General features: G+C 40.9%; 24 protein-coding genes across 71 annotated transcripts; 11 read left to right on the top strand and 13 right to left on the bottom strand.

The window, feature by feature from the left end:
- Nucleotides 1–73,719: 73,719 nt before the first annotated feature.
- On the top strand, nt 73,720–131,885 carry Brat (tripartite motif-containing protein brain tumor). Its single transcript, XM_076773933.1, has 2 exons — nt 73,720–74,875; nt 128,413–131,885. Exon 2 carries the CDS (start codon nt 128,432–128,434, stop codon nt 130,823–130,825), a length of 2,394 nt encoding a protein of 797 aa, XP_076630048.1. The 5' UTR covers nt 73,720–74,875; nt 128,413–128,431; the 3' UTR covers nt 130,826–131,885.
- Nucleotides 131,886–167,524: 35,639 nt separating this feature from the next.
- Nucleotides 167,525–173,032, bottom strand: Cycy (cyclin Y). The gene is made up of 4 exons (XM_076781427.1): nt 172,102–173,032; nt 171,688–171,908; nt 171,082–171,368; nt 167,525–171,020 (listed from the first exon to the last, which is right to left on the bottom strand). Exons 1-4 carry the CDS (start codon nt 172,331–172,333, stop codon nt 170,732–170,734), a joined length of 1,029 nt encoding a protein of 342 aa, XP_076637542.1. The 5' UTR covers nt 172,334–173,032; the 3' UTR covers nt 167,525–170,731.
- Nucleotides 173,033–179,916: 6,884 nt separating this feature from the next.
- On the top strand, nt 179,917–182,479 carry LOC143347632 (uncharacterized). 3 transcript variants are annotated; one of them, XM_076777017.1, is made up of 5 exons: nt 179,917–180,307; nt 180,524–180,791; nt 180,860–181,009; nt 181,088–181,255; nt 181,528–182,479. In XM_076777017.1, the coding sequence occupies exons 2-5, from the start codon at nt 180,657–180,659 to the stop codon at nt 182,236–182,238; spliced, it is 1,164 nt and encodes a 387-aa protein (XP_076633132.1). In that variant the 5' UTR covers nt 179,917–180,307; nt 180,524–180,656; the 3' UTR covers nt 182,239–182,479. The 3 variants fall into 3 exon arrangements, with proteins under 3 accessions (XP_076633132.1, XP_076633115.1, XP_076633123.1); XM_076777000.1 differs by having other exon boundaries at nt 179,917–180,376; XM_076777008.1 differs by having other exon boundaries at nt 179,917–180,791.
- A 3,774-nt stretch (nt 182,480–186,253) lies between these two features.
- Nucleotides 186,254–193,514, bottom strand: LOC143347604 (uncharacterized). 6 transcript variants are annotated; one of them, XM_076776939.1, is made up of 15 exons: nt 193,434–193,514; nt 192,339–192,408; nt 191,757–191,959; nt 191,617–191,675; nt 191,348–191,531; nt 191,056–191,228; nt 190,807–190,923; nt 190,217–190,740; nt 189,843–190,110; nt 189,119–189,694; nt 188,186–189,022; nt 187,432–188,078; nt 187,141–187,206; nt 186,937–187,059; nt 186,254–186,879 (listed from the first exon to the last, which is right to left on the bottom strand). In XM_076776939.1, the coding sequence occupies exons 3-15, from the start codon at nt 191,922–191,924 to the stop codon at nt 186,329–186,331; spliced, it is 4,293 nt and encodes a 1,430-aa protein (XP_076633054.1). In that variant the 5' UTR covers nt 191,925–191,959; nt 192,339–192,408; nt 193,434–193,514; the 3' UTR covers nt 186,254–186,328. The 6 variants fall into 6 exon arrangements, with proteins under 6 accessions (XP_076633054.1, XP_076633071.1, XP_076633061.1 ...); XM_076776956.1 differs by having other exon boundaries at nt 192,765–193,510; XM_076776946.1 differs by having other exon boundaries at nt 192,810–193,510.
- A 3,479-nt stretch (nt 193,515–196,993) lies between these two features.
- Nucleotides 196,994–269,716, top strand: If (integrin subunit alpha inflated). 2 transcript variants are annotated; one of them, XM_076783738.1, is made up of 13 exons: nt 196,994–197,571; nt 216,369–216,490; nt 220,424–220,542; nt 235,288–235,459; nt 245,508–245,569; nt 258,930–258,978; nt 259,987–260,067; nt 262,164–262,339; nt 262,812–263,050; nt 263,825–264,440; nt 264,546–265,448; nt 265,671–267,578; nt 268,463–269,716. In XM_076783738.1, exons 1-13 carry the CDS (start codon nt 197,396–197,398, stop codon nt 268,553–268,555), a joined length of 4,716 nt encoding a protein of 1,571 aa, XP_076639853.1. In that variant the 5' UTR covers nt 196,994–197,395; the 3' UTR covers nt 268,556–269,716. The 2 variants fall into 2 exon arrangements, with proteins under 2 accessions (XP_076639853.1, XP_076639854.1); XM_076783739.1 differs by lacking the exon at nt 259,987–260,067.
- A 323-nt stretch (nt 269,717–270,039) lies between these two features.
- Pan2 (PAN2-PAN3 deadenylation complex catalytic subunit PAN2) lies at nt 270,040–283,663 on the bottom strand. 3 transcript variants are annotated; one of them, XR_013081807.1, is made up of 22 exons: nt 283,200–283,663; nt 281,976–282,163; nt 281,630–281,799; nt 281,180–281,300; nt 280,905–281,101; nt 280,593–280,806; nt 280,376–280,512; nt 279,991–280,137; nt 279,663–279,759; nt 277,583–277,816; nt 277,263–277,508; nt 276,294–276,540; nt 275,185–275,364; nt 274,931–275,097; nt 274,214–274,382; nt 273,627–274,140; nt 272,676–272,893; nt 272,464–272,593; nt 271,799–272,020; nt 271,460–271,721; nt 271,273–271,374; nt 270,040–271,145 (listed from the first exon to the last, which is right to left on the bottom strand). XR_013081807.1 is itself a non-coding variant. In XM_076783740.1 (21 exons), the coding sequence occupies exons 1-21, from the start codon at nt 283,279–283,281 to the stop codon at nt 271,360–271,362; spliced, it is 3,957 nt and encodes a 1,318-aa protein (XP_076639855.1). In that variant the 5' UTR covers nt 283,282–283,663; the 3' UTR covers nt 270,040–271,359. The 3 variants fall into 3 exon arrangements, 2 of the variants coding, with proteins under 2 accessions (XP_076639855.1, XP_076639856.1); XM_076783740.1 differs by having other exon boundaries at nt 270,040–271,374; XM_076783741.1 differs by having other exon boundaries at nt 270,040–271,374; nt 276,321–276,540.
- Nucleotides 283,664–285,144: 1,481 nt separating this feature from the next.
- On the bottom strand, nt 285,145–289,418 carry LOC143351490 (uncharacterized). 2 transcript variants are annotated; one of them, XM_076783029.1, is made up of 6 exons: nt 288,532–289,418; nt 287,831–287,978; nt 287,571–287,759; nt 286,433–286,506; nt 286,120–286,356; nt 285,145–285,393 (listed from the first exon to the last, which is right to left on the bottom strand). In XM_076783029.1, the coding sequence occupies exons 1-3, from the start codon at nt 289,201–289,203 to the stop codon at nt 287,572–287,574; spliced, it is 1,008 nt and encodes a 335-aa protein (XP_076639144.1). In that variant the 5' UTR covers nt 289,204–289,418; the 3' UTR covers nt 285,145–285,393; nt 286,120–286,356; nt 286,433–286,506; nt 287,571. The 2 variants fall into 2 exon arrangements, with proteins under 2 accessions (XP_076639144.1, XP_076639142.1); XM_076783027.1 differs by having other exon boundaries at nt 286,454–286,506.
- Nucleotides 289,419–302,140: 12,722 nt separating this feature from the next.
- LOC143351785 (uncharacterized) lies at nt 302,141–606,853 on the top strand. 2 transcript variants are annotated; one of them, XM_076783701.1, is made up of 9 exons: nt 302,141–302,146; nt 346,441–346,573; nt 422,220–422,273; nt 445,968–446,198; nt 521,943–522,178; nt 523,887–524,113; nt 525,504–525,805; nt 526,915–527,192; nt 603,019–606,853. In XM_076783701.1, the coding sequence occupies exons 4-9, from the start codon at nt 446,144–446,146 to the stop codon at nt 603,307–603,309; spliced, it is 1,389 nt and encodes a 462-aa protein (XP_076639816.1). In that variant the 5' UTR covers nt 302,141–302,146; nt 346,441–346,573; nt 422,220–422,273; nt 445,968–446,143; the 3' UTR covers nt 603,310–606,853. The 2 variants fall into 2 exon arrangements, with proteins under 2 accessions (XP_076639816.1, XP_076639815.1); XM_076783700.1 differs by lacking the exons at nt 302,141–302,146; nt 346,441–346,573; nt 445,968–446,198 and adding an exon at nt 420,010–420,084.
- A 191-nt stretch (nt 606,854–607,044) lies between these two features.
- LOC143351784 (alpha-amylase 2) lies at nt 607,045–613,205 on the bottom strand. Its single transcript, XM_076783699.1, has 5 exons — nt 610,424–613,205; nt 609,296–609,726; nt 608,796–609,168; nt 607,322–607,810; nt 607,045–607,196 (listed from the first exon to the last, which is right to left on the bottom strand). The coding sequence occupies exons 1-5, from the start codon at nt 610,601–610,603 to the stop codon at nt 607,182–607,184; spliced, it is 1,488 nt and encodes a 495-aa protein (XP_076639814.1). The 5' UTR covers nt 610,604–613,205; the 3' UTR covers nt 607,045–607,181.
- Nucleotides 613,206–614,773: 1,568 nt separating this feature from the next.
- Nucleotides 614,774–629,912, bottom strand: LOC143348050 (uncharacterized). Of its 4 annotated transcripts, none has more exons than XM_076777841.1 (10): nt 629,442–629,912; nt 626,653–626,855; nt 626,390–626,525; nt 625,578–625,616; nt 624,411–624,528; nt 624,032–624,189; nt 623,422–623,553; nt 622,626–622,808; nt 620,552–620,711; nt 614,774–620,442 (listed from the first exon to the last, which is right to left on the bottom strand). In XM_076777841.1, the coding sequence occupies exons 2-10, from the start codon at nt 626,838–626,840 to the stop codon at nt 619,376–619,378; spliced, it is 2,181 nt and encodes a 726-aa protein (XP_076633956.1). In that variant the 5' UTR covers nt 626,841–626,855; nt 629,442–629,912; the 3' UTR covers nt 614,774–619,375. The 4 variants fall into 4 exon arrangements, with proteins under 4 accessions (XP_076633956.1, XP_076633966.1, XP_076633975.1 ...); XM_076777851.1 differs by having other exon boundaries at nt 624,411–624,522; XM_076777860.1 differs by lacking the exon at nt 625,578–625,616.
- A 2,552-nt stretch (nt 629,913–632,464) lies between these two features.
- Nucleotides 632,465–954,700, bottom strand: Pgant9 (polypeptide N-acetylgalactosaminyltransferase 9). Of its 10 annotated transcripts, none has more exons than XR_013081806.1 (15): nt 954,280–954,700; nt 877,390–877,430; nt 810,983–811,184; nt 755,357–755,406; nt 722,537–723,200; nt 720,156–720,354; nt 662,375–662,544; nt 658,656–658,969; nt 657,239–657,437; nt 656,499–656,668; nt 654,774–654,902; nt 645,275–645,385; nt 637,831–637,959; nt 636,300–637,054; nt 632,465–636,241 (listed from the first exon to the last, which is right to left on the bottom strand). XR_013081806.1 is itself a non-coding variant. In XM_076783691.1 (15 exons), the coding sequence occupies exons 6-15, from the start codon at nt 722,787–722,789 to the stop codon at nt 636,914–636,916; spliced, it is 1,815 nt and encodes a 604-aa protein (XP_076639806.1). In that variant the 5' UTR covers nt 722,790–723,200; nt 755,357–755,406; nt 810,983–811,184; nt 877,390–877,430; nt 908,249–908,373; nt 954,280–954,700; the 3' UTR covers nt 632,465–636,913. The 10 variants fall into 10 exon arrangements, 9 of the variants coding, with proteins under 9 accessions (XP_076639806.1, XP_076639808.1, XP_076639811.1 ...); XM_076783691.1 differs by adding an exon at nt 908,249–908,373 and having other exon boundaries at nt 632,465–637,054; XM_076783693.1 differs by having other exon boundaries at nt 632,465–637,054; nt 722,537–722,854; nt 722,913–723,200.
- LOC143348125 (uncharacterized) lies at nt 944,717–965,226 on the top strand. Its single transcript, XM_076778005.1, has 3 exons — nt 944,717–944,935; nt 962,389–962,518; nt 964,379–965,226. The coding sequence occupies exons 1-3, from the start codon at nt 944,717–944,719 to the stop codon at nt 965,224–965,226; spliced, it is 1,197 nt and encodes a 398-aa protein (XP_076634120.1).
- Nucleotides 965,227–975,670: 10,444 nt separating this feature from the next.
- On the top strand, nt 975,671–982,228 carry LOC143350713 (arrestin domain-containing protein 17). 8 transcript variants are annotated; one of them, XM_076782750.1, is made up of 8 exons: nt 975,671–976,246; nt 976,305–976,420; nt 979,487–979,606; nt 979,679–979,893; nt 980,038–980,211; nt 980,504–980,677; nt 981,160–981,385; nt 981,576–982,228. In XM_076782750.1, exons 1-8 carry the CDS (start codon nt 976,188–976,190, stop codon nt 981,725–981,727), a joined length of 1,236 nt encoding a protein of 411 aa, XP_076638865.1. In that variant the 5' UTR covers nt 975,671–976,187; the 3' UTR covers nt 981,728–982,228. The 8 variants fall into 8 exon arrangements, with proteins under 8 accessions (XP_076638865.1, XP_076638860.1, XP_076638878.1 ...); XM_076782745.1 differs by having other exon boundaries at nt 981,573–982,228; XM_076782760.1 differs by adding an exon at nt 976,486–976,541 and having other exon boundaries at nt 976,230–976,246; nt 979,679–980,211; nt 981,573–982,228.
- Nucleotides 982,229–994,797: 12,569 nt separating this feature from the next.
- Nucleotides 994,798–1,011,137, top strand: Tum (Rac GTPase activating protein tumbleweed). Of its 2 annotated transcripts, XM_076783990.1 has the most exons (11): nt 994,798–995,135; nt 995,368–995,570; nt 995,640–995,794; nt 995,865–996,276; nt 996,357–996,526; nt 996,602–996,728; nt 996,800–997,032; nt 997,108–997,405; nt 997,475–997,647; nt 997,729–997,801; nt 1,011,123–1,011,137. In XM_076783990.1, the coding sequence occupies exons 1-10, from the start codon at nt 995,051–995,053 to the stop codon at nt 997,790–997,792; spliced, it is 1,920 nt and encodes a 639-aa protein (XP_076640105.1). In that variant the 5' UTR covers nt 994,798–995,050; the 3' UTR covers nt 997,793–997,801; nt 1,011,123–1,011,137. The 2 variants fall into 2 exon arrangements, with proteins under 2 accessions (XP_076640105.1, XP_076640104.1); XM_076783989.1 differs by lacking the exon at nt 1,011,123–1,011,137 and having other exon boundaries at nt 997,729–997,943.
- Iml1 (GATOR complex protein Iml1) lies at nt 998,891–1,011,614 on the bottom strand. 7 transcript variants are annotated; one of them, XM_076783978.1, is made up of 25 exons: nt 1,010,876–1,011,614; nt 1,010,298–1,010,682; nt 1,010,089–1,010,214; nt 1,009,545–1,010,016; nt 1,009,281–1,009,477; nt 1,008,918–1,009,201; nt 1,008,614–1,008,846; nt 1,008,315–1,008,530; nt 1,008,112–1,008,258; nt 1,007,896–1,008,042; nt 1,007,197–1,007,205; nt 1,006,069–1,006,286; nt 1,005,732–1,005,934; nt 1,005,486–1,005,660; nt 1,005,191–1,005,391; nt 1,004,354–1,004,449; nt 1,003,772–1,003,845; nt 1,000,837–1,000,944; nt 1,000,558–1,000,765; nt 1,000,383–1,000,491; nt 1,000,085–1,000,312; nt 999,841–1,000,001; nt 999,585–999,753; nt 999,182–999,498; nt 998,891–999,121 (listed from the first exon to the last, which is right to left on the bottom strand). In XM_076783978.1, the coding sequence occupies exons 2-25, from the start codon at nt 1,010,646–1,010,648 to the stop codon at nt 998,924–998,926; spliced, it is 4,647 nt and encodes a 1,548-aa protein (XP_076640093.1). In that variant the 5' UTR covers nt 1,010,649–1,010,682; nt 1,010,876–1,011,614; the 3' UTR covers nt 998,891–998,923. The 7 variants fall into 7 exon arrangements, with proteins under 7 accessions (XP_076640093.1, XP_076640099.1, XP_076640096.1 ...); XM_076783984.1 differs by having other exon boundaries at nt 1,008,614–1,008,843; XM_076783981.1 differs by lacking the exon at nt 1,004,354–1,004,449.
- Nucleotides 1,011,615–1,012,013: 399 nt separating this feature from the next.
- On the top strand, nt 1,012,014–1,014,396 carry LOC143351910 (uncharacterized). Its single transcript, XM_076783991.1, has 5 exons — nt 1,012,014–1,012,359; nt 1,012,616–1,013,079; nt 1,013,172–1,013,534; nt 1,013,612–1,013,915; nt 1,014,008–1,014,396. Exons 2-5 carry the CDS (start codon nt 1,012,945–1,012,947, stop codon nt 1,014,265–1,014,267), a joined length of 1,062 nt encoding a protein of 353 aa, XP_076640106.1. The 5' UTR covers nt 1,012,014–1,012,359; nt 1,012,616–1,012,944; the 3' UTR covers nt 1,014,268–1,014,396.
- Nucleotides 1,014,397–1,014,550: 154 nt separating this feature from the next.
- On the top strand, nt 1,014,551–1,016,900 carry LOC143351912 (uncharacterized). The gene is made up of 4 exons (XM_076783992.1): nt 1,014,551–1,015,566; nt 1,015,661–1,016,079; nt 1,016,142–1,016,282; nt 1,016,452–1,016,900. The coding sequence occupies exons 1-4, from the start codon at nt 1,014,938–1,014,940 to the stop codon at nt 1,016,604–1,016,606; spliced, it is 1,344 nt and encodes a 447-aa protein (XP_076640107.1). The 5' UTR covers nt 1,014,551–1,014,937; the 3' UTR covers nt 1,016,607–1,016,900.
- Nucleotides 1,016,901–1,036,511, bottom strand: LOC143351908 (uncharacterized). 3 transcript variants are annotated; one of them, XM_076783986.1, is made up of 21 exons: nt 1,036,366–1,036,511; nt 1,032,344–1,032,502; nt 1,031,893–1,032,102; nt 1,030,700–1,030,901; nt 1,027,202–1,027,362; nt 1,027,000–1,027,128; nt 1,026,746–1,026,925; nt 1,026,266–1,026,508; nt 1,025,340–1,025,879; nt 1,024,061–1,024,273; nt 1,023,813–1,023,976; nt 1,023,494–1,023,641; nt 1,023,239–1,023,353; nt 1,019,124–1,019,183; nt 1,018,927–1,019,054; nt 1,018,684–1,018,818; nt 1,018,385–1,018,589; nt 1,018,127–1,018,275; nt 1,017,760–1,017,978; nt 1,017,577–1,017,678; nt 1,016,901–1,017,518 (listed from the first exon to the last, which is right to left on the bottom strand). In XM_076783986.1, exons 1-21 carry the CDS (start codon nt 1,036,366–1,036,368, stop codon nt 1,017,435–1,017,437), a joined length of 3,549 nt encoding a protein of 1,182 aa, XP_076640101.1. In that variant the 5' UTR covers nt 1,036,369–1,036,511; the 3' UTR covers nt 1,016,901–1,017,434. The 3 variants fall into 3 exon arrangements, with proteins under 3 accessions (XP_076640101.1, XP_076640103.1, XP_076640102.1); XM_076783988.1 differs by lacking the exon at nt 1,036,366–1,036,511 and adding an exon at nt 1,034,154–1,034,299; XM_076783987.1 differs by having other exon boundaries at nt 1,016,902–1,017,518; nt 1,024,061–1,024,270.
- On the bottom strand, nt 1,019,173–1,022,925 carry LOC143347151 (arginine kinase-like). The gene is made up of 4 exons (XM_076776085.1): nt 1,022,907–1,022,925; nt 1,022,251–1,022,738; nt 1,021,026–1,022,220; nt 1,019,173–1,019,183 (listed from the first exon to the last, which is right to left on the bottom strand). The coding sequence occupies exons 1-3, from the start codon at nt 1,022,923–1,022,925 to the stop codon at nt 1,021,360–1,021,362; spliced, it is 1,368 nt and encodes a 455-aa protein (XP_076632200.1). The 3' UTR covers nt 1,019,173–1,019,183; nt 1,021,026–1,021,359.
- A 477-nt stretch (nt 1,036,512–1,036,988) lies between the features above and the next one.
- Nucleotides 1,036,989–1,037,950, top strand: LOC143350014 (uncharacterized). Its single transcript, XM_076781764.1, has 4 exons — nt 1,036,989–1,037,145; nt 1,037,221–1,037,363; nt 1,037,487–1,037,612; nt 1,037,700–1,037,950. The coding sequence occupies exons 1-4, from the start codon at nt 1,037,082–1,037,084 to the stop codon at nt 1,037,829–1,037,831; spliced, it is 465 nt and encodes a 154-aa protein (XP_076637879.1). The 5' UTR covers nt 1,036,989–1,037,081; the 3' UTR covers nt 1,037,832–1,037,950.
- Nucleotides 1,037,851–1,041,737, bottom strand: LOC143348116 (peptidoglycan recognition protein 3-like). Its single transcript, XM_076777993.1, has 7 exons — nt 1,041,579–1,041,737; nt 1,040,762–1,041,088; nt 1,040,040–1,040,300; nt 1,039,120–1,039,251; nt 1,038,464–1,038,627; nt 1,038,218–1,038,380; nt 1,037,851–1,038,127 (listed from the first exon to the last, which is right to left on the bottom strand). Exons 1-7 carry the CDS (start codon nt 1,041,691–1,041,693, stop codon nt 1,037,943–1,037,945), a joined length of 1,347 nt encoding a protein of 448 aa, XP_076634108.1. The 5' UTR covers nt 1,041,694–1,041,737; the 3' UTR covers nt 1,037,851–1,037,942.
- Nucleotides 1,041,738–1,042,817: 1,080 nt separating this feature from the next.
- LOC143349872 (histidine protein methyltransferase 1 homolog) lies at nt 1,042,818–1,050,622 on the top strand. Of its 7 annotated transcripts, XR_013081017.1 has the most exons (5): nt 1,042,829–1,042,957; nt 1,043,171–1,043,416; nt 1,043,726–1,043,886; nt 1,043,957–1,044,404; nt 1,044,605–1,044,783. XR_013081017.1 is itself a non-coding variant. In XM_076781487.1 (3 exons), the coding sequence occupies exons 1-3, from the start codon at nt 1,042,918–1,042,920 to the stop codon at nt 1,043,899–1,043,901; spliced, it is 462 nt and encodes a 153-aa protein (XP_076637602.1). In that variant the 5' UTR covers nt 1,042,829–1,042,917; the 3' UTR covers nt 1,043,902–1,044,099. The 7 variants fall into 7 exon arrangements, 1 of the variants encoding a protein (XP_076637602.1); XR_013081023.1 differs by lacking the exons at nt 1,043,171–1,043,416; nt 1,043,726–1,043,886; nt 1,043,957–1,044,404; nt 1,044,605–1,044,783 and adding exons at nt 1,049,387–1,049,533; nt 1,049,668–1,050,622 and having other exon boundaries at nt 1,042,818–1,042,957; XM_076781487.1 differs by lacking the exon at nt 1,044,605–1,044,783 and having other exon boundaries at nt 1,043,726–1,044,099.
- LOC143349867 (pyridoxine/pyridoxamine 5'-phosphate oxidase) lies at nt 1,044,570–1,047,605 on the bottom strand. The gene is made up of 6 exons (XM_076781472.1): nt 1,047,398–1,047,605; nt 1,046,295–1,046,451; nt 1,046,128–1,046,227; nt 1,045,254–1,045,307; nt 1,044,974–1,045,173; nt 1,044,570–1,044,902 (listed from the first exon to the last, which is right to left on the bottom strand). Exons 1-6 carry the CDS (start codon nt 1,047,450–1,047,452, stop codon nt 1,044,737–1,044,739), a joined length of 732 nt encoding a protein of 243 aa, XP_076637587.1. The 5' UTR covers nt 1,047,453–1,047,605; the 3' UTR covers nt 1,044,570–1,044,736.
- Srprbeta (signal recognition particle receptor beta) lies at nt 1,048,964–1,051,160 on the bottom strand. Of its 2 annotated transcripts, XM_076781458.1 has the most exons (5): nt 1,050,748–1,051,160; nt 1,049,630–1,049,796; nt 1,049,419–1,049,558; nt 1,049,155–1,049,351; nt 1,048,964–1,049,097 (listed from the first exon to the last, which is right to left on the bottom strand). In XM_076781458.1, exons 1-5 carry the CDS (start codon nt 1,050,839–1,050,841, stop codon nt 1,049,018–1,049,020), a joined length of 678 nt encoding a protein of 225 aa, XP_076637573.1. In that variant the 5' UTR covers nt 1,050,842–1,051,160; the 3' UTR covers nt 1,048,964–1,049,017. The 2 variants fall into 2 exon arrangements, with proteins under 2 accessions (XP_076637573.1, XP_076637564.1); XM_076781449.1 differs by having other exon boundaries at nt 1,048,964–1,049,351; nt 1,050,748–1,051,159.
- Nucleotides 1,051,161–1,064,866: the final 13,706 nt, after the last annotated feature.

The following is a 1,064,866-nucleotide window of genomic DNA, read 5'->3' as shown; positions in this document are numbered from 1 at the left end:
TAAATGTATTCAAAAAAAATTCAACTCTAAACTGTTTACCAAGATCTCGCGACCTGGCACCATTACAATTTTCCTTATTGGGCCACCTTGAGTCTCTTGTTTATGTCACCGAATCAGAAGTCAGTCGACCGTCTTACAGTGAATATCGTTCACGTTATTGGCGAGATATAACCTGATTTAAGAGTCAGAGCCATCGAAAATTCAATCCTGGTGGTAATTTAAATACATCGAGCACAAGACTATCTTTCAACTCTAAACTGGTTACCAAGATCTTGCAACCGTTGACCGTCTTGGAGCAAGCATCGTTCGTGTTATTGGTAAGATATCAACCTAATTTAAATGTCATAGTTATCGAAAATTTAATCCTAGTGGCGATTTAAATACTTGGAGCACCAAATTATCTTTCCATCGCTCTGATCGGAAAAATCCTTTGTCTCGAAGGATCGTGATTCGTGGTTCGCGAGTCGGCGAGTAACGACTCGAGACACGCGCGGTGGAAAGACAAACGTGACATCTTTGTGGCGTGTCGGGCGAGTATGGAAGGTCAGAGAAGGTGCTCGACGCGACGAAACAAAGAAAAAAAAAAAATAGCTGAAGATTCATCTGTGCGTTTCCTTTGTTCGGTTTCTCCCGTTAGTCGGCGTCCCGAACTTTCTGGCACGTTGGAGGGGCTCGAATCCGGCATGGCGAATGGATCGATACAGCACCAAGGGATAGTGTTATGGGGGTGGCTTGCTCGTAATACACGGGGGTTGCTGCCATTGCCCGATGGTGGAGAGAATGTTCGTCTACTCTACTCCACCCCAATGGTAGAGCCAACGGTAGCACCCCATTCGTCAATCCTTTTTCCTCATTCTGGAGGCTCTTTCTCTTTGTTCAAGTTCGTTAAACTTCCAGTCGGTCGACGCAACCCTCCAGACTTTTCCGCCGCCTTCTCTTTCCTGATGACTTTTTCCTTGCCCTCGTCCTGCTATTGCATTTTCGATTCTCGCGGATTTTAGACAAACAGTGCCAAAACACAAACACGAACACGAACACGGACCACCAACACTTAGCAATTCGGAAGTAACTCGTTTCAATTTTACCTTTATTCGTTCTTCGATGCATTTACAACAATTAGAAACTAATACATTAATCGTTGGTATTAGTATTTTTAACATAGATGCAAAATGTGGAACAGTCTCGTAGAAATGTTATTTGAAGAAATTTAAAACGGAGGTCTAGTTTGGAACTGATAATATTACATTATTCTACGAAACTCGCAAATATCGTCAAACGCATTTGCATAACGCTACAGAATAATGTCCTAAATAAACGTAAATCTGCATTAATTTGAAAAATTGTTATCGAAAGGACAATTAACGTAATCGATATTATCCTCGATCCGAAACGTTCGATGAATGGGCGGTAATAATTTAAAAATAGACCGGAATTCCTGGGTAAACACTGCCCGAAATTATAATATTTAAATTAGCAGCATTTTACATGCAAATGCACGCGTTTCTAACCGAATTACGAAAAGAATAAAAGGTAACAGGTCAACATACATCCCACGCTGAATAAAATTTGAATACCGTTTATCTGAATTATAACTACAAGCCTAAAGGATGTGTGAGTGCGGAACGAAATTTATGGGATTATAAAATAAATGCCCGACGTGAAATATTGCATCCGTTACATCGTTTATTTCATTCGTGACGATAAAACACGTTAGGTAATTCCACTTCAACAACAATTAATCCCATCATCGAAGCAGATTAAGTTTATAACTTACTTTTAAATTCCTGTATTTTCCGCCGCGATCGCAATGAAAAATGAAAGGGAACCAATCTGCTTGTCCGATTAAATTTACTGGAGCTTCCATGCTTTCTGGAAGACACAGGGTGTCCCTCAAAAGCTTTCGAATCGTTATGGAAACTAAGCCTCGTACAGATTTTCTCATAATAATAAATAGAGCTTATCTTTATCTGGTAAACGTTTATTTATCGATATCCACTTCTAGCACGTATAATAATTATTTACGCTGAGACCTTTGATACGCGTTTGAGAATTTCGCAAAGTTTCGTACCGATGACACCAAACCAGTAATGCAAGATGAAACTTAGCGAGAGGCACAGAAAAACTAGCAACGTAAAAAGGAAACATTGTGTTCGTCGACGTTTCGACACGGTTTCGTAAACGAGAAACTTTCAGTCTATAATCATATCAGCGATTACCATCGGTTGTGCAAACCTTCTGAACCAGTTTAAGATCGACAATGCTGAAATACCGTACCTTCTGCATTTTCCCGCCTCTCTTTCATGCCCGATACGATCGTCAAAAGATCATTTCCTAATCTCGGGTTTCTCCTCAGCCTCCTAAAGTTCATCAGAATTCAATTAACATTTACATGCGTTCGAAAACAATGCTAGTTACAAGTCTACACCCAGCTAGACCATCAATGTGCAGACCTCACAATTACTCGAACATAACGAGTATATTTACACTTTTCAGATGGAGTTTCTCGAAATTTTTAATTATTGCATTTTGTTATTTTCAAAATACTCGTTAACTGTTGTTCCAAATATTTTTTTGTCAGATTAGTGCGAATAAAAAACAAGCATCAGAGTAAATGACAAAATAAACATAGAAGATAGCATAAATAATAATAGTTAGTATAGTCATCGGATAGAGGATAAAATGCCCTTTAAAATGAGCGTTCATTCATGTCAATAACGTAATTAGTTCCGGAGATATGACGATTTTAGTTTCAAGTTGATGCGGTGGCTAGTTCCGGAGATAGAAGGGTTCTATGTTTGTTTACGTTTCATTGTTGACATCGGCGCGAGGCCATTGACCTCGCGCGTAAATAGTAAACAGTACGTAGTAAATTCTTGGAAATACTACGACTTCCGCGTCACGACTCTCACGACTCACGTGCGAGAAGGAGGCCCAACGCGTTAGACGGAGACAGAGATAGAAATTAAAAAATTATTCTTTTACATAAATTACGATATCTTGAAAACGGAAAGTCGGATCGACAAAAACCAAAAATCATTTCAAAGGGGAAGGTTTGCCGCTTCTGATGATGGCTCAGTTACATAGAAAACACGAGTAGTTTCGGAACTGCACGCGTTTAAAGTTTCAGTGTTTCAATACGCGTTGCTGGACTGTTTATTAAAATAGTACAACCTATCTATGAGTTAGAGTAGCCCCGGTGTTCGCGTCAAAAGGAATCGATGCCTTGAGTTCTAGTTCATTCTGATCTCGTTCTTGACTGTAACATGATTTATGAACGAAAAGGAGGAAGTGGAACTCTCTGGCAAACGCGTGTCATCCTGAAAGGAATCCTTTGGTCGCGTCAACTAATTTGCATGTCGCTGCGACAGATGTCTACGTACCCTAGCTTCTTCACCCTCGCCTTTTTTCCCTTTTCACTGCACTCCTGCTCCCCTCTGTTCGCCTCCTTTTCTGCATGCGCCAGCCTTCTGCCGTTTTCTTTTTCATTCAAATGCCATCCTGCAGAATAATAATGCTCGTCTCTTTTTAAAAAAAAAAACATTAAGAAAATCGGAGCGTCCGTTCGTCGTTTCTGCCGCGCCGAAACAATTCCGGAGTAATTTATTTATGCAAAATACCCTCGCGGAATTATGATAATTTTTGGAACGCGGAACTGTTCGAAACATACAATGAAACTTAACGTCGTTCATTATTTTGTTCAATGGTCCGTTTTACTTTTTTGTGAAGTTTTTAACTTTGTCGCTGTTCTAGATTTTTTTTTTTAATTCAGACTTAAATTTATACTTGCCAATGTAAAATAAAAATTGATGTAATCGGTTTTGTTCGTCTGTGAGAAGTAAATATATTGATATCTAGAGATAGAATACTAAACTATTTGATACATCAAAAATCACAACGAACAGGAGTATTTATTAGAATAGCTATATGGATTGAAATATGGATTTAATATTTACTGTTATGGAGGCGGTATTGTAATAACCTTCATTAACAATTGTTTAACGATGGTGATATATCACTGTTTATTAGTCGTATCCTGGAGTTCCTATATCGGGAAGAATACTACTGTAACAATGACGTTACAGGCGTCTTGTTATAGAATGGGCAGATTCATAGGATTAGGGGACATCCCGTGAGATATGATCCAATCGCGGTCACTCCATTATGCATCATTGGACGATCTAATTAGACTCCGCGCAAATCACCTGAGATACGCATAAATCAGTATCACATGTGTCGAGAATCCGTTCGAATGTTAACGTTTATTATGCGAATATTGTAATGCGCTATCCTACAACTTAGCACGATCCTCAAAAACTTTTTCAAAAAGTATACAATTAGCCGAAAGAGAAGAAGGCTTTGACACTCATTTTTCGTAATAAACAATTCTAACGACAAAACTTGGCCCCAATTTCTCTTCGATCTAAAGACGAATATTTATCTATGCACAAGAATTGTTTCAGTTTTATGAAAGACAATACAATAGACTTCGTTACTAAAAAAGCATTCACTGTGGAAAGAAACAATGAGTTCAGAATTACTATTATAATCTCAAATTAACTTAGAAATCATTGAAAGGTTTCAGACTCCATGATCGCGGTCATAGAACCGATAATTATTACTTGTTACCAATTTATGTTTAATTTGACCGACGTAACGATACGAATATACATCACGATTAAAAGAAAGATTGTATTTTATCGTGAACGCGACGAGTTTTAATACAAATACGCGTAAACGGTGCCCGTAAATCTCTAGTGTTAATTCCAGTGTGTTTAATTTTCTCTGTCGCGGTAATCGCTTTTGCCTGGCCGGCGAATTAAATGGAAATTTGAAATTGTTCGAACGCTTATGCCGAATTAAACGGTTTATTTACTGGGATGGATCCATAAAGTGAACGTTATGTGGAGTAACTGGATGCACCTACGAGTACCTACGGTCTTCTCGGAACGTCGAAGGAATCTGGTCTCAAACCTGAGCGCAACCAGAGGTCGTCGAGGGTCAAGGCAGTGAGGGCGTTCACCAGAATTATTCTCCTCGGTTCTTCTTTCTCTATTTAACTGTTTCGCCGACGCCCTCGGTTCTGGCCTACCATTACGCGCGCAGCCTGTTACAGTCAATAAAATCTTCTCTTTCGGCTAATGGAAAGATTCTACGGAAAACACATCGCTCTTATATGTAGTTTCCTCTCACGAAAACTCGTGGTCGCGCCTTCCCTGGCCTTTGTCGAACGCGTACGAGTCACGTTTCGTCCTTATAACAGCAATTTCCGAAATAACGTTCCCCTAACTCTGAACATTTCGTTGGTTAGCAACTACGGTGGACAAAATTTCTATAAGCGTTGAGCTACTCCTCTTGTTATTTGAAGTTCCTAAACAATCCTTGATTAACCACTGTTCGTGCTTTAAGGACTGATCTCTGTTTAATTTGACCGTTTAAGGGATGAAAATAATTGTTTTTAATTTTCCAGTTTATTACGTTAAGAAACGAAAAATATATTGTTAGAAGGAAATTCGAGAAAAGAAATTGATCGCTTTAGATCGAGAAATGCGAGCGTCAAAGGGTTGGAGATTAATTTTGGGAGAAGAATGTTGAAAGGTGAAATAAATTATCGAGAATGGCCGTGTAATTGGCTCGTGGCTAATTTCTGTTATCTGTTCGTCTACTTTCTCTGCACAGATTACCATGGAAGCGTCAATGTTACTTCGATCGTACGAAGTTTCCGTGCGATTCCTTTCTCCGATTCTATCGTTTGCGTCACGATGCGTCGGCGCGCGACTCGAAAAAAGTGAAACTTTGTAAAAACGTAAGAAAACGAAGGCTCGCAGCCCGTATCGCGACCGCGGATACGCGCAAGCGTGCTCGATGAAAGCTTCCACGAACGTGTATACCCCAGAAAAGAAATGACGATGCAATGTAAACGCGATGTGTCTGGCCGAAGTTACGTGAAACTGGTAGAAAGTGAAAGTCCCGTCTGAACCGGTTAAATGCGATATCGACGGTGTCGGGGAGGTCGAGTGCCCCAAGCCTCGTTTATTCTCGCGGAATATTGCTCGACCAGGGAAATGAAATTTCACAATAAAAGATTCCATCCAAGGGTAGACCTATAACCAATCGTACCTTTAAAATGCCTCAAAATGACGATAACTGTTGCGTTACAACAAATTCGAGTGTCTTGGAGTCACTCCAAGATCTTGCCTTATATCGAGGGATTACAATCTTTTCTGGTTAAGATAGTGATACTTAAATTAATCTATCTATAATCGAATGTACCTTCAAAATGCTTGAAAATGACGATAACGATTGAGTTAGAACAAATTCGAGTGTCTTGGAATCACTCCAAGATCTTGCCTTATTTCGAGGGATTACAATCTTTTCTGGTTAAGATAGTGATACTTAAATTAATCTATCTATAATCGAATGTACCTTCAAAATGCTTGAAAATGACGATAACGATTGAGTTAGAACAAATTCGAGTGTTTTGGAGTCACTCCAAGATCTTGCCTTATATCGAGGGATTATAATCTTTTCTGGTTAAGATAGTGATACTTAAATTAATCTATCTATAATCGAATGTACCTTCAAAATGCCTGAAAATGACGATAAGTATCGAGTAACAACAAATTCAATCGAACGTCGTGGAGTCATCATCGTGCATCATATCGAGGGATTACAATCTTTTCTAGCTAAGATAATGATACTTAAATTAATTTATTCGCATCAGTTGAGGGAAAAGACTTCCGAGCATGGGCGTTTCTCGATATGTTTTTAATATTTACGTTTTTCTGTTCCTTGTTAAGTGAAATTTCGGTACGGCAGTAATTTCAGGAGCATTAAGGCACAGTTAACTAGGAAACGAAGCAGCAACGAAGCCCACTAATTAATAGCTCGGTGAGCCTCTAGCGTTTCTGAGCGTCATTAAACGAATACAACTCAACAAATTATCATGCTTTCTCTTCCAAACGACGTTTAGTATTTCTGCTGTAATGGTGAAAGTTTCCAAGTGTCATTTGAAAGAAAAGGCATGAAAATTTGATGATTTATGCGTGTTTTAACAACACTTGGAAACACTAGGGATTATTAAACTCTATGTTTACAAAGGTACTGTAAGGCACAGACTCTATTGAAAAATAATACTGTTCCTTGCTTCTTAATTTTACAAAACTAAAAACATTAACTTTGGATTCCTGCACCTTTTTAAAAACACTGTACTTCGAGAAAATCACAATTTTGTACTACGATACATAGTAAAAACTGTGACGGAGGAGCCACTTGCATATTATTTCTAAGATTACAAATTTATGAGAGATATTTGGATGTTTATTGTTCTCTCCACTCTTCAATAAATTGAAGTCACAGTTATACGCGATCGTGGAAAATGCATTCACGGATTTGCAGTATACATTTCACAATCAGAACCCGCAGCGAGACGAGGGAAACAAGATCAGAGATTTCGTTGGAACGTTAACAATAAGTGTACGTCGCTGTAAATCTATCGTAAATGTAATTTCGTACGGTTAGGCGCTTTGTCAAGCACCGCGAGTGTGCTACGTAACTTCGTTTGCGAGTGCGGTCCTTAACTTCATGAACATACTATGCGTATAGTATAACGCAGAGGATGGAAACAGGCTGACGTTCCAGGCTAACGAATACGAAAAGCGAGAAGTTAAACTCTGTTGCATAAATTAAAACGGGGTTTTTCGTGCGATCGAGTCATACTCTAACTATGCTTTGGAAAACAATTGAGCACAGAATATTATTATTTGGCACTACTCAAACTGTAAATATGAATTGCCTAGAGGAAGGAAAACAATATTAAGAGTGTCCAAAATTTGTTGAAAATGGCATGGAAGTCAGCCTGATTACAAAATAGAATAAAAAGCGTGTATTTTTGGAAAAACATCAAAATTAACCTGATACACATACTGACAAGAAAAATTACCCAAAATTCTTATTTAATATCAGTTCGACTACTACCAACCTACGAGCAATGCTACGAGTGATAAAATAATTATCCTCCCTCTTGTACGTTTGAAGTAAATGCGTCTTGCTCGAGCACAAATTATTCGATAAAAAAAATGCGTAAAATTAAACAGCGTGAATTGTGTGCTGCGCAGCAAAACAGAACGTTTCCAGCAACGACGGAACGAACGTGCATGATAATGTAATTAAAAAGTGCATTTATGCACCTTTCTGGCCGTCCGGTTGCCGGCTCTTTCTCGAGTGGACGCGACTTTTATTCATCGTTTCCGGTTCTTTCTCCCCCATCCCGGTGTTTGCCATCTCGTTGCTTTCTGTGCTCGTTGTTCTTGTCCCCACGGTTCGTCGTTTCTCAGAATGCCCGCCCACCCCTCGCCGATTTTCGTCAACAACGTTGTTGACAATTACCATCATTCGTCGCGATATTAGTCGGCCGCTAGTAAACAAGCATCGTCGCTTCCTCAACGAGACGTCGCGACGCGACGCGCCGTCTACCTGACATAAAGCAATTACCGTTGCCTCGTTGCTATTACGATCCTTGCAAAATCGTTCTCCCGGCGCTGATTCGCCAGGATCCATCATTAATTATATCAACGTCGAAACAAATAAAACGCCACTCTTCTCGTAACTGAACACTTCTCGCTATTATTTTAATTGCAACGCGTATTTCGTGACCGCAACAGCTTTGCACCGGTTGCGAAAACCGTTGACAAAAGCAAACGTAATCAAGCCTCTCGTTAAACGAATGTTAATTACCGTGCAAGATGGAACGCGCCGCGGGAAACGCCAACAGATTTCCAATGACAATTTGTATCTTTTATAATTAAGCCATTTATCCAGCTTATTTGTGTCTCTTGGGACAGGAACCGACGGAAGGAATAATCGCGTGGCTTCAGTTTGAAAAATATGGTCGGTTTTTTGGTACCAGATTTACGGAACTTAAAATTTATATTGTGTTTGGACGATGGTTTTATAAGAGTGTACGTTCTAATTAAAAAAAACACGCGTTTTAATATTATTATCAATATGACGGGTTTAGATAGAATTTTTTTATCTTATATAGTCAGTATATACGTATATAAAATGATGAAAAATATAATCTGGGAAACCTTTTTTGACAAAAGAAAATTAAAATTAAAAATTTAGAATATTAAATATTGTTAAATTTATACCTCAAAAATGCAATAAAAATTAAATATATTGAATTAAGTGTAACTCGAGAAGTATGAGCAATATAAAAATGTGCTCTGGCATAATTTGAGTACATACTCTGTATATTTAATTTAAAGAGAAAGAAACAATTATAAACGAGGATATACATTTCTGATGATTTATAAATAGGTCACTTTGAAGTTGTGTAGTCACAATCACGTTGAACAAATAGAAAATCATAGAAAATCATGACCTATACATTTACTTATTTATGTACAAAATTTTTCGTTCAAATAGCCCACGATGTCCGTAAATCTAATGTCAAAAGAGATTTCATATTGCTGTACGATCCCTTGTTATTAATAGAGCATCGAATCGGATATGGAAGCTCATTTTCTAGAAAAGTATTATTATTGGTTCAATTTTGCTGTTCGCTGACGTATCAGTAGATCGATAGAGGTCGTGCTAGCTAACAAGTTTCCAGAATTCCTGTCCGGTGTGTCCGGATATACGCGAACGTTTGCTGGTGAGTACTTCGTCATATACCGACGAGCATATCGCTATCAATTGACCATGCGAATGCAAACGGAGAGGCCACGTTGCGATGCGAAGTGTATCGTAATGGGATTACATTGTACTAGGCAGGAATGCGCATTATACGAATCTGTGCAATATTGATCCGCGCGTTATAATTCCCTTTGGATTTTTACCTTATCGTTTCTAATGGTCAAGAACCAAATTATTCGCGTAAATAAAATAATAGAAAACAGTACTTGTTTAACTCTCACCCCATTTTATAAATTACCCATTGACTTTAATAGAAGAATTCTTTCACTCTATTGAAAGGAGAATCGCTTATGATCTTTAAAGGGAAGAAATTTCAAAGAGAAAAGTTGCTCGATTCGAACAAGGAAATATTACAGTGCGCCTTAATTTTTTTCAACAGGATCTAATGTTATAGAAAGTGAAACTTTAATCGTTCAAAAATAAAATGTTGATCTTATAGAAAATGTCGCGAATTTGATTTAGAAATCCTTGGATCAACGCTATGACTTTTGCGTGATTTTGACCATCCTTACACGTTATTTCGATGCCCAGACTCCAGCCTCAGCGAGAAGAAAAAAAAGAGCGTCTGCCCTTCCCAGCGGACAAGATCGATCCGACGTAGTCGAACGCAATTTGAATTACGATAGGGTCATTCCGCGGCAAATCAATCACTTTTTGCAACTTGATATCGGGGATTTCGGTAAAATTGAAACGCGATCTAGTCTACGCGAAATAAGGGGTTACGGGGCGTTAAGTCATCGTTCTGGCTGGCTGAAAGTTCGCAATTTTTGCACATCTTTATCAAACATCAAAATGGATTGTGCCATAAATCCAGCCCTTCGAACGTCTTACCTCATATTTCTCACAAGTATGAAAGCATTTTCTCCGCGAAGATAAATATTTCATAATCTTTTTATCCGGGCGATTTACCAAAGCCGAGCTAGTTTTCTTTCAACATTATAACTTAAAGAACAACGCGTTCGTGTTACCTTTAACGGGGAAATGGAAGAACGCTTAAAACCGGCTGCAAAAAAAGGCACGAAACATAATTTCCGGGTTCTTCCATTAAATAAGCTTTTCCTGGGGAAAAGAAAATTCACTTTTTAAACAACTAATCAGCTTTCGCAATAATTTTTGAATTCTACGAACGACTACGTTTCATTAATTATTATTATCCCTCGCGCGTTAAACTCTACAAAACATCTCTTATAACCGTAAAAATTCAGGAAAATGTACAGGATGTTCGGCCACCCCTGGGAAAAATGTTAATGGTAGATTCTAGAGGCCAAAATAAGACGAAAATCAAGAATACCAATTTGCTGACGGAGGCTTCGTTAAAAAGTAAGTAACGTTTAAAGTTCTGCCCGTACTGAATTTTTTTCTAGAAAATGGGTAGGATTTCGGGGGTAGGTCTATTCACCAAAAATGATTGTAATTAAGCCCCGCAATCAAAAATAATTTTTCCAGAATGATTTGAAATTTTTTAATAACTTTTTAATGAAGCCTCAATCGAGAAATTGATATTCTTGATTTTCGTTTTATTTTGGCCTCTAGAAACCCCCATTAAAATTTTTCCCAGGGGTGGCCGAACACCTTGTATACGCGACGATAGCCAACGATAACAAGCAAAAATTAAACTAAAAATTCGTTAAAATTTACATTACCAATGGCTTCGTTCTCCAGATCCAAACAAATCGCATTATAAAAAGTCTACGTCGTGTATAATTCAAATGCTTTGACCTTAAGGGAGATTACGTTTGAATTAAGCTAAATAAATACTAATTTATTTTGTCCGGTACCGGCGGGCTCTACGAATGACTTTGAACGCATCGGAAACGTGATATGCAAAAATGTTGGAAAATATGATAATCGTAAAAAACGGTTAGATATTTTTGTTCGCGTTGGTAAAATTCGCTCACCGTGGGGATGGTTTTAATCTCGACTAAAATATATACCCGTAAAGCGATGTATTACTTTCTGTGGCCGGCATACAATTTCTGAAGCGCAAGTAAAAAAGAGAGGAGACGGTCACTTTTATCCTCTCGTAGTGATTACTGGCGGAGGGCTTTGGCTGCTCGCTTCCTCTCCTCGTCTTTTTCCCTCTTTGCCCGCCGGTATTGTGCCACTATGCGAAGACTCGTGACACTTTAGAGATAATATGCTCTTAAAGATAATGGCGCCACGGTGTCCCTCCGGACATTATTAAGTCTTCCTTCCTTCTTTGCTTCCCTCTCCGTACGACATACACTTCGACTACGACTGCTTGACCATCTTATAAATAAATTCATCGAACGCAAAGAAACATCAAATTGCTAGTTACCTTTTTGCGACACCTCTTATGCGTCTAGATAAATTTGAAACGTTAGACTTTTTTTCTTAATTTACGCGAGGACTAATCGTTTCGAGTGCAAGAGACTCGAGGCTGGCAATTTTCACAGACGTTAAAGGACTATTAATTTTTTATTAATTAACCCTTTGCACTTGTAATACGTACTATGGCACGATTCAAGTCTCATAATAACAAAAAAGAAAAAGAGAAAAAGAATATTCTTTCATTCTTAGTCACGTTATAAAATTGCATTTGTAACTTATTATTTAATATCTCAATCTACATATGTATTCACCAGTGTACTATTCACATCGTTGTCTTAGTTAACATGCTTACTAAAAATTCCCCAATTTAATTCATATGTAATGTAAAGTAGTGTAATAATACAAAAAAAACTTTGTTTGTATTAATAAAGCCTCTCAAAGTACAAAGGATTAAATAGCTGTTGTATACGATAACGAATCAATTACTTTCGAGAGTGTACGTACAAACTTTGTCCAAGCTTTTTCGTTCCTATTTTTAAGGAAACTGGCATTCTAATGCGTCGCGATTACGTGCAGAAAAAAGTTGATACAACTGTGAGGGGATCAGCGATAACCCATAAAGCTCCAGAACAGAATTATAGCGTGTTACATCGCGCACATGTACAGTAGGGGTCATTCTTTTCATTATTATCCTCGCTGGAGCATCTGGCCGATAAGTATAGAAAGTTACCCCAGCAGTACATCGAAAAATCTCTCGTCCAAATTCTATTTCCGTTTACCACATCGATAAATAATCGGTTTCTCCCTCATTTCGTCCCCTCGTTCGGGCCTGGTGAACCCTCCGAACCGTGAATAACCTTCGTCCTTTTCTCTCGCAGGATAAGGGCGTAATCCGGACGAAAGAATATTTCGCGAAGCACTTTTGTCGGTCGAATCGTCGGTCAGAAGAGAAAGAAATTCAATCGCGCGTAATATAATTTATAATACGGATATTAATACCCATATCGTAACTTTTAAAAATGAATTTATTCCGTTGCCTGTTGGTGGACTCTTCTGTTTCCTTGTTCGAGAAACGCGTGACAAGAGAAGTCCACTTCCGGTTACGTAGCCAATAGAAGGCATTGACTTAGACTTTATTTGTCTCGTGGGTGAAATTCCCCGGCGTGTTAGGGTAAGAAAATGGTAAGGCGATCATCTTGTAAAAGTTCAAGGTGCTTTTCGGCGAGGGATCTTCGATACTAGAAACTTATAAGCTATTCTTCGAAAATAAGCTTTCAAATAATCCGGTTTCTACGTTTTTCTTTCCTCCACTTCGAGTTGTCTTTCGCGTAAAATGATTATTTTCAAAAGTTGCTTGTACACTTTCGATCTTGAGATTTCAGAAGCTCCAAATTTATCTAATAATTTATATGGAGAATCGTATACAATGGCACTTTCATAGAAAAATTTATCGTGTCAATTATTTACGTCCAATGGAATTCAATTTTTCAGAAAATTATGCTACAAAATGAAACTAGTTAACATATGAAAAGCAATCGCGACTGAAAATTGAAAAGAATTTAAGTAACTTTGGCTAACAAAGAATACATAGAATTATTGTAAAATAAATTTTAGATGGAAGCGTAGGAGAAAGGTAGATAAAGTAAGAATTAGGCAAGTCGAGGGTTGCTGGAAGAGAATGGAGAAAAGGTGAGGGAAGCAAAGAGCGGAAACTATTTGTGGGAAGGAGAGGGAGAAAGTAAGAGTGGAGGACAGTCGAATAAAATTGTGTAGTTAAAGAGGGAAAAAAGCGCAAGTGTTGGAAAGGGGAAAGGATCGAAAGAGTATGTCAATAGGAGGAGGGAAGAAGAGGTGGCATGTCAGAGCAGAGGGACGAAGCAGTTTTACTTTCAACTGAACTTTAGTTAGTCTAAAACAGGTACAGGCAACCTTTATCAAACGTTGGACTATAAAAGATTGCATTCCAACTCCAGCTCGTGTCATTTAATGTTGAAAATTACTATTTAATGGTTCGAGGCATAGAATAAATATTGTTTATGTACCGAATACGTTTTAGCGGGGAATGGCATAGTTCTGTGGATAAATCGTAAATGTCTAAATCCGACTGTTAAGTACACTGGCTTGATAGCTACGATGTTTCCTGGCAACGAAGCACCCTTAAGCGCAAAACACGTTACTATATCAGAAATTACAGTATACTACGTTACCGATACGTGTAACAGTTTCATATTGTGCACTTAGACCGTGCATTATTTATATGTGGGAACGTGAGAATATGTCCTTCGAGGAACTGATCGGTAATCTTTTATAGAGTAGTAATCAGAGGGGCGAAAATAAATGGCGAGCGATGCTAAAATTAATGTACTTCAAAGAACCGTTGCTGTCTTAGTGACTGTAAAGGAAGCACTTAAAGGTGTAGTAGAGGGAGTAAAATGTTTCACGGTCCTTTCGATTACGCTGAAGTTGACGCAAACGTTGAAATTATCCAAACTACTGGTCTAAAATATTTAATACGCGCTTCTACTCTACTATTTCTTTTCCTCTATAAGTGCAAATGATTTTGCACACAATTAGAACTTGAGAGAATGTTACTTTTTAAAAATTCAATTATTCTGTGCCCGGGAACTTTTTATTCGAATAACAATCGATCGATAGTCTACGAATTAATTCATTATTTAAAATAAGCTGTTAGTTTTCGTATCAAATAATAATACAGGGGAGACCGAGGCGGATTGTTGCCACCTAGCGCGATCTAGCGGCTGTAATTTCAACTATCAGACTATGACGCCATTTTGAAGCAGCAAGATCGTTGAGACATTTGCATAATTTGTTTACTCTAAACGTGGAAGCTCTCGGTCTCCTGTGTAGCTTCGTTGCATAAAAATGTCGTTTATCATAAATTCGACTTCCGAGTTACGATCATCGATAGAATTTTTAACGTTCGAACGTCGCACCCTCTGTGCAATCCCAATCGGGCATCGTCGTCGGACTGTTCCGATCGTCCGAAAAATTGGAGACGTTGAACAAAATAACGATTAAAATATTTGGATAGCCAACTTCGATCTCCCCTAATAGTAAAAACAATCTCGAAGACAGGGATGAAAGAATAATTTGAACGGGAACGTTCCTTTCGGACGGGACGATTATTCTCGGCGGGCGTCTCGCTTTTTCTAAACTTCCAATTACCTTTCCAGCCGTTAACCGCTGCGCCATTAATCATTCGAAATTCGCAGATAAACCATTTCCCTCGTAATTGTCGATTGAGAACCCCTCGTCACGTAGCGTATCAGCAATTACGGGGTTCCGCGTTAACACGATGTGTGTTCTCTCATGGCGGTCGAGGCATCGCGTACACAATGCGCTGCAACTAGAGGATACCACACACGTGTAGAGCAACATCGACTACGGAGACAATGAAGCATGGCTACACCATTAATCGGGCCGATTCCCGCGCATTGTGCCGGGATCGGCTACGCTACGTGGAAACGATTGCACGGAGGCCAACAGGCTACCTTAGACCGAGAGAAGATCACTCGTTATAACGCGACGGCCCCTTTGCAAGACCTTTGCAGGAAGGGAACCGATTAAATATATCCGTTGAAAACAACCAACAGTTTGTCGTTTACGTTAAAAAACCGTGGGACGTGCCGTACACCCCGGTCCCGTGTCCAGCAATTAATTAAAAACCTTAAAGTGTAATTTTACACGAAAGAGAATACCGTAACGAAACGAATTCTGTAAAGTTTGGTTTTCAACGATTTATTACATTTAACGACGATGCACGTCCGTTTCCGTTCAACGAAAACATTATTTTATCGAGGAAACGCAATCTCCGCGACCACAAGACTATAAAACAAACGCGTTGATATTTGCCAATATTTTTAAAATGGAATGAAACGCAAAGCCCTTAAATATTTTGAAACAATGAATTTACGTCATTTAGAAAAAATAGGTCATACCGTGTCAGTGGTTGTATTCTGTCGACGTGTGTATTGATTTTCTTTTTATCGATACATGTTACGTCGTTTGCCGAACGTCAATTTTTATTAGTTTCTGTAATTTATTCGAGATAAATAGTCCGCGAAGGCAGATCGAAAATAGATTTTTCTTTAACTTTGAAATCATTTTTTTAAGCAGTAGAATACTACTTTCATTTATTTTAACTAGAGTTACGACGTGAAATTTTTTTCCCCATTAAAATGATAAGCAGGTGAATTTATGTTATTTGTAATAGGAGGTTGGCTTACTTACATCGTTTTAATTGGATCACATTGATAGATGCTTGAAATTAGTACAATAACGTCTATTATTGCGTGTGCTTCGCCGTTGCTATGATATTATGGTATGTAATTGACGTACATGTTCAGGAGTGCAACAGTTGTTTCGTTACCCGGTAAAATCTAATTTTGAGGAGTTTAACGTATTATTAAGTACACGCGGCTAATATGTTTACAGTCCAGAAGTTAATGCATTTATGTATTTTACGTAATTACGATATAATATGATGACTTTGTGTTGTACCGATGAAAGAATTTTTGCTTAAGTATAATTCCACCGCGTCTGATTTAAGAGTGACAGTTTTCACTGGAAAACATTATTTGCTTCACGGTCAAAATTACGTTGATATCTGTTTGAACAATAGAACATTTAGACAATTGGTGCCCCATTCTGTCGTTGAATAAAATTTCAAGGGGAACACCTTCTTTGAATGCAGGCGATATATCGCCCAATAAATCTCAGATTACGTTGTTCAAACATTATCATTCTTGTTTGAAAATTTGTTCGTAAAACATCACGTGATTCCCCGATGCCCACGTGTACGAATTATAGACACTAAATATCCCATCTCTTGTAAACGTGGCTTTATAGGGCCATAAAAATTTGACGATAAATGGCGGATCGCTTAAGCTGTGCCGAAGCAACAATGGCAAAATTCCATTCACGTAGCTCGATCGCACGAGTAAAATTTTAAATCATTTTTCTCAAAATCAAAGTCGAATAAAATCTTAAATATGTTCGATTCGCTTTTCTGTGTAGAATTGCCATGTTTAATAAATAAAATGCTAATCTATCGCTCTATTTTGCTATATTCGAGTGCTGCATCCCAACAATGGGTCAGAACAAACAAAGCTAGAAGCATTTTCTTCAAGGGTTGATTTCTCTAAAAGTGAATTGTGGTCCAAACGAAAAACAGAATCATGGATGACCTACTTCGCCCATGCAAAAATGTCATAATTTTGTTAAATTTCTCTCTGCCTGAACTACCCTACTGTTGTTTCCGTTTTTGCATAATTTTCAAGCGGTACGTTTTCGTGGCATCTTCTCGTGGGGCCGTTCGGAATCATGCTACGAAGTTGAAGGGCACAACATTCCGCAAACTACTGTCCATTTGTTGCGAATAAGTTCAAGGTTTCGAGGGGGCTTGGTGGGGAGGCGGTGACAAAAGCTTTCTCACATCTGTATCCCCAGCCGTAGTTTACTCACGGCGCTTAACCCGGGAATAAGGGCGCGAGGGAGGATCGCGGTTGAAAGTTGTGGGCGAAAGTTTAACGCTCGCCGTTTCGTGGCAATGTCCTCAGTTCCTTCTGCGAGGTCATCGGTGCATACCGCATTGCGACATCCCCCGGCATAACCTGATGCGGCTGCTGCCACAAAAACTTCGACCTTCCGGCGGCAATAAAACTAGCGATCGCCTCGAACCTATTCTACAAATTTTTATCCTGCGCGAGTTGACCTTCCTTGCACTATTCCTGAAACAAACGCCCCCTCAGAAGCTTAGTTAAAGACGACAGGTCCGTCCAGGTGAAAACAGGTATATCATTGGTCTCTGAAGCGGTTACGAAGAACCTTTTATTCTGGAATCACTGTTACGTCGAATCGAAAATTTAAACTAGTAAAATATGTATGTTAAAGCATTCGATGTAATATAATAGACATAACAAGAGATGGGTCCTAAGACTGCACTAGTGAAATTAGAAATTAATTTAACAGGTACCAGAAGTGGGTCGCGAAAGTATTTGAACGAAATAAAAATTTAACAGTTGAAGTCCACTGTTTGCTTTTAGAACGACCCTAAGTCTGTTTTCCATCCAGTGGTACTTATAAGTGATTTTTTTAGACAGCCTCGACGAATTATTAATACTAAATCTACCGGCACTGCATGTATACCCATTTCTACCATGACCAGTCAAATGACCAATCTTTCTTTTTCTCTTTTACGAGGCAACATACTTCTAATTTTTACATTATATGTATAGAAACTTGTGTTTTGATGTTTATTTGTAAGATGTTCTTTTCTTTTATGTGAAAAAATTTTTAATATTCATCGGAAAGAAGATAAAACACTCTTGAAAACGAATTTTGTTCCAAGTCGATACCGTAGTTAGTTCTAGAGAAAAGAACTATTTAAGAAAAATTGCTGCCTAGTAATTACGCAAACATCCTGTATTTAAATTCATTTTCAATTAAATAAACAATTTATGGTCCAGTTTTATCGTACACTAGTTGTACGATCAGTAGAAATTCCCGAAACTTCTTTGGGTATGTAGCGTCAAAGTAAATATCAAAATAGACATAGAAGATAGCAAAAATTGTAGTAGGCGATATGATCATTAGGTAAAGGATGAAAAGCCCTTTAAAATGAGCGTTTGTACGAGTCGATAGCTTCATTAGTTCCGGAGATATAGCGATTTTAATTTCAAGTCGATGCGGTAGCTAGTTTCGGAGATAGGGTTTGTTTACGTTTTGTTGTGCGCGCGCGAGTTCATTGATCTCGCGCGCGCGTAGATAGTACACAGTGCGTAGTAAATTCTTGGAAATACTACGCCGGAACTAGGTCACGACAGTCACGTACGCGGGGTAGGTCAGCACCAAGCGCGTGCGACAAAGAGGTCCGACTCCGTTAGACGAAGGCAGAGATAGTCGAATTAAAAAAATTACCATTTACATAAATTACGATATCTCGAAAACGGAAAGTCGGATCGACAAAAACCAAAAGCCATTTTAAAAGGGAAGCTTTGCCGCTTCTAACAATGTCACAATAATTAATAAAACACTAATAGTTTCGGAACTGCACGCGTCTAAAGTTTTAGTATTTTTAATACGTGTGAATAGGCTACTGTACGCGAGCCGGACAGTGAGACAGTCGAATTAAAAAAAATTACGATTGTCTTTACACGATGATACCTCCGAAACGGAAAGTCGGATCGAGAAAAACCAAAAGCCATTTTAAAGGGGAGGCTTTGCCGCTTCTAACAGTGGTTCAATTATTAATAAAACACTAGTAGTTTCGGAACTGCACGCGTCTAAAGTTTTTAGTATTTTTAATGTGCGTTAATAGCCTTTTCTAAGGCCGAGAGCGGAATTTAAAAAATTACCTTTTATATAAATTACGATATCTCGAAAACGGAAAGTCGGATCGACAAAAACCAAAAACCATTTTAAAGGGGAGGTTTTGCCGCTTCTAATAATGCCTCAATAATTAATAAAACACTAATAGTTTCGAAACTAAACGCGTCTAAAGTTTAACTATTTTTAATACGCGTTGTTAGACTGTTCTAAGACAGTGGGAACTGTAAATTCTCTCCTTTCGTCTTTACTATACATATATTTCCTATTTACATCGGAAGCTAACCAGAATTTGGTACCAAATGTCCAGTTTTTTACAAAAAAACATAAATCGTTCAACCGGTCAGATGACCGGTCGTGGTAGGCAAGACAAACTACATATTTTTCTCAGAAAATAAACAATAAGATTAGAGGTGAATATTGTAAAATTCATTGTACGTATATTATAAGAAAAGTCGTGAAGTTAAATGTTGCTAAAATAATGTTGTGTGTTAGAAATTCTAAACGAAATTTTAAAAACGGTCATTTGATCGGTCGCGGTAGTTTAGTGTTAAATAGCTTCTGGAATCTTTATTATTTTATACTGAGAAAGTTTGAGTTCAAACAAGCATTGCTCGGTTTACTGATAGTTGGCCCAAGGGAGACAGTGTTTATAATTTCTGTCGCAATATTCGTTATTAGTAACTGAACAAAATGAATCGCACAAATTGTAAACAGAAGCTTACCGTTCATTATATCACGAAGAAGTTTAATATCCAAAGTTGCTAATAAGCTTCGTTCAAAAAAGCTAACCCAAAGACAAGGAAAGGTAAAATATTTGGTAGTTCTAGTGATAAAAATCGAATTAGAAGATTCGTCGGGCTACGCGTACATTAGAACAGAACTTGGACATCGATTTAAGTAGTAACATTGGTTAATGGACAGACACGCCAGCCAGATACTCAATCGTACGCGTACCCGATATATTTTCAAATTTGATTATCTCGAAAAGGAAGTCTCATACGAGCAAAATTTATTCTGCATTATTAATTCTTTCAAGTCAAATCACTCTTCTCAAATATATCGTATGTGTTACTTGTATTTATACAGGGTGTTCGGCCACCCCTGGGAAAATTTTAATGGGAGATTCTAGAGGCCAAAATAGGACGAAAATCAAGAATACCAATTTGTTGATGGAGACTTCGTTAAAAAGTTATTAACGTTTAAAGTTCCTGCCGTACTGGATTTTTTTCTAGAAAGTGAGTAGGATTTCGGGGTAGGTCTATACATAAAAAATTATTGTAATTGATCCTCGCAACCGAAAATAATTTTTCCAGAACAATTTGAAATTTTTTAATTTTGTCGAAAAATTTCAAACCTATTCGAATTTTTTTCTCGAAAGTGGGTAGGATTTCGAGGGTATGTCTAATGACCAAAAACAATTGTAATTGCCCCCTGTAACTAAATATAATTTTTTTAGAACGATTTGAAGAATTTTTTTTCTCCGAAAAATTTCAGTACCTACTCGAATTTTTTTCTCGAAAGTGGGTAGGATTTCAGGGGTATGTGTATTCACCAAAAATGATTGGTATTCAGCCCCGCAACTAAAAATAATTTTTCCAGAGCGATTTGAAATTTTCGAATTTAATCGTTAATAACTTTTTAACGAAGCCTCCATCAACAAATTAGTATTCTTGATTTTCGTCTTATTTTGGCCTCTAGAATTTCTTATTAAAATTTTTCTCAGAAGTGGCCGAACAACCTGTATATGTATAATTTTTCAATACTAATGGTATAAACGTTCCATTATATTACCAGGTTTTAATTGCGTTAAATGTACCGAATCCAAAGCACTTCCCTGCAGAGGAACTAACCTTTCCAAATGAAATAAATTTATTTTTCTTAAAATAGGCACTCGGATAAAGTTCAGTGAGTTTCAATGCGAGGTTGCTTTCACGCGATGGCGTAGAAATGAAGTTGCGTGCTTCTTGTTAAAGCAACAGTTTTTGTTGCTACTGAAGAAGGAACGTCTGTATCGATATTCTTTTCTGGTACACACGTAATTAATTATGGAAGCAATTCCATTCAGACTGGGACAAATTTCGTTTGAAATCAAAACTAGGAAAAGCCATTTCAGTCTTCCGTTTCTCGCAACGTTATATGAAAGAACCAAAATAATTTTTATTATTTCGCATAATAAAGTTGTTTCCTTTTATCATTTCAAATAACAGCTGTTTGAATTAATTTTTGAAACATCAAAAGTGTCCAACACTTGAAGTATATTTTTATTTTTTTAATTTAAACGCCAATGGAAAAATATAGATGGTTCTGAATCAGAGTTACCTTCGATTCTGAAAATAGAAAAGAAGTATCGGTTTTGCCAGAAAGAGCAGTACCCGTGGAGCATTTAATATCAGGAATTCATTTGACAAGCATTCTGAATGATTGCATTCATTTGTATACATGAATTTACATAGTTATCGTTGCACTGCAGGAAGAACTGCAATTCGTTCGATGTAACCTACATTTCTGATTTTTGCCTTGAATGCATTGTTTAGAATAACGAGGGCTCGTTTTACAAACGAGAAAACGTAGTACGATGCTTTATAATAAATAAATAGAAGCGATTGTTGTATTTGTTATCTCTTTTTTAACACGAGTGGCTAATAAATGTATACCTACTGAATATGGAACCTCGTAGCGTTTTATCACGAGCCTTACCGAATGATTATTAACTTTTATCTTCTAATAAAAACGTTAAAATATTCAGTCACAGCGAACAAGCACGATATAACCTCGAGATGTTTATGGTTACTATATTCTCGTACTCTTATTTTATTACGTTATTAATTTATACGCAGGTAATAATATCGTTAAATTACTAAGCTTTAATGCATAACCAACCTCCGTCATTAGAGTACGTATAGTAACTTTTCAATAACAATCATAAACACGTGTACAACATCAAACGAATACTTTTAATTGTATTAGGCGATGGAAGTAGGTCAAAATTTGCAGCGGGCTTCAAATTCTGATCCAAATCTAAATTCCGTTAATTCATATTCCCGTATATGGGTTCTCACTGCATTTCTGCATCATTGTATATTTCATAATATTTGTTACTATCGTTTACTTTGTCAAGTTACACACAGTTTCCATGGATCAAAATGGAGTCCGTTGTGCGAAAGTTAAGAACAGAACGTGTTTAAGATAGGCGAAATGTTCCCAAAGAGTTCCACCCTTGAATAATTTTTTTTTTAACAACAAATTCTACGGAAATGCTGATTCGGTGAGTTGAAATAATCTATTTAATCGATGGAAAGTTCTTCGACATCTAAGTGTGACAAATGGTGGCGTGCAAATGGCCAACATTACCTTCTTTGCGAAGCCTTGGCTTTCTCCATCACGTAACCCATGACTTTTACCAACGTGTTTCCATCGATAGTTGTAAATTCGGCAGCAGGAAACAGAAAATATTATTATTATTAAATATTATTTTTCCTTTCAATTTTATATCCGTAAACGAAAAATTCCAAAAGCCACAATATTTATTAAGCACGAATTCGAACTCTTGAAACTTTAAGGAAAACCAAGATATTGGAGAAGTCGAAATTTTGTTTACATTTGTTATTCTTGAAAGTTTACCTTGAAATTTGGAGAAATAACCAAGTTATCGAGTATTTTCGAGAGAAATATTTTCCGAGAATTATTCGATTGTATTCTTTACGTTACTCGTTTAAATAAATTCTGATAATTGCCTAAATAATCGAAATTCCAATGGAAATTTCTGTCCAATTAAAATGGTGATGTGATCTTTGGAATTGCTGAAATATGGAAACACGCGAAATATCGAAAATTCATTCAAAAAAACGAAGTTTCATCAAGACGAATGACAGATGGAAACAGTCGAGGTGGTAATTTGAAGTTAATTGAAATCGTGTCAGAGTAACGTACCGTTTAGTTGGTAGACAGCTCCAGTGTTCTAGACAAAGTTCCAGAGATAATTGGACCATGTACGTCAACGCAAGAGGTACATCGTGTTTGAAAGAGAAAAGTCAACGAAACAACAGCAACGTATTATTGTTTACCTAACACTAATGAACAGCATCGCTAATTAAAGATAATGTTTGGCTTTCTGGTAGTCTTTGTATGTGACACTATGTAAAATATTTTTAACAAAAAACCACGAACAATTTTATTCGACCAAAGTATGCAAATATTGAACTTTCACAATTTATTAGATGCTCGAGTGAAAATTCAATTCGTCAAAGCGATGGTTATTCAAACGTACATTTTTTTAAATATTTTCCACCGTATAATTAGTTACACGGAAACGTAATTTCTGCCATTATCAAAAACTCAATATTTTGTAACGTTAATCAAAATGGTAGAAATCGCGATATTTGATCCAATCGGTAAATCTCGTTTTACATTTGCATATTGGATATCAAAAAATATTTTTACCGTGGAAAATTCAATTTCCTTCCATCGAACGGTCTATTTAGCATTAATATTAATGGTCTGTGCAATTTTATAATACAAGGCAGTAACAATAATTCTTTTATTTAACGTTTCGTACTTCGAGGTTTATTTGTATATTTTTTGGGCTTGAAGTAAGACTCTTGCTTTCTGCGGATCTGCTTTCTCAGCGAATACTAATGATTAAAGTGAGTTGTAATTTAGTCATCAAAATTATATACTCGATAATAATAAAAAGTCAAAATAGTCGATTTAATTTTGTCTCGGTTCTGCGTTGTCACGGGTAATTATTCTAATTCCGTACGAATTTTGCAACGGATTAAAATGTAAAGGGCGCGTGTAATCCCGGTAACGAGGCTACAATTATCCAATTTTCGGAAACAACCGGCACGTTGGGAACCGTCTGCGTCGATAAAATACGATCGCGAACCGGAAGCGATCTTTATTCGTTGGTGGCGGGCGAATCGATCGATGGAGCCACGAATCGAAGAGACTACGGTGTTTTGGAGGGTTCGTCGGCCATTTCCCACTCCCCTTTTCTGGTTCTCTTGTCGTGCTCTTATTCCTGAAGGAATTTAATCAGACCACCCTTCGAATTTAGTCGACTCATTGTCAGACCGAATTGAATCGAATGACTTGTACCCGGCTAGGGTGAGAATTCCTTCCAACGGATGAAAAAGCACACGAGGTACGTTTTCGTTAAATATTTGACAAATAGTCGGGATCACCTTCAACGATCACGACGTTTATTAAACGATGCACGATCGATTTGTCTTAAGAAAGAAATTCTGATTCTCGCCTCGTCCGTAAATGTGTACAAAGCGGCGTAGAAATGGGAGAAAATGAAACGTCACAGTCAATTTCGATTGTTCCGGATCTTTGAAAGTCAAAAAGTGCTGCCCCCCTACCCTGAACGCCCAAAGCGCGTATTTATTTGGTTATTGATTGATACAGTTCTGTTTGTACGTAATTATAATTTCGCCGGTACCTCGGTGAACATTAATTTTCGATATCTTTTACAATCAACGTCTAAACAATCATTGTCGTTCAAAGGGAATTAAACATGTTAATTATATTTCCGATGAGCCGGCGAATACCTAAATGTCCAGGATGAAGCAGAGCGAATCTAATTAGCGTCCATCGGTACCCGAGGGATTTTCAAATTGCAGTATTTGCAGCATTTTTCGCGAGCTCTCGTGACGCCGATGGGAATCAAATGAAATTTCGTTGGGTAATTGCGAATCTTCGATGCTCTCGTTTTGCACGGGCTGCGTTATAATTCAATTTCACGAGTGATTCAGCGCAGGAGCCCGTCCGACAAGAAATCTGTCAGGATACGGATCCCAACGTTGGTAAAAAGTAAAATTTACAATTTCTGGTCTACGCGTTTTAGTTCTCGTCTTCGTTAATAGCTATATCCGTCCTATCTTGCGTTTTACATTCGCCCGTGCCACTCAAACGCACGGTATCTCAGCAAATACCAATTTCTATCGCTCATTAAACTTAGCCAATTACCATTTTACAGCAGCTGATATGAACCGCGTAGAGTCGTAAACATTTCTTGTTTATTTTGTCGAGTAATCACGGAAGCGCAAGGTTAATAATTTATTAACTACAACGTTTTCACCGTCGATATATTAACCGTAACCATAAATCAAATTGAAACGTAATGGCTGCCACGGGCGAAAACGGAAATTAAATGCTTCGAATATCGAGACCAAAAGTACATACTTCGAACGCAATAACTGTTTTAAGATATTTAATTTGGGGAAGCGTAAGCCGTGTCCGACGCATTTTTCTTTCTCGATCGATTGTCTTAGAGCAAAACCTTGAGGGAGTGGCCTAAGTGCTGTAAACGAAGGGGATGATGCAGGGATCAGAAGCAATAGGACCACAGAAGAAGTACACGAGTAGAGACATCACACATTATGAATTTTCGTGGACTAATCTGACTGTCATACGGACCTGAAATTTATTTATAGAGCTCATGGATACTTATAAAAAAGTATTAAACAACATTTCCATAGAGCTCCAAACAAAATTCAAAATCATAAACGAATTTATAAGAAAATTTCAAATCGTTCTGCAAAAATTATTCTCGATTGCGGGGGTCAATTACAATCATTTTTAGTGATTAAACATATCCCCGAAATCCTACCCACTTTCGAGAAAAAAATTCGAGTAGGTTTGAAATTTGTCGACAAAATTAAAAAATTTCACATCGTTCTGAAAAAATTATTCCTGGTTGCGGGGGTCAATTGCAATCATTTTTGGTGAATAGACATATTCCCGAAATCCTATCCACTTTCGAGAAAAAAATTCCTTATCGAAAATTTAATGTCTGACCAAAAATTTCATGCGTATGTTTAAAAAATCATAACTTTTAGACGAGTTCAAGGATTTTAATGTTTCAAAATGTAAACAACGCATATTTTAGCGTGAAGTATGTAAACATTCTAGGGATGTTCGAAAAGTTGTTCCTTAACGCCGCAAAGTGAGAAAAACTCCAAAAAAATGGGCAGAAAAAATACATTGGATGTAAGATCTACTTGTATACCTCGTCTGTGATAGGACTGCGCGAAGGATAATTGTAATACAACGTGTCGCGAGTCGTACTCGTGTTGGATGACAGTACTGCCATAAAACCTGACATCCCACGGCTTTGATGAACGACATGCTGAATCGTGCATGGGTGTTCAACGGCCAGTTGCACCTCTTCCCACGGTCAAGTGTATTATTTCTTAGTAAGATTTATCGAACGACAGGTCCTTTATGTTTTCAAGAAAAGCGACGTTTGACAAGTCGATACAATGATCGTTTTATCCCGTAGAATGCAACAACTGTGATTACTTTCAAAGTGGTTTTTTTTTTAATATTAACACGTGCAAGTAATGCTCAATTGCAAAACCGATAGAAAGATATAAATAATGTAAACAGAATATAAATCAACAGAATCATTGACAAGTTTTCTTTTTAATTAATTCAAACATAAAACCTTAAATATCTCGATGTATGAAAAAATACAATAATTATACCAGTTTCGAAAACAATCTTTTATAATGAATCATTATACGAATACTAGTGGGAGTAATTGTATATGGTTGTGGCCTCTGACGTTTACACAGTGGATGAAACTTTTGCGAACAGTCTTATTTGGAAAATTTTAAATGGCAATGTTAATTTAAAAATTCAACAGAGTATGGATGAATTTCTCTTTTCGAAGCATCCTCGACGAAATAAGGTTAGTTCTAGGCTGGGTGTTTCATAATTGACATCATAATGGGCTGTTAACTGCCGCGGTGCAGCTCGTTTCAGGGAACCGACGCGACACTCGCGCGCGGCTGACCATACAGCTGTCATGTTATATTATTTGAATGAACGAAATCGGCAGGTTTCATAGCAGTTTCAATGGTGCCGGTTATATCTCTATAACAGTGAAGAATACTGGTCACTTCTGCATTAATTTGAGCAACGGGAATACCCAGAATTTCTCGTTCCGTACGATAAGATGTTTCGACGCGAATATATTCTTTCGATCGCAAACATTCGCAAACAATGCGAAATTATTTTATATTTAATTTTCTTTGCGCTTTGCATCCATTTAAATATGAATTTTAATAGATTTGCAACAATATCTGGAAAACTAAGCTCGAGAAGAACCCTTAATACAAGACATTAGCTAATTTTCACGTTTGAGTGATTGATCTTTCCTCGAGGTGTTTATGAACGGACCAATATTACATTTGTAAATATTATCGAGTATGAACAAACTGCAAAACGTTAACAGTATCTGGTCAGTAATTTTTAGGAACAATCTAATATAAACATTAGAATATTAATATTCCTAGATCGAGGTCCTGATCTTCTGGTCTAGAGGGTTATTTTCTTTGCCTTCTTTGAAAATTTTTTGCTTTAAATCAGTAGATTGTATGGTTCTAAGTCTTTGTATATACATTTGATAATGTGTCATGAATACAAAGTAATTTTTTCATACGAAAGTAATGATTATAATAGACGGTACGTATGCTTATGTAACGTCTTTGTATGGCTCGCCTTTAATAGACAGACGCATAATCAAAAATTCACGCACGGGGGTAATAAGTCAGCGCAATTTCGTCTGTTCAAACCGAAGCACCAATTAATGCATTGTGTTCTTATCCAGGCATTTAGGTCAATTGGCGAAACGAAAGATTTCGAAAAAGTTTTCGACGTAGAAATGTATTATATTTTGAATAAATCTCGATGTTTAATAAAAACGTCGATACCCGGATTATAACTTAACCCAGTTACGTTTCATAAATTTCATAAATTTCACGCTTCGATTTCCCGAGTGGATATCGGTATAGACAGGCAAATTTACATGAATGAAATATTAAAAATCAAATTGAAAATTACATTACGTTTGAAAATTAAATTAATTTTTATGTTTATTCTACCGTAAAAGTATATAATTTCGTCGACTCGCCTTGATTCGGAATTCCATTAATACGGAACCAGGTTACCCATTAATTTACATTTTTCACTCGCAGTGAAGTCTATCGCCCGTCCTCCCAGAATAATAAAATTTTAAATGAACGTATTTATTAGCTATTTTATATTACGTTCTATAAATGTTTTCGAGTATGCACTTATATAAAAAAAGAAATAGTCATAAATATAATAGTGCAAAGAAGGGTTCGAAAGTACATACTTCTATTTTATCTACGTAAAAAATGAGTCAAATATATAAAATAAAATTTGTTCGTGCAATGCTTCGTTTTCGAGATACACTGGAGTTGGAAATTGATTGCAATTTGCGAGGCGCGTCTGTCTATTACTTGCTATTTCTACTTGCGTTGATGTTCGGGTCTTTCGTTTTAATGAAACCTAATTTGTATAAAACATTCAAATAACAATTCACAGGATCGTATATCCTACACCTTTCGCCTGTGCTAGTGGGATACAAATAATGTATGAAATACACAAATTAGGAAGATCTTTATAGATGTGTACATTATTTCTGACGAAGCAATTATAGAATTGCAAGAAAGCTTACGAACTAAACGGTACCGAATTCAATTAACTGTGACAATCTCATCGTGAGAAATTCCATTTCTGCTAGCTCGATTTAATATCTTATAGGAGTCTGTTTCACCCAGCAGTGACAACGGAAGAGATAGAAAATTTTATGTTCTGTTTACAGCTTCTTCCCCTATTTCTCGTAAGATTTTACGTCACAAAAATGCGTCAAATACGAGAAGAATGCTACTCGAGAATATATTAAAAATTGGTCAATAACTAAATATAGGTAAAAATGATCTAGCGAATCGAAGAATCTAGCTTTCAGACATTCTAGGAAAAAATCTAGAATGTGTTTAAAATACAGGGAGTCGAGAAATTATTGGCATAGGTAGACGTCGACATCGATACTGTTATCGCGTGGATATTATATTTCCCAAATAAACAAATGCAAGAATAAACATGGACGGAACGCGGTGACAGAATTCGATTTCTAGAGCAAAGCGAAATAATTAAAATGAAATAAAGGTTTTGTCAAAGGATTATCGTGATCATTATTACCCAAATATTAATTCAATAATCAACACGTCAATTGTCCCGAATATCAGTTTACAAATCCATCGATGGATTATAATTAACTTACGAAATAACAATCGAATCAAATTTGGTCATCTAAACGAACAAAATTCGTACTAAAAACATTTTTTAATAGTTTTCGATCATAGCAAAAATTGATATTAACGTAAAAATATATTTTCTGACCTTTAGATTCGCATCTGATTCGTTTGTACCGCGTTTCTCGACCCACCCAGTACGTGCAGGAGGGTGAATTCGATCCTGACATGTTCCTAGGGGTATGGTCGCTAAAATTCGATAAGCCACCCCAACGAACTCGAATCTTCGATCTCTTGGGAGTCGACGTTGTTTGATACAACCCCGCGGTACGTCTAATTGCTTTATCGAATATCGATCGTCGTTGGTTACAGCAACACTTGTTTTTTTTACGTTGCCCACGCAATCTTTTTCAACGTAATCCCTTCGTCAAAGTTTAACATTCACTTTATAACGAAATACTTTTTTATTAGACCATCGAGAACATTACGGAACTTTCTCTAAATTTCACTGATGTTCCGTGCAGTTCCATCAATCACTTTTACCGCGTCTATCATCGACGGTATACAGAACAACCAGCATTTTATTCCAATGTTATTTTACAACATTCACTTTGCACCGATTAATCATCTATTTGCGTATATTTCCGGACGAACCCAACAATATTATTCCGATTGCTCGAGTTCAAGGAAATGGAAGGTACTTAAACTGTTCGGTTTCTGTACGATTGATAATTTACAGCTAGGGTATTTATCGAAGAACGAATTATGAAATTAATGCACATAGTACATTTAATGAACCACTCTGTGTATTTAAACGATGTAAGACAAACATTTTAAAACTTGAAGGTCCAAGTTGCAAATTCCATCAAGCGTCGATGCTCTTCCGAGCGATAGCACCACTTCCAAGTCGATCGTGTCAACTCGTTCAAAATTCCCCGATTTAATCGAATAACCGACGATGAATAAAAACACCGAATATCGATTTATTCCCAACGTTTGTTCCATTGAAAAGTTAGTCAAATAAGCGCTCATTCGTTTAATATGAAATACGATATCGCTTTGTCGTTTAAATCGTACGTTATATCAAAAAACTAACGGATTAAAAGTTATCTAAACGAAAATTTCATCGCCTTTAACCCTCTAACCATCGATAGGTGGACTCTAGGCCATTTTTTCATTGTAAATTCTTTACTTATTCAACCAGAACTTTACGACTCTGAAATAATTAGTTTTCGTGGGTCTGAATAGACCCAGACCCCGCTGGTCGAGAGTTAAGAATGCTGAAAAAGAAATAATAGCGCGGATCCTAGGACTCTAGTGAAATTCTGTTATTGGAAAAGCCTATATTTCGAACCGGGCAACGCGAAACTCGGGCGACAACCGGAAGAGGAATTGTTGTCGTTGATGCCTTAGGCTGTTCTATCAGCGTATCAGTCGGATAGCTTCGGGTCGCGAAGTATTTCCCACGATTTTACTTATTCACTTTTCAATCGTGTAGCACGGTCGACGATCCCGGCGTCGAACAGAATCCTCTTTCCTTTCAAAACCAACCCCGCTACTCTCCGTAGGGAGTTAAATCCATTAGACGTTCGTCTTCTCTTTTTCCGGGAAGAAAAAGGAACCGTAGGTAGAAAGAAATCGAAAGAACGAGAAGGTCGTCGACGAAAAGAAAAAAGGGAACAGTCACGGGGTGGGCGAGCGGGGGAGCGGGGGAGCGGAGAAGTGTAATCTATCCGTTTCTCAAACGAGAAGAAACCTCTCTGTGAGATGTACCCGGAATCTCGGCCTGGAAATTCTGGGAAATCTAATTTGAACAAAATTTTACACGGGTCAATTTCTGCTTCGAATATTGTAACTTCGTCCTGGGGAGTTTTTTTTAACAAATATCGTGGTATTGAGACAGAAATTCTGATGCCTAACGAGCTTGTGCGAGGTCTGTATGGAATCTCTACTGGGAAATTATGGGAAATCTAATTTGGAGCAAATTTTACACGGTTCAATTTCTGCTTCGAACACTGTAACTTTGGAGTTTTTTTTCTATCTCGATATTGCAGTATCGAGATAGAAATTCTGGTGCCTAACGAGCTTGTGTGAGACGTGTAGAATCTCTACTGGGAAATTTAATTTGGACAAAATTTTACATAGTTCATAAGGGAGGTTTTTTAATCGATTAACAAATATTAAAGAACGAAAGTATGAAAGTATGCCTAGAATAAATAATAAGATTTATAGGCGTAGCTTCGAGAAGAGAAAAAGGAGCGAGTTTCGGTTAGAGAAAGCGTTCGAATTCAGAAACAATGTTGGCGCGACAGTTTAATTAGCTCAATTCACGATAATTGTACGGTGCATGGGCGAGCGTCGCGCACGCGTACCTGCATGACGTAGGTCAAGAAGGGGAGAGCATCGAACCTTCGTCGAGCAGGCACCAAGCGCTGCAAGGTCGTCAGATCTCTCCGTGACGATCTTTTCGAGGCAATGACCTTGACCGAGGCGACGCAAGGGTGAAATTATCAGCCTGCCCCCATTGCAACTTGCAATCAACCTACGCACGCCAGATTCCAACACAGTGCACGAAATTTCTCTAGCACTACCTTTTCGTTGTCGACAGACAAAGCCTTTTGTTAATTGAATGAAAGTTGGGAAACGATGGAAAAATTTCAAGCAAAAAACCAATATTCGGAACGAAATATAACGTTTAAATAGAAATTTGCACAGGGATATTAAATTATTGCAGAAAGCAGAAAAATTATAGTACTGGTAACCAGTGCTTTTAAGGACTTCAAATTTTTGCAACGTTGTAGTACGATACTATAATCTAATTTTGAAGAAATTACAGAAAATAATTAACGTCAGAGCCATTAATCAAATTCGAGTTGTACCATCGATAACTTTGCTCGTAATTCATGGCGTGAAAACGTAGTCCACGACTACTGCGGGACTAATGATTCGCAGAACAGAAACTTGTTAAGAATTGTTTGCACGTCAGAGAACTGGTACGGAATGATAAGGAACTCTAAATGGAAGGGAAGTAAGGAAACGACAAAATAATTGATCAATAATCGACACAGAACTTTTAATTGTTTCCTTTTCTTTCCTTCTACCAAAGTCGATTGCAAATGTTCGTTGTCGAGTAAGTTAACTCTGTCTTTTGGATTCACTCTCGACAATAATACTCTGCAGGAAAGGAAAACTTCCCCGTATCTTCTCTAACAAAGTTTTGCAAAATGTTGAAAGTAAACTTCACGGATTCATCGACTTGCAAATTGTTACGCCTTGTCTGTCTCGAATGTTCAAAGAAATTGTTGTAATTTCCGTGAGCGATTTAACAGAGAGCTTAGAAGTTTATACAATTTTCAGAGATTAAACATTTCCGAAATTCAACGTTAGTTCAAGCTTGGATGTAGATATTAGGAACGTGCAAGATCGTTTCAGGAGTTATATGGAGAGCGTTTAAGACCGTTGTATGATAAGCGTTCCATTCAAATTTGCACTCGCGTCTAAGTAATCAACCGACAGGTTGGTACCGAATTCACCGTATAATAACGTATACCACGATGGAGGGTATCATCGATCCTCAGGGACGTGGCCTGGATTTGACTTTGAGAACTTGTTTTGCTCTCTGACGCAAAACAAAGTGCAAGTTGACAGCGACGCCCGTTACGACGATCACTTTTCGGTATAACAAATTCTTTTTCTTGTTCCGCAGATTCGTATATATTAAGTTCACTTCCAAACTTACTTAAAGACTCTACAAGTTATATATTGCACTTGTGAGATTATTTAAAATAGTTTGGTACACCGTAACAGGTGTCGGTAGTCTCTTCAAACAGGAAATAAGGGTAACTCTAACACCACGCATCGCCAATTGTACTTTTAATTGAAACGAAAAGAGACTGCGGTAGAACCTCGATTATTGCATTAGAGCCTCGTTCGTCGCATGGTGTCGACAGGCGGGGTGGGGGTGGTCGCTAAGCAACAAGTAAGGTTGAGCCAATGGCGGGGATAAGCTCTGTGGAGTTACTGCTCATCGGATTGGTTACTTCGATTATTGCAGGAACTTTCAATCCCGGTTTCCTGCAATAATCGAGGTTCCGCTCTTGTTCGGACTCGAGTAACTGTATAACGTAATAATACTACTTCGAAACTGTTCGAAAAATAGAATTTTCTGAGGATTCGTGACTCGAATAATTCCAGCGAAACATTATCCCCGAGGATGTTAAAACAGAATCTTACGTGGCTGAAAATACACAGTTGTCTCTGGTCGTTGGAGCGACGTTGGCGTAACTGGAGAGACGACTAACTCTCCATAATTAAAAGAGGAACGATACTCCGTGGAACGAGCAGATTGCCTAACGATCTCGAGCCGACTCTATTCGGCAAGATGAAAGGAAATTTAACCTCGTCGAGAAGAAGGAGCACAGCTTCCTTGCGCCGCGTTTTCATCCCTCGGCCTCGGTCGGCCCAGGAGCCCTTGGCCTCGGAAAAGCTCCTTCCACCTGCTAACCCCTGGCTCGCCTGCGGCGCGTCAATATTCGCCGACCACCCTCCGAAAACGACCTCTCCGGTGCAGCCCCGTGCCAAACCAGGCGCAGGCGCCCCGACGCGACGCGACGACTACACAACGTTCCACCGACGCCACCGCTACCTTCGCCCGACGTATTTTGCACGCCTACAAAACACCCCGGATATGCTCGTCAATCTTCCGTTTTCTTCCTACTCGATCTTCCCACTCGAACTAATCTCCAACCTGGCCGTCAAAAATTTTCCAAACTCCTCATTTCCAAATTAGAGCGAAAAATATAAATTATTCGTCGCTCGTTGTCCTTCTTAAAACCGTGGATATGCAATTTCGATTTAAAGATAGTAAAAGTTTTATCGCTAAAAATTGTCTACATCTCTACTATCCTTCTCGTTTATAAATAATAATAAAATATCTCTACCAAAAGCTATTTTTACTAGATTATAGATTGCACAGTAAATAATAGATAGAGAAAAGAAAGGAATTATAACTCGCTAGATAGAAAAAGTAAAAAATTATCCCAAGGCTGCTAGGCAAGGATCAGATAAAATGAATAATAGCAAATAATATTAAATGATTCGTTATTCAAGACTGAAGAAAGAGAAGAAAGTTGAATTAAAATCCAAAGTGCGATTCATCGTCTTAAACTTTTGCCCGCCGCTGTATGCGCGCCCACGGAAATGATTAAATAGACGGTTATTTTCGAGCGTGTTGCGTTCGGAGGATGCCTCATTTGCTTTCAATGGTAAATTACGGGTAAAATGAATCCGTTCCCGAAACGGAGAAAAATACACGTTCCTCGAAGACCTTTTAAATTGAAACTTTTACGAGTGGAATTTAATTTTCACGGTGCGAATCAATGCCTTTTTCGTTCGTTACTCACATTAAACGCCTTTTGAAATATTCTCTCAGATTATGATATTGTCATGGATTAGTACGTTTAACCACCTGTGCAGGAAATTAATTGGAAGCCGCGCACAGCCAACCGCCCGATATAATTCACCAGTGGACCACGACGCTCCAAAGTATATACATATTTCTATTAAAATTTAATAGAATTTGCGCACGCCTCGGGTTTCGATTTTTCTGCATACGATTATAATATAAATAAAGATTTTTTTTCGTTAAATTTTAGTCGCTGATCATCGAATTAGAATCGCGTACGAGAGTTATCTCGATACGACCTGAAAAAATAGTTCCCACTATGGTATTCGACATTTACCCGAATCACTATTTTGTATTTTTGCTTAGAAGAGGGCTACAACTTGGCCTAGTTTCTAGAATCACTCTGTACAGATGGATATTTCGCTGCAAAATCTTCTATTCAAGACCTTTGAGGAAATTGTGACTTCTTATCGGCGAGTCGAGTCTTTATACAATGCAGCATTCAGTTTATCAAATAAAAATACAATACTATTGTTTCTTTTTCGTATCGATCTGCCATCCACCTGGGTCGGAGAACAATACTTTACCGAAATAAAAATTTCGGATAAGAAATAAGTTGCACATTGTAAGAATGAAAAGAACAAAGAAGACAATTTTAACCGTGACGTACATTTTATTAGGTATTATATTAAATCACAGGGGAACTGAAAATGTAGAAAAGTATTTACAGGAAGAATTTCGCCTGAAAATTATACGAATGGTAGGAAAAAACCGTTATCATGGTCGAATGGCACGAAGGTAGAATAAAATGTGCTCGAAAACATACGAATATGGACTTTTTCTTTCGAAGAAGTGTGATTTTTACAGAAGAGGGTTTAATATATATGGTAATTTATGCTAATATTATAATTAAATGTGAAAAATATCGCTCCAATCAAGCTCAGTGGTGGTTCTATGGTTTGGAAATATGTGAGAGCATCTGGTCATGGTAATTCAGATTTTAACGAAAGAAATATGGTGAAAATATATATAATAAAGCTTCCATAATTAAAAGAAAAATACGAAAATCTAGAAAATTAGTGAAAAGATCTACATCTAGTTTGATGGGATTAAATTGCAAGAAATGGCCGACTTCTAAGATCACGCGATGGTAAATATAAATTAAATTGTGTAGTGGGGTAGTTGATTCCAGATTTTATAACATTATTTACAAATACAAGCCGACGATAACTAACTCAGAACCAGAAAAACAATATACTCGATGCCTCTATGGTTTGGACGTACTGCAAATAACAAGAGGGTGGAAAAAGGGAGGGTGGATGGAATGTAAACAGCACCAACAACGATGCTCGACCGAATTTGCTATTATTTCGATGACCTCACAGGGATATTGTTAACCAACATCAGTACACCTCGATCTTTAAACAAATATCTATTTAATCTATCAAAATCTTCAATATGTAATTTTAACTACTTTCATTAAAATCGAACTAACCAATTTCTTTGCTTCGGTGACATTTTTCCCCCCCAATTGAAATGCTACTTCTTTTTAAAAAAATTGATATTCCTTGGTTACTTTCTAACACCAACACGGTGGGGAAAATATATGCTAGATAGTTTGTTAAAATTGAAAAATATTCCCTCTGCAAGTCAGAACGATACGAAGTATTTTAACTACACTTTGGAACTGAGAAGATTTCAAAATGGTTTCAATATGGAGCAGGGCGGGAAAAAAGAAGTTCAATTTGAATAAATGTGATTCACAACGCAGGGACCTAGAATTAATTTGTAGAGCCAATAGTTTCTTCCATTCTGAAATGGACAAAATAAAGAATACGAGTTAAATCACAGTGTTGGAATCGACGGAATATTGGCAAAGGGTTAATAACGGAAGTTGTTTCTGTCGTTGGGAATATTCGCGTTACGCATCGAAGTAGATTCGATAGGCAAGTATACTTGTACTTGCGAGCGCGCAAACCTGCGCTCAGGTTCACTTCACTCCCCCACCCCCTTTCCAGCGTCAGCACCGTGCCCTCCTTCACCCTCCTCAGAGTCCTCTAACCCTGCTGTGCATCCGCGCTTCGTCGACTGGCGTCCTCAGCATCGTCGTCGACCCGATCGTGACGATTCGTAAAAAAATCGTTCGTTGAAGAAAACCGGACGAAAAGAGTGCGGAATCAAAATGGCGACCGGTTGACGAATTCCTCCTCGAGCGGATCGAACGAATTGGACTAAGAATCTTATAATCCTACCGCGAGTTCGAGGGAAGTTATTTTTTAAATTTCGACGTTACCGTTAAACGGTTCAGTGCCTCCTGTTTCGTTAAATATTTTCCTAGTGCTTCCGGTTGTTCTCTCGCGCGATCGTCTCTGCGTTTGGAACGTTCGTGGTTCTCGATTCGCGTTTTTCCGATTCCTTGGACTATCGTCACGTGGCGAAGAACGAACGTCTCGCATGGCCCGGCCAAGGTAAGCAAGTTCAAGGTCGGCCTGATATCCGATCGATCTTCTAACTTTTCTATCGTCCTCGATGATCTAAGAAACCGCGAGAAAGATACGTGAAGGTGCACGCGTCATTTCCATCGGTTCGAATTGATTCGGTTCACGATTAAATTTTACCGCGGAACGTTCTTCGCGAATATTTACGACGAGCCTGATTGATCTTATTCGCAGATTTGAAATGTCACGAAAACCCATTAAACGCGTTGAGCAGGATTAAAGCTCGCGGACCGAGATGATTGAAGGCGAGAAACGTCGCTTTAACAGCTTTCGTTGTGAATACTTTATCGAAATTTTATAAACTTTTTTAATTAGAAACGAAATTCCACGATATGATCGAATCGTGCCCAATTTGTTTCGTGATTTTATTTCAAATATATTCCCTTCAAACTTGCATTGTTTACAATTTTCTAAAATACGAAACTCTTTGCGATCACGTTAAGATTTATTCGATAATGTTTCGGTGTGATTTGTGCACGTAGAATAACGTAAACGTGCAGAGAACTTTGGTACAATAATGGTGTTTAAAATCACGACACGCAACGTAAATATATCGCGAATGGCGCCATTTGGCGGTATCGGTTGCTTAACTACGTGTGGACGTCGCCAATTTCACGTTTCGTTTGTTAATATCCATCCTGCACGTTAGCGAGATAGTTACACGTGTTGTTACAGATGCAGGTGTTGCGTTTAGTTGTTCTCTGTTTGCTATAATCGTTAAAAAAATAAGCGACATTGATAACAATCGACCCAACTGTTCTGAAAGGAAGAAACAGAAATGGAATATCAATAATCGAAACAATGACCCTGCAGAAGATATCTGTGTGAGTTCCAATAAAAATTATCACCTAAAAAAACCAAGTTTATCATGATAGTACACTGTAAGACATGTGTATTATAGTACGAAAATTTGTCGTGCGGTTTAGCTTTTTAAGTTTCGTTTAACCTAACAACGTGTATTTTTGCATTTTATTAAACATTCCATCGTGCCCGATATTAAACACGCTTGAATACCGTATCGTTTTACCGAATCCCTTGCACAGCATCTTCAAAGTTTCAGACCGATTCGTTTCGTACAAAATGGCTGAATATGTAAGGTTTTATAACGAAATTAAACTTGGTTTAAAGTCGAGACAATGCGCAGAGCCAAGAGTTTCAGACGTCTCTCCGAAGCCACTCGTCCTTTGAAGCACTTGTTGTACTTCCTGCAGGCTATCAAACTACTCAAGGCCAATTGGTACTTGTAACATAAGCTCCAAAGAGTACGTCGAGGCAGGAAACGTGCTCGTTACGTACGGTTTCCAATTCGACGCAAGTTGCCCCTTCTTGCAGTTCGGCTACTTTCGTCCAGATGCATCTTGAGACGAGCTATTAATATGTAAACTCTATTTCAGGACACGGTGTGTTTACAAGTTCGAGCTGTACGTACGCATGGTTAACGGAAATACGGTGAATCACCAACCGAACCTTATTTTCATCGCTATATCTAAAATTCCCTTCATCAAATAGTCCGATTCTTTTTTTATTCAACTAAATTGAAATAATAACTTTTATCACTGGTTTCTACATTTATTTCCAAATCATAATTCCGGCTGTGCATTACCTTGGCGACAAAATAAACTAGTAACGCATAGTAATCGATTCCCTTCTCCTATAAGACCGAAAATGTCATAGACTGGTAATAGACCTGGTAAAAATCAATAAAGTAGCAATTACATAGTGAAAATCTAACTTGACGTCACGCCAGTTCCATTTATCTACATCCCACTCGTAACAGAATACATGTAGAGAGAATCGAATATTGAGCCGTAACATTACACACATCGCCCCGGCTGCGTAACCACGAATCCGAACCTAGATTTTACCACTACGCCGAGAGTAAAACGTTTGCGGAACCCCCAAATTGATTTTGAAACTTGTACGAAAAATCAACGTTTAGAATACGTGAACCATGTTTTTTAAAAAAATAGAAAAACCAGTGGTGGAGACAAGCGTATCTGGATTCGTACAAACAAAGAACTACGTGCCAAAATAAAACGAAATTTCAGGCTGTTTCATTTTCGAGACAAATGATCGTGTTACAACATTAACGATTGTAACACGATATTAAACGCAAAATATTGATATTAAAATACGAGGCCAGACAAATGAAATAAACACATATTTCATTTTACTTTTCGTAATCTACCACGGAAGATAATGCGTTTTATTTAGTACAAAATTCGATATTCGTTTATTTCCAAAATAATTCTCAACGCTGAAACGTTTCTCTCGCATATATTTTTCGAGGTATTAAATTAAACGAGGAGACTCTTTCCATCTAATTAAAATGCCCACTTACGATTTGAGTCCCTGCGAGGAATGTTCTCCTTCGAACGTAATTCTGCTCGTTCAAAGCCTCGTACGCGTTTCAGATGGTACGGATAAAGTTGCTACCTATTTAGTATTCGCCACAGTGTGGATTGAGAAACATTACGAGCCGAGGATATCCTCCTGGTTGCCTGTCGTCAGAGTTGCAACCATTTCGCCGAGGATTTTCTCTTCGGGACCGTGGATACTCTTTTTTGGCCACCCGTGACTGTATGCTCGCATCTTGAATGTACCAAGTTTCTCGAACTCATCTATCAATGGCTGGAAACATCCTACGATCCCGGAATTCTTCGTCGCGGAAAGTGTTCCTGGTAGAATCTACGTACTTCGCTTTCATTTCCGTTGGCATGGTCGTACATCAAACGCGTGTCGGCCGTTTCAGCATCAGTTTGCCACTTTTAGAACGTTAATAAACTCGCGGGAATAAGATACCGCGTGAAATTCTGATTCGTATCGATATTGTTGAAAGGTTAAAACACTCTTGGGATAGACCCATTAGAGAACGAAGTTGCAACACTGAGAGAGACGAGGATTATTAGCCTGCAATTAGGCTAATAATTCTGGGTGTTTATCCCTTGCTGTGTAGTGGTCAGGAGGTGCGTTAAATGCTTCTGATCTTCGGATCAGGTGGTTATAGGTCATAAATTCAAGATACGCCAGACGTCGATAGAAGCAACGCTAACTGCCAATAAACAAAGGGATCATCGGCAGACGGCGTGCATAATTGCGATTCCAGCGGTTGTAGTTGCGAACTTAGTTTCCGGATTCGACGAAAGGGTTGTATTATTCGAAACTCCGGAAGCGATAGTCGGGTATTGGAATCGAGTCGGACTCTCGAGTACATATTGAACTTAATCCCTGGTGATCGCGTTAGCAACGACGTTGGTATGCCCATGGGGTCTAGTGTGAGGTCGGGAAGACGAAGTTCGCAATGGAAATGCGATACGTTCGAACGAAACGTTTCGTGCGTACATTTCTCGGACGATGGAAACGGATCTGACCAACGGCTCTCCGCGTTCGCAACACAGTAAAAGGCACAGAGAGCAATGGTTGCGTAATGCCGCCTTATTGCTCGCCGGAGGAGAAAGTTGGCCTTACGACGTCTGCAACTCTTTCTTGCGAGCGTCTACACACGTACACCCACACACGCGACGCGAACATTCGCACATGCATTAGTCAGATCGTACAGATCACGACTGTTCACCGAACATCGTTCCCCGAGCATTACGCGATACGCCAATTTCCATTTCCATGTAAATCTCTCGTCCCAAGAATGCTGGAAGTTAACAGAAGCTTCGTTACTTCTCGACGCGTTGCTTAAATACTTTTTTCTGCAAGTGTAGTTATTTAAACTGCGTGATATTTTTTTAAATGCCTCCCGTTCGATTCTCAGGCGAAGTCTGACACGTTGCTTCGTGGATGTATTTGGTAATTTCTGCTTTTAATGAATTTCGTTTGAAAATGAGGGGTAAAACGAGCTTGCTCCAATGGATGTTTGAAAGATCGTACGTCACCGTTCAACTCGAAAGACCAAACTATATCGCGTGGATTGTAATAAAATATTATTTATGGTGACATGCCTGAAATTGGAGGAAAATCCCTTTGTATTATTATTTAGTTAAATGTGAACGGAATTTTACGATGATACAATCGACAATCGAGAACGATTATAGAAATTAGTCTCTTTTAATTAGAAAAGACTTCGTACAGTCTGTGTAGGACAATCACGAGCTTCTTAGAGTTGTACAGTCCAAGATCGACCTTCGTGGACGCGTTTAATAAACTAATTTGACTGTCACCCGCCAAATTAATATTGGGTAACCGTTTCAATTATCGATGACCAATATTTGCGATTACGCATGAGTATGATGACGCATTCTACTCGTGGTGGTCCTACACAGACTGTACGAAGTCTTTTCTAATTAAAAGAGGCTAATTTCTATAACCGTCCCCAATTGTCGATATTTATACGAGCAGGTGTGGTTTTATTGATTGTATCGTCGTAAAATTCCGTTCGCATTTAACTAAATAATAATACAAAGGGGTTTTACTCCATTTTCAGGCATGTCACCTTAATTACTATTTTAATCAACGACCTTATTATAACGAAAACAAAGAAGAGCAATAGTGCTATCGTAAAACGAAACGTTGGAGACTATTGACGATTCTTGAAAGTTGAACGTTCTTATGATACAACGAAGAATGTATAATAATATTAGTTTGATCATTACACGGATTTAAGGGAAACGGAAATATTAAAATTTCAAGAAGAATTCGATTACCAGGGTTGTAATTGCTCCTGAGTAGCTTGGAATCAGCATAGAACGAGCAATTAAAAGAATCTTCACAGAAGTGGCTACTGGGAAAGAGTATTGGTACTTCAATTTTAGATTCTTTACTGTAAGAAAAGGCAATCGAGTTAATTCGAATAGTAATTGTAACATACAGAATCGATATCGAGGATGTTTCTATAAGATAAGGTTTAATTAAAAAATATTAATCTTTTTATTTTACGTATTTCTGTCGAATCGTTTTCTGTGCCAATAATTTTGCGTCTAACCGTTCATAAATTTGGGATTCTTCGGCAAAATTGCTGTCGCGTAGGAAAATTTGAGTATTTATGTGCCACCATTTTCCGAGCCACGGAGCCATTTCAGAAACTCATCTGCATTCTGAGCCTTATGAGTGTCGATTAGAAAGGATCTTCCATCCTACAAGCATTAACATTTCACGCACGAAACGTGTGACGTTCAATATCTAATCAATCAAAATGTTCTGGAATCATCAGAATGCATCGTATTGCACGAGACGTTCGCCAAAACTGGAAAATACTTCCTTTAAAGATGATGAAAAACAAAGTAAATCGAACAAATATGTTTAAACCATAAATTTTCATTGACGAGACGTTCAAATGTACCAAGTATAGATCAGTATTACTCTACAGAAGGTTGAATTGAACTTTAAAAATTACATATTTATCTAAATTTCAGTAAAATCCAAAATTGTACTTCGACAGTGACCCGCTTCCGTTAATTCGTGCCAAATCTATTTATCCGATTTCCTTAGTTTTCCAATTAACCCTAGATGATAGGAAACTTGAATTATACACGTTTCTCCGAGATGTCTTGTCGGATTCAATTAAAGTCTTGAACTCGGCGTCACCTATAGCTATTTTAGACGAACCACACCGTTCGTTATACACGGTTCGCCTAATCAAAATTTTTCAAAATAATATTATATTATTTGTTTGATTGTAATTATGCCCAAATTAATTTTTAATCAGATTCCAATCTATTTTATTCATGAAAATTTCGTTTTCTAATCTATCATTTGTAAACCCGGCTGTACATTTGTTTTCCCGGTTTCGAAAGCTTCACACGTAGCGCGACATGAACCAGGATATTTATCTTCAGGAACGAGAGACCAATTGTTGCTTTCAGATAGTATAGTCTCCGCGACGCCTCTCGATGTAAATTTGCTTTCAAGAGCTATCAGCTCCGTTTCCGAGGATGGACCATCCTCGCGAAAGTGTTTTTCAATGGAGCCACATACATTTCCAACAGCAGAGTCCATGAAAGGAAATGGAATAATTTGAATACCAAACTGAATATTTCTTTCTGTCGCCTAAAGTTAACGCGAGCAATTAAATTCGTTGCTGCACGCGACAGGCTGGCGAACCAGTATCTCGTCGTTTTCTCTGTTTTCCCAACGCGATGGAACATAATTATACCATGCAAGAAAAACATCAAGACACGACAAATGACAAATGTTAAATTAAGAATAACCCGTAAAACATATTTTCGTAAGTTACTGCTTCGTTTATAACAATCCTCTGGGAGCAATGGTTCTCTCGAACGCGATGAGCAACCTGGGTCTTTTATTTTACGGTTCTGGACTTTGAAAAGAAATCTGGAATTATATATTTCTCGAAAGTTAAACAACTGGATAATTGTTTCGATATTTTCACGTTTCTTAAAATGTAATTTTGTCAATGTGAATGCATAAAAGCGATAGTTCTGGCCACTGACAAAGGGTTAAGTCTATCTAAGCTTTCACAATATGGCGGCCATCGTCGATAGGGTCTTGTCTAGATGGCGGATCGAAAAGCCTGCGAAACGTCCTCGGTTCTTGGCGCAAAACAGAATTCCCAGGTTGGAATTTCAGGTAACAGACTCGGGGGAATGCAATGCTCGTTCGAGTATATATTCCGTTGATTTCGCAAGTGGTCGGTGCATCCGAGAAAGAGCAACCAGTTGGCTTTGTCTCAGCGATGTCTAGCGGGCCAGTCGTAATAGCAGCTGTTATAGCGCGTGACATAAGGCCGTGCCAGGCATTGCTGTAAAAATTGCATTTTCTCATGAAAGCCGGATGAATCATGGCATAAGTGCGAGAGAGCGCGCCTCACCTCGGAGCTTGTGCTGCACGCCGCCACGTTCTCTTATAGAACGTAATAAGATTTCGCTGTTACGCTTGCGAGCGGTCCTTCCGAAGTAAAAGCAGGCGTATTGTGAGGAAGGAACTGCCTCAGCTCTGTGACAACAATAATTTGCACGCGTTTACTCTGCTAACCTATTTGACACACGGCCAACCCCCGCACCCCACTATAAAATGCGCGACATTGGAAATAAAATCCCCGTGCAATCAGTTTATAATATTCTCGCGCTTTTATCGCGCGATTAGGTGGAAGAAATGCACCGTATTTGTGTACCAATTTGTTCGAAAGCGATAAAAAGTTACGGCTGGAACATGGAAACGAATAAAACTGTACGATATCCTAGGGAAATCTACGTATTTCAAACCCTTATTTGCAATAGAAAAGGAAAACTTTTTTTTAACATTTGATACTCGGAACTATTTAATAACGATTATTCGAATGAAAGCTACGAACGTTAAATTGAAGTACAGGAATTTGAACTCCCGCCAAAATGGGGTCGTATAAACATGGCCGTCGTTTGCTGCGACGAATATTTAAGTTCAAAGAAATACCAACTTCCTTTTCAAGTAATTAATAAATATTAAGTACATTGAAGAACTGAAAATAGTAGACTCGTGTAATAATACGCAACAGGAAGCAACAAGATTAATAGAAATTTTATTCCACGTCACATATATTTAAGATTTTTGTTATTTGTAACTCTGTAATGACTGTAAAAATGACCAAAAGAAATTTATCTCTGAAAAGTTTATGCGTAGAATAATAATTAAAACAGTTTTTTACGCGTTTGTAGTCGCTCTACTCATCGTTTTGCGGGATGCGTAATAAGGCTTCGTTGTTGTAAACGGTCCTTGAAGAGTAAATGCGAGTGCATCGTGAGAAAAGAGCGGCAAGTATTCTGAAATTACCTTCTCAAGGAAACAGTAAACTGACCTTATTTCATAAATTCTTTTCTCGAGAGCAAAATCGAGGACCACGAAGTGAGAATACATATTTCGAAGCTCGGGGGCAGCTTCTTTGTTAACTTTCAAAGTTAATTCATACTAAATATTCTTCGTAAAGTTTGATCCCGCGACTGTTTTGCCTGCACACCAATTTGTGCATAGCATGAAAAACGCAGCAGCTACTTGAAAAGTTCTATCAAATGTAGAGATGATAAAAACGTACGTGTTTACCGCATAAAAGGAATCGTTTTCTATTATACGACAGTTAATCAAGATATACCATACCATTTACTAAAACGTTTAAGAGCGATAAAACATTAATTTACGTTTACTAACGAAGAATTTTGCATGGTAATAAGCATCAAGGAGAAGAAATTAAAATTCTTTACAACGCTAGCTAATGAAACATAAACTTTGCGACCGAACAGACCATAAATTATTACGATTCATTATTATCGAATTTTTTGATACTACGCGCTTGGAAAATCTTTGCTTTTCTCATAGTTGCGTTTTTATTGAAAGCGTAAATTCCGGGACGTTGCTTTTACTTGCAAAAATGTATCTCATATAATAAACATGGAAACGCGAGAAACAAGAAGCTGCTTTACAGTTAACGAGAAAAGGAATAAGTAGTATTACTTTCCATCGCTTGCAAAATGTTCGTACATACTTTCAATTTCAAATTTATGATCTCGCGTAATAAGAAATATTACCTTTACGATACTGTACAGAGTTTCTTCTTGAAAACTTTGCATCTAAATATCTCGAAAACAACGCATCTGTGGGAAAAATGTTAAGAGGAGAAACCGTATTTCGATCGAGTCGATTATTATTAACGTCCATCAGTTTCTAATGAATTTATTATCCTGCAATATCTTTGGAGGTATTTCCTTTTCTCTGCTGTGAAATTAAACATTGTAATTTGTCCGCTGATTGATATACTGTTCTACATTCTCGTCTTCTAATGGAGCTATGCAATTAGAACAGAAAAGTTGAAATAGGCCTAAACGAAAAAAGCAGCCGCTATTATACGACTTTCAACTTGTCGATTGGTGTTCTAAACATCGACTTGGACGTATTTCCTGTGTCGTAAGACAATTTCTCCATAAAAATTGCTTTCTCTCGTAAAAGTCTTGTTATCCGCATTGTCGTAATCCTCACTAGTTTCTATTATGACAGAGACGAACAAACTATTAATTTAATTTAACGGATAAACAATCGTTCACCTTTTGTTCGAAATTTTTATCGAGTTATGAACACGAAGATAAATTAAAAGCAGCGTGTACGCGAACGTACGTTTACGTCGATACTTCGTACATTGATAGCACGAATACATTATTCATTATTTTTCTGCTACGTTAGCGAATATTGGAATATTAGGAACACGATGCATTTAAACGTTAATAATACATATTCAAAACTATTGCACGATGTATTATTGACAACTCTCCTGTTTTATTTTCTTTTTATTTGGGAGAACGCGTTCATTTTGAAGAGACAACAAATTTATGGACCATTTGAAAAGGATACCTATACTTTTCACAGCGGTGATAAGACGTAATACGATTTCAATGCTTTTCGCGTTAGCAACCCTCGTAAACCTAGCCATCAAATCAGAATACATCCCATGATGCGCTTCAAGGACGAAAGTTTCGCGCACCCTACGGTAATGTTATATTTAATTAACTGGCAGCAATGTTTGCGTTTAATTAACATCTTATGTCTTTGACAAGAATTTATAACCGCGCGTAGGGAAACTCCGGATAATATAGGCACAGTTAAATTAGTTTCAGTACAAAAAATTTTAATTTACATATTATAAAGAACAGTTATACGCGGATTTATTTACCCCTTTTATGTAATTCTGTCCACGTACACGACTACATTATAACGAACGAATCGTGAGGTATTTCTACACCCCAAAATATGCTATTAAAAAATAAATAATTTTAATTTTCCTCTGGATGATACGAAATGTATTTATTTAAATCTCGCTTTAAAAACCTGAAGATATTCAGGCATTGAATTGTGTGTTTTATATATTTGTTGTTTGGAAATATTTATTATACGATTGGCTGATAGAGTCACACTTTTCTCTGCAATTCGGAGGGTAGCAAAATGATATAAAATGTTTGGTGTGGAAGTTACTGACACTGATATGAACAAATGCGATTTTTAAACTTTCTTTCGGCCGCCGTTGTGAGTCTCGAGTTATTCCGTTTGCAGTTCCATTCGAATACTTGTGGCGCTAACGCTTTATAGGATGCCACTTTCATACTTTGATATCTCGAACATTCGCTTAACTTTCTGCGACTTTCTGTTCAATATCGGAGATTTATTGCGTAACATGTGAGACTGTCGCGGAGGAAATGCTAGCGGAGTTAGAGGCGTAATAAAACGCTCGTCCGCATTGAAAATTTATAAATAGATTTGCAATGCACACCGTTCCACAAGAAAGTGTATCGAAATCTACACGCGGCCATAATCTGCTCGATAATTGAATCGCGCGGAAAAGATAAATACTTCACCCTCGCGTCGATATCGTATGAAACGAGTTACAATTGCGGCACAGTTTTAATCTACGTTTGTTGTTACGAATTAATTGCTTTATTCTGCCACTTCTACGACCCATTTCAGAAATTTTCTGACGAATTGTGTCTAAACGAACATTAGATGCACATTAACCGACAATCGTCGTGAATGATTTGCGATTAATTCAATCGTCAATCGTCGGGAGCCATTAACGAATTAATTTCGTCATCAGTCATCGAGAGCAATTTACGATTAATTAAATCGTCAATCATCACAATTGGCAATTAATTCAGCAGTCGATCGTCGCGAGCGATTAAAGTCAGTCATCGACGAACAGTAGTCGCGATTGAATTTTTAATTAAACAATCGATTAATGACTCGATCGATGCCCGACTCTGATTCTTGGTAACAGTCATTTACCAATGAAAGTTAAAACTGTTACATTTTTCGTTATAGCTTCGTGAAATTTGATTATCAGCGAGGTCTTTCGAATAAAAAATAATGTACATATTTTAAACCGTTTTTCACGATTTTACTTTCCCGCAAAAAAGTTAATTTCCATGATTTCCCGCCTATCCTATTTCTCCTTTAGAATCACGTCGTGTCGCAGCCAATTTTCCATGAAAATGGCTGCTGCCATTCGAAAACTATGTAGCATAATCAGTCAAAGTCAGCTTCTCTAAGAATCCGGCCAGATTTGGGTGAACCGTCGAGCCACTAAGTCAGTGCTTCCCAACCTTTTTTGCATTTCGACGCAACTTGGGAGAGCTTAACGTGACACACTTTTTAAAATACCAGAGATTATGTTAATACCGTAGAAACATTTTGCAGCAATTTGTATATTAAAATTACGAGCAAATCTTTACACAATTCTTCTCATAAACATGTAGTAATACGCGTTGGGACGCACATAAATGTGTTATTAACCCATGTCTATTTAACTATAATAATCATTAATTGAAATTTCTCACGAAACAGTGTTCTGTGAATTATTGTTGGCGAAACGTTGCTATAGGTATTATAATATTCAAAACTACAAACACAGGCTGCTGATAAATATTATTGTTTTGTTTCCTGCTTGGCGCGTGTAATTTATGTTCGGAATTGTGCATACATATACGTGGGAATGTGATTTTGGTATGTGCGAACTGTTGCATGTGCCTGGGCATAGCCTGGAGCCGACGTTGAACATAAACTGACCCAGCCTAGCTTAGGTCAGAGGAGCAGATGTTCTACAGTTTTCAAGCTAAGTGGTATCGCATATCGGACACAGTCGATGCACAATCCTATGACTGTGTCGGGCGCACACGTAAAAACATTAACATTTCTAGATTCTAAAACGGATGACCTAACGATTGCGACACGTTGATTGCCAACCGTGAGCGAAAGCCACGAGTGAATCTTTATAAATAAAACTAACTTTGTCTGTACAGTAATACATATTGACGGAATCGAATTGACTAAACATCTCTCCGTGTATCGGGTATTAAAATTAATCACAATAGAGCAATTTTAATCGAGAACGTGATCGTTATCCTCCAAGTTTTCTTTATTCTAATCGTAATAGTCAGGGTCTCTGCTTATGTTTTCAGGCTCGCGTTTTGGTTTTTAATTACTTAGTACAATCGTTTATTTTATTTCTTCGTTCATTTGTACTCTTAACGTTTTTCCATGGTTCTTCCTGTTTACAATGCCCTCGTGGCGTGTTCGTGCAGCTGTCGCTGTTCACCAGGACGCATGATGTCATGCATTGTCACTAACGAACAGGAACTCTGGTAATTAGTAGAGTTTCCATACCAGGGAAATTTTACATTTACTAGAACGCATTGAAACACTTGACATCCTTCGCGAGCTTGTTAAGCAAAACCTTCTAAACGTTTCTTTCGATTCGACAGAGTCGCTCGTAAAATTCGTCGAATATTACGGAACCTTATTAAATTTCAGAAATCATATAATTATCATTTACAGCTACTTCTTAAGTACGATATAATAAATCGTAAATGTTTGTAACAGTCATATTTTTTAAGTCCAATTTCTAGAAGCGACTCTTTGTTAATGATTTTCTTTCTCAAATTTCTAGGGCAACAGTTATTTCTGACCCTTGATTGAAACCGACACTATTTCCTTCCTAAAGACAGCGTTTTGGCGGCAAAGCTTTAGGCCGCCCGAAGGGCTTCGTCTTTCCTAACTGAATCTATGAAACTGACTAGGCGTTGCGCAACAGTTGACATCTCATAGAAGTTTCCGCGAAGCAGAGCAGCTAGGGTAAATGATGATACTCCGAGATGCTTGAAATTCCCTCGCGGAACGGCAGAGTCGGCCTGTGGGGGCCATCAAAGATTTCTCATCTCTCGGGCTTAGTTGCTACTTTCTCCCGGAATCTCTTTCCAAGATCCATTTGGCGGAACATTTGCCCCTTTCTGGCATCGCTTTGACGTTAAAGCGGCACAAGGAACTCGACACTCCAGGTGCAATATTATTTCACGATACGTTTCGTTGGAATTTGGCGATAGAAATTCCTTGTTTCGGTATTTCACAAAGGACTTTTACAATACACCCCCTCTCGCCAATGCTCAATGCGATTATTGTTCACCCAACTAACGTACAATGTGGGAAATGTCTTGCACAATTTAAGACAAAATTGAGGCTGTCTACCTTTAGCCTACCCCTTTTCTTTATGCTCTCTAATTCCTAATATATTATTAACTAAACCTAAATCTCTTATCTCGAATTTCTATGTTAAATCTTTCTTTAAACTTAATTTCTCTTTGTTTTTGCTTTAGTATTATCTTGTCTCATATAAAAATTTTGTTTCTTACAATTAATTAACATGTGTTCTATCCGTAACAAATTATTTCCTTTTATTGAAATTTTTTAGAAAAATGCTGTCACTTACTTTTGGATGCGTAGGCTGCTTTGAGTTCCCTCACCTTTCTTATCTCATCCTGGAGAAGTTTATTTCACGATTTCTGCTGCAAACCATCTAATGTTGGGCTACTCGTCTAATTTAGGCTCGACGGATGGAATATATATTGCCTAATAAAAAATCAAATTAAACAATCAGTAAGTATAAGTAGATATACATATATATCCACTTATCAACAATAATAATGATTATTTTATGTAAACATAACGTTAGATTTAATATTTCACCACTGATAACAAAAATATAAACATCTCTCTTTGTTGCAAATAATTCATCGCGATTTACGCTTTTATAAAATTTCGAATATTAAACTGTTAATAATATAGCAGTATTTTTTTCTATTTTACGAAATACATTCATATTAAAGTTGGAGGTTATGTAGCGTCCAACTGTTTTCCAATTGTCTAAAAACAATATTTTAACCTCGTAGAAAATTTTATTAGCTTGGTCTTGGCAGTGAACGTGTTAAGAAAATTTTAATAGTAGCCAAATTTCGATAATCTTAAGAGGAAGTATCGAAATTGAAATTTTCATACCCGAGACAACACGAAGAACGGAAGGAGCTGGCCTGGTAAGTCGAACGAGGACACAGGAAATGCAATTAGAGAAATGTGGCCATGAAATTCCAAGTGGATGGAAGCTGCAGGAATGAAAGACGATGCTAGTGAGAAACCCGGCGAGACCGGAGGTGCCGACAGGATTTTTCAAAGTCTTTCCTGCGAAAAGGAAGCGAGAACGCGTTTGGAGCAATAGGTTCGGCTTAACCGCAACCGCAGGAAATGGCTACATGTGATGGAGAGGTTTGCTCCGCACGGTCAGAATCGAACGTAATTCAATACTTTAGTTTCGAAGTCCCTGCCAAGCCGCTTCCTTTTTATTCGCCGGATCTGTGAGGAAAGTCACGATCGAACTCACAGGAAATTGCTTTTCTCTTTGTCACACAATTCTCGGCGTCGTGCTAGTTATCCTGTTTTCTTTGAGGCTCGTTTCGGCTCGTTGGGACAATATTTGCAATTAACACGAACACGTTTGTTATGTACACACACCGTGGGGATGCTTGCGAGGGGAACTAAACTTCACGAATACTTATTAATAATACTTTATTAAACTGATAATCTTACAATCGACGTGCATGGTTATGGCGCGATTGTCGTCTTCTCTATGGTGCCCCATACGCAACTACTTCGCGCATTCTTTCTCGCGTCTGCGCGTGTGCTAACGCGCATCTGCATAACGTTGGTGCGAAAAGTGTTTTAGGTTATGTAATAAATGTGCTCGTGTTTCTCTAGAAGAATACTAAATACTGTTTTACATAGAAGTAGAAGAAATACAGTGCAATAACATTTGTTAAGATGTGACAAGAAGCAAAATGGACTTTCAAGAATATTACAACTTGCAATAAAATATTTCCGTTATGCAAGTACAAGAATTAACTAATGAGAAAGTGCGAATTTGCAGTCAGTGTGATTTTCGTAAAAGGTAATAAAATACTAAACATTTTGAACATTGTAATTTATTTACTTTAAGAATGTTTTATTTCTTTGTCTGATAGTTTGATTTTGTAACAGGCACAGTCTTAGTTCTTGCAGTAATATCTTTATCTTGAACTACGATTTCATTTGGGAAAATAATTTTTCATAAATCCGTTTTCTAAAGAAGGAAAAATATGGCCTTTAAGAATTGCGCGTGAATTTAGTATCAGCTTTCTGATTTAATCGTACATTTATGGAAAACAAACAATAACGAATAGGAGGCAACATATACACAATGGATTATTAAAACAGGAACACATAATGCCTTCCTTGCTTATGAACACATGAATGAAATATTCAAAGCAAAATGAAACTATTCGAAAGTGGCAAACATAGGGGAAATGTTATTTCGGCGATCACGTTTTAGAGACACGAAAAGTTTGTTTTTTAATTTTACTTGGATTCGATAAAAAATAATTGGATTAAGTTTAAAATACGCACGCGTTAGTCCCGTGCAATATAAGATTATTCAATTTTCCAAACAACTTTGTTCGTTCGCCGGGAAATTCGTAAGAAATCGACGGTAAATTTTCGACGGTATAAATATCCGACAGTGGCGTTAAACATCGATACCTTGTCATTTTGCCTGACAAAGAAATAGTCGTGTTCGCGCAAAAAAATATATAAGCGTAAAAGGTAAATTCGAGTAGTGGCTATGCATATAAACATGAGATGCATTTTATGGGCAAGGACATCACCATACACAGTGGCCATGTTCGCTTCTATGATGCGTATTTGTAAACCTACGCGGGTGCATCGGCTGCATTTACCGTTTCGCTTGTCAAAGGAATATCGATATCTCGATTCTTATTGTGGCCGTCGATTATATAAAACCCGATGAATGACAAAACATCAAGAGATTACTAGACAAAAAAAAACAGTCTCTATAGATGATTGTATATCTATTTTCCGATCAAATATTTAAGAGCCTATATCTACGTAACATTTTATTTTTAATTTTATTGGTAAAATATTAATGAAATTTTATTCAAACACAATTATATGTATTATATTTTGCAGCTTCTTGATTCCTTCTAGAAATTAAAAATGACTACGTTCCGGCTCATTATAATTTTCGTGATCTACCTAAAGGTAGTCTAGTTTCTTAGAGTCTGATTTTTTAACCTAGATCTTCAACGTAGTCGTATAATGACAAAGGTAGAATACGAATCGGAATTGACCCACCTTCGTCGGCGGACTGTTAATTATTACAGCACGACGAATGGTATCGTTTGTTATGCGCCTGGCTATCTCGCATGCCGCGCGAGGTTCGTATTACACGGAAATCCGAAACCCAGAACTTTCGACGCGACGCTGGGCGTCTGTCCCATTGACGAAACCGGGGCTCGAAGGTACTCGAAAAATCGTGCACGCCTGATTGGCTGCGGCGCACAGCTGACGCTCTCGTAGCCACGAAATTCGAAAGTTCTTCGTTCGTTTTCATTCACGGTGTTCGGACAAACGAGAGTGTTAAAAAATGGCTCCAACTGAAAATAAAAAATTCATGCTGGACCATTATTAGGTTGTACATGAAATGGTTGTATCCTCAAACGGGTGTATTCTTTATTTTCCTAAAAGAATCTTGAGGTTTCTAAATACCACACTACTCTTTTATTTTCCACTTTTTCTGTTAGTTTATATGCATATTATAGATGTAAGGTCTATAGGACTGTAGTTTGTTAGAAGATTATGGTCTTTGTTAGGTTTAGATATAGAAATTATGATGGCCTCATTCCAGTCCAGATTGAAGTATATTGTTGCATAAATTTTAGTGCATATGAAATTGCATGACGAGGATTTTTTGTTTTATTCAGTTTGAAAAGATTCAATGATGCATTACACAATCTGGTATCTCGTAAAAAGTCTTGACATATCTTAATTCACCTTAGAAATTACAATTAAGTCACAATGTACGTAGTCGCTAATAGGATGAATAATTGATGGAACTTTAAAGAGAGAATAAAAAGCACAGAAATTTTATGAAGTTTTAAACGATCGGTTGAAACACGATAAGTGGTGTCATTTGATAATCCCGGCTCATTTTCCAATAATCGTACCGATTACTTTGGCTGAATTTTTGTTGCCTCGAGTACTCGTTTGGTGTTTTCTTTGGTGATTCCCGTTCTCGGACGATGCGGGCAATTATCGTCGTTAACGTCACCCGATCCCACCTTAAGCCATTTATGCTAGTCGTAAACCTGCGTACGAGACGAACAATTATCACAGTACGCTTTTTGTATCAATTGATGCGTTCCGGTGAACGTTTTGTCAATATTAACACATACTTACCTCGATGTTGATCTTTCGTTAAAAGTTAATTCTTTTAGGCGATGATTCGACCACAAACGTATCTGTGACGATGTTGGTAAATAGCGTGGTGTATTATTCGTATTAATATCGTATTATTATTGTATCGATTCGTTTCGGGAAGAACCTGTTTCGATGCACTTTCTAAACTGTACCGACGACCAGAACGTTGGAAATATTTCCGTAGGCGGGCAGGTCTAAAATCAAAGTACAGTCCTTACTAGCAAAAAATTACGTGTTAAGCAATGCGCAGCGGATCCTTGGAGGTAAGGCGAGAACAGAAATGAAGACGAAAGGAGGAGGCAGGTAAACCAGTTTCTTCTTGCTCACGGGACGATTGGTCTGAGTCGTGGTCCTTCGCGTCTACCCCCGGTTCAGGGATTCCCATGGCTCGTTCGAGCCTCTATCCCTGTATCGTGGTACGTCTAACGGTCTCTTCTATTGTCCGTGACGGGACCCCAATAGCGATCAGGAGGGGCCCCAAGGCCCACCGTCAGCGGTGCTCTCGTATTATGCCAATCGGGGGACTGGGTCGGCCACGGTGCCTCAAAAAACCTCGAGGAGCCTTCCTCGAGTCGCTACCTTCTTTTCTGTGACAAACTGCGGGTCCAGGATGCAGCGACGAAGAGGGAAACGCGATCTCACGATCTCGCGATTGATCGCCACGGGGAGTCGATGGGATTCGACGGGGGAATTAAACTAATGGTTACCATTGTGCGGATTGTTGCTCGGTGGATTGCTGTTTTCGAGTATCGTGAGGGGATTAACGTGGAACGCAGTCATTGGGCAGGCATTTGCTAGAATGGGGAACGTTACTAATTGAGCTTTTCGTGGATCTTGAAAAATGTTCGCCCATATAATTTCGTGTTGCGACGCGTCAACTACGACCATCAATTGACACGGTTCATAATACGAATTACCGAAAAGGGACGGTTTCCACGTGGGGTAGAAAAGAATGCCGACCGCGCGTTTAGGCGATGCACTATTAATCTACTACTCAAACTTTGAATAATAAATATCTGCTAGATTTAAGTTTTGAAAGTAATCTACACTCTATAGAATTTAAAACGATATTAACACTGATTTGGATACAAAATATAGTATTACAACCATACTGTTTTTTAAGACTTTATAATTTTTATTTACGGTTTCTCAAAACCTTGAAAATCACAACTTGATCATACTCGATCGGCATCACGAACACTTGAACAATAATTATCACAATTACTCCTAAATGAAATTAATGTGAATGCATTTTTGTACTTATAGTTGGTTGTATATTATATTGTTTGTCTAATTGGTGTACTATTTTCTGAACATTTTGTGAAACCAATATAACTTTTGGTTTCTGGTACCGCCAAGTGTTGAAATACTTATGAACGGTAGTGTATATGCCCCCTCGAAGCCCGTCGAATCGGTCCGACTGATGAGCCGTCGGTCTTCGACGTCCCGACAATATTTCCGTCTAAGGGTTCCAGGTCTCTTCTATATAGCCTCGTTCCTCGAAAGGCGAGTGCTTGTCGACGACGCGTTCGTCGCCGAGCGACGAGTGGTATGCGGCCAACCGGTGGATGCAGCGTTGCGTGCTCGGTCGAACTGCAACCGGCGAAGATGCATTGTGGAGAAACAGCAAAGTCGGGTCGCGCAAGAAATACGAAAGAGAAGGGCGAAGGATGAAGAAGGAGCAAAGTCCACGGAAGAAGGGAAAGAAACGTAAGGGAGCGAAGGGATGCGCCGCTGACCGGTGATCGCCGACGCAAGGAAGATCCAAAGAGGGATAGGGAACGGGGCGTTAGAGAGAAGGAAAAGGAACGAGACGAGAAAAGGGATCGGCGAGAACCGAGGACGAAGGAAAAGAAAGGAGGAACGTGGATCTGGACGGTTAGCGCGATGAGGACAGCCAATAAAGAGAATATTCGCGAGTGGAAACAGAAGGGAACAAAATGGTGAAAAGGAAGAAGGAAAATGAGACGGCGAAGGCGGCGGTAGCTGGCTGAGCGAGCAGGAGGGACTCTGAAGAGGAGAAGGAAAATAAACGAACAGCTCGGTTGCTCTTCTAGTGCAACCGTACGATACTTCCACGAATCGGGACCTCCGCGGTCTTCTTCGCCGCTCTCTTGGCCGGTCGGGAGAGCCTAGAATGCAGGCCTGAACTCACAGACGGTATTATGGCTTAACTTCATATTATTGTGCTCCTTATATGGCAGCCCATCGTATATCACAGTGCAGCCCGTTTAATCTTGCTAAAGGAGTCGGCCTCGACTCCTCCGGGACGTGTCAGTGCCCCTTACGTATTTCCAGGACTTTCCTTTCCTTGGCATCCAATAACGAACTCCGTAGGAGGAGGTGGGCTCGTGTTTCTTCGCCCCTCTATAAAATCGATCGCATAATTACTTCTAGGCCTCGACCCTCGATCGAACGACGGGCTCCGGGTCCGTTTTGACCCGACCCGTTTCGACTCAATTTCATTATCACCTATTAAATAATGCATCGTTTGGTAGCAGCTGCGATCGAGACGCTACGTTTAAAAACGTTTTCAGAACGATACTGAATTACATTTATCGTCCGAAACGTGTCATACTACTTTGGCGCGAAGAATGCAATAAACGTTAGATCGCGAATCTGCACCAAGAATAGATTCCTAGCAAGGTTGAAACCAGTTTGGTCATCTTCCGAAAGAAAAGCAGTGACGTCGAAGTAGGGCTTTTCCATAACTAGTTTTACTTGGCCCAGATACGGTGCTGATATATTGGTCCTTGATTCTAAGTGTACAAGATTCTTAAAGTCGACGCATCCCTGCCAAGACTTTGACCAATTTTTCAAAGAGAAAGGTATCACGTGTCCCACATTTGTCATATTTTGCATTAACATTTTTCACGCGCGAAAATGTCAAAAGACACCTTTTTGTCGAAATTGTTGTGCATGAAACCGAGGCAGTGATAGTGCTAATACGTGGATTCATAATGTGTGATGGTTCATTATTCAAATAGATGTTCGAGCGATCAGCTATCGCGTAACAAGCATTATTGACATGAATTATACAAATTAAACGATATACAAACGGTACTAATATGTAATATGCATGCAATGTAATTCTCGCACATTTATTAATTATTACTTTGAACGAATTTAATACTTGGGATTTGAAAGAATATTATCCAGAATAATTAGATTTAGTTTTCCTTTCCGTTTATTTGTCTTTAATAAAACAGGAGACCATTAAAATTGTATAACGTACTCTGTAGATTCGATAAGATAGAAGCGTATGATATGATTAAATAATTATTTAAAACAGTCGTAATATAATAGCATCAAACGAGAAACGAGAAACGAGAAGTTGCATACTGTAGAATCTCCATTACTGCATGAAAGCCTCGTTCGTTGCATTGTGTTGACAAGTGGAGGGGGTGGTCACTTAACAACACATGAAGTTGGAGAGGGAAGTAACTGGTTATAGTAATCGTAATAGGTAGTGGAGATCTATTATATAAGTGGGGCTCTTTCCCATTGAATCGTTTACCTTGGCTACCATATACACTCCGATCATTGCAACAATTATCAAGGTTCTATCCAATTGCAATCATCGTGACTTGAAACAGAAGCATATACATTTTCATCGCAAAGAATAAGAAAAAGGTAATAATTCTACGTCAAAAAGAAAAATGGAGAATAGATTTTGGGGACCCATCGAGGAAATATGAAAATATTCGTTCGTCGAGTTCTCACGAGAAAATACATGAAATCCTAGTGCATGTGCTTTCCCCGTCTTCTTGGACTACCGGAAACAAACGTTCGCTGAATTCCTAGGGTCCTTACGTAGTACTTGGGGGTTAAGAACACTTGCTTGTAAACTCCAGAGTTTAGGCACTTTCCCCCTACTCTGACCCTCTAGTATGGCACCACGACGCCAGCTGATACGACGCGAACGTCTCTCGCGAAAATTAGTGTCTCGTCTTCTATTTTACGAGCGAAATGACTAACAGGAGCGGGAATGTGCGACTTGGTTGATTTCTTTGTTTCTCGGCAACGACCCGTGAAAGGGGAACGAGACACGTGTGGGGCTATAACCGTGGATATGCCTGCCTTATGTGTTCGAAACAAGCTCCTCGAACAAGGAGCCACGTTTCAGTTCCGGTAGATTTTGAGTTTATTCGATACAAACAGACAAACAGACAAACAGACGGACGAAAATTCTGTTCAAATAAACTGTACGTGTACATTGATATTATTTACAAATTGCACAATCAGAGACGAAGTTGCAGTTTTATTTACGTAAGTAGATCTGTACAAACGTATAATGGCGAGAATTTATATTGAATCGGTAGCTTATAAAATTTACAATATTTATTTCTCTCCCAATGTAACGTTCTCTGGACGGATAATCATGGTCGTAAAGAATATTTTGCATATTTGCGATCAATCGATACCTTTGTTTGAAACACTGTATTATCTTTCCTCGCATCGATATGGATTCATTTTCGTATCCTGCGGTGTTAACCTCTTTTCTCGATCGAAACCTTTCACCGCGAGCACACAGATTCGGATTACGATACAGAGTTATATTTATGACATCACGAGGCTGAACGAGTGCAAATGAAAGTTGTAGGATTACTCTTACTCTCGCCGAGCGCGAAAGGAAAACCCGTTTATTATGTGCGGTACCAACACTAAGCAACCATACTTGTGTTCTGAAATCTCGTTTCACTCTGTAACACTCTTGTTGCTCGTATTGCGTTTCCTGGTAGGAATGTCGCAAATGACACACAAATTGCAAACATATAACATTTACTAATAGTTATTAACACGATAATTTAACATGCAACTTTTAATACGCATGACGTGGGTACGTCAGCTCAAGGTTATCAACATACTAATTACTAACAGTAAACAAGGTACACAAGGGATATTTGAAAAGTGCAATGAAACATGAGAAATCACAATGTTTTATAAAGTTAGGAAACAAACCATTTGGAACATAAGGAACGTCGATTCTGCAACATTACATTCATTATTTCGCTATCTCTAACGGTAATTCAATAATCAAATCATTTTTGCTTGAAACTGACCAAGCATAAAAAGGTAATTAAACAAACGCCTCATATTAATGAGCAATTAAAAGTCGATCTTCAATCTGATGAATATATGTATACATACGTCTTAGTTAGACGGGGCTACCAATTTATTTAATTGAATTTTAAATTTAATCATTTGTATTACTTTTATTAAATAATGTCTTCAGATTTTAAGGTAATCGAATGTTGATGAATCATATACGATAATAGCATTGTATGCAAATATAAATTGACAGCCATATGTATATGTATGTATTTACATGCATGCGTAATGTCGCGTGCCGTGCATAAAACTAAAAGTCCGTGCTATGCTAATATCCTATGAACTTATAACATTGGTTATACATGGAAATGTATGTTCGTGAACGTATAAAAAGTAGGTGTAGAAAGTGCAAGAATCGTGGCCTACTCAATCAACCGTTAAATCGTCGCAATCTTGACAAAGAGTCCTTGAATGGAAACAATCGTCTTTGTGGTATTCAATGGACTAATATATTACCTAACATTATGCGTAAATTTATATAACGTCATGTTAATTTTATCTACCGTTAATTGGCACTAACGAATTTTACTACATTTTTTTAGCCGCTATGATTACATGATCAATTACCTGATACCGTATACATGAACGTATATACTGTAATTTAAAATTTAAAATATTAATATAGAAAGTCAATTATAATACAGGAAATAGTAGAAATTGTAATGAACACGTTCTAACCTCTACTATAGTATGCATTTGAAGATTAATTCGTAATTAAATTGTACGTATAGGGTTTCATACTATAAACAGCAAATTTGAGCTTAAAGTTTTACAACCTGCCCGTGTTCTTTTCTTTTGGGAGTCCTTAATGTCGCAGCCGGTGCAAAAAAATTCGAGCCCTCCCAGTTTGACTGTTTAATTCATTTATTTGTTTTCTTTAGCGCGGGACTTTTTACATTCCACAGGAGGGGATCATTCTGCATTGAACAATGAAATTCCACTTGCGTTCTTGTTGCACCCGCTTGAAGATTATCGATACTCTTTTCACAATTCGATGTAGTTCTAAATGTTCTTTGCAACAATTATTCAGAATAAAAGTTCTTCGTAACTGTTTCGAGAACCTAAACTTATAATATAACAGTTTTCAAACCTCAAATAGATTTAAATTATAGTACAAGAAAAAATTTTGAGGAATTGAAAATTCTATGTTTGAACTGTGGGTGCTATTCACCGAGATACGTACCTGGCCAAGAATTAGCGAAGTTACACGAATCCGCCACGAGAGTGTGCGAATAATGTCGAGCCGCACGGAGCACGAAATAGTCCAGTCAAATAAACACTTTTACGATTCATCTGAATATTATACGCGCGTAAAATCGTTTGTAAGTTAGTTATGATTCGAGAGAGTAACGTGTAACTAACAGTGAAACAGAAAAACACGAATTGATAGTAAAATACGGGTGTGTATTCGAACCGGCGAAAACCTAACCTTCAAGTTCCACATTCAAGGTTCACGGCCTATTTGACAATTGCTGCAACGCACACGAGGTGAGAAGCAGATCGTTTGCGATAACTTATTAACGTGCCATTAAACATATTTTCTACGTACGATTATTGAGATTAAGAATTAGAGAATACGATCGTACGATGGTTCGTAATGTTTGAAAAATCAACAGGCAGCCGTGTTACGGTTTGTCGAATATACGAGGTTTGCGTATTACAAAACTACACGCGTTTCGTTCCGCGTAAATTTCACCAATCTCGAAACAATCGCGTATTCGCGTAACTCGTTGAAGCCTGGTGATCGAATAATTGAAGAACGGAAGTGCACCGACGGTTAAGGCGTGATTTGGCGACTGTTTTCGGCCGGAAATACGTCAATTGCAATTTCACGGGAAAACCGTGCTTCATTGTTTCGTTCTTTGGTTGGCGGAGTGCACAATGTGTGTGCGTGTGTGTGTGCACCGCACGGATTTAAACCCGTTTAAAAGTGAAACGTAAATGAATCTTTTCGATATAAAAATCCCTCGTGCAACAATAGACTATTTTATTTTGTCAAATGCGTTTCTGTCGATATAATCAACACGTGGTGAGATGACATTGACAAAACAAGTAAACTTTGTTTAATTTTGTCGTGTACATTCGATTAAACCTGCGACACTTGATTAAACAGCATTTTTTCTATAACGTTATTTACCTAACTGCGAATTAATATGTCGTAAATGTTATTTTTCGAAAAATCATACAATTTCTTCGCCTGGTAGTTAAATTACAAAAAAACTAGATTATAATAAGAATTATGATCTGTTAATGTTACGTGCATCCTCCATCTTTATTTATAATCGAAAATATCCTATTCGATTCGAAAAGCTGCTGCGAAATAATGAAAATTCGACGATAAATTTGTGATTTCTTTTGATTTCAGGTACGTACAGTATTTTCTCTATCAATGAAAATCCTAGTAACAGGAAGAAATCAAAATGTAAGTAGAACATGTACTGCTATCGAAATTTCTGAAAGTATCGTCTGGTGATGGTGTCAGACGCTACTTTGTTTCCTCGTTTTTCTTCTTTTTTTTTCTCTCCGGGATCCCACGACGGTCTGCTGCAGATGGTGACTGGTCGTTCGTTCAAGGAAATGGGCAAAAAATTTTAATTTCTTCAGTATGTGCGCCGGAGGTGACGGATCGGAGCGATAAACGTTCCTCTCGTTATTCTCAGCAGCTTTTGGCCTCGCGTACATGACCAAAGGCAAAAACATTCGATTCTCTGAAACTCGACCTCCCAGTTTGTCCTTGCACGGTTGACATGGTTTACGTATAGTCTACTAGAGCCATTAAGTTTGTTTCAATGAAAGGTGTTCGCGATGGTCGAATCTGGCAATTGCAGAGACCAAACCATTTTTTTGATTCTTCCGTCATTACAAGTTTCTAGTAATACAAACTATTTCAGAGTTACCGGTACAACGGAAATAGAGATTTCTTTTGATAAAAAATACAGTGGCTCACTGTGAAAATCGTCCACCGTGGTTAAGTGAACAGGGTGTTCGACCACCCCTGGGAAAAATTTTAATAGGGGATTCTAGAAGCCAAAATAAGACGAAAATCGAGAATACCAATTTGTTGATGGAGGCTCCGTTAAAAAGTTATTAACAATTAAATTCAAAAATTTCAAATCGTTCTGGAAAAATTATTTTTTGTTGCAGGGCTCAATTATAAGCATTTTTGGTGAATAGACGTATCCTTAAAATCCTACCCACTTTCGAGAAAAAAAATCGGGTAGGTGAAATTTTTTGGCAGAAAAAAAAATTTTCCAAATCGTTTTAGAAAAATTATTTTCGATTGCAAGAGTCGATTGCAATCATTTTTGGTCATTACACATACCCCCGAAATCCTACGCATTTTCGAGAAAAAAATTCTTTACCGAAAATCTAATGTGAGGCCAGAAATGCTTTCCTGAAATTTCATGCGAATCTTTAAAATGTCATAACTCCTGAACGGATTGGACGATTTTAATTTTCAAAAACGCAAACGACACGTATTTAGATGAAGAATATGTAGAAATTGCAAAAATATTCGAAAAGTTGATCCTTGACCCCGTAAAATGAGAAAAACCCCATAAAAATGGTCCAATTTTCAAACAGCTATAACTCCTACAATTGTGAATATATTTCAATGAAACTTTTTTCTGAAGTAGAGCTCATGAGTACCTACAAAAAAGTATTAGACAACTTTTCTGTAGGGCGTCAAACAAAATTACTAAAAATGAAAAAGGAATTTTTAAGAAAAATCGACAGGGCGTAGGTGCCTAAATTTTTCGACGAAAAAAAAGAATTTCAAATCGTTCTAAAAAAAATATTTTTGGCTGCTGGGGTCAATTACAATTATTTTTCGTGAATAGACATACCCCCGAAATCCTGCGCACTTTCAAGAAAAAAATTCGAATATGTAGTGAAATTTTTCGACGAAATTAAAAAATTTCAAATCGTTCTGGAAAAATTATTTTCGGTTGCGGGGGTTAATTACAATAATTTTTTATGAATAGACCTGCCCCCGAAATCCTACCCACTTTCTAGAAAAAAATTCAGTACGTCCGGAACTTTAAACGTTAATAACTTTTTAACGAAATCTCCTTCGACAAATTAGTATTCTTGATTTTCATCTTATTTTGGCCTCTAGAATCTCCCATTAAAATTTTTCCCAGGGGTGGCCGAACACCCTGTATAGCAATCTTTATAAAAGTCTAAATACGAGTCAAAAATATGTACATGTTATGAATGGCGAATTATTTTGTTTTTATTATTACGTGATATGACCCAAAAATACAAATTTTTGTGAAATAATAATTACATTAAAGTATTTTAAATGTACATGTATGAAATTAATTACAAAAATCTCATGTTCATATAATGCATAATTTGGCCAAAATTATTGTAGTACAGTCTACTTGTGTGCAAGAAACTTGGAACAAACGTAAGTTTTATAATTTACTGTCTTGGTGTTTTAAGGCGATTATTGGTTCGTTTGCCTTAGATGGAACGTACAAGCTATTGCGATGAGTTGAAATTATTTTAATATGTTGCAATGTGTGCTATCGTATTATGTTGCATTAGAGATAATTGCGTCAAACGTCCGTCCCCGCATATTTTTCGCGGCACCCACGCGCGTTAACACCGTTTATTTCGCTGCACACGGCCGTTTAATGTATCATTATCGTCCCGTTCTTCGTTCATCCAGGTGACGATTTCTTGCCAAGGCAAGACAGTAATTTCTTTCCCTCAGCCGTGGATATACCGCCTACGTTTGTCCCCCTTTTTCCCCCCCTTTTCTCGGTCCTCGGTAAATGCCAAGTCCCTTCTGTCGTAAACGAAATAGAAAGAAAAGAAAAAAAAAAAGAAATTCCCTTTCAGTTCTCTTAGACGAGCACACCGGATGTGTGAAATTTGCGTACTTTTTAGTCTTCTCGTTTACAGCTGTCCCTTTCAAAAAGCAGGTTTCTTTCAATTTTCCAAGTTTGGTCCTCCGTTCATCTGCGCCACCTGAATGCTACATTAACATCATTTTCTCCGTGGCGCACTGTGTCGCTTGCAATTTATGTTTGCGTTACATACACGATGGCCTCGCGCGTTAGAAAATAAACAGCAAAGAGTACCGTTAACAAGATTCCGCGAATTAAATAGAAAATACGTCCAGAGTGCCAGAATAAATTAATTGTACCTAGCTTTTAGTATCATTCGCGTATAACATTAAAGGTCGTTTAATATTTTCTTGAGAAGGGGGGGAGGGCTATTGCAATCTTTCTTCGGACAAACATGGCCGTAAATGTCGTTATAAATATGTACCCCTTTTCAATGGAAGATATCGATTTTTCCCCTCTTCGAATCTTCTTAGCTGTGTATTTTATCACGTTACATTCGTATCTTAGTCTCTTTATTTTGTGCATTTTTCTGACGACGAGCAATATAGTAGCACTAACAAACTATCGTGGTTCTTTTTATTCCGTAAAATTTAAATATAGTCTTTGAATAATTTGGTATTAATTGGCGACGGTGGCTTAACTCATTATTTACGAACGCTGATGTAGGCACTCTCCGATTATGGCTTAATTGTTTGTGTAACCTGTAGACCGTGTAATTTCACGATCGTAAACACCTCCGTGAACGTTGTTAAAAGTAAATAAAGACTTTTTAATGCATTTTACAGCGATCATGGAAAAACAATTTATTTTAAAACATTCATTACAGCATATTAACGATTCATCTATTAAATGATCATTTTTATTCAAGGATAGATTATAGATTAATAGGGGTGGAGAAAGAGAGGTTCCGTCCACGTACATAAACATTTACATAATCAAATTCAGCTGTATAGTGTTTACATATGCTTTCGTATCGAGGAATCTTATTCCGGATTCACTTTGTGAATTCCTAACATTTTTACCATGATTCATTCTGTTACAAACGTACTTGTAAACCTTTAACGTAGTACCGAAAATAAATACGATATCTTTAAACATTTTCTATCTGTTAGCCAGGATAGTGTCCTTGTTAAGTTCAAATTGATCGATCGATTCATCGAGGTAACGATGAATAAGTACCAAAATAAGCACTATTGTACCGTGTCGAGCGAGCATAAGTACGTATATCTTGTTTAGTAATCGTTTTCTTATCGCAAATCTCTGGTATCCTTTTCATTGTTCGCACTTGGTATTATCGATCTACACGATGTCATCAGTGTATATCAATCGCGAGCATCAACGCATTAGTAGGCTTGTCACTATCAAATCAAAGCATACAATGTTTATTAAACTCTTAGATTGAAAACAATCTGAGTTTTATCGGATCGATCGAGTAGTTTCAAATCGACCGTAGATCGAAAGGTAGGAAATTCCTTTCGTAATTCAAATGCATTTCGATCGTGTAGTTGTAAATATTTTGCGAACGTGGATCAATCACATACAAAAAATTTGAACTCTCGTGGGAACGATCAATGTTTATCGAGAAACAGTTGAAAAATCGAGTGTGTAACTTTTTTAACACTAGAACTACCGACAATTATGGTGTATTTATTTTTACCAAAGAAATTAAAACGATAGATACTTGAAGAAATTTATAATTCAATGGAAATAAATGTTTATCCATTCTCTTATAGAAAACCACGATAAATTTGCAAATATTTAGTCGAGTAAATTTTTTACAATTTTTATTAGAAATTACGAATGGGTCGTTTTGACTGATTTGGTAGTTCTAGTGTTAAGTAGCTTCTCGTATTGCAGATTAGTTCGTTCGAATATTGATTCTACTTTCCTTTTTACTTGGCATGTGCAACGAAACATTATTGAAAGTTGCAGGAATTAAATCATCCTTCTTTAGAAGCAGTTCCTATTCACACGATCGCTTTCAAGTTAGATGAACAAACTTATCCAACTTTCAAGCAGAAAACTTAGGGAAATGCATTTCCAATTGTAGACGAACGATTAAAATTCCTGCATCGTTACGAAGAGATATCGAAGAACGTGTTCAGTCTTTTAATTTTATATGTTTGCTAAGCAGTTGCTAATTTTGGATGAATGTTAGATTCTCAAAAATATCTCTCGCAGCAGTTTTATATTCGTCGGTAATTAACTTGTTGGCCTTTTAGGTAGTTCGTTTATCAAGGAACCATTTAATTGCATCTATTCAATTCTCTGCTGCAGACTTGCTCCTATTTATTAAATTTGCGTTTTCTGAATATTTCCCTTCTTTATGCCATTCACAGATCGAGCTTCTTTCTGTTGCGGAAAGTTCAGTTATTTTTCGCTCCATCTTCGACTGTTTCTGACAACGTCGTATTGAAAACTGAGATAAAACGTATTATGTCGAAAAATACTGGAAGTTAAGGTCGATTAAATTTATAAACCTTTTAATTTCACGCGTGGATAATTCATACTTTTCTGACTGCTAATTTATTCGTTTAAATTCCTGTTTCTTTGGAAGCTTGAAGCATCGTGTATATTTTTGCAAGTAGTATTTGTTGCAAATTTAAGGATTATAGAAACAAACAAATTAAATCTAAAAATTAAATTTTTCCTCACTCTAAAAAGTACTTGAACTTTGCGCGATAATGTGTTCTGGTATAGCCAATATTTTGGAAAATATTCACTCGACTCGTTTTACGTTGCCCAGCCTGTATATGTAGGTATTACTACGCGTTAACAATGCTCGGTTAAGTAGCCAGAAAATGGGGCGAAACCGTATCACGGTTGAAGTGAACGTGGGTTCAATGAGAGCGTATTGCGTACGCGACTCGATGTTCAAAACTACCGACGAAAACCAGGTCAGAGCGTCATTGATTATTATTATTAAAGCTCATCAAATTTAAACAAAAGATAACGTAACCGTACAGAAGATAATAAATAGATCATTCACCGTGTAAGGGAGTATTGTCTAAACATAGAAAAGCGAGAACATTTTTGGAATTTTATAAAAGAAAAACCGTGTAAAATATTGATTCGATACTTGACTACGTTATTTACATATATCTTGAGAAAATACTCCAAAATTGATAAACTGAGAGCGTTCTGAAGTCGATGTATCGATCATTTTATAAAAATTTGCCATCTTGACGCTTTGAAAAATAACTTCGTTTTAAGATACCGCATTCTTCATTGCTCTCACGATAAAGAGATATTTATTTTACACGTAGATTAAGTTTAAAATCGATCTGTTCATTGGTGGTTGCTAAATCGTGTCGACCTTATCGAGAGGATCGTATCTATGATTTTTAACGGTCGAACGGCGTATCGCTTTTTCATAGTTCATCAAACTTTGAGATCAAGTAATCCAAGTTCGAAATAAACTAGAAGAATCCAAATGAAACTAGCAATATAAGTTTGTTATATTGCCTTTGATTTCGAGTTTTATAAAATTAGTAGAAACACGCTTATTATGTATGTTTGTAAACGCATCTCAAAACCTCTCCAATCGAGTGGTGTATTTTTTATTTTAAAGTCCAGTAATTTCAGAAAATATAAAGACATGTTTATCCTTAATATTTTTGTCAAGAATGGACTTATTGCACGACCTAATATTTGTATAGAATTATTAATCTTCGAAAATCGGTCGCAACGCGTATAAAAATGGCTGAAATTGTGAAACATCGATGAATTGCTTTTGAGTACCTTGTGAAAGGTGTGAGTGATTAATCGTGGCGGACCGTAAACGGAGGAAACACCCGGTATAAGGAACGCAGACGGCTCTTGGCCTACGGACTGGGAGGCCAGCTGCTGTTCTAACGAAAAAGTACAAGTCAGCTGTTTTCCGGCATGGCACACGCCAACACGATTGCTCGCCTCCAAATATCCCGATTGACGAGAAAGTCGGCAGCCATAAGCAGCCGGAGCACCGTTGACGAAGAAACCGACCAATAAAGAGGAAGAATCGCCGACACAGTGGGCCATTTACCCCAAAAATGCGGTAAAAAAAAAGGTTTTTCAAACAGTATTATCACATATATTATTAATTATACTAATTACGTATAATTTTTATCTTCTTCATTCTCAGACATTTCAATTGAAAAAATAATTCAGTGGTTTTTTTTTTTTTTTTTTTTTTTTTTTTTAAATTTTGTGCGTGTGTTTTTTTTATGTTTGATAAGGGTGAGGTTGGTGCAAGCAAATTAATAATTTTTAAGTTCTTCGATTAGTGGAACCTCCCTATTTTCCCCTGTAACTATCGAATAATTTTTCCATTATGGGGATGTTTCTGTAAACTGAGATTTCCCCGTTTTTGGGGGATAAATGGCCCCCACTGTGCGTCGGTAGATCGAGTGACGAACCTTAGTGATTGATCTCATGATTTATTTCGTCAAGATGGTAGCCGCTATGAATCATAATGGAGGACCATGGCGTCGGTCCTGCTACGAAAACACAGTCGACTTTGTTCAGTAAATAGCTAAGCGACTTCCAGCTGCCGCTTTCTTGAAAAATCAGCTGTTTCCTGACACACATGCCAGAAGCGGGTGCGTACCGTAATATTTACGAAGAACGAGACTATAATAATTTATCGTCAATAACAGGGGCGGATCCACCGCGAAGCTAATAAGGCTTCGGGCCCTCGCGTGAAACTATTGATAACGGATATCGATAAACATCGATAATATCGATAAGATATCGTTAAGAAAAAAGTAGAAACATACAATGGCAGCCATATATTCACGGTATAAAAATTCAACTTTCGCCTACGAAATTTCAACAACCAATATATATAGTTAATATAAAATTTCTTGAATATCAGTGTAAAATATAGTATATCGATGTTAGAATTTTTAACTTTGGGTATACAATTTTAAGCAAACACATAGTTAAGGATGCGTGTATGTCATTTCTCATTTACAATACATAAATATCTAATAAACCATTTTATTTTTAAATTTCATTTTCGTTTGCATAGATTGTTCAGCAAACAGTGTTCTGTTTGAGAAGTCTGTGCCTTACAAAAAAACATTTGTACACGACAGACGGAATTTCACAGTCGTACGAATTTCCATAAAATCTTTGAAGACGAAGAACATTAAATAGAAGACATATGGTCGATAATATAACTTTAATAAAATTCATCGAAGTCTCGATCAACGTTCGTTAAACATCGAGACACTGAAACATTTCGACGACAGAATAAATTTAATGCTTTTTGGAAACGCGATGCTGGCTGGATTGTAATTTTCCGATAGCAAGTACTTGCGTCATTCGCATTTCTTATCGGACAATGTCAATAAATGCTTGGGGACACATGTTCGTGCTAAAAACGTCTGCGTTGTAATTTTAAATAATTTCATCGAACATTGTCAAATCGGTGATTTAAGCGCGTGTACGTGCGTGCACACGACATCTTTCTACCGTGAAAATCGATGGACTAGTTAACACTATTTCTGGCTTAAAGTGTATAATAGATAGTAACACAAATTCTTGATACATCGTCCAAGCGTGTATCTTGAAAATGCTCCAAGTTACAATCAAGATCAATAAGAGAAATTTACACGGTTTTAAGTCACGTTTCTTTTTATTCCTTGACTTACGTTCATTATCAGCGGCACGTATATTTCTCATAGTCGGAGGAAGAAAAGAAGGGAGACAAGCGAGTATTGAAAAATGAGAAACGGTCGTTTGACCGGTCGTGGAAGGTTTAGTGTTAAATCACGAATTTACGATGTTTTATGTGAAGTCTTATAATATTGCCGTGGAGAGTACAAGGTCGGAGGCTATATTACTAACGTATTTCTCCCTAAATTATCCTACAATCGAGTGACGAGGTGCCCACCGAGTTTTTACGGTTGACGAAGGAAATGCTTCGGCCCTGAACCACAACCGACCAATAAGGAGCACCTGCTCCGAGACCAAGAGACGTTACCAGCAACGAGCATGCCCTATGCATTTTCTCTGGCCAGTTATGTTCCGACTCGTTCCGGGCAAGCGAATACAAGGGCCAGGGGTTCTCATTTGCGTGTCGACCAAGCAAGGAACAACTGAAATTTAACATTATTCCCGCCAAAAGTATCAAAAGGTACCTTTGCTCGAAACAGATAGGGGAGACCAGGGACGATAGCAACCCTTTGGCTTTAAAATACGATTACACAGAGACTCGCGATAACAATTTTTATAGGAACATTCCTATTTAAAGTCACAATCATTTCGCATTAATCAAAATTGGGAAGCAGAGAGTACAAGCTTAATTTTAGGAAATCATGATATTAGTTAAATTAAATGTACAACCAAGTCTCTTGATAGTAGAGTAAATTTTACTTCCGAATAATGAATAAAAATTTTAACTTGTGTGCCCTGTCAAAAGAAAATCCATTAATGATTTCTGACTTGCTAAACGAATCGAAGTTTTGAATGAACCTAAAATTTATATTCGTTATTCGAAAATAAAATTAGTCCAACGTCCGGTTAAGTTACAGCAAATCTGTATGCGCGTACACGTGTGTAAACACGTGACAAATAATATCACATGTTTGATTGCGCGCAACGTAAAGTTCACGTGTACACTTGAAATAGGAATTTCTAGTCATTAAACTGTGTAGTTTCTGTTTGCTCTCTTTAGAGACGAATCATTTCATTCGAAATAAACAGAAAATTAAACTGGTATTGGTTTATATGATATCTGTAAATATTGTAACGTGTTACCGTGTTACATCGGTGGAAAATATAATTACGAATATCCGTTTCATAATGTTCGTCAGTATTTCTGAAGAAGTTAGCGAAACGTGGGATGTACGCATAGTATACCGGAGCAAAAATATACGTTGTCGTTAATTAGGGTGTTGTAGGGTTCAGAAATATTGGAAACACGCATAGACGTAAAGTGCTGTAAAATGGAGTAAAGGTAATGGCGATTTGCGGAGGAAAATAACAACTGTGGTTGGGGGTAACTACTCTTCATCGAGTTCTGTTATAGTTGAGTAAGTGGAGTAGAGAATAGGGAGGCTTGTCTAGATATTGGAAAATGCGTAAAGGTGAAGCGTATAAAACATAGGTTAGTAGGCGTACGTATGTAAGGAGTGGAATTAAATATTTACAGACGACATAAAAGAGATCTGTATAAACAGTGCGGTTGAATAACCTTTTTCATATATAATTTACTCGTAAAAAATGCGTTACCAGCTTTATATTGTCACGTCAGTATTATTATTTAACGAATTGAATATCGTGGCGCAATTGTGTGCGATATAAGTAAACTATTATGAAAAAGTTTATCCGAATACTAAAAATAACTCCGAAGAAGTGTGCGGACAGTTAAATGGCTTAAAAGATCGACTTATCTATCTTCGCTTAGAAAGGAACTATAGCTTGACCCAGTTTCTAGATCCATCTTGTAATGCAATATTCGATGTATTAAAAAAAAAACTTCCTTCTTTTCTATTTTAAGAGATACCTTTGAAAATCGTAGCTTAAAATTATTTTCTAACAATTATTTCCATCTAAATGCAAAGGTGGTAAAAGATACGAAATAGGTATGCATAAAATCAGGGTAGAAATAATGTTAAGATATAAGAGCTTCGCTTATTTTACAGAAATACGAAGTTCAGTTTAAAAGTATTACCATAATGGCATAAGCATATGCTTTGAAACGTAAGAGTTGCGAGATATTACAAGAAATGAAGGGTCACTTTGCAAGGCTATAACAGTCGTGGTTAGGGGAAAGAAGAAAATGGGAAGGGAACAATTTCACATCAAATTGGAAACGACGTACAAGTTCTCACGAATGTCAAACTACAATTATTTATTAGAAATTCGAGCTGTCATGTTCACGTTCTTCTTCTCAAGACCGCCCTCTTAATTTAATTTCTATTATCCCTAATCTTTTTACGTAGATGTTTTCACGATTCCCCAGTTTTCCGATACTAGTAATTTACCTTGAATTTTTCTCGGTTTGGTCAATACGACGGATATTATACTAAATGAATTTCGCATTCAAGTTCAGAGCCACGAAAACCGATCTTCCTCCGTGTGCTTTTCTCAGCATTGAAAATGCTGCCCATTATATTGCTGATAAAGAAGGAAAATGGGAAATAGGAGGTGAAATGAAATATCAGCGATGCTGTGGTTATATAAAGTAGCGTGGGTGTTGGACTTTTCACGAAGAAAATTGTGTCTCTGAAAGCTGTTATGGAGTAGCTGGCCGATATTTGGAAAGTGCGCAGTATTTATTGCGATTTATTAGATAGGAAAACGTCAGAGAATCGAGCACAAACACTATTCAGAAAAATATATTTTATTCCGTTTACAAAAGAAGGACAGAATTATATAAAACCATAAACAAAATTTGAAAAATAAATATTTTTCTGTCAGTCGGGTAGTATTTTATTTTGTATGTATATTTGTTTATAAAATTATACAGTATTTATTTGTCGATCCTTCGCTAAATACGCGTATTTGTATATATTAAGAACAAATAACCGTGTCGATGCTGTAATAATATAGAGACATTATCGATTCCGTTATATGTGCCTCCAGACTTTATTTATTTAGTCCAACTTAATTTGCCCTTTACATTCGACGATAGAAGAAATTAATCGAAAGAATCATGATAGCTTCGAACGAAGCCGGAAAATTAAAAAACTGTTGCATTTCCGTACTGTTTTCGTACGAATTTTGTTCCAACCACGATCGGGACTTTAATATTTCTATTTCTAAAGCGAGAACTTGCGAGTTTGTTTACATGCGCTATTTCGCGGTAATGATACCGGTGTATGCATAATGTTTTCGCACGTTACCAACATATATTTATAGAATAAATGAACTCTTGGCTTGTAAATCATGGCGTACTTGTAAAAATTTCGTCCAGCGTATGTCGCTAGACGCATAATCATAGACACCTATAAACTCGATGAATGACATTTAGTGGGTTGCATAAAAGCGACCAATCGTCGTACGATGATTAACTTTAAAGCGATTTCTTTGCATTCGTACATCCGTTATGACGGGCGCCAATTGGTGGCTGGGCGATGTGCGTGTGCAGAATATTGCGGGGTGTGGGGGTGTGGGGGATGTGGGGGATGTCGTACGGCATCCTGAAGCGAGGGAGATACGAGGGGAACAGTAACCCGGTGGTGGTTGCGTCGTATGCCCCCCACCAAGTTCGTCGTGACGAGGAGGGACAGCCGCCGCCACACTACCACCACCACACCACCGCCGCCGCCGCCGCCACCGACGCCGGGACGCCGTGTGTGAATTCACCTTCCATCGTCGCCGCCGTCTCAGTTACCAACAGACCGCGCGATCGTTCACATCGGGAACTTTGTGAAGTGAGTGAAGCTAGAGCGAGAGAGAGAGAGAGAGAGAGGGAGAGCGAAAGAGAGAGAGAGAGTAAGCTGCCGTGTATGTACGAGAAGGAGAAGCAGAGAAGGATAAGAGCGTGTTAAGCGAGAGAGAAAAAGAGAGAGAGAGAGAGAAGGACCGTACGAGCTATACCACACAGTCTCGCTTGAACAAAGAAAGGCTCCCTCAGCCGAGGGTCGATTCCGATCGACGAACCGTTGGTCCCCCTTCGTTAGTCTTCGCCGCGCCTCGTGCGGCACGAGTGTGTACAACACGGTTAGTCACGTAGCAGCGGCCGAGCCGTACGGACAAAGAACGGAAGGATCGGAAAGAGAGCGGCGAAGAGAACGAAAGGAAGCGTGAGTCTGTGGAACCGGCGAACCGGTCAAGACAGAACAAAGGAAAAAAAGTGCACCGAAGAAGTATATTATCGTGCTTTTTATGGAATTTTATTCGGATAAGTTATACTAAAAGTCGTTGAATCAATACGGGTCGCGTTACAAAGCGACGAAAATTTCCCATTCCTAACGAAATTTTCCACCGGTTCCGGTTCAATCGGGTCCGAGTTGTGTACAGTACGTTCGATATTGTCTTCGCGTATCGTGTCGTTGAAAGTTGTGTTGTGTACGCACGTTACCAGCGAAGTTGTTGGATGCCGAGGAAGCGCTTCTTACGTGTGTGTGCTTTCTAAGGTGCTTTCGTCCCCGTGTTCAAGTCACTCCGTGGATCGAGGCAAGTTTTAGAGACCAACGGACCCAAGACGGATTTTTTTATTAGCAATTTTATGCGTGCGTGCGTTCGTGTGCGCGCGACGTGCCGGTAACCTAACCTAACGACCGTTCTCTCGAGGAGTAACGCGCAATAACCAATGATTATCATTGCGCGTACGCATTAAACCCATTAAACCCATCTTTACGTGTTGCTTTAAAGTGCTAGTGAACATCCAAAGTACAATAACATAGAATCCAAATAAAGACTAAAGTGACTAGAATATACCATTTTACGAATTTGCTGGCCGGTGTACGAGACCGACGCCTTTGTTTTCGCTCCACGGTACGATTTTGTGTGACATGTGCCACAGAAACACGGTGCACGTTTGAAAACTAGAAGATTCTTTGACCAAAAAGCAGTGTTCTTCCGTTCTACCACCTACGGATTATCCTCGTATTTACGGTAAGTTTACGTTTTTCCGATGGCTATAAAAGGATTGCCAACGCTGGGCACCAAAATCGACTCTGTATTAAAGGCGGCAAATATACATTGTGCAGATCGTTGAACACAAAACAAGTAAACTTCTATTAGCGTGCACTTAAAATTTCCACAGTAGATTTTTCACGTGTTGATTTATCTCGAATGAACTTTATGAAAACGAAGGTTTCGAACATTCCAGAACATTCTACTATAGCACGCGATTATTTCAGAAAATCGTAACTTATCTCGGAAAGTACACGGTGCAAATGGCTCTGTTTATTGTTCTTCTTACGTTTCGTGCGTCAATGACAAAAATTTGATTTTCTTTTTTTTTCTTTTTACATACAATATCTATAACATGATGATAATGATTGATAATCAAAGCTTGAGCAAATAATACTGTTCTGAATTATTCGCGATACGTATTTACATGCTACTGATTTTACTAAATAACGTTTGCAACATTGATCTTTGTTCTATTTATACGTTAGAAATACTTGTGGTTTCGATTAAACTCGGAGTACTCTGAAATGGCATTTCTTCGTGAATTTTTTATTCAAACGACACAGCTTTTTGAAACGTTGCAAATTTATTTATACACATTTTTAAAAAAACGTATACTTTGCTTATCAAATATTAATTTAAATGCTTTTCATTTGTCAATGAATATAGAATAACTGTTTGCAAGACCTAACTTCGTTCGTTTGTACAAATGTTGAGAATTTTAAAACACCTGCGATGCACCAGGTGAATGGAAAGACAAAGACAGATTCAGTTAGAACTTGTCTTATTGTGTGAGGTACGTTTGTAAAATACACATGATTTGTAAAAATCACGTTCTCGTTAGCGCGATAGTAGTTTGAAACCATGCACGCCGATGGTTGCGTTTATTCTGTTGCAAGGAGAAGTTAATTAGACGTCGTTCAAGTGATTCGAGAATACGTGACGTTTACCGGCTGTCGGTGACAGCAGATAATTACTTAAAAGCGCGGCTGTTAATTATACTCTTTGATGTGGTAATGTGAATTTCGTGTCATTTCGCGATTCGTTCAACCTGATAACGAAAAACTTAGAAGTTAAATTGATAGTTATCTTTATTATACAACTGCAACAATATTACTGATTTATTTTTACATAGTATACAGGGTGTTCGGCCAATCCTGGCAAAAATTTTAATGGGAGATTCTAGAGGCCAAAATAACACGAAAATCAAGAATATCAATTTCTTGACTGAGGCTTCGTTGAAAAGTTATTAACAATTAAATTAAAAAATTACAAATCGTTTTAAAAAAATTATTTTTGGTTGCGGGGGTCAATTACAATAATTTTTGGTCAATAGACATATCCCCGAAATCCTACGCATTTTCGAGAAAAAAATTCAGTACGGGTGGAACTTTAAACGTTAATAACTTTTTAACGAAGCCTCCATCAACAAATTGATATTCTTGATTTTCGTCCTATCTTGGCCTGTAGAATCTCCTATTAAAATTTTTCCCAGGTATGGCCGAACACCCTGTATATACCATTGCTATCTTCTTATTAAAATCTTTAATTGATAATAAATTAATTATAATTTGGGCTTAATTAAATTTTCGATACTTTTAATCTATTGTTCTTTATATCTGTAGTGGAAATATCGTTGTCGATTATCTATTAATTATATTTTCTATTGTAGTACCTGAAGGGTAGATAACGATTCGTGTGTGTTGATGATATCATTTTATTTATACGTTTTATATTAATTTCTTCCATATAAAATGAAAGATATATTTTATAAAAGGTACATATACTGTGATACATTTCTTTTCCACAACCCATTAATCTTAACACTTTTAATCTTAACATTAATATAATACCTGAATAAATGTTTTCTATATTATTAATATTTATGTGGGTATTTCGTGGTTGTTCCTTTGATTTCACATATCACGGCGACAATAACTCGTCATTTACATCGATAAACTTTCATTGTAATTTCAAACGTTCCGCGTGATATCTAAGTCTCGAGCATTCTCGGATTGACGGATCATAAATTAAACATTTTTGCTGATGATATTCCGACATTATAAATAGCTTTGTGTATCACACTTGTACCAATTTGAATTTGAATGATGATAAGGCAGGTTAATGGTAATTGTTGAGTAAATTAAGTGCTGTGTTTATGTTATCATATCGGTTACGCTTGTATCCGCACGTGTGAGAATCTTAGAGTTGTAAAGCTTCCATTGAATTTAATAAACTTCTCCGGTTAGTTATCGAAACGCGATCTTTCCGATTTAGATTTGTAAATCGATACGTACGAGCGATCGATGTCGTTTCAAAGAAATCTTTCCTTCGTCGACGAATAAAAAACCAGTCGTTCGTATTGTCACGTTGCGCGAGTCAAAATAAGAAAAAGAAATATCCACGCGTTTTTAGTCTTGTTTTTTTACCAATTTTCACGACTTGGAACTTTAACACCGTGTCGTACGATTTCATATCAAGTTTCAAACGTATATTATTTCATTTTGTTTAAATTTGTGCATACGTGCAACTCTCGTAAAAAAGAACAGATTCGTTTAACGGGCGCGTTCACTTGAAAGCGACTCTTTTTCGAGAGAAGCGTGTTCGATACAAAAATTTCGTTCGAGGAAATACACCATGCCATTTGACTTTTACTTGTTTAATGTATTCGATGTTATTTTTATGGAAACGTGTATTTTTATTTACAGGTTTTTGTTTTGCCAGATATAAGAAAAGACTTTTGTGTTCTTTTCATTAAAATGTCATCAGGCGTGTTAAATTTGAATTTTAAAAATATTGCCGGAAAATTCGAAGCTACCGAATCCCCGAACAATCGGGATTCTCGAATTTTTACTGCACTTCTGGTCGCTTCGAACGGTATAATAAAATAGTCCTTCTGTACGACCATAATTTTTTTTCTTTTTGTCCACTGGTACGTAATCGATCTTTTAAAACACCTTCGGGCAATGGATGCAATCGACTTTAATAGCTTCTGCAGCGAAGGTGCGCGGGAACATGATATCTTGGGTACCGAGCCTTAGGCCAGGTCGTGTTAAAATCCCCAAAGAATTATACTTCGTGGTGTAGGAATATCGGGATTTCAGAAATTCCAGGTACGCGAAATGAACTTCGGGGTACATACTTTGCTGATTACGACCAAGGATTTGGAACTGTTTATAAACAGTACGCTACAGATTGCGCCTATCTTAACGTTTATCTTATCTTAGAAGTCTCGAGTACTTAATACGTTTCATTGCCGATTTGGCGGAGAATTTATTAATCGTTAATAAATCACCGAAATGTTTCAAAGCAACGAAGACGAAAAGAACAAAATAAACGTAATAAAAGCAACCATCGAACGAAATCGTTAACTTTTAAACCGTTTCTTTCCTGTTTATATTTTACATTCGAATTTTAATTCGCTTGTAAAAGTCGAGAGTTTTCACAGTTATTTTCCGATCTCGAGCCGATACCGAGAAAAATTCCTGACCCGACCCGACATTCTCAGGGTCTCGCGCGCCTCCATTTTACCTGAGATTGCCTGGCTGGGCCCGGCCGTGCTTATTTAGGACGTTCGACATTTTTATTGCTTATTCTTTTATCTCGTCCCTCGCCAGAACGGTACTAATAAATTTTTTAAATATACCTGTAACATTTGAGCTTCGCGTTATCGATCAATGGACAAACGTAACTCGTGGTGTCCTGTGTTCGTCGATATATTGGCGCGTAAATAATAATTCCAAGATGATACGAATCGCAAAGAAACTAAAATCCATCGAACGTTAAATCGATGGAAGATCATAATGAAATGGAAGGAACTGCGAACAGAAGCGGAGTCTGTTATAAATTGCAATGGTATCTCGGTTCTCTGAGCGTAAAAGGGAAAGAATTTTTCGATCGACGCCAAGATTGTACGAGTATACTCGAGAGAATCGACGATCGAAATTGATCGAGATGGAGAGGATTTTGCGAAACGAGCTGGTTTTCTACGTATACCGTCGAGTATCTTCCACTAGCCTCGATGATTCATTTTCGAGTGGAATAATGTGCGTTCGTCGACGGAGGTCGCGCATTGATTTCTCTCGCAACGAGGTTCGTGTCGGTGAACGGCAACTCGTTGAGAAAGATTAGGCGGATAGAACGAAACGAAAGGAAAGGGTAGAGGGGAACGAGAACCTTGGACAACGTTAATTCCCGCGCAAACGAGGATACGGTTAAAATTTCGTTGGACAAAAATCCGTTTTAGAAAGCGAATTACCTCGATTTTTATCATTTTCTTCGCCCACGCGAACATTCTTTTCGGTTCCTTGCCGTCGTTTCGCAACGAGAAATCCGATCATTACGCGGATTACGCAAAGATTACTTAATTATATTACTTAATGTTACGTTAAGAATCTTATTTAGCACGCGTACGGCTAACGAACACTCTTGCAAAGAGTGTTGTTGCAATAACGATCGAACCCCACGCGAAATTCATTCCGAGATAATCGAGCGTAAGTTGTTCGATTCTTCTTACGCTAATGTCCAAATCATTTATAGCACAGATTTCACAAATAGTATTGCAGGGTTTACCAGCCATTTTTCAATGATATTTCTTTCTTCTTCCATAGTGATCCTCTTTATATTCTTTTCTTTTTATTATACATGCAATACATTCTGTTAATTGAATTTATTATTAGCTCCACCGTATTTGAACTACACACTGTTCACATAGCAAAAATAAAATACAATACTCCAATATATTTACTTTAATAGTTTTTTATTTTTATTACGAATTACAAATTTTTTTTTTAGAAATTCTATTAATTTCTATGCGCAGTACTTTTCACCGTGGAACGAAAACATTTCATTCCCAAGTTGAAACGTTAAAGGAAAGAAATTTGAATAGGGCTCATGAATTTTACAAGAATAAGTGTTTAAACAGATGGTAATAGTTTACATTTGTTTAAAGTAAAAGTCTTCGTCCGACAGTCGTGTCCGCAGCGAACAGAGCGATCGAGAAATTTCCATTTCGCAATTCCAAGTACTGTTTAGCGTTTCGAAACGTTAGATCGACGCGTGTCGGCGCTCGTGTGACCAATTACTGCAATTACGAATTGTTTACTATTTAGTATCTGTATTATTCTGCGATAATGTATGAAAACCGTGGTCGCCTTAAACTTTTGCCCGTTACTGTAGGTTCATGTAAAATGGATCAGAATTCCAGATAAGTAGCAGTCGAGCCTATAGAATCGTTTCATTCATAACACGAGGATATACGCTACGCGACAGAATAATGAGTCACTTGTACGTGATTCCGTGTAAATACAATTTAGTCGGTAATGTCCGAGCGTTTCGTGTTTAACGTTACATGGAAAGTTGTACGATTTTTCTTGCCAGGCAATTGGAAACGATCGCGTGATGCTCGAGTCGTACAAACGATGCGCTTCCTGAATATCAGTTGACACCGCTAACATTCGCGAGACTTCTCTTAAAATTCATTATTTTACACGATTTGTTTTCAACGTCCAGTAATTTAGTCGAGATCGTATCGAAAAATACATTCAATCGAATCAATTTCTTTTTATTAGTTAAAACGCGAGCATATTTACGTTTGTTCATCTTCATTCTTGATTTTCGTTTTATTTTTGCCTGTATAATTACTCCCCTAAGCCATTTACCATCCGCGGATAAACACACTCTGTATACTGCAATTGGAAATTGCGTGTTACGAATCGTTGGTTCGCATTATTGTCATCGCGGTTGAATTACAAATAAATTTTCCACGCGAAGAGGGGAAACGAATTTTTCTTTTAATACGGGATAAACATAGTCTTTTGTGTAACGATCGTTGGAATTACACGCGTTTCACCGGTACATGCTCGAAATTACATGCAGTTAAATGCAATGCGCGCGGCGTTGTTTCTTTGCGTGTCGTTGCGATTAATGTGTCGTTGTTAACACGTTACGTAATCGCGTTTAATCAGTTTCCGTTGCATTAGAGAATCTTTGAACCGCTAATCGAGGGAATGTCTAATCGATCAACGAATCTGTCGGAGCTGGAGTACCGGTATTTCCTTTTTACCGAATCGTAATAAAAATTAGCATTGCCTTCCCGTTCAAATTATCGTTCGCTTTAAAGAATCCGGGTACACGCAATAACGTAATTTGTTGTATTTATTAGGAAACCAGATCGTGCTTTATGCAACGTGAAAATTAATTTCTGCAATATGCAGTTTTAATAATGCACGAACGCAAAGGATTTCAAATATCGAATGTTTTCAGCAGCAAAATTTATTGCCAAAAACAAAAATATTTCTTCAATACTGTGTGATGGAATCTGGTTATTTACAATATTTGGTTAGTTAAATATCGTGTTACTTGTTTCACGAAAATAGTACAGATGGCAAAACATTGTCGCATCTTCTTTTTAGATCATTTATTTGGAGTCGATGAAAGTTGCACAGAAATTGATCGACGTTCGTTTCTTACAGCTTTTGAATTTTTAATTTTTCATGCAGTTTGCTCGACCCTTTAGTTACGTGATCCGTAGACCCACGTATCTGTTCGATGGAAGTTTATGAAGTAATTAGGATAATTAATTCATCTAGTGTATGCGCGAGCCACTAATTACGCATCGATCGACTGTATCTTGTTTTGCCAGCTGATTAAATCGTTCACGTGTATCGGGCATTCATGTTCATTTTAACATTGACCTGTAATATTTCTCTGTCAACAGCGCGAATCGATCTTAGTCGCAGCGACCATTGTCGTTCGCGGAAATAATTTTGCGATCCTATATACAGGATGTTCGGGCATCTCTGGGAAAAATTTTAATGGGAGATTCTAGAGGCCAAAATAAGATGAAAATCAAGAATACTAATTTGTCGAAGGAGATTTCGTTAAAAAGTTATTAACGTTTAAAGTTCCGACTGTACTGAATTTTTTTCTAGAAAGTGAGTCGGATTTCGGGGGTATGTCTATTCACAAAAAATGATTGTAATTGACCCCCGCAACCGAAAATAATTTTTTCAGAATTAATTAAAAATTTTTTTTTTCGTCGAAAAATTTAGGCACCTACCCCCTGTCGATTTTTCTTAAAAATTACTATTTCACTTTTAATAATTTTGTTTGACGCCTTACAGAAAAGTTGTCTAATACTTTTTTGTAGGTACCCATGAGCTCTACTTCAGAAAAAAGTTTCATTGAAATATATTTACAATTGTAGGAGTTATGGCTGTTTGAAAATTGGACCATTTTTATGGGGTTTTTCTCATTTTGCGGGGTCAAGGACCAACTTTTCGAATATTTTTGCAATTTCTACATATTCTCCATCAAAATACGCGTAGTTTGCTTTTTTAAACATTAAAATCGTCCAATCCGTTCAAAAGTTATGACGTTTTAAAGATTCGCACGAAAATTCGGGCAGCCATTTCTGGCCAGAAATTATATTTTTGGTAAGGAATTTTTTTCTCGAAACTGAGTAGGATTTCGGGGGTATGTGTAATGACCAAAAATGATTGCGATCGACTCTTGCAAACAAAAAATTTTTTTTAAAACGATTTGAAAAATTTTTTTTCCTACCAAAAAATTTCAACACCTATCCGATTTTTTTTCTCGAAAGTGGGTAGGATTTCAGGGATATGTCTATTCACCAAAAATGCTTATAATTGACCCCTGCAACCAAAAATAATTTTTCCAGAACGATTTGAAATTTTTTAATTTAATTGTTAATAACTTTTTAACGGAACCTCCATCAACAAATTGGTATTCTTGATTTTCGTCTTATTTTGTCCTCTAGAATCCCCCATTAAAATTTTTCCCAGAGGTGGCCGAACACCCTGTATAGCAAGTATCGCAGGTGCAGGAAATGAAACAATCTAGTTAATTATCGGATAATCGGACACAGTTTATTTTTATTAACGTTTTTTCGATCGTCGATTCACGTTTCTGTTCGATATAAAAAGTTAATAGCAAATGTATATATTTAACTATTTTCTATATTTGTTTATCAATGTTGTTATACTCGTTTGATCGAATTAGACATACTTTCGATGGTTTCGTGTTTTTATCTTCTGACGGGATCGCTCGCATGCATATTCAATTTTTTATGTAAAGTCTTGTTCATCTTCTTGTTCAGTTAAACACTGATGTAGATATTCAACGTAGATACGTGTATTTCTTCCGGGAAGAAATAGACTTTCATAGTCGAAAACATTGTGATAAACGAAGCAGCAAATACTCGTTGCTGGTACGAATTTTCATTTTCAATGAATAATAATATTCGTGTAGTTAAATTCCGGAAAAGGACCTCCACAGTCGGAACGTGTTCGTTGAGTAAAATTTAGGACTGCGACAGTAGCCTGTGTTGAACCTGAGAATGGTTCGTAACGGCTTTCCGTTTATTTTCTTTGGAACTGTTTGGTAGGAACCTTTTGTGGGAGTTCCTCCCGGCTTTTTCTAGACCTTTTCCTTCGGGGAAGCACTCGCATTCCTGGATGACACGCAGAATATTCGGGCCTAAGCGTCTCCAGGCTTTTCCTGTTCCGAGGAAAACCGGTTTTCCCGGAATCGAATGGTCAATTTTCCAGAGTGCACTGCGCGCTTCGAAGCTGGCGTGATTTGAAAGCTGAATTCTTTTTCTCGCCCCGTGTCGTTCTTATTTCTAAAACGTTTGCCGTCTTATAGATTTTGTTACTTCTTTTATTAATAATTCAGAAAATCGTGAGAATGACTGGGCACAAAAGTTCTCCCTATCACCGATTTATTCCATAAACATATAATTAAAATCTTTTATTTTCATTCTTAATTTTAATATACAGGGTGTTCGGCCATTCCTGGGAAAAATTTTAATGGGAGATTCTAGAGGCCAAAATAAGATGAAAATCAAGAATATGAATTTGTTGATTGAGGCTTCGTTAAAAAGTTACTAAAAATTAAATTAAAAATTTCAAATCGTTCTGGAAAAATTATTTTTAGTTGCGAGGGTCAATTACAATCATTTTTGGTGAATACACATACTCTCGAAATCCTACGTAGTTTCGAGATAAAAATTCTTTATCGAAAATATACTGTGTGGCCGGAAATGTTTCTGTCTTATTTTGGCCTCTAAAATTTCCCATTAAAACTTTTTCCACAGCTGGCCGAACATCCTGTATAGTATAGCTATGGAACTGTTTAGATACGATGTTAAAAACGCGATAAAAAGATATCAGTAATTGATAGAGACAATCGATGTCGAATTACGTAATGGTGCGTAAACGTGGCAGAAATTCATCGATTTCGCGTGCCTTGTCCGGGTATATGAGAAAAATGTGGAACGAAAAAGAGTGGGAACGCACGAATAACACAGTTCCAGCGTCTAGATTCGAGCCATTACGTTTCTAATTAACGAGATTACCTTGCACGAAACCCGTTTCTCTACCTATCGTACCTTATTTAGGATCGTGCGTCGTGTGTACGAGCCTTAAACAGCGAAAGTAAACGGCTGTCACCGTCGGAGTTGTTGCTTCGGCTTATCGGCCCGTGGAGACGAAAGTGTCTTGCGATCGAGCTTCAAAACGCCACAACTACATGCCACTTACCGGCTCCGCTCGTGTCTTACATAACCGCGTAGCGGTAAGAAAGGCAATTACGTTTCGTTCTACACGCGCTGGATCATTGAGTTACCTCGCGTTAGCTCCGGTTAAATTAATCGCGATTCGATCCGACTGTGGGAAAGTTATTGCGGTTACGCGCTGGGTGTCTTTGACGCTTCTCGAAAACGCGTTACCGCCAGATTGCATCCGATTTACCAGCCTACACGAACTTCCGCCCCGTACTTTCTATATTCTTGCCTTAAACTTTGTCCAACGAGACTACTTCGTTAACGTTAACCGTCGACGAATGAAAACAGAACTTGTCGATGCGTCACAAGCTGAAAACACCCGGTTCCCGTGTGATCAGCGAAGTTAAGCGGCGTTGGGCGCGGTCAAGTACAGTATTTTTGGATGGGTGACCGCTTTGTTAGCATTATTGCATACTGTTTATATTATTTGTTAACTTATACCTCTTCAAACTACTTCCTACATAGAAGTAACACAGTTCTAAGAATAACAATATTTGGTAAAAACAATTATAAACATTTATAGTGAATCACTATTGTATAGTATACAGACGAGTGTGGGAACAACTGTACTAGTAAATTTACAATTTCGCTAGTTGACAAAGTGTTAAATATTTAAGGTATCATCGGTAAACATTAACCGATCCTTAGGCTTAACATGTTCACTGTCCGGTTTCTTAGCGGTGTATCCAAAAGCATGGTGTTATGGCCCGTATACGGGTCATGGACAGTGAATGTGTTAAGTTATTTAATTTGAGTAAATTTCAAATAATATGCAATTACGACTACGATTAAAAAGATTGAGCTTACGATCAGAGGACTATCTAAAATATAATTCTAATTCCCGTTAAACATAAAACAAAAAGACAATTTTAAATAATCGTTTCCATGATGGAACAGAATCCCAATAAGGTGGACGAAAATAGAAAGAGTAAAAATTGAAAAAACTACTTTCGTGTATTAAATGTTGAATCGAAAAACGCGCAGCAGAGTTAAGAACGTTATCCCGAGGAAAATTGCATAGAAAGTAAAGGAAGGGTCAAGCACCACCGGTAGAAGATATTTTTCTTTTGAAGTTTTCAATTTTTCCGAGCTTTTCGTCGTCCCAGATCGTCCGTTTGAATAGGCTGAAAGCGTTAAGGTGGTTGGCGACAGTTTGCGTTCCGCAACCGCTTTTTATACATTCGCCTGTGCCTTCCGAGTAGTCTCTGTCTCGCGAGAGTGAAATGCTAAAGTGAAAGGGTATGTCTTCCCATGCGTGCTGTTACCTCATAAGTTGTGCCGTTGCTCGTAACGCGGTTTCGAATCGAACCTCCTGGCGATCGTGCTACCAACAAATTTCGAAAAACAGCCCCAAAGTTTCATCGATAATTAAACAAATACAACGACAGAGCATACGATTAATAAAAATGTGTAAAACTAGTTTAGCCAGAATGCAGTACAGTTTCGATTTAAATTTCTTCGAACGTTTATTCGATGTACGTGTACATAACTGATCGATTTCTCTGTAAACTGTGGTTGCTCAAGTTTTGCGATAAGAATTGCTATACTATTCGTATTTATAAACATTGCCAGTACCGTGACTTGTTTTATATCAATCGTACTGTCCCACGGTATTTATATACGGACCAATCGATACATTAATCGTACGAACGGCGATAAGAACAAGATTATGCGTACACCAGAATGGACACTTTTAACAATTTTTTAGCCGATTGCTATGATAAACGTTTGTTGATATAATTAATCGATCATCGAATAGAATAAATATATTTGCAATATAATTGCGAAAGACTAAAGATTAAAGCCAAAGATTGTCCAGTAAACGTATTCGAAAGCAAGTTTTTCCAATAAGATACTTCTTACGAATCATCGAATCGTTTTCTTATCGTTGCGCTGGATTGTGCAACCAATCGTCGCGTTGAAAATCGTAGGATCTCGATAGAGTTATTTCCGTAATTCGTGTACACTATACATACAGTTCGTCCATCGGCCTATATAACGCGTGGTAAAGCGTAGCAAACTCGGGCGACTCTTCACTCCAGTAACGCACAACGTCGCTTGCCATTTTCTCTTCCCCCCAACGCGAAAAGTATTACGTGTGAAAACGTCACGGGTATGTCATATGCGACAATTTCTTTCGCTCTTCCGCGTGACTGTTGCATCATAAATCAACTCGTTCCCAAAGAGATTTCCGCGTGTATTATTACCGAGGAAAAAAAAAAAAGAAAACTGTGCAACTATACCGCGGCTCATCGATTTAAAACTGGTGCGTGGACTTAGATTCGCGGACGAATAACACATTGATAACGCGTAAATCAATATCACGCGCGAGAGTCCTTGTTTGCAGAGTGCTATTTGATCTCTTACGTGGGAAATGCAGCGCGATCGCGACTCCGGAAGATCGAATTGGAACGCGATTCGAAAACACTCTGCGACGAATAGCTTTTCAATTTGCACGTTTCAACGCTCTCGACGTTAATAGATAAAAGATTTCTAAATGAAATTTTAAAAACCGTTGCGCTAGATTTTAGCAAATTGAAGTTCGAAGTTTAGTTTGGACTAGGATGCTCGAGAAACGAGCGGAACGACTTTTTCCCGACAAATTTCTACGAACGTTTGCACGATCCCCGACGCGTTTGCTTAAACTTTCATTTCTTCCTGTTCACGTAATCTTGGAATTCGGCGTTAAGAGGCGCACACCACCGTTAAAATGTGAAAGTATTCCGGATTAAAAAGTTCCCGTATCCTCGTGGTCGCGTCCTCTAACGTTTTATACGATTTTGCCCCAGGAGGGAGAGGGGGGGATGTAATTTTATGGGTAATGGTGACGGGAACGGGTTAAGGACACCGTACCGGAGTCGTAGTCGATCGATTAATACGAACCGGTCCTTTTTAATCGGACGGCCTGTGGCGACGACACGTCGGGCACAGAAGAAAGTAAAGAACATTAGACGCGTGTGCGTTGGTGCGTGCGTACGTTTGCCATAGCTATTACCACGCCATTACCACGAGTCACGTACCCAGTATGCGACTACGTGTTCCCAATAGACAGATATGTAACAAAAGCGCCACGGTGTGATATCAAAAACGACCCTGACCACTTTTCAAATACCATTTCTAATAACGTGTCATTTCGATCCGCGGTCGCTTTTCAATGTTGTCTTTTTCACTCGTATCTATTACGAACGGTATGTGTTTTTCCATGCAAACAACCCTTAGCTTCGTCGTTAACTCGATCTTTCCTTTTTGTTTCAGGTAAGCGGCAGAAACTTAACAAAATTCAATCCCACAGCCGATCGAAGAAATTTCTCACGACAGGTACTTTTAATCTTCGATCATGTTTACCGTTTGAAATATCGAAATTCTACAATTTCAACGATCGTTAGATTACTTTATATTTGTCCTAGTCCGAAAAGAACTACCGTTCTAGAGTACGAGTACAGGTCGACAAAGTTTATCTAATCTTCGTTCGAGTTGTTTACCGTTTGAAGTGGCCTGGAGTTTTCAATTTCCACCGACAGTCGCGTTCGAACATACGTAATTCAAGAAACAGCTTTTCAACTGCAGTTTAGTTGTATCGTATAAGCGAGAGTTTGCGATAAAGTAGGAGAGAATTCCTCGCACGAAGACATTCCGAACATGAGTTTAACTATTGAAGCGATCTTGTAACGAGAGTTCGAGACACGGAAGCGTTCCAGATACAAGTGTGCTCGAACGAGGAAGGATGTACAGTCAATCCTGGCGTAGATTCGGGTCCGGATAACGGCCCTTAGACAGGGATGGAAGGGAAATTGAATTGGCCTTATCTTCCTACGGAGCGGAGGCTCGTTCGAGCTGATTTTCCCCTTTCCTTCAAAATTTTCCAAGTCGAAGCTTCTCTGCCTCGCAATTACCACCTGTTTCTTCGAGAAAAAGAGCTGAAAAATCATCTAGACTTATTTTTCATTAGCAAGGAACCTTCTTCTTGGAGCAAAGATGGATTCGACGGCGCATGGCGTAACAAAATGGTTGATCGAAGGTTTACTATAGTTTCCCGATGATCGTTTCCATCGATCGATCCGATCGTTCGACCATTTATCCTCGTAACGCTTTGTCAACCTGTGTGTCCAAATTCACGACCTTGACACGCTTTCCCTTCATTATCTTCGCTCTTTTCGTGTTGCACGACCTTATTATACAACGCGCGCCGTACTTTTATCGTTATCTATTAAATATCCGCTCGGTGTTTGTAAATAACAAATAAATCGAACGAATATTCTATCCATCGATATTATATATAAATAGGAGATATTAAATTGTTTCGAGTGGCGACAAAATAATTACACTCGTTCGTTAAATCACTGATAATTAAGTAGAGCGCCTTTGATGACGAAATCTTCATTACGTATCGAAGGATCTTTACAGTTCTTAAATTTCTCAACGATTTAAAAAGCTTTTACGATACGTTCGAAGAATACTGTTAACAGCTTTCACCGTGATTCGAATATAGTTGTTGCCCTGATAAAGCTTTAAGGCTTCAAAGGCTTTGAAACGTTCTCTTTGGTCGTGTTACGAGTATTTTGAATACGTTCGTTTGCGTAACGATCATTGTTCGCGATCGTACGCTTTCATATCGTGAATTTGGGCTTGTATAATTCACGTTGAACGTACCGTTATCGTAAATGGACTTGCAGAAAGTTTTATGCACGCGATGTCACTAAATGTACCGTTAGAAAACTGGTTACGAAAACACGAGACTACGGCGAGACGGTAGAATTGTAAAACGAGAAGAAAATAAATAAAAAATCTCTTATTATTTTCTTTCCATCTGCAATGGAATTCGTTGCGCGGTGTTTTAACTATTGCCAATATTCTCAGACGGTCAAGTATGCGTAAAAAATAGTAATTTAAAGCATGTCGCTTCGTTTACCCGCGAAGTTTGTGCAGAGTCGGAGCGCAATACAATGGGGGAAGCCATTATTCATGCATGTCGTTAGTATTTGGCTTGCTATCACGACACTGTTTTCGTAACGTTTTGCATTCGAGCGTTTCGTTTCACGTCGTTTCCTTACTGCAAATAGGCACGTGTGTGATGTAAATCGAAGCAGCGATTACTGTTCGGCGTACACCGGAAATTCCAGTTCAATATACTGAATTGTTAATAGACCACGGTCGACTGTGATACACGATCTATCGTGTATCGATAATCATGATGAATTTCCCCGAACGATTTCACTATCGTTTTTTTTTTTTTTTAAATTTTAACGTTTCCTTACGATCTAATATATTTGGATATTATCGGAGAACTTGTACTTCCTGACTTGAAATTATTCGCAAATTTAAAACAGCCTTACAGCGACGTAATATAAACTATACTTGTAGTTTTCTGCTTCGATAATTCATTCATAACCTGAGACAATCGTGGTTCGTCGGTGATAACGTCAAGGTTCGCTACGAGCTAACAGTTCCAGGAAGTAGCGGAGATAAACTTCGTGACACAACGACTACAGTTTTTTTTACATCTCTATTTTAACTTTGACGTTGTCCTATTAACTTTCTAATATTCTCTTTTTTCCTCTTATGGAAATGCAGATCAAAACTTACTCGTTGTTACACAACGTCTTTAACTTGAAAAAGCAATACAGCAAGTCTCGAACTCTCTATTCATATTTATCTATGCCATAATTTAAGAATAATTTTGGAAGCTATTTCTGCCACCTCTGAATCACGTTTGACTCCCGTTACTCGAACATGAAATTTCTAAGGCGCTAATTTTATATCCCTATAAACAAACGAAGTGCAAAAAGTGTCTCGAAATAAAACGCAGGTCCCATAAAAAAAAAAAAAAAAATATCAGCAGCCTTTGGGCTATTCTCATCGTTTCCACTTGAGAAATAATTTTACAATGGATCATTCTGCCGTGCAACGTCCATCTTTCGTGTTAACGACGCGTCTTAAAACTGTTGCTTCGTACAAATTGTTTACACGATTGTGTACAATAACGTTTGTCACAGTTTCGAAAAGACGTGGAGGCGTAAGTTGCGAAAGAAGTCGCCTATGATCGGGAACGTGCACGTATTCGGGCGACATTATCACAGGATGTGGCCTCCACCGTTCCCAAGTCCTTGCTATGTTATTATCAATTAGGCCACGCACGTAACTAGAATGCTTGTTGTTTTGCTACATCTGAGTTGCTTCTAACTTCGTACAGTATTCTACATTATTTATTCGTATATATAATTTCATCATTCTTCGAAAGACAAAGAAGAATTGTTTCTATCAACAGAATTGTTAGTGTCGATTAAATTGTTCTACCACATAATTAATCAGATGGTCGATGCGATGTGAAATTTTCACGATTCAATAAATTTTGATGACTTGAAATAATAGTATGACTTTCTACGCATACTTAACCACCGGTTCGGTTCATTACCAACAAATGTTACTACCATGTTCACGCAATATTGCAGGCGGTGATAATTAGATGCATTTACCCCATAGCTTTTTCCAAATTGAAAACAAATTTTATACAAACTTCTTGATTATATTTGGATAAGGTAGTTTATTTATTACAAACGTTTGGTTACACGAGACCGGTAGAAGGTGTTATTAGCTTGTTGAAAAAAGTAATAACGAGCCTCTTATTCTTTCATTAAACGTAAACGCTTTTTCAAGATTGAAAAGGAAAAATTTTACACGAACTCCCTGTATTATTTTGCAGTGTTTTCTCGATTATATTTGGATAAAGTAATCTATGTATTACAAATATTTGCTTACACGCGAGACCGGTAAAAGGTGTTATTAGCTTGTTAAAAAGTAATAACGAGCCTCTTATTCTTTTATTAAACGTAGATCCAACGAGCGATTAAATACTTTTGCAAATGGTTTCCCGTCTTTTGTATCGTCGAACAGAGCCGACTGACAGATTTGCGATAAAGTAACGCATTGTTAAGAGTGCAAAATAAGACGAGATATCGTTGGCAGTGTCGTTTACGGTCATTTATGAATCAGCAACTAAGATGGAATTCGACGATTCCGTCGACGTGATGTCACTTACTTCTTTGAAATAGTCGTGTCTTCGTTCCAGATGGCGCGTCCACGTACACCACAAAATCGTTTCTGAAATGGAGTTGACGTTTATATAATAATATATCAAACCTTGTGCGTTTATTGTACTTACCACTGATCGAATAAATTTGTGAAACGCAACGTTTATCGTTCGAACTTATTACTCGTATCGTGCACGAACGTTAACATCAAAATATAGCCGAGTTTGTCCAATATTCGTCATGAAGAATTTTCCATTCCAAGGAAAACGATATCTTTACTGTTTTCCTTTTTATTAACTCAAGATGTGGAGTCTTTATCGTTGTCAAGCGTTAATTTCTGTCGTAAAATACAGCAATTTGACAGAATTTCCTGAGGAATTTCTAACGTAGACGACAACGAAAGCTTTATTCCCATTTCTCCGTGAACAAGTACTGCTCTTGTTTGCCACGCAACTAAGGCATGTAATTAATCTTTTCCTTATCCCCCTTTAAAACTGCCTATCTGTCGTATCTCTCGTGCGCCAAAACAAGTGTTTCTTTATTTTGGATTAAAGAACAATGAAATATATCAAGGTTGGGTATATTAAATATTTGGGAAATTACGAGAGGTTGGGCACGAGTGTACGCTGGGATCCTTGTTACTTCCATTTAAACCCATTTTCAAAACGAACGAATACGGAATGATAAAATTTTCGATTCGTAGCCAGATTTTTGCCCGATCGGTGGACGTTGCCAGATAATTTGCCAAAGCATTGTTAAGAAATAATATATGCGTACGGATGGACAAGTGGTCCATTAATTGAGACTTAGCTCGGTCATCGACTTACGTTTAAATCTAGTTAACGACCTAGAGAATTGCTCTTAAATTCGTTTAAGCTTTGGATATAAGGTGGCGGGCAGTGTTGAGAATCGGTTGACTGGAATGGTGCCAAATTGAAACTATAACGTGGAAGCGTGTACTTACGTATCCAGGGGGAAGCGTGCGGTTGAAAATTTCACGTATTTCCTCTCGCGAACGTTTTAAAGTGTCGGGCCCGGATTTACAATTACCAATCGCGATCTAATTTCTGCTTTTCGTAGCCCTACGACCGCGTTGCGTTCCGTTGTTTGATTGGATTCTGATAATAGAACAGGACCCACAGCCTCGAGGAGGATTAGTACATACAAGAACGTTAATGGCTCCTTCGGTATTGATTCTCCAACCATGGTTGCGAGGGCTCTGTTACTCATTATGCGTACGCGTATACAGGGTGTTCGGCCACCTCTGGGACAAATTTTAATGGGAGATTCTAGAGGCCAAAATAAGACGAAAATCAAGAATACCAATTTGTTGATGGAGGCTTCGTTAAAAAGTTATTAACAATTAAATTAAAAAATTTCAAATCGTTCTGGAAAAATTATTTTTGGTTGTAGAGGTCAATTATAAGCATTTTTGGTGAATAGACATATCCCTGAAATCCTACCCACTTTCGAGAAAAAAAATCGGGTAGGTGCCTAAATTTTTCGGCGAAAAAAAAAAATTTGAAATCGTTCTGAAAAAATTATTTTCGGTTGCGAGGGTTAATTACAATCATTTTTGGTGAATAGACATACTCCCGAAATCTTACCCACTTTCGAGAAAAAAATTCAGTATTGGCAGAACTTTAAACGTTAATAACTTCTTAACGAAGCCACCATCAACAAATTGGTATTCTTGATTTTCGTCTTATTTTGGCCTCTAGAATCTCCCATTAAAATTTTTCCCAGGGGTGGCCGGACACCCTGTATAATGTATTCGCTGGTATGTGCTTTACCATTCTTGACAATAAAAGTCTACAGTAGCTTCTTACGATGGTTATTTTCCATTATACATCGTATTACTATTCCTCCAATTTTATCTGATTTTCTACTCAATAGTTTTCAAAGTCTTTGACTGCCAATGCTCAAATCCAAACACCTCAAATTGTCCACGAAATCGAAACTTTGTTCTTAGACAATAGGACATTAGCACACTCACAATTTATCATTTATATTTTTACAGTCTCCATCTAGATTTATTTTTTTTAACATTCAATCTTGAAAATTAATTTTTTGAGCACCTCAGTGAAAAGTCATATCACTTAGCCTTAAATATTACGAGTATTGATAAAGATGCGCAGCAGCGTCGCTTTGAAGTTACAGTATCTGACTTTTGCTTCAGTTATTCGGGTAGAATCGTTTCAGTTATGCGAGAATTACCGTAGAACGCGTTCTCCTGTTTTTAATAATCCTCTTGTTGACACGAAAATCCAATTTGAACCTTTCTGCCCGATAACTAGCTTGTCCAAACGTTAGGTAGAATTAGGCACCGACGCGTCGCGTCGTTCTAATTTCATGTAGTTGCCGAGTTGGCGTATAACCTTGCCTTTAGAGGTTTTGCTTTGACGAAGTTCACAATGCGCGCAGCCCAACCTAGAACCAACTTCAAATTACAACAATGCTTTTGCTGACTAATATCTCTTTGTGCAAAAGGACAAGTACGTTGGTATTACATCTGAATCTTTTTGTTCGACGAATGACATCAATCCTCTCGCATTCCCTATCACAGCTACGGCTCTATCTGTACAAATTCAGACTCGAGAGTTCCTTGAAAGGTGCACTTTTTACAAACACTCGTCTATGATTTTCAGAAGTATCAGGAAGTATATAAATGATATCTGTTTGAAGTTAAAACACGAGTTTCGTTAAAATACTCTTGGTATAACTTTGGGAATATTATTTCAAATAACACATTACCTTGTTCCACGATTGTTTCATTTCTTTAATATACTCACGTTATCTCGTTTCATAAAATAACTGAATAATAATTCTAGGTTGGAAATGATGAAATACATTTATAATTTTAAATACACGATGTTGTGGTAATGGCTTGTATAAATTAAAAGTATTCTATAATTTTAGGGATAATAAAGTTAGAATCAATTTTTTCGAAGTTTATAATAATATTCCAAACGATGAAATAGCTTTGTTCAATAGCTATCGATTCAAACGCAATCGATACCTTGATTAGAATGTAATGAAATATTATTCGAAATAGTTATTTTCATTTCTGGTTGTAATAAAATTAGCATAGATCCGTTAAATATTTGATTCGAGCGACAGTGTGTTTTGTAAATTCCTGCGAACGGTTTGCCTCCGTGTGTCATTAGTAGAACTATAATTGGAGCTAGGAAACAGGGGCTAGTGTACGATAAGGCACCGCGTATATAAGTCGAGCACGCACTTCGACTCGATTATTTAAACGAGAAAATCTGATACAGTCTTTCGATTACACAGCTCTTTTAACTATCCAATAAGATTATATCTTCGGAAGATTAGGCTAGGTTGGGCTCGATCCGAGCACTCTTTAAAAAATTAAAATTAAATCCTTAAATACCGACCCGGCGAATAATCCTCAGCCTTGTTAATTACTACCAACTCACACGAATGCGGATTATACCCTCAGGGAATAACATGTTAAGAGTGAGAGCCGGTTAGGTTAACTTCGAAATGAGTTACGTGGATCGTTGGAAAACTGGCTTGAGAATAATCGAGACGAACAAAAAATAGAGTAAATTTTATTTTATTTTAGTTTGTGTTGTAAGACCAAAGAAATTCATCTTGGTATATACGACTTTCTCGTAAGCTGCAATATTCCAAATGCTGAAAACTCGTAGTACTAATGGCCACCAGTGTACGCAATGTTATAAACTTACGAGGCTTATTCCATCGTAGGTGGTTCTCGGTGTTTGCTACACATGGGTTCCTCCACGACAATCTATTCTAGTGGTTCTCGGTGTTGGCCATATATCGGTTCGTCCAGGAAAACCATTTCCATCCGAGTGGCTCATGGTGTGTATATCGGTTCGTCCACGACCCTCGAGCCACCGGTTCGTTCACAAAATTCTAATAATAAAAATCCTCTGCTTCGCATCTGCTCGGCCCCAACAACGTACATATTATTTGTATTAATAAAGGTATTTGGGTAGCAAACAGTCGCGATAATTAAATACCGAAAAAGAGGATAATTTGTAATTTAATTTCCAACTCTGGTGCGTTAACGTTAAAACGTAGCGTGACGCTTCCATCTTGGGAACATTCGTTCGCATTCTCTAGAAATCGTTGCATCGAAACACGCGATCTTGACAGGTAATTGCAACACAGCAGGAAACAATGACAGAAGGCGTAATGCAAATGAAAAGGAAGCAGATGGACGGATGCAAGACAATAAACAGCGATAGCTCGGACCTTGGGAACCCTTCCGCGACGCCATCAACTTTCTATCCTCCAATTTCTATTCTCTCTGTTATATTATTTTCTGTCAGCGTGATATTATTTTCGTCGCGTTTCCGTTTAGTCCTTATCGTCGTGTCCTTTCAGCGACAGCTGTTGCTCCTCAGGCTTTGTTTCCTTTTTTCCTCTCACCTTGTATATCGACGTCGATAAGCGATCAATTTCTCTGTTATGGCTTACGAAAGTAATACTTAAAATATTGGCTTTCTGAAACACGAACTAAAAATGGACATTTTGTAATATCTAAAAACAATTTTAGTAGTATTTTTAGTTCCATTGTTTCGATAAGGCTTAATCAAAAACATACAAATCCATACAATTTTATTGGTTTTACTGTGACGAACGTAAAAAAGAAAAAAAACGAAAAATGGCCCAGCGTTTTCTCGTTTATTATTTTTTTGAACTTTTACAGTCTTTCAGTGTGCTCGTCGGTTCGACGATTTGATGGCTCGTTAGTTCGTACGCGCGCTTTTCTTTCCAAAGTTTTTCCTCGCGCACCTGCACGTTTTTACGAGCTCGCGTCCTTGACTCACTTTAAAATCTTACTCTTTTTTTTATTTTTTTTTTTTAATCTCTCATGATGGAACGAACATAAATGCGTCGAGAAACAACCGTACATAAAGTTATTGTACTTCATTTTTGCGAAGAAACGACCAACTAGTGCTTCGTTCTAATTCCTTCGACTATTTTCTTTTATCGAAGCTTGACGTCTAATGGTGGGATACAAAAGAATGGGGAGGATCTGTAGGGGGTTGCAGCCCCTCGCGTCGATTTAAAAAATTTATCGTTCGAAGGAACGTAATATTTCTATTTCTAATTTCTGAAAGTTTCTCGAATATTTTTTGCGATTTTTCGTTATCCCCGGCCCACCCCCATCTACCCTTTGAGCTTTTCTAGATGCGCCTCTGGCGACAGCGTAATGTACGGACGCTCTATTTTCAGTCACTCGTGGAAAATGTCATCTTCTTTGTCAAGGGCCGTCGTCTTTACCGAGAAATTATATTCGTGGAAATACAAGCCCGGCTATATGTTGTGACTTGTTTGAATATAAATCTTCCAAGACCCCGGTGTTAAGTAATTTCATTTTAATTGGTCGTTGATCCTCGTTTAAGTACGTTGTTAGTCATAGTTGATGAGTGAAATATATTACGCTACTTCCTCTGTCATACGACGACAGATTAAATTCGCTGGTGTCTGGTTTGCATTCTTTTCATAATTATTCTTTTTTCCTCCCATCCATATTAAAATTCAGCTAACGTTCGATGAATAACACGATCGTTGTTTGATTACGTTTCACCCTCTAGAAAATATTTAAAAACGTACGAAACGTACTTGTGAAATAGTGGAAAAGTTTTTTCTACGTTTGATTTCTACTATCGTAGAAGTTTGAACAGCTAAAGACAGATGTTTCTTTTTATTTCAGGTGAGTTCATTGCTATTCTCGAGAGGCGCTGCTTCGAAACGATAAATCTCCGACAGTCGATTGCAAGGGTTGCAAGGATTACGCATCGAGGGTAAAGTATAGCTTTTGTTTCAATATATTCATATATTGAAAATGCACCAGAATATTGATTCGTTGACCTTTATGGATATGAGTGTATAATATTCTATTTATAGTGTTCCAATTTAAAGTTTTTTTAAATTTTGTGTGGTCATTGATTCAAGTACGATAATTTTAATTTAGCGTTCATTGGATTTTTCGTCAGAATAAGTTAAAATTATTTTTCTTTATCATAATCGCAAAATATTGAGCAGGAAACGCTTCGATTAGCGATAAAAGAAAATTCATACGCAGTAACCTTTAGTTGATATGCATTAATCATTCTCGCTTCAAGCTGATACATCAAGCAGGAAAATTTTAAAATGCTTTGTAACAATTTACCCCACTCTCCCCTATTTTGTTAATCGCCACAGAAGAGTAATTTATTCATTCATTTATTATATGAACAAAAACCCATTAGTATACAAAGTGAAAATATAATGATATTTTCACAGTTGTTTACAGATAAACACAGTAGAATTGAGATTTAATGACAACAAATACAACACAGAACAAAATAGAATTGAGACTTGACGACTAAAAACTTTGAGACAAATAATGAGTAGACTACGGATCTGTGTGCAAATTCATATTTTCATTAATAGAATTATTAAAATGGGAACTTTATAGAGTTCACAACCCCTAAATATAATAATTCGTACATCACTTTAACACGTTCACTGCCAGATCAAAACCGCATACAATATTCTGCAAAAGTAAAATTTTTTTCAGCACTCATTTTTGCAACCTTGTTATAATTCACAAATTCTATCCAAATTTATTTCCCTCAACGTCTTAACGTGAGAATTACTTATTCTAGTATCATAGTGGTTGATCCTATCACCCATACATGGATGACGTAGCAGTCAAAGTGCTTAACTTTTGTATTTTCCTATATCAAGTGCATTATGTAATTTCATGAGAATTAAAATTTCCCATAAATGTATAAACATCCGCAGTCTACTAATGAGATAATAAGGTTGATAGAAGTTTGAGGAAAGGCGTGTATCCTCACGGACGACCAACGTCAGGTCCTTATTTGCATCCCCGGACAATAACGCATTGTTTTTCGCTCGATCGGGCACGCAACGTAGAGTTCTCGCGTAGTCGCATATTTAGCTATGTAAAAAAGCGATGGACGACGGAGGTTTTATTAGGTGAGGAATACGTGCGTGGCATAGACCGCGTATCGCGTGGACGCGTCTCAGTTTTGCAACCGAGCTTACCATCAATTATTCGACGCGCGGTGCACTCTACGCCCGCATTTCTCGCCGCGAGCGCTTCTTATTCACCTTAATCACCGTAAGGCAGGTCAGTGCACCTGGTGAAGATTTTACGGCCTTGCTCGACACGCCGCGCCGTTTAATCGCCGTTGGTTCGCGCACACCACACGGCCCCGCCGCCATAAACGGACACGGGGATCGATCAATCTCGCAATTAATGCCGCATCACAACGCGAGCTCGCTTTCGACGCTGCTGTTCAAATTAATCGACCCGTGCACGTCTTTCCTTTTCCACTCCACGGTTGCTCGCGATCTTGACCACCGCGAACAAACAACGCCCAACACGAATATTCTAATCAACGAGGCTCCTTCCAACATCCTTTACGACGTTATCAGCCAGAATATCTTGCCAAGAATTCTTAAAAGAATTGTTCGTACCATGTAACGATCTTAATTATTCTTTATTCTTCCAGGAAATTGTAACATTATTTACCTGTAACGGAAGCCACCATTTCTTAGCTAACGAAGTTTCAAATTTTTTAATTTATTGGTAGCATTCCATGAATCTGGACGATTTTCTATTTTTTTTTATGAAATAGTCCAACACCGAACGATGAGTGTTTGTGCTCGTTTGTAATGTTCGCCTCGAGTATGTTCAGACCAAAGATGAACGAACACGTTTGAATATGTTTTGACTATGTTTGACTATGTATTTTCAACGAAAAGAGACGATTGTAACAAGCGTGTGTTTTATTATATTAATGATGGGCAACGAATGCTCGTAAAACTAGAGTCATATAATCCAATTAGAAAAGACACAAATTATAAAAGAAAAAACTAACATTTAAAATTTTAGCTAGCCGAGGATTCCTGTACGAGTTTGTTATTTCTTATTTTAAATCTGGAGTATTTTGTCGATTATTCCTCAGGTATGTGAAGCCCTTGTAGAAGTACTTCACGAGGAAACGAAGGTAGGCAAAGTTTCTTTTGATTTTATAGACATACAAAACGTCGTACCGCCAAGCACCTCATATTTCAATTACAAGCCTACGTTTAGTATAGCACCGATGGCTGTCGTAAATTATAAATTTATATATGCAGATGTAGGCTCCCAGGGGCGTATATCGGATGGTGGAATATTTTAAAATACTAAATTTCATCAACTTTGTACTGTCATTTGCTCGGAATTGTCCCATAAAACTTAGCTCGAAATTGTTTTCGCTGAAAATTGAATTCTTTCGAACGGAATCGCGCAGCAACGCGTTTCATCTGAAAAGTACCACTTAGAAGCGAATGACAAGAACCGACGGTTACTTTAACCCGCTCGGCGATCTCTTTGACAGTCAATCGAACGATCAACGAGCAAAAAAGTTCTTTGCTTCTTCGATGCGATACTCATCCCGTTGATGTTGATGGCCTTCCAGAACAAGGTTCAATTTCCACGGCTCCTCTGCATTCACCAAACATTTTATGCCACTCGTAAACTCTTGCACGGGATAAACATTGATCGTTAAAGCCTTTTTATAGCGTTTTATGCGTCTTGGTGAAAGCAATTCCATTCGGAGTAAAGAATTTCATGCAAATATTTTTACGTCAAAACGTTCGACGCGTCAAAAATCCGTCGGGACTCGTTAAGATACGCGCGCGAAATTCGTTTTTAAAACTATTCGATCCTCCTCCCTAATATTATAAAATCTTAAATCTATATATTTGTTGTTCGTTTAAACATTTATATACGAATAAACGTTCGGAAACGGCATCCCGGGAATTTTAACTTTCGTCGACTCGTAAATATTTCTGATAAAATTGGAAATCCGACGACGATGCCCGACATGTGGAATTTTATTTTGCATATATGAATGTAAAGCTCCGATACTGTTTCTATCGACGAGTTCCGAGCCATGGAAAATTATTATGCGACCCCCTTGGGAAAAGAAAACGGAGCGATTGTTATTGCAATACATGGGGAGACCTGGATAATTAAGTAAAGACAAAGAAAAGAGGCGGCAAAGAATAAAATGGTTGTAAGAGAAACAGTGGTTGCTTCTTTGAACGGTTTTTGTTAGTGTAATCTGAGAAGAAAGCATAGAATACGACGAGTGTTTCAATTCCTGGTTAATTGCTGAATATTTTTAGCAGAGGAAAGACGTCGACTCTTACGTAAACATAAACGTAGCGTATAAATAATTACAGTCGTAAATAACATATTAACTTGAAACGTTGAGACTGTAATTTTAATTATTATTCCTTGTACTCTGATGTTTTTCAGAATTAAAGAAAATGTTGAATTAAAAGAAAAGCAAGATTCAACAGAATTGGGTAGGATTTGGAATTATTGCTTGAAAATTTGAAAGAATGAAATTGTAAAGATGTCTGTGTGTTTCCAATTGAAGTTAAAAGCAAGCATCGATTTAACAAGATTGGGTAGGATTTGGAATTATTGCCGAGAAATTTGAGAGGATAAAATTGTTAGAAAATTATTTGCAAATACGTCCGTGCGTTTCCAGTTGGAATACGTTTGATCGTGTATGTTTTGATGAAGCATCTTTCGGAGCAACAGGATTTCGATTTAGTGGAAGCATTCGGTCTCGCGAGACGCTGTTAGCTCTCGTGCATCACTGTACCCTGGCCATAGTCTTCCTTCTTTTCGCTTTCTTCAGCTTCTCCTTCTTGTTCGTCGCTTTCTTCGTCTTCTCTGCTTCATGGTAGCATGGTTGTTGCCCTGCGAACCCTCCATCACCTTCTTTTTCAACTTTTTGCATTCCCCGAGCCTTGAATACGCGGAGTCGGCGCACGATCCTTTTTCGAGGTTAGAGACTTTTGAACCCGATCTGTTGTACGTCTTGTCTCGCAGAGATTAGACCTACCTTCCCAAAAGCGGATCGATTTTTATCCAATCGTTTTGCTCCTTCGTCCGAGCGACGAACCAGGGTTGAAAAATCAGAAACTCGACGATTTTTTCACAAAAATTTTACCAGAACCCTTCCCTTTACGTTTTGTTTCGATAAACGAGTATTTGTTCGCGAAGAAAAATATGTATAAACAAACGTACAAAGTCTGAAAGAGCGTCAAAAGCGTTCCAGTGAAAATTTCACGAAAATGCCTCTATTTTTTAGCGTTCTAAACCGCGTCTCTTTAAACTGGTTCGTTAATTCTTTTTACCACGGTCGCCGAAATTGTTTTATAATCCTGTATTAACGGATTCTGGTGCCCCCGGAAACGTAAAAATACGTTTACGCGTGGATTGTCCTCCAACAGCAGGAAACGTATAAATATGTCCGCTTGTGTTTCATAAGCGGTCGTTTATTCCGCTGAAGTATAAGTCTCGTTTATCTTAATTTTCTTCTAGATTAGCTTGTCTTGTTCCGTCTTTCTGCTCGACTTGTTTATTGCCGACTTTGTAACGTTTTGTCATCGTTTTCTATCCGTTGCATCAATTTAAACTAAATAACCGTTATTATTTCTCGTTAGAGCGTTACTCAAAATGTCACGTACGAGTTTATTTAAATCGAACGATTCATAGTTGTCCATAATGTTTGTTTTGTGGTCGATGTATCGCCAGCTTAAATTATTATCGTAATAAAATTCAGATATTCGATTTTATTAATATTATAAATTTCTAACTCTACTTCTAGTATTTTATACAAATTATATTTTAACCATATCGATTAAATGAATCGATCGTTCGCAAACATTTCGTGCAATTGATTATTTTTATAGACTGTAACGACGTTGTTTATTGTCCGATTCCTTCCGAGTATCAAAACAGGATCATAACTTCTCGTAGTACGCTACATGCGTGCAATTTATTTCGCGATTAAATTAATTGGCAACAAGGTTACAAGTTATCTACATCGATTTGTTAGTTTATATGTAAAATTGATACATAAATCGCAGTGGTGCGTTGCATCGGTGTAGTAAAAGTAACTTTGTTATAAATTGAAGCTTTCAAAGGCGATGTCGTTGATTCCACTTTATTTATGTATGCAACATCTTTCCATATAACTCGTTCTATAACGTACTCGAGTATTTGCTCCAAGATACTGTTATTAGGATATTCGATTATCCGATATTTCTATTTTTCACGCTGTAAGTTGAACAAATGTCGAGGATATCCCTGTCTAGGGATATTTGTTTACGATACGGTTATAAAGCTCGATTAAATGTTAAAGTTGAATTCACTGTGACATCGAACAATCGTCCGTGTGCACATTCGTCAAAGGGACTGCCAAACGAACCGGTGATGGACGATGTGAAGTCAGTTTAATATCTTTTATCGCGTCACTTGCTATGCTTTTGTCTTTCATTTTGCACGTCACACGGGCGCGACGATAACGCAAAACGACTACGAACTACTGCAAAATAGCCAAATGGTAATTTTTATTTTTACAAAGAATCCATGTATCATTAATTACTGCCTGTATTATATCGGTTCGTTGCTTGCAGAATTACAAGATTGTTTACTCGAAAGCGTCTCTTCAGAAATTGAAATAAAATGTTATCGATATTTATTTATATTTGAATAATCTCTTTGATTATATCAGAACATTATACTATAGCAGAATAATCTGCATAAAAGTATCGAAAAGTCTCAGATCCCTCGCTATTGTTAATATTTATTGTCAACGAACTAAAAGTGCACGCACGGATAAATAGATACGCCATTGAACCGGAGACAAAAAAAATTAAACGCGTAAATTTCAATATTTCTTTCCGTTCTCGCGGGAATCGTCTGATTATTCGTATTTACAGTCGCGAAACGTAGTAATGTTTACTATATAGAATCGTTGGAATATTTAAATCACCGTTACTTGACACGAGTGTGAAACGGTCGTGCCTATAGACAACTTGTCTACGTATAAATTCTATATTTAGTGAGTCATGGTTACAGATACGTGGGTTCTATCGTTCCGCTTCGAAACCTGTTTTCTATCTTACAACTAAACCGCACCGAGAACTTCTCTTTCTCTTATCGTTGACCAACGCGGAGCAATTAAACCGCATTTTACGTTGTAAGTTACTTGCGCTGATCTTCTTGTTTCGGATGCTTCTAACTGTATCTCATTCCATATTGTTCGTCGTACGACCGAACGATCGAAGTTTAACAAACTGTGTCGCAGACTCCCTGTGCGTCCGGTGATATTCTCGACCGTCGTTCGACCGTAGAAACTAAATCATACTGTTTTAGAATAATGAGAAGGGGGAGAAAAAAAAATGATAGGTATCAGCGAAACATTCTAGTCGTTAAAGTTTTATCTACCTGGAATTATAGATATACTATTCGGTTCCCTGTGCTCTTCTTTCCGCCTAGTTGGCCACTTTTCTACGTATTACGCTTACCTTTGCATATCATGCATATCGTTCCGTTGCCACAAACGAATCGCATGACAACGTGCAGTTACAGATACTCGATATCGCGTCACGTGACATAAATACAATTTAGTTCGAAACTATCTGCGGACAAATTGCGCTATCGATGTGGTTTGATCAAACAGCGTCCGACATTGTGCACGAAACGCAAGTGTTGTTCACCTCGAACCGCCAGGAAATTGTGCACGGACACCCAACAGTCGACACGTATTTTGTTAGAACAGTTGCATAAATTGATAGAACGACCAAGCTCTCGTTTGAAATCGAAGTGAAACGATACGAAGGGTCTCTCTGCGACTATCGCTTGGCGAAACACGAAAAGGTGCTCGTAGGTGGACAGACTAAGGAAGCTCGAAGGTCGCTGGCGAGGTGAATATACCTCGAGACGCGTCGCATGCAACGAGATAAAGCACCACCTTTGAGATGCATATGGGTATTCTAAAAATACGTGTTTATTTTAAACTGCGAGCGGTGCGCCATCGTCTATCACGAAATACAGATATGACGACCGAAACTGTAATGGATTCTGCGCGAACGGGCGATCGGAAGTTTCAAGAATTCATCTTTTAGCGATGCTACAGCAGAGGTCATAAACATCGTTGATCTTCGAGTAGGGGCGAGTGGGGTGGATCGTTATGATCGGTGGTTTCTCACTTCTCGTTCGTTTTGTAGTCTGTTTTCGATACGGTACTCGTTCAAAGGATACGCGTTTTACTATTAATGACCACGATTACGTTTATCTGAGCAAGAAGCACGACTTTGAAAAAATAATTCTGCATCGATGTGGCCCAAATGTGTAGTAATTGCTGTGAGTCACACACGAGTTACATCAGAATGTATCAAGTTGTTTATTTTGCTCGTCGATGCAATTTATGCACACATAAAAAGGACTCTTAAGTTGTATCGAAAATTTATTTTTTATGGCTTCATTGGTTGTTGCAAGAAATACTTCCATAAATGTAGATGTAGACTTTTCTACAAGACGTTGCATTAATAAATTAATGAATAAATTAAATCTTACGTAACAATTAACCCCAATTGGCACCATAACTTATAAATTGTAAGTTCGTGGCAGTTTAGGGTGTTCTCAATTAACTGTTAGGTATTTATAGCTAAAGAAGTTAGTTCGTTCAAGTATTATAATTTTAGTTCGCGTGCCTTGGTTGGATTTTTCGTCAGAATAAATTACAATTACTTTTTCTTACTGAAAGTGCTAAATGTCGGGCATACGCAGTAACTTCAAGCTAATACATTAAAGAAAAAAGTTTTTAAATGCTTTGTAACAACTCCCCTGCTTGTTCTAATAGTTTCTACAAAATGATATACATTCAAATTTGTTTTGCTGATTTTGAGGCTTCTAAACCACTATTTCTCCCAATATTTCGTATTATGCTAGATTCTGAAAGGCTCCAACTGTTAAAAAATGAGATTTTATATAAAATAAATAAATCATGGGTTGTCGGAGACTTTGGGCGACGTGGTGTTTGAGGTTAGAAATAAAATTATCCCCTCGCCTGACGAGCATGCATTTACGCTAGTGTTTTACATGGGAATGGTTCGAACGTGTCCGAGTCGGTCCGGAAACGCGTGACGCGTTGTACTGCCTGCTAGTTTACAATGGAATGGAATTGTGGGTGCGGGTGGTAAACGCTCGAGGGTGGACAGAGACTAGTGCACAAGAGTTTACTGCTCAATCGTGAGGCTAGCTTCCATTCAACAGCGAAAGGTGGCCATTGTTTTTGTAAAGGTAAACGTACGGTTGCAGCAACTTTCTGCTGCAAACACGTTTCAACATTTCTACTCCAATTTATCCAGACAATGCTTGGCAACGTTTGCTACTCGAAATAATTGGCTCGATTCCAGAAATTTGGAATATTTTCAGAAGCCTTTCGAAGCTTTTTGCAATCATTAAAATCGGTAGATAATTACTAGAAAAAGATGTTCTTTGTGAAAATTTCCCCAATTTATTTCAACAGTGTTAGTCCAGTAACGATCGTTATTCTAAATATCTGACTTGATCCTAGAAATTTTGAATATTTTCAGAAGCCTTTCGAAGCTTTTCGAAACCACTAAAATCGGAAGATAATTATTCGAAAAGGATGTTTTGCAAAACTTTGAACTTCATCTGCCGAATAGTTGTTCGAAAGAGTTATTTTTGGAGTCGTTTCGACTACCGCCACCAACTGTACTGTTTTACCCTTGCTATAGTTGTTCCTTGTCGATTGTATCACGGGTTAGGGTATCCATAGAGAGTGGCAGTTATCGTGGTCGCAATTATCGAGCGTGACGCAGACTGTACGTACAAGTAGATGATAGCGTAATACGTCAGGTTGTTATTGGGGCTGCGAGGACGATGGACTTTGAGCGCGTCGAGAAAGGGGTTGGTAGGGACGCAAAAACTAAATAGAAGTAGAGTTATCCGATGATTGCACACACCGATGGCAGCGAGTTGAATCAAAGGGACGGAGGGGAAACCCGTTCTCGCGGTCACAGTTGACGCTGAACTCTGACGCACGTATGCAAGTATGCTAAGCACGCTCGAGTCATTCCCGTGCCAAGAAATGTCTTTAATACGCTCTGCCCGTGGAGATAAGATCCTGGCAGAAAATATCTGTACGTTGATTAAATAAAATACGAGTCTGTTTTGCTCCGATAACCGTACGAATCGTTTTATCTGATAAACGTGACCGCCGAACGAGCACCGGTAAACGTCATTAAGCTGCAACAAATCTATCCGGGTGGCGTCGCGTTATTAAAAACGACCGTATTTTACGACGCCTTACGCTTTTAGAATTTCTGTCAATATTGCAATCGACGATTTGTCGCTTCGAAGATAAGGTTCTGATTTTTAATTTGTTGAACATTTCTTTATGGTAGGAGACACCCTCGATCGATAATTTTTTTTCTTTGGTCGGAAAATGGTAGCTTTTCTGAAAGCTAAGAAAGTATATTGTTAGCACCCTGTTAAAGATTCATCGACATTTTGCGAATCGATCGAAGCCACGGAATTACGGTGTTGTTTCGAACTGTAATTATATCAATTATTTCGAAAAAGTTTGTCTCCGCTATGCAGGAGTTGGTTGCATGTTTGTCAGTTGCGCGAAATACCACGTGGGCGGGAATCGTCGGCGATTTTGTCTTTTTTTTTTCTCCCCCTCTTTTGCACGGCATCGTTCGCATGCTTCGTGTGGAACGTCGGCGTGCGGCGCCAGTCGTCGAGACGTCCGTCGAAAGGGGGGAAAAAAAAGAAAAATGAAAAAACCAATATCATTTAATTACTTGTAAGTCGCAGAACTCTCGCGGTGCTACGTCTTTATTCGTAATTATCGAACGCGGAGCAGATTTTTTCCTTCGACTTTATTCCTCCTTTTAATCTCGAGAATATTATAAGATTAATCACTTTTATAAAAATACAATTCTCGCACGATTTAATAAGAATTTATTTCGTTCAAATTGCGAACAAGGTTCGATAATTTTGCTAGGTCTCTGCTAAATATTAATCAAATCCTACACGTTTGATAAAACGTTTTATTTATTTTTCTTGTATCTTTTTAGTTGAGAAAGATTTGCTGCCAAGTGAAACGATCCATTATTGGTTGTGTAGTACGCTACTCTTATTGTTTATTTACTCGACGTGGAATATAATTTAAATCAAATTGCAATTTCGCTGGAATGAAATTTGCCCCACCTTTGGACAGTGTTTGGGCTAAGATCGTGGCAAGAAACTTGAATTCTAGAGTAAAATTATCTACCATACTCGTTAAAAGTCTCCAAAGGAGCTGGGATTAGTGTCTTATATCGAGGAGGTTATATCTACACCTTTCCTAGGCGATGTAAACGTTTACGACCTGTTTCCTCACCTGTATCGACCTTTATTCCAAGCACTTTTGTGATACTTACGTATATACCTCGACAGCACTTTTCGAATCATCATCTTTCATGATGCCAGAGGACCCTTCTCTGTCTGAAGTGGTCTGTTCTTAACATTTTCACGATATAACTCCATAATAAAATTATCTAAACAACCTGGAGTCTTCGCTATTTTCTAGCCATCTTTGGAGGATGCGAACTAAGATTATAGAATAATTGCACAACACACCATAATATACAATCCTATGAGGAACACATGACAATTACAAAGGAACCACCTTAATAATTCCTGTGATTTTCTTTTCACAAATACCGTACGAACGTTAAAAAATAAATAACGAAAACCTACAAACAGTGACTTCATTTTAAAAAATTGTTATATTTGTCTACAGTTCTACAAATCTTTTGAGAATCTCGACTGCTTTGATTCTTGGTTCGTGTTTTGCGGTGAAAACACGCGCGAATAATGACGTTGACAGCAGACATTTTAAACCGCCTCTGACCGAAAAAAACCATAATGGGGTCTTACTTTTTATGTCCTGGGATTGTTAACCGTGTTCGAAAAAATTACAAGAACTCCCAGGAACGTCTAGTAGCGCATTTTCCAGCGTTCTAACTTTTTCCATTTTCTTTTTCCAACTGTTTGCCGTCGCGAATCTCGAACTCTTTGCAAGAAACCATTGTTTGCGAAACACGCGTAGTTTTCACATTTTACGAAATAATTATATTTCGTTTTCATGTAGGTTAACATTTTTTTGTTCCCGGATCCAATTCAGTTGTTTCTTGCTCTAAAGTATTACGGTTTACTTGTTTGATCAATCTTGAAAGTATTAGATTTAATTCTAGACGACGATATTGACGATACAATTATTAAACGACAATTGGCCATAAAAGGACGTCTCTTTGATAAAATATTATTTTATCATATTTGTATTCCTATACAATGTCGTGGAAAGAAGCAGTTCGTTATTTGCATAAACTTAGTTTTCGCTATAGGTTTAATATACTTTCGTAAGAGCCTGGTTTTCGGATGTTCGTTATTAAGCAACCTACTCGTTTGTTTCTCGTTCACGGAACAAATTACTTGTAGCTGGGAACGACCGTTTAAGGGCATAAATTTTACCCGAGCGTTTCTCTCCCATGAAACACGGGAGCCGTTGTTCTCAATGCATGGAAGCACGGGTTAAAAATACATTGACGTTGCTCGAAAAAAATTGCACGACACGGAAAAGGGTGATACGAGGGTCATCCGTAGAAGAGGTCTCCTGGTAAGAGGAGAACGTTCAGGCCTCCTTCACGCTGGAAAGAGGGTGGTCTTTAACATCGAGGACACAGCACATACGGTCGAAAAGATCCATGAAAATTTATGAGCAGTCTCGAATATTTCTGCCTCGACGAACGCTCTCTGTTTTGTTAAACATATTCTCACGAAGTTACTCTTTTGCGGTCTTCTTCCTCGAAATTACGAAAAACCGCCAAAATGGCCCTAGAAACCACCCTTTCAAATATTTCATTCGAATATTTTAAATTCAAAATAAAAATGTTTCAAAATTAAAAGTTTCCTTCGCTAATATTAAATTTGCCTCGCTGCAACGATTAGCTATATTCGCGGATAAATTAATATTTCAGATCGTTGTAGATTTTGTTATTTTAAATAAGTGTATCCTGGAAAATCTCGAGACACCCTCGCCAGTCGCAAGTATAACAGTTCGTTAAGTTATCAGTCAAGAAAACGAAGCAAAATTTACTAGGTTTAATTTAGTCAATGTCAATTTAAACGTCGAAGAGATTTTAAGCGAAATAAGAAAGTTTTACGGAAGTTATCCGAGGGCAGTTAGTTCGAATCCCGTTAAACTTTCTACCTAGCAAAGTAAAAAGGAACAAGACACTCGTTTACAGAGTTATTTGAAGAGATCTTGGAAATTCATTTCGCCTAAAAGTAAGAACAAATTGAGCTTCCTTCGAGGGAGTCTGCGAAATAAAATGGTGACGTTCTTGGCGTTAAAAATTACCTCATGTTCTTTGGCTTTCTTCCTTTGAATATTACGTAATTTATCAGTCACAGCGATTGGATTTAAACGCAACGATTTTCTCGTTTATTTTTTACTCGAATCGAAAATGGATCGACGAATTTAAATATCTCGTTTCCCGTTCGAATTTAAATTGACTAAAATAACGTGACTTCTTGAGAAAGCAACTAATTGATTTTTACACGCGATCCATCTTGTATTTCCTCGATCTCCACCAAATAAAAATCGATTATCAAGTGAATGATCATTTGGCTTTCGATAATTTTCATAACTTTTACAGTAATTTAATAGACTGTAGTTCCTATAATAAAAATAAAAGGATTTTGTCGTAGGTTAGTATTTAATTTTTTTTTGTTCCTTGATTATTTCTTAATTTTCGTACCATAACGCGGTTCACCGAGTCCGTACAACAATGCAAATACTTGGTACCGAAACAAAAGGATGACACGATATAGGATTCGCCGAAAAAAGAACGGAAACCGACGAAAATATAGGCGTCCCGTTTAGGAAAAACATTCGAAAAAGAAACTAATATCTGGCTGCCAACGGGACCATAAAAGCAAAGCAAATAATGAAACGACGAAACTGAACGTTGGACAGCGCAACGAACCGTCGCGAGTCGTTTTATAACAGCGAGTTAAAATCGGCAAAAAGACTGGGGACGGTGGTTTCGAATAATCTTGAAACGGAGACAGGTGCACCGAGGGGACGTCGTGTTGTTAGGGCGGTGAAAATTTCGTAAGGAACGCTTTTCTATTGTACACGTTTCTAAATATACCGAGCGAATAGCCGATCGTAAAATTACCCGGTAAACGACGCTCGCCATTTGCCAGTCAACCCCTCTATTGTCGCGATAGGTCGACAGTCGTTTTTTTTTACTACCTTTACGAGGCTTCGTTTCATAGAATGTACCTACCCGCGCTAATGAAGTCGACGAAGCTCCGTACTTTTGTCTCGAAGGGCAAGTTTCAAACCTTAGAAACTCGGGGAGTTAACACCGAAGATCAGAGTCGGGACGAACGTAGTCCGATTAAAGTAAAATCCCGCTATTAACAACGATTACTGATCGCCGATCGAACGCAATCACGGTCGTTGTAATCGAACGATTAATTTAGTAATCGTTATTTGCGAATCATTGGTTCTATTATCATCGAATCAGTAATTTATTCGTTTTATCCGAGTAGTCGAAGGTAAACGGTGCCACGTGATTTTTAGAAGTCTCGACGTTTATGATATTCTAAAATTAGTGTTAATAATGGTACTTCCGCTTCGTTACGAACTCGTTCAGCTCCGCGACCTCAGCTTCAAAAAATACGGCGCAGAATCGGAAATTTTCTGACCCGTTGTCCCTCGACAGATTGCTACACCGGCGTTAAAAATAAATTGCACAGCTTGGGTAGAATTATTTTTGCGGCCGATGGAAATCAGCGTTCCTGGTATTTTCCAAAATCGCTTGTGCATTTTTCTCTGCTCCCTCGGATGATTTTTTTTTTTTTGGTACAACGAAGTCTATTACTTTGGGGAATAAAGCATGTAAATAACGAATCTCTATGGAAACACAAAATTGTATGAAAAAGATAGAATAATGTGAAAACAGAAGATTTATTTATAACCATGATGGGTGAAAGTAACCTCGTGAAAAATGAATTTCTCAAAATTTAAAATGTACTAATAAAAATACAAAGCAGTATAAAGGGGAAGTTACTGAAAATTAAATATCGAGGATAAAATCTGTTCTTTGCGATTGAACGATGTTATAACGCGACATAATTCGACGAGTACAAAGTAATACTCGAATAACTTGTCGAGCTACCAGGTATTAATGTTTGCATTTTATATAGGTAAAATAGTAATAATCACGGTGGATTTCGAGCAACGCGGTGGAACACTATCGGGTACGTTCGAGCGGATTAAGAATTCATCCCCTGTTTATGTGGCTGGGGCAGTAATTTCGATTTTTAGAGGCACTCTTGACGACCAGTGTACATACTCTGTACCGTTGGTTGGAAAATAAATTTTCGAGTAACCATCGGGCTGAAAGATTTATCACGATCTTATCCTATAGGTTTAACCTAGAATTTTCACCTACGGCCCGCCGGGTGTTATATTTCCTTCTCTACGTTTGAAATGTATGGCACTTCGGCGAGGAAAAAGTAACGTTGCTTCCTGCGAGGCACCTTGCATTTTTACATGCTTACCAACGCATCTCTTCTTTATTTCTCACATTGTGATTTACTTCCGCGAGCCGTACTTCGTCCTTGGAAAATTTATTTCAAACGATCGTTCGTCGTTTCTTTGAATCTTGTTCGTTATAGACCCGTCGTATTAATAATTTTATAATAGTGAAACGTCTTTTTTAATATCGAGTCATTGCAGTAGGACTAAAATAAGTTGTTAGTGACATTAGTCAACCTACTCCATACTATAAGTCTATGAGACTAGTTGACCCTATTATAAATATTTTAATTCTAATCACAGTCAGTAGACTTTTAAACAAGCGTATGCCTCAAAAAAATTGGTCAACCGCCATAGTTGATAGCTGAATTTTAATTCCATTTAGTCGAGTTTTCTCGTAAGGAGAGACCTGCTGCGTTTACGGAGCAATGCGCTTGGGATCCTCTTTATTATGTTTTTTACAACACCGCGACAAAAAACGATTCTTATGACGAATTTAATTACAATTAGCAATTAGCATTGGTAATAGATGTGTACGTTAATTAGGGATGGTAATGAGCAAAGGAGTCGTAAAGTCGGGGCAAACGCGAGTCCGTCGTCCTGAAAAAGTGCGGCTCTTCAAAGCAGATCATTAACCACGACGGAAAGAACATGAGACAGCTGCTAGGTGTTCGCGAATACATTAATATTAATGCTGCGGGAAGAGCAGTATTGTTTAAAGACAATTATTAGATCCGATCACGCCGTGTACTTGCAACGAAACAGTATAATTACCTTTCTAACACCGATTGAAAAAACTCTTGGAATTTCGTATAATTATCCTATTCTCAAAGCCAAAAAAAAAGGTAGGAGAACAGGTGTAATTTCATCGTTATAGTAAAAGAACAAATTAGCTTCGAATTAGAATTAAAATTCTTTATTCTGTGATTTCTTTCTTTTTTTTTTTTAACGCGATATAGTGGTTATTTAGACAATTTTAATGAACATCTAGCAAGGTTATGTATGACGTGGATGTCCGGAATTACTACGCCATCGGTCACTCGACACTTTGCAGTCGAAACATTCCAAAACACCTAACCCGCGCGCGACGAATTTCACGAATTGCTACGAAATAACATTGTTCCGCCGACGACTTTGCGACATTTGAGCTTTATAATGCATTACGAATCCAGAACACAAATTGTTATTCGTTTAATTACAAAAGCAGAATCAAACCGGCGCGCAATATAATATATATTGCACATTCTGACGTATTAAATATTTATAACGTATTTTTGCATATCGGTTGAATCGAGTATACAAAATATTGGCTGCATCCATTTGAGCTTGTTTTCAAAATGCAACGATACATATTTGGAAAAGAATAATTGACTAATTGAATTTTTAACTCCTGCTTCCACGACGGTCACTGGTGACCGGTACTACAAACTTAATATCACGAAATGGAAGAACAATAATATTTGTAGAACTGCAAATAATACTGTTTTAATTAGAAATGCTGTAAAAGAACAAATACACCATATATTTCCATATTTCACAGTATAATTTTCACAAAATATTAATAATATTGCTTATATTAAATGAATTAAAAGCCAATTCGCGTAGTGTTTGGACTCGTTTTAATCAGAAGTATCCGAAGAATACTTTGACAGTATTTTCTAAAAAAATAACACGAAAAACTCGGCAAGTAAAATTTTGTATGATTTTTTGCTCCCATTACGCATATATTGCACGAATCAAAAGTAGTTTAAATTGCGTTGTGTTTGGACTCATTTTAATCAGAAGAACGTAACGAATACATCGGTTCTAACTTTGATTACAAATCTTAGGGAAGTTAACCGTGCATTAGTTGTGAATAGCAAAATCGAGCTCGTCGAAATAGGAGGTTAAAGAACGCTGTCGCGCTTGCAGTGGTTTTTGTCGCGAGATGAAACCGGTAGAAGAAGAACAATAGCTTGAAAGTCCCTAGGAAGGATAGAGTGTCAATGTGTTGCGGAGGATGACATCACTGATTCGCCGACGGCACCAGAGTTCACTCCGAGAGTTCATTTCCCGCTACGCTCCTGTAACTGGGTGAAATATCTTCTACTCGTCGCGTTACCTTTCTCATATATCTTCCTTTATTTTCGCCACTATTACTTGTTCAATCTTCTCGCGCCATTCCCTATCGTTCGGTTGCCAACGCGTAAATGATTAGACTCGCGCTGCAAGAAAACCGTAAACGAGATTCGTTCCCCAATAATATTCCCACCCAAACGTTCCTCGACGACTTTTGATTTCACAAATTTCGATTTTACTTAGCTTCGTAACAAATTTATTTCCTTCCGCGTCTGCAACCTGAGAATTATTTATTTTACGAGGGAGGGGGGGGGAGGGAAATTGCACAACTTTTATGGGGGTCGTAAACGAAAGGGAGGTTCAATCTTGAAGCGTATGGCAGTTTCGTTTCCGTGAAAAATGTTTCAAACTTTTACGAGCCGTTTGAATTTGAAACGTTTTTCAAAGTAAAATCACATCTTCCCTTTGGACGAAAATATTCTTTTCCAAAATATTGACGAAATTTTCCAAAAGGAAGAATTTATTCTTTGCTCGCTGTCGCGTAACTTTGTGGGATCGTCGAGGGGTTAAGTGACATCGTTACCCCCCGTTGTATCGAAAAGTATAGAATATACGAGTAAAGTATCGTTTTATACTCGAAGGAAGGAACTTATTTAAAGTTGTCGGAGTCCTGTTTTCGGAATTGTTCGATTTCCTAGTGCCGCGGACTATCGTTTCGCGCGTCGTTAATGCTAAATATAAAAGGACGAATGGCAACTAGATGAAAAAGGAGCTCCTCTTTTCTTTCCACCCCTCGAAGTCTTCTCGTATCTCTTCCCCTTGAGCAGCTCCTTTTATCGCGTCCCTTTGTCGCGTTACCTTCACGCTTCGCATGTAAATATCGACGTTAAAGACCGCGTACGCGTGAACAAGCACGCACACAGAGGCTTGTGCGTAAGGAGGACACGCATGCGGGTGAGCCAACAATGTTCCCTCATATTTCCGTATTACGTTTCTCTCGTCGTTAAGGAGGTCGGTGCTCGCCGTGTTCTCTTCCCCTTTTTTCATTTTTTTTTTTTCGTTCCGTAGAGCACGAACATAGGGGTGGCAGAGACTCCCAAGACCCTTTGTGGGACGGTTCCAAGGGACGGCCAGGACGATCCCGACTCATCGAGCCCTTCCAGGCAACTCGAACACCGGTTAATCGATGAAACGTTCCTCCGAGGCGATGATTTATGCCGCGTTCTCTGATATCTTCCGGCCAGTCGTGTCGCGACTGGATAATCCCGATCGTTTCGAAAAGGTGCGTGGGTGCAACTTATGCGCGAACGCGTCCTTTGCGCCAAGTAGGAAAGTATCGATCGACCAGCCACGGACAAGAACAGTTTATGAAAGTAATCTGCACCGACTTCGACTTCGGGAACCCGGTCCTTCCTCGAAAAACATTGAATTTCGGGGGAAGCGTCGAGTTACCATAATTAAATTAGCTCCCTGGAACGAGGGCGTGCATTGGAAATTTCGGATGTTAGAAAAATAAGTGCTACGTTAAGAAAGTTGAGAATGTTTCTTATCAAACTATTCCACGGTTGGCCAAGGGTTGTACCAATTTAGTGTTTGAGAACTTTGAGTACTTGTTTCATGATTCGAACAACGAAGAGAGTTATTCTGACTCCAGGTTATTAGCGATCCGCCAGGGAAACATGTTCGTGGTTTTCGAAAGAGGCTTTATGGTTGGCGTACACGTTCTCTTTCTTGCTTTGATCCGTGTGCAAAATACATAGTAAATAGGGACGCAGTTTAAAGGCCCTTTAAAAATTCAAAATCCAAAATTCAAATGTGTAAATTATTGGGAAATTCTTCTGTGACGCGTTGAGCGGTGATTTGTTGTTTCAAGGTTGGTAACGATGATATTATTCGATATCTTTCGTTTCTTAAAATCGTTTTTTTCTTTGGCGATTATTATTTGCAGCTTCCAAGCTGTTTAAAAACACAATGCGCACATTAGGGTCGCGAATAATTGTTCGAGATTTTCCCTTGCGCTGGTTGGAGCGCGTTTTAAGAAAATGAAGGTCCCGGACAAAGGCGAACAGGTGCAACGCGTCAAAGATGAAAAGAATGAGACGGAGAAAAAGAAATAAAGGAGGAAAGTCCGTTGGAAACGTATTTGCAATTCTTCGTCGGCATTCTATTTAGCTGACTTGCGTAAGTTCAAGCCTAAGAAAAGTCTGAACGCAAAGCGAAGGAATCTTTTATAATGTTTTTACGAGCAATAAACTCTCGAAGCTCTGGTTAATCGCGTTGCGTCATGTTGGGTGTCGTTTTAATACAAATTCGAATGTTTTTCGAATGGAAACTCGTTGGAATTAATTTGAATATTATTCGTACATAAATTTCTAAAATCATAAAACTCGTGCGGTCGTTAATTTTATTACTAAAATCAAAATGAAATCTCTATATGATCCATGACGAACTAAAAAAAATACTTCGTAACAGTATTTTTCAACCCTTCTCGAGTCGTGACTACCTTTTATAATAATCAAGTATCCTACGACTTTTCCAAAAAATATTCGTATATTTTTAGTGGTATGAAAGAATTAATAAAATTTCTTAACGAGTCGCGATAATATGTAATTTAAATATATTTAAAACACGTTTCTTCCTTCGAGCGTGTAATATAATTATATACGACTGCGTTCATTTAACAATCATGATATTCAGACAGCTTGTTAAACGCATCAAATGTTCTGTAAAAATTAACTAACTAGAGTATCCGATTATGCAAAATATTTCATACGCAGTATATCGCAAATTAATGAAATACGGGAACATACGTGACGTTAATTACATGCATTAGGCCGTTAGAATTCATTCTTGTCGTGTTTCATTTACATCATCTAATGTGATTTGTATTATAATTCATACTGCTGACAAACGAAATCGAATTTATTTCATGAACGAAATGTAAAATTTGTATGCTTGTCAATCGCTTTTCGGAATGAAAATAACTTGACGTACAACCTTTGTCAAAAATAGTATTTATCGTTGTCGATTGAAATACTTGTAATATTTGTTTAACACGTTTGTTTCTGTCACCAAATATAGGCAAGTTATTCGAGTGTTTTTTTTTTTTTTTAAATAAATTTCAGTTTGTGCTCGATAGATTTTCAAATTGAATTTCCCTTTAAAAGTTTGCTTTAAACGTTATTTTGTAGCAAAGGAATGACAGTCGCGTAGCCGTGGAAGCACATACAGAGTTTTCTTACAACAAAACCTTCTTTGTCGGTATATAATCGTTAGGCGCGCCACAGGTGTGCGCTTTTCGTCGAAGCCTCTTGTAAAGCTTTCCATCCCTTCGTTTGCTCCGCTCCAACCTATCCTACAACCCCTTTGTGGCCGCGACTAGAGAACGACGAACGGCGGCATGTCTTCTGACGATCCTTTTCAGACTGCTCGAACCAGAAAATTCGATACCGCAACATTCGTTTTAGGCTTTCGTTCGTGGCCGCTGAATACAGCAGTTATACGCTGGAAAAAACCACTGATCTTACGCGAGAAACGACGATCTAACAATTTATTTTCATTAACCGCTGCCACGAAGTCTACCATGTCAAACACGATACGTTTTAACGTTCGCGATACAACTTTCGTTGGTGTTTCGTAAATTAAAACGGATTTTTTAAATCAACGAAAGCTGATCGACGCATCTAGAATTTGTATTTGTTAGGAATAAACTTTACTCGACTCTAAATACGAGTTGAAAAGACGACGGATGAAGCAGCTTGTCTTTTAAAAATTCGTTTGGAAGGGAGGAGACAAATAAAAAATGATTAATCAGTTTCAACGGAACTCATTAATTAGTTGACGAGTCTTAATTGAAATTCTACTCGAGCAAGCAATTCCAGGCTCGTTTCTAAGATTAGTCATTTCCGTTCTTCTCCCTGTTGTATCTATAGGCGTCCCATTGACACTCATCTTTATAGACCGTGCAATCGATACGACAGGAGGCATTACACAATACAAGACTTCTTGCGCGTGCAAGTACCCTAACAAGTTCTGTCTACACGTGTACTGGAAAGTATCCGAACGACGACGTACAAATTTAAACCAACGAACGTGTTTTTCTAGACAATAATTGATTATTACTTATTACTAACTTGTTACTTACATTAATTTGCATTCACTTTACCGTAACAGACTCATAACAACTTTATTACGTGCTCTTTAATTATCGTGACTCTATTATGCACCAAAAAATAATAGAAAGTATGAGTTTCATAAGCCTTTTGCACTTAAACCTGCAACTCTTCAATAAATGATTACACACTTCCAAAATGAAGAATTTTATGATGGGCCTGTATTATACAAACTATTAAAAAATATGTGCGTATTTATTCTTCTTTTTTTTTCTAAATACAAAATTGCAATGTTGAATTCGTTGCTGCACCTTTTCATGTAATTCTCTCTACCAGTGGAAAAACTAAAATTTTTCCGATTCCACATGAAATTTGCCAGCCGGGTACGTGAAATTTTTTTTAATATTCATTTTTGTAGAAATAGTACGGTTGAAAATGAAACGTCGACTTTTGACAAAAAAAATTGCGTATAAAAATATTTTCAACAGAAAAAGTTTTTAACGTATCGTGAAACCTCTGCGTGTATGGCTAGATAACCTATTCAGACAAATTTTATGAAAGTTTGAAGCTATCGGCTCCAGCGGTTTGAAAAATGTCATTTCGAGAAAAACGAATTTAAAATTGTAGTTCGTGATTTTTAAAATTCACGAAAGAATGGGAAATACGAAGAAATTCGATTGTTTTTTCATTTCCATCGTGGTGTGACCCCTGGAGTAATACAATTTAGGGTGGCGGTAACCGAGTCCTTTACTCTATGTCTACATTCGCGCGTATCGCTAAAATTACGCTCGTGATTAAATTTCCCAATGATATAACGCAAACACCGTTGCAAAATTGATCGATGTCGCGGGTCAATATCAATTAGAACTTTTGTTTGCTCGAACCGATATAATTTGTCGCTAAAAAGGTCAATGTCTGCCCTAAGTACGATCAATGGCGGATCTAGAACAGCTCGAGGAGGGAGAGGGGCTAAGATATTATAAACAGAAATAATAGATTTTTTTAGACAATCTTAGGAGGAGTTTAAGGCCTTGTAGCTTCGAAGAATTAATTCTCGCGTCATGGGAATTCGCCGTAGACACAATTTCTACGAACAACCATTATAATAATTTGACCCACGGACATTACGGTATGATTTAACGAATCGTCGCGTAACAGTTGCTTCGCGATGATTCAGATATCGGTTAAATGGTGCTTGAACCTTTCTTCTCTTTATCTTGTCCTCTCAATAGTTGCATCTCTCTTCGATCCCCTCTCTTTCTCTTTCTTTTGCCGCTCTATCTTTTTAAAGTTTCGATCCGACGAACAAGAGAGAGAAGTCTAACGCGGCAAGAGGAGATATACCTAGTACATACTATGTACTTCTGTTTCACGTAGCGGCTAATAAAAAAAATTAACTGCCCGCTTCCCTCTTTTATTGCCCACTTCGAGGGTAGCGGAAACTACAACGAACGTGTTCGTTCGGAGCTAGCACGATGACGAGGTCGCAGTCGATGGAGTTACGTCAGTATTTGAATTTCCATCGGTGTCTTTTAACACTCGTATATCTTACTAAATACACCGTACGACCTTTATAGTCTTTCCAGCGTGGGAAATAATTACGTTCGAGCTTTCGTTCAAACGTTGACGATTTTCGGTGTAATACGAACCCAAATCGACCTAATATTAATTATATTAAACATACAGGCGAAATAATTACCAGATGTTTGATAAGTCACGAGCAAAGGGTTAACGCTCTCATTTTGGTGGCCTAATTTGCTGCGAAAAATGATCAATTTTCCCTATTGGATTCGTTTTCATTTGTATCTCTTAACGTTTCAATTTGAGGATCTATTTTTCTAGTTACATAGTGGTAGATATTATTACCCTTATATGAGTATACAAGGTGTTCGGCCACCCCCGGGGAAAAATTGTAATGGGAAATTCTAGAGACCAAAATAGGACGAAAATAAAAAATACCAATTTGTTGATGGACGCTTCGTCAAAAAGTTCCGCCAGTACTGAATTTTTTTCTCGAAAGTGGGTAGGATTTCGGGGGTATGTCTATTCACCAAAAATAATTGCAATTGACCCCCACAACCAAAACTAATTTTTTGGTTTTGATTTTCGTTTTATATTGACCTCTAGAATCTTCCATTAAAAATTTTCCCAGGGGTAGCCGAACACCCTGTATATGAAAAACTGCATAACCTAAAATTTGTTTCAGTACATATTTTTAGGACCCGGCTAAGATTCACATATCCTATTTAAGTTTGTCTCTCTCGACTCGATGATTAATTTGTCCAGTCCTATAGTGGTATCCGTGTATAGTGTAATCCCTGTCGCCCATATATGAGTGATGCAGCTAAAAAAAAAAAAAAATAATGTTTACCACGATGATGATGGGAGTCCGGGACGCGAAACTGTATCGAAGCGCGGCGACCAGTCGTGCACGGAGAAGGTAGGTTGCGAGTTATCGAGAGAGGATCGGGATTCTAGCTAGAATCGATTTTCCGTATCGCGTGGCGTTACAGCGACCTTCCGGCATCGCAAAGTTCGCCGGGTACAGTGACCCCGGGGTACATTGAGCGCACAGGCGGTGCTTGGCGTCGTAACATCGCCGCTCGTAAACCATTCCACGGCGGAACGAGCGCCACTTCCGGAAAGCTGTGCTCTCGCTCTCGTGCGCGGCACGGCGTCATGCTCGCGCGAGTTCGACGACGCGGAAAGCGTGCACCGAACCCTGCGATCTTATCTTGGACGGTTCTCACGGTCAAGAAATGTTTTCAGGTTACCGACGATTAATTTCGAAATATCTAAAACACGCCGGGAGTACTGGCTACGGTCAGATCCTATCGGTTACGGTTAAAAGAGTTCACGTGGATCTGGTTTCACGACGGATCGATATCTACCATTACCATCTTACCCATTTCGCGTATCGTTCAGCGAAAATAGTTACGTCTCCCCGGGATGCGTTATCGTCGCGGTTTCCGTTTCACTCGTTCACCTAATCGCACAGATATTCCCACCGATAACCAATACCGCTCCACCACGACGAAAATCTCTGCTTAAAGGGATTCTTTTTTTTTTGCTTTTCATTTTTCGAAAGTACATATTATTTAAAAATTAAATCTCTTTGAAGCAAATGGTTTCTTCGATGGAAAGAAATCGAACCAACAGTCCATACAAACGTTCGATTTAAAGTATATTGTAAGTTCCATTATAGCGCGCCATTTTGCCCACGTGAAATGGAATGTACGAGACCGAGGATGCCGCTGACAGTTTATCGAATTATTTGTCACGCTCCTCTGTAGAAGTCGAAGTCGATGTCTGGCCAAGAAGATGGTCGAAACTTGCTCCGATACTCCGACTTTCGATATTCCCGTTGTACAGTTGATGGAGTGACCTGTAGAGATTGGCCTAACGAAGAGAAAGGAATAGAATCGTGACACCGATGCGCCGGTGATCGTGTAATGTAAATTTATTTCCAAGAATGTGGAACTAAAGACGCCGATGGTTACGATCCCGGGGCGGTTTGGTGGGGGTTAAGTGATTTCCGCGATTATTTCCGCTTCCATCCAGACACGACCTGCAGACGCGATCGATATGGCTACCGAACGCATGCACACGTAGCTTCGTATAATTTTTGCCCTAACTACAGTACCGTGTAAAGCCGTGCAATTTATTTCTGCATCCGCGTCCGCGTGCAGACGGCGGTATATCCTGTCTCCCTTCGTTCCATTTTTATTTCGTTCCATTATTCGTGCCCCTCCTCCCCGCTTTGAAACATCGCACAGACGCGAAAGCTTGTTTGCCACCGATCTCTGCGAACGCAATTGCGGCGAACAGCAGGAAACGGTCTGATATTCTTAGTGTGGATTGGATGGAGTGGATTGTCCATCGATCGTCGATTCTTGCGAATCTTGTTTGGTAAATCGCGTTAACGAAGCGCACGAAAAACAAATGAATTCGGAATATCACGACGCCGGTGTTTTATTATTAGAGCCATCGTGGACGCGATCCGGTTGCATCGAAATTGCTGACACGCGTCAAAAGTAAATTTTCGTTGTTTCTCGCGAGCGAATAACGAGTTATCGGAACGAACGATCCGTTTTTAACTATTATTATCGGGGTGTCCGAGACGTTCGATTTATTATTAGCTCGTCTGGATATTAATTACCGGGTTTTCGGCTGTCAATGACGTTGAATAAATCTTCTTTTAACTGAATCGAGGGATGTAAAAGATGGCGATCGAATATTAATATTGCCTTTTTCCCCCGGGGAAATTTAAAAATGTTTGCAACTTAAAATTTCTTGATTTGTTTTGTTAATTCGTGTTACTATACGTGAACCTTAAATCGAGTCGTGATGTATTCTATGTATGTCGCCGTAGCAGCGCCCGTTGGAGTGCAAAGGGTTAGTAACGCAAGATCTTTTTTAAAAGTAATAAAAGATGATTTTTAAAATATCGATCGAGTGTTTGATGGGTTTCGTAGCTATAAAACCGCAAGGGATCGAATGGAAGGCTTATTATACTCCGTGATACTTTTTGATCACCCTATAAACTAGAAATACGCATTGCCGCGTTGCGTCGAAGGGCGATGCACCGGCAGTTACCGTTCTCTAGGGGCGGTTACCCCTTCCCCGTCGGTTCCACCACCAACGGTGACGGACTCGACCCTCGTTGGAACCCCGGTCGAAGGGTTGGGATGGTCGATGCAGTGTTTCCATAGAAACCAGACGCGCCGTCCGCCACCCCTTTCTACAGTGCATTCAACCGAGGGTTGCAGTCTTCGCTTGAAAACCTACCGCTATTCCCCGGCAACAGTAGTCATCTTCTCGATGATCTGCCACCCCCTGTCTCGTCTCCCGACTCTCTCTCTCTCGAAGGCTTAAGATTATTTTTCTCGATCAAGGTATCCGCAAAAATATCGCCTCGATAATTAATTTCCTACCAACTTTACTTTCTTTTTTAAGAGTTGGAAAAACCATCCCAAGACGTATACTGCGTCGTTAACCCTTCTTCATTTATTAGGTTGTAAAATGACGCTTAACGAGAAAAGGTAGTGACGTTTGGAAAAATGCAACGTTGCAGAGATTCCCGCCAAAGCGTGGGAGGATCGTCGCGCGTCTGGAACGCAATATCCTAAATATACAACGGGATTAATGAAGTATACAATATGGGTTCCATTTCCATTTGTTTACGTTCGCGCAATCGTGTTTATTTACAACGTGTGTGTCCATGGGAAAATAAAATTGTGTCGAACAGAGTTAAACAAATACAGTTCGTTTCACGCGTGTCGTACACCTCTGGGGTAGAAAAGAATCGCGCAGAACAAGGTCAAAGGCTCGACAAATGTTTGCAGATTAATGTTTAGTCCTTTGTTTGGATAGCAATCCGAAAACGTAATGCATACTACCTTCGCTAAAAATAATCATCTTTTTCAAGGTTTAAAGCTCCAGCTGTTTTACAGAGGATTTTATTAGTTTCATAAAATAATAGGGTCTCCTAAATCCTTGTCAGATCGAATTTGAAAAATTAAGCTCAAAGATAATCGTCCATGCTATATTCCAGTTCCTTTGACGTCCATCTGCAAAGGGTTAATATGTTATTTCTTGCGAAGAATTTCGAGAAAAAAGGTTGTACAACTTTTTGTCTATCAAGAAGCAAGAATTGTCAAAGAAAAAGGTCGGTTGTTTGCGTTCTTTTGGATAGAATGGACGTCGTCCGTCGTACTCGTCACCGAAAGTAATTATACGTTAACGTCAGTTTATGATGTTGCACCGAGGGTCGCGCAATTATGCGCAAAAGGATACACGGCCGTGCAAAGCATCTTGTCGCTTCTCGTGATTTTCTCGATGCACTTAGGCGCGATTGCTAGGTACCAGCTTACAAAGGTGACCCGGCGAGGGACGACAAGATTTATGGTCCGCCCTTGAGTGTTCCTCCCGAGGAGATCCGATCGCCTAGACAGCCAGTAGAATTAATGCCGTTGCCGTGTACATAGACGCTGGGTCTGCGTTGTTATAAAAAACGCGCGGGCCCAGGATACACGGGGCTATCTTCTTCCTCAGAAGCAAAGAAGAAAAGGAAGAAACCCGACTAGCGATGTCTACCGCTCTCGGGATCTTGCACCGTCTGCATTACCAACAACTGGTTATTCTATTAACGAGAAACGATAAATGATTTCAGTCGTTTCACCTTCGGGTACCTATTCACTGAATCGAGGATCTCGCGGTAGTAACTTTAAATTCTCGTGTTTCCTTTCTCTTTTCTTCCAGTCGATGCAAAATTTCCCTCCATTTTACACGAGGTAGATACCGTCAGCTTTCCGTGTCCAGAGATGCCCTTGACGTTTATAAAAATTATATTCGTAATATTTCTTACGTTTCTCTCAGATCCCGAAAAATCTAAATTTCAATGATTCCATTTTGTAGGAAATTCGAATAATTTAGCTTTAGCTAGGTTATATTAGGAATTGTCACCCTACGCACAATAAACAGTCAAACGCTTCGGGAACATCGGCGGCCATATTGGATGTTCCCTCGACGAGGAGTCGACGTTCCTTTCACATTCTTGCGAGGATTACTAATATACGGAAAGAATATTCTCGCAAGAGTGTTCGCGAGATTGTAATTTAACGAAAGACGGTATAGTTAATTTCGCAAAGAATCATTATTCTTTTGTCGCGCGACGATTCATCGTCGCTGGCGTATACCGTATTAGGCGCGGTGCGCGGCCGTTACTACCGTCTATGAGTAAGGAAATTTTTCCGTTACTTACGAGGCTGATTCGAGACTTTTCTTATCCAAGGTCGCAGATCGTGGCAGACAAGCTATACGTACGCTTTTTGCGCGCGCGCGCGCTCGGCTTCTATTTCAGCCTGTGGATGAGAAACGTGATGGGGAGTAGAGAGTTGATACACTTCAGGGTTCCAGCAGTTGGCAAGGGGCGAGAGGGGAGCAACGTGACCCCTGAACGACGTTCATCGATCGGGGTGTACGCACCCTGCCTGCCCGCCTCTCCTCTCTCTCTCTTTCTCTCTCTGCGTTCTCCCACCACTCCCCTATCATTTCCTCTCTTCCACCTTGTCGACGTTTTCCCAACGTTGCCCATTTCAATTTTTTCGCGGTTCAAGATATTCTTCGTGTCTCGATTTTGTTTGTTCAGACACCCTTTCTTTCAGTTTCTTTGCCTGTCAATGTTCATATTTGGCAGTGAACGTACAAGTAATTTTCCCTATCAGGATTACGGATAAAATTACTCGAACATAGTTGTTAAGTTTCAATTTATTCTTTATGTGTTTAGTTAAGTTACATTGCAAATTAAATCTACTATACACGGTGTTTAGCCACCCATGGGTAAAATTTTAGTGGGAGATTCTAGAGGCCAAAATAAGACGAAAATCAATAATATCAATTTGTTGATCGAGGCTTCATTAAAAAGTTATTAACGTTTAAAGTTTCGCCTGTAGAACAGCTGCGTGCGCGTGATAGTGGTTCTCACTCAGCATGATAAACTCTGCTTACTGACGTATCGACAGCCTTACAGTTTTCTCAGTGAGAACCACTAGCAAGCTGTTCGCAGACTGCCGTTCCACAGGCGGAACTTTAAACGTTAATAACTTCTTAACAAAGCCTCGATCAACAAATTGGTATTCTTGATTTTCGTCTTATTTTCCTCTCTAGAATCTCCCATTAAAATTTTTCCCAAAGGTGGCCGAACATAATATAAATGAACGTAAAACAAAACAACGTAAAAACTCGCGTTCATCGCGTTACATGGCGGACACACGTACCGGAAGTCAAACTCGAGTTACATATATCGAGCAACCACGCAAACAACTCCAGCTTATACACCTGCGTCTTATTCTTAAAATAAATTTTCAATTTAGAATTAAACTTTTCGATACTCCCCCCTGTTGTTTCGCGAATCTGATAACGCTGGTAACATCGGTATTCGAAATATGCTCGGTTGTACGCGAAAGAACGCGATCGTTGTAAATACGGCGTGTTCCGTTGCCGCTGGAAGAGTATACGTTCCTCCACATTCGGTATGCTAAATGTAGCTTTCCGGCGACCTCGGGTCCGCCGGGGTACTTCCCGCAGGAGCATTCGCCTTTTATCTCAGGACTCGATCGAAATTCTTGCACGAATGCATCTCCTCGTCGCGGCCCGACATCGCGAGTATTTCCTGGAGCGTCGAGACGGTCTTTGTTCCGCTCGTTCGATCGTTCTGCACCGTCTGGTTTTTCTCTTTTTTTTTTTTAATCTTTTTCTCTGGATCGCGCGGCGTTATTCGTCGTCAGCTCGGAAAAGCGAACGTGTCATTGCGCGAAACGCAGCGCCGCGTGGATTCTGCCTCCCGGCGAGGCGGCGCAAGTGCGATAACCTTCGCATCGGTGACCTTGGGACTCTCTCTGGCTACCGATCTCCGTCCTTTTTTCACCGCCGTGGCGATTTCCTTCCAACCAGGCACCTATCGCTCTATCTGTCCATCTACCCACGAGCACTCAGGTGAAACATGACTGTTCGTTCGGTCAGATTTAATTAGAGAGGGACAGAGAGCATCCTTTCATCGTTAAATCGTTCGCGGGAACGGATCCACGGGAGTGGGAGCGCGTGGGAGTCGAGAGCCTCCGGCGAAGACGCAGACGGGGTCCGACATCGAGACCGAAACAGCTTCCGGCTTGTAACGCCGTGGGTGAAGTGTCAACGAATGCCAACCGAGCTGGGGACCAATGATCGGCGCGCTTTTGCGTCCGTGCTTCTTCCATTGGCCTCGTCGAACAATTACGGGGGATTGCCGCGGCAAGGGTTTCCCAAGGAAATTAACTTTCTTCCTTTGACGCTCTCCGTGGAACGTCCAATTACGAATTTAGTACGTTAACCCCTAGACGCTCAGGGTTAAACGTTTGAAAGATACCTTTTTTTATTATTAATATACAGGGTGTTCGGCCACCCCTGGGAAAAATTTTAATGGGAGCTTCTAGAGGCCAAAATAAGACGAAAATCAAGAATATAAATTTCTTGACTGAGGCTTTGTTAGAAAGTTATTAACAATTAAATTCAAAAATTTCAAATCGTTCTGGAAAAATTATATTTGTATGCGGGGGTCAATTACAATCATGTTTGGTCATTACACATACCCTCGAAATCCTAACCATTTTCGAGAAAAAAATTCCTTACCGAAAATCTAATGTGAGGTCAGAAATGCTTCCCTGAAATTTCATGCGAATCTTTAAAATGTCATAACTTCTGAACGGATTGGACGATTTTAATGTTTAAAAAAGCAAACTACGCGTATTTTGATGGAGAATACGTAAAAATTGCAAAAATATTCGAAAAGTTGGTCCTCGAACTCGCAAAATGAGAAAAATCGCATAAAAATGATCCAATCTTCAAACGTCCATAACTCCTACTATAGCGAATATATTTTAATGAAACTTTTTTCTGTAGTAGTGCTCATGGATACCTACAAAAAAGTATTAGACAATTTTTCTGTCGGGCGCCAAACAAAATTATTAAAAATGAAAAACGAATTTTTAAGAGAAATCAACAGGGGGGTTGCCTAAATTTTTTGACGGAAAAAAAAAATTTCAAATCGTTCTGAAAAAATTATTTTCGGTTGCGAGGGTCAATTGCAATCATTTTTGGTCATTAGACATACCCTCGAAATCCTACCCACTTTCGAGAAAAAAATTCGAGAAGGTGTGAAATCTTTCGACAAAATGAAAAAATTTCAAATCGTTCTGGAAAAATTATATTTGTATGCGGGGGTCAATTACAATCATGTTTGGTCATTACACATACCCTCGAAATCCTAACCATTTTCGAGAAAAAAATTCGAGAAGGTGTGGAATCTTTCGACAAAATTAAAAAATTTCAAATCGTTCTGGAAAAATTATTTTCGGTTGCGGGGGTCAATTACAATAATTTTTGGTGAATAGATCTACCTCCGAAATCCTACTCACTTTCTATTCTAGTGTAGTCTAAAGTTAACGTATGCGGCTACTCTCACTTGTATTCATACACTATGATAGTGATTCACTATAAATGAAAACTTGCTTCCTTATGAATTCTCTCCATTTATTTTTATCAAATGTTTTGTTTTTGTTTTAAATATTAAGAAGCAAGTAATGCGCGGATGACGAAGTATAGATTTCGTAGGTCGCGCGTAGCACTCGAAGGGTTAATTAAGATGGAAAATAGAAAGAAGATCAAGGGTTTAAACGAAGCATTTTTCTGTCAACAGGGATGCCGGTTGACTGAAGATGGCCTCGCCGACACTCTCGCTGGAATCGCGCGCGAATTCCATCGGGTCCCTGGCCTCGCTGTCCCCGCTTACAGTGAGCGGCAGTTCTCCGCCTGCGAGTGACTCAGCGATCTGCGACGTCGACAGCTGCGACCTTTGTCTCGACGCACAGAAACCTGGAGAGGCGCCCTGCCCGCGGTGTCGATTAGGAGGCGCCGGCGGCGTACGCTGTACCGGCTGCAAATCCACCGAGTCCGACGCTGTGGCTCGTTGCTTCGACTGCGCGAATTTCCTTTGCCCGAACTGCGTGATGGCGCATCAATTTATGCACTGCTTCGAGGGACACCGTGTCCTGAATCTCGACGACTCGAAGCTGGAGACCGTTACTAACTCGGCTGGCACCGAAATCCCAAAGAACAGCCAGGTGGCGAACGGCGGCAACGGAAACGGTGAGAAGGTGTGGTTCTGTCGCCGTCACAAGCAAGAACTGTTGAAGTATTTCTGTCGCACCTGCACCGTGCTGGTCTGCAAGGAGTGCACTATCACCGATCATCCCGGTTCGTTGCACGATTGTGCGCACATCTCCGAGGTCGGCACCCAGCAGCTCGAGGCGATGACGAGAGTGGTGCAGGAGTGCAGAGCCAAGGTGGCGGACGTGAAGGCCGCGGTGAAGGCGGCCGATCACGGCGCGGCGCGTCTACAAGTACAGTACCACAAAGCGCAGAACGAGATCAACGACACTTTCCAATTCTACAGATCGATGCTCGAGGAACGGAAGCAGGAGCTGCTGAAGGAGCTGGAGTCGGTGTTCTCCACCAAACAGATATCCCTCGGGGTTCTCACGCAAAAGGAGAACGAGATGGCCGACAAGATGCTTCAGACCTGCGAATTGGTCGAACGATTGACCAAATACACCACCGTCACCGAAGTATTGATGGTCAAGAAGCTGTTCGACACGAAGCTTCAGTTGTTACTGAACTATACGCCGGACGTGGGCAATCAGACGGTCGATCTCGAGTTTGTCAGCAATTATCAGGCGATTCAAGTGGGCGTGCGAAACACGTTCGGCTACGTTCGAAGCAACAACGAGAGCAACGCCGGACCGATCGGTAAGCAACCGCCTATCGCGCGACCAACGGCCCTCTCGGGCAACGGTAACAATGGCAGCAACGTCAACAACGGCCCAGGAAGCGCCGGATCCCTCGGCGGTCTACTATTGGATCGTCCTTACAGCAACGGCCTGATATCCTCTACCTCGAACTGTACCTCGTCTACGTCGCCATCGTCGTTCGACGCCAACAACAGCGTGATCACGAAACGTTTCAGCTCGGCCAACAGCCTGGGTCCGTTCTCGACGACGATCAGCGATCTGAACTTGAACGGGATAAACGCGAACCCGTACGAGAAGTGGAGCAACGGCGGGAACGACGCGTACCCGGTGGTAACCACGAACGATCACTTCTCGATGCCGGCGTCCGTGGTCGTGGCGGCGAACGCCGCGTCCGGCGACTCTGTCCTCGACCTGACCTCGAAGCTGATGTCCGCGGCGGCGATATTCCCGCCCAAGTCGCAGATCAAGCGACAGAAGATGATCTATCACTGCAAGTTCGGCGAGTTCGGAGTGATGGAGGGCCAGTTCACCGAACCGTCGGGCGTGGCGGTGAACGCTCAGAACGACATAATTGTCGCCGACACGAACAATCATCGCATACAGATATTCGACAAGGAGGGCAGGTTCAAGTTTCAATTCGGCGAGTGCGGAAAACGGGACGGCCAGTTGCTCTATCCGAACCGGGTGGCCGTGGTGAAGACGTCGGGCGACATAATCGTGACCGAGCGTTCGCCGACCCATCAGATACAGATCTACAACCAGTACGGTCAGTTCGTGCGTAAATTTGGGGCGAACATACTGCAGCATCCGCGCGGCGTGACCGTCGACTCGAAGGGACGCATCGTGGTGGTCGAGTGTAAAGTGATGCGCGTGATCATATTCGATCAGGCTGGCAACGTTCTGCAGAAGTTCGGTTGCTCGAAGCATCTGGAGTTCCCGAACGGGGTGGTGGTGAACGACAAGCAGGAGATATTCATTAGCGACAATCGCGCCCATTGCGTGAAGGTGTTCAATTACGAGGGGGCGTATCTGCGTCAGATCGGCGGCGAGGGGATCACGAACTACCCGATCGGTGTGGGGATCAACGCCGTGGGCGAGATACTGATTGCGGACAATCACAATAACTTCAATCTGACGATTTTCACGCAGGACGGTCAGCTGGTGTCGGCTCTCGAGAGCAAAGTGAAGCACGCGCAGTGCTTCGACGTGGCGCTGATGGACGACGGATCGGTCGTGTTGGCCAGCAAGGATTACCGACTCTACATTTATCGTTACGTACAAGTACCGCCGATCGGAATGTAGAGCAACGACGCGCCGCGACGCCGACAATGATCCACGATCATCGTCGTGATCATCGTTGTCGTTGTTTCTTTTCCCGCCATTGTTTCGACGGCCGGCCAACGGCCTGGATCTCATCGATCTTTTTTTACTTACACTCGCCTATCTTCTTCTTCGCCCACCTACTACCACTGCTCGTGCTCACTTCGCCTATCCACCTTCGCCCGCTCGACCCACCTCACTCCCGTTTACGAGACGCCGATCGCGAGATACCAAACGCGAGCGCGCGCGAGCGATCGCGCAACGCCGATCGAGAGTCGTCGAGAATCCAATGGTCGAACGCTCGTTTCGTTTCGCGTCCGGATTCGGGAACGGACGAACACATTTTCTAAACGAACGAAACACGAGAACTATACGAAAAATGAAAAACGCGAGGGACGACACACACACACACACACGCTCGCGTGACTCGCCGCGCGTACGATTCTCTTCGAGGCGCGATACGCGCGCGCGTGCGATACTGCTCGTATTATGAACGAAAATGATAAAAGAGAAAAAAAAAAGAAAATGAAAAAAATCACAGGCGACCTCGGAAAACGCCCGATTTTGTCGCGTGCGCAACGTACACGCGCACGCGCTAAAACATGGAAAGACACACGAGACGTGTAAGCGCATATATGCGGAAAACTTACTTGTTAATGTTGTTATAACTGAAAATACTGTTGTTGTTGTTTAGTTGTAGAGCTCGCCGCCGCTAGTCACTCCACTTCCCCCCTTCCCCCAAAAACCCTCGACCCCTCGTCTATTACTTTCTCCTTCTTCCGTGCGAATCTATTCTTAATTTTCCCCCTTTGTCCTCGTTCCTGTCCACCACCTTTTCGCCATCTTCTCGATCGAAAGCCCGCGAGGGACGTTTGTTTCGTGTAAACACCTCGAATGTATCACGTTTCTACACGCATCTTTTCCTTGGGTTGTGCAAACGAATGTGTGCCCCGTCCGCATCTAACACGATTCTTCTGATTGTCGATCCTTCCAATTCGCTTTGGGACTTAAAACTCGGCTTAATTGATGCTCGGCGGACATTAAAGACGGTCGGGCCTCGTTTAGACGCGAGCTCGAGGCGAACGAGAACAGAGTTCGCGAGGTAATTGAGCTTGAATCTTTGCTCTCTCTTCCTCACGTGCGCGAATAGTACCGAAAAAGTTAACGATCAATCGTTCGAAGGGCCATATGACGATCGGCGCGGTTGCTAGGAACGTCCGTTATATATACCCTTCGCTTAAAAAAACGACTTTTGCGATTAAGGGACAGATCAACGCTGCATCGATGTCCTTCTTCCTGAACCCTTCCTCGTCCTTGCGTGTCGTTTTTTTTTTCCTTTTTTTTCTAGGTGGTTAAGCAGATGACTTTTATATTTATATATGTACACGCACACGAACACGAGTTTTCTTCTTGTTTCTTTTTTTTATTTTTTTTTTTTAAGAATCAACGACAACTTCGACGGAGATTCACCCACAAGGTGCATTTGAAATACCGACAGTGGACCCAACCAGTCCTAGCGCTGTCTTTTCACAATCTATTCTTCTTATTTTCTCTGATTTTGTTTTCCTTTTTATCCACGGATAATGCTTGCTTTTTGTTTTCACCTTTGCGAACGTAGATCGTTGCGTAAATTTGTGTTTCTTCTCCCCCTCCCTGTGCTGTCCGTAATTTTGTTTTTGTTTCCTTTTTGACGATCGATCGTCGCGAGGGAAGATGAGCGTTCAGGGAGAATGCGCGAAAGAAGGACGAGGAGCGCGGTACGTCTTTGTCGGAATTCTTTCTCGTCTTCCTCGATCGATCGGTTCCGCGGGGGTCCGTGGATCCCATTAAATGTTCGAAAATACGCGAACGTTCTTCTTTTCTCATTCTCCTCTCTCGATCTGACATTACTTTAATCGTAGTGGTGTTAACGTAGTGAGTAGTCTTAGCGAGTTTTAGCAACGACGTAAGTGAAAAAATTAATTTCTTTGCTGTATCCCCGTTTGCTCTTTCCATTCCTATACCGCACCGGTTTCGTTGCTACTTCCTTCCATCGCGTTTTGTACAATGGATTTCTTTTTATCCTCGATAACCCCCCGTTCAAACGCACAAACCACCCCCCCCGAATGACTACCCGCGTCGTCACCGTACCAACCACCGTCACGATCATTCACCGCCCACCATCGACCACTTCCTTGTTCCAAACACGATCATTCTTTCTTTAGTATGACCAGTAAAAAAAACGATTTTGCGATAGTGTTCTGAATTCGAATGTATAGTATTAATATATTTTGTTGGATGAGTCGACAATGACAGGAGCCTCACGGGGTTCTACGACGCGACCTCATGCATGTTTACTATTACAATATTATTTTTTTTTATTATTATTATTATTATTATTATCATCATCAACAACATTATTATTAATATTATTGTATGTATGTATTATTATTGTATTATTACGATTTTTTATTTTTATCTATTCATTATTTAAGTGCCTCGTTGCCAGGGGCCGAAGAAAGTGTTACGATTTTTTAAGCATATCTCTGATGCAAAATACCTAAATCATTCTCTCGCGAGGCGCCGTGTTTTCTTTTTTTTTTTATTATTTTTTTTTTTTGGTATGTAACGAGGCTAGCTGGCGCCGTTGAGTTCCTCGATCTCGAAAGGTTTAAACAAAAATACAAAGAAACACCACGAATTACGAGGATCTTGCGAAACGATGTATCCAAACTTTGTACCAGGCCGTGTTCCTTTATTTTTTTTTTTTTTTTTTTTTTTTGCAACGTTCGAAAATTCTGGAAAGCCTCGAACGAGCCGGTCCAGAATTTTCGAGCCACGCACAGACAGCGACAATCGCTGCTCTGCGCTTCACGAAAACAGTTGTACAATTTTTGACGTTATTATCTTCCATTCCCTCGAACGCTACCATTTCTACGATTATTAAAAATCGAATATTTCCGTAAACTGGATAGAGCGAAACTTCAACGATTTTTTACGTTCAAAGTCGCGAGACCCTAGAAAGAAAATAGAAAAATTATTCTAATAAGTGAAAATTGTTAGTCGTATATTTTTCTGCGCTGTGAAATAATTTCTAGTTTTGTGGGACGCTTTGAACCGTTAAAAAAATTTCGAAAGCACGGTCGCTGAAGGAAGAGAAACGAACCGAGAAGATGATCCTCGGTAATTTGTCGTCGTGGCGTCAACGATCGCTGGTTATGCGGAATCGAGGTTCTTGCTTACTCGCGTTTACCAATATTTTTAACGTCGGATGCGCTTTAGTCATAAATTTTGCTCGGCTGAGTCGTGGATCGTGGTGATCTCTTGCTTATTCGTTCGAAACTGCGAGACGACGCGACCGAACAGTTTCGTTGCTTTGTTTTGTTTTTTTCTTTTTCTCGACACGTTGATTTTACGTTTTGGATGGACGACAGCACCGTTCAGTCTGTCTGTTCGTTCGTCGCGTTGAAGGAAAAAATAACAAAATGGTCGGGTTCGTCGATTTCTGCCGGAACGTTGAGGAACGTCGGTCGAAATCTCGCGGTGATCGGTAGCAGTTACACGTTTGCAGTATTCTAGCCAGTTTTCAAGCGACGCATGCTCGACGGACGAATAAGAACCACAGACAAAAAGATCGTGTTTTGAGGGAATGTAAAAAGAACGGACGAGGAAAGGGATCGCCGGTTAAAACCAGGGATTGAAAACATACTCGAGTATCGTTAGCGGTCCTTGGAAACCGTCAGGCCGAGAATCGAACAAAGAGAACTTCGATTCTGATATCTTCTATCGATTATTATAGCCGTACCACCGATTTCTTACGATACGAAACTGTTTCAGTCTATCCTGCGTGGAATGGTAGATTAACTTAAGGGGGTGTTCTACGGTAACACGCGATTTTTTTTACTATTTATTTTTGGGATATTTTGGCAATAAAATTGTAAAACTTCTTGCAATAAGCGTTTTCTCATATATATCCACGAAAAATTAGAAATAGTTGTCATTGATGAACCAGAACGAACGGGAAGTATTGATAATTTAAAAAATGGCAGCTCTTTGAAGTTTCGTTATCGATTTTTGTCACATTTTCCTTGTTTTCTCTTTTTTGTCTATGGGGTTAAACAAAATGGAAACGATTCTATGTTCGTGTGAAATTTGGTTGCAATTGGTCATCTTGGACGCCATCCTAGAAACGTAGTTTCGAGAAAAACGCGTATAAAGTTTAATATAGCTTCGAACAGCTATAATTTCATTATTTTTAGGAACCCATAAATACGTTTAAGAAAATTAAAAAGAAGAAAAATCGATTCTTTCAAATGTTCAAAGTAGAGTACCCCTTTAAACTTTATTAGATTTATAAATTTATAAAGCTTTTCGTCAGCTTTTGTTTCCATTGATGCACGTCCGATAGCCCGGTAAAATTTTCAACACAAACATCCGCGTATGCAACGTTTCAACAGATTTATAAATAATTTTATAGTTTTTGTAAATTGTGTAGAAACTTTTTATACATTTTTTTTGTAAACAAGTAGACTCGTAAACTTTTTATACATTTTTTATACGCACATCAATTTATAAATTCTATATAAATTCTTTATAAATTTTTTGCAAAATCTTTTACGATACTTTGACTTTGTTTTACCATTTTGTTTTTATATCCATCGATGATTTTTTTTCTCGATCGACGTTTAAAGGGCTATCGAGCGTCTTTGGAAAGAAAAACTGACGAAAAGATTTATAAATTTATACATCCATTCGTTCGTTTATGAGAAATCTACGAGGAGTGTTTAAAAATTTTGTACATTTAGCAAAAATTTATTTATTTGTTCATAAATGAAATTAATTGTTTATAAAGAAATTATGGAGAAACATCGTACTAATGGTACGCGCAGGGTTCGATTTTTGTACAGTCTGTTTAAGGAATCGATGCTAGGAACGATTATAATATCGATACAGAAATTTCTATGCACGTTTCGATTTAAAGAGTCGATAATAGAGTCACGATCGAAATCGATACGTTCCCATTTTTCAATTCTCCGCAACGATTGTTCCAAATAATTAAGATTCGTAACTGTTTGGTCAAGGGCCGGTCGTATTAACTGTTCGAAACAGTTGTTTCTGAGAAGGTTTCAAACTCTGGTTAAAATGTATTGAAATTTTAACGTTATTCTGTTAAATCATGCCACCAAAAGACGATATTTAATATTTGTTTAGTTCCTATTTAAAAGTTACTTTCTTCTAACTGATGCGATTCTGACGAAGTTGTTTTTCCACGTCTGTCGAAGAAGTCTTTTTTGTTGAAAGAACGTCCAAGTAATAATGAAGCCCTCTCGTCTGGAAACGATACATTATAGTGTTTATTCCATTGAGATCGCATTACGACGTATCTGTCCATTAGTATTTAAATCGCGTATGCCTGTGTTAATTCGTAGTTAATCTTAATATTATTACTCGTATTATTATTATTTTTTATTATTATTATTAATTATTAGTTACTGTATTAATATTATTACGTTTATGACGATTCTATACCCGGAAAACATGTGAAAGTCGAAAAGAAACAATGCCACCTTGCCAGCTAGCCGTCACTACCACCAATTTTCTTTTTCTTTTTCTTTTTTTTTGGTTTTTTTTCTTTCTTTCCTCGTCACTCCCGTCTTTCTCGAGAGACGCGCGAACAAAAAGGGAAAGAAAAGTGAAAAGAGAGGAAAAAAAAAGAAAAAGAAAAGAAACAACATAACTACTTTGATACGCATTATTCCCAAAGTAAGAAACGAAGTTTAGACGTGTGTGACTGTGTGCGAGTCTGCGTGTCTCTGTGCGTGTGTGCGTGCGTGCGTTTTCTGTTTGCGCGCGCGCCCTTTGCATCCAGAAATATGAATAACGCAACACAAGAAGAAACGAACATGCGACTCTCTCTCTTTTTTTTGTACTGGTTTGTTATGTTATTATTTTTAGACGATACAACCCAATTGTTCTTAATTTAAATGTAAATCGTATTTTTGTTTGTTTTTTTAGTTATATTTTGTTGTAAAATGCTTTTTAATAATATTTTCAGTTCACATTACACGACACCGGTTGGTTTTGGTCTCACTTTATTTTTTTCTCTCACTCTAGTACGATAAATAATACTCCGACGCCATATTTGTTCCCCCCACGAACAATCCTTTTCCTCGTTTCTAAGCTCGAGCAAATCGCGTAAATATCAATTTAAATAAAATTGTTGCACCTTTGTTTACGACATCACGATAGCTAATTTCTTGTTCGAACAATCTTCATACGGGTCACAGATGTTTAAACTTTTATACTCGTTTCGTGCTTCGTTGCTCCAGCCTGGATCAAACGTTCGAAAACATTCCTCGTCGATCCCGAAACAAACATTCCATTTTAGCGAAGTATTAGGTAATTACTGTGTTCTTTTCTCTCTTTTTTTTTTTTGTACAGCTTGGTAATTAATAATAGCGTATGAACATGCTTTTTGAAACGCGTTTTCGTTTCAAAGACCGAGAGTTTCCGATCGAATCGTTGGCGTTGCTCTGTTTTTGTACTCATCCTATTTTTCTTTTCTTGCGTAACGTATATATATAACGTAAACGTTGCGCGCAACTTTGCCAAAAAACAATGCATCGAATTTTTTGGCGGGAAAGCATCCAGTTTCGTGAGGTTCTCGAAACGAGGTCGAAAGCCAGAATACAGTCGTGACCGTGAGAAAGGCGAAGGGTCTTTTTCGACGTTCAGCGCGATACTGAAAGGCCCTGCAGAATTTAAAACGGACGGATCGTGGAGCTCTCTCGCAGCCAGTCTTATTTCATGCTTGGTTAACGTTGGTCAGTCCTTTTCGAGGGTAGGAAACGCTCGTCGCGAACGAGAACAATGGCGTAGCCACTGAACTGGCAACGCTAAAAACGAAAACGATTCCGTAAACCGAGACCCTTTTGCAAGACGTTTCCTTGCTACAACTTCGCCGGATAATTGTCCCTTTATTTCCCTTCCACGTGACGAATACTCGACGCGACGTTAACCTTTCATTCGTCCAGGCACGCCATTTTGGTTTCGGGGAAGAAAAGCTGCTCGTGCCCTACAATTATTATCATATTATTATCCGCCATCGCGTTCAATTTGTACAAATTTCAAATACTAGTCCATTTATGTGCAAAACACGTAAATACAGAAATTTTATAAGGACGGAAAAAATGCAAATGAAGTGTAAATTTACTTTATATTGTTTTAAAATTGTTCGTTGGTTTAAGTACTTAAAATTATCGAGCTAATGTTTGCACAATTAAAAGACCAAAGCATAAGCAGTTAGTACAAACTTATTATTATTTATAATTAACAAAACGTTTTCGAAACCACATATTGTGCCGCTGTACTGGCGTTTGTAATTACTTGAAGAAGAATTAAACAGAAGGTCGAAAAGTTCATTATAAATAATAATACGCTAGTGTATTAAGTATTTTCAGTTTTACGAGTTGCGAAACAATGAGGCTCTCCGGTGCTTTTACGCCATTCGTAGAAACAAAACTATAATTCAGCCTAGTCTAGACTTTGGATTACTTTTTTCGCGCGATGGCGTGCTCTTTGAGCTAATTCGACAATGACCACGACATCGACCGTGAACGTGCATAGTTTTTGCATCGAAAAACCCCCAGCACGGTATTGTAGGGGAATGCAATTGGTTTCGAAACGATGGCGGGCGATCGTAGATCGTCGCGTTTGAAATTCTCTTTCGTCGCGGCTATCGCTTAATAAATCGAGCTTTCGAAACGTGCAGTATTCTTCGATGGTATCGATTAACATTTATATTAAAACCGGTTAATAAGTCTTTAACATCGTCTTACTTCATAGATATTCAATAACGACAATTTTGCAAAATAACTTGGTATACAGTACGTAAATCTTACTTTTCAAAATAATCGATATATTTGCAAAAGAGATTAGCAATTATATTTTTATTTTAATTTGTTATCGGTTTGGACCCTCAAGCCTTGTATCTATCACAGTAATATTGACGATAAATCCTAGTAAGCTTATTTTAAATCTCATCACCATTTTTGTTTATTTCGAAACGTAATACATCGACTGTCAGACGTTTTTCTTTGCCTCTGTAATCCACGTGGAAAGGAAATAACGAACAAAAATTGACTCTGTCCCACCGATTTTTAAACCGCGAAAGAAGAAACGGAATCTCGCGTTCGCGAGCGAGAATTGTAAGTCGAGGCGCAAAGTTTCGCGATGCTCGGCGGCGTCGATCGCCGATGAATGAATAACGGCGAGGAAAAAAGAAAAAAAAAATGTGTTTTTAGAAATCTACAGCGGGATCATAGATGTCGCGTAATATATATTTTTGTACGTTCGCAGTGTGCGTATTTGCGGCGAGTGCCGTCGAGCATCGTCGAGAATCGCGACAGAGGCTGCAACGAGAGAAAGAGATCGTGTGGGAGGGAGAGCGAGAGAGAGAGAGAGAGGGAGAGAAAGGGTCACGACAGAGGGGAAAGAAACGAAATTCTCTTCCGGGTATTCGAAAATGCCGAGCAAACGTGATACGGATTACCGAAAATTAAAAAAAAAAAAAAAATAAAAATAAAAAGGAAACATTCGTTCGAGGTGGTTCCTCACGGATCGCTTCGGCTCCAAAACGAGAAGAAACGTGTTACGGAGCGTAACGAAAACGGAAAGAAAAATTAAAAGGATCGAAAAAAGAAAAAAGATAAAACAACAATCATCGACATTAGCGAAGAAAACATTTCACTCGGACAAGAATTTGATAGCGGCGTGCGACGACTCTGTGCGTAATTAAGAGAGAAAAACATTGAAAACTAAACGTTAAACTCTCCCCCGGGCCCAACTAATGTTACTTTATGAAAATGAAACGAAAAACAGAGAGACGACTAAAGTGAGATGACGCGAAAGAGACGCGAGCGAGCGAAAGAGAGAGAGAGAGTGAGAGTGTGTGTGTCTGTGTGTGTCTGTGTGAGAGAGAGAGAAGAAACGAATGCATACCGGGCGTGGGTGAGAGAGAATGCCAAAGAAAGACAGGTAGTACGATTGAGAGCACTATTTTTAACTCGAACAAAAAAAAAAAAAATAATAATTACTCCCGATATTGTTGCATGCCTAGTTATCGTATTATAGTCGAGAAAACGACATTTTAACACTGGTGAAATATTACACGATTGGAACGAAACTTAACGATTAAAAAAGAAAAACCGATCGGGCAGAGAGAACGAAACCGTACGCGTTTCACGTTCGATCGTGTCCTTAGACCGTAAGCGGTATATACGTATTAATTATTACTGTACACGTATATCATTACGATCATTATTATTATTATTATTATTACGATTACTACGATGGTGTATAAGTACACGCGACACGTATCAGTCGGCGGTCGATAATAAAACAATGCACTGAGAAGAGATCGAAGAGGGGCTCGGAGTTTCCAAAATTATCGGTCTGGGTTTTTTCTTGCTTGTTCTTTTTTTTTTTTTTTTTAATTGAACTGTTAAAACAGTCAGTGGTTACGGGCGGTGTCTTTCGATTTCATCCTTCTCGATTACCGATAATAATCGACGACCACGTAAGAAACCTCGAGAACGACAATTTTTGGAATTTTCTTTCGATACGAGAGACGGTGTTAATAATAGAAAAAAAAAGAAGCTGGACCAAATAGAACCTTCCTGGTGCATCGATCGTTTCGATCAAGGTGTATCAGCAAGAAAACAATACTACAATTAAATCATCGTTATTCGGAAGTATTTCAAGTTCCGTTGAAAATAAGCGCCATTTTCTTACGAGACCACGGTAACGCCTCGATGGTACCGGAAGTACGATATTCGAACGCTGTTTGTTTCGAAATTAATATCCACCGTGGAAAATTTCTGACTTTTCCACTAAATTTCTACTGTCGAGGCGCTACTCTGCAATGGCGGACAGAATTCCGCGCACAAACGCCTCGTAACTACCGAAACAATTGCTTCCATCGATTTCTGGTGCATTCACATTTATTTACAAACGCCTTATTTAATTTTTATCAGCATCGAGGAGTAACAATCAATTTTCCTATACACCTGTTTGCAAATTTTTTATACTCGTTTCTGTATCATTTCCCCACGCTGATATTCGTTCATTCAATTCTATCGCAAATTGTAATTGTTATAAATTTCTTCCCCATAGTGGCTCACTACCCATTTCGATATTAGAAAAGACTGTTTCGAATTTTTCTTTACAACATTTTTGTTTCGCCGTCATTCTATATTTTGACGACACGAATTTTTGTATACAAACATGCATTCAAGATCGTTACAAGCAATTTGTTCGGTAATTAACAGCGTTTGTCCACCATTGTGCGTCGCGAGGTATTCAACGTGTTCGTTTTCCGGAGCGTTTTCTTTCCACCGTCGGGATCGTTGGGTCGAAGGAACACAACCGAGAGAAAAAAATCGTTCGTCGAAGACGAAAGGCGAAAACGTCTCCGACGTTGTTCGAGACTACAAGGCTTTCTCGAGCACAGAGCGTATACCCGGTCCTTCTTCTTATCGGCGACTGCTGTCATTTTAAGATTTTACATCGGGAATTTGTCACCGGTCCCCCCCTCCAAGAGGATCGAGCACGATTTTGAAACTTTGAAGGAAATATTTTTTAATATCTAGATTATCAAGGATAACGAGGTAGAAAATTATTCTTGTATTTCGTGGCAGCGTAGAGTGTATCGAATTCCTCTGCATTCTTCGTGTTGTTCGTGTACATTATATCCCTGACCCTTTACACGATCGTAAGAATCGTTGGTGAACGTTGGGAAGCCCCGATAGTGGCGCGAGTGATAAGTAGAGTAAGACTATCGTGGGCGTGGAATTTTCGAAAATCACGGTAACGTGTATTTTTTATTCGAGGACCGGTGGGCGGACGTTGGGTAAAAAAAAAGTAGATGGAGTTTCGAAAACCAAGCTGTTTCTTGGAGGATTTATCCGTGAGATCGGGACTCGTTCGTTTCCCCGGGTTCGATGGATATAACGAGACGCGTCGATTTGTTTCTTTCGATAGTAATGGCGGTCGGAAGAACGCGGAAACCGATACGTATCCGAGGGAGAAGAGCGAGAAGATGGGTGGAAGCCGAGAGTAGGTTGTCGTAGAATCCGTTGATTGTACCAGCCACGTAGTACGGTGTGTGTCGTTAAAGTTAAGGTACACATTTCATAGGATTAGGTGTCGTTCGTTTTTAAGACCGTAGCTTTTACTAATGGGCGAAAATGGCGAGGTAATGTAAACGTGCTCGCGAGTACATTTGGGGAGCCGTATGTAAACCGAGATACGACGAATGAACAAGAGAAACGCGTTAATACGATATGTACGGTAGCGGTTAAAACAGTTTCCAGTATTTCCATGATGTTTGTAATCGTGATCGCGGATCACTTATCCCCCCCACCCCACCCCTACCCCTCGACCCTCGATTTATTAATTTTTCGTCGAGAGAAACGAGAGAGTCGGTTTCATTTTTCGCGGGGATCCCAATCGAAAGTAAAAAAAAAAAAACAAAAAACGTGGGTGTCGAAACCGAACAATGACCGACCGGATATCGCGCGTTGAGCGTCCCTTTGTCGGTCAATTTTTCTGGTCGCCTCGCTCGCCATCTTGTTATTTATTGTAACCCGTGAGTCGTGATAGAGGAATGTACCGTCTTATAAGATTGAATGTCTAGTCATGGCCTCTCTTTGTAATTCATTACTTTGCGGACCCGTGCAACGATTGAACGTACCACGGTCGAGCATGGAGTCGCGAGGCGCGATTTTATCGAATCATCTAAGTCATCGAGCGAGGACGTTCACACGAACACACACGCGACGCGTACGCGAAACGACCGTGTATTATGTGCACGAACAGAACGACGGCAGAAACGTTTTATTTTTATTTTTTTTTTTTTTAGGGCTTCTCGTTTCGTGTTTCCTCGTGTACGTCCTCGAACCTCATCGATCATTGTATCGCTATTATTATTTATTTATTATTTAATTATTCTGATTGAACAATCTCGTATTTATCGAATTGACGATTGTCACGATCGGTCAGCAATGATACTTTGCCAAATATCATTTTATTATTGAACATTATTATTAATCATTCTCTCTATTAAGAATTTTGTCGCCATTCGCGAGCATTGAGTATTATTACTATTATTGCCGATATTTATAAAAAATTTTTCTATTTATTAGATTAATCGTCGGTATCCCTCGATACCTCGCTGCTGTAAGTACTTAACGCAGATAGTAATTTATATTTATTATTGAACGATCGCAATTACATTATGATTATTATTCCCAATTGCTATTGTCATTATTACTATTATCATTATCATTATTATTATTATTACTATTATTATTATTATTATTACTCATTATTGTGATCGGCAAGGGTTGCCAATTCAGTCATCGCAATTCGTAATTCTTATTAATGTCGCTATTATATTACGCATAAAGTTTCTACTCATATCTAATTGCTAATCGATGTAACGCAACATGTAATCCGCGCGCGCGTATTTATATTTATATATGTACATGTATGTACGCGCGTATGTACATGAACATATGTATTAAATTAATATATATATTTATATATATTTATGTGTACATATATATAAATATTATATTATCCATTATTACGATCATTACCTGATGATTGACATTGCTATTATTGTATTATTATTATCATCGTCATTATCATTGTCATTACCTTTATTATTATTATTATCTATTATTATTATTATTATCTATTATTATCTATTATTATTATTATTATGACAAGTTACACGAAAACAGAGAAAAAAAAACGAAATACCAAAAAATGGCGAAAGGGGAGAGCGATGATGCAAAATAAAAATAGTTAGGTCGCTACCCGCGGTCCGGTTGAGAATATATATGTATTTTTTTAAATTTTAACGGTATAACACGGAATAAAAAAAAAAAAACGACGAGACAAGCAACCAAGACCTCTGCGCGTATCGTGTGCGAGCTTGATAGCACAGGGAGAAGGGGGGGTGGGGGCGCGACGATTTAAAAAAAAAAAAGAAAATAAATAAAACCTGGGAACAGAAATCTATTTTGTAGGTTATACTTACTATTTATTAACATTATTGATTCTCGTATATCGTCGCTGTTGCCATTATTACCGAACAATTCGCCGGGGGTACCGACGATGTTCATTTTAACCGCGGAACGATCGATCGATCGCACGATCCTCGACGTTCTTCCGCCGTCTCCGTAACGTCCACCGATGATGATGCACCTCGAAACTTGTCCACGCTCGTGGACGTTGTACTTAACGCGCGTTCGTCGACGAATCAAGCCAACTTACGCTTTTCCATACCAATGTCTATTAACGCCAGTCGATTCGAGAACAACTTTGTGCTTTATCCTTTTTATTTTTTTCTTTCTTTTCATGTGCCAAAACGTTCTCACGCGCACATTGTGCATAAATTGCCCACGGTTAACGACTTTTCCCCCAGCAATATTTTCAACCGTTTGCGGACATTTTAACCCGGGGCTCGAACCGAAACTATTCGAAATTTTTCGTTAACTTTTCTGTTCGAAGAAAGTTACAACGCGGCCAGGAATTAATTGGACAGGAATTTGTAGATTATCTAACTGAAATCGAATTAATTTAACAAACGGTCGAGAATACCCTGACACACGTCCACAAATGGTTAATTAATTCGGTTAATTACTTTTTTACCCGGTGTTATATCACGATTGCTTTTCAATTTCCGCTCGTAGAGAACGATTGGACCAAAAATCGACGGGATGGACCAAACAAAAAATAATACCTTGACAGCACACACGATTAGTTATCTCCGGTTCGTTATTTGTACTATTATCGTTGTTATTTATCGAGCCATAAATTCAAAGAATTCGTCGTCGATCTTCCGTAAAATACGTCGCATTGGTGAAAATGTAAATGAAAAGAATAGATGATACGAACACCCTTTTATCGCGTGCATCTAATTTGTTGTTATCCCAATTGACAAACACGATATATCGTTGGCCATGTTGAAACTACAAAAAAACGCTTCGTTTTTAAGGTACTACGGTAAATTTATAAATTATTACATAGTGCACGCACACGAATCTATCCTCGAATTTATTCGTTGCATTGTTTAAATATTCGGACGAGTATACCGATTAATATAAGACCAGAGACGGGGAAAAGTTCAACCCAGTTAATCGACTAATTTTTTTAAATTCAGACGGTAGTTTTCAATTTACCAAACAACGAATCGAGAATCGTCTTTATTTTTGCCCGTCTCCGGAACGAAGCTAGTCGATCGTGTTCCCTGTCGTTTAACGACCAACGTTCCGTTTGTCCAAGTGAAGCAATAACGATTCGAGGATAGGGCTTGCCGCGAGCGTATTACGAATATTTCAAAAAGAATACTAATAACGTTATTGTAATTGGTTGTACCATGCTGCTCACGGCAAGTGGTAGGAAGGCTAAAACTTGCTGTTGCGTGTTTCGCGCTCGATCGTTGTTCCGACTCGACCAGCTCGATGTATCGCGCGGAGCTGGAAAGACGACAAGTGAAAGGAGCGCGGATACGATTGGCCTTGGCGGACCAGTCACGTCTCTACACGCACAGATACTATCGGTCGTCGTTTGTTATTGGCCGTAACGGACCGTCGAGCACCCAATGGCGACGGATGGGGGGCGGTCCGAAAACTGGCCGTCTTTCCAACTGTGCACAATACGCGTATCGTCGTCGTGTGTAATGTAATGATTTCCCCGTTTTCGCGGGGACGCTGTTAACGAGACTCGACAAATTTATTCGTAGCGGGAAATCGATGAACACGCAACCGACATTGTGTTATAGCAAGTTTCGTTCGTTTTACGACTGTTAAAGAAGTAAGCAGGTTTTATAGAAAGTAAGCTACATTATATTTCAGGGTGTAAAAGTACGCCGGTAAACCGCGTACGCGACGCACGATAATCGTTGTTTGATAATCGTCGATACACAGCGCAACCTTATCACCACCGGTGTACTTTTTACGACTAGTATTATTTTTTTTATAGAATATTGGTATTTTTATAACCGCTATTATTAATACAGCCGAATTGTGCGCAAATTGAATAAACATTGAAAATCAGGATTTCGTTCGTTCATTTTTTTGTATTCTTTTTTACTTTGCGTTTTGTGCAGCGTGCGATTCCTTCGATTCGAGCTACCTTTCGTCGAATCGTTCCACTTTTAATTAGGTTTTGCATAACTTTTTTTCTCAAAATTTATCGTTCTTGCACCTAGTTCCTACGTGAAACGACGTTCGAGCAAACCGATGGGCAAAGCGTGAGGACGCGTTAACGTCTAACTGCCATAATTTGTGCGCCATCGTGGACAGAGTCGAGCAAATTTTATTAGCGAACGATAAATTGATTCGTGAAACTTCTGTTCTGAATTTGATAAATCTGTTAACGGATTAGAACTTACTTAAATTTTTCTTGGTTGTTCGCGACTAAAGTTTCCACGACTCCGATTTTGTTCCAAAGTGAAGGACACCCGTTTCGTTTATCGGTGGACGTTCCGAAACGCGACGACGACGACGTATATTTCGGACGATAAGCTACAATGGCGATCATTACGATAGAATCGACGCGTTTTTCCTTCTTTTTCTGCGAGACTGGAAGAACGATTGCTGTTAAGGATCTCTTCTCGGCTTACTTGTTTGTTTTACAATGAAACTTTGATAAAATGGGAGGTTTTCGAGGCTTGCTAGGAGGGAGGTAATATGTAAAGCATAAGTATCTTCATGTCAATTACTCTAGGGAACATCAAAGACAAGGGTAACACCTTAAAATACCTTTGCACCACTAAGGAAACCTTTTATTCCGGGCGTGTTTTTTCTACCACTTAAAAAAACGTACTTTCTAACGTGCATCCACTTAAGAAATCATTCGTCCACCGCTTCTGCTTCCTCTTGGCAGACGAAAGAAAGTGTTTAGAGTTTGCGTGTATGTGTACGCGTGTGAGAGACGAGAATTAGACGAGGCGATGAGTTTCTTTTTCGTTCGAAATCTTTTCGATCAAGCTCGTAGGGTCAACGTGGAAACTCGAAAACGTCGGCCATCTTCGATAAATACTTTGTCGATCCAACGATGAGCTGTCGTCGGTCGTTGCTTCGTGAATCTGGTCGTGAGAGGTTTGACAATGTTTGTCGAAAGTCTTCTGTCTTTTGTGTGCAGTTTACAATACAAATATCGATGCTTAAATGTTTTCTTTATTGAGGACATTATTTCGACGTTGTTCGATCATTTTTTTTCTTTGGGAAAACGAGAATCTTGAATTAACATTATCGTTTGTGCGTTTTCAGGAAGAAATTTCCCAAATTATCGTAGTTGTTCGCGATCCGCGTCTCAAGAATTCAGATATTTGCAACAGAGTAATTTTTAACTAATATGATCTCTTCTACACGATACTAATTATTTCTCTTGCTCGCAGTGCTTTGCTTTAGTATCCTCATAGCGCGGGAAAACATGCTCAAACATTAATATAACCATTACCCAACCGAGTCTACAAAAGACTGTAAAAAAATTTTATTAAATTATCTTTTTGGTGAATATTAATATCGATGACCGGATGAATCGACAGCATCAATTACAAAAATTACCATTGCAAACGCTTGGGAATTAAAATACTCGTAACAGTGAAAAACATAAATCATAATGTGATTTGGTAAACAAGTAACTCGAAGCATAGATGTTTATTTGATTTATTAATTCATTAAAGCGGGCTTGAATTAATTAGTTTCAGACAAGATAACTTCGAAACGCGTGTTAAAGTGACAAGTATCGATCGAATCAATCCGTTTACATCGTACGAGAAAATGAAAACTGTTTTGTTAGGAATAGGAAAACCTTCTTTCGTGCTTCTGTGAACACGAAATATTTCCTACATTATAAGCAAAGAAGACACGTTTCAAACAAATGTTATATCTCTTCTTTAAGTAAACTATGGAAGAATGGAAAAATCGATGTACCATTTTCAAAAGAAACGTTCTCTGTTTAGGGGTTCTGCTCCAAACGTTTACGGAAGGCCTCGAGAAAACCTAAAACAACAAAAGCAAAGTTCTATCGTTGTCCCTGACAATCTTCGAGAAACTTGTAACGTTACGCGTGTAACTGAGATGTTACAAATATTATTAATGAAAACGTAGAATGACAATTTGTGTTTTACACGAATTCACGAAATTGAAAGCAAATTTTTTCCTGTAGGATTACGTCTTTGAAAGGGAAACGCGAGGATTCTAATTACTTAATAATTACTTTCTATCTCTTTCGTTCTATCGAAATGGCCGGAGTAATTTTTCATCGATGAACGAAAGTCGATTTCTTTCCTAATTGCAGGCATTTTGCGACCAGGAACGACGTTAAAAATCTTGTGCTCCGCTTAATTTCTATTTAATTACCCTGTGCAGTTCTTCGTTCTACGCGAATTGAAAATACACGTGCCGAAGTTGCTTCGAATAAAATCGATCGATTTGTCCAGAGCAATAAAACAAATTTCGTTCGTTCGATTCGATGATAAATACACGAACAAGAGGATAAGAAATACTACTAGATACGTGGATTTTAACAGAAATATATTTAACTAAACGTTGAAAATCTTTACCCCAACTGTATTAATTTATTTGTGGCTAGAATACGAGATTTGCAAATCGGAGTTTAACATTCTACGAGAATGAGCAAGGAGAGCAATTAATTTTCAGTTTACCATGATTCTTTCGCCAATATTACGTGCAATCACGAAACTAGAATCGACGAATGGACAACCAACCGACACAATAAAGCACAATTAAGGACTAATATGTGACGAGACAAATAAATAAATAAAAAATGGCTATAAGAGACTTAACGAAAGAAATTTTTCATTTAAACGCGCAGGAAAACAGGAAACAAGGAAACACGGAACCTTTCGCTTGCATTTGTAATCGCCACTACTGTAAACTCTAATTAATAGGTACTCCGAGTAGAATACTTAAAACTTCTAACATAGACTTATATTTATGTGTAATGTTAGATTTAAATGATAGTAATAATAGCGGTAACAACAGCAAGTACAATAATTTACATTTAATGTTACATATAAATATAAAACCCGACGATTATGCATGCGCGTTTTAACAGTTCAATCGATCGATGATCGTACCGATAACTTGGTTTAGAAAGAAAAAGTTTGTTCGTCGTGCTCGCGTTCGACGAGCCAGCGTCGCGGAAATTTTTTAAATCGTTAACAATCCAAGTCGAAGAAACGACAGGAACCAATCGTATCGTTACGTGCACGCCTAACTTCGAACGCAATTCATTTGTAAAGTTCGATAGGAGCAGAATCGACAATTTGCTTCGCTCGCAGGCTCTATAGTTGGTCGATCGGGTTTTAAACTCTCTATCTGTCGCCTGTTCTCTTAGAAGACTTCGCGAGCACGGTTAATTAATTAAAAGCTACCGTCGAACCGAACGGGAAGAATGCTTCTTGCGTTCGAAATGAAAAAAAGGGAATTTCTCTTTTAATTAAAAATTCGTCATGCCTAATTCCGCGTACACTTTCACGATTATTTCGTACACCGGTTATCAATAAGCGTAATTTAAACCATCGTTTATAGATATTAAATATCGTATCTTCGCTTTGTACTCGAATATTACGTGTCTCTATATACACACATATAGGATATTATCGTGCATGATATTTATATAAACAAGCACACGACTATTCTAACGATAATGAAACAAAAAAAAAAAAACGTACACAGACGCACGCATGATCAAAGAAATTTAACAGTTAATAGATAAGTAGCGTTTAGTCGAGTGTGGAATCATTCGGGGGATTAAAGATACAGTTGTAAATATCGGAGTGAAAGTAAAACCACCTGTATTCGTGGTTCGATACGCGTTAAATATTAATGTATAATATTATAACGATTATTTTTCCAGCGTTTTTTTTTTTTTTTTTACTTTTAACGACGAACAAGGTCAGATTCTTCGACCGTTTGCTTTCGGATTGTTTCGATTCTCTTTTAGAAAGCGGACACTGGGAGAACGCTAAATAAATTTTGAACGATTCAACGTTTCAATTTTTATACGGTTCGTTCGAGTGTTTTTTTTTTATCGTTCGTCGAAGAAACACCGCGAAAAGAAAATCTAAATAGCCTGTCAACCTCTCGAGCTCCATTTATATAGACTTTTCGACGTTTCTTTCGACCAATCCTTGTGTCGTTAAAGATCTCGATTTAAAATCGCGATTAATCGATATCGATACGATAGTAACCGGTAGAGATGTGTTTTAGCGTTAATCGTAAGAGGCCAATTAGTCTGCCATTTTAATTGAACTATATAAAGAAAGTAAGACAGCCGAAAACGAACGGAAATAACGTGAACTGTAATTGAACACCAATATTGTAATGATAGTAAAGTCTTGTTGAGTGTACTCGTAAGACCAATAGCTTTTATCTCTCGGGATTCGTTGGACGGGGAAGACTCGATCGTTATTATTGTTCGATGAAATGAATTGTACCGTTAATGTCGGCACGAACGTCTAATAATTGCGTCTTTCGCGAGAATCGCGCGCTGTTCTTCTTTGCAAATCTTTGTCGACGCGGTTTTTCTTATTAGTATACAACCGCTGTTACGATCAGCCAAACAAAACTGAGTTTACACAGCGATGAGAAAACTTTGGGAAAATTACTTTTCTGAAATACTTGGACTGGAAGAACAAAGACGGTCTTCTGACGATTCTATTTTAATATTACACACCTTGCATTTTTTCGACTTAAGGACAACTGTACTTAGCAGTTTGTACGTTTCTGATTTTTCCACGACGATGAATCAAAGAGGAGGTTATTTAACGAAACTCGTTTCAGCTTTTACATTTCGAATATTTGGACAATTCGCGCGCATGGCTTTCGAAGGTTTCCCTTTTGAAAATGCACTTTTTCGCACAGACCGCACCTTGAAATCGCTACCATTGTTGACGTCTTCGCTTGATAGACGATAAAAATAAGGGAAACGATGCTGTATTGATAATAAATTTCACGATGGTCGTCGCATATGTTACACGACTGCACAAAATTGCACCCACGAATCTGTTAAAAGAGGTTCGCGTTAGCCGTGAAGGGCTTCGAAGATTTCGAAATAAAATTGAACAGAAATTTGTCAAAATCGTTAAAAAATTAAATCCGCGATAATCGTCTGAAACGAACATGTGAATTCTTTTGTGTCGTCAATAAAAACAGTTACTCCCACTCGTATTCGTACACTATAAATAAAAGAAAAGCTTCCTTCTTGTTTTTGAAACTGATATAAATCCATTTTTCCATAGATTGAGATATTTAAGGGTTCAAATTAAATACATAATTTATCAACGATTGTATTCACGCTGGAAGCACCAATCCTCATTCGATCATCGAGGTGCAGCATCATTATTGCTTAATTTATTATTGTTGTACTGTTTAGAATTATATTTCTCTATCAGTTTTGTAATTAAAAAAACAAACTACTTCCCAAACATCACCAATTATAATATATGAATACGAGTGTGAGTAAATTGTTATATTAAAAAAAAAAAAAATAGAGCGTCTCGATCGATTTACGGACGCGATTATTCGACGAACCTCTTTTAAACTAGAGCCACGTTAATTAGGCAAACGAATCGAATAAAATTATAACCGATTAGAGACGTAAGGGATTAATCGTTCGATTCTTTCTTAACGGTAGATGTTAGTTAGGCGTGTTTCGTTCTTTAGGACGATCACGGTCACGTGTATAGATTAGCAATAGTGAGTCATAGTGTAGGATCGTATTCTTGAGAACCCTCCCCGGCGAGTCTGTTACTTGTCCAAAGTAATGGATTCGACGATTCCACTCGTATATATTTGAGACTAATTCGGAAACGCTCGCAGCATGAATCTTAATCGTGAAACGAGAAGGGTTAAAGAGATTTAAATATTATGATACTGGATGATATTATTATCGATTGTCGTAGAAAGTATTTAACTACACATTAATGCACCATTTGCGTTTTTGGTCGTTATCTCGTTGGTCGTTGCCACGATTGCCATTTTTACTGGGATAACAAGGATCTGGGTACACTTACAAGGGATCGGATCCACGGAAATTCAAAAAATTATCGAACTTTCAGAAAGTAAGATCTTACTGGATTCTCAAATTCATTTGATCTCTCGATATATCCATACCCATGCAAAATGATTTACAAGAGATTGTGATTTGCGTAATAATTTTTATTGCTTTAAAAAATTTACGTTTACTCCGTAACAGATCTAGTTTAAAGAGATAAGCTTTCACGTGCTTTGTGCAGTTAGAGAATTGTAAGAATAGAATAAAAAGTAAGAGATGAAAAATTGGGCAATACGTATGCCTTATATACTCGTAAATTTTGAGAATTTGTTGAATTTCCAGGTTGACAAGAGACCCGGAATATCGTTCGTCGAAAAGACTCTCAGCAGGTAGAATGATAATATTATCGAGGTTCACGAATAGGGTATTAGTCGATTGTTTGTTGTCATTTACACGATAGATCGTTCTCTTTCAGAGGGGAGACGAGTTGTTCGTTCATTGAATAATGTGAGGATTTTCGGATAATTCTTGTGAGTTTACGTGTTGGAATGAATATGATCGGTTGAATATCGAATTATTCGAGAGGCTTGTCCAAAATCAAATATTTATTCGACTTGGAAGATTATTCCACTCGCAGTATCGAAATATTTTGTCCCAGTCTCCTTCGAATCTTGTATTTCCACGCGTTCAGAAACACACGGAATAAAGGTACTTGCCAACGCGTTTGATGAGGTTTGTTTGAATCGTTCGAACCAAATCAAGCACTTGAACGTTCGAGTTAAGTTGATCTTGCTTAGTTTTATAATATTACACTTCGAAAAATGAAGTTTGACAAGGTTTGAGCAAGTTTGTGTAGAGTCTAGAACGATCAGGATTATTCTAAAACATCGATTGTAAATTCTTTTCAAGCGTCAAATACTTGAGTTGGTTCGAATTTCGATGGTAGATCGTAATGCAATACCTTTTTTCAAATTGTTTCGAAAACATTCTTTTCCTAACCGATGCAGAATATGCGTGACTGTACATTATTATTACAGAGCGTTGTTCAGGATGAAAAAAGCACGGAAAGTTTGTCACGTTGAAACAGTGAAACGCAATCAATCGTGTACATATTATTATATAGCTGTTAATTGAAAGTGAAATTTTGTTTTGTACAAAAATAGTATACCCGCGCACAAGGAAAGCAAAGGATTGAAAATAAAACTCCCCTCGTTCCTCGTGCAGTTTTTCAGAGATTTAGAAGAGGTGATCGAACAGTATACGAAAAATGTTGTTAGCGTATTGAAAAAGCAATTTCGTTGAGATGTAATGGACACGTGTTACGCTCGCAAGAGTATATTTCGCGACTCTGATTCTCGATCGTAGACGAGAGATCTGATATCGTTTAACATTATTTTTTTTTTCCTTTCGTCAAGAACCACACTGTCAAAAGATCGGAAATTCTCCAAAAAAAAATCGCCGAAACAGTAATATTTAATTTCCCAATCCGACGCACAATGATACTTTTATTAAATCGAACCGTAAAGTTACGATTTAGGGATGCAAGTGTTCCCCCTCGACGTTTTACTTCCAATTATATCGAACGCTTGTCGACGAAATGAAATAGAAATACGATCGAAACCATAGAACCCAGGACGCAATTAAAATTATACGGAAGAAGTGTTTAATTTTAGTTCGCGAAAGATGATTCGAAATATCGTAGCTCTAAGTAATAACTTTTTTATTGATATTTCCTGATGTTTAATATATGAGAACGTAAACGTTTTAAGCGTTGTTAAAAATTTGCACAAAGTAATAAAGTATAACGAGAGATGGAAAAATGTAATGGAGGATGATGTTTACAATGATTATTACGTAATTGATGGTTGAAGGAAATCGAATGAAAATTTACACAGAATGAGTTTAAAACAGTGGAACACCTTGAACCGTACGAATTCTAGTCTAACAATAAAAATGCAGTGATACAAATAATGTGTAAACGAACATTGGATGAGTTCTAGTTAAAATAAATTTTTTATCTGTGTATATAGTACAAATATGTTTAATGAAACAGTATAATCGACAAAACCGTTAACACAGTACAAAAAAAAAAAAGTAAACCAGTCGCTCATCGTTAAATCAAAATCAATGCAATGTATTGACACCTTTTTCGAATATACCTACGTTACTACAGTTACTGCGCCATTGTTTATTATATTTTAATTATATAAATGCCACGAGGAAACGTTCGATAAATTTTCGTTGTTACGTTGCAGTATTCTCCCCCGTTTGTTACTAAAAAAAATGAAAAAAAACGGGCAATACTGAAACACGCATGAACAATCACGTTAAAGTAATACTTGTCGCCACAAAGAAATAACTGTTAATTTCCATATCTGTTATTCTAGTATTTAAAAGAATCGTGCATTCACAATATAACAAGAGTATTATAATCTGTTAGGAAGTGAAATTTCACGGAAGTTTGAAACATTAATAAACCCCCTCGATTTAACGAGATTGTAGAAAGAATGAGACTAACGATAAGCGTTCGTTCGAGACTGAATGGAAATAAGGGAAAGATTCGGTGAAATTGATACTTATTCGTGACCCGATCGTTTCTTACGCGTTAGAGACCAGCCTAACGCCCCGAAAACGTAACGCCAACGACGCGATACGGATCAAGGAACAATAAGAATCGACCATTTATCAACGATCCTCGTTCGTTCGGAGAAACGAACGTACACCCACCTTAAAATCGTCAACCATGAACGTAGGATAGAGGAACGAAGGAAAATCGACTCGTTGAAAGTTCTTCCGTTTATATACCGATTCTTAACTCGAATAATAACGAACATCCGCAACAAATTATGCTGTTCGAATTTCACTTTTATCCAGCGAATCGTTAATGAAATTTATTGTCACATATTCAGGAAAAATCGCTATATAATTTGTCGATGCTTAAAAAACTCAAGAAAAACGAGATTCCCATACGACGCGTAATTATTTTCCTTTCGTACGTCGGGTCGTCGAATAAGTTCGCGTTTGAATTATATTTTAAACAATAAATATAGTCTAGTAATTTTTTAAATTTATATTCGAAAAATTGGAAATTTGGAGCTACCTTAGTCTACGATTTTACTGTTGGTCAAAAAAAAAAAATGTCATCGTCCGTGAAATAGTAACGACAGGCGAGCGTCGATGGATGGAATTTGCTACGAAATGGAAAACGCGCGAACTTATTGGACGATCCCGTACGCTCCGATTAATCTCTGCATCGTTCGAACGAAAGATTGAAATGTTTTACGATCGAAGAAAGAAAAGAGGATCCAACGCGTAACCTCTTTGACTCTTCCACGTATTAATTTTAATAAATAAACGAACGATAACCACGTCGACATATTTTTAAAACGTCTCGATGGAAAAGCGAGGCTGAAACGAAATGGACGAACGGGAGCGAGCGTTGCACGCTAGCTTTTATCGAAATGCTAGACGAGGAGAATTTTGGTCGTTCGATAAAGCGGTTAACCGTCGAATTAGGCGCGGACCCTGAACGTATCCCACGCGAGGACGACAAAACACGAGAAAAGAATATCCAACGTGCGACGAACGAAGGAAAAAATTGAAGAATCGCGAACGGTGCGTCGGAGTGAGAGAGATTTTAATGCGTGAATGCGTTAGGTGTTAATGTCTACACTTAATTACCACGTAGTTACGAGATTTTTTAAGCCGACACTTAGACGTTCCAGCGAAAATGTGGGTATGGGGAAGGGAGGGGGAAGAAAAAAAAAATATTGACATTAAATCGATAACAAAAAAGAACCATTAATTCTAACTCTATTCTATCTCTATATTCTTCTACCGACTATATTTTTCTAATTATATTTGTACGTTGAATTGTAAGCTCTAATTGACCAAGCGCTGTTTCATGCTTGCGGGAGACAAGAAGGGGGAAGAAAAAAAAAAAAATGAGACAAAAGAAAAGGGAGGGAGGGGATACTCAAAAAGCGTTCGTCGGGCGAGGAAACGAACGGCGACGCGTTCCAGCGAAGCGAAGAGGAATCGACGCGATTCGATAAAAAACAAAAAAATGAAAAAAAAAATCCAAAAAAAAAAACAGAAGAAATGAGAAAATGGCTCATGTTATTTTTTTGAGGTTGAGATTACGTTGCTCGTTTTTCTATAAGATATCTAGTCTATTTTTTTTATCGATCTTAATTTATGGACCGTTCTACGCATACACGTGTATGGCCGTGCGTGTTATTAAAAAAAAAATGACAAAAAACAAGGAGTGGAAAAGAGCTATATATAAAGAAAACAAAAAAAATGTACACACAAACACACACGCACACACATGCACACGCGAACACGAACACGCAGGGAAAGAGAAAGGGAAAACCGCAGTTTTAGGCAAACTTAAATTGCGACTTTGGATTTTGGATTTGCTTTTAAACGTCGAATCGATATTTATCAAGCCGTTTTGCAAAATTTTTGAGCGCCGTACTTTGCTCTCGACGTTTTACACGATTGACGTTTAACATTTCGCGACGAGTCTTCTTACAGTAGTGGTTCACAGTGAAAGCGTCAACGTCTCTTGCTGTATCTTCAAACAACGTACAATGGCTTGGAAAATAGCTATCCGTTGCTACCACTATAATTCGCCTTAGTATGGACAATGTGTTTTTTTTTTTCAAAACCACATTCGCGCGACTCAACTTTCCCTCTGACATTCCAACGGAGCGTACGTGTTTCATTTTTCGATTCCATTCGAATTCTGACAATTTGCGATCGACATTTTCCAAAAGCTTCGAGCGAAAAATACTAATGAAAGAATACGATAAAGTTAGGAGTTGTTTGTTCTACACTCTACGACACACGATCAAACTGGTATTTTTCTTGCAACGTTATTTACCAAACTGCGAATCGGTATGTCCTCGAACTCATAAATCGATATAATTAGTTTAAGTCGCTGTTTAATAGGATATTTTCGATTACAGATATAAAGAAGTACAGGAAAATTGATCTTGTTCTTTTGTAATTTAACTAAATGAAATATTTTTTAGGATATATATGTGATTTGTTGGAACAAATGCCTTAGCCTTTATTAAATGTAGGACGCATTGATTCGCAGTTTGGTGAAGAAAATTATTAAAAAAGATATCAAAACTCGTCGTCCTGTTGTGACTGTTTTAGCAAGGTTTGTTAACAATGACAGCGCATGGATACTTGTATTATTAGGAACATTGACGTTGCTTCTTAAATGGTTAAAAATTGTAATCGACTCGCGACCTAAACATTCCACGATACAACGATTATTCCGTACGAGGACTGAAATTTCTCATTGATCGAACATTGAAAGTTCTGAAACTCGCGTACGAAACGATAAGTGCATTTTTCATTGAAGTTTTTCACCGTTTTGTATCGAAAAGATTCCATTATTTTCACTGTACTGGACTATTGTTTATACTACTAGTTTCTTATATGTATCTCTATTTAGAATAGTTTACTCGTCTGTATATAAAGATAGAAAAAAATTAATAACACGTAACTCATACAAACATGCTTTAAAACATGCATGGACAAACGTATTGACACATGCTTGAATATCTTACAGATACTAGTTTAGAAATATGTATATCGTTTCTTGTTTGTTTCAATTGATTTACTGTATAATAATTTTAAAATTATCAAGAAAACTGAAGGAGAAATACATTGTACTACAAAAAATATTCCAAATATAAACCAAGTAATTTTGGAATAATATCAGCAACAAATTCGTGAAAAAATTGGTCCAATTCAATTGCAAAACATTGAATTATAATTTAATTTGTCCATGCATAAGGTGATTTTAAAAAACGTTCTTATCAGTTGATTCTTATATTATCAATTGTGTTCTGTTTTTGCATATAGACAGGTATTCTTCCAAAAAACAAGTAGTATAAACAACCGTTCCAGTGGTATAGCTCGTACGAAAGCAAATTGATGAACGCTTTTTCCAACGAGGAAATTTTATCTTTGTTTTCTCGTTCGTTCCAATAAAAAAGGAATTGCATTTTCTCGAAAGATCGTTGGAAATAGAAATTAAAGGAACTCTCGCACCCTTAATCAGCCCGGATCACGCGACTAATTAAAAATGCACGATGTTGTTGTATATAATATTATTGCGATGAAATTGTCACGTTTGATTCGCGATTGGACGAAAATCGTCTTGTTTCCCTAAAGAGACGTTCAGGACAGTTTTTGTTTCTTATTAAGATTCCGGATGCTCGCACGTTTAGAATTTCATCGAACGATATATAGCAATAATAATGCAAAAATGAACAATAAGATTAGAATTGAATGAAACGAAAAGATCTCGTAATGTATTTATCTTGGTCCGATTTGTTTGTAAAAAGATTTTCTATTTTTCTACGCGGATTCGATATTCGCATCAAATGTTACGCGTCGTAGCTAGAAAGTTTTCGCTGTTACTCGTTAACGATTCAAACTACTTTTCTAAATTCCCTAACCTTATTCCTCGAACGAAGGGATTATTTTTTGGTTTCGAACGAGGTGGGAAAAAAAAGGTTTAGCCCTGAGGACCGTCGTCCAGGAGACACGTTCCGTCGAACGACGAATTAATCAAAAAAAAAAAAAAAAATAAATAAATGAAAGCTTTTTCATTGCCAGTTTAAGAAATTCACCGGGACGTTCGCCGTTCTGCGAGCTTCACTGGCGGCGTGGAAATTCTGCGATACACTCGTTACGATTACCATTGCACGAAGAAATGAATAAATGATTGCACGCGAATTGCTTCGTCAATTACGAGATGTAGAAAGCAAAGGTGTGGTGCTCGGACGGACGCGCCGAGAAACCAATTGGTTACCAATTAAAGAAAAAAAACAAATAAATAAACCCTACAAAGCGAAAGACACAAAATAAAAAAAAAAACAGATAATCGATCGGGGACAATAGTCCCGCGAAAAAGTTTAGTCGAAGGCACAGCAATTCTTTTATACCGTGTTTATCTGATGTTGTTAAGCCTTAACGTTTAAATATCGGCCAAAGGAAATGCACACACGGTCAGCTTCGGGCGAGTGAACCTATTTTGTATACACAATGCAAATTCACATCAACACACACACACACAACACTCATAAACACACACACTAGAGCGAGCAAGGAACCGATTAATCGATCGTCGATGATTAATCGAAAGTGAAAAGAGGAAACGATCGAGGAACACACAGACACACGCACACACGTACACACGATACCATACATCGATATCTACACGAAACTATGTAAATTATTTACATAATATTTACGGTACCTATATACATATTATAATTATAAGAACACGTATACACGGATTCGTACAAGCACACCACGCATACACGACACACAACATACAACATGCGTATAAATATATATACGTACATATTACATATACATATAATATATATTTATTATTATAAAAACAAAAAAAAAAAATGAAATGCAGAAGTAGAGCGTAAGTTGATTGTAAACTACTTCAAGGAATCAAATTTTTGCATGTTACGACGATAAACGGGAATGAGATCAAGGATGGGCTTGGGGTTGGTTGTTCTTTTTTTTTTTAAATTTTTTTTTTTCCGTGGAATCGCGAACGGCAAGAACGGGGTACGTTAAACCGGGATTAATGGAAGGGAACGGAGAGAGATAAGCGAGAGGAACAAGGAGGTTAGGAGTAATAATAGCGAATTACAATACTGTAAAGGATTAAGCGGGCGTCAAGGGGGTGCGGGGTCGGTACGCGTCTAGTGGGTACAATTAATCGCGTGTACGCGAACATAGAGGTCCGTGGGATTCGAGAAACGCTGCGACGAAGAACCGTGAATCGTCTAGATGTTCGACTAGAATCGAGACACCGTTGATCGAACGTGAGCCATCCGAAAAAAAAAATCTTTTTTTTTTTTTCATCCAACGCGACGTTTGCACAATCAGTACTCGTGCGCCAGCGACAACACAGAGACCCCCTTGATCGCGGATTCACGTTTGTTTGGTTTTTATTGTCAGAAGTTTCTATTTTTCCATAATACAATAAGGGACGATAATATTTACTATTAAATATGTGTGTGCGTATGCGTGTCTAAGAAGGAGAAAATGTATGAAAGGTCGGAGAGAAAGCGAGAAAAAGGAAAGGGAAAAACAAAAGGAGCGCTGAGACTCAATTAATGGGAAAACGTTGGAGAGTATTACCGAACCGTGACCGATCCGTTTAATACGTTAAGTGTGTTACGCGACGCCAAGCGATATCATCGATACTTATTAATTAATTGGTAACGTTTGATATAGTACGACGGGAAAACCAAAGGGAACGAAAATGCATATTGTCGCTGATATTACGAGACCGTGAAACGAATCGCAACGGTGCCCGGATACGAGGCAACGTGTTTGCCCGCTTATATGACCGCGAACAAGTACCATTGCAGAACTCTTTCTTCATCGAACTTTAGTAACGCGCTGGATGAATCTTTTCTGATTAAAATGCAGTCCCCTGTTTCAACTCCAATTACCAAAGTAATAATTAAATCGACCTATTGGCTCTAGTCTTTTCGATACATGGGCTAACAGAAGATTTTTAATACCGAAACGGAGGCATTTTATATCCGAAACGTTGCAAAAAATGTCCCAAAAGTTCCTAAAAACTTAAACACAATCTACGCTAAATAATGGGGTACGAAAGACTGAGCTTAAATTATAAATAATTTCTGATAGTATTCTACACTTTGAACTTTAGTCAGAACGTTGAACCGACTATATTTTATATTTCAAACGTGTTATACATGTTCCCGCTAATTATACTGTACTTGTATGCATAACAAATCCAGAAATATAATGTTATACGTCGTGTAAAATGCTCCGTTCCAAGTTCTTCGTACGTTGTTGTTTAGCGTAGAGCATATAGACGGTACCGATCGTCGGTCATATATCCGGGCACTACCGGTGCACACGAACGAAGATTCGTAGTACGAAGAAGAGGGTTAAAAGGATGTGTCCACGTGCATGCACTACGCAGAAAGAAAACGGAATGAGAGACCGGGGAAAAAGTGAAAGAGAGAAAGGGAAACAATTTTCTTCTTGTTATGAACTAAGTGTGCCTAGTCAATAGAATATATCTTGTCAATTTTAATATTATATATATATATATATTATATATTATATATTATTATACGATTATATTATTTAAACTTGACACCGTAATATAATGTGAAACCTATCGGACATGAAAACAAAAAAAAAAAAAATAATGATACGACAATGATTGTGCTGTGTTGTACTACGAAATGTTGGCCTGTGACTATATTTGTAGCTATTATACATGCGTACACGCATACAAGAAATAAAAAGAAAAACAAAAAAAAAAACAAATCACACATACGTACATATATATACGTGTCTATATATGTAGGTTGTGCAACTATTTTGAACAAGCCGAGGAATCGAATCGTGAATCGACCGTTGACCGTGTACGAGACGCATATTTATTATATTTCGATAATAAAATGCAGTTCCATGATTATTCGTCCGTGTAAAAATATCGTAGTTTTTCGGCTCGAACAGTTTGCGAAATTATTTCGAGGAAACGATTCCGGGCAACCGTAATCTCCAGAAATGTGTATAATTATGCGTCGACGACGAGACGAACGTGTCGACGACTCGATCGTGTAGGTTCGCTCATGAAACGACCAATCTTCTTTGTATCGCGTTAAACAACGATCGAGTAGAGGAGCACGTTCACGAAATACGGTGACTTCACGATTCGCGTCTGTCCGTTTTTGGCTGCGTTTCGCGCTTTACCGCGAGTTTGTTTGCCAACGGAGGTGGATTTTCCGGGAGAAAACCAAAAGAAAAGCCGAAAGGTAGAAATCGGTAACGGAACGAGGCGAGAACGAGATTCGAAAGCGGTCGCTTTTTTTATTGGTATATCTATCTCTTCGGTAAGCTTGGACTCGTTTTGAAATGATTGGGAAAACGGTGGCAGGCGCGTGGGACGTACGCGGGAGAAGCATGTCGAATTTTCCGGAACGACGACAAGACGATTTAATGTCTCGCGGTGTCGCGAATGAAAAAAAAAAAAAGGGAGGAAAACTCGGGGGAAACGTTCTCGCGACGGTGGATCGTTTTGTTCGTCGTTACCTTTTTCGAAAATCCGTTTCGACGACGCTCCTTTCCTAGTTTCGAAAGCGTACCCGGGAACGTAAGTTGAACGAAGAAAAAATTCCAGAACGACGGTGTGCTTTAAGAGTGGAAAGGGAAAGAAACAGGAAAGACAGAGAGAGAGAGAAAGAGAACAAGAGCGAAAGAGAGAGAGAGAGAGAGAGAGAAAGAAAGATTCAGAAAAAAAAAAGAGAAAAAGACGCGCCGAGCGAAAATTATTTTTTCTAACGAAAACTCGTCCCATCAAAGCAAAACCACCCTCTTCCCCCTGCCTTGTTACACACAAAATTGATCGCTGTTAACAGCTGGTTTTTCGAACAATTTTGAAGGAATAGGGGGACAGAGGGGGAGAGAGAAAGGGTATTAAAGAGAGTGTGAAAGTGCGTGAGAGAGAAAGAGAAACGACGAAAGAGTGAGAGAGAAAGAGAGAGAGAGAGTGAGTAGGAATGGAAGGGTGCAAAAGGAAACGAGAGACAGAAAGATTAATTGGTCATATCATGGTTGGTTATGGAGTAAGAGGGCTATTTATTTAGGACGTAACTAAATGGTCTGTTTTAATGTGTCACGGGCTACACGTACTGTACTATAATATCTAATAATAAAGTATTTTGTTTGCTTCAAAAATTAAACGATTACTTACTTTTCCCTTTCATAACCTACGTCGAAGAAAACTAGTACACCTGACCTTCCTTTAAAACGGCATCTTTTCACACGATTTCCATCGTATAACGTTTTTGTCTTTACTGCCTGTTAAAGGTACGAATTAAATTATACAATTATTTGTTCCTCGATTTAATACGGAAAGTAGTTGGCTTGTCCGTTAAATAATGCGCTCGAATTTATTGCAAAAGCCATATATCTGGAAATTTTTATGAGAAACTTTGAATGTAACTCACCCCTGTCTCTGCGCTCCGCCGGAACGCTGAGATCATTTATATAAGTCCTGGAAAGTGTGTTGGAAATGTTGCAACGAAACTCCTTTCAGTTGCTCAATAATGCCGCATTGGATGTCGTTAATGCCGTTGAAATGCTCTCTTTTCAAATCCAGTTTCACCTTTAAGAAGAGAAAATAGTCTGCCGATGACAGGTCTAACGAGTGGGTGAGGCAAAGAAATTATTTCGTCGGTATTGTGTAACTTAATTAATAAAATAAAGAGAAATTTAATTGTGTGCGTTCCTTGAATTTAATATTATTAATTATTATTTGTTCTCCTTGCCTAGTCTCGTATAAAACGTAACTGGCTGTGAAGGGGTGTAAAGTAAGTGGGAGAAAAAATAGTGGAAATACAACTACTCACTGTGATTTGCTATAAATGGAAAAAAGCTTGTTTCACGTGTGTAAGTTCATTTTTTCGCGAGACATTTAAGGGTTTGTATTTGAATAAATTAAAAACAAAATATGCCAACCGTCGTTTCACGTTGAAAACAACTTCTCGTTCGATCATCGAAGTTAAGCAACATTGGGCGTGACCAGACACGAGTTTGGCATTTATTATTGTTATACTGTTTATATCATACCTTTCTATCGGTTTTATAACTAAGCATTGCCCGTTGATATTAAAAAAAAATACTTCGTAAATAAATATACAGAGTGTTCGGTCACCCCGGGGAATAATTTTAATGGGAGATTCTAGTGGCCAAAGTAAAAAAATTATTAACGTTTAAAGTTCCGTCCGTACTGAATTTTTTTCTCGAAAATGCGCCCGATTTCAGGGGTATGTCTATTTACCAAAAATAATTATAATTGACCCCTGCAATCAAAAATAATTTTTTTAGGACAATTTGAAATTTTTTATTTTTGCCGAAAAATTTATCCACTTATTGAATTTTTTTCTCGAAACTGGTTAGGATTTCGAGGGTATGTCTATTCACCAAAAATAATTGCAATTGACCCCCGCAACCGAAAATAATTTTTCCAGAACAATTTGAAATATTTTTTTTTCGCCGAAACATTTAGGCACCTACCTCTGTCAATTTCTCTTAAAAATACGTTTTTCATTTTTAATAATTTTGTTTGGCGCCCTACAGAAAAGTTGTCTAATACATTTTTGTAGGTACCCATGAGCTCTACTTCAGAAAAAAGTTTTATTGAAATATATTCACAATTGTAGGAATTATAGCTGTTTGAAAATTGGACCATTTTTATGCGGTTTTTCTCATTTTGCGGGTTCAAGGACCAACTTTTCGAATATTTTTGCAATTTCTACATATTCTCCATCAAAATACGCGTAGTTTGCTTTTTTAAACATTAAAATCGTCCCATCCATTCAGAAGTTATGACGTTTTAAAGATTCGCATGAAATTTCAGGGAAACATTTCTGACCTCACATTAGATTTTCGGTAAGGAATTTTTTTCTCGAAAATGGTTAGGATTTCGAGAGTATGTCTATTGACCAAAAACGATTGTAATGGACCCCCGTAACTAAAAATAATTTTTTTAGAACGATTTGAAATTTTTTAATTTTGTCGAAAAATTTCACACCTTCTCGAATTTTTTTCTCGAAAGTGGGTAGGATTTCGGGGGTATGTCTATTGACCAAAAATGATTGTAATTGTCCCCTGCAACTGAAAATAATTTTTTTAGAACAATTTCAAATTTTTTAATTTAATTTTTATAACTTTTTAACGAAGCCTCAGTCAAGAAATTGATATTCTTGATTTTCGTCTTATTTTGGCCTCTAGAATCTCCCATTATAGTTTTTCCCGGGGGTGACCGTACACCCTGTATAACAGTGTAATAAACGTTTGATAAAAATAAATGGAAAGAATTCAGAAGAAACAAGTTTCTTTTCATTTACAGCGAATCACAATTGTAACGTACGAATACGAGTGTAAGTAACTGGTAATATTAAAATGATTAGGAAGAAATTTCTCGCTGCAAGTTCGAGATTTAATTGTTTGGAAATTTGTAGGCGATGAAAAGGACGAAAATTTTCGGGTTATCTAACGTCTCTCGCAAAGTACCTTTGACATCGCTATTGTTACAAGTGTGGCGATATAGCCTCGTAATCGTATGTAGGTATATCTGTAGCTCCTCTCTTGGAGTGTCTGTGCCTATAATTCCAGCCCTCGCTAGCGAGTGGATCGATGGAGCGTCGGCCGCGGTGACTAACCCGTCGACGGGTGCCCTTGCTCGTCAGGTAATTCACAGGCGCATTCACGTACAGCCAAGCCAAGACGAAAGCATCCTATACGAGACCCTACACGACCTGGAATGAACGAAAGAGGAACAAGAATGAAGTTCCACTAGAGGAAATGTGCGAAACGTCCGTACGATTTATTCACTTTCTAATAAGTGCTTCGAAACGTTGATTCCCGGAGAAGGAACAAAGCGTGTTCGAGCAGTCGAAGGTTTCACAGAGACGTCTCGAGTATTAGTTATTTGCTTTGCATTTATAATTCTAGCACTTCGATCAAACAAATTTTAACTCGTATAATATTTACAAGCCCAAACATTTTCCACCATTTCCAATCACCTTTTTCCACTGTTTATCCCAATTTGCTTGAATGTAATTTATCCCAGTTTGCTTGAATACACGATAAGCAAATTGTACTAAATTGTTTGTAAAGTTGAGCAAACTTTAAAGTCGATTTTCTCGAGAGCCCTTACGTTTTCGTGGCACGATAAGCAATATCGAGACAGTGGTCAGATCACTATTGTGATCGCCTATGTTTATTGAATACCGATCATTGTATAGCATTATTTTATCGTATCGTGTCGAAATTCTAAACAATAAATTTTATATCCCTTTCAAGTCAGACCTCTTTGCTTCTCGACAAAACAGTGAGTCGAATTTCAAATAAAATATAACTTGAAATATATCATTCTTAAAAATTTTATACGGAGTCATTGACAAGATATTTCGAATATTTGTCTTCGTTGTTTTCAATTGAAAAAACAAGAAAATACATGCCATCGTATGTAAAAAGACACATGCTCTCTTTCTCGATTCTCCGAAGCTACCCGAAGTAATTTCGGACCACCTCGTGTAAGTCGAAAGAGCCGCCCAAGTTTGTCGTGGAATAGTTCGTTATTTTCAACGCTAGATGGCGCTTATTTTCGACCTCAAACCCCCTGGTGCTAAAACGCCCAAGTTTGTCGTGGAATAGTTCGCTACCTTCAACGCTAGATGGCGCTTATTTACCGACCTCAAACCCCTTGGTGCTAAAAGGCCCAAGTTTGTCGTGGAATAGTTCTTATTCTCCACGTTAGATGGCGCTTATTTATCGACCTCGGGCCCTCTGGTGCTAAAACGCCCAAGTTTGTCGTGGAATAGTTCGTATCGTCCACGCTAGATGGATTTCTCGACAAACTTGGGCGTTTTAGCACCAGAGGGCCCGAGGTCGATAGACAAGCTCCATCTAGCGTTGAAAATAACGAACTATTCCACGACAAACTTGGGCGTTTTAGCACCAGGGGGTTTGAGGTCGAAAAATAAGCGCCATCTATCGTTGAAAATAACGAACTATTCCACGAGAAAGAGAGCATATATCAGTTTGCTTTGTCAACTTTTCGAAACTCTACGAGCTCACGTACGCGTGATCTGGCATAGTGTGAGTAGTACATCCGGTGCTCAATCTGGCATCTCTACGAGGTATGCAAGTAGACTGATTTGAGATCAGAAAGGAAAGATTCACATTCGCTAGCAATGCTAGATTAGCATTATTAATTACAACGTTATTCACAAATAACTAATAAAATTTTTAAATTCGTTCGTAAAGTAGTTATTGCTCGCAGCATCCCTCTCCTGGAAATCGATTTACAAAATCTGTTGACGGATTATAATTTACGAATTAATTTTGCAAATTAATCTAAAAATTTTATTTGTTAGTCGTGAATAAAATTTGCCCAACTCTGTATGAGGTCTACATGTGGAATACTGTACCTTTGGCTATTCGATCACAGAAGCATTTGTATTATCCGTTCAGGCGCGAAACGATTCAGTTCGAACAAAAACATTTAGTATTTAAACTATCAGTTCATGTTCGTTAGTTGAAAAATTAAAATTTATATTACTATATTATTTGCTTAGAAGTATATGTTGCATATAGACATACTAAATAATATCTGGTCCATCATTATTATACGAGAAGTACATTTCCATAAAAACCAACATACTACAAGGAACGATCGAAACGATATTTTTTTGCATAGAAAATTTATATTACTAAATTAATTTTTTTTTTAAATCTTAAATTATATACAATTTAATAATAACATTATTGGAACTTATTACAGAGCTGTAATCAATCAGTTATTAATAAAAAACTTTATTTATAATACAACCTTGTGAGACACATAAACAGGGTGTAGTAATTTAAGTATAAGATGCAACCAGATTTCAAGATTATCGTTACAATGCAATTCTACTTATAAAAGTGGTATGCATAAAAAACTATAATACCTAATTCTTTGGAAAATCAGAATAGTAAAATGAAAATAACTTATATTGCATACTTTTTGGCAACTTTTAATAATCTTTTGGCATTTCTTCGTGCATTCATTATTTACATTTTATAGTTTTTATCTTCTTTTCTGTCACCTTACATAATTGTCTTCGAGTACATAAAACTGATCCACTCTATAGTACAAACTGTATCCTCATGATTTAGATCAAGGAACTAAAAAGTCTTATTTGGGTAAAAATCATTGATATGTTAATACTATATCTATATTTTGCTATACTATGGATTCTATTTAAAATTATTTATACGCGATATTACATTCTGACATTATTTAATTTTACATTAAGATCTAATTATTACATTTAAAGTTTCCCTATTACATTATTCATAGTTGTTTTTTTTTGTAGTAAAGTATAAAAATAAGAATGAATTGTAATTACTCTGTAATAGTATTCAAAAGGTTCGATAGAAATTTAGATTATATTAATTTTTAAGGAAACAGTCAGTTATAATGTAAGTGTTAGCTTATTTCTATATTTCAATGTTTATGTGTAAGGTCATAACCTGTGAGTACAAAATGTTAAATAATTATTGTAAATAAGTTCATTAACTCTTATTATACATCTTAATCGCATACATTAAGTTACTAATAAACGTGTGTGCAAAATGGTTGTAATTTTACAAATCTCCTTCATACGAGCATGTTGCATAATGATAAGCAGAATAGTTTTTTAAAAAATTTGTATCCTTATGCGATATATATATATATATATTTAAAACTATCCGATTTGATCAATCTTATTGCAACGTTAATGGTACACAACATACGTACGTTTAATGTACAATAAGTCTTTTATATCTTGAATAACCGATTCAAGAAGCTTTCGTTAAAGTACACTACGTTCGTTTTATAAAATAGTAGCTGTCGTTAAAATAGTATTTCTGTTTATTTTAAATGCTTCAATATCATTTTTACAGATCTATTGAATCATAAAAAATCGTGTATAATGAAAAGTCTTAAAACGTTGATAAACTGAATTTAATTTAGTTATTATTTAAAACAATTAAAATATATTAAAAATGCAAATAGTGTTACTCTACTACATTGCACTTAAATACGAATAACTTTCCATTTAAAGAGTCGCATTATATCGCCGCAGACGGGGTTGTAGGAGAGGAAAATTCTCCGAAATGGCAATATAATACTAAACGTCGCTGCCTCATCGAGCTCACACTAATGTGGTAGGGAAGCGGCATTTGTGTAAAAAATGCACGTGACGAAGAAGTCGACCAGGCAGCGATATACCAAGAAACGATATAACGCGACTCTACTATATAATAAACAGCATCGTTTACTAACATTTTATTAGAATACAGTAACTATTATAAATTGACGTTTTTTCTAAGCGCAAATTAATACAAGAATATTAATATTTATGAATATTTAATTAGCAAAGTTTGTATGCTGAATGATCAAAATCCCACATATAGTATATATGTATATACCTATGTATCACTATGCTTGACATTAATTTACATGCACTAAACGGAAAAAAATGATAAAAATAATAATAATTATTATTTTTTTTTGATTCATAAAGAATATCTTGATGTATTTTAGAAATTGTTATTTTATAAAAAAAATAACTACATAGGAATAAAATGAATGTTTTAATTTTGTATTTCTACTTGTTTTCTTCGAATAAACCAATACAGAATTATGACGAGAAAGAAGAATTTTAATATTTTGCAAGACAGGTGTAAGCTTATTTGTTAATTCTAATTATATTTTATAAGCGACATTCTAATGAACTCGAAAATATGATACATTAAATACATAAAATATTACAAATAGTACAAAATTTAGTATACAATTTCTTTATAATTAAGATTGATGACAGTTCTGTTTAATTATTTTTAATAATTTTGGAAGTATTTAAGACTTTGATCATACAGAATAATTAGTTATACTTACAAGTAATACTTTTAAAGTTATTTCAGGCGCATATACAGTTCGTCACGAAAGCGGACACTAGTACGATTTTAACGTTATGTTCTGTTTTTTAAATAAATGTGCAATAAACCAAAAAAAATATATTCAGTTATATCATAATATATTTTCTAGTTAATAAAAATTTAAAAACTTTTAATCCATTATATATCGGCATTTAAATAATAGGAATGAAATGCAAAAATAGAAAAAAAAAGATAAGAAAGAAAAATTAAATCTAAAATTACATATTTTTTCATTTACTGTATATTCATTTAAGATACAAAGCATAATGTTGAAATTAAACTAGTGTCCAAATATTTTCGTGACAAACGGCACGTATAAAAATGATAACTGGATACATGCTAAGGGGAATTATGTCAGTGGCATATGACAAAATTATAATTGTAATTGCTACTTTAAAAATGTCAAAAGATATACAATAACAATAATTTTTTAAAGGATACACTGTTTCATGTATTCATTATACTTAGTTTAAATTAAATATGAACACAATTTTGAAAAAATATTTAGATACAAAAAGGTATTCGAAATACCTTAACATGATTAATTAGACTTTGACTAAGTTCTTTAGATGTATTTATTTAAATTATTTATAATAAATTCTATGCAAATGCACCAAATTTGTAAAAGCTGTTGATTTGTAACTAAACTCGTTAATATAACATATTTTTATATTTTCAAAATCAATTAATAAATAAACTATTTTGAAGAGAAGACAACTGACTGTATCACAACTGAAGCACTGATAATGTTAAGAGTAAAAATCGTTATCATTTGCTTCATATATATATGTTTTAATATTTTCTTTTAACGTATTAAAAGATTCTTAGTTAACAGAATCAATCTCCGAGGAATAGTAGAATGCTCATTAATAAATTATTGAAATAAGTGAAAATTTATGAGGAAATTGAAATAATTTTGTTTAAAAAAACATAGTAACAATTTATATTTTACTGTATTGTGTAAATTGGAATTCTAAAGAAACAAAATTATATGAGTCAATCATATAGAATTAGTTAATTTGAAATAAAATTCTCTTTATCAAGTATATGCACTACAATAAAATATTTTTAAATAGGATATACAAAATAATTGAATAATAAAAATGATATGCTGCAAAACATTTGAAATTGATTGATACTATACTATTATAGGTCTGCAAAACTTCTTGTTCACATACCTTAATTGCGAAGGTATGCAGTACAAGTAACGTATCCGCTTATATCCGATGTTTAAGATAGAATAGCAATACTACGTCTAGGTCCACCTATGCATATATTATCTAAACTCGACCATTTTTTATTACCAGTACGCAAAGCTTCAGCAGTGACTTTGTCTTCGTAAACTCTGGACATTGCTTCCAATTTCTGAGCTTTTTCTTTGCTGAGTGGTTCACTAGGGAATGTTAATTCATTTGCTTCTGCAAGTGTGCGAAGGTCAAAATAATATTTAGCGTACACGCTCGAAGGAACATTTATATTGAACTGTAGCATTTCCAAAAATTGTTTTTCTAATTCATTCCTAAAAAAATATTATTTTATAATTAACACTTATTTTATATACACTTATTTTATAAACTTACATATCTTCTACTGTAATATCCTTGAGGATTTGACAATAATCTATATTCCATACTGCTTGATCGTCCCAAACTTTTGACGCTAATAAAATAGCTCCAAGTACTATACGTTTCCAATTGGCTGGTGTTATATCTATTTCTGCATATGTAAGTAAACGTTCCAAATAAACTAATGTTATAATGGCACATTCAGCTGTAAGTTGAGCAGCATTAAATAACGTCCTCACAAATTTATAAATTTGTTTGTGTTCTGGATTATATTTATCATAATCTTCTGTAACACCTTCCCTCTATAAATAAGTAATCATTACACTTCCAAATTTGATAAGAAATCTATATTTAATATAAATTTAAAGTGACTGGTATTTTGTGATTTTTATTTTCAAAAATACAGATAAATTTTATTTTTTATTTAAAAGAGGCATAGGATATACGGTTAGTAAAATAAAAAAAACTATTATGCTATTATTTAACATATCTATCTTTCTATCATCAGAAGTTTTTATATTTTCGAACAGAGTACACACATTATAAATACCAGCTCTAAGCGATTTGCCCTGTATATTCTTTCATTTTAAAATCCAGTAAATGTACATATAATTTAATTACCGTTAATGGATGAAGCTTTTCATCAAATATATCAATTTGTCGTTGTGAAGTTCTGTTTTTAATGTGATAATAAACAGCTAAGGCAACACATTTCACAGTATTTTTAAGATTAGGTTGCGAAACAGTACTGTCATCTAAATATATTGTACTGCAACTACTACTTTTTTTTAAAGGCCTTATATCTGCAATTTGATGCTGACTCTTTTTTCTTACCATACCGTCTATAAAAGAAATTCAGTTCATAAATATGTTAATGCGATACACTTTTTGTATCACTAAAAACACTAACTACTAATAATTACCAATGATATAATTATTACAACCTTAAGGATTTCATTTTTATACTATAATGTGATCAAAATATAATCCTCTAATGATAATCACATTTAAAAAATTGAAAGTAAAGATACATACTTTCAATAGCTTGTTTAGATCGTTCCATAAAAATAGTACCAGCGCATGGATGTAATGACGGATCTGAATCCCAGTCTTCTGGTTCACGTTCACTAATATGTTGTAAATTATTAACACTAATTCCACCTTCCGGCAGATGTTCCTCAAGACCACGGGTAACACCTTCAGATCCCAGATCCTTACGTCCGACTTGCGGACTAGAATAGACACAGCAACTACTTTTATTTCCCATTCTTTTACAAGATTCTCTGATATCTCTGTTTTTCTTCCCCAACAAAATTTTATAAAATATAAATCAAACTGCAATACTCAGTACCACAGTGATTATATAAATGATTTAATTTGGAGTTTATCACAGTGTACCCTTTACATGTTGATGGATGACGATCAGCTGACAGAACTAAAGGTGATATTGTTATACATTCCTTTTTCAATTTTATCCACATTGATGGTCAAATGTACCACATATAGTCAGGAATCATTTGTATAGATCTGAACGCAGAAATTATAGTTAAAAATTGTAAGAACCACTTTATAAATGTATCGTAATTAATAATGTAATAAATGTCTATTATATTGACGTCTTTAAGCACAATCTGTGCCGGCTGATTGTTTAAATGATCATTAAATCAAATTTCATTTCTGCTCGTGTGCACGAGCTCTAATACGCTGTCTTCATTGCACGCCATTCTCATCGTTACTGCACATTTTAACGCAATTATTCTAATATTTTTATATGTTTCTGCGAACGCCGCCCTTAGAGTGCTGTTTTGATATTGCATATTCATGCATAAACTATAATGTATATCTATAACAGAAAAAGATCTTCGAGTTTTACGTTCTGTGCAAAGAACATATATTGCTGTTTTCTTTGGCTTAATAATAAAATAGTTTTTTTCTTTATTAAGACTGAGCTTTCTTGCTCTAGACTATCATTGGTTAGCAACTAGGGAGTTTGACACTTTTTCTCCTTGTGTTGCGTATCGTACACACTGCAATGCAAGTTCGTAGGAATCAGAGATGCCAGATTCAGCACCCGGTGCCCTACGCACACATACCAAATCACGCGTACGTGAGCTCGTACAGTTTCGGAAAGTCGACAAAGGCAAACTGACACATGCCCTCTTTCTCGATTATTCCGAAGCTGCCCGAAGTAATTTCGGACCGCCTCGTGGAAGTCGAGAGAGAAAGGCTCACATTTGCCTTCTCGCTCTTAACAACTGAAATCCGACCTCCCGTCTACGACATACGATTCGGAATCTCGACTGCCCAGGCATTTCTACTTGCCTTTCCTAGAGTTCATTACTGAACTCTGCAAGTTACTCCTGGTTTCTATTTGCCTCTGATGACCTCTGATGACCAGTGCTGACAAAACTACAGAACTCCCGACAACTTTTTACACCATACAGCGACTCTTACTGACTGCTCCTGATTACTGCTTGCCTCTGCTGGACTCTGCTGACCATCGCTTATATTTCTGACAATCTATAACGATTACTACTGACTTCTGCTAACCTCTGTTGGTCTTTGCTGATCTCTGTCAGCGTGTGCTTCTCTCTGCTGAACTTTCCTGGCCTCTGCCGAACGCTACTGACCACTGCAGGTATTTCTGATAATGTATAACGATTAATACTTACTACTGCATGCCCCTACAAGTCTCTGCTTGCCTTTGCAGGTTTCTGTTTGCATGTGCATGCCTTTGCTGGCCTCTGCTGAACACTGCTGACCACCCCTGATGCTTCTGACATCCTATAACAATTACTACATGCTACTGTTCGCCCCTGCTCGTCTCTGCTTGCCACTGCTGGCCTCTGCTGACCACCGCTTATATTTCTGGCAACGTACAACGATTACTACGACTCCTGCCTCCCTCTGTTAACCTCTGCCAGCATCCCCTGACCTAAGCTGGCCTCTGCTGACCGCTGCTGACCACTGCTGACCACCGTTTATATTTCTGGCAACGTACAACGATTACTACTGGCTACTGCCACCCTCTGCTGACCTCTGCCAACATCTCCCGACGTCAGCTGACCATCGCTGACCATCGCTGACCATCGCTGACCACTGCTGACCGTTGCTGATAAATTGTGACACGATGTAATATAATATAATATGTTTATATGTATTAAAGTGTTGTATAATGTAAATCTATGGCAATAAATGATATAATTTCAAAAAATTCTGTGTTCTCATCACTTTTATCCTTCTTTTCCTATCGAAATCATTCCCTTAGTTATAAGACACACCAAATCTTTTAAAATTTTCTAAGTTCTCCGGAAAGATTTCAAATTTCCCGCCGCCAGAAATTTCTGCAAATTCCTGGAAATGACGTCATTTCTAAGAATTCCTGAAAATTCTCGGAATCCCTGGAACTTACCGGCGTCCCTGAAACTTCTCGGAATCCCTGAAATTTCCAAGAAGCTTCAGGCAACGGCAAATATTCCGGCCTGAATTTTTCGACAAAAATTTTAAAGAGCTATTACGTAATATTACATAATGTTATGTAATATTACGTAATTTTTGCCGAAAAATTCCGGCCGGGAAAAATTTTTAAATAGCTATTACGTAATATTACGTAATATTACATAATGTTACGTAATATTACGTAACTTTTGCCGAAAAATTCAGGCCGGAATTTTAGCCGCTGCCTGAAACTTCTTGGAAATTTCAGGGATTCCGAGAAGTTTCAGGGATGCCGGTAAGTTTCAGGGATCCGAGAATTTTCAGGAATTCTTAGAAATGACGTCATTTCCAGAAAAGGGGGGTAAAAAATGATGAGAATACATAGAATTCTTTGAAATTATATCATTTATTGCCATAGATTTACATTATACAAAACTTTAATACATATAAACATATTATATTATATTACATCATGTCAGAAGTTGTCAGCAACGGTCAGCAGTGGTCAGCGATGGTCAGCTGACGTCGGGAGATGTTGGCAGAGGCCAGCTTAGGTCGGGAGATGCTGACAGAAGTCAGCAGAGACTGGCAGTAGCCAGTAGTAATCGTTGTACGTTGCCAGAAATATAAGCGGTGGTCAGCAGTGGTCAGCAGCGGTCAGCAGAGGCCAACAGAGGCCAACAGAGGCCAGCAGAGGCATGCAGAGGCACGCAGAGACAAGTAGAGTCCAGCAGGGGCAAGCAGTAACAAGTAGTAATCGTTATACGTTGTCGGAAGCATCAGGGGTGGTCAGCTATGGTCAGCAGAGGCTAGCAGTGGCAAGCAGTGACAAGCAGAGTCCAGCAGAGGCAGGCAGTAGCAAGTTGTAATCGTTATACGTTGTTAGAAGTAACAGGAGTGGTCAGTAGCGGTCAGCAGAGTCCAGCGGAGGCAGGCAGAAGTCAGTAGTAATCGTTATACGTTGTCAGAAATATAAGCGGTGGTCAGCAGCGGTCAGCAGAGGCTGGAAGAGACTAACAGTAGCCAGTCATAATCGTTATACGTTGTCAGAAGTAACAGGAGTGGTCAGCAGCGGTCATCAGAGGCCAACGGAGACTGGCAGACGTCAGTAGTAATCGTTATACGTTGTCAGAAATTCCAGGAGTGGTCAGCAGCGGTCAGCAGAGGCCAGTGGAGACCTGTTGACGGGAGGTCGGATATTAGTTGTTTAAGAGCGAGAAGGGAAGTATGAGCCTTTCTCTCTCGACTCCCTCGAGACGGTCCGAACTTACTTTGGGCAGCTTCGGTGAATCGAGAAAGAGGGCATATGTCATTTTGTCTTTGTCGACCCTCCGAGGTCTTTCATTAGGAATACCTTTCGACGATACGTTATGTGTGCATTTCTCTTTTTACCACTCTTTCTTACTCCTGTATTCCAGAGGAGAAAAACAATCTCACGGAATCGTGTTTCCTCTACGTTACAATTTACTCTACAGCCCAGACCCATGCGTTCCTAACGAACTCTTATTATATACTAGATGTGGAATTAACCAAGATCCACAGAATAGAAAGGTTGTCTTGTAACTTTCGACCAATCAGAAGCCAGCATGAAAACGCGGATGTAACGTTACTCAGCGAGCCTGCTCATATCGATAGGAATTGTATGAAATTTGAAACATGAAGCGAAGAAAATTTGGTAAGACAGTACTTAAATATTTAATGTATACAATATTTATTATATACACATGTATATATACACACGCACACACGCACACACGCACACACATAACAAAAATAATTAAAGCACAATTTTTTTTATTTTTGTAGCTATGTTACTGTTTCTATTAAAAAATTTTAGTTTTCCTAATTTTAACAAAAGATAGTTATAATCGTTTCTGTCTGCCTTCTATCACATTTATTTTAAAAGTACTTACAACGGGATCAGCTCAGGAACGTATTCTATAAAACATAAAAAGTTTCATCGAAATTGGTGTATCCGTAAAAAACTTATGCGCGAATATACATATGTAAAATAAATTAAAAATGCTACCACTTACGCCACGCTATTTTGGTGACGATAGTTCAATTTATATGATCAACACTGAGGAAATAAATTTTCACATTTTTAAAAAGTTATTTCTCGTCAACGGAACGGAGACGATCTTTACTACTAAAACAAAAAACAATAAAAAAAGAAATTGACTATAATTCGCGGCTTTCTCTTATTAGTACCAGAATTAAAAAATTCTTATTCAATAATCTAAGAAACATATCGATTCTGGTGGAATTACCAACATATTCATTTGTTTTACTAACCCTAGAAGTTTCAGAAATGGAAATTTACCACACTTCGTAAGTCTTCCATTAAAAAGTCCATCAATTTTATTATCTTCTTGAAAATGTATTTTGCATATTTGATGCTTGCATCTTTCTTTCAAATACACCATTTTATTTTAAGCTGAAACAAGATTTTTTGTTAATTCTTTATAACTAAAATTATTAGCCATTATTATCGGATACGATCTTACTTCCCTATGTTTTGGTAAAACAAGAAATTTATGTTTTAGACGAATTTTTTGCATTTCAATATATAACAGCGTGGTATTTTTTCGTAGATCTCTGTAGAATACCTAAATAAAATTAAAAGAACATTAAACATTCCGCGTGAGATACTGAAGACGCTCGTCACATATCCGCCAAAGCAATTACTAAACAATTAAATTACAGATTATACATTTTGTTGTATTATTACCAATAATACAGCAACAACGTTGGCGTAGAGCGCAAATTTATATTATGATGACAGAGTAACATTGAAAGTTAAAAAATATACTTATTGTTAAAATATCACAAATTTTCAAACGACACGCGCATAATCTCGGTAGTGTTGAAGCACATATATGTATAGAAAAATCTCTGTATAATTAGAACTGACATGAAAACGTGTTTATACAGTATTACAATAAAAAATAATTACATTGAATCACAGTCTTGTACAATGGGCCAACCAAATTTTTGCCCTTTAAGGAGAATATTACAGACTCTTGCCTGTTTAAAAGCAGACAGAGTTTTAATAAGTAACAGAGCTTGCTACCTCCTAAAAATGACACAAATCTATTTGACCTATTGTACTAATATAAATGTATATTTATATTCTTAATCATATACATAAATATATTATTTTTGGTTGTAATAATCTATTAAAACATTTGCATGTAATTTTATGAACTCGGGTTGAGTTTTTGTCCAGGCTGCTAAACCATTAAAAATATAATCAATTTCCTGTTCTATTTCATTATCTTGCGAATCTGTATTTTCTTCTTTTACGATTATAGACTCTTCTTTTTCACATTCGGTAATCCATTCAATTATATCATCAACATGAATTATTTCTTCAAATTGCTGCCATTCTTTTAGCATATAGGCATTTGAATCGTGTCTTCTGAAAGTGTTGTCTGGAGATGATTGATACAGAATTTTTCTCCATGAATTTTGAATGGTAGCTGGTGTTATTGCATCCCATGCTTCGGCGATCAAGTCAATACAATCTTTTATGTCATAATCGACATAAAATTGTTTCACTTTACTATCATGTTGTAGAACTAAACTAAGTAGTTTATGCCGAAATAACTTCTTACATTTGGATATTACTCCTTGGTTCATTGGTTGAATTATTGTGGTTGTATTGGGTGGAAGAAACATTAGTTTGAATTGAAGATCTTCCTGTGCTTCTTTGGAAAGTACTTGTCCTATGTAATTGTCCATCAACAATAACACCTTTCCCACATGGTGATGCTGTAGCTGGTATTGCCTTACGCTAGGCTTAAAGTAATTGATGTACCAATCATTAAAAAGGTCTTTGTTGATCCAAGCATTCTGTTCATTTTTATATATCACCGGTAAAATATGTTTACAATGTTTTAAAGCTCTTGGATTTGCATATTTGTGAATAAAAAGGGGCGGCAGCTTGTGTGTGCCAGTGGCATTTGCACAAAATGCCACAGTGACACGATCTTTTCTTATTTTTGTACCTTTTACCCATTGTTCTCCAGTGTGAACCAACGTTCTTTGCGGAAGGGCTTTCCACATTAAGCTTGTCTCATACATATTGTACACGTTTCTTTCATCAATATTTTCTTGGATCAATATATGTCTCAATTCATCTGGAAATTTTTCCAAAGGGATTGTATTCACGTCAGACTTCTCTCTGTAGACGCTTGTAAAACGTATGTTGTGTCTTTTTTTGAAACATTCTAGCCAACCGTTGCTTGCCACAAATTTCGTCGAACTACCAAATTCTGCATGCAATTTCATCGCTTTTTCCTGCAAAAGATTGTCCGTTAGGTTGTCTCCTAACGCTCGTCTTTCCAAAACCCATGTGTGTAGCCGAGTATCGACAACCCCGTGCAATGGTGGTCGTATTCTTTTTGAATGTAAACAGCTAGAACTCTCCGAAAATTGTCGAATCGATGTTGCATTTTTTCGATATTTTTGTATAGTCCTTTTATGGAGGTTATATTCAGCAGCAAGCTGATCCGCGGTAGCACCTTCTTCTAATTTCTGGAGAATTTCTAGACGTTTTTCGTAAGTAATCTGATGTATTCTTCCTGCAGGGGTGGATGCCATCTTGACGATTACCAATGATTATTTTTACACATATCACATACACGCAAATAAAACAAACAGGTGTTACCATAGCCACCTTTATTGTTAAAGGTGCTAAAGGTAAATTTAACAACAACGCGAAAGTTCGGTCTTAACATAAACATAACCAATATAGCTCATTGTCAGTTACTTGTACCAAAGTCAGAAATACCAGATTCAGCACCGAGTGCACTGCTCACACGATGCCAGATCACGCGTACATGAGCTCATAGAGTTTCGGAAAGTTGACAAAGGCAAACTGACACATGCTCTCTTTCTCGTGGAATAGTTCGTTATTTTCAACGATAGATGGCGCTTATTTTCGACCTCAAACCCTCTGGTGCTAAAACGCCCAAGTTTGTCGAGAAATCCATCTAGCGTGGACAATACGAACTATTCCACGACAAACTTGGGCGTTTTGCCGTAGATGGCTGTGCAAATCATGTACCACCGATGGGTCACACTCTCTAACTTATGCACAGGAAGCATCACGGACAAACTAAACGGACATTTAAGTGGGCAAAAATGCAGTCATTTATGTAGACACTACTGTAGTTATTATAATATTAATAAACTTTAGATACTGTGCGCCTACATAGGTCGGAAAGTAAAAATGCCGGGACAGTCGAGAATCTCGACTTGAGATTCCAAATCGTATGCCGTTGGCGGGAGTTCTTTTTGTAGCAGGGATAGACTAAACGAATCGTTTCTCTTCTTACATCGTGGCTTAGGTCAAGTATTCACTTGCCCCTCCGTCACAAGCCATTTACTGTGAATGCACGTTGCGGATAAAGTCAGAGGGAGGGAGAAACAGTGAGTACGAATGAGATACAGTTAACATATCTAAACGATGCAATATAAACAGAAAACTTACTTGTAAAATTGTACGTGTACTAGAAATCTCATTGTTATTGTGCAAGAGAAATTATTAGTACTCGCAGTTTGTTACTTGTAAAATTTCCCTAACAATATTATATGTAGAGTAAAAGTGGGGTCAGGGCTGTAGCACAAGTGTAATGTAGAGGAGACACGACTCTATGCAATCGTTTCTTCCTTGTTTCTCCTTTCTGGAATGCAGAAATGAGAAAGAGTAGTGGGGATGGAAACGCATATCTAACGTGTAGTCGAAAATGCGGTTCTAACGAATTTACATTGTATTGTGCAAAAGGGTCATCATAGGGTGAGAATATCTCAGTTCTTGAGAACCACTGTGAAAACAATCTAGTAACATAACTAACAAACAAATAGAGTATGTTAAATTTGTAAAAAATCTATTTTTTATAGATATTTGCAGTTGATTAACTCGTAGACATTTGTTCAAAGAACATTAATTTAAACGATATCTAAGAAAGAAATGTATGAAAATAAAAACGTTTTATTGCTTTCGTTGTTTCAGTAATTAAAAGAACGTGCATAATGTATATGTGTGACACGTGTTCTTATTTGTACAGTTAAATATAATACTTCGATCGAAGAATTGTATCGAGATTATCATTTTTTTTCATTGATTTTGTAAAGAACTTGGAATAATGATGTTGCATAAAATGAATTTGAAGTTATGTCGTCTGTGCGGTAAGGAGAAACAGCACGGTACAGATTTATTTACAGATAAAGTTAAAGGAAGCGTACTAATATCAATTATAAACAAATATTTCTCTAAGGAGGTATATTTTATGGTATTTTGAGAATTTTTTTTATTCTGTGGATAAGTTTAATAGTTCTCTTGTTATAGGTGATAAGTATATCAAATTCTGATTCATATTCTAAATATGTTTGTATTGATTGTGAACAAAAAATTTGTATATTCGATGAGTTTTATTTAATGGTTGCAAATGTACAAAAACAACTTGCAAGTCCTTGTTTGGAAATTGATTTTGCAGAAGTATGGAATAATTTTTAAAAACAACTGTTTTTTGTTATTCTATGCATTGGTCAATTGTAAGAAATGTGTTATTTTCAGAGTATGTTATGCGAATTGAAAGAAAATGATACAATTCCAAAAAATTCCTTAGGAAAACAAGGAATAAAAAAAAGCATATGTCCAATATGTTCTAAGAGCTTTAGGTGTCAGGCACATTTAAATAGACATAAGCGTATTCATACTGGACAACGGCCATTTGTTTGTAATGTTCGTAAGATAATAGAATTATTTGATATGCTTTAGCAGAAGTTATAATTCTATTGTTAATAGTTTGGGAGAGAAGGAATTGTCAAATATGTATATATCATAATTGGTCAAAATAGTTGCCTGGCAATCAAAAAATTTAGGTTCAAATGCTAGAAAAATTCTTTCTCTCCTATAATTTCATCAAAATTGTTTAAAAAATTGTTTTAAAACAATCGAATTAACACTACATTTGACATTCTTTATTTCTAATGTTCATTTCACAATACTTTCAGATTTGTCAAATGTCATTCAATCAACAAGAAATATTAGTAAAACATTTAGAAAGACATGAAGGGAAAAAGAAATTTCAGTGTGCTAATTGCCACCAATCATTTCGTTATAAAGTATCACTAAAATCACATTTGATAAATTTCCATTTGGATATGGAGAAATCTGTTTGTAACCAAAATTTGCAAACAGAAAATAGTTCATTTACTTGTACAGACTGTGGAAAACAATTTGTAACAAAGTACAAATTACAAAGACATTCAAGATGTCATACTGGAGAAAAACCTTATCATTGTACCTACTGTTTGAAAACATTTTCACAGACTAGTAATTTAAAAGTGCACCAGGTAAAGTATCATCAAATACCTACTTCTTTGACCGAATTGAGAGGGCAGATTCAATACAATAATGAAATAGTTGACTGTGTTGTACCTGTACCATTAAATAATTTTAGTACAGTTAACATGTTAGAAACTGAGTTACAAAATACAATAAATGAAACTATAAATTCCACAGAGCAAAGTTGTTCATATGTCACAAAGATTTATGAAAATCCTCTATACATTGATGATGAAATTGAAACAATTTTGGATCGTGATCTTGATCAATTAGAACAAAATAAATATTCTACAAATTTACAAAATAAAGAGTCTCTTTGTTTGAAACAACCAGAAATTCCAGAATTATTACATAGTTTGTTATATGATGATGGATAGCTTTAACTGTTTTCTTAAATTTCATTAATTACCCTAGCAATGTTCATGTCATTTATTCAAAATTTATAAATCAGATATCAATAGTAACATATTAATAGTTACAGTAATGATTACTCTTTAATGAATAGTTTTACATAAATTACATTAGAAAATAATTGTAAAAGATTTAATTAATACTTATAAATAATTAAACATGATAAATAAATCATATAAATTAATTGCTCCTCATTCAATAAATGTATTACATGCGGGAAAGGTAATCACTTTTTCGTTGTTAATATTTAAAGCTTCAAGAATTATAATGTTAAATAATAATTAGTATAAAGTTTCATCTGTTTGTAGAGCTCTTTTTGGGTACAATAGAGGATTCTTTTATAAAGAAATAAAAATTTGTTTCAAAGAGGATTTTCATCAATTTTATCAGTCTATGAACATATTACTTTGTTAGGTATCATTTTCGTTAATAAAACATTTATATTACAATGTTTTATATATTTAAAAGTATTATATGATACAAACTCTAAAGTTTTGTATATCGTTTTCAAATTTTTGTAAATAATTATATATTTTATATTTTTGTTTATTGTAAATAAATAATTATATGTATAAATTACATCGACTTTTAGCAACACATATATCGTCGCTTTGCTTTCCTTCACTTTAATATATTAAAGTTTATTTATTAATATATTAGTTGAAAACTATCATATATTTTTCATTACCTATCTATAAATATTCTAAATACGACTCTCTTCAATTTTTGTTTGTTTAATGATTCTGGATTTGAAAAGTCGAGTCATTTTATACAGTAATAAAATTGTTTTTTAGTTACAACTATATTTTTTTACAAATCGATAAGAATTTTCCTAAGAACAAATGCAACTTATTTTAAGTCGGGAAGAACAGTATACAAAATGCAATGTACTGTTACAATTAGTATAAAATGTTTATAATTTATTTTAAAATTAAATTCTAATTTTTCTAGATGACTATTTTTATATTGCTTGAATATATTATTTACATCATTTCTGTTCGTAATAATCTTTCAGATATTTTACGTGTAATTTAATAAAATCTGGTTCTCCTTCGGACCATGTGATTAGATTCTCAAATATCCTTTTCATTTCATCATCCTCTATCAGTGTATCCGACGATAGGGATGACACCCCATTACCAGCATTAGAGGCATTTTCGTCTTCGTCTTCGTCTTCTTCCAGTCCCTCGTCTTCGGAGAAATTATTCTCCGCTTCTGTACATTTTATTAAAAAATCATTCACGCTTTCTTCCGACGCTTGTTCCCCCGTGATTGCGCCAATAATGTCCTGTAAATTAGGTTCCAGCGGATCTCCCGGTTCTTCTTTTATCAGAACCTCTTCAGGGATTTGTTTGATGATACTTTTCCATGTGTTTTGAATGTTCGTGGCGCTAATTTCTGTCCACGCCTCGTGCAACAAATCAATACAATCCTTGAGATCGTAATCGGAATAAAATTGTTGCACGCCGCCGGGAAAGTTCATTATTCGATGCAACATTTTACGGCGGTAGGATCGTTTCGTTTCTTCGATCACCCCTTGGTTCATAGGCTGTAGGAGGGGGGCAATATTTGCAGGCAAGAATATAATTTCAAAATCGTCGTCTTGCAGGAATTCTTTAGGCAAATTGTATTCTCGATAGTTGTCTAGGAGAAGGATGACTTTACCGTAGGAACCGGCCATCGTCTGGTGTTCCCTTACTAACGGTTTAAAATGGTTTTGATACCAGTCACCGAATATTTCTTGATCCATCCATACGCGTGGTTGTGATTTGAAGATCACAGGCAGACGATCTTTGCAATGTTTAAACGCCCTTGGATTCTTGAATTTATGAATAAACAAAGGTGCAAGCTTGTGGCTTCCGGTCGCGTTAACGCAGAAGCCTACGGTTACTCGATCTTTCGTTAATTTTGTTCCTTCCACTTCTTTCTCGCCTTGTATCGCAGTCCTCGTAGGAAGAGCCTTCCATACAAGTCCGGTCTCCTCCATGTTGTAAATATTTTTATACTCTATTCTTTCTTGTACCAGTCGTCGGGTGAATTCCTCTACAAACAATTGTTGTGCGGCTGTTGTACTCGCTTCTCCTCTTTCACTGGAGAAGTTCGATAAGCGTATGCCATGTCTGTTCTTGAAATTCCACAACCAGCCTCTACTTGCTTTGAAAGTCGATGGTCCTCCGAATTCCTTGTTAAGTTCTATTGCCTTTTCCAATAATATTAGATCCGTGATCGGGTCGCCGAGCGCTCTTTGCTCTAAAAACCACGCATACAAACGGATATCCAATTCTTCGTTCGCCGGCTTTCGTAGGTTCTTCCGTTTTCTCATTTCAGCCCCTTGTTCCACAAGCTGACATACTGTCGCTGCGTTTCGTCGTATTCGGCGAACGGTGGCGGGGTGAACGTCGTATTTAGCAGCTACTCTGGTGATAGGTGCTCCGCCATCCAGTTGTTGTACAATTTCGAATCTTTGTTCTACCGAGAGAGCAGACTTTCTATAATTTTCATTGCTATTTGCCATTTTCGTAGGGAAACTCTTCGTTCGAACCGCATAGATTACACTTGATATGCCTAAACCTTGTTGACGACTGCTTTATTTCCTTTTTTGTAAGTTTTCTAATACGGCGGTGCATCGGAAGATGTCGCCTTCGAAACCTTAAAACTGGTACAGCACTATCCCCACCACTTGACAGTATTGCTGAAAATGACCTGCGCTCGGTAGCCGATTCCTGAAAGTGATAAAGCTCGCGCTACGATGAGTTATTTGATAATGAAAAATAACGCTTTCGTATCATTTCCTTGTATTTTTATAAAAACATTTATAATGTATTGGAGATATTGGAAAAGAATCCAAATATGTACAACGTTGTTGGGATGATTTCGTATCGATTGTATATCGAATGTACATATAACGATTCTGGTATCGAAGTGAATCGTATCTTATACTAATGTAGTGTTCAATTAAAACTTTCTTTGTAAATTTGTTACAAATTTACATATTAATTTTTGTCACAAGTTTACAAACATTATAAACTTGTCATAACTTTATAAAAATACGATCTTGTACGAGAAATTGTAACGCGTGTGGGCCCTATTAAACGCCATCAATAGGATCTCTGAGATAATGCTGAGACTCATTTCGAGCTAGCAGTTTCAGGAAATGGTAAGGTTAACTTTCGCTTCTTTTTGTATTTCTAATTGATAATTGAAAGGATCGCGACGTTTTCTAAGGATGACCTTCCGCCGGGGATTTTTTTTATTCACGCGTGTTTCCACTTTCTTCATCCCTAACAATTAGAGTTCTTTGTAATAGCGTGTTATCCGACTAGCTGAGTATCATTTGGATACTGTGCGGAGAAAAGTTAGGTATATTGTTATTAGGTGGTTCGGAAAAAAGAAATTTTAAGTTCACCCGTTATGTACGTTGGGTTGCCGATCGTCTCTGGAGTATTTACATAGTAGATAAGTAGCGGTCAGGGGCTTGTGTTTATATAATAGCATAAGTTTTTTGCAAATATATAGACATATTTAAAAATCATCGTAATCGGCAAAAAAGTAGCACTTTGCGCAACATTTTAAGATTAATGGCAACATTAGAGTAACAGATTTATTTCATCTGAAAGAGCATTGTCCCCCCTTCCCCAAACTTAGGGGGAAATTGACGATTATCACGTAGATATACGAATGTTCAAAATTTAAAATAAATCTATGGGTTGAAAAGGAGATTGGATATTAAATTTAATACTGAAAATGATTTCTATTTTCAATACTGCCATAAGAAAAGAAATTGATAATGTAAATGATTAGAATTAATATCACTTTGGTAGTATAAGTACAGTGTGCTGTAACTCCAACACAAAGTTTTATTATACGAATAAACAATTGTTCTCTAATAGAAGTTTCATGTATTTTATCTTTTCTTATGATGTTTGTATTATTAAGAATTGTTCTAGAAATTATACTCTAACAAAGATTTGTTTTCACGTGTAATTTATATTAATTAGACAAGTACACTGAGACTGTATTGAATTTATATTTTTATGTTACAATTCTACGAGTACATTAATGGAGAATATTTAGCTGTCCAGTGTTGGTGGCATAAACCAATCCCTGTCCGGGTTGTGGCGCCCATCTAATGCAATTTAAACTCACGTATCCAGTAGATTCTCGATTATTTTGTAGTAATTCTCGTATAAGTATCATATTGTTTTTCTTATTTTTAACATTTAAGCCATTTTCCATATTATAAATATCCCAGTCTTGTACATAGGATCTATCATTGCCAGCATCATATTGTTTCAGATTACACGAATTACTGTTATTTTTATTACTAACAAATTTTGCAGTCTTGCGATGAAGATCTTTCGTTTTGTATAAATTATATTTTGTACAATATTCGTCCTGTGACATCTTTTTGTCGTTTTGAAGCTCCTTATCTATTAGTTGATAAATTGAAGCCATAAAGAAAGGTTTTGCTGGCACATGAACTTTCCTTCCAAGACCTACTAAAAGATGTTGTTGCGTTGGTGATATCGATACAGAAACTACGGACTGATCTATTTTAGTTGAATAAATTTTCTCTCCTAACGTTTCCCATTGTAAACTATAAACTCCTAAAAAAATCACGTTATATTGAACTTCGTGTATGAAGTGATCTAATGATTACTTACCTAACGTAGTTGTTACATTAAATGGGCCTGGGAGAAGCGCTGCTAGTAGCTTTCCATCCGAAGAAATGTCTATACTGGCATCGTTATGTATCTTGCACTCGTGAACGACGATATTTTTCTCAGCTACGATGCATAAGTACTTAGAATAAAGAATAAGAGTAATATGAATATAACAGAAATTAAAAAAAAATTTAAGATACTTACAATTGGCAATATCAGGTATTTCTCCATTGGAGAAGTCCCATGCTTGTACACGATAACTTTGAATTTCTAAAGAGTGATATTAAAAGATATATTTATTGATATACGATTTAAAAAATATTTTACTACAGATAAAATATATTGATAGTATTGATACTTATGTAACATGACCTATAATGGTGTATTAATATACTCTAATAAAAACATGCGATAAAAAATATTACTTATTATTTAAATGTCACAGATATCAATAAAAATATTTTTTTGAATAGAACTTTTTTTTGTTATATTTACCACTAAAATTTAAGTCACTACTCTCGTTTCTAGGGTCTTGTCCACTATTTCCTCCTCTTGTTCGTGGCCCCGAGTTTCCGGTATATACGGAGTAACGGGAGTTATTCGATATATAATATCGATCATGTATACGTCTTCTTTGAGAGTTTTCTGGCAAGTTCATTTGTACGACAGGTACATTTAACTGTTGCCTGCGAGATAATATATCGCTATAAAAAATTCGTCTGTTATTATTTGTTTCATAATTGGATTCGACGTTTAAACGATTCCTTGGGAGGAAATAATGTCTTCTTAACGTGTCAAGCGAAATAGAATGAGGCGAAATAAATCTCTGATAATTCGTCGAGGAGTTCAAATTTTCTTCATTCCGGAGGAAATGTTCCGTGGTTGAATTAAATGTTTGATTTCTAAATTCAGTACTCTCATTATTTGGTCTATTAACGTTTCTATTCAGAGACGATGCACTTCTCCAACTTCTCTGAAAGTTTCTTCTTCCCCTATTAATATTATGCTGAAAGTACGTTTCTTGAGAAACGTATTCGACACTTTCGGATCGGCTATTGTTACGTTCATCGTTACTTGTTGAGTTTCTGTTTTGAGTCCTGGAATCTCGTTTCAGAAGATGCAAATGGAATGACTTTAAACGTCTAAAATAGAAAATAAAAATTAAAACTTTACTTATAAACAAGTATTAAATAAGAAATGGAAATTGAAATTTTGCATTCCAGAAATAAATGTAAAAATTTCAATGTACCCGAAAAAAATTTTTCGACCATATTTTTTACATAGTCTTTGGTGTAAGTGCTCTCTATTTTGAACGGGAAAAGTATTTGTTATCGATGCAGATGTGATTTCGGAACTTGGATTTGTGGAAAGATAGGTTGAACTTGTTGAACTGGTGACATTTCTGCAACCATCGTTATTAATATTACTATTTACTTCTTCGTTAAACGAACATGTCATATTTGCAACTGATATTTGAAATGTATTTGATACAGAATGACTAGATATGCTGTTGGTGAAATTTGGGATATCAGTTAATTGTGATTCAATAGCGATTTCTTCGGAAGCAGAAGTTGAACTTATACCAGAAACCAAATTAGTAGATACACTTGGTAGCAGGAAATTATTATTTTCGGCTGGTAAAATAGAATTAGTACAACTGTTTGTGGAATTTATAGTGTACTGTAGCCTATTCATCGAATTCTGAGATTGTATGCATAAATCATCGGATATTGGTGACATATTGTATGCTTGCATTTGTTGTAATTGAGATTCATTATCATTAATCGATTCCATAAGATTCGTATCATAATTATTTTCAAAACTTGTAATTCCTTTCGACGTTGATGGCTGACTCTGGTTATAAGGTCTTGTATTATCAGTTCCATTGCTTATTTTTCTATAATTTTCATGTTGCGAATTTAAAGGAATATTTTGAACGAATGTCAGACGTCTATCATCAAAATTAATATTCAATTTTGTATTTTTTTCATTTTCTTTTTCTACACAATCAAATACTCTAATTTGGAGTTGTAAATTTTCCCACATTTTACGTATTTGTTGCAATTCCGCTATTTTCAATCTAGTTCTGAAACACAAATTGTGGTTAATCACATAAAAAAAAAATTTTAAAATATACTTGTTACTGTTTTATTGTATTATCAGAATTTTAGTTATAACTTACCGACATAATTTTTTTATGTTATTGATATATCGATTAAGTAATTTAATACTCTGATGAACTTTTAAAACATCTACAAATTCTGAACTCGGAACAAACAATACTCGCGAGTCTGCACGTTCATTTCCACTTCTTCCTTCTAAATGATTTACAACACTACTAGGTGGAACAGGTATTTCAGGATTAGACATTTTTTCCCGAACTTGTTTATCATCCAGTATTCTACTACTTATTCTTACATTGTTAATGGTATTTTGTTGCTTTTCTGGGTTTAAGTTACCACTTGATATTTGAGAGTATGAATTATCATTAAAATCAATTTCTATCAAAGATGATTCGCGATAATTCCGTGATAAATTCCTGTAATCGTTTCTATCTAAAGACAAAGTTTGTGTTTGTTCGGATGCATGTGAGTTAAAATTACGATTTCCTTCAAGTAACCAATATTCATATTTTAGCTGTTTGTCAATATTTTTATTATTTAATAACATCTTCTGCATTGTTGACATATTTGCCGTAAGAATTGTATACAAGTTCTTTTGAAACCGATCTAATACTCTCCATAATAAGGGCGAGTTTCTAAAGGACAAATTCCAGTACATTACAAAGTTTTAATTGAAATATGCGTTAAATGTTAACATGCAATAAATAATTGAAAAATGTAATGAAAAGTTATGCTGTATAAAAATTGTTGGATTATTACTATTTTTAAGTAAGAAATACGCACCTATTTTTATTTTTTGAAGCTTCTTTCAACCCGTATGAATTATTGATTCTCAATAATCTGTTACTTCTAATAATACTGTTTGGTTCATTGCACAAATTATTAGAGAAATTATTATTTTCAACTTCTATTGCTTTTGAAGTCCTCGTAGGTCTTTCTCGATTTTGTACATTTATCTGAGATGCTGTATCAAATGACGCAGTTGCAGCACTATGCAATGCTGACTCTATTTCGTGCAAACATACTTTGTCGGTCGAAGATGTGTTGTTTTCTAAAAAATTATGGAAATAAACTTTTCAAGTGTGTTATCTTATGTCTCATTGTCCAGTCATAAAAATTAAAATGTGTTTAATAAACTTAAATATTCGAATATTTACCAGTACAAGATGCGCAATAGGAACGCTTGAACAGTTTTTGTCTTATAAATTCATCTCCATTTTTCACTTTAAATCGTTTTCCTACGGTTCCTGTAGTACTTCGAGTCACACTGTTCTCTGAATTAAAACACTGACGGTTATACGAACACTCTGTTGTATTAGATCTCGACGACTGAATCGTTTCGTGTTCACTCGGTGAACATAACATCATACGTTCAGAAGTATTTTTACACTGTTGAACTTCCTTTAATCGTAATTTAAATCTACAATCTTGATTACTTCTGCCGTGCGAACAGGACGCCTCATGATCTCGGTGCGTAAAATAACAAGCACTATAAATCGTGTGATTCGATTTGAACCAATTTTCTAATGCTATAATACGTCTGTGTTGCACCCAATTATCCGAATTTTGAGTAGTTCTCTCTGCATAATTATTTGGTATTTGGCTCCCGTACGTCGCTCCATGATTCCATAAATGATACCTAGGCAACGTATTAAACACCTGTGTCCCATCGCGTGAATATCTAAAATGTAATCATCAATACCATGATATAATAATTTCTTTATGGTAAACATATTAATTTACATACCTCAATATATTTCTATACTGTTGCTCTATAGGAGGACAATCCCATTGCGTTTGCATTTGCAGTGCATTCGCAATACCTGTAATTAGTTTTCTTCCCAAATTGTCAAAAGTCACATACCTAAAATGCATAATCTAACATAAAGTAACTATATTTAACTCTAACAAGCATAAGATACAAATAAATTTATTTCAACGTTTACTAATCCAGATTAATTACAGAACATTAATATAAACATTTTTCAAGACTCACCTTACTTTTTCTTTGTTTGTTCTAGTAGTTGCTACTGCAAAGGGTTCAGATTGACTCCAATCCCAAAAATGTATTTCATTGTATGTTGCTATAACAAGTAATCTTTCAGATGGATGAAAAGCAAGAGAAGCTATGACTGTCTGACTTTCTGCATTCCAAACCTCACTTCCATCCTATATCAATACCATATTTTTTAAATTATTTAAACAAATTTTGCTTAACGAAAAAGTGACAAATATGTATATTGTTTCATTTCAATGCCTAAAACAATTGTTATAAAACGAATACTAACGCTTAAATCCCAGACGCGGACTTGACCACCCAAGCAACCAGAAGCCAAAATCTGACTAGAGGAGGGATGAAATGCAATGCACCATGGAGTACGTGGATGACCAGAAAGGGTTCTAATATTTTTCCCGGTTGTAACTTCGGTAATATAAACATTGTGATTCCCATGTGTTGATGCCATTTTAGTTCTAAAAATAAATTTTATAAGCCGGCCTAAAATATAACTATAATTTTTTTTAAATTGTTGAATTTCAAATTTATTAGGCAACTCACCCATCAGGACTAAAAACCATTAAAAATGTTGCTCTAGGAATTCCAGGTAGATCACATTTCTGAAAGAAATTAGATTAAAAATAAGGAGATAATTTCTTTTTCTTTCATATACTTAATAATACTATACTGTGTTTTTTTACCAATTCCACGTGATTTTTCAAAACAAGGTTTTTCTCAGCTATGGATTCTAATTGTGTACTAGGTTTATGTATTGTATGGAAACCAAAGTCTCTGAGCATTAAATTCTGCAATATGTTTTGAGATTGACTGCCATGAAGACGTTCTGGTATTTTTTTAATCTTCCCCATTTATTAAAATCAATTTTATCCTAAAATATTGTGTCCTAGAATATTTTAAAAACTGTTACAATTAAGATAAATTACTATGTACTAGAAATTCAATATTTAACATTGTGATATGCATATGGAATGTACCACTTTAAGTCAGAAAGATTTTATTTAGAGTATAAAATTAAGTATAAATTATTTGTTTCAAGGTTGTTTTGATCTATTTTAATGCTCAACAAGATGAATTTCACTATATATTATATGTTGAACAATTTATTTGAAATTTCAGATATTAAACATCTTTAATGCTGTACTATGTACTAATTAAAATGTTTTGGAATAATTTATTGCATTTGAAAGTAATAAGTTCTAAGAATATATTGTAATAGAATTACACAGATTTTTAATTTTTAGTAGTAACTGAGTCTATCTTACCTAAATTTATGAAAGCTTAGTTTCAATGCTTGGCTGATGATAATTAAATTGACAATATTGACATTTGTGTCTGAAAGAAATATAAATATTAAAAACATAATCAATAACATTAGAAATGTGACTAAAAAATATAAAATTAACATAACAACAGTAAAAAATTATCATTAATGAATTTAAAGTAGTATTTGTGGTATATTGAGAAAAAATAATAATTGTTTGCTTATGTTTCATAAATCTATTTTCTTCTCTGTTTTTATTAGTATATTACATTCGTATCAGAACTGATTTTTTATTAGTGTTTCATATATTGTGTACTAGTGTAATTATACAAGAAAGTAATACAACAATTAAAAAATTGAAAAAGCACAATATCGATCGCTACAACCTTATTTTTAAATGCATACGAAAGAAAATATAGATCAGTACGGGCTCGGGTGTTGTCGCCTTCAATGGTTAATAAATGATCACTACCTAAGGATATTTTCAAATTGATCCTTAGTAGATAAAAGCCTAAATTCTTAATACATAAGGATTCGAGTTCTGTACAATTTTGTCGATGCAATTTTATTTCGAAATTTCCTTTCTATCGAACAATATAAAACATTTTACTGCTTTAACACTAAACACACACTCATAATCGACGCTATAATAAGTTTTCCGTCACGACAAGAGGACGCTTGTTGTTGTAAATATTCTATACGTATATTGTATAAATGTTCAGTATATATGCATATATATATAATATATATGTATCATATGTACATGTATATATATGTCTTCGATCCTTGTAGCACGCCCGCAATAAATAAAAAACAATTCGTATATAAATGTTTTTGTGATCACATATTTTCGCTAAAATATCAATAATGACAAGATTTCTTATGGCTTTAGGTGTAAAGTTACGAGAAGTCGTAAACAATTGGTTATGTACTGTGATTTTGGTTTATCAGTGTTTTGATTTTTAAGTAGTACGGAAATTGCACTTATGGAAATTTTCTATTTTCAGCGTTGTGATATACAGAAACGTGTACGTATGCATAACTAGTAACATGAATTCACGACGTTTAAGGGAAATACGGTATGTCAAACGCATACCCTTCTTCTTCGCGGTAAACTTTTGCTCGTCGAATAGCTGAAACCACCGATTTGCACTGATCTCTATATACTGAATGCGGCATTCTCTTGAAGGATCTGTGCCAATTCGGGGGCTTCCATGTTTGAGAAAATACCACATTCGACGCCTATATAGAGTCCGTAGTACTACGTTTCTCGATTCACATGTGTACTTATTTCTCGTATATTCATCTTAATTGATCTTCATGAGATCGAATCTCTGTTCGAAACTGTATTATGTTTTTCCTGATAGTATTACTGCGGATTAGAAATAATATAAGCCTGTTATTGAATGTATTTTTGTGTTATATAAGGCGGTGGGCTACGTAGCCACCATATTATTTTCGTGTCAGTAACAACGTTATCGATTCAGATTAGAATACGACTTCTGCGCCCTTAATGTTTGGAATTAAGATTAAATATCGAGGGAAATAATAATTATTTCCGAAAAAATCAAAATGAAATTACAATTTTATCTTTCGATCTTAATATGTAGTATACAATATACAGTTTTCCAAAATTTCCTAGCAATGTAATTCCGATTGAAATGTTTATGAAAAGTGTTCTTGAATATTGCCAAGGGTCTAGATTTTATTATTAAACTCTAAAAGTTCATAATTTAATCACAGGAAAAAAGTAATTAGCGAATAATCAAACTGTAGTTCGATTAATTAAAATGGCGGGAATATACACTCCATCTTTGTTGCACAATACTCCCCTCTTTTCCTAATCTCGTTCGTCTATGCTTTTTTTATTTTGTATTTCTGTTAACATTTTTGTAATTAGAATCAAGTTTGTGAATGACGCCAGATATTTTCGAATTATTTAATATAACAATTAAGAGACATGTTGCTTCCAGTAATTGCTTCTATCTAATTAATTTCATAAAGAATCTGTAGAAAATTGGTTATGGAATATTATTAAGAATTTGACAAAGAAGCTAGTGATAAATTAAATTGGTCCAAAGGATGATGAACAAGCTTGAAACTGTATAAGCTTCTTTGTTCACATTTCTTTTACCAATAATAAGATTTATTGCATATTATTATAAATCACAAATGTATTTATAATAGTTAAGAATACAGTCATTATAAAAGTATTTTCTCTTTATATAAGGATGTTAGGTCTAATTACAATTAATTATAAGATTTTACAAAGGCATTTATGGATACATTAGATTTTGTTTACAAATAGCTGAAATATAAAATATGTGATCAATTCAAGTTAGATTTATTATAAAAAACATTAATTATCATATAAAATTACATTCTATTGTTAAATATTATGTTATAAAATATCAGGGTGTGCATCAAATTCTTCTTTCAGTCTTTTCTCAATTGCAGGTAGAGACATATTATCAATTGGAACATTAAAACTGACATACACAGGTTTGGAAAATTTCTTTGAGAGCCTCTTAGCAAGATTACTTGAAACTTCATTAGCAATTGGTCCAATAATTTTTGTTGTAAATGGTTCTTTTGCTAACTGTGATTCAATAGCAAACGATAAATCATTCATTGCTTTTTCACGTGAATCACCCACCCACAAGTAAAGACTATTATCCATTTTAATTGTATGACAGGCAAGTGTCATGTTACCAACTTCTGTCACAAAGTCATAGAACTTGAAAGAACATTCGCTTTCTGTTTGTTCTGTTAGATTTTTCGTATTTTCTTTAGTTTTCGACATTTTTCAACCGTTTTCTAACAACTTTATTTTTAATTTGGAAAAATGTTGCTAATGGTAGTTAACATTCTACGAGATTATAACCTCAAAATTGTTAATTTTACTATTCATTGGCAGCAGTTTGTAGAGCAACGACCATAAAGTACAAACGTACATGAGATTATACTCGTTCGCTTATTCTTGACCATACTTTAACCCTATATAGTATAAAATAAGTCCCTAGTTAGTGAAAAAATGGCGTCATTTTGGGAGCGCCAATACAATTGCGCTACAGATTCCATAGGTATTTTTAATACTACTCGTACTAAAATTACATTTGGTAACAGTGTATAAGTCCAGGTTTGACGTAAACATAACCTAAGCTAGTATAGGTTAGAACATTTAGAATGGATTCCTACGAGAATTAAGTATTTGTTTGTGCAATTATGGTACAGTGTGCGATATAGCGCAGGTTTGTTCCTTATAGTGTTAATTACGTTAATTATTTTTATGCGTAGCATAGTTCCTTGGTAGAATTTAAATTCTAACCTATCGACACTGCCGATAAGTTATTTCTCACTTCTTATTTTATTTATTTACAGCAAGATTTTATAACTTAACAATGCTTTAGTGTAACTTTGAAAAACATTACAGCACTTTAAAATTCAATAATTGTAGATGTTATTTACAAACATTGGACACAAACAAAATATATTACTTTGTTATTATTGTATATTGAGGTTCTTCATGAAGATAATGACATGTTTTTCAGTGATCCAAAATAGGTAATGCACGATATTGTCTAGGTGGTTCCAACATCAAAATATATTGATACAATATAAATTTGGATTCTATGTACCTGTTAGTGCAAATGTAAGTTTTGTTTGAAAACATCTTGACCAGTCTGTGGAAGAACTCAATAAGGTATATACTATTGCAGACTCTATTGAATTTTCTATTAAAAATCTTGAAATAATAATAAATGAAACAAACCAAAATTTAAAGAAAGTATATACTGATCAGGAATACTGATCATGGTAGCACCCATGGGATGGTGAGGAAATTTACTGTATATTTTTGAATAAATCTTTGTCTGTTTTAATAAGTCTTTGGGAATATTATCTTTGTAAATATATGTCGTAAATAATAGCTTACATTATATAGATTCGAAATCGTTTCAGAATCTAGATAAAATCTAACGAATAACGGTTACAGAACTTAGTTATAGTTCGATCTTTAGGTTCTTCTATTCAGAACAGAAGTTCCTCATAATAGTTTCGATCAGAATTTTTATATAACGGTTCGAAACAATTATTTTCGGATTCTTTTTAAGCTCTACTCGCTACCCTTTTCTATATTCAACCGCTATTGAAACTCTCAATCGTCCCAAATCTATCAAAATCTCAAAGACTCGAGAGTTCCTCGAGAGTTCTAAGCTGCGTATGATATTCGAATCGATTGGAATTTTTCGTCATTATACAGGGCGTTCGGCCGCCCCTGGGAAAAATTTTAATGGGAGATTCTAGATACCAAAATAAGATGAAAATCAAGAATACCAATTTGTTGATCGAGGCTTCGTTAAAAAGTTATTAACGTTTAAAGTTTCGCCTGTAGAACATATCGGCAGCCTTACAGTTTTCTGAGTGAGAACCACTACCGCACGTACGCAGCTGTTCGCAGATTGCCGTTCTACAGGCGGAACTTTAAACGTTAATAACTTTTTAACGAAGCCTCGATCAACAAATTCTTATTCTTGATGATCGTCTTATTTTAGCCTCTAGAATCTCCCATTAAAATTTTTCCCAGGGGTGGCCGAACACCTTGCATATAAATTCAAAATGTTTGAAATCCCATTACCAACTAGACTCGCGGTACGCATGCACGGCCGAGTGGAGCGCAACTACGGAACCGCGTGCAGTGGGTGGGAGTCCACTCGCAGCCCCCGCGAGTCCAAGAGAACGAAGAGTAAACCGAAAGAACGGTCTTCTACTCAGTCTGTCCGCGACCGTCCGTCAAGCAGACGTCTGCCGACTCGTTTACCCCCACTTCCTTTCGGCGGTCTGTCGTTCACTGATTGTGAGTGTCTTTCGCAGTGTCTCTCGAGGGCCTCGTAGAAGCCACATGTCGTCTGTTGCGCGGCCGCTACCGGCACCCTGACCCATTATTGTCAGTTGTGACGATCGATCGCGAGCAGTGCGTCACGCATCGATTTCTCGATCGCCGGTCGCTTATGACAGTTAGATCGTATCACAGTGGTAAAAGGTGACTGACGAGAAATTATGTGGTTCGCGAACGTCCTCGCAGGCCTCATTGGCCTGGTCATCGTCGGTTCGCCACCCTGGTGTTCCGACGCGTTCAACGTGGAGACGAAACATTACGCGGTTTATCAAAACGAGAACAAATCCATGTTCGGATTCGCGGTGTCGATGTACCGAGACAGAAACGGTCGAGGCTGGTGAGTCTTTCTTTGTACACTTTATTATTAACACATCCATCGTACAAAATTTTTATTTCAATGTACTTGATTCACTCGTAACTACTTCGAGATCACTAGACGATCGCGCCCCTTTGGCCTGTTAATAATCATTTGTTCCAGAAGCTAATTTAATTAACTATTTCATCTTATGTATTTTATATGTCGTTAGATGAAATCTAAACTTGTAATAATACGTTCTACAATGTTTACTTGATATATTGTAAAGGAAATTTTTAAAAGCTAGTAACACTGCCTTGAATTTGTAACAATCGTTTTTTAAATATCGTGGTACCAGAGTTGTGCAAATTTTGCTCACGAATAACGTATAACATTTTTAGACTTTTTCCACGAAAAGTGAAACGTACACTAAAGTCTATTAAGTCATTAACTGTAGGAGTTAGATGCAACGTGGAACATTTTCAAAATCGAAACGCTGTTGCCATAATTGATTTTAATGACGATTTAAAATATTTTTTAAAGAATCTTTTGAATTCGGGAATATTGATTCACATAATTCCAGAAATGTACGTATCATTGAATAATTCGCGGGTCTGAGTCATCGTTATTCAAAGTCGTTTGCTTATTTGACTCATACATATCTTCCGTTCTTAAAGAAATGCATGCATTTCTATTGACGGAATGAACGTCGAATAAATACGTTAGCGCTATTTCCGTTGGTGTAATTCACCGGTAGTCTCTGTGAAAGAAATCGATGATTAGGCTGCATTATAATGAGGCGATCGTTTCTATACAAGTAGGAATTTTTTTACACGAAGCATTTTTTGCTTGAATGAACTGAACAAATATATACCTACACTCGAGCAAACAAATTTTCAATTATTTTTTAGACGTTTAATCGTAGAACAACTGTTAAACAATATTTCAATTTCTTCTTTCAGTTTCGTTCGTTTAGAAACAATTATGTAATTATTGAATCGAACTAGTTCTTATCAGCTGTGCCTAGCACATAAACGTCAAACCTCCCACGAGATTCGTACGACGGAAGTGCCTATCTTCCTCGCTTAACTACCAGTTCTCGCCAAGTTCTTAATTGCAGGTGTTTGTATAAATCGGAAAGTACAAAGTTTTCTTATAATTTGAATAAATTTTGAAAAGCAAAGTGTCGATTCTGGGGTGTCTCTGTTTTATTGGAATCATTTTTAAGAAATCTTCAACCACGTACAATTAAAAACGCGATTACAAAGGTCACGAAAAAACTACGAACTTCGAGGAGCAACTGTACTCCGAAGGAAGATATAATGATAAATGTAAACATTTTAATTTTCTTTAAAGATTGAAATTCGATCCCGTCTCCGTGTCTTATCATTTTCGTATAAGCTGAATAAGCATACAGTTCTGCGGGTGAGGGAGGGGGGTTGTTCTTACGTTCGAATTTGGCGTAAAACAATGTCGAGCAGGTCATCGATGCTTTCAGTGTATGTATTTCACTAATTAGTGGTTTTGAGCATTATACTTTAAATTTATAGATTTTGAAACAAACTTGATAAACTCGTATTTGTCTCTGTTAATTATATGATCGATCATGGGAAAATTCGTTTATAGGAAAATGTTTTATCTCCGTACGATTTTCTATTTGCATCCAGTTCTCATCAATTTTCCCGAGACAATAGTTTACTTGGATCGACATAGCAGGTGCTTCGATGATCCTAGAACCGCTCTCCTTTTATGTCCTCGTTCGGGACCAAGGCGAGTGGGGCATGTCTCCCGTTTCATCGCGATCCTCGTAACCGCTCGATGACGATCAACTTTCATCTGTCCGCGATAAGTATGATGGAGCACCGTTTCTCTTCTCCGCTACTCGCCACCCTTCTGGCGGGTGCCAGATAGTCCATAGTCTTAAACATTTGTCTATATTTTAGTACACATTACACTTCGTATAATAGATTTACGAAGATAACACTCGGTAATCATTTAAAGATGTCTCGTCGTACTATTGCGTCCTTCGTTAACCATCGATGCTCAATCGTATAATTTTATGTTTACGAATCAAATTTTATCGCCTAAAGACCACGCAGGAGGCCGTGATAGTCGTATCTATCAATTTTTGAAACGTCTCTACCGCGACGTAACTCCTCGAAAAATTGAAATTTAAATGACAAGCCTTATCGTATCGCTCGAGATTGAAAGTTGCGTCGTGCCCGAGGGATCAAACGACCAAATCTTGGGTCTTCCTCGTGAGATCACAAGAAACGCATACATAGAAGGTACGCGTTCACAAGAACAGAAACCACAAGCTCCGGGACCCGAATGCCCCGACCCGACGCAACAATGATCTTATTACACGTACGCGAACGACCAGCACACGGGAGGCTCGTAAGAATACACGAGACTGGTCCAGATATAAGGAAGATTACGGCCGCTGAATGTCGCGTACCGATACGAGTGACCGATTAGATCGCATCTTGGTGAAGCTCTCTTGGTCGTATGCATAAGATCGCGACGGGAGGTCCGGTCTCAATTTCGTATTCCACGAAGGGTCGTCCAATTGGCGGGGAACGAAAAGGCAAGGTGGTTCATTGAGGAGGACCCGAACGACGCGGCAGTGAAATAATAGATCGAACGCGGAGATTACACCGGCGGTATTAATCAGAGCAAAGCGAGAGCGACGAGCCGCCCACGTAACGGAGCAACGATGACCTAACATCCTGTATCACAGCCAACCTCGTGCTCTGAATCCAACGTGTTTGCACCAACGGTTTGTACGTTACAGTTGAAGTGTGAACTGCCAGCGAACGTATACGTTACAATCAGAGTGTGAACTCTTTCGATGCAGTACAGCGCGTCGCAAAATCGTTGACACAGGTGTACGCGGCGAGGATCACGTGGAATTTAAACGTAAATAATGGTTTATTCAATGTTTGGGTATGGCCTCGACGTCGCCATATTTGTTTATTTTTTAAATTTGATCTAAAATTTTTTGCATCGCCAAACCGTAGGCGTTCAAAAACACTAAAATTAAATCGACCGTTGATTTTCTTACGCTGCTAAAAGAAAGAAAAACGGCTCGATGCCAATGTAAACACACGCAAACGGTTCGAAACCAGCATGCGAATATTCAGTCGCCGCGGGCAAACGAGTCGGTTTTGAACGCTAAACGGTGCAAGATCAAGAAAGTCTGTCACGAGGGAAAGGCCTGACACCCGTTCCGCGGTCTGACATAAATCGCGGAAATTCAAACGTAGTCACGATTTTCGATTATATATATCACTGTTGGACGCTATTTCGGGAATTAACGCGCGAGCAGAACGGTAACAGCGGGTACGGCGATCGGGTACGTTCGCCTCTGCGTTAGATTAACGAGGACGAACGCTCGTAAAGCTTCTACAGGCTGGCCTAAATATACGCGCCTACGAAGTTTCTCATAACGAACGATGTAATCCGGATTTCCTGCGGCTTTGGATATTCCGAACGCGAGTATGTCTCGAGTTTTATTTGCCTCCGGACCGCGGACGTCTATTGTCTTTGAAAAAACAATGTACAAAGACGCGAGTAGCTGCCGCGAGGATAAAACCAAGACTGCCTTTCCATTCAAGAAATATCGCAATCTAGATTATTACGCAAATACAAAGTGTCGGAGTATTCAGGATCCTTCGTTGCATTATTTGGCCTAAGCACAGAAAGTATTTGATAAAGATGGATATTTTTCATTACTCTTTCATTTTACGAAATTTGGTTTAGTTATGCAGTAGAGTTTCTATTATCCGGCATTGGACTATTCGTTGGTAAATGTTACGGTTTATATTTCACACAACTATTACATTATCCATGGTTGTGTTTACTGAGAATCGAAAAGAAATTTTTCGGCGAAAAAAAAATTTTCAAATCGTTCTGGAAAAATTATTTTCGGTTGCGGGGGTCAATTACAGTCATTTTTGGTGAATAGACCTACCCCCGAAATCCTACTCCCTTTCTAGAAAAAAATTCAGTACGGGCGGAACTTTAAACGTTAATAACTTTTTAACGAAGCCAACATCAACAAATTGGTATTCTTGATTTTCGTCTTATTTTGGTCTCTAGAATCTCCCATTAAAATTTTTCCCAGGGGTGGCCGAACACCCTGTATTTCTCGTTTTTATCACTTGATATGTAAGTATAATCCAATTATCCGGAATATTTGCCCAGTCGTGTTTTCGTTGGCTCTCTACGGAAGAACGTCGTCATATTGCAAAGCGAAAGAGAGATTATAAAACTATTAAAGTCTGGCTCTTCTATGAACGTGGAATTTTGTTGCAATATGCGATTGCAATTCTTTTTTTCCGGGGCAGAAACGTCTCAATAACAACGACGATCAGTTTTCTATCAGATGTTTGAAATTATTCCCTGTTCGAGGACGGAACAGAACGCGATCGAGCGTAACCGAGATAGATCATCGCGCAGCGTGTACAAAATCTAGCATAGATCGATCTTCGTGTCGGAAGAGCTAAGGAACAGAAAATCGCGTCTCCGTCGCGGCGGCTTCAAACCCCGTTAGGGTTGGAATAAATTACGTGGCTGGACCCCTTTGACCTTTGGCGCCAATTTTTCCGTGGACTGGTCTACGTAACCGATGCCATTACTCGCGTTTCCTCGTTCTGTCGGCATTATTTATATCCGTCGTCGCCGGAGGAGCTGGAGCAGAGCAGTTTATTCGTGGTCCGCGTGACTCACGAAGAAAACGAAACACCTTCGGCTCGCGATGATCCAGATCGCTTGGGCTCCTCAGGTGCCACTTTCGATCTCGAGCGATAAGACGAAGCTAATTGTTAAAATTTTTTATGATTTTTGGATCACGCGACTGGAGAGACGAGTCAAAGTGACTAAGAGAACGAACAGAGAAAACGTGTGTCAAGCGGTTATACATACGATCGCGAAGAAGCAAAGAATAACGTCTGACAAATACTAATCGCAGAGGTGACGCGTTCATTGCGGCTTACCGATGATGACTCGTTCTTTTCCCGGATTCGATTACTCGCGCCGAAATCGGTGACTCCGAGCACCGCGCGCTAAATATAAAAATTATTCCACGCCTCGAAGACGTTCCGCGGCCGATACGCGACGATAATGTTACATCGCGAAGAGAAGATAAGCGCGTTTTTCGTTTCCCCCCGTTCGCCGCTCGAATTAATTATCGAAGATAGAGAACGCATCGACGCATGCCCGTTTCCACGAAGCGAAACTAGTTTCCCTTTGTTTGCTTAAATTTCTATTATACGAGCGGTGACTTTTCGTCGAGAATTCCGGGAAATGTGGGCCCCTTATCGCAGCCCGCCTCCACGTGATAAGACCTTGTCAGGACTTGCGAATTGATTGCCTCCTCGTGGTCTTGGAGCAAATTTGCGACGGTTGATGAATCGTACTTATCGTACCTCGGATATTTTACGGTTTTACGTGTTAATTTTGTTGTGATTTCATCGTGACCATAGATGGATTTTCAATCTTGTATGGACAAATCGATCAATATAATTAAATATAAATGTATACAGTTGTTGTGAGACGATCTAGCAGATTCGTTAAAATAATTTCTTATGATTGTTTTGCAATAGCGTTAAATTGTTATTGATTTTCCCATGGATGCGTTCTTCGTGAAATCTTGTGACCGGTAAGCGCGTAGATTTGGTTGTTCCACGTGCGCTCGAAACTGGTGCTTACAAGAGCGTGTCGCTAAAAGAGGAAGCGAGGTTTCAATTTCCTCGTTTCCGGTCGACGAAACAAAGCAAAGGTTAGGGTGGGTCGCTGCCTATCGGTATACTTTCCGCTTTTAAGTAATTTGTGCGCGAAACACACTAAGCGTTTTATCTTTCTTCTCGTTCGTGAAACGAGGCAACAATCGAGAGAACGAACCGCTAAATTTTTAAGTGAACGCGTTCACTATGTTTCGAGAACTCTTTAGACAAGTTTTAAGTATCGTACTGCTTCCGGTTCAGAAGCTACCTCGGTAATCTCTAAACGTTAAAAGATCTCGCCGATTCGCGAGTTAAATCTAAATTTTCCAGCTCAGGGTAATCCCCGTTAAAATTTATACAGCGATTCCATCGTTAAAAATCAGTGGTAGTTAAATATGAAGGCGCACCGGACTTGTCTTAATTTTTCGAAGCCATCCCGGCGCCATGAAAGTCCGCGATCGTAGCGCAGTAAAACCGTGATATACGACGGATCGTGCGAAGAACGATCCATGGGAGCAGTGTAAACGAAGATTTAAACGGTAGCCGCGAACGATCGTGAGCACCGTGATCTTTCAGTCGAGTTAAGTACGAGAATCCTTCTAAGACAGCGCGTTATTCATTGGTTTTTATTCGCTCGTCGGTCTTTTCTCTTACCTGCCGCCCACAGCGGCGTATACCTGGCACACCTTTCAATCGATTATCGACTCGCGACCGAGGTGGCGTTGATACTGATGGATCCTGACGATGCAGATTGCTAATATCTTTTCCCTCGGCGGACGTCGCTGTCAACGATCCTGCAGCCGGCCACGGCTGTCCCGTTGACGCCACCTTAATTAGGTTAAAAGTCTGTGAATGAGATTGCTGTTTTCCTTCCCCGATTTAAACGACCAACCAAAAGGATAAATATTATGATACGGAATCGGTGTAAGAATAGTTTACTAAAAAACAATATATTTTCAGTTTCATTTTTCGAAAAATTACAAAAATAAGTATCACACAAATTAACCAAAGAACGATAGATAGAGAACTAAATTTTCAAAAATCTAGGCGAGTATTAATTTTATAATTTTTATTAAAAATCACGGAATGGGTCGTTTTGACCATTTCGGTAGTTGTTAAGGATGTTTCTGATTGCTGTAAACGGATGATCTCGTGGAACGATTTGATTTTCGTAAGTGGTCGTGTCGAAAATCGACGAAACGAAAGGTGTGCGCAAACTTCCTCGGCAAAGGGGAAGAAGAGGAGGAAAGAAGACCGGAGGATCGAGATAATGGGGATCGCGTGAGGCACGTGCCCGAAGCTCTGCCTGTGTCATTATCCAGAGGAGAGCCGACAGCCTCGGGGGCCTATTACCTTTACCTGGCCGCATGCAAACACGTGTGCAAATGCTCTTACACACGTGCGCAACACACTTGCACGGGGCCAGGTGGTAAAGGTCCGGCGGTGAAATAAAGAGAAACAGAACTTTCGTAAATGAGTTACTGCTTTGCTACTGCGCCCAATTTCTCCGGTTGTTTCGCAGCTTTCGATGTCGCCAGGTATTCGTAAATTAATAGAGTTTTTCTAACCAGGGACTCTATGTCGATATTACTCCAGCGAAGTATAATGCTTGCAAGCTCACAAATGCTGTTTTCCCAATTGCTTCGTCAAATGTGTACGTTAATTCGAGTCAGTTTTTGTAATTGATCGATGCCCCGCGATAATTATTCTTCGAGACACACTGGACGTTAAACGTGACTTAACAGACGGTGTGTGTTCACGAGATTTTTGTGTCACGTGCGTGGCACGGCTCGTTTCCTAGCGACGTGAGTGACGTAATGACACGTACGTGAAAGTCATTAAGCATCGACCACGCAAGAGTGCAATTGAACCGACTAGTTAAGTGATTTAGAAGCGCATTTCCTCCGACCACTCTGCCATTATACATATTTGCGACATTGGTTCTCGTAACTTTTGCTAAACGACGCGTGTAATAGTCGGGCAAAGCAATCCTAGCAACCGGGCCAAGCTACAGAGTCTACTCGAAGATATTGTATTTTTTAATTCCGTAAATTGGGGGCAAATTCCATTTCTCGTGATGTCATTTCGAACGTGTACACGTGCGAGTGATGCTTCGTCGCCATTTTTATATCGTTTCGTGGATCATCCACACGTGGGCCAACGCGATCCTTGGATCCCTTGGTAGTAACGTGAATTGACAGCGAGTATCGCGTGTCGGTATCACGTTGCGCTACCGAATGATTCACGATACACTTGAAATCACAATTACGGGTACGTGTGTCGAGACGGGAATATCCCGGGCATACGTGCCATGTGCAATAAACATCCTTAATACGCTCGTCGTGTAGGTATACCGACGACTCTTTCTATTACGATGCCTGTCGCACGAGCTTTATTTTAGTCTGGAACAACGAATAAGATTGCTAAGATTTCGATTTTTTAAAAATTTCAGTTTTACATAGATCGTACGATTATTTAAGGAGCAGTCCTTTAATAGCCAAAAGAGGAAAAAGTGATTTATTCCATTTTTCCGATAGAGAGTAGCAGAGGTTGAGTAAAAGGTTTTAAAATTTTCTGCGTTCGTGAATTTCTAAAAATCTGTTCGCCTTTGGGCGTGTCGTTAGGAGTCTCCAGCATGTCGACCTCTTGTCCTCCGTCCATCCAACCGTTCCTCGAATTTTCCCAAAGTCAGTCGTGTTCTGTTCGCCATATGGCCAAGGTCCACCTATGGTGCCGTTTCGACAAAATTGCATTGTTGCCCCGACGACTTCGTTCGACACATGTTTCCTCCTAGCGCGGCTCGAGTGCCGCAAATGAGAATAACGTGACTCGAAAGGTCGGGGAAAAGCGTTTTATGGCCGTACAACGGAAGATTTATAGTTTCTCTCGAACACTCTTTCCGCCTATATTGATTAGACAGGGTGGCAGAATAAGTTATTTTCGTACGTGCACAGCTAAATTAGTATACGATGTGTTTTTTCTTTACAATTTCGATACAATGGTTTCGAGAAAGAGACATTAGAAACGTAATATTTGAAATATTTTCATTTGTTTTTCCTTTCGAGAAAGTTATTCGACGATCTATGTTGAGGATAGTTTTGCAACTACTCGTTTCGTTTACCCCCAGATTAAACGCGCTTGGCCTACGACAAGATACGCTCGTAATCGTTTCTTCGAAATCAATAATAAAACCATATTTGTTTAATTGGTCGGATGGCTGATAAGCTGAATAAATGGGATCATAAAAGATGTCGTGCGCATGCAACTGCAATTGCATTGTCCGTACCGCGGATGGAAATGGGTCGTTGCATTCGTGACCTCAGATGAAACGATGCTGATTAATTTGTTCTTTCATTAATGCGATTAAGATCGGCCAATTAAGTTGCTTGTCGAGACCCAGTTCCTTCCGTGATTGATCTAAGCTTGCATGCGCTACTCGAGTCTGATTTTAGACCCTCTGGCGCGTATCGCGGTCATTTATTTATCGAACGATAATGTACGTCGCAATTCCAACGAATAGATCAAGTCGAGACCACTCGAATCGAAATAGGACATGCAAAACTCGCGTACGAACGCCTACTCGTGGATACCGTAGCACTCCTACAGTCTTAAACTTAATCAAACGTTAACAATGGAACGCGTGATCTTCACCTGCAGAAACACGGAAGCGCTTCGCCTACGATCCATTCGATATCCGACAGTTTGAAAGGAGCATTCCGGTAGAAAAGACGAGACTAACATAAATTCCTTTAATGTTTTACCCATTTTAATTCCAGATAATTTCTTTAAATTTAATTGAGTATTTTTCATAATAGAATATTCAAAGATACTCTGTTTGGAAAAGTTTCGACAATCGCTCAAATAATAGCTAATTACTGGCTATGTAAAAGATATTTTACAAGAGATAAGATACGTGCTTTTCACAATTTCCAGACCAGACTTAAACGAGCAAAGCTAATAACGACAATAGGAGAAGAACGAACGAATTTGTGCTGGGTTTTAAACGCGACCAACGCAAAGATCGGTTCGTTTCGCAAGTTTTACCAAGTCTGGCGCCCACATGGACATCTTCTGACCATTCTTGACTGTTCAGGTCGGTTCCTATCTAGAAAAGTCGTAGTCGCACGTGCAGGTTGGGAGCGAAAGTCGATTTCACGCCCACCCGTTTTTCCTTGAATTTTAACGCGAGACCCAGTAACGCAGAATAAAATTCACGAGCTTTCGACGATACCGCGAAGCAAACGAAATGTGAAAGACCAATATAAATTACTCTCCAACGTGGATATAAAAATGTAGAAATTTGTTTGCCGATGGCGCAAGTTGACGAAGAGAAACGTTAGACGGCGGAGTCGTTGTTATCTCGTGCAAGGAGCACGTTGTTGAATTGTAAATTTGTACAAGAACAAACGACACAGTTAATCTCTATCTTTAATCGAATCCACCGAATGGCCTTGAATTCATTCAAAGACAACTCATACGCCTCGCCTCGCATGCTCGCGCTGCCGCCAGATGCAAATTACGCTCGAGGAATATTCAATTGGGTCTGTAATTGCTCGTGACCGAGATAGAGTCGAAGACTTTACGATCCTGGAAAGCAGAACCGTGTCCTTTTCACGGATATTAAATTCGATACAGTGTAAATTTCGAACAGACTTCACCCCTGGAACAGGATGAGGGTCGTTCGCGTTTGGCATAATTTTTCGTGTACTTCGAGTAGGTGAAAAATTCTGTAAAAATTCACTGAAATGCGCTCGAGTATATAGTTTGAGGGTATACGATCGAAACGTTGAAAAAAGTTCAGTGGAAAGTGAATTGTAAATATGTTTAAGAGAATGAAATTAAAAAGTAGTTTCGATTCACGGGCAACGTGCTCGGTAAAAGTATTCTCTGATCTTACGTCGAAGGGAAGATTGAAATTCCTCGACTGGTTCGAGGATACTTCCTGTCGATACGATCGAAAAATTACCACACACCCGGAAATTGTTTCTTTGTCGGCTGTTCGTTAAAGTACAATCGCGTATCGATGCTTCGCGATAATTTCAGTATTACTTACACGCGACCAGCATCGTGAGTTCATGATTCTTCTTTTTTTTAATTGTTATACACAGCGAATCGTTCCACTCTTTCGTTCGAAATTGTATAAGACAATATTTCGAAGGAAAATTGTGTGGTACGAAGGGGTGCAAATTCGTATTTTTATTAATAGAATTGATGAAATGGGATTTTTGTAGAGGGTTGTCTGAACCCCTGAATATAATAATTCGTATCTTATTTGAAGTATTTCTTATATTTTTGCATATTAAGTGCACTCTATATTTTGTTGAGAATTAAAATCTTCCATAAATGCCTAAACATCCGCGGTCTAGTAACGTGTTATCCTAATGGTTGAAGGGGTTTAACGAGTCAAGTTTACACGGTGTCGTGGCTACCGGGTAGATAACGGAAAGTCAACCCTTGGTCGATGCGACACTTTCGCAGGAGGATCGTAAATCGAGTTACCTGCGTGTCACGCACTCGTGTACCCACGATTTTGCTCCGAGTGATCGAAGCTTTGCTCACAGCGAAAGTCGATTGGTGTTGGTGAGGAGGTGCTCCTTATAAAGTAGCGGAGCCTCGACGTCGATACGCCTCCGTTCGCTTTGCGTCATCGACTGATCGTGCGTTGAGACGCCTGCAATGCGTGTCCTTTAAATTTCTATCCTACGACGAAACTTTGGAGGAAAGATGGCCAAAATCATTGGTGGCATGCATACGATTACACCACAGATTTATATAGATAATATTTTTATTAAAATCTACGATATTCAAACTTCTTTTCGTCGTAACGATCGAGGGATGAAAATTTACTAGTATTTGGAATCAGTAAATTTACGTTAGCGACCAATGGTCGCTTCGTTAACTTCCGCTGGAACTGTTATAATATAATCGAGCAGAAACACGTGTTCGTGCATGAAGAATCACGATTGTAATGCAGCCTCGGTGTTTCAAGCCGGAAATCACGCAACACTTTAAGACCTTACAAAGGGAAGTACCTTCCATACGTTCGTGGAAAGTATTACGTATAAACCCGACGAGTCACGTAAAATCTCATGCAGAGTTCGCGTTGAATTTCAAAACCACGATCGTACGATCCGTCTCGGGTTAAAAGCCAAACGGACTATCACGATTATTATACGAATAAAAAATATACGAGATCTGTGAAACGGTGAAATTGATTCGCGAGGAGTTGAATCGGGGGTGCAAAAGCTATACGTACATGCCCAACCGTTGTTCCGAACAGTTTGTAGTCCCCGGGTGCTTCGATATTTATCGATAGAGAGATCGAACGTTGCTGGAAACGCACGGCCAAGAGATTTTCGGAGTGAAATCCCCGATTAAGGCAGGGTTCAGCGAACCCGAGATCTTCTCCGGGAACGCGCATATGGTAATGAGCCTGTGCGTGCTAGGAAATTTAAAACCAGGTAGAATACGCCTTCCACACGATATGCGCATGAAACTCGGATACATTATCGCCGAGCATAACGAAATTCCGCTAAACCACCGACGCCGAATTAGTGCGAATTAATTCGATATCGCGGATTACGGGCCTCTTTTATTTCGTTCGATCGAAGCTCGCTTCCGCCCTTGCGGTTATTAGTGACCATTTAGGATGATTCACACGAAGTGACTAATTCGGTCATTCCGGAATCTGTGAGAGATACGAGACTTCGTGGCGCATACAATCAACAAGGATGTCCGTGGATTAATTTTCATACGTTAATTAATTGCACGTAGGCAAACATTAATACCGTTTTGCTTCGGATACTTGGCGATCGATCGTTTTTCTTATTGCTGATTTATCACCGACTCGAAATATCACAGGAATGCATTAAGATACCGTTTTATCTTCTGTTTATACCGTACAGCATGGTAATAAACGTGCTTCGTGATAAATCTTGCTTAATGCTATGCTCCAAGGAGGAAAGAAATTGTCATCGTAGACGCGTACTTTCTAAATCGACAAGGAGGGGCTAACCTAAGTGAAGGCGAAATGAAAAACGGAGGACGAAGAAAAATCGTTTACTTTGTCACGTACGATTATTGTCGAACGTACAGAATTCCTATAAAACGCTGTTACGAAACACGGTGCGTATCGATAGTTCCTAGTGCAGCTTAATTTTTTTTCTACTGGAGACTAGACGAAAAACTTCATGAATTGCACAGTTGGGTCGAATGTTAAACCACGTAACGTTTTTGTTTAACTTTTATGTAAGACTCTAGAAAGACTGAGACAGGCAAAATTTTATACGAATGATACGTAACGTTGCAACTTGTTCGATCGAACGGTAAAATGTCTAATATTTAAAACTTAAAATTTTCGAAAATACTGGAGGCGCTGTGGTTCCGGTTGGTAGCGTGGGGTTTGCACGCAACGTTAAACTTTTTTTCACGGTCGATGTGCCAGCAGCGTGGATCGTACGCGACGGACGAACGAATAAAATCCCCCCATTGGGCTAAGAATCGAAACCGGGAATCGTCTGAAAAGCGCCGTCGTCGCGAGATACACGGGAACTCTCTGCCCTTTTGCGTGGATCCTGTAGCCCGTTGTGTACCAAGATGGCGCGTAAAAATGTTCGGCGCGTATCGCGCGGAAAAATCGCGCCGTTAAATCCGTCCCGCATGAATTAGAGAGCGCGCCTCGTCGCGCGTAATTCAAGCTACGTCGCCGTCGGCGAAGAGAATATCGGCGTCCCTTTATTCGCGGCACGCGAGGCCATCGTATTGACTTATATCGCGACGCGACGCCGGACAGACGCGCATTTGTAATCCCGTATTTGGCAAAATCGGACGGCTCCATTCGCGGCGCCGTTGCTCAATACAACGGGGCCCCGTCCGTCCCGTTTTCACCAGGAATCTCGAGGCTTTGATCGCTGAAAACGCGACGCATCCGCGCATGTTGCCTACCTTCGCGACAAATTTATATATACAGGGTGTTTCTCCATGCGTGGGAAGCGGCCATTAAAAGGATCAAGGGGGGATTCTCGTGTAACCGCGTTAAAATTTTAAGTTTCCTATTTTATTTTTTTTCCGTAATGAATTACAAGTTCTATTGTACTAGACTTTTAGCGACACGAAGGAAGACCCTTAAACTGTACGAAAATATTTTTTTAATCCATTTCTCCATGCGTGGTGGGCGGCCATTAAAAGGCTCGAGCGGGGATTCTCGTGTAACCGCGTCAAAATTTAAAGTTCTTTTGTTTCTTTCTTTTTCGTAAGGAATTAAAAGTTTTATTGTACTAAACTTTTAGGGGCACGAAGAGAGACCTTTAAACTGTACGAAAATATTTTTTTAGTCCATTTTTTATTATCTTTTATTAAATAGTAGTTAAGTCTTTTAACCTTATCCGACGATGTAATTATAGTTGATGAACATCCATTGTAGAGATCAGAACGCAACGAACGAAAAATTTTCTTAAAGCTGGTTGATTTCCGTCTGGCATTGAAAATTTAAGAAATTATAATAATACAATTTTCTTTATTCTCTTAAATGTACAGCGAAGAGCAAAATTTAAATATATCTTTCCAGAAGTCTATGAAGGAGGATAATCTAGTACATGGCGATTTTTAAATATATTGAATATGAAAGTTAGCTTTTATATTGCTATTTTCTCCGGGGCGACTGAACAGGAAGAACGAATGCTATATTTATTAGCGTCGAAGATACGAATGTTTAAATGCAGACAGCGTAGAAGGAAAATTGTATAATGTGCAGGATATAATTTTCTGATCAATCCTTGTCCGGACGGAAAGCTTGACTGACTTATTTATTGATCCATTGATGTATCCTTACACGTTGATTGCCGCGGGGAAGCGAATGCCTGCGTTTTCGCGCGATACGTGTCCGCCGTTGATTTATTCACCTACTTGTTCCACGAAGAAAGTATCCTTGTGCACTCATTGGTTTAAGAATATTCTTTCTCCGATGGATCATAATCAAAATTCCGAGTGAAGTGCTCCTCGACGGGATGATGTTGTATGGAGTCGTTTGCAACTTGACGCCTGTTAAGAACGTCAGGTAGTGTGTTATTTCAACGTAGTACGAGTGTTTATCGTGGCCCCTTTAACGTTTACGAAGCTGTTCTTTTCGTAGAATTTATTTAGCCAAGCTGTGACGACTGTTATTCAACAATTTTCGTAACAATGCGATCGAGGAACCTTCTTAATCTTGCTTTAATATTTTTAATTGCTTGGGCGAAACAAACAACGTTGAGATAAAAATTTCGTGATTCATCGTGATATTGTAAAAGTTTTTCCAATTCCTGGTTCTAGGGTCAACCAGTCAGGAAGGAAGTGAATTTTATATAAGGGGCGCGAGTTACGGTAGAACTCGAAGGAATCGAGACGGTTTCCATTAAAATTCGCGAACAAGGTGCGTACGCGAACTAATTTAGAAGACGCTAAATCACCGCACCTGCACGTCGGTCGATGCAGCTGCAGGCGTTCATTAGCACGTAGCAAGGTCGTGGCATCCAATAAATCTAAACTAGTCGAACATGACTGACGCGCTACCGTGTACGGTTCGCAAATACCGAGAAAAATTGTATTTTCATTTTCCTCGTAATTTCGCTGTAAAACGCTGCTGTTGCGCCCTGGCGTGCAGGTAATGCTGCATTCGTAGCCACATAGTGTTCTTTCCGAACGACACGCAGCTATGTTGTAACTGATATCGCGTTCCGCGAATTTCAAGCATATTTGCATTGTTCGGAGAATGCAACTATGTAGTTTATTCCTGGGATACGTTCGTACGGTTCGTACACCGTGATCAAAATTTAATCCGAGCTGCAACTCTTTTTATTCTGACGTTTTCTTTTTGGTCAATTTTTAGTCGAAGTGAAGGAAAGAATTCGAAAAATGTCGATCGTTCGAAGCAAGGTTTTATTTCGAGTTGTACGAGAGAGATAGGGTTTCGTAATGCTCCGCACGAAATACCCAAAGAGAGAGAAAAAGCTTCTGTTGAGTTTCGGAGTGTATTGTCTCGAGTTACTAATAAGGCAACGACGATTACCTTAACAGGGAATTGTTTCCAAACCTGACACTCCCATCGAGTTACTTAAATGGCAGCTGGCTTCAAACCCGTCATTTTTATCGTCAGCCGGTCGGTGCCAATCAAATAAAAAAGGCATCTAAATTGTTCTTTAAACTGGACCTGGCATTGTAAATCAACGCAACTCGACACAACTTTCCCTCGATGTCAGGTTGCTTGTCCTCGGTTAACCTGACTCTGGTGGCGGTCCATCTTTGCCGCCTACTGTAACAACCGAGAGATTGGCTCACCCGAATACCGTTTACGAGAGGTGATAACGTGGCTGTAGACGAGGCTAAAGATTGGGTAGAAAGGAAAAGAAACGGAGAAAATTTGTATTGCATTGTATTAAAATTGTAATTTGTAAAATACACGTAATACAAGGACGTCACCGGAGACGGATGGAAAGGAAATATCGAGTCTCGCGAGCACGGGGGGGAAAAAAGTATAATGATAGCGAGAGAAAAGAAAGAGACCTCTAGGCGTTTGTATTCGCGGTATCCTGTGGGACCGGTTCGCCCCTGCATTCCCGTTCTGGTGTATGCGTCACATATCGGCGACTGTAGTTCCTCACGGATTGCAAATAAAAAAAAAAAAATCACACACACACAGAAAAAAAAATGCAAATAAAAGAAAAACGGTGTGGGCGAGCTTAAGTCCTCGTCAGGTCCGACCCACGGTTTGCTATTAACGCGGCACGTCCGCGAATCAGTCGGACATCGAGGTCGTAAATGTATCGAATTTCGTCGGCCAATGGCTTCGTATAATGTTAGGACGGCGAAAATGAATCCCGGTTTCTCGATTCGATGCTTCATTGTTAGGCCTTGAAGCTCTCCGAAATAACTATACGCAGCTATTCGCGATTTTAACAGTCGAGCCCTGTTCGAGGTACGTAAACTACGACTAATTTAAGACCGAGATCTGCTTTTGTTTCGAAAACCAACGAACCAACGTTGGAACGCGACGAACCGTGATTAAAGTAATCGGTCGTGTCGCGCTATCGCGAGTCTCGATCACTTCTTTTCGGTTTAAAAATGTGCGTGCAAAAAAAATAGTTGAATTATTTATAAGCGTCGAGAAAGGTTGACTGCTCTGTAATTAATTATAGCGCGATCGACCGCGCGTTGCCAATTATACGTCTTCCATCCGCTCGGAACGAAACCTGTGGAAATCTCGATTAAAGTCTCGGTCACGTTAATTGATTCATCCGTGTAATTTGCCGCTCCTTGTCGTTTATTGTCATCGCGGCGACTGTTCGCGATTCCGGCGGCGCGTTGCGCAGACTTACGAATCGCTTACATAACTCGCATAATCGTTGCTCCTCTCCTTCCAGGCGTTTAACGCGCGGCGCGTTGCACGCGTGTGGGACTTTTACCTACACGCAGCCTGTCGCGTTGCAGCCTAGAAGCTAGAGTATGCCAAGGTTGCTCCGTAAACGATGATGTTTTTTTTCTTTTACGTCTCAAACGACGACGGAGGAGTTTCCTACAAAAGATCCTCAGTCGCATTCAAGTTCATCTTATGTCGAGCGTAACGAGACGAACGATCACGCATCGATGTCTCGCGACCAGAAACGGGCACAATTTTATTCGTATGAAAGTAAACGTATAGTAATTCGATGTATTACAATCGCATTCAGTTTTTCTTTTCAGTGAAATTGTATAAACTAAAATCAAAGAGTCGACACGTATAAATTAATGTTATTTTTATTCGTACGGGGAGACTCGCTTAATCACGTGAATTTTATTTTGAAACAAATAATCGATAGCTTTTATTCGAAGCAAAGAACGGTCTTTTGTCCCCGACGAGATTCGACGGACGTATTCTTCATGGAGCATGCCCGACGATAACACGTTTCGCATCATTTATCAACCTCCGCGAAGGCAGCGATATCTTATATTATCTTATCTTTCCTGTTAGATGGACCATCGTTTAATTATGAGCTTAAAAGTAGCATCGTCTTAACGAATGCCGCAACGCGTTCAATTATTTTAACGATCGCCTCGTCTGCTAATTGTCTATTGTGTTTATTGACTTACGATTTAACGTTTGGCCCACTTTTCTAACGAAGCGTTACGTGCCTCCAATACTAAACTATCATTAGAATTACTAGAAGGAAATTGAAGATTAAATCCAGTATAAATTCGCTGGATTTAATTTGTTTGATAAACATTTCTGAAGCAAGCATTATTTGTTGAATTTCTTAATGAGTCGAAACGACTGGGCAATAGGTACGTAAACGAGCAACTCGAAGAACCATGAGATTTCCAAACCGTCGACCTTGCTATGTATTACATCCTTGATTACCTTGAACTTTCCCGACGAAAGTTTTCTTCTGAGCGAATATTTGCACGGACGACTGTATCTCGTTGCAACAAACTGATCCTTGTCGTTTAAGAGCTTTTTTATTTGTTAGAAATAGCAGTACGTTTTCTTATTTCGAGAAAAGATTACATCCTTGTATCACATCCAAGTATTACATCCTTGATTACCTTGAACTTTCCCGACGAAAGTTCCCTTCTGAGCGAATATTTGCACGGACGACTGTATCTCGTTGCAACAAACTGATTCTTGTCGTTTAAGAGCTTTTTTATTTGTTAGAAATAGCAGTACGATTTCTTATTTCGAAAAAAAGATTACACTTTTAAGTAATCGAAATAGAAATTACACGCATTTCCTCGATTTAGAGTTTCGCTAGAACGGAACGATCGCGGCGTGGTTGCGTTCCGTATTTCATCGAACGAATAAAAATTTGCGGTAACAAGTGTGTTACCTGGTTTAATAACTCGTGTGGTTGGTCGGATCAGTTACTGAATCTTGCGCCACTGTTCAAAATAGCTCGTGACCACTGACCTCGATCTCGGAAATACGTTCGCATCATCGTCTTTCTTTAACGATGCGATAATGAACGCGAAACGATGACCCGTTAATATTACGAGCGGATCGGAATTATGCAACTCCCTCGTACAATTTTTATTTGCCCTTTTAAAGGCCTCGCGCGGCTTTATTACCTCGTGGCATTCACGTGACATCGACGTTTCCTTTCGCAGGGCGATCGTGGGTGCACCGGAGGCCAAAACTCAGCAACCTGGCGTCTACAGAGGCGGTGCAGTTTACAAATGCGACATCGCGGCCGACGATCGATGCTCGGTGATTCAGTTCGATACCAAAGGTGAGGATTTACCATCGTTTTCGAAAAAGAACGTCTCTGTTTCAGGTACGAGCTATGGCAAAGTTGCTTCCACGGGAATTTGATGCATACAGCGTTCTTACAGAAATTCCATCCACCGTTAAAATTTTTCAAACAAAAAGGAAAATTCATCGAGGTGAAATTGCAATTTACTTTGGGATTTTCGAACGTCTCCTCTGGATTGGATTTCGAGATTCTCGTACGTTCTGGAATCTCGAGTAGCATATAGTCTCATATTGTACGATGGGAACACGAACGGATTAACTCTTCACAGTCTCCACGGTCTCAATCCGATATCAGTTTTCCGGTTCTTTCTTTCGGTTGTGCACTTGCCGTGGGCTTTGAAAGGTGCCTGAACACAGTGTTGCTAACGAGGGCTCGTATCTCGTGTTCCACGGGCTGTTCGCAGTCGCTGACCCACATTCTCGCTTTCCACCCGCTGTCAGAGCCCCCGAGGAGCTTCGTAATCTCAGGAACTGCGAAGTAACCGGCCGACTGGTTATAGAACGTTCTATTCCTGTCGACTTTCCACCCACCCTGTCGTTGACCCTTCCATCTTTCAAGGCTTTGTATTCCGCGGTTGTGGATATCGATTGCTCGTTCTATTTACGATTTTTAAGCTATCCAAAGGTATCTTTTCCACCCTTGAGTAGATTATTGCGACCGTTGAAGCCCTCTGCGAACTGATGAAATTATTTGAAAATGTATGCACTTCTCCATTAGTTCATTATTTCTTAAATGCTTCAAAGGAAAGTTAAAAAATAATTCAGTCGAGACTGTGAGAGTCCACTGAAGTGTTAAGGTCGATTATATCGAAAGAAACAAGATGTTCGGTAACGAGAGATCTAGAAAAGCTGCGCACGTCTCGATCCGCGCTTTATCTCGATCCGACACCTCGCGGGATCGGTTCAACACGCTTCGCTCGCGATAACGCGAAATCGGCGCTGGTGATTGTCGACCGATCGCTTTCGAGCAGTCAATTACTTTCGCGCCGACAAATTGCGGGCCCAGAATCGTGCACGATCGTCGCGATACGAGCGGTGCGGAGGTGCGCGAGCACGTCTAATTCGCGCCGTGCATGATTCCACTAATTTGCATCGGCGCATTAGCGTCGGTTCGCGCGAACCACGGCCGGCAGATCGTATCGCGCGCGTGATTATTAATTTGAACGGTTGTCTGCGCGGAAATTCATGCTCGATCGTGACTTCGCGGGGCTGCCTTTCCGCTTTGTCCGCTTGTTTGCTTTGAAAATTGATTCATTACCGCCTCGTAGTCTCGAGATGCGTTCCTTTCGCCTCGGGTACTCCACGACGAAAGACTGTGATCGCTTCGTTAGTTTGCAAAGCAATAATTTTACGTCCGAACGCGTCGAGTATAACTATCAATGTTAGAATTGGGGAGATTTCAATCGTAAAAAGAATAGTCAAGTTACTTTTTCTTTTTGGTGAGATCTTTATTATTTGTTTTTATTTGGCCGAGACAATGGTGTTCTGAAAGTCGAGACCACGCTCTTCCCTCGTTCTTATTAACGCAGAAGAGCCCTCGCGACGATAGAGAAACGTTTTCACCGACAACATACACAAGATCATGCTTCACGGTACGTCCAATTAGTCGGCTCTTTTCCTTAGTCAACGCTGCTCGCCCGGACACTTCGCTTTGATCGATAATTAGCTCGGTCGAATGCTCGATCTTGTCTCGATCTTATCCAATTACAGTCGTACTCGATAGTCTCGGCCATTCATTACGGTTTCGCTGCCCTCGTACGCGCTGATGGCCGACCATTTCGCATCGAATTCGGTGTACCTTTTAAGCGCGGAATTATCTCGAACATATCGCCTCGCTTGTTTCTAATGGGACGGTAATTTGCATTAAGCGTCGCGTGGTAATCGTTTCGTTTTATTTGCATCTAATCGATTTACTTGAAACTGTTTTCATACATCGTGCAACGATACGCGTGATACATCTGTTCGACGTTCGTGAAAGATACGTCGAATGGAAACGATTTAATAAATATAGAAAGCAACGTTTTTATGGTAATATCTCCTATTTCGACTGATTGATATATTTCAGGATTTTTTTTAACCTTTTAATGTATTATTGAAATAATACAATTTAACGGGCAATGTCTTGTTTACAAACTTATACAGCTAAAACAAAAAGAAAATATTAAAATGGTACAAAATTTAGAAATATAGTACAGACATGTAAATATAAATACATACATAGCTGAAAATTATAAGAAAATGGACTGCTCTGTCGTTCTGAGGAATACATGACTATAGTCATCTCACGGACATGAAAGGTTTTGTCAGCATTTTTCTTTCCCCAACTTGCTCGTATAATATAGAGAATGTAAAGTGTAGATATTCGTTACACGAAATATGGAAGTATGAGAGGTATTATTTTGTTAGCGTAGATCATGGTAACGACCGATGGCATGTCCGTTCCGTGGCCGGGATCGATAGATCTCGCAACGCGTTCAGCTGCCAACCGCGCTCCTCTGTCCGTTCCGTATCTTTGATTCCGTTTGCGTACGAGGAAGCGACTCTGAGATCTCGTGCGCGGGTCTCGGAGGTCACTCACTTCTTCGGGTACTCGACCGAAGACATCTCGAGGAACTCCTTCAGGTACACCCCACAGAGTGTCGGAGTGGCGCGGTGGGCCGTCTCGAGAATACCGGGAACCCGGCGCGCGGCGCGGCGTTCGCGCAAGAAGCAGGCTCTACCTAATACAGAAAACCGTAAGGTCGTTCTACCTACGGCCCTGCCCCGTCGAAGGTTCGGCATTTCTTGCGGGATGCCACCTGAGGAACGTTCGGGGAAGGTCGGACGCGTCGATGAGCTCTCTGGAACCTGCGCCGTTAATTGACATCCCCTTAATGAGAGCGGTAATCGATGAAAATAATTGGGCCGCGATGAACGCGGACGAGTTTCGCTCGTGCGGCGACGATTATTCATAATTGGATACCCATTAGGGATCGCCCGGAGTTCTCGGTTTATCATCGATTTTAATTAGCAAGGCCGTTTCACTCCTGCCCGTGGATCGCGTGTATATCGATGAAGTCGATTTGAACGCGTCGATACGGTCGATTAGGGAGATTCGTCCGGACGATCCCGGAGATATCGATATTTTTCTTTTCACGGGCCTGGTATCGCGGACAAGTATTTTGCCCATTCTGTATCGTGACAGAATTAACGTTAGAACTATAGATTTACGCGAATTTGATTAAAACTCGTAGAATTGTTAATTAGACGAATCGAAATCTGTCCCCGTAAGTTATCGGTTTTATGATGTTCGCTGCAATATCGTCGTGAATGGAAGGCTTGTTGGAGCGTTGCCTTTAACAGTGTTCGCGCATTAAGGGATGGGAAGCGAAGGACAACTTCCCTTTAAGGGCCAGGCTTGACCGATACGGCTAACGGGTTCATTCCGTTCGCAAAATCGAGGAAGAAAAGTTCAGGGTGTACTTGCCGAGAATTCTCCACGGTGACACCTGCTCGAAGCTGGTTTTTTAGAGGAATACTTGGATGACGCATTGCAACTGTAGTTCATTGGAAGTCGTTTCGTTTCGCTGCACGCTTGTACGACGATTGAAAGAATACGTTTCGAATATACATCTTGGACTAAATTGGAAAAACGCGTATCCTCGGTGTGGTTTTAATTAAAATCTCTATAACAGAGCGATTGTTCGAAATAATTGATTCGTTCAATCCGTGATTTATTGTTCTTTCTAAATTTCCAACACAACTTCAGTTTCATAATGTGCTAAGAGATTGTACGGATCTAAAACTAGAAGAAAGATATCTCTGAAAAATAATTGGAACGTTTCACAATCAATGTAGAATGCTTTGTAAATGAAAAGTAAACGATCTGGTTATCGTAATGACTGACAACAAATTCTCTCTTTGGTTGCAGGGAACAATCGTGCTCGAAATCCAAATGTGGCGGGCGGTGTAAGTCAGATCGACAATAAAACGCTTCAGTGGTTCGGTGCCACGGTTTCAGCCTCCCTGAAGGATGGAGGGCCTATCATGGTGAGTAAATCAAAGTAAAATGTTTTTCTAAATATTTTTTGAACGTAGAAGCATAGTTATATTTACGTAGCGTGGAAAAAGAAGATACGCAGTAACGCGTAACGATTCCACGAATGCTTGCTTTTTACGCCACAGTGATATTTACGAAGGTAACACCAGTTACGAATAGATGAAGGGGTTTTGTGAGAAATTACAAGCGCGTGTTCCCAGAGGACTTCTATTTCAGGAATGGAAAACAAACGAATTCCCGTTTCGTTCTGTTTCCGTTACAACGTCCACGCGTCCTGCCGTTATATTGCGCCATTTTGGCTACTTTGTTGATTGCGGTGAATTTTAACATTCCCTTAATTAAACATTACCAGAAAGCAAGCAATTATTTTATAGTAATTCGTCGCAACAGTTTTTATTAAGAAATGTTAGTACTAAACTTACCGTCTCTTCATGTATGCTCATTTGTATACCATTTATATACCTGTATACAAATTCAAATTTATTATCAATTAAATAAACAATTTATGATCTAATTTTGTCGCACACTAGTTGTATAATCAATAGGAATTGCTGAAATGTCTTTGAGTACGTAGCGTCAAAGTAAATGACAAAATAAACATAGAAGACAGCATAAATAATAATTGTTGTTATGTTCAACGGATAGAGGATGAAATGCCCTTTAAAATGAGCGTTCGTACGAGTCGATAGCGTAATTAGTTTCGGAGATATGAGGATTTTAGTTTCAAGTCGATGCGGTGGCTAGTTTCGGAGATATAAGGGTTCGAAGCGTTTGTTTACGTCGCGAGGTCAATGAACGTTCACGACGGCCTTGCCAAGGTCGTTGTCCGCACGTGCTCGTAGTAAATAGTAAACGTTACGTCACGACTCACGAGCGTGCGAGACAGAGAGGTCCGGCGCGTTAGACGGAGACAGAGATAGTCGAATTAAAAAAATTACCATTTACATAAATTACGATATCTCCGAAACGGGAAGTCGGATCGACAAAAACCAAAAACCATTTTAAAGAGGAAGCTTCACCGCTTCTAACAATTACTCAATTATTGATAAAGCACGAGTGGTTTTGGAATTGTACGCATGTAAAGTTTTAATATTTTTAATACGCGTGAATAGGCTATTGTACATGCGGCGGACAGTGCGATGGACGGATTAAAAAAAATTACCTTTTACATAAATTGCGATATCTCCAAAACGGAAAGTCGGATCGACAAAAACCAAAAACCATTTTAAAGAGGAAGCTTTACCGCTTCTAACAATTGCTCAATTATTGATAAGGCACGAGTGGTTTTGGAATTGTACGCGTTTAAAGTTTAACTATTTTTAATACGCGTTGTTAAACTGAAGATTTTCTCCTTTCTGCTTCGTATTAACGAATTAACCAGTCTATGGTTTAAAATTTATAGTCCATGGACACAAGAGTCTATAATAAAAATTTCATGGATTTTCCAAGGGGATTAGTTTGCGTTTTTGGGGGGTCCCAGTCGCATTGTGCGTCGCCACAGCTGCGTAGATGCGTTTTGCAGTGGTGCAACGCGAGTGTGGTCCGGATATCAATCTAGTGCGAAGATCTCTGCCCTTTCTGGTGGGCCCGGGCCCTTTTTTCCCTCCGAGATGCGGGCCGGTCTCTATGATGTACTGCCGCCCTCTTATCTTCACGTGCGTTGCACTCGGCCGCGTGCGGTCAGTTCTATTTCGCACGCATGTGTGCATGCGGATCACGCACGATTGCGGTGCGTCGAACGGGATGATTGAACGTACGAAAAGAAAGGAAAGGGAAGAACCGCGATGCACCGACTGCCATTTTTCAGCCACCGTTCTTCCCCGACGGGTTTTGCGGAGTTTGTTTAGAGGTTCATAATTGGATCCAGAATGGCGGTCATTTCATTTGCGGCTACTCCGTCAGGCTTTCACGATTACAGTTTTATTATCGTAATTATAATTCGGTGTATTTGTACAACGATGTTTGATCGTCGCTAAAAATAAGAGACTAGAAGATTTCGATGCGATTCAATTGCTTGGTTTCAATTTAAAGAAATTATGTTTAGACGCAAAAAATCGTGCAGCCATGTCTTTTCTTTTTTCACTAAATAAACTCGCATTTCCATCCAGCATTGGGACTGTTGTTGGTTCGTTTTTTCGCGACCATCCAATCCAGCGATGTTTCTTCGACTTCTTCTTCTTCTTCGTACTTCTGTTCTCTTTCGCGATCCGCCGACGTTTCGAAGATACAGCTCCTTGATTGCTGCCAGATGTTTCGCGCTTCCGACCTTTCTCTCTTTTCTCCTTTCTCCAAATAAGAGAAACGAGCCTTTTTTTGCGACGTTTCGGACGAATCTTTGCCCCGATCGGGACGAACAATGACAAAGTATCAACATTCGAGTTGTTCGCCAGATTTATGACGGTAGTCGAGTGCAAAGGGTTAATATTAATATTAATACGCGTTCTCGATTTCAGGTTGCTGTTTCCATACTATCCTTCTGGTCTTTTCTCACAGTTTTCATAATCGTTATTTTTTGTTTTCATTATATATTTCTTAGCGACGTTAGAACCTTAAATTCAATACACCCGCGCGCAGAAGTCTATTCTTCGCATTCCTCAGGAAGCGGTTTATGCAAATTGGAAACTGGTCGGTGGATATTCAAAGGCGTATTGCATAATTCTCTCCTTGCACGATCGACGATAATATCGCCAGTTATTCCTGTCAAACAGAAGCGTGTATTCACGCGTGCATTAATAAAGGCCCGACGCTGAGGTTCTTGCATGCTACCTGATGCATCCGCGTGAATTACTTCTATCCAGAAAACGGACGTCCTGCAGCGATCCTCAGTGGTAGAGTCCTACGATTGACGTTCCGGACGGTGTCCTTCTCTGACGCTATTCCATCGATTATCCTTGCTTTCAACGACGCATATTAAAAAGACAATTCGTCAACAATATTCCTTAAGAAGCAGACACTGCAATTTGTCTTTCTCGATAAGTCTGAACATTTTACGCTTGAAAAGGTTCCGAAAATATTTGTTTCAAACAGTTCTGATCGAAGCTGGTACTTCTATTCAGAATAAAAGCTCGTTTATTCTGATTTTATAATTGGTTCAACGAGCAACGCGTTAACCCTTAAGTGGATTATTGTCAATGTAATTGTTTGAAAATTTATACATTTCTCCATTAGTTCATTATTTTTTTCAAAAGAATGTTGATTTCCATTTACCAATTTGGTAAAAATCAACGTTAAGTGAAGTAATTCAGTGGAGATTGAGAGTCCACTCAAGGGTTAAGGAAAGTTTCCTGACATATTGAAAAATGCGAAGATAAGAGGAATCGAGAATTTTCTGAGACTCGGCGTAAAGTCGCCAGTATTGGAATTTAAGGAACGGTATTTATATAGTGATTCAAGTTTTTGTTAATTAATAGTGTGACTGAGTAGAAGCTCCGTCCTGTCTCCTTTTACGACCGGAGATGGATACGTGAGGTTCATATGTAATCTTGCCAAATGCTTCGACGCGTCGTCTACGGTGCTAAAACGACACAGCGGAAAGAAGTTATTCCCGTCACGTATAAGTGACGTCTACCTGCAAGTTTGATGCACGCCGAAAAGCGGAGATCGGCCCCCGGATCCACGGAGACAGCCACGTTAATTAACTTGAATTATATGATTTTCTCTTCATCGTTCCAACTTCTTCAACGATCCATTTTATTTACGCTAAATTCCATTTCGATATCACAGTCCCTATTTCGTATTCCATAAATGTCCCAGCAAATATCTCGTATTGTATTATTTTTTATTCGCGAGTTTTCCGAGTTACGAAGATTTAGTTTTCGGTCGAATAATTGGATCGTTCGCTCCCAGCGATTTCGACGCACGGCGTCATGTATCCTCGAGGGGAATCGCGATTGACCCAGCCACGGTGAACGAATCGCAGAGCGTGAAATCGTTCGCGGCGAAGTTCGAGAACGTCCAACGCTCGTTGGCCGCGGAAGAAATAACTTCCCTTACTTGCGCCACCGGTAATTACTTATCTTTAATTCCCGTGTCGCGGCTGCTCGTTGGCGACTAGAGAAAGCGAGAAAGAGCCAGCGCGGAAAAAGCCGCGCGGCATTTACCGTGGAACGTGCACTCGCATTCTGGAGTAAGTAGATAATTCCCGCATAATGCCCGCGACCCGGAGGATGAGAATGTTGCGGCGACGTTTCGTTATGTGAAACTTACGCGATGATGGGAACGATAATCGTCGTTAATACCTCACATAAGAGACGCACCTCTTATTTATAACCCTTCGAAAATACTCAGACGTCGAAGGAAAAAATAGTCGTCAGATTTTTTAAAAAATTATCGAGCGTCCATAGTCCACGGTTTAGCGTTCCCTGTACACGATGCCCTGAGAAAGCATGTTAAAATCGAAGGGTGGGGGACAGAGTTGGGTCCTTCCCATGTAAGAGGCGGGCAGAAGAAACCCAGCGAAGAAAGAAGTATCCCCCGACGAGACAAAAACTACCGGCATCGGGCGCGGGACGCTCGGACGGAGGGAACAATCGGCGACGATAAAATACGATGGAGTCACCGCGATAAAGCCGCGAGCGTCGTGAATCCTCGTCGGGGAATCCTACCCCGGCGGGGACGCATCGATTAAAAGTTAAAAGCGCGCGTTATCGGGGCCCCAGACGAGCGTCATCCCCGACCCCGACGACCCAACCTGAGAGCAGAGTCTTGTACGAAATTCGCGTTCGAAGTTCGCTTTCCGTTCGATCGCGACCTTTCCCGTCGACTCGTTTCACGGCCCTTCCTCCCCCCTCCCGGCGGAGGGCTAGCCCTTTTTGGGGATACGGTTCCCTCCGCGAGGCCCCCGGGATCGATGGGGCCGAGGTAGATCGAACGTTTGTCGGCCGCCGGAATGGAAATACCATTGTCAGAGGGAATCGACGGGACAATGTTTGAGAAATTCCCGTGGCCGTGCGAGAGATATTGCGAGAAGCGGTTGATCATTCTGTCTCCCGACCAGGGGGTGCGGATTTCTTTTTTTTTCTATATTTCGTTGCGTGTCCCCTTTTAACGCTGGAATTTCTTTAGGCAAGGTTTGGGTCGGAATCGTACGCGGGTGAATCGAGGGGGTATTCTAGTCTAGAATTTCTCGCGTTCTTTGGAATTCAAAAATTGATTCTCAAACAAAGTTACGGTCATTTATTTTTGCTGGAATCGGTCGAGTCGATTCGCGCGAAAATAAATGCTCGGAGGGTCTCATCCAGCGACTCTTCCGTCTTGCTCCTGGCGAGATCCTGCCCGGTAGGAGGAGACCAAGCAGGGAGGATAATCCAACGGGCAGACAATACGCATTCCAGTCGCGTGTTTTGTCGACGGGACAAATTGCAACGTCCGTTAAACGATCGCTTTTTGCCCGCGGCGGCCTTTCGTGCCCTTAAGACCGTTCGCATGGAGCAGCTACTTTGACCGATTCTAATTACGATCGGTCGTACCGTGACGGAATCAGAACCGCCGGACAGAGAGACGCTATCGTGTCGCTCGCAATTTGCCGATGGCACCAATAAAGGGATCGCGATTTAATTCTGTGTCGAAAATACGAACGCGTTCTTCTTCTTCCTCGACCATTTGTACGGTCGTTACTTTTTCAGCTTCGAATCGAATTTAACTCTTAAGTGAATTATTGGGGCCGCTGCGACCCTACACAAGTTTAAACTAATATTGTATAATTGTAATTTTAAAAACTTTCATTGATACCTTTATTAATATTACCTATAGAATTATTCTTCCTTCACACGAGTGCAAATACTATTTCTTACGTAACATATATCAGTGTAATTATTTGAAAATTTATGTAATCCTCCGTTAGTTCATTGTTTTTTAAATGCTTTAAAGGAAAGTTGCTTTCCATTTACCAGTTTGGTAAAAATCAATATTAAGTAAAATAATACACTCGAGATTGAGAGTTCACTTAGGGGTTGAAGGAATTCGTTCAACGGATTCTCGATGATAATTTTTCTGATTAGAAAAAATTTGGTTTTAAAAATAACGATTCACCATACGAAGGATAAAGTTTGAGTTCGAGAGAAGGTGTTTCAAACGTACCGCGCGACAAAGTTCGAGTTACCAGTGCAAAAGCAAAACGGCCACCCTTGGCGGGAGTCAGTTTGTCGCCAACGGCGTTTACATCGGTCCCCGTAATGTAACTCGGTCTTTAGCCATCAAACCTTACACGAGAACAGAAGGGGGCGCGATAACTCACACCTTTCTCCTCGGAAATCTGAAATATTGCCGCCGTATCCGCGACCAGGCGGCCAACATCACGGAGAACGCATTCAACGAAACGGCCCCGGAGTCTTTGTTCCTCTGACAAATCCTCGGTTTCGTTCGTCCCGAGATTTCCCACCAATGCGATTTCGCGTACGTGTAACGCGCGTACGTAGCCACTAGACCGTCGCGCGATGTATAAATAAGGCAGTGACTCAGAAGGTGCGCAGGAGGTGAGTCAACCACGAAACTGAAGCGAAACGTGTCTTCCGTGCGACCACCTCCTATTCTCGTGACGTAAATATCCGTCCGTGGCGTCGATCCGTTATCCTGTCGCGGCCGAGAAAGACGAAGGGGGTGAAACCAGGTGAAAAATATGACCAGGGGAGGGAGGGGGGCGCGCGAGGGACAAATTTAGCCGGAATATTTCATTCGCGTAAAACGGCTGCCCCTTTTTATCTTCCGTCGGACCCCCGTTTAACGAAACGCGAGTATCTTTTTTACGCTCGAAACGGAGAATCGCCGGTGGACGGTGAGTCGGTTAGTGGGTGGTAGCTCATTCGAAGCTTGTAACGTCGACGATTATTTATTCCTCGGCCCTCTCGTCTGCTTTTTCTCTGGCCCAGTGTGCCTTCGGTCGTGGGGACCTTTTTACGTGGTAGAAACGACGGCGTTGTTCGTTTCGAACGATACGTCGAGAGATTTTTTTCGAATTTTAGAGACAGTGATTTAGTAAACGGTAGCAAGGGATCTTTCATTTTGATAAATATCTTTGTGTTTAATTTTTTGAATTTTTACTGATTTTCATCCCTTAACTCTTTGCACTTTTCCTCGAACACCTACCACTAACTCAAGCATACATATCTTTTTTTTTAATTTTCCGCTTACGTATTTTGCCCTACATAATCACTTTGAAACAATATCGTTGTGTTCCCTCACAGGGTTAAACAGGAATATCTGTACCAAGTTTCGTACAAATTGACACACAAATGTGGGTTATTCGAGTTTCACGGAAAACCATCGGCGATTTCACGGGAGCATATCGGCTCCCTTAACTTGAAATACTGTGACGATCTATCCTCGTTGGTTAGGTCTGGTTGCAGCCGACCCAAGATGACCTCATTCACGCGCAAGAATAACTTATGCCCGGCTGGTCCGTTCGTTCGTGAACGAAGGCGTACTCTACGCTTTTTCTTCAAAAATTTATCGAGCATCGTCGAACGGGACGACATTGCCCACACTTTATTCTTCACCGATCTTTAACTACTTTTTTTTATTCGCATCGATCTCTCAACGACCGTGAAAAACACGGTGGCAGAGCAACCTGCTGATTAGGGTTGGAGTTTAGGGTTAGAGTCTTATTCATCAGGCAGCAGGTATCTTAGTCTTAGAATTTTTTAAATTTGTTTTAATATTTTTCCCCCTCAAGTTTTTTTAATTCTCTTTCATCCCACTTTCTCTTAACGCTAGAAGTACGAACAATTATGGAGAAATAAATGCTTATTTATTCTCTTATAGAAAACCACAGTAAATTTGCAAAAATCCAGTCGATTAAATGTGTAACAATTTATTTAGAAATTATCATCGTAGTCTTAACATTCCTTAAATTTGTTTTAGTATTTCTACATATTTTTCCCCCTTAAAGTTTCTTGATCCTCTTTCGTATCAGTCTTTCTTACCACTGGAACTACCAACAATTATGGAGTATTTATTTGTATCAAAGAAATTAAAACGATAAATACCTTAAGCAATAAATGGAATTAAATAAATGTTTATTTATTCTCTTATAGGAAACCACAGTAAATTTGCAAAAATCCAGTCGATTGAATGTGTAACGATTTTTGTTAGAAATTCTGAACGGGTCATTTTGTCCAGCTCGGAAGTTCTATTGATGCGGATTGTCGGGACAGTAAATAACAGGAAAAACAATGGAAAGGAAAGACACCGAAATGCAATCTCCCCCGTAAAGGAAACCGTATTTCCCGGTGTGCAGGGACTTTTACCGCGAGCCAGAGTTCCCAGCCGCTTACAATGGAAACGCATTAAGTATTGCGGGGGAATATTCCAAGCGATAAAATAGTGGTATATTGTTTTAATTTACGGTGCCGTTTCGCCGCGAAAGATACGGTCCTACCATTATAGCGCCGCTTGTCAGCGCACTCTTTGAACCCCGGGGAATTTCCCGCGCGCACACGTGCGTTACACGTTTCGAACAATAAAGGTCAAACGCGGAAAGAGTTTACGGGTAGGCAGTGGGACAGTTTCGTTTGCCTGCTACCGATCGTTCGCTCGTAAATTTCGGCAACATCATAAAGGCACTTGGGCCACGCATGGACCTCCCATTTTCCCTCGGAAAGTTTGTGATTTATTTTCCAACCCATTTCCATGGTCGCGTAGATCCATACAAGCGCTGGTATTCGTAAATAAATCCTTTTTCTGCGAACAGATTTTTAAAAAATTAAATAGTATACAGGGTGTTCGGCCACCCCTGGGAAAAATTTTAATGGGAGATTCTAGAGGCCAAAATAAGACGAAAATCAAGAATACCAATTTGTTGATGGTGGCTTCGTTAAGAAGCTATTAACGTTTAAAGTTCCGCCAATACTGAATTTTTTTCTCGAAAGTGGGTAGGATTTCGGGGGTAGATTTATTCACCAAAAATTATTGCAATTGACCCTCGCAACCGAAAATAATTTTTCCAGAACGATTTGAAATATTTTAATTTTCTCGAAAAATTTTACACCTTCTCGAATTTTTTTCTCGAAAGTGGGTAGGATTTCGAGGGTATGTCTAATGCCCAAAAATGATTGTAATTGACCCCTGCAACCAAAAATAATTTTTCCAAAACGATTTGAAATTTTTTAATTTAATTGTTAATAACTTTTTAACGAAGCCTCCATCAACAAATTGGTATTCTTGATTTTCGTCTTATTTTGGCCTCTAGAATCTTCCATTAAAATGTTTCCCAGGGGTGGCCGAACACCCTGTATAAGAATTTGCTTGTAATTAAATCGTACATCAAGATCGAGAAGCTATTCTGGTTTAAAAGATCTATTGTTGAGCTCTTTTTGGAAATTTTTTGCAAAAGAAATTTGGGTAATTGAAGATTGAGGAAAAGTATAATATATAATATGCAGGTATTCGGAGAGTGGTCTCTCGCTTATGATAGGTCGTGCATATGTGGTTGACGATGAAGAATGAAATAAGTTTCATCGTGGCAGGTTGCTATTTAGATAAGCTCCTTCCGCTTTATGGTTGGAGAGATAATCTTTATCCCGTCGAAAGATAAATACGATTGCAATATTTTGTAAAAGGATACGGTGGAAAGTTTGTGAGTGAAAGGGTAACTCTGAAAAGAATCATTGATTAGGTTGCCCCGAAATCGTAGATCTTCAATGAGGGGAGAACGATCACTTTCGATCATCTTTTCGGTAACAGAAATTTAGATAGTTTACTTTCATATTATTTTCCCCTAAGTACCTTGTACTTTCCACGTGGTTGCCCTTTTTTCAAGGGTGTTTTATCGCAGTATTTCCCAGGTTTAAATCTTTTCTGGTCTGGGGTTTCCCTAGCCTGAATCGCACGATTTATGGTATAATTCTTTCCCCGACGCTTGAAACTTCGTTGAAAACTTCAAACACGGTTCATTTTATTTGTCACTTATTTCTTCGGGGACTGAGAAAATTTAATCAAAAAGAAATCGGTCGACGCGTGTTCGATAGCAATCGAAAAAGCTCGAATCGTTCTCGCGCGCGTCGAAAGGCCGGTCGGAGGCGGTTCGGCTGAAGACATTAAAAGAACCGTGCCATTAGCCCGGACTTAAGTTCTTTCGAGTGGTCGTTTTAATGAAGAGTGAACGCAGATATGGTTAGCGCAATCACGCCCAAAGAATACTGCCCGTCGTTCGAATTGTTATTATTGCCCTTTCTTTCGAAACCTTTCGCTCCTCTTTTCTCCGCGCAATTAAAGGCACCTTACTTTTCGTTCCCCGAACGATTTGCCTCCTTACGATCGAAGTAAATGCGTTTGAAACGTGTCATTACCCATCCTTAACGTCTTCCGGGCTCTTTGGCGACGAGCAAATTGCGTTTCGAGTGGCCCGACACGCACGTATGTATGTATTTCTCTCATTAACCCTCGAGCATCGTCGAACTTCTGGTTGTTACCAAAGTCCGAGTATCGAAAGGTTATTTTCTATTTATAGAAATATAATTCAGAATTTGTTTAGCGTTATTTTCATTCGAACCGGTATCGAAATCGTTCGCAACAGCGTCCTGGATCGTTCCGTATCGCGATCGTTACACTTCGTTTCTCGGTAACGGAAAAAGAACATCGAACCTTCGTCTACCCTTTTTGCTTTTTGAACGTTCTGGTGCTGCACGATCATCATCCACGCGTCGATCAGCTGTCGATTCTTTAATACGTATCACGATCAAGATGCATCTGGGCCTGGTGTCGAGGTACAAGATCGATTTACTTAAAGCGGCTCGGTCACGATCGATCCGCGAGCAGCTGTAACCCGTGATAATCCTGACTTCCCTCTTCATTTACTCTTCCTTGGTGGTTCGCCTTCCTCCTCGAGCGATCCGGCTCAACGAGACGCATTCAAAAGGGGTTCGCTAAAGGAGTGCTTTATTTGGAACGTCCGATGACCAAACTCATTCTTATATTTCTTTGCGGGCTGTCCTGTACTATTATGCGTTTCGATTCGAGAATACTTTTATCCCCCTCTCGTTCGTTCTACCAGCTGTTTCGACCCTCGAAGTCGGTCTCTCGTTTGTCTTTGATACGTAAAAAATGACTGCAGTTTCTCTGTTAACGCTTTAACGCATTGCCGACCCATCGGGGAGATCTATATCTTTGCGCCCATACGTTTTACGCTGGCAAATGTCTATATAGAAACAGTGTACGCAGTCCAAAGTTAAGAGAATCTAGATAAAAGTGAATTTTCCAGAAATAAACTTTTTTTTTAAGTATAAGGAAATTCCGTAATAGATAATAATTTTTATTTATCGGGTACGGTATCTGTTAGTCACGCATCAGCAAATATTAGCAGAAATGCATAAATATGCGCCTCGACTTTATCTCGACTTTCCATGAAACGCACAAATACGTGCACACGGACTGCAATGTGTTAACTTGGTGTTCTCGAGAAGTATTAACCCTTCGATGCCCGATGTTCGTATGTTCGGTCACCACTTGTTTGCTTCGAAGTGTCAGGAAGACGGACAATTTTAACTTGAAGAAATTGAAACGATTTTATGTGAATTTCTCCAATATTGAAGATAATCAGTGGCCATTTCTAACGTTTCGTTACAATATACAATATTTTTTACTTTATTCTAAATGTACGAGTCTCGTTCGTCGTTTTTATTCGAAGAAAAAGTATTCGAACGACTCGTTTCTGAACAGCAAAAGGAACTCGTTACTCGAGTCGATACTTATTTCGGCGCCCTTCAAGGCGACGATCATCCTTGTTGCGATTGAGTTAAACTGGCGCAATGGATAAATTGCGGTTACACACCGACGCACAGGCTCTTCTCTTTTCGTGGTCCTCGTTCCTGACTTTCCTCTACTCGACGATCAACGACAAATTGGAAGCCAGAACAGACAGATGGTCGTTACGTCTAATTAACACCAGAACTACCAATGCAGTCAAAAAGACCCATTCGTAATTTCTAATAAAAGTTGTACGAAATTAATTCGACTGAATTTTTGAAAATTTTATTAATGGATAAACACTTATTTCCATTGCATTATACGTTTCTTCGCGTACCTTTCGTTTTAATTCCTTTGATACAAATGAGTACACTATAATTATTGATAGTTCTAGCGTTAAAGAGAGATCCTCTAACTGACAGTAAAAAATTCCGATTCGCATAACAATTTTGCTATATTTCGAAGTATTAAAGTCGAACTAACAGTAAAGGAAAGCAAATAATGAAACACCACACCCGGAAAATCGTGAACATCTTGAAAAATCGTTCTCCAAAATGGTCGTAGCGTTCGACGAAACGAAAGTGATCCTTCGAAGCTCATCGCGCGCAACAGGTTCGCACGTAATGGTCGTTTTAACGCTGAAAGACAGAGAACACTTACGGTCTCGATACGGAATCAAGTTTTCACTCGGGACGCGTTAATCAACGACAACAGGGGCGCTGCTTCTCTCGTTCGGTTTTCGATTAACGCTCGCGCAGCATCCGATTCGCGTGGTAAAACGATGTAACGTTTGTAACGCGCCTTAATTGGCTCGCAATTAATAATGCAATGTTGCGTGCACCGTCGGGGCGCACGATTCCTGTGCATGCGGAATCAGCGTCCTGCTCGTTAGGGCTCGTTTACACAGGGCTAGCCTTGGAAACCGATTAAAATGTTGCCGGGACCGCGTACGCGACGATACCACGCGTTTGTTCTGCCTTGAATCTGCATATAGACGCAATCTGCATTAACGTTGCGTTGTCCCTTTCGCGTTTGATTTATCGCAACGTTCGAATTAAATGCTCCCGTACCGCTGACTGCGTGCACGGGCCCCCATAAACCAGCGTCCTCCAAACTGTACACCGCGACGCGAACAGTTCCTAATTAATTATGCGCGCGAAAATATTCGTATAATCAATTGAAACAAATATGTGTACAATGTTTGAAATCGTTGTGTAGTATAGTTTCTCGAAAAGAAAAATCTAAAATATCGCTCGAGTGGTAATGGGTACCAAGTTTAGTATCACTGTGTTTCTCACGTTTCGTTTCGAAGCCGCAACTCGATGGGTACGTCATCTCTTTTTCGCGAGGCGATCGTGTAACCGTCGAAACGACGAGTATTTTTGGCGATAGGATCGTTTCAACCGTTTGTTTTCGCGCTCCGATCCTGGGACAAGGTTCGCTCACACGCGCAATAATCTCCGTATTACGTCAATCATCCGTACTTGACTAGGGAGCCACGCTAGCAGCTGATGACCTTAATAATACGACTGGTAAATATACGTATGCAACGACGCACTTTGCGTCTCATCGACCAGAACGGCGTCTAAGAAATTTCTTTGAAACTCGTTAACGCGCAATCTCGTCGCGTGGCGTGGAACGGGAGCGCTAAAACCCGGTCTCGCGATAAATTCAATTAATTATAGAATTCGTGGAAATTCGAGACCGTCGGTTCGTTGTCAGGTTCGCCGTGATTCCGTGACTCATAACGTGTCAATCTCGTTAAGATTGATCGCGGTGTTTAATACCGGTTGCACTGTGGCGAACCGTAATCACTGCGATTCATTAAATTCTGGTCTCTCGCGTGCGAAATTAATTAACTCTCTCCGTGACTCGTTGTTTATTTTGTTAGAACTTTTACGTTCGTTTTAGCTTCTTAAACATTATCTGTTTGGCCTGTACTTACGAATGATATTGTTTTATCAACACGTTGTACGCTTGTTATTGTGGAGTATTAAAAATAAAAAGTATGAATTAAATGAATTAACGCGGTGCCTCCGCGACTCGTTTATTTGTTAGAACTTTTACGTTCGTTTTAGCTTCTTAAACATTATCTGTTTGGCCTGTATTTACGAATGATATTGTTTTATCAACACGTTGTACGCTTGTTATTGTGGAGTATTAAAAATAAAAAGTATGAATTAAATGAATTAACGCGGTGCCTCCGCGACTCGTTTATTTGTTAGAACTTTTACGTTCGTTTTAGCTTCTTAAACATTATCTGTTTGGCCTGTATTTACGAATGATATTGTTTTATCAACACGTTGTACGCTTGTTATTTCGGTGTATTGTTAAAAATAAAAAGCGTTATGATTCATTTGATCCTATTTGAACGATTCGTCTTGGAATAGTCGTATGACCTAGTAGTATTGAAATTTTATTCGACTAATATTCGAGCCGTCTAAGCGTTGGTAATCATCTAAATGCGGCAGTGATACGAGAGTTCGGTTGCATAACGCGATCGAACGCATCTCACGCTGCGATTGTCTCGAACTTGATGTCACGTCGTCACGTAAAGGCGTGACCGGCTGCACAGCACGTGCAATTTCAATCGACGTGGAAGTCTTTACTTCCCAGAGATCGGAACAAAGCGCGCTTAACGAGCCCACTGGCCATTACGTCTAATTGCGATGGAACGATCGCGAACTACACAAACACATCGTTTCACCCTCTAACAGTCTAAGAAATTTACGAAATATAGAAAATAGTACCTATACTTGTTTGATTGTCTAAATTAATTTTATATGTCACGTAAGGAATACAATTTTTCCAATACAGTCGAAAGAACGTAAAACTCCATATTACTGCTGGTATCAAATTCGAGAAATATCGTCGTGGGTGGAAGAAGGTTCGAAAATCGCGTTTCCTCGGTAAATGGTGTCCACTTTATTATGGTTGGGTTGATCGTTGACAAGTCGACCGGTTGGTCGTTACGTCTAATTGCTTTGGAACAGTCATGAACGATAGAAACACGTATCGACGGCGACGTTTAAACGTTTTCTGTTGTGTGTTCGCAGGCGTGTGCCCCCAGGTATATCTGGTTCTCCTTGTCCCAGCAGAAGTACGATTCCGAGGACAATCGGTGGAGCAAGGAATCGACGGCCGGAAATCGAAGGGAGCCCGTCGGCACCTGTTGGGTCGTTAACAGCCACTTCAACGAATCGCAAGAATTTTCACCCTGCCGGACGAGTGAGTATCTTTCTCGTTTTGTTTCGCGATTATGCTGTTGCGTTATAATTGGGATGGAATGGTAGGTGAAGGACCCAGCTACCGTCGTCCTAAACTGGTTTACTTACGATGTCGAGTGAGCCTTACAAAGTTACAAGATTTAACACGCTATTATAAGCGTACGTAAGCAACTGTTTCGAAATCTCGAATGCTTTTACAATGAAAATTTTTTAAGTTAATATAATGATAAAATGTGAGAAATATTTTTAATCGTTCCACAAAGGCTACAGCGTACGTCTTTAATTTTCACCACTGTTCCCGGCCCGTTGGCACTCAAAGCGAAACCGGGTTCTCAGAATTTATAGAGTACACCTCGTTCCCGTTCCCAAATTAGCTCGGTTTACGAAAAAAAAGGAGCATGAAATCGGGAAAACACTTTTATCCGTTGAAAACACTCGCCTCGAATGCTATAAACAGTAAACAACGCTTCGAAACCGGGGAGCTTGGTCGTTTCCTTCCAGCATGTTTCTTGAGAGTTAAACCCTTGGTCCTTTGAGGGATCTGTTTAGTTAGAAGCTCTAAAAGTTGTGGAATATTTAAAACTTTTTCAGGGTACATATAAATAAAAATTTACTTTTACGTCAAGCTAATTTGTTTCTATTTTAATGCTTTTATGGCTAGAATTAACAAAATATATAAATAAGCAGATGGGTTTCTTTAGCTCTAAACCAAATAGACTCGTTATGGAATCCCACAGGATGGAGATTTTCTCCGTGGTTGACAAGGATCAGCCGCGACATGTGACCGTGTCCTCGGAACTATAGCAACCATAACTACGTTCGGTAACAGGATATTTCCTGCCGTGGCGTTTTTAACGACAAAAAGCGTATCGATTTTCGTCGCTCCGGTTGATTTACGATGATTTTAGAAAGCAGAAGCAACGTCGAGTGGAAAAATGAATCATTCTTTTTCTTCTGTAATTATGAATTTGCCAACTAAAATCGAATAAATGTAATGTTTTCTAAACTGATAGTTCTGCAATAATATCGTCAGCTTCTTCTGAATTTTGTTCGAGTTTCCTTCGAGCAATCTTATCGAATGTCTGAGCATTAAAGGAACACTGTACACTCGTCGCCAACAAATGCACTTTCTTTTTCCCTCGCGATAATGTTTATCGCTGGTCTCAGATACGGTGCTTGGGAATGTGCAGCATTTTCCTATTAGTTGTCGTTTATCACTGGCAGGACAGACTTTCAGCGCAGATTTCGGAAGTTATTTTTGTGTTACACAGTATCGCCTGTCACCCACGTTCCTCGGATGTTTCGGAAGTCTTTCCGGTCAATCGTCTTTTCCTAGCCCAAAGACTGTCTCCTTTTGATCATAGAACTATATTGATATAGAAATATTTAATCATTTGAGTCATTCTCATTTTAAACGGAACAGTTTATCAAAGAAATCGCATGACCGATTTTCAAAGAACCTTATCGATATAAAGATACCATAAGATTATCACAACTAAGTGCATTGCCTAGAATATTATTAACACTAGAGCTTGGTGGATTTATTTGTACCAAAGAAATGAAAACGATATATACTCGAAGAAACGAATAATGCAATAAACATAAATGTTTATTCTCGTATAGAAAACTACGGTGAATTTTCAAAAATCTAGCCGAGTAAATTGTTCAGAATTCTTATTAGAAATTACCAATCATTGTAACCACTTCCGGTAGTTCTAGTTAAATTAAACAATTCCAGAATTTTGTCGTGCCCCAACAATTCGCAATATCTTATAATAATCCCACTCGTCCAAAGACGAAAATTAATTAATCTCTTCCACTAAGTCGTGAATAATTCATGGCATCGGCAGATGGTATAATCACCATTCGACTGTATTTCCTTCGATGTGATTGAAAAGGATCGAAATAAGAGACAACGTGCGACGCTTAATATGTAGTCCTTTGTCGCAGAATGCACCGATCGATGCAGTCGTTGTATCCGGTGCACACTTATGCACCGCAGAAAAACATCCTTTTCCTGCGAACGACTAAATATTTGCTATAAGACGAAACTTGCTTTCCGTCATTCGTAGATTTCAGATTTTTCGAACTTACAGTTCCAATTCTTAAAAATCTACTAATTCCATTTAAAAACTTATTACTTCTCCTTTGTAACCAAGATTCCTTCGAAGCTTTTTGTCCATCGTCAAAGGTAAACAAGTTGTATTCAGGTGGTCTATCTTAAATGCCTTTTTCTGTATACTTTTGCACATCTGTAGTTGTTCTTGGAGATCAAAGGAGGAAAGAAAAAGCCCTAAAGATACAGTCATTGTACTGTAATCGTTCCCTCGTTGTACACGTTCTTTTGCCAAAGGCCAACAGGTTCGCGTTTCTTCTTGGGCGTTTGTTGGATGGATATCGTCGCGATCCATCAAAAAAGCGTGACATCCTCGCGGAAACGATCACGAGACAGCGGCGTGTGAGCTCATCGTCCAGAAATTCCGCGGGCGAGAGCGAGCAATTAAACAATTTGTGGAAGCGAACGTTTGCTGCCGCTTTTCCCGAGAATCGCAGCTCGTTTTTAGCATCGGATCGTTTACGAGAAGATTCAGAGCAAATTTTATTCGCGAATAACGAATAAAAGTCTCAATTTCGTCTGGACATTGGTTTTTAAAAAATTCGTTGACGTATCTTCATTTATAAATTAATTTACCGAATGAAACATATGTAGAAGCTAAAATTTCTGTTGAAATAAAAATATTTGACTCGTATTTTTCTTCTGCCATCGTTCATTTTGAAGGGGTGAAATCAACCCTCAAAGTAGAGGCACAAATCGTATTTACTCGAATATCTCACAGATCATTAGAAATATGTGTAAATGGATTTCATAAAAATTTCGTAAAAATCGCGAGTTTGAATATTACTTAAATTTTGTTAGTTTTCGAACAGTTTCAGTCCAGATGATTTTTAGCCGACTATGCAGTCTCGCTTCATTGCTCTTTAGTATCGTGTTGCTCATTGTTGCCTTTTATGGAGCGAATTGCCGTGTACGTTTCGCAGTCTGCTTATCTGTCATCGTGTAACTGGCAACCATTTGTCGACGTTTACGATGTCATAGGTATAATTTCCTTCGGAAAGCAAATACTTCGTTTCGCGGCTACGTTCTCGCAGGCTCGCCATACACCGCGGCCTTCGACATCGTAAATTGTACAGCAGATTGTTGTTATTTTTAATCGACTCAAACGTTTAATTGATCGATTCCTCGTACACTTTGAATTATTTACGAGACGACGATTTACACAATCTACTGATTATAAAACCGTGGAAACGATAAATGGAATTGAACAACTATTTTCGTCCAATGGGATTCGTACGATTCTTTTTTTTTTTAAATTAATTTATTCGATCTGTAATTAAAAAAGCGATATGTTTAACGTATTCGACAGCCTTCTTCGTGATATTTTTTACTTCGTTCTTCGATTGATCTTTCATCTTCGCAGAAGATAAATGCTCGGACACATCTGCTACTACGTAATTTTTATTTCTGTTCATTTGCTCACGTGTACGCTTCCGCTATTCGCAGAGAATAGCAAGCAACACTTATGTCAACATAAATGAGTAATTACGTGCCTTTTTTTTATCAACAGTGACACGTTTAAACGTTTACTTTTCTTGAGTATTTTATGTAATTGTTATGCATGTTTATAGTAGCATGTTAAAGATTATGAACTCTACGAATAAACTAGATTTTATTATTATTTTGTTTTCGAGTACTTTTTATTTATCGTTAACAAGAAGACAATGACGTTTTAAAATAAAAGTTTATGTCGAATTAGAAAAACTATATGTCTTTTTAATTTATTATTTATATTCTTACACTTGAATTTGTTCGACTTTTCAGTTAAATAAATTGAGTCTACGTTATGTATGGAGTTTTTGTTTTACACGTAGCATACAGAGACGATTATTCGTTTTCTAGTTACTGCTGTTAGCAAAAAGTCGGTCTGTAAAGTGTTAAGTGCGTTGCAAGGAGAGAAAAAAAAGAAACGATACGGTGTTGGACACTACTAAATAGAGCTTTTAGAACGACGACGGAGGTCTCGAACTAGTATGGACGACATTTATGATTCACGCTCTGTCCATTACCTTCGCTGCGCTAAGACAGTGATTACGCGAACGAAAGCAGAACAAGTCTCATCCAGCCTTCTTGAAACTGCGATTCCGCAGAAATCAGGCTGTTATTACGGTGTGCAGTTTCCAGTACTTCCTTATAAACTCTCGACGTATTTGTCTAAATTTGGTATCAAACATGGAACGTTTCTTCTTACGCCGACCAGGAAATAAAACATTTTCCATTGCAGTTCTCCTCGACGAAAATTGATTTTGAAAACCTTGGGATCGTATCCTTAATAACATAATACTTTAATACCATTTTATTCATCGTTTCGTCGCGTTATAAATACTGATGGTCCCCCGTTGTCTCACATATTGGAACGAATTTCACATATTTTAATTGCAAAAATTAGGTATTCGTATAGAATTTCATTACACTCGACTTTTTCTATTCAAAACTGTTTCGTCCATTGTTCGAACAGTCTGCTACCAGTTTGACGCAGCACATTACGAAATTGACTCAGTAAGCAAAAACGCAATCGTTCAACCCAGATATTCGATACACGAAACGTGACTATTTAATTCGCAAAAATGGCCAAAAGTATTTAGCGGTATCTTTTCGTCGCGCAGTCGTATCGAAACAATAAACGTGGCATCCGACGAGGAATGCGAGCGCACGATGGAACAACGACGTCGGGTGAAAGTGGCAATGAATTGCAGTAACTGCATTCCTTGATGAAAGCCCGCCCACCCGTCAAAGCGACCGGTGGGTCTTCGAAATGAAAAAAAAAGAAACAGAAAAAATCATAATTAGAAGGCGCCATCGCCTCGTGCCACCAACTGGGCACCGTTCTAACGAGGCCAATTAGCACTTGATCCTACTTGAATTACGATCGCGCTACCGATCTGCCGCCTTCGCGCTGCTGCGCTATCTCTTCTTGCCGCGGATTCATTAAAACCGACGGCTCCGTTGCCTCGTAGACGGCGATTATTCGTGGTAGGCCGCGAAAAATCGCGAACACTTTGTCCCCTGAACGAAGTATTAGGAACGGGAATGCAGGGGGACAAGATCTCGAATTCCACGCGAGCAATAAGAACCATCCGTTTTTATTGCGATTTTATTGCGACAAGCGGCGTTCGCCGAGCGCTCGGAATTGCTCGTGAAAAATGTACTTTGCGGCGTTTAATTTGTCTCGTGCGGACGTCATTCTTACGCCGATTCCACCAAATCGGGGTTTCGTCTTCCCCTTTCTTCGATAAATAAAATTTACAGAGTCGATCTTACGAATTAAAAAGTTTCACGTAGATTTCCGTGAATATCGTTGGGAAATCGGATCGAGGATCTTCGAAGTTCCGGCTGGAAAAAAGAAAATAGGTTCGATAGGGGATACTTAATCGCTCGTCGACACTCCCACACGTTTACGGGGAATCAGAATAACAGTAGCTCCATTCATACCGCGTAACTCGATTAAGGGTCGTATGTACAACGCGAACGCTTTCACCGTGCCGGTCTAATTTTTATCAAATTATCTATTCGAAACGATCGATTTACACAATAATAGTGTCTCTCGAACACTGGTCGATTTACTTCGCGAGAACAGAGTTGGAACAACAGATACGAATTTGAAATTTATTGGTAAACTAGCTTCTGTTCTTTGAAAAATTTTGAGAGAACTGAATTCGAGAAACGTTTTTATAGATTAAATATAACCCTTCGAGAGGTCTCGAGCGTAACGATATAGGTCGAAAGAAGGATGCAGTTGGTTTTAAACATCGGTGCATGGGAATCTTTCCTTGGCAAGTTGTCGCGGGACCAAGTTCGAGTGCAGAGCACTCTCTTACTGACGAGAATAGCACCCTTGCAAAGCATCGAGACACGAAGGATTATAAATAGATCGACCGGAGACGATATCGCCCAATCGAACCTGTCCTTTGTCGCTTCGCACATCAGACCTTACACGTCAGCTTTCACGCAAACACCAACGAACCTTGGAACTGCAGTTTAACCCCGTTCGACGTTTTGTTCGCGGTCGGTTCGCAGAATATTCAAACGGGACATCGTCGAAGTTAAAAATTAATTTTTTACGGATCGTAGGAGATAGAAAGTCAAGGGGAAACTACTTTCTAGAGCAGTACGCCTTAACCTTTTCGTAATCGCGACCCACATTGCGTGGCGGGCGTTCTTCGCGACCCTCGTTGAATTATTTTAAATGTCACATTTGCGCTCATATATCAAGAATAGAAATTTCATTTAAATTGCTTGAACGGCCTATCCGAAAGAGCTCAGAATATAATTCATTAACGAATCGAGGAAATAGTAAATATAAGTTTCAGTGGTTGGTTACAGAAGCACGGAATTAGTTACGATGGTACAAAGATAGATATTTCGCAGTTATTATTTAATCTATAGAAATAAAAGAGACCGTATAATTTAGATCGTGCTATCGCGACACTACGAGATAAAACAGTACATCTCTGACCACGAGTCCAACTCGACAATACGCACTTTAGCACAAGTTTTGCGCCTGGCGCCTAAATTTTAACATCGAATATCGATATTATCGTTGCCACTGTGGAATAAAATTATGAATTTCGGTGAAAAATATGTGCGTAATTTTTGTATAATTTCAAACGATTCTGTAGGCGATAGATAATAAGTACCAAAGAATCTTTTAAAACAAGGTTTACAAATTTTATTTAAAGTAGCACGTTGCTATCATCCCCTAAAATAGGAGTTCTTGTACGAATCTTCCCTTTTCAGACGACGCCAAAATCGATTATTTTTTAAGATCCACCTTTGAATCGTTCCGAAAGTATAACCAGGGGAGTTCTATAAGAAGGTTGCTAAGTTTTTGCGTGTAAAGTAGAGAACTGACGTGAAATTCGATGGACAAAGTGAAGCGTCGTTCCAGGCCGGGTAACTCGTAGACGCGACGCGTAACTGCGTACACGCCAGTAAGAAAACGATGCGTGTATAGGAGAATATCCGGTGGGACCCCCGTACCAGGACCGTTGGCCATGCCTTCTCCTACATGGCCACGTACGTACATACGTTATGAGCGCCGACGAAGGGGCCCTGACGGCCGATCGGTCACTTTAGACGAGCTGCCAGTCACGCAATTACATCAATCGGTCGTCGACGACGATCCAACCGTGTCGAGCAAGGAAAAAAGGAGGCATAAAGCGCGCCATCGATCGGCGCCGCCGTTTCTTCGCGTGCATGCGAATGCGATCGTTGGATCGCTAAAGGTGGCCTTTAATTTCGCGACGCGACGGGACTTCGATCGAAACCTCGAGCTTTCAGCCACGGAGATCCGCGAGAAATAAACATACACAAGTTGTTTCGCAACACTAAACCAATATAAATAAAATTAATTTGTATAAACGTACGTGTACTTTTGAAAAATTGTAATTAAATCAAGGGGTTGAATTCTATAGTAATTTCTGATGAATATCATCGAGAATATCGTGCACGATTCTCTCGAATGTAGCAACAATTTTAGAGTACGCAACATCATCAGCATTCAACTATTCCGCGGATGGTTGCCTACCATTATACAGAAGCCACTTCGAGAACTCCAAGTATCGTTGTTTCTGGGCACTCGTCCAATTTTGTTTACCTATTCTATTGCAACCAGGTATCGCGAAATGTTGAGACAGATGTTCGTAAATCTTTCGCGAGAACCTTTTGTTCCTGAATTAGCTTTTGCTATTTAAATCCGATTCGAGGCTCCGAAGAGCAGCAGAGCACCCCGACATAGTCGCTGCCTCTCTCCGATAATTCATAATTAGCGGTTAACGACGGGCAAATAATTATGTCTCGACCTGAACGCAACCTTGGAGATTCAAATCTGCCAACGGCGCGAAGGGTTTTGTTGCTTCTGTGAATTGATAATGCCCAGTTGTCGGTTAATGGCAGCAACTCGCGACGATTACGCAGCTTATTGACGCTAACGCCGAGTGTCAGACCCGAGATTAATCTTTCCGGCGGCGCACAGTGTGTCGCGCGTGTGGGAATTCTGGAGCAAAAATCGAAATCAATCACTTTTCGACATTTTCTCCTTTATCAGTGTTTTGAGATAGGAAGATCCGTGAAACGTACGCTCCAGTTTATTTTACTTTACGAATATTCCACGGGAGATTTCGTGAAAGATCCACAGAAAATGGTCCCGTACGTGTGTCGCGCGAGCGCAGATTTGTGCATTCCCATCGTGCGCGTCGATGTACAGCGATGGGCGTAAAAGAACTTCCGTACGGTTCGAGACTACACGATAACGTCGCTGGCACGTGAAACGAAACTAAAACCTCTTTCTCCCGACGACGTCTTTTACTTCCTGCGTCGCGATGCGCCGTCTCGGCCAGGAACACCCCTTTCAGACGTTTCCCGCGATAATTGCGTTCGACGTTTCTGGAAATAGACCGTCCCGCGTAATTGGCCCGACGTTTCTCGTCTTAATTGGATAATAAACATTAGACGCCTCCGATCGTGATTTTCTTGTTCGTCCATAAATACATACGGACACTCGCGTACATCGATTTCGTTAACGACGTTGTCGCGTCTGAAAAAAATATCTTCGATCCGATTGATCGAAGTTGTAGCCGTTGAAACGGAATAATCGAAAACGGGGATCGAACTGGATCGACGCGGAAAAATGGATTTCCCGCGGTGCGTGTCGGACGCGTCTTCGGCGTCGTTTGTCTCTTTTTACGCGCGGGCAGAGGCAGCTGCTATTCCGCGGTGAAATAATCATCGCGAGGCCCGAGGCGGCGAAGAAACGCGGATATTTCTACGATTGCAAAAGGGCATTCTTGCTGGCGTAGCCTCGAGACGGAAAGAGCGAATTACCAGAAGAACGGGGCTATAATAACCCCTGCCTTTTTCTGGATGACACGTAATTGCCGCCGTAGCACGTGAAATAGAATCAGTCGCGGATAAAATGGTCTGTCAAACTCGTAGACGATCGCGCGCGCGACGCGGACGCGTCGTTTAAACTGGTTTAACGGGTGGAAAAACTGAAAATTATAGGAAATCGCCTAGCCGCGAGGCAACGATAAAAATCGCGGTCGTAGAACGCGGAATGGAAACGATAATCGTGAAATTGTTCATCGAAAAAGCGACGAATATTACTGTTACCGTTTTGTAAATTATGGTAGATCGGTTGAGACGTTACAACGATAATCGAATGATTACTGACTTCGGTCTGACAGTTTAATCGCTCCAAATCGAGTCCCGTAATCGCGTGATCGAGTTTAATTCCGTTTCGAGTTGCGAACTTTGGAACGAGGTTTCTCAGAAACGGCACGAGAGGCTCGAACGAGGAACTGATGGATCGATCCCTGGATCCCGCGGGTCGAGAGAAAATGAATCGCGAAGGCGTCACGGCGGAAGATCGATCTGGGATTAATGATGCGTGTATTCCTCGGACTTGCGCGAGAGCGTGTGGTGTAATAGACCTTTGAGGCGATGCCTATTCGACTTCTTTGTCGACGGTTTGACACACGACCTCCGATGTCACGGTGCAAAAGGTTCACGCGAACGTACACGCAAAATGTTTCAGCTTATCGTGCGGGAACGCGTCATGCTTAATGGAAATTTAAATTCTTCTGACGCTCGATGGGAAAGTAAACGGTTTCTTAGCTTAAGATTTTCTTTTCCAATGAATTCTTAAATAGAAGAGTTCGTTAATGATTCTACGTAGTGTCGACCGGAATTGAGATGATTATATTAGAGATTCGAGGGTCAAAGTTTGACCGCTGTTGCGGCCAATCAGTTTTTATTCGCGCAATGAAATTACTGGTCGAAATGTTACGATTAGGGCCCGTTTGGAAAACGTTCTCAATTATCGGGGGTACCCGGTAAGTGGGCAAGGGTCCGTTCAAACGAAACGACCGACATATGACGTCTCTGTTTGGAACAGCGAAGGACAACGCGGTATAATTGCGTGTTTCCGTTTCAGGGTACTGGGGATACCACAGGCAGGGTTCGTGTCAAGCTGGATTGGGCGCCGCCATGTCCAAGGTAAGTCCACTTGAAAAGTGCAATAGGAACATATACACTATGGGTTTCGTAATTGGGCTTGTCCGTTGATATTAAAAAAAAAACCAAGAAACAGTACTAGAAATAACATAGTGTGTAATAAATAACATTTGGTAAAAATATGAATCACCATATTATAGTGTACGAATACAAATGGTACGAATCCCTTTAAAAAAAGACATCGCCGACAAGTTTAATTTATAATTAATTCAAACGTATTATATGACAAAATAGACAATATACCAGTGTCGTAAACAACGGTTCAATACAATGAATCACCGTATTATATATAATATTCACGAATATTAGTGGGAGTAACTGTATACAGTACCCCTTAGAAAAAGGCACGGTTCGAAAGATGGGTAGTTTCTCTAACCACGAAATAAACTCATCCCCGGCGAAACGGGAATCACGTCGACCAAGGGGTCCCCCAGGTCCAGAGGCATTCTTCATACGTTTCACGTACGTCGTGTCCCTTCTCTCCCTCTCCGGGGGTAGGCGGCTGGGAAATAAAACACTAACATACCAATTTCGAATTTGTACCTATTGGCCCTGATACTTATCGCGACGCCGCGGGAACCCGGTCGAAGAAGGTATCACGGGGAATCGTGCAGGTGCAACAAACGTCCAGCGGCCTTCGGTTGGCCGCGGGTCGAGATGCATCTCGAAGAGAACCGAGTAAAAAGTGTGGCCGACGCCTACGGGGTCCGTGGGCCCATCGGGCCCCGGGATCTGCCGACGCGACGGCCAGAAAATCGAGCTTTCGACAAGACAATCGTATACGAGAGGCCGCCGATTGCCTTCCTATACCTCTGCCATGCACCACGAATACGAATGCCCCCGGTCCGGGGAAGGTGCGTAAGGTAGAAATTCACATTCCTGGCCATATTCGGTTCTCGCCGACCCCTCGTGTCGCCCCTTAACTCTTTCGGAACGCGGCAAACCGCCGGGGACACGTGGGGTTACCGTATTTATATCTCTCCGTGCATAAACACAGTTAGACTGCGCGAACGGAAAGCTCGTATTTGGCTTCCACTCGTTGACTTCAATAGTTTCGAGACTGAATTTTAATCTTGTACCCCCCCTCGTTCCCCGTCCCGACGACGCGTCCACGGGCGCCCTTTGTTGCAGCGGTGATCTGTGTAGTCGGCGTGTGCCATTCCCCCGACACCCGTGGACTTACAACATCTGGCTTCGTGCTGGGGAAACTTGGGGATAGTTCCGTGATGGGTAAAAAATTTGTTAGGGTTTGCAAGACGAAGTAAACTTAACGCACCCGTGCATACACAAGTGTATACAAAAGTATTCGAACGCTTGCGTTCATAACCTTCGACTAATGAAATAGAAGTGGCACATTTGTACTGAAAACTGAACTGTATTACAATATTTTTTTTATAAGACGAAAATCAAGAATACTAATTTGTTGATGGAGGCTTCGTTAAAAAGTTATTAACGTTTAAAGTTCCGCCCGTACTGAATTTTTTTCTAGAAAGGGAGTAGGATTTCGAGGGTAGGTCTATTCACCAAAAATGACTGTAATTGACCCCCGCAACTGAAAATAATTTTTTTAGAACGATTTGAAAAATTTTTTTTTCGTCGAAAAATTTAGGCACCTACCCCCTGTCGATTTCTCTTAAAAATTTGTTTTTCATTTTTAATAATTTTGTTTGAAGTCCTACAGAAAAGTTGTCTAATACATTTTTGTAGGTACCCATGAGCACTACTTCAGAAAAAAGTTTCATTGAAATATATTCGCTATTGTAGGAGTTATGGCTGTTTGAAAATTGGACCATTTTTACAGGGTTTTTTTCATTTTGCGGAGTCAAGGACCAACTTTTTCAATATTTTTACGATTTGTACATATTCTCCATCAAAATACGCGTAGTTTGCTTTTTTAAACATTAAAATCGTCCAATCCGTTCAGAAGTTATGACATTTTAAAGATTCGCACGAAATTTCGGAGTAACATTTCTGGCCAGAAATGATATTTTTGATAAGAAATTTTTTTCTCGAAAGTGGTTAGGATTTCGAGGGTATGTTTATTGACCAAAAACGATTGTAATGAACCCACGTAACTAAAAATAATTTTTTTAGAACGAATTAAAATTTTTTAATTTTGTCGAAAAATTTCACACCTACTCAAATTTTTTTCTCGAAAAGGGGTAGGATTTCGGGGGTATGTCTAATGACCAAAAATGATTGCAATTGACCCCCGTAACCAAAAATAATTTTTTCAGAATGATTTGAAATTTTCGAATTTAATTGTTAATATCTTTTTAACGAAGACTCAGTCAAAAAATTGATATTTTTGATTTTCGTCTTATTTTGGCCTCTAGAATCTCCTGTTAAAATTTTTCCCAGGGGTGGCCGAACACCCTGTATAACAAAGAATGGGGGATGTAGTCTTAAGGCTACATAATTTTTTTACAACATAAGCATCGCGTTTAATTCTTCTTTAAGTCTTTATTAATATGAACAACCAGCACTACCAATTGCAATTTTATAAATACCTACCAATTTAAATTTTATTCGTACATTTCCAAAATTCAATTTATGTGCTCGTAAATGAAACCTGAATCGAGCTATGGTACGTACGTTACTTTTGTCGCCATAGCGGTGTCTATGGGGCGCAAAGTGTTAAACCAAAATCGAAGGCTCCGCTCGATGGTTCACGCGCGTTATCCTGATGCGTCTGTGAACCGCGTGACCTACAGACTTGGATTTAATCTTGTCGCGAGCAAGAAACCTAGAGAGCCTGCACACGAAGCTCAATCCGCGCGGTGAGTAGCGTTATCGCGCAGCGGGACAGCTTCGATTGCCAGCAAAGAAATAGTGGGACAATTCCGCGGCCACTCAGCCGGCTATCTTGCCACGGATGTATAATTCAGAATTGTCCGGCTATATGGCAGATGTTTAATGCATGCTACGTGGTCCGTGGCCGGTTCTAACTTCGCCATTCAATGTTAATACCCCACCCCCGCAGCCGAAACGCTCAATCGTGGCTTTTACCCACGGTCCTCGACGCTGCCGCGGATGATTTTAGGCAAATTCGATTCTTGCTCGCGCTCCCCCTTCTCGCTTGTCTTTATCCGACGTTTTCGGAGCCGGTTGTTGCCGCTGGCGAATTTTAATCGACCGTTTAACTCCGAACGAAGACGTTTCTTTTCTGGCAGGATCGCTAAACGACGAGAAAATGATCTTTTTCTGATTATTTTGTCGACGCAGCGCCGAATTCGAAATTGCTGATTTTAATTCCATAGAACCGTACCCTGTCGATATTTATTATTAGGGAAATATTGTTTCTACTTGGTTCAAAACGCAGTTTGTTTTCAATGAATTTTCTTCCCCTCCGACCATCGGGCTGTCTGCGGAACGATTGAATTACTAGAGGAATCCCCGCGTGCACTAAATCTCGAGGTCAGTGATTTAGGAGCCTCCTCGACGCCATTGAGTATGCAATCGACCATCGATCTTCGCGTTAAACCGCCGCTCGAGGTATCTACCTCTGTTGTACCTGGTTCCGCGCGTTATCCTTCGATCTACAGAGGATCTAGTCAAGATCGATTGATATCCGGCCGATATCGATCTATACGACTCGGCCGCGCATCGATCCTCGCTCACTGGACGCCGTATACCCGCGTTTATCGAACCGAAAATAACTCCGTGGAGGTCTTTTCGTGAAATCTTAATGCTCGAACGGAATTCCAGATTCGCGGCGTCGCTCGCGATCGAGATCGATAGAGATTTATCTGTCAGGCTACATCATGCTGGAAAATGGCACTCGATAATTCTGTTACCAAGAGTTTATCTTGTTCGAAGCGATCGTCGAGTTCGAGTAATTTGTGAACGGTTGCTTCCTGTTTGAAATAAAAAAAATAATTATCCGAAGTGGTCTACCAGAAGAAGCATCTGGCGGAGACGAACTCGTAAATTGTAAGCTCTCGACTCGCTTCCCATAATATTATCGAAAACAGAGCCAAGACCACCCTCTTGCGTGTATCTCTAGTCGTCCCCGGGCCACTTGTCCAACAATACAAGCTAAAATACAGCAGCGTCCACTCCACTTTCACGTTATCGCGCTCGAAAGGGACTCTTAACTTTCGCGATTCAGAAAAACGATTTCCGCCCGAACCGTGCGCTTTCGTTTTCCACTTGCAACAGCCAGCCGCTTTGTCCGTCATCGGGGCCCCGTTTCTTGTCGGGAATTCGTGCAATCTCTTTCTCCATGCTTTCGCTCGCACGATATGGATGCATTTGAGCGCGCAAGGTGGTCGAGAATTTTATTCACATCGAACAACTTATGCATACGTCTTTCGTTGCACGAATGTTTATAACCACGTTTTGGCTATTTTTCACGAGCTCGACTCGTTTTACCCAATTTTTTATTACACTATTACATAATTGGGGTTCTACTTCATGAATGGCGGCTATAATATTGTCTTTTAGCTCGTCAATCGTTTGTGGTTTATCGACGTAAACTTTACTTTTTAAAAAACCCCATAGGACAAATTTTCATATTTTCATTTGTTCACTTCTTCATAAAGGGTGTTTAACCGTCAAATAAATACATAAATGAATAAATAAAAACTATTGCTTTGAGTTGTAGTAATATAATCCGAGTATTCTTTACTTAGAGAAACTAAATTAAAAAGAAATAATTAAATATACTGAAAGATGGTGGGCGTACGCGGAGTTGTTCGGAAGCCGGGGGCGCAAGTCGCCGGAGAACTTATTGGCCATCCGAAATGCGTGCATACACATGGAGCCTATGGCATAAATTTCGCCGTGCTCCCATACATATTTGAGCAACCGGTTATATTTTAATCTCGCATGGCCGTTTCCTTCCCCTCGCGATCGGCGCCGGAATACAACTCGTGCCGGTCGTGTATCGTGTAGACGGACCGGAGCCCCGGCCCGCCATTGTCTCGGTTGCAAATTTTTCGCGTGTAGAAGCATCGCGGGCAGCGCTACTCCGTAGGGGGTACATCGTGTCGGTTTCTCCTGTTGCGCGTGTTCCAGACCCGCTTCTGTGTCCTGACCGTGTCGTACGAGTACACCGGACAAATGCACGTATTTGCTTGGCTACCGGTTCGCTAATATCTTCGGTGTAGAACCTGTCGGTGCGGGGGTTGCAAAATTTACCGGGGACGGGGACTCCTTTTCCTCCTCACCGACCGTTTAACAAACCGTCGATACTTTGCTCATCGGTACGACGCATTTTGTAAAAACAAATATTTGTTATTTTTTTATTAAAGGATTAAGCATTTTAAAAACGTGTCTGTAGTCTGTCTGGCGTGGTACGTTTAATGGCGTCACTTCTCGTATTCGCCAACAGAGGGCTACGCTCTTGTCTCTCTCGCAAGCGCTTGACTGACCACTCCGTTTCTATACAGAGTGTTCGACCATACCTGGGGAAAATTTTAACGGGGGGTTCTAGAAGCCAAAGTAAGACAACAATCAAGAATACCAATTTGTTGATCGAAGTTTCGTTATAAAGTTATTAACGTCTAAATTTTCGCCTGTAGGAACCTGTTAGGAACATTAGTATAGGTTTTTTCGTCTTTATATAGTAGATTAAATTTGTTTTACTTTATCGTATTTTTTTGTCCGCAATAAGTGCAATTTTGTGTTCAAACCAAAGTGTAAACTATTTGTACTCAAACAGAGTCATCAGTCTGTAAGATGGAGTTCTAAGTCATCGGTTCCTATTTTGTACGTTTAAGGATCATCGTTACTTTTAGTTGATTTTGTTGTATATACCATCAGAGACTTTAATATACGTATATTCCAAAAAGAAAAGAGCCTACTAGATGGGAAGCCTTCTTGCTATCTCGTTTACAATTCCTACACCTAGCAAAGCGCGTCACTTTGGGTCTTTGTTGGATCGGAAGCGCAATCAGTCGCGGTTGTACGAAGCAAAGCGGAGTCGTCGACGATCGTTCCAGCGATTTAGAAGGGGGGGAGGAGGCGTGGATGGCGCCGGAACACGGTAGTCACGGTTATTGCACCCGCAGTGAGTGCATCGGGACCCATTGGGCGTGCACGTGACTCGGTCGCACGTTTGACATTGTTTGGCCGACCGAGGAGGATCCATTGTTCCCGGCACCGTGCGAATCGCCGCGCGGACCGGCATACCGGCCCACAAATAATAACATTTCATCGCGACGATAAATAAAACCGCCCTGCCCCCTCTCCAGCCCCTAAAATGCACCGAGCTGGCGCCACTCCGGTACGCGGCGACCGCGGTGCATACGAAGCTGCATTCTCCCGTTCGATGCGCTGACGTAATCGAGGTGTTCCGCCGATAGGGTTCCTGGGAGTACTTTATGTCATAGCACCGGAGCCTCTGCTCGAGCAGGAAATTAATGGAGTACTCTCGAACGTACGTGTTTACAAGGGGATCGTCGCGTTCGATGAATCAGTCCTCCGTCTACCGAATAATTGTAAAATTAGAAAGAAGAAGATTTAAAAATGATCGCATCGGGTGACTTAACGATTTGGAATATTAATGGTCGTTTCTAGTTCGCGTCACGCGCGTGTTCGCGAACGGATCCAATTATAGGAATCTACATCCGTAATAGTCATAGAACGCGGGAAGGAAGCACCTAATGCAAATGCAGTGACTCAACGGCATAAAGTCTGAGGTCCAAGCAGAATTACACCGGGGACCGTGCTGTTTGCAACGCGACAACGCTCGCGAGTATCGTACGCGCTGGATCCTAATGGAGCAAAGATTACTTATCGGAGGGCAGTGAAAACGCATTCCTATTATTCTTCCTAGACTCTACGTTACGTTCTCCATTGCGCCTAGAGATTCTTGCTCCCTGTGCACCGGGCGGGAGACTTTATCTTCTGGACTGCAAAATTCACTAAAAATAACACGTTTCTCTGTCGAGGGATATTCTCGATATTTTTTTAAATTATAGTATAACTAATATTCAATAGTTCAATGGGGTACTTGTTATTTTATAGTGGTCTTATCACCATGAGAGTCAGCGTATTAAGAAACGCTTTTAATAATATTAGGTCGTCCCATATGTTCGTTTTGTATTGCAACTTAAAGCAATATTTTAAACATATAATGGAATTTTATGAAAAACAGTAAACCTCTTGTTCGACAACTCCCTTTCCTTTGGCAAAGCAGTTATATCGTTATATCGAGATTTTTCCTTCAAAGTTTCACTATTTTATAACAAATTATTTTTAAAAATTCGTACGTGCAATTGAAACATTAAACATTTATCAGAAAAAGTTTCATAGTTACGGCCAAAAAATCCTCGAATATTGCCTTTATTTTCAGCCGTCATAGTGGTTTTCCCCTTTAATATCGGTTTATTAACGGGTTAGCGGCCGGTGTTGCGCATAAAAATTGGAAGAATCGTCGTATCGGTTTCAGCAGCGGTTGAATAAGCAAAGGATGGCTCGCGAGGCGAAAAGTCGAGGTCCCGGAGCGCCTCGAGGAGGACGCTTTGTCGCGTCGACGTAGCACGCGTGTTCGAAGCGCGTATGTACGCGCGTAATCCTGCCGCGGAAAGAGATAGCCCATAGGGAGGGAAAAAGGGTACTCGCGACACGGCAGCGGCGAGCAAGCCAACAGCAACGGCAGGAGAGTCTCAGGTGGCCATTTAAGGCACGGACATTTCGTTCTGTCACCGTGTTCCGTGTTCAGCGTCGGGCAGCGTTGCGAGGAGGCCACCTACGCGCCGGTGGTCCTCCTTCCTTAGCGGCTGCATTGTTTTATAAACGGCCGCCATTTCTCATGATAAGGAGAGTAAAACGAAACTAGACACGGCCCTTTCGCCGGAACGGAACCGGGGAATCCGGTCGGTGCCGTCACATTTTCGCGTTTTAGTTCTTCCCGCGCTCCGCTGTATCCTCGTCCCATCTCGACGAAACGATTTCTCGTACCCGGTCCCTTTTTCTCCTATCGGCGAACCAACTTCTTCAAATGCTCTCTCCGCGAGCCTTCGGTTTCTCCCGACTTCGTCTTGGGGGGAAAAATAAAACTCTTACACGCCAGGTTGCAGCAACATTTAGTAATCGTTCCCTTTATAGAGATTCTTTTGATCCGATGAACCTCCTCTTCGGTCGTTGAAATCACCACGCGTGACTCGAAAAGAATATTTCGAGAAAGTAGATAAAATATGGAAACTCGCGAACGAGCCTGTAGAAGTGATTATCGTTAAATAATTGAATACGTTTGGTCGTTCTGACGGTAACTCCCGAGGCTCGCCGCGTTTCCGTACATCTCGTTCCTCGTTCGATCCGTGGAATCCGTGTCTTTTATTGTGCACGCGCGTGGGCGTTAGACTGCACCGGCGCGTAGGTGCATCGCGAGAGAGCACGCCGACATTGTCCCGCGATTAACACTTTGATCCCGGTGATATTTAAGCGAGACCTTGGCTGGCTCTGACCTCTCGCTGGGGTCAATGCAGCGGGTGGTATCGCGAAAGGTCGCGGACGCCTGATTCCAGAACAAGTACCTGCGACGAACATTCATCCAGAGCAACTTTTCTAATAAAATCCTTCTCACTCCTTGAAACTTGTTCCTAATATTTCTATATACCCATACTCACGGAGTATTTTCAAATTTAGTCAAATGTTTCACAAAAATACAGCAAACGAATTTTGGAAAAATTCAAATTAACGTGGAAATATTGATTCAACCTTATCTGCACCGAAACTTCGTGTTTTCGTGTTTAGAGAACAATGTGTACGCAGAAGATATCGATATTTATAGAGAATTTGTCCACGATAACGAGGCTCGCGTTAATCTGGGTACACAGGGTACAGCGAAAAAGCTCGAACCAAAGACGCGGATCGTTTCGCACGAGGTGGCATCCAATTAATTGTGCAAATGCTGTGCGTAAAGTTACCCTCGTGTTTGCTTTATTCGCGCTGGGCCTCGGTTAAGTTTATTTCACGCGTGTGCGACGTCCGCGATTTAAATTGCGGGGGGAGGAATCGGCGATCGCAGGGAACCCGTGCGATTAAATTCTCGTTTCAGGTGAGAGCGCGACGCGCGACAACCCGTAATTAAACTAACGATTAACGACCATGATCATCGAGTAATCAATAATCATTATGGTAAAATATGCCTGACAAGCGAATGCAATCGTTGGACGAGAACTCGTTAATCTCATTAATGAACTCATTATCCTGTCTTGCGAACGTTTGTGTAATTCAGAAAAATACCAAATATCTATCAGATAAAATACAGGGTGTTCGGTCACCCCTGGGGTAAATGTTAATGGGAGATTCTAGAGATCAAAATAAGACGAAAATCAAGAATACTAATTTGTTGATGGAGGCTTCGTTAAAAAGTTATTAACGTTTAAAGTTCCACCTGTACTGAATTTTTTTCTCGAAAGTGGGTAGGATTTCTAGGGTATGTCTAATGACCAAAAATGATTGTAATTGACCCCTGCAACCAAAAATAATTTTTCCAGAACGTTTTAAAATTTTTTTTTTTCGCCGAAAAATTTAGGCACTTACCCCCTGTCGATTTTTCTTGAAAATGCGTTATTCATTTTTAATAATTTTGTTTGACGCCGTACAGAAAAGTTGTCTAATACTTCTTTGTAGGTACCCATGAGCTCTACTTCAGAAAAAAGTTTCATTGAAATATATTCACAATTGTAGGAGTTATGGCTGTTTGAAAATTGAACCATTTTTATGGGGTTTTTCTCATTTTGCGGAGTCAAGGACCAACTTTTTCAATATTTTTACGATTTGTACACATTCTCCATCAAAATACGCGGCGTTTGGCTTTTTGAACATTAAAATCGTCCAATCCGTTCAGAAGTTATGGTGTTTTAAAGATTCGCATGAAATTTCGGGAAACCATTTCTGGCCAGAAATGATATTTTTGATAAGGAATTTTTTTCTCGAAAGTGGTTAAGATTTCGAGGGTATGTCTATTGACAAAAAACGATTGTAATGAACCCCCGTAACTAAAAATAATTTTTTTAGAACGAATTGAAATTTTTTAATTTTGTCGAAAAATTTCACACCTATTCAAATTTTTTTCTCGAAAAGGGGTAGGATTTCGGGGGTATGTCTAATGACCAAAAATGATTGCAATTGATCCCCACAACCAAAAATAATTTTTTCAGAATGATTTGAAATTTTCGAATTTAATTGTCAATATCTTTTTAACGAAGCCTCAGTCAAAAAATTGATATTCTTGATTTTTGTTTTATTTTGGCCTCTAGAATCTCCTGTTAAAATTTTTCCCCGGGGGTGGCCGAACACCCTGTGTATAAGTTGACAGTTTATAGTGAAAAATAAATCTGATGGTTGTAAATATATGTCACGTATGAAACACGTCCGGGTGTATTTTTCTGCTTTCGAAAAAGTCGTTTTTCTGCCTTTATGGCCGACTCAGTCTCATTCATATTGCATGAATTTATCGTGAATCGCGTCCGCGCATTCAGCTTCTTGCGATCATTCATGTAGACCGTTGATTAATATGTATGCGAGACATAATCTTTACTACTGTTGCATCGCCGTTAGATAAGGCTGTAGGAGGCTTACCGTTACGCCGTGTAAAACGTAAACGCATCGCGTGCAAGGAACTCGACTCTGTGTCGACCATGGCAAATACACTGTTAACGAGGCCCACGCTCGTACCGAGACGTTCGATGGAATATTAAGTTTCAATAACAAGAGTGGTACTTTGAGTAAACACGCGAGATAACTTTGAACAATCGTTACCTTGGTTTCTATTTTTAAACCAGCGATTAATAAGACTAGATATGCAAGCAGAGTTTACGAACTACAGGACAAATAGACTCGTACATATCACTGTAACTAAATATATTTATGCATTTATGAGACATTTTAATTCTTAAAAAATTACATAATGCACTTGATATGCAAAAATATAAGAAATGCGTAAGATACGAGTTACTGTATTTAGGGGTTGAGACAACCCTCTACGAAGCTCCCATTTCATTAATTCTGCTGAGACTACTCGCTTGTCATTAAGTCTTATATGTACAGAGTGTTCGGCCAAGAATGTAGAGGCCAAAATCAAGAATACCAATTTGTTGATCGAGGTTTCGTTACAAAGTTATTAACGTTTAAATTGTCACTTGTAGGAACCTGTTAGGAATATCAGTATAGTTTTCTTCGTCCCTTTTCTATACTGATTCTATATAGTAGATTAAGTTTGTTTTACTTTCCCGTATTTTTTTAATTCCGCAACAGGTGTAATTTTGTGTTCAAACCAAAGTGTAGACTACTTGTATTCACGAGGTATTCGTGAAAAATAGTATACGATTGAAAGATTATTTGGAATTAAGTCGTTCGTCAAGGGATTAATAAAAATATGAATTTGCATAAAGATCCACAGTCTAATTATAATACATAAATGATATAGCTGTTAATATTAATTTTCAAGAAAGTCGTCGACTCGAAGCAGCTACTGTCGATTGTAAACAACAGGTGACGTTCGTTGCCAAACACGTAATGAATTTTAATAGATTGCCTATTGTTTGAAACGAAACGGTATCGATGCAAACGTTTATCGAGAGACAAACGAAACTTGTGCACACACCTGATACGAAGTATCGTAATTCGAGCTTATTAAGCGCACGGTTATAATTTTTCTCACGCGCCGCGCGGCCGTAAGTAGTATAGGTCTGCACGCGTCAGACGCGTAAAACCTGCGTGAAAGTATCAACGCGCCATGCATGGGAACAACCGATACGTAGGTTCAACCGCGATAGGTATGTCGATGATTTCGAGTGGCACTCGAGTGGTTCATGCACCGATTAAGTGCAGTCGAGCATCGGAGACCCGTTGGTGTGCGAACGTGGGGCTCAAGAGTGTTGTTTTATCGCGGGGCGCCGAACGTTACGACACCGTAACGCATTCAAGCCGATCCAGCGTCACGCTGGATCTATTGCTCTTCGATCCCAACCACTTGTCTTTGCATTAACTTTTCGCGAAGTTTAAAATAACATCTGCCGATCACCGTGAACTTCTGCACGGAAGACAGCCACGGTTCTATTTTCCATCGACAACAACTTAACGAAACTTTGTTTTTAGACAAATTACTCACAATTTTGCATAGAACTTATTTATTTACAGTCTCGTTAAAATTGAAGACTTCTATCTAGATTTATTTTCTTTAACACTAGAACTACAATTATAGTGTATTTATTTGTACCACAGAAATTAAAACCATAGATACGTGAAGAAATGTATAATGCAATGGACATAAGTGTTCGTTCATTTTCTTATCTTCATCTCTCTCGAGTAAATTTGTAACAATTTTGATTGAAAATTACGAATGGGTCATTTTGACTGCTTTGGTAGTTCTAGAGTTAACTAATATACAGAATTAATTTTTGTTAGCTCCTTAACGATATAGTAGTTAATTTTGCAACATTTTCACGTCGCTAGTATACATTTGTCTTTGCAATAGATTAACAAAATAACTTCGATCGATTTGTTTACCCATTTTGAATCGAAAATAAAATCATGGTTTGGAGAATTAACGAAAATAGTAAGTGCTTTCGTCAGAACCTCGAAATGTAACATTTCGTACGTTGAATTCTGAGTTCCCGGTTGCGAAGTCGCAACCGTGTTCCAGCGATTCTTTCCAGAACGGTCAAAGTGGTTCTCTGTACACGTTCGAAGGGATCCCAGCAGCCGATCGGGCAATTTTTCCGCGAGCACGCGGAGATCGTCGCGTACCAAGAAGCCTCTATCGCGAAGGCCACAAGCAAGACACATTTAACATGCGTGACGCGATTCTGTGTACGCGCGAACCGCCGTATATGTATACGAGCGACTGATTTATCGCGTATCGGGCTCTCGTATCGCCATTATCTCGCGAATTAAATACAAAATTTGATCGTTCGTGGGTGCGTCCGTTTCCTAGTTGCGTTGCCAGCGGCTACGAAAAATGGCGGTTCGATAATCGTGCTTGTTGTTGTTCTGTTACTTTGCACTGTGCTTCTACTCGAGAATTCCTATAAACGATCTAGGAAGTGTCGATCGTTTGTTTCCTTCGAGCGTCTACGAACAATGGACGTTAGTTTAAGAAACAAAATGCAGAGTAAATTAATTTCGAACGATTGTCAAGCTGATCTGGTACTGATTCCTATGTAACTTATCGTAGTATGTGTAATCAATCGACGAAGCGTTTGTAGCTTCCACGGTTGAAGTTTCAGATATGCTAACGATCGAGGGAATTTGAAGAACCGTTGCGTTCGATTCAGAGAACTTGAATGAATTTCGTTGATAAAAAGGATCAGCTAAAGCGCTTCCCACCGTTAGTTATTTGACATCGATAAATTCCTTTAATGGCACACCTCTCTATTTGTTACAGAACGGTGAGAGACTCTTCATCGGGGCACCAGGAAGTTGGTACTGGCAAGGTAAAATTCTTTATCAATTCACTTGGCTACAAAGTTCGATCTAGGTCACAGTTTTACAATCAGATCTACCTTAAAACGCGATACCTTGTGTGTATATCAGTCGCGTGTCGACGTTAGGTCAATCGAGTACCAAATTTTCCAATCGAAACTTTTACAAATATTCGAATATCGAACATTAATATTACAGAGACACGTTGTTGCATCAGAGAGGAAGCTTTCCATCAATTTTATTTTTCTAAATTTTATTCGTGTTCAACGTGTATACGAGGGAATATAATTTCTGGAAACAGTATATAACCACAGTGTTACGACAAATGTTACTTAAATTCGTTATACGATGAAAAGTGTACTCATTGGCTACGAGTGAACAGAGTGATTCTAGAAACTATAAACTGATTCAACAAACATACCCATTTCTGTCATCGTTTATTTAAAAGCTGCAGTTCGTTCAAATCCCTAGAATCACATTGTATAATGCACGCCCAGCGAGAAAAGTGGTAAAATTCGAAAACAAAACTATAAATTGTTATGTGCAAAGACAAAAGAAAATTGCCAAATTATTTCAGCGAAAGATATCAATATCAAGTCCGACGATCGTTCCATTTTCACAATTGCAACACTTTTCTCTCGGGAGCGCTCATTTTTATTAAAACGAACGAATATCTAGAATCACTACTATTGCTATAGTAATAAGGGGTTAATACTAATTACAGTGGTAGATCCACATAATAGTCAAAATTAAGATTCCAACGATCTCTAACTTCTTTCTGAAATAATTGGGCTTACCTAAATTTTCAATCGAATTAGAATTGCATTTAAATCTACCCCCTCTTCCCCCTTTCGCTGTATTGGTCGGCGAAAAGCCAATTTTCCACTAATAAAAAAGGCGAAAGTTCGAGCTTTTGATAACGCCTGGGCGATGGAGCGACGACCGGGTTTCACCGCGACTACCTCGAGTTCTGTGAATGTTAGAATGATTCAGAGGAGACTCTCGTTAAACAATTACAGGTCAGATATACTCGATCAGCACCGATATCAGGTTGCAGTTCGTAGCGACGACGTTGTTCACCCCCGAAGCAGATGGATCAGGTACCGCGTATTTGCAGGCGACCTTAATCAAACGAACCAATCAACGTCGTCGACCGAAACCAGCCCCTTTAAAACCTCTAATCAGCTGCTATTCTCTTAACGACGATTCCCATTAACAAGTGTTGCTTGAACGTTCGCTGGAGAAAAAAAACGATCTCGGCGTCCATCAGAGTCGACATAGATTCGCAACCTTCGTCGTTGCAAAATTGGTCGAATTTTATTTTTGATCGTGAATACGGAACAATTGTTCGGATAAAAATTTATCTAAACAACGTCTATAATCGTGCTTCGTTTGGGTTAGTACGATGTACCCAAATTTATTATTTATTATCCCGGACGAAGTGGCGAGTGTAAAGTTTGTTTTGACGATGGTTGCGTGGACGTGAGTGGGCGTCGAACGGTGTTCGAAATTTGTCGAAAAGCAACGAGACACCAGTAATCACGATCTCCGCGCGTTCACACTTGCTTGGCAGTGGCCCCAATTAATTTCCATTAATTACTCGTAACGCCAATCGGTCATCCGGCTTTTCCACTCATAAGATTTCACCGCAACATTAACAAGACGCCTGTGATTAATAATTTCGATCGAAACTGCGCAGAACTGTCACGCTCAAGAGCGGTCGCGAAAACGAGCGGATACGTAAAGGCGAACACTTTTGTTCGGTGCATCGGGTCAGATTCGCAATTACCGCGAAGTAATCTTGTATGCTTGACAGTTTGAGGTCTGGTAACGCCGCCGTGCCACTCCCATCGAATGATTAATATCCGATTTACGATTAATGTACCGTGTGCTATTATTATTTATTAATTACCGTCAGGTGAGCCGAGGGTGGCAATATCTAACGGTTGAGGGCCTGCTTTTTACAGCTTCGTCTCTCTAATCGACTTCACAGGCCATTTCAACGCTGCTATTTAGTCTACTGCTATTTAGCGAACGGAGTAATATCGCCGCCCTTGCGAATAGAATTGCTTAGAAGCTAGATTAATAATAATGTTAAACAGCTTACGATTTACATTTGTGTTCTTTTCCCGAGCGTTTCTCCTGACTGCGATTTCGATTTTTCTTTTCTACCCATCGATGGTACCGTAGCAGGTTGTAGCCGTACGAAATGTCCGATTTTTAAGTAAATTTTAATTAAATCGCCCGTCTTGCGTTAACCGATCGCAAGCTTTTTTCACCGTCTTCGTAAAAGGTCTTGGCTAGCTGCAACTCGCCAGGAGGATGACACGATTCAATCGTGAATCGCATCGGGATTGGACCACCAGACACCGTGACAAACTTGGTTTCACCATAGATCTCGAAGATTCATCAATGTCCACGTATTGATGCATTGGCCATCGGTTTGTCATGCAGGATACATTTATCGTTACTGTGTCGCTAGCCAATTAAAGAATCCCGCTAGGATGTGGACGATAAAAACCATACGCCACCGATTCAACGTTTACTGGCTCACATCTATCAATCTTTTTTTTTTATCAAGACAAAATTATTACTTGCATTGTACGTAAATGATTCCGTTCGATAGGATATTTTGTACGCTACAACCTACTTCTTAGACATTTTATACACTAGCATGAATTTATTGCACATGGTATCCCAAAAATATCTAGGCAAACTTTGGGAGCTTATTTTACAAGCATCGAGGGTACATCCTAATTAATATAAACACTTTTCGAGCAGTATAGTTTTACAAGAACGTCTGACAAGGTTTTCTTATTTTCAGATTTATTAAAACTATTTTTACAAACTACAGTTTGTAATAATCATTATAAGATAAATATTGTTTTTATTCGATCTCCTATCGTTTAAATACCTAATTTAAATTTCCATGTCACTTTTTAAAAACTCGAATTTATAAGACATTACTCGATGCTCGAAACGAGTTTAATAAGCTCGCAAATCTTTTGTATACTTGTTCTTGGGACGATCCTGTGCACCTACAATGTTTGTTTGTGTTTGGCATTGCAATTCCATGAGTTGTGTTTAGGAGTTTTTTCGATCGTAGTCAAGAACGAGAACGTTTTTGGGAAAGTATGTGTTCTTTTGAAAAAGTTGCTTACGAGTTGGTCGATTTCATCGATGGCTGCTTTTACAGGCCAAGCGTTTTCACAGTCGTTGAAGAATCGTGCGAAAATATTGTTCACGAAGGAAGGGCCGGCCACGGAGGACGATAGCTACATGGGTTATTCCGTCACGACCGGGGATTTTATTGGAAATGGCGACAGCGGCACTGCTGTTGGTGTACCACGCGGCGGCGACCTTCTTGGCAAAGTATGCTCATGAAATATTAACACGTAATTGCGACGGAAAGAAGGAACGCGCGATTGAAATTAATTCCTGCCGGTGAAAGTAACCCGTCCGGTGAAAATTTATCGCTTTATCGGGAAAAAGATTCTGGCTCGACGACCGGGTCGGTCCATTTGTAGTAACTTGAAAAAGTAAGACGAATGATAGACACGTCGGGCACAACACGTTATCGAGGAATAACTTGACAAACGATTTCTTTAGAATTTAATCGTCTAAATCGCCCGTCGGAGGGGCCTTTAAAAGCCATCGACCCTTTCGATCGCCATAAATTTTTTATGGACCTATTAAAAAATATTTTTGCATCGATTAAAAGTCATTGACCCTTTCGATCGGTATAAATTTTCTATGGACTAATAAATATATCGAATGTACGTATTATACAAAGATCTATTAAAAAATGTTTATGCACCGATTTATAGAAGAAATCTAATTGCAGGTTATCCTATTTACATCGAACATGACAAATCCACGTAACATTACTGGGGAACAAATGGGAGCTTACTTCGGTTATGCTGTTGCTTCCGGTGATATTGATGGCGACGGCTTAGATGATCTCATAGTCGGCGCGCCAATGTATACAGTGCCAGATAACCCGGAAATGACCATCGAGACCGGAAGGGTGTACGTGATCTATCAGGGCGTAGGACCTGAAAAATACCGCAAAATCGACTCTAGGTATATTTCATGACTATTTAAAGAAATTCCAAACGCCAAGTTTATCATTAAGAGTCTATCAGCGAGGTTTAATTAATTAGCGATTATTTTTATCACGGTTCCTTCGTTAAGGGCTAGATTTTACAACAGCCACGAACGAACCTCACCCAGTCACCATTACTTAGATTGCTTCCTTCGTGACAGTTTTTATTTGTTCTTTATTTTATTTATCGTCTTTATCACGTGACAAAAAATTACACTTTAAACAGCTGGTAAATTCACTTGTCGACGATCGCCAAAAGTAAACAAGCTTTATCAATATTTTTCGATTAAAGTTCAAAACTTGTTATATTCTGAATAAAGATAATCTTACGCCACTTTCGTAATGTACGTCTCGTATTATTGCGTAACACGCAAGGTGCAGCTGCTGGACTGTTATTAAAACCCAGCTTGTTACTATGGAAAGCGTATAATTAGCACGGTATAATAAAGTCGATATTATTATTAACAGCACGATATCTCGTAGCAGGCCAAAAAAATAACAAATGTTTATTTTAACGTACGTACACTTTAATCTACTTCTAGCTTAATAAAGTAGCTAAATCGTGAAGGGTATAAAATGTCGTTTACAATTTGTTGACCAGTGTTATTGTCCAACGCTGTTTATGCCAACGAAGGTGTCTTCGTCTATTAACTGTCGAGCCTAAAAGCCCATTGAAAGCGGCTGCAAGGGTCGCACAGCATCCGAACGCACGGATCGTTGAACTCTCGCGATAATTGCTTATCGTTATCCAGAGACGGGGAGAGCAACCGCGGACGATTCGGTTTGTCGCTGGCAGCATTAGGGGACATCGACCGTGACGGTTATGGCGACTTCGCCGTGGGTGCTCCTTACGGTGGTCTACGTGGACACGGTGCCGTCTACATCTACCACGGATCCTCCAACGGGGTTCTCGAAAAGTACTCTCAGGTGATCTACGCCGAGAACCTCGACGTCCCGTTGGAGACTTTCGGGTTCTCCGTGGCCGGTGGCCTCGACCTCGACGGGAACCACTATCCAGATTTGGTGGTGGGCGCCTACGAGTCCGGCACAGCGATCCTATTCAGGTCCCGGCCGGTCATCAAGATGGACTCTTACGTGAGTTTCGATCAGGAATCGAAATTGATCTCGTTGGACGATAGAAATTGCACGCTATCGGACGGAAGCCGGGTGACCTGCTTCCCGTTGAGGGCGTGTTTCAAGTACACTGGCGAGGGTGTATTCGCCAAGCATAACTTTAACATTCAGTACGTCCTGGACGTGAAGAAGACCAAGAATCCAAGGTTGTTCTTCTTGGAACTCGAGGGTAGGAACACACTGAATCGCACGATCATGGTGGATCGGGATCGACAGTTCTGTCGCACGGTTCAGGTCAGTGAATGAATCTAGGAGAATTGTTGACTATCATGTTCTATACTATACATGTTCGAGACTTCCCGTTTATTGAATAAATAAATAAAAATTCATCGTCCACAGGTGTACGTGACGTCCAACATCCGCGACAAGCTAACATCCCTGGACGCCGAGATGCGAATGAGTCTCGACGAAGAACGCTACGAGGACAACAGACCCAGGGACCCCAGGCTACCTTTGCGACCAGTTTTAGGCTCGACAACGTCCAAGAAGGATTCTCTGTCCATCAGGAAGAATTGTGGCCCCGACAACGTGTGCATACCAGACCTGCAGATGAACGTGTCGTCGAACGTGCTCAGATACCTGCTGGGTTCTGGAAAGCGACTAGAGCTGGACGTGATGGTGCAGAACATGGGGGAGGACGCGTTCGAAGCGACGTACAACCTGAAGCTACCGACTGGCATCGATTACATAAAAGTTGAGAAGATCGAGACCATGGGTGTACCCGTTCAATGCTCCGCGCCCAAGCAAACGAACAACAACACGCTTCGCTGCGACATCGGCAACCCTCTGCAGCAGCACGGGCTGGTTAAGTTTAAGGTGCTGTTGCAACCGGTCACCTCTCACGGGATGAAGCCTGTCTATTCTTTCGAAATGGACGTGAACACCACCAATCCCGAGAATCCGTACACGACCGACGATAATAAGTACACTCTGAGACTACCGATCTGGATCGAGACCGAGCTACGCGTGGACGGCGAGAGCAAACCCAAGGATCTCTATTACTATCCGGACAATTACACCAGCGACGCGAATGCGTCGACGGAGATCGATTTTGGACCTGCGGTAACGCACAATTACACCATTCGTAACCTGGGTCCCTCTGACGTGATTGAGGCGGAGGTCTTCCTCATTTGGCCGGCGCAGACGCTGGCGGGAAACGAACTGCTCTACCTCCTGGAGCAACCGGAAACGTCTGGACCTATCGCCTGTGAAACTGCCAACGCGAACTATCTTAGCCTTAAGGTATGTCGTCATAGAGATCTAAAACGCGTCTGACTTTTGGGTCTCTAAAGTTTCTGTTACCTTGTAAATATAATTTTGTGACAAGTAATTCTCCTCTACTGTTTGCTGTGTTAGTAGTCTACAGTATGCGACTAAAAGATAGCCTTGTAATTTAAGCAAAAATTGTATATGTATTAGTTAGTATCACCTACGCAATAACAGAACCGTTCAACCGTTTTGCAGCTGGAACAACGAAGAAGACTCTATTCTCATCACTCGGACCCCTCAGGAGTAACATTGGACGAATCACAGTCGGGCAAAACGATCAACGTGCAGAGCGGATTCGACGTGGAGAAGAACAAGCACGTCCAACACGAAGAAAGCGAAATCAATAGCGGGGATAGCTCGAGCATCCAGAAATCGCGTCACTGGCCATCTTCATCGTCATCCATCGTTACAAGCAACACCAAGAAGATACAATTGTCAACAACGGGAGAGAAACCGAACGTGTTGGTCACGACGTACACGCAGAACAATTCTGGGACAGGTTCGATCGGCACTGGCGACTCTACGGTTGGCAACAGGGGTGTGCTCATCCACACGGAATCTGGCGGTTACGGGGATACTTTGGGAGCTGGTTTCCGATCCAGCGACGACGCCACCTTCGGTTCAAGAATCTCGAGCATCGACGAGCAGCACACGGTTCGTGCAAATCACTCGGAGACGTACGCGAATCGCTGGGGCGAAGAGAGTGTCAACAGAGACCGAACCGTGTCCTCGACGTTCGACTCCGAGGAAACTGAGAGAAGGTACCAGGAGCAACTGCGACAGCAAGAAGAGGAACAGATCAGGTTGCAAGAGGAGGAACGATTGCAGCGGATGAAGGAGCAGGAAGAACGTCGTGTTCTGCAACGACAACGGGAGGAACAGGAGCGACTGTTCTATCAAAGAAGACGCGAGCAGGAAATAAAAAGACAGCAAGAGGAGAGGATACGACTGGAAGAAGAGGAACGAAGAAGGCTGGCAGAGCAAGAGACGCGTTATGGCGTTGATCGTGGATTCGTCACGGGCGATCGGGAGGAAACGGTCAGAGGAGGTGAATTTGGATTTAATCTACATAATGTAAGCTCTACGCAGGAGTTGGAACAATTGTTTGGGTCTCTGTCGAAGTCGACGACCGGCTATGAGCTTTACAACAGACAGGGCAAGAACTATGTTCAGTTTATGGGCAGATTCAGAACCTCTGCCGACAGAAAGGAGTACATAGAGTTCCAGGATAGCTCCATGTTCCCTCTTCAGGATCGATACGGGGGCCAGAGTTACGTCTCCGAGTCCACCGAGCCTCGGGACAGTCGGTTCTTGAGGATAGAGGGTGAACTACAGATAGATTCGAACGGTAGAGGGTTCATCGTCTTGAAAGATGGTCGCAGATTCCCGCTGCAAGGATCGTTTAGTTACACCGAGTCTCGTCAGACCAACTTTGGTGACTCGTGGAACGAAGAGTCCGGTCAGACCGGCGGGTTGGAACGAGAATACGAATCGTCGTACACCAGCACTCACGAGGAGAGACGAACGGAGGACAAAAGGGTTACCAGCAGGGTCCACGGAAGAGAGAATCGTGAAACATTCGGTGACGTTACGACGACCGATAAATCGAGTTTGGATACAGGCGACAAGAAACTGTTTAAAAAGTTCGAAAGACTGCAGAGACGCGCCAGAGATCTGGATGAAGATTTTACGACGGACGAGGGCGTGTTCGATGATAAAGATAACGAAAACGATCCAAGGACGCAGGGACCAGTCGGTCCTTGCGATTCAGCGAAATGCGTGATGCTCAGGTGCGTCGTTGGCCCTTTGAAAAAGGATCAAGAAGTCTGGTTGGGTGCTAGGTACAGGGTGGACGCGAGAACCCTGAAGAAGGTGGCCGTTCAGGAGAAGGTCAGAGTTTCTACCAAGTTGGTAGCACGAGTTACCAAGCAACCTTTCATCGGTACACCTGCCGAACAGGTGATCAAGAGTCGCGAAATTAAAACGAACGTTGAACCGAACGTGACACCATCTGCGCCGGATGTTATTCCATTTTGGGTGGTGGTTCTCTCGGCCTGCGCTGGAACGATCATTTTGTTGCTGCTTATCTTCCTGCTTTACAAGGTTTGTTTATGCAAATTACATACAAGCTATACAGGAAAAAATTTAATGGGAGATTCTAGAGGGCAAAATAAGACGAAAATCAAGAATACTGATTTGATCATTGAGGCTTCGTTAAAAAGTTATTAACGCTTAAAAAAGTTCCGCCTGTAAGATGGCAACCTGCGAACAGCTGCATAGCCATTTTAAATCATTCTGAAAAAATTATTTTCGGTTCCCGGGGTCAATTACAATCATTTTTAGTGAATACATATACCCTCGAAATCCTACGCATTTTCGAGGAAAAAATTCAGGAAGGTGGACAAATTTTTCGACGAAATTAAAGAATTTCAAATCATTCTGGAAAAATTATTTTCAGTTGCGGGGGTCAATTACAATCATTTTTGGTGGTTAGACATATCCCCGAAATCCTACGCACTTTCGAGAAAAAAATTCCTAACCGAAAATATAATGTAAGGTTAGAAATGTTTCCCTGACCTGCCTCAACCTATTGCGTGCACACAGCTGATCGCAGCTATTTGCAGCTGTTCGCAGCCGTTCTGCAGGCGGATCTTAAAACGTTAATAACTTTTTAACGAAGCCTCAATTAACAAATTAGTATTTCTGATTTTCGTCTAATCTTGGCCCCTAGAATCTCCCATTCAATTTTTTCCGTATAGATGCCGAACATCCTATGTAAGGTTTTCGGTAATCGGTAATACAAGCGTCAACGTGGCGATTCTATATGAAGAAATGAATGAAAAATATAAAAAAAAAAATTATACGTTCGAAGCTTTGTTTTCAAGAAAATTTTTTTAGGACGTCGCGTTTAACATTCCCACGTAAGAAATTAATGTCGTCCATTTTGGAACTTAAATATTAACGATACGTATTGTTTCTGTCGTCAGTGTGGATTCTTTAAGAGGAACAGACCGTCGGATGCTCCAGAGAGGGAACCTCTAAATAGGAACGGTCACTTTCAGCACGGGGATGATCATTGAAACGTAAATCAAGGATCGATCAGTGGAATTTAATCGAAACGAAAATCGTCGAACGAGTCACTAAGTGCCTTAACTTCAAGAATATTTTGAAGGAGCGGGAATATGCATTCGCTGGAACGCGTGGAACAGTTCAATTTACGATTCTGCCGTGTGCAAAATAATTTTAATTAACATTCGCGAGTGCCTTTATTTCCGAACCGAACGTGAAACTGCTAGAGTGAATTTTATAAAGGTTCTGGAGCGATACTGCGATATCTACTGCCACTGAATACTCCTTCCAGCTCCTGCAGCTCGACCATGCAAGTTTCTAGTCAGGAGACGTCTTCTTTTTATTTTATTTCTTTTTTAACTTGTAATTTACTTAAGCCTCCCGTTCGTCGACAGATACGAGCACAATCGACGATCGATTAAACAGTCGAACAAATTTGACTCATTCGACAATTAACCTCAAATGATGATTAAGTTTTGAACGTTTCAAAAACGAAACGAAAAACAGTTGCAATCGTCGTCGAATAGTATCGGAACGATTTGAATTGTTCCGACGTAAGCGTACAGGAGCAATATCTAATTATATATTGTAAATACGCAATAGAATATACCACGAATATGACTATGACCACAAAATCCCAAATATTTCCCTTAGATTTACAAAATATGATGAAACCTTTGTTTCGAATAGCTTTTTTTTTGCGAACATAAAAAAGTATTTTGAAATTTCGTGACGACTGATACTTATACGTTTTCTATCGTAAAGAAATTTAATTGGCCCAACTTTTTCGACAACTTAAAGATTTAATATCGATAGATCTCATTCGTTGCCGATGCCGGCAGTCGGTTTGTATTTTCCTTTTAATTTTTAACGCGAAAGTGGTCTCGAGAACGGGAATCTTTGATTATTTATTAAATTTTTACATTATATATGTACAATGTAACGTATGATAGAGCGTCGTAACATGGACGGGGACTTGCCCCGTATGGATGTGTGTACAATCTTGTAAATTATTAATTTTATTACTAAAACAATTGAGAAAAAAATAGCTAGCTAACGCAATAATAATTATGTAGAAAGTAAAAAATTTCTGAGAAATGCGGAAAGGTAGAACTGACTTGTATATACAGACTTAAGATGTAATATTAAAAGAAAAATATTATTGATACTAAGTTGGACATTTTTTTCGGACAAAATAAAAATCATTATTTACAAACTCCGTGCATTTTAAACATTGGAGAATATTTAAATGAAGAAAACAACGCGCAACATAACCACGCAGACATTGTTAGGAAGCTGTAGTTAAAAATATTATGTATGAAGCAATAAGCATAAAAGCATACTACAGTATTGAGGTATTTATTTCTCTATTCGCCACAATTTAAACCCTATTGTTGAAAGAGGTCAAAAAGATAATTGCATACCTTTGGAAACAATACAAATATTTCTGGAATGTTTTAGAATCAGGGGGCCTTTTATAAACGGGGAATTAATTTTCCATATGATCATTTATTGAAAAATCACAATGACGTAATGTACACAAAAACAAATGTATGATTACTATTTACCATCGAGTACCACTGATTTCTTTACAACTACATGGATCGCGTTTCCATCAAAATCAATGCGTAAGTTTCGTTGTGCACAAATTATAAGGAAATCTTTCCAGATATAAAAAAATAGATGCTCAATAATCTTGTTTCGTTTCATACATTTTGACAGCATTATTTTGCTTTTCTTTTTTTTTTTTTTTTGACATTGGTAAAATGTATATAAAAATAATCTATGAGTACAATCGTTTGTAAAATATACTACTATCTTGTTAATATTTTTTTTTTTTTGCGTTTCGAGAGCTTCGTAGAAAAGGACCGTTTAGAAAACATTTCCGGTTTACTTTAACGCTTAGAATCAATTGAAAACGGCCTGTGGTAATTGGACGAAAACTGAAAATCTGTTAGGACGAAGTTAAATCTTATAAAAATTTGTTTTTTTCCCCCGCATTGTGAGCTACCGTTAGATAAAATGGTACAAAAGTTAATACATTAGAAAAGATACGTATAAAAGGAAAGTGTGAAACATTACCTTCGTACAGATTTCCCATTCAAAATTATTGCTAAATACCAACTATCAATTATATACACGTATCGTAGTACTGTTACCGAGCAGGATGGATTTGTGTTATCTTCCGGTTTGGAATATATAGAGAAATTAAAATAAATATCAATAAATGGTCGGGCAGTGAGGGATCGATACTGCTCTTCAAAACGCTAATGTGCTATCGGACAATATGTACAAATCGCCAATGCGTGGCTTACACGATTACTCTTCCTAAACTCACGATCAACAAGAATTTCTTACCTTCGGTTTCATTAATAATTTACATGATTGATTAGATGGAAACTAATTAAAATTTATGATTCACATATGACGATTCGATTACGTTTATACTCCACGCGACGGATGTAACGAACGGTTTAACGAATAAATATCGTAGAAGAAAAAAAATACTAAATGATTGACAATGTAATTGTACCCGTAATCTTAAACCTTTACGACATCATCGCCACACGCGATGCTCAGACACGGCCTCCTCTCTCCCACCTACGAATAATTAGACGTATTTAAAAAAAAAGTGCATAATTCGATCGTAAATTGAAAACTCTAGGCATCGACGAATTATCGATACGTCAGGTGATGTCTTTCGAAACACTATCTTTAAAGTATTTACACTATACTTCAAAACCATCGCTTAAGCTTCACCCTCGTTGCCCGATGTAACTAAATCGTGTACTTCTTCGTGAGAATCATCCTCGTATCAGCTGTCCGGAACCTAAAGGTAGATATAAAGTTATCGGAAGTAGAAACCGACGAAGGTACCTCGTATCTCTTAGAATAGGATTACTTGTCGCCCTTACTTTCCACTGTAATTGACTGCCAACATGGTAAAGCTCTTTCAAAGACTCGGCCAACTTCCCAGAACCTTCTAATTCCTTGTATTTGCGATACAATTCGAGCGCAGCGCGAGCATCCTCCGTCGAATCGTGTGTCTCGGATTGAATCTTTTTACCCAAAAAGTGCCACGTTAAAAAACGTAACGATACCATGCGATGATGAGGTAAATGAAAGAGCAATACTGTATCTACAATCTGTTCCGGTGGCACAACTAAATTTATTACCCTGCAACAATCGACGATACGATTAACTATCGCACGTTCCCTACGAAATTTGGTCGAATTTGTAAAATAGTTCGTCACCTAAAATCATTCTTTAAGCCATGACCCACGAATATTATTCCATTGTCAACCAAGAACCGTAGCTTTTGATACGTTGACTTAAGCGTAGTCAAATGTTTACTGCTAAAATTAGCATCCAGATCACCAGGTTGAATTCCACTGAACTTTGTTAGGTAATCAACCACTTGCTCTTGAGTGCTTATGTAATCGTCTATGAAAGGAGTACCTTCCAAAGGACCTTGCCTATTTAACACAATGAAACTATTAACGATATGAAACACAAAGTATTACATTTTTAGAAATATCCCTTTGGCGATTATATGAAATTGAAGGAAAGGATAGAAACCATGGACGGATGGGAAGATGCTTACACGTAGTGTTGCTTATGACCGATAAACAGCTACAACCACAAAAATACATATTTATTCTCAATTATCTTCGACAGTTAAAAATTTAGTCGAGTATCGAACAAGACCAGATCAAATAAACCCAGTTTTTCAGCCTACTCCAAGCAAAGACTAATAGTTCTCCTACGATGTAAGAAATTAGGCGATAGTGGAAGGTGTTGGTGTAGAATATAAGATTCAAATGAAGGAAACGAAGGCTAGGTGAAGCTTTATATTAACAGGGATTGATAAATACGAGATATCGCTACGCTTCAATTACTGATCAATAATTGTACACACCCGCGTATGCAAGTGATGCGTGCAACAGACATATGACTCGGTTTTATAGTGGACATTTTCCCATCGCTTCGAAGCTCAGACTCTTCTTGATTCAAAGTAACGAATTCTGCATCGATTCCTACCAATTCCCCTGTAATTTTGTTCACAATTATCATTATTTCATCGTACCGGAAGAAATCTTTCTTCTTCAGAATTCATTCTTTTCGTTCGACCTTTTTTCGGCATTTCGTCGGATGTTAGGGGGGTAAACGTGATCCCTCTAGTTCCTCCACTCCGAGCAATGCATTTGTCTTCTCCGAAAACGTCGTACGTAAGGGGACTAACAAAAGGTGCTGGTTCGGGTGCTGGCACAGCCGTATAGTGAAGAACACACGGAACTTTCCAATCGAGATTGAACCAAACTGCCTCGTGTGGTGTTACCGCTGATATGCTGTACCAAAACATACCAACTTTAGACCTATTTCGAAGTCTAAATGTTTACATGTAATTTATATAATCCCAAAAAGTCATCGCATTAAAGACAAAACGGAAGATTCTTCGAACGCACGTCATCCATTATTATCTTCCAAAACTAGGATTTTACGAGTAATGTTAGTTTCGTATATTGGGAAAGAAATAGTATTCGTGCGGTACTAGTCAGGCGGCTATATCTGCCATTGTTATATAACGAATATGACTGTAAGGTCTTAGATAAGAATCAACAGTAATCCTCTGTAATAAAAATTCCTTATAATACGTTCAATAGATATTGAGAACTCGCTTCTTGTCAATGATAATTATTGGGGATATTTTCATGTCACTTTTATTTATTGATTCGTCAAACGATTTAGCTTTATCAAGTGCTGTTTGTGGAGTTTTGTAGCTTATTAGTTTCTGTTTATCAGTGTTGTAATTATAACCGACACGTATGCACGTATTTGTTTCTACTGAAGCGTAAAATGACGCGAACGAGGCAATCGTTTTGTGATACCTAACAGCAAGTGTAACAAAGTCGTTAGAGTATTACGGGAACATTGCAAAAGAAGTGTCCAAAATCTCGACGGGAGTAAGTACTCAAAGTGATATTACTTTGATCTACAGATGTTATTTAAATTATACATACATTATCTTCATAATATTTATGAATCTTTCGAAGCATAAATAAAGCAAATCTTATCACTTACCAAAAGTCGTTCAAAATATACCACTGCGAAACCGCGCTGCCAGTCGATCTTTCATGATAATGTGGTCCGACCCGTAGCAACGCAACAATGTTCCTTCTATCTTCGTTGCTTTTGTCATCGATGTAACAAACAACAGCACTAAGGCTATATTGCATTTTGCTTATTTTATTTGGACCTTCGCCGGTTGCATTCGCGTTTTCTCCATCCCCATTATCTGGTCCGGTGACGTGATTCTCTGGCTGTTTTCCTTCAGTATCTCTTCCAGGACTTTCCGAATCTTGTACCTTGCTATCGCCCTGGCCATTTTCTACTATGATCTCTTCGCTAGGCTTACTACTTTCGGTAGAAATACTCTTTGAACTATTAATTTTTTCCACGAACAATTCACCATTACTGTTCAGGGAAATTTCAATATTGTGTGGAATCCACGAATGCGAATAGTACAAATGACTAGGCGGTGTTGCAACAGACGTAGTCGTCATAGGAGGTGTAACAGGCGACGTTGACACATTTTCTGTAAAAAAAAAAACAAAAAAATAAAATATGCATAATTATGGTATAACAATTTGTAAGGTCGATCAAATTACCTGAATCTCTACCGATGTGTCTGAATCTACAACCAACTCGAGTGCAATTGTTACCGTATCGACAAGGTTTTACGGTGATTGGAACGGGGCTCGAAGATGGACTACTTTCTTTCCCACTTAGTACTTTTTGAACGACTATGTCCATCTGGGCTTGCCAGAATGCTTTGTCCTAAAATTGATGCTCGATTAAAAAACCTCGAAGTTGTTAAATTTTATATTGGTGCAGTCTACAGGGTGCAGTCATAAATTAATTCCTGTGAGTAAAATGTACGGGAATAAATTATGCGAGTCATTAGTTTCACATAATTTGAGACTTAAATCTTTCATATCGGTTATGATAAGAGATAAAATAGCGTGTCTGCAACTGTTGTCACCCATTTAATTTAACAGTGTGATCTCTCGACTTAATGTATTGAAAGAATCGTATATAGTATCATTTATTATTGATGTTTTCAAACGAGAACAGAACGATAATATGTAAACTTGCACCAAGTACAATAAAATGTTATTATATACATTCGTTACTACGATAAAACTGCCATTTCGTGAGAATGCACAACATATGCTGCTCTTGAGTAATCTAAATTCTGAATTAGAAATGTATGGATTAATTAATAAATTCTTTAGAAAGAATTTTATACATTTTTATGACTGCTCCTGGTAAAACCACTAGACTTTGTACTATAGGATGTATGTATAAGTTCGTGCTTAATGTACCTGCTGTGTATCTAAACCACAGTTCAGAGCCAATATTTGAGGTAATTTAGTCAATTGTCGAGATTGGAGAGTGGGTGTAAATTTTTGACAATTGTCACACCATGCAGGTGTAATTTTCTCGGGTCTTAAACTGCGGGCAAGAACACTTGTAAACGGAACCTCCTCAGCTATAAAAGGTAAAATTCGTTCGTTTAAGATGCGAGGAAGATGTACGATGCACATGGAACACGGTGTTAGCTTGAAGAGTAGCTTACAAGGGTGCAATAACTCTGGATAAACTAAGTTACACAGCAACATGATGGAATGTTTTGTAGCTTCTTGCCCACATTTGAGACAGCGATGTATATGCATTTGTTCGGACCCAAACAGACGACTGATCTCTGTCTCTTCGTCTCGCACCTCATTTTCTTCAATAGACTTTTTGTTGTTCTTATCTACCCATAATAAATATTTATTTAAAATCTGAATAAATTAATTTTAATAATACTCAACTACATGCCAATGATAAAAATGTGTAAAAAATAATATTCTTTATCGAGGATCTATTCAGCATTATCTTGGTAAGTTATATTTACGGGGAATGTTATTTGTATCGGCAATTTACTAGCAAATGTTTTAAAAAAATAATGTAATTTTCATCATCTACGATAAATATTAGTTGTGTTCAAAAAAGTCAATTGTATAGGGTAGTTCACACAACACAATCACCTCAAATATTCTCTGTTTTTGATGATAGAAAAAGCTATCAGAGATGTCGTTTAATTTAAGAAAATAAATTTTTTTAAAGATGTAATAAGGCACGTGAATGACTTTAGAATTGGAAATTTTAAAAACAATAATAACATCGAAAATATAGATCCTCTTTAAAACAAATCGATTGTTTCTTCGAGAACTTTTTCCTAACATTAAAAACGATGAGCATATTTGTACTGATTATACTATACATACTACCCTGTTCAAAGAGACATAAAATTATTTTGTATAAATAAGACATGCACTCGCGGAAAGTAATGTCTTCTTTCTTGTAAAAAAAAAAGATGGAATTATACGTAATGCATAAAAATACGATCCAGCAAGCAACGGGGAAGCTTTATTTACAAATATAGCAAAATCAAAAACAAAAAAAGAGTGATAGCTGCAGTATCCTAAGAATACGGGAACGAAAGCATGTTTCTTTTCAAATAAAATAATATTCATGTTTGAAAAAAAAATACTAGACTAAAAGAAATGAAGAAATTGCATTTAATATTCTTTGGATATATCGCCGCAATCACCGAGTAAGTGCAAATATACGATCGGATACAAAATGAAAAATAAACACAAAGAGTGCCCAATGTGAAGGTTACACATAAATTGTGTTTACCTTTCGATGTGATCCACATATATTTACCATCCTCATCTTGCTTCCTCCTCTTTTTCCTCTCTTCGTCGTGACTTCTATATCTAGAACCAATGTCCTGCAAAATACTAGGAAAGTCTTGTTCATTATAAACGAATGGCGGACATTTAGGACCTGACTTAAGGCGTGCTGCTTCTTCTTCCTCTTGCTGTCGTTTTCTCGTTTCCAATATTTCGTAATGAATCTGATGCAGAATAAATCTGTTCCAACTCTGAAAGGAAATTTAAAGAGATCTATACATATTAACACATCCTTATTAATATACTTCTATATGAAGCGTCGCTTTAGCAAAATTAAATTAAACATATATTCTTTTTAAATAAAAAAGTAGGCCTCTGTATTTTCGATTAACTTAAAAGAATGAGCGAAATATTAGGGGTATGTAGCACATATTGGAACATTTAACACGTTGATTGCTATGATAAATTCGTGCGCAAATTCCACCAGACTTTCTGATCGTATGTATTTTTAAACAAAACAATTGATTGCATTTAGTCATGGTACCTCATGTGTATTCAATGCTTGGTAATCTAATTTTAATCTCTTCTAATCCAAACTACGACTTCGCATTCAAATCTATTGCAAAGTAAACATAACGCATAATGATTACACGCCCGTTCTATATTACAACGAAAAATAATGTATGCTAATAATTTTGTTTCTCAATAAGTCTGGTCTATTATGTTTGTAATGTTTTATTGCATTTATTCTATATTTTTATAAATATTTATTCAATTTATTTCTAATTATAAAAGTAGCATGGCAGTCAATGTGTTGAGATGTTTACAATGAAACATATTTATTATTTTCATAATTATAAGGTGTTAAGGTATCAAATAACTCAATTAGAAGACACGATTAGGTGATGCTTCATTATTTTAAGCGATGTATTTTAATTTTTTAATCAATACTTATGATAGCAATCGATCGTACTTGTATCAGTCTAATCAAATTGGTTTTTCTTTTAGCTTCCGGATGTAGATCGCTCAGTATGAGTCCCAAGGCTGCCGCTTCCGGTACCGTTCTAAAAGCTCGAAGGAAATTAGCAGCCTGGCAAGGCAATCCCCGCGATGTGTCCAACATGTGAAACAAGAATCCTAGTTCACAAGAAAGGCAGAATTCTCTTTGGCACGAGTGAGAGAGCAATGCTATCCTTACAGGTTCGCAATAGTAAAGTAACTGGAAAACATGGAATTTGACAAAGAAATAGAGGAGATCTATCTACGATTCGTTATTCTAATTACTGCACTTACCTGCAACATAGCATTACAATAACTGTTGGGAAGTGTGGCTTCCAAGCCGCAGAAGCTAGTACGATTATATTGATCAAAATCGAACTCATCGTAACCGAGACGTGAATATTTCACCTCGATTTTACGATAACGTTTTGGTATGGCCACAAAGGTACCGTCATCTGTTTTAGACCGTGAGTCCCCCGCGAAAAGCTTTGCGACTACACCACGTCGTTTTTCCAAATTGTAAGGTATCTGCAAAAGAGGTATTATTTATTTTTTTTTTCAATCAGTCGGATATTTTTCGTTTTTCTTTCTGGGATGGTCTATACGTGAATTATACTATGCATGGGTAGTCTTTTTTGTAGTAAATATTATACAATGCGGTGCACCATCGCATCATTACATCTTGGATGTAATTTGGACCGTGAAAAAATAAATAATACCTATTAAACACGCGTGGGACCGAGCCAATAAGTTAGGCTTACACGTATGTCTTATAATCTTTATTTCACTCAAATACAATTTCTATTATACATTCTTTGAGAAACATATTCTTTAAACATTAAGCATATGAAGATTATTGAGTATAAATCATTAAATTGGAACTAACAAAATGCATCAATTACAAACACATTGTGCTTGAGGCAAGTGTAAAGGCAGTAGTACTTTTTACGCTGATTCGTAAAATACAGAACCATACTTTTAAAACATTGATATTTTCTTTTGGATCGTTAGTAAATACCATTGTTTCTCATTGTTCACAGTTCTTATTAGTTTAAAATCGTAATAATCGATTTTTACTTCAACCTTTTACCAGCCATACGAAAATTATTTAACTGTGTATTTTCAAGGGAATAATTATATATTTTTATTTCTTTTTAGTTTTCAACATTTGAGATATTCAACATACAGGAATTAAAAATTTTAAGTTTAATGCAATCTCGAAAATATGATCTACAATTTTAACGAAAAATATGGTACGTATTTTCTTTCCTTTTTCAAGTAGTATAACTATAGTATAAACTATGCAATGTAGTTATATGAACAACATTTTTGAAGCACACATATTTTTTCTTTCTAAATTGGCACATTGTTGATATTTATATAGATATAGTGTTAATTAACGAATTATCTCTTCCGGAAGAAATTAAAACAATACCAATCACTGCTCCTCAATAACATATTCAAAACCATGCATGCAAAAATTCAGGAAAAATTGTATGACCCACAAAAACGAGGGATAACTAAAAATACATTTTATAATAAGAACTTACAAGTTTATGTTTTTATCATTTTAGTGATTGAAATGAGATCAGGTAAACATGCTTATATAGACTTCTAATAATATTTTTCTTTTTTAACAACGATAATATTATGGCCAAGTATTTTAACGAAAGAATATATTAACTAAAATTGGGAAAGAACATTTCAACATTGTATGAGTATGTTTTCAGTGTCCCACTTAGGTCTTTTTCTCTTGTACATTATTGTACAGAAAATTATTAGAATACTGTGGTCTAGCTTATGAAAATATATCACGTTTCTTAAACTTTGTTCACGGACTACAATATTTATCACGAGACGTTATCAGTCTTAATCACGTATTATTTTGGTTTTCCTACGAAATTAAAAGCTTTAATCATACTGAGCTTGACTGTTTGTCACATTGCTCTTGAGTATATTTCTTAGGTATTCAATATAATTAATATTGTCTTGCATAACTGATTCAATTAATAATATACATACCTTGTGCGGCGATATATACGGAATGTATAAAAACAACCAAATATAACTACACATTCCATATTTAATAAAAAAAAAAAAAAAATTTCTTCAGAAACAACTTAGACTATTAAAATTTAAAGATAAAAGGGAAAATTCCCAACTTTTAACAGTGATAATTCATTGTGTTTTGTCACTTCCTTTGTGATGTAATTAAAACAACAGGGGGGTTTAAACATTAAAAATAACATAATTAATTTTTCATAGTTGTAATTGGAAGTCATGGGAAATATTTGTAGGATGGAAGGATAGGAAGTTTGGATTTTAGAATTGGAGAAGAATACTGTAGAGGAGTGGGAGAATATTGTTTCCTCACTTGATTTCTGCGAAACGCCTGAGGATTTGGTGCATAGCCTATTGTTCCTTGCATTTTCATTGTGCGCAGAATCTCGGGATCAATCAATGGTGTTTTCCTGTGAACAAAATTTATTTGTTTCCAATCTCTTGGACGTACACGGTGTAATTTAATTTATAAAAAAATTTCAACAATTCATTGAACATTTAAAAACAATGATACATTAAATTACACTCTGTGTATATTTGTGTATAATTGTACATTAAATGTGTAAATTTATGTTTATATGACCTTTTATTCTATCTTTGCATTAATAAATATTTATTATTTATCGATGAAAATTACCTACCTATAGACTTTTTTTAAATATTCTTCTGGCCAATCACTTAATAATGGATGTCCTGTATAAACAATAGGTATTGTACTTAGAGGTGTAATATCATCATCAAATGATACAGATTGAACTGATTCAACAGGGTCAGCGAATTCTGTTGGCCTAAATAAATGAGAGCAATACATTCTTTTTATTATCCTTCTAGCTACAGGTATTCCTCGAGTTACGCGGTTTTGGAGCAATTTTATTTAAAAAGAAAACAGGTATTTCACAATAGTTTGTATATATTTCAGAGACTAATTTTGAGTCTCAACTTACGCGGAACCAATTAATCGCGTAACTCGAGGGACACCTGTATAAGTAATGGATAATTTCTAATTTTATCAATATGTCTACGAACCGAGAGAATGTATTAAACTGAGGTTCCGGTGTATTCGTAGACATAAGATGTATAGAACCTGCTGAATCTCCAAAGCAAAGGCATTGAGATGTAGAGGATACTTCAAATGATAATATCATAGCACCACCAGTAGCAACCTACCGATATAAGAAAATTGGTGTGCACACAATGTAATACAAGATTTTTCCTAAGAATGCAGCATACATGCAACATTTACCTGATACAAGCATGTCATAGGTGGTTGTACATTAGCATAGATAGTATCAAGAAGTTGCATTTGGCCCAGTGGTGACACGACCGCTAAACGGCTTGAATAACTAGGTAGGAACTTCAATAAAAGGGGGTATACTAGAGTTGTGACAGGACTTAGTGCTCTCATTTGCCTTAAGTCGTATGCCATTAAGAATCGATCGACCGAAAGACCTTGACGACTAAATCCACAGGTAGATTTAGGAAGAAATATAACTTTAAAGACAACTTTAATGAATTTTAATAAATTATTGATACATCTGATTATTCTGAACCTCACCTGTTACTAAAACCACAGGTAACAAGGTAATTTCCTTGAACATCAAAATCACTGAGAGAACCACTATGGGTATCAAAAGTATGTTCTATCGATAATGTATTTGGATCTCTGAGATCAATTCTCCCTGCAGGATTACCAGCACATATAAGTCTATTATGCTGTCTTAAAATTGCACAACCACTTTCTCCTACATTTACCTATAAGCGCAAGAGAGTACTAATACATGCTCACAACGTAATTATTATATTGTCCTACCAACATGTATAGAAACTCACTAATCCAGTCTCTTTTCCTCTGGTCAGATTAAAATCAATTATTTTTTCCTGATGCCCTCCCATAAGTAACCTTGTTGGTGAAATTTGGAGCATGCATTGCATATCCATCATATTTGGTGACCTATAATATTTATTTTCACATGGAACCCATAATAATATACAGTAGTGCCCACATAAGTGACCACGCTCTGGACCGGCCGCGGTCAAATATGTGGGCATGGTTACTTCTCAGAATTCAATGGAGATAAGGAAAGAGGATAAGTGTGGGTAAAATACAATAGCTGGCACCCGAAACTATATATACAAGGTATCGATAATGACCGGCGTCAAGAATTGGTGGGAATAACCGCGGACACTTAAGTGGGCAAAAATGCGGTCACTTATATAGGCACTACTGTGTATGTATATACACACACACATATATATATGTATATTATAAGATAAACGTACATATGTGTAAATATTGGTATGCCCCTCCGTAATTGACATCTTAATAAACTTTGTGTTAGGATTAAAATACCCTCATCCAATGGATGAATATGTCGTACTTCTTGCGTAGCATGCACTTGAAAGGAAGTATATTTTTGTAACCCAGGTCCATAATAAGATGTTACGTGACCCTATAAGACATTGTTTCCGGTCAATGCATTACCTATTTCTCTAATTATTTAAATAGTAAACTTATTAAACTCCATTTCTAGCCTTATGGCAACAATTTAAATCACAGAAAGTAAACAACAAAGATAACAAAACAGGCAACTAGTTGTACCTATAATAACAAAAACTACTATTATACCCCTTGATTCCCCATCCACATAAGTTCTTCGACGGTATCGAAAGTGGCAGTGGAAACTCCAAATCTATCCCCCCCATCAACAAGTAAAGTGCGAGTTTCATGAAACTCAGCCCCGGCAAAATCTTCTCCAAATTGCTCAGCTGCAGGTACATATTCCTCATTGGATAAGACATAACTTGATTCTTCCCCTGTAATAAAATATGTTAACATTGACGATGGAAATGCTAGATCTACTTAGCATTGATCATATAATTCAACATAACTTGTGATAACATTGGTTAATATTAAATATAGGTTAGTATAATTGTTAATAATTTTTCTTATCATTGCCTACAAGAGTTGCTATATCTTTAATGGAAGTATGGTACTAAATTTCATATTTAAAGTAGTAAAGTACCATCAGATTTATCGTCCATATCAAAATGGGGATATTTTGTAGGTTTATTTAAAGTTGAACAGTCGATTGAAACTATACATTAATGTTTGAAAACAATGGAATAAGACTATAACTTATTAAAATGTCAGATAGAGGAATAATAGAATTGTTAAAGTAAATATTTGAGAAATAGAAATGTATTTGAATGTTATTTGAATGAAAAGTATTTTATTAAGGATCTTGATATATTTTAAATATTTTAGATTTATTATAGTGGAAAATAAAGAGAAAGTATAAGCAGGAATAATATATTAGAGATTACAGCGGGACTAAATTTGTGTTCATATTTTATTGTACAATTCTTGCTTACGTTCATGCAGTTTGCAAAGTTTACCTTTACACTTTGTCAAAAATATTCTGTAAGTCCTTTATTTCAAAGTATAAGGTGAATTTGGTGTAGGCCTTTTACCATGAAAAAAAATAATATTTTGTATGGTATTTGGGAAATATCATACAGCTTTCTAAACTGTATTTTTTAACCTATTATAATCATATTACTTTTCAAGTTTTCTTGTTGTATTTGAACTACTATTTTATACGCGTTTGCTTTAACGTTTTTTAATTAAAATAATATTTGAGAACCTTGTTTCAAATTTTATTCACCTCTGGCAGTAGGACGCCAGATCGCGCACCATGATTCGAGCAACGAGTGTCACGGAGCAGAGAGGTTTCGCGCCTTTCTTAGTCTTCGAATCTTCGTTCGAATAGATTGCTCTTTGACACAATGGGGAGCTTTTCGCGCGTTTAGGAGAAAGAAAGAATATTAGGGAATATAAGAAAGGACTCACAGAGGAGTTCTTGTTCGTCACCACCGCTCTCAACCGTGGCCTCTACGGTCAGGTCGTAGTGGCCCAAAACCGGATAGTCCATAATAGTCCCGTCTTCAGGCTGTTCGTTTTTGAAGCATTGAGTTGCCGTCAGTACATAGGTAGCCGTAGAATTGCCGTTCTGACGATCGTTCTCTTTTCATAGCACACTTTCCGACACGCACACGCACGCACGCACGTACTTTAGTCGCCTTGGCAACTGTGCAACAAGCGAAACACTTCGTCACAGATATACACCTTTTTCACGTCACTACACGATCCGAACGTTTAAAAATACGAACGATACAACACCTCTAACAATATTTTATCACGATACGCGAGCTGGCCCGTTCATTAAGATACCTTTAATTCATGAATCCACTTTTCTGCGCGTTTCACCCGTGTAAGGTTGTATGACGGCCTTGAAGGTGGCGACATCTGCTGCTTCGCGCGTCGAGCAGTAATGCCAATGGCAAGGACGCGAATATCACTAGTGTACACCGTTTAACTTAGGGGTGGTATCCCTTCTTGTGATCAGATATAAAAGATTAATAAAAAGAAAGTGCTGTGGACGTGAAAAATTTGTGAGTATTTAAATTATTACGAGGACAAATAAAAATATCTTTCTAACTTTGATTAGCAAAATTAATATTACAAAGAAATTCTATATTTTTCCAAATACTCTGATCATCGTATTTATATAATTATGTTTCTTTGAATTTTCTTAGAAAGTAATGAATATCTTCCTTTCATAATATTTTCTTAAGTTGATTTGCTAAAACGCAGTGTGAAAACAATTGCATGATACAGAAGGTATGTAATTGGCGGTTTTCAATGTTACTAGATTTTGTAATTAGAAGAAACATATCGCTCATCGACGTATGTGCATTATTATTTAATGCTTGATTACGCATATTATTCGTTTGGGAGACTTATGCATTTATTGATAAATAGTTTTAATTTATATTGATTTAAAATTGATACGCTATTTTAAATTTGTCACGACAAATGAATTTCACTTTGAATTTTGTCGCGTGCCAATCAAATCGTTTCGCGGCCATCCTGGTCACGTGACCCATAATTCATTACCCCTGGCTTAAACGGTCATTCCATTACGCGAACGGAGGCTAGAGGATATGCTGCGAATTTAAAAGAAAGAAATTTCGTTTAAAAGAATTGCGAAACGACGAATAATTATGGCAGAGAGGTATGAACTTTAAGTACTTTACAATTCCATTCAGTCCTTAGATACGCGAAATGATTTAATGAGATGGAATATTATATTTGAACCATAAGACGAATGAAATTTGAAACATGTTCGTTCCTGCTCCTAACGTACTTTCTACTCAAATTGAACGATCAAACGATAATGCTATATCATGATATTCTTTGAAGTATTGTATGGTATTATAACATTTTTCGAAATACAGTATCATATAACGTTTCTTAAAGTTATTCTTTGTACGTATCACTATGGTGTGCAACCAGATCGAAAAGAGAACGCATTCCTGGGCGTCATTAAAAGTAACAAAATGAAACGAACTATTTTAACACCTTACCTATTATTCATAAAATAATATTATGATTTTCAATAGTTGATTGTATAAAACTATTTCTTATTATATCTGGGGTTGAATATCAGTTTTTATATTACGTTTAATTTTATATCGTGGAAGTATATAAGCTCTCGAGCAGTGCATTGCGTGCGGCAAACGCCTATGGGCGTTTGACGAACATACTTATTAAATACGACTGTATGATTTCCGCACACGATGTGTACAAATCTTAGTATCAAAAAGTTTGAATAATTATATAATAATAATGATAATATATTTTCATATATTATTGTTACATATATAAACATTTAATTTAAATATGTAAAAATAGGTAATAGAGAATAATTGAATGTATTTACTGAACACCAATATATGTACATATGTATATATTTCACAAGTTATAATTAACATTTTACATATCACGTGAGAAACGATGAAAATTACAGAAGTGCCGACGAGAGATAGGAGTATTTTTAAGAAAATACGCTTTAAATAATTTATAACACTTTCAAAAATACATTCATCTTTTAGTACTTTCGATCATTTGTATGTTGTATGTTGTATCATTTTGAATACAGTTTGTCATCTATTAACATAAACATGTTCTACAGTCGCATCACCTGAAAAAAAGGAACAGGACAATGATATTAATTAGTCACGTGAGCAGAAAGGTATACTGGGTGGTCTAAAAACAGGATCGAAAAATGTAAGCACATAATATCGTTTTTATCAGTCATTTTCCATAAGATTATACGACGTTATTATAAATAAAATATTCTATTTGATCATTGCTTTTCTTATTTCAAAAAAATGTAAAATTTCATTAATATAACATTAATCAATATAAAAATAAAAAACTTCAATATTAAAAATTTCTCAGTACTAATAATATTTGTTGTATTGATACAGAATTTTGAAGAATAAAGGCCAAGTCGCTAGTAATATTGGAACAGGAAATCTACCACTACTTCAATAGAGCTGATTGGCTGATTCTTTCATCAATGTTTGTGAGTATTATTATAATATACCATTATATTCCCTAACTCTCTATTTTTAATTCCACTGTAACGCAAAACGAGTCACGCAACGCGTGGTTCTATCCCTTGTCTGATCAAAAGTAGAAACAGACGCTGGACGCTGAAATTGTCTGAATATGGCAAGGCGTATTTTCCTCTGACCTAATTTTTTTCGTAAAACGAATGATACAAATGCAAAGATTAACTGCAAAGCGCATTTAAACACTGTTATCTATTTTCGATCAAACAAAAGATACGGCTCGTCCTCAATTACGCGACACACCCTGCATAGAATAAAAATAACGGTAAAAACGGTACGTAAGAAATTACCTCGTGAGAAATAAAAATGAGTAAAACTGTGATGAGTAGTGAGCAAATTTGTTGCGTAGCTTAGCAGCGGGAAGGTTCATTATTAATGCAAAGTTGCTAGTAAGTTGAGGAGTTGCAAAATACGAACTGGAAGAAACAGCGTTTGTTCATGGAAGTCCTTTTGGATGGCGGGTTCACAAAGTAATAAGAGTTGTTTAAAAATTGTCGTGAACATGACCGTTGTGCAATGCGTAAGACCTAGTAAATATTATCAAGCATGTATTATTATTCGAGTACGTTTGTCGTGAGAGTATAATATATTTTATTAACCTACCATGGAGTCTGAGACACGTACCCTGTTAGTGTTAACGCGAATGAAGTTTCAAAAAATTCAGTTGATTGGCCTTACTGGAACGAATGTAAACAGTTTAGTTAGTACTATTATTCTTCAATTTATAAGGGCAACGTAGGTAAATATTATAATTAGCAAACGTAAAGGGATATATTTTTCTTTCCAGATTGAACACGATTATTCGAATAGTTTGAGTTATTCGACACGATTTTTCAGAATTTCTGGAGTTTTATGAAATGTTCACGATAACGTATGTTACAAGCGGTAGTATAGGAAACTTTTGAATATAAGCAATGTCCTTTTAGAAAATTACTGAAACGTTTACCTGCGCTCGACCTTCAGCAAGGGTTTCATGACGCACAAATATCGACGTGAGTTTTATAGTTATCATCTATTTTAGGCACCCTTGCTCATGCAACGGTTCATTGGTTATCAACCACAGATTATTAGTTACTCGGTTGATTGATTAGAAAAGTGAAAGCAGGAGTTTAGATGGTATTTAATTTGTAGCTATGTATAGTATTATGTATTGTGAGATTCGTTTTAATTTTAGTATAACTTCATAGCAAGTATATTATATAAACTACAGCATATCAGTCTGTACAAAATAGACAATAGACAATTAAAGTTGTAAGTTGTTTACTTCCACTATTCTATGTATCTTTTCTCATAAATTCTCAAGTACATGTTTTCTTTCTCAGTGTCTTGCAGTAGGGAAAATAGCCTTGGACGTCAAGTCGATTTTGTACCTATTATAGTGATTCTGTTGATATTATTAGAGAGCTATCTTGAATAGAAAATAGAATAGAGAGCTACAACATGACTGTGACTTTTATACGGTTATGACACGTGCTAATACGTATGTATGCATGAAAACTGCTGTCTAATCATCAGACTCCTAAAAGGACACGACTTAGATTCAGAAGCTATAAACAGGATAAATAAAAGATTAAGAATCGTGGAGTAGAATTGTTCAGGTTCTAACGTAGAATCTTAAGTTATTATTGGTGATTTGGACTGCGTGCCCATTGTTAAAAGGTAACGATAAAATAATTGACACGACCTGATGGTGATCCTAGTATAGGTTGAGTCAGATTCGTTTGAATTCTAAACGCGTTACCTTAGTGTCGTCGAATCAGGCGTGTGCGGTGATGGAGGGCATTAATGAGAACTCCGATTTCTTCATCGGACTCGGCTGATTGGCGTCGTGACATCCGATTATTCGGAGTGCCGGCCACCGAAACAATGTTTTGCTTAGACGGTTGCGTTGGGAATGACGAGCGGCGTATAAGCGGCGGTGGTCTCGCACCTACGGTTCGATTTAGCCTTTTACGCACGATACACTTACAACCTGTTCAAGCTGATCTAATTGTTTGCTACCTAATAGGCGTAAAGCGGGTCGGTGTATGCCTTGCATTTCAAAGGACCTCTGACTGTTCATCGGTTGCCTCGGAAAAAAGCGGCTCCGAACGGGAAGTTCGACCGTGGAAGCTTTTCTTGAACTGGCATTACCTGCCTTAGACGAGTCCTTAGGCGGTTTTTAAAAATATGCACATGTTCGTATACTCGTGTTGTTGGTTTTGCGACACAGAATGAAATATTGTTTCGTTATTTGGCGGACGTGAAATCAATCAGTGTAAAGCTTTGTTACATCGTTTCTTACAAAAATATAATACTTTCAATCGAAAATATAACACGATAGTTGTACATACTATCATTAGTTCCTATACGCTATACAAATAACAGTACGTATTTTATTTTATTTTATTTTATTTTTATTCGTCTCTAATACTGGTCTATGATAGCATTTCTACGCCTAGCGGTATCACTTTCGTTCACGGTATTACCAAAATTAATATTCTAACAGACTTTAAAGCGCTATCCTTTTTTCGCGCACGTTATTATACGAGCGTCTCCGTTTTTTTTTTTTTTTTTTATTTTTTGTTTCTCGAACGCGTCTTGTGCGCGGATCTACACTGATTGGATTTGCAACCACAAAAATAGGATTCGTAAAGATCATATTACACCTCAATCTGGATCAAAATTAAGTTAAGAAACTAGTGCGGTCGCCGCTGTAATACCTTATCTCTAGCGAAACGTATTCGCAACACTTCAATAAGAGCAGCTATCGCTGAAATGAGAAGCATCGTCACGAGAATATGCCCTGCCACTGGAACGGACTTCGTTCGACGATCTTTGCCACTTTCTTCCGTGCTTTCTGTCAAGTTTTCTCCGATATCGTCCTTCGTAATCATCGACGTTTCGCCTGTGTCGCCAATCGTTCCGTTCGTATCCTCTTTCTGATCTTTAATCGAATCGTCGGTGACGTTGAGTCGCGCGTAAGTACAGTTCCTATCGTAATAGTTGCGGAAAATGGATTGGATATAGTCCCTGTACTGGAATCTCGGGCAGAGCTTCAGTTTCCGATAGTCTATCGGGATCGCTATCATCTCGGTGGTCGTCGCGTTCTCCGTTGCTTTCGTCGTGTCGTTTCCACTAACCGTTTGATTTCGACAATAGTAATTCGTGTTGAGCAACATTCGCAGGGGCAAGGATAGCAGCACACCGAATATCGTTAGTATAATTAGGATGCTGATGTTGATGCCTAGCGAGATGCGTTTCTCGGACAACTTGAAGAAACGTTGAAACTGAATTTCGTTCGTGGTACCTTCTTCCTCGGCGGGCTTTGCATTTTCATCGGTCGTATCGGGTAGCTCGAGCATCCCCGACGTTTTACATTCGTGTTCAACCATTCTCGCGGTCGTTCCGTTGGAGTTTGATTCGGTGCACGTGGTTATACTACTGCGGGTCGAACACCGACAATTCGAGAACTTTTCAATCGCTGTCGAACCAATAAAATCAACGACGATACATCTTTCTCTATCTTTCGTTTAAACGCAACTGTTGCGCATTCTGTTGTGACTGCAGTTCGAAGTGGACCTGGACGTCGACTGATATTGATTTCCAGGTAGAGCCAGCCACGTACGCGCAAGTCTCACGGTTCCTCTTCTGTCGAGGAAGCTACACTTGGCGGTAATTAGACGTCGTTTAAATTAAGCTTACCATAAAAGCAATCAATGCCTACGACGGAATTACCCTTGTTCGAGTGCGCGTTAATGCGTAATCGATACGACGCTCGAGTGTCTATTGTAGCTTTGAAGTTTAATAATGAATAGCAACCGCTGACAAAGCCCACAAAGCGACAACGCGTTGGGTTAAATTAAACGGTTTCTCAAAGAAACACGAAAATATTTTCATTTTGCAATTTGCCATCTTCTTCGAGGTCTTTATTATTAGCCTAACTTATTAAAGCTACTTGATTCCTCTTCAACATCACGAAACAAAATTTTTTTGTTTATATTGTGATTTTATTGTGTCTTTAGGTACCGCTTATTTGAAATATCATCGCAATATTTACAGCTACTAAATTACACTTTTATGTTTTCAGGGATTTCTGTACCAGAAGGATATTAAGACCAGCAAAAGTTCAGGAAGCTGTGTCTCTGTAGATCCTGAACGACGCAGGGACGCCTGAGTTAAAATGGAATTATTTCTTCGACGGGAAAATTTATCCGTAAGTCAGAAATGTATACATAGTTGGCTGCGTTACGCTTCAATAACGTTTGCATCGATACGAATCGATAGTAATAAAATTGAAAAGTATACTTCGATCGGAATTATGCATAAACCTGAATATTACAGGATCTTGACGCGTGCGTTGCTATCATTCAGTTAGAAAACCGTCCGCTGTGAGCCACGTTATATTTCGCGGTAATTTTATTTAATGTAGATACATAGGTTTAAGTGCGCGCAAATAAAATATATTAAATGGGCCAACAAAACATTCCGTCGAATGTGTTACGCATAATCTAACACTGGTCTATCTCGACAATTGGCGATAACCTAATCTGATCTATAACGCGTAAGCGCAAGTACCAACTAATATTGCGTAATATTCGTCCACTTTTGAGATATAAGAAGCTTGAGTTGCCTTTGAGCAATTGCGATTTAATACAGGATGTCGCGCTGTAATAATTCACGAAGACGCGCCTCCTTGTGGCGTCATCTTGGGCCGGAATACCTTTTTAAATCACGAATGTCAGATATTTTACGCTTTCTCAGATGTAGCGAATTTATGAAAAAGCGTGGACTTGCAAAAGAGGCGCGCGCAGATGTTCGTAGGGCAGGTTTGGGTGAAAAGCGTTTGGCGGCGTAACGGCCGATTCATCGTGGCGCGGAGAGCTTTGGTTTCGCGTCGAAAGGAAGGAAGCAGTAGCGCGGCAAGGGTGCAAGGGAACGCCTTGAAATGGGCAGGTTCTCTAGCGTGTGCATACATAAATAATATTAGACAATATCGAATTAAAATTCGCATCTTTCTGCGAGCAACAATGGGCCGTGGTGCCCCCACAAAGGAAATGCCCGCCACGGCGACGGCGGCGGCGGCGGTGGCAGTGGCGGTGGCGGTGGTGGCAGCATCGGCGGCGGCGGCATTTATAAAAGTAATAAAACAGTCGAACAACAACTCTCTGAAGTGAGTAGCGGCAAGAGAGAAAGAGAGGAAGAGGAAGGTGGAAAGGGCGAGTGAGCGGGATACTCCGGGAAGGTGAAAAGAGGAGGGCAAAAGGAGGTACGGGAAAAGAGACTAAAAGGGAGAGATGAAGCACAGGAGAACAGCGACCCGACCCGACCGACCGGTAGCCCAGCCAGCGCACGTATATCTTGCTCTGCTACACCGCACGCCGATTCTTCGAGGTTCTCATTGATGAATTCGTTCTGTTACAGAACCGAATCGCACGATTTCTCATCCCCTCTACGGGCGCCGGAGCCGCGAGCTTCGAGTTCGATCCTAAAAAAGACACTAACGAATCGCGACGTCCTGTAATAATCGTTATTTATACGCCCTAACGTCTGCCCGAAGACTGTTCGCGAGACCGTCAGGCAGCACGGGTTGCGTATCGAGAGGCTAACGCGGTCCGATTCTTAATTGGCCCGGTTATTAATCCATCAACGTGTGCGTTTATTCCCCGGACGAACCCGTTCCTTTCGCTTGCATCGGCATCGGAATCGTCCTGGATATCCGTTTTACGAATAATCGCTAGCGTTAATGTAATCTCGGTACCAGTTCTCTTCGATGGAATCCGCGCACGATTGAGAAACCAGTTCTCTAAACGTGGGCATAATGAGATTAGCCGGCGGGCAAACATCGAAAAACGATGTCGAACGCAGGCAACTAAGTCGACGGGGCGCGGCGGCGAGTTGCGCAGGTGCAGGCTAACGATTATCGGCGAGTTTTGCGCGAAAGATGAGCGGAGGTTGAGAGCCAGGGTATGTAGAGCAGATGCTGGCCATGGCAGTGGTGGCGGGGTGCGTGATTTTTCACCGCCGACAGCTCCTCCTTCGAGAACCGCGCATTCCACCTCCTTCGACCCCTCCTGCTTCTTTGCCGTCGGTCCCCTTCATCCTTCACTCTTCGTTCGCATCCAACTACCGCTCATCTCTCTCACTTTGCCCTTTTTTCTCTCTCTCCCCCTCTCCTTGTCTCTCTTTCCTTCCCTCGGTGGCGAACATTGGCAACGTATGCCGCGGACATGCCACTGGACACCAGTTGCACGATCTTAGATTTGCTGATCTCGCATCCCGAGTGCACCGACACAGGGATGCACTCGGTGCAGCACACGATGCGAGGGGCACGCCTGCAGTACCTCCTTCTGCTCGCGTGTGTGACTCGGCTCGGCGTGCACGTTCACGCACGCGATATACAAAGGGCCGGCCTGATGCTCGTGACCGTTCCGAGAAATGATTTTCAATAATCGGCCAGCAGGGAAATACGAAAGGCGTTCCGGGGAAGCTTCGTGTCACGATGTATCGGTAATTTTGATTGATTCTCTGCGTGCACCCGCGACCCACGCCGCGTGCAACACGCCGCGTTTATCCGTTCCCCGAGAAATCGTTAGATAATCTTACGACTACGATTACGTCATTAGGATACGCCCCGTGCCGATCCTTCCGTTCATGCTACTTGGAATTTTCATTGTGAAATCGATCCCTTATACCAGTTGTAGATTCTCTACCGAATTTCTTCCCCCGTCTGCGAACTTTGTTTCGAAAGAAATCTTTGCATCGATTTTATAATAGTTTACGTACACGTTCTTCTATCTGCATCCAAGTCAGGTGTAGTCTTTCGCAACTTCCTCCGAGATGAGTTTAATTCCAACTTTGCGTGCCACACAGCAGTTGCATCATTTGTAGAGTGGCATCTAATAGTCGTTACTATTTCTTATTCGTTTTAAGTAAACCGACAAAGCATTCGATGATCACAGCGGAGGCAATTGGCTGGATTATAACGTCTTCGGTCGAAGCAAACATTTTGCATCGGTTATACGAAATTTGACGACAGTTTGACAATTTCTAGTTCGTTTTTGTTTCGCTCGAAAGGAAGAGACTCGATAGAACCGCGGCGTTCGGTCGATCCTCTGATTCGGTGTCTCGTTTTTCGATCATTTCGCGAGTAAACTCGCGTGTTACGATTTACAACGAGCGCTCCGCGGCAGCCAGCCGCTCGTTAAGCTTGTAATTTACATTTGCCGGTCGAGTGTACAACATAGTTGAATCGCCGTTGAATAGAATCAACACTCGGGAAAGAGCGTTCCCGCGAAAGGAGTGATTTACGTAAGCTAGACTGTGTCGGCGCGGGCACGGTTCGGCCGCGCATAGAAAGCGAAATCGACTTGTAAATCGGAGTGCCATTATGCAGATAGCAAGATGCACGGGGAAGCGACGAGAAAAACTAGCTAAGATGCTGCTCGGCCCTCGAGATTTACAATCGATGGCGATCGGAAATCACCTGGCCAGGTTGGGGCATTAGCCATCAAAGGCATCGAAGGCGTGAATACGGTTAATTGGCGTAGCACGAGTAGCGTAAGAGCAACTCGGACTCAACCTTGTATCGCGAGGGTGTAAGCATTGCTACGATTTATTGTTCCGTTTGAGATAAGATCGTGCATATTTATAATATTAAGGATTCCGTTGAATGTTTAAATGTACGTTTAAAGCGAACCATTGTACCGTATAGGATATTCAGAACCATATGCGAGGGAGCCGGCGTAGCTGCGAAATTTCCATCGAAAGCGTTTGCGAGGCAAGAACGGAGACGATCGGAGGACAGCCGCGAGGGCTGTAAGAGAGTCGCGTCTTGACCGAGCGAAATGGGAAGGGGTGAATGGGGTAGGCATCGCAATTACGCAAATTGCGGCTCTGTTCTCGCCTCCTCCGGGCTCGCTGGCCGCGGAAGGGCATCAAGACGAGCAGCAGAGGCTGAAGGATGGTGTTACAAGGAATGCTCGACATTTGCACGTACGCGCACGTACACAGGAGCTCACGGTGGTTCTGCCGGTCGATCGGTCCCCGTTCGAGCGAGCAATTTGAATGAACGACACGAAGAGCGAGTTTGTTGTCGGAGATCCGAAAGGGCTACCGTTGGACGGTGCGCGCGCCTCGTCGAGGTGGCTTCGTCCGGCGTGAGACCTCACTCCGGAACGAGAGGAATCGCTTTAAGAGCGATGAAAAATGCTGTTTATATCGGGGAAACTGGTTGAACGGCGCTCGACTCGCGACGCCGGCCGGCAGCGCGTGCCTGCTGCGGTCTTATTAGCGCTGATCAGCCTCGCGATAAATTTATGTGCCGGCCAAGATATACTATGCCGTGGAAGCATCGTCACGCGTAGAAAAAAAACCAAGCCGTTACGCGGGATCCCCGTAGTTTCTGCCTTGATTCTGCTTCCACGGGCATGTCGCGGACGTTTTTGCGTTACGCCGCCTGTACGCGCTGACAGTGCACCTAACAGAGACCGACAGAAAATCTATCAGGCTTTCAGTGAAACCAGCGGATACACCGCGGCTGGAATTTCTAATGCCGGCGCGCGCGCTAGCTATGTCGAGCACGACGATTGGCGAGAAATCGTTTTATACTTTGTAACTTTGTTTTTGCTAGAACGAATCTGTCCCCTTGCCGTTCCGTCCATCCCCTTACCCGTCTCGCTTGTCCCCGTTCGCGGACGCGTCTCGCTGCTTACGTTACGAGGCGAGAATTGTCTTTTTCCGCGAGTGACTCGTCGTTTCTTGCGCCAAGGGCCGTGAACTCAATCGCGCGAACGTAGCAGTTGACCGGTAATCCCCCAAGCTTCTGCGTACGGGTTTGTTCCGCCCGATAAAACCTCGTAAATCCTTAACTTCGTTACGCGATGAGCTCCCGGCTGTCCAAGGGGCCATAACGTTCTTATACTCGCTGGGATTCTTCCGACTACTCCTCCCTTATACTCCTCCCGCGAGTCGAATTCGAAACGGGTCACGGGAAACAATTATACTCTGCTCAAAAACAAAACTGCACATCCCTGGATTCAAGTTCAAGTACTATGAGCGTAGCCTTGACTTTGACGTCTCTTTTCTGGTTAAATACTCTGTTATTTACATATGCAGAACTAAGCTATCTTCCACGCGTGTTTGGGACAGTACCAATTAACAAAGTCTAATCAATTATCCTAACGCTTCTCTGCCTTCTTATTACGTAGCTGTTCCATTTTCCGGGACACGTCGCGAACGTTTCGATGTTTGAAAGTGACGAAAAAATTCATAATCCCGATTGATATTAATGTCCAGCCGACAAGAAGGGTCTGTTTTAAGCGTCCAAAGTCGGAGTCGCGCAGGGAGGGACGCGAGCGAGAAGCCGCTCACCAGGGGCGTATTAACGGTGGTGCCATAACGCGGGCATTTATTTCTCTATCGGCGGCATTCGTTGGAAGCAGCGAGCTGCACGGCCGGTTGAAAACGATGGAAATTTATACGATGCCGATAATTAGCGAGCCGAATCGACTCTCGGGAGGAGTACCGCAGCGGCCGCGGTAATCGCCGTAATTTATGCCCGCTCCTCAGGATATAAGCTCGTTGAGATAGGCCAGGAGCGTAAAAAGGTGCACGGCGAAAATGTCGCCCAATTAACGGCGAATTGGAGCGGCCGAGGTCGCGTGTACGTGTACACATGGCCGCTCGTTTCTATGTGTTCGTTCGCGTACACGTGTTTCTTGAACGTATGAATCTATACAGGGTGATCCGGTGCGATTGAATTTCCGCGTAAGATGCGAGATACGAACGCCGTATATCGTTCTTTCTAGCTCTGATCTCCCGAGAGTCGAACCAGACTCGCAAACTAGCTTTCGAGAAGCCAGAATAAGCTCCGTTAAAAAATTAGTAAAACTCACAGGATATTTCTTTTTACAGGGCTTCCCTTTACGAGGAGTCGACTTTGGTGATGCGTTCGGTGTGTTGATAACGACGTCGGCGCTTTAGTATCTCCATCGTCGGTGCATCCATGTTCGCGCTACTTGCGTAAGTAAACTTATACCAAAGGTGCATTAAACTGCTTCTCTAAACATAGCACGGTATTCATAGTAATTCGTACGAAAAATCATCAAAGTTAGAAGAAGAGTACGCGTGTAAATATTAGAATAATGATGTCTGTTATTAAATTGAACGGAGTAGGAATGCGTACGCGTAGCTGCGTTTTTATCAACGTTTCCCGGAAGGTGTATAAAATCGAGCACCGCGTATATAAATACATACAGATATTCTTAAACATTCTTACGCGCGTGCAGGTACACAGAGGACGCGGCGGAAAGCGGACGCCTTAACGAGTCGGTCGCGTAAAAGCTGCCGCTGCGCCATTAGCGTGCGAGCAAGTGAACCGGGCTTAAATAGCGCGAGCGTTCAACCGGACCGAGGCCCGGCCTCGCCGTGCCGTGGCGCGCCTCCCTTTTGAACTTCGAGCCACTTTTACGATTTTATTATTGGCTCTTACGCTCGCGATATTTATGCGACGTCGCGCGATATTTTCCACGGCGCAACGCGTCGACTTTAATGGTACCCGCCTTCCCCCTCGCGCACCACGGACGACCCTCTCAGGGGCGACGCATTGCTCGGTGCACTAATAACGCTTCGACCGAGCAGAACTTAATTAGGACGCTACGAACAACGACGGGTAACGACTGTCCACGGTGTCGTTTACCGTCCCGAGAATACTAAAGACGTTCGACTCCACCAGATTCCGTCCATTCGTGTGTTTTTTTTTTATCGTCGATTAGCCCTTTGTGCACGACGCGACCCTTCGTCTCGAATAATAGGGCATAGTTTCGTGTCTAGGTTTTATCCTTAGTTATACCATAAACTAGATGCGTAAGAGGATGCATACTAGGACTATGTTGATCGATAATCAACGTTTGGTATTTCGGTTATATTTAGGTACGAATTAGATAGTCTTAACAGTTGAAGTTTGTAGGAAGTCTCTCGGAGGCTTGAAATTCCAAACGGGTCTTGAAAGAACGAGTTTGCATGTTCGGAAGTCTCGAATGCTTTGTCGATGATTAGCGACAGCGTGTAGCAGGAGGATTAAAGTTTCTTTGATTGTGACTACCGCGGTTGCTAGGATGCTGTTATCGTTCTCTCTGCACGCATATATCGGTCGTAATGTAATGAATTTATAACTGTTCCAACCAGTCTTCGCGTTGCTAGCATGTTGGAAAGGACACTGATTGCGTCTGATGCATGCAGGATATTCCTTTATTACCGCGATCCGCTTTAGCGACGAATTCAACGCTTACTAATTCTGAATAGCTGTGCAAATTACGCAGCTGCCACTACTTCGTTCGCGGTCAAGCAGCTTTGTACTTGGGCTCTATACTATACTTCATAACGCAGAATATACTGGTTGATGAAGATACGAACTCCTGTCAGAAAGGTATCCATTAATCGGATGACAGGCCATTCGAGGAGTCCGATAATCTTTCACGTCTATCGAATGTTAATGACCCTAATAAATGTAACCCGAGCGAGCAGAAGAGCATTGACATTGAGATGAATCGATATATCTATGCATCTCCGTTGGTCACTGCTGTTAATATTTATTTATGCATCTCAACCAACCAGCTTCAAACTCGTTTGGCGACGTAGGTCCTTCTCCTCCTCTTCGTTCACCAAAGGTTCCATCAGGCCCCAGTACGCGCCAGTGGATCTTACGGATCAAGTATATCTCTCAATTCCCGTAAAAACTCGAAGTTTCATTTATTTCTCTCGGTTGGGTTTACATTCTATACTAATTTCGTCTGCAAGCAAAAGCTTTTTCTTACGATAAAGTTTAAATCGATAGAGATTAAATTATCCACGTTTGATCAGAATTTGAGGAACGGAGGATCGGAGGGTTAGGGTAAGAGTTTCTTTTCTAAAGTCTTCGGCGCTATGTGCCTTCCGCCTGAACTTAACGTACACCTTGACGTAACCGTTCGGATACTTTCGTCGTGGAGATCTTATCGCGAACGTGTTGCCTATGGTTTTCACAAGCAGCGTCCGTATATGCAAAGAACGAATCGCACGTTCTATTTGTTCTCCCGTACACGTGTGCGTCCGATTCTCTCTCGCCGACGAGGCTCGAAAGCAGCTGCAGAAGGGACCGTTAGAAGTCGATAACGATATTCAAGTAGTTTAAAGGAGGCCTGGCTCCGTTGCGTGCTGATCGTGTCCATTTTACGAGGCGCGAACGACAACCTTTCTTGCGATCGGCCATCACATGGACAACGCCTCGCATGTTCCCGGCAGCGAGGCCAACAAGCACTAAAGTACGTGATTTTCAAATTCACCGCTCGGCTGTGTACACAGCAGGACACAGACTTGTCCCCGCGCGCGTCGACGACACCGTACAACATTATTTTACCTCGCGACTTCTAGTATCTGGTTAATTAAAACCATAAATTGACGTTAAACGAACGAGTCTACGTTTAGAAGCGGTTCGAGCAGATCAGAGGCAGGGATTCGAAACTTATAATATCGATTCCGGTTCTTCGCGACTGTTTCAATCTTTTGTATATTAGACCCCAGGAAATTAGTTACCCCACAATCTATATATCACGCGAGGGTACAGTTTACACCCCGATTACGCGCTCGCGCTTAAAATTATCCGTATCCTTTCAACGTAACCGCCAGTAAGATTGCAAAAGTACGTGGTAGGGGGCGGGACATTGCAAACGCATACAATGGTAGCGCCTTACGATTCGATCTATTGCTACCATCGTTCGGAACGTGAAAACGTGGAAGTCGTTTCTGCCACCATTCCGCATGGCTGCTCATAGCTATGCCACCACTACTATTATCCGATCGACTATTTCGTTCTGGTGAACGATAGGCGCAGGACGACGCGAACCGATCTGAATTCGCCGCGAAAACTCTCTAGGGGTATTCGTTATTCTCTAACAAAGCAATACATACGAATAGATTGGTACTTTGCACTTATTCGTTAAGAAACGTTTGAAGTAAGGATTCTTCTCCAATGCAACGACACCCGAAGGTTCCGTGGGTCAGAATCGAGTTTCTTACTGAATAAAATTAATTATTAAATATCGATAGCACCGAGCAATTGTAGGAGCTTATCTGCAAGCGAGATGCAGCGTTCGAAGTTTATCCGTACGATGACAGTAAACGACAGGAACTGTCGCTATTAACTCTGGCGTCGAAGGTTTTTTACAGAGTTTTTAAAATTTCCTTAACTACCGGTCTAGTAACAGTCGGAATGACGCGGCGTTTCGCGATGATTGACTCGATCGAGTATTTGAGCGTCGGCTCATTGGATGACTATCGCCAATCGTGGCTCGGTGCACCTAACTACCGTAATACACCGACGAGGTTCGTTTTTATACGCTGTGCATCGCGTTTCTGACACGACAATCGGTGTTAACCGGTAATTCAGATCTCGGTTAACGGCTAGCAATTTAAAATGTGAGCGCGCGTGCGCTCACGCTATGCAGCATCGAATCCTAAATATTTGGTGATTTATCCCTGTTTCTTTATTTCGCTAGCAGAATGTTTTACGGGCAGGAAACGTTATAAATTCTTGACGAATGCGTCTGGCGTGTGCGTTCCTGGTCTACTTGCAATGAAGATTTCTAACAGTCTTGTCAATGATTAATTGATTCCGTTCCACATACTTGTAACGAGTAAACGCACCGAAGAAAGTAAGAATGGATAGTACCTGAATGGCGAATGATTTATTATTGCTGTTGTGTATTCTTGCAGGCATTCAAATTAACTTTTCCGGAGGCGATCGGTTTTGTAAAATTCTTTGCTATTTAACATTTTTAAAACTCTTATAAAGAGCACTCCTTTGTAGGCAAAATCATGTTCGACACAACTCCCTTTCGTGAATTTTTCAATGTATAGTTTCATACAGGAGTAATTTAAAAAGGTAGCGTTAAAATTGTCTTCTCGAGTCCTTTTGTAATAGAAATCGATGTGCTAGTAATTATTTCGAACTTTCTATCGGCCGGTCAAATTCGTATGTTTTTAATTTTCGTCCGGTGTTCGAAAGCATCGAAGAATTTCTTTGCGTATTGGAATCACGATACGCATTGCGTATCAGGAAGTATCGAGTATCTTTATTTGTATTGATTCGATAAATCAATTGCATGTACCGTACTGTCGATAATTTATAACTTCTCTCTCTTTGTTGCTCGAAGCTCGTACGGTAAATTGTATATCGTCTACCATTTCACTGTTTGCACGCTATCAGCAGTGGCGTCGAAGATGTTTTACGACTTTAATCAGTGTTACGATACAGTCAACACGTATATAATCTATGCCATATTTTCTTGCTCTGAAACTCAGGTTGCTCGCTTTCAAATTCCATTCTTCGAAGTGGTTTCTCCTTTCTCGCATTGTTCGAACCGTTAAACAATTTTTTTAACGAAATATCCCCGACGAATCACTAAACGCGAGCATTTTCTATCGTTCGTGTATTTTTAAGTTAATGCATTGTCGAATAGCTTTTGGATACTGTTTCTGTTTTAAATAACTTTTCGCGAGTTTCTAAAATGCAAACGCATCGGTTCAACGTATACGTTTCATCAGTTAAAGGTTACGAACGTTCGAATGCTTTCGACTAGCGTAAATCGAACCGCGACAAAGGTCGCCAGATCCATGAATCATCGCTATTTTGACGGTTCAAATAATCCGACTGGCGCGAAAATAATTCCCATCGAGCGGCGTCGTTCGGTCGCGTTCGTGCAGTTCCGCTTCCGCGAGCGGGTAGCCTAATCTCCGGGCGTCGTTTCTTGGATCGTACCGTGCACGCGTCATATCACTCGGTTCTATAATTAAAGCCGCCTCGATCAAACAAACCTTCCGTGGACACGGCGCTCGCCGAATCCACGGCAACTGGGTAGCACCGCTTTCGAATAATTGCATTTAAATATCGTCCAACGAAAGCGTAATTGCTGGCACGGCGTAACGTGGACGCTCGGTGTGGCTCGCGCAAAATCAAATCGAGCATCGTTGCTCGCGTGTGGGTACTCGGAAGAGTTCGTAAAGTTTCGGTATGATCGTGTACAATCGTGGCTGTTTGACCTGTACATCGAATACAGTCGACGCGGCAGAGCCAGCGCGGCAGAATCGCTTTGTTTACACCGTCGCGACAACTGTTCAGAAATCGATACGCGTTCCCTGTCTAAGCTTCGCTCCGACTCGAATCGATTTTTCGCTGCGCCTCCATAAGCGATCGCGAGGTAAGCATTCAACCCTCACGGATGCATTTTTTTTAAACGAAACTCGTTCTTTCAACCCCTCGATTAGACTTTCCTGGATTCGGTTTCTTTCATCCCTTGGTATCCAATATTTTAAAGTCAAGACATTTCAATTTTTCGCAAGCACAGTACGTTTGAAAACTGGTAGTTAAAGGGCAGTTTGGTGTTTGCTGGTGTTGATCAGGCCGACGATAGGGATCATTTGCGTATCGACACGCCCGGTGGGTAAAGGTGAACGACATCGGGCCCGGTGGCAACGATTGTCGCGTATCGGGACGGCGTTCGGGAACGCGCGGTGACGTCCACCGACGTCCTATCGCGTTTGTAACTCCCGCGAGCCGCGACGCGACGCGTGCTCGACGCTTTGGACGGGGCCGCGCGACGCACAGTTAGACCGGGTCGCTGTTCCGTGTCACAGTTTTCCGAATGATCGCGCGGACGCTCCCGTTTCACCGATCGGTTACGTGGGTGTCCGCAGGGACCCGGGTCCCGTCGCTAGTCCGCTGAATTTCGGAAACGCGTGGCGGCATGCGTGGACGATCGAAAGAAACGCTGAACGTATTCGCGTCACGGCGGTTCCGGCGGTTCCGGCGTTCGGATGTGTTCGTACGGCTTCGTTCGCGTAGAAGAGCGTGCGTAACCTGCGCCCGAGGCCGCGGTTAGGTAGTGCACGGCCGAGAAGCGAAGCCGTTCGTCGTGTCTAGTCGCTTTGTTTACGCGTGTGTCAACCGGGACCGGTCGACGATCGGCCATGCGTCTTCACGCGATCGTTCGCGCACCTTTCGAATCGCGATTCGCCGGCGAATCGTCGCGCGATCAGTGACCCGGGTCGTTCGATACACGTTTCCATCCCTCGATCGTGATTTTCTAGCTGGAATTTAAAAAAAGAGAAACGGAATCTCGATCGTGTCACGTGCGCGCGTTTGCCCGCCAGCCGATCGCCGTTCGCCGCTCGCGTGGTTACTGGCGGTCGCGTGTGTGTGTGCTCTCAGTGTGTGACCTCCCATGCCGGGAAAACGAGACGATCCACCGCAACTGACACGCTCCGAGGTTCGAGCGGTCGACGATCAGCAGCCTTAATCCGGTGAGTGGATCTTTTGTCTTCCACCTACACGCGCGATCTTTCGCGTTTCCTGGAATTCTTGTTGCCGATTGTTTTGGAGCGTGAAAGGTACGCGCGACGGCCTTCGGCCGTTGGATATCTGTGTCAGGCCGCGTGCTCGGCCGGAAATTCGTATTTCTGCGTAGCTCGTGGAATGCTGTACTTTCCCGTGCTTCCAATCTTTTGTCAATCGATGCTTCTGCCAGCTCGCCACCACGTTTGTTGACGTTTGAGCAAACCTCGTACAGCGCGCGATGCTTTACGAGGATGCAGTTTACGGTGATGGATGTACATTTGCTCGCAAAAGTAGCGAAACCATCCTAAGAGACGACGATGCTTGTATGGATAGGTGTACGATTGTTGTTTGTGAATAAAATTTGGCCTACTCTGGTGTAAACTCTATGGGAGCGTTCAGATAGCGATTCTCGTGTATGTTTGATAGTCTACGCTATCAAAGTTATCGACATGTGGCTCGTACGCGTATCGCGATACACGGTATCGTCGTGTGAAACAGCTCTAATTCTAACATTACAAGCATGAAGGTAATCCTTCGTTTAAGACTTACGTTAAATTAACATTTGTTAGCTTATTCTCGATTGAAATATAAAATCCTAAATATGTATGAAACCACCACTTCAAATTTCTTTTGTCTAGTCACATCTTTCGTTTGCATAAAGAGAATAATCTTTGAATTTTTCCAAAGATTAAGATTTTTAATATTACTTTTACCGTCAAACAAAAATCAGTTGATCGACGTCAGCCAATTCGTAGACCTATTTCTAAAGAAGGCAATATTTCGTAATGAACTGTTCATTGTCAGGGGTTTTATGTTTTTGATTTCAAGCTCTCAGAGATCTGTCCAGTTTCTAATAATTTTCTCAATTTTTGTTCAGCTTTATTACTTTTACTTTCCAAACACAGTTGTGAATTTCGTATTATCACGGTCCGAAACGCTTGCTTGTTTACATCGACAACCCCTGTCTCACTTTCTCGGAAATCACTGTTAACGAGGACCATATTCAAGCTGGCAAAGTTCTAGGAAAAGTCCCTAACAAAAACTTGTTGATAGTGCCCGTACTTGACGGTCAGGATTAGTCGACATAGGCCGAAATGTTCTCGAGAGATAATACTATTGAAGTTGAACGAATAATGATAAATGTACTCGTTTCGTGCAACCGGGCTGAGCTATATCTTTAAAACTATTAGAGATAGAAAAAAATGTCATAGGATAAAATTAAATGGCACTGTGTCCTACATTTCTGTACCACTTTTATGCATTCCTGTGTATCGATGTACTCGCAAAGTACAACTGTTGTATTTTTTTATGAAACGGAGCTATGTAATTATTCTATATGTGTTATGGTAATACGATCGTACATTAAACAGTTTACGAGATATTCCAACCTTCTTGGTAATACGTACCTTTACGCATTTTCTTATCCCTACGACCTTACTCGCGCTTACTATCGTAGCATACGTGTTACTATGAAAGTTGAAATATCTCGTAGTCTGTTTAATTTATGATCTTACCACTGTCGCACTTTTATACGCGGAATGTCGCAAGGAATTGGTTTATGCAAGAAAAATTACACAGCCACGTTTTAAAAAAGGATGCAGTTGCACTCTGCAGGCGTATCGATGCACACGCATGCATAATATTGACTTTTAGCTCGTCAGTCTTTCGTAGTTTATTAATATAAACTTCGAAAAATGTATAACCAGTCGATATCTCTTCGTGAAATTAGGCATTGTCACGTTTGCTGTGTGGCACGTGGCTTCGTTTTGTTGGGGTCACTTATCGTCCATGTTCGTATCGTTCAATTTCGGCCAACAAAAGTAGGTAATCATACTGTGATAAGCTCCATTCACAGTCCTGTAAAACAAAGAATAGTGAAACTGTTTAGCAGTGTTGTCCATTGAAAGATGTGACATTTAATCTGGATAACCCTTTATGTGTCTGCTGTCGTATTTTACGCGGGAACGCGGTCTGACAAGCGCGTTGTCCGTGATTTGATTCGATTTGATCGTTGACACGAGAGACGTTTGACTGTCTCGAACGAAAAGACGCGATGCACGGTCGCGTACGCGTTCGCAGAAAATCTGTACATCGTTGCTTTATGTAACGTGTGCCGTAAGGTTGTATAGATAGAAGCAACTGCCAGCGGAAGTACAGGCTGCTGATAGCGGAACTCGAGGTGAATATGTAGCCGCACAGTTCGCGTACATTCTGTTGGAAAAGTTATTTCGGTGTGCTGTCTTGGGAACCTTTCCTGCTCCGAAGTCGCGCTCAAGATTAGGACTCGTTGCATCTACTCGTTTTACTTCCTAACTAATTCAGCGACAGCGATGTTTCCATTTTATTATTTACCAGACAAAGGGAATCAAGTTTCTGATTACTCAGTGGTTTGTTGGAGATACGGATCGTGGTTTTAGCGACACGATGTTCCTTTTAAAAGCAGAAAAGACGAGACGAGGTGCTTCGAATTCATATTCTTCGTGTGGCACCTTGGTTGTTTTGTTGGAAGTCGGTAGAAAAAAGAATGTGAAAAATATAACACGAAGAAAAGAACTGAATGTTTAAATATTTCATCGTATTCGTTGTCTTTCTTTTATCGCTACAGATAAATTCAGTCTTGGAGTTTGGAATAGCGTTTTTAAAAGTTAAACTTATCTACTTGTTGTTAAATTCTTAGGTGATAGACGTCGAGTTAAAAGCTACTAATATTAGTGTTATAATACCACAGATAGCGACATTGTATGTTTTACTTTGAAACACAAAGGAAGAATGATGCGATTATTTCGCAATAGACAGGTTTTTTGTATGTTAAATGCTGTTTTTAAAACTGATCAAATTTATCTATGTTTTGCTAGATTGTTAGGTCACAGACTTTATATTCGTGTATTGCAGTTAAAGCAAGATGGTAGTCTATAAAAAATAGGAACACGTTTAAAAAAATGCAGTAGTACACTGTGACTGATGCAGCGCGATATCAGGTTGATGAGTTTCCGACAATGTGCATATTTGGTGCAGTAATGACGCTTAATCTCTTCGAAAAATGATAAACCGTGCAATAGTCGTGTGAAATTCAATTGGCCGCGCAAACTCGTCGAAGAGTTATCACCATCATTCTGTTTGACAATCCTGCCACTCTATCTCTCGCTTCTTCGCGCAAACCTGCAGACACATGCACTTTGTATCTCAAATAGAGAGGCAAGCTGTTATGGCGTCAAAGTAGAAGTCGTGTTAAACGCGATTCGTGATGGCGGAAACGGTTTTAAGCACCCGATTAAATTATATCCAATTAAAGTTACTTGGTAAAGCAGCGATCATGGAACCGACGATTGCATAAACAAACATTTAAATGTCTTGCATAAAAGATGTGCTGCAATTGGTGTAAACCATTGGGACGTGCAATACTCATCAAACTCGGGATGATATAGTTGTGACAAAATTTATTTTACTTTGTTAAATATATGTTTGCTAACATCACTTTGCTTGCTTGGACGAGTATCGGAAGTTTGGACCATAAATTTTAGTTCAACCTGTATAGAAGTGGAATTTTCAGCAATTTCGCAGAATCACCGGATTACCTGTTCCGCTAATAAACAGTGGACAGCCGTGGTTCGATCGCGTTGAATGTTGCTTTCTTGTTAAAACAGTGATCGAAAACAGAGCTCCTTCATCGTTCGGGTATCATTCCCAGCGTGTATACGCGATCGAACGATCGGTCGTCGATCGTAAATGCCCGAAGGATGATACGAGCAGATTGGCTGGTCGATCCATAAACGAGCTCGTATGTGGCAGACGCGTCCATTTCGACGGAACGACGATGGTTGGATCTCTAACGATCGACGTTATAATTCGATACGATCGCGTGGAAGCGTAGAATCTACTCCGAGGCTCCGTCGAGTCATCGCGACGTATCAAAAAAGATTGACTAAAACTCCAACTAAGAGAACAGAATTTTTCTATTTATCAGATGCTTACTGTTGTTTCTCATTTTCATTTTTTGAATACACGTTGCTTGGCCTTTTATCGAGATGTATAGTGGAGGATCGAGAAAGTAGAGGTTTAACGGTACAAGGTAGCGTCGAAAATAGATCGCGATCAAGGCGATCGAGAGCATTTACGTCGTGCAAGAAAGTAGCGAGGAACCCGTTCGTCGTAGCTCCAAATTTGTATCGTATCGAAAGGGTGAAAATATTTTCATCGACACACCGTTCGCGAAGCATCGAGTTTCAGCCAGGTTTCGATGATCGTCTCTTTCGGATTTTCTACGATCGACGTTATAGTCGAACACGATCGTGGAAGCGTTAGAATCTAGCCCGATGGTCTATCGGGTCGACCGCGGTGTATCGAAGCGGAGTGAAGAGATAAGATAGCGGTCGGTTATCGACTCGCTTACACTTGGTTCACCTGCGTCCTAAGTACTCTTATCTTGGCCTTTTATCTGTGACCTCTGCTCCGTACGGCGCGGTTGATATCGCGCGAGACACGAAACGTCTGGCCGTATGCACGACGATACCTTCGCTATAATGTCTACATCGCAACAGTGCACCGACCCACCTACCTTCACGCACGCTCGTTCCAATTTTCAGGATTGGCTCTGTCCTCGCCTCCTCCGTACCCCCTTTTCCACCGTTGGTCTCGGTCTTATTCGCATTCCCCGCCATGCAGATCTTACCTTTCCCCCGGTTCCTCTCCGTCTCGCTCCTTTCCTCTCTTTTTCTCTCTCTCCACGTTCCACGAAGATGCGATCTTGTCCACCGACCACGCCTTCGCGGCGTACAGAGAGCAGCGTGCGTCGATCTCGTTTCGAAACTCGCGTGTGTCGTTTCTTCTTATTTCAACGGAGACGTGGAACGCGACCAAAGAGGAGAAAAAAGGGTCAAAGTATCGGGCAGAGGGGTATAACCGTCGGGTACGCGCGAACCGGTGGTGGTGGTGGCGGTGGCGATGGCGGTGGTTGGTTCGTTGCGGAGGTCTCGACACTTTTGCAAAGTAAATCTCGTTTCGTCGAGAGCGCATCGTCCTCTTCTATTTAGTGGAAGGACTTCCGTCACCGTTGACGTTCCTCGTCGTGCTTCGATGCGCCGCAAAAAATCGACCGCGCTCGGCTGGAACGTCATAACCGCGCTCTCTACGTGTTTCTTGTCCGGCCACGATGATTTCTCGTCCCATCGTCCACCGACACGTCGTGCATGTTTCTTATAGCCGAGTAAATCCTTCGCTGTACCACCAATCCGCGCCAGTTTCTTTCTCTTTCCTTTTTTTTTTTTCTTCAAACCGGAGACGAGGATCGTACGTTATTCACCCGATAACGTGATATTTTGATTTTAGCACGGCGACAGGTGCGCGCCGATTTCTTGTTGGCCGCGATCGCCCAGGATTTTATGCTAACATTGATAATTTACGATCACGCTGGAAAAGCCGCGAGAGCGTGAAGTAATCTCCGTCGCCGTGAGCCAGGAAAGCTTTATCGGCCGTCGCGTCGCTTATCCTGGTGCGTCATTACACCCGATAGCCGTGCGTGTATCGAAAAAAGAAGGCTTATCGACTCTTCCAGGAAATGCAACGAACACGTGATAGCCGGGAAATCAAATCGTATCTGATCGTACCTCGAATGGCGCTAAGACTAGTTTTCTTTCATTTTATCCACCAACTCGCCGTGTATCGGGGCGTTTGCGTGCCCATCGACATGTGAAACCTCGATTGACAGGAAAGACGCTCGTGTTTGCCTTCCACTCGTAAAACAACTCGATCGATCGTGGTAATTCCTACGGATCGATACGCGCCACGGTAATACACGATTTTTCCTCTCCGGGGACCCGTGCGCGATAGTGTAATCAGTCATCGGGTCGTCGTCGATGAAATCCACAGATACGCGACAAACGTTCACTGCTTCGAAACCCCTGAAAATGCATCGAACATCGATCTTGATCGATCGAACAATTTTATTAAACTCTTAAGTCTCAGTTCTGTTTTATTTGTTATCGATTGCATTCTCTGAAAGCTTCGGATATTCAAATATCATTTCACGACGATAAAATTATTTCGTTTTGTCACTGGTTTGAAAACAATTGTGTTCCATCGCAAAAAATTTCGCTCAACCATTCTTGACGTCGTCATTGTTGAATCGTTTCTTGCTAAGAAAGCACACACCATTGCTCGAAAGAAGCGATAAATGGATTAGATAGCGTACAAGCTTGAAAAATGTAAACAAGAACATATGGAGCCGTGTAACTCGAGTAATATAATTTTTTTATGTAGGGCGAACGGACGAGTCAATCGAGGACATGGTGTCCGTTTGTTCCGTCATTAACCCTAATCGTACCGGGATGGGATTTGGGTCGCTTAACAAGTTTGAGTAACTGTAGGGCCTGTGAGCATATCGGTATTTCTTTTACAGAGATTTATGTAAGACGCTTTGTCAGGGTTGTGGAAGAAGCGTGTCGTTTGAGGGTGTTAAATTTCACGTGCATTTTATGAGTAAAGCCTAAGCTCTTTTTAATAGAAACGGTGAAGGTTGTTTTTGGGGTTGTGGGGCATTGAGATGTCCGCGTTATCGAGGCTCTCATTATCCGTCATAGGATGGCGCCTAATATCACGGTGCACGGTTGTCTTTTTCTCGGACTTGTCGAACACTTTTGGTACATCGTGCTACCCATAGTCGTCGCGCTGGTAGTCACGGGCCTCTTTCGGTGCTGATACAAAAGGGTCGGTGGTGGATCTTGTGTATGTATGGCGGCCGGCAAACAAGAGGGGCAGGTGGAAGGTTGTGCAACCTGTTGCTTCGTTGCTGGGACGAGAAACGTACGGTAGGATGAGAGGAGTTCGGGTTTGGTTGCGGGTCGGCATGAGACGGCACACCGGAGAAACATTCTGCCCTTGGGTATAGCAATCACAATGGGGCGAGTCTCCTTCTCCGTGCTCCTTCTCCCGGTGATGTACGCTCTCGTTGCTCCTTCGTTCTTGGTCCGTTTCTTCGTGGTCTTCTTCTTCGTCTTCTTGTTCTTCCTCTTTACCCGATGCGGTTCTTCCCCCGGTCGCCTCTCCAACCTTCTTCTTCTTCTTCTTCTCGGACGTCGCGCCCTCGGGACACGATCCCGATCTGACGCGATTTGCATAATTCCAGTATCCCCGCCCAGCCGTTCAGCTGCTCAATTATTAGCAGGAATTTAAGACGTGTTTAAGAAAATAGCTCGACTCCGGTGCTTTTTGCTTCTGCCGATTCGAGTGCCGTGAGCCCCGTGCTTTGCCATTCCGGACCAAAGTTTGTTGACGTTGAAAAGTGAAATACTCTCCTTTCCTGCCACTCCGCGATCAACGCCGCTCCCCTTATTCGGTTATCCGCGAGTTTCGGTATCGCTGGTAAACAGGTGTTACGCGAATATCTCTGCTCCTAGAATTTTTTCAAGAGATTATCCATTGCTTCGACCGATATTTTACAAATTCATTCTCGCCGCGAGTCATTGAAAATACTTATCGAGCGGTTGAATTGCCATTAGGTTTAAATAACGTTTGTTGTCGGTGGCCAAACGAACGATACTCGTACACCGTTATCACGGAACATGTTTTTATCAGCGGTGCGATATGGTAACGAGGTCTGTACTTACGGATGTCTGTTGCGGTTTTTCGCTCCACATACGAGATTTACTTTGTGCAATGGTCTACAGATATAATTGGTCGACGTGATTAAAATGTTTACGCTTCGTTGTTCCATAGTAATCGTGTTCGTTAACGATCTGTCACCCGCGATAGGACAGCCGTCAAATTGCTGGTTCAAATACACGCGGTGGGCAGGTGGTATTTATATTTCGAATTGAATTCGATACTAAATTTAATTCCTGATTCTCGACTCGACCGATAACTCTGAATTACTTTAAACGCTCGACTATCGAGTAACCTTAAACTACGACCGAGGTCTATTCGTAAATCACGCGATACATGCATTACACAGTCGTAAAATGAATCTTCTTGCTCTGGAAACGCCACGTGCGCAGCTCGAATCACATATTGTTACCGATCTTTGCGGACGAACAGTCGCTCGATCTCTACCCTAAGCATCTATCATTCACACTCGACGGACAAAAAATTTGTTTCTTTTTTTCTCCTCCCTCCGGTGCAATATCGTTCACTTTTGTACGCGGAATATTATAGATCACAGAAAAACGAAATATGTTAGCTGTCAGAGTTTCCACGGGGTTTCTTTCTATCGAGAATACGAACTCACGTGGTCGCGGATCGTGATGGGGGGATTCATCGTCCCCTCGATCCTTCCCTCTCAGCACGAATATGCAACGTCAGGTTTATGTACTCGCCAATTTCGTTGATTAAAGCGCGCCTTCATCGGTGATATCCTCCATTAATCTCGCATCGGGTCGAGTGCATCGCGAATCGCGCTCCTTGATGCCCGATGTGTGTCTCTGGCGACCGAGAAGAATTGGATGCAACGTGTTAGGGCGCATTCCCACTGGTCACTCATCCACGAAGCGTGGACGCACGTAGGGTAATATCCTGATCCATCGCGTATCATTATAATTCATTTTATTACCGCCCACCTGTACGAACGCATCCTTTATACATTCATGCATCTGCGCGTGCATCCTGCTTAAGCGTTCCGTTTCTTCTTATTGTCGAACATCAGATTATTCTACCGATAATTTCGCGTGATACATGGCAACGCGACTCGCGTTCATCGATATCGTTTCGTTTCTTCCTCGTTCCTTCTTCCTCTTGCTCTTTTCTTTCCAACGAGTACGTAACTCCGCGCTTTCTAGCGTTTATCGAATCACGGAGCAGGCTTTGCGCTCCAAATTCACCCTTTTGCAAATCAACTTTAGAAATTTGTTTTGGTAATTGTAATATAAATAAAATTTGATGAAAAGTCATTGTAACTACGATCGAAGTAGAAATACTCTGCATTTTCGTGGCCAGTATAAAAGAATCTTTCTAAGAATGTGTTTACTTCGATAGATGATTTAAAAATAATAGGAAGAAAATTGACTAGAATAGTGCAGTATTTTCTGGGTCTTTCTAATAACATTCAAATTTGATTCGCTGAACTTTGAAGAATCCTAATGATGGATAAAATTTTATTTGAGGAACAGATGACTTATGTCTCGTCTTCGTTCTTTTTTCATGTTGTGAAATTTGCCAGTCTCTGATTACCAAGCGTAAGTAGATTCCTGCAACAGTGAAACGCATAACACCGGTGGAAACGTACCCTTATGCCGGAGGCAATGAAAGAAGCAGGGCCGGCAGGGCGAGGCGCTTCGTATCGCATCTGCGTGCTCTCTTTAAAGGCGTTGGGCGTTCACCCCGACCTCGCCAGCCCGGTGCAACTGGTTCAAATGCATATCGCCTAGTGCAGAGGTGCACTACTGGTAGCGTTCGCTCCCCTCTCGCGCCTAATGGAGCTTGCAGCGACGCGAACGCTGCCGAGGCTCGTCCTGTGGCGAGCTGCTCGAGTATTTTGACGTTTACTACCTCGTCGTTGCGCCTGCCATTTTCACGCAAACGATGATCCCGTCTCTGAATTAAACGACATCCATAAACCGGGACGCCAAGGAGCTGCAAATGTTTCGACGTGTCGCGTGATCGTTGCTCGCTAACTAGCATAACTGTCCCGGTAATCGTGTTCGCGGTTTCATAAAATTCAATTTCTTTTACATTTTCTTTGAGTTTCGTGCGCGCGAAATATTGCCTCGTAGCAAAATTTAAACATCTAGATTCCTGGTGATCTTGGCAACTAATAAGAACGATGCTTCGAAGATCTACGTCCATAAAAATCCTCGTGGTTTTAGATAGATTTTTCAGGGGGATATTTAATAGAATCGACGAAGGCAACCTTATTAACGATGTATTTCAATATTGGAACAAGTAGTTACAATTTGTGTGAAATACCGGTCGAGTAAGCTATATTTCATATAATAAATAATGTTCTCGAGGAAACTATGGTCGTTTAAGCTCCATTAGGAATGCAGCTATTTCGTCTGCAACAACCTAATACATAGTTTGCATACGTTACACGCGACGTTTATGCAACCACTATCAATAGGCTGAACGGTACGTGGAATTTTAATTGGCGGTTGAATTCATTATCGACAGTTTCCCAGTAGATAAAACGAACGACGGAGCGTCACTTTTAGTTAGTTTTGATACGGTAATTGGGGTAGCACGAATAGGGTAATGGAAGAGGCGAACGACGAGTGGGACGTTACTTTTATGTATAAAACTTTCACTGTTAGAATTGTTCTAAACATTGCTCTCGTACAATGGATATATCAGAGCTTCCATAAGAAAAATTCCACGGAAAGAATTACTTCAAACGCTTATTACAAACCGAGCCGCGATGATGATCATAACTTCATCTCGACGTCTGTCCACAGTCGTCTATTTCTACTTAATTTTACCGTACTTCTACTTCCATATTCTTCTACTTACTGATACGATCGTAGTTTCAGATTTTCGATTTTTTAGGCGTTATGGAGAATCATATAAAATTTATTTGTTTACTATTTTAACTTTTACAATTTTATAATTTTCTGCATAATAATTTAATTTTTTCCTCGACTCAAAACAAAAGCAAACGTTACTTTTCAGTCAACGTTGTCTCCTAATCGACTGATTTCACCATTTTTAGCAATTTTTAGTTGCAAATAATGTCGATTTGTACAGCGATAATAACGTCCAGCGATAGTTATGTCCCGATGACGCGTTTGACGCAACTCCTCCAAGTTCGAACGCGATTTTCGAACAAAGGGCTTTGTCTCGGCTTAGCATAAATTTCCTTCTTCGTGGCGGCACCTAAGACATCGCCGAGGGAACATATGGTGGTTTTTTGATCGCGCCGCCGTTACGATTTCTTAGTTCGCCTCCTCTCGCTAATGGATACAAAAGGATAATCCTAGGGCAGCCGTTGCTTCTGTGGATTATCGCATAACAGAAGCAAGAAAGGGACGGGGGCGACCATTAATGGTACTGTACCTTCGATAGGATGCTTTTGTTTTATCGATACAATTGCATACCTTGGAACGCAGAACGACTGCGGCCTGTAATGGATACTCTCGAGCGTACGCGCTGATCATTGATGAAGATGATAAAACGGGTACTGATTCCAGAACGGACGTAGATGTTTCGAGCAACGTTTAGACGATAATTGCAATATTATTTATCGACGATTACCATCAACAACCATAATTGACCAGAAAATTTATCATTACTTTTCACAAATCCTATCAATTAGCGTGTATCATTTCACAATTATCGTTGGGTTGATTCTATATTAATCCATCCTTAAATGTTCTTCTTTTCTTTTTAAATACGAAGGGGAATCGATCCGTGTAAATTGAGATAAAACAAAGTTTCCAACTCCGTGTAATTCCTTTTCACGCGGTCAGACGGTAAACAATTTTCGCCAGGATAAACGCAGAAGGCGGAGAGTACGAGTTAATCAATAAAAAAATCCAGCTATTGCGCTCGGGCCGGGCCATGTTCGCAACACACCCCGCCGATCGCCATTAACGTCGATATCTGAATACAGGTACTTGTTGCGCGAGTACGAGTGTGTAGCAGTATATGGTTTTGGTACACGGGGGCATAAGTGGCGGCGCATGCCTCGGAGCAACGTCGGCGGTTTTTCTGGTTCGAAAGGGCCGAAAGAAGTTTGCCGCAATTAACGGCTCCGTAAATTTACATACGTCGGCGATCGGCAGGGATAAATGGCCAGAAGTCGCGTCCACCGTGAACGCGGCGAAGCCGCAGATAAGTAATCGCGTAAATCTCCGGCGGGCAAAAAAAAAGGCAGATGTTCGTTTGCAGAAGTGATTTCGTAATTTCATTCAGAAATTGATCTTGGCCCGCTGCGATTATCGCCGAAAAGAAACGATTTCTTCTCTTTTTCTCCGTCCTCCGAGCGCCCTGTTGCGTTTCTGAAAAACGGAGTGAAAGCTCGCGATTTATCGTACACGATCCTGCGCTCCCGGAAAGAAGTCCTTAATCACACGTTATCGAGTTATCGCTATCTCCGTCTTGTCTCGAACATAGTTACAGCTACAAAGAAATCGTTCATAATATAATAGACGATCTTCAGAATTCTCGACGCAAAGAGTAGATTTTTATTTATAAGTGGCTGCTTTGGGTTGTATATGTATTTTTTTAAATCGTTTCCGTGTCGTCGATAGCATCTGGGATGCGTGTCGTGTATTACGGGTTTCGCGTGGTTGATCTGGGGGTTTTGCAATTGCGTTTGGATGTCCGTCGAGATCGGCGAACGGCAAAACGAAATCGGCAACGAATCGGAGAGAAACGCGCGGTATACCGATCGGCGAGTCACGTCGATGCCTCCGACGAAGAGTACGGGACCACCTTGCCGCAGGGGTTGAGAAAGAGAGTCAAGAAGTTACCTTACGGAATGGTATAAGTCTACCTACCGCGGTTGAGCTGATTGCGAAAATAAACATTCATTATTGTAATTACTTTCTGCGACGTGGCCGTGGCTCCTCGAGCCACGATCTCGAACCCGCGAACAGCGACGAGGGACACGGGGCTGAAGAAGGAAACGGTCGAATGAGAATGAGAACAGGACAGAACGAGAGACAGAGAGACAAACAGAGAGAGAGAGAGGGAGAGAGAGAGAGAGAGAAAGAAGGAGGACAGAGCGAACGAGGAAGACGGAGGCAGTCCTCGTCTGTATATCTGTAACGAGAGTTTCATTGACGTGGTCGTCGTGCCCATGGTGGGTTAATTACAAAGTCGAACCGACGATTCCTTCATTAGCGAAAAGGAATCGCTGAATCCAATTGCTGCTGGCGAGGCGAGACGAATCCTCGTTTGCATTCGCTAAGCCGCTCCCGGGGTCCCGATGCGTCTTCACCGTGGAAAAAAGTCGATTCGTGCGGCCTGTGATTGATCTGCTTTCGGTCACGTCGCGACCGACCGCTTCTGCAAGAAAGAACCCTGTCTGGACTTTAATTACCGGCCGGTGGAATTTATTTAAAGAATTTGTTAATGGAACTGCGATCAATGAAACGGCTTTGGGTTCGGGCTCGTTCGATTTATAGCGTTGCGAGTACTCTCTGGCCAGCGAATGGAGAGCAAACGTTGCTTCGAACGATTTTATACGTGCATTCGATTGGGGCATAAGATACCGCGATAATTGCGATACGAACTAAAACAAACGTCGATCCTCCCAATTTGTAATAAATTTTATCAATTTCTGCAACTCGATAATCGTTCGGTTGTCGTTCGTTTGAGAGGACTTTTCGATTTCTGTGGTGGTGTTGGAATAGCTATCTGTTTAAGGTGCAATATCGTGGGTTTTGCGAGCAGGACGGGATATAAGATACCGTGATACAAACGAAAACAAACGTCGATCGTCCCAATTTATAATAAATTTTAACCCTTTGCACTCGGAGACTTTTCTTCGACCTACTACTAACTCAAACTCACTTTCTTACGATATAGATAATAAATATCCAAGTGAACGTGCCTTTTACTTACATTCTCCGCTTATGTATTTTGCCCTGTATAATCACTTTAAAACAATAATATCGTTGTGTTTTCTTAGAATGTACATCTAAATTCTTTGCTGGATGTCCCTTCAGAGGGGGCAGCCGAGTGCAAAGTGTGTCTCGAATCGCGTTGTTTGCAGAGGTAGTCGTCCGTTTGAGAGGACTTTTCAATTTCTGTGGCGGTGTCGGAGTAGCTGTCCGTTTAAGGTGCAATATCGTGGGTTTCGCGATCAGGACGTAACGTCTCGGGGCGCAAAGCTGATCCGACCGGTATGTCGACCCCCGAGCGACATTCTTTTCCGCGAGTATAATCAAGATCGACGGGCCGTGCAATTAAAAACAGAGCCATCGACGGCTCGGTGAACCGTACTCTTAAATCCTCTGTTAGTAGGGAGACACGACGAAAAGGAGCAGCAACAGCTCGTGGCGTGGAGAGAACGAAAAAGAGCGGCCCGTCCGGATCGCACGGATAAACCGTCTGGCGTGCACAGTGCCGTGAATTAATTATCACCCGTGGGCCTCGTGTTCGTACTTTTAATCGGCCTGCCGGAGCCCCGACCTCGGCCCACCTCGTGCCTCGTTTCCACCTATAAAATGTTCGTCGTGCGGCAGTATTTCACGCCTGCCCACGCGCGCCCTTACGCCAGAGGGAGAAGGTGGACAGGCTCGAGAGGATCGAGAGTCTCGTTGCTGTCTCCTCCGTCCGCTCGTGTTTGCTTACTGCAGGTGCATCCGTGGACTCACCTTTGCGCTGAATGTTTGCAATATTGTACGGTTATGCGTGGCCGTAATGCGACGCGATCCACGGACCGTGTTCGCGGCTCGTGTCGCGTTTATGCGCTCCACGGATCGTCGTCTTGTCGATTCCAGCGATCGAGATCGCTTCGGGGGGAGAAATAGACGAACGCGTGGTGCCTGACACCGAAATAGCTGGTCCCGCTTTCCTACCCCAGTCCGGCTCTTCCTAAAGGCTTTAAATATTCCTCGTTCGAGCGTGAGCGTTTTGCCTCGATAGAAGTAGAAATTATATTATCCCGCGAAACTCTGATACGGCGGTTTGATTTATGCCCTAGTAACGCACCCGATAGATTTATTTTCGTGCTTTGTATTTTCTTTACGATTACGAGGAATATATTATAATACACGTTTTCAATGATATCGCTCGGTCGGCGAGTTCGCGCACGGATATTTATTCGAGTAACGCAGAATCATTAATTTCTGAGTCTTGTTTTCCGTTTGGTATGTCCGCGTACGGTTTTCAGGGTGATCATATTACAGAAAATCGCTTCGATATTTCATGTCACCACTTCGGGCACGCTGGAAACATTACTGATAAATGAAAGTCATTTGTCATTTAAGATCGATCCTTTAATTGATGAGCTGCTCTTGGATACGAGTCTACCCGTAAATATACGACGACGGTTAATTAGATACGGTGAATACATGCTGATTGCCGTCCTCCAATTAGTCGTCTTATTTCGCAAGGCTGGCCACGGGAAAAAATTCGGCGCCCGGTAAATCGCCGAAGCGTTTCTCTCAGCCACAGCAACATATAAATTTAGAAAACAAGGATCTATTTATAGCGACACGTCCCCGTCGATTGAACTTGCTCTTTTACCTTTGAATCAAGTTGTTCCGGTAAAACAGATTTCGTTTTAATAGCCAATTACTGCCACCGTTGGATAAATGGTAGAAACATTAAGCCTGATCATTTCGACATGACTTAGAAAATCAAGCATGGTTGTCCGCGTTGATATACTGGAAATTGAACGCGGTGATAAATTGGCACGGAATTCCTTTTACGGGCAATATTGGTGCAAGGTAAAAACTACTTCATTCTTTCTTCTCGCGAGCAATCTCCCGGTGCCATGTTTCGGCGTATCGACACGCTCCAGAATAGCGCGGATACAGATTTCTCTTTAGCCAGCGATCGAACCAAAACTCCTTCTGTAGATAATAGTACAAGGTACATACTTCCTTGTCTCCATTGCTCGAACAACCTAATCAAACGGGTACCAACGATCGCCGTTTTGTAACAATTCTCCTCTCAGAAAACGAGATACTCTGGTCAACTGTCGGACCAAAATGATCAAATTTTCTACCAGATTAAAGCTTTATTTTTTTGGTAATTGAAAACCTCCTCGAAATTCATTAGTATTATCCAGATATGTCTGTATCATCTAACCCTCAGAATTAATTGTGCTAATTCCTTAGCGAATAGTCCTGTTATCCATATATGGCTGACGTGTGCAATCGACGCGTTAAACCTGTATTCGTACATACACCTACTACTGAATACACGATCCTTACTCGTTAACTGAATGTTGTTCGATCCATGACTGCTAACATTATGATCATTTTCCACCTCTGATAACAAACTGTCCCCGTTGGATCATTTCGTTGCTTCGCGAGACTAATTCGAGCCGCTTTTCCGATCTCCTGGTTCTTCGAAAACAGCCAGGCGAAATCTAGTTCGCCAGCAGTCTGTCGCCGCCCACGATTCGTTGCCGTTCGGCGTTCCCTTTCGATATTCGATCGAAAGTGTGTCGAACCGAAAGTGACACCTCGAGGTTCGCGCGAGAAAAATCCGCTCGCGGAGGCTCTCATCTAGCGCGTGTGTTCTTTCGGCGCAAAGACCGCCGAGAATGCAGTTGCACCGGTCTCCGCAGGCCTGGTGATTTCTGCGTTTCGGTTCGCCGGTGTACGTGTGTCGATACCATTGCTCATACGGCCGTGTAATTGCGAGATCGAACGCCGAGATCGTTTTAGAAAAAGACGGAGCTTTATTAATAATATTCTAAGCGTATCCAGAAGCGCGATCGTACCGTGCCTCGCCTTTTCCACGTCCGGCTCGTTTGCACGATTTACGTTCCGGCTATCGTACTTTGTATTGCGTCGTTAATTTTTTTACATTTCGATAAGATTATCGCCGAACCGAGGTTTCAACGTCGAATATCCAGTTTTCGCGATACGAACGATATTAAATATTTGCGATCGAGTCCGTTCGGTATTTCGCTACCAGATATCGTTGTTTACGCGCTCTTCTTCGTTTCCACGGAAATTCCATCCAAAGGAAATATTTTTCGTGGTGGAAATTGCTATATAGAAAACAATCCCGTGTACTCCTTTCTCTTCATTTTCATATCGCTTCCATACTCGTATGTTTCGAGCCTCGGAACGACTTGGGACGAAACGTCGGTTTAAGTGATTCACTATCCGAGAAAATAAACTTGCTGCAAGACGTCGCGCGACACACGAGTCAGGCTCCGTTTAAGCAACGTTGTCCTTAGTACGCAATCGGTCGATTGTACCGGGTCGAGGCTCGAAATATCGTAGAACACGTTATATGTCCGACGATTAGTCGGGTTCTCGTAAATCAACGCGTTGTCGTAGATAAACGAATGTCTGCATTGTCTCCCCAGTATGCCACGTACAGCTACACGTTCTCGTTTCCACTGTCGCTACCTAACCCAAGGAACCGTACCGCCGCGCCGCGACACGTACACCTGCGCGTATTTAAATATGTACACGGGGCCGTCGGATTCACGCGATAGCCGATTTCATGTACGCCGGCAATCTTCTAGATCGCGGCAATTAATCTAGCCCGCTGAACGGGCCGCTCGAGTTTCACGGGAAGAAATTTACATCAGCACTCGCGTTAACCGCTCCTTAGCCGCTCGCGGCACTTTGCGCCCTGAGATCGAAAAAAATCGATAAGGAAATCGCCATTGTAATTAGCCGTGTCGGTGCTATGCCGGACGATTTATACAGATTTTGCCGGATCGGCAATTAGTCGCGCTCGCTGAATGTCCTGCGCAGGACATTCGTTTCTCCCACGGTTCGCGCGTTTATGCCAAAGCACGTCGCGTTTCGAGAACCCTTATCGGTCGTTTCATGCTCGATTCCGTTAAAACAAGCACCTGGAGCTCGTGGTCGGTATACTTCTAGAAAATAGATATTTTATTTTTTTTTCTACGCACAGCAATTTGTTGAATTTTAATAAAATCGGTAATGGTCCCGAGATTTCTCAAACTGGTTATTCGTAGATGCTCCAGGTACGAGGTTGAACGAAGAGGATTTAAAAAATTCGCGAACCTCTTGATAATGATAAGGTACGAGAGGTAATCCGCCCATACATAAAGATTTGTCAATGTATGATTTATGGGAGAGATGTCTTGGACGACACATGCAAAACAGCAATGAAAGCTTCGACGCAAGCTTATGGAAATTTGCTGTGCAACAGGTTTATCGTCGTTCGCGTATTATTCAAACTGTCACCTATTTAGCAGCACCGATTTATAATAATGGATTAGAATCAATTTTTTAAGGATATATTCGGGAAGAGACTGAAATATTCAACCTAGCTACGCTACACTTCTTCGAAATGTAAAGTATTAAAATTCTCTACAATATATTTGAACAAGCAACTTTATTGTCTGGTTCTCGAATACGTGCAAATCTCTAAGGTTTTTCTCGAATCAAGAAGGTACCAGGTCCTATTTTATTAATATCTTCGCGCACTAAACTTCTCGGAAGAACATGTAAATGAGAGTATATTCTTTATTGGTACTATTATTATTTATCAGTTCCTTCCCTGTTGCTATTTTTGAGCAGTAAATTTCTCAGGGGAACATGTAAATGAGAGTTCTAAAGAATATATACTCTCATTTACATGTTCTTCCGAGAAGTTTACTGCTCGAAGATAGCGACAAGGAAGGCGCCCACAGCTTCTCGATCCTTCGAAAATGTTAACAAACGCGAAAAATTAATAAATCAATTTAGGTAGGTACGATAAAATAAACTCGTCTGCGTTGCTTTAGTTCCGACTACTTACGCTTCGTTCAACGGTCTTATTGTTACGATTAATTTCGTTTCAACATTGCTCGATGAAATTAATCGATACGTTCGGGCTCAATTTGTTTTTCCGATTGTTCGTGAAATATCGCCGCGGTGGCTGTCGTTCGGTGGCTTTCGCAGCGATTAGGTCGAGTCGAATGAGTTCCGCGAAGCTCCGGCTGTTGGGCACGTTTGGCGTTTAATTAATTGAAACGGTTAGCATTAAACGGACTGGCGATATCATTAAATTGACGAAATACTGGTTATCGCCGGTATTAGTTGAGCAACCGATTCCGGAGCGGCAGCATAATTTGTCTGCGCGATTTACAGCGCGTATTAATTCTCTTATGCGCTTCGAGTGACCTTTGATTTTAAAGTTGTCGGGGGGTTGCACGTGTGTGCTTTAAAGCTGATTCAGATCGTAGCTAGATACGCCGGTGGGTGGTCACGTTTGGTATCTAATTAATTGAAATGTTCAACGGCAAGCCGTTACGCTTTGATAGAACGTACTCGTAACCGGGACAAAATGTTCCTTCTGGTATATTAATTAGGCAGCTACCTGCGCCAACCACGGTAGCAATTTGTCTCGAAATCGTTCTTAAAATACTAATTTCGAGGCTGATTCGTTCAGAGAAATCCCCGTGGGTCGCTTGCCACAGAAGTTGCGAGGGAGATATCGTGGACGTTGATCAGCTGACGGTACGTTGCTGCGTTGCTAGCAATATATGTACAGATCCTAGAGAAGTCGAGCGGATCTTGTTTAATTAATCGAATCAATAGTGAATAGCATGTTAGTTGGATCTCTTTAATGTTACATACGTTCGCTTGCGTGTTACTCGCTCGTACCGCTGGCCTGATGTTACTTAATTCACCGCGATATATTGTTTCAGAGATGCTAATTAGAAGCTTTATTCGATGCATCGCGGTGCGTTTCGTCTCATTATTTGTCAGCTCGGTCTGTCTTTTCCAACGATAGCATTCTTCGATTACAAGCACTAATATTTCTTCGCGCTCGAACGTTCGTCTTCTGTCTTGCTTTGTTTCTTGAAACCAAGGTAGAATTAAATTCTAATCCTCGTATGGTTCTTTGCTTTGTCGAATTCTCTCACGTATAAAACTTCGTATTATCAAAACTGTAAATACATTTTGGCACGATCAATTGTTTCCGTGGCAGAGAAATCGAACGAGTTTTTAAGTATTCCCCAGCATCGTGGGTAGCGAGCGCCGTTTCCTCCGAAAAATCAACGCGCCAGTAGATTCAGCCGCTCGACGTCAGACTTCCGCGTCTTGCATCAAACGCCATATAAGAGGCGGAGAATTTTTTTTCACGGAATTTTTGCAGGCCTCGAATCGACTTTATCCTCTCGTACGTGGTCCAGATCACGCTCAGATATGCCGCTGGCCGGTAATGAAGGTACGTTTTAGTGACGTTGGCGATATACGTCGTAAACCGCCTCGTTAATTAACTGGCCAGACCTCGAGCGCCATCACCGCGCGCTAGTAGAGCAATTATTTATTGGCATGTATAGCGACCCTTTCTATAAGCACTTAACTAACCATACGTTTCCAACCGGGAACGGACGCTGGAACTTGTACGACCGTCGTTACCGTCGTGGTTTTTCCGGAAACGAATACCCCGCGAATCGCCTGCTAATCCTCCCTTACCGTACTCGCGTAATTGTCGTGGATTTTCTATGTCCTTCCAGCGAACGGTTCGCCGGTTTTTGCGATTCACCCGGTCGTGGAAGGCAATTTATTTTCTCCCGAGGCATTAACGCTCTCGACGAGCCAGTTTTACGCGTTACCCGAACGACGGCGGTCGACCTTTCGAGGATCGGAAACCGATCATCCGCTTATTCGATTCTTTACCGTCCTCTTTATTCGTTCTGTTTCTCTCCCCCTTGTTCTCCTTTCTCTTGGCCTCTGTGTCTCTTGATACGCCGAGAGAGCACCGTCACGTATCTCATGCCATCTTTCCCTCGGCAAATCGCCGTCGATCGCGATCGCGGTCGTGTTGGAACATTACGCTGAAATTGCGCTATCCGTTTGACCCCGCTGCGGGATCGATCGTCGCCTCGATCTCGTTCCTCTCTCCGACACCGTGGATTACACGCGCCTGTGTCGCGTCCACGACCCGGGGAAAATAGATTTTCAAGTATTTGCGCTATAACAGGATTTAATTTTAATATTACACACGATACGAGAGAAAATTCGGAACAACGGAGTGTCTCGTTTCGTTCCTGACGCATCGTTTTTCGCTAAAAACGAAGATACGCGACAATGGTGTCATTGTGCGCGCGTGTACGCGATTCTGCTTGTATTTTATTGCGGCGTCGCGACGTTCGCGATGCACACGGTGCACGCTACGTCGAATCAACCGAATTATGTGTACCGCTAGCGGCACATTTATCGGCGTCGACGTCGTAGGAAACGACCTCGCTCGGAGTCGTCTTAAATACCATCGAAGATCCAGATTTCGGACAATCCGAAGGATGCACCGAGTTAATTGTGCTTTCATCGCGCCGTAAAATCGTCGAAACCGCAGCAAAGGGGCGGAGGGTGGTTGATTCGGATCGACGGTGACGTCAAACGAGGCAGCGAGGTTATTTTCAGAGAAGGTAGTCGGTGAGAGGAGAGGAGCGAGGTCGAGTCTCATGCGATGAGTTCGGGTCAGCTCGCTTTGCTCACACGAGTCACCCACGCCACCCTCTTTTTCTTGGCGTGGCTCCAACGAATGGTGTCGCCTGTGCGCTCGAAACCCAGTAGAATCGCGTTCGATAATACCTCGAACGAAAATCTTGGGTATCGTCTATAGCAAACACGCTAGAACGTTCCCATGGGGCTGAAAATTTTCCTGAAATCCATGTAAATTCGAGCGTTGCTCTCCAAATTAACCCTTTCACGAATCAAATTTCTCTGCAATGAAAAGAGAATAAATAAAATGAATTGATTGTCTGTTTGAGAAAACGTCGTTCTATATTGAGAAACATGGAACGCCATGGGCCGGATTACTGGACGTGTCGGATTAGGGAACAGCCGGATTATAGAGGATCGTTTGTTTCATCAGAAATCCGTTCTCGAAACGATTGTCGTTCCGTTGCTAACATAAATAGTTTCATCGCTGTGTGTGCTATCATTCTAAAGTTGGTGGATATCCGGTGACCCAGTCTTGCTCATGCCAGAGTTAACACAGTTCTCTGTTTTATTCAAATCAGGCCACGGGCCATGTTAAATCATTCGACGGACCATGTGTTGTGCGTTCCTGCCCTAGAGCCTAGACGATATCGAATTTGCAAACCAGTGTTACGGTACTGGAGATCTAAAGTGGCGAAAGATCTGTTAAAAATGATCCATAGTAGGTGGAATATATTGTTCAGGAAAATAGATGAGGATCCTTTTATCTAGAAAACCTTTGTTAGAAACCTTGCCATTCGATTGGATTCGGGTTATATTTCGTCGCGGAGACCGTGCAAAGATCCAGGCAAATTTGGAACATGAGCGTCTTTATCAATTGGGCCAGCGACCCACCAAGAGCTTCATGGGCCCGAGGAGAGATAAGTCTCGGAGGGTTTCTCGATCGCTGTAGTCGGAACAAAATCTGTGCGGCCATTATCGTTGAATTACTCCGGCGTATCGAGGGTTTCGCATTCCGTAACGGCGAAATATCGTCATTATTCAAGCGTTGTTAACGTCTAAGGAGGCGATGGAAATTTCTATACACACAAACCAGTGGCGCGAGTGGTAATCGTTGCTAATATCTGTCATGTAACCGCTATTACCATATTTCACGGGGACGAAGTAGTAAATACTTTGGTACAGAGCCGGGGCGTACAGGGCGTTTCAATCGGTCTTTTCAGGACTTTGTCGTATCGCGAGGAGGTCGCGTTATCCAATAGCCAAAAAAGAGAACGCCTGCCTAGGGTCTCGATCAAAGGGAACCGCCGAGATTTCGATTAAACTCGTGGAAGTCTTTGAAGTTACTGTATAAAGTAAATTCTTATCGAACTCTTCAAACCTTTCTTTTAGACTGTGTTCGTTTGGGTCCATTAACCCTTCATTGGATTACAAATTGATTTCTGAATTAATGAAACTTTTGCGCTTCTCTCACGTGCCGCCAGTGAACACACGAACGTCGCCCGGCGCTGGAACCCCCGGTATTCGGTAGATCGTGATCTACAGAATGCCATGGATATCGATCGAGCATCCGTGTCGAACGGGTGGAAAGGGTCTTGGTTTTGGTCGACAAAGAGTGAAATTATTCTAGTTTTTTGATGATCCAAGGAAATCAAAGAGGATCGTTGGAAAATCGATGGCTTTTGGCAGAGGGTAACGAAAGGTAAAGGAAAGCAGATCGAGATCCTCCCGCGGCACGCATATCGAGTTTCGTTCGCGGCAACTACATTCACTTTGCCGCTAATTCGTAATCGTTAGCCCCGTGTTCCGGCGTGCGTGCACACTCACCAGGGCGAGATTATTTTCTAATGAGAGATGTGCGTGGAGGGATTATATATAGAATAGCGTGGACGTTTCGACAAATTGCATAGGCGAACACGGTAACCGGTGTACCAAGATGAATTCTCGTTGCGCGGATCTCGTAGATCACGATCCACGAAACGCACGCTGCTCGAGTTCCCGCAGGTTTCTGTTCGCTCGGTTGCGTGGGTGTCGAGCTTGGCAGGGTTCCAGGACTCGTGGGAGGCTGACCAGGCCTTATAGACTGACCTCAGCCTCTGACCTCACCCGAAATAGTCTCTCGTTCCCTGGCTCGTTTCTCCTGCATTTCTATTTCGGAATTTTCCCCTCTTGCACCACGGGGGACCGAGAGAGAGCCGCACCAGACGGCTCGGGAATTCTGGAATAAAATGTTTATACGCTGACCGTTTGTGAATTTAAAACTCTGTCGGGGAATATTTTTCTTCCCGAACAGTGGGTTTCCCGCCAAGCGTCTCGAGGGAACGATCTCTGGAGGGAAACGAAATTGTAGGCGTCTTGCTGACGGAAGTGCCTTCCATTTCATTTTATTTAGCGGAGATCGAGTCAGTATTTAAATTATTTCTTGTATTCTCAATTATTTTCGGTTGCGGGGGTCAATTACAATCATTTTTTATGAATACACATACCGCCGAAATCCTACGTACTTTCAAGAAAAACATTCTTTACCGAAAATATACTGTGTGGCTGGAAATATTTCTATAACTTTTTAACGAAGCCTCAATCAACAAATTAGTATCCTTGATTTTCGTCTTATTTTGGCCTCTAGAATCTCTCATTAAAATTTTTTCCAAGTGTGGCCGAACACTCTGTATAGAACTCGACGAGTCGAAGTTACGCAGCCATCTAATATAAATTGATGCACGATCGTATCCCAGAAAACAGGTACCCAATACGTTCCAACTGGGAGTATCAGCCAAACAAATATCTACTACATCGGCTTGTAACAGATACTGGTACTACATACTAGAGAACACCGGCGATATGGCTTTCCGCGCCACACGCACGCAGCTTGTGTTTACGGTCCCCTCCTACAATCGGGCACCTCTCCCCCCATAAAAGGAACGGGGTATCACGATACGCGGAGCAATTAAATCCCCGGGACAATAATTAACTCCCGGCGTCGTAGGCGCCTGTGATGCACGGGGAATTGGAAAACGGGCTCTCGATCCGGTCGCGGCATGAACGATTACGAGCCGGTACGCGAGCAGGGCGACAAGCGGCCGCGCCGCGGAATTATTGGCGAATTTGCATCTTAATGGAACTACCTACCTACCTACCCGTTACCGTGCGGCCCACGTCATAATTCCTCGGCTGCTGTTCGCTACCGTCGACGCCAACGAGAAAAACGACGCCTCTGAAAATAGCCCCCGTCGACGGTTTGTCGACGACGTCGCGACGTTTACGCGAAACCCGCCGTTTCCTCAGACTATCCGGCCGCCGTTGCCATTGTTCCACGATGCCGATTAATTCCTCTTGGCAGAAAATAGAATCGTCGAGATTCGTTGAGGATCGTCCAGATCGCCGGCTCCAAAAATTCGCTCGAAACCAAGGCTCGAAATGGTTCCGAAAACAATTGTTTTGGGTCAGGATTGACCAGTGTTATTAGCTATTCGATATTTGTCGTGGTATCGAACGAACAAAATTTGTTTTGCAACGCTTGGAGTTGGGTAAGGAATAGGGTGAGGGATAGACTCTGATGTGAATATTACGAGAGACTTAGGCATTTTTGAAAGCTTTGAAATTCTTGTTTTTATTATCCGTGTCTCTTGTCCACCAATAAACTTTTATACGACTCCTTGAATACTCTTTAATTATCTGATTCTTACATAAATCAATTAATTGCCACGTTAGGTTTCTGATCGGAAACCAGAGATCATTTGATTTTAACGATCCAAACGGCCCCTTTTTCGACTTTCATCGGATTCCGATACTTTTCCGTAGTAAATCATGTCGGAAGTTAGCTAATCGATTCCGGAGCATTTCGTAATTTTTCGACGCCAGTTAATCTATAAATATGTTAATAATTCTGGTTTGCCGGTTTGAAAATTTCATGCAACCTCCTTAAACAGTAACCGGCGGAAAATACGTAGTTCCAACTTTGCCGCGCGTGCGTGACCGGCGATCGTATTTCATGCTTTAATAGTCAATGTCATTGAGATATTAATGTTGAACATGTACTAATCTCGGTCTAACAGTCTTACCACCGTACTGACTAGACGGTCGTACACGCGCGTGCTTGAATAAGATGCTTTCGACTTCATTTGGAGGAACTAAATAATAGAGTTTCGCGTTATGAATTATGCGTACGATTGTTGCGGCGCGACAACGGGCTCTCGGTGTCTAGAAACGTTCTTTGCTAGGCAAGTACAAGGAGAGTTGGTGCTCCGTGGGCAAGGCTATCGCTTTCCCAATCTCGTAAGCCAATATCGCTTATTCCCTAACAGTACGAAACGATTCTCGCGATCTCGTACAAACTCACGGAGAGGGATCTCGGCTGGCCACTCAGAACCTAACGTATTTCCAGGGATATCTAATTACTCGAACGACCTAAGCCCGAATGCCTTCACGCACACGACGACACCCACTATGCCCGATGTTTTCTATTTTCACGGCGAACGCGGTTAAAGTTCAGAGAATTATTTACGGATAGTTTCGTTTTTAGCTCTCTTCGAACAAGACATTTTCCTCTTCTGATATTTCTGTCGCGATTTTGTGCATAGCTATTTCGATCAAAAAGCCTCTTAACGCTAGAACTAACGAAATGGTAAAAATGACTCGTTCGTAATTTCTAACAAAATTTGTAAAACATTTGTTCGATTGAATTTTTGAAAATTTATCGTAGTTTTCTATAAGGGAATGATTAGACATATCGTTTTAATTTTTTTTGGTACAAATAAATCCACCATAATTGTGGGTAGTTGTGTTTAAAAATGATTAAAGTTGGGAAGTAATTTCAAGTTAAAATTTTAAAAAGTGTCTTTTGAATAGATATGGCTTCTGGAAACAAAGTTAGACTATTTTAAATATGTAAAGGAGAACGAGCTACCGAGATGGGAGAAATCGAACGACACAGATCGGTCTTCTTTCGTTTCCTCTTCGACGAGCGATTCTCGGCCGGTTGATCACCGGTGAGGATGAGTTGCCCCCGGTATGAAAAGTCGAGGACCTGCACTCTGGCGATCCGTGGAACGAATGTTAAGTCGCAGATGTTATCGTTCTACATATTTACTGGCCTGCGAGCCATCAGACCGTTCCAGATTAATGGCGCGCTATGTAATGAACGTGGCAGGGAAGGCCACGGCAATCACGGCTTCTTGGTACCACAAATCCTGACTTCCTTGTACCCCGGGGCTGCATCGCGTTATCGTATGCACGTGTGCATATGCCCGTCCATACGCATTATTATCAATATGACTTCATGTATATGGAACTCGCATGAGTGCATATAAGAGCGCGACGTTCTTTGATGTCGTCCCGGTAAAAGGGTTGCCGTTTTGCTCGAATGGAAAGCTCCCTCCGGTGACCGTATTAACGCGAAAGCGTTCGCGTTCTTTCAGTTTTCGAGAAAAATAGTCGTTCGAACGTTCGATAAAAATTCTAGTCTGGTAGATAAAAACCTAGCAAAGTTAAAAAATTCAATATTCATTGTTCGTATATTTCACGAATTTCGAACGATGGAATTCACCTCGTGAATAGTGTTTTATCGATTCTCTGTTTTAAATACGTACGATAAATTGATCAGACTGTACTTTGAACGTGTGTAAATAATAATGTAACGCTCCGTAACCAATGATTTGGCCACCCACTGTAGGCGACGAGAAAATGGATTGTTTCGCGTTCTAATTTATGGAGGAACGTAATAGGAAAAGCATTATTTAGAGGTAGAAAGACGCGCATCTAGATCGAATAATACAAAATTCAGTGACTTATCTGTGTGCTTGTACGGATGGGTCTGCGGCAACGCAGCATTTGTTCCAATCTAAGCGGCCCAGGGTAATAAATATGCCTCTCTGGCTGATATAATGCGAGCGTGGGTTGGTACCACTGGAATCAGTCGTCGCAGCTGCTTGATTTACGCCATATGCCGCGATGCATCACGGGACTATCGTTCTGCTTGCATTTTGCCGACCGAAAATAGGTTCGGCTCTCGTAACTCGATGCGGTCTCTCTCCATTTCACTGTTTTCTTTCGTCCTTTCTTTCTCGTTTCATGAGCTCCGGAGAGAAGAGGTCCACGGCGATCCATTTCTTCCTAAATCCACTTCTTCATTCTTATCCCTCCCTCGAGACCGCGCTATCGTCGTCTGTTTTCGAAAGATTATTATTATTGACTTATGTACCTCGTGTATATTTCGCTTTAAATTTCGACCACCTGGAACCTGTCTTAAAAAAAATTGAGCTTGGACGTTGTTTCTTTGGGGTAATTACAAATTGGTATAGATGCATTGTTCAATTTCATTGGAAACCTTAAACTTTGCAAATTCTCTATAAATTTCCCTCGTTCAACGTCCGAGGTTCGAACGTGGCAAATATTTCCAGCGCTCGGGAACGCGAGCGTCCGTATCGGGCATCGCGAAACATTCCTCGAAACGCGATGTTCGAAAACACACGCTTTCCACGAACCAGTTCTCCCTCGTGCGAGCCGCGGAGTCGTGCACGGGTCCCTCGATCGAACGTCGTGGACTGATCGACGAGCTTCCTCTCAGGTGATACTCGTCCGTACGCGAAAGAATATATCCCGTGGCGCGGCGCGGACGGAATATCGCGTGTCGTTCTACCCCGAGCATTTCAGCATTTTATGGACGCGGTCAGGAAAGCCTCGCCCGGCTCACGAGGTCGTCGTTTGCCGTGCAACAAGGTGGAGGAGCGGTCTCTCCCCATTCCTCCCTCTTGTTCCCTCGTTTCTGTAGCCGCTGTCGTTGCTGGTCTTCGTGGTTCGACCTCCGTGGACCGGTTTCGACCCGCGGCTACCGGCGTCAATGAAAAACTCGACTTATGATACCGTGTGGCCCCGACAGGATGCTCGAATCGACCGAAGGTGGCCTGCAGCGAGAGAGGCGAACTCTGATTGGAGTTTGCCGGCGTCGATCGTGGCTACCGTAATTACTAATTGCCACCCCGTACCTTAATTAGCGATTCACGTCGTTGGTTCATCAGCGCTTTCCGACCCACGTCCGCCACTTTCTTCCGTACGATCCAGAACCGTTTTTCATTCGGAATCGTGAAAGTCAACCGGTTGCTCGAATGCTTCTTCCATCGACGTTCAGCCGCGTTTCAGGGGGGAATGGCAGAGGATTCCTCGTACGCGGACCTTCCTGCTCGGGGATTGCTTCATTAGACAGCTGCACCTGCGCCGCATCCGTCCAGGCTCCCTTTCAGCTGATTTCGGAGCCGTTATTGGTTCGTGTCTTCTCTGTATCGGAATAATGTCTTCCCTGGAAACCGCTCGACGAGGCGAGAGTTTTGTTCCATTTTCTGCCCGTGGTCTCCATCCTCGAAGAATTATTAACGCTAGAGCTAACGACCACTCGGGATGCGTCCTAACTGATGTCGTACCAGCGACAAATCCGATCGACTGCACAACAATGAAATAAAAAACGTTACACGGTCTCGTGTCTAGACTAGCAACGTGTGCTGAAAGACTTCGTTGCATTCGTTGATTAGATTATTCGAAATCAAAGTTTGCTATTCTATGGAATAAATAGATAGCAAAATATAATAACCGTGTATTAAATTTGTTTACGCTTCTCCGTATAATCGATTTCTCGATTTCATCTAAAAATTGCATTAAAGTGATCTCACTGATTTCAATCCGATTCCATTGGTAGGTGTTTGAGTGATTTCACGAGTAGTTCTCCTCGGTATAATCTTTCTAATGCCATAAGCGCTTCGAAGAAGGAGACGTTTTTAATATCGTAGCATTTTCCAAATTATTAAACTCTTAAATTAAACCTAAACTTTTGGAGATTACATTCACGATCTAAGTAATTATTTCGATCTCGTACTTTTCTCAGACATAGACTTCCATTGAACGGTGGCAGTTTCTCCCGCGATTTCATTCATCCACGTCGGGTGACACGGGGTCGACGAACACCCGGTACGAAACGAAACCCGTAGAGAATGATTTACGACTCTCGTAGCGCGTACAACAAATCCATTTTCAGCCAGTGTGTCTTTCCGCCCTTTATTCGGCGCCCGCCCTCGTCACCGCGTGGCCTTGTTGTTCCTCCGGCGTGCACGTCAGACAGCAGGCAAGAAAATCTCTTGATGTCCTGACTCCCCCTGGGTCGCAAAAAAAGGTCGGTTTGGTTCTTGATAACTACCGTGCACGCCGGTGGTTACGTCGACGGGAAGGGAAGAGGAGCGGGGCAGAGAGTCGCGAAACAGTGGAGGATGCTTACTGGAAACGCAGGGGGAGAGAGGAGCAGGGACAGAAGGGAAGGAGAAAAGCGAGAGAGAAAAAGAGGATACCCTTCCTCCTAGTTGGTCCACATTAATTAACCTGCTCTCTTAATTGCGCGGCTTGTTTATTACATGGCCACGGCCATTTGTCGATGGCTGGCCTGCCCCCGGCTCCCGCGCAGCATAGAGCTATTATCCGATCTCTACTGTGCCCTCTGCGTTCGGTGCGCATACGTATATCGATTCCGGTGGGCCCGGTTGCAATCTACATACGACGGGCCCGAGCATTCCTATCCTTCGAACCCACCGAACGGAGGATATTTGTTCGCCACGAATCGCGAGCATGCGTTCTGATATGATTCACGAGCGCCGCTAATGAACCGAAAGTAACTTTCGGTCGTCTCGTTTCGGCCATTTCGACTCTCTGCTACGCCGAGCGAAATATCGTTGGACATTCGTTACAATGTAGCATTCATGCGAACCTCATTTTTACTCGGGGGCCAATTCTGTACTTTGCTACCATGTGGGGGGCCAGGGATTAACAATCCTTTTGCTACGGTCAAAAATATTTTCAAGCCCATTCGTATCAACGCCGGTCGTTAGCGAACATCGAAACGAAAAGAAAATAACAGAGAAGGAGGTAGAATATCCCCATTATTGGACCCTTGAATTTCAATCGTACGAAAACAAACTGTTGATATCGTAGAATATTCCACGAACCTGTCAAGAGTCATTGAACGTAATCGAATTGATTCCGAGTCGGTCGTTCTCCAACAGTGTTGCAAGTCGTGCCATCAACAAAACGTTCTCTAAAGTAGCACAAGCCGCTGGCAGCTACCCAGGGTATATTTTGCAACTATTCCATTCGTAAGAGCAAAGGAAATTGTGCGTGAAGCTTGCCGATCGAAACGTATGCGTGGCTGCGTTAGGCATCAATTGCGATAGAACATACCGCGGATAGACGTATGCCGGTGATCACGATAATTATCAGACATTTTCCACGAGCATTCAGCTGTGCGCATTGACATTTTGACGTTAACTCGAGAACTGGAAAACAGAAATCAGACACGTTCCATTCTACCTACTCGTACCTAACGACGCAGGCGTTAATGAAATCTTCGTAATCGAAAAAAGATAATAATTTGACCTTTAAGTGGAAATAGAAAGGCACGTTTCTTTCTATATCGTTGTTTTTCCCCAGCAAAGAGTTTCATTTTATGTGCAATTTTTCATTTCGTAGATGCATTATTGCAAGCATACGGACTGTCAATTCTAGTTTAGTCTCGGTCTCGTTCTCAGTCTATTAATCGTAGATCAACTGGTAGTTCGCTCTTTCTTCGCGTCGATCGTAAATCAACAATTATGAGCAGTCGATCAAATACATTCATCAAGCAGGTATGCATCGCGAGGATTCCTGTCAGCAGATATACAGGATCACGCGTGTATTTAAATCGTCCCTGCATTCACTCTCGGTTAGGTGTGCACCGCGTCCAGTAAAAGTCATATATCGTTACCTTTCGAATAAATCATACAACGTTTGTTTGCTATGAGATTTAATCCTCGAGACTTTTCATTATCGAAACGTTTGGGTCATTTTCATCCTCGAGCGCCGCGAGTCTCCGTACATGGGAAAGTTTGCGCGCGGTGAACCAACCGATTTGGCGTTCGCGGAAGAGACTCGCTAAGTTCAACGAGGAAATGGCGTCGATCGTGTTGCGGAACGTACGATGCTCTTCAAGGCCGTGTTGGACCTTCACCTCTTGACACAAGAACGCATTCGAAGGCTCGGCTAAGAATGTAGTCTGGAATACCATGGAACTTATGAACCGTACACTCCCGGCCACTTAAGACATACTCGACCCCTAACAACACAATTGAATCAACCATACGCGCCGGTGCTCCATTTTACACAAGCTTTCTCTGAACGTTCCGAACGCTCGAATAAGGTTACCTTCGAAATTCATAATAATTATTATACATTTAAAACTCTGGAATCTAACGAAAAGAAAAATGAAAACGAATCGGTGCAATTACCGAGGCAAGTTAGAAAAATTATCATTTTGTCGATCGACTGTTCGATGATGTCAAAATATTACAAACGCGCGTAAAAAACTAATTATTAGAATATAATGAGATGCCTAAGGTACAACGTTGATTGGATTCGATGATAAGTTTCATAACTTATGTAAGGACCTTTGCAGAACTCATTTGAATCAGTAATTTCCGATGACTTCATACTTCACAGAAATGTTTTACGATAATCGTAGTCGAACTGCCTCCAACAGAATCTAGGTGTGTGTGCATAATTTTCATTGTCTTCATCGTGGGCGAAGACGTCTCCTCGCGTAACAATTCGTCGAAAAAGTTAAACGACACATCGATACGATTACTATGGAATTCATAATTATGCAAAATAAATGTGTGTCTCGCTTTTGCAATGCAGATCTAATTTACCGGATCACCAACTTGGCTAATAATTACTGTCGGATAATTGATCCATTTGGCGTATCTTTAGATGTTTGCGGTGAACTAATGGGGTTTCCCATTTATGAAGATATTAAAATTCAAATTAAATTAGTAATATTAATTAATTATCGATTCGAGATCACTTTATATGTACTAGCTAACGTTACGACGGGGATAGTTTCTCAGTGGTCTTGAGTGATCGGTTTATTTTGTTCCGATTGTAGGCATTCTGTGTCTGTATGCCATCTACTACTTCTATCCGAAGTGACGAAATGATAGAGTGGCTGATCATTTTTATGCTGTAATGATGGATACGCGCTTAGTGCATCAATCATTTTTTTTTAATTCGGTGTAACTTGAAAAACGGATCTAAGCAACGTACAGTCAATGACGAAAGTCTGCAAACCCTATAAATTGCAATAACGAGATACCGTAACGTAAGAAATATTCCAACAACAATAATATCATTTCTGAAACTGTTCGTAAGAAAATGACAAATATAGCGTCACTGGAATATACAAGATGGAACATGGAACTCGATTTGCTTAGATTAATTTACTATTAACGAGTCGATTCAATTTAGTTTCATGGTCCATCCTGTACACAAAATATCATAGGTTCATTAAAGCACACAAAAATTTTCTCTATCGCTATACACGCAGTAGAAACTCGGTAATTGCAGAAAAACTTGGAATTCATGTACGTATCAAGTGTCGTGCGATGATCGGGGTAATCAATCCATTAAGTACGTACATATTACCACTTATGTAATTTTACCTGCTAATACATGACATTTCTACTTTTTACATTATTCCTTGTTAAACGATTCTTTCCGCTTATCAACACAGCAAACGATGTCCACAAGCTTATTTAAAAAATTTATTAACGTGTTGGTCCTCTCCATTTTGATATTTCATACTACGTTAGATTAAAGTAAACTATAGACTAAAGATGGAGGAAATTTAATTCCAATAATAGATAACATGAAAACTCACAGTGATTTATTCACGACACTAAAATTTTAAATAATTCAAAGAGTTACATAGTAGAGAAGGAAGTATTGCACGACCCAATTTCTCTAATCATCCTACGCGTTGAACGTGCTAAATTTAATGCGTTACGAGCGACGGGGTTAAGCGAAGTCTTGTATGAGCAGGGATCACCTGCATTTGCAAACCCCACTCAATTAGTTAATGGACATGGAGATGCATTCTGAGTAGCGCGTACGCACGTGCACGCAGGGGACACGTGCATCGGGGTACAAAAGGAAATTCGCGGATGGTTAAACGTTGCCAAGAGCGCTAATCGTCTGGGACCACCTACCAGTTCGTGATTTCATAATCAACGCTCGCGGCACGAGGATGCACCGCCGCGGTCTGCATGTGCCATTATCTTCGGCGTGTTCGAGTTTCAATTAGCCTTCGAGTACCTACGAACACCGACCCCGCAAGAATTCAAATAGAATATGTCTGATTAATGCTCGAATCGAGTTGCTCGTTTCCCCGGTACAAGATTGGGGCAAGACTCCATATTTTTCAGCCGACGATCTGTTGAAAATTATAATCCACCTGTACAATGTAAATAACGAACGGACATACTGGACTTAGGTAATCCCAGAACAGCTAGAATTAATTATAATAATTAACTTTATTCGATATTAATCGACGTTCTCTGCTGCTGGCGATTTCGATAGCGATCGTTAAATAAACATGCAAATATCAATTTTATTAATTCAAATATCAAAGTATGTTCGTTATACGTGTCAAGTATTTTTGAATTATGAATTCAAGCAAATCGAGATTTGCATTCAACTAAATATCGAACGCTTTCAAATATGATCTGCCGATCTATTTGTTGCAAACGTTGAAAATGCGGTACACGGTTGCACGTTCGCGTTGCACATTTTCTCACGATGATTTTTTTCCCATTTACGTAATTTATATTCATATCGATGTTAAAAGGTGGTCAACTCTGACCCCGTTAAATGGTAGGTTGCGCCACTTTTTACGATTAGTCACAAGTTATTTTCCTCATCAATGCGAAAGGTTACGCGAACCGGTGAGAATGGAGATGCATAATGATGGAGATCGATTGCTCTGGCACATAATCGGTTGGCATTGCGGCGCAAGAAATGCGTCGCTCGTGAATGTCAAGAACCGATTCCTGGAATTCCAGTTTAGTCACGCGTGTGCACGCGTACACGCGGTTACGCCGCGAAAGGTGATCGTTAATGTTTTCCCCCGTCCAACATTGTTTATTACCGGCTTGTACGCAATCTTTATTTTTCCTTGATCGTATAAACGCGTAAAGCGGATTAGGTATTATTGACAGCGATACGCTGTATACGAATTTCCGTCGCATAAATACCAACGACAACGGTATAATTCATGTTAATTTCTGCAGCAATTCGAGCGATTTTACAAGAGATTAGACGTCATCCGCTCGCGTTTGAGGTTTTAATCTTTCAGATAATTACTCTTTCTTTTTCTCGTCTTTGGGGTATACGAGTAGATGGAACGATAACTTGGCGGTCGATTAAATTATCGGATAAGAAACGCCGTCGTGTCGCCTGGTAATAACGGAACCGTGTACGATTCGTTAACTGTGATTTAAAAGTACTAATCCTATTCGAAACGGTATGGCAAAAATCGTGATATTAACAAGGTTCGTAAGCGACAAAATGATGTATCCGAGCACAGGAACGACGTACATTAAAAGGAGCCGTTAAATCGAGTTGCTTCTATGCTCCTGTTCTTAATCGTTAACAACCAAACGAGGTAAGATCGATACAATGCGTATTTCTTTTGTATCGTTCGACGTTGCTCTTCGTAGGCATATTTCCCTTCATCCGATTCTCGTCATCGCGAACGACCATTTCACGGACTAATTACCCGATCAATCACTCCGGTTGATTGTCTGTTACCAGCTACCGTGAGTTTCGTGCGAAACATCCCGGAGTCAAATTGCAAAATGGCGGGTGCAAAGGATAAAAGAGAGGTCATCCGTCGAGAATAGAGGCAATTAGAGTCTATTCAAAGCCGAACTACTGGCACTTTGACGCAATCGCATCGCGAATTCATTCCGTCGTACGAGCGCAACAAGGATGCTTTCTTATTAACGCTGCGTCTTTCTTTATGGTGTTTACGTAACGGCCGTGCTTTTTGCGTTTGGCACCACCGGGCACTCGGTACGAGCCTGGCGAACCATGAAAACCGCGGCTCTCTTTGCATGCCACCACAAGGAAACGACGGAGGCCGCAAAGAAACCTGGAATTTCTGGCGATAATCGCTATTCTGCACCACCGCATCACTGACTCATTCTCGAAGAACGTCGCGTCGCTTCCTGAAAGGATCGTATTTCATATTGTGTAGAAAATTACTTTCCGGCATTATCTTGCGCGAAAATGAGAATCTCTGTTACGCCGCTGGAAGTATTATCCTGTTTGCCGCGGAGCTAGGCTCTGGTACATTAATTCCGGCTCTGTGATTTCTCAGCTTGCCAACGAAAATGGAACGGGACAAATCGATACATACTTCTACGAACAAGGCCCAAACTTGAAGCAACGCAATGATTTTGCAAAGGCTCTTTTTTCACGATCGCGATGCAAATGTTAATTGTTCGAAAGAGGTCCCAGGTGCGTACGCGAGCGGAGAGAAACGGGGCACAGCGTGGCGCGGGTCTGTTTGGAGAGAAAGGGCCGGAATTGAATTAACTCGAAGCGTCGGCCGCGACCTTCATTCGGCAGGTGCGCTTCCTGAAGATTGCGCCGCGCGATAATCGTCGATTGTCGATCATTTAACGGGGCCCGCGTTTCTCGTTACGGCCGGAACGAGTCGCAGTAACATTGTAGAAAGCAACGGTGAAAGCGTGTCAAAATTTGATACATCGTTCGAGAACCCCGCCTCGTAGCCGATGATTTACAGGGACGTATTAAAATTATTGAAATACTGACATGCGCGCGGACACGAAATCTTTTCCGCGTTACAACGGGCATTAATTCATTAGCGACCGGCTGGAAACGCGCCGCGGCACCTTTCGCGTATCGCGTAACCGTGGCACGCGATATTGTTGTTAGAAAGATGCTATTTCATCGACGATACAATCGTTCCTTCTCCTCCACGTCGTGTCAGAACTTTCATGAAACTGATACGAAACGAATTACCATCGATTTTTTGCCAATTACTCATGCCGCGACGGGACTCCCGTGACTAGTATTAGACCGAACCCGGACTTGATCGATGTTATTCTTCCTTGTCGGTAGCAGCACATTCTCGCCCTTTCCCTGCGGGACGTCTATCGAGTCCTTCCCTAATGCGTCCTTGATGAGAGCTAACCTTGCCAGAGGTCCTCCCCGCGTCCTCCCCGCCCTTCTGGATTACTCGGTTTATCGATGCGGACGATTATTTTGCTCATCGCGTTCGTCATCGTCTCTGCGGGTCATCCGGTTGTTAACTTCTTCTGACAGCATTATAGAGACCCGCGACGCGGTCAACTAGGCGGGATAATCTCTCGGACGACGACGTGAGCTCTTTTAGCAGCTATGTCGTAAGATCGTCTTCCAGAGTCGCGGGTCTAATCCTCCGATGAAAAATGATGCGTTCCGTTGGGTGTTCGAGACAGGCGATGGTCTTAACGAGCTTAGAACAGAGCTACGGGGCAACGAAATAACGATCGGATTCTTTTTCACCCGTCGACTAGGATCTCAAGAAACTTTCCCTATCGTTCGTAACAGTTAATATCAATTTTTAGAACTACCGATAGAGTCAGTAAAATTCCACCGATCAGCGAATGAAAATTACCCGTAAAAATCGTCGAGCAAGGCTAATATCTTGGATTCTTTACGAAACGCGCGCTTTCTTCTCGAGGGTAAAGAATTCCAAGGCAACGGTAAAACGTAGAGGTGAAACGCCGGCGAATGTGGCAAACGTTACCTGCAAAAATCTACGAACGATGCTCGTAACTTCAGCCTTGGATCTACGACGAGGCGAAACGAGTAATAAAGCACGCGAACGATCTAAAGAGATCACGCGGTCAGGGAGATTGCGTGAACACTATTGTCCATATATGTGCATCTGGAAACACAAGAAGTTTTTAATATTTACCTTTTCGCATAGCTCCTGAATTTTAACAAAATGTGCAAATACTTCAATAAGTATTTTGGGGTACCGGTTTCGGGAATATCGCGACAACCCTTGCTAGTTAAATTCCTGTAGCTTCAGTTTCCACTGTACACGCGTTCCATTTGGAAACACAAGAAGAATTTTTTAATATTTACCTTCGGTGCATAGCTTCTGAATTTTAACAAAATATCTAAAGACTACGTTTTGAGGAAGATTGAATTTAATAGGTATTTTGGGGTACCGGTTTCGGGAATATCGCGACAACCCTTGGTAGTTAAAACCCTGTAGCTTCGATTTCCAGTGTATACGCGTTCCAGTTGTAAAAGCCGAGGCATAGACAGCCAGTCGCCTGGCGTAAAAAGGGTAATGGAAGGGGTCTGGTGGAGGACCGACGACATTAGAGGCACATTAGCGTGCGCAACTCGTCGGGCAGCTGGTAGACTATCGGGGGCCAAGCTAATTACATGCCGATTCCTGGGGATCAGCTTCACAATGCCGTGTCGACATACCTCTGGCTCGTCGACTTGCGCGGGGGGTCCTCGATACTGATATATCCGTGTAACGGCGGTACGCTTTCGCGGAAAGGTTTCATCGGTTACACGCTGCCTCCGCGGAGCAGCGCGAGCGAGCTAATCGCTCGGAACTCGCTAACACGGCAGCGATTCGTGGCGTCGATTTACTGGCAGCGCTCCCCAACAAACGGCCGGGTAATTGTTCTTCCATGCGTGCTTCGTATGGAAGCATGGTTCCTCGCTCGACCGTCCGCGTACGTGGCTAGATGAAAGCGAGCGTGCACGAGATGCTATCGTTTGTGGATCGCCTACTAAATACAGAAGCGAATTACTTTCTCGCGAGTCGATTTCAGACTAGGATCCCGTTTAGGAGCTGGCCGCGTTCGATCGTCCACGGACTTTAAAACCTCAAACTTTAGTCGACGCGGAAGTTTCCATTTTTCCTCGATTTTATCAGGTGCAATAAAGACTTAAAATAAAGCTGTACTCCTTTCCTGAATCTTGATTTAAAGTTTGTTGTTAGAAAGAGTGCAACGTAGACTTTCGAGGATCGATATTGAAAGAGATAATGAGAGAGAAGTAATTTTAATAACCCTCGAGTAGCTGATCTATCGTTTTTACTTAGGATTATAGTTTAATCATGTGCCCACCTCTTTCAAAATTAATTAGATTTTACGCGTCACCTATGCCATTCGAAGAGATAATTGTGTTCCATAATACCTATAATAACTTATAGTCCTTGCGATTCAATTATACGCATTACTACTGCAGCGAGCTTTTACGACAATTCTATGAAATTCCATCCGGTTCATTAACATCATTCATATCTAATTTACGTACAGCACTAAAATCCGAAGTAAACGACTAACTAGGCGAATTGCAGGTGCCCCGATATTGCGCTACAGATATTATTAATCTTTTCCCAACCTGTGTATTCGGTTTCGTATGCGCTTTATGTCCCGATGATGTCGATAAATATTAAAAGCAATTATAAAACTTTGAGTACACACGGTTCTGATAACAAGAACAGTTATTTAACTAAATATACAGGGTGTTTAGCCAACCCTGGGGAAAAATTTAATGGGAGATTCTAGAGGCCAAAATAAGGCGAAAATCAAGAATATCAATTTCTTGACTGAGGCTTCATCAAAAAGTTATTAACAAATTAAATTAAAAATTTCAAATTGGTCTGGAAAAATTAATTTTGATTGCAGGGGTCAATTATAAGCATTTTTGGTAAATAGACATATCCCTGAAATCCTACCCATTTTTGAGAAAAAAATTCGGATAGGTGCTGATATTTTTTGGTAAAAAGAAAATTTTTCAAATCGTTCTGAAAAAAATTATTTTCGGTTGCACGAGTCGATTACAATCATTTTTGGTCATTACACATACCCCCCAAATCCTACGCATTTTCGAGAAAAAAATTCTTTACCGAAAATCTAATTTCTGGCCAGAAATGTCTGCCCGAATTTTCATGCGAATCTTTAAAACGTCATAACTTCTGAACGGATTGGACGATTTTAATGTTTAAAAAAGCAAACTACGCGTATTTTGGCGGAGAATATGTACAAATCGCAAAAATATTCAAAAAGTTGATCCGTGACCCCGCAAAATGAGAAAAACCCCATAAAAATGGTCCAATTTTCAAACAGCCATAACTTCTACAATTATGAATATATTTCAATGAAACTTTTTTCTGAAGTAGAGCTCATGGATACCTACAAAAAGGTATCAGACAACTTTTCTGTAGGGTGTCAAACGAAATTACTAAAAATGAAAAAGTAATTTTTAAGAAAAATCGACAGGGGGTAGGTGCCTAAATTTTTCGACGAAAAAAAAATTTTTCAAATCGTTCTAAAAAAATTATTTTCAGTTGCGGGGGTCAATTACAGTCATTTTTGGTGAACAGACCTACCCCCGAAATCCTACCCACTTTCTAGAAAAAAATTCAGATCAGGCGGAACTTTAAACGTTAATAACTTTATAACGAAATCTCTATCAACAAATTAGTATTTTTGATTTTCGTCTTCTTTTGACCTCTAGAATCTATACTAAACTCTTTCGAGAGTTATCTATAAATCGGCTTTGTCGCGAAAATTTACGCGTACGAACGCGAGATTCACCGCAAGAAGCGAACATCCTTCGTCGGGAATGGACAAGATGTTCATTAATGGGACAAAAGGTACGCAATTAATTAAAGCATCAAGTGAGCTAGGAAGCAGTCTTTGATCTTTTCAGTGAGAAACACATCTTAACATTTGAATTTTCGTCGCAGTGGGAGCCAGCCTGGCCTCAAATGAGCGCTCGTTCTTCAAATACGTACCTGAAGAACTCCCGCTGGTAACATCTGCGAACCACACGTAGATCCAGCGTGTTCTGCTGGAACGAAAAAGTTCTTGCGCGCATCTCTCCGCGGTACAAAGAATTATGAACACGCAGCTACAGATAGATAGTTAAAGCGTACCCACGAGATTTTCCTCGCAATGGTGCAGCGAATGGACAAAAGCCTCGTCTCACAACTGCGTGTACTTCCTATCGCTGTGTAGAAATGTTCAAAGGGAAATCTCGTTTTTGGTTTCGGAGCAAGTGAACAACCATACGCGACAGAGAAAATGAGTTGTATACTAATCCTGTGGAGTCACTCATAAACCCGAGGGATATGTCTGATATAGAAAAGCCTTTTGCTCAAATAAAAATAAACATTGTGAAATTTCTGTCACGTCGAGGAACGAGTACGGAGAAACATTTATCGGATAGTGCGATAGGTATTTGCACCGTTGCACTTTAAACGATGCAGTATCAGTTGAGCAATTTCTTTTTATCGAACGATGTAAAGTGTCAATCACGCGTCAATCGAGTGTAAACAATTCTCTTATCGGTGGTGTGTTTGTTCTCGCCATTTTAGCTTTCATACGACGCGCAATATATATAACTGTTCCTATACTTTAGACGTTTGCAAAGTTGAAAAATGAATAATTTGGCCAACGCGTTGGGTATGAATACAAGGTCGTTGATTTCTCAGATCGTCGTTCGTGCTCCACTATTTTCCCCCTGGTCGGAGCGTTTTGCAGATGAGGCATCCTAAAACGCGAAGCCTCTTCAAACTTTATTGTTCCTGGAAAGTAGTTCCGAGTACGTCGTGTGTGTCTTTATCATTTTCACGAGTGGCTACGCTCGACATACCTCGAGCGGAGGGACAGGCACCGGTGGTTCCTCTTCGCTATTAACGGCAGGATGTCTCGAGAAGACGAGGAACAACCTCGACAAACCTTTTCCTCTCTCGAGTGTGCCGGTTTGTAATGGCAAACATGGCACGTCCGTCGGGACTGTCGACGGCCTTTAGGTTCTCGCGAAAACTGTCGACCGTTGTCGTCGCCGTTGCAAACCGCTGATGACACTCTACGCCACTCGAACGGGCTGCTGCAGCGGCGCTTAGTTTCCTCGAAGAGGCTCGACCCTCGTCGCCGACGACCACGAATACGACGGTCTCTCTTCGGCAATTACAGCTCGAGTGGCACCGTAAGAGACAGGTGGTAGGCTGCGTCAGGTCGTACGCGCCGACTTCAGGGTTCCTTTTTATCCTAGCGCCTCCTGCGAATTTATGACAGGGTATATATTTCACTATTTATCCCGCGAGAAGTCTTGTTCTTGCGTTTTACGATACCCCCCGAGATTTAGAACGCGTAACCTGTCCGTGTGGTATTTCCCTTTTTTACGCTGCAACCTGGAAGGATCGCAATCGCGACAAATTTTCAAAACGTTCCTCTCGCAAGAAACATACCTTTAAACCTATCAAACAAATTCTTCTATTTATTTTTCTAAAGTTTTGGATAGGTTTGAGTTACGCTGGGCGAGAGAATAAATTTATTTCGATATTTATGACGAACGTTAATTATTATTTCGCGCTGCATCATCGCCGGTAAGAGAATTATAACCCCGCGATTGAAATTGTAATTCACTTGGCGCGTAGTTCAGACTTTGCTACCTTTGACTATCGTCTTTCCCGGGGAACGACGCGCTGTTTGAGCAGGAAGTGATTCAATAGTGACGACATGAAACGTGGGTGTACCGAGTTCTTCGAATTCAAAGAACCAGCATGGTATTGCAGGGGAATGCAATTACTTTTAGAACGATGCCAGAACACCATAGACCATTAGGCTCCAAAGTAGATTTTGTTGTAGTTATCACCTAATAAATCAAGCTTTTCAAGCGCGTAATATTTTTTGAGATACCTTAATATCGCCACGCTTTGGCCATGGTTAAATATGGAGAAGCATAATAAGTGAATGTACATCTTTCAAACGTATTCTATTTCCTGTTACTTCGTTACGTTGTCGCTACTTTTTTCAGGCCAGTGGGTCGAAAAATTATTATCGGAACGAATTTGTCTTCCTATTAGGCCGGATAATCGACGTTCTACCGTTTTTCGTTCGCAATTCCGAGAGACCACGGCCAGTGTCTAGCCACGCAAAGAAATAAAGACCTTCGACAGCCTCCGAGTCCCTTTATGTTCCGACGCCGATTAAAAAGGACGACTCTTGCATTCGACGACTAATGACGCATTAAACGAGCCCCGCGCGACGAACACCGGCCATGAATCATCGTGCGGGGCCTCACAGCCGATATCGTGTACTTTTTCCCGTACGTCGTACGTTACCGATCGACAAATTCCTCGGGCCCCCATAAATTCATACGTACGCGCACGGATTAACGCCGCAAAACGCGATGGTGGAAACTGGTCGCTTTACCAGCAATTATTTACAACTATGCGTGTCCATATCGCGAAATTAAAAAACAATAACGAAGCACCTCGGATCAACCCCTACTATATGTTCCGTTCGAATGCTTCAGCGTGTCGCTCTTGGTACATACGTGTTTACGATGAATATATCGCTGAATTATTTTCGAATTTCATGGGCCTCAGGACCCTTCCCTTGTTATATGTGTCATATTATATCAGACGTGTCTTAACATATGTATTTCATTAGCGTTATAAATGTAAACAGTAAGTGAAAAATGTTTTCGAACTTTTTGGGGTATTACTACGACAATGTAGTGCATTTATTATTTTATTAACAATCATGGGGTTAAAACTCCCTTCTATTTCCCATCGGTCTTAATTATACATAATAACATTTTATAATCATAAAACACGGCAGTTTATCGTAAAATTTGCATTAATGTGTATGATCGGAAACTTTCTGCCAGGGGATGTATTACAACGAAAGATTTGAATTTCGTTAAAAAAATTTTGTGATTGAATTGATTGGTTTTCGTTTCTTAATTTTTCGAAAATTAGTTGTGTCATAGGGGCGGTCAGGGTAAATGAGTCCTTAGCGAGCGTAAAGAAATTCCTGATGGTCTGGTCGTTGGCGCGCGCGGGGATTAACGCCGCGGATGGAGACGGTGAAAAGTGGTCGGTTCGCGGCGACGAAAACGCGCCTTATCGTAATACGATCGATAAAACTGGATCTATCGGGGACCGTTGGCGGGATCCTGGATAACGCTCACGGGCATGACACGTTGCCAGCCGATAAACGCAGCCCGGGCCCACGGAGCGAGGAAACTCGATGCGGGATCCTCGTCGTCAAGGGCTGCGGATAATCGACTTAACGACGGGGCTTAACGACTTCTCGGTAACGGTTCCGCCGGGCTTCGTCGTCGCCGGGTATTACGATCCGCGGGAATTCTAAACTTGGGCCCTGTCCAGCGGTCCCGCAGTCCGCTCCAAGCGATCGAGACGCGGCTCTATAATGCACGGGCGACACCGCCATACGTGTCATGGGGAATCGATCCGATCCGGTTGTAAGCCGACCTAACCATAAGTCCGGAGTGGATCGAGCGTGCTCCAACGAGCGTGTTCGACAACAAGAGTACTTGCCTCTTCGTTGTGCGTAGGAAAGCTGAATAAAATTCCTCCTCCTCCCCCCCACCCTCCGTGTACCACGAACGTGGAACATTGACGTTTGTTTCCGTCGGAGCCGCGCCACGGGGAGGTAGGGACAAAGGGCGAAGAGACATGTGATTTACCGGGATTAACGATTCGAGCTTTGATTAAATTTGTTTCTACCCGCGGGTTAACAACGCACTGACCTCCGGGGTGCTCCGTGGCTTTTATAACTGCATTTTTATGGTGATCCGACGGCGTAAACGGTTTGGGGAGATTTAAGATTAACCTGACCTTAGGAGGCGTAACCTGTTGGCTGTTTTATGGGATTCCTTTTTTACCCGTCATAAATATGATTCCGCCATTGTAGTTCCTGGATCTCTGTGCTTGTAAAAATTGCTGGTCTACGGTAATAGGCATTGTTTGCGTTCGCTTTGGTCGAAAGGGGCTTAGCGGTTTAGACGAGGCGGCAAAATGAACAAACTGTTGTCAGAGTTGGCCAATTATATACAATTAGGCTGTGGTAGTACTGTGCTTTAAAATTTGTTCATTTCTTTCGTCGATTAACTTTGTGTTGTCAATATATAAACTTTAAATCAAGGAATTAAAGGGTTAATTTGTGAAAAGGCTTCTATACTTTCTTACAGTCTGATTTGCTTTAAAATTTACTTATATCTCAAGTTTAAATACTCAACTACTTTCGAAAGAATTCTATTACGTTTACATCGTCGACGTACAATTTGGCGAAGGTTGAGCTTAGCTGTTTCGAAGTACCAGGTAAACATCGTAGCGTTTGGACTCGATTTGTTTTGAAAACACTTATCCTTCCCCTCTACGACGTTGCCCCATTTTACCCTCATTACTATAGCCAATGAGAATCCCATTGCGTTTACCTGAATCGCCGTGCTCGACGAGTACGAGGACACCGCAATTCACAGTATCGCGGCGAAGCGTGGGAAATGGTAGGAACCGTAGTCTCTCCGTCATCCTTGCTTACCTCGTGTCTCCATCTAATTTCTGTTTTTTTCGTTTTACTTTCTAGGACTGTGACAACCTGGCGGACGGCTCGGAGCGTGACTCCCCTTGGAGCTGTGGGGGTGGCAGCGGTAGTGGCCGCAGACCCCTCACCTCCATTATCGAGCACCTACGCACCTCCAAAAGCAGACTTCACAATGGTGAGTCACAGAACCAGCATTATCGTCCTACTATTTTTCGCATCAACAATCTCCTGTCTCGATAATTAATTTTATCCGAAACCAAGTGTCTTTCTTTTCGAAACGTTCGCGTGATTTTGTAAAAACTTATCGAGAGGTAAATTCGTGGAGCTTAAAACTTCGATTTCTTAAAATCGAAGATGGTCAAAGTTCTTATTTAAATATATGCTTCGAGTAATGAATAATAGATAAAGGTTTGCCTGTTTTTAATTTACAAAAGTCAAGCAGCGACCACTATGGTTTGTATTTTTAATTTAACGTTGATTTCTTTCGAAGCTTGGTACCATTGATCGAACGCCTAAAATATTGCAACGTTCGAACCCAATTAGCGTGAGAGAATCATAGTAGCATTTAGATCCCATAGGATTTCACAGAGACTCTCCATAATATCCTAATCTACGTTGGAAGGAGGTGCACACACGGGCCATTAGAAGTAACGAGCCCGCCTATGCTATAAGCAGAAGAGTGATGACTGCCGCTCGTAACGATAATAAATAATCGGCGAAATATAAAACCACGAAACGATTCGTTCCCCGGGTAGTCGGACTGGGATTCTCGAGAGAATCAGCGAGACTCTGGTGATGTCTTCATCCAAGGTAATTAGAGGCAAGGATGCACATAAACAGGACGTTATAGTGCGCCGGTTCTCTCGAGTGAAACGGATGTCCCCATCCTGACTGCCTTTTTCACGTCAACGAGCTCTCGTCTTCTGTTAGCGTCCTTGCACAAACGAATCGAGACAGGGTGGAGGGAGGATGAACAGATCTTCGGTCGCAAACCGGGACGCGAAAGGAACAGTTGGATGGATTGATTCGCGAACAGAGTAAATGGATATTGACCGACGCTGAGACTCGGGGATTCGGAAACAACTTGCTCCGCCACTGGGACAAACTAGTGGACGTTAACATATTTATAATATTTTCTTTTCGCAAGACTTCTCGTCGAGGTCACAAAAATTAGTTAACATTTAGACGTTAGATACAATAATAATAGTCACTATCGTTAAGAACAAATTGAATCGCCAACTTCCGCGAAAGAGTTTCGTTCATTCTCGAGCGCCCATACATTTATTCGCTCGTCGTTTATTATTGGTTATATTTTTTTTTCATTATAAAATCGTTTTACGATTTCCATAACCAGAAGACGAAAAAAGCCGCGTATCGAGAGACGGAGAAACTTATCGTGCAAAACATTGCCAGCAGGCGATAAACAAACCTGAATCGATTTTTTTAAAGCGTTGCAACCGGTTCTGTGTGGACGTACAATCTTCCCCATTACCGCGGCGGTGCGGTGGCAATATCGGCTCGAAACACAACCAAATTAACGTCTTAATTAGAGAATCCTCCGTGCATTGAGAAACGACCAATCAAACCGGAAACAGTGGAGGTTCCGAAGGTTCGTGGATCGTGTTCGAGCCCCGTATAAGCATCGAGCCGGTAGGCATGCAGGGTAAAAGAAGCTAGCAGGAGAAGATCTCGACGTCAATCACGATTACGGGATGAGTTTTCAGCGCGCGTCTCATTAGCCCACGCCCTCATTATTACGTTATCAACGTCCCCGGGTTCGCATAATGGGCTCTGAATATATTTATGAGGGTAATCCCCGCGGCCGTTCGCGGCCATACGAAAGCCGGCACCGAAGCGGCTCGGACCGTAACAATAATCCTTATATCCCCCACATAATTGTGCCCGCGGAGGATTTATAGAGCTGGTCCCGGGCACCGATCCTATCTAACGATCTGCCCATTGAGTAGGCAGCCTAGGACTGCACGGGGATGCTCTGCGAGGCCCCGGGAATCGGATTCATTCAAAACCGCGAGCAACCGAGTGCACGAAACCTCTCCTCTTTTGCGTTCGGGTCATCTAGATTCGTACGGTCTTTCGGCCGTGTTTCTGCCTGATTGGTTTATCGACCTTTCGCGAAACATTCGAGTAATTCCCCGGACCCGAAGCAATTTGGTTGTTCGCCGGTTTATCTGATCCGCCGTGATAAATCAGGGCTTGAACTTTTAGGATCATTTCCTTCTCGGCGTTATTGTGCCTCACCCGAGTGTCTTCGAGCAGGAAGCTTTTCAAAAGGTAACCAGAATGTAAAAAATTGTGTTAGATATTGGCCATCTAAAACTTTTAATTTTCAAATAACTGCATCGTGTGTACAGTGAACTAGCAATAGCGCGAGCACGCAACGTTAATCTCGTAATGGAACGATAATACATTTTTTCAAGTCCACGATAGAAGTTCTTTTATTAACTAAAAAAAAATTCCACTACTATCATTACGAGATTAGCGTCGCGTGTTTACTTTTCCTCGTTATTGTATATTTTCTATTTGATAACACTAGCTTCGACAAGAGGTTTACAATTTATAATTAAATTATAAGTCACGGTATCGATTCTATATCGTTCTACGACTATTTCTATATATATTTCTCTACTTCGATCGTAAAAATTCATTGCATGATAATTATCTAGCGACCTCGCAGGTCGATCGTGCGTCGAATAGAGTAATAGAAATGTCAGATGCAAGGATTTGCGTAGCCAAGGATAGGAAATGACGCGTTTCGAATCGAAGATAGGAAAATGTCAAAAAGACACGATTATGCTCTCCAAGGACGTTCTTTTATCCCTGTCAACGAAGTGCCGGGGAGTTCGTAGATTGTCTCGGGATTAGTTATTCCAGGATGATCGTCGGTTATTATCGCGTGTTCGTTCCATGCCGGATGACATCATGGACTCTGCTCGCGTCTAGGTAATTCCATTCCTCGGTTCTCTTTTCTTCTGCGTCCGCGAACAGCGCTTCGTTGCACCCTCCTAATAAGGAGCTGGCGATGATCCACTGAGATAGATTCGCGTGTCATTAGCGGCGATTTCAATCCGAATTGCTCTGTCAATTGTGGGAGCGGTCCTAGGTTCTTGCTTCTCGCGTAGCAACGCTCGTTTCGAGCAAAAGTGTTTTATAGGTTCGGTACCGTTAGAGTGCTTCGCTGGTGAAAGAACAAGCTCGTTGTTAGAAACGCTGTTTTTGGCATGGATGGACGATTACGCGATGCAGGACTTTGCGAATAAATCCTTCAGGAGTGATGAATTGATTTGGCGTTGGGTGAGAATATGGACGACTCCGACTCTGAGCTCGCGTTTATCCTGCCAACTCTTTTTAACGATACTACGCGCCCAGTGAATTTCATTTCTGCGAATTAAATTTATTCGCAACCATATATAATTGTGATATAACATATTATATACGTTATAGAGTATTTATAGCTTCGCGAGCGTGTTTACACAGTAACTGTACTTGTATTCTACAGGTATTCTTTCAAGTTTCAAAGCCTGTGCTTTGCATAGTTTAGCCACATTAAAGAATGATTTTTATTGCTAAACATTTACAGTTTTTAACCACAAAATGAACTTTGTCTCCCATAGAATGATAGATGCATCGTTTAATTATTCGTCCATCGCGTCAAGCCCAATTTTCACTGAATTTCCGATTTAAATCCGTTCTTCCGGTTTCACTGGACATCACCAGTAATTAAAAAACACATTAATTCGGGTAGAAAAGGCTCTGCGTTTTTCAGATCTCAGTCGTCGAGTATTGGCCTCGTTATCATTAGCGATAAATCCATTCCACTTTAAGTCGTTTCGTGAAAGAGTTGTCGTTCGTTCGCAACGAGCGGACGACTTCCGATGCAGCGTCGCCGATAAGGCCAATTACAATCGCGGTTTGAAAATCCATCGTCGAGCGTGCCGCCGGAAACCGCGTTTCGTGGCTGAATCAGCGGGCGCGCACGACGCAGAAATAATGAAAAGCCAAGCGATAAATAATGTATCGGAACCGCGGGAGGCGTATAACTCATTCCGCGAGAATATAGCCCTCGCGTCGGCCTCAGCAGCTCTCCTTCTTCTCCGCGCTTCCTTCGCCGGTTCCCCTCTCCGGACGGTAGATTCTCCAGCTGCCATAAATCCGAGCGCTACCATCCGAGGCTCTAATTGCATTATAAATTGTGCATGCGCCTGCACATCCTGGCGAGCGCGGAGCGCAACGCGCTACCCCTACTGCCGTGTCGAATCGTCGCTTCCAGGATGCTGTCTGGAATCGACCAGGAACGAGAAGACCCCTGCTTCGACCTCGGGAATACGTTTACCCGCCAAGCCGTACCGCGCGAGATTCAATTTCCCTCGCCAACGACAACTTTCCTACGCGATAATAATAATATTAACCCTTTGTAAGATACCCTGTCCAAACAAATTTTAATCTAAGTCTCAGGTCTCTCTGTAGCTGCTAGAAATCGGTAAGGTTCGTGTCTTTTTTTGTTTACGGGTCTTTTTACATGGGGTTTATTCACTCTTTGATATAAAACAGTTACAATCAATTACTATATTGTAAGGTACGGTATTTTATTTTTACAATTTTGTTATCACTTCGTATTGACAAGTAACTTCCCTAGCAAACGAGATGAACCAATCTATTCGACTCTGCATAAAGTTATGCTGGACCAACCCATTATGGCTGTTACGTTTAGATCAATTAGATGGTTTTCCAAGACTTCCAAATTTGGCGAGTTCCCGGTACGTCTTGACCCATGGAAATAATATGCAGGCTCTGAGATAAGTCATACCTGTTAAACTCGTCGCGATAGCCGCATTCTGAAAACAGGAAACGCGATGGCCAATAAGAGGCCCTGAAGACGGAGGCGGATGTACCGAAACGCATCTGTGGCCGGTCGCAGCTACGTTTATCGCAATAGTAAAAATACGTGGCTGTAAATAACGGCGGTGGCTTGTGCAACGAGTCCTCATTAGCATCGTATCGCCGACATAAGTTATTGCGCCTAATGATAGAGGCGACCCTGAACGCGGTAAGGGGCAAAAAGAAATTGAACTTTGCTGGAGGGAGTAACAGAACCGGAAAATGTATTCGTAAAAAGACCAGCGCGAGGAAAATGGTTCGATTCATCGACCACGCAACGACGGGTTGCGATACAAATCGATACAATTAGTTTCGTCTATATAATACAGGAATGATTTTTGTCGCGGAAGTAATTAATTGTATCTACGCTGTAGGTCAATTTTTATTTTATTTTCAAGGCTCTCTGTTACTGTTAATTCCACGTTCGTTGTACACTATAAATAATTGCAGGCGTTAAAAAAGCTAGGGGCAGACGTATTAATATTTTATGGTTACCCGATACATTCCGCGAGAAGCACAGGTAGTCGATAATGTTCAGATCGTTGAGATATTAGAAAGTCTCCCTCCTACGGCTTAAAGGAAGACGAGCGCACGGTTGCGGGCGTGAAAGAGGCAAAGCCGTGCTCGAACCGTTAATCGCGAGCGTAATTACGATAATCGCTCATTGATTGCGCCGTGAACGTGCCTTCTGCATTTTCCTACCGCGTCTCGAGCCTGCACAAAGCGTTGCACCTATTGCATCACGGGCATAGTAGCCTATAGAGATTCAAGCTTCATTGAAAATCGAATACGTGAAAGCTTGTAACCCGAAGGTGGGCGAAATTTTATTCGGATAATAGATAACCATTGAAATCGACGCCAACCAATTTACCCGCGACATTTATTCGATCCAACGGTTGATATTTTTATTTATCCGTCACGAAGTATTTCATCTTATTTCTATTCAACCCCTTGTCGTGCAATGAAGAGTCCGACACAAATTCTTAATGTCAAGTCTCACAGTCATGAGGCTACTCACTCATCATCGAGTCTTATATATTAAAATTAACAAATTTTTACATTGTTAAAGAATTCGTAAAACAAATCTATTCTTTTTCATGGCCATTCCTTTTACGAACAAATAAAATTGAAATCTTCTATTCGTTGCTCGAAGTCGCCAGCCATTCTATCTCGTATCAAATTAGATATCGACAACGCTTTGGCCAAGAATCCTAATATTTCTGGATCGAAGATCCGGAAGATTTTAATTTCGTGATTTTAACGCGAATATATCTTACAAATTTTTCGATTGTAAATCGTTAGATCGAGACTCTCGGTTCATGAATTGATCGTCTTCGAGGAACGACGCGAAAGATAAGTCGAATCCTCCCGTGCGCGTTCTCTAGCGCGAGTCAACGATCCTGGGGAGGCGCGAACGAAAAAAAAGCAAAGGAAAGCATCGCATCTGCGTAACAATAAACCGAGAGCAACCGCAGGGTTACGTTTCGTATTAAGACAACATCCCCCTGTCATCTCCATTCTCTGTGGCTTCCGCGTCGAGAGGCCCCGGCCAGGGCCCGTTTTTGTTCGATCCTCACGATTCTCTGGCCGATAACGCGTATATCCGAGTAGCCATCAGAATCCCAAGATAGCACCACCATCTAGAGCACCATCCGTTACAGCATCCAGTGCCAAGCAGCATCCATTACTCGGGCCCGGGTCCCGGTGCGTATTGTATTCCACCGGGTTCCTGGCTGCGTTCTGCGTTCCATCGTCGGCACGGAGAGCTTTATTAATGTCTTTATTCACGGCGTCTACCAACGAATAGATGCATTATCTGCAACGGTGCCCCCGTCGCTGGTCCCGGATAAATCGCGGCGACTGCTTTTCACCGTTCACGTGCGCTCCTCGTCGTCCACGTGTCAATCACGCGTGCACGAATTCGCTTTCACTCGGTTAATTGAGTTTATCGTGACTCTCCCTCTCCGTCTCGTCGCCCCGTCTTGGTCCCGCCGCGATCGCAGAAACGTGAATCCTGAAAATTAGATCGCGCGTTGCACGTGGGTGGCGACATTAATCAACCCGACGCCGCGGCTCGTGATGAAGCTCCGCGTTTGTTGCTGGTCATCCAATTTACCACGGGCTGCTTTTACGACGATTTGTAACGCGGAAATGACGTACACGCGGCGATTAGGCGCGTTCCGAGGGAAGACGTACGACGGAGTTTAGGAGAGAGTCGATTGGACCGCTTAAATTAAAGCGAAATAATTTACCAGACGCAGGATAGAGTTGAAACTTTAATGGGGATACCGCTTTGTTGGAAGTTGAAAAATTGAATATTTTAGCGTGAATTCGAGACCACTGTGCGGTGTGGGGTCGCGTTCGGATCCCCGTTCCTCGCGTCGATGTCCTCGTGCAGGACCAGGTTCCGCTTAACGACTCCACTCGAGTTTGTGTACCGATCAATTCGCGGCACAAAACGCCCTCGTGGCCACGTGTAAACGAGAAAACGGAACGAGCTGGCTTACCCTTGTCCGGCCAGGTTTATCTCGTACCCTTCGTGAGCCTCAGCCCGACCATTAGTCGTTGTCAGTTACGTCCGGCCTCTCCTCTTCTGGATCAACAACCAGGAACCAAGCGTCGTACTCGTTCGTGCTCTCGTATGGCTCGTAACGTGACCCCTTCAGCACCTTCGGGGAATTAAGATATCGAGTCCCGCACCACCGGGAACGGAATTATTCCTCTCTCGATCTTTCTTTACGGCCATTTCGCGATGATCAATTGGCGTTTTAGCGTTTGTCTAGCGGCTTCTAATAGTTTCTGGGAATTAACGTGTCGGGACTAGCCGCGAAAATCACCGCCATTACTCGTCCCGGCTTCTCGACCATCTTCCATTGCGAATAATCTCAATTTGAAACGAATTGTTACGTATACGATCATACAATTTCAATATCAGAATAGATCTTTTCGTTTTATAAAATATTATTATAAATTTTGGTCGGTCAGACGATTCTTGGATAACCAATTTCTAGTTTGATAAAATAAATGGAATTTTTAACGACAATTCGCCCGGTTAATTTTAAACTCGCCTAACCAGTCGGCAGCGCTGTGGCTCGTTTCTTCCTTTACTTCGTTCGCTTCGTTCGCGTTCGCTCCGCGCCGATTTATTAGAGCGATCGATCCGGGTGCATAAATCTCGCGAGCCCGGCGTACGAAGACGCGGTAAAAATCCCCGGGACGAGATTACGACTGGCACGCGCTTCCTATTGTCCTAGAAACGTGTCGCGAAGCGGTGGAATCCCCACGGTGCGCCATCATTGTATTTTATTCTTTACCGCGGCTTATTAACTCGGACGTTTACGACCCCTTGAACCTGGTCGAATCCCGCTCGGCGAGCGCGTTTTATCGTCGCTTTTATTGCGCTTTACTACCCCGGTTGAATTAAGACGTTGCAAATAATGTCGTCGGTTCGGCTCGCGATGGACACACCTATCCGCGTTCTATGCACGATTAACTATTCAACGATAATATAATATCACGCGAGAAATAAGAAATTAAAATAACTTGCATACCTCGCGTATTCCTCGTACAGTTTCGAACCGATTATTAAAATACGTCTCGTTAAATTTACGTTTTCAGAATTAGTTGCGAATAGACAGAAAATAAATTATAATCGTACGATTCACCCACAGTGGTTCGACTATCGCCTTTGCCGAGCAATGGCGCGCCTTTTGAGCGGGAAGTGATTCATCAATCACGACGACATCAAACGTGGATGTGCGCAGTTTTTTGCATCGAAAGGATCAGCATGGTGTTGCAGCGGAATGCGGTTGCTTTTAGAACGACGCTACGAGACCATAGATCATCGTGCTTGAGATTCTAGAGTTCGTTACGTTATTTAGAAATTCCGAGCGGCGAAACCGCGTGGCTAATTTGTTTGGTTTAAAGTTATTGCTCGATCGGAAAAAGCCTCCGTGACCTCCGTATCAGACAATAGAGGTGTAAAGCGTGTCTTATTGGGAATCGTGAAAATTGTATTATATCGTCGCGATCGGGCTCGCCGGATCGTGAACGACCGCGCACGCGAGAGGTTGAATAAACGATCGCGGATATCGGGTGAATGGGAATGATTAATATTCCGCATCCTGTTATCCGCTTAAAGTGCCCCGGAGGAAAACTCCAAGACCCCTTCGCGCGCGAGGATTCTGCAACGAATTATCCGACGATAACAATCGCGATTCCACGCCTGTGCGTGCTCGAAAGGAGCACCGAGGAAATCCGCGTATTGTGTGTTTTCTCGAGGATCGTTCGCGAGCCGCGGGGGACCCGGCGTGTCCGGCTTCGACTGTTAATATTCATTTATTGTAATCCGCGCCTCGTGAGATTTTTTCTTCTTTGTCGCCGGACGCTTTCGACGGGTATTCTTGACCTACTTGAGCATCGAGATCGATGGAAATCGACGCCTATGTGGGTGTGCAGACTGCGAATCGGACACGATCGAGGACCTGATAGAGAAATTGTACCGTTACTTATCAAAATTTTGTAGTCAGCCTAGCGGAAGCGATAGAAAATTAATGTCAGTTCTTTGCAAAGCGTTTAGAAATTACTTGTAATGGGATCTATTGTTTGGAGTTCTTAAGGTAGCCGTATCGAGGGTCAAGCATTGTCTTTCAGAGGCCTACAAACTCGGGCTCGTGTCGCACGTCACCACGATTGGTTGCAGACATTTGTCTATTTCCGTTGAGAGATTGATTGTCTCGACGATCGAAATTTCGATCGACTCGTGCAAGAAGCGTTTTAAGGTTCATTTGTAGACGAAGTTTAAAATAACAAATTGTCTAATCGAAATTGTGAAACTCACTCGTAGATAAGTAAAATGTAATCCAATATCTGTAGACTGAATCTTTAATGCCACTTTTGAAGCCTGTATCTGATAAGGATCTCGATCGATTAAAGTGTCCAGGTTATCGAGAAGTTGTTGTCTTCCGAAGTCTCGTAACCGTAATGGCTACCACCTACGGCTCCGGCCATCGTGACACGCGCAAAACTCGAAATTCCAAATAAAAGCAAACGGTGGAAGAGTGATCCCGTTTCAGAAGTTGTAGCCCGAACTCGATGTATATCGTATAGCTGAACATTACGAGTGTGATTATCTCAGAATATATTAACCCTTTGCAGTCTCCGTATGTGCCTCCCAGGCATAAGCAATGCTCGTCGTTGTGCTCGGAGTATGCCTTCGAGACACACCGAAGTTTAAATTAACGCTGCGCGCAGATTTTATTATACCTTGCTACGAGATGGAAGCTCTCGTAATTTCGCAGATAATTCAGTAAAATAAAACTGGTTTCGGAATTACTCCGGTATCGTTCCTTCTGTACTATTTTCTATTTTAAAGTTGCGTGTTTATTGCCTGTCGCATCCGATCGAACGAAGCGTTTCTACTCTGGTTCGTGTCATTCTCAGCCTGACGAGATAACAGGTATATAGAAATTAAAGATTTTGAAAATAATTAGTGGCGCAAGGCAAGAATCTTTCGCGTGTAAAAAAATGTAAAATATTCGTATGCCTTTAGAGTAGATTGCGTAGGTGAATTTTAGCGTTGGACAATATTAGGGAATACGGTTTCTAATCGACTGTACGAGAGTCCGGTAAGCAGATAGTAGAAGGATGGAAAATGTTGTAAGAAAGGATGAAAGTAGCATAAAAGGGCTGATAATCCGATGGATGTAAGAGGGTCGAATTTTACCAACAAAAAGTGTCCGCCGATATAGTCTTCCCCGGAGCTATCAAATTCCGCGCGGATAAAGACGTGGGATACGTCGGACGGCTCGTGAATGGGATTATTAATATTTCCCTTTCCTGTGCTTCTCCCGTGGCCTTTCTCTACATCGCCTCCGAGCGATTCGCGCGAGATACCCTTGCCGATAATTTATGCGAAATCGTGAAATCAAGTTTTACTACTTCTCGCCCATCGAGACTCTTTGGATTGCTCGGACGCGGCGACCTTCTTCACGGGTACGCGCATAGATAATTAAGATATCTCCTACCAGCGGATTTATTAATATTTCCTGTTCTTCTCAATAGGGCTTCTTACCTTGCGGTATACAAAGCGGCGATTTCATGGAAATCGCACGTTGAAATTTAAATTAATTCCTCGTCCCGCCGATCCCATACGTTAAGTTCGCACGGTGATAAATGCCTGGTCGCTATTGCGTTCGCGAGTTTCGCGGCGGGAGTCGACGAGGAAAATTCTCTATTAGGGTTCCGAGCCCTGGTTGTCGTCCGACCAGGGATTACGGGTGTAAAGCGTATTTTTAGTAAGCTTCGCAATTCGACACGGAATTTCCAGCGAATCTCCCTCGTTCCTCCAACGTCAAACACGACATCCGGTCACAATAGCCCCTAATCTTTTACTTAAAGGGTTTTTTTTTAATCCGTAGGATTCCCCAGAATGGGAAATATTAATTTTGTGACAAGACTGGTATCCCTGATAGAGGGATAATTAAATTCCAAGAAGTTTATAGTTTTACACAAAAATCATTATATTGAGCCGTTCGTGAACGTGATTGTTTTTTAAAACCCTCTTTATAATATAAATTCAAATAAACTTTATAGAATGGATAAATACAGATGTAATTTTCGTCTAACAGTATATAAAATAGAATAGCCTTAGAGTAAGTTACAATTTTTATGTGACTAGGGGAGTTAATCAAAATGGCTTCTGAAATAAATTATTTATTATTCAACGACCAAACAAATTAAGTTTTAATACTTGAATTTAAAATATCTGGAAAAGTGGAGTTAATCGATTTGTCCTGTGAACGGCTCATGTAATGGTCGATTTGGATTCCATAAACCGACTCGGAACGCAAGATCGTCTTATCGCGTCGAGAGGTATAATTGATTTCCCAGTCCAATCACGTCCATTAAATTCGCGCCGCGATAACCATAAAATCATATCTGCGGTTCGTCGTCGAGATACGATGTTCAGCGTATTACAAAAGTATCGATAAGCGGAATTAAATCGGCGATACAGGCCGAATCGGCGACCAGTCGAGATTCCCTGGCGCGATCTATTCGACACTGACGTCTATTGCGTTCACCTTCCTACGTTCCCTGATAATTTCAACATTCCACAAATCATTTAGCCGGGCACACGCGCGACCAGTACGCCTACAGGTCGGCGTCGATACGCGTTCGAAACACGTCCGATAATACGGTCGGACCTCGATCGTTTCTTTCCATCCAGTTTCCCTTGAAACGCGAGTCAACCCCGTGTCGAAGTCCGCCCACGTCTGTCGCGCGTCGTAGAAAGTAAACAGGAGAAAAATGTCCGTCACCGTGGGTCTTTTTCCACCGGACACACGACGGCCCCCGGAATTACGCGTTTACGTGCGCGACTCGAAAAGAACGAGGAACGTCGCTCGTTTGGCATTTCAATCCGGTAGCCTGTCCACGATCCCGCTGTATTTTGCCTCGTCCATTCTTACCCGGCGGTAATGGCGTTCGTGAAGAGAGATAATCGAATGGCTGTCTTGTTTCGGAAACGAGCGTTGCGCTGGGAATCAACGTCGGACGTCTGCTTCCACCGGTTCCATTGTATCTTTTCTGTATTCGATTAACTCCATGTTGCGCACCGTTCTTTGGTTCACAAATTACGTCACTCTGCAATTCTCTCTGGGTTTAAAAATAGAGGTCAGAGTCGAGGGACTGCTAATTTTGGGGGGTCGAAATATTGCCGATCTCCAAAGTACCTTAGTCATAGAAGACAAAGCTTCTACACTTTTTTAATTTAAATTCTCTGATTTTAGATTTCTCTATGGAGGGTAGCACATTGTTTTCGCGAATAGTTTTGGAGTAAGTTCAAATCCCTTAAAAGTTGATGTGCGATTTTTTGTTGTGGAGTTATCGTGCTACGTACCCTGTGCAAGCAAACGAGCAGGTGTCCAAGGGGTTTTCCCCTGGAAAAACGCGAAATACGTATTTTTACGCGTCGTGTTTTTTTTGTTCTTCTATGCGCGGCGTATCATTACTTTAATGCATCGTTGCTGCTCGCGAGCAGGAACAAGAGAATCGAAATCGCCTTGATCGTCGGCGGTAACGGAGTAGGTTACTAATGGTGGGCTTGGTGGGTCGGTGGGTTGGTAGACTGGGTTGGGCTTCTTAGAGGTCCACCGAGGTCAGCTGTACGAGAAGGATATAGTTGCCCAAGGCACCGATGACATCGACGAGCGAATAACCAGGCTCGAGATTCTTCGGCGAGCACGCCGACCAAGAACAGAAACTCTCCGCTCTCGATGGAATATTCTCCCAATAACCGTGCAAATTCTAAACCCAAACCTCTTTCTTTAAATGTGGTCTCGGAGATGTTCATAAATCTTCCCTTCCGATTTGCTACTCCATACTCTCACAAGTTGGTTAATTGCTCCCGTTTTTAATTTCCCATATTTCGAAAAGGGACCGCGGTGTTCAAGTTTTCTGATTCGCGGTCGACAAATACGACGGGATGGAACCTCTGTTGGACCCTTTGTCCCGAAATAATTATCCTGCGTGCGCTCGTTTTCGAAGAAACCGTGCGTGTTGCGATATATAAAACACCGGTGTTTCGTGCGGTGTGTCTTTGCCGGGTGGAAAGAAGAAGGAGGCTAAAAAGAGGCGAAAGGCCGGGGGTTAGGGGAGAAGGGTAGGACCCAGGAGATGCTGAAGAAGGCATGGGTCATGCAACAACAGGAAGGTTAGTTGCTCGGGGCGGCGACAAGCGAGCGAACACCATCTTGCCACGGCTCTTACATACGTAACCGGCTCTCATAATAATTTCACTCAACCACCGGGGACCCATGAACGCCGTGCAATGCACGTTTCCTGGAAGTTCGTCCTATTCGTCGATAGAAAAAGCCTCCGTCGAATCCTTCATTAACCGATCGAGGGTGTGGCTCCGCGCGTCAGGCTTTAGAAAAACTCGATCGTAATTGCCGGTAAACGCGATCCTCTTATCTGGAGAACGATTTTAGAGCACATTAGGGTAATGTTGGTGCACCGTAGACCCCGCTTAACGCTCTGGACACGTTCTAAAAATTGAAAACCTCGACTGACCCGAGATAATAACCCTCGAGGACACGAGACAAATTACATACGATAGTTAATATCGGCTGGACGGCAAAGTAACAATTATAATGTTACGTCGAATTCGAGGTGAATTTAATAACAGTCTCGCCCTTTACGCTGTAACATCGTGATTTGCATTTGCTCGTTACTTTGCTATACTTTGTTTCCTTGCGTAGAACTCGTTGCCAATTCTGGTCAAAATTTCCCACGCGTTCGAGAAAAATCGTAATCGAAGGTACGGAGCGACTAATGTAGGCGTCATCACCGTTAGGTCGTTAATTAGCGTTGGTTCGGTATGTACACCTGCGCGATTTCACGCCAAGTCCGAGCGCAATAGAGCCCGACTCGGTTAACCTTTTAGCTGCCGCGCAGCCCGGGATCTTTCGACGAACCATTTTTATCCTCCATCTTTTACGACACGTTCTCGCGATTACGATCGATCCATCGTGAAATCCCTCACGGGTAGGCAACCACTTATCGATCAGATCATCGGGAACAATTCGAGATTTCGCGCGCGAAACGTTGCTCGTAAATTCGACGGCCGATAAAAATGGCAGGAACCGGTGTCGTTTCGCGTGACGCTTGGATTCGAGAGACCGAGCGCGAGTGTGTTAGGAATAATTGAAATCAGAGTTTACTACGGCGAAGGTAAAACTGCAAACGGGCCCCGTGGACGTTACGATTTCCCGTTCGAGGCGGTCGTAAGAGAATTCGCAACGACGGTACTGCCCGACTTTCTGTACGACCTACATTAAATGCATATAGATACGCTTCCTGGCAACGTTAGGATTCCACGTTCCTTCCTCGAGCCTGCATTATCGTTCCACGATAGTTTGTATTCTCCACGATTAAGCTTTCTATTTATTTACGTGCACCGAGATTGATTGGTCTGACTCAAACGGTACTGTTTCTACTAGCTTCGACGACAGATGCAATTCGACGTTTTATTCTTGCATCTAATTACGCACTTTCTAATTTTTCACATACACACTCAAAGTTAAAAGATCAATTCATATACTTAGTATAATTTATTTATTCAGCGATTAAAGTACCATGCACGCAAAGATCCAATTTTCTCTATTCGTATTATTTCTAATATATTTTTGATCCGTTACGAATTTCGATGTTTTCTTTAACGTGTTTCTGATTTTTATCGACAAAAAACGCAATGGCGATTTGAAAATCGTCCGAAGGGATTTCTCCTTCGCCGAGTCGTTGCTCGCACACAACAGTCGCTACTACCGAGCGGATAATTGCCGATGTCTGGATAACAAAAGCGTGTCAATAATTAATCAACGCTGAAGCGGAGATTAATCAATTTGGTTAACGCCACGGCGAGCGTGCGGTATCGTCCGTCGCAGCGTTGCTGTGTTAAAACCAGCCGGGCCCTCTTCTCTGTCTCTCGCCTCCGCAAACGTCGGTACCAGCTCGTGTTAATTAACCCCATTGAGATCCCAGTTAAGATATCATTGTTCCGTGGCGGGTTTGCGTTTCGACGAGAAACAAAATCGCCGCGCCGTACCTGCTCCACCTTTTCGCGGGGACCGAATAAATCTTGCCGCTCCGAGGGTCCGACTAATTTTTAAGATCTCGGCTTTTCAATTGTAATTGCCGCGGAGGGCAAGCAATAAATTGTGGATGGGCCCGTGTTTCCGAAGTCGAAACAAGTGAAACGTACGGCGACCTTACTTTTTAGTTTTCTACCCTTACACGATCGGAGTAGCCTTTTTGATAGTAAGATCGATATATCCTCTTTTAATAAATTGCAATTTGTCGCGTAAACAGTAGAATTTTGCGTAAGTTGGTACCAAAGTTTGAATATTTCTGTCCATTTTCGTCCATCCATAAAATAGATCGTCGTTGTCACGTTGGTCCGTACGTGTTAATCGGTTCCAGTTTAGGGGAACCCTGGGAAATTGAGTAGAATCGGTTCTGCGATTTACGCGTGTAAGCCCGTGTATAATAGGGCCAGACAAAGGCATTGGCCAGAAATAAAACGACGTCGAGTTCCTTGTTTGGCGACGGTCGCGATCGAGAGATCGCAATTAGGCTCACCGCGTCAAAGGTTCTGGTCGGTGGGCTGTTATCTCGTTGCGCCCGTCTTGTTCGCTTTCTCTTTTCGATCGGACCTTACCGATTTCGGGGGAAGGCGAGATGCTCGAACGACTCGAGATATTCTTATTTTTCTTTCGAAAACTCATTCGATCGAACGATACCGCTGGAAAGAGTGATCCTTAAATATTTAACTAGTTTCCACGAGTGTCGTTCATCACGCGTTCGACTCCTTTTCTACTAGAACTAAATACGTATTAATGACTTGTAACGTTTCGGTTCGTGCAGTTCGTACTAGCCTTAAACGTGGTAGTAACGAGTCGCACGTACGGCCAGTATAGTGTTATTATGTTGTCGTGAGATTTATAATACAGTTAGTGTCGAGACACAGCATGTGGCGAACGTATTACTTTCTTTCAGACGTTTCTTTGAGCATGTTCGCGTTTCGGGTCGCACAGTATTTTGCAAGAGACAATGGCGCTGGTTCTTTACATGGTAGCGACAGGGAGTGTGTACATATATTTTATCCATAAATATTAGCGACACATTAGAAAGTGAACGTTCCTTAAAGTGTAAAAGGAGACGAGGGTCAAAGGTGAACGGGATGGAATCGAAACAAATATGTAAATGTATGACATTTTACTATGTTATTTTCAAATAGTTTGCGTAGAACGAGTGGCGTTCTCGTTTAATCAATATTAAATCATCGATCCATAATTTCGCCGCGCGGATCTAGCTATAAAAGTCAGGTGCGGAAGATAATGTTTCCTCGCAGGTGAATGTTCACTAATATAATTCAGAATTTTCTCTCGAGTCGTAAAAGCGTAGCTGTTCCACGCCCGCTACGTTTCATTTCCATACGGCAGGAAAATATTTTTTATAGCATTTAAATGTCACAATATTTTCATGACGCAATATTCGCTCGGGTGGAGGTTAATTTGCAGGCGCATGCGCACGCTAAAGCGGGTCGTATTACTGTCAATCACGTTTCGTTTAGTACGCCGCGTATCTTATGATGGTAATTGAAAGGTGCTCGTATCGAGCCATAGATTTCCATAAAACAGTACATCGAGAAAACAATTTCCTGCCTTTCTAACCCGCCTTCGCTCTTCCTGGACATCCGGGGCCATTGCAGTTGCCGTTTTCCGAACCCTATCGCGCGATTTGCGCGACATACACGCCGCTTTGAAACTATTGCGCGTAACAGCTCGGTGTGTAATCGTAAAATGAAAACGGTACATCCGTTTTTGTTCCTGGAAAGTTGCAATCTTCGTGGGCGATTATGGTACAGCTGCGCGGCCATTACGTTTCTTTCGGATGCCGGGTATTTAGACGAAATGAATTCGCTCGATCTTGTTGCGTCATACGCAGCTGTTGATTAGTACAATTTTGCTGTTACGCGGGTCTACGGTAACGAAAGTGTTCTTGAATTCCCCGACCATGATTCACGGTACTTTTCGTTGCCCATAATCGCTTTAACGCGATTAGAAGTAAGGCTTCCGACAAATATATATACAGCGAGGAGCACGATCCATTAAAATAGTTTCTATGGGAAATAAATATTTATTTTCGAAGGATTTATTATTTATATATTCGTCTATATTTATTGTATTTTACATACAATTATTATCCTGAAAGGGTAAAATTTGTGGGAAGTGTCTGAATTCTCGAGAAAGCGTACAAGTTCCACCCTTCCTGGAAGGGTGTGGAAGGTTCCGTGTCAACGCGAGTGCCAGACAAACCGTACGGAGCATCCACTCCTTTGGTGTAATGGTCGCTTCTCAGCTTCCGGTATAATAGCTTCTGAGAGAGCCACGTCGTCGACTGCAACGACGACTTCTTGCCTCTTCTTTTTCCCCCAGTTATCCCGCGACTGGTGTGCCGCTGTAGTTAACTTTTTGCCACGTGATCGAGCGACACGGTCCACGTGCCACGTGTTCGAGCTAATACCTAAAATGCTTTCCACTGATTGTGGGCCAGCCTGTCGTGTAATCTTTCGTACCGTAAGAAAACGTTGGTCGTTACTGAATCTCGTTGCCCGAGGTAACGGTGCCCGTAGCTAGAGATCCGAGGATTAATGATGCCAGTTCGAATGTCTGGCTCCGAAGAGCTTCGAATGATTCGGTAGCACGATGACTCGAATATTATTTAAAAAATCTCCGTCACAGGGTTTTTTTTACGAACACGATTGGTATTTTGGTCTCGTGCATCGTAATAACGATATCAGCGAATATTTTCCTCGAGTCGAGAACAGACGTTGGACCGAAATTTAAGTAGCAACTGAGAATGGAGTTTTGCGAGTACTGAGAAAGCTATTAAATAATTATAGTAAGCAACCAAGCCGAAGAAATTGCAGCTCGTGGCCCCCGGACAGCAATCCTCATCATAAACGCGGGGAACCGAAGTGTATCGTACCGGTCTCTCCTCGTCGTCGCCTCGATGATCGATCAGCCTCGACAAACTGGTGTCCGCCTTATAACGGCCCTAATCTCTTTCTATCAGGAAGGATGAAGAGGAGGGATTAAAGTGGGGACCTTATATCCCCCTCCACCCTCCCTCTCCGTACGTCGTTTCTCGAGTGGCCATAAGTAATCGCGTCGACCCGTGGTAGTCGCCGGGAACTCGATGAAGAAGAGGGTGACGAGGCGAGAGGAGGACCGAGAGTCGGAGCAAAAAGAGGAAGCCCCGAAGAAATGCGGCCGAGAGAGGAGGAGGAACGAGAAAAAAAAGGGTTAGCGAGCTGAAAGAGTGACTGCAGCCGGGGAACTCGGGCGCGGCCCTTCACCGACAGGACGAAGAAGACAAATAAGAGAACCGCGGAGCCGAGCAAGGTGCCTCCTGGACGAATACCGCGGTCACCGTACAAACTCGGAACACTGGATCAAAACAGGATGCTCGAGGCACCGAGTGCAAAACAGAAGAAATTGCGGAAAATCGTTATACAGGTGTATCGACATTTTTTAATCGTCCTCGTGATCAATCTTAGGTTTGTAATCAGGACGTGTCCATTTTGTACACACCGTTCGATATTACTTCAAGACAAGAACATATTAAAAGATCGAGATCTTCGCAATTAGAGGAACAAATATAGAAAATCGCCTTGTTCCCTTTGCAGTACTCCATCGATGTCAGGATTCGAAAATTTAAATCTTCGATTCTCCAATTTCTCAAAGAACTCGTTTCTCGAATTCACTGTTAACTCTTCTCGTTAATATCTGCTCGCCGGGGAAAAGATAATCCTATTTCCATTTCGTTTTCATTTAGATATAATACTTCCTCCTTAACATCTGACCCCGAAGCCACTCAATTTCTTCGAGCACGGTATACCGAAGGCGCGGAATGATCGATAATTACGATCAGTAACCGTACAAATAATATCTTGTTATTGAATACCATTGAAAATTTATTTCCACCGGTGGTCGGCGTTTTTTGTGAACCCGTTATGGCGCGTTCGAGTCCGTTTGACAAGTTCGTCTCGTGGCCGAAATCGAGGCCGATCGAAGGTATCGAGGGCCTCGCGCGCGACGCAGCGGAGATAACGGAGCGGCCAGTCGTTAATCAGCAATAATTACCGATGGTAGATACGTCATAACGCTTATGCAGCGTTCACTGTGTTCGCTTGTATCTCGCAGCGAGAAAGAAAAATCGAACGTGGGCCTTCTCTCTCGAGACCTTGTTGCGGCCAGATCGAAAATGAGATGATCCCTTGTCTCGATATTTCTCATCCTTCTGCCTCTCCGACGGAATCGAGATTGCTTCCGCTTGAACGCGCGACGCAATGGATTCCGTTGGTAATTAAAGACGATTGATATTGCGTTTTCCAGCGTCAGTCTCGCCGGTATATAGAAAGCGACAAGAGTAAAGTACTGATAAGTATTTAAATCTGCCAACGAATAACTCGATGCAATTTGCGTTCGATGTACTATTTTATTTCAAATTCGTTTTGCATATACACAGCGCCGGTCAATTACTCACGATCGCTTCATACTTCGCTATAGAAATGCAATTTACGTTTCATAAATTTCATTTTTTACGCGAGAAACCCATTAGCAACGCGCGTTGGACGTTTTGTCACGCAATGCTGACATCACTGTATTTTCAACTTGTAAATTATGAACATTTTCGACGCTTTCTTGTATCGTGTCACGTTGTTTATCAAAATCGAGTTCGATGAAAATATCACAGCTACGTAGATCGATCATAATTCCGTTTCTCGGACAATGCGTGTAACACGTTTTCTAAATTATGGATAAGAAAGTCCCATCGATATTTGTGTCATACAATAATTTCGATTAGTTCATGCACATCTAATGTCGGGATGTAAATAAATGCTGGTGTGTATCGTATATCGCTATTAAATTGCTAATAGCTCGTAAAACGTTAAACGATGTTAATTCTATCGACGTAAACCTTTCCAATGTTACAGGATCAGTATGCTAATGCAGTTGATTTACGGTCAACAATATCAGGAGCGTGTCATTATTAGACACGCAATGCAGAATATTTAATTAGATTAACAAACTCGGTTCAAGCTTTTCCATTGACCAACGATATCGTTTGTGTATTTAAGAATTATCTCTAGTGTCCACACTTGTATTTTTCTTCTGAATACTGATACTGAAGTTTCCTACAAAAACTATTTACTTCTTTCTTATATTATTACCTGGATTTTAACAATCGTAACACATTCATGAATTATTTAGAACTGTCCAACTGAGAATAAAATTTGTCAAAGCTAAAATACTAAGCACTGCGAAAAGTCTTTGAAAGTAAATCGAGACGGTAGAAAACTTGAACAATGGCAAAACGATGTCGAAGAACCGCGAACAAAGTCATTGAACGAAATAAAAGATAGAATAATCGGCTGTACGATAACGAACCAGTGCTCGGAACTATATGGCGTGTTTCAATTACACGAACTTCGTGATAAATAAGATAGGGATCGTATACGGAAAGACGAAGTGATTTACAAGGCAGAGAATTAATTACTCGGATTAAATGGAAAATTTTCGTTAACCGCCGCGCGCGGGGAACGCGCAGAATGACAAAAAGTTTACGATCGGAAGAATCGAAAAGAGGGAAAAATTGGAAATTACGAGCCGATGCTTGAATGATATCCAATCGAACGGATATTAGAAATTCGCGTAACGTTTCGCAATGTCTGTTCGCCGGCCACGAGCCGATACTTTCGTCGGCATCGTCGGTGGACTTTTAGTGGCTACGCACGGATACCACGAAAGTTTGAAATATCGAATCGGATTGCGATATCAGATACGGCTAATTGAATACCTGGGAAGTTTTCACGTAACGCGGGTTTCCAAGTGGCTCGAGTAATTTATTATGTACTTAACGCTTTTTCGTATGATTAATAATATGCGTACGAGTGCTCCGGTGTGCATTACACTTTGCCCGCGATGATTTATCGAGTAATATTTATTATTGCGCAAGAACCGCGTCAGTAGGATTGTAATCCGTGTTTGAACAATCCTTCATGGGGTGAATTTTTCGCAATTAACGCTCGGGTCGCTTATATCATACAATTTCGCGATATCGAACTGTGGAAAGACCGTTTTAGATTTATGCGACCGTATTTCTCGGCCTTTATTTGGGTTACAGTAATGGCCAAGTAATATCAATTTAAGGAAGCGTCTCACTCTCGCTAAACGACCGAAACACCGTCGTTTCTCATTCATATTTATTTCGCTGTAACGGTGATTCGCTTTCAAATATCGAAATCCTAACGTCGAACCCACGGATTTCCCGGTAGCGTAATCGACGGAACGCTAACGGCGTTGCGATAAAATTCCAAGTCCCCGTCGATTTTTCACTCCCTACGGTTATCAGCGTCACGATCGGTCCGCGAAACAATACATCATGCACGCAACAATTTATAATAATTCCTGCGGTCGTAATTCATTATTACCGACACCGCGTAGCGTCGATTCCCGAGCAACGGTGGCTCATAAATATCGGGACGGGTATCATCGACAAAATCGCGACCAATTGCAACCGTGCTTTCAACCGGTGGGCCCCGGTGGTGGCGTCCACTTATTTTTCCCTCTGCACTCTGTGTAATCGGTGCGTGCACTCTGCATACGAATGCGAGCACGCTAGAGGCTCACGAAAGGGACACTCGTATTTCTGGCCGTATCGGTGGATTACGAGGATACGTGTGTGCGCTGCGTGCCACGGGGCTCCCTGAGTGGCGTGGCGTGCAAATACCAGCCCCCCTATAAATCTTCATTTAGTGGCCACGGTTCGGGTAGTCGCTGATTCTCGTAGAACTCGCGCCCCGGAATTTCAAGAAGCTTACGAAACGTCCGGCCACGCTACCTCCGTTTGTCCCTCATCGTCGATGAAAAGCAATTAAGGGCCAGCGACGCGTCCAAACCCGAAAAAAACCTAACCACGCCAGACGTCTCTCGACGATCCATCCAACTCAGGTTGCTGCTCAAAAATATTTCGACACTCTGTAAATTTCATCGGTCGGTCAGGTGTGTTTAAAAGGGGATATCAGGATGACTGACAGAGAAGAAGAATATCTTTGGGAATTTTTAGCGAACCAACGAATATTGTTTTCAACCCCTAGTAAAGCCTTATTTCCACAGGATTATAGAATGTTTCGATATTTCTAGTACTGTACAAATCGGATAATAGATATCAGGATAATTGAGAGAGAAGAAGAGTATCTTCGGGAATTCTTAGTAAACAAATGAATATTTTTTTCAACCCCCAATAAAGCCTCATTTGTACAGGGTTATAGAATGTTTCAACGTCTCTAACACCATAGAGATCTTTGTACTTATTCTGGAAATATTAACTGTTTCGTAAGAGAAGTTCCGAAGACTGTGAATTTTGAAATACTTAATGACGAAAGTTCTTTATGGGATCCTCCGTTGTTTTCTCCAGGAAATGTTGCCCCAGTGTTCGCGAGTTTAAAATAAAACCACGCCAGGGGGAAAGGGGAATTCGTTACTTATCTTATTTATCTCTTCTTTCGGTAGCAATAATTTCATTCGCCAACAGAACCTCTGGCAATTTATAAAGAAAATAATCCCGGATTGAGCAGTGTATCCCATAAATAACATACCCGGTGCGTTCTCGTTTCGTACCCTTCAATTCAACAGTTTTGTTATTCGTTCGTCCCATTATAATTATACTCGCAAGACTTCATTCGAAGAATTCTTAAAATCAGCGGGGTGCCTCGTTTAGCGACTTCAAACGTACGGTTCGGAGTCTGTGCCTCTTCAGGAAGCCGGCGAAGTTATATCTTGGGTAATACCATGCTCCTTTCATTGCGTCTTAAAAAGTAACAACAACACGAAATTCGTCAGATCGATTATTACTTTTAACAAGACTTCGCTGGAAGCGATCATTTATCACGTGCGTTTTCTTCGATTCGGTAAACATTGCCTCGAAGCCATCCACCAAACGCAAATCGCAAATTCTTCCACATCCCTAATTTTACTAGACCAATTACAAATTTCTTAAATCAAAAGTATCTTCGATCCACAAAGATGTATAGAAAATATTTGATTCGTTTCAAACCAATGTAAGGGACGTTCATCGACAAGCTTGTAAGCTTTTTTAATTACCGTTACTCGCGTGTCGTCTCAGCTTTCGCGTACGTCGAAATTGCCATCCGTTAATCGAGCAGCGGCCATTAGACCGTTCTATGTTCCACGGACAGGCGTAACAATCGTCATAATGGCGTGTGTCACGTTCTTTGATTTATACAGTTATCGAGCAGAGTGTGTGCGCACGTACTAATGATCGGCCCGATTCAGACGCGCCGGTGTAATTGTAAAGACATGCCACGTCGCGTCGTAGAAGGGTTACGAGTGCGCCTGACGTTTTCACTGCTCCATTAAAATCAGGCCGCACGAATTATTAGCCTTAACAATGCGTCATTAGTATTGCACGTGAGATTAAGACAGTCGAGATTATAACCGTGAAAGTGAAAGGCATTAAGTTCGAATCTTTTTCAACGCGCGAGACAGACTTTGCGATTTTTGGAACGATCGCGGCTTGACAGATAGACGTCCTTCTGACAGTTTTATTTAATTCGAGATTTATAAATCGACATATTTATACCTCTGTAAACGGTGCGTCGAGCGGAATTGTTTAATTTACGATCGAGTGAGAGTACTATAACAGTTCTATGGCTCTTATCGAAGAAGCAGAGTACCACCCAAACACATATCGAGTGACTAAAAATCGACTGCTGTCGATATAATCTGTATTATCCCGTGGAAAGGTAACCCAAATCCTATCATCGAAAGACCCACAACCGCCGCGAGGGGCACACATCCACGCACGAGGCGTCGAAAAAACCGGCGAACAGTGTCACGGCGCGGCGGCAGCGATTCCCAGAAATTTCGTGCCTCGATACGTTTTCGTCAACCGCAAACAGGATGCGTGTAAGAATGTTTCGCCATTCGCTCTCCTCTTCCACGGACTCGTACCCTTTCTTTGTCTGGCACGGTTCTTGTCCCTCTTACCTGTCTGGCCGTCTCTTTCCACGGGCTCTGCGGTCGAGCTCCGGTCAAGTTACCGGTGCACCAGCAGCTAACCTCTACGCGGATTAATTCGAGATCGGAGCTGGGTGTGTACCAACCGGTGCAGTCGCGCCTTCGGGTGTGCCTGTGCATCTCCCATTCCGCACGCAACCCCGGGGTCGCGCTATCGGGATTCTATCGTCCAAATATTTACGATCCCCTCGCTTACGGCTTTATGACGGTGGATTTCATCCGCGACACGCCGTAAAGAGCCGCTACGAACCCCGAAGCTCGTCCATTTGCTCCCTTTGGACGCCTTTATCGCCCGTACCCAGCCACATCAACCTCGCTTTCGATATCCTTGATGCGTGTCTATGGATTTCTTCATCGCGTTATGGGTTCCTCTCTGTGTGGCCTTCGGTCGTTTCAGCCTCACCGTGTACTTTATACACGCGCGCCAACAGGTGTACGTCTATAGAGATTTCGTGTGTGGGTCGCGATGGCACCGCTCCAACGATGTAACCATTAATACTGCCGCGTATCAATTCCCAAACATCGTGTTATGGTCATCGAGTACCAACTTACCCTCGTCGTTCGCTCGGTGAGATGGGTTTGTTGACTTTCTTGTTGTATCGGTTGGTATCGAGTTGGCTTGTACCACTTTTTAACTCTCGGAACATTTCGACAGTTTGGGATGGATGTAGGGTCATTCTAATTGAGAAACTCTCATTCGTCGTTCAATAAACACTACGGCTACCAATCGACAGTATTCTGTTTTAAAGACAGGAAGTGTATCTGGGTTTGAGACAGTTTCAGACGAATGCAGGTTTATTTTGATCGAGAAACTCTCATTCATCGTTCAACAAAACGTACAGCTATCGACCTACAACTTCCCATTTTAAAACCAGCAAGTATATCTAGGTTTGAGATAGTTTGAGACAAATACAGTGTCATTTCAATTAAGTAACTCTCACTGATTGTTCGATAAAAAATAGAGCTACCGATCGACAGTTTTCCGTTTTGAAGGCAGAAGGTGTATCTAGGTTTGTACAAAGAGCCAGGAGACAGCGAAAGCGCGGGTTTGACCGGGACCATTTGAAATTGTAAAGTGTCGGAAACCTCCGTGCGGTTGCGAGCGTCTAATTGATTCTGATTCGATTATAATAACTTCGACGTATATGTACCTTTGACCAATTAAAGTAGGATACCCTGTATAATGCTACGTGACTTTCAAGATTGATGTTCCACTTTAAGACATTCTGCTTCGGAGACTTGAATTTAGACTAAGATAATTGCAACGGTTACTCGCGTATTCTAGATTTAAAAGTACCAGATAGTCATTTTTATTTATGAATGTCTGCCGATCGGCTTCGAGCGACCATTTAAAGGTTTCCTAATGCTCTTTCACTTTTAACTACTGGTATAAAAATATAATTCCACCGTTTTTGCAAGATTTAATATATTGAAAGAGAAAAAAGAAAACATCGTCAGAGGAGAACGGACCATTTAATGTCACGGAACAATGCAAAGAAAATTCAAAGAATGCTTTTCCTTCGGTCGGTTTTATAAGGTCGTCGCGAAGAGAAACTCGCGTCTTTTCTTGTATCTCTCATTTTCCTTTCACGTTGCCTCCCGACAAAACGGTAAAGCATCAGATAAATCTTATCGGAGGCGAGTGCATCTGCACGCCGCATCTACGATGCACGCGATGAAGACTCGCGGGCTGGCGAAGCGCGTAAACGGGGCGGTCGGATCGCCTTCTATCCAAGGTCGCATCCGGAAAGGAAACTCAGACCAGTCGGGTGGCAAATGCTCCGAAAGTGACACCGTGATATCCCGGTTTCTTGCTGTCAAACAGCATCGCGCGAAACGCAAACCCTCTTCGATTAAACTGTCTCCTCGCGCGACTCCGAGACGTTCGGTTAAGGATTTAATCCTCTTAAGGTATTTCGTTGGCGCTTAATTGATAAGATGCTACGTCTCCATTCTGTCTCGTTCAATTTCGAAGCGGAATGGAAGCTGTTCGAATTACAATAGTCTCAAATACGCGTCCAAGGATTCTCGATCTATTTCTTCGTAATTAATTATGCTCCAGCCAGAGTCAATTTTCTCTTCACGAATAACGAGTAGAAAATTTAAGATACGTTCGTAAATTAGTTTTCGCCCGAGGCTTGACTTGCCTGGCCGTTTAAAAAATCCGTTAATGCCTGAATTCGAACCGATCCTTAAGTGAACCGAATTGTTCGAACATTTTAACCGGTAACGATCTCGAAAGGCAAGCATCTGGTGTACAAAGTGTCTAGATAATGTCTTAGAAAGTTGCATGCACGCTCGGTCTTTGCGCTTCAACAATTTCGATCTTCTGTATTAATGCCTCGACGGCGGTGCGGTAAAAACGCTAAGAGGGCAAAACGCGGCGGTTAAGGGAACAACGCCGCCACCGAGTCATTGTTCCGTAGAATTCAGATTGTTTTCCATCTGCGTTGTAATTATGAAAAAAAGGCTCCTTTCACGAATCGTGATCACAATCAGCGTCACATTTACCATCGGGACCGAATCGTGCAAACAACATATGTATATGCAGGTGTCCCGGGTGTACCAACCGGATATAATAAATCGAACACGGTGAAAACGTTCAGCCGAGCGCCTGCCGTGACTCGATGACAGCCAGGAATATGCTAGCTGATCGTGACTCCACTGATCCAGAAGTAAATACAGCATAATAGAGTTCATTTCGCTAGGAGCTCGCATCGCCTTTGCGAGCTCGATTTTTCTCCACCGTTGTAATCGCCGTTTCGTAATTCGTCGTCCAGAAAAATTGCAGCTTTCGAAATTTTCTCTAATTCAACGCGATAAATTACTTTAATTACAGAGATAATTCGAAGGCGTTGAGTTCCTTTAGAAATTATTCGCAATGTGAGATCATAGATGAGGAATACAGGTAGACCGTACACCTTATAGACTTTCAACTTGAAAATTCGGAGGTGATTTTAGCGTTCTCTTCTCATAGCTGCAGAAAGTTGGCGAAATTAAAAAATTTCAAATCGTTCTGGAAAAATTATTTTTAGTTGCGGGGGTCAATTACAATCATTTTTGGCCAATAAACATACCCTCGAAATTCTAACCATTTTGGAGAAAAAAATTCTTTACCGAAACTATAATGTGTGTGATTTTATATCTCTAATGAAATTAATCGATTGATGCCCAATTCTGGTCCGTACAGTGTTCATTCCGTTAAAAACCGATAAAATTTCTGTAATTTCATTTTCTGTCTCACTTCCTCTTGTGTTCATTTCTGTAACCTGTTGGTAATCGTATACCTCGTCCGTGGCGAGACTCGCCCTGTACCGGTACATCTTTAACTTACTCCTGCACGCGAAATCAGGCTCGTTAAAGTTATGCCACGATTTCGAGGTGTAGTCTTGATCGATAAAGCCTGGAACGTTTCCTTCGTATCAGCTGTTTCTCTTCCCAGCCCACGTATCGTCGAAATAATGCACTTTGTACTCCTTCGCTGGCATTGTTGCGTAACAGCCGAGGAGTCAATGCGCATTCCGCGTGGAAGACTTTTCAAGCCGTGCTCGCTATATTACGAAGGAATCTCGAGAGGAACGGTTGCAAGGTGGCTGCGTCCATGGGTGGGAGAAATAAAGAATCCGTGGAGTGCACGGGCTACCGATCACGAATTAATTAAATCCGTGTAGCAATATGCACCGAACACGGTTCCGCGTGTTCATACACGAGATAGGGATTTGAATTGTTCACGATCACGCGCCGTTTCTCCTATAACCGCGGACAATATATCGTGATTATCCGTTGCACGCTGTGCCCCTGCCTCTGCACCCTCGATTCGCTGCAAGGAATAGCATTCTTCGACAGTCGCCCTTTGACGACACGGTTCGCCGAGTACCAACGATTTACCCGCGCGAAGGACAATCGTTCCGCGGCGATTAAGCGAAATATCGCAATCGTGCTCGTTTCCGGCCAATTTTAATCGGTATCGATCGAGGCTTCAAGCTACATTCTTAGAATCTGCGTTATTTTAGATCATATTCCAATGCTTCTTTAAGGGGGGATTCTGGTGAAGCAGAATTCTTATTTTTTTTCGTAAAGAATTAAAAGCTCTATTGTACTGAGCTTTTAGGGACACGAAGGGAGACCCTTAAACTATACAGGAATATTTCTGTAGTCCACATTTTACCATCTTTCATTAAAGATAGTGTAGCTTTCATCATACACCAAGTATGGTTAACATCGTCGGATAGGATAAAAAGACTTAACTACTATTTAATAAAAGATAATAAAAAATGGGTTAAAAAAATATTTTCGTATAGTTTAAGGATCTCTCTCCATGCCCCTAAAAGTCTAGTACAATAGAACTTTTATTACTCTATGTTACACCAGAATCTCCCCTGATGGTCTGTGTCCGTACAGTGTAAATCTACTTAACCTGCTGTCCGCCAGAATAACTCCAACCACTAAACACGTATTCTTGGAGACATTTACTTGACTCGAAGAAACACCTGACCGGTGCATAAAACATTCGAAAATAAATTTCACGGGAGGTTCCTTCCTTAAATTTCGCGCCGAGTCCCTTAATCCCGGTGGTCGTCTACTCCGTGCGTTGCGTAATGATCAACGAGGCAATTAACGACGCGTTAAATTCTACATCGAGCGTACCGTTCCCGACGAAGACGCGATGCGTGGCGTATTGTCGCGCAACGACCGACGAGGCAATTAAGAACGTTTCGGGATACGCAACGAAAAACGAAATTACCCGGAGTCCCCGTGCGTCTTACCGCGTGGGTTCCCCCGTGCGTCGTTACTCTCCGCCGAAATTTACGGTATAATTAATTGACCCCTCCGTCGGGGGGCGTCCGTCCCGGAGCCCGAATAATCGCCGGACCGGCTCGAATAATTCTCTCGCGTGCAAATATTCTAAATGACCGTCTTAAATTATCCGCCGCTATCGCGGATAATCGAGCTTCGCCGGAGGAACGTTTCACGGACGCTGCCAGAAGCTCGTGGCTGCCGGCGTTCCACGGTGTTTCTTGCCCCCTCGCGCACCCCCCCTCGTCCTCTTTGGAAGACGATACCTCGCCACGACTGTTTTTCACCTGGCGCGATTCGACGGGGGCCCCCTTTCTTCCCGGCCGGCCGGTAAATCGCAGCCGGATACCTGGACTTTGCTCGTTCGAGGAAGGTGATAACGATACGGTACATTAGCGGCCGCGTGAATTTCTCATTAGTCATCGGCGGTGGCCGCCGTAATTTTCAGCACGCGCTGCACCTACCAACGGGCCCCGCCGTTTCCCTCTTTCGGTCAGGGGTCCCCGTCTCTCCACCCCTTCTCCACCCTCCTCTTCGGTTACCCGGTTCGACCTGATTTCAGGCACTCGCGGTAGTCGCTTAAATCGTTTCTCGTTCGACATCGTGCTACCGAACGTGTCCTATTAATATCGCGTCACCCGGTGTGTGCACGAGTACTCTCGAGAGACCGGGTTAATGCACGCTTTTAATGCCCGCCACCGTCGTTCCGAACTACGAAGACCAGATACCGGCTTTCACGCGTTCGCCAGCCAGGTGGGTGGATTTCTGACCAAGGGAGGCAGTGGACGCTTATAACAATAGCTTTCTAATTAATAATATAGTCGTCGCAGTCTATCGTCCCATCTATGGGGGTAGCTGCTCGGTGCCCCCGAGGAATGCATATTATTCGAAATTATTCTTCGTTCCGATGCGCAAGCATAATTTATTAGCGGGGAATGAAGTCATTTTTATGGGATCGTTACGCCGCCAGGAACAGTTGTACAGCCGTCTCGTCTAAACTGATAATCATATTTAAAAGTGCACCGTCCCGAAAGAGTTAATGTCCCCGAGTAGGGCCGATGTCGATTATGCTGTACCAGTGAATACGAAGCAGTTTGAGAAATGGACGCGATCCGTCAGCGAGACAATGGTTCCCCAGCTGTCTGCGGGGAATTGATGAGTGGAGGCATCGTACGATGATGGCATTACGCGGATGAAATCGTGATTATGCGGTCATTTTTAGGTAGTGCTCTAATGACGCACGGTGGAAAGGAAATTAGTAGGGCGGTCGATAAGCACCGTCGGATGAGTTTAAATTTTTCAAACGTTTCGAGAGATGGATGAACAGTTTGCGAAATTTTGCAATTACATCTAACCGTCTCTCCGTTCATTAGCTTTCGCGATGCTTACGACGGGTCGCAGTTTAAGCGTCTAGGATCGAGCCCATCCGTGCGTCGAACGAATTTGTTTGAGGAACTGTTTGGTCAGAGTTATTGCTTGTTGCGCTTCGACGGGGAGGCTGACGTAAAGAAATAATTATCCCGTTTCTGAAGCAAAGAGATTAGCGTGATGCAAAAACTCCGAACGAAACGAAGAATAGTGTAATTTATAGGATGTCTCAATCAATGGACATCAATTTTATTCTGCGTATTCAATTTGCTTTCGTACGAAGAATTACCCCCTATTCTTAGCAAGGTTTACCTACTTTCATAGTTAAGTAACGTATCTGACATCTTACAGTAAAAAGTGGCAGAAATCGTATAAGATAATGTGCATTCGATATTAATGCTTATTAATTTATCATTTCACAACCTTTGAACGTCAACCGTCTGTTAATATTTGAACATAGCCCGCGTAAAAATTATTAATTACGTTAAGTGAAATGAGACGTAATTGATAGTTTTAAAGTAATTAAGCTTTAAACTCGATCAGGAATTTATTAACCGCCTCGGTAGGAAGAATCATGCGTTGGTAATTGGATTGGACGAGTACGGAATACCGTCACGCGATAATAAATGAGATTCATTGAAAACTGGCACTTTCACTGTGTTCATAGATCAATGGATTACTGCATCAGACGCCAGGATGAATCACGGAGACTTAATATAGCCTCGCGAGAACATAAACATGGCAGCTTATTGAATATGTAGAGAGCATCTCGTAACGATTATTAGCGGTAGAAAGTGGGGTACTTCTTGTAAAAAATTACATGATTGATTCTTTCAGAGGATTATTGCTAGTGCTTTACCGACTATTTATTATCTTATCGACTCCACGCGACATTATAATATCGTTCGTTGCACTAGGATTTTATAGGCTGGTTACAAGCTAGGCAATTATTGGAAAATAGCAAACAACTACAGATAATAATTTCCAGTCTTCCACGAACAGATTTATACGTTCTATAACACGCGATGAAAACTTTTGAATTTCGACCCTAAATTTAAGTGGTACCGACACGACCATGTTCGTCCTGGACAAAATCCTGGTTAGAATAACTACGGTGTCACCTTCGTTGATCGCAGTTGCTGACCGCAGGCACGCAGAACCTGGCAGCGGCTTTTTATGTTGAATTTCCATATAAGGTAGACGCAGAAAGGGGTATATACCTAACGTGCAGTCATCGATTCCCAAACCTCCCTTTGAAACAGAGAGCAGCTCCGCCAAGGGAATCTGAAATAGCTCGAGTGGATTTTTTGTGGCTGCCCTCTTTTATGCAATCGATCTTTCCACGTCAAATGATCCCCAAACCTCGGGTTCTGGACGCGAAACCACCGAAAAAATACTCTCCGCCTCCTGGATGATAGTTGTAAATACAGTGGTTGAGCAATGTTTTCACGGTAATTTTAATTTGAAACATCCAGTCATTTTGAACAGAATTATTCCGCTCAGGTTTGCTAATATCGAGCTAATCTACATAAAATTTTTTTGAGAATAAGAAAAAGATCGATTCCCTATAAATTATTTAAAACTACCATATTTCACGACCACGTAGGAGTAACATAATAGCTTTGGTTTACAGCTATTTTCTCAATCTTAATGCGGATACTATCTAGTTCAAGCGATAAAACTTAAACCGATCGCCACCGCGAGCGTAATAATTCCTGAAAAATATTCAATACCGTATCGTAACGCGGCAATAAGTTTATCAGTGCATTTGTCAGTAAGGAATTATCGCCACAATAAAGAGGAAGAATTTATTACGCGTCGCGAGAAGCGTAGCAATAAACCGGGGCGTAAATTTACCAGCGATCAAATATAATCGGCGTTATTGTGTGTACCATTGCCGTATATAATTCATCTCGGCACTTCCTAATTCCACCTACTCGAGATCCTTGCTTCCTGTACACCGCTTCCTCGAAGCCAGAAATTACGAGCCCTAATCAGAGGCTGCATGGGGGAGAGAAAAGTCGCGGAAAGTGTGACTAAACGCGGGGAACTTAAAGTCGCTATCGTTGTAGGACATTATCTACGACGATCAGCGATTAGAAGTTGACTTTTATCCGAGCTACGGCGCCGAAGAATCCCAGAATTCCGCGGGAATTCTCGCAGTCCTGGAAGCCACGGCCTCGTCCTTGAGGGAGAACCGAGCGTTCCTCGCTCATGCGAGGTCGAGGTCGAGGGGCCGGAACAGGACCAGGGGAATTCGAGGTGCTTAAAGCGTTTCGACGACTCGTCATAGAGAATACCTGGTGCTCCCCGGGGGTCAGATAAAAGGGAATCCGTGTGCGTACGGCGGGAAACGGCATGTGTATCTGCTACGGTGCCACGTGATCGGAATCTCAGCCGGCCACTTCCGTTATTTATGAACACCGTCGTTTCCCTCGTTGCCGCGGCCACCACGCTGATTGCGCTAAATCGCCGACAATTTTCTTTTCTAACGCGGGTTAATCGCTGCTTGCTTTAACCCTTTCGCCGCGGAGGCTCGTATGCTCGGCATGCAACGCGCGCGGAAATCCGCCAGGTGTGTTGGTTAAGCATTCGCCGCGTGCAACGCAACCACTCACACCGTTTAAAGGGCTAACAAGATTTTCTAAATTTAGAACGTTAGAGAAAAGCTGTTTTTAAACTTTAATATCACCTATATGGGGGCAGACTTTTGTTTAAGATTAACCCCTTGACGCACGGTTTAATTCCAAATAGTTTTTCAAACTTATACTATTTAATTTCGTTTAAATTTTAATGATACTTGATGACAAGTGACCTCATGATTGTGAAACTTGGTATCAAGAACTTGCAACGATTTAATAATAAAAAAATTGCTTTTGAGTCTTTTTACTTTTTGGTCCTGGAGGAAGGTAATGAAAAAAGGGAATTGTACAGGAAAAGGTTTGAAGGTCCAAGTTTAGCCCCGCAATAAAGTTGGCCAGTGTTTAATTATAATCGGGGGGATCGCTAAGAATTTTGATCGTCAAACGTTTCGCGCGTCGGGTTTCAGATTTCGCCGGCGCGAAAGGGATGGTTTTATAATGGAGTTAAACGATCGCCGTGAGAGCCGTTGATGAACACTCGAGATAGTCGTCTGTATTTCCCGCGCGTTCCGTTTTTTACGCCTTTAGAATTCACTGTTATAAAAGTACCTGGCGACACGCACGATTCGCGTTTATTAGCCCGTTGCAATTCGGCGGTCGGATTATAAAACCGCGGCGAAATTTCACGAGACCCCCGGCGCAACAGAAGAATTACTTTTATGGGTGCAAAGACCTCGACCTCGCGCGTCCTCGTCGGATCGACGAAACCCTGAGAAAATTCGCTCGAAAAAGAGGAACGGTTCGAGCTCAGAGAAATAAAACTGAAGGAACAATGTGGGAAAGTACTATAATGATAAAAGAAGGGACGAGAGAGGGGTCTTAAATCAAATTCTAAAAATATTTTATTGCTTACGATCTATGCAATTTTCGATATGTTTGAGAACTCAAAATTATCGAAGGGTTTCTAATTTGAATCGCCTTGATGTAAATTGAATTAGCGATTTCTGTGCTTTCGTGGGTGTTGCTGCCGCAACATCGTGGGCGTAGAAGAGTGAAAGTTGCTAATTCCTTGTTCTTAATTTCCAGAGGTTAAAGGTTAAACACGATCCCTGACCAGAATTCCCAGTTTACGAAAGTGTCAGCGACAGAGTAATTTGTTGTGCACCAATCTTGGGCTGCAATAGGAGATACATTAGACTTAGGAATAAGGACTCTATCGATAGATTGTGGATAGTTAGAGCAGTTGTCCAATTGTGGTCCGGTTAACCGATCGATCGATTTATTTTACCTTTAAAGGTTTCAATTTCCAGACGACGTCCACATTTTCTAGACTAGTGGACTCGCGGACAGTCGTTTCTAATAGAACGTTAGACTCGAGAATCTGGGGCATATCGGTTAGATGATTTAATCGGCTAACTTGATTACGCAACGAGTGGATAATCCTAGTACAAATATTCTTGCGTTTCCTCCGCGTAATTTTCGTGCCTCTAATGGGTTTCGTGTTACTATGAGATTCGAGTTTGCGACCCGGTGCAAACAAATCATCAAGCTTTATAACTGGATCGTTGTTAAAAATTCGCATTTCTAGTTCTCTCTTTGTTAAGAAAAATAATCTCGACAGCTCAATCAATTGCATAGAAGTATCTCTGTTGAAAAGCTTGTCCAGTAAATCGATCGACCGATATCTTTCCACCTTAAAAAGAAGACTCGCGATAATCGTGTCCGCGAACGAAAGCCGGACACAATGAACGCCTGATCGCTGACTCAGCTCTGGAACGCTCGATTTTTCCCCGAAGTTTCCGCTTACCCAAGTCCCACACGCTGGAACGATAAATCACGCTGCACTGGAGACTTTTCCGTCAGAACGGGACGTGTCAATTCAAAATATATCGACCGACCGGGGTCCCTGTAGCCGAGAAACGATCAACGCGGCAAGATAACGCTCGAAAATTGTTACCCCGACGTTGATCCACCGGTTTCGTGGGGATTAAACCCCCCTGGGAGTGCTCGACCAACGCAAACATCCGAGAAATTCAATCGAAAGCCATTATCTTAACCCCCTCGTGCAGCGATCATTATTTCTTTTCGATGCACGTCTTATTTCTGTACTGTGATAGTAGATTTTTCAAGGGCAGCTGATCAAAGTCAAAGATTGGAAATAATAAATCAACTTGTGAATTTTAAATAATTGATTCTGGAGTTTTTTAAAAAAGGATCTATTATATGTAGATGAGGTATGACGTCTGTTGGCAATAATAACGTAAATGCTGAGCAACACTATTTAAAAGTTACTAATAACTTAAGGCAATAATAGATTGAAATTGTGTCGTGACGATTGGTAACTAATGTCGAGCAACATTATTTAAATGTTAGTAGTAGCTCGAAGCAAAAGTTATAATATAGTTTCTTGAATTTTAGAATGAATTGCATTAAAAATTACGGATCAGAAGGGTTCGGTAGCCATTGTGGTAGAGTTAATAATCGCGAAACAGAAGGTATCATCAAACTATTAGACGGCTACTCGAGCGTAGAGGAGGGGGAGCGTAATTTTTCGCCGACAGATTCAGAGGCTGATAACTGTCGTCGCGTTCTGGAGAAAGAGAGAGCCGGTAGGCGTTTCCGTTAGACCGTAACGATATTGTCAGGTTGCATAAGGGTGGGAGGGCAGAGGGGGTTCCGGTTATGACAGATTACGAGCTCATAAATAATGGCCGCACGATTTTCGTCTCGTGTACACGTACACGCGCGATAGCCGGCCGTTCGCGTACGCACGTGTAAGCGGCACGGAGGCACGGAAACCGTTGCGGTGGATAGGTATATCGAGTCGAGTGATCTACGGCGGGATCCGTAGATCGATGACTGACCGTGCCGGCTGAACAGCTGCTGCCGGGTCACAGAGTGACCCCGGACCGAGGTTGATCGATGACTTCGGCGATGACCCCGGCAAGGGGGAACGATCGCCCGGCTCCGACCGGCATTCTTCTGCTTTGATCCTCGTGCACACGAAGCAGGAACTCGAAGAGCCGAGTGGACGGTGACGTTTGATCGCTAAGAAGTATGCAAACCGGTATATCGTTGCCAACTGCACTCTGACCCCTGAGATGATGCGTGTCGATCGGGGGCCTGTGTCCGGCCTCGAAAGACGCGAGCGTGAGTCGGCACTGGGCTATTGGGCTATGCTTGTTGCGCGGATGTGGGCGTTTATGCACGCCGCGGTTCGAGTATGGTCTCATGAGGGCTAGGAGGTGGTCTCCGCGATGCAATGTAGGGTTGTCCCCCGCTGAGAGTGCTCGGTGGCTTTGCATTAGATCAGCCATGGCAAATAGGCTGACGGATCACCGATCTACTTGGACCAAACGCCCATTTAACCATTTGCGTAATTAGAGTTCCTTAATTTCGACCGCGAGCCGTTAGAAAGGTAAATAAACTCGGATACGCCAAGAGGAACAGAACGATTTGCTCGCGGAAATTGCTTAAACGCTTCGACGCGCGAAGTTCTCTCCTCCCCACGGTATCGCTCGAGGCAGTAAATAGGAACACGTACACGCGTACGAAAATATACATCCGCGTTAGCCGGCAATCGCCCGAAAGCTATTATCCCGAAGGTGCATTCTATTAAATCAAGCTGACGTTTAAGAGGGGCGGGCGAGGCTGACGCGATACGAGATTCCCGAAATTAAGTTCAGAGTACAGTAACGGTAACGGTATTTCGAACGACGGCGACGTTCGCGCGCCAAGTTCGCGTAGAACGGAAATTTTACACGCGTGCCACTTCGTGTAACGATCCCCCTCACCCTCCCTCTCACCTTTGCCATCCCCGATATCCGTTCTTCACGTGCGACGCCGATTCTAGCCCGTTTATAACGAGCACCGTGCCGGATTGTATCGCAATTACCGGTAAACAAATTGCCCCGTCAATTTCGCAAATTGCAGGTTCAGAGAATGAAATCTCACAATCTGGACTGTAGAGTGTGCGCTACCTCGGTTCCGATCGCACGCACACGCACCCCAACCACCGGTGTGTTTATGCACGTGCTCGTGTTCACGCACTTTAGCCCCGTTAAAGTGTAAGGCTCGCGCTTAACGCGCCTAAACGGTGGCTCTCGAATTACCCATACAAATTAATCCTCGAAACACCGAACAGAGGGTCCATTTTGACCCCAATTCTAAATTTCGTTCCTAAGTTTCAGTGAGTTTTGTTGTGTTTGTAATTTGATATAAATTATTTTCGTCGCGTGATCGATGGACGTCCATTAGCTCGTGGAAATTTTACTCACTCAGGGTTTATCTAGGTTAGAAAGACTCTCCCGCTGCGATTTGGCTCTGAGTAAATAACGTAGAACGTTGTACTGTTATTACACATGTTCGATTACCGCAAAGTGGTTCCATTTTGTATTCCTGTCGAGTAAAAGCATTCTCAAATCTTGTTAGGATCGATTCACAATGGCGTCCCTGTTTCACCCAACTTGTGAATCTTAAACGTTTCGTTAGTTAGATGATAGGAAATCGAACACGATTCCCCAGGTTTCCGAGACAAAGAGTATGCGCTCGTAGGTCAAATAAACTATCGGTGACCTTCGACCGTCGGTCGATGCCGATCTTACGACGGTTGTACAATGTCTGGGATGTTTGATTTACTTCGACGCTCAGCGTAACGGTCAAAGAGAACAGCGAATGTTGCTAACTCAGCGACATATGGTACCGTAATTCTCAGGAACCAACTCTAACTTCTATCGAGGATTTCTTTCCCTGATGTTTAAGACATGCTCCAACCGGAGGATATATTTCTTAAGAAGTTTTCAAGTACGCTAGGCATTTTCCCCCTGCAATTGTTAAATAATTCAGGAACGAAAGGATCGTCGTGACGCGTTGACGAAATTCGTGAAACGGGCGAAGGTGATCCACGTATCCTCGATCCCATTCATACCCGCGTTTCCCCACTTATTCGCCGTGGTTTCTGCCTCGTCGCGACGTCGGCGATGCCTGCAAAAGCGGTCTACAATCCTCCGTGACCGTATCGACCAATAAAACTACCCCGTTCACTCGCCACTGTTTACCCTTGAACGGACCAGAGTCGTGTGTACGGGGACGAATAAACTCGTGGTACTTACAGGAGTGCATACGTGGGATGGTTTACCCGTAAACTGCTTTGCATACAGTAACGTGGCCGCGTTCACAACGGAGCCGCCTCTTTGCCGTCGGCTTACTTTCGATTTTCTTTGCGACTACGCGGACCTGAAACCGCTCTGTGCATACCGATGCACCGCGCCACTGTATTGCCGTTGCACCGTCGTGAGCTATAGCTACGTGTAAGCAATACCTGATGATGTTGTGGGAGACGGAATCTCCGTGTACGACGATATCGAAAAGGGAACCGTGTGTACGTCAACGACGACGACGATGCCCCAGTCTCAATGTCTAATATAAAATGAATTAGCCTCTGGTTACCAAAGCAAACCAAAATAATAAAATTATTTAATCTCTCCACATCCTCTCACAAGCGTGTAACACATATGGGAATTATCGTTAAAGCTATCGCGAGATCGGCGAATTCTCACAGGGTTTCCACGCCGCGTTAATTTATCAAAAAGTCATCTCCTAGTTTATTAATTTAAATGGGCCTTTTCCGATTCTTGTTCGTAAATTCCTTCCACTCCCCCGGTAACTGCTTTTTATCTCGCGTTGCAACTTGGCGATCGTACGCACTATTAACATTGACCGCAGATTAAAATATTCATGAATCCCTTCAACCCTAATCAACGATCCTTGAACTCATCTCAGCGTGAGCCTTAACAGGAACTATAACGTTATCTTGTCTATCGCGGCACTTATAATACACTTAATCTACGATAAGCCATCTCGCGTACGCTACATTATATTTATTAAAAACGTGTTCGCGTACTCTCAACGCTCCCCATTATAAATCACACGGACGAGCTTCGAACTTCATTCCGCTCAAAGTTTAAAAGAGGTCTTCCTTTTTCTCTTTATAAAAAGCTACCCAGGACTCGAGGACTTTGACGGAAACAATTATACAGTCTGCGTACAGCACCGCATCCGTTGGTGTATCTACACCATGGCGATGGAAAATGACGTGGAATAAAATTAAACTAATTCCGTACAGGATATATAATTTTTTATATATCCAGAGATCGTTTTGCAAGAAGCAATCGCTGGAACGACAGGGTTGACGACCCTGATGCCTGAATTTCGAAAGATTGTGTGGCGTTCCGTATTCGTGACACCCGTAATATCCCAGTCGGATAATTAATTAGAATGGGGGAGCGGCGCTCGACCGAACTCGGTATATCTTCCGACATCTGGGCCCGTTTTACATTGTAACCAGCAGTGCGTGGGCGTATCGCCAGTGGCTGCCTACAGGGTGGACCCGGGGAACCATTAATTCGTCTCTCGCGAATCCCACGTGTGTTTTACTAAGCGTCCCAGAGAGGGGTTGGTAGACTCTCGTTGCTATTTTCGCGATCTCCATTTCGCTAACTATTTTTAATTTGTTTTATATAAATACTGGAACTGTCCCTTAAAGTCATTCACTATGAGGGTCTATTTGGAAAAACGTTTTCTAATTGGCATAGACTTCTCTTGTATATATTTGAAACATTTTAAATAAATAAGATAAACATTCATATAAACACAGGTACGTGACATATTTTTATTAACCCTTAAGTGGATTATTGGGCCTTCTGCAAGTTTAAACTAACAATTATTTAATATATGTCAATGTAATTATTTGAAAATTTATGTAATCCTCCATTAGTTCATTATTTGTAAATGCTTTGAAGGAAAGTTGATATCCATTTGCCAATTTGGTAAGAATCAATATTAAATAAAATAATTCAGTTGAGATTGAGAGTCCACTTACGGGTTAATAGAACTAATGAAATAGATTTGTAGAGGGTGGTCTCAACCCTTAAATAAAATAATTCGTATCTTACATTAAGTATTTCTTATATTTTTGCACATTAAGTGTATTCTGTAGTTTGTTGAGTCTAGTCTAGTGATAAAGAAACGCGTTAAATTAGTGCATCGGTGTTTGTCAATGAAGAAAAATGATGCGAAACATAGTTTTGACAGTCTTTTCGAGGGAAATGGCGTTGTGTGCGCCGCGTGGTGGCTTTGAAAGCTCCGCAGGCGACCTTTGAGGGTTCAACGATCGGAGGTCGGGTCTCCTGTCCGGTCTTCCGGGTGTCCACTCGATCGTGCGCATACCGCGGCGAAGCTCCCGGGTGTCGGGGTGCAGCGTAATTTCAACCCAGGACAGATCAGGTGTTACGAGCACCCGAGAGCGTATTAATCATTCGGCGAGCCGAAGGAGGAGGCTCGAGAAGGAGGCGGAGGTTCGTACGCGAAACTGGTATCCATGATACGCCTATCTCGTGATCGGCCGCAGCTTCCGCGGCTTTAAGCAGCGTGCATACTGCAGCCCGATTGCATATTGGCCCGTAATTACTGGGGCTGCTTGCTCCCTTCTACTTTGGTTCGACTGCGGTTTAGAACGTGCCAACGCCACCTGCACCCACGGGACTCCACGGGGGTCTTGGTAGGAATGCCTGGATCCTTCAGGAATTCCGGGTTTCGATCTTCAGTTGAACGTTGAGTTGTTCGTAGTCGCTTCTTCCGCCATCGAAACAAGGTAGATAGGTGATCGACACTCATCGCAGCTGAATGATTCTTAAATTTAACATTTCTACCTATACATTTTTGGGACCCAAATATTAAGCTTGTGATTCGTAAATTGAATAATTCTACCTGTAGAACATTTTTGTTTCAAGGAAGTAATTGTCTTTGAAAGTTTCGAAATCGAAAATGTTAAGTTTACTGAGTACAATGATCGAGGTAAACGTCCCAATCAAGCTCTAATAATTTTTATCCTACAGTTAAACATGTACAGAGTCGTGCGTTACCGTCATGGAAAAATTTGCTCAAAGAATGGCCCGAAGATTCGTTTTAATTGGGCAAAGATAAACATCCTTCGATAGTGCATCGTTTAATAGCGGTGGTTTTGCTTATAAAACCAGTTCAGTGCTTGTACAACTTATGAAATGCTGAGTAACAATATTTAGACGTCTTTATGACTCGTATAATTGAGCTAGTATAATGTGCCAGTAATTACAATTTTTTTCATTTCGAGTATACATGCTACTAATTAATACTTTACGCAATATATTGTTCTAATAAAGAAATTTGAATAAATTAATCTAATTACGTGCTATGAACCGTCGATCTATCACCGTTATCTGACAAACATAAATGATTTAAATAATAATGGAGCAATAAATTGTTATTTCTTTTTTATGTCGTGAACAGAGTTTCTGTGATAATTAGACGATAATTACAGTAATTAAATGTAATCAAATTAGGCGTAACAAAGGAGCGAACATACATTCTCTGGAGAATTTGTTACGCAAACTTTGAAACAACGCTTTCCTTCGTTTCTCTATTATATACTTGATATCGTTTTGTTTTCACGGGGCATTCGTTATTTTTCATACATATTTTAATTAAATCATATTTTATGTAGTACAGCATTATTCCAGCCTTTAGTATTCCTTCCAATTTAGAAGTTAATTTTATTTATTTTTTAAATCTTTTGAGAAATAAAAATTTATATACATATATTGTATCGATTCTCTATTAAACCGACAAGTTACATTCCCATAGAAATGTTTTCATTTTGATCGCACATGAAAAAAAATTCCAAGTCGATCGGTAGCCTTCTCAAACACGAATACGAGTGCAAAGGGTTAAAGAAACAAGTAAAGATGCCTAAGAATCGTAGCCCCATAACGGACGCGGCGCGTTGTTCGATATCCCGAATCGGCCATCCTTTAAGCCTGGGTATCTACGAATGAACATTTTTCGCGTCTAAAATATGCCCACGCAATTCCATGAAATCCGACGCGAGTTTCAAGTTGCCCGCTCGGCGGTGCACGCACGTTAATCTCTGGCTCCCTTATCTGTCCCGATGCCGCGAACCTGGCGTCCAGCAGGAAGCCAGGGACGCGGGGAGGGCGCCAGATAGCGGTTATCCGTCCCTGAAGTAGGTGTATCGGCAAACACATGGCCGAGAGGTTGGCAGACACGAGCCATTACCGTGGTGGCCGAAGGTAGCGAAGTAGCGAGTCGGACGGTAATGGTCATTACGAGCACGCTCCGCTGATTGTGCGCCGCCACGGGACCGAGGCGGAGAGGGCATCATCGTCGACCCGGAGACCCGCTCCTCTATACACCAGCCTGGCGTCCGTACAAGCCGCCGCTCGTGCTCGAATATTCTTTTATTAAGCTAGGCGCTGCCCGCGCCGGACTAGTTCGTTAGCTAATTTAATGCCAGCCACTGAACGCCGCCGACGCTCTCGCCGTCGGGGGCCTTACATCACTTTAATCGCCATGGTACGATGAACCCCCCCGACCCTTACGCCCGTCTCCGATCCAGAGTTTTATTATCGAGAGTTGATATCGACTATATAAAAGCTCCTTCGCACTAGCAGCCTTCCTAACTCGAGACCTGCCTCGTCACTCCTTACATCGGCTACTGCATCCCCTTAGTTCAGAGTCAACCAAAATGTCATACCATTACGTTCTTCACGATACTATTGCATTCAATCGTACGGCAAATACAGGCCAATTACATGTGAGATGATCGATAACCAGTCACCATAGCTCCGGGGTTGGTACGTTCGTCTTTCGAAATTCGACACTGGTGGATATTAAATGATCTTTTATGTTTCACTAGCTTCAAGAGGGACCCCTTCCAGCTGAGGGAGGGAGTATAGAAACGTTCAATTTACCGAACAATGACGAGTCTGTCACAAGTTCTTAATGTCAAGTTTAACAATTATGAGGCTACTCACTCGTCATCGAGTCTTATGTATTAAAATCAACACATTTTACATTCACGAGGTATTCGTAAAACAAATCTATTGTTTTTCGTGGTCGTTCCTTGCACGAACTAATTTAAACAAAATTAAGTAGTATACATTTGACAAATCATTTGGAATTAAATCGTACATCAAGGGGTTAACTGCAAGGAACCTCGATTCCTCCTATTGATAGAGCACGAATGGCGAATAATTATTCGAAAAATATCGAACGTAGCTCGTTAGAAGGCATCCCCTGCAACCCTAATCCCCGAAACGTGTACCTAATCGTGTTCCCTTCCCCCTGAAGGGTCGACACACGACCTGCGGACCCGAGCCCTTCTCCGACTGCAAACAAAAACTCCCGTTGGCCGATAATTTCATTCCGATTCGATTACCGGGGGGTCACCCTCGATGTATTCGTGAGGCGTTTCAGCCTTGGCGAGGTTTCGCAACGGTGGTCGTTGGCTGGCCATTAGGACGCACGCTGGCGCACGTACGTATAATGGCAATCATGTTAATTATTGTAAGTAGAGCTGCGCGCCGCGGTTGCAGCCGCAGAGAGCCGGCCGGCTGCCTTTCCTCCTCTTTTCTCGTAGTGGTAACGGCGTGTGCCACCATTACGAAGAGCGCCTTACCGTGAACGCACGCTATTCATTCCATCCGTGTTAGAGGGAGACCCGGAGGAACCGAGGAAGAGGAACGAGTGCCACGCAAGTGGCAAAAGAGAGGGTCGCGAGGAAGGAAGGTCGAACGAGTGAACCAGAAGCCTACGTTCGAACAGTTTCGTCTACGACTCCTTGCTCTGGCGTTGTTTCAACCCCGAGCTTCGAACTTCTAACCTTTAACCCTTTGTACTCCTATATCGAATGTGACTCGACATGAGTTTGTATCTCAGGAGCTTCTTTTTCAAGTCCAAACCAATCGCATCCTGGAAATTGTTTCAAGAGATATCATACACTTGAAAATTACAAAACACAACAATAGTGTAAATGAAACAGATATTTAATTGAATTTGTTTAAATTGCCCTATTTTTAAAAGCGTTGGAAGCTACTGGTAACAACATTGAAATATAATTCGGTGTGCAAAGGATTAAAGGCTCAGTATTTGAGGCTAAAGTCTAAGCTCAATGCTAAAAGCTCTCGAAACAATCGAGATTTGATTTTCAAAATATTCACTATTTTGTTTGTCTCAATCGGTCTGCTTTATTATTACGATAGTGATAGCTTATTTATCTCAATCACATATTTTATCTTTTCCTTCTTCTTCGACGCAAAATTAGATTTCCAGTATGCCAAGTTATTGCAGATATAATTAGACTGTGGATCTTTATGCAAATTCACATTTTTATTAATAGAATTAATTAAAAGAGGAACTTTGTAGAGGGTTGTCTCAACCCCCAAATGTAATAACTCGTATCTTACTTTAAGTATTTTTTATATTTTTGCATATTAAGCGCATTCTGTAGTTTCTTGAGAATTCAAATTTCCTATAAATACATCCTCCGTCTAGTTATAATAGAACCCCTTAAAACAGACTTCTAAGAGACTAAAACCATGCTAGCTTCCGTTTTAATCCCCGATCGTTGACATCACGCGTTCCCTTAATTACATTTTTATAAAACAGTGGAACGTCGTGGCTTTCGACTCGACCCTCGGCTGTGACCCTTAATTAGACATAGTCCAATTAACACACGCTTTTGTAGAACTGCATCGCGATCGGTGTGCCCACGTACGTCTGGCTCGTGTGCGCCACGGCGTGTATCATTTTATCTAATTATCCGGGGCACCGTGCGAGGGCTTAAGTACGCGTAGCTCTGCTGTAACGATATGTTTTCACGATTCTCTCGTACCGCCCATGCGTGCTGCCGATTGCATGCAATTACACGTTTAAATAATTAAAAAGCGAACATAATATTTTGCGGCTCGATGTATGGTAAAGGCCTATTTCCCGCTTTAGAAAATTGCTTCATTAACCTTTTAAATTCGTTGCTAGGCCACTTCCAGATCCTTTTCCAAACTCAAAAACGGACGAAATTTTACGCAAGGGCTAATTAATTAGAAAAGTAATTCGATTCTATGCCTCTCCCCCCGTAAATAGGGATTTACGTGCACCGGAGTCCGATGGAGCCTCGAGAATGCGCGCTCGATGTATTCCAGAAAACGCTTCGCAGCGTTCTTGACGCAGCTAGCAAGAAACAGTTTGCAAAAATGGTCTGCAACCGTAGATAACTATCCGGTTTTTAACTATCCGTTCGGTCTATTCGATTGCAGAACGCGAGCCTAGAAACGCACATCGAGCCTCTGCACGCGCAAAAATGAATTCATGATAGACGATACAGCTTGCGAGAGCGTGCATTAAGGTCGATCTTAATTAGCAGCAATTTAATTAGGATCAACAGCGTGACGGTTAGCAATGGGCCAGGTCTAAGTCGGAGGTAAGAAAATGTCGGCGTGTGTTATTAAGATGGGCAGCCTTCCTCATCGTCACGGAAGTTGATCGTTCTGCATTCTATCCTGCAGGTGCAGTTTTATAAGGATATCGAAGTTGCTATCGAACTTCTAATCTCCTAATTCGATTACACAGTCGGGCCGCTTGTTCTCGATGAGAAATAAAATCGTAATGGAATTATACGTACGTTCAACGCAAATTTTTACGCGCCAGCAACCGATTACAACTATTCGATAACGCAATTTAAGTTAAGTCTAAGCGAAGACTAATCAAGCCGTACGAAATAAATCCCTTTTTGCGGCAAAAAAAGATTCGGTAACATTCTCGACGCGATCGGTCGCGGAATATAATCCCGTACGAACGAGTAATCGAGCCAGTCTTTATCGTTACAGAACGTTCGTGCCGTTCTAAGAGCCCGGTAAATAATCTTAATTTCAAATGCACGCGAGATACCTTTAACGAACCGTGGTCTCTTCGGTGAAACGAATTCATTTAACGAACGAAAATATAATATTTACCATACCTGGGGCCGCGGTCGGAATCGAATTCATTAGATCCCATCGAAAACCCGGCTCACGGTCGAGTGGAAATTCGGTCGAGTGCGGCTCTCGAAGGCTAGAACCAGCCAATTAATTACCGGGAAAGGAAGGAAGGAGCATGGATCGCGGGCGCGTTTGAATTTCCACGCGAGTTTCTTCGCGATGTGCTTGAGCCACCGAGCGTGGCATTCGCATATAATCAGCGGGCCTGAAGCTCGATTATGTTTCCCTCTCCTCTTTCTCGCTCGGTTGTTTTCCTCTTTCTCCGCGCGAAAGATCTCCGGACTCTTTTAGCCGACAGCTTCTACCGCGCAGACTTCTTTTATTTATTTAACAGGCCAGGAAGCCGTTAATACTCCTGGCAGCCCCACGGTAACTAATTAAAGGTCAGAACGTAGCCGGGTCTTATCCGGAGAACGGCCAGTCGTAAGCGTTCGCTTCCGGCCCCCCGGGTCAACTTTCATAGTCGAGCGATGTACGAGATGGCTCGGATTAAATCCTGCTACGCCGTTCCTATTCTTATTTTTTCCTAGGCTTTATCCAGTGCACGTACATTTTTAATTCCCGTTGGTCGATCGTTCGAAACGCGTTGGAGAATTTGGTCTGTCGAAGTTATTTGAGGGGGCCTTCTACTGTAAAATGCGTTCTTTTTAGTTTAGTATTTTTTTATAAAGAAACTACGGAACTTCTTGCATCGGCGTCTTTTATATATACTTGTTACTCTTTCAACGATATCTACAAATTTTTGCAACGAGAAATAGCCAAACTTAGTAGTACTACAGAGCCTCGTACGTCCTCATGGTTTCCACGGTTCCCAGTCGTTCTGTTTATTTAAAACAAAAAATACGAAGAAGATTCTTAATAAAATGAGTAAACTGAATAAACACTTATTTTCATTGCATTATACATTTCTCCGTGTATCTATCGTTTTAATTTCTTCGGTACAAATAAATATACTATAATTGTCGGTAGTTTTAGTGTTAAACAGAAGGATCAAATCGTTCAAAGAGGTATAGCTCGACCGAACAATACGTATAAATTCATTAATTTTAGGAGTTCGGTGATATGCTTTTGCACGTATATTTCTAAAACTATATATTTTAAGAAAATGCAACAAAGAAAAAGAAAAATGGGAGTTTTCAGCAGTTTACAATAGAAAACTCCCTTTTACTTTCTTTGTCATCCCCATTTTTCGTTAAACCTTTGCGAGCTTATTCTAATAAATTCTACGTTTTCGTTTGTTTCAGGTATGTTGAGAATTAAGATTTACATTTGGTGATGCGAAATAGTTCATCATCGTCGATCGTAAGTTAAAGCAAATAAATAATAACAAGAAACGAGGGCCTTTCGTATTGCACATTTCTTCGAAAGGGACTGAGGGGGCAGTCTCATGTGAGGCCCCAAAGAAAGTCAGTGTTTAAACGCATGTTTACTGCAGGCGTGATAACAATATGAAAAGTCAATAAAAGTGATTAAAAAATTTATTTTCCATTCCCAAAGGATAGTTAAGTAAATAGTTAAGTTAAATTTTGCAACATTTACACGAGACTGCGCCCTTCAGTCAATGAGAAATCATCGATTGCAGAACCTGTAGTCGTCGAGGTTTAGAATCAACGACCTGGATGGACGGTCGTAACAGTTTCCAAGTCTCGGTCCAATTTGTCCGTCGTTTCGTAACGCGAGCACTGTATTTACCGCGTCGAATGATATTTCTCCGATGACGAGCCGACGGTTGACGTTTACCGATGCCGCGCACGCAACCGCGTCGCGGTCCCCGGCGATTGAAATGGATGGAACGTCGTCGTTTCTATGACCGGCTGCGATTCCCCCGCGATAGAGGTCGAAATGAAATCATTAGCCGTCCGAGCGTAGGCCTGGCTCCGCGGGTCCGCTAATGGCGAGGCGTATATAGCGGCTAAATAATGGCATTGTACCGATCGGATTTCTATCGTTAACAAGCCGGGGTGTCCGCGTAAAAAGATATCGCGGCTGACCGTAACTCAGCCGCTCCCACAATGAGCAGCCGCTCGCGGCATTAACGCACTTCGTTACTCGCCGATCGACAGAAACCGGCCGCCTTGTACGGTATGCCAACGCATAACGCACCGCTAATGAAACCGAGACAACGATACGTGCGTGTCCCGGAGTATTTACCCTGGTACGACACCGGCTAGAACCACGTTACTCTACTCCTGCGGGACTCTCAGACCCCGGTAATGTTCCTCGAGACTTTGTCCCGCTGGATCGAGACTAAGTTATGCCCCCCCGTTTCCTGGAACGACCAGCTTCTCTCTCCGACGCGCGAAATTAACACCTCGATATCATAAATAAATTCTTGAGAAGCCTAGGATTTGCAGGAAAACAACTTTTTGACTTTTAATAATATATATACAGGGTGTTCGGCCACCCCTGGGAAAAATTTTAATAGGGGATTCTAGAGGCTAAAATAAGACGAAAATCAAGAATACCAATTTGTTGATGGAGGCTTCGTTAAAAAGTTATTAATAATTAAATTCAAAAATTTAAAATCATTCTGAAAAAATTATTTTCGGTTGCGGGGGTCAATTGCAATCATTTTTGGTCATTATACATACCCCCGAAATCCTACTCCTTTCCGAGAAAAAAATTCGAGTAGGTGTGAAATTTTTTGACAAAATTAAAAAATTTCAAATCGTTCTAAAAAAATTATTTTTAGTTACGGGGGTACATTACAATCGTTTTTGGTCAATAGACATACCCTCAAATTCCTAACCACTTTCGAGAAAAAAATTCCTTACCAAAAATATCATTTCTAGACAGAAAGTTACTCTGAAATTTCGTGCGAATCTTTAAAACGTCATAACTTCTGAACGGATTGGACGATTTTAATGTTTAAAAAAGCAAACTACGCGTATTTTGATAGAGAATATGTCCAAATCGCAAAAATATTCGAAAAGTTGGTCCTTGACCCCGCAAAATGAGAAAAACCCCATAATAATGGTCCAATTTTTAAACAGCCGTAACTCCTACAATTGTGAATATATTTCAATGAAACTTTTTTCTGAAGTAGAGCTCATGGGTACCTACAAAAAAGTATTAGACAACTTTTCTATAGGACGTCAAACAGAATGATTAAAAATCAAAAACGAATTTTTAAGAAAAATCGATAGGGGGGTGGTGCCTAAATTTTTCGGCGTAAAAAAAAATTTTTAATTAATTCTGAAAAAATTATTTTCGGTTGCGGGGATCAATTACAATCATTTTTGGTCATTATACATACCCCCGAAATCCTACCCACTTTCGAGAAACAAATTCGAGAAGGTGTGAAATTTTTCGACAAAATTAAAAAATTTCAAATCGTTCTAAAAAAATTATTTTTAATTACAGGGGTCCATTACAATCGTTTTTGGTGAATAGACTTACCCCCGAAATCCTACTCCCTTTCTAGAAAAAAATTCAGTATGGGCGGAACTTTAAACGTTAATAACTTTTTAACGAAATCTCCATCAACAAATTAGTATTCTTGATTTTTGTCTTATTTTGACCTCTAGAATCTCTCATAAAAATTTTTCCCAGGGGTGGCCGAACACCCTGTATATTTGAAAACTCTCTCAAAACATCGCATATAACATAGGGACTGAGTCATAATTCGTGGCTTTTTCTTATGTATGGAAGCTAAAACCGAATGTGGGTGAGCTACGTTTTGCCATACGATTATTTTCAATTGAAAGGACAAGGAGACACATACGATCATGTGTTGAAAAATTACGTTTCTTTGCATCGTGCTAGGAAAAGGTTCTTTTCTTTTTTTCACGAGAATTAATAAAAGCTGCTTGATAGTTGGGTTAGTAGAAAAGGAGATCCCAGAAATCATTTGTCTAGTACGCGGTCATAGTCTTCTGTTATTCAGATCTTTCTTATAGTTATTGTCTGTGAAGGGTCTAGTTTTCCATTTCCCTACCATAACCTGGTTCAAGTTCAGTACTAAAGTCCAAGCGTTCTCAGTAATAGTGGAGAGTTCAAAGTGGTCTGCTTTAAACACTCTTCTTTCACACGTCGTCCAATCTTACCAAAACACGCTGCGTTCTGCAATAGATTCACACGCGAAACATTCCTGAGCCATACCAATTAATAAACATTCAGCTGGCACATCCGTTCCTACGCTACCGAAGAAATCTATTTGGAAATCGAAGGTACCAGCGAAATCAGGTACGCAGCGATTCGCTGTAAACCAGTAGCCATAAAACGGTATGTAACGCGCAAACGGCCGAGCAGTTTGGTCGAGTCGATTGAATCGGCGATCGGCGATCGGCAGGCAGCATTCCCGTTTCATTGTTGAACAAATCCTGCGCTCGATGTGCCCTCGATCGGCGTTAGGCGTTCTTTAGAAAGGGAATCGGGGGGGAATATCGAGGCTGGAATATAAATTTCCCGGGATTATGTAAACGCTCCGTAGGATAAGCAACCGACAGACGCCGTGGTAAAAACGGATCGGCGCGCATGTTGCGGGGACGCATAACGCACTGGTGCAACGATGCAACGATGCAACGAGACTCGTTGGTCCGACATACGCATTCGAGCGTTGCTTCTCCGCGTACGACACGCCGGAGCGGCTTCGTTTGTGGCTCTCTCTCGGCACCGGTCGTTTCTTACTCCGGCCGCGAGCGTTCGTGGGACCCATGGGGAAGAGAACAAAGTTTCATCGATTCAATAAATTCCCATTAGGTCGATCTTGTCGGGATGTAAGGTCTCCCCCGGTATCCGCTAACTGGTTTCTACCGTTTGTACGTCGTTACTTCTATCGTGCGCCGGTCGCGACGTAATATTATTTGTTAAATAATCTGTCGCGTACCGCGACATTTGTCCCGACGGGATTTACGATTCTTAATTTAACGACGGCCGATCTTGATTATCGCGAGCGCGAAAACGGCCATTCAATCGTCGCTTAATTACCCTGTTCCGCTTTGTCGCGGCTTGTCTGTCGATATCAAGATCGAGGAAGCGAAACGTGCCCCGCCATTTCGAGCGCTAAACCGGAAGATTTATAGCGATATCGGGCATTCGTAAATTTCGCGCCAGGGAAATTAAGTCCTTAGACGAGATTGGCTCGCGAGCGCTCGCCATCGGGTGCTAAACTCGGTTGTTGCTTTCCATTTGAAGATGATTAATGTTCCAGGAAGGTGATTAAGGGTTAGATCCATAAGGAAGATGAACAAAATTCCGTTTTTCTAATGAAAAATTAGCGTACTCGCGAAACAAAGTGCGCAGGATGATTTATTTATCTTTAAACGAGATTTAGTTTCGACGTTTTTGTTTGTAGGCAAATTAACGCGTTTCCAGCAGCGTTCGGAAAACCGTCCGTTGCCAAGCAATTTTATTCAGTCCTTAGCTTTCGAGACTATAGCGTCGAAAGCTTCGATATAATCGGACCTCGGGGAGCGAGGGGTTCGAAAAAAAGGATCGTTAGCGCAAAGAGTCGAAAGTTTCGACCGATCAGTCATCCGTTACTTAATCCATCGCCTTCTAATTACTTCGCAACAACCGTCTAACGACCGAGGCCAGCAATTAGATCGCACGATATCGAGCATCAATCATCGCTAAAAAGGATATCGCGAGCAGCAAATAATTACTGTCACGGAGTCGCAGGGAGCCACTGTGTTGGTACTGAATTGGCGACAGGTCGCGGGAGGTGGGTTTTCAGGTGGCATGCGCCAAAAAAACCGCGTGTTATTAGACGGCCGCGCGTGTATCCAGGGTGCACGGTGCCGGTGGCAATTAACGAGCTACCGGTTGTGCGACCGTCGCGGCAATTAACGGCGTTCCTCACCTATTTGCCGAGGCAGTGGGTAGCCAGCGGTGACGGCCGCCGGCGAGCGATCCAACTATGACGTCACGTGCCGGGATCGATAGATAAATCGGTATCTGGCATTCAGGTCGAATCCCCGCGATCGTTCGACTCGATCGAATATCTCCTGGGACCGCTATACGCGCGTTCCCCGCGAGAACGGTTGATTGAAAGTAACGACTAGCCAGCACGACGTAGCGCACGCATTTACCGTCTTGTTCCCTCGATCCTTGGCGCGGCTACCTACGGCCCCTTCCGGTCTCTCGTCTCCGCGTTTCGACCTTCTTCCTGTCGTCGCCACCCACCATCTCTCAAAATCCATTCTAAATTTTTCTATCTTCGAGAATGCCATTCAAATCCAGTCAAAATTATTTAACGCGTTGACTGCCACGGTACCTTTCAGAATTTCGGTGTGCAAATATTCTTTTGATCGTTGATTACGTTACTCGTTCGTTTATTAATAAATTTTGACCACCCGAAGACCACCCTTCTTTTCGACATGTAGGTATATAAAGGAACCATAATATAAAATAGATCTAACGAAGCTTTCATAAATGAAAGGGCGTCGTGTTTATCATCGTCGATCGTGAGTGCCGAATTCCGAATTCCGCGAAAAGAGAGGCTCGCGAGGAGGCTCACGTGCCGCATTCTCGCCCGCGAAAGGATCCCCAACGATGTCGCGGTCGATTCGCAAAAAATGAAGAGCCCCGGCAAAGTCACGAGCGAGGACGCGAAACGCGAACGTGGATTCGTGAATGAAGGAAGCCCAGAAGTTGAATGGAGTCGAAGAACTAAGCGGAACGAGGAGGAGGCGAATGAGAAGAAGAAGATGAAGAGCGCCGACCATCGTTCGAGCGGTCGCATAACGTGACGTGTGAGCGATGCTTACTCTCCCACAACGACCACCGGTAGTAGATGATGCTATAATGGTTGGGAGCCGGACATGTGAGCGCGGACAGGAAGTCCAGGTTCCTATACCAAGACGCCGGAGTCACGCGGATCTTCGCATGGAGGCCTTGCGAACCTCCTACGTGTCACGCAACTCATTCACCGGCTTTTCCACGTTGCATTAAGTCTCATTATCCGCGAGGAGTGACCGCGAGGGCCTCTGCAACGAGCACACGCACGCGTCCGATTAAAAAAAAATTAATTAACCTCGTACGATATGCGATCTCCGACGGCTCTTCCTCTTATCACCTGGAGCCCGACGAGAGATGCTCTGTGAATTTCTTACTCCATCCTTTTTTTATGCGAGCGTGTAAAATGCACTACGAAGAACCAGAGGAGCGATTAGCCTTCAAGGTCTGCTGAACGAGCGTTGCTGAAGTTACGGATTGCTTCTCGCTTCGTTTTCTTGTAACGCGGATTTTTGTAGATACCTGGTTGTTCGTTTAAATATAAGGTAGAAGACCTAATATCATAAATTGCAATGCATAGATTTCTCACGAATCGATCTTAAAATTATCATCCGTTGTTTCGATTCAACTTGAATAGAAAGGGACATCTAGGTAACGCAGAACGTAAATCGTTGAATTAGGATAGAAATATTAACTGAAAGACGTCGAGTGTTCTCCATAGTGCTGCCACTCATTGTGGAAGGCCTCGTGGGATGTCGTTGACCCAGGGACAGGAAGATCATGACGCGTTGCGTAAGAAGACATTATCGTAGAGCCGCGCAGCAGGTTACAATTTCATTCATGAATCCCTCTCTTCCGTTCCTTCCCTCCTCGTACGCGTATTTACTTTCTCTGAACGCATCCTTAGGCTCCCCCTCCTCGTCGGTTCGCTTCGTTTTCCGACTCGTCGTTTTTTTCCCCCGGCCATCTTGGTTCCCATGCGCGGGCGGAGAACGTCGTTTGTTGATTGTTACCTTAGAAAAAAAGAAACGACGGGATAAGAAACGTGGATAATTTAAATTATAGTTCTTGTCGCGAGCCGGTTAAACCAACAGCGGTGTTTTGCCATAGCGGGCTCCGGTTTACGACGATGTAGCCTCTTAATACTATTTTCCTTTGTTTTCCGATACCGTTTCTTTCGCGATTTTTGCCTTTACTTTTATTCCATGGTAGAGTTCTTGATGTCAAGTTTCGCAATCATAAGACTACTAGCCATCAAGTCATATGTATATTAAAATCAACACATTTTTGCATTCACAAGGTATTCGTAAAACAAATCTATTATTTTTCGTAGCCATTCTTTGTACGAACAAATTTAACCCTTAAGTGGATTATTAGATTTAATTATCAATTTTTCCTTCCTTTTTAGTAACGGCTATAGAAAAATGTATCCTAATTAAGAATCTTTTTTATTTTTTTGACTTAGACAAACAGAACGGCTGGAATCATGGAGGCCATTAGAACACTTTTTCGAGGCTCTGCACTGCCATTAATTTTGACTACTACTTGCATAGTTTTTTCATAAAGAAATATCAAAGAGAACGTAAAAAAACGCATTTTATAGTAGAAGACCCCTTTAAATCATATGTCAAGGGCTTAACGATATCAACGCGAAAATGTTCAGGCCTCGATAAGTATTTTCCAGCGGTCGCGTTTTTTCGTGGTCGGAACCGTGGCCTCGCGCAGAGCCTCGCGGCGCGTAAATCCATCGTCCCCCATAAATCTATCGTCCGTAGCGCGTCAGCGGGCCTCGGGATCGGGGAGCAAAAATTATTGCGTCGTGTCTAACTCCGGAGGAGAGTCATACACGGGGTCCCGGATTAAAAAAGCCGGCTATATTCCAGCGGCAGTCCGAAGCGAAATTTATAACATCTCGCCGGAGTAAATCCGCCCTGTATATCCCCCCTGTCTCTTCTCTTCCTGGGTTCGCCGCGGCTTTTTCCCTCCCCTCCCTCGGCCCCTTGGACGACGACGACCCGTGGCCCGCTAGAATAAAGAACGCTGCGGCGTGTCTACAAGTGTGAGACAAGAGGGGCCCCGATATTACCGCCTTATAATAAGACAGTATCGCATGAACGGCCGGCATCGGGCCCCGCCACAGAGGGCGGTCCGAACAATGGGCTGAATATCCGCGGAGAGAGGGCCCCGACGGTGTTGTGTGTAACAAGGACCCACGCTCGGGACCAGCCGGAGCAAACGGAGCACCGAGCAGCGTGCAGGGCGTGGATGGAGGAGCAATGCACGCCATATATCAACATCGTACCGATAACGAGGTCCCCGGGAGGCTACCGGTCGTGGAAGACGCCGACGACCGGACCCGCTGCTAACTTTGGTCGCCGCACGAACCCGCTGCCGGCGAGTCCCTCTTCTTTCTGGGATCCTGCTGCGGGTCCCGGCGAATGAAAAAGCGGGGACGCGTCCAGCGAAACGTTCGACACGTCCGGTAATAATTTACAGCCGGTCGCTCGGACCTCAGCTCCTCCGTTGAATTCGTCGTGATTTTCGGTGCCTTCTGCGCGTCAACCGAACGGAAATTCGCTGTCGATTCGCTACATTGTTAAGTAACCGAAGCAATATTCTCGTGCTCTGAAAATATAAACTTCCACGGGAGCTTGAATTTTCGTGTGGATCGCCAAAAGAAGCGGCTCTATACCTGAGCCATTAGGCGAGGGCGAGCACTTTGCCCGTAATCGAGTTTTTGCTTTCGCCAATTAAATACAGTGACCGTCTCTCTCTCTACACGAAAACCTGCCTCGACCCCCACAGACGTCGCGTCTACTTTCAAGAGTCTTCGAGTTGCAATTCGTACTGTTACACTTAATATACGGGCTTAATTATAAACGTATTATAGATGAATAATGATATTACAATATGACTGACTTGGCCGGACAATCAACCGCTCGGTCTCTCGTTCGCCGGCGCAGTAGATCGAACGCGGGAATTTTAAATATAACAGTACGCTTCCGATTCGATTTCTTTTCTGAGATTCTGGCACGTTTCGCGAGGCACGGAGTGCGAAAAAGGCGCGAGCAGCTAGAAAAAAAGGGGCGGCGAGGAACGAGCGGGGTAACGGGCGTACGCGAGCACCGTGGCAAATGAATAATGCATCAGTCCGACAAATTTATTAATTGCACGATGCGAATCCGCTGATATTCCCGTGAACATGCAAATCGAGCGGTGAGCATTATTGTCCGGCATTGTTCACCGTCCCGTTCACGACCATATTGGACGGCAAGAGCGGCGTAAATCCGCCTCGGAAAGCAAAGAAAACTGCGGCTCTTAAATTAGCTAGATAAGAGTTTTAACGCTGATCAGTTGCGTACCGTGTGCAATTGTGCTGGCGGAACGCGCCTCGAGATAACGCCTGTTTAAACGCCGTATTTATTTCGTTGTTTCGAGCCAGTACTTTTGACCGAGCCACTTCCCGGCCAGGCCGCTTTAACGCGTTACGTTTATGACGCCAGGAATTCGCTGCGCGAAAATTTATTGGCGAACGCTATCGCAAATCGCGACTGGTTGCCTTCAATAAACAGCCACCGGAACGTAATCCAAATCCGGCGATGTTTCGATCTATGTTCGAGAAGGCCCGCCAAAAGAGACGCGCGAAAGCGAACTTGTAACGAGGTGCGCGTTTCCCCTTTCGGGAGAAGCGTCCAAGTTTTGAACCATGTTCAGTTGCATCGATTTATTTGCATGTTGCTCCCTGGAATTATTGGGAACGGTCCTTTCGACTTTCTCGCCGAGTTGAATTCTTTGAAAATTTATGTAATCCCCCGTTAGTTCATTATTTTTTAAATGCTTTAAAGGAAAGTTGATTCCCATTTACCAAAATCAATATTAAGTAAACTAATTCAGTTGAGATTGAGAGTTCACTCAATGGTTAATAGAATTAATGAAATGGGAGCTTTGTAGAGGGTTTTCTCAATCCCTAAATATAATAATTCGTATCTTACTTTAACTGTTTCTTATATTTTTTTATATCTACACTAGGTTTACGGACATTCGTTGCGCATATTTTTATTGCAACTCGCTGTGTGTTGACAGTTACATTAAAATGCATCAATTAAATTCAACATAAATCGCTAACAAATAATATTTATGAGTTCTGTAACGTTAGGTTTAGAATTTGAATGCGTTCTGTACCTTTTTGAAAATTAATTCTATCTTTTTAATCATTGTTTATTCTATCCCTACTATTATTTACGCGAAATAACGATCTAGCGTTTCACACTTTAAAGATATCGCTACTGTCCGGTTTTAGGGGAACTCCCCCTACAAGCTTGGACCATCGAAGAATTCCCATGGAACAAACGTACCCCGTTTCCTTGGGTTGCAAAAATGCTCCGTTTTAATTCCGTCTGGACGGGGCACGGGTTTCTTGCGTCCGAGAAAACGTCCCACACTTTGAACCGCGTACGGTCGTCGAGACCGACGCCGGTCCGCGAAATTTCGAAAAGGGACAAGTTTTTGCCGCGAAGTGAAGGACATTAAGGTCTCCTCTCGCGACTGGAACAAGCGAGTATATACGGTTCGCTCGCCCGCTGGACATTGTAGGGCTTATATGGCGATCCGGCATAAATCAAAGGGCTAATATACTGCGGGTCCCGGTAATGCAGCCGCCGCGGCGGAGGTCTTTTTATCGGCGGAGTAAGACAATACGCATTTACATACGCGCGAGCGCTCCTACGCGGCGTGTAGCCGCGTTTAGGCCCGTGGAAGGCTTTCTGCGCGGCCGGCCTGCCCTGCGAAGGGCATATGGCATGGCTTATTGGAGCGGAGGCCGCGCCAGCGCGGCAATTACCGCGCTCCTGCCCGCCGGCTTCTTCGGATGCGCATCAAAGTGGCTGTCTCTGTTCCCTCCACCCCGCCCGCCCCACCCTTTTCGTGCCACGATCTTTCTTCCCCTTTTTTTCGTACCCTTCTTGTCTCCGTTCTTGGCTCTCTCCCGCTTGTTCGGCTGCTACCGGCAGCGAGAGGGGAGATGGGGGAGATTGCGCTTATAGGGGTGCGTCTTCTTTTTGCGGAGATTCTTGTCTGGTGTTCGTTTCTTCTTCTCCCCGGTGCCTTTTTTCTCCCCTTCTTCCTCGTCCTCTTCGTCCACGTCTTCGCATCGTTTTGTTTCCCTCGAGTATTTTGGCTTCGATTCTTGTCGCCGGCGATTCGTTGTTAGAGTAATTGGGGGACGCGATAGTGATGTTGGGAGAGCAGAAGTTTGATGAGTAATTGGGTTTCTTCTTCCTCTTTATACGGAGCTCAGTAGGGAGAAGTCATTTAAATATCCAGGGCACAGCCATTGCACTCTCCGTCCGACACCAAATCCTTGGGTTCGTTTAATCATAATTACCCGTTGCTGTTCCGCGGCCAATTAAGGGGAACGATTAAAAGTCCATCCGGCTGGAAATCGGGAGGGATTCGCGGGGTTGAAAGGAACGCATCCTGTTCGTGAGAGTTAACGAACGTCCCTCCGGGCAGTATTCGTACATAATGCAGAGAGTAAGAAAGGGGGTGGATGGAGGAAGGTGGAAGGTGGAGGGGAAGAGAAGGATTCGCGGTTACGGGGACCGTGTGGCTTGACGTAGAAGAATTTAGGAGCGACGGCGAGAGCAAAGGCCCAGTTCGCGAGCGGCCAGGTCCCTTTGAAGTCTAAAAACAATGGCATTGTCTCTTCAGTCTAGCGAAAGGCTGCATCTCCCTCTTTTTCTCCGGGCTCCGCCTGCCCTTCTCCCGGCCGAACCCGCGTAAAACGTTTTAGATCTTTTTTCCGTTCACGGACAGAGGTCTCTCGGGCCGAAAGGCCGCGATCGGTAAGGGCAATCGGACCAATTTACATTTTTCATTTACATCGGGCCCAGGACCCCGTGGACCCCGCACGATCCAGAGCCCATCGGGACTCACGAGATCGTGGTCACCCTGACTGCCCGGGATTTCTATCTGTCCTTGATTGAAGATGCTGACAGTTCGGAAATAATGCTCCCTGGCGAACCGGGCATTTATTGGAAAGAGGAACGTTCCATCGTTTTTCTCCTTTACTTCGAGATGTTTCGTAAGCTCGACCTTGACTCTTAAAAATCGAGCAAGGAGCGAATAATTTAGGGTTTCTCTTCGAGAAGTTTAACGATAAATAATAGGAGATTGTCTTTGAAATAGATTCTATCGAATTTAGTCGATACCAAAGACGCTAGAGGCAACCTGCTGTTTCTTTTCGAAAAGGAAATACGCTCCCACGTGTGATTCCGAGGCTGAAAAGCATCGGGTACGAAGGTGTATCATCTCGTGGTCGGTACTCATCTTTGGCATGAGTCCGGCCAGGAGGCAGACAATAGGATCGATGGTGGCATTCGGTGAAATTTGTATACCGCTATTTGCATCGTCCACTAAATTATGGGAAACGGAATTCGGGGGTTCGTTTCAGGACGTGATCTGGTACCACCTGCGTGCGTTTCAGCTTCCGCCGGATTGAAGAGCGACTCCGCTCCGAGGCAGGAGACGTCGGGTCGTTATTTCGTCCAGGTTCCAGGAGAGAGGAATACAGATTCGGCGTGTGTGTCCCTCGCGGTAGCCAACAGAGGCTATTAGGTTCGTATAAGAGCGTTCTCCTTTTGTCACGAACGGAATTTATTCGTCTCGATTCGCCGGGTTCCCTCTCGTCAAAAAAGAAGCCGACCTGTCCCGGCCGACCGAGTTCCAGACGTTACCCTCCTATCTTTCTAGTGTCTAGATCCGCCGACGATTTGAAATTCCCGATGGGGGCGCGCGCATTGGCCCCCCTGACTTCTGAACGCGGGGTGTCGCGCATCCTAAACCACGGTAGCCCCTCGCTAATGTTCGCTACTTTCTCCCTCGACTTCGTTCGCGAACTCATCCCCACCGATTCATCGAACTGCATCGACGAAATGAACGTTGCGAGTCATTAAATGTTCATACATAAGACTACTTCTTAGAAAACATGAACTCGTTAAAAAGATACGAAGCAATTAAAAATGCGATACGAAAGAGTAGATCGACGATTGTTGACGTTATTAACAAATCAACCTTCGCTATTTTTAGGTTGAACTACCATACAAAAATCGTGCAATTTTGGAAAAAACTACATATATACTTTGATTTCTGAAGGATTTCAGAATCTGTAGAATAAACAAACATTGAACATCTCTCTCCATTTCACTCGTTCTCAGTGTTTTTCACTTTTGCCTTTAATGCAATCAAGTCCAATATAGATAACAGTTATCAATTTTCTAGTATCTATTTCGATAATGTTCGCGAGTTGAGGAACGTTAACAAGGGAACACTGTATTGCGTTCTCGCTGAACAATAGTAGACGAACTTTGAACATCTAAATGGTTCGAACGGTCCAACTGGAGCTCCAAATGATCTTACAATTATAACTGAACTGTAGATCAAACCCGAAATATAATAATTAGTATCTTACTTGAAGTATTTTTTATATTTTTCCATATCAACGCTAGGTTTACGGACACTCGTGCATATTTTTATTGTAACTGTGTTGACAGTAACATTAAAATGCAGTTTTTCTTTCAATTAGGGTATATATTCGTATCATTACATCAATTAAATTCAACATAAATCGCTAACAAATAATATTTATGAGTTCTCTAACGTTAGGTTTAGAATCTGAATGCGTGTTCTACTTCTTTGAAATTAAAATTTCCTACAAATGCATAAACATCCGCAGTTCAGCAATTGCATCGTACAAGTTTGGACCGTCGAAGGATCAATATGAAATGGGAGCTTTGTAGAGAGTTGTCCCCTAAATATAATAATACCTATCCTACTTTAAATATTCCTCATATTTTTGCATATTAAATACATTCTGTAGTTTTTTGAGAATTAAAATTTCCCATAAATAGCATAAACATTCGCAGTTTAATGATAACTCGTTTATTATGGATAGAAACAGTCCAAATTATTGCACAAGTAGTTTCTTTTATTAAAAATTACGAATGGCCGTCTAAGAAAATTGAAACGTTCCATCGCACGAAAGAAGAGCTTCATTAGTTTCGAGACTCATTAATTTCGCATCGCGACGGACCTTATTTCTCGTTATTTCAGAAGCGAGTGGTTTGCGCGGCGATATCTGGCGACACGGAATAATTGGTATTCCGAATAATTCCTGGCATGCCCCGGGGAACGTTGGTTAATCTTGTATATTTGCGGGGCCAGTCTATCGCGGTCCAATTAAGAAAACGCGAGGCAAAGGTATCGCGACGATGTCTTCGTCTCGCCTCTTAAGGAACCGCAATTATCGTGCGTTCGCGAACGGAAGTCAAATTGAGAAGTTCCAAGCGGCAATATACAAACACTTCTACGCGTTTGATTTACGCGACCGCGGTTTCGCGTATAATTCGAGTTTATTTAACGAACGCTCGTTCGTGTTTGCCGCGACCACGGTAGCTCTTTCAAGCGCGGTATCGAAGGCAGATTTTAATTACGAGCAATCAAGCGTCGCTTACCGTGAACTTATTCGCGGAGTCAAATGATTATTATTGTCGCTGTCGATAGTTTGTTGCAACGGACGGCAATTAAGGGACGATGACGCGGGCTCGCTTCTCGGAGTCGAGATAAATGGAATTACGAATCGTTGCTACGGTGATTGCTTAGCGAGTAAAGTGTTTTAAATCTTGACGGAGTTAACGAACGAAAATGATTATTTCGAAAACTAAACCCTGTTTGCCGATCGTGGTAACCTGCGGGAATCGATCGTTCGTTTTCGCGATTCTCGCGGAAAGAAATGGCTTATCGAGTACCGCGATCGCGGCCACGTCGATGGATTAAAAGCGTTGGGTCGTAATTAACGATCGGCCGGACGGAAGTCGATTTGAGAAATTCCGGTGGCCGTCGGAGAGTCCGTGGCCACGGTGTTTGAAATCGATCGACGGCGGTGTGGGCACAGATACGGTAGCACGAAAACATTTATCGGGCGACACTGGGGCCCGCGGGCCTCCCATCCCTTTTATTGATCGTCGCAATTAAAAGAGCGCGTCTCATTAATTGCGCCGCTGGCCCTTAATTAGGAACCATCAATTCGTAGAGACCGCGCGCTTACGTGCTAGCCAGGCCGCGTATGATTAACGAGAAACGCCGGCCCACGGCGGTTACACGGGACCAGGACCGCGATAAATATTGATGTCGTACCTGTTTATCGAAATCCTTCTTCGCAATTTGCGTTCGATCTCTTCTTCCTTCTTCGTTCTTTCGAGATTTTTCTTATTTTTTTTTTTATTGCCCGATCCGGCTGCCTGTTTCTCGCGCGGCGAAATCAACGGGCGCACGAACGTCAACTCTGCGTGAGCTCCGTGCGTGCTAAGAAGAAAGTACCACGAAACCGATCCTCCCTTTGGAATCGTCGCGTTTCGATATTTATGGGAACGCGCCGGGCCGGACCATTTATTTTGACCGGTTTCTACGCGTTAAGACACTTGCTGTTTTTCTGGAAACCGTAGGAGGAAAATGTTTAATCAAAACGTAACTCGATTATATTATTAGCGTCTTTCCTCTCCTTTTCCTCGCCGGTTCGGTTTGACGAGGTTGTTCGGTCGCATGCTGCGGGAAAGTGTATCGTGCGGTATCGTTTTAATTATCGGGACACGGGAATTAATTAACCGCGAGCCGCGCAGGGATGCAAATCCGCGTCGCGTTCGTCTCCTTGTCGCGTGTAATTAATAATGGTACTCGTAGGTGGTCGTTACGCGAATTTTTCGGGACGGCTATTTATACTGCTCGATGATTACGAGGGTTCATCGAGGAGTGGTACTCTTGACAACTTTGACGTAAATAAATTTTTATTCAAAACATTTGCTGCTCCCAGTATAGTATTAGATTAAAGTTCCAATAAAAATTAAATTGTCGAAACAAGTTTGCGTGTCTATAGAGACTTTTAATTATTTGTGAGATGAAACACTATTTATAGATGGATACAATCTGCTTCTAATATGCAATAATCGTCAGTAGAATGCACTTATTTTACTCTCGAATTTTTTCTATGATTTCGGTTTAGGAATTGTAATATGTCTGACCACCAACTGACTCGAACTACTTCGCTACCCTTACTGCGCAGCGGTCAGACATTTCAACTTCTAATTAAATTCAACACACATACACGCAAATACAAATACTTGAATTTCTCGTATATATTCCTCAATCGTTACTAAAATTCTATAATGAAACAAAGTACTATTTTACATTGTGAGTGACAAATGAAAGATCGGTTCGAACAAAGCACAGAAACTTTTGCAGCTGCGTCGACGTCGATACAAAAATGTGAAAAAACAACGTTCTTTGTTCAAAAGCTTGGGCGAAACGCGGTCAAACGGTCGTGCACGTGTGCATGTTTTCGTTTCTCGCGAACGCACGTGCACGCCCTCGATTTATTCGCGCGAACTGATTACGACTCTCGTTGCGCGTTCCCCTTTCGTGCATTTCAACCTTCCTAAACTGTGCGACGGCCTTATTGGCCGCGTTACGTAAGAACGCCTCGAAAACGACGTGCCCTTTGCCATCGAAATCCATTCTTTAAATATTCTCAAAACAATTAAACCGTGATCTGTAAACGTATTCTTCAATTTCGAGCAGCGAGAACTCACGAGGGATAAGGAGATCTGACAGCAATAGCTTCCTCGATCTAGCAACGTTGATCGCGTTGTAACTGCTGGAAGATGATAGATCGTTTCTGTTAGCGATCGCGACGGAGATAAGGGGCGATCGATTGACTCATCCGCGCGTAATTCCACGAGATCGAGCACGAGACGCGGGTATACGATAACGCAGCGCGTGCGTGGATGATAATTGGCCACGTTTGACCGCGTAACGTGAAATTTTTCAAAGCGCTCGAGCCAGCCGGTCGGCTGATGGTCCCGATGCCGGGGGTCATGGTTCAGAGGTCCGATGCGGGTCTTCCGCACACATCCATATTAAGTGGCTCATTTTCACGCACGCGGCCGGACATTGAAACGCTCTTAAACGAACGGACACAGACCCGTTGTCGCAGCGCGACGCGACCCTGATCCCGTTCTGATCGTCGCGAAAATATCGCGTTTCTCAACCGCGATCTTCTGCGCGAACCTCTTTTGTTCTTCTTCCTTTTTCCATGCGCCATGCACCTCTAATCTGCGATTTCTATCAAGTTTAGTACCCCTTAAACGATCCATCGATCCCAGAAAACGTATCAATTTTAAATTGCACGAACGCTCAAAGATGTTTCTTCGCTTTCTGAGAAAACTATTTACACGTGTGTATACGATCTCTTTGGAACTGTGTTCTACTGTACTCCTTTTCCCCATTAGTTGTTTCTTGCGACGTTTAACAGTCCGATGGTGGTTTATTACATTTCAAATTAGTCTCTGCATTTTTAACAGTACCCTGTCTTTCACGTAGGTACGTATTTTAATTATACTTTTGTGTATATTCGTGTAGGTGAGTAGATGTTCGAGCATGTAAACGATACTTGGCAGACCTAAACAACAGTGATACTTAACCCCTTATCGTATAACGTGCACGGCATGCATTGCACACTTGAATTGCCTTCGTTTCAGTTTTTAACCTTTGTCGTTCCAGGCAAATATAACGCGTGAGCATAGAAATTGTTATTTATATACTTCGTGTAGATTAATAGCATGTTGTAGTCTATCATCGAACCAAACTATAGATAAATTGAACTAAGGAATATTTGTTACTAAATTAAAGTAATCGATTTTTAAAAACAAGTTTCCCTCGATATTGCCAATAACAGAATCTTCGATAAGAACATGTTTTTGCTCTATCGCTGCACCGAGTAAACCGTAATTCGATAAACAATTATCTTTTGTTGTCGAAACGCTCCAGCGAGAATTACTCTTCAAAATATGTCTCTCTTCTATTACATTCCCTAAAATAGCTACTTCATTCGCGTTTATTATACTCGAGACGTATGTGTATACATTCTGGGTGATGTGTTATGAACTTTTAATGAATCTATTAACAAGCAGTTCATTTATTGCGGCGGATTCCGCGAACTTGGGGTCACTCGTATTTTCAGTTAATAAAGTATTACTTTATAGATAGTGTTAGTAGGAGAGAGACGAGTTTGTTCATATTTGGCACGAAGGTGACGCAACGAGCTCGTCAGATTATTTTAAATTACAGAAAGTTAACATTTACTACTTGCTATAAATCTAAAATTATAATAAAGCGGATTATCGGAGCCTTCCTTGAAATTTAAAATAATGTTACTCGGAACTACTCAGAATCCAGTAAATAAAACGATGATATTTATACTTTTGTTCCTCGTTGACTTGCGCTGAAAAGCAATCAGGAATCGCAGTGTTTTCACGTTTCGCCGTTTCTTTCAGAAGTCAGGAATGCTGTGGAGCACACGGTCATTCGGAAAAAGAATCAGTCACGAAGAACTGAGGAAGTTCCCTGATCTCTGTCTCGAGTCATGTTTCATATTTTGTACAGTTTGATAATTAGACTTTTCGTTAAAAAAATTGTACAAGGAAACGATAACGTTGCAGATTACAGTCTAAAATTGCAAGAGAGAAAAGAGAAAGTAAATCGAACCTCATCGCGGAAACTCAGGAATTAAATATAGGGTTCACCGTAAGCGTTACCGTTCGCTGACGTTCGTCGGGAGCCTCGGGAGTAGTAAAATATGGAAAATGCGCCAAGAGAAAAGCGCAAAAAGTGGCAACGACGCTGTCGGCGTTGTAAGAGAAGATGCCAGGGCGGGAGAGATGTGAACGCAGAAGAAGAAAGAACAGACAGAAGGAAGGGAGCGGAGGGTCGGCCGGGTCGGAGGGATCGAGAGGGTCAGGGGTCACGGGTCGTACGGCATAGCCCTGACCTTCGACTTTATCCCCTTCCAGCTCTTCTCGAGACCCCGTGCAGACCCCTACCAGTCGTACCTAGAACTCGGCTCCGGTTCGCGTTCGACTACGCTTCCGAGACTCGACGTCAACTCGGCGTTGTCACCGCGTTCCTATCCGCGAAAAAAGCTCGTTCACCGTGTGCACTCGGTGCTCGGTTTCGGGGTTGCGGGGGTGGTGTGAAAAACGTGTCCCTGGGTTCCGCGAAACCTTGACACGGTTCGGATTTGTCCGACGGGTCGGCTCGCGGCTTGCACGCGCGTGTGTGTGCCTCCGTGTCCGTGTGTCGTGCAAGCGCAGTGAGTGCATCTGGTGCAGACGCATGCACTACCGTGTGCAGTGCAGCCTCGTGACACGGTGTAACGACGCATCGATTTGATCTTTACAACGGCCGCTACGGTGCCGACCGTGCTGATGGAGCCTGTTGTTCGTGGCATGCGATCGCGTTTGCTGCGCTTCGTACGTACGCTCTATCGCCACGTTTGCTCCGACTATATCCCCTAACAAGTGCTTTCGAATTTTTCCCCGGGTCCCTCATCGTCCCAGATATCGAGAATTATTCGTTTGGGAATTTTCTAAATTTTTATATTCATTTATTAAGTGTATGCAAAGGTTTTAGTCCGTTTATCAAGCATCCAAGTATAATTATTGTAAAAAATTCCTCTCTTTTCTGTGTTTTTGTTTTGTAGTCTATCTTGAAACTTCATGATCGAGTTTTAACGATAAATTCATAGAATAGCAGTGAAAACTGTGAACAGAACGATGACAGTCGTATGTAATGGGGGCAAATATTTTGAAGATTGATTTGCATCACCTACACTAAGTAAAAGAAAAACTGGAAGAATTGCGTAGACCTAATACACAAGTTTCAATTTTATTTTAAAAAGTTGGATTTGTTATTAGGTAAAAATAATACAACACGAGAGATCATTCATTTCGGATATGGAACTTCGTATAAAAGAGAAGAAGGAGTGTTCACTGTTCTTAGCGAACAATGAATCATTGCGTTGCGCAAAATTGCTCTATCTCGTCCCAAGATCTCTGTTGATAAGATTGTCAATTCGCTGTTGAGTGTTTGACTGAAATAAGGTCAGTCAGTCTAATCTGTAATCCAAGATTTGATAGGTCAGTCTTACTAACGAGTCTACTAGTAAAACGTGGACGGAAACTCTTGGCATAGACGTTTGCTCGGAATTCCGTACACGAAACAAATTATGTAATTTGATTGGAGGCACGTGTAAAATCTCGGAAGTTCTACGCGAAGCTAGAAATATACATCTCTAGTAAAATTCTTTTTAAAAACATTTCTTTTTATTTTCGAGCCAATTTTAGTTCTCTCGCAATTTTAAAGATATCCAGAAATATTGCAAACTTATTTAATTTGATAAAATTCAAGAAGTCTAGGATAAGGGCTTTCCCTCCTCGAATCCGCCACTGTTCTAAGACGATAACACAATTAATGAATCGAAGCTTCGTTGTTTCTATCTTGTTTCGAGGTCAGTTTCCCGCCAAGCAAATTCTACGATCCGGTCGCGTGAAAAGTCATGAGAAAAGAATCGGAAGACGTACGAGCAATTTGTCTGAATAAAAGCTTCCAGCGGAACGATATTCCGACCGGCGAAACCGATTTCTTTCTTAATGGAAGCCACGGTTACGTACGGTCGCGCGATAAAGCGGCTTTACTGCCGATATCCGGAATAATTTATTGTCATTACATTCATCATGCTGACTGTAATGCGCGACACTCGCGTTCGGAGAGAAAGCATGGCATCTGGAGTAATGTTACTAGGTACTAACGCCGATTTACGAGCGACGTTCGTCCATGCGTTTAACGGACGCCGTTGACGGACGATAATAGAATATCTTTCCTATCGAAAGAGGCGTGCGATTTTCTTACTTCTCGATCGATCGCCAGGAATTCCTCGAGTAAAATCAGAACCCTCCCGACGCTAAGAAACGTGTTATCTAATTTTAACAACCTCAGAACATACAGGAATCGTGTCTGAATTCATCAATTTTAATCGCAAGAGGTAATCATAAATGCTGGACATCGTCCACGTTACAGACAAAGTCACTTTCGTCGTGTATGAAAAGAATTATTCATCTCGAGTCGCTGGAACCCGTTCGTTCGATAACTAGTACGATAGCAGTCTGGGTTAGGCTTCTCTATTTTAAAAAAACTCCTCTGCTTAACAGGAAACGTGTTCTTCCTCTGCGAGATAACGCTACGCCACGGCTTAAAAATCTCACGTTGACAATAATTGATTTAATTCTGTGGGAATGAATGATTTTCTCTCCTCATGGTCTAAAAGTGTATTTCTGAAATATTTGTACTTAAAATTAATTTAAAACAATTTGGTAATAGGGATGAATTTTTCATTTTTTGTCTATTAGCTGGTATTTATATTTTTCTATTGCGTCCTGCAGTCGTAAAATATTTGTCTCGCAAACTATACTACAGTATCAGTAACACATTTCTTCATACGATTGGATCAAGTGTTCTGTATATTTATTCATTTACAACTATTTACATATGTCCAACGCGTTGATAACCAATGCACCGACCACTGTTTAATTTCATGTTTACAACGGTGCTGTATCTCCGATTTCTTGTGGTCATCGTCTCGTATATCGGAAAACACTGTGCTTGATAAAACGATAAATCGGGATAAACTTCCGTGGCAACAAAAGTTCAGAGTGTAAATGTTTACATAAATACCTCAGTTACAAATTTCTAAAAATTATGAGATACCCAACTTCATTAATAACACCCATTTCAAGTATATATTTTCCATTATTACGATATCGAAGAGAATCATTTTGCCCCACATCGAGGTCATTTTAGAAGTAACACATTCTTTGAAAATACCCACGTAAGAGAAATTTAAAAAATTGAATGATCTAGGGATTCGATAGAAATATCCAAAGTCTTTGACGCGTTAAAAAATTTTTGCAAGTACCGAGAATGCAATAGATCGTTCCAGGCGAGAGGCAGCATCGTAAATTTGTCCGCGGCGTAGGAAACCAGCGTCACCGAGCGACCAGACGTGAAACATTGGCCACATTGATCGCAGAGTGAATCGTCACGTTGATTACCCGAGAAGAGAGCCCGAGAGTGTGTGGGTGCGTAGGTGCGTAGGTATCGTAGGCTTACGCGTGGCTCGTGAACGACCTTAGACTACGGTTCGTTAGCAAGGATCGTCCTCCTCGTCTACCTCGACGACGTTGACCCGACGTGGGCGCGGGCCACGCGTCGCTAATTACGAGCAATCAACCGCGGCTCTATGCAGATCCGGTCTCCAAAGGGCAGCCGGAGAAAGTGATTAGAGGATAGGTTTGTTACGTCGCCTCGTCGAGGAGGTTCTCTTTGAAAAAGAAGTGGAAATCACCGAGGCGATCCTATGGAGAAATCAAACGTCCGAGACTCTGAAGGCGATAATTACGCGAGAATCACCGCGATTCGATCTTTTAACGATCAGGCTAATTGGCGGCTTCAAGAAAATTCGCATTTAGTTGTTATCGACTTCGATATCGAGATTTTTTCTAATTGTTTCCTTTGAAACGATGTCTTTCAATGAGGACAATTTTGCAGAGATTCGCCACAAAGAATCGCGAAGCATTTGCTGGCGAACCAGTGTTTTAGTGTTTGCAGAGGCGCGATGGTTCTTGCGAATAATTCATTTCACCCTTCAGTGATTCGCTCCGAAAGAGTACGCGTCATCGACCTTAGAGGATCCTTTTTTTAGAGAAGAACGGGCTTTAATTTGTTATTTTAAAATTCCAAGTAAACGTCTCGAAGCGTTCAGATTGCTTGCAAACGCCGAATTGAAAGTTTCAAAGGTAATTTCGAGGTTCCAGAGAAGGTAAAGATTGCGAAATTTGGTTGGGTGTGTGAAACGAGAAAGAGGAAAATCTTTCTCGAGCGGTTCTGGAGGAAGTTCGAATCGCCTCACCTTCGTAGTTCTGGTTTTATCGAGGTGGCCCCTACCAACGCCGCCTCCTGAACTTCCACCACCTCCTCGAGGTCCGCCCACAACGCGTGCTCCTTCGTTCCCTTCGCTCCATCCCCGCGTACTCCCACGCCACGTGCTCGTCCTTCTCGCTTCTCTGTTTCTTTTGGTCCACCGAGAAGACCACGCATCCTCCATCCATCACGCGCATCTTCATTCACGACTCCTTCGGTTGCCTCTTTCGTACCAAACAGTTTGCCACGGGAAGCTCGGCTCTTACCAAAATTACCAAAATCACCATAACTCAAATCCTGTATCCATTTTCGTGGAAGAAATTATCCGCGAAGGTATGAAATTTAAAAAGCACCGTTCAAACTGATTACATAGAGGCGAACGCGAATTCAGAAACGACTTCGGAGCATCAACTTCCTTTTTCTCGGATCTTAATTACTGGAATTATACTATTCGAGTCACGCTTCGAAAGACGCGAATTGATTTAGCCTGGAATTTTACGATTCACTGTTGCCCCGTTCTAATATTTTTTTACTCTCTTTCCGAAAGGTGTTGCCGCCTGGTTTGCATGACTTCTTTCGAAATTCCTCGGTTTTTCTCGTCCAGAACTGTTACGTTACGCCTTCGTAACTGTACACGTTTCTGAGTCATAGTTTAAAGGATAAAGAATGATCGGCACAGCGATCGTGCGATTTACGTCTTCATGGTCAAGTGGTACAGAGAAATGTGAGAATCGTTCGTTACGCGCTTCGACTGGTTCAGAGCTAGGAATTTTGTATCGTGGTGTATAATATTATTTACAAAATATTTCAACAAAGTTTAACGAAAACATCGAAGAAATTATAATTGGTCGAAGTCCTACTCGAGTAAACAAACGACTGCATTTACGCGATATTTATTTTCTAATAAATTGGCACGGCCGCGATAAATTCAACTTATTTTACGCAATTTATCCACGTTACGCGTCTCCAATAATAGACCGAACGTGATGTACGATTGCCACGATCGATCACACGCGACGTTTTGAGCGATTAGGGCAATTCATTTTAGTCTCGGTTAAGGGTTAAATTCGCAATCTCGGTTGAACCGAGTTTTCTCGCGCCACGACAAGGATGAACTGCAACGCATAATAATTACGGGCATAAAAACTTGGATAAATATTGATTTTAACTATCCATCGTATCCACAAGAGCCTTTGATACGGAATAAAAAGATTCCTTGCATCCGCTCGTATTGTTTTCCGCGAGTTTAGCACGGTTCGTTGACTGTCAGAAAATAGTAACGAACACACGGAGGCATAACTTTCGTAATTTGAAGCGGTTTTTGTTCCCTTCTCGGTTGCAAAATTCATCGACGAAGGTCGTCCCCGCCGGAGGAGGCGGCGAAGCGGTTCACCGCGTCGAATTTAAACGGCGGAGCGTTTCCCTCGACCGCACGGTTCCTGAAAACATCTAATCCGATGGATCGAATAGGAGATAGAATACGCGGGCCCCCATTACAGCGTACCCGCGTGAACGCGAAAAACAGTAGCCGGACCAACCGAGAGGGGGGTAAAACGACGACACGCCTCGTCTGCGTGGCAAACGGTGGTATACAAAGCAGACTATCGGGAAGGATCGCGCGAAATAGTACGGTTACGACGTGTTTTATGAGCCGCGGGTAAGTGCGCGTTCCTTTCTAGCGGCAAAGTGGCAAAACCATCGTGATAAAGGAACGCAGCCGAAGGAAACCGCCAATGGTACCCGGGATCCCGAAGCAGAAGGGAGCACAGAGGGAAATCTGCGCCGGTTTTTCGTTCCTTTCCGTCTTTTTGTCGGCCAGCAGCGTGGCCGCGCCTAGCCTGGCCTAGCCTACCATAGAGATAGTTTCATCTCAGTGTTATAAAACAGTAATCTATGGTCTCCGCGGAGCCGGGAACGACCGGAATCCTGGCTGGCTTTCCTCCATGGCGGACGATTATTCCGATTTGTCCGTGAAACGTTTCCTGATTGCCGAAACGTCGCGAATTTTCCGATGCTTTAATATTCGGTGACGTATACGACGGAGCTTTTAGTGATATTTTTATTTCTATTTGACGATTTTGTGTAATGTATCGTAAAGGATCAAGAAGCAACCCTTAAATAGCTTGGTCGAGAGAAAATCTTTATTTGGAATACAATTGAGAGTCAGCTAGTCGAGGATTCAATTTTATTATGTATCAATATGATTTAGCTCCTCTTCTCAATAGAATATCAAAATTCAGAATATATGTGTTGAAGAATCCCACCCTCTAACTACGTGTTCAGTATAGACACTAGTAGAAGTATTTCCAAATGGTCCCAGAGTTAGCTAGGCGAAAGTTAAAATACATTACTGTTTACTTTATTCTATACAAAATGAAAGCCATTTAAATCTATTATATATCATTCTGATTTAGCTTCTCTTTTAAACAGAGTATGAAAATTCAGATTATACAGGCTGTTCGGCCATTCGTGGGAAAAATTTTAATAGGAGATTCTAGAGGCCAAAATAAGACGAAAATTAAGTGTATTAATTTGTTGATGCAGGCTTCGTTAAAAAGTTATTAACAATTAAATTCGAAAATTTCAAATCGTCCTGGAAAAATTATTTTCGATTGTAGGGGTGAATTGCAATCATTTTTGGTCATTAGATATACCCTCGAAATCCTACCTCTTTTCGAGAAAAAAATTCGAGTAGGAGTGAAATTTGTCGACAAAATTAAAAAATTTCAAATCGTTCTAAAAAAATTATTTTTAGTTACGGGGGTCCATTACAATCGTTTTTGGTCAATAGACATACCTTCGAATTCCTAACCACTTTCGAGAAAAAAATTCCTTACCAAAAATATCATTTTTAGCCAGAAATGTTACCCTGAAATTTCATGCGTATCTTTGAAACGTCATAACTTCTGAACGGATTGGACGATTTTGATGTTTAAAAAAGCAAACTACGCGTATTTTAGTGTAGAATATGTAGAAATTCTAAAAATATTGGGAAAGTTGGTCCTTGACTCCGTAAAATGAGAATAACCCCATAAAAATGGTCCAATTTTCAAACAGCCATAACTCTTATAATAGTGAATATATTTCAATGAAACTTTTTTCTGAAGTAGAGCCCATAGGTACCTACAAAAAAGTATTAAACAACTTTTCTGTAGGGCGTCAAACAAAATGATTAAAAATGGAAAATGAATTTTTAAGAAAAATCGACAAAGGGTGCCTAAATTTTTCGGCGAAAAAAAAAATTTGTAATTAATTCTGAAAAAATTATTTTCGGTTGCGGGGATCAATTACAATCATTTTTGGTCATTATACATACCCCCGAAATCCTACCCACTTTCAAGAAAAAAATTCGAGAAGGTGTGAAATTTTTCGCCAAAATTAAAAAATTTCAAATCGTTCTGGAAAAATTATTTTCGGTTGCGGGGGTCAATTACAATAATTTTTGATCATTAGACATACCCTAGAAATCCTACTCACTTTCGAGAAAAAAATTCAGTACGGGCGGAACTTTAAACGTTAATAACTTTTTAACGAAGCCTCCATCAACAAATTGGTATTCTTGATTTTCGTCTTATTTTGGCCTCTAGAATCCTCCATTAAAATTTTTCCCAGGGGTGGCCGAACACCCTGTATGTGTTGAAAAATCCTACCCCCTAACTACGTGTTCAGTATAGACACTAGTAGAAATATTTCTTTATAATCTTTATAATTATTGAAGGTTGCCAATTGACGTGCCAATATAGAGTTACTTTATTTAAGATTGTTCTATAATATTAGTGCGATGACTATAACGATATCGAACAACTAGAAGCATGTGACATGAGTTTGTGTTTGAATTTGTGGTGACACTGTGACGGTACCAAGATCAGTTACGAACAATTAATGTTAAGGAATCATCGATCGAAGGAAACAGTGAAATGTTCAGTCTCGATTGGGGCTTCCATTTCCTGCCTGAAGAGTATGGAGGTAAGCTCGACAAAATTTCAAACATCTGAATATCTTGAAAAGTACATCCTCGACAACACTTTAATATTTGCCCTTCCGAATTATTAGATTTATGATTTTAACAAAAATTTCAGAGTTGCAGCTTTAATTCTGTAACCCATAAATATTCAACTTTCCCCATTCGGAGCAACGTATCGAAGTTAAAGGTCGATTCTTTGTTAATCGCAGTTTCTGAAACGGGTATTTTCACCGTCCTCGAAATGTATATCCCCCAGAGTCCTAAATCACGCATTTACGACTTAATACGTCGTTCATCCAACGGCCGCTGACGTTGAAACACTGAGAAAACGAGTAATCGCGCAATTTCATTGCCGTCGTTCTCGCGCGAAGCCACCTCATGCTGGGCGTCCGCTGAACCGGCGGCTTCCAATTCGCTTGAACGTATGGACGCCGGGAAAAAAGTTCTCGAACTCAGGAAAGCTACGGTAGCAGTGGCCCTGCTGCGAACTTTTCTCCTTTTGAACGTTTTGACGTGGCTCGACGTACCCGGTCTGCCGCGGAGTCTGGAATAATGCATAGTCGTACTCGGAGACCAATTAAACCGTTCCGCAACATCTCTTCCATTGCCGACTGTATTGATTTAATTATCGTGTCGCGGTAGCTGTACATGGTAGACAGCGGAGGGATCGTTACAGGACTTCTTTCACTTTCTGTTCTGATGTCTGCCTTCCTTGTAAAGAGCATTTCGTTTTATTTTGAGTACGAGAACACAACCAGACGATATGATACTTTCGTACTTCAGAATATACAAAATTACTAGAACCCGGAATAAAAGTCAGCAACCCCTGCACGTTCGACAGCCATTACAAATAAATTTCATCGAGAGGATTTTTAAAATTTTATTTCGTAAATATTCTAAGACTATGACAATTTCTATCAATGTCTAGTTCTTTAAAAATCTCTGCGTATTCATTGAAAAGAACATTCCAGTTGCGCTAGAACTCCGATTGGTATAAAGTTGTTCTTTCATTTTCATTCCCCCGTCTGTTCCTCGAGCGACTTTTTTCTCTTCTGGTTACTTTCCTCCGCTTCCTGCTCGGCTGTCGACAGGCAGCCTCCCCTTTGTTGATTTATCAACGTACTTCTAATCAAGAGAGCACTCGCGCGCGAGTGGACGCGCGACCAGGGAAGCTGTATTAGTTAACCTTGTCAGATGGGTTGGTAGCTACCTTCTAGCTGGTCTTGCATGCTAAGTAGCCACTTCGTGGGTGGTGCTCCCGACCACCACCTACAGTTGCAGCCGCGGAGCACGTGGTATTCGCCGATCGATCGATCGATACGCGTTCTATCCCCGAGTGATTGGAATTGCTACCCCTCCCTTGCGCGTTCCGCATTGTCGAACATACGAACCGAATGCAAACAGTACCTTCTACTTTTCGTCCTCTGTTTTACAAGTGCGCTGCCCTAGTTTCCAACACCGCTCAGAGAAATATCCCTCTTTTTTAAACGATCTTACATCCTGTCATTTGATCGCTAATATCGTAACCGAACAATATTTCTATTATGAAATTTAGTCTATTTAGTAAGTTCATATTTTTACAAATTAATTTCAATAATAAATATGTCAATTGCAGAAACAAGCTGTAAATACATTTGTCGATATGGACTTTTAATAGACGTTAAAAAAAAATAATTCCAAAGGCATAGTAAGAAAAATGAGTTTGAAAAACGTTTATTAAACAAAAGACGCATTTATATACGTCGATCAGGCGTTTGCAATGAACTTGGCCACATTGAAAAATGAATTAATTACTTATTCGTACGGTTCTCGTGTGCTTCTCACCGATTCCAGCGCAACAATACTATTGCACGCGCGCACACGTATCGTCGGACACACACTCTTCATTATTAGACAATGAATCGTAGATCCCACGGGTCTGGTTCGAATCCTCGATCGATTTGATTAAAATCTTTCCATTGACTTGGTTCGGATCGTCGGTTCCGACATCTAGGGCGGTCCCTTTAATGACAGTATACGGAAAGGGTTACGTCGTGGGTGGTGCGTGCATCTGCATTTGTTCGATTCTGCCGTTTATCCATCTGCATTTAACCTGCTATCGACTTCTCGATCTAACGATGTATTCGTACTGTTTCAGGTTCGGAGAAGAACGGATTCCCCGATGGCGGTGGTCCCTACGCGTGCCAATTTGGTGAGTGCATCAAATCGAAACCGAAACTATTATTATTTTCAGCGTTCTTCCATCTGCTTTACTGCACTCTTTACGTTGCAATCAAAGCAATAATTATTGCATCGCGGGGAAAATTCTCCCAATTTCTTTCGCTCTTCGAACGAATCTTTTTATGAAGTCATAACGAATAATAACCCCTGATACCGATTAATGCACTTAAAAGTTCGCCAAATTAATTAATTAATTTTTTTTAAACTAGAATACTGATATGATCGAGATACAATCGTTCAATCAAGCCCGGATAGAATTCTGTCCCCGTGTCGTTACCGTTTCGAATCTCTCCGGATTAAAACCACGTGATAAAGCACGGAAGAGATGCGATACCACAAAACGAGGCACGTAGAGGTGCTAAGCAGAACGATCGACCGATCGAACGATCGTCTTGGGACAATGAAATTCCCCTTACAGCGGCTAATTACGCGTAACGGGGCCACGTATCCCAAATAAAGTGGCTCCGACACCCTGAAATCACGGTGTATCGATCTCGAGCCGGGGTCGTGGTCGACGCGTAGCCAAACGATTAGGGTTTAACGATTATTCGCGGTCCTACGGAGGAGTTAACCGGTCGTAGAAGTAATAACGGCCGACAATCTGGCCTGGCAATCAATGAGTACGTGTTTATGTAAATCGAACGAGCCACGACACGAACCACGCGAGCAACTTTTCCTATGCGGTCGAGCCCCATGCCGACCGAGGGTAGGAATGCTTTGTTATCTCACGAGGAAGACGACATATCCTGGCTGCACGCAAGCATCCTTTGCCACTGACCCTCTGGATGACGGGTCTGGTCATCTCGTGGGATGTCCCAAACCTTGTATACGTTGTTTCAACTTCTCTAAATTTCAATCGCGTTTTCAATCAGTCGTCTGTTAGAAATTCTTGCACAAAAACTGTCATCTTCAATTTGATAATTATATGAAAAGGGTGTTCCACTCCAGTTTAGTCGAATTTCAGATATATTATAGAGGGGTGGGTCATGAGTTGTATGCACTTTGGTAGAGGTTCGAGACTGTAGTGGTTTAAAAATTATAAGGAAAGGAATATGGTATTTATTATCTTCCATTTGTTACGTGCAGTGGTCAGTAGTGGCCAGTAGCGATCAGTAATGGTCATTAGTGGCCAGTAGGGCAATCAATGATCAGTAGTGTCTGTAGTGTTTTGCAGCGGTCATCAGTGGTCAACATTGGTTATCAATGGTCATTAGTGGTCATCGGTGTTCAGTAGCGATCAGCACTCCACGAATGGTCTACTCATAACCCTTTGTAAGATACACCATCGGAGTTGATACTTAATTTTACTGTTTCATCTACAGAATATTTCAATTAATTTTACCACTCGGTAATTTCTGGATCTCCAACTACACCTCTAACACCTTCATGTCAATCCCATTGTTGACCATTGATGACGAGGCTTAAAACCACTTTACAAGGATCTCCTTACAATTTGATACACGATTTTTTCAACAATTCGTTCCACGTTGTAGAAGCGTATCTCGTCTTAGGAGATACGCTCGATTTTAAAGTCGAACATCTATCTCAACCGTTTAAAACATTTGAAACGAACGGTATCTTCGCGTATTCTCCCGGAATAGTGTGGTAGATGCATCGAGCGACGGACATTTGTTTATGCGGTGTTCTGACAGTCGCTCAACCATTGAAAAAAAGCACGGCCCCGACGTGAGCGTGGTAGCTGACGATCCAGCTGTTGTAACTCTTCCTGATCGACGATTATCTGCAGTAAATTGCATCGTCTTCCTCGCGAGTCTACCGTGGCTGGCTTCGCGAGGCAGATGTAAAGCAGAATAATTGTAGTCATTACTTTGTTAAACAGGATTTCGCCACCGCGATCCTCCCCTCTCCTCGACGTGCGTCGAGCCCGGCGAACTGCGACGACTATAAAATTTTTAGTGCGCCGCGCTCGGTTATTGGTACGTTCACACACGCGCGTTTCAACCTCGACGCCCGGCCGTCGTTAACGACATAAAATTGCAGCACTTGTGGCATTTGTTTGTCGTGGCCAGCAAGCCACCATTTGCCCGCGCCCGAACGTCCGTTTAACCAGAACGAATTGCACGACGGTCCGCGGTAATGATAGGTATGCTAGAACGTTTCCCTCCCGTGGTAGCCGTGTCACATTTTTTCCCTCCTCTTCCTCTTTTTCGCATCACAGCTGCCCCTGAATTTATCGGTAAGCCGTGACGTTCAATTTATGGAAAGTATCGCCGTCGAACGTTTGAGGAACACAAACGCCGCGCGGGATAGTTGCCCGACGATAGTTGTAACTTTTTGGCCCCGCGTAACATCCACGGGGACACCTGCAATTTATGAAAGTGGTGCTTGCGCACCGAGTCGCGTTTATTTACAATCGTCGCGTCGAAACGTTGCACCGTTCGACGAGGATCAGGACAGTTGACTTCTCGTTCTCGTCGAGGCTGTAAACAGAATTAACGCTACGCGTCGTGCCACTTTTGATCTTAGAAATCGGCCGCCATAATTTCGTTGGTTCACTTCGAGTCCCTGAAACTTATGCGCGATACCAAGTTTGGTAAAAAAAAAAAAGATATGCAAATTTCAGTCGTAAACGTGTTTACGTTCTCGATTATTATCCGATGACACGCTTTTCGAGAAAAAGACCAGTAGCTTTATGGTCAGCGATGTCTGTCCAGTCTTGAGATTCAAACGTAACAATTACCCGTGGCGGTAATTGACTAGCAACGGCGAGTTAGCACTGGCTTCATCGGAAGCTAGGATAACTGCTTCCAGACCAGAGTTTCTGAATTTCACCGAATCTGGTTCGCTGGTGGACTCGACCAGGTCGCTGAGGCCTCGAAAGTCCTTCCAGTTCCGGTGTCGCGGAGGAATTCAGTTCATGAAGTCAACGGTTGCCGCGTTTCGCGTGTCAGACGCAATGGAGCAGCATTGTCGTTCGTCGAATGGGAGCCTCGGAGGCCGATCAATTATGCCGGTCGATTCCAGGCCACGAAATGTCAAGGCTCCACCTCGATGGAATTCTAAGCCTCCTCATCCTCGACGTCTGAATATCGGTCTCCAACCTGATGCATGCGCGCAAACGTCATCGATTCCTCTGCGATCAGAGACAAACGAAAAGTACTCGTTTTCGATTACGAGAGCACTTTTCGAGTTGACTATTATTTTCTATCATAGAGGCATTCCGAACATTCGTTGCTCGTATATCATTCGTCGTAGAAAAAAGAAATAACAAGACGGACACTGCAGGGAAAAATATTATTGAATACACGCCTTGAAAGCGTCGGGACAGTTTAACCCCACCCCTTTGGTTGTCGGCTAATCCGGACTCGGCCTATTCACTTATCAGTTTCTCAGCGGTCCCATTCACGTCGGACACATTATAAATTTTGCTTTACGGCGAGTTTTCCGCGTGGCCCCCGGCTTACAAATTAACAACCATTTGTATCGAAAGCGCCCAAGGGACGGTGGGGGTGGGTGGCCAGTGGCGTTCGCGAGAACAGCGGAGTCCTGGCGTCACGTTCGGGCGTCATAATGCGGCCAGATGCAAGTACTCGCACGTACGCACACGCGTGTGCCAAAGTATAATAAACATAATCGCGGTAGCACGATGAGAGGAGGCCTTGGCTGTCTCCCTTCGGTCGTGCCCGGCACGCCCACCGCTGCTACCATCGTGCCGTGCAAAGAGAAAATACTGCCGTGGCAATCAACGGTTTTACACCTGAGCATCTACACGTAGGTCGAAGGCGGCCGAGGAAGCGAGCCAGAGGTTAAGGAAAGGATGGAGAAACAGACCAGATAACTTCTCTTCCTCTCCCTCTTGCCTCCTCCTTCTCCTCCTTCTCTAACCTCTTTTGCCTCTTCTTACTCCGCTGCTGCTGCTGCTTGCTTGCTTGCTTGCTGCTGCTTGCTGCTGGTTGCTTCTGATCCTCGACGAGCAAGTTGCCTCGCCTCGGCTTGTGCATCGGCTCGATAGGCCCGAGCACGATGCACGCCGACCTACGCTGAAGGATTATCGACGGCGCATCTTTCGATACGCTCCCGTTGCCTCGACGGCTCCCGTTGCACGTCCTGGATCGATCCTGGTTGCTGCCCCGAGTGTCCTGCTCGCCGTTCCTTCGAGGTAACGGTCGCTGGCCCGGGTTATCTCCGCTTCGGGGATCCGATGATCGATTTCGAGGATGTTCTATGCACGCCTTGCACCGGGAATGGCTTTTCTTAGGAGTTCGAAACGACTCCATGGGGCAGATCGCGATATTTTAATCTCCATAAGGATAACACATCTTGTAATTTCGATACAAATTTTTATAGGTGGTTGAAAAATATTATTTCTTGTGTAGAAGAATAGAATTTAGACTTTAGATTGTTTAATAGAATTTAAACAAATGCATTGCTTACCATAAAATATAAAATCCGTTTACACTTTTCCAGTATTTTTAATAGTCTGCAACATGTTAAAGGTCAGATATGTTTAGTTGTTTTGCCAGTGTGTTAAATTTCATCGAAACCAGCGATTGACACTTTGATATATTTGGTATCTCTTCAGTCATGAATTTTATCCCTCGTGAATTCGAAAAAGTCGAGCTACACGAATTTATAATAATTTATATTAACGTATTTTTCTTAGAAACGTTCCTTATTCTTGAACTGAGTCTGAAGCGTATTAGAACTTGACAATCGTAGATCCTTGCGACACGAGGACGTCGAGTACGATAGATCTCGCGGACAAAGAAGGCGCTCCATATCCTCCGCGACGTATCGAGATGTATCGATGATTATCGTTCGAGCGGAAGCGATCTCTCTTTTCGCGGTCGCGTCGACCGGGTTGACAAGCTCGCGATCGAATTTCTACGGCATTCCGAAGGGCAGTTTCTACGACGTAGAACGACTTCCAGACTGATATTAGACACGGAATACTCAAAGCCGTGCAACCGCTTTTATTATTTTTAAATAAATCGAATCTCGATCCGATAGACTGCCTAATTTACATGGGAAACGCGCGTAATATATTTCGCAAATTAATATAATATTATCGAAACGGTCTCGCTAACGAATTTACTAGCAAAAATACCACCTTCTCGCCTCGATTTATCACGGTAAATAGAACTAATTATCGCCAAAGTTATTACTCATTACGGGGTTAGCGAAGTCTGGTTTCCAACCGGTCTGAACAAAGATTCCTCCGCGGGAGAGTTATGCGATTATTCCAGTCACGAAAATAAGTAAGACGGGTACTTTGTTCGCGAAGCATCGTGGAAAGTAGACTCGCGGTGAACGTACACGTCTCGTCCGACAGTTCGAATCGGCCCCAAAAATGATCTGGTGGAGCAAATTGCTCACGAAGAAGACCCGCCAGCGAGTTGCACTCGCGTTTCATAAATCATCCAACGTCGATAATTATAGCGAATCGTTCATTAACGAATCATGCGCGAACCACGTTCCGGCGAGTGGCCGGAGCCCACCGTGTAATTACACGTCTAATGTCAGCCATCGTTAGGCGTTCGATTCGAGCTTCCGCGATCCACGCGCTCCACGGGCACAGAAATCCACGCGAACGTGCCTTTTCGACAGCGATGTAGATCCTCTGAGAAAGTTGTTTGGGTCGCTGTTATTTGATCAGAGGCTCGTACCAACGAGTCGTTAGCTCGTACGTGCGAAGATCGAGATTCGACGGTGTGGACACCAACACCGTTGCACGTGTTCCCGTATCGTCGACATACGTGACTCCATTGACGAGGGTATATATTCCCTTCGATATATAGGGTGGGGCAATAACCATCGTCACTCGAAATAACTTCGAAGCTAAATAAAGCTGAACGATGCTCAGGAGCAGGATGATACGGATTTGCATGAATGGGGAATTTTTTTCTGTAATTTATAGCGCGACACGGTAATGGCGGAATGTACTTTTTCTCCCCCTGCGACGCCGTCCAGTCGTTTACCCATCTCCGGTGATTTGTACATTGATGTATGCAAATGAGGCCTGAAACAGAGACGAGATAGGCGAACGCGGAGGATGTCGTAAATCGTTAACTATTAACGAGATTAAGTCTGAGTTATCGAGGTGTTTATTCTTGTCGTTGCTCACTTACAGCCAGAGTTTCTCTCGAGAGTCCAGATTTAATCGATTCAATTATTAACGATGTTAATAATGTCAGAATTTCAACGATTCCTAGTTGGGTCTGTTCTCGATTCCTCGTTTCTAGTATTAGACTCTGGATGAAAAAGTGGAGTGGGTACAGCCAGAGTCCAGATTTAGTCAATTCAATTATTAACGACGTTAATAGTGTCAGAATTTCAACGATTCCTAGTTGGGTCTATTCCTCGTTTCTAGCATAGGACTCTGGATGAAAAAGTGTAGTGGGTATTCTACGTTCCTGTTGGTCGTCTCGAGGATGGCCTCGTAGCCGCGAGATATACGCAGGTTTGAGGCCCGCGGAGCATTTACGGGGCACCCGGGAGCATAAGTCTATACTTATGGGCTAGGTGGTAGATATGGAGCGGTCGATAATGATCCAATATACTGGTACATCCTCGCGAAGTAATTACAATGATGAGCGAACCGCTACCATCGGCTGGCCTGCCACTCGGCGGAGCTCCTTCGGAGGCTAGGCGTCGGGTCGAGGCCCATCCTCCTGCGCCTCTCCTGGCTCTCGTCTTCCTGTTTTTCTTGTTCCCCGTTCGGTCTCCTTTCTCTCCTTCCTCGTCTGCTTTATCTTCGTTCGCCTCCTCTCTTCCTACCGGCTGCCGGTCTCTCCGGTACGCGCACCGCAACAAGAGCAAACATCTCTTCGGGGTCGTCACGGGGCCACGGAGTCACGGCGGATGGATCTCGAAGCTCTTTCTCGATCCACCGGAATTATCACGGGGGCCACCGTGGGGGGTTCACTTGGCCGGAAGTGCGTCATCAGCGGGATACGTGCACGATGGTAACGATCCTGCGGGATTCTGCGATCCTTTGTTCGCTACCTCACCGGAGAACCTACGTTCTCGGGTTTGTATCGTTTTAATTGTTCGGGACGATGATGGCGTGGTCTGATCCTCCCGGAGAGATACGGGCTGCGAAGAGTAGCGTTTACGCGAGGCGAATTGTTTCCACGCTCCTGAGCGACGCTGAGAACTTGTTCGTTTTATACGGTGAGGAGCATAACTGATCCTATAACCACAAGTTTTGTATGAATCATTATTTATTGCTAAGAATGTAAGAGAATTTTAAAAAAGAAACATTATAGTTATTTTTATCACAATGAAAAATAACATAAGTTTCTTTTTATTTGTAATCATTTGATTAGATGCAAACATATTGCTAGACATTCTATGTAAGTATTGTTTTTACGAACTGGTGCAAAACCCAGTAAAATTTTTTTTTTTAATCATTCTGAGATCCAAATGTTGTGCGGTGTCTTTCAGAATAAAATAGAATGTGATTTCTTAAATATCTTTACATACAAAGGAAACGATCGAATAATCGTTAGATATGAAATACGACCTTTGGCTAGTTCATTTACAAACATAATATGGGTGATATTTCTCCTATCATGCAACGTTTGAAGACTAGTATTAATAAGTAAGTCATCATAATTGTCTCGAGAAGAATTTTCGCGACTGGAAGATGGCGACCAAGGGGTGTTCGGAGGGCGTAGAATTTTAACGACGCGCGCTAAAGTTTCAATTCAAAGGGAAATATTTGGACAGGAACGTTTGCACGTTACGCCAATCTCCGAGCAGGCTCGATTCTCGAACGCGATTCAGTGTAAACTCGCGGAATAATCGTTGGAAGATAGATCGAGAGATTAAACGGAGCACAGTGCCTTTAACAATCAGCGTGTTTCAACATCGCGCTCGGATGCCTGGTAGAAACGGGCCCCCCCATTCAACGGCGCCGCAATCTCTGGTTCGATTTTCTAGTATATAACCTTGATAAAACGGAAAGCACAATATCCATTAATTGTTCGACGAAGTATCGCGAGGGCGGTCAATCATGCGGAACGATTTACGAATCGAACGAGTGGCGGGTTCGAGGTTCACGCGTACCGCGCGCGGAGAAGAATTCGGTCGAGCAAAGCGAACAACCGAGAGAGACTCCGCCCCGGCGAAGGTTCATTCATCGATTTTTTGTCCCGAAGAACCTGCTGCGAGCTAGATCACTTCTCTCGCCGGGAGCTGAATAGAGGCGATACGAAGTGTCTGATTAACGTTGCTTTTTTGCAAGTACCCACCGTCCCGACCGCTCGTCACGAGCCGACGACCTCGCCCTCTTCGTTCCCTTTCCGGTCGACTCGATTATGGAGCGAATATGGCTATCAACGCGAACTCGCGTTACACGATCCTCCGCGTTTCGACGTACTCTTTTACGTAAGCGATCGGTAGCGTTCAGAGAAGTTCAGCGATTAGCTTTGACAATTATCTCCTTCTGGTGAAACTTCTGCAGAGGATTCAACTCTGGATTCGATCGAATTTAACCCTTAACACTAAAACTACCTGGTCATAATGACCCATTCGTAAGTTGTAACAAAAATTGTTATAGATTTACTCGACTAGATTTTTGCAAATTTATTTGCATTGCATTATACATTTCTTCGAGTATCTATCGTTTTAATTTCTTTGGTACAAATAAATACATCATAATTGTCGATAGTTCTAGTGTTGACGAAGTATTTCAAGTTTACTCCTTTGGATTCAAGCTAGTTTTCATATGTAGAGAAATTATAGACTAAATAATTGTACGTCAAGCATAGAATAAAAGATGTTTATTTTCTAGCAAAGATGCATTGATATATTTTCAGAGTAATAAGGTTATTTGGAACAATATGAGACATAAGTATAATATATATCTATATATGATACAGCAAATTGCAACTAAACATAAGCATAAACATAAAGCATATACTACTTAGATTTGTTGAAGGGGTTAAGGGTTTTTTTTGAGACAAATATCAGAGAAACATTTATTTATTGTAAGAATAGAACCCATTTCGTGTACAGAAACTATACATATCGGAGAAAGAAGACACATATATAAGTGATCGAAGGCGAGGGAAAAAGATTATTAATAAAAATATTCTGCATCCAGTTGGCCATTTCTCGATCGTTTTTAAATGAATTTTGATGGGAGAGTTGTCATGCTGGGGCAAAGTGACGGTTGCGACGCCACTGTGAGCACATCCGAGCCAGAAGAGCACGCATAACGTAGATGCAACGCTCCGCGGCTCCGGATCGCCGAGGGCGCGCTTCTCCGCAAGAAACGGAGGTGAAGGGGGCACGCCAGGGACCACGAAGAGGGGCCTGAAGAGAGCTAGGGGAAGAGGTCGACCGGGATAAACATCTGAGCCCCGCCCGGCACCCGAGGCTGCACCTTTTGTTGCTCCTCTTCATCGTCTCTCCTCTCCTGCTTCTTCCTCGGCTTCTTCTTCTCCTTCTGGCGAAACCTTCTGCCCGTACCTCTTCTTCTTCCCTTTCTTTCCCCTCTTCCCTTGCCGTTTCGCTGCCATTATTGATCACCGACGCGGTTCGCGAGTGTCGATACGTAGCATTTCACGCGTCCCGCGTTTTATGGCGTTCCGCCTCTATCTGGTTTCCTTAATTGTATTTCGTTTCTAGGCCCTTTTATTCGGGGTTGATTAACATTCCGAGTTCCGAGCGTTCGCCAGTCGCTTGACCCCTGACCGATCGATCTCCGAGGATTGCGAAACTCTGGACGTTGAGGTGCTTCGAAAGCTTTGACGATCCAGGGTGTCGATGGAAATTAGAACTTGTCGAATTAGTCTCTCTGGGGTTTCTTCAAAAGCGTGGTTGTCAAACAGAAACAGTTTGAGGGGAAAATTTCCTCCCAAATACGGTTTTTGAAAGTTATTTGATTTAGATTCGAGGTACGTTTGGGTTAGTCTAATACTACAACCCTACGATATATAGCCCATAAATACCAACACGGTAAATATTATTTCACGCCAGCCGGTCATCGTATATCACTTATTCGCGACGAAACAAAAATTCTGCTAGATAGCGTTACCATCCGGTTAAATTATTTTACATCAGCTGCGGGCAGGATATTAGCCTAACCCATAACTCATCGATTCTTCCTTGTCCGTGTTAAAAATGATCATTAACGAGTCGAGCACAAGGTCTCTGTAAGAACGAATCCGCCACTGCGATTTAATCGCTTCCTGCGGCTGGAAATCATCGTCAGGAAGCCCCGGAGTAAAATCTGTTTCGACACCTTTCCCAAAAACAAAAGTCTCGTATCGTTTCTCCAGAGTACGTTCGTCCTTTCCTCCACCGTTAAACGCGATCGAAAAACGCGCATCGATCAAACCGTCTCGTCTGAAAACTAAATTGCACGTCAAACACGAGCGCGCCTCCCTTGATAAAAACGGCACGGCGATGGTAAACGCCATACAAATCGACAAACACTTGGAATTCCATTTAGCCGCAAGCCACGACAAATAACGTTCGCGGAGCGTCCGGTTCGCCCCGATGAAATTGGAAATCCATCAGAAAACGGTTTTTGCCGTGCACCGGAGGCCTGCGCGCATCGAACGCGGCTACGTTTATCGACCTCGACCCGTAATTCCCTTCACAGTCCGTCGCCGCAGGATTTGTACCACTTACGGCCGATAACAAGCCTTTCTGATTAAAGTTTATTGCCTCTGCGGTGTATCAGATAAGGGCTTCCGTGTTTCTTGTCCGGAGATGATTGCGCAGCGCGCGCCATTCAGGAGCCTGGTTCCCGGTTCGAGCGTCCTAGACCTGGAAACACGGGCTACCTTGAGCCTGGACATCGTTGTCTCTTCGACACCGAAGAGTAACGTGGCGGTCGAGACGAATCGTGCTACGGAAGAAACGGTAGAAGCAGGACGAACCAAAAAACCGCGATGTTTCCTCCTCGATCGTCTCGTGGCTGCACAGCTGATTCTGTATTACACAGGAAGGGTTGGAGCGTCAAACGTCAAACTTGCAACGAGCAAACTTTGCTCCCCTTGTACGTTCGAACGGTTAATTAATCGGGAAGTATACACGCTACAGGCGGAAAGTTTTCGACCACCTCGATATTCGTGAAAGATTCGTAAATTAATCAAAATGAGGTGTCAAGTTGGAATATTTTTGTGAAATGAAGTTAAACAGACAATTAGCTACAATTTTCCTTCGAAATGCAAAGTGCTTATAGTACGTTGTATTACAATATTCAATTCTTTAGACTTGCCCATTTCGTACGCCTTGTTTGCAAGAACAGTTTTCAGCCAACTTTCTCTGCGGCACGAAGCTTTGTCACAGATTACTCGGTTTTTTTATCAGTCTTTCGAACAAAATGTCTATATTGCCTAGGGTAGTAATTATCCTTAATCATCTACCCTAGTAAAGTAATTTTAATTAATTATTATATGTTTCTCAGATGGTATAAACTTCATAACTTTCAGTTGTGTTCACTCTCTATTGGCGAACACACTATGCTTTCTTATGCATTTAATATATATTTTTGCTTATTCTAAAGCTTTCGTATTCATAGTGTCTATCTTCTTAAAGATCCCTTAGTTTCTTAGTAGCGTGAAAAAGGGCTTGATTGGTCCTCGAGAGCTACGTTGCGTCTTCTTCACCCTGTCAGCCATGTTGCGCGCCCCTGTTTCGCGTGCGCCGGATTCTCTTCGGTCCGCTCGCGTATTGAATAGTTTACGGCTTCTAAATAAGCGGCCCTCCCGTTCCCAAACAATTTGCCCACGCCACGGATTGCTCGTAAATAAAGATAATCTATTCTACCCGGAAGATAAAAATCGTTCTGCTGAACAGCCGGGGCCAACGCAGCGCGAACGACAGAGAGAGAGAAAGAGGATAGCGCATCGTGTGCTCCGCAGGGTGAACGATCCTCCAGTTATTCATTTTTACGCCGTTCATTGGCCGGATTTTACGAGGCAAAAATGGCGAAATTGCACTTTGTGCGCCGTGCGTGCCCCGATCTCTTGCTCCTTATTCCTTTCTGGCTTTCTTTCCCTTATTCTTACGGCTGCCCGCGAGCTCCGAGCACGTCGACGAACCCGCCCCCCAGACGATTCGCCCCGCTTTTCTCACGATTTTTCTCCGATTTCCTTCCCAACCACTTTCTAGTTACTTTCTAGAACGGTACTCGGTAAAAGAGACAGGCACCGATTTCTTTTATTTCTCTGACAAAACAAGTTATTCGTAAATATTCCAATTCACCGTGTGGTTGTAAATTGAACTTAACGTTCCATGATCGCGATTCTGTAGTAGCCTTTCAATTTTCCTCGCACGTTCGGGCGCTTCTTCAACGACAATGGCAGTTACGCGGTTCTCTCAATGGTATCGTTTAGAAACGAAACAGCAAGATCGTATCTAGCACTCGGTACACTCTGTTCCTAAGTTTTACGACTGTTTCTAATATTTTACTACGCTCTGTTCCGACAGCGTCGCCCGTAACGTCGCTATTAGAACGTTAGATAAACATCGGTTGAGTTGTTCTTTTTAGGCGCTTCCAGCGATTGAGAAAATTACGCTATCCGTACAGTGTTGTCCGTAATAATATTTGACGTTCCGAGGGCCGTTTCTCTCAATTATTCCCGGCTCCTAGCTATCCTCCTCTCGTGCTTAACGTCGCGATGACGAATTTACGATGTTTTCTTCTCGCGCGGTTCGCTTCGACGTTCCGCCTCGATCGACGAAATTCTATTAAATTAGAGGACCCCGTGGATTTATAGCGTATACTCTCAGTCGTTTAACCCGAAAAAACAAGGGAAATTACAACGGGTCTAGGCGGCTAAAATGTTAATAAACGAACGCGTCGCGAGGGACGGTTCACGTTTCGTCGGCATAAAAACCGTCTGCCATAAAGAACTTTGTGGCAGTCGTCGAAACGTCAAGCGTTTCACGGTTAATTAAAGGCTCGCTTCTTTTTTTATTTTTATCGACGAACGCGTCAACGTGTTGCGCCGAGGAATAATAAATTGGTCAGTGATCCCCTTCGTTTGTAAAAGCGCCTTCTGTGCGTCGCGAGGGGGAACGATCACGGAAATTATTGCTCGTAAAGTGTCGATTTTATACGTCGACGAGAGATCGGTGACAACCGGCGCGTAGTACGCTGACGTTTCTAGAAGAAACGGTTCGATCGCAATTTTCAACTGAAAAGCCCGGGCAGGTGCGCGTTCTGACACTCAAGGCTGAAGAAAAATTACTCTGCAAACGTTTATTTAAGCGAATCGAGTACACTTTGAATACTAAAACTCGTAGTTAGGTCGCTGGAAAACATCTGAGAAATAATATCACCTAAAGTGTCAAGTAGTCGAGAAGTCCAATATGTAAAAGTCGTGATCGAACACAGTAGGCATTGCAAATTCCATCATACGTTAATGAAAGTTGTAAAAATCCTTTCACTATTGCACCGATAAAAAGGCGTTTAATAGAAACTAGTCTTCTTCCAAGTTCTAAGTTTCTAGAAATAAACGTCAAATATGTATAACGTTCTCTCGAAGAAAAGAGAAATTTGTATTATTCGTTGGGTATATTTCATTCTCGAATAACGAATGAACTAGTAAACCAAGTAATATTAGGCTGCCACTAAACATTTTAAACGTTCGGTTATCGACTTCCAAATCTGTCAAACGCGAAGTTTAACATAAAATAATATACCTGACTTTGTTCGACCTCACGTGTCCTAGGTTAGGTTGATAACTGTAATTAGTTTAATAACCAGCTGTTACTCGCCTCTGCATCGTGGCTATATATTTAACTTTACCCCTACATATTATATTTCATCTATTCCTTCGACGTACACAATTTCGATAGAACAATGACGCATCGTTAATATTACTATTCTAATTATTATTATTCTCGATAGACACGCGCGAGACGCCGTTTTCGGGGAAACCTCGGCCCGAAACGAGTTTCCATAATGATTATTGTTCGGTGCAATCGTCCTCGCGCATTGCACCGGGGAAACATGACGCTAATTAGATTGCACGTCGAACGCGTGTCCCGTCCATTTCAATTACACGTCGATTACTTTGTAGGTATTCGACTAGTAGCGATATAATTAACGAGTTCCTCGAGCTGGTTGCGTAACTACCGTTCAACGAAGGCAAACAGTTTTGAGAGGCGTCGAATAAAAAAAAAGCCTCGACAATTAATTCGAGAAACGCGTTTACGCGTTCTTTTATATTTTTCTTTTCTTTTTTTTTGTCGTCGGGAATCCCATTCGACGGCCGTCCGTTTCCTTGACCTTTCGTGCGCACGTTTATCCTCCTGACCTTTACCACCGCTGATTCATCGACATCTGGGGGGTGTTACCTCGGTTGCTATAATCGTGCGTGTTCACATTTATCATCCCATTTATCGTTTCGCGCGGCGCATGATATTAATCGGCGAGAACACGGCCACGTCGGGATTTTAAACGGAAAGAAGCTTCGCGCCGCGAGCCCCTAACTGATTTCCTGTCGCAATCTCGCCGTGTACTGCTTCCGGTTCTCTCTATTTCTCCTTCGAACAACCCGTGTAGCGCGTCAGAATGGATTATTCGAGTAATTGAAAACGTGTATTCGAAAGTATTGCCATTATTTTATGTTTTATAAATAATTTCTGTCAGGTAGAGTACTCTCACGATAAGTATTGGAATATTTAACTTAGGTAAATCCAATGTTTGGAAAAAAACGAACTTTCGTTTAAATCGTGTTCTGGACACGTTTCCTCGATCCACGATTAATTGAATTTCTTCGTTATCGTTCGAGTGTTTTATTTTCGTTTCGAAATTGTACACACATGGAGGAGCAAGCGTTTTACACGCGTCTCGCTTCACCCTTCATTTAATCCTCAATTCCCTTAATCATCTTTAAAGGTGCTCGAAGCAGTACGCGTACCTTGCGAAACAACTATGTTTTTAAATTATATTAAGTGTTAAGTATTAAAAGCGCACGAGGATACTTAATAAGAAAAGGCATAACGTTTAACCTTTATACTTACGCTCGCCGAACGAGGTATTTAATTAAAGTAAATCTGTAGACATTATTTGGCCCGACCTCTTCCTGCGTGCGGAACATTCGTGTAAATTACATCGAAATTAACCGTACGTTACGAAAGCAGCCTCGTTTCTCCTTGCGCGGGGCAAAAAACTCGCGTGGTACCGCGTGGTTTCGTTTCAGAGCCATGAAACTTTTTCACCAGGGAACTTTACGCTCCCGAACGACGAAACGCGCGTAATACTTTTATTCGGCTCGCGTCTCGCGGAGCTTTACGTTAACGAATCCTTGTGACGTGATACGCGGTCATTTTTGCGCTGGACGCCATTAAACGCCTTCGCGGATACGGTTGTACCGATGTCCTCAGCCATGTTACCACGACACGTGGTTCTATAATAATAAAATTAAACGCGTTAATGCATTACGGACTTCGTCTGGCGCTTAATAATGGCTCGTATAACATTTCCCAGCTAACCAGGACGAAATCTTGCTGTATTTCATTCTCTGGGCTGTTTCTATGACGCGTGGCGAACCTAACGTTTCTTTTTCTACTTAATAATTTGCCTAATCTCTTCGTGAAGCAATACTTTCCTCTTCCCTAAGAAACAGTTTCGAAAATAATATTTCTATAGGGGAAGGTCCCCCTTGTACAGGACACTTAAAGTTTTTTTAAATCATTCAAAAAATATATTTTATGCCTTCTATACTGTTTTGTTTGCTTCGATCGTAAAAATGTTAATAACAATCAGCGGTACACGGGCAATGGAAGGAAAAGCTTCTTCGTAGCTTCAATTTCTCAATATCCACTTCATTCAATTGTCAAATCGAGTGTGACGCCGTTAAAAATGATCCTAGATCATGATTCTTCCTTTAAATTAAAGCTTCAAATTTCTACTTTATGATACTATTTTCGATGTTTGATTTAATTTATCTCTACTAATGTAGCATCTTAAATACATTGTTTATTCCATCCCTACTATTGTTTATACGAAATAACGATCACATAGCGTCTCACAGTTTAAAGATATCGCTACTGTCCGGTTTTAGGGGAACCCCCCTATTATTTACACGACCACCATTGCTTTTTTCTAATACCAGGCAACTTTTGACAGTCGAGGGTTAAAAAGTCAGTCGATTTCACGGTTCGAGAACGAATTTCCGTCGGTGTCGTCCATATCTCGAGCTAATTAAGGTCGTGGCGTGTCGTGTCGCGCGTTTACCGCATACATCATAATAAAAATTCCGTAAAGCAGGTGCCCGTTATCGTTTTTACGCCTCTCGGCGGCCGAGAGTCCCCTCAGCTTTTAACGCGGACGCTTTTAAAGCAAATTAAATACGGCGCAACAAATTACGCGGCGAGCGAAGCTCCTCGTAAATCAAACCGACCAATAAAACGTCCTTCGAAGCGGGTCGAAAAATCTGACGGGCCATCCCGATTGGGGCGTCCCTCTCGCCCCCGGAAGAGGAACGCGAACAGAGGAGAAACGAGGCGCCAGGGTCTTTTTAGTACCGTCTCGACGTCTCAATTAAATCTTCGAAATCATCATCGGGGACCCGGGGTCGTCGTTTTCCTTGTCACCGTGCGCCTCGGTCCGGCTGCTTTATCGGTGGGCGTAAATTTCATCGGTCAACGGGATCCGTAACGTCCACGCGCGATTTCAAAGAGGCGACGAGAAATACTGCCCCTCTCGCGTAGAACAGGACCGTCTCGGTGAATTACTGGCTCGTAATAGACCGAGTGCCTCTTTTAATGGCGTATGTGGGTTAGGTCATAACGAACACCGTGTATCTTAACGCGTGGTAATCGCCTCGGTGCGTAAATTAGGAACATAAACACGCCGGAAATATTCTGGCGTACGATGAACTTGGTCGGATCTTTCGGTCGTTCTCCGCTTCGAAGGCGTTCGAAAACGAATTTGTTCGCGAAATTCACCATTTTCTACGTGCTCGCGACGGGGAAATACTCGAGATCGGTAGAGCGGGCCCCGGTTGTACGTCGAAGGTACGTTCGAGGGTCAGACTGGCGGCGGATCTCGAATAACACCGCTCCGTGGAGAGGAAGAGAAAGAGAGAAAAGTTCCAGTTCGATCAGGGGGCCTCGATGTACAAAAGGCACCTCGTTATCAGTTGGTCCCATCTTATCAGGTTGAACGGGCACCGCCGATAAATCATCCGAGTCCTTGGCGGGGCACCTTTAATTACCGGGTGTGCATCAGGGGAAAAAAATATGAAGACGTAATACGTTATCCGGGCTGCCTCTCTTCGTACCTACCGGTAGATAGGGAGGCTGGTCCAGTTGATGCCGAGAGGCGTTGCTCATAAATAATGAACACGTATTCATGAACGCCACTGGTTACTTCAACTCCGAAGATGAGCTATGGCTAGCTACGGCTTCCAGTCCCGCGGGACGCCTTAACGCGTCCATTTCGAAGACGATCGTCTTCCGTCTGTCCGACTCTTTCTCAAATACAAATTGTACCGGGTGTTTCTCGTAATACCGTTCGACCATAAATATGCAGATCGAGATTGCGGATTGAGACGCGAGGATGTTCGATGCTCCATGCGACAGGGAAGATCCTAGCCCTCACCATAGAATTCAAATTGTTTTTAGAATTCTGGATTCTCTGGGTTCCTTCTAAAGTTGACAGAAACTTGTGCATTGATTGGAAATAAATTTATATACAGAAAATTGTACCTCTATTGTCTAATTATACAATTTTTAGACGTATAGTTTATATGGTATCTAAACCAAATTACATAGCTTTAATACTAGAAATGGTCAAAATGACCCATTCGTAATTTCTAATAAAAATTGATTGAATAGACAGTTACTCGGTAGGTGGTGGTAGACATTTAAAGAAATAGAGAAATGGGCATTTAATTGCTAGCGGGAAAAGGAAAACAGAATAGAGTTATGGTTTTTAGGAATTTTATTAGCTTGCGTCCAAAGCTTAGTAACGAATGCGTTTAATACTCCAGTTGTTTCTTACAATTAGTTACCTCCAAGTTGGATAATTTTATATTCTGAAATACAGGTTTTAATAGTTTAACGGACCTACTATGCACGAAGGCTTTAAAGTCTATTTATATTTTAAGTGCGACATTCTCGGTGGCTTCCACTATTATCTTCCATGCTATTTTAATTCTAGTTTCACATATTTTGGAAAGTCAACACTTTTTACGTCTCTGCCCCTGTGTTTGAATGCTCATTTGCTATCTACGTATGCAGCGGATAAAAAAAATAGTCATTTCCAGAAACACTGATCACTGTACATAGACGATTATCATGGCTAATCGAGTGACTGACACTTTCGTCGGTTTCCACCACTATCTTCCTCTCTATTTGAATTCTATTTTCACACATTTTGGAAAATCGACTCGTTCGACGTCTCTTCCCCCTGTGTTCGGACGCTAATTCGTTATCTACTCGCCTGGATAAAGAAAGTAGTCGTTTCGAGAAACATTATCGTAGCTAATCGATCGGTCTGCGTGGCGGTACGTCCGATTGAAGGTAATCTTTCGCATCGACGGGGCACGGCGATTACCACATCGTCCGCGTCGAGACAGCGGGGACGGGGTCGATGGACCGTTTAATCGTCCGACCAGGGCCGCGAAAGAAAATGGCCGAGGTGGTAATCGTTAGCTCCGGAAGCTGACCGATCAGGCCAGATAGGACGCCGATGTAACGCCCCGGCCATCGTTGGACGTACCAACGAGGCGACGTCGTTGCCTCGAATAATCTCCGAGCGAACGGATATCTAAACGAGGACCTTGAAGCCAGCCCCCGGGCGATGTACGCGTACATATGTACGCTCGAACGGACGTATGGAAGTCGAGTGCTCACCGAGTGATATATATCGGCCGCGATATATCGCTCTCGATGGTACGGCTCGATCTTCAGACCGGAGAGGAGAGAAGATAGTCCTGGCAACGGGAGAGTAAGAGGATCCCACTCGACGCACAAAACAACACGCCACCACGCCCTCGTGAAACAATGTGATGGTTAACCTAACAAGCTCTCATCCGTGCTTCACGTGCTTGGTACCCTACCGTGGTGCACGGTTGCAGCTCGTTTCGCTCCGCGTCCTGGTCGCGTTCGCCACGGAGAGACGCCTAGGGCAACACTTCCAGGACACTGCCATATACCGATATTCTACGCCGATAACGATGTTGCGACATACGCGAGTTAAGTCGTGGGATCGCAGGGGTTACGGTCCTATCAACGGACCCTCGGACAAACCCGGTGCCTCTGGTGACCAGGACCGCCCTGGACCACGCTCGTTTCGTTAACCAGTAATTGAAGGGTTGCTTTTTGCGGTCGAAACGAGTTTTACCGGAACGATTCCTGGAACGCAACTTTGAATATCGTCGTTCACCGGGCTCGATGGAATTACGATCATCGAAATCGCCAAATTGCGCGACTTGCCAACTATTTTTAGGGTAATAACAATTCTTTGCTCAACGGGTTGATTCTCCGAAAAGAAGAAAAGTGAATATTATTCGAGACTCGTTGACTTATTTGTATTTGAAAATTTACATCCACTAAACACATAATGATTGATCACTTCGATAAAAAATAGTGGAAAGAATATCATATTAATCGTATCGTAAATATAGTACGAAGAAAAGTTCCAACCCGGGTTGTAAATTGAATTTCCTGGTCAGTAAAATTAGAATAATAAAAACTCGAACGAGTCGGAGCGCGCGGAGCAAGATAATGTAGATTGATTTACAAGTCAGCGGTAGATTATAAATAATCACTCGAAAGAAAAAGTTTCACGATCGTTGGTATGGGTCGAACGATGATCGTCGCATACACACCCGGAGATGCAGAGAGTATGTTTACAGATGAAATACCAAAAATTGTGCGACGTTGTGATAAGATAATATTCAGAACAACGGAACGATGATTTTATTAGCAACAAGAACGCGTATAGCATCTGGAATATTTATTAACCCGTGACTACAGCCAAAAGGAACGTCGAATTTTAATTTTAAAAGGTACTCGATAGTTTCTTAGGGGATAGAGATAGTCGAATCTTGGAAGATGCGAGTCGTTCTGAAAGTACAAGCTTATCCCCTGTTTGGGGGAACAAGGCATTCTTGTCTCGTTTTATCGATATACTGTCCAGCTAGACGAAACGCAACTCCACTTAGCTAGAGACGTAAAGAAAGACGTAGTTAGACAGCGTACGACGTTCTTGGACGACGAGTCAGGGGACAATCTGCCATCAGGCTGTACCGTGGATAGGTGGAAACGCCTGGAATTCAATACTCTTCAGAGTACCTTCGGCGAATCCAAATATGGAACTCAGCGACGATCTTTGTAGGAAGCCATAGTCGCCGATGGAAACACGAAAGTACCGCGTATGTCTTTTGTCCCGAGCAGCAATAAAATCGAAACGAACGAATCACTTTCTCTCTTCGATAGAATTCTTTCTACTTCGTCCTCTATTTTCGTTGGACGCTCACCGACACTCTCTTTCGCGTTTAATAAACTTCCCGAGACGGTTTGAATTTATTTAACAACGCAATTTTATTCATCCGGCATTGTAAACGCGTTATATTTTATTTATAAGGCAGTAATTACGCGTATGGAACGTTCGTAACTTTGATCATGCATAGGGGCAATAAATCATATCAGTTTAATTCGAATGCGTAGTTCATATTTTATTCAATTATTATTGAAGCGGAGAGATTTCTAATTTTAACAGACTTTCTAATTTCTTATTGAAAACTATATACATGATCACCTATTATGTTTCCGTGGCAGGAAAGAATTTTTACAAAGTTATATATTTACTTACGTTGCCGACGTTTTAATACAAGTAATAGAGAATGTTCAAAGCAATCGTCGATGGACGCTTTCATTGGACAATTTCATTTTCAATTTTCATAGAATGCTCCAAACGATATCAAACGAGATTTATTATACCATCTGAATTTACTTGTAAACTATGTAGCGTACATCAACAGTAAATCTTACTCATCACATTTAAGAAACTCAAGGTGAAGTATTTTTGAATACAAGAAACTTTCAAGTAACTTCAGCTGGTAGAGTTAAGTGGCTCTGTACATATCGGGTTCAAAAAAATATAAAGCTAATTACGTCGAAACTTCTTTAAAAATAATGATCCAGCTCGTTACGTCGGCGAAAGAGTACTAATTGCACGAATCGTTCATACATTTATCGGGCCTCAATCCTTCAGATTTCTTCATTTGACAACACTTCGAGCAGATTGTTCGATAAAAACCAGTTACTAATCTACTAGATCTCCGTGACCACATTGTAGCCAGTTGTCACAAGATTCGAAATACGTAAGGAATGCCCGACCATCAATAAAACAGCATCGTGATACTTGCCACCGTTTGTCAAGGATTCCACTTCAACCAGTTCTTTCGAAGCGCGACTCTAACGAGCTACAAACTCGGAAGGGAAATATTTCTAGGTCTATTCTTAAGCGACGATTCTTCGATGTTGCAAATAAAATTTTATATTAGTGGTGTTGGAAATAATTCTTTTGATACGGGAAAAATTTCGACCTCTAAAGAGGAAATAGATGCATACTCCATTTGAGAAATGGATTTAGTGTTTGGGTACGTCATTTTTTAATATTCCGTGATAAATCTGGCAAAGATGTATGGGTGGGAATACGAAATTTACAAGACGCGATTATTTTTGTATTTTCAAAATAGTGTGGAAATTTGAGGAGAAAATCTTGATCCGCAAAGGGGTGAATTTGATTTCCATTTACCAATTTGGCAAAAATCAACATTAAGTAAAATAATTCATTTGAGATTGAGAGTCCATTTAAGGGTTAAGCAAATTCACATTTTTATTAATAGAATTAATTAAAAGGGGAGCTTTGTAGAGGGTTGTCTTACCCCCAAATATAATAATAAGTATTTCTTATATTCTTGCATATCAATTGCATTCTATAGTTTGTACAGAGTTGTCTCAGTCCCTAAATATAATAATTGAAATCTTACTTCAAGTATGTATTTCCTATATTTTTGCCTATTAAAAATTCCTCATGAATGCTTAACATCCACAGTCTATTCATCAATTTCTTCGACAATATTAACAAAATAGTTCCAAAAGAAATTTTGTCCACTGAATGCATGCACGTAGCCACGAAAGAGCTAAATTTTCGATCGCACGTCTTCTCGTTCGAACAACCCCAGGGCGTAGGAGAGGCGAGATACTCCAGTTCGCGGTGGATGGGTTGGAGAGCGCAGCTTCCACGTCGGTTACCGAAAGAAAATATTATCTTTGTGGCCCATTGAGAAGAATCACCCACAAAGAACTCCCGCGACAGGTTACTCCGACACCGCGTCCGTTCCGTTCGAGGTCCTCTTCGGTTCCTACTCCTTGGTCCTGCATCCTACCACGTCGTCCACCACCACCTCCGTGCCGACCGCCACCACCACCGGGGACCTTTGTCCACCAGCAGTTGGTTGAGCTACCACCTCCTTGTTCGCAGGCAACGCGGGGCACCTCGCCATGTGACTGATTCCCCTTCTCCCGCAGGTTGACGAGCGGTAGGCCTGCCTACCTGCCGCCCGTTGCCCCGCTCCCATTACGACGCGGACTCTCGCGGCAGGTGCACCAACCTAAGTGCCACTCCGCTTACCTGTGTGTCGTGCCTACCGAAGCCAGTGTGTCCGGTGGTCAGGTTCTTCCCTCTCTCTCTTTCTTTCTCTCTCTTTCTCTCTTTCTCTCTTTCTCTCTCTCTATCTCTATCTGTCTTTTTCTTTCTCTCTCACTTTTCCCTTCTTTTTTCCTCCTCCCTCTTCTGCCCCCCTTTCTCTGTCTCGTCTTCTCAACCCCCTACCCGGCTTCGTCCTTCTCCCTCTGTCTCCGTCTGTCCCCTTGGACGACGCCTCACGCAGCAGTGCCGTGTTGTAGTGTCGTGTCATCCTGCGCTACGTCAACGATCCACCCGAACGTGGAGGCAACGATCGATCGCGTATCCTCTCTGAAATCCGTTCGCTACCGGGTCGTCGCCTGGTGACCCGGTCTTCTGCGTGGACAAGGCGTATCCGGGCCTCGTTGCAGACGCGACCCGTCGCTCGCGGCGTGTAAACAATCGAAAACGACTCTCCGTGGGGTGTCGTTTCCAGGAACGAGATCTCCGCCAAGTGTTTAACCGGCTGCCCCCTCCCCTTCCCCCGGAACGCAGCCACGATCGTTGATTTTTCGCGAGTGTCAGTGTAATATCGCCGAATTGTTGAGTGCACGAAGTTCGTCGTCGCGAGAAGGAGGAAGGACTGGTTAACCACTGGCGGCCCCAGGGAACCGCGGAGGAAGGGGACAGTGAAGGTGTCAAACGTCCGCGACTCCTCATTGACATTTCCGTGACATTTAGTGCGCGATTCGAGGCGAGTGCGAAACACCTTTTCGTGTAACACGCGTGAGAGATCGTCCCCGCCGGCCGCCACGGAGGCCGGAGAAAGTCACAAGGGCAGGGAATCGTGTCGATGACGGTTCTCCCGTGCCTTATCACCGCCGTACACGGCTTATCTCGCGTTATCTGTCTCTCGGAATCGGCCCGTGCACGTGCACCTACGCGATAAAAGGGGGCTCGACGACCTCTGCACTCCGGGGCCAGCACGTTCCCGCCGTCGACGACGTCGGTACCGACGACCCGGAGGCATGATCCTCGACGGACTTCTACTGCGTTCGCGCGCGAAACTGATCTGACGTCCAACAGGTGGTCGGTTGCACGCTGACGGAAGCGACGAGCCTCCGCGAGCCAGACCTGCCGCTTCCAAACGTCCATCGGGCAGTCGTTTCTCACGACGGAAGTTCGTATCAGAGATCAAACTGGACATACTTACCGCCACGTCGGGACGTACGGAGTGGAGATGTCCGCGGGTCGCTGAGAGAATGAGGGAGCTGGACACCGAAAGCCCTGTTGTCTGGCCGGCCTGGTGCTATACTGGTGAGTACGTTCATCAACTTTACATCTGACATCTCTTCGTAACGCCAGACAATGACGTACTCCTACTCCTTTGTGATAACTCCTCGTGTCAATTTATCGGGGATTGAAAACTGCTGCAAACACAGTGTCATAATTGTCATTGGAGTAACCATGTTCAGTTCAGAGATTGACAATCAAACGATACACAATTTCCCCAATAAAGAAAACGTAGAAACGTAGTGATCGCCAGAACGTCGAATGTGTCGAATCTCTGAGTCGAATGTAAACACGAACGATAAACAGCATGTCTTTTTCTTATCGAGAGGAAACAAACGACAGATGTGGAATTTAACTTCCATAAGTTGAGTTCCATAACGATTTAACGATCCTCAGATTAAAGGGTTAAGAAATCTCGCGGTGTTTTGTAGCGTGACGTTTCTGAAACTTCTCAAGTGGCTTTTCTAATCCTTTCCGCTGCTTTTTCGACGCGGTTACTGGACACTGAAAGTATTCGCGTCGAATAAGGTCTCAGTTACGCGTTGCCATTCATTCCTACGTTTCATTGAGAACAATGGTTTCCATTGACTGTGATATTAGTTACACGCGATAGCGAACCAACGAAGTGACAGTTGCAATCGTCGTAAATTACGGGCCTCGCTTCACAATTTTCCAGGTGTAAGCAACATTTTCCTCCCACTAAGTGACATTTATTGCCAGCTCGAAACGTGCAATCCTCTTGCCGGCTGGAACCGCGTCCAAAGGTGTACGCCGATTTGAAAGAATTTTTATTCCGCGTAAAACGTACGTATTTCACAGAGTGATCGATTTTTCGAGAACTCGCGGGCTTTCTAAGCGTCTAAATGTGACGCGAAAATTGGTAAATTAATATTCTCGAGTGACACGCGTTGACAGTTGACAAAATCGTATCAAACTCGATCCAACGGAACGCGCGGTGGCAACTTGCGTAAAGTTATGAAACGCATGTGTACCAAAGTAGGCGTTATTCTCCGCTGTTGGAATCCGTACTCGATACTCCGTCGACTGTTCATAGCTGACGTACGGAAAACAAACACGATCGTCGATAAGAAATCTCGAATTCTGCTTTACGATCGTTTCGAATTATATAACGCGAATGGAAGCAACGTTCGGCTACCGTTTAATCGGCACGAGGTCATTTTTCGATAGACCAACCTCCCACTCGCGATCTCATTGACGTTGATAATTCGACGAAAATATCGGCGACCAATTGTTTTGATACGATTCAAACTTTACTTGCCACGGTAGGATTAATTTTCGTCAGTAAAGTAAATTTTTTACAAAATAAAATCGACGATAATTTGCTTCTGTCACTCGTTAACGAAAGTTAAGATTTACGAAAAATACGATCCACTGTTCGTTCGTTTCGAACATTTTTGTCTGCATCCCTTATCAACATGGCCTCTAAAATTGAGTGGGTTGGAACGTATTTTCAGAACCCTTTCGCCATAAAAACGATTCCCGGGGACTCGGAGGTGTCTCGAGTAGGAAGAGCGAATGTCGAAGTGTGTAATTACGGTTCTCAATCTTGACAATTAGGAGTCTTTCGGAGCTGACGGTAGCGAATAGGCACCCACTTAAACCCCGTAGTTTCCAGCAGGCTTATCTCGCCGAATCTGGCTCGGGCTCTTCTAATTATGAGGGTCCCCGCTGATCGTTTTCTTCCCCCAGCGAAATTGCTCTGTCCGGGCTACTGTCTTCGAATTATTTTACGATATTTATTCCGACGTCAGCGAATTCTTTAACGCGTCGAACAACAAACTACTAAAATCAGTAAAAGTTAAGTAATCAGCTCTATCCTACACTCGAGATTGAAATTTTTCCCGAAAACGATCTAAGCAGAATAACACTATTCTATTTAAACGAAGCCTGCAATTTTGCTCGTTTCTATAAGCTCGAAATGAAATTTCGCAATGTTTATCGCCACTAAAATTTAAGTAATCAGCTCTATCCTATACTCGAGATTGAAATTTTTCCCGAAAACGATCTAAGCAGAATAACACTATTCTATTTAAACGAAGCCTGCAATTTTGCTCGTTTCTATAAGCTCGAAATGAAATTTCGCAATGTTTATCGCCACTAAAATTTAAGTAATCAGCTCTATCCTATACTCGAGATTGAAATTTCTTCCGGAGAGTGTTAAAGTAGAGTGATACTTCATTCTATTTAAACGAAGCCTGCAATTTTGCTCGTTTCTGTAGGCTCGAAATGAAATTTCCCAATGTTTATCGCCACGGGATTTTCAATCAATTCGTTCATCGACAGTTCCCCCCATTGCTAGTTGTCGTACGTCAGTGGTTGAAAAATCACTCGGTAGCGGGGTTTCGATTCAACTGCTGACATATCGAGAATGATGGACCAGCCGTGTTGTGTCGTTTGCATATGTTCCGCGTCCCGTGTGCCAGAAAGTGCAACACTTGGCGCACAATGGGTACGGCAATCAGTGGCTTTTTCACGGGGAATACATTATCTTCCGGCTGTCTGATGCCTCTTCGTTAACTGGTACCCCCGTGCGGCCTGTGATTCGGTGACAGCGCCGATCCCGCGGAACGAATTCGTCATGATATAATGCCGAGGTAATGGCGAACGCCGCTCTTTGTCGCGACCACTAATGGGATTAATGTTCGTTTCCCGCTGCCGGTTTATAAACGTGGACACCGTTTCTCGATTCCCGATGATTAATCAAGGTGGACGTCTGAATCGTTCCTCGGACAACCACGGTTTCTGGAAGTCATTCAATTATTTTGGCGGTCCGATCGCCATTAAAGTCTCGACGAGCATTTTTAATAACGGGGAGTACTTATACCCGCTTCCCAGACACGATACTATCGAGCAATTTATATTCTTATTACTAGCTACACGTAGAATATATTAATACTGTATTTTCTGTAGCTACATATATTTTAACCACATGCACTCAGAGACTTTTCTTCGATCAACGAAATACTTTTCTTATCAGTACTTTTTCTTCTTCTCAATTTAAAACAATAATATCGTTGAATTTCCTTAGAGGGTTCACCCAAATTCTTTGCTGGACAGTCGAGTGTAAAAGGTTAAATATGCTCAATGTACGTGTTTCAAATTTTGCATTTTTCCGTCTACGGATTATTCTTTGGTACTGGTTAATAATTTTGAAATAAGAAATATCAGAGACTGCTCAAAATCGCGAACAAAGCCGAGTAAAGTAAACTGTTCGTTATCTCGTTGCGCTGAACTTGATCTTCGAGTTGAGTTCATGACTCGTGAAATACCCAGAATTCTCGGGGATATCTTGAAACCCGTCGCGAAAGGGTTAAGTTCAAAGTCGTAAGAATTCACGGAAGAACGATCTCGGAGTTATCAGCGGGAGCGCAATTTCCGGCAGCCGTGGATCGGTTATCTTATCAGCGGTGCGTGTTGCTCGACGAAATTGCCAGGAAACTTTGCGATTGTTACGAAGAAACAAATAAACTCGTTAGATCGTTCTTTCGAGCGATTATAAACGTCGGCATACCGGTCGTTTATTTTTCAAAACGCGTTCGACTTACAAAATTAACTTAATGGTAGCTATTTTCGCGTCAATTAACTCAAACGTGTCACGGTACTTTCAAACACGCTACTTTGTACTGCCTCTGAAAACAACGTTTCATGGAACAATAACAGAAAGGGTACATCGCTAATTTACTTTTCCCTCTCATAATTGTAGCTTTTAATATACCACGTTCCGTAAGATGGAACTTGCTCTTCTCTATATCTGGTTCAACGACAATTGACAAGAAATATAAACAAACGCCCGACTGATATGTCTATTTACCAAAAATGATTGTAATTGACCCTCGTCGATCTGAGTAAAAATTAACCTATTTAAACAATTTCTAGGGATAAATAATGAAGGATTTGCAAGCTTAATGACACTTAAGGTAAAATGATTAGAGATTGGACTAAAAATTGGACTTTTTCGCGTCTAAATCGCCGTTTTCGAACACTGTGGCGCGATTAGCAGCGGATCGCGAGAAGCTCGAAGCGTCGTCGTCGGATTCTAGGAATCGCGAAGCATCCCTTGGCGTCCCGTCGAAAGCGCCATGTAGGGTCTTCTCCTCTGGCGGAGGCTTGGCAAGCCGACGTCGGTTATCCCCGACCTTAGCCTTACGTCAAGGAACACGACTTGTCTTCGGCGGTCCCCTCGGGTCGTAGCTGGTTGTACCGATCGCCATTGCCGGAGTTAAATATTGGCTGTCGCTCAAAATACAAACGCGATTGCTCGTCGCGTCGTTGAATGGCCCCTTGGCTGGCCGCCGTTGCCAATTGACTTATTTATGGGCCACAAAGCATCTGGCTTTATCTTTTCTACGGCTGCCGTATGAATCGCGAACGCGGCTTCGTTTCCATTGTTTCCGACAGCCCATGAGCCGGGCTCTGTTATTGTTTCAACGCGTCCTACCAGAGGATGGATTCGCTCTGTGGGTCAGGGTAGCCTGTGGCCGTGGCTTTAACGGTTTCTCAGATTTTCCTTTCCTCTCGCAGCGAAGGATCCGCTCGACGCGACCGGACGCGACGCTTTCTTTGGGAAAAGTGAAACTTCCTTTCGTACGTGGATCGTGGACGATCTAAACTACCCAGAAGCTAGCCAGAAATTTTGCAATCTGAAATGGACACGGTTCTTAGATGAGAACCTTTACATTTTTCCCTAATTACGATTTCATATCGAGAAAACTTGACCCATGAACCCTAACCAGGCGAGGATAACCAGCTGTACGTAGACTCGAGATTATTAATGGCCATGCGCTCATCCACCCTAGAATCAATTAAATTTTACCGCGCTGTATAATTTAAAATCTATATCAACTTGCGGTTCTTCCGATCCAATTAACATCATTCAAACCTAATACACGGAGTGCTAAAGTTCAAAGCGAATGATTAACGACGCCGCGGCGCGTTTAACATCGCTAGTTTTCGACCACGGTGTTTATACATTATTTTCCCCCGTGTAAAAATATGGCCGAGTCCCGTTAGCGACAATAAATAGTAGTAATTGCTCCGTTTTTACGGAGAAAGTAAATAAATTCGAGCAGTTATCGTATCTTTGTTCCACTCTGGCGAAGACAACTTATCCGTAGACTTTCAGATGGTTCGAGACTTCCAATTACGGAATGTCTGGTCGATCTTAATACTTGGCGTTTTAGCGAAGAATAATGATCTCTGGGAGGAGTTTTTCGGCACATTAGTCGTTGAAAGTCAGCAGCCTGTTATTTAAGTTAGACAAATTTTATTTACGTTTCGTAGATTTTTTAAACCGACGAGCAAAAGTTTAATTAATGCTAGATTTACAAACCCATCAGTTTAACGGGTCTCAGACTTCATAATTAAAATTCCAGGAATCATAATTTTATATATTAACAACTTCTGTTGAATTTGATCGACATAACGATACGAATATATTTCCCAATTAAAACTCGACGAGTTTCAATGAAAATCTAACGTTTTTCGGAGGGAAACTCATGTAAAATGGTAAAACGAGAAGTGATATTTGACAATTTTTTTATAGTGTAAGGGTTTGATAAAACTTTTCGCGATTTTCCACATATATTCTTTAACATTTCAACGCACAAATATTTTTTTTTCGTTACGTTTTATCGACTTTGGATGAAATAATAAATGTTATTCCTTAAGCGCCAGACGACAAGGATCATTGTTTTGTGTTCAGAGCCGTGTATAGCATTTTTTAAAGAGAATTTTAGTTCATACGTTGCGTAGTACTATTATGAACAAAATGTTGTTTGAACAAAAATGCTCGACTGCACGCCGATCAACGCCGTCGACATAAGGAATAATATTTATTATTTCATCCAAAGTCGATAAAACGTAACAAAAAAAGAAATATTTGTAACTTGAAATCTTAAAGAATATATATGGAAAGTGGTGAAAAGTTTCATCAAATCCTTATGCTGTAAAAAAATTGTCAAATATCACTTCTCGTTTCACAGTTTTACACGAGTTTTCCTTAATTGAACCTTCCATCATATTGAAAATTCTTCGAATATCGCCGTCCATCGTTTCGTGATAACGTATGGAGAACGTACGCAGAAACGATCCATTTTTGGCGTTAAGTTAGTCCAGATCTAGCCCCCCGATCGCATGAAAATCGCGGTCGACGTTGACGTTTATCGCAACCGACGATCGCGTGGCCTGAGACAAACTATCGAATCATGCGTCCGCCGGCTGTCGGATCGTAGACAAATTAAACATGACAACGTGTCGGCGATACGTGGGCGATACTCGTAGTTGGAAACTCACTTTATGTACTGTCGGCTACAATGGAAGCGAAACGATTCCGCGACCACACGCCGATCCATTCAACGGGTTCCTCTCTGACGTTTGCGGCTCGAACGGCCGAGAAAACTCGCCTCGGCGACCGACTCGTTCGCGGCCAGTTTGGAAACTTAACTCGCCGACCGAAACGGCTCGTTTTTCTGCGTTGCTGCCGGCGAGCGTTTCGCTGGAACACGCTACCATGCGCGGGGACAATTTTCCGTCGGTTATGCAATCGAATTAAAGCTCGTGTTTCCATTATAGTCTCAGAAACGGAGACCTTCCCATCCGGTTATCGTTTTAAAAACGTCGTTCCACCCTATATCGATGCATCGAGGCACGTTTCTTTGCGAGCGTATTAATTATAAATACCACGATCCATATTTTTTGCAATTATCGTAAATCCAGGAAACGATCTTCCTCGACAGAATCAAACCAATTACCTCGAATGGGAATCCGCGATTTTCTCCCATTAGCGGATCTAAGGGATCTAAGAATACGAGCCCGAGACACGCAACCGAGTCCCTTCGTTTCTCCGACCGTGTCCATTATCGAGTTCTCGAAGCCGATCCTGGCGATCTTTTATTTCGCCTTCGTGTTTTCAACCCTTGCTCGATAAGCGACACAGCGATGATCCACGAGAAGATCGACTGTCGATCAAACGAGGAGGCGATTTCGTATCGCGGTAATGGCCAGACCAGGATCAAACGAAGGGACAAAGTAGCCGGAGGAGCGAAAGGAAGGAACGAAAGGGTCCTGGATATTACGTGGTCTGGGCTTCGTGGAACGGGAGACCCTTCGTGTTCGCAGCCGCGAAATAACGTCGGCGGTTTGTGGTTTTTCATACGTGCAAGAAGTCACAATGGTGGACGAGAGGAGTGATCCCTGTACGTGGTGAGCCAAAAGCCCCTCGGTAGACGCAGAAGAAGAAGAGGAGGACGAAAGAAGAACAAGTAAAGGGGGAGAAAAGGTGGCTTTTGTTCCCACCTCGAGCGAACTCGCCGCGGTTCTTGGCACTTTTTCTCGTCCGTTCCTCTGACCATTTCCCTGCTGCTCGTTTTCGTCTTTCTTACCGGGCGCCGCGCGCTTTGTCTCGAGGAAACGTGATTAGGAATCTTCGCGGTGCAATTTTGAGATGGCCGTCGCTTCCGTCATAATGGCGGGCCTATTAGTATCTCGAACAGCGGGAGACGAACTTAACGAAATTAGCTGCCGTTTCCCTTCGGCTTCCTCCGTTCCTTCGACCCACACCTCCGGGGCTCCATCGAGATCCTGTTTGCACGCTGCTTCTGTGCAACCGGTGCTCCCATTGCGACCATCCTCCTGAAACGTTCCTCCCTTTTGGCAGACGGGTGCCACGAAGACGAATCCATTGAACTCTATTTGACTTTCGATCGTCGGTTTCTATACCTCGAACCTCGTAGCAAAAACAACCAACAGTTGCTTTCTCAAATTGTATTATTTTTGTTTTATTCGTGGCTAGAAACGAAGTACTATCTATATCATCGATATGAGATGAAAACAAAAAATTCTTTTTTGTGGCCATTCCTTGTACAAACTTTAACACTAGAACTACTAACATTTATAGTGTATTTATTTGTGTATGAAATGATAGATACTTGAAGAAGTGTATAATACGATGCAAATAAATGTTTGTAGCGTTACTCCTCTGCTACTAGTATAATTATACAGGATGGTCCATGCGACTGTTTACGAGCTGTAACTTCGTAAATATTGCGGATTAAAAGAAATCTATACTTTAAGAAGGTGCAATAAAGAAGAAATCTAGACAAGAATACTTTCTAAAATCGTTCGTCGAGGGGTTAAAGTGCACAGTGAATTAGTCATCCCCCGTCGAAAAGGATGGTTCGAATTAACGTTGGAATTCCGCGTGGACGTTTTTCTTTCATTTTCGAAATTCCAAGCAGCTAAAAAATTGGCGTCTAGACCAGAGAGTGCCCCCTTAAGAGATTCTCGGTCGGAATGATGAATGACAGAACCGGATGGTCGTTCCGACGGAACGAGGGGCGCGTGCGAACGGTTCCCCGGGCGCCCTGTCGTTTCTGCATGTGGCTCTCGAGGGGAGGCGATTCCTTAATCGCGCCGTGACGTTTCCATGCCGGTGAATCGAGCGAGTCACGTCGTTTAATTGCCCTCCGCGAATTGTTGAATGCCTGCCGTGTGCGTTGCGACGTCACGGCACGCGTTTATCTTTCGGGGGAAACGGCGATGCCCTGCGAGAGGAGTAACAGAAAGCGCGTGTCGGCGCTGGCGCCATTATCCGGCGCGCGGTAGCCATGGGAGACCGTCGATAACGAGCTATCAGAATGGGAAGACGGTCGACTCGATAAAACGAGGATCGAATCGAGATTGTTCGACTCGAAGAATCGGTCCGAGACGCCAGGTGGCGAGGCTTTCTGGCGCGGTTGGAGCGTAATTGCCGCGGACGAGAAGTCCGCTGCGATTCGTCCCTATTCGTTGTATCTAGGCTGAATTTAATGGCGGTGGAAACGTCCGGAGACAGTGGCTCGATTAAACTCGCTGTCCCCGAGGAACTCGACTCTTTCAACGCTCCGTTTCTCGTTCGTTTCTTGTTTGCTTTAATTTTTCTTTGCTTCTAGTCTTTCTTGAGACGCGTTTATAATAAATATATCGCGAACCAACGCGATTTCCTCTTCTGGGGTTCTTGACAATGGCGAGTCGGTACCTAGCATAATTAGAGAAAACGTGACTAATTTTGGTACTTGGCCTCTCTGGCAGCTCCACTCTTATTAACTAACATAGTACGCCCGTCACGCCAGCTGCTGTTACGCATCAGCGCTGATGTGTACTATGATAAGTAGATTGCAGAAAGCAAGCAATTATCTTGGATATTATGATTCGAGATTCAGTGAATATTTTATTCTTAATAAAGCGACCTGTCTCTGCGAACGGACTGAGTAAATAAGAAAATCGTGGTCTTTTTTTAAAAATCATCAGTACAGTATTAACCCTTTGTACTTACGTTGGCGATGTACATAATGTACACCACAATTCCATTTAAGATTTACTTAATATAGCAACACAAATTAATAAAACAAATGAAGAAATTTTAAATTACAAACATTTCTAATATTCCTTAAAATGGCGGTACAACATTCTATTCTAGTAGCCAGTCCTATTAAAATGAACTCTTGGAGTGCAAAGTATAAAATAATAAGTGCCTTTGTTCGAAGCGACTTCCTCTATTACAGTGCTTCGTAGTCTTAAAAACACGTAAAAACGAAGATAACGCAGGATCTTGTTTTCCTCGAATATTGTCGAGTGTTATAAATAATCGAATGCTATAACGTTAAATGTCACAATACGATCTTAGAGATCATTTGTATAACAAGATTAACACGTCGACTGCTATAGTGTCGTTGAAAGAAACAGTTCCCAACGTCGCTCTTCGCGCTGGCGACCGGCTACAAGATAATTTGTTACCTATTTTTCTTGTTCATGAATAAACATTCAGGCCTCTAATGTATACTGATGTTTATTCTTCTTTCAAACGCCCACTGTTCATTATCTACTCGTAGATGGTGGCCGGTGACAGGTCGTCAATTACAAGGTAGCTCGTATATGGCTGTCCACGTGTTAAAATGGCCGTGTATTGGAAACACGGTTAAACAAGGAAATTGTCTATGCGAACTTCTTTATTTCTTTGCTATCGATACTATGTTCGTGTTTTACGAGACTCTCTAATTGAATAATATTTCTTTATATCAAAATCATTTGACATTTCTTTGTTAATTAGAATTAACACTCCCTTGGATCGTTTGCTACATATTTTCTCCCACAATAGAATATATTAATTTTCACCACCGAGAATCGCATTTAATCCAAGAACAAGTCCTCGAGAAGGAGATTCTTCGTTCTACCCGTGTAGCAAAAAAGTTATTTCGGAACCGGTAGCGTAATCTCGATTCTTCTACTCGTCCCGTCGAGGCTCGAAATTAAAAAGTTCGGTCGAAAACCCTCGCCGCTAATGAGACTCCGCGCTACGATAATTTCGTTCGCGAAACGATCGTCGGCGTTCGGCCGAATTGGCGGGGCGCGAAGAGATCCCGGAGACTTTAACGAGTGGAATAAGATGCGTGAAATGTGTCGAAGCGCGTGCAGATAGCTCCCGTTGCACGGTGCCGATCTAACGAGCCGTGAACTACACCTCGCGGCCCTATGAAAATGCAAATGACGCTGCGCCACGGTCAGATAACGATTTTTACGGCGACGCCTCGCAGCGACCGATGACGTCGATCCGCGTCGCGGTGAACAACGCCGCAATCCGGCGACAAATCTCGGTCGCGTGACCGACGACTGCACACCGGCGGAAGTCAATCTTAATCGTGAGATCATTGTCGATCGGACGAAGTTGCCCGAGTATTTTTATCGATCATGCCAGTACCGTGCGCGCTGCTCGAGGAAATCGAGCGGAGATCGTTATCCGTTGGATGATCGAATGCACGGTCGCGAGGAGACGGGCTCGTGAAATGGGAAGCTTGAAAACTTCCTGGTTTTCGATCCAACTCGATCCCGGGGATGGAAATCGCTTTGAATAAAAGTTTCGAGCAACGAAGGAAAGACGAGCAATCGTTGCTCGACGACTCTTGAAATTTTCAAGAATTTTTTGGGGGTAACTTTGAGACTTTTTCTAATGAATGTTTAATGGGGTCGAAAGAACATTTCAAGATCATTTAATAATATTAATTATTATAGTCGTAATAGGAACTGACGCGAGAGGTCTTCAAAAATTTGTTGTAAACAGAAGGACTCTAGTATATAGTATTAGGAGTCACTGTACAAAATATAGTTATAGAGTTATAGAGCCACACGTTTGAAGTTTCATCTGCTTCTTGGTCCACATAGTTATCTCGATCCAAACACTTCCCATTCGTATGAAAACTCGACCACAGTGGAAATAACAAGAGTTTCAAACGAATGTCATATTACATTTTTTACATCTACTAAAGCTTCTGCAACTTTGTCACTTTTGCGAATTTTACTCTAATATTTTACGGGGTTATTCTTCAAACCCCAACCGTTAACAAGAGATAAAAAGACAATTTCGTTCCCTTTGACCGCTTTCTCACGATTCTCGATGGTTTAAGAAAGATTTTGATTCGAGTCTGTCGCGAAAGAAACTGTCGTCTCGGACGTGGGAAATAGAAATTGGATAGAAAATCTTGTCAGGTTGGAAAGCAGACGTATTTATGCGCAGCTGGCTACTTTAGCGCGGAGGCCCGTTAAAAAATTGAAAGCTGAATGCGCGAGGAAACAAAAGCACAGGTGCGTGCATACTCGTCGAGCCTCGGCGATCGTTGGATCCGTGACTTTGAGCATATTTAGCCGTCGGGTTGGCACGTCTGCCTACCAACTACGTACGAAGACTCGGAGTGTCGTCGCTGGCGTGTCGGTATGACAACCCAGACAACACGCCGATGGAATACGAAAACGCTGTCCTTCTTGCGAACGGGCTAGCAGAGGAGAACCACCTTCGTCGTTCACCGTTTTCTTTCACCGTGTGAATCGTATCTTTTGAACGTCGCTGCCGGTCTCTGTCGTCCGCTGAGAAATTCAACCGTGCGTTCGCATTCGATTTCTGTTTCCACCGTGGCATATATTCTTTCGGTTCGTCGTACCCGGGGCGTTTACAAAGTTGCACGGCGCAAATACCGCTCGAATCGACGCTGATCGGACGCCATTTACGAAATATCATTTTATCCTTCGATAATGTATTAATACGAGAAAGCTTACAGAAATTTGCATTGCTCTAGACTGAGGATCTTCACGCAAATTCATATTTTTGTCTATAGAAAGGGTAAACCTAGTGTTGAGTGCATTCTGTAGTTTCTCGAGAATTATAATTTCCCATAAATGCATAAACCTCTAGTCATTTCTAATTACGTACAATCTCATCGATCGATTTCCAAATAATTTACTTGGACAACGTCCGCACTAAACGACGAGATTTCTCGCGGTGCACGCTTACAAACAAATATTCTGCGCGACGATCCCGGCCCATTAACCGATATCCAATCGGACAAGCGCATCGATCAGGTTCCGTCAGGCCAGGTTGCCCGAGACACGATCATCGGAGGAGCAGCCCAGTGAAAGGACAGTCGGTGGAAGTGCACCCAAGATAAGGACGGCCAGAAAGCAACGGAAATAAAAAAAAAAGACGTCCGAGAGGAACGAACGCAAAAAAGTAAAAGAGATAAAGACGAAGGGGAGGGAGGCACTTAAGGCCGGTCGTGTATCACCGTCGGAATCAAAGGTATTGGTAGCCGCGAAGCGAAACCGGAAAAGGGCAGAAAAGGCCGATACCGGACGGCGCCACCTTACGCTCCCGTCTCTTAATTTAGACACCGCCCCGTGAAAATATTCTCTCCCCCTAACCCCCGTTTCGGCCCTCGTCCCCATCCCCCGTTTGGATGCTGGCCAGCGGTGAGGGACGTTGGTTATTGCACCGTCGACTATAGAAACGCCGTAAACACGTCGCGGACGCCGGAGACGGGATAAAACGTCGGTTTTATGCGAAGGCGTTACCGGACGAGGGAGATTCCCCTTCGTGATAGAGACATGTTTTCAGGTATTACCCGGCCGTGGACAGGTACGGGCTCTTAGAGCGGCGTTACGACCGCCTCGGAACGCAAGCTCGCTCTTAATCGGGAGACACCGGGCTGCTCGCCCTCCTGCTCCCGCCCCCCAACCTAGCCCCTCGCGGAGGAATCGTTGCTCCGCATTTTTACGTCGATATTTCGGATCGTGAAGTCGCGAACGATATCGAGGGACCCGCCCAGGGAAGATTCCAGATATTGGTCGGTCTTAATCGGATTAGGCTCGATCGCTCGAAGCTTGCTTTGTATCTTCCTCCGCGTCCTCTGCGAATCCCTGGCCAGGACTAAGCGAACTTGCGCAGTTTTTTAGCGGATGAACTCACTGATGGAAAGAATGGCCAGTGAAGAAGGGTACACAACAATTATTATCCTCTTGACGGATATTTGTTTACAAACCCAACGTATAGGCTAGTAAATTACAAATTATAGAACACTGATGGAAAGAATGACCGGTGAAGGGTACACAAAATTTGACGATAAACAATTATTAACCCCTTGACGGATATAAGCATTGATCTCTTTATTTACAAACCCAACGAAAAGGCTTTTAAATCACAAATGAAAGAACATCCTTGTACTTAATAAAAAAAGAATTTACAACATCGAACATGGAATTTTCAGTTCGAATACTTTTATTTCTCATCTTTTTGGTGATTCGGGACCACTCAGGGGTCGCGACCCCCGTCTCGTATATCGTCCAGCGTGCCTTCCGGCGACATAATTATTTCGGAAGAGGAGAAGAGCGCACGAAACTCTTGGTCCTTCGCCTTTGTTCCACAGGGAGGTGGTTCTTTGTCAGTCCCGGAAGTCCGCAGAGTCACGTCGTTAATAAAGGGCCGTGAGCGCGCAAGGGGCGCCACTATGAGCTCTCTTTAGCCAAAGATACGTGACGTTTATGGCGGAGGACGGTATCGTAAAGGCATACCCGTTCAGGCCTCTCTAATGTCTCTTTCTACCTTTTTTCCTCCCCGTTCCCGTGACCGTGTACGATTCGGTGGGTGTAAACGTAACGCTGCTTCCTTCTGGATTCCTTCCTTTGCCAGCTGAGGCTCGTTTTCTTTTATCGCGTTGCTCTTTTTCTCGACCTTCTCTTTAATCTACCCGCGATTCGTTCCTTTCCGTTTACTCCGGTCGCTCGTTCCTTTTTCCCGGGCGCGATTCCCTCGAACTCGGACTCTTCGTTAATTCGAATCCCCTCCTTTTTTTCCTCTTTTTTTTTACTTCGTCCTTTTTAGCATCTTTCTTTAATGTCGCTTAATTCCGCCTCGCCGCGGCTCATCTTCCTTTTTCCCCGGCGCGGAGCACGCCCGTGTACCTTTTAATCGCCCTCTTTATTGGCGCTTACCTCACTCTGCTCTTATTGATTTCGTTTCCTTGTTCTTGCCCTTGGTTCTCCTTTTTCCCGTACGTTTTGGTGGAATAAATGAAATAAACGAAACCTCTCATTACAATAACGCAATTGGTATCTAGGAAAAATAAAAGTCGCGTTTGCTCCGTTTTATGCCTTGCCTCGTAATAAAATCAGGACCGTACTCTATTAAAAACGATTACACGTGATTCTAGACATCATAATGTTTTGCCAACACAGACAGAATTTTTAAAGCAAGCAAAAGTGAGTGTTAAATTCTATTAAACAGACGACACGAAAGTCGTTTCGGTGAATAATTTTTTACGTCCAGTGTTTACATATCTGCTAAGGCGTAGCTCAATTTGTAGGAAACTAGAAGCTACAAAAGCAATAAAATACGCTATTTAATCCTCCAAAGTCCCCCATCGAATGTTTCTAGTTTGCCCCGCCTGCGTCCGATATTTTCACTTTTGTCTCGCACGTACAGTTCTCCATACTTCTTGCGATTTTTGCCTCGTTCGTCCTTCCAGCGGAGCGGTACGCCCGTAAGGTTGCCTACTATATACGCAACGTCGGGAATTTCCTCGTCGGAGCGCGATCGCCCGTAATGATCCGTACGGTTTTCATTGGCGTGAAATACGCGACGTTTACACGCTCGTTTCGTATCTTCTCTCGCGAATAGCCGCGTACCCGCTGAGCGTTATTCCGCTCTCGAAGGAAACGGGCTTGACCTTGCTCGCGCCACGGAAATGGAGCGATTTTATGGTGAGCCCTGCATCCGTGCAAATAATCTCGGTTCTCGGTTTAGTGGCTGCGCGAGGACGTAGCGATCGTCGGGGAACGACGACAGCGGTTAGGTGACAACAACGATTCACCGAAATTAGGGAAAATAGGAGGGTAAGGACACCCTGATGTGGTCTGTGTTCTTAATACGACTGTAACATCTCGCGAAGGAAGCTCTAAAATTTATCGATCGTGGACCGAATTAGTCCTTAAACAAGCGTAGGAAGACCTATTGTGATTGTTAAACGATCAAGGATTCGCCATGGGGGAAACTGGTTCGACGAATTTGATTAATGAATAAAATTGAACTGTGTACAGTTATACTCGTACACTATAACATGGTAATTCACTTTCGTAAATGAAAAGAAATTGCTTCCATAGATCTATTCTTTCATACATTGAGGTATTTAAGGATTTAAATTAAAAAGAAAACTTGTAGAGCCACAAAGAGACGCAGGGACTTTCAAACATCACATATGCGAAAAGACTATATAAGGTTGACCTAGGTTAAGTCCATGTAATTGGGTATATTTCGCTAGTCCGTTAATATCGAAAAAAAAATCTACTACTGTAAATAGGAATAATATACAACAATTGATTATAAAAATAACTGGAAAGAATTCGTAAGAAACAAGTCAAAAAAAGATCGAACCAAAAGAAACTACTTCGAAAAATAGAAGTAAATAACACAGTGTAATAGACAACGACATTTGGTAAAAGAAAAAGAAGCTACTTCGAGAATAAGAAGTATTACAAAAACTCCACCATATTATAGTGTACGAATTCGAGTGGGAGGTACCTGTATATACGGATAATTTAAAAAAATTCTACGAGCATATAAGTACCTGCTAGAAGTGTACTCGAGCAATTTAATATTTTCGAATCTATGTGAGAGCCCTATGTAAGAACTTGTAAAGTTTTCGAGCAGAAAAGCGGTTTCGAGGGTCCGAAAAGGAGTTTCGAGGACCCCCCAATTCCCCGGGGGGAACTTTATCTGCCGGTTTCCCCGGATCCTCGCATTTTTACCTGGCCGTTCGGTTTATTTTCCATTCCAACGATCCGAGCGGATGGGCCGGAGGTCAGTCGTTTGTAAAGCCGATGCGTAACCCGACCTGCCTGCGTCCCGCAGGTCGTAGCCTGCTGTTTTTATCTGACCATATTTCAGGATGATTCCGCGCTTAATGCCCCCCCTCGGCAAGCCGTGGCCAACCTCTTTACGAAGCGGCCACGGTGACAACTTAACCCGGGGGATCGTCCGCGCGACGAGCGTGGCTTTACGAGCGTGTCGAAGCGTCAAGCTGGACCCGGCCGCTTCCAACGAGCGCGTTACGATCGATGGAACGGCGATTTTGACGCTCGTTACCCGTCCCCGTGTCGCGCGAATAGGCGTTTTAACTATTTCTGACGACCGAACGGTCCATTTCCGACACGTACAAATACGCGCATTAAACGTACGAAATAGAAATCAAACGGTCGTTACACTCGGACGCGTTGAAGGTTCGAGTACTTCGGTTCGCTGGATGTTTCTTTATCCGAATCTCCGTTAGCGTGCTTTAACGACGACTGACTCTGTTGCGCGAACGTACCATGACACCGGGTGCAAAATATCTCGCTAATAAAAGATTTTTCTTTCTAACGGTCTGGACTCGAATGGCTGTGATACTCGACTACTTGTTTAACTCACGATGCATCGGGCAGACCTGGGCAAATTTCATTTGGAATAATTTATTTTAGACCTTTATTTGAAAATAAGAATAACGTCGAGGTATTTGTGATATCAATGAGTTATTTCTTTATTTCAAGTTGGTCAAAAGAAATAATTCTGAAGATAATCGACAAAAAGATTTTATTTTATGAAAATTCAAATATTAAAATTAGTTTCATAATTATTTCAAGTAATTATAAAATAAAATAACGTGTTACTTGAAATAATATTTCATATAGTCTTGTTTCAAAAGTGCCCAGGTCCTGGTATCGAGATATACGATATTAATAGAGGTTTCCCACTTGAAATTTAATTTGTGGTCGACTCAAAAATTAAATTATAGTAGCACGTAAATTGTTATTAAGATTCTCGAAGCGGTAGGAACGAGATTGGGTGGTGAAACTATGGCCTAGGCCAGCAATAAGGAACCTGAGACCCTTTGAGACGTTCGGTGCGGCCTTTTCGTATATCTGGTCAATTATGTATGTTCTTCGTTTATAAATTATACCCAGTCTTTCTCAGACTGTGGACTCCAGGGGGTCCGCGGGCTCTCGAACGAAAAAAAGAAGACACGTTCTACAGAGTGTCTCGTAATGCTCGATGCAACCAAAATGGAAGTGACTCTACAAGTAAAAATACCGAAAATGTGGAATAAAATTGATACGTACTTCAAGAATCTCTTCACGATTCCTTGCAGTATTTACACAAAAAGTATACGAAAATATAAATTAAAAAAAATATCTCTTTACAGCCTTGACAGAATTATGTATTTACCGTGTTCCTTGTCACTAATTTGATTCTTTCTTTTTGTTTCAGGTAAGTCAAAACTTGACACAGATAAATTCACAGCCAATTTCCAAAGAAATTTCTCGCCGCAGGTATTTATCGTTTTATGATTCTTCAATTATCTACGAATTTCTTTCGACTAACTTCTCCGTTACCAAGTCACTTAATACATTCGCGTGCAAATATGTTTGCGTAATAAATCCGTACCGGTAGTAAATCATTATCAGCAAACTTTGCCTCGATCCGAAAAATGATAATTCCTCTTTCGACCGAAACGACGCGTCGAAGTTGAACCAGTTTGTTACGGTTAACGTCCAGCGCGAGTCGCTTTTATTCAACGGGCCATTACACGGACCTTTCTATTCCATATCGAGGAAAAATGAAGCGCAAAAGTTTCGTCCCGGGGCCTGTTTTAAAGGAATTAATTGCCCCGGCCAACGCGATACTCGCTATGAATAATGGTATTGTAAACATCGTGCGTGTATCAGATTGCACTCGTTACACGGCGCGCGCTAATTTATCCGGTAAACTTAAGGGGGCAACCGCTCGAGTTATGTTCGTCGCGGGAGTTCACCGACTTTCATAATTCAGGCTACGTTATTGCGCAACTAATAATCCCTCTCGAAGAAACGTTGGCCGTTTAACGCTCGGACATGGTCCGCTAATTCTATCGCTTAATCGGAGCCGCTGGCTTGAATGGCTGCGTGTATATCGGCTTGTCAATATTTCAGATTCACAAGTGCAAGCAATATGTTTCGGCTTTCGATACGCGCGTATCGCGGGGAATCTGTCCTTCACGGTCCGCGTGAGTTCTTACGCGAAACTATTACTGGTCGTCGACGGGCAATTTTCAAAAGGTATTGGTCATTTCTAGCCTGCAACGATGGCCAAATAGTTCGAGCAAAAATTTTCAACGAGTCAAAAACCTCCGCCGTATGAATGAAATTAAAAATTCTAGAGATAAATATATCCACAGGTTGCAATACCTAAGAAAAGTCCAAAAATATTTTACAAATAAAAATATCTTGGTGAGATAAATTCTACGAATATTGGTGTGTTTGGTTGTCTGTTCGAATAACAGCTTTGCCCAGAGCAGAGAGTAACGAACGTGGAAACAAAACGAGACTCACGGCGAAATATCTTTCATACTTGTACGTTTTACGAACTTCGATTGTGTAATGGAATTTAGCCTAACCCTGTATGACTCCGAAGTCACATACCGATACCTATACGCAGTGCCGGATCTAGTCGCTGGCAAACCTAAGCAGTGACCTAGGCGCGCCGTACGAAATAGGGCGCTCCAAGGTTCCATAAATAATAAAAATTATTTGCCTTTTTATTACGCGTCGGTAGATTGAAATTCGAGTCTCTGTTAGTCGAGTATCGTGACTGGAGAGTACTCTTGTGTGAAAGATTGACGTCATGCTCGAGAGCTACAATAAAAGAACACCGATCGCGTCTATAACTTTATTTCATTAGGTACGTTTCAAAATATATTTGTTCCGGTTGTGCAACACGCACTTAATTCGCGCGTAAAAGTTTCATCAGACTTTCGAGCCTTTTCTTATCTAAATCGACGATTCTATAAGTTCACGTTGTTTATTTGCAATCGTGATTATCGTTCGAGCAGTATTTTAGAAGCGTTTCGACGGCGTAAAGTTAATAAGCGTTGCAAACTAGCTGTTCGTCCATTTAATTTCTCTCATCGCGATTGGAATCCATGGTTATCTGCCTCTTCGGTCCGATAGACACCTCGATTCCAAAATGCTGGGTATTTAACCAGAAATATTAAGTACTTAAGCGTCTGTAACTCAGCGCGATTAATATTAATGAGTCGATATCGTCAGTCGCATTAAAAGCCACCGTTGGCATTAATTAATTGCCATGTTAACTTTATGATAAATAGAGAATTTATGGGGCAATGAGAAATGTACAAGCTGCATACTTTACGCGGCAATTATGAAATTAAATAATTTCGTTTCTATTCCTACAAAATATACGAAAGGTGCTCGGTATACACTTGTATCAAAACGTAGAATAAAATCAATGAAACCAAATGGACGTTCAATTTTTCAAATATTATCTCTGTGTAAAAATTACTGGAAATTATTATTCATAAAATTGCTCAAGTTTCGAACATTAATTTTGTTTAGATTAGTTATAAATGTTTAATAGTTTACACTGTTGATATATCCCTGCAAATAAAATCGAAACGTCAGACAATAAATTAAGCTTTTCCTGGTTTGCTTTAGCCACACCCCCGGGCAGAAAATATTATACGCTCCACCCCTGGTTGGTAAAAAAGAAAAACTATTAACGGTGAAAAGGTATTTAAAAGAAATACGAGTAAATATATTTATGCTGTTATAAATTATATTTTGATTTACGATAGAAAAGCTTATATAAAATTAATCCACAGCAAATGCTAATGCAAAAAGCTAATGTAAAATTGGTTTCGATAAATTATATTGCAAGTGCGTTCAGTCGGTGATCTTTTATTGCAGCTGTGAAATATATTTCTTTCGATAAAAATTTTGTGTGTGTGTGAAATAATGACTAGTAAATATACCAATATTTCTAAATTTCGATTTCTATTCTATTCTTGATTCATATAGTTATCTCGATCAAAACACTTTCCATTCATATGAAACCTTTACCACAGCAGAAATAATAAAAGAGTTTCAAATGAATGTTCCGAAATAAAGAGCGGTTAGTTTCAAGCGTTACGCATATTACATTTTTTAAGTCTACTAAATCTTCTGCAACTTTGTCATTTTTTGCGAATTTTACATTAATATTTTAGAGGGTTATTAAACCCTTAAGCACTGAAAAGGGATAAAACAAAATTTCGTCACAATAGTTTTCACCCTTAAATGGTCGTGTGAAAAAATTGTTAGTATATGTATACAGTGTGTTTGACCACCCCAAGGAAAAATTTTAATGGGAGATTCTGGAGGCCAAAATAAGACGAAAATCAAGAATACCAATTTGTTGATGGAGGCATCGTTAAAAAGTTATTAATGTTTAAAGTTCCGCTTGTACTGAATTTTTTTTAAGAAAGTGGGTAGGATTTCGGGGGTAGGTCTATTGACCAAAAATTATTGTAATTGACCTCCGCAACTGAAAATAATTTTTCCATAACGATTTGAAATTTTTTATTTTTGTCGAAAAATTTCACGCATTCTCGAATTTTTTTCTCGAAAGTGAGTAGGATTTCGGGGCTATGTATAATGACCAAAAATGATTGTAACTGACCACCGCAACCGAAAATAATTTTTTCAGAATTAATAAAAAATTTATTTTTTTGTCGAAAAATTTAGGCACCTACTCCCTTTGTCGATTTTTCTTAAAAATTCATTTTCCATTTTTAATAATTTTGTTTGACGCCCTACAGAAAAGTTGTCTAATACTTTTTTGTAGGTATCCATGAGCTCTACTCCAGAAAAAAAGTTTCATTGAAATATATTCACAATTGTAGGAGTTATGGCTGTTTGAAAATTGGACCATTATTATGGGGTTTTTCTCATTTTTCGGGGTCAAGAAACAACTTTTCGAACATTTTTATATTGCTACATATTCTACACTAAAATACGCGTCGTTTGCTTTTTTAAACATTAAAATCGTCCAATCCGTTCAGAAGTTATGAAATTTTAAAGATTCGCATGAAAATTCGGGTAGACATTTCTGGCTAGAAATTAGATTGTCGGTAAAGAATTTTTTTTTCGAAAATGGTTAGGATTTCGAGGGTATGTTTATTGACAAAAAATGATTATAATTGGTCCCTGCAATCAAAAATAATTTTTTTAGAACGATTTGAAATTTTTTTTTTCGCCGAAAAATTTAGGCACCTACCTAAATTTTTTCTCGAAGGGGGTAGGCTTTCGGGGATATGTGTATTCATAAAAAAGATTGTAATTGACCTCCGCAACTGAAAATAATTTTTCCAGAACGATTTGAAGCTTTTTAATTTAATTGTTAATAACTTTTTAACGAAGCCTCCATCAACAAATCTAGAATCCCGCATTAAAATTTTTCCCAGGGGTGGCCAAACACCCTGTATATACCGATATTTCTTTTCTATTATACAAGAGTACCGGCATAATACCGTAGCATTTCCACTTCCGCGCGAGAGCCAGCCTATTTCCGGTGGTTTCATCTTCTTGTCGCGCGACGTTGTTGCTCGAGCGAATAAAAGAGTCAGCCTCGAACCGGGAAACCGACACAGCCACGATCTAGGCTAAATCATCGGCGTCCCCCGGTAATGGATTTCCGGCTGGGCTGGCAGCCGATTATTACCGATCAGATTGATGCAGAGCCGCGGTATCGTATCGTTATCGCGGGCATCGTACGCGCGATTGCCGGTCTCTCGTTGGCAGTCTAGAATCGTAATGATGAATTAGATCTAGCGCGGCAAGGATCGAGACACGAGGCGCACCGTCGTTCCCGGATATTGCTTGGATATCGTTGCTCGCGGTTTCCGACGATCGTTGAATTCCACCGATCTCTGTCCATCGACCTTCTGATCCCGTGGCCGACGACGCATGAACGGCAAAAAAACGACGGTACACGGCTTCACCTCCGGGGTAGCAACCTCTGCACTTTTGCCATCTCGGATACCGGTCTTTCGATAAAAAGGTTTCATTATATCACCGACCAGATTAATACCGACTGGCGGCAACATCGACGCGGTCTACTAAGCGTCAAAAGGAAGTGATCGAGTGGCCGCGTCGAGATTCAGCGATACACAAACGGGTCACGTCCCGACGTTATTTCGATCGATCGCCCGCCATGGCGATACCGCGATCCACGGAAAGTAAGAACGTTTCCGCGCGATCGGGGAAAACGACGTCGATCCTCGCCACCTTTCACTGCGTAACGTAATCACCGGTGGAAATCAACGATCCACGGAAATGTATATCGATCTCTGTACATACATATGTACATACGTATCTTCGTACGGTAATTTTTCTGATGTCAAGATTCCGAGTCAGCAGATTTCGCGAGGCATCGGAAAATCGACGCCAGCAACGAGTCAATACAAATTCAAGAACGTTACGATAGGTCGTGGCGGCACGACATTTTATTGTTAACTTCTAATGAGATCACTGATATCGATCGTAAAGGTTAGACAGCAGATAGCAAAGGGTAAAATAACATTGTGACCTTTTACGATCGGCCATATGATACGGATATAATGCTCGGCGTGGGGCGCAGTTCGCCCGATTACGAGACTTTTTGCGGCCGGTTACGTGCAAACCGAATTATCTGTCCGCGTCGATCGTAATGCCTCGTCTTGTGCAACGATCTCATTCCGCCACCCTGGAATTCATTGTGTTCCAGACTAGGGAAATCACGATCGTTTTAATTATTCTAAAGCAATTATCAGTCAAACGTCTCGTCATCCAAACTTATTTCCTTCACAAATCGAAGTGTATAAATACGCAAAAGTGTACGTCGTCGTAACAGTTTTCGAGATGCTCGCGAATTAAATTGCGATCGATCGGTCCGATAGAACAACTCTACATACAATCAAATTTTAACACTTTATCCTGCAGAGAAGAGTCAGGGGAACACAATGCAATACGCAAAAGCGTATATTGTCGTAATAGTTCTCGAGATGCTCGCGAATAAAACTGCGACTGATCGGTCCGGTAGAACAATTCGACGTACGATCAAATTCTAATATTCTATCCTGTAGAGAAGACCAAAAGGAATAAAATTCTGTCGTCGAATTATCGAAACCAGGTCGATCCACGCGTAAAATCGATCGTCGTCCATCTGGACGGTGGGATGGGAATTTTTGGAGCCTCCGGTCGTTCCAAGCGCGTTTCGTCCAAGGAGGTCGCCGCGCCATAAACGGTGGTCGCGCTCCAGATTTCCACGAAACGTTTCCTCCCGGACTGGACATCGTCGAACGACGATGCATCATCTCGCGAACGCGCAAGGTTGCGCGGGAATCGATGTAAATTTCGCGTTCGTTTTTACGGCCGTTCCTGGAATCGATCAGCGGTACGCGATTAACCTTTCGCCTGCGAAGGATCATGTCGTAGGTTAAATGTTACGACGATCCTCGACAAAAAGTGGGACTCCGGCTTGTCCGCGATTAGATCATCGCGCCGGGAATTCGTGGAATCCTCCGAGGACTTTGAACACGCTTCTGCTCTTTCTGGCTCGCAGCGACCACGGCGTTTCGTTGTTTTAGCGAGACGCGTTAATACGTCTGCTGCGTTTCAATGATAATCGGCCAAGAATTCCACGGGAAAGAATTCACGTGAAGGAATATTAAGGATAATCGCGAGTATACAACGATTTTACGTTATTTCTAAGCGTCCTATATAGCGCAAGAATGAGAAAAACAGTGTTTGCTTCTAGTATAGAAAACAATTTTTTCTCACGTCGGAGCAAAAGTGCAGATTCGATGCAAGAATGTTGACTTTTGCCTTTGCAATTTGCATATTTATCTGTGCGATGGAAACGACGCAACCTGTGTTTTTCAACTGGTACTCGGCTTTCCGTGATTTTCTTTAGAAAGATAAGAATTTTCCAGAAAATATCGGAGTAAACTTTGAGTCGTCGACGCGTTTAGCCGTCGAATGGTGCTGCCAGTTTGAAGAGGCGCGAAACGGAATATTGAACTCGCCGCGAGGCGGAAGAATTGGCGTTCGAATAAGATCACGAGGGGAACATAAATCAGAGAATATTGAGGAGCAGATGCAAGCCGTCGGTGAAGCAGCGAAATAAACGCCGCGTCAGCCGCCCATACATAGTCGCGTGCAAGAAAACGTCTCGTACGAAAGTAGCACGTGTACAAGTACGACTCGGAGAACCCGTGCAGGTACACGGTGGCTGGCCACCGAGCCGGTGAACCCACCTCGAGAACGTAGCCTCGAGGTTGAGCCAAGGTGGTGGCCCCAGGGCGTCGGGTCACCCAGATTTCAATCTAGATACAGCATTCCACGGTTAATTAGTACTGGCTGACTGGCCGTGAGCTCCATCATTGGTCCGAACTCCTGCTACGCGTCTGGTACTCTGCACCCATCCGTACCCTCCGCTGTCCGACTATCGTCGTTGACGTGCACCTTTCTCCGTGAAATCACGTCTACGCACGTCCCTGTATATCTGATCCTCGTCGATCCTCTGCAAACGCAACGCATTCAACATCCTACGAATCATCGCGTCCATTCCATCCACGATATTCCCTTACAACTTGAAATTTCTATAAAAACAGTCCTCCAAATTTACAATGTCAGCACTGCCACAAATTACTTTAAATATTCTGTTTCTTTTTTTACTATTAACCCTTTGCATTCCACTCTAGTTTCATTTGTGTTTGCTTCGTGTTGTGTTCCATTAAATTATTTATTTTCGAGAAAAGAATATCTTTTTTAAAGATTTTTGCTGAGTTGACTTCAGTCGAAATTGAATTCTCCAACTCTCCAACGCTTGGAAATTAATTCTCAAAAATTTCACCGACCTTGCAAACATAAACACTATGACAAAGTTTAGTTTACGTAATGCACAATTGTCTGAAATCGAAGTTTTAACGTCGCATAATAATATTCCCCACAAATTTTCTACAAAAACTGGGTAGGAACCATTATACTCGGTCGAAAGAATCGTTACTCGAGAACCGACAAAAAAAATAAAAGAGTCCTTTTCTTGAGACAACGCGCAGTTAAAGCGAAAATTTATAGCCAAGTGACATAAGTCAACCGTAAAAACGATGTCTGCAACGTAACACTGATTTATGTATGAAATGTTTTATCATACGTCAGGAGTATCAGACACTCGACAATGTTTAAACTCGTTATCCGAGTATCATTCGATCCGTCGTGTTTTTAAGTTCACAGAAAATTGAAACGTAACGTTTACGAAACATATTAGACCCAAACACGTTATATGCGAACCAGAAAGTTAAAGTTCATGATGTTGTGAGTATTTGCTCGTTTCCAAATCTTGTAAAATCTCGATAACCCGGTTCGCTGTTAGAATTCCGTTCGAAATCCAACGAGGCTTAATCGAATTATTCAGAGCAAAACGTTTTTCGTAATTTCTGATAATAAATGCTCCCCGAGCTGCCAGAAAGCAATCTTACGACACGCCTACGCGGTTATTTTCCTCTGGTTTCTTTCTCGAACGACCTCCGACTTCCGTGCAACGGCTGTTGGAGCGTATGCAAATTCAAGAAAAGGTGGCTGATTTGCTTAGAGGAAATTCCGGTTTTACGGTCCGAAATCTTCGAAAGTACTCGTCGTATCACGCATCGTATACTTTCGTTGGATAGGTGCAGTCGTCCTACGCGTCAGGGGACCAAGACACGATCGAGAGTCGTGTTTTACACGCGATATTTCTTGTATTTGTATTCGCGCTGGTCGGTAGCCGATCGCGATTTAACGTTGTCGAGCACGTGAACGAACCGGTATACCTGTGGCGGTTCTCCCGTACTGGCCGCGGTGATAATTGGAGGCGAAGTTAGGTTGTTTCCAGAGGTTTATCGGGCGTCGAGCGCTCCGGTTGTTATCAGGACATCGCTCTCGATTTTTAGCTCGATGCCAAATCGCCGTTGTTAAACATTGTTTGGCTTTTCGATGGAAAACGATAAGTTCGTCTCCTTCTGGGATGAACTTATCGAGCTACGGAGATAAATTCCAGACAATTACGTTTCGGTTTATTTATTTATTTCTTTACTCACGGGCGTGGATCCCTTTGTACACAAAAATAAAGAAACATAAGTATAAAATATATGTAACTTATACACTGTATAGCAATGAGCGAGTAACGTTCATGTTTCTCTTTTTAACAATATGTTATATACGTTCGACGAATTGTGGTTCAGTTAGTTTAGAATTCTCTGTTATCGCTCGTGGTTCGTTACAAATTATTTATAATTTAAAACCGATGTTGAGAGATCGAATACTTCCCAAAGTCAAGGTTGTCTCTTCGGAGAGACACGTTTCCCCTTCATCGAGTACCAAATTATCGTTTTTTCAAATATTTGCCAATTATTTAAGCCCCATCGCGCGAACTAATCCACGAACGAAAACATTTCTCCATTCACATTTCCTCTTGCATCGCTGGAAATATTTTCATCGTCGTTCGCGTGATAAGACCTGTTCAAAGATACAATACGCGTGATTCTCTCAAGTATTTCGAACCGTATCGAATAAAATCCATACTTGGAAACCTTTCTTCGAAATTAAAATTCATCGCAAAGTCACAGCGTCTGCTTTCATTTTAATAATATAATATATTAATCACTGAAATGCACCAAAGTATAACCCTAATTAATTCTGAGTCCCGAACGGTGTTAAAATGGATACAGAAATGTGCAATAAAAAGTTTGATAAGAGATTTGGAGTCGAGTCAGACGGGACGTATGTACCAGACAAATACTCAAAGTCATTTATCTCGGTAAACAGATGTCTGGTCGACGACAGTTACTTGCTAGACACGTAAAGCAGAGTTTAGGCGAACGCAGACTTCGAAGCATAGAGCAACAAATAGGTCTGTATTAAGTCCATTCTTATTTGTTCTTTTTTATCTTTGATGATACAAAAAGTATCGATAGTAAGTCTATTCTAAATTCGCTTCGATCGAGAGATGCTTGAGCTTAACGATAGATTTGATCAGCGTCGTTTGGAGTAATCTTCTGGTCTTAGGTTTTGACCTTGCTCCAAATAAAAGCAATTTGTTTTCTTGGTATTATCATTGATAGTAACATGATTAGACTCGAAAAGCTAGAGAACGCATTTAATGTGCAGAAATGTAAGAAACACTTACAGTAAGATACGAATTATTATATTTAGGGGTTGAGACAATCCTCTACAAAGCTCCCTATTCTATTAATACAAATATGAATTTGCATAAAGAGTAGACTATTTATGACAAACGTTTTGAAGCTCTGAACATAAACAAATTCTATGAATGGTTCGTTAGATCTATTTTAGATTATGGTCCTTTTATGTATCTACGTGTTGAAAAGGTGAGTCATTGTACATTAATGATGGGTAAACTTTTTTAGGAATGGGCCAAAAAAAGAAACAAATTTAGGTGGATCACTATTATTTATTATAAAAAGCAATGAATACTTTCAAAATTTTATTTTTATTCTTTTTTTAAGTTTAAATATAGAAGCAAACAAGTATATTTTAATATTCCCATGATGTTTGTTAGGGTGTGCTCCATTTTGTGCACATGCAGAAGTTTTTAAATCAATTTCTACACAAATTCTCCCCACTATATCTTGCATGTGCAAAAGAACACTTACATGAATTTTGTTTAAACATTTAAATTGAAAAAATCAGCATTTTAGGAGTTAACACTAGAACTAGCAACAATTATAGTGCACATATTTGTACCAAAGAAATTAAAATATACTTGAAGATATTCGATATTCGATAAAAAATGTATAATGCAATAGAAGTAAATGTTTATTCATTTTCTCATAAAAAAACTACGATAAATTTTCTAACTTTTTTACAATTTCTATTAGAAACTACTAGGTCATTTTGACCATTGTGGTAGCTCTAGTCTTAATTCGATCGTTCTGTTTAACCCCTTAACGCTCATATTTTTCGGGTTAACCAAGAATGATCAGTTTTCTTTGTTGGATTTGTTTCTAAAAATGCGGTTTTTGTTACTTACAATGTTGTATTCAACGTATAATTTAGAAGAAAAATATTATCATCCCTTAAACCATTAGATAAACAAATATCGTTTTTCAAAGCAGTCAGACTCGGGCATGAACGTTAAGGGGTTAAAACGACAGTGTTCAACGCAGGGAAACTCGATTCCATCAGGAACGACGAGGTCAGCAGGGGATGCACGCGCGTAGATTGTTGCAAAATCGGCGCAAGAAACCCGGGGCCCGATTAATAAATCACGGGATGCTCGGTGCCAAAGAATCATAGGCAGCGATGTTTCCGGGTGAAGAAACGATCGCGGCAACAACTAATACTCCGTTGTGGCGGAGGAGCGGTTCAACTTCGGCGTCGTGTCATTCTGTAAAACAAGGAGAAACGTGCCGCGGCAAGAAATTTCTCTATATCCCGTGCAGTGTGTCGTGCAATCGATCGACGTCTCTCGATCTAGCCCCGAGAGCCCCGGCTTCCTGGCGCACGACACCATCGCCGTCCGTAGCCCGGTTTTTTTTTTTTCTTCTCTCGATCCCTCCCTCCTCTCGCGGCCTTTCCTCATTTCTCTCCTGGAAGCGGTGTCTCTCGCGGTGTCTCGCCTCTCCAGGCGAGAAACATCGTGAGTTACCGCGTTTCGAAGATTTATCGTCGCCGCTACTTCGGCTAGTACGTGCTACCATGTGTGGGATTACGTAACTTATGGCGGAGCCAGCCGAGCTCCGGCCCGCATAAATTTCTGCGGGAATATTAACGGAGCCTTTAAAGATTGCTCGCTTCTGTCTGACTTACGTGCGCCTAAGGATAGCGTAGAATAATTAGCCGACTCGTTGCGAGACCCCGGGATTCTTTCCACCCGATCCTGTTTGCCTTTATTCCGCGCGAATCGCGCCAACCCGGGGGGTGGTTTCGCGGTTTCCAACCTTCCCTTCGAGATTCGCTAGCTTGGACGCCCCTTCGCTGCTACGGCCCTTTTTGGAATCGTATGGGATTGAAACAATTAAATTTTCAAGTTACAATATTAAAGAAAGCAAATTTTTATGGGACGAGTTTTAAGTTGGGCAGTTTAAAATTGTCTGAAATCGAAATCTTAATTTCGTGGAAAGTTTTACAGTTCTTTTTGGGACCATATGGAACTGAAACAATTACTTCTCAAGTTGAAACGTTCAAAAAAATAAATTCGAATAGGAGAAGTTTCAAATTACATAATTTACAATTGTCTCAAATCGAAATTTTAGTCACGTAAAAAATTGTACGACTTCTGGTTCTTTCTGGAACCGTATGGAACTAAAACAATCAATTCTCAAGTCGAGATATTAAAGAAATCAAATTTAAATGGGACAAAATTTAAGTTACATAATTTACAACTGTTTAAATTCGAAATTTTAGTCGTACAGAATATTGTACATTTTCTGGCAGTCGCGAGAAGCAATTTTAATTTCCAATGAGACCCTCGTTACGTTAAACGACGCCGATTTCGCGGCAATGTCGAATCACCGTCATCGAATACGCAATCTCGGTATTTATCCTAGAGGAAGCGAAATCCCCGGCGTTTAATGCACCGGTGGCCATCAGTAGAATTACATATTTTCGCGTAGCTCCGTCCTTTATACTTTTGCGACTTTTATCGAGGACTTGTTATGCTCGCGGTACCGTCCATTGTGCGGTCGAGTTGCGTAACGCGTTATAAAATTGCAGTCGATCGAAACCGCATAAATTTTCCAGGGAATATTACCAGTTAAAAGTTAATCGTTTCGCTGGTCGCCGAGTACGAACGACGTCGCACAATAACCGATTATGTTCCTTGGTAATTCTGCTTTCTTTATCATTTTTGTGCTTTCGTTCGTTCGCGATTTAATTACGCGACCTTTCCGCTCGAGCACGCAACGCACGGCGGACCGTTCGGAATTAAATACGTTTCTTCGTAGTTGTTATTAATGATCTCAGAATCGGCCGTTGCCTTCGGGCGATTCCTATCGCGAGATGCCGCGAAAAATATTGGCGCGACTCCAGGCTATTTATTCTACGCGCTGTTTCATTCCGCGTCTCGCTTTGTAATCTTCTTTATTGATTGGTTTCTTCATACCACGAAATCATCCTTTTCGCACTTGCCCCAACCTTGCGTCAAACGACCGTAAAAACCTGCCCGGCAATGTTTCAATCACTATACTCTTCGATCTCCTATGGTATTTTGTATTATATCGACCTTCAAAAACAATTATTCCATAAATTAGGCATTTTGGTAAAAATTGTTCAAGGGTTGCTCATATCGACATCCACAAAACGCAAATTGAAGATGTTACTCTTGAACCTTCATATTAAATAATAGATTTCCACGTTTCTTCGCTGGTTTACGTTTTTATCATATTTGAGAAAATTCGTTTTTTCGAAAAAGTTGCTATTAGAACTTTTAAGATTAAATTTTACAGTGCATGATTATAAGTAGACTGCAAACCTTCATGCAAATTCATATTTTTATTAACAGAATTAACGAAACGGGAGCTTCGTAGAGAGTTGCCCCCTAAATATAATACTTTGTATCTTACTTTAAGTGTTTCTTATATTTTTGCATATCAGTCTGTCAGTAAATATACACATATTCACCGTGGAATTCCTTTGATTAAATACGTTTCATTGTTGCACGACGCAGCAGAAATAGAATTGTTGGCGGCGCCATCGCGAGTTCCGCGGAGAACGGCGCCAAAGGGTCGATCCTCCGTGTTAGTATTAATTGCCCTTCGCGTGGCGTTTTCGTTTCTCATTTCGCGGTTGTAGCGTGCCAGGGGATTCGCGATGGATAACAGAAGTTCGCAGCGACAAAACAATAATTCACGTCGTGGCTCGAAGATCCAGTCGATGCCCGGAGCGGATCAAGATCTTAAGGACGCTCGGAGGTTGGCTCGAGGTCGAGGAAACAACGTGCAGGACAGACAGCAGCATCAGCTGCAACAGCAGCGCACAGCAGGCTGCAGGAGCAATCTCCTGGACAATTAGCCCGCAGTTCGTGACGGGTACCTCCTCCTTGGTCCTCTCTCGGACGCGGCTTTCTCTTTCTTCGTCCTTTCTTCTTCCTCCCTGCATTCCCTGGCTCTTCTAGCCAACCGCAATTCCCTCGCTCCGCGTTATTTCTTTCTTGCACGGTCTACCACTGTGTATCCTGATTCCTTTTTTCATCTTATTCGGTTCCCTTTGTGCCTCCTTGCCTGTTTTGTCGTCGCTGTTTCTGCCGTTCCGCGGCAGAAATCCTCCTGGATTCTTCCAACGGAGGGGAAGCTCCGTTTCTGTTTCGCAATTTACTGCTTCCGATTCTGTCCACGTGCTTCTGAAATTGCCTGGAAAATGCCCGCCACGATACCATACATTGATAAGTCAAGAGGAAAAATAACTCAGGAATTTTACTCATCAGCGATCTTTCAGACTATGAAAGGTTTTGGAAAGCTATCGTAAAATTGCTACTATAAAGAAGCAACAACTGGGTATCCTGTTTACCAAGTAACTAAAGTCAGCCACGTTCCACGATACCAAAAATTATTTTCTCAGGAATATTATCTATAAGTGATATATCCATCTCTGTGAAAGGTTTTGAAAACAGAAGATATCGTAAAATTGCTACTAAAAAAAGCAAGAACTGGGCATCCTGTACGCCAAGCATCTAAAGTCAGCCACGTTCCACTGTTACGTCCGTTAAGGATGCAACGGTTTCATAATTTCATCGTTTTTCTACGCGTTCCGCGAACATACTGAACGATTTCCTGAACGAATACTTCAAAAACAGATTATCATCCGAAGGGGACGAGGATGAAACTCATCGATCAGACGAGCGGTGCACGCTGCAACATTCCGACCTTCGAACACGTGTATTACGACTTTCCCTCCGCGTGTCCATTAAATAACTATTAAGTAACTATTATTTCCTGATTCCTAGAGTGTACGTACACGTGTTACGCGACGATTTATCTTCTTCGACAAATACTTACGGGTGGGTGGCCGGATTTTATTAACGTACCGACTTAACATATCCTTTTCTATAATTGCAGAAATATTTCATACTTGATCAAGTACACGATCACGATCGTTGCAGACGTGGTCGGTACCAATTAATCGACTACACGCCCACCATAGTGGGGGTTAGGTCGATCTTTCGATCCTTCCCGACCCGGGTTCCCAGCCGTCTCATTTTCTGCTCCCGACTTTTTCTCGCCCGGTCATTTCTATTTCACCTCGGATTCCGCCCCGTAGAGCGGCGTGTCTCTTGTTCTTCGTCCTCCGTGGATCTCTACCTGCCGTTTCTACCCTAATGACCTGGCAGGTGCAGAGGCGGCGTGCCCTCTTCGTACAGGGCCACCCGGGTACGTGACGCCTCCGAAAACGCCCGCAAGATCGCGAGGCCGAGTCGAATCTTGTCCCTAGCCTCGATCCCAAAGAACGCGTTCTTTCGAGTAATCGACCGAAACGGGGATCGATAGACAGGTGAGAGGGGCCTGATCCTCGAAAGAAAGATCGATTCGAAAATTCTTTAGCAAATCGCGTGCATGAGTTCCCTCCTAATGGCGGAACGATGTTTTGAGATAAAAGGGGAAACTTTGGAATAAGATATTCGAGGATATCACAGATTAGGTTCTCTCGCAGTCTTTGGATGCAAAATTATTTGCAACTGCGTGGTTATCTATTTTTACACGTTCCACGATGGGGTCTCATGCTGGTTGAAATTAATTTTCGTTGCGCGAAAATTGAATAACGTGCAAGATTATCGAAGGAAAAACAAAATTTATTAATTCTTTTTTAAACTTTAGATACATGTAACACAATAACGTGTTTTAATTATATGTAAAAACTCGATTTTGTAGTTCTTCATCGTGTGGTACCTTTCGAAGCAGTCTCCAACACGAAAAATAATTAGTAGTAGCGTCTTCCACCCTTAATTTTTTCGTTTCAACATACAGAACAATCTTTACGTAGCTTGCCATTAAGCCTAAAAGTTCAAATAAAATTCTGTAACTTTCTTTTTGCCATTTTAGAGTATTTCAATTCGTGAAATATTATTTCGAATTCTGTGTATCTCCGAAGCTCGTCGACTTGGTATAACATAAGACCAGTATGATTCCTTGCTAGAGTAGCTGAGAATAAACATACATCCACAAAGGGTTGAAATACTAATTCAAACTTTAAATCGCGATGTCTCCACCCGACGATTAAAACTCTGTTTATCGTTGCGTCAATTTGCCAACTCCTTGGTCGTTCTTCGGGATAATAAACAACGACGAACTTCCGCCGTGCAGGCATCGATATAGAGACGCGTTCGAGACACCGGAGCACGATGCTAATCGATTCTCGTAAGAACCAGCCACGACCATGTTAAGTGCATCCTTACGTATCGCGCTCGGCATCGCGCCGCGAATTAATTCATTCGCGGTTTGTCCGCGTCAATTTTTTTTACACAGCGTCCGCGTGCTTTTACGTTTCCCCGCGAACGGATCGAGCAGCATGACGCGGCGGGGAAAAGAATTCGCATCCAGCCGACTCGATAATGCATGCGCATTCGTATCGAAATGAATCCTGGCGCAACGATTAATGTTGCGAAAATCGACTTGTGTGTCTGTGTGTGTGTGTGTTGGTGTGTGTCGCCCGCGATGCAGCCAACGTGACTCTATTCCGAGGCGGAATAACCAATAAGACACGTCTGCCCTTCCAGGAGCCTCGTCAATTCTGCCTTGTAAGGCGAACGATTGTTCCAGCAAATTTGTCCGCGGAATCGGAGACCGGATTCCAGCTTTCAGGATTCAAAGTTATTGGCTCCGGTTGGATTCGTCGTACGATCGTCGCGCGTCGACGATGATGTCTAGAATTATCGTGGATACTTGGAACATCGCCTGTATCGTGCTAGCAAATGAGCATCATCAGGGAAAATTTTATCAACGTTCGAACAGGAGAGTTATAGACACGCATCCTCAATTTCGTGTTATCGCTCGTCGACGATTAAATCATCGAGAAAATGTGAACGCGAATTAGTTACGAGTCAGGTGTACGGACACCTGTATGCACCTAAATTCCAAACCGACGATACGATTAGCTATCAACGTCGTCGGAAAGTGAATATTAAACATCAATAGAAATCTTATACAAAACATTAATATTCAAGGATACGCGATATCACTGCACGTATCACCTATTTAACCGGAAAATTTGCCTTTCTAAGCACGGGATTTTTTCAATCATTCACACCTCGTACCAACGTACGAATGTCGGTAGTAGGTGGTCTATTAAGTAATTTGCTTCCTCGAGAGAAACGTAGCCAGTAAAATAAATATAATCGTCGCGGTACCTCTGTCGCGGGCACGAACAGTTTCAAACGTTGGTTTTGCTTGACTGATTGTAGATTTCACCGGTGCGAGACGTCCTCCCACCCACTCAGGACCTCGACGATTCTCTTATCGTTTCAAGTTAGTAACAGCACACGTTCACGTCGACTAGAAAACACAGAAAAAAAAACATTCTCGACGCCCAGGGGGCTTAATAACTCTTTTCCGAAACCCATAAACAATATCGCGCTTTCTAAATAATACGACCGATCCCTCCGCGAACGAGTCCAAACAATTTCCGCTTTCGAATCCGCGTCCATCGCGCATCGGGCTCGCAAAAACGCCTTCCTTTCTTTCCTGTACCGCCGCGGGTGTCATTAATTATCTAATAGGCTTGGTGCGCCAAAGTAAGGTGAAAAACGAAACCCAGGATGGCTCGAGCCTCGTTGCGCCTCGATTCAAGTTGCGTTTACGCTCTTACGCGGAATAGTAATCAGCCACGACGGCCCTTTTACTCATTGTCAGCGGTGGGTTCGTAGAAAAGCGCGTGACTGCCCTGACAAATTGGCCTACTACTCCCAATGGGGGACTCCGCTCCGCAGGATCTACGGCCCTCGATCGCTCAAAGTAATTAATTATCGAGCCGGGGCTCTGCCTCCTAGGAGATCGTGTGCCGATCGGGACTGTCCGCGACCAGCGAAAGAGAGACAAGCGGCGTGGGCGAGGTGCGAACGATCCATTCATTATACAACATCGGCAAGGTCTTGTCTTTCAGCCGGTCGTCGATGATACTCTTTCGTTATTGTCACGTGGAAGACGTTCCTTCTCGTCCGTGGACGTCGATTAACGGTCCAACGATGGATCGTCTAGCCTTCGGGGCCGCGTGGGTGGCGTGGAACCAATTGTACGTTCCTGCGGAATGTTGAAAATCGCAAACGTCGGATCGAGCGATAAATACAGAGTGCATGGAACTCGTTATCAATTTTCGACAGTCAAATAACTCGAACGTGGACGTCTAGCGGTAATTAAAGCACCGGAAAGGCGCTCGAGTACGGTTAAAACGAATCCAGGGTGCTTTCGTCTCGCTGAATAATTCAATGAAACAATTACTCGCGTTCATCGCGGTCAGCGAGCCAGCAATCAATGATTCCGTTCACGCCGCTAATTCTCATTAATTCAACGGTGGCCCGAGCCCTGTACGTATTAATCTTGAACCAGCCCCAGCGTTGAAACAAATTATTTCCTCAGAGTTCGTAGCCATTCTGCGGCCGAGTCGGAAGTGCAACGAAGGCTTCTCGTATAAAAGGAAACCGGGGATGATCGGTTCGTTAATGGATCTCGGCAACCGGTGATCGCCACCGGGTGATTAATTATCGAACGATCTTCCTCTCGCGGACTCGGGCAGAAAGACTGGCTCGCACCAACGTCTGAAAGAGAGGAACGGAGACAAATAGCGTGGGCGAGGTGTGAACAATCCATTAATTACGCCGCATCGGCCGGGCTGCCTCGTGGCCTCGCCACTGTACGCAGAAAGTCAATCAATTTCTTGCGAACTCCGCAGCCTCTCGTGTTCTTTTTCCTCCACGAAATTATCATTGCATCGCGCGCGCGGCTAAATCGATGACAAACTGCGAACTGACTGGCGATCGGGACGACGATGTCGTTAAAACGAACGATTACGATTAGAAATCAAATTTTTGTTCTAAATTAGACACGGTGGGCGAATTTTGATTCTTCAAATTCTGATAAAAGTTTTTAGCGATCGATGGATTCCGTAGATTGCACGTTTCAGTATTTTGTCAACGACTTCCCCCTCCAGCAGACCACCGAAGATGAAACGATTAACCCGCGGGTTAATGAGTTCCATGGATTGCACGAACGCGACGCTACAAGATTTAAGGCACTTGGTCGAGAATGTTATTCAGCTGGGACGAGCTTATGAATATTTATCCGTGACGGAATAAGCGATAAACGTTTATTTGGATAGAGTCAATACGTGTACATTCGTCGGAACAGCCGTCGTCATTTTTAATTGCCGCTTTAAATTCGACCGACGACAGCGTCGTTTATTTAGAGCGACTCGTTAGACAATTATTGACACGAAATTGGTTTACGAATCAAAGCCTGATACTATTATATGTATAGACGTACGAGGCACAGAAATTGTGTAATTTGAAGTCTAGAATTCTTTGGACTGTTAGGTGTGCAATTTTCTTAAGCATTGAGAATAATATTATTTATATTTTCCATAGTGAAGAATGTGAAAAAACGTCGTACCAGGCTTTAGAATACGATAATGTTACAATTTTGTATTCAAGTAGAAGCGTTAAATGGTCGTTGTAATGTAGAAAGAAACGTATTCTTAGACTGTTAGGGAGTTGGGTAGGATAAAAATGTCCAACTTACGAATCACATGCTCATTTTAAAAATCATCACTGTAATCAATCACAGTCCGTATAGAGTATTAGAATACGATAACGTTACAATTTCTGAATTAAAACAAATAGAAGCGTTCGAGGGTCGCCATTATGTAGGAAGCAACGTGTTCTTAAAATATTAGAGTAGAGAAATTGAAATTTGGCCATGTGTCAATCCATAAAAGTAGCTCGAGCATACGAGTAATGATTTTTAAAATGAGTATCGCTGCAGCAAAAAATTCGAAACGAAATATAGTCTTTCGCTGGTTCTACAGAGAATCCCCCTAGTTGAGAATATATAGGAACGTTCAATTTACAAATCACGTGTTCATTTTAAGAATCACCACTGTAATCGGTCACAGAGGCTCCCAGCATGACATCGTACAAAGTATTACAATACGATAACGTTCCAATTTCTCATTCGAAACAAGCAGAGGCGTTAAAGAATCGCGAATATGTCTAAAAAAGAACCATGTTCTTGAAATATTGTAATAGAGAAATTGAAGGTTGGGAATGTCGCGAACCCTGGGAGCCGAAGCATGCCCATCTATAAAAGTAGCCGTAGCGTAATCGGTGACAGAGGCTCGGAGCGTCTATCTCGATCCGGTGACCCGAAGAAGCGGGACTGCGAGGAATTCGATTAGCGGAGATTAGGACAGAGCAGAGGGGAACGACGAGCAGCTACGAGCGTGTCCTGTCGATGTACATCCTCGCCGTCGCAAGGATAAGGAGGTCCGATGCGCGCATTTGCCGGACGAGTGGCTTTCAGAGCGAGACGTCAGATCACGAAGACAAAGCCATCCATCCGGAGAAGACCGGGGGACAGGCGCATTCCATCGCCTTACGAGGCGTCCACACGCATGTTCGAGCACGCGCATACACACAGAGACCAGGCGGCACGGTGTGTGGCTGGCACTGTTTGAACCTGGAAGCCTGCGGTCGCGTCTACGCTTCGGGGTCACGCGACCTCGCTCGAAAAGAAAGAGAAACAGGCTGCCAGGACGCTCGGTGGTTCTTCTACGTGGGCTCCGCGAACCTGCCCCGCCGGCCAACAATCTCCACCGCTCTCGAAATCGGCTTACCGATCGGCCACCGACCGGGGGCCCCGCCGCGCCCGCGGGTTTTTTCATCGGGCCCCGATACGGACGCACGAGAGACGCGAGGATTTTTAAATCAACGATACCACGATTTTCGAGGGACATTTTAATTTAACACTTTGCAATTGGGCACACTTTCTTGGAAATGTGGCGTCAACTTCCTGTATTCGTCACCAGAGGACTGCGCTCTTGTCTCTCTCGCAAGCGCTCAAGTGACCCTTCCGTTAAAGCAACAGTCTCTTTGTATCCTCTCAGAGGAGACGTTCGAATTTTAGATTTCTGATGTCACCTCAGAGGGCACACTCGAGTGCAAAGGGTTAATCCTTCGCTAGAGGTGTTATTCCCATGCACTCGCGATTCGATAAAGCTTTAAATGAAAACTTGGAGTACGATCTCGACGTCCAGTTGGTACTCAAAACAGACGATCGATCTTTCTCGTTGGACGGGGTCCGATCGGCCTATATCACGAATGTCGTGCCCGGGAACCGGTCGAAACCTCGTCAAGGTCCCCCGACGTCTTACCGAGGGAGACACTAATCCCTTAATATCGTTTTACAAGGCGTCTTCTCGCGATCTGGCCGCGTGTCAGGTTATGGGAGGCAGGACACGAGTCCGACGCTGCTATCGGCCCGGTGAAATCTCGCTCGGCTTGACATTCAAGAGGACATCGATCGACGGTATCGTTGTATCGCCGGTCGCGAGGAGCCCGTTCTTCTTTTTCCGTCCATTCTCTCACCTCCGACGTCGCCCGTTGCTTTCCCCTACCCCTTTTTCCATCCGCGTGCACCGTTTGTCTCCTTCGTCCTCGCGCGTCGTTTTTCAATCTTCGCCGAAGAAACCGGGCGTTCTAAGGCGCACGCACGGAGTGTGCGTGTCACGCGAAGGGGAGGCCGAAGAGGGAGGCTCGCGTTCATTCGTAGCTCCAGGAGGACACGATCAGAGTCCGAAGCCTCTTCCGTGACCTGAACCGGTCCGCCTCGTGCTCGTTCTATGCGGGTCAGCGACTCTCAACCTAGAACAACGTCTATTCACTCTTTGCTCCTCGTCGTTTTTCCCCTCTGCATCACCAGTCCGTGAATTTAAAAAAAAATACAATCTTAGAAATGCGTACAGCACTCTCCGGTGCTTGAAAAACAAACGGTTCTTAAGAGGCTTTGGGGATGGAAGAAAACAATTTTTAAATCATTTTTTTCTGGAGATACTGCAGGACTTTTTAATGCAATTATTTTGTCACACGTCGATATATGTTCTGAAATATAGTAACTATTGTGAAAGTTATTGGAACGCTTGTGCAAGGTGTTTTAACAAATCTGCCTGGCATAGTCTAAAAGAGAGAAATCGAAAAGCATACTGTTTAGTAAGGATACTCTTATGGTTCAAATTAAAAAAAAATAAAAAATTTTCAGATTTAATAAATTGGTAACACATTAAAACTGAGATATCGATTTCTTCTGCTTTTTGTCGTTCAAACTTAAAAGAAAACAGTAAAACAAAGCGAATTATATTTTTGTTAGTTTGGACCATAACTTTTACAATTTAAACCACTGTATTAAAGAGTCCTACTTCTTCAGAAAAAGACGACTTAAGTAACCCAGACCTCCTTAAATCGTCGATGAAATTAGTGCTTGTTCGATGGAAGTAGAATAGGTACGGTTTGGCTGATCAGTAGAATCATACTCGAGGCGTCCTAAACGTTTCAATTTTACCATACGGACTTTCCAAGCTTCAAGTACGAACGAACGAGATTGATCTCAATTCCCGAGGGGACGCAGAAATTTATTGGAACGTTCTTATCTTTCACTGATAAACAAACGTCCAGAGTTTCAAACGTCGTTTCCAAGGTACTCGATCATCGGGAGGAAGACATAAAACCGTGTTCTTCGCCACCAGTCGTTAAACTTGAAGCCAAACATTCGAACGTTTGTTTCGCCACGTTTCATCGTTACAAATAGTTTCGCGACAGCCGTCTAATAACTATTTTATCAATTAGTCCGTACAAGTTTATATATCGAAAGGTTATCTAGGACCCAACCCAAAGGGGTCGAGTAGGTCATATATTAGATTCAATTAATACATTAAAATTGTCTAACAAGCGAACACGACGCTAGTTTAATAACTAATCTTTAACTGCCAAGTTCAAGACCTCCGGAGGCTCGATGTCAACCATAATTGCCGGGACAGCAAATTCTTATGAAAATTCAAGCGATAAACACGATATCGCGCAATCGAAACACTGCAAACGAACGTCAGTAAATAATTAAATACAGGTTTCGATGTAACTGTCACGCCGCGTTATTAACGGTTAATTAATTCTGTAGTTTCTAATCTCGACCTGAGAATCGTTCGCGGACAGGATCTAAGGTGAACGTTATTGCTTCCGCGGTGGATTGTCATAAAAGTCGCTCGATAGGAAAGAACTGATCGCGATCGTGCTCAATTTTCTGCATCGACTTCCGCGGTATCGTTGTCCGCGTTGCACAATGGGAAATATAAATTTTTCTCTCCTCGACGGCTATTGCAACGGAAGAAATGTTTCCTCGCTCGCGCGCGCGCGCGATCGTTTTATTATTTCATATTAACCGAGAGTGAATCGCTAGATGCGTCTCATGCAAATGGATTTAGTTGTGAGCGTACATATTCTACATGCATCGCAAACAACGTCGGTTCTCTCGTTGCGATATCGTACTTGACACGATTCGCGTTTACTAGACTCCTGAGACTGTATTGTTAACGTTTCTACTCTCGCGATTTTTATATTCGCTGGCAAGCACATTGCATAAAATCTTTCAAATCTTCAGCAGATTCGCTAAAAAAAGAGGCCTTCGCAATTATTCGTCTCGTATTCGACTCTCCTTGTCCATTGGCGATTCGAGACCGTAGAAATAATTCTGAGGATCTTTCGAGCAATTCCAGGACGGGCGTATCTTTGATGGTAAAAATAAATCGGCACGCTTCCGAATTTCGTAATTGTCGCGTTGCGTAAACCGTGGGTTCTCACAGTTGTACAGTGCAAACAGGAAAAAGTGGTTTCGTTGGCGGTTCGCGTGCAACGGCAGCCGTTATTTCGCCGTTGTTGCGCAAGAACGTCGCGGAATTGTCGTCACCTTCGGTGACACGTCACCTCTGACTTTTGCGACGTGCTGCACCGCGCAAGAAGCAAACGTGGCCGCTACTCTCCGGGCACGTTCCTCGAAACGGCCTAATCTGCACCGTTGCATATCTACGGCCAGGCACGTATCTTTGTCCGCCTCTACGTCTGGAAATTCTCCGTTCGAGAAATCCGCCGTGAGATCCCGTGTCGCCTTTGCCCTTTCGAGTCTCCCCCCGTGGTCGTTCTCCGCTTCCCTGGACTTTTTCGACCGGCGCTGATATTGTTGTTAAACCGACGATGACGGTGTTACGCGTGGGCGTTGATTATCGCCGTTCGCCGCAACTCCCGATAGAAACGACTCGGGTCTTGCGTCGGGTCGGCCCATAAGTTCCTGTTTTTATGCAATATTAATTTCGCGCCGGCCTCCGCTCGCCGAAGAGAAAACTTTCGAACTTCAGAAACCCGTAAACTTCGATGAAATCGTTTGAATTAATTTCTGGCCGATGCAACATTTTAGTTTTCCTTAACATAGTTACACTGTGGATTGAGCGATGTGAGTGGATGTGAAATTCGAGGCCAGATACCCAAACACAGCGATATCTTTTACTTTTCCCCCCAGTTGGGAATCACAGTAATGTTGCAACTTCTTATTCAAAACAAGCGGAGGCATTAAAGAGTCGTTGTTACGTAGGAAGAAATGTATTTTTGGAACATGAGAGTAGAAATGTCTTTCGCTGATTCCAAGGTGGATCCTCCCAGTTGGGAAGGTTAGAAATGTTCAACTTACGAATCACACGTTCATTTTAAGAATCATACCTATAAAATGTTAGAAAGTCCCTTGCGTTGGGCAAATAGTCGACACGCAGAGGTAATCAAGTTTTGTTTACATAAACGCGGAGGAGGGAATAAATAATCGTTTATAAAAATAAGATTCAACGCATGTCTAATATTCGAGGCGAGTTGAATTTTCGTTTCATAAGAGAGCGCCCCGTTCTCTTAGGAGCTAAGCGATTCAGAATTACGACGTCTCGCGCGGCAATTCATTTTCTTCCGACTTCTTCGCCGAAAGGTCGGGCCAGCTGACCCTTCGGCGTAATTACACAAAGGTCGAAGATTTAATGGCCTGGCCTACGCAATTGTTCCCGACAATGCAGCCTGCGTAAATAAGTAACGACTCGACCCTGGAGGAGACAGCCTGTTGTTCGGCGAACACGCGGTTGGTCCAGCCTGGTTCATAGACCGACGACTACGAGCCACACTTAAGCGTTGCCCGCACGTATCCCACGAGCCGTTCGATAGAACACTCGCCTGTCCTTTTTGTAAAATGCAAATCCTTCCGCGAGGAGGAAGGCTGCGCCGTGTGAACGAGATCTCCGAGTGCTTCAGGGTCGCGGCGTACATTCTAGCGACATTGTTCCGGTCGGGAGTGTTTTTCAAGCAACCACGGCGCTCTCTCGATTCGATCCGCAGGAATCCCGTGGCTAAATTGTGAATCAACGATTTCCTGTTTCTGCTCGACCATCGTTTGGTACTACACGCGTTAGACAATCTTCGACCATAAGCGTTACACAACGAACATCCAGGTCTAAATTAACGCGAAAAGACGGAAACTTTTCGAGATATTTAGCTCTTTATTGAGAGGGTTGAGAGGCTTTATTGAGATTTGTAGAGGGTTGTCTTAACCCATAAATATGATAAATCCTATCTTACTTTAAATATTTTTTACATTTTTATATATCTAGTGCATTGTATAATTTTAAAAAAATTAAAATTTCCCATAAATGCTTCCGCAGTTTATTAATAACATTTAATTACGGTATTTACATATAGTGTCTAGGATTTTTCCGATGGGAATATTCCCAACGCAAACAGCAGTAATTGTCACTAGCATCTGTCGAATGTAAATGCAGTCGTCAATTGCCCGTAGGCTGCTCATTTATATTAATCAAAAAATATAAATCACGCGGCCCGAACATTTAGCGTATGGTTTTTTGTCTCGACTGTTCAATTATACAGAACGTACATGATGGTTGTCCGACTGATCGTAGCCATCAATTTTACAATGCTTTCGATGCAGGATCAGACCGATCCCTCTAATGATGTCGCTGTCGAAGCGACGGCCAATTAAATTAAAACTGTGAAGTCGTAAAAGATTATCATAATCGCGGTACATGACTTGGCAGAAGTCATACCGTGGCTCGTAAAAGCTCACCGTGTCCTTTAATTCGACGGTAGGAAACAAGTCTTCATTATTCGATCGTGAAATGCCTAATACCGTCGTGACGCTCGCGTCGTTATTAACATATTAGAAAGCCGAGGGGATTAATATTTTTACGGTTACCGAAAAAGGCATCTTACGTCAGAATCGTTGATCAACGTTTGATACATTATCTGTTTCATTATGTGCATGGCATTTATTACTTATTGTACGGCCAGTGAAAGTACTACGCCGGCACGTTCGTTTCGCAAATTTCAGCGTGCTTTCTTTCGCATTAGGGATATCTAGCAATCACCGATCGGTATTCGAAAAAATACCGCGAGCACGAGTTCCTCGTGTCTGCTGTCAGAATTTAGATTCCATCTTTTTCTTCCTGAATTGATGAACTTTCACTGGGGGATCGTAATTTACCGCCATTGTATCGCGCCTCAACGACGCGGAATATTTATCACGCACGAAGGGAATTCTCGTTGGGAACCATAAAAAATATCAATTTTCTTTTCATCGGAGTCTTTTGGTATCTATTACATTTTCTGTTTCTTATTTTGGTAAACTCGTAGATACCTTTTAATTTTTTTCGTAAAGTACTAGAAGTTCCATTCTACTTTTTATTTTTTAGTTCTTTTATTAAATGATAGTTAAGTCTGTTAATTCTATCCGACGATGTAATTATAATTGGTGTACATTCATTGTACAGATCAGAACGCAACAAACGAAAAATTTTCTTAAAGCTGGCTAATAATTCTAAACCATAGGATTTTATTTTCGTGTAGAGATTCAACTATGGTTACATCGTCGGATGGGATTAAAAGACTTAACTTTTATTTGACCAAAGATGATAAGAAATGTACTAAAAGAATATTTTATAGTTTGAGGATCTCTCTCCATACTACTGAAAGTCTAGTCCAATAGAAACTTTAAATTTTAACGCTGTCACGCGAGACTTCCCCTTAAGTCATTCAAAAAATAGAAGAAGATAGGATTACGAGATAAGTTAGAAATATGAGAGTAAGATTTTGAGCAAAAAAAAATTCATATTACCACCCCATTTTCCAGCAGTCTGCATCAATTTAAAATAAGCGAAAAATTCATAGGTTTCGTGAGATTCGCGATATTTATACTCGTGCAATTTATTTCATGCGAAGTTCTCTAAATTACTTCGTCAAAATTTTTAAATTCTGAGTATTTTGAGAGTCTCTAGGTTAAAAAATAAATCTGGTATTTCTGCCATTTTCTCCACTATCTTAACGTTACAGTGAAAACCTTCGACTGCTGAACGAACGAAATTTATTCCCGCAACACGCGTTCCCGGGAACGTGGATAACCCTGCCGATTACTATCGTGAGCGTTCCGGCAGAACGTCCTCGTCCTAACGGATTATTACAAAACGTATTACCAGGAGATATCGCGAGGCTCCCGGAGGAAAGGGATCGTTCGCGGCTCGATTATCTTCCGCGATATTCCGCGAAACGGGAGAGCCCGGCTGACATCTTTCTTCCTCGCTTCCTCTTCACCTTCACCTCGGTTTCTTTCCGCCGAGAGGTTAATACAGCTGAAAGCGGTGTCCACCAGAGGGTCTGCGTGCCCGTGGACGCCCACGGCATCTCATATCTTACGGATGAAGACATTTACGACAATCCTCGCACGGGGCACCCCACCTACTTACTTGTCTTCCAAGCCATGCACAAAGCGCTCCTCCTGATGTCACTCTTCCTCCAGTTATTCCCCCCATCGCCCCCCCCCCCTCCCTCTTTTACCTCTTTCTCGGCCTCTTCTTTTGAATTCTTACCTCCATCCGTGGACAATTCCGCGTCCCCTCGCGACCAAGTAAATGTCACATTAGTGCCTCTCGACCTGGAACGTGGACGTGGAAAAAGTCGCGTTTAACCCGGAGGATTCGCGATCTATATGTTATTCAACCTCGAAATAGCTGTAATTTTTTAAAAGAAAGTCGACTAGATACGAGGTATTTGTTTCTTTTACACTCTGAATTCTCTGAATTCTCGGATCTCGCGTTTATCACGCTATTTTAGTCTGCGTTGCGAGCGCACCGGCAAGAAAAATTAATGCAGGAAATGCTAATTGGATCCTTGGTCTCGATAGTTCCCGGTATGCATCGCGCTATTCCTAATTAGCAAAACGTCCCGTCAAGGGGGGAGGGGGGGAATAAATGACAGAATATCCGTGAAATGCTTCCCCGCGATTTCGAACGGTTTATACGCGCCGAGAGTTTCGATGGCCGAGCAAGATTTATGGAGTAACGGGGCGTTTTAGTATTGAACTTAGCATATTCCATGGGTTTCTGTGCCGATAGAAAGTTTCGAATTCAAAGGTTAGAACCTTCGTACCGACTTGCTCGGTCAAACCACGCGCCACCGCGATTCATCAAGCTTATAATTGGCGGCTGCGTAACTGCTTGCATAAATTATCCGTCTATAAATTGAATCGGGCTCAGTTTTATATACTCCTCTATCGCGGATCCCCGGGACTTTTAGCCGAGGAAAGAAGAATCGACCTAGTAACGAGAGTAACCAAAGAAATAGGTGAAACTCGATTGATTACCGGCGGCTAGCGCAGAAGTTTCTACCGAATGGTACCTGTCACTTTCATAAATGCATAAATACACGGAATAAAGTTGAAGGCTGTCTAGCAATTTCACAAGAACGTTGATCCAAATAAACAGCCGAGACGTTCAGATTAGAAGCGATCTAAGACGAATGGCTGAAATCTTAATTTACTCGCTCCTACTTAATACGGAACGTCCAATTTATAGTGCTTTTATTCGCAAATCGACTCTTCGTGTGTGTCTATATATCAAGGGCGTATCAAGATTTATGCAAAAATTTTAATTCAAGTTCAGATTCTAATTCTAAAGGTACAATAGACGCATAGGGTTTGTGTTTCACCCTGCGAGATGATCCGAATGTAAATATTTACCAAGCAGCTAGGAATCCATATTCGAATATCGACCACCAGCTGCGTCCGGTATAAAGTGGCGAGTGTACAGTTATCACGGTTGGAATAGCGTTCCATTAAAGCTTCTTCCCCATCGGAGAGCGAGTAAAACCGACTGCAACAACCGCATCTGGCTCGCCAGCAGCCTTTATCACAACTCGTTACCAACACAGTCGCGCGCCTCTACGGTCAAGAGAAGGATTCATGGGGCAAACGTTGACACGAATGACGACTCGTACGGCGGTCACGTGGGTAGGACACAATGCAGGGTGCGGCCTCACCTCTGACACGTCGAGGTCCCGACCTATTCCCGTGTACACGGGCCAAGGTGTACCATTGTGTGGGGGGCTCAACGTGGTGCCCAACCCACGTGCAACGCCAACACGCAACGAAGCTCTAAGCTGAGCCTCTTTGGAATTTCACCGCTCCGGGAATACGACGTGGAAATAAAACCTCGTATCCTACCCGGGCGACCGATCTACGTGTAACAGGACTCGACCAAACGGAGGAATCGAGGACTCCGACGGGGGAATTCTATTTTCCGATCGCTGGTAACCAGAAACCGACAGAGTCTAGGCGTGGGTGCTATTCTTCGAATATTTGGTTTCCCATTGATACTTATATTGGGTCGATCCTTGCGGGGGAGTTGATTTATTTACCTTCTGTTTCGGGGTGGTACAGTGACAAGCATAATTGAACCAATAACCAAAACTCTTTTATAAACCATTATTTTGTAACATTATAATTATTTTTATCATAGTTAGAAGTTAATGTCCTCTCGTTTGGCAATGAAAAAATGAATAGATTGACTCGGTTTTGCACCACGTCCAATACTTGTCAGTATTTAATATGTCATTTATTTTTAATATTTTGTCCACTATCCTGGTTTACTGTAAATAGCTACCCTCTTGCACCCCGTATATGTGTCAGTTCTTTACCAACGAGATCCATCTTTTATCTTAAAGACCAGAGCTTTTTATGTAGCCTGTAGAAGCATCCAGGTTGTCCAGATGTTGCGAGATGGTTACGTAACTATTCGAGTAGCGAGATTTTCCAAATCAATTGCCATTGGCAGACCTACGTTTGACATAATTCAAGGTGCTTGACATTAAACTAGTTTCAACGGACGACGTTGCACGATACACAAGAGCGTCATTAGAAATTCCAATGAACTCTAACTTGGAATGCTAATTTTCAATGCTTCAAATCGGGAGACAACGCGCCTTGTGCCGCCCAACCGTACCATGTATTTCCTGATAGGCTGCTCGAGGATGAATCTATGAAAGCATTAGTGCAATACCGAGGTCAAGTCGTAGGCAGATACGCCCAAGTGTTTCTCCTCCCTTCGCGCCCCTCTACGAACCGTTCCTTTTATTAACGCGGCATCGACAACTCGATCGTCAGCTGTGCTTTACGAGGCGTAGTCGTTTAAACCGTTCGGCCGTCGTTGGCTGATTAATCATTGCTAACCTACGGTATTTGTCGGTAAATCATTTTAGAAACGCACTTCACCTTGGAAGTTTACTTTCCTCCATAACAAGAGACCCCTTTGCTTTATATTCGTTCACTGTTAGAAGATTACACCATTTTGTAAAATTAATATTCTGACCAGATTTGCTCTTTTTCTGTTGCAGGTAAGCAAACTTTGGGCAAACACCAACGATTGGGAAAACATTAGAGCACTCGAGCGTCCCGTGGTATTGGCGTCGAAGGTAGAAACATAATTTGTTCGCGCGTCTCGAATGCATTTTAGCGAAGCTGTTCCTCGATAAACGAATTTTTGCACTCGGAACAGCGAGGTCTACGAGACCCCAAGGAATTCTCACACTTTGTTGTGATTGATCGCGGGGAAATCGCGGAAGAATCGGCGCCTCCACCAACACGGAGCGCCTAAAGAGACGTAGGCCGAAAGATTTATGAAAGCTTTAACCTTTCCCGTCGATGCAGCTTCGAGGGTTTTTAATCTGCGATATTATTTTAATTGCAGTCGTTGAAAATATTTTTTCCATGCCGTTCAAAGTCGAACTGTTTTATTTGAAATTGCTATCTTCTAAATAGCATTATTAGCGAGTCGAAACGTGCAATAAACACGTTAAACTTGCGCAGCTATTTACTGGGATTAATTAAACATGTGTTAACATTGTGGATTAATTAAAAAAAGCAGCGAATGGAGGGATATCATCCAGAATAACGGCACGAACGTCGTTGCTATTCGCGTTTAACCGAGCACAAAGTGGCGTGGAACGTTCGTGATTATATTAATGAAAAAATCAAACGAGGATGTAGGCAGAAGAGATTCAGACATTTTGCTATCGCGAACGTACTATAATAGAATAGAACAACCATGCAACCGATGTATCCCGTTAATGATCCGTACAAAATTCGCTCGATCGTTCCTCGGCTTTGTACAGTTGTTCCATAAAATTTGACGTATTCGATCCGCCGTTAATTGCTGTGTCTATGATATGAGTTAATTACCGCGGCTAATTTGCTCCACGCGAATGTATCATTAATATCGCGTTATCACGTATTTCGCCATTCTCCCGGATCGCAAAACTCATTTTACGAATTGGTAACGAGATCTTCTCTATTTATGTTCCTTCGTTTCGTTGCGAATTTATCAAATGATATTTCCCAATTCCGCTCGAAAAACCCTTCACTGCAGTGGTTTTCAAACTTCTCACACGAGAAACGAATCTCGACGTTGAGGACGCGCGAAATATTTCTAAACTTGGTCTTTTTCGCGTAAAACCGATTCGCTGGAAATAGTACCATCATTCAACGTTATTTAATGTATTAATTGCGTTCGTGTCTACGGCTTCTCTATCGTTGGATCAATTGTTGGTGGCTGTTTGAGGATGTGTGTCTAACAGGCCTTGATGAGTTTCGATAAACACCGAACAGTGTTCCTTAATTAATTGCTGATTCAATTAATTGCGCGAATTACTAATTTTAATTACTCCGAAGGGCAGAGTTGTTCAAAGACATGAATAAGCGAGGAGTCCTTTATCTGATTGCACGCGAGATCGAGATTAGAGAAACTTTCGCATCGCGGAGCACCGTGGCTCTCGGTTGTCTTTGTAAAACGATCTTTCGCTCTCGAAAAAATGGATTTAACGAGTACGCAAGAACGATGGAAAATATCCTTTTCGCAGTACAGTCCGTTGTAAACTTTAACCGGTGGAAAGCACGCTAGATTTTCTCGGTTTCGTTCGTTTTTTCTATTCGAATAAAATTTGTTGCTGAAAGTGACATGGAGAGAATTTTCTAGTAAAAGTTGGATGAAATTTATCTCTTGCTGTTGGAATTTACTAAGATTAGATTTTATAGTGTGTATGTACATGGTAATGAGTAGACTACGGATCTTTATGCAAATTGTTTCAGCCCCTAAATATAATAATTCGTATCTTACGTATTTCTTATATTTTCACATATTAAGTGCATTCTGTAGTTTATCGAGAATTAAACTTTCCCATAAATGCATTCCTCAATCTAGTAACAAGTGTCATTTCAAACGTGTTCGAGTCGAGGGGTTATTTTCACCCCATCTTCCGCCTGAATATTCACTCGATAATCCTGATTCTGTGAGCGTAGCTCCTCGTATCGAAAGCAGATAGTTGTCGAACGATTATGGATGGATATTATTTCGTAGTTTTTTGAGAATTAAAATTTCCCATAAATCCATAAACAACCCCAGTTTAGTAACAAGTGTAGTACCAGACGTGCTCGACTCGAGGGGTAATTTTCACTTCATTTTCCACCTGAATATTCACTGGATAATCCTGATTCTGTGAGCGTAGTTCCTCGTATCGAAAGCAGATAGTTGTCGAACGATTATGGATGGATATTATTTCGTAGTTTTTTGAGAATTAAAATTTCCCATAAATCCATAAACAACCCCAGTTTAGTAACAAGTGTAGTTCCAGACTTGCTCGACTCGAGGAGTAATTTTCACCTCATTTTCCACCTGAATATTCACTCGATAATCCTGATTCTGTGAGCGTAGTTCCTCGTATCGAAAGCAGATAGTTGTCGAACGATTATGGATGGATATTATTTCGTAGTTTTTTGAGAATTAAAATTTCCCAGAAATCCATAAACACCCCTAGTTTAGTAACAAGTGTAGTACCAGACTTGCTCGACTCGAGCGTAGTTCCTCGTATCGAAAGCAGATAGTTGTCGAACGATTATGGATGGATATTATTCCGTAGTTTTTTGAGAATTAAAATTTCCCATAAATCCATAAACACCCCCAGTTTAGTAACAAGTGTAGTTCCAGACTTGCTCGACTCGAGGAGTAATTTTCACCTCATTTTCCACCTGAATATTCACTCGATAATCCTGATTCTGTGAGCGTAGCTTCTCGTATCGAAAGCAGATAGTTGTCGAACGATTATGGATGGATATTATTCCGTAGTTTTTTGAGAATTAAAATTTCCCATAAATCCATAAACACCCCCAGTTTAGTAACAAGTGTAGTACCAGACTTGCTCGACTCGAGGGGTAATTTTCACCTCATTTTCCACCTGAATATTCACTGGATAATCCTGATTCTGTGAGCGTAGTTCCTCGTATCGAAAGCAGATAGTAGTCGAACGATTATGGATGGATATTATTTCGTAGTTTTTTGAGAATTAAAATTTCCCATAAATCCATAAACACCCCCAGTTTAGTAACAAGTGTAGTTCCGGGCTTGCTCGACTCATTTTCCACGGGAATATCGATAATTCCGTGAGCGTAGCGCTTGGGTATTGAAAGCAGATGGTTGGTAAACGATTATGGGTGGATATTATGTTGTCATTCGATTCTGGTAGCGGGTTCGCGTAGCGTTGTCGGTGGCTGAACGCCAGCCGTCTATCCGGGCGTTGCTAAACGAAATAATTACCACCGTCGCGGCATCGACGGGGCCGCGTTTCACCGTATCACCCGGGACCCGTTCGCGTAGCCGCGTGTCGTTTAAAGGAATTATCACGACGTCCGTCCGACGTGGACGATTAATCTTCGCCGGTGCGAAGGAGCCTTTTCGTCGTGCAAGCTTCTTCGAACGGCGGAGCGAACGCGCGGGAGGAGGCGCCCGATCGAGAGGAGGAAGGTTTTCACTCGCTTATCTCGTCACGACGATCTGCCGACAGATACACCGCGCGCCTTGACACGTAACAATGCATGCATGAATTAATAGCGGCCGCTGCCTGTGCTCGTACTTCTCGTCGCTTACAGCCAGATTTACATCTTTATCACGGCCTGGGAGGTGTCGTTGAAGTCTCCCGTCGAAGAGCTGCGCCCCAACCACCTCGTTTCTTCAGCTTCCACGCTACGATTTTTCATCCTAACTAGCTTTCGAATAATCCTAAATTTTAAGACTTTGTATTCGAACGCTTGACGCATCGGAGTGGAATAGCATTCGTGCAACAGGTGCAAATAGGTTGAGCTAACCTGTTGACATACATTATCTCAGGACCTGTGATGACTCTGAAGTCTCAATTTTATTAATTTCGTATTCCAGTATCAGGCTTTTCATCGAATTTTTACGCCAGTATATTTTTAGATTCTTTTTGTTGAAATGAACCAACAGCAGGGGGCAATTTTGGTGCAATAATCGAAGGAATACTGTACGGAGTTATTCAATATTTTTATGCAAGGCTAGAATTAAAAATTTGGGATCTTGCAATTACCTGTGGACGATACATTGTCTCACAGCCTTTGATGTCTGTGAAGTCTAAATTTTATTACTTTGCATTCCAAGTACCAAATATTTCATTCAATTGTTACGTCACAGTATTTATAAACTGTATTGAAATGAAGCGACAGCAGGGGGGCGATTTTGGTGCATTAATCGAGGGAATACTTTACAGCACAGAGTTATTCAGTATTTTTATACAAGGTTAGAATTGAAAATTTGAGATCGTATGATTACCTAGACGAAGAATAGTGGACCAGTGTTGTTTATAAAAATTTCATGGCCAGGCGGTTAGTAGTAGATTTTCGCGATGAGCGCGGAATAAAGTTATCGACGGGGTCGACACACAATGGGCGAACCAATGAATCTCTCATTACAGCGACAGGAAGCAGGACCGACGATTTGTCGCGTAATGCGCGATATCAAGGATCTCGAGGTCGCGATCGCCATGACCGCCGCGTCAGACACGCGGTAACACGTGTCTGGCTTCCAATGAGAATTTAATTGCTCGAGCTTTCATTCGCCTACCGCTGAAGCGAGACTCTTCTCGGGGCCTCTCATTTGCATCGAGAGAGCATGACCATATCGGGTCCGCTTCTCTATTGCTCTCTGTCCCCTTCTTTGCTTCCCGTCTTCTCGGCACTGTTTCTCCCTCAGGACGTTTGCAGAAGGCCCCGTAAGTGGAATGCAAAATGTTAAACTTTCGATATCGATCGAGCGTCGTGAAGTCGGGGAAATTATTTCAAAGATGCTTCCTCCGGATTCTGAGTGAAAACCAATAATTTATTCAATTCGGTTGATTTCGCTTAACACTTTCCCACGAAAAATAAATATCCTGTAATTTCAACCGCGGTATTCCTGGGCTCACAGGTCACCGTTTCAATCATTTAGTTTCCGGTTGTGTAAGACGACCGAGTCAGCGTTGCTCCTGAATTTAAATATTCCCTCGATCCATCATCCAGCACAATAAGTTGCCGATCACGTTGATTTTCCTGCTCGTATTCTCCATAAAAAGTCGGTTCGTCATTGAGGCTAGCCACACTCACGCTTTTATGAAAATGAATTTTACGCTCTGTTAATTCCGTTGATCAAATTGACACTGTTCCCGTCGGTTACGTAACGATTCCTTTTTTTTTCTTCGTTAAATTAGATGCGTTTATAATCGTACTCTGGATACGACACCCGCGGGACCGTATCAGCTCTTTTTCTGCTCGTTCCCGCGGACCGTGTAATGCGTAGCGTAAATATTTAACGACGGTACACGCTGAAATTGTTATTTCTGGGAATTACAAACGCTAAAAAGAAAATTCTAATCAGTTGAGTCACGTTAATTGTCTGTTATTAATGTTTACAGTCTTCGTTTGTTGACCTAGTCGCTTATCAGTAGTGTTTGTCATAGTACGGCACATCAATTTATTCAGTCACGCTCGATACGCGGGAATGCCTCGTAGGAGATAATTAATATCATGCAATCGGCGAACGATAATCCTACGCGTTTTCATTCTTCGCGGCGCGTCGTTCGAAAATTACGGTTCCAGCGTCTATCGCGGCCACGAACTGGAGAACAACAAGCTTATCTCGCGCCGAACAGAAAGTTTATCGCGTCGTATAAATTTGCAATTAACTACGCCTCTTTATGGTACTCGATTAAAGCAAAATAAACAAGGGGCATTTTATTTCTTTGAACTCTTCGTCAATTTTTGCACGTACGAATTATGCACGGACTCGTCGACTTCTCGCGGAAATAAATCCACGGCGTTCCCATTTGCTCGCGTGTTGTTCGCGAAGTTACGATAATTCTCATTGTCACAACGATGTTTATGCATGAGAACAGACCGAGAGGGCCTCGACACCTTGACACATACAAATGGCGATCGATAGTATATCGATGAAGAGGTCTTTGCCGCTAATTGGCCGTCGCTGGGCAATTAAAAACCATCTAACGGCAGTTTCCCGAACGGTTCGTTCGAGGACTCGGACGTGTAACCAATTGGGTTTGGGTTCTGCATTCCCTGGGACCCATTCGATTACGATTAGGTTGCCCTATCGACGAATCGCGTTCGAGTGTCCGTACGCGTACGTTCTCGCAATTAAAAGCGCTCGTTAAACGATACTTTTATCGCTCGCGAGCGTCTGGCTCGTTTACGGTTGAAAAACCCGCCTCTGAATTATCTGGATATTATTAAAATTCGAGTCTACGCGATAAAAGTATTCCGCGGTTTATGGGCTCTGGGAGGTTTTATGGTGGTGTTAGAGACGAGCAATAAAGGCACATTGTGGCGTTTGATGTTTATTGCGATATTAAGAGCGTCTAATAAAGATACTTCTGTGTGTCAGAAACGACGCTGGGCGCTCCGCGACGTTCCATCGACGCCTAGCAATTTCTCTTTCGCGTACAGATTAATTTACGATCTGAAAATGTGAAATCGAATAGTTTCGTACGAGTTAGCGAGACGGGAACATCAGCTTTCGTGTCGCTTCGTTATATCTTTCACGTACGAAAGTAATATTGTTGCTTACGCGTCGGTCGGCAAGGTGTTTCTTCGTTGTTGCTGAAACAGGGTTGGTCAAGGAGACGCGATTCGTGAGCCGCATTCGCATGCTGCAATTTGCAAAGAGCTCCATTGAATATTCATGCGGATAAAAATAAATATTTATCCCGTCGATGGGGAAAATAATATCGCGTTTCAATGTTTAATCCGCCTACGGTTCTCATAATATTTTTATTCGAATAATATATTCTTCTAATTGTTACCCTTTGAAGAGATTAGATTTGTGTAATTCATATTTATTCGATTTCTTTTTAAAAATCGATTACTCCGTAAAGTTGAATAGACACCTGAATATATATTTTGGTACGTTCGAAGAAATATTTGCCACGGAGGGAAACGTCGGAGAAGTTGGCGATCGTGGAATAGAGGGCAAGGAATTGTACGTGGAATCGCGATAATGTGGGTTGTACGACAGTGTAGCAGAATCACATAATTAACAGTGTGTTTGGCCCCGGCGAAGATTGCGCGAGGGGGGAGTTGATTGCATTCTTTCACGATATCAAGCCACATGAATCCTGTAACAGTCGCATTACAGAGTAGTAACGGCAATCAGAATATGCATTATCGTAAAGGCTGCATTCTCGCGCGTTTTATGGGATTCCCCCTTGATGGGCGCGCATCTAGGAGCCCACACGAAGGGGTTAAAGTTTACCGCTTCGTACAACCCATTAACAGCCGTGAGAGCTTTTATTGACTCGTCTCGGGTAATCGCGAAAAGTTTACCGAAGACCTTCTAATCTCTTCTCATTGAAATGCCACGAGGAATTGGACGTCTCGAGACGTTCATGGCGAACCGACGTCGAGGCCCGCGGAGTTATTGGTTGGCCTTTGGCCGTTCGATGGCTTTTTAGGACGTTTTGCCGGTCGAAAACGACCTGGCGAGCTTTCGACTACCACTGTGTTTCCCCGTGCTTCGGTAAATAGACGGGATGGACGCGAATGGAAGGTTCATTAGCGAGGTATATCAGGACTCGGCATTCCTCGCATGTCGACCTCTGGGCCTCGGCTTCGGGTCAAGGATTCTAGCAATTTTTCTACCGGGTGAATCGAAAAATCCCCATCAGCTCTATTCATATATTGTTCGACCTCGTGTCTCGCCCACGTCCAGATTCATCGAGTGTTTTCTTTTCTTTTACAAAGGATTAAGGGGAAAAAGAGTATTTATTTTTAGGTGTACCAGAAATTAGAGACACGATATCGATACTTCGAACAGGGGAAAAGCAAGGTATCTATGAAAGTATGCGTAAATTGCTGATCTGGGATTTAGATGAATTATTGAAGACTTTGCGTGAGTGGTTTTAGTATAAAATGCCAGGTGCCCACGATAAAAAAAAAAAAGTCGTCGCTTTTCAATATTTTGCTGCGCATTCAATGTTGTAACGGCAGGCATAAATTAATGAGTAATTGACGTGTTTATTGCATTCTATACGAGCGATACGAAAATAGCGAAGCGATACCAGGCACCGTGGTGCAAAGGATCGGTGTAAATGCGAGTCTCGACTGCAATTAAACCTAATATGAATCTAAACACTGGTAACGCAATTTAATTGTGAAATAATAACATAATTGCATGTTTTCCTTACGCTAAAAGCGCGGCACTAAACACGCAGGTGAGCTTGCCGAGATCTCATATATTTACTTGCTCGAACGTAAAATGTAATTAGATTAGTAAAGTTTGTTTGACTCAAAAGTTAAAGAACTCAAAATAACAAAGTCAATATTTCGTATCATTCAAGAAAGGTACTCAAACCAACTTGGTTCCAATTATATTTCATCGTAAGGACGATTTATATCAGGTCTTCTTCGTTCGGATGCAAGTATATTTTTCGTATGTTGGATGGTGAGTCGTGGTCTAACAGCTAGCAAAAGCCATCGCAAGGGCAGCTTCATCTCCGTGCGGTATCACCGAGTCACGAAAACGTCTTTGAATTTCGCGCCGATCGTCCAGTCGAACCGCCTAACGACCACCGCGATACGATAAGTCGCTAATTTACGTTTGCCGACGATACCGTGAGGGCCTGTCGTGGGTGGCCCATCGCCACGGCGTCGTTCCATACGACAGTACGATATGTCCACCGTCTCCTTCTCGGTCCTACGCCGGAGCGAATACCGCGACATGCTCGCGATTAATTAGCAGGCCAACGATATCGCCGAACGAAAGTGTAATCGGCGGGATCAGTCACGCTTTTCGGGATGGCCATGACTGTGCCGATCCTCCTGTCGGCTGATCACAGTGATTGCGCTATGTTGCACGCCGTGCACTGACTGGCCAACCTTGCGTTCATCTTCGACCGAAAGATTTCGCGATAGGTCGCATTATATATGGATAGAATTATATCGTGGGGAGGAATGCGGATTGGGGGACCTTTTCATTTACCGATCTCAAACGGTGCACCCATACGTAATAATTTTATACTCTGTATTAATTTCGGCACATTTTTCTTTCATTTTGCATGAACAGATATATTATTGGTTAGTGTATTCGACGGTATCCATTCGTGCAAGAAGAATATAAATAAGAATTCATGAATACATTATAATATAATATAGACAGTGCAGTGGAATTTTCGTTAAAAAATAATTTTAAATGGAAGAAAGACTCGTGGACCGCCCTAATAATTTCTTAATAGAATGGAGTTTTAGTTAAAAAATAATTTGAAGTAAAAGAAAGACTCGTAGATCACCCTAGTAGGGGGCTAGAAGACTGTCCATGCAGCACTGAAAGGATATAAACAAAAATTCTGTAATATAGTGTAATATAACTTCGTAATGCAATGATGATTTCATTGAAAAATAATTTTAAATAGAAGAGGGACCTGTGGACCACCCGAATAGAGGGTTAGAAGACTATCCATGCAGCACAGAAAGAATATAAATAAGAATTCTGTAATATAGTGCAGAATAATTTTGTAATTCAATGGAGTTTTCGTTAACAAATAATTTTAAATAGAAGAGAGACTCGTGAACCACGTAATTTTCTAATGCAATGGAGTTTTCGTTAAAAACTAATTTTAATTAAAAGGAAGACTCGTGGACAATCCTGATAGAGGGTTTGGAAGACCATTCATTTTGAATTGGTTTCGCGGTGGCTGTCTGATAGGTTTGTGCGGAATTTTTGTTTTTCCGGTGTCCCGTTGACAGATTCCATTAGAACCGTTTGTACGCGCTGATCGTTACTAGAACCGATACACGGTGAACGTTGACTTTAAATTAACATATTTCGTTCGTACTTCCTGCATTTCAATTATATTCTTGACGAGATGCTTACGGATAATATCCACCGCGAGCGGAACGCTCAGTCACCGTGCCGCGGAATCAGAAATCAAAGAGCCAGCGCCAGTCACGTACGAATCAAGCATCAGAACCGACGTAACAACGTCCATCCCGCGAAGCTGCGAAAGACACCTATTAGTCAACCACCTCGCTGACCATGGCGCGTTCCATTCGCGCAAGAAGCGGAATGCTCACTCTTAGAGCAGTAATATATTATGCCAGTAATTACTGTTAAACCAGCATCAATTACTATCAAGCGCCAGATGCACGCGGTGCCTGAACGACGGATAGTCGTGTAAAATATAGCTTAGAAGGGGTTACGGAGTCCGTCGGGAGTCATCGAGGGTCACATAACCGTTTCCCGATGACACTCGGCGAATAATACATCATTCGAAATGATACGCGCTAACGAATATATGCAGAGAGCAGTCTTCCCTCCTTCCCCCCCTCTTCACGATACGAGGCTGTCACGGAGTGGGAGGGGGAGGACGAGACTTATTCGTGGCGCCTGTACACGCGGCGCGTCCTTCGAAACCACGGGCACCCGTTCTGTCGATCAATGGCATTCGATACACCGACTGCATTCGTTAAACGCGTCTCTTGTCGTCGGAATAATTACCAACGAGCTCCTTGACGCGCCGAACTTGGATCGACGATGAACAATCGGATTCGATTTGTGCCACGATCGGTCACGAGAATAATCGTACAGTCTTTGCATCAGGCCACGAGTTCCTTCTAAAATAATTAAACCAGCCAGGAGGTAATTTGGCAAATCGATCAATTTCACAAGAAGGAAAAAGCAGAGAAATTGACAAAATAATAAACATTCTTCCCTGAGGCTACTTTTGAAATTGGAATTTCTTTTACTCAATTTACAGTGTCGAGCGCAATCATTAAGGATGTTCATTTTAAACGTAAAAAGTTTAAATGTCCGCGCATAAAATCCACGGGTAAAACGATCATAATCTCGGAGTTAAAGTTTCAGAATCTTCTTAAGAACAATAAACCTTCTTAAGCCCATCCGTATATTACAAGCGTAAAGCTCGCTTTTATAGTCCGGATGTAACTTTATTTCGATAAAAAAGAATACGTGGCTACAGAAACACGACAGACGAACGTATTTAAAAGTTTTTGTTGCGAACGATTAAGGACTGATGAAACGGAGCAACGCCGCAACTGTACCACCGATGGAATTATAGGTGATTTGAAATATGTGGGAATTAAAAATGCCAGTCCATTGTTTAGTCGTGCAGGTAGTGACCTCGAGTGGTACGGGCTTTATTCCATTAGATGTTATCTCTTCGATTCAATCTCGTAGCGACTCGGTGCGCGGTGTTTGATTAATTAAAGATACATCTTTGTTTTTCCGAGTACCTGTCATTGGAAATCTCACTCTCGCCGCAACAAATCCTTTCTGAACCCTGGCTGGATAATTCAAACACCCGAAGACTGTTTTATTAATTCCCTTACGACAATGAGTCAAGTTTCTCAACAACGAAATTTTCATTTGTTGATTTATTGATATTTTAGAAAGACTCTGTGAGACTTCTAGATGAAACCTCTCAAATTGTCCACGAAAATTAAATTTTGTTTTTAGTCAATTGAAAACTAGCATACCCACAATTTCTCACAGAATTCACAATTATAATATTTATTTACAGTTTCGTTAAAGTTCAAGAGTCCTATCTAGATTCATTTTCTTTAACATCTAATCTTGAGAATTATGTGCAATTCAGCTGTTTTAGCTGTATGAGGATTTGGTAGTTGGACTATGGAGGCACCAGGTCGTCTGTTGTCAGATGTCGTTGGGTTTTGCGACGGACTGTACACCACCAGCCGAGCAGTTAGCATTAGCCATGATGACGAAGAAGGCCAGGGACTCGGTGAGATGATAGCGAGCGCGTTTGCTGGCTGCTCGCATCGGTCACACCGCAGGTGACTCGTCGTGGTCCGGCTCTGACCCTTGGTCGACCCACGTACCTGACTTCCACTCCTTCTCCGCGTCCTACAGCTCCTCTCCTCTTGTTCTCTCGAGCAGCAGAACGAGAGTGGATTGTCGGTGCTAATCGTTTCTCGCGCACGAAGCCACCTTGCTCTTTGTCGACCATCAGCGGGTTACCATTGCTGGCACAGATAGCACTTTAATCGCCAGGATGTTCGCGTGGACCCCCATCTCTGAATTTTACTCCCCCGCTGACAGTGCTGGTACCGTCAACGAGTTCTTCCGCCCTCGAGAACATTTTCAACCCTCTGAATGCTATTTGAATTTTAATTCGAGGTCTTTCTACAATTAACGGCTCTTAAAAGCAACGATCCTCCCGTTCCCTGCATCGTTACGAGCACAATATGAGAAATCAAGATACGCAAATCGATAATGTGATTTATTCCTGAGCCTTGAGTCTCCCTCACCTACGTATCTTTTAATCGTCCGAGGTAAAAGAATACCAAATCCTTGGCAGTATGCTCCGAGGCACGTTTCTCTCGTTGTTTTCCTAGATTTTAGTCGTTTCCTTGGTCTTTCTGGCACCTATCGATGACACGGAAGGCTAGGCTCTACCGTCGCTCGCGTTAATCGTTCCTCGCACACGAAACGACGAGGTCGCGCCGTTCTTTGTTTGTCATCCGCTCCGTAACTCGCTTGGTTTGTCGAGTTTAACATACGCGGCCAAGAAAGGGCGAGAGAGACAAGATGACAGCGGGGGAGGGGCGAGAGAGCGAGAAAGAGAGAGAGAGAAACGGTGCCAGGACGTGTAAGACTCCAACTGCAACTGCGTGTGGAAAGTTTCCAGTACGCGGTGTGCAATTGCACGGACCAATGTGTGGGTGGTTTATTAACCTGTTTAGATGCATATCTAATCGTTTTTATCTTCGCGCAATGTTAAATGCTTCTGCGCGTCGCTCGAGCTCTTGCAATTTTCCAGCTGTCACGTATCGTTTCTTCGCGAACGGAAATGGCATACGAACGACTGATTGGTTCGCTGGTTATTTATCCGTGCCCTTTGGAGTATCGTTTGCTTTGGCCGTGATAAAACAATTTCACAACTCGCGATAGAAAAACCGTCGAACGGAAAAGTAGCAGGTGTTGCTTTCCATATTCTTAGCGTTCCCGATTCACTGAAACTCCTCTGTTTTTCGTTCAGCGATTTTGGAAATTAAAACATCATTTAGTAGATATTTAATGGACGCTTTCTTTGGTTAAACGTTACTTCAGAACATCGTCTTTGACACAACTTATCTTTACGCTAAGTGCTTTCTCGTTGATTCGCTTCTTTCTGCGTCTGTCCTTTCATCTTCCTAACCGTTTATTTCTCTTGAGCATCGAGACTTCTTCAACGTCTCGTTACTTTCTGTTTTTCGAATTCCTCGCATGCTCGCGTAGCGTTTCTATTTTTATTCGTGCCCGATGCTCGGATTTCCACTTCTGTTTTCCAATATTTCCACTTTAGATTTCAGTTCACTTTGCAACCGGGTTTCTTATTTCTATTCTCGTGCTTCGAGCTCGTCTTTGCTTCCATATTTATTCCTCGCGTTCGCGTATCGATACCTATTTCTACCGATACTCGTTAGTTAAAAGTACGAGACTGGCTATCGTTAACTTTTACGATAACCAGCCACAGTAAATTAAATACATGACAACTGGTATACGCCTACGTGGAACATGACCATTTAATATTTGCATTATGATGCTCCACTTAATGGGAAGATAACAAGGTTTCAGTTGTGTGGCCAACGCCGACTGATACATTTGTTGTTATTCGAAACGCTTCGCCGTTACGTACTCGGAGCTCTTAAAATTAATTTCTAACACCCCAGAAATACGATTTAAAATTTTAATTATACCAGTGATTATTTAATCTTTTCAAGAATCAAAAAATGGCAAATTCTACGATCATTTCTATGTTTATTTCCATAGCATATTTTCTTTTGTGCCTAAGTTTTCTTTCAATTTTCACTTCCTGTGTTTCCACTTGCAGTCATTGGCTCCGGCTCCCTGCCTACTTCCGTTTCCAAAGTGACGAAGGAACACACACAGAAATTATCATTTAAGGCGCGTTACTTCGACCCGCGCGAACTTCCTTCGGGCTCATACCTATCTCGACGCGCCGTGTCGTCGATCTTCATCCGGCGGGAGTGACACACGAGTCACGCCCAGCATTCACGACACCTACGTCCTTCCCTCGCACACGACCCTGAAGAAACAGACCAGAGACACGGTCTACGAAACTTACGAACACCTACCGTTGCGAAACGCACTCCCTTTGGACTTTGAATCCCCTTATTCTCATCCTCATCCTTAAAAAGCTGAAATTCCAATCCTCAATTTAAAAAATAACTCGCTTAAATTTGTGTGTCTGCTTCAAATTTGTCCAGTAGAAGGCAAATAGTAAGTTCTGTTGACCAGAAGTCAAAGTGCAATCGAATACAGACGAGACTTTTACTAGAAAATCCTACATTTATGCGACAATTATGGGTCTCTGAGCGAGCTAATTAAAGTGATGATGCATTTATTTATGATTTTTGTAAAATGTAAAATTCCGATATTAGTAATGATTTTTTAATTACACCAAGTTTTACGAGCTCTCAAAGTGGAAATTTCTCTACAGTCAAAATGTCTCATTTTCCCGAATGTCTGCTCAAGCTTGACGATGCTTTGCAAAATTTTTACGGGCAACGAAAGCTACGTATATGATTTTACCCCACTTTGGTCTACTCGTAGTCTTTGGTCAGCGTTCAAGAATCCCAGTTTACGGTAGACGAGGATCCCTCGAGAGTTCAAGAGAGTCTTGGCGACCCTTCTGCCTACATTTGCGTCCCGACACCTACGTCCCCGGCGGCGGAACAAAGTTCACGAGCAGGCCGGTGACGACGGTGTCCACGGAAGAGACGTCGACGAATACGAAGAAGTCGAAGAGGTGGCCGAGGTGGAATGACCCCGCGGATCGCATTGTAGGCGCGTATGGGGCCCCCTCGCGGAGGGTAACATATGCGTGATGGGCTGCGAAAGCTACGTCACGCAGGAACGCACCTTGCCTCGTCTTTCCCGCGTCGTTCCTCTTCTTCTGTGCTTTTCGTTCCCCCTGTACCCTTTATCGCGCAGCTCTGGGCTCCGTACGACGGGGCTACGGAGGTCACCGCACGCTGTCTGCCACTGCCGGAACAAACGGTGAACAGTGCGAGTGCGTACCGCTCTTCCTCGAGCCTTTTCTATCGCTCTGCGACGATCCGGAGCAGGTGGAACTCCCGTTTTCGGCGTTTCTGATCCTACAACGCCGGAAATCCTATTACGAGGCCTCTAATTCTTTGTCTATACTATCGTCAAATAGTCTTCTCGGTTTTTAAAAAGAAATTCCAAAGTGAAAGTACGAGGAAACTTTATTATACGATATAACGATCCTTTCCCTTCACTATCTGTTGTCTTTTGTTCTCCTGAGCCTGTGGACTCGAAGAGCTTGAAAAATAGCTGATCGATCGAGTGCTTGCGAGAGAGGTACAGGCTGAGCGTAGCCCTCTGGTGGCCAGCGCGGAAACTCGTGTAGTTTTTCGTTTCGACTCTGCAAAGAATATAGGAGAAAATAAGTTCCATAGATGGATTTGCAACTAAATATTGTTTTCTCGACCAAATTGCAAGCTACTGAAACAACGACTCGCGAGGCAAACGCGGACTGCTTTCCTCGGACGAGTCAGCAAACATCGTTAATGCTTTAACAGTTGTGTGTGTCATATTGAACTAATTGTAATTGGAAAATTAAACCATTACGGATGTAAATAGAATCAGCAACCTGAGTAATGCGAGTAATCAAATCATCAGCACAAGACTACAGTATGTATCTGTACTCTGTTATTAATGGTCGTAAAAGATTTCAATTTGTTCCGTATAAATAATTTTTTACCAGTAAGCATGCATTATTAATGGTGGATGAAAAAGAGATACGGCGACGGGGAGGGGAAACACGCAGTGACATCAACGTTCGTTGAAAAAGACGAACAGCGGATCGATCGCGAAAAGAATTTCCAGCAACGTACGATTACCTAAATCGGAAATACACTGTACAACATTTTTTCTCCAAAACGATCTAATTTGACACGTACATTCATCGAAACGTTCCTATAATCTCTGCTAAATATGCTTATTTGAGGAAACCCGTTTGCAAAACACATTCGATTTGAATTCTCTTTTTTTTTTTTGTTAGACGATTCAATAAATTTTATACACGATTTCTATCGTGATCTTTGCATTTACGATCGTTTCACACTCCGGGAACAAACAAAGAGGAATAATAGATCGGTTGAGAAAGTCGAGCCGAAATCGAATCATCTTTCTCGCTGTCCCCGTTTTCCCACTCGGTGTCATCGTGGTTTCGCATTATGTGTAGATGGATCTTTGTCCGTGTCGCGGCCACGTGTGCCCGGGGGATGTTAATTAACCGGAACCATAATAAATTATATCGTTACTCGTTCTTTCACCACCTATTTTCTCGTCTCGCGCCGGCTAATAAACGCTTGCCAGTCACGTGATAGTCCATTGTGTACCACAGGAGGCCTTCCACCTGAAACAGCTGATTCGACCATTCTCCGCACGACCAAGGTTACGCCTCGGCGGGAAGAATACGTGGTCTTATTATGCGGTCTACCGTCAGCTCTCGATCGGATTGTGCATTCGCTGGTTCGCGGCCGCGGAATACTCGATAAGAATGCTGAGCCAGGCGCTCGCGATCTCGAGCTCTCAGATGATTTCGTAGAACCAGCATTCCTTGATCGCCTCCGCGTCGTTTGGGACTGCGATAACGGGCCCAACTGGCCAAATAATTCGGAAACGAACGCAACTTGGGGAACGCGTACGAGTTAGAAATCGAAACTCGTGTCCCGTATCGGTTCCGTCAATCGCGACAGAAGTGTCAAGGGGAGATCTGATGGCTGACAGTGAAAAGGAGTTGAACTTGTTTCCAGAGCACAAAATACACCGACAGCATTGACAAGTTTTTCTTTTATTTCGAATAACGTTCACAGTATTACACGCAAAGTTGCTTGGCAAGTAAACTTCTTCGACTTAGATTGGGATAATAATTTCTTTTACCTTTTTTCCTCTGTTCATTAAAATTATCGATAGGTGTCACACTTCGCGTTGCGGAGTTAACGTTGGTTGAAAGTCGAGAAGGTTCGAATTACGCGGGGAAGGGAAACATCATCCTCCTTTTCCTCCAGCCATTTCAGTAGCTGGAGTTCTTGTTTGCAAACGAAGCAAGATGAATTGGGATCCCAGGAACGACCATACACGCTCAAATATTGTACAGAGTTCCTATCAATTTACGCATTTTTCTCTGAGACTAGGAAAACTCATATTTTTCACAACTATTCCATTTTCACGTCGCAGTAAACTTTTTCTAAGATGAGTAAACACAGACTTTGGATCACGAGCGATCGCAGCATCGAGTGATGCAATAGTTTTTACGATTACGTAGAACCACCTTTGAACTTCCTGTTACGAAACGGAAGGAAACACCAGATTCGAACGTAACGCGATACAATGTTATCAAACGCGAAGGATTCCGTATATCAACGAAAAATGTTCGACTATGGAAGAGGTTTGGGAGGAACATTGGGTAGAGATTCATAGGCGTCGTCTGCGGCCAGCGGATCGCGTTTAAAATTCGCAAACGAGATGATATTCGAGCACTCTAAGAACGTCTGTAATTTCAGACTGTGTATGGTCTGGGACGTATAACGACGACCTCATCACGTCCATATTTCACACCACGGGATCCCGGGGTTCTGCATAGTAGCGTCGCGACGTTCCTCTCCCTCGGGATGGATACGTCTCGCGTGTTCGAAGCGCCTTCACCTACTTCACGCTAACAGTAATTCGCTTTCGTGTACGTTCCTTCTGCCTGGCGTTCTCGGTTTCGTTGCTGCATGCGTGTGCGTGTCACTTTCCACGCTGCTTTTCCGCGGAACGTCGCTGCAATTAACTCGAAGCGAATGTTTGTAATCGAGAAGAGGAGACGTTGAATGGTTGCGAGAGAGACAAGAGCGTAGCCCTCTGGTGGCGAGCGTGGGAAGCATCGTCACGTGTTAGAGTTTTACGTTTCCCTGACATTCGATCTTTCTACTTTATTTAAAAATACAAAAATTATTTTCTGTGAGATTCCTCAACACTTTGACTTTTCACTAAGACACTCAGCACTCGAATCGAAATATTCTCTAGCTAAAACATATTTTGTTCAAAGTTTTAGTCTCGCAAATAATTCTACTGTTTAAAAAGTAGTATGTGAGATGGCCTGAACTTTGTCCTTTCCAGCAACGATGGGGCATCGCGTATGAGCTTAGGGTGGAATAATAATAGCGGCGTCCGTATAACGATAACCGCGCATTAATTGTAAAGCATAGGCGCGTTTAGTATATTTATACCTGTACGTATATCGAGGCCCGCAGCGTGGTCGGTGCATGCACCCACATAGTGCCACAGTGAATGACACGCGCACACGCACGGTCTCCGGTGCACCGGCTACTGCATTATGCATTAGTCATGATTACAAAGTAAGTGGCGTGCTCGTGGCGCGTCTATAGTAATAACGGCGTATTTGCGGTGCTTATGATTTTCCACTTGAAACGGGCATAACCCGCTTTAATGGCGCGGCCGGCCCTCCCGGTCGCGCATAACTTACGGCAGATTTACAACGCCGAGGATCCGCCGCGGCGTCCGCTCGGCCGCGGCACGCTGACGGCGCTGATCGCGTTAACGCCGTGACACTAATCTCTCTTTCTTCCTACGTTTGCGTTTCTTTTACCCTCCCTGCCCCCCCTAAACGACGGCCTTTAAAGGTCGTTTCGCTCGGTAATTATTGTCACCTGCGAACACCACCGGAGTCGACAGATTAAAGGCGCGTTTATACGTCCACCGACGCTCGCTGAGATCATAACACTGGCCCTTTGATTCAAATTTGGTTTGGTTAACTCGCTCGTATGGGAAGTTATATCGAATTACGACCACTCTGATAAATAGACTTTGTCGATATTCCTCGAAAACATGTTTCCTTCATAGAAAAGTGTGATTATTTATCTTATAAATGAGCGAACCTCCATTAAGAAAGCACTCTTTTTGGCGAAATTACAGTATCTGAGTTTTCTAACTATTGAATTAAAATTATTATCAGATACGTTATTAGCTGTCAAACGTTATGTTATAGACCACAGAGCCCAGGAACAGAAAAGAAAAAGTCATGGTTATTACTATGTACCCGCTACTTCCGCCTCTAGTTTCACTCGTTGTTAATTCCGTCCACGCGTCGACGAAAGACGTTTTCATGAAATCGTCAAAGTTCCACCAGTGTTTATACTACGTTATAGGAAGTAAGGTGCTCGAGAGGTTAGTGATGTAGCAATTTATAGAACGACTATTTAATGTCGGACAACCTGCTGGTCAACCGAAGATATGGTTGAAAATGATTTAACGGTTCGGTTATTGTGTAGTTACCACTCAGATTGATGTATACATCTGCGGCTTTCTAGCCGGCTTAAAATGGTATTTGTCATAGCAATAAGACAGCTGACAGAGCGGCGCACTGGACGTCCCATTCTCGAGAACTTTATCAAAAAATAACCCAGGCGATTAATGATTTTCCAATTTATCTACAATCATAGACCAGAAACACGATTTGTAAAAACTACAAAAAGAGATTAATATCGCATATTTAAATTCTAAACTTACGACACGATAGAGGCAACAAATTCTTACGTGAAAGACGATCAAATTCTAATCTCCACCGATCGGAATTTCACTTTTCCTCGTCGACGTTGGAAGAAAGCGGGCAAATAGACGAGTCCGGCGAGCGTCGCGCGATTGATGGCGCGTTTAGCGACGATTTCTTCAACGATATTATGTTAGTCGGTGGCTTCCACGGTGACTCGATAAATTTAAACGTACGGAAAATAAATGGCTCGTCACGCGTGGGATTTATAATGACGGGCTGGCCGCGGCCGAGGCACCTTTATCGTTCATTAGACGCTAACCCCGGATGCAGACACACGAAGAAGGTGCACGCACGCGCGCTGCACGCGTGCAAAACTCTTACCCGATCATCCGGCAGTTTTTCAAGCAGCCAGCCTTGCGGAGGCCGGCGCAAATGGAGGAAACGACAGCTTCCGGTCTTGCGTGTTCCCCTTTAACCGCTTCTCAGAGTGCTTGTTCAGCTTTCGAGTCGATCTTCGACCCCGCACAGGCCGAACCAGGGGTCACTTCGAACCCTCTACTCGGAAACTCTTAACCCTTTTATTTAAAACGGAATTTAAATTTGACACCGGGTCACTTTTCACCTATTGTTGAATTTTTATTATACAAGGTGTTCGGCCACTCCTGGGAAAAATTTTAATAGAGGATTCTACAGACCAAAATAAGACAAAAATCAAGAATATCAATTTGTTGATCGTGGCTTCGTTAAAAAGTTATTAACGTTTAAAGTTCCGATCTTACTGAATTTTTATTCTCGAAAATGCGCAAGATTTCGGGGGTATGTCTGTTGACCAAAAATGATTGTAATTGACCCCCGCAACCGAAAATAATTTTTCCAGAACGATTCAAAATTTTTTTTTTTCGTCGAAAAATTTAGGCATCTACTCCCTGTCGATTTTTCTTAAAAATTCCTTTTTCATTTTTAGTAATTTTGTTTGACACCCTACAGAAAAGTTGTCTAATACTTTTTTGTAGGTACCTATGAACTCTGCTTCAGAAAAAAGTTTCATTGGAATATGTTCACAATTGTAGGAATTATGGCTGTTTGAAAATTGGACCATTTTTATGGAGTTTTTCTCATTTTGCGAGGTCAATGACCAACTTTTCGAATATTTTTACGATTTGTACATATTCTTCATCAAAATACGCGTAGTTTGCTTTTTTAAACATTAAAATCGTCCAATCCGTTCAGAAGTTATGACATTTTAAAGATTCGCATGATAATTCGGGCAGACATTTCTCGCCAGAAATTATGTTTTCGGTATGGAATTTTTTTCTCAAAACTGAGTAGGATTTTGGGGGTATGTCTGTTGACCAAAAATGCTTGCAATTGACCCCTGCAATCAAAAATAATTTTTCCAAAACGATTTGAAATTTTTGAATTTAATTTTTAATAATTTTTTAACGAAGCCTCCATCAACAAATTGGAATTCTTGATTTTCGTCTTATTTTGGCCTCTAGAATACTCTATTAAAATTTTTCCCAGGGATGGCCGAACACGCTGTATATGCATCTAACTTTTTGGTACAGGGTGTCATCTAATAATGTTTATAATATCGGGAGGAGAGGAGTTTGTTTAAAAAATGTAAAATTCATCATGTTTTTTTATTTTCGTACATTGGGTACATACAACGTTATTATCTTTTATTACATGTTCTGTACAGATAAATCGTGAACACTTGACACATTTGGTACCATATTTATTATCGTTGCCTGTACATATATAGCATATGCTTTGTGAGTTGATGCAAAGTAAAATGTAACTCGAGGAAACCTCGAAGAGCACCTTCTCGATATAAAGTCGCCTCTGATTACGTCGGATACAACTCTATTCGAGGAGTAAAGATTAATCGAGCGTACAAAAAAGGAACGTGGAAGTTGAAAAGGAAGAAGACGCCCGGCGTCAATTACTTTTTTCCTCGTTAATTACGCCCGAATGTGGACAACTCCGGTCATTGTAGTTTTTTTTCCTCCTCCCTCCCCCAGCGTCCGGTGGAACGTGAGAGCAGAGGACCGTGGCGACGATCCGTCATCGGTCCTGACAGCGTCTCCATTATTCCTTTTTTCTCTCCTCGGCGTACGAGCGGTTCTCGAAATGTTTGCGCGGAATACGTCGAAAAGATCCACCCGGAGGCGGGAATAATTAGCTGACCGAACGGAACACCTTTTGCCGTCTTTATTTCCGTCGCGCGCCGCTCTATTCTTGACCCCCAGGGTCAATTCGTTTTAACCGCAAGTCCCGCGAAATAATTTATGCCCGGCACCCATCGCTAACAGTTCCGGGTGTCCCTAGCTTTTCTTCCACGTTTCAAGCGCATTTCGACCGACAGTACGATAATTAAGTAATTTGTAACCTCGCCGAGCCGGTTCGTTTCCGGGCAGGGGGCGGCCATTTTTGCCAATTTAAAAGCCCACGTATTTAAATGTCTACGGTATCTATGCATCATTTCTCCAATTTTAAATTGTACTGGTAATAAATAGCTAAAAAATAACACCCACGATTTTACGTCGCTCTTATTCTTTCCGCCGTGAATATATATATTTATCCAATTTTTTACCGAAACGTTTCACTTCGCGACGGACAATGGAGTCGTTAGAAGTCGAAACAACGAACTTTGCGCGAAGTCGACAGGGATACGCGCGAGTCGTAAGTTGGTCTTAGAAACAATACCGTGGTTCGAGTGTGAAATATCGTAACTACTTGTTAATACGAGCTAACAATAGCGTGTCGTCGCACCTTGAAGCTAAACTCACCTGCCATGGAAACTAGCCTCTCGGAATACGAGATGATCGTTTATGCCACAAGACATACTTCTAAATCTCGCAAGGCCATTCATCTTAGTGCCATTTTTATTTCTCGATTCTGTAAAGCACTAAATGACCTAATGCGAGCGTAATTGTTTCTTCTAACGAGACCTCGCCAAAAATGTTAATGGAAATTTTCGCCGACGCGATTAATCTTCGTCGCCTGTCACCGTCCTTCGTTTAGACTATAAATTAAATTGCCACCGCGATCACGATCACGCATGCATCGCATAATCACGCTCGGCCAACTTTGTCCAAACACCAGTCTTGACTATTTTATTGAAAATGACTCGATGCATATACACAGGCTCCAAAACGTTGGTTTTTCTTTAACGACTGCATAGATTAATCTACGAATCCATTAACGGACATTTAAGATCTCGAAACACGATCGAGTGAATTCACAACGAACTTAATGTATCCATATTGCATTAAGTTTGTTTTTAGTTGAAATTTTGCAGGGTTCGTCGAACAGTTAAATAGGAAAAGAAATGGAATTCCTCGTACATGGAAGCAGCAGATGTTCGAAGACAAACAGCCTGGCGATTTAGAAACAATTCACGTGCCAGGTGGTCGACGATTTTTCAGTCGATCCGCAAATAACTAGGAAGAGAGTAAGAAACGATCCGCAAACAATAGTTTGGCGCTTCGGGAGTTCCGGAATTCGAGTTATGATATTTGTCGTACGTGACTTGGCCGCGCTACCGCGCTCGTAAAAGTTGCGGTCGAGATGTATCTTTCGAAGGAAACGCGTAGGTATGCGCTGGAAACGTTCGTGCATTGTTTTACGAGCTTTTCTTACGGCCGGTCTAAATCAAAAAGTCGAAACTCGCTAGAAAGTTTTTAATTAAGGATGCTTTCCACTGCCTACGCAGCGTTTCGTTCCATTTGGTACCGTTTACGGTGGTTTCACGCCGGTTATTGCATCCCAGCAGCGTCGCGAATCCGCGAAAGTAAATTCCGCAGTTAATTCGTCGATTCACAGGAGGGATTTTCGACGCCGCGCGGTTAGGATCGTCTTGAGATTAATCTCTTTCGTCGGCGACGTTAATAGTCCCGGCGGTTCATTAAAATTTGCAATTTTATATTCCCTAACGCCGCGCTTTTAATATTGCGTGCGACGACGACGGAAATAATTCTAACCGTCCATGGCCGTTAATTGGTTTCTTTTTTGTCCCGTTCCTAGGCCGAGTGGGACAACCGAGGCGATAAATCGATCTGGAAACTCTGTACGTTCGTGGCTCTGTACGCGTAATAGGGAAATTAACAAAAGCTCGTAAAGTATACGTGGAATTCATTTTCTTAAGCGTTTAGAAGGTCGGGGGCTGTAAATGTCCGCGTCGCGGCACGAGATGGATGTATCAAGAAAAATGAAAGTCAGTTTCCTGTTGGAAGATAGTATCTAATAGAATTTTCATGGGAAGCTGTAAATATTTCGCGTTGAAACGATGAAGTCATTGGATAATGACTGTCACTGGATTGGCTTTTACGATCGATGTTCTTGTACACCCTTTTTGTCAATCGTAGCTGAACTAAACCAATTTCAGGATTTCGTTCTATCCAGGTAGAAGCTATAAAAACAAATTAGTCTGTATTTTTACGCTTTTGTTGATACGTCGTTAACGACAACGCGCTGCAATTTAATCTCTTTAGATTTTATTCTGTAACGTAAAATTCAAGTAAATTGAAATTGGAAAAGTTGTTTTGTTATTTAGACTTTAATGTTCCTGTTCGGTAATAACCATAAATCGCGATTAAAAACATTAGCCGTGGATCCTCGTAGATAACTTATCTGGATCATTTCTTCGCTGATGGAGTTACTTAATGAGTTCTATTATTTGCATTTAGGTCCAGCGTTTGCTCGACGTCTAAGAACATTGATACAATCGTTTGAACATTATTATTTCCTCCCTGGGGCACTCGAAAGATTAAGATTAACCCATCAACGCCTTCGATCGATGAGGAAAAGATAGTCGTGTTCACGGTGCTCGATAGCAATGATGTTTACGTTAATTAATGACTCGATCGTACGTTGATGTCTCTTCGATAAAAAAAGTTTATCTTGTATCGTTTAAACCATCTCTTACCGTCCTCGTCGAACACGATGTTGCGTTATAACGTACAACTGTATATACACGAAAATTTATGTACGCAATGAAACTCTCGATAAAAAAAAAAAAATGAGTTGCACGATGAAAAAGAATATTTTATTTACTAGTCGGACGACGATTAACATGATGCAACGTCGTGTTTGAAGAGGACGACACGAGATAAACGAAATGTCACGTCGCAATAAAAATGTTCAAACAAACGTCAAATAAACATTATAGACATCGTCTCGAGATTTTATCAAAAATGCGAGATACATTGTTTTGCATTCGAGTCGAGGTGCAAATTCAAACAACGTCGGAATCGATATATTTTATACGTTAAAATTAACCGCGAATTAAAAAGGAGACTTGCGACAGAGTTCTCCGTGCACACCTATCGTCTAGTTTCCGAGCGATCGTCCTAATCGCGTGCAAGTTAACGCGAGGGAACAAATTCGCCGCTACCTGGTGCACGTGTGCATCGATGGCGAAATCATGGCAGGCGTCTTTAGCCGCGGCGAGGAGGATAAGTATCGCATGCAGCCATCCGAACCGCGCTCGATCCTATCGTCCAACAAATTCGGCCATGTGCGCGAGTTACAGCCGCCATAAAATTCCGGTCATTTAACGACGGCAAGAATTTATTGGATATTTTTGGTGGCTAATGTGGCCAGTGACCTCCCCTCCTTCTTTCTCGTTCCAAGCTCCGCGGCTCTCGTCGTTCTCGTCTTCCGCCCCCTTTTCTCTGGTCTCTCACCCTTCCACCCCTGGGCCCCTAAAACTTGTGTACTTCTCACGCGGATACGCGGCCGCTGATCGAGCATGTAGATAATGGTGCCAGGACGGGTTCATTTATTGGGCGTAAATCTCTCGTCTCAGTTCTAGCGGCGCTCTCAGCCACCGTGTAATCGCGTCCTACGGTTATCCCTCTTAACGTATTTCATCGAAATTCCTGGTGTCGAAAGACACCGTTTACACGGACCGACGTTAAGGAAGCTTTACGACGTACCCTCGGCTACCGCCTCGTTACGAAACCGGTGTTAGAGGCTCTCGGGCTCCCGCCGTTGCGAGGAAAACGTACGAGCCTGGCCGTGCGATCCGGCGCGGATTTATCGGCACGATGATGCGCCAAAATACGAGCCGGGGATCTAGCGGTGACGCAAAGACGCGGGAAACGCGGCTTTTAAACTCGTCTCGTTCGGTAATCGGACGAGCAGCGTCACGAGCGAGGCCAACGTACCACGATTCGTACTTTTCAATCGTTTTTTCCTCCGACTAAATTCGATAACAGCTCCTTGTCGAATCTCTCCATACATTTACTTTATATTATTTAGTCTCTTAAGATTTTTACACTTGACTTTGTCTATTGTGTATTAAGATTAGAAACAGTTCGGGTGATTATCATAGGAATTCGAATTCTTGCAACGATTGTGGCTCCACTGTACAGTAGTGCCCGCTTGTATGACCACGAATCTGCCCGCTTAACACTAAACCTACCGCGACCGGTCAAGTGACCGTTTTTAAAATTTCGTTTAGAATTTTTTACTTTTCCTATAGTATACGTACAATGAATTTTACAACATTCACTTCTACTCTTATTGTTTGTTTTCTAAGAAAAATATGTAGTCTATCTTGCCTACCACGACCGGTCATCTGACCGGTTTAATGATTTATATTTTTTTGTAAAAAACTGGGCAAAATTTGGTACCAAATTCTGGTTAACTTCCGATGTAAATAAGAAATATATGTATAACAACGACGAAAGAAGAGAATCTTCAGTTTGCACTGTCTTAAAACAGTCTAACAACGCGCATTATAAATACTAAAACTTTAGACGCGTGCAATTCCGAAACTACTAGTGTTTTATTAATAATTGAGCCACTATTAGAAGCGGGAAAGCCTCCCCTTTAAAATGGTTTTTGGTTTTTGTCGATCTGACTTTCCGTTTTCGAGATATCGTAATTTATGTAAAAGGTAATTTTTAAAATTCCGCTCTCCGCCTTAGAAAAGGCTGTTAACGCGCATTAAAAATACTAAAAACTTTAGATGCGTGCAGTTACGAAACTACTAGTGTTTTGTTAATAATTGAGCCACTGTTAGAAGCGGCAAAGCCTCCCCTTTAAAATGGCTTTTGGTTTTTCTCGATCCGACTTTCCGTTTTCGAGATATCATCGTGTAAAGACAATCGTAATTTTTAAAATTCCGCTACGTCTGACTCTCCGCCTTACGAAAGCCTATTAACGCGCATTAAAAATACTAAAAACTTTAGATGCGTGCAGTTCCGAAACTATTAGTGTTTTATTAATTATTGAGGTATTGTTAGAAGCGGCAAAGCCTCCCCTTTAAAATGGTTTTTGGTTTTTGTTGATCCGACTTTCCGTTTCCGAGATATCGTAATTTATGTAAAAGGGTATTTTTCTTAATTCGACTATCTCTGTCTCCGTCTGACGCGTCGCGCTGGACCTCCTTGTCGCGCGTGAGTCGAGACAGTCACGTGACCAGGAAGTCGTAGTATTTCCAAGAATTTACTACGCCCTGTTTACTATTTTCACGCACGCGAGATCAATGGACACGCGCGAGCACAACAGAACGTAAACAAACGCTTCGGACGCTTCTATCTCCGTAACTAGCCACCGCATCGACTTGAGACTAAAATCCTCATATCTCCGGAACTAATAAAGCTATCGACTCGTACAAACGCTCATTTTAAAGGGCGTTTTATCCCCTATCCTATGACTGTAATAACTACTATTATTTATGATGTCTTCTATGTTTATTTTGTCATTTACTGTGACGCTTTAGAAGATGTTCATCTTAATGGTCGATTTTTGAGACATTTACACTAATCTGACAAAAAAACGTTTGAAGTAAAAGTTAACGAGTACTTTGAGAGGAATAAAGTGCAACAATAAAAATTTCGAAAAATTGCAACTGAAAAGAGTAAATGTATTCAATAAATTCTAGTAACTCTGAATTCTAATTTAAATTAATTCCACAAGGCGAGACGTTAAAATATTACGACAGACTTTACGGTAATTAATATCCAATAGTCTAAAAGCTAGAGTTTCATAGAAAATTTCACGAATTTCATTTTCTTGTTCAAGTTGATTTTCATTTACTAATCTGGTAAGAATCAACATTAAGTTAAATAATTCAGTTAAGATTGAGAGTCCACTTAATTTATTTTACGAGTACCTCATACTTGTGAAACTTGACATCAAGAACTTGTGATAGACTCGTCATTATACGGGGTTAAAACATTTATGGATCACATTCTGTGCGAACGAAGGTAGTTGTAGAGTCCATCACGATGGTTTTTATTGATGATGGGATGTTTTGTGCCCCGCAGGTGAGGTGTCAGGTGAAAGCGTTTCCGCGGGTTCTGGACCACGTGGCGGCGATCGTGGAGAGGCGACCGATTTAGGCACACACGCGGAAAACAACGACGGGGCCACCCTGGCCGCCAACACAGCGGTCGACGCCAGGGGCGGAAGCCCCCAGGGCGCCCACCTCTCCGGTGCGGCCACCCCCAGACCGCCCAGGAGTCGAAGGCGGCAGAATCAGAATGGTCTCAACACTACTCAAGTAAGTTCGACAACACTAGAAGAAACAATTCTTGCCTCCAAAATACTTACAAAGGAGACAAAATATCCTTACGATCTATCGAAAAGTAACTCTACTTTGAAACAAAAATTAATCTCGCGTGTGTGAGTGAATAATTTCATGGCTTTGAGAATAAGTGAATGTTTACTCAAGCAGCAGATAGGAATTGGGGATTCGAAAGAGAGATATAACAGAGAATTCTATTCAACTTATTTTATCCATAATTCTAATGCAATCAAGATGGTGTGATTTGTACCTTTCGCTGTGTGTACCTTTTAACAAATTCCCGAAAGACGCGTATCGTCCGTGGATTAGAGTGTTTGATCGCCATCGGGAACACGCGTGGGTAGCTGTAGAAGAGGTTCTCGCAGAAGAGCCTCCGGTTCAAGCGGCAGCCGTGTACTCGCCTCGAACCCGTCCGGACCGCTCTATGACAGCGACGTCAACCGAAGTTGCACTGTCATTCCGTCGCTGACATTCGGTGTAGCCGTCCGACGCTTCTGTGAACGAAAAAGAGAGACAGGGTGGCCGGGAAACATCGATGGTCATCGTCCAGAAAGAATGACGCGTGGAAGTTACTGGCCGCTACTATCTTTCGTCGCAACTCGAATGAAGATCTCAGAGGCTAGACACGAGAGAATTTACACCTAGATTCGTATTTATGTCAGTCGATTTTACTCGAACAATAGCTAGTTATTATACAAAATAAATTCTGTAAAATCTGTGTCCCTGATAGATGAAATAGATTAGTAAAAGCTCTCTTTCGAATGAAGATCTCAGGATGATCGAACGTAGCCTAGACACGAGAGAATTTACTAGATTCGTATTTCTTTTACTCGAATAACAGCTAGTTACTATGCAAAATAAATTCTGCAATATCTATGTCGCCGATAGATTAAATGGACTAATGAAAATTCTATCTCAACATCGATCTAAATTTAAAAATGATAAAAGTTCAGGCGGTTCTTAGTCGAGAAAAGCGATTTCGCATCGATGGAAGGAAATTGCAAAGAAAGTGGGAGGAATGATTCAGTCCCCGTTCGAAAGGACACAGAGACTCTTCGGTGTTTTCTTTCGCAAGAAACTGGCAACTAGACGAGGAGCAGAGCCATTTGAAACGTATACACGGGGATCGTGTCTACGTCGCGAGACCCGGAGCGGCCCCTTGTCAGGAAGAGGTCTCGAGGCGAGAAAGAGATTTACCGTGGCCTCTCCGAGCGGCTCCTCGGACTCCTCCGGGACCCTATTCTACGCCAATCGAGTCTCGTTCTTCTTAGTGTCACGCCGCGTTCTCGCAGCCGAAGAGGAGTCAACTCTTACGCCACGCGTTGCCTTCATTACCATATCTCAGATGCAATCTGTTCCCGGGAATTAATGCACCGGGATATTTCCTGCTAGATCGGATGCTTCCCGAGCGAAACCAAACTGGGCTCGCGATGGCGTCTTCGATGACCAAGGTCGCCAGTCGTCCACGGTGCCAATCGATACGCGATGACTCTCGATCTATTCCTTGGCGTCTTCTTATCATTTTTATATTTCAAAGTTTGCAATCGAAGTCTCGATCTTGAATATTTATCTTTCTTCTTGATTATTAAAACTATGAAGGAGTATATTTGCCTCGATTACAGATTAATTAACACCCCCTAGGGGTATTGTATATTTGTCCAATCGTTTGGTGATTTTGTTTCAGGTCAAAACCGAGCGTCTCACGCCAGACAATAATTCGACGTCCTCGAGGAGCGTGACGCCGTCGTCGTCCAGCCACCCGGGAACGCCGCCAAATGCTACCCCGTTGGGTGGACCGGAGGGCCCACCACCACCCTACCACCTCAAGCACATGGAGCAGATGATGGAACAAAATTGTAGCGATTTCATGAGAAGGCTCGCTGCCAAGTACAATAACGCCAACCCCAACGAGTAAGTTCCCTCTTTTCTAAAATTTACATTGTCTGAAACATCCCGAGTATTGATCTAGATCTATCATAAATCTACTCCTAACACTCTATACCAAATTTCGAGAATATTTATTTTAATAGACAAAGAAGCCTCTGCTTCAAGAACTTTTCACTATATTTATCACCTACGATGAATTCCAAATTTGACAAAGAAGGCTCGACTCGTGGCGAGAACGTATAGAAAGTCTAAGAATTCGCGTGACACTTCCTGTTCGAGCAATTAGAGATCTATCGGAGTCTAGCGAAGAGCGTCAAGACCTTGGAAGTCATGACGCTTGCCTTGACATTCTTCTATGCGATCTCCGTGTTCCGTGTGCATACGTGGGAACGTAGAAACGCGTAAGAGGCGATTCTCCGAGCTAGTGTCAGTGGACAGTCGTACGGGGGACACAAAGCAACGATGGGAAAATATTGATCGTCTTGTTACGTGTCTTTGAAATATTGATGCTCGAGAAGGGGGGGTGGAGAGTGGCTGTTTCGTGCAATATTGTCGCGCGGAACCGGTTGCCGATTCGACTTTCAATTATGTACCTTCCGGCACTAGGAACGGGTCGAGCAGAAGGTGCTCGGTCGATCATTCAAGTATCGGGCATAGATCCGCTTGACGAGGACGCTGGAAGCCCTCGCGATGCTTGCGATCTGTGGCATTTCGAGGAGAAAGTGCCTCGTTCGTCGTTCCAATTCGTTGAATAAATATATCCAGCGTCCTTCCACGTGTAAGCATAATGCGCTTATCGTGATGCAGAACGCTGGGAAAACCGAGGAGCTTACGATCCGTCATGATGCGCTCGTCGACGATTTCGATTACGTTCGCCTAAGCGAGCGTCGAGGCGATAGAGAAATCTCGTTCGGGATAGGAGCTCGAATTTCCAAACTCTCGCCCGCAATATCACGTTCGACGCGATGCAGATCGGTTAATTAATGGGAGTGACGTACGTTAAAGTGCTTCTGCAGTTACAGAATTACTCGACGTTACGTAACGGTGTAAAGAACGACTCGGCACGGTGCATGTAATAACGCAAAAAACGCTTATACACGTGTTTTTCTTACTTATGAGCCAATTATGGTCTCGCGTTGAACGCAATTACTAATGTTCCCGTAAATATTTACTTCCCAATCCCGCACATTAGAAAATTCTTATCGAATACATCAAAATCAAGTTCAACGTACGTTTTCGACTCCTTTTGTGCAACTGGACTTTCGTATTTTCGTACGATAAAAAATTTGTATTTAAGTAAACTAGCTTTTATAAATAGTTGGTGAATATCCGTGTAATTGGCATTTAAGGGTAAACGAAGTATCGCAAATGATTGTCGACGAATGTAAGCAGAAGACGTTATTCAAAATTGCAGTTACTTCAGTTCACCTAGGAACGGCTACCCTCCCGGTTTAGATCCAAGGTTTCCGGCGTTTAAAACGGCCGCGACGCCCTTCGTCGGTTTGATGGCGCCTCTGGGTGCACCTCAACCATCGACTGTACCAACCACCTCACCTCTTTCTAGCAAAGACCCGAAGGAACAGAAGCAAGACAGCCTCTTCGGCAACCCGGTGTTTCCGCCGATGCTCGATATGTCGTCGACGCAGGCGCTGTTGCACATGGTCAGGACTGCGAACGCCGCGCAGAATGCAGCTGAGCTGGAAACCTACCTTAAAGGTAACTATTCGCAAAATCGTTATCTCCAATTTCATGGTTTTCCCCCCATACGAGCATACGAGATAAACTTGGTTTCATCAAATTTATTCAATTGCGTATTAATATCGTTAAGATTGGTTTGATAATGTTCGATTACCCTCTTCGGGAATGATACAACCTTGGAAACAGTTTGAAAGAAAAGATAGTATCAAAGGGAGAACTTTAATTTAGCGATAGGTTTCTGAATTCATGTTTTTCCTCCAATACAAAACATACGAGATAAATTATGATTTTATCGAACTAATTTAATTACTAATTCAATATTGAATAGTGTTAAGATTGGTTTGATAATGTTTGGAGACCTTCTTCAGGAATGATACAACTTTGAAAACAGTTTGAAAGAAAAGATAGTATCAAAGGGAGAACTTTAGTTTAGCGATAGGTTTCTGAATTCATGTTTTTCCCCCAATACAAAACATACGAGATAAATTATGATTTTATCGAACTAATTTAATTACTAATTCAATATTGAATAGTGTTAAGATTGGTTCGATAATGTTTGAAGACCTTCTTCGGGGATAATACAACTTAGAAGACAGTTTGAAAGAAAAGATAATATCAAAGGGAGAACTTTAATTTAGCGATAGGTTTCTGAATTCATGTTTTTCCCCCAATACAAAACATACGAGATAAATTATGATTTTATCGAACTAATTTAATTACTAATTCAATATTGAATAGTGTTAAAATTGGTTTGATAATGTTTGGAGACCTTCTTCAGGGATGATACAACTTTGAAAACAGTTTGAAAGAAAAGATAGTATCAAAGGGAGAACTTTAGTTTAGCGATAGGTTTCTGAATTCATGTTTTTCCCCCAATACAAAACATACGAGATAAATTATGATTTTATCGAACTAATTTAATTACTAATTCAATATTGAATAGTGTTAAGATTGGTTCGATAATGTTTGAAGACCTTCTTCGGGGATAATACAACTTTGAAGACAGTTGTAAAGAAAAGATAGTATCAAAAGGGAGAACCTCCAGGAAATTATTTATTTCATTTATGAGACACTGTTACAGTTATTGTACATTAGATTCGAGACTGTACGAAAGATTTCTTCTTCAGGTGCGAACAAAAGAGACGCAGGAGTGACGAGTCCCTTGGATCTTTCGACTCCCGGGGGATTCGCACCGCGGAAGAGGCAGAAGGCGGAGACCAGGAGACCGGGAAGCGTGTCTCCTAAACCGAAACCAACCCCTAGGCCCACCACACCACCCCCTGTGAGGTGTCCGTCCCTCTGCGGCCACATGCCCTGCGGCGATGGGCAGGCTGTCAATCGATGGACCATCGAGGACGTCGTCAATTACGTGTCATCGATCGACAGTTGCGCGGAGTACGCACAGGTCAGTCTCAACTATTAACTTGGATATCAAAGAAAATAAATACCAACAGGAACGTAAGATTTACGAGTTTTCAATTGTCGATGAGCAAAATGTCGAAGGATCGACACGTGGTAGGTCACCGGTGACCACCGGTGGCAATCATCGCGTTTACAACGTTACAGTCGCAGAGTGAAACATCAACCACTCTGAAAAGCAGTTTTGTTACGGGTTTTAATTGCCACCCCGTCGTTTCGATATCCCCCGTCGAGCTTTCTCTCGTAATAGTTTGCGGAACGAGTTTTCTTTCGTATCAGCAAATTTCTCTCGCGGCGAACAAAGGATCGTCGAACTTGGCGCATAGAGGCACGCGTAGCTCGAATCGGGTTGCATCAGCGTCTCGAAAATTAACGAGTGGCCACGGCGAGTCGCGGGAATAGGTTTCAGCGTGCCAGTTTTAATTGCTTTTGAAAGTCGTTCGCGTAATGAGGCGTATCGAGATCCGTCGCGCAATATCTTTAGAACTGTTCAGCCTCCTCTCGACATCCACGCGGCGATGAGGCAACGAGGAGGCCTAGGAAGCTTTGAATGACCTGACATCAGTCAATCCAGACAGTCTGGCATCAGCGCGGAGACGGTGCGCCCGTTAGGAGAGTTCTATAATGACCCCTCGAAGCTAGAATCGACCCTGCACCCCTCTCTGTTCCTCGTGTCCACACTTTCTCCCCCTTTTTCTCGATCGCTCTCGCGAACTCTCTAGCTTCTATCCCCCAGGCGAAATTCCGCGGAGAACGTGAAGCTATTCGCGATCGCACGCCTCGATCGTTTCTTTATTTTCACGGCTGATACGTCCGCCAGCGAAATTTGTCCCGCGACGAGGAAAACAAATTTTACAGCTCTCGAACGGGGATGCAATTAAAAAGAAAAATCGTCTTTTGTTTGCACACCATTTTATAACTTCGAGACTATATGTTTAATTTAAATTATAGAAATTAAATTCTGAGAACGTGACGAAGGGTTGCAATTTTTCTTAATCGTAATTACGAGAATCTGCTCGAAATAGAATTTTTAATGTTTCGGTTCGCACAAACGATTCGTTCAAGTACCCGCTCAATCATCGTCAAAGACACGACGGATTGTTTTATAATTGGAGCTTAAACGCGATGCTGTAATTATAGATCTGATAGGAGCAGAAGCGAATTGATTAATTTCAGACAATTAAGCGTTACCGTCTCGTTAGCAGGCGGTATCCTTTCTTGCGGAGTTCACGAAGCAACGAATAAGTTTCTTCGACTTCACCGGCGGTTGCTTTTTCTCCGAGAAGTTATTAGCCTGTCACATTGGTCACTCACACTCGACAGACACCGACGATTCTGAATTGCTCGCTGTTCAGCCATTGTTCCTTTTTGTAACCGACACGGAAGACCATTCTTCTTGTATTTTTACCCCTCTGGAAGATCGATTATCTAAACGACTCTTTACCTACGGTCACTTTCCTCTTAAAGATACACGCAATTGCAAACTTTAATTAAACTAAAACAGTAATTAAAAACTAGATAGAAAAATCTGAATCGCGTCAAAGTTCGAATCAAAGAACGTTTCACAAAATTAAGGAACATCGTCCAAGAAATTTTCTCTAGATGGTCCCACTCGAATTGTATTTTCATTAAAAACAAGAGCGTTCCTGCATTCTTTGGGCCCAGGTCAGACCTCTGACGCACCGCCCAAGGAATCCTCGTTGTCTGTTGATCCATTCGGCTGGCGCCGTTTCCGATAACACGCACGATTCCCACCAAGAACAAGAAACCTCTCTGGAACACCTTCACTGACGTTCCAAAAACATTGACCGATCTTCGGGGCCCGTTTCGAAGCGTAACGTGGTTCCTCGAGAACTGTCAAGTCCGATTATGCGGCCCGGCAATCGTTGGGGCCTTCGCGAGCCACGGTCCTCGAAACGTCAGGCTGTCAGGTCTGTAAATTTTTGCGGGGCTATCCACCTAGTCATGCATATACATGAACACTCGAACCGAGAACGAAAGGGGACCCGAGGGAGAGAGTCCTCGAGCATCTCGATCGGTCGTCCAGTCGGATTCGAGGATGACGACGGGCCGAATACGAATACTCTCGCTGGCGGATCGAGTCGTTACGGTCTTCTTTGCGTCTGGAATTTATCTCCGGGGCCTCCTCGTCTCCAAACCTGGCCCCGTTTCGCAGAGCAAACGCCCCGAAATTGTACTTCAGCTTTAAGGGTACCTTGGCTACATTTAAAATTCGGTAAGAAGTTTCAATGAACGATATTCATCGTTAATTTTGAAGAATGTGACAGCAGGGTGATATCTTGAACGAAGTTTAAAATCCAACAGTCGAAGCACCTGTTCTTTAATCTCGAAATGGTAATGTATGGTTGCCATTATTCTCGGATTGACAGGTGTGGTATGCGACTCGCGATCGCGGAGTATCGCATGAATCGATGTTTGACGACATGTTGCTCAAAACAGTTGGAACGACACCTACTCGAATGGCTTTGTTGCTTGCAATGGGTTAGGTTTCCAGTACCTCGATATACTGGGTGAGTCACGTAAATTGCACGGGAATTAAATTACATAACAATGGTCTCCTATAACCTCGTGTTTTCACAACTAGCAAGGGATTCTTCCACGAACGGGAAAATAAAATAATAAACCGTTTTATGGACAGGCCGAGCAGAAGTGCTTAAAATGTCTAATCACGGTCTTCGAAAGAACGTGTCGAGAGGTGAGGTAGGAACAGCTAGTCCGAGAGCGAGAATTAGTGGTCGTTTTCTTTGCTCTATCGACGAACACTCTGTAGTACAAGTACGGATAAGGTATCGAATCTTATCTGTGAGCCCCGATGGAAACGAGAAAATGGCTGTAGAGTTGTCTAAAAGCCAGGCCAGCGTCGGAGCGAAACGGTATACAAATTTAAACTACGCATCATTAACGAGCAATTAAACCGTGCTAGTCTAAACGCATGTCTTTATTGAAGATCATAAATCCCGGCTGCCAAACGCGCCGCGATAATTAAGTACGCAGTATTCGCGGCAATTATTTACATTTCTCGGCGATAGTTTCTCGCCGTACGTTCGAACGAAAGTGAGCGTACGTTCCGCGGCACTATTCCAGATCTAGATAAGGATCGATGCTATAATTCCACGGGGATCTACCGAAGGATCGCTCTCACCGTTGATCAGTTCGCGGTATCCTTTATAAGATAATCTCGAGACGTCGCGACGCGATACGGTATTTACGAACTAGAAAACCTTGTAAATTGTACCGTTCGTGCTTCTGCTATCTGCGATTCGTCACGATGCCTTTGGGTACGCCTTCGTCGTCAGTCACCACGTGAACTCTCTGCGTCTGACTAGGAAAACACTCAACGATAGAACACTATTTTTAACGCGTACAGCCTCGTAAAACCGGAACCCTCGTTGTCAAACGTTTCGTAATCATATTTTTCTTTGGTTCTCCGCAGTTGCTCAGGTTAGAATAATAACAATTTAAAGCAGTACTGTGCAGTTAGTTATTTCATTTTATTCATACAATTATGATTATCAGTGTTACTATGATCCATCAACATACAGTTACTCTCACTTGTATTCGTACACTATGACAGGTGATTCGCTACAAATGAACACAAACCTGTTTTCTTTACGAATTCCTTCCATTTATTTTTCTCAAATTTTTATTAAACACCGGTTAAACTCTGTAATTGGACGAGAACAAATAGGTTCAGCGTGCCATGAAACAAGTTTATTTTCTCCATTTATAGTGAATTACCATTACAGTATACGAATCTAATAGGAAGTAACTTTACACATTTTATGTATTTAACATTCTATAGATGGACCAGAGTCCGTTGAAATAAATAGATATAACTGGCGGTCAAATTCCTTCAGCCACTCGTGTTTACCAAGCAGAACACTCGAGCAACGTTCCTTTAAAATAATCGACAGGTGCAGCAGTAAAATTATAGTGTCTTCATTTTCCTGGGAATTTCCTCGCCCAAGCGAGCAAGGGCGGCCGTAAAATTAGCGACCGGTCTTCGTTTCTCGTCCAGAATGTAGTCGAACGGTGTACGGCGGTTCGAGGAAGGAAGCGAATCGCGATGTTAGCTTCGCGTTGATACGCTTATTTAGCAACCGAATCGCGAGGGAAGTCTTGATAAGTGCTCGTCGCGTAATTTACGCTAACAAGAAGCGTCGCAGAGGCGTATAAGAAACTCATAAGAAACCGTGCATGTTTCGGAATCGGTGGTGGGGGAGGGGGGGACGGGTTTTAAACGGCCGCGTCGAGGCATCCTCGCAAACTGTCCTCGCACGAGCGTGTGTGTGTGCTTACACGCGGACTCGAGACACTTGGTCCCGGATCGTTAGAAAGTCATGAATGTGAATCGAATCGGTTCGTACGTCTTTCGTGATGTGGCACACAAGAAGATATCGTGTCTTCGCGTCCTACGCATGATCTTCATGCAAACTCCTCCATCGTTTTCGTTCGCGTTTTATCGCTCTTGTCGCCCGTTTCAGGGCTTTGTTCTCCTCGCACGGACAAAGTGTCGAGATTCTCTCACACGACCGAACACCTAACGTCGCCATCTTCGTTCCGCGAATACCTGACATTTTCGATCCTTTTCTGGGTTCAAAAGTGTTGAATATTTATTTGCTAAATAAATACGATAGAGTTTCGACCTGAGTATGTATTTAGATAATGTAGTTTTACAAAACGAAGATGCTGTTCTTAGCTTGACGGTTTTCTGCTAACTGAGGCTCGGAAAGAAAAAACGAGACGCTCAGGGGGTGCAATAAACGAGTGCAAGGGAGGATACAGATTAAAAATACATGCATGCAATGCTTATTCTCGACAAAAAGGTGTTCCCATCTTAATTTTGTCGATGGTTTCCATCGCTGGTCGTGCTCTTCTCTTCTGTAAAGCCAAGTTTCGCGTTCGAGTCGAAGTTTGGCGCAAGCCGGGCCGAAAAGCTTGTACGGTTACGCGCGTCTATTTAAAGCGGCGAGCAAAAGCGTGGAACGAGGTAGAAAGCAACATCCTCCGCATCGCCCAACATGCAAATCGTTCATCACCGATTCCACGTCGTCGCTCCAAAAATGTCGAACCCGTCAGACACATCGACGCGGGCCCGTCCGTGGCGTGCAATTACCGACGAATCGTGTTACGTCGGACGAGCCCGATCCTCGTAAATCGTCGATCGATATAACGAGGAAGCCGGCCACGGGGATTTCTGCATTAAGGCCGCCTAGGGATCTGGAACGATTTTGACGCGAGCAGGATCGGACGGATCATTCGACATGCCCGTCCGTGATCGCCGCGATCCCCGATGAATATTATCGCCTATTAATGATTAATTGATCGACGTCGAGACGGCGCGGCGTTTACGTGTGCGAAGGCGCTCGGCGCGTTAGCTGTACGCTTCCAGAACGAGAGGTCGACCCGGGTCATATCACGCTCCGCGCCGAATCGTTAGAAAGTCTGCTCTGAATCCTTCCACCGCCGCGTGTCTATCCCTCGTTTTTCCACGGCGCCGCGTCCATTTTTCACTCGTCCGCCTCCTGCCTTTTTCGTGTTTATCCGATCTCGATGCTATTTTTTACGCCGCGCCTGTCGAGCGGAACGTAGATCGAGCGTGACAGGCGTGACCGAATTGAATGAAATTGATTATAATACGCGGACGTGCGAAAAGCGCACCGGTGAAACGTAACCGAGACCGGGAGAATTATCAACAATGTACCGTTCGCGAGAGGCGTAGAAATTCTATTTGCGTGGATCATAATTTTCCATAAATCGTGCCCGTTGCAAAGTCGCGGGATAATCCAGCGCGATCCATTGTTTCGCGTCGTCATTAGCGGCGATGCCTAAACGCCGATAAGCTTGTAAGTAACAAGCCACTCTTTCGCCATCCGTCATCCGAATCCCGGCGTCCGGTGACGCGGCGCGAATCGCGCCAATAAATCGTGAAAACGAAATGCAGAAAATCCGCCGTGCAGTCCTCGCGACAAGTCGAACAAAGAGCTCCTTCGTCGCTTCCTCGTCGACGCGCCGGCCCAAAGGCAGGCTGATTTATACGTTACCAGACGCGTGTCCGTGTACACGTACAAAGGTAACGTACTACAAGATCTTCAATTACACAAGACTTTTCCAGCGTAACGACCGCGAAGGCGAACCCTTTTCATCTCGCAGAAAGCGCTAACAACGAGCGCCCGAGCGAGATCCTTCGCAATCGAGACGAACCATCCGCTCGATGGATGGCTCTCTTCCTAAGCGAGACGTTCCTACGCAGCCAGCGCCAATTCGAGACGATGCCAAGATGGATAGAACGCTCGAGAGACGGGCAACCCGTTGGAAAAAGCAGGGGGAAAAAACAGCCCAAAGAAATTAACGCGTCGAATGCCAACCGGGTTCGGTTTCTTTCGACATCCTTCCATGCGATTGCTGGATGCTTAATGACGATCCTCCTACGGGGTGAATTCTACGCGCCAGAGCGAGATGAAATTATGAGAACTCTAGTTCTAGACAAAGAGGATTAACCCTAGTTGAATAGAGTGCAAATATAAATAGAATATTATACATTTTAAAAGGACAATTTCGTTCGGACGTCGATGGTCGCTGCTATCGAAAGCGTCCACTCGCAAATCTTGCGAAGGACAAGACAGTTGTCCCGAGTCCCTTCTCTATCTTCGGCTACAACTCCAGCTGATAAATCGTTACAAGCGTCACACAGGGTCCTTGCAAAAATTTTCCTCCGGACGATCGAGTCCAAAGCAGAAACTTAAAAACACTATTTGAAGGACAGTACATGAATATATTATAAAAAAAATTACCGGAAAGTTAGATGGTCTACGGTCAAATAACTTTTAATACTAGCAAATAATAAATTCGTAATAAAAAATTCAGGAAGGTGGACAAATTTTTCGACGAAATTAAAAAATTTCAAATCGTTCTAAAAAAATTATTCTCGATTGCGAGGGTCAATTACAATCATTTTTTGTGGATAGACATACCCCCGAAATTCTACGCAGTTTCGAGACAAAAATTCAGGAAGCTGGACAAATTTTTCGACGAAATTAAAAAATTTCAAATCGTTCTAAAAAAATTATTCTCGATTGCGAGGGTCAATTACAATCATTTTTTATGGATAAACATACCCTCGATATCCTACGCATTTTCGAGAAAAAAATTCTTGATTGAAAATATAAAGTGTGGCCAGAGATGTTTCCCCATATGCGTACGTTTGAAAATTCACAACTCCTGGACGAATTGGAGGATTTTAATGTTTGGAAATGCAAACAACGCGTATTTTAGTGAAGAATATTTAGAAATTCTAAGAATATTCGAAAAGTTGTTCCTTAACCCTGACAAGAGAGAAACCCCCATAACAATACTCATAATTTAGGATTATACTTATTACTGGGTACTGAATCCTTATTCTAGTACCATGAAGCATCTTTTTATAATCGTAAAGAGCACCAAGAAATTCACCAAAGCAGTACTACTCCATAGATGACGGAAACTCTAATGGAATCTAAAGGCCATATTTAATGATTTTATATCTCCAATGAAATCAATCGATTGATGCCCAATTCTGGACCGTACAGCTCTCATTCTATAACCTGTAATATTGCAAGTGACACGAAAATTTTGACGGGGCTCCAGAACTCCAGAAAAATGGGCCGAAAAAGACATTGGATGTAAAGGTTCACTCGTATACCGCGTCCGTGTCCATATATTCGTGGTCGTCGGTATCAAAAGTGTCGACTAGCGTTCCAAAGGGACAAGTTTCTCCGAGTCCCTTCTCTATCTTCGGCTACAACTCCGGCTGATAAATCGTTACACGCATCGTCCCGGCGTCCCGAGAAAAATCCGGCGTTCGCCGAACAACCGAGTCCCTTATCAGGCCTCAACGCGAGACGTGTACCGATAGAAACAGTTACTTGATCGACTTCGGAGCGTACGACTTTATCCCGGGACGATAAGCTCGGACAGGATCGCCAGGGATTTGCTACGCCCGGCGCAAATCGGATCGCCGGATAGAAAGTCGATTCCGGGGCTCGACGGTTTTCAACGAAATACCCGCGGACGTTTTTAATGGCCACACGTGGTCGGCGTCCACCTAATCGTCGGATCGCTAATTAACTCTGGTGGGGACCACGTGCTCGCTTTCTCCCTGCACGGTGCGTGCGTGCAATTGCAACGAACGCGAGCCGACTCCGTGCACGCTGAAACACGAACTGGTGGGGAATGTGTAACGCGTAGCAAAGGACTGGTGCGTCAGTGGTTATAGATATGCGTTTTTTTCAAATTTATTGTACCAGAAAATGTTTCTGCGCGCACAGGCATTTCTGCAGAGTGACTCAGAACCGTGCTTCTGTTGGCCTATTTGAAGTAGAAACTGGTCTTTGCGTAACTGGATTCTTTAACGGAATTTTAAACCACCTGTGAAAAAATGCTACGCGCACAGAAGCCCGTCGCATTCTTATCGCGCGGCCATCGTATCGGGAAATCGATTATTTGCAGGAAATTTCCCCCGCTTGGCCAGCGGAGAAACGCCGTTAAACGCGATCAAACAAATTGATTCCGGTGATCGATGGCGAAAGTACCCGCGCGGCAGATAACACGAAAGTATGTTACACTCGGATGCAATCAGAGATAATAAACACATCGTATCTTTTTGTTTCCGACCTCGGATGGAAAGGAAGAACAAGGTGGAGGGGGACATTATTCTCGATGACTCGGGAGAATCTGTACGTGCTTTATTACGAATATTAGACGTCATCATTTTAATTACTATCAACGAAGGATATTTAATGGGTATATGAAAGCGATTGGCCACCGATTTTTCGAGCCTGCGCGAAATTTATAAGCCTGGACAAACCAGTTCGACGATTGTTCGATGCGAAATTAAAATGTTTAACCATTTTCTGCCCCGTACAAACGGGCCGGGACAACATCGTGTACGGTCTGGTTTAACACTCGAATATCTACATAAACAGCCGGCAGAGAGAAATTCATACAGAGTCACGTAGGTAGGTGTACGTAAGGCGATATGTACGCTCCTACAGCCAGACCGTTTTTCTTCGACTGACAGATCGCTACCGTTCGTTTAGAAACGTGTACCGCGATAAACCGTGGATATACCTTTCAGTAGCGTTCGTGTTCTGTCATTTCCAGATGAAAATGTCTCCCAATACGTTAGTCGAACGCAGGCGTAATTAGGGGGACATTAACCGTGAAGTATCTACACGAGTTCATTATGATAATGAAAGACTGTCGTTGAATTAAGAATTTTTTTTCGTTGCGTCGGCGTGTCGCGTATCGAATAGACGACGACGATAGCGGCGATAACGAGTTCGAAACACCACGTTTCTCACGGGAGACGTGAAAAAGTCTGACAGATACATGTAATTAATGGCGTTTGACCGCTAAAGAGCCTACGGGGCCCCGGTATCGAACGTTTCTATTCTTTCCTAGTGGCTTTCTCGAACGATCTTTATTAAAATCGATCCGCTTTCACGCTTTTCTTTTGTACGGTCAGTCTCCGTTCGAAACGAGCGTTAAACCCAATTTAATGGCCTGTCTTTTCGAAGACGACCGCAGTCGTTCGATTTTTGTCCAGGCTCGATGGCCCCTCGTATTCCTCTACGACCGATATGATCGAGTCCCGGAGCCATCACTCACGTTTCCTACGTGGCGGTTCAATAAGCCCCCGGCTTAAACGTTGTGTTACCACATATTCCCGACTAGTTAAGGCTAACCCGTACCCGTGCAGGCAACAACGAGAAGAAGAGGAAAGAAGAAGCCACGTAGGGCCGAGCGAAAAGGGGAACGAAGAGAAAGAGCAGGGTCGTGACACGTACGTGTATACGAGGCACACGCGCGTTCGCTATATCGACAGCCGGTTGCCGTAGTCAAGCCGCAATCAACGTCTTATTGGTTCCACTGGCTGTCTTTGGCTATAATTCTCGTTGCCCTTCTTCGGCCAAGACCGGTGAGCACTTCTTCCGGCTACCGTCGCTGATTCCTCATTAGCGCGCGCACGCTCGCGTTTGACAAACTTGAATGCTCGATTCGGTAACGAGCGCGTGTCCATCAGCCAGATGCTTCTCCCTCTCGGAATCGATGCTTTTTAACCCTCGTACCTGGCCGCCATTTTAACCCCCTTCGAACCGTTGTTATTTCTTCAACTATCGCTGGATAGTTTGCTCCACAGGGGATACAGTAATACTTTCAATAGTTTTGTAGTAGCAAGTGTATGTGATTCGGTAATTGTCGCGTGGTTGTCAGCCAGATGCTCGTACAGCGGCCATTTTGGTACTCCTCAAGCTGTTTCTACGTTATTTGTTCAATAATTACTGATAGTTTGCTTCCACTCGTATACACTATAATGGTGATTCATTATAAATGACAAGAAACTTGTTTCTCATAAAGGACTGAGATTCTTAGGGGTTTGCGTTTGAATAAATAAATTATAAATAAAATGTGCCGGGTTGGAAACACGTGGCATTATTATTGTATACTGTTTATATTATTCTCAACAAAAAGAAATACTTTTCGTAACACAGTATAATAAATGAAACATTTGGTAAAAGTAAATGGAAAAACTTTACAACAGACATGTTTCTTTACGCTTACAGTGAATCACCATTATGGTGTACGAATACGAGTTTTCATCAGCCCACGCTTCTCCCAGAATTCACCGCGTTTTTAACCCCCCCGGTACGGCGGCCATCTTGATCCTCCTCGAGTTGTGTTTCCTCCGTGATTCGTTTCGACTATCATAGTTTGCACGAAAGACGCGAATGATGCTGAAATATTAGTCTTTAGTGGGTCCCGTATTGACAAATATATAAGATTTCTCTTCTCTGACGAATTAATAAAGCTAATAAAGCGATCGGTGGTCGAGATCGCCAGGTTCTCGTTATCCGAAACAGAAGCTGTGTTCTGGGATGCACCGATCGCGGAAAGTAATTAGAATCCGCAGGATTAACGAACTCGCCGTGAGATCCGCCGACACCTAAATAGGGAGCTGGCAAATTCTGCGGCGGGATTTGTGACACGCCGATGGGGAAAGGTTAACAGGCTCCGGGGATATTCGGATCAGAAGTTATGGTAAAATGAAACCAGTCTGGAGGAGAACCTGTTGCGGTGTCTAAGATCGAGAGGTCGATAAGACCGAAAGCGGAGGTGGAATCTCGCCCGCGGTGTAATTAAGCATTGACCTATAACGGGCTATAATTAGTTATGTCCCAACGAGCCGGATCGGAATCATTCCGATAAACTCGCCCGATATCGACGATACACCCACGCTTCTGTTACAGAAAATCCGTCAGGGAACGAATAAACTGTTCCCGGGCTTCATCGACCGGCACGAATGTCATCAATTATCGGCGATATCGGGAACTATTTCCAGTGGAAAGCAGGATTTTAATGCACGCGTTACTCGTTCGTTAACTCATTAAGCGCCAAATTATTCTTGGGATACAGATACGCCTGATGCAACCTCGATTTTGTAACGAAACATATTTTCTGGGTTTCTTAACTTATTTCTACGGTACTTCTGGCTTATTAATGGCTGTTTAGAATCGTCTCGAACGCCCTCGTTTAAAAATTGATAAATTCCTACTTGACTGGAAGCTACATAATTAGGGTACCGTCAGCGTTGCAACGCGCTCGATCGGCTGACTATTCCGAAACCAGTTTAGAAGTCGAGGGAAAAATCGTGCGGTTAACGCGTTGATCGATCACTCCGGAGATGTACAACGAATCTGATAAGAAGGGTACAACTTTTAGCGAGTATCGGTAAAAAGATGGAAGTGTCAGCTCGAGGGCAGGATACGGTATAATTAATTTTGTCGGTCGTTAATGATGTATTAGTACGAAGCATCTGATAGTATGTGATGAATAGCTCGTGTGAAGTTTGTTGAAACGTCCTCGATCATTTCTATCATTTTTAGACGAGATTCCGGGCCAAGGAATTTCAAATTTTCATGTGACTGATTAATCCGTCTCGTAGCTAATTAACGATTAGAATATATTTGTCATTCTTTAACTTACAAATTTCATTCTGGCTCGTCGGAACGACATTATTAATATATAAAAACAAGTCTTATCTTTTACCAGATTATACTGTATTTAGAAATATTTGAATTTCACAATTATTTTTCGAGGCGTAGAAAACATTTCATCGACAGGCGAATAAGGAATTAATGACTCGGGTGAATTTCTCTCGTTCCGCGCGGAGTATACATTTTCCCTGTTTTCACACGCAAACGCAAAAAAGAAATGCGTTTCCCCTCTCGTAGGCAAATAAACATGTGCAGACCCACGACTCGATAATATTGCACGACATGTGTTCAGAGAACAATCCACCTACGGTGTGCAGTAGGAAGTGAGCGCATCGCGGTATCAGCATTAAACTAGTGCACCATTGTAGAAACATGTGCATAAAATAGTGGCTCTATCCTTAAAAGGAACGTCCTTGCATTGCACAGTAGCGCACAGATGCACGCTCTTGCTTTCATGAAATTCTTCGTTGCGATCCTCTACCCTAAACATCTCCAGTCCCATCTTTCCAGCAGTAGTTGCCGTTGTAGGTGCATGCTTCAGATTAAGTTACTGCGGATAGTTACTTGAAATAGTAGCACAGATATCTGTATCCTTTTTAGATGCGGCTGGTAGCCATTTAGATCCCGGCTTTTCTCTCCGGTTGCGAATATTCCAGGGAGAGTTTTGTTTCCTTCCACTCAGAGAGAAAGGAAAATACTTCCATCGACGTCGAAGAACAATTTATATTATACTTCGTCTCGTTAGAATTTCACGAGGAATTAACTTTTACCTTAATCGCTCGGCAATTGTAATAAAATGTCCGTAAACCTGGATCATTCCATAGCAACTTTATAAATCTGAATTTTAAAGGCAACAATCTGGGAAATGTAATTTCCATTCAATATTTTCTTGCAATTGTTTTGTAGCCTCCATTGGAATTTCATTCGATATATATAATTTACTTATTCCTTTAAAGATTGAAAATTTGACAATAGAATTTTTTTAAGCAATTCTAATTCTAAACGCGGGGTTCAAAAGGCTCGATTAAAATCCGTAGAAATAAGTTTCATATAAGCTTCGTAAATTTATTTCTTCCTGTTAGTTTTGATTTTCCATAAGGTGGAGCGTGGCTTGTATGGAATTGCTGGGTCGCACAGATTCATGCGCAGCTATCTAGGCGAGTAAAAACGAGTTGGCTGGGATTAAGGGTCATAATCTAGGCAATGTTGTAGCGACTGGTTTCAACCTGATTCAATTTACTCGCGAGCAAACGAAGATAACGATATCGAATATTCTCCTTCGATAGTTTTTTTTCTCTCTCCAGCGTTTCCTTAGAATTCCGTTGAATTTCTCGCGTGTATAAGGAAATGAAAGACCCAGGAGTGCAGGGAGCTTTAAAAGGAGCGTCCTTGAATAGCGGAGCGCGCACCGTCTGGTCTCAATTTCGCGTAATTCGCATCCATGTACCTTTTCCAAAGACATTTCCAGTATTCCGCCGGTGGCACGTGCAGCAATAGACACACCTATGTCCATTTCCCACAAGTAGATTCCTCGTGACGTTGTACACGTATCTCGTTATCATTTAAGGATGATTACAAAACGCGGCGAGGCTCGCGGACCTCTTTCAGCGGATGATTGCGCGATGATGAGGCCTGAAATCACGAAACGACGTGGTTGTTTTAGACTCTTCTCTTCAATCTCTTCGACGATATTCCTGTGACCTGTTCTACTCTCTCGATGTACTCTCTTTCCAGTTACAGGCCTGATGAATGGCCGCCTCTCGTCTTCGTCTTTTCGCTTCGTCCTCTTACAAGGCTCGATCCTCCCTCGTCTCTTTCTTCGGTGACGGATCTGGGTTGCTAGGAGTTACGTCACCCTCGTTTTTCTTCGTCTCTTCCTCGTACTCCTCTTCACTCCATTTTTGTTCAAACGCTCGTGATCATACGAACAGAACCTCCTGGATCCTTGCAGCTATACTTTCGTTTCTCCATCGAAAGTCTATTTTCGAACCTCTCGCGTTTCCACTTCTCTATTATCGAACGTCGGAATTAATTCCAATTTAGAAGGAAGACGAGGTTTTGCAGTTTTAATAAAGATTTTGCGCACGATAGCTGAAATTATGTTTAATTATTGTTCCAACTTCCAGACAACGATGTTTTCCGTCTGAAAGTTAACGACGTTGCCGAATTGCACAATACTGCTTTCTCTCTTGCAACACGATATTAGGATTACTTCAGGATACTTTATTAAAACCATCGAGGGATAATTCATAAGACGTTTTCCCTTGGTTCTCTATCGTTCGATAATTCGATTTCGATCAAAGTGGCAAGATTATATAAATTCGAGACAGGTGTTGTAACATTTTAATTAAAAGAACAACTCGACTGGTTAGGGATGCTTCCGCCTGTTTTTGCGAAATAACTATAAATACAAGAATACAGCTTCGGTTTGAGTCGATCTGTGGTCTCGTGAAGAGAGAAATATATGTTGACAGGTAATGCCAGTGTTCATAAATAAGAACATGTGTTCAGCCAATTGTATTGCCGATAGTAATTCGTAACACTAACCTCCGTGTTATAAGAAGCGTTCAATTTATTATAAGAAAACGGTTCTGCTTACAACTACTAACCACCATACCACGGTTCATAATAACGTCCAATAAATTTTACAGTAACACGAATAAAGAGACGTAGACAATGTATGCTGCCTGCGGGGTAACACATGTCGCTTGCATGTGGCATTTTGATCTTTCCGTCCTAGTCGACGATGATCTACGTCGATCATCGTCCAGGAAGTAGAGCCATCCCCGTCGGTCCTCCATAAACTGTTTTCGCCTTTCCCCTGGGAGTTCACTTGCAACACGATCATTAAGCATTGCTCTTAAATGGCACGCGTTTCTCCCTCGGTTCGTGTTTAATTAAACTCGAAATCGAACGAAGAATTTAATTTCCGTTTCCATTCTCGTTGGGATTCAATTATCCCTCGTGGATCTCGTGGAGACTTTTCCACAACTTAATTTCTAATTTTCACATATTATTTGTCTTCAGGCTCTTCGTTCACTTGTATTCGTACATTGTAATTATGATTCAGTATAAGAGAAAATAATCTTGTGTCTGCTAGGAATTTGTTCACATTTATTTTTACCAAATATTGTTTCTTTTATTACACAGTTACTACTGCTATTTATGAAATTGTGTTTTTTTTAATATTATCGGGCAAGTAATGCTTAATTACTAAACTGATTGACAAGTTTTCTTTTTAATTTATTCAAACTGATACCAGTCGCAAAAACAGTGGTTCAATTCATAAGAAACAATTCTTTTCATTTATAGTGGATCACCATTATAGCGTATTTACAATTTAAAATGGAGATCAAGCGTAACAATGAGGCTTAAAGGCAGTATCAAGATATAATAACGCGACGTATTAATTCCCTGTACGAAGAGCAGAGAAAAGGGGCGCACGAGGAATTTCCAATTCGGTTTCTCGTCGTCCCCGGCGGTTCTCCTTTCCTCGAAGGAACCTGTTATCGAATTCACAATCGGTACCGCGAAGAGACACTTTAAGACAAAGCTTCGATACTTTTGCACGGCCGTTACCGAGCAGCCGGTCTCTGGTTCCCGTGGTTCCCGTCGCGGCGAGCAAAAAATCAGGAGCATTAAGGAAGAAAGGGTTAACGTAGAGGGGAGGGGGGATACAGAGAGCTTTGTCGAGAGGGTCTCGTTTCCATCATCGTCTCGTTAAAACCCATCGATCCGCCGGTAGCATCCGGAGACCGTCCCGTGACACGCTGGAAATGCGGTAAACGAACAGTCGCTGCCTTTAAAGGGCCTGATGGGCCCCGTCTCTCCCCCCCTCATCGTCCCGTGTACGTAGCTGCACGTCGCTCGTCTCTGTCGCATCGAAAGGTATCTCGACCCGTGGATCCCTTTACCTCGCTGAGGCACGTTTCAGGCCGGCTTTAAAGTCGGACGTCATAGACAGCTGGTATCTTTATCGAATCGATTCGGCTGACAAACTGGAGGATACCGCAAGACGAATAGCCGATCTGCATGAGCTATGGAGTCGTGTGCATTGCGATTAGTCAGGAGACTCGAAGTCCTCGTGCTCTAATGGGCATCGTTAGCCGTTCACGTAAAGGAGAGGAGCGTGTCGGTACGCGGTCGAGGCAGCCAGCGTCTAGCCTAACCTGGCCAACGACTAACGCAACGACGCTGAACCAGCAGCTCTTGATGAACGGGTAGAGGAGAGACGTCCACGATGCGAACAGAACGCGTGTACGTTCGTGCCGATCTACTTGTTCAGGGTGTCCCGGCTAATCGTCTCACGATCGTCATCTTCCTCGCTACCCCATTCCTTGGAACATGGAATATGGGAACAGGATGCTCGTTCCAGCCTCGAGGAGCCTCTGCTGGCAATTACGTATTCTTTATTTCTGATTTATCATCTTGCCACCGATCTGGGTAATCGCGAGGCTCTATTTCTTCTTGGTAACGCGGTCTACGGGAGTTATATTCTAGCAAAGTTTGAACAATTATCTTCGAAAGGGAGATCTAGATGGAGGATGGATAATTGGGAAATAAAAAATCACTTTTTTCTTTTTTTTTGTGTTATGTGGTTAGTTTCTGTTTGTTAGCTTTTTTCTTGTTTTCGCGTTATGTGGTTAGTTTCTATTTGCCAACTTAGTTTTAGGGCGTCTTGGTTCAGCTTGGGGAGATCTAAGTGGGGGGTGGGTAATTGAAAAATTAAAAGTACAGTATCTACATATCAGGACAAAAAATATTTCGATCAATATCGTAAATAAAACTTATATCAGTTCTTAATTAAGTACACGTGTATCGACTCATATGCAATTTCGTTACTCTCGACCCAATTTCTATCCATGACTCAGTAAACCTTCGAGATTCGAAGAATAGCGTCAACATAAATTTTCAAAATATCTACTACAATCGAAGTTCCAGCTTCTAAAAGACGATTCATAGTATTGAAATAGTTGTCGTGGTCGGAGTAAAACGTTTTAACAATCGCTAGCACGGCTAGAGGACTAGAGGCAGAGCAATCTGAGGATCGCAAAAACGATGTTCCCATCTTCATCCATTCTCGCGTCTTTCTCTGGCCCCCGTTCCCTTTCCTTCCTCTCGCGAGCGGACTTCTCATTATACCCGGAGGAACAGAAGTGGGTCGTGGCACGGGCGCGGTAGCCAGTCACGGCGAAGGTGAAGTTAGGTGGGGTACACACGATCCCATTCCTTCTACGAGGGTAATAATAATTAATCCACCAGGGACCGCTCCTTTCAGCCGGACCTCGGTGGTCAACGTCAGAGGCGCCTGAGGTCAGCCTCGAGAACCTTCCTCCGTCTGCCTTCCTCTTCCTCGTCCATCGGTGCCTCCTTCTTCGGAATCTTCTTTTTCTTTCCATTAACCAATTAATAACGTCACCTACTATGGCGTTACCGTTCCGGTTCTCCTCCCTGTCTTGACCCTGGAGAACGGTACCTGCACAGAGACTCGGGTTCGAAGAACCCTACCGCTGGGTCGAGCTAGCTGATTATAACCCTGGGGGACAGAGTCATCGGCGGTGCAATTTCACGAGGATCCACTTGGCCTGCTTATTTAATGGGAAATTTTAACGGACGTTTGACTTCTGTGTTGCTTGTCCCTCGATTCGTTCGCTCCTCCGCGGCGCCATCAGCCCACCTTCTTCCTCTTTCATAGAAAATTTATTAAAATTTTAGAGTATCTTCTCAAAGAATCTTTATCTAATTACTGACTTTTATTTCAATGGCTTGGATCCTCTTCTACAAAATTAGACTTATCTCGGTAGAATAAAGACGTAATTGTATGAGAGGATACACCGATATCGCTATTTAACAATAATTATAGAATTATGAGTGACTCTTTATTTTGAATCTTCCGTGCTTCTGGTGTTCATCGTGTCTTTCTTTCGATGAAAAATGCGAGACTCCCGCGAGAAACACCGCGCAGATATACTTTACAGGTGTTTCCTTCAACCCTTGAATTAATTCTCCTTCCTTTGTTGCTCTCCCTCCGGTTGAATAATACTTTACCTCGGAATAGCCATAGCTCTCCTAGATTAAATGATTCAAAGAGTACCCAGTACGACTACTTCGCAGAGAAGATCTTTCCGATTAGTTGACTCGTTGAATGTAATCAAGATAGCCTTCTCTCGCTGTTGTAAAAGGACATATTTCTCCGTGCTCCAACCAATTTCAGTATGTAAGATTGTTTTAAGATAGACACGTCATTACAGAGATAAGTCGTTACTTTTTTTTTCACCCGCTGCACGATTGCTTTCCTCTTCTCTTCATTTCATCGACTCGCGCGTTCCTTCCTTCTTACATCTGATAAATTATACAACCAAAATGCATCGACAGTTTCCTTAAGTTGATACAGAATTTTCGTGCTTTTAAAGTGCTTATCAAGTATCTAAGAAATTCCCATTAAAATTCCTCGTAGTTTCGCGAGAGATAAATCACCACGTGACCCCCCCCCCCCCCAACAAAAATAAAAACGGAATGGGCCCTTCGACTCAAGAACTTCGATCAGCGATGCTTGCACAAGTTCGTAACGCTTTGAAGCATGAAGAAACAACCTGGCCCGATAAACTCGGAACAATAAACGTACAGAGATAGCGAGCGGCGCAATTATAAGCCGTAAGTGAATTTTTTCTCCCGAACCAGGAGCGGAAACAATGGATCTTTTCAGGCGGCGGGGCTGACGCAACACTTTTATTCGCTCGATACCACCTTTTGAACTCCCGACGCTATGAAACGCGGGCCCCCGGGGCGAGCGAACCGATGTCGCAATTAACCGAAATTCCGCGCGGCTCCGTTACGTTTCCACCAATAAACAATTTTCCATCGGCGCGGATTTCCGCGAGATACGCCACGCGCGTTTCCACGGATTCCGTCGGTCGATCGGCGCCGCCGCGAGCCGCCGAGAATTTTAACAAGATTATTACGTACGTTTCGTGCTCTTTCACCCATTTTATCTTTCATCATCTAAATGCACCGCCGCGGCGTGCCCCGCGGTTGCACAAACGCTCGCTGCGCCGAGCGCGACAAACGACGCTCGCCGTGATCGAACGCCACCGATTGCAATTTAACAGCCAACTAATTCTGATGAACGTATTTAATAAAGCCGTTCTGCCCGGAATCGGGCCCCGGAGCGGCTCCATTGCTCCGTTGTTGTGTGAAATTAGCTCGCGTACTGGGGAAACATGGGGTCACGAATACTAGGATGCACAGAATCAAACGAGAGAGTTATTATATTGATGGATATTAGACGTGGAAGTTTAGAACCATGAAAAGCGACTTACTTTAAAATTATACGATGTTCGAGTAGGAATACTGAAACGTCGGTTTGACAGGTGTCAAATTCCACGTTTGAAATTACTCGACTCGTAGATATCATTTATTAGCAATTTATATTGTAATTAACCGTTAACACGAAGGGTTTTGATAATAATGCACGCAATCAATTTAAAATGTTAAAAGAATGATCCCTCAAACTAATTTGGAATTAAAAAAATTCGGCTGGTTTCCCCACTCGTTTGCCAAACGAGCGTAAGAAAGGGGGATACCGTGGTACAGAAAACCGCGTTCCTCGTTACGTTAGCGAGATCCTGAACGCGTAAGAACGCGAGCAGAAGGCGTAAATCACAAAGCCTCGCGATCAAGGAACCCCGACAAAGCTTTCCTAACAACCAGGCGCGCGAGTGAAACGTAAAACAAGGAGAAGAGCTAATCGACGCGCACAATAAATCTCATTCATTAGCTGCGGCGAGGATGCACACGTACGCACCAGCACACGTGCCCGTGTAAAAAGAGCGACGCGAGTGCAAGGGGTTAACAAATTGTTCGCTCGTCGCGCAATCCTCCACCCCCGCACCCTCGCCGTACCCCTCGAGCGGAATTCTGTCGCAATCCAAGCGATCACGCGACAACCGACGCGATCGCCCCGGCAACGCTCGCCAGGTTATGCTAGAACGGATTGTCATAAGCGCCTCGGAGACGAAGCGAACCCGTGGACCGAATAGACGTGCTCTACGCCTCCGAGTGTGCCGAAGATATATTACCTCCGCGGTGTGCGTCTGCCCACGAGAGCTCCACACTTTCCCTGGCAGACGTAACCGGACCAAACCGACGAACCTAACCGCCAGACGCTCTCCGTTTCATCCGTTTCGCGCCACCTACAGCGTGGGACAAAACGATATCGATTCACAAACGATGCTTCACATTCTAAAAATGATTCATTGGTGACGGAATTGGAAAGAAATTCATTTCTTTCAGAAAGAAATTGTCAATCTTTATGATATTGTTGTTAACAGTCTCGCGTTTGGAGCATCAGGATTCTCAATATTATCTGTTTTTCATTCTTCTGAGTACTGTGCATCCGCGAGAAGGTGGCTAACGAAAGGAATGCGAGTCTGATTGGTTCCCCACTCTAGCTCATAGCCTATCATTGGTTGAAACGACCACGTGATGTGCAACCAGAGTGGGGATAGCTGGAGCAAGCGTCTCTATCGAAGCTAACCAGCTCCTCGCGGACGCACAGTAGTTACAATCAGTAGAAATGACGAGTGATAGACAGACTCGTCAGCCAAGTAGTATTTAATCTCACCCATCTTTCTACATTCATTCGACGCCCATTTAAAGAAGGTCGTGTTTCTCATTTTAAATATCACTTTCCAAAGTTTTACTCCACATTTCTGATCTACTTTTCCACGAAGAATCAACCCCATTCTGTGAATCTACAATTCATTTTACATTGCATTTTCTTCGCCATCTTACCACTCTGTATCTCTTCTTCTCTTCGCACGAGGTAAATTTTAACACGTTTAAAACGACGGATTACTCGAGTTCCAATCAAACGAGAAATCTTTAGAAATCCAAGAACAGACGAACTTTTTAACCCAAGAGAAAGAGTTGCGAGTCGCGGTAGGAAACGGACAATGAGCGAGCGCGTGTTTCCTGGTCAGGAAAAGTTTCACTTTCGGCTCGTTAATTAAGTGCAAAGTGCTAATTCCGAAGAACGACGGCGCAACCGTATACGCGTGTATTCTTATTTCGATACGAGCCGCAATCGTGTCGCGTTCAAGCGATTTCGAATTTGAAAAATCTGGTTGTAGTAGGTTTCCGGATCGAGGCGGTAATCGTGAACTTTGAGACGACCTGTATCCCCGCCACACGGCGAACAAGGTAATGCTGTTTCGAGCCCATTAGTATGAACACAATAAGGTAATCGTGACGGCGGTCCGGGCTCGGTTTCTGTGGATATATCTTGTGGAACAACGACGACGAATACGGCGACGCCGTGATTTAGAAACGCGCCGGAGCGCCGGGCCCCCGGCCATGTCGAAATCGTAACACATGTTGCGCCGCGAAAGAAAAGGAGAAGCCGCGAAAGGGGAAAGAAGGATGCTCCCGGCCGCCCAGAAACGTGTGCAGTTTGTCTCCGGGCATAAGCTAAGCTTGTATCTTTCTGGTCCCCGGCGATCGTGAGCTCGTGATCACGCTGTCTCTCAGGCCAGGGCAGCCTGTTAATGCGTCATTGCTCGTACACACCTTCGGGAGACCCGACTCGTTGCTCGCGAAGCGGATAATTTAGAAAGCGAGGATGATGCATAGCCATCGGGGATTTTTCAATTAGCTGACGCGGTTTTGTGGGAAATTTATGCCCGTGACTGGATCGGGCTAACGTTCCCGGGGACCGCGTATCCCGGAGTTCTAACGTTTCGTTGCTTGATTAACGGCGGTTGTCGCTCGAAAATGCAGAAACCCACGGATCGAACGAGCCTGAGCGTAAAACCGGCCGTTAAAAAAACGATATTGACCCTTTGACGGTTTGGAATGTCGGTACACATACGCCCTGAGAAAGCGTTCGTTCGCGAGAGGCCTAGTAAATTTCAGAGACGGTATTTTTCTCGGTTGATATAGCGTTGCAGGTACCGTTAGGCGTTGCATATTTTCGCGTTGGAACGAGTGATACCGAACATCGTTCTACCCGTAATATTTAACGATATTTAAAACAGAGGAAATGCTAGAAACGTTTCCATCCGAGGAGCGCTGTAATTTATAACTAGCGATCGTGCAATTCAAATTCGACGTCCCGGCAATTTCTATTAATCGACCATACTGCTACCCGTTGCGTAACAATTCGCGAATCGTTACTGTATTACGATCATAGTTCGAGTTCTCGGGGGAATAAGTAGATACATCCTACCCTGAGCTGGCAGGGATAATATCAGTTTTCTTCCCGGCGTATAAAAGCCAGGAAAGATACGTCTGGTTCTCAGGCTCGGTTAAAATGTGCAAAACGATCCTAGACGTTCCTTCCGGGCACGAAACTCGGCCAAAGGACCGATCATGAGTCCTCTCGGGGCTCCCTACTTTTCTCGGAGCCATCGGTGTTCTTATCTAAAGGGAGCGGCGGCGTCGACGCGGCCATTTCCAAAAATAAATCACGCAACATCGATCGTTAGGGCCTCGTTCGGACCGGGGGCGATCGAGAGAAAGGAAGAAAAGGGAGTAGGGGTACCTACGAAAAAGGCCAACGTAGCTCCGAGGAATTATGCAGGCAACGTGTGCTGGCGGATGGCTGGTAGTTACCCAACCCACCGAATACTTAGGAATACTCGCGTGAATCCAAAACTCGTTTAGCGTACCTGCGGCTCAATAACGTCGACCGGTTGGTCCTGCGGAAGCTTTTAAATCAGGCGAGGGCGACTTTCGATGGATAGGCCTCAAAGAGGTAGTCGTTTGCTGGGAGTTGTTGTTTGGACTGCCTCTCCAAAGGGCTCAGGATAGTCTCGCGTACAGGGCGAGCCAACATCTATCTACAAACTATCGCTCATCTGCTGTTTTAAATCCCTGTATTCCTCGTCAATAAATTCTCAATTAACACGTTCACTGCCAGATCGGAACAGTATGATATTTTGCAATAGTAAAATTTTTATCTTAGGCCATTGAAACCTAGATAACCTAAAATTTGTTTTAGTACTTATTTTTATAATCTTGTTAAAATTCACAAATTCTATCCAAACTTATTTCCCTCAACGTCTTAGCTTGAGAATTAATTTTTCTAGTATCATAGTGGTAAATCCTGTTACCCATATATGAGTGACGTGGCAGTGAAAGTGTTAAATAAACGATCGCTTGCAGATAAATCGTAACGAAAAGAATTTAGAAACCCAAAAGGTTAACTTGATAAATCGTTATTTCGAAATTGTTCTCCACGGCGATTTTGAATATTTTTTCCCCCTTTGTTTCATAGTCTGATAGTCCTCAGAATTGCCCAGGGTGTTTCCGGATCGTTGATCGCGACAATTTTAAAACCGTGCCCGAGGAATGTCCGTTTTATCAGATTCGAGCGCAATTAGCGTTTTCACAGGCAGATTTATGCTCGTTGTCTCCGGGAATAGTACTGATTATCCCTAACAACCGTTTATCGCGTTCTCCCGCGATCTCTAATCCATTCAGTAGCCTGTAAATTTGTTTGAAACTATCAATTAGATACATCCCACCAACGGCCCACGCTTCGGATCACAATATGTAATCAGAATATTACACCTCCGTACGTAGGACTAAATTATCCGCTATCCAGCGAGATAAATGCGGGCACAACAACCTGATAAATCTTCTGTAACAGATTCCACTCATCGTAGTATGCGATAGAACACTCCTACGTGGATTTCATAGAATTCAGGATAACGTTACGTTTAATAGATTCCATTGAACGTCGGGGCACTGGAAAAGGAAGGAATAATTTTTTCTCTGACGTTCTGAGAGTATTTATGGAAGGTAGAAAATGGTGGTAATACGGCTGGATAAGGTCGAGAGTCAAATACCTGCGTGGATGGTAGATATTCATGGTCGTTCGTCTCGAAAACGAAAAAGTGTATTCTACTATTTATCTGTGAATAATTCTCTCACTTTTTGATTGTAGCATCACTCCGTATAAATTATACTAATTATACTCGTGTCCACTTTCATTCGGTATTTCTGTCGTTCGACTATTTATCAATGGATGCTAATAATTTCGATATTTTTCCTCGCAAGTCAAGTTCCATTGTGATGTAATATTCGATGAATGTTAACGATCGAATTATGACGTTATGCTCCAATGAATGCAGAACAAGTAAGAGTGGGCTGGTCCAACCATCGTTGACCAGAGTTATTGCGAAACGATTTTTAAAATATTCTCGAAGACCAAATCGGGCAATGTGCAATTACCTTCGCGAAAAGTGATTACGATTTGAGTACCGAAAATATTATAGGTAGAACATTTAGTTTCCAGTTTTCTTGTACGTCGTATAAGCGTACAGGATACTAAAGATGGTCCCAGCCAATTCGACCCTCGTCGCTCTATTTTTGTTTTACCGTTCGTTGTTAAAACAAAATTTATTGTGAACAGCTCTCTTTGATCTGGGAGTACGCATTATTGCCGTCACTCTAGATTTACAATTGGATCAAACTCAATTGGCTGCTCGAGACCGATTCTTCGACTTGTAAATCACTTCGGATACCGTTTCTATTTTCACGCCACGCTAAAACACGATTGATTTAGAGTCACGCGATTGTTTCGAAACGCGTTATTAAAACAACAATAAAGCACTGGGATACTTTGGACGATGACAAAACGCTCCAACACGGATCAACTTTTGTTCTGCTCAAGATTCGCAGTACACGTATCGTTTGACGATCTAATTACATTTAGTTATTATGAAAATACATAGAGGGCGCTTAAACTAGAGTGGGGATCTAGGCACCAATCAGACTCGCATTCCTTTCGCTAGCCAACTTCTCGCTGACACACAGTACAAAGCACGCGATGCACATCGAAATTCACGCTCCTTTCTCTCATACTCGCAATCAAATTATTATTCTCAAATATTAATTATTACACTCTCAAGTTACGTGTCTTTAAGAAACTATATAAGGTAGTCTCTTTGGGGGTTTGAATGTTGTTTGTGCGTTCATTAGGAACATTTCGGTAAAAAGTGAATAGGAGAGTCGACATTTTTGAACGGGCCTGTACGATATGGACCTATGTCCGACAGAACGTTCGGTCGGATGCTGCCGGCGGGGACAATTACGCAGATGTGTGGCTGGCAGAGCGGGACGCGTGAGCGTGCCGTGTAGCTCGGGGATCCACCGCGTTGCCCTAACGCGCTCGCGCGTGCGCGACCGTACACACACACGCGACCGTGAAACCCCCCATGCTCCCGTCTAGAATTAGCATGCACCGCGCGGACACCGATGTGTGAGTGGACGACAGCCCTCCCCCCTCCGGTTGTGCGCGGGCACACGTGTGCGTTTCGTGCGAGAGAGTAGGAGGAGGCTGTAACCCGGCAAAGGAGGATGAAGAGAAAGAGAGAAAAGTGATTACAGAGCTCGAGCCTCCGGTTGCCCCCGGCGCGTGCGTCCACCTCCGACCATCCTCCTGTAAAATCCTGCCAGTTTCACCTTTCCTGGAACACCGCCCCGGGCCGTTTGGAGAGATCTCCGAGAGTCGAAGCCGCTGCTCCGACGCTCGAGAATGTTGGCGTCCGACGAAGACGTTAGAGGAGGATGATGCCGGACACGGGCATAGAAGGACGGTAAATCGGTGTACCAGGTGGCTCCAAGGATCAAAGATCCTTGAAAAAGGTGCTTATTACCGGAAAGCTGGATTTCACGAACCGATTTGACGTGGTACGCTTGCCCCCCTGGCTGAGTTATGCGTAATCCTCGATCGGGCTCTTTGGTCAACTTCCACTTGACGGATAATCGCTAGCATCTGGTGTTCTGTTGTTATAGAATTAAAGATCGCGTAGGAGATATCGTATCTGTCGGTTTTTTAAATATTTTTCTAACGCACAACCCCTTCAAACATGGTCAAACTTTATCGTACCGTAAAGTTCCTCGACGTAGAATCGCGAAGGGTTGTCAGGCTTCGTTCCCAGGAGCAAAAAAGTACGATCAGCTACCGGTATCCACCCTCGACTGTTTACATAACGCGAAAAAACTTAATCAAACCACGAGCGCGGCAAAAAGCGTGTAGCACTTATTGCCGCGTAATCGGCGATGCGCGTGAAGCGGCGCGATGGAATGTAGAAAGTGCAAGAAAGGTATTGAACGGCTCGAGGGGAAAGTCCGCGACCACCCTTTTGTCGCTCCTCGAACATCCTGTCTATCCGTTCAGCCAATAAAAACAATGATTGATCCTAATGGGTAATGAGGACTTAGTTGGGCTGCAGGTCAAAGAAAACCATTCGCGGTTAACGTCAACGTCTCTTACACTTTACTATCGTACAGCCCTTGTTCCGTTTTCTTCCACGGATTGTGTGCCTAGGCTCAAACTTCACAGGATATCTGAGCAAACCCCCAGGATATCAAAGCTACTGGGTCTAAGTCGGTTGCAAGAAGTTTGCACTACAAAAGGACGTAGAATTTCTTCATTTATTTTCCAAGCTACATTCGTGTGAAGTTTCAGAGAGCTTATACAGGGTGTTCGGCCACTCCTGTGAAAAATTTTAATGGGAGATTCTAGAGGCCAAAATAAGACGAAAATCAAGAATATCGATTTCTTGACTGAGGCTTCGTTAAAAAGTTACTAACAATTAAATTCAAAAATTTCAAATCGTTCTGGAAAAACTATTTTCGGTTGCGGGGGTTAATTACAATCATTTTTGGTGAACAGACATACTTCCGAAATCCTACCCACTTTCGAAAAAAAAATTCGTGTAAGTGCTGAAAGTTTTGAGTGAAAAAAAAGACTTTCGAATCGTCTTGGAAAAATTATTTTTAGTTGCAGGGGTCAATTAAAATCATTTTTGGTTAACAGACATACCCCCAAAATCCTACTCAGTTTCGAGAAAAAAATTCCTTACCGAAAATATAATTTTTGACCAGAAATGTCTGCCCGAATTATCATGCGAATCTTTAAAACGTCATAACTTCTGAACGGATTGGACGATTTTAATGTTTAAAAAAGCAAACTACGCGTATTTTGATGAAGAATATGTACAAATCGCAAAAATGTTCGAAAAGTTGGTCCTTGTCCCCGCAAAATGAGAAAAACCCCATAAAAATGGTCCAATTTTCAAACAGCCATAACTCCTACAATTGTGGATATATTCCAGTGAAACTTTTTTCTGAAGTAGAGCTCATGGGTACCTACAAAAAAGTATTAGACAACTTTTCTGTAGGGCGTCAAACAAAATTACTAAAAATGAAAAACTAATTTTTAAGAAAAATCGACAGGGGGTAGGTGCCTAAATTTTTCGACGAAAAAAAAATTTTTCAAATCGTCCTAAAAAAATTATTTTCAGTTGCAGAGATCAATTACAATAATTTTTGGTGAATAGACCTACCCCCGAAATCCTACCCACTTTCTAGAAAAAAAATCAGTACGGGCGGAACTTTAAACGTTAATAACTTTTTAACGAAATCTCCATCAACAAATTAGTATTCTTGATTTTCGTCTTATTTTGACCTCTAGAATCTGTAGGATCTCTATAAACTTAATATTGTGGCGGTTTGATGTTGCATAAAGATATTTCGTTTAGCGAGATTGCGGTAAGAATGAAAAGGAAAAGACAGAGGAACATTTTGTCGTGTGGTTACTAATGGATATTGAATGGTTCTTTTTTTTGGTCCCTTTTCGTGGGTGGCAGCAGTACCTTGGGCTGCGGTTATATTAGAGTGGGGTGATTTTTTGTGACAGCTTCATGTGTTAGTGGACCAAGGAAAAGTTTTAAAAACCTCGTGGGCATTGAATGGTCAATCGAGTAGTGTATATTTAGAAATAATGTCGATCGAGTACTTGTGAGAGAGGTAGCAGAGCGTAGCCCTCTGCTGGTGAGCGCGTGAACCGTCTGAACTATGCCCAGCGAACGCTCGGGCAGCTGCCTTATTCGAATTAGATTCGTCGAACGTTCGGTCCATTAAAGCGTAAAAAAAGAATCCAAAGAACATAAAAATCGAAGCGGGAAACGTTCTTAGAAGACGGGAACGTTCCCCGTTAAAATTGCCGATAGCGGCAACGGTGGCCGCGGAATGTCTCGATTGCTTTCAGTGGAAGAACGGATTCCGCGAATTACGGAGACGAATGGTGAAAACGCGTCTCGGAATTGGAACGATCGCAATTAAAAGGAGGAACGGGCGATGCACGGAGGCGCGCGGAAACAGAAGCACGTAGGTTCGCTCCGTGGCGGTTCTACCGCGTTCCGCGTCTACACGCGGCGCTGAACTTTCACCGCAATTAAACTTAAAAGCGCAATCTCGGTCTGCGTTCGTTCTTACCGGGGTTAATGGCTCGGCACCGCGGGGTCGCGTTCACGGTTGACGTAACGCGGAATTCCGCCAGACGTTGAACGAAAATTGGATCAACGTCGCCTGGATGCATCCTTCGTGAGTTTAAAGTGATTGATTCCGAGCGGCTTGCCACGAGCGTTCTTACGCAATGCGACTTAGCGATCGTTGCACGGATCGACCTTTCGGGGCTCGAAATTCAATTTTATCGCCGACGATCTGCCGGGGACCTCTTTTTACCGCGCGATTGATTTATATCGTCGAGCCGTGACGCTGGATTCGTGCGGCTCGTTTGGCACCGGGTACCTCGAACCACCGATTTTTAATCCGATTTCCAAACCCCGAGCGATTATACGCCCGAGGCGGAAGAAAGATCGTCGCTCGAAACGGCTCGAGACAAAAGGAAAGCAACAATGTCGCAGTCTATTTTAGAGTTTCAACTTTCTTGCGGCCGCGAGCTGAATCGCAACGAACCCGAGCGATCCGTCGCTCGGAATGAAAGTTTCGCGGAAAAACGTGGAACGGAAAGGACAGATGATCGTGGCAAATTCAGACACGCCGGAGCGCATCTCGCGACGCGTCAACAGCTTCCCCGTCATCGTCGAGTCGCGATTTACGCACGGATGCGCGCACAGCCGTGAACCGTCCGCCATGTCGGCCTAGCCACGCATCATCATTACCTTGATCCACATCTACATTGTCATTAGAGGTAGGCCGCGACGGCACTTTTAAAACTTCGCTACGAACACCGCCTCGCGCCGGCAGGATGATCGTGTGCTCGTCCAGCTGCATCGGCTCCAGCGAGGCCATGAAAAACTCAGAAAGGGAGGTACGACGCCTCCTCTCCGGGGGATGAAAGTTGAAGAAGGACGCGATCTGTCCTCGAGGAACACCGGAGTCTCTACTTTTGCCGACGTTATGTCAATCACTGTGATTATGTCGTCGATCCTCTGTGCCGCGTACGCAAATTTTTGCGTCCAGCTCTTCGCTTCGGTGCTTTGCTTTTCCCTCGCTCGAGGTGCCCTTTCATTAGGACCACTGGGGGACAGGGCTGATTCCGATTCGACCATTCCTGCGAAGTGTTTAAAGTCGACGATCTTTCGGAATTCGTGCCACGAAAATCATCTCGATCCGTTTCTTGCGCATTTTTTACTCGTAATGTGCTCAACGATATACGAATCGAAGCTACCAAGCATGATACTTGTCCACTTTCAAGAGCTCTAATATTGATACAATTTGGTTGCTTCGAACGTCAAACCTTGTTCAGAGTTTTAAAGTTCCAAACGATCTTTACCATTCGATAGACTTGCACCACAAACCCCTTTGAAGAGTTCTAATATTCTTCAAATTCATTTAATAAAAATAGCTTGAAAAGTGTAATGCAACTCGATAATTTCGAACATCAAATATTGTCAAACAGTTTGTTTAAAATCCTTAAAGTTTCTAACGACCTTCACCATTCGATAGACTTGCTACATTGTCCACGGAATAGACCATGATAAGGATATATCGATGGTCGTACGGGGTTGAAAGATTTATCGTTTGTCTACTTTGAAGAGTCCTAATATTCTTCAAACTCGTCTAGTAAATTTAGCTTGAAAATTGCAATGCAACTCGATTGTTTCGAACGTCAACTATTGTCAAACGCTTTATTCAGAGTCTTTAAACTTTGAACGACCTTCACCATTGCTATATTGTCCACGTAGTTGACCATCAAAAGGATACGTCGATGATCGTACGAGGTGGAAAGATTTATCGTTTGCATCCGGAACAGAGAAAGACGCGAACCAGGGAGAAATAAGACGCAAATGAAGGGCGGAAAGGTAGTGGGGGAACAGGATGTGGCTCTACCCCCGAGGAATACGAGCACGAGTCTTCGACCTCTAGCTCTTCCGACGTTACTTCGATCACAGTGATTACGACTTCGATGACCGATGTGAACAGACACGCATGTCTCTCGTATCGTTCTTAATTTCACGCACTGTCGCACTTTCAGCGTCGATCATCGGGAGAAACGGACGTCTGGAAAAATCAGCCCCACGGCGGTTCTTCTCTCCTAATAATTTTCGTGCCTCTTTCTTATCGATGCACACCGTTCGATCGTAACAGATTTCACTTCGACATCGAAGTTTACGGCGTGTTGCAAACGAATCGCAGAATCATCCAATCATTCCGAGTGCTCTTGCGTCGCAATACTCGTACGTGAAACACTGTTTAGAATTTCGTGGCTGCCACTACACTCGTATGGTATTGCAACACGCAAATCTATGGTCAATATTCCTACAAAGTTTCGAGTCTATCGTATCACTAAATATGCAATTATTTCCATTTGTATTCGTACACTATTATGGTGTATCGCTACAAACGAAAAGATACTTGCTTCTCATGAATTCTCTCCAACAGTGCATATTTCGTATCTATGTATAATCTGGTCGAAACCTGATTCGTAACGTTCGTGTTTCTTTAAAAATCGTGGAAGGTGGCGTCTTATTGATGTCGCGTCCGATCCGAATTGAGCAATTACCCGGCGATAATTAGGTCCCGGGTTTATATCTTTGTAAATTGCGGCACGGTGGCGGCCAACCACGAAGTAGAAGGGGCCCAGAGACAATGGGGTCCTCGGGAAACAATGGCTGTCTCGTAGCCGGTGTACGGTTCAGCGCTATAAACAATACCGGAGAGAGGCCTGGCTGATAGGGTCAGAGGGTCAGCCCCTGTGGGACCTTCTGGCTCTCTTTGCTTCTCCTCGTCTACCTTCTTGACCCACCTACGCCTTCGCCGTGGCAGGTTCTTCCTGAACGAGGTCACGAAATTAATTTTTCCCTTCGCGAGACAGGCTAGGATGGTTTACGGGGCTCTTGCCTCGGTTCATCGGTGCTTGCTACTATGTATTGTTCGGTATATAATCACGTCGGATGCTGCGCCCGTAATTATAACCGTACGAACGCGATACGCGTACCCGTGTGTTTAACCGTACCGAAGGAATTCCAGCCTGGAAACTTTTTCTCTCGTTGGCGGGACGAAAACGTTCGTAAACAGTGTCGAGAAAATCCCCGTAAATTGGAAGCCCATGAATTGTTGTTAAATCAAAGTTCTTACGTCATCGTCTCCGTTTAGGGAGCTCCGGGGGGAGTTCAGTTGGCGAGAACAAATCGGGCCTAGCCCACGCCGTAAACGCATTAATCGTCGCGCCGCGAGTACACGTGTACGGTTGGTATTCTTCGCGTACATCAGCAAACGATACATACTAAATTACACGAGAGCGGAGAGCCAGATAATCTCCTCTGTTCACAGCATTCTCCGATAACGCAACATCAGATTACCATCTCCACCGGTGAATTTCTCTTTCAGCTGGCCCATGAAACCTCGCGCAAAATTGTTATGCATATGCGCCTATATATACGTACGTATGCGTTCTTTTTCCCTTAATCCACGGGGAAGCCTTTAACGAGATTTACTCGAAGGCAGGAGCGCGTAAACGCATTCCTCCTGGCGCAGGCGGCGAGCCGCAAAAATCTCCGGCGAGATCCCTTCGCGAGATAGGATATCCGCGAAGTCGGTTTCGTCGGCAGGCTTTTAAGGTCGAAACCCATGGAAACGGCAAACAAATGCACTCGCTCACCGGTGCCGGTAGTCGTGCCGAACTGCGAACCGCGAACCCTTTTTTTCTTCCTCGTGTCCAGGAATTCCGCCCCGTTCGCGTTCAAACGTTAGATACGAACATAGTAAGTCATTCTCAACAGAAATATGTATTCTATTGAGGGGGCTGGGGGGTTCAAATAACAACCCACGATCTACCCCACGATTGTTTAATGTTTATTTCCGCGGGTGTGGGTCACACGTAGGTTAATGTGTTTAACAGACTGAGCGTAACGCGTCTCTAGCAAACTGAGCTTCCATACTGAGCTTATACATTTCCTTAACCTAATAGTAAAGGGAGAGGAAAAGAAACAGGACAGAAAGACGGAAAAACGAAACTGGAAAATACTTAGTGTAGGGAAAGTTTAGCTACAGCGAAAGAGAGTCATAAAAGTAAAGAGGTTCGAAACCTTGAAGGAAAACAGGTGTCTTGTGTAGCTCTGGTCGCCAAGTGTTTAACAGGAGGACTGGGAAAATGGAAAAATAGAAAGCTTAAAAATATCCTTATTCCATTCCATTCATACCATGGCCGCTACACTATATAAAACAAAGGTCAGTGTTCGTGTTTCGACGAAACGTCGGAGGTTCGCTTTAAAACTGTCCAAAAGTTTTATCAACGAACGATTACGAGCACTTCCTGGCCGTTCCAAGCTCCCATCGCGCAACTGTCGCCGCGTGTACGGTCAATTTGTACCCGATTGTAATTTACGACGCGTCGTCGAGTCCATCAAATAACACGTCGGTGATTAAAATCTATAATCGAGCAATCTGTTCGACGAGAATTAGGAGAGCACCGTTTCATCCCCGGGTTTGCATAATTTCTTTTCAATACGGAACGCGTGACTGCGACCAGTTTATGTTGGTCACGTCGTTGAGAAATCGTGTTGTGATCCATCGGTTATACACCGTGGCTGTTTTACTTACTTAGGTATGATTGTTATGGAGATTTATAGTATGGTCGAGGCTCAATTATACCGATTCACAATCAGAAAACGTTTCATCGGTAGAATCTAGGACGTCCGTGTATTCTTTAAATCGACGAATCGTCGAGTCATCCGACACCCGGTCGTAATTGCGTCCGTCGGAATTATCGGGTGTTCGGGAAAATATAACCGGCTACTAGGTCGTCGATCAGCGGCGGTTGAATCGAAAACAAATTGCTCCTATATAAATATGGAATACGGCTCTGGGAATCTGTCGAGTAAAACGATTGCGTATCGCGTTAAATGTCCCAGATTCTATCGGTAATCGCGAGTCACGAAGATCTCCATACCAGTTACGTCAACCTAGAGATCCGAAGATCTGCCCAAACCTACCATTACGTGCTCTATTCTACGCTCGACTTCGCTCTATTTATCATCGGTGATACCCGGTTTAATTGAAACGAAATAAAATAGCGGTCTCGTCTAGGTCTCGACGATACTTAATTCCCAGCAACATCGGCGCCAAATCGTTTCGATACGGCGTTTGAGATATCTATCGGGCCCTAACGAGTAGGTGATTCGATCGATCCGAGCATTAAATCTTAGTGGCGGTCTTTCAATAACCGTGCTGCGATTAAGTTTCTATTTTCCGCGATCTGGAACACGCGTTCCGGTATTTCCAGGATGTTACGTGACTCCTCTGTACCGCTGTATGTGCACGTCCATCGTCGGCCTGAACCTCGAAGGCCCCTCGCGAAAAGGCCACGCTGAGGTCACGTAATGACGGGCCGAACTCTGCAATCACAGAAGCGCGCACGCCACGTGGCTTCGGTGTACGCCTTTGGCCAGCCTCTCTTCGCGTTTGTCCCGGTTTGGCCTTTCTTTTGGAGCACCGTGTGGATGCACAACGAATCCGACGAATCCGAGAAACCGTGTTTAATTGCTTCGTTAACGAACGAATCGCGATGGCCAATTCGAATCTAATCCACGTCCCGGTTCTGTGCAAATCCATCTCCGCGGAATAACTGCTTTTTAATTACTTTATTACGGAGATAATTGTTCGCGATGGACGCTGGACTGCCGACTGGAACACTAATTTAATTTTCTTTCTCTTTTCGGGGCTCGAATTTTTATACGATTCCACCTTCTATCGATCGCGAGATATCGGATCCTTTGAAATACTAGAAGTAGAATCGTAGAGGTTTCGTTCCCGCGCGGTTACCGTGTGTCTCGTGCTAGGAATCCCATTAGTTTTCGGTGTCGGCCGGTTTCCTGCTTAGTCACAGACCGCGTATAATCGCGGAAGGAAATTAATAACAACGATGTCGAGATAAAGGCGGCGCGATCGGTGGAATCGAGCGTCGGTGGGGCTGTTACTCATCGTTCGGTCGGGGTTCAAAGCGGTCGGAGAAACCGAGTATGATCCGCAAAATGACTCGGGATACCTTACCGGAGCCGGAGGTCAGAACCTCCGTGACGTTGTCATGGGATTAAATGACTTTGGAACGAAGAGGGCCAGCACCGGAGCGATAAGAGCCGAAAGAGCCCGTCGAGTCATTCTCGTGTAATTATACGTACCGCGAGGCCAATAGGGGGTCTCTGTATCGACAATTAGGGCATTTCGGCTTCCCATTCGACGGCCCTTCGAATTATTCGGATACATCCGCGGCCTTTCTTCATTATCTTTTTAAGATCCGCCCCGTGGATCGACCGCGACTCGTGGCGCCGAACTTTCATCAGACCCAAGGACGATGGAAATCATTTACGACGGGCGTGATTTCATTATGAACCTATTATCGAGAGATTTGCATGAATTTGCAGGCAAGCCTCCACGCGTTGCTCGTTTTCCTTTTGCGTTTATCGCGCGTAAATTGCTTCGAAGCAAATCCCTGCATTAGTCTCGCGTTGTATGACGAAAAATCGGGCCCATTCGGACGTCGATTCGAATTCTAAACACGGGGAATCGTTTTTAATTTCCCATTAAAGAATCGTTCTTGGAGAGAGGTAAATATAAATATACGCGTGTACGGAGCGTCTAAGTTCAACAAATGCTGCACGTTGTCGCTGGAATGCGCTTTCGTGACGGTTTTATCTGATTCCGCGGCGTTGGCCTGTAATTATGAATTATGCAATCGTTCGTACGACTGTCCGTTTGGGTAGATCCTCCCACTTGTTTATGGAAATTTCGATTGGCTAATTATCGCGGGCCCCGTGGCTTCGCTATTGTCCACTTCGAAATCCGTCCGTTCGTAGCCCAGAGCGTAATGAGCAATCGCTAGGGCGCATGAATTATGCATAGACAGAGTCGCAATAGCGAGTGTGGAACTTGCGTGGAATTAGCAAAATAATGACCAACGAACCGTAGTATGAATTCTTTTTATTACAAATTATTACACTATAGTTCAAGTAAATAAGTTTTCCAAACAATAGGATTTATTTTCGTCACCTTTTAGAGACAATTTAACTCTGTGTATGTTGTTGAAAACTTTTCTTTTTAAATGTACGTGTATGCAAAGGAGATATCAACCCATCAAATAAAGAATGATTATTATTATCATATTATAACGGAGCCTGGGGATCGTTGAAGTCTCGTTCCTCGGGGTAGGGACGGTTATTCTTCGCAGAATGCTAATTATGGCAGCTCTGGTTACAGGTTGTTCCGTTTCGGTGTCTCGGAGGCGACGTAGGTCGGTTAAGGGCGCCCGAACGTTGCTCAACCCCGAATCGGAGAATCTCTCTCCTCGCGTTCCTTGCAATTATCACGGACGATCGTAATTATATGTACTCGTTCGGTATCAACGGTGCCAATCGCGAATGCATTATTCATAACGCAGAAATAACAGTCGGTTTCGCTGGCGACCGCGCCGGCTCATTTCCACGCGCTCAGTTATCTCTCTTTCTCGTGGCATTCGAACTTTTCCCCTTCGAAGACGATTATTAATCTGATTGGGCCCAGCTTCATCATTCTTTCCCGAGCGATCCGTGTCATTTCAATTCGCGTTCGATCGCGGCCCCTCGGGACTTATTATTATTGTAACGTCTTTATTGCCCAATTACTAGGCAGCGTGCATTCGACGCGGAGTTATTATTAGTTCGGTGCGTGCGAGGTGTCAGATTTTCGCTAATTCAAATTATTATCATCCGTTGGATTGATTAATTGTCACGTTACATATTGGCTTTTCTCTATTTCATTACGATTTTGGTTATACAGTTTTATTTTTTATGACTTTTGTTTCTTATGGAATACTTTCCCATTTATTTTTACCAAATTTTGTTTAATTACACTATTGGTTACTTCTATTTATAATAGTATTTTTTTGTAATATTAATTTGTATTACGATATGTAATGCGTAAAACAATACCGTGTTCTTTTTCTCAAGCGGTAACCCATCCTATACTGCACACGCTGTCCAATGATACTGCACTTTGGTAATTGGACGAGAATCAGTTTCCAACAGAGCATCATCATTGACATTTTTTATTTATAATTTATTCAAACATAAACCCTCAAATGTCTCAATGTATAAAATCCTTCATAAGAAACAAATTTTTATAATGAATCACCATTATAGTGTACGAATACAAGGAAAGTACAGTACCATTCTATATTATCAGCGAAGTGCAATCGAAGACTGCTTTCAGTTATCTCCAGCGAAGGAAAACAGACACGATGAGTCGAAAGTTTCGCAGGTGCGTCCTACGGACTCAAAACTAACAAGATCCTAGTTTGACAGTTTGTTTTTAAAACACAGACGAATCTAAAAATGAATAATAAAATTGTCATAGGAAATAGAGTCCAGAGAATCTGTTTTATGAAACCAAAACAAGAACAACCGAAACTTGCATTACACAAATTAATTCCTCGGAGCGTAGTTATTCGAAGAGTGCGGCGAGGATCGTCTGGACTTTCCCATCGACTCGAGACGATACGACGATTGTTCCTCGCGATTTTGAAACTGTCCATTCCATTCGATCGAACGAAAACTACGTGGAAAGGAGAATTCCAGTAGCGACGAAGAGAATTCCCAGAGCAGTTTACACAGTTTTTGCGGCGGTCGGTTCACGTAACACCTCGGAGAAAGCGCAGGAAGCTTCGTACACAACGACAATTACGCGCATCAAGCGTGAGCCACGACGAGAAGCCGAACTAATTAATTGAACCAGGATGCGTTTGCCTCGCGAGCACCGCCGACGTTTCTCACCTCGGCTACGACCATTTTCAGGATATTATTAAATCACGTGGCCACGTTGGGTGTCCTCTCACTGGGTCAGTTCATTTAATCAAGTTATTAACTCTAGCAAACTATTTATTCCACGATCCTGAATATTTATCATCCAGTATTTCCAGTAATTCATTCTTAATAATAATAAAACGCGAATTTAACAATAAACCTTGCGCTGAAATGAAAAGTAATTAAATCAAAGTCTGGGTCACAATGGACCCGTAATGTGTGTCTCAAAAGTAACGGAGCTGCGAAGGACTGGTCTGGTTCGAGGACACGGTAGAGCGATAATTCTCTTTCGAGATGGATTACAGCGACGTACGATGTACCGTTAGGAGTCACCATAGTTATTAGAGGAGTGACGAGGACGATATGGTGATTAGACGTTCCCATGGAGGCTGTTGGGCCGAACTCCCTGTTCCGTTTCTGTTTCGGTTTCTCAGGCGGCGGGAGTTACACGAAACGATGATATCGTCGAGGGATCGAGTGTTCTGCAGGCAGCTTCTGAAGTTCCCGATGAGAATGGAACCTGTTGTCGACAGGAACGACGATGGGATCGAGTCTAGCGATCTATACGCTGGAAACGGGCCCTATCGTCTTCCTGTCGTACGCTATGCTAATATTGCGTGGCTCTATCGGCACGGACAAGTCCATTACAATAATAATTGCTAGCCGAATGAGCCATTCTGCAGCGTCATTGACAGGAATTAATCTATAAACACTGCAACTTCGCTTACCGTTTCTAACAGAAAAAGATCGAGGTGAAGATTCGAAGTTGTAGTTAATTATTTTTGTCGAAGAACGAACAGAAAAGACAGTTAATCTAAATTTCTGACACAGATACTCGGTAGCAGATTCGACCGAAACTGTTTTCCGTGCAGCATTAACGGAGAACCTAAATACCAAATTCACCGTGTCGAATTAAGGAAGAATTCAATCTTCGCGTAGCTTTGTAATCCGTTGACCGACAGTCCGACGCGTTTCGAGGAACAAAATCGTGGCTATGCAAACGCCTAGAAAACTAGAATGGACCGATTCGAACCGTAACGAGGAATCCATCGCGCCGACACGGTTTGATGGACAGTTCGGATGGACAGAAATCGAGCAAGAAGCTTTGGTCGTCGATAGCTTCGGGCGTCCATCGAGCAAGAAGAGACACGCCTGGTGTGCGAGGACGCGGAACGACTTACAGGTTCACCGTGGAATCTTTCGACTTTGTTGCTGGACACCTTTTCCCCTGGATAACCCACTACGTGATCTTCTTTCGTCGGCCTATTACGCCGCGGACAGATGCGTATCAGGCCAGTCTTCGATCCCTTCTAATCGCCTCGCTCCACTTTAGCCCTCGTTTCTTCGTCGTCTAGGTAATTAGGCTCCTTTGTTTTTAGGTACAGTTACCTCGGAACTTTTATTCCCCTTCGATGACAGTATACTTTAACCTTGCTATAATGGAGCGCCGCATTCTCCGATCGTTTCGCCACCGATTTATTTGCGATTCCCATAGTGCATTTATGCCCTGATTCCCAATAGAACGCCAAGTGGAAAACCGCTCGACATGTCGGGGGGGTTATCGAACCGGAAAATTCCAGAAATTTTTCATTCGCAGCATCGTTTCTGAAAATCTTCTGGGTTTTGGGGATGAAGAAAGCATATTCTAAGTCACTTTTCGATCGTAGGATTTTTTAATGCAGAGAAACAATAGCAATAAATTCTTTTTATCTCGAGAAATTTAATCTACCTTCAGATTGCCTTGCATTGCATCCTGCGTACCAGAAGTTATCAAAAAATTGCAATATTCACTACCGTGGGTTTACAAAGGTAGAACGTCGACAACGAAAGAGAGTGGTTCATTTTAATTTAGTGGCATCGCCACGATACGTGGTCAATGGTCTTTTGTCGGTCGTTCACTTCACTTCCGAGCATTTAAATCTCAATGATTTATTCGCCCCGCTGTGTACACGCAAAGAAACGCGCCGCCTCGATCCGGAAGAATCGAGACGACCGAGGTCCAATTTACAAACTCGACTTTTCGCCGGGATTTCCGCTGCACCTGAGCCCGTTGAGCGTTCCCCGCGACCAATCCTCATAACTTCCTAACAACCCGACGAAGGAACCCGGCCGCCTCGATATTTCATCCCGCCGAAAGAATTCAACGCGGACACGGACGGAAAGCCGGGCATCCGCATTAATGCAGATCGCTACGGGGCCGTTGTAACGCGGAGCTATAACGACGATAGGGGCCCCGAGGGGCAGAGGGGGAGGGGGGATAGAGCCCCCGGCGCGATTAATGCCGATTAAAAAGGCAAAAGTCCCGCCTCCGATCATTAGACGATGGAACCGACGGCGCTGGGCAATTCCGTGCTCGAAGTAAGGTAGCCGTCGCGATCCCTCTTATTCTCCCTCTTTTTTATTCCTTCAGCTTTTCCCTGACCGGCTCTCTCACCTCCTCCTTCGTGGCTCTCCGTCCCACCTTTGGTCCTGTTTCGTTTACTCGCCCCGTCCTCTGCCCTTTACACCCTTCGGTCCTCTCGGTTTCTTTTCCCGTCCATGAATGTGATCGCTGCCGTTCCGAGGTCCCTCCGGGGCCGAGTAATTACTTCTAGTCCGGCGCTGAGCTTCGCCGGCGGTTCGATAGCCAAACTTATAATTTAATGGTTAATTATATAAGGAGTCCCCCCGCGATTCGGCGGAGCCACTGGGCGGACACGGTGACGTGCAGGAATGCCCCGACCGTGCACCGGCACTCGTTTTCCAAGCCCCGGCTTCACCACGACGCGTTTCGAGCCGAGAATCGCCTCTGTTCTTTCACCGGAGGCGTCCGAGACACGAGTCCCCGATCACAACTCTTTGACCGCCGCTGTCGCGTCAACGTGATTTCACCGTTTCGCGTCAATATCCATTCACTCTATTGACAACTAAGTGACTGCAGATTTTTTTAATCAAATAAAAGACAATTTTTTCATTCAATCTCACCCAGAAGTTTGCAAATTTAAATATAAAACCATTTAAATTTCATTCAATTTTTGTTTGCATTTTTCAACAAATTATATAAGCTAAATTACATGGGTGAAAGAAACGTTAGAACTCGGTACGATAATATTTTTATCGATCATTCAAGCTCTTAATAGCCTTACCCAGCATTGAAATCACCCGACATAGGCAACGATTTAATTACTTTACACGTTCAGTACATATCTGTTCACAGAATAAAGCAAATATTCTCTTTGAACGTTTGTAGACACATTATTTTACAAGCCTCATACTTAATAAACACGATTTTTATACAATTGAAGCAAATAAACTAAATTACATGGGTGAAGGAACGTTAGAACTCGGTACGATAATATTTCTACCGATCGTTCAAGCTCTTAGTCGCCTTACCCAGCATTGAAATCACCCGACATAGGCAGCGATTTAATTACTTTACACGTTCAGTACGTATACATACACGGAACAAAGCAAATATTCTCTTTCAGCTATTGTAAACACATTTTACATGTCCCATATTTAATAAACACGATTTTTGTACAATTTAATGTAACCCATATATGCGTTCATAGCCAAAATTCAATAACGCTCAAAGGGTTAAGAAAACGAGAGATGTAATGTTCTGAGATAAAAGTGCAAGCAAGCCTAAAGGATTTTGCAGCAACGTAAAATTTTACACTTAATAAATGCTGACTACGATCCATTAATAATTTTAAACAAGATATTTAAGAGATTCCAAATTCTGCAAGCACATCGTTTACCTATAATTATGACTCGTAACACCCATAGATGTACCATACCCACGTTTCATTCTCTCTCTCAACTGTTTAATAACAATTTCCTTAACTGACCAGATAATAATATTCCCAGTATCCCCATCCACTTCACTTTGATCAAAATATCACGTGAGTATAGAAAGTTATCTTTATTCGAATCATACAGTCTTCGATTTATAATTCAAAAATTCCCCCTCTGATATTATACAAGACTCAATGAAATTGATATTGGACGATAAAATTATGTCAGAAACTTTCCGGAGGAGCGGCGCGAAAATTGTCCGAAATCGTCCGACGAGCGTTTAGGGCAGGGTGAATTTGGCCAGCGTTGCAACACGAGCAACACGGCCGGCAATCTTGCCCCCAGCCTCGTTTTTTAACCAGCCATGGCTGATTGGTATGTGTGACGCCGGCCGTGTATACGGTATGAATATTGATAAGCAGCGCGGATAGGCGGCGTGAATATCTAACTCGAACTGAAACGTGTACGAGCTCGCATTCCAAAGGGCGGACTTTTCCAGCGACGTTTTCCAGAAGCTGAGCGACAAACGCGGAACCATCGATCGCGAAAACCGTGTCGCGGCGACCGTCAACGCGGGAAACGATAGCCTGAGAAAAGGGATCGCCCGGTCACGGCTAATAAAATTACCGCGGGACCGATTCGTGTCACGAGCCACTGAACCGACGAAATAAATTTAATGCGCCTCGACGGTACTAGTTTCGTTATAGATGACGGACTTTCCGCGTTTCGAGGCTCGTAAATTCACGGACCACCTGGAATGGACAAAGAGACAAAGGAAAGATATAAAACCAAGACTTTGACTTTCGAGTACCGCCACTTTTGATACGTATCAAAATTCAGACGTTTCTCTGGCCCCTAATTACACACTTTCTATCTGGAACGAAACGGATCCGCCACGACAGTTTTTTTTTAAAGATTAAACAATTTTTTAAAACTACTTATAGACGTCTGTAGCGAGGCGTGTCGAATGTTTCGCGTGTGAATTTCTGTGTGACGAATCTGGACCAAGGTATCGAGTGTTTCGAGAGTAGTCGCGATCGCCGAGACCTTTTAAAATTCTCATCCCGCGTCGAGTCCCCGATGATCAGGACGTGGCGCGTTTCGAACCATCCTTAAAGCCGACCACACACGTCGCGATCTTGATACTGGTTGTCTTCTCTTTCACGTCCACGGTGCCGCAGTGCCCATCAGAGGTTACCAAAGGCTGAGCTTTGTCGCCATGCTGATCTTCAACGTCCTGTACTTACAGCCATCTCTACCAACGGCTAATCCCAATTTAATGCTGCACGGCTCCCTCTCTTTCTCACCCTCTCTCTTCATCCCGCGGTTGCTGCGCCCGTGTACCTCGTTTATCTCTCGGGGTCCGCTCGTGAAGAGTGCTCCTCTCCTAATGGTTCTCGAAATATCGTTACATCGGTTTAGAATGTTCCTCCGGCGAGGCTTCGCCCGGCTGTCGGCTCTGAAATTAATCGAAAACTTGCCCGGACTTTAAATGAAATCAGTAATTGAACGGCAGAGAAATCGAGGCCTGATCGAGATCACATCCTCCGGAATAGAATTCTGAATATTTATTTAAACGTCCAATAACCATTCAATATTACCCAGACGTTTGGAAACTTAAATATAAAACTATCTAAATTTCATTCAATTTTTCTTTGCATTTTTCAACGGATTGTATAAGCTAAATTACATGGAAGAAACGTTAGAACTCGATACAATAATATTTCTATCGATCGTTTAAGCTGTTAGTCGCTTTACCCAGCATTGAAATCACCTGACATAGGCAGCGATTTAATTACTTTACACGTTCAGTACATATCTGTTCACAGAATAAAGCAAATATTCTCTTTGAACGATTGTAGACACATTATTTTACAAGCCCCATATTTAATAAACACGATTTTTATACAATTTAAGCAAATAAACTAAATTATATGGGTGAAAGAAGTCTTAGTCACCTTACCCAGCATTGAAATCACCCGACAGGGCAGCGATTTAATTATTTTACGCGTTCAGAATATATCTCTTCACAGAATAAAGCAAATATTCTCTCTGAACGATTGTAGACACATTACTTTACGTGTTTAATATGTAATAAACACGATTAATATAATACAAATACGTAAAACAGTATTCCTGCAAGTGGTATTTTAAATATCACGCGTCGAGTATTGCGCAAGTGTTCAACGTCATTCGTAATGCACAAATTCTTAAGATGATCTCACGGTAATCAGGTCAATGATTGTCTGCACGAACAACGCGACCGAATGATCGGGAATTTTTTCGGACTCGCAACACGAGGATGCATTCTTCATTCCGCGTTTCGCGGAATTTCCAACTCGCGGTGAACATTCCTCCTTTCAGAGGAATTCCTCGTGCAATACTTAAATTTGAATTGTATTCGATCGACGATCGTCAAAGAAACAGTACTGGAAAATTCCCCGCGTTCGTAATGCGTCGATGATTCGAAAGTATGAAACGTTTTCCATTCTTCCCCTTTAAATTCTTCCGCGGAAAGAATTCGTCCTAGAATCCACAATGCACTTTAGATCATCCTGTGCTCGGTCTCGTACACGGCATCTTTCAGCAATATTTAATTTGAGTCTTTTTAGAAATTAATTTAAAAAAGGAAATGATATAAATGATAACGCCAAGCCAAACTAATTTAACTAACGGAGTTGTTTGTTTTCTGTTTCAGGTAAGAAAACCTTCCACGATTCTTCATCGTTCGAGTGCAGTGAGGGGAAATTTCTGTCAGAAACGTACGATTTAGAAATATTTCTTTACCCACCTACTAAATACCTACAGAGTTGCAAAAAGTCATCGAAGATGGCACGCACGAGTCACGGATTCGTTTTGCAGAATTCGAAAAATGCGTCGCGAGCTGTCCGCGGACGTGGGAGAATGCCATTCGCGCGTTTGACGGTCAGGAAAATAAATTCAGTGAAAGCAGGATCGAACGTTACGATGATAGAGGGTGTTAGCAAATCGTAAAATTAACTCTCCTTGTATCATTAATGACTGTTGATGTCGAGATGGTGAATCGTGATCTTATCAAGAATAATGTAATTATCATGTTGCCCGGGGCCTCGGTTTAATGATGAAGCACCTTCGTTTTACTCTCTCCTAAGTCTCTGGCAATTATCATTTGCTATTTTGTCAAGACGACATTGTACGTACCTTGTTCTAAAGTTTCCGTCATTAACGTTGGCGCAGAGTCACAGAGAAATGTTGTGTAATATCTCATCCAGTGTCTTATATAGACTACCAACAATTTTGGTATTTATATTTTTCGGATTGTACCATATTACTCTGGTTCAAAAATTTACTACGTCGAGGTTTCTTTCATTTTCGAAAGATCTGATGTTAATAATTTGAGGTTCGAAGAAAAATGTGACAATCGCGGATGAATAGCATTTCGCGGTCCCGTTATCGCGCGATGTTCATCGACATGTAGACGTAAAGGATGATCTCTGGCGATCGTTTATACCGATTCTCGGTACACAGAGATCTTGTACGCGGAGAATCTAATGCACGAACGACATGTTATCACCAGCATGCACGGAATCGACGCGGGCCTTAATTATGTGCATTAGTACGATCATTATTCTCGTCATTATGGTGTACATAACGTTCGAGCATGTTGTACCATCTTCGCGGAAGATCGTCATTAATATATCACTAACCAGACTGCCTTGTAGAAGCGTAGGTTTCCAACAATGATTCCGATAAATCAATCGGCCTGTAATATTCGTTTTAATTGTGGAATTGACCTGTAATCCGGCATCGCGAACAGGAAAGAGATTCTCTAACATACGAGCGGTCGTCGAGACCTCTGATGATCACGATCGCCTTCCAAGTATTTTATTAGTACCGATTAGTATTGTTCCCTGGATAGTTGTTCGATGCCGTAACGCTCTGCCACGTAATGTTCTTGGTTCATGGAAAACAATCTTGGAAAACTATTACTGGCGTTAAAAATTAGCATTCGAATCTAAACATTGTTATTACGATGCTAACGAGTTCCTATCAAGTCATGAAATATTACTAATATAAGTATTCTTTGCAGAAGCATGTTTATTACGCGAGTATAGATGACGAGTTAAATTAATTTCAATTATGTCGTATCTCGTGATATATCTTTCCCTTGAACCGTTGATTCAATTTCGTTATTATTTTCAGACATTAAATAAATTATTACTCCCAACGGTAGTAGCGTATGAAGGTGAGAAAATGGTAATTGGAATTTACTTAACAATCTATCAATAATGTGGTTGCCATCTGTCCGGTGACCTTCCCGCAATGGCGCGTATTTTTAATAAATGTAAACGTTACATCATAAATCACTGTCCAGTCAAGACAATCTCGTTAAGATGGCGTATTACAAAATCAAGGGGGGTGGGGGCCAGACATTTTTAAACATCTTCGGTCACTCTCTAAAAGAGTGTGTTGTTTCAAACGTGTCGAAGAAGGTTAGCAACGATTTAACCGGAAACGAGAGCGTGTCTGGCGACGTACGGTCGGCGGACGAGCGTCGAGGGTGGCATGAATCGCTACCCCGGAGCATCCCGGTGTCGTTACACACCCCCGCTCGTGGTCTCCTTATCTTAATTACTTGCGGTCAAGTTGGCTGTTCCCCGCGGGGCTCTCTTCCCTCCCTCTTTGTTCTGTCGGGCGCGCGGGGTTGCAGCGTGTCGCTCGGAGCCGAAGTTGTAAATTCGCTCGCGGTTCGGTTGCGTGCCCTTTATAGGCAAGGCTCTTAAGGGGCCACGTCCAAGTTTTAAGGTCCGTGGGACCGGTGGATCGCGGACATGATTGCATTTGCATTATACACGCCGCGGCGCGCACGCAGATTTATCTGCCCCTGGGGTTTATTTATCTGGAGTTATGGCAAACACTGACCGACCCGAAGCCGGCCAATAACGTATGGTAATGGAGGGGTCCGATTGACTTTTTTACCCTCCCTCTCCTACCCTGGGTCTCTCCCTTTATCTCTGACTAGCCATCTTTCTCTTTTGATGTATTTCTCCCTGGCTCGCTCGTTACTCTCCCCCTTTCTCCCTTTCGTCGTACATTTCCCCCTCTCCGCCACCAACCACCCCCTCTCGTCTTTGTACGTCTATCATTCATTTCTCTCTGTCCTCCCCCGCCTCCTATCTGCCTTCCTTCCTCTAATTCCGCGCGAGCCGTGTCGTTCCTCTTTCGTTCTGTCTATTTCTGCTCGCGACCCTCTCTCTCTCGCGATCTCTGCCTCTCTCCGTCCGTCGAGTGTTTTTATTGGGCCCGCGGCCTATCATAACACGAACGATCGGTGAACCCTCGACCCTCGGTATCCTCCTACTTCGGACCTTCTTTCCTTTCTCCTTCTCTGCTTGTCCTTCCTCGCTCTTCCTGTTCCCTCTTCATCGGCACGTTTCCTGCGAGCATCGCCCCCCCTCCCCCTCAACCAGGGTTCTGTGCTACGTTCCTGTCCGTCGTCGACGAACCCTTCCACCAACGTACATAATAGGAGTCCTGGGACGCGACGATTTTTCGTTTTTCGTCCTCCAGCCATCACCACATGGCGAGGTCGGAAACATCGAGGCATTAATAATTTCATAGATCAGTAGTGGTGAATGTTTCATCCTGCCTTAGACGCTGGAACGTTTGATGATCTGTCGAGGAGTGTATATATAGGAATATGAGGTTGATCGAGTACTTGTGGGAGAGACAAGAGCGCAGCCCTCTGGTGACGAGCACGAGAACTGTCGTTACAGATGCCATTGAAAGATTTCCTTCCACGATCTAAGTTTATTTACGTCGTTTAGCTTGTTTCACCCCCTTTGCAACTCATACTAGTCATCCTAGCATAAGGGGTGGCTTTCTGGCGAACCATTAATTGGAAAATAAAATTGTCTGCACGGCGAGATTCCCTGGCCCGGGCGTTTTGGCCGAGTATGCAGTAGAATGTGACGTTACGTGTCAGACAGATATTCAATATCGTATACTCACCACGCTATTAGAATTATTTATTATTCGAAACCTTACACCAGACAGGAAACTGATTGTTCGTTATTAAAAAAATCTAAATAAATAGTTATTTATAATTTCCATTGGAATAGACACATTGTTTTGGATTAGTAATATCATCCTAGACAGTGCTATTTAATTCATTCAGTTTTAACAGCCGTAATCTTGTTAGTTTTCTACTAATAAATTACAATGCATCGTCGATAGTTGCTCGATTACAATAATTGGAGTTTTTGCTCGAGGCTCGTACGAGACGAGATGATTTACAATGTCATTATCGTCCCGTTTTCCCTTCAAATGTCATATACGCCTTATGACGTGGCCGCAGTTAACGCGGCGACACGGCGTAGGCTTTATTACTCGCGAAATGGGCGATTCGCTCGCGAAAAGGGCAGCTGTCTCATTAGCGGTGCTGTACGAGCAGGCAGATATTGCTTGCGGCTTCTCAAATACGCTGACGCGTCACTGTCACATTGCACCACAGACACCTTTTACCATATACTCTCTTAGTCCAGCCAAGTCTACCGTTTCCATAGCAAAAGAGAAATCCGCGTACAAGGTGTCTAAATCGTTCACAACCGAACAAACGTACCACCAGAGCAGAGAAAATTTTATTCGCGACGTCAAAATTTGCAAATACCAATATACAATTCTGTAACTCTTTGCTATTGGCCTTGTTGCACGTTCACTACGATTCTACAACCTTTCTTTATCTGTACATTTGAATATAAAATCCCCCGAGTCCCTCCTAAATGAAGTTGCAAGAACCTGCGAGTTGGCGTTAAATTGTGCAATCCGAGTATCGATCTATCAGGATTGAATCGTAACCGAAAAATCAGCGTTATAAGCACCGAGACGCGGAACGCTGACAGTCGGTTGGGCCTCGATCGGCCAGCAGCGATCTCTAAAGAGACGTTTCGCGGCAGCTATTGAAATTTCTCACCGTAGAAAGCGGGGACTATCGAGCGTGCGACACCGTACAACGGAGATTCGAGCCCGGGCCGATCGCGAGAGGTCTTTCCACATTCGCGTTCTGCGACGGGGAGCTTGCACGAGGGGTCGTAATCTCGGCTGTATCAATTTTACACGAATCCCCGTGTAAAGGCTCCTCCGTGGCGATGCGGTATCGCGTCGTTCGAGGAACGGCGCAGCTGCACGGTCCCGATCGCTCCGCCGAAGATGACGTAACAACCCGCTCCCACATACGTTCATACATCACGCGAGAACCCGCGAGAAATGAATATATAAAGCCGCCTTTCCAATCCCTCGCGCGCCGCGGCGCACGAGACATGCGAACAGCCAGGGCTACCGGAGTGAGATATTAACTGTCCAATCGGTATCGCGCCGGTTCACGGTAGATCGAACTTGGGCGTTTTAATGGACGACGGTTTCGTTTTCCGCGGTACGCTACCTGCAACTCCGGATGCAGCGTTACTCCAGTTGCGTGTCTCCCGGAAGCCACGGGAATTTCAACTACATTCAAAAGCCAAGTGCTTCCACGCACCACTCCTTCAAACCAGTACACTATTGCGGTTTTTGGGTAGGTTCAACAACCCCCTCGTACTTTTGAAATCTCTGTTAGAATACAAGAAGCAACTTTCAAACGAGTTTGACCACGTTCGATGACGTTTGACGATGTTTGATGACAGTAAAAGTGATCGAGTACGTTTGAAAATCGTGAAACTTTTGATAGAAATGAGATACAGCAACGAATTTAGGTCTAGATTGCACTTATTATAATATATTTGAAATAATAAAATATTTTATAATGGCTTCGTATCGACGAAGAACTTCTCCGACAGGCGAAACGAACCGGTCCGCGAAAGCGTTGCAAATGTCCACAGGTCGTCTATTCGGTCTTGCAAAACGTCTTAACTGACGATCATTAAAACTTATTTGCGCTAAATCGTTTTCTGATCGAGTAATTTGTATGCATGTATTATTGTTGTTCGCTAATTGTTTCCAAACTCGATACGTTCTCTCCTCAAAGGCGAAGCTCGTGTATTTCGACCAAAACATCTCTTGTAAAAAACTGTTGACGCGGATTGTAATTTTTTTAATATCACTTTATCAAGAAAAAATGATTAAACATAGAATATAGAGTTTCAAGTTAAAATTGTTTGCTAGGAAGATGGCTGAGCACGAAGGGTCAGGAGACGCTCGATAATAAATCACTCAAAATGAAAAACTGTGGCAGACGCTTTTTCTAAGTTGCTCAGCGAGTCCAAAAAGACTTCAGCGATGGAAGATTAACGAATCGACTAGCGAAGTGAGATATTAACTGTCCAATCGGTATAATCGCGGTTCACGGTAGATCGAACATCGGCCTTTTAATGGACGCTGGTTTCGTTTTCCAACGAATGCTACCTGCTGTTCGTTCGCCGGGACAGTGGATGCAATCTTGCGTTATACAGGTTGCGTGTCTCTGAGAAGTCGAGAATTTCAACAATGTTGATAGGGCGTGAGGCCGAGAGCTTCGAAACACGTTACTTGCAGTCCATTCCTTTCCCTGAAGACTTTTACCAGTATGTTTCTTTTTCAAAGGCCATTCTGTTAAACGATGTCGTACAAGATCTTCCGTCCAATTTAAGAATATAGAAACATTTGGCTCGCGAGGACGAATATTATGAGAACAGAAATAAATTCAGTAAATACGTTTTCGAGTAAAAGTGCGAATAATAGAAATTGTGCAACTACATGATTGTATAACTAACATGACGGAGATATAGACGTATGCACAAAGGTATTAACCAACAACAAGAAACTTTCAGTCACGTACGATAAATTGACTATGCATCATCTTTCATTATGGCAATTGTTAAACTCCGTTACGAAGTTCATTATAACGTATGGTATTGCAAACAGAAATTTGAATTGGCAAGGAGAATAATAATTGGTAATGCGTGGATACATTATACTATAACGCGAAAGGGAATCCGAATTCCGAAGGGAACTTTTGCGCAGAATCATGCAAGAATAGAAAAATCTCTATGGTTTGTCAGGGCCTGCGTAAAAACTTGCAACGCGGTGTACATAGCGTAGTCATTTATCCGTCTATTAAACATAGGCAAACATAATTAAACGGTACCACGTATAAAAAGGGAGAAAAAAGGATACTATAAAAGACAAGTCTGTTGAAAAGGAGTCCCGCTTTAATTTTATCTTTCCACCTGCATTGCTCGCGCAGTAAAACCAATAATTACCAATTAATAATAAACTGGCATTCCTTGAAAATCGAAATCACAAAGAACGGCCGGTATTATTACCTGGAAGGAAAAGCAATTTGTAAGACACACACTGTGAGAACTCGTAAAATTTCATACTGGCAGCGATATAAATTTCACGATCGTAAAAGTCGTTTATGCCATCGCGCATACGCCAACACGCGTGTTCGCTGAGTAACGACATCGTTTACAATTCTCTTTGAAATGAAAAATCGCGGAGTCAGAAGGCCAGGCGATCGCTATCCTTCTTGGATCTCGACACCCGTGTTTAACAATGATTGCATTTAAAACTCTGCTCGATTATGTGACACTAACTTACCCGTAAAAGATCTTCATTCGCGTCGAATCTGATACAAATAACGATCCTGCGAAACGGTGCGGAATCGAGCCTCGAAACCAGAAATATTACCAAATAGTTTCCTTCAATTTTAAATGCAGCACAGTGGAACATCGTAAATTATTACTTTTGATATAGAATGGCACGAAAATTGCCAAAATAATTGCTTTAAGCTAGCGATAAAGACAGGTACCGGAACGCAGGGGACAGCAATAAATTTCATGGTAACGAAGCGTATCAGTCTGCCCGGTCGGATGACACGAGACTGATACATTTATGTCGTCATAATAATTTTTATTCGTACGCTGCTGCCGGCATACGCGCTCTGTCATAATATTTCTCTTGGCGCGACGCCTACCGACCGTTAAATACCGTTCTCTGAAAAGGATGTGATCGATGAGACGCCATTTTTCGACGTTCGCGAACTTGCTCCGAATCGACGTTAATGGAATAATTTCGAAGCGAGGATTTATATTCGATTTTTGCGGCGCGATGAAAGATACGATAGAACCGATCAATCTCGGTTAAATTGGTGTTCTATTTTTATAAAACGAAGAAAATCACGTAGAACAAAGCTATTGGAAATAACACGCGGTCGTTCGATCCACGATACGGTCAACGGTGGATTCAACTATATCTCCTTCATGGAAGATCGACCGATTACACGCGATACCGATCGCCGAAAGAAACCAATCAAGTCTCCAAACAAATATCAGCAGATCGAAAGGAAGCAACTGAAAAGGTCTCGGGAGGGAGAAAAAATCGAGCACGAGCGAAGGATAAACTACCCCCGGAGGAACGAAAACATACCGGCGTCGTTCGACGAGCAAATAAAGACCGCCGATGGCATTCCGTTTCGCCTCGGTGTACGCGAAACACAAAAAGCATGCCCGGGCATAAACGTTCCTGCGGACGAAACCGCGCGTTAAGGGGAAACGCACGCGAGCAAAACGAAGCTAATAATCGTGTCTAGATGACAGTCGACTCGGTCATTAATTCGCGTGGTCAAAGAGACCACCTAATTGGTAGATACAGATTATGCTCGAGCCTCTCATTTATCGGCGGTCCGAGGCAGAAGGAGGCACGGGTCCCCCGATAAAGAAAGGGACTCCTGTCGCCGTAAGGTCCCCACTTCTGCGAATATCTCAATTTTCGACGACTACGAGCGCGGTTTTTAACAGTCGCCGCTCCGAGCGTCGTGCATTTGCATAATCTTAAATGGCATCTGGAAAGCATGCGCCGCGTTTATACGAACAATATATACCGATCTCGCGATAACGCCGCGGCTCGTGAGGACGACGACGAGGCGGCGAAGGGGAGGGGGGGGGTGGAGGCCCCGAAGCCGTTCACTTACGCACCCTGGGATAAACGCGCGATAAACGATCCGGGCGACGAATTAATGACAACTCGCCGCGCGCAAGGAGAAAGCTGAATGCCGGTTGCAAGGATGGTAGTCTTTTCACCGTCGGGCCTGACCCCTCGCGTGTCGAATGACTACGTGGCCGTGTAATGACTTCGTGCGCTGATATTAGCGCACGCCCCTCGGGCCTTTTTTCTGGGCCCGTCGCGGGAGGGGGGAGACCGTCCGGACTGCCCCGAGACTCGTTCCCCTCGAACTTGTTGCGTAAACGATTTACGGGGGCTGTTCGACGCGTTGTTTTTCCACGTAATCCTCCAAGTCGATATGTTCGGACCCTACGACGCTCGAGAGAGCTTCCAATGTTCGAGCTAGGCGAACTCGGTCGTGAAATAAATCGAGTGGAATGTCACCGGTGGGACGGAGGACGCCCGGAGTCAGCACACGCGACCGTGGCGAGTGTCCCGTGGGCCCCGGCGCGCGGTCCCATTATTCAAACACCCGGAAGACCCGGAGCGCATTGTTCGAGGTGGTCAACCACGCCTGCCGGCCAGGACATCCGGGCTACCACCGAAAGAACAAGACGAAAGAAGAAAGAGAGGACACCGAGCGTTTCTTCTGGTGGCGAACAGCGTGTAACACGTGGCAGTATCTTGTATCGGGACCGCGATCCCCCGCTGGTAGCACGGTGTTCTACTCTATCCGCGGCGCTGCCATTCGCCTCTCCGCCGCGGATGCCAGTGGCGGTTTCGAGGGGGACACCAGGCCATCGTGGGGCCACTGCCACTCCCCCGCACACCCCCGTGCGCCTCCGCCCAGATCTCCTGGCATACCTACAAGAGTAGATTTCCTGCAGATAACTGCCAACCGCACGGAGGTCCGCCGGTGGCCATAGGTGCACTCTCCCCTTGGTTTCCTGCGTGTGTGAGACCCACGGTTATGGCTGTATAATATAGTCCCTCTTACTACCTGTCTCTCTCCCTTCGTTTCCTCTCTTTCTCTCTCTCTCTTTCTCTCTCTTTCTCTCTCTCTCTGACCGACGTTCTGGCCGGCTGTGTGTACCCGTTGTGCTCCGAGCGGCTGGTACCCGGGTTCAGGAGAGGTCATTGCAAGGTTGCCTTTCGAAGAGACCGCCTCGAAGAGGCGAGGCTCTCCTTCGGGCGACCACTTTCCCCGTTTGATCACCCTGCTATGCTCTTTGGAGTGTTGCCGGTGCAACGAGGGAGCCCCGAGGTTGGAGGTGAGGCCGGGGAAGAGGTCGATGCGCTTCGAGGTCGGGATTTTTTCCAACGACCATTATCTTACCCATTCGCTGGCTTTTTCGCATTTTTTACACTACAAACTAGGTTCCTGAGAAAATCTTCATTGGCACTGATACAGACGAAAAGGAACTGGTTCGTTACATACGTTACTGTTGTCGATATTGTCGTTTCATACTAATCGAATACAAATGCGAATGATAACGCGAGGTGGCCCATATACGTATGTATATGATATTACCATTCTTCTTGGCAGCTAAAGAGTTCAGCGCATATAAAGAATATTATAATACTGTTCAGTTTTAGTATAAGCCTACTAATTCTGATTCATTTCATCATCACAACAGTTACTTCTATTCATAAAGTATTCTCTTTTAATATCAACGGAGTAATGATACCCAATTATAAAACCAATACAGCAGTCCACGGTAATAATAATTCCAACAATATGGCGATGTTCCCAAGCGGTCACCCATCCCAGTACTGACCGCGCCCAACGTTGCTTCACTTCGTCGATCGAGAACCCGATCCAACGTGCTTCCAACGTGCCACGGCCACGTTTTGTTTTTAATTTACCCAAACACGAACCCTTAAATATCCCAGCGTACGATGTTCTTCTTAAGAAACAAGTTTTTTACCATTCGTAACGAATCGCCATTGGAGCGTACGAGTAGCGGGAGTTAGGAATAAAATGACTGGCTTCGGTCGTCGAAAGCCACGAGGCAGTGCCTTCTCGCAAAACAAACAAACAAACGCGTTGCAACCAGTCACGATACTGCTTTTCCTTTCACAGGAGCGTTCTCCGCGGTAAAAATTCCGGTCGAATCGATTTCCTCACTGTTGCCGCGGGCTATCGTTTCCTTCGATCTCCGACCGGCTTTCCGCGCCGCTTTTCGTCGTCGTGTTGCACGCACAGACTCGCAGCCAGCTGACCCTGAACTTTCTAAGCTAATTTAAATTCTCGAACGGTGCTCGTAGGTGCGTTCAGACCTTTAGTCCCGACCTCGACCGCCTTACTTCCGGTGAAAACTCACGGTGGGTCCGTTCAGGTCCAGTCGCTCCGACGGCCGTTTAGCTCGGTAAAAAATATTGTAAAAAATATTCCGGCGTGAAAATGTAATTTACCCGTATCGCGGGATAAATCTTCCGATCGACAATTTCGTGCGGTACGACCCGATATATTCCGTGTAAACGCGGCAAGACGAATGGTCGACGTTAAAACCGTTAATTTCGAACGCGGAGACAGGTGAATACGATCCGTCTTTGGCCAGTTTAATTCCTCCGAGTATTTTTTTTTTTTTTTTTCATTCCCCCCGGAGTGGAGGATCGAAACGCGCCAATTTATGCCCAGTTTGGCGACAAATTAACGGGCCTGACGTCTTGTTTCCGTGGCTGGAGGCGCTCGACGGTTTCCCTCTCGCGAAATTTATCGAGAACCAGGCTGGCTCGGGTCCGTTTTCGAAGTCGGCGCCGCATAGAAACTCGCGATCCTATCGACACGCTGTACAGTTAAAACGGTACAACCGGGCGAAGTGTAAATTATCGTCGAGATTTATTGTCCCGTGAATTCGTGTCTGATCGTCGATGAAAACGAGAATACAAAGAGACTGTCTCGATTTTGGCGGACGCATCGACGCTCGAAATTTACCGAATTCCAGCCGCGTGTTCGGATAAAACCGAGGAATTAGCGTGCTTGAGAATCCGGAGAATCGTCGATGGTCGCCTCTTATCTCCGCGAAACGATTCCACGATACGAACCTGGCTTGCATCTCGAAATAATCATAGAAATCTCTGTATCAGCATCTCGATATTAATATATCTTTTGCCTGGGAGGGGGGAAATAATAATCGAAAGGCCGATTAATCTATTTCATTTTGCAACATATAATCGTAGCTTTTAGGAAATTGAAATATTTATAAGAGTCCTTGATTATACGTTCGGTGGTAATCGCATTTGTCTTCGGCGAAATTCAATATAAATTACAAGACAAAGTGAGGATAATATAACCGTGCGGCGGCGTTATCTACATATTTATGAGAAAGTACGTTCTTTCCACTTTATCTTCATTAATTAATAGCGAGTTTCAGAATCGCCGGAGTTAAAAGGATTAAGTACTTCTTTGCATCAGACTTTAGAAGGAGTTCATTAATCTTGGTCACCACGCGAATACGCGCCGCGGCGGAAATAAATAAATAGCAACGTTGGTGAAGCAACATTTCGGTTCGGTAGAGCTATCTATGGTGTTTATCAAACTTCCGCGGGACGATGTACATATTAGTGCTTGTCGAATCAGTAATTCATGATTGATGAGTCAACCACGGCTGATGGACGTATGGATGGGAGACCAGATCTAAATTCGTTTAAGTTCGACGCATCGCGATATTTTATAACGAACCTCTGCCGATCAGTGATTTATCATATCGATTTTTTTCTACTTCCGCCAGAATTTTTCGCGTTCGCGCAACATCTGCTCGCCGAGTTTTTCTGCTACTCTCCGACCTGGAGATTCATCAAACGCGCGCTCGTTTCTCAAATTGAAATCAACTTCGCGGAAATTCTGTATCAAAGATCTGTCGAAGTATCTACTTCGTTTCGAACGCGTTTCGATTCTGTTTCCTTGAGTTTCTACGGAGGTTTCGGTTCGTGAAATTTTCTTCGATCGGGCAGGACTCGATAATCGCAACAAGCTTGTGGAACATTCGCGATACGTCTATCTTTCTGCGTTTCGCCGAGGCTCAAATCGCGAACCACGGCATTACGGATTTAATCGCCGACATCGACTGATCGATGACGACGTGCTCGGGGCTAGTTTGGGCCCGGCGATCCTACGTATGTGTTGTGTCTACAACGCGTGTTCGTGTGTTATCGATCATCTTAGCAGAAACAGCGTTAGGTTCGCCCTGGCCTGTGTACCTCTTGGCGAAAACACGTGAAGCGGCGCGTTTGCAGCATCGAGAGCCGCTCGTGTGTATGGAGCGAGCCTTCTCGGTTCTCTGCTTTTCGAGTACTCGCGTTCGAAACCGATTCGAATTATCGACACGGTTCCCATGGTACAAAACCAACGAAAGACACGGAGTGAACGAGCACAAAGCAAGGTAACTAAAATACAGTGTACTCGAAACCAAAGTTTAACGAGCAAGGAAAAATGATAAATGTTGGTGCAACAGAACCCGAGGTGTGGTCCAATCTGAAATATGTCGCAAGGGATTGGATAAAAATTTCTGCTCGATCGAATGAGTTGTCCAATAAATTGCCACGCGTTTGTTTTATTAGTTATTCGTATAAAATTTCGCCTGTCCCTGGGACGCTCGGTTTCATCGATTCGCGCGTGTTCGGTGCGCGCATAGCAGGGAAATACGATTTGCGAGCGTTACGAATCGGGTCGATTTATCGGCGCCAGTTTATCGCGAACCGCACTTTAATAACGAGTTATTGCGAATGACCGCGCCGCGTAAGAAACAGACATTTATCAGGGGTTTAGCCAATAATAGAATACGCCGATTCGCAGGCAATACGCGGAGGCGGCAATTTGTAACAATGCTGGGTAATAAACTGTAACCACCCACGTGCCTCGTTCCTCCTGCCTCCCTTTCTTTGCATACGTTTGGGGTGGAATCGGGACTCCGATATCCACCGACCTCGCTGACAAGTTTCATTATGGCCAACTCGTGTCGCGTGATTCTATGAGATTCCATTCATCGATAAACTCCCTTTTGTCTAAAAGAAGAAACGACAAGGCAAAAACGAAGAGTTCCCTCTTTTACAGGCAATCGATCAACTATCGTGTTTAACTCCTCATCCCCATTTATTTCCAAGCAAACGTAATCGTTCGAACTATTCAATTCGATTGCGTACACATTTCTCGGTGCTAAAAGACAGAATTAAGTTTACACGGAGGGGTCGTTCAACTCGTCACAAAATTTTGATGACAAGTTTTACAATCATGAAGCTACTCGACATCAAGTCATTTCTTCAGAGCCCTTTTACAGCAATGCATCGATGTAAATGGTCATCATTTTGAACATTTATAGTCGCTGAATTCCTAATCAAAGGGACTATCATTGTAGGTGTTTCAAAAAGGGTGATTCCATTTAAAATAATGACATAGAAACAAGAATATTTTTGGCATCGTGCGAGCCCCATTGTACCATTCAACAAAGATATTTGAGGTGCAAATGTTAGATGACTCACCCTGTATATTAAAATCAACACATTCCTTGTAAGAACAAACAAAATTAAATAGTACATCAAGGGGTTAAATAGAGACAATCGTCCGTAAAACAGCTCGAAGTGATAAAGTTTGCAGCTACGTGGAGGCAGAACGGGCGATATCCATCCTGGCTATCACGATCTCGTTATCGAGCTGACCTTTCGCAGATTTTTCGCTCACCCCGGACCGATACTTTCTCCAATTGTTCTACCGGTTATGGGCCCCTTAACAATTTATCCCGTTGCTTATCGTTTCTTCGAGAGGAGTTTTACGGGTCGCAGATAGCCGGAGGCGATCCGAAATCTCGCCCCGAGACACGATCTAAGAGGGTATCGCGGTGCCGGGGCAATTTTCTCGCAGTATCGTAATAGCGTCGTGGCGCCATTGGCAGCGGACACGATCAACCACGACTTCGCTGCTGATAGCGATTCCGGGATCTCGGTGGCAATTTAAATTCTAAACACGATCCTTTTTGCCCGTCGACGGAACGTAGATAAGAATACGGGTTAAGATCTTCTTCTTCTTCGGTTTGTCGGGCCGGTATAGGACCGGACGGTCGATAAATATTGGTGAAATCACTGAAGTGTTGAGCGTTAGAGATAAGAATTTTATTGGAACCAGTTTGCGACCGTTTGACGCCAATTTACAGTTTACAGGTCGCGAGAAACTATAATTTCGACGGTGTCGTACTTATGATTCTATTACTTACACGGATTAAGGTATCTCTAAAATAACATTCAGACCCGTTAAGAAATTGGATACACGGGCAATTCGAGCGACTTATATTCTCGAGCAACGGTGATTCTCGCTATTATGCAAAGCAGTTTGAAAATCTCCGGGAAGATGCATATGATTTTTGGTACGATAACGTCGGTATGCACGGAATCCAAACGATTCCCAGCCGGTGGATTGCATTTGTTTGCACCGACTTATCGAAACCTTAAGCGAGTTTACGGTTTACTCTCTCCGATACGACGATTTAATTCCGCGTCACAAAACACCGAGTTTCTTCGATGAGGGGGCATAAACATCGAGTATCGCGAATTTCTCCGCGGTTGTCGCGCCACTTTGTATTTATAACGTACGAACGTTTTACCAGGCAATTAACACTTATTAAGCGGCCGACGAAATCGACTGCACCGCGAATCGGTCTATTTAACTCCGATTAAAGTAATCCGCCAGAAGAGTCGCGCTGAAATTAATTCGAAGCCCCGGCTTTCGAACGACGCCGGGGAAAGGTCGGTGCAAAAACGCGTCCCGCTAATTAAGAGGCGAGCTATCGCGGGCTGCAGCCTCGCAGGAAACATAAAATCAAAAAGCCAACTCGTTCCTATTTCAGCCGGACGCTTATCGGGTCCAGCTTTCCGTGTCCAAGAATCCAGTCCCGCGGATATCATCGGTTCGCGTTTATCTCCGCCAGAACCTTCCAAAATCGTTGGAGCAAAATGTCAGCTCGTTCCACGGGGTTCCTTGTACAGGAAATCGTCCGGGTATCGGGCCATCCTCTTGGCCGATGCGCCCGGACAAGATCCCGGGGACATAAAGGGACCGGTGGCGTCGTGACAGAGAGCGTGGCTTCATTACCGAGAAACCTGTTAGTTATGCTAATATCGGCTTACAAACCGTTCATTATTGTTGATGAGCAATTAATACGCCTGGCTGCCTCTTGGCCGGCAGTGCTAATGCACACTGAATGTCTCTCAATTACATGGGACACGACCGTAATCCGCCGGGGACGGTCGTCGTCGTCGTCGTCGGGGCTCGAGCGTCCTCGAGGCTCGAGCTTTTTCGTACCTGCACTTTTCCACGGTGTTGTTATGCTTCGACGCCGGGTCCCCAGCGTCCAGTGTCTCGTTGCTATAGAAAATCACGGTATCGCGACGTCAAGGCTAAATTAGCGTACGTCAAATCGACTATTCAACGCCGTCGAAATAGCCTAGGAATGCCAAGTACCCTATTAAAGTCGAAACATTCATGCACGTATTACGTTTTTTACAATGCTCGGATACATCAGCGCAACGCGGGACTGTAAATTATTTTGACAGCTGTCAAGCGGTCGGCACACAAGATACTTTCGCTCCTCCGGAAGGGCGTTGAAGCAAGGTATCGCGTTCCCGTTGAAGCTTGAGTGCTCTTTATCAGATTAACACTTGTTCCCTGTAAGCTCGAGGAAGTCATGGACAGGACGAGATTAAGGCAGGACGCATTCTTTCATCGTCCTCACGGGAGGCTACGACGATCTTCACGACTTCCTCTGCGACTACCCGGGACAGTCTATCTAAATAACTTGGTATCTCGTCGGGCTTAATTCACGGTTAGCCGAGTTGTCCGGCTCCAATTACACTACGCCCGATATCGTTTCGTAGTTGGAACAAAATAATAATTAAAACGCGAATAAATATGACCGGTAACGAGCTGGGCGTGAGCCCCCGTAGCCTGCGGGGCTGCGTTCAAAATAACATAAAAGGGAGCCCCCGTGACCGAGGAAATCGAAGATAACAGTGTTTTAACGAACCCCGACGCAATGAGGGTAAAACTCGCGTGGAAAATAGAAGCTCTCGTCCGAGCAATAAACTGGGCGTGGTCGTGCGGCTGATTGCGTTTCGCGGGCACACCGATGCGAACCAGGGGGATATTACTCGTGGACGGATGCGCGAACAGGGCTTAACCCTTTGCACTTTACGTCTTCCGCGTACCTAGCTACCGTCCACTTCAATTTCGCATCGTTCTTTTTGCTCGCGATGAGAAAAACCCGTTTCCCGGACGACGCGCGCGACCAAACGAGAAATAATCACCGCGGTTCTGGAGTGTTTCGGACCACGGACGAGGTATACGAGTAGATCTCATATCTTATGGACTTTCGTGGCTGAAAAAATTACTTTTAGTTGCGGTAAACAAAATCAACAAGGGGTAGGTGCCTAATTTTTTCGGAGAAAAAAAATTTCTAATTGTTCTGAAAAAATTATTTTTGGCATAGGGGGTCGATTACAATCATTTTTGGTGAATACATACACCCCCGAAACACTACGCAGTTTCGAGAAAAAAATTCCTTACCGAAAATATAATTTCTGGCCAGAAATGCTATCCTGAAATTCCATACGTATCTTTAAAATGTCATAACTTTTGAACGGATTGGACGATTTTAATGTTTAAAAAAGCAAACTACGCGTATTTTAGTGTAGAATATGTAGAAATTCTAAAAATATTGGGAAAGTTGGTCCTTGACTTCGTAAAATGAGAAAAACCCCATAAAAATGGTCCAATTTTCAAACAGTCATAACTCCTACAATTGTGAATATATTTCAATGAAACTTTTTTCTGAAGTAGAGCTCATGGGTACCTACAAAAAAGTATTAGACAACTTTTCTATGGGGCATCAAACAAAATTACTAAAAATCAAAAACGAGTTTTTAAGAAAAATCGACAAGGGGGTAGGTGCCTAAATTTTTCGACGAAAAAAAAAATTTTTAATTCATTCTGAAAAAATTATTTTCGGTTGCGAGGATCAATTACAATCATTTTTGGTGAATAGACATACCCTCGAAATCCTACATATTTTCGAGAAAAAAATTCATTACCGAAAATCTAAGATGAGGTCAGAAATGGTTCATGGCATACGTTTGAAACATCATAACTTCTGAACGGATTGGAGGATTTTAATGTTTCAAAGTGCAAACGACGCGTATTTTAGTGAAGAATATTTAGAAGTTTGCCTAAAAATTTTCGTTATCACATACGATTTACGCAAACGTCTGTTGAATCTACCATTTTCACAGATTCCTTAGAATTAATCTGGAATGCAGAATTTGAGCAGCTCCTGTTCAGAAAGTCTTCGATCCAACCTGCTGTATTGGAATATAGTATTACCTCATTAACTGATCGCGAAACGGGTCTGCTGCTGGTCGGTTGCGAGGGAAAGTATTTATTTTTGCCCAGAAAATCGATCCGTTCTATCTGGCGCCTCGCATACGGCGAGTTAACGAGATAGACTAACTGGTTAGGGATGACGCTGGTTGAATTATCAGTGGAAAAATTTGATCGGTTAACGAGGTAATGCTGCGAATGTTACTCGATAGTTATCAGCTAGTGCATATTCGATGCAATTTTCTCGTCTGCAGTTTATAACAAACGAAAATGATTAACTCGTTCTAGACGACAAATAGTAATTGGAGATAAAAATCTGAATTATTTCTTGGGGGTGGAAAGTAATATCTTCAACTCCGAAGGCTTTATCGTACCTTTCGAATCTTTGATTTTATTTGGGCGGAGTGGTTATTATAAAATAAATATCTGAACTCTGTTAAGTTAACATAGAAGGGTAGATAAATCTAAACGTTTACAATTCCATTAGCTTTAAAAGAAGGAAAGAAATCTTTAGGTTAAAAACCAAATATGAGACGGTTAGAGGGAAAGGACGATGAAGTCATGAAATGCTGTACTATAAATAATCAGATTGTTTAAGAACGAACCCGAAGCTCGTGTTGATAGAAACAGAACGGTGAAAGGAAGCGGGAGAACAAAATCAGGACAGACGACTTATTCGGAGGATGCACGGGGGGAGGGGTGGAGAAATAAAGGAAAAAAGATGGCCGGTGGAAAAGGATAAAATCGAAGACGGAGATTAAGTAACTCGTTTAGAGCCGGAAAGGAGGTGAGAAACAGGAGGAAAGAGTAAAAGGAAAAAGGACAGTGTATATTCCATTTGGGATAATGGAAAGAGGAAGCGCCCAACGTGGGTGAGTACAGAAGAAAATAAAGAGTCAAGTAAACGGGGCTGCATTAATAACTTCGTGTAAAATATCCACAACGGAAACTGGAGAAATAACGTGCCGTGTCGGAGGAAGAAAGGCTCACGCGCGCGTAATGTTCCAATTTATTAACAAATTTCCTGCCCATATTATACCTCGTGCGTCGAATTAACCTTATCCGGAGTTGTTGGAGCGAAGTAGAAGTTGCGCTTTGTACGAAAATCGTTGGTAACTAGGCGATATCCACGTTTAATTGGCGTTGGAACTGTTAACTTTATTTGCTTGAGAATATTTGGGGGGATATTTAATTTTAAGAATTTCGGATGTCTCGAAAGTAGGCCATCTTGAAGCCGCGTACTAGTGTCTGACACTGGACTTGAAGCCATAATTTTATTGACGAAGAATCACATTTTAGTTTAACCGTCAACTTTCGATGAAAATATGTGCAATTAATGACCTAAATAAAAGAAATCTAGCATTTGAAATAAGGAGACGATGGAGGACTGACTTGCTTTTGCGTTTTAAGTGGAAAAAGCCCACTGTGCGTCGTGTAAACAGAGGATGAGGCTGACAGCAAGTGGAACGCATGGACGTATTGTCGAAAAAGGAGCAAACGAGGGATGAAGGCAGCGGTGAACAGGGCCGTAGAAAGGAAATGAGAGCTCAGCTGAGGCGATTGAAGTAATGAAACAAGAGAAAGGAGATACGAACGGGGCGAAAGAGAGGAGAAAGGAGGAGACGGAAGCACAGTGGGAGACGGAGCGTATAGCGGGAAGCAGCGGGGCGAATGTTGATCTGGTTAGGCTGGTGCCCAGCAGAGATGCCAGAAAGGCACCGAAGGTGCTCTCTCACACTATGTCAGATCACGCGTACGTGAGCTCATGGAGTTTCGGAAACCGGACAAAGACAAAATGACATATGCCCTCTTTCTCGATTCTCCTAAGTTGCCCGAAGTAAGTTCGGATCACCTCGTGAGAGTCGAGAGAAAAAGGCTCACACTTGCCTTCTCGCTCTTGAACAACTAATATCCGATCTCCCGTCAACAGGTCTCCACTGGCCTCTGCTGACCGCTGCTGACCACTCCTGGAATATCTGACAACGTATAACGATTACGACTGGCTACTGTTAGTCTCTCCCAGCCTCTGCTAACCGCTGCTGACCACTCCTGGAATTTCTGACAACGTATAACGATTACTACTGACGTCTGCCAGCCTCCGCTGGCCTCTGCTGACCGCTGCTGACCACTCCTGATACTTATGACAATGTATAACGATTACAACTTGCTACTGCCTGCCTCTGCTGGACTCTACTTGCCTCTGCAGGCCTCCGCTGGCCTCCGTTGGCCTCTGCTGACCTCTGCTGACCACTGCTGACCATCGCTTATATTTCTGGCAACGTACAACGATTACTACTGGCTACTGCCAGCCTCTGCTGACCTCTGCCAGCATCTCCCGACCTAAGCTGGCCTCTGCCAACATCTCCCGACGTGAGCTGACCATCGCTGACCACTGCTGACCGTTGCTGACAACTTGTGTCATGATGTAATATAATATAATATGTTTATATGTATTAAAGTTTTGTATAATGTAAATCTATGGCAATAAATGATGTAATTTCAAAGAATTCTATGTATTCTCATCATTTTTTACCTCTCTTTCCCTCTCCAAATGAAATGACGTCATTTCTAAGAAATCCTGAAAATTCTCGGCTCCCTGAAACTTACCGACGTCCCTGAAACTTCTCGGAATCCCTGAAATTTCCAAGAAGTTTCAGGAAGCAGCTAAAATTCCGGCCTGAATATTTCGGCAAAAATTACGTAATATTACGTAATAGCTCTTAGAAATTTTTCGCGGCCGGAATTTTTCGGCAAAAATTACGTAATATTACGTAACATTATGTAATATTACGTAATATTACGTAATAGCTCTTAGAAATTTTTCGCGGCCGGAATTTTTCGGCAAAAATTACGTAATATTACGTAACATTATGTAATATTACGTAATATTACATAATAGCTCTTTGAAATTTCTCCGGCCGGAATTTTTCGACAAAAATTATGTAATGTTACGTAATATTACGTAATATTACGTAATGACGTCATTTCTAGGAATTCGCAAAAATTCCAGGTGGCGGGAAATTTGAAATGTTTTCGGGGAACTTAGAAAATTTTAAAAGATTTGGTGTGTCTTATAACTAAGGGAATGATTTCGATAGGAAAAGAAGGATAAAAGTGATGGGAACACATAGAATTCTTTGAAATTATATCATTTGTTACTATAGGTTTACATTATACAACACTTTAATACGTATAAACATATTATATTGTATTACATCGTGTCACAATTTGTCAGCAACGGTCAGCAGTGGTCAGCGATGGTCAGCGATGGTCTGCGATGGGCAACGATGGGCAGCGATGGTCAGCTGACGTCGGGAGATGTTGGCAGAGGTCAGCAGAGGGTGGCAGGAGTCGTAGTAATCGTTGTACGTTGCCAGAAATATAAGCGGTGGTCAGCAGAGGCCAGCAGTGGCAAGCAGAGATCATCAGGGGCGAACAGTAGCATGTAGTAATTGTTATACGATGTCAGGAGTATCAGGGGTGGTCAGCAGTGTTCAGCAGAGGCCAGCAAAAGCATGCACAGGCAAGCAGAAACCTGCAAAGGCAAGCAGAGACTTGTAGGGGCATGCAGTAGTAAGTATTAATCGTTATACATTATCAGAAATACCTGCAGTGGTCAGTAGCGTTCGGCAGAGGCCAGGAAAGTTCAGCAGAGACAAGCACACGCTGACAGAGATCAGCAAAGACCAACAGAGGTTAGCAGAAGTCAGTAGTAATCGTTACAGGTTGTCAGAAATATAAGCGATGGTCAGCAGAGTCCAGCAGAGGCAAGCAGTAATCAGGAGCAGTCAGTAACAGTCGCTGTATGGTGTAAAAAGTTGTCGGGAGTTCTGTACTTTTGTCAGCACTGGTCATCAGAGGTCATCAGAGGCAAATAGAAACCAGGAGTAATTTGCAGAGTTCAGTAATGAACTCTAGGATAGGCAAGTAAAAATACCTGGGCAGTCGAGATTCCGAATCGTATGCCGTAGACGGGAGGTCGGATTTCAGTTGTTAAGAGCGAGAAGGCAAATGTGAGCCTTTCTCTCTCGACTCCCACGAGGCGGTCCGAAATTACTTCGGGCAGCTTCGGAATAATCGAGAAAGAGGGCATGTGTCAGTTTGCCCTTGTCGACTTTCCGAAACTCTACGACCTCACGTACGCGTGATCTGGTATGTGTGAGTAGGGCACCGGGTGCTGAATCTGGCATCTCTGGTGCCCAGCGGTCGTCGGAACGCCGTGGTCGACGTCGGAACGCCGGCCGTCCGCGGGAGAGGCGCGCGACGACCTCCACAGGGCGTGGCAGGTCACCGGTTCTTGTTCGCTGGTGCACAGTGGCGTAGCCGCCGATCAGATTTACCGTACGCCGACGGGAGGAATTTTCTTGCCTCGATCCGATCGTACGATCCGCTTTCACGATCGATCAATGAACAGCCCATCGACGCCAACGCTTCCATTTCGTTCCAAAACCTCACGAAAAATTGCACTTCTGCAAGCACAATATTCGAAACAGTGGTGTCTCATCAACTTTGTCCGCTCAAATATTTTCAGAATGTTTGAGACAAAAATTAAACGATTTCGGGGTATCCATAATCTGGTGTAAATTTTTCTTTCGTAAGTAAACGTGTGGACATATGCAGGTTATTAAAATAATTAGTTTAGAAGATACTTCAACGTAAATATTGAAGCTCTCAAATTATTAAATTGAAATATTTTGTAAACTGATTGTAAATGGCAGTACTTCTTTGCTGGTAATGAGTAGTCGAATTCATTAACTTAATCCATTAACAAATACTGTATTTGTAATATCTACGGTGTCGACAGCTTCAGCGACTCTCATAGAAGAAATTAGTATAATCGGCTACGTTAACATCTGCAAGTCAAAATAGTTTCCCCGAGATTACGAAAGAAATCGGTAATCCTCTATTCGATATTTCACCGATGTCACGGTTTACTCTCGTTCAACCGAATCGACGAAAACCATTTTTTACTGTAATACTTTCCAAGATTTCAGTGCCGGTGTAAATATCGAAATATGTATATTCATGAACACCCCGAGACTTAAAGACGTTTAACATCGGATGCAATAATTTATCGGGCGTATACTCGAATTAATACCACATAATTTATAACGTCATCGCGTAAATTATGACGACGGCGAGATGTACATGTTTCGACGATGAACAGAGTCGTTCGACGCTGACCCGAGTAGGAGCTGCTAGAATTGTAGCCAGCTGGCTCCGTACGGTTCTGGCATTCGGTGTTCGCTTTTTCCCTGCAACCTCCAGCGCTTTGTTTAAATTTTCAAACTACGAATCTTGGGAGAACTCGCGAAACGTTCGTAAAAATTTTTCGAAGACAAGATTCGGAATTCTAATTCACGTTATCGTTTCTCGAACGCGTATCGATGGTATTGGCATCGCGCTGGACTTTCCATCGAAACGTTTAAACGTTAACAAAGGTCAGAAAATGTAAAGTTCCCCGCGTGCGAGTTACACGCGAGATAAAGGTTGCGATTAACGAAAGGTGGAAGGTGACCGGAATTTCTGATACCTGTTCGACATAAATTCCGGGCATGGAATTACCTAGCACGGGGCATCGTTACACAAAGGAATTCCACGTGAATTTACGGTTTCTTTGCACGCCTGGAATCTTAGATGCGAAACTAAAACTCGCTGGAAGGGTAACGACGACAAATTGTCAGCTGAATTTTTACCGCCTTCGAAATTTCAAAAACTCTGACGATTGCTTGCATTTAAATGCGAAGTTTGGTCGAAGTGGGTACGTGTAAAAACACGAAACAGTGGTAATCGATATTGGATGTACAGTGGTATCGTAAGTAATTACGACGAGAAAACTGAACGTGTCTGTCTCTTTCTACAAACTGAATCGTGTACAGTAGTGTACAACTTGACAGCGAGTCATAAACGTAAATTCCGAGCATCGGTTCATCCTACGCCGTGTTTTGCATATTGCAATTCCGTATAAGGCGTTACCGTGAGCGCGTAACAGCTCCGAGCGAGTACAGCGGCTCGGTTGCAGTAGCGTTAACAAATGTTTCGACAGCGTTTGGCCACGGTTCGAAAACCATAATTTGTTCCAAATTCGCTTTCGTCTTCGAATCTCCTCGCGGTGATTCATATTCAATCGCAGGTACCAGGAAACCTCTGTTCGTCGGATCGTATACCAAAAGTCAACATGTCGCTTGTCACCGACCAATCAGCGTGGAATTTCGAACGTATCGTAAAACGTTATTCTCATTAACTCGTCAAGTGGTTGCACAACAGCTGTAGCAACGGTCGAGGCAGCGCGATGTCACACACGCGACTTTTATTATAGCGCTACCGAGGACGCTCGATGCACGGTGATTTAAAACCGCCGAATAATTAAGAATTTTACGCGTCGTAAACAAGGAAACCGATGTTTCGAACGTTTTTCAGGAAAAGGGCTTGACAGTTCTTGATAAACTATTTGCAAATCATCGTCAGCGAAAATACAATTGCGATAAATCAACCTGTCAACATTCTTTTTAAATCTAATCTTTGGAAGATCAAGAGGATTATCGTTGATTTCAAGCGTTCCATCGCTGTAAAATTAATTTCCTGGTCTAATTTACATTTTTCTAAATTGCATTTACTTGACGCACAGTTCGAAAAACGCGTGGAAACTGTCGATGGATACCGGTGCAGCGTTTTGATTGCATTCCGTAAATTCGTTCCCGGAGATTGAGGCTCGATTTTGCAACGGGCAAGTTATTTCCACGGACTGTTTTTCTCGGCGCAGAAACCGATGTACCGAGAGTAAAGATTCCTGGGCTGCGCCTCGAACAGCTAACGTGACGCTGTTCCGACTCGGTGCTCTTCCGAGGTTATAACCGCGGCTCCGAGGTCCTACAGGGTCAAGAATTCGAACTGGGTAAGAACCAGGCCATTACTTTTCGAGGATCCTCGATCCTTTTCACGCTCGAGCAACACTTCGCCAACACTTTCAGAGGATTCTCCGGCTTGATTCGATCGGACTTATTCTTGTTTCTGACAGATCCACCGGACCTCGAGACGAAAATTCTCAAATTTCTCTAAATCTAGACCAAACGTACTCGTATTCTCTAATCGTAAGTAGTTTCTGAGTATTGGAAAATTCACGAAGCATCGATTATCTGGAAGCAGCCGGCGAAATAAATCGAGATCGAAGGAAAATCGTCGAACGGTCAGCGTTCGTGGCTCGCAGGCTCGAAGTTCACGCTTGCTCGTAAGCGCGAGAGATAAGAGCGTGTTTGTGGAAGGTATAATTGATGCCGGACCAGGTCTGGGATCGCGTTTGCCCTTAAGAGTTTGGAACTGGGTGGAGAAAATATAGGTTGTCTTCGTGGCTGGGGCTTTGGAGGGCCGCGGTCGCCCGCGGTGCAACACGAGGATGATATATTCGCTGCAACTGCAGCTGCACCACACGGAGAGCACGGCTCTCTGGCTCGGGGTTTCGTGAGATTACAAAACTTCTGCCTGTATTCCGGGGCCCGAAGACAATGAGATGTATGCGCCGAGATGAGATCCGTGTGTCTGCTCTTTTCTTAAATATGTGCTTGGGAAAGGCCCCGTGTCAACTGGTCCCGGAACATTTTGTGTCTCTGATCAACGTTTCTCGGGGATGGACCGAAACAAAGTGTTCTTTTCCCTTGGTGCAATCTGGAGGAACGTTCGCCATTGCATCTGTCATCGACCCGAATCTAACATTAACTTAAATCAGTACTCTGACTCTATTGGGATTTTTCAAATTTTATTTAATAACCTCGTCAAACAGGGCCTATTTAAGGGTGAGAAATACTCCCAATTCTCTTACAAAGATAGTGCATCCATTTTTGTAAAAGTCTAAAGAGGGATTTCATTGTTACTTTTAACAGAGCCAAGCTTCTTCTTTAATTCGAATTCTTAAAAATCCTAAATTATGGTAACGATTACTAAAATTGATCTGTTTATTTATGAATCCAACATAAAGGTTTGTAAAATTATTTTCTCCATTCTCAAAGAATGTAAATTACAAATTTAATTGCAAAGCGCATAAACCTGTATGTATGGTTTCCAATGCTGAATAAAAAATTAAAAAAAAATTCTGGACACTTTCCATTGTTCTGAGTTTGGTGAGTAAGTCGAATATTACCCCAGCGACAGAAAACAAAGCAGCGAGCAAGAAGACCGAAGGAATATAATTTAAACAGTCGTAAAAATATTCGAGATGCTCGTTTTGGCAGGGAAATAATGCGATTCTGGGAGCAACATTTTGCTCTAAATACATTTTAATGAAATACGAGTCTCGCGAGTTGCTGATGCCGCCGGACAATTTCCTCGAGAAGTTCCACGTGGCAAAAAGGCTCGATTCGATCAACGAGGAGACATCGCGCACTATAATTTCGTGGTACTTGTGGGCGCCACGGCTTACAAGCATAATTGATACTCTGATTTCAGAGCAGTAATTCATAATAATCAGCTAAGAGATCGCGAGCATCGTCTACCTTCCGTAAGCAACGTTCTATTCCCGAACTGCAATTTAATATAATAAAAGAACGCCTTTTTCTTGTAGCTCGTACGAACTTCAGCAATTTCTCTACGAACTCTAACGTCGGCAAAAACCACCGCTACACATTTCTGCCACCCGGAGGAACGCAGAGACACGCTGTAATTTCGTGTGAGACACGAGTGCGCGCTGCGAAATAATAAAATAATTCAGATTCCATTCGGCCGTGATTCGTGAGACTAATGCGTCCGCGACTTCCGTCTTGATTATTTCTGCGCCACTTTTGAGCCTGCGACGACTAGAGAAAATTGTACTCCGAACCTGTCACTCTTGGTACTAATTTATGGCAAAACTCGTCGTCGAGTTAAATAAAACGAGTCGACTGTCGTTTGGTGGTATTCGGTTCAGCTTGTATTCTATAGATGTATCTCTGGAGGAACAGTTTATTTTGGGTCAAAATTAATTCTGTGCACTTTTTCTTCTCAACTGGATTTTAAAGTTTGTCTACATATTATTTTATTCCACCAACAAAAAAGGTTGCTCCTATTATAAATGTTAGAAGTAGCGTGGGGATCTGCATGTGACGTGTAGAAATTTAATTAGACAAATAAGGTGTTACGTTGGAACCCCGTAGCCGGATAGACACATTTGGCATCACTTGAGGAAACGTGTTCTTAAGAAAGAACTACGTTCCGAAGCAACTTTTCAAGTTTGAGAGTTCGCGTATGCCAATTGACGGGCCAGGAGACCATAAATTAGAAGCTGCGCTCGACCACCGTGAAACCTATTTAGTCCGGCTTTCCTCCAGATTCTTTCTATCGTTTTTCGTGACTCCGCTTTGTCGTAATCCTTCCTATTAGCTTTGCTAATTAACCGCATTTAATTCTATCCTAGTGACTTCTCCGTCTATTAAAAGCTTCGTAATTGCTATACATTCACCGACAGTTAAGTCTATTTACATCTCATTCGTTCTAATCCCAACACTGTTCGAGATATCAGTTTGATATTTTGCTACGTGAATTTTCTAATAGGTTCAATGGTACAGGGATGCTGGACCCCCAAATTAAAAACGAAATTTCTGTATCGTCTAAAGAATCGTTAAAATGTTAAACTTTTCACGAGACACGATTCCATGGTAGAGTTTGAACAAAGTTGGTGAAACGTTGGCTTAAATCGCGTTGGGGAGACCATTCGCCAGAGACACCGGTCATCTTGCGCCATAATTCCAGCGGCTCGTGGGCGCCACGGCTCATAAAAGTAACTCGGCCAGTCGTTTTTAGCGTAATCCACGGTCCGGGGGGAGCGTTAAAGCCGAGTATGCGGGCCAATTGCGCGAAACAGGGCCCCAGCGTTCGTGTCTAATAACGGTCCTGCGGCCCTGTTCCACGGGCGGACGTCTCCTTCCAGCCGGCGTAACGACTTAGTTAATTAACGTTTACGCGAAACGACCGTGAAGAACCGCGACGAACACGCCGCGCCGGGTGCCTCGCTCCCGTACGCGCTGCTTCCATCGCGCTTGTACCGTTACCGTCGTCGTCGCTATCGGAAATTCGAAACAATGTCGGCCGTGTGCTCGACGTGATAGATGGCCGCCGTGTACCTCGTCGTCGTTTCTGGTACGACGCTCGTTTAGCACCGGTGTCAGCTGCCTCGCGCGTATCCACGGCTAAGGGCGAACGGGATAATTAGCTGGATGCGCCGCTAAAACCGCCGAGTCCGCCACCGAGTAAATGGGATGTAAAGCGAGACGCGGCGCGGGACTAATTTGTGGGAGTCCGCTCTTTCCGTTCCCTTCCCGAGTTTGTAATTAGTCGCTAGGGGGGGGGGGGGGGCGAGGGAGACGCGAAACACAATCGTTTCTGAATATTATGCACGATTCGACCATAGAAATCTTAAGGGTGCGGGAGTTTTAGCGCCACATATTGAAACTATTTCCACGCAATACAAAGTCTGAGGTACTATTCGAGAAACGATTTTGTCGTTTCGAAGTATGATATAAACTTTGATTTTACTTTGATTTCGAATATTTCGAGACAGGATCAAGAAGAAGCTAGCTCTCGGAATAAATAAAAGGAACCCCGATAATGGCGGTGAAATTAGGGGATGATGCTGCGTGAGAAAACAAGTCGAAGGATTTCGAGAAAATGGTCACAGAAAATTGATTGGGCACGCGCGAGACAGAGTGTGACTCGGACATCAGCATAATAAGTAGAAACGGTGAATAATGGGCAGACGCGCGGCAGGCGATTCGTATTCAAGCGCACGCGTGCCCCAGAAATTTTCAAATTCAATTATCTCGAAAACGAAGTCTCGCACGAAGGAATTCCGTTTTACGTTTTCGATTTATTTTTCTCTCGAGGAGGGAAAGACCGTTCGACGGATATTTATTTTATGCTAGTTTCGACGAACGGTGCCTCGATTCGTTCCAACGACGAAGCTTGTGCAAGATGGGATTAGAATGGGAAAAGAAATGGAACGATGTTCGCTTCCTGTTCACTTCCTATCGCCGGACTCGCAAGAATGTACGTACAAACGCACGGGATTGACTACTTCGTACAGATGTTGTAATCTTGTCAGCTTTACCGTGACTAATTTTGATTGTGCCACGAGCGTTTGCTCGCGATTGACGGTGCTTGACAGGAAGTTGAATGACAAACTCCTTCTTTTTGTGCATCTCGATTCGTACCGCTCGATGGAAGCGTGCTTTCCCTTTCCTGTATTCGCACAGCTCTAACTGTTGATTGTGTGCGTCGCTGTGCGACTTGGAAGCGCGGAATCACTGTGTCACCAAGAGAGCTGAATACTCCATCGAGTAGAAAACGATTTTACACTTGGGAGATGATTTTCTTCCCTTAAAATTTTCCAAATTCGCCTCTATGAAGTGCAATAAATTTTTTTCACAATTTGTTTTGCTACAGGTTTAAAGTAAAAATCATCCCCTTTGCAATGCTCCCTTAAAAGTTGACGTACGATTTTTTTTTGAACGTGAGGTGTCTCGCTTGAAGATTTAACCAAAGTCTCATCACGTGTGTTATTACTAAACTGGAAATTTTTATGCAAATTCATGTTTTTATTAATAGAATTAACAAATGGGATCTTTGTAAAGGATTGTCTAAAGCCCTGAATATAATAATTTGTACCTCACTCTAAGTATTTCTTATATTTTTGTATATAAAGTGCATTTTGTGAATTAAAATTTCCCATAAATGCATAAATATCCACAGTCTAGTTATTACAATTTATGATCCTGGGTTACTTTAACGCGGACGATACATAACCTAAACGCTCTGTCGCGCGGTCGGCGGCATAATGAGTCCTGCACACCTATGTCGCGCAGCTACACAACACCACCAAGCGTGTTGGTCGCGCGAGAAAGAGTAAGCGTGCCGAGAAGGGGAAGCACGAAGCGTGCCATATTCCCCTCGAGCAGTACGAATCTACCGACAATGAGTCGGATGCAGTCCGTGTGGACGGGGCGGAGTTAGTTTATCTATTTCTATTTGTTCTGACTCGCGAAGTAATGTACGCGCGAGAAAGTTCTCGTGTTTGTTAAACGAGCACGTTGTACAATAACTGTCATTACAGACACGGAGAAACGACGCTGTTCGACCCGTTCTCCAACCGTGACATCTACGCCGGAACTCCCAGAACATTTAACCCTCTGATTCCATTTTTCAAGTCCTTGTTTAGTGATTCCACAAGATGACTGGGCAAATTATTTATTGAAAAACATCAACTCACGATTTTGAAAGAGACAAAACAAACCAAAACCTTTATCTCAGTAATTATTTTCGTAACGTCCCTTATTTCAACTGGAGAATTAATTGTTTTAATCCCATAATGAGAAGTCCCTGTCAACCATTGTCTAGATGGCGCCACAGTTAGAGCATTAATCAACCGAATAAAATAATTTCCGGTCCATCGGAGCTCGAATTCCCAGATTGCGGAGGAGAATATAAAGACTCCGTAGTTGGCGTTTCGCCACTCCCAAACGCACCGAACGCGAATTAGCCTCGTCCATTCGACGCGAATTCCGCGCATAAGAAGCACGCAGCGCTAAATACGCGGAGTTCCCGGTTCCGGATGAAGAGCACAGTAGGCAAAAAGCAGGCAAGGATTCCTCGTATTTATGAATCGCGAAATTCCTCTATAAAATCCAAGGACTCGCCTCCTCCCGCGGCCTCGATTTACGTCGAACCCGATCTCTGGCTGCATCTCGTTCCCTCCCGCGGCGGATCGCGCGAAGAAGACTGGTCCGCGTTTGCGTGCAAGAGATGCATTAGAGCGCTGAATATTTCATTCATAAGCGGACCCGTGCAATCACCGTATTCCGCGAACGTGTACAGAGCGGAGGGACACTCGTAGTACGGTGTGAGTGGCCGCACGAACGCAGCCAGCTAAAGCGTGCAACGCCGCGCCGGTTAAGTTGCAGTAGTTGCAGCTGCAATTACGCCCGTGCTCCCTCCCCCTGATGCCGTGAATGAAACGTCTATCCTCCTTTTTTTTTTATTCCTTTTTCTTCTTCCGCTTCTTCCGTGCGTTCCGTTCCCCCACTCTCGACGATCGCGGATCTTTCTCCCCGTATCGCCAGCCTCCCGGTTCCTCGTCTCCGCCTCTGCTTGTTTCAATCCGCGCTGACTTTCTGCGGAACAGAGGTTTAATGAGCGAGCGCCGCGCCGTGTGGCGTTCCGCGTCGTTGAGGATGCACCTTGTTGCGCTTCGCGACGCGCGCCGCGAGATTCCCGACCGCGATCAGAGATGCCAGACGGAGACCCGGGTGCACCGGGGACACCTCATTCCACTTTCTCACACTATGCCAGACCACGTGTACGTGAGCTCGTAGAGTTTCGGAGAGTCGACAAAGGCAAACTGACGCGGATGCCCTCTTTCTTACTGATCACTGCTTACCACTCCTACTGCATGCCTCTGCTAGCCTCTGCTTACTACTGCTGACCACTTGTGATATATCTGGCAACGTATAACGATTACTATTGGCTACTGTTTGCCTCTGCTGGCCTCTACTAGCCTCAGTTTGCCTCCACTGACCTTTTCTGCCCCTTAGGAACCCCTGATGGCTTTTGCTTACTACTGCTGACCACTTGTGATATATCTGACAACGTATAACGATTACTATTGGCTACTGTTTGCCTCTGCTGGCCTCTACTAGCCTCAGTTTGCCTCCACTGACCTTTTCTGCCCCTTGGGGACCCCTGATGGCTTTTGCTGACCATTGCTGACGACTCCAGATAATTCTGACAACGTATAATGATTGCTAGCACCTGCTTGCCTCCCACTGCCCTCTGCTCGCCTCTGATGGTCTTTGCGTGCATCTGCTGACCACTGCTGATACTTCTGACATGATGTATATTTCTGAACTATTATACACGTTAATTTTTATCTTACAAAAATCACAACACAGGCACAGCTTTCATTCAAAGTACGACCACTCGGGAACAAGAAATCTTACGTCAACTTTTAAGGGGCCGTTGTAAAAGGGAAACTTCTCAAATTTCATCCTCTCCGTGAAGTCGACCGAATTTGGAAATAGCTTTTCGCCACGCAGTCGTCCTACTGTGAGACATTTTATGTTTAACAATTGCGTTTAAAAATCGAAACCCTACGCCCACGCGTTCTCCATGACAAACTCGTTCCAAAATAGCCGCGTTCGACCCTCGACCCACGTGGAAACGACCCTGAAGGTCGCGTTTCACGGCGTTTTCTATTCTGCTAATTCGAGGAATGTTTCAGTGCACACGTACGAAAAGTATCGAACCGTAGGTCTGCCTAAGTACTTCCTCCCGGAAGTGCTTTTAATTAAGCTAATTAAAGTACGTAAACAAGTGTTTCTCTTCCGTCTTAAGGTGTTCGGATCAAATTTATATGAGTTGCTGGAATAATATGAAAGCTAACCGAATGGAAAAGGGGTGAGAGAGAACGTTCTTCCATGTAATAAAACTGAGACTTGAGATGGAATCATTCAAATACCTCTCCTCAATAATGGGACTAGAATAATTTTTATTAAATTATTTATTGACTTATATTTGAAAACGATCCTATGCAAATTATAAGTATACAGAAAAATTGGATTTTGACCACGAATCTTCTGCACTGTGCTGACGAGACCTGTTATCTGCTTTCAGAACTTCCGCGAGCATCGCATCGACGGAGCAGCGCTGCCGCTGCTGTCCGAGGACCACCTGACGGGCCCAATGGGTATGAAGCTGGGCCCCGCTCTGAAGCTGCGCGCCCTGCTGGCCCGGAAGCTAGGCGCTTGCACGGTGTGCTTGCACTGCGCGCACTGCCACCAGACGCCGCTTCCGGCGTTGAACGCGGCCGCGGCCGCCGCGGCGGTGTCGCAGCAACAGCACCAGCAGCAACAACAACAGCAACAACAGATGCCCGGCAGACGACCGAGCAGCACGGGGAACTGACACATAGTGGCGGGGACTCCACTCGGTCTGCAGAGCGCGTCGACGCCCTCTTCGGACCCGAACAGGGCTCTCAGGATAGAACGGCGCGTACCGCGACCGATACGCAAGCCGGAAGTCATCTTCAAGAAGCCCATAAAACAGTGACGCGGTACCACGCGAGATTCACCCCGTGTGGCGATTAACCGCGGACGCTAGTGTTCCGGAGGCTCCGCCTGTTGTTCTTTTTTTTTTTTTTTTTTTTTTTTTTTAGTGTTCGTTTCGAGACTCAGAGAGTGGGGGGAGAATTTTGGAGTAGAGAACGAAAGGAGGAAGGACGAAAACGAGAATCTGTCCGTTGCAATCGAGTACCTGGATAAAACGGCTGCGAAGGATCCTCGACTTTGGTGGCGATACGGTGACTCTTTGGCGCGTTGTACTTAGATTACCGGAATCCTCGGGAACGGATAGTTGGAGGAAAATCGCGTACGTAGGTGAGAGAGGACAATAACGTTCTATATATATAAATATATATTTTTCAAGCGAGCAACTCGCGATTCGATCCGAAGACGATCGTCGCTCATCTTTCGAGACGACCGTCGGACGCGGATGCTCCGCGTGCCTGAAACGAACGTGAACCGATTTAGATTTCGTTTAAGAAAGGACTGCCGGCGATGCAGGTAATCGAGAATCCGTGTTGGAGGTTCGAGCGCGATCGACGATCTTGAAAGACCTGTATTGCTGGTCGGGCTTCTGGATCTCGGCAAGACGAGGCTTTTCTGTATTCTTTTTTTTTTTTTTTTTATTCTTCTTTCAGCCAGGAGGAAGCGGAGGGTAACTAACAAGTGTTAATGTTGTTGCGTTGCCGCTGAATCCGGGTATAAATTAGAAATAAACACGCGATCGGGGCTAAGACGCTGACGCTGTATAATAACCGAATTAATTGGCTGTAGCGCGTTCGGGGCGAAAAATTTCAACCGATAACGCGATACGCGCGCCTGCGTGCGCGCACTCATTTCCGCGGCTAATTCAAATTACATCCTCCCGTCGAAGAACCGTACGCCGGGGCCTGATCAACCGGAATTACACGTTCGATCGATCGCCAATAATTGCCGCGTTAGAACGCGAGATCGACCAGGTGCGGTAACACGATCAAGAATAAATGGAAACGTTAGAACCGGAAGGAGTTCTCGAAGCGAAACGCCCGTTGGTCGTGGCCGTTACGGCCGTCCATCGACGGGAGAAATCATTTCGAGGATCAACGAAACGAGTGCCTATATTCAGAAAGTCTTCCATTGGCTGGCCTTTCTTAGAGAGAATGCCCATCGAGCGAGTCGACGATTGTTTTGTGATCCGTACGCAACGACTCGTCGAAATTACCCCCGCCCCCCCGCAACGGTTGCTGTCCTCGTTATCCGAGATCGACAGTCTCGCAACCACGGAGACCCGTAAATTATTCGAATTTTTCCACGTTCGCGGAACACGTGATTCGTAATACGCGTACGAAGCGAACGAGTGTTTCTTTTTTTTTCTTTTATCGCTACAACGAATAACATTTCCAGCACCGATGTTCATCGCTATGTAACACTTGCTCTTGCGTGACTCTCTAATTTCAGTTTTTAACGATAACCGAGAACAGCGGCGTCGAGTTTAATTGCACCTGAAAAAGCGACCGTGTCTGAATTTGTATTTCTACCGTATTTTGTAGCGAGCTTCATTATATGCAATTTTCGATTCGAGCCAGCATTTTATAACGGTACGGGCCGCGTTCGCTGCCGGCGGGGAACCGTATGCAACGAGATAAATTAGTAAAGTAGTCGCGGGGAATTCGAATAATTTTACGAACCGAACGATGACAGCGGCGAAGAGAAAACGGGAGGGGGAGGGGAAACAGACATAAGAAGCGTGCTCTCGTGTACATATCGGCGAGTATGTATTAAATTGTTGTTTGCGTGGACGAATGTGAGAAGAATCGCGCGAAACGGGGGGGGAAAAAGAGACAACATTTTATTAGCGAAAATTTATGTGCAATAAAGGAACGTTTCGATACGGTACTTTTAACTATGATAAGAGATACGTATTTGCTCAAATCGTTGTTTCTTTTATATATTTTAACGAAGTTTTTATATGAATGAATTATAATGATAAATATACTAAATTATATTTTTGCTAGCGTTCTACGTGCAAAAAGGAGTCAGCTCCGCACACGTATATACATTCACAAACGTACACGTGTACGTTTACACAGACACGTACATACACACACACGCCTACACACACACTCGATACGTAGCAAACGATATAGATTTACGAGCGACGGAACCGTAATATAAATAGTTTAGAAGAATTGTAAATGAACTTTCTTTTTTTTTTTCTTCTCTTATTTACAACGTTTGACGTTTATTTATTTAGGAGTAAACCGTTGCCTTATTGTATTCATCGTATAACAGTTAAGATGTAAAAGAGATGTCCTAGGCGAAAAGGTCGGAGACAGTGTTGCATCGTGAAGTTGGTAAGTTCGTAAAAATGAGCAGTATTTTTAGATTTACATTAGCCTGAATTTACTGCAGACTATATACGTTTATAAATGTTATGTACACATACACTCACACGTGCTTCCGGTTTCGTATCACGTCGGACCGTTGGTCGTTTATTCGTCGTATCAGCGACAATTTCTCTCCGACGCGATACAATCAGGTAATTTTCATCTCGAACATTAACCGCGAACAATTCGAAAGTTTTTATTCGGCGAATAAAAATCATTGGAATAGAAGAAACAATCGTTCATCCAATTTTTTCAACGTCGCGTTCGATACGCGAACTGACGTTTTTCTGATTTCCTGCATTCGTCCGGTCATTATTTACGTTTAACGAGATTAATAATCGCAACGGAAACTTGGAAGGCACGCGCGGACATTAATCGAGCTAGCGGCTTTTACTTAAACCGAGATCACTGTACATAATGCTTGAGCATTTATTTATATCATGCTTTCACAAAAGGACCCGTAGTATTTTATTTAGTTTCGTAGCCGGGGTTCACCATTACTGCGTCGCACGAGATCATTTCATTATCGGGCAGCAGAATCGCTCGTACCGGAACAAGTGAAAAGAAGAGATCGAACGGAATGTGTGTGTACGTGTGCGAAATGAAGCAAAAGAATATATCGAGAAAAAGAAAAATAAAACGAAAGAAAGTACTTTACACGGCGAGCATTGAAAGTGAGAGAGAAAGTAGCGTGGAATTATTTAATGGAAATATAAGAGTATTGTACAGGAAAAAAAAAAAGATGAACGAAACGAAGAAGAGGGACGAAAGAACGGGCGATAAGGCAATCTTGTGATACTTCGATGTTCTTCCACCCATTTTTCACCCTTCGTCTCCTTCTGCGACTAATTTTTACGATTACGTTCAACCGTCAACCTTTCACCCCCTCCCCCCGATCCTTCGGCACCCCTTTTTTATTTCTCCATCGCGAGTCTGTCGTGTATTATTCTACGATTAACTGTCATATTATGTATAGTAGAAATTAATGGTGAAAAGAGAACAAAAACAGTACATTGTTTCTGTTAAAATAAACATTGTTGAAAAATAACCACCGTCTACGATTGTCTGCCCATTCTGTTCGATTGCAGCGGGATTGTTCCAAATATATGTCAAGTAACGATTGCAGAACGTGTTTACGATTTATCGACGCAACAGGTGAGTAATTTGTTTTTAAAAGGAGATAGGAATCGATATCGATAAGTCGTTGTCCCAGATTTGGGTCTTAGAATCGAATGACGATTTATATCACTATTTAGATCAGATCATTTTTATAAAAATACAAATCAAAACATAATTATCTCGGTATTTTTATCGTGTTTCTCTTCTATCTGTCCGTCCACGCGACGTTCCTTTAACCAACTCGGGCCTGGAAAATACAAAATATTTTTTTACGCTCTCAGAGTACCGTTTCCTTCGTATTACACGTTTTCTAATTTTGCAAAGAGTCGATGGAAGTTTAATATTGACTAACGTGAACGAGAAGTAGCTTACGTTCTTATGAATAGCAAGGAATCCGTCATCTTCGCGTTTCAAGATCTCGACGCGAACGTTGCCGTCCCGTTGCACCGTGACGACTTTCCCGGTGCATCTCCCGTTCTCCAGGCTCCCGGAAGCCACGTCACAGTACGTACCGGGCGACAGACAGGCCTTGATCGTCGCAGCCATGTCGTATTGATCGCCGTTGAACGCTATGAATCCAGCATCGCCGCGACAGAACGCGATCTGGTTGCTACCATTGTCCCACCAGCTCGAAACCGTCGTTCCGCGTACAGCGTTCCGGAAACGCACCATATTGTAAATCTGTCGCCAACGATGCTCGCAGATCCAGCCGCCGCTGCAGGTATTGTCAGGGTGAATAATGGGGGACGCGATGCGTTCCTCGTTGTCCATCGGCGGACCTTGATTAAAGTCCTCGAAACCGAACGAACTCATCACTCGCGGTATTCCGTAATCTTGAGCCAGCATAAAAGCCACCGCCATCTGCAAGATTTCGATCGAGAATCACGATCTCCTTGCTCTTTGCAAGCCATTTCTTTTTTAGTGTGTTAATCTTAATCCTTAAGTGGACTCTCGATCTCGACTGAATTATTTTACTTAATGTTTATTCTTATCAAATTGGTAAATGGAAATCAACTTTTATATAACAAGTATTATATAAATTTTCAAATAATTATATCGACATATATTAAATAATTGTTAAACTTGCAGTGGGCCGCAGCAGCCCCAATAATCCACTTAAGGGTTAAATGAAATTTAGAATATTTTTATTCGTGATCCTATACGAGAATAATAGTAATGGTAAGAATAGGAAGCATACTGCGAAAGTCTTTTAAAATCAAATTTGATTCTGTCTATGAAATATCGAAAGATGAAGATTATGTAAATATCTATTGAAAATATACATAACAATGTTTTCTAACAAAACAGTGATCGTAAATAGAACCTTTCACTGGTATTGCATTTGGAACGCTAAAACAGAAGCTTCAACGCAGTAAATTTATTCCGACGTCTGACCAGAAACAGACTCATTCTACTAGTTTGCGTATAGAAGAAAAATTGCTCAGTAGTAAGTAGTACCCTAATAAATCTTGTTGTATCGAACTTTGGGAACGTCCTGTATTTTATGGAATCCAACAAGAACGCATCGAAGCCATGTTATTAAATAATTGGGTTTAGTATAACAATGTAACTAAAAGAACGATGGAAAAATAGCCTCTGGAATGATTTCTAAATTAATGCGGTAAGACACAGTTGTCTATCGTGCACAACTTATTCGTGCACATTCGTTCCAGCCTAACACGATTATTAATATATTTTTAATATTATTAAATTCTATTTGAATCATCCACTATTATATTCCCGATAGAATCGTCAGTAAGTAATTATAAAGAGTAATTAATTTTCATATCCAGTATACTCGAGGCTTCGTATTTAAATTGAGGACATCTAAGTTTGTTAAAAATACCTTGTACTGTTTGGACATCTTGTAGGTGAGCACGTTTATGCTATTAGAGCGTTGGGTGTCGTGGTTGTCGACGAAAACGAGCGCGTCGGATGACGGTAGAAGACTCCATTTTTCTCCCCAGTTGGAGAACCATTTTAAGAGATTGTTGCCGCGGAAAGAATTGCTCAACTCTGACCCGTGTTTGAACTCCGTCACCGCGGCAATGGCGGTGTATTCGAACTTCGAGACGGCCTCGTTGCCCCCGTAATCGATCACTTCTTGGAATATAAACGGTCGAGCGTTCGCTGGGAAACCGTGCTCCACGCTCAGATTATCCAATCTGGAGTAAATCGTGTTCAGATCCTCTGGCCACATGTGCTTTGCAGCGTCCATACTGAACAGAATACGATAAAGAAATTTGGTCGATACGAATTCAGTTCGAATTGGAAGATTGGGAAGGAAGTTCCGACAAAAATAAAAATTCTTTTTTAAATCTCAATGACTCCCTAAGATTACTGTACCGAAATCCTGCTACGCCCATGTTGATGGCCTCGTTCATAAAGTCCACGATCTTCCCTCTAACGTACTCGTGGCCTTGGTTCAAGTCATGGAGGCCAGACAGCTCGCAATTTCGTACGTTCGCGGCGTCGTTGTAATTAGTGATCGAGCAACGCGCATGAAAATCATTGTCCGTGTAGGGTACCGCGTAATAGTTGCGCGTGAACGTGTTCGCTCTAGAGTTTCCAGTGCCTATTGCGTTCTCCCTGTCAGCGGACATGTGATTCGCGATCATGTCGATGTAGATTCGGACGCCCACCGCGTTGCATCTGGTCACCATATCAGCGAACTCTATTTTCGTGCCAGATCTCGTGTTCCAGAGATAAGACATTGGCTGATAGCGTTCCCACCATGGCCTGTTTGGGATCTTCAGGTTCTCCTGGGCTGGCGACACCTGTAAAGGTACGATTCAAATGCCTGGTACAGTAAAAAATTGATTTATTGCATGAATCGATTCATTATGACTATGAAATGTCGATGTGGACCGTATTAGCATCTTCAAGATTATTCTCGTGGTGCTTAAAGAAACAACGTTTAAAAAAAATGTGTAGATACTGTGGGATTTATTTTCTGAGCTTTGGTTCCCCAAATATCAAATTATTAGATTGTTATAATTGTCATATGCATATGTAAACACAGAGGGGTTATTTACTACTTTACTAATTACTAGAAAATAGATGTTTCTAGTCTTGTTCTTGTAATTTTTACACTAAAAGATCGATATTGGAGGAGAAAACCAGCCTTAATGAGCCTGACTCGTCATCAAGTCTTATTATTAAAATCGTATTCATAAAACAAATCTATTCTTTTCTGTGGACACTCCTTTTACAAACAAACAAAAAATTAAATAGTATACGTTTGAAGAATTATTTTAAATTAAATCGTACGGGGTTAATATACTAAATAATGTAGCCTGTCGATGTAGGAAACCTTTGTATCATACAATGAAGACATTACTGTTGAGGTTGAAAAATGGTCATTCCTTTTACGAGCAAATTGAAACGAAATTAAATAGTATACGTTTGAATAGTTATTTAGGATTAAATCGAACGTCAGAGGGTTAAAAATACCGAAAATGGTGTCCGATTTACCTGTACTCCACCGTAGCCGATCGGGCCCAGAAAGTTTTCACATTCTTTGGCGATGTCCATCCATTTCCACTCGAAAAGATGGACCATGGTGTCATGGCCTGGTGCATAATATGGATTCTTGTGGGGACTGTCGCCCGCTGTCACCGAGAGCACGGCCAACAAAGTCACGATTAACAACATCGCAGCAACTTACGTATTGCAATGGTCGAACCCACAATATATATCCACGCGTTGTTACGTCACCGCCCTCCGTCATGCATCCAAAGATTAATTTCTTCCACCAGCCGCCTCTCGTCAACGCGATCTTTTTTTTTTTAACGGATAACAACGATCGTATCTTCGCGTTCACGTTACTTATTGCCTCGTGGGAATAAACAGAATACGAGGAATCGTAACAATTATATCTGCAGAAACATCTGTCGATACCATCGCGAGCAGAATAATTTCTTTCTCGAAGTCGATCTGTTTACCGAAAATCGTTTCGATCGAATCCGTCGTTGGAGAACCCCGATCGAACCGTATTGCAGATAACGATATTTTTCCAAAACATTGGGAAATCGGTTTACACTCCACGCGTAGTTTAGTCTACAGAGGCGATAGCTCGTTTGCGCACACCGTAAATCATCTGTCCCCTCGTCACTGAATACTGCGATCGTTGACGTGGGTGTGGCGCTGATCGACCGTTTCCATTCGACGAGAATTAATCGAACATTCTTTCGTTTCTTAGACTTTGAACGAACGCGGGAAAAGAAGTCGCGGGTATCTCGTATCGATGCATGCGTGCAGAAAAATCATAACAAAACGAAGAGTACGCTGGAAGTATGTGCCGCCACGTGTAACGATGCATAACAATTTATCACTTTTAGACGCTTACGAAGTACTGTCTTCTCGCTTTGCGATGCAAAGTTATATTTTTGTCATATTTATACTTTGAGTTGTACGAAGAATCTGTTTCTGATGTAATGCCAGATACCGCGTTGCCTTCGTATCGTTAATAACAAATCTGCTTCTTTCTCGTGCTGATACTCCACTGATAATCTCACTCTCCACTGATATCTCCAGTCTCTGTGTTTAAATATAATTATGTTATTCATTATCGCTGTCAAGTATGAAATGCGTAAATATTGCGTTACGTTGTTATTTAAACAAGCTCGCTAATTAAATAGGAAATATATAACTCTGTTATCGAACATTCTTTGTATTGATACACATGCCTATCGACGTTTTTCTAAGATTTAGCATGACTTGTTTCTGTCCACCATGTATCTAAATATCATGGCTCTAGGGAGCTATCTATTAATTCTCAAAAAACTGCAGAATGCACTTAACATGCAAAACTATAAGAAATACTTAGAGTAAAATACGAATTATTATATTTAGGGGTTGGGACGACCCTCTGAAAAATTCATTGATTCTATTATCAAGAAATATGAATTGGTATAAAGATCAACAATTCGAAATATCTGATATATGTTGTTTCTATTATATATCTGTTCAGTTCTGCGTCAAAACTAGCATGTCCTCTCAACACTCTTTGTACGCAAGTATACACAACGTAGCATCGTTTGGACCAACACTGCGCGTATTTCGGTATCGTCCATCTTGGAAAAGCGTGCCAGACGAGCTTGAAGGGGTTCAATAACGCGAAAAGACTCATAAAATTGATTGAGTCGTCCGTCCGCGGCGGTAATTATCGCGTTTTATCGATAATCCCGATTCCGGGGCGCGGTGGACGCGCATTCCACCGGTTAGAAGTATGCAAATGAGAAGAAGAAGGACGGTACCGTAGGGACGGTGGTCGAAGACTGATGACGTCTGGCATTAAAACCAGCGAGCCGCGTTGGGGCAGCATCGACAGTGGCTGGACTCGTCTGGTAGCATTAATAAATGAGGGACATCAGCTTTTAATTACGCGCCTTGCTCGTAATTGTAACCTGCAGCGAAATCGTACGGGTCGGGGGCCCGGGTAGTTTACAAGCAGAAGAGCGATATACGCGTCGTCCGTGATAACGGGCAGAGCTTCTCCGTAGCACGTCGTCCGCGGCTGATCCCGAACGCAGGGAGCCCCGATTAACGATCGCTCGTAATTACGCCGTGCGGACGATCGCGAGCCGCGCTTGCCCTTTCACGGGGGCCCTACACTCTAAAACCGCCGGAGATATTTGACCATCGTCGGGAATATTATCGCCGGTTAACCCCCTGTAACGGGAACCTACACTCCAGCCTCCGTCGGCGATGATGTAATGGCGCAATTACGCCGCCGACCGTTTGGACAGGGACTTGAAATATTGCCGCGGCTTACCGCGGGGAACCACCGTTCCCTATCTTCCGCCGAATGCTTTTCGTTACTTTTGGAAACCGTGTTGCAACCCGCCAAACCCGTTCGTCGGTCGATAGAGTCTGGCTGGGAGGCAGCCGTGTGCTCCCCCCGGATTCGACGTGAAGCCACTATACCACTCGGGGAAACAAACTCGATACTATTGGAGACTGTTGTTTTTTATTAGCATGAGAAAACTCCAGTTATGTACGATCTGGTAAAAGTAACTGGGGGTGGATTGAATTAGTGAAATTGGTAAAGTTAATCTACTGTGAAAAGAGTCTTTCTTTCTTTATAGATGATAAGGTCATTTATGTACGATTTGGTACGAAAACTAGGGGTCAATTGAATTACTGAAATTGGTCAAGTTAATTTACTCTAAAAAAGTCTCCCTTTCTTTCTACGATGTACAAAGTTGCTATTATTAACAATCTTATCCGAAACTTAGAGAAACTATTTTAACACTAGAACTACCAAACTTGTCAAAATGACCCATTCGTAATTTCTAATAAAAATTGTTACAAACTCGACTGGATTTTTGTAAAACCTGTGGCATCGCATTATACATGTCTTCACTATCGTTTCAATTTCTTTGGTACAAATAAATACATCGTAATTGATGGTAGTTCTAGAGTTAAATTCGCAGCCATTAGCTCGGTGTTACCCACGAAGAAGAACTTTTCTATCGTGGGTAACACCGATTACCAGGTCCCACCACGAGGAGGTTGCTGCGACTAGAGACCCGAAAGGAAATAGATGGGATCAAAGTTCCATCGATCTCCTTTTCACACTTTTAGATTACTAAACTTAGAAGATAGGAGAGCTTGAAAGTTCCTTCGATCTTCAAGTTCAGTTCTGCCAAGCAATTATTTTATCAAAGATGGTAAAATTGTAGGAGACGCGACGCGACGCGATGCTGAACCGTGCAGCGGATCTTTGGATCGAATCTACTGACCTTGCTAACTCGATCTTAATAGGAAAACGGATGCTGCAACCCTGAATCGAGGTCTCCATTTCTCCAACGCAACCCGCCGGGAGCTCGAAGGTTATCTGACAAAGAGAGAGTACCTGAGACAAGGTCGACTTTCGCTGGAAGGTGTGCGTTTCCGCAGAAAACGAAAGTTGCACACTTTTTTCAGAATTAATTAAAAATTTTTTTTTTCGTCGAAAAATTTAAGCACCTACCCCTGTCAATTTTTCTTAAAAAATCTTTTTTCATATTTAGTAATTTTGTTTGACGTCCTACAGAAAAGTTGTGTAATATTTTTTTGTAGGTACCCATGAGCTCTACTTCAGAAAAAAGTTTCATTGAAATATATTCACAATTGTAGGAATTATGACTGTTTGAAAATTGGACGATTTTTAGGGGGTTTTTCTCATTTTGCGAGGTCAAGGACCAACTTTTCGAATGTTTTTGCCATTTGCACATATTCTCCATCAAAATACGCATAGTTTGCTTTTTTAAACATTAAAATCGTTCAATCCGTTCAGAAGTTATGACGTTTTAAAGATTCGCATGAAAATTCGGGCAGACATTTCTGGCCAGAAATTATATTTTTGGTAAGGAATTTTTTTCTCGAAACTGAGTAGGATTTCGGGGGTATGTCTGTTGACAAAAAATGCCTACAATTAACCTCTGGAACTAAAAATAATTTTTTCAAGTCGATTCGAAAGTCTTTTTTTTCACTCAAAACTTTCAGCACTTACTCGAATTTTTTTCTCGAAAGTGGGTAGGATTTCGAAAGTATGTGTATTCACCAAAAATGATTGTAATTGACCCCCGCAACCGAAAATAATTTTTCTAGAACGATTTGAAATTTTTGAATTTAATTGTTAATAACTTTTTAACGAAGTCTCCATCAATAAATTAATCCCAGGGTTGGCCGAACACCCTGTACATAGGTATAGGTGGTCTATCTAGTACTTCTGACAAAAGTATAATTTGCATACTTTCTTAAAAACCTTGAAACGCCATTGATATCAATTACACTAAGGATGAGGTTTCCGAAAACATTGGAATGACACTGCCCAGGTATCCTTCGTATCGCGCTCTTCTCTCTTTATTTGAACTCATTTTGGCTACAGAATATCACAACATGATAGAGATCGAACTTTAGATAGAATTGCACCGATCGCTGGGGAACCGATCGACGGAATCGAAACGCCTGTCAGCAGTCGTACGTTAGCTATCATAATTGCTCGGAAACGTGGGAAATCATCTCGTATCGGTGTCGCGGGGACAAAGATAAAACTGTATCGTATCGGAAAATAATCACGCTCGTTTCGATCGCTGTTTAAAACACGAGTAACGGTGAATTTTAACAGGCGGCCGCGAAAAAACGAGATGCAAAAATGAAGATACTGGTTTGCGAATGGCAGTTAAGCGGTATTCGTCGCTTCGATTCGACCGATGCAGCTCCGTCGCGTGTTCGATTTAACACTGCAACGTGTAGCTAGCGCCATTAGGCTGCTCAACGACATCATTATTTATTAATTACGCACACCTTACGTACAAAACAGCAGAAGTAACGATGCGCACAGACAGACAACGATACACAGATAAAGTGGCTTTTTTCTTCCACGTTCATGAATATACTCTTAACACTTATGCAACAGGGCTGCATACAACTTGACGATAATAAAATACAATCTCCGACAGTGACGGCTGCGGTCTGTTTCACGGTTTCAGGCTCGATTCCGTCGTTCTCTCGACGGCTGGCTCATCGACGGCGAACCTAATGCATCAAAATGGCGTGACAACGTTGCGCTATCGATTTTCCATTACTGCACCCAGCGTGTCACGCACTCGCCTAACAACGTCGTTTATTCGGAAAATTAAATTCATTTTAGGTAATTAATTAATTTCACGAATGATAGGATGGTGCATCTCTTTCGTTGAAATTGAATATTCTACGGGAATAAATAACGGAGGATCTTCTGTAAGAGAATTTTCTTTTCAGAAAAGAAAATTTATAGCTCCCATAAATTACGACTGTTTTATTTATTAATCGATCGAGCCCAGTCTGTCCTACGAATGAAGTATTGTCAACGCTGCGCGGAAGGAGAACGACGAAATCGAGGGAATTATTTTTGTCGTCGCCCTTATTTCCCTAGATTTGTTAACGATAATGCGACACCACCGTGCACGACAGTCTGACGATTACGGAGGAATAGCGAGAAGATCGCGATCACGACGACGCGGTCGTCTCGTCCGGTTTGAAACAGATCTATCGAACGGAAGCAGTACGGCTTGCGAGGTTAAAAATTCACAGAAAATCTTTCCGCTAACAACAAACTCCTGCGTGATCGCGAATTTATTCGTACAATTTAGCAACTCTCCAAGCGCAACTTAAGTTCGTATCGTTTCGAACAGACTATACACAACGAATACGTACGAGACCATCGCAAAAGTTCCATCGAATTGTGCTTAAGAATTATTTGTACTAACAATGTCAGGCGTTGTCCTCGCAATTTAAACACGCACTATTCGACGAGACATGTGAAACCCTAACGAATATGTAACGCGTATGCAGAGAGGTCGTCGAATAAATTTTTAAGCGCGGTTTCCGAGGAAATTGATTCCCGATCGAGCGACGTTCGTTCTTAAATACGCATCGCACGAAGAACTTTCGCGATCGTACGGAAAACAGCAATCGTGCTCGCGGGCTTAATTTACGTAGGTACTCTGTTTATACACGCGCGATCGAGCCCGATTTGTTTATTCCATCGACGTGTGGGCGGACATCTTCGCTTGACGCGAGTCTGTCCACGTGGAACGAACAAAATTACGGTCGACGTTTTATTCACTATACACGACGATCAGGCTTTCCTCGATCGACATCGACTGTTCCATATACTTTAACGCGTAAGCGAAACCAGGCATTAGCATTTCGGCGAATCAAGGATTTGTCGTTCGTCTTTGTACCGATGCTGAGTATTACATTAATCAACAACGTTTATAGGTGCTCTGTTATAACTGTTTCTTAAACGATTAATTCAGGTTTGGCAGCCGAGAAGAGAAATGTCCGTTTGGCGTTATCAAAAGAATCGAGCGACTAGTTTCGATCTCTGGACCGAGTTTTCGCGTGAAAAGGCAAACAGAAAATTATCTATGATCGATGCAAACTGTCTCAAACGAGATTCCAAATGATTCTTTGCAGGGTAAATAGTGACAAATGACGTTCATTGTGATAGGTACTTCTATATTACCCAGTTTATAACAAAACTGAATCAATTTAAAATTTTATTAATCGCGCTACCGTCCATCAAACGGTCTCAAACGATCTCAAACGATTCTGGGAACAGTAAACAGTGACAAATGACGTTCATTGTGATAGGTACTTCTATATTACCCAGTTTATAACAAAACTGAATGAATTTAAAATTTTATTAATCGCGCTACCGTCCATCAAACGATCTCAAACGATCTCAAACGATTCTGGGAACAGTAAACAGTGACAAATGACTTTCATTGTGATAGGTACTTCTATATTACCCAGTTTATAACAAAACTGAATCAATTTAAGATTTTATTAATCGTCCTACCGTTCATCAAACGGTCTCAAACGAGTCTTCAAACAATTCCGGGCAAAGTAAACAGTGACAAATGACTTTCATTGTGATAGGTACTTCTATATTACCCAGTTTATAACAAAACTGAATCAATTTAAGATTTTATTAATCGTCCTACCGTTCATCAAACGGTCTCAAACGAGTCTTCAAACAATTCCGGGCAAAGTAAACAGTGACAAATGACTTTCATTGTGATAGGTACTTCTATATTACCCAGTTTATAACAAAACTGAATCAATTTAAGATTTTATTAATCGTCAAATCGTCCATCAAACGGTCTCAAACGATTCTGGACAAAGTAAACATCCTTTTCCTCGAACCATCGGGGTTCCAGGGCGTTCGTAGCGCGGAAAAAAATCGATGGAGACACTTTGCCCCTCGCTGCCGCTCCGTAAACGTTACTAACTATTATTTCGCGTGCTCACATAGTCATAAATAGATTCGTATCGTTGAAACGCGGGTGGATGCGAGTCGTCACGACAGTAGTCGACCCGCTGGCCTCTTCGACGATAGTGAACTGCTAACCAAACACTTTGTATCTCGATCGAAGCAACGATGGTAATCAGAACGTAGTAAAAAAATCGTACAAAATATCTCAAGCGCCGCGGGCGAATGCGAGAAAACTTACTTTCTAAGCGACGGCAAAGAAAAATTCGAGTCGTCGTTGGCAATGAAAGCGCTTCGGCTTCGAGTCGTCGGAAGCATGAGAAACGGAAATCAGAGAGAAGGTTGTCGTACCTCGAAACTGTCTCGACGCCATCGCATCGTCGTTTATGGTACTCGTAACACCTCGTCCGGAAGCAATACGAGCGTGCAACGTATTCTGTTTCTCTTCTAGTGTAGTATCAAATATAGACATATGTATTGTATATATATTATTTGTATATATATATATATATATTTTATATAGTTAGTCTTTGCAGTTCTAGGACATACATAATTTATAGTAATCGATGGATATGTCGTGTAGTAAAAGTGTTCAACAATAACATCGTCGATATAGTTTTGCATCTGTCTCCCTTTGTCTCTTTGTTGCACCCACCTCTGCACAGAATCGATCTACCGATAATCGTGTACGATGAAATATACGGGGCGATTTTCGTTCTACGCGCAGTGTCGGTTGCAAGTAGTATCGCGATCGAGTCCCTAGAGCGATAAGTGTTCGCGGTAGATTCGGTACGAGAAAGTAGAAAAGTGATCGAGCGATCGATGTGGAAGTTTTTGTTCAGCGAGAGATTTTGATTGATGCCGATGAATTGTTCCGTTACCGTTAGACGTACATCGTTAACGCGTGGATTCAAAAACGAAATTGCTGTCGCTAAATCATGGAAAATGCCGTGGGACGATAACACGCTGCAAAACTGATCAAGCTTTTGTTCGGTGAATATTGCAAGCTCGACCTTTTCTTTGTTTTTATATTTTCAAAGTGTCCTAGTTTCATTTAAAAAAATTATTAGCAAACAGATAGCATACACCAGCTCTTCGTTCCAAATTTTCCCATTTGTTCTGAATTCACGGTTTCAAATTGCCACTTTGATAGATTTGAAAAGTTGTCCTTAATAATTTTTGATAGCGTAGTGATCACGAGAACGTAAATGTCTTTCAACGAAAAATACTCCTTTACCAGAAAATATATTTTCCAGCAATTCTTACAGCATACAGTGTTTACTAATTTATTTCTGTTTTATTCCCTATTAAATACTGCGTCTTATCTTTTCGTCCCAGTGCATAGAAGAACGTTTGCTTAACTCTCGAATACACATCTCCCGACCAATGCAGCGAAGATAATAAAACGTTAATATAATTGCAACCTTCTTTCCCCCGTTCCTACTAAATTTCGTCACTAATGAGCATTGCTTAACAATCTTAAACATCTTCAAACTACGCACAACCGCGGACAATCCTTAGATCAACATGGGAATCGAGGACCAATGAACCTTGCGCGAACGCCTCGACGAACAGAGAACAAAATCGTTATACTCTGAAACAATTTTCCGCCATGGAAATAACAAATTCGCAGGCATCGACGGTAGCAAAACCAGAATGACGTCGAAATGAAACGTTTAGAACATGTGCGTTTTCAAGAGCCAAACCAAATTCGCGCGACCCTCCTGCCTCACCACCAATCTGATATAGAAACCGCTGACGCCATCAACGGGAGCGACGACGTTTTGCTCCTCCTGCGGCTGCTCCTGCAGCTCGTCCTTCTGCGATTCCTCCTGCGCTCGAATCTTCATCCTCTCCTTCTTCCTCTTCCTCCTCGACACCTTACGATCCTCCCTGTGTCGTTGTTGCTCCCCCGACGATTTCTCGACGTCGGGCCTTCGACCTTCCAGATAGAGCTGCAGCTGCTCCAACCGTCGATTCTCCAGCTGCTCCTCGAAGTGTCTCTCCTGTATCTCCTGCAACACTGTCTCCTCCTGCCTCAGCAACACTTGATCCCGTTGTATCGCCAGATGCACCTTCAGCTCCTCCAAGTGCAAACGCAGTCGCCTCTCCTCGCGACTACGTCGACGTTCCTCCGCGTCCTCTTGCTGAACTTCCGGTTCTCGTGGCTGTTGCGACCCCCCTTCGGGCTGTTCAGGAGCCTCCTGCGACGTGCTTCGTACTTCCTCTTTCTCTGGCTCAGCCTTCGCTTCCCGTTGCTCCAAATCTTCCTGTCGTTGCTCTGCCTTCAAATCCTCTTCAACATCCTTGGATTCCTCCTGCTGTTCCTCCGGTTGCTCTTTCTTTCCTGCCTCCTCTTCCTCCACTTTCTCCGCCTGTTCTCGCGACTCTTCCCGCTTCGACTCCACCGGAAGTTGCTCCTCCGTGGCTTTTTCCCCCACTTGCTCCGCCGATTCTCCCTCGGTTCGCTGTTTCTCGGGCTCCTCGTCCCGCGTTTTCTCCGATTCGGCCGTTTTATCCTCCTTGTTCATCTGTCTCCTTGATTCCTCCTCCATCTGCAACCTCTTCCTTTGCTCTTCCTGTTGCCGTTGCGATTCCTGCTCCTGTTGGCTCCGTTGCTGCTGCAGCCGATTCCTCTGGTCAATCTGCCACTGCACGTCCTCCTCTTCCTGCTGTTTCTGCGCTCTCGGTTGACGTTGCTGCTGCTCGCCGGTCGTTTCCTGCTCCGCTGTGCCGTTTTTACCTTCAAGCGGGTGCGAGACCGCATCGTTAATAGGAATTTCCTCGCGCCGAGGCTCGTCCGAAACGGCCGCAGTCAGTGCGGCCGTGGCCGGAGGTTAGTTAGGAGCTACCTGAATGTTGTTTCTGATCGGAGCCGGCGTCGGAATATGTCGAGCTCAATGTTGTGTTGCTACCATACGGGTCCAGAGAGGACTGGACCGATATACAGTGACCCTGCCGCCTCACTCTGTGGGGGGAGATCTTTCCCGGGTCGATACTCGTTGGGTCTGCCTGCAACAAACCCTCCGGTCACTTCTTTCATCAACCGAAACGGTGTACCGACGTTCACTTCTACGTGTGACGAGTGTCGATTCGGTATAAGCGGGTGACACCAGGTCAGAGGAGCGTCACCATCCTCTCAAACTACCCCTTTTTTTTCTAACTACATGATAGGTTCATAGCTAAAAATAACGCGTCAAAGGAACGCTGCGTGGCTCTATTTTTTGGAGGTATTTTTAATCTGTTCGGTCGCTTGCTCCAATTGCTCTATTTGTTAAATTGGAAACCTCTAGGTGCAAAAGGAAATCTCTTTCTACTGGACAGGGTGCCCCATAGCATGTGGGACCCACTTCTAGATTCCACACGTGAAAACAATAAAAACTGTTTATATAAACATATTATGTTCTATTCGAGCTTGTTTTCGAGTTATGGCGAGTTTCTTACATTTGAACCCAGACCTGGAGACGTTTTATCATCGACTGTCTTACCTTTTCCATTTGTCCAGAAATTGTTCGAGTGCTATTTGTAAACAGTGGGGTAAGCATAGTTCATGCTACGGGACACCCTGTATAGCTGAGTCTCGTATAATAGGAAAAATTAATAAATAAATTAGAATGGTGACTCTACTTTTTTAGTGAAACTATTTTTTAATAAAATCATGGGTTTTGCAACATCGAATGAAAGTACGCCCCTCTGACTTGAGACCTTTTCAAGAATAAGGGACGGTAGATTTACACTCAATACGGTTCATAAATGGGGAAGGGCTCTTCGAGTCGATACGTAGCCTCGAGTACAGATTGAGAATCAAGAATTCTGTGTTTTCAAAATTGATTTTGCACGAAACAAACATGTACCCTCGAATATGCGAATCGATCGAAGAATCTCTCCAAGGGAGATCAAAGGGTTAAATATACATTCGCTGGTGGAACGAGTGCCGCGCTTACAGTAGCAAATAAATTATTTCGGATGAGTAATTGTTTGGAAAATAATTGCAACACATCGTTCATGGATATTGACACTATCATTGATGCTCGACACCGTCGTTGATACCAATTGGACATTTTACGAGGGAACGAGTGGCAAGTCAGCTGATTTTTTAACTGCTTAAAGCAGACATCGACATTGTTTCATTGGGGAATAAGTGGTGAACTGAATACCTTAGCGGATTCGTATTGCACAACGCAATTGGGAGAGGAAAAATACCAAATATTCGTATACTTATTGGGATATCCACCGTCCGCAACCATTTTCGAACGTTTAAAAAGAAAAATGATCGATCCGTAGGCAATATTTTCGATCTAATAAAAAAAATGTAGAAACTGGAATTTTCGTTTAAAGTTTAAGTAAAATTGTTCGAGCAACGTTCGTGAATGTTTAGAATTGGACGGTCGATGGCGACTCAAGACACGTAATTAGGGGGACAATAAGTTAAGGGGTTGTTTCATCATGCTTTGCAAGAAGATACGGAGGTAGGGGACGAAATATTTACAGAGAAATGTATTCTTACTTCAATCCTGCACGATCGCAAATCTTTTGGACGAAATTGTATGACAACAGCCAATAGGAGCACGTTGATTGGACAAATTTAATGATCTGTTACTACCTTTTGCGCAGAATGGTACATTTTAGTTCATTTTGCGAGAAATACTAAAGTCCTGGTGCTACGTTAAGATCGCCGCTTGCAACAATGTATACGCAGAAATTAATCTTCGTCGGATTAAGTTCCACGGTTTGTACGCGTACTTTGGAAATAGATTTCTACGGAGATCGGAAACTCCCCAAAAAGCCAAAGCAGCTAATGGAACGCAACTTTCGATCCGAAATGGAAGTCGAATTGTGACTGTTAATAGCGCGATAGCGGAACGAGACGACGGAAATAGAACTGTCAATTGTTCGTTTAACGTTCATCTTGAAAATACCACGCACCTGATAGGCCAACGCGTTCATAATGATTTCGGAAGGTACCAGGTCTAAGGGATGAACCTCCTTCATTAACATGTTCGTTGGGATTCTGTGAAATTGAATGTATTCCAGAAAGTTGCCGATTACGTCCTTCAGAGATGTGTCCTGATTACTGTCGCAATACTTTTTGCTCCACATCAAGGCCGCCTGATAACATAATAATTAATAACTAGTGACGAAAGATGAAGCGTAAGGTTCTTCGATGTATCGGGATTCCAGGAAAGAATAAATTATTTTGAGAGGACAAATAAGTTTTGTTGACGTCATTCTTACATGAAAGTCAAGAATCAAAAACAAATGAAACATTTAAGGTGCTCAAATTAAATGAGAAGTTCTGTATATTATATTGATAGGGGTAATTTCGACCAGAATGTATTTCTGCTAAAATATTATATTATCCTAATGGTACGTGGTATTTATTCAAAATTCAAAAATTGAACAAGATACATTTTCGTATCTCACACGAGATTAATAATGTTCCATGTTACAATATTATATTTTGATTTATTTTTATACAATGTTATACTTTGATGGAAATACTTTACGTTCGAAATTACTCAACTTACCCCTAAGTGCGTTGTTTAAATTTATGTACACTCAACGTTTAACCTGTTAACTAAAGAAGATACGTTAACTAAAATTTTTAACTAAAATTTGTCTCATTACTTTCGCTTCTTTAATTCGACTAAGAATGTCTGCGTTAGAAATTGAATTTGGATTAAATTATATTGTCTCGCGAGTAGCAATTGATCGAACTTACTTGAAACTTGGTAAACTCATCGGCGCGTAGTTCGTCCCTTACCAGGATTAATCGAACCACGTGTTGAGGGAGCAGGGTGAAGGATCCTAAGTTTAATACCTCGTTCCCGTGGTCGTCGACAAATTCCAGCACCTTTCAAAATGGATACAAAAAGATTAGTTACAGAGAATTTTAACTACATTTCCATGCAAGAGTTTAAGAACGAATTATTTTCGATAAAATCATTGGTATTTAAACTTCGAGGATACAAGTAATCAAGATCAACGTTCAAGATCGATATTCTCTGCGAGGGGGGGGGGAAAAAGAAAGGTTAACGATAAACGCTTTATCAGCGTGTTTTTATTAAAATGTGTCGATGAATATCAGGTCAAACGTCAGGTTCGCGTGTATTTTGTTATCAGAGAAAACACGACCAATTATCTTCGTAATAATTGTATTAATCGATCATATGGAAATGTTGCGAAATATATTTCTAAAATAAAACGAATTTATGTAACAAGCAAGATAAAATGAATGTTTTGATACGTTGTTGTTTGCAAGTATATTATTAAATAGTATTGAATTTTAAATTAACGGGAGCAGATGTTTAAAATACAAGTTGACGGTTTACCCTTTGGACTAAGGACTTCGTGCATTTGTATTGAATATATCGTTCAGCTGATGCCAGTAAAGCACACACGGTATCCACCGTAATGCAGCACTGCACGAATCCAGAGCAAGCTTTCCTAAGCTCGTCTAATCCGTAGTAATCAGCGGCATTCATTACTCCTTCAAACAACAATGACGATATCAAGCACCTCTGATGAGATAATTTCAAGCGATTATGTACTATACGTGAAATAAAATTAAACCAAACGAATATGTGATCGTATCGACAGTTTTAAATTATAAATAATATTAATTGATATTACTTTTAAAAATAACTTGAGTCAAATGTTTCTTTAGCTTGAAAAAAATGCGTGTGGCGTGAAGTATAGTTATTTTCTCACCTAATAGCGTTCTAGGCTGTAACGTCACGCATCCCGTGTGAATGTATTCGATCAGCTGTCGAAAGACGTCCGGTTCGAACTCCTCGATGATTAAAATGGGATGTTGATTCGGCTGTGGCTTAGCAGAAGACGCAAGTATTCATACGAACGAAATGATTGTTCAATAGTTCAGGCATAAGCTTGAACTAGAAACTCCATGCTAAGCGACTCGCACGATGCATTCAGTGATGGATGGAATTTACGATATTTCTAATAGATGTTAATTTAACCGTATTAATTAATTTACTCGATACTCGAGGCGTCGACGAATTTTGTTCGACTGTCCATCACCAATCGCTTAAACATTGGCAAAAATTGATCGATCGCGACACAGTTCACATAGGTGCAGATTCCCATAGGCAAACTACTGTGCGTCTAACACTATCATAAACTCCTACGTTTCATACTGTTAGGTGCAGAAAATTGCAGAATCAAATTTGTGCCTTTCTCGCCGTGGTTCGTGCGATTCTACAGCTACTGCATATGTTTGCCAATATAACAGCGAACACGGCCATCTATGTGTGCGATCTTTCAGACTGCAATTTCGTTCAATAATTTGCATGCCTGCCGAAAGACACAGATCCAGGAACGTCGAGCAACACGAATGAGTGTACAAAACGTTTCCCAAAAAACTGTGCAATCCCCAGAAAATCCAAATTTAACTGTTTCGAAGTCACGCAAAGTTCTCGAGTTTATGTCTTTCGGCGAATAAACGAACCACTACACACGCCGAAGTCGTGAAATTGCTTTAGGAGCGTCTTTAAGCGATTAAAAGGCAAACTCTGGGGAAGCATTTGCAACGATTTCACGACGTCAGCTCGTATCTTTTTTCATGCAATCGTACGGAATAGTTGTACCGCCGCCGTGGGCGACTGGACGTCGCGTGTACGTCGCGCGACACGCGAATCGAACACCGAAAGAGCGAGAGAGAAACAGGCCGATCGTAATTCTCGCGAGACAGTTTCTTTTAATGAATGTCGAGGACACCAATAATCGAAACGGCTCCCGATCGCGGGTTTACCGACGAGCTACGCGAACAGAGTGAAAGAGGGACAGAGAAAGAACTGACGAGTAAAAGAAGAATTGTCGGATGCAAAATCGTATCCAGAAGTGACGTTTTCATAGTACCTCTTGTATGGGAGCCAACTGCTGCGTGAACCCTGACCGCTACACGGCACATAACAAATCCACACTTACTATTTCTATCATTTTAACGCACATTCTTTGGAATGTGCCCGTACACGTTCGAGTCGACTCTTTTTCGAACTACCGTTACATTCCGTTTCGTTTACACAGAACTACCCAAAATTATAGACAGAGTCGGAGATAAATGATACGAAATAAAATTGAAATTCTCGTTTTTCATTTTATTTCCACAGAATCTCCCCCCTCTGTTCGTATACCTAATTTAGAATCGTCCTGTGTATTAAAATAAACATATTTATGGGGGGACTTGTAATCATGCTCAATCGTCGTTAGGTTCAAAGTACTGCGAATACTTCGTCAAGCACGAGTACGTGTACGCTATAAACTGCCGAGTATTTATCTACAGAGTTTCTGTTTCTCTTGTCGTTCTCGATCTATCGGTGATTTCTTTCGTTCAAGGTCATCTCGAGGTCAACACATCATGCACGAAGAGGACCGTGTCTTGTTGGGTGCAACGATGCGTTAGAACACATTACGATGGGCGGGGAGAAACATGGGTGACCTTGAAAAAAATTAACTCCCGGAAGAAACAATGCATGTGGGTTAAAGTTCTGTACATTTTCATAGTTTTCGGTGGTCTCGATTGCTTGGTAGCGTACACCTTCTCATTACAGTCTTCAGAATTCTTATATCGTTTACACTTGTTTTTAGTTTTCGAATATCGAAGTGTATCGCTATCTGTCTCGAACGAGAAAACAGATTTGAAACGATCGGTCTGCAATGGTCGCAATTACCTGTTGCGCCGTGTTCTGTAGATTCAACAGCGGTTCCGAGCTTCTTTTCAGGAACAAACGTATTTTGTTTTCTCGCGGCGGCGGTTCTTTCTTGCGCTGCGGACTCGGCGCCTGGTAAAGCATTCTGTGGAATACTCTGTGGGGGAAAAAAGAAAACGTGGTTCGTTGCAAGCCGAGAAAAGTTTTGAGCAATTTTTTAAGCCATTCGATTGTTTGATAAGTATTATAAATTACGTAAAAAGATTAGTGTTCAAGATACGAACCTACTTCTTGCCGCTAATACAGCCTTCACAGCGCACACTGGCTCTCTGGTGTCACCGACGAGAAAGGTCACATCGCAGAGTTCTGGCATTCTAGCCAGAAACTTCATGTCGTCGGCCAAGCCGGTCTTATTCTCGAAAGTCGAGTAATCCGCCTCGTCGGCCAACCCCGACCCCGAAGCCTCCGGCATCGAGCCCGTATTTTCCTAAAACGGTTTAGTTAAGCATAGACTTGCGTCCAGAGTCGCCTCGAGCATGAATACATAACGCTTCGTCCCTAAATATGGGTCCTTTTCAACTCTGTCCCTGTCAAACTTGTTAGAAGATACCTTACAAAATTGCAGTTTATAAAATACTTTTCGAGCACGATTTCATTCACGTGTCTGTCCATTACTGAATATTTCTACTTACATTTGTGACACTGTTAATGATATAGAATTATCTGCTACTCGTCGTCGATCTTAGTATCTTCTAACTAGCTTTAATTTTTCGAAAGTTTGTCTAGCCTTGTGTTTTTTCAAAGTAGGAACACACGATTTTCTTTTTTGACATGGTCGAAAATGCAGAAATATTGTATCGGAACCACTCGAGTTATTCCGATAATTAGTGTTTCAACTGAAAACGGAACATGCTTACTTTATGTAGATTAAATATACGTTCCTCGTGAATTTAAAATTAAATATAGTTTAATAGAAATTCACGTGGGAGTAACTATTTTATAATAACTCGAACGTCGATAACATATCTACGCGTTTTGAATTTCTAGGTCGCGTTCCAGACTGTCCAGTTATTTACAACTACGGTGCCTAATCAAAGTGCTACAAGAATGTTTTATTATTAAAATAGTATTAAACTGCTATAATAGCGACGCGTCTATTACTAGCAGAGTGTCGTATAAATAAAATTAATTTTATTTATAGCAGTTCCACGTATCGTCGAGGAACGAAAATATTATCTATCGTGCAAACAATAGACGGATTTTTATTAAAAACTTTGACGCGTTACCTGTACTTGAACAATTATTCACAGTAGCAAAGTATAACATTTTCTGCGAGTACAATAACGTGATAAATAATGCATTATAAAGTCGATATTGTTTAAATTAAATAGCGTGACATTTTTCAAGGTATAAACGATTTCTGTCAATGTGAAATAAAATATATTTCCTCGACGTTATTGAATATTCTGCGACAGGATTTCTTGATAAATAGTACGCGAAGGGAAGTATAAAAAAAAAAGTTATTAGCGAAAAAGCGTCGACGCATGAGCGCCTTTAATGCATCCGTCGAGCCGAGCGCGTTAAGAGTTTCTGAAGAAAAAGCGAGGCGAGAGCACGCTTTAATGAACGAAATGCACTTTCCTTTATCGGATAGGGAAATCTGCAAGTCCATCGATAAATCGCCTCCCCCTCCAGCCGACGAAAGACTTAACTACCCCTCCATGTAACAAGGTCTGTTATCTACGATGTAGTTAACCTACTTGCAGCCGGAGACCCCTTTAATCCGTTTCCCAGCTTGACGATAAACTTTCGTTTACGTTCGATCTTTAAATAAGACGAATAATTTACGCAACGTCGATTCCCATTGACTTCGAGACAGCGATAAAAATCGAAAAATCGAGCAGATGCATTCGATATATTCGCCTCGAAACGAAAAAGACATTACAACGCGGACATAGAAATTAATTTCAATTCAGTTTCATGTTCAATGTTTTTAAAACTCTGGTGCGTTTTGCTTTGGATAATAATATAGGTGACTGGATGACATTGGGAATTAAATTGGCATTAGGGTAGTTAATTGTCAACGTTAATAACAGAAAGGAGGATTACTTTAACCCTTAAGTTGACTCTCAATTTCAACTGAATTATTTTATTTAATTTTGATTTTTACCAAATTGGTAAATAGAAATCAACATTCCTTTAAAGTATTTAAAAAGTAATAAACTAATGGGAGATTAAATAAGTTTTCAAATAATTACATTGACATACATTAACTTTAGTTTAAATTTGCAGAGGGCCAATAATCCACTTAAGGGTTAATGCCAATTTAATTATATCGTCTAAAGAATTTCATATACTTAGCAAACATAAAATAATTACACAGTTTTCTATTGGTATAATTTCTTCTCTAACTATTTAATAATTTCTTGGACCAGCATTACTCAAGCTTACTAAGACGAGGATCCTACATAGATGTTCATATATCAATTTTCTATTTCAATCCACGTCGTTTCACCCTGAATCGATACGTGTGTTATCAGAATTTCTTGAATTCTAATAATACGGTTACCGTGGACCAATTTTCAACGTCGAAAATTAAAATAAATTGCCACTACGATCCCGAAGAATTTTTCCACCCCCAGCGACCGAATAAAACAGATACAATTACCACGGTTGACTGCCACGTTTATTCGATAATCTAATGGTGTACCTGTTACTTGAAACCACCCCGAATGCAATTAAAATTATTTAAAACAGTACAATTATTAGCTTTCTCACTGTAAACAATTTTTAACCACGATTCTAAGTCCGAAGCTTCGGCGACCGGTGGCAGACAGCGTGTTGCCCAAGGCAATCCGTATATTTCGGGGGTGTCGAGGCAATCCACGATGGTGTTTCCATCCCGGGGAATACGCGGCACCGGTCGAGGGGTTGAAAAGGTCACGTTCTCTGGAAACGGAGTCCTTCGCGGACGGAAAGGGGCGACGGTGGGGCGCGTGAATTGCGTCATCTTAACTAGGCCTCCCTTAAACGCTCCTACGAAAGCCGTGCCCCCGCAGAAGGGGTAAATTACCTGTTGCTCGAGTCCCGGAGCCCCCTCGCTCGCCGGGTCGCTTTTGCCCCGAAAAAACACTTTTATCTCCCTTCCTCGTTTCTACGATCAGGCATAATCCACCGCGGTCATCCCGTACGACGTCTGGCGACCGTAAAACCTACTAGAACATCTCGACGCGTCGAGAGAATTCCAGGAATGAACTCTTCCGAACGTTGGCCACCCCTTTCACGTCGTGCTTTCCCCTGTTGCTTTCAGGGCCACCCAAAAACGAGCAACGATTCTCGCGAAGGGGACACGCCTCGCGGTCGAGTTCCTCCGGCGACGACGCTCCTCCACGACCTCGTTTCCGCGACGAACGTAACCGCTCTCGAGCACGCTTCCGCCCTTGTCAGCGGCCGCGCGGGGGTGGCGTTCTCGCGGCTCGGTTTCGTGAATGAACACCCGCGCACGGAATAGGAAAAACGGTCCTCGCTTTCGGGCGAAGCGACTCGACTGCGCCGAGCATCCACTCACCGAGGCCAGAATCACCCACCCTCACTGCGCACACGCGCTACGACCATCGAAGGGGGTGAAACCTGGCCGGTAGCTGCGCCTGTGCGACCTGCAGGTCCTCTCGAAGGACCTCTCCCTTTCCTTTCGACGGATTTTTAAATGTCAGCTGGGCTACCCCCGTGATCGTCGATTATATGGCCAACAGGGTCGGGAAAAGAGGGAGAGTTTCGTGGCTCCTCTGGCTCTTGTTTCGCCCATTAGCCACCCCCAGTGTCATTCTTTCGTTAACTCGTTGCCTTCATAGGGATTCATACAGGGTTTACAAATCGAAACCCTTTTGATTCGGAGTAGACTATTAAAATGAATATATATTTCTTGACAGATATGTACGTCTCGAGATTTGATAAAATTGAAACTGTTTTATGTAAAATTAAACACTGTTAAACGTTGATATTAATAAAAACCACCGACCACAAACAAGGTTAAACTTTGCGTACGGGGCTATTTTTGCGCAGACTAACTCCAGTAATATTGTTCCCTACTTCTGTGTGCAAGGTTCAAAACAAGGGGTCGTTGGTTCGAGTCACGGTTTTATTATCCACAATATTTCTCCGCGCAAAGTATTTCTGAAGCTATATTTAAACAATTTTCAAAGTCCTGTCACCGTATTTTCGGTATATTATGCACTAACGGTCGATTCGAAGGAAAATTATAAACAACGTGAACGTGTTGAGTAGGGTAAATTAATTTTGTGGAATAATATCTACTATAATATAATAATAGCTCACTATAAAAGCTCTATACTATAATAGGCAAACTAAATTAATTTTGATATGTTTTGCGTGTTCTGTATAATATCCTACTACAAAAGCTCTATATTATATTTTACAAAATTTCTAGAGATTCCAAATATAACACGAACCTCCGGGGTTGTTTGTTGAAAAGTTTTAATAAAATTGATGGAAAGGGGAAATTTATAACAGCACTTAGTTTCATAATAGTAATTTTGTGCATTTGTGAATATTCACGCTGAGGATTGTTCACATTTGGTTAGAACGTGGGTAACGAAAGTGAAGGTAACGTGAACTCCACCGTGACGAATCCGGGTCAAGCTCAAAATCTGGCTCTGTGGACCACAACCATTCATGTCTGTGGAGGAACTACTGTCGCGCTTTATCCAGGAACGTCTCTCTCTACGAATCAATAACTCCCGGCACCGCAACAAGTAGGTATCCTGGTTAAAACACGGGAGAAGGAACGCAAGCGCTTCGATCGTTCGAAAATTCTCGGTTTCGAGGGACTCACGTGCCACGTATTAACGTCCATTTTAATTCCTACAGTGCTTACGAAGACCTTTGTCAAAATTATACAAAAATAACTAGCCTCTGAATAGTCCTCATTTTACCAAATAAATATTCCACAGTCGATGGAATTATATCGAAGGTTGATATTGGGTTCAATTTATTTTGTAGAAATTGCATTAATTAAAAATTGGTGTAACTATTAATCGCAGAAAATTTTTACGTCGCTAATAGGAATAGGTTGTTAAAAAATGGATTTGGTACGTTGAAATTTCAGAGTAGAACGCCTTTGTTAGTCGTATTCCTTTGTCGACGGACGTCCCGGCGCCGACGACGCCTGCGCGAGAATAACGAACGATTTCGTTTTGGTTTCCGTGGCAGCCCCTCGATAATTGGTAAACGGTTCGATAAACACACGCAGCTTTCCGCGATCGTGAAACTATGTGAAACAATAAATTTCGAGCTCCTTCTATTCTCTGTCGTCTATTGAAAAGTTTACGAAATTTTTATTGTTTACCTTAATTCTTGCAAGAAGCTGGACAAATTTTTTTCTCGAACGGGCTAACGCAATTATCGACGAGTCGACAAGACGAATTAAATATTGTTTTAACGCGTTTAACGTTTTATTAATAATCGGCCGGAGTGAAGTGTCGCTGAAGTGGAAATGTAAATTTATGATCAGACCGAAATAGTTCAAGGTTGATCGAAACTGTGTCGTGACCGACTTTCATGCTGAACTCTCGATTCGATATCATGTGCAATTATGTAGATCGAGCGCATCAAAGGGGCCGGTGACGTTTTAACAATAAACAGTAACAAAGCACAAAGGAAAACGAACAAAAGGAATCATCGAGTGACGCATGCATACTGTACACTATTCATAATGTTATGAAGCAACGTTTCGAAACGTGATTTCGCGTATGACAAATGTCCGACATTTGTAAAACTTCATCTGCTCGAGCAAATAAAATTTATTGATGGAAACATGTAAACCTTTGTTTTATTTAGACGAGCATATCCTTTTATTTAAGCCCTGTTTTGTATGGGATTTCGCTAGCACCTTGCATTTATTTAATACTTGCTGGTTTAGGCAATCCTCTCCTCCGAATCCACTGAAATTAAATTGTTCAGGGAATATTCATTGCACTTGGGTGACCTAAATCTTGGTAAACCCTAAAATCTATGGAGAATAGTAAGAGTAGCGAATGAACGATTAAACAGTGATAATAACAGGTCGATCTCCGTCAATAACATAAAACAACATCGATTTATTCAACACAAATACTTGCACGTTACGATAGAGGTTCGTAGTAATGATAATAGTGATAATAATATTCATATATACAGGAAATAAGGCACGTTCGATATTACATTAATTAACGTGCGACCAGCGTCGCTCGGCTGTCCGTTACATCTCTTATCATCATTGTATCTCCCCCATCTTACGATATGCAACATCCTTACCAAATGTAGAAAATGTCGTATATATAATATATATATATTTATAATATATGTATATATCTATCTGTATAAACGTTCTCGTTGAATTCCATTCGTCCGTTCATCGGTAATTCGAAGAAAAGAATCTTACACCATCTTAAAATCTATATGCATGTTCTCCGTTTCCGTTCAACTATTCGCGAATGAAGTCTTCGATCACGCGTGTCCTTCTTCCGCTTTTATTTCTTTCCGGAAGTGTCTAAGGAAACGCGCGAAACTGCGATTCAAAGTTTCGAATGAATGTCGCTGAAATCAGAATGGAACCAAGGGGGTAGTTTGGTCTAAAATCGTTCGTAAATTAATATTTCTTTGCAATAATCTCGAAATGTCGGGTATATGTAACGACAAATCATTAATATTCGAAAAATTTGCAAAATTATGGGGCTTCAACTTCAGTTTGATACTTTTACAAGTATTCCACTACTTTAGTAACTCGAGAACGAACATTGCTTGAGAAAATTTCAAAAAATGCTTAAACTATGCACAGACATTCGTACAAAATTTGAACACTTAACACTTTGATGGTCGCACGTTTCGCAGAAAGACTATTATTGTCTGCCATCGAGAGAATCTTTGACAATTTTTAATCGAACAGCTTATAAACATTCGCATTGTAGCCCTACATAATTTTATCACTCGTTAAACGTGTAAATATTAATTTTATTAATTCGTACAGTTCGTTGTAAATATCGGCGAGGGTATCTGTATCTGTTCTTTCTGCAGAATTTTCATTAAAAATTATTTCTGAATTACGAATCTACGTGAACCAAGAATTCCTGAACTGACCCTTCGTGGACCAAAGTTAGGAACTAGGAGTATTACTAGAAGGAACTATAAAGTCGGAAATACCATAATGAACACACGACGTAAGACTTGAATCTGAATAAACTCAATAAATAAAATCACGTACACGTGATAGCGGCTATCAAAGTGTTAGTATGCAAACAAAGTCTAAATTTCTACTTTCTGGACCAAACTACCCTTTTAACTGATCGCTCAAGGCCACAGTCCCCACTCTACCTACCATATTCTCTTATACGCCGTGTAAAATCCGATTCATAGTCGACGAAGTGGCCTCGAGCATTCAATTGAATTTGATCGAACTGTAATTAAATGTTCATCGTGAAGTTTCGAAGAATGCTTGTTCCTTTCACATTGGCAGCTGAGAAAAATTCAACATTCTCACCTAGATCACAATTTCAAACGATGAATAAAAGGTAAACAACTTTTGATATGTTATATGTTCGATGAGAACACAATCTAAATTACGAATATAGAATTTCAAGTTGAACGAATACAAGCTTACGCGAATACCTGTTTGATATGGTGTTTATATTCATTTATTAATTAAATAAAATGTCTCTTCTGAGGGGTGTACTCAATCAACCCTGGTAATACGAGTATCCCTTTGGAAGGATTTCTTTCAGCTGCCAACGAAGCTCAGGAAATCGTATATTGAATCGATTTCAGGTTCTGGCGTTGATTAACAATCCTCAGACTTCAAGCTTACGATATTGTCTCGATTTTTTGGAAAAGATGGCACGAGACATTGAATCTTCTCGTTCCTCGATTACACGAATCTTCGATGATATTTTATTACAGATATGTGAAGTGTTGCGATAAAGTCGGCGTGCGCGACGCGGGACAAATGATTCGCGATGGTGATCGGTGACGGTCGAGAAGAGTTTGAATATCATACAATCGTCCACGCACTAGCAGCGGCATTCAAGGTTTCGTTGGCACGCACAGACATCTGCAGATTAGGGTTGCTTCATGAAATCACGGTTCTCGACCCTTTGGTGCCCGCTGGCAGGTCAAAGGTTAGAAGCATCGTGTGCTTTCGCATCGAATGGAACTCGAAAGTCGTCTCGCTTTTGGGAAACTACTATTGGCTTTGCATCAAAATGCAAAGATTGATTTTTCCAGACTTTTTGACGGCCATATTGAAAACATGAAATCACACACAGAACTACAAACGATTGAAGTTAAATCAAGTTGATAACGTTCTTCCATTTGTTCAAATTCATTCCCATAAGTAGTTTACTTCTGAAACCCAAAAAGATGTCAAATTTGAGGACACTCGGTGTTCACAAAACTTAATCAACGACATTGCCTACGGAATTTTCGATTTCCCGTCCTGGTAACGCAGCTGTGCGATTATAAAACAATTGCAGGGAGAAACGTACAAAAGATATTGGCAGAAGTTGGGATTGCAAGTGGATCGGACTCGATTGATCGCTCAAGGTCGCCTGTCCCCACCCTTCGTCCAAACTTGTCTATTGGTTCGATAATCAGGATGGTGGGGGTATTGAACGGCGACAGTGGCCTTGAACGACCAGTTGATTTCGTTCCGACCGTAGATAACCGCACCTCCAACATTTAACGAATAAAAACTAGATGTCACTTCCGTCGTCAGGGCGGAAAATCGATGCTGCTCCGGACTATGGTTGAGTACGCCTATGGTAACGTAACTCGCCTAATTTTATTTACCGTTTCCTCGACAACTTTGCGGATCGATCGGAAGAATATTGGACACCAAAGGGTCGCGTTTAACACTCCCCGAGAACTCGCGACTCAACGCCACCGCATTCTGCAAATTATTTACTCTCTCACATACACTCGGAATCTTACTTTAGGCGGTATCTAAACTGGCATCGAGATACTTTACACGAATGTACAAAAGTCTTCCTACACCGTATCCGGAATGTGTACCTTCACTCGTCCGTTCTCCGTCTCTACGCACTACGTACGAGCTAAATTAGAAAAAAAGAAAAGAAAAGAAAGATTCGTTCGTCGAGCGCGAACTTGGAATCGTCGACGACGTTGCTCGCGTCCGAATTGGAATGTAAGATACTACCGTAAGCGCGGAGAATACGACTGAGAGACAACGGGACGATCAACGAGTCGTCGATCGATTCTACTCTACGGTCTCCTTCTTTCCTTGGTCGAGTTTTTAATGTACAATTTTGAAAATTACCTGTAATCTGATCCTACGATGTGCGGGGATAATAGGATCTATCTAGGACTCCGTCGATCTTCCAGCATGTGTCTTATTTTCGATTTAAGCGGTAGTTAAAAATTTGTTCGATCGTAGGATCGAATATTAATTGTAGAATGAAATTGTTTTAAGTTACCGATCAACGATTCTTTGATTCCCCAGGCAGCCCCGAACGCCTCGTTGTCTCCGAGATGGCACTCGCCATAAGCAACTCGCGACACGGATCGCTCGATTCTCCATAAAACGTTCGCCTACGGACGAACGCGACGATCGAGGATTTCGCGGAGGTCGATACCGATCGCATTCGCCCGTCTGTCCCGAATAAAATCTAAATAATACATCCCGCTGACACGCGTTTCGCTGTCATTGACGCGTCGGCGCATCCTCTCGCGTCCTAATTATTGCCTTAAACTACGCAATTAGTCGTTAAAACCTCGTTTCGATTAGTAAGTACTTCGCAAAGATGCGCGACGCTCCCTCGTACCCATTGCACGTAATTAATGTTTTAAAACGTAACGGATTCAACTCTGCAACCGTCGTTCAAGGAGTTAAAAAAATACATGAAACGTCTTCGAGAAACATTACTATAAGCACCTAACTATCCAACAAACGAACTTGGATTCTGTTAACGAAGAACAAAGTTAAAAGAACGGTTCCGTCGCCTCGTAAAATATTCAAGGAAACTATTAAAATTCCAGTGTCGCGTGTCTCTCTCACGGGAACCTTTCAAAATTCCTTCAATGCCAGCGAAAGCGTTTCCTAAACTGAAAACGGGCCCCCGACGCGCTCACGGACCGTCCCCCCTCTCTCATTGTACATCAGTTACAGCGTTTCGTCGAAGGTAATGTCCCTCTTCGTTCACCCTTAAGTCGATAGTATCTATTGCACTTCGTCTGTCCTCTAATTAGAAATTATAGCTGACGATCTCGGCGAGTGGATCGTTGCCTCCTACGCACCGAAGCCTCGTTTCCAAAGGGCTCGTATCGATTTCACGGGGGAAATCTCGCGTCCCTTTTGCCACGCAGTCGATCTTGAGCGTCTGGTCGACGGAGTTTCGAGGCGCCCAGGCCCCGAAACCACAGAATCTATCTGCCGAAACGGGTCTTGGCGACGGAATACCGTGGCCCAGACATCCAAGCACCGGCATGGTCGAACCTTCGACCGGTATTTCTCGACTGTCGACGTGAAAAGGCGCGATATCACAGCTTCGAGGGGTCGTAGTTCTCGAAGGACCACCTCTGTCTCGCGGCGTTCGATGAACACTCCTCCATTATCAGACGCTGTTTGCTCTCGGTGATCGCCAGACACTTGTCGCTGCTACCGTGTCTGATCTGCTTCGTCTGGAAACCAAAACACCCAATCAATTCGCTTACTTTTCTTTTACATCCACGAGAAAAAGAAACAACGCATCATTCGGAGGCAAAAATGTATAAAAGAACGTTATTATCGTTTTGTTGAAACCAATATGACATAAACGTCCCAGGCGAGAGTAATTAAAAAATATTCGATCAGAGCAATATTATCACTTTCTTTAAAAATTGTATCGAAATCACAGAACCATGTGGAAATGACGTATTCACCAAATCGTGAAACACGAGAATTCGAGCACAAAGGAACTGCTAGCCAGCATTCGGTCAAAATGTAATTTGATTACGTTCGCCACTACTAGCACAATGTGATTGTACGGGTAATTAGATAGTAATCACACGGTAATTATCGCGGTAACTGCCGTTTAATCGTGATCGTAATTCATGAAACTGCACGAGTATCGTGTAATTACAATGTAATTATTTCGTGGAAGTAATCGTGGCAAGTGTAATCAGATTATATTTTACCCAAGCCTGCTATTAACTCAGGGTTCATATACCGAACAGGGCCTAGCAGAGTCGAGATTGGCGCTAATAATTATTGATATAATAAATGTGTCGTTTGGGCGGACGGTGCGTGATTTTCTAACATATTTAATGAAAATGTTACGCGATAGGGGGTGCAGAGTGGCGCGAAAACGTTAATGAAAGTGTTAATAATACAATCGATGAAGCATAGACGGTACGCGGACGATGACGTTGCTTGATCGTTGATATCAATACTTCGCATAAATGCGAGGCTAGCGTACCTGGGGATTATAAATCCATTGTTGATTCCCTTTGCTACCGTGACAAGGATAGAGGACGACATCAGTGCCGCTGTAATCCAAGCACGACTCGTCTCGACGGATCTCGCCGGTCTTGCTCAACATCCAGTACTGTGACAAAGGATCAAGATTAATGCTCGTGAATTTTGACCTCCAGCATTTGCCTATGACCGATGGTTCTGACAGCCACGTACATATGTATGCGCCGGGGGCACTTCGGTAACCTGAACGTTCAGCAGATGCCTCGAACGGCCACTTTCATCAAACGTCTCCGGCGCATATTCGTACCCAATTCAAATATTTCACGTATACATCGTGGATTTCGAATCACGATTTTAATTACTTATACTCATGAAACGTTACAATTAGTTTTCATCGCGTTATATTTGAAACCTTTTTAAACGTATTCGTTACCGCGATAGTGACGCTACATACAGGGTGTTCGACCACCTCTAAGAAAAATTTCAATGAAAAATTCTAGAGGCCAAAATAAGACGAAAATTAAGAATATCAATTTCTCGACTGAGGCTTCGTTAAACAGTTATTAAAAAATTTCAAATCATTCTGAAAAAATTATTTTTGGTTGCGGGGCTCAATTACAATCATTTTTGGTGAATACACATATCCTTGAATTCCTACCCACTTTCGAGAAAAAAATTCGAGTAGGTACTGAAATTTTTAGACGAAATTAAAGAATTTTAAATCATACTAAAAAAATTATATTTAGTTACAGGGGTCAATTACAAGCATTTTTGGTGAATAGACATACCCCTAAATTCCTACCCACTTTCGAGAAAAAAATTCGAGTAGGTACTGAAATTTTTAGACGAAATTAAAAAATTTTAAATCATACTAAAAAAATTATATTTAGTTACAGGGGCCAATTACAAGCATTTTTTGAGAATAGACATACCCCTGAAATCCTACCCACTTTCGAGAAAAAAATTCAGTACGGGCGGAGCTTTAAACGTTAATAAGTTTTACAGGAAGCCTCCATCAATAAATTAGTATTCTTGATTTTCGTCTTATTTTGGCCTCTAGAATTTCCCATTAAAATTTTTCCCAGGGGTGGAACACCCTGTATAATTTTAAATGCGTTGAGAAAATTTTAATTGACAAAGGCTTCGACGTGCATGAGAAAATTGGTGTCCCGATTAAAATTACACGATGGAAGCGACGTTCTTAATTGAAAGGAGTCTGTATTCAAGCTTTATGTATTTTTACGCGTTTAACGTTATTAAACCTTTTTTTTCTGGAGAAAATTGAGGCAAAATTCGTTTTCGTAATCGATTCGGACAATCTTGTGCACTCGAATTTGCACGTATAATAGGTAGTTTAACGCTTCGAACGTTTATAAGTCTCGGAGAGGAAGTTGCTCCGCGATGGTTAAAAAAAAAAAAAGAATATGTCGACGCTCTTAAAGCTACTCGAACCTTTCTTTTTTTGGTTAAAAGAAAAAAAGGAAACTTCGTGCGACCGTGGAGCGAAATTATAAAAGTTCGTAACTGAAGTAAAAACGGTAATTGCTGTTAGAATTTAACTTCTTGTAATTTACGTTCTCCTTTTTAATAAACGAATACAAAGTTACGGGCTCGAGGGCCGCTAACCGGGAATTAAAAATAAATTAATTGACTCGAATGCGTTTGAATTTTTATAATTACAAGGTTTTTACAACGTTTGAAAGAAAATTCTCGTCCCTTTGAAGGGAGCTATTTTTTCGGTAAATATATAAACGCTATTTGCATAGTAAAAAATGATGAAAACTGAATCGAAACTAGTCTTTTAATAAAGAGACTCAGTGTTTGCTTTCCGCTGTGCGCTTTAGAAAATTTATTACAATTTTGATGAGTTTCTCGAATTTTTATAATCAACTCCACGATATAGAAAATCGCTGTATTCCTTTTTTTCTAAAGAATAATTTGATTTCAAGATGATTTCAAGCACGTTTTTTCCGAGCAACAAGCTTTAGAATCGACGCGAAGCGAAATACAGAACAATGCCAAAGCAACATTAGCGATAATGAACGTCAATCACGGATAGTCGAGTTTGCTGTTCCCAGAAAGTGATCTGGAACCATTCGTGACGGCATCATTCCGGACAATTGAAACTGACGTCGTTCTATAAATTGTAGCACTTCATAATGAGAACGACGATCGAACCTTGTTAACCATAGAGGTTTGCTGTCATGCACGTTGCATACCATGTTAATAATTCACACCTTTCTATAAATAGAATTTCAGTTAACTATTTCGATCACCAAAGAAAATTTTTTTCACGAGTTTTCAGTGGAACGTGTCATTGCATAGACTACGAACTTAATGAGAGTCTATTAAGGAACAAGGACGAGTTCTACGTATTCAATTACCACGTACACCTAAAAAGTAAATCGATTTGCTCCACTTCGCGTAAGTAGATGGTAAAAGACTGATCAAGTCCGACGAGTGACCAGGGAACGAAATAGAGTAGCTTGTACTTATTCAAATTTCTACAAGTTGTAGCTGTCAGAACCATCTGCGTCGTAGATTCAAAGATTTTCAGCGCCTGTCGTGCAACGTTAGGCTCGAAAGCAGCGGGTGGATTCAGGATAATGAAAAGCAAGGATTAACGCCGTGCACCTTACAACCAAGCATTGCTATCTATATCCGTTCTATCGAGGTATCAAACCCGTAAACCGACCGTCGTGAGAAAATAACGGTAATTTTAGTAACAACTTCCGGTCCAGGAATATAGCACCTCGTCCAAAGCAGTCTGCGTCGCGCTCCACCGTTGCAAATTAAAAAGCACCGAAATTATTTACCATCTCCGTCAGAATGGAATTTCTGGAAGCTTAGATTAAACCTACCACGACTTTTGTTTAAAATTTCTATCACACAATGTTATTTTAGCGCTATTTAACTTGACAACTTTTCTTACAGTATACGTACAATAAATTTCCATCAATATTCGCTTCTTTATTTTCTGAGAAAAATGTGTGGTTTATCTTGTCTACCACGATAAGTTGACCGTATGAACGATTTATATTTTTCGATGTAAATAGGAAATGTATAGCAAAGATGAAAGAAGAGAATCTTCATCCACTGTCTTAGAACAGTCTAACAACGTGTATTAAAAATAGTTAAACTTTACAAACGTGCAACTCCGAAACTACTAGTGTTTTCTTCATAACCGTGCGATTGTTAGAAGCGGCAAAGCTTCCTCTTTGAAATGGTTTTTGGTTTTTGTCGATCCGATTATCCGTTTTGGAGATATCGTAATTTAAATGAAAGCGTAATTTATAAAATTCCGCTTGCCGTCTTACGAAAGCCTATTAACGCGTATTAAAAATACTAAAACTTTAGACGCGTACAGTTCCAAAACTATTAGTGTTTTATTAATTATTGAGGTATTGTTAGAAGCGGCAAAGCTTCCTCTTTGAAATGGTTTTTGGTTTTTGTCGATCCAACTTCCCGTTTCGGAGATATCGTAATTTTGTGTAAATGGTAATTTTTTTAATTCGGCTATCGCTGTCTCCGTCTGACGCGTCGCGCCGGACCTCTTTGTCTCGTACGTGACTCGTGACTATCGTGGCCCAGTGACCTAGTTACTACGAGCACGTGCGGGCAATGACCTTGACAAGGCCGTAGTAAGAATGTAAACAACCTTCTATCTCCGGAACTAACCACCGCATCGACTTGAAACTAAAATCCTCATATCTCCGGAACTAATAAAGCTATCGACTCGTACAAATGCTCGTTTTAAAGGGCATTTCATTCTCTATCCAATGAACATAACAACAACTATTATTTACGCCGTCTTCTATGTTTATTTTGTTATTAACTTTGACTCTACGCATCCAAAGAAATTTCAGCAATTCCTATTGATCATACGACTGATGTGGGATAAAACTGAATTATAAATTGTTTATTTAATTGAAAAAGAATTTAAATTTGTATACGGAATGTTTGCATAATTACTAGCCAGCATTTTTTCGTAATTGTTTTTTCCCAGAGCCTTAAGTTTGGCAATTTCCAATGCTAAATTACGAGATTAAAACAAGATTGCTAGAACTGGAAGTGAAAGTGGAACGAAAATTAATCGACAGAACCATTATAACAAGGTATAAACAACGGTCGATCGTGGTTTAAACACAGGTATCTAGCCGCGAGGTGATCGTAAGCCATCCCGACTAAACACTGGCTATCTATTAAACGATCTAATTATCAATAATTGCCTACTATTAATCTCAGCTAGTTGCAAAGTAATCGCTTCAACTAATTGCAGTCTGTCGGTCAGTCTTTAGCCATGCATTGTCGAGGCGAAAACTCGGACGCGAGTTCATTGTTGATACTGTTAACGCTATTTATCGACCGACTGCTGTCGCCTACTTTTCATTAGACTGTCGACCAACAATCGTGTCTTTATATACCTATCGGCCATATGTCGCGCAACTGTCGTCTACGGTGTCGTTAATATGTCACTTGTGCCTTGTTTCGAGCAGCTCCTATTAAGATCAGTCGTTACTATCAGTTGAACTTTACCTTCTCGCGAATCTCTGGACGATGAAAACATTTTGAAAATATCTCAGAGCAGAAGTACATTCTACCATTTATATAGCACATTAAATTTTAGTGAAGATTCGGAGACGAGAAGGATAGAGTCTTCGACGAAGGCGAAACGTCTCGAGGATGATAAAATTAAGGAAGAACCCGACGATTTCGCGTCTTTGGCGACCCGTGGGTCCCGCAATTACCGTGTCTTGGCCGTTCGAACACGTCGAAGTCATCAATAAACAGGAGTGGAAGCGCGGTGGTCACGACTCTATTAGAGTCGGTCGGTCGAGCCCGGGCAGCAGCGTAATTACCGTGAAACCGCAGCTTAATTGCTAGGGCAAATAGCTAAATTAAAGCGACGCTTTACGAGGCCAGGCGAGCGCCGACTGATTGTGTTTTTGGTTGTAACTGGTTGTCACGGTTGTTAAACCGCGCCGTAGCCTGGCTGAACGCAGAGCTTTTGTGCGAAACGACGGCCTGGGATTCACGCGGGAGCTTGTCGTCGTCGTCTGCGTGATTTTAACGACGAGACGAGCGTCCCCGGTTACGAGGCCAGATTTCCACCAATACGACGCGTTCCTCGCGATAACGAGCTCTCCACCGCCATCGTTTTATCATCGACGGCCATTTTTTAGCCCTGACACTTTCCCCCATGGTCCCTTTCTTTCCCTCAACACGTCCATTGACCAGATCAAAGCCATACAATATTCTGCAAAATTAAACCTTGTCCAAATTTATTTCTCGACTCGAGAATTAATTTTTCAAAATCCACGGTGGTAAATTCTGTTGTGGCTGACGTGGCGGACAAACAGTGAGCCTTGCTCGACTTGACCCGATGGAAAGTTGATGAGAACTTTCAGACGAAGCTATCTGCAACGCGTCGCTTTTGAAATGGACCGACGCTCGAAACAGTTCTAGCCTCGAAATGGCTACTTAACGCGATTAATAAATGAAAATGCTGAGTGCATGGAATCTCTGGTTAATTCAACTGATGCTCGACTTTGACTAATAGCCACAGACACGGAATTGAGAAATTCTCGTTCGATTCGCCGCGATATGTTGTATTAAAATTAACTGGCTCTGAATTCACAATTTAACCTAATACTCAAAATCCTTTAAACGCAAAATAGTTGCAATTCGTCAAATTTACCCAATTCGAGCGAAACGTCCTATCACTCGTGTTAATAACATTTATGAACAGTATCATAAACAATCTGCGGTCAGCCGATGGAGAGACTGCAATTGCCATTGCGACTAATTCATATTTATAGTAATTATTGATCATTAAGCGACGTTCTTTATCGATCAATTCAATATCTGTACAAAAAATGAAACGATGTCAGATTGCAGCTGTTATTTACACTATTTGAGAGTATCGATGGACGCTGAAAGATGCGTCTGGTTCGAACGAACGTTGTTTCGGGTTTAGCGGGCAGACAAAGCCGAAGCAATCGCTCTAACGACGTCTATTCGCTCCCCCTAGCAAGCGTGGGAAGATTAATTCAACGCTGATGGCGTAAAACTAAAAATGTCGACAAGTTCGGATAGCCGCGACGAGAGAAAGGTGGTTTAGGTCATCGCACCGTGAGAGGAGGGTAGACGATTGATGAGCACCTGCACCAGATTAGCGACGTTACTAATTGCAGCGAAATGGGTCGAGCTTAGCACCGAGTTAGCGTGCAAAGTTAAATGGTAAACGTGTCGTCGGTTAATGGTCCCTTTTTCCCCTTCGTTCGCGATACTTGCTCCTGGCCAGAACGATTACCGTAAGCGATCGTTTGTACACTCTCATCGTTTGTACAACTCGATTCAAGCTAACAGTGTACTCTCGATGGATTCAGAATTTTACCAAGCTTCGAACGATTGTTTCGTAGTCAGACACCATTAATAAATACTTCTTAAAATTCTAGCGAAAGCCAAGAGAGCCGAGAACCCAGAAAGTGAGACGAAAATATAAAAGAATCGATTGCAGCTTTTGAAAAACGAGAACTCTAGATTCTCTAAAATTTCTTCCAATTCGTATTGATTTCGTAAAGATTCAGCATTCGACAAGCAAGTAGAGTTTCGAATATCCCAAGCACCATCAAGGATCCAACGAAAGATTATGCTCGACAGATTTCAAAATTTAGAAGATCGAAAGTATAAAATTAGACAACCGCGTGCCCCATTGTTGTAAATTCTTCGTACGGAACGTTCGTTCCTTTCGAATTGTACCTGATTGCCGCCCTGGCGGTGACAGGGATATAAACCCACTGGCTGGTGCAGGTCTTCCGGTTTCCCTGGCGAGTCTATACATATGCTGCTAATGAGGTGTCTGATCTGAATCGACATTCAAGAAAAGCGACGATTACTGACTGTTATACGAACCGGTATAGTTACTTTCTTTTTTTCTTAATTTACGTTCAGAGATCTTACGAGTAGATTTCACGTAAACGCCATCCTAGTTTTCTACATCCTGATCCTGAAGCAACGCGAAAACGTGAATGCGTTATCGCTGGACGTGCAAGCGTGATTAACGAGGTGTTAGATGGTTGGGTGTTTCTTTTTCCTCGCGAAAACTCGACTTATCGACATCGCAAACGAAACGAAACGGCACGCGTCGCTGCAAATTACATTCTCTTCCTCGAAGTTCGATTTCGCGTGTGCCAAAGATTTTCACGGCAATAATAGAAGCACCAACGCGTTATCGTGCGCTTCGATTGTGATTTTCGTCTCGAGAACATTTTTCTAGCTTGAAACCCGTTCCAGCGAGACCTCGTTGCTAGCAAGCCGGAAACAAAGTCGAATTTTCGCTCGGAGCGCCAACACAGGCGAAAACAAACTGACAGGAACAAACGTCTGGCGTATCTAGAATATGCCAGCGCGAGACAGGGTTCAGCATCCGTGTCTATTTGTACCTGATTTCCGCCCTGTCGATGGCAGGGGTAGAGGCCAGCCGGTTTGTGCAAGTCTGCCTTGCGTGCTGGCGAATCCAGACAGGTGTTGCCTCCCTCTCCGAGATTACGAACCTGTTCATTAGTTAGTATCATATATGGAATTAGTGGCGTTAGCCTGAAACGTTAGCCAACACCAGGGAAACGGGTGGGAAATATTTTCGGATATCCCAGAAAATACTGCGTTCTTCCTCCATGTTTTCAAGCCTTACTTTCGCAGTCGTGAATCTTTCAGTTGCAAAGCACTTTCCGTGTCTATTGCTACAATATATCTTGCATTATTTATTATTTTAATTTTGTAACGCATTGACTGCCAAATAAACCCCTCGAATTGTCCACGAAAACGAAACTTTAGATTTATTTTCTTCAACATCTAATCGAGAGAATTAATTTTGTTAGTCCCTCAGTGGGGAATCGCGTCACCCATATACGAGTGATTTTTGCATCGAAAGAACTCACGACTGCTGGAAAGACAACCCTAACACAGACCATTATGGTTACTTAAGTAAATTAATGTTTGGAGGCGCGCGGTATTGTCTGGGACACTCCTGGCGATTGCGAGGCGGCCGTCGGTTCGTAAAAGGCGAGAAAAATAAATCGAACACACCGCCGACGAGAAAAATAATAAAATTATCTCGCGAAACATTTTCCGCGTCCGCGCGTGCGCCCCGCCGCGTCTCGTATCGTAAATATTTCTCCGATACGCAGACAGCGGTGTTTTTCTCGGTGTTTACGGACCGACGGGAATATTCACAGCGACGAAATTCGTTGGGCCGCGCCTGGAACAACAAGATACATAAATCAATACGAGCGTAACAATCGGATCTAGCCACCCACGCGTGCTCGTAAAGTTGTCGAACCGTCGAAAAAATCATATCGCGTTCGTATAGATTTCCTTTTCCCCTTCCGTTAAACGTCCTTCGTCGAATATTAACCCCACGAACGTCAACATCCGGAGCGCCAACGTAAAATGATTCCTCCGACCCTCGACCGTCGTATAATTTTATCTCTGCATTTCTCGTTTTAGATTTCCGAGAAATAACAAATTGTTGGAGCATTGAATATTACCGTATTTACTGTTGTCCGATTAGTTGCAATCAGACGGTGCAGCAGACAGAATAATAAAAATAGTCGATATGTCTGAGAGAACCGTCTGCTTCGAAGAAAGTGCAATTGCACTTTTGCAGGTGCATCGTTGCACTCGTGAAAGGAATACGGGCGTACAAAGGTTGGGCTTTATTTCACCGTTCGATGTGTACTCCCTACCATTTTGTTCTATTTACAGCGAGAGGAGTGCGCGTAACAACTATTAAAAATTGTGAAGATTGAATTTACCGCGAGAATAAAGACAATTGAATTTTATTGGTTATCAGAACATCAAAACCGTGACGTTTCGTTCTAGATCCGGTAGAGATCATGGGGGATCTAAGCGATCCTCCGACTGGAAGGCACGTATGAGGCAGAATCCGCTGGAAAAGCCTTCCTGATGATTTCTCCGGCGGATTTGGGACGAAAGGCCAGTCTTTCTGCCACGAAATTCGCGTTCGTTTATTTACGCGATAGAACTCGGAAAGTCCAAATTTTAATTGAAGTTACGGATAGTCAGCGATCTTTTCGACGTTCGACATCTTTGATTTTCTCGTCAAATGCACGATCACAGAATGCTTGCAGTCGACCTGGAGAACAAGATTTCAACCTGGAGGCCACGACTATCATACTCGTAACACGATAAAACTAATTTAATTTATTCATTTGCCATCCCCCACAAAGGAATCGTTTTTCTCGTAATTTTGCCTAAATATCCCGGAGTGTAAAGAGCGTGTTTCGTTATTTGACGCATTCGGACGCGTTCGCGAGCGACTGCATTTTTGTCGCGCCAGGAATGCCTTCCGCGAGACGGAAACAAATCGAAAATGAACCAAGTTTCCGTCTGGATCGCGAAAACACGCTCGCGTACCGGCGCTGCACACGTTTCAAGCGAACCGTGGTGTTCCTCCTGCGCCCGCCGTTGGCCATATGCACCGATGCATATGCACGTGCACGCGTGTATTCATAGAGGCGGGCGCATTCAGTCACTGGAGCACGGTCAGCAGTTCTGATTTCGCCGCATGCAAGAATTCTGTGGTCGCTGCAGTTTCAACGTGAGCATCTTCATCCCTTTCATCCTCTTATCCCCGTCGTCGTCTTCGTCGTCGTCGTCGTCGTGGCGTAGCTGGAATAAAAACTAGTGATTTATCGTCGGCGTTCAGGCGGTCCCGATAAAATTCCGAAAAGTCCGTCGACCCGATCCTCGTCGTCAGCTTTATTAGAGAGGCTCCTCTGCGCGGACTTAACAATTTCTACGAGCGACTTGCTCGTCGAGAAAATGGAGGCATCGAGTTCTATCGACTACGGGGGAAAAGCTCGGTGAACAATCGCCTGGAACTTCCTCGAGTGTTGCGTGAATGTCCCGTCGAGGGCGTTTCGTTTTTAATTAAATCATTTGAAATTTAAGCGAAACGAAACGGCGCGTGTTTTGAAAAACGACTCGTAATTAAATCGTACAGTTGACCGGTGCAGCCTCGGCGTGATTTAACGGCGAGTCGAAAAAGAGATGGCTGGAGGCGGAGGATGAGTGGTGAATAAAAAAGGAGAAGAGCCGAGGTCGACGGGGAAAACATAAGTTTTCGAGCCGGCGGACGTGTTCTCGTCCGCGGCGAAATTGTTATTTCGCATACGGCGCGAACCACATTCCGAAGCGAGCGCCGCGTGAAATGCTTCTTCGTGAAAATGTCCGGCCATCCTTTATGCGCCTTTTCTTTTTCCGACGCCCCCTTTTTCCACTATTTACCCGCCGTAAGAGTTTCTGCCGCCCGCTCCGAGAGTGCTGGCGTCAGTGAGCGGGACGAAAAAATATGGCAAAACGCATTCCGGAACCGTTCGAAGGTGTGAGGGGCCTGCAGAGGTTGCTCGCGGAGGCGGAAAACGGTTGATCGATACGATTTCTACGGTTTCGCCCCGACCCGACACTCGATTCTTTCCCGATTTTGCCACCCGGGGCTCGATAAAGGACACTGGAATGCGTTTTCATCCGCTCGATTTCGTTTTTCGTTGTTGTTGCTATTGGGAAACTGGTTTACGGCTGATTGGGTTTCGTCGCCTCCGATTTCCACCGTTTCGGAATCAGTATGAATATTATTAAACTGCGGATACTCGAATAAATATATCCCCTACAATAAATCATATTCCGAGTATGTGTTTCAGACAAGATTATACTCAATGTTGCTCGAATGATTTTTTAAAAAGTCCATTTCTGAAATTTCATGCTGGTTTTCAATTTATTTCAAGAAATATCTCGCCAGATATTAAGTTTCATTATTAATTTCACTAGAAAAAATGTTGGTATTCCATTAAAAAAAAATCGAAGTAGTCCAAGCATTATTAAAGCCTGTCCTGTTACAAAGTGTTTTTGTAAGCTAAATTTTGGAGCCTGGAAATATTTAAACAAAGTTTCTACGTATGTAAACAATTAATTTGGATGCTCAAGTATTCAAAGTCTTCCCAAAATTATTTTCGAAGCAAGAAACTTGCAAGTTTATTTATCGTTACGATTTTAAAATATGTCTGACCATATAAGGTCGGTTACTACTTAAATTTCTTTCACTTTTGTATTATTTCTGTATTATGATTAGTTGCACTTTGTTACGTGTTCCTACACGTAATACGTACATTATTTAACCCTTTGCATTTCAAGAAATGTTTCCTTGGACTTCTTGAAACGAGTTTCTATACCCTGACGTTAAAAATATAATAACTCTTTATTTCCTTGCGTTTCTTCGAATAGTTAAGCCTCCTATAACACACTAAATATAGCTTCTCGTGGTACGAACTTCTAGATCGCCTTCTCGATAGAACGGGAACCCACTTTGTAACAGCAAAGAATATAATTTTTGACAGTTACGAGAAGTTATAGAATCCCGTTAAAAAATTCATTTTCACTCCATCTTGCTCAAAGAACGTGGCACATGGAAACAGATGCACCTTCATCTTGTCGGTACTCTTATGGGAGCACGTGTAAATCATGCAAGATTAAACCATCGTTCTTTTCGGAATGTCATAATCAATCACGATCAAGAAAACAGAACTGCTCATGCGATATAACGGCCGAGTAACTGGTGTGCAGATTTTTACACATCAATCTTTTCAGACATTGTCAGCCTTTTAATAAAGGGCTTGACTTTTCAAGCAACGAAAAATTAGTCTTAGTAAATGAATATAAAATAATTCTCTGACATCGCGTGTTTAAACTTATCACTCAGAGGGTAGGAAATTTTAACTGTAACAGCTAATATGTATATTACTATTCTTGCAACTCGTAAAATAATTCAATTAGGTATCCGTGTCACGAACGTGCAACTTCGTATATTAACGATAATATAATAAACTTTATTCGTGCAGAAAGGTTGCAACCCAAATAACAAAAGTTCCCCCAGCAGAGCAATTTCAAGTTTTTATGAAAATAATACTGGAAACTATTTCGTTCTCTGCGCTTGCTTCGAAAATGAGTTTTGAAGTTTGACCTTGTTCTTGGTGCAATTGAAGAAAATGTAGAACGTAAAATTTGCGATGTAAATGTGTTTGTAAAAGAACAAGTAAAATTGTACTGCAGATATTCGATATAATATTCTTAATTGATTTAAAATAATATTACCAAGATAAAAAGAATCGCAGAAATTGTTACGAGAAACGTTTTGTTTATTAATTGATGGCGAAATTGGCGGAAGAAAGAGGAGCGTGTAAGAAAGAACGAAATATCCAAGTCGCGTGATACTGCAATTTATGTGAAAGTGGGAAAGCCTTTAATCCGCTGCCGGATACGTCTTTATCACAGATCTGGAAACATACACAAAGAAAAAGCTACGTGTCTTCGTCGACTTTAACGATTACGAGACAAAGAAATCAATTTTTAACGACGAGTTCTACACGATATTATATTAACCATTAAATTTTAAGCGCTCCTATAAACTTGTTACTCTTATTCGTGCTTCTGATACACACAATTTTTCGTCCGTAACAGTCCCCTCGAATTCCGACCACTTCGATAATATAATTTTGTTGCTTAGTTTACGAGGGCGGCGCGTAAAAAATTGACGACGTTAATTGAGCGTTAAAAGCGTTATGAATGGCCTATTGGGGAAACTGTGGAAACAGGAGAGAGAAGAAATGTATACGCGTGCAAAATATGCTACTCACGCGATATTACAGTTTATACAACATTTAATTGTCGATACGAATCGTGACTCCATCGATATTTCAAACACGTTCTATAAGGACGTGCGATTTCATTAACGGTGCAAATAATTTGCACGCGAGACTCGCGTAAAAAAAGTCTCTGTTTCTGAACAATTTAGTATTCCCGGCTCGAGTTAATTTACTATTAGCAATAACGAATCGAGCACTAAATTTCTTCGCTCGTTATAAAATATTCAACGTCCCGGGAATTTCGTATTTGGACTTTCGACACTTCTATTTTCGCGTGGAGGTTCGATTCAGAGACAAGTGGGATTTTCGCCACGGTTCGGGGGGGACAATACCATTTTTAAGAACGTCACCAGCACGGTTCTGCTTTTTATACATTTCTCGAGGACGTGGATACGGCTGGGAAATATCAGATAACTTTCTCTGGGAAAAAGTCCAGCCGTACCGCTCTCAATGGCAATTGACGCATCATAAACCCACACGCAGCGGAAAGGGACGGTGATATATAAGAGCGTTTCTTTTAAGGGTGCCATCCTCGCGACGAAAAAAGAACGAAATTGTCTCTTTTTACGAAATCATAGTTCGAAACAACAAGAAAAAAACTTATAAACAAAATCAAACAGGCGTACTGCTTCAAAAATAAAAATGTTTCATCATTCAGCGAACGATTATTTGCAATTTATATGGAAATAATCACCCACATGGGAGATACGAAATTTGTCATATTTCCTGAGGTTATTAAGACGTTTTTAAGCTCATTTGTTTCTGCACTTACTAAGTGGCCATTAGACTGTTGAAAATTTAAAAACTCCAATATTACTTCATAGATAATTTGATACAAAACTTTAAACGCGTTTCCCCCAAAACCATATTTTTCAAACTGGGCGGCTCAATAACTCGGTCAATTTTCTTAAAATTTTGTATGGGGGTTCCTAATACTATTCTCTTTGGTTAAACGTATGGAATTTTCGATCGAATAATTAGTTTCACACAGTTTTTCGAGATTTTTCCTTCAAACTTCCACCATTTTATAATAAATAATTATTTTTAAAAATCTATACGTGCAACTGAAGCTATCGTCTTGTAGTTTAAGAATATTGCATGACTTCATGTTCCACAGCTTGCAGTGAAAAATTACTGCTCGTTTCTAATAAACTTTTAGAGGCCTCTCCCCCTGTTCCTAGTATGTCTACAATAATTAATATTTTTACAACAATTAGCTCAAGAAACGTACTTTCAAAAAAATTAAACATTTAGCAGAAAAAGTTTCATAGTTACGTCCAAAAAAATTCTTGAAAATTGCTTTTATTTTCAGCCTTTATAAGACAACCCTCTACAAAGCTCTCATTTTGTTAATTCTATTAACAGAAATATGGATTTGCATAAAGATGCGTGATGACCGATTAAAGAAGAGAGCTGAGATTTACTTGAAGACATAGTGAAACGAGAAAAATAAAGAAGAAGCGCGTAAGGGTGATGGGAAAGTCTCGTTACGGGTTCGATAACGGAGACGAAACGCGGGTAGCGCGATGGCGCGTCGATCAAATACGGTTGCACGGGTCGAGAATGTAATGACCCGTAGGAGTACTCGAGACACACGGGGCCACGGGATTATCGGCGACAAGCGCGACGAGCTCGACAATCATTTCGCAATTACGAATGCAGCGAAACACAGAGGGCTGGCAGACGCCGCTCCGCTCCGCGCCGCGTCGGCCGGCGTTGCAACGCGACGGAAATAAATCGCCGCGTGATTGATCGCCGACGCCATGAATGCTGCATGGAAACGGAATTAATGCACTGTCAATCGCGCGAGACGAGCAAAACCGAAACGCCGCGGCGGTTTTCGCGAATACCCGTCTACGACGCCGGACGACGTCTAGCCCTCGATATTTATCGCGTTCGTTTTCGACTTCCTGTCCCGCTTTCCCGCTCCAATATCCCTCCTCGCGGAGCACACGACGCGTCAACCATTTCCCGATGGAATGCTTAAAGCGTCCTTTCTACGGAAAGCAACGAATCGCGTTCGTCTGGAAATAAAAGTTATCTTGGAATACTCATTTCAAAAATATAATGAGTTTTGAAACTTGGAACGTTCAATCATATCCACCATATTTGTTACTCTTTCTCGCAGGGTTAAATCTTTTGTTTGCTCCAAGTGAATGAAAATTGGTAATATTGTCGTACGACGAACAAGCGTGGTAACAGAGTAAACATTATACGAATAAAATAATAAAGAATAGGAATACTTCCACGGAAATATCGTTCGATTGTTCTACGAAGGTGTTGATCCATACTTGATGCTTCTCGAAAGTATTAATTCGATATATTCCCGGAAGTGTCATATTTAGTTTACGTACACGCGAAGTCCCCTATCGAGAAAACGAAATTACCATTTTTATCATTTACAGTAGACATCGAGGTAGTATTCAGATAACATCGATTTAATTTAGAATACGAACTTTCCTCCCTAGTTATATGATTTAAAGTTTACAACCTTCCTCGCCATTCTGAGAAGGAAGAACTCGAGTTCGTATGAAAGTTCACGGTAGCTCAGATTACAAAATGGTACGTTTGCCGTTGGAGGATGTTCGTTTAAATTTGCGCGAACGACACGGGGAGATAACGGCCGCGAGCAACCGGCCGTCAAAGAAGAAGGACTTTAATTGCGAAACCGAACATCGAGTGCCTTGCCAATTCTCGGGGGGAACGTCTCCGCCCGAAGCGACGTTCGATTCGCCTCCATTATCTAGCGACCGCCAACTTCGGTGGTGTAAGCCAAGAATTCAACAAACCGATCGAGGTGAATCGATTTCCGATCGGGTGTCGCGCGTGCCTTCGTTCCGATCCGATCGGGATTGTTTCGACCGCAGCCCCGCATTGTTTCGCGATCGAAGGCATTGTTTTCCGTCGCGAGCTTATCGACACCAATCATTGCATCTGCTATCAACAATTGATCCATCGCGTGCATATCTACGTGAATATAAATACATGCATTAATATACCAGCACGGTTCGTCAAGAGTCACTTTAATGCCTTCGTTGTTTCAACCCTTATCCGGATTACGATAGCCTCTGTGACTCGTAATAACTAAATATATGGGTGGTTTAGCAATTATAATCAGAGACGATTTTACGTGTAAAAGTACGCTATAGATCTGTAATAAATATTTTTTGATACGAGACTTCGTTTACTAAAAGATTGACGTCGAAAATTCATCGAGTAAAGCTTGAACGCTGGAGCAAGTAGAAATATCGAATATTGGTCAGACGCGGTGGACAAATTGTATTAAAATTCAATTATCTCGAAAACGAAGCATGGTATGAAAAAATTTCATTCCACATTTTTGATAGGTTTCTTTGTGTGGAATAACCTCCAGGTTCGGTTGAACCACGATTAGCGGGATAAGGTCATGTTTTCCGCGAAAAAACTGGGCGGGGTACTTCGTCTGACCGAATACAGACTGCTACTACTTGATTCGAGTAGAGTGCAACATATCTAGCAGTGTTTACAGGTCTTGCTATGAACGAAATCTGGCGATAATGCTCTGTATGCTGATCTAATTACCATGTCAACTAACTATTGAATATTATCCAGGTTTATTTTTTATAATATATCAGTTTGAGAATTAAATGGATTCATGGTTTGCGCCTTTCGATTTATCTTTTAAAAAACAACCGTGCACCTTGTTATCGCGTTGCAAATGACTCTGTATAAATTTCAAACAATTCCACCGATTGAAATTTTTGTGATAAAAGAATCAGGGGAATAAAAATTCTGCCAATTTGTTAATCGTTTATTTTACAGCACCCGCGTTGACTAATCTCCATTTCTCCAGCTTCCCCGCGTTGCTGAAAAATGGCTGAAAGATTAATTCCGCGAGAATCGTTATGAAAACCCGGCAACACTCGATATCGGCTAGTCTTCGAAAGATCGCAAATAGTCTGGCGCCCCGAGAAAACATTAGGGGCGTTTGTTCACCGCTCGCGAGAAAGAAACCGCGGGAAAAGATGAAAAGGAAACCTCCTTTCGTCCATTTATCCGGCCCCCGCGTTCTTCTTCGAAGAGGAGCCTCCGAGCGTGGTAACTCAACACCTTGATGGATCAAAGTAGTCGGTAACCTCGTTAAAGAAACGAATGTGGGGGCCCCTTGGTCGTCTGGTTGATTCCGATAGCGTTCACTGCATCTGCGGACAAAAGATACGCGTCGACGCGGGCGGATCCTTACCTCGCCGGAAGCCACGGCCTCGCCAGGTATGAACAGCTCCGGGTAGACGTTGTCGAGGTACCATTTGAACGACTTGCAGCCCAGCTTCTTCCTCAGGGCCTTCCGGTCCGACACGTCCCCGTAGTTGCCCTGGAAGTCGCGAACCCTGGTAAATTTCGATCGAACCGCGGTGAACGTCGTTTCCGGCCGCGCGAGTTTCAAGACACGGAAAGGGGGACGCGAGAGATATAATCGTAAAACGAGAGGGAAGAAATTAAGGGCAAGTGGAAACACACGGAACCATTTACGGACTCGATGTAGGAGCCTCGAAGTGGAATAATGGGGGATGCCTGCGAGGGTATGAAAAGACGATTTATGTGGAATCTTGGACGATCGTGGGGTGTTTAATTACGGTGGCGAGCAATTTTCAACGCTGTGTACTTCGACCGAAAATAATTAGAAATAAAACTTAGTTGCGTTATGAAATAGTTATCTCCACGTACGCGACGTTTGTTAGGGATTTAATTAAAAAACATTTTTGTTCTGAAGTTTTCGATACGCGGACGAAACTGGGGGGAAAAAACTCGACGGAAACGACTTCTGCGCGAAGTTGCGGGAAACGGCTAATTATAAAATGCACGGTTCGCGCGGCCCGAATGGAAAGACGCGTCGATAAATATGGCCCGCTGAGAGTATTCTTCAAACTTTTTATTAAGAAAGATTCCAGCAATTACCGAAACATTCCCCTAACATCGGTTCTAAAAATCAAATCTAGCGAATGATCGGAACACACGAACTTCTGAGTTTGCCAAACGCAAGAGATCGACGCGCGTGGATTGAGATTTTGTATATAATGATTCTGTAAACACTAGTTCCTGACGTAAAAGAAACTCGAGAAAAGATATGGGTACGGTTTGGATGCTCTGTAATTCGACATGCGTGGAAACGATTTATTTTTGTCCTATCGCTCAGCTTCCTCGATCGTATCCCGTTCGAAAGAAAGACAAGCTGCCAGAATAAAGGATAAATCGTTACAGCCGCGAATAAAAGAAGCGTCTTCCGTGGAAGCCAAGACACGCGAACGATCTTTAAGAGTACTTGGCGCATTTATAGCCCACCCCCGCCCCATTTACGACGATTCTCGGTCTACAGTGTTCTCCATCATCGGCCTCGGTTATCGTCATCCCTTATCGTAACCGTTCCGACCAACGTGTGCCTCAACATGCCCTCGTGAGCTCAATAAAATCGCACGCAAATAAAAGAACCTGTTCTCAGTCGAAACTTCAACATGCTTACGAAACAATTTCCGTTTACATTTGTCAAAAATCGAGTCGAGTAAATTTTCTATCACTTTTCTTAGATATTACGAATTTTGACCACTTGAGTAGTTCCCGGTATTAACGAACCTTTTAAGCCAGCAAAAATTCGCGAATGAATTTAAAATTCTTATACCAATATCCGTGAATAAAATTTGCCTATTTTCACGAAGTATGACCTCAAAAAACCACCATTGTTCTTTGCTGTTCGGAATGAAAACCGCGTCAAGTGCTCTCGAATAAACTTTAACATACTCATTCCACTGCGGCACGCTTTTGTTATAATTTTTGGGCGTTCTCGAGACGGAGCACGCATTGTCTCGAGTAAATCTGGGGGAAGGCAGATCGGGACGTTCGAAAGGGTTCGGAGGGGAAAAGTCGAAGAGTTCGGTGAAAAAGGTTCCACGGCCGGGTGAGTAGAGGCGCTCACCTTGTCGTGACCTATCCTCTGGTAGTAGTACTTGGCGTACTCGTCCAACCACACTTCGCTCAGCCTTATGCTGTTCCTCTTGAGCACGTTCACGCCGCTGCGCCACTTGTACGGCGAACGTTTCCGGAAGATGTGGCCCACGTGCGAGCACGGCACGATTTCCAGGGTACCTAGAGCCGCCATTCGAATTTCATTCCGCGAGGAAGCGTCTGATCGCCGGAAACCGTCTATCAACGAACGAGAAGTCGTTTCTCGCGGCCCACTCAGGGTTAATTTCGATCATCGTAAATATTTTGCTTTTAATAATTAAATTCTATTTCAACAGGTTCGTCAAACATTTGCCTTTGTATAACAAGTGGAGTATGCAATTTTGGACAATAAATAGAATTTCTAAAATTATTCTCACACTGCATTTTCATTTCTGACGTTACCAAGTAATTGACAATATTAAATTTGTTTTAACATTCCCTCAGAAGTTTTCGCGTCGACGTATTTCGAGAGGTTTCCGCGGAAACAAAGGGAAATCGTTATCGAACGTCGAGGGAAACTCAGCGTATTTTTCGCGATTAAATTATCGTCTTGCCAGAACTGTAGGGAAGAATGTACACATCACGGAGATTCAGTGTTTCGTTTTAAAGGATTTCCCGCGCGACGAGATTGGAGGTTTTTCAGAACAGGATTCTGTTCCGCTCGTTTCTGTCAATTTCTCCAAACCAGATTTCGCGACGGGGGGAACCTACCTCCGCACATCCAAGTCTTGAACGAGAGCTCGAGATTTTCGCCACCCCAAATGTCGAAACCACTGTCGTACGTGCCGAGGCGCTCGAAGAACGCTCGATCTATCGAGAAGAGGCCACCAGCCATCGTCGGCGACCACACGGGCTCCGCAGGATTCTTGTGCCTCTTTTTCTCCCTATCCGGAACTGCATGCCAGTTGAACTGGATACAGAAACAGAGAAACCTTCAGAATCTACGTGAAACATTCCGGTAAAGTCTATTCCTGATATCATTCAATTTATCGGTAAAAGTTTACAGAAATTTTCAGGAACCGCGAAATTTTTAATTAAAGGTACAACTATTTCAATCTAGTAAAACAGTACCGTAAAATGGGGCAAATAAAAACGTTTCGACACAAAAATATCGCTATTCCAAATATCATAAAATCTTTTTAATTTATCTTGAGTGACAGGAAGCTTCCAAATAAATGATTTAAAAATTCATTTCAATCCACCGGTGTCCAAGCTCAGCGAGATCTATTTCTGAATCAGATTTACGAAGACTTATTAAGTCGTAAAGTTCCATGGAAGGAAAACTCGTCTGGTAAAATGAGAGAACCAACACTCTTTCCAGACACGACGTTTGGCTTCCTTCGTTTTCACTGTCTAGATTTCCCTGCTTCCTCGTATCTCACGCTTTTCAGAACTTCAACAATTGCTTCGCCCGCGATAACCTTTTCCTGATTCTCCCTCGAATTTAGAGTCTGAGGAAGCATGTTCAACACCGACACCCTCTCCGAGGGAACAATGTCACATTTTTCAAATCGGACTCTGATATTACTAGCACCGTTCCCATTCGCTTTGACCATTGAATTATTTCAAGCTATTCCTTCTACAGCGAGCTTGAAACGAGGATAGAAAAGAAAATATTTATCAGATAACGTTTTCTAACGATTCATTTCTTTCTAACGTTTCGTTTGTACTCGACCCATTTTACTGTACACGTTAATTATATACATGTCAAACTCCTCACAGATTTCTTAAATAAACAATAATTTAGACTAACTATCCATGCAATTTAATTACGATAACATTTTCTAACGAATTATTTCTTTGTAACGTTTCGTTTGTACTCGACCCATTTTACTGTACACGATAATTATATGTATACTTGTCAACCTCCTCACAGATTGTTGAAATAAATAATTATTTAGACTAACGATCCATGAAATTTAATTAGGAATATTTATTTGCAACTGTGAAAATTATTTTAGGAGAATAAGAACCACTGCCTCGGGTGGATAAAATCACCGTGAAAAGCGTATCTCTGGTTCGAAACGCAGCTGCAGGAATTTCTGTCATAACTTTGGGATCGAATCAGGAATTATTTTCTGATGGCTGGCAGGGCCCAGCGAAATAACGACGAAGGAATTTCGCTTACCTGGAGATTCCAATCGAATCCACCCACGTTCACGCCGCCGGAATCCCTCCAGTGATATTCCAGCGTGGTGTCGTCTATGACGTCGATCACAGGGCAGACGACTGTTGTCGAATCGCGAGCGATCCGATCGAGAAGCGGTTCCAACCAACCCTCGGTGCACTCGCAATGGCTGTCCAAATATGTCAGAACAGGGGCTTTCGCGGCCGCAGCCCCCAATAAACGAGCCCTGATCAGACCCTCGCGTTTTTGAGCTCTGATTATTTGCACCTTGGGATAGTTCATCATGTAGTCCTCGAGCTGACGCTGAAGGTGCGCTGCAAAACGATAAATCTCACGAATACGTAACCACCCACGATAAATGAGGCGATGAGCCTTTAACCGCGGAGCTTAGGCTAACTACAACTAAACTAAGAGGAAAATAATCTCAGGGATCGACGAGAAGGTGAATCAAACGTTCTATGAATCATGCAATTTTCTATTTTTTGGGTATGTTTAAATTCACTTTCTGCTGTTTTCTATCTGGTCAGTGATTTGCTAAGAATATATTTTAATTGAAATTCAATATTTAAATTTTTCCTTCAGGTGGAGAAAATCAAAAGGATTTTTCGTAACGAAAGTTTCAGCTGACTTAAGAAAAGTCGAGCGTTGTAAGATAATTGAACGGAGTATTTTCAGCGCAATAGCGATTAACGTGTACGTAGATTGCTCTTAATCAGGGCACAAAGAGTATGAGCAGACGGCTCGCGGAAATTCCGACACTGATTAACCCTTAATAAATTCCTACAACCTGAGCGTTCGCTTAGTCGAAGAGCACCCATTATTGCAAAATTCATTACGGCTTTCCAAAGCGAGGCATCCCCTTCATTTACCGACAGTTTGGGCGCATCGAGTTATTGGGAATTGCTATCGAAACGCAGGCACGAGTCCTAGAAACGAAAGGCGGCCCGTGTAATGCAAACGATCATTATGATATATCCTCGTTTCGTTGCGGGCGTCTCGCGTCCGCGTTGCGTTAATACTTCGCGATATTATTTTAAACGCGAGCAATAATTCTGCTCCGCGTGCGGAATTGTTTGCGCGATATTAATTACGAAACGATAAAAAACAAATTGAAAATGTTGAATGCCGCGACACGAATTAATCTAACAAAAATACTCTCATCGAAAACGATAAATATTACGAAATAAAATAAATTCCAGCAGCGATTTCTAGTTCTCTAAAAAAGAATATATGACATTTCTTCGTCGCTCTAAAACAAATTTTTAATTACTCTCAAATGAAATTCAAATAACTATTGAAACGATCGCGGAATATTTCCTAGAACCAGACCTGGACATTTTTAAAATAACGCTATTTGAAATATTATTTCAAACAACATGTTATTTCATTTTATAATTATTTGGATTTTGAAATAACATTGGATTCATAAAGATACATTTGTAAGAAAATCGTTGACTCAGAGACACACAATCCTATGATACATATAACTTGAATTTTACTGAAACTATAATTTTACAAATACCTCGACGTTATTCTTATTTTCAAACAAAGGTACTGAAAATAAAGGTCTAAAATAAATTATTTCAAATAGTTATGTCTTATTTTTATTCGAAATGAAATTTGCCCAGGTCTGCCTAGAACAATCCCAGAATTTCTATCGGTGGAAGATCTTGTTCAGTGCACCTTCGAACACCAACGAAACATCAGATTATCCTCTTTTCACCGCCACCATTATTTCGCGATGTAATCTGACCTCGTTACACCCCGATAGCAAATAAGACGCGTTCCACCTTGCTATTAATTGGATCGTCTTTATTACTGGCGTTATCTCGCCTATGACAGATAAAGGAAAAGCGAGCGCGTAAGATAAGGTGGAAGCGTATTGTCTCGTTTCTATGATAAAACAATCAGCCGGTTTGTAACGGGATCCACCATGTGCTGTCTATGGGGGTTCCCGGGTAGGTATGTTTATGAGCCACACTTTCATGCTGCCACGGAAGCTTATCTCGAGCTTTTAAGGGGGATTTCACGGCCTCCATGCTATATCGTTCCAGCCACCTTGCGCCTCCCCAACCTGTCCTGTCAAGGGTTAATCTTGCCCAGCCTTTCCGTTGCCATTTTTATTCCCTTCGGCCTTTTGTTACGCGCGACCTCGGTCGCTTATCTGCCCTGAAACCCGACGACGCATTAATTCGCGCCCAACAACTTCGACGATAACGAACTTTTGTTTTTCACCGACCCCCTTCGACGTGAAAAAAACTTGTCGAACAATGTCCGCAGCATTAGCAAACTTCTATCTATCTATACGGTTATTCCTCTGAAACGTAACGCCAAGTATAATGTTTCATTTCGAGAAAAGAAAGCGTCCACTGCTGGAATTGACATTCTCAAATACAGATGTCGATGTATCAGACTTAACACATCGACTGTGAGACCAAATTTTCATTTTAGACAATTGTAAATAACTTAAAATTTGTTTTAGTGTTTACTTTCGATCATATTTAAATTTAATTCCTTTAACATTTCGAGTTGAAAATTAATTGTTTCCATATGTTGAAAAGTCGTAGAAGTGTTAACACTAGGTTTACAGGCACTCGTTGAGCATATTTTTATTATAATTCACTGTGTTGACAGTCACATTAAAATGCAGCTTTTCTTTTAACGAAGGTATATATCTCTATCGTTACATCAATTAAATTCAAAATAATATTTAAGAGTTTTGTAAACCTAGTGTTAAGCAATATTCTTGAAGATTTAGAGACACGTACAAATAAAAAATAGCGAAAAAGAATACGATCGAGACTGCGAATTTTCCACAGTCGAAGTTTTAGAAAGTTATATAAAATTCGTAAGGATATCGTCTGGTCGCCGCGAAGGTGCAACTTTTTAAATAGAAACCACGGGTGTCGTTGCGTGGGAGTAGCTGTTTCGTCCGAGCAAGCGTGTCCCTATTCAGCCCGGTGATTCGTTATCGCGCCAGTGTTCCATAGTTCCACGATAGATCGATTAATCGCGATCCATCTCTCGCGTGCGCGAGGACCGCGCGCACCGTAACGATCGGGTCAACGTGAATGGACGGGAAAGCTCTTGCCGACATGTTTCGCGTGTATACTCGGAAAATTCCGACAGGTTGATACATGCTAGCGATGGCGAGACGTCCACGGGTTCCGTTCGTTTCGTTCGTCTCGTAGAAAAATTTGCCTGCGTTTGACGCGCGCTTTTCAACGCGAAGGGAAGTTCAACGTCGATCAATTATTTGTTCATATCGCGCGCCGTCCGGGTCGAGACTGTTATTTTCCACGAGGGGGGAGGGTGGTAGGAACGATCCACTTCCGGAACGTTAGTTTTCCCGATTTGGCGCTCAGATAAATTTCTGGCTAGATTGTTCGTAAAACATTCGCGTCGTTCGCGCTTTTCGTTTCGTTTACACCGTAAACGGAGCTTCGTTTGTTTTGTCTCGAATATATTTTATGGGATCGGAGAATTATTAATAAACTGAGAAAATTATGGTGACAGAACTTTAACTGAGAAGCTTGGAATAATTAATTATTAAGGTGTGTATGTTGAGGAGAATAAATAAATTTTAAATTAAATGGTATCCAATTGTTTGGAAACAAGGTGTTGATCTCGTGGAAAATTTCAGTCAGAGCAATCGTGACGAATTTTAGCAATCTATTTTCGTATTAAACGTTTATCAAAAATGTAGTTTCTTCTCTTACGCATGTCGGAATAGTCGTCGACCAAGATGATTTCCTGGATTAGGTGTTCCGGCGATCTGTCCAATACGGAATGGACAGTCCTTAACAATACTGACCATGCCTCGTTGTGGAAGCAAATTATCACCGCTGTTGGGGGAAGTTCTTTCATGTATCTTCCCGGTTCTTTGCACCTGTAACGATAAAATCACGAACAGACGTGAGAAAAATCTTCCAAATTCAGAAATTATATTCTAATCACTGCATCCATCCATAGGTCACTGAACACTATGAAGGTAGTTTTAAAACATCCACATGATTACCGAATTTTTGTTAGAATATACACAATATTAATATTCATAGACTTTGTATCAAAGAATACCGACAAAGAATACTGACAAAGAGAAAATATATAATCTTATCTATATAATTACACCCACACATTTGATTCAGCTGTATCGTCTACTGCTTCGTTATTTACACGTATACATATTTAGTTCCTTTTGTTTCACGTGTTTCTAGTTAATTTATAATTTTTTCCCCTTCGTTTAAAAACGTAATAAAGACTAGAAAACTCGATATTTTTATCTTCCTGTTCAATGAAAATTTGTTTAGAATTACAATTCCTGTTCCAATTTCAAAGGTTATTATTTACATGAACCTCTAAGTTTGTGGTTTCCCTGTAATTTCTACTACTTTTGTCGAACCTAGACAAAATTGTTTGAAATATTAAAAATACCTTGTTCAAGCCTGATAAAGCCTGACAAGCGGAAACGAATCCATCAAAATGACGTTTTCAGCGAAGGGTCTCGAGCAAGTATTCCGATCGTCCATGAATTCGATTCAACCATATTAATAACTTAATCCCATCATCGACCTATGGATACGGATTAAGGCGAAGAGATACCCACGGAACGATAGGGGGTAAAATACGGTAATACGATTAGAAACCACTATGTTGGCAGAATGAACGACCGGGGGGTGTACACACATTTCTAAGGTCCCCGTAGACCAAGATTCTAACAACGTTCGATTCTAGGTGCACCGTATCGCTTAATAAGGTTAATGTAGATAATAACATCTATAAACAATACATTTTCTTGTTCCACAGTATCGTTACATGCATCTGTGTATGTGTACCGGAACGTATAAAGATACCAAAGCGAACTGATTCCTCTCTCAAATCACTATTTATCGCTCCCTCTGCCACGCGATCCAAGGTTTCTTCGTTCACCTCGAAACTTTTAACTGTACACAAACTGTGGAATGTTCAATTTAATTATTATATAGTTCCAGAAAATATTTCGCCATTGTTAATCGCTTCCACAAGATACATGTTTTAATAAATTGAAAAGCCACAAAACGTATACGTACGACATTCATTAATAGATCGAAAATCTGAGCTATTCGTAACAAAGCTAATTTTAATCCAGCAAACGCAGTCGCTTTTCAAACCACATAAACGAAATATCCGCGTCTTTAATGACACCCGGAGGCGCGTCGATGGGGAATATCCGTCTAAAAATAAAGTTTTAAAGCGTTTGACTCGGAATGTGCTTCAAAGTGTGCATTAAGCGCGAACCATTTTTCGAATAGGATTGCCTTTGCACGAAATCAGTTTGCGGTTTATATTTACGTGTTTGCGTGGAATCGACCGTAAGCCAGCTGGGTTTTGTGTATAGCAATGCAGCGGCGAGCGGGTAACAGAAAATATAAAAGCAGCTTACGCGGGCTTAAAGTGATTGTGCTCGAATGGCAAAGAACTTGCGCGCAGTAGATACGCCCGGCCATAGCCGGACCAAAAGGAAACACAATTCTGCGAATGACACGTCGGTTATCTGGCAAAGCCATGATCGTAATATCAGCTGGTAACTGTATTCTTTACTCTACCTTAGCAAGCATAAATACCCTCGACATAATTTCTATTCTATAATATTAAACAAAAAATATCTCAATTATCCACGAGTACCTCTGCAATTAATTACACGAAAAATATAAAAGATTTCAACTCGTACCTAGAAGCTACTCGATCTCCAAAGGAATAAATTTTATTACGAGAACGATTTATATATGTTATAAATGTCCATTAATAAATCTCTCGTTGAAGCTGTTTGCAAAATGAATAATATGTTCGCGATACAAAGCTAATCACACAAAGCACGTCGTATTACCGTCATGTTCAGTAGTCACGCTCGTGTTAAGCCAGACGCTTAGCTGGCACTGTCTAACCATAAATTCATGAATATTACTGAAGCATAGAATCATAGTGACACGAAAATTTCCTCGGTCGTGTTTTAAGTCAAACATTAATCCTCGCTGGATGGGGCACCGTGCTTCTACCACTTGCCATTAAATTTAACCACAAATTTCATTACGAAAGTATTCAACGTTCTTCGATCGTCAATTTTCCGTATTCATTTTTCTGTGAAAATTTCCCGCGTATAATACTCCATCCTGTAGCGTTAGCAAGTATAATATTAGCAGAATAATATTTACATGCAGCTGATATAACAGCAACATTATTTCAGAGGATTATTCCGGGGGAATTAGGCGAGTTGATCGAGTACTCGCAGTAAACAATATACGAGTAATTACTAATAATCTCAGGAACTGTTTAATTGATAGTATTAAAATAATCCTCCCACTACGCGGAAATTGTGAAATTAATTTTACTTTAAACTCGTTTAATTTTCCACGCTCGAAGTCGGAAAGGGTCTTTAATCTTTCGGCGCGCAGGCGTGAAAATCGCGAGCTTTTCCGGGGGGGGGGGGGGGGAGGAAAAAAAGCTGGCGCCAGGCCGAGATCGCGATGCATTTGATCGAGTGCAATGCTCCGAAAACTGGCGGAACGAGGGGCCACGAAAACGAGGGAAGATTAAAAAGCGGAAGAACGCCGAAAGCATCGAAACGCGAGCCCGAAGAAACCGATCCCCTTTCTCTCTCATTCGATAATCGTTGCTGACTTTCAGCCGACACTGGGTGGCCCTTTTGTCGTCGACAGAGAAGATATCGAGCAAAAGCGATCTCCGGTGTGCTCCAACAGCTTGGAGCTTTTTCCGCTTCGCGTGACCGCACGAACACGCTCGTGAAATTAACCGGCCACGGTGACAGTTGCACGTAACGATCCCCGCCACGGAGGGCGTTAATATTAACTCGTAACGTATCGCCGATCCTGTGAAATGTAATTGCAAAAAGAATCGTTCCTCCCTTAGGAAACCAATTTTGTTTGACAGAACTTGCGACTGACACGCTCGCTACCACGAGTCGTTTGTCTTCGAGAAAATAATAATGCAATAAAACGGTTAAGCGTATTAATTTTCCTGATATTTAAGTTGAAAGTGGTTCTATGGACAATGATGAATCGAAAATGTTCTATGAAATTTGTTCGTAGATAGCTTCGTTTTCGAGAAAATTGTAGAATAAGAGTTAAGTGTCGGGGCAAGTAGAAATAACAAATATTTGTCGGACATCTCTTCAAATTGAGTTAACTCGGAAACAAAGTATCGTGTGAAAGAATCTTATTCTACATTTTCGACTTATTTTTGGACGTAGAATTATCTCCTGGGCGATTATTATTTGCAAACCTAATTCTATTTTAATTCGTTTAACTTTTTAGATTCCCTCAAGTCAGTTACTTGTCTTGGAGAAAGTAATAATGCAATAAAACGGTTAAGCGTATTAATTTTCCTGATATTTAAGTTGAAAGTGGTTCTATGGACAATGATGAATCGAAAATGTTCTATGAAATTTGTTCGTAGATAGCTTCGTTTTCGAGAAAATTGTAGAATAAGCTTTAAGTGTCGGGGCAAGTAGAAAGAACAAATATTGGTCGGACATCTCTTCAAATTGAGTTAACTCGGAAACAAAGTATCGTATGAAAGAATTTTATTCTACATTTTCTACTTATTTTTGCACGCAGAATTATCTCCTGGGCGATTATTATTTGCAAATCTAATTCTGTTTTAATTTTTCGGATTTGAAGTTTCCATGGTCTTTTGGGTTCGATAACTGTCTACGTTGCGTGGTGATTGTCACATATTGTGTCCCTGGCATAGAGGTTTCAATTAGCCGATTGTCGAAATTTTCTTCCCCTAAACCCCATGGGGCGTCGTAAAGATCTGTAATGGCGACAGGTGCGGACTTTCGGCCGTGAAAGTAACGGGGGAATATTCGTGATGAAGCGTTCCTCGCATCGCACCGAAAGACGCCGGAATACGTGTGTACGGAAATACGGTGTCTAACTTATGGCAGTTTTTGCACGCGAGTGGGGAATATACCCGTCGCGTGGATAAAGCGAAAATTACTTCGACGTTAAATTAGCTTCGTGGCTACTGGTTTTTCGTGTCTTGTGGTCGGGATTCAATGTCGTGCGTTATACTACGATCCCACGGAACGAGTTCGGGGGCTTTTAGCGTATAATTAAAATTTGTTCCCCGACAAGAACTAGAAACTCGGATAAAAGTGACGTACTTCTTAATTATGCTCAGTAGGGGGCCGACAAAATTTGAAAAGCTGCAAACTATTGTGAATTTCAGATGATTTTACATTTCCAGGGACCAGACATCTTCTAATGGTGTTATAAAAATGTCGACTGGTGTTTCACGAATATTACGCGCCATGCCTGTGCGTTCCATTAATTAATTAACATGTTAAAGTATTGATTACATTCGTATCGCGACCATCGTGGTTTCCATGTTCGTCAATCGAAGCCGGAGAGTAACCCAAAAACCACTGGAGCTCAAAGAGATATTAGTCACCGACTATAGTGAGCTAATTATGCGATGTGACGGCGGCTCGATGCATGATTGATAGGACACAAAGACGCTCTTTGTGCATACGAATTCAATGTACCCTGATGTACATCGTGTGCCCATTCCACGCAGACTTGAAAATTGAAATTCACGAGACGCCTCGATCGATAAGGAATCAAGGGAGCAGACTTGGAACAAAAACGGAAGACTCGTTTTATCGGTAAAGTATTAGTATTTCTAACGACGTTCAGAATTAACCCAATCTCTTCGATGTGACTCATTCACTTGATGAATTATAATCGCCGATTTTACGCGCCTTTGGATCTTAAAAATTTAGTTAATTAAACTTGGAACCCTTTGTGACTTTGTCGTATTTAAAAATATTACAAATTTTATATTTGGTATTTTTTAATTCAGACCACTGCTTACTTACTACAATCGCGTACTATGTTTCTGGTGAACGGTAAATGAATTTACCCCCGATTGTCATCGACAATTCGTCGAAATCGATGCGAGTTCATCGATTTGAATCGGTCCGCGAGTCAGTGAACTGGATCAAAGTATTCGCGATACAAAATGCTGGCCGTTTTCAGTCCTGTAAATGTTTCCTTTTTGTCGCGTTCTGTTTAATAAATCACCGCGAACGTTTCTGAAAATTGAAAACAGCGCGAACCGTGCGGGGTGTATACGGGCGTGTTGTGCAAATTCAGCCCGAGCGGATACCTCGTGAATTCGACGACGGGGATTTTTTTTTTTTTTTTAAACAATCAGCGGAGTCCCCCCCGTTCATGACCGGTACGATCATTTTTGCATACGCGTATTCGAGAGCTACTCGTCCGAAAACGCGTCCACGGTCCAGAGTAAACTTTCGTTAAAATTTACTAAATGAATCGCCGCGGTCGTTTCGTTCCGTCCGCGCTGCTTAATTGTTTCGTTATGAATTCGTCTGTACTATGTACGACGAAAAATAAACGTACGAAACGGTTCTAATTATGATGCTTCAATGCATAACTAAAACTCCCGGCCGCTGATTGCGTGCGGAAAACTTATTACACCGGGGGGGAACGAGGCGTGGTAAATTGCTGTTTCGAGAAAAATTATGCCAGTGTCGGATACTGAAACGTAATATCTGTGTACTGATTAAATCTGTAATCGATACGTGTTCAAAATGGGATTAAATCGAGCTTGAGAAACGATGTTATTGGATGCGAATTTAAAGCGTTAAAGGGAAATAAGTATGGAATAAATTACAAGTTCTGTTTAAAACAGTGGGGTATTAAGAATTTTGGGATTAAATCAGGCTCGAAAAAGGTAGCTAATGGATGTGAATTTAGAGGGTTAAGGATTTATGTATGAGTATATAGAGTCTTCTATTGTTTAAAGCGACGATTGTCAAGTTTTTGTCTCGATTCGGAAATTTCTGTGCGTCGAATGATTCGCGATGTAAATTCGCGAACCGAGATTTGGGATGCTCGAATATGCTAAAAAAGTGTCTCCCTGTCGATGCTTAACGCGGCTGAAGAGGTTTTGCGGGCGCGTAGAAATTGGATGCAAACGAGAGTGCTTGTTAGCGGCACGAAGCATTCTCCCGGCATTTACCACCAGCGATAGCGTCACGAGGATGTTTACTCATTAGGGGTAAACACAATCTATCATCCCCCTTTCGGCTTTAAGCCGCCAGTATTCTGTAACAGAAACCAACGCGGTCGAATAACATCGTTCGAAACCCAAGAATTTACGATTTTCTTCTTTCTGCCACAAGAAGGCTAACAATTCTTTAGGTTATTCAAATTCGTTGGTAAACTTCGATCCACATAGTGAAAAATTTACTCAGACGTACATTAAATGGAATTTCTCGTCGATGGGGAAATAAATACTGTTCGAATTTTAATTGGAATTTATTAAAAAACAAATTTCTGTAGGAGGAATAAGTTTCCCAATTTAATTTATTTCACTATGCAGACGCTATGCTATCCCTTTGCGCGGAATGATCTGCAAAAATTGTGGCGTAACTAAATTTCCAATTTCTCGGCTCCCCTTTTCACTTTCTTCTTTCGTATATTCATAGTGGAATCATGTTGTGTAAGCTAATGGACCAGCAAGTACCCCGGGGAACGCTTCCGTAGCTAATTTTTTTTCAGAGCTTCGAATTTTATTCTCAAAAGCCCCAGTCATCCCCTGGAAGCAAGCCTTTAAAACTTGGGAAAATATTCTTAGAGTCTTTCAGACAATACATCACGGCGAGCTTAGTTCATAGTTAATTAACCTGGATAGAAAGTGTCTAACAATGAAATATTAGTTCCGCCAATACCCTCGCGAGTCCCTTGCTTAAACGTAATGAACCTTTTTCCGATGGACCTTTAATTCCTCTTCGATATCAACCTGTTATACACACAAAATTATAGACTCAACTTTAGAAACGATTCGTGACAAATATATATATATATACAACAAATATAATTTGAGTTTAGCTTGTATAAATTAATTCAACCGCGTTCCATCAAGCACAGACTGATCTAAAATAGTATCCACTCGAATCCGGGCGATGAGTAATTGAAGTTTCGAAGTATTCAATTTCAAAATAATCTATTTAGTGGAAAGTACTTGCTGCAGCGATGCACCATCGCGTTAGCAGTTATTTAAAATAAACGTACAACTTGTAATTGGTTAACGTCCACCAGCAGCGCTGAATTTGACGTCCGTTAATCTATATTTGTAAATTTCCAATTAAACGTTGCTCCATAAATTAATTCAGAGCGAAATAGAAGCTCTATAAAAGTGATATATCATAATTCTCGATTTAACCTTCTAGGAACTTTCTTTTTCCTTGAACGTTCCATGAAGTTAATTTCTATAAAAGCACACTGTCTCCCAAGTCTTATTCGTCTTTTAACTAACCTTGACTATAAAAAAGTTGATTACTCTACTTAAATTCTAAACGACTGACACACGTTTACCTCGTCAACTGTTCGACGGATGATTAAACGGATCTTTGCGTAAATTTTTGATCGAACGACACCAAACAGTGACGCGGAAGGGCGTCTGGAACTGTCATGGCAGCGAACTAACATAATTATCGGCATCTCAAGACAATGGTTCTCGTTAGCCGCTGCGAAACTGTTACCAGAGGCGGTCTACAGTTTGTCGAAGACGTTGGCAGCTTTCGTGGAAACCGGGTATTACTTCCGGTTTGGAAACGTTCCAAGTTTCCGACTGCTTATTGGAAGGCCAGCTCTCATCTGTGTCTCCCTTTCTGGCTTTCCTTCGCCGATCCCGCCCTCCCTTTTCCATCCTTTCTTTACCGCCATCGTTTCGACGTTAGCCACCCCCCGCGACGACATCGAACAGCCATCGAGATTGGACGGTTTTCTGGAACCGCAGCAGATTTTCGACTAATGGACCTTGAGGAAGAGACACGCGACCGACACCGACGTGCCTTGCCTTCGAGTCTTTGGCCCGTCAACTGGAATCTTCGAACAGTGGCCTTCAACGGAACCACTGTTCGCCAACTCTGAAACGTTTATGGGATCGGGGAAAATTTTCCCAACGGTCCAACGATCCCCCTAATCCTCGCCACGAATAAGCAGGGGAACTTCGAAGCTCCAAAATTCTGAGACATAGTTCTCCGGCCCAGAGCATTTGTATTTAAATATTCACGGAACTGAAAGGGATGCTTTACACCCTTGACTATCCTAATCACAGTAGTAACTATACTATAAAGCGACCTAATCGATGCATTTGTAAACACATTCGTTACAGTAATTAAAATTTAATTAATTCCCACATACGTTCGTAACAAAATTTAAATATTTATTGACTGTCCACTCATATATATATAAAATGACTTTTTACCGAAATTTTTAGACGAAATTAAAAAATTTCAAATCATACTAAAAAAATTATATTTAGTTACAGGGGGCAATTACAATCATTTTTGGTCATTATACATACCCCCGAAATCCTACGCATTTTCGAGAAAAAAATTGTTTACCGAAAATATAATTTTTGGCCAGAAATGTCTGCCTGAATTTTCATGCGAATCTTTAAAACGTCATAACTTCTGAACGGATTGGACGATTTTAATGTTTAAAAAAGCAAACTACGCGTATTTTGATGGAGAATATGTACAAATCGCAAAAATATTCGAAAAGTTGGTCTTTGACCTCGCAAAATAAGAAAAACCCTATAAAAATGGTCCAATTTTCAAACAGCCATAACTCCTACAATTGTGAATATATTTCAATGAAACTTTTTTCTGAAGTAGAGCTCATGGGTACCTACAAAAAAGTATTAGACAACTTTTCTGTAGGGCGTCAAATAAAATTATCAAAAATGAAAAACTAATTTTTAAGAAAAATTGACAGGTGGTAGGTGCCTAAATTTTTCGGCGAAAAAAAAAATTTCAAATCGTTCTAAAAAAATTATTTTCAGTTGCGGGGGTCAATTAGAATCATTTTTGGTCATTAGACATACCGTCGAAATCCTACTTACTTTCGAGAAAAAAATTCGAGAAGGTGTGAAATTTTTCGGCGAAAAAAAAAAATTTCAAATCGTTCTGGAAAAATTATTTTTTGTTGCGAGGGGCAATTACAATAATTTTTGGTGAATAGACCTACCCCCGAAATTCTATCCACTTTTAAGAAAAAAATTCAGTACGGACGGAACTTTAAACGTTAATAACTTTTTAACGAAGCCTGCATCAACAAATTAGTATTCTTGATTTTCGTCTTATTTTGACCTCTAGAATCTCCCATTAAAAGTTTTCCCAGGGGTGGCCGAACACCCTGTATATAGACTACATGATTTCTGACTAAGGAGCTAAGAGAATTGATTCTCAACATTAGATGGTAAAATCAAAATTTCTCTTAAATTTTAACGAGCCTATAAAAATAAGATTTGTTGATTTCCAATTGACTGAAAATAAAGTTCAATTTTCCTGGACAATTCGAGAGGTTTGACCCGCCAGTAAACGCATTAAACGGTCGTCTATCATCGCGATTAGTATAAATAAGGATAAATTGTCTGATATCAACCCTCGTAATCGACTGGACATTTTCCAGACGGTCTCTTTGCAACGTTTAAAACGGTAACACGGTTCGAATAAAAAATTTCTACGCGTGCAACGTTACGATTGCACTGCCCATTGCACCTCCCCCCTTCCGGGGTGCATCCCGTCAACCCCTCACGCGCGTCGCCACGAATTAATTGGTCTTGCCTCGTGATTAGTAGGTCCAACGGAATTACCGCGATGCCCTGCCATGATTAATATCCAAGCGGTACCAACTTTCGCACGGAAGATTAATAATGAACGAGGGGGGAGGGGGAGAGAGAAAGGGGCGACGAATAGGACCATTAGAATAGGAGTTTTAATGCGGCAGCGACGGTTTGTCTACGTGGGCTTCCGCGGGACAAATTCCTATATTTTCGACCACTCCTGGCTTCCCAAAAACGTCAGATGCAGCGTTTCCTGCGGATCCGACTTCGTGCGAATTTTTGTTGGCCGCTCGATGAGTCTGGAGTTTCCGGGAAGGGGGATTAACCCTTCAACGACCAGGACACCGATTCGTTTCGACGAATTTCGTTACAACTCCACCGTCCTAAGCCAGAGAGTTTCGAGGAATCCTTACTTTAGTCGGTTACAGGCAGTTAAAATCGTCTGAACTGTGCTATTACATCGCAGATAAGTACATAACATTTTGTAGTTTAAACATTTCGAGATGTCGTGGGTGAAAACTCCTTTAGAATAGAAAAAAAGTACTGCAGTTTAGTTTGTGTCAATAAAGTTTTTCAATATGTTCGAACGTAGAGATAATCCAGGCGATTTAAGTTATTTACACATCCGGTGCAGTAAATCTAAGTATATAAGTGTGTTAATGTAGATTCGATAAAAAGTTAATAGAGGAAAAGTCTGATTAAATCGGTTTTTTATTAGTTTACTTTCATAGTAAACTAATTAGTTTAATTTCATAGTGTCCTGCTCACGAGGTTTAAGGGGAAAGACTCATGTAAAATGGTAAAACGAGAAGTGATATTTGACAATTCTTTTACAGTATAAACTGTGCTATTATATCGCGGACAAGCATGTAGCATTTTATAGTTTCAAGATGAGGATGAAAACCCCTTTACAGTAAAAAAAATTTTCAAATATCACTTCTCGGTGGTCACCGGTGACCGACATTTTGAACTTACAACGTGGTGCAATATTCTTTACTATGGAAGAACTTTAATACTTGTAAAATTATAAAGTTATTTTAATTTGAAATATTATAAAATAAATTCACCCTTTGAATTAACAGATATTTCTATGTTTCACGCTATAATTTGAATAAATGTTGAGGTCATCTGTGGACATGGAAAACTAGCACAAAAAGAAATCCTTGGCTATTGAGTTTTTTCAAATTGGATAAAACCGACTTTTAGATTTGTAATTTCTCCACAAAAATAACACGATATCACGCTAATAGACAGTATTTTTCGAAAGAAGCCTCTTCTGATATTCCTGCCAAAAGACGACTTCGTGAAAACAATAATGAAAGAATCGTTCGTTTAATGCACCTGCAATCGCTCGATGGCTAGTTTTTAATATAACCACGGCGAATTCCGAGGAGAACGGTGGCCGTTTGCGAAGGCGTTTTAAGAAGTAATTAATGTCGTTCCGCGACGGGAAGGGAAAAGGAAAACTTCGGAACTAAAACGCGCGATATAATGGTATGGCCGCGATACTAATGCCGGGACGGATCTGCCAGGAATTCGAACCGTCCCGTCATAAATTATTTAAACGGCCTGGCTGGCCAGAAACGTCAGAACCGGAGTTAAGTGTAAATTCAACGCAGGTTGGCTCGATACCCGGTACGATATATCGAAAGGTAAAATAACGCGATCGCAGTTTCCACTTTCGCGACCTGCAATCGTTCGTCGTTAATTCATCATCGTACTTTATACGAAATTCAGTGTTTCAGTGACGCTAAAAAATTCTTTACTTCACTCGATACGATAGAAAAAACGCGATGGTTGATTGAAACTATAACCACCATATTGTAGAATGTAACAAAGAGAATTGTATTTGGAACAAATGTACCAAACATACCAAGCACACAATCTTTTTACACAAATTGATATCATATAAGAATTACAGGGCATTATTATCCTTGGTTACCCATTCCTTCTCGAACAAAACACTTTCAACCTACAAAACTACAAATATTCAATACAAATCTGCAATATTTTACAATTTTCATTAGAAGTTACGAATTCGTTATTTGTGTTAAATCTATAAACGATAAAACTAAAATATAAGACACACAATACTTATATAGACCAAAAATAAAATTCAAAGTTTAAATGGCAATCGTGAAGCCGCAACGATATTAATTTATCGCAAGGCTTTGTGCTTGGATGGAACGAAAAGAAAGATATTGTATTTATCATCGATCTATTTGCTTTTCTCGACTGGCACGCGTCTTCGTTATTTTCGATCGACGAGCGAGGCTGTGGTAATCGGATTCTCTTGAGCGGCGCACCACACACGGTTCGTACGTTTTCACAATAAACCGTTTCCCGCGGGCATCGCTATGTCATTTATGCACTTCCGGTTCGGTCTGCATTAAACCCGATCACGCATACGCCGCGGTGGCACGCGCGCACGTGCATTCATGCATACGGCCGTGTTTAAGTACGCCGATGAATTTCACGCGGCTGGCAGAGGCTGCAATTCATCCCGCGAATTACGGCCCGGTCACTGTTTATGATTAATGCGATGTTTCTAGCTGGAAACACACATCGCTCGCCCGGCGACGGCATAATCCGTACGTTAATTAAACGACGCCACGAGTGTTCCACCAGAGACGTCGTCGGCTCGGAGGAACGGCGAAACGTTTCGAACGCTAAATTATTTATCCGCGCGCGGTACGCCCGCGGGCTAATCGGTAGATATCGTTGCTCTATAAATCGTACATACGCGCTCCGTCGCTGCAACGACCGTTTCGCTCCATTATACGATGCGAGAAAGAACCCATGCGTGCAAACAGGACGTCGGAATTGCCACAGCCTCGATGTGCAATTACCAATTTAAACGACCCCTTCTATAACTCGTCTTACAAATTAGATACCAAACGAAACCTCGCATTTTAACGCTTTTACTGTGTTACTTAATTCATACTTTCCTATAATAATATCCTTTGTATGCCCGACTTTGGTCTATCTGGGCAATTATTAAAGTAGTCATTTCGATTATAAACGACGCGGTCTACGAAGCGAATATTCCCGGTTCCAGCTTATGGAATCGAATGTATAGAGAAGGGTGGCGAAAGCGACAAGATTCGACAGTCGCATTCACGAATTTCAATTCCCAAAGAGCCGCATCGAATATTCAAGCAAACAAAAATCGATATTTAATCTACGAAAAAATGTTTCGCGCGCGGAAGTGAACAAAAATGCAAAATAAACACGCGGATAAAATTCAGCTTTCAGAAACTGAAACGATATTTCAAAGGTAGGCGTTTCTAAATCGAGATTCCACGTTCACGCCGCGTATATTCCTTACGGTTAATTGAAGGAGCGTAGTCAATGTATAATACGGAATGTCTTAAACGGCATTGACGCGGATATAAAATAATTTACGACTCCCCGCGGTGCGGCGGCAGCATTATCCGTTCTCTACTAAGGGAATCCACGTCTCGATATCCCCGATAATTCGTAAAGTGCAGCTCGAGAGTCTCGAGCATATAAAAATATCAAACTCCGAAATACTCCGAACACACCTTTTATTTATTTCCATCCGCGCCTAATTTAAAAGTTTACCGGATCCACCAAACGAGCTCCAACGATCAAGATTCGCTTGGAGTTTGGTGAAAACTCGGCTCGTAAAAAAATGCTAGACGCCTGAAGCGTCGTTTACGAAAAATCTGCAAAAACTTTCAAACCCTCCACAGTTTTTCCCCCTTTTTAAATTTCATTTGTATACCAGCCCGATGCAACCCGTACGAGTTCTTAATTTATTTTTCCACGGGGCACGCCGACCGTGGAAGCATTTCGGATCGCACGGCTACGGATCCAGCGACCTGTGGCGGCGTTAAAAATTTCAACGTTGGCCAGGATTCGGAGACGGGGCCAGCCGAGGGCGAATTTAACTCGCGACGTTGAATTCGAACCGAAAATTGGCCGTGGCGCGTTACACGCGGCAAGCAAATAGACGAAAAGCGGGTTAATACGTGTTGTGAGGCGTCCTGGCCACCGTCGACCGCAGGCATAGAATTACTTACACCCGTCTGACTAGTGCAGGTAGCTTCTACTTAGCGCGTTCACGTGCAAACCCAACGCTCGGCGCAACTTGGAGCGCCATGAATTTAAAGTCGAGTGGCAACTCGCGGTCACATTTAAATTTCACCGGTTGCATCGGTCGTTTAAAGCAACCTCCACCCACCCCAAATTAAAAGCTGCAAAGTCGAACGTCAACTTCCGGGGCCCGACTCATAATTTCGTTTCGCGGAAAAGCGAATTTTTTGACAACCTTCGACAATACACCTGTCACAGGAAATTCAATTGTCTGGCATTTCGAAATATTGTAGAACCTCGGGAAAGTAAATCGTCAGTTTAAGAATATCAGGTTTATGGTGTGGATGATGATAAATTGTTTACGAAACGATTTTCTGTGATTGTGTGAGCCACTGAGGACAGTGGAGTTTCTTAGAAATCAGAAGGAACAATCTCTACTACCTCCAAAGATCGTAAAATTCCTTTCAAGTACAGTTTTACTCCCCCACTCGTATTCCGTGCACTACTATTATGGTGATTTACTATAAGGGGAAAGAAACTTTATTTCTTATGAATTTTTTCCCCATTTACTTTTATCAAGCGTTGTTTTTAGTATATTCTATTATTACTTCTATTTAGGAAGCAGTTTTAATTTTGATTTTTTTCATTTGATGTTTCTTATTACTTTTTCCATTTACAAGGTAATTTTTTTCTTTTAATTTTACTATTAACGAGCAAGTAACACCCAATTACAAAATCGATAGAGAGATATAAATAATATAACCATTATACAAATCAACACACAATACATATTTTTCCCCCCCAAGCGGTAACCCATCCTATACTGCGCGCGACTCAATGATGCTGCATTTCAATGATTGGACGAAAACCAACGTTTGCAATTTTCGATGATCGTTGACAACTGCTATTTTTAATTTATTTAACCATAAACGCTTACACTGAAGCAAATCACCATTACAGTGCACGAATACGAGGGGGAGTAACTCTACATTTTGGCGAACAGTAAATATTAAAATAGTGTATCGTGATAGAAGAAAAATGAATCCTCGTCGCTGTACGAAGACGTACGTTTCCTTTTAAACGCGTTCAGGTATCTCCGAGACGATGGCGGTCTAGCAGTAAATCAATGTCTGGGCAGTAATTAATACCTCGGTAGTCGGAAAAATAAATAACGTCAGTAGCATCCGGTCGCGTAATCGATACTTGCGTTTCCAGGTATTGTTTCGAGCCGTCCGACTCTCGACGCGTTCCGCATCGAGATTAACAGACGAAAAGTAACGAATGCAGTTTACTATTAAAATCCTGACGAAATGAACTCGATATACACGGCTCTATTCATATTGTCGGACAATGTACGATTTATACGGGACGTTTTTCATGGGACTCTCGCGCGGTTCGATACGTTTCATTTACGGAAAATTGAACTCTCGCCGGTTTGCCTTTCAAAATTTTCCGCGGTTCGACGCGTATCCTTTCGTTTCATTTAGGCCGAGAAATTTAAATAAAACAGTACTTGTAATTGCTGGACGGGTACACCGATCGGATATGAAATCAGGAGAACGTTTCAGCGCGTTTCGTTCCAAAGAGAATCGTTGATCGTCTGGGCGGAGGGTTTCGAATTCAGTATTTAAACGAAACGAGTTTCGACGTGACACGGTTATCGGAGTGGTAAATCGGAAATAAAAGGTCACGCGACTGCAGCACGTAGCTCATTCAAAGATTCCTATTCGTCATTTGAGACATTTAATAAACGTAACGAATCCGGCGGAATCGATAAAAAAAATAAAATGACGCCGTTATGAAAGTACCGAGTACCGTGACCGTTTGTTATCGAGAAACGTCGATGGGAAATATCAGTTGCTCGGGGCCACGGAACGTGTCCGGGGGCGTCGCGACGCCTCTTCCACCCCCCGATAAAGATATAACGGGAGAAAAGGTAGCGGGGAGTTTTTATTAGTTCCGAGCCCCGACACGTCTAAACGGCCGCGATTATTCTTCGAGGTGGCGCCTTGAATTTCATTCCAGCCCCGTGTTTTACCGTTGTTTAAGAGCTTAGACGGCCCCCACGTAGTTTACTCACAATATTTCAACAACTTTTAACAATACTCCGGGCCGGCGATATTAAATCGAGCCAGCTTTCATAAGGCTGCGGACGAATGTTCGTCAAAAACTCTAAGTAAGAATTGAACGCGAGAACTTCTCCAAATTCCGCCGATAGAAAATATCGTTGGACGAAAATTATAATTAAACGTGGAATCGAGTCGTTTATTGTTCGAGAGATATTTCGATCGTCGTACGATCGCGTTGTTGCGTCGAATCAATTTTCGTCCGATATTGTTTCTGAAAATCTTGCACGTAAATTGACTGATTTTCCCTCGGGGTTCCCCCGATGAACTCATAAGAATGGATTCCCGTTGAATCGTCGAAAAATAAGCCGTGTGGCTGGGATAAGAAGCAGGGGGAAAGGATTTTAGGTTGCGTCACTTCCTATTCCAGCAAATTCGCCAACGACGTCTACCAGACTCAGCGAAATCGGTCGCGTGGACCGCATGCACGAGCGATCCGATCGGTAATGCGCGTAATGAAAGACGGTTTCCCTTTAACGGACCCCCGAAACCGGAAATTTCAGTCCAGAATTCGACCGAACGTTCGTCCATGTTTGCTCAAAGATACGATCGTGTTTCCCGTCCACGTATCAGAAACTAAAAGAAATAAAGTTTCCCAACGCGAACGAAACCGCGAATTCCTCGATGTTTCGATGATACAACGTTCGCTAAAACGATCGATATTAAAACCCTGACGTACGATTTAATTGCAAATAATTTTTCAAATACGGTTTAATTTTGTTTAAATTTATTTGTACAAGAAATTGCCACGAGAAAGAATAGATTTGTTTCACGAATGCTTCGTAAATGTAAAAATATGTTGATTTTAATGACGAGTAGCCTCATAATCATGAAATATATCATCAAGAACGACAAGGAGTTAACTGTAATATACAGGGTGTTCGGTCACCCCTGGGAAAAATTTTAATAAAGGATTCTAGAGGCCAAAATAAGACGAAAATTAAGAATACCAATTTGTTGATGGAGGCTTCGTTAAAATGTTATTAACAATTAAATTCAAAAAATTCAAATCGTTCTGGAAAAATTATTTTCGGTTGCGGAGGTCAATTACAATCATTTTTGGTGAATACACATACTTTCGAAATCCTACCCACTTTCGAGAAAAAAATTCGAGTAAGTGCTGAAAGTTTTCGGTGAAATTAAAAAATTTCAAATCGTTTTGGAAAAATTATTTTCGGTTGCGGGGGTCCATTACAATAATTTTTTGTCAATAGACATACCCCCGAAATCCTACCCACTTTCGAGAAAAAAATTCCTTACCGAAAATATCATGTCTGACCATACCGTTGAGATGTTTCCCTGAATTTTCATGCGAATCTTTAAAACGTCATAACTTCTGAACGGATTGGACGATTTTAATGTTTAAAAAAGCAAACTACGCGTATTTTGGTGGAGAATATGTAGAAATCGCAAAAATATTCGAAAGGTTGGTTCTTGACCCCGCAAAATGAGAAAAACCCCATAAAAATGGTCCAATTTTCAAACAGCCATAATTCTTACAATAGTGAATATATTTTAATGAAACTTTTTTCTGAAGTAGAGCTCATGGGTACCTACAGAAAAGTATTAGGCAACTTTTCTGTAGGGCGTCAAACAAAATTACTAAAAATGAAAAAGGAATTTTTAAGAAAAATCGACAGGGGGTAGGTGCCTAAATTTTTCGGCGAAAAAAAAAATTCCAAATCGTTCTGAAAAAATTATTTTCGGTTGCGGGGGTCAATTACAATCATTTTTGGTGACTAGACATACCCTCGAAATCTTGCACATTTTCGAGAAAAAAATTCAGTACGGTCGGAACTTTAAACGTTAATAACTGTTTAACAAAGCCTTCATCAACAAATTGGTACTCTTGATTTTCGTCTTATTTTGGCCTCTAAAATCCCCCATTAAAATTTTCCCCAGGGGTGGCCGAACACCCTGAATAATCCATACAAATGAAATGTGCAAAAGGGAAAGCAATTATAAACTGTGATTTTTGATCGCGTTTTCTAATCGAAACGTCGATGATAGCTAATTTGAGAAAGAATCCAAAATATTTATCCGTTGCTCGCGAATAAAATTTGTCCTGCGTCCGCGGGGCACGAAATTTCAAGCCGCGGATATTCTCAAAGTTTCGAGAAGTATTGAAAGTCGGCGCGGCGCGAATAATAACAGACCGGGTAAGTTGGATCTCGCAAAGTGGGGAATTCCAAGCTTTCAGCACACGACGAGACTGCATTTCCCGCTTTCCGAAGCCCATAAAATATAATGCAGAATCCGTAGAAAGCGTGACGAGCGAGGAAAAACCAATAAAAGTGCGAAGATAATTCACGCACGCACACGCGCGCGGAACCCGACCGTGGGCTGAAACACTTTGTACGGAGTGGTTCGGTGCAAATTTTAAAGTACGTGCGAAAAAAAAAGAAGAACCGTAAAATTTTATCTCTCACGACAAAGGCACAAGAGACTGGAAAATGATAAAAAAAAGAGAAAAAGGGAACGAGACCTCGAAATTTCGCTCCCGGTTCCTTTATCAATCGGTCTGCGTAGGAAGGATAAAACTTTATAGCAGAAGCACAGAGGGGGGAACATATTTCTGCAACAATTTCTACGATATGGAACTATGCTCGATATCAATTCATTAGTCTTCGAGGAAAAAATATTCTCAGCAATTTATTGTCAACCTTAAGTGTTGCTCCAGTTTCAGAGACTGTTTCTATAATTCGTATAGAAGCATCGCTACACACGTATTTCAGCGTGGTATTATCGATAAAATTAATTAAAAATCTTCACCGATGATGCACGGAGCCACAAACATCGCAATTTCAATTAATCGCGAGCCGCGATGTGAATATTTCGAATTATCGCATTTACTTAATTGGTATCGCGGGGGCTCTCGACTGTTTTCTAATTAATATTGTTAAATTCATAACAAAACATTCAGTACATAAAACTATAGAAATCGTTATAGATGTTGTGGCTCGATGCTTTTGCAAGCTATTAGAATTCTCCATCCCCGGTTATTCCACGACGCGACTTTGAAGATCCCCCGAGCGGTTGCCTCGGTTTATTATCATATCGATGTATTGTAATCGTTTGATCTTCTCCTGTTCCCAGTGGGATCTGCAAAGAGAATATCTAACTTTCGAGCCAGCAGCTTCCCGAGTTCGGCACTTCTTCGTACGTGGGTTCGTCCCTGGGGGACAGCGTTCGGCGGATGAAGGGTTGCAACGTCGGTAAAACTATTTTCTGGTACTGGGTGTAGCGTTTCAAGTTCGAACGAACGTTAACGAACTTGCCAGATCGACCAAGTGCGGCTGATGGTTGCAAATTAAAAGCTAGCGAGACAGGCGTGCGGTGGATGTAGCCCGGAAGCACGACGGAAGCTCGTCGAGGTCGTTAAGCGACGGTTGCTCGCGAACAATCGAGACTTTGGCTCGAAAACGCGGCTAGGATGATGAGAGGTAGGATGAGGAGCACCGAGAGGGCTCATTGAAAGGTGATCGATGATCGGATTACGTTTGCTCGACGAGTCGATTGGCTCTTGTATGAAGTCGATCGAAGACCGTGGTCTGATCGCGAGAATCGAATGAGAAATTACGGAAGCGTGAAAAGAGACGGATAAGGGGTTAATTTGCGCGAATTATGGCCCGTACAAATGTTTGGTCGCTCGAGTACTGGGGTACAATGAACTCGAGGCACGGTATTTTTTAATTATCTCGCTACGAAGAAACGTGTTTCGCCTGAAAGTGATTGAATAGTCTATCCGTGATTGAATAGTTCGTTCACCGAGAAATATTAGTTCATTGAGGCAAAAGTGATTTATTAAGAATCAATCGATAGCAATTTTATTGCTTTCTAAGTTATGACGCAATTTTTTCTATCACCTTTGTTTTGTGAACAGGTATACTTCATTTTGTTTAATTTAATAGAAGGTGCATATTAAACAGCAGCATATAATGTAGTCCACCGTGTACTGTACCCTCAGGATATTAATTAAGGTTTAACATGTTAACTACCATGCTGGGAGCATAGACATAATGTGTTTCAATATCGTTCACAACGAAGAAACTAATTTTCATTAAATATTAAATAACACTACTGTCGTTAAGAAAATTTACGTATCAAGCAACTATAGTCCACGAAAAGATTGCTTTAATGAAGAGATTTAGAGTAATCAATAGCCGACAGGACTAAATTGAATCCAACGTTACATTTTCTGGAAAATTGGGTTTAAACTTAGTTTAAATCGATGTTAAACTCGTTCGTTGAAATTTGTTGAATATTAAATAGTCATCGCAGCTGCGCATACACGAAAAGTGAACAGACTGAAATTTATTGAATTCCAAAATATGAAAAATATTAATTTGATCAAAGAATTTTATACCAGTGCTCGCGTAGTTTAATGGATAAAAGAAAGATACAGTAATGTATACTGAATTTTACATTTTCGAGAAACAATATATTCATTTTATTAAATAAACAGTACATTTCTACGCGCGTATGAATCAAATTAATTGAGCTACAATACACAAGGTATCGCGCGAAGCAATAAATCGAAATGAAATTTTATTTGATTCTTGGAAAGCAGAATGTTTTACTTCGGTATTTTGTAAAGCCTAACAAATTTCAATCAAAATATACAGGGTGTTCGGCCACCCCTGGGAAAAAATTTAATGGGAGATTCTAGAGGCCAAAATAAGGCGAAAATCTAGAATATCAATTTCTTGACTGAGGCTTCACTAAAAAGTAATTAACAAATTAAATTAAAAAATTTCAAACAGATCTGGAAAAATTATTTTTGGTTACAGGGGTCAATTATAAGCATTTTTGATGAATAGACATATCCCTGAAATCCTACCCACTTTCGAGAAAAAAATTCAGTACGGTCGGAACTTTAAACGTTAATAACTTTTTAACGAAATCTCCATCAACAAATTAGTATTCTTGATTTTCGTCTTATTTTGACCTCTAGAATCTCCCATTCAAATTTTTCCCAGGGGTGGCCGAACACCCTGTATATTTTCGACGAATTGAAAACTAATTTAAAAAATCTGGACAATCCTATGCCTTATATATGTATATACACAAATTATATCCTCGATCTTTGAAACATAGGGAATGTTAATAAAATGTTAATAAAAATCATGAAAAAATTCATGGAGAAAATTATCACCCCTTTGAACCCGACACTCCATTGCCTTTGTAATTCATCCAACAACATTTCGCTAACTTTTTCAGTATTAATTGTAGGCGTAACTTCACATTCTAGCGCCCGAATTCCGAGCTTAGAATTGTTTCAAAAGTTCGATAATGACTTTAGAATGAGTTTCCATAGGAATTCGTTCCGAAGCAGTTCGATTCACCCCCTTTCGACGCAATTCTTTAAAATAAAGAGACAAGTGGAAATGAGACTATAAAGACGTAGAGAGAAGATAGGTCTATTTGTAGTCGAAAGAGTCTCAAATATCAGGAACGAAGTTCTCTTAATTACTACGGCGACTTTGATGTTCGAAATAAAAATGTGTCCAAAGACACGACAGTTATAAAAGTGGTAATCAGTTTAATTAAGGGCAGATAAAAAATACTGGACGGCATGTTTTGATTATATACAAACAAACACGATGGAATTCTCTGATAATATAAGATTCTCTGGGCAGCTGATATGGTTGATAACAAGTACTTTTTTAAAAATCGGTAAGAATATTAAGTTGAATTGAAATAACCTTTTAAAATTCTAAGCAGACGATAACGAAGTTCAAAATAAAATTTGGTTATATTTTTCTAAGGAATAAATCGATATTTATTCTTAATTATAATAATTCACGTTTCTATTTCTTGAAAATTGTCATACTTCTGAGTGATTATAGGCGAAACTTTTAAAAATATTATTAATCTTTCTGAAAGAGATTTCTAAATAGGTTTCTTCGCTTATTTTGATTTTTCTTTGAATTTAGATTGCTTTTCTGCACTACTAACATCTTTCGTTTTGTTTTAAAGAGTCCTACGTAAAATTGTTGGGGAAGATATCGAAAGAGCTATAATAAAAAACACAAACGCGATTACGCGTTGTTCGAAGAGCGTCGACGGTGTAACTTTTCGATCCCGATGCGAATCGAACCGGTTCAAAGCGATTTTCTGGGGGAACAAGCGAACGAGAAAGATGACGACGATATATCCGTTGGGAACTGTATCTATAACCAGAGTGCGAAAATGCCAATTTCCAAAGAGAAAATAAAACGCTTCGTCGTGGTGGATGCGTGGCAGAATCGGATCCATCGATATTCTGGGGAAAAAATGGAATACCCGATGACCGCAAACATCATTCGAATGCGTCCATAGCTGCAGAGGAAGTAACGATTTTTTTTTTTATTTTAAGTCGAAACTTCTATGACAACGGCGTCGGAAAACGTGCGTGGCTAGCCAAGCTGAAACTATCGATACTCTCGGAAAAAGGAGAGAACCTAATGACCCACATCGCGAAAGATAAACGAACGATGACTCGCTAGATCCCCAACATTACGTAGAAAACCGTTAGTAAAATTTTTTCCGTGGAAAACTTTCGATCGTTTACCACGCAAATGTCACAGTGCACTTTGAATATTCTTGTTTCGAAATAATCTACTTCGAACGTGCTAATATAATAAATGGAACAAAGTGAGATTTAATAAAAGGGATCCAACTGCATTATCACTTCGTAATATCTAATATTCAAAAGAAACCAAAGAGAGTTCGAGTTCGATTTATCCATCTTTCCTTTTCAACCTTTTACAGTGGAATTATCTACTTCTCGCGAGATTTAATTTAGTTGGAACGTTGAACATAATCTTGAGAGGAAAAACTCGTACGATATTAAAGAATACCTGAAAATTAAATAAGCAAGGGAAAAGATTTTCTTGAAACTCGAAAACTTTCGTTAAAACGTCTCGTTAAAAGATTTTCTCCATTTAAATATAAACGAGAACATTGCGAGTTCCCGAACATAATTTTCATGATTTCTTTTAAAGGAAATTAGGAAAACGGTTCAATTATAACCCGAATTCTCGTTTGGATCTCGAGAAAGGATTAAATCGAAGTTAAAACAATTTCGAACTCTCGTTTCGTGGTTTCGCGAAATTATTAGGGCATCGAGTTATGGTAATCAACTTCGCTCCTTTGAAAAGGGTGTAAGTTACCAATGCAAAACTTTCGCGAACTACAGCTTAGACTCGTGGCAGAAAGTTTAAACGGGAAGATGTGACAACGACGGACGCAAAGGTAAAGCGAAGTCGACAGAGAAATTCTCATAGTTCAACATCGAGGGAGAACCTTGTGATTCTATTGACTGAACAAGTTTTCGCGGCTGTTTTAACTCTTGTTTCCAATTTACAAACACAGCTTGCCAGAGTCGCGGCTACAACAAGTTCGACCGTACCGCGAAGCTCGTGACATGGGAGAACAAACGTTCATAAACATTTCTTACGACTCCAATATTCTTCCCAAATCTACGTTTCTACTTTTAAAGAATCAACCACCCTCCTAACCGTTGATACAGAATAACAATTATACATTTTTCGATTTTCCCTTGTCGATTTTTCTTAAACATTCGTTTTTCATTTTTAATAAATTTATTTGATGCTCTATAGAAAAATTGTGTACTACTTTTTTGTAGGTACTTATGAGCTCTACTCTAGAAAAAAGTTTCATTGAAATATATTCACTATTGTAGGAGTTATGGATATTTGGAAATTGGACCATTTTTATGTGGTTTTTCTCATTTTACGGAGTCAAGGATCAACTTTTCGAATATTTTTGGCATTTCTACATATTATTCACTAAAATACGCATCGTTTGCCTTTTGAAACATTAACATCCTTCAATCTGTTCAGAAGTTATGGCGTTTTAAAGATTTGCATGAAATTTTCGGACAACATTCCTGGCCATAAATTACATTTTCGATTAGGAATTTTTTTCTCGAAAGTGTGTAGAAATTCGAAGGTATGTCTATTCACTAAAAATGATTGTACTAAACCCCTGTAACCAAAAATAATTTTTCCACAATGATATGAAACTTTTGAATTCAATTTTTTAATAACTTTTTAACGAAACCTCAATCAAGAAATTGATATTCTCGGTTTTCATCTTATTTTATCCTCTAGAATCTCCCATTAAAGTTTTTTCCAGGAGTGACCGAACATCCTGTATATTAGAGAATATACAATTGACATCGACGAATATATTTAGATCCACGAATGTAGAAAGAATTCTGTAAATTTTGAATAAGGACCTTCGTCCGCTTGATATTCCCTTCCCAAATCGTTTGGAAAGACAGTTTGTCAGAAAATGTCGCTGGACGCGTGGACGTTTGGAGGTAAAAAAATTTGTGGAAAAAATTGTTCGCACGAAAACGAACCGAATATTACAGAGCCGAATCGGAGCATTAAATTTCACTTTGTAAAACGGAGTTAAACGTTTTCGCGGGTACCCCTCTGTACTCTGAAAATATTAATTTCGCGAGGCGGGGAATTCCGACGGAATTACTGTTCGAGGCCAGACAGAAAGCCGCGAAGACGCGTCCCAAAGCGCAAAGAAAAACTCCGCGACGACAGCAAAGGTTTTCACTGTCCCGGGATTAACCTCAAAGTGACTGTCGTTTGCACGGATCCTCCGGGCTTCTATCGGTATTTATCTATTATTCCTTCTCCTCATTTTTCCCCGCCCGTCGGCGATCCTTTTTCCGATCTCGTCTCCGCCGCTCGTCGTCCAATTTCAGATTTCGCTACGACTGAATTATTCCCTCGGAGGTTGACGCATTTGAAAACAGATCCGTTCATTCGAGTTAAATAATAAATACAAACACTCCACGTTCGCGGAGTGCCAATTGGCTTTCGTATTTCCGTTTTGCGCGCGTCCCACCGGAAGGGGACTACATAGTATCCATTTTGATGGTCGTTGACGGTTCGTACGATTTCCTTTGAGATCGATCGCGATATTCTCAAAGCTTATAGCGAGTTAAAATGAAACGATAACTATGAAAGATAATCTGGCACCCATTTTTTATGAACACCACTATTGGACACATTTCACTGAAAACATTTCGATACTCTGACAGACAAGGCTGTATCTCATTAATAACATGAACAATGGTTGCTCTGAGATCATCAACAAGATCGTGGTTTGTTGAAACGAACAAGGAACTAGGGCCTTGGGAACATTATACTACTACCTATGAACCTGTCAAAATATACTTAACCTTACTTTTTTATTGCAACTTCCCGACAAGTTCAAACAAAAATAACGAATTTCCGCAAATAATGAAATGCATATTAATAATGTACTGAATTAGGCGAATCGAATGACGTATAACTTACCGATTCGAGGTTAAACATTTTCCTAGCTACTAATACAACTCGAAAACTGGCAGTCCTTTCTCATTTTCTTCCTTCAGTTTATGTATTTTAGGTGGATCAAGTCGTTCTTTATTCTAACCTTAATCATGTTTGCGAGATGTTCAACTTCTTTGTTAACACTTGTAGTAGGTGGCCGGGGATGAAAGAAATCGGTGAAATAGTAGGAACACGTGGTTAACCTTAAAACTACTTTACTCTCGTCGCGACACGGGAGACGACCGAAAACTGCGTGTCCCTGGCGTCTGCTCGCAGCGCCCTCTCTCGATCTACCAAACCTACGCTAGCTTCCGCTACTACGCTAGTCATTACACTATACATTACAACTACCGAAATTCTAATAAAAATTGTAAAATATTTACTCGACTGAATTTATGAAAACTGCAGTTTTCTCCAAAAGGATGAATAAACATTCGTTTCTATGGCATTACACGTTTCTTCAAGTATCTATCGTTTTAATTTCTTTGGTACAAATAAACACACTATAACTGTCGGTAGTTCTAATGTTAACAAGTACGATAAATACCTGTGTGGTAACAAACTTCTTTGGAAACTGTGGATGTTAAATTCGTGGACTTACCTGAAACAGAAAGAAAACATCAAGTTAGTGATAAAGAACATTGATTTTAGCTATTCTTACAAACATTTGAATATGAAAAAAAAAATGACAAATATACACGAGTCAAGATATTCCAAGTATTGAGATATCGCGTTTGCAAATAATTCAATTGACTCTGAAACCGCTAAAATTGAATAAATCGTAAGACAAGGGACGAATTAATATTTAAAATCGTAACTGTCGGTGGCAACCGAGTCAGAGACAAAATCCAATTGTCACCATATCGTACAACATCCTCCCACGCTTCGATTCGTCGGAGAACCGGGATCCAATTGTCCGGGTGTCGTTCGCAAAGAACAAAATATCGGTTTCACGTATAAACGGTCGGTTTTTCCACGTTCTCTGGGAAATCGTCGATCGGTCAAAGGGGAAACGTGGACGCAGAGGCGCACAGGTGGTCGCGAACACGAAACATAGAACGGTTGAATAAAAAAACAAGAGGTCCTTTGAATCGCTGCCGCCAGGATTATCAGAATACGGTCAACGACGCGCGGAGTATCGGTTACCAAAAGCTCTCCTTCGACGGTCCTCTTCAACGTTTGCAACGCGAAGTTCGCCGACCGCGAGCGTTAATTCAATACCTGTCCGTTTCTCTTTTCAAGCCTGTATCGGTCGCCATGCTCGATGTGGGCGGTCTAACGCGAAACGTGGCCACGTTTTCATCCCCCTTCCCCTCTCGCAGACGGACGAACCTTCCGCAAGTTTTCTAATTTGCAAATTGGATTCGACGGACCACGGCGAAGAAACTTCCCTTTCAATGGGTCGCAGGAAACGCGGGGAAACTTTCGGACAACCTCTACGCCCGAAGATCGCGCGATGTACATTCCGGGAGAAAAAATACGCGGACCCGTAATAATAGTTTCTCCTTGCAGGACTTTTTATTAAAAACTGACAAAAAAAGAATATTATAAAACCGAGAGGGAGACGTATGAATTTCGATGAGGTTACAGGGAAATGCTACTACAGATTTTGGGCACGTAGTTTCTGGATTGTCAAAAAATATGGTAATCAATGCATTAAGTATGGTTGTCGATTTTCGACAGGAAATTTTTCAAACCGCTGGGAAATAAGTTTCGACCGAAATTCGAATCCGTGGGTGAGAAGTACCGGTAATAACACCAGCGACGGTGCAACTTTTCAAAATATATAACAGGATAAAAAATTTATGGATCCTGGCGAGAGACGCAGAGTAAAATATAGGAAAATAGCATTGAGGATTTCGCTTCTCGATATGTAAATTTATAATCATTAATCCGAAATAAATATATGGAGAACTGTCTATAAATGACAAATGATATATGAAATTAAATATGTGCATTATAAGCGCGGTATTATGCGTTGTGTGCAGAAATAGTAAGCTGATATTATATTTCAATATTACAGGAATAGAAAGCTGCTCGACGCCTTTTTTTTCTATCTATGCACTCTCGAATGTCGAAATGGTTAAATTACCAAGTTGTAAATATATTTTATTCGATCGAATTCGCGGGCGAATCGCGTCTCTGAATGTTCCGTCCGCTAATAACCGGAGCGTCCTGCTTATTTTCCACCGCGACACAGCATTTTTCTGTACACGGAATTCCTTAACAAGAGTGGCGAGATCCGACTACCCAGGAGTGGCCGATCCCTCTCGAATGCTTTGCTTCCGCCGTCTTCCTCCACTTTCTTTTCCCTGGGAGACCCTTTCCGTTCGGTAGAGGGTGAAGATCCACCGCCTCATTGACCCGGTGTCTAATGAGCGCACACCTGAGTGTTTCTAGACAAGTGGATCTGCACTTGCATCCATCCCGGGCGTCTGGATAAGGTGGTGTGCATCGCGACGTCACAAAGATGCAAACCCAAAGAGGGAAAGGGTGGAAAACGGGGTGCCATATTGTGTCACCAACGACGAACGCTATGATCTTTGTCGGAGGGAAGCGATCACCATGCTCGGGAAACAGAGCAGACTCTCTCGAGTACTTTAAAAATCATTTTTCGTTGCTTCACGACTGAGAAATTGCGCGTAGTGGGGAATGCAATTCGTCTGCAGCATCCATTTGTGGAATTCTAAAGCCCTTGGTGATTTAAATTAGAGACTGGGTTAAATTTAAATACAATTTTTCAGGGTCCAACGAACCGATTATATTTTTCAGAATAATAAAAAACTGTTTACATACTCCTTACTAGTTTTACCATAGAATGATATGTATCTTGACTTCGCTATAATAAATAGTTTTTGCGTTCTAATATTTCGAGGTAACTGTAATGCAATTCCGAATCATTAAACGGATCGCGATCAATTTTACGTGCAAACAAACTTGAAGTTCATTGTAATTACGCGGCGGAAAATGCACACTGGCGAAGGTAGCCAGCGCGGAATGCTGGCGGAATTCTGGCACAGTGGAGCGTGCAATCGCGAATAATTAAAGTTGAAATTTAACCTTGGACAGCGGCGCTTTTGAGTTACTTAATTTCGCTCGAGATTCGACGAAACTGCAAAATATCGTTGGAAACGCTCGTAGACGTAATTGTAATTTCGTAACGTAGATTCACGGTTCTAACAAGGAATTACGTAAGACACAATTACGCCTGATTCTACGAGCAGCCACTTTTCACGCATGAAAATTTCAAAGGTAAACGAAATTTCGACTTTAATCATCCGGTATTGCGTTACGTAATATGCTAATTCCTATGCAATTCTGCGTACCATTCTTGCATATCATTTCGAGGCAGTAAACTGTACGAAAGATTAGTATAACATAGAATTTTCATGAAACATAAAAGACTGTAATTTATTTTACAATGGTCAACCGAAGGCTCCAAATGAAACGAGCCCGAAACTTTTAAACGTAAATAAGACAGGCTTGCCACAGAACGTGGGAACGATTCCTTCCCACCAGCCAGCGCTGCTTCTAATTAACATGAATCAGCCTCCCTCTAAATGGCAAACTTTCTCCCGCTAATAATTCGCCGTTGATCCTAATTCACCGCCACCGACGTTTCTCGACCCACCCACCCCCGGCAGCTTTCTTCGAATACCTTACGACGGCGATACTTTCGCGAGCGCGAACTTCTGCAGTCGATTGTACCCGGCGTATCCACTCGAGGAACTCCTTCACACACGACGCACGACGACAGGGGGTGAACGAAAGCACCTTCCCGCCCTACCATTCGGCGGTGCAACACCCCAACCAGCCCCCTTCAGGGTCTCGCCGTGCTCTTTCTCCTCCGTCGATGTCTGCGTCTACGCTCGTATACATATGGATATGCAGCTGCATCGTGTAATTAGAGCGAGACGTGCTCAAAGAGTCGACGCGACCCTCTCGTCGCGATGGAAAATCCGTCGCGACGCGATCGTTCGTACCTTTATCAGGAAATTCGAGAAATTGATAACCACACACGCACAAGTTGCATTTTTGACCGATAAACGACCCATTTTCACAAACCAAATACGAGGATCACGATGACCAAGGTCTCCGATTCTATAAAATATTCTGGAAATTAGAGAAGCTTGAGTCAAACCGTGCTTTTGTCAACTATCGAAAAATCGTGAAATTCTGTACTATTGTGATTGTATTTTTGAACAATTTTTTTGCATCGTATTGACATTCTGTTTTCCACCTCTAGGAGTATTTTATTAAAAATGAAACTTGATACATCGCAGCGATTTTTTAAAAATTTGTTAAGGGAACGGGAAAATACTGTTATTTTTTACGTGTACATTTTTGGAAAATATTTCGTACCGTTGTTTGGTGGTTAATTACGGAAGAGTCATGAACGAGATTTCTTGGTTTGGCCTTCTTTGCCACGGCGTCGTAACAGTCCTCGCTTCGATATCGCTTTTACGGTTCCGCCGCGGAAACGATATCCGGAATATCTCCTGGCTTCCAATTGCGGCGCGCTACGAAATGTACTTCTTGCTACTCATCCGCGGAAAATTGTATGAGATTACGAAGATACGGGAGTCGGACTCGAGCCGTAATGTGAAAATACCCTCTCTTCGCGCTAATGCTTTTTACGAGCGGCGTTACTTTGCAGACACGCTTCCTTGTCGCGATACTGTTATTATGGTCTTACGTATTTACTTCGAGGAAATATATTTACTGCGACCGCGTTGCTTCCTAAACTCCGAATTGCGGTGCCGCGCGATGCTTATCCGCGCAAAGTCGAACGTTCGGGCCACGGAATCCGCGAATTTTGATCGTTTATCGCTTAAACGGAACGCTCTGCGCTGAAAATTGATGCAATTAATAATTTGCTTCCGACTTAAAAGCAATTTAAAACGGTTAGGCTTTAAATCGTGGAAAAATGATATTTCGTCCCGCGATGAAATTGGGAAAATGTTGCTAAAGTTTGCTGAAAATTTGGCACACTTCCAAAGGTAGCGCTTTATCTTAAATTTTAATACGTTCATTCAATATTGACATCGTTTTCCGCAACAAGGAACCGAGCTGTCCAACATTTTTCCTTGGGCTTTGAAGAGGGACGCAAAGCGTTTCGCCACTTAAAAAGAAAATATTCTATGCCCTTTCCGGGGCTGAAAGCGTATCGCATAAATCTTATATGGCCATTGCCAAATGCAGCAACCTTTTCGAGTGCATCTTTCGACGTGGCTGAATAATGAAACAGCTTTTAAGACTTCGAAACGAATTTCTGATTCGCCTTTGAGCAAACCTGACCTTGACAAATATTCAATTTAATAACCGACTAATTACAAAGAATATTCAGCAATAATATCTATTTTGCAACCGCTTGCATTTTATCGCGACACCCGTTCGCCCGCGAAAGTTACTTCTGAGAACTGTTTCTCGAGATGTGCGGTTCCGATTGTGCTGTTTCATGAATAGAAACACGTTGCGTTTATTCGCGCAACTCCTAACGAAGTATGAACATGCAAACAAGGACCATCGAAACAGTTAATAACTATTCTATATTTTATTCGAACTCCTCGATACGTTATATTACATTTAATTAAAAGAATACGGTCGCTAATTTCTCTTGTAACTTCTTAAGCACCGCGTTTGCCGCGTAATTACAGTCAAAGCAGAAGCTCGAGAAAGAAGAGTTACTCGTCGTAAAATCAGTCCGCTGTAAAAAGCTCTTTGACGCCCACATGCAAATGAAGCTCAACGTTTCCTAAAATTCTGTAGCGAAATCTGGGAGGGAGGCTCGACGCGTTTACCGGAAAGGAATAAATTTTATTCGAGAATTTAAGTCGCGGCGAGCGAACCGGAAGCGGCGACAAAGGGATGTCGAAATCAACGGCGACGTTCAAGTACCGCGGGGGCTTACGAATGAAAGCGGAATCAGAGTCCTCGCGAGAGGTACGGATCGCGACACCGAGAGCATATGAAATGCAAATTCGTCAACGATTCTCCGCAGAGAGGGTGGCAAACTTTCAAATAATTCCATTGGCGCGATGATGAGTCGTCCTCGCGTTGAATGCCAGCCCGAGACACGGGGACGAACGGAACACGCCAGAGTGAGCTTCGCGATTTCTCTGAACGTTTAAAGAAATAAACTGCCAACCGCGACGAGATTTGGAAAAATGATCCAGCAATCATTGCAATCGGCGCTCGACGATACGCGCGTCGCGCAAGATCCGGAAACGCGAGCAGCTTCTCCGCGCGCCGGGTAATTAGCTAATTAAGAGTGTGAACAACAGCTCGACGAGCTCAGTCGCAGCGGGGGATCTTCGAAAGCGGGAGGGGATTGGAAAATTAAACTCGAAGAAGCGAAACGAAAACGCCTAGGGGAAACGTCGAGCACGTGACGTCGCGCTCCGAGGAGCTCGGGAAAATTTATTCGTTAGAACGGTCCGGGAGTTTTAATGTATACGTAGTTCATTCGTATTCTAAGTATTTTGTAGCTCAGACGAGGACTGTGAGTCAAGGATCCGGACGTATGCTTAACCGTACGATTTAGTTTCCAAACGGACATACTATTTTATTCGAAATAATTATCATTGTTGTAAATTTGTATACTTCCAAGTCTGGTATATGAATAATTTAAATATTCTCTTCATTTGAAAGTACATGTTTTCTTTTTTTAACGATCATACCCGAGTCTGACTGCTTTGAAAAATATTTGTTTAATCTAACGGTTTAAGGGATGAAAATAGTTTTCCGACAAATTATATGTTACATGCAATATTGTAATTAACAAAAACCGCATTTTTATATAGCTTGGAAACAAATCCAATAAGGAAAATTTTTCTTGGTTAACCCGACAAAGAGCGTTAAGGGGTTAATTAACGACGTCAATAGATAATCGAAACTCGACTGAATATCGAAAATATAGTTGGAAATTTAAGTCTACCAGGGTTAATTAATAAGGTATGGGTTTCTAGGGACCATATTTCGAGGTATTTTTTCGAGAAACATCGAAGGTTCGATTTCCAAGCGGGAAAAACGTATCCTCGTGAAAGTTTTCTCGGAGGCAGCCCCGTCCGGCGTTTTTCCCCCCCGAAATCTTCCTCTCCTGCTGGCTTTTACGAGACATTTGCAGTTTCTCGAGGCGTAACCATGGGTACTATCGTTTTACTTGCACGTGACGTGAACGCCTCGTAAAACTCAATCGGGAAGAACGTCTTTGCGCCAACCCCCGGACCCCAAGAAATTCAACAAGGGCAATTTAGCGCGACGTACGCGATCTCCTGCCCCGCTAAAATACCCCTGCCCGGGACCCTGTGCATCGATGCAATTTCCGCAATCGCTGGTAAGTATGCTTGTATGCAGCTCTGAAAATGATTGGACCCGAGCTCGACGGTTCCGTGCACACGACTCGACTCGATTCGTCGAGGATACAAAAAATACGTCCAGGTTCGATACATTCGTTAGAAAATTAAGAGAGTTTAGGAACAATATTCTACGATAGAATAAGTGGACTCTAATTAAAATTGTGCTCTGTTATAAAATTAATTTTTCGATATAACTGCAAATCTAAGCACCGCGAAGAAGTTAAGAATAACTTGCGGAAAAACTAGATTCATTGGAAGTTATATCTCCATAAACCATTCGACTTCTTACCCTCCTTTCTTTCCTACATGCAATCGAAAAAGAGATATGACCTCCCAGAATCACTTCTCATACTTTAAACCATCGTACTCGACACAAGAATCTGGACCAAATCGAGCTATCGTTTGAAATCCGATTTCTTCGCATTCACAAATTTGTAATGTGAAAAACAGAAATATACTGTACTAATGGCACTGCCATTGACACTGTCTATTTATAAACGCTGAAACAAGAAACGAAATCGACGCAAAAATTATTTCGTTTTCGTTCGATGCGAGAAGCTAGATATCTACAGTAAATACATATGTCGATGACACTTCGGTCATTTTCTACGTTTAAAGTGTACTTTTGATATTTTCCATACTGTTATGAAACGTTTCGACGGTTTAAAATTTCCATTCGAAAAATTATTTTCACTGGCTGTTATGAACTATGCTACAGTGTTCGAATAAATCGCACGAAATATTGTCAGTATTCCCCATTGAATTATCGCGTCCGCGACCACCACGCCCGCAAAAATAAAACTCTCTCGCCCCCGCGAATCGATACTTCCGTCCGAAGCATCAAACTCGAGCTTCCCTTCCTTAATTAATACCGTCTTTGGAATCGAAAGAAAACGTCGAGATAAAGGACTAATTAGCGCGATTCTTAAACGCCATACAATGAATCGCGCAATTAAGTAATTGCCAGGGAACAGGAAGCCCCCTTTTTGCCCAATCAACGAAGTAACTGCTTTTAATCGTATATTACTAGCGACAGGCGATCGGTAAACGATAAAAATAGTAAAAAAAATACTTTCAAATAATTTGAAAACCACCAGGATTTCCTAGATCCAAGGATTGGCTGAATATTATAGGGCACGGTGGACCCTCGAGGACTTTGGGGATGTTTTATCTTGTATTGCTTACGTTTTCGAGAAAGAATTAGCCAAGACACCGTGGGTCATGTTTCCGAACTATCATTAAAAATCGAGGAAGAAGTTGGGCGACTCGAGTTTCTTTCCGGGTTGATCGACTTCACGAGAGATTGGACGACACGGCCATTAAGAAATGAAACGGGCCCGGGCGTCCAGGTTTTTCCGACGTACCGGGGGAAACTTCAACGAAATAGGAAGAAATTGCCGGAAAAAAGCAACGCTCTGTAACTAAGGAGGAAATTATTTAAAGATAGCGACATGGCACTTGTTCGAAAGCACCGAGGGGCTTCGCGAGGTCGTTTTAAAGCGATTCGCCAACACGATCGAAGGAACCCTCCACCCGTGTAACGTTGATTTAACATTTCAGGAAGACATCGGCGAAATTTAGCGCTACGATTGAAGTGGGGTGCGATCATAACACCAGGACGATCATTGAAATTTTCTAAAATGTATCGAGTCATATAAAATTAGTATTTTAATATTTTCCGCGATTCGTACTACGAAATCTGAGTGTTTAAAAACGTGTGCAATTACCTTATTAATCATTTCACCTGTAAAAATCTAGGAATCATTATTCCGTTGTCACCCTGCCAATTTTTAGAATTTTGACACACGCACGCATTATATTTCGTTCAGGATTTCATTAATTTATCGCGTGCCACCCATTCAGACACGAAAAGATTGATTAGCTTTCACGATAGTAAGCGAATTATTCTATTTAAATTTACTCGCGAGGCGGGATCTCTTTGAAAACGGGTGCGTTTAACTTTTAATACCCACTAAAAGCGGCTTTCAACATTTCACGTATCATTAAACACGCGAACGAAAGGATCCGCGATCGAATTGTTACGCGCTTTATGCCTTAAACAAAATAATTAAATAATCGTTGAATAAAAATAATACGGACGAAATATATCCGTCATTTTTTAACTCTCCTACGAGGTATTTCGCAATAAAATAATACAAACGTGGCTGGCTATCGGGAGATATTTTTTCGTCGGAGTAGCCTTTTGCAAAATCAATTTATGTTTACAAAAGATGCTTGAACCGTGTATCGTTCATTTTAATGCAAGCTTCGGCGCACCTGATCATAAACTTTCCTCATTATTCTTTCGACGAACTATTTAGCATGTAAACAGATTTAATTTGTAATTCAAATCTTTCTTGTTAACACACTAAACTGCTGGCATATTGAATATCGCGTTGTGTAGTGCATAATTACCGCATAAATTTAAGATTATTGGACACCAGTTTATTAAGACCCATTTGTTACTATTCGTTCCTGTCGATGCAACAATTTTGAAAATATTAGCAACGCTTCTCGTGGCACAAGATATCTCTGTCCAACAATGTTTCTTTTATTTTTAGATAAAAACAATGTTAAATATTCTGCAAACTCTTTGAGAAATCACTACGTAATTTTCCATAATTCTCTCAAATTTTTATTATAAAAATCACACTGCACGCGCCATCGGCCGTAGTTAATTAACCCAGAAAGGATTTATACGATTAAATGAGCCATGCACGATATCGAAATGATTTTTAGCCACGTGGAAAATAAATTTGGCGTACTCAGCTCGTTTCGCGACGTTTGTTTGCTCGAACCGAGGTGAAAACAATATTTTGCCGTTGCACAGAAGCGACTTGGACCTTGATACAAGCGTAGCAACGCCTTTTGTATCGCCACGAAGCTCGCGTTGTCTGCTAGCGTTAGATTTACTGATGATCGATTGCATGTGCGCCGACGGAAAATTGCTACCCCGACGATGGCTCTGCACACAGAATGAAAATTACGAGTCCACCTCCTCCTGCCCTCTCCGGTCCCTCTTGTCCTCATTAGCTGATTGATATGATCGAAAATAATGGCTAGATGGAGAGATTGCGAGGAACTGGAACGCGGGCCCGTGTTTACACTCGGAAGCAAGAGTTTCGCATGGAACGGGCGCTGTGTAAAATTGTTCCCATTTAACTCAACGACAGGTACTTTTGTCTGACGCAACGCGAAACAATTATTCTTACCAAGGAATTTCTGAGGAAACAAATCTGCTCGAAACTGAAATAATTCGTTTACTCGTCACTGGCTTCTATGATGGATATAGAAATTATAATATTTAGCCTAGTATCTTCAATTACTTTATAAAGTCATTCACTCGTGCTCGCAGATTCTCATTTTATATAAATTTCTGTAAAACTGGAACAGTGTAGCTCTGTTTATTTATAATTAAATGACAGGATTGTGAAACGTATAAAACTGGAAATTCTCTAACACTGAAACGCGCTAATTTGTATAGAAATATTTAACTTAATGAGAAATAAAATGAAGTTTTTGTTCCTTTTCTCGTAAGTACGAACATTCGCGGGACTGTACTCGTCGAATATTACTTTAAATTAACCGCTGTGGTAATTGTTATACTAAAATATGAAAGGGCAAATAATAAAGTTGCCTGAATATCGCTGAAAGCGGAGACTTTTCCCGCTAACAAAAATTCCATTTTCAGTTTCGGTTAAACTCGGCACTCGCTTCTCTGTAAACAAAAAATATCACCGAAGCATGAAACACTGGAAACGAATAATTAAATCGCTGTGATACTGATGTCAAAGAGAAAATATTACGTTCCCTGCGTCGCGTCGTGGCAACTTGCCGATAGAGAAATCTCAATTTACTAGGAAATTGCCATCAAGTCGCGCTATTTTCAACGTAAATTCTTGGAACGCTTCGTGACATTCGTATTAGATTCCATTGAAATTATTAGAACCAAAATAATTCCCTAAAATTAATTTAGAATGGCACTTGCCACCGTGGAGTAGAATTCCAAGATTTAAATTTGATAGTGTTCAGAATATTAATACCACCGTTGTTTGAATTGTATTTTAAAACACCAAACATCATCCACGATTTAGGTCTGACGATTATAAATGCAGAATAACAATATTAAACACTATAAAGGTTTAGTCTAGAAACTTTATTCGTTTCTATTTATTTATCGTTGAAGAATCTCTACGAAGCAATTAATGACTAGAAGAAATGGTAGGGGATGAAATTCTCTTTAAAATGCGTATTCATTCAATTGGATAGCTTAATTAGTTCCGGTGATATAAGGCTTCAAAAGGTTTGTTTACTTTTCATTGTTTACGCCGCGAGGTCATTGACCCCGCACGCACTTAGTAAATACTAGATTCTTGGAACTACTACGTCACTCGGTCACGATCTTGGGGTAGGTCAGCACGATGTACGTGCGAGTGAGAGGTCCGACGCGTCAGACAAAGACAGAGATAGTCAAATGAAAAAAATTACCCCTTCACATAAATTACGATATCTCCAAAACGGAAAGTCAGATCGACATAAACCAAAAATCATTTCAAAGGGGAAGCTTTGCCGCTTCTAACGAACTTGAACTTACTTCTGGTGTGATTTTGAGTGAAAACATAAGTCAAAAGTGTGGAATAAAATTTTTTCGCGCTATGGTTCGTTTTGGAAATAAATGAATTTGAAAACTGGCTCGTTTGACCATTACTCGCTTTTTCTACTTATCCCGACGTCCATCGTCGAAATTTTATTTCGCGTTTCTACTTGTTGTTTTCACTTGGTGTCGCAATACATAAATACATAAAAATAAACGACCCGCAAGGTCTTGTAAGCATCCATGTAGAAACCAAATATAGGTCAGTCTGAGATGCGAAAAAATTACGGAGGAAATATTCTTTGTTTCCATTCTCCCAGAAGAACAAAGCAGATGAAAAATATTTGCTTCGTTATACTTTCTTCCGACGGAATAAAAATGGTAGAGGATACTTGCTCCATAATGTTGACATTTATTCGCCTCTGAGGACGACCTACATTCGATCGAAAACGTTTGTCTAACAAAGAAGCGCAACCTTAACGTCAACGAACATATACTCGTAAGATCCGTACTATTTTCGTACCTTTTTGAATAGAAGAGAAATATCGACGGGCGCGTGGAAATTGCAAAGAATCCCGCGATACGCGAAAATCCTAAAGAAATAATGGCAACGGCGTTAGATCGTTACGTTTCGGTGCTCCACGTTTCGTTATAAATTCATTTCTTTCTCCCGAGATTCTTTTTATTAGAGAAACATTTCTCGTCTCTTTGCGCGTAACGTTCATTAAATTTTCTGTGAAATTCCAGTCGACTCCGAATACCAAAAGTGCCGGGACACCAATTAAACGACGAATCGCGAAATACTTTCGCCGCGCTGAACGACGATGGATCTGAATAACGCGGAGGAACATCCTCGCCGATGATAAAAAGAATACTTCGCGGAACCGTGGTCCGCTCGTCGTCGTTTCTTCCCCCTTTACGCGCGTTTTTTCCCCCAAAAGGATCCTTCTAGTTCGCGTTCCTTTCATTCTTCCCTCTGTCTTATCCCCGACTTTCGCGTCATTCATTCGCTTCCGGTCGGATAATGACCAGCCTTCCTCGTTCTCCCTCCCCCCCTCGTCCTTCACAGCCCTCGTTTCAACCAGACTCTCTCGCCGTATTCGTTTCTATTTCCATCGCCGCTCCTCCGTCTCGCGGGACTTTTATTATATTTTTGTACTCTGTCCGCGTTCCCCTAGCAAAACGCTAGGAAAAACTGGACAATAATCGTAGAAGCTCCTATTCAATTATTAAAACGACCCGCACGGATTTCGTCTCGTTGGATGTCTTTATACGCGTCCCTGAATCATATATTTCTCGTCCGAACAGTCCGTTTGGCCACCGCTAAATCCGCAAAATGACAACGAAGGATGGTCCAAACTCGGCGAAAAATTTAGAGGAAAACAGTAGCGTCTCCGTGACGAAATGCATTATTTGTTTCGCGAAAATAGGGCAGCGTATTGTCGGGCGAAATTGCGAAGAACAATTTTCATGCGAAATTCCGTGTCTCGCGATCTGTAACGTCATTCCCGTCATTCTTTACGTCCCCTTTGCCGGCAGACTCTACGCGATACGTTCTCGCGAACTTCTGCCTCGCGAGGCCGACTTTATATTTCCCTCACTTCTCGTCAGACGTTTTCGTTTCGCGAATTCTTCCGTAGAGAACTCGATCAACGCCGCGATACTCCCGACGTGGGGCTCTTCCATTTTTTCTTTCTCCACCCCCGCCTAATTTCGCGAGGCAAACGGGATACAAAAGGAATTTAACGCAATTGCTCCGTCAGCTTGTTAATCAAAGTAATGTGAGGACAAATATTTAATCGCGCAGCTAAGATACCTCTTTATTACTATCCTCTGTCACTGTCTCCTATATTTCGTACTTCAATTTCGCTCGGCTTTTTAGTCGAGCTCCTCGTTTCCTCGCCATTATTATTCCGACTTCCGTGTCACCTTCCTCTTCTCTGGCAAACGACGACAGGAAATTTTTCTTTCCACCGACGAGCTATACGCGTCTTGAATTAACGAATCGTGAAGCATATTATTCAATGTTTTGAATCGTTTTGCTCCTGCCGTTGCACGAGTTATTATTATTAGTAAGTTTGTGTTACAGAGAAGAGCCTCCCGTCTTCCAGGGTTTAACAGATCGGGTCCGTTCCACGATTAAACGGATTTCAGAATCGAACGAAAAGGGTGGTCCAATTAATTTTCAAATTAACAACCACGAAATGGTATCGTGGGAGGTTAGGTTTCGAGTCTGGATAATCCCCTGGCCCGGTGCTCGCATTATCGTGAATTCCAGGGCTATTCTCCTTCTTTCCGGCGGACAATGACCGACCCTACGCCGACCCTCTTGTCCAATCCTTCAACGAAGACGTGCCGCCCTTTTGTTTTTTTTCCAATTTCTCCGAGCGTGGGCGTGCGTACCGTCTCGGACTATGTATGTACGTCGTTGGGAATACATAAGGTTATTTGCATGGGACCGTCCTTGACGTAATTTCGCGACTGTGCAATCCCCATTGTCTATCGTGCCGCCTTAATTGGACGTTTCGCAGTGCAAATCCACGGGATGGCCATAGATAATCCTAATTAGGTGATGTCGGGTTAATTCGACGAGAATGGCGCCGGCGAAATGGCACTGCAAAAATAACGAGACCCGGTGATTTTTATGGGAACCGTACCGGTTACTTTGTTCGAACCTTGTCTGCCGCGAGTGTTCAGGGTGCTTCGCGGTCGAATCGTGCAAAATTAAAACCCATTCAAAATGGCTGAATTACCACGGGGAACCGGTAGCTAATGCCGTAGTTTTCTAATTACGAAACGGAACCATTTCGTTCCATCATCGGATTATCTTAATTATTTATTTGGATTCTGTTTCGAAGAACGCCACTGACGAATTCAATGTCTAATCGTCGTATTTTGAAATCAGTACACGTTGTGTGCATCGATCCAACCCGAAGACAAACTGTCGCATTTTACGCGCGACGTGCCCCGGGGGTGCAGAAAAATGCGAAGCCATCGAAAATTTACCAGCGGCGGGAACAGATTTCCTCAAACGCGACGGGAAATAGTCTCATTTTTTTCGTCGGAACGAAACCTGTCTGCACTTTATTCATGCACCATCCGCGGCTCCCTCCGCTTGATACGGGCTGGCTGCCCGTCTCAGACAAATCAGTGTGCGAAAATAGAATTAACCGAGTCTTGCAAACTTAATTACGCCCGACGATTCAATTACCCGAAGACGTTACGCAACGTGTTTCGTTTTACGGTCGATATAAATAAATATATTCGCGCGCCGGGGCAACATTTCCAAACGGTTATTAACTATCGCGCGCGGTCGAATAATTAAAATTCTCAAAATAAACATGTATTATTCATTTCGTTTCATGGACGATACGTTAAGACGTATTTCCGATAATTAATTATCGGATTAACGAAACATCGAGGAAAACGGCATTGAGCCGCGAAATATTATTTCAATGGCGACCCAATGAATATTAAAAATTCCTTTCGGCGAAATTTCGCTGGTTAATTATTATCTTTTATCTAATAATATCTGAATACGTTGATCGCCACAATGCTAGATTTATTTATGATTATACTTCTGGCTATAATAGAATCAGTAATTTACTTGTAATAATAATAATAATGTAAATATTTTATGCGCCGTTAAATTATCGAATAGTTCAGACCTAGGAAAGTTTCATTTGAAATAACTATTTGATATAATTTATTTTACACCTTTATTTTCAGTACCTTTATTTTAAAATAAGAATAACGTCGATTTCAAATAATGAGTTATTTCGTTATTTCTTTATTTCAAATTGGTAAAAAAATTCATAATTATTTCAAACAATTATTATAAAGTAAAATAACACGTTATTTGAAATAATATTTCAAATGATGTTATTTCGAAAGTGATTACAGGTATGAAAATAATTGTAAAATAAAATAACAGGTTATTTGAAATAATATTTCAAGTGCCCAGGTCTGTTCCTATGAAATTTCAGCAATCCATCGTGCATGATTTTTTCCCCAACAATAGCGATCGAACTATCGTGTTGCTCCATCAAGAATCTTCGTTCCGTTGCCCGCAAATTCTCCCTCGCCGAGGAGTCCCGTCGTTACACTACGAAATACCCTCGTCAGAAGTCCTCCCTACCCCCGATTGACAGATTTTACCCAGCCTCCCCGGAGCATTCTCGCCCCGCGTCGCGAGCATTCCCATCTCGACGTGGACCATCGATTCGAAAGTGTCTTCGAACCCCGGAGTCGAGAGCCTCCCCTCAGGAAGAACGAAGAGAGAGGGATTCCGAAGATCACGCTAAATCCAATTACACCGTACCTCCTGAGCGATGTGTACCCCGAAGACGAGAAAAAGCAGAAAACAAATACAGAGGCTCGAATCGTGACGCTTCCCTCGGAATTAGAATCCAAAAGTACGTTGAACCAACGAGACGCGATCTTACGTTTCGATCAGGGTATTTTCGGCCCCTGAACTCGAGAACCCGATTAATTGAATCTGAATTTTGGGACAAGACGAGAGTTATTTCGAAGGTGATAGCAATTTCGAAACGTCAAACTGAAATTTCGATCACGATACATATTATAATTTCCACTGCTGAAGAAATCGAACGGTGTAATTGCAATTGGAAATAGATCCAAGCTGTGGATATATAATTATAAAAGTGATCCAAGTAAAACGTTATTAATTACGTGTTAAATCGAACTACTAATTTGAAACGAAAAACTCGAGCTTCTGGAAATTGATATATTCAACTTGTAACAGAATCGCGATGCAAAATATCGTTCGAAGCCATAACGACAGTCTAAGCCTCCGATAATGGAGGCATCGCCGATGCTTTTCCATCGTCTTAGCGGAAAAGAGATTTCGCATGAACTGTCACGGATAATCTGCAACGGGTCTCGCCATAAGTTTCGAAACTTTCGTCCAAAGTGACTCAACAATCTCGGATAGCTAACTGCTTGTCACTTGGGACGCTTCTTAAAGAGCCGAAGATGTTGCTGCGCCATACACAGGACCTTACTTAGCGATCTAGAGCCAAGATCCAGGGCGTCGATCATCGTTAAGGCGATAAGACCTTTCACTTAACTTAATCTTTGCGGGTAACGGGGATTTAGGTGAACCGGTTCGTTAAGGGCGAACACCCGAACTTTATCGAAGAATACACTGGACCGAAAGTATTATACGGCCGAAAGTTGCCCAATTATATGCACCAGACTTAGTAGGATCAACAAGTCTCGATGACTGATTCAATTTCGTTCCATCGTTCTTCGAATCATCGTGACATTGCAGTAACTATTGCCACGTGTATCGAACGATCTTCCCCCATCGAAAATTCAAATCATCCTGCTACAATTTTTAATTTCGTAACTTTAACACCCTTAACGTACGATTTCATTTTGTTTAAATTTATTCGTACAAGGAATGGTCGCGAAAAATATAAGATTTGTTTTACGAATACCTCGTGAATGTAAACATGTGTTGATTTTAATGTTCAGGGTGTTCGGCCACCCCTGGGAAAAATTTTAATAGAGGATTCTAGAGGCCAAAATAAGACGAAAATCAAGAATACCAATTTGTCGATGGAGGCTTCGTTAAAAAGTTATTAACAATTAAATTCAAAAATTTCAAATAGTTTTGGAAAAATTATTTTCGGTTGCGGGGATCAATTACAATCATTTTTGGTGAATACACATACTTCCGAAATCCTACCCACTTTCGAGAAAAAAATTCGAGTGTGCTGAAAGTTTTGGATGAAAAAAAAAGATTTTCGAATCGTCTTGGAAAAATTATTTTTAGTTGCAGGGGTCAATGGCAAGCATTTTTGGTCAATAGACATACCACCGAAATCCTACTCAGTTTCGAGAAAAAAATTCCTTACCGAAAATATAATTTCTGGCCAGAAATATCTGCCCGAATTTTCATGCGAATCTTTAAAACGTCATAACTTCTGAACGGATTGGACGATTTTAATGTTTAAAAAAGCAAACTACGCGTATTTTAGTGGAGAATATGTACAAATCGCAAAAATATTCGAAAAGTTGGTCCTTGACCCCGCAAAGTGAGAAAAACCCCATAAAAATGGTCCAATTTTCAAGCAGCCATAACTCGTACAATTGTAAATATATTTCAATGAAACTTTTTTCTGAAGTAGAGCTCATGGGTACTTACAAAAAAGTATTAGATAACTTTTCTGTAGGGCGTCAAACAAAATTACTAAAAATGAAAAAGGAATTTTTAAGAAAAATCGACAGGGGGTAGGTGCCTAAATTTTTCGACGAAAAAAAAATTTTTCAAATCGTCCTAAAAAAATTATTTTCAATTGCGGGGGTCAATTACAATAATTTTTGGTGAATAGACCTACCCCCGAAATCCTACCCGTTTTCTAGAAAAAAATTCAGTGCGGGCGGAACTTCAAACGTTAATAACTTTTTAACGAAATCACCATCAACAAATTAGTATTCTTGATTATGGTCTTATTTTGGCCTCTAGAACCCCCATTAAAATTTTTCTCAGGGGTGGTCGAACACCCTGTATAAGATACGATGACGAGTGAGTAGCCTCATAATTGTTAAACTTGACATTAAAAACTTGTATCAAACTCGTTATTGTACGGCAAGGGGTTAACATAGTGAAACATTGTAGGACACTTAGGAACTACTATAAATTATTTAGAATACGAAACTACTGAAGTAAAGTAAAGTTTGAGAAGATGCTTTTCAAAATTAGAAACACGCGGGAGATTAATATTGTTCGAACGTTTTCAAACTAAATATCGTTCGGTGCATTTAATATGTTCATGTTGCACGCAACGCCGCCCCGGAGTTGTTAATTATTTTTCCACACGCAACCGTGAGAAAAGTTGGCGGGTAATCGTTCCGTGGGTAAGTCGAACGTGCGCTCGCGATTTAGGAATTTGTTCGTCCCGGGGTTTAAATCAGGGGTAACAAGACAACAATTCGCGGAAACTGGCTCGGGTAAGAGCGGAAAAACTGGCTACGGCAGAAGCTACTTCGCGAAAGCAATTTTGGCCGGATGTAAAAAGGAACTCTAGATCGACTTCGCGCAAACTCATAAAGTACAGAGCAGAAATGGCCTGCGAGAGGAGCCAGCAAATGAGACTCGCAACCAGAAGCCGAGTTTTCCTGGTTAACTGCACAGGGGAGCACGGAAACCGCGTGTTCTACGCTCTGTCGCGAATTACTACGCACACGATATTTTTCTTTTTAATTCAGTTAACCCAAATTTTAAATTTAATTCAGATTTTCTTTGACGAGAATTACGAAGAACTGAAATTTGGGGTGATCTATATAATTAAGATCCAAATGCTATATTGCAAGGACAGGTGTCTTTCAATTGGAATGAAAACCTTTGTTCGATAAATACAGAATGGTATTTGTTAGTCGAAAGTGTTAGAATGCAAAGAAACGTGGGGATTGGCTTAATTTGGGGCGTCCTTATTCAGCTAGGAGCGTGTTCGCGTGCTGATTCGTTAGTCAAAAATTGAAGTAACAATGCGGTTTTCGGAAACGCGGGTTAATCAGACGTTTCCACTGGTTTTACGATAACCTAACTGCCGGCTAATTTCCGTGCTCGTACAGCGGCGTGCGTTCGTTAAACCTGAAAAAACTGAAGTGACGCTGAACTTTATTTCAAGGGGGGGAAAAATGGCTGCGCGATAAAATTGACTGGCGGTTCTATTTGCGCGACGCGGCGATTTTTCGGGTAAATTGAGTTCTAAACGGGACGACGAAGGACCCGAAACGTTGGGTGAAAATCTATCGAGGATCAGTGTCGAAGACAATTTTTTCTGTATTGCACGTAAACTCGGTGTTGTCTGTCGAGACAACTTTGTAGAAAACAGAACAATGGACCCACTTCGAAGTTGTCCCTAACCGAGCCCTGCAGGCGCATTCAGCGCATAAAAGTTTTTACCGTTTCCGCTACTCGCGGGCATACGCCACCCGCAGAGTCCATTCAAAGCAATCATAACTCCGGGACAATGGATGCATTCTTGCCCTCTAATCAAATTCTTCGGAAAAACGCATCTCGAATTGCAACTACTCTCAGAAAATGTTTCGTGCGACACTCTTGGAAAATTTATGTTAGGAATTGTAAATTCGAAACTGTGATTACTTGAATTTATTGTATTAACTAATCGCCATTGGGAATTACAACGTTGTCGAGAAGAAACAAGGAACTTGTACGAGAACCAATTTTCTTGCATTGTAACACGATATCCTCGCTCGGGAAAAGTAAATGCAATAAAGGATTTCCAATACAAGGTCGATGCCCGTACAAGATTCCAAATAACAGTATCAAGATTCGGTCTGCGAAATCCTTTCGGTCAGCGAAAAGAACCGTAATAACATCGATGCTGAGTAGTCCCAGTTTCTCTGATAAACTTTCCGTTCCTAGCTACCTCTAAAAATCTAATTCCGAAACAGAATCTTTAGCAACAAATAAAAACCTAAACAGTAGTTCGACTCGCCAGAGAACGGATGTACAAACTTTTAAATTTTAATAATTACGATATTCGAATCCAAAATAAACAATTGAGAAATAATTAAATTACGCCTTGAAAATCGAGCCCGATCTTTGTGTGTTTCGTTTGTCGTGCGAATTGAAACTCTCTTGCGAATCACGTACTCGCTGATCGATAGGGGATTACTCATTGAACACTCTACATTTCCGGATTGCGGCCAAAGTGGAGGATCGAAGAGGTCATCGATGTTCGTAACAGACTTTACTCTGGCCGTTTTTAAGCGAGGCAAACCGAGTTCCAGCCGGGTAGTCGATAAAAGCTACGCAAATACCGATGCAAACCGAGAGCTCGCCAGTTGCTTCCACTTCACTTGGAACCTGCACATCCAGCAACGGCCGAATCACCATCAGCAACAACACAGTTACGCGTGTTGTAAGCTGCTACGTTACGCCAGCCGCGCGAAACTACCGCAATTAATACTTAAGCGTACGTCGACCAATTAATACTTCCCTTGACAAGTTAAATCTTTGCACTGCGAAAGTACTCGACCAACTGTTTATTGAAGATTTCTAGTTTTCGCTGACGCGTTTTCGCGCACAATTAGGCAGCTTTCCAGCCTGCTGAATCCTGACTTGCTCAGAAATACGAAATATCAAGGATGTTTCTGTATTCTTTACGTGAAATGAATAAAGAAGCAATTACTGAAACAATCTACGCTGCGATATTGGATTTATAAATGTTAATAATAATTAAGTTCTAGTTTAGTATTGAACTGTATAGATTTATACATTGTTCTATGATCAAGTAGAAGATATTGCAATATTAGTTTCATCGGGAAATATTAATAAGAAATGATGAATGGAGATGCTCTACAGATGCTGGTATAATAAAATTTAATGTACTAGTAAAAACCGACTATGGTATATCGAAGTTATGAGAGCCACGTAGCTGAAGAATACTTTAACACTAAAACTACCGGCACTTCATGTATACTCATTCCTACCATAACTGGTCAAATGACCAGTCTTCCTTATTCTCTTTTACGAGTCAACGTATTTCTAAGTTTTGCATTATATGTATAGAAATTTGTGTTTTGATATTTATTCGTAAGATATCCTTCTCTTTTATGTTAAAAAAATTTTTTAATTTTCATCGGATAGAAGATAAAATGCCCTTGAAAACGAATTTTGTTCCAAATCGATACCGTAGTTAGTTCTAGAGAAAACAATTATTTAAAAAAAAGTACTGACTAGTAATTACGCAAACATCCTGTATTTAAATTAATTTTCAATTAAATAAACAATTTATGATCTAGTTTTACCGTACACTACTCGTACGATCAGTAGGAATTGCTGAAACTTCTTTGGGTATGTAGCGTCAAAGTAAATTTCAAAATAAACATCGAAGATAGCAAAAATTATAGCAAGTGATATAATCATTAGGTAGAGGATGAAATGCCCTTTAAAATGAGCGTTTGTACGAGTCGATAGCTTTATTAGTTCCGGAGATATGAGGATTTTAGTTTCGAGTCGATGCGGTGGCTAGTTTCGGAGATAGAAGGGTTCGAAGCGTTTGGTTACGTTCATTGACTAGAATGAACTCGCGCGCGTGATAATAGTAAACAGTGCGTAGTAAATTCTTGGAAATACTACGCCCGAAACTAGGTCACGAGAGTCACGTACGCGGGGTAAACAAGGAGGTACGACGCGACGCGTCAGACGGAGACAGAGATAGTCAAATTAAGAAAAATACCCATTTACATAAATTACGATATCTCGAAAACGGAAAGTCAGATCGACAAAAACCAAAAACCATTTTAAAGGGGAGGCCTTGCCGCTTCTAACAATGGCTCAATAATTAATAAAACACTAATAGTTTCGGAACTGCACGCGTTTAAAGTTTTAGTATTTTTAATGCGCGTTAATAGGCTCTTGCACGTAAGTCGGACGGAGACAGTGGAATTTTAAAAATTACGCTTTTCTTTACACGATGATATCTCGAAAACGGAAAGTCGGATCGACAAAAACCAAAAGCCATTTTAAAGGGGAAGGTTTACCGCTTCTAACGATGGCTCAATAATTAATAAAACACTAATAGTTTCGGAACTGCACGCGTCTAAAGATTAACTATTTTTAATACGTGTTGTTAGTCTTTTCTAAAACAGTGGAAACTGAAGACTCTCTCCTTTCGTTTTTGCTATATATATATATTTCCTATTTACATCGGAAACTAACCAGAATTTCATACCAAATTTTGATCTATATTTTCCAAAAAAATATAAATCATTAAACATATTTTTATCAGAAAACAAACAATAAGAATAGAAGTGAATATTGTAAAATTCATTATACGTATACTATAAGAAAAGTCGTGAAGTTAAATGACACTAAAATAATATTGTGTGTTAGAAGCTCTAAACGAAATTTTTAAAACGGTCATTTGACCAGTCGCGGTAGGTTTAGTGTTAATCTCTTTAAAAAAGAACGAACAATAATTCGTAGGAATTCGGTACAATTTTATAAATATTTTTACCTTTTTTCTCAATGATACATGTTACTATACCTTATTCTAAATTAAGCTTCCAGTTTAATGGTGTTATCAAATACTTTCACTCTGTCGAAACGATAAACTCTAAAGCTTCTTCTACTTTCCAGGGAGAAGATCCAAATGCAGTTTGAGATTGCTTCCTTTCAAATACTCTTCGACGTTGATCGAATCTAAGGGGCGTTGAGATGTCAAACGAACCGGGGATCGTTTACGTTTGCTCGCGAGCAGCGTCGGTTAATTTCACCGCGTCCGAAACCGGCGCATTCAGGAATCGTGATGTCAGAAACGGCGCCAACTACCGGTTTTCTCGGTCGGGGCATGTACTTTCTCGCGTCGTCCACTCTAGGACAGGTATCTTTACAGCGCCGGAACACGTTAGCGGCGCTAGCCATTTCCAGGACTCCCGGTAATACGTAGACGGAAGGGACCGGTACCCGGAGGAAGCTAACCGCGCGACAATAGGACCCCGCCGAATGGATTTCTAGGCTGCACAATGGGAGGCACGGTGATCGTTATGCATTCGCGGCGCGATTTGGCTGCCACGCCAACTTATTTCTTCCGGCCACGAACTGTTCGAAAGCTCCCACTCGGGACGTGGGGGCTCCTCTCTTTGCCTGAAATTGCTCTCGCGTCTCGTGAACGAGTTTCCACCGTCGTTACGGCGTTTCACGGTCCGCGATAAGCCGGCTCGAGTGTCGTTTCATTGCGAGTTGACGGCAACTTGCTTCCTTGGGATTGTTTAAGTGTTTATTGTTTCGTTACGCGATCCCAGCGGCCTTTCCGTGCGCCTATACAGCGCAATCTGTTCGACAAATACGATCCCCTCGTCGATCGTATCAATTTCCTATCTATGAAGCCTCAAAATCTTTAAGCTAATTTCAACTCTCTAAAAATTCAAGCAATCGCGTTACAACTTCAATTAGCATGCAACTTTCGAAGCTTTATATTTCACAAGTTTGTAAAATTTGACAAGGTTGAAAATTACCTACTCGAATAGAATTTAAAAATCAATCATTTGATTACGTTTATAACATCCTGGAATATCTCTTTTTCCCCGTTAAAAATCGTGTACATACGCGAAACAAGCACCGACAACGCTCGCGACATAAACGTAAACGCGCGCTCGCGTAAATTAATTGAATTATAATCTTGTTTGGATCAACGAAGTGGAACCGATACGGAATCTGCATTTCATTAAATATCATTTCGCGTACTGATGAGATAACACGTTTCGATTCGAGCACAAACACCCGGGCGCGTAACTTAGCCGAATAGATTAAATTAATACTGGAAAACAATCTTCGAAACGTCGACGAAACACAATCTACTCGATAAATTAATAACTTAATTCCAATTTCGCGGACAATGAATTGCTTTCGATTACAGCGGTCTTTTGAAACCTGTTGTAAACCTCGATTCACGCACGCGAGATAATTTCTCACGAACTTCCGTCGATTCGAAGATGGAACGTGGATCGAGATTTGTCACTAGGTTCTCCGGATTCTGTTTCGTTTAAAGCCGTCGACGAGTTTCGCTGACAGCGCGCTCGTTTCGTGAACGTCGTTCGCTAAGAATTTAATTACAGTTGTCATTTTGCTGGGTGAAAATTATTCCGCGGTACAGTCGATGCTCGAGCCATTCTGTTTGATATCGTTCTGTTTGGGGTTCTCCCGAGCTGTGCGTCTTGATTGAAAACAGAGTTGAAATTGCTGTTCGCAAATAATTCCGCGGCACAACCGTTTGCGCGTTTCGGGGCTGCTTTATTTCGAATCACCTTTGGATTTTCGTTTACGGTCGTCCCGAAAGGGCCGCGTTTCATCTTCCCGGGTTCGGTTCGACGTCGTTCCTCGACGTTTACGGACTATCCCGACTGACGTTTCGAGCATACATTTTATCCCGAACGATCCTCTCCTGATTCACTGTACCGGAAAAATTTGCTTCGCCTCCCCTGCTTTCGACGAACAACAACATTTGTGAACACGATTTCTTCATCTCGATGAAGAAACATGCACTTGGTCTATCTCGACGGAATTACCTAACTCTGAAAAAAATGAGTCGAAAATATGGAGCAAAATTTGTTTATATTTCTCCTTTTTTATTTAAAATCTGACTGAGACATGAAATGGGGTTTTGTAGTCAGTAAAGAATGCAACGGAAATAAAAAATAGACGATATACAGGGTATTTGGCCACCCCTGGGAAAAATTTTAATGGGGGATTCTAGAAGCCAAAATAAGACGAAAATCAAGAATACTAATTTGTTGATGGAGGCTTCGTTAAAAAGTTGTTAACATTGAAAGTTCCGCCCGTACTGAATTTTTTTCTCGAAAATGCGCAAGATTTGTGGGATATGTCTATTCACCAAAAATGATTGTAATTGACCCCTGCAACTAAAAATAATTTTTTTAGAACGATTTGAAACTTTTCAATTTCGCCGAATTTCTGAGGAATCATCATTCATAGCCAGACGTTGTATTTTCGATTGGGAATTTTTTTCTCGAAAGTGGATAGGATTTTGGAGGTTTGTCTATTCACCAAAAATTGTTGTAATTGGCCCCCGCAACCGAAAATAATTTTTCCAGAACGATTTGAAATTTTTGAATTTAATTCTTAATAAGTTTTTAACGAAGCCTCCATCAATAAATTGGTATTCTTGATTTTCGTCTTATTTTGGCCTCTAGAAACCCCCATTAAAATTTTTCCCAGGGGTGGCCGAACACCCTGTATAAAGGGTGGCTCGACGCATAGGGAGTCAGGGATATATTAAATGATAAGCGGTCAGGAGAACGCGTTTCAATCTATCGTTTTGCATACGAGAGCGATTTGGCTTCCCCGCCAACTTATTTCTTCCGGCCGTGACTGGTTCTCAGTGAAAGCACTTCCCTCAGAGGCGGCGGTACGAGTCAAAATTGCTTTTCTATTTTCCGAGTAACTCATTACACTGGCAATACACATTTCCCGTTTCACTCGAGTTGCTCGTTGCAAAGGCATACCATTCGCGGGCGGATTAACTTTGCGTGCTTATCGAACGGAACGATACTTCAAAGTATCGACGCTAACGAAGTATTTTAATTAAACTCTATGTTAGCTGCGGATAATCATAATTTTCGCTTTGTCTTATCTTTTGTGTCGCGATCGGAGAAAGAAACGAAAATCAATACGGAGATCACGAACCTCCGAAATTATTCGAGATTCGCTTGAAACAATAATAATTATGTGATTATAAAAATAAATGAACACTCATTATTCGAGTAACGAACGTTTATAGTGGATTTTCAGAGGGAAATCGAGTTTGAAAATTCGTCGAAAACTTGTTTCTCCACGACTCGTTACTCCCGATTGCCTTTAACATTGACGTAGCATGACTCACCTAACAGTATCCGACTGATCTCATGATTTTTACGACGCAGTGACAGAGTACAGTAAAATACTGACGATTGACGTCATTCGGATCAAAGAACGATAAACTACGTCGCGTAAGAAAAGCATTTGGCAATTAACGGGCACAACGGCACGTATATTTGAATCCGGTAATTTCAGATAGAATTTTCTAAATAAAAATATTTCAAGCACGAACAATCGGACGTAAATTTAGTTGAAAACAGGATCATAAATAGAAGATCGTCGAGGAAAGCAACGATCGAACAACCGGCGAGGAGAAGATTTTGTTTTTCCCCTCTTTTCAGTCCACGGAAAAACCTTCTTCGACCACGCGAGCTCTCTTAAATAACCTACTCAATTATTTATTTCTGCCTTTCTCTGCTCCGCCGGCGGCCAACTATACGAGATCCTCCTTTTGTTCTGGAAACAGGCAACTGCACGCCGTAATTTAGTCCCGCCGAAACGTGGAACGGAGCCGGGTGGAAACGCGAGAACGGTAATGAAAAAGTATGCGCCGTAGCCGGGGAGCTGACTGGCCGATTTCCGTTTCGCGTACAGCCGGGGTCCAATGGTGAGACGCCAATATTTTTCAATTACCAGGCGGCACGAGTTTATTTAGTTTGCGTACAATTGCTGCGACCTAGCGCCGTACAGATTGAATTAGTCGCAGTCGAATAAAAACAGCGATTCGAGCATCAACGCGTCGCTTCGCTCCACCGAAGGTGGAAAAACTGATAAAATTTTCACGCGTTACGCTGTTTCGGTCGTTTCCTGCATTCCGCGGATTATAATCGCGATTACAAATCAGAAACGAGTAAATTTTCCATCAAATAACGGAAAATCCAATCGCTCGTCCCGCCCATCGTTCATTATACACAGTCACTCACGTATTCACAGAGTTCGTATTCGAAAAGAAACTTGTTTTTTATTTACTTTATTCAAATGTCATTATTTTTTGCAATCTGTCACGTCGTCACTCGCTCATTATTAGATAGTTTATAAGATTATATGATTTTATGTCTCTCTAGCTTTGTATACAGGGGGATGCATACTCGTAAATAAATAAATATTAGGCTATTTTTTCAATTAATATTTCGTCAATGATGTGCGACATGGCCCTAAGAAAATTCCAAACAGTTCCAAAGATTAAGAGAAACGTTTAGTTATTGATCGTGTGAATTATTCAGAAAATGACAAACGTCGAAACAAGGTTCTCCCTAGCGGACTGCCCTAAAATTCTATTATACAATGGAACGGAGAAGCACGAAGCCCATCCCCCGGCATTAAACAATGGAAGCAAGTGCCTCAGAAGTAACGCACAACAAGAACATGAGCTACGCCCTCGAGTAAAAGAGTCGGAGTTACGACACGAACAATAAAAACCATTCTTAGGAGTGGTGAAATTATTGCCGGACGAGTCCACCGCGGTGTTCATAACTTCTCGTTAACCGTGCCAGCCATCTTTTTACCTTCTTACTGGCCCTTGTTGGCTCGCGAGACTCAACGGCCAATTTTCTTCTTTCGTTGCAACGTTCGAGGGAACCTAAGTCGATCGCTTCGAAAAACTCTTAACGAGATGCAGTTTGTTATTCGCCGGTGAAACTTCATTCGCGAGCTTTCCAACGCTCTGCCGAGTAATGCAACAGTCGAAGAAATTTGATCGGCTACAACGCGAGATTACTGTAACGCGAGTTGCCATTTTTTGTCCCAGAGTTATTCATTACTGCGTAATTATAAAAATATCTGATGTTACGAGAAACTTAACTCTATTTACTACGATATTTGAATCTTTTCAGTATGCCATAGAAATTATCAAGGACAAATAATCATAAAGTGGTTCATATTACTCTTTCACTGACTTAGTATACCATCCTTTTAATTAACTCGAATCCTGAAAATTGAAACTTGAAAGTCTCGCTAAAATGATACTTCGCGTAAATATCTCCTTTTAAAATGCATACGTAATTAAATTAAATGATATCGAATCGATAGTAGGGAGGCGTTCGTGCTTTAAGAGCACAAACAGATTTCAACTTCCGATCGCTTCAACGCGAAAGAAACTAATTTTGTAAAAGCCTCTCCCGAGCTTGGCGAACTCGAACTTATCTCCTATCCAGTTATGATCACATTAATTAACAAAAGTTTCCTAGAGAGCGCCTTATTAAATTAAGCACAGTTTCGAGTTAATTATTTCATGATACAATTTCAATTTAACGTTCGAGCTTCGTCAGAGAGCGGATGTCTGCGTCTGCTCTCGATATTCGTCGATAACCACGCTCGAGATATACTTGTATATCTACTGTATATACGTATTGTTCCTCTCTCACTGTTAATCGTATTTTACTCTTACAAATACTGGCAAGGTTCTGACTTGAATAAAAATATCGAATAAATTAATCTCATTATTCAAATGAAATTTAACCTCCGTTGTTAAATATTTTAAATGCAACTAGTAAAATTCTTTATTATAGAATGCAATGTTGTTAACGTAAATGCAGTATCAAGAACATAATTTTTCGTCGAAGCTCTATTTCGACGCGTACGGGGGGTTATTATCCGTGAAAACACTGTGAAACGTTTCTGTAAGGAACTTTTTTGCATGTCCAACAGCACTACAGATCGGATCAGAGGGGCGAAACTTTGGAGGGTGACTTCGTATCTTAAACTTAAGTTATCGCGGACAGGGTGAAACGAGTCAAACGTTTCGCCATTAGAGCTCCTGAGTTTCGCGATACGCTGTCCAAGGAACGAGTCGAAGAGAAAAAGTGGTGGAAAAAATGAGCGTCCGTAAAAGTTGGCCGCGTCATAGCGAAAGGTGGGATCGTTTACGCGGCCTTTGTCGCGGCTACCTTTTTCCCAAACGCCGTATTTTATTTCCCGGAAGGTCCTTCAGTTTGCTTTGCATAATTGAGGAAGTTCCTTGAGGAGCAGTAATGAACTCGTGACCCGATTCCGAGGCGAGGAATCGTCTTTGAGCCGCCGGCGAGCCGTGAAATCAATTAAACGATTTGTTACGGATAAACTTTCTCTTCCTGCGACTCAATGAATATGTCGACCGATTGAATATTCACGAATCGCTATACCACCCCGGAGTTGCGATCCTTTAACGCGAACTTGTCAATCGACCCCGGAATTGGGTTAATTTCGCCGATCGATCCGGATAATAGCAGAACTTCGGAGCTTCTTTCTTGGGTAATGAGCGGTCCGCGTTTGCGTTAAGCGTTTGTATTGAAACTTCGCGAAGAAAGGGAGGATTGTGAAAGAGGTTCACCAGATCGAAAAAGAACTTATTAAAAATTCGGGAAAATTCACAACAGCATTCCCAACGGTTATAAGCGAATAATTTTCACCGTGCATTTTTTAACGACGTCGTTCGTTAATTTTTATCACGCAACGAACACAGCCCCACCGTGCGGGGGTGTTAGCGTGACCGTCGATCGGTAGTAGTTAACGACGCCAAAAGTTGTGTAAATCAAAGCCACCTGTTCGCGGACACCTGCGCGTTGGTCTCACCCTTTAACCGCTCAGTTTAGTTCAGCGACGCCGCGGTGTCCCGCGCCAATGGACGTCCACGAAGTTTGCCCCGTCGCCTCTGATAATGTCGGTTAATATCATGTAAATTGTAATTAATATTCATGGGGTTAATTCGCCGCCGCCTGCGCGCTCGGCCACGAGCCGCGTCGGCTAAAGTTTTACCGAGAATTTACGTTCGCCGTGAACATATGGACCGTTCGTTACGAGACTGGCGTAAGTCCGTGTTTTAAAAAAAACCCCGAGTTTCTGCAAGCAATGCTTAAAAGGCTCTGTTAATTCCGTCAATGAACGAGTTTCAGCGTGAAAATTCATTTACGAACTCGTTTCGGTTAGATCGACGACGAGAATGGGGATAGCTTTACGAGACTGGTGTCCGTAAACATGGAAGTTCATAGGCGTCCACTATCGCGATCTTTCGTTTCTAGATCAGCATTAAAACAAGCTGTATTTTATCCAGTTTGGAAAGCTCGAAAGCCTGGTCTCTGTGATTGCAAAAATATATTTTATGGATTTGTCGCAAAAATACATAAATACGGTGCCAGTCACTTCTTTCAAACTGCGCGTTGAACAGTCCACACGCGCAGAAGATTATCGAAGGTTTACTCGCAGGTTTGATCGACCGTCCTTTCCGCTGGTCTTTTTCGCGAGAAAGTCGATCAAAACTGCAAACAAACCTTCAATAAACCTCAATTCTGTAGAAACCATTTCACGTTTCCGCGCATCGTCGAACGAACGGCGCTTTTATTCTACTTTTTTTCAAACGAGTTCGATCGATTGCTCTCTTGAGCGTTACTGGTACTGTGTTAATAAAAATCATTTATTACATAATATAGAGTCAATATCAGTTCTATCGACAATATATCGCGTTTCGATCCTCAGTCTCGGAAACAAATTAATTTCTATCCATAGCTTCTAAGTTTTAGGGACATTGATTATTTAAATTGAAATGCAAAACCTTCGTTAGACGGAACAAAGACGAATGAATTTACACCACATTCGTAATGAACGGCTCATATTTCGTTCGGGCTCCATCGTAGAATAAATCGCCACTCGTAAGGCGACTGCTGTGATTTATTGCCGAATTATGAAGAATGATCCAGCGATACGTGGCCTGGGTTTTCCGTCGGTGGCGATAAATCGACCGTGGTTTTTGATATTTCGTCCAACGGTGTCGATAGGGCTTTTCACGCCCTAGCGTTGAGTTTCATAGATCTTACGTGCTCTCGATTCTTATTTGTCTTGATTCTTATCTTGATTCTTATGCTGCTCTTTCAATTTATTACTCAAAAATCACAATTCTAAATACTTTAAAATAGAAGATTTTCCAGCAGTACCAAGCACAGTGAATCTTTAAGCATATCCATCGCAATTCTAATTTATAATTTTAATAAAAGGATCTATATCTCTAACAGTATTTAAGAAATTAATTTCCCCGCAGAACCCAGACAGTTCTCCAATTTCTATAAGATCGACGAAGAAAAAACTTTCGTTTCTAATTGAATTACCCCGAATATAGGGGCAAGTATGCAGCCCTCCGGTTGTTAAACGCGCCGAAAGGCAACAAATTAGTCGCGATGCGATTAAGTTAACAGTCGCGGCATATATCGTGAGCTCGAGCACGGACGGCGAAATTACTTTCTCCGTGTCAACGGAAAGTAATTCGTGCAATCTGTTAACAAGAAGTTGCAATAACGTTCCATTACTCCGACCCGAAACATATTAATGGAGTTGTTCTCCCGGCTTTCCGCGGCCCGTGGACTTCCTAACGCGAATAAGACGCCCGGAATACATATTTTCACTTTATTATATTATCCAACGGGCAAACCTTGGAAAATCCTTGAATATTTCATTCGGACCGCGCGCGTTTCTCGCGGGACTCGGGAACGTTTCCCGACAATGAAATACAATGTTTGCTATAACTCGAACCAAATGTAGTGCCGAGTAATATAATTAAATAATAACAAAGTAACGAGTCCAATTCCGAGAGAAGCCACGAGCCACGTTGTTGCGTGAAATTATCACGTGGTTCTCGAGATACCTGCCAGGCACGTTCTTCCCCTTTCGAACGTTCGTTTTAAAGTCTCTCAAAAATTATCACAATTTAACAGGATACTTGTACTATTTCTGATAATATAAAATACCATGTTCTAAAATTGTATAAACCTAGGAAATGTCTGGGAGTAAGATTGATCGAATGTTAGTAACGTCTATGCTCGATAAAATAAAGATAAATTGTTCTGGAAACTAGTTAAACGATATATCAAAGCATGAAAATTTTGCAGAACGATGGAAACACTGACGTTGATTTCCTGGTAATTTTACCACGTTCGAATTGCTTCAGAAGTATTTTACTCGCGCGATTCACGGCTGAAAATATTTCTAAATGTTTGTACGTGTTGGGAAAACGACTCACCATGGATCACGCGGGTCGGGCAGTGTTCTGTGAACGGATATCAGGTCGCTGACGTACTGATTGAACGCGTTGTTGAGCCATCCGTCGTCGACCAGTTTTTTAATTTCGGCAGTCATATTTGTCGGTAGAATCACGGGCCTCCCATTTTCGCCCGGCGCGCTGGAGTCCTGTTCTCGCGGAGCAGCGAGCACACCACCTCCTGGGAGGAAAAAAAAAACAGAAAAATAATATATTATCGAGAATGCCATTTTAACAAAGGTTCACCAAAACTCTGGTCAACCGAGTATTAAGGAATTCTTGCTGGATTTTTCGTGATACTAAAATACCACATTTAACGACAAGTTGCTTTTATAAAAGGCAAGCTAACTCCAGATACGAGAGACAATGCTAGTTTCTGACTCATGTTTAACCAGTCTGCTATGCTAACCTCTTTTCAGAGCGTGTATGTTTGTTTTATTTCGTTTCGACCTCCATAGACTCTAAACATATTGAAATTTACGAATATATTTTAGTTTCTGCTAAAATTACTAACTGATAATACGAAAACACCTGAAATTTTCCACTGCAAGAATCACATTTATAAATAGACTGAATTTTCAAATTAAAAATTATCTAATCTACAGATCGATAAGAAACACACTGATACTAAAGCCTCGTTTTAATTTTCCAATATTCATACTTTGCAAGCACGTAAATTAATTGACTTCGTGTGTTATATAAAAAATTAAACGTCGTTGGAGGGACCGGAAACGAAGGCAAAGAGCAGTCGATGGAGGAACGAGACGCATCGCGGGTGGGAGGGTCGAAGGAAGATGGCGCGAATTGAATTTTCAGAACGTTCACATATCCGGGCGAGTCTGTCCTCGTTCTAAGAGCTTTCCCGCATAAACTCGAGTTTTATTTTCCCCGCGCCATATTGGCGGGGCATAGGTAAAGCCTAGACGGTAAGTGGCCCGCTACGATATGGCCGGTTGGCGCGACTTCGCCCAGTTTTCTCGCCGTCTTGGCTCGTCCTGAAAATAATTTTATCCCGGGTCGACGAAGTTGGGCCCCGGTGTGTACGGCGCGGCAATAAAGAGGACGACAAATTGCTTTAGTGTCGACCGGCCCGCTGCGAACTTCGCCGCAGTGAAACTCGCGTCGTGCATCACCGCCGCTCAACCTCTCGCTGGCCTTCTCCTTAAAAATTTCCACCCCCCGATCCGCCTGCATTCGCCAACCCCTCGACGCGACACGCTTCCCTTTCGATTATACTTTCGAACGATTTCATTCCCTGGCTATCGTCGTTCGAACTCGAAGGATACACCCTGTATATTGGCCGAAATTAATTTCAATAGATACCAGAAAAATATCACGAAAACCACAAAAATGTTCGAAGTGTAACACGGAGCAGACGAACGACGATTCTGTATAAATTTTTGCAAACGAATGTGCCACAAACATTATACCTTTATTACCTGACAACTCCAATATTCCACCTACGCATTAATTTGCCAGGGAAACTGTAATAAATGCGAACAATACTGTGAATTACGTGCATGCATTATTGCATTAATTGGATGCAACGGTTTTCAAACAGAAAGTTTAACAATGCCGTATAACCAGATACCAGTTTGTTGCAAATTATAACATTAATTTGGAAACAGGTACAGAACGAACATAATGGGCGTAGATTTCTAACGAAATTCACCATTGGATCCCGTTTTATTCGACGATTAACAATTCATGCGCTTTTTCAAGCCTCCTATAATCTACACGCTATAAAATTACTTATTATTGCTTTAATAAGATCGTAATGCGATGCACTTTCTTGCAGCGTTAACTGGATCTCCTGAGGACGAGATCTTCGCTTTTCGTTAAATTACCTTCGCGAGACTAAAACACGCTGTAACGCGTATAATCCGATAATATTCCCTAATTGGATGTATCAAATACACAGGACGGGGACAGTAAAGGCGTGCAAATGGCAGGTATTCGGAGTAAATTGTTAATTAAAATAGTTATAGAAAGCTGTTAAGCAAAGCTGTTTGAAGTCAAAGTAACGGCACTTGTTAAACTTATATCGCGTTTACTGCTTCCTTATTGCCTCGAACAATGTAAACTTTAAATTGCATTTTCAACTGTGCATCATTTTATTGCAGTTACCCAGGCTACCGTGGATGGTTAACGATCAACTATACCTGTGTCGCTATCAGTGCATTAATATTGAAAGAAAACTCTTCGGGACTCATTAAAAAAAATAGAAGCCTATTTTCGTTTCGTTTTGCAGGGGACCAGTACTCGATCCACCAGTTTTCTAGAATCCCGTACGCTGGATTTCGAAGCCATCGCTAAGTATCCCTTTTCCCACGAGGATGGCCAGTTAACGACAAATTAATTACCTTGCTCCGGACCAGCCTGGACAACCTTGGACTGCTTGGGCTGCCCGTTCAGCGGCGTCTCTTTCCTGAGGGCTGCGGCTGCAGGCACGAATCCGTTGGCCATTTGGGGCGCCGCGACGCCAGAGGGGGCCAATCCCTGTACAGCGGCGTTGGCGCGATCCTCCGTGTAAAGCAGAAAGCACACGGTGGCCCAAACCGCCGTGACCAGGACGGCCACCTTCAGCCACAGGGATCTCCTCCTGGGGAAACCCATTTTTTACACTCCTCCGGGTCCTCGTTCACCCGAATCCTCTTGGTCTCCGTCACCCTGTATCCTCCCTTTCGAGCACGGTTCGATTAACTTATCGTTTTCAGCCGGCTCGGGATATCGTGTTACCTCAGCAACATCCTCTTACTTTGTCCCTCTGGTCCTCGTCTCTTTGAAATTTCGCGCGGTCCACCGAGTATGCAGAACGGTTCACGATCTTCTCGCAGAGTCGTTTTCGATCCCACGCGATCGACACTCGGTACGACTCGATACAGACTGGATCATCGTTCGACGCTCATTTCCGATTGGTCTGCGATCAGCCTGACGTGAGAGATTTTCGATTCGATGGGAAATGATATGAATTGATATGTATCTTTTCGATCCAACGTCTTCAGTGTCACCGCATGTCCGTGTCTGCTGAAACAAAAATACTCCGGTTAGATATGCGCAAGGTGACTATTCGGAGAAGTATATTACTTAAGATAACACAGTCGCCTGAAAGTTTAAAGTCGTCTTCCAAGGATAATTCTGAATACCGTAGGTGGGCTCGAGGGACTTGCAACGAGTATTAACGCGATGGCTACTGGGGTTCACGGAGCGACGAAACTTACCTGACATTGAAATTTAACGAATTGTTAATCTACCCGCGGAGTGTTCTCGACAAGGTTTGCAGAAGGAGGAACACATTAAGGAACTGTTATTATTAAGTAACTAATTAAACGTCTGAAGTTGGACAAGTTAAGTGAACACCGTTTACGTTTGGATACCGTTGGAACTTTAGATCTCTGTTTTCTGTGTAACATTCATATTCATTAGTATGCATGTTGGTCTGGTACAATAGTTTGCCAGAAATTCTCAAGTTATGTTTAATTTAGCAAGAAAAGAAAGACGATGTAACGAACGAAAATACCGACAAGTAGTATACAGGGTGTTCGGTCACCTCTGGAAAAAATTTTAATGGGGGATTCTAGAGTCCAAAATAAGACGAAAATCAAGAATACCAATTTGTTGATTGAGGCTTCGTTAAAAAATTATTAAAAAATTTCATATCATTGTGGAAAAATTATTTCCGGTTACAGGGGTCAAGTACAATCATTTTTGGTGAATAGACCTATCTTCGAAATCCTAACCATTTTTGAGAAAAAAATTCAAGAAGGTGGACAATTTTGTTGTCGAAATTGAAAAGTTTCAAATCGTTTTAAAAAAATTATTTTTAGTTGCAGGGGTCAATTACAAGCATTTTTGGTCAACAGACATACCCCCGAAATCCTACTCAGTTTCGAGAAAAAAATTCCTCACCGAAAATATAATTTCTGGCCAAAAATGTCTGCCCGAATTTTCATGCGAATCTTTAAAACGTCATAACTTCTGAACGGATTGGACGATTTTAATGTTTAAAAAAACAAACTACGCGTATTTTGGTGGAGAATATGTACAAATTGCAAAAATATTCGAAAAGTTGGTCCTTGACCCAGCAAAATGAGAAAAACCCCATAAAAATGGTTCAATTTTCAAACAGCCATAACTCCTACAATTGTGAATATATTTCAATGAAACTTTTTTCTGAAGTAGAGCTCATGGGTACCTACAAAAAAGTATTATACAATTTTTCTGTAGGGCGTCAAACAAAATTACTAAAAATGAAAAAGGAATTTTTAAGAAAAATCGACAGGGGGTGCCTAAATTTTTCAATGAAAAAAAAAATTTCAAATCGTTCTGAAAAAATTATTTTCGGTTGTGGGAGTCAATTACAATCATTTTTGGTCAATAGACATACCTCCAAAATCTTGCGCATTTTCGAGAAAAATATTCAGTATGGTCGGAAATTTAAACGTTAATAACTTTTTAACGAAGCCTTCATCAATAAATTGGTATTCTTGATTTTCGTCTTATTTTGGCGTCTAGAATCCTCCATTAAAATTTTCCCAGGGGTGGTCGAACACCCTGTATGTAAACGACTTGGAAAATTCACTTGTCAAACAACGAAAGTATCATTAACCGATTATTTAAAATATTATAATGGTTTTTCTAGACGTTATCGCGACTTTTTACCTCGTTTCTAGTATAGAATCGTGAGAAGATCCTATGAGACGATCGATCACACAGTCGTTTGTATTCTGTTAGTATAGTGGAAAGTAATACTGACAATGAGCAACGATCTTAATCGGGGAAAGTTAATCAGATGATACGTGGACTTGAATCTTATTAGAAACGAGCTCCTTTTAAAACACCTTTCTTTTCCAGTTCCATTTTTTAAAAGCTACATTTTACTTTCGGTTTTAAGAAACGATGTTTTAATTTTCTATTTTAGATTTTATACAGACAAGTCTGCTAAACTAATTAATTAGATAACTTTTAATAACTAATTCATGGACTTTCTTGTAACTATTACAATACGTCGCTTAATTAAATTTACCTTTTCTCCATATTATTAAAGGTGAACACAGTTAGTATTCGGTAGATGAGAACGGTTTCCTCGAGTTTGAACTTGAAGGTTTAATTAACGCAAAACCGAGTATCTTCCTAACTTATGCTTAAAATTATACTGTATCGTAGCGAATATCGAAGGAAATTTAGGAGCAAAACTGAGACGCCGTGAAATATTTACCAAAGACATATTTGCGGTACACTGGAACAACGTGCAGGGGAGACATACCCATAAATTAACTTACGCGAAGTAATTGAGTAATACATCACAGCCGGGATTTCATTAACCAAAGTAAATAGCCCAAGGAAAATGTCTCGGTAAAAGTTTTGATTATGCTTCGAATACAAACATTCTAGTGAAATTCAATTGCTCCAACTAATAAAGTCAATCAATTAACGATACGGAATATCGGGTATTTAAAATGCATTTATCGAAGAGGCTATATTAAATTAACGAGCTCGTTCGTATTTTAAGGATGCCCATGTTTCTGAGTTGGTCCCTTTGAAACCGTTACTCGGATATTTATGGAAATATTCAATCTCAAACGACAGGAAAAAATTTTTAACAAAAAACTATCGATCGATTCTGTCTAAAATTCGAGGCAATTAATATTCGAAAATACACGACTCTTGAGGCACGAACAGTTTCAATTTCAATTCAGAGCAAGTATGGTTTCTTTTAACTGCAAAAAGTGGCCTCGTAAGGCCAACAGATGTTAGGACAATTGAATTCAGCTGAATTATATGATTAACAAAGGCGCTACTGCGAAATGGATTAAGGAGTTTAGAAGTAGCGATAATACTGCCACGTTAGCAGCGAATAATCCATTGAATGCGACGTTACGAGAATATTAAACACTGCGAAACTCTAAATAGAACTGCAACCTGGAATTATTAATTGACCATTTACTTGTATTATCCAAAGAAAGTGTTACAAGTTGTTTTCTGAGAAATTAGCAAAAATATCTATTCCATTCTTTACTTTTTAAATTAAATAATCCAGAATCCGTAAATGCAAGATAGCATTAGTTCGTCTTTCAAGCTGTAATTTGCACTCAAATTATATACAAAAACTAATTACGTTTCACACATTCTCTCATAAATTATTAATAAAAGAGAAAACCATCGATCGAAATTAATTGCTAGACAGTGATCATTAAACATTCTCAATGCTGGGACTGCTGTGTGAACGATGGCACTCGAAGAGTGTCCTTTATTACGAACTCTTATTAAAATGTCGAGTAATTAGTCTGAAAAAGGTACTGCTAACAATCGAGTAAATTAAAGGTAAAAACAACGCGAGCACCAGCAGTCATTACGAGAGAGTTATTACAATTTACCTCCGACATTCCATGAAAAATCGTAACAACGTCAAATAGAATTAACTTTAATTTGAGAATAGCAACTAAATTACTGCCGAACATGTATTTTTACTTGTACTATTTTACAAGAGAAATTCCAAACGAAGTGCAATCCATTTTTACCAGAAACTTCGCGTCGTAAAAATCACACGATATTTAAATAAATGTTAAAATCAGTAAAAGAAAGCTTCTATGAATATTCTGTACACGAGGCACGATTAACGGGTTAATGGAATATCGTTCGCGAACGAAATAAAATATCGTATGTCCGTGTTTTTCGCGAGTAAATGCACACGCGATCCGAAAGCTCGTATTTATGAGCAGCATATTGTTTCCGTTAACTCGGTAGAGCTTAACGCCGGATTAACACCGTTTCTACCGCGATTTTCTGCGTCCCTGTTTCGACGAAAAGGTGACAAATAATTTAATTTAAAATTTGAAAACGGTGTCGAAGGAATATCTAAACGAACTTACCACTCGACTCGGATCTATCGAGTTGCAGATCCGTGGACGAGAAGAGAAGTAAATTTCCTACAAGGTTAATGAAATTTATGGTCCTTCGGAGATCGCACTAACCGTAACGAATTACCGCGAAACTTTTGAATAGGAAGGCGCACTTATTAGCCCCGGAAATCCACATCTGGTCGTTCATTAATAAGCGGAAAGCGCGTTTGCCTGTTGTACACACGAAGACAACCGGAATAATGTAAGCGGAGAAGCGCGGAACGTGCTAATGGCGTTGCGACCGGCGTAACGTTACGTAAATCGCGAAAAAGCGAAAGAAGAATGGGCAGAGCGCAATCTTTGTCCGCGATCCGGCATTAGAATGCCTACGTTCGACATCGGAGAACAAAAGATACAAGATGCACGCGTATTCAACGAGTGTATCGCGTACCGTTATGCAGACGAGATTACCTTGCGTTCGATGCAGCCTGGTGCATTCCAAAAATTTCGACGACCTCCTCCCGCCTATGCAACACCGCCTTGCTTCGAGCAAATGTTTTCATTAACTCGGCCGAATCACAGAGATTCAGTTAATTATGCAGAATTTTCTACGCCCTAAGAATTCCATAGACGATTCAAAAAAGCTGAATAATTTCATACAGAATTCAAAAGAAAATGCTCATTTAGTAAACATTAATTGCACATATTTTTTAAACTGCAAGCAAGTAATATTTACGATTTCTTCGACTTTAAATATGGAACCTAACGCCTGTCCCGTAAATCCGACGTTAAAAATTCCAAAGATTCGTACGAAGAGTACTTTTTTTGATACCAGGATCCGTCAGTGGCTCGTACCTCCGCGGCCATAATCTAGTAATATCCGTCACACGGCAACCGCGAACTTTCCATCCGAATTCCCCAAAGGAATCCCCCGATAGCGATGTTCCGTTTAAATTAAACGAGAAAGAAACGTCGACGGCGGAAGCGTTCCTGAGGGATGGAACTCGAGAGGCTGTCGAGCGCATTATCCGGCGAAGTTTAATCTCGCTCGTATCATAGTTGCATAGGTAGAAAACGTAACGCGGGGAGAAGTCGTCGGCGAGATAATTCGCGAACAGCCGGCAAAGGAACCGGACAACCGCGTTCGCGAGCAGTTTCCACGGACGGGAAGTTCCCAGTCGCGTCGAAGTCGCATAATAAATTCATTATCGGGACTTCGCGGGGCCGGGAACGTACGGTGTTGTTCCCTCTTCCAGGTCGAAACGGAATTCAACGCCGGGACGAACGAACGAGCCCCCAGGCGATTTCGCCTTGGCGAAACGAAATTGTTTCATTCGCCGCCTCGTTATGCGAGCGCCGGGATAATACGCGCCTAGTCGCATCGGCAATGAGATTAAATTCCGCTTCATAGGACGCTTGGGAGACAGGCAATTTTGACGTATTTCAATTAAACGGCTCGGCGAGTTCCAAATTCCGAATACCGAATTTCGAATTCCAAATTCTGAGTTACGTGTAATGCGGCGTCAACGAGATCGGTCGAGTGTTAACCCTTTGACATACAGTGACTCGTTACAAGTTTCTGACGTCAAGTTTACACAATCATGAGGCTATTGACCGGTCATATTAAAATCAACACATTTTTAAATCTACTCTTTTCGCACATATAAGCGATCGAAGATGCTGTGGGTCTCACAGACTCAGTTGTGTCTCTACGTAAGTATTTGAGCATGTGTGCTTGAGGATTAAGACGAGAGAAGAAGCGAAACTGAACAGGTGCATTTGTGTAAATTAAGATACATTTTCCAAAGAAAATAATATTTTTTCTGTCGTTTCCTACTTCCCCATTAATATCAATGACCACGTATGGGGAGACATTGTTTAGCCAGTTATCGGGGCGTTTACCTTTTGCCCGAGACCCGTGAAAACAAATATTCGAATACCGGGTGTGTTCCGTCGACGATCAATTTATACTGGGAAACGGCCATTGGCATTTTGCGAATCCGTCGACTCCACAGAATGGCAGTCGAGGGAAACGCGGCATTCGTGCGCACGCATAGAGTCGCTCGAGTGTCTGACGGCGGAAGCGGGCTTTCGTCGGGTGCTCTTGGCGTCGAGAATCTTTCAGGATCCGGGGAGCGCAACGGCGACGAGATTCCTCTTTCATCGTTACCCCCGGCCCCCGAGCATTGCTCGCGCCATTCCGAATGCAGCCCTCGATTCTCCCTGATACGGGTAGACGACAACTTTAGACAATTTCCGAGATTGCGTGCGCGGCGAAACTTTTCCCGGACGGCGCATAAAGCCGCGGAGCAAGCATTGTGTACACCTACTTATCGCGAACAATTCCGATTCTTGTCGCGATAGAGCGCCGCGCGGCCGCGACTGCGTAACCGCCGACAGCCCGTCTCTGTTCTAAAACACCCACGCAAAGGAGGCGATTACTCCGCCGAAATTGCTCTCACCGGGATGGGACCCGGATCCCATTGATACCACAGCCGCATTATGAACGCGACTGGAGGGCTCCTCGAACCGCGACGAGTCTATCTCCCCGTCCTGAGACATTCGCTCTTTCGATACGAACTCGTACTCGTACGCTGTAATGGGGTGGTTCACTATAAACGATAAGAAACTCCTTTCTTATCAATTTTTTCCATCTATTTTAACCAAATTTCTGTTACTTCTATCTGCGTAGTTTTAATTTCCTGTTTATTTTTACCAAGTATCGTTTTTATTATACTGTGTTTATTAAACTACTATTTTCTAATATTAACAAGACTAGCAATGGTCTAATTACAAGTCTGATAGAAAGCTTTTTAATAATAATATAAACTATACTTAGTTTCTTTCCTCAAGCGAGAGCCACTGCATCTAACTTGCCATGACCATTAACTAGTTCTGTTTTTAATTTATTCAAACATAAACCCTGGAATATCCCCAACATGTAAAAAAATGGACTTACGCTCGAATTGGTCGATTCATAAGAAACAAGTTAGTTTCATTTACAGCGAATCGCCATACGAATAGGAGTGGAAGTTTAATCGACGTCGATTAAGAAAGGGAAAAGTGTAATTGCTAAAACTGAACGTTCGCGAAGTTGAAAAGGATAGGAAGGGCTGATTACGGTCTTTCCACATTTGGACGTCGTTAGCATGAAACAACGGGAGGAAACAGCGAAAGTTATCGCAGAATGTGAATCTATAAAGAGAGAAGATACGGTTAGGAACTCGCGAGAATGGAGCCGGTAGAGGAAAGGTCGAACCATCGGACAGGACTTTTTGCCAGATCCTCTGCAAGCGGAGTTAAGGAACTTTCCCCTGGATTCGTAATACTTGCAAACTAGTTTTAATTTTATTCATGGGTACTCGTACTAATTCGGATCAGGAAGGCTATTATACTCGAATGGTCAAATATCAGAACGGTGTTTAAGCTACTGAAGATTCGGATACTCGGACAAGAAGTCCCACAGCTCTTGTCTTCTGTCGTCAAAGACTCTCCAGTTGCAGCGTTTTGTAGACAATGAAGGAAACGAGTCGGAATCGAGAGGGTCTCTGAGGTCCTCTTAGATTCACGGCACCAATTAATGGCTGAAAAGCTTCGACGCGTCCGTAATCTTTCGTTCGACAGAAAGGAGAATGTCTCGTGCGTATCAATTTTGAATAGTGCATTAAGGATAAACAACTTTTCATTCGGTACTTATGTAGTTTCTGCAGATTTTTTGTAGGGTTTCTGGTTGTTGGCTACTGCTACCCCTACGGTAGTATATCTATTCACCAAAAATAATTTTTTTAGAGTGATTTGAAATTTTTTTTTCGCCGAAAAATTTAAGCACCTACCCCCTGTCGATTTTTCCTAATAATTGGTTTTTGATTTTTAATAAATTTTTTTAGAGCTGTATGGAAATGCCGTCTAATACTTTTTTGTAGGTATCCATGAGCTCTACTTCAGAAATAAATTACATTCAAATATATTCACTACTACGGGAGTTATGACCGTTTAAAAATTGAACCATTTTTATGAGGTTTTTTTCACTTTACGGGGTTAAGGACCAATTTATCGGACATTCTCAGAATGCTTATATATTCTCCACCAAAATACGTGGAATTTGCATTTCGAAAAATTAAAATCCTCCAATCCGTCCGGGAGTTATGATGTTTTAAATGTACGCATGGAATTTCGGAGAAATATTTCTGGCCACACATGACATTTTCAGCAAAGAATTTTTTTCTCGGAAATGCGTAGGATTTTAGGGGAATGTCTATTCACTAAAAATGATGGTAACAGACCCCTGAAACCAAAAATAATTTTTTTAGAATGGTTTGAAATTTTTTAATTTCGCCGAAAACTTTCAGCACCTATTCGAATTTTTTTCTCGAAAGTGCGTAGGATTTCGGGGGTATATATATTCACCAAATATTATTGTAATTGATGCTTGCAACCGAAAATAATTTTTCCAGAGTGATTTGAAACTTTTCAATTTTGCCACCTTTCGATTTTTCTTAAAAATTTGTTTTTGATTTGACATGGGTAAGGTTTATTATTCCTATCATAAACTCTACATTTTTACTACTCTGTTTATTAATTGTACGTCGTTTCATTCATTCATGTATTTTCTAATGTATCGAAAGAGGAATCAAACCTTTAGATAATACAGATCGTCGCTGTTACAATTAATTATCTGTTGTTCGATACCCGTTGTCGCGATAATCCGACGAAAATCCTAATTTCTATTTCGTTACATCGGCGTGGATTTTCTCACACTGGTGGCAGTAAACTCCGTCGCGTGGAGTGTCGCCGATAGTAACGACCACTAAAAACCGACCGGAACCACTTCGCCACGTACGGTTCTGGCAGTCGTACGTTCGTTTCCAGGACACACGAGCCCGCAGACGCTCTTCCCCGTCGCACGTGCGGCTACTCGAGACACCGGTTCCCTCCACTTTCCGGCAAATGGAAGCTCCCGGAGCAGCCACGGAAGGAACGAGGTGGCTGCTGGCTCGCAACGAGAAATCGTCCACTTCGATTGTTAGAAATGTAATAATCCCGCGGCCGGAGTGCAATCGCTTGCACTTCGATCGACCGGGGCATTGTGTCGCGGTGTATGTACGTTCGATACTTGAGGGGGGGGAGGGAACTTCTTAACAAATTGAATTTTATTCGACCGTCTAAATGGATGGAGCGGGTAAACACGCCCGTCGTGTCGAACGATGATAAAGCGAACTTTCCACCCGCTATTGCATTTTGTCCAACGAGTTCTTACGGAATTGCTCCCGAGTCTAATAATCTTTTGGAATTTATTTGAGACTCGGGCAAAGTCGGATCGAATAAAAAAAATCCTCGAAACGTCCGAGAAAATAAATCTCGATGGGATTCGTACAGTTTAACGAAGTTACAAAAATAAGTACGATTTTAGTTTAGGTTACAATTGTTAAGACGAAAGTGCATTACTTTCCATGGAAATTCGAAGACTTTATTTCGTCCCGTTTATCTGGATTTCGGGATCGACGATCCTAATTGCGTTTCGTTCCGAGCATTCGTCGCGTGAATCGCCACGGACACACGCAACGGGAAGGATTTTCGCCAGTAAATCTCCGTGGCGCCCATCTCGTGAGATTACTTTTCTCCAAACATTTTTTTTCTCTCGTTTTACTGCGGTTCCTTCCGTGTTACGCGAAGTTACGCTGCACTGCCATGCCCGAGATAACATCACGGTCGCGTGTCCCCGTTTATTTGGGTTTCCCTGTTTTCACCGAGGGATTTCCACCCTCGTTAACCCTCCTCCGCAGTGGACAGACACTTCGTGGCCGAGCAGGCTTCCTTCTCGAAATCTGTACCGTTTTTCCTTGGACGAACTTCGCTTGCATCGATATTCAACGGATTCTGGACTTTCTCTCGGCGAAGGTTGTCCTGCGAAGTTTAATAAAAACGCTTCGTCCGAATACGCGCGTGCCTCGATCGAAATGTTTATACAGGGCAAAAAATATCAAGCAAAATTGGAGTCGGTACTGCAAATAGAAATTATTTTGGAACCTAGATTGAAATTCGGATTCGAATTCAGGGGAGAAGAAGGGAAGGAAATTCTACAACATTGAAACCGTAAAACAACATCAATTTTTATCTAACGGGGCCTAAAGAATTGTTCAATTTACAAAAGTTTCATCCCTTCGAATCTCTTGGTAGCAAACAAAAAAAAAAATACGCTATAAATCTAGTTATTACGAAACCAGAAACTTGGCCAATAAAGGTAATGTTTTAAACCCACGGTGTTTGGACGCGAGTTTGTTCGAATCGTTCCCAACGCAGACTATATCCCGATACAAAATTCCGAGTTCCAGAAACTTGGGATCCCCCGAAACGAGGAAAAGCGTCGGTGAATGGAAAAACAAGTGAAACCGTGTTGCGGGGGCCGAACGACTAAGAAAATAAGCTCGAGCTGGTTCGTCTGCGAGGCAGTTCGACGCGAGGACACCGCGCGAGAAAAAAGGATAGCGAGGATTCCGAATCTGCATGAGACTTCGGGCTGGCTGTAAAGGAGATTGGAAAAACAATCGGAGGAAGCGTTCGCGGAAAGCGCATGAAACGCGCGTACCATAGCCACGAACTAAGGACTACGCCAGATCTCGAGGCTTTTCTCCTTCTCCGCTTCCACCGTCCCTTTATTCGTTACCCGAGGCTTAAGCCTCCACTTTCTGCCCTGTTTCTTCCGTTTCCACTCTTTTCTTCGCCTAATTCGAGCGAAGTTCGCGAAACGAAGGTCAATATTGTTCTTTTGCGCTCGAGTTCGTTTTTCTTTCCCTTTGACGGATAAAGGAAGGGGCCATTTGCGCGTTGTTCGAAGCAGCAGCGTTAATGAGCGTAAATGTTTCTCGGAAGCGAAGATTTTTTGTTGTCTTGCGAAATTAGCTACTGCTACGCCCGATCCCCTACAGTTTCTTTTTTACTGGAAACTTCGAGAACACGCTGTTTTAGACTCGTTTTTTTAATCGAATGGTATGTAGATATTCAAGAACCAACGGTCTTGCGCAATCAAATTTAATTATTCCTCAGATTAGTCATTAGAATAAAATCGGATTCGACTCTTATGTCTCGGTATTACAAAATAATTAACGACGTTTGCTTTATTCGGAAAATAGTAGAATATGTAAAAGGGTTGGGAAGTAATTAATAATACAGGCATTGTGCGTGTCTGACGGAGATTAATTAAATAGGAAAAAACTACGTCGAATACTCGTTTACGACGAGAGGTTAAAAAAGAGAAAAAATTGTTTTGTAAAGCTAAATTGGCTAATTATCTTCGCAGAGTAAATCCGAGTGTAAAAAGGGTAAAGAATACAAAATAGTAATATGAAATTTCCATGTACATAATTACGACTAACAACCAATTACATTATCTCTTGTATGATAAACTGTAACAAGAAATTTGACCATTCTAGGTTATAGATCAACTTGGTAAACATTGATAGACTCAAACAGCGTTCGTATCATAAAAAAAAATAAATTTTTACAGCATGCAAATACCGGTATTGTATGTTTGAGTAATCCGATTTGTCAATCGAAAGAACCTATTATTAGAGACGTCCTAAGAAGTCTTGTTTAGAAATGATTAGAGAATTTATTACTGAACGGAACGAATGACTACGGTTGATAAAAATTACAGTAATTTCTTCGACTCGTATTTTATGCAGATATGATCCATTGCTCGCGTGAGAAAGCACAATACGTTAAATTTCACATTGAAAACAGGAGCTCCGTTAATGAAGAGTTATCGCACTCTGTTCATTTCTATCGATGCATGTATCTGAATGTAAAAGCTCTGTTGGAACATTTAACAAACAAGCAAGTCAGAAGGAATGGCCCGTTTATGACACCGCTGATACTTCGTTCAATATGCGTTAAATATTTTTCAACGCCGAACGTTGTTAATTTTAAAGTTAAATTAGTTGCAACATCGTTACGGTGTAACAATCTCGATGAACCTATAGATATCTACTTGCGTTAGCATTTTACAATGCAATTTTGTACGATATTATAATTTTGATACAAAATGCACAAACGTAGCGATAATTAGGTATCCGAATTGGTTGCATTTACCATATTTCCATAATATTGTACATTCAGGATGCATTAATTCATAAACCGTATACCATGAAATTCTTCATCCCCTTTGTCACGGTGCAGGGAATATTAGCAAGAAATTTTCTAAGCCCGCCGGTGCGCGAAATTGCATCATCGAATCAGCAGATGCTGCACCGAGCAATATTGAGTGTCATTATAGATCGTCACAGGTTTCTGAATTTTAACATTTTAAACTACGCTCTCTCGTATCAAGCTCTTAAATTTTCATCCATCTTTTCTACGTGTATTGAAAACTTAAGAGTGACCAAAACCAAACCAAAAGAAACACAATGCAAATAACCCAGGCAGCCTTTGCAAATTGAAATTAATTTCCAGCTTAGAAACTTATTCGAACGATGTGTAAATGTTCATACATTTCGTTCCCCCTGTTCTACGAATACACTTGTCTACTTACCATCAAACAAATTTAATTTACGTCAAATATTATAATCGTGCAACGAAACTAATACTGTTCGGAAACAGGAAACAATGGTCGTTCTTCTGCTTAACGGTTCCCTGCATCGGTATTAAATTTATACGATATTATAACGAACGTTAATAGAAATTTGACGTGGCTTAAACCAAAATAATCGAGCCTGATTGAATTATAAAATAATTGCGTAATTCCAGTCTCGATAACACGCACAGTCAAACTATTTGGATTTTAGCCTACCGGGCACACGATTCTCTAACGAGGAGCGAAATTATTTATTTTCATAGGCATTGAAGTTTTAGCAAACTCTGTGGGGTTATTTATTTCGTTTTGTCTTGCTGTTAATAGCGAAACGACATTCTACGTACGCGTTAAGATAAGAGTAACAAACTGAAATTGCAGTTCGCATTTATTGCACGCGGAAACGCTGCTGCGTGGCCGAAGAGGAACGGCCCTATCTAGTCCGGTTGCCAGTACCGGAACGGTTTTACGGTAATCCCTGGGAAATGTGGACATTAAACGCCCTCTCAGCGAGGATGAAGAACGGCGGCTCATATACCGACGGGCAATAAAGAGTTAACACGGTAACCGCTAATGGAATAATGGACACTCCTAGCGTGCAGACAGCGGCTGGACCATCGCCAAATACGTACTTCCCTTCCAGAATATCGGCTTGCCCTTTTTCAGCCTCTTTCTACCTCGCTCCCTAATCTGAATTACATACCTAACGGATTTCTATTCTCTCACGCACGACCGATCCCTGCAATTTATGCATTGTTCATATTTCAGAGTATCAAAGAATTATCGATGATTTTAACCCCTTGCAACATCGTAGCCGATAGAGGAAGTTAGAGAGCTCGGCAGAATGTTGAACAAACCCATTTTACTGGCTTAAATTTTCGCGCTACAGAAGACAAATTGGAACAAACGAACAATCGATAATATATTTACGTGCCGTTGCAGAGAAACGAACTAAAACGTTTACCTGCGATCTTCCGTAACTTTTCATTGACGGATCGAGCCATTCGAGCGCGCTTAATTCGATGACAAACGTTTGTCTAACATGAGTTCCCGTTTTAAGCAGAAGATCAAACAGTTTGTGTGCAAACCGACGTGGAAACTCGGGCCAAAATCGAGGTGCGTGAGGAGTCGCGTGCTCGGAGTCGGGTCATGGGTCACGGGGCCACTGCGACCCCCTCGACAAGAAGTCGGTTACGTGACTGGGGAACTTTAAGACCCGGTTGTCGACACGTTCGCCTCCGTTCCAATCCCAGAAATTCTGCTTCTAATCACTGACGAAATTTCAGGCGGAAAGAACAACGCGCGAAATAACGGGGGAAACACGCTGGGTCTCGTCGCGCAAATTTCAATTTTTGCAAAACGTTTCCCGTCGGATGGCTGCAAAGCACACGCGCTCAAAGATCATCAATGGGCTCCCTCTGGTCAAACATGCTCGGCAATCAGGCTAACGAAACGGCCATTAATCAGAAAATCAGTTTTCCGGTTTCCCCCCGGGCGGGAGAATCCGTCGACCGCGCAACGGTTTTCGAAAATACTGTGGCTGTCGGACACGGACGGGGACGACAAAGTAAATACCGCGGCACAGGGAGAAAATTAGCGACGACCATGGCTGAGAAGGGTTGAAACGACTCCTCAACTTCGGAAACTACGGTCCTCCGGGGTGGGTGTTTCGCGAATGTCCGTGGAAATTCGCGGAGGGTCGGGGGGGAGCGTCAACCGCGACGATACGACGCGGATAATCAAATTTTCGCCCGTGGGACGATTCGTGATCGATTTCACGGGCCGTCGACACCGTGAACCCGACACGACGCCCGCGCCAGGAGACGCCGCCTCCTCGAAGAGCCAGCAACCCGGGGCTAATGAATTTTCGTCGAATTAACGCCGACGTACCGTGAACAGAGCGGCAAAGGAATCCCGAGGCCGGTGAAACGCCGCTTCCCGGATGCAATTCCGACCCCCTGAAAGATTCGCGGTGCATTTATTGGCCTCGTGCAATTAGCTAGTACGGCTGCGATATGCTCAAAATGACGATAAAGCCGTTTAGCGTTGTAGCTACGATCGCAACGTATGCGGCGACACTTGTCGCGCTCGCCGGCAGAGGGCTACGTTCTCGACTACCTTTCTCGCTAGTGCTCGATCGACCGCCTATTCCTATATATAGACTCCTTGATCATTGAATGTTGTGGCTGCTACGGTTGCTTTACTCGATCACAAAGTGAAACTTGACAAGTTTATTGTTGTAATACAAAACCACTAATTAATCATATATGTTCAGATTCTCACGTCTATATTCTAAAATCTAACCTGTATAGAACATGGTTTGTCGCAATTAATAATGTTGACCATTTGTTACATTAATAAAATTCCAAGATAAATTGCTAACAGATAATATTCTTCAAGAGGTCTCCGGTAACTTGGAGTACCGGAATCTGAAGCCCGTGAAATTGACATAAATCTAATTTGTATATAGACATATCCGTTCCCGAGAATCCCCGGTGATCCGCGCCTATCATTGGCTGCCAGCGCTCTGTACACGACGAAATCGAAAAGAGCTCGACGTTTAGAGACGTTCCGCGGTTTCGTTTTCCCATCAGGAAAACCCCCCCAGTCATTTTTCCGAGCGCGACGTTTCGACGTCGAGACGTCGGGGATCTCATCTTCGCGACGAAACAAAATTGTATTCCGCGAAAGAATTTGACGCCGGGGCGTCAGTCGCGGCGAGGACCGGCTTGGAAAACGCGAGGAAATCGAATAAGAATCGCGGCTGCTGCGCGAGGAGAGGGTGAACGTCGACCGTTTTGATTACTCGCGAGACTCGAGTCCCAAACGTGATTCGAACTTGCAATCGGATTCGCGAACTTTACGATGTAAAATGTTCGATGTATCGCCGCAAACGTTCTCGACGAACGGATCGAAGGGAAAATACCTAATGGCGGTACGCTTTCCTCGGGCCACGAGTTCGTTAACCCTTACACGCGACGAATTAAAGACTGGAATTTATTTCGAGTGTCACGTTTTTAATTCGCGAAGATTCTCGAGGCAGAAACGAAAAAATATCGTCCAAGAGAGTTCTTTGGGGATAGAAAAAATTGAATTCGAGTGGTGAGGGAGAAACTCTGCAAAGTATCCGTTCGAAATCGTCGAGAGTACACGTGCAATGGCGCAGCCGGCGAATCCAGCGCGCGCGCAGGAGGGTTGCTCGAGTTCTAAACTGCACTCCAAGTCGCCAAATATTCCGCGACGTTCTTGCACTCGGCCGGCTTTACCCTGCACTCGACTTCGGTCACTTTGCGGAGCGGAAAGTGCGCGCGGATTCCGCGGTACCCGCGTAAACTACCGCCGGCTGCTCGACGAAACCGAATTCAACTGGTTGAAACTATGTCGAGTCTCTTTTCGTATGCACGGTACGTTAAACTAGTATTATTCTGTGTCTTCTCGCGGCAACGCGTCCCGTTAAGCGATACAAGTTTGTCTTCCGCTTTAAGTCATTGCTGCAGCCACGCTGCTTTTCACTGTGAAAAACAGTTTCGTAATACTGCGTCGCTCCGGGCGCTCAAAGTATTTCTATTATCAAGTTAAACAATATAAACTTGTTCCGTGCTTCGATTCGACGAAGAAACCTGGCGAACGCAATGACTATTTGTGCGATAATATCGCGGCAAAATCACTGTGTGTCTCTGTTTGAGTCATAGTGTTGCATAGCTTTCTTTATTAAATTCTATAGATTTTGTTCTTTGACAATATTTCTTTGAAATTTAATGATAATATATATCATGACTATTGATCGACTATTTAATGTCCCGTTATCTAAGGCAGAGCCTGCTAGGACTGTCTTAAACAATATCAGCGCCAGACAATATGTCTTTAAAGTAATAATAATATACAGGGTGTTTGGCCACGCCTGGGAAAAATTTTAATAGAGGATTCTAGAGGCCAAAATAAGACGAAAATCAAAAATACCAATTTGTTGATGGAGGCTTCGTTAAAAAGTTATTATCAATTAAATTCAAAAATTCCAAAACGTTCTGGAAAAATTATTTTCGGTTGTGGGGATAAATTACAATCATTTTTGGTGAATACACATACTTCCGAAATCCTACCCACTTTCGAGAAAAAAATTCGAGTGTACTGAAAGTTTTGGATGAAAAAAAAGACTTTCGAATCGTCTTGGAAAAATTATTTTTAGTTGCAGGGGTCAATTACAAGCATTTTTGGTCAATAGACATACCCCCGAAATCCTACTCAGTTTCGAGAAAAAAATTCCTTACCGAAAATGTAATGTCTGACCATACCATTGATATGTTTCACTGAAATTTCATGCGAATCTTTAAAACGTCATAACTCGTGAACGGATTGGACGATTTTAATGTTTAAAAAACCAAACTACGCGTATTTTGGTGGAGAATATGTAGAAATCGCAAAAATATTCGAGAAGTTGGTCCTTGACCCCGCAAAATGAGAAAAACCCCATAAAAATGGTCCAATTTTCAAACAGCCATAACTCTTACAATTGTGAATATATTTCAATGAAACTTTTTTCTGAAGTAGAGCTCATGGGTATCTACAAAAAAGTATTAGACAACTTTTCTGTAGGGCGTCAAACAAAATTACTAAAAATGAAAAAGGAATTTTTAAGAAAAATCGACAGGGGGTAGGTGCCTAAATTTTTCGGTGAAATAAAAAATTTTCGAATCGTTCTAAAAAAAATATTTTTAGCTAGGGGAGTCAATTGCAACTATTTTTGGTCAATACCCATACCTTCGAAATCCTTCGTACTTTCGAGAAAAAAATTCAGGAAGGTGGACAAATTTTTCGACGGAAAAAAACATTTTCAAATCGTTTTAGAAAAATTATTTTCGATTGCGGGAGTCAATTACAATCATTTTTGGTCAATAGACATTTTCGAGAAAAAAATTCAGTACGGTCGGAACTTTAAACGTTAATAACTGTTTAACGAAGCCTTCGTCAACAAATTGGTATTCTTGATTTTCGTCTTATTTTGGCCTCTAGAATCCCCCATTAAAATATTATGTCTAACATGACAACATAGAAAACCAGCGATGGACTTAAACGTGTGGTAATTCTCGAGCGGGAGACCATGCAGCAATAATGGGTTGTAGAAATAAATACCTCAAATATTGAAAGTCTGGAATTCCCCGGTTGCAGTTATCCGAGGCAAAGTCGGGGGCGCACTTAGGCGAAAATTGCTACGTCCCAGCGCGAGATCGTCGAAGCGAACCGAAAGTGTATTCTTGGCGGAGCAACAAGAGAGTGGCTGGTATAAATCCGTATGTCTAGGAGGAGGAGGGCAAGAAAACAACCCGGGACCCAAGCCACAAAATACAAGCAACGACATGACAGTCGGCACCACGACTGGATCCTGCTTCTAGGAATGCTAGCGTCTTTCCGGCCGGATGCACGTGCGCGACTCGCGGCAGCATTGTTGCGCTGACGGCCCCGCGAGGAGGGAAAAACGAGAAAAGCGGGAGAAACCTGCCGTTTACACGGACGTATATACGCGCGAGCATGTGCCCCGACGGGGTTGGATGTCACGACATAATTCTGTACGGCGACTGTCAGGTCCGGATGGTTCCGGTGCACGGGACGCCAGCGACCATACGCGCGTTCATTCCCTCCAAGACACACGGATGCATCCGATACCTCGATGCACCACACGTCCAGGAAACCGTGTGACAACGGGTCGAAGCGTCGGGACGCATTCTGGTCGAGCAATTAATCCTGCAACGGAATACAGCGACGAGATAAACCGAGGAAACTTCACGAATTTTGTCTCGATCTTATTCCCAATTTGTACAGAGACGAGAGAACTTGATTTGTACTTATAAAGGGACTCGTAGACCGTCGACTTGGCTTTCTTTTAAACTATGAAATTTTCAAGCATTTTTCAAAAGCATTGGGTGGAAGGTAACCGATGTGGTTCTTTCTGAACAGAGGACTGAAACGTTGGTTTTCATTAATATATCTGATACCTCCAGGTGGAAATCGTGGTATTTTCGTTGTTTCGTTGGAATTACTTAACCTGGGTTTGTCGTGAAGATATGGCGCTTGAAAAATCATTTTATTGCCCAGGGGAAACATCGTAAATCCAGATCAGGGATCTACATACGTCAGACATCACAGCGCCACAGGTATGAGTTATCACTTGCAAACATCGCGGTCGGGGATTTACAGGCAATTGTACACCTCAAGAGCCAACGTTCAAACCATGAAACTCTACTAATAACTTTGTAGGCTAATTTCTAGAAATCCCAGACCAGTGTTTGATTGGGAAACGTCAGGAACTTTGCCTCTTAGCCGACAGACGCTTAAATACATCGCTCCTACGAAATTAATGCTTATATTGTGCGCAAATACGATCATTGCGCCCATGAACGATATTCAGAAACTCCAAACGCTAACAATAAGACACAGGAGCACGGCGAAGGGGTTGAAAAATTCTTTTAATATCAATTTATTCGTTCCAGGATCAATATTTGAATTCAAATTCCTTTAATTTTTTTATTTAAACTGTGGAGCGACAGAGTCTCGATCGTTTCGTCGCGTAAATATTTTACACCCACGCGTGGACGCTGACGAACGATTTCCACGATGGTGGAGCGAACGAACGCGACGACGTTCACGCGAGCCAGCAATTTTCCGAGTTTTCGCCGCGATAATCATTGATAATTTACAGCGAGGAAATTTTTTATCGCGCCTGAACATTAACCGTCCACGGTGTCGCATCAATTAATAACGGCGTACGTTAATTCGCTACTGTGCGATCGCGTTCGCCGCAAAACTTCCATCCGATGGATATTAATTAATCAAAACGTACAACGACTCGTCGAAACGCGATTCGTTCGAATTCGTTTAACCTCGACGAAATTATCGTACCGCGCGATATTACTTATGTAAAAAAAATTCTTGCTACGTTTTCAGAATTCCCAATATATATTTTGCATATCCACTGCGTTGCACCAGATTTTCCAGGGCAAGGACCCGATTCTCTATAAATTCTGCTTCGATTACGATCTGTTTGGATAGATCGGTTATACAAACTCGATGAACTGGAGTTAATTTGGGGGAACCGACGTTAATTCGTGGACCCCCTGTAATCGTAATCCGCGCGGAAAAACATCGGGAGAACAGTTCTGCAGAATTTTTATCGGAAAATTATGGAAAAAAACCTCTTATCGCTGACAACCTGCTTTCGTTTCTGTGGACAAGCCAAAGCACACGTTGGAACGCGCTATTCCCCAGCATCGATACACGAGCGACGTCGTGCAAACAAAAGTCTCATCGGTTTTATGCGGCTTATGTCGGCGAGGAAAAACTCTGAGAATATCCGATTCCATGTTCTATGCGCATGCATCCACCAGAGCAAACAGAATATATCCAGAGCAACGTTCCTCGAGGCACCGATACCCGCGAAATATCCGGTATACCTATATCGAATTCGCGATAACACGAAGAAATTCTTTCTCCTCGAATTATCGTAAAAGCGAAATAAAATAAACTCATAATTTAGCGATAATTTCTCTGCAGAAATTTAATCGAGCAAACGACTTCCTTGTTAGCGAGCCGTGCACTATATTACGTAATAATATAAGGTTATTATTAGTTTTTATACAGGGTGTTCGGCCGCCCCTGGGGAAAATTTTAATGGGGGATTCTAGAGGCCAAAATAAGACGAAAATTGAGAATACCAATTTGTTGATGGCGGTTTTGTTAAACAGTTATTAACGTTTAAATTTCCGACCATACTGAATTTTTTTCTCGAAAATGCGCAAGATTTTGGAGGTATGTGTATTGACCAAAAATAGTTGCAATTGACTCCCCTAGCTAAAAATATTTTTTTTAGAACGATTCGAAATTTTTTTATTTCACCGAAAAATTTAGGCACCCCCTGTCGATTTTTCTTAAAAATTCATTTTTCATTTTTAGTAATTTTATTTGACGCTCTACAGAAAAGTTGTCTAATACTTTTTTGTAGATACCCATGAGCTCTACTTCAGAGAAAAGTTTTTCTCATTTTGCGGGGTCAAGGACGAACTTTTCGAATATTTTTGCGATTTGTACATATTCTCCATCAAAATACGCGTAATTTGCTTTTTTAAACATTAAAATCGTCCAATCCGTTCAGAAGTTATGACGTTTTAAAGATTCACATGAAAATTCGGGCAAACATTTCTGACCAGAAATTATATTTTCGGTAAGGAATTTTTTTCTCGAAACTGAGTAGGATTTCGGGGGTATGTCTGTTGACCAAAAATGCTTGCAATTGACCCCTGCAACAAAAAATAATTTTTCCAAGACGATTTGAAATTTTTGAATTTAATTGTTAATAACTCTTTAACGAAGCCTCCATCAACGAATTGGTATTCTTGATTTTCGTCTTATTTTGGCCTCTAGAATCCTCTATTAAAATTTTTCCCAGGGGTGGCCGAACATCCTGTATAGTAGACGCTCGAGTAATATGCATAGAAAGCAGTAAAAAAGATAATAAATATACAACGTACGTAATATGAGTATATGCTAATTTTCTTGACTAGTGTCTGTCGGGAAATTCATCATTCCAGAACGTTAAAATGATCGTTTGTTCGATACTAGAGTTTGCAAAAGGTTCGTTGTTTAATGTTTCTATTTTGTAACGAATTTTCTACGAATTACAAGGAATTCGTTCGAAGAAGCTTCCGTTGGAAAATGGCGTTGCTGGAAATCGATCCGAGACGATGACAGGCGTAAATTTTACAGAATGAAATTTTAAAAGAGACGTTGAAGATATTGCGCGTCAAGTTACAACAGAGATAGGTTCGCGAATGAACGATCGTTAATCCTTCCACGATCGTTCGTCGCTTGGTCAGGATTACCCGAGTAAAGAAGATGGATAACAAACTTCCGCGCAAGTTGAACGACGTTTGCAAATTTCAGGGAATGGAGATAGTAGCTACATTATCCTTGAGCTTGTAAATAAAATCCAGTCTTGAAATAAATCAGGAAAGATCTGTTCTCTGTTCCGACTGTTAATAGACTGTGAAATAAAAAGTTATAGGCATGTCGCGTCACAGAATTTAAAAAATTAATTCTCACATTGAAGCGTTAGAGGAAACAGAGTTCGACAGTATTCGTGAATTTTAACGAAGTTACAAAAATATATACTACAAATTGTAAATTAAATAGTATCTAATAGTCTGAAAACGAAATGTCCGACTGTTAAAATAGAATGGAATAATTGAGCTATCTTTTTGTTTAAAAATGCATTAAAAGTTTTGTTCGTTTCTGCTTGCGATTGGCTACGATCGCGTTGTCTAGACGCGAAGGACCTATTTTTAATCTTGAAGGATAGTAGCTCGCCGCGGCTAAAGGGAGCAAAAATGGCGAAAAGGAAACAGACTGAACGAGCAATATTCGCCTCACTACGAGTTACACCTCGCTGGTCGCATTGTGCTACTCTATGGACTGCACTTTGCGCAATAGACTGTCGCTGCGCACGCCAGACTGTGAAAGCTATTTATGAAATGAAACAATAAGGATAACGGAGGAAACCAGCTTTGAGCGCTCCTTCTTGCGGAAACATGTTTACTTGACAGTCGAACGTCCAACAGACGAATGCTGCATTTAAATCTAAACGCTTTAAAATACAGTGTATTACTGCAATAGTTCATTAACGAGGACTTGTTACGGCCGGTGCGGTGAAAGTTTTACTTTCAAACACCGACGCTGTAATGGGGAAATAATCTGAATACGAAGATTAAAATAATAATTAATCATCGAAATGAGACTTTAATTTTCTATGATCTTTTAAAAGAATTATAAATTTCTTATTTGCCCAATTTCCTAAATAAAATTCCGAATCGTCGACGGAATTTAATTCGCGCGCTAACGACCAATCAACGAATCTTCAACGGGCTCCTCCGACCAGCACGAAACTATCGAAAAACGAAAATAAATTCCGCGGTCTACGAATTATTCATATCGGCGAGATTATATCCTGGCTCCGCGATACGATTCAATTTTCCACATAATTGGCCCCCATCATTAATAATCGAAATCGATCCGCCGCGATACTCTCGTCCGCCGAAGTCAATTAAAGTTTCCGCGGGCTACATTAATCACCGGTGTTCCTCGATGAGACATTACTACGGCGAATATAAAACGCGATTTCGAATATCGAAGCGAAAAGAAAGGGGAAGAAGAAAAAAAAATAGGGGAACGCGGTTCGGTCGATTCAATCCTTTTTATATTTTTCGAGGTTCCAGCCACCACCCTTGCCAAACCGTCCCTGCGTCGAAGTTAAGAGGGCCCCATGGACGGGGGTATGGAGGAGGTAAAATGGAAGAGGCAATTAATTAATCCGGACGAAAGTATGCCGAAGAAGTTCCGACGCGTTCCTCGGCTCCCTGGCCTCTGTGTTTCCTTCGCGAAACAATGGAGATTGCAAGTGTACCCTCGAGAGAAAGAGAGCCGGAAATACTCGACGATTCCCGGTAACGAAGCGCAGCAGACGTCGTCGCAACGCCGGATTTACATAAAGTTTGAAAACTTTTCGAATAAACACGAGATACCGACCGAAGAGGCTTCAGTTAACGAAACTTTTCCATTTCCGCGCGTGGACGTCGGTTTTTTAAATCTTCCGCGAAATTCGACAGACGCAACGCCGCGGCCACTTAAATAACTCGCTGTTCGAAAGTTACGGTTACAACTTCAAAATATCATTCGAATACGAAGAGCACCGGAAAAGAAAGGAAATATGTTCTTCATTTTCGTTTCGAACGAAACGATTGAAGCTTTGTACGTTGTAAAATATTTCATTCTGCGATTGCAGTATTTACATTTGTGTTTTGGTGTGTAAAATTTGTATCTCGACGAGAATTTTTCCTTGTAACGTTAATTTGTGGCGTAGACAGCATTCGAATATGAAAAGCACCGGAAAAGAAAGAAAATATGTTCTTCATTTTCGTTTCGAACGAAACGATTGAAGCTTTGCACGTTGTAAAATATTTCATTCTGCGATTGGAGTATTTACATTTGTGTTTTGGTGTATGAAATTTGTATCTCGACGAGAATTTTTCCTTGTAACGTTAATTTGTGGCGTAGACAGCATTCGAATATGAAAAGCACCGGAAAAGAAAGAAAATATGTTCTTCATTTTCGTTTCGAACGAAACGATTGAAGCTTTGTACGTTGTAAAATATTTCATTCTGCGATTGGAGTATTTACATTTGTGTTTTGGTGTATGAAATTTGTATCTCGACGAGAATTTTTCCTTGTAACGTTAATTTGTGGCGTAGACAGCATTCGAATATGAAAAGCACCGGAAAAGAAAGAAAATATGTTCTTCATTTTCGTTTCAAACGAAACGATTGAAGCTTTGTACATTGTAAAATATTTCATTCTGCGATTGGAGTATTTACATTTGTGTTTTGGTGTATGAAATTTGTATCTCGACGAGAATTTTTCCTTGTAGCGTTAATTTGTGGCGTAGACGGTATATTCGCGTGATAGCGCGATGCATTACGAGGTGTCGGGCGAATTTACAACTAGGAACAACGTTCAACAACCGGTGTTTCGGTAAAGCGACGACGCCTCCGACGCGAGGAAGTTCTCACTTCGTTCCGAACAGCGAAGTAAAGCTTGGAAAGGGTTCGGGAGAACGTCCGTCTACGTTCTTGTCATCTCGGGGTTCGTTTATTTTCGCGTTCCGTTATTTGATTACGGGAAATGGCGGTAAATTGTTCCTCTCGTGAGAGACGGTTGATATTGCAGCAGAGCATTTAAGGAAGTCGTATTCCCCCATAGTAATGTTTGCCGTAGAATGACTTAGAACGCTGGTTCTCAACTCGACCAACACCAACCTCGACCATCTTTACACAAACCTATAATGCACCATTTTTATTCAAATAAAATTTTATAAATCTGTATCTGCAATTCACTATCCCTTTTCAGAGTTATTTAAAAGCAGTGTAATTTTATGTGCACGAAGGCCAAGCCACATTCGATACAAACATCTTCACACAAACCTATAATGCACCATTTTTATTCAAATCAAACTTTATAAAACTATATTTGCAATTCACTATCCTTTTTCAAAGTTACTTAAACGTAGAGTAAATTTAGTTGCACGAAGACCAAACCACACTCGATACAAACATATAATATAATACATCATTTTTGTTCAATTCGAACTTTATAAATCTATATCTGCAATTCACTATCCCTTTTCCAGAATTGTTTAAACGCATTTCGTAAAATTGGACGACACAAACTTCCACGAACCGAGCCAAAAATCTTCTATTCGAATCTTACAGAGTGCCAATGATGCTTCAGAATGAAAAATCGGTTCTAAGTAAAACTGTTGGATCGTATTATCGAACTGTAAACATACGTGGACGAGAACGAGAAGACAATTACAGGCGCGTTGCTCTCTTTGCGGTAGTTAAAAAAAATTCCTGGTAACAACGTTGATAATTATAAAACGGCTAAATAACTAAACAACCAGAGACGCAAAGTTTTAACGAGCTACGAGAACGAACAGTTGAACGACTCGCGTCTCTCGCGAGCGAAGTTGACGACGATGCGTAACCGCGGTATCTGCACTGTAACCAGCGATATCAAATGTCGAGAAAATTGTTGGCAACGGTGCTCGACGAACAATGTCGACTTCGTTGTTCGTTTCACTTAAAATTCGCAGTAGATTCCGCAGACACTAGATTTTGCATAATTGAGTTCCAAGTCCGATACAATTTTTAATCAGCGTGCCTCATTACGAGATCCCCGAGCAATATTAAATTTAATTTCCAGTTCACCATTCTTTGCAATTAATTTTATCATTTGTATTAATCCTAGTAGAATTTTTCATTTACGATACACGAAACGTTACGAATAATATTCCTTTCTTTATTATTTACCAAATATTCAACTATGGAGGTGGTTAATTATTCCTACCGTTTTGAAACTTCTGCGGAACCGTATATAATCGGCTCGTGTCAATTATCAACCGTGAGAACCGCGATTGGCCACGTTCTCCTCTCCTTAGTTGCAAATCGGTCCGAGAAATATGACCAGCTGGGAACGAATAGTGCGGCTGTCAATGGTAATCGCCCCTGAATGGATCGGGGAATTTTCCAGACCACGGTAATGATGTTTTATGTGAGAAGAATCATGGTCCTTCCGGGAGCCGTGCGCCATTTACGAAGAATCGATGCACTGTTTAGATAAGACACTTTGCAAGTGACTATAATGGTGATACTAAACCAGCTCGTAGCGAGTGCGTAATATCCGTAATTCTCTTTAATTTTAAGTAGCTTCCCACAATTTCCGCGGCAAGGCATTAATTATGATATTTTTAATCGCTCGCTACTCTCACGCCGCAACCACGAATTCGCGGAATGGAAAGTGCCGGGGATTAAAATTTTTAATGCTAATATAAAATTCTGTGGCGAACATTATATAAACATTCTTACGCGACAACCTAATACGCTGTAATTAAGTAATCACCGGAGTTTTCCCAAACTGGTTTAAACCATTTTTCACCGTACAATTTATTTACGGAGCATTCGCGTTCGTTCATGCTCGCAGGAAATGTGCATAACCGACGCTCCGATTTTATTTTTAAACGAAACGTTACGTATTGCGATAAAAATCCAATATTTTTACGTCCACTTAGACGTCGAAAGGGGGCAATTCTGTTTTTCCCTTTTGCGTTAAAAGTTCTCCATACAGAAAACAATACGCGCCATTGAATTTAATAAAGGTCCCCGACGGAGAACGTGGGAATTTACGGTAGAATAATCAAAGAATCCAAGAAGCCCAGGAATCGTTCGCGGAACTATTGAAAATCAATCGAGTCCCGTACCGAGCCTGGGTAATCAAAGCCTCGGCTCGTTTTCGGCAGTTTCATGGCACCTCTGGCTGAACTTTCCGAACATCGTCGTCGGTTCCCGATCCCAAAACTTACCCCCGGATGGCGCGGAAGTCTTTCAACGCTCGCCAAGTCTTCGTAAACTTGCAAGGCGAAGGCTTTCAACAGGTATTCACGCGTTTTTGCGCCGGATCGTTCGCGGGGATTATGGCCGAGAGACTTTGACGCAGTGTTATGTCAGTGTAGCGTCAGCGACACTCCATTAACACCACTCTTCCGCCCTCGCTTTCACGCTCGCTCTTTTTAATCGATCCACACGCCAGAAGAAATCAAATTCCCGTTGCAAAATCAAATTTTATGAGATTATTCGACTACAGTTGTTTCAGCGATCCTAGGATGCATGTATCTGAATGGAGAACTGAAAACACTGCATATTTGCTAATTTCTTCCAAAAACGCTCTTCCAGGTAATCCCGGGGATATTACAGGAAGCGTACGTGGGACGCATAAAGTTAATTCATTTTAATTAAATTGTAACGAAATTTTATGACGTATAAACAACTACTAATTTCCCAGAAAAAATGGTATTATTGACGCTTTTAATGAAACGTATGCTTGAGAATTTAATTGACCCTTCCATCCGACGAAGAAAAGCGCATACGTGCGAATTACGCGCTCGACCTCGCGTGCCGAGTGTCTCTCGTAATTTTCGATATTTTCCGACGTGCAAAATACAGGAAACATCGCGACGAACAATTGAAAGGGAAGATTATTTTCGAATGAAAACACCGAGTCCCGTGTTGGAAATTTTGTTTTCTTCTTTTTTTAACGTCGATGCTTCGCGATCGATATCGATAGCATTTAATGGATAATAATAAACGAAGTAATTCGTTCGCGTGCGTGTGGTCGACTTGACTTCGTACAGGAACCGATCGCAACTGCATCACGCCGAGGCCTACACGCTATTAGAATTTACGGTACATTGCTGAATCACTGATGATCACTATTAATAGCCTTTAATTGCTAATAACGAGCGAAGTAATTCACTCGTGCGCGTACGCTCGACTGGACGCTGTATACCAATCGACTGCAACTGCATCAAATCCCCGTTGCACTTGCCAAAGAGCAATCTCGAAACGGGAAGATTGCGTTTTCAAATTATAATAAACTTCTTGCTTGACAATTCCTTGATAAATTTTACTCTTGAATGAATTTCCCAATCGAATATCACATTTTAGATTATTATTCATTACAAACAGGATAATAATTTATTATAAATGTAGAGTTAGTATTAATAATGATTCGTAAGACGTAAATAAGCTGGCAGAAAATCAGCTGGTTTTTATGAATGTATTCCCCAAGCTAGTAATATTTTATCGGCCCAGAATTAACAACTCTATTTAAATTCGGAGATGACTACTTAAATATTTCAAGACGCAAAAGCCCTGCATGCTTGGAATTTAATATTCACAGTTCAGACTTGCCCGTTAATTCGTTGTAAAATAAGCGACGGGTTGTCTGGTGTTTTATGAGATAGCATAAATCTGTAACTTTATACTGTACGAGGTGTTCCGGATAGCGGACTGAAAGATAGTTAAAATCAAAACTCTACGTTGTTTGTTATTTACTCGTATTTTTTATAAAGAACCGATGCAATATTTTAAATAAAAAAAAATTATCGCAGAGCAACGTATTCGACGTTTAATCGAAAATACAAATTTGACGAAGAAAACGTTCACAGCCGATGCTTTATTAATTCCGGAACACGCCACACAGAGATACACAAGTACGCCACATATCCCACAGGGAATAACGCGCGTTGGCAAATACTAGCACGCCATAGTGGGCGTATCGTGTACATATCACGCGAAACAACAGCGAAACACACGACTGATTGGGGACTGCATTCACGGATGCACCGAAAGCGTGAAAGTGCTGACGATTACTGAGTCACTGGACGGCCTTATGCAAATCGAAATAACAACTGCCAATGGAACAATCATGGAAATTCGCAAATTCGACGGAGGAGCCTCCTAAACACACAACAGCACTCGATACACTTACGTCATAATATTTCAGAACTTACAGATACAGTACGCCTATGTCTATTAAAATTCATTCGTAACAACTGCATCTGTCGCGTATGCACTTCTATTCAAATTAACACTTTCCTTTTATATTATATTATCATTAATAAATCATTTTGTACGAATGTAATGAATGTGTTGAGTATTTCAATATCGACAATATTCAAAGTGAAATAAAATGACAAAAAGAATTGTACATTGATTTTTTAAGGGGTATAAAATAACCTTAGGAAGACTTTGTTTACAAAGTTAGAATAGTCGAAATATTGACAGAGTGTCGTAATATTTATGACCGGCAGACTACAGTAATGATTCTTAAAATGAACGTGATTCGTAAGTTGAACATTTCTATCGCAGTGAAGGGTGAAAACGATATTTAAAAAACGATACGAGCTAGCATAAACGTCTGTTGTAAAAAAAATGAACACACCGACTCCAGAGCGACGTTCATTTTAAGAATCATCATTGTACACCGATATAGCAACCTCGAACAGCACCGTGGCGGAATTGGAGTACGCAGAAACCACCTCGAAAGTGCGTAATTGTATCGAGCTCATTAAAACGGATAAATGGGGGCGGTGGATGGAAAAATCGGTGAATCTGGTTTATTTCGCATTAGCAGCTCGTGCTGCGGGATGGCCAATGAAAAATTAATGATCCAGCCGGTCGTCGCGGCAAATAGCCGATCGAAAAAAGGGCGAGGGAGGCCGCTGAGTGTGACAGACAAGAGGAAGCTGGACGGAAAACGTGGAAAACCCGCGCGAAATTAATTAATGAGCAGACGGAAGGGAGCGTGGGCGAGCGAAGGAATTTTCCGCGAAACAAAAATGACGAAAGAACGCGGTAGGATTAATTAATACAAGAAAGGGGGCGACGTAAGCGCGTGAAATTCGGCGTACAAAGGAAAAATGCTGCGAAACCGATGGAAAAAATGATCAAAGAAAAGGAGGACACGGAAGGGCGAGGGGGGGAGGAAGATAGTAAACACGGTTATGAGAAAAAAAAGAGCGGTCAGAAGGATGGAGTAGAATGCTGATAAAGGAATGGTAGGTTTACCGTGAGGGGGGAAGGGGAAAAGAAAACAGAATGGAAAACACGGCAGGGGGTGAAAAGATCGCCGCGTACAAAGGGTAAACATATTTACCAGAAAGGTCCACGGCCGTTTTATCCAGCTTTTCCTCGCACGATGTCTGCCCGCGATGAAATTAAACACCCCGAGCGTCGCTGCCCGGCGCGATGAGCAAATTGAAACGGACACCCGCTGTCGCAAGTCACGGGGCTGGATTTCTGTTTTGCTGTTCACGCTGCACGTGAATTTTAACCCCCACGCAACCCTAAGCGTGTATCGGTTCTCTCCTCACGGACTGGCGAATAAATCTGGCCGAATAGAAGTCCATTTTCGCGACAGACAGAGAATTTTTAAAAAATTTTCAGTGCAAGTTCAGGTAGATTGTTTCGCGGAATAACGTATAATTTTTGTAAAATATTTTGGTAAAATGCAAGACTCTTAGAAAGTTATTAAAGATATAAGATTTACCAATAGCTTACACTTGTCTATGCATTTATGAGAAATTTTAATTCTCAAACATTACAAAATACACTTAGTATGCAAAAAGATAAGAACTATCTAGGGGTTGAGGCAACCCTCTACAAAGCTCCCACTTCATTAATTCTATTACATGAGCCTACTTGTACGAGAACAGAACTATCACACGAATGGAAATAAATAGATATTCACCCCTTTTGAGGCTGCATCCAAATAGAGAAACAAAAATCAATTCTCGTTTTCCGTAGCCGCGAAAGAAATCGCATAATTTCACGCCGAGTCCCGGGGGAGAAAGGAACCCTGATCGAAAGTCGAAGGCCCCAGACACGCGTTTGAGGGGTTCAATATGCGGCCAACAAACGCGACTCGCTGAGCAGCCAGACTATTTCCCTTGGAAGGAGTACTTTGGACGAGTACGCCTCTCATTGTCGGTGGCCGGCCATCAGAAATTTCCCATCAAACCCGCATTTACACCTTCAATCTGAAAGCCCGGATCCTTTAATACCTCGGCCATCCCCCGTCGAGGGAAGAAAAACCGTCGGCCCGATTTCGCCGATGAAGCTCCCGACCACGATTCCCTACGCTTTGTTCCCGATTGAATGGTAGGCTCGATATCAATTGAAACGTTCCCAGGAAGCGGCTCCCGTCGGTTCGACCAACAGAAAATTTTTAATGAAAGTCACGAGAAGGGAGGAAGGGGGAGGTATAAAAGTAATGGCCGGATTCGGCCGTGGAAAAGGGAAGAGGACACGACGAGGCGACTGGGCGGTTGGGAAAAGAGGGAAAGCGAGTCGGGTAATCTCTGACATCTTGTTACAGCTCGGCATAAGAAAGAAGTAAGGTGGGGGGTTGGTGGCTGCCGTTGAGACCTCTTCGCGGCCGCGTTCAATTAAAGCGTCACCTCGCGAAGGAAACTTTTATATGAATGGTTTTCATTACGTCGCAGACTTATTAAAGCCGTCTTCGCACGAGCATTAATATCCCCCGTCCAGACGAGTTTTGTTATCATGGCTCTGGCCCCATTCAGCCGACCGTGCCCCCCCCCCCCCTGGGGGAGGGACACGTAATAGGCGGTTTTATCATTCGCGGCGGCGGAACGCTAAACGCTTTACGCGAATCCGCGAATTAACGAACAATTTTGCCCGGCGACAATCTTTGTTCTCCGGGACCAGGGTAACTTTTTAAGTATTGGATTTTCACGTTTAACAGTTTTATGGCGATTCTAAGGGTGACTTTAATTTGAAATCATATTTTTAAGCGGACGTGTTAAAAGGTTGCGTTTGGTTGGAAATTCTATAAATGGACGGGAGTCCTAGGAACGACAGAATGTCGATGTCTATATTTTAATAATATTCCTGCTTAATTCCAAGCGCACACGGTGAATATCAGCATGCCACGTGGAATATGCGGCACTCAGCAGGGAAAGAGGATTTTCCTCGTTATAGGATTTAGCTTTATAATAGGAAATTATAAGGGGAAGATTACTATCCTGGAAGTGAAATCATTATATCGCTGAGAATGTGAATATTAAAAGAATCGGAGCGCTAAAGGGAAGCTCTGATACAAACTGATTTTTACGAACTAGCAAATAAGGAATAATTGCTACGAATGTTAAAAAAAGAATCTAAAGCTTCAGAGGTCCTAAAATCAATCCTGTCGATATTATTAAATTGATCAGATTTGTATCAAATAAAGAGAATTTTGTTGCTTGTAAAGAACTGACATTATCGTTAATATGCTGTTTATGTACCATCTTCATAAACGAAGATTTTATACCTAAAACACCAGAATATTAGTCCACTTAAGGCATCACATTAAGAGCACAATTTTATTGAGAGATAAGAGCACTTTTATGAAAGAGATATTAATCAAGTAAGTGGTAATAAAATTGAATAAAATAGCGGTTGTGCATAAATATAAATCTCTGTTTTTTATCTCGTGAAAACGTAACAATAATTACTGAAAAACCTGACAAGTAAAATTCTTTGTTATGATTTTTCATCTATTTGGTATTATTTATTATTGAAACCGTCGATCTATAGCCATTGTACCAAGCACATGTGAAATATTTATTGCGTGTTATACAATATATTTGTCACTTCGATTTTGACGATTCTTTGTACTTTGAAATACAAAATTTAAATTCCTTTTAAAAATTTCATTAAATCCTTTGAATATTAAATTAAATATTTAAACGTTTTAAATTAACGATGAATAGGAAATTCATGCACGAGCGACCTTTCACGAGAATGTCGAGGATAATTAAAATTTTTATAACTTACCAAATATTGTCTTCGCAAGCCCACGCAAATATTGGCAGGAGCTCTTTATTCTGAAACAAAAATTAATTTTAAATACTGCTCGTGGATCCAATTGCAATCAGGGGACGCCTAACGACGATTTTCAATCGTATAAAATTTTGTATAAAATTTACACTGTACGAGTAGACGAATTTTTCTACGAAACGCGCAAGATTTTATTGAAAAAGATCGGCTGTCGGAGGACGGAGCTATGTCTACAAATAATTTATGATCGCGCTCTGTCTGAACAAATAGTAACACAAATATGAAAAGGTATCCGTGAAATACGAATTTTACAGCGTTGTACGCGAAACATGAATATATTCGTAAAAAATATTACCGCGGTAAATTATGGCACAGAGACGTATAACTTGGACAGGTGACGGATAGGTGATCCGGAGGAGAGGCTACTTGGATTGGAAAATAAAATATTCCTATCCGCACTCGTTGCACGATAAAAGCATAAAATGTCACGTCCTATTTCATTCTTAAGATTTAAGTGCTCATAAACCACGGATAGGATATCCGCCGGTGCAACCCGCATACGGAACACGTAGTAATATCGCGAAATGTTACATTTGCAAGCGTGTACGTGTAATCTCGTGCAACGATCAAACACGACACCGTCCAGACACATTTCGTAATTTTTGTTTTTCCTCGAAATTCAAAACGAAAACATCGTGACGCCAAAGAAACGTCCCTTATTTACGCCTTTTTCATTTTTTTTCTAGATATCGTTGCATCTATTTATCATTTTAGTTCCATCGAAGTGAATATGTCCAAAATTTATTCCAACTATTTAGACGGACTTCTCGAATCGTCGATGGTAAATTCTGTTCGCCCCCCCGAGGCGACTATCCTAGACAGCTTCGACGTTGTTAAAAGTTCGCATTCCCGCGTGCTGTAAACGAATTTCGCGCCTCTGAAATTGCCGTTTCAAATTACATTCGACTTCTCCATAAATACCGATACCGTTATGGTTAACATCGCCTCTGCAACCATTTTCATGATGTTTGGTTCTCCACTTAGCGTCCACTTGCCCCGTATTACAGACTCCTCTCTCGCTCACGGTTGCACGGAGCGTGTCGTTTGCCAAGGAATTCCTACGCTTGTATTTCGCGACTCTGTTCCCAGGACCTCGTCTTTTCCTATTTCCACCTTTGTTTCTTGAGATTTTCTCCCGCTGTGTCGCGGTAATTGGACTAAGCTCTAGCCTGGAAGAGCTTGTTGTCGTTGATACCGGCGCGAGAATCGTGGAAAGAAGATTTGTGAAACCGTTGCAATTTTATCCCTACCGGAGTTTCTATTTCCGGTCCCTTCTTCCTTTAAACGCTTAGATGGACGAAACTTAAACACGAAAGATGTTTCAGACAGAGATTCCTAATATCGTGGTCAAATCCTTTTAATAAACAAAAATTAGACAATGATTTTCCTTGACCGAGAGCTCTTTTTATCAAGAATACAGGTTTCCGTTAGGATTTAATTGCAGTACGAGGGTTTAAAACCCTCCAAATTATTTAACAGCACAGAATTTACCCGGTTTACTTAAATTTCAGGAATTTGCAACTTTACCATCTCACTGCCTCACTCGACAATAGTAAATTGACGTATACACCTGCTCCTTGACATACGGAATGAACCAGCTCCGATTTGCTAATCAAGACACCTCCCACAATAGAATTTTTCTATTTAAACAACGATCGAACAGGACGAGCTCAGAATTTAAGATTTAAAGGATTAGATTCAGCTTTTCAAGAACTTGTACGAATTTAATATATCCTCACTGAACATTCTCTGTTAACTCGTTGTATGTTTATATATTCGAATTGTTAACCCCTTAAGGTACGATTTAATTCCAAATAATTTTTCAAACGTATACTATTTAATTTTGTTTTAAGTTGTTCGTACAAAGAATGGCCACGAAAAAGAATTGTTTTACGAATAACTCGTGAACATTAAAATGTGTTGATTTCAGTATATAAGACTCAGTGACAAATGAGTAGTCTCATGATTGTAAAACTTGACATCAAGAACTTGTCACAAGTAAGGGGTTAATAAATTATTGTGTTGGCAAATAAGTGTTTTCTTTTCTATTTGCTAAATAATCGGCTTCACGAACTTTCTGGGAAACCGTCCTGGAATGTTAATGCCCGAAGTCGTCGAGAAGAAACGCGAGGCTAATTGGAATTGAGTTTCCTCGCCCTTGTCGCGGATAAACTGTAAACGCAAAAGCAAAAGAGCACGCAGAAATTATTAATCTCGAAGTCAGCGGGAAAGTCACGCCCGCATCGTAAACGCAAACCGTATCGTAATCCAGGATACCTTCGCGGGACGCATCCGTCGCGATTCCACGCCGCTGGTCCGCCATTTTCAACCTCTCTCGCCGAGCTATCTCCAGCGTGAAATTATAAACGTCTGGTGTGTACATGCATTTTATACGAGGTCGCGCGAGAGGCTGCTGTTACTACTTCGTCGGGGCTTAGTTAAGGGACGGGGGGAAACGCGCGAGGCCGCAATTTTTCATTACTCGCGGGGAAGGGGGGAAGAGGGGGAGAGGGGGAGGGGGAGAACGAGAAGAGACTCGACAAACGGCTCGTTCCGCGAAATCAAGAAGGCTCACGGCTGGCGGAAGTGCTTCCGCGTGTCGCGGGACCATAATCCCCGATGCGTCTGCTCTCTCTCTTTTCCCCCATTTTGTTATTATTGCTGCCAGCGGGCCATGGAGTTTCGGGATTTTGGAGGTTTCGTCGTCCGTGCCGTTTAATATCCGTACCCGGGCGAATTCAAAGGCCTTATTTCGGCACGACTGGCCTTTGCCATTCGTCGATGAAGGCCTCGAAGCTCTTTTTCCCCCCGGCGAGTCGGTTATTTACGAGCTCAGAAATTAACCCCCTTCGACCCGGGAAACGCGTACGTTTGGACTTCTAAACATCGTTATTGTCGAACAGCTTAGGACGCGTTCTTTATTCCTTTCAAATATTAATAGCACGAGAGTTTAAGATCCTCCAAATTACTTAATAGCACAGAATTTACTTGGTTTATTTAAATTCAAGGAGTTCGCAACGATTTACCAATCACGACATCTTCTATGATAGAATTTTTGTATTTAAACAACGATCGAGCAGGATCAGCTCTGAATTCAAAATTTAAAGGATTAGCACTGAACATTTTCTGTTAACTCGTCTTGTGTTTATACATATATTCAAATTGTTAATAAATTATCGTGTTGGCAAGTAGGTGTTGTTTTCCTTTTTATTTGCTAAATAATCAGCTTCACGAACTTTGTGGGAGCCGACAGCGTACATGCTCGCAAAGCAAAGATACTTTGGGATTTACTGAACTAATATTCTATATTGGCAGAAACGGATTGAAATTGATTTAGAAAACAAAGTGCAGATGGTAGAAGAAAGTGACCATGATTCGACGAAAACATAACGTTTTCTAATACTTTCCTCGCCGCGAGTGTAACTCGAAAATCGAGCCTGAATCCAGTTTTCAGCCCGATCGGTGCACTTTATCTGCCGTATTTGTATTTTCACGTGCGGCGATTATTCAACAGCACGAAACAAGTTCGAGCGTTTTAACGTAGAACGCGATCCGCGAAAAACACTGGTTTCCCTTCCCCTCTATTTCGGAATTTCGAAACAGACTCTACAGCTGGACGAAGTAAAGTAAAACGATTCGCGCAAAGGTTTATGAAACCCAGTTCCCATACCGCCGCGACGACGCGTCCCCATCACATTTTTACAACTCAATTCCCATTTTTCCATCGGAAATTCGAAACTTCGTCAAAGCACCGAGATTGGAAAGAGAGGAAAAAAAAAAGTAATTAGACGATCGTACAATTGCAATAAAAAACTTTCACTCGGAATCTAACGCTTTTCCGTCGCCCGTCTCGTTCCCCCGCCACTCTCGCTCGACCGCGAAAAGTTCCTTATTCAACGGTGCGTCGCGAAAAGCAATTTCGCGCGGATACGCAACCCGGCCTGTGATAACTGCAGGCGCGACCGTGAACGAAATGCAACAAGCGCGGCTCCGTGCTCGCATTACACGCCGAAAAAGAGCGAGAAAAAATCGCCGGGGGGAAAAATACCTCGTCAAAAATGAGTCGGATTCCGCGCCATAGCAGCCGCGGTTGTTCGTCGATTTTTTTTTTCCACCTATCCCCTCCCAAACCTCGGTTTCGAGCTCGCGTTTCTCGCTCTGCCCTCCGGATTCGATGCGTCGCCGATCCTCTTTCGCCCCCTCCCCCTCGCCCCGATCGTTCGTGAACGTTTGAAAGCGGATTTGCGGGGCTGCGTTCGATCGTGATCCTAGCAATTTGTCGCAGCGGCGTATTCATCGCTGCAAATCAAACCGATTAAGAGGACCCCGTGGATACTCGAACTCAACGGCTCGACCCGCAAAACCGGTTCCACCGCTAACGGGGCAAAGCCCAGATTTTTTCCCAGCTTTCGTGCGTCGAGCGTCCGTCGAACGATGACCGACAGGAGCAATCGTCAAAGATTTCGGGACGCGGATGAAAGGCCAAAGAAAAACAAGTACCCCACGAAAGGGGCCGGAGATTATCGAGGAACATTTGAATTCTCTACCCTTCAAAGACCACCGTTCGCGATCGAGGACCCGATCGACCGTGGAAAATCCCTTTTCCTCCTCCTTCCGTGTAATTTCGCTAATACTATTTGCAAGTTCATCGATGCTCGGACGGGTAAAATCGTTCCACTGACTTTAAAACTTACGGAATTGGAATTATCCTTCCGGACGGGGACGTTATTTTGTGTTTCTTGGACTCCGATTCTATTATTTCGTTCGATTTGCCCATTTTCCGCGTCCCTGAAGTCTACTGGCAGGAATTAATAAAAATTCGCAGTAAGGAAACATCCAAATTGAAATGAAATTATACAGAGTGTTTGGCCACCCCTAGAAAAAATTTTAATTGGGAATTCTGGAGGCTAAAATAAGACGAAAATCAAGAATACCAATTTGTTGATGGAGGCTTCGTTAAAAAGTTATTAACGTTTAAAGTTGCGCCCGTTCTGAATTTTTTTCTCGAAAATGCGCAGGATTTCGGGGGTATGTCTATTCACCAAAAATGATTGTAATTGATCCCCAAAGTTAACAATTTTTTTTCAGAACGATTTGAAATATTTTAATTTCGTCGAAAAATTTCACACTCGAATTTTTTTCTAGAAAGTGGGTAGGATTTCGGGGGTATGTCTATTCACCAAAAATGATTGTAATTGCCCCCCACAGCTAACAATATTTTTTTCAGAACGATATGAAATATTTTAATTTCGTCGAAAAATTTCATACCTTTTCGAATTTTTTTCTAGAAAGTGGGTAGGATTTCGAGGGTATGTCTATTGATCAAAAATGATTGTAATTGACCCCCACAGCCGAAAATAATTTTTCCAGAACGATTTGAAATTTTTGAATTTAATTGTTAAAAACTTTTTAACGAAGCCTCCATCAACAAATTGGCATTCTTGATTTTCGTCTTATTTTGGCTTCTAGAATCCCCTATTAAAATTTTTTCCAGGGGTGGCCGAACACCCTGTATAATTTCTCCGGACGATGACGCTATTTTGTGTTTCTTGGACTCCGATTACTTCGTTCGAATTAATATAAATATAATTAAAATAAATTAATATAAATTCGTTCGATTAATAAAAATTCGCAGTAATGAAATGTCCAAATTCAAATAAAATTATACGCACTATCCAATTAACGCGCGGAGATATTATTTTCGGTATAAAATTTATGCATGCACGATGGGTCAAACAGATGAGTGTCATTTCTAGGAGAAAGTCTCCAATTTCTAAACAAGTGTCGGAGTTGGTAACTTTCACCTAGAAATGGTAAGAATCCATTGCATAAGATTTATTTATTTTAAAGATCGTTTCGAGCACACAGAAGATTATATAAGAAAGGAAAGACAATTTTCTCTCTCGATGAATATTCAGAAACTTATACTTGCAATTTCTCCCAATTTCAGCGAACGATAAATTTCTGTTATTGCTGTGCACGCAATTTAAACGCTCGATCTGGATGAATTACCATATATACAACAAAGCTCGACCAAAAAATTCAGTTCCACGGATCCGAGTTTGAATTTACAAGCGGGATTAACCTAATGGGTTAAACGTGTAAACGCAGATTCGAGCGCGAGAGGAAGATCGACGATAAACCGAACGTGTCGTGTTCTAGTAGACTCGCGCGTATATCGTGCCGTGCCGTGGGGGATAAAAGATCGTTTTCAGGTTTGGCAAGACGCATTGGCGCGCGAATAAAGTTTCCATACGATTTTCGGTGAAATCGTTCGGAAAACCGTGTTGCTCGATGATACTGAATAGAGCGGAAAATGGAAATCGAAATGGTGAAATGTTTTCGTACGTTGCACACTGCCCTATGCACGCTACCGATCAAAAGTGTCGGTACACCATTTACATAAAGTGGCGCAAACATGTAAATTCGAGTCGCGAAATAAAATTTTTCCGTACGAGACTTCCTCACAAAAATCGATTTTTAAACGCCTTCGAGCAAGCAGTCGTTTTATAATAGCACCACTACGAGCTACGATATTTTTCAAATTGTGTAGTTACTAATTTTCTTTTCCCTTTCTGGAGTTAAAATCGACACAAAAATGGACATTTTTAAATAAACGTGCTTGCAATTTTGTTACACTTCTATTGCTTTGAAATAAAAAAAAATATCAACGTGTAACCGAAACTAGTTTTAAATCAATATTTTTTGCACAGGTGTTACTTCACTTTTTTAAAAAACCGGCGCTTTGACACTCTATAATAAACTTGCACGTATTGTGTATACACGAGATGGGATCGTCTATGTTTCTGGAATCGATTTTCTTGAAAATAAAGTTTCGAACAAAAACATTTTGTTCCATATTTTTTTCGTTTATTTTTACGTATAGTGTCCATCCATTCTTCGTTGTATCATTCTTCGATATGAACAATTGAACAGTTTCTTAATCTGGGAGTTTATAGAAGAAAGAAGAAAAGAAATCCTGCGGATCAAAGTTCGCTGGCCGTTTATCTCATTTAATTGGAACTTTTTCCAAGAAATATTATACAAGTAAAAAGATTTCTTTCGGAATATCTGCAATGAACATAGATTACATTTAATAGATAACATTTATCGTGATTTTCAGGTAGGAAATTATCTACATTTCCAGAATAACGAAATTCTAACATTTTCCAATTGTCACGAAACCTGAAATAAATCCTGGAATAATTATCGTCGCATCTGTAATTATTCGTCCAAATACTATACAATAGTAATATATTTCGATAATTAAACCTATGCAATTGCACTTTTTACGCTACGAAAATAGGATTAATCGAACGATGGGTTAATTTACCGAAATTTAATTTATAGGAAATTGTGTCGAAAAGGTATCAAACGAATCGACCTTTTGCGTGTTAAACTTTCAAATATTCCTCGTTAAATACGCAACGTTAATAATGAAACTGAAATAAACGTCAAGGGTTAGCAATTTACGTTCGAGTTTGATTAAGAGATCGGCTCGTTTACTCTTTCAGTGTACATATTACAACACTGGCTGCGAATAGTCGATAGTAATCAAACGTGTAATTTTACGCCGTAAGAAAAATAAATCCTGTCCGTGTGTCGCCAGCTCAATGTGTAAGTTTTTAACTGAAGAACGATTCTGAAATGACGATTAGTAGACTTGACTTATTCATCATCCGCTAACGATGTTGGTAAATTATCAATAATTGAAAGATGCGTGCGTTGCAAACAGGGTCCAACAACTTGACCCGACGCAACAGTGAAATTTCTATTTATTAATTTTATTCCAGAAACGAAAACATACTAGGTAAAAACTTTGCCAACACCTTATACACTTAACTGCTTGTAATAATGTATTACGTATAACCCCCTTTCATTAACGCGGAAAAAACACATTCGTTCGCATTTATACAATATCGAAATTATTTGTGACACAGTCATTTAGCCGGTTTCGTAATAACATCGAAGAAAATTATTTAAACGTTTAATTATTTTTCGAAAGATTCAGCCTCGTTGAAACTACGGTCGATCGCTTCGTACTTCATGACTTTTAAAGTTCAAGTATTTCCATTCACTTTCCGACTCGCGAGACGCACGGGTCGTGACAAGTGTAATTATTATAAATGATTCTAACCGCGCGGCTTTGGCCTTCTTCGATAACCGAGGAACGGTAATTTATAAACCATGCGAAGCAAATTACAAGTTTTTCTATAAAGAGAAAACTTCGCTTTATTCGCAATTTCTCCTCCTGGAGCCTCCATCATTCGCTAGAACGCACAGATTGCCACGTCATACATATATGTATGACACTAATGTTTCAGTTACCGCAGCCTCATCTTTTAAGGCATGATATTTACATATCAATAACGACGTGCAGAAATTCGCCGCGCGTCGAAGAAGCCCGGCCTCCGCAGAATCTTTCGATGGAATCGATCGAAACAGGGTTAAATGTTCAAATTCTACGGAGGAAGTAATAAACCTACAGCAATAAAAATTCAAATTAAAATAAATAAAATGTACGAATGTAATTAAGTTTGTACGTTCGATAATTCTAAATATCGTGTGGCTCTTGAGAGAATGAAAGGGTTGAGTGTTACGTTCCAGTGTCTTTTCGAATTACTATGAGTTTTTTAATATATAGATAATTCTAGTTTTTCTCAAGAAAGAAATGCAATCTAAGATTAAACAATCGTGGGGTTAAAATATTCAAGTGTACGACGATTTCTGACTGTGAGGGATGGTTCGAAGGGACGAAGAGGAGCGCGACGGATCGTATCCTTTAGTTTACGAGAGCTTCGACCGCCATTGGCGCTTAACCGACCGATACAGGCACCACGAAATAACGAAACGCCGATAAGGGACGCCCCGGCGAGGAAAGTGACGTTATTATTAAATAAGGCGTGGCAAAATAGGCGACGTTGGCAGTCAACGGTTATCACGACGGACAAGGGAGAAGGATCATGCATAATTCAGCGAAAACTTCGACCCCCGTGGGATAGCAACCGAAGAGACGCGGTATCGGTGCATCGCGCCACGGAGAATAACGGCACTCTGTCCTTTGCTTCTCGTCACGAGCCGCTCTCCGTAATCTTTACCAAGCCATTAACGTCAGCCAACTTTTTACGGCGCCCCTACGACTAGCTTCTCTCTCCACGGCGTATTTTATTGCGTCCAGAGACGATTCCAATGTGATTTCTGGATCAAGTTTCATGCGCCGGATGAATTACCACGGTTTAGCTGGCCGAATCGCCGCTTTATCTACTTCGCTGCAAACTTTCAGCCACGGAATATGATTTAACGGGACGCGTTGAACGTCTGCAATTAATTTTCTATCAATCTTACGATGGAAACATTATCTGCATTAGACCCTCGTCAGCAACAGATGCTACCGTTTCTTCGTTCGACCGACCACGTGGATCAATCCTGTCGAAATGACATTTTATTGCCCCTCCAACTATTATGTATACACTAGGAGTTCGGTATTGTCGTTGCACAATTGCACGAAACGCATCGTAAACACGCTCCGACGGAATTTACACTGCAAACAGTGTATCGCACGTGGTACAATCGATCGAAACGCGCCTCTCGAAATACTATATTCATCGAGGCTTGTAAACACGTGTGCTTCTTCTAGTCGGACGTATCCTCGTCACATGGATGCATTAGGTTAGCGTGAAACAAATAATTCTGTAACGATACGTTCCGCACTCGCCAGCAGAGGATTACGCTCTCTCACAAATACTTTACCATAAAATCATCCGAATAATTTACTTACAGATTGTAATTTTTTAATAAAGAGTCCATTAACGCACATTAAAAATATTAAAACTTTAAACGCGTGCAGTTCCGAAGCTGTTTATGTTTTGTCCATAATTGTACCACTCTTAGAAGCGGTAAAGCTTCCTCTTTGAAATGGTTTTTTGTTTTTGTCGATCCGACTATCCGTTCTCGAGATATCGTAATTTGAATGAAAGCGTAATTTTAAAAATTACGCTCTCCGCCTTAGAAAAGGCTATTAACACGCATTAAAAATACTAAAACTTTAGACGCGTGCAGTTCCGAAACTACTAGTGTTTTATTAATAATCGAACCACTGTTAGCAGCGGTGAAGCTTCCCCTTTAAAATGGCTTTTGGTTTTTGTCGATCCGACTATCCGTTTTGGAGATATCGTAATTTATGTGAAGAGTAATTTTTCAATTCCCACCATCTTTGTCTCCGTCTTACGCTCGGACCTCCTTCTCGCTCCCGCGAGAAGCAGGCTAAGAACGCGCAATAAAAATACTAAAACTTTAGACGCGTGCAGTTCCGAAACTATTAGTGTTTTATTAATTATTGAGGTATTGTTAGAAGCGGCAAAGCCTCCCCTTTAAAATGGTTTTTGGTTTTTGTCGATCCGACTTTCCGTTTTCGAGATATCGCAATTTATGTGAAAGGTAATTTTTTTCAATTTGGACTATCTCTGTCTCCGTCTGACGCGTTGCGTTGTACCTCCTTGTCGCGCGTGAGTCGAGACAGTCACGTGACCTGGAGGTCGTAGTATTTCCAAGAATTTACTACGCACTGCTTACTATTATCACGCGCGCGAGATCAATGAACACGCGCGAGCACAACAGAACGTAAACAAACGCTTCGAACGCTTCTATCTCCGTAACTAGCCACCGCATCGACTTGAGACTAAAATCCTCATATCTCCGGAACTAATAAAGCTATCGACTCGTACAAACGCTCATTTTAAAGAGTGTTTTATCCCCTATCCTATGACTATAATAACTACTATTATTTATGATGTCTTCTATGTTTATTTTGTCATTTACTATGACGCTTTAGAAGATGTTCATCTTAATGGTCGATTTTTGAGACATTTACACTAATCTGACAAAAAAACGTTTGAAGTAAAAGTTAACGAGTACTTTGAGAGGAACAAAGTGCAACAATAAAAATTTCGAAAAATTGCAACTGAAAAGAGTAAATGTATTCAATAAATTCCAGTAACTCTGAATTCTAATTAAAATTAATTCCACAAGGCGGGACGTTGAAATATTACGACAGACTTTACGGTAAATAATATCCAATAGTCTAAAAACTAGAGTTCCGTAGAAAATTTCACGAATTTCGTCTGGCAAAGGTGTTGAACCGTTTCTACCAGCCGTAGGAGAAAACGTCGTGTCGCGTTAAAAGTTGCGGCTTTATGACACGTGAAAACGAACCCCCGAGCGTCCCGAAAACACGAATTGGGGCGTAAGAACGAAAGATTCACTCGGAGTAGCAGCGAGTGCCGCGGAATACCGCCGCTTATCACAACGACAACAATATTCACGCGAAAGGGAAACGGAGGGCGGCCTGGAGAATTGCGCGGATACGAATACGCTTCAGAGCATTTGCCATAAGCAGCCAAGAAGTGCAAGCTCCGTCGGTGCTTGAAACTTAATCCTCCGCGTCGTCATAAGATAACGGCACTTGGCGCCGCGTAAACTTCATTCTCCTCGGGATAAGCAGCCGGTTGCAGCGCCGTCTTGTTACCCGGGTACCTCCACATTGTTCTCGAGGTGTTTCTGATGCCCGGATGACGGCAGCCCCGTCACCGTCGCGACCATCAACCGAGACTATAAATGTCGCTTGACCGCTTTCCACGATTTTTTCCTCGGTTTTACCGCGTTCACTGTCACGACATTTTCCATATCTACTGACCTCCACGATGTTTGTTCGAATTATTGTGTGGAAAATAGATATAGAAACCAGTTAAAACAATATTAGAGAAATTTGGAAGGAATCGATTTTTTTAGTCTTAAAATGCCAGTCACCAGTGACTACCATTGAGATGGCCTCACAATTTAGCGCCTGGACTAGAGAGGAAAAGAATCTGCTGATCGAATTGCTGGTAGAGGATTTGGACCCGCATTTTTCGTTTGTCGAATTCATTCTTCTTAAGCTTAACGTCCTAAATGTGGCCTATATTACATACTGATATCTCAAAATAGATAGCTCTGATGCTATTAAGAATCATCCTAAATATTTGTTTAAAAATTCGTTTTAAAATACTTTACCTAATGTATGCATTGAACCTACCAAGCTAATTTATTATCTTCTATTTCCTTTCAAATTATTTCACAGTCAAACAACAATTCGAAATACCACAAACATAAGCATTTGTCAGAGTACATTAATCCGTTACTACAGGCCCAGCGATAAGGTTTGATTCAGTGTTACGTGGTCAGATGTATCGACTATCGATCTGCTCCCCGAGTTCATAAATCTCTGCGCAAGGTGTCCGATTTTAATCTAGAAACGAATATATCCGCGGAAGTGCGTCTGCAAATGGATGGGGAAATGCGTAAAGAAAATCGTGTTAACAATTTAACAGAAAACAATTTAACGTGCAACTCTGAATATTCTAGACAGTTCGAAATCAAAGGTACTCGAACATTGATGTAACTTTCGACTTTCCAAGCATGGTTCCGTCGTAGAGCATAAAGAAAAATGACGACGCGATACACCGGGTTTGGGGGGAAACGATTTTATTTTCCCGCGAAAGTTGCGCTCATAAATTGACGGTAAAGTTGAAAAATTGTAATGGAGCCGGTGCGCGAATGAATGATGGCGTGCATCGCGGGGTAGAAAGATAGAGAGCTCCGTAAACGTCAGTTGATTAATGCTCCATCACGGTGACGTAAGAAGGCGCGCCAAACACGAACGCATCAGGATTTAAAACGACTCAGCCGGAACAAAAGATAAGGCCATTAATGTTTTAAGGATCCACGAATTTCGCGGCGAGAACGCCACGTAACCGAGGGCCACGGTTCTTTGGACAAAATATCGCCAATGAATATCTCTGTTTACGCTCGCCCTTTGAAGAGCACTTTTCGAAAATACCGTGATTAATGAGCTCTGGGCGTCGTGTAACCAGTACAACCACTTCGACTCGCGATTCGCGATATTCGAGAACGTCGTTAATCATCGCCCGAAATCCCACCTTTTTCTATTTCGAACCACTTCAGCTTCCCGACGTTGTTAGAAAGTCTTTCGGCGAATGATTATTTTATGAAATGATAAAATGTGCTCGTGACTTACCCATGTTAAATTTATAACTGCGTTTTGGAATTATAAGCACTTAAGTGCATTAAATAATATGTAAAACTAGAACAGTTACTCCAAAGTTTCCTGTAAAATAATAAAGGTCTAACGATTGATAAAGTCATATGCTCATACTGCTAATTGTTTAACCTATTTGTTATATAATAAAGCAAACGCCATCGCAATTTCTGGGAAAATTCCAAGCCCTGCAACCGTTAAGACAGAAAGTTCTAACTCCGAGTAATACGGTGCAGATAAGGGAGACAATTAAGTTTAATAAAATGAAATTGCACGAATTTGTATTAAAAGTTGACGTTTGTTTTGTATCGCGATCGTGGTCGTTCGTCAACGTTGAGGAAGTCGCGAGAATCCTCGACGGTGGTATTCGTCTCCGAGCGAGTCACGAAATTAGAAAAAGGAACAGTAACCAGGGAAAGACGAATGACCTCACTGAATAAAGTCGAAAGGCCAGCCGCCTGGACCCTGGGGTGAAATTTGCATCGGCGATTTCTCCTCCGACGTTGTTCTTTCGCCGTCGCGAAACGTAATCCGTTTTATTTCCAGGCACGCTGGGCGCGGAGAGAACGACAAGAAGGAAAGTTTCTAAACATTCGCGCCCCGAAAGAAAATAACTTATCTATCCTGTCGTTGTTCCAACCGTCCAGAGACAGCAACTCGTAAAATACGACAGACAACGGCGGGGCTTACCGAGCCAGCTTATATTCCTGACCCCAGAATCGCTTTCGATCTGGCGTTTTAGGGTCATCCTCGAAAACTGTGGGAACAAGAAATTCATAATCGTTTGTAAAATATCACTGTAAATTACGTCTCCGATTGAAACTACGTTAAAATCAAGAAAATGTCAAAGTAATCGAGGTAATTAATAATCTTGCATTGGGTCAACCTTATAAATAAGAGACTGTAAAAAAAAAAAGTTTGATAAAATTATTCCTTTGGAGAGCATAAACGTTACGCTGTGCTCGTAATAAACCCCCACTATGCTTAAATAGTTGGCAACTGGTTCCAGAGATGCAACCGTGGACTCAAGAAAATATCACTTTAGCAAACCTTGTATTCAACAATTCGCTACGAGCAAACGAGTAACGACACGAAGACGCTTCCCGTCTCGGGAGGAAGCCAAAGCACTGTTTCTTGCGAGCGGAGAAACGTTTCCCGGTTTCATTTCGCCAGACCCGCGCGAGAACGGAGGAAATGATTTTCGTTGAAACGCGCGCAACAATTCATAACTCCGGAAGAGGAAAAAGCGGCCAACGAAGGATAACGTTCAACGACGAATCGACGTGTTTGCAAATGTTCGACTCGTTGCACCAACGGTCCAGGCCACGCGGAGAAAAATTGCCCGTTTCACTGGCCACCATTTTTCTACCGACGAACCGTCCTGTCATCCTCCCGCCCGCGCTACAATCGTTCGAATTGCAGATGGAATGTCCTTGCTTACACGGGAGCAATTCTTTTTCTACTCGACGCAACGTTCGACTTGTTTAATTCTCGATTGAATTTTGCACGGGTGCGAGAGCCCGCTGCCTCGTGGCGACATTTCAACGCGAACCACTTTATTCTGTACGTTCGACCGGGTCTAACAAGTGTTATCGTCGCTAATTCGTTCGGGAATTTATCTTTGTCGGCCCGTAGGATATCTCGTTCGACACCGTCGACTGTCACGCCGGTTTTTCTTATCTAGAGACGCCCAGTTTTGTTCAAATTATAGCGAGGAAAATAGAAATATTTGACAGTTGGTGTATCTGTTATTTCATGGTGGTCTCAGTGAGTTGTTTACAATTTTACGAGTAAACGGAAATTTAATACTGGACTTTTATTTTGCAGAGCCTCTATGTAGAATAGTGTAAATATTAAGCAAGCAATCGTTCATTTCGTAATAAATATTGAAATTTGATTATTTGATAACGTTACCTTATTATGAGATATCAATTCAAATTTTTAACTCGAATTAGGAATTTGTTTCAAAGACACAGAGTGTCAAAGTAGTCAAGGTTTATTATAGGTCAACCCACACGCTTTGAAGTACGGACTTTTGTGATTTTTCTGGCTGCTGAGACCAAATTTGAATGTAAATGTTCGAAATTAGAAATAGCGTACTTCAAAGTGTCACCAGTATCTTCGAAACAAATTTTGAAGTTAAAAATTTGTAGTAATCGATGTCTCATCGTTACTTTGTAAACAGTTCTAAAATCAAAAAGGAACAATAAATTTTATTTACCGTGTTCGATGAACGCGATACTTCATTGCCAAGCGACTAGGAATTGCCCTAGTTAAAGTCAGATAAAAAACTATATTTGAATTACAGTGTATCGTTAAATTTCCTTTTTATTTTTAACGCAACAATAATTCAGAGTTAACTGTTTGCCCGTGTCTTTGTATCATGGCATGTTTTGCAATTTGGTCGTATACGCGAATTTATCGATATTTCCGTGAACACGTGAATTGTACATCAATCGTGCAAATAACGTGTAACAATAAAAATAGACTACGCAACGTCGCTGTTTACGCGTCCATCATTTCGTTTTAACGAAATTTTAATCGCGGAATTATTCGCTCGGATTATTGGAAACCATTTTTTTCACGCGTTACTGTTTCCCCGTGACACATTATTGAATTAAATACATTCCCGATGCAATTTGTATCCGATGCTTCGATTACCAAACGCTTTTAATTTCAGGGAAAATTACACGTTCAGCGAGAAATCGAAACGAGGAAAATGTCAATCGTCTTCATTCTACGGTCGACGCAACGATATTAATTAAACGATAATTTTATTTCCGATAACAATAATTAAAACACATGATGACAGAATGTTGATACTATTAAAAAATCTTTGCCTATCAAAAACCTCTAAAAGAAGAAACAATTTTGAAACAATTATTAAAGGAATTAATCAATCAGAAAATCCTCCAATTATAAAAGCTACAACTATGACATGAGCTGTAACAGGTGAATTGTAAGTTCGATCGTTATTCATTTATATTCCCGGAGATTTTAATTCTATTCGAATAATTATATGAGTTGACTATTATAAAATTACAAATGTTTAAGATTTAAAATATGATTATAGACTGACAATTTTTAACACAATATATTTGATTAGCCACGATAATACGAACGTTTCCAATATAATGTATGCTAAAGGCAAGGAAGTCGAGCTGTAAAATTATCAAAAATTTCAGTGCTCTTGGTCTTTCTTTTAGCGATTGAGATACGTTTGGCAAAATGTGTGGAACGACTCGGCGCAACCAGATTTTCCCCAGCTAGGCGAAACTCGTTTCGCGCGAAAATAGCTATCGAAAAAACGAGGCAAGAAATAGCTCGTCATCCATGAAACGAGATTGTCGATGAAACGTAACATCGTTACGTCCCAACGGTAACATTTATCGTGGCTGGATGTAAATGCACGATCGCGCGGGTAAATGCGTTTGTCGTTGCAACGGTTCGGTTTTTGTCGCGCTGCGTTCGCGGATTAGAATCGAAACGCGACGACCAATAAGCACGAGAGTGGCCCGTTGTTCTGGTAAATCCGACACCGGAACACGTGGGACCAATGAAAGATGATCGACCTCTAATCGTTTGGGGATTCGACCATCGATCGATCGACGAGACACTTGTTTCTTATTTTGAAAAATTACACTCTATGTTGTATTTCGGTCCAGACAATTTCCTATCGAGTCCGTCTCAAACTGTTAATTATTATTAAACAGTTATTCCACGACAGTTTGGTTCTTAAAAAATTCCAAAAAATTAATATAAACAGTAGGGGTAGTGAGAGTTTTGTTCCATAAATAAAGCAATTAATTTCTAGAGTTTCGGTTCTACGATCGTTCGAAAACAGTTTACTCGGTGAAGGTTTGCCCAACGGATGGAAACACAAAATGTAACAACTGGGCAAATAGTTAATTCGGTACAGTTACATCGAACGTCGCGTACCGCGTACGCCTAACCGCAAAAACGTGAATTCCATAGTCGTCAAACATCAGAATATGAAACATTCATTGTACACGTAAACCAAATATTGGTCGACATGGATATACTACTCGCGCGCTGAGTGTTATACGCGCGGTTCCGTTCATCAGGACAATTCGCGAAACATGCCAATAAAGGATAATTCACGGATCAATTCGGGAAACATGCCAGTCGAGTAACTGGCGAAATTATTGCGGGTAACTCGTGCACCGATATGATTATGTTATGCACGCTTCGATATTTTCGTGCGTCACGTGTTTATCATAGGATCTCTGATAGAAATTAAATCGATCGCCTCGTCGATTACGATGCTGCTCCACATTGTAATTACGCCAATTTCTGTGGCAATAGCGTCCCCCCATCGTTCGAAATAAAGGACTCGTCGAACCGTTTCTCTATTTACCTTCAATTCCATTAATATAAATACAGGCACTATTTATTCGTTATTCCTGAACAGAATTTTAACACTGACTTTTCGCTCTGAAACTATCATAGCAAAATAAATTCTCGAGCTGACACGTTAAAGGAAATAAATTTGGATAAAAGAGAAATTTTTAACGCGACACAAATACAGATTAAGATGCGCTGGGGAATTTATTACGCATGAAACGCGATTTCTTTTTTGAAAAAAAGAATATAGGACGAATTGACGGATAAGTAATTAGCAGGATTCGATGTTGGATCGAACGTGCGTCAAAGAAGCCATCAGATTCGATAGCAATTTTAAGTTAGGACGCAAAGGGTAGCACGTAACCGAGTGGTTCGAGGTTCTCGTTCCATCGGCATCGATATCGCGGGCTCGATCCACCCCCTCACTTTTCGGCGAGAGGTTGCGATAAAATCAAAGCGAAATCCCTTGAAAATCGCGCACGGAGGAAACCGACGCATCCGTGGCGTTTCGGGATCGCGTTTCGATGCTTCGCTCGAGCGGAAGAATCTGCCAGGCTTTTTGCCGCGCCGGCCCCTTTCGGCTGAGCTGGCAGAAGCAATCATCTTCCGGACTGTCAGACTCGACTCTCTTTCGCGATACGAATCTATGGGGGGCTCGTAAGTTCCTGTCCCAGCTACGTGCGGGTGTAACTTCGCGGTCGAACGGAGTAATAAGAAACGATATCGTAAGTCACGTTGCACGATCGAATCCTACGCTCGTCCAGATCGGACCTAAACATTCAACAGTTACGATCTTCTTCCGCTCGAACCTCGACCAACCTTCCTTAAAATTTCACACGTTTCCTTGGAAATTTTGGGATTGTCTAGAAGTCTGGGAAACAGATCTTGCATACAGATTTTCCAATTCTGAGCAGAAACCACGTCACAAAATTTAGTTTTTAGTTTAACATAGTTTCATAGTAATGTCTACATTATATGAGACAAAGGTTTTCTACAAATAACTGGGGAATAAAACAGAAGAGAAAAGCCCTTCCTTAATTTGCAAATTAGTTTGATCCCTTGATTACCCAGTAAGGAGCATTGCTATGATACATAGTTTGCAACTTGATTTTTATTTATACAAATACAACTTCACTAAAATAATTTTTCTAGAACAATTTGAAATTTTTTTTTTTCCATTGAAAAATTTACGCACTTGCTGAATTTTTTTCTCGAAAGTGCGTAGGAATTTGGGAGTATGTCTCTTCACCAAAAATGATTATAATTGACCCCCGCAACCAAAAATAATTTTTTCAGAACGATTTGGAATTTTTAATTTTTAATGAAGTCTCAGTCAAGAAATTATTTTTGATTTTCGTTTTATTTTGGCGTCTAGAATTTCCCGTTAAAATTTTTCTCAGGATTGGCCAAACACCCTGTATATTTTCTGGTCTTTCTTCGAACGCAACCAGGTGTATTTGAACATATCGTGGAACGTCAGTGTGGTGCACGTTTCGTTCGTCTTCCCGCCGACAATTAAATCTAATTGCATTTCTCTGTCACTCCCATATTTATTTTCTCACCTACCTGGCAGATGTTCCCCTCGCTATACCGTTGATATCTTTTTATTTGTTCCAAAGCAACGAGCGGAGAAACAGAGAGACCGTGAAACGGAGCAGATACACGATATAGTAGAATTTATCCTCCAATAGCCTCGAGTGGTTCACATTTTCAACATCCACCGTAATTAATAAGGAACGTGCTTTCACCGAAACAAATTACTTAGAAAAGCTGCATGCACTTTTGTTAAATCTGTTGCACCATAAGGATGGAATCAATTTATAAATAATATGGGAACAATTCGTTACGCGTATTGGTACAATTTAAGTTTCACGTAAATATATAAACGAACGCAATTATTGATATTTACTCAGATGCAAGCGTTTCAATGATGGCTTGTATGAACAAATGGTCGACCAGCGATGTTTGTTTCTGGAAAATTTATCTGGTCAACAATGTATCGGACAACACGCAATGCAATTAATTAGTTTTACGACTCGTGTTTACCATATTTGATTTCTAATACGTGCTTTTTTTAAATTTCATGTCATATTCTTGATGTCAAGTTTCACAATCGTGGGACTACTCGTCATCAAGTTTTATATATTAACCCTTTGCACTCAGCTGTCCCCTCTGAAGGGACATCCAGCAAAGAATTTGGATATAAAATACATAAGCAAAGGACGTAAAAAAAGATATGTTTGCTGAAGTATTTACTATCTATTTCGTAAGAAAATGTACTTGAGTTAGTAGCAAGTGATCGAAGAAAAGTCTCCGCATGCAAAGGGTTGAAATCAACACATTTTTAATAAATCTATTCTTTTTGTGGCCATTTCTTGTACGAACAAATTTAAACAAAATTAAATAATATACGTTTCACAATTATTTGGAATTAAATCGTACATCAAGGGGTTAAGAAAAACTGTATACTATTTTATTTCCTTTACTTTTGGTCGAGTAATTGGACAAATGAGCGACTTCTATATCGGTTTAATCGATCGGTAAGCAGCGAACTACTTCTCGTAAAAAAATCTCGACTCCCGTATAAATAATTCGCTCTCGCGGCACGGTCTGAATTGTACTAATCAAGAAGATCCAACTCCATTAAAACTTGGTCCGCGAAAACGGGACAACAGAAAGCCAGAAAGCCCCGATCGACGCCGGAGATCCGCGAGCAAAATTAACCTCTCGAGCGACTTATCGAGGAAGGGATCCGAACGAAAGATCATCTGCCATTATTCTGGACGCGATGCACTACAGTTCTCGAGTTCTTCCGGGTTTGCTCTGACCCTGGAAATACGGAGACGAAGAATTCACGAGAAAACACGTCGGCGTGCATGCATCGTCGAGACTGAAAGGGAGGATTTATTGGATGAAATGCAAATTGAATCGTAGTTAGCGAGAACGCCGAGAAACGACGCGAGTAAATCGTACGCCCTTCTCCTCGTGTTCCTTCTACGAGCTCCTCTTTCTCGTCCTTTTGCCCGTTCCCATTCTCCACGCTGCCGATAATTCGCACATAAATTCACGACAAATTGAAATAAAAACTGGGTCGATCGAGATGCAATTTACCCCGATCCACTCGGCATGACGAAAAAAGAAAAAAAAAAAACAGAGAACAGAAGGGAAGGGATGAGACAGGAAGCACGGGGCGCCGCGAACGGGACAGAGAGAGGGTGGGATTGTTTAGTGCCGGGAAACCAATCACGCCGTCGGTAATTCCCTTTTCGCGTATTAATTACGAACTTCAGAAGTTCCCGCGATCGGATAAACTGCCGCGGCTTCCGATAATTACCGACCCCGTGGTACGTGGAAATGATTTTCTTGTTTCGAGTGATTGCTTTCGACGTTCTAAGATAGACCGCTCCTCCACATATTACCCAAAGGTCGACGCTGAAAATCGAACGGATGTAAAAAGAAACGGGAATCGGGGAAATTAGTTTCGGTGACTTTAACGCCGGATTTACGGGAACGCCGTTAAACTTGCATATTTTCGCCACAACGCGCCGCGTAAAAATTACATTTTCATGCTTTTTTTTCTCCCACCCCCGACGAGAGTCGTCCGCTAAATCTCCCTAAGACCCGGGTAGCATAACTCGGAACAAAATTCTGTCGCTTTATCCCCGGCGAGCCTTTACGAGCCGCACGCATTCGGACATATTTTTTATTCGCTGCCCACGGGTGCTCCCTGAACGCCATTCTCATTGTACGATTTAAACATAACCGGAGGGCTCCGGGCGTAAAACCCTTAATTTCGCGTAATGCCCTGGCGCGCAACAATTTTTATGAACCCAGAAGTGGCCATTAAAAGAACCGACCGCGACGCGAGAGAGTGGCCTCGAAACCGAGCGGAGAAAAAAAGAAAAAAAAAAGATATGTTTCTTCCCCCCGGTAAAACTCGATTCGCGAGCAACCGCCGTGAACCCCCCGCGCCCCCCTTTGTCACCCCGTAGAAACAAGCGACAGAACGAGAACTTCGTTACCGCGCTTTGACGCGGTGTTTCGCGTTAACCATGTGGTCTGTCGCCGCTCGGAGCTGCCGATGGAAAAGCGGATGCCGAGAAAATTGAATGGAAAGCGCCCCGCCGGTGCAATCTCCGCTAACGATACTCATCGTCGAGCGAACTCGCCGAACGAATAAGAAAAACGCCATTGATATCGCGACAATTTACGGCTGGAGGGATTTTTAGGAAGATCGTGCTTTCGCCGCGAAACTCGCGCGGACCTTGACTCGGGAAAGGGAGAAGCGGAAATCACGACGGATTAACGATTTTACAGTGTCGCAAAAGTTATCGGTAAAAAGAGTAGAATACTGGGAAATCGGATCGACGAGATCCTTTTTTTTAAGCATTTGAAACCATGCGTGTGTAGGTTTATGTGTTTCTTAAATTTGTAATTTGTAGCCTGTGAGGAAGAGAGAAATAATTTTGTAAGTCTTTGTGTTGGGTCTGTAAATGAACAGATCGATGGTCGTTGGTAATTGGAAACCTGAAGCTATCAGAGAGGCGATTAATCGAATACTTTGCGTGTGGAATGAGATCACATTGACACGAAATTGTGATTTAAATCTTCGAAATTGTCACCTCATTTACGTTTAGGATATTTAATAATTTTATTACGAAAGAAGAGGCTAAATAATGATATAATTTCTCTCTAGACTGAGATTGACGATCATTTTGGTGCTCGATGGACAATGGTAGATAGGGTAAAGTTGTTTAAATTGTATGGGGGATACAGAAAAATAATGATGATGGTTTTCTTAATGACAGAAAAGAATGTAACATAAAGTAGTGTATGAAAACCTTAAAATGGAGAATTTTAACAACTAAACGCGTGACTTGTTTGCTAAATCGTTGGATCTTTTCGTCAGAACGTTGTAAAATTGTTGCACTGCGTCATAAATATATAGAATAATAAAATATATTACCTTTCGCAATGTAAACTCGCTGGTTGCGTGGTCTTAATATTAAATTCCTGGAAATTATGCTTTACTGTGCAATAACTCGTCTATTGCAGTCTCGAACGTGAAAGTCGACCGTAATATCGCTGTAACGGTGACAATGCATGCGACTAATAACGTTATTGTTCTAATTTTAACTATTTTTCAGCAGTATCGATATAAGACAACTTTACCCTATTCAGCTTTTACGAACGTTTATTGATTTTCCAATAGCTTTTCGTAACATTTTCCTATTTTTGAGCAATTTGCAACGCGTTTCTGGATATCTGACTCGTTTGGAATGATTTTCTTGCATCGATCGAAGCAAGGGATAATCAGGTGCAATAAAGACTGATGAATATGTTGTTACACGGGATAAGAAGTCCCATTCAAACCCCATTAAAATTTTCTGGATCGACGAAGACTGTCACGGGATGACTGAACGTTTTCGATCGAAGAAAAACGATCTTTTTTGTTCTTGTTTTTATCTGAAACGCTTCGACGCCCACGATTGGAGCGTAAAACAAAGATATAAAATGCACAACGAACTTGAGAAATTCGATTCCATAATCGTACCTCTACAGTTATAATAAAGACAGCTACTCGAGCAATCAACGATAATATTCGAGTATTCTAACTATAATCGACGAAGAAAACGACTGTCAAATATTTGGTAAGACCTTGTGGAACTCAATACGAAACAAACTATGCAGGTTTGGAACTGATCTTCCAAGAGATCGAGACTGAAAAGTTTACTTACTCGTAGATCTCGGGTGCTTCTGTAATCTGGATTTCTGAGATTCTTACCTGCAACATAGAAAATTAAGCGTTAGAAATCGGTGCGGTTTAGTAATACGGAGGCTCGACGAAATCTTGGTGAATCGCGGAAACCGAGACACCGAGGTACCCAGTAAAAAACTAGAAAGTCCCCCCGATAGGCGATCGAAGATGTTTCCATTTTATCGTCGACTTGTCGCGTTCCCGATTCACCCGTGTATTATGTTATATTCGATACACGTGGCTATCGATTTCTATCGCCGCGAGCGTGCATCTCGACAAAACAGCTCGCAGTTATTCTCGTGGAACGACGATGGGACGTGAACGAAGTAAATCAAAACTTCCGGTTCCCGAGGCAAGTTCAACAACACGGAACCGTCAGCCGCACGGATTATCGATGATCGTTGAAACTTGATCACGGCGTACAACTCGGCGCTTCGTGACCGCTTATTACATTTACTCGTTTCATTGACGTTATTGAACTTTATTACGCTTAAACAGAGGAGTTAGTTATGGCAACGGAAAGATCCGCTCTGCCCAGAATTACGGACGTTCCAAACTAGCCCCAACTGCAAAACGAATCGACTAGCTAAGCTTGCGATCTGGTAACCATTTTGCAACAAATGAAATTAATCGCCTGGTAATTTCAATTTTTTGGGGGTTATTGAAAAGTAAGTTTAGTTCGGAACAAAGGTTGATATCGAGTATATAAAATGTGTGTGTATGAAAGAACTGGACAGAGAATATTAAAATTATTTTATTCGTAATTTTGATAGGGAGAATATTTCTTAAAACAGTTTGGAATAGAATTCGCATTTTCACTGTGGGAATAATTAATCCTCGAGTTGGAGATGTCAAACGGAATGGAATTGCCAAAATAACCCAAGCGTTATTATCGAATTAACAACAGTTCTCTTAAAACAGTTTGGAGCAGAATTCACATTTTTACTGTGGAAATAATTAATTCTCGAGTTGGAGATGTCAAAAGAAATAGAATTGCCAAAATAGCCCAAGCGTTATTATCGAATTAACAACAGTTCTCTTAAAACAGTTTGGAATAGAATTCACATTTTCACTGCGGAAATAATTAATCCTGACGTTGGAGATGTTAAAAGAAATAAGAATTGTCTAGAGTGAAAATTCCAGAAAATTTTCTAGCTTTTATCTGACAGTGAACATGATAAGTGCGAATCTTCATACAAATTCATATTTCTATTAATAGAATTAATGAGATGGGAGCTTCGCAGAGGGTTGTCTCAACCCCTGAATATAATAATTCGTATATTTATGCATTCTGTAGTGTTTTTGAGAATTAAAATTTCCGCAGTCTAGTGGTAAGATATCCCACGTTGACGTATTGATTTTCTTGAGAGAAGGATGTCGATGGATTGTTGCACGGCGATAAATAGTGGCGTTAAAAATGGTTGGCGGGCGTTGTAAGCGCGTGGGAGGTCTTTATTAAACTATCACCGGCTGAGAACTCGTTAAATGCTCATCAGGGCAGCCATTAGAAATACAGAAACTGCGGTCTGACCGTCTAATTTCAGCCGACAAACGGCATGTTTGCGTGAGGCCGCTGGCATCTTCACGCTCCACATGTCGAAGGCACGCCACGGGAATTCGCGGACCGAGCGGAACCGCGCGGATTCGTGCGTACGCGCGGAAATCGATACCCGACGTTCCGGTTTAATAGCAGGACCGGTCCTTGTCAACCACGTCGTTGACGCTCGTTCTATCATTCCCGTTGTTCTTCCCCCGTATAATCGTCGTATCGATCTCTTTCGTTAATTGACCGATTCGCTTTTCGAGAGCTTTCGCGAAAAAATGGCTCCCCGCCACGAGGCCCTCTCTCTCAGGGGAATTAACATTCCGCTGAGCATTTCGCCGCAAACGATGTTGACTTTACGGAAAAACGATGGGATTCGAGAATCAACGCGAGAGACACATTCAAGAATAATTAATCTCCGAACGACCCTGAAATCTCCATCCTCGATTCATTGGCATTCGACAGAGATTTCCGGCACTTTTGCGCGCAAAAATATGAGAACCATTGATTTGATTGTTACGGATAGAGTAATGATTATTAAAATAAACCTTGATTCGTACGTTGAACATTTCTATTCTTCCTTGAAGCCAGCGAAGTGTCGGATTTCACCTCCGTTGTACGAAAGATGAACAGGCCAACCTCGAAGTGATCGCGTAGCTCGCACAAAAGTATGTGTAATTGATTATTTTTATCACTTTGATAATTTTCTGGTTCTGGGTTAGCACAGTGCACTAGAAGATGATTCGTGGCCAAAATCCAATTTTTCAACTTTTATTTATGAATAACATTTTCTTACTTTCGATCACACATAAAATGTTCAATACATTTTTGTTACTGTTTTATGGATCAATGTATATATACTATTGCTTCTATTATGTAATAAACGAAAATAGATGATAAATGAATATGACAAAAAGTCTTTCCATCAAATCAATTTGTTCAGCTTTTGTATTACCTGGGAAAAATTTTAATGGGGGATTCTAGAGGCCAAAATAAGACGAAATTCAAGAATATCAATTTCTTGATTGAGGCTTCATTGAAAAGTTATTAACAAATTAAATTAAAAAATGTCAAATAGTTCTGGAAAAATTATTTTCAGTCGCGGGGATCAATTACAATAATTTTTGGTCAATAGACATACACCCGAAATTCTATCCACTTTTGAGAAAAAAATTCGAGTAGGTGTGAAATAGTTCAAAAAATTAAAAAATTTCAAATCGTTCTAAAAAAATTATTTTTAGTTGCAGGGGTCAATTACAATCATTTTTGGTCAACAGACATACCCCCGAAATCCTACTCAAATTCGAGAAAAAAATTCCTTACCGAAAATCTAATTTCTGACCAGAAATGTTGCCCGAAAATTTCGTGCGAATCTTTAAAACGTCATAACTTCTGAACGGATTGACGGATTTTAATGTTTAAAAAAGCAAACGACGCGTATTTTGCTAGAGAATATGTAGAAATCGCAAAAATATTCGAAAAGTTGGTCCTTGACCCCGCAAAATGAGAAAACCCCCATAAAAATGGTCCAATTTTCAAACAGCCATAACTCCTACAATAGTGAATATATTTCAATGAAACTGTTTTCTGAAATAGAGCTCATGGGTACCTACAAAAAAGTATTACACAACTTTTCTGTAGGGCGTCAAACAAAATTACTAAAAATCAAAAAGGAATTTTTAAGAAAAATCGACAGGGGGTAGGTGCCTAAATTTTTCGACGAAAAAAAAATTTTTCAAATCGTTCTAAAAAAATTATTTTCAGTTGCGGGGGTCAATTACAATAATTTTTGGTGAATAGACCCACCCCCGAAATCCTACCTACGTTCTAGAAAAAAATTCTATAATGTTAATAACTTTTTAACGAAGCGTCCATCAATAAATTGGTATTCTTGATTTTCGTCTTATTTTGGCCTCTAGAATCTCCCATTAAAATTTTTCCCAAGGTTGATTCAGTATCAGTAACCTCAAACACCCTAAATTACCAAGTTTTAAAAAGATATCCGATGAAATCTTGAATTTTAACCACGTTTCCGACGCTTTGAGTCTACTGTGCTATCTAATGAAATTTCACTGATACTACTACCTTCACTATCTATCAGCTCGTAAAAAACTTCTTTATTTTCTAACGATTGTTAAGATTCTGAATAATTGCACAACGTTATAATACATTCGAATAGCGGTGATCGAAATTTCAAGCCCAGAACACGACTTTACGTTCGAAGGTCTCACAGAATACTGTCGAGCGTCCTCTGAGCCCTGTTCGTTCCGTTATCGTTTTAACGTAAACACAAGGCAGGGCGTGCCAAGTACCGAGTCGCTCGCGTAACATCAATAAACACTCATCGACGACTTTTTGCAAACACGATTTAGAGGTTCGCGGGCGACTGGAAATTGCGCGACTTATTATATCACATTTGTCGAGGGGTTGGCGAGCCATATTTCCTCGGGACGCGTTGGGAATAATTGCTTAATGAAAATTCAACGTCGACGTCGACAAAAAGGAAAACAGTTTCCCGCGGACGTAAAGCGTCTGGCGCGTTGGCAGCGGCATTTAAATTCCACATGCAGTCGCAATATCCCGGGACGAATCACGGTACAATAAGTGGCACCAGATGGTGCCTCCTAATAAGCGGCGCACCTTTGCACCCTTCATCATCGACCGCCCCTCGCCCAATCTAATTCGAACGCCCCCCGCGCGAAAGACGCCCGGGCGTAGCTTCAATTAACAAATTCTTGCCGGGGATCCCTGCGAGTCTAATTAGGAAACGCAAACCCGGCAGAGAAGCTCCCGCGAGACTGCGGCCATTTGTTTAAAAATATCGTGCCCCGCGAAACGGCCAAATGGCCGTCATTTGTAAGCTTCGTTGCGCGAAACGAGGCCGGAAATTATCGCCTGGAACAAAGGCGCTTGACTGGATCGATGACTATGGTCTTCGATCTTTGCAACGTTTAGGTTAGTCGATGTTATCGCTGATAAAAATCTTTGTAATCTCTGTACAATAATTATAACGAAACATTAGCGAAAGATCATTTAGAAAATACTTAATCTTATACATAGACTTATACATGAAAGTCTGATATACTAAATTTATAAAAATTGAACTATTGTTTCTATATGTATAATAATAGATTCTATTGTAGCTACGTATAGTCTGAAGAAGGTGCAAACCCCGTAAATAATTTTAATAAGATATTAAATATTAACGAGGAGGATCCTTCTCGATTCTAAATCCAATTAAATATTCCTAATTGAACAAAATTGTATTTCATAGCGAAAAATAGTTGTGAGGAACTTATCTGAGCCCCCATTCCGGATGCAAAGGATATCGAAAGGGTTTCTTTATAAATTCGGATGCTCAGGAACACATTTCGTTTGAAATTGGGGCTTGAAGTCATATTTTCGCGATCCACACCCGGAAGTTGGACTTCCCTGAAACATTCGCGAAGAAGATTCCAAGATACGAAAATTTGAGAAATTGCCTTATCGTCCTCTCAGCCGATACACCCATCGACTGGTGTGTCGGAGGATCCAAGAAGCCGAAACCCTTATAACTCGCAGAACGACAGGGCACAGTCGACAAGCGGAATGCGATTAGAAGGTACTTAGACACCGTGTGCTCTTCGTCCTGCCGTCTCCGGAGAAGGATCCCATTATCGTGGGGCTCCAGGATGTTGGTTCGGGCTTCCACCCAGGCACGTTGCCTTTTCTCTTCTCCGTCACGAGGCTCGTGTACGTTGAAGTCGTTAAAAAGTCCCGGTCTCGATCTCACGGCCCGCTCCTCACGACCAAGGACAGGCAACGGAGAAGCTGAGGAAGGATCGAGAACGATCCAGGCGAACGAAAACGGACATACTGGTTTTCCAAATCAAATTCACCTTGATTTTAAATACTGATTTTATATTGGATTTCGTTGCTTAGAGAAACAAATTTCTGGAAAAAATTGATCTTCAAAGGGGTAAATTGTCTTTCTAGATCACACTCACCTTGATTTTAAATAGTGACTTTACATTGGATTTTATTATTTAGAGAAAAATTTGATCTTCAAAGGGGTGAATTGTCTTTCTAGATGACACTCACCTTGATTTTAAATAGTGACTTCACATTGGATTTTATTATTTAAAGATTCAAATTTCTGGAAAAACTTGATCTTCAAAGGGGTGAACTGGTTTTCTAAATCACATTCACCTCGATTTTAAATAATAATTTTATACTGAATTTTATTACTTAAGGAAACGAATTTCTAGAAAAGCTTCATCTTCAAAAGGGGTGAATTTGATTTGCAGAATTTGGAGTGCAAAACCGATAGTTCCAAAGTTGGACGAAATTCAATCTGATTACATTTGTCTTAATAAGATTACACAAAATTGCTAATTACCAGCGCAATCGTGGTGTAACTATAATTGTAAATCTTCGAAGGGGGTAAAAAGTATCGAATTATCGTGCGATCGCGTGTAATTTTATCGCGTCGAGTGGAATCGGATTAAAGTTTGCCCAACTCTGAGCGAGGGCGATACGGGAGGAAGAGGATCCGAAGAGGTGTCACGGAAAGGTTGAAGAAAAAGGGGAAGGAGAAGGGGCGGTGGAGAGGGTTAAAGAGAGGATTAAGTGGGAGAGGAAAGAAGGAGCGCAACCGGACGTCGGGCATCGAACTCTCGCCGCAAACACGAGGACGTATTACGTCGAATGGGCGATCCAGAGGCATGCGAAGGTGTCTTTAGAGACGTCGTGGGGGCACGCGAAATAGACTTGCTGGATTTAACGGTGCTCGAATGGCCGTCGATCGTGCGAACCGGGCTCTCCAAGCTCGACCTTATGACTGATTTTCATCGCATCTGCGCGATCCTACGATTTACTCGACCTCCGTTCGCCGCCACGATCTTCGCGAAGAGTGATCCTTTCGTCCATTTTAATCTATAGTGCCTGATTTTTGCACGTTCCATCCGTGGAAGTAATTATTTTAAACTGACAAAAATAAAAATAATAATTTGGTTCACTGCTGAGTGGAAAAGTATCTTCCCTATGCACTAAAATTATTTTATTTAACCTCTTGATGTACGATTTAATTCCAAATAATTTTTCAAACGCATGCTATTTAATTTTGTTCAAATTTGTTTGTACGAGGAAAAGAATAGATTTGTTTTATGAATACCTCGTAAATGTAAAAATGTGGTGTTTTTAATATATAAGACTTGTTGATGAATGAGTAGCCTCATGATTATGAAATTTGACATCAAGAACTTGTGTCAGACGCGTCATTGTATGGCAAGGGGTTAAAACAGGAACAGGTTATTTTTGTTACCGAAAAGCGTTTTCTGTCAGTGGATATGATTATTTTGAACAGACAAAAATAATAATTTGGGTCACTGCTGACTGAAGAAGTATTTTTCGCATGCACTAAAATTATTTTATTTGAAACAGGAACAGGTTATTTTTGTCACCAAAAAGCGTTTTCTGTCTGTGGACGTAATCAGTTTGAACAGATAAAAATAGTAATTTGGATCACTGCTGAGTGGAGAAGTACCTTCCCAAGGAGTGCACTAAAATTAATTCATTTAAAACAGGAGCAGGTTATTTTTGTCACCGAAAAGTGTTTTCTCTCAATGGATGTGATTATTTTGAACAGACAAAAATAATAATTTGATAATTTAATTTTGAGAGAGATTATAGAATAGAGAAGGTTTTGATCTTCGAATTCATTGAGATTTCAGTCGTGAAACAAATTTTTTGAAGATTTTGGAGTCGTGTTTGGACAGTATTCCTGCCACAGGTCTGGATACAAACATCGATGGCAGCTCGTCACGAGATTTCAGCGGGCTCTGAATGAATTGGAAAGTCGAAGGATATATCACACACTGTCAGAAATATGTACTAGTATCATTTATAACCAACTAACCACGAGCTCGGATATGAGAGACGCTACCCTTTGTAGATTGAACGCGTCACTTGAATTCGAGTGACATGGCAATCAACGTGTTAACAGTATCGGATGACACCTGACAGTCACGCGACTCTGCGTCTCGTCGCTAAGTTTCATCCCCCCAGCACCGACGTCGGCCATTCTGAAACCACTTCTCAAAGATCCGTTCGAACTTACGTGGTTCCGAACCAAGACGTCGAAAGTAATTCGATGAAACATTTCCCTACCCTCAGACTTGAACAAATAATCAGGGATTAACGAATAAAAATTTTAGATCCATTCTAAAACTAGCTTTTGTCCTCGGGATCTGTCAATTTAAAATATTCGTTGATGTATTCTAATCTAATAAAAACGAATAAATCCGATTTAGTTACCATAGTTTTAGTTTTAGATCTAATAATTGTCCTGTTTTATAATCTACGAGATCCCATTTATTGGACTGCGAATAGAAAAAGGCCACTCTAAAGGTTAGAGAATTTAGCTCAGAAAACTCTGGGAATCGTTTCTAATTCAATTTTAATAGTAGTCACGGTACGAGTCGTAGATACACCGACAGGAAATAATTGCAACATCTTCGTGCACAGTCCACTTCCTGTTCAGTCCAAGCGTCACGTGAGTGCGTTTCTCGACGGAAAACGACCCGTGTGTCATTTATTTATTTGCACGAAATATATTCGTTAATGTGTACGCAAAGCCCGTTAGAATGTAGCAAGTGCCCGCTGATGTGCACTGGCTGGCACGAGCAGTCAATCATAGTCAATCCCAGAAGCCAATTCTGTCAGTCGTTTCTAACTTAATCTTAATAGTAGTTAGGGTACAAATTGTTGTACGTGCGGTGACAGGAAACAGTTGGAACATCTTCGTTCCACTTCCTATCTAGTTTAAGCCTTCTTCGCCGTTAATTTCTCGTCGGAGGCCTAATGAATATGCACAAGAACCCACCGTCACGCACGCACGTTTCATACTTTAACCCCGGTGCGATCAAGATGTTAGAAAGCGCTGAAAAATATCAATTCTTTTTACTCAACTACGGTTATTTTACAGGCACTGAATTATCTAAGAAACTCTATATACACCAAAACAAATTCAACTCTCTGAGAATTTTGATTTTTCACAGATCATCGAGTATTCCGATCGCTGTATAATTTCTTGTAATCACAAAAATAAATAGAAACAGAGTTTAAACGATGGGAAGGTCGTTTCATTTTGCGGAATCGTAAATAATAGGGTGCAGCCGTCTCCTAGAAATAGTTATGACAAAAATAAGTCGGGAATGCGGTTCTCCCACAGTGGTTCGAAGCGCATATTTTCGACCAGTTGTTTACCAGTGGAAAGAAATTCTCGAATCTTCCGCGAACCAGTAGTCAGGCTATATATACCGGCAGTAAGAAATAATTACGGTGGTAAAAAACGATCCGTTCGATTCGGCTGTAATTTCCTCGCAACGCTATTACTCTATTCATCCTGGCAACACGCTAATGTTCGAGCAGCGGCAATGAACCTGTTCAGCAAGACGTAACACTCTGCCGTGCGTTTTTATCGTATCAGAAATGAATTTATGATAGTCGCAGATAATCGAGCGGAGCGGAACGCCCTGTCTAACCGACCGCATGAATTTAGCTCAATTACGCCGCGCATGAACGACGAGTTTTAAACGTAGACCGTCGAGCACCGTTAAATTAAGTAATGCACGTCATAGCTACGCCGACTGAATGACAGTCTCGTCTGAATTGACAGTCTTCCGGTCGCGTGTTATCAGACCATTACCACCCGTAAATCCGCGACAGAACCGCAGAAAATGGACGCGTTTTACGAACGGCGTATCGCCAAATCTACGCCCCCCTACCCCCAAATGGTGACCTGAACGCCGTTAGGAAAATTGCCAAACGCCGAAATTTACCTCCGCGCGAATTATTTCGATAAGGACCGTTCGTGTTCCGGTCGTTCGACGATACGTTCTGTCTTTTCTAGAAAAAAAACAAAAAATAAACGCATCTGTGAGAAAGGCTCGATCAATGCACGTGGGAATCGATAAAACGCACGTCGCTTTCATTAGCTGACAGGTTCGTTAAGTATTGTAAAACGTTAATTTCGGCCCGATGGGAACCGACGTCGCGCGGCGCTTTATCTTTGGCTTTCAGTGAGCTATCGATATTATTTCGATGTTAATATTTATTGCTCTATCCTGAAGTTCTCGGTGTTTTCGAACAGACTCGATTTAGTTTGCCCTGTGATTTGCGATTCGAGAAGCTTGGAATTTTGTTTAGTTATTTGTTTAGAAGCTAAAAATTGATTTATAAAAATTACCAAATAGTAAATTACGAAATTATAGAAGATCCTGACAGATTCGAAATCTTCCAAAAGATACATTTGAAAAACTCATCGAACACAGAGTATTTATTAAAACGTGTAGTGTTTTGTAAATTTCCCTGATCGCCTGATTTATTTGTTTAATGAGTAAACACCCTTTATGGAAAAGTGAAGAAAAGAGGAGCACAAAATAGATACGCAAAATAAGTGCCTATAATTACACATTCAAAACGCCTTAAAACTATCATAAAAAAAAATTTATCGGCAAGTGGGTTGACTAAATTACAAATTCTACTAGACGGATCAGTAAGATCGAAATTAGAAGTGTAACATGTAGATTTTAAAAGTAGATAAATATATTTACAGCGACTTTATGATTAACTATATTAATTATACATTTAAAATTGTCTGCTTATATCGTCAGTCTTCTAGTATGCTTCGTGGAAGGTTTCAAGTACAGTTTAGTTTTCCAGTATATGTATGGTTTCCTTTCATCAACAATTTCTCCGTGAACGAACAATTATTATAATTACCAATACTGTCCAAACACGAAACGAAAGAGCGCGTAGTGGAAAATGAGGACTAAAAAGTGTACGTTCTACTAATTCCTCGCTCGATACGGATAAGCAGGCCAGTCACGGCCATTGTAGCTACAACGAACGACTTTTCCAGTCGAGGTGGATAATTGCTGTCCTTGGTCGAGGTATCGAACGTGCGAAAAAGTGTCCGAATAAGGCTGGAATCGCGAACGGATTAACACAGGCGCAGATAATCCGTGAAATTGCGCGGCGAACCGAACGCAAACACAAAGGGTCAGTAGCCTGGAAAGGTGTTGCAACGAGCGGCTCTCGCCGACCTCGCAAACTGGTTTTGCACAAGTCAAGATCTAGATCGCGACCTTCTCGGAGTTGTACGCTGCGACCTCGGAATCCGATTCTCGGACCGACCTCGGACACGCCCGGAGGTCGAGCCAAGGAAATTAAAAGTAAATCGGTGAACGATCGGAACGTATCGAATTTCCATTGAACACCGGTTCGCTACAACACAATATTTTGCATACGAATAAATTTATTTCGCGAACCACTCCTGTCCCGACGGCTTCGTACATTATTAACATCGAAATAAAAAATACGGATTACAATGAATTAATTGCGAGACTTATTTGGGTGGATTAGTGATCAGTAGACTGCGGATGTTTATGCATTTAAAATTATACACTTAATATACAAAAAGAAATACTTAAAGTGAGATAAGAATTATTATGTTTAGGGGCTGAGACTACTTTATTAATTCTAGTGATCAGCGAGAAGCTATTGGAGTTATAATATAAACATTTTTTACCAATTACTCTTTGTGCTTTGAATGAAAGAGATACGAACAAAAATATATATTTTCCAACGTTTTCTCGTTACATTTTTTTCGATTTAAGCAACATTTTAGCTTGAGTTACTTTTCTGTCTGTACAGCGATAAAAGAAATCCTGGAATTGAATTAATTTTATGTCTCTACTGATTTTATATAATCTTTAATATTAATTTGCGTCACTAGAAGTAGCAATATTTGATGTAATCTCGTTATCTTTTATGGTCCCTACAAAGTTGCTAAATCCTGCCCTAGATAATAATCAGCATTCTCTTAACTTACTTTTTGAATTATTTAACGTAATATTTAACGCACACTTCCGCTCGTGTATCATCGAACATTTTGCTCGTCCATCTTAGAAAATGCAAATTAAAGTAGACGAAAGATAAGATAATACAGAAATATACACCAAATTCAATTCCTTGCAAAAAATCGGAGAAAAATATTTCACTTTGTGAAATAAAATATTTAAATAACCGCTATATTCGTGAACACGAGTGCATTCGGGTTAATGCTTGACGTGTTGTTCTTTAGAAGAAAGATCCCAAAGATTTCCTCATTTCTCGAAGCAAGACACAAGGGAACCCCCCGGTGAGCAATAGTCACAGCAAAACATAATTCCAAACACGATTCTATGAACTTCTGCCATTGTTCTGAAAGCAATTGTACTCCTCTGGAATACCATGCTGATACTTCTCCCGCACCCACGTTTGATGTCGTCATCATCGTTGAATCATTTCTTGCTCAAAAAGTGCTCCATTGTTTCCAGAAGATTGTAGTCAGGCGGAGAAAAGTCTCAACTATACCGCCGAGTGAATTATAGTTTCATTCATAATGTTATAGCTTTGTTTCGAATGATAGCGTAGAAGCACCGAAACTCAGATCTTTTCGTAACTCGTTCTAAAAATAAACGAATCCAACAACAAGATCGTAAGCAAATGGAAGATATTTTCCCGAAATCAACGAGACAAATTCAATATTAATTTATTTGGCTGCAAATGGAATTCACTCGACAATTAATTGATAATGAAGTGGCCGCTTTGTTCGATTACTTTGACCTACTATTAAATATATTTGATAAATACGAACCAATTTATGCTTTAAATATAGACAGAATGAATTTTCCTTTATTTTTTACCTGGTACTAACAACTTCGACGGATGATTTAAAAGCACATAACAGGAAGCAAAGTGACTATATTTTCTGGGACACCTTAATGTTCACGATTGTTCCGCGCGAGGCCTGGGATTAGATCGACCTTGATCGCCCTAACTTCCCTCTATTTCGAATTAACGAACTAAACTCGACCGTTGTGAAACTGTTTATAGTCGCAATTTTTAAGAATTTCTAATAATTCAGGGCCTTCTACTTATTTAGGATTGGCTGGGTCGTCGAAAGGATTTGAGATTTAAGGCAAACCTGAATAATTTTAATTCCAACTGAAAGTCGACAAAGGAACCTCGAGCGAATCGAAGAAGAATTTAGAATCAGAGAAAGAATTTGATTTTAATTTTGTAATAGTAGAGCACCGAATTTTCGTTTATTATAATCGAGCGAGTCTTGTAGTTTTCCTTGACGTTGTCCAAAATATGATGTAACGGAGAAAAGATGCGTAGAGTAATCGCGTTATTTTTAATTAAGACGTAGCGACATTTACATTTACATTATGCAGGTGCACCGAAACAGGACGGTCATTATTTTTCATTTTCTGTTACCCCGAATTAACATCAGGACGATGTTAAACGTTGCTTTATAACAGAAAGACGCATTACTTTATTATCAGATTATTAGAGCAAGCGATTATTGGCATCATTTCGCGCCGGTAATGCCACCGACCACGTTTTAAACATGAATAACGAGACCATTATTTCTTTACATTAATTACGTTTAGCCATCGTCGAATCGCGTTACAGTCTCGTTAACCTACGATTTAACGAAACTCAACGGATTTACAGCCTCCACGGCTTATTAAAGTGGTAATTAGAGTCGCACTTTGTGCAATTAATAAATTCAGTTTTAAACCGACGATACCTGCTGGGAATATTTGTATTCCGGATCAGACGAATTTACATACGATTTCGCGCGCGATATGTGAATCTGATTTACAAAATCGGATTTATCGCGCCCCGTAATTTAAATTACACATTATGTCAAACCGGACAATAATCTGGCGAGCAGGGAGATATACAGCCGCAAGAAAATAATTTTTCATTTTCGGGCTGATGTGTTTTTCGAATTTACGGGCTTCGCGCCGTGGATAAATTATCAATTACACGCGCTCGACGTGCGCTCTGATCAACGCGAACCTATTTTACATATCAAAATAGTTAACGCACGTTTTTAAACAACGAAGCAAAGTTTGAATCATTATTTTTGTTCGCGATGGTTCGGTGCAAAAAATTTAATATTTCACTTCGGGCAAGGTAATTTTAACCAGCGTAGAGGGTGTCTAATTCATAAATTTTTAAATAACCTTCCAACGCTCGAGTCGTTCAGCTTGCCTCAGGGTTAAGGTATGCGAAGTCGAGAGTTAATAGCCAACATTATCGCTTCATCGAGGTTGCTATTATCGACAGAAAATCAATTGGTCAATCAAGGTCACTGAGTGAGTTACCCAGTATTAATCGTTTAGCTGCTCCATCGCTCTATCTCTTCGCGCAAATTGTGGGCTATTTAGCGTTTAATCTGAGACCTCGAGGACCAAAGTAACCAGTTTCAATTTACGATCTACTGCGAAAATATCTTGCATTTCCAGTGATATTTAAAACCACGACTTTTATAATAGTAATAGACTCAGTGGTAGTTACTACCGTGCAATTAGGTGTTTCAGTTTGAAAATATTTTTAATTATAGGCTCTATTGAAACTTACAAATACTCAAGTTATTCGCGTAATCGTAGCTGTTTTCAATCCTCAAACGGTAATAACAAAATATTTTTAATTATAGGCTCTACTAAAATTTACAAATACTAATTTTTACTCATACTGTCTCTTGATAATTATAATTAGACTTTTTCTTGGATATATTTCCCTTTAATTTAGTTTGTCGTCCAGTCCAAATCCCACATACTCAAGTTATTTGCGTGATCATCCCTAATTACAGCTGTTTTCAAACCCTCAAACCGTAATAACATGAGCAATGTGAAAATCGAGCCGTGCTAATTAAAATCAGCGTTTCCAATGATAGCCAAGCAGACATGGGGAGGAACCATACTCTTTAAATTCCCGGTATTTCAATATCAACGTCGATTATTCTAGTTTCATTAACGATAAGCGTACCTCCGTCTGTCGTGGTCCGTCAATTACGATCGGACATCCCGACATGAATACGCAATGAAATTTTCGGCGAAATCACGCTCGGTGAGACTGTGCGCGAAAATTGACGAGTCGCGCGATGATACGACGAAACTAATTTCAAATGACGCGGAGTACAGCTGGCTCGAAAGCGAACGAGATCGAACATTTTTCTTACACGGTGAAATTTCGAGCCAGAGACTGGAATCTGGAATCTTTTCCCCTCATGTTTTTGTTTTCCAGATTGTATACTACAATTACTGAAACACTTTGGATACAAGATGGTCGGAAGCACCCCCGACAGCTGGTTGAAATTACCCTATCTTTTCTACTCTTGCAATTTTCACCGGAATAATTTGTAACCCTGCATTTATCTCTAAAATTCAACCTAATGTTTCCGAAAAATTCGTTGGCCCGATCCTGCCTAACGATTTTTCCCCCGAAACGCAATCGCTGGAGTGACTACTTCGAGCAATGGATCGTAAACAACGGAGCTCCGTTCGTGATTCGAAGTCGGTTAAACGAAAAAAAGGGGACAGGGAGAAAAATGCGTCGGAGTTCCGAAATTCGCGTCCAGTGCACGGACGTGGTACGTAGTTAACCGGGAGAGCCGTTTTCAATCAAACACTGCGGCCGATAGGAGATTTAAATTCGTTTCGTCGCAAATGAGTCCACTTCCTCTCCCATCGCGACAACGGGTCCCTGATTTCGACCGTAGCTTCGCTGCCTAACCACCCACGCGAACCGTGGAACTTGTCCCCGCTTCGATTTATTTCCTTATGAGTTTGGGTCTGGTAACACGTGGCGGCATCCAAGATGCTCCGCCGGAATAGTTCACGAAAACTATGCTCGAACTATACCGGGGGCGACGCCAGACAGAGCCAAAGGGCCGTAGACGAAGGAATTTTTATCATTAGATTCGCGACCCCGTCGACGAGACGAAAATAAATCAAATCCAACGAAAATCGCTCGTGAAATCATTTAAACGAATTTAATTTCGAAATCACGATTAACCGAACTTTAATTGGTTCCCCCTCGATTTTTCTGTTTCCAGTTATAATTTCTGCGAGTGGGTCCTCCAATCACCCGAAATTTCCAACGTTTTTCGCAATTTTTTTTGACAGCCTCCCACTCCGTGCTCACCCGCGTGTTTTTATAATACACTGTTCGGTAATAGGCAATCGAGCAATTAAAATCGCGCTTAAAAACGAGCTCTCGATCACGCGCAGCGACGACGACTCGAAAATAGCCGAGCAATTTGAATGGAAAAGTAATTAGCGACCGTGTTTTCCTCGCTCGGATGAAAAATTATTTAAATTATAAAGGAATTCAACGATTACGAGGAATCCTCGAAAACACGATGATTTTGCTTACGAGATAAACGAACTGCCTACAAAATGGCAATCAGCCGTGGTTAACAAAGGCTATTGTATCGCGATCTCTTTATTTATTCGTGTTGCAACGCCGCTAGTGAGAAAACTCTACGATGTAATTGTAATTAATTTTATTGTTTTCGATTGTAAGCCAAACTCGAAATTTATTAAGTAAAATTCTTAAAATTTCTTGTAGTATTTATGCTTCCATCGAGATTTATTTTCTTCGACATTCCAAATTCGGTAATTGATTTCTTTAAGTCTTACATGTGTGTAACGTGGCAATCAACGTCTTGACCTTTCCCATCGCCTTCGAACGGACCAGTCTTTCCACGAAGAGCAGTATTATCTGCTAATTCGCGGATAGTTTAACGAGGTTCTTCCAGAATTAAGGCTTCCAATCTATCTTCATTAAAGACGGTCGTTTGAGAACGTGGGTCGTCGGAGACATCAAAATCGCCGTTCTGGAAACCACTCTTCGACTCTCTACTCTCGTTTTAACAGCTTGAAACACGCTACAACCTCGATTAAACTCGAAAAATTTAACAAAACACGGCAACTCGCAGACTTAGAAAAGCCGGAAACGTGAAACAAAATAAATATTGAAATATTTCGATAGTCTTCAGTTGGAAAATCACTGGTTTTAGATTACAAGTCATCAAGGGACGACGAAGAGAGATTGTCAAGCAAAGATGGAGTCCCCACCGAATCAAAGATAGGAAGTTTTCTTGAGACTCAATCCGGCAGGAATGCTCTTGGATTATTGAAAGCGATTCGCCTTCACCTCTGACCTTCCTGCCGGCAACATTCCTGTTTCTCGGGATCTTTGGCTCTCCAGACTCCTCAAGGATCTCTTCTTTTCCCAGCGAATCGAAATGGCTGCCGGTTCGCGATCTTCCCTTTCGAGAATATATTACGCAAGATGAAAGCACTTTTATCTGAATTTCTAGTGCTAGGGGATTGCGGCGGATGGAAAATTCTGATGACGTCTGGGACCGAGTTAGCCAAGCACCACGATGAATTCTTCTCCCGACTATGTTTATTAATAATTTTCTGCTCGGCGAATTTTTCTGGGCGTACATTTCCGCCGCTGGTGTGTGCTCGCGAGCCAAATAGAATACCACCAGTCAAGAAGGATTTCTATGATCGAGACGAATGCTTGAAACTGAAGCAAATGGGCTCGAAACACGCTGTAAAGAGTCCCCGCGGAATTTTTAAAACAAAGACTAGGAGAATTAGGTATGATAAATAAATGATGGCTAATTTTTCCACGATTTCGACCGTTAAATTAAAAAGAGGATTAATTTCTCATATTTCTAAATTTCGGAATAAAAAGATGTTCGATTATATGATTTTTGTTGCGCAGTTTTTGAGCGTCGAATGGATCGAAAATCGAATCGATGGCGCGGCGTTTTCAGGTCGATGTAACGAATTATGGGTAACGCGCGACTGTTCGCGCCGATGAATTTTCCCAAATCGAATAGGAACGAGCGCGTTTCAAAGAAAAAAAGGGGCGTCCGTGAAAGAGAGAAATTCGCGTATTGCGCGTGACGTATCATCGTGACTAGCCGTTTGTCCGGCGTGTAAAATTTTCAGACGGCCGGACAAATTACCGATATTAATTCTTCGTTTTCGCTGCGTCGGCCTGCCCGTTATCCATCCGGGGGGGAAAAAATTCGTCCGTCGACGTGCTTTCGACGGTCCACGGCAGCGTTCGCGACGAAAATAATTCCCCGTCCACGACGCGAATGTTAACTAGCTCATTAAGGGACGCCGTGCAACGTTTCAAAGTGCAATTCTGTGGCCGAATTTTCGGACCAGCGCCTATCGAAAAGCAAACACCACTGGCCATAGCGATTCCCTAAGTTTAAATCAAATAAATCGACACTTTCGCGAAGGATCCGCGTTATTTAACCAATAAAATATCCTTGTCGACAACGCGCGTGACACAACATCGCCTGAAGCAGTCAAATGTTGCGAAACGTACGGGAATTTCTGCGTAGCGAAAAGATCGAAAGGTTACGGTGGTCTGAAAGGAGCACATCATTCGACTTACGACACCTTTATGAATTGTTTTACCATTGCAGGAATTTAAATCCTGCGGTGATTCTACGTGCATTCGTAAGGTATGTTTTCCTAGACGAGTCTGAGGAATTCGATTCATGACTGGGTGAGATTAGCACGAGATATAAACGAGAAATGGAGCGACTTTGCGGATGGATGATTAAAGTTTCGGTAGAAGGAAAGATCGACGAGAAAAAAAATGCGCAAGCAGAATCGTATCGATCCCGGGCGCAAATATTTAATCCGCCTCGATCGGTTCGGAGGGGGAGATTCGATATTATTCTTTCAATATTTAAAGCGACAAGCGCTGGAAACAATCGCCGGATAAGAGCGACGAAAACAGAGGGAAAGAACGAACAGAGACGGTGTAAAGAAAAAAGAAATAAACGAGAGCAAAACGGTTGTGTAAAATCGCGGGTCGACGTGTCATCGAAACGAAATCGACGCTGGAAATTCGAGCCGTTCCGACGAATTACCGTTATTAATTCTCAGTTCTCGGCGTCGACCGTGCACTTGCCATTATTCAAAGCCTACCGGAATCCACGCGGAAACGCATCGAACGATTTGGCAATATCGGGGGAATGCAAGTCGCTGCGGATCCCAGGGAAAGTAATTAACGATAAATCCGTTTCGCGGTGGCGGAAAAACCTCGTAATATTTCTCCGAACGAGCGGCTTCTTTTTTTTTTTATGTTTTTCATTCGACGGCGAAACGCGACTGAAATGCTTATGCGCGACGCTGACCTGATGAAAATCCTCTTTGGAGTCGTCAAGATGACCATCGTTGCCTGATATAAAAACAGAAGACAGTATAAGAAAGATAAAAATGCCACATAAGAAAGAAGACAAAAATGGAAATCAATGTGCAGCTCGAGAAAGAATTATAGAACGTATACGATGAATCCAGAAAAGTATATTGTATATTAGAGTTAATTATTACCTAAAACCATACATTACTATAATTTAGATGACCACAGTTGCCTAATATAAAAACAAAAGTTAGTATAAGGAAGATAAAATTGCCACACACGAAAGAAAAAATGAAAATCAATGTGCAGTTCGAGTTATTACTTAAAGAACACATACATTCTTATAATTTAATATCGAGTACACCTTTGCAGCACCGAGCTCAAGCTGAGAAAATGAAATACTGCTCGAAAGACGAAGATTGCCGCGAAGGATGAGTCGTCGGATGAAAGAAATACGGATCATCAAGTAGATCGAAATTGATGGAAGGATCGAATCGGTCATCTCGCAGAATTATTTATACTCGTGTTATGGTAAACGATGATACATTAGCGTTGCATCGTGACTTGCTAGCGCTAATTTGATCCCGTGAATCCATCGCGACATATGGTGCTCGCCAGTCATGGCGCAACATATGGTCGTTCGAGCAGGATCATACGTTGCTCCGTGACTTGCCTAGCGCTAATTCGATTCCTGATTCGATTCCATCGCGATTTCTTGCGACGATCGTAACGGATCCGCGCGAAACGGTATTAAAATTGCGATAAAATTAATTTCCGGGTAGTTGGCTCGCTGTAGAAACTCGCTGTACGAGTTCAGAGATCGAAGATTAATTTCCGACAATTCGACAGTCCGCGACTGTTCGTACGACGATTTCGTGCCATTAACAACCACGTTGATTAAAACGATCGGGAGAACGCCACGGTGTTTGCACCGTGCTCGTGTTTTCGCGCAATAAAAATATCATGGATCGCAGTCACGGAGATGATAATTGCCCGCCACAAAAAGTTACACTTAATCTTTAAGCTTGGAAAGTTTCGCCATTAAACCGTAGATCCAGCGTCGTCGAAGGACGCCAAGCTTTTCAACAAACTCTTCTCCGTCCCGCGATATTAACCCCCTGTTGCACTTTATTTTTTATTTCAAGACAGAAATCGTTCCTCTGTAATGTTTTAGCCAAATAATAAAACAGCAGATTTAATAAATATCGATTCAAGTATTGTAAAGAAAATGAGTCGTGACCGTACTTTTTTTGGTTGAGAATTTCTCGACCCAAAGAAAAAATTTACTCATTTTTACTATAAAATATGGTGGATTTATATCCGAAAAGGAATGAAAAGAAGTTGACGAATGCAAAAAAGAAGAAACTGTCAAGCCACAGAATTTTTATATTTTATAAATTTCCAAGCATTCCGTTTGTTTGGTTCCAGTGTTTTCTTATTGAGTTTCTCTGCTCGTCAGACGCTGGACAGAAAAGTCAGACAGCGGACACGAACAACGATACGAAGATTCGAAAGTTCCCTCTGCCAGTGGCCGGCGGAAAAAGAAGAGATCGTCCGTCGACTTTTGCCGCGTAATCCCACCGTTATTCATAGCCGTGGCATTACTGAACTCCCTAAGTAGGATTACCGGAAGGAGTACTAACTCTGCTGATTCCTTCCTTCCAGAAATCACAGAAAACCTTCCCCGGAAAGTTCTTCACCGACCCACGTCTGCTGCGATTTCCTTCTTCGAGTTCTTTCACTTAATTTTTCATCGCGTTTCTCTCTCGCCATACGTGGAAATTCCAACGAAATGATTTTGCAAATAGAACAGCGAATTGGATTTCAGAAAATCGATACTCGGGTGTTATCCATTCGTTAATTTATATTCGTTAAAATTACAGAATTACATCGAAAAACCAATAGAGGACTCTCGTACAAATGACAATTCGGGATTAATAAATTCGTTTCTTCTATTAACTCCATAAATTCTCTTTTTAAAAACTAGCTAAATTTTTGGTAGTAGGAATCCACAATATTCCTCTATTCTAACACGATAAAAAATTATGTTAATTTTATTTCTGGACAAACCAAGCTGTCGCGTGTGTTATTTGTCGAATTCAGTGAAAGAAACGTAATGAAATCGTAACGAAGTTTAGGAAATTTCATAAGACGGAACCTACAGACAAAACTTTGCTAGATTATCGGTTTTAACCCCTTCTGATTTCGTTCTGGGAAACTTCGGCAATTCAGAAGTGTATCAGACGAAGATTACGAGAGCGGGAAAACTTATACGAGGAAAAAGGAACTAGGTTACTGCTGGTAACTTAAAATATCGAACCATCTTCTCAAGCTTAACCCCGCAAATGCATCAGGATGTTTTCAGTTGTTCGGGGATACTGATAAAATTCTGTGCTTCGAATGGACTCTGATTTAAAAAAGAAAGCAACGTGAAGAAAGCTACGGAATGTCGAGTTCATTAGAAACTCTATCTGCAATCAATTCACGGAGACGGAAGAGTCATCTTTTTCATCTGGACAAGAAACGCGTTTCAATGTTCGCGTCAGCTGCGTCAACATTAGTAACTACGAGAAATTAATCGTTTAACTGAATTACTAATAACGTGAAAGTCGCGTGCAAGATAGATCGACTAATTAAACCTCTCTTGACAGACGAAACGCGGACAAAGATGAATCGGAAACGACACGATACAATACAAATAATTACCACGATGGAAATAATTCCGGTACCTTAATAATACAGTTTTGCTTAGAATAGATTTATTAGAAAGTTCCCAGCGAATAAGATTTTCGTGGCATGCATAAAGAACGTGTGAAACAAATAACTTTCGTGTGCTCCTTTATTTGCAAACTAAATGTGGGTCTCTTAAATTCAATTAAAATTAGTGTCTAATAAATTCTATTCTCGACGAGTGAAAATTGCTTTAGAAAATTACGTATTAAAAGATTTATTTTTAAATTTCTACAGATTCTGATATTTAAGTCCAAGGAATTTAGATTTAAATACAAGAGGTAAATATTTACTTAGGTTGTTATTAAAAACCTGCCTAGAAATTTATATTAAATCCGAAGGTATCGTTCGATTTTCGGGGAAGATGAAACTTTCCTCGAACTGAGAAATATATGAAAAATTCTTTAGCCTCCGAAAGGCACGAGCAGAATTTTGTTATTAAAAGGCCGCCATGGGAAACATCGCAGGGGGGGGGGCGAGTATTTTCCAAGTAAATCGTTATTTTATTTAAAAAAAATAAATTCAACAGAAATTCGTTAGCGGGGGTCATTATTTTGTTGGAATGAAATAATCATCTATGTAACGTTTCAGTGTGCATTCGGAATGAAGTATTCTATTGTTCGCGAAACCATACTGGCTGTTGTCAGGCTATGAAAAAAAGCCAAAAAATAAAAACACGGAACAAACTATCGCCTTATGCAGCCCCACAAAAAATGGTAGTTCGCTGATTGTCCCAGATGAGGATGCATATTCCAGATGCACCATGGGATAATGAATAATCGCAACGCCGCGGAAACCGCCGAAACCCGATAATTGTTATACGTTCGCTGAATAATTAGCGTTCCATCGTAACCGCCGGACCAATAATTTTGAAACGAAAAAGTCTGACGGCGGGGAATTAACCTCGATTTAATTGCATCGAATTAATCAAGGTTAATGGCGCAGTTTAAAATGCAGATTGCATGGGAATTCGATATCTGCATCGCGCCGAAAGAAAGTTATGGAAAACTAATACCGGTGAAATCCGCGAACTAAAAAATTATAAAATATATATATTCGTCTATATACGTGGACCTATTGTCGTTAAAATCACGCGAGAGGAGAGCTAATATAAATTCTTACAGCTCGTTAGTCGGAGCGACCGTATGAAAATTATTTTATTTCACAAAGGAATTCCGATCCGATTCGTTAACGCGCTGATAATCTCGTTTCCGTGATTTTTCACTTTTTTTGGTAGCAATTTGATGTTTCGCGTGCAAGTGTATCGAGTTATTTCACAATTTTTAAAGGAAATATCTCGAAATATATGTGTGTTTCGATAACTGTTATTTTCTATAGTGCCTCGACTCGAGGATTTTTTTTCGAAACATTTTTATCCTTTTCACTAAAAATAACTTCCCTTCTTAAATGTACAATAATTTTGCACATTTTTCGTAACCGTAATTACAAGTGTTTGCAACTTCCCCTGTCGAATATTTCTGCTGGGAACCGTCTTACAATATTTCCCAGAAACGAGCTTTGAATGTTTGATTACATTTCCTTACTTCACTATATAATTCATCTTGCAGCTGCTCAATGGGATTAAAACCGGGTAATTGGGGCGGCGGAAGCGCGATACGTAGTACTACTTCCTGTATTTGTTGTAAATACGTTTCACAGAATTTAAAAAAAATATTTCATACTATTATTTAGTTGCAGTTACTCTTCGAGTATTTTCCTACGTCCAGAATGTTTAATTGTGAACACGATGCATCGTTACGAAATCTCGATTGTTTATGCCAACAATTAATATTTCGACTAGTTACTTCGTCAAACATTTTTCCACGTTTCTGAAGTCTAATTCTTGTGCTTCGATCAGAGTTTTATGTAGTAAATCCTTAAAATGTGTACAAACTACATAATTATCTTGTAATTACAATGTGGTCAAGTGTCACAGACCTAACTCTTGCTGCAAAACAAGGCAGAAGTTGTTAATTTAGCTTTACTATACCAACGAATAGTCGAGTTTCTCTATTAATATTCTCGTTTGACTAAATTTCTATATCTGTAAGTCCATCTTCTTATACGTTACTTTCATTCCAAGACCATTTGAATCGTTACTTTGGACATGTCTGATCTTCCACGAAACAGAACGATCGAATTCTTCTGCAGTAAGTCTGAAACATAAGTTTTCGAACAATTTCCTTCCTCAAACCATTTTCTACATTCGTATCTGTTCGTTCGAGGCTCAGTGTTCGAGATGATTGAATTTGATAATTTTTGGGATGTCTGACCACCGCCCACTCGTTTTACTTACACTCAAGTCCACGTCCAAACAAAGATGCCAGAAAGGCACCGAAGGTGCTCTCTCACACTATGTCAGATCACGCGTACGTGAGCTCGTGGAATTTTGGAAACCCGACAAAGGCAAAATGACGCATGCCCTCATCTCGATTCTCCGAAGTTGCCCGAAATAATTTCGGACCGCCTCGTGAGAGTCGAGAGAGAGAGGCTCACACTTCCCTTCTCGCTCTTGAACAACTAATATCCGACCTCCTGTCAACAGGTCCCCACTGACCTCCGCTGACCGATGCTGACCACTCCTGGAATTTCTGACAACGTATAATGATTACGACTGGCTACTGTTAGTCTCTCCCAGCCTCTGCTGACCGCTGCTGACCACTCCTGGAATTTCTGACAACGTATAACGATTACTACTGACGTCTGCCAGCCTCCGCTGGCCTCTGATGACCACTGCTGACCACTCCTGTTACTTCTGACAACGTATAATGATTACAACTTGCTACTGCCTGCCCCTGCTGGACTCTGCTTGCCACTGCTTGCCACTGCTAGCCTCTGCTGACCACAACTGACCACCCCTGATTCTTCCAACAACGTATAACGATTACTACTTGTTACTGCTTGCCCCTGCTGGACTCTACTTGCCTCTGCATGCCTCTGCTGGCCTCCGTTGGCCTCTGCTGACCGCTACTGACCACTACTGACCACCGCTTATATTTCTGGCAACGTACAACGATTACTACTGGCTACTGCCAGCCCCTGCTGACCTCTGCCAGCATCTCCCGACCTAAGCTGGCCTCTGCCAACATCTCCCGACGTCAGCTGACCATCGCTGACCACTGCTGACCATTGCTGACAACTTGTGACACGATGTAATATAATATAATATGTTTATATGTATTAAAGTTTTGTATAATGTAAATCTATGACAATAAATGTTATAATTTCAAAGAATTCTATGTGTTCTCATCATTTTTACCCTTCCTTTCCTATCGAAATCATGCCCTTAGTTATAAGACACTCCGAATCTTTTAAAATTTTCTAAGTTCTCCGGAAAGATTTCAAATTTCCCGTCTCCTGGAATTTCTGCAAATTCCTGGAAATGACGTCATTTCTAAGAATTCCTGCAAATTCTCGGATCCCTAAAACTTACCGGCGTCCCTGAAACTTCTCGGAATCCCTGAAATTTCCAAGAAGTTTCGGGCAGCGGCTAAAATTCCGGCCTGAATTTTTCGACAAAAATTTAAAGAGCTATTACGTAATATTACGTAACATTAAGTAATAGCTCTTTAAAATTTTGCGCGGCCGGAATTCTTCGGCAAAAATGACATAATATTACGTAACATTATGTAATATTACGTAACATTACGTAATAGTTCCTTAAAATTTTTCGCGGCCGGAAATTTTCGGCAAAAATTATGTAATATTACATAACATTATGTAATATTACGTAATATTACGTAATAACTGTTTAAAATTTTTGCCGAGAAATTCAGGCCGGAATTTTTGCCGTCGCCTGAAGCTTCTGGGAAATTTCAGGGATGCCGGTAAGTTCCAGGGATTCCGAGAATTTTCAGGAATTCTTAGAAATGACGTCATTTCCAGGAATTCGCAAAAATTCCTGGCGGCGGGAAATTTGAAATCTTTCCGGGGAACTTAGAAAATTTTAAAAGATTCGGAGTGTCTTATAACTAAGAGAATGATTTCGATAGGAAAAGAACGGTAAAAATGAAGAGAGCACATAGAATTCTTTGAAATTATATCATTTATTGCCATAGATTTACATTATACAACACTTTAATACATATAAACATATTATATTATACTACATCGTGTCACAATTTGTCAGCAACGGTCAGCAGTGGTCAGCGATGGTCAGCGATGGTCAGCTGACGTCGGGAGATGTTGGCAGAGGTCAGCAGAGAGTGGCAGTAGCCAGTAGTAATCGTACGTTTGCCAGAAATGTAAGCGGTGGTCAGCAGGGGCCAGCAGAGGCTGGGAGAGGCTAACAGTAGCCAGTCATAATCGTTATACGTTGTCAGAAGTAACAGGAGTGGTCAGTAGCGGTCATCAGAGGCCAGCGGAGACAGGCAGAAGTCAGTAGTAATCGTTATACGTTGTCAGAAATTCCAGAAGTGGTCAGCAGCGGTCAGCAGAGGCTGGGAGAGACTAACAGTAGCCAGTCGTAATCGTTATACGTTGTCAGAAATTCCAGGAGTGGTCAGCAGCGGTCAGCAGAGGCCAGTGGAGACCTGTTGACGGGAGGTCGGATATTAGTTGTTCAAGAGCGAGAAGGGAAGTGTGAGCCTTTCTCTCTCGACTCCCACGAGGCGGTCCGAAATTACTTCGGGCAGCTTCGGAATACTCGAGAAAGAGGGCATGTGTGAGTTTGCCTTTGTCGACTTTCCGAAACTCTACGAGCTCACGTACGCGTGATCCGGTATGTGTGAGTAGGGCACCGGGTGCTGAATCTTGCATCTCTGAGTGCAAATCATATGAAACATAAGCCTCCAACGCAAAAATTGCATTCCTTATTTTTGATTTGTTTTTTCCCATGCATACTCAATTCCTCCTCGATGATCACACCGAGACTCCATGTAACTTTTTAAAAGATACATTCTCAAATATTTCGACCGTGCTTTCGATTATCGAACGTCGCTGGCTATTTCACAGGGTTATACAGGTCTAGGAACGAATTACCCCTTCAATTATCCCGTTTCATTGTCGGAATACCAAGTGACCTTGCGTAAATTGGCGACAATCCGTCCGCTGGTCAGGAATGCGGACTTTCGCGGCATACATATGCATTCCTGTCGGTCGTGCGCACCCTCGCACGTGCTCGACGCCCACACGTGGTCGTCCTTGTGCGTCCGTGGAGGCACAAATCGCGGCTTAAAGCCCGTATCCGATGCGATCTGGTGCTTCTGCGGCGAGAAACGCATCATCGAAATTATCATAGGCATCCCGTTCTCTCGTCGAGGCGACCGACGAACCGCTCTCTCGATATTCGACCACCAGCGACGAGAAAAATCGAACCCAGATCCTTTGTTCCGTCGACAGGAACATTTCGATCTCCACAGTCTTTTCTCTCGTTATTTTTTTGTGTTTTCTTCTTTTTTTTTTTTTTGAATTCGACGATGACGGAATTTTCAACTGACAACAGAGGGCCACTCTGGGTCGAATAATCGATCGATCGACGTGGACACGAGCACCGGGACGCACCGACGTTGACGGTATTACCTTAATAGTTTTACGAAATTTTCATAACCCGGAAGAATTCGAATTATCGGAGCCAGTTGGATTTCCGGTACGGCGTGGAGACGAATTTCATTTCAATTTATCGGGATCGCCGAGCTCACGGCGGGAATATAAATCGTTAATTAAAATATAGGAATTTCGGGGCTAATTAAGAATGTAGTATACAAAATTAAAAATTATATTTCATATTTCACCGTAACCGTGCACACTTCCGATCGTATAGGATTCAATTTCGGTACGAAATATAATATCCTTGCACGCCGTACGGGATATTCTAATTAAAATATAAATCATCCTGCCGGTTACATCGACAGGCGCCGTTGAAACGACGAGAACTGCTGCGAAACGCTCATTAGGCGTATTAACACGATGATACGATTGTTCAGAAGTACAGAAATTACAATAAAAAATGTATAAACAAAATTTATAGAATTTCGAAATTTTAAGAAAAAGTAGAGTGCCCGGGGAACGAGTCATTTCGATTTCGTAAAAGAATTCTTTGCGAAGCTGGTGTCTCGTGCGTTTCAGCTGCCGCACTAACGAAGTGCTGACAATGAGCGGAAAAAAGTGCTCGAGATTAAGGATTCATTTGACGTTTCAATTACCCCTCTCTGTGTAACGAAACGCTGCGCAGGCAGCAACGGAGGCAAACTAACGACAAGATTTTTTGCTAAAGGTGCATCAAGATATCTTGCAAGTCGCAGACATGATAATCGCCATCGTGACCTTACCAGGGCCGTTTAACCTATGCTAAGGGCGCTTTTTCATCGCGGGCGACTCAGCGTGTTTGAAGACGACGCCTCGAGAGGAAGAATGATACCATTCTTCACATCTAAGAGGATCAGGCTGCTTATGATTGCCAAGATCCGACTTCCACTTCCTGTCTGCCAGATGGAACCGAGAACAGTTTCCCTCGACAAATGTACAAATAGCAAAGATGCTGGAAAATTAATTCCTTATAATTTGTTCAGCCCCTACAAGTTATTATTTCCCATTTTAATCCAGTTCTATCAACCTAGATTTATCGCTAGCATTATAACAGACGGATAAGAATTAATATCAAGACTGTATTTATCTGTGTTAGAAGTGGCTATTAATAATTATTTTGTAATGGTAATGCTTTGACATCTCGTTAAAGAATTTCAGAAAAGATTTATTCAAAATATCCTTCTCTCTGCTAGTTTAATTTTATCCAAATTAAACCCGTGGATAATTATTCATTCAACGTGTAAACTGTCGAATTACTCTTTCCTTATTTTCGTTAGTATTACCCACCAAATATTTACATGTGTTGTTAATGATAAAACGTCGAGTATTAAAAAGAAGAAACACAGACCTATGAAAGATATTCGACGGACAAAAATTTGTATATTCGTTATCGAGGTACGCGCGGTAAAACAAAGTTTGCATTACCTTATTCAACATACGATATGGATGTTTGAAATCCATCGAACTCCGTGATCCTGTTTGTGTTGGGCCAGTAAACACGGCAACTCTTGAATTAATCCTTTGCCCTCGCTATTAGGTTAAAAGTACATTTACTTTCCATTTAAATTAACAACGCAGCCTGGCGCGCTTTGAAGGAAACTGCAAAATTAACCAACCGAATTATCGAACGCTTGAAACTCGGTTTAGTGTCTCCTTACGTCTGAAATTCTGCAAGCGAATCAAATTTCCACTTTGTAAAAAAAACAGATATACATTCGAAGAGTGCAATTTCTCTAAATAATCACTGGATGAATCGAAAAGTAGCTCGTGGAAAGGAAAATTATGGGGCGGGGTTCAAAAGGAGATTTGAACATAATATTGGGCGTTCAGTGAACTCGAACGGTTGACTTTAATTCGATCGCGTTATTTTGTATTATATTTCACAGTATCGACCCGTCGAGAGACGTTAACTTGCCTCCAGTGGGCCACTTTCTAGGTTAAGTGTTATTAATTCATTTAACAGGGGGGGGGGGGGGGGAACCGCGAAGCATCAGTGGCGATGCTCGATGTCCATTAAGCGACCATTCAGGAACGAAGAACGAAGGTCGGTGGCGTGGATCGCGCGAACGTCGAAGGCAACACTACGGCTGGACAGTCATTACACGACGTCGTCGCCTCTTAATGGCGGCAGATACACTTAAAAAGTAATTTACCAACCGCCTTCTGAAAGAGAAACGCCGAACGGCTGAAAGTCGCGTCTCGCGACGTTCGACGTTAATTGGAAACGCCTGGAGAGGAGGCCGACATCGAGAAAAAGTAGAAAAAAAATATGAGTTTGGCCAGGGGACGATCAAAGATTCGCTCGACTCATGGAATTTGCAGCCACCCGATCGACAGGAAGGTAGGGTTTAGATATTTATTTAATATCGATTATTATCGGAATTCTTCCATCCTCGCGTTTCCCTAATGGCTTGCATTCGACGTTGGACGACAGAAGAACGGTACAAAGGAAAAACCTTGCATTAGATCGTTTGGAAAACTCAAGATCAACGATCCTGTCGACCATAAGCATTCTCAAAAATATAACAATCTAGTCAGAAAATTATATTAGGAGCTCCTGGTTTATAAAAAAAATAGTCCCCCCAAATATATATTTAAGTAATCCACGTTAGAAATTTAGCAAACTATAAAAAGACCCCTGCTGAAACTTCCAAGTTCTACTTTGAAAGATTATATAGAATTATATAGAATATAGAACTATATAGAACGAAGAGGTCGATTTTAAGGCAGAGAATTGAAAAACGAATAAACGTCAGGGAGTTGTAGAACGCGTATCGATCACTGTACCGGTCGCAAAATGTTCCCGTCAATCATTTGTCTCCGGCTCGGGAATGGTCGACTATAAATATTAAGAAATACTTAACAACTATTAATTTTAGCATCAGCATTGTCTGGAAGATGTCAAATTACACGAGAATAGTATTGCGAACGTCTAAGTTCTACATGGATAAAGATCGTGGAATATAGTCTAAGACAGAGATTGAAATGTCACGCTGTTTTTAGATCGAGCCGCAGACAGATGTCTCGCACGGAATTGCCACATTAACTCTTCAAAGCACGGCGAACAGACCGAGAACGATCACCCACACAGTGTCGCTTCAAACACAATGGTGCATCCTTCAAAAATGAAGTCTTATTTAATTCGATATTTCTCTGCCGTAAGGATGCCAGGGATGGTCGCAGGCGTGTGGTCGGATTCAAATATTCGGACACTTTAAACGTAACTATGTAAACTACATTATTTAATATTACAAAAAACTATTTAACTCTTGACCAGAGTTCGATGCAGAGTGACTTCCTTTGTTGCGTTGCAAAATTCTATTCCGTAAGAATGGGCCATCTTTGACCCAGGAACCGTAAATCAAACGACAGGATGTTCATCAAAGATTGGGACCAAAATTACTTTAAATCTTTGTAAGAAATCATTTTCAGACGTAAGTTTATACTTTTCCTATCTGTCTGACCTATTCCAACCTTTTTGGACGCCCTGTACAATCCCAGGAACACTCGAAGAATCCCAAGCTGGAGAGGTTCGCGCGGATGGTCAGAAACGCCTGGCGTCCCGACGGCCGAATCCGACTTATTAAGCTAATTAGCGCCGAGCTGGCGGGCAAAGGAAACCGGGGAAAATTATTAGCGACGAGTTGCTCGCGTCCACGAAAGAAAATTATGCCCAACGCGGCCCCCCATCGCCCACCCCCCGCGTGTTTGTGCTATTCTCCGGCGAGAACTTGATTCTCTCCCTGTAGCGAGTCGCGGGTAGCTTCTTTCCCGGAGATCTCTTTCGCCAGTCCGCGATCCTTTGTCTACGACACACAAAGGGGTAGATTAGGCGTGGATCTACTCGGCCTAACGGCGTGCATGATATCGCGTATCTAAGCGGGCATATGTGTTCGTGCCAGATACGCAGCCATGCGGCTAAACGCGCCTGAATGTGTACGCCTAGATGCACACGTCTAACCGAGGAGCCATTGTCTCAGAACACGCACACCGTTCACGTAACCGAGATTAGCGTGAACGCGTCACGTCAAATCGGCGACGTCGTTGCATGCCTGCCAAGTATACGGATTTAATTTTGCGCAACGATTTACGCTGGGACGAACGATAGCGTTATGGTACCGCCTGGGAGAAAAAAAATTCAAAACTTGTAATCTTTCAGCGAGTTTCGAAGCAATGATTCTTCAAGCGAACCCTATACGTGATTCGTAAGTTGAATATTTCTGTCCCTCCCGACTTGGGAGATCCCCTGATGTTGAAATTCACCCCCACGTGAAATGAACATGTCAACCCTGAAACGACGTTCATTTTAAAAATTGTTATTGTAGATACGTTAAATTTTTATATTCAGGGATGTTCTATACGTTTGGTCTAACTGAAGCTTGTTGACATTCAAGATATTTTTTAAACATCGACGATTATACTATTGTTGGAAAACTTCTTAACCCTTAAGTGGGTTATTGGGGCAGGTTTAAAATAATAATTATTTGATGTATGTCAATTTTAATTTGGTAAAAATCAACATTAAGTTGAGATTAAGAGTCCACTTAAGTGTTCTAAATAAATATTGGAAGATCGAAACGTCCATCAATGCGACAGTTGACAAGTTACGCGCTATAAAATCCGATAAATCCTGCAAATATTATTTCAATTTTTTTTACACGTGAACTTGGATATGTATTTTTTAGTGTTTGCTTGACCGAATAAATTCGTCTCGCCGGAAATATGTACGGAAGAAAATATGGAATAAATAGTAATCATTTTTGATATTCTTTACTTGTAATTTCGTGTAACGACGGATCGTCGAGACAATCGTCGCAAATATAGCGGAATGCTTAATGTATAATACGTTTAAATAAATTATTTACCAGGATGGAATACGATTGACACAGATTCGTTAATGCATAGAAGCTTTCTTGGACATGCACCCGAATGCATCAGTCCACCAGAACTATTATTGTTTCAGAACACGCGTTCGAATGATGGAACTAAGATTATTATCATCAAAGCGCCCACGCTTGACACACTACGAACTTGGGGAACGCCATTAAGTCGAGTGATTTCCTAAATAAACGTTCCATGAAATTACAGGGATTCATAGATGTTTGATCTGTGCAAATTGTCACCGGTGGATGGGCTGACAATTATTTTAATCGTCAGGCAGCTCCGAAAACACTACGATAAAATTTTCTAGGAAACATCCATCGTCGCAAATTAACTGTTAATTTTCTGATGGACCATCCTACATGGAACGTGCAAAAATTATTTATTCTAATGATCGAAGTTGATCAGAAGTGATCGAATAACTTTTCTACGTGTTATTGTAATTGTAACTCGTCTCAATTCCTGTGTAAAGGGTTTTAAACACCTTTGTTTGCTTTTTCTCTTCGACGAATCCGTTACTACTTGTTTTTAAACGCTCAGGAGACGAGCCAGCAACGCTTGACGAGAAAAACCGAGTGCCGAAAGAGTGAAACTTACCTTCGAGCCGTGAGAACGTCCTCGGTTCACAGCTTCCGATTCACTTAGATGATCGACTTCCGTTCGCCATTCATCAGCTCTCGTTTTCTATACCAGAAGACAATCTCTCACGAAGTCGTCGGGCTCAGGCGAATAACCGTGAAAGTTTCGGGAATCGAGCCGGAAAACCGTTACTCGCGTAGACACTCACACCTCGATGACTCTGAAAGTAAAAAAAAAGAAATTCTTGTAAGCGAAACGGTAACACGAAATTCGTTCCAACGCAATTGATTTTTAGCAAAAAATGCAAGAATTCACAGTCACGATCATAGATTTTGTAACTTTGTAAAAAATTTAAATTGATTATTTATTAATAAATTTATAAAAATCTATGCGATAAATGGAAAAATTAATAATTAACAGTATATCTTCCTTCGAACGTGTACACGAAAACTATCGAATATTTATTTTCAGTATTATTGTACGAAAGAAATAAATGTTAAAATAATAATTATTTGGGGAATTTATTTATTGTATCAAATGTATAAAGAATGTGTTTTTATTAAAACATCATCAGTTTTCTTTGTTAACGAGGCGTTGAAATACTGCCAGATTTTCGTAGAAGTCCATCAAGTAGAATTGGTCAACGCTTGGCCAGACAGACTACTGTAAAAATGAAACTACCCCAGTAATCGTAGTGCAACCGAATAGAGGGTGATTCTATGTGACAAACCAAGTTGAAAATGTAGAATAACATTTTGTTATACGATGCTTTGTTTTCGAGATAATCGAATTTGAAAATTTCTCTGGCTCGTCTGACTATACCTCGATATTTCTACTTAAACTGATGTCCAAACTCTATCGCATTTATTTCTAATCAATTTTCTTGACAAGCAAACCCTCTAATGGCAAAGTTTTATGTTACATTTTCAACTTATTTGTTCCCATGGAATACTTATGCAACTTTTAACAAGACGAGACAGAAAATGGCCAATCAGTGAGAGATAGTCGGGGAAAAGAAGAGATTCAGAAGCTTCGTAACGAAGAGAAACAAAGTTAAATTTTTCACAGTCAGAAATTGAGAAAACAAATAACAATTACGGCCACGTTGGCTCGCGATCTCTGATAAGAACGATAAAAATGGCAACCTCACCGCTGTCTGCAGAGATAAAGCGAGAATTCTATTAGCGAAAGCTTAATAGTTCTGACGTTCTGTAATGCCACCTTCAATTTCAATTTTAATTTTATCTCCGTCAGCTCAGAATATTTATCTACGCGACTGAGTTAACTACACGGCAACTATAACTTTTCCTTTTCACTTTGAAAGAGACATCTGTCTTGGGGGGAGGAACGATAATGGCGTCTTTATTAAACGTGTTTCCCGAGGGGGCATAAAAAAATACAAGAATCATCTATAGAAACGTTTAAATGTTTTCTCGCAAATGAAAAGGAGTTCTTAGATCCCCTGAATAATGTCACTGAGGATGTAAAGAAAACACGGCGAACGAACGATGCTAGAAGACACGAAATAAACACCGAGTCGCCCTGCGTTATTATTTATAAAACTGCGACCAACTTCGAGAAACGTTTCGCGAAAGTGCAAGCCGGATAATAAAATTCAACGAACGGGCACGAAAATAAGAAGATTAATTGAAGTTAATTAAGAATGACAATGAACACCGAGCAAAGTTCTTTGTTTCGAACCGGGAGAAATAATGGCCGCAACATTTAACGATGTTATAATATTACAATATTACGATCGATGGAGCCATTGTATACAAACAAGCTAAAAACTTAATTACGGACTGCAGCGATTTGTATTCATCCAAGAATACCGAAAGGATATTGAATTCGAAAAAACATCCGGTTCAATTTTCAAAATTAATTAAACTCGTATTTGCAGATGCACGTCAATCAATTCGAAAAATCAGCTCGCGAATAAACAGACGCGTTGAAATCACTTCGAGCATTGCAACGAGTAAATCGAACGCTCCGCGTTTTATCCGTCCGCCAAAGTCTCCGCGCGTTTATACGCTTACGTACATTTTCATCGTTATTCTTACAATTAATTACAATGCGTACGTAACGATTCACTCGCGCGGAGAATCCCAGAATATTCCGCGTCCCCGCGATTACTGTTTTTCCTCGAAATGAACGCGAATGGAAAAGCAGGGCTCCGGAAAGGGCGAGCGTTTTAAATAAGTGCAACTTCGAGCGACACTGGGAGCGTAAAACATTCAAAGACTCGATGAACACGGGGCAAATGGAGGAACGGACGGGCGCGTGGGTGGTCGTAGACATTCTGACTGCACGTCAACGACAGAAGAAACAGGCAACGTAGCTACCGCTGACCGTAGAACGCACAATAAAATCCCGTCCTGGCAACCGAGGGAGGGGGCTTAACAGTCCCGACGTTTTGTAACGGTGGCTTCAGCTGCTTGAATTCTCTTCCACCGTACGTGCTCGCTCGCGAACCAACCAAACGAAATGTTTTTACACGACGTTAGCGACGCGATTCGTGTTTCCTCCAGGCTGGCTTAATTCGGATCAAGTGGCGCGAAAGAAACTCCGTTTCGTTCGGTCACGGAATCAACATGCACCAATAATGATCGCTGCTCGACGACCCCAGGCTTTCACACTAACAACAACGTTCGACAAAAGTTTCGAGACGACAAGGTACGAGAAATCTCGAAGAAATTGTAGGTAGGAATAGAAATATTAAAGTTCTCTCAAAAGAAATTTGTAAATATTAGGAACTGTATTCTACCGAAGACTGAAATACTGAAGGGTTTGATGTATTTACGCGAATTCTTGATAAAATTGCCAAGTAATGTAAGAGAAATTATGGTGTCGTTGATAACCAATACCTGTTCCGAAACTTGCCTTTATGAAACTTTAGGATTCTTATTGAATCAACGGAGAAAACAAACTTGCAAGAAGGATACGGAAATACGTATCGCGGATTTGTTTGAGAAAGATTTCTACTTACGTACAATATACGAGAAAAGTTTCCCTCGGAATTGTTGCGATGATTTCCTGTTTAGCTTTCAGTCGTATTGTTAAAAATCGAATCGTATCTTCGTGAAATTCAGGAACGACACACTGTACAGTTTTGATTCGTATAGAAATAATTAATTTGATCAATTGAACGATTGGGAATTTTGTGAATAAAATTATCGCGTAACTTAGGAACAAAGCAAATTATGTTCTCTTTGAAAAAGTTTTCCATAAATCTTCGCTGTTGTAACACGGTGTCTCCTCTAAAGGAATCTTTCGGAAGTTTCACAAAGTCACGAGTGAAATATGCAAGCATATAGAAAAGTATGGGCGAAACGCGAATGAGACATTGTTGGCAAGTCTACTATTCCTCTAATGGGTGATTAATTTGGTACAAAAGAGGCAGATGAAAAGAGAGAACGAGAGAGACGGACAGCCACCCACCAACATGAACAAGCACCACCAAGCTTCCTCAAATATTAACACAATGGCAACATGAAGCGTTCGGTAGCAACAAGCTCTGTGCTTTCCAGCTTGTAAACCGGAACGACGAAGAACAAGCCGAGAAGGAGGCTTATTTCCGGTGCAACAGATACCTTAACCAATAGTTTTATCTCAATAGTAGTTCGACGCAAACTCCTACAGACTTCCACTTCCGTTCATTCTTTTTTGCTGTAAATCTTCTGTTTTCCCTCAATCATTTGTAGTTGGAACTGTATTTTATTTAATCCCCTCCAAGAAAAAGTGAAAAACTGTATCAGTGGTATTTCAATCACCAGATATTTGCTTTGTTGACAATCTAGAATAGTCCAACAATGCGTTCGAAACTATTAATATTTTCTCTATCTTCCCTTTGAAATGGTTTCTATTTTACGTCGACAGTAAAATTGATGAATATTTTTGCACAGACTTTTGAAATGCATGCTTTAAGAAAAAATATGCAACATAAAGAAGAAAGATACGTTACGAATAAACTTCGAAACATAACTTTCTCTACATATAATGCAAAAATTGTACGTTGCCTCGTAAAAAAGAAAAAGAAAGACTGGTTCTTTGACAGATCATGGTAGAAATGGGTATGCATGAAATATTAGTAGGTTTAGCGTTCAGCAAGCATAAATTAGGACGAACAAGGCCGCGATACGTCCCTCGTATTTAACGAGCTATTAAAAATTCTGCATTTAATTTCTGGCATTTCTGGTTAATCCGCTCGAGAAAGGTACGCAAACACCGAGCGATTTAAATTCTAATCTCGAGCAACGTCTCGAAATTTCAGCATGCCAGGGGATGCAGCGCAGCGCAGAGGGAAGTTCGACAGCTGCAGTGAAAGTACTCAACTCAAGAGAACCGTGTTTGCTCGTAAGCTTCGCCAAGACTGTTTGCGGTCAACCACAACAGAAACGACGAAAACTCCGGGTGCACTGACGTTGCATTCAAAACCAGAACCGACAAAGTGGTCCTTTCCTGAAATCTTCCCCAAGCTTCGTTTCGACGCAAAAACCATCTGCCGTGCAGGCACTGACGCGATGCATTTATCAACCGGTCGCAAAATGCACTTTGTCGTCGTAATTGCATCGTTTCCGACAAACAATTCGTCGACGAAAAATTGTACGACTAATGAAAGATACTTTGACAGGCGAGCCATCGACTGAACGCGTTCTAGTACGAGATACTGTCAAAGGTGATAGTACCAAACCTCTTTTAATAATCAAGGAGGTAATGGAGGCAATTATTAGCCCAACCGAAACGTTTCAACAGCTACAAGGACGAGGAGCATTTAATCGATGAGCAAAGAACGGCGATAGAGGCCAGAACTTCTCGAAGATCGAAACTTTCCGTATAAAACAAACTTTCGGAAGAGGAGGAAAGTTTAATATCCTGCCCTGGCACTGTTTCACTAATATTAATGTTATAGTTTTTGAATAAAAATAAAGACTACGTTCTACTGTTTCGATGCTATGGCTGGACCCAGTCACGTGGAACGGGCTGTATAGTTCGTTCAATAGTTTATTATTCAATGAATAATACACTACCAGATAGCATTATTTGCTTGTTCGTAATACAAATAAAAAATTAAGAGATTAATGGCATTTACATCGGGAACGTGACTGGCATAGAAAATGAGTCTTTTTCTGGGTTGAATCTCGGTCGATTCGATGTCCATAAAATATGAACTATTTTTAGAGGGCAGAAGGTAGAAGATTGCAATATTTTTACGTAAGGATTGTATTAAGAGAGTGTTCACCTTAAGGTTGGTATTCGTGCATTGCTTACATCGTCATCTGCCCAGATAATGCGATGTAATAAATTTGTCCACTCCTTAGTTAGACGTTACATGAACCGAATAGGTCGCAAGAAAGGGAGCCTCCAAAGCCAGCCGGATAGCGGTGGTCGCAGTAGATGAAGTGTCTGACCAACAAGCAGAGAACTCCAAAGATCTCAACTTCCCATCGCCCCGTTTGTGACCCTTTGTTCGTGGTTTCAACGAGGATTTAAGTTTGGATGCGATTGTGAGTTCGTTGAAAGATGATATCCCAAAAGGATCCTTATTTCTAGGACATTTTAATTTCAGGCTAGTTAACTCTAGAAAAAAGGCTTTTCGAACTCTTTCCGTAACAATTATTCTCACAACTATTTGGTCGAAATATACATAAAATTATATATTCTGTGAAATAACAGAGAACACCATCGAATTATCGAAAATTAACTAAGTCGAAGGTATCTTTAGAGCCGACGTGGCAGTCAAAGTGTTAAATCTTTGCTGCAACAGAGGTATAATGCCATTCTGTTCCGGATCGATAACGTTGCGTTTAATATCGAAACGATAAGGGGATTCCAAAGCCCCCTAAATTCGGGACATATTGTTCCATTCTGCATCTCGTCTGTGATTATACCCAACATATTGTTCGACGAACCCCTTCCTGTACTATCTCTCGTCTCTTCCCGCAAACCTGCAGGCACACCCTGTCTGACTCTCAAACAAAGGCAAACTAACATGGTGTAAAAAGCAGGGGTCGCGCGAACGACGAAATTCACAGTTGCTTGGGGACTGAATAATGTAAAGGTGAAAGAGAGACGACGGGAAGGGAAACTCTCGTAGCTTGAGTTGTCTGTAAAGATGTCTGACAGACACTGCTTTAGACGCGGGGACATTCGGTGTTTCCTCAAGGAATTTATGCAAATTGAGTCTGAAGGAATATCGCTACGTTTACCGGCGGGTACTGCGCGCAAAGCTACGAAGAAGATTCGAATAAACACGATTCTTGGGAACGCTTCCTCCGGAGGAGACGCGTTCGCGGCAGTCGTTAGTCTAATAATTCTCGAGGATAGACGCGAGAGAACGAAACGATTCCACTTCGACACCCTTTCTGCGCAAACTCTTTGGAAACTAGACAATATAAATTCGTTTTTTTTTTCTGGGATGATAAGGAACCTCTCGATGAGCGCGTCAACGCGGAAGAGTCTTAGGAAAAATAAGCGATCGGAAGACAAAGTCGAAGCAAGGCTCCCCGATGGCCGGATTAAGGGCGTCCGTCGATTTTTCAGCGACGCGGATGTCCGACGGACGTTGAGTAAACGCGCAGGGTCAAAGCTGACGGATAAAGCCTGCTGGGTCTTCCTTTTTCATCGCGCGGCTATCCCCAGCCGTCGCTATCGCGGCCCTGACAATGTAAATTCGGCATTGTGTCCCCCTTGAAAAATGCTGGCCCGGCTGCATCTCTTTCACCCCGTGCTTTCCGCTCTATTTTCGTCCCCCTCCCCCCCTTCCCCCTCGTTCCCCTCCGCTTTTACGACGTCTCTTTCCGGCGCCGTTTCCCGGTCTCCTTTCAGCTTTCAAGCAGGGATGCTTGATCGTCCCCCGGCGCCCGGAAACGCCGCTTTTGTCCACGCGTTACCGGTTACATCGAGCCAACTCGATCGATTAGGGTGGGTGGGGACAGGTAACGTCGTTTTTCACAACGCCTTCCCCCTCCCCCCCTTCTTCCAAGGACGCGAGACCCTTTTCGGCGCCCCGAAAGCCACGAACCGCCCAACCCCCGATCGATCGATACGCTACACACGGCTCTCGATCTCGTTCCTCGTGTTTGGGATTCCTCGGAGAACCCCAAGACGAATGAGACGCGGGATCTTGAAATATCTTACGGATGGATTTTTTGACGCGCTCGGGCAATCGGGATTACGAACCCAGGGGCGGGAAAACGTTGACGAATCGGGGACGAGGGTGGCGAGAAATTTGGGCGCAAGTGGCGTCGAGATTTATGTAATTTCCAATTCCTTACTCGATGGAACGGCCGTCGATTTATAATCTTTAATTAGGTGGAGTTCCTCTAAAACGGGACAGTGGCGATATCTTTAAAGCGTGAAACCCTGTGCGATCGTTATTTCGCGTAAATAGTAGTAGGGATAGAATAAACGATGATTAGTCGAAAAATCAGTCGATTGTTGCGTCTAATTAGAAGCTAGTGTATCGTATAAATTATAAACTACTACTACATTGAAACTGTTTTGAGTTACGTTCTGAACTTATGCTATGTCCAGTAATAGATGACATCTATGATCTGTTCTATATCAAATTTTAACCAAAGTTTCAGTTAACTATTATAATAATATTATTTGTTTTGTTGCTTTATATTAATTTCTAATATTGTTATATTAGAAATAAAATAGTATAGAAAGCATAAAATATTATATTTAAAAAAAAACCTTAAGTGTACTGGAGGAGCTCCCCCTATTAATTGCACTCTATGGTTTAACACCCTCTATAGGCTTGCAAGAATTTTTTCTCAACGTTTCAATACCAGTGTTGTAAAGTGTGGACCTTCCACGGCATTTAAAAAAGAAAATCGAGTAGCTACGATCTTTTTTTCGCAAAGTTGCAGCACTTTGAAACAACCTCTGCATTGTTGACCTCGTTGAGAAAGTGGTGCACGTCAAAGAAGCAGGTGTTACACTCCTTCAAAATGGAACAAAATGTTAAAAAGATCGTGCATTAAATTTTAAGAGGATCCTTGTAAGAAGGCTTTAATCTTCGACTTGGTCGTGGATTTTAATGGGTCGTTGGTTATTCGCTGGTCAACAACGATTAGGTAATGGTCATCGATGGTCAACAGTGAGGCTGACATCAAGATCAAAGGTCCAGGAATCCAAAAAGTAGGGCCAGCCGAAATAGTTGTTCGGTAGACCAAACTGTCTTTAACTGTCAACTTGGTCTCCGTCTCCCCACTTTTCCACCTTAGAAAGAGGTGTATAAATGATCACTGCTAGCGTAATCACTCAGTACCCCTGGGTCTCCCAGGGGGATCGGGTCTCGCGAATTCGGGGGCCTACCTCTGGCCATTAGTGAACTGAGCTGAGCAGGACTGACCAGGACTGACCAGGACTGACCAGGAGTGACCAGGAGTGACCAGGAGTGACCAGGAGTGACCAATGCTGACCAATGCTGACCAATGCCGGGCCGTGGTGAGTAACAGTCAGAATCGGTGAGTTGAATATGATTTTTATTTCTCCGGCCCCCATGTCGTAGGACGAAACGTCCTAACCGACATGGGTGACTGGTTGTATACGTGTTCTCTTTGGCAAGTGTAATGACCGCGTGAGTAGTAACACATGTATATTGTTTTATCTTCGGATCTTTTGTTTAAAATTCGAATCTTCTTGCATACCGCGATTTTTGAGATGACAAATGTCATAGTAGATTCAACTATTTGAAATTTGACACTCATTTTAAAATGAATATATAACGAGTACATACATCAGTTTCTCTCGGTCGCTCGTTCTCTGGTTCTCGCTTTCCGAGATTATGTCTCGACTGAAAGGACCAGAGAGTTTTGCTCGATCACCTCTGTTTAATGGAATGAAACACGTGATCACCTGTGTAGTAGGTCTGATAACTCTAACCGCTTCAACCCCGGTGCAGCTTGGTTCAGCTTAAGTGGGGCCTTGGCGGAGGGATTATTCTCCTCTTTATCCGGAAAAGAGCATAACCGACGTCGAGAGGTCTTGATTCAGGTCCTTTCTCAGTACTAAGTCGGGTCCCTTTGTAATCGTGTGTTCTCTGGGACCCGGCGGTGTACGTAGAGAAGTAGAGTGACCAGTTTCAACCGTGACTTGCTTTTCTGATAATCAAGGCCGGGGGGGATCAATTTGATACCCACACTCACTGCACGCTATGAGCACGCGTCGCGTCGTGTCGCGTTTTATTTAAGCGTGCGATGTTTTTGCACGCCGCGATTTTTAGTATGACAAATATCGTACCGTCGATCGAAAGTAGAGTCATCATTCTAATATATTTTACTTGTAATTATATTCATCTTGAAATTAGTGTCAAATTTGTAGTTTCCGATTGTTCTTTATATTTTTCAGTAATTAAATTCACTTTCATGATTAATTTTACGGCTTTGGGTATCTTCGATATCGAAGATAACCAAAGTCTTTCTTTACTTATTAAAATATATCATTAGATTTACGTGCAAGAAGATATTTCGCGACGAATACATTGTAGAATCAAAGTAACATATATTATGTACTATTTTCACTTTGTCACTGCACTTGCCTGTAGTTGTAGTATCTGTAGGTTTACGAATGCCAAATTTTTGTTTGTTCTATTTCTAATCTATTAAATAAATTTCTGTTACAGGGCATATTCCTATGGAAGTTCTAGGTTTACAGAAGTAAGAATTAAGTATTGTTACAATTTTGTTTCATATTGTTTTGTTTGTGTTTCAGGAAATCATCGTGGGATAAACAGAAAATACATCAGAAACATCAAAGAGGTACATATTTTAATGTATTTTGTTAAATAGTCAGATAGGTAGGATGTATATTAATTTAGATTTATAGTTAGGCAGGAGTTTAGTTGTTTGTATTAACTATTCTATTAGGCAGGCTATATTTTGTTGTTTTGTTGATGGGCATTTACAGGCAAATTCTTTCTCAGAGAACTCTTTTGTTGGTTGTTTCCTTCGTTGGTTGCATTTCCGTTTATTGCTTCTTCGATCAACGTTATCTGTATTAACTATTATGTCAGGCAGGGTTCTATTTGAATAGAAACTCTCGTTTTGGTTCAAATACTCTCTTCGTTGGTTGTGCACCTTTCACTGGTTGCACTTTCGTTTGTTGCTTCCTCGACCAACGATCGTTGGTTACAGAAGCTCTTTATTAATGGAGGGTGGATGGGATTCGGTTAGGGTGGATCTCCATTCGCAGCAACCTCCACGTGGTGAGATCTGGGTAATATTATTTAGCGTTTAATCAATAATCGTATCATTCTTAGCTGAATAATGCAATTATTAATTAAAAACTAAATAATATTAGCAAATTGGCTGCGATCCGCCTTGCATAGGTCATCATAAATATAGAGTTTCTTCGCTAGGTTAGTTTGGATTCTCATTGACTATACGGTCGAATTTCAAGAAAACGTCCTTACATTTCTAAAGTCAACGCATTGAAGCGGTTAAAATTTGCACAAGAGTATTATAAAAAACCAATTTCATTCTGGAAATCGATCATTTGCAGTGACGAATCCAAGTTTGAATTAAAATCGAACAGTAGTAGACTATTACTACGTCTGTATTGCTAACGATGGAAGTCACGTACATACTTGTATTATTTTAATACGTTCTATAATCGTTTAATCTCGTGAATATTTCAATTCCTGCGTAAATATTGAACTCGATACATTAAAATTGTTCGAATTTTTCATTGTAAGAGTCGCTAACATAAAGGGTGTACCGGAAGGGTGGTGAAATCGAATAGGGGTGGTTTTACGTGGAAAACTAAGTAGAAAAGAAAGAATAACATTTTTTTGAAAGAAAACCTTCAACGAAGAAATGTTATTCTACTGTATTGACTTGCTTTTGTACATAGAATCACTTGAATACACCCTCTTTTAGTTATGTTTCAATTGATTATTATACTTGGTAAGTACTAAACCTACGGATTTATCTCGGTCACAGAAATGTTCTTTTTAAGGTTTAGATTTCTGACGACAAGCGTCGTCTCCTTTCTTCGAGGGGGAAGCATTAGAGTAAGATAGATTAGAGATGAAAGTAACAGGTCCTAATATGAATCTTTAAATACTTACTGTGGCATCGGGAACGATTAAAATTAACTACGCCACTGAACTATTGAATATATCTGTCTTTCACAGTAAAATTTAAGCGACTGGGGCATTTCTACACATAGAAAACTAATGTTGCAGCGTACTAAATATTTATTTTGAGGAACTCTAGTCCATTTATTGTTCAATTACATTCAATTCCATTTATCGTTTAATTACAGTTAATCAAATAATACAAAAAACTGATGGTGCCTTAAAACAAAATACGAATAAACTTCCTACACCGAAAAATTCCATTTTCAATCGTTATGAATCTTGCATTATCAACGATAGTCGTCATTTGGAAATGGAATATTAGAATTACGCATTTTTGTTTACAATTTTCTAAGGAAGCGTTTAAACCACCCACATTTATATAACATTTCGTTCTTGTCTGCGCCCCTGGAATCTATCGACAAAGTTTTTTATTGTGGTTGAATATAAACTAAATAAGCAGTTTGGGAATTATTACAATATCGTCCCAAGCGTTTGTCGTTCGAAATTTGCTATTCAAAAATCACTGTATCACAGAGAAAGGACAGCTCGAATGTGCAAACACTCGATGGCAGAAAATTTTAATCGAATTAGAGCCTGTGTAGCCGTTGAACGCGACGAGGACGTCCGAAATTATTGATCGCGTCCGGAAAGATAAAAGAAGGACGTCGGCTCTTGGGGAAATCCCACTTGAAGATATTCAATTTAAAAAAAAATCGTAGCGGCTCGATTTTCGTTTCAAATTAAAAAAGAAGGTCTAAACTATGAAATATTGTAAGTTAAATGGTCCGAGAAAATTTATGCAAGTCCATAGAAGACGTTAGACTCTGCAAATTTCCAAGTATTTAATATCCTACATTACTGGAAACGAATTAAACTGAAAATCGAAAATCGTAAAGTGGAAACTTCAAGCTTTAATTTGAAGGAAGAATCAAGATTCTACGATAACTTTTAACGGAGTTACACCAGTTGAAAGATTGAGAATAATCACTAACACTGGATTTGGTAATTGAATGAAGTGGACATTGAGAAATTAAAGCTACGAAGAAGCTTTTATTCTCATTGTCCGTGTACCGCTGATTGTTATTAACATCTTCACGATCGAAACAAACTCTTTCTTTAAATGCTTCGCGGACCACTTTCATCTAACGCGAGCGTACAATCTAAAACCTCTATCCCTCGCGTAAGCATTCAGAGCACGAGTTCCAGCCCGACGACGATCCAACAATTACGGCGCTCTGAAGTAACTCGAAACGGCGCCCGTGAATGGAAAAACGGCCAGAAAACGCGGAGAACAGTCCCGCAAAACAGTAGTGAGACATTTTCCGGCTCCAAGGCGCGACAATAGGGACTTTCCGCTTCGGGAAGCGTTCCTTCGTTTACCTCCTTAAAAATTACTCTCGTTACCTTGATGACAGCTAAAATCCCTTTGTATTTAGTTACCCGACCAGCGAAGCGACGACGAGGAGGAACAACTTCGTCCTCGTCTTTCGAATCGTTAAATAAACGCGAATCACCGACGCTGCAAGAATATTCTTACGACTTATAAATTCCAGCAAGAATGATTATTCCAGGAAAAATGCATGGCAAAGTAACGGTACGCTTTCGACAACTGTCGAAGCTGATCGCTATTTAAACCGACCCAGGACGGACGTGATGCTAATTGCTTATAGAATCCGCGTGACTGATTACCAAAACGATCGAAAAACGGTCCAGACTTATTGGACCATCGATCGATCAATTTCTACGTCGACGGACGGCAGTTATTCCAGATGAAACGGATTCGAGGAGAAGAACGGAGGCCAAACGTCGATAAGTTCCAACAGACCTTTCATCGCGCCCTTCGAACGAAGAATAAAGGAGGTATTCCCGTGCCCTTTACGCCGCTGTTGCACAAATATTCCAGGCACGCGTCCATTTCAGACCGCTATCCAGTAATTACAAGGTCGTAAAACAAGTCCGCGGCGCCGCTCGCGAGGAAAGAAAGAGGAAAACAGCCGGGTAAGGGGCGCGCGGAAAAGTGGCGAAGAGAGGATCCACAAACGGTAGTGAGAATTTTCCGGCACAGAGGCGCAACAATGGTGGTCGCCGGAGAACGAGGTCCCGTTTCCTGCCCTCTCGTTTCCTCTCGGTGCTCTTTCTCTCCCCCTCGCGTCGTTGGTTCGCATTTTTTTTTCTCCCTTTTTTTTCTTTTTCACCCCCAAACGCACCGGAGCTCTCCGCTCGCGCCCCAGTAATTCGAACGATGTAATCTGGGCTTCTTCCACGGCAGCTTACCGGACGGAATTAACCTTCCACCGACTGCTTTCGAGAATTCGCGGAGAACCTCCGGTGTCTCGAATCCGGGAGCATTAGATGCAACTGTCTCGGTGAAAAGGGCCGCGGATGCACGCCTTTCTAAACAGACAGCGCAATTATGTTCGTTTTTGGACGACCGGGGAACGTTTCGCGTCGCCGGATAGGAGGAAACGGATCGCTCGAGTCGCGACGTTTTACCGCGGACCGGCTCTCTCGGATATTCTGTGCTGTAAAATTTTTCTAACAATATTGCTGTAACGCGGAATTTTGTACGCGACTGGAAACGAAAAACTCACGGATTTATGCCCGAAGGCTTGTCAGTCCAGGGACGTTCTGTTTTTTAATTCGTAATTTTCACCGTGGGCGTCCACTTGGGTTCACTTGGGGTTTTTAAATAAAATCTCTCGCGGTTAATACAAAGGGGATTCTCTGCAATACTCTGAATTTGAAATGGTGTTTTATTCAATTCTATACTAGACTGAAATTTATATTATAATTAAATTATGAGTCTCGATATCGACTCTACTCTGTATAGCGATTTTCAAGCGATTAAAGGAAATTGAAACGATATTTTATTCAAGTTTTATACTAGACTGAAATTTATAATTAAATTATGAGTCTCAATATCGACTCTATTTTGCTCTATAGCAATTATGAAACGATCGTAGGAATGGAATAATAAGTATCAATACCGACCTCTCGATCGCGCAAATTCATATCCTATTCGAAATACATACCGCGCGGCCATTAAGAACGAAACAACAAATTCCGGGCAAGCTTACTACAGATTAAACCCATAACTTCCGACGTGTCTCGAGCAGCTGGTTCTTTCCGACGAAATATATTGTAGGCTCTCGAATTCCGTGCACTCGTCTATGGGCCGCGGCTTAAAACAAAACTCTCGAAATTTCAGTAAATCCCAACCTCGAACGCGCGGGATAGCCAAGCTGCCGAAAGTTATGGTCCAAGTGCAATCTCCCGACGACCGAGAACTAAATTCGATCGGTTTCTTACCGAGAAGCTAATAAAAAATAACGCGTGAAAAATTAGTAATTTGCGGCCCGTTTACCCGATATCGACGAACGAAAGTTCCAGCGAAACAAGATCGATCTTCGGGAAACACCGAATACAAGCAAGCAAACGTAACACAACTGACAATTTTGCGAGCTTACGATCCCCCCCCCCCCCGTACGTCGTCCCTGGAAAAGCGAGAGGGAGGAGGCGAGAAAATGAATTCAAGAAACGTGATACACACGATCAATGCAAATTTCCTGGAAATGAGATTCGACCCGAGAAATAGAAGGGACAGGATGACAAGCTGCGAGAGGAAACAGCTTCGACGGAAGAAGGGCTGAGCGAGGTCCGAATGGAAAGTTACCCCAGTGCTCCAACGCCCCCGCGCCGGGATTGTCGTACGACGATGAGCTTTCTCATAACGAAGTTTCTTTTCCCCGGGCTTGGCACGCGATGCACGTGCGATTCCTCCGATTCCTTCGTTTCCTTCGTTTTCCCTTCTTCGTCTGGCCGTCGTAGCCTTTCAGGGCGGTTAATGGATTTAATGGCTGAGCCGAAAGCTGGACGAATCTCTGTTTGCCCGGAGATACTCTGGAGCCGAAGGAAAACGGCCGTGAAAGATGCCCCGGATATAAGGGGGATTTATGAGGCCGAAGAACTGCCAAGGGGAGGGGTACGAAAGGCAAAGGCTCGCAGGAACTGCCGGTGAAGCGAGTTAATTAAGCCCCCCTTCTAACCCCCCTCGGATCCGTGGAACTTGCTAACTACGTTTCACCCTCAGACCTGTTTTTTAAAGGACGGGTCGAGCGTTTGTCGCGGTTTCGACGAAGAACCGGACGAGCGATTCTCTGGGACGCGCTCGACGGGGGTTAGGAACGTCTTGACGGGCCGACAGTGTGCTTTCAAGGGGTAGTTTTTACTCGAATTCGAATATTAATAGAAAATGTTTCGTGGAAATCGCCAAACGCGGGATTCCGATATTTTTATTTATTGCGAAACAACACAGTGAAGTATTTGCCTGGAAAAGCTGATAAAAACTATTTTGAACACTTCGATGCAACGAATTATAATTAAGAATGACAGTGTGTAACTGTGCGATATTATTTAATTAGACAATGATTGGAGAGGAAGAAATATTAGAAATAGTTTATGTATTTAAATAATTTTTTCAGAATCATCTAAATTATTTACATCTAGGGAAGACTGAGGCTAAATATTCCGATTTTGAGAAAGCATAAAAAATGACTAGGAAAGAAAGTAATTACTTTTTTCACTCCTGATTAATTTATTGTTAAATTTATTATATTTTAAGATTTTAAGCTCAAATTTAGTACATTGCAATAAGTTTTTCATAGAAACTCTGGGGTAAGTTATTACTAAGAAATAAATATTACTTTCTAATGAAACATTTCATTCTCTGACTTTCCTGCAAAGAACTCATCCGTTTTCGTTGAATATTCTTTCTTGTTAATAAAGTGTGTGTTCCAGTTATCAGTTAATTTAATTAGTTGAAAGTTTTAATCAACAAGAAAAGAATAACGAGGCAAAGGTTTCGTCGCCCGAGAGGACCTGATGGAAGTAGCTCAAGAGCAACGGCTGATGAAGTTGTTTGTCCGACAAATATTTTTATTCGTCGCGAAATTTTGAGGAATAAAAAACTGAACTAAACAAACAACGTGGCAACGAACGCGTTAATAAGAAGTCAATTATTATTATGCGCGCCGTTTCTCGCGTGCGAGTGAAAACACTGACAGAATGGGATCCGCGACGGTGGAGTTGTCAGGGGCGCGTTGGCGTTCCCCTTTCTTTCGAAAATAAAAACCGTCCATTCAATGACAGAGGAAATTTCGTGCATTAAAGGTGGGGCACATTAGCCGGAGAAACGTAGATCACAGAATGAGATGCACCCTCGAATGAGCGTCCCTGATTTTCGTTTCGCGTGTTCACCGGCCGTGGGGCTGCCGCTTCACGAAGGTCCTTCACCCCTTTAACCATCCCTTAAATGTGACGTGGCTAATTACTGGCACGGGCTCCGGTTATACGGCAGAACGAAGGGCAGGAATTAAAAGAAGCCTCGTAAAAACCTGGATCGTTCAATTTCTCAGTGTTTTTTGCCCTTCCTGCTCGTATAAATGCACGTTAAATTACATCAACGTTTGATGTGTTTCGTTGCGTCGTTCGCGGGGAAATAACGTCCGTTTCGACGACAGCACTCATTCGCGACTGCTCACGGAATCACCGAGCTAATTTCTTATGGGGCAAGTTAATTAACGTCTGCGTTGTTGTTTCTGATAAACGAGATATACTTGACTGGAAATTACAATTTGAGGCGTCTTTACCCTTTGCACTAGTATCTATATTTGAGAAGGCTACCCAATCAACTCGAAATTTTTTTTCATATTCGATCAAAATGAAAACATTTTTATGGGAACATTTCAACTTGTCGGTTTAGTAGACAAAATTTTAAAAATACAGTAAAATATGTATACAGAGTGTTCGGCAACCCCTGGGAAAAATTTTAATGGGAGATTCTAGAGGCAAAAATAAGGTGAAAATCAAGAATATCAATTTCTTGATTGAGGCTTCATTAAAAAGTTATTAACAAATTAAATTAAAAAATGTCAAATAGTTCTGGAAAAATTATTTTCAGTTGCGGGGATCAATTACAATAATTTTTGGTCAATAGACATACCCCCGAAATCCTATCCACTTTTGAGAAAAAAATTGGAGTAGGTGTAAAATAGTTCGAAAAATTAAAAAATTTCAAATTGTTTTAAAAAAATTATTTTTAGTTGCAGGGGTCAATTACAAGCATTTTTGGTCAATATACATACCCTCGAATTCCTACGCATTTTCGAGAAAAAAATTCCTAATCGAAAATGTAATTTGTGGCCAGAAATGTCTGCCCGAATTTTCGTGCGAATCTTTAAAACGTCATAACTTCTGAACGGATTGGACAATTTCAATGTTTAAAAAAGCAAACTACGCGCATTTTGATGGAGAATATGTACAAATCGCAAAAATATTCGAAAAGTTGGTCCTTGACCCCGTAAAATGAGAAAAACCCCATAAAAATGGTCCAATTTTCAAACAGCCATAACTCCTACAATTGTGAATATATTTCAATGAAACTTTTCTCTGAAGTAGAGCTCATGGGTACCTACAAAAAAGTATTTCACAACTTTTCTGTAGGGCGTCAAATGAAATTACTAAAAATCGAAAACGAATTTTTAAGAAAAATCGACAGGGGGTAGGTGCCTAAATTTTTCGACGAAAAAAAAATTTTTCAAATTGTTCTAAAAAAATTATTTTCAGTTGCGGGGGTCAATTACAATAATTTTTGGTGAATAGACCCACTCCTGAAATCCTACCCACTTTCTAGATATTCTGTACGAGCTGAACGTTAAACGTTAGTAACTTTTTAACGAAATCTCCATCAATAAATTGGTATTCTTGATTTTCGTCTTATTTTGGCCTCTAGAATCCCCCATTAAAATTTTTCCCAGGGGTGGCCAAACACCCTGTATATAAAACTAACTTCTAAATTGAAAGGGACACATAGGACACACAGGAATATTTTTCACTACCAACTTTTATAGTTCTAATATCCCTCTCGAAAACACAATCTTGTATTGCAATTCTATTTTTTATTTTTCTTTGATGATTTCTTTTATAATGACCACAGGAACAAAACCAATTAGCCAGGGCAAAAGAGAAAAAATCTTTCATCTTTTATTTATTTTATATATACACTCACATTTAAGCAGAAACTAAAAGAAAACATTGTACCAAGGGTCCCTAGAATAAAATGCTAATTTAAATTTGTGTACAATAGTAAACTGTAGAATGTCGACTATATGGCGACATACGAGTTAGTTACAAGAAATTTAATTCCCGAAAATTTGAAAAGAAATTTTTTTTTTAATAGAAATGTCGCAACGATCGATCATCCTGTTCCAACGCAGAAGTCTTGAGCAACGTCGACCGTAGGGCGAGCAAAGAACAAAGCTAGAAAAACGATGGGTTCGCAGGAAGCCATTACCGACGGACTAAGAATAGCACGCAACAGTTGTACAATAACGGCGGTAACCGCAAGTTGCAAAATCAATTAGAAGTTCGGAAGCAACGACGACACCGTGTTTCCCAACGGGATATTCAAATTCCCCGTGGACAAAAAGTCCCAAGGTGGATCCTGGCGAACTTGTTGCGCAATGAGGCAATCACACGGATCATTGCGCCGAATCGGATACCGGAAACGACGCTCGACGTTGACGCAATAAGTCGACGGGAGCCGCGGCAACTCCAACGAAGGATCCACCCGTTAAGGATTTCTTCGTCGAGCAAAATGTGTACATACCACGGGATATTGGTCGGCGGGGCGGTTGATCGTTCTCGCAGAAGAATCGCCATTAAAATGCTAATTTTATGGCGCGCGCCGGGGTCGGCGTTTTATATCTCGAACCGCGGAAGAAATTGGCTGCGAGGTACGAATGCATCAAGCCGTCCCCCGCGAGAAGACGTTTCGGCGCAGGTTGAAAGGGAACGTACCTAATCTCTTTACTCTTTCTTCCCCGCGTATGAATTATGGCTATATTACGATAGCGAGGCCGGCAGCGGAGGATAAAAGGGGGCTGGCGCTAGCGAAAACTCGAGTTTCGTGCGGTTTGTTCGTCGTCCCCCCCCGGGGCCTCGGGGAAATGTAAAACCGGGCTAGGGTCTCGTTTGTCGCGACTTACGAGTTACAACGCTTACCCTTTGGTGGTCGGTTCTCTTCAGGAACCGTAATTTTTGGTAACGCGCCCGGCCCGCGAGTTTATCTTGCCCCGCGTTTCATAAGGATTTATGGGCGACCGTACTTCGGGCAACTTTTAACTTCGCTACCCCGGGCCTCTCCCTGATAATTGTATTAATATTTCTAATTAATTCAACTTTTCGGCGGGGAGAAAAATTACCGGAGTATGGAAAATAATATACGCTCTTTAATCTCTGACGATGGACGTTCGTTTTGATCGATAATGTCTGAAATTGACAGCACCCTCCTAACTTATGAAGGGTATCTAAGAAGTAATTTCGATAGAAAACACAGGTTTTTAATTAAAAATTGTGAATTTTTTATGGATTCATGACGTATGCCATTAGGGTTATACAAAATAAGACGAAAATCGAGAATATTGAGGCTTTGTTAAAGCACACACTATCGCAACTATTCGCAGATTGCAGTTTTACAGGCAGAAATTTAATTACCAAAATGAGAAATTGCACTACCTGGAAATGACTCATTTTTAAAATACTGCTCAGCAATGAAGACGCATTGTTCTTTCGTGTAGCGCTCCATTTTTAATAACCCTGAATTGTTAGCTGTCACGCTATCTTTTGTTTCTTCGTTGCCAAACACATTACGGTATGAATGATACAAAATTCAAATCTTGCGCGAATTTTGGGACACTATTGTAAAAGAATTAATTTAAAGCAGTGTCGAAAGTGACGAATAAAACTCAGAATGCAAACCATGTGTTGTGACAATGCATCTTACCGAATAAACTAATCGACAATTGTATCATACAATATAGATTTATTGGAGGTTGAAACAAAGTTAAAATAATAAAAAAAGGAGAGGACGATCGAAATCATGTAATTTATATCGCGAATGTGAAATTTTTCCGCGCGAGGGACGGTTGAAAATTAATTGTTCGTCGATTTTACATCTTCACGCTTCAAATATTGTTCTTCTTCGAGTCGCGTTGGCAATTTTCGGATTACCGGTCGCGAAAGCCGCGGCGTCGTACGGAGGCTGCGTTTCTTCGGTTTAACCTCGAGAGGATTGATACGAAAGTACGATGATCCCCGGGATTTACGCGTGTGCGTACGAGAACGACACAGAACAGAGACGGTAACCGCGAAACTTTGCTTTTATCTTCGCGAGACGGAAGTTCGTAACGGGGATGGGAGGGACCGACCCGGAACGATAAATTTCGCCCCGAAAGAAGCCAGACACGGAACCAAAGAACGTAAAACGCGGAGATCATCTTATTTCCGCGAAACAACCTCGCTGGATTGGAGATTCCGCCAGCATTAAGAAGCCTCTTCTTATTCTCGAGAAATATCGCGCTATAAAGGACGCGGTGGAGAGCGAATTCTCCGGGCAGGCGATACCATCGAGGTGTCGCGGCAATTTTTCCGTCGACTGGATAAATTTAAAGGCTTTCGTTGTAATAACAGATAGCGATATCATTTTTTTTTTCTTCCCCCAACCAGAAACAGAACCGTTCGAGCGACTGCGCCCGGGAATTATAACTCGGATCCTTCGTTCTTCCGGCAACTGACGTAACGATTGATCCGAGCGCGGATTCTGCGCTTTCTAAAACCGTTGGGCGAGAAACTATCGACGAAACAGTTTTCCATAAACCTATTTCTCGTTCTTAGAGTAACCTTTCAAAAATTAGACACACAGCTTGGAACTTGAAACGATCGAAACTCATTTTACAGGGCAAGCAATTCATTAACCAGTCAGCTGTGTTTGACGACTATATTAATTTTAGCGAAAACTAAAATATAGTCGTAAATTTCAATATGTTTAGAATCTTTGGAGGTAAAAACAAAATAAAACAAACAAGTACATGCTCTGAAAAGAGGTCGCCACAGCTGGTTAATAGCAAATTTTTTGAGTAATTCCATTAGCAAATAGTTCTATTCGATCTGCTATAATTTGAAAAAACGTCATCCCTGAACAAACTAGTTATCAACGCGTTTGTTAAGGGTTGAAGTAAACACAGAGGTTTAATGAGTTCGCAAACTAATATTGTTTAAACATAATCTACGTGTTTCCGCAACATGTGTCGCCGAAAACAGCGTTTAATCCGACCGAAATTCATAGGAACCGTATCGGTGAGTTCGAATTTGAGTCGAAATTCGTTCCGGTGCTCCATTGGTTTAATTAAACTGTTACAATAATGCATTAATTATGCGGCCCGATAACGAAACACGATGTAAGCAGAACGGAAAATAAAGGCACGAACAAACTTCCGCGAGCGACAGAAATCGATGGCGGAACAAAAGGCGGCGAGGATCGTCGGGGCTCTATGCTCCTCGCCCTCGCGAGCGTTTCGTTCTCGGAGAAAATGAAGCAATACGACGTCGGAGAGATCGCATTACGGGTTTCCTCATCGCAAATTTGTTACGGGTGAGTTGATTGTCGGTTAAAGTTAATTAGATTCTGGAGACATCGGATCTTTATGAATGTCTCTTGCCTCTTAGTGCACCGTAACAATGAACCGAGGTTGATAATACAGCATTCATCGTAAACCGAACGTTTATCTCCCTTAAACAGTACTTAGCATTCAAACGGGAACAAAAACCGAATTTCTCCCGTATGGAATAATTTAAACAACGCACGAATGGCGGCTAATTATTTTCACTCGGTGGATGAACGTCGAAGTAATGTCGTTAAGGTATTATTGTAGCACAGAAATTTCAATTGCAAGTTGGAGATTTCACAAACACGGGCAAAAATAGTAAGATCTATTAGATTCGTGGAGTTCTAAGTTACTATGAGTATCGAGAATTAGCTCAGGATCTGAATAATAGATCAGACACCAAGTTTCAATTCCTCGGAAAGTCTGTTTATAGTTTCATTCAGCCACAGCCTACGAAGAGAACCCACATAATTAGACTAATAGCTTGCGGATTCTCGTAATTCGTCGCCACTTTTCAGTTCTGTGACACAACTTGGCAAAATGTCTCCGTAACGACACGATTTCCTAACTTTCTCTGCGGCCGCAAACGTTTCGTCCTTTGATCGAGCAAAGGAGTCGTCATTGATCGTAATTAATCGAATCCTTAAACCTTCTAGCATTGAAAACAGGCGTTGACAAATATCGATCGAAGGCCAAATGTAACAATACCATAGAATTTTCGTGTTACGTGTCACAGCTGTTTGAAATTCATCCTTGAAACAATATTTTTAAGACAGTTGCAACATTAACCTAATCACCTGTTTGGTAGATTATGCAATATATTAGCGCTCGTGGCGAACTTAGACAGTTGCAATGAGATCGATTATTAAAAGTGCATTTAAAAATGCGTGAAGCATTCTCCATGGCGTTAAAATTAGAAAATATAGAATGAAACCATCGCAAATGAGGCAAATTTTTATAATTTACGAATTACCCACAGTTTCCGGTTTAAATATTAAAGTGCATTTAAAAAATGTACGAAGCATTCTCCATGGCGTTAAAATTAGCTAATCAAGGTGAGAATTTTATTCTCCGAAAATATAAAATGAAGCCATCGCGAATGAGGCAAATTTTCGTGTTTAGAAACTCTGTGACTCCATCCAAGCAAATATTATGACAATATTAAAAACTGGAGATCGGCATTCTTTCTATGCTCCAACAACTCAACGTAGGCATAGCATTATTCATCTTACGAAAGTGTTTCTTTGTCTCCTTCTAACGCCCACGATAGAAATTCTGTCAGGTAGAGCAAAACTACGAGGAGAAAATCATTACAAAATTCTAACAATTACAGCCAGGTCTATGCAAAATTCTCTCCTATTGCTAGTTAGGTTTACGATAAACCAGTTCACCGTAATTACATTTTGCCTCTCACTCGACCGTGTCATATGATTTTGAAATATGGACACTGACACTGTCACAACACTTCCACGTCTAAGAAACACAGAGTTGAACTATCAATGCCGAATGAACCCCTTTGAAAAAAATTCTAAGTTCTAAGAAATTTAAGAATCAGCACAAGTGGTTCGAATTATGAGACTACCCCAGTTGTGATTTAATAAAAAATAAATTCAACGAACACTCTTGGTCCAAACTATTATCCAACGGTTGTAATCAACGATATTGTAACAACTTCGCGTACACCAATTCAATGTTCAGGAATTTTTCGTCCAGTAGAGTAGAAACGATAATTTGGCCCCAGTGAACGTCAAGAGTTTCGTCCAGCGGGATTCACCCTTGTGCCTTTTCGTTTTCCAACCCCGTCGAGGTTTGCGTATCATCCCTAGCAGAGAATGGTCACGTTTTTCAAGTTGACCGAGTTCCAGGCCGCAGCAACTTCGTATAATAAGTTCAGAAAGAAGGAACCAGCTAACATCGCCCCATTTTTCCCCTTCAGCTTCGTAAATGAAGCCTTCCGCGTCGGAAGATATTACCGAACCCCGCCATTCCACGACTAATACCAAGTTTCGTAGAAACATCAAAGTTCTCATTTAGTACAGAGTCTCAATAATGAATCGCAGCGCCTTCCATTTCGAAATCTTTGCAAAATTGCTGTAGCTAGATTGATCCAGATAATAGAGACTCTATTATCCATCTGCTGTGATCTACCGGATGTTAAATTAAAGAAAAAGTTAATTGGACTCTAGTGGACCACTGTTGGAAACTGTGTTATATATAAGAATAGTATTTTTGAGTTGATTGCCAGTACTCCAAATGATAAATTCAGGAAGAAGGAATCTCTTGAAATTACCTCACGCTTTCCTTCCACGGACGAAAATAATATTTGTTACCATCGACTAATATCAAGATTCAACACCAGAAAGGGTTCAATTACACGAGCCTCCCGTTGATGAATCCGACTAGCGAGCGAAACGCGAATTTCCGTTTCCCCTCCTGCTGCGTTCAAGGGTTTTATGAAATTGATCTAGCTAGGTAAATTCAGATAATATTCTAGGGGAAGGCGGATCAACAGCGTTGATGGATCAACATTGCTGAGCTATGCTATTAGCTGACGGCTACGATTCATGGCCAGATTTTGAGCATTTAGCTGCTGGCCAATATGGACGATACTTGGGAATGAAAGGGTTAATTAGACTCCAGCGAATGCCTACAGCACTCGGCAGTGGAATTAACTTATTATACCTTTTCGTTCCCCTGTGCTCCATCGAAATCTCTTTACTAAGCTGATTCGGGAAGAATCTAACAAATTTATTAATAAATCTACACTTTTTTCAAGATCTTCCACGCCATGATATAAAATTCTTTACAACAGAAAATCATCCAAACATCAAAGAACTCCGTTTCTAAAAAACAAAGACGTAAATCTATAATAATTCTTGCTACCCTCTGACATCTTCAAAAAATTTTCTACAGTTGGATAAATGATATTCTAAAATAAAAAATAATTTGACAGCGTCGATGGATCAACGTAGACTAATAATCCATCGGTTACGATCGATGATCAGGTGTTGATCGACGAGTACAGCCGACGATCGGAACGAAAGGATTAATTAGGCCCCCCCGGTGGATCAGCGATCGCATCGATGCGTTAAGTTCCCTTTTATCGCGGGAAGATCTCGATCCATCCGAGCGAATAACGATTAACTGCTCACGGTCCATTATAATTCTCGCGTAAATTATTGTCATTGATTTAACTCATTCCGTGTCGGCCGGGCGGCACTAATCGACTGCATCGAAATAATTTCGTACCGTTATTTGGGTAAGTTCGCAATTTATGCAATCTGCGTGTAATACGGAAATCCACGTACGCGCTCATACGTCGTTACGCTAATTACAAACGCGCGGCATCGGGATACTTTGTGTCGCGCGCTATTGCAAATATTCATGCGCCGCGTTACTTCGTGCCCGGTCGCATTTATTGCGTTTCGTTAATGTTAATATTAATTCGCAGACGATCCCGAAACCGAAGCTTCATCGAAAAAAACCGCGTCCACCCGCGGAAAGCAGATTGCACGTTTCGGATTACTCCAACGTTCCGTGTTGCGCTACGATATTAAACTGTTAAATGATTTTCAACCGCGTCGAGCTTCCTCTTCCGATAATCTTCTGGATCTGGAAGTTCTTTCAACGATTTTAAAAAATCTTGGAGGGAAATTAAAATATGTACAGGCGAGGTGACAATTGTAACGAGCAAAAACTAACCACAATGATTTTATTATTTAATTTACGCGTATTTCTGTAGGATTATTTACTTTCGAAATGAACGTCGTAAAAATGAATATTAATTGATGAATTAATGAAATCAGAGCTTAGCATAGTGGTGTTTTAACCCTTAAATATAGTAATACGTATCTTGCTTTCAGTATTCCTTAATTTTGTGCATGTTAAGTGCATTCTGCAGTTTTTTGAAAATTAAAATTTCTCATAAATGCATAAACATCTGCAGTATATTTATTATTAATCAATATTACTCGAAGAAATTGTCTGATAGAAAGTGTAGTGTAATTTAGGTCTCCGGATGTGTCAAAATAAAATTCTAAAATTTTTAATAATCTCTCCTTAGCTTGTAGCTAGTACATGCATTATGTTTTTATTTTTTAGAAGCAATTATTGCGTAAGTTTGGAGTGCGTTCGAATAATTGGTCGAGATTCTCGTTTCCGAATCCATAAATCAGTTTGGGCGAGCAACATGAAAGAAACGATCAGGCAGCCTGGAATCAAAATACTGTACACGCGCGTTGGGGGAGGGGCGTGGGTACCGTAAAACGAGTCCGTGAAGCAGCTAAACGCGACTTGATATCGACAAGCTTTTATTAATGCGCCGATGTTCCGAGCACACGGACAAATCGATGTAGAATATCGCGAGCCTACTCGCGGATTCTGGCCGATCGCCAAGCTCGATCACGCTCGAGTGGCTTTGCAGCTGCAGCTGCAGAGACTCCCTTAATGGACTCTTCCTCTAATCCCACTCCTGATCCACGGAAGGAACGAACAAGACGGGAGGTTGCGGAAGAGAGCCGGCCGATTGAGTGTCCAGGTAAAGATACGTGACCAGTTTTCGCGAGTAGATCAGTTCTAGCGTCGTGGATCACGGTAATTGCGACCCACCTCCATTCTACTTCCCTCGCTGTCTTTCGAATTCTCTTTATGTACCTCCTGGCCCCTTGAGCGGTCTTATCCCTCGTGTCTACGGATATTTGGAACCGAGCAACGAGCACGCCAGTCGACTTTTATCGATAATAACAGACTCCGGACCAATAATTTCACGGAAATAGAACTCCGGAACAAAAAGGAGCGATTTCTGTGGAAGAAAATATAGAGCAACTGGAAAAAAATTGTATCCTTGGAGAGGAATAATGTAAAAATAATTTCTAACTAAATAAATCTCGCGATAGAGATAGCTCAGAAAAACAAGATTTCTTTACATTTCGAAATCGGTAGAAATTGCGAATCGACTCCGCGAGCCACGAAGACTTTCCTGTATATTTTAGAGCCGGTTCTCTACTTTCAGCATCGCTCGATGCATCAAAGTCGATGAGATAGAAAAATGAGAGACGGCGCGTAGCGATTTGGAATCATCGGTGCTATCAATTCGGTACAAAGACAGCGGCGAACAAATAAGGAATTACCGAACGAAACAACGGCCAGTAACGTTACGTATCGAAGGACGAAAAAGGAACTCCGGCGCGCTGACGGAGAGGAGAAACGTACACAAAAGCAGCATCCCGAGAACAGAAAGGGAACATAACGAAAAGGAGGCGAACCGGAGTACAAAGATCTTTCAATCCCGGCTGAAGAGGAAGAAGAAAACGTTTGCTTCTCCTCAAGAAACAAGTAAACGTTGACCTTTCGATGGCACACTTTCCCAATGGCGACGGAGGTCTCCCGTGGAAGACCTCTGTTATCCTCTTCACCGAGTGGCACACATAGTTCGAGACTCGACCTATCGCGTCTGCCGCCATATCTAACGAGGAAACGTTTCGTCCACGAGAAGAGAGGCCCCAGGAATCTCGAGTGGCCCGTGACGCCTCCGATCGTGCGGTTTCTCTTTCGTTTGTTTCGCGATTGTTCGTCGCGAACCTCCAATCCCCGCGTCTAATTGCGATCGATCCTCCGCGAAAGATCGACGGACGATCGTCGAGCGTTCTTAATTAAAAATTTCAACGAGTCCCTCCTCATCCGCGACACTGTTTCCAATTGTTCTCGTTAGAGTCGTTCCAGCGACCTTAGCGTCGCGAAAACTGGTAATTTTCGCGCTCGTACGGTAATTAAAGACCTCGTCCGACGAGTGTTCGTCGAGCGTAACGGAAAATTAATTGGGGAGATGAAAACGATACCGCGCAACGACTCTCCATTTAATTACAAACTCCGCTTTCTTTGCCTGTCCGGCGAGTTTTATGGAAACAATCGTCGCGATTTATTCCGCTTCTGTCCACTTTTCCTACCCCCTACATCGATCATCGGAAAACTCGGTGGAAATATCGAGCAACGCCACTGCATAATTAACGTGCTACACTTTCGATAACGTATTACGAATGTAACGGGTTTTAGAAGAAAAACATATAACCGTTCCCCGACCCCGTCGTGGCCTCGACTTGCCCCTTGTTACTCCGGAGGAAATTGATTTCGTTAAAAGCATCCGAAGAGTCCAGGAACTAATTCGAATTCTAGTGGTCCGATAAATACCACTTAAAGTGACTCGTTCTACGCCGAGATTCGTCAGTTTCTATTTGTAAGAATCTCTCGTCCCGATACCGATGCACGAGTGGCCGAGCAATCGATCGTAATAGGATACTTATCAATTTTTGTTCGACTCTTTGAAACGAGTCTTCTCCCGTCAGATACTGATATCGTGATCTTATCATCTTCGATGCTCTTCGATGCAACGGGATGTATCCATCGCGAAACGAACATACGTGTACGTATTACTGTTAAATCGATGAATTCATACGTAAAATTAACATCGCTGCTCAGTAAAAATCGATATTATAACACGAGCGTAACTCGCGTACAGTTACGCGAATAAGTAAAATTCGAGTTCGATGGATCCGTGAACGTGAACTTAATCGACCTCGAAACTTTTCCACTGTCGAAGTATAACGCAAAGAAGCGGCGCCCGTATTTGGAGATACAACGCAATTTTCCGCGCAAACTCGTTCGCATGCTCGAGGGACCGTGATCCAGGTGGATCATTTGCGTGAAGAATCAACCGGATCTTTCGTTAAGAGGCAACTTGGCGGCAGACAGCGAAGCGGGAAATCTGCCTGGTTTCCTTCTTCGAGTTTCTCGAGAGTCCGGACTCGAGGCTCGCGGGGCAAACTCATCAATCTTGTCAAACTATCGACAGAGCGTCGAATTCGAGGAAATATCGGTATCTCGCTCGAACGGGACACGGACGTTTTACAAACAGCATTCCCCGAGGTGGAAGGAAATAAAGGAAACATGAAAGCCTGCCTGGCGTAATTAATGGACCACGGAAACAGTTTAACCCTTCGGGTGTGATTCTACGATTTATACAGGGTTAAAAAATAAATCGAATAAATGAATTTTAATATCTGTGATATAACATAATTTTATTCTTTGTTTTTGTTTAGAGTTCCTTGGATATTTCTGACAAGACAATTGCCATTTTTTTCTAGCAACTAAAGGGTGAAATTACGTGCAAACGCGACATAGATCGAACGAATCGCTTACACGTTATAACAGGTGGAATTCTGCTGGCTAACTCGCGTTTATTAATATTACAGTGGCCGGTATTAATTAAGCGACTGCTGATAGTCTGCGTCTGATTACCTGCAAATTTACGCGATATTTTCCTTTTGTCTATCGTCAATAATTGATGATAGCGAGCAACGACGATGTAATTTATAAAAGCAGCAATTTACTGTACCGTTGAATAACCACTGAACCGTGTCGACAGAATATTGTACAATTGCGCAAACAAAATCGATCGAACGGAGACCCTGAATCATTGATCGTTCGCAAGCAACGTTTTAGCTTGCAGCGGATAAAATTAATACTCGTTCTAAATATAATTATTAGATATAAAGATGAATGAATGAACTGCAACGCGACATTGGAAGTTTAATCTTGATTAGATGCAGTTCGTAATACTTGCTTAAGTGCTGCTAAAACGTTTCGAGAGTTCGATATTGCTTTAAGTAGGAAGTAATTATCTGCAACAGTTAATACTTTCGCGATTGAAATTTATAGCGAGTTATTATGCAACAAGTGCCTCCGAAAAATAACAACGTTCGTCCATTTTCTACGATTTTATCCGGCAAAATTCTGTCCAACGTATTTAAAGATTAATGCCAATGGCTCTGCATATTTAAACGACAATTTAAGAGCTACTAAAGGATCGTGCAAAGTAAAAGTTAAGTGTACGAGCAAGCGAGGATGGAAACGTGTGCTCGTAGAATTGTTTATTTAAATTACGATGCAAACAAGATATTTTCTAAGAAAATTTGTGCCTTCGGATATCTGTTTACCCGATCCGGACACTTTCTCCCGTTGCCTCATTCGCTGAAACAGTGACCACCTAGATTTATGGCCTTAGAAGGCTCGGGCTACACTCTTTGTAATCCTGAACTCCTCTCCCATAGGAGTGCCAAGAAAAGCAATCCAAAGTGTTGTCGAAATAGATGAAAATGGCCCATTATGCAAATTCAGTCGTTCGTTTAATAAATAAAACAAAAACTAAACACGATGGTTTATATGTAATTCGTCGAAAACAAAAGTAGCTCTTCAAAATTGTGTTTTCGATAAGATTTGATACAATAAAGACAGGATATTTTCAAATATTACACGTTCTCCAATGACTATGTACGATTAAGATTTTTATTCTAGATAGGAGATAAACATTCACCTGGAAAAATAAAATACACGTTAGAAGATACATCGAGAAGATAAGATTTCGAGTATCTTCTATTAGAAACTCATCCTCTTCATTGCCATTAAATTATAAATGAAGTCGTAACAAGTGCAAAAAGTATGTGCGTTAACGTCGACTACTTTGATATATTAATCGAATATGTCAACCTGTTCAAGCAGCATTAAATAGGCAATTAATAGGATCCAGTTTGTTTGTTTATTCTAGACACGTCTCTTGCCACGATTTCTGATTCAGGAATGCTATTGACTGGTTTAGGAATTTTGTTACATCGAGTTTCCCCGTTTTCGCTTTCTCTTGGAACTTCTGCTCTCTTACGTTACTTTGCACACTTTACTCTAATATTTGCATCATTCTTTGACTCGCAGCTTCGCCTGACGTTTTCTTTTAGGATCCAAATACTATTTTGTTCTCTGCTATATCGAATTCTAAAATACAAGACATGCAGTACAGAATTAAATTTTCTTTTGCACGGGGATAACGTTTCCAAGATACAATTAATTAAAATTACACACCTAGCGATGTACTATGAATATAAGCGCCAGAGGCCGCGACACGTCGCGTGGCTTGTAAATCGGAAGTTTAGCGATATTTAACCGAGATTCGATCGATAAACTTCCGATTTACAAGCCACGCAACGTGTCACCGTCGCTCCCACGACAAGGCCCCTTATTATATTCACGGTGCATCGTTAAATTAACTACGATCTTAAAAACTCTCAAGTAACTACGGTCAACGTTCCTCGTATATCAACGCAGTGCGTGACGACTATCAATTTGCATACAAAAGATACTTAAAATCCAAACGATACAGTCAGGGTTCTCCCCTTGACAGTGAGTACTACGAGTCCCTAGACTCTTTCGTAACATCCTGCCACAATTTTAATTCATAATCAGCAGACGTACGTCGGGATTGCAAGGCGCGAGCCCGATTTGTTAGCGATTGAGCAATTCGATCGACGGGGCCCGCGCGTCGAGCGTGCGACCGTGCGATCTATTAATTCGCGGTGGTCGAATAAACAACGCGATTTCGCAAAACGACGACAGAGACGCGGTTTCGCCGCCGCGCGAAAATGTCAGAAGGCGACACGCCGTCGTCGCGTCTCTCGGGGGGGAATGCGAAAACCACCGCCGGAGAACCGTCGAATTCCTACCAATTATCGGGATTACACGAGACGAAGCTTGCGCCGGATCACGGTGTTTATTAGCGGCAAAATTTCGCCAGGGAATTTCGAGGCAGCCACCCGCGCTCGTCGCAGCCAATCGTTTCTATTCTGCGGGCATGCGCCGCGTTTCACCGGCCGCTGCAACCGGCCGATGCAATTAGCGAGACCGCAACGGTAATCGTCGAGCCGGGTTGCACAATTTAAATAATCTTCCGCGACTAAATCTTACGACCGTACGACAAATCGGACGATTCTAATCCGCTGACGAACCACAGCCACGCGGGGACACCGGATGCGCCCGCTCTGAGCCGCGAGACGCGTCTAATCGCGGAATATTATTAGGATCGATTTAAATATTTTTAAATCGGTCGCTGTGGAAATTTCTTCTTCGAATCTCAGTGGCGAAATGTCTCGAGTCCAATCACGGGAAGAACGAAAGCATCGTTTGCGATTTAAACGGTCTCAAAATAATCGAATAGCAATTAAGGAACTTTCCACTCTCGCAAAGATACTAATTATTCGAATTTTAGAAGATTCCAAGAGATTTGGATGCAACGGATGCGCTCGAATGCAGCTGTATCTAGTTCAAGGGATGTTGATGAAGCACGGGCAATTAAAACTCCGAAGCAACTTGACATTTCGCTGGCACGTAATTGACGCAATTTATGATCGTTATCGAGCTGTTCGTTTAAGATACGTACGATGATTCCAGATTCGCTGCTCAGACGTTGGAATGAGTTATTGGACTTTGGTTAATGAGTCGAGGAAATCTGAAATCGATACGTAACGCGTTAAGCGTCGGCGGTGGGTTTAATTTTTTGATTCGTTCGCTAACATGCGACTTTCTTTTTCTGTTACGTAAGCAGAAATCAAATTTGATAGCGGGTAATTATAATAATTAAAACACGAATTGTTCGTGTTAGTCAATTTTCATTCGACTTACTTTAAATTTTGTATGGTGACTTCTAATACACGAGTAATTAGTTTCAACGTGACGTTAAAAGAAATATTGATTTTGTCACAGTTTTTTGAGATTTTTCCTTCAAAGTTCCACCACTTTATAATAAATAATTATTTTTTAAAAATCCGTACGTGCAACTGAAGCTATTGTCTTACAGTTTAAGAAAATTGCATGATTTCTTGTTTCACAACTTGCAGTGAAAAATTACACGTCCGCCCGTTTCTAACAAACTTTTGATGGCCTCTCACGCTGGTTCCTATTATGGCTATAATAATTAATATTTTTACAAGAAGTAGCTCAAGAAATATACTTTCGAAAACACTAAACATTTATCAGAAAAAATCTCATAGTTACGTCGAAAAAATTCTTGAAAATTGCCTTTATTTTCAACTATCACAGTAGTTTCCTCCCTTAAGGGTTAATATCTGATAATTGCCATCAGAGGACTGTGCTCTTGTCTCCCTCACAAACACTCGACCAACCTATTCCTATTTACGCACTCCTCGACTGACCATTCAATGTTTCTTCTCCTTTCGTTTCTTTTCCTCCTGCAATCTCATCACAGCCACGACAGTTAATGGACAAAATCTGCCTTTAAAAATCGATTGGAAAACCATAATGGACTCTTTTAGGACGTTCGAATGGAAAAACAAAACCACCAAGGGTCCAAGAGCCACTAATTAATTCGTCGGAATGCTTCGATCCCCCATCCGTCAGAGGCTGGGGCGAAATTTCGTTTCAGGGGTTTAAGTTTATGGGACCCCCGAGGAATCCCGTGGAAAACGGAATTAAGAATCCATGATCCACGCTATTCCCAAACGCGCGAAACGAATCTACGGAGTCGCCGTAAATCGGTTACGAGTTTTATCGATCGTAATTTAACGGTGGCGGGAGTGGATGTTAGCCCGAGCAAAGTGGCCGGGGTCGCGTCGCGTTCTTCCGTCCTGACGTATAAATCCGCATCGTGGAAGGAAAGAGTCGCCCCCGTAGTAAACCGCGAACTATCAGGGGAGACTCTAAAGCGAACCGAACCGTCCGGGGAACGTCGGAACAAACAACTGGAACGCGAAACGTAGATAGGCATCCAGCTCTCTCGTGCGCCGGATATAAATCCGCCCACTCGATGTCACGAACCCGGAGTGGGACAGAGAAAAACAGAAAGAGTGCGGAGTGAGAGTTGTGTGTGTGGGGGGGAGAGGCAAGAGAGAGGCAAGAGAGACAGAGAGAAAGTTAGTAAAGGGCTAGGCTTTTTGGATATCCGCCAGAAACTCGGCCGGAGGAAAACACTGCAGTGGAGCTCTCGGGGCCCGTGTCAAAGGACTCGTGAGCTGCGAAAAACTGCAGCTCGCGATCGTCCTTTCGAACGAAAAGAGGGAAACTACGCGCGCCAGGGTGGTCCTGCGGGAGGCGGGAGGTGGGGCCAACGACGTCAAAGGGAAGCTTCCGGCGCAAAGGAAGCGGACCAAGCGGGTCGAGTTCCGGAGTCGCGCAGGGACGTTGTCGCGATTTTTAACGGATTGACTCCCGACTCGCAACTTTGCGGTCCGAAACACGAAGCAAAAGTTTCGACGCTTTCGAGGACCACTTCTTTTCGAACATGCAACGAAAGGGGCTTTCGAACATCAATCTGTTACCCGGATTCGGAGATGCATTAAACGAGAGTAGTTGCTCCGAATCCCCGCAATTTCCGAGGGACATTTTGCAGAGACGGGGTCGCTAAAACTAGTTATAAACGACGACGACGAGTGGTTTTCAAACTATTTGGGTATTTATATCGCTATTTGTGGCGAAAGGAAACTACGATAACTTTGCTTAATTAAAAGCTACGACGTTTCGGGATCTCCAAGACATTTCAATGAATAAAGAATTTTCATATTCATAGAACTGCTAGACTTTTCAACGTTAGAAACACACGAAGATTACTATACTGCACACTGGTTGGACGAATCTTGGAATATGGCTCGCTAATCTGGTCCCCTTACTGCAATACCTACATTCACGCTCTTGAAGGACCACAAATTTTTACGCTTAGCTGCTTATCATAGTGGTGATCGTATGTCTAGATATTTTCATGATTGCGATTACGTTCTGACCAAATTAAATTTTACCACACTTGAACACTACAAAAAAATAGCTAACTTACTCTTTGTTAATAAGGTACTTAATGGTCTGATCTAAATGTTTAAATTTAATATTTTTTCCAAAATACTACGTCGTTCTGAATCATTTCGCGTAGAACAGCATCGAACACTGCATAGCTTCTATAACTCTTATAATCATTTGTTCATTTACCCCAATAGGTTTGATCGATGTTTTTAACCATTCAAATCTATCATTTAAATATTCTTTACTTGGCATAATTATTTACAGTCAGCCTCATACTTCATAACATTCAATTTTCTTTTTCTGTTTATCTTTGTTATGTAACCATCTTCTATACTTGTATCTCTTTCTTTAATAATGTAGGAGATTTGTATTGAATATTTGTGCCACGCAGTAGTTTCATTGAATGTTAATTTAAGGGTTGAAAATGTAGTCGAAACGAATGGCTATGAAAGACAGACGTGATTCTTAATCTATTCTAATCACTAATTTGTGTAAAAAGATTGTGTGCTTGGTGTATCTCAAATTCGTTTATACAGGGTGTTCGGTCACCCCTGGAAAAAATTTTAATAGGAGATTCTAGAGGTCAAAATAAGACGAAAATTAAGTATATCAATTTGTTGATGGAGGCTTCGTTAAAAAGTTATTAACAATTAAATTCGAAAATTTCAAATCGTTCTAGAAAAATTATTTTCGGTTGCGGGGGTCAACTGCAATCATATTTGGTCATTAGACATACCCCCGAAATCCTACCCCATTTCGAGAAAAAAATTCAAGTAGGTGTGAAATTTTTCGACAAAATTAAAAAATTTCAAATCGTTCTAAAAAAATTATTTTTAGTTACGGGGGTCCATTACAATCATTTTTGGTGAATACACATACTTCCGAAATCCTACTCAGTTTCGAGAAAAAAATTCCTAATCGAAAATGTAATTTATGGCCAGAAATGTCTGCCCGAATTTTCGTGCGAATCTTTAAAACGTCATAACTTCTGAACGGATTGGACAATTTCAATGTTTAAAAAAGCAAACTACGCGCATTTTGATGGAGAATATGTACAAATCGCAAAAATATTCGAAAAGTTGGTCCTTGACTCCGCAAAATGAGAAAAACCCCATAAAAATGGTCCAATTTTCAAACAGCCATAACTCCTACAACAGTGAATATATTTCAATGAAACTTTTCTCTGAAGTAGAGCTCATGGGTACCTACAAAAAAGTATTAGACAACTTTTCTGTAGGGCGTCAAACAAAATTACTAAAAATCAAAAACGAATTTTTAAGAGAAATCGACAAGGGGGTATCTAAATTTTTCGGTGAAAATACATTTTTTCAAATCGTTCTGAAAAAATTATTTTCAGTTGCAGGGGTCAATTACAATAATTTTTAGTGAATAGACCCACCCCCGAAATCCTACCCACTTTCTAGAAAAAAATTCAGTACGGGCGGAACTTTAAACCTTAATAACTTTTCAACGTAGCCTTCATCAAGAAATTAGTATTCTTGATTTTTGTCTTATTTTGACCTCTAGAATCTCCCATTAAAATTTTTCCCAGGGGTGGCCGAACACCCTGTATATCATTTGTACATTTATTCTAAATGCAATTCTCTTTGTTAAATCCTACACTAAATTTAATCCCGTGAATAAATAAACAAAATGGACTCCCCAAGAGAAGAACTCTTCTTCCATAAAAATTTGTACAAGTTTCGAAAGATAGTTCCTGGGCTGTTAAAATGTGCATTGCGACGTGTTCTCGCATCGATCGATGTACGCTCGGCGTTCGAGAGCCAAGCTCAGAGTCGGGAGCAATTTGAAAGGGAATTAAGATCATAATCCCAGTTTCTACGCGAGCAAATTGATCCTCGGGTCTAGTTGGAAGCGTCTTCTCGAAAGCATATCTCGAATCTCGCTGTAGAAACGTAATTAGTACCGTTTGACGGTTCGGTCCGCGATCGGAGGCTGCTTCCCCGTTGGAACAAAAGTGCACCGGGGACGTCGAAAGGTTCCGACTTTATAAGCCCAACTTCTTCTCGTGGCTGCAATTCCACGCAAAGTTTCGCCCGCGATGATCTCGTTCGATCGTACAGAGGAAGTCGCTAGTTACGATCGATCCGAACGACTGCTCGCGAAAAGTCAATCCCGTTATCCGGCATTATCCGCCGGATTATTCTACTCTTCACACTCGTGGCCGCAAAATGGCTACGGAACGACATCGGGAAATGTGATGAAAATCTTTTAGCGTCGTTAAACCGTCGCTGGCATTTTATCGTTGCGTGCTTGACGTGCTCGCTTTGAACAACCACAGTGGAATAAGGTTGCTTAAATTGGATACTTGCGCGCAAGAATGACTGGCTGCCTCGGTTTACCGAACACGCACGATTAAATATATCCGTGTATTATATAAAAATTATTTCGAACGAAGAATACTGTAGATTTATTCCCTTTGTAATTATAGTGGGAAGAGCAAATCCATTGAATATTTAATAATTAGATTGAAAGCGCCTAAAATGTGCAACCTAAATATTCTGGTGCATTCGCTGGTTATTTCATTAGCGTACTTTATTATCGAGCAAGCTGGAAATTTCATCTGGCCATACATACGGCCAACAAATTGCAAATAACAATCAGTATAACGGAACTATTCCATGAATATTAATCCGATAGTAATTGCAGACGATATTGGCATAAATTTCAGACACACATTGAAACGTCATGCAGATCGTCCGATCCATAGCTCGAAGAGAACATCATTACAATACCCGCCAACTGATAACGACAGTGATTTCGACTATCATTAACGAAATTCATGGTGTAATTTCTGTTTGCTGCTAAGGGATCACGTCACGGTCGTACATTGTAGTTGCATTTATTTTAATTATATTTCTTAAGCTTGCAATCGTTGCAATTAATGGGTACAAAAGAAATGTGGATATTGTCTAGATCGAAACAAAGAAAGAGGCTCGAAAATTGAAAAGATTATACAACTTTGAAAAAACCGATGTGAAATTAAATTTGGCTCGTACGGTGGGAAGAGATTTAATAAAAACGGTATATCGGTTCCTCAGATATTACGTTAACCAGCTTCGAGAAACTGTCGTTTGGAGAAAAATAGCTTTAAAGTTTCGGGCGTACGGTCTTAGAGTGTACAGGGAGTTCTACAATATTGCTAGTTTTTCAAAATTTCACCGTAATCACTTAAGAATAGCAATGTTAAAAGTTGAGCCGAAGAAAATATAAACAACCCTTTTAGTTACGTATTGGGCTCCATAGTTTCTCTATTTTAGAAAGAGTAGTTACTGAAAACCAAGCACTGCATTCGCTGAGAAATCAGATTACAATTGTCGTACGAGCGAATGGAACAAAAAAAGAACCTCCATCGCATCAAAGAAGTCAGACGGTAAGCCTCGCGGCCATATTGATTTCCCTCGGCGTTGAGGAAAAGTTTGCGCGGTCATGCTAGTTTTACTGAGAAAGTGGAGTAAGTAGTGTATTAGGTAATTGGTTTCCTTGTTATTTATCTTTTTCCACAAAGATCGAATGTAAAAAGAAGTCGTTTCAAACTTTTCTGGGTTAATGTTATTAGGGGTGTCGGTCACTGAACAGCGCGAACATCGACAGACTGTCGATTTCTCGTCTTATAATATCCCTATTATAACAACCTGAATCTGCTGATGAAAGCAAGAACTTGCTAATCGACTTGCAACTTTTTAAATAGTTTTATAATTGGGGCCATCGATGATTAGCACCAATAAATAATCGAGGAAGGAAGCTAAAAAGTGTAATAAAAATTGCAAAAAATGTGATCCAGTTTCTTCTAATAAAATTATTTTACCGGATCAACCATATTTTCTTCTCTCTGTTCGCGAAGTAATTCACTAATCCAATGATACGTTTTCGATAAACAATTTCTACCAAATTAAACAATTTTTTAAAAGAGAAGATACTCTGAAAAATTTTTTGATGGAGATGGGGCGCTTTGAATATGGTTTCAAGAACCACTGTTACGTACCTTGATAAAAATTGTTGGTAAATAGTGTGAATGGCCGACGTACGTGATAATAATTCCTCCTCGCGTGTCTGGAAGCCAATTTATGTCGTTCTGGGCGAACAAAAAGTTGAGTATCGCAATTTCAACGGTGCGCTGCGCAACAGAATATGAGAGCTTATCGAAATTCGCATCGATGCTCGCCGTTTCGTCGAGAATAGAGCTTCTTCCGAGTGAAAACGTGCGCGCGTTATTCGCGTACCGCATCTGCCAGGGTTTTGCTCGCAAATCGATACGATAAACGGAAAACCGAGTGATAAGATAGGTCGTGCTGCGTCAACATCAATTATCCAACTCGGCTTCGATACGAGATACGTACCATTCGGCGAACTTGAAACGAACAGTCATCGTATATACCACGATATATTCCACCAAAGTCAATAGTTGCAAGCTTCAAATACTTCTATTTAAACATCCACAATGAAAGAAATACTTTACACAAATTTTCATTATGAAAAAACACGTTTCCTTTCGATAAAATCAGTTCGTGAATATTGGATAGTCACCATTAATTAATATACAGGGTGTTCGGCCATATCTGGGAAAAATTTTAATGGGAGATTCTAGAGGCCGAAATAAGACGAAAATCAAGAATATCAATTTCTTGATTGAGGCTTCGTTAAGTTATCAAAAATTTAAATTGAAAAATTTCAAATCGTTCTGGAAAAATTATTTTTGATTGGAAGGGTCAATTACAATCATTTTCGGTGAATACACGTACCTTTGAAATCCTTCGCACTTTCGAGAAAAAAATTCAGGAAGATGGAGAAATTTTTCGACAAAATTAAAAAATTTCAAATTTGTTATGGAAATGAGCTATAGATAGTTGATTTTTAATTCGAAGATTATCTTCTGTAGTTAATTTCTAATAGAAAATATGCTTTACTTATCTGTAAAATGATAAACCCTAGCAATAGAGACCCATGATCTACCATGTTAGAAGAGTTAAATTTGAAGAAGGTTTGAGTTCACGAACCTTGTCGATAGCTATGGTCAAAACTGTTCCAGTGAAACGCAATATTCAAGGACGTTAATCGAAAAGAAAATTGAACGAGGCGAGAGTCGGAGAAACGGGGAGCTTCGTTGAAAGATTTCGATTTCGGGACCGCGACACTTCGTTTTCCGATACGCTGGTCGTCGTAAAGCACCGTTTCGATGTAAAGTTCGCCTCGTAAAGCGTCGACCTAATTCAACAGCGTAATAAACCCGAAATGAAACGCTGCCCTCCCACCCTGTCTGTCGCGAGAGCTTTTGTTGCTGGCTGCGTTCCGTCGGAAAATCGAGACGGGAAATGCAAAGTTAAGAGGACCGTGTTGTGAAAACGAAACGATGCATTGCAAGTGGAACGGCGCCATAGCGTTTCAACAGGTCTTCGTTGTATCGAACATGGCAAATCACTCTTTGTAACCGTCGTTAATTCGCCAATTCTCCGTCTAATAGCATAAAATAGTATTTCCATTATATCGCGTGCTTTCGAACGAATAATCTGAGGGACCGATTATATGCAAGGCAAACTCTATATTAAAAATAGAGTAACACGAAAACGTAGAACGTATTACCCGATTTAAATCTCTAAATGTTTTAAAGATACTTATATTACTAATATAAATTCACGGGAGATTATGCTTCGGATTTTTGGTTTTTCATTCTTGGAGCTACTCACGATACAGCGATATTCAGCTCTCCGAGTCCTAAACATTTTTCCTTCGGGTAACAAAAATATTTTTAGCGCGTCTCAAGCTATTTGGGACTCGATTAATCTAACAGAACTACGCGTAGTTCGATTGTTACAGGCAATTACATTTCCTCAACGTTAAATTGATAAAAAAAATAACGCTTCTGACAACTTTCTTTAGGTCGTCAATTATTGACACTTTCATCGACGCGAAAGAAAGAGTAGATAAAAGGGAAACGCGTTACGAGGTTCAGAATAAAGTGACACAACTGCCATTGTCCGTGTTACGGTAAGACATAAAACAGAATATTAATACTGTGCATAAAAAAAGGACATCGAAGACGTTTCATCACGCGAAAAGACGCGTCGTTAACGTCGTTCAATCGAGAAGGTGTTAATATCGTATCGATCCACAATCTTCGAACTTTATTCCGACGCTAAACGGGAAACGGTGTCGTGCCCATAAAGTTCGATAAAAAATTGTATCCGTTTATAAATTTTACATTCGCTCGTAACTTGGCTCCTTCAGTAAAAAACGCGAGTCTCATAAATATTCGTTTATAGCGAAACAATGCCACGGCATCTGCGTGCAACTCGACACAAAGTTGCCTTCGACGAAAAGTTTGAATCTCTTCGAGCTTTGCGTCGAGTATTGGTTTTCGAAATGGAAATCGAGGGGATCGGTAAACATAAGACGCCCAAAATCGACGTCACGTTTTCCAAATGTTTCGAATAATATTCCCCCCCGTGTCCGTTCCCGCGCCCTGGATCCAGCATCTGCTAGTATTGCTTTAATTGGACGGATTCCAATCAGCACGGCAATCGAATCATCTATAGAACTAGTCGCGGAAAGCCATCTGCCCATAAAATGAACAAGAATACCTCAATTTTAGCCGACGAAATCAAAGGTATCCTCCGATGAGGTCTGCTTAATTTACCTAGCAAATAATTCAGGAAATAAATTTCTGACAGTATTTCGTTCTTATATTTAATCGACTAAAAAAATACGCGAACTGGTTGATCGTTTTTCTGTTCTCCGCGCTGATGGTGTTCTGAGCTTGCAAAAAATGAAGAATTGCGTGCCAAAAATTGTCAACCGACCATTGATGCGTTTTGTAACAGGAAACTGGTAGGGTCGATTCAGCAGTGTTTTCTGTGCGTGTGACTGGACGAAAGCGTTCATTCACGATATTAATAAGAACTTTACTCGTTCATTGATAAAATGATATCGAGAAAAAGAAAAATCTGTGAAGCGTTGAAACTGGAAAAGATCAAACTGTATTGATAATTTTTTACTTTGCGAATGCTTTGATTGATCTGGTTGTTAATTAAAAAAGCATAAAATAACGTTGTTAATGTAAAAGTACATATTGCAAATTCGTGTAAATTCGTGATACTTTCGAGTTTATTTAACGGTATCGGAAAATGTATTTTTAAAATTGTTTGTATGTTCGAACGTTTGTTCTGCTGTAACTCAAAAACATATTTCGATAAAGGCATGTTTCCGACTTGGAGAAATATTACATAACGGGTGTTGTTCGCGCAAAAAATAAATAAAAAAGAAAAACATGAACGTAGATTTTGTTTTGCCGGATTTTTTAAACCGATACAACGCGAGCAAAACCCAGGTGATAAATAAAGCTACTGAATTTCGTTTATACACTATACTGGTTTAATTATGATGTCTCTGATCTCGCTGCAACGATCGGTAACATGATTTTTCACTATTTGCGATCTTGCATGATTCTGTAATAAATGGCTAAAATAAAACTCGTCTGAATACATGACTTTGGTTCAGAAAAACACGATTTGGAAGTAAATTTATAACGAGAAGAGTCGTTTGTAATTTTTCTTGTGAAAGAATCAGTGGCTTTATTTTATTTCTATTCCTGAAACGAGCTTTATGAAAATTTACTCTGAGCTTACTTAACCTCAAACGGATATCTTAAGACTCACCAATTGAAAATTCATGTGGAAGCTCGACTACTGTTCGCCTACCACAAGACACCTAACGACTGTTCACATCCCTACACTAATTCACAGTCTACTAGCTCCCCTACCACCACACGCATTGACGCCATCGGAGATCACATATCGTCGATCTTATCAACGTCCTCGACCAATCACACGCATACACACCTTGCGCGTGTGCTTCTTTCTAGGTGGAAGAAACGTTCAGGGCATCGCCATTTTAAAAATCCACTCTTTAATTTTATTCGCTTTCCAAAAGACACCTTTCACGATTCTAACTCCAAGTTATTTTCCAAGTTAAAAAATAACATAAGCATCCAAAGGTGCTGAAAGACACCTTTTGGTCGAAACGAATATGCATGAACCCACGGTGAAAACAGTGTCAAACCTAGACAAACACCAGCAGCGGCTATCGGAACGGAGAAAATCTTCCCTGGTTCCAGGGTCGAACAAACGTTCGCAAATTCTATGGAAATCTCTTGAAATTCGAGTTCGAAACAACGCGAGGGGCCAGAAGCGACGCGTCGCGGGGCCAACGACTGTTGATCCTGAAAATATCATCGAGCAAAATATAATATTATCAAATGCGAAACCAGCGGGACCATTAGAGTACGGATTCCGTAGCCGACGTTCCATCTTCTTCCGGCGACGTTGACGTCCCCCCGGTAGTCTTATCAGTGGCAATCTCCTCCATGCGAATACACATTTCCGCGGCATATACAGTCACGAGGGAAGCTCTCGACTCTCGGGATTAGATTACAGCATAAGCGGCTTATTTATCGCCGTGGCGACGTGGATTCCCGACTGCAGCGCAATCAGCACGCCGCAAAACATTACTCGAAACGTTTCGTCTCCGTGCGAAGTACGACGACTTTGTGCTATCGACGCGACGGAAGCGTCGAGCGTTCGTTCGATCCCGTTTATCGAGCGTCGAAACTCTAAAAACGCGCCACAACGCGATTCGACTCGACTCGAATATTCAAAAATTTGCTATTTATACCCTGTTCCGGACCTAAGAAATACATTTTAACCCCTTGACTAACGATTTAATCCCAAATAATTTTTCAAACGTATCCAATTTTATCTAAATTTATTCGTACAAGGAATAGCGACGAGAAAGAATAGATTTGTTTTACGAATACTTCGTGAATGTAAAAATGTGTTGATTTATATAAGACTTGATGCAAGTAGCTTCATGATTGTGTAAACTTGATATCAGAAACTTGTAACGAGTCAGACTCGTTATTATATGGCAAACGGATAAAATTAATTTTTGAAGATGTTTAAAAAATGATATATAAGAACTTCCAACGTCATCAAACTTAACGTCACTCGACTTCTTTTCTACGAGGATGACTGGTAGGACGATAAGAAAAGAAGACACGTGTCGATCGTGTATCGATGTTGCCAGGTGTTTGACAAAGTTTGAACGCGTCGATTACGTGACTTGTATTCGCTTGGTATTCCGACCCGACGCGTGTTTGTCACAACTTTCTCTCCACAGGTCGATTAAAGAACTATTGTTTCCCCATTTTTATTTTTTTATAGAATCAACAATCGTCTGTTACGCAACGAGTTTTCTTCGCCGGACACGCGACAGAGACGACGGGAAACGTTTTATTCGAACCTCTAATTTTGAGTAAATACAATTCAGCGAGCAACGAACTTTATCATCGCCGCGTCGGGCTTATTCGAGACGCTGGAGAATCGAGATCTTATCGGTGACTAATTAAGTTAATTTGCACCATCTGTACAGCGACTCTATGCTTCGTGCAATGCAGGGGTTCCCAACTCCGAGTGAAACAAATATAGACATCGTAATAGAATTACTCGCAATTTTAATCGATTCTGTCAGAATATAAAGAAATTCGCTAGCAATCGGTAAACACAAAAGTCACTCGTTAATCTCCAAGTGGATTTCAGACAAATTTCCCTGGTGGACGGTTTTTGCATAATTTACCTCGTTTTGCCGTCGAAAGGCTACTTTAAATCGAAAATTTTGTAGCTGGAATTTTAGCGTCATTCAAAATTTAAATTAAAATGTCGGACAAATTCGAACGACGCCACACGCCGATCGATCCCGACGAAAGCAAGCTAAATACATTCGTAATTACACCGACTAACGTAATTTCGAAAAGGTTATTCGTAAAATTTGTCCCTGAACGAAACGTCAGGTTTGTAGAAAAATTCGTCAAGTAGTTCGTATTGGATTTGCGTTGGAACGGATCACGGGTACGCGAGAAAAGACAGCGGATGGTAAAAGGAGCTCGTAGCGCCTAATTAATTCCATCTGCTCTAAAAGGAAGGGAACGAAGGCAAAGCTATCGCAACGCGTTACGCGCATCGAATCGAGGAACGCGACTGATCGAACGCGGCATCGCGACTATCGCAACCTCTGCACGTGGATTAAACGTGGACTACTCGAGCTCCGCGTATCGAATAATCGAACCCGATAGACCGTTTACGGTCGCCAGAGACGCCGGAGTCGTCGATGAAATGGCGGATAAAACGGAGAAATGAGAAACGACGAGCTCGGGGGTTCCCTTTTAGGAGCGTCCGATGCGTCGCGACCGACTAACAAGTGTCGTTAAAGCACGACACTTTTCCGCTCTCTTTCCTCGACTTTCCTTTGCGTGTCTGCCGCGAAATCATCAGCTATAAACTTCCTGTTAACCTTCGAATTAAAATTCCGAATAGATACTTTCTTTTAAAAATGATAAAAACGATTTTGACACGTTGACAATCGGACGAAATAAATTAGAGGCGTCCATGCGTGTCGAAATTTAAATGGAACCTGATTAGTTATGCAAAAATTGTTGAATTTCTCCGGGCCAGCTGTAAATCTATCGAGGAACGTAATTAAAAAATTTCATTAGAACATATGTACGTAGATGTACACATGTGCAAATATATATTGAACGTCGTATAGATATTTACTCGTGTACACGAACGTTATCAGGTCTGGAAGAATTTGTTTGCTTTTTAAGATAACCGAATCGATACAGATTGAAATACATTGAAACGTCCAAATAAAAGTTAAAATCGTCGGAATCCAAGTAGTAATCTAGGCTATTACGATATAATAAATAGAATAAAAATCTAACATTCTTGCTAAGCTTATTATATTTACTAAGTTATAATTAAAATTTCTGAATAAATATTAACAATTTTATGTAAGCCCAGCAGAATGTAATCTTGTCTAAATACATTAGAGAACATGTAAAATATTTAATTTTGTTTGACAAATTACTAGTATTTAAAGAAGTCGTTTTATTATAGTGTTTGGCCAAGAAGAGTGATCTTTTTGGACAACAATACCGGTGGAAAGTGAACGTGGCAGGTCTCGTGCTTGTCTTCGTCCAATTTTCGTATTGCCATAGGTGTGACGTGCGAGCAAACATTGTTACGAACGACAGAACGCTTTCTGTTAATCAATATTAGCAGTTTCTGTGTCAACGAGAGCACACGTTGCTCTTTAATCTGATGCGAAAGGAAGTACTATAGGCAATTAGTATTTCCCGCCACATGTGTAAACACTACAAGCCTTCCAACTATCGCGAGCATTGAATTTACTTAGGTGAATTCGATATTTTTCGACCTAAAAAGCAATCGTTGACACAAGCGCTTATCGATGAATCCAGATAAGCAGTTTTATTATCAGGCACTTGTAATAATAAGACCATCGAACGAAATAACAACTATCAAATCAACTAATTCTGTAGATCAAACAAAAGACTCGATAACTTACCTTCGCGTCGTATCGAATCATTAAATCTATATTCTTTCAGTTTTTTTTTTCAATTGTATTTATACATATTTACGAACATTGATAAAACCTGATTCCAAATTTGAGTTTCGTGTCATACTTTATTTCCAGATCACGCCTGCCAGAAAAACCCGTTTTATCGCGTGACAAACTAGAAACCTGCCTTAAGTAAAAAGGAAGAAGTTGCTTGGAACTGGAAGCGAGTATTAAGTAATGTACATACTATGTAGCTGCAGAAATTCGTTAAAATTCTTGTATATAATGTTTCATTGATACTTTCACCTCCCGTGAAAGTGTATATTAACACCGAAAGCATTACTATTAAACGTGCTCTATAATACGAGATAATATGACTAGTACAATCCCTCATATTAGAAATTAAAATCTTATTCTTTGCAGGAAGAAATGCATAAAATGTAACACATTCTGCAACCAATAATACAAAATTATTAATCCAAAATATATTCAGTGCTTTCTGTGAAACGAATACATTTTCAACGTTCTACTCTTGAATTTTTTTTAAGCACAAGTGAAAATGAAAACATCACGTTCCTTGATTAGCTCGAGTAATCAAGATTCACCTGCATTCGATGCGGTACTCCAGTTTCGTAAGAAGAAATCGACAAGAATTCCAACAGCGACCTAATAGTTACACCATTCCGTTAGATTATCGAAGTTGGCAACGTTCGAAGCTACATTACGATACGATCGGTTATAATTTCCGATATCACCGTATTATTGCGCGATATTATTTAAGTACGAACAACTATATATTCTTTCGTACGATTAACATTCCTCGTGCGTGCTTTCGACATAAAGAACACGCAAAAAATGAAGAAAAAAGCAACATCAAACCGTTGTAAATGCTACATGGCACCGTAAGAAAGAAGACAAATTGATTTCGAGAGTGTCATTGAGTTGCATGACTCATTAGAGTGGACAAAAGTTCCGTTTGTCTTGCGCGGAAGATAAATCGCCACTATTTCGAACGGCGGGCAGAAACAGACGCGAAGAAGCTCCCATTACTCTTCGCGAAGATGAATGTTTTACACCTCGATCGGTTACAATATTTGACAAAAAGCGATCAGAGACGACAAGACCGAATCTGTTAAGCGATTCGTCATAATCGAATCGAAGACGAGAAAATTGCCGCGTAGAACATAACGTCGTTACGAGCATCGCCATCGTCGACCCAATTAATATTTTTAAACGTCACTTCGGTCGTGACAAATTGAACCGTAGCTCCGACAATAACCTTGCTTAGATTCGTACCTAACGATCGACCAACACGCGATGACGGATGATCGAAAATTATTATTCGATCGAAATCAATTGTTAGATCATTGGAGCCAATTGCACGACGGGCACTGAAATCGACAGAAACCTGTGAAACGAAAGTAGGTAGTTCAAGGTTTAACGAAAGAAGGAAACAATTTTTACAGGTTAATCACCGTAATTGATTGAGTCAGTCGTCGAATTCGAGTTCGATAGAAATGATATGAAAAAGCTGTCAAGTGTGAAAAGTGCAAGATTGATGTTAATCGATGGATTCGGTTCATAAACTCCATATGCCACGAAGATAAGCTACGGTTATTGAATAAAAAGGTGAATCGATTAAATGTGAGTAATTATTGTTACCGTTATTGATTGGATAAAATTAATATTAATATTAAATAACGTTCATGGTGATCTAAGGCCACGATGATAATTCTTTATATTCCTTAGATTTAGAAATAATCTCAATGAAATTGTAGAAAGTTCCTATACATCTTTTAACACGATTACGTCTAAGCGGCTCAATGGATATCGATGAAACCTTATACTTAAGTTCAGTATACTCGTCTGAAGATTTGATTAGATTTCGGAGGAGATCGATCCATGAATAACTGCAATTGCCCTTGTAGTCTTCAGGCTTCTCTGTTAAAATTCTATAAAATATTTCGGACGAGCCTCATAGAGAAACTGTCAAACAGGAAAGTTGAGTTCAATTGTTTCCTTCGATTAATTATTTTCGATCGAAATATCGTTAAGGTAACGTATCTCGATTTAAACCGAAAAATTTGAGTTTGACAAAGTTTGGTCGTTCCTGGCGCGAAAGGGCATAGAAAGTTGAAGTAAAAATATAAAGAACCCAAGAGGATTGGGCTCTGTTACGAAATACTCACTCGCTGGACCAAGAGCTACGATTGATTCCAGTTACGCGCTCGATCGGAGTCGACGGTTCGATGGCAAAGTGGTTCGCGGTTAGAATCACACACAAAACTCGACGATTCACTGAAAAATCAAAAGCACACGCGGAAGAGGCACCGTGTAAAGGGAACGATCGCCGACTAATGACCGTAATTCACAGGGGAACCCGGCATACCTGGCGACGACCAGGCGTTAACTGAAAGCGTATGGCGGACGGAGAACGCCGACTGCCGGCCGCTACACCTGTGTGCCACGGATACGTAGTAGGAGAAGGTGAGTCGAGTAGGTAGGAGAAGCTGCCAGCAGAAGGAGAGGACCGCCGCTGCTGATGTGACCTTTACACGAAAGATATGCCCGCCGCGATAAACGGTAAACGGCGTGTAACGCGTCGAACAGCCGGTCGAAATTTCGTGAAGGCAAAGTGGGATGGAATGCTTCGAATATTTACGCGTTCCCCCTCCCCCGCATCGATGATCCTTCGTGTTTACGAGCCACGCTAGAAAATTGGAGAGATTGCCCCCAGAATCAAGACTACCTACTTCCATGCTGCTTCTGTGAGGTAAAAATTACTTGTTTTCAAAAGAGAAGATCCTTCCAGAACCATAGTTTTTTAGACTGAGAATATTCAGGTGGTCTGACAACATTTTGTCGTGTAACATGAAGAAATGCATAAAGTTTGAGGTTCTCCCCCTGTTTCGATATAAGACGATGCTACTGTATAATCGAATAATATTGGAGCATCGTACGAATTGTCGAAATCTAATCGACACTCTGATAGACATTTATAATAAACTTCCATTGATCTAATAACGGTGCATTGCAGGAAACTTCTTGACATATGAAGAGATATATATAATTCTCTGGAATATTCAATAATGTGTTAAATCAAAATTCTAGTATACATATCTTGCAAACTCGACTCTTGTCAAGGATACAGGCTATTAAAATTATATTCATGTTCTGAGATATATCCTAATAATAAGGATCGACGATTGTAGGTGACAAACAGCTCGTTTGACCGTGAAATTTCTTTTTTTCCGAAGAAACACTAGTTCCCTAGTGAAACTTCGTTGCAACACCGAAGTTCGTTGCTTCGAGAGTCTTTCGTCTTAAGATAAATTACCTGCAGGGTCTCTCTTCAACAGGTGGAACCGCGACGGTTTACGGTTTAATTCCAGAAAGTGTAGAGAGAATGCGAGAAGATTCCTTCTCTCTTATTGGAAAGATTGCAGGTCGAGCGATCATGGACCGAGAAGGTCTTCGGTTTTCGCGCAAAGGCCATCGCGAATGTTCCTTTTCTTCTGCTGAGAACAGGTTTGCATATTCCGTTCGCACTTTGCCCGTACTTTTTGTACTGTTTTCTCAACGAGTTCTGCCCATTTATCCTTCGCCTCTGCATTCCTGCTCGTTATTTCCCAGATATTCCGAATTAATGCACGCACGACGGTAATAGCAACCTTTAACAGGATATCTCCTCGATTCCGAACGACCTCTGTTTCTCCACCTTCTTTTTTGCATCTATAATGCAGTATTTATTTATTTGTTTTCGGGTGAAACACCCCATTGATTTGCATGTAAATTACAGATTTACAGAGAGAAGGATTGTTTATCCAACCTCGAAAATTTCTCAACGGATAAGTATTTAACGAAAAAGAATTCTACCTTCTAAAAATTAACTGTCTACAAAAATGATCATTACATCATAATCTTAAAAAGATAAATTTTTAATTTTTACCACGCAAGGTCGTTTGCCAGAGGACTCTGGGATCATTCAATGTTTCGATTAAACCAATAAACGAGCAAGAGTTGTACGAACATCGGATTAAGCGATACGTGGGGCACGAAGGGACGCCCACCCGACGTAAATTGCAGTCGTTCGAGGAATGCAGTTAGCCGATAATGACGTAAGGTCTCTGTCAGGCTACGAAGGCCTCGTGTACGTAAGTTTCAAACTCGGGGGAAAATGGCCGAGCTGCGGGATGCGCCGCGCTGGGAAAACTGCAACGGGCGAAACACGACGGCTATGCAGGTTGCATGCTGCACGTACAAAACGATTCCCTGTTTCATTACCGTGGGCCGTAGTATTGTATCGGTTGGCGAACAAATTGCTTCCTTCCATACGGTTTTCGAATTGCGGATACCATAAATACCGGTCCACCTACAGGGAATTCGTCGGACGGAATTCATCGGCGGCCACGCCGCGGAGGAATCGTAAGTTATCGGAATCGCGAGAGGAAAATTGAACCGACGCGAAATAAAACGCCGTTTCGTACCAGCCGCGATCGTTCCTTTCTTCTGATTGCTGTAAAAATAATGCCAGGCGTTCGTGTTTCTCTGCATCGTTACTCTTTTTCCTTTACTTTTAACGAATGTATCGAAGCTTGGGAATCTTACCAAGCGATCAACATTATTTTTAACATTAGAGCTATCGAAGTGGTCAGAACCACTCATAATTCCGAATAAAAAAGTCTAAAAAGTTTACTCCACTAGAATTCTGAAAATTTATCGTAATTCTCTATAAGAGAATGAATAAACTTTAAATATTTATCGTTTTAATTTTTTTGATACAAATAAATACACCATAATCGTTGGTAGTTCTACTGTTAGGCAGACCTATTTCTATCAAAAGGTGTCCTTCGAAAGGAAAAATAATTTAAATTATTAATATATATTTGTGCTTTAGCTATCCTGAGAAAGCTTGATTTTTGTGAAGAAGAAATCGTAATAAAAAAAACTATTTTCACGAACGTATGCGTACTTTTTATGCAAATCACGCGGACGATAAAGTGTTGAAGTAGTTAATTCAATTTTAAGTGTGTCAATTGGCTCCCTCGCGTAACATGGCGCCCAAGGGCACGTGCCCTGTCTGCCCCTGATCTGTCACGGTCCTGATTATATTAAATCAATTTAAAGCATATTATAATGGTGCCATAAAAATAGACAGAATGCTGCAGAAACTTATCGAACATAATTTCGAAAGTCAAAGTGGAAATAAGGGAATATTACTCCAGCTTAAAAATGTAAAAAAGCGATTAATGAAACATTTAAACACCTGTTGGAATCAAGTAATTGTTTACGATTAGACACGAAACGATTACGTTTTTGTAACGGAGAATTTATCTAAAGAACGTGAATTATCTGAAAATTAAAAATAATAGACACAAAAGGTAGGCCACATCCCGAGATTCGACTCTTTTCCCGTGTCAACTTCTCTATATTTCAGCTTAGAAAAAAAGTTACAAGCTTGTCCCAGTTTCTAGAGTAACCCTGTATTTCGAAACTACATTCAAGTTTTAAAACCTACTTTCAGGAGGTTAAAAGACTTCAAGGGGAACGCCTGAATGTTCAAGGAGGAAGGTCGTTGCCTGGACGGGTCAAGACCGTTTTAAGATCGCTCATATTTTCCTTTTTTTAATGGCACACTATTTTCTCTGATTCAAAGAACCATATTTAACCATACACCGAATATTAATATAAACTTTGAATCATTTGAAAAAACACATAATGTACACTCTCTTTGATCTTTATTTCTCTTGCAACTAATATTTTCCAACATCCCTCGTCAAAAGCACGTTTGTGTTCTAATTGTTTCGAATGTTATTTATCCAGGAGTTACTTACGTGTGGCTTCTTATCCCGAAAATCGACAGAATAATCGAAGCGACGTTAACTCGAGAAAAATTGCGCGTCTCGCGAAGGTTGATATCGATTGATCGGGATTTAAACTCGGGGCGGGACGAAGTCGTTCAAGAAGTCCTTCTCCAGATTAAACTCTACCGAATCGGGCAAATGAGACGAAGATCATCGACCGTCCGGGGCTATCGATGCTCCACAAGTACATCCTTAATTCTGATTAAACGTAATCTTCGGAGGAGGAGAAGTGTGGTCCAATCGTTCGTTCATGGACCGAGCGGCGAAAAGTTTCGGGATTCGTTCCCCCGAAGGAACTCGTGGAATCGAACGAGTTCGAGACGGTCCGGGGCTCGAGTCGACTGGACATCCAGGTCGAAACTCCACTGTTTGCCAATTTCAATGGCACTTCGCGTGTAATCGCAGAAAAGTTTCGTACGTTCGACGCATGAACGAGCAAGAAACGGAATTATCTGGACGAGTTTCCCGCCATTACACGAAAATGCTCCGTGATTGGGAAAATATGAAAAGTAAAACCGACGAGCGAGATCCGAAATTAAGGAAGAAAAATAGGATTTAAGTAAGACCAAGTTCCCCAGACGAGTCGATATAAAATTATTATAACTCGGTTGAAAATAATTAATTTTTGTTTTAAATATGTATGATATTGAAAAATTACAGCTGATTGAGGCTCGCTTAAGTGCTCCAAGGTCACCAAGAAACCATCCCCGCCATAACTGCAGCATAAATAAAGATTAATCGCGTTTGACGTAATTCGTAAACGAGGAAGTGGCCTTGGGGTTGCTAATCGAGACCCATCCGACAATTGTGAATGAAATATTAGACTCCGAGGCACGCAGAAACTATCTTTAGGAATGAAAGAAAAATATTAGCAATCAATTTTAATTGAACGAACGCGATAAAACTTCGGGATGAGTTGATTCAAGATACGGTTTATGGTAGTCGAAACGATCGAACGTAATTAAATCGCGAAACTAGTTTTATAATTAGAAAGAAGTTTTCCCTGAGCACTGTTTCGTAACGTCGCTTTTCCCATTACTCATTAGTAAATATCACAGACGATTCCTGTTACTGTCGTTAGCAAGAAGAATAACAGGATTTCATAGAAACAACGTCACACTTTGCAACCGGTGTTACATTCGTATAAATAATTTATTACCCGTCGACAATGTGGTATTTCGCAATAAAGAGACAATGACATCATCTGTGTCTCTTTTATTAAGGCGATGGACAGTAGGTGTTGTATAAATAAATAAAAATATCGATGAAAATCTGGAAATTCTTTCCGCGGGAAAGGAAAACTTCATCCCCGACATCCCGTTTCCTGATTCAGCGAACGAATTTCATAATTAATTTTACCGTGCGTCCGGCTCCCACTTTTCCCAGCGTGTCCCGTGAAAGTAATTAATAAATTATCAAAGAGGCCCAAGTGCAAGGGATCTTTTACAGGTACCTACAAAAGCCTTTAAAAAGCTTCGCTCCTCCCCCCTTTCGATACTCAATGCAAGACGTTTATTTAATCACCACTTTAGATTTCCACTTTCATTCCGATGCCTCCTGAACTCTGCTCGATTACGCTTTTCCTTGGCATTGCTTTCCATGAAAGAAACGGCGATAAATAAAAATCATTTCCGAAATAATCGAGAGAACCAATCACATTGTTTTCTTCGTTTGCTTTTATTTATTTCGACAAGTTAAAATTCCCCCTGTTGATCCAGCGAGTAATCAAAATAATATTTGATTGCTAATTATAAAAACGAGCAAACAATTAAACACGAGCTGTGTATGATAAATAATAATTATGCAGCTGTGTGTACGGCAAACCTCGTTAATTTATACTAATCAGGATTAAACGAAAATCCGGACCGGGTAAAAGATAGTATCGATAAACAAATGGAAAATTTCGTAATGTTGTAATCGAATAGCTACGTATCGATTCATTAAATGTTAAAATAAATAAAAAACGATGTTTATTCATTGCTTTTGCACGCTGGAAAAAAATTGCATCCCAACACCTACGCTGCGGATCTATAATTAGAATCACGTTGACAGTCCTTACAAGCGTTAGAGATGCATAATGCGCCTGCGATTCTCAATTTGCCCAAGATGCATCGATGCACTCTACGACTAAGTAATAGAATACGATCTGCGCCGGATTATCCGACATCCGGATTAAACGTGACCGAATTAACAAGGATTTGCTATACAGGGTGTTCGGCGAATCCTAGGAAAAATTTTAATGGGGGATTCTAGAGGCCAAAATAAGACGAAAATCAAGAATACCAATTTGTTGATGAAGGCTTCGTTAAACAGTTATTAACGTTTAAAGTTCCGAACGTACTGAATTTTTTTCTCGAAAATGCGCAAGATTTCGAGGGTATGTTTATTCACCAAAAATGATTGTAATTGGCCCCTGCAACCGAAAATAATTTTTCCAAAACGATTTGAAATTTTTTTTTTTTGTCGAAAAATTTCACACCTCGAATTTTTTTCTAGGAAGTGGGTAGGATTTCCGGGGTATGTCTATTCACCGAAAATGATTGTAATTGAACCCCGAAACCGAAAATAATTTTTTTAGAACGATTTGAAAAAATTGTTTTTTGCTGAAAAATTTAGGCACCTACCCCCTTGTCGATTTTTCTTAAAACTTCGTTTTTGATTTTTAGTAATTTTGTTTGACGCCCTACAGAAAAGTTGTCTAATACTTTTTTGTAAGTACCCATGAGCTCTACTTCAGAAAAAAGTTACATTGAAATATATTCATAATTATAGGAGTTATGGCTGTTTGAAAATTGGACCATTTTTATGGGGTTTTTCTCATTTTGCGGGGTCAAGGACCAACTCTTCGAATATTTTTGCGATTTGTACATATTCTCCACCAAAATACGCGTAGTTTGCTTTTTTAAACATTAAAATCGTCCAATCCGTTCAGAAGTTATGACGTTTTAAAGATTCGCATGAAAATTCGGGCAGACATTTCTGGCCAGAAATTATATTTTCGGTAAGGAATTTTTTTCTCGAAACTGAGTGGGATTTCGGGGGTATGTCTGTTGACCAAAAATGCTTGCAATTGACCCCTGCAACTAAAAATAATTTTTCCAAGACGATTCGAAAGTCTTTTCACCCAAAACTTTCAGCACTCACTCGAATTTTTTTTTCGAAAGTAGGTAGGATTTCGGGGGTATATGTATTCACTAAAAATGATTGTAATTGACTCCCGCAACCGAAAATAATTTTTCCAGAACGATTTGAAATTTTTGAATTTAATTGTTAATAACTTTTTAACGAAGCCTCCATCAACAAATTGGTACTCTTGATTTTCGTCTTATTTTGACCTCTAGAATACTCTATTAAAATTTTTCCCAGGGGTGGCCGAACACCCTGTATATGTTTCTATACAGGGTGATTCTAGAATTAGAGGCAACTCATTGCTCGTCGACAGAAACGTTGAAGTTTGATTTAAAATTACAATTCCCTGATTTGTGTGAAATGCATAATGCATATCGATCGAAGGATTTCTTTTGTAAATACGAACGGGTATTGTTAGACGTTTGAGCGGAAAAAATTGTTTACAGAAAGGTGGAAAAAATCGAGGAGGACGGGATCGGTGCTAATTCTGTTTCACGATGAATATTTCACGTGCGACGTCAGCGGAAATCGATATCGAATCGCGACCCGTAAAAATTGTTTAAATAAATGATCGCGTCGGGTGACCATCTACGATAAAATCGGATTCGTTGCAAAAACGTGCGTGAATATCCAATAGACCTATCGATATCGGACGCCCAGTCCTTGAATACTCGCGTCGTCCATGAATATCGCGTGTCGAAACGTGTACTACGAAAATATCGAAGCATCGACGAACCCGCGGTGGATGTCAACGAGCAAAGTAGAGGTACCCCGCGCGTCATCTTAGAAGATTTATGACCCCCATCGCATCAGGATAGATGGTTTTACCTGTTATAACTTTACGACCAAGTAACGTAGCCTCTTAAATCACTGTCATAATTGAAGGGGTTGGAAGAACAATAGAAGACAGATGAGTGGAAATAAACGTTGGTTTATGGAACAAAAGACCCGACCGCGAGACGAAAACGGACGAAATCATATCAGGTTCCCCGACCCTATCAAGGAAACTTCTGAAATTTTCATTCGAGCATTACCTGACATCTATTAAAATATTGAACGTCTCGAAATAAGAGTCGGCCAAAATAACGCCCGAATTACTGACTCTATGAACTATGTAACAGTCGAAGGGAAAAGTAAAGGTTTTCCTACCTTTAAGATTTTTAAAAAATAAACGTAACAGTTTTATTTAAAATTCTCAAAGATGTCACGTTAAAGATTTGTATTGCGCGACAAGAACAGTTGCTTTCAACATTTGACAATTTAGAGAGGCAATAAAGGACAGATTCGTAAAAAAACCAAGTATGGAGCCTCGACAGATTTTTCTGAGAGAAATAAAGTGTCATTAGGGTGGTTAACCCTTCGTTGGTTGCGTGAATAAGAGTCCCACAGGATTGGGGGGCACGTGTCACTCGCACGACTAACATCGAGTTAATGGGATGAAACATTTTTATAAAAGGACTTTCTTTCCGTTCGCAGGGATATGAAACAGGCAATCGTCCCTGTCACGAACATTAATAAATTCTAATTTACTGAATCTGAGATCTTTGTTCGTTATTTGCAAACGAAGCTTGCCTAATCGAGAGAAGGAATGCTGGCGAGTAAATCCGTCGGTTGATGGACGAAACGGATTTTTCATTTTCCTCTTCTCCTTCATACGAACTTTTTTGGCCCGTGAAAGCTGTTCTAGAACCACCCATCGAACGAGGTCCGCTCTCTTACATCACTTTTATGCTCATCATATTTCATGCCGGCCAAACGTTCCGACGAATGATGCATTATTTAGAACGCAATTCGGGGAGAGCCTAGCCGGAACCTCGGTGAAACAAATGCGCGCGAAATGGGCCAAGAGCATCCGGCAGAATGTCGTTCCTCTTCCGGGACGATCGATCGACCTACAAACTTAATTTTACTCCGAATTTTCCGACGCGCGAAGTTGAAAGTTCCGAGTAACGTGTGCGTGTGTGTGTGTGTATGATCCACGATTCCTCGGTGCACCGTTTCACCGACACTCGCGGAAAAAGTGCATTGTGCAGGGTGCACGAAAAACAGAGCCGGACACGATTTTATTCGAATCGTATATAATAAATAGACTGCGGATTTTTATTTAATGAAATAGGAGCGTAGAAGATTTGTAGAGGGTTATCTCAACCCTTAAATAACAATAATTCAAGTAAGTGCATTCTGTAGTTTTTTGAGAATTAAAATTTCCCATAAATGCATACACATCCTTCTAAAAATAAATATAACCGATCCATTTCTGTAACACTAAATGTTACGTTTCTGGTACTGGATCATCTTCAGGAGCAATTTTTAAGATTAATTTCTACCGAATTAGCTCTGTAACTTAACGTACACACGAAAGAATTACACAAGAACTACTTAAATCTACTTCTAAGTGATCACACACTGATTACACGGTTGTGCAACTACCTCAGAATTGTATGATCGTTTTTCTCCTTTCTTGATACTACTTTATTTGAGTAATTTTCCTTGTGCAATTCTTTCGTTAATATGCCTGTACTTGCTGATTCAATACATATAATCACTGTTAAAGTTACTCAGGTGCAACTGAAAAATATTACTAACAAAAAACATTACTTAAATCCTTAAAGTTCATATTTTATAGATTTTAAACGATCGTTTTATAGTCTAAAATTGAATTTTCCTTAAAAAAAAAAACATCTGCATCGGATGTACCTAGCAACCGTTTCGACCCAACAGTAAAGTTCGCGTTGCAAACTTCCCGTGCGCGGTGTTCTTGCTTTTTCAATTTTCTTTGTCCAACGCGTCGACGCAAACAACAGAGAACGGACGCAAAACTCATCGACTCATTGTCGAAACGTAACACAGGAAGCTGCCAATCAAATCCGCCCCGACAAAATGCTGGAAACATCATTCGCAATATTTTTCTCTCCTCCATTGTTTTTTTCTTTGTTTTCTTTTTTTTTTTCTTTGTTTTGTTTTTTTTTTCTGCTCGTCAAGGAAAGTAACAATCGAGCTCGGTTTTTAATCCGTATGTCAGCTGCATGGTTCGCGACCGCTCCGCGAGAGCGTATGAATTTCACGCGAGAGGTAGGTGCATTATTTAGATGCAATTTTTTCCGGAATCACCGACACGCGAAGAAGGGAACGCTAGACAGAACGAAGTGAGAAGATTAATGTTTCGATCCGACATCCGAGCATGAACTTTCAATCTGCCCCCCTCGTTCCTTTGCACACGTGTGTACATACGTGTTGCGTGCGGCAAATAATGCGAGCGACGCGGACAAACCGCGCCTGGGTTCATTGTAAAGCCCCGGCGCCACTCTGCTTGCCGGAACGTTTTTCAGAGCCAACGGCAAGAACCGTGAGCCCTGTTCCTTCTATTCAAAATATTTCCCAACGAACGTATGCACACGGAACCTCCCGGTGTAATGTGCTGCACAAAATAATTGGAGGATCGCCCTGGACCACGGTTTCAGGAACCTTTTGCCATTCCGAGTCCGCCTGTCTCTTCATGGATTCCTCTTAAATCCACGCGCTTTGCGTAAACCGGAACACGAACCTCCCATTTCGACCAGCAAATATTTTTCTATCGAGTATTACGCTCCAAAGCATAATCTGACGATTAAATAAAAGGGGGCAAAAACGAGCACGAAAATACTATTAATATTGATATTAAAATTATTTATCAAAGCCGGGTAATCAAAAGTTTAGACTGTATGAAGGATGTTCAGTTTTTTTCAGGTTTGCGGATGTTTATGCATTTCTGGGGAATTTTAATTCTCAAAAAACTATAGAATGCACTTGATATTCAAAAATATAAGGAATACTTAAAGTAGGATACGAATTATTATATGTAGGAATTGAGACAACCCTCTAGAAAGCTCCCACCTCATTAATTCTATTAATAAAAGTATGAATTTGCATGAAGATTACTGATGATGAAGTCTACTGATGAGTCACGAGTGCTCTTGTCTTTTTCATTTTAAGAAGTAAATATTAATCCACTAAGGAGACAGGAGATTTATAAATTACAAATCACACTGGTCACAATTTCATAATAAAATGAGTATCTGTACAGCCCTTTTTCCAGAGTACAACTAATAATTGCCAATTTAAATCGCGATCGTCGACCACAGCTTCGAGTAAAATTTGCGTAACGTTAGAGATTCGATTCTTACGATTTCTCTGCAACAGTTTCGGAAAAGCAATGAATGCAAATTCAACTGGCTGCTGAAAGCCATTGAGAGGTCAACCCCACCATAGCATTTGTCCAATTTGCTAGTACGCCTCTATTCATCGTCAGGCAACCGTATATCGAAACATTCTTCAATGAGATTTGTATAAAGGCATTCATGCTGTCAGTCACCATTCCGTCCAGCGATCCAAGGAATGTTCGTGTGGTTGTTTAACGCACAACCTTCTCGAAAGTTCGATCTGCGTTCTATGGACGAGCAAATGTAGATTTTTTGGTCGTACGTTTTAAAACAGAGCGAGAAGCACTTTACTGCGAGCATACTATGTTGAACGCGTAATTAGTGGGTGAGAGTTAAATCCAACTGTTTGTAAAATAAAGTCCTCGGGCTCAGAAGTCCGCTGAACATCAAGCTGCATATTTTTAAGCGTGATGCATCCACTTTGTATTTAAAAAATATACAAGTGCAGCGAATGTCATAAAACGCGTAAAAACTTGAAAAGTTTGTCAACTAACGCGATGGTCACTGGTGACTCATGCTTCAAATTTATATTTTAAACGCCAACACTGCACGAATCCTAATGTTTTAAATTTTTAAATCAAGGTAGAAATTTTAATTTTCAAAGAAACTACAGAATGCACTTAACATGCAAAAATGTAAGAAATACTTAAAGTAGGACAATTATTTTTTTTTAGGGGTTGAGACAGCCCTCTATAAAGTTCCCGTTTCACCAATTCTAATAACCCCTTAACGTACAATTTAATGTAATTTTTCAAACGTATACTATTTAATTTTGTTTAAACTTAGCGTACAAGAAATGGCCGCGAAAAAGAATAGATTTGTTTTACGAATACTTCGTGAATATAAAAACGTGTTGATTCTAATGAATAAGTCTTGATAACGAGTGAGTAGCCTCGTGATTGTGCAATTTGACATCAAGAACTTGTCACGAGTCAAGACTCGTTATTGTATGGCAAAGGGTTAATAAAAACATGAATTTCTATAAACGTTGCAAACGCTCGAAAGGATGATTTGAAATTGGACGGGGTCAAGTTGAGGGAGCCCGGGGTCACGGAAAAGTTTATTGGTTCGAGCAGTGGCGTGATCCAACGTTTGTTCCTTGAAGGGAAATTGAAAAATGACGGTATATCACGCTCCTCGATGAAGTAAACGTCCGAAACGAGGTCGCGAACCGTAAGTTTCAGTTTAATTACGTGGGTCCGCGTTGCCTTGGTCTTTCTTCGTGCTCGTTGCGTACGCGATCTTTCGGATTAAGCGCTCCACCCCGAGCCCATTAGCGTCCGTGGGTTAATTAAGCGCCGCGATAAATTACCATTCGAGCATTCAAACCGATAAACCCGACTTACTGCTAGGCGACTTTCGATGAACCGTCTATTAGCCGTCCGCGCCCGTTGGAAAACACGATTCTCATTATTGGTAACAGCGTAAGAGGATGACGCCGCGACGTTGATGCAACAGCTTACAGCTGTTACTGCTTGATCTCGATTACGCTGCTCGCAATAAAACGTGACGCAACATAATTACGCGAAAACATTAACCGCGGATATTAATTAACATCGATTAACTATTGATAAGCGATAATTGACTCATAGGTAGACGTACGAATTACAGCGAATGGATCTCGTGACGCAACGTTGCACTTACAGGAGCTCAAGATATAATAGTACTATTAAATTTAAGTGTTTCGATTGCAAATCTCCGTACATTTGTTCTACAATTTAATCAACATGTTTTTTTTAACGAGCAAACCTCCTTTTTCGCGTTTGTTAATATTGGGTTGGGCAAACAATGGATACAATGGGTTGTTTTTTGTCTCCCCGGTTGAATTTACTAATTGATGTTATGCATACGGAGAACAGCAAGCTTTTAAGTCGCAGCCAAACAATTTAATGAAACTGTATGAAAGGAATATTTTCTTTCACAGACTGCACTCTGCGTCGACTGTTTCGATTGCTTGACGTTTGCAGACATATTCAACGCTAATTACAACCGTCGCCATTAGCGTGTTCCGCGTATTAGCGAAATAAAACACAAATCCTCGTCTTTCCCTCGCGTTTCTCTCCTCTCTGATTCTCCGTCTCTTCTAGCTTCACCTTGTCACTAAATGAAAATATAATAACGCGTTCGTCTCTTACACGTTGTTGCTGCCCAACTCCGTCTTAATCATACTTCCCTTTCCTTTCAGTCAATCGCTTTCTATCACGTTCCGGATCACCCTGTCGCTACCTGAATCACCCTGTCTCTCTCTATCTCTCTCAGTTACTCTATGACATTCCTTGGATCTCTCCTCGGTGACCTAACTGCTTCAAGCATCTGCTTCTACCTGCGTTCAAATATTTTCTGACTTTTCGGTTTCTTTCTGTACTAATTCCCGGTTGTCCGAGTCGTTCTGTTTTTCCATAAATTTTTAGTTGATTTAAAATTATTCCCAATATGAATACAATTCACAGAGAATTGATTTCCGTGTGAAATTCAAAGAGCCATAAGAAACAAACGACTCGAGAACCGAGGCGAAAGGTGGTCGTCGACGACAATGCTCGTCCACGTTCTGCGGTTGCGACACAGGAGCTGTTACATAAATTTCAACGGGAACAATGGCAACAACCACCTTGCGGAGAAAGATATAGCTGGGAATCGTTTCAACGTGGATGATTAAGTAAAGGATGCAACGTTAAAACGGTGCGTTCGCAAAGTTTCGCGGATCGCAACGCCGTAAATTTTACGAGTTCGAATAAATTCTGCGGGTGACACGTTTCAGAGAACATACTTTAAGAAAAGAAGAGAACGCGTTTCTTTGGAAATAACTTCGGATGACCGATTCGCGCAAAAACCGGGTCGCTTTTATTAAACAGAATACCCGTTCACCTGTCCTCGAGTGATCCCAATAAATAAAGTGTCACGTGCAGCGCAACGGCTCCGAAATTCAGTGAAAACTAAGAAACGAGGAGACGATAAAGTGTATGGGGCTCCATCAGTCATATTGCGTCCCATTTATGGCGATCGAGGGCACTCCCATCTCCTTTCTTAATGCTGATAATATTTCAGTGGCGAGTCGGAAGGAAGGAGCTGCTAGTCGACCCGGAAGAAATTGCAAGAACCGTCGATAGTCATTGTCTGGATACCTGACGATGAATTGCTCCAAAGATTAATCGTCGATCGGCGTAAGCAAAGATCGTATCTCGGAAGTCGTGGACGCGAGAAGAAATTTATCAATATCCAGCCACCGGAGGCCTCGACGCTTCAAAAATCGCTTTACGACTAAGCAGCTGCCAAGAACTCCTAGAATCTCGCTATACAGTTACCCGCGCTCCTATTCGTACACTGCGATGGTGTAATTCGCTATAAATAAAGAAAAAATTTGTTTCTTAACGAACAGAGTTTTTAAAACTGGTATAAATCCATTTTAAGGATTTATGTTTGAATATAATAAAAAGAAAATTTGTGAACTAGAAGTAACACAATGTAATAAATAATATTTGGCAAAAATAAATGCAGAAAAAATTCACGAGAAATCACCCATTATAGGTTACTAATATGAATGTGGGAGTAACTGGGTATCTTTCCTGAAATATTTCATTATTTATGATTTAAAAAAGAAAGTTCATCACCAGATATCTACCAAAAGAATTTAAGGATAGTATCGTCGACAAAAGATTAATACCTATAATTCGAGCAACGCCTGGAGCTTTCCGCGTTTCACGCGAAAGCTTTTCTTCTTTCGCCAGGGCGTCTTAAGACTAATTTGAACTGCCTGGAGTTAATAAAGATGCACGATACCGTATGCAACGCGTAATACGCGTAATCAGGGGAAGGTAACGATACTTAATCGTCGTCGCTTCAGGAATTACGAATGATCAATTTCTTGGCGCGGAGGATGCGACTTCTATAACGACAAATAATGTGCCGCTATCGATCATGGCTGTGGCCGGGTTTTACAGCCCATTCGAGCATACAGGTACCACGGTGGACGATACGAGAAATCTAATGAACTCGACGACGCGACGCGCGGGGCTCTATCACTCTTCCACCATCTTTTTCTCGCGTCTGGCGCAAAAATCCGCGCCATCATGCAGATTTATACCCGCAAAACGAAACCTTTTTCCACGGAAAGAACCGGCCCCGGGATCGTTACCCTGCCGCAAGAACGTTATTAAATGGCCAACCGATTTTTCGAGACACATTTTAACGCCAAGTTACGGGGAAACGTCCATCGTTTTTTTTTTTCTTATTTTTTTTAAATAATACTTCGTCCCACGCGACTATCGTTCCGCGAGCAGCGAAATATCGATGTTTATCGCGAAATAATTCCGTAATTCTCGCCACGTTTCGGCAACAAACGCGATAAATGATGTCATTTTTGCGGAGATCGCGCAAGATGCAAATAATTGTAAACTGGCGATGGTCGATATCCACCTTCCATAAACGGGTTATCGCGTCGTTAATATTCATATTTGGTGTACGAAGTATCACGATTCCCTCATATACGCGTCATTCTTCTATAACAGAATTAGGCGAACAATAATATTTACAGGCTTCTCAAAACCTGTCCCATTGTGATTTCTATACGTTCGCGGACCAAATTGTCCATTCAAGATTTATAATCGAGTTCTAGAATAAATTGTTCGTTTGAAGACTTATAATTCGTAATGCAGAATTCAAATGGCTAGAAGAAATCATGTTAATTCTTCCACAATTTTGTGTCTAGCCTGGAACTTAAAAATAAAAAATGGTTACGAGTAAAAAAATAATACAGTAAAGCGTGAAAGTGCAAAGTCCATACGTACGAATAACAAATGTAATATGTAATATACGAAATATCGTAGAAAGGAGAATAATGTAAAACATTGCAAGAGTTATAAAACGTTTTACGATATGTTATAATACAAACATTCATTCGTTCTGGAAGTTCCTATTTTTTATGTGAAGAATACTTGCCAAGAGGATCTACAATGCACGAGTTATTACCGCAGAGAAGACAATAATAAAAATGAACGTGACGCGGCAAATATCACCCACGCTTAGTATTTTGAAAATTTACAACGCTTCTAAAAAGTGCAAATAATATTAAATAAGAAACTTGAGGCAACGAAATAATTTAGCAGGAAATTGAAACTTAAGGAAAGGAAGTAAACGCGTAGCAAGAAGCATGCTCAGTCTAGATAAATAAAAGACTCTCTTAACAAACTACCTGTTCTGGAACATTCATCGCGCGGATAGAATTCTTTCAACGTACTCTTCCGGATTAAATAGCAATAATAAATGGCTAGTTACCAGCGCAACGTTATTGATTTTGACGCAATAACTTTTATTCCCAGTAATTTAAACGTTTCGAACAGATAAATCGAGTGTCTTTCCTGTTTGCTCGACTCATCCAACGAAGGACGCGCGAAATAAATGTAAAATTAAAATTTTGTCGTTCAACACGGTCAATCGTTCTGTTACAGCGATTCAAGCTGACCCGATCTACGCGTTTCTAATCTGCAATGCACGGTTCTCCTCGCAACTTCGAAATATAGAGCAACTTGCACCGAAACTCTCAAGATCGCGAGGCTGTTGGTCGTTGCCAATGGACAAAGGGGAATCCGCAACCCAAGGCAGCGGATTTCAGATTGGTTCCTCTTTGGAACGTACAGCCACGACCGTTTGACTCTGTACAAACTTCTGAGATCACGAACTTGAACGCGTAATTGTTTTAACGCTCCAAATCGTGACGTATATTCCGGACTCCGGCGAAACTATGTATCAAGTAGACAGATCGAAACTATGGTTAAGTACGTCTTTATGGATCTTGGACTCTCCTATGCCCGTTGAGTTTCGAATTAGACGGGTATAGTTCTCAGCTGCGGAGCTACGATAAGTTCCTTGGCGCTACGAGAGTACTAGCAATTGTAATTTTCGCTTTAAACGTCCGTTTTGACGCTCGATGCTTCTTTACGAAATTACGTAATTATATTCATGCGATATGTTAATGTAAAATTGTATTGTATCGTGTGAGTAGATCGAAGAGAATCCAGAAGCGATCAGACCTTCGATATTAGACGATTCTAATCGTGGAAGCACTTGGTTAATCTGCAAACAGACGAGTAATCAAGATCCGCTAATTAATCAGGTAATCAATCAGTTCAGTGAGCAATTAGGCTCGATCGCTAAATCGTAGTCGGTATTGTCTGTTTGTTACAGTATACGTTCGCGGAACAGACACTCGTTCAACGTCACAAAATTAAGGGTAACCGTAAATCAAATTTAACATCGCCAGAATTGTGTATTTAAGGAACACCGTCGATTCGAGACGTCATGTATAACGACAATTTATCTTGATTTCTCGTTTCCATTCGCGCGAACGCTTGTAAATAATGTCATTAGCCTACATATCAACGTCACGTCGGGCATCAAAGTGTAAAACGTTGCGCTCCGCGAAGACGCGCAAAAGTGGATTTAAAATTTCACCGGGACATTTGTCTAACTCGGTTATTTTTGTAAAAGTTCGCGAACCATGGTTCGGGGAAGCATCGATCCAAACTATTCGTTTATATAGCGGAGATACTCGCGCGCTGATACTTTCTTTCGAGAACATTATTTAGTGGAAAGTACTTATTCACGGGTGCAGTAAACCGGCCATTATAACTCTCCGGAGGCAAATAACCGCGGAGCTTACTCCACCATATCGCTCGTATTCATAAATCGAGCCACGAGATCTCTCCTAGTTGGACAAAAGGGTACGACGAATGTTACTCGCGAGAAAGACTATAACGGGAGGGGACTTGATAATGAGCCCAAGAAGATACGAAGGTATCACGGAATAAATCCGTGGCTTGGAATAAATGATAAAGGCGTGGAGGACGGGGAAAACGATCCTTGAGAAACACCGAAGCGGTGTTATCGAGGTCGTTGAATACGAGAACACAGGAAGATCTACCAGGGGGAAACGTAGCACTTTGCGCTGTTCTCTTGACCCTGGAGCACAACAGCGCTTAACGAGCTGAAAACCGTCCCGACGATCCTCCGCGAAACGGTCCATTTGTATCTTTGCTGCTTTCTTACGGGATGAAAGCCGAGATTTCCACGGGTATACAATTATCATTACACCGACAGGCTCGAGCATTAAACATTCAAATGACTCGTTAAACATTTATCAGCATACTTTTCCTTGTCCGTTCGATTATAAATTATTCGGTCTCTCGAAGATGCAGTTTCAACGTTTCGAATGCGTCCCGGAACATTTCTAACTCGTAAACTGAAACACTCGGAGCACGATTAAAAGCAAATTTTATGTAGAGAGCGTTCGACGATAAATAAATTCGAATTCGTTCATTTGCCAATAAAAAATTTGCATAGGACATTATCGCTTTCGCGAACGGGCTGTTATTAAGATCGAATAATAAAATTCACCGCAATTTTGCTCGTTACCAGCAACATAAAAAATCAGATTCGTTTCTATTCTTGCGCGACAGTTAAACAATTACGCGAAAAATCTCCCGGCCGAGATTCTCGTAATTAGTCGAGACGGAAGCACGAAAGAATCGACGAAGGATTTTATTGGCTCGAGCCTAGAGACGATAATCAATTTTTCCAATGTCCAAGTACTCACCGTTTTGTAGACGGAGGCAGAAGTTCCAAGGCGGTTCGATTCTGAAACAAAAACGAAGATAACCGATTAGTTCGGGCGGAGGATCGGTCTCGGTCGAGATTTTATCGAAATTATTGCCTCCCTTTGTCCGACGAGAAATAAGTTTCTCTCGGTCCAGCGTCACGCAACGCTGGAAGCTGTATTAAAAATTCAAAGGTGGGTCTGCCGGATGGACCGAGAGAGGAGGACAGAGAGGCGGAGGGAGAATTGAAAGAGAAATCGAACTTCTAACTCGGTTGCGGCGTCGACGAAAAAGCACCCCTGACCTTCGAGCACTCCAGAGACGATCATTCCTTCCCTCTTTCATCTCCGGGGATTCTTTGCCTTTCCCTCTCGACAAGAAGTTTCATTCGTCTCCAGCGCTTCCAGCCTTTTTCCCTTCGAAACTACCGAAGAAATGTATTACATCGGACCTCGTGTAATACTGTCGGAAGTCCGACCTCACGCGGAAGTCTAGCCTTCGATGTGTATTCGCTACGGAACAACCAACAATTTTCCTTCCATTTCAATTCGTGAAACAAACTCAAATTCCTTTGTTAACAGTATAAGACGTCTAGGCAATTAAACGTGTTGATAGAAGATATATTTATTTAAAATCGAATGTAGCGTACGATGCGTTAGAAGTCGACCTTAATCGTGAAAATATCATTAGAAAAGAAATGACCAACACTTTTCCTTTCATTTTAATTCGTGAAACAAACTCGAATTCCTTTGTTAACAGTATAGGACGTCTAGGCAATTAAACGTGTTGATAGAAGATATATTTAATATTTAAAATCGAATATAATGTACGATGCGTTAGAAGTGGACCTTAATCGTGAAAATACGTGGACGAAAATATTTTGCAAGGTGTACGCCGATAGCAAACATCATTGGAAAATTGGTAAACGAAAGCGGGTATTCCGAAGAGTCTGAACATAACGAGAAACGACTATTATCGACAGCTGTCGACTATATCTAGATTCTAGGTCTGAGTAGAGATCGTCGATCGCTTATTACGGGCGGGAGACACGAAGAGGTTTATTAAGCGACCCATTTTTCTCGACAGAGTTGCACTTTTCCCGGGGAAGTAAAATCCCATAACGCGGAAACAGTAACGCGATAAATATCGCGTTTAAATTATACATTGAGCAAAACAATTTTTTAGATTCCGCAGTATCGCGTATCGTCGGTCGCGTGCAAAATAGGGACGAGAGAAAAGGAGAACGAATAACCATAGAATATGTTTTCCCCTGCGCCGCGATTTTACGACCGTACGAAATATTTGTATTTTTCTACAAACTAGCGCAACGATAGAATAAAAAATCTTTCTATCCTTTTATTTTGCTATCGAGGAAATTTAGCTACAGGCGACCGCGATTCGTTGCAAATATTTCTTTGGTACGCTGTTTTTCTAACACGTTGACTTCCAGAACAAATTATCCACGAAAACGAAACTAGCATATGAATAATTTGTCATGGAACTTATTTTTACAAGATTCCTATCTAGTTTTATTTTCTTTAACGTCTCGAAAATTGTGAAAAACCGTGGCAGTCGATGTGCTAGACTCTTTCGAGTCACTGATTCAATTAGAGAAATCGTTTTATGTTGCTTATCAAATTTCGAGTAATAGGAAGTGGTTCGGTAACGCGTCGACTCCGATAAAAATTAATTAGTCCTGCGACCTTAGGGAGCGAGGATAATCACGCGGTGGCAGTCTTTATCGTTGGTAGGCGCGCGAGAATATAAATCGCTACGGGCGCTATCGTTGACTCGCGAGCGTGCAGCTTGATTCTTTGTTGCTCGATCCAGCGAGACGTCGATCAACCCTTTCTGCCACATATCCCTTTTAATTAAAACGAGCCTCGCCGGTGCAATAACGAATTCCGAGGCGACGCGGTAATGGCCACGGGCAAATGGGTCTATTGCAGCTGCAATTAACGTTACGTCGCAATTAATATCGAGTCAACGAAGCGTCGACGCGTTTTTCCATGAAATCGCATTTAATCGACGGACAGGGCTGGAATTCCGAGAGGTGACTAATTCTGAACCTGTTTGACCGTATCTGCAACTTTTGTGTCAACAATGAATGCCGACAAAGTTGGACAAATTTTATTTCCGAATATTTTTTCGTAATTGCCTTAATTCAAATTTCATTTCTGACATATTTGAAAAACTGTATTTACTTTTTAATTACCAGAAATATTGAACTGACAGCGATAGTTTTTTAGCTTTTTTTAAAATAGACTTTGTTTAAAACATTTTATTCGTGCAGAGATAAAAATATGAACTATAGATGTAGAATGATCGATGGTAGACTATTTTCCAACAGAATATAAAATATTTTTAGCTGTATTAACGAAAGGGGTATTTTTATTAAATATTTTCTTGGTATCTGACATAAACGTAGACAATCATGCATTCCTTAATGCTGGTTTTTCATACTAAGCAGGATGGCTTTGAAACGGATGGCAGCCGTACAGGAGGTGGGCTGAGGCATACTTAATGAGGCAAATGCTGGCAAAGAAATCGTTAAGGATATCAGTATCGTTATTAACGTCGCCTGAGCTTCAGTAAATTTTCAAACTAGGAACATCATTTTCTTCAATAACGCTACGTACTAAATTTCATTTACCTCATTAACGCGTTTACGAATTGGGTAACGTATCTGCCTCTAACTGATTATGTGAGATTATCCGCTTTAATTGGTCGTAATTAGAATACAGAAAGATCGATAATCGACGAATAGTACTATATTATCATCGATACAAGTTGTGCAGAAAGGTTTGCCGCAAACTTATTAAAAATAGATAAAAATAGTTTATATAAACTTAAATCCGAAATTGCTTTATTGCAAAGATGGCAAGCTTTTAAAGATATTTACATTCAAAATGCATTTACTATAATTTCCAATACGGATAGAATATTTCTGAGTTCGACTATTTTTGCAGAGGGAGGAATCGTCAAACATTTTTTACAACTACCACAATAAATAATAAATACCTTTTCAATAAAGCATTCTTCATCGACTAGACCTCAATAAAACGTAGTATAAGTTTGGTCCCAACTTTTTTAGAATAGCCTGTATTTACAAACATCAATACAAGTAGAAACAGCGAGTAATAGTCGGACACTCGATCGTACGAGTACGCCAAGAATTCCCGAAAGTAAATTTTCTCAAAAACAATGACTCCTTGCCTTAAATTCGAAATCGTTTCGAGAAATCGGTGGCTCGATATGGGAGCCAAGAATTAATTTGTAGACCTTTTGGTGGAGACTGGATCTCCATATTCGATTAAACCTGTAAACCGGAAACGCCATTTACGAAACAAATCGTCCCGTTCTCACGGCTCGTCGAGACGTTTCCGTCCGTCGTCGAGCGGGTCTGAATTTTCCACACCTCGCACGTCTTCTATTAGGTTTTCTATGAACAGTTCTCGTACGTGCGCTATTGTACGCCGTAAACTCCCCCGCGCGCCTACGCGAATCCTCGTGCCTCGTCGCCAAACTGTCTCATGGACGCGTGTACAGCTTCTATTATGTTTCCCCGTGAATTTCTCTCTCCCTCCCCCCTTCCCCTCGTTGCATCGGTGTGCAATTTTTCCCTTACATTTTACCCTGAAATTTTCCTTCCTGGCGCACGCGTTCTATCTTAATGCTGCGCCACGAAACTTTCCTGCAGTTTCTACGTGCTCCTGGCACGCTTTACAGGCTACATGTAAATAAGCTGGCCGATCGTCCGCGCGCGGAACCATCCTGCGGGTGTGTGCGCGACCCGACGATTATTAAAGCAGCTATTATATGCGCGCGTGACATTATAGTTCGCGGAAAGAGAGTGATAGAGGGTGTGGGAGGGAGTGGGAAAGCAAAGGTGCTCTTAGCAAACTGACGAGGAGCATAAATCAATACCACCTTGACTCGTGTCCGGAGCCCTCTTGTACTATTAGCTCGACTAAATTCGTATTCGTACGAAAAAATAATCAAATTAACGTAAATCGAACGACACTTCCAGCTAAGATTATTTTTAACCCTTAACAATATTTATCTATTTAGACTTTTATAATGTGTAATAATATTCAATGCTTGTTTATTAACGAAAGAAACGGTCGTGCATTTCGTAACGCTGGATTTACGGAACCGTGCTTGGTTTAAATATTAATCGACGGAACGTGGGTAAGGATCCCGGTGTTTCTGTCGTCCGTGAAAATGCGATAAATCGATAAGACGCGGTTAACCAGGGTACCGAAGGAAAGATTTGATTTGCGTAGCCCTGGGGTCTCTCAGCCAGATGGACTTCGCGGGGCGAATTCATTGGGCGGTCGTTCTTTTATGATGCATGAGATTTCCCCGATCCCTGGATAATGGAATGGGAAATAAAGTGCGAACAATTCCGTCACTCCCAGTTCACTTCGAGTTAGGACATTCGCGCGAAGAAGTGTGCGCCACACGCCCACACAATGGAACATTGTTTGAGTGGCAAATGCAGTCTCCAGAACCGGTGGAATGTAAATTTGTCCGCAAAACTGGTCGACGATCGCTTTAAAATTAGACGATATACTGGCGAACGTCCATTTCAAAACGTGACTTTTCTAAACAAGTAAAAATACCATCGGGAAGAAATCTCGTGTCGTTTTCAATACAGATTTTGCATCCCAAGTTCACCCTTTCACGGTTTGAACTCACCATAAATATCTTTATTATTATTTGAAATCTTACCACAAATACGTAAAACAAATATGTAAATAATAAAATATATAGTAAAGATAAAAGGAGAGAATCTTTAGTTTCATTTCAGAAGCTTGTTACTCTGAAATTAATAGGACATTAAAAATAGTTAAACTTTAGATGCCTGCAGTTTCGAAGCTACTAATGTTTTCTGCATAACTGAGCCATCGTTAGAAGCGGTAAACCTTCCCCTTTCAAATGATTTTTGGTTTTTGTCGATCCGACTTTTGGTTTTCGAGATATCATCGTGTAAAGAAAAGCGTAATTTTTAAAATTTCACTCTCCGTCTTACGAAAGCCTATTAACGCGTATTAAAAATACTAAAACTTTAGACGCGTGCAGTTCCAAAACTACTAGTGTTTTATTAATAATTGAACCACTGTTGGCAGCGGTGAAGCTTCCCCTTTAAAATGGTTTTTGGTTTTTGACGATCCGATTTCCCGTTTTGGAGATATCGTAATTTATGTAAATGAGTATTTTTCTTAATTTGACTATCTCTGTCTCCGTCTGACGCGTCGCGTCGTACCTCCTTGTTTACCCCGCGTACGTGACTCTCGTGACCTAGTTTCGGGCGTAGTATTTCCAAGAATTTACTACGCACTGTTTACTATTATCACGCGCGCGAGTTCATTCTAGTCAATGAACGTAAACAAACGCTTCGAACCCTTATATCTCCGAAACTAGCCACCGCATCGACTCGAAACTAAAATCGCTATATCTCCGGAACTAATAAAGCTATCGACTCGTACAAACGCTCATTTTAAAGGGCTTTTCATCCTCTATCCGATGAGTATAACAACTATTATAATTTGTGCTGTCCTCTATGTTTATTTTCACATTAACTTTGACACTACGCACCGAATGAAGTTTCGGCAATTTCTATCGATTATACGACTGATGTGCGACACAACTGAATAATAAATTATTTATTTAATTTAAAAGTGAATGAAATGTCGGTAATTTTAGTGTCAATGCTACGAACGCCCAAAAAATCTATTTTCAACGTTTTCGTTTATCCGCGAATAATCGTTACGTTCCAATAAAATTATGTTCGATGCAAAATCTTGTACGCCTTCGAATGCTGGTTGCTCTTCCGTCACGATTACGGGCGCAATCAAGCGAGCGGCATCCCCGATTTTCTCGCGTCGCGACAAATGTCGACACGAATCGAAAATCAATTAGCTCGCAATGCGACGTATTCGCCGGCACGCGAAATAAATTTAATCGCTGTCAACGGAACCCGTAGACCCATTAGCCGGCGCTACCCGGAATCATAAAATCAACTATGGCTCGGTAATAATCCAAACGCATCGTAAACAAGCATCGATAGCGAGCCTGAAAGTAATCACGAACTTTTGTCTGGCACCGTCGTAAAATCTACTAGAATCTACATAATTCTATCCAATTGTAACGCAAATACTATCATTCACGGTCTGATAAAATTATGTTCTCCCTTTTGCTACACTTGGTGGAAAACGGGCTACCAAACATTATTTTAACTTGCGATCCGACGGTACACGATAACTTTTATTTCTTTGTTTATACCGTACCACTGGGTATTTCTTTGCTTTCCATGTTGAGGAATTGTTAATACGCTTCTATCCGGAGAATGGCCGCTAGATTGCAGAAACTACTTAATAATGCAATGGGCCAAAAATCGATGTAGATGCGGCAAGTGCTCATTTTCCTCCGAACTCCTGAATTTTTTAACTCTACGCTCGAGAATAAAAACTGCAAACGTTCTGCTTATTCTATGCTTCGCAACGATCTTCCAAAAATTTCGTAATCTAAAAAGTCCCATTTTATGTGCAAACAGAAGCTAGAAAAAAATATAAGACAAAGGAGATCCGATTAATCCGGTCCATAAAAATGTCCTGACGACGTTCGAAAGTCAATTATGATAATGAGAGTTGCATTTGGGTTAAAAAAAAGAGAAAGAAAAAAGGGATTCGAGCGTCGAATAAGAGAGTTGCGTGAAAAAGCAAATTGGAGGGTCAGCCAGGCGAGTATAATATGCGTACGCGCATAATGCATGCGTATCGGTAATAAGGAGCTCCGGCAATTAGAGCCGAATAATTAAAGGGTCGTTAGTCTCGACGGCCGCTAAAGTAACTCGGCTAGCGCGGAAAGGGAACGGAAATGGAGTCCAGAATCTTCCAAGCTGGACGAGGCCGTCTCTGAATTACAGAAACTGCATCGATCGCGTCAGCTCCGTCTTAATTTCCAGCGAGCGTTTCTACGCGGAATGCAATAATCGTACGTTAAACGTGACACAACTCCCCATATAATTAGTGGCGCGCGAAGGGGGCGAATGTCGCGTTATAATACGTTCGCAGTGCCGCCGAAGCACGTAATTACCGCGAGTTTCTCTTGTCGCTGACAGTGCGTGCCAACAAAGAAATATTAGATACGCCCTTTTATTTAGAAAGATCGCGCATCGTACGCGCTTTATTTCGTTCATTAGCGCCAACGGCTATTAAAAAACGAAAACGCGAATAAAACCGGGGCAGCTACGCTTAAAAGCTCCGGGCAGAAAAATCGTTACAAAATAAACTCTTCTTTGGGAACATTTTTTCGTGTCTTAAATCTCCCTTTATGGCGCACTTGGCCTAGAAAGTTTAGTTTTATAAAGTAATTTTCTAGGCGTTAAATGGAAATCGTTACTGATAGGAATACTTTTGAACAAATTCTAAAATGTTTTTTCAAAGTATCCCAGAGCTATCGTGAAAAATATTTAAGATTTTTAGAAATTCATGGCGAAAGAAACGACTGTAAGTAATACTGCTTCCCCCCCTAAATTCCAAAGAAAATATTAGTCGTAGGTTAATACGATATGATAATATTATGGTCCCATACTTGTTAATTTTAAAATAATAGTACGATGTAAGCTTTACCGCCTTGGTTAACACTTCATCAGCCTCACCACCGTCCACCCATAACTTCGGTTTCTTACGATGCATGAGTTCGAAACTTAAATCTTGTTTCACACGTAATTAGATCCATATTTTAAATTATGTATTCATGTATGCAACCACGCGTACTGAAATCCAATGCGTGTCCACCGTTATTCATTTCGTTTGTCTCCGGGTAAAAAAATACACGAAGTCGTAAAAAACATTGGACGAAATGAAATAAAATATACCCGAGCTGCGTGCGGGGTTTGTATCGCGGGCGGAAAAGAAATAATTCCGTGAGATCGAAACTCATTCCAGGCAACGCGTGTAGACACACTTAGGCAAAAAATTCTTATTGGAATGATCAAACAATATACTGTACATTCGCGAACAACAAACTCGTTCCGATAAAAACTTATTCTCGTACGTTTCCATTCGAATAAACGTTCTTTAAAGTTACGGTGTAAACTTTGTGTTTTCCATGAGAGACCATTTTTTATTCGTATAAATTTTTCGCTAGCAGAATTTTCCAACATTTACAACCTCTTCATGCATTCGTTATAGACACGAAAAAATGAACGAATGTCCAAACGTTTTACAATTTTCTCGCGCACGCGTTATAAACTTGTAAAACGTGTGAATTTCCAAGTTTTTACGAACTACAAAAATTGAAAAAAGTTTGAAAATTCGTACGCTTTGTAGGTTCCCTCTCGATTCAATTTTTAACTTTTTACACCCGCCACATTTTTCCAAATTATAGCGCGACAAATAGAAGTACTAGTTATTCTACAGTATTTCTATGCCATTGTTTGAAAGGTGTATTTTAAAGATACGCTGTAGGTCACCGGCGACCACCGTGACAGTCGATTTCCCGCGTTATCGTAATTAACACCGATCAAGTTTAATTAAGTGAAATGAGGCGTAATAAAATCTTGAGAAGTTTCAAGAAGTTGAAAACGCTGATGAAGCGAAAATCGACATGAATTCACGTCGCGTCATTAAACTCAATCCTCGGTAGGAATCGAATAGAGCTATTATTAGAGCCTACCCTTGGAACGACTTAACGAACCTTTCCGACATGACAGCCCTGAAATGACACACGATGAAAGTGGATCGCGCAAACTGGAGGAACGACTTGCCGTGGAAATCTGACGGACAGCTTTAATTACGATCGATGCGCGCCTATGTACATACGTAGGATCGACGCGCTAGGTTTGTGTACGAAGCTGCTGCGCTACCGAACGAATTAGCATAACGATCCTTCCGGCGTCATGCATTTTTCATATGTTCGTCCACTGGTAACGAGTGCACAAGTCCCTTTTTCTCTATTTACCTCTTTTTTTTTTATTTTTATTTTTAAAACGGAGCTCCGCGCTGCGTGTCACGCAGTAAAAATAATTTACGAAAATAAAAACACCCGTTGTGTTCACACTTTGCGTATCGGACGAACCTCGACGGGCACTTGTTTTCCCGAAGTTATTTGCATACCTTTGAGCCCGCTATCGCGATATTTAACACCACCTGGAGGGCTTTTAACATTAATCGACGCACGGAAAGAATTCGTCGAGAAGCAAGAAAATGAAAACTTCGAATTTTTACGCGTCCGTCGATCAACGCAATATTTTTAACATTTATTAATTCCACGAAATATTCTAAATCCAACTCGAATGCTTCGAGAAGAATGAAATAAGATTCTACAAAATATGAAAGTTATTTTATTCTTTGAGCGTGCTTGTATCTGGGAAGATCCATTTCCCAGAGTAAGAAAATTGGGTCGCGATGGAAGACGAATGCGTTCGTCGAGGTCAAGAGGGAAAGTTCCGTTGAGCTGAATGGACCACGCGAATGTACATTCATACTTACGGTGCCCCGGAAAATCCGCGAAAACCAGATAACCAGAGCTTCGCGATGGTAATAACTGCTCCCGGGTCGCTTTCAAATCTACTAAAACTATCCTTCCACGAGAGGTAAATGAGCCAAAATTTCGAGAGAGTCTGGCATGATTCGTTCGACGTTCTAAACTTGCCTTAACACGATTTTCGAGCGTTAGGACACACGAACGGCGAACAACCCCCACCGTATCTCCTATAATTACACCTATCGCGTCAGACAGCAGACGTTAAGTCAAATTATCGCGAAAACTTTCGGTATTCCATGAATATTCCTAAAAGGGGTATCATAGAAGATCATAGATACTAGTAATTTGATTAGAAACTCGTCGTATCGATAGAAAATAAAATACAGGGTGATTCACCCCGTATACTAAATAAATATACTCGTATATCCCTCTGCAGTTTTTTATATCTTTGTAAAATATCGAATTTTATTCTTTAAATCAATTATACATTTTTAAACCCAGATACTTCAAAGAAAGAAACCTATTTTGCATCGTTAAAATTCATTAAGTTTTGAAACATTAGGGATTCGTGCTTCATGTAAATACAATTTCGTCCACGTTCAGTGTTATGGGTTTAAAAGATTCTCTTTTAATCTTCTCCGCTTTCAACTCTTTTTTTTTTTATCGAATTCAGATTCGATATTTTCCCGCTATTGCAATGGTATGTTATTCGTTTCAGTTTTTCTGGATACATGGTGCTTTCAAGTTCGCTTTTTCAATTCATAAAAAACATATTTCATTGGATTCCACGCAAAACCGAGTTCCCTGATAATACGTTCAAAGTGTGAACGTATTACATGCAATCCGTTAAAAAGATTTCCTAAATTTTCGTTTAACCCATCAAAATATGAATCTGAATCATACAAAGTCAACACACAAGTATCAGGGTTGATTAAACGTAACAATTTTTGCACATGCAATCCGTTAAAAAGATTTCCTAAATTTTCGTTTAACCCATCAAAATATGAATCTGAATCATACAAAGTCAACAGACAAGTATCAGGGTTGATTAAACGTAACAATTTTTGCACATGCAATCCGTTAAAAAGATTTCCTAAATTTTCGTTTAACCCATCAAAATATGAATCTGAATCATACAAAGTCAACCGACAAGTATCAGGGTTGATTAAACGTAACAATTTTTGCACATGCAATCCGTTAAAAAGATTTCCTAAATTTTCGTTTAACCCATCAAAATATGAATCTGTATCATACAAAGTCAACAGACAAGTATCAGGGTTGATTAAACGTAACAATTTTTGCACATGCAATCCGTTAAAAAGATTTCCTAAATTTTCGTTTAACCCATCAAAATATGAATCTGAATCATACAAAGTCAACAGACAAGTATTAGAGTTGATTAAACGTAACAATTTTTGCACAGAACGGTTACGTAAGATTCGAATCGTTCAGGAAATATTTCACGGGTCGAAGTTACGTGCAACAGCATAAATTAAAAATCCACCCGGGCTGTTCAAACGCGGAATGATTAATCGCCGAAACGGCCGAAAAGAAAGACGCACGATGATTAATAGAGTACAATTTTAATATTCCTCGCGAGCGAACAAGAGCAAAAATCAACCTCGGCGAATGACAGTAATAAAAGAGCGAAGTTTGCGGATCCTAGGCAATATAGAGAATCAGGATGAATTGCCCGACAAGGAAACGACGGTGCTTTCCGTATGCTCAGCAAAGAAACGCGGCAAATATGCGGGAGATGCGAAAAGTTCTGTGTGAACGAAGGAAGGAGCGAAGAGAGGAAGAAGCTGGTCGCTCTTGTAAGCACGAAGAAGAATCGATGTTCGCCAACAAAGTGGTAATACCGGCCCATCTGCTATTCAGCAGATAACATCGGGCAACGAGTCGCGAACGATGTCACAAAGGACAAAAGAATGGTCCGCGGCTCTAATGAATTTTAATACATGTTAATTGTAGACTTGGAACAAGTACCCAAGTGGCTAACTGCCATACAACGGTTCCTTCATTATGAAAAGAAAACGATTTATTTAAGTCGCAATGCAAAGGCGTCTCGTTTATTCTTAGAACCGTCTCGTACGTCAGAGACGCAACCTTTCTTCGATTTATACAAACTCCAGAACACTCACAGATGACACTGTTTAGGTTCTTTGGGGGATAATTTAGAAATTTGAAAAATACAGAAAATTATGGAACAACTTCTTTCCATCAATTAATAATTTTGACTTGTAATAACTGCTGAGGTCCTGATTTTTAATACAGTAATGATTTTTAAAATAGACAATTGGGATTGGCATTTATGTTGACATTTATCACGTGAGAATTAAAAATAGACTTCAGAATCGGGTCAAGATGGACCCAAGTATGAGTCAGGCAGAGAAATTATTTGTTTTTTAAGGAGATTAACGGTGAGCATGCATCTTCTTAACGACCACGTGATCGTTTAATATACTGACGGAGTTACACTCCGTGATTGGGGTCACGTTTTAGCGACGACGATCGTCCAAGTTTGTCAAGCGTCGGTCGTGCACTGGAACGTGTCCAGTTTTGAGTCACCCTCGAAGATACTCCGGCGACACCAAGTTCAATTAACAGCGCGGAACCGGATGCCATCGGGACGAAATATCTCGTTGCAACTTGAATCGTTTCACGGGAAGAAGCGGCTTAACTCGCAGGACGTTGCTGATTGCCGCGTAGAATATTAGCGGGATTCTCCAAGCAGAAACAAACGTCCGGCATACAAATTAATTGGCTCGAGTCCTTCTTAATTAGCGTTACTCTCAAAGGACTTCAAACTTCCCGGGTTACGGGTTTATATTTGAAGTTCGTGACGTTCCACGGTTGTCGTTAGAATTTGCAAAATTTATGCAAACGCGGGCCTATTTTCCATTCCTCCTCTTCTAACGGGGTCTATATCTCGAGATCGGTAGACCTGCGAGTGTTTTATTACTCTACGTTACCGAACAAAGCTGGTTGAATTAACACGCAAAAGACTTCGATTAACGAAAAAGGAAATAAACATGAAAAACAATAAAAGGATCATACGCGTAAGGCGTTCGAAGAAGGTGGTACGAGCCTGAACAGAAAAATTCGTGGGGAAAGTCCTTCACCGTTTCGCAATTTGACGCTTCGTGTGACATTTTATAAAAACAAAAGTGGAGCACGGGACGCGAATGTGTGACAGTAGGTCTGCTCTACCGAAAGTAGGACAGTCCCGCGCTTAACCCTTATACTAACCTGTCCCAAAGACCCCATTCCCCTTTTTTTTTCTCATTCAAGGTTCGACGCGACCCCCTCTGAAACCTAATCGCCGGGTTCAGTTTCGCGTGGACGAACATCAACCGATCGTTACTAATTTATGCGTACAAGGCGAGTCTCTAATCTGTACCTATCCCGGCACGTTTACAACGTAGATTTAATCTGCATTGGGTTTAATTAAAATCAAGCGGGTCCGCGGCACTGCGCCCTCGTTGACAATTGCATGCAGATTGGATTAAGCTTTGGAATTAGAACGAGGGTTGAATTCACGCTCCGCGGGAATCTGGTGCCCGTTTGTCTACATTAATATTCGAATTTCTGGAAATAGAGCGATTCAGAGAGAGAGAGGGAGAGGAACAATGCACGACGTCGATAACGACAGAATCATCTGCGACGAGATCAACCGTTGTTAACGTTACAGGCCGTCCCGTCGAGCGTAAAATCGTCAACTTGATCGTGAATTCTCGAGACTTGCTTTTACACCGGAACTAGATAGCTGTAATTAACTACTAATTGGCAGCGCGAGATATACGTCACATACATCCATAGGATTCGTTTAATCTTAATTAAATAAATAAATAAACCACGCGCTTTATCTAATTAAATCTGCAACCGTTGCACCGGGTTTGCATTATCTTCGATGCGCTTATATTGCACTGTGACGTACAGTTTTCGAGTTAATTCCTACGTTACGAAATTTTCTATCGTTTTAAATTAAATAGTATTCGATGTAGTTTCATAGTAGAATAAATCTCATTCTAATAGAGCGTATATCGCTTTGTGCTCGCCTAACCCAGTCACATTTCTTTCGCCTTCTTTGTCGTGCCTCGTCCAGCTTACTGCCACGCAAGCACGCACTTTTTTAATTTGCATTTATAACGCGTCTCGATACGATCAATTATGAATATGTATCTCCGGCACCCGTACAATAGTTCTTTCGATCGCAACTAATGAATGAACTGCTAACCATAGTACGCGAGACGGTGAACTCTCGCGTTTCTATTTAAATGATTACGACACAATTGCATTTTTAGCATTGTAAACTGGTTATCTAAATATAACTGAAAGAATGACTCGATGACGATGAAATTACTCTTGTACTAAAAAATAAGATGAAAAATCGGTTGAAAAGTCGTCGCCGCGGGACAATAAACAACGATTCCCGAACTTTAACGCAAGTTAGGAACTTCTTAATGGGAGAGGACTTTCAGAACTGTTATCAGAATCGCTGAAAATGTCGCGTGCGTTTCCAAGAAGCACTTCGCTTTTCGAAAATAGTTAATTTTCCAACTTCCGAACTCGTTTCCTTGCATTTTCTCGCCAACGATACATCGAAACCAGAAATTATAAATGGAAATTGAAGCGTAGAGAGCAACGTGACTCGTTCCAGATAAGAGTTCGCTCGTCCCTGGCACGCAGGAAATGGATCACGCTCATCCGGAACGACGTAATTGAAGGTACGGTTCATCTAAATGCAGAAAACAACCGGTTCTTGCGCGGCACCGTCAATTTTCCCGTGACTTCGATCAGCGAAAATGAACTTCGCCCCGGAAGATTACCGAGCGGCGCAAAAAACTCACTAATTTTCGTCCTGCCGCCCAGTAACATAGTTTCCGCTCAGTCCCCTGTATCCTTATCGTCTCGACGAAGCCGCCCTCTAATTGCTAGGACTATAAGGAGCTAATAGTATTAGCACGCCCCGAGTCTTCGGCTCTGGGAAACAATTAACCTGAAAGGCACGTTGAGTCTTTCAGCGAGATGAGTAGATTACCTTGTTAGTACGGTAGCCACGATATACATACACGACACACTTCCGACATTGTCTGACCGCTATACTCGCGGCCAACCCTTCGCTTTTGATTTCAAAGTTCCATCACGGTCAAGCATACGATGTCGAAAATTATTAATTTCGCGCCGTTTCTGTACTTCGACTGGTTAAAATATTAAAATACGCTCGGTCAGGATCGATATGGATATATAAAATGCACGCGTGTCAATTATTTATTACACCAGCGACGAATGACTGGCTTGACTAAGCTTCTGCAACGTTTTACTCTTTCGAAATTAAACTCAGAATGAAATTGACTGCCGATCGCAGCTGCCGCTTTTGTACTCGAAAAATTCGTTCGAGAAAAGCGTGTTACTCTGTGAAAGCCGTACTAGAAAATTCATCAAAACGATTGCTTTTAAGATGGAAATATCGGGGTCAACGTTCGTTCATTTACGATATAATTCGAGTCGCTCGTGATTTTGAAAATACACGGACCGCGTTTCACGAAAATTACTGAAACGATTCTGTTTTAAAAATGTTAAAATATACCCAAAACACCAGCATCGTTTCTTTGCAGACGATATAACGATGCCACGGCGAAAGAAATCCTGAAAGTCGACCTTCGAATGACGATAACGACTGCCGGAAAAGGAAGCTCCTACTCAGACAATAATGATCGACGGAATCTTTTCCTCCAGGCAACGATCGCGGTAGCTTTTTAAAGATTTATCGTTATTGCGAACGAAGAACTGCTCTCGTTACCTGCCGCAATTAAGAAACAAGACAACGAATATCCGATTCAGAAAATATTTATCAACCTCTCCCATGTTTCCTATTACGGACGACCATAACTTATATTGACCATAACGTTCCTGCGTAAATTACATCCTGGATAATGAAAACATTACAAAGTTGATTACTTATTCAGATCGTAGCTCGAGAATGCACCAACTATAATTTAGACAAACTTTTACGTATATTTTAGCTATCTATGACAACTTCCTACTCTCGAATAAAGAGAAAAAAGGCAAATTCCGTGCCAAGCAACTGTATAAAATAACTACTGCGATTTTAGTAATTATTATTATGTAGGTTATCATTTTTTTCCATCCTTAAAGCATATTTCATCGCATCACTGTTACAACGTGATGTATAAATGATATACTTATTCGAGCAAGTGCTGAATAAAATGGATATTTCTCTCTCGTATATACGTGTTTAATCACTTCCGTGTTAATAAATTATTCTTAATTATTTGTAACGCCGATCCGATCACTGACTCGTTGCTCCTATATCTTGGGAAAAAATATTTTTCTACGAACGCTGCAAATTTCCCCGCAAACTTCCGATATTTTACGAACCACGATCCCCAGAAGAATCATCATATTGCCAATCGTGGACCCACTGTAGCGGACCAACCGTTAGGACGACGAATAAAAAAGGTTTCAACGCGGAACCGAAACTTTATCGGTTTCCCGAGCTTTTCATTGGCCACCGGAAGGAAGGGTGGATCGAAGGAAACGTTGGAATTAGAACACGTAAAGAGAAGACGATGGGACTCGTTTATTTTACGTCCAGAGATCTCAGGATCTCTTTAACGCTTCTTCAAAACAAACTTTTCTTCCAAAGGACGACGAGGCTCGTAAACACCGTTCGACGAATTGCTTTTGTAGACAATCTTTGTAATTAAGAATCTCGACCACAATGACCGTTCAATACTGCAACATTGACAAACGCAGACACGCAATACTTTTTTAAAATAAAAATACTCGAAAATTCTTGCTATTCTGCGCCATTCTCAATGAATTTATTAGGATTCATTCGGTGAAAATGTTTTACAGAAACGTTGTAAGCTTTAAAACCAGCCATCGCACGGCCACGCGTCGCTCCGAAATCGCGCGTTTTATCGAACGAAAACTCCAGCGACAAATTCGGTGCACCGGTTACGCGCTGTCCGTGAATGAGACATGACAGTGACAAAATTAAAAAAAAAAAAAAAGAGGGAAGGAAATATTCGTGAACTCGAATCGTAAAAGCTTTTGTACAGAAGCAGCAATCGGTAGCAAATGGAAGTTGATATCGATTTTCGAGAGAAAAAAAAAAAACGAACGGTTGTAACCGTTCGTCGCGCGAAGTACAATTTTTCCTCGAGACGGATAGACGTGACAAATTTTCAACCGGAGAACTGCTGCAGCCTGAAAACGAGCTGAAAGTGGATCGAGAGGTGTCTATACAAACGTTAGGAGACGTCGTTTCCAACTCTATTTTAAGTTCGTAACGCGGGGGATCGCGGCTCTGCCAATATTTGCGACGGACTGAAATGACATATCGTTGTTGTCGGAACGCGCCATTAAACATTACAGCGCCGACTTTCTCGCGCTCTCGCTACGCTGTATTGTAACTTAAATAATGTGCGCCGGTATCATAGAGCTCGACGTCGAAATGGCCCTACGTTTATTTTCGCCAAACGGAGTGCAGTTACAGCGAACACGGCCAACACGATGTTAACCGAAGCGAACAATTCACGAAATCGTACGAAATTATCGAGTAAAACAGAATTTATAGCCTTTGATCCACGCCCAGCAGACTCCGGGTTCGTTTAAAACTATTTCTTGCGGAGTAGTTTTTAAATTAAAGATATTCGTGGGTAAAGAGTTTACGAATAGAATTAAAACGATGATTGTAATTTTGAAAGTCAAACTATCGAATTTTTTAAACGAGGAAAAATCAGAGAAATTCGAGGATAAAAAATTCACTAGGTTTCCGGCGAAATATTCGCGTTATATTGTTTCGCTTCGTTATAACGTAACAGTAGTTTCGTAATTAAATGTGGATGCATCGACATTTGCGTCACGTTAATGCATCGCGTACATTTATCGCCATTATCGGGACGATTAAATTTTAGATTACAATGTTCGAGCTAATGCGCCGTTGAAAGCATTTTATTAACGTAACACACAGAAATCTATCAAGGATTGATACGCGCTGGCATTGATCAATGTTTACAATTTATTCTGTAAAAGAAGTTAACGAGATCGATACATGAATTAATGTATTGTAACGAGAAATATTGTGATCTTGATAGAAGGAAAAAATCTCAAAAAATTCGACAACTGCGTGTAATAAATATTATTGAGAAAACTGAAGCCACGAAATAATATTGCTTGTCCTTTTCACATGCAATAGTAATATCCAATATTACTATAATTATTTTTAATGCATTTTGGCTCGTGTGTTTGAGAGGATTCACAAATGCTGAGCAAATTAAACGAAAATTCAGTAACGTTAAGCTAAATATATCCGTTTCACGAACAGCTCTCGTACAAGGATTTATTTTCACCTTTGTTGCCGATGGAGGGATTTCATGCGGCTATCCTGATGCAGGATTAATTACATTTAACCCTCAACAACTCCCCTCTGCGCCTCGACAATTTGATTGTCCTTCCCGTAGCACTCAAGCATCCCCATTAATACGTCCATGATATCCATAAGCTATCGATAACAATATTTTAATTTTTTTGCAATGTGTGGTAAATACCCGACACGACAACAAAATAAATTATATTCTTTGAGGTAATCGATTTAAAATCGTATTTTATGAGCAACAAATTGCACATCTAAGCAATGTCACACGGAATTCCACACCTAATTATAAATAATGTTTGAAAGGAATTATTTGAAATGTAAAAATAGTAAAATTTAGTGTGTGATCTAGAGTGTGGTCGAACGATCTCACATCTTCGACAAGTCCCATCGATTTCTAAATGGACCTTCACACGTTTACGGGCAATGAATCGATAATTCCGGAACGAATAACGACGTGCTCGAACTGTTCTCGTTATGGCGATAGAACCGTTCCACGGCCAATCAAATTGATAAACTCGCGATGGAAGCGTCGATCGAGCCATTCTTCGTCGGGGGATACGTTTTTCTTGGTAAACGAGATCGAGACGGATCGCTTGGCTTGTTTCGGGAAAACGATCTACGATACCCGTTTCGAAACTCTAGTTTCCGCCCCCCGTGCATCGATACAATATTGGGCAGGTAATTAAGTCTGTTCCAATTTCCTTCTAACGGAGATTTTCTGGTGAATCGTTCCTCTTCTGCGCGTGTGTTATTATTAGTTTTATTTATTAGTCTGCTCCCATTATATACGCGTGGTTTATAAATTGAATTCGCGCGTAACAGTGAAGATCGAAAATAATAACAAGCCCACGTCTAAAATATCAAGTGACAAAATATCAAGAAATAAAAATAGAAAACTAGAATGACACTTTTAAAGATACAGTTTTTCAAGACATAAAATAAAGCTTGTTTTTACTACATTTAACAAAGTAAAATGTGATTCTCGATCACTTTTTGGGCGTTTGGAACCACTGACAAAAAGTACCAGGGAATGGTTTACCTGATTAACGGGCCAGTTATGTTCCAGTTGCGCGAAGTTTCACGGCGCGTTAGGTCGAACGGCAAATTGAAACTTCGTTGGCTGATTTATCGCTGGCGAAAGTAAGCGACGACGGAAAATTAATTAGGAGTTCGGATCCTGTCGAAGGAAACCGAGCCACGGGAGCGAACGATCCGGGGAACTGCGAATTGGAAAAATTTGTATACTCGTTACAACGCAAAACGCATAAGGAACACGCGACGGAATACGAAGCTTACGACCATGAAAACGTAAAAGAACACGAATAAGAAGTCGTAGTAATAGAGGCGGAGGGTGGGGAAAGAGGGGAAAAGACCGGTTGGCCATAGACTAGCGAGGAACGAGGCTCATCCACCCACGCCTAACAAGCTGAAATTTTTTCTCTCACCATTGGACAGTTGGACGTATTAAATTTAAAATCGTAACATGCAAGAAGTGCGTAAAGAATTATTAAAACTGAAGAAATTCCAAGTAAATGGATCGTAAAAAATCTGAACGTATTTGCAATTATTCGTGAATAAAGGCTATGCATACAACCACTACCATAGACAGGCTTTCACAAAGAAACATGCTTCTCTCCTCAAATCTCTCCGGTGGTAGTTAAAACAAAGTTATTCTCGATATAAAAGAAGTACAGCTTCCGAACGAAGTAACGTAAGTTTATAAAGAAGTTAACAGAAAATAAGGAACAAAGCACGTTTTTTCTTAAAGGCGCACCTCTGCTAGTATAAACTCGATGGTTCGATGGTGCATTCTCTGTACTCGTCATATTTAGTGCCTACTAATCTGCAAATAGAAAAGATTTTACTACCTGATAATCTTTAAGAAATGTTTACGTAAAACTCCCTTCGTGTGTCAATAATAATTAACATGTTTGCTCATTCTGAAAGCTATAATACTTCGTGTTTATGCAAATAACAAGTAGCAGAGCTGAAACATGCAATATCCTGCACCTGCAGTGTGAGTTTCTTAAGTATTAGAAATCGTTTGTTTATCGAATAATTACCGTTTCGAGTTTCATAATTACTATTATTTGATGGGTTCACGAAGGAGAAAGGTTAACCTATCGGATGACTGAACCGAAAGTTAAGCACGGATCTCTGCAAGGAGATTACTCCAGTCATTAAGGTCATCGATGAAATGGCTGTCTGATGTAATATACAAAGTCCATATCAACCTTAAACAAGATTTAGCTTACTGTGCACCCCTAGTCACGGTGGTTACTAGGGTATGCTAATGTCCTATAATTCATAGCGGATTTACTATCGAATACTTCAAGGGAACCCCAATCGACGAGTGGCTCTATTGAAGACACTTTTCTATTTTTCCAGTAAATATGTTACCATGTATAGCCAGTGTAAATAAGTAGGTTGTTGGCAAACTGTACCACGAAGAGTTCACCGAGTTAAATTAACCCGTTTCTACGAGTTTCAGGGATTCATACGATGGGGGATTTATCTTACAATAGTTCGAGAGGATCGCGGCAAAGTGTCTCCAAAGGAAAACACGAACCGAGCGGTAGACTCACGCAAAACAGCGTTCAAAGACTGAAACAGGCCAACGTTAACGGCAAGATTAACAATGGCGTTAACCGACATAACCGGAACTAAAGCAAGAAGCAGCGAGACATTAAATTAACTTCGCAAAGTTGAACAACGCGGCGCGCAAAGTTGCACGACGCACGGCTACTCCCTAATGAAGAGTAAATGAGGTCTTCCCCGTATTCCGACCGCGTTCAATTTGTATGTACACCTGTTATTACTTTTCTCCGGGTGGGCGCAGCCGCCGACGGTACCCGGGGTAAAAAAAAAAAAAAAATAAGCATAATAAATGAACGGTAGGGGAAAGAAACGGCGCGAGAGTAGCGAAATAACAAAAACGCGAGACGAGATACGGGAATAAGACGAATGAAGTACCTGCCTTCGTAAGAATATCTCGGAGATGAATGAAACGAGTGATGAATAAGTATGAACGACCAGGCTGATGGTTCCATTTTACCGCGGGGTACTGGAAAAATATTCGGTTAAAGCTCGCCTTCCTCGCGGCGAAAAAATTTTCGAGGCGAAATTTTTAAATTTACGAAAATTCGCGTCTCCTTCCACGCGAGCGCGATGTTCTTCTCGTTAAAGTTCATCCGGCGCCGTCGACGACCCGATTAAATTTTCCCAAATTACGTATCGCGAGGGGCCTCGAAATTCGCTAAATAATAGGCAATCATTTCCGAAATAAATAAACGCCGAAAACGATATTTTATTTGTGAATTTCCTTCTTTTCGACCGGTCACGAATGAATATAAAACAGAATGAAATGCCAACGACACGAGAAAATATGGAAAAATGTATGAGATTGTGGAAATCTAATTTGCAAAAAGGGTATTTAATTCGAAATGTGTTTCAAAGTTGTTGACAATGGTGGACCTAATTTTTGTAAAATATTAAATTAACGAGGATCGAGTATTACTATTTTGTTTTTTTGAAACGTGTTAAAGAATTGTAAGACTGATACGCAAACTCCAACGCAAGTAGAATAGTCGAGTAATGGACAGACACATTAGTCGGATCGTATTTCGCGACTGTTTAAAATCGATTTTATCGAAAACAGTGCCTCGTACAAAACAATTTTCAATATTTGCGATGCACTTTTACACGAAGACTGTCATGTATTTTGGTCGTGGGTGGAATGGATGACGTAGTGGAAATGCTTGCAAAAACTTTTTTATCTAACCTGATTGATCAGAGTTTCAACAATTATTTGTGAAAAAACGATACACCGGCAACGTACAGTCCCTTTTGAATTTTTCATCCATTTTCCCAGTAGTACGTGTACTAACAGGAGAAAAAACATTTAACGATAAATTTCAAGAAAAAACTGGCTTTTACGACAGAGTTTTGTTTTAACGAATCTCCATTGAAACGGATGCGTAAACTCTGTGAAAATACTTTGTTTAAAATCCATTAAAAACGATGGTACTGCAAGACTCGACGAATGGTCGACTGTAAGGTTTCTGAATAAATATTTTCCTTTCTAATTAAAGTGACACTTTATAATTTTTATTACAATTCCTGGAGCAATTGGATCGTGATTCTGCACAGTCCCTGGTTTTCACGAGGCTGTAGTTTGAATTGCAGGGTGAAATCTGCGAGTCACCGTGGCGCGAGAAATTTATTTCCAAGGGCTCTGCAGCGGGAGCAGTCTTATTTTAAATTAGCCAAGGTTGCATGTATCGCGAGTAAGTCCAATTTGCACGTATTCCCGGCGTCCCTTCTCCCGACGAAGTAATGTGTAACCTGGTTGATAGTCGCGGCACGCACCCCTTGTCGGATACGAAACTCCGTTCCCCGTCAGGTCGAGGCACGAGGGTTTCGGGAGGGAAGGTTGCGCGGAACAAAGGGTGTTACATGGCGGCGGGCGCCTCGCCTAAGATGGAAGAGACAGCTGTACGTATCTCAAGTGGAAAATCATTGAACTTCGTGAGCGTGTACGAATTAATTCGAACGAAACCGTCGCATTAAATTAAATTAAGCCGCGACAATCCCGGTCGAAGTTTGCGACTGAAACGCTCTGTAACATGGACCCCGAAGCGATATTGTTGCTGGTCCAATTTGCAAGTAAAATTTCCCTGACCGTATCTAGCGCCATTCGTTATGTTTTATCGTCCAACTTTATACGTTGAAATTTTCATAGCGCTTACTGCGTTCCTTTCTACGGCGCGACATTCGATTACCGCGTACAATAAAAGATTTAATTACGAACGATTAGTCGCTCGATCGTAGTCGCCTACCGAGCGCGGAATCCATCTTCCTTAAATAATCGATTTCACTGTGAAAATTGCGTAGTAACGTAAGTGGACAATAGGCGATTGCAAATTCGATGAAATTGGTTCCGTGCAGTTCCGTAAAAAGTGCTGTTCTAGTTTAATTTTTACACCAAATTTGCCATTTCATTTTTATGCGTGTCATAAAGTTTCAGTGTTCCTCACAAAAATTCATCGCATACAGGGTGTTCGGCCACCCCTGGGAAAAATTTTAATAGAGGATTCTAGAGGCCAAAATATGACGAAAATCAAGAATACCAATTTGTTGATGGAGGCTTCGTTAAAAAGTTATTAACAATTAAATCCAAAAATTTCAAATGGTTCTGGAAAAATTATTTTCAGCTGCGGGGGTCAATTGCAATCATTTTTGGTGAATACACATACTTCCGAAATCCTACCCACTTTCGAGGAAAAAATTCGAGTAACTGCTGAAAGTTTTGGGTGCATAAAAAGACTTTCGAATCGTCTTGGAAAAATTATTTTTAGTTGCAGGGGTCAATAGCAAGCATTTTTGGTCAATAGACATACCCCCGAAATCCTACTCAGTTTCGAGAAAAAAATTCCTTACCGAAAATATAATTTCTGGCCAAAAATGTCTGCCCGAATTTTCATGCGAATCTTTAAAACATCATAACTTCTGAACGGATTGGACGATTTTAATGTTTAAAAAAGCAAACTACGCGTATTTTGATGGAGAATATGTACAAATCGCAAAAATATTCGAAGAGTTGGTCCTTGACCCCGCAAAATGAGAAAAACCCCATAAAAATGGTCCAATTTTCAAATAGCCATAACTCCTACAATTATGAATATATTTCAATGAAACTTTTTTCTGAAGTAGAGCTCATGGGTACCTACAAAAAAGTATTAGACAACTTTTCTGTAGGGTGTCAAACAAAAGTACTAAAAATGAAAAAGGAATTTTTAAGAAAAGTCGACAGGGGGTAGGTACCTAAATTTTTCGTTGAAAAAAAAATTTTTCAAATCGTTCTAAAAAAAATTATTTTCAGTTGCGGGGGTCAATTACAATCATTTTTGGTTAATAGACATACTCCCGAAATTCTACGTATTTTCGAGAAAAAAATTCTTTACCGAAAATATACTGTGTGGCCGGAAATATTTTTATAACTTTTTAACGAAGCCTCAATCAACAAATTAGTATCCTTGATTTTCGTCTTATTTTGGCCTCTAAAATCCCCCATTAAAATTTTTCCCAGGGTTGGCCGAACACCCTGTATAGCGTTACTCTTCAAAAAAAGTGGTCCACGATAACCCTATTTGATTGCAAGCTACTCATTTTAAAATTCGTTGAATCCAAAATTCAGAAATTACAATTTTCCTTTAACATCTCACGTTAGGAAGTAGTAATTTGAGCTCCTCGATGAAAAGTCCTCACCATGTATAGCACGATTCTTTAAAGAAGTATTTCACGAAGTATTATCTACGAAATTGCGACTCGGATTTGACTTTAGATTTGAAATTGATTCGGCAATAAAATTATTCGTCATCGAACAAGAAACCGAAAATTAAAAGAAACATCTTTTCTAACAAACAATTAATGCAAAGATTAAAGAGAACTGCCAGAAGGAGACCGATGCACACGCACGCAACACCGAACGCGCGCAATCTGCATCGAAACGCGATTCTGGTCCGCCAAAGGTTAATTACTCCGATCCAATTAATGCTAATAGTATCCGCAGATACGCGGCGACCCTTACACGATAATACGACCCATAATAAGGTGAACCAATCGCGACGCCTAATTAGCCGCGACGCACGTAACGGATTAAACGTAACATACGGATATCGAAACGGCCGGATATCTCGTCGACGAATGAGATTCGTCGAGCGACGACCACGCTCGCGACCCCTAATTGATACATGTTTCGTGTTAACATCTGTTCCCGTAGCCAGGAGAGGGAAACAGGGGGATGAAAGGGTGGAGACAATCTCGGTAACGCAGCTAAAGGTAGATTAACTAATTAGAATGGCGTACATCCGACGTGACCCAGCGATTAAGATGGCAGGGACGACGGCTCCTGAACTTAAGCAGGATGTAATCGTCTTAGGTCCGTAACGACCATCGGGACGGGTTCGCATTAATCTTCCGCCGCGTCTGCAACTGCTTGATATGCCGTCGAGGACTCTGCAGGACCCCGTGTCGACCACCCTAAACGAGATACCACTACCAACGACGCATGGACGCGGTGCATCCTTGCGGAACGACTTCTCGCGCGTCCCAGCCAAGATTAACCCTTTGCACCCCCTCCACGACGCGCGCCAATGTCCTTCGAGTTGACACAATTTTGTCCCTCGGCTTTGGTCAAAGCTAACCCCCACCCGCTTCTCGGAACGGATACCTTGGAACGACCATCGACGTTCTCTCTGATACTCTACCGATAATATTGCAGGTACAGTAACGAACTATGAAATATACCACTCGAGATTTTGTAAATTTTCAGTTACAATCAGTACACAAATATGGATGACACCTATTATAAAAATAATTCGTATCTTTTTGTCTGTGGCCGTTACAAGAAAGGAATACAGATCCTCATCGTCCCTAACTAATCAGAAATTATTTACATTATTCAAGATGGTCGCCTTCCGCAACGACGCTGACTTGCAAACGACGAGGCGCATCTACTTTCGCGGCACGCACGGTCTCTAAAATTATTTCAAAGGCTACTTCGCTGTCGGAGCGTCCTTTGAGCAACCAAAATTATTATAAACACTCTCGTGTCCTCCAGACCTGACCACAGTTTATAATTAGATGGATTCGAATCTGAGCTACAGCCGATCCCAACTCCGGAACATTGTTTCGGGTCGAGTTGTTTTTGTTTTGTAAACTAGGAGGAACTCTTGTCGTAAAATTCAGCTTTGCCTCTGACAGAGTCATACTCGGTGGTTTTACCACTCCTTTTAATAGACTTTTAGTAGATAAAGAACAATCTATTTTTTAGGCCCATTTTTCAGTAAAGTCTGAGTCTTCATGGGGTTAAAGAATAATGTCTCCTACATTCTCAAAATTTCTACATATTCTTCACCAAAATACGCGTCATATGCATTGTGAAATATTAAAATCCTTCAATCCGTTCAGAAGTTATGATGTTTTAAACATAGGCATGAAATTTCGGAGACCCACATTATATTTTCAATAAAGAATTTTTTTCACAAAAGTGCGTAGGATTTCAGGGGTATGTCTATTCACCAAAAATTATTGTAATTGACCCTCCTAGCTAAAAATAATTTTTTCAGAACGATTTGAAATTTTTTTTTTCGCCGAAAAATTTAGGCGCCTACCCCCTGTCGATTTTTCTTAAAAATTCGTATTTGATTTTTAATCAATTTGATTGTCGCTGTACGGAAACGTTGTGTAATACTTTTTTGTAGGTATCCATAAGCTCTACTACTACGTCTATTCGTATATCTCGTCTGTGGTCGCATGATAAGGTACTCCAGAGCAATCATTGGCCCTCCGATAGACCAAATTTGAATCTACTTAGGAGCGATTACAAACTGTCGTTGTAGTTGGTGAATATGGCAAAGTTCCTGATTGAAATTTGGATAGTCTATAGCTTCTGAAATTGCCGTGGATTCGCCATAGTCGAATGGTCGTGACGTTTGCAAGCTTGGATCGCTACACAAGTGGTCATTTTGAACAACACCTAATGTTTCTTTTCTCATTAAACCCTACAATTAATTTCGATTGGAAAAGAGGACCCGGAAGAAGTTTCACGAGTTTACCAAATTACTGTTCGAGCAGATACAGAGGACAAGTGGCATACGTAATTGGAGGTATCAGGACGTATTGGAAGAGGCGTCGCAATGGTTTCGGACAAACTGAGTAATTATAGTCGGGTCAAACTTAATTGGCTGATCAAGGCCACTAACTGTGAATCGTGTCAGACACGACTCCCTGCTATCATGCCACGATGGCTCGTATTTCTGCTTCAGAGACAGAGATCGCGTACCTGGAGATACGCGCGAGGGAAACTAGAGATGGAATGACGAAGTAGCAAAACGGTATAGTTGGAGATAACCTGTATGTGATCCTAAGTGCTCAGTTAATTTTAATCCACCTGTAATTAGTAATAATTTATGGTTGACTCGATGAAAGAATCGATTTGGCTAACATTCTCCTAGCTTCTCTATTCGTCCAAAGCCCTGATTTCAAGGGATAATCCCCCCTAGCTGAAAATTAAACTAGACGGTCCTGATGAATTTAAACGCCAAAATTAGTTGATAATATAAAAAAAAACAGAATGTGGCTAAGTTATAGTAGGTTAACAATTGCACAGAGGATGACGTTATAACTTCCGTAAGAATATTCACGGCTTCGAGAAAACAGGCTTCTGCAAATTCCAGACTACGATAGAAATTTCCATCGGAATGTGGTACGTGTATCGAGATCGCCATAAAAGGACCAAGTCACCGTAGTTAAAAATGGAAGAAGAAACACGCATATTTATGGGAGCTTAAATAATTCCTACGGTCGTTCTGCCGGGTAAATTCCGTTCGAAACATTCCATCGTTCGGAACAATCCCAATTGAAACATTAAAAAGCTATTACACCGTTGTAATTACGTATTCATTATCGCCGGCAGTCACGATACTATTAGCGAGCGGGCAGTTACCGTACGAGCTTAGGGTGAAAAGGAAAAACGTAACGACGGCGTAATGGTTGTGCGAAATTCATCGTGTCCACCGCGGTGAAACGCGAGAGTTCGACAAACTCGCGCGAAACACGTGACCTTAGGCAGAGTTTGCGGAACATGGCGCGGCCAAAGGCTCGTTTGGTATTCAAACTGTGGCCTGCTGGCTACCTATGCGTTTCCTTTTTGGTTCCAGGCTGCGAATATGGCATCGGGGAGGCGATAGGCGGCCAAGGAGCCCCGCTGCATCGCGCCCGATAAATCTCTCAGCCGCCCTATTGGGACCAGAAACGTCCTGGAACCACCATTTTCCAACCCGCACCTAGTTAAGGACAGCGATACGGATTGGGAGTACGGCGCCCGAACGTGACTTCTTCTCCGCTCTCGAGATTAAGAATTTGTATGGTCTTTCGTTTTCGTGGTTGCCTTCGTGCTCGAACGCACGAGCAGAAAGTTTCTCCGGCTCTCGTATATCCTGGTTATATTCGATAGCGACACGATCGAGCGCCAATCGAAAATCTAGTCGTGTTTACCAACGAGAAAGAAAGCAAGGCCTCGTGGGGGAAAATCGAAATACAGAATTCCCGTGAATCGCGAAGACACAAATAAAATTCGAACAAGGGAGTCGTTTGATGTAGAAATAGGGTGGTGTTTGCGTAGAGACGAAAATCTGGAGAATATTACGTCGTGTTTTCGTAGCTCTATCGATTACGGAGCCAAAGAGCTACTCGAAATCAGGGCAAACGCGCAAATGGCATTACTAAGCTACCAACTTATAAGATTTGTCAGTCGAGTCTCGAGAATTTGGCCTTTCCGTGCTCCAGCGCCAATTTCATCATGAGCGTCACGTTCCTCGGAGAAGATTAACGCGTAATGGGGCCGTGCATGTTGCCGAAATCGCGGCTCCAATCAGAATACGTACGACTCCTGAAGGGATTTAGATATTAGGAAAACAATCTGCATAAATCACCGATTCAACGTCGTTCGTAATAGAAAGTTCAGCAGAGCGAACGCGTCTCTCCAGAAATTGTACGATTTTTCTAATAAAACTATTTTACATTAATCGATTTACGATCAATTTATTCGAAAAAAAAATTTTGAATTGTTATTTGTAAAATGAAGCACACCAAAGTAATTTTAAGATAATCGTAAAAAGAAGACGAGAAGAATAGATCATTTCTTAGAGCAATCATTTCGTGGAACGCTTATCTCGCGACACCCCCGCGAGCGCATAAAATAACAATAAGTAGATATAGCGTTCCGCGAACCGTTTCAAAGCCTAAAAAGATAAGAGGAGAGCCCCGCTATCAGCACGCCTTATAATATACGGAACAACTGTGGCCCGGCGTTGAATATGGAAATGAAACAATAAGCGTGTCCCGAAGTGGGTGTAGCGCGAGGCTGAGCGTTGTAGCGTACTCGAGCGTGGAAAATTAGGGGAGCAAGACGTCAGACCTCGGGGGGAAAGGAAAAGCAATGATAGGAAAACGATAGAGAGGGTAGGGAGCGTCTCGATTTACGTTTTACGAAGTTAATTGAATGGGTCCTCTCTCCCTTGTCGTAAGATCGCTTATAACGACGGGGGTAGGAACGGAGCCTATGGAAGCGCAAAATGGTTATTATCTCCAGCGCCGCAGACATAGCTGGCTGAGCTTCTGATTTACGAGCTGGCCTCTCGACTTAATCCTCACATCTACTACTCGTTCGAACCCTCCCTCCTCGCCCGACTCTCTCGGTCACCCTCGATCGTTCGAATTGGTCCTCGACTTTTCAACTCCAACGACAGAATTAACACCACGAACGGCTGTTTCGAACCGCCCGATCAATGCAGACCGACATTAACACCCCCACGACCGCACATTTCACTCAACACTATCGTCGGACATTTTTAAGACATAAATAAATATTTTGTATATATTGAAATATTAGCTCTTTAAACATTGGAAGAGATATCTCTCTATACTTGTTCGTTATCTTTAACGATTTTTGTTACAAGGGTCTGGTCTATGAATCTATGCGAAATGCATCTTGAGGAAACAGGGCTTTTTCGTGGCCATGGTACGGACAAATTTAAACAAAATTAAATATACACTTGAAAAGTTATTTGTAGGAAACGTTTGTATCTTAAAATAAAAAAGAAAACTAGTGCGAATTTGAAAGAATAAAGTAACGTATGCGTGAGAGCGGCCGTCAAAGCATTAACTGTGAAGACGAGAGATCGCACCGAACAAATGGACAAAGTTAGATCGAGGCGTGGCGCGATCGTTTCTTTCATGGACCCCTTGTTATGGAAGACACATTGTTTGGATAACCGAACGATCGCGTTCTCGCGTGAACAGTCATCATTTCCATGTACAGGGCACTTAGGCTGCGGAATTTCGCGGCGACGTGTCGCACGCGTCCAGGGCTAATCACGCGTCGTAAAGTGGTACACGAACCCGTGGAATATTCAAAATATATCGTCGGAATAAATTAGGTTGGCCGACGTAGGTTTTGCAACGCGAGCGAAAATACTTGTAATATTCAATGTTAATCAGAGGGGGTTACGGATCGCGGAAACTCACGGAAGCGGGTCCGAAAGTTTTTCTCCTCGTCGAACCCGATACAAGAAACTTCCGCTGAAGGATTTCGCGCAACTTTACCGGCTCAAAAGTTGTAACTGTAATCACGAAATTCTCAGGAAGGACTTACGGACTGTCTAAGGAAATTTCTTCCCCTCCCCCTGCCGGGCTTGATAAATGGCGGACACCGGGAAACTCGTTCCTGAGGCTCATGACTCTTTCGGCTTTTCCCGCGGCGGATCGTCCGGACGAAACAAACCGCTCAATTTGTGGTCCGGCAGCCGAACGAATGACCCTCCCTCGAGTTTCAGCGAGTTTACGTATCGGTTCCGGGGACTTATCCCCCCCGGAGCTGCAGCGGATCGCGCTCGTAAATGGCGTCATTTTTCACGGGCCGATCGAGCCGCTCGATACATAGTAAGATGTCGTTAACACGCGCGAGTGCAGCGCTGCTTAATCCAACGTGCTTCGTCCAAAGCTGCGCCGCGATCGACCCTCATTTCGTACGCCCCCCTCGCCGATTTAACTTCCTTTTCTTCGCCCTTATGCTCTTCCTTCCGACTTTCCAGAGCCTTCTTTCGAGAACCAAATCCCTGCGTTTTTCTCCTATCGTTCAATACTTTTTACACGACTTTCTTGCTCCAGTTGTTGACGCTACTGTTAACGTTGTGTTACGGAAGGAATAGATCTGGAGTTTAGTAAATAATCAGGTGTTCGATTTATGTCGAACTCGAGCGTGCATCGATCTCAATTCCTATACAAACCGATATCAAAAAGTAACCTGTTCTAATATCAGAGACGAATAAAATAATTTCGATTCGTCAACGTCCGTAGAAAATTACTTAAAACGTCTGGGTCGTACTCACCATAAAGAGAAGCTAAGGATTGTTTCGTGTAAAGGGATGAATCATGAAGAACTTCTTTAATTAATCCTTCTAATACAGCTGTTTCCTCCAGTAATTTTGCTAATCACAATAATGAGTCTGCATACCTGCAACGACAAGTATTTTTCGATTAGTCGCGATATTTCTGTAGCCATTTCTTAATTATAGCGTATAGCATAATAAAAAAAGTGGTAACGTCGAAGTAAATATCGAATAAAGATGTTCGTTCATAATTTGAAAATTCTAGAGGCCCTCGACAATTTTCAACAGAATCCACTAATGTCGTTATAGTGTACGCTGGTGCATCGGTAGCAGTAACATAATCCAGACAGAATAACGTCAGGCCAGTACCATAGTACGAATTACAACGTGAAATTTTCCCTCCAAATATTGACACATTGACTGTCGGCTGACCCACATGTGGATGAGGAGGGTTTGAGTTAGGAATTCGCTGAATACAGAACAAATGTCGTCTGTGCAAATAATCTCAAAGATTTTTTTACACCCAAAAAAAACATAACTGCATCGCAAAAGTAACGATGCATAATAAAACAGATTTGGAATCAATTGCAATTAAGTCGCTCTTTCTAACATCTGGGGAGTGAATTTAAAACTAGTACATAAAATATTTGTTTATATAATTTATCAATTAGTCATAAATTAACGATTCAGACAATTTTAAGAATAAAATCTAAATCAAATCTAACGAAGGTTCGATTACTCGGTAATAAAGATACAATTTTATCGCTCCCGTAACGCATTAAATTTAATTTTTGAAAATTTGAAAAAAATAGGGAAATAAAAACTAATATTGGAAGTAGTATCTCTCCTATTTTGGAAAGATAAAGATTGCTAGCGACGAATTCGATTAATTAATCGCACAGTTAAAATGTTATTGTTAACAGAATGGAATAGAAAATATAATCTGCAAAAGAAAACACAGCCACGAAAAAAAAAAATGCATTGCTAATCTTTTCGATATTCGAGCCAGCCCCGAGCGCCGCTGATGAATTCGACTGCGATGGCTTCGGCTTCGGGGCTGGAAGCGTACTCCCGCGGCTTAATCGCGTTATATTGTGATAAGCCAGAATCCAATTTGGCCAAATGCAATTTTACGAATCCTTTCTCTATACCGACGCATCGGGATTTCGTCGTGCTAATAAATACGCTCGATCGTTCGGCCGGACTAATTTTTCGTGCCAAAGCGACAGACGACGGACGACATTATTAGCACGAAAATCTCTTAACGTCTAGAAAACTTTTATCAGGTTCACCACAAATTTCTCACATTTATTTGAAACGCGGAATCACGACTGACTATCTTCAGATAAATTAATGCTGTACTACGTGTCAATTTATACACACCACCAACGCATTAGGTAAACATAATGCCATCGATTAATTATATATTAATTGGATTCAGTTTTATTTTTTATTTGAATTAAGTACCCTCCTACTTGCATCTAAGTCTTTTTTGCTCGTTTCTCTGTACTGTACATTATTTCTTATTGTATAAAATTATTAATAAACTGTCTCCGTGTTCTTTCGTCCAATTTCAAGTTTCGGAAGCACGTGACCGTCAAAACGTGTCAAAGTTTCGTAGAAGTTTCCAATAAAGAAAACATTCCTCGCCACTTGCCACGTAAAAAGTCACGCTTCCGTCCTGGATGCGTACACGGTCGCGGCGATATTGTTATCCGCGCCTAACTCTCGGAAACATAAGGCTTTGCTCGCGTGTACCGCGTCCCGCGGTGTTTTACGATCCACCGAACCCGGAATTGCTTAGCAATTTTACTACCACGATAACATCCTGTTCCAATATCCGCGATATCCGTTATTCAATATTTATAAAACAAGTACCAAATAAGAGCAGCACCGAATCAGGGCAATATGTTCAGTATCTCGAGTATCCGTTCGCCGATGAATATGAAATATTTCCTCCCAGGAAATATTGCACGTGAAATACCACGTTGCATATCCTTTTTTTACGCGTCGAAAATATTCATACGGGCTTGCATTTTTTAACGCTCGATCGAGTGTTCATCGAGTAGGGGTAAAGCTAAGAATTTCGTTAATTTTCTATGTTATTCGAGCAATATTTTATCGTGGCAATCGGGAAAAGAAATATATATACTTTTGAGACGCGAATAGTTTCTTTGAAAAGACAATTTCCTGCAAGTGACTTTTACTTACTGGACACTATTCTCAGCGTCGTTCGGAAGCGAGCACACCTTTTATCGACGCATAAGAAAAGTTATTAGGAAGTATAGAGTGCCTCTATAACTTCCAAATTAGATACACTTTTATACACGATGTCAATTTTTACTGCAATATTGTATTAAAACCTGTAATACGTTCTGCTAGCACACCCTTTTATACAGGATGTTCGAGACTTTAAGGAGCAATTCCGCGCGCCGAAATAAGAAGAGAATCACTAAATCAGAAAATTAAAGGCGAGCGAAATGATAACACCATTCGTTTCGTGAAAGACTGTCGGAACTTCCCGTCGTTTCGAAAGACGATGGAAAGAAACCAGGCACGAAGGGGCCAGAAACGGCGTAAAAGACACGGAGGAGCTCGTACGAACGAGGGTTTCATCAGTCGAACACCGGTCGCACGGTGGAAATTGAAGTTGAACACGAAAAGGACCACGGGACTCCTATGTAGGGCATGGAGAGCAATAACAGTTTTTCCCGGGAATACTTTACATCGACAGTGCACGCTCGGGGTGGTTTGATCCGAGGGAAAAGGAATCCAAGGGCGGAGGCACCGCCTACGTCGCCCCCAACCCCCCGGAATTCGTGTATCGGATTTTCACAAACGAAACGAGCAATCTTGCGGCTCAAGAATCCGGTCTTGAAGGGCATCCGATCGGACCCTGTCTGCTCCACCTTTCAGGCTGCAACCTCGAGAAATGCCCTTGAGTGTTGCCGCGGATACCACTCGCAAAAGTGACTTCGACTCCGTGGAATCGATCCGCGTCACCTCTTTTCCTTTTTTTTCCGCACAGTTTCCTCTCTTTCTCGCCGGTTATCTCTGGCTCTCTCGCTGCAGCTGCAACCCCTACGGAATGTAATCCAATCGAAAGCAAAACGAAACATAGTCCTTTTACGGTAGCTCGATAGTAAAGAATACGACCGGGGCATGGGCGAGCATGCACAAAATGTTATCTGTTATTCCAAGGAATACAGCCGCGGAACACTTGCGCAAATCGATATGGATAACGAGGAAAACCAAAAGGGATAGAAAATTCACGGTTCCAGACTTTATTTTTGGACGACTGGAAACTAGTATACCCACGATTTATCACAGAACTTATTTTTACATCCTCGTTAAAATTCAAGAGATTCTAGATTTATTTTCATTAATATCTAATCTTGAGAATTAATTATTTTGGCTACTTAGTGATAAAGTTCTGATTCGAATCTGTTATGGAAATGGATTATTACATATTGCATCCATATTTTATTACAGAAGACAGGACTTTGAACTTTGGATAAGTAAGGTATTACTGGATCCTTCATGGGATGATCGATACTAACAAAACAAAGAAGAAATTCATGCGTTTCCTTGTTACAAATGAAACAAAGATAGCAAGAATGTTTTGTTTCATTGATTAGGTGTTTTTGAAATCTTAATTGTAATAAAAAGATTTACTCGAAGAAATAGTAATTAATTTCGTATTGTAAGTGGTATACGATCGACAGGATTGTGAGAGGTAGGAAACTGAAGTTTCAAGCGGTGATAAAAGTAACGCGACACTGATTTTAATATCTCGGTAAATGCAGCGCCGATGCTTCTTTGGTGTATCTTTTAACGATGTCGCTAAGCTTAATGGTCTGCTCGACGATAAACTGGCATTTATTACAAAGTTTATTATTACACCTTACGAGGAACAGGGTGGCATCCCGGAGCGTAATTACCAGGAACGCAGAACCAACAAATTACACCATCGATCATAAGTTTAAGTGTACGCCTTGACGAGCCGGAAGCATACGTAATATAGAGATTCGGTAGTATCAAAATTTCATTTAGGACCCGACGGTTCTGATTTTAAATTATGATATATTGCTAGCTTCGTTAAAATCTCTACTTCATTTTCGTCGAATTAAGCAATTTAGCTTCTACGACAGACTCATTAAGGGTACCTTCTATCGTAGACCTTCTAAACATTCAATTTTGAATACTGTATGTACAAAATCCAATCTATATCGTCTTAATTGGTTTCAACGATATTTAAAAATTTCTTTGTCAACAAAATTATCATAAAACGCGTTGAGAAAAATCTAAAAATACGCATTTTAGAGTACACAACTTTTTATTTAATGTCCTTTTCTGAAGTGCTCTGTTAATATTTCTACCAAGAAATAAGCTTTTTAATCTTTGATTCTGAGAAAAACTGTCTGTTTTGTAATCTAGTGAACTCTTTTGTACGAATCCTGCCCATTTTCTTGATTAACCAGTCGTTTCTCTTTTAAGAAATTACAACTAGAAAGAAATTTGTACGAAATCCATTTGCACCGAGGCTGTAATTAACCTGCCATACTTTCCTGTCATTTTCCTTCGCTTATTATTTATGTTACGAGAATCTTAAAAGAAGATTTCACGTATTTAAAAACCGAGAATGGTCGTTATTCCTACAGACAACATACTTCGCGGACACCCATGTTTTATTATCTTTGTACGCTTTATTCACTTCCGAAGTTATGGCCACACTTTGTGCGAATCGCCTTGTATAACTTCTATTCGAATTTAGGTCAGTACCGTGTTCAACTTTACGCTGGTTCTCTCCCCGACGATCTTTGAGGGGTTACTTGGATAAATCGATATCCTGTACCCTTCAATTTTGATTTTACGACGGATTTTCCGGACATCAACGCTTCATCCGATCTACCGTTTGGCGGTAAAAATTTTACGAGAATCGCCTATCCGATCCCCTCGTGCGTTAACCAAAACAATGATACTAATACGGGTTCAATATTTTTACGTTCTATTTCTAAATCTTCGATAGATTTCATAAAAATAATATACAAGGCGAGGCGATTTTTCAACCCCTTTCGATGATCTGACAAAAAAATGTTTTCAATAAGCAAAAGTTAATCAGTATTTAACCAACAAGATTACTCTTATATTTTTAAATGGAACTAGATATTTTTAACTTCATAGTATCGGTCAGGATATAAATCAGGCAGCTAATTTGTTAAAATTTTAATCAACAACATGACATTGAAAAGAAGTTCTTCACGAACAGTTCGATCAGAGCTATTCTATGACAGATTAAAACAATTATTTACGAAACCACTTCAAGCTTTGGCTCTTAACACCGTCTCGAACGGTTCTTATCAAAACGCGTATCAAATTATCACGTCAGGACCGAGAGTTCGCGTTTCCCTTGGAGGTGGTTGTAGTTCCCGCGGGGATCAATACTATTCCCATGCTCGTTATTAAATCGTAGACATTACGAGCCGACGTTACAAGCGTGACAACTCGACACATCAGCCCGGAAATATCACCGTGTGCGTGCACACGCGCCAACATCGACCGTGCCTGTGACCGTCGCGTCGCCAAGAAGAAATACGACCGTTCGAAATTGCACTCAATACAGATTACGCCGATAAGTACACACGGCAGACACGTTTTCAAGGAGCCCGATCGTACTAGTTCGCAACTCGCCCCCCCCCCCCTGTTTCTACCCACCGGACGATCCTCCGATCCGTGACTTTTCCGCCAATGTATGCGACGAACCACCAAATTGTAAAATGGACGGTGAACCCAGAGTGGACCGGGAAAACGGATTCGCGAACTCGGATGAAAATCTTCCCTCGCCAGAAATCCTCGGCACCCGAGATTCCGTACGCTGGAAATTCGAGACACCGATCCGTGCTGGGCCAATTTTTGATTATTCTCCGATTTTGTCTCAAATATTAGAGAAAATATGCAAATCCACAATACTCGAATAGGTACTACGTATATCTTACACTTTACTTTAGAAGTATAGATACCGTATAAATTGAACTGAATACAAGTAATGAATTCTTAAAACGAAGCTCAACGGTGGCGTATAAATATCTGCTCGTACAAGCGATGTTTCAATATTGAATTTCGCTGAAAAGGACTCCGATGGGACATTTCTGTTAATCTACTGACTCTCGTAACCAACACTCCCATTACTGACATCAATAAAATACGCTCTGTACATATATTTATCTTATATTGCATTTGAGTTATCGCTTCGCACGAGTTGCTGTGACATATTTGCTTCAAATATTTAGTATCAACGCTTCCTGTATCGTGTAATTTCTTCGACGACTGAGGACTCGGTTGTCTTGGAAAATAAGATTTCAAGCGTATTAAAGAAAGAAGTAGTTACCCCCTTAATGGAAATTCAGCTGTTTCCCGTTTCTAGATCAAAGTTGAATCGCTTTGGCTTCATCAATCTTGTAACAAATCGCTGTACAACCCGACGGCAATTATCGTGTAAAACGAAGAACGCGTTGTCCTGGACAACGAGCAGACCCGGAGCCGCACGTGGCAGGCAACTGCGAATCGTTAACCGGAAACAAATGGTGCCATTCCTAACAATGATTAATTGTAAACCGCGTCATACGACGCGGTTAAGCGTGGTTAATCATCCCCCTTGGGACTCGGAGGATTCCCTCTGTGGACCATGTGACAGAACTATGGCGAACCACGATTGTTTGACAGATAGCCGCGTCAAAACAACCGCGCCGCGGTCCTTGTATATGCAATCGCATGTGCATAGGCCACTGACACCTGTCGTGGCTCCTGGAGTCTCTGTCAGTTCGACTAACCGTTCGAACAATAGGAACCCACCCTCTATTTGCGAACTCTCGTACATCAGGAACCGACTAAGCTGGGCGCAAGACTCGCGTGCCGCGAAATAGAACGGTCGAACGGTCTCGTCAAACACGGTGTACTGAATGCAAGGTCTGCCCGGTACATTCCTAAGTACCGGTGAATGAATACGATAGCTTATTCCACGATCGTAATAGCCCAGCCGAGTCTGAAACTTATTTAGAAACCCGGGACGAGAATATCCGGGAAAGTTCAACGATTAAAAAGTAGAAAAAAAATATGAATCGATAATCGTGTTGTCCTATCCAAAAACGTCGCGTTAATCGAACATACTCGGATCTGATGTTTAATTCCTTGAATGATTCGTGATGCTATTCGCGGCTTTCTAAATAAAACGAACCGTGTCTGACCTTTATCGACCGACGGTGGTGAATGATTCATCAATGAGAGAAAATAAAAAAACCGTGAAGGATAAAATTAGTCGATAGATCCCTCGTCACTTGCAAGAGAAGTCTTGAATGCGATGCTCAGAAAGTTTATTGTTTTATCGAGTATTCTCGGTGGACCTAACACACGATTAATATTTTTTATGAGTTGCATTTACGCCAGAATGTCGATTTAAAGGTAGAAAGTACTCTGATCAAAGCACTTTAACCCTTCAGGCTCGTAGTAAAGGTACATAGGTCGACAAGGAGCGATGAGCTGGAAACTTAAGCTAATCGATGGAAACGGACATGGTGGTAGACTCTCTCGCGTGTTGGATATATCCTAGATTTGACCTAGTCTCGGCTCTGGCCTAACGTGACTCTAGCGAGAGCCTAACAAGGGTCACACGCTCCGAGGACACTGACACCTGTCGCGGACTATCTCTTAGCTTCACTAGCCAAACAATGAAATCCTAAGCTCATACCTGTGCACAAATCTCGGGGATTAAACGCTAGCTACCCTGCAAATTGTGCAATTAACATTCGCTATCATGCGGCGTAGAATAGATCGATCTTATCACAGGAAAAATATGAATAAATTTGCAGAGAGAAACTGTTTCTTTTAAGACAAATAATTTTAACGTGAAAATTACCAAACTACTACACAATTCTTTTAACACAAAACCTGCCACGACCGATCAAAGATAAAAGCAGCGAATCTTTGGTTTCCATTGTCTTAAAACAGTTTAACAACGCGTATTAAAAATAGTTAAACTTTACAGACGTACACTTTCGAAACTACTAGCGTTTTCTCCATAACTGAGCCACTGTTAGATGTGGTAAAGCCTCCCCTTTAAAATGGCGTTTGATTTTTATCGATCCGACTTTCCGTTTGCGAGATATCGTAATTTATGTAAAAGGTAATTTTTAAAATTCCGCTCTCCGCCTTAGAAAAGGCTATTAACGCGCATTAAAAATACTAAAACTTTAATTACGTGCAGTTTCGAAATTATTAGCATTTTCTCCATTATTGAGCCATTGTTAGCGGCGGCAAAGCTTCCTCTTTGAAATGGTTTTTGGTTTTTGACGATCCGACTTTCCGTTTGCGAGATATCGTAATTTATGTGAAAGGGTAATTTTTTTAATTCGACTATCTCTGTCTCCGTCTGACGCGTCGGACCTCTTTGTCGCGCGTGCATCGTGCTGACCTACCCCGCGTACGTGACTGTCGTGACCTAGTTTCGGCGTAGTATTTCCAAGAATTTACTACGCACTGTCTATTATCGTCGCGCGCGCGAGATCAATGAACTCGCGAGCGCACAAGGAAACGTAAACAAACCCTATCCTCGAAACTAGCCAGCGCATCGATGCGAAACTAAAATCGCTATATCTCCGGAACTAATTAAGCTATCGACTCGCACAAACGCTCATTTTAAAGGGCATTTCATCCCCCATCCGATGACCATACCAACTATTATTATTTATGTTGTCTTCCATGTTTATTTTAACATTTAGTTTGACTCTACGTACCCAAAGAATTTTCAGCAAGAGAAAAAGAAAGACTGGTCACAGTAAGAATAGTATATAAGAATATTATGAATTTATCGATTGAAACCGCGCAACTATTCTTAGTCCGTGTAATAGAAAATTTACAAACTTCCGAATCATCGTTGCACGGAATATTAATACCGAAAAAGAAGTTTCATTCGTTATTAACGCGTAACTCTGTGATCCTCGAGTTTAACATGCTCGTTTCAGTGTCGAGCCATTCGATTATTTGGCTATTCGATCGGGGTGTGTTCATTAATTAGGATCCGTCGTTGGTAACGATCGTTTGTGGTGTACCTTGTGACCGTACACAGCTATACCTATATCAAATTTAGGGTATACCTAATGCAGTTTGCAACTGAGAATCAAGATTGATTCTATCTGGTGTGTTGCTGATTTAGTTCATCCTCGGCGAACTAACTAGATATTAACAATAAACTATAGTTCTCTAACGTAGATCCATATCGATTGTATAAATTAACAGATACGAACGCTTAGCAATTTTCGCTTTATTAATTTTATTCGAGTATGCAATAAATAATATTTCATTTAATTCTATAATTTATATTTTATACGGAGAATTTTGTCTATCTTCGATATTGGCGATGTTCGTAATACGTTCCAAAAGAAAATTATCATCGTAACGCGGATACCGTATAGGTTGTAAACTTTTGCATTCTACATTTGCATGGCGCATCTCTTTGTGCCGGGCTGAAACAAGTCGCGAAATGTCCACCGACGTCTAAACGATCGAAATTGATTCGACGGAAATTATTCAACGCGACTAACGTTCGGATACTCACACGCGGGACACCGTCCAGTAAACACAGAGAAGCCCTCTTTGTTGATACGCCGCTATACTGAATACGCAGAGTCGATCCCGGATAACTCTAGAATTTGGAGTAGTTCGCAAAGTGGCCCCGTGCAACGCATAATCCACAGTCCTTTATTCAGTATTTAAGTCACATACCGAAACAGAGAACACGTGATCCCTTTGCTCCGTTACCAGACAGTTCAGTTTCGAATTTCAGGCAACGTTGAATATCGATTCCGTTTATGTCCGATCGGTCCTGTGTGTCGCGAATTTTATTAAACGATCAGGAACACGAGCCTGACATTGATCTACGAAAGAGTACTATGCGAGCGAATGCAACGGACAAAAATAGAGCAAAGACGTTCAGGGAATATTTGCGTTAAATTTTGCATAACAATTTAGCCAAAGATGAATGTGTGCTTCGTTCGACGATTGATATTAATTTTAAGTACCCTACTATTTATAGTATGAATTTTAACATTTATTGTAAAGAATATATGACATTTATTCGCGTAAAATATGCAAGTAATACGTACATTATACATTTACCGTGTAGAAAGTTAACCATTGTCACAATTTTAAAGAAAAATTAACTACTTATTTCTGTTCTGTTATGTATTTATGCGTGACAGTGATTAGGAAAGTATAATTATTAGAAAGGAAAACTCAACGTACTGTTTCATTATTATATAAAAATACTGTCGAATAATATACGTAAAAATTATGCTCTTTTAAAGCATTTCATAAAACTGTGCGAAACAAGCTACGAGAATATAAATACTCGATCCTACATGTTGTTTTGTATTACTTTTTTTGTTCGTTGTCGTTTTATATTAGCTTAAAGGAACACGCACGCATTTAAAGGTTCGTTTAAAAATCGAGCGCAAATAAAAGCACGCGGAGCAATTAGCTGAAACGATTTGTATTACTTGGGGTTGCAACACACTCGACACGCGAACGATATTTCGTAAACGACGCGTTCAATTAACACACCGACAACGGAAAACCAACACTCAGCGGGTCCAGCAAATGCACTGCCACGAATACGAAGAAACGAATTCATAAATGCTGACTCTTTAATCGATGGGCTGCAGATAAACGATAAAAACTGCTCGATAAGCTATCAACGCAGAGAAGGGTATCAGCACACGTGGAAACGAGGGCTAAATCAGCGCAACGAAACGATTTTCGACGACCTATTGGCTATCGGGGACAGATCCGATCGATTCATCTCCAAGTCCGCACCGCGAATCCACTGAACAGCGATCGTTTTCAATCAAACTCTCAACATCGTCGCGACAAACCGTATCAAAACGATGGTAATTTTCAAGCACGATTCGACGAAAATGAGAACGCACGTTCCATCCTTCTCTGAACGAACCGTCATACCCGAGGAAAATAAAAATGCCTGGCAAGTTACAAAACGAGATTATCACCAACCTGCAAAAGAAGACTCTCGCCACTCGAACGATTGTTAACATTATTAGCAACTTAGACACCTCTTATTGTGTTGCAATTCTACTCAGGGAGCTCCGAAAACCTTGATGTGAAAATATACAAAAATGAACTATGTCATTTGATTCTATCGTCTATTAACGAATCGTGTTTCTGAGGCACAGGTCTTTGAGTCTTTGAAAAAATAATATAAAAATATTGGGTAAATATAGAATATTTCCGAGAAAAACAACTTTGAAATCGAATCATGAAGGCAACTATTTCTATATTGAATTATCAGTCTGGAATTGTAATATAAGCTGTTTACTTTCTTAGAATTTTATTTCTTTATATTTTGTTTCGTAATAGTATTTGTGTCCACATTTAATTAAATTATTTTTTACAACTCGTATAGAAGGATTATTTTCGTTTCGTTCTATTTTCTCCTGTTGAAATAACGAAAATTAAAAACTTTTGGAACTAGATAGTAGACAAATTATAGCCGAAAACTTAACAAAATGTGAAACGGAGAAATATACGGAATACATGACTGCGGATATAAAAGGCACTGCATTTACAAAAGTAACCTAACTGTGAAATTTTCATGTTGCATACTAGCTGGATATTTTCAGAGTACCTCAATTTTTTCAAGCGAACAAAAGCGGAAAGCATCAAAAGATGGAAAAATGCGTAACCACTGTCAGGAACGGAACTGTTCCATTTGTTAAACTGCGAGCGGACGAAATAAAATAAAATTGGGATAAAAAATACGCTCCCTCGTTTCACAAAGGTCCGTGCCGCCCTTTATATTTTCCCAAAAATTCCAACAATCTATTTAATGCAGCGAAACACAAATGAGAGAAAGCTCACGAACGATAAGCGTGCCTATATTATTTATGAAATAAAGCATATGGCAGTCAATGAATTAACCCTCGGTTGACGGAGTCCATTTTCACTCGAATCGGAATTCCATTATTTTGCATTCTTTACTTTTTACAAATTGGCCTGGTATTAATATTATTATTCGTATTTGTTAAAAACCAAACCTTCACAACAATTTTCATGGACTCAAATGGACCATATTTTCAAATACTAATATTTGATAAATTCTGACTCTAACTTGGGAAGAAAAGTAAAATGTGATATTCTGAAATATTGTTTTATTTAGTATCGAATTACAAATACGCCAAAAGTTGAATGTAGAGAGAACTACGAGTGCCATAATTATTGGTTTAAAAGTATCAGATGAATAGTTTGCCACTTTTTCGCGAATGAAGACGAACAACGGATAATGCAAAAGGAAGACAGGCGAAATGGCAGGAAATACTATCCGCCAAGATCGATAATATCGAAAAGAGAGTGGCAGAGGATAGAATACATATGTAGAAGGGCTATACTCGCACATAGATATCCGTCTAGCAAGCATCTAATACGGATAGGGACGAAGGGCCTGCTGCAAACTTAGATTTATGCACACGTTGCAGCGCATAAAGTTCCATGTCCTTGCATACGATGTGCACCATGGCAAATTTCTCACCGTTCTAGCAATATTCCCGCTGACGGGTTAACGCCAAATATATTTCGAAGGACGAGCGATCAATTTTCGTACGGGGAGAGTTTCAATTGAACTGACTGTTTCAGATGACTAGAGAAATGCCAAGGGACTATCTCGCGATTTTTCCTTCCCTCGTACCTCGAGTCACGACCGAAGAAAATAAAAATAAATACACTGGCTGTCGAGTAACTTCTACCTCGAACGCGGAAAAATTTATGTAATAAACAGTTACTGCGCTGTTATACGCAAACTTGTATCGACTTGTGAATTTAATGCCTGTCAATGACCAAATACGGATTGTGTATTAAAAAATCGCGAGGCGTGAAAGAAGGTTACCGCGACGATGTTGCGTCAGATGATCCCTAAAAAGAATCCTTCCTTTCGAAATGATTGCACGATGGTAAATAAGCGACTCGTTCCACATAGTTTCCGCCCGTTAGGCAGAAATTCCAGTCAACGTTGCGACATGGAAGAACCATAAGCACTGATAATCGCGCGAAGTACGTAACTATTTTATCTTTATACGGGATCGCGTTTAACCGCAATAAAAGGAAGATGTCCAGACGGAGGGGAATAAATTATGTCGGCTATCGGATAAGTAAATGATTTGAAATATCCGATGAGTCAAACGTGGCCTTCTACCTTCTGACTGTGAAAGGAAGATTCGCGTTGCATATTTCCCGATCTCCTTGAGCCCGAGGACCTTGATGCGCATCGTTTTCTGATGCACCGGGTTCGACGTTCACCCACAGAAGAAACAGACATTCTCACGAGTCGTGGACCTCTCGTCGATCCTCCATCGAATTTCGCCTTCTGCGTCCAGCCTCGAAAGGACCGGAATGCAAACTCGACCGAGAACGAGAAAATTCACGAGCACGACAACTTATTCGGCGAAGATTCGAACACGAAGTCTTATCGAAAACATGAAATCGCTTTCTGAAATTTCAATATCGTTCGAAACAATCTTTCGTCGCATTGTAGACCACCGTCAGACGGATGTTTTGTATTATGAAAGCACGGATACGTGACTTTTACGATGAACGTAATTCTGTTAGACATCGAAGGAAAACACGATCCTTCTCCAGTGATATTTCAAACAAAAACTCGTGCATCACTGTCAACCTGGTATCGATCGTTCATTCCTTATCGTCTTTTGCTACAGGCAACAGACAGGGCTCACCGCAGAACAAATAAATCTCGGAATGATCAAGAACAGATATAAAATTGCTGTCTAGCCGAAATAACGTGAATATTCGTCCGTCGAACGGAGCGAAAACGCACAGGATATCGTTTTTAGACAACGTTCCACGGAACAACGTTAAATATTAGTCAAACGAGTGTTTCCAGGGAACTATTCAAAGTGGATCTAGTTTTTCAAAGACCTCGATCAAAAATCAGAGGCGTGACTGTCGACGCGACAAGAAAGAAGACCCTTCTATCCGACAGGAATTCCACCGTCGAAAATAGTATACAGTTTCCCAGCCACGGTCCTCGTCAAGCAAAGGATTGAGCTTCCCTCCACGATCTCCGCGCGTTTTACGACCAGCGATTTATCGGGTTGGCCCTCTCTATCTTGCCGCCTTCCTGAAGCAGTCCATAAATTGCAGCGATGTACCGGAAGAAAAGGAATGAAAAGGGAGTTGAAAGGAAGAAAGGAGAGGAACGGTGGCAGGGGTGGAGAGGGGCCAAATAGGAGGAAAGGATGGGGATAAGTTGCACACATCGCGAAGGAAGCTGAATAAGGCAACCGTTCCGCCAGGCATTTCTCGGTCGACGTACGATCCGCGGACCAAAATGCATCGAATGTACGAAAGCGCATCCCTCTTCTGTCATTCGCACTGCGCGATTCGCGAGCAGACGCGCACACGGAGATATATATATTCGTAAAGGGGTAGATTCCGGTAGCCAAGAACGGAGCGGGTGCAGCCGAGTGTGCAAGCGCATCACCAGCCACGAGTGCTATGGAAACTACCTGCTTCCATTTCCGTGAGCATCGATCAGATAGATCCGAATACGTTTTAACGTTTCGTGCAATTTACGGCCATAGTTTGCGCTTGGAAATTACCGTCGTCCGGCTAAATAGTCCGCGGACTCTGAGGGGTTGAAAACGACGCCCATTCTGAGTCACGAGAACAGTCATAAGTAAAGATTACGATAATTAAAATTCATATGATTATATCGATACTGACGTAAAAGAAAAGAAACGAAATACAACGCGAGACCACAAAATAGAGACGGTTTTACGTTTACAAAAATTGTTTCGAAATTTTTGTCGATTACGGTACCGTCTACGCTGGCAAGTCGGAAAGTAGAAATTGGAGATTTTCCGTAAGTCGAGTGAATATCACGGGACAGGTCGAGCAAGCGAAAAATCATGAAAACACGATTCTACTTCCGACGCGATATCGTCCTAGATTTTTCTACGCGTTGGGTCAAAACGGTAGGACGCGACTCAATATCCAGCAGGATATCAGATCCCGGAGTCCCGGCCCGTTTTATCATCGGTATAAGTGTAGCAAGCGGGTAAACTCGAGCGGATAACGCGACTCTCTTCGAGAAAATACAACGAGCGGGGCTGGCAAGTAAGCGAATCACTGCTAGCGGGTGGAGCACCCGGCCAGAGGGAGACCGAAACGGAAAGAGAAGGTAGAAAAGGACCGTATAAGGGACTTTATTTCCGTTTCGCAGTCGTTCCGTTTTATTTCGTCCCTCGACTTCTCTATTCCGTCCCGTATGAGCAAACCGGGCTCTCGAACGCCAAATGGAACGACGAAAGTTAGCCTCAACGCTTATTCGCAGAGTTCTTATTACATGTATTATGTACGGTTTAATCAGCTAGTGCAATCTTCATGGTTAACAACGCTGGCGTGGACCGGGTACTCGGACGGTTCCCGGGAAATCGGATTCCTCGAGTTCCGCCAATAATTAATCCAGGACACGTTCGCGAGCGTTTTTCCAGCGTGAAGAACTGTCGGAGTTAATTAAAATGCGACTCGCGAACCGCGATGTCACTACCAATTTACACGGACCAGAACCCATGAAAAGGGTCAATCCTATTCCCGGTGCCCGTCCACAGGCCATATTTTGATTTAAATCAACTTCTCAGCCCTTAATCGCGCCGTCCTCTATTTCGTAACGTTGCACGATCGCATCGGGGATGTTCGAAAAGTTGCAAAGTTGAATATACTTCATAAATTTTTTAATAATGTAACAAATACTCCATCGAACGAAATTTTTTATAGGGACGTGCATTAGCTGAAACGCAGACAATACCGAAACGCTCTGTGCTTTGAAAAGCGCGGCAATACGACCCTTAATGCTCCAAAGAGATCGAAACAGATAAAGCATGGAAATGGGGGAAGAGGGATTAAGCGATTTCGTGATGCCGAACGCATCTGACCGACGCAATGCTTGTTCGACGTTGGATTTACCCGGAAACATTAACACGAACCGATTAAATCGACCAATGTACTGGACAACCGAATGTTGCGCCGGATATGAACTTGAAATTTGCATACCACGACATAGTCGAGGGCCTCGTTTAACGCGACCGTAGCTAACGGTGCCGGACAAATGGTTTGGACATTCAAATGCGACGATAAAGACTTCCCAATTATCCTTTGCCCGGCAAACCCTTTGCTTCCACTCGACCATTTTTAATCCTCGAAAAGCCGCCATTCTCTCGATTCAAATTTTTACGATTAATTCCTGGGGGGGATCAAGAAAAGTGATCGATGCATGCAATGAATTGTTCTTAAAGGTCAATTGCTCACACGTTCCTTTCACACGATCGATTTCATCACGGTACGGAAAACGATTTATTGTCGTTTGACTAACATTGGTCTACGAGTAAAAATAAAAAATGTTGCAATTAAGCAGGTCCGTCGAGGGGTAAGCGTTAAAATGGCCCAAGGTCTCGGAGCGGCAACGCGAAACCTTTTCACCTGCGATTCGACCTTTCTCCACTCGCGAGAAGTGGCTGTTCGAAATTTTCGATGCTCGAGCGGCGCAGGGCGAACGACGAAACAAGAATGAGAAGTATACACGAGGGCCCTTTGCTCCAAGGATTAAAAACGGTAAATACGTGGAACCCGACACGCGTCGAGGGGTTTTCCGACGGTACTCTGCGGACCCAGCCAGGAGACGCATAGAAGATGGCTTTGGCGATGCAGAAGGACTGCAGAAAGGGAGGGCAGAAAGCGTGGTTACGAATTCACAATGCCATTGTGCAACCCCCCTGCCTGCCCTCTTTCCTCCCACCGGTGCACGATTTTCTCCTACGGTCACCCTCTCCTTCACCCCTTCTCTCTTCCCCCCCTACCGGGGTTTAAGTCCACCGATCTCGCTCATTTTCTCTTTGCTTTCACTCTCTCTCGCTCTTCATCTATCTACCTTCATCCACTTCACGGTGCTCGCCGTGAACGCCATTAATGGCTTCCGTTTCCGGTGTCTCAATCTCGCATTCTCCGCGCTTTACCTCCAAGCCGCACCGCTCTTTCTACCTCTTCCTGCTCGGATCTCCTACTTTTCCAGCCTTTCTCTCGTTTTCATTGAAAAGGAGCGTAGAACGCCGCTTTGAGAGCAAATCACCACGGCTGCATAAACATATATCTCCCTTTGCGTGCGAGTACACGTCGTCCAACCGAAATATAATTAAAGCGAAATTCAACGATCGCACAATTGCGTCCAAGGCTTCGATTTCGGGAAAAATTTATTCGTGCATAAACCAGGGTTGAGTTTCCATATCTATTCAAATCCAGATCGCTAACGCAACCTTTGGACTCCGTGGAATATGATTTACGCCAACCGAAGGGCGAGGCTTTTCCCGAGTTCGAGGATCGCGTGGGTGGACCTTGTGCGTTTCTTTATCAATCTCGCGTGATATCGAGTGCATGCGCCAGGCTCATCCGTGCAATTCGTAAGTGTACGCGAATTAATGGCGCGAACGGCATTTTACGAGCCGTTCCATTTACGGCTGCGTTGCACTTAATGCGCTGGAAGCGATGACTTATGTGTCGTTAAATGTTATTGACATGCAACAAGTGAACATACACCTCGCGTGCGCGACTTTTTAGAACGTATTACCGGTGGAACGGGGGGTCTCGAAGAACGCGTGCAGTCAGCGAATTTCGATACGTGTTTTCTTTTCTTTAGCAGCGTCGGATATTCGCTATGAATCTTTCACGTTTGCATATTGCGTCATGAAACTCGTATTTTTCTTGGCCTGTTCTGATCAACGTAAATCACTCGCGACCTAAAACTATAATCTCCAAACAGTATAAATTACGATAAAAAATTATTTTGTTTCGGCTGACATTTCGAGCAGAAAGAGTTAAAACGAAGGAACTCGCGAAAGCAAAGGAAAGTGCTCGGGTCGCGTTACAATTGTGTAATCAACCGATTAATCAGGACAGACGTTGCTATGCACCTAAAAGACAAGATGCGCTCAAAACCTGAGCTCGGAACTAGCTGATTCGCTAATTAAATAGAGACAAGGGTCGAAGATAAAGGACCTGGCAGAGCGTTTAAATGATAGATAGGTCGCAAGAGCAGGCATGCTCGTATGTCAGAGGGAAGAGAGTTATTATACAATAGGAGGAAGATGTATAAGACGAAACCTGGAACTTTGTCGTGTTCAACAGTAGCGATAAATGGATACAGCTGACAAGGAAACTACACGAACTATTACACGCAGTAACCCTCTGTCGCATAAATTGAACGATTAGGAACCTAGTAAAATAGATTCCTCGTACAAAACGCTAAGAAAACTTTTTCTGTGCGCGATAGTTTCTTATCGATGCACAGTAGCCTGGTCGAGTCACTTATCGGTTAGTTTCAGTATTAAATCCCTCAAGAGGTAATTTTATTTCATAAATTCTAAAAAAATAAAATCAAATGCTACGGTGTACTGTTTCTTACCCATTTTTTTCCACGGTATTTATATTGCATAAGCAACGGCACGCGAGATATCGTACAGTTTATGGTTATCGCCGCCCATATGTCCCCCCACTCGGAAAAAAATTTTCTAGCGTCATGTATCCTCGTTAGATTTATGAATGCAGGCTACCCTGTACGAACAACGAAATGTAAAACGAATTTAAAGGAGGCAATATTGCTTTAAAAAATAAATCGGAAACATTAAATTATACATATAGACAGATGGGAAAATTTCGCGACGTATCGTTTTCAAAAAAAATGAAGTCATTTCCACTCTGGAAACAAACGATCACGAACTGTTTTCGAGAAAACTGATGTCGAAACTTGGCCACGGAACGACCGGAAACGTTTCTAATGAAAATAAACATCGCGACTGCTACTCTTCCTTTTCAGCCGCGCTACCCCATTACCGGGGGCACCGAGTGCACGAACTTTTTTCATTACTTTCGCGCGTTAAATTCATCACCGAAGTTATTCCCACGTGTTGCGAAACATCCAGTACAAATAACCCCGACGAACCCGATATCGCTTCTTCGACGAGTTCAAAGTTAAGAAGAAGAGAGGAGTGGGGGAGGGGGCCAAATCGTGTTACAAGTAATTTCATTATTCGCAAAATCTGCGCTCCGGTTCCGCAGGCGTCGTTTCCCGGAACCCTAGCCTGATGAATAGAGATCCTTCGTCAAAGGGGCGCCCCGGCAATAAATTTCTCCGCGAAACGTCGCATAAATTGGTACGAAGTAATGGGCATCGCAGTCGATCGAATCAACTCTTTGACAAGGTGTGTTCGTGAATGAAAAAAAAAAAGAAAAAAGAAGGGGAAAAAAAAGGGAAGGCCCGGGGGTAAATCTTTGATGGCCCCCGGCCCCGATGGCGTTTCCACGCGAACGATTCTTCCGGCGATCGTTCCCATTTCGGCGGAGTCGTAAACTCCCGAACCGAAATTTAGCGACGCGACTCGCGCCAGCGACATAAATTCTTCGTCTGGAGGGCCGGAGGGGTGGCTTCGTCCGATGGAAGTCGCGTGATCGTTAAGCCATCGGAATCCCCATCGATTTATTATCCACCCTCTCATCGTCGATAGCATAAACTCCCGCGCCCATTCTTTTTTCCCGCGCCGATCGAGACTAATTACTCTTGATCGCGTACCGCCATATCGTATCGTTCCTCGACGTTCCGAGCTTAAGAAAGGATTAAACGCTTTCTCTTTATATTAATTTTTCTCGCGTATATTAAATAAAGTTGAAGCTCGGGTGCGTGGAAACGCGTACGACGGAGGAGAAACAAGGTGAAAGGCTATAGTTTTATATCCTCGTTTCTAAATTATTGCTGCTAATTGGCACTCCATTCACGCTTCGCGAAAAATTATTGCCATTCGAACGCTCCATTGATGGCAATACGAGTGGAAAGCGGATACTTCGTTTTAATTGCGGGGCAAGTATCTAAGCAGCTCTCGTTTGCCAAAAAGAATGCGTTATAGCGATACGGGGAGGAAACTATGCGACTTTCTATTATTCCCTGGCTAGTTCCATTTACTCGGCAATTACCCCCAAAAATGTGTAATTATCGTCGTCGGTTTTACGAGGGCTTCGGATTTGGGGGGAACTACCATGAAATTAATGATCGCCGACAACGTAAAACTTTACTGCCATACGCCACAGAACCTCCATTTTAAGTAATACGACTTCAAAGCCGTGTAAAGTAGCTATTTGAAATTTTTATGCGAAATTCCATAGTGGAACAATATGCAATTACTGTCCTTTCAAAGCACCCATGCATATAAAACTATGCTCCTGGATACTCGAAAGAGCAGTCCATAAAATTTTAATAAATTTCGTCTCGTTCCGTCTTAAATTCTCTCGGAAAGAATCCGACAATTACCTGACCATAGTGATGATAAACACGATAGAAGTTCCTTATAACCGGCCGTAACGAGCACGAAGCCATAATAATTTTAATTTACGAGTATTCCCATGCAATTACTCTTACGACCTGCACGGTTACGAGATATAAACTTCGAGAAATTTGAAAAATATCAGAATGAAATCTTCGGTAAGGACATCAGTTTAAAAATTTCGAAGCAAAAATACAAATTGTTCTTAATTAAATTCCTTCGATCCACGCTCGAAATTATTTTGAAAAACGACATACACGCCAGGTAATATGCTCCGAGGCATGGAAGCGTTACCTGATTCGTTTAATGTCGCAAAACCGTTTGCGCAACCATGGCCGTTTATTAGCAAAGAGTCCTAAAAGGCGCAAGCATTTAATAAGTATCGTTTGCCTGTGGCATGACGACAGCGAAAAAGGCCACGACGTTAAGAAGAAACTGCAAGACTCGGGAGGAAAGCTAATGTTTTCAGCTAACCTTTCGCCGCGCAATTAGCGCATCCAGGCAAAAAACAATCCAGGCATAATATCGAAGTTAATAACCCCTATTAACCACGTAACGTTTCGTGCCCCTTCTAAGATGCATCTTCCCCTGGCTCACGGCATCTGGGAACCGCAGAGTTCTCAGACCGCCGTGGAGTCGGACAGGTCTACAGGATCGGGAGAGATGGTCCCACTAACACACGTGTACAAGATTGTGCGGAAGGAATTCCAAGGAAGACCTTAAATCTCCCTTCGAACACAAAGCGCGGTTCATTCTCGAGAATAAGAAGAGTAGGACCTATTCTCGACAGGGCCGTACCTACTCTATCGGCACAATAACCTTCGTATAAAGTTCGAGCTGCTGGAACGTTGACCTTTAATCGGCCGATTCTCTTACGAAACACCAAAGTCTGCGACGGAATAGAATACAGCTTTCGCTTTCCAAATTAAACCTTTCACTATTTATAACAGGGGATAATTAATATCTTCGATCATAGCCGTCACTTCGCGAAGGATAAATTTTTAAATCGGATCATCCCGGAGATTTCAAGTTATTAAAATATAATGCTCGTGACAGTGTCTTAAATTGCTGATCCCGCTGGATACTTTCCACTTCTGATTCGTCCAGAGTTCTCGTCAAACTTTCCGCGAAAACCATTTTTCATTCATACTCGACAACGTTTCAGAGTTGCGTTCGATGGTGAATTCCGTAAATCAATTCCTAAACTTCCCGTCGAAAATCAACTTTCTACTCTTCTTGGGAAGAATGTTTCCTCGAGCACCGGAAAGCTCTTCTAATTCTGTGAAAGTCGTCGGAAGAGGATTCGAGAATCGTCTTTCCCCCTCAACCACGCATAGTAAAAAAGGAAATGGTAGAAGTAAACGTTTCTGATTCGACGAGAGCCACTCAAATGATAAACAGTTTGCGTCAAATTTTACTTGAATCACGTGGTATTCTCGGCCTTCAAATAAAACTGATTTCCCGTCCGCGGAATAAAGCATCTCCGTGCGCGTAAAACACCAGCGAAGTTCTTTAGAATCGTTTAAAGAGGAAGAAAATCCGCGTTCTAAAGGCGTGCGTGACTTCATTACAGGTCGAGCCAGTGGCGTCGTCTTCGTCCCGGAGCCTTTAAACGACGGCGACCTCTCGGTTTACCTTCCCCTTTCGCGCGGAATCAGTGCGAGAGGCCTGCCAGCGGAGAATCTGCACGTTCGCGGAGCAAATTATACGAGAAAATGCACGGTTTGGCCGAGCACGTAATCGGTTTGCCTAGTAAAGAATCAAATGGTAAGTAGGCGGCCTTCATAGGCCATCGACCAGCTCGCCATTCGTTGTCGCGTGAACTTACACGCTCTTTATCTCCGCGCCGATGCATATGAATGAAGCAACTCTCGTGCACGCCCCAGAAAAAGTAATTGATACGAAGGTTCCGCTGCATTTTAATAAAACCCCGCTCGACCGTTATTTTTAGCTCCTACGTGGAAACGATTAAGATGCAATTATTAATTCCGACACGCTCTATCTTTTTATCTCGACGAACCAAAACATCGTCGACAATGGCTGAATACAAGATGGTAAAAATCTTCTTTCTGCTTTTTTAGAGCTCGAGTTTTCATCTCGACGCTGATAATATGAACAACCTACGAATCTGATGATACAGATAAGATACGACCCGGCTCCAACGACGGACTATTGCGACAATCGATAATAAAATGGCAAGTACGGGATCTTTAATCTTTCAAAATGATTGTTACCTTCCTTCAAAGATTGTCTCGAGTGCTCTTTCCTCGTGATCCACGGACGATAAACCTAGAATTATCGATCAAGAAGACACGACGGGATCTGAATACTATTCGAACCATGCACCTTCCCGAGTTAACCTTTCGTTCATTGTACTAAATGTCATTGGTTCACGTTACGGCTACTCTACACTGTTGGATAGCATATTTGTACGTCTGTGTTTACAGATTGGTTCTATGATTTACAACGAGGTATAGATAATTGGTACAAGAGAATAAGAACAACTGGAGAAGTGTACAGTATCTACATAATAAGGAAAAGAATATCGAAAAATAAAAACTTAACGAGATATTTATGTCGCAACAATGACACGGTCGCTCCACAAACTCCGATGTTTAACGTCTCGTCAACACGATGAATTTAATAATAAACTTGTGTTTTAACATTGAATTATACTACTATTTAACTTACACGATTAACTTCCGTAAATATTGTGCAAATTTTATATAGAGAATCGCAAGATACTAATTATCTCGTAAACAGTTTACCTTCCAACATCCTTGTTTTGATATTTGAAAAAAAGTAAACGTTTCGTTATTAAAACCACTTTAACATTATAATGTTTAACGTTGTTCGCTCGTTTATTAATAGAGCGTAGTCGGAGAAAAATGCGAACGTTCCATAAATATTTGGACAGATGAAAAATATTCCGTGCTGAGAATGTTCGAGAATGTTTGCCGTAGATGATTGAATGTAAAATAGGAAGCGAGGAAAGTAAACTTTTAATATTGTCCGTATTGTGTATTTCCGAGAAATGTCTTCGACGCGAAAAGGAAACGCGAACGGACTAATTCGACGCGAAGAGAGGATAATAGAAAGAGAATATAATAACGAGAAAACTAAAGAACCGAACCAATATGCAAGATAATAAACGTCGTAACTCTGATAACGAACCGGCGCGATTCCATGAATAATGCAAAAACTGATTGTCGATGATTTGCTGTGCGAGCATTTTCAACCGTTAATAAGGGAATAGACGAAACCCCGCTTTCATTCCCAGCGATAAACTAATAATTCAAAATGTTAATTCTGAGCAACAACGTTTGAAGAATGTTCGCGTGAATTGCGAAGTCATTAGCAAAACTGCTAACTACACTGTATGTATGCACTGCACCCTGAATGAGAATGAACTTGCTGAATGCGCTAGTACATGGCACTTTATTTTCCTGCAATTAACTAATGACCTCTGTTCTTCGTTTAAATGCAAGATAAAAAAAATGCTACAATAAACTCGTCGATCTCCTATGGAAAATAAATGGAGCAGACAACGATTCCTGTTGCAAGACAACTAGTGTAATTATAAAATTGTTATTTATCTTAATACAAATTAAACAGTAAACTGATTTTACGATTTACGTTGTAAAAGATACATTATTGTTCCCAGCGTTGCTACGACCCTCATGGACTACCTTTTTCTCTTTATTTTAAGTAAAACAGTGCTTCTTCGAATGTAAAACTGAATATATATATATATAGTAATTGTGTAAAACGAGACGATAGCCTGTTAAAACCGCAGGCAACAAACAGACGAGTGTGGCCGATATGGCTCAATTAACTTCGTCCGTGATTACACCTACGAGTCGAAACTTGATCGAAGTTGTCGGAACAGAATAACCATCGATCATCATCACATTGAGCAGGAAATATGGCAAGCATGAGAGAGAAGGAGAACGAGAGAATATTAACCTGCAATACGACGTTCGTCACGTAACACTATGGCGTACTATGTGCCACGTACAAAGGGAGCATACGACGATGAGTGAACGTGTTCATCTCCACGCTTCGATAAAGTGGAACTAGACGATCGTTACGTACGATTGTTCCACGCCAACATTGCTAATATCCGTGGAATAATTCACGCTCGATAACGATTCAAATTCTGAAGTGGGAACGCGATTTTGCAAACTTTCGATCCTTTCGAGTCTCTACGATAAGAATCTTCCTTTCAACCCGTTTGCGTCACATACGTGCATTCACATTCCGATTGGAATATTAAATACACAATATTTTTTCAAACATACGTAATTAAATTTAATGATTGTTTTTAAAAAATATCGACGAGCTTGAAATTTCAAGTAACGTTATTTCCCAAAATCGTATTCTTGATCATAAATATACCTCAAGTAACGTTATTTCCCAAAATCGTATTCTTGATCATAAATATCCCCGTTAAAAATAAACATCACCAGACTAATTTGTACATTTTATCAAGATTTTCGAATCCAGTGTCAATATTTTGTCGACGCGAGTGTTTTAAAACTTCAATCCCGTCTCGATTTACCTCGAATGCAAACAGGTTTCAATTTCAGGTACTCTATTTGTTAACATAACAAATATTTTTATGTTTTTTTCTTGGAAACAAATATTGTTCCATTAATCGTAAGCAGCTTTTGTCGTCAGTTTGCAACGTTACGATTAAGCTGGTAAGAAACACCGCGATAATGACAGAGACAATGATAGCGGTGTAATATATCAACGTGCAGGCGAATCGTGAAAGCATAATCTGGTTTAAACAAAAGGACCGACTTGATTTACGGTGTTCCGTAAACTGTGTCGCGCGACGATTCAACAATAAAATTCCGGCTTGTCGTTGAAATCATTTCTCGCGTGTTCGCGCGATGACTATGCAGTGAACCGACACCGCGTCCCGGGAATAGGATATCGCGGTCATTATCGTCGGAGAAAAGTAAACGGAACTGCTGATAATAACTCTGCATTATCTCTGGTGAACAATAGAACATGCAAGCGAACGATGTACAACACGACGCCAATTCAAAATTCAAACTTCCGGCGTCGGAGGAACGGGACGGGAGGGAAAGAGGTGTCAGGAAAGCAGAGAGCAGTGAATTCGCATTCCATCTACGTCCCTCGTTTCCTCTCTCTATTCGAAGTCAGAAAGTTTTCCCGTTGTAACAGCTGCGACCCGCCAGAGAAGCGGTTTTAATTGGGTCCGCAGCTTTCGCACGTAGAAACCGTGCCTTAAGGTACACGTCTGTAATTTCGCGAGTGGACCTTCGAAGCTTTCGACCCTTCCGGGAGAAAACTCGCCAGACAGCTATTTCGTTTCCTTGTTTCATAATTAAAAATTGTTCATCTTCTTTGACAGGCTGAATTACAGCGCCGCGCCATTCCACGAGCTAGAAAACGTTCCATTCTGTCCGTAAAACAAAATACGGAGATAATTTTAGGACGCTCGCGACGGAAACCTATTTTTACCCGGTCGTCCTAATAATCTGACGCTCGAGGAAAAATAAAGTGTTCTAGCCTCCAGAAATTAATTAAAATCGTTCTTATCATTTTTTTTTCTTTCCTTTCTGCGATATCTCTGCAGTGTCTTTGTATTCGAACGAAACAATTTCAATTAGAAAATATCAACATGTGAAAATATCAATCTTGAAAATTTACGTCTGCGTTTTAGTTTAATAAATAAATAAAATTGAATATCTCAATATAAATAAATAAGTTTGTAATTAACTATCGAAACGTCAGAATCAAAAACTCGCAAAGTGCAAAGATCCAGAAGCGTTTGAGTGGTGCGGATCCACGTCACTTGAACACTTCAAAGCAGACAAGAACTGAACATCGCAACAAAAGGTCTTTCATGGAATAACAGAAGGTATATTATATAACCCTTGACTAATTGAACGAGTAGAACTCATGAAAAAGTTAATCGTAAAATAATCACGTTCAAAACTGTGAACGTATATTTGTCGAAACGTCACCTTGATAAAAACCGGTGCGAAATCTCTCGAGAACTAGAACTACCGGATCGATGGATTCGAAAGTGTTAAGAAGGCATCGCTATTTATTTTTTAGCGCGATCGAGGATCTACGGGAAACCGGAATCTACGAATCAGGTCGATCGATTTTCCTGGTGCTCGCGATGCAGATGCACTCGTCGGTAATCGTAAGAATAAATACCAGCGCGATTATAGCACAATTGCCACTCATTATGCGAGTATTCCTGCCTCGTAGCGGAAACTAATGTTTAAGTTCAAGGATTCATCCGACGAGTCGTAGTACGTTTCTGGAAATGTTACGTGCAACTTTCCCTGGTAGATATAAATCATCGTTGGTCGCACATATTCTCGCGCGAAACGCTACTTGTTCAACGAACTTTCTACCGTTAATTATCTCCGGCGTGTTATTATTTACACAGTTACAAACATTCTGTTGTACGAATAATGGAGACAAACGCGAAGCGTGTCGAACGTCTCGTCGAGGCGTACCATTTCTGAATTACGTATTCCAAAATCTATAGAATAATTAACTTTTAGACAAGTTTTTTACGAACAAAAGGATGCACATAAATTTGTCACGAATAACAGAGCGTGTAGCGCACATGTTTATCGCGGAACTGGATAAGACTGTATCGTCGAAACGATTAGAGTTACGAAAAAAAGGTGATACGGTACAAGTTGAATGGCTTTTGATGTTCCACCCACTCCTCACTTATGCAGTGTCGCTTGAGGAATTTTCTACGAAGTCGACGGTTTTATTATAAATAATAAAAATTAACGCGTAACTTTGAAACGAATGATCGCGATCGATGGAACGGGAAATCGGAACTGCGACTTTCGGGTATCCTAATTGAGGGATCGTTGTCGATGATAATTGGTTTCGTAGCTTCCTGTCCCGGACTTCGTATTTCGCTGATCGCCTTAATGGCAGGCACTTGTACCAGCTGGCGACGTACTACGGAATTAAGAGCATCTATTAACCTGATTAATTACCATTATCGTATGGCTCCGGATTGCATCGTATCGGCGCGAAAGCAGAAACGTGTTGGCCCCTATATGGCGAACGTAACACCTGGATAGAAATTGTCGCCTCTCGGTGTGCTCTTGCACGATGTAGCGAACAACGGATTCACGGAATCGACGATTTTCTCAGGAGATAAAACGAGGAGGAACTCGGGGACAGCGATGCTGCGAACGAAATAAATGGAAGCGAGACAGACGGAACCGGGAAAGGAAAAAGTTGATTATGGGCAGTCGCGCTCTTGGCGACGCTACAAACGAGACGTCAACGCTCCTATGTTATTTACTGCACATACGACCACCAACGAAAGTATCGACTATCGTTATATTATGCTCGAAACGGAAATTAATAAAATATACGTGTAATTATTTTTTCAGAAAATATAATTTAGGGTCTAGAATTTAATCAAGTAGCAAGACACATTTATCGAACAGTGTAATTAGATTACAAGACTATCGAGACTTTCAAGACGTCCAAAGAGTATTCGTTACTACTTTTGATAAAAACGTGTTTAAGATGAAAGATTTCGTGGCCAAATATTTATTATGAAAGAAGGTGATGGTCTTGTACGTGGGGAAGCCACGTTCGACTGGCCAAAATAGTTAAAACGATTGTAGATGATATCGAACAAAGGACAGGCGCGTAACGAATTTGTGACTGCAGGCCATCGTCAGTTTTTGATTGACGTTATGTGTCTATTGCACACTTGGCAGAGAGACAAATGAACAACATCAACTCGGCGTCGACGCTGCACATTATTGTATATGCTTTAAATATGAATGCACTCGCTTGTCGATAACAGCATGCCATCGACGCTTCTCCGTATAGTTTCAAGAGGGACAGGAATCTTGGCAAGAATGTTTTGCTGGTCAAATGACGGTAGTAGCGTGTGTCGATTGCGAAGCGGTTCTACAGCGATGGGATCAAGCACCTTACAAGTGGGTTTAAATCCTGAGTAGTCGTATTCAAACCCTCTATGAGCACTTCGAGATATGAAAACGACACTTTTACTTGATAATTCAAATCGAAATAAGATGGAATAACATTGTATTTTTCTACAAATTTCCATTTTTCCCCCATACAACGAGCATTTGTTCAAAGGTAAATTTATCAAATAGGTCAAAGAATAGCATCATTTGAACTAGGTGTAAGAATAACGAAGATACACATTTTGAAGCAAGGATTTCATTGCACGACCTGGAGGTATCGTGCAAAACTATGTTACGTAAAAGCGAAATTATTTCACCATAATACCCTATTTGCTTTCTCCGCGCACAAAATACAGCGGTGATTGTCGGAACACCTATTTGAACAACTGCGAATACACCTGTGAAACTAGTTATCTTACACTTGTTCAATCCAACTACGGAAAGGATTTCGGTTAAAAAATAATGTTTGCGTAAAACTAGAACAAACATATCGCCACGTGTTAAAATCGAGTAAATTGAAACGTTTTGTAAAGAGAATTCCATCGTCATCGTTTCCCAAAACTAGCTCGTTATTTTCAAACCATTTAATAACCGAATTTTATATCTCGAAGTTATAAATTATTGATGGTACATATTAAATTCGACGATGGAAGGAGACTTCGCGTTAAACTGTCCGTAAAGTAAAATTAAAAATTAAAACGAAAGGTATGAAAATAAAGCAGTTCGCGCGAACGTTTACCATCCCGTCAGAAATGATCCATAAACGAGAAAATTGAGTCTCGCCGACGTACAAGCTCATAGAAATAGCAACGATCAAACCCGTGTTCGAATCGATCGTGAAACCGAACGCTCTCCAAACGGTTAACGCTCATCTCCTCGCAATGACAAAAGTTTAACGGTCTGGAATTGAATCCGACCGAGAAATCACCCTTCTAGGAGAACGATAGAGAGAAAAAGAAAAATTAAAGGCGAGCCTCGACTGTCTGTGGAAAGAAAATTGGATTCCGCGCGTTAACGACGAACGTACCAACAACAACGACGTCTGAAAGGAATAAGGGTCTTTTTCGATTATGCCCAGTCCGTTCGAAGGGTTCAAATGATTCGATTCTAATTGCTAATTCGTGTGTAATAACGCGCGAAATACACTCTTCGACTTTTTTTCAAATACACCTCAAGATAACACAAAAATCAGTTATTCAATATATCAAAATTAATATTTTTATTCCAGAGGTATTTAATTTTTTTCAGCGACGTAAAATTCCAGACACGAAGGAGATCAAAGACGCTAACGCTAAAAAGTTTCATGATTACATATAATTATATTAAAACGGTGAGTAGTCGTTACTTGTAAAATAAAATTTTACTACCCCGCCCTCGTAACGAAATGCTACATCCTTAAAATATTATATTCCCGCTATCAATGCACGCTGTACTTTCGAAATCGAGAGAACTTTCAGCAGAAAAGGAAGAAACACTTATTTTTAAATTACCGGGGAGTGCTGCTCGCTTCCGTTAACTATAACGAAATCGAAAAAGTTCCATCGTTGAGAATAGAGAAAGAGAGAGTACGCGCGTCGGTTTCGCTCAGAATACGGGGGCTTCTAACTTCGGATTAATTACACGTCAATTAAGCATACGGCTTGTGGAAAATCGAGGCTCGGTCATTAAGCAGACTCCCAAGTTCACCGTACAAAGTATGTTGCAACGAACTAATTTTCACTAGCCACCCCCCACCCATCCCGCCTTTCTCTCTTTTGCTCGAGCACGTTCGCAGAGCAGTTCCTAGCTTTGACTTCCTGGGATCTCAAGGAAGTCGATGTTTCGTCGGGTCGCGGACTTATTTCGCCAGATCTCCCTTCGTTCGCCTCGATCGCGATAGTTCGCGCAATCGGGAAAAGATTCATGTGTTCGGCTGGATACAACGATCTGGGGGAACGATCATCGGCAGAAGTACTCGTATAAACACCGATCGGTTGAAGATGGAAGATTAATCGTAACTTGATAAAATAATCCTTTCTTTGTGAAAATATTAAATACTATCAATTTTGTGTAGAATTTATTTGATGAGTGATATACGGTACCATTTTATACTACGATCTTCTGCCTTTCTGTGAATAAATTAATTGTTCGAGTATTGTTTTAATTGTAATAGAAACGAAATTACTTTGACAAGCATGAAATAGAAAGTTCGCCCGTGAAACGCGCGATCGCAATCGCGGCGATAAACGACGTTGTTAGAGTGTCTAGCACAGCAATTACAATCGGCTGCGGGCAAACACACATCGGTAATTATAATGGGATTTTGTGCAGCCACATATACAACGTATCGTGGATAGCGTAGCGGTTGACCGATAATAAGGATATTGGTAACGGGAAGCGGACAATGATCATTAGAGACCGAGAGAGCCGGTGGGTGAAGAGGTATCGTGACTCCTACGTGCCGTAGGTCGACGACCTTTAATCGAAATCACTCTTTTTTTGCGCAAAAAGAGACCGCGGAAAACGTGTGTAATTACTCTCCCATCGCGGGTGACTTCTCTCCGCTCTGGCGACGGATCGAAATCGGGGATAAAACCCTAAATGCGAGGGTGGATTGATAACTACGGTCTCCAACAACGCCATTGTTCGAGCAACAGAGTTACAAATTTTAATCCGAATATACAAACTTTCAATAACAGAAACATCGATTATCAATCTCGTACAACCAATGTACAACCAATGATCGGGAGCAAAATTTGTCCACCCATCCCAAGTTCCTTTGATTTTATTGCAACTTTATGACTTCTGCTAATTAACGAGCGACTGTAAAGCGTACATATTCCACGCGTAGATACAAGGGGAATTAATAGAAACAATTTTAATGCCTACTTGGTTTACGATGCACGAACAATATACCGATAAAACGGAGCTGCTAAAGCATTAGAAATCGTAATGCTTTAATTGCGGTGTACATATACGCAAATATGTATTCGCGTTCGAACACTCTGATTCCTAGTCGAAACTATCGAAACAAAGTATACAATATTAATTACGTTAGACGGCTTTGTTTGTATCGATTGCAACAATATGTGCTCCGAGACAATCAATGTTTCGATGCTTGTCCAGCGATAACATTTCCACCGCAGAAAATTTCATAATATAATAATAGGAAATTTAGACTTTTGGAATTTTGCGATTAACATTTAATTCTCGTCAATTTTCCACCGCCATTGTATATGTTGTCCTGTGCCCATCTGTATTAGTTTTGGTTCAATCGAACAGGATGCAGGCACCCTGGTTCACGAAGATTTAACCGTTGCGGTGGAAACGTTTGAGAGATCCAAACAAGGTTGAGAAACCTTTACCGAGGGACCTATTAGAACCGCCTTAGGGATTTCGAGTGACTGCATCTCCAGCTTTTGTCGTTTCCTTTTGTGATATATTTAATTGATTCGGCAGGAGACTCTATAATTCGTGTACCACGTGTATTCCACTACAAACTGGCCACCTAAATCCTTTCTCTGTTTTAAACAACGGTATCTTTTCTCCGGGATAAAATCTTTGCTACGCATTTTCAATATATTTCTGCACGTAGAATCATTTTGTTTGATTTTACTGTTGAATAAGAAGAACCTTGTATACATTTTAATGAAGACAAAGTGTAAAGCAATTAGTACGTTTATGTTCGTAGTAACAAACGATGGATTGCATGCTAGTAAAAGGATTTACGAATCACGAAGATAAAGGTAATTACTTTTAAACTAAGTGTGATTGCCGTGAATTGTTCAAAGGATATGTGCGATTAAATTCTCTCAAATTTATCTATATCGAACCGGTGCAAGTACATCCACAGGCACGAAAGTTGCTAACTAGCCACGTAATCTCGATAAAATCTTTTTAACGAGTTATTCAACCACGCTATAATAGCCGGAATTACGGATTCCCATATACGAACAGATATTAACAGCATTAATAACGCTGAAGTGGTTTACCTCTTGGTTATCCGCGAATATAAATTATAACAGACGAACAAACAACTGTAATTCGTATGTATTTTAATATCCCAGGTTCCAACGAAGCGTTTTTTTAAGCGTCTAATAAGCGGATTTCGAGCTCCGCAATTTTTCCAGAAAGAAAATAAATACAATAAATATACGACGATTCTCCAAACTGGGACAAACTGCGACTCTTTTCTAAGCGAAGGTACAACAAATGCAAATCGATTTTTCGCGTCATTCCGCATGAAAATGTGTTAAGACATGATCGTTGAAAACACAGTACTTTACGAGATATTTCACATTTCATGTCAGAATATTATTTCGTCCCAGCAGGTGTTAAAAGACGTCCATCGCGAACGTAGAAAAATATTTATTCGCGATGTTAAGAGAAAAGAAAATGTGACTCGTAGATAAAAAAAAATATTGCTCGAACTACATATCGGTAGGTTTCAGTTAGGTATACGGGATCTAATGAAAGAGAACGAAACAACAATGTTTTATCGAATACTACGGTCAGTGGCAGGTGAGTATTTTTACAATGATACTCCACGTTCACGCTTAAACAAAGATTGTCGAGTGGGTAAGTTAATGCACGTTGAAAACAGTATCTTTATAGTCGATACGGTCGATAACCCACTTAGGGAAGCGTAACGCGAACTCGTGAAATAAGTTCGAATCATGCCACGTAAAAACTTGAATAATACACGTGTCACACTGTGTTTTCTTTATTGCTACGGTTTCGCGATTATCGTTTAAACTTTCGAAAAAAAACGCAACGTTCGATCCAAAAATAGTAGCTGCAATTCATAATACTGTACTGTGCTCAATTATCCTTAATCTCTGAGTGAAATAATACTATTTCGTATATTTACTAGGTTTAACGTAATTATTCGGTGTTCTTGTTCTTGTTCTCGGTGTATCTACGATATTAAACGTAGCCAAAGTTTTACCGAGCCAACGATATTACTTAACGCGCGACGCGTGCAACGGTCCACGATTATTATTATCGTTGCCAAATATCTTGCAACGATAAATCGCCACGAGTCCGTTTCGCGTCGCGGTACAAAATTCGGTGTACGCGGATAGCGAGAGCGCATCGGTTTGCGCCTCGGTCCCGCTAAAATGGCCGGTTTGTACAATTACAAACGGAGTCTGCGCGTGTAATCATGACATACGCCCTTGCAAACACGCTTGTTACACGCTACACTGGTACATCGAGGCGGGAAACGACGCGGACGCTTGCATACGGACAATTTATTCCCTGCTATCCGAGCGAACGTTCGCATTAACCAAAGCGAACCCGACGTCGAACGGTAACGATGCACTGACCACCGACGTCGTCCTACCGATCATTTCCTCGTGCCTCAATTTCCGTGACAGATCGACATTTTCCGTCTGCGACTTTTTCAACGCGTCTGCATTTTCGCCGGCAATCCCGCGAAACCGCGCTCTCCAAACGTCGTTTCAGATAGTACAGATTACGCCGCGATTACCGTCAAAGCCGACATTATTGTGTCTCGATTGCGTCGCTGATTCCATTACGCCCTCGCTACAGATAACAACGCGAAGGTTAATTCAACCGTCAACTTCTATCGAAGGGAAATTACTTGCTTCCGATAAGAACAAGCATCGTACACTAAATTGCATTCTAGCGTTCGCTTCTGACTGATTGTGAACCAAAGATTCTTTTACGAGTCATATATTTTTATAGATAACGTACACCTACTTCTACAGAAGAGATCACAATTACTTGCTTTCGATAAGAACTAGTATATTAAATTGCATTTCCTCTGTAAGCGCTCGCTTCTAACCGAATTAAAGATTCTTTTCGATATGCAAGAGGATCGTAAACAAATCAATAGATACAAGTCATATATTTTTATGAATAACGTGCACATACTTCTACCAAAAGAAAATTACTTGCTTTCGATAAGAACGAGCATTGTACACCAAATTGCATTTCCTCGAACTAAACCGAAGATTCTTTTGAAGATACAAGAATTTACACTCGTAAATGAATCGATAGATACAAGTCGCGTATTTTTATGGAAAAATGAAACGATATTACGATTAGCTTTTTTCATTCTGCTTTTTCGCAGATACAAAGAAGTACAAGATTAAGGTTAAGAACCAGATCGTTTTTCGGTAAGTGTTTAGAATCACGATTTCACGAAAACCGTCGGCGCTAACACGTAATATGTTAATATGAAAACGGTTTGTAAGCAATCCGCGACCGGATTACGTGACTGGTTTTACTTTTCTTCCCGTGGCTTTATTTCTTTCGTGCCGGAGATTGCGTTTATACGCGACCACAGTGCTGTATTCGTTCCTTTACGTGCGCCCGTTTATACCGCGAACAGGATGAATTTCAACGCGACGTGAAATTATCCGTGGCTTCACGCGACGTTTACAGCGGGCTTCTCGCCGATAATTATTCCTTTCCCTTTCCTACGGATCCTGTTTTCCACCGACGCTGTTTGTACACCTCGAATATCGCTGAATGTTTAAACGGAATGCGAGTTTATGACTATTTCGGATATAGTAACACGGAAGCCGGCAGCAACGCCTACCAATAACGCAATGCAAACTACAAACTTCCTTTCGTTGCGATATTCAAAGCGTATTTATGCTTTCCATACATCCATCAACACGTACGGGGTTACATCATTTATCGTTCTTTTATTTCATCAAGTTGTGCACACAACACTTCGCAATCCCGCGGAAGTGAAATACATATTTCGCCGCGCTTCAAGAGATGTCTATTCATCTATTGTCAGTAGTTTGTTAATTGTTTAGTCTCTCGCAATTATACAAAAATTAATCAAATAATACTATCCATTTGTCTGCACACTGTGGATGTGATAAAAACTATTACCTATTTTCGACCCCAATCGAACGATGTCAAATATTTTTTTAATGTAATATTTCAGCTTCTATAACGAGAAATTGGCACGAACGTCTGCAGCGACCAGATAACAGAATTACCTTCGTCGTCCGACAACGAAAACGGCACATAACTCGGTGATAGCTGCATCGAACATATCCAAAACCTTTCAGAACCATTCCCCGCGATACCCAGCCTCGATTATTAACGCGTAGATTGAAAACGGCGCATCGAAGGAGAAATCATAAAAATATTCCCCCGGTGATTCGCTGCAGAACGCCGTCCACTCTGTCGGCGGTCGCCTTTTCGATTTCGCATCCGGTGCATTCGCCGTTCCCGCATTTCCATAACCGACGAAAAACGCGTGGGATCATCGCGACGTTTCTCCCTCGAGTACCTTCCCCCCTGTTGGTCGGTTTTCTCGACACTTTTCTATTTCCTGGTACTTTCGATCGGCCAAACTTGGCTTTTACGATTCGCAAACTGCAATTGCAACAAGTAAATTCGACGACGGACTACGCCTGGGACCGAAAATAAGTCATTTATCTCGTATTCTTCGTAAGCTGTTTGTAAGATTCTTGACGAAAAGCTTATAACACGATAGATATAATTAATATATTCCCGAGGCAAGCATGACAGGCGTACATTCAGGTCTGTCAAATAATTTGGGGCTATTTTCAAGTATGACTAATTAATTGTCAGAACTGCAAAGCGGTGGCCAAATATTTTCGCGATAGATTCGAAGCATATGTTCGCTGTCTACGAGGACAGGTGAGCAAGTAGCTTTCTTTTCTTCGTGGTGACATCGACGTGTGCCGATTGAGTTCCGTTAGCCTTCGTGCGCCATTTGAACAATCACGACTGCCTCCAGGTGTTTGAATGCTACTACAAGGCATTGCAGGCACGCAAATAAAGTACTAACGAGTGCAAATTGACTCGAATAACAAACATGGCGGATAGGACGATCCGAAAGTTCTGTCGCCGTTATTGGAAAACCCTATAAATTCCCAGAGTTTCCGCGGAAGACGCGGGCAGAGCTTGTCAAGAGGTTCGTTTTTTTTTTGTGGAAACGGCAAATATCCGATCGCGGCGAGAGCATTCAACGACTGTCGTCGCGTATACGGGTTATAACCCCCGATATATGCGCGGTGTGCACCTTGTGTACAGTTATAGTATATGCGAATATATGCAGCGGCATAATGCCGCGGGAGGATGCCGCCGAGATACGCTCGATAGATCAGGAGTTAGAGGGAGAAGATCGAGTCGGATGGAACGAGAAGCAAACCCGCGAAGAGAAGGCAAAGAGGAACGGAGAAAGGGCCAATGGGGAGAACCAAACCGACCTGTCTGAGTCAACCGGTCTAACCACATGTTTGCCTGCAAGTCGCTATGCAACCGGATGGAGTTCGCTCAGAACCGTAAGCAACCTCCGTTAAGCCGCATTTACACCGAAGAACAAATCGATCGGTACGACGCCCGTCGTGGAAAGCGACGTTTATTCTGTCGATCGATGTCGACCGGCACAGACCGGTCGGGGACACAAAGGGGACGGTTGTGTCCACTGCGAGAGCTGGTTGCATTTAGGTTAATTAATGGGCCGGCGTCGTCGATGCACGTGGGTGTACGAGTGCAGTGAATCGAGATTGAAATTTTTCCTCGGACAGTGGCGGTTTGTTCCGCGTGCACGAAACGTCCAGATACCGACCGCGATATCCGTAATTAGGATTTGTCGTTTGATCGATGCGTCCTATTAAACTAATTTGAATACAATGGCGTCGCGGGGATAACCGTGGACCTTTCTAAACGGCCACGGCGACGGAAGGAAAACGTACGTTAATTCGGTTTTATGCTCAATTATCGTTTCAATTTACTTCGTTAAAGAGATAACTAGTTTGTAACTCGCAGGTAATACAATTGGCGAAATTTCGAATAATTCCTCTGGTATCGGAACGTCGGAAAAAGTCTCGAGTTCTGAGGAGGAAATAAAAATAGATACCACGATGCAACAGACAAAAGTAAGATCTAGGGCAGACTGGAGTCAAAAGTAACACGAGACAATTTAATATCTATCGTACCGATTATCGCAAATTTTGCGATAAAATTTCCCCTACTCTTACTCCTACTCTCTCCTACTCGCGTACATCATTTTTAAATTAACAAGGATAAAAGACAAAGAGTTATTACGTCACGATTTGCCAGAGGGTGCCTTTAATTTCCGCCGAGTCCCCGGGGGGTCGCGATTTCGCGGGGGTAGAAACTTTTTAATGTACGCAAATACCCGAAAATCGGTTGGTCTAAACCTTGCACAAACAGCCGCGACGGATAAATCAAATTTAAAATCTCTTCCGGAATCATTGCACGTGTTCGATATTACTCTTCGAACGAGGAGATTCCTCGTATTCTTCCCGATGCAGGACGAATATCGAGAAAGGAAAAAAGGAGCAGCGAGGTAAATGGAGCTTCGTATAACCAATCATTCCGGGCCAGACTTCTAATAATCCATGGGCAATATATCCGAGGGAGAACGACGAAACTGTACGAGATATCCGGTCGTGCAAATATCTACCCATTCTGGGATTCGATCGCACGATAAAAAGGACGGTTCGATCAGGAGGCGTGGGGTAACAGCGAATTACAGCTATCCGACCCGAAGCGGATGACACAACGTGTGCGTGTGCGTACAACGGTACGCCGACCGACCATTTAAAATTTAAATGCTCTGCCCAACGCACTTTATACACCACCGATGCTCTTTTCTGCCGATTTCGTCTCCACATTTTACTATGGACGTGCAAACGGTTACCTACGATCCTCCATTTTCCTGCTATTATTACTATAGTTCGCGCGTGAAACTACCGGAGGGTGGTAGAACGCCAGTATAAGACGTTCTAAGGGAATATAAGCATCGTAGAACAATTGCATATACAGGATGTTCGGCCACACCTGAGAAAAATTTTAATAGCAGATTCTAGAGGCCAAAATAAGACGAAAATCAAGGATACTAATTTGTTGATTGAGGCTTCGTTAAAAAGTTATAAAAACATTTCCGGCCACACAGTATATTTTCGGTAAAGAATTTTTTTCTCGAAAATACGTAGAATTTCGGGAGTATGTCTATTAACCAAAAATGATTGTAATTGACCCCAGCGACCGAAAATAATTTTTCCAGAATGATTTGAAACTTTTCAATTTCGCCGAAAAATTTCAGCACCTTACCCCCTGTCGATTTTTCTTGGAAATCGGTTTTTTATTTTTAGTAATTTTGTTTAACGCCCTACAGAAAAGTTGTCTAATACTTTTCTGAAGGTACTCATGAGCCCTACTTCAGAAAAAAGTTTCATTGAAATATATTCACAATTGTAGGAGTTATGGCTGTTTGAAAATTGGACCATTTTTATGGGGTTTTTCTCATTTTGCGGGGTCAAGGACCAACTCTTCGAATATTTTTGCGATTTGTACATATTCTCCACCAAAATACGCGTAGTTTGCTTTTTTAAACATTAAAATCGTCCAATCCGTTCAGAAGTTATGACGTTTTAAAGATTCGCATGAAAATTCGGGCAGACATTTCTGGCCAGAAATTATATTTTCGGTAAGGAATTTTTTTCTCGAAACTGAGTAGGATTTTGGGGGTATGTCTGTTGAGCAAAAATGCTTGCAATTGACTTCTGCAACTAAAAATAATTTTTCCAAGACGATTCGAAAGTCTTTTTTTTCACCCAAAACTTTCAGCACTTACTCGAATTTTTTTCTCGAAAGTGGATAGGATTTCGGAAGTATATGTATTCACCAAAAATGATTGTAATTGACCCCCGCAACCGAAAATAATTTTTCTAGAACGATTTGAAATTTTTGAATTTAATTGTTAATAACTTTTTAACGAAGCCTCCATCAACAAATTGGTATTCTTGATTTTCGTCTTATTTTGACCTCCAGAATCCTCTATTAAAATTTTTCCCATGGGTGGCCGAACACTCTGTATATGGCTTCTTTCCAAGAGAAATTACCTACGCGTTTAAAAAAGACCGGTTTCAGGAAAAACGTGTTTAACACGTTCGGCTGTCAGCATTATTTGTAGTCATTGTATCCCGTCCAGTGCATGTTTCCAATTACACGCAAATGGAATATACTTAATATGGGAATATTTTAGATACAGTATTTGTTTCATATAAATCGAGGATCGTGATTTCCGTAACATTTTGTAAGAGATGCAAAAGAATGTCTGTTTTTTTGATAACCGTAAGTGGTATTCATGTAGCGGTAAAAGGGTTAATAACGAAAAGCGTCCGAAAATCACTTTCAACGGAAGTAGAACGAACATGCAGAGATTCCGAGTGTACCAGAGGGAACCCCTCAACCCTGTATCAGAACAAACTGCTACAAGCAGGTGAACACGTACGTAGTTAAGCTATATCGTGGATGAAAATAGTAGAAAACGAGGTTGTTACACCTCGTGCCGGGGAATCCGCTTTGAAACCTCGACTGTCCGTGGGACGACGTCGCTTAGAATTTGCGGCACGAGCTGGAAAAAATCCAAAGACGAAAACGACGTACGCTCTAGACGTACAAAAACCGGGGTACCGAGAACACGGAGAACTCGACACGGAAAAACGACCGCGGGAGGAAAGAGGAACGAACTGGGGTCGAGTATAACAGAGATTGAAATACACGGAATAAATTTCGAGCACCGAACGCGAACGTACCCGGAGATTTAATTAAAGATGCATTGCGCTTCATTTCTGAAGTTGAATGGAATCCGTCGCCGACTCCTTGATTACGTCGAGCATCGACCCATCGCGTTCGCTTTTTTCCCGTCCCAAACCCAACCATAGTTCATACATCGTCGTGGAAATTAATTAATCGAACTTTCCTTGGTGCTTCGTTTATTATCAACTATAGCTTGTTTCTGCTTACGCTGTGGAAAGTATAATACTAAGCCTTTCCAAAACACGAGACTTCTTACGGGGGTGGAAGTTAAAATTCAGAATTAATTGTTCAGAGCGTCGAACGTTTTGAATATAATTATTTGAAAAATTTGGCCAAGAAAAGAGGCAACGATGTATCGTTAGTGTGTGTATCGTGTCAGAATTTGTTGACTCGAGAAGCATAATAACCGACAGAATAGATTCCATTGGACGGAAAATGTGCCTGTCGATAGTGAGTTATTATAAAGGTGCAATAGACGGTCTAAGCAGAAAGATATGGATAGTATGCTGGCGAGAAGACGCGAGTTTAGTATATTCGAGAACTTTGTATAGATCTTCCAGAGTGATCGATTGAAGAGTGAATACAGAACGACTATCGTAATTCAAGAATGTGTTTGTTACGTTAGAATCGACGGAAACGCGAGAAAGTGAGTCGAGGAAATGATTGTTAATAGTGTCGGGATCGATATCAGGAATAGAAGTGAAGGAAACGTCGGATGATTGATGTAAACGCGAGTCTCGAAGATACTTCCAGTATTCCGATGAACTGAAATAGGGCGAGAACGAAGTTATGTTTCCCAGATACAATAGAGGACTTTGAATAGAATAAATTATAACTTAAAATTTAAAAATTGTACAAGATAATTTGAGATAATTCTATTGCTACGTTTCGAATACAGAATCTGTTTGACGAAAGTTGTAAAATTAGGTCTGCTCGAGGACTCGTAATAAAAAGTTTACCTAAAAAATCGATTGCAACGAGTATAGACAATTTTATTTCAGGAAATGACGTCCGTCAACTGCGTACGTTGATGGGTCACTGACCCTAACTAAATATAAACAACCGTGGGTGACTCCAAATTTTTACATGAGATAAACAAATGCTTCTTGTAAATTTTCTTAATTGATCGTTGAAAAAAAAAAGATGAAGATATGTTTTCTGAATCTGTAGAACCACCGGTGTCTCGAGTTTCTATTTTCTTAATATCTGGTAAGAAACATAAACGACACCTACAACTCTAAAATTACTAAGTATTAAAGACGCTGAGCTAACAAATGGTATGGTAGTAAACTGCGATCATAAAATAAATATTTAACGTCTGTCTGCTATAAAAGGTAACAATAAGCCAGGTGGTCTCATACTTTCGGTCGACAGAGGTACTTCTCTCGTCGTGGGAGTAAAACTTTCGACGACAATTAAATTGCATTTATTGGGTGATTGAAACTGAATCGTGGAGACTATTTTCACAAACGTGCTTCACCTTGGTAAAAGTGACGTAAACCTCTGACGATATTAAAATTTCATACAAAAGAATCAAATATATTGACTGCTAATACGAATCGAATACAATTTTTCTATCTTTGATAAACACGATCATTAAAAAATCAATTCGATGAATCTGTGCGGATGCATTCGCCATCTATACTCAATGTACGAGCTTACAGCGACACTTGCGGTTCTTTTAACCCGGCGCGCTGACGAATCCACTTGAATTAATTAAATGGTCGGATGGTCCGTTTGAATATAGCGACAGAAGCAAATATACATGTACGGATGAAAAGAGATTATTCGACCATGTCATTTTTTATCGCAAAATCGAATCCGACGCAGAAATATTTTTATTTTATTTTATTTTTTTTTTAGATGCATAACAAAATGTTTGCTCTCCGCGATTGGCGAGTAGCCGACGGCGAACAATTTCAAACGAAATCACTATATCTGGTGTATCGAGCTGGTGAATAAAGCCGGGGGGCCGAATTTGAATTGTATATGTTACCGAAAAATTTAAGCCGCATCAATTGAAGTATTCATTGTTAATAAAAACCAGACCCGAGGGGTACGAATAATGACGAGCGCTAAATATATCTGTGCCATGTTTTGCTCGGCGTAAAGAAGCGTCGAAAACAAACACGAACCAACGGTTAAAACAACAAAATGCCTGTGTTGTCGTTTCGATTTATGGGGAGAAAAACATTCTTATGATACGCGAAAATACTCGTGTCCCTTCTCGATTTGAATTTATAAAATCGTCTTTCTCCTTCGCGTAAAACATCGCTGAAGCGAATGTACAACATCGTCGGGGCTTAAACGCGCTAGTCCCTCCCAAAAAGTTAAGTCGAAAGCAACAGAGAGACTCGAGTACCGAAGTGGAAAACCGTTCGATAACGTATGCTTCGGTGGAACACCGATAACAAAGAAGAGGAAGAGAGAAAGGGATGGATTTATAGTTGTCTAGCTCGGGTCTGACAGATAAGAAATAAGTACCGCAATAATGCACGTAACGTTTGCTCGTCATTAATGCGGCAGGAACGCCGGCAGCATTCCAAGCGACTGCGGTCAACTCCTATCTATTCTTTCTTGTTCCACTGGTATTACAGGATATAGGCGCTTTATACCAGCACCCACATTCGTAGGTCATGAACGTGAGACCCAAGGTGCGAGGAGAGGTGGATTCGAGCACGTAGGCCTTCAAAATAATCTCACGACCTTGTTTCGCAAATTTCTCAACTACTCGACGACACCTTGAACGTTATAAACACCTACTGCAACATTGCACGCGACAGCTCGTGAATTTATCAACCCTTTACCGGTTCGATACATTTTGTTTCATTATATCCAGTTGAAATTCGATGGAGAAATATTTTCATAGGAACGTAAATATTTTAGAGAATATAGAAATTGAATGTTACAGGAAAACTAATATCTCAAAATGTGAATTACAATAGAAACGATCAGTGGATCAAAGAAGAACAGAATAGTTTAACGTTGAAACGAAATCGTGAAACGGAAGGCCATGGATTTAAAAATACCGGAAAACGAATTCGGTGTTTCGCGTAATTAAGAGAACTAAAAACTTAAGTCGAATCAATTTCGCGGCGAAAATGAGAAATTACGTTTTTTGCAGATTAACGCGTACGCGCCTCTGATACACTGTACAAGCTGTAATTACTGAAATTACCGTGTTAATGAATTTTTATCTTTACGCTCATAAGAAAACCATTAGTCAAGAACACGATTTAATATACCGTAATTTAAATGGAGCGGAGAAATCAGCGATATTTTTGTTGCTTCGATGAATTACGGACCGTTCCGACGAATCAATCTTGCCAAGCATTAAATTTTGTTTACGAATGCGACAAGCGTGCTTAAGATAATCAACGCGTACAACGATAACACGACTAATGATATACGATGAACGCGATGTGTTTAGCTACGAGGTTCCGCTGCTTTGATGTATTTGCATATTTTAAATTCAATTACCGCAGACCGGACAACTGCCTTTCGTCGCGTAGTTCAGATTAGATTGTTCACATGAGTTATACATTTTTAAAATCGAGATCTGCGTATAAAATTGGTTAAACGAAGAGGATAATTGTCGAAGAGGAGGCATTAAAGTATTCAGAACACCTGCATCGATTTTTTGATCGATCCTAGACCAGAATCAGCACTTAAGGGTTGAAAAGAAAACGCTAGTTAAGTACGTGTTTACAGCGACGCGTGACTTACGCCGTAGAACGCACTTAATAAAAAGCAACAAGAACGAAAGCACGAGATAAATTACCATATAATTACAATGTCGTTGCATGCTGCAACAAGAACTATGACTGGCAAACAGGCAAAGCCCGACTAATCCTGGGGGGTAAAAATCTAGGAAGTCGTAATAATTATAATAATATGTAGACGTTCGCGTACATGCAGATATTATTAGAACCTAATTGCTGCAACATTCGTAGAATTAATAATACGAAGGGTTCCTAGCTTCTTGCTAGCCAGTACTTTGCCATGATCTGTTTTTATATACAAAATAAAAAATCGGTTTGTATCAAGCAATATACCGTTTTTGAACCATAATCAAAATTTACAATTTTGCAGGTGCATCTTGGTGCATTTCTTGAAACAGTATATCAACCGTGTAACAATTTCCCTTACTAATTTTCTACAAACTCACTTAGAACAGGGCTGCAGACACACTCTGCTTTGTAGAGTTATAATTAGTTCGAGCATGAAATTCGTTCTTATTTTGAAGACAGACACGTTTCTGCGAACGTTATCTCGAAACGTTACTTACATACCCAGTTACAAATGTTTGAAGAGTATTTTGTATGCAGTATCAGTCTGTTCTGATGCAAGGGGCACGACGACCAAAGTTTAATAATATTTTACTTTCAAAAAGGAAAAAGCTACACGGTGCACACGACAAAAAAATTGTTTACGCGTACGTTCTCCAAAATTCAAACAACGGAGATCCGTTCAAAAATATGTACAATGCCATAAACAATGTGCGTGTAGCAGGAACGAGAGCGTTTGCGTCGATTAAACACACAAATTCCACGAAAGATAACGAAAAGTTATTAGACAGGGTCTGTGCATGCACCGTTGATAAGATATTGCACTTGCGACCGTCATACGTGTTGACGGTTCTGAATTACCAAACTCGCGAATAAATTGTCGCGATAAAAAAAAAAGAAAGAGAAGAAACCCGAGAATAAACATCGGTGCCACTTCCTAGACGCGAAATGTACGCAGGGCATGGTATATTCTCTGCTCACGTCTGCGACATCACGCGAAATGAATTCAAATCATCCAGCGAATAACACGAACCAAAGCCGAGCGAGGCTATATCAAAAGGGAGAGTCGGTGGACGAGCAAAAAGCGTCATAAAACGGCCAGAAAATTCCCATGAAGCTTGGTTTAAACAGTGACACTACCTTTACGATTGAAACAAAAATGGATTCACAAAATTTCACGTTTCAATCTTTGACGATTGAAAAACGAGAGATTCCAATATAGGTGCATTTAAAGACTTTACAAAACTACTTGGAATATTTATTTTTAACTATTCTAATCTGCTATATATTACTGATAGAGAATGTTAAGAATGCTCCAAAATCCATCGTTGGTTAGAGATGACTCCAAATTTTAGAGAACAGAATGCTCTTCTCGTTGAAGGTGGCTCGCGAGTGAAAAGGGTTAAAATGTTAAAAGAACCTCGTGCCAGTGAACTGAGGGAAGGTTTGTAACTCGCAGCACGCAAATGCTCGTTATATAGGAAACAAGAGAGTGTGTAATCACCTGGTCTTAGCTTACATTCGGACAATGCACCGTTTGTCACCAGATACCGGGCGCGTTCGTACAGCAAGCTATTGGAATTCCCAACGTTATCTTCTTAACGATCAAGCACGAGCTCGCGCTTGCACGTACCTGGGTTCGAAGATAAACAGCCGGGTAGATCGTTGCGTCGATTTTTCGCGAGGTTGAACACCCGAAACGACGCGTTACGCGACAAATTTAAAAGGATCCTGATGCATAACGCATAACGTCTACACCTGTACACCTGTTTATGTGGGTCACGGCATAGCGTGCCTTATCATTCGAGTGATATAACTAGGTTATTCGGTAGCGAGCGAATTATCCCACCCCCGTTAAGACCGATTAAAACCCGAAGAATAACAAACCGCTCCATTAACACGACCATGCGGAAGAAAAGGGAACTAAGACGCCAAGGTCGTGCGTCAATTTCGGGGAAACTTCAATCCTAACGATCAAAGATGACTCGGAGCACGGGTCATCGTCCCTCGAAATATTACGGAGCACGTCTGCTATTCTCGTGTCTTTCACGTCCGGTTACGTGTCCGCTGTTTCATAAATATACACAAGACTCGACGATAAATACGAGATGACGAACATTGTTTTCTTCGATCGACAGCTTCGAGATGTCACGCGGTTGCTCCAAAACGCGAAATTAAACAGAGGACGATAACGTTGGTACGTCGACGATAGCAGCGGCCACGAGGGACGTCGCAATACGTGTTGGCAACGAATAGAATCGACTTACCTAACAGTTAATCGGCCAGGGGGAACGTCCTCGCAGTAATCTTGACGGGCAACGCTTTCGCCGTAGCATTCACACACTTCTGCACACTGGTCACACGCGAACGGAAACGTGTCGGCGAACGGATACACACGGTTGTACCGCACCAAACGGGGTGAAAACCTCTTCGTGTTCTTAACCACGGCGCACTGGAGGAAAAAAACCCGCATGAGAACGTCCCGCGAGCCGGTGATACGCGACGCGTCGTTGACAGGTGACTTAAAGTTCACGCCGCGAGAAACATCGAACTCTCGCGATTCTTTCGATACTCGTACGCCGAGAGGCCGGCTTCGACTGTCGAGCGTCGCTTGACTCGGCCTGCTGGTCGCCGCTGCTGTCAACGACACGCGGACTAGACACCCTCTCTCACGTCTCACCTCACGGCTCCGACAACGGACCGCGACTACGCTATCTTTCCCTCTCGGACCGACGCATCCCCACTCCGAACCGCGACCCCCCGACGAGTCACGAACCCTCCCGAACGCAACGAAATGGGACAACGCGCATGCGTCCGCCGCTGACGCGCGTTCCGAACCAATTCGAATTCGAATCTTACGCGGAATGTCCAACACAGAGACTAACACCGCTATTTTTTTTATCGAACCTTCGTAACCCTTGGTAATTACTATTAAATAAACGGTTCGTATATATCTTGGTGTTACACATTGCCAAATTTTAATAATAAGCTGTTATCAGGCACGAATTAAGGGGAGCACTGTGGCAAAAGTTAGTTAACTATGAAAATTCATGCTTTTGTGTAACTTACGACGCTGAGTTGAATAGTGTACAAAACAATTTGTGGAAAACGAGTTTTCCGCTTCTTTAACAGTACTTTCACAATTTCCCAGGGATACGAGTCCAGTGTTATAGATCAGGTGAAAGAGCAAGCCATCGAGTATTTGCACCACGTCCGAATCAACATTGTAAAATTTTTCTATTTCAGCTTTCCCAAGCTATAAATGCAATGGGAGCTAGATACCCCTTATGTTCATACCACACACGATTTCTCCGACTTGTGAAATTCAGAGTATCACACCATATATTTACACACCATGGATCATGGAGAACCAATCGTCTTTTCGAATTTTCAATGAACCAATAATTTTTATTCTATAGAATTATCTACGTAAAAGTAAAATATTATAATGCATATAAATATTGAGAGAATAAAACCGTTAAAAGAAAATGTGGTTTCTTTGGACGAGGAATTAAGAATAAGTGTGCACACGTAGCTGATAAGAGGAAAGTAATACAGGCAATGTATTCGCGTGAATGTTCGAATGACAAACAGCCGAGGCATGAAGATTCTCCTCCGAGAATATCTAGCAGAATCTAGCTGATGTAAGTGGAGAAAAGCTGAAGCAAGTGGCACACTTACCGGCACGAACCAGCTTTAGATTCTCGTGTGGCAGAAGCTATTCATCCCGTACATGAAAATGTAAGTAAGGATGATTTTCTTAAGCGTTGCTTAGACAGCTATCGTCAAAATAATAACCGGAATTATTACACGCTGGTTTGGAAAATACCGCCTAGAATTTTATTTACTAACAGATAACTTTTTGTTCGTAAATCTACCTCTCTAGTTCAACATTATTTTACGAGATATTTCATTTTATGATCGTGATTACGAATATTAGAGACACATTTTATTCAATATTTGCGAAATGTCGTAACAGTATTCTCCTGCCAATCGTGTGTACAAAACGAGGGGGGTTGTATAATGCGTGGCCTTGTTTCCTCGACCAGAAACTCTCCCCCGCGCCATATTCGCTGTTATTAATAAATTCTCCAATAAACCAATTACTCCTGTCCGAACCAGTCGAACGGTAAGCAGCTTAAATATTTCCATGTTGACACACGGAGTTTACCGAGCCGTTACCACCGAAATTTTCTTAACGCCTCGACCTACCGCGGAATTAGCGCCGATGCCAGGTCCAATTATGGAGTGGATCTAAATTCGCAATTTGCCAGCACGTACGCGCTAACGCAAAAGAAGACGGGCCGTGGAGTGTCCCGGGGCGGTTAACCATCCGCGTTGCCGTGACGAAAGAAATCGAGCCATTACGAGGGAACCGTTCCGCAGATTTAAATTCTAATTCGAGGTTGGCGATGGTAGGGCTCGGTTAAGTTCGCTAGGCGAGGCGAACTAATGCCCCCGCCAGCGAGGGCCCCGAAGGAATTTGTAAATTCGACGGTGGAAGTTTTAATCGTCCATCAGGGAAGAAACGAGGAGCACGAACTTTTCGCATAATAATTCTTTCCCGCGGTGAGCCCGCTTCCGTCCCTCTGCTACGCCGACTGGGAAAACGACTAGAAACGATTCGCGTACGCGAATGAATATTCCCTCCGACTTCAGGACCCCCTGTTGAAATAACCTAGGAAGACTTCATTTTTTAACGTCACTCCGTCCACCACAGAGTGCTAGAACAAGAAACTTCGAGACTTTCTATATACGAGTACGACAATTTAATATTTAAATCATAATTTCGGTGAAAAATGGATTAAACATACTCGTCCGCTTAAATCCACTTTGTACACGTCACAGAACCCGAGGATTCATCATTTGCCAATTTCTAATAGTCTATAAACGCGAAACCAAATATGAAACTGGTTATTCGTTTCCGGAACAAATAGAGAGTGTCAATATTTTGAGGCACTCGTATCGACAGAACATTGATGCGAGTGTATATAACTCGGAACACGAAAATAAACAATCCTAAATTTGTTTCTAAAAATGAACATTTATACTCGTAACTGCAACTCTTGCTCCATATGAATTATTTACGAACAGGTAAGAAAAATCTTGAAACCTCAACCTCAACACGACGTCATCAATATTTAATGTATCATATTTCATACATTTTGTATGAATTTTGTGCGCAGATTCGTTGGAAAAGCGATAGAAGGTTTTGTGGCATAATCCCAAAGGTCCGAAACAGCTATGGTAGATTCTGAACCATGGATATATTCCTAAGAGATATGAGAAAATTTTAATTCTAAAATACGGTCATGAAAGTACCATTACATTTTCCTACGAGTTGCAAGTTCACCTGACCTGTTCCAGGTACTCTACTGTATAAAATATGGTAGAAAAGAATTAAACAGCAACATATCATTCCTTAAAATATTTTTCGACTTTAATCTTGACTTGTTACTTCATAAAATCAGGATTCTATTTTACATTCCACCAAGATCCAAATCTGTCTTGAATCGTTCGAACTATCACGATGTATTTTCAACTTAATAATACACTGAATACGATCACAGGCATAAAAAGAAAACAAGAAACGCAACTACCTATCGCTGCAAAACAGCCGGTCTCATCAAAACGAAATTACAGATGAACTATCACGTTCTGTAACCTAACGGAAGTCTATGAAATTGCTATCGAGAAACTCTGAACCCAGCAAAAGCTGCCACGAGTAAACCGTGTGATATTAATGTTAACCATGCACATACCAAAACAAAGTTCATTCTAAGATACAAATAATAAACACAATTTCAAATACTGTGAATTCACGTCGTTTAATGAATCCTTCAGATGTTGCGTTCGTTAATTTTTCATAGTATTTTTATAATGTAAAATATTTAACGATATTTCTATACTTCACACTAGAATTTGAACGAATATGGAGGACATGGAAAGCCAGCAGTCAACGTGTTAATTTTAAGTGGAAGAAAGAAAGATGATCGAGAGGGACACACCGGTTACAACCAACAGCCTCTGTAAATGCCAGATTTCTCAATGTAATATTCACAAACAGCTATCATTTGCAAGATAGACATGCAGGGGAAATCAGTGTGGAAAGGCAGAGACGAGCGTCAATGAAATTTAGCGTCAGTTGCAAGCTCGGTGCAGTCGTTGAAATTTCACGAGATCCATGATTCCGAGCTGCCATGGATGGCTGTACCCGACAAGGCTGCTTCAGGGTCCAGTTTTTACGAGTAGAATACGTCTTGGAGACTCGAGTCGCGTCTTCGAGGTGTATTTGACTCCCGAGGTCGTGGGTTCAGTGGCCGGTTGCAGAGTTCGCTTCCCCAGGACTATTTCTCTCGAGATCGAGCAACATGCTTTTTACGAGCGGGACGGGTACAACGCACGATACGTACTTGTCCAGGTACAACTTACACCTTACATCGGCGACTCGGTCTTGTTCTACTTGCAGCTGGTTTATGGACGCCGCGTCGCTGCTAAGTCGCGAAACTTACGGGGTTAAATGCATGCCTCGACACACAGAGAAGATGGAAGCCTTTTTGCTTCGTTCATAGAAATCTGCCTTATATACTTGACCCTCCTTTTAAAGAAATATTACACGCAGGCTGTACATTGTCCGTTAACGCGACTAATCGTTCAACACTTTTTAATGTTACAACTAGACTGTGTTGCTCATATCGAAGAAACACGTTAATCATAGTTTAACCAGCCCATCTTATAAGCAAAACACTCCAAAACTTTACAGCTGGCCTCGTATAAACTACGTGATTACATGATTTTCATTAACATAGTTCATAAAAGGAATATTCGTGGCACGAATATTTGGTTAATATGAGATTAAGAATTTTTCTTATATCATACTTCTTTACTGAAAAATAATCTTTGTTCCGTCTCGTTGGAAGCATAAAATGATACGTCAATTACTACGTGTGTAGAAAGTATACATTCCATGTACAACTAAAGGTATCAAATTTTATAAATGCATTTTTACGTGTAGATTTTTCAATAACCTGTGGTTGCTGTAGTAGCCATCGCTCAAAAAATGCGTAAAAAATTTTTCAATCTCCTCCAAATTGAAAATGTTTCAAATACGTTCAATATTGCTCGTAACGGCGAAAAAATACTTTTTTAATGGAATTGGTTTTCGTTTAGAAACAGATCTGGTTCGAATGAAAGTTTTGGTGGGAAGTAAGCCTTCGAATCGCTATGCTTGGGGACACTTTTATTGTATCGTTTGAAGAACAATAAAAATAAACTGGATCCATTTACGACTCGCAAGAAACACGCCGGCGGAATGCTCGCTGGCGCATTATGCAACCAGGAGACCATTACGCACGTTTGCAATTAACGCTGATTATTATTCGAATGTCGTGTTGTCCTATCGAAATTCGTTTTCAGCAACTTCTTGGCAGATAGGTGCCGCTTAAAATGCATAGCGTCGCCTCACCGTACGACATTGAAAGTGTTTCGGGAATGTGCATTACGGACGTATCGAAAATTCGGTATTATCGTAAATGCGATCAGCGTGAATAAATAATTACTGCTATTAAGGTCTGACCATAAATTATTTAAAATTCAAAACAAGAAAGGATATCTTAAATAAAAGACTCAAATTTTTTCGTACGCACACATTTCCTACCTTTCTTACAAAGAGTAAAAGTTTAATTATTACTTTAAAGGAGTTAAAGGCGCGTCTACGATCTTATAGTAAACAAAAATTAATTTTCATTACATCAGACATAGAATTAAATATTTTAGAACAGTAGTGTTTCATTTTGATCGCGAGTAATAAGTAAATCCAGTTTTCCCAACCTATGCAAAGTATTTACACGAATTATACGAACGACAAAGTGTTGAATTAGTGAACTGAATTTTGTTTTTAACTTTAGAAACACCTGTCAGAGGCACGTGCCTCTTTCTATAGCTGTCTTATCACGATCCTGTTAGTAAATACGTGCTTGCCTCATTCGGAGAAGAGATAAAGACGATCAACTCACAAATTATTTTCCTCTAAATGTTGCTGTCCAGACCAGAATAAGTGACATTGTTATATGACTGACTGTAATTGCGATTTCAAAGACAGTCTATAACTTATAATATAAATCTGATTATTGTTAAATTTAACATTCATCCATGATAACTCGTACGAACTCCAAACCAAATAGAGTCATAACAAATCAACGCTGAAAATTTCCTATGAAATTAATTAATTTTTATTTCGAATTTCTTTTGTACTTACTCATTTTAATAACAAAAAATATATGACGTTCCATTTCTGGTGAACTAACCTGTAAAATCTAGATGACAAAATACGTATCGTTCTGTGCCCAAAAATAAGTTGTCAGCAATACCAGCAAGATATAACTTTTACGTAATTGAACGCAATATATCACAATAAATGAAATGAAATCATTCGACATGGAAAAGTTTTGAAGTATTCCGAATCTATAAACATCGCGTCCAATCACAACGATTCCAATACATAGTAACCATGGTTGAAAGCAATTTCGAGTCTGTGTCCATTCCAATTATATGCATTGGGTTACGAAAATATTCGAGCACTATCGAATCAAACGTTTAATGCTTAAACAAATGAAACATTGTCTGTAAAAAGAACTAGAAAAATATTCGAACGTAGAATTTTTAAAATAAACATTACTTCAACATGGTAAAACGTATAAATCGACACGATGATTCGATGTTATACTCTTCCCTTAAGCAAACCTGTGAATACTACGAATAAAACAAATCGCAACTACAGGATTATCAATAAGAAACGACTAACTCAAAAACGGAGGATTTTTTCACAATGGACTTTCTCCTAAAATATACATTGTACGACTTTTAAAATAACTTGCGTAATAATTATATTTACTAAAAAGTATCCGTTCTAAATAAGACAGTAATCCTCTCCAAAACAAAGAACTTCGCGCTATAAAAGGAAAAACTATAGAGATTGTTAATAATATAGTGTTGTCGGAAAAGGGGCGTTTTGATTTTCATTTTATGAAGGCATTAGAAACAACGAACTCGTTATAAGTGGTATATTTGTGAGTCAAACAAGCCGCGAAGAACGCTAGGGGATGGGTGAAAGCCCCTTCTAACCATACACGTGCGCTCGGTTTCGTTGGTGTCAAACGTGATCCTTCCCTTTGAACTCCGTTACGTGCGGCCTCAGTTCGTCATCGGTTCGCGTGCGTGAGACGTCGTTTGGGACCTCGAGTGACAATAAAATAACGAAAACGTAATTGGCAAACCAGGTCAACTTGACGAATTTTCAGTTTGTAATATGAAATCAAAAAACACGAGCACGGCTGTAAAAACCTCGTAAGAACCATTATTACGTTTCTATTTACTTTTCTAAAATAGACAAAAATCGTGACAATTCAATTTCTATCCTTGCTTATATACGATAAATTCTATGTCCACGGAATAATTAATTCTTTTGACAATATGTGAAAATTGTGACCATTTCGTGACAAGTTCCTTGAATTACTTAATTTCTATTGTTGCTCATATCCAGCAACCTGTATTAAACAAAGGAAATCGTGCAAAGGATTTTGTTGAAAGTGTGCAAGTTTATTGTGAGAACTATTTCTATTGTCGATGACAATTCATTTCTTCAAAGTGAAAACACAAATGTTATAAAAGAATGGTTAAAAAGATGGCTTTGTTCTGGCAATAAGAAAATTGTTCAAAGTTCTATACATTTCTATACGAAAAGGGTAATAAATTGGTATTTGCAAAATAACTGATTTTATCGTTTGGCACGGAACAGATTTAAAAATTTCATTTAAAACTCGCTGCTGCATAGGTTTTCGAAGTGAGCAAATTTTCAAATCGCGAGAAGTTGATGTATTCAATTGCGTAATTTCGTAAAATTCAAGTGTTTAATGGAAATTGCACCCGTGCCTGCAAAAACGAAAAATAAATTCTGTGCTGTTTTAAATTTTGTAAATATTATCCAGCGAGAGAAAATCTGTCATACCTTTGATGGAAATTTTTTGAAGCACACGTGATTACTAAATTTCTATCTTGGAAGTGGAATAGAATCATATTTGCTAAATATTCAATTTTAATCGCTTTGCTACGATCGGTCTTTTGGTAGAGTCGATTTAAAAATTTCGTACGAATTGGCTATCGAATAAATTTCCAAAGTGAGCAAATTTTTGTGTATCGTGGAACGCGTTTAATGGAAATTGCTCCTGTGGCTGCAAAAATATTTGTTTATTTGAAATTTAACTGACCAGTGAAGCGTGTTTATAAAGTCCTCGAAATTTTAACTTATACGTACTGCGCGTCGACAGTAATTATTACGCAGTTACAGAAATAAATATGACGATGTTCTCAAATCAAAGGAACCTCCACCAAAAAAACCGAAGATTATTTACACCTGCTCCTCTTGTCACTATACAAGCAATCGACAATACAACGTAAAGCGCCACGAGGAGAGGATCCATTTGAAATTGCACGTGTACAGATGTTGCAGTAAGTAAACATTATTTAAATATTAATGCAAAATGTAGAACGCAATAATGGACTGCTCGAATTCTTTCATTTGCATATTTGCACAGCTTACGTTTCATTAATATTATACGCGTTGGCAGAGTTTTATTTAAATTTTTACATTTTCCAACGATATTTTCATCACAGTTTTTAGTCAGAATGTTCAAGAACTTCGATATATCGTTTAAAAATTATCTTCTGTAACGGAGAAAAACATTATTCGTTTCTTCTTAAACATCGTCTGTATTCACGAGTTTAAAAAAATTCTGAACTCGAACAAAGTTAGAAAAGACTGTGGAGGGCTTTAATCAATACCGAAGGCTCCGTCTCTTATTTCGGAGACTGATACGATTATTTGGGTTAGGTCTAAACAGACTAAACGATCCAGAGAATCGAGAATTAGCCGAGCCACGTTTTCTTTGTTGCTTTTCTGTTCCCGTTGCGCGCCACGCTTTCGTCTGGAATACTCTGTCATAATAAGCTGATGATTAAGTATCAAACTCGTCTTTTGATTTCATTTCACCACCTACATATAATGGACCAATTATCAACGACCTCTCATGCGATGATAACCGAACGCTTATTTACGATTAACAGGTGTGCACAGATATTATTCGAGTATCTGAAATTCTCTTCGAGTCTACAGTTACTGTATTTTATGTCTCTATTAATTATTTGAAAATTATATGTTATACGATGCTCGGCTATACAATTTATCATTTACATCCTCCAAATGTTAAATACATATTACGATGTCATACATTGCGAACAATACTAGGAAAATCTATTAATACGAAATATCATTTCGCGTTATTATTTGATCCTGACCTCAAATTTCACCAGCTCCTATGCATTTCCGCTCCAAAATTGCACAGGTTGTGAAATCGGTCGAATGGAATGAACTTCATTTGTGTAAGTGGTTTCAATTCGTACTGGCAACGAGACGAAATTAAGTGGATTTGTTAATTGAATGGAATTGCAAAATGATGTAGTTAACACGGTAATTAATTTGTATTGCATTAATTATCGTTGATTCAGGAAACGAAGAAAAATTAAAATTACTAATAACAACAGATTATTCCTAATTTCAAGAATGGAAATGTTAATGTGTACCTATTTTTTTTTGTAACACTGTACTGTATACCCCTAATAAACAACCAAGAGCATTCGGTTCATGTCAGTTTGTAATGACAATTACTGAAATGCTAAATAAGGTTAAATGAGACGCATGCAATGATGTAAAACAATATGTTTGATCTATGCCGCGTGCCGCGTGCCTCGCATTGTGACTGTTTTCCGTTTCAAAAGACAAAGCCGCCGTGCCATACTTGGCTGAGCAGTATCGAATTCGCCGTCGAAAATAAATAATGATACGGCTATAATTAAAAAATAATAATCTTTTAATCTAACACAATGTTAATATACACAGTGCTAAACAAAAATATTGGCACAAATTGTTATAATACCAATGGCATACGTAGAATATACAATTTGAAATAGGCAAATAATCATTGATACCATTTTGAATAGCTGCGGGCAAATTTCCATTTTTGTAAGCGTTAAATTAATCGATTACCGCGTTGAAATTTTCTTTGTTTGGATTTCAGTTTAATTAAACGATAAATTACAATTTAGAGGGAACATAATGGTTAAATATTAAAATATTACTGTTTAACTGAGAGAATTTTAAATTTTGAAAACGTAATCATTATCTTAATAATAAGTAGAATAATAAGAGAGGGTACCATAAAAAATTCCAAAAGGGCAGTAAAATGTACTGCCACCCACAAAAAAAAGTTTGCTCGAAAAATGAATTTGAAAGTATCCTGTTCGTTTTTGCAGAGATGATGTTTTTCACCAAAGGAGATTATTATATCCATTGCGAGCAATTGCATCCGGAGAAAAGAACGCACGCGATCACGTCGCGAACCAAATACAAGATAACCACTGAAACAGTAGCATCGATCGATCGGAATGTCACCAAAGCTATCGATAAACCGAATGAAAATTCGTACAATTTGCGATCGAAGACAAACTTAGCGAGAATAATGCCTGCTAGCAAAGATATAGAAGTGAAGTCAAATGTAAACCTAAAGTATTCGATTACTTACACCAGCATCGACATAGAGAATATACCGTTGATAAATTTACTCAGCAATCACCGACGGAAATCCTACCTGAAGGGATCCTGCCCATCGAAGTTGGCAAACAAAACTAACGACATATCGAAGAAGAAGGCGAAGCAGACTATAAAGATTGCTTTCTCGACCAAGGAAAGCATAGAAAAGACGACGTCTGAAAATGGCGTGGAAAACATTCGCAAGAAAGTTTCCAATTCCTCGTCCTTCTCGGTCGAATTGCCGACGAAGAAACTTATTTTAAAAAGATTTAGGACAAGCTTGATGGGTGAATTTCAGTTGCCAATGCAGGACCAAAATAATAATATCTGCAGCCAAATGCGTTTCGTCGGTGAGCAGACGAAAGAAATTGTTTCGATGAAACAAACTCGATTGAAAAATTCGAATCGCTCGTCTAGGAAGAACAAAGAAAATGTGCCAACGTTTAGGATCAGTATGGAAAAAGAGGAGTTACACATTAATGTCGATAGTAGAATAACTGCGCCAATGGCGGCTCAACTGCAGCGAGACTATTTAGCTCCGATGGACTTTGAAAAGTACAAAATATTTTAAGAAATCTATTTGCTGTTGGCGAAAAATGGTAACTAAATGTTATGATTCTTACTCGAGTTACTGTGCTTTAAGAAACAAAATCTAATTATTTGTCACTTATTTTTCAGGTACCAAAGATGAAGAAACTACAATATTTTAAGGATAATCGAACCTGTTTGTGTTTATTCGATCAGTTATCCGGGAGACAGTGTACGTTATGAATGATCAAGGGAAAGAGTTCCTATATATTTTTATATTTCGTTAGAAACAACCCATAGCTAGTATCGAACAAAATATGCCATTATTGTAGTTATTTACTATTATATGTATTGTTATTGATATAACTAACTAGTAAGTGTTGGAAATGGAATATTAATTGTTAATTTCTAAGACGTTAAGCATCAGGAATATCTTCAAGTTATATTGAAGTTTTTAAAATATAGCGTGGGGCAAACATTGGCTAATCTCTTAAATAACATTTGTATGTTTCTCGTATTTTGAAACTAACGTTGCAAAACATTTACAGTGTGGTTACGACACTTGTAATTGATAGGCTATGAGAAAATAATAGGAAACCGAGATGAAACTGAAACTTATTTTCCTCCGCTAGTTTACTGCAAGAGTACAAAATAGAAAACAGCAGAGCGTACACGACTATAATTACTATAATAGTAGTGGTTAACTGGCTTTTGTCACGCTTTGTATTCGTATAATAATATTTAACTATTTATTATTGACACTTTGATAGTAAGTGTACGTATTCCAAAGTAAATGTGATATAAGGTGCCTTGCTAAACGACAAATTGCATTATTAAAGAGAAAGTAATCGTAATCTCTCTACAGGGTGTCCCTCAAAGCGTAGAACTATCGAGCTGGAATAATTTTACATGAAGAAGATAATCGAAAATGAAGAATACAATTTTTTGGAGTAACACTCCGTTTTCGAGCAAATTGAGTTTGAAAATGCACCAAGAATGCATACATTTAATTTCTAGATTATAATTTGGATAGAGAATGAATTACGATTCTTTGAGGGACATAATGTATATATGTTTATATTTTATCGAGAAAAATGCGAGAAGTAAATTATATTTTATACTTTTATGATATACCAAAAATTTGTAATAAATATCGAGATTCGTCTTTCGGATCTATCCCGAAGGACTCAACTTTGTTCCGTGGTTGTTATTATAATAAAGTGCACTTTAAGACTGCTATTATGCAGTGAAAAGTTTGTCTTGCATAAACCTACACCTGGTTCTCCCTCGTCCTTGAACATTTCGCCTCCGGAAGTACGTCATATTATCAACGCGTCAGCGTTTTGTTTAATACCTCTATTTTAACCTCTTTATAACCCACGAGGAAACGAAGTTCTGAACTTCCTTTGAACACGAACCCTTGAGAAAACATTTCAACATTGGGAACGTAGCGTGAATTCATTTGCATATTGCATTTAATTTTTCCGTCGTCGTTTTAAACATTTTGTATATAGTGTGTGACCCGTTTCACATTTTCATATTTTTAATTAGCAACTGTAATGGTAACAACAACTTTAATAATTCAATTAGCAATATAATACGAGGATGTAATGAAAAGAAATTCCTGAGGCTCCATAATTTTAGTTTAAATCAAAATATTTGAATAAACGAAGCGTGACAGTATCTGCCTTTAGAAATGGACTCTTTCATCACCCAGTATTTATCATACTCTCCATTACTTTCTCTCTCATCCACCAAGTCCAAGAGAAGAAATTAAATATTTAGAAATTGAATTATTTTAATGGAAATTAATATATCAGTGTATTATCTGTTTGTGTTATCTCTGGAGTAATCTTATTTACATTCCTAACTTTCAGAATATAAAGAAATATACGTACAACGTTTGAAAGTGACACGTTTAATAATTTCCTGAAAAAAAATCGGTAACACCACTCAATTGTGAGACCTCCAAAATAAACTTTAAACGTGGGTGTAGATTTCGTCGAAGCAAACGTTTTGTTGAACAAAACTAATTTTGCGAGAACACATGTGAGGTGTCCAAAACATATCATCGAAACAACCAAAGATAAATGTCGTTATCCCGTGTTTTCGCGATAAAATTGAAACTTATACGTTTGAGTGCACGTTAAGTCGTAAAATAAACGACGTGGCGTGAGTAATTCGTTGTTCGACTAACGCGATGCAAGGTGGTGGAAAATTTACCGGAAGTTCGTAGTATACGCTCACGGACGGAGATAGTTTCATAAACAACGCTTTCCAATTCTCTCGATGTTGGCACTCCGGAGCGAAACAAGCATTTCACCAGTGGCCCAGTCAGATTTTTATTAGACTTTCCACGGGAATTTCGCGGCAAATCGGATTAACTAATTTTAGCTGTGACGAGCGTACAGGAGATTTTCATTAGTAGCAACGACCGATATGACAAATTGCGAATCCACCGACGCGATATCGATCGACGTTCGCTAAACTGCTCGGACTTTTTGACTTTTTGAAAACGAGAATGCAATTAATATCAGAGGGTGTTCGTATAATTCTACGTCATTTTAACGATAAAAAATTGTGCTTATTATTTCATGATTTTAGTTCCAGACAATTTAAAAAAATTACATTTTTATGCACTTGTTTCCTTTAAGCTCTTGTTGCCCCCCTTGATTTTCCTGAGAGAATTCGTTTCATGGAACTCTAACAGGATTCATCTCTCCAAGGATTAATTCTACTATTCTAGCTCAGTTCTCGACTGCTTTGTTCTATTGTTGGTTCCTGAATATTACGTAGCTGTCGATACCTTACATTCGCGAATAATCGTATCTTGACCACCGTGAAGAAACGCTTGTTATTTAATCGTTACACATACCAATATTGCGTAAAGTTACAAGGTCCAAAGAGAATGCCGCGCTTTGATAAGACAAAGAACACGTGGATCGTTACGCAAAATGAAATCTGACATTGAAATACCGTCTGGGACAGAAGGTGTGACACTGTGTCCAAAATCCAGACACATGGGAATTCAAATGCACCTGCTAATTATTTGGTTGTTGAGTATCTAACGAACCGTAGCTACTCATTGTCCGGTTCGTTAACACCCCGACCCCACATACACCCTGTCCCGCTCGCACACGAATGAAACGAGATAATTGCTCCAGCCAATTGTAACGTACGTGACGTTTTACGTATTTCGTGTTTATAAAATAACGCGATCGACGCAGCAAACGCAACGTTCCCTCGACGTTAACAGGGCCAATTAAAAAATGCTGAATTTCGAAGTACCATTGATTTATAAATACATTGCGCGAATGGGAAACGTTTCTCTCTTTCAAAGAGCAACATTTTATACGTTATTTCTCAATAACCTATTGATTAACTAGCTACGTACGTTAAAGAGCGAAAGATTCACATGTCGCATCAAGATTAAAATTAAAATACGGTATCATGAATGCAAATACAACGTGCATGCATTAAACGCGTATGCAAATAATTTACGAAATCTGTTGACATGCGTTAACATTCAATTTCAAATAACGTTCGCGCGTTTTCCCAATTTTGTATGCAACGACATAACGATGCTTTAAAAACTAGTCATTAAACCGAATGTAATACTTTAATTAGTATCAAGGTTTTGTTTTCGTCCGGGCAGAGTTTCAACAAAGGGAACATCGTTCGTAAAAACAATAACGAGGCCAGCAATTTATCAACGTACTCTTCGGAGCAATTTACACGCCGTTTTCGATGAAAATAATTATTCTGAAAAAAGGTGGTCGTGATTTTACACCTTCCCGGTGTAGAACATCCGGAAATTATTCGAGAATAACGAATACCGTTATAAATTTAATGAAACGAACGATTACGGTGAAAAAACGGAGACGCTACTTCGGGAAAACCGCACCGCTGCGACTTCGTGTGGATATCCGGAGGATATTACGAGCAAGGGAGCAACGTCGAGGAACCTAAACGAGTCTAAAGTACCCACTTCTCTCCTACTCAAGCTCGTTTCACAACGCGAGCGTAACCGAGTGTTTTCCCCGATGCTTCTTGACCGACTTTCTGACGATTTCGTCGTGGACGTACGTACAGACACGTATACGTACGTGCAACCCCCTAAATTCGATGTGCTTTTGTCGGAAGAACTCCAGGTTTCCCACTGGTAAATCAACCCTTTCGCAAATCATATTCACCTCTTTGCGCTATAAATTAACCTCGACTTAAGAAGCAATTATAACACATATTATTTAAAGAGAATCTACTTGGAGAATTTCATCTACCGGGGATGGTACGTACCATAAAAACATGGGAAATATAAATTCTCGAAACACCATGCACGCGTACAAAATGCTAAAATTTCATGCTATACTTACATACTAACGAAGGGTCTACGCTTAACATTGCTAGTATTTATAATTAAATTTTAAAGTGAAATTTCTCAAGAGCAAAAGCGGTTTCCATCCCCGTGGGCTTTCCTTGCAAGAAATAACTTCTATTTTCGAAGGTAAGATAACATTCGTGCAACGGTAGAAAGTTTGTCGAACTATACATCAACGTGTTTCGAAAGAAAAATTACAAACGATCTGATGCTTTCACGAAATTCAATGCATACTATAACACACGGATGCTGTGCAGACTAGCAACACATCCACCCCTAATGCAATTGTTATAGGACTAAGACTCATACTCCCGATCTTTAGTTTAATCAGGCAATACAGTTTGCTGGATACTAAGGCACCCGATGCACCGTGGAATATTGCTGACAGCCACCCAACACGTTCTGGCATGGGTGATGTATTATTAATTACGCCAACATGGAGCTATTAGACCAAGACAATAGCCTGTAATCTCCATGTACTGAGGTAATAGCACATTCAGAAACGTATAGGGCTTTCTTCAGTCGACAATGATACGTACCGTGTGCTATTTGACAAACGCATCTAAGGATGCAAAAAAGAGAAACATGTGCATCGATCGCTTGCTACTTTTCAATGAGGGCAACTAAATAATCTAAACAAAAAACCGTGCTCGAATATTGTTACTAAAATTGTCTATTGCTAGAAGACGTTGATACTTGAATAAAACTATTTCTAAATATGTGATTCTATTATAGTATTTTAGTTATATAAATAAGACAGTTCTGAGAGGCAATCACAGAAATTTATGTTGAACGGTCCATTGTTAACAGTTCGACTGTCCCGGAGATATGTTCATTTGAGAATTGACAAGGCAGTAAAATTTCTGACGGATTCCTCCGCGGTGGCACTTAGGCGCAATTTCCAGACGATCGCTACAGTCGACTGGTGCAACGCTTTATCTCCGTCTAACGAAGCTGCGGTCCGAGATTGCGGCACGTGGAACATCAGGAACTCGTTAGTGCGTGAAGCATCCAGGTATTCCGGAAACTAACTCCATTTACCAGTGGTACCGCGAACCACGGTACAGAGCAGAGAGGCCAGTCGAATTAGAACGTTCGTCCCTTCGAAACGTAATGCCGTTTCCAGCAGCACGCATTGATTTGCGGCGGTTTAGCCGGGACGACGAAACAACGTGAAAGTAGACGGGATAACTTCCCGATCCTACACAGGGAGATTCGCGAAACGAGAACAGAAACGGAACGATCGAGAGAAGAAATTTCTTTCGAATCAGATCTAACTTCGTTCTATTTTCTGATTGACATTTTTTAATCATCGGTAGAATGGCTTTGGGAACCATCGATCGGAAGATTTTACTCCTTGCGACGAAATAGATAGATATCTTCTCTGACATTTGTAATCAAACTGATACGATCTAGACTTTTGAAAAATTGCTACGACAAATACAATTTCGCAAAAGATTTCAGAGCGTCGTATAACGATCACGCAAAATGGCCGGTTTCTGTTTTGATATACACGGTTGCGTGGGGCAAAAATTATGCGATGGCCCATGTCGGAAGCATATACTCGGAGGGATTGTCAGAGAAAAAGGTGGGCAAAGAGGCGCGGTAATTATTATCATTGGAATTTATGGCGACACCCGGATTACCCTTTCTCCGTGTCCAGTGCCGTAGAACTGCAAGAAACTATTATTACCCTCACTCGTGTTTCTTGTTTTGCCGTTCCCCTATCCCGAAGGACCGCGTTCTGGTGAAGTCATAAATCAACCCTTCCAGCTCTGAGTACACCCCATCCACGATGTCCAAGAAACATTTCGTCTCGATAGGAAAGAGGAATCGAACGATACACGTTCATCGATGGTAAGAAAATCGAAACGGATTCGTGGCCGTCCCCTGTGATTCCAGTTGATAAGATTTCGGAGCCAGTCACTCGATGGAATCAAAGTTCCCTTAATTACAATTTAATTGAGAGTACGGGCAAGATACGTTGGCCACGTATTGGCCTCCGAGCGCTGCCTGTTCTCATAACCGAATAAACTATTTATTCCTGACAGGTTGATTAACGGGCATGGCGACACAATGTAAAACTACTGATTTAGTAGACACTTGATGGGGATTGTTGAGAAATTAAATTTACTATCTTGACGTTCAATGTTTAAAAAGTATCTACTTCAGAGGGTGGATCTGCACATTGAAATACGTAAAAAATATTATATCAATTTCTTTTAAATTGTAAAGACGATCGTTGCAAGAGTGATATTTGTTTATCAAAATAGTTCACAAATTTCTATTGAGGTTTTAAGATATTTCATTTTAAAAGGCACGTAAAATTCTATTTTAATTTGATGAGGATATTTCCTACAAAAGCGTTATATAGCCGACAGCTTTTATCGATGAAAGTACTTTGACCGTCCTTTTGACATTAATATGTAGTATGTGATAGGGGCTTCACCCTTTAGACTGAAATATCTATTGCGACAGGAGTACGCATTATTAGCCAGGATTAACATCAGGTTTCTGTATAGCAGCTGATAAGGGATATTCGAGAGGATTCGCGAATACAAAGCGAATGTATAACGAACGCTTACATCAAAGAGATTTTTGTCATTAGAGGAAAAGGCAACGATACCTTTGAACGAGTAATAGGATGAATAAAAAATGCCACCCGACGCACACACTTAAGTAGACTGTACTAACAGATATCAAGATAGATAGACAAAAGCTTCAGCTTGTCTTCCTTAAAAACTCCCTTAAAAAAAAAAAATATTAACATTCAATACCTATCTCCTGTATATTGTTAAAAAACGTTTGTATCGATTCACCTATTCTGAAGAACCGAACTATTAAAATTTAATTTTTGCAGTCAGAATTTTTAAATAATGTGGAGTTAAAAATATTGTGAGAATTTTATCGATTGTATATAATTATATACCTAGAACCTTCCGCTGCATGGTTTGAAACTTCTTCATAATTTATTTAATAATATTCTTACCCGATAATAGTTTAGAGAGATGGGGGTGATCAACCCTGTATTATATTCTTTGAAGAATTTATCGATCCAACAAAGCCATATTTGTATTCTAAAGGTATAATATTACGCGTTGAAACAAACGCGTAGAATATAATGGAGATTATTTTGGTCAAGTAAATACATTTAATCCGAAATTACGCTACCTTTAGCAAGGATCGCAATTAATTTCCGGACAACCTAATAATTATCAATTTTCACTCGCACCGCGTGCGTTCTCGGTGTGCGCGCGCGAAATTTTCTTTTCGCGTAACGGCGTTAGACGAACGAAATACACGGCCGCGGCTTTGAAATGTGCCGATTGTAACTGACGAGGGCTTTTTGTGGTAGAAAAAGGAACAAAAGAACCGGCCACGAGAGTAAATTCACCTCGTTACGCACGAATGGCCCCGTAACTTCATCGCGTACCTTCTTGCAACGCGGTATCGGGCTTGTATCTGTGTAGCACGGTAACCAGATATTGCGGAGAATTAATTGCATACGCTTTCGACCGGTATCTCCTGTAATACGGACGACTTTAATTAGCGATCTCCTCCTCGTGCAGTTCTTTTCGAGATAGTAAATCACGTTGCTTCTTGTCTTACACGTAATAAGAAAATTTCACAATAATGCGCGGCTATCGGTGGTCAGGTATCGTTCGAACGTATCGCAAAGAGGTAAGTACCGTGCTGTACAACGTATCCTACACACCGCAATTATTCTTCCACTTTCCGTTCCTCTCGTACCGTTAAAGAAGCTGCGGTAAATAAATATCAAGGCTTATCCGAACCTCGGATACTATATCGAATTTCAAACGGTGTTTGTGTTTCATAAATTCAATTACAAATCTATTGGCGGCTACTTTTTAAACCAATATTCGGATCAAAGCCTCGGGGCAAACGCTAGTTTATCTATAATTGAAGATTCTACGATACGAAAGAAACCGAATCTCGATCGAGACTCGTGCCGCGGCGAAGATCACACGTCTTTAGAAACTAGCCGCGGCTACTTGGACGTGCCTTTTGACATGGCACGCGACGCCGCGCATTTCTGCGGAAACTGGCAGCGGCACGTGCCTCAAAGAGTTTAAATATAGCGGCACAGTGGGCCAGAAAGAGATAGAGCCAAAAAAGAAGAAGAACGGTCGGTGTTAAAGCAACTCGACGCGATCGGTATTTGGTGAACGACGAGAATTCGTCTCTTTCCAAGCTATTTGACAAGTTGTTTGTCGAATGTCGAGCACACAGACACCGTAACCAAAGCATTTGCTTGTTCAAAGTAAAACGACTACTTCAAAAATGTGCATTTTTCCCCAGTTTTGTAAATATGAAAAATGGATACAGTACTTTTGCAATGTTCAAAGAATCTGTATTTCTTATAGGAATACGTCTACCTCCGTTCAACTATATAAGATGAAATGTATTTATGTTACGAGGCAAAGGTTAATTTGTGTCAACGAAAACTCGAATTTTTTAATATCAATTGACATAATACAGAAACGTACGACATAAAAATAATTTGCACAATATCAGAGTACAGTCAGAGCTTTTCATCTTATTGATTTGCGATCAGGATTGCACAGAAATTACACGATAATCACCGGCTAATTACAATTTAATTACAGTGCAATTACTTTGTAGTAGTCGCAGCAAATGTAATCAGATTATATTTAACCCATCGGTGAACTACATATTGTCGCGTACAGCATTTAGCTCGTTACTTTGCCGCATCACGCAATTTATTAATAACTTATTGCAGTCTCACCGATACGATGGCTCTTTGCATGAAGGGAATACGTTGCGGTTGCCTAATGCGAGTGACTGCTTCGTACGTAAAGGCAATATCGTCGGACGATCACTATAGCGATCGCTCGTAGTTAAGAAGTTAAAAGTAGAATAAGTAGCGATCTCGAGCAGAGATCGAGCATTGCGTGACCCGTACGATAAGCGAAGTGAATGAAATACACCAGCAGCTTTACTGGGATACATCCCTGATCGAAGAAGTTCGACATAGATTCCTTAAAATGCCATTTACTAACCACGACTATGGTCCTGTTATACAGCATATGTTAGGCTAATGACCCTCGAGCAATATCGAACGCTAGCCTTTGCATTTGTAAACAAAGTTGTGGAAAGAATCATTCTCTCGTAGAACAAACAATATCTCCATTCGACATTTTTCCTTACTGGCATTGCCAACACAGACGTTTCGAGACGTGTCAAACTCATTGTTGGGCGACGGCCAATTTCGCTTTGCTACGTGTTCTGAACCACGGACGTACAATTATAGTATTTTGCCACTGTCAAAGACATTTTAAAGCCCATTTTCAGTCATCACGCCGTTATGACGTGCAACCGTACGTAGGTATCGTGGTACGGATCACGAACGATGAGCTTATTCGCGATTTGTGTGCCTCAGCTCGCGCGGCAAATTAATGTCACAAGAGCTAGTTAAATTAGTGGAATTTGGGGGCGTGATATAAAGTGATATTCGCGCGTCGCGACAGAACTAAATATACATATTTAACCCTGGAGAGACCAAAGAGACATATCGAATCAATCAATACAAAATTCTTAAAAATCTGCTACTTTCTGGAATTAAATAATGCTTTAATTACCAGCCCGATTTAATACAAAATTAATTAACAAAACGAACAAATTTTTTAAACGATTCCAATTTACCAGCCGAGGGTAATCACGATTGTTTTAGATTGTTCGATGCTTTCGAAATAATTTTTAATAATTTAATCGAAATAATAAGTTCTAAAAATATTACATTTAATTAACGAATCGTTCGCGAGAGAATAAGGTTGCCGACCTGAAAGGCAAGGGTAATTAGCACCCTTTTGCTACGTGCAATCTTTTTGCAGATACCGTTGACTAGGACGTGCTAGCGCATCATCGACGATACAAAAGTGCCAGCGATGCGGCAAAATTTAAACACTGCAAGTGACTCCTCCATGTGATCCTCAATTGATCGATACCGGGTGCCCTTATTACGTTGCCTGTCCTTAATTCGTAGTTACGCCACTGCGGCGTGCATCTACCTGTAAGGAAGACTTTCCAGTACGACGGGGGTCCTTCGATTATCCGGGCCGGAGGAGTTGAAAGAGCAAAGGTTGTTCTCCAGCAGTCGACAAAATGTCGTCGGCGATATTGGCAAACCGACTGACGCATGCGTCGCCGCCCGAAGACTCGTCGCAATTTTGGAATCTTGTCAACAAATACCTCACTGCGTCCTTAACCCGTTAGCTGTGCAAGGTGTCCGTGCAACTGCGCCCTACTCCTCTCCAGTCTGCAACCGGAAGTGGTCTGGCGTGTTACCCACGAACGGCAACAACTCGCGATTTACCGGCGTGTCGCGATCCGTTGAAAAACACGCGTGCTTCCGTGCTAACCACGGAACAAAGGTACGGATATTACCTTGGGAATGTTTTGAAATTCAGTGCATCGAGAGTGGTGCGTTCGTTTCGTGTTACGTGAAAAATTAACGCGCATGTAATCCGTTTTCGACGCTGCACGCGATCTTAACGGTACCTGAAAAAGCGTGCTCGTAAATCTGTCCGAGGATATTGATGAATTCAAGATAGTTAAAAGGAACGTTCAAAGACACGTGCTGCGCCATGGAGGAGGAAATAGAATCCGGAACCGACCCGTCGATCGTCGCGACGCTTTCCAAAAGGTACGGATAACGTAATTTTCGAGGTTTTTAAAAGTAATTTCTATTTGTCTGCGGCTAGCATTGGTTTCCAACGCATCGACATCGTTTTCGACCATCCTCAACAGGTATATTACAGCGGGCGTCAAGTTTCAGGTAACGTTCACTTGGACGTCGAGGAACCTGTGCAAGCTCTAGGTAAGTTTCTATATTAATTGTTTCTTTACGACGAACGAATGTTTTGAAGTACACTTTGTCTACAGTGTTGAAGGGAATTGGGCTACACGAAGGGGAATCAAAGTTTCGTTAAGTTTATCAGGTAGTTGAAAACAGATCACTGCAGATATCCCCGTCGAAGGCGCATCGTAATTAATCCGCGACCACGGTTCGAAATTAATTCATTACAACTTTTAGAGTGTACGAGAAAATATTAGTTGTCTTTGCTTCCTGTCATTTTTAAAATTAAGTGATGAAAAAAAAACTATAATTCACCTAGTGACTAGTTCAGAATTTAGGTTATCTTCCCGTACAATGGCACACTTTTTGAACGCGTTGTAACAGATCGTAGATCATGCTCGAGATTATGTCTCGTTCTAGTTATCAGTTGAATAATTGAGGTTTTGAATTACGTAATATTTTCCGGGATACTCTAATTATCTGAGGTTCGTTAACATCCGGAAAGGGATGCATGCGTTCGAGTTGGTGGAATGCGGATGTCCGATTCGGACCGCCAAAAACCGACGAATTCGGGCGGTTCCCGACACATCTCGGGCCGAATGTTTCCGAAGCAGTTCGGTTGCTCGAGATACATACGTACGATATATCGGGTTCCGCCCGAATTTGCTGTTTTCCTGACAACCCACCCGAGCTTCAGGCTACCTGCACACCCCTAATTCGACTGCATCCGCTGTCTCTTCAATCTCAGTCGTCCTAGGGGTGGCCGAAATTTGTCCCTGAACGAGGATCGTTCGATTTATCGCTTACCCTTAACGATAGATCAAGAAGATTACGTGACAGAGTGGTCTAGAAAATATTACGCACTTTTACGTATAAAAATAAGTGGAACTGAAAGGACAATATTTTTTAGTTCGAGGCATCGTTTTTGAGATAATATAATTTGAAAATTTCTCAGATACACGTGGGACTCATTGTAAGCACAGTTTGTCTGTCGCGTCTGACCATTAACCACTTTTTCTACTTATCTACTGAATTCAGAGTTGGGCAAATTTTATTCGCGAACAATGAATACCCATTCCAGATTGACTCGTACAGTAACTTTTATGTACGTTACGAAATGAACAAAATTATGGTTTTTATTCGAGAGTAAAATTTACTCTGCAGTGCATGTATACCTAATGAATTTTTAAAATCGATTTTCTAGTAACCAAAGCCACGAACGGAAAAACGTTATTCTATTTTTTCGACCAAATTTTCGTGGTTTTACGCAACTATTTGAAACAAAACTAACTCGTCTAAAGTTTTCTCCGTTGGACTAACACTTTTCCCCGAGCAATGGTGCATTTTTTTTATCAGAGGGCGCGAGTCGACGATTACAGTACGATGGATAAAATCGTAGATCGTTTAACAATGGAGTAAATTACGGTCGCGAAGCGCGCGATGTTTTCTGGGCCACTCTAATGTTTAGTTTCAAGGTTCGGTTGATCGTAAAATGAACGCTGCGCCGCGCTATCTCGGTCTCGACACATATATCGAAACTAATGCCGTTCAATAGACGCGGGAGAACGAAGAGATCGTGCCTTGCTGTAACGAGGCACGACCAACTTTATATTTATTCTCGCGATGTTTACCCTTGTTCGCAATCACAAAAATTTCTCTCCTGTTCGGGTCGAACGCGTGCCAACGTGCCATCGATCGCGTTGCATAACGGGTGACCTAAAACTTTACTGCCTCTATATATGCCACCAGACGATGCGCTACGCGATTCTGGTGCTGCAGGAACGCTTCTAAAGCAGATAGCTAAGAAAAGTGAAAATTACATTCGTAAATATTTCTCGTGCAATCGAGAAAATTCAAATGACTTTGTACGTGCTAGAAAACAACGTTTACTCGCGTCTGCTGTGCTCTTGCTAATGCTATTAAATACCGTAGTATGTACTTTGCTTACCGATCTGTCCGATTCTAATTAATTCTATTTATTCTTTTCTATGCTATTTAGGTAAATGTTCTTTTAAATTAGTAAATGGTATTTAGTCTATACCTACAGTCACGACGAAGAAAGAATCGACTAGAGAGACCTCCCACCGCTCGTCTCCCACTTTGTAGGGTGGGGATGCAGTCTAATCAAAACCACTGATCGTTCACAATCACTCAATCAATCGTAATATTTAGTGAGAATTAATTTTTTTCAAATTTTGTTGTATATTTTCGAATTACGCTGCAAGTAGTTTAGTTAATAAAACTATTCGTTGCAATTCATGAACGAATATCACCCGGACATCCATCGCTACCTGAATTACCCTATATGTACGTGACACATGGCAGTGACCGTGTTAAAACTCGTTTTATTGCAGGTGACACCATAAACTGGGATTCTGGGACAGTGAGCCTTTCATGTCTGATCTTAATCACGTTTCGTTCCGACAATTAGTCGTCCGGACAATATACGTTGATGCGGAAAATTGAGATCCCTCTCTCTTTTACAACTTTCTAGTTCTACACACCCACGAGACCGTAGGAGTAACACTGCATTAACCACCACAGAAAACATGCCAATAGAAAACGATTAACATTAACGACAATTTAGATATCAGCGAGTAAACATTAAAAATAAGCCAAATATCACACTTGTAGTATTCATTTGTTATCGTTTAAGCAAACCTAGTTTGTTAGAACAGGTATATTTCACACTGCATATAAATCAACCATCGAGTCGATTCTTTCTTCAACGGTAGTTACTCAAGTACTTTTATCTTTGTAGTCGTGTATCGTAAATATGTTTACGATAGAGCAGTGGTTCTTAACCCTTTTAAGTAGAAAATTCGGATTTAGAGAAACAGAATTTCAATGATAAACTAAACTAAAAAATTTCTCTGGTCAAAATTAGTACAGTGGTCGTTTATTGTTAAGAACAGCGTCATGTTTCTTACCGTAAGCACGGAAAGATCGAGAATTTTCTTTTGAATCACGGTTTCTTTAATCTATAGCGAAAGTTTCGTGCCGCGAGGTAGTTAAGAACCACTGGGACAGAGTATTGGTTCTAATTACTTTGTATACACGTTGTAAATGCAACCTTTCTGCATGCAGGAATTAGACTTAAGTACAAGGGAGAGGCTCAGGTGTATTTCACCGATCGATCGGCTGGGATCCGACGTAAGTTTTCAGCGTTCGAGAGTTACCTCCACGTGGAAACTTATCTCGTGGGTGGTAAGTACACAAGCGTCAAGATTGCTACACGATACTCGATGTCGGATTAATCCCGATTCTCGTCACGAGTAGATGGTAAAGAAAAGTCTATGATAACCAACGGCGTCTACCCGTTCAGCCTAACGCTTCCAGAAAACTTGCCGTGCAGCTTCGAGGGCCGATATGGACGAGTACGGTACTCGATTAGGGCATTGTTGGACGTAACGACCATTTATCGGTTTTCCACCAATATTATTCCATTCACCGTGGCATCCATTCTTGACCTTAATCGAGATCCTCTCGCTCCCGTGAGTAGGAATCTAACAATGAATGATATTTGCTGTTCAACTGATTTAATTCCGAAGAAGCAAATGCGCTATCGAATTAATGCTTGCCCGTTACGCTTCCCTCCGTCACTTTATCTTCTAAAACAATATGAACAATCGTTTCAGTTGCCCATAAACGTTCAACACACTAAAGTGTACATGGGCCAAACAGAACCTCTCAGTATGTCTATGTCGCTTCCGGTACACGGTTACGTTCCTGGGCAAACTATACCGATGAGAATAGCCATGACGAATCCTACCACGATCGTGGTTAAGAAAATCAGAATTGTTTTCAAAAAAGTAACACCGTTCCTTTTGTATTACTTAGACTACAGCATGTCGCCTGACGCTATTTCCGGCATGGCCGCGAATCGTTTTGTCCGTCTTTGGAAAAATCAAGTAACCCGTTTGGTTCCACGAGTGCGATGGAAAACAAATATTTGGATTTATTAAAATATCGTTTCGTAGGAATATCTATCGACGATGCGTGTTGCCAGCGAAACTTTCTGGGTCATGCCGGAAATATAACACATTTCCTTTATTGAATTTCTATTCTTCCATCGCTTGTTCTAAATGGCGCATATTTTCTTAGGTGGTGTCTTATCACTCGACGGAAAAGTCGCGTAAGCATAAAGAGATCGTAGTAGAAGTAGAACAACCCGTTAATAAAAACTCCGACACGTACGACGTCACGTTTGACGTTCCTGCAGTACCACCCACAGGGATGATCTACTGCAACATCATCGACGTTTATTACACGCTTAAAGTGAGACTGTCTCAAATTTAGTTACACTCCATTCGATGATAGAGAACATGGATTAAATAGTATCTTAGCTCTTCGACACCCTGAACTTTTATGGGAAACATTTCCTATTGCTTTACTCGAGTCACAAATTGCAATTTTAGATACACATGCACTATTATAATTCTTTCTCGATCAATAATCGTGACGGTTTTATCGGTTGATTGCACGAGTCTTTTTATCTTTATCAGGCAATTTCAATATAAACTGAATAAGTTGAAGTATCTTTAAGAGAATTTGGAGATTGGAAACCCATCAGTAATATCGACAAAAATTGTATAGGTTTAATTGAATGGACAATAGACTTTTTGCAATCATTCGATACGACATATCGAAACGAATCAGGGTGTTAAGCTTGCAGCCTCGAAACAATTGAACGACGAACACTAACACGCACGCGCGTTTGTGGTCCGTTTACCCACACAAAGTATTCTTCTTATTAAAAGGTCGAAGCTTGCATAGACGTGAGCGAGTGGTACTACAGAATGTTTCAGAAGAACTTGAAACTACGAACAAATGTAGTAGTCGGCACGGTACCGCTTCAAAATTACGAGACTCCTCAAAAAACGTTCGACGCGACGGAAGCTTTACCGTGTGCGAGGTCCGTCGAAGAATACGACGACGACGTTGAAAACTTGAAGAAAGAGGAAATTCGGAAGCCAAGTTTGTCGTGTACGTACAATATTAAGCTGTTGTCGCGTCGAAAGAAAAAATCATAAAAATCCGTAGGGTTAAGGACGCTTTGCGAATATTTGTTGTTAGTTACTAAAAATAACGCGTGTTTTGTTCCGGTAAACGCGTTCACTTGGAAGGCAGGCCCAATTGGGGCGTAAAAAATAAACTTTGTATTTTTTCCCAGCAGTGCCGCTCTACGAGAAAAGTCAGATATATCGATCCTCAAAACCGGACAGAGACGATCCCACGGGGGATGAAGGCGACAGCGATGGAGAGGTCAAACCGTATTCGCCCATGTATCGCGTGTACAAGTTCAAATCGTCCCTAAAAGAAGGATAAATAGATACATCGTTGGCTATATAATCACGGAAGAGCCTCGCTTAATTATCGTTCATTGTATCGTTCGAAATTGATGTTCGTCAGCGATGTCTGTAATGGGTCGACGAAATGGATTGAAATTGTTGAAAACGCAAGAGGATATATATATTGTTGCTTCTGAAAAAAAGTTTTATACATTTACGCGCGCGTGAATAGCGTGCAATTTCGCGTTCTATCGACCGACCAGATGCCTTCAGATTTTGCATTTGGTTTCTTATTTTCTTACGCTGAAAAATGAAAGTATTATTAAAACGAAAGAAACACTAAGAGCGAGATATTAAAATCCGTTGGGACCAACCCGTGCAGCTAATTAAATTCCATAATTACGCGAGCAACTTGCAAGGAAAGTTATTCTGTAATAATTGTTCGGACCGTGTAATCTCCAATACCATCGGAACGAAGTTTGTGAAACACGTAACAGCATGTACTGCTTTAATATTCAATAAAAACGTTCTTCACTGATTTACATTTGAACCTGATTTACCTTGAATTACATTCCACCTTGTTCCTATCCATTCATGATCGAATGATTGTAATACTAAACTCGAGAAGGTCATTTTTAGAACCTATAGAACAGCACTGATACATTTATGAAAAATTTTAATTCTCAAAAAACTACAGAATGCACTTAATATGCAAAAATATTAGAAATACTTAAAGACAACCCTCTAAAAATATGAATTTGCATGAAGATCCACTGTCTAGTCATAATAAACGACTAAGCTTTTCTTTCGCGATGAACAAACTGACGAGCAGGAGGATCGATGGAAGATTATATTTCGAGTTTTTCCCTAATTCAACAGCGTGTACGAAGAGCAAGGCGTATGAAAGTTCGGAAAGATTGAACGGTGGGTTTCAGGGATCGCGCAATTTACATCGATCATTAAAGCACCGGCAGCTTGCCGTTTCGTAATCTTCTCGACGTATGTAGGACCGAAACGATCTCGTTCGCGTCGCACGCTTGAATTAATGACGTCGTTAATGCACGATTCAACAATAATGCGCATCGATCGCCGTGAAAACGCTATTACAAGGAGTGGTGGACGGGGCAGGTGCCAAGAAATCGCTATGCAAGCCCCGATGAGTGAAAAAAGCTAAGAAAAAAATTACGTCCGGGCATTATCGCGAGCCGTGCTCCGAATTGCACGATCTTAATAGCGAATGTAACGACTCGTCGTACAACAATGTACAGCTTTTAGATCGCTCGCAACTTCGTTCGCGATCGTTAATTTAAAAATTTTATTTTCTCCTCTACGAATTTTCGTGGTGTGCTAGTTCCTAAATTTACTCCGTACGCCTTTGCAAAGGAACTCGAAGAATATTCCGAAGTATTTGGAACAATGAGGGGAGTCCGACGCTCGAAACTTGAAATTTCTACCACCACAAATTATGCACCGTAGATTCGTATCGCTCGCGCGACCGCGATCTAAATTAACGAAAATTTGAAAGGAAGAGTAGTCAGTTTGCAAGGAGCCTCAATTTTCGAGGAACTCGCGTCCCTTGGTCGTGGTACAAGCCAGCAACGTTTAATCACTAGGAAATTAGGATAACCTCGTGCTGCTGGGTCGTGGTTAAGCCGAACCTCGGGACCCAGCCAGCTATGATGTGGTCTTTCAAAGTAGATGTACACGCGGTGGGCGAGGAAGACGCAGGCCTCGGCTAAGGATAACCGAGAAAGACAGAAACATTTGCTAGACGACGCCCGTAATCAAAGACCCACCATTGCGATATCGAAAGCCCTCAAAGTTGAAACTACACCAGCAGCTTCGTCATCGCCTGCTGGCAACCTCAAAATCAAGAAGCTGATGGGGTTACACACCCTGTCGAATCTCGTGCACCGTAAAGCGGCTGTGTGATATTAAGTTTCGCGCAATGCATTCCAATACCGCGAAGCCCAGCTCGTATATTCCGATATGTGTAACGTTTACGCTTTCATATTCATCGACAATTGTACAGTTGCACGAATAATAGGCTCCTATGAACTTTAATATTTTCTAATGCAGGCATTTAAATAAAATGCTCGGTTTAAGCGTATAAAATAATATAGGTGCCCTAATATGGAATACTTTTTCTTTGTACACATGTTTCACTTGCTTGCAGAGCTTTTATAATAACTTAAATATTATGAATTTATAGGAGAATTTATGCTGAAATTCTTATTTTCCATATTAGACTCGTATGAATATATCGAATTTACACTTTGATATTGATGATTTTCATATTCATTTTCTAATGAATTAAAGAAAGCATCAACACTTTCTTTGCTGAATCCTCTAATTCGAGCAACAGAGGTTCCTTGTGCACTTCGAGGCGATAGTTGGGAATTTCTACGTAGAAAACGTTTAAACCATTTCCTACCCAATGCATTCGTCTTGCATTCATCGCTAATAGATAGAAAAATCAGGACTCTAATATTACGGTGTTCCAAATTAAGAACGTATTCCATATTAGGGAAACTGATCCTACGAAATAAAATATACGAGCTTTATCGTGGAATCAAGTCCGTATCTATAATTTCGAAATGTCCTAGCATACGTGGCGTGGAGTTTGGTAAACTGAACAGCCAAATACAAGCAAACAAATCGCAGGTTATTCGACTCGGGTATCGCAATTAGTGTTCTGTTCGCACGAACGAAGAGACGAAAGCAGTTCGTACAGCGGCAAATCGATCTTTGCCGAGGTCAGAGCACGCCTCGATATACCCTTACGTTGAAATCACGGCGTCAGAGCGTGCACCTAATTAAAAGTTCGTACTACTTCTCTGGAACCCGGTGGCACGGCGTTACCACCATCGACTGTCGCGTAAGAACGAATTTCTGGAAAGAACAGTCGCTGGCTTCGCACTTGGAATTTCTCTAGCTAGAAAAATTCTTCCACGGAAAATTAGAACTCGTCCCAATCGTTACATTCCGACCGTATTTCTTAATTATTTCTTTTTCCCCACGCGCTGCTATCGAAGAACAAATTTTTATTAGTCAAAGTATTCGTTTAACGCTGGAAATACCGATAATTATAGTGTATTTGTTTGTACCAGAGAAATTACAACGATAGATACTCGAAGAAATCGAACAACATTTTCTTCGTAATAGTATTACGCATCGTATGAACTAACATCCATCGTAATAATTATTATTTAAACTATGTTTATCGTATAATCAAATTAGGAATTTATTGCAAGAATCATTTTTTTGTGTTCAGAGCCGTGTATCTTCGACAATTTTGCATTTTTTAAGGAGAATTTTAGTTCATACAACGCGTAGTATTATTACGAACAAATAGACAAAAAATGTTAGACTACACGCCGATCAACATCGTCGACATATGAAATAACATTTATTATTTCATCCAAAGTCGGTAAAACGTAACGAAAAAAAATATTTCTATCTTGAAATGTTAAAGAATGTATGTGGAAAGTGGCGAAAAGTTTCGCCAGATCTTTATACTGTAAGAAAATTATCAAACACCGCTTTTCGTTTTACCATTTTACATGAGTCTCCCCCCTTAAAGCAGGAAATAAGAGTGGAAACAAGAGTATGGGAAACGTATCGATCGCGTTAAGGTGGAAACGATTATTTAGAGCTTTACGTTTTCGATTTGGTGTCAGAGCGTATCGGGGGCGGAATAATGCGAAGAACGTAACGAAGCAATTGGGCGCGAAACGCGGGAATCGTACTCTTTTGAAAAATTGAAGGGTAATACTTTATGAGGTAACAGCCAATGCATTCGCCTGGCCATTCGCTCTTTTCTTCGTTCACGTGGACTCCGAAAATCGGGTTTGCAATACAATGAGGGCTTTCACGGTAGCGTGCAATGTTGGCACTTGCCAACCGAACGATAAAGTTTCCTCTGAATTTCCCGCAGTGCCCCTGGCAGGAGACGAGTTTACGTGGATTTGCTCCAATCAGAGTTTGTTACGTGCACACGCGGCACATAGTTACCAATGAAAACACCGACGTCGATGACATTTTTCGTGATATAGGTACTTGATGCCAATACTCTGCCGGAAACTTGTCTTTTTGCAGCACGTTCGATTCAATTTCGAATTCTCCAGTCCTTCGGAACGCGTCCGATTCCATAAAGTGTTTGCGCCACGATTCGAGCGTTAAATGTTACCTTCGATTTTGTTCGTTCATTCTTTGTTGTACGAACAGATTTCGCATACAAAAAACAAAATAAAGCGAGGAGAAAATACGCGTGTATACATGGACAGGAGTAGATCAAAGTAGATTAAATAATTGAAATATTTTATCGAACGTAAAGGATCGATGAATTTAATCCCGATAAAACGTTTTGTAACTTCTTAGAGGAATTGCTAATTAATTTTAATAAGGGTACTAGAAGAATATTCCACCTTTGGGAAATGATAAAACATAAATAATATACTTAGGCAGATTGATACGGTAATAGATGCAAAACAGAGTTATTAAAAATGTTAAACGGGAGGATGATAATCGAATATCGAACGCGCGAACCACGGTAAAAGGAAAGGTTCGTTTATTTAAATAGAAAATCGGATTAAATCTTCGATACGCGGATTTTGCATGTAACATACGTTCGTGCAAATTCATACGACATCCGGGCGTTTGTACAAGCTATGAACAGCCACTTAGCGTGCGGATATAACGTAAAATTACATTCAATGTACGAACATTACGATTATATCCTGTTGCGTACTCGAAGAATGATGCTTGATACGTAATTATCGTTAGAAAGTGGGCAATTAAATATTTGCACAAAACTGACGCAATTCTGTGTGGATAAGGGAAAAGAATTGGGCCATGTTTATCTACCTTTGGCGGATTAAAAAATAGGGCTCTTTTCAAACGACAAATGCTGGATGTTGGAAAAACGACATACATTGAACAAACACCGGAACAGGAAAGATGTAGATAAAGACAAAGAACAAAAAGTTTCAAATTGAAAGGGAGGAAGTAGAATTTGAAGAAAATAATACAAGCAAAATGGACTTATGATAATCCTTCTTTGTAGGACGTGAAAACGAACACGATGAATATTAACGTTTTCATTATTTTTCTGCGTGGAATATGCAATCGACGGTACGCTTGCATCTCGCGGAACATTCTGTATAGTGTTAAATAAGTTACTCGAATATGCATCAGGTCCCATCGCGGGACTGGAAACTGGTATAATAGTCGAACGAACCTCTTAAGGTCTGCAACACTTCACGCTCGTAGCAGCAATGACGAATAAATTTTCCATTTAACAGTGGCGGATAGTTCTCGGCCGGGAATTTGCATTTATACAGTGGCAAATAGAATTCAGCGTCTTCCTCCCCCCCTCCGGTTCCCAAGAAGCGAAGTTCGCTAAGCCATTCCGCCGCCGTGGCTGGATAAAGCTATTACGAAATTTTCCAACAAATTTTCGGCCGAGCTCAAAGACCCCGGGAGCACCGGCGCCTTTTCTGCTCGTCGATTTCGTTCACAATCGGCGAACTTTTCCCCGGCCGCGGAATTAAATCACGAATCGGTACGCGCGGAACAGAGACTGCCGCGGCCGTTGGAACAGAAACTTCGCAGGGCAAAAGAAATACCGGAAACTACGGTGTAGCTTCGGCCGCGTAACGCTATCTACGAACGATGCGAAAACTTGTACACTCCCACACCGTTCCCCCCTCCCTCTCTCTCTCCCCCGAACCCGCTGCCCAGGGGGCTTTCCTTTGAATTTCAATGCCCGATCCGCAGAGAATCACAAACGTTTCCGCGAAGACTAAGCACCGCGGCCCCGACGTTTCATTTTCCCCGGAGACGTCCGTCCAGCCTTGAATTCAAATCCTCCTTTTTACGCGTAATTCTCTGAAGATGCATGAAAATGACGCTCCGGGTTCCGCGGTCCGCCGCAAGGCGAGGGAACTTTTCAAATTTACGGGCGCGTGATTAAAACGTCTGTACTGTCTTATGGCGCGAATTAAGATGGTAAATCACCTCCAACCTTAATTATAATACCCGCGCGTTTTCAGTTCTGAGAGGGGCGGAGAGTTCTATCATTCCTACCATTCGTATCTTCAATTCCTTTTCAACGTCTTGCTAGTACAACCGCTTTCGGAACGGAACGCACGAAATCTTTATTACGTTAAATGTTTCACGCTCCGCCTCTTTGCGAGCTTAACTTTCGAGAGGACTTGCAATTTGTTAGGGTCAGTTACTCTAATATGGAATACTTTTTTTTATACACATGACTCACTTGCTTGCAGAACTTTTATGAAAAATTACATGTTATGAATTTGTAGGAAATTTCATGTCCTTTCAGTCAAATTTTAAATATAACAAGGGCTAGGAAATGTTTACTTTTTTTAGCGAGGTCTTCATTTTTCATATTGGGCTCATAGTGATCGTAATATGGAATACTATGTTTATATATATTTATATAAGGGTGAGGCACGGACTAGTCCCCTCGATTTTTCAGCTCCTTTCAATGATCAATATTTAACCGACAAGAAATTGCAGTTGCTTAAATTTAAAAACAAACGATTTTCTATAAAAAATTAAGATCACTGTTATAGATTTAAATGGAACTAGGTATTTTTAATATTGAAGTGTTCCAAATTAGGAACGTATTCCATATTAGAGCAATTGATCCTACTGGTGGTTATACAGGTTATTCGGCCACCCCTGGGAAAAATTTATTAACGTTTAAAGTTCCGGCCGTATTGAATTTTTTTCTCGAAAATGCGCAGAATATCGGGGATGTGTCTATTCACCAAAAACAATTATAATGGACCTCTGCAACCAAAAATAATTTTTCAGAATGATTTGAAATTTTTTAATTTAATTTTTTAACAACTTTTTAACGAAGTCTCAGTCAAGAAATTGATATTCTTGATTTTCGTTTTATTTTGGCCTCTACAATCTCCCATTAAAATTTTTCCCAGGGGTGGCCGAACACCCTTTATATATTTTTTCCAATACAGCGAACGATAAATTTTAGCTTACCTTGCAGGACGTCACGAGTGGCCATATTGGATATTTGCAGCTTGCTCCGTTTCATTTTTCCTAATGAATCCCAATGGTTCCATCCGGTGCGTGGGACGCTCCGCGTAAGATCGTGTTTGGACTCATTTTGATCGAGAAGATCTCGCCGATACCATCGAGAATACAGCCTGAAAGATATACGGATTTTAATTTTCATTAATGGACGAAATTTGCCTCCCACGGTTCGTATAATCGACCGATCGAGCCGACGGGTCGCGCTGAATAAACATGAACGTCGGGGACGGGGGGAGTAATTTTGTTACTTGAATCCGGTGTAAAAGTCGTCGCTCGAAAGCGGAAATTACCGTAGTCACCGTGGGATTAACCAATCGAATATCGTTGTTCCCTTTAAAATTCAGCGAAATTGAAAATGCGACCGATCGTCCCGCTTAATAACCGTGTACGTAACAACGGGAAATTTCCATACGGCGTATCTCGGGACATCGCGCAGCCTTTTAACGCTCTGGAATCGTCGGGGGCGTTATCGTGCCCGCTTCGTTAAAGCCGTCATTGTGCCGTGGCCTCCGTAGGTGGCTACATAAATCCGGGACTTATTGAGTCGCGTAGTTAAGTACGGGCGGTTAAAACAATTAGCTGCTCTCGGCGTTGCTGGCAGTAGCCGTGGTGTAAACAGCCCTCAGCAGTAATTCTGTTATCGGCGCTCGGCGAGCATTCATAGGCTTAACGGGGCTTATTTCCCTCTCCCCCTCTTGTCCACTTACCCCCCACCCCCACCCTTCCCCTTCCCCTCCCCTTTCCACCCACAAACTCTAGCTCTGTCTCTCTACCTGTCTTGCAAAGTTGAATCGGTGCTTCTGATAAAGCTATCATACGCGTATGATTACACGGAATACATCCGTGTCGAATGCCAACCCGGAGCCAACTGCTACAAGGTCTAAAGTTCACCGTCACGCTGGAACGAATTTATAATTTACCTGTACCGCGTGTACAGGTAACGTTTCGACGAATACGTGTTTCTTCGTCTCTGTTCTTAACTCGGGGAACACTTTTACTCTTCGCGTTAACGATAACGCTCGTCGCGCCCTTTTCTTGTTCTTCGTGCGTGAATAACGTCGCATGCTGGCTCGATGAATATTCATCGGTGTACACGGGGCACACAGTGAATCTTGGTTTCTAGGAAGACGCGGTCCCTTGACCAGGGCCGTCCCTGGCTAGGGGTGCGAAGTTGTTATATGCAAAATTTTAACTGATTCATAAACATTTTTGATGATTAGTAACCTTTTAGACCAACAACATTTAATAAAATCTTAATAGTACTATTTGTATTTAGAAATAAACTATGTTTATATAAAATAGCTATACAGGGTGGTCCACGCAACTTGTGCAGCTTTATAACTTTCAAAATATGCGTTGCACGAAACAATTTTATATACAAATTGTATGGTTTAAAGGGGTACATTGTGTAGTGCATTTACTTATTTTATATGTGGAGGCGTTTCGTAGATTTGACGGTCAAAATATGGAAGAATATCAAATTCTGAGTAAAAAAGTATTATATTAACTTTCGACTGTATTGACTTTCAAATCTCCGAAACGCCTCTACGTATAAAAAAATAAATGCACTAAATAATGTACTCTTTTAAACCGTGTAATTTTTGTATACAAAATTGTTTCGTGCAACGCATATTTTGGAAGTTATAAGACTGTACAGGTTACGTGGACCACCCTGTATGAAAAATCATCAAGGTGGATGAACGATTAAATCGCCGTCGGAAAATCAGCTTTTACCAGGGATATAAAAAAAGATCGAACGAATAGAGAAAGAACGAGTGTTCCTGACATTCGTTTTGCGTTATTCCTTTGAAGTCGAGGGACTGTCGCATGCAATTCTGGCGATCAGAGAGAAAGAGAACGATTATGGATCGTTAGCAGCGGACGTGCTGCGGTGGACGAGAAACATTATGCAATTTCGCGCACGATCGTCTGTATCAATGCATCCACACGCGCGCAAACACACAGGTGTTCGATGCTGATTCGTCCGTAAACGTTATCTGGCAGCTAGTCCCTTTGGATAACAGTATGCCAGATCTAAATACGCGAACCATTTCAAAGATGCACGATATCAATGCAGAGAATAGTCATTCTAGAAATTACCCATCACTATGTTGATAATACTAGGTAATATTTGAACAATTATACACTTACACTGCATACAAATATCGCTGATATCGTAAAAAATATTTCAAATATGTTAGCTAATGTCTTACTATTTGTTACAAATATTTATAATTTGTTCTGCATCGCAGTGCAGTTTGACAAAAATCAATAATGATTTGCTAATAATAATAAGTTAGCTAATGTCTTACTATTTTTTAGAAATATTTATAATTTGTTCTGCATCACAGTGCAGTTTGACAGAAATCAATAACGATTTGCATTGGTCAAGGTTGTTTTATCAACGAATAAGTAGACACACGTGCTTGGAGCGTAGCCAAAAACGAGAATGTATCAGGGTTAAGGACAGGCTATTTAATTTGTATTCCATTAATCTTCGAACGATCGAAACTCTTTAGGTTTTATATCTCTAATAATCTCTAATAAATATTTTTAAAATGCTGCTCTGAAGCAGACATAAAAGAAAATCCGTATCGAAATTCTGCGGATGGAACGCGTAACCACAGTCGGGGAATATCGAACGCTAAACCAAAAACAACTGGTCTTTTTGAATAAATGAGACCCGCGATTCACGATTCTTTTTTGCAAAAATTGTCGAGCAAATGAGAGGCTAACTCCACGGCGGGGCTTAAAAGTCGCTGCGGCGAAAATTAAAAATCCACGATAAAAATTCTGCCGGTATAATAACGTGGACTAGTAAAGTGAAACGCACGGACGTGAAATATTTTTACCCTTGTCTACGTCCGTGCTGATTTTCATCGGTACGATATTTTCAAGGGGAATACGCTAGCGGGTACAGAGATTCAACTTTTTTTTATCAACGGATCCATTGTTAACGTACAATATACCGCAATTCGTACTCGGTACAGAATTGTTTTTGCAAGTGTGCTCTAGTAGCTTTTCAATCAATTGCCGCGTTTATTTTCAACAATATAGAGTAGGACGCTACAGGCGAGTGTAATCGGATAAAATAAGATAGTTTCGTAGGGAAGTCGCGAAGATATACAAGGAAATAAAAACAACGATAACGATAGATGACCAAGCCATTTCCGTCGTAATGTCCACTTCAACGAGATCGTATACACGGGTCCGTTACAATTTATAAATAAAACTACTATTATCTTTTGATATTTACAATGGACATATTTATCCATATTTGTTTTTTGCTACAACACTCCGAAACATTATAAACAAATTAAATCACATGCATATATAAAATAATAAAAATACAAATACGCTGCAAAAATGTTAACAGACACGAACAATATGCACTCTTCTCTCGGATACACAGTTCCAACAGACTGAGATAAAAACACTCAATGCATCATTTTCACAAAAGACAATCAACACGTGCTGTGTTATATCGGGAGTTCCTCAATTGTTTAACCTTGTTAAAACGAATTCGTGTTGTAAAAACGCCACGTTTTACGTTGACTGTATTACACAATAAGAACTAAGGACGTTACGGGACAATCAACATTGTCTTTTTTAATAAAACTTACATTTTTATACGAATAATACATGTATTTTGATAACTTTCCTACGACTTGATTTCCGAGGCATGTCAACGTGGTATTTTTCATTGCAATAACAGCACATTTTGTACTCCATAATATAAGAATCACTTTTAAAACTCATCCACGAATAATGAATACGGAAGTTACGTTTTCCTACGACTTGATTTCAATTTGTATCCACTGTTGCGGTTATTCTTTTAAGCGGGACTTTTAAGAAGTAGCTTCGAGGACGAGTCCCGTGGAAGTTAAGACGCGATTATCCTTTCACTGGGAATGATAGAGCTTGCGGGATTCACCGACGGGGATAAATGCGAGTTTTTCAAAACTCGACCAAGCGTGCCATTCAATATTCATGCACCGGTAAGGCAACCCCTGACTACGCGATTCCTGGGAGCTTCTTCGATCCCATGGGTACCTCTCTCTCTCTCTCTCTCTCTCTCTCTCTCTCTCTCTCTCTCTCTCTCTTGCTTTGCGAAAACGAAATACTACGTTCACGGATCATCGATTCGATTCTTCACGGAAATATAACTCCGCGACCCCACTCCATTATCGTTTCAAAACTTTCCTTCCCAGTTTTTCGTGGATTCTGCTTATTGTAAAATCCAGTGTTCTTCAGGCATGTCTCAAGGATCTTTAAGTACGGAGAGAAAAAGAACGAACAGCCTTGTACTTCCTACTCGTTTAAATTGAGTTATATCCTTGTTCATTATGCGAAGAAACTTCTTGATTTCTTTATAAAAATGTGTGAAACTATTTCTGATCGATTGAAATACACAGTACGAGTTTCTTAACCCTCAACCCTGCGGTCATGCTACAAATACTTTGAGTCGATACATCGACTTTTCTTGTGTAATATAATTGTAGCATATACAATGATACTTTCCTTTATAAAATTGATTTTTATAGTTGAAAATCGCTACTGATATTTTTAATATTCCTAGTATCGATAAACACTAGCTTTATTTATTTTCTTGGTTGAGTTATACAGTGAAAATAAACTGCATCGCCTTAAACGCAGCCCTATCTAATTTTAGAGGCGAGCGTCCTCATTTTATCGGTTCTAGAGATGCTATTAATTCTACAAAGAGTCTTTGCACGAGAATTCTGGACACGATGCGAGTAGAGAAACACGTGGAACAGGGAATAGTTCAAAATTGGTCGGTTCACGACACCCGTTCGAGAAGTTGAGAACGCAGAAATGGAAGGGTGCAAGAGGTAAAAGCAATTTTAAAGTCGTTCGTGCGTTAAAGGATATAGCAGACGTACGGAAGCGAGGGCACAGTATTCGCAAAGATCTAACCGACGATAATACTTAGCTACTCACTCACCATCTTACTCCTCTCTTCTCTCTCTCTTGTTCCAGCTGCATTTCTTTGAGTCTCGATATCCGGTGGAATCAGGAACGAAGAAATTCCAACTTGAAATATCCACCGACGATCGTCATGCCTCGACGTCATTTTAATTGACTCGATGGACCTGTAAGACGAAAAACACGATTAATCGATTGTGGTAAAAGAGTGACTGTAGATCGATAAGTTAGAATTTCTGTATGCGTATCAAAATATGCGCCATCTATGGTGTAATTGCCTAATATATTGCTAGGCAGACTTGTGCCACGTTCGACAAACGTGAAGCATATTCTGCAATAAGTCGGTAATAAAGTGTTAAAAGTAAAATCTAAAACGGATTAGATACCGGGTTAACTAACCTAGTCAAACCTAAAATGTTTAAAATAATTGAAGTTTGAACCTTACAAGTCGGTCATATTATTTCCGCTATTTTGAGTTTAGATTTCAAATTGTAAAATAGCTGAGGAAATACGAATAAGTATATCCAAAAAAATTGAACTTTCGAATTCAAAAGTTTCATCTATATGGTTATAAAAAATTGAAAAAACTGTTAAAATGTATCAGACATTTTAAAGTCATTTATGCTTTATCTCAAGAATCTAAAACTTTGACGAAATTAGTTCTATGATATTATATCTCGCATGGTTTATATTTGTAATTATAACTTTTGCCATTCGAGTGTAACTTACTTCCATGTCTCGTGCAGCAATGAAACGTAACGACGGAATTTTCATGGGCAAATTCTGAAACAAGAATAAACCAAATATGTAATAATTTAAGTAGTTTAAGCTTATGGCGATAACTTACTATATTCGTTTTACGCAAATGTGTTATATTTGCTTTATTTCTAGTACAAAGTAATAATAATTTAAGAGCTAAAAACGCGCGAAATCCTCCTTACTCGACTGTCCGCCAAAAAATGGCCGAAGACACCTAACGGAGGAACAAGAAACTCGACGAAGAAGCGGTTCTCTGATTGGTCGAATTTAAATTGCGTAGAAAGCGGTTGTTGCGTGTCCAACGTGCACTGTCAACGGCTTCATGGCGCGATATTGCGAGCGTTTTTCGGGAATTAATTCGAAGTGAATATTTTTGGAAACCTGCAACAGAAATGTATTACGTCCGTCGCGTTGTCGAACTTAGATGTGAAACTTCAACGAATTGTTATTTGTAACGGTGTAATCGGCGCGAGAGCGAAGTAATCTACGGATAATTGTCGCAGTCCTGTTACACGATCTGTATTCATGATAAAATATTGTGATTTCGTTTAAACAAGTCTATATCGATTTAAAAATGACCACATCGTTGTCGATGTTAGCAAGCCACGATGAAATCGTGCGATGCACAGACGTGCTGATAAATGGAGCCTGTGAAGAAGGTTTTGATCTTATTAGCCTCCTTACCCCCTACGATATTTTATTCGTTACATATCTGCGAATTTTCTCAATTTTTCACATGTATTTAATATACATTCTTACACACCTCGATGTTCTCGATTTACTTGTATTATTTCTTGCACTCATTTTACTATAAAGAAAACGCGATTGCATTCTATACAAAAAGTGGCAGTAAGTGATGTGTATTTAAAAGTACGTTTTATTTTTATATAGAATTTTTGCATTTTGCTATCAATCAAGAGGAAATGAGGCAAAAATGGCTGGCATCGATACAAGAATGTCAGAGGCTTCACTCTGCCTTAGACAAAGCTCATCAAGAAGCAGCAGATTTAGATAGAAAATTGAGTCATGCCAGGAGACTTTTAGATGAGGAAAAGCGAAAAAGAAGGACCGTGGAAGAACAGAGGAACTCATTGGTACGTGTAACATTTCTTTACAATTTTGTATCATTTGATAATGTACTTCTATTATCCTTATATGTATAGGAGAGACAAATTGCTTTGGCCAGAGATCTTTTATTTAATGATGGTGGTAGGAACTTAAATGATGAAACACGAGAAAAACTACAGTTCTTAAATAATACCACGTTGAATGGACGTCATAGTAACATGCATATTAAAGATATTCATCAAAATGACAAGTGAGTTTTTCTTTACGAATGAAACTATTTTGTTGATATTTTAGATGATATTTATAATTATTATTATTAGATTAAATACTATAGCGGAGCTGGACTCCACTGGCTCTATATTAAGCGACTTGAGCTGCTTTTCAAAGTCAGAGGATGACTTAGATACCAGTATAATTATTCAACAAAATCAAAAGAAACGAGAATGGAAAGAACACAGACCCAGTGGTGAATATTCCACAAAAAAACGTCGTAGCACGTTACAGAAGGTTGCAGAATTAAATTCGTCTGATAGAATAGTAGCTACAACTACTGTAGTAATGCCTAAAGAAGGTACTATTACTGCGTCTTCCGTAATTGAAGCTATACCCGGAGACGAGAATGTAGATCCACAGGGTCCATTGCATACTTCGTGCAAAAGACACAAAAGCGGCGATCGTAGTAAATCAAAGTTATCGTCCGCTGACACGAAACAAACGAAAATTGATACTGCTGTGAGCTGTTATTGTATGCCTAAAATATTGATTATTATATTTCTTATATAATTTTTCTATGAAAAAAAAATATATTGCAGCCTTCCGCGCCAAGAATGGAAATTCTTACATCAGGATCAGATTCTGAGGGTGTTTTCAAACCTAGTCCGAATATAGGTGGATATACTTTAAATACAAAATCCGCTAGAGGTCATAGTTTTATAGCAAAGACAGTGATTAAACCAGAAGTTTGTACACCCTGTGATAAGAGGTATAAACATTCACGCAAGAATTTAGTTGTATTCGCTTAAGTAATCCAGACGTTTCATGTTAAATAACATTTCAGAATTCGTTTTGGAAAAGTAGCTTTAAAATGTCGAGACTGTAGAGCTACAGCTCATACGGAATGCAAAGACTTAGTACCATTACCATGCGTGCCTACTGGAAATACGCCTACCCTACGCGGCACATCGGTAAGTAATTCTTTTATATTCACGGCTCATTAATTTATCGTGTAAAATTATCACGATATATTATCGCAAAGGGAACTATAGCGGACTATACACCTATGATCCCACCAATGGTACCATCATTGGTTGTTCATTGTATCAATGAAGTGGAACTAAGAGGAATGGGCGAACAAGGATTATACAGAGTGAATGGTGGTTTGACAGAGGTGAAATGTCTAAAAGAAAAGTTTCTAAAAGGCAAAGGAGCTCCTAATCTTTCCGATGTCGATATAGCTACCATATGCTCTACTCTTAAAGATTTTCTCAGGTTCGTTTACATAAACATATTTTTCCTGATAAATATGAAATATTATATTCATATCTATTTTTTCTTTATTATTAGATCATTACGGGAGCCATTAATTACCGTAGGATTATGGGCCGACTTTGTTCGTGCCACTACTATTACTGACAAACAAGATGCCGACGCTGCTTTGTACCAAGCAATTTCAGAGCTACCTCAACCTAATAGAGATACGCTTGCTTTTCTAATATTACACTTACAAAGAGTTTCGAGTAGTCCGGAATGTAAAATGCCTATAAGTAATCTGGCTAAAGTCTTTGGGCCAACATTGGTGGGTTACAGTTGTCAACAACCATCACCAACGTCTTTGCTTTCGGAGACGAAAAATCAAGTCGCAGTAAGTTTCCTACGTGATAAATTTTTTAATTTAGAGAATCCTTTTAAAATATAAAACAATTTCTTACAGATAGTAGAAAATTTATTAAAAATCCCGTCGGATTACTGGGCAAATTTTGTCAATCCCGAAAACTTAAATAGCATTGACATCCATAAAACAGAACTAAGACATACACCATCCACGGAATCTTTGCTTAAACGTAGCACTTCCCGCGGTTTCTTTAATACTCCACTTGCTTCTAGGTATATATTTTATTTTTAGTTCTTATTTAATTGTTAAATACATTACGGTTATATTTATCATTTCCTTTGTTTTTGTTATAGTCGAACGTTTATGAGGAGGAATAAAAAATATTTTGCTACGCCTCCCTCTAGAGCGGGTTTCTAAGAAAGTTAGGTATGTACTTATTATTCACATTGAGGTACAAATACTCTTAAGTAATTATGAATTATTTGAACATAGTAATTTTTTTTACCAATGTGGAACACAGTTCTATATTTTGTTCAAAAACTTGTATCATTTTGGTGCAAATAGATTTTTGCGTCATGTATGACACAAAATACTAGTAGATTACGTTATAAGTAGAGGTGTTCCAACCTATAAATATCGAGAATTCAATAATCGAAAGAGTTTCGAGATTCTCGACGACATTCGAAATTTCCGGAAGTGTCGATTTTCTCGGAAAGAAAGTATGATTTATAAGACTTCAAAATTATAAAATTAGGAAGTTGGAGTGAAAGTAATTCATCAAATCGGTAAGTATAATATAATAATACGTATATTTATTACTAATTTGATGCATTATTTTTGCTCCATCATGTAACTTGGATAATTTTTAAATTATGATTTATTTGTTTTTAAAACCTCGATCTGATTTCAAAAAAATTTTCGTCCCGACTCGATCTGATATTTTTTGGTTGACGCACATCTTTAATTATCAGTCTATTTGAAATTCCAAAAATTAAATTAGTAATGTATTTAGTATTCTTTATAATAATTTTGTATATGCGAAATATACTAACCATGATATCATTATTTTTTAATTTGGGGCTAAAATATTGTTATATAAGAAATGTAACATCCTTCGTTAATGTTCATACTTCTAGGCATTTTGGTAGAGTAAAAACACTGACTATTTTGCTTTAATATAACCTCATTTTTTTTTTCTTGTGAGTGCATCGATACACGTATGAGTAACAAAAATTATAAATTTATTATTACTAGTTTTGTAAAAACAATATGTGCCTTATGCAAACTAAGTAAACTCGTAAATGTATATTACAAACATTGCTTTTAAGTTCATTTACATCTTTTTTAAGCGTCAGCAAATATTTTTAATTTGTACATACTTTCTTTATCATGATAATAAGAATTGTATCACAAGTACATATTATATTTAAAATGATTTTCTAATAATTTAAAAGAGGTACACGTTTAATTATGGCAAAAATAAGTTCCATTATTGTTGTAATTAAAGTGTAAGCTTATAAAACAGTACCTATATTATATTTTACACTATTAAGTTGTTTGTGTAAATGATTTCTCTTTTACGTCCCAACAACATTCCCAGAATTGCCTCAGTCTATTATCTCCATTGGAACAAAAATGTCTAAAATCTTGAATTAGCTTTTTTTGAAATAGTTCATCACCGGCTAATGTGGATGACGATCTCCATTTTCGGCTAACCATATGATTCCATGACCAAAGAAATCCAATCTAAACGAACCAAAATTATTTCTGCGACTATTCCTTTCGTAAAAAAACCCTGATACTTACTCTTCTGTCTATGCTATAATCATTTTTGTTTTTTCCGCTAACATGTCTCGTAATATAAGCCTCGTGTGGACTAGGCTGATCGGGATGAACTGGATATCCTTTTTGACCTGTATTTCGTCTTACAACATTAGTAGCCGTTCGGGGACGCATTTTAGTATTTGTTGTTGAAGGAATTAGTATAAATGCATTGCCAGTCATGTGCACATATTGATGATCATTCTCAGTACTTTCTATTAAACACGGGACAAAGCCAAATCTTTGTACGATTGTTTCTTGAAAGAGAAATAGTCGTTGCGTGTAACTATCTTCTCGGAATTCTATAATTAATATATTTTAAATACAATATCTAAATACTAACTCTCGGGTTACTTAAATTTGTATCATCATCGAATTGACAACAAACCTTCGAAAAGATGTTGTTTATTTGTCATAAGACATTCTGTATTTAATGGTATAAAAATAGGCCCCCTTAAAGGATCACTTTTCGAAGTGAACGGTAGCGCTAATAAATCGCTGGGAATAGGAACCATCTGAATCCCACAAGTTTGTGCTTTACGTTGCCATACAAATATCTTTTAAAAATAAAAGTCGAAGTCAATATTAATACTTACCGAAATTTAATTTCAAAATTACGTGCAAAAAATAATACGTGTACTTACCAGATCGGCGACTATGCTACCTGACGATGCTACCCATTGTACTACAAGTTCATAAGAATGATCCACTTTATATACGGATTGATATCTTAAATGTCCCCATTCAATTCGGTCGCTTCTATTATTTATATCGATATCTAAATAAGTATGCTTGTATGGTGGAACTAGGAAAAAACAACTTGGTCTAGTAATGGGAAGAAAGCCCTTACGATATAATTTACGTTAAAATAATAGTATTATAACTCACCTTGCCAATCATCTACAGAGTCTATTACGTCTAGATCGTCTTTAAGAAATGAGGGTACGTTCGATTCATCAACAGTATCACAACTAGGGATAGTTATCGGAGACGATATCGTTGGTAAAGTTCCTGGCGAAGTAGGCTCGCACCAACCTTTTGGTGCTTTTATTTCCACCTCTACCCATTCGTTTTCGAAACTTTGCAAATCACCCGTGGGTGAAAAATAATCTGTCCCTTGAAAGTAAACAAAATACAAAACAACTTGCAAATTAGTATGCAACGTGTAATAGATGCATCCTCTTACCTCTTTGATGCTCTTTGTCTTGCACTACATGGTATAAGTAAAACCCTAAAATAAATGATTTGGAAAAATCACCGGAAGCGTGGCATATTAGTTTATCTTGTATCATGCCCTAGATGAAAAAATGCTATTACAATATGATCGATTATTTCCGAAAGTATGAAAACCTCCTTCTTACATTCATAATGTTAATAGCACCATCCACCGTTACTCCTCCTTCGATATGATTGTTTAACCATTGCACGGCATCCGCGCTAACAAATGTTTGACTTGGGAGAGATGGGTGCTGTGTAAGAAACCCCACACCATTTTGTGGATGTTTCATTGCTTCTAGAATTTCATTATTTGGTGTAGTACTCTTTATCTTTGTTAATTCCATATTCGTACTGTTGATGAATTTCATACGTTAGAACAATACATGAATAACTGATTTAATTTACTTAGGTATTCATTTTACCTATCCTCGTTAGAATCAAAATGATCTTGTTGTTGCTCGAGCGAAAGAGGTAACACAGCTTCGCTAGCTGGCGAAATTCGACCCCTATCCATCACTTTTGAACCTGACCTGGCAAAAATAGGATTACAATGTAATCATGTAATGCCTTTATCGTTAACGTGCATGGCAATGAGATGTAAAGCGACTAAAATATTAAGCAATGTTTAAAATTGCATTGTGAAAAGCCACAAAATTTATTTGCATATGCATATCATTTGCATTTATTTTAAACGATAATTAGAATAGAATATATCTTCAACCAATATGTATGTACATTATAAATACAGGGTGTTCGGCCACCCCTGGGAAAAATGTTAATGGGGGATTCTAGAGACCAAAATAAGACGAAAATCAAGAATACCAATTTGTTGATGGAGGCTCCGTTAAAAAGTTATTAACAATTAAATTCAAAAATTTCAAATTGTTCTGGAAAAATTATTTTTGGTTGCAGGGGTCAATTATAAGCATATTTGGTGAATAGACATATCCCTGAAATCCTACTCACTTTCGAGAAAAAAAATCGGATAGGTGTTGGAATTTTTTTGGCAGAAAAAAAAATTTTTCATATCGTTTAAAAAAAATTTTTTTCGTTTGCAAGAGTCGATTGCAATCATTTTTGGTCATTACACATACCCCTGAAATTCCACGCATTTTCGAGAAAAAAATTCCTTACCGAAAATATAATTTCTGGCCAGAAATGTCTGCCCGAATTTTCATGCGAATCTTTAAAACGTCATAACTTCTGAACGGATTGGACGATTTTAATGTTTAAAAAAGCAAACTACGCGTATTTTGGTGGAGAATATGTACAAATCGCAAAAATATTCGAAAAGTTGGTCCTTGACCCCGCAAAATGAGAAAAACCCCATAAAAATGGTCCAATTTTCAAACAGTCATAACTCCTACAATTGTGAATATATTTCAATGAAACTTTTTTCTGAAGTAGAGTTCATGGGTACCTACAAAAAAGTATTAGACAACTTTTCTGTAGGGCGTCAAACAAAATTACTAAAAATGAAAAAGGAATTTTTATGAAAAATCGACAAGGGGGTAGGTGCCTAAATTTCTCGGCGAAAAAAAAAAATTTCAAACCGTTCTAAAAAAATTATTTCTAGGTTCTGGGGTCAAATGCAACCATTTTTGGTGAATACATATACCCTCGAAATCCTACGCACTTTCGAGAAAAAAATTCGAGAAAGTGTGAAATTTTTCGACAAAATTAAAAAATTTCAAATCGTTCTGGAAAAATTATTTTCGGTTGCAGGGGTCGATTACAATAATTTTTTATGAATAGACCTACCCCCGAAAACCTATCCACTTTCTAGAAAAAAATTCAGTACAGGGCGGAACTTTATACGTTAATAACTTTTTAACGAAATCTCCATCAACAAATTAGTATTCTTGATTTTCATCTTATTTTGGCCTCTAGAATCTCCCATTAAAATGTTTCCCAGGGGTAGCTGAACACCCTGTATAATATCGGAATTTAGAGGAAGAAGTCAACCATTTCTTAAAGAGAGATATCATTTTTCAGAATTATTGTTTTAATACTAAAATAATTAGATCGTTCCTATAAGAACATAATTTACAGTAGTAATTGAGTTTGTGCTTAAATTAGAATTAGGTATGTTTGCTCTACAGATACTGTCTTATCCGGGATATCAATATTTATTCGCTTTATTGTAGTTTAATTGCTTTTTGTGTTCGTTACGTTATCGGTCATAATGTAGCGCTTCGTGATAGAGTAGCGTTTCACGGCCAGTTACCCCCCAAAATACCTAATGTTGTACATACATATTTTGTTATAAATAGCAAAAATTTAAGTTTATAGTGAATTGAAAGAAATTAAAAGAGTAAAACCAACCTGTTTGGCACGTGACGAGGAGTGTCGAGGCACGTGCGGGCAGTCGCAGCGGTATTCACTACATGCCTCTCCTGTACAGAGAACCCCGTCACTCCCTCACTCACTACCAATGTTTTCTACTATACAGAGCATTTGTAGAATTAAAATCACATATTTAAATATTTACCGTTAATATCCTTTTCTTAAATGCAAAATGAATGATACAAGTGCTCTGTATCGGATATTTACTAAATGATGGAAAGAAAGATAAAAGCAGCTGGAAGATACAGAATGGGCACTATGTACAGAGATTTTCTCAAACATTTACAAAGACAGTTTTTTCTCTATTCTGATCACAACTCCCTCAGAATAGGACACGCTAAAGGTACCTTTATACTTATCACCATTGTGAAAGCATGTAGTATTTGTAAGCAAATTACAAAATATAGGTTTGACACAGCATTCTTAGACTGACTTCTGTTTAATGCAATATAACCAGTGTCGTACAAAAGATGTGTGGAGACAAATAAGTTCTAATGTTGCCACCTCTTGACAAAACATGCAAATGTGCATTTGTTGAAAATGATGTGCAATATTTTTCCTAAAATGTAACATAGTTGTTTAAAAATGTATATTTATAATATTACTTCCGTTAACAATTTTTTCGCGTGAAAGAAAATTTTTTTTCATATGTCCGAATATGAAAACTGCATAGCAGTTTAGTCGAATGCATATTCATTCGATCGTGAAAGTACTGTAACAATTAGAGTAATACTAATTTATAATAACTATAAATATACATGTAAATAATTTAAACTCTTATTATGATTGAAATATTAAAAATTTACTGTTTGAGAATTATGTGTAAGTAGTTGAAGAGTAGTCCTATTTAGAAAATGAACATACATAGCACAAAGCATACAAGCAAAATGAAAAATCATCAAATATCAAACCACAATGGTCCACCATTATAAAATGGATATGCTGCACGCTATACCATTACATTTATAGAAAGCAACAATGCTGAAATCATCAATCTAAGCTTTTTCAAACCTTGGTCTTGGTTTCTCTGGTAGACGATTGCTTCCAAGTCGCTCCCTGAAGGGAGAGCTGCCAACTAGACTGGTCTGAAAAGCATGATGAAGAGTATGGGTAACTGTAAATGTATGAGTAAGCTCGTAATCATGAAGATGTATATCTGGTTTTTTTAACTGTAATGATATAATTGTTAACATTATATTCAGAGAGTATTATTAAATTATGAAAAAAAAAAGGAATAAATTAAACGTCAACAATTTGCATTACATGAAGCTTGCTAAATCATACGCGCATTCAAGGCAAATATCAAGCATGGTTGCATTCATTGTGGTGGAATATGTTATGTAAGCTGTTTGAACACTATAAATTAATATATTTATATATGTAATGAAAAAGTGATATTCAATTTAATTGCAAACTAGTATCACTGAAAAATCAAAATAAATGGTGTGTATGTAGAGATAAAAAAGATTAAGATTTCGAAGCTGTTCCCGATTGCCAAGACGGCAAAATGTATGTAGTTCAAAGCCTAAGTACGATAACGATGTCATTGACATCTGGCTCAGCATATCGAGGCTACAGGATGCGAGGATATACCTGGTTAGTGAGGACTATCAGGCTCGTGCTGTGCCTGCGTCTGGTCAAGTGAGAGGCAGGATCTCTCGGGGGAACACCACCTAGAGTTGAAGGGTTCTGAAACATATCATGCTAAATACCCCTCCCTATACTAACATTCCGTTAATGTAATCTATTTGAATCTACTGTTATGTGTACATATTTCGTGTAATTGTGTAATTTCGGCATTGGCGACCCGTTGGCTGTAATATCGGCTTAACAAATGTGACACCAGAAAAATTAGTTAATGGATAATATAATATTATTGGTTTAAATATGTTATAATCATTATTACTGAAGTGCCTAAAAAGCTTATACAAAAATCGTGCTTTTTTTTAATTATTTACTAGCCGATGTTATTGCTTGGTCCTCGATATCTAGTGCATCATTTGGCAACACACTAAATATTACAGAGGCACTGCAACAAAACTCTTACAAACGCACTGTGAGGTAACAAGGAATTGCAATTTTTTGATGTCAAATTAAATGTACTAAATAATAAATAATACATGTTCAAAAATAAAATGAAAGCGTTGAAAAAAATTGCATTATCGTGGCATTGTACATCAGGCATGCGAACATCCAGGTTTAAAGTGCGACAATACGATATAATGTAAGACAAAATAAATCATTAAACGAAACTTAATATTTGGATTAAAAAAAAGCAATATCAAGACACCTTTCATTGAACGTTATGTAGGATACTTTTTCAATTCTTTCCACCTATATAAGAAGTCAATAATTTATACCCATTTATCAGTTCCTATGAATTGAATAATAAAATTATATTATAAATTAATTATTATAAAAAAGAATTACCCAATTTTTGTTAGGGTTCGGACGTCGTATTTTATTTGGCCATAGTTCGATGAATCGTAGAAACCCATCCATGAGAGAAACTTGCTCAGAGGTGGTTAGAGGCGTGTATATGTCGCATCTCGGTGAGCCTTCAGAAAATTTTCGAGTTGCTGAATTATGCAAAGGTAGTAAGAATACACGGAACCTCCAATATTTCAAACCCTAAAAAATGTGCGGTTTATATAAATATTACGTGTATTATTAGATACATCAACGAATATATTGTTTTTTACGGTACATTTACTTAAAATCTTACCTCCACCAAAGCAAAGTCAGTGTGACCCCTTGTACAAATATAATGATCTAAATAATTCCAATTGTAATTTTCCAGTTTTTCTGTCGTAAAAGATACCCATGATATTTCGTATGTATCATGGTGTGGTGCATGAAATCGATAAAGGTAATGAATGTTAAACGGAGGATAAGGATGCCTACAAAAGTATATAATAAAGTATCGTTTTTTTCGTTCCTGATTAATGTTCGGTGCAATTAAATTACTCACCTTGGCCGGTACCTTGTTACTGTTATACAGTTATCAAATAGAGATATCTTGTGAAAAATTCTGCCAATACTTAATAAGTACTCTTTAGGTTCTGATTCTGTTTGCCGATTACGTATTACAGAACTTATTGCCGGGACGGCATTGCTACCGGGGGTATTGCTTTGATTTTTATTACTTGTAGGTAAAATAATTAATTGAAAACCCTTGAAAAAAAATTTAAATGCATTTAGAGACACATGTAATCCGATTAACGATTAGCAATTGCAATAATTGATTAGTCAATGAATTGTAATCGATTAATGCCCGATTCGTAATATAAATTTCTAATTATTAATACCTGCGCTAACCGCTGCGATACTAACTCTTTAAAAACTTCTACAGTTGTTAAAGGTTTTTTATATATCGCTCGTTGTTGAGCAAAATCTGCATTAACGTCATCCGGCAGAAGATTGTAATCTGATACAACATAATCGTTTTGCAAACTTCTTTTATCTGGGAAATAATCTGTAGTAATAGGCAAACATGCGGGGATTGTCAATGACTTCCAATCGACACCTAAAAAGTAAAGTTCGGAATACACATAAAACGCATAAATTTCAAGTTAATAAAAATAAAGAATAGACATCTATCTAACTTTTGATGTTAATTTCAAGATTAAATATATACTAAATCTAATTACTTGTAGCAGTTAATACAAAAATACATATATGTACCAAAAATAGTAATTTTATTAGTGTCAGGTGTACTACCTGTATAATCTTACTAATTACTTAAACATGCAATGCAAAATATATTAATTGTAATGTGTTTCAATGGATCTTCAATATAATGAAGTACACAGTTTTATATTATGAAGCACAACAAACTAAGTACATATTAGATTAATGTACATGGCAATGCATAGTTGGTGCAATCAAACTATTTTATAGTCTAAAAAGACTATAGAAAAGTAAGGATTGCTTGGATAATGCAGAAGAAAATTATTGTATATTAGTGACAAATTCTACTAGTTACTACATACTGCAAAAACTAATCGCTGATAATAAGAAAATTTATATAGTAAGTAAAGCAGTGTGATACATGAAAGGCAAATAAAGCAGATGAGAGTATGTTTGAAGAATTGTAAATCAGAAATGGCAAATCATAGTGTATACAAAATATATCACTAAAAACGAATATATTTTAAACAGTGCAAAGTTATGAAATAAGTAGAAATAGGAAACAACGAAAGTTTGAAGTAGGTGTATACATAATCGTAATACTGTTAAGTCTTTAACAGATTACTAAGTACTACTTGTAGAAATTACTTTGGAATTAATATTACTTTTTTCTAACAGAGAACATACATGCATAGAAGAATAATAAAAACTAGAGAAATAAAGAACTAAAATTATTATAAATTTACTGTTCTAAAAATAAATGTGTACCATAACCGAATCAACCACCAATAACGTATGGCGCTAACCTATGATTGCTGTTTAATGTGACATCATAGTTGTACATCACACACGCGTCAATGCGTCCAGCGTTGCATCCCAATAAGACGTACCATAGCATGGAAATAAATTTAATATTATTTATATAAATGATCGATGAAATTAAAAAATAAATATGAGCATATCTAAGAATGAAAATACTTCTTATGCATGATGGTTTTTGTGTGATTGCGTGCCAAACTTTCATTTACTCTATATGAAAAACAACTGTTTTTTTTAAGTATACACCAACTATTTTCATTCTTTAAAAAATTATATTAAAAAAAAAGAGAAATGCATATTTTCTTGGTATTAATCGTGATTGAATAACTTAATTTAAAAGCATATTTTCTATTCACAATCGATCATATATCGATATATTTTAATCGAAATATTTGTAATATTACACCTACGATTCTCCTACGCTTTTACTGTTCTTCTAAAATAGCCGAAAAACATTACACTTCATATATAATGTACAATTAATATTATGCATTGTAAAAATAACTACTTGTTTCATTAAAAATTGTTTCAAAATTTGTTCTTCAAACTGTAAACTCATTTTATGATAATTTATGAATAACAATGTGGCTATTATTGTTATTTGGATATGTTATCAAATATTCTTTGCCAGTAGTTATGTAATCTATTTTCCCTATAATATTTTTATTAGGTAAACGTATACGAACCTGTTGTAAGTGCTGGTGTCCATTCTTGTTCACCAGTAGCGCCCCATAATAGTGTCAAAGACTTATTTCCTGTAGAAGACATTAGGTTTCCACTTTTATCACTACTTGATAGTGACAGATTTAGTCTTTGTAATTTATGTTTGGTGTCTACGAAGAAACACAATTGCGTTATTATATAATAATAATATATAATTTATATAACTATGTTATACTTACGATCTTGGAATTGATTTAAGTGCGAGATTTCATTATGCTCCATAGGAAATCCACTTATAGTAGAAGTAGCATCAGATTGTGATTGTGAACACGTTTGTGTTGGAACTGCTTGATAATGATGTTGCTGTATAAGTACACCTGTTGGTCCTGTAAAATTAACTAGGTTCGATTGAATATTTACACAATTTTCCATAAGTTTTTACCTTTAGGAAAAATATGTGTCCATCTTCGTCTGTTACTAGTAAGTTTAATTGTAACATGAGATGGATCAAAGGGATTAATGAGCGCCCTGCTGGGTCTAATGATACTTGTTGGTTGAGATATTGTATTTGTTGGGCTCCCAGCACTACCAACAACCGGTCTAAATGGTGGCGATATTTCTGAATCTGTTAAATCACTCTTCACTGATATTCTTGATTCTATTTAATACGAAATTATTAATATTATTTTTCAGAATTCTATTCGCACATACATATACTACTGAAATAGTACAAATACATGCCATTAACATCTCCATTAGATTCGCTGCTAGCAACGTCATCCACTCTATGCGGTATTGATATTGCCGCGCTTCTTACTGCGGCTGCTGGAGGCGAATGTAAGTCAGGCGGTGGATGATGAATATCGGGGTCCGACATTTTTCGTTTTAGAAGTTTCAATATTTGTGCATTATTATGTGTCTCCATGCTTGCAACACTTGTTTTTTTGGCCCTTGTTGTAACTCGTTGCAGGCTTCTTATATAAAATTTTTAACTACAATATTTGCTTCTGAAGTTTTAGTAACATAGTATGCATTTATATTATACCTGGAAGTATGAACCGACGGTAGTTGAAAAACTTTCGCATCATATGCATCATAATCAAACAAAGTATTATGTAAACATTCTCGCGAATCTTCTTGTAAAAGTTTATTTTTGCATTGTAATTTCCCATTTTCTATTGGTTGTTTTGATACCCTTTGAGGAAGTTTTATGCGAGGTATAAATGTTGAATAAGGAATCTTTTTATTTGTAGAATAAAAACTAAGATTAATCCAGTGTGGCATACTATAGTCATCTGGAGCATTTATAGATGTATCTTTATTATGAAACTAAAATCACATCAAATATTAACATGTATTAAAATATTATTATATTCATAATTTAATACTTCCAATGTATTGAAAATACCTTTAACAAGGGAACTGCATGTAATGGTTGTTCTCCAACACATACCAAATCATTGCCAACTCCATTGTCAATAATTCTTTGTTTTGTAACATTTGTTAACTCCCTATCAACTTCAAACACACCTACACCAGGTGTAATCACCACTGATAATTGACCAGTTCTATCAAAACTACGATCTAAATAATGTTTCTCAAATACTGCAAGAGAATCAGATTAAGAATATTTCTTAATGTATTTAATAGTGCATATTAGAATAATTATTACCATTTAAAGACATGTTTAGTACTTCTAAAAAATTGCCCTGTGCTGCAGTTGAATTCATTGCTTTTGGTATTGTAATGCCTGGTTTTTGATGATATTCTAATACAATTTTTTGATAATCTGTAAACAGCTTACGTAATTGTACCAATACATTGCTCCAATCTTCAAATCTTTCATTTTGTATTACTACTCTGTAGAAATCTTCATAAAACCTTCCCCTATAATCATGTTGCAAGCATTCGCGCATATGATTAGGGAATTCTTCCAAACTAGTAGCATTATAAAATGTTCTTGAAAACAGAACTATTGTCACTTCATGATTGCTACTATTTTTTTTCCATTTTTGAAATAAATCTGCCAAAAATCCATTAACTGCTTTTTCAAAGTATAGGTCACCATGAATGTCAAAGTCCCACATTTCTGAACTCATTTGAATGAAAAGATATACCATACTTGTAGAAGAACGAAATACAACCTAAAAGCCATAACTTTAAAACCAAGTATTTTACACATCCTCTGACAACATGTATTGTATTTAAATGCTGACCTTAGTATCATTATTTATAACACCACAGGCAACACGATCACCCTGTGACCACATTTCATATACTTGACACCTTATGCTACCACCACAGAACTCAATTTTCTTATTCATATATACACAAGTGTTAACCTGATGGAAAATTATTTCATGTACATAAATAATAGCACTGGAAATATCTAAATTTATATCTAGAAATAAAGAAGATATTCTACCAAGCTATTTTTTAGACGCCACATTTCACTACGTCCTAAATATTGATCTTTAAAAGTGAGTTCAACAGAATCTAAAGCAACATCATCTGGATTTACAACATTCATGTAGACATCCCCAAATGTTCTTAGTTGAAACATAATTGCTACATTATTTTCCACACTAATTGTCTCCCGTCCTTGTAAATCATCTTTAAAGGACGTGACTTGTAGCAGCAGACGACTGAATTCAACTTCAGGATGATAGATTTCAACAACATCTCCTGTTTTTATACCTGGGTGATCTTTTGGATTAATTATTAGATCTTCCTCACTAAAGGTTTTTTGATGTACTATCAACTTATAAAGCTTCATTTTTAGCCCATCACTGTATCATTAGTAAATTTAACTGTAATATAGGATAGAAATAAATTGTAGCACCTTAGGTATGAGTGAAAATTATTATGCATCTCATGTTTCATAATACAACATTATCATAAAAATATTACTGTTACAGTAAAAAGTAGTTACATTTATTCTGTGTGTATAGTTCCATGAAACATCCACTTTACATGCATTAAAATAAAACTAAAACAACTTACTATCAGTTAATTCAGGCAGTACAAAATGTCTTCAGTATATCCAGAACTAGCAATATTTTCCAAGTAATACATCTGTGTGTATTGTCAATGATATACCATTAAAAGCTATCAATAAAGTATGATTTATATCAAATAAATATATGAGTATTATTATGCTTTATATGAATTTCAAGACCCTTCCCTCTTCCAACTTAATCTTGTACATACTCTGCCATGTAATTAATTGAAATTGTTATTTTTTGTTTAGCCATTAAAGGATAAGAAAAAGTCAACACTATGCACAGGGAAGAAGAATTGACATCAACAAGAACATCAAAATTTCCAGTATACTTTATTCTTTAGAATTTTGGTGACATGCATTTGTTTCACAAAAGAATGTAACTAGCCACCAGTTCCTCTTGCGATCGATATTGTTTGACTTGTGCATTAATAGCATCAGTTAAACTAGTTATATGTCAAGATTATAAGAATACAAAACGTATAGAATCTTATAAAATATTAGTTATAAGAAAAAAGTTGAAACGTGACAAGAAGGGATAAATAGTAGATTGAAAACAATTTGCGCGAGGTAAACTTGTTTATGAAAGAAAAACATTGGTTTCGTCACAAGCTACGTAATTATGTTTGCATTTAACACAGTTTATTAATAGATTGCAAACGTCAAAATATGCCAACGTCATGTAAAATTATCTATCCATTATATCTAATCCTTACTGTAGGATTTACATTACGTTTTACTTGTATTCAGTTACATCGTGTTTATAGTACAGTGCGACAAGCGGTGAAATTTATTCTCTTGAATCTGATACTCAACATTTTGAGGGGAATATCACCAGCATTAAATTTTTACTATTTGGTAATTTCCCCTCATATGGCAGGAATCTGTGTGATTAAGTGTTTGATCAAATTATTGTACAGTACTAGTATTAATAGATTTTGCGTAATAAAATATATTCTATGCGGAACAGACTTAACGCGTAAAGTCTGTGAATAAATTTAATCAAAATTATACAACATATAATTACACCTGACTCTTCTTTTACAGTAATATCTCGTTAACAATCGACATTATTTAGCATTACTTTCTACTATACAGTTACAACAAATTCGTCATCTTACTGGATAAAAATCAATTTCATCGTCCGAAGTATCTCTTGTACTTTGTATCAATTGTGATAACGCATGTTTTATTTATTGTTTTAACAATTTTTTTGTAACGAATCACACAAACTCTTGGATCTATTTGAAAATTTGTAACTCGTTTAACACTTGGATCCTCTTTAATGAATCTAATAGTGGATAATTTTCTTCGTTATCGTTATTGTGTTTATTAGAATTGTTTAAGGCTTCTTTCTCATCAGACATAGTATCAGTTATAATTCATGTAAACTTTAAATAAATTGTGTTGGTGGAAACTGAATGTAAAATCGTGTAAAAGAGGGGTCAGGTGTGTGTAATTTACTCAAGGCAGAATTAAGGCGTTTGTAAGTCATTTATAAGCATATAGATGATTTCGTTTGTTGGAAAAACATTAGCAAATGAAAACTAATTGCTTCTTTAAGTATTTGTAAACAGTTGCTAATTCTTTAAAGGATAGTGCTCGAGGTTGTAATCACTATTAGTCTAATTATAAACTTATATCGTTTACACGTATATGTTGATTGCAAAGTCTAAAATTTAGACTTTAAATGGTATTGCGAATTGGAAATAAAGCTTTAAGGTATGATTCTGCAATTGCAGAGTTACCATTTAACCAGAAAGTTCCTACAAATGCGGCGTCTGCTAGAGCACTGACAGTGCTTTGTTATCAGAAAAAGAACAGTTTAATCTAATCAGCTGTAAGGTTTTGGAGTGATTCATGTATAAGATGGGCTTGTCAAACGAACTATGACTAATATATTTTTTCAATGTTTATCTGTCACCAACGCACTCTAGTTATAACATTAATAAAGTTATAACGATTAGTCATGTCACGGACAATGTATAACCTACGTGTAACATTTCTAACGTAACGTCCGAACGTAGTTGTCACCTAAAAATTGAAAAAACATCTGATTAAATGATGAGAGATGCGTACCAAGGGCCTGCTACTGTTCCTTATCTGCATAGCAGGGAGCAGCATCATTTTTATTGCTTTCAGCAATCAAAGACCCTCCATTCAGACTCTGGTTACAGAGACCAACAAGCAATTACGAAACTTCCAAGTAACTATATTTACACTATACGAGTTCAACTGATTTTATCGGTAACGTACGTGCTAATAGTTATTTTTCCATAATCTTTAATATTTTAACAGGAAAACTTAAAAGATGTTGAAGAAAAACGCTTAGTAACAGACTCAAAGTATCTTGCAATGCTTGGCCTTGATGGCCAAACAAGCACAATTCCTTTTAGTCTTAAATCTCAAAATTTGACTGTTGTCTCTCTCATAAGACCTGGGAACGAACAGCACATTTATGGCTTTGTCAGAAATGTCAGTCACTTTTTGCCAAATAATAGTATTGTTATTTATAGTGTTGGATTAAATGATGACTCTTTGCAAAGTATTAGAGCAACTTGTAACTTTACAAAGTGTAATGTGATTCATTTTGACACAAGCCTGTTTCCAGCACACGTCGAAGACGATAGACTGCATGTTTATAGACCTTTAGTTATTCAGGTAAGCAACAATATATATTTGTAATGTTACAAACATTATCCGTACAAGCTAATGAATATTTTTTTTGCCTATTGCAGACAGCTTTAAACACATTAGGGAATATATTGTACATGGATTCGAATGTACGTTTGAATTCTTCGGATGTTTCAAAATACCTATTACCAAAATCTGGAATTTTAACTTGGCCTACGAGGCATGCCATTAGTTCTTTAACGCACCCAAAGATGTACGAATATTTTCACGTTTCCGCGGAAAGTTTCTTTTTTCTCCCATTGATACGAGCGTCGCATTTGGTAATTAGGAACGTTAAAGAAATTAGAGAGAAAGTAATGTTGCCTTGGGTTCAGTGCGCTCTAACGAGAGACTGCATTTGTCCAATTGGTAGGTATGCTAAAAATAATTTTATTTATACGTTATTTATCAAAATATTTGTGTTATATATTATCGTAAATAATTATCGTCTGTTATTGCAGGAGCTCAATCGGCGGGTTGCCGATTTAATAAGAAACCGCAATACCGATATTCCGGATGTCACGCGTACGACACATCTGCACTAAATATCATACTCGGGCTGCACTTTAATTTTGATGACACATATTACGTGCATCAAGAGCGGGAAACATACTTCAATAAGATCCAACCGGAGGAGATCACGGAAGAGTATCTTACGATTACTAGACAGAACAATGCAACCGAGTCGAATTTAAGAAACTTCATATCAACTGAACGCTAATTCCTCTTAAGATCTCAATTCATTTTGAATCAAGAATTAAGTGATACGTCGATCAAGCACAAGTTACTATAAGGGTACATAATAAATTGAAAAATAAATAAAGACTTTAGCTTAAATAAACTATCTTGTTTTATTAAATATAAAACTTCCTTTACTCGTATATTGTTTATTATTTTAATAAATCGCATTTTTCCCGGTCCTGCGTAAGATATCGAAAAACGTCGAGCGTGATCTGTTTTTCCTTGCCGGTCGATTGCCAAAATTGCACAAAGCGAATCCACTGTCGAATCTCAGTCGCGTTAGTGTCATTAAGAATCGCTTAATGGAGGGTATTCCTTCCGGTTGTCGGCGACAGCCCCGTCAATCTCAAAATCCGAACGCGGAATCGTGCGATAACACTTTAGGACAATCTGCTAACCGATACAACGTTGACGCGTAATCCCGATTCAACGTCATTTAAGGGATTCGTCATTGTTTGCAAACGAAAAGATAACATCGCGCGGATCATGGACGAATGTACATTCCCGACTTCCCTCCGGGCTCCTGAGGACTAATTGGAAAACGCATCGCAAGCCAACGATATGTGACGCGTTCTGAAAATTCGACGTACTTTTGTCTGTTTGTAATCTCTGATCGCATATTACCGGACCAAGGTTAAGGGCACTTGACGATGGTTGACAGCGACGCTGACAGCTGGTACAATTGGAAACAGGATGATTTCAATAAATCGCATCGCGGAAGACGCGTTAATGCCACGAACGATGCACGATTGACTGGTTCCAGTTATTTAAATCGTTTAACGTCCGACGATAGTCAGAAAGGAAGTTCACGAAGCAACGGATTAATATTCAACTCTGCGGTCCCTACGAGCTCTAGATCCGATGCAGAAATTCGATTCATTAATCCAGCTATTTACGCCGAAACTTTGAACAACGGGAACGATGATAGAGAGATACAAATTCGCGTGAAGGTCAGTTCTAAAGACAGTGGACCTATCGAAGGGAATTGCGGCGACTTTACGGGAAAAAGCGATGTTGGTTCTACGCTGTCTATCAAGAATGATCTGTCCACCTCATTCGTGGACCACGCGGGCGATCAAGCTTCGGCTCAAGAAACGTATCGTTGTTATTCCTTGAATTCACCGACCACCTCCTTGGAATCTGGTGTTCCGCGGTCTAAGTCTGTAACCTCGTGTAGACCTTCCAATCAAGTCGTCGAGAGACGATGTAGAATCGGTGTTAGAGCAGACGAACGTGACGAGGTTTGCTCCGTCAACCGAGTCGACACGGAAGAGCAGAGGTATTTTGCAAATTTCTAACGCTCCGTTCCGTTCTTTTTCTCGCTCACTATTTACGTTAACACGAATAAACGATTTCGACATTGTCTTGCTTAGATATTCGTTCAATGGACACCGCATCGTACAAGTGTCTACGACATCGTTATCCAGCATTAGTATTTCGGAGAACAGATTGACCGAGAGCGATCTCCTCAAAAGAATCCCGTACCATGAGTGGATGCGAAAGAAGCAGCAAGCTGCGCGGCAAAAGAAGGAGGAAGAAGATCAGGCCGAAAGGAAGAAGCAAATAGAGGCGGAGAGACTAGCGCGCGAGAAGGAAGAAAGGGAATCCCAGGAGCGGGAGAATTTTTTAAAGTGGTCCGAGAAGAAGAGGAGAGAAGAGGAGCGGAAGAAAGCGATGGTCGAGAAGGAATTGGATCTTCAGAGACAGTTGAAAGAGATCGAGGAGAAGGCTGTCGTGGCGAAGAGTCTGTATCTTCGCCAGTGGGCTCGGAAGAAGAAGGAGGAAGAGAAAGGTAAAGAAAGTGCCAATAATCTTCGATTCGTCCAGGATTTGATATCCTCGATGTTCGTCTAGCTCGTCAAAAGAAAGAGGAGATGAAACGGCAACAGCTTGCTGAGGAGAAGAAGAAAAGGCTAGAAGAAAGTACGAAAGCTTACGAAAATTGGCGAAAGAACGCGAAGAACAAGCCTAAGCCGGCTACGCAAGGACTTCTGCGTTAGTTTATTTATTTCAATTTTGAACATTCGCGGTATTCGTGTATGTTTCGTCTAAAATATTTCTTTTATCATTGATCGATCCAAAGGTGTAGAATTCCGCTGCGTATAATTTCTTTACACCCTATACCGTTTTTGATTTCCATTTGATATTAAGTTTGACTTCTCAGCTCATCAAAAAGCAAAGCCAGCGTATGTAAACCCTATGCCCTGGCAACCAATTATCAACGACACCGAGGATAGCGAGGAAAATCCATCGAACGTCCGAAAAACGCAATGCCAGCCCAAGATTAGCAGTAAGAGATGCACTACACCTTATCAGTGATACGAACATTAATAATGGGACTCTGAGGATTTTGCGGTTTGAAGAACAATCACGCGATTCGATTCTTTAGCATCGAAGCAAAGTAGAATACGAGAGAAGCCTTGAATAGAACAAAGAGTACGAATAAATATTGTACCTTGGTTCAGAGACTGGTGTACTGCGACTGTCTTAGCAGGCAGAATATCCCTGCGCGGATTGCGTCATTCCAATTAGAATGACGATCACGCTCTGACGTAGCAGATATCCTGAAAAATAATTTTATTTCGTAGTTGATATACTTTGATACGCTTTACAACTTTCATTACTCATATTTTTTTTACGTTTGTCCCTGTGGTTAATCAATGTACCCGAATATAATCGTGAATAACGTTCTTCGACTATTATTTAGATGAATTAGGAAACAGAAAACGGCAAGGGCGTAATGCAGATCCTCGCCTTGGTACTCGAAGGTTTTGTAGATAATTAAAAATAAAGAACTTGCGCGGAGGTAATTAAACGAAACGTGTACGCAAAAGCCAAATATTCTTATTATTTCTATCGCTAACATTGTATATTACACGACGTAAATTTGTTACACAACCATCGTCTTGTTTTACAAGGGATCACGGAAAAATACTGTCTGCTTAAACGCACTTTCAGAAGAAGAAGCGTTTCTATTGATATAGTAATTCTAATATACCGAATAAAGTGGCACATGATGATTTCTTTCGCTTCTGTTAAATGCATATTATATTACCCGCTTCCTCATTTTATGTTATACTCGTCCGTACAATTACTTCAAGGTGTACGTATATGTAAACATTTACCAGTACCCTCGTCCAGTTGGATCTACTTGATCAAACTTTCCTCTTCTTCTTGAAGCCTTTCGATGTCTGACTTGTTCATGAAATAATAGGAGGGTTGTCGTGATTTCTAAAAATTAGACAATTATTATTCCTTGCTCCTACGCTCGGAGGTAGAGAAACTTTACCAAATCTTTGACGATACGCTTCGCGCCTGCTTTAATGAGAACGTTGCTCAATTCCTCGACCGATGGCAATCCCATTGCGTAGTGCAAAGCAGTCCTCTCCAACTGAAATTGACGATTAAGAATCTCTTCTGTTTATAGAGTCGTCAATATTTAACGAGCATTCACGTAATTAACGATTCTCACATTGTCGCCGATACGCAGAGTCTCTGGGTACGTTTTCGCAATGTATTCTACCATTTCTTCGTTTTCGCGAAGGACAGCAATGTGAAGAGCACATCTGCTCATCGGGTTCTTCCCCATCGCTAACAATTTACCTCCTCCTCCGTTGTTTCTGTGCAGCAGTTCCTTCACTTTCGCTACGTTGTCCATTCTAATTTCGTGGTGGACTTCTTCGCGTTGCGTCTGGGAAAAAATAATCAATTTTCTGCACACGCGTTTGGGACGAGAACTGTTGATGTGAAATGAAATATTGCTTCTATTGCTTCTCGCCTTAAAGATTACTTTCCTGTTTCCACGATTAAAACATTCTTTAATTATTCATAAGTCTTACCACGTAATTTGGAATGGATTGTAAAAACTGTACTGTTGCTTCGCGTTCTCGTTCTTCAGCGATGTCCACGATGTTCACACCCCCGTCTTCCACGTCCAAAATATGATCGTATCCTTCCAATAGTAGCTCTACTAACTTCTCAGTTTCGCCTAGATAAAAGTTATGGATCGAATATTCTCTAACAGTGGCTAAGAAATTTGCAAAAAATCTAATCGACTTCTATCATTTTTCCAGCACTGATTACAGTTTATTTCTCACCCCTCGCTGCTAAATAAGCCACGTATCGATCGATTTCTTCGACGTTTTCTTTAACATTTGCCAGCTCAGCGACGTCCCTGGCTGTTCTGTACAATTCATCCCTGAATCCTATATTAATTTGATTCTCCTGAAGTAGTTGGAATAGTCCGTCTTTTGAGTAAGAACGAATGGCCGCGAAATGAATCACACTTTGTCCGTGCTCGTCCTAACAAAATAAAATTTAATTTGAGTCTTCCATCTGTACAACCATCAGCTGTGTATATTTCTTCGAGAGACGATATGATAATTGATTAACGTACTCTGTTAGGGGTGCTGAAAGCCGATTCCGGCGTATCGGAACCTGGACTTTGTGGGTAACCAGCATCCTCGTTTTCGTTTTCAACATTTTCTATATTTTCCTCTTCACGGTCAGGAATAATCAACACGTTCGGTTCCTGCGACATTGTCGAATTATAAGAACTCTAGAGTCTTCAGTTTTGCACAAATTTTTCAAATCTTATTTCAGGAAGTTAGTTTATTGTTTACGCGAATCAGGTTTTTACCTGTTCTTGTCCACTGTGTTTGGTTCTATTGGCAAAATTGTATAAATAGGTTGCCAGATACGTGACCGGATCTTTTGGGCGTGCATTGGCAACTTCCGTTAAGCCTTTTATCAGTGGATCGCCAAGAGCTGTTGAAACGGTTGTTCAAATAATGTTCTCTTCTTATTTCAATAAAGGGAAATATAATTTCAACTTACACGACGCTAAATAGCGACCTTCTTCCTCTCGGAATATTGGTATATCGAGTGGCGTGTCGCCTGAAAGGAAAATCGTATTTACATTCTCGAATCAAACGTACGAAATGTATAAAGGCATTGCTGTCGTTCAAGTTGCAACTCGTTATTCTGTAATTTATAGCAATCGCTGGATTTCTTCGATATTCAATCAAATCAGTGATTTTCAAAACTGTTTAGAACGTTTGAAAGATTATTGTAACAACAGTTTGATCGAACGTGAACGATCGCGTATAAATATAAAAAAATGTTTCATGAACGAAAGATGCATCAGAAATGTATGACACGTATACACACAGTGCATCGATCCATTTCGAAATTTGTGCACACACACACATGAATACGTAAAAAATTTAACAGCTACTTAGTTTGTACAATACACGACTCAAAATGCAAAAGCACATATACACATAGCTACAAAAATATGAAGGCAAAAATTAATTCTGAATGTGTGCATCAAATGCGTATTTGATAATTTCATTTGTTTTTTTTTTTATATATGTACATACATATTTAAAAGTTTACATACAATAGCCACTCATGAAAATATTTATTGTAAGTTGAGTACATCAAGTTGGAAAGACATGTGCTACGCCGTTTCTGTTTCTGTGAACATCGAACTCGTGCATGACACATAAAAAAGCTTTGGTAGAGATTTTGTTGTAAGCTTGTTTTGCCACCCACCGAACAAGGCGCATTCTTCCCCGATAATTTCAATAATATCGTCATCATTACATACACGGTGTTCGGCCACTCCTGGGAAAAATTTTAATGGAGGATTTTAGAGTACAAAATAAGACGAAAATCAAGAATACCAATTTGTTGATGAAGGCTCCGTTAAAAAGTTATTAACAATTAAATTCAAAAATTTCAAATCGTTCTGGAAAAATTATTTTTGGTTGCAGGGGTCAATTATAAGCATATTTGGTGAATAGACATATCCCTGAAATCCTACCCACTTTCGAGAAAAAAATTCGAGTAGGTACTGAAATTTTTAGCCGAAATTAAAAAATTTCAAATCATATTAAAAAAATTATAATTAGTTACAGGGGTCAAATACAATCATTTTTGGTCATTATACATACCCCCGAATTCCTACTCAGTTTCGAGAAAAAAATTCCTTACCGAAAATATAATTTCTGGCCAGAAATGTCTGCCCGAATTTTCATGCGAATCTTTAAAACGTCATAACTTCTGAACGGATTGGACGATTTTAATGTTTAAAAAAGCAAACTACGCGTATTTTGGTGGAGAATATGTACAAATCGCAAAAATATTCGAAAAGTTGGTCCTTGACCCCGCAAAATGAGAAAAACCCCATAAAAATGGTCCAATTTTCAAACAGTCATAACTCCTACAATTGTGAATATATTTCAATGAAACTTTTTTCTGAAGTAGAGCTCATGGGTACCTACAAAAAAGTATTAGGCAACTTTTCTGTGGGGCGCCAAACAAAATTATTAAAAATGAAAAACGAATTTTTAAGAGAAATCGACAGGGTGCCTAAATTTTTCGACGGAAAAAAAAATTTTCAAATCGTTCTGAAAAAATTATTTTCGGTTGCGGGGGTCAATTACAATAATTTTTGGTGAATAGACCTACCCCCGAAATCCTACTCACTTTCTAGAAAAAAATTCAGTACGGTCGGAACTTTAAACGTTAATAACTTTTTAACGAAGCCTCCATTAACAAATTAGTATTCTTGATTTTCGTCTTATTTTGACCTCTAGAATGTCCTATTAAAATTTTTCCCAGGGGTGGCCGAACACCCTGTATATGCACATTTCACGTAAGCATGGTGTCGTGCGACAACATGTCAAAGCGTCGTAACAACTGTTCGTGGACCAACAATGTACGTTTACTAACCTAATAAACAATCCAGCGTCCCTCTGAGAAGTTAATCCGATTAAATTTTGCTCAAATATCGTAATTCGTTGCACGAGAAATAGACATAACGTTCACACACGTCTTTCCAACGATCCCCCTTTCTCTGTTAAAGTTTCACTATAATGTTAGCTTATGGGCGATTAATTGACAGTTGAACATTGTGGCTCATGAATTATCACAGAAGGTTTCCACGTATAAGCGTATTATTCCAGTATTAAAAAAAAAACAAAGTAAAAAGAAATAAAAAAAGAACAGGTAAAAGTCTTCGTTGACGTAATGCAGGACGTTTTCCGAAGTTCCACGTCCGGATCGCTTAATTCTGAAAACGTTTCGCGCTCGTCCGTTTCCGAAATAGTCCCGCGAGTAAATTAGCGATTTTCATCGAGCTGTTTATCGTCAGCTCCTTCTCCAACATTAGTATATTCAACACTGCTCTGGAGAAGTCCTGAAGCGTCTGCAGTTCCGTGATGCTCAAGGACTGTTGGTTTGCGATACGAACGGTATCCTGGCGGGCAGTTTCGCGTATACTCAATCCACGTACGACGCACAGGTGTTTCAAGTTTTCGAATTCCTTGGAGAGTTCGGGGAATCGTATTATCGCGCTGAACCTGAGGGTGTTGCCGATGGCGTACGGTCTAGCGCTGAGGAAGCCCATCTTCTTGTCCCTCTTGAACTCCAGCCTTTCGTCAAGTATCACCATGATCTTCGCGACTCTCACGTAGGCGCGACCGATCAGACCCGGTCTAGAGTCATTGGTGCGGCAAACGATCCTCAGGTGATCCTGAACGTTCACCCAGGCGGCGAGATCCCCGGCGGAGGCGACGTAGACTCCGCGTCCGTACGGCCATTGTCTGCCGTGCAATCGTTTGTCGTCTTGCACGTCGTAGTCAGCGATCGGCAACAGCAAACCAGCAGCCGCCAGCTGGGCTCTGACGGGGCTGGGTTGGTCCAAGATCTCGTTGAGGGTGAAGTAAGTTCCAGGCTCGTCCTCGCTGCTGCCCTCCGCCATCATCCCGGAGATCTCCGAGCTCATCAGCTCGTTGGTCAGCACCCTCTCTACCGCCTCCAATTGGTTCACCGTCAGCGTCAAGGGTAACGAGTACTTCTCCAGGTTTCTGCAGCACTCCATCACGGCCGCCTGAACGTACTTCGCCGGTGGATCGAGATCGTACGCCTCGATCGTTGAGATCGTCACTTCGTCCACGGTGTCCGGGCCCTCCTCGCCCTCGTCGTCGTCCGCGTAGAAGAATCGCGGCGCCGGATGATCGGGAAGATCGCCGCTGGCCGTGACGCAGTGGATGTCCCTGATCAGTGGATCGAAGAACTCCGCGAAGACGATATAGCTCTCGTAATCCGGGGCTACGATGGACAACGATTGATCTTCCTCCGTGTGGTTGCTGACGACCGAATAAGCGCTGCTCGCTTTGCTGTTGTAAACCGAGTTGCCGTGCTTCTTTAAAGCGGGCCAGATCACGTCAAAGAGATTGTGGTCCATGCGTGTCACACGGTGCTTGATACTATCGAATATGGGCCGTTTCAGACAACGGCTGATCAGTGTACCGGTGTTCCCCGGCGACTTCGGGGTCGTGATGTGTCTTGTCCCAGCCAGCAGACGGAAACACCTCTCCAAGGTGGTTAGGATCTCTGGCTCGGTTATGTCTCGACGTGCAGAGTACGTGTCGCCTCCGGGAACTGTTTCCCTCGAGCATCGAGATCGACGAAACGATCCGGGAGGAAGACGGAAGAGCGAAACGTGAAGAATCGCGGATAATCAGGAAATTTTGTTAGAATTTTTTGGTAACGATGGGAGGTGAATGATTCGAACAGTAGGGGTTTTGACTACTTAATGAGTACACTTACTGTCACGAATGGACCACATGGCGTTTTACGCACTGATTTTAACGAGGTAGATGGAGGATTAAAAAATATTCGATCTCTGCTCGTCTGTTTGTTCAAACGCTCGATTAAATTACAAGGTAATTAGTTTTCAATATCTAGAAGGATGTGTCGTGAAAGTATTTGAGCAAACGATCAAACAGGGATGAAATATTTTTCGGTTTTTATATCCATCTACTTTCGTACAAATAAAAGAATTGGAGCAAGATTTGCGAGGGTGCTTTGAACGATCATTGTACAATTTTTGTTTGGTGTGATCGATGGTGCTGGTAAGTGCTTCGTTTCGAACGAAATACCTTTGTCCGTCAACATTTCGTCGGCCAGTTTTTCGTTAGCCCCGAAATCACGGAGGAGCGTTTTATGCGAAAATTCGGATTGATTTTGCTTGTAAAACTCCGCCTTGTGCCCAAACTACGCGAGAAAGTACGACAGATTTAAATACGCAACTGGAAATATTATTTCTTCCAAGTTTATTTAACTACTTCTATTCAAGAGTTTTGGAAATTTTCTTTCTACGAATAACGATTGATTATCGAAGCGATTGCACTTACATTGTCTTGAACCAGAGGATTGGCGCCTAAATGAAGCAAGAGATTGTAATAATGGCCATTGTCTGCCAGGGTAGACGCGTAGTGCAAGGGTGTTCGGCCATCCAGGTCGGTTGCATGCGTGGTTTCCGGAAACCTCCCTGCCAGATATCTGAGCATAAAAGATTGATAGGTCGGGGAATGATCGATAAAAATTGATTGGCACCTGACAAGGCGATTCGTTTTCTCCTTGTATTTTTAATTTCGCTGCATTTTGTACCGTGAATGTTACAAACTTAATAAATAATAAACGTGCTTAATAAATAATAAATAATTAATGTACCTAATAATAGTAGTGTTCCCGAAAATAACTGCAACGTGGAGCGGTGTTGCGCCATGTGGCGACGAACCATCCCTCGCGACTGCAAATTTGCGACGATCCAGCGAACTTTGCAGATCCCTCAGATTTCCTTCTCGCGCCGCCATGTGTACAGCGTGAATTTTACCCTGAAACGACAGGCGTAATTGACACGCAACGTGAAAACCGTGGCAGAAAAAAGACACTTTTTTTGTACAAGTAGCGCGTAATACCATGTAAGAAGGCACGCGATCGATGAAAGCCTGCAATTCAGGATGTCCCGATCGTCGTCCGACCAATCTTCTGCCCTCCCCGTTGAGTACCAAAGTGGCCAACTGTTCCATGTTTCCGTTCTCCAGCAGTTTCTCCATTTCCGGATCCGCAGACATGCTACCCTCATTCAGCTCTGTCTCCGAAAGCTCCTCGTGTTCTCCGGCGATTACCTGCTAATCACGTTCTGGTAAGAGACCATGCGCGCGGCCAGCACGTGCTGATCGATAGAGGAAATATTAATCGTACGTAGCAATCTAGATGTAAATCGATCGCTCGCTATCTTTGCTTTGTCTCTACATTGCGTGCCAATGCGTGTATATTTTCGTCCGTCCATTTTTCGATCGATCGAATGACGCAGCGTGTATCTGGTAACTTGTTTCTTGTTTCTTTGATCGCTCCTCTTAGCTTAATTTGTTTCTATTGTTTTTGTTTCAATGCTTGAACGCTGCTTCTGCGACGTATTGTTTCGAGAGAATCTAAGAAGGGAAGTCTCAGATGCGATCTTTGGCAGGATAATAAATCTGTGTCTACAATACGTGTAGGATGGTCAGCCAATTTTGAACAAAATGTGTTGCAATTTTATGTAAGATTTACTAGGGCACGTGGCTGCTTGAAAGTTTTAAAGTTAAGCTTAGCTTGTTATTAATTCTTTAGAACGAGCCTCAAACTTTTAACGAAGCTACGAAAAAACAGTCGTTGAATTCGTTTGGAACAAATTAAGAAAATAAAAGTAATCGTGTAAATATTGTATACTACGAAAAATTGGCATTGTTGGTTCTCGAACGACAAATAATAAGCGTAATCCAGAAATTGTTGTCGACAAATAAAGTTTGCAAAGAACGAAGAAACGAATGAAGCCATTGTGCGTTCGTGGGGCTGTTGTATTCAGAAGTTACATAACAGAGGTCCTTTGTTCAGTTATTTATTTATTGGTATATTTGTGCGTGACAAAGAACATACTGTATAATATTTCCACATCGATCATTCCTTAACTCCAATACACAATATCTAGTTACTTATCTTGACACTTATAACCGTCGTAAGTCCGTGGTTACATTTGCTGACTACGCGTTCCTCATTATACACTCACCAAAATGATAATCGAAGCCTGGATTTCCACTCTTTCATTTTTCGTTAACTAATGTATACTTATTTCTTACTTTTCGCTGCGTTTGCGTGTGCGTATTAGCAGATTAAATTCCTGAAATCGGATTTGTTTAAGTGTTATGATGACTTTACCTGATCTTCATCGTTTCCTGGATCATCGACTCCGGAATCTCCGGTGCTGGCCTCGTTTCTCTCTTCTTGGTCCTTCTTTTCCTCCTCCTGCTCGGCGTCCTCGGGTTTTTCAGCGTCCGTCGATTCGTTGGTCTCTTCTTTGGCTTCGTCCGCGACCTCAACTTCCGGTGATTCCTCCTCTTCAGGATTGGGTGCTTCCTCCGCGTCTTGCATCGGTGTACCTGTCACCACGTCATCGTCGGAGGATCTTTCCTCCCCATCCTCCGGATTCGCTGCTTCCTCTGCTGTTTCCTTCTCCTTGTTCTCCTCATCTTCCGTGCCTTTCGCATCTTCTGTTTCCTCTGCACCCTCTGCAGGTTCTGCTTCCTCTGCGTTCTCTGCAGCCTCTGCATCGTCTGCCTTCTCAGCGTTCTCTGCATCCTCCGTGTTTTCCACACTTTCGCTATTCTCTGTGTTTTCTGTATTTTCTGCATTTTCCGCCTCTTCTGCGTTCCCCGAATCTTCTTGGTCTTTTTGCTGATCGTCTCCGACTTTCTTTATCTATTCCGTTAAACAAACCATTAATCTCATTGCGACTTCGAATGTCTCTAGTGCATTTCTGAACTTTTATTAATCGGTACTTTGAAATACAGAAGCAAGGACTATTAAGATTTCTGATGTAGTAGTCTAAGGTCAAGTAGACTCCAAAAGTAATGATTTCTACGACGATTTCGAGAAACGTTGGGATGAAAGATAAAAACAGGTGATATAGTATATTTCAAGAATGGTTTTGCTGTCGCATTTATTAATAGATCCGAATTGAAACTACAGTTATAGAGGTGGAAGCATTAGACTCTATATAATTCTTGTACAAGAGGTTACTATCTGGACTAAGTTCCACTGATATTTGTATTTTCAGCAGAAAATTTAACTGGTTATGGTTGTACCTGTTCTATGGATCTGCTGAAACTTTTCGATGCGGATTCAGCACTGCCAAATGCGCTGTCAATGTCTGCGCTGCTGACTTTTTTCATGCCTCTCGATATCAATTCCTCTCCCTCTAAGATCCTCCAGTCCCAGTGCTTGGGGTACGACGGTTTCGAAACTCGAGGCGCTTCCGGTATCACGGTTAGAAGCGACTGATCTATGTCCGAAGGGCGGTTCTTATAAAAAGCTGCTGCCTTTTGCCTCTGATAAAAAGAAATATGCATGTAAGTGCAAGTATTTCTTTAGACACTTGGAACGTTTATTACAAACCAATTTCTAATTAAAAGTTGTCGATAGAGACATCTTATTTGAATTGGAAAATATAAAAATGAGCTTGAATTTGTCATAAAATTCTAACCAACGTCTCTATTTCGTTATTCCAGTAAAATCTTTAGTTGATTAAATCTGCAATAAATTAATTCGACGCGTTGAACACTCACATTGTCCAATTTGCTTTCGTCCGCCCCGTATTCGGTCAACAAATTATATAATTCCCCGTCGTCTTTTACTGCAGCCGCGTAATGCAATGGCGTCTTTCCATCGCTGTCTTGCGTATCCACAACCGACGAATACCTCGCAAGGATTTCTCGTGCAATTTCCGTATACCCCAATCCAGCAGCCTAACGATAGTTTAAACATTTCAACAACGTTGTCACGTATTAATAAAATATTACGGATTTTGTTCGTCGCGTACCTTATGCAGAACGTTCAAACCATTGGAATCTTTGCTGCACAGAACTACAGGTGACGTGGCGTCAATTTTCTTTCTCAGGTCGTCTAAATGATTATGAACCGTGGCTGCATGGACGTCCCTTACGGTGCCCTGTGATACAAATATAGAAACTAATTCTCCTCGTCCAAAAGTAAGTAATTAAAGATTGTACGCAAGAACGAACCATTATGAAGGGAACAGCTTCTAAAAATTTTTTTACTCGCGGATTGTTGCTGGTCTCGACGCGCAATTTGCTTCCATGTCCTTCCCATAGAACCTGTTGCAATCTTCCGAGATCTCGATTATGGATCCATATTCTTATATTGGAAGGTTTGAAATCCAGGGCTGGAAAAGATATTTCTCCCGTTAGTTGTAACAATTATTTTCGACGGCTCGGAGTAAAACAATTATCTTCGATGACCAGATGGTTCCTTTTCCAGTATTTGTTTTTCCTTTTCTTTGCCTTTTTTTTATTTAATCAATGTTTGATCGATGAGCGTTTCGCACTTTACGAAATTTCATTAAGGGAAGAGTGTAAGTATAATTTATTAGACACGCTTTTATTTTGATCATAATGATGTGCTACGAAATGTTCGTGACGTACATCCACGCCCATCCACTTAGTAAATTCATTATTTCAGCCTTGTTCGGGTCATGTATAAATATTATAAACGTTAGAGTAAAATAATGACTTAGTACAGGTGAATAATGAGATAATAAGATTCTAATTCGCATTTTCTAGGCTGGACAAGCGATTATTCGACCTATCAATGGCAGTGGACGGTCGTGTCCTTGGGACTTCATAGCAATTTGTATTAATTGGGCCGTTGAACAATTTTTTCTTTTATAAATTAAGTAACGACGTGGCCTTCTTTCCTCGAGGTATGACTGCTTTGTTAAGAATTTACTAGTGACAAGATTTGTACCCGTACATCGCGTGTTAGATTAGCGTGGTAAATATTTTAGATACGCGGACGAATCCCTTTACCAGTAACTATCGATTTTGTGTTCGACACTGTTGCTCATCCGAGGCCGACAGAACGAAGGCGTATCGTTTCAGCTTGGAAAGAAGTTTACTTTTTCGAAAATTGATTTTCAAACTTTTCGCGAACTCCAAGCGATAACACGTCTCAATTTCATCTTTTATCATTCCTGCAATAATGAAATTAATAACACGACAGTTTTAAATAATACTCATCGCGTTGAGCGGCTTAAAGAAATCACCATGGCATAATTGAATGTGTTATGACGACCGCCTGCTATCATCAATGAGTCATCAATTTTTACGTAACTCGAACGAGACATTGTCGAGGAAATCAAACGGTATATCTTCTTATCCGTGCAAACCTGCAGGCATTACGTCAATAACATTCTACTGCCATACTGCGTTATTTTCCATCTAATCAGCGAACAATTCTGAATGAAATAAATTTAAAAAAAATGTAAATAGACATTGTTATTAGTACGGCACACTTATGAATAAAACATTGTTGTATCAGGATTACAAATTAATCGATAAAGTACCCATCGATGTGCATAACCCTTTTTTTCCTCGTATCACTTATCTCATTTTCTCAATTTTCCTCGTTCCTGTTATTAACATCTATCGCGTAACTAGGAAGGTTTGTTTGAAAACAAAATAATAATTGCGTTTATCGGTAGATCAGGACGAATGTTACACGTTAATAGGAATTTTCTTAATTACGATTCTGCTTTTTCATTAATATTTGAAATGAAAATTACTTTATGCAGATTTGTTTTTTAATAAGAGTCCGGCTGTGTCTTGAAATTGCAACGAGCGTGCTCGCCGAGGCACGTAATGTTTTATTTCGACTCGGATTGCATGCTCCATGGTGGATTAATAAATTTTTGAGAAGCTAGCCGGGTGCACGGACCTCGTCACATCGCTGACACTGTTTACATCGTACGTACTCTATGCTTTCTTGGTAAATAGATCAATCAATGTAGGCGGAAATGTACATTGCAGGCGCTGCATACTGACTTCGTGCGTCACGTGAAACACCGACAGTTTATAACGATTTAATGTATCATCGATGTCTGTCAATTAAACAAAAGTTCCAGCGTCAGCCTTGATAACTGCAATGGCTACAGTTTAACAGGAGCGTGCCCTTTGTATTAAAAATCTCGACTCGTGAACAGCAAAAAAAGAGATATAAAATTACTCGAAGGCCAAGAATTTAACAATTACCATACGTAGCAGTTTTATATAATTGTTTCCTGTTAAAATAAACATAATCGTTACCTCGCTATTCATTCTAGCATTGTCATTGATTTACTGCGGAAATTCACCTCCAACTTCGTACAACTATTATTCACAATTTTCTTCGAACAGTTTACCGTTCAATTTTAAATGGCGAATAGGCAAATGCGGGTATTCAGGAAATAGGTCACCGATCATCGAAATGCACATGCTTCCAATTTTCTTTCAAAAATCGTGCCATGCCGTCGTTGTTAAAAATCGATCTCGGAACTGTTAATTTCAGGATACGTTGCGTCGCGATGTATTGTTTCGCAGCGACAAGTCGAAGGGAACCGCCTTTATATCGTTACAACATCGATGCAACTTCTTAGAATTACGGTTTTTACGAATCCCTTAATAATTCGCGACTCGATCGATTAAGGCATGTCATCCTATCGATCGCCGCAGTTTTCTTTGGCTTACAAATTCAAGTCCTATCGATTCCTCCTGGTCATTACAGGTAGATTCCGGTAGGGTATAAGTCAAGGAATTTATATTCGTCTAAGACGGAGAATGAACGAGACGCAGCCTTTAGCAAGGTTGCGTGGAAATCTTTTTGTCCAGGTTACTTTCCATCGAACCGAGTATGCGATTAACAATCGGAAGATGCAGCATTTTGATTCGAACTGGAAATAAGTTTTACGAGAGCCATTTTCCCGGAAGGGTGGTTTCACGATTTCCAAGAGGCCAATTGTCGCATAAGTATCGAGGGTCGACGTACATCGACTGGTTGGGAGTAAAAGGGTCAACTCCGGTAAAGTTGCTCCATTTATAGAGGAAGGTATAAAGAAGAAAAGTCGGAATTAAGTTAGTATATAAACCTATGTGAATCTTTAAACCAACTTTTATACATCAGTCCAGTCAAATCGTGTCAATCTTTGTCAATCAATCAACGTCAGTCACAGTAGAGTACTGGGGAATCTTAAATTCTTATTTTACTATTCATACACAGTTTTACTCCCACACTGCAATGGCGATTCACTATAAATGGAACGAAACTTTCTTAGGAATTCTTTCCATTTATTTTTATCTAACGTTGTTTGTTATACTGTGTTACTTTTATTTATAAGCTAGTTTTGTTTTGTTTTGTTTACAAATAGAGATGTACAATAAGTTTTCTTTTTAATTTATTCAAACAATGTATGAAAATCTCGTAGTGAATCATCATTACAGTGTACAAATACTGGAGTAACTGCATGTATGCACATTTCTGTGAATATAGCGATAGAAAATAATAAAAAGGAACTAACATCCTTATTCCTACTTTGTCGAAATAAGGTTTGGTTTCTGCCATCGTTATATGTGAGGGTAGATCGTATACAGTGTTACACAATTGCGAATTAACGCGAGTCTAATTTCAATTTGGAGTTCGTTCGAGTTCCCGAATGAAAGGGTTAGACACGGTTGATTATAGTTACTCACACTCCTTGCCACTGCTCGTTTTCCGTCGAGACATGGTCTCCGCTTCCGATAGCTCGATCTCCGAGCTGTGTTCCAGATAGTAGGCTGGTGGATTGCCTTTCTTGTCGCAGATGCTCGCGTCGCAGTCGCCTTCTATGAGGACATCCCAAATTGCCTCGGGATCCTTGCAAGCGGCACAGTAATGCAACGCTGTCCTACCTTCCTGAGGATCAAACGTACGAGACTCGCGTAACAAACAATCGGTGAGTAAGTCTATGATTAGATGCTGCTCAAATAATTATTAAAAAGAAGCGAATCAAGGGAGAACGATTAAAATTAAAAAATAATTTCAAGATATAATTGTAAAAGGTTCCTTCCAGCGCTTTTGATAGAAATAGCACTACAAGAGAGTCGATTAATTACTTGGTGGACTTACAGGGACGATCGATGGTGGAAATTCGCTGCGTGGTCTTTGGGGAAAGAAGAATTGCGATCGTTAGAGAACGAATAGTCCGAAGGAACAGCGGCGCGATCGCGAAGTCGACGACAGTTAAATGGCGAATATATAGGACGCGAATTGAGATCGAGGGTGGGAAAGGGGTGAAAAGGCACCCTTTGCCGTATTGGAGGCACTGCGTGCGCCCGGACACGAAGTCGGATGGCTGCAGGGAAGAACAGGTGGTTTACACTTTGTTATTAAGTCGCGTCACGCGATGCGGGAAAAACGACCGTCGTTAGGAAAAATGGCTTTTCGATTATTCATGGAGCCGGATATCTCGCGAGAAGCGCAAACGCCCGTGTCACGATACCATCGTGACGTACAACCGATCTCGTAGATGAAAGTGGGCGGGAATCGTTCGTCAATTAATCACGATCCCTCGTGCTAACGGTCGGGATCAAGGCTGTAAATGTCGAGGAAACGATTGGTTCATTGTGAAATTCTTTTCAGGTTAATCGTGTCACATATCGCGGGGTCATGCGGGTCATCGGTTCGAACGGAAACGTGGTTCGTTTTGCTCCGCTGTCCGATCGGGTCCATTCAGTCCTCGAACGATTATCGTTTACGAATTTTAATCTTTGCTGAGACTTTTATGGATAATTAAGGTTTTCCAGTTTGAAAACTCTGAACAAATTCATTGGACTATCTCTGACATCGCAGGAATGAGAACGATAAAGAGGGAAAATAGAATTGTAAAAGATTGAATAATGATTACTTTGTCCTTCTGTTGCACGGTATTAGGATAATGTTGCACGAGCCACTCGACGATGTCCTGTTGATCGTAGTAGACGGCTTTGTGGAGCAAGGGTGTGCCAGCTGGATCCTTCGTGATGGCCAACTTCTTCTTGGGCTCGTCGTTAATGAGTTTTTTAGTTTCTGACAGGGAACCGCGCGCGACTGCGTCGTGCACTTGAGAGATTTTTGTCTGGAAGGAGAAACGAGAATGAAACATTCCAAGAGTCCCTTATTCGCAAATCACACTGTCCAACAAGAATTTTAATCTGCATTCTTGTCCCGAACAATCACATATCTTTCGCTTTTGTAACGGAGCAATTCTACTTCCGTGTTCGTGTTTGGGACGAGAAACTCTGCAAGAATCAATCAGCGAAAAAGGTTTCAATCCGTTGGACAGCGTGTTATCGCTGTGTTATCGATAATGCACCAACCAAGTAATTTGGGAGTCCCTTTAGGAAGACTCGGGTTCTGATATCGGGGGAGTGTTCGCCTAACAAACGAGCTCCGCGTCCTTCCAAAACGACATGCTCTAGTTTCTCGAGTTCACCGCGGACCAGCCACAATTTTAACGTTGATGGGTTCATCTGCGTCTGTGAACAAAATTCAGTAAAAATCACGTTCGAACAAAGGTGACGTGAAACGACATCGTGAATTAATCGTCAGTCATCACTGTAGAATCAGTATAGAAACATTCATTATTGATTCTCTAATAACCTTACAGAATCGCGATAACGCCTATATACACACATATTCCTCGATTTAGTTTCACATCAATGTGCAAATTACTCCACGCGACTAATGTATTTCCGAGATTAAAATTATTTCGCGGCTTTCCCAGTTGAAAAAAGGCCAATGATTAATAGTTCGATTCAATAAATATTTGTCGAAACGTGGAAAGGTGACAGACCTATCATCTTATCGAGATACGGTTCGTTTCAATTCATACGCAAGCATCGATAAAAACTTGTTCTGAAATTCTTTCAGGGGAAATACAATCGCTAAAGCGAGATCGAGGTTAAATTACCTAGGCGTGCTGGAGTTATGAATACCAAGCAAGGTATACAACATTTTTACAATGAAGTTAATTTTTCGAATATACATCTTTCGACCGGTTTCGTCGCTTTGAAAGGTGAAAAAAAAAGTTCTTCTTTTATAGGAGATTTCCTGTATATTTTCTACTAACTTTGGCTATCCAAGAACGTGAAAATATATTCGAAAAATTTGTCCATTCGTTTTATGCACGTACATAATTGATAGTCTACGTCACTCTCCTGATCGCGGTGAAAAAAAGAAATAAATGTCTGCGATCGCACGAGCGATAGATCTGTCGTCGTTTCGCCTTTTTCCTCCGGGAAGAACGAGCGGTGATTCCCCCGGTTTGTGGGTCGCGTGTGAAGCCAAATGTAACACGAATAACGCCATCGGACACGTGCGATGTTATCTCAGCGAATTGCATTTTATTCGCGTCGCAAAATTTACACGAGAAACAAGGTGAACGAATCATACGTTTCGTTTAATTATATGGTAACGACTGGAACAATTTGTCTTATCAAATATGTATTTTGTAGCATCAAAGAACGAAATTTAAATGTACGTGACGTTTGCAAAACAGGGACAAAGGAAGGAAATTTTTGCGATAAACCATTGGAAATTATTTACGACACGACGTATGCCTGCGTGACTAATTTTACATTGAATTACAATTTTGATGGATTGTACAAAGGTGTTCGTTGCATCTTTAATAAAGTGTGCCTCGTACGTCGATAAAATGGTTCTTTAAATATTTTAAATTGTCATGAACGTGACAATGAAAACAATTTTCTCTTCCACCTTCGATTGCCTCTGCTGGAAACCGTTTCGCAAATTTATTATAAAAGTTCTAGCGTCTGAATCTCTTGTTGATTTGCATTCTACTCTTTTTATTTTTAATTTAATGACATTCGAACTTATTCAGCGACTTTTCCACACAAAAATGCAATTTAAACGAGCTTCTAAAGGAACTTTCACGATCTATTCCAGTCTAATTCATTCCTGCAATCAAATCTACTTCAACGTAGACTCGATTACCAAGTCAATCAATTTTCGGAAGCGTTTTTCAAAGTGCAAAGGTGTGCAAATCAACAAAGATAATATTGCAGTGATCGAGAAGCAAAAGTGCACACGGAAAACCAGGAAAATTCGTGCATCGTGCGTCTTGCGTCGATCGGTTCGTCGTAACCGTTTCTCAAAATGCAAAATTACCTGGTAGGCTTCGGGGATCACGGTACTATTATCATAGCGAGGTATTGTTTTGGCCGCACGGTGAAATCGAAAAATTCATCGCTGTGCCGCGTACAATAGACAAATCGTGCTCGTGTCCGAAGCGAAACGGCGGTGCACGACACGAGGAAGCGTCGCGCGTCGAATGAAGTCGATGCGAAGCGTCGCGACGCCACCTGTGAACTCGTTTCCATAGATTTCACCGGGTCATCGAAACTGAACGTTCGGTCCGTGGAGAAAAGAGCTAGGAAGCAACCGTCAAACACCATTTTTTCTCTCTGTTCGCGCCAGTAAACAAAATCGATCGTGAATCTACGGTTCGCCTGCTCTGGGTTATTTCCTATCCTCGAAGATATATTCTTTTTTATTTGAGCATTTGAAGCACTTCTTAAATTTGTAATTTACACTCTTCAAGAAAAGAGAAAATAATTTTACAAGACTTTATGTTGGGTTTATAAATAAACAGATCGATTGATAATTGTGAATCGTTGAATCCCCGTCACTTGGATTAAAAAACACGCGCAAGGCCAGTAAACCTGCCATCGGTGAATCCCCTACGATTGAACTACATATTTGCTAACCAAGAGATTGCTAATCAGATGGTAATTTTAATAATGGGAGTTGCGGAAGTTGTTGCGTAACGAGCTCGCGAAAGTAGCTCGACAAATATGGTTTCTTAATTATGGTTTCAAGATTCGTCACTGTTTGAAGACTGTGTCATGGACATCTTGAATAAATTTTCAAACAAACACATTCATTTGTTAAATAGGGAAAGTGGCGTCACGATATAATCTCTAGTTAAAACAGGAAATTGAAGAATGTTTACGGAATATTCATGTTAACATTGAATCGGGGAAGTTTTACTTCGAGGACGAATAATTACATTAACATTGACGACGACGCTAAAAATATTTCTGATAAAATATTAATTTGTTTACAATTGGACTTCGATGTAAAAATCCCCTTAAGATTGATGAATGGGAGACTTGGCTATACATATGTAAAGTCATTTGCATTACTAATATAGATAAAAGCCACGTGGTTATTTTACTTCGAGGTTTCTTAAAAATGCAAAGAAAAATGCATTCTACATGTTTTAACGCATAATTACATATCAAGTGAAAGGATTAAATGGTCACCAATTTTTCCATGCGATAAGAATTATAGATCATACTCAAACTTTTTTAACCGTATGAAACGATATAAAACGACCTTGACATTTTAACAAAAACGAATGGAGGTGTTGAAAACCGAAGCTATTGATTCTATGCTCACTACCTAGACGCCTCTATAATGGCAACAGAGTTTATATTTTAAATACGAGTTTTAGAGAACGTAGATGTTATAAAATTCAATATATTCGAGCCATCTGCTGTATCAGTTTTTTACGTTCACCCCCTTTCTGCAATGTCTCCGTTCCGACAGAAAAAAGGTACCCCAGAAAGAAAAGTCGACTTCGCATTAGAAGCTTAATAGTTAAGCGGAGGCCTTCATATTTAAATATATACTTTATGTACGCTTTATAAATATTTAGTGCACACGTTTGCCAAACTGTGTTTCTGTGTCTTTCCCTAATAAGGGGAATCTACAGAACGATGAATGTATCTTTTATTCATCATCAGCGTCCCCATTAGCCCTGGATAAGCTTCAGCCTAACGATTATCAGCGGTTATTTTCGATTCGAGATATCCCGGACGATCGTTTTATTTGCTCGCTAGCCGTTCACCTCTTTTTCTTATTTCATTTCCAGCTGGTGAAATCGATATTCTTTGGAGCAATGACACGCCAATCATGCGAACGATGTTGCGTGTACTTTCATCGAATTATCTGTCAATTACGAGACGTGCGATTACGTAACAAAATACACGACGATAAAAATTCAAGTTAGACGCTCGATATCGAAGCATTCCATTTATTTTGAGGTGCAAGTGCAGAAACTGACTGACGTTGAAAGCAGTACTATTGTTTAAAAAATCTAAAGGGACGCGTTTGCATCGAGAATGAGTAGAAGCACAGGTGCTTGACACAATAAGCGTCTACTCTGTCCTTGTGTGATGTCAAATGTACATGATTGAGATATGAATTATATAAGACGTTAGAATAATAACACAAATTTTGTTTACATTTTAAATTCTAGTGTAGACAAATTTTACAATCGTGCAACCGTTGATATCTATTCTATTATACAACAAACCATTTTTGCGTCCTCTAATATTATACTATCCTTGTCGAAAATTTTGCGAAAATCAATGATTTGTTAATGTCATCCTGTATTTGCATCACTTGATAAAAATCAGTAGCCATAACTAGAGAAATGTACACGGGAAAACACGTACGAAAGGTACGGTACCTTTCGTTCGACTGACGTTGCGTAGTTTTCCACGTGTCCCAGTCAAACATGGATTCTATTATTCAAGAAGAGTATAGTGTAATAGCTCCTACTTCTTGGGGTCACTATAAAAAAAGTTAATGAAAGGCTATGACTAATGCTATTAATCAAACGTGATGTTCGTGTAAGGTTCTTTTATAATAGCACCGAACACCTTTAATTATTGTGTTGTGTACCAATTAGACAAAACCGCTATTAATATTTATTTTGACCTAAAAATATTACCAGTGTACATATTTCACAAGGATTTCGATTCAGGTTGCAACGATAATGAATATTATAATGTTTAACCTACTTTCGTAATTCTACAGAGAATTTAAAATTGTCCACCACCGAACATACCTATAGGCAGTAACTTTTCCTCTTTCGATTCTTGAAGACTTGACAAATTCCATTGTTCGACGTGCTGAGTTCAGCAATTACCGTATGGTTTGGAAATTGCAACAGCATCAGTCGATATTTCGAAGTCACTACTTCGTCGACCTCCGTGCAGTGCAAAGTTGAAATTCGTGATCGACAAAATGAAGAAAACGATATTGATCGTATCGTATGTGGTATTCGTCGCTTCTATTGTCCACGCGAGTGGTAAATATTTTTCACTCTAACATTTTTTCTGCATTAAATTTCGACGTTCTTGGCATATTCTTCGATATTGTTTAGAACGAAGCCTCAATAGATCAGACTTCAATTGCAGTGGTCGTGCTTATCACAACGTGACTATGACTGCATATTATCCTGACTACAGTAGTGACGACGAATTCGATTACTTGGATGCCAGAATGAAGAAACTGAGAAATCTGCAGGTGCGTTAAAAAATTTATTTCTCTAATAATCAGAAACTGAACGTAGTAATCTCACTTGTTCTTTGAAAAAAGTGAACTACGTCCTGGAACTTTCTTATCAGAGCTTGTGTTTTCTCTATCTAGGATTTCCTCGATGGTCGAACGGAATTCGTCACTGTCTCCATGGATCTAGATTCGGGAATACCATATGGGACAAAATTATGCATACCGGAACTGAACGCAAAATTCAGTCGCCAAATTCCGCTTCAGGTACGATTTGTATTCTCTAAAACGAGGGTGGCAAACCTCTACTAAATGTATTCGTTAATAATTGCAATCGTTGATCACATTTGTTAGGCCAGGGACAAAAGTCACTACAGCGACGTTCAAACAAAATCTCCTGACTTCTCTCACGTAGATATTTGCGTAAGAACCGAAGAGGACACTTACGATAATTCTGTGAACGGTCTCGTAACACTTTACGTATAAATGGACGAAACAAATAAAATTACAACAGAAATGGAGGACATTTATTTAAAAATACTTTGTACAAAATAATAATAAATATAGTAACATTTCATGGTGATGTGTGTTTCGTATTTATGGATTTGACGACCACTTTGACCAGGTTTTAATCAAATTATACAAACTACTTCCTGGGCAAATCGTTTGGGTAGTTTGTCGATGTCCCAATAAAGTGTAATTATCTTTTATTTTTCCAATAGCTACCCCATACGATATCAAGCTTTTGGTTGCACTGATTGCTGCTGCGTTTGGATTGTGACCTGCAATTTTATGGTTTTTGTACACAATGCGTTACACGATACACGCATCGTTGTTTGATAAAAATGAATTAGTATATCGAACGAACATACCATCGAAATTACCAATTATACAAATCCCAATACTTTTCGAATTATAAGGTATTGAATGCGAGCCATGTTTACCCCATCCTCTTCCTTCGTACACGTTACCGTCCTCTCCAACTACGAAATTGTAGCCAATGTCGGACCAATTTTTCTCATTCATGTGAAACTTCTGCGGATTGCAACCGAAATAAAGTAAAAATCAAGTGGTCCCACCATATACGTCACAAATGAGAAATTAATTAAATTAATTACTTGAAAACTTCTCATTCTAGCTTGACAAATCGCTTGAGTGGTGCAACCATCTGATGCTGAGTGGTGAATTATTACGTACGGGGGTGGATCTACCATCAGATTTCTTGCCGCCCATTTTGGGGCCATGGCGCCCCATTCTGACCGCGATATTATATTTGGTCGAACTGAATAAAATTAAAACGCCTGATCAAGAATTTATTTTAAATATTTATGTGTGTTGTAAGTGTTTCAAAATCTGAGCTTAGAATATCCTTATTCTATACACTTTATTCTTATTAGAGGTCCTACGTTGTTAATTATTTAACTTATTTTACCCAGTAGTATTATATCCTTGACATAGACTAATTAAAATATGAGACTTGTTGAACAAAATTAGAAGAACTAGAAATGAATCTTAATGTCTTCTCTTTGTTTAGAGACGTTTCAAAAAAAGCAATTACTGTAGAAAGATCAAATCTCGGCCATAACTCATGACGAGGGCAAATTATTTTCTTGTATACACTGTCATCGCACTGACGTCACAATAATTATCACATGTTCGCGTTAAGCAAAGAAGTTGCCAGTTCTATCGCTGGAATTAATTTCGCTTCGAAGGTAACGAATATAAGAACACAATAACCAATGTTAAAAATAGAATTGTGAAAGAGATTTAGTACCAGGTGTCTCGTGCTGAGCGCCAAACGTTATTTGACAAATCGTCAATACAAGAAACACTGAAATCGATCTGTTCATCCTGTCTATTGAAGAAACACTGCCACGAAATCTTTTAAGCTCTAGACATTTATAAGGGAATTGATGTCATATGTCACCGCGTCATGATCTTTGATCTTAGCAACACATAAATGAAACTTCGACGCGTACATTTACGAATCATCTGTATCAGTTTTGGATTTTCCCAAGTCAGTACACAACTTGTATAAAACAACGATTGCTGCTATATAATGTTATTTATAACAGACAATGAAATGAAACAAATCGGTATTATGCTTGTGTAATGTGTACTTTTACTCTAGGAAAAGTTTTACCCAGATAATGTACATTATTTTCTTGGGGAAATTTTGTTTACTTGGACAGAATTAACTTCTTTATGTATGAACCATTTTGTTGAATTCCATTAACTTTCTTATTTGCTAATTCTATTCTAAATAATTACCCATTTTTTACGGGAAGGAAAATAAGATAAGACAGGATTTTTTAAATAGTTAAAAATGTTCTGTATGTACATGCTATAATAAAATAATGAGTAATATATTTCTCAGGAACATTCAATCAGGAACAATCAATGAATTCGATAAATCGTATCCTGATACGGTTGACAAACAAAAAATACGCAGAAATACGCGTGTTTGCGCAAAAATGATCGACCATCTATCTCAATTAAATAGACTTCGCTTAAAAATGATTCATTTCAGGAGGAATTGAATTATGCTTTACGTTTTTCTTGAATAACGTCGCGCATGATATAAATACTGTGTTTCGTATAAGCCTACTGCTTTGAGACATTCACCGTGCCTCGAGGTAGAAATGGATATTACTCGACTAACGCGTTTGTATCTGATTTTTCTCGTAATCGTTTAAAGATAAGTTACGTTAGCGTTGTCGTTCACAACTGCGATTGATTCTACAGTTGTCTTTGGCGGCGTGTATTTCGGTACAGGATGTTTCGTCCATCGCAGATTCGTCTGCACGTATTTGTAAAATACACTGCCGGGGCACTCGGTATCTCTTGCTTGCCGGTGGCCTATAACCAGGTAACTTTTGCTTATTTTGCCAAGACTCACTCCATAATTGATTAGAGCGCTCAGAGTCTTCAAAGCCGCATTGTTGGGCAGGACATCTGCACAAAAATAATACACGAATCAGGTATACGAATTCTTCGTGTCTTAATTATTTTTAATTACGCGTTTTAGATCTATATAAATCATCCCCTCCAGACATTCTTGATCTGGCCCCGGCGAACAAAGTACAAATACAATGTAAAGTTTCGATGTACATGAGGACGAGCGACTGTCGACTGATAATCTTTTCCGATTGTATAGTTGTCACTTTGTTAGATGGGAGACTCAGCCTTAAACAATCGACTTTTATGAAACAGTCCTTGTACCGCGATGGCTAAAATCGATCGGAACGAATGTCACTTGTTTCGACTAAAGACCTTCGTTCTAACCACGGTTACTTTTATTCAAAGTTGAGGTCGAAAATAGACAAGAACGTGCTCGATAATCCGACACAGTTTTCTAGGTTTCAGGATCCGACTTTTTTAGAATGATTAAGAGAACGAAATAATGAAACACCTACTACTGAAATCACCGATAACGCATATTCCGATGCTTTGATTGTTGTAAGGAGGCGCGTGAGCTCCGATATAATCCCAGCCCCGACCCTCGTAGGCGTTTCCATCTTCGCCGATAACGAAGCTGTAACCGATGTCGAACCAGCCTCGATCGTTTATATGAAAATTCTGATACGATCTGACGATCGCTGAACACGTCGTCTGATCGTAACAGTACTGAGTAATGCCTCCGTGATGGATCACGACGAAAGGCGTCGGTGTCACTACCATTGGTTCCCGTGCTACCGGTGGTCTGGCTCCCCATTCTTCCCTGCTTATAATCCTTAGGCCATCTAAACAGGCAACACTTACACTTTTAGAAAGTCTTTCGCAAAATATGTGAAACGATAATCCACGAGTACGCGATTGAAACAAGTCAGCCGATGGAAGAATCATTGGAACCACACCGAAAAGCGGGTAGCAAACGCGTGACAACTTAATGTATTTAATTTTTATATTTAATCTTCGATATAGTATTCAACAGTCTGTGCTTAATTATTCGAATAAAATTTGCTCATCTTTGCCAGTGGACACATGATGCAAGAGTCTTTAGAAACTTCACTCTCTCTTGGATTGATTATAAGCAAAGATAGTTGACTCATACTGCTTTCGAAATGCGTTCGTTAGAAATAAGTCTAATATTTGGATACGTATATCGAAAACACTGTGTTTTTTTCATAGAAAAAATGTTAATTTTATAGCAGAAATATATTTTTAAGTAACGTTCCTGACGCAATCGGTGACTTTGGTTCTGTCAAATCGTAGCAAAGAATCACTTCTTACCGGTGCCGTTTTCAAAATCTTCCCACGTCATTGACACTTTGACGGCACTGTTTCCGAACTTTAAAAGCAAAGTCAAAACGTACGCTGCACTTAGAAAAAACATTAACGACCCCATGATCGCCAGCACCGTAACAACTCGCGTGAAAACTATAACTGAACGGGAATCGTGATTCGACATCGCCTTTTAAACGAAAAATTGAACGTACTGGGAAGCCCCTCAGAGGTACACGTTGGGTCTTTTAACCCTCTCTCCTTTTCGAAACGTTATATCATGAAAACAACAAACCCACGACACAAATTTCATATATGTAGTCGACAATGGGTTTTGGCTCTGAGAAGATCAATGAGGATTGATCTGTAATCTGTAACTGGTGTAGAATTTCAAAAGATAGTAGAAACTTTACACTATAAAATGTTTAACGATAAGATACAATATTCGATAATTACGCGTTTGTTAATGTCAAGTAGAAACGTGTATTCAATACTAAATACGTTATACAATTTTCTATGAATTGATACAAGGATTCTTTTTACTAACCAATGCTGTAGAAATTATTAAAAATTTTACGATTATTGTTATCATCGTTACGTTGGGCGCACAGAGTGCATACCGTTAAAATGATTAATAGATAAATATTCCAAAGCAAAATGTATTTAACAATAGTTCTGGGTATTTTTTACCTAGTTGTAACATGCGATAATTATTCCCTCTATTGCTAATTTGTGTGCAAATAACATATATTATACAGGTTATTTTTTCTCTGAATCTAATAAACTGAATAAATGCAAACATACAGGTAATATTTTAGAAATTACAATTCAACATAACAATCATTAAGAACTTATGTAATAATTAAATATAAAATTACAGTTTTAATATATGTATAATACGATGAAAGAGACGATACTGTCATTATTATCAAAATGATTTTGCAAATACAGATTGATACATGTTTCGAAAGATTAGATTAAAGGAAACAAATGAGAATGCTACTAAATATATTACGTCTTGGATTCATTGAATTATCATGCAGTAATAGATAAGGTATTTTAACGTTATAGAAAGTATACGAGTTTTTTGTTCGTACAATTTAACAGAGCATATAACAAATATACGTTAGTTCATTCAAAAATAATATTAGAAATGGACGAACATTTCGAAAATTTAATTTTTAATTATGTTTATCAATGAATCTAGAGGTCGCTGCATTCAAGAAATCATTTTTGGTAGAAATCTGACTTATCTTCAACGATGTTACATGGAGTTGCATGCTTAGCCTCAATTAATTTGTTTCTTAGTAGCCTTTTTTAACGTAAGTGTAATACTGTTAGGAATAAGATGTTCAAATTTGGATTTACGAAACATGACGAGACTAAAGGTATTTTTGTATTTTTTATTTGTTGTCGATCAATATATAAATAATGTTGAGGATAAAATTTTTGAGGTTATATTTACTCTATATTATTTTTTTCGTATTTGTGACGTTTGAATAAACTTGTTCAAATTTTGTATAGATCTTCCTTGCAGTTAAATAAAGTTAATATTTTAAACGACAATGTCATACAAACTCAAATTAGAACAATTATTTCAGAGGAAGATAGCGATAGGAAAAAATTAACGATTAATTGGATACCTGCTTCGAATGTTGAGGTATCAGAATCTCAAATAAAAAAACAATACGAACTTAACGATTATACCGAGAATATAATATTTTCGGGTTACAAGTTAAAGTTAATTCGATCTGAGAGAGCTGTAGACGAATTAAAACAGAATAATTGTACAAATATTATAGAAGCAGAGTCGCAACATTCTGACCTTATCCCTGCTATATACGAAGGTACTTAGAACAAGTCATTTCTTCAAAAAAACTAGGGACCAAAAATAACTGTTATATTTTATTATTTTTAATAATACAATTTTTGGTTCTAATTATTGATAACCAATATCAATAACATTAGTATACCTGTTATACGCGATAATAATTACTGACAACAAAAACAAATTTCGGTCACTTATAATCGTTATCTATAAGGGTTCCTAGATCATTGTTAGTGAACGTGAATTATGTAGATGAACGTTCACGATTTGTTGCTTCGTTATCAACAGCAACACAAAACGAATAAATCATTGGAATTCTTGTATCAAGGTGGTTTAAAAATTTGGGAATGCAGTTACGACCTAGGTCATTATGTATTCGAGCATAATATCGAATTTCAAGACAAAGTTGTCTTGGATTTAGGATGTGGTGCCGGTATCATCGGTCTGATCGCTCTTCTAAACAATTCCATCGTTCATTTTCAAGATTATGTTCGTATCGTTTAGCTTGCATTTGTAATGATCTTTCCAAAATAGCACGTATTAACAAACAGTTTTGCAGAATATAGAGGTGATTAGAACCGTAACGATCCCAAACGTTTTACTAAATTTCGAGGATCGAGAAAGCCTTTTAAAGAGATGTAAATTTTTTTGCGGGGATTGGGAATCATTTACGAAACTAAATGATTCGAATTCCACGAACGAGGTTGCACAATACGATTTAATTTTCACGAGTGAAACGATTTATAATCCTGACAATCATAGAAAGCTTTACGAAGTTTTTAAACAAAAACTAAAACACGATGGCATTGGGCAAGTATAATCATTACGTCATAAAATTGAATCAGGTTACTATGGGTTTAAGAGTAACGTCGTATCGCGTGCTATCTTCAGGTTTATTGCTGGTAAAAGTTACTATTTTGGAGTTGGGGGTGGAATGAGACAATTCCAAAATCTTATAGAGGAAGATGGATTTTTTGATGTTGAGACAGTGTGGAAAAATCGAAAGGGTAATTAATTATACGTAGTTAATTATTGGAGGCAACGACTTGCAAGAAGATGACCCCAAAGATCGTTAAAATCGAAATGGTATAATTGAGGTCATCCTCTTGCCAGTGATCTTTTTTTATCTCACATTTTCATATTATTCGGAATAAGCAACAATTATGAACAAATTCGGAACAAGTAACAATATGTATTTACATTTCAGGATTACAAAGAGAAATTCTAAAAATTTCAAGGAAGTATACCTAATCCCACCCGTTTACGTTTTTTGTCTATCTATCTAACAATATACTGTAATATTAATGTTTTTTCGGAATACATATAAGTTTTTTAATATTTACGGAGATAGTCTTTCATAAACCCATCCGTTGTCTCCCTGATGGACGAGAATGTTATCGATTTTCTCGGTAGGTTTAGGTCGTCTAAAACGAATTCTATCGTGCAAGCGATCGCTTTGACCTTGCCAAAATTCTACGGAATGTGGAATAACGATATAACCACCCCTGAAAATAAATTACTGGTCTTACGGATAACTTATAATAACATTAAGTTATGATTTCGTTGAATGAATTACCAGCAGCTTGGTCTTTTAACTTGTCCTTCCGGAAATTGAGCCGTTAACTCCCTTTCTTTCACGATGAGCGTTTGTCTACTTGCGATTACTGTACTCTGTTTACTAGCCATAGATCCTATCTGATTCGGGTATGGTCGGCTTTGAAAGTAACGATCCGAGTCTTCTGTTGACGTTTTCTCAACTTTGCCTTCTATGCGCACCTGTGTAATTTGATAATTTCATTTAATGATTAGATTCTTTCTCTCTACAGTAACAAATATCAGTGTTTATTATATCTTACGCCTCGTTTTAAAGGCTCCCAGTAAAAAGTCAGCGCTGCATTCGGGTTCTCAGCCTAAAATTGAACTAAACGTAGTTTCCATTCGTGCCATACAAAGTCTGTATATAATGATTGAAAGAGATATAGTAAACTCCTACTTTGCATAAATTTGTAGGAAAACGTTCTCTGTGTCTCAAATTTTGATCCACATAGCAATGTCGTAAATCCGCGTACAGACCAAAGAGCAAAGACAATCGAAGACACGTGTGCTCGGATTATGGCATACATACGTTGGTATACGTGAAATTCAGGCATACGTGCCTGATTTCCTTAGCTCAAAGGTGGGAAAACTTATGGCATTAAAAACAGTAAGTTTTGTCGAAATTATAGCCATACTTACCTGAATATAAATTAATCAAACCAAACAAAAAACAGGATAACATCGCGACTACAGAACAATGGGTAGATCGATAACAGTGGTTAACTTTCACACAAAATTAATTTATCTTTCAACGATTATATAGGGAAATCATTTTTTGTAAACAATAGATAGCGCCCTAAAATCTCGCGAAATTTCCTCAACAAATATGCGGCTTTTAGACCGCAGGTTCTCTGTCTCTGTCTTAACTCTTTGTTCTGTATACGGCTTAAGAGAGAAGATAGCTCATGACATTGCAGGACCAATTGGATGGTCTTCTGGCGTATTACCATAGCAGGAATAAATCCTTAGTGACCCCGAACAGTCAGTTGATTCTGATCCAACTGTAGTATCCACAAAGTCTATAGAATTCACCTTTGAGCTCTTGACTTCTGACACTCACATTCATTGAAATCTTGTTTCTTCTACAAGTTCACGGTATCTCTTCCGTCTACTATACATAAACTATACACTTACAAGTTCGCGAGCTTTCCTACTCTCGTAATTCGTGTAAAATTTAAATCCATCTGTGCCAAAACTTTTGAGCAAAACAGCTCGCACCGATGGAATCCCATTTCTGTAAGAAAATAGTTTTTCCGAATTGTTTCACGCGTTCGTTGGCGAGGCAAGTCATTTACGATTACCTAGTAGCCGTGGCAAGGAACATAGCATTCGGCTCGAAAATTTGCGGGGTGTTACATGCTTCGTCAAACCATGCTTTGAATTGACCAATAGGCTCCTTACTCGCGAGACGATCTTCGGTAAAAGTTTCGCTTTTATCTTTATATTTAATTCGTATACCTATAAGAGAAAGTAATCATCAACTATATTCGCTATCTATAATCGCGTCGAAAACAGAATCGACTTGAAAGTCCTAACTGCCATTCGTTTCGATAAAGAGAATTTTTTCTTTTTGCTTCGTTGAATGATGACTAGTGAAGGGATCATAATAGTAATGAATAACACTTTTTTAATGGATCTTAATAATATTTCGAAACATATCGAGGATTTAAAAATTTGTCAAGAGCTTCTAGTTTCAAATAACATTTCGAAACGATTCAAAACTTCGTTGTAATTTTTTGGAAAAAGTCATGCACCAAAAAGTACCTGCGAGTCAAATCGGTTTTTTTATCGCGCACTGTCTTGTCTGATTGATTAACAATCACTCCCCCTCTTACGCGTTTGCTAATATCGCGCTATACTTTACTGCAATGCGTCTACCAAACTTTTTCCTCTGCATTGCGTTTTGCTGTACATTTACATAAAAATCATCTTATCTAAATAATCGTTATCTTCGTTTGCAATATTGACAAAATATTATGATTTAATCGTCTCTGACACTCATGATAGTACTCCAATATTCTAAGAAAGTTTCATAATGTACATTTCGCTCATCGATTTAATGCAATGTTCATAATTCTAGTATTATCGTAATTTAAAATATCATGATTTGATATCAATATGAAGTTATCATACACAATCTACTACTACGCACAGACATTCGATAACAGGTGTTTTGACGATGATTTATTATCCAGTATTAAAACCTGTTTTTACGTGCTTTTTCAAGGTTTGGAAAGTAAGTCACAACCGAGGTGTACAATTGCAATAATCAATTATGCAATCGTTTGAAAGATGTTAATAAAAGTTAGTGGATGTATGTATATTTGTTTTTCAAAGTTGTGTTATTGATCACATCAAACAATTCATTTTTGTAAAAACGGAGTAATCATAATGATAACGTTACCTCCGATATCAATCATATAGTTCACATCCTGAGCGGTGGGTTTTGCGGACGACATGGTATATAATACTATCACGAACTGATAAAAACGAATACACACGTTGAGTGATTCCACAAATTATTTAACACGTATCTGTAGCGTAAACGCATTTTATGAACTTGGAGGTTATCTCCCTTTCTCTTTGAAATTTTGTTCCTTTCTAACGAAAGATGGCGCGCGGATCGTACTAGTTTAGTGATTACTTGCCCAGATAATTTTATCTTTACTTCGTGGAAATTATCTGAAGCTGAATCTAAAAATGATGTGTATCTCTACACATTAAATCCTAATTCAAGTTATTCAATTCTTTTCTTAATTTTAGTTTTTTTCAAACACAAATTGCTTATTCTTAGAGTTATACTAATTATTCTTGCAGTAATCAAATTTCAATGAAATACAACTTTCAAAAGTATTTGCATAATTCTCCCAGTGTTCAAATTTATTTATCAATTCAAATGTTATAAGATTTATAAAAGTTTAAAGCATATAATTTTACTACGTTATCCTACAGTGGACAGTCGGTCTATATAGACTATACAGACCATAATTAGTATTAATAATTCTATTTTCAAAGGAATTAGATCACTTTTAAAAAATAAATACAATGATTTTTCAATACATGAATGTAAAAGATAGAATTTAGAAAAGTATATAATGTAATGCATGGAATTATAAAATCTATAAAGAATACATTTGTACTATAAGTTCCTTGCTTCAGTTCTACAATTTATTCTTACATTACTTTATATCTATTATTTTATATTAGTTTCTGCTTAAATTAATTCTTTATTTTACTATACAACTCGAATAAATTGATAAATGCGAAATACTATAAAAAATTAAGTTCTTTTGAGTAATAAACAAATACATTGTAGTCTAAATAAGGGTAGAAGTAAAATACATTTAATTCAAAACCTACGAGTTAGAAATGTTTAAATAATCTATTTGCGCGTCGTGTTAATACTTGAACTACTTGTTTTCGCGCAGTAGCGTCGATAATTGATCATCGGAAGAAGAGATTTCTAAAGGTGAAGGAAAAATTTGGCTATTTGAACTATTTACATTTAATAGTATATAAAAAGAAATAGTTGATGTTTAAATTCATCGATTATTACAAAATTAAAAAGTGTAGATAAATTTAGTCTGTTACACTTTGACAACTAACGTAGAACATTGTTGCTAGGTTAGAACGAATATGCACTAAGTTTATAAATAATAGTAAAGAACAACAAAGTGTCTGCAATATTCAATTATTACCTATATACATTTTTTATGTGAACATTGGTTTTAACACGAAAATGTTAAAAATTAAATTGTAACGTTTATTTAATCAAGTATTAACCGATCAGTTTGCTGTCAAAATAAAGATTAATGTTTAAATTATAAATAATGAGGTGTATATTGCATTAATTAAATCGACCAAAATATTTTTTACGAAATTTTAATTATAAGTGTGCTGCATTACATTGTTATGGAAAAGTAAAAACTCCACTACAAATATTGTTTATTGTATGAGAATAAAAACATAATTTAGAAAGTTAAAAACAAATAATTTATTTGAAAAAATTATTAGTATACATATTTTATGTAATTTTCTTTAACCAAACGATTAACTGTTCGATGTCAGCAGAATTGTCAAGATCTTTGTTAAATGCACTGCATTCTGCAAATTCAATATTTCTGATTAAATGAGAAAATTCGAAATCTTTTTCATGTTTACCAAGAAAGATGTTTTTGGATGATGAATCTGTAGCTTCTAATTGACTTGTCTTTGTCATACGTAATAAATTTATTTCTTTTTCAAGTAGAGTCTTTATAACAGTATAACCCTTTGCCATTGTCTGATCTTGTTTATTACACAATATAAGTAGAGGTTTCTTTTGTGTAGCAGAGTCAGATAGTAAGTTATACAAAGACCTGAAAATTGAAGCTTTTCATCATTTTTGTTTCAGAATGTGATGACCTGCCACTTGTATTTACTTACTCTGCTACATCACGAATGTCTTTCTGGACAGTTACTGAATCAATTACATAAACAATTCCTTTTGCAGATAACTTGAATCGATCAAAATATTTATAGCGTAGCCGCTCATATCCAGGTATATCGACAATTTTTAACACACGCTAAATGTACAAAACATTTTAAAGGCCCATGCCATTGGTATGTTTTATGCATTGTATTTATAAAAACTTACATTGTTAATCGTGATATCTCCTGTGTTCTCTTTCACAGATGTATGCGTTTTAACAAATTTGGAATAAAGTAAACGCGCGTATAGTAATGTTTTACCAGCATCGCTGAGTCCAGTCAACAGTACACTGTTTCCTATGGACTTTTTTCTACGCCATATGGCAAATATTACTGAACAAAGAAATGCAATAAAAGTTTATAACTTATATGGTATCAGTTATCCTATCAATATCAGATAAATGGTACTATAGAGTTAAATTCATGGGTATTTGGATCATAACTTAGGAAAGTTCTTGCTTTAAAATGTACCTATTTTTGTATTATATATACAACTATAACATTATGTTTGTTTCATTACTAATATCTATCTTTGTATTGTTCCACAATTACTGTAGGTATTATAATATACATTTAATTTAACTAAATAAACATAATGTGTATAGGACTTGATAAATGACTCTAAGAGACTGCTCATAAAATTCATAAACAATATTAACCTTTGTATGGTGTCGTGATTTTATATGCACATAAATGGCATTGTGGGGTCAAATATGGTATCAATACAAAATATTTTATAAGTATTAATCTAATAGAAAACACAAAACATGACAAATATTTTAAATTCTCTAATGAATACAATAATAAATACCCAAATACACATTTATATAAAACCTACAATTAATTAAAAACCATCATTCTATTAAGAAACAGAAATAAAATGCAATAAAAGTAGTAGAGACATTGATATTATTGCAGATTCCACAATGTCATTTAAAGTTTCAAACAATAAATAATGTTTAAATAATAATATACATGTGGCTTCGTACAAAATGTTCTTTGTTATTTGAATGATGTCTGTGAATTTTATCTTGTACATATGATTTACAAGTATGTTATCTATTTATAGCTTTAAGTAAATGTCTTTTTAGTTGTACTTGCTACAGAAAAACTGTGATGTTATTTTGAATAATGTGATAATAAATAATCAGAAAATATATTTATTGCGTAAGCCATAGATTATTGATACGTTTCGTATTACTTTTAATACATAATAATCATTGGTCTGGGTACTATACAGCAAACATAAGGTTATCATAACCTAGAAATACTATATCTAATTACCTATAGTTAGGATAATCACTATTACAGCAACTACTATGCCCATAAATTGAGAATCCATATCGTGATCTTTTAACAACTTTATATATTTTTCCATCGTAACTTTTTGATTATAATAATTACAGATCAACTGGACATATGCTCATTCCTTTAGAATCCCATCAAAAATTGTAAATACTATACCGTCAATTCACAATGTTAGCGGACGACATGAACAGAAAACTAGAATGCGCCATTTAAATATTCATGATGAATATTTATCACAAAAAACGAAATAATGGTTCATTAACTTGGATAAAGAATAAACAAGGCATAGAATAGACGTTACAAGAAATATTTCTGCGTGTTATAAGAATTAGAGGTTCTGTTACCAGACGGCAGACCGGTGCCCAGAGAAAACTGCCCCTCCACTTACGCAACCTAATACACAACCACGTGTACGTGAGTTCCTGCACTTCGGACAGCTTCGGGAATTCAAGAAAGAAGGCGAATGTAAACCCTTCCTTCTCGCTCTCGAAACACTTGAAATCCGATATTTTTATTTTCCAATCTAAGAATGTATAGACCTTGAATGCTTTAATCGGGTCAGAAGTTATGATTTTTTAAACATATGCATGAAATTTCGGAGAAACATTTCTGGCCACACATTATATTTTCGGTATAGAATTTTTTTCTCGAAGGTGCGTAGGAATTCGGGGGTATGTGTATTCATCAAAAATGATTGCAATTGACCCCTGCAACTAAAAATAATTTTTCTTAAAAATATGTTTTTCATTTTTAATAAATTTGTTTGGGTCACAAAAGTACATAAGATGTAAGATTTACTCGTATACCTCGTCTGTGCGAAGATCTAACTGATAGCCAGAGAACAAAGGGATACTTTTCCAGAAAATACAAAGAAGCAATGGATACCTATGAATGGCATCTGAAACACTATCCTGTTGTCTTTTAATTTATTAGCCTAATTAAAAATCTGTAGTTGACCATGTCGTGGCGCAAACATGGGTACCGAAAATAGATGAAAACCACAAGTCGACATCAGTATCGGTGTGTCCGATCTCTGATAAAACGTTGGCTCCAATTTTTTCAAGCAGATTCTTTGTTCTAATACTGAACGTTCCCGTGTCTAGGGGAGGTTTAGTAGATTAGAAACATGATTTCCTTTCTTTCTACATTCCCTTTTACTCGGACCTTCTTCACATTCTTTTTCAATAGCCGAAAACACAAGGGTACATAATGTTTGAAAGGACAGATGGAAATCGAAACGGGGACAACCTACTATTATAAAGGTACTTGTTAAGATTATTGGCTTTTAATGTAGGGATAGGAATCTATATTACGTATTCTATTATACCTAGTTATGAATTGTATGACGTAACTTTCAGTCACAAGTGATACAATAAATGATGCTGATAATCGTTCTTTTGATAATGGTATACGCTGGTGTTCGGTTTACACGTTATCGTTTCTTTGAAATACGGGCAACTACGTGTGTGGTCCAAAATTAAACACGTAATAACCCGTGCATCGATGAATATCCGTCGCGTTTAGCCACACTCGGACCCCCTTTTTTATAGCGTGCGATGAACGCCCGTTCGCCGCGCTTCTCGTTAGCTCAATTTTACGATCTAACTTCAACAACCGTTATTTTTCGTAATTCTGAAGCAATTACGGCGCGCTTTGCAGTATCGATGCTCTAGAATCGTGGCGGTCAGGGTAATTACATTGGCTGAAGCGTTTTATGGGCTGCGACTACATGGCGGGCTGCAACGCCCGCATGGGAATCACTGAAATTGATTGTAATAACCGAGCAAAATTACAAATGCCGTGGTATTACGTATAATTTGCGGATAAAAGTTGTAAAAAATGGTATCTTCCCGTGACTGTCTGGATTACGAGTTGGCAAATGAGTTTTTATACCTAGTATATCCATTTTTTATTCCTTTACGTATCTTGTCCTCTACATGTAATTTTTTACTTTTTCGACGATTATTTGTTAAATTAGTAGTTTAATAGCGTTTCAAGTCGCGGGTAGGGTGAACTTCAAGGTTGAAAAAAACACGTTTAAAGGGAGATGGAGCTTGAGGCAATATATTAAGGGGGTACTCCTATATTTTATGTATATGTATCTGTATGTTACGTATGGCTGAATGTAGGTGTACAAAAATAAAAATTTTTCTTTAACATTCCCGGATTTTATAAAGCACTGAACAATTTTTCTACCTACAAATGACGAGTGACAAATTCGTTTTAATGGCACGATATGTATTTTTTAACGAGGACTTCTTACCCTTACCATTAAGAACGGATCGCGTGGGAGTCTGCTTTAAAAAATCAGAACACGTGGGTGGCATAGGGTTCACGAGGGGATCCGAACTCCTCCGAGTTCCAGCGAGGAAAGAAACGCGCGATCCACGTGTGGAAAGCGTGCCACGCGTGAGTACCAATGTTTTGTGGTGGGGATAAGCGTAGAATGGCCAGAAGCGAGAGGGCGATTCATCGCCCTCCACAAAACACAACCACTCCACACAATTCTGTGGCGTCCTCTGGCAAGCGTCAGGCAAAGTAGCGACTGCATCTTGCTGCAGATTTCGCTTACCAGAGGGAAACGCTTTTGCGCTATCGTGGCGACACCTTTTAGAGCAAGGATTTAGAATTTCAAATTTGAAAACAAGTAAAAATAAAATAGTCAGTAGGGAAATATATGCTATTTTCTGTTTTTTTTGTTCAAGTAATTTTGTATAATATTGATTAGGTATCTTATGAACATTCTAAGATGAACCAGTATCTGTATCAATTTTGCTCTTCGTTTTCTAAACCATTCTCGGACGGAGACAAACTTGTTGCACCCTTGTTGGTAATTCTACTGATACAGAAACAAATTAATGACTATTAACGAGCGTGTAAAATGAGGAAATAATGACGGGGTACTGATGGAATAACGATGGCGCGGTAACGAGAGGATTATTGAACGTTTAAGGTCCCTTTTACGATTTAGGACGGGGTAAAGCTGTTTGGCTAAAAACGAAATCCCCCCGTGAGCTAATTTAACATTCAAAGTTGTGCGTACGCTTTTCGCTGGTAAAACGACTACAATGGAACATTCCGGTGCACGTGCTGGCGGAAATACCGAGAAAGAGTGTGGCCCCTGGGGACTGGTGGACGTTGCCGCAACTGGTTCACAGAGACGGCACGCCGCGCGCAAAACGACCTGGCGTGCTTTTTCCCGCAGTAAAAGTTAATTCGTCCTTTTTGTCGGTTCCTCGGTGCGGCTTTGCCATGTGTCCGGTATTTTGATGAGGAGGAGCACAAGGCTGGCAGAGAATCGCAATTTGAATTAGCCGCGAAAGCCGAGGCTAATGATTCCTAAAGAGCAAAACACCAGGCTGCACGAGCCGACGATATTCGTGGTTCCGCAAGAAAGCGCCTCTCGGCTATCCAAGGACCGTGAAAAGAGTGGAAGTCCAACTACGAAATTCACTCGCATTTCTTACTGCGAACTCCATCGGGAACGGTCGTTCGAAACGCGATAAACATCGTCGCGTAAATGCTACCACAGTCCACGTTCCCTGTTACCCGAGAAGAAACTAATGAAAATGATAACGTCCGTGATAATTATGTCAATTACCGCAGTTAATGTTATCGTTACATACTCGCGTGTCGCACATTTGCTTGTTAATGCGAAAATGCGCTCCAAAACACTTTGGCCCGTATAAGTTTGTACTCGAAACGCGATCCTCGGGGTACATTTAAACCGAGACGATTGGACGTATCGTAGGTCCCCCCCTTACGATACGGCCATACCATCCTCAATTAACTAATTGGGTTTACTAAATTAATATTGTATAAGTGTGCTCGTGTGCGGCAGTAGCAGTATTTTTACAATCGGTGTACAAGCCGCAGCTAATTACACCTGTGACTCTCTCGAGATAAGCTTCGACGATTGAGATAGGAATCAGTGAGTCCGAAAATCACTAAATTTCCTTGATGACCCATAACGTTTCATTATTTTCATTCGAGGATCGTGAACTTTGGCAGTTACCGACTTGTACGAATAATTTCAGTCACTTTGGTATTTCGTGTAACATCCGAGTTCCGAGAATACGTTGCAGGCAGTGTGCTACCCTGTTTAATTGTGCAATTGACGAAACTAAAAGTTCTTATTTCCATTAATACTCGTTGATAACATACTTATTCTCACGTTGTAATGACGTTCTTTTCAACATCTCGGATTCTATTTTATATAATTTCAGGTTATTAATACATTACGTTAAATACATTTCGGTACGTTCTGACACGAACTTTAATACTGTCTATAAGCGTATGTCCGCCATTGAATATCCGTGGGACTTCATTCCTCGGCGTACGTTTTTCCATCCAATCGGTTCGTATAATTTCTCTCTTGTCGGCTTGTGATTCGATTCCCATTCACGGAAGCCTGCGTCTTGTCTTCCAAACTACGGCCTCTAAAATGCGAGCTCGAATTTTATAGAGGCGGGAATAATAAGGTGCTCGTTGTCGATGCGTTACGAGGCCGTCGATCGTTTATGAATATCTACGAGCTCGGGCGATGGACGCGGCATACGAATACCGACGCCGGTGTTTCCCAGTTGTAGAGAAGCGCGACGCGACGAGGGGAGAAAAAAATGAAAGAACGTCGAAGATCTAATCGCTGGCCCGGTGACGTGAGTTACGTGGGTAACCGTTGTCGGCGAGAGACAAAAGTACTCCTGGTGCTCGGCTTCGGGAGCTCCATGCCGCACGATCGGCAACACTCTTGGCTACCATATCGCCAACTCCATCATATTTATACACCTTGCAACCCGGCATCCTTCGCGCCGTTTGATGGCTTTGCGGCTCCGCGTGCCGTCCCATTCACGCGTTGCGTGGATTCCATTTCGATGCGTGTCGAACCGTCTCTACCTAGGGTAAATGTCCCAATCTCTGTGCCTTTCAAGCCAAATCTCGATAAATATTCTGGTCTGACTAGTTTTTCTTTTTAAAAATATTTTTTTTATCAAACTTAATACAGTCTTTAGTGAAACAGAAAGAGCTGTTTGTGTCCCTCTGTGAATATTACTTATGGGATGACCTAATATTGAACGTTCCCAGATTGTATAATTCAGTTGGAACGACCTGCATCTTTCGTTGATTCGATCGAAAAATTCCTCTAAATTACACGTGGTCAAGGGTACCATTTCTTTTCTTGGCTAGCCCGATAGTTCCACACTTCTACGAAAGGGTTAATTACGATCTACGTGGGTTAGGGGGAGTTGTAAGAAGGATAGGAGATAATGGACGCAGCTCGCTTTTTAGCTTTGCCGATTTTTAACTGGGAAGATGGATGAGCCAATTATGGAATCGACGAAATTTCACACCGCGGACGAAAATTCATTAGGGAGGTCCGTGAGCATAAATAAATTCGTACACCCTTCCACGCCCAGTTGGGCGAAGGCAGGTGTCGGCGCGGCTCCTTCAAACTACGAGGTGTTTCGGAATAGATCTAGAATTTCGGGAATCTACGAAGAGTAAAAAGGGAAAGACTTTCCTCGCTTTGCAGGAATGCGGAGAATTTTTGGAAACGATGGCCGTTTGTGCTTCGACATCGGTAACGCGGCAAGAACAGGATTAACGAGGGAAAGTTAGATAACGAAGCAGAGGGAAACAATGTTCAGCTACGAATTCTTCGTCGAGGACAACTATTCTACGATAATGGTGAAACACGACGCTTTATGGCTGTTATAGCTATGGTGAATTTTGTTTATTTCGATGTTCAGATGGAAGAAATTACAGTAAAATAGTAGAGGTGAAGTTACGACAAAAATTAACGCATTTGAAATTGCCATTTTCTACGATTGACCTCGTTCGAATCAAAATTTTCCTAGAAGAAAGAAGCGTTCTATGGGAGAAAAAATAGGCACAGATGTTCGCTACCGCAGGGAGGTATCTTCCCCTCATCCGAGCGTCGTTTTTTGTAACAAGAGAGAGTCAATGATGCCTTTTATTTCGTAGCGGGGCTTCATGAACGGTATACTCGTAAATTCATCTTTTAAACCCTCAGGAACGTCTTCTCACTGAGTCGGAGACTTCTTAGAGGCCGTCGGGACTCATTTATTATTCAGATTTATAGCCAGACTCGAACTGACTCCCACAGATCGGCAGGTCTTTGCAATTCTCGAGTGGCCGCGAGCCCTTGAAGAGAGAACCTTGGAAATTCGACGTTTTGCATACGACACGATCTTCGCTCGATTCGAATGAAACCGGCGCATAACAAGCGACTTTCGTCGATGCTTTTGTGCGCGCCTTTTACAGAACACGCGCTCCTGATCTCGCAACAAACAATTCCAGATATCTCATAAACGCACGTCTAACCCTCTTTCGAGGGAGACCGATATCAGCGTCGATAATTCCGGTTAATTTGTACGGACGACGGTCGTTTCACGAACGTTTAGCCGGAATCGTTAAAAATGCACCGTGTTCATTAAATGTTAGGCATGGGAGCGGCGTTACCCTCTAATCGCGGCGGAACCCGCCGATAGTCCACGATTCGGACAGCCCGTTGGTAGCAATAAAAATAATTAAACAATCGCGAGGAATGGCCGTTGACAGGGGGCTGGAATTCCTTCTCAGCATTCACGTAAACGCGGGGACGTGGTTTGGGCTGCGGAATAGAGGGAGAGACCGAGCGACCGCGGGACAAACGGAACAGAGAAAAGAGAGGAGCCAAGCGGCGAATGGATGGACAGACGGACACGAGGCAGACAGTATCGGACTGATCTCACCGAGTGAACCCAATTACCCACCGAACGGCCAGATTTATTGTCCGGACGAGGCCCTGACTGAGGGCTCCTGATGCCCCGATGGTGGCAGCCACTCTTTACGATGGTCCTGGTCCCGCAACAACGGCGCAGATCCACCGGCGTGCTCGAAGGGTGTCGTGTCGCTTTACTCACCCAATTATCAGCGGGCCTGACAACGACCTTAGTCTCCTCGAAGCTACCGAGGAAGCCTTTCCTTTCCTTTCCTTTCCGCTATGAGCCACTCCACCGCGCGATCCGATCGAATCTCCGGATCCTCTTAACCGGCAACGGATCATAAACAATATATAATTGACATGATTTATCGACAGCCCAACGGTGTTATCTTCGCGGTCACGCGAGTGATCGACACCGATAGGTTATCCCACCAGGTCTGTTCATCGAGCGGCGTCGGATCGGCGTCCCGTCGTCCGATACGACGCCTGGATCGGCCTCCCCCTAGCGATTCCTTATCACCCGGTCGCACCGTGCTTCGAACGCGATCGCGTCGCCTTATCGAGAACCCGAGGACCGGTTCTCGTTCCTCCGGTTCGATACTCCGATTAGTGCCGTACTCGAGCTGCTTTTGCGTAACTATGATTATAGCATGCCGTTCGCCGGGGTGAATTATAGACGTTCGTGGGAACGTAACGTGTCCATGTAACGTTCAATTAGTTTGTTAATGTTGTTGGTAACGCGGCGATAATATAAGAGTCAATTGGAGCGAACGGTATGCGATTAGATACGAGACAGTGTCAACGAATGGGGAAGTGTGCCTATTCGGGGTTGGGAAAAACTGGTAATTTAGAGCCTGGCTGGGGTGACAGACCGAAGATTACGATCGGACTACTTATTTACACTATCGCCGGTACAGTTATTATACTGTTGTCAATAAAATTGCGTATACACTTTCACTTTAAATAACCGGTATACCCAGTTCGATACTAGATCGCTTCTAGGATGGAGATTTCATCAAAGCTCGGAATACAAAGCAAACTCGAGACAAAAGTATATAATATTCGTCTTCCAGTTCGTTGGAACGTTTCGTAGGAGTTTCCACCCTGGCAAGCTACCACCCCCACTCTATGCAAGATATCCCTGGTCCTGGTGAGGCAGTTCGCGTTTCCGTGCCGTCAAAAGTGGCATTTGGCTAGGCCTGACGGCCGAAAGTTATGCAGATCGACGACAAAGGGGGTGACCGTTTGGAGAACAGGCTGCAGCTGGCTGTCAGAGAGGGCGGGCATACTTTAGCCACGAAACGGAAAGTGGAAGGACTTCAGGGTCTTTGCGAGTCGCCGCCGCAGCGCTGTCCCCGACGCACCGCCGCGATGCTAACTGACGCCTTAGAGGCCACTGATTGAAGTATTTATTGCCTGTACCCTCGTTGCCTCGCCTTTATGCCCGTGTAATGATCCACTTTTGCATGCGGACCTTATCTACGCAGCCTCCTGTGTGGCAATCTTCAGCAGCGCTACCAGGCTTCACGTTCCCCGGGTCCGCCTCGCCAGGCCGCGTCGATTCTTCTTGCTTTCCCGATTGCGGCCGCACACTCGCCGCTTTTTAATTTCTTTATTCCAGACCGCTCGGAACAGCTCAAGATTTCTTGCAACGGATCATTCGCTGGGAATGGAAATTACAAGAGGTACTGGCCACGGCGGGGCAAAACATTCACTCGGTTCTTCGTGGCTCTTCATCAACTGTAATTCCGCAAGTCTTCGCGATTCGAGTGCCATTACAATTGAACCGGTGCCTGAAGACCGGTGAATAAGACGCGAAGTTAGCAATTAAACCTGTGTAACGACGAGGCTGTTGGAATGCAGGTACCGAAGTCACTGCATGCAAGGGTGGATCGCATAAGTGGAATTGCTTGGATATCTTCGTTATTTATGGTCACGTGAAAAACTCGTCGGGACGAAGTTACAATCTTTTTAACAGGTACGCGCGACGATAGAAGAGCGTCCTTTCACGGTCATTTTTTAAACGAGATTTTTTACTTAACGGACTATAAATTACATTCCGATTAAGTTAAAAACTATCGCACGTAGAGCAGTTATGTTCTCCAGGGCGCCTCGAGAATCAAGACGTTTCCTAAACATCGCACGGTCATCACGATACGGCTTTTAATCAAAGATAATCAAAGTCCACGGGGTCCAGCAATTACACGTCTACCTTTCTCGCGTCGGTCATTACGCAGTCGAGAAGCTTGTCACGCCCGTTTCGTACCTCTTCGTAACCAGTCCGTCTTTCCCCGTCGCCGTCGCACTACTGATATTATTGAAATCCATCTACGTAACGGAGACGCGGCAAAAAAATGCCGACTGTAAATCAGCCCGCGCTTACGCGGCGCGGCGTCTCGCGTAGACCGTGGCAAGAAGCTGAAACCGAAACGTCGAAAGTGCCCGGCAGTCCTATAATTATATTATTACCCGCTGCGTAGCTCATGACTGCGGAGCCAATTTGTCTTCGGCCGCAACGAGTTCGTGCAATTTGTGATTTATCACTGTCCCCTCCCCCTCGTCTTTTCTTTCAGCCTCTCCGCGCGCCGCGTACTCGAAAGCGTATAATTTCTGCCACGGACGCGGATCCGGCGCGCGGATTCCGCACCGTCAGACGTCCGACTCCGACTCGATTTCGGTCCGAGTCGCAACGAGGAGTCCGTAACCCCAACAGGGAAGTTGCCAAAATGAGTTACGTGGATAAATGACTCTCTGATGCACGGTGTTCTTTGTAGGCCCGGCTACAATGTACCGTGGCTCCTCTCTTCGAATCACAACGTCGAATTTCGCGTAACCATGGACCGCTGTTACGCGCTTGAAACGCGTTCGGAGAAATTGCATCGTGAATTTCGCTCGCAGGCCAAAGGTGGGAGGGAACCGTTTTTCCGTGGAACGTGCAAGTGACTGCGATCGCGTTGCATCACAATGTGGGAAGAAACAAACGTGTTTGGAGGGATTCCCATTAGGAACAGTAAACGATTGCTTTCTTTTTTATTGGATTATCTGACAGCACGTATTGACTCTTAACACTTTGACTGCCAGACCAAACCCTGGAATTTATTTTGATTTCATTATGATTTATTTCCTTTAACATCCAATCTTGAGAATTTTCTTAGCTCCTTAATGAAAAGTCAAGTCACCCATATATGGGTAACAATGAGTTTCTCAAATTTTGTTCTCGGTAACGCGTATTTCAAAATGTCTGACTATTACAGACGATATACCACTTATGAAACAGACATTCAAAAGAAAGAAGTGATCGAAACGGTGGTTAATTAAACGGAATAGCTTTTCTAATTACAGTTAGCCCTGAATACAGGCTTCCTGCTGATGAATTACCAAAATTTCGTATCTTCGAGTCGAATAGAAAGCAGTGGTCGAACGTTTAGCCGAAAGCGTTTCAATGACGAAAATTCGCGTAATGGCTGCCAGAGGCAACAGCGGCGAACAAACGGACAGAACCGAACGAATGTTCGTTGCTACGCGAAATACTATACGTCCGTTCGGAATCACACGTTTCCAGATGATATATCGGACGATTGGTCTACTATACGATAATTAAAATCTGCCGATTATAAGCGCATTTGGCCGGGATAATAATGGGTTGGCCCGAATTCCTGTAAATAGCTACGTCTCAATTAGTCCCCCTTTCCTTCGCGTTTAATTGGCCACAGCGCAGTTTTAGCGGAATGCAAAGGGAACCCCGGTGGCTTTCAGAGAACAGAAAAGAGCAATTACCCTGGAATTAGAGCAGGCAATTTCAGTGTGCGAATTACGCACGAAAGAAACCCGACTGAAAGGAATGTCTGCGTTCTGGCTAAAGCTTCTTCGTACGCCGGAGAGAGAAAATGTTGGAAACTTTGGCGGAAAGATCGACTCTGACTTCTCGGGCGATCGTCCGATTAACGTTCCCTCCCGAAGATTGCGCATCCATGAATGCAGATGGTAAATGAAAACTTTGTTGCAACAGCTGCTGCCCCCTTGGGCAGGAATTAAATCAATTACGTCCACGCGCTTTCATGTTTTATGGTCATTACCTTGGTATCGTTTCTTAGAGACGTTTTGCCAAGAACGTACGACAGAATTAATTTGTCATTGATTTTTCGTTCGAGTACTTATTTAGTTGATCGTGTATGCCCTTAATTTTATGCGATTAAAAGGCTGTGACAGCCACGCGATTGCAAGCGTACGTAAATGTGCATAGATTTCTTATTTCGTTTTTCAAAGGTTCGAAACCAGTTATGGAAATACAGTCAGGGTTAAAAAAATAAAACACCTTATTAACTCGTCACTTTTCTGTTCGATGCGTACTATAAATAAAGGTCTATCCAAAAAAATCCGAGTTCGTAGTTGATTCATTTTCTAGCATTTATTATAATATAAATAGATATTTCTATCAAGTTTTTGCCTCGAAATTTTCCCGTTCGATACACCACCGTTCTCCAGCGTCGAGTCACTACGTTCAACTTTCGCCTTTGATAATGGTAAACACACCGGAGAGAAACGGCGTTTCAGAACAATTTGCCCCGAAACACAGGCGCTTTCTGACTTTCGTAAATTGAAATTTTTTCCTCCGGGTAATTACCAGCGAATTTTAGAGCCATTATGCAGTCCGCCATTCGAGATTTCACACTCGCCGTGAACACTTTTGATCCAGCCACCAAAGGAACAAGACTGAAAATAATTACAAAGAAACATGCCTGGGCGGGCCGGAAAGCAGCGGTAAATCGGCTCGCTCTTCATGCCTGCTTTGACGCTTAAGTCGCGTTCAGAATCGCCTAATGAATTTAAAATGACCGTACGGGTTTTTCTCGGAGACGACAAAAAGCGCGACCGTTGCGGGGACCAATTCGTCGACGGACGAAAAGCAAGGCGCTCGCGTCGCGTTACGGCCAAACAAAATCTCTGAAACTCAGTGGAATTATGAAATTTTTTAAATAAACCCGATTGCGACTAATGATACTACGCAAGGTGTTCCGGGTGTTAATGATAATCCTTTCAAAGAATGATTCTGCAGGCGGAAATGAGACGAAAATGAAGAGTGACAAAATTGATTACATTTAGGTATAATTGCACTGTAATCGCGTAGTAATTACACGACAATTAGACATTTATTGTAAGTTTTAAAGATTTACGATTATGATTGCACCGCAATTCGAATGGTAATTACCGTGTAATTATATGTAATGGTATCGTGGCAAGTGTGATCAGATTACATTTTTACCAAGTTTAGTAGAGGCTGTCGGAGTTATTAATCGTCGAATACGTGCAATAAGTGTAAGATATTTAATTATGTTCGGAATATCGATTGTTCAACGTTTGACAATGCTTTTGGGAAATCCGAGCCACAGCGTGTGGCGTGCAAAAATGTAAATTTGGTTCTCGATTGCGAGCGTGCGAGCCTCCTGTCTACGAGCTACCGCTTTTTGGTCTTGTCTCTGTTTTTTCGATCGGGTGTGGGCCAACATGCGCGCCATTATGGTGCTTTTCACCGTGCGCCAATCTCGGCTAAATTCGCTTTTAATGACCGGGCCAGCGTCGCCGTCACGTGAAAATTTAATTTAGTAGGCCACGGCACCGGAGGCCAAAATTGGTAATTCGTCCCGGCGGACGGATAGAAAAGACGGTAATCTTCGCGACCGTTCGGCCCCGCGCGAAAGAAGCGCGGTATTCGAGGGTCGCGGAGTGAAATTGACGGCGTGTCCTCCCTCATTTTAGGCTCATTCGCTAAGCCCGTGGTTTTCGCTCGTTGATTCGAAGTTAATTGATTTCTCGACCGTGGTGCACGGATGCTGCCCAAAATCCACACAGCCTTTGCCCCTACGACCGCTCGCCACATTCTATTAACTCGTATCGCGCGAAATTCTGCTCCGTGGCCGGCCGAAGATCGACAACGATTAACAATAGAATTATAAAATTGGCAGTGAATCGCTATTCTCAAAATTTGCTTTCAAAATAGCAGAACAATGTTTCTCTTGAAATGTATTTTGTAAACCCTCAAAAAAATAAGCTCTGTACGATCTAGGATTTGTTTTGATACTCCATTCAGTACATTTTACGTTCGATTCTCTCCGAAATCTCGTCCGAATCATGGTCCTCCATTGTAAGTGTTTAACCGCTCGCAGGAGGAACGTTTCGCTACATCGATCCACCGTTTAATTAATTCTCGTAATAAGAGCAAACAGCGTGTACGCTCGCTTAATTAGGTAATGATCCGACCCATTGAAATTGAATACGATTTTCGATCAATCTCCGGCCAGCCTAATTATCGCAATCGACCGGCAGATGTAAAGTTATCTTTGGCATCTAGGAATCTTACGATTTACGTATCCTTTCCCTCGACCGACTCTCCGAGTTAATTTAATCTGCTGGGAATCGGGAGGAAAGATCCAACCCCGGCAATCGAATCGTCACGGTCGATTTATATCTCCCAGATCGTTATCGTCGATATTTACTTTCATCTGTCTCAATCGATATGGTCGGGTTAATTGTGTTAAAATTGCATTAAGCGGTTGGCCCGTACGTAAAGTGCACGTTAATTGGGAAGCTGGCTTCGAGGACAGAAATTCCTTTCGTCTCGATATACCAACGGAATTTTGAAATTACATATTTGTTCTGTTTAAGTCGACAAAGTGTTACATTTATGTAAAAAACGGGGCGAGTCGAGACAGAAAATTAGGCTGAAATCATATTTTATAGCGGGAATATTTTGTTAAAACACAGAAACATACGACTATACTAACGAAATCTCCTATCGCGTATCGGATCGTACAGTTCTTATAAAAGGAAGTTGCAACATTGTGATTGTTTATGTTATTTGGTTCTTAGACGTCGCGTTTAGACGTCGCCTTCCAATGGAAAAAAATGTGAAGCGTGGGTAGGCTATTGGTCTTTAACGGCTGGTGGCTCGGTGTTTCTAGGGTTAATACGCTTCTGGTAAGGTTTATAATTCAGGGAACGTGGTATGGTTGGCTCGAGCAACTCTGCGGGCCAGGCAAGCTGAAAACCGGAGAAGTTACGGGACACGGGAAATTTAATACACAGTTATTTGCATTTATCGATATCGAAAAAGAATTCGGTAAATATCGCGTGTTTTATCTATAACCGCGCGAACGCAGCCTCCCGAAAAAAGAACAAGTTGTATCTGTCACTGCTTACCAGTCTACCTTGTATACAAAAAATTACATTTCGCGGCGTAAATTGTCCCGGAGTTTCTGTGGTACTTGCTAAGACTTCTCGATAAACTACCACGCGCCCAAAGGTCCTGGTTAGGCTCTTGCCGTAAGACGCGCCACCCTTCCTCGTATCTCGTTGCATCTAGCGATGGGC

This window comes from Colletes latitarsis, chromosome 2 (assembly GCF_051014445.1).
Source record: "Colletes latitarsis isolate SP2378_abdomen chromosome 2, iyColLati1, whole genome shotgun sequence".
NCBI classification, from domain to species: Eukaryota; Metazoa; Arthropoda; class Insecta; order Hymenoptera; family Colletidae; genus Colletes; species Colletes latitarsis.
This window is presented reverse-complemented; position numbering and strand designations above follow the sequence as displayed.

Coding starts and splice junctions, on each gene's coding strand:
- LOC143347151 (XM_076776085.1), bottom strand. Junction 1,022,221..1,022,250: donor GCGAGGAGGGCCCGGACACC/GTGGACGAAGTG, acceptor TCAACGATCGAG/GCGTACGATCTCGATCCACC.
- Cycy (XM_076781427.1), bottom strand. CDS start 172,333: ATGGGAAATAAAAGTAGTTGCTGTGTCTATTCTAGTCCGCAAGTCGGA. Junction 171,909..172,101: donor ATCTAAACAAGCTATTGAAA/GTATGTATCTTT, acceptor TTTCTTTTATAG/ACGGTATGGTAAGAAAAAAG. Junction 171,021..171,081: donor GATATTACAGTAGAAGATAT/GTAAGTTTATAA, acceptor ATATTTTTTTAG/GAATGAATTAGAAAAACAAT.
- If (XM_076783738.1), top strand. CDS start 197,396: ATGTGGTTCGCGAACGTCCTCGCAGGCCTCATTGGCCTGGTCATCGTC. Junction 264,441..264,545: donor AGTTCTGTCGCACGGTTCAG/GTCAGTGAATGA, acceptor CATCGTCCACAG/GTGTACGTGACGTCCAACAT. Junction 267,579..268,462: donor TTATCTTCCTGCTTTACAAG/GTTTGTTTATGC, acceptor TTCTGTCGTCAG/TGTGGATTCTTTAAGAGGAA.
- LOC143351784 (XM_076783699.1), bottom strand. CDS start 610,603: ATGTTGTTAATCGTGACTTTGTTGGCCGTGCTCTCGGTGACAGCGGGC. Junction 609,727..610,423: donor TCGGCTACGGTGGAGTACAG/GTAAATCGGACA, acceptor GTACCTTTACAG/GTGTCGCCAGCCCAGGAGAA. Junction 609,169..609,295: donor ATGGGCGTAGCAGGATTTCG/GTACAGTAATCT, acceptor TATTCTGTTCAG/TATGGACGCTGCAAAGCACA.
- Pan2 (XM_076783740.1), bottom strand. CDS start 283,281: ATGGACTATCCGGTTTTGGGCCACTACGACCTGACCGTAGAGGCCACG. Junction 282,164..283,199: donor TGACGAACAAGAACTCCTCT/GTGAGTCCTTTC, acceptor ATTTTATTACAG/GGGAAGAATCAAGTTATGTC. Junction 272,021..272,463: donor CGCATCACTTGCATACGCGG/GTGTGTACAATT, acceptor TGTGTTAAATAG/GCAAGGTCCTTTGGAAGGTA.
- LOC143351912 (XM_076783992.1), top strand. CDS start 1,014,938: ATGGTTGACAGCGACGCTGACAGCTGGTACAATTGGAAACAGGATGAT. Junction 1,015,567..1,015,660: donor GTCGACACGGAAGAGCAGAG/GTATTTTGCAAA, acceptor TGTCTTGCTTAG/ATATTCGTTCAATGGACACC. Junction 1,016,283..1,016,451: donor GGCTACGCAAGGACTTCTGC/GTTAGTTTATTT, acceptor TTGACTTCTCAG/CTCATCAAAAAGCAAAGCCA.
- LOC143350713 (XM_076782740.1), top strand. CDS start 976,188: ATGGAGGAGGAAATAGAATCCGGAACCGACCCGTCGATCGTCGCGACG. Junction 976,247..976,304: donor GTCGCGACGCTTTCCAAAAG/GTACGGATAACG, acceptor GTCTGCGGCTAG/CATTGGTTTCCAACGCATCG. Junction 980,678..981,159: donor ACGTTTATTACACGCTTAAA/GTGAGACTGTCT, acceptor TCTTATTAAAAG/GTCGAAGCTTGCATAGACGT.
- Pgant9 (XM_076783691.1), bottom strand. CDS start 722,789: ATGGGTTTCCCCAGGAGGAGATCCCTGTGGCTGAAGGTGGCCGTCCTG. Junction 662,545..720,155: donor CCCGACCCGCGTGATCCATG/GTGAGTCGTTTT, acceptor TTATCGTTACAG/GTGCAAAGAACCGGGAAGAT. Junction 654,903..656,498: donor AGAGGATAGGTCACGACAAG/GTGAGCGCCTCT, acceptor CGCGACTTCCAG/GGCAACTACGGGGACGTGTC.
- Tum (XM_076783990.1), top strand. CDS start 995,051: ATGACCACATCGTTGTCGATGTTAGCAAGCCACGATGAAATCGTGCGA. Junction 997,406..997,474: donor AGACGAAAAATCAAGTCGCA/GTAAGTTTCCTA, acceptor AATTTCTTACAG/ATAGTAGAAAATTTATTAAA. Junction 997,648..997,728: donor AATACTCCACTTGCTTCTAG/GTATATATTTTA, acceptor TTTTTGTTATAG/TCGAACGTTTATGAGGAGGA.
- Brat (XM_076773933.1), top strand. CDS start 128,432: ATGGCCTCGCCGACACTCTCGCTGGAATCGCGCGCGAATTCCATCGGG.
- LOC143351910 (XM_076783991.1), top strand. CDS start 1,012,945: ATGCGTACCAAGGGCCTGCTACTGTTCCTTATCTGCATAGCAGGGAGC. Junction 1,013,080..1,013,171: donor AGCAATTACGAAACTTCCAA/GTAACTATATTT, acceptor ATATTTTAACAG/GAAAACTTAAAAGATGTTGA. Junction 1,013,916..1,014,007: donor AGACTGCATTTGTCCAATTG/GTAGGTATGCTA, acceptor CTGTTATTGCAG/GAGCTCAATCGGCGGGTTGC.
- LOC143351490 (XM_076783029.1), bottom strand. CDS start 289,203: ATGGTTGAACACGAATGTAAAACGTCGGGGATGCTCGAGCTACCCGAT. Junction 287,979..288,531: donor TACGTTTCGCTAGAGATAAG/GTATTACAGCGG, acceptor AAACCGCCTAAG/GACTCGTCTAAGGCAGGTAA. Junction 287,760..287,830: donor ACCCGCTTTACGCCTATTAG/GTAGCAAACAAT, acceptor ATCGAACCGTAG/GTGCGAGACCACCGCCGCTT.
- LOC143348116 (XM_076777993.1), bottom strand. CDS start 1,041,693: ATGGGGTCGTTAATGTTTTTTCTAAGTGCAGCGTACGTTTTGACTTTG. Junction 1,039,252..1,040,039: donor CGCTAACGTAACTTATCTTT/AAACGATTACGA, acceptor GACATCAATTCC/CTTATAAATGTCTAGAGCTT. Junction 1,038,628..1,039,119: donor CGCTCAGCACGAGACACCTG/GTACTAAATCTC, acceptor AATTTTATTCAG/TTCGACCAAATATAATATCG.
- Iml1 (XM_076783978.1), bottom strand. CDS start 1,010,648: ATGAAGCTTTATAAGTTGATAGTACATCAAAAAACCTTTAGTGAGGAA. Junction 1,000,492..1,000,557: donor GTGCTATTAACATTATGAAT/GTAAGAAGGAGG, acceptor TTTTTCATCTAG/GGCATGATACAAGATAAACT. Junction 999,754..999,840: donor GTAGCATAGTCGCCGATCTG/GTAAGTACACGT, acceptor TATTTTTAAAAG/ATATTTGTATGGCAACGTAA.
- LOC143348125 (XM_076778005.1), top strand. CDS start 944,717: ATGCCGCGGGAGGATGCCGCCGAGATACGCTCGATAGATCAGGAGTTA. Junction 944,936..962,388: donor GATGGAGTTCGCTCAGAACC/GTAAGCAACCTC, acceptor CTCAAATCAAAG/GAACCTCCACCAAAAAAACC. Junction 962,519..964,378: donor GCACGTGTACAGATGTTGCA/GTAAGTAAACAT, acceptor TCGTTTTTGCAG/AGATGATGTTTTTCACCAAA.
- LOC143351785 (XM_076783700.1), top strand. CDS start 420,036: ATGTTCAGTCTCGATTGGGGCTTCCATTTCCTGCCTGAAGAGTATGGA. Junction 422,274..521,942: donor TCCCTACGCGTGCCAATTTG/GTGAGTGCATCA, acceptor TGTGCCCCGCAG/GTGAGGTGTCAGGTGAAAGC. Junction 527,193..603,018: donor GTTGCGCGGAGTACGCACAG/GTCAGTCTCAAC, acceptor ATCTGCTTTCAG/AACTTCCGCGAGCATCGCAT.
- LOC143347604 (XM_076776939.1), bottom strand. CDS start 191,924: ATGGGGAAGATTAAAAAAATACCAGAACGTCTTCATGGCAGTCAATCT. Junction 190,111..190,216: donor CTATTGCGCATCTTGTACTG/GTAAATATTCGA, acceptor ATAATTTTTTAG/AAAACAACACATCTTCGACC. Junction 189,023..189,118: donor AACATAAAAAAATTATGTCG/GTAAGTTATAAC, acceptor TTTGTGTTTCAG/AACTAGATTGAAAATAGCGG.
- LOC143351908 (XM_076783986.1), bottom strand. Junction 1,025,880..1,026,265: donor TCAGCAGATCCATAGAACAG/GTACAACCATAA, acceptor TTAACGGAATAG/ATAAAGAAAGTCGGAGACGA. Junction 1,023,977..1,024,060: donor ATCGCGTGCCTTCTTACATG/GTATTACGCGCT, acceptor CTGTCGTTTCAG/GGTAAAATTCACGCTGTACA.
- LOC143348050 (XM_076777841.1), bottom strand. CDS start 626,840: ATGCCGGAGGCTTCGGGGTCGGGGTTGGCCGACGAGGCGGATTACTCG. Junction 625,617..626,389: donor TACAGAACACGGCGCAACAG/GTAATTGCGACC, acceptor TGTGCCGTGTAG/CGGTCAGGGTTCACGCAGCA. Junction 620,443..620,551: donor CGATCAGAAACAACATTCAG/GTAGCTCCTAAC, acceptor ACCCGCTTGAAG/GTAAAAACGGCACAGCGGAG.
- LOC143350014 (XM_076781764.1), top strand. CDS start 1,037,082: ATGAAGAAAACGATATTGATCGTATCGTATGTGGTATTCGTCGCTTCT. Junction 1,037,146..1,037,220: donor TTCTATTGTCCACGCGAGTG/GTAAATATTTTT, acceptor GATATTGTTTAG/AACGAAGCCTCAATAGATCA. Junction 1,037,364..1,037,486: donor AGAAACTGAGAAATCTGCAG/GTGCGTTAAAAA, acceptor TTCTCTATCTAG/GATTTCCTCGATGGTCGAAC.
- LOC143347632 (XM_076777017.1), top strand. CDS start 180,657: ATGATGTTGCATAAAATGAATTTGAAGTTATGTCGTCTGTGCGGTAAG. Junction 180,792..180,859: donor ACAAATATTTCTCTAAGGAG/GTATATTTTATG, acceptor CTCTTGTTATAG/GTGATAAGTATATCAAATTC. Junction 181,256..181,527: donor AACGGCCATTTGTTTGTAAT/GTTCGTAAGATA, acceptor CAATACTTTCAG/ATTTGTCAAATGTCATTCAA.
- LOC143349867 (XM_076781472.1), bottom strand. CDS start 1,047,452: ATGTCGTCCGCAAAACCCACCGCTCAGGATGTGAACTATATGATTGAT. Junction 1,046,228..1,046,294: donor TTCCTTGCCACGGCTACTAG/GTAATCGTAAAT, acceptor ATTTTCTTACAG/AAATGGGATTCCATCGGTGC. Junction 1,044,903..1,044,973: donor GTTAAAAGACCAAGCTGCTG/GTAATTCATTCA, acceptor ATTTATTTTCAG/GGGTGGTTATATCGTTATTC.
- Srprbeta (XM_076781449.1), bottom strand. CDS start 1,050,841: ATGGAAAAATATATAAAGTTGTTAAAAGATCACGATATGGATTCTCAA. Junction 1,049,559..1,049,629: donor GAGATATCACGATTAACAAT/GTAAGTTTTTAT, acceptor TTGTACATTTAG/CGTGTGTTAAAAATTGTCGA. Junction 1,049,352..1,049,418: donor GACATTCGTGATGTAGCAGA/GTAAGTAAATAC, acceptor TTCAATTTTCAG/GTCTTTGTATAACTTACTAT.
- LOC143349872 (XM_076781487.1), top strand. CDS start 1,042,918: ATGTTCAAATTTGGATTTACGAAACATGACGAGACTAAAG. Junction 1,042,958..1,043,170: donor GAAACATGACGAGACTAAAG/GTATTTTTGTAT, acceptor CAATTATTTCAG/AGGAAGATAGCGATAGGAAA. Junction 1,043,417..1,043,725: donor TATCCCTGCTATATACGAAG/GTACTTAGAACA, acceptor TCTTGTATCAAG/GTGGTTTAAAAATTTGGGAA.